The sequence below is a fragment of the Mustelus asterias genome, chromosome 19, assembly GCF_964213995.1.
Source record: "Mustelus asterias chromosome 19, sMusAst1.hap1.1, whole genome shotgun sequence".
Classification (NCBI taxonomy): domain Eukaryota; kingdom Metazoa; phylum Chordata; class Chondrichthyes; order Carcharhiniformes; family Triakidae; genus Mustelus; species Mustelus asterias.
Genome location: NC_135819.1, coordinates 63,094,270 through 64,247,702, shown reverse-complemented (window position 1 = coordinate 64,247,702; position 1,153,433 = coordinate 63,094,270). Strand labels below are relative to the sequence as shown.

The 1,153,433-nt window shown below is 45.4% G+C and overlaps 4 protein-coding genes and 1 non-coding gene across 7 annotated transcripts; 2 read left to right on the top strand and 3 right to left on the bottom strand.

Moving 5' to 3' along the window:
- The first annotated feature begins 97,371 nt into the window (after positions 1-97,371).
- Positions 97,372-140,084, top strand: LOC144508017 (inosine-5'-monophosphate dehydrogenase 1). 3 transcript variants are annotated; one of them, XM_078235723.1, is made up of 14 exons: positions 97,372-97,538; positions 118,016-118,064; positions 118,974-119,075; positions 126,311-126,385; positions 127,462-127,668; positions 127,813-127,900; positions 128,154-128,353; positions 128,723-128,813; positions 129,311-129,406; positions 132,389-132,532; positions 133,876-134,020; positions 134,563-134,706; positions 135,272-135,326; positions 138,854-140,084. In XM_078235723.1, the coding sequence occupies exons 1-14, from the start codon at positions 97,441-97,443 to the stop codon at positions 139,013-139,015; spliced, it is 1,656 nt and encodes a 551-aa protein (XP_078091849.1). In that variant the 5' UTR covers positions 97,372-97,440; the 3' UTR covers positions 139,016-140,084. The 3 variants fall into 3 exon arrangements, with proteins under 3 accessions (XP_078091849.1, XP_078091850.1, XP_078091851.1); XM_078235724.1 differs by having other exon boundaries at positions 135,272-135,355; XM_078235725.1 differs by lacking the exons at positions 118,016-118,064; positions 118,974-119,075 and having other exon boundaries at positions 97,422-97,538.
- Positions 140,085-164,944: 24,860 nt separating this feature from the next.
- On the top strand, positions 164,945-185,889 carry LOC144507502 (protein tyrosine phosphatase domain-containing protein 1). Its single transcript, XM_078234627.1, has 10 exons — positions 164,945-165,123; positions 166,775-166,855; positions 169,076-169,194; positions 172,897-173,034; positions 174,818-175,431; positions 177,698-177,931; positions 180,677-180,820; positions 183,303-183,404; positions 184,356-184,436; positions 185,845-185,889. Exons 1-10 carry the CDS (start codon positions 164,945-164,947, stop codon positions 185,848-185,850), a joined length of 1,698 nt encoding a protein of 565 aa, XP_078090753.1. The 3' UTR covers positions 185,851-185,889.
- Positions 185,890-236,433: 50,544 nt separating this feature from the next.
- On the bottom strand, positions 236,434-257,289 carry arsa (arylsulfatase A). Its single transcript, XM_078235722.1, has 7 exons — positions 257,020-257,289; positions 254,995-255,454; positions 253,188-253,357; positions 250,312-250,436; positions 249,529-249,656; positions 248,442-248,544; positions 236,434-239,744 (listed from the first exon to the last, which is right to left on the bottom strand). Exons 1-7 carry the CDS (start codon positions 257,238-257,240, stop codon positions 239,446-239,448), a joined length of 1,506 nt encoding a protein of 501 aa, XP_078091848.1. The 5' UTR covers positions 257,241-257,289; the 3' UTR covers positions 236,434-239,445.
- Positions 257,290-300,373: 43,084 nt separating this feature from the next.
- shank3a (SH3 and multiple ankyrin repeat domains 3a) lies at positions 300,374-1,132,562 on the bottom strand. The gene is made up of 21 exons (XM_078235726.1): positions 1,132,422-1,132,562; positions 1,094,138-1,094,341; positions 1,080,679-1,080,750; positions 1,014,015-1,014,123; positions 1,007,108-1,007,259; positions 987,302-987,469; positions 980,947-981,063; positions 914,498-914,575; positions 860,052-860,118; positions 807,692-808,013; positions 743,940-744,106; positions 686,882-686,995; positions 609,677-609,752; positions 589,137-589,219; positions 505,389-505,513; positions 457,882-458,017; positions 421,074-421,154; positions 393,829-393,956; positions 380,302-380,407; positions 368,040-370,386; positions 300,374-300,929 (listed from the first exon to the last, which is right to left on the bottom strand). Exons 2-21 carry the CDS (start codon positions 1,094,333-1,094,335, stop codon positions 300,374-300,376), a joined length of 5,202 nt encoding a protein of 1,733 aa, XP_078091852.1. The 5' UTR covers positions 1,094,336-1,094,341; positions 1,132,422-1,132,562.
- On the bottom strand, positions 480,639-480,823 carry LOC144508134 (U2 spliceosomal RNA). Its single transcript, XR_013500225.1, has one exon. It is a non-coding gene; the product is annotated as a U2 spliceosomal RNA (small nuclear RNA).
- Positions 1,132,563-1,153,433: the final 20,871 nt, after the last annotated feature.

The following is a 1,153,433-nucleotide window of genomic DNA, read 5'->3' as shown; positions in this document are numbered from 1 at the left end:
GTACATGTTCATAGCTCCTTGAAAGTGGAGTCACAGGTGGACAGAGTGGTGAAGAAGGCATTCGGCATGCTTGGTTTCATTGGTCAGAACATTGAATGCAGGAGTTGGGACGTCTTGTTGAAGTTGTACAAGACATTGGTAAGGCCACACTTGGAATATTGAGTGCAATTCTGGTCACCCTATTATAGAAAGGATATTATTAAACTAGAATGAGTGCAGAAAAGATGCTAGGATGCTACCGGGACTTAATGGATTGAGTTATAAGGAGAGGCTGGAGAGACTGGGACTTTTTTCTCTGGAGCGTAGGAGGCTGAGGGGTGACCTTATAGAGGTCTATAAAATAATGAGGGGCATAGACAAGGTAGATAGTCAATATCTTTTCCCAAAGGTAGGGAAGTCTAAAACTAGAGGGCATAGGTTTAAGGTGAGAGGGGAGAGATACAAAAGTGTCCAGAGGGGCAATTTTTTCACACAGAGGGTGGTGAATGTCTGGAACAAGCTGCCAGAGATAATAGTAGAGGCGGGTACAATTTTACCTTTTAAAAAGCATTTAGATAGTTACATGGGTACGATGAATGTAGAGGGATATGGGCCAAATGCGGACAATTGGGATTAGCTTACGGGTTTTAAAAAAAAAGGGGAGCATGGACAATTTGGGGCGAGGGGCCTGTTTCCATGCCGTAAACCTCTATGACTCTAATAATTTGTTGTATGAATTGCCATCAATGGCAATGGTAAATCATGTGAGTTGGTGAAAGATGACTGGCAAACAATCCCACCAGTTTCTCCACTTAGCACATTGGAAGATTACTGGGTGATATCAGATCACACGTCCCATTATGTTGGAGTTGCTTCATAAAAAAAAGACTATGGTCCATTTGACTTCTACCAGCCTATTATCACTTGAGACAGCAATAATGGAATTGTTGACTCATGAAAATCGATCTCTATCAATCAGTCTGTAGCAACCCTGGATGTGAGAAGAGGAAATCCCTCGCAGTGGAGAGCTTTCAGCACGATAGTTCCAAACTTGTCTGTTCCTCCAGAACTTACTACACTCACCAACTTCAAGACACAAGTCAGGAGTGTGATGGTATACTCTCCAGGCTTTGGGATTTCATCTGATTTTGGATTATTACCAGGCTAACACTGCTTTGGTATAATCAGTGGTCTAGCAGAGATTTATATTTTTGTTGATAAGCCTACCAGGCTGACTTGAGTGTAGAATCTCAACGTTGACCCTGGTGCTGATCATGTCCCCTGATTCGTTGTCGGATCCAACAATCTGCACATGAGTCAAAACCAAAATTTAGTATCTGTTTTAAAATGGAATATGAAAAGCATTTGAGAGAGTAATGGTGGAAATTCATTCCACTGGCAGTGAATCGTGATATGAGAATTCAAACTCAGGACAGAAACTGGATGCATAATGAGGGAGAAGAGAAGGAACATTTCACTCAAAGGCCTATTAGAACATGGGATCCATTTCCGTAAAGGACCATTGGAGGAAAGTCAGTCACAGCAATGATCGTGATTAGAGAGGCACTTGAAGTAAATATTAAAACAGGAAAGTAGTGATGAGTCTTTTCCTTGAACTGTTAGTAGCAGGATTGAAAGTGGATTGGTAGGCCACTTCAGAGAGCAGTTTAAAGTCAATGTTAGTCTGAGATTGCAGTCACGTATGGGCCAAGCAGTGAACATTCGGGAAATAGCTGGGTTTTTACAACAAATCCAACAGATTCATGAACAATTTTACAAATACTAGTTTCTTATTTCCAGATTTTTTTGTAAACTGAGTTCAGATTCTCCAAACTGCCACAGTAGAAACTCATGTTCTCTGGATTGCTAGTCCACCCATCTGGAGTACTTGTGCAACCATTTGCGTTATTAGCCCAGGAATCCAGATTGCTGCTCGAGGCATGTGGACTATTGATCCATCTATCTCGATTAAAAGTCCTGGCATCTACTGCTAGTCCAACAACTGGATTACTGGCTCTGACATTTGGATTACTCATTCAGTATCACGATCATTACACTCCTGTACGTCACAGCATGGGTTAGCCACAGAGCAAAATCTCACTTCACCTTGAATCTATCTCCCACTCCATCCCTCCTCCCCTTCCACCCTTGAATTTATTATCAGTGCGATAGCATGATCCCTTTAAGGAGGCAATTCCCGAGGGCCTCTTGATCAGGCTGGACCCTATGGAGTGTCAAGGTGGGAAGACGAGCCAGTAGAGACGTATCCCAGGTTGGGGAGGATTCTCAGAGAGAATTGTCGCATTGTTAGTTCTGCCCTTATTTGTAAATAATTATTTATTGTTGGCAATAAACCCTTTTATACTTTGAGCCACATCGATTTATAAAGTCATAGAGGTTTGCAGCACGGAGACAGGCCCTTCAGCCCAACTTGTCCATGCCGCCCCTTTTTTTAAACCACCCAATTGCCTGCGTTTGGCCCATATCCCTCTACACTCATCTTACCATGTAACTGTCGAAACGCTTTTTAAAGACAAAATTGTACCCACTTCTACCACTACCTCTGGCAGCTTGTTCCAGACACTCACAACCCTGTGTGTGAAAAAACTGCCCCTCTGGGTCCTTTTGCATATCTCCCCTCTCACCTTAAATCTATGCCCTCTAGTTTTAGACTTCCCTACCTTTGGGAAAAGATATTGACTAGCTGATCTATGCCCCTCATTATTTTATAGACCTCTATAAGATCACCTCTAAGCATCCTACGCTCCAGAGAAAAAAGTCCCAGTCTCTCCAGCCTCTCCTTATAAACTCAAACCATCAAGTCCCAGTAGCATCCTGGCAAATCTTTTCTGCACTCTTTCCAGTTTAATAATATCCTTTCTATAATAGGTGACCAGAACTGTACATAGTATTCCAAGGGTGGCCTTACCAATGTCTTGCACAACTTCAACAAGACGTCCCAATTCCTGTATTCAATGTTCTGACCAATGAAACCAAGCATGCCGAATGCCTTCTTCGCCACTCTGTCCACCTGTGACTCCACTTTCAAGGAGTTATGAACCTGTACCACTAGATCTCTTTGCTCCATAACACTCCCCAACATCCTACCATTAACTGAGTAAGTCCTGCCCTGGTTCAATCTACCAAAATGCATCACCTCGCATTTATCTAAATTAAACTCCATTTGCCATTCGTCAGCCCACTGGCCCAATTGATCAAGATCCTGTTGCAATCCTAGATAACCTTCACTGTCCACTATGCCACCAATCTTGGTGTCATTTGCAAACTTACTAACCATGCCTCCTAAATTCTCATCTAAATCATGAATATAAATGACAAATGACAATGGACTCAGCATCGAAATTAGAGAGAGTATTCGATCTAAGGAAGAAGCATACAGATTGGCCAAGAAAAATAATAGGTCCGAGGATTGGGAGCAGTTTAGAATTCAGCAAAGAAGGACCAAGGGATTGATCAAGAAGGGGAAAATACAGTACCAAAATAAGCTTGCAGGGAACATAAAGACTGACACTAAGAGTTTCTATAGAAACGTGAAAAGAAGGAGGTTGAAGACAAATGTAGGTCCCCCACAGACAGAAACAGGGGAATGTATAATAGGGGACAAAGAAATGGCTGAGCAACTGAATACATACTTTGGTTCTGTCTTCACAACAGAAAACACAAATCAGATGCCAGAAATGTTGGAGAATGCAAGATTTAATGAGAGGGGAGAACTGAGGGAGATCAATATTAGTAGAGAAATGGTGCTGGGAAAGTTGATGAGATTGAAGGCGGATAAATCCCCTGGGCCTGATAATCTACATCACAGAGTACTTAAGGAAGTGGCTCTAAAAATAGTGGATGCATTGGTGGTCATCTTCCAGGATTCTATAGACTCTGGAACAATCCCTGCAGATTGGAGGGTAGCGAATGTCACTCCAATATTCAAAAAGGGAGGTAGAGAGAAAACAGGGAGTTATAGACCAGTAAGCTTAACATCAGTAGTGGGAAAATTCTCAAATGCATTATCAAGGACTTTATAGCAGAGCATTTAGAAAGCAGTGGCAGGATCAGACAGAGTCAGCATGGATTTATGAAGGGGAAATCATGCTAGACAAATCTGTTGGAATTCTTTGAAGATGTAACTAGTAGAGTTGACAAGGGGAAACCAGTAGATGTGGTATATTTGGACATTCAGAAAGCGTTGGACAAAGTCCCGCACAAGAGATTATCGTGCAAGATTAAAACGCATGGGATTGGAGGAAGTGTATTGAGATGGATAGAAAACTGGTTGACAGGGAGGAAACAAAGAGTAGGAATTAATGGGTGCTTTTCAAATTGGCAGGCAGTAACCAGTAGGGTGCCACAGGGATCAGTGCTGGGACTCCAGCTATTCACAATATATATTAACGATTTGGATGAGGGAACAAAATGTAACATCTAAAATTTGCTGATGATACCAAGTTGGGTGGGAGGGTGAACTGTGACGAGGATGCAGAGATCCTTCAGAGTGATCTGGACAGGTTGGGTGAATGGGCTAATCAATGGCAGGTGCAGTATAATTTGGATAAGCGTGAGGTTATTCACTTTGGAAGCAAAAACAAGAAGGCAGATTACTACCTGAATGGCTGTAAATTGGGAGAGGGGAGTGTGCAGCGGGACCTGGGTGTCCTTGTGCACCATTCACTGAAGATAAGCATGCAGGTGCAGTAGATGGTAAAGAAGGCAAATGGCCTGTTGGCCTTCTTTGCAAGAGGTTTCGAGTACAGGAGCAGAGATGTGTTGTTGCAACTATACAGGGCCTTGGTGAAGCCACACCTAGAGTATTGTGTGCAGTTTTGGTTTCCTTTTCTGAGGAAGGATGTTCTTGCTCTCAAGGGAGTGTAGCGAAGGTTTACCAGGCTGATTCCGGGGAGTAAGAGGAGAGATTGACTAGGTTAGGATTGATTTCACTGGAGTTCAGACAAATGAGAGGTGATCTCATAGAGACTTATAAAATTCTAACAGGTCTAGACAGGATAGATGCAGGGAGGATGTTCCCAATGGTGGGGGTATCCAGAACCAGGGGTCACAGTCTGAGGATTCAGGGTAGACCATTTATGACGGAGGTGAGGAGACATTTCTTCCCCCAAAGAGTGGTGAGCCTGTGGAATTCATTACCACAGGAAGTAGTTGATGCCAAAACATTGAATGCATTCAAGAGGCAGCTCGATATAGCACTTGGGGAAAATGGGATCAAAGGTTATGTGGCAAAAGCAGGATTAGGCTATTGAGTTGGATAATCAGCCAGGATTGTAATGAATGGCGGAGCAGGCTCGAAGGGCCAAATGGTCTCCTCCTGCTCCTATCTTCTATGTTTTTATGTTTCTATGATCCCTAAGGCACACTGCTAATCACAGGCCTCCAGTTTGAAAAACAACCCTCCACAACCACCCTCTGTCTTCTGTCATTAAACCAATTTTGTATCCATTTAGCTACCTCACCCTGGATCCCATGAGATTTAACATTATGCAACAACCTACCATGGGGTACCTTGTCAAAGGCCTTGTTAAAGTCCATGTAGACAACATCAACTGCACTGCCCTCATCTACCTTCTTGGTTACCCTCTCAAGAAACTCAGTCAAATTTGTGAGACATGATTTTCCACTCACAAAGCTATGCTGACTGTCCATAATCATCTCTAAATGCCTGTAGATGCTGTCTCTCAGAATACCTTCTAACAACTTACCCACTACAGATGTGAGGCTCACCGGCCTGTAGTTCCCCGGCTTTTCCCTGCGGCCCTTTTTAAAAAAAGGCACAGCATTTGCCACCCTCCAATCTTCAGGCACCTCACCCGTGACTATCGATGATTCAAATATCTCGGCTAGGGGACCCACAATTTCTTCCCTAGCCTCTCACAATGTCCTGGGATACACTTCATCAGGTCCCAGGAATTTATCTACCTTGATGCACTTTAAGATTTTCAGCACCTCCTCTTCTGTAATATGTACACTCCTCAAGACATCACTATTTATTTCCCCAAGTTCACTAACATCCATGCTTTTCTCAACAGTAAATATTGATGAGAAATATTTATTTAGGATCTCACCCATCTCTTGTGGATCCGCACATAGATGACCTTATTGATCCTTAACAGATCCTACTCTCTCCCTAGTTACTCTTTTGCCCTTTATGTATTTGTAGAAGCTCTTTGGATTCTCCTTTGCCTAATCTGCCAAAGTAATCTCTGTCCCCTTTTTGCCCTCCTGATTTCTCTCTTAACCCTACTCCTACACCCTCTATACTCTTCAAGGGACCCACTTGATCCCAGCTGCGTATGTATGTCATGTGCCTCCTTCTTCTTCTTCTTCTTGACCAGGGCCTAAATATACCGAGTCATCCAGGGTTCCCTACTTCTACCAGTCTCGAGTTGTCCTTGATTTATTACAGCCAGGCTGCACCCTTACCTGTAGCATGTATTTTTCGTGTGCACGCAGCCGATCAGTTCGAGCAAGTAGGAGCCCTTCCTGTGTGACCTGGAATAGCTGTGTGTGATTGGACTGATGTTTCAGGGTGTAGATAAGGTTTGGATTTCTGCCCTGGGCAACAGAAGGGCATAAAGTTAGGCAGAGAAATTTACATTAATTTAAAACACTTGAACTTTCCCACTGTTGCCTATATCCCCATTCCATTGCATCCCATGATCGATTCTTTTAGTCTGAGAGGGGCTATATCCTGATCTGTGGACTTGACCACTGTCCTGATGAAATGATGGATTTTAGGTGAAGTATCTTGTCATTAGAATGTGTCAGGGTGATAGGTCCATGACAAAGTATCTAAACATCGCAAAAAATTAGAAAGGCAGAATCATAAGTCCATAAGTATCTTGGCAGGATGATGGAATGATAGATAAAAGCAAAATACTGCGGATGCTGGAATCTGAAACAAAAAGAGAAAGTGCTGGAAAATCTCAGCAGGTCTGACAGCATCTGTGGGGAGAGAATAGAGCCAACGTTTCAAAGCTAGATGACCCGTGTCAGAGCACTGCTGTGATTTTATTACAGGGCAAGGCAAGCAGACAGGCCCGAACCCTATGTCACGCAGAATGGGGATCAAATCCCACAATGTGGGTGTTGCTCTGAACTATATGGTACCTGTTTAGCCAATTGAGCTAACCACTTCTGTATGTACCCCAGCACATCATTTTATCATTTAAAATACATATGGATCAGCGAACACATGGATTCAGAGATCTGAATGCAAGAGAGCATAAGCTAACTTTATTTAACCTGTCATTAACCCATTCTGGTGAACGTGCTCTGTATTCCCCTTCCTCCCCTACAAGTACAACATATTTTTCTGAGCTGCAAAGTTCAAAAGTGAACATTGCGTTCCTTAAAAAGTGGGCAAGTTGTAGGAAAATGGAAGGAGAATGCAATTAAGTGGATAACTCTTTCAAAGAGCTAGCATGGGCGTAATGGGTCAAAGGGCTTCCTTGTGTGATTCCTTGATTCTGTGAGCTGGGGCCTGATCAAGGCTCTGTACAAGCTTCTGGTTTCCTTCCACAGTCCAAAGATGTGCGGGTTGATTGGCCATGCTCAATTGCCCCTTAATGTCAGGGAAAGTAGTAGAGTAAATAAGTGGGGTTATGGGGATAAAGCCTGGGTGGGATTGTTGTTGGTGCAGGCTCGATGGGTTGAATGGCTTGCTTCTGCACTGTAGCAATTCTGTGATCCAAGATTCCCTCTCTTTGATATTGAGAAAAATGTTGAGTTAGCGACTGGGAGAAATCCCCAGCCCTCTTGTTCGAATAGAGCCTCAGAGTGTTCACAACTAGCAATTAGAGGACACCTTGGTTTAATGTCTCATTGTCACTCCCGACAGTGGAAAAGCAGAGGTATGGGGGACGAAATCTGAAAGTAAGCGTATCATTTAACTCACATTTTTGAAATCTTGGTCCACTGCTTTCACCAGTAAGGGTTTATTGCCATAAGTGACTACCAGGGCAAGGGGGTTTGTTTGCTCTTGAACGAATCCCTTATACTCGATCTTGTTGAACTGTGGCCGATGGCGATTCTGGGCAAAGACGTGAATCAGCACCTTGGTGACTGTGTATTTACTGGGGTCATCCACTTGGGAAGCCTTGAGAAAAGGACATCAGAGTAATTCAGTTGTGTAGGCCTTGGTGTCACACACACAATCACTCTTTGTATTTCATGCCTGCGCTTCACTTTAAAATATTAAACACATCAATATACATCTCCTGGTGTGTAATGGGTCATACAAACCAGGAGATCCCAGGCTTGATCCCTGGACTTGGTCTGCTGATTTTTAGATGGAATTTTCAACACATGATTAGGCCATTTAAGCAACTGGTTCATTCTGGTGTTTATGTTCCACGTGAACCTCCTCTTACTTCATTGCACACTAACATTCTTCTATTCCATTTTTCTTCATTATCCAACTTCCCTTCTGTTGAATCTATGCTATTCACCTCATAATTCCAAGTTACACATTCTGAGTAAAGAAGTTTATCCTAAATTATCCAATGAATTTATTACTGACCATTTTACATTCATGATCCCTAGTTTGGATTTCATGACAAAAAGAAACATCTACTCTATCCCTATTTATAAACATATTTATAATTGTAATGACCTCTAACAGGTCACGCCTTAGACTTCTCTTCTCTAGAGATAAGGATCTCCAGGCTGTTTAAGCTATCCTGATAGTTTTACCTCTTTCAGTTCAATATGATCCATTTCAGTCTTTTTTGTCATTTGGATACCAGAACTGTGCACAGCTCCCTAAATGTGGCCTAAACAAAGTTTGATAATGGTTTAACATAGCTTCTCTGCTTTTCAAAGTGAGAAATCTTAGCCAAAGTAATGGTAGGGGTGTCCAGTGCTAAAGAAAATTCAGCCAGGGTTCCTGTCTGTGATTGTGACCGAGTAACTTCTGAGATACATTTGTGGATCTCGGGACAGATCAGCCTTGACTATGTTGTAACTTCCGCTGCAATATCTTCCAATGATCGTTATCTAATTCATAATCGAAGAAGAATTAGTTGAGTAATTACAAGAAGGCCATAGTGCCCATGGCACCAAACACAATATGGCCTTAAGGAAGAAGGGAGGGAAAGAGGTCAGTGACCTATCCAGAATCATTGCCCTCTACTCTGATACATTCCCTGACAGTACAGCTGAAGGAAAGGGGCCTTTAAGGGTTATTCTTAGCAGGGACTGGTCAGTATCTGAGTCTTGGACAATTGCAAAATAGCCTGTTCACTCATTGTCACACCGATTGTTTTTAAAAACTGAATCGTAGTTGATTGTTTATACCTTACCATGACTGTCAGAGAGAACGAGGGAGTTTGCACATAGCTCCGGATTGGCCATCTCATCATTAATGCTCCAGTAACATTGCTGATTTCAAACCTACCATTATCACCACCTGCAGAGGAGAAACACCAGTGAGAAACAGCACATTGCAGTTCTCCCACTAACCCCACCCCACCTGTCCCACTGACCACCCAACCCAGCTCTCCCACTTACTCTCATCACCCCACCCCACCTCACTCTCCCTGTTACACCCCTACCCTCAGTATAAAGTTTTCAGTTATAAAACCATCTGTCAACAACTCCACCCTCAGGACTATCATGTGGTGGGATTTTCTTTTTTAGCTATTTTACTTCAAGCTAAGAAGTGGCCATTTGAAAAGATTTGTTTGTCTTTTAGAGGTCAGACCTTCAAGGATTGAGTATGTAACTGGCGTATGAAGTCCCACGTCTCCATCCTCTGCTAATATGGGGCCTGGGGATAGCCGGAGAGCACGATACTGTAATAGAAAAAAAACCTGATATCAGCAAAAACTGGAAACTCCAGACTTTTTCACAAAACAATTGAAATGTGTCAATATGCTGAAGCCAGTCAGTGCTGGAGAATAGAACATGTCCCCTTTTCACAAGCTCAGTGTTAGGTCAACCAGAGGATGAGTTTGACCGACAGAAAAACTACCTCCGTAATATCTTAACATGATGCCTTAACCGCAACCTTGCAAGGGCACCTCCTCTTGCATCAATGTGACATAATCTAGCTCTCCCGCCGGAATTTTATTGCCCCACCCACCACGGGTATCGGAGCGGGCAAGGGACGGACAATGGGAAAGTCCGTTGATCTAGGGCGGGATTTTATGTGTTCGGGATGAGTGAGCCTGTAAAAGCCCGTCCTCTGAGTCAGTTTTAAGATGAATTAAAATGAAAGAAAGGTTTGCATTTATATAGAACCGTTCACAATTCAGGACATTCTAATTTGCTTTACAGTGTGTTAAGTGTAGACACTATGGTAATGAAGGAAATAGGGTAGCCAATCTATGCACAGCAAGCTCCCAGAAAAACAATGTGACAATGACCAGGTAATCTGTTCCATCTAATGTGATTGAGGAATAAATATTGGCTAGGACACTGGGGATAACTGTGTGGTGAACCATCGTTGGTTCCCACTAGATAGTACTGAGCCAGGGTCTGGCCAGTACTACAAGTATGTATATATGTTGCTGTTGGGGTTAGGGATGGGTTGTTCTACTTGTTGCTGTTGGGGTTAGGGTGGGGCTGTTACACCTTGTATTATAGTTATTGTGGTACATCCCAGTCGGGCTCCGCCTCCTGGGCGAGGTATAAAGGTCTCTGCTCTGTCTGGGACCCCTCAGTCTGGGATCGTGTATATAATTAGTAGCTGCCTTGTTACAGCAAATAAAAGCCTTTATTTCCTGAGCATCAAGCCTCGTGTGTGATAACGCGCATCAAACTGCCCTGCTCTTCTTGGAAATGGAACTATGGGATCTTTGATGACCACTTGAAAGAGCAGACAGGGTATTGGCTGAAAGTCTCATTGGGAAGACACTCCTCGGCCTTTTGGCTAAGATCAAGTGTAGTATGGATCGCCTGCACTTGGTTGAGGTCATTAGGTTACGCTGAGGCTTCATATGTTTCATATGAAGCAATTTTTAAAAGCGGCATCTCGGCCTTTTGGCTAAGATGCAAATGAGCTCAAGTCTTGGAGGAGGATCCTCCCCCTTCTCCAATCAGCTTGACTCATGTAGATCAGGCCCAGGACAGGGTGGTTTTGGTCTCCCGTCCTGTCTTGTCAGCCTGGATCTGAAATGTCTCAACTTGTTGAGAATCTGAATTGGATTTGATTTGATTGAATTGGAAAAGTATTTAAAAAAAGACACTCCCTTTGATGATGCAGCACTACCGCAGTACTGAATTGATTCAGCCTGATTTTTGTGCGCAGGTCTATAGAATGAGACTTGAATCCACAATCACCTGTATTACTACTTGGAAAATAAGAATTTAAATGGGCAAGGCGCGCAAAGAGATTGAGAGTACAAATGGTACCGATATAGATTAATAAGGTCATAGAACAGCACTTCCCAAACTATTTTCCAGTAGAGCCCCATTTTAACACATCACAGTCCCAGACACCAAGAATAACATAGTAATGTCCAGCACATAATTAGTAAAGTTGGCTTATGGTTATCACATCGAGAAGTTGCGCAGAAATCTCTCATGTGATGGCCTCTTTGTTCATATAGTTATGTCACAGCACACCTGATCAGAGCCACCACAGCTGATCAAAGTGGCCATTGCTGGGGGTTCATCTTGTAATTAGTTACTCCCCACTGCTGAGACCATTTCAGGGGATGGGACATTAATGGGATTTTATTTAATTTGCTATTTCAATAACCCCAGTTGGTATCCCAACCTACACTTTGGGAACTGCTGATATAGAGGAAAGCAAACCTAGCGTTAGGGTTATTTCCAGAATAATAGAATTGAAAAGTAGAGAAATTATACTAAACTTGAATGAAACCACTAAGACAAAGGCAAAATACAGCGGATGCTGGAATCTGAAACAAAAGCAGAAGATGCTGGAGAAGCTCAGCAGGTCTGACAGCATTTGTGGAGAGAGAATAGAGCCAAAGTTTCGAGTCAGGACAACCCTTCGTCAGAGCTGAAAGCAAAGCAAATCAGATAAGATTTATACTATAAGGGTTGGGGGGGGGGGCGGGGGGGGGGGTATGCTGTAAATTGTACAAAGGAAATGTAAATGCTGATGATGAAGGCTGAAAAAACAACCTGTAAGTGATCAGAATGTGTGAATGGCAGAAGAGAGGTACAGACTGTTAGGGACTACCTGAGGAATGTGGCAGTTGCCCAGAAGGGCGGGGGTGAGGGGGCGGGGGGTGTTGGAGACCTAATGGAGAGCAAGATTTGAGAAGTGGAAAAATACCTTCCACAAAATGCTACCTGCCAGCACCTTATGTTTACCCAGAAAGACCCATCCTTCAAGTCTAAAATGTTGAAAAGCACAGGAAACTGAAACTACTACTAAACCCCTGCACCATTTCCTCACCTTGTCCCAGCCAATTAGGCCACTTGCCACCCCTTCATCTTGCCGGCCAGTACTAAGGATGACAGGAAGGAGGGTACTGTCACTTTCTCAAATTCTGTACTTAGCACCAATTTCAGAAGCCATCAGGAAAAAAATAACTTTGGATAGTAAAGTGCATGCCCCCTGATTGATTGGAGGGATGGGGAATTAGTAATTTCTTCCTCTCCCTCTTTAAAATCTTAATTTTTGAGGCCTCAGCTTAATTTGATGCATTCATCAAAATGGGGATGAAAGGGGGTCTTCTGTCCCTTCTAGTGATTACCCACAACACTACCACATGTCTCTCCCAACCCATCCCTCAAAGGCAGTGCGGTTCCATCAGGAACCTTCTTGCTCGGATTACCAACTTTAGTTGGATAAATTCCGAGAGGTTTCATTACATGACCTTGCACCTTTAACCACTCCACACAACGCATCTGCCAATGATCTCCTGGCATTCCATCTTCACGGAGTTCTTCCTTCCTTCACCCAATTGGAATGCAAGCAAGCTCTTTGGATGATTCTTGATTGGCTATCAAATAGCCCTTTAATCCAATCTCCAATCATTTTATTACTAAGTTACAAAAACATTAAAAAAAAACTAAATCAGATGCAACTTTAAAAAATATCCCTGCAACTTTTCTTTTGATAGCGGTGTCCAGAGATTTGCTAACTCTACGTGTTGCATAAGTAATGAGGAGAGAATTGGGCTCAGATCATGATGTTGTTGGGCTGGTTGTCCAAATGATTATGTGGTGGGATTTCAAAAATCAAGCCCCATACATCTATTGTTTTTACTAATGATGTTGACCCTTCTCCCAATTGCATGAAGCCAACCCTGAATGTTTCTCATGACTCCAACTTACCGGTAGCTTTTTCTCAGTGACATTCCCTGTGTAGATAGGGTTCACACAGATTCTGATCCCTCCATGTGACAGGAAGTTGCAGGGAAGGAATCTTGGGTATTGGTCATCCCCGTCCAACACACTGATGGTCATTTTCGCTGATGTGTTGTGTCTCTCTTTAGTATTCATTTCCTGTATGAGAGATCAATGTAAGTTTGATGCAGGAATTGCTGAGGTAGTAAGATTGACTCAGTTAATTGGGGAGGGATATGGTGGAAGGTCACAACAACAAAGGTAATCTGGACAATATTAACAAGGGCCTGAAATTTCCTTAGAACTGTTCTTGCTCCTATGCTGCATATTCGCTGATGTTATATTTGTGAATCAGGAACAATTCAAAGAATATTCCAGGCAAGTTCTGGTCCATAATGAAATTAGAAAACCTTGATGAACCTTCAATTGATCTTTTTCTGCGTCTCTGCTCTCGCTCCAACTTTTCTCTTGTTCCATTTTTTCTCTCTCATGTTTTTGTCTTTCCTCTCTCTCTCCTGTTCTTATTTTCACAGTACTGTTGTTATTGCATCTCTCAGTTTTCTGCTGTTGTTCCTCCCAAGGCCAAATATTCTTCCCCTCTGCATCCTCATAGAATTGGAATTGAGACTCATCGTACCATCTCTTACAGCAAATCATTTTTGCCCAGGGGCTCGAGCCTGTAGAATTCCCTCAATCATTCCCTCATTTTGTAATTCACAAGATTTTCAACCTAATGTTGGCTATCATCCCGCGATCTCCTGATTTATTGTGCTACTTTCTTGCTCTTTCCAAACATTGTACTGTCCTGAACTTTGGCCCTGGGTCCTTCTTTCAGAGTGAAGACAAGGCTCCTCAGAATCCTGCTTTTAATCTGCTTCAACTCAGAAGGTGACATGTCTCAAATCACTTAGAATTAAGTTCTAGACCACTCTTAATAATTAACAGAATGCTGTACTTGGGGGATTTGTCTGTTGTCAGGGAAAAGAAGATGTGAATGTGGGTGAGGCAGGTTTGAGGACCCAGAAGGCAGAAATGGAGGAGCCTCACCTTTGTAATTATCCAACAGGTTTGAGGTTCTTGCAGCTTATATGGATGAAAGAGGTGGCTCCAGGGTGGATAAGCAAATGAATTCATGGCACAGTGGTGTGGGGAGCCATTCAGGTTGTGGGGTAGGGGGGGTCAATTCGAATGTAGTGGTAGTAGGGGATAGTGTAGTCAGGGGGGATATTCACAGTTCTCTGCAGCTGAGAGCCCAGGCGGCTATGTTGCCTGTCCAATGCCACTGTTTGAAACATCTGTTCAGGAGATGTTTCTCCTACTGGAGAGAATATTGTAGTGGGAGGGGGAGGATCCAGTTGCCATGGTTCATATGGTACCAACAACATAGATAGGACTAGGAAAGAGTTTCCGTTTAGAAATTATCAGCAGCTGGAGGCTAAATTGAAAAGTGGAATAACAATAGTAATTAACTCTGGATAACTACCTGAGCCATGAGCAAATTGTGTAGATTAAATCAGATTAGAGAGTCCAAAGTGTGGCTCAAAGATTCGTGTGGGAGAAATGAGTTTTGATTCATGGGACATTGCCACCAATACTGAAGAAAGTGGGCTCAGTAATGTTGGGATGATCTTTACCTGACCATGCTGGGACCAGTGTTCTGGGGAGTTGTATGAATAGAGGGCTTTAAACAAATAGTGGGAGTGAGAGGTGATGTGGTAAATTGGAGAGAAAGGACGAGGCCATGGAGCAGAGTAGTGATATGGATAATGAAAACCAATGTGTGGCAGAAAGGGACAGAGCATTGATGCGCTCTTCAGACACGAGGCTTGAAGCTCAGTAAATGAAAGGCTTTTATTTACTGTTAACGAAGCTACCAGAACTTATATACACTATCCCAGACTGAAGGGGTCCCGGCCAGAGCAGGGACTCTTATACCTCTCCCAGGAGGCGGAGCCCGACTGGGATGTGCCACAACACTACAGTACAAAGGTGTAACAACCCCACCCTAACCCCAACAGCAACAATAGCACAATCCAGCACGAGGTCGTACATGCTCTGCTCAGCCGACACAGCTTTGCAGTCACAGCCCCTGGCTAGCTGTAAGAGCTCATTCGCATAGTCCTCCATCGTTTCGCCAGACTGCCGTCGTCGAGTGGCTAGGAGGTAACGAGCGTGTATCTCATTAGGTGGTTTGGTATAGCGCTTCTTTAGAAGCTCGAGGGCCTTAGGATAATTGGTGGCCGCACGGATCGCGAGGTAGACAGTGTCGCTTACCCTCGCATGGAGGACCCGGAGTCTGTCATCATCTGTGGTGACCGCCGCGGAGGCTGCCAGGTAGTCTTCGAAACACTTCAGCCAGTGATCGAAGGTGTTAGAAGCACCCACCGTACGTGGATCTAGCGTAAGGCGTTCCGGCTTCAGAATTTGCTCCATAATCTCTCTCTTTTATTTTTCTCGACGAGAGTTTAACGACAGTAAATAAAATTGATGCGCTATTCAGACACGAGGCTTGAAGCTCAGTAAATGAAAGGCTTTTATTTACTGTTAACGAAGCTACCAGAACTTATATACACTATCCCAGACTGAAGGGGTCCCGGCCAGAGCAGGGACTCTTATACCTCTCCCAGGAGGCGGAGCCCGACTGGGATGTGCCACAACACTACAGTACAAAGGTGTAACAACCCCACCCTAACCCCAACAGCAACAATAGCACAATCCAACAGTAACATATGTACATCCTTGTAGTACTGGCCAGCCCAAGGCTCAGCACTATCCAGTGGGAACCAACGATGGTTCACCACAAGCATATAAACATAAGAGTGCACTAACAGGTAAGGCCAGATTTTGCAAGAATGGTGAAAAGATAGAATTAAAGGCTCTGCATCTGAATGCAAAGTATTTGCAACAAAATGGATGCATTTATAGAATAGAATTAAATGTATATGAACTGATAGCCATTTCAGAGATATGTTTGCACGCTGACCAAAGCTGGGACCTAAATATTCAAGAGTATTTGTCATGTCAGAAGGACAGAAGGCTAGGAAAAAGTGAATGTATAGCTCTGTTAATTAACAGGGCAACATATAATAGTGAGAGATAACCTTAGTTTAGAAGACCAAGATGTACAATTAGGTTTGATAGAGAAGAAATAGCAATGGTAAGAAGTCACTTAGGCCCCCTAACAGGAGCTACAGTAAAGGACAGAATAAATATTAAAGGATTGTATGAAAGGCACTGCAATAATTATGGGTGATATTAATCTTCGTATGGATTGAATGACTCAGATTCACAAAGGTAGCCTGGGAGATGGGTTTACTGAGTGTGCTTGGAACAATTTCCTAAAGTAGTACCAGGCCAACCAGGGAGCAGGCTATTTAAAACCTGGTAATGTAAAATAAAGCCAGGATTAATTAATGCCCTCATAGTAAAGGACCTCGAGGCAACAGTGATCATAAAAATGATAGAATTTCACATTCAGTTTGAGGGTGAGTAGTGTGGGTCTAAGGCTGGTGTCCTAAATTTTAAAAAAAGGCTATTATAAGGGTTTGAGGACAGAGATAGCTGAAATGAACTGGGAATATAGGTTAAAAAGTAAGACAGTAGAGAAACAATGGCAGGCATTTAAGGATACGTTTCAAAATCCTCACCAAAGATATATATCGATAGTATCGAATTGAAAGAAAAAGTATACAATACTGTGAAGATTAGTGTTAGGTCAGAACAAAGAACAAAGAATAAAGAAAATTACAGCACAAGAGCAGGCCCTTCGGCCCTCAAACCTGCACTGACCATGTTGCCTGTCTGAATTAAAACCCTTACACTTCCGGGGAACCATATCCCTCTATACCCATCCTATTCATGTATTTGTCCAGACGCCCCTTAAAAGTCACTATCGTATCTGCTTCCCCTGGCAGCGAATTCCAGGCACCCACACCCTCTGTGTAAAAAAAAAACTTGCCTCGTACATCTGAAGATTGGTCAGGTTTTAGAAAACAGCGAAGAACTTATTTAAAAAGTAATAAGTAGGGAGAAATTAGATTATGAGAGAAACTATCTAGAAATATAAAAACAAATAACAAAAATTTTGACAAATACTTGAAAAATGAAAGAGTTGGTAAATTGAGTGTTGGTCCCTCAGAGGTGAAATTATCTCAATGGAGTTGAGATAACAATCAGATCAGCCTGGTGAAACAGGCACAAAGGGTCGAATGGCCTACTCTTGTTCCCAAATCCCACATTACACTGACAGAATTTAGTTAGAATTAATGATCAATAAAGGAGCTATTATATTGGTGAGAGCATTCGAAAGTCACTCACAGTTCAGATACACTCGAATAACGAGGAGTCCTGAATCAAAGAACAAATCAACTACCAAATCGTGTGGAGGAGACAGAGAAGCAAGTTTAGAGGCAGCTTTCAGAGGATTCAAGAACTTTGGAGTGATGATAGTTATCTTAATAAAGACTGGGAAAATAACACTGAAAAGTTCAAAAAGAGGGAAGATTCTCTAAAATATGCACAACACAACTTGCTTCACAAAGAGAACAGTGTCAGTGCTCACAACATCATTAGCTTTAGAGATAGAGAGAGAGGGGAAGGAAATATCAATTGTGAAAACATTTTGCTGGTGGGAGGTGAGTTTGGGGTGGAACGTGTGGATTGGGGACCCTGCCACCTTCTCAACTCCCCCTATCCAAACCCAGGGCAGGAAGGGTGGAGGACAGCCTTCCCCTTGGAGGCTAATCCCACCACCACTGGTATTGAACCAGTGGCAGACAGAGGACTCACCATCCAGGGAGGCAGGAAACGATGGATACCAGATTTTGTATCTTAATATCATGGCAGCTGTAATCCACACGGTCTCAATAGAGCTGTGAATATGAGCCCCACTATCTCCTATCACCTTAGTTATCACCCCTTCCCCACTATCTTAACATCACAGTGGATATCACTCCCACAGTCTCAATATCATCTCAGATATCACGCCCCCATTATCTCAGTCTCACTACAGATATCACCACCACTGTCTTAATATCATCATGGATATTACCCACACTCTCCAAATAGTACTGCGGATACTAACCTCACTATCTCAATATTACTGCAGATGTCAGCCCTGCTGTCTCAAATTCACTACAGATAATACCCTCACTGCCTCAATGTCACTGAGGATATCACCACCACTATCTGAATATCATCACAAGATATCACCCACATTATCTCCATATCGCAATTGATGTCAACCCCACTGTCTCAATATCACCATGAATATCAGTCCCACTATCTCAGTTTCACTGCAGAATCTACCTGCACAATCTCACTATTATCTTGGGTATTAACCCCATTGTCTGAGGCTCCTTGACTGTAGTTTTTGTCGTGAGGAAACTGCAGACACACAAGAAGAAAAAGCTCATTGTAAAATTGAATTTCCATACCATGGCGTAAACCATCAGATCCAGCTCCTTCTTCAACTCAAAATCCAGGTGCTGGGCTAACAGGACCTGACCACTGCTTGGCAGGTTAATCTTGAAGAATTCTGCATCACTCTACAACAGAAAGACACAATTTGAAAGAACGATAGATTTCACTCATTCATCGGCAAGTGAGGACACAGAGAAGCTTCTCATCTGATATATCATTTAGTCTCCCCCCAAATGTCTATCTTCCTTTCTCTGTATCCATGGCAACCTTTTAGTTTCTGTTTTTTTGATCTTGCTGTTGCAATTGTTCCTTTCAACTTTCCGCTCTTTCTCCATCTGAACTGAAAATAACGTTTCCTTTCATTCCCCAGCCCCACTTTGCCCCTTCACATGAGCTTTACTCTTTCTTTATTTTGAGACGAAGGCTCAATGCAGCAACTCATATTCCAACATATGGGGAGAGCGATTCTCCCATTTCGCTGCCCTGCGACAGGAGGTTTACTGTGGGGGGTGGAATAAGTAGTGGGATCGCTGGAGATCGTGGCAATCCAGGAGAGGGGGAGGGTGTTGGGATTGGGCCTGGAATGGTCGGGGGGCCAGCAAGCGGGCTGTGGGAGGACGGAGAGCCGGCATTGCGGGGGCCACAGGGCTGGCCAGCAATTGGAACTGGCCAACAATCGGGAAGCCATCAGTGCAGGGCTACTGTGCATGCGCCGATCTCGGCACTGACAGATCGGCACATGCGCAGTGGCCCGCTCAGCACGCTGATTTCAGCCTCTCTAGCGGGGATAGGCCCCACCCTCTAGTTTTTAATGGCGGAGGGGGGGGCGGCACGGTGGCACAGTGGCACAGTGGTTAGCACTGCTGCCTCACAGCGCCAGGGATCCAGGTTCAATTCCAGCCTCAGGCCATTGTCTTGTGTGGAGTTTGCATATTCTTCCCGTGTCTGCGTGGGTTTCCTCCCACAATCCAAAAATGTGTAGGTTAGGTTGTTTGGCCATGCTAAATTAACCCTCGTGTCAGAGGGATTAGCAGAGTAAATATGAGGGATTATGGGAATAGGTGGGGTTGTGGTTTGTGCAGACTCGATGGGCCGAATGGCCTCTTTCTGCAATGTAGGGATTCTATAATTCTATATTCACGCTGGTGGCCTCTGCAGTGCATAGAGTGTGGTAGATTCTTCTCTGGACTCCCACTGAAAAAAACAGCGTGAATTACTCTAGTTTTCACTTGAATTCGACACATAGAATTTTTTTGGGAGAATCCCAGCCATGTTCTCCCAGGATCTTACAGTGTGGAGTCATCCTCTCCTCCAGTCTTCCTTTACACTTATACAGCCGATGGACGAGGTGAGCCGGTAAGATTGCGAGACAGCCAAGGAATGGTTTTGTGAGAGGGAGGTCATGTCTCACTAACCTGGTGGAGTTTTTTGAAGAAGTGACCAGAACGGTTGACGAGGGAAGGGCCGTGGATGTCGTCTATATGGACTTTAGTAAAGCGTTTGACAAAGTCCCTCATGGTAGGCTGGTGAAAAAGGTTGGATCTCATGGGATAAAGGGGGAGGTGGCTAGATGGGTGGAGAACTGGCTTGGTCACAGAATAAGAAGTTTAACAACACCAGGTTAAAGTCCAACAGGTTTATTTGGTAGCAAAAGCCACACAAGCTTTCGGGGCTGCAAGCTTGTGTGGCTTTTGCTACCAAATAAACCTGTTGGACTTTAACCTGGTGTTGTTAAACTTCTTACTGTGTTTACCCCAGTCCAACGCCGGCATCTCCACATCTTGGTCACAGAAGACAGAGGGTGGTAGTGGAAGGGTCTTTTTCCGGCTGGAGGCCTGTGACTAGTGGTGTTCCGCAGGGCTCTGTATTGGGACCTCTGCTGTTTGTGATTTATATAAATGATCTGGAAAAAGGTGTAACTGGGGTGATCAGTAAGTTTGCGGACGACACAAAATTGGCAGGACTTGCAGATAGTGAGGAGCATTGTCAGAAGCTACAGAAGGATATAGATAGGCTGGAAATTTGGGCAAAGAAATGGCAGATGGAGTTCAATCCTGATCAATGCGAAGTGATGCATTTTGGTAGAAATAATGTAGGGAGGAGCTATGCGATAAATGGCAGAACCATAAAGGGTGTAGATACGCAGAGGGACCTGGGTGTGCAAGTCCACAGATCCTTGAAGGTGACGTCACAGGTGGAGAAGGTGGTGAAGAAGGCGTATGGCATGCTTGCCTTTATAGGACAGGGCATAGAGTATAAAAGTTGGGGTCTGATGTTGCAGATATATGGAACGTTGGTTTGGCCGCATTTGGAATACTGCATCCAGTTCTGGTCGCCACACTACCAGAAGGACGTGGAGGCTTTGGAGAGAGTACAGAGGAGGTTTACCAGGATGTTACCTGGTATGGAGGGGCTTAGTTATGAGGAGAGATTGGGTAAACTGGGGTTGTTCTCCCTGGAAAGACGGAGGATGAGGGGAGACTTAATAGAGGTGTATAAAATTATGAAAGGCATAGATAGGGTGAACGGTGGGAAGCTTTTCCCCAGGTCGGTGGTGACGTTCACGAGGGGTCATAGGTTCAAGGTGAAGGGGGGGAGGTTTAACACAGATATCAGAAGGACATATTTTACACAGAGGGTGGTGGGGGCCTGGAATGCGCTGCCAGGCAAGGTGGTGGAGGCGGACACACTGGGAACGTTTAAGACTTATCTAGATAGCCATATGAACGGAGTGGGAATGGAGGGATACAAAAGAATGGTCTAGTTTGGACCAGGGAGCGGCACGGGCTTGGAGGGCCGAAGGGCCTGTTCCTGTGCTGTATTGTTCTTTGTTGTTTTTGTTGAATCAGGTTCCCACCCGATTTCTTGCTTCTCGCGATCTTACCGGTACCGGATATCTGGCATGATCAGCCTCACACCCATTTCCAGCATGAGGCTGAATGAATGATTTAAATTGAATTTACATACATTTATCATGTGATTAGCGAGCCCGGGACTCAATCGGCCAGGCTCACTTGCCCCTGTGGCCTTGCCAGGAGAGGTTCTCTCTGGCAAGAATCACAGCTGCTCCCCACCAATGAGGACCAGACGTGATGGTCTTATCACGTTCAACATCTCCCAGACCCAGCAACATAGGAGATCCTCATCTCCCACCTGTGTGTTTCACCAACTGAGGTTATGAGGGACTTTAATTCTGTGGAAAGACTAGAGAAGTTTGGATTATTCTTCTTGGAGCAGAGAATGTTAGGAAGAAGTGTTCAAAATTATCTGTTTCCAATGGTGCAAGGGTCAGTGGTGCGAGGGTCAGTGGTGCGAGGGTCAGTGGTGGGAGGGTCAGTGGTGGGAGGGTCAGTGGTGGGAGGGTCAGTGGTGGGAGGACACAGAAACACAATAACCAAAGCAACAGGAAGGGAGATGAGGAGAATTTCTTTTTAACAGAACAAGTTGTTACGATCCGGAATGCATTGCCTGAAAGGATGGTAAGCAGTTTGGGTAGTAACTCTCAAATGGGGATTGGATAGATGGCTGAAAAGGAAACATATGCAGGGAAAGGGGAAAAAAGGAGAGAGACTGGGACGAATTGAATAGCTTTTTCAAAGAGCTGGCACAGATATGATGGGTCAAGTGGCCTCCTTTGTTGCTGCAAGATTCTATACCATCCCTAGTTCCAAACAGATATACATCTCATTCCTCAGTCATAATTCTCTTAAACTTTCACCTACCGACGCTCTGTCAATCATGTAGATGAGGTTGTCACCATCCTTGTCATGTGCCTGCAGTGTGAAGAGAACATCGCCCACGGGTGTCAGCTGTGAGTGCGGGGGATGAAACAAAAAAAGCAACAGTTTAAAGATGCTTCTGAAGTTTTGCTGGTTTGAAATCCAGAAATGATAGAGTGAAAAGGGTATTTATTTGACAGGCAGCTTCCAGACAGAAGCCTAAAGAAGAACAAAGTAACAAAACTGAATTTATATAGCACCTTTTGCAACCTCAGGACATCTAAAACGCTTTACAGTAAATCAAGTACTTTTGATGTGTTTGCTCTATTGCGATGCAGCAGCCAATCCTTACACAGCAAGTTTCCATAAACAGTTACATGATAATGACCAAATGTCAGTTTTGGTGATGTTGGTTGAGGACAAAATATGGACTAGGAGAATTCCCCTGCTCTACTTATAATAATGTCACAGGATCTTTTAAAAAAAAGTGAAGTTTATTTATTAGTCACAAGTAAGGCTTACACTGCAATTAAGTTACTGTAAAATTCCCCTAGTCACCACACTCCAGCACCTGTTCGGGGTCAATGCACCTAACCGGCACATCTTTCAGGCTGTGGGAGGAAACCGGAGCACCAGGAGAAAACACACGCAGACATAGAAGATCGTGCAGACTCTGCACAGACTGTGACCCAAGCCAGGAATTGAACCCGGGTCCCTGGCGCTGTGAGGCAGCAGTGCTAACCACTGTGCCACCGTGACATCTGAGGGGACAGATGATGCCTTGATTTGATGTCTCCTCTAAAGATCAGCACTTCCAAAGTTGCAGCACTCTCTCAGTACTACACTGGAATGCCAGCCTGAATTATGTGCTCAGGTCCCTGTGTGGGCCTTTGTGGTTCCTCAGATGGATGTAAAGATCATTATTTCAAAGAAGTGTGTATAGGGTTTGTGGGATCTTGCTGTCCACAAATTGGTTACTGTGCTGATTATACTTCAGTTAAGTACTGCACTGGCTGTAAAGCACATTGGGACATCCGAAGGTTCTGAAGGGTGCTATATAAATGCAAGTTACTTTTTTCATTGTACGAGACACCAGTCTCTTTCTCACCTCGCTGACGTTGAGTGGCTGAACACTTTCTTTTAGGAATATTGGTGGATTGTCATTCTCATCAAGTACCTGCACCATCAGCCTGTAGTGGATCTGCAGATGGACAAGAACTTTATTTTATTGTCAAAGTTACAGGTGGAGGAATGTGAGCGTCTGAGTGGAACTGAGTAACCCGCAACCAGTCAAACCTAAACCCGGCTTTCCATCCATCTTCTTCTAGTGGTTTGTGTAGACTTAGTTACTCTTTAAATTACTTTTACGCAGAACATTTTGATGTTATAAACATACGATCTCATTTTTAAAAATGAATAGCTTCAAAAGCAGTAAAATATTACCCTCGCAGCTTAGTTCCTGTGGGCAAGTTGGTGTGAAGTATGTTTGGTTTCAGATTAATGAAGGCCCTCATATCATTTGAATCTGATGTACCAGTTCAAATTTAGATAAATGCTGTTGGGTCATCTCCTGGAGGTAGACTCCCCCACTCCTTAGACTTCACGCATCAACTGCAGTATAACTACAATCAGTGTGGAACAAAGTTTGGAAATTCCCGGCACTAATTGATCTAATCTTTGGAAGTAGGTAACAGATCATAGAGTGCGATTGATTCTAATCAATAAAGTACACATAGGCAGCAGTATAACTCAGGTTTTCACAGCTCACATTGCAACTAGTATATACCAGTCTCAAATTGGTACCTTTAGTATTTGACACTTTGGAGCTTTCACTGCGTGGGAACAATGAAAAGAGGAATATGGAATTGATGTCCATATCCAGATCAACCCTTGTTGCCAAAAGATGTGTTACTCCATTGGCACCGGATATTCCTGCCCATGGACAATGTATTTCTTAAATAAATATTATTTATTGTATTTCAATCTGCAGGTATCTATTAATAAATAGATACCTGCAGATTGAATCCCACTATACCCATTTTACCCATGTAAATAGAGGGATTCAATCTGCAGGTATCTATTTATTAATCTATTAATAAATAGATACCTGCAGATTGAATCCCTCTATTTACGTGGGTAAGATGGGTATAGAGGGATATGGGCCAAATGCAGGCAACTGGGATTAGTTTAGGGGTTCAAAAAAAAGGGTGGCATGGACAAGTTGGGCCGAAGGGCCTGTTTCCATGCTGTAAACCTCTATGACTCTATGACTCTAAATGTTTGGAAAGAATTAGAATAAAATAGTGGGACATCCATGTACCTGATCTGAAGATGCAACATCAGTACAAGTTATCGTGGCAAAGAGAAGGGGTGTGGTCAGTAGCTGTTGAGGAAATACAACGTGCACAGTGTTAGAGTAACAGGAGCATTCACACTCAATACTCAACATACTTTCATCTTCTAAAGACAGGGGATACAAATTAGTCATGGCCTGTTTTTGAGACCATAACCAACAACCCCAGTTGAGTGACCTGAGGCCGGTTTAAAATTGGGCCTCATTAATATTGCCCACCTGTGCTTTCTTTAAACATTTATTCATTGCCAAGATGCTGACAAGGGCAACACATATTGCCTTTGAGAAGGTGTGTGCGAAGTATGTGCTGTCTTTCTGAGTCACTGCATTCTATGTGATGAATGGGCTTCCCGGGTGCTGTTAGGCAAGAAATTCTAACATTTTAACCTAATGATGATAAAGGAACAGCAATATATTTCCATGTCAAGATGCTATGTGACTTGGAGGGGAATTGGAGGTAATGGATCAAGTATCTGCTCCCCTTGTCTTGCTAAGTGGTAAAGGTTGCCAATCTGTGAGGTTTTGCTAAAGAAGCTTTGGTGAGTCATAGTAGTTCATCTTGTAGCTGGTTCACACTACAAGCATGGTGCACTGGTGGTGGAGGGATAAGGTGGTGGATGGGGTACCCACCCATGCAATTTGGGCACTGGCTATCCCTCAGTTGTCATCATTGTACCTGTTTCTCACCCTGAGAAATGGACAGCAGCATGTGCAAAGTTCTAAAGCGATGCCTCAGACTCGTGGAGGAGCCAACATTCGTCAACACCCAGTCCAAGCAGTCATTCTTCATGCTTGAGTCTAAACACTAAGTGTTGACCCTGGGAGACTTTGGGGGAAGAAATGATAGTGTTGTTTCCAGCAAGAAAAATGGTGTGTTTGTCTCCAAAGAAACAGATCAGTTTTCTCTCCATATCTTAGGGCACTCCGCCTAAAGAAAATCAAGGGGCTGTGTTTTACACGGTCATGTGTGGGGGCGGGGGGGGGGCATGGCTTCAACATGCCGGCAAAACCTGACTGCACTGAGCTGGGGTGCCATCTTTAAAGGGCACCCTGATCATGACAGCAATAATCCTCCCCCGCAGCTCACCAGGGAGGTTTCAGGAGCTCTCATCCCCACCCCAGATCAGAGTCAGCACTTCTCTCCACCCCTCGATCATCGGCCCCTTCCCCCCATGATCATCACCCCCCCCACAACCCCTCATTTGGAACCGACACCCACACCCACCCAGTGGCCATCACTGGCATCTCCTGCTCCTCTGCCTGCTCCTGATCCACAACCAAATCTGAATGAATACCACCCCCCTCCCCCCCCCCCCCCAACAAGGGGATTGCCCCTTTGCACAGTTGACACTGCCACGTTGGCACTGCCTGGTTATCATGGGTATGGTGCCAACCTGGCAGTGCCCAACCTGTGCCAGGGAGCATTGCCAGGCCACTGCCTGGGCATGTCTCTCTCCCCCAGAGGCTCTACTTATCTTTACACCTTGGATAGACCCCCATGACAGGTTCACATCTGGGTGAACCTGTTGTAAATATACAGAGAGAGCATCAATACACGAGGGCTAATGAGGATAATGCGTGAAGTCCCTGACAGTCCGTTAACATATACTGGACATCAACATGACAAATAGTGATTTGGGTAAAGCACCACAGGCCTTCTGGCAGATTAGAGCAAGATCCTGCACTTATCAACTGGTCCTTTATCAGGTGCAGAAGACTTGTTTTGTATTTACAACATTTTCCTTCTTCACCATGAATAATTTGCCTGGATCAATCTTGTCGGCCCCCTCAGAATTTCAAAACCTTCAAGATCACAGCAAAATCCAACTTTCCTATCTCAAGACTCCCAGACTCTCCAATCCTACATCTGTACCTCTCGATCCAACTGTCGGCTGGGCAACACATTCAACTTGACAACTTTCTCCTCCAATCGAAACCATTCCATATCCGTTCCGGTCAGATTCAAGTGGATTTCTCCAGTGGATGGTTTGCCATTTACGGTGAGATTTGCAATGAATGTACCACTTGGACTGTTCTCTTGAATATCAATGTAAAGGTCTTGCCCTCCAGAGCACAGGTCACCTAGTGCAGATGAAAAGGAAATAATACTGAACTAAATAATTCATAGATCACATCATTGCATTCAGCCATTCAGTCAGCAGATGCTAGGACCAGATAAGGCCAATGATTGGTCTCATAATTTTGGCAGTGATCCTTGGGAGACCACTGGCCAATGATTGATCACCAATTTGGGCAGGGACTCTACAGGACTCGACTGATCAATGATTGGCCTTGTGATTCTGTATAATCCAGCCTAATATATGAAGGGATTGTACATTGGGCAAACAATTGTTCGGCTCATTACTATCTGCAATCTGCAATCCCCTAAGGTAATGGTGTTCAGTCTTTCCTATAACAAACATCCGGGAAAGTAAGTCAAAGATGAGAATAGGTCTTTGATAGTAGACTTTCACTTTTTTATGGTGGTTTTCATGTGGACGAGGAGGAACAGGAGTTTTTTTAAAAATAGCATTACATTTGCCCCCCTCCAACCTCCCAGAACTATTCAGGAATCTACAGGATTTTAGAAGTTGCATCCACTATTTCATGGCCACCTCCTTTAGTACCCTGCAATATAGATTATCAGGCCCTGAGGATTTATTAGCTTTCAGTCCCATTAATTTCTCTAGCGCTTTTTTTGTAACACTAATTTCCTTCTCACTCGACCCCCTTGATTCCCAGCATTTCTAGAATTGTGTCTTCCTCCATGAAGACAGACCTAAAATAGTTATTTAATTGCTCTCCCATTTCCTTGTTCTCTATTATAAATTCTCCCACTTTAAATTGTAAGGGTCTTTGTCTTCACTAATTTTCTTTTTTGATACTTATGGAAGCTTTTACAGTCTGCTTTTATGTTACTTGCAAGTTTACTCTCACACTTTATTTTTCCCTCTCAATCAATCTCTTCATCCTCCTTTGCTGAGTTTAGTTTAAAGTTTATTTATTAGTGTCACAAGAGGTACACCGAAGGAGAATTTAGCATTACCAATGCACCAAACCAGCACGTCTTTCAGACTGTGGGAGGAAACTGGAGCACCCGGAGGAAACCCACGCAGACATGGGGAGAACATTTAGACTCTACACAGACAGTGACCCAAGGCCGGAATTGAACCCGGGTCCTTGGCGCTGTGAGGCAGCACTGTTAACCACTGTGCCACTGTGCCACCCAGTTCAGAACTGTTCCCAGTCCTCAGGCTTGCTATTTTTTGTCGCAACTTTATACAATTCCAATTTACATCTAATACTATCCTTTATTTCTTTTGTTATCCATGGTTGGGCCGCATTTCTTGTGTTTTTCCATTGGAAAGGAATGTATTATGTACATTCATTCCTTAAATATTAGCCATTGCCTATCGATTGTCATGCTTTTTATTGAAGTTCTCCTATCTATTTTAGTCAGCTCATTCCTTATACCTTCATAGTTTCCTTTGTTTAGATTTAGGACCCTAGTTTCGGATCGGGCTTCTTCACTTTCCATCCTAATGAAGAATTCTCGCATGTTATGATCACTGTTCCCGAAAGAATACCACACAGCAAGATTATTAATTAACCCCTTCTCATTGCATAATACCAAATTTGGGATAGCACATTCCCTAGTTCCTTGGCATACTGATCTAAAAAAACATCTCGTACACACTCCAGGAATTCATCTAACATAGTACTATTGCTAATTTGGTTCATCCAATCTATATGTAGCTTAAAGTCACCCATGATTAGTGTAGCATCCTTGTTTCATGTATCTCTAATTTTCTGTTTAATATAGCTCCTTTCATAACATCAGTGCTTCTCAAAGTGGAGATTGTTTTAGCTCAGTTGGTCGGACCGCTGGTTAGTGATGCCAACAGCGTGGGCTCAATTCCCGTACCAGCTGAAATTATTCATGAAGGCCCCACCTTCTCAAACTCACCGGAGGTGTGGTGATCTTCAGATTAAATCACCACCAGTCAGCCTAAGGTCACCTGGGACTATGGCAGCTTGACCTTTTACCTTACTTCCCAAAGTGCTTGACAGCCAATATGGTATTTATTGAAGTGTAATAACTCCTGTAATGTAGGTAACTGCAGTAGCCAATTTGCGCACAGTAAGATCCCACAAACCATCCTGCTCTTCTTTGAAATAGTGCCATGAGATCTTTTACACTCAGCTGGAGCAGGGATCAAACCCCAATCTGTTGACACCAATTCAATTCACACTGGCCATCCAACTGCATCACTCTGCAGCAAATAGTCCAAATGACTGTGCAACATTCACTTTTCATGTTGCAATCCCAGTGCAATGAATAGTGGCAGAGTTTCTCATTTCCTTTTCCTCACATGGCTGACCAGGAATCCCTTGATTTACAGATTGATACTCAACCTATTTGGCCACACCTTGGGCCACAGCTGGAGTGGGACTTGAACCCACAGCTTCTGGTTCAGAGGTAGTGGCACTATCACTATGCCACAAGACCGTCACACTAGAATACAATTACATTACAATAATGAACAACTTCAGAATGCTCGTAACTGTATGTAATCAGCTTTGGGATGTTCTCACCTTGAGTAAGGTGTGATATCAATACAAGTTCTTTCTTTCTGGTCTAATGAAGCAAAACATTACAGAAAAGGAGAAAGTGACTGTTACCTTCCATGAGGGCTGGTGTAAATCTGGTGAGCAGCACGCTTACAATCAGCATGTGAGTCTTCATCATGGTGTTAGTGTCCATGAAGTGGGGGCTGGGGACCTCTTCTCACTGGCTTCTCAGAATTATTGTCAAAATTGGACACAAACACCTCAATCTGTTAAGAAAGAATTGAAAGAAATTTTGCTGTCTCTGAGACCTTCAAACTGAATGACAGCCTTCAATGTTTCTATAGATACAGCTCTTGGGGTTAAAGGGATCAAAGGATATGTGGGGAAGGGGGGATCAGGATATTGAATTCGATGGTCAGCCATGGTCAAAATAAATGGCGGATTAGGCTCGAAGGGCCGAATGGCCTACTCCTGCTTCTAGGTTCTGTGTTTCTAATCCCCTGTTCCTGCTTCAGCTTTATTTTCTCTTTACTAAGTTACATATTCTGTGGGGTTGCACTTTGAGTAGTCGTAGGTTTTCACACAGAGCAAACATGGAGGAGAATGGCAACATGCACTCGCTGGGCTGAATGGCCTATTTTCCATTTAACTTCTATGTTCTGTATTTCTATGTGGTTCATTTAGACAAAGGTGAGGTGATGCATTTTGGTAAATTGAACCAGGGCAGGACTTACTCAGTTAATGGTAGGGTGTTGGGGAGAGTTACAGAACAAAGAGATCTAGGGGTACATGTTCATAGCTCCTTGAAAGTGGAGTCACAGGTGGACAGAGTGGTGAAGAAGGCATTCAGCATGCTTTGTTTCATCGGTCAGAACATTGAATACAGGAGTTGGGACGTCTTGTTGAAGTTGTACAAGACATTGGTAAGGCCACACTTGGAATACTGTGTACAGTTCTGGTCACCCTATTATAGAAAGGATATTATTAAACTAGAAAGAGTGCAGAAAAGATTTACTAGGATGCTACCGGGACTTGGTGGATTGAGTTATAAGGAGAGGCTGAACAGACTGGGACTTTTCTCTCTGGAGCGTAGGAGACTGAGGGGTGACCTTATAGCGGTCTATAAAATAATGAGGGGCATAGACAAGGTAGATAGTCAATATCTTTTCCCAAAGGTAGGGGAGTCTAAAACTAGAGGGCATAGGTTTAAGGTGAGAGGGGAGAGATACAAAAGTGTCCAGAGGGGCAATTTTTTCACACAGAGGGTGGTGAATGTCTGGAACAAGCTGCCAGAGGTAGTAGTAGAGGCGGGTACAATTTTATCTTTTAAAAAGCATTTAGATAGTTACATGGGTACGATGGGTATAGAGGGATATGGGCCAAATGCAGGCAATTGGGATTAGCTTAGGGGTTTTAAAAAAGAAGGCGGCATGGACAAGTTGGGCCGAAGGGCCTGTTTCCATGCTGTAAACCTCTACGACTCATTGCTAAATCTACATTGCAGAATACACATCACATATCCAATTTTACACGCATCTGGCCTGAAGGCTATGGATATACACTCCACACACACCAATCAGAGTTCCTTTACCACATCACTGTCTGGTCGACCTGTAAGGAGGATGTTTTACTGCTCAATAGGGAGGTATTTGCCATCTTTATACTAGAGACACATGGAAAATCCAAACAATGGGGCATGGCTCCCTGTACTGTTCGGAGCAAGTCCTCTTTGGCAACATAGAATTGTAGGATCATAGAATCCCTACAGTGCAGAAAGAGGCCATTTGGCCCATCAAGCCTGCACAAACAACAATCCCACCCAGGCACGTCCAACATGTCCCAGAGGCCCGGCCTCTTCCACCTCACAGGACACACTACATGGAACCAACATACACAGTGTGCATTCAGATGCTGGGACACACTGTGATTACAGATACAGTCCCATGAATCCCTTTGAACACTGGAAATCATTCACTACCCCCCCCCCCCCCCCCGCCCCACTGCCTTCCCGGTCCCTTGTCCCAAAAGCGGATAAAATTGCAGGGACACCTGTTTACCGATTCATTGCCAGAACTCCTTGGAAACACTGGCCTACTCTGTGTACCCCTGTGAATACTGACACACTCATGGAACTCCTGCGAATACATGCACACTCCTGGGACCTCCTGTAAACTCTCGACACCCTCTTGGGACCCTGTTTGAAACTGACGCACTCCTAAGAACCTCTGTGAAACTGACACGCTCTTGGGATCCCCTGTAAACACTAACACACTCCTGGGATCGTCTGTGAAAACTGGCACACTCCTGGGATCCCTTGTAAACACTAACACACTCCTTCTGACCTCCTGTAAGTACTAACAGTCCTCTGGCCCCCTCTGTAAACACTGACAGACCCCTGGAACCCCCTGTAAACATTAACACACTCCTTCAGACCTCCTGTAAATACTCACAGTCTCCTGGGCACCCCTGTAAACACTGATGGGACCCCTTTAAACACTAACACACTCCTTCAGACCTCCTGTAAATACTCACAGTCTCCTGGGCACCCCTGTAAACACTGATGGGACCCCTTTAAACACTAACACACTCCTTCAGACCTCCTGTAAATACGCATATACTCCTTGGGCCCCCTGTAAACACTGATATACTCCTTCACACCCGCAGTGAACACTGACAGAGTCCTGAGAACCCCGTAAACACTGACACACTCCCACACTACAAGTTTTCCGTATTTTTAAATATTTTCTTGGACAAGTATGGCCAAGAAATAATTAGGACAGAATTTCCATCCAGGGTTGTTGAGAATTTTGAATTTTTTCGTATCTGTTTGCACATCAAATTTGACTCGCATTCTCAGCTAAATTAATAACCCCTGTAGCTTTCATATTACACGTTACACAAATATAATGTATAAGTTAAAACAGTTGTGTTTTTAACATTAAATCCTACAACATTTTAAGTATTTTCTTACCTCTCACATTCTCATCTGAGGGAATCCTCTCGAGCTTGTTTTTAATCAGTTTCAGTCGAAGTTAACGGATGGTCCTAAATTTTAATCATTAACAAACGTTTTTGTGTTTAAGAAGTGTGTATGTTTTTCTCTCGCTGATTCCTTCCGTTGAGTATTTAATGATTAAGGTTATTTCCCTGACCAATTGCAGTAAGACCGTCACGTGTTTGGAGCTCGGAGGAGAAATCCCTACCCAAAGAAAGGGCTTAGAGGGAATTTAATGAGGGATAAGATCGCAGGGAGAGACTCTGTGCCAGTGGAGAGAGATTTAAACAGGCTTAGCTTCAACAAACTGCAGACTTTGGAAACAAAGGTCCTCAAAGAAGGGCCAGTGGAAACTGTGATTCTATGAGAGGGTCTTGTTTTTGTGGGGGGAAGGAGGGGGGGGATAGTCACCTGCCTGTTTGGGATTGGACCAAACTCACAGTGTTGATTACCCTGTATTCAACATTTATGTTCTGTTTGCATGCATTCCACAATGTTTCTGAATGTTTAAAAGTCATTCCTGGAAAGGTAGATGGTAACATTATTTGTATGGGGTCACTGGGGATTATGTATAGAGTTTCTGCCAGTGAAGTATAGGTTGCTTTGGAGCAATGTATAGGATCACTGGGACCGATGTATAGCAGGGGTTCCCAAACTGGGGTACAGACTCCTGGGAGTATGTGAAGAGTCTCCAGTGGGTCCGCGAAGCTGCAGGCCACCACATGACTGGCAAATGCCAGTTTGCGTGCGCAAAGTTTAAAAAGGGCCACAGGAAAGGTGCAATGGGGAAATCAGGTGCTGGAGAGAGGTGAGTTTGTGTGTGTATGAGAATGAGTGTGTAAAGATGAGTGTGTGTGTTAGAGTGAGTGTGTGTCAGGATTCATGTGTGTGAGGATTGGTGTATATGTGAGGATTCATGTGTGCATGTATGTGTGAGGACTCATGCGTGTGTCTGTGTGTGTGGATTTGTGTGTGTGAGGATTAATGTGCGTGTGCGCGCGTGCACGAGGATGAGTGTGTGTGCGTGCATGTGAGGATGAGTGTGTGCGCATACATGTGAGGGTGAGTGTGTGTGTGTGTGCGAGGATTCCTTTGTGTGTGAGGATGAATGTGCGTGCGTGTATGTGTGTGTGTGCGTGTTTGAAGATTTTTGTGTGTGTCTGACATTTAGTTTGTGTGTATGTGTGAGGATTCGCTTGCATGTGTGCGTGTGAGGATTTGTGTGCATATGAGGATCCATGTGTATATGCGTGTGTGTGCATATGTGTGTGTGAGGATTTTTGTGTGTTACAATGAGTGTGTTTTTGTATGAGGATGAGTGTGTGTGGGGATGAGTGTATGTGGGAGATGAATTTGTGTATGAGGGTGTGTGTGTGGGTGGATGTCTGTGTGTGTTACGATGTGTGCTTTTTCTGTGAGGATGTGTGTGTGTGAGAGAGATGTGTGTGTATGTGTGAATGTGAGAGAGACACATGGGAGATGTGTGTGTGTGCGTGTGTGTGTGAGATGCCTGTGTCCGAAATGAGTATCAGCTTTCCAGCGTCACTCCTCCCATTAAAAATGACAAGAGATTAAGACTTAAATATTCTTTTAATAAGAGAACTGTTTAATTATTCCCAGATTACCCTCTCCCAAAGTGGACACTACTTCCAGGGGTTAATGTTAAGACACCATTAGAAGGTGGCTTGACCAGGAGTTGTGTTGGGACCATGTAGCTGGTGAATGGATTTGTGGCTCTGTGCATCTTTCTAATTCCTAATCCATGCATAGATACAGCTGGAAAAGGCGTGTTTACATTTGATTTCTGTGTCCGCACCTATTTTGTGGCAAGAAAGGACTGTTGACATTTTGAGAATGTTTGGGGTTCCCGCTGCCCTTGGGAGGTCACTCGGGGTTCCGCAGCTTGAGAAATTTGGGAAACCCTGATGTATTGGATTACTGGAAGTGAGGGATAGGATCACTGGGAATGACGTATAGGATCACTGACAGTGAGTCACTGGACTGAATTTTACCACAGGTTCGGATGAAAAGCAGGCTCTGAGCCTGAACTTGCCAGTTGTGGGACTGGCTCAACAACCTTATCCCAGATTGCCTCCTATTTTTCCCACTCGCAGTCACACATCCAGTTAAAGGCAGTGGATGGGTTCCCGGTTTAAATAGCCCAATCAGGGGACCAGCAGCCTCAGAAGCACCATCAGGAAAGGTGGGCACTGCTGAGGTAGCTCAGCGATCTCAGGTGGTGCCCTCAGGCTGATAGATAAAAATGAAACTTCAGAAGGCTAAAGGCCGATTGATCAGAGGGCAAGTCCCTCCGGGGCAGAATGGCTGGGACTGTGAGGACTGCCTTCTTCATCTCCCACTCACCTGACGAAGGGGCAGCGCTCCGAAAGCTAGTGGCGTTTGCTACCAAATAAACCTGTTGGACTTTAACCTGTCGTTGTTAGACTCCTTACTGTGTTCTTCTCTTTGATCCAGGGATTCTGCAGCTTCACTGCAGCCTCTTAGCTTCCAAACGGAGGCTGCCTCCACATAGCTGGCAGCCTCCATGGCAAGGAGCTGTTCCATTGTCTGCAAAATATCAGCTGTCCAGTAACAGACCTTTAACTGGACACTTAATTATGCAAATTGACTGCCCACCTCCATGCAATAAGCAGCCAATCCATTTGCAGTCCTGCTGCTAGGGGTTAACATTCTTCACTATTTTACTGGCTCCCCACACCTTCACTTCAGACAGCTAGGAATGGTTAAATACAACCTGTTATTTCTATTGGGTATCTGGTTGTGGGGAGAGAGATTGGGACACGCAGTGCTTCAGTAATGTGACTTATTTTAACCTGAGCTAATGTGGCTGTAAGAGGATTTTGGCGTCATTTTAATAGGTTTCAAAATTGACAACGTCATTTCCTGTGTTCACACTGACCTTACGTGTAAACTAGAATCTCAGAATTGGTTTGGGTAGTGGAGAACTCACTCCAAGTTGAAGTTGAACTGAAGCTACCAGTAGCTGAGTAATCTGTAGGGAGTCACCTTCCTGGCCCAGCTTGAACCATGGCTACTTGGGAGAGCTGCTAGAGAGGTGTTCACACCCATGAAACCCTGGGGCATCTTTTAGCAGGGAGAGAAAGAAAAAGAAAGAATATTTGACCCAAGAAAATTCGCCTTGAATTTTCATCCCTGAAGAAAGATTCTGGATTTTGCTTTTCCCCAGCCCCCAAATACAGATCTTCCACCCCATCATGGCCAGCAAAGTGGCACAGTGGTTAGCACTGGTGCCTCACAGCGCTAAGGACCTAGGTTCAATTCCGGTCTAGTGTGTCTGTGTGCAATTTGCACATTCTCCCTGTGTCTACATGGGTTTCCTCCGGGTGCTCCGGTTTCCTTCCACAGTCCAAATATGTGCAGGTGGATTGGCTCTGCTAAATTTTCCTTTAGTTTTCAAAGATGTTTACATTAGGTGGATTAGCCATGCTAAATTACCCCTAAAGGTATGCAGGTTATGCTAAATTTTCACCTAAGGATCCAAAGACATGTAGGTTACATGGATTAGCCATGAGGTTACAGCGATATGGCAGAGGGCGGGGGGGGACTGCGTAAGATGCTCTTTTCAAGAGTTGGTGCAGACACAATAGGCCAAATGGCCTCTTTCGGCACTGTAAGGATTTTATGGATTCTATTGTACACCATTCTACTCCCTTTCATGACCACAGGAGCTGTCATGTTCCACATTATGTTCTGTCATCCCTATCTGCGTTGTACATTCAGTGCTGTTACAGATATAGGTATCTGCTCATTTCTACGTGTTGAATTAAGTCAAGGATTAACGACTTTATCTGGGACCTTCATCCATATATATCATCTCAGTTAGCCAATCCTCTCAACAGTTTAAGAACCTGCATCATGTGGCCCTTAATCTCCTTTTCTTCAATGAGAGAACATTTTTGCTTCTCTTTTCCACTACAGAATCTCTCTTTAAGTTCCTCTGCCCTGCCCCCTCCACTCTCACCTCCTACAAGTGCGGGGAGCTTTGTGGACTTTGCCACTAAGATTGCGACCATACATTCAGAGCTTACGGTCCCGCCGATGGTACACCCCCGCCACAAGTTTCCTGATGGCAAGGGGTGCATTGAATGAGAAACTCTGTTAACAATGACAGGATCATAAGATCCCGCTGCCAGTGAGTGGCATGCCACCTCCCACTGCCGCGAAACACACCATGGAGAGGGAGGAAAATCCTGCCCTATGTCTATCTTTCCTTCAACTCCATGTTTAAACTCAAGCAGATTTCTGCCACAATACAGAAATGACCTTATCAATGTCACAAATTATATTCTTTTTTACAGTGGCTGTGGTAAACTCCCCATTTAGCCATTGACACAGTTGACCGCATCATTCCCCTCCCCTCCATCATCCAACTGGTTGAGACTGCACTCACCTGGTTCCACTCTTATCTATCCAGTCACAGCAGGAGAATCCCTTGCAATGGCTTTTCTTCACACTCTCACTCTGTTATCTCTCATATTCCTCTGGGGGCGGCACGGTAGCACAGTGGTTAGCACTGCTGCCTCACGGCACCAGAGACCCGGGTTCGGTTCCCAGCTTGGGTCACTGTCTGTGCGGAATCTGCACGTTCTTCGTATGTCTGCATTCTCTCCGAGTGCTCCGGTTTCCTCTCACAGTCCGGAAGACATGCTGGTTGGGTGCGTTGACCTGAATAGGCGCCGGAGTGTGGCAACTAGGGGATTTTCACAGTAACTTCATTGCAGTGTTAATGTCAGCCTACTTGTGACACCAATAAATAAACTTTAAACTTTAACTTTATTCATCAAGAATCTATTTCTCGTCTACACCCTGACCCAAAAACATAATGGCAGTTTCAATATGTGAGTTGATGGCCCCCAGTCCTTATTCACTCCTGCCTCTCTTAACCTCTCTGCTCTCTGATTTCCCACAATGGTGTTCAGCATTCAGTTCTTCTGACTCTGTCCTCTTGTTCATCCCCATTATTTAACCGTGCAGAGGTTCACATCTTAGCTCAGTATTGTGCTTGCCTGACATTCACTTTACGGCTTGTGTTACTGCAGTGTGGCCATTACTGGAAACCTGGACTGACTTTCTCTCCCAAATTAATTGAAAGGCACTGAGACTATTTAAACTGGGCTGACAAAAAAGATGGTGAGGTGGGTTGGGGGATATGGTGGGGAGATGGGCTGAAGGATATGGGAGGGAGACAGGTTGAAGGATATGGTGGGGAGATGGGCTGAAGGATATGGGAGGGAGACAGGTTGAAGGATATGGTGGGGAGATGGGCTGAAGGATATGGGAGGGAGACAGGTTGAAGGATATGGTGGGGAGATGGGCTGAAGGATATGGGAGGGAGACAGGTTGAAGGATATGGTGGGGAGGTGAGTTGAGGGGTATAGTGGAGAGGTGAGATCGACTTGTTAAAGAACAAGGGCCCATTATCCTTTTACTGTTGACCAATGATTCTCACACAAATAAAAGTTTTAATGCCTCTGGAATGTGTGTCTTTGGGCCACCTTGTGGAAGATTGAGATTAATACAGGAACAGCTCTGATGTTTCTGATTTCAATTCCAAAGCACAGCCTATGATCAAGGCCCACAGGATATGGTTAAGGGTAAAATGTATTCCATTTCTCTGCGCTTGGTACTTCTCCACTCCAAGATATGATAAACAAACCGGGAGAATCCCTGGAGATTGAAGGCCTACGTGACCACGCGGGTGGTATGAATATAGTTATGTGGAAAAGGGTGAATGCACTGTCCAACTAACAATGTTCATGTGTATTTGTGTGTGGAGAACGGTGGGGGGGTTGTTCTCTTTCCAATTTACTTTCAGGATGTAGGCAGTGCTGGCGAGCCCAATATTTATTGCTCATCTGTAGTTGCCTTCTCGGTGGGACTTCGTGAACAACTGCAGTCCAAGCACTGATGGTGTCCCACATTTAATTGCAGGATCTTGCTCTGGTGGGGGATCCAGTCCAGGATGGTGTCTGACTTGACGGGAAATCTAGAAGCGATTGAGTGTCTTTAAGACAGAGATAGATAGGTTCTTGATTAATAAGGTGATCAAGGGTTATGGGGAGAAGGCAGTAGAATGGGGATGAGAATCATATCAGTCATGGTTGAATGACAGAGCAGCCTCGATGGGCTAAATGGCCTAATTCTGTTCCTGTATCTTATGGTCTTATGTTTCATGATAGTATTAGTCTTGTCTTTCTCAATAGGGGAGATTTTAGTGGGGGGATGTTCTATTGAAATGATCTAAGTGAATTGCTGCAGTGCATCCAGTAGATCGTACATACTGTAATCACAATGCAGGAAAGGAGGGTTTGAATATAGAGTTCTACGCGTGGGGGCTCAAGTGGGCCGCTCTGTCCTAGATAGCGTGGAGCTTCGTGTTGCTGCTTGGGCTGCACCAGTCCAGGCAAGTGGTGAATATTCCTGAACTTTGAGCCTTCACTTACATTTCTCAATTAAGAAAAAAATCTAATAGAGGCATTAATGAATTGACAGATAATGTTTTAATTTTCCTTTCAAATTCATTATCGTGAGTGCTTTACAAAGTTGAAATGATCATTTCAGTAAGCGCAGGAGAGCAGTGGATTAAAGACTTGTGCACATAGACATCCCAATGACACAAACCCAAGGCAGATGGAGAGTTTGCCAAAGTTGCTGTACATAATTCTCACCACTCAGGGGCAGCAATGTGCCAGGCAACTTGTGCAAGTGAATGTGGACGCAGAGAAAATGTGAAGGAACTGAATAAGAGGCTAATAATTACTTTGCAAATGAGAGTTGCAGCAGTCTCTTGTGTGAGACCATCTGCCCTGACAGCTTACGAGCCTTTTTCTAAGAGGATAATATTAACCAGTGTTCCAGTAATAACTGGGACAGTCACTGTGAAATGATTAGAATTATAATCACAGGGGAACTCAGAGCTGAACATACACAGGCAATGTGTTACAAAGCACACCCTGCGGCTCCGAGCTCCTGACGTATCCGTGAACATTAACCCTTTGAGAACTGTGGGTTATGTTTTATAATCGGCTATGTTTTCAATTAGGGATGGGCAATAAATGCTGGGCTTGCCAGCAATGCTTGCACATCAAGAACTAAATAAAAAGGCACAGCCTCTTTGTAAGCTGCGATGGATTTGCTCTCAGTTACTTTCAGGAGGCCTTCATCCCCTGGAGTCTGAGCCTCCATTCTATTAGATCAGGCCTGTCCAACCTTTCCACTCGGGGCGGGGGGCAGGTGTTGGGGGGGTGGGGGGCACATTCCCACATTTTTCTCACTCAAGGGGCCAAAGAGAAAATTTCAGAAACATAAGGTTTGACACAACAATAACCTGAATTTCAATAAAAGTTGAGGTTTCAGTGAAAGAAGCAATTGTTGAAAGAATATAAAGCAATGTTATAACAATAAATTGTGGAATTTAAAAATGAGTAAGCAATAAAAACTCCCCGAATGTTGGCGTGTCCGTGTTTGTGGGTGGGAGTGTGTGGCAGTGGGAGTTAGTGAGAAAGCTGAGGTTGGACATAAGGCAGACTCACACTCGACCCCACACACTTAGTCACTAGCTCCCAACCCCATCCACTCAGTAATTCACCCCGACACACACACAGACAGACACACACACATAGACAGACAGACAGACACACATACACACAGACAGACAGACAGACACACAGACAGACAGACACACACAGACACACACTTTCACCCCCACACACAATCATTAGTCAGCCTATCAGCAGTAAACACAGGAGAGAAACAGCCTGTGATTGGAGGAGCCGCTCCGAGTATCACCTTGCATTGAAACCCAGCTTGATGACAGGAATTTTGAAAACTATCTCTGGGGCCCACATAGAGGGGCTTTCCAGGCCCGCAGGCCCTTGCTATATCAGAACATTTGACTGCCTTTGTTCCTTTTCACTTGATAACTTTACCCCAGCAAAAATCAATCAATCTCAATGTTGAATACTTCAACTGACCCTCAGCATCCATAGTCTTCTGGGGAAAGAGAGCTCTACATTTCCATTATTCTTCTATGAAAGTGTAATTCCTGATTTCGGACCTGAGCTTCCTAGCTCTAATTTTAAGATTATGCCCAATTCTTCTTCTTGTCTCCACGAGAGGAAGTAATTCTGTATCTACCATATCAAACCCTTTTAATGGGATGTTATAGTGGTCACGAAGGACACGGGGCATCGTTCCCCGTGGGTTTTATGGAGTGGGAGTTTCCCTATGGGAGACAAGCAGCAGGAGCTTAAAACCCGCACTTATAACCTGGAGCAGGGTGATGTAGGTCAGGAGCTCAGGACTTGTGTTGCTGTAAGCCACGGATGTGGCCTTTTCTTTGTGTTTAATATAACAACGCGATACCAGAAGACTGGCCTTGGTGAGATTATCACATTGGCAACGAGGGTAAACAGGCCTTTTTGTTTCTCCTGCGCCTGGCAATCTTCATTGTCAAGCATACGCAACTCCTCTATGATGAGACAAAAAAATGTCTATCTTTGGTAAACTTAAACCCATGACGTGAATGAGAAGATTGGGGCCCATTATGCAGAGCGCATGCGCTACTTCCTTTCCAGGCAAATCTTATTGAGGGAGATGAAAAACAGAAAGTTATCATACTGACAGCATGCAGGCCCTGACATCAGCATGATAAAAAGCCTGATCCACCCAGATACCCCCAACTCAAAAACTTTTAATAAGCTTGTAAACCTGGTTAAAAACCATTATGATCCAAAGCCTTCTATCACAGTCCAGAGACACTGCTTTAATACAACAGGGAGAACCCTCAGGGAAGCTGTTACCGAATGTTTGGCTGGATTACAAAAATTGACAGAACATTGTGAATTCGGGCCACCCGTGAATGATTGGTATGTGGAATAAACAACTTAATAAACCAAAAATACTTTTGGCAGACCCTGATCTGGACTTAAAGGAAGTTATTGCAATAGCTCTAACACTGAAGGTGGCACAGTGGTTAGCACTGCTGCCTCACAGTACCAGGGACCAGGGTTCGATTCCAGCCTTGGGTAAGATGCCCTTTGGAGAGTTAGTGCAGATTCGATTGGGCCAAATGGCCTCATTCTGCAGTGTAAGGATTTTATATTTCAACGGAGAAAATGCAGAAAAAGAGATTGAGCCACAAGAGGGATCCAAAAGTAATATTCTACAATTAGTGGGAGGGGCCTCAGGTAACAGTGACTGTTCCTGAACTGCGGGCACCTGCGCAAGATGTCAGAGTTACAATATCAGAGCCTAGCTCGCATCTCCAGGCAGTCAAGGAAATATAATGATATCCCCAAGTACAGTGAGAAATATATTCTGGAAGGTTGCAAATGTCAGATGACAGCCGGCGCTGCCAAATAGCTCAGTCAAAGCAGACAACATGCATGTTGTTTCAGAAAGAGGCCAAGGCCAATGTTGGCCCGTACTGTGCAGGTACATCCACTGTCAGAACAAGGAACAATATAACTAAGTCACATTATTACACCAATGCTGCCCCAATAATGGTGGAGCTGCTGGTAGATGGACATCCTTTGGAAATGGAGGTGTGCATGGGAACTGCAGTTTCCATTATCAGGGAGCAGGCAAATGATCATCTCCAAACTAATATTCAATTTCTGAACTTACAAAATACGAAGGCCTGACTAGCCATCTACATGGGGGGACCATTAAGACTCAGGGGCACCACATTGACCCCAGTGACCTACAGACAACTGTCAGCCCGATGAATCTATTGGAATTCTTTGAGGATGTAAGTAGTAGGATTGACTGAGGAGAACCAGTGGATGTGGTTTATTTAGACTTTCGGAAGACTTTTGATAAGGTCTCACATAACAGACTACTATGTAAAGTTAAAGGACATGGGATTGCAGGTAATGTCTTGAGATGGATAGAAAGTTGTTAGCAGATAGGAAGCAAAGAGTTGGCATAAATGGGCCATTTACTTATTGGCAGTCAGTGACTAGTGGGGTTCAGTGACTAGTGGGGTTCCGCAGGGATCTGTGCTAGGACCCCAACTGTTCACATTATATATTAATGATTTAGAAGAGGGAACTGAATGTATTATCTCCAAATTTGCAGATGATACAAAGTTGGGTGGGACGGTGAGGTCTGAGGAGGATGCAGAGATGCTTCAGTGTGATTTGGACAGGCTGAGTGTGTGGGCACATGCATGGCAGATGCAGTATAATGTGGATAAATGTGAGGTTATCCACTTTGGTAGCAATAATAGGAAGTCAGATTATTACTTGCATGGATGAAAGTTGAGAGAGGCAGATACTCAGTGAGACCTTGGTGTCCTTGTGCATCAGTCATTGAAAGTGCGCAGGTACAGCAGGCAGTAAAGAAAGCAAATTGTATGTTAGTCTTCATTGCGAGAGGGTTTGAGTATAGGGATAGGGATGTTTTGCTGCAATTATATAGGGTGTCGGTGCGGTCACACTTGGAGTATCGTCTGTAGTTTTAGTGTCCTTATCTGAGGAAGGATGTCCTTGCTACAGAGGGAGTACAGCGAAGGTTTACCAGGCTGATTCCTGGGATGGCAGGTCTGTCATATGAGGAGAGACTAAGTCAGTTAAGATTATATTCACTGGAGTTTAGAAGAGTAAGAGCGGATCTCATAGAAAATTATAAAATTCTAACTGTTAGGGTAGATTCAGAAAGAATGTTCCCGATGGTGGGGGAATCCAGAACTAGGGGTCATAGTTTAAGGATAAGGGGTAAACCTTTTAAAAATGAGGTGAGGAGAAATTTCTTCACCCAGAGGGTGGTGAATGTGTGGAATTCACTACCAGAGAATGTAGTTGAGGCCAAAACATTGACTGATTTCAAGAAGAAATTAGATATAGCTCTTGGGGCTAAAGAGATCAAGGGATATTGGAGGAAAGGGGGATTAAGATATTGAATTCGATGATCAGCCATGATGAAAATGAATGGCAGTGCAGGCTCGAAGGGCTGAATGGCCTACTCCTGCTTCTAGTTTCTATGACTCCCACCCATTGTTGTATGGAGGAAAGGACCAAGCCTGATGGGGAGCGAGTGGCTCCAGTGAATCAGGCTAAATAGTTTGGAGATCTTCCAGCTGGGCATGGGAGGACTGTATGAAGTCATCAGCAGACACCTTGAAGTTTTTCAGGAAGGACTTGGGAAAAGAAGAGGAGCCCAAGCCAAAATTTCTGTTGATCCAGATGCTGCACCTAAATATTTTGGAGCAAGACCTGCTCCTTACTCTCCATTGGAGAAAGTGGAAACTGATGTCAGGTACCTGCAAGATTTAGGCATAAAAAGGCCTGTACAGATCACAGAGTGGGCTGTACCCATTGTCCTTGCTGTATCCATTGCCCTGTCCTTAAGCTGGCAAGTCAGTCCACACCTGTGGAGATTATAAATTAACCATCAACCAGGTCTCTAAGTTTGATAGATAGCCCATGTCCCAAATCGAAGACCTGTATGCCAAGTTAGCAGGTGACTAGGTGTTCACTAAGCTGGATATGAGTCATGCTCATTTTCAACTCAAACTGGACGAGGCATCCCAAAATTACATTACGATCAGTACGCACAAGGGCTTATATAAATATACTTTCTTGCCCTTTGGGATCTTATCAGCGTGTGCTATATTCCAACGGATGATGGCGAACATACTCCAAGGGTTACCCAAAGTGACGGCATACTAGATGATGTCCTGGCCACAGCGACTTCAGAACAAGAGCACTTGGCGAACCTGGAAGCAGTCCTGAGGAGAAGTGCGAGAGTTGGAATGCACCTAAAGAGGGAAAAATGTGTCTTACAGGCAAGTGAAAAGTGATCTAAATTAAATTAAAGCAAATTACTGTGGATGCTGGAATCTGAAACAGAAACAAAAAATGCTGGAAAGTCTTAGCAGGCCTGACAATATCTTTGGAGAGAGAATAGAGCCAAAGTTTTGAGTCTGGATGATTCTCCGCCAGAGCTCTATTCTCTCTCCATAGGTGCTGTCAGACTGCTGAGACTTTCCAGCATTTTCTGTTTTGTTGTTGTGGAAAGTGATCTATTTGGGTTATCGGGTGGATGCAAAATGTTTGCATCTGGAAGAAGACAAAATAAAGGCCATTAAGGAGGCACCAACTCCAAAAAATATCAGAGTTAAAATCCTTTCTAGGATTAGTAAATTCATTCCAGATTTGGTCTTATGGGCTGGAATTTTATCGTCCCGTCTGCCTGGGAATCGGAGCGGGCAAGGGGCAGACATTGGAAATGTCCATTGACCTTGGGTGGGATTTTACGGTTCTGGGACAAGCGAGGCTGTAAAATCCTGCCTGACTCCCTTGTGCACCTTACTGTGGAAGTAACAAAAATGGGCATGGGAGGCACTATAGCCGGAGGCCTTCAATAAGGTTAAACAACAACTGCTGCCATCCAGTTTTGGCTCATTTTGACTCTAAGGAGGAACTCTTCCTGACGTGTGATGATTCCCCTTATGGGATTGGGACAGTACTTTCACAACACTGGGAAGATGGAATGGAAAGACCTATAGTATATGCATCCAGGATCCTCTGAGCGCAGGTACTCTCACATTGAGAAAGAAGGATTGGCAGTCATTTTTGGCGTAAAAAGTTCCATCAATATGTCTAGGGCAGATGCTCCATAATAGTGATCAAACATAAGCCTTTATTCGGGCGTTCTAAGGAGTATAATCAACCCTATTGTCTCCGCCCAGACACAGAATTGAGCCCTGTTGCTTGTAGCTTATGAATACCTTAGAGCACTGCCCTGAAACATAAGAACATAAGAAATAGGAGCAGGAGTAGGCCATCTGGCCCTTCGAGCCTGCCCTGCCATTCAACAAGATCATGGCTGATCTGAAGCGAATCAGTTCCACTTACCCGCCTGCTCCCCATATCCCCTAATTCCCTTATCGATCAGAAAACTATCTACCCGTGATTTAAACATATTCAACGAGGAAGCCTCCACCACTTCAATGGGCAGAGAATTCCAGAGATTCACTACCCTCTGAGAGGAGAAGTTCCCCCTCAACTCTGTTCTGAACCGGCCCCCCCTTATTTTGAGGCTGTGCCCTCTAGTTCTGGTTTCCCTTCTAAGTGGAAAGAATCTCTCCACCTCTACCCTATCCAGCCCCTTCATTATCTTATATGTCTCTATAAGATCACCCCTCATCCTTCTAAACTCCAACGAGTACAGACCCAATCTGTTCAATCTCTCCTCATAAGCTACACCCCTCATCTCCGGTATCAACCTGGTGAACCTTCTCTGCACTCCCTCCAAGGCCAATATATCCTTTCGCAAATAAGGGGACCAAAACTGCACACAGTACTCCAGTTGCGGCCTCACCAGTGCCTTGTACAGTTGCAGCAAGACCTCCCTGCCTTTATATTCTATCCCCCTCGCGATTCCCCCTCCCCCTCGAAACCGGGCAATGCTCTAAGCCAGTGCCGACAGTTGAGCCATAAGTCCGGCTCCCCTGCCAGCACTGGAAGAAGTCATGATGACTTTACATTTGTTAGAGACCTTACCTTTGTCCACAAAGCAAATTAGGGCCTGGATGCAAAAGGATTCAACCTATCCAAAGTAAAGCATATGGTCCTGAATGCTGGATGTGGCATTTAACCTGGTTTAAAATAATAGATGATTGAAGATTATCTTAAGAATTAAATTTTTGTATTACCTATGAAAATGCTCAGAAAACATTATTTGACTAAGGAGAAGGTCAGTGTTGAGGATGGTAGAATTCCCTGGGGGTCCCGAGTGGTTGTCCCTCATCCAGGACAGTGGTCTGATACTCATGGACCTACATAATGACCATCCTGGAATATTGAAAATGAAAATGCTGGCCAGGAGCTACATCTGGTGGCCTGGCCTTGACTCGGACACAATGGCCTTGGTAAGACAGTGCAAGCTATGCCAGGAGAATCAAAACCTCCCTCCCTCAGTCTCCTTACACCCATGGCAGGCCATGGGTGTGAACGTAAATGGACTCTGTTGGACCTTTTATGGGCTCCATGTTTTTGATCCTGGTAGATGCACATGCCAACTGGTCAGAGGTACATCTTATCACCCATTGTCAAATGGGCTGCTTGAATGGGTGGTGAGAACATTTGAAACTGGCCTGAAGAAACAACCTGTGGCACCCATAGAGACCAAATGGCAAGTTTTATAGAATCATAGTATCCTACAGTTCAAAAGGAGGCTGTTCAGCCCATCGAGTCTGCACCGACCGCAATCCCACCCAGGCCCTATCCCCACAATCCCATGCATTTACCCTAGCTAGTCCCCCTGACACTAAGGGGCAATTTAACATGGCCAATCCACCTGACCTGCACACCTTTGGACTGTGGGAGGAAACCCGATGGTGGGGGAGTCCAGAACCAGGGTTCACAGTCTGAGGATTCAGGGTAAACCACTTAGGACGGAGATGAGGAGACATTTCTTCACCCAATGAGTGCTGAGCCTGTGGAATTCATTACCACAGGAAGTAGTTGATGCCAAAACATTGAACGTCTTCAAGAGGCAGCTAGATATAACGCTTGGGGCGAAAGGGATCAAAGGTTATAGCAAGAAAGCAGGATTAGGCTATTGAGTTGGACGATCAGCCATGATCGTAATGAATGACGAAGCAGGCTTGAAGAGCCAAATGGCCTCCTCCTTCTCCTATCTTCTATGTTTCTATGTGTCATTACCATGTGTTAGATTAATAGATAAGAGTTTCCTTTGTGCATTAGTTGTGAACATTCAAAGTGAATTCTTAACTTTCGGTAGATTTGGAAACTGATTGGCACAGTGTTGTAGTAGGGAGTACTTTTTAGATGTTCTAGTAGAGACTATTGTACAGTGTGAAGGGATTTTATTCTCTCTCTGACCTCACCTGACCTGAGAGGCTAACAGCAGGGTACCGGCAATGGAAAATGTTCCATTCCCTAGCAGTGGAATTCCTTATTTTGTTCAGCACAAAAACTTAATGACCAGAATGTCCAACATCTTTTGTCCTCGACATTATTAAATGTCTTGCATTGATGCACACTTCCTGAATACACTAACCCTACTTCACAATCTCATGCTTTTAAAATGGAAACCCATATGTCAACATGTCAAAATGGACAATCCTATGTAAACAGTTTATAACGGGGAATCCTAATGTCAACATTTGACTAATCAAATCACCAAAATAATTTTAAAGAGGAAAATGCCGATTTCAATTCCAACAATTGAAATTACACTGTCCACACTGAGGCTTCAAACAAAATAAAACCCAATGGAAGTGTTCAGGGAATTTATATGTAGAATAACAAATCTCTTGGAGCAATTTACAAGCTGAAATCTAATCAAGGGGTTCAGGTGGCTTATATATAGAATAACAGAATCCTGGCAGTGTGATAGAGGTTAGAATCTAATAGAGGGTTTGAGAAATGTTTATTTATAGAGTAACAGGTCTCTCGGAGTTTATTACAGACTGGAATCTAATCACGGTATGGGAGTTTGCATATAGAATAACAGATATCTGGAAGTTAGTTACAGGATGAAATCCAATCGAGAGTTCAGGCAGTTACGTATAGAATAGCAGATATCCAGGACTGAGTTCTGGGCCAGAATTTAATTGACGGTTTCAGGAGTTTTATGTACAGAATAACAAATATCTGGAAATTAATTACAGGATGGAATCTAATCAAAGGAGTTCATGGGGTTTATATATGGAATAACAGACATTCAGGAATGAATTATAGGCGAAAAGCTCATTGAGGGTTCAGGAATTAACATACAAAATCATGGATACTGGGGAATGAGTTACAGCAAGTTAATCAAGCAGCTTGGGTGGTTAATATATAAAATAATAGGAACAAGTGCCAATCAATCAATCCAATCAATAGCATTTGTTATAATAAATATATTGTGCTCCCTCTTTTCTATAACTATTCCATTTGCTTGTTTTTTAACTTTATGCAAATTGGGAGCAAAATACAAACTTTGTTCCTTCATGAAGTTTAATCTTGCCTCCCACCAGTGTGACTTTGGTGTAATGGATTTATGTTAAATATGTAATTAGACAATCTAAATCAGTGGTTTTTCAAAGCTTTTCCCGGCAATGCCCTCTTTAACCAAATGGTTGACCCACGTGACCCACTTACATAATGTGATTGGTGAGCCTGCTTGGTTCTCTCATTCACCAGTATTGCCGTGCATACAACACGCATGGACTTTGCATCCTGATTTGCATTGAATCAAAAATCTAGATTCTAGATCGTCAGTAATGTCAGATCACATGCTGAGATCATTCAATGTGAAGCCTCATGCTAAGTCTCGTACTGCAAATAGTTAGAAAGTTTAATAAAAGGTAAAGTTGACCACAGTGTCGCCTCCAACAGTCTCTATCAGTCCTAGCCAAGGACATCCTAAGCTAAGGCCCACAATGGTGATAATAGATAGTGGCTATGGAGAAGATGACTGAAAAAGCATCAGGAAAGCCACTGAAAAAAAGCAGCAGGACTAACAGCTGCAAGGAAAGGACAGTATGGGACAAAAATGTCAACAGAACTCAAAGAAAGGCTAGAATTAAATAAAGCACAGAGAAGATCTTAGAGTGCTTTGAACATGTAAAGGCCTGAATCAACCTGAGAAGTGGCAGAACTGATGTCATAGGTTTATCAGATACATAACAGAGAAGCCTAGCAAAGAACAGGTCAGCACCCTTCTCTATATCATTGGCAGTAGTGCAGATGACATAATGATTAGATAGGGCATAAATGCAGAAACATCGACATGCAAAGATGTTATAAAAGCTTTGATAGGTATTTCAGCCTCAGAAGACTGATAAAAGAAAAAAATTAAAATTTTATCTTAAGTTTAAATCAGAGTCAGTTTTTTTAATTCATTCGTGGGACGTCACATCGCTGTCGCTGGCTGGCCAGCATTATTGCCCATCCCTAGTTGCCCTTGAGGACAGTTGAGAGTCAACTACATTAATGTGGCTCTGGAGTCACATGTAGGCCAGAGCAGGTAAGGATGGCAGATTTCCTTTCCTAAAGGACATTAGTGAACCAGATGGGTTTTTCCAACAATCGACAATGGTTTCATGGTCACCAGTAGATTCTTAATTCCAGATAGTTTTTTATTGAATTCAAATTCCACCATCTGCTGTGGTGGGATTCGAACCCAGGTCCCCAGAACATCAGCTGAGTTTCTGGATTAATAGTCGAGTGGTAATACCACTAGGCCATCACCTCCCTGAGTTCCCAGCGGGCCTCAGGACTACTGTGCATGTGCTGGCCGGGAACTAGCTGCACATATGCAGTTCAAGTCTTTCTGCTTTCATGTTTCCTGCACATGCACCAGCCAGGAGATGGATGGACATGCACACTTCATTGATTTCACAATGTATTGGTTGGAAAAGAACTGCTCATGTGCAGTTTGTCCAGTTTTATGTCCTTCAGTCAGGAACTAGCCTTGCGCACATGCACAGAAGAAAAAAGGATAAGTGAAACAGTGTGAAACTGCAGATCAGAAACTGCAGACCTGAAGAGGAGCACCATTCAAGATGACATGAACATGGAGCTTATATTGTCTGATGATTTATAAGCTACTCTCCTGAGTTTGAGAGAGAACAAGGGGGATTTGAATTCTAGACATTCTTCGGGAATAAGATTGGGAAGATTGGTGAAACCACCACAAGAGTTATCTCTGTGAACCAGGAATGAAGGTAGAGACTTCAGTAGATGTGGGATAATATAAGTAATGTATTCAATAAGGTCAAAGACTTGGAGGGGAAATGTGGTGTAAAACGTTGATGGTAAATATGTAAATAGACAGTCTACATCATGAGTACAGTAAGAGCATATGACAAAAGAGCATGCTGTAATGTGGCACAGTGGCATGGTGGTTAGCACAGCTGCCTCACAGCACCAGGGATCCAGGTTCAATTCCCGGCTTGGGTGACTATCTGTGCGGAGTCTGCATGTTCTCCCCATGTCTGTGTGGGTTTCCTTCGGGTGCTCCGGTTTCTTCCCACAGTCTGAAAGATGTGCTGGTTAGATGCATTGGCCATGCTAAATTCTCCCTCAGTGTATCCGAACAGGTGCTGGAGTGTGGCGACGAGGGGATTTTCACAGTAACTTCATTGCACTGTTAATGTAAGCCTACTTGTGACACTAATAATAAACTTTAAACTTTAAGTTCTGTGTGAAGCCTTGTGCTAAGTCTTGTACTGTCCATAGTTAGAAAGATGTTTAATCAAAGGGAAGGTTGACCAACAGTCTTGCCTTCAGCAGTCTCCCAACCAAGGACAACCTAAACTAAGACTCATGACGCTAATAACAGAATGTCCCTGGTGCTCAGCAGCTTTTGGATAAGTTTGGATAATCACCATCATTGACAAGATTCAAACATACCCTCAAATTTGATGGATTGACATTCAAGAGGTGCACAGCAAAGGAGAACCATGGCCTGAACTTATTGCCTGTCGGGCGTGTGCCCTTGGCAGGCCCGGAAGCAAATGCTTTTGTCTGCAATCAGTCCCACAACACAATTTCACGCTGGCTGCCGGGAAACGCTCAGTGCTGCGGGGAGAGTGGGAAGGGGGTGGGCGTGGAGAAAGGGGAGGGTGCAGACTGGTGCTTCTAATGTGGACAGCAGCTGCAGAGCTGTCTCGGGGAGCTGCAGACCTGTAAAGAATAGATTGCAATGGTGAAACACTGCAGAGTGTCTAGGCAGCATTTCCACTCACAAACCTTAGTCCACAGTCACCTTTTTAAATATTATTTCGGCCCTGACATTTCATTCTGCTCTGGACCAAGGTTGCAGCTAAAATGTAACGGCTGCCTGGCCAATCAGGCCACCCATGAACTGTAAAAGCAGACCGTCCATGTTTTCAATTGGCCCTACATGGGCAAACTTGCCAGCTGGCTTGCCAGAAGGCACGTCTCCGACTCCTGTGCAAGCCTACCGACTAAAATATCACACGATTGTGCAATATGCCTTGTTGACAAATGACGCAGGATATGTGCCCACTGTCTTCTTGCTTCGTGATCTCATGTGCTTCTGGGTTGGGTACATGTCTGCCTGAGCAACGTAATATACTGGCCCATGTTTCAGCTGTCTGGACGTGAGTGCTTGGAGATGCAGGACTTCTTTCCAAAGTAGAAAGCGGAGGTATGAATGTGTTGGGGATTTCTGATATCAATTTTCACCCCTCTGTGTTGCTAGGGGAGATTTTGCAATAGAAACAAGCATGGAAATATTATGGAAATGAAGTGGAGGAGCTGTAGCAGTGCCTTCCACTTGTCTCAATGCTGGGTAGTTTACCTGAAAGTAGTATCGTAGATTCATAGAATCCCTACAGTGCAGAAGGAGGCCATTCGGCCCATCAAGCCTGCATCGACAACAATCCCATCCAGGCCCTATCCTCATAACCCCATGTATTTACTCTGCTAATCCTCCTGATGCTGAACCCACACATCTTTTGGCTGTGGGAGGAAACCGGAGCACCCGGAGGAAACCCATGCAGACACGGGGGAGAACGTGCAAACTCTACACAGACAGTGACCCGAGGCCAGAATTGAACCCAGGTCCTTGGTGCTGTGAGGCAGCAATGCTAACCACTGTGTCACTGTGCCACCTGTCAGTAGATTCTAGGCTTTGGATAATCATCTGAACCATTTCACTGAGGGCCCGTTATTTTCCCTTTTCCAGCTTCTGCACTTGAGTGTTGGTTTTGAACTGTAAATCTCCCAGTCCCACAATAATACTTGATCCTCCTCCTCTGCCTCCAGGTGTTGGACCTTGCCAGGATATGGTCTTCTGTCAGGCAACTGCCTGGTCTTTAAAAATTGCCTGAACCCAGGGAGGTTCAATGCATGTCAGGCATCATAGGAACATAGGAATTAGGAACAGAAATAGGCAATGCAACTCTTCGAGCCTGCTCTGCCATTCAATCCGATCATGACTGATCTCAAATCCACTTCCCTAGCTGTTCCGCATATCCCTTTAACCTGTTTTTTAAACAAAAATATATCTATCTCCTTCTTGAAACCATTTAATGATTCAGACTCCACTGCGCCATGGGACAGCAAGTTCCACAAATTCACCACCCTCTGCGAGAAGTAGATCCTCCACATCTCAGTTTTAAATCTAATGCCTCTCAACCTATACCTGTGACCTCTTGTTCTAGATTGCCCCATAAGAGAAAACATTTGGCCTACATTTATCTTATCAGTCCTTTTTAATATTTTATATACCTCAATCAGATCCCCTCTGATTGAGGATCCTCTTCCTTGGAGGACTGGAGGCACATTTTTGGATGGATGGATGGTGATTTGTTTTTTCAGAGAGCTAGCACAGTTATGATGGAATGAATGGCTACCTTCCATGCTGTATGATTCTATGGGTCTCTCTGTATCTGTCTTTCATCAGATTGATCCAACTTCCATGACCTGGAACAGTATTCCCTAATGCCTTGAATCCCCAGTAGCTGTCCCTCTGATCCTTTGAATGATATTAACGTTCTTTGTTGACCAGTCAGTTCTTAACCTTGAATAATTGGAATTGGACCCTTAGAAAATAATTTAGATGAAAACAGCAGCAGTCCCTGAAGACAGGAAGATGGTTTTGTTGGTGTGAAGAAATGTGTCCTGACTTGCCTTTACATCTTGTTTACATTATCACCTGCCAGTGACTCATTTGATTTCCTATTTATCTGCATGACTCCTTGCTCTGAGAAAACCTTCCTACCTCATGTGCCTACCTCTTATCCCTTTCAGCTCTGTGTCCTGCCTGTACCCTCCCAGCTCTGTTACCCTCCCACACCTGTGTACACCTCCCTGCCCCATGTATCCCTCCCATCCCATGTACCCCTCCTAGCCCTGTGCACGATCTCCATGTTCCCTTACAACCCCATGTACTCTCCAAGCCTTGTGCAGCCCTCCTATCGATATATAACCCCCAACCTCATATTCCACTCCCATCTCATGTACCCCTCCTTCCCATTCTGTGTATCCCTCCAAGCCCCAAGTACCACACCCAGCTCTTTTACCTCTTACAGTTCCACATACTCCAGCCCTATTTACTCCTCCCTGTACTTCATTCCCCTCCATTCCTGTGGCCACCGCCTGAGTCTGTGTACTCTTCCTAGCCTCACATATCCCCTTCACATATCCCCTTCAACTCCCAGTTGTATATACCCTACCAAGCCCCACATACCCATCCCAACTTTGAGTGTACTTCTAGTCCATGTACCACTTCCAGTCATACATGTCCCTCCCAGGCCCTTGCTCCCTTCCCAACCCTCTGTATCCCTCCCACTTTTAGGGACTGCATCTCTCCCAGCCCCATGTATCCATCTCAGCCTTGTGTACCCCTCCAAACCTCATGTACCCTTTGCAGGCCCATGTACCCCTCCCACTCTGTGATTCCCTCTGTACTTGCTAATCACAGCCCCTGCCTTGTAACCAACCAGCCCAATATGCCACTCCCAGCTTCCTGTACCCCTCCCACTCCATGTGCTCCTCATACTCTGACCTCTCTTGCTGGATCCTAACCTGGACACTTGTTTGATATGTCTGAATGAGTGCTAGACTAATCTCTTCAAATGGAGGTTAATCTGAATTCTCTCAATGGACAAAAATAAACTACTGCAGGTTCTGGACATCTGAAATACAAACAGGGAATGCTGGAAATACTCAGTTGATTTGGCAGCATGTACGGTGTTAATGTTTCAGTTTGACGATCTAATGTCAGAGCTGGGAGTATACAGAGATAATCATTTCCAAGCAAGGCAGCGAAAGAGAGGTGGAAAGAACAAATGGGAAACTCTGTGATAGAGTGGAAAGCAGGAGAGATTAAATGACAAAGGGATCATAGTTAAAGACAAAAAAAGATGGCAATGGGACAAGCTGAGAAACAAAAGATGTGTGGAGAGGAAATGTACAGGAGAAAAACGGAATCATCACCAACAGCGGCTGTCGAAAAAGAAAATAACACAAAAAGAGGATAAAATGTGGTCAGAGATTCTTCATTCCCATGAACTCTCACCAAGTGGCACTGGGTAATAATGCATCCAGTGCACCAGTCACCAACCTCCCTCTGTGCGTCTCTCCCATTCTGTGATGTTTGGCCCAACACCTATTTAATATCCTGATTAAGTTTAAGTGTATAAAGTTTATTTATTAGTGTCACAAGTAGGCTTACATTAACAGTGCAATGAAGTTACTGTGAAAATCCCCTAGTCGCCACACTCCGGTGTCTGTTCGGGTACACTGAGGGAGAATTCAGCATGGTCACGGGATTATTTTGCAGTTGTGTTTTACCCAAGGAACCCCATCCTTTTACAACTCATCTATTATCCTCCACTCTGCCTGCTTCATTAATTATCATGGTACAGTGGTAGGGCGGGAGGTAAGAGGGAGAGGGAGGAGGTTGGGGGAAATCCTGCTTGGTGTCAGTTTAGTGGTTTCTTATTGACATGCCTGACACTGTAACACTGTGTGATGTGGTCCAGATCAGCAACACAGGGCCTGATTTTACCATCCGGGTGCGAAAACCTGGTAAAGTCGGGCATGAGGCAAGTTGCGCGATCTGCACCCACCTCCGCGCCGGTTCCCCCTTTACCAAGGCCCGGAAATGGACGCAATCGGGACTGTGCGAGTCTACCTGTAAAGACTCGCATTCCAATTTTGCATGCATTTAAATTGGAGAGGAGGGGAAGGGGGGTCCGCTGCCACTCTGCCTGAGATCAGTGGAGAGGAAGGGGAGGAGGGGCCTGCGATCAGTCAAAATGGTAAAATAGGGCCCAGACGGTCACCCTAGGCCAAAATTGAACCCAGGTTCCTGGAGCAGTGAGGCAACAGTGCTAGCCACTGTGCCACCATGCCACCCTTAGATCTCTCTTAGGCCACACAACAGACAAAACAATCAAATTGTCACTTTTACTGTTACCTTTGTAATCTTCCCTTGAAGAACACAGTAAACTAGTGGAAAGATTCACAGGCTGAATACATCAGGCCACACGTATAGGAGATGGTGTCATGGTGGAAATATCACTGGACCTTGTAATCATAGATTCAGATCCTACCATGGCACTTATGGAACTTAAACTCGATTCATTAATTAAAAGAAAAATCTGGATTTGAAAGGTAGAGCTGGATTTTCCCTTAGCGAAGTCCCTTGGTGGGATTGGGGAGTGTTTTCCCCACAGAGGCTGCCAGGAATTTGCATGGTATCGCATGACTACAGCCTAATTAATGATGTAGTTGGGGATTCCTGATATAGTGTGCTGGAAGATATGCTCCCTCCTGTAATATCCAGGTGCCAATTTTAAAAGGCACCCAGGCAGCAGCTTATTAACAACACCAATCCAGATGGCAAGAATGGGGCAAGAACCTCTGGGTGCCAAACGTTAATGGCTCATCCCTGGGTGTCCCCCTTAGAATCGTAAACATTGGACTTTACAGCATAAAAGGAGGTTCTTCGGTCCATTATGACTGCATTGGCAATCAAGCACCTATCTATCCTAATTCCATTTTCCAACACTTGGACCCAGCTGATGGAAGGAGGAGATTAAGCTAGAAGACAAATCCTGCAGGTCGCAACCACTGTCAGTGCCCAGGGGCTCCAGCACAGTTCAGCCTCCAATACTGGAAGTGGATGAATGACTTCATTTACACCAGGCAAGAGTGTTCTCTTCCTGTTGGGGAGCACTTCAGCGGTCACGGGCATTCGGCCTCTGATCTGCGGGTAAGCGTTCTCCAAGGTGGCCTTCACGACACACGACAACGCAGAGTTGCTGAGCAGAGACTGATAGCCAAGTTCCACACACATGAGGATGGCCTCAACCGGGATCTTGGGTTCATGTCACGCTATCTGTAACCCCCAAATCTCACTAACTGTCCCGGCTGGAGACAATACATATCTCTTTAACCTGTGCTTAACACTCTCTCCACTCACATTGTCTGTACCTTTAAGACTTGATTACCTGTAAAGACTCGCATTCCAATCATTATTTTGTAAATTGAGTTTGTGTCTTTATATGCCCTGTTTGTGAACAGAACTCCCACTTACCTGTCGAAGGAGCAGCGCTCCGAAAGCTAGTGGCTTTTGCTACCAAATAAACCTGTTGGACTTTAACCTGGTGTTGTGAGACTTCTTACTTAATTTCACCCGCCGCCAGGGTAAGTGAACTCGCAGCTGCTCACACTAAACACAATGAATGGTACAATACCATCAAGTCATGTCTCATAGCCCCACTGCAGTCCATGCACTCTGCAGGTGCAGAGGCCACTATGCCTCCCTCACCCTGCCACATTGAGAGCTCACACTATCTGGAAGAGTGGGGGAAGGGATAGGAAAAAGGGCTCAGGTGTGGAGGGCACCAGCAAGCTCCACAAATGATGTGCCTCTCTCGCCCATACCTTGTGGATGTGGATGGACTCACTGTTCTAGAGGGTGCTGTCCCAGGGCCCTTCACATGGTACACAATCCAATGGGTTATCTCCAAGACTAGGAACATGAGAAAGATATCTGAAATTGCTCTGTACAAATGGATGCTCAATACAATTCATCTCAACCCCATCTTCTTTGTTCTCTCTGAGCAGGAGAGGTTAAGCCAGAACTGGCAGGAGAGGGAAAAGACAGCACAGGGTCTGTCACAGCTGACGGAAGTGACAGAATTGAGGAACCGACAGTCTAGCTGGCACGCGGGGAGAGGGGGAGGGGGGGGGGAGTGTACCAGGACTGGGCCATTGGAGATGAGGAAAATGGATTTGGATTTGGGTCTCCAGCCAGTAAGCACTCTCTGACAGTGTCTGGCACTCCTGAATCCCCTTTGCCTGTGACCCCTTTAGCCTTGTCCTCTGTCACCACAGACGGAGCAGCTGGCCAACAGCAGAAAGCCAAAGTAATCTGGGTCCTTCCAGGCCTCAGGCCTCCAGAGGACCGTTGCCAAGGTCATCCAAGGCAACAAGGCCAACTGGTCAGCAGGCTACCTCCACTCTGCTATAAATGTTGGGGGAGCACTTAAATAAGAAATATTGAAATCATAAGCAAGTGGCCTCCCTCACACGCTGAGCCTTTGAACTTCAAACTCTCATGTGTCCCAGCGTTTTAGCCTTGCAAAGACCACGTGCTGGGGTTTCCCTTCAGTTGTCCAATGAGATGGCCTGCATTTCCGTCACCCCGATGACGCAGCACTCATGTGGCGTCTCGAGATTCCCACCAGAAGTCTCTGCATTGTTGTAGCCAGCACAGCCAGAGTGTAGAGATGTTCCATCTTTGGTCCAACAACTTCTCTCCTTCCCCTGTCACCCATACCCAATCCCCCATAACCATTGACCCCCAGCCCCAGTATAACCTTTCACCTCCCCACCATCATCCTTCAACCCTCCCCCATTACCTCGGATATGTGCAGGAGGGTGCCTTCCTCCCTGAGAATCCCACCCCCATTACCGTTGCCTTGCCTGCCCTCATCCTCCCCCCCCCGACAAAATTCATGTCCATCTCTGTGTCACTGCCAACAACCATCAGCACCCATCGTGCAATAATTGTTGCGCTCCAACTGTCCCACCTTAACAGATCCCTCCTTCCCTCTTAACTTCACCATATCCTCCTTTCCCCTTTAACCCTCACCATATCCTCCTTTCCCCTTTAACCCTCACCATATCCTCCTATCCCCTTTAACCCTCACCATATCCTCCTTTCCCCTTTAACCCTCACCATATCCTCCTTTCCCCTTTAACCCTCACCATATCCTCCTTTCCCCTTTAACCCTCACCATATCCTCCTTTCCCCTTTAACCCTCACCATATCCTCCTTTCCCCTTTAACCCTCACCATATCCTCCTTTCCCCTTTAACCCTCACCATATCCTCCTTTCCCCTTTAACCCTCACCATATCCTCCTTTCCCCTTTAGCCCTCACCATATCCTCCTTTCCCCTTTAACCCTCACCATATCCTCCTTTCCTCTTTAACCCTCACCATATCCTCCTTTCCTCTTTAACCCTCACCATATCCTCCTTTCCCCTTTAACCATCACCATATCCTCCTACCACAGTTACTCTCAGTTTGTCCCCAATTAGTCAACAATTGACTCCACCAACCAATCCCTGTGAACCCCTTCAGATGTCTGCACCACTCATATCGCTTCAGACCCCTGCATCCCCCATGCCCTTTCAGACCTGCACAAGCCACCCCCACCCCCACCCCCATCCCCCAGCCCACAATCTACCACAGTCCTTCCCACCCTCCTGTTCCATCCCAGCTGTCATTGACGGACTCCTCTGATTCTCACTTCCCACAGCACCTACAAACTTCAGTGCCCTCTCCAGGCCTGAACCCCTGCACCACCTCTTCATTCCTCTTTTACTCTTCTTTTGCCACACTCCCCTAACTCCTTCCCCAACAAAACAGACCCTCACCAACCAGCAGTGCCTCCTGCAGCCTTCCAGCCAGCAATTGGTGGACCAGGTCCCTGGGCAAATCTCCAGATGAAGGTTCAATCTCTGGGAGAAGTCTCCAGATGAAGCTGGGAGAAGTTGCTGTGCTGAGAACTATAACCTTCTGGATGCTGCTGCTTGGTGACGATCTAGATGGTTGATGCTCCAATGCATCCAGTGCTGCACAAGGCGTTCCAAGGTCCAGTCGCTGGAGGCCTCCATTTTCCCTTTGGATCTGCACAATCTGCCCAAGGCCTTGTTAAGTGCCAATTTTTAGATGCCATGTTCATCTAGATGTGTTCTGAGCCGGTGTCATCTCCTGCTGGCACCACGATCAATTGGTTGGTGGGTGGAGGGAGATTCCGATTGGTCCTTCATCTGCATCTCATTAGCGGGATGCAAATTGGTTTCTCGCTGTGGTTGGAAATGCCATGGCGGGCAGAAAAGGAAGATCATCCCCCCCTTCCTCCCTCCCTCCCCCCCCCCTCCCTCTCCCCGCCTCCCCCCACCCCTTCCCCCCCCCCGTCATGAAATTAATTCTTGAACCTCCCACCGCATCCTTCCCTTACACCTGCCGTTAGGCCCACAGCAGGGGACATGGAAAGTTCCCATCCCCAGTCTCAGTAACGGTGAACGCAACAATTATCATCGATTGTTGTAAAAATCTTTCTGATTCATGAACGGAAGAGGTCTGCTGTCCTTACCAGGTCTGGCCGACATGTGACTCCAGGCCCACAGCAATGTGGTAAACTTTTAAATGCCCTCTGTCTGAAATGGCCCAGCAAACCACTCAGTCCAAGGGCAATGCTGGCCTGCCTTGCCAGTGCCACCCACATCCCACGTAAGTGAAAAGAAAAAAATGTAAACATTCCTTCTATGAGCATCACCATCATTAAGCCAGCCAAAAGGATGGTTAGTTCTGTAATATAAGAAGGTTTTATGGCCTCCCACATTCTGTATGATGAAGGAGTGGATACCCACATCCCACTGGATGCCAATCCAGAATTCCCAGCTGGAATTCCAGTTTGTACTTGCCAGCAGTGTCTGGAGTGAGGCACGAACGGGTGATCTTCTTACTCAGAGGCAGAATGTTCACTGAGTGGCGAGCTCAATCCACAACAATAAAGGAGAATGTCCTCATCTGCCCAACCACCAAAACAATGTGCTTACATAGGTACTCAGTCTCACATCCTGGTGAATCCACAAATATGTACACACCTGCCACACACATACAGGATTACATATCCAAAAGTACACACACACACACGCATGCACGCACACACACACAAATGCACACACACACACGCGTACACACATACACATGCACACACGCACACATACATACACAAACGCATGCACACACGCACACACAAACACACACACACAAATGCACACACAGACATGCACACACAGACACACATAAACACATACACACATAGGCGCACACATACACACGCAAACACACACACACATACACACACGCCTAAAACAATACAATGAGGAAAAATTATCATTGATAAATCTATGGATTCTGTAATTATTTTTAAGAATGCTTGAAAAAGACTTTTAAGGGTTTACATCAATTGAAATGGGATCAATTTTGTAATTTTCTTGGCTAATAGGAAATATTGGTCCATGTGACCTGGTGGCTTTTGAACTAGAAGCAGGAAGGATGTTAAGAAAAAAGCCATGTGGCTGGCAGACACAAGGGAGAGCTATAAGCAGAGAGACTGGAAGGTGAAGGTGGCCACACATTCATACGCAGCCGGACCCCAACACATCACAGGGGGGAATCTCACCAAAATTTCTTTAAGGGCAGGATTTTCCGGCCGCACTCGCCCCAAGGCTGGAAAATCCCATCCGAGGTCAACGGATTTTTTGCATGGTCCGTGTCCCGCCTGCTACGATTCTCGTGGCATCAGCGACATTCCCATCCCCTCCCCCCCCACGATCATCACTGGAACCCCCCCCCCCCCCATGATCATCAGCGGAATCCCCATCCCTCTCCCACAATCATCACCGGCACTCTCATCTCTCCTCAGTGCCCACACTCTTCCCCACCACACATAAATGAGCCCCCCATGGGAATTCCACTAGGGCCCACCGGTGGCACTGGTGCCTGGCACAGATTGGCACTGCCAGGTTGGCACTGCCAGGTTGGCTCTGCCAGTTTGTACCAACCTGACAGTGCCAACATTTGCCAGAGGGCAGTGCCAGGACTGTGACCAGCCAGGTCCCTCTCCCCTATGGGGGTTGTACTTACCCTTGTGCCCCCAAAGGGATCCCCTCGACTGTCCTTCATTTGGCCAAACTTGTTGTAAAGCTCGCGTGACGTTATGTCAGTGAGGTATCAATATTTAGTGAGAGGGAACCTCGAAACATCGCTGGCGAGGGTCAGGGAAAATTGGGAAACGCGACCTCTCTGGATTTTGTACCAGCGATTCCACTTACAGAGAGTTTGGGCCAAAAATCACCCACTCCCAGTGATTCACACACACCATTTAACTGATACACACAGATGTGCACACACAAGTACACAGCCATACACAAATTTGCATATTTATTGGATACACCCACAAATACACACGTGTTGATGTGCGTATCCATGGATATTCGTGTGCTACGTATGTGCTATGCGCAGATATTCCATCTCTGTCTCTTTACAAAGACAGGACATTCCAATCAGTAAGAGGCCGTTACAGTTAATCTCCTGCCACACGCAGCAGCAATCAGTCACCTGCAGATGAAACCATCAAAGAGTTGTTCAACAAGCCAGGAGCAGTTATTGTAGAACTTCCCCCAATGACAAACCTGTCACCAGGGCAGCAAGCTGAGAAAGATGGAAAAACCAGTCGGGGACTGGGTGGGGGGGGGGGGGGGGGGGGGGGGGGGGGGTAGACGGGGGAGAGCAGCAGCAGGTTATAAGTGGCTGTCAGGAGAGCTGTGAAGGAGCTTCCATACAAAACACAGCACACTATAAAAATATCTGAAGATTGCAATTACTGTATTTATTTATACTTAATTCAGAGAATGTTCCCAGGGCTTTATCTCTTTCTCAAATTTATAAAATATCGAACATCTGAACCATAGGTTTCTCACGAATCATAGTCAGGGTGGAGGTCAGGGAGTGACCAGTGGAGGCATCTAAAATTGACCTCAGCGTCTTTGGGCAATCGGAAGGGGAAATGACCCGCCAGGGTTATCATCCCAGATAGGCTGCTAGTGATCTCCTCCTGTTGGAAAGTGTGGAGGTCAGCTGAAAAAAGGGCTGAACTTGATTGTGGTTCTTCTGAAGTCAACTAGCTCACTGACACGCAGTGTACTACAAAGCTGTCACCAATTTAGCTCCTTCAACGGGCTGTTAGATTCTGTTTCATTAGCACAGTGGTTAGCACTGCTGCTTCACAGCTCCAGGGTCCCGGGTTCGGTTCCCGGCTCGGGTCACTGTCTGTGTGGAGTTTGCACATTCTCCTCGTGTCTGCGTGGGTTTCCTCCGGGTGCTCCGGTTTCCTCCCACAGTCCAAAGATGTGCGGGTTAGGTTGATTGGCCAGGTTAAAAATTGCCCCTTAGAGTCCTGAGATGCGTAGGTTAGAGGGATTAGTGGGTAAATATGTGGGGGTAGGGCCTGGGTGGGATTGTGGTCGGTGCAGACTCGATGGGCCGAATGGCCTCCTTCTGCACTGTAGGGTTTCTATGATTCTATGATTTCTATGATCAGTGTAACCCAGGGAACAAAATCTGGACTTCACACATTTCATATATTTGTCTGTAAATGCCAGCTGGTACAAAGAGGTTTGCACTGAAATGCCAAACCTGGATGGATATGAGCCGTTCCAGCAGAAATGAAGGTGCCAGAGTCTGTATATAAAGTTCAGTATTGGACACAGCCTGTTTGGCTCCTGTTAGTCAAATATTTATCCAAATTCATTCTTGAGATGTGGGCCTCACTAGTGGTTTTTCAGTTGTTTCTTGTGAAGATGCACTTTCACAGACTTCATTGATGAACACAAAAGGTATTCATTAATAAAAATTGTACAGCAACTGCATGGATGATTTCTTTAAGCCAATCATGGCCCTTCACCCATTACTATTATCACTGGGAGCTGGGTAGATTGTTGTCCTGGACTTACAGATTCCATTGTGGGGCCTTTTATTTCTATTGCTTCTCCCATATAAGTCTTCAACTCGGCAGAAGTGCTCTTCAATATATCAATGGTTCAATGGTTGGACTCCCTCTCTTAGGCACTGAAATGTATGCTCACCCATCACAGAGGCTGATGCCCCCGTAGCCACTTCCATCTTAAGAGGCTTCCCATATACCCGGAGCGTTATAGTAATAGGGTTTATCTTGCAGGTTTTTAGATTAAACAGAGAGTGAATGGCAGAATCACTGATGCCAGGCTCTTCCACATTGTGTCAATTACTCGGTGATTTTGACTTAGCTCTGCATTGCTTTATCAAATGTCCTCTTTTGTGACCATATAAACACTCAGCCTCCTCAAACCGACATGATTCAGGAGTGTGATTACCTCCACATCGGTAACTTTCCCCTTTAAGCCTTACTGACTGATTGTCTATTCTGTATCTTTTTGTTTTGTTAGTGGCTGAACTTGTTTGCAGATTTGCGGCTGCTTCGGCAGTTTTGACGCTATGGCTGGCTGCAGGTTCCTGCCCTAACTGGTGAACCGGCGTCATTTTCTGTACTAGAATCATACAATCCCTACAGTGCAGCAGGAGGCCATTCGGCCCTTCGAGTCTGCACCCACAACAATCCCACCTAGGCCCTATCCCTGTAACCCCATGTATGCACCATTCTAATCTCCTGACAGTAAGGGGCAATTTAGCATGGCCAATCAACCTAACCCACACACCTATGGACTGTGGGAGGAAATCGGAGCGCCCGGAGGAAACCCACGCAGACACGAGGAGAATGTGCAAACGCCACACAGACGGTGACCCAAGGCCAGAATTGAACCTGGGTCCCTGGCGCTGTGAGGCAGAAGTGCTAACCACTGTGCCACCGGGCCGCCCCTGTGCTGCCGTGTCACCCCTGAAACTTTTGTGCACCTTTTTCAATTCTTTCCATGGAAATGCTATCTCCACTGCTCATTTAAAATTTATGTCGACCTCTGCAAGCAATCCGCATTGAATAGCATCATGTTTATGCCACAGATTAACTAATCCCATAAAATGTCATTTATGGTGGCTCCAAAATCACAGTACTCCAATAATTGCTTCAATTTAGCAACGTAAGTTGCAATTGATTTGCTTGGGCCTCTCGTCTTTGAGTTAAATTTGAATGTCTGGAGTATGACTGATGATTGAGGTTGCAATTGACCCTTCACGAATCCCCAAGTTCACTAAATGATTTGGAGTGAGAAGCAGTTGAGGTTGTAAGACTGTGAATAATGTTATAGGTCTGAGTTGCACAAATACTTAGGCGAATTGCTTTGCATTTTTTGATTTGCTTCAAGATAATATCCAAGGTTCTCGATGTATTGTGTCCAGTCCTCTGTGGAGGAGTCAAATAAGTCTATTCTCCCAAAAAGAGGAATTTTGGTGAGTTTTTTTTTTAGACTTTTATTAAACCGGATGCTCACAGGTGTACGGCCAGAGGCAGTGTCTGAATAATTTATCCTCATTGTCAGATATAAAGATGCACTTTCACAGACCTCATCGGTGAACACAAAAGTTGTTTATTAATAAGAATTGTACAACAGCCACATTGGCTGCAGCTTGCTCCTAAAATGATTCTGCCTTGGAGCCTTGGATTCGATCTCACCATGGGGTGATTCTACACTCTTGAGTCCCGATTGGTTACCCAGGCCAGGCGACACTTAGTCTGATGTGCTGCCCTTAAAGGGACAATCACCATACCCCTTGAAAAGATGGTGATGAGCCTCCTAGAGTCATTTTAGTCCATGTGATGAAGGTGCTCCCACAGTGCTCTGAGGTAGGGAGTTCAAGGACTTTGGGCTGGATTCTCCGATCTCGTTCGCTGTGAGAATGAAGAGTTTGGCACTCAGCCAAAACTCTATTCACTGCACTGGCACTGGTGAATCTCAACTGCACGCGAGGTTTCAAAACTTGCAAAAGAAAGCAAATTCAAAGAATTATTTTCCTAAATCCCACCTTCTGTCCAGTTTTGGACTAGATTAAAACTGTCTGCCACTGGGGATTTGTTAGGAGCCAATTTCACATTCAGAAGCTCCTTTTTTACCCCCTCAAAGAAAACTAATAAGTTAGATTGACATTACCTCCTCTTCATGAACCCACATCATGTAAGGCCTGGTATTTTTGTGATAAGTATATTGGGGCTTGATATTTATTATGTTAAGCCTTGATACTTTGGTGGTTAGCAAGCCAGTCTGGTAGTTATGTTCAGGCCGGTTATTTTAACATCAGGCACATTGGAGCCTGATACACTGGTGATTGACATTTTGGGCTTGTTATTCAGTGACTTTCGGTGACTGGATTGTTGAAATCCAATATTTTGACTTGCAAATCTCAAGTGATTAGCACTGCTGCCTCACAGCGCCAGGCACCAGGGTTAAATTCCCAGCTTGGGTCACTGTCTGTGCAAAGTCTGCACGTCCTTCCCGTGTCTGCGTAGAATTCCTCCAGGTGCTCCGGTTTCCTCACACAGTCTGAAAGGCATGCAGGTTAGGTGCATTGGCCATGCTAAATCCTCCCTCAGTGTACCCAAACAGGCGCCGGAGTGTGGCGACTTGGGGATTTTCACAGTAACTTCATTGCAGTGTTAATGTAAGCCTACTTGTGACACTAATAAATAAACTTTAAACTTTATCAGGCATCATGTGCTCTCTCAGAGCAGGCTGGCAGAAGTGTTTAAAATTATGGTTGAGTTGCCATGAATACAAGATTCAATTAAGAGAATTGGAACAGAGCAGGAACTTCTTTTTGAAGAGAGGTGTGGAACACACATCCAGTTTAGTCCTTGAGGCAGTAGCTTCATCGATATTCAAGAATAGACTGGGTAGCTAATTAAAGAACAGGAGCTGAAGGGATAGAATAGGATCATAAGCACAGAAAGCATCCATTTGGTCCACCTTGCCTGTGCTAGCTCTTTGGAAAAGCTTTCCAATTATTCTCATTTTCCTGTTCTTTCTTCATCGTCCTACAATTCTCAGACCTGTCAGCTCTCATGAATTGATGACAAAAGCCGAAATTTCTTCATCAAATCCAGCCTCATTCACGATTTTGTGAGAGCGCTGTGAAATCTTGCTATTTTTCTGCCGCTGACATTTAATTGGGGAGTCAGGCTGGGTCCGGGGGCAGACATTCTGCCTGCTGATTTGTGACTTAGTTACAGAGAACAGCTCTGTAAGACCTTGAAGATGTTGCTGGCATTATTTTTAGCAAAGTAAGTATTCTGCAAGTGAAAGGCTGAAGATGACGAGCCGGCGAGAATAATCAAGTGTACCAGGCTGCTTTCTCTTTCTTTTTCTCTCTCTTTCTCTCTGGCTTTCTCACACATGCCCACAATCTTAGCTCAGACACTTCAGAAGCAGTAAGGAATTGCCTCGCCTTTTTGACTTAACTTTCCAATTCCTGCATGCTCCCTTTACTACCCTAAAGCCAAGCTTCCTGCTGTTTTTCACTTTCCTAATGATGCCCCTCATTTAGCTGCGATAGAACTGCCTTTTCTGTTCAGTTCTTTCCACCCTCTGAACCTTTAAAAATCTCCTTCAAACACACTTGTTCTGATGTGCCTTTCATTTTCCAACATACTCTTGATCTTTAAACGTTTCCCTCCTGCTGAGCACCCACTGTTCTGCACTCTTCCATATAAAACACTTAGTGCCCATGTCTAAGGAGTTTCACAGAATTGCTAACTGTTGTTTCTTGATACTAAACAAGTGGAGTGAGTATACTGTTCAATAAGTATCTACTGTTCCACATGATCATATCCATTTGTCAGATCAAATTATTCCAAGGATATTGCAAATGAAGATAATGATTTAAATCATTGAAACTGATATTTAAAATCATTATATTTTATGAATGAGGACAGTAGACGTAGTGATACATAAGGTGTCACAATTGTGAATGAATTGGCTGAATGGATCAGGGGTCTTTACCTGCCAGTTATTATTCATATATCATAGAATCATAGAAACTCTACAGTGCAGGAGGAGGCCGTTCGACCCATCGAGTCTGCACCGACAACAATCCCAGCCAGGCCCTATTCCCCCGTCACTCCACATATTTACCCGGCTAATCCCTCTAACCTACGCATCCTGGGACACTAAGGGGCTATTTAGCATGGCCAATGCACCTAACCCGCACATCTTTGGAGTGTGGGAGGAAACTGGAGCAGCCAGAGAAACCCATGCAGACGCAGGGAGAATGTCCAGACTCCATACAGACAGTGACCCGAGCCGGGAGTCAAACCCAGGTCCCTGGAGCTATAAGGCAGCAGTGCTAACCACTGTGCTACCGTGTTGCCCAGCCATATGTTTGTATTCACTTAGTTGTCACTATTATGTTTTGAATAACTCAAATTTGAGGCGATAATGCCTACTGCTCTGTAGGTAAGTCTATGGGACATTTGGTTCTGTTTCATCCTATAAGGGGGCAGCTGTCTCAGTCAATAGGAGCCTGTTAGAGCAGGGATAACAGGTGAAAATTTTAAAAAGACTTTGATAAAATATTTTAGATGCAGTAAAACGGTTTTTGTAAAGCGCGTTGACTTGCAAGAGATTAAATAAGCCACTAGTAATATTTAAAATCCACTTTGATTTATGTTTGAAAACAAAACCTATGACTTTTATACCAAATCTCTTGATTTTTAAGAATTTGTTTCATAATTTATGAGAGGGTGAGTTGGCAGGATGAATTTCTCCAATTCACTTTTGCAAATTACTATTGAATGAGTTTCTACTCCCCATTCAGTTAGTGCATTCCAGTTCACAACAGTCATTGGCTAGGATTCTCCCAAACAAACTTCAAGTGCTGCACTCCACACTGGTAGAAGCAGCTGAGGGACTTCACTGGTGCATTCTGGGAGAAGTCAGACCGGCAACATTTACCAAGAAGTGGGAAGCGAAAGATCACCTCCAGTGATAAACAGGAGTTAGAGCATCCAGTAGAAGTGGCTGAGGGACTTCACTGGTGCATTCTGGGAGAAGTCAGACCGGCAACATTTACCAAGAAGTGGGAAGCGAAAGATCACCTCCAGTGATAAACAGGAGTTAGAGCATCCAGTAGAAGTGGCTGAGGGACTTCACTGGTGCATTCTGGGAGAAGTCTTCTGCTCAGACCTGTTGTCTGTTTGCAGGCTCCTCCAAGCCTGTGAGCAGTTTGAGCTGGCCTTGGGAGCCAAAGTCAACTGGGGCAAGAGTGAGGCATGTTCTTTGGGAACTGACAGATCCTTTGTCCCCTTCACTATCAGGGCAGACTACCTTAAGATGCTGGGGATATGGTTTGGAGTGGCAGGGGCATGTGCCAAAAACTGGGAAGAGTGCATTGCCAAAATGAGGCAGAAATTGGGCTGGTGGGAGCAACAGTCCCTCTCGATCACCGGAAAAAGCCTGGTCATCTGGTGCGAGGTACTGTCCGTGTTGTTGTACATGGCGCAAGTCTGGCCTATCCCCAAATCCTGTGCAGCAGCAGTGACCCAGGCCATCTTCAAATTTATCTGGAGATCAAAGATGGATCGTGTCCGGAGGGAAGCGATGCACAAATCTCCAGAGAACGGAGGAAAAATGTTCCCAATGCCGCCTTCATCCTGATGGCCACCTTTGTGTGCGGCTGCATCAAGCTGTGTGTAGATCCTCGGTACACTAACAGCAAGTGCCACTACCTTTTGTGGTTCTACCTGTCCCAAGTGCTGCGGAGGATGGGTCTGGCCACATTGCCGCGGAACGCTCCAAGTAGTTGGACCGTACCGCAGCACCTGTCCTTCGTGGAGAAATTTTTCCGGAAACATACCTTTGACCACATGGCGATCAAGCAGTGGTCAGCACATAATGTCCTTGAGGCCCTGAGAGAGAAGGAGATGGCGGATCCTGTCGGATGGTTCCCTGAGCGGACTGTCAGTGTCATCTGGCAGAATGCCTCATCACCAGAACTCACAAACAAGCACCAAGACCTGGCTTGGCTGGTGGTGAGAAGGGCACTCCCCGTCAGATCCTTTATGCACGCTCGAGGTCTCAACATCACCGCACACTGCCCTTGAAGTGGCTCCTTGTGGAATGTGCCTTTGCAAAGAAGGTCTGGAGTGAGATGCAGTGGTATTTGTCGAGGTTCGTCCCGAGCAGCTCGGTGACGCAGGACTCTGTGCTCTACGGGCTGTTTCCGGGGACACACACCGAGATAAATATCAACTGCTGCTGGAGGGTCATCAACTCGGTGAAGGACGCATTTTGGTCCGCCCGAAACTTGCTGATCTTCCAGTTGAAAGATTTGTCCTCGACCGAGTGTTGCAGGCTGGCACATTCCAAGGTCCAGGACTACGTGCTCAGGGACGCGCTCAAGCTTGGGGCAGCCGCAGCAAAGGCACAATGGGGAAAAGCCACTGTGTAAAGCCTTTCAACCAAGGCAGACCAAGGGCCCGGTAACTGTAGAACACCCTCGGCCTGCGTAAATTTGTGCTAATCTGAAAAACAAAAAGCACACAGTAAAATCTGATGTATGTATATAGTTTTAAGTACTGAAATGTAATGATGTAACATCGTGTAAATAAGCATCGTATAGTACTGTAAAAATAACTTTTTTTTTGCACTGTTTGTCATTTTTGGATATGTTGGTTTGCAATGGTTTATTTGAGAGGTTTTTTTTATGAATAAAGTATATTTTTGAAATAAAAAAAAATTCTGGAAGAAGTCGGAGCAGCAACATTTACCAAGAAGTGGGAAGCGAAAGATCACCTCCAGTGATAAGCAGAAGTTAGAGCATCCGGTAGAAGTGGCTGAGGGACCTCACTGGTGCATTCTGGGAGAAGTTGGACCAGCAACGTTTACCAAGAAGTGGGAAGCAGAAAATCTGGTGTCAAGGAGTGGTAAACCCGAAACACCTCCCACCTCTTCTAACCAAAAAAAAGGCCACTGTGAGACAGTAAAAGTGAAGGTAAGAGTTTTATACATTTTTTCCAATAATTTAATTGGTGCTCGAAATGTTAGTCAGTGGGGTTAAGTGCTGCACTTGTGAGATGTGGGAGATCTGTGACGCTTCCAGCATCTCGGATGACTATGTCTGCAGGAAGTGCACCCTTCAGAACGCATGGATAGGTTGGAGCAGCAGTTGGATACACTTAGGAGCATGAAGGAGCGGAAAGCGTCATAGATAGAAGCTTTAGAGACGTGGTCACACTGAAGGTGCAGGCAGATAGATGGATGACTGCCAGAAGAGGCAGGCAGTCAGTGCAGGAGTCCCCTGTGGTCATCCCCCTCTCTAACAAGTATACCGTTTTGGATACTGTTGGGGGAGATGGGCTATCAGGGGATACCAGCAGCACCAGCCAAAGCTGCTGTTAAGCAGGGAGGGACAAAGAGGACTAGAGCAATAGTTATAGGGGACTCTATAGTTAGGGGTGCAGATAGCCGTTTCTGTGGACGTGAAAGAGACTCCAGGATGGTATGTTGCCTCCCTCGTGCTAGGGTCCAGGATGTCTCTGAACGGACAGAAAGCTTTCTGAAGGGAGAGGGTGAACAGCCAGAGGTCGTGGTCGTTGTAAGGAGCATCCAGGAGGGCTTCCTGAAACAGTATGTAGATAGTCCAACTAGGGAAGGGGCCATACTGGACCTGGTATTGGGGAATGAGCCTAGCCAGGTGGTCGATGTTTCAGTAGGAGAGCACTTCAGGAACAGTGACTACAATTCAGTAAGCTTTGGGGTACTGATGGATAAAGATAAATGTAGTCCTCAAGTGAAGGTGCTAAATTGGAGGAAGGCTAATTACAACAATATTAGGCAGGAACTGAAGAATGTAGATTGGGGGCAGATGTTTGAGGGCAAATCAACATCTGGCATGTGGGAGGCTTTCAAGTGTAAGTTGATAGGGATTCAGGACCGGCACATTCCTGTAAGGATGAAGGATAAGTATGGCAAGTTTTGGGAATCTTGGGTAACGAGAGATATTGTGAGCCTCGTCAAAGAGAAAAAGGAAGCATTTGTCAAAGCTAGGAGGCTGGGAACACACGAAGCAAGTGTGGAATACAAGGAAAGTAGAAAGAAACTTAAGCAAGGAGTAAGAAGGGCTAAAAGGGGTCTTGAAAAAGCATTGGCCAACAGGATTAAGGAAAATCCCAAGGCCTTTTATACATATATAAAGAGCAAGAGGGTAGCCAGGGAGAGGGTTGGCCCACTCAAGGACAAGGGAGGGAATCTATGGATGGAGCCAGAGGAAATGGGCGAGGTATTAAATGAGTACTTTGCGTCAGTATTCACCAAAGAGAAGGACTTGGTGGATGATGAGTCTGGGAAAGGATGTGTAGATAGTTTGAGTTATGTTGAGATCAAAAAGGAGGGGGTATTGGGGTTCTTGAGAAACATTAAGGTCGACAAGTCCCCAGGGCCTGATGGGATATACCCCAGAATACTGAGAGAGGCAAGGGAGGAAATTGCTGAGAAATCTTTGTATCCTCACTGGCTACAGGGGAGGTCCCAGAGGATTGGAGAATAGCCAATGTTGTTCCTTTGTTTGAGAAGGGTAGCAAGAATAATCCAGGTAATTACAGGCCGGTGAGCCTTACATCAGTGGTAGGGAAATTATTGGAGAGGATTCTTCGAGACAGGATTTATTCCCGCTTGGAAATAAGTGGACGTATTAGTGAGAGGCAACATGGTTTTGTGAAGGGGAGGTCGTGTCTCACGAACTTGATCGAGTTTTTCGAGGAAGTGACGAAGATGATTGATGAGGGTAGGGCAGTAGATGTTGTCTACATGGACTTCAGTAAGGCCTTTGACAAGGTCCCTCATGGCAGACTGGTGCAGATGGTGAAGTTGCATGGGATCAGAGGTGAGCTAGAGGTGGATACCAAACTGGCTCGGTCAAAGAAGACAGAGGGTAGCAGTGGAAGGGTGTGTTTCTGAATGGAGGGCCGTGACAAGTGGTGTTCCTCGGGGATCAGCGCTGGGACCTTTGCTGTTTGTAATATATATAAATGATTTGGAGGAAAATGTAACTGGATTGGTTAGTGAGTTTGCGGACGACACAAAAGTTGGTGGATTTGCGGATAGCGATGAGGACCATCAGAGGATACAGCAGGATATAGATCAGTTGGAGACTTGGGCGGAGAGATGGCAGATGGAGTTTAATCCGGACAAATGTGAGGTAATGCATTTTGGAAGGTCTAATGCAGATAGCAAATATACAGTAAATGGCAGAACCCTGAAGAGTATTGATAGGCAAAGGGATCTGGGTATACAAGTGGACAGGTCACTGAAAGTGGCAATGCAGGTGGAGAAGGTAGTCAAGAAGGCATACGGCATGCTTGCCTTCATGGGCCAGGGTATTGAGTTTAAAAATTGGCAAGCCATGTTGCAGCTTTATAGAACCTTAGTTAGGCCGCACTTAGAATATAGTGTTCAATTCTGGTCGCCACACTACCAGAAGGATGTGGAGGCTTTGGAGAGGGTACAGAAAAGGTTTACCAGGATGTTGCCTGGTATGGAGGGCATTAGCTATGGGGAGAGGTTGGAGAAACTTGGTTTGTTCTCACTGGAGCGACGGAGGTTGAGGGGAGACCTGATAGAAGTCTACAAGATTATGAGAGGCATGGACAGAATGGATAGTCAGAAGCTTTTTCCCAGGGTAGAAGTGTCAATTACTAGGGGGCATAGGTTTAAGGTGCGAGGGGCAAGGTTTAAAGGAGATGTACGAGGGCAGATTTTTTACACAAAGATTAGTGGGTGCCTGGAACTCGTTGCCGGGGGAGGTAATGGCAGCGGATACTGTAGTGACTTTTAAGGGGCGTCTTGACAAGTACATGAATAGGATGAGAATAGAGGGATATGGTCCCTAGAAGGGTAGGAGGTTTTAATTAAGTCTGGCAGTATGGTCGGTGCAGGCTTGGAGGGTCGAAGGGCCTGTTCCTGTGCTGTAATTTTCTTTGTTCCAGTAAAAACTGGAATAAATCCCGCTGATATTTTCAGTGGGATTTTCAAAATGAATCTCTCACACTCTGCGCACTGCAGAGTGCACGAGCGTGAATTTCAGTAAAAATAGGGGTGGGGCCTATTCCCGCTGGCAGCATAGCGCTGAGCGGGCCACAGCGCATGCGCTGATCTGTCAGTGCCAAGATCGGTGGGGGGGAGGTGCTGATTGTGGGGGGTGCCACAGGGGTCGAAGGCAGTACTTGGGGGGCGGCAGTTGGTGACTACCCTTGAGGTGTGTGGGGATGGTTTGACATTGTAAGCACAGCACATGTCCAGGTTTTGGAATGGGATGCACACTCACCCTTGCTGCCTGAAGAAGGTCATTCATCTTCTTCCGGTACTGGTCTCCGGACCAAGGTGTCAGTGTCCTGGCATTCACAACAGCTGCCACTGCCTCCCATAAAGCTCTTGCTGCTCAACCCCTTGGGCGACGGCCCTGAACGGGGTACAGCAGGGTAAATGCCATCGGCTCAATTGCTGGCAAGCACAGCAGTCCCCTATCACTGCCCCTTCAACCCCACCCCCATCCCGATCGCTGGGCTCCCGATGTGCCCGGGTCACTGGGCCAGCCCCGACAACCCCCCCCCATTCCCGCTCCGAGGCTCCTGGTTGAGAGGTTGGGACGCTACCCGTTGTACCACAAGACTTCCCTAAGGTAACCTCATAATGACCTTTAAAATAATGATTCAATTTGAACAGAATAGAAATGGATGGAATGTTTCCACTTGTGGGAGAACCCAAAACTATAAATACAAGATGGTTTATAATAAATTTTTAAATCAGGAAATGTCTTTACTGGAGAGAGCGGTGAGAATTGCAGAACTCACTGCCACAGAAAGTGGGTGAAGCAAACAGCTTAGATGCTTTCAAAAGGAAATGGGATAAGAGTTTAGTGAAGTCTAAATAACAGCACAGGGTAGCTATGCCAAGCGGCTGGTTTATGTGCTGTATATTCTATGTAATGCTATGCAAATCCTCGTTTGGGAACATTGCACGTAAATGTGATTCAGATTATTTGCCCACCTGGAGAGCAAACATTGACATGAGCATGTTGATTCAAACAGTCTTTTTCCATATTGTATCAATCAGTGATTGTGTTTCATGTCTTTCGGCCAAGACCACGAGTTGAGACAGACCCAATTGTTCAAAATGTTCTTCATATTTGTATTTCTTCATGCCGAGTGGCATTGTGACTGGGTATCTCTGACTGATGGGAGAATAATCTTTCTCAAATGGGAGTTTCTTTGTCGCTTCAATGCCTTTGTTTAGAGACGGAGGAGGAGTAACATTGACGACTGGAGGATTAGCACTGATTTAACAATAAGAAAAAGTAAAAAATGCTGGAAATACACAGCAGGTCAGGCAGCATCTGAGGAGCAAAACAGATGAAAATCACTGGCGTGATTTTCCCAGCCCGTTACACTGCTCAAGAAGCGTAGATGGCCAGGAAATGTTAGCGGGTGGCCAAAAATAGGAATTGCAACTGGATTTTCCCAGCCGCTTTTTCCCACGTAATCAGTCTCATGTTGTTCTGCACCAGTGGAATCTATTTAGCAAAACAGGGACAGTATTGTCCAGGCTCGCTAATGTTTCTGACCCTGCCAGTGAGGGTCCACACCAGCAGGGATCACATACAGTCCCCAGCAAAGGAGACCAAGCGTGATGGCCTCGCTGGTGGGACCAGAGGCCATTTTGCCCCCTCGGGAGGTCGGGGGCGGGGTGAGTTGCTCCTGGGCAGTGCCAGCCTGACACCCTGGCACTGCCCAGTGAACACTGGGCTGTGCCAAGGGGGCAGGGCCTGAGGGGAGCATGGCCAGATGGGGGAAGAGCCAGTCCAGGGGGTTGGGGGAGGTGAAAGAGAGGGAATGGGGGGATCTCTGCATGGGGGATGGGGCCAGTGCTCGGAGGCCGGGGCCAGCCATCAGGAGGCTGGCAATTGGAAGAGGAATGGGGGGGGGGGGGGTACTGGGGGTGGTGGTTGGGGGGGTATTGTTGAAGCCAGCAATCGGGAAGGGAGGGGGGAGGATGCAGACAGCGAGAGACAAGGGAGGTCAGTTTATTTTCAATGCTCCAGATGCTTGGCCATGGTCCTGGAGGTGGGTGGGGCACGGGGTGTGGGCAATCTTTTGCTTAATCCATTGTATTGCCCTCATCCTTCATGCTCACTTGGATTTCTCATGTTGGCTGGACAAAATGGAGCAGAAGTGGCTGGAATCACCACATGCCCCATTTGGAGGCTGAAAAACCAACTCAAGAACAGCTTCTCCCATGTCACTGTCAGACTTTTGAATGATATTAAGTTGTATTACCTTATATTAAGTTGATCTTTCTCTACACCCTAGCTAGGACTGTATCACTACATTCTGCACACTCTCCTTTCCTTCTCTATGAATGGTATGCTTTGTCTGTATAGTGCGCAAGAAACAATACTTTTCACTGCATACTAATACATGTGACAATAATAAATCAAACCAAATCAAAATCAAAAGAATTTGGGCCTCCAGGAACACCCACTGAATTTCCCACTGCCTCTTTTGCTGGAGCCTGCCATAGCTGATCAGGAAATCCACAGGTGACTGGCGTGAAACTGACATGCATCCTGCTAATGGGGTGCAGGTGAAGGCCTGACCAGAATCTTCCCCTCACGCCTGATTTTCCACAATGCCAGTGGGAAAACTTGTCAGTCTAGTAGACATCTGGAAGAATGTGGCGTGGAGAGGATGGGACTTACCTGAAGATTGCCTGGGACTGCCTCCAGATTTTAAGATGGAGGCCGCCAGAGACCCTAGAACTGGAACACACAGGAGTACGTTGATGCAGCATCTATGAGGTGGATCTTCCAGTGTCAATGTCTTTCAGGAGGTCCATCTCCCAGCCTTAGAGTGTTCCTGGAGCTCCATCCTGCAGCCTCGGGGTGTTCCTGGAGGTCCATCTTCCAGCCTCCGGGTGTTCCTGGAGGTCCATCTTCCAGCCTCAGGGTGTTCCTGGGGCTCCATCTTCCAGCCTCAGGGTGTTCCTGGAGGTCCATCTTCCAGCCTCAGGGTGTTCCTGGAGGTCCATCCTCCAGCCTCAGGGTGTTCATGGGGGCCCATCTTCTTTTGTTTTTTGATTTGATTTGATTTATTATTGTCATATGTATTAGTATACAGTGAAAAGTATTGTTTCTTGCGCACTATACAGACAAAGCAACTTAATATAAGGTAGGTTCATTCAAAAGTCTGATGGTAATATGGAAGAAGCTGTTCTTGAATTGGTTGGTATGTGACCTCAGACTTTTGTATCTTTTTCCCGACGGAAGAAGGTGGAAGAGAGAATGTCCAGGGTGCAGAGGGTCCTTAATTATGCTGGCTGCTTTTCCAAGGCAGCAGGAAGTATAAACAGAGTCAATGGATGGGAGGTTGGTTTGCATGATGGACTGGGCTTCATTCACGACCCTTTGTAGTTTCTTGCAGTTTTGGGCAGAGCAGGAGTCATACCAAGCCGTGATACAACCAGAAAGAATGCCTTCTATGGTGCATCTGTAAAAGTTGGTGAGAGTCGTAGCTTTCTTAACTGTAGTGTCGGCATGGGGGGACCAGGACAGGTTGTTGGTGGTCTGGCCACCTAAAAACTTGAAGCTCACAACTATTTCTACTTCATCCCCATTGATCTAGACAGGGACATCTCCTTCGTTTTGTTGACATTGAGGGAGAGATTATTGTTGCCGCACCAGTTCACCAGATTCTCTATCTCATTTCTGTACTCTGTCTCATCATTGTTTGAGATCCGACCCACTATGGAGGTGTCATCAGCAAATTTGAAAATTGAATTGGAGGGGAATTTAGCCACACAGTCATAGGTGTATAAGGAGTATAGTAGGAAGCTGAGAACACAGCCTTGTGGGGCACCAGTGTTGAGGATGATTGTGGAGGAGGTGTTGTTGCCTATCCTTACTGATTGTGATTTGTGGGTTAAGAAGTTCAGGATCCAGTCGCAGAGGGAGGAGCCGAGGCCCAGGCCACGGAGTTTGGAGACAAGTTTTGTAAGAATAATGGTGTTGAAGACTGAGTTGTAGTCAATAAATAGGAGTCTGACATAGTTGTCTTTGTTATCCAGGTGTTCCAGGGTTGAATGCAGGGCCAGGGAGATGACATGTGCTGTGGGTCTGTTGCAATGGGATAAGCGAACTGTAGTGGATCCAGGCAATCCGGGAGGCTGGAATTGATTCGTGCCATGACTAACCTTTCGAAGCATAATGATGGATGTCAGAGCCACTGGACGATAGTCATTAAGGCACGCTGCCTGGCTTTTATTTATTTACAGGATGTGGGCATTGCTGGCTAGTCCAGCATTTATTGCCCATCCCTAGTTGTCCCTGAGAAGGTGCTGGTGAGCTGCCTTTTTGAATAGCTGCGGTCCATGAGATGTAGGTACACCCAAAGTGCTGTTAGGAAGGGAGCTTCAGGCTTTGACACAGTGACAGTGAAGAAACGGTGATATATTTCTAAGTCAGGATGGTGAGTGGCTTGTAAAGGAACCCAGGTATCAGCTGTCCTTCTAGATGGTAACAATCATGTGCTTGAAAAGTGCTGTCATAGATGAGTTGCTGCAGTGTGTCCTGTAGATGGTACACACTGTTGCCACTGTTTGTCGGTGGTGGAGGGAGTGAAAGTTTGTGGATGAGGTGCAAAATCAAACGGGCTGCTTTGTCCTGGATGGTGTCGAGCTTCGAGTGTTGTTGGAGCTGAACTCATCTCGGCAAATGGAGATTATTCCATCAAATTCCTGATTTGTGCTTTGTAGATGGTAGATCGGCTTTGGGGAGTCAGGAGATGAGTTAATCATTGTAGGATTCCGAGCCTCTGACCTTTGGTAGACACGGGGGCGATTCTCCCAAAAACATTCTAAGTGTTGAATTCATGTAAAAACTGGAATAAATCCCGCTGGTTCTTTCAGCAGGATTTTCAAAATGAATCTCCCACTGCACACTGCGGAAGGCACTAAGGTGAATCACGCGATAAATCCGAAGGAGGAGGCTGAAATTAGCAAGGGTGGCATCCACAGTGGAAAGTCTGGCACAAGGATTTGGCCTCATGGGTCCAGGCCATCCTGGAGACCCTGAAAAGCCTTAGGCACGCGGAGGCCCGGTGCCCTTCGTAAATCCTGCAAAACGGCTGCTGCTGATGTCTCCCGTCCCGCTGTGCTACCCGAACAGCACAGCAGGCTGGGAGAATCGTCCCCACAGTATTTACATAGCTAGTCCAGTTCAGTTTCTGGTGGTAACTCCCCCCGGATGTTGTTATTGGTAGATTCAGTGATTGTATTGCCATTGAATGTCATGGAAGTGTTTAGATCCTCTCTTGTTGGAGATAGTAATAGCCTGGTACTTGTGTAGCATGAATGTTACTTGCCACTTGTCAGACCAAGCTTAGATATAATCCAGATCTTGTTGCATTTGGACATGGACTGCTTCAGTAACTGAGGGGTCACAAATGTGCAGTCATCAGTGAACATCCCCACTTCTGATTTTATAGTGGAAGGTCATTGATGAAGCTGCTGAAGATAGTTGGGCCTGGAACCTAGGTCCAGCCCTGAGGAACTCCTGCAGTGATATTCTAGAACAGAGATGATTGACCTCCAACCACCGCAACCATCATCCTCTGTGCCCGGTATGACTCCAAACAACAGAGGGTTTTCCCCCTGAATCCTATTGACTCCAGTTTGCTAGGTCTCCTTGGCGTCATACTCAGTCAAATGTGGCAGTCGCTCTCACCTCACCACAGAATATGGTACTGAACCCCCGATGCATAATTAATAAGATCAGGATAAGAAGATATGGCGTCACTTCCTGTTGACATCCACAGTGGGAAATACTCCCCGTCCCCATGACGAGGCTTAGTCCCAGATGGAGAATTGTGCCCATTAAGTGAGTGCACTGGACAGATAACACTGAGTGAGTGTATCAGAGGAGTAACTGGAGGAGTAACACTGAGTTGAAGTACTGGAGGCAGTGGCGTAGTGGTATTGTTGCTGGGTTAGTAATCCAGAAACCCAGGGTAATGCTCTGTGGACCCAGGTTCAAATCCCACCACGGCAGATAGTGAAATTTGAATTCAATAAAAATCTGGAATTAAAAGTCAAATGATGATCATGAAACCATTGTCAATTGTCATAAAAACCTATTTGGTTCCTTTAGGGAAGGAAATCTACCATCCTCACCTGGTCTGGCCCACATGTGACTCCAGATTCACAGCAATGTGGTTGACTCTCAAATGCCCTTGGGGATGGACAATAAATGCTGGCCCATCCCATGAACAAATTTTTAAAAACTGGAGGAGTAACACTGAGTCAATGCATTGGAGGAATAACTGGAGGAGTAACACTGAGTCAATGCATTGGAGGAGTAACTGGAGGAGTAACACTGAGTCAATGCATTGGAGGAGTAACTGGAGGAGTAACACTGAGTCAATGTATTGGAGGAGTAACTGGAGGAGTAACACTGAGTCAGTGTAATGGAGAAGTAACTGGAGGAGTGACACTGAGTTGAGTGTATTTGAGGAGAAACTGGAGGAGCAACACTGAGTGCATTGGGGGAGTAATTGAATTGTATTGGAGGTGTGCATCAGAAAGTGTTTAGTTGTGCTCAATGAAATCAGAGAGCAGGCTGAAGGCAGACTTTCACTTGATGATCCCAGCTAGTGAATACTACATGATAAAACATGCTAAATGCTGAGAAAAAGACATACTCATCTGTTCTGAAAAGGAATTAATTGACATTACTTGGGCCTTAATTATTTTCACTGTTCATATTTGCTTGTAATGGTTTGGGTTGTTTAAAAACTGTGTTTAGCTAAATGTTTGGAACTCTAGATATGTACCTGGGTCAGCGATAGCAAGAGGAGAGAATGGGGTGTGTATCATATTGCCCCAGTCTGTAAGAATTCTCTGAGTTTTACCTTGTTCAGCTGTTATGCTGCTGTTCATTGCATACTCACACATATTGCTCCCAGAGGTGTTAAGGAAGAATACTAATGGGAATAATTGATATGAGTGTGTGTTTGTCAAGGGGTGGGAACTGTGAGAACGCCAGTGTTTCGCTTGAGTGTCCAATCCTCTTTAACAAAGTGACATCTGGCACTGTCAGAATAAGGCTAATCTGAAGCTGTAGGGCTGGGCTACAGAACAAAAATACTCTCCAATGTACATCAGCTAAAAGCAGGAGAGACAACGAGAGAGAGGGGAAGGAGAGAGAGTATCCATCCATGGGCATATTTACACTTGAACATTATTTATTTTCAAACGTTTTACTTCATTATGTTTGGAAAACATCTATTTTTCTAAGAGATTATTTAAAAAAAAATCTTTTGTATATATTTAGAAATTGTTGTTGTTTTATCCGGAGCTCGGCGCAGTGTGGAGGAAAGTTTCGATCCCTGGACTGTTTAGGGAGTAACTCTTGGCGCTTTGTTGATTTTGTGTAGTGAGCTCACCCTGGCAGAATGTCCAGGCAGTACACAGTTTGAGAGAGGATCCCTCACCATTGCCACCTTCCCTGGTGAGCTGTGCACCTGAACGCTTCTGGAAGTGGCTCCCCTGAGAAGAGAGGAATGGATAGGCAGTGTTACGGTGGATTTAGCGACTCAGAACAGGATCCTTACCGGATTGATTATAGGACAATTGTGGGAGAGATGGACCCAACTCAGCCCCGAGACGAACAGCTCACCCCCTGCGGGGGGCACCCAAGTGGGTATCACCATGGGCATGGACATGAAACAGCAGCACAGCGCTATACTGCCACCAGAATTCAGGCTGGCTACGCACCCGAGAGGTAAGGGGGAGTTGGGAGTAAATATCGTATCCTGAGGGGACAGTAATCCCACCAAGGGGAAAAATACCAAACAACATGTAAATACAATCGCTTCACCACATCAACAAAATCCGAATAAAAATTTTGAGAACTTGAGGTACTGAGCAAAACAAAATTGCTTCCAGGGAGTTATTAGGGGGAGTTTTTCAAGAATGGGCACACTGGCAGGTCACCCACTCCTAACCTAAGGTCACTGATGCCACTCGGAGTGTGCATGTATCCTAGCCAATTTCAGACAATCTGGCACAAACCTGAAATGGAACCTGGGACCCTCCTAACCTGCAGGTCTGTGGCACTCTCTGCTGCTTGTGCCATCCGTTCAGCGAAAGACACAGAAATAAAGAGATTCTCCTCTGTTCACCTCCCAGTAAACAGCTGTCACTGTAAAAGAGATAAACAAAGGGTTGGGTGATAAATGGAGAGATTTTGAGATACAATGATCAAAAGTATCAGTGAAAATCTACTAATCTGCTATAATTAATACTGTGTTAAGATGATTTTTGTCATTACAAATGAACACTATTGCACTAAATACTATCCAGCACGGTAGCACAGTGGTTAGCACTGCTGCTTCACAGCTCCAGGGTCCTGGGTTCGATTCCCGGCTTGGGTCACTGTCTGTGTGGAGTTTGCACATTCTCCTCGTGTCTGCGTGGGTTTCCTCCGGGTGCTCCGGTTTCCTCCCACAGTCCAAAGATGTGCGGGTTAGGTTGATTGGCCATGCTAAAATTGCCCCTTCGTGTCCGGAGATGCGTAGGTTAGAGGGATTAGTGGGTAATATGTGTAGGGATATGGAAGTAGGGCCTGGGTGGGATTGTGGTCGGTGCAGACTTGATGGGCCGAATGGCCTGTTTCTGCACTGTAGGGTTTCTATGATTTCTATGATTTCAATGAGATCATGGCTGCTCTGATTGTATTGTATCCTCAACTTAGTAGTGTACATTATGTGAGGCTACGCATTTCTAGAGCTGCAGAGTAAGTGCACAGTGTGTATAAGAAAGTGAGAAATTGTTACCACAGTATCAGTATTTCTCAAAGTGTAATAATTGGTCATTGTTACTATGGAGGCAGTGCACCCCAGATTAACAACCGCATTACCCATAATTAGTACTTCTCATACGGTACAATAATTATTGTTTCCAATATTTATTCATAAAGAGTGTTGCTGTTGAGCTTTTGTTCCCGGTAGTTTTAAATAGAATACTATTCTCTCTTGTGATTTTAGAAACTGCCTGGATGCTGATCTTTGAACAGTTTGAACAGTCACAGTGCAGGAGTGTTGGCACCAGGCATTTTCCGGTGTTTCATATTTACTGCTTCAGTGTCACATGGGTAATTTGTACCATCCTATGTTCCGTGTACCATTTAGTTCCTATGCTAAAAGCAGGCTATGGAGGGTTTCTCTAACAAAAACTGAAAGGATTGACAGATGTGGACAGAGGAAACAGGTGTGTGGGAGAATGGAAACTGTTGTTTTGAGAAAGGAAACAGCGAGAAGGTGGTGTCGTGGTAATGTCACTGGACTAATAATCTAGAGGGCCAAGTTAATGCTCTGGGGATACGGATTCAAATCCCATCACAACAGCTGTTAGGATTTAAATTCAATTAATTAAAAAGGAAAAATCTGGAATGGAAAGCTAGTTACTACAAAACTATTGATTATTGTAGAAATGCATGCCCTTTAGGGAAGGTAACCTTACCTGGTCTGACCTACATGGTAATGTGGTTGACTCTTAACTACCCTCTGAAATAGCCTAGCAAACCAAAACCAAAAACAGAAAATGCTGGAAAATCTCACCAGGTCTAGCAGCATCTGTAGAGTGAGAAAACAGAGTTAATATTTTGACTCTTCACTGAATGCCTGCTGGCTTGCCAGCGGCACCCACATCCTATGAAATAATTTAGGAGTTTGCAATACAGGTATGGACAAGCGATGGAACAGGCATGTGGGAGATACGGGGTGGGGTGAGATGGACAGGTGTGTGGGACGAATGGGACAGGTACATTGGAGAGTGGGAACAAAGATATGGAATGTGGAAGAGGAGAGGTTGTTATGTGCAGGGCAGAGACAGAACAGGTCCGGGGGAGAGACAAAGTGAGCGCGTGACAATGCACCACTACCTCACCATAGTAATTAGCCACAATATGTGAGCTGAGTTAGTTTATGTCATAGTCATTGGAAGGTCATTAGCTGTGCCTAAGATTCTGCTCCCTAGCCCAGGAACACTGAGGCCAATATAGCTGTCTGAGGTCAGAGATTGCAGACCTGAATGAAAATTGAAATTAGAAGGTTCTTGTGTTCAGTACCACTTTAAACAGTCTATTCATCATCTGAATTTCTCTGGTCAAAGTTGTTCAGTGAGAAATCAAGCTGTGAGTAGCCTGTATTTGTCCTCCCCTATGGGAGACTGGTTGAGAAGGTTAAAGCAGATGGGATTCAGGGAAGCTTGGCAAGATAGATCAGAAACTTGCTTAGTAATAGGACTCAAAAGGTAGTGGCAGAAGGCTATTTGAGTGTCTGGAGGCCGGTGTCCAACGGTGTACCACAAGGATCAGTACTGGGATCCTTATTGTTTGTCATATACATAAATGTTATGGATGAAAATGTAGGGGGAATGATAAGCAAGTTTGCCAATGACACCAAGATTGTCAGGGCAGTTAATAATGAAGAAGATGGTTGTAGGTTACAGGAAGATGTGGATGGGTTGGTCAGATGGGCAGAGCATTGGCAGATGGTATTTAACCCTGATAAGTGTGAGGTGATGCATTTTGGAAGAAGAAACAAGATGAGGGAGTATTTAATGAATGACAGAATGCTGGGAAGCTCAGAGGAACAGATAGATCTTAGGGTACTTATTCACAGATCCCTGAAGTCGGCAGAGCAAGTGAATAGGATAGTTAAGAAGGCATACAGGACACTTGCTTTTATCAGTCGCAGCATAAAGTATAAGAGCAAGGAGCTCCTGTTGGAGTTGTATCTTGGAAAGCATTGGTTAGGCCACAGATGAAGTTCTTTGTCCAGTTCTGGTCACCTCACTATAAGAAGGGTTGGTGATAGCACTAGAAGGGGTACAGAGGAATTTCACCAGGATGTTGCCTGGGATGGAGCATTTGATCTCTAAGGAGAGACTAGATAGGCTTGGATTGTTTTCTTTAGAGCAGAGAAGGGTAAGGGGGGACATGATTAAGGTGTATAAGATCATGAGGGGTATGGACAGAGTGAGAAGGGAGCGGTCGTTCCCCTCGGTTGAGAGGTTAATCATGAGGGGTTTAGTTTTAGGGTATTGGCAGGAGATTCAGAAGGGATTTGAGAAAAAAACCTTTGCACTCAGAGGGTGGTGGGAATCTGGAATGCACTGCCTGGGAAGGTAGTGGAGGTCATAAACTTACAACCTTTAAATAATATTTGGATGATCACTGGATATGGAACAAGTGCAGGAAAATGGGATTAGTGGGATTAGCACACCTGTTGTGGTTGTTATTGTGGTGCAGAAGGGCCTTTTCTGCACTGTATGACTCTATGGCTATGACTTACAAAGAACATCTGGGAGAATGTGTCAGAGAACTGGATGGGGCTGGAATGAAATTTGGGAAATTGCAAGGCGTGAATATGTAAATGTGAAGGGAATGTCTCCAGGACGATTTATGTTATCAGTGATAAAAATCTCATTCCATATCAGAAAGCAAACAGCAAGTATGAAGCTTTCCTCTGCAAGACCATGTTGGGGCTGGTTAAAAGGGCACTGCCTTGAAAGAAAAATTAGTAACTTTGTTGGTTTAATTCTTGCTGTTTTAGATCTTTCCCCATTTTTATTTAAATAGTGGTCAGTGGAATTAAAAATCTGGAGCAGCATAAAACTCAATGTTTCTTACAGTCACTGCTCAGGATGTAAAACAGACATCAGAAATGGCATTAGAAGCTGCCCAGTCAAGCATGAGCCACTTGCAGGAGTTGCTTGGTCCAGCGCTACAACTGATGCCTTTTATTACCTGAAGGGACAGTAACAGCCTGAAATATTCCATTATCTCTTTCAATTAAAGTAGATCTACTCATAGCTGGGAGCTATTTGCGACAGACCCCCTTTTGTACATAGCTCTCAGTATTCCGATTGCTTGATGCAGATTTAGCCTCTTTTCATGACCTGTCTGGCTGTGGAATGTTGACCAAAATGACGTTCAGTGCTTCATCCTCTTTCATGCTTCTCTCCTTGGAAGGAATTTGAGAAGAGCAGGGTAATTCCAGCTTCCAACCAGCTAGGGCAAGGCCAGACTGAACTAGAACTATTTAATAGAATGGTGACCATACCACCTTTTTCTTCACATGGTCATAAAAACAAGAGGAGGCCATTCAGCCCCTTAACCCTGTTTGACCATTGAATTAGATCATAGTTGATCAGTATCTCAACTCCATTTACCAGCCTTAGCCCTATGCCACTTGACACTTTACCAACCAAAAATTAATTGCTCCCATTCTGGAAAGTGGCAATTGAATCCCAGATTGTCCATGAGGTATAGGTACACTCAGTGTTGTTTCCAGGGAATTCCAGAATGTTGACCCTGAGACCGTGAAGATACAATGATGATGTGGTTCTAAGACTTCTGGGAAAAAAAACTGCAGGGCAAAGGGGAAGGCAGGTGAGTGGAATTAGGTGAGTTGCTCTTGCAGAGAGCCAACATGGACATGATGGGCCGAAAAACCTCCTCTGTGCTGTAACAATTCTATGATTTAACATTCACAGCCTTTGTGGACAAGTGCTTCCTGATTCCTGATTTCACTCCAAAATGGCCAAGCTCTAATTTCAGATTGTGTTAATGTACCTTTCCTGAGGTACAGTCCTCAAAGCTGATTGCAGCATGCCAAATTAGATCTGGTCAACTTCCTCACTTTAAGATTGCAGATGCCTTGATTTAAAGACCAACATTCCATTTGCCTTCTACCTGGACATGGAAACCAATAGCCTTCAGTTTCTCGTCTCTTACCCTTAAGAAAATATTCTGATTTTTCTTTCCCAGATCCAAAATAGATGACCTCACACTTCCCCACAATGAACTCATCTATTGTAATTTTATTCACTTGCTTAGTTTGTTCTTGTCCCTTTGTAACTTCTTGCTCCCATTTACCCAACTTGGTGAGTCTCCTTTGTGTCACCTGCAAAACCTGGATTATACAGCTCTTTACTTTCTCACTGATGTATATGATGTAAATAAGCTGAGGGCTTGGTATAGATCAATAAGGAACACTATGCTAAATAGAGAAATCTCCCTTCATCCCTCCTCTCTGTTTTCAGCCAAATCTCTAGTCAATAACAGTCCACAGGGATATGATTGGAGCAGCAGCAAGCCCACATACCATCACTGTGTGGGGGAATCACAGTCACAGATCATGTATCATCACTGTGTGTCAGAATCACAGGTACAGACTGACATCCCATGACATATGGGAGAATCACAAGTGCAGGTCCATGCTCTTAAACTCCCCTCCCCATCCCCTTCACCCTCACCTCGAACAACAAACATGAGCAGCTCATGGATTAAGCCAGTCCAATCAGCTGCCTCTGCCAAATCTCTCCCTTCCTCTAGCCCACCTGGCCAAACTCCCTTTAATGTGGCCTCCTGCCCAAGGCCTGATCTCACATCTTTCTCTATTTTTCCTTCTATCTCCCCTGCCATCCTCTCTGAGCTCATCTTGCCCATGAGATTTACCTTGAAACTATTTCCACTGAACTGCTGATCACCCAACTTCCCCTCCTGGTCTCCATATTAGTCAATATTGTAAACATGCAAATAGCTATTACATCTATAATATCTGAAACTAAGCCAAACATGTTCACTTGTGATTCTTCTTTTCTGCAGCCTCACCATATAGAATATTATCTGAAATGAAAATAGAAAATGCTGGATAAACTCAGCAGGCGTGGCAGCATCTGTGGAGAGAGAAACAGAGTTAACGTTTTGAATCTGTTGACCCTTCTCGCCGTGACCTGCCATTTCAAAATATCTGACCGACCCTAAAAATTGATTTCTTTGTGATGAATTCCGAATTGTATTTTGAAGCTACTGATATTGTGGTTTCAAATGCAAACAATTATTTCTCCTTCCCTTGTAAAAAGATTCTGGCTGTTTCCCCTTTACATATTTATACCTTAATCTCATTAATTTGGCATTATGCTGGGATTCCCAAACCTCTTCCCGACCATATGGAACAAAAGATCCAAATGAAAAATCAACAATCATTCTAGTACAAGTAATCAGTCAAAAAACACCCCAAAATATTTGTAAATTTCAAAATGCTTCCATTTGACTAGATTTGTTGGCGCAGAAATTGTGACAACAAAAATATTTTTAATTTATTGTATTCGCATTTCATTTCTGTGTGTATTACTGAATACAATAGCATTTGCCTCTCTTGTGTTAACTTATCCCAACTCTCTCATCATACCACATTAGAGAAATAAAACACAAACGCTTGATTGAGTATAACAACAGAGACATTTAAAAAGCCAAATCAGGATAGTTTAAATTTTTATTTATCAGAGTACTGTACGCAATCTGCACTATATTAACTGCTTTTCAATAGCACATTGACTGTAACTAAAATATGTCAATTCACACTTAATCAAACAATGGTAGGCACACTAATACATTTCACAATGACTGCGCCAGGTGACCAACTGGCACCACAACATTTAAAAAGTGTTCAAGACAAAATGCTACCACTATTTCTAAAAGGAAAACATAGCTGGAGGAATGGACACAATCCCTTCCTTCTACTATGAATATCCTTCATTGAAATGTACAAAGTTCTTGCAGGGCTCAACGGGGTAGATGCAGGAAGGATGTTTCCCCTGGTGGGGAGGGGGGAGGGGGGGGGGGGGGGGGACACAGTCTCAGAGTGAGAGGTAGGCCATTGAGGACAAAGATGAGGAGGAATTTCTCCAGTCAGAGGAGGCGAATCTTGGAATTCTCTATTCAAGAGGGATGCAAAGGCATTGAATATGTTCAAAGCAGATATTGACAGGTTTCTAGATACCAATGACATCAAGGGACTTGGGAATTATGTTTCTTCATTAATTCAAGGGATTTGGATGTCGCTGGCCAGGTCAGCATTTATTGCTCATCCCTAATGCCCTTGAGAAGGTGGTGGTGAGTTGCCTTCTTGAAACACTGCAGTCCATAGTGCTGTTGGGGAGAAAGTTCCAGGATTTTAACCCAGCGACAGTGAAGGAACAACAATATATTTCCAAGTCAGCGTGGTGAGTGACATGGAGGCAAATTTCCAGGTGGTGGTCTCATGCATCTACTGCCCTTGTCCTCTAGATGGTAGCAATCATGGGTTTCGAAAGTGTTGTATAAGGAGTTTTGGTGAATTCCTGCACTGCATCTTTTAGATGGTACACACTACTGCCACTGTGCATCAGTGGTGGAGGGAGAGGATGTTTGTGGATGGAATGCCAATTGAGTGGGCTGCTTTGTCCTGGATGGTATCATGATTCTGTTGGGGAGTATTCCATCACACCTCTGACTTGTGCCTTATAGTTGGTGGACAAGCTTTGGGGAATCAGGAGGTGAGTTACTCACTGCAGGATTCCTTGCCTTTGACCTGATCTGGTAGCAGCAGTATTTATATAGCTAGTCCAGTTCAGTTTCTGGTCAATGGTAATAAAGCCTCCCCAAGGATGTTGATAGTGGGGGATTCAACATTGGTAGTGCCATTAATGTCAAGAGGCGATGGTTAGATTATTCCTTGTTGGAGGTGGTCACTGCCTGGCACTTGTGTGCTGTGAATGTTACTTGCCACTTATTAGCCCAAGCCTGGATATTGTCCAGGTCTAGTTGCATTTGGAAATAGACTACTTCAGTATCTGAGGAGTCACAAACGGTGCTGAATATTCTGCAATCATCAATGAAAATCCTCGCTTCTGACCTTATGATGGAAGAATGGCCATTGATGAAGCAGCTGAAGATGGTTAGGCCTAGGACACAATCACAGAAATTCCTGCTGTGATGTCCTGGAACTGAGATGATCGACCTCCAATCACCACAACCATCTTCCTTTGTGTTAGGTATGACTCCAATCAGCAGAATATTTTCCTCCTGATTCCCGCTGACTCCAGCTTTGCTAGGGCTCCTTGATGCCACACTCAGTCACATCTGCCTTGATATAAGGGTCGTCATTCTTACCTCACCTCTTGCGTTCAGCTTTTGTGTTCATGTTTGAACCAAGGCCATAATGAAGTCAGGAGCTGAGTTATTCTGGCGGAACCCAAACTAAGAGTCAGTGACTTGGTCATTGTTTAGCAACTGCCGCTTGAGAGCACTGTTGATGACTCCTTTCATCATTTTATTGATGATCAAGAGTAGATTAATGGGGCGGCAATTGGTTAGGTTGGATTTGTCCTTTTTCTTGTGTACAGGCCATACCCTGGGCAATTTTCCACATTGCCGGAAGATACCCGTGTTGTAGCTGTATTGGAACAGCTTCACCAGGGGTACGTCAAGTTCTGGAACACAAGTCTTCAGTATTATTGCTGGAATGCTGTCAGGGCCGATTGCCTTTGCAGTATCTAGTGCCTTCAGCTGTTTCTTGTTACCATGTGGAGTGAATTGAATTGGCTGAAGACTGACATCTATGATGCAGGTGAGTTGTGGAGGAGACCAAGATGGATCATCCACTCGGCACTTCTAGCTGAAGATTGCTGAGAATGTTTCCGCCTAATCTTTGGCACCAATGTGCTGGGCTCCTCCATCATTGAGGATAGGGATATTTATGGAGACTTCTCCTCTAGTGAGTTATTCAATTGTCCACCACCATTCATGGCTAGGTGTGGCAGGATTGCAAACCTTAGGTCTGATCCGCTGGTTGTGGGATCGCTTAGTTCTATCACTTGCTGCTTATGCTATTTGGCACACAAGTAATCCTGTTTTGTAGCTACACCAGGTTGACATCTCATTTTTAGGTATGCTCCTGGCATGTCCTCTTGCACTCTTCATTGAACCAGGGTTGATCCCCTGGTTTGGTGGTAATGGTAGAGTGGGGAATATGCTGGGCTATGAGGTTACAGGTTGTGGTTGAGTACAATTCTGCTGCTGCTGATGGCTCACAATGCCTTTGAGCTGCTAGCTCTGTTTGAAATCTATCCCATTTAGCATGGTGGTAGTGCCACACAACACGATGGAGGGTGTCCTCAATGTGAAGATGGGACTTGGTCTCACAAGGGCTACACGATGGTCACTCCTACTGATATTGTCATGGACAGATACATCTCTGGCAGGCAGCTTGGTGAAGATGAGGTCAAGTATGTTTTTCCCCTCTTGTTGGTCCCTCACCACCTGCTGCAGACCCAGTCTCGCAGCTATGTCCTTTAGGACTCAGTGAGGCATTCAACAAAGAAATCAAGAAACACTGATTCATCAGCTGGTGGAGGGGGAGCTGGTGGGGGATACGTGGTCATCAACAGAAGATTTCCTTGTGCATGTCTGAGTTGATGCCATGAGGCTCCATGAGATCGGAGTTTAGGGGGAGGCGATGGCCTAGTAGTACTATCGCTTGACCATTAATCCAGAAATTCAGTGAAATGCAATTTGGCTGAATGTATTTCCCACAAAGACTGAGATAGCCTCTGATCTGCATAGCTGTTTGCCCTCCCCTTCATTCTGTCCTTTGCCTTATAATCATAGACTTTTTAACCTCTTATCATTGTTGAGGCCTTGACATGCCACTGCGTCTGATCACCTACTGACAGGATTGTAACCAAGTATTTAACATTTCATCCTGTTGTCTGGATATTGAAAGCGTTGTGTCATCTGTTACAGCCAGGGTTCATTCTGTGTCACCTTACGTAAACTCAATTCCATTTGTTATGTATTTTCACCCTGCATATTTTGAATAAACTACAAACTAGTTTTTTAGTCTGTCTTGGAGGAATTAGAGGACAACATGTGAGGGGAGGGAACACATGTTTAGTCATGATGGTTTGGCCATAATGAGGTGTGGGGCAGACATGATGGACAAGCTGCTCTAGTGCTACCCATTCATTTGGAATGTTTGAATGCGGTATTTTATACCTACCAATGGTTAAATTGCATATGGTATATTTGCTCTAAATATCCAAATCACTTTGCAAATCCTTTGATGCATGCCTGACTCATTTGCTAACCTTTTGTGTCATAAATAAATATGATGGCCACACAGTTGATTCCAGTATCCAGGTCATATTTTTAGATTAGGAAAATCAGGACCCAAGTGCTGTCCATTCTGTGGAGTAACACCAATTGGTTTCTATCTGCCCCTAAGCAAGACATCACGGGGGCAATTCTCCCAGCCTGCTGTGCTGTTTTTGGAGTGCAGTGGGCCGGGAGACTCTAGCGGAGGCTGTTTCGCGGGCTCCCCGCTTGGTGCCACGGCCTCTGTGTGTTTCCGGCAGCCAGATTTCCGGCACTGAGCTGAATAAATTATTTTATTTTAGTCTCATTAGTGGGCCCGGGACTGAAGTCTCCGGGCCCACTAGCCTCTCCCCCCGCCAGCGGGGTTGAGTTTAACTCCCCATTTTCGAGGACCTGGCGACCTGACCCCACTGGAGTGAAGTGAGGGCAATCGAAGCTCCCCAGAGGTTTGGGTGCCGGAGGGTTGCCCCCTGGGCATTGCCTTGGCAGTGCCAGCCTGAGCCCCCTTGTTTGCACAAATTGACTGCCATGTTTCTTACATTATAAACTTGACTGCATTTCAAAAAAATAATTAATTGACTAAAGTGCTTTGTGATAGCCTGAAGTTGTGAAAGGTGCTACATAAATAGGTCTTCCTTTTCCTTCATTTCTTTCACTTCCCTTTTTTATTAGCTCCTTTTAATTTTAGTTTACAGGAAAGTCTTTCATGGGGAAGTTTGTGAAATTGTTCTTATCTGTCTAAGGTTCAGTATCCCAAAGAGATTGTTTCACCAGTGCAGAAATGATTTCTGTATCTGCCAAGGTTTGGAATCCTGGACTCCAATCAAAGTTGGCAGATAGAGTAATGGAGGCACAATTCCTGGAATCATTCGAGCAGCAATTGCATGCTGCATTGCAGGGTAGGATGATCAGATTCTGCTGGAGAGACGAATTAAGATGGGCTACATCACCTTTCTTCTCAACAAAGAACTCATGAGCAATAATTTGACTGGTTTGCCTTTTGAAAACCAGATATAAACTTGTCCTGCCTCTTGGTGATGCTGGTTGGCAGTAACTTCAGTGATTTTCTGGTCACCCAATCCCTCCGCTAGTTCATTTCAGTTTTTATGGAGTTATTCACAGCTCCTTAATTTGTGTACATTATAAACATTAGGATAATGGTAACATATTGGACCTTACATTGGTACTAACAGGGGAGCAGCTGCCTTCTTTCGATTCTTTCCAACAACCTCTCTGTCCATCTGTCTCAAAACTGTTATTCTATTTATTTTCCTCTCGATCACCTTTTAGCCACCACTTATTGTTTGCTTCTGTTTTTATCTTTCTATCTCTGTTTGCCATGTTTCCATCTCTCTCTTTGTTTGTTTTCTTTTGCCTATCTATTTTTCATTCTGATCTTTCTCCATGTTTATTTGTATGCCTGTGTTTCTGTCTCTCTGATCTCCTGTTTATCTGTCTCATTTTATTTCTATTTGCCCCTACTGTGTCTATTTATCAATCAATCTTTCTTTCTCGCACTCTAGCTGTCCATCTGACTCCACCTATGCTTCCCATTCTGTTTCTGTTTTCTTTGGGTTTGGTTCCCTGGGGTAGAAGCAACACCAACAATCATCCCTCACTGTGTGCAACCTGGCATCAGGTGGTGTCTGCTGTGCTGGTAAAGCCAACTTTTGCTGTGTCCGTACTAACAAATCCTGCAGCAGTCACAAGGTGACGAGACAGGGATAGGTAATCAACATTCGTAACACTTTCCAAGACAGCAGTGCTTCTCAGTGATCATTTTTAAAAATCATAATCTTTGAGTGATAACAATGCCAGGAGAATTTGTTTTTTTCAAAAACAAACATTGTATTGCGTCTCTCTCAATCTCACCAAGTCCCAAAGCACTTCACAGCTGATCAAATATCTTAGTCACTGTTGTCATGCAGGACATAAGGCAGCCAATATGTGCACAGCAAGATCCCAAAAAACAGTAATGGAATAATGGCCAGATAATCTGTTTTTAGTAATGTTCACTGAAGGCTACACAGTAGCCAGGACACAGAGAGAACTCCCCTGTTCCTCTTTAAAGTTGTTGCTTGGGATTTTATGCCCACTTGCGAGACAGTACAGACAGCACCTCTGATACTGCAGCACTCCCTCAGTAGTACCTTTTGAATTCAGCCTCCAGTGGCTGGTCCTTTTAAGGGCAGCTGGTTTGGCTGCTGTGACCTGAAGAAGCCCACCACAGCACACACAAGCATGTGGCACGAATGAACACCAAGGGCCTGTTTGGGCAGATGTACCATTGAGGCGTTGTCATTATTTGTGCAATTCAAAAGTTATTGTATCAAGTGGGTCTGGCAGGATCTGTGGAAATTTGAGAAACATTGCAGGAGCCTAGAGGCCTAGGATAATGTTCGGGAGACCCTGGGTTTGAATCCCATCACAACAGATGGTGAAATTTGAATTCAATAAATAAAATCTGGAAGTTAAAGACCATGCTGATTGCTGTAAAAACCCATTTGGTTCACTATTGTGCTTTAGGGAATGAAATCTGTCATCCTAACCCAGTCAGGCCTATATGTGACTCCAGATCCACAGCGACGTGGCTGACACTTAACAAAATGCTCAACAAGTCACTCAGTTCAGGGACGGATGGGTAATAAATGCTAGCACAGCCAATGTCCACAAGAAGAAAAAAAACCTCACAATTGGTTTTCCCTGACCCTGAGCCTGGTATTTTAATTATTTGCTCCACTCCCACTTTGAGCTCTCTGTCCTTTGTCTCCAAAAACATAAGTTTAAGGAATAGCTCCTTATCTCTCTGTTAGGCACCTTCTGGATTCAATATTAAGTTCAACAATTTCAGATCATAACCTCTGCCACCTCTGCCCCCACTTGGTTTTGTGTTTTTTGGATGGCAGCTGTTGGTAATGATTCTACTTTTCCATTTCCAACTCCTCCTCCAGACACATTTTTTTCCTTCTTTACTTATTCCATTATCATCCCTTTTGCATTGGACCATCATCCCTTTTATAGTTTGATCTCTCTTGTTTTCCACCCACTGACAGACCTGCTCTAGTTCTGTCCTCTCCTCCCCCATCTCCCTGACTCTATATATTCTTTAAATCTGTGACCCCTCTCAGATTTTACAGTTCCAATGAACAGTCATTGATCTGTAACGTTTACACTGTTTTTCTCTCTCCACAGACACTGCCACACTTGTTGAGTTTTCCCAACATTTCTGTTTTTATTTCAGATTTCCGGCGTCTGAGGTATTTTGCTTTTGTGTCACTCTACCGAGCTTTAGGCTGAATGTAGCTTGTACTGTGGCTTGGTATGGCCGCTAAGACATCATAGAATCAGATCTTTCAAAGGCCATCCCATTTTGCCTCTGCAGCCATTTAAAGGATATTCAATTATCTCTGCTCTTTCCCCATAGTCTTGTATTTTTATTCCCTTTGTGAGGACAAGCAGCACTGGAGGCAGTGGAGGAGGCTGATTTACCGGGTCGCCAATCTGGGATTTCAGGAAAGGTTGTAGACATCTAGCACTTTCTCCTGGCTGTGGCTCAATACGTAACACTCTTGACTCTAATGTAAAAGGTTATTGGTTCACGTCCTATTTCAGTTTTACGGTACATGATCTAGGTTGACACTCTGATGTAGTACTGTGGAAGTGCTATACTATTGGAGATATATTAAACTGAGGTTCTGTGTGCGCTCTCTGGTGAACATAAAAGAGCCCATGGCACTATTCAAAGAAGAACAAAGATGTTGTCCCTTATGTCCAGGCAAAATACTTTTGAGTGCTGGTCATAAAAAAACTGATGGCCGCAATGTTGTGGTGCTGGTTGGTCATTTTGATCCCTCTCCGTGATTTTATTGCTAAAATACAGAAGAGGTTCACTGACTTCTTCTGGGACAACAGGATGCACTGGGTAGTTGCTGAGGTACTGAGTCTCCTGTTTAGGGGTGGTGGTCAGGCACTGGTGTGCCTTTTCACCCTGGTGGTAATTTTCCACCTTCAGACCCTGTGGTGATACCTTTATGTTGAGTCCCTCACAGATGGCATGTATTGGCAAGGTATTTGTTGCGCCAGGTTCATGGTCTCAATCATGACCTGCAGCTTCTGTTAACAATCTGTGCTTCCTTGCAGGATTACCTATCTCTTACCAGGAACTGATTAACGTCTGGAACATAGTTGCTTCAAGCCAGAGCTCCCTGCTGTCAGGAATAGTGGCTATTGTCCAAGGGCTGTTAAGGTGACCATAGTTGGGGATATGCTGGATGGTGGAGGAGTGGGATGGATGATGCCATAAGAACTTGTGCATCTGTTGATGTCCAGCTCATGGCCAAAGCCATCCAAATCCTTATGAAAGTGGTGCCGAACCCTGACTGCACTCGAGGTGTTGAGGTATCTCAAGTGTGCGGTAGAATCCTATCTGGATTGACCCTCAATCGGATGGAATTTCACATAGGCTCCAGGCCCTGAAACCACCTTCTATCCCAAAGTTACATTCTGCATGGAGGGGTTTCCTATATGGGCTGTTGCTGCACAACCTCATCAGCCATTTGGACACATGGTGGTGTTCCGTCCTGCTGTCCGAAGGTGGCTGAGACATCCCGGTGGGAGCCTCTCATATGGGAGTCTTCCCCTTTACCATCGGGGATTTGGTATGGAGGATGTTGCTTCCAGCAGTTCCATGCAACAAATGATTAACTCATGGACTCCCAGTGACATACCAATGGGTATGTCACTGGGAGTATATAGATTTTGAAGGGGTTAGCTTCTCGAGTTTTGTTTGCACTTCAGCCCCATGTTCCTGATACTTGGCCAACTGGCAGACAGGTCGGAAGACCTCCTCATAAGCCCATTCTTGGGCCCGACCAAGACGCTCATAAACCAGTCCAGGTAGTGGGGCAGTTGAGGATATCATTTGTCTCGACTCTTTGCCTCTCTTCCATGGTAAAATCTGCCCCGAGTGACTTTGGAGAGGATGCAGATCGCTTCCATTGGTATGTTTGAGGCCTTTTGAGGCTTTCTTTTATCCATTCGTGGGACATGGGCATCACTGGCTGGGCCAGCATTTATTGCCCATCCCTAGTTGCCCTTGTTCAGAGGGCAATTGAGAATCAACCACATTGCTGTGGCTCTGGAGTTACATGTAGGCCTGACTGGGTAAAGACAACATATTTAGAATAGCAGATTTCCTTCCCTAAAGGTGAATCAGATGGGTTTTTTTGACAATCGATAATGGTTTCATGGTCAGTAGATTTTTAATTCCAGATTTTTAAAATTAAATTCAAATTCCACCCTCACCACCTGCCATGGCAGGATTAGGAATTCATACCCAGATCTCCAGAACATTAGCTGAGTTTCTGAACTAATAATTTAGCGATAATACTGCTAGGCCTTTGCCTCCCCTGATGCTGGTGTCATCTTCCTCTGAAATATTATTTTATCTAAAATATGTTTCACTTACAGTTTTGATTTTTGTTACAATGCCACTTCAAGGGGCTGTTAACATTGAAATGTTTATTAGTCTGTTAATTAGTTCATTATTTTATTTGTATGCTCGGCGATAGGTCCCTCTGCTTTTTCACCCATTTTAGAGTTTTAGGCTTTATTTTATGGTATCATATTCTTTCTATTGAAATAAACCTAAAGATTACGTGTGGAAAGAGAATATAGATAACATTTGGAGTCTGGATGACCCTTCATCAGAGCTGACAAAGTTACCCTTTGGAGCCCTGATGACTCGAAACATTGGTTCTGTTCTCTCTCCACAGATGCTGTCAGACCTGCTGAGATTTTCCAGCATTTTCAGTTTCGGATTCCAACATCCACAGTATTTTCACTGAAACTTCATTGCAGTGTTAATGTTAGCCGACTTGTGACATTAATAAACTTAAAACTTATTTTAACTAACTTTCCATGCCTTTTAGCTTTGACAAAGGGTCGTCTGGACTCGAAACGTCAGCTCTTTTCTCTCCTTACAGATGCTGCCAGACCTGCTGAGATTTTCCAGCGTTTTCTCTCTTTGGTTTCAGATTCCAGCATCCGCAGTAATTTGCTTTTATTTATTTAAAATTTATTTTGCTTTTTACCAAAGATTATTTGCTCTTTATTATGCCACTGTTAGGAGCTCATGGAACACAAGTCAACAGCCCCATTTCCGTACCTGATAACAATTCATTGGAAATATTACACTCAGCACAAAGGCACTTTGCAACATCCTGACAAGACCACGTGGAGCTGCAGAATGAAATGGCGCAAGCGCAGAGCCTCCCCAGCCAAGGGGCAGGGCGGCGCGGTCGCGCGCGCCGGGGTCCCGCGCAGGCGTAGTGCGGGCCGGCCTCTCGGGCCGAGGCGGCGGCGGCGGCGCGTGCCCGAGCCAGTAGGCAGGCCCCGCCCCCCTGTGCCAGGCCCCACCCCCCTGTGCCAGGCCCCGCCCCATGTGTCAGGCCCCGCCCCCCTCCCGTCTGGGCCCGCGGGCTTCACTCGCTCCATCTCTCACTTATCGCCTCTCTGTCTCTCTCTGCAGCATGGCCGACTACCTCATCAGCGGCGGCACCGGCTATGTGCCTGAGGACGGGCTCACCGCTCAGATACTCTTCGCCTCCGCTGACGGACTCACCTACAAGTAAGAGCCGCCCTGCTGGGGACACGTTGCTCACAGCCTGGCTCCACGTTGTGGGAAAAAGGGAGGGAGGGAGAGTGAGTGAATGGGTGCCTGAGATCCGGGAGGACCCGTGTCCCCAGGGCTGGGGCTGAGAGATCGGGTTCTCCCTGTCCAAGTGTGGGGAAACTGAAGGGTAAAGAATAGACCAAACAGTAGAGGAGTCAACATCCTCCCTCCACCACCACCCTTGACTTCCTCAACCCTTCCCTCACCACGCCTCCACCCCTTTGCCTACCCATGCCAATGTCTGCCCTTGCTGCCACCCATTGCCTGCCTTTGCCACCTGCCCACCCTCACCACCTGCCCTTGCTGCTGCCAGCCCTTGCCACCTGCCCACCCTCACCACCTGCCCTTGCTGCCCACCCTCACCACCCGCCCTTGCTGCCCACCCTCACCACCCGCCCTTGCTGCCCACCCTCACCACCCGCCCTTGCTGCCCACCCTCACCACCCGCCCTTGCTGCCCACCCTCACCACCTGCCCTTGCTGCTCACCCTCACCACCCGCCCTTGCCTCTGCCTGCCTGCCGCTGTCCACCCTTGCCGCTGTCCACCCTTGCCACTGCCCGCCCTTGCTGCTGCCTGCCGCTGCCCGCCCTTGCCCGCCCTTGCCGCTGCCCGCCCTTGCTGCCACCCGCCACTGCCCACCCTTGCTGCCGCCCGCCACTGCCCACCCTTGCTGCCGCCCGCCGCTGCCCACCCTTGCTGCCGCCCGCCACTGCCCACCCTTGCTGCCGCCCGCCGCTGCCCACCCTTGCCACTGCCCGCCCTTGCTGCTGCCTGCCGCTGCCCGCCCTTGCCGCTGCCCGCCCTTGCTGCCGCCCACCACTGCCCACCCTTGCTGCCGCCCGCCACTGCCCACCCTTGCTGCCGCCCGCCACTGCCCACCCTTGCTGCCGCCCGCCGCTGCTCACCCTTGCTGCTGCCCGCCGCTGCCCACCCTTGCTGCTGCCTGCCTGCTGCTGCTGCCCGCCCTTGCTGCCACCTGCCCTCAAACGCCTGTCAGTTACCTCCCTTCACTGCATTACCCCCCCCCCCCCCCATTTCATCCACATCTCCCTCCTTCTTCCCTTGCCTCTTGCAGCATTTTCTGTTTTGATTTCAGACTAACAGCATGGTTTTCACATCACCTCTACAAATCTTTCCAGGTGACTTGCTATGGTTATGTTGTTCTGATATTCAAAATGAGTATTTGATTTTTTTTTTAATAAGGCGGAAGATAAGACTGCACTTAAGCCAGTACCCTCGCTGCTGGACAGGTCTCTGTATTTGATGAAATATTTAGTGAACTTCTGCTTGTTTCTGCTATTTATTGTGATTGTGTGGTGAGGGACATTAATCTCAGACAAGCAGACTGCTGAAGAGTCATGGGGCGTTTTAATTCTCTGCCTATCCTGAGGCAGCCCATCGATTTAAAAAAAGCTGATCTTTCAAATCCTACAGTGTCCATCAGTTGGGCAGCATGGTGGCACAGTGGTTAGTACTGCTGCCTCACAGCACCAGGGACCCGGGTTCAATTCCGGACTCAGGTCACTATCTGTGTGGAGTTTTCACATTCTCCCTGTGTCTGCATGGGTTTCCTCCAGGTCCGCCGGTTTCCTCCCACACTCCAAAGATGTGTAGGTTAGGTTGATTGGCCTTGTTAAATTGCCCCTTAGTGTCAGGGGGACTAGCAGGGTAAATACATGGGGATAGGGCCTGGGTGGGAATGTTGCTGGTGCAGGCTTGATGGGCTGAATGACTAATGTCCATTGCCTGCTCTTCTATGACTCTATGATACAACGTTCCAAAATTTCTGGCTGTTCCAACCCTGGTATCCTGTGCATGAATCCCATCATTAGTGGCCATGCCTTTAATTGGCCCCCAAGCTCTGGAATTTCCTTCCCAACCTCTCCATTTCTCCCTACATCCATTTTTATGTTGCTCCTTAAGATCTGCCTCTTTCACCAAACTGTTAGTCACCTGTCCTAATATCTCCTCATGTTGCTCATTGTCAGATTTTCTTAGTCACTACTTTGAAGCTCCTTGGGACATTTAACTATGTTAAATGTAAGGTTTCCTCTACGGGGCCTGCCAACTGGGGTACGGTTTCTGCAGGTGATAGTTATCTCCTGGTAACCAAAGCAACAGCCTATTCAGGTGGGTAGAGACTGCTGGAGCTAGCAGGCTAATTAACAAGCAGAGCTAATATCCTATAGTCAGTAACCCCATACTCGACTTCCAGCAGGGGTTACTGCATAACAATCAGGAGGAAGAACTCTGCCAGATTTTTTTCCCTCTGTTTCACCTGACCCCAGGAAATTGTGACACTGAAAGGATATGTCAGGAGATTCTGGATAGGTGCAGAAAAAAATAGGGTTGTTGTAGTGGGGGACTTTAATTTCCCTGGCACAGACTGGAAAGTGCTTAGAGCTGGGGGTCCGGACGGGGAGGAATTTGTAAAATGCGTACTGGAAGGTTCTTTGGAACAGTATGTAGATAGCCCGACTAGAGAGGGGGCTATACTGGACCTAGTTCTGGGAAATGAGCCCGGTCAGGTCGTCAAAGTTTCGGTAGGGGAACATGTGGCAAATAGTGACCACAACTCTGTTAACTTTAGGATAGTAATGGACAAGGATGAGTGCTGTCCTACGGGCAGGGTGCTAAATTGGGGGAAGGCTAACTATAGCCGGATTAGGCAGGAATTGGTGGATGTTGATTGGGAGAGGATGTTCGAGGGTAAGTCCGCGTCTGGCATGTGGGAGTCTTTTAAGGAACTATTGATAAGGCTGCAGGATAGGCATGTGCCTGTAAAAAGGAAAGATAGGAAAGGTAGGATTCGAGAGCCGTGGATAACCAGGGAAATTGAGGATCTGATTAAAATGAAAAGTGAGGTGTACGTTAAGTCCAGGCAACTGAAAACAGATGGAGCTCTGGAGGAATACAGAGAGAGTAGGAAAGAACTCAAACGGGGAGTTAGAAGGGCAAAAAGAGGTCACGAGATGTTCTTGGCAGGCAGGATTAAGGAGAATCCTAAGGCATTCTATTCATACGTTAGGAACAAAAGAGTTGTCAGGGAGAAAATCGGACCTCTCAGGGACAAAGGAGGGGAATTATGCTTAGAACCCAAGGGAATAGGGGAGATCCTAAATGAATACTTTGCATCGGTATTCACGAAGGAGAGGGGCGTGTTAACCGGGAGTGTCTCGGAGGGAGGTGTTGACCCGTTAGAGAAAATCTCCATTACAAGAGAGGAAGTGTTAGGTTTTTTAGGGAACATTAAAACTGACAAAGCCCCAGGGCCTGATGGCATATATCCTCGACTGCTCAGGGAGACGAGAGATGAAATTGCTGGGCCTCTGACGGAAATCTTTGTCACTTCTTTGGACACGGGTGAGGTCCCTGAGGATTGGAGGATAGCGAATGTGGTCCCGTTGTTTAAGAAGGGTAGCAGGGATAACCCGGGAAATTATAGGCCGGTGAGCTTGACGTCCGTGGTAGGGAAGTTGTTGGAGAGGATTCTTAGAGACAGGATGTATGTGCATTTAGAACGGAACAATCTCATTAGTGACAGACAGCATGGTTTTTGTAAGAGGGAGGTCGTGCCTTACAAATTTGGTGGAGTTTTTTGAGGAAGTGACAAAAACGGTTGATGAAGGAAGGGCCGTGGATGTCATCTATATGGATTTCAGTAAGGCATTTGACAAAGTCCCACATGGCAGGTTGGTTAAGAAGGTTAAGGCTCATGGGATACAAGGAGAAGTGGCTAGATGGGTGGAGAACTGGCTTGGCCATAGGAGACAGAGGGTAGTGGTCGAAGGGTCTTTTTCCGGCTGGAGGTCTGTGACCAGTGGTGTTCCGCAGGGCTCTGTACTGGGACCTCTGCTATTTGTGATATATATAAATGATTTGGAAGAAGGTGTAACTGGTGTAATCAGCAAGTTTGCGGATGACACGAAGATGGCTGGACTTGCGGATAGCGAAGAGCATTGTCGGGCAATACAGCAGGATATAGATAGGCTGGAAAATTGGGCGGAGAGGTGGCAGATGGAGTTTAATCCGGATAAATGCGAAGTGATGCATTTTGGAAGAAATAATGTAGGGAGGAGTTATACAATAAATGGCAGAGTCATCAGGAGTATAGAAACACAGAGGGACCGAGGTGTGCAAGTCCACAAATCCTTGAAGGTGGCAACACAGGTGGAGAAGGTGGTGAAGAAGGCATATGGTATGCTTGCCTTTATAGGACGGGGTATAGAGTATAAAAGCTGGAGTTTGATGATGCAGCTGTATAGAACGCTGGTTAGGCCACATTTGGAGTACTGCGTCCAGTTCTGGTCGCCGCACTACCAGAAGGACGTGGAGGCGTTGGAGAGAGTGCAGAGAAGGTTTACCAGGATGTTGCCTGGTATGGAGGGTCTTAGCTATGAGGAGAGATTGGGTAGACTGGGGTTGTTCTCCTTGGAAAGACGGAGAATGAGGGGAGATCTAATAGAGGTGTACAAGATTATGAAGGGTATAGATAGGGTGAACAGTGGGAAGCTTTTTCCCAGGTTGGAGGTGACGATCATGAGAGGTCACGGGCTCAAGGTGAGAGGGGCGAAGTATAACTCAGATATCAGAGGGACGTTTTTTACACAGAGGGTGGTGGGGGCCTGGAATGCGCTGCCAAGTAGGGTGGTGGAGGCAGGCACGCTGACATCGTTTAAGACTTACCTGGATAGTCACATGAGCAGCCTGGGAATGGAGGGATACAAACGATTGGTCTAGTTGGACCAAGGAGCGGCACAGGCTTGGAGGGCCGAAGGGCCTGTTTCCTGTGCTGTACTGTTCTTTGTTCTTTGTAATAAATACAATTTTTAAAAATGGGATTGTGATGATAATGCTATTGAATGTCAAGGAGAGTTGGTGAGATTCTATCTTATTGGAGATGGTCATTGCTTGGCACTTGTGTGGCATGAGTGTTACTTGACAGCCCAAGCCTGAATGTTATCCAGTTCTTACTGCATTCAGGCATGGCCTGCTTCAGTATCCGAGGAGGCATGATGTGGGTGTCACTCGCTAGGCCAGCATTTATTGCCCATCCCTAATTGCCCTTAACATAGTGATGATGTGCTGCCTTTCGTGAATCACTACAATCCATATGGTGTAGGTATGCCCACAATGTTGTTGAGAAGGGCGTTTCAGGATTTTGAGCCAGTGACAGTGAAGGAACAGCAAAATTGTTCCAAGTCAGGATGGTATGTGACTTGGTGGGGAACTTACAATTGGTGGTGTTCTCATGTATCTGCTACCCTCGTCCTTCCAGGTGATAAAGGTCTTTGGTTTGGAAGGTAGAGTCATAGAGGTTCACAGCATGGAAACAGGCCCTTCGGCCCAACTTGTCCATGCCACCCTTTTTTAAAAAGAAAACCCTAAGTTAATCCCAATTGCCCGCATTTGGCCCATATCCCTCTATACCCATTGTGTCCATGTAACTATCTAAATGCTTTTTAAAAGATAAAATTGTACCCGCCTCTACTACTACCTCCGGCAGCTTGTTCCAGACACTCACCACCCTCTGTGTGAAAAAATTGCCCCTCTGGACACTTTTGTATCTCTCCCCTCTCACCTTAAACCTATGCCCTCTAGTTTTAGACTCCCCTACCTTTGGGAAAAGATATTGACTATCTACCTTGTCTATGCCCCTCATTATAGACCTCTATAAGGTCACCCCTCAGCCCCCTCCGCTCCAGAGAGAAAAGTCCCAGTCTATTCAGGTAGTATCGAAAGGAGCCTTGGTGTGTTCCTGTAGTGCATCTTGTAGATGCTATATACTGCTGCCACTGTGCATTGGTGGTGGAGGGACTGATTGTTGAAGATGGCGGATAGAGTGCCAATTAAGCAGGCTGCTATGTCTGATGGTGCTGAGCTTCTTGAATGTTGTTGGAGCTGCACTAATTCGGGCAAGTTGAATATTCCATCATACTCGTGACTTGTGCCTTGTAAATGGTTGGCTTTAGGGAGTTGGGCGGTGAGTTCTTCTCTGCAGGATTCCCAGTCTCTGACCTGCTTTTGCAGCATATGGCTATTCCAGTTCAGTTTCTGGTCATTTGTAACATCCAGGATGCTGTGGGGGATTCAGCAATGGTAATGCCATTGAATGTCAAGTGATGGTCTCTTGTTGGAGATAGCCATTGCCTGGCAATTGTGAGATACAGATGTTACTTGCCACTTAGCCAAAAGTGAATGTTGCCCAGGCCTTGCTACATACGGACATGGACTGCTTCTTGACTGAGGAGTTGCAACTGGTGCTGAACATCAGACAAAATTCCCCACTTCTGACCTTATGATGGAGGGAAGGTCATTGATGAAACAACTGAAGGTGGTTGGATTTAAGACACTATCCTGAGGAACTCCTGCAGAGTGATGTCCTGGGATTGAAATGATTGGCCTCCAATGACCAAAACCACCTTCCTTTGTACAAGGCATGACTTCAACCAGTGGATAGTTTCCCCCTGATTCCCATTGACTTGCTAGGGCTTCTTAGAACATAGAACATAGAAAGCCACAGCACAAACAGGCCCTTCGGCCCACAAGTTGCGCCGATCACATCCCCACCTCTAGGCCTATCTATAGCCCTCAATCCCATTAAATCCCATGTACTCATCCAGAAGTCTCTTAAAAGACCCCAACGAGTTTGCCTCCACCACCACCGACGTCAGCCGATTCCACTCACCCACCACCCTCTGAGTGAAAAACTTACCCCTGACATCCCCCCTGTACCTACCCCCCAGCACCTTAAACCTGTGTCCTCTCGTAGCAACCATTTCAGCCCTTGGAAATAGCCTCTGAGAGTCCACCCTATCCAGACCCCTCAACATCTTGTAAACCTCTATCAGGTCACCTCTCATCCTTCGTCTCTCCAGGGAGAAGAGACCAAGCTCCCTCAACCTATCCTCATAAGGCATGCCCCCCAATCCAGGCAACATCCTTGTAAATCTCCTCTGCACCCTTTCAATGGCTTCAACATCTTTCCTGTAATGAGGTGACCAGAACTGCGCGCAGTACTCCAAGTGGGGTCTAACCAGGGTCCTATAAAGCTGCAGCATTATCTCCCGACTCCTAAACTCAATCCCTCGATTAATGAAGGCTAGTACGCCATACGCCTTCTTGACCGCATCCTCCACCTGCGAGGCCGATTTAAGAGTCCTATGGACCCGGACCCCAAGGTCCTTCTGATCCTCTACACTGCTAAGAATGGTACCCTTCATTTTATACTGCTGCTCCATCCCATTGGATCTGCCAAAATGGATCACTACACACTTATCCGGGTTGAAGTCCATCTGCCACTTCTCCGCCCAGTCTTGCATTCTATCTATGTCTCGCTGCAACTTCTGACATCCCTCCAAACTATCCACAACACCACCTACCTTGGTGTCGTCAGCAAACTTACCAACCCATCCCTCCACTTCCTCATCCAGGTCATTTATGAAAATGACAAACAGCAAGGGTCCCAGAACAGATCCCTGGGGCACTCTACTGGTCACTGACCTCCATGCAGAGAAAGACCCCTCCACAGCCACTCTCTGCCTTCTGCAGGCAAGCCAGTTCTGGATCCACAAGGCAACAGCCCCTTGGATCCCATGCCCTCTCACTTTCTCAAGAAGTCTTGCATGGGGGACCTTATCGAACGCTTTGCTGAAGTCCATATAGACCACATCCACCGCTCTTCCTTCGTCAATGTGCTTGGTCACATTTTCAAAGAACTCAACCAGGCTCGTAAGGCACGACCTGCCCCTGACAAAGCCGTGCTGACTACTTTTGATCATACTAAACTTCTCTAGATGATCATAAATCCTGTCTCTCAGGATCCTCTCCATCAACTTACCAACCACTGAGGTTAGACTCACCGGTCGGTAATTTCCCGGGCTGTCCCTGTTCCCTTTCTTGAATATAGGGACCACATCCGCAATCCTCCAATCCTCCGGAACCTCTCCCGTCTCCATCGACGATGCAAAGATCATCGCCAAAGGCTCCGCAATCTCCTCCCTCGCCTCCCACAGTAACCTGGGGTACATCCCATCCGGTCCCGGCGACTTACCAACCTTGATGCCATTCAATAGTTCCAACACATCCTCTTTCTTTATGTCCACATGCTCGATCCTTTCTGTCCTCCGCAATCCAGCAGTACAACCACCCAGATCCCTTTCCACCGTGAATACCGAGGTAAAGTATTCATTAAGCACCTCCGCCATTTCTAACGGTTCCGCACAAACTTTTTCCCCTTCACCTTTTAAGGGTCCTATGCCTTCACATCTCATCCTTTTACTCTTGACATATTTGTAGAAAGCCTTGGGATTCTCCTTAATCTTACTTCTTGATGGCATACTCGGTCAAATGATGCCTTGATGTCAAGGGCAGTCATTCTCACCTTGCCTTTTGAGTTCAACTCTTTAAGTTAAAGAACACTCCAGTCATTAGCGACCATCCCCACTTCTGACCTTATGTTGGGGGTGGGAGGAAGGTCATTGAAACCCACTGGGCCGAGGACACTACCCTGAGGAAGTCTTATAGTGATCCCTGTAGCTGAGGTGGTTAGCCTCCAATCAGTCTCTCCTCTGCTCTGGAATTCTGCTGTTCATCAATGTCTGGACCAAGGTTGTAATGAGATCTGGAGCAAAGTGGCTCTTATGGAACCCAAACTGAGCATTGTTGAGCAGGATGTTGCTGGATAAGTGCTGTTTGTAGGTGCTGTCAGTGACACCTTCCATCACTTTGCTGATGATTAAGATCACCTGATAGGGTTTGAGTTGGGCAGATTAGATTAATCCCTTTAGTGGATATGAAATACCTTTGCAATTTTCAACATTGTTGGGTAAATGTCAGTGTTGTAGCTGCACTGAAACAGCATGACTAGTGGCACAGCTAGTCTTAAGTTCTACAAAGCTCTTGAGCATGTTGTGACCTCCCAAATACATTCCACCTTTCCCAGAACTCTGTTTGAATCTATGCCAGTGAAGCACAATGGCTCTTATCAAAGTTACATGATATTGTCTGATTGTGACAAAGGTAAACTTTCCCTTCTTGACCTGTCCGCAGCCTTTGACACAGTTGATCAACTATTTTGCTTCAGATCCTCTCTGTCTTGCAGCTGACTGGGACTGCTCTGAGCTGGTTCTATTCTCTTCTGTCCAATTATAGTCAGCGAATCTCTTGCACTGGCCACTTTTCCTGCTGCTCCACTCTACCTCTGTTGTCCCCCAAGGATCTATCCTCCTATTTCTCATCTACATGCTGCCCCTCAGCGACAACAACCAATGGCACAGTTAACTTTCACATGTATGCTGACGATATCCAATTCTACATCACCAACCACCTCTTTCCACTCCTGTCCTGTTAAATTATCCGGCATTCAGTACTACAAGAGCAGAAATTTCCTGCAAGACTCAAGCCGTTGTTTTCGGTCCCTCCCCCAAACTCTGTTCCCTAACGATCAACTGTATCCGCTTCCTGACAATCTTGAGATTAAACAGTCTGTTTGCAACCTTGGCAACATATTTGACCCCAAAATTAGTTTCCAATCTCATTGCAGTCATCACTAAGTCCACCTGTTTCCACCTCTAGCATTTACTGACTTTGCCCCTGTTTGAGCTCAGCTGATGCTGAAACTCTCATTCCTTATTGCTTTCAGACTTCACTATTCAAATGTTTCATCTTATGGGGCAATCTAGAACAAGAGGTCACAGGTATAGGTTGAGAAGTAATAGATTTAAAACTGAGATGAGGAGGAACTACTTCTCGAAGAGGGCGGTGAATTTGTGGAGCTCGCTGCCCCATAGCGCGGTGGAGTCTGAATCGTTGAATGATTTCAAGGGGGGGATGGACATATTTCTGATTTTAAAAATAAAAGGGAAAGAGGGACATGGGGAACAAATGGGGAGGTGGATTTGAGACCAGGGAGAGAGAAGCCATGGTCTGTTTGAATGGCGGAGCAGGCTCGAAAGGCTGAATTTGCCAACATCTGCTCCTAATTCCTATGTTCCTATTCCAACGAACTCCTGGCTGGTCTGCCACATTCTATCCTCTGTAAAGTTGAGGTCATCCAAAGCTCTGTTCCTTGTGTTTTCTCTCTTAGAAAATCTTATTCCCCATATCACGTGTTTGCTTTCCTACATTGGTTCCCAGTCACGTCGCATCTTGATATTAAAATTCTCATCCTCCTCTTCAAATTCCTGTCCCTGTCTCTGTAATCTCCTCCAACACCACAACACTCAGATTTCTGTTCCTCTAATGCAGGAGACCTGAATATCTGCAATTTTAATCACTTCAACATTGGTGGCCATGTCTTCAGTTGCCTAGTCCCCAAACTTTGGGGAACCCTCTCTACATCTCTCTGCCTCTCTACATTGCTTTCTTGTTGAAGTACCCTATGCGGGGTACATTCTGTCCCCTTGCTATCCTCAGTGCTTCTCTTTATTTAAAGGGACAGTGTCATTGTGACCCAGGTGCTTGTAGTGATTTAATATAGAGTGTGAAAAGACTTTAACGGAATGTGGTTGGGCTAATTTTAGTCAGTTCTTTGTGCAAGTGTGAATTTCTGCAGCGTTTTTACATACATGAGCGCTGAAGAGCTGTTATGCTAGAGTAGAACTCTCTCTACATTGTTCCATCAAACAATAAGAAGTCTCACAACACCAGGTTAAAGTCCAACAGGTTTATTTGGTAGCAAATACCATAAGCTTTCGGAGCTCTGCCCCTTCGTCAGATGACTCCATCTGACGAAGGGGCAGCGCTCCGAAAGCTTATGGTATTTGCTACCAAATAAACCTGTTGGACTTTAACCTGCTGTTGTGAGACTTCTTACTGTGCTTACCCCAGTCCAACGCCGGCATCTCCACATCATGACTACCATCAAACAATGCCAGTGTTATGATAAAGTTTGATACAAATGTAAGTTATTTTAGTCTCCTTCCTTTCTCCAACATTAAACTGCCAATTTTTTGACTGGTAGCTGTATTTAAATGGATAATATGGATGAGAAAGCTAAAGTTAACAGCAGATGAAGATAACTGGGAGTGTGGTAGAGAGGGCATTGGATTAGTGATGTTTGTGCAGGGACCTCTTTAGGCTGATGATTAACACGCCATTAGATGTTCTCCCGGGTAGAATTGAAGTGTTTTGGAGGCTGAAATGACAGGGAATCCCTGGCTTTTCTAATGACTTGAATTCTATTGGTGCAGAAGGAAGCCTTTTGGCCCATTGCACCAGTGCTAGCTCCACATTAGAGCAGCCTGCAGAATTATCATTCCTCCTTCTGCAGTGTTAATTTGCTGATCTTGGCTCAATCCCCTAACTCCTTCATTACATCATCCAACTGAGTCTATCCCTATCTTCTCTTGAACTCCACATTTGGATCCTGCCATTGCCTCAGTGCCGAAACAGCTTTTATCAAAGCCACATGACAAACATACAATATCCCCTTCCTCCTCCTTGACCTTTCTGCAGCCTTTGACATGGTTGACCACACCATGCTCCTCCAGTGGCTCTTCAGCTGAGAGGGACTGCTCTTATCTATCTAATCATAGGCAGAGTATCAACAGTGATGGCTTATCATTCTACTCCTACAACTTTACCTCTGGTGTCCCCAAGGGTCTATTTTTCCCCCCATGTCTCAACTCCCCCACCGTTGTTAAATTATTAGACTGCCTAATCAACATCCAATTCTGGATAAGCAAAAATTTCCTCCAATTAAATATTGGAAAAACTGCACTAATTCAGGCAAGTGGAGAGTATTCCATCATGCTCCTGACTTTGCCATTTTGTTTTGTGTCCATTAAAAGGTGAAAACCGCCGACGGTATAATTATAGATTTTTTCCTGCTAAATTTTGATTGTGTCAGGAGAATGAATCTTGAGCTGATAAACACAGGATCTGTTTGCTACAGGTCCAGTATGTATTTCCAGCACAGTTTAAGATGCTGAATTAAGAACATTCCATGTGAAACACAGTTTTAAAGAGCTTTGCCTCAAGTGTAATTTTTGCTTTCTTGCCTTCCTGCAGCCAAATATTGACATGTATCTATTAAATAAACCTTATGGATCAAAATCTTGGCCCTCCCTAACGCCACAAGGAGTCTAGCAGCTCAAGAAGGTAGCTTACCACCATATCCGGGGTAATCAGGGATGGGCAATAAATGCTAGCCTTGCCAGTGACACACTTATTCCCAAGAATGAATAACAAAAACAGTTGTTAGCTCAAAAATTAGCTGTAAAATGCTGTGGGGCATCCTGAGATTGTGAAAAGTTCTGTATAAATGCAAACTTAACTTTCCTTTTTCCTAAGATACACCTATGTGCGCTTTCTCTTTGCTATGTTCTAGCCATGTTAAATGAAGACTCACTGGCACCTGTAACTGGAACTCAGTGCAGGCATGATGGGCCATAAAGCCTATTGAAGTTCCTCTTCCTCCTCCTGTTACAATCTGCAGACTTTTAAAAGCCAAACTTGTCATAGCCCACTTCTCGCTGGTGAATCTTTCACCAAGTTTATTTTTTCAGTTGGAGCCCGATTTCCTCTCAGAAGGGTTGTGTCTGAATTGTTGAATTTTGATAATGCTCCCTACTGCAGTTTTGAGAATTCAGTCTTGTAGTTCCCTGTGCTCGCTCTCAAATGGCTTCCATCTGTTTATCCCTATTGATGGAATGATCAGCAAATTGATTACTTTGGTTGGCATGGACATGGTCGGCCGATGGGCCTGTTTCTATGCTGTGTGACTCTATGACATGGAATGGAAAACCCACAAAGCTCCTTTTCCAAGTTACTGCTGCGCAATTTCCTCCTAATGTAGAACAAAGCCCTCAGTCACACACAAGCAAACACTCACCAATCAATCAGTGAAAAATGCCTCCTTAGTTGGCTGTATAGATTTGAAAGGTTCCAGCTTGAGACTGTGGGTCAGCCATGGCAAGCATTGCAACTAGCCTCGGAGCCTTTCAACTTTGTATGTTTGGGAGGGGGTTCAGGGGAGGTGGGAAGCTAGTGGAATGTCCACTGGCCCCTACTGGAAGCACTTGAACTCAGTAACTTTCCTATGTACCATCAGAAGACACTCTGGAATAGGGCTTGAACCCACAACCTTATGCCTCCGAGACGAGAGTACTACTAATTAATTCAAGCCGATGTGTGTAATCAGTTCTATTTTGAGATTGGTAATTGTTTTAACTTTTTTAAAGTTTACATTTTAAATGGTATGCCTAATGCTGAGAATGTCTCCTTTTTAATCTACTGGAATGTTTATAAATTGTTTTAAGCATAATTTAATAAAATAATTATCCCGTGCTGCAAGTGAATAAATTAGATTCATAGGATGGTCACATGGACCAGAGATAGGGTGGGGTAAGCTGCCAGCACGGGATGTAGCTTTAATGGGTCATGTGGCTTAAGGAAGCAGCTTCTTGCAAGGGAGTTGAGTACAGTTGCATATCAGGTCAAAATAGCTTTAGAAAGATGAACAATGAGCTTTACTTAAGTGATTACAAAATGAGAGTGATTTTTATCAGATTCATAGTTATGATGGTAGATTCTCAACTCCCTAACCACAATCCCCAATCTTCATCCATTACACAGTCTTAAATTATTTGCGGAATCCCTTAATTGCTACCTTTTTCCTTACTTTTCAAAAGATTTCCTGAAATCATCTGTTTTAGAGCTCCTTCCCACCTCACCACTTCCCCATAATCTACTTCTGCATCCAGCACATTCAGCTATAAAAATGCTTTGCATTTACAGTGTGCTTCTCATGATGTACCAAAACACTTTTCTGCCAATGAACTTATAACGTAGGGAGTGCAGCAGCCAATTTCTACACAGCAAGTTCCTATAAACAGCGATGTGATAATGACCAGATAATCTGTACTAATGATGTTGATTGAGAGTTAAATATTGATGTGGAGATGCCGGCGTTGGACTGGGGTGAACACAGTAAGAGTTTTAACAACACCAGGTTAAAGTCCAACAGGTTTATTTGATAGCAAATACCATTAGCTTTCGGAGCGCTGCTCCTTCGTCAGATGGAGTGGAAATGTGCTCTCAAACAGGGCACAGAGACACAAAAATCAAGTTACAGAATACAGGCAAGCTGCCTCCTGGACTTGCAGGCTGTCCTGTCTGGAGACAATACACATCCCTTTAACCTGTGCTTAATGCTCTTTCCACCCACATTGTCTGTATCTTTAAGACCTGGTTGGCTGTAGGGATTAGCATTCTAATCAGTATTCTGTAACTTGATTTTTACTCAGTGAACCTTCCTTAAATTAGGGGTTTGGTGATAGCAAGCATGGGTTATCAAAATTCTGAAATGTGTAGGAGAAAATGAAGAAAGGGAAGGACCATGCAATCGGTCCAAGAAAGCCCTGCAGCTTCCTCATGTTTAAGCAGAGGCCTAGATCCCTTCTGAAAGTGGCTATAGAATCTGCTTCCACTACCCAGATCATCATAACTCAGAGTAAAAAAAAATCTCCTCATCTCCAGAACCTGAAAGGAACAATTCTTTATGATAATCAGATCTTGATAATTGAGTATTCCTCAGAAATTAAACACTTTCCTGGCAGAAGACTTGAATAATTCTGAAAGTGCCTTAAATCATAGGTTTCCAAACGTCGTTCTTGACTCTGAGTCATTTGAGAATATTTTGAAGGATTTGACTTTGGCTTGTATGAGCTTATTCCTTCCGTAATACTGCATCTTGATTATTGAAATTTATTGAGTGCTCCTCTCAATTCATTAATTTCCAGGACCTTAAATGGAAATCAATCCCTGAACTTTCTTCCCTTTTGCCATTAACCGGCTTCAGAAATCCAAACAAGGCATTGCAGAATCACAATTTCCAACTTGCCTCACCTAAGCTTGCAGGGAACATAAAGACTGACACTAAGATTTCCTATAGTTATGTGAAGAGAAAGAGGTTGGTGAAGACAAATGTAGGTCCCTTACAGACGGAAACGGGGGAATGTATAATAGGGGACAAAGAAATGGCTGAGCAACTGAATACATACTTTGGTTCTGTCTTTATAAAAGAGGACACAAATCTGACACCAGAAATGTTGGAGAATGCAAGATTTAGAGAGAGGAAAGAACTGAGGGAGATCAATATTACTAGAGAAATGGTGCTGGGAAAATTGAAGGTGGATATATTCCCTGGGCCTGATAATCTACATCCCAGAGTACTTAAGGAAGTGGCTCTAGAAATAGTGGATGTATTGGTAGTCATCTTCCAGGATTCTGTAGACTCTGGAACAGTCCCTGCAGATTGGAGGGTAGTGAATGTCCCTCCAATATTCAAAAAGGGAGGTAGAGAGAAAACAGGGAATTATAGACCAGTAAGCCTAACATCGGTAGTGGGGAAAGTTCTCACATTCATTATCAAGGACTTTGTAGTGGAGCATTCAGAAAGCAGTAGCAGGATCGGACAGTGTCAGCATGGATTTATGAAGGGGAAATCATGCTTGATAAATCTGTTGGAATTCTTTGAAGATGTAACTAGTAGAGCTGACAAGGGGAAGCCAGTCGATGTGGTATACTTGGACTTTCAGAAAGCGTTTGACAAAGTTCTGCATAAGAGATTATTGTGCAAGATTAAAGCGCATGGGATTGGGGGAAGTGTATTGAGATGGATAGAAAACTGGTTGGCAGAGAGGAAACAAAGAGCAGGAATGAAAGGGGCCTTTTCAAATTGGGCAGGCAGTAACTAGTGGGGTGCCACACGGATCAGTGCTGAGACCCAGCTATTCACAATATATATGAATGATTTGGATGAGGGAACAAAATGTAACATCTCAAAGTTTGTAGATGATACCAAGTTGGATGGGAGGGTGAACTGTGACAAGGATGCAGAGATCCTTCAGCATGATCTGGACAGGTTGGGTGAGTGGGCAAATCAATGGCAGATGAAGTATAATTTGGATAAATGTGAGGTTATTCACTTTGGAAGCAAAAACAAGAAGGCAGATTACTACCTGAATGGCTGTAAATTGGGAGAGGGGAGTGTGAGCTGGACCTGGGTGTTCTTGTGCACCAGTCGCTGAAGGTAAGCTTGCAGATGCAGCAGGCAATAAAGAAGGCAAGGTATGTTGGCCTTTATTGTGAAAAGTTTCGAGTACAGGAGCAGGAATGTGTTGCTGCAACTATACAGGGCCTTGGTGAAGCCACACCTAGAATATTGTGCGGTTTTGGTCTCCTTTTCTGAGAAAGGTTGTTCTTGCTTTCGCGGGAGTGTAGCGAAGGTTTACTGGGCTGATTCCGGGGATGGCAGGACGAATATCTGAGGAGAGATTGAACAGGTTAGGATTGTTTTTGCTGGAGTTCAGATGAATGAGAGGAAATCTCATAGAGACTTACAAAATTCTAACAGGTCTAGACAGGGTAGATGAAGGGAGGATGTGCCCGATGGTGGGGGCGACCAGAACCAGGGGTCACAGTCTGAGGATTCAGGGTAGACCATTTAGGATGGAGATGAGGAGACATTTCTTCACCCAAAGAGTGGTGAGCCTGTGGAATTCATTACCACAGGAAGTAGTTGATGCCAAAACATTGAATGTATTCAAGAGGTGGCTGGATATAGAATTTGGGGTGAATGGGATCAAAAGTTATGGGGAGAAAGCAGGAGTAGCCTATTGAGTTGGGCGATCAGCCATGATCATAATGAATGGCGGAGCAGGCTTGAAGGGCCAAACGGCCTCCTCCTGCTCCTATCTTCTATGTTTTTCCCCTGAGGAGGCAGGTACAGAAGTGCAGTTGGAGATGCCCATTTAGATTGATGTTGTTAGCAGGAGTATCACAATTTTCTCCTTTCCTCTCCAAGCTCATCCCATTGGATCTGTTCCTGATCACAGCTACTGCTACTAACCCTCATGCTAGCTGACACTGCTGACTACTTCCTCTGGCACCAGCCCCTGAACAATCTCTTTGGGTGGATACTGTTGTTTTTGCCCAAGTCATGGTATGGAGACTAAAATTTATACCGTGTAAAATTACACAAAATCAGCAATGACATCCTCTGTTACTCATCTCATCCTGCATGATTGTCTCATATCTTCAAACACTCCCAGGACTGGGACAGCTTGGCCAAGATGGGAAGGAAATAATTTGTGAAGGAGGATCTTTACATGGGCATTCAGTCAGGCTGAGTGGTCTGTTTTGGTCTTGCGGATTTTGTAATAAGGACCTTTTATGAGAGTGACTGTCTCCAATGTATCTCAGCAAATATCTATGGCAGTTGTGACTGACTTGCTGGAAATATGACAGCTCCAAAGACCTTTTGAGCTGATATCAGCTCAGGGCAGATTGCAGCGTCCTGACCCACTGCTCCAGTCAGCTGCAAAATATTTAACCAGTGGTTCTTGAGGAACCCGTGGGAAACCCATTTCAGCAGCTGGCAGCTGCATTTGGTTTTATTTTTTAAGTGGCTGTTTTACAGGGTTGTTTTCTGTTCTGAGACTAATGTCACTGGTCATTGAAGTTCACACGGAGTGTGGAGGAGGTGGGGCTGCTTGTTATTTTTATATAATATATGCATTTCAAAAAGCACAACAAACAAAAATAGTTCATTATTTTGGCTCCAGGCTTGTCCTTGAGCTGAAAGCCTTGTGTTTGTGTCTGGATTGTGTGCTGACTCTAGCTGTGAATTTCAGTCTGTTGGGAGATGCTATGCTTTTCTGGGTTTACGCTTCCTCGCACATGAAACTAAGACTTATCAACTGTGGCTCAGTGAGTAGCACACCAAGCCTTGGATTCGAGTCCCACTTGAACCTAGGCTGACATTCTGGTGTAGTTTGGAGGGAGAGTAGTGCTGTAAGGTGCTATTGCCAGATGAGAAATTAAACTGAGACACAGTCTGACTCCTCACGTGGATGTAAAAGATCTCATTGCGCTATTTTGAGAAAGAACAGGAATTTTCCCAGTGTCTTGGGATAATATTTGTCCCTTAATTGACATCAGTAAAAACTGATTATCTGGTTATTTTTGCATAGCTGTGGTGACTCTTGCTATGTATAAATTGGCTGCTGCGTTTCTTTAATTACAAAAATGACTATACATTTAAAGTGGGATGTCTTTTTTGAGTGCAAGTCTTTCATTTGTGTTAGACCCCATTGCATGTTCCATCTCAACAGTTCATGTACAACCAGCCTTGGCGAGGGGTCTTTTTTAAAACAAAAATGCCTAAAATAAAAACTATTTGGGAGCTGCAAGATGAAAAGAAAGTAAAGAATCGAGTAAAGGCTTAAGTGTTGATCGAGAAACAACAGTTAATCGAAAACCTAAGGATATATTCATTTATTTATGCTGTAAAACGTCATTTGCTTGAACTAACTTGCATATAAAACTGAAAGAATGCTTTTTATCTGTTTTTATAATGGATCTTGTAACAAATCGAGACTTTTTAACTATAATTTGTCGATAAAGTCATCTTTAAAACAAACTTAAGATGTATAGGATTGAGCCAATTATTTTGGCTATTCTCATGATTTAAAAAATAAGCTTCTAATAGCACATTGAGAATTTATTGCCTTGGCTATATTAGAAACAGTAATGGTCGCAACCATAAAACCTGCTCTTTGTACCAAAGACATTATATGTAATCATGGTGTAGCTATATCATTCAAACAAGTTTATTTAGAGTGTGATGATGTTTTTCATTTATACAATCATTTGAAATTGTGAACTGCAGCATAATTAAACTTTTATCCTCACAATAAAAACACTGCGATTCAAGGAGTGAAGCCTGACAGTATAGAAGCTAAGTCTTTGATTAAACAGATGAATAACTTGATATGGAAAATTGTGTTGCCATCCAATTCTTTGATTTGTAATTTTCTTGACTTAATATTTTAGGCCTTTCCCATGATAACCTGACCGGCTGGAAAAGGTTGGGAGTCACAAATAAGATGTTAAAGAATTGCTGCCAACTCTGGATCCCCTTGTTCCGAATTCCTTGTCTAGTCAGTGTTCCATAGGCAAAAAGACATCTGTTTTGTACATACCGAAATCCCACAAGCGTTGACACAGAGGAACGATTAATCTCTTTCTTGCATCAAGCGATAAATGTTGGGGCATCAGGAGAGCTCCCTCCTGCTGTGGGATGGGACCTTTTTGGCATCCACCTGAGAGAGAAGTTGGCACCTGCAAGAAATTAGTGCTCCCTCCATATCATTGTGGGCCATCAGCCTAGATTTATCTGCTTGAGACTTGGTCCAGGGTTCAATCCCACAGCCACTTTATTATGGCAAGATTGTGCTTGGAATGATGAGATGCAGGGTATCATAGTGACCAGTACCTTATTTGGGTTAAATCCGAGCAAGCCAGCAGCCTAAACCTGTACCATTACTTTATGATCTTCATTTACTTTGTTCTGTCAACTTCCATTGTGTGAAGCTGACCTACGTTAGCTCCAGGTTTGGCAGCATCTCAGTTTAAAAATTTACAGCATTGTTTTCAAATCCCCACTTTACCCCACCCTACCTCTATATGTATCCTCCCTTGGCCCCAGAACTTCAGATACCTGCAAGCTTCCAATTCTGGCCTCTTTGCATGTCACCAATTTTCACTGCTTCACCTGCAGCCTTCAGCTGTCAAGATTCAAAATTCTAAAATTCCTTCCCTAAACCTCCTCCACATCTCACCTCTTGGTTAAAACCTAGCTCTTTGATCAAGTTTTTTGTCACTTGTCCTATTTCCTTTTGTGGCTTAGTGCCAAATTTTGTCTGAGGTTCTTGTTAAGCAAATTGGACTGCTTTATTACCGTATGTTTAAATACAAGTTATCGCCATTGATATCTGCAAACAGCTAGCACCCCATTCTTTTTCTCTTGCTCGCTCTTTTCTCTCCTCTTTTCCCTCACCTTCCAGCTTCAACCCCTTTCTGGTGGACTGAGTGTCCAGACTAGGAAATTTGGAGCCAATCTCTTGTCTGTACTGTAAGCTGAAATTCAGCCGGGTGGAGGAGGCTCGATGTGCCCTTGGGTAAAAGTCTGCACAGTAATACATCATAAAAAATACATCATAAAAGTCTGCTCCAGAGTTGTTCTTCCTGATCACTGAGTGCTGCTGAAAAGCAGTGTGTGCTGGTATTGAGAAAGAAGGAAATGGTGTATGGCTATGCTGCTCCATGCAGTTGAATAGCCCAACAACATTCACTGCCTAGGAGCCACACACAGAAATGGCTGTAAGAGAGCTCAGTGGACATTTTGTGTGTGGCTCTCAGGCAGTGAATGTAGTTGGGTAATAGGGGATGGCTGGCCCTGTTGAATCATAACTAACCCAGCAAGGAGTCAGTGTCCTCTGGAAGGGGGATTATACCTGTGTGGGACTGGAACCAGGTGCTAACTCCTAATCCAGACTGCCTCTGCAATGCTCCCTACTGGTAATGTCTAACTGGTTTAATCAGGTAATTTATCCTTTTTTTTCCCCCCATTTTCTCTATTCAGTGACTTCCTGATTCTTCCTGGTTTCATTGACTTCGCTGCTGATGAAGTGGTGAGTTATGAAAGTCGTACATTTCCAGACAGGTGTGGAGAGCAGGACTGGTCATTGAACTTTCTTAGGTCAGCAAACCCCGTCACTGTTCTCCTAATCTTCAAACCAGACTCCGGGAGACCTACACAGCCTTTCCTGTGTGCGCACGTGCCCTCTATTGCTCTCCCTGTCTTTCTTATTTTTCTTCTCTTGCGCAATCTATTTCTGATCTATCTCTCTTTCTATATTATCTCGCCTTGCCCAGCAACCCCCCCCTCCCCACACACACAAACTCTTGGGGGCCCCATCCAGTTACTTTCCCCCTGTACTATTGCACTCTATTTACTAGAAATATGGGTGCAGGGGGTTCCCAACATGCACACTGGGGTGTTACAGATGGAATCTGGTGATCTCCTTTCTCCCTCTATAGCTAGGACCATTCTGCATTTTAGGGCACTGCTTTCCAACTAGAAAGGCGGGAGAAAGATTTTTAATGTTTGACAAGATCTTTTACTGAAAGACCATGGCAGGTTGGGTTTATGTTCTGTGTTAACTGCAGTACAAATCGTGATACGTTTTGCCTTTAGCGCAGTGCTGTTCTGTGGAAAGCCTCAATGTTCCTCATTTGTAGTAAGGCAGTTTCGGAGCAAACTTAAAAGCAAATTCCTCAATTAGATTCAAGCTTGTAATGCACTCTGGGGTATCTGCTATTCTGTATGTAAACTACTTGAACCCTTTAATTAGATTATAGCCAGTATCTCTCTCTTTGGGTCTAATGTCAGAATTTGGGGTTTTAGCTAGATGTTTTGTGTGAGTCTTGTGTGTGTATAAAATGGATTATGAAACAAATAAAACTGATTTTTGGGTTGTGTCTCATGAGAAACATTTTAATTTCCCCCGTCCCTCCCCCCCTGCTCCGCCCTCCACCAGGATCTGACCTCCGCTCTCACCAAGAAAATCACCCTGAAGACTCCCCTCATCTCCTCTCCCATGGACACGGTGACAGAGTCTAGCATGGCGATTGCTATGGGGGTGAGTGTCAAGAAAACCAGCCGGTGTTCTTTTTGTCATGTGGATTCTATGAGTGAACTGTGTCAGTATCGGACAACCAGATTTAAGATAATCGACAAAAGAATACAAGGAAACATTATTTTACAGTCAAGTTGTTCAACAGCAAATTGTCATGATCTGAAATACACTGCCTGAAAGGGTGGTGAAAACAGGTTTAATATAACATTCAAAAGAGAGTTGAATAAATATGACAAGAGAAATATTTATAGGATTATGGAAACAGCGGAGAAGTTGAATTGATTGGATAGCTCAGACACTTAAAAAAATTAATTCATGGGATGATATTGTGTGACTTTGAGGAGAACTTGCAGGTGTTGGTGTTACCATGCATCTGTTGCCCTCGTCCTTCTAGATCTCAGGTTTGGAAGGTGCTGTCGAAGGAGCCTTGGCAACTTGCTGCATTGTATCTTGTAGGTGATACATGCTACTGCTATTCTGGGCCAGTGCTGGAGGGAGTGAATGTTTAAGATGGTGGAAGGGGTGTCAATCAAGCAGAATGGGGGTCAAGCATCTTGAGTGTTAGTGGAGCTACACTCATCCAGGCTATTCCACTACACTCCTGACTTATGCCTTGTAGATTGCGGACAGGCTTTGGGGAGTTGAGATTTTTTTCAGAATGCCCAGCCTCTGATGTCCTCTTGCAGCCACAGTACTTATATGACTGAACCAATCGATGGTAGCCCCCAGGATGGTGGGGGATTCAGTGATGGTAATGCAGTTCTTAATGAGGAGAGGTTAAGTAGGTTGGGCCTGTACTCTTTGGAGTTTAGAAGAATGAAAGGCGATCTTACTGAGGCATATAGGATTCACAGGGAGCTTGACAGGGTAGATGCTGAGAGGTTTTTTTTTCCCCATTGTGGGAGAGTCTAGGACCAAACAGTGCAAACTCAGAGTACGGGGTCACTCATTTAAGTCAGAAATTAGGAGGAATTTCTTCTCTCTGAGGGTAATGAATCTGTGGGATTCTTTGCCACAGAGAGCTGTACTGGCTGGTTCATTAAGTATGTTCAAGACTGAGATAGATTTTTAATCAAGGAATCGAGGGTTATGGGGATAAGGTAGGAAAGTGGCGTTAAAGATTATCAGATCAGATCAGTCATGATCTCATTGAATGGTAGAGCAGACTCGATGGGCTGAATGGCCTACTTCTAATGGTCAAAGGGATTGAATTCTCTCTTGGTCCTTGTGTGGCACAAATGTTACGTATGATTTAGCCCAAGCCTGAATGCTATTCAGGTGATGCTGCATGGACTGCTTCAGTACCAACAAGGGCAGAATGGGTTAGATTGTTTTCTGATTCTCTGATTATGTGATGGCCCCCTTGTGATCCACTCGCTCTGTTTTGGAACATCTTTCTTAGAAACTTGCTGCACTTGGAAGTAGCAGCAAAGAAACTGTCTCTTCTCTTTCATTGCTGATGCCTACCAGAAATGTTCTAACTAAAAATGCACTTCCAATCTTTTAGACCAGATATATATAGAAATTGCAACATCATCATAGATCATTGAATCCTTACAGAAGGAAGCCATTCGGCTCATCGAGTTCATCAACCCATCTCTTTTAAAATCTTACCCAGGCTCTATCCTCACAACCCCACATATTTACCCTGCAAACCCCCCTAACCTACACATTTTGGGACACTAAGGGGCAATTTATCATGGCCCATCCACCTAACCTGTACGTCATTGGATTGTGGGAGGAAACCAGAGCACCCGGAGGAACTCACACAAACGCTGGGAGAATGTGTAAACTCCACACAAGGCTGGAATTGAACCCAGGTCCCTGGTGCTGTGAGGCAGCAGTGCTAACCACTGTGCCACCGTGCTGCCACATAGAAAGACTTCATTCAATCTAACCGGTCTGTACCAATCTTCATGTTCCACACATGTCTCCCGCTAACCTCTTCTTCTAACTCTATCAACAATCTATTCCTTTCTCCCTGATGCTAACCTAGCTTCCCCTTAAATATATCTATAATACTTGACTGAGCCAACGCATGTGGTAGTAAGGTCCACATTCTAATTTTTTTTGATACAATTTTTCCTGAATTTCCTATTGTAAATATTGATGTCTATCTTCGTACTTATGTCCCTGTGTTTGGGTCTCCCACTCAAATGGGAACATGTCTATACGATTATACGATCAAATCTTTTCATAATCCAGAAACTAAAGATTTCCTTCCTGTTCAGTCTTTTCTGATAAGTTATGATCTCTTTGTTTGGATATCGTTCTTGTTAATGGGAAAGGGGGAAAATTCTCCACTGGTTGGAGTCATACCTTGCACAAAGGAAGATTATTGTGGTGATTAGAGGTCAATCATCTCAGCTCCAGGACATCACTGCAGGAGTTCCTCAGGGTAGTATTCTAGGCCTAACCACCTTCAGCTGCTTCATCAATGACCTTCCTTCCATCATAAGGTCAGAAGTGGGGATGTTTGCAGATATTTGCCCATGTTTAGCACCATTTGCGGCTTCTCAGATACTGGAACAGTTCATGTCTAAATGCAGCAAGACCTGGATAATATTCAGGCTTGGACTGACAAGTGGCAAGCTACATTTGCGCCACACAAATCCAGGCAACGACCACCTCCAACAGGAGGATCTAACCATCACCCCATGATATTCAATGGCATTACTATTGCTGAATCCCCCACTATCAACATACTTGGGATTACCATTGAAAAGAAGCTAAACTGGACTAGCCATATAAATACTGTGGCTACCAGAGCAGGTCAAAGACTAGAAATCCTGCAGCAAATGACTCACCTCCTGACTCTTTGCCAAAGTCTGTTCACCATCTACAAGACACAAGTCAGGACTGTGATGGAATACTCTCCACTTGCCTGGATGAGTGCAGCACCAACAACACTCAAGAAGCTTGAGACCATCCAGGACAAGGCAGCCCGCTTGATTGCTACCCCTTCTACAAATATTCAAACTCTCCACCACCGATGCACTGTGGCAGCTGTGTGTACCATCTACAAGATGCACTCAGCAACTTACCAAGGTTCCTTAGGCAGCATCTTCCAAACCCACGACCACTACTATCTAGAAGGACAAGAGCAGCAGGTACGTGGGAACACCACCACCTGGAGATTCCCCTCCAAGTCACTCAACATCCTGACTTGGAAATATATCACCATTCCTTCACTCTCATTGGGTCAAAATCCTGGAGGTCCCTCCCTAACAGCACCATGGATGTACCCACACCTCAGTGATTGTAGTGGTTCAAGAAGTTAGCTCACTACCACCTTCCGAAAGCCAACTAGGGATGGGCAATAAATGCTGGCAACACCCACATCTTGTAAAATGAATTTAAAATATTTTCTGCATCATCTGCAACTTGTTACACTGTTTTATAGTGTGAAGGCAATAGTTATGCACACTGCTCCCAAATACAGTTTGGCTAAGGTTTAATAAAAGTTTCAACAGTTGTTGTCCATCTCAAATTGGTAATTCATATTCCTTTTGAAAATGTATCATGAAATGCTGTCTTGTGAAGGAAATACACAAATAAATAGAATTCATTGCTATTTAGGATATTATACTTTAGAATTGAGAAAGTGGACACATTCGTGGATCGCCATTTTTACCACAAGCTTTAAAACACATATATGGCAGCACTAGCTCACAGCTTTGGTTCCAACAGCTGTTTAACAAACTTTGTGTGTGCCACCCACAAGTTCTTTGTGGCCTTTCAAGTTCTCTTCACACTAAGGGAAGGAAATTTGGAGAAGATGAGGATAAGCTCTGCACTTCATTTTCAAAGGAACTTCAGGAGCATCTGCGATGGTTTTGTCTCGCCTTGTATATTAAGGAAACATTCTTAGGGCTTAGCTCAGCCAATTAGAATTGGACATGATCAAAGGAATATAACTTACTGCAAATTAGTAAAACTGACCTTAAAAATCTCATTTCCTTTATTAGAAGTTTGAAATCACATTCATGAAAAAATAGAAACAATTGGAGGTAAACCGGAAAAATATTAAAGACTTATTTAAGAACATGATGACCAGATATCAGGCTCACAGCGTGTGTATAATAAAATAAATATAGTGAATAAAAGGGACAAATCTAAAGGAGGAGCTTAATCAAAGAGGTAACACCCATTGCTGCTAAAGAATTTTGTAATCTGGTTTAGGAGGGTATAAATATTCCAGTTTAAAGTTTATTTATTTGTTAGTGTCACAAATAGGCTTACATTCTCACTGCAATGAAGTTACTGTGAAAATCCCCTCGTCGCCACACTCTGTTCGGGTGCACTGAGGGAGAATTTAGCATGGCCGATGCACCTAACCAGCACATCTTTCGAACTAGGAGGAAACTGGAGCACCCAGAGGAAACCCATGCAGACACAGGGAGACTGTGCAAACTCCACACAGATAGTGACCCAAACCAGGAATCGAACCCGGGTCTCTGGTGCTGTGAGGCAGTAGTGCTAACCATCGTGCCGCCCCTTTCTTTTCAGAAAGTTAAAGGTATTGTAGAAGGGCACCAAGCACCCCCTCAATATTTCTTCGGTTGTTGAGGGGATGGATAATGTAAAGCAGGCAGCTTTTGTGTCCATTTGCCCAACAAATGATTCACTCGAGTGTTCAGGTAACTTACTTGGAATATTGTTGGTAATTTGATGTGATTTATTATTGTCGCATGCATTAGTATACAGTGAAAAGTATTGTTTCTTGCGCGCTATACAGATAAAGCATACCGTTCATAGAGAAGGAAAGGAGAGGGTATAGAATGTAATGTTACAGTCATAGCCAGAGTGTAGAGAAAGATCAACTGAATATAAGGTAGGTCCATTCACAAGCCTGATGGTAACAGGGAAGAAGTTGTTCTTGAGTTGGTTGACATGTGACCTCAGACTTTTGTATCTTTTCCCAGCGGAAGAAGGTGGAAGAGAGTATGTCTGGGTGCATGGGGCCCTTGATGATGCTGGCTGCTTTTCTAAGGCAGCAGGAAGTGTAGACAGAGTCAATGGATGGGAGGTTGGTTTGTGTGATGGACTGGGCTTCATTCATGACCCTTTGTAGTTCCTTGTGTTCTTGGTCAGAGCAGGAGACATACCATGCTGTGATACAACCAGAAAGGATGCTTTCTGTGGTACATCTGTAAAAGGTGAAAGCCGTAGCGGACATGCTGAAATTCCTTAGCCTCCTGAGAAAGTAGAGGCGTTGGTGGGTTTTCTTATTTTAACTGATATTACCTGGATTCTGTATTGGAACCAAGACTGTTTTTTTAATCTATTATAGTCATTAATGTTGCAATGTACTAATCCACTTAATGTATTGCATGTTAAATCGTTCTGTTATAAACTTGTAATTAAGTTAGTAGATTATAGCATCTCTTGTCTTCTGCATGCAGTATAAGAACACCTTTCCTATTTTCTGAAAGTGGGAAGATATAAGTTTTGAAGTGAGCCCCTTGACCCTTATAATTTTGGCCAACAAATTATTGAACAGGCTATTTGGGAAAAGGCAATACTTCTTAATAGTTGCCTTCCTTCGAGGAGATGTGGTTCACTTTCTCAGACCCAAGTTTCTGTGTGAAGTTGCTGCCTTGAACTCAGGTGGAGGTGATTGTTGAGGGAGTGCTAGGGTAGTCTCCATTTGAGGCGAGAGTTATAATCCACTTCAGTCTCGGTTTTACATCCAGTGTTGATAAACGAAAAGTCAGTGGTGGAAGAAGGGATGAGATTCTGAGAAAACATAGTGTCCTCTCAGCACTAAACTCTGGGTTGGATCGAGCCATCAAGAATTGGGAGTAAGAGTAAGCTATTAGGCCCCTTCCTTTCTCTGCCATTTGATAAGGTCATAGTTGATCTGATTGTGGGCTCAACTCCACTTTCCTGTCTGGCCTCCTGTAACCCTTGACTCCCTTGATGATCAAACATTTATCTAACTCTGCCTTGAGTGTATTGAATCAATTTCCCAGCCTCCACTGATGTCTGGGGAGGCATGTGATATTATCACTAGATCAGTAGTCCAGAGACCCAGGTTAATGCCCCGGGGACCCAGGTTAATGCTCCGGGGACCCAGGTTAATGCCCCGGGGACCCAGGTTAATGCCCCGGGGACCCAGGTTAATGCCCCGGGGACCCAGGTTAATGCTCCGGGGACCCAGGTTTGAATCCCACCATAGCAGATGATGAAATTTGAATTCAATACAAATTTAGAATTAAAAATCTAATGATGACCATGGAGGATGATTGGGAATGGCCAGTAAATGCTGGCCCAGGCAGCGGGGCCCACATCCCATGAATGAATAAAAAAGAGAGACTAATGGCCCTCTTGAGGGAAAGGAAAATCACCGTACCTCAGTTTTCAATGGAAGACTCCTTATTTTTAAACAGTGTCCCCTGGTCCTAGTCCCTCCCACAAAGTGAAACGTCCTCTCAGTATTTATCTTGTCGAATCCCCTCAGCATCTTTGTTGTTTCAATAAAATCACCTCTCACTCTTCTAACTCCAATGGTATAGACCCAACCTGCTGAACCTTGTTCCTAACATAACTCCCTCATCCCAGGAATCAGTCGAGTGACCGTACTCTGGACTGCTTCAGATGTAACTATATCCTTTTAGTAAGGAGGCCTAAACTGTACAACATATTCCAGATGTCTCACCAACTCCCTATAGAATCGCTCCCCCCAACCCCCCCCCCCCCCGCCCCCACCCACACACACACACACTTTTTTACTTCTATTCCTCTTGCAATAAATGCCCACATTCCATATTCCTTCCTAATCACTTGTTGGACCTACGTACCAACATTTTGAGATTCAGGTAGCAGGACACCTAGAGCCCCCTGTTCTGTAGAATTCTGTTGTCTCTTTCCATTCAGATAATGTACTGCTTTCTGTTCTTTCTGCCAAAGTGGAGGAAGTCCCCATGACCTAATCTTCAACCCGGGCTGCCATGATCACTGGGTGGTTGGTGCAGGAAGAGATGGTTACACCTCATGGGTGTAATACGTGAATCTGGAAGTGTTTGACACCATGTAGCGGGTGCCATGCTTTACCTAACTTGTGCTGTATTGGGAGTGCTGCTGTGTGTTCTACTCCCTGCGCTGACATCCCGTTTTGTGCTATGCCTCGATGCAAGCACATGCAGGCTGCCTTAACCAGGGTTGCATGACTTGTGATAACACGTGTGACAATTGTGGTGTGGTGACAATTTTGCTTTTTGTTTTTCTCCCTCTAGTTAATGGGTGGAATTGGATTCATTCACCACAACTGCACCCCAGAGTTTCAAGCTAATGAGGTCCGCAAAGTTAAGGTGGGCTCCACTTGCATGCTTTGCAATTTAGTAGAACTGAAATAAATTGCAGAATGTGACAAAATGTTTATTACATTTTATTTCATTAGGATTTTGTTGCAATATATATCGCACCTTTGGTAATGCATTGTTCATGGTGAACATCATGATTTACATGGTTTAAAAAAACTTCCATGCTGCTCATTGTGTTGCAACTCACTGTGCAGCTGTATACTTGCCTCTGATTCAGAATTGAAGCTGGTACTCGCCCCTTCTGTCAAGCAATGACGAATGAGTGCTGTTTCTCCGTCCCGCCCACTCCCCCTCTCTGCCCTATCCACTCCACCCATCTGCTCCCCTCAGCCCCCAAAACCTCACTTTTGCTCTATTTCTTTCACATGAATCTTTGGCGGGGCACTATTTTTCCATGACTGTAGGTATAATTCTGATGTGGAGATGCCGGCGTTGGACTGGGATAAACACAGTAAGAAGTGTCACAACTCCAGGTTAAAGTCCACCAAGGTTTATTTGGTAGCACAAGCCACTAGCTTTCGGAGCGCTGCTCCTTCATACTACATCTTAGACTTAGACTCGTATTCCAACCATTATTTTGTAAATTGAGTTTGTGTCTTTATATGTCCTGTTTGTGAACTGAAATCCCACTCACCTGATGAAGGAGCAGCGCTCTGAAAGCTAGTGGCTTGTGCTACCAAATAAACCTGTTGGACTTTAACCTGGGGTTGTGAGACTTCTTACTGGGTATAATTCTGCACATAGTTTTCTCCTTTTTATTGAAGGATTTTCTTTTATGATTCATCCACTTGCCTTGGCTCCATATCACTTAATACCCTTGACTCTCAAAAACCTAATCAAACTCCGGTTTGAAGTTATTCCTTTAAATTTCACCTGGTGGGAGTGCAAAAAACTCTAAGCTCCCTCACACCTGATGCTAGTTATGTGTGTTGAAGATGAAGACTTTTCCCACCAAAACTCACCCTCCACCAGATGTCCCATCTTTCCATTGCTGTAATAAGACCAAGTTCCAGTGAAACCCTGGTCTGTTTGTAGTTCATTCATGTGCATCTTTTCTCCTGCAGAAGTTTGAGCAGGGCTTCATTACTGACCCAGTGGTCATGAGCCTCCACCACACAGTTGGGGATGTCTTCGAAGCCAAATTGCGGCACGGCTTCTCAGGAATTCCAGTCACAGAAACTGGGAAGATGGGAAGCAAGCTGGTGGGGATTGTCACCTCGCGGGATATCGACTTCCTGTCAGAGAAGGATTATGACACAGCCTTGAGCGAGGTATGACAAGTGCGGCAGATATTACAAGCTCGGACTGCAGGAGTAAAGTGATAATATATTCTTTCCTGTGTACTATACATTGTCAGTGTTGTCATGGGTGATAACTGTGCGGGGAATGCTGACTCTTGGTCTTTCCTTGTTTAGGTGATGACGAAGCGGGAAGACCTAGTTGTTGCTCCAGCTGGTGTAACACTCAAGGAAGCCAATGAAATTCTACAACGCAGCAAGAAAGGTACAGGTACCGTGATAACATGGTGCAGGGTTAGCCCATGAAGAACGGTACGGCAGTGGAGTTCATGAGGAACTGGGGGGAGGGCAGTGCTGGTGGCAGACAAGGGGAAATGTGAGTTGCGTGAGTGACTAGTTTGTCCTCAGTGACTCTAAGTGACCAGACCTGCCTACTGGTACTGGTGCCGATGCCCCTGCTGTACCTGCGGATATTCAACCTGTGTTTGGCTTGTGTGATATTCTGTTTTTCTGTTCAGGGAAGCTGCCAATCGTTAATGACATGGATGAGTTGATCTCCATCATTGCACGGACTGACTTGAAGAAGAACCGCGATTACCCACTGGCCTCAAAAGACTCACGGAAACAGCTGCTGTGTGGCGCAGCTATCGGAACACGGGAAGATGATAAATACCGGCTGGACCTCTTGATGCAGGCTGGAGTGGATGTAGTTGTGTTGGTAAGAACCACACTGGAATTCAGGGAAGTGAGATTTTAGCAGCCATGATTCAGTGATTGGTCGTGACTCTACCTTGAGAGCAGGCCCCATTCACGTCCAGTCCCATTGATGCCAACACTTGACTTAGTGTGTTGCAAATTTGCATCTGGGTCAAAAGGTCATGTATTCAAATCCCACTTCAGGCTGACATCCCCCTATGCAGTACTGAGGAAATGCTGCACTGTCAGAGATGCTGTCATTCAGTTGAAGTGTTAAAAATGAGGTCCCATCTCCAGGTGGGTGTGAGTTGAGCTGTTTGATGGAGGAGAACAGAGGGGGAGTTTTCGACTTAATGGGTTTTGTAATCTACCTTTGTTCCATCGATTCCAGGATTCATCCCAGGGAAACTCCGTCTTCCAGATAAATATGATCCGTTACATTAAGCAAAAATATCCTGAGTTGCAGGTGGTTGGTGGGAATGGTAAGTGGAGATAAACTTTAGCTGTATCTTACCCTTTTCTAGTCTCTTCTCTTCCCTTCCTCTCGTAAGCTTTTCTCAGTTTAAGTTTTGCCCTGTCAGCTGTGGGTTTGAGCCCCACATGAGGACTGGAGCCCAGAATCCAGCCTGATACTCCATTGCACTAATGGAAATTGTACTTGGGCTGTATAAATGGGTGGGTTAGAGTCCATGATAAGGAAGAGTGGATGTAGGCTCTGGCTGATGATTAAATGGTTGGATGGAGTCCATTTTAAGGGAAGATGTATAAAGGTTGTGGCCAAATGGGGTTGGTGGGCTGGATCTCCTTTTCATGCTCTCACAAGCAAAGTGACATGTTCTTAATCACTCCTGTCCCCTGCTTATTGGGAAGCACCTAGCCATTTCCCCACAAGAATAAACTGCCTTCTCTGTGAGGGATCCAAGGCCATGAATTCCATACTATTTTGCTCATTCATTTTAATTCTCTTTTCCTTCCACAGTGGTAACAGCAGCACAAGCCAAGAATCTGATTGATGCGGGAGTGGATGCTCTACGGGTTGGGATGGGCTGTGGCTCGATCTGCATTACCCAGGAAGGTGGGTCTGGGCTTCAGAGTTAAACCAGGGGTTAAAAGTGCATGGAGCATGTTAGAGTCAGTTGTTCAATGCAGACTGGAATCCAGATGTAAACTGGATGAGATGAACCTGCCTATTATTGATCTAAGTTCCACCATGAAATGACGGCACCTGAATCCAGTCCCTGTCGCCTCCAAGTCACAGCACAGAACTATTTGAATTTGGAACAAGATAACTAATTTGGGAGATGGAAACATGTGATACAGGAACAGCAAGCAGTCATTCAGTCCCTTGGACCAATTCGCCATTTAAATAGGAGAATAAACTTCACAAAAAAGTAGATTTCTCTATCAGTCAGAGCTTGTTAGTGTGACATCTGGTGCTTATTCTAGCTAAACATTTTAACCAGTAGAATATTCCATGGAGCAATTCTGGGATGATAGAGAGAAATTCTGAGCACCCTGATCACCCGCACCGAGCCCCCTGACTGGGGCGCCCGCACCGAGCCCCCCTGACCGGGGCACCCGCACCGAGCCCCCCTGACCGGGGCACCCGCACCGAGCCCCCCTGACCGGGGCACCCGCACCGAGCCCCCCTGACCGGGGCACCCGCACCGAGCCCCCCTGACCGGGGCACCCGCAGCGAGCCCCCTGACCGGGGCGCCCGCAGCGAGCCCCCCTGACCGGGGCACCCGCAGCGAGCCCCCCTGACCGGGGCGCCCGCAGCGAGCCCCCCTGACCGGGGCACCCGCAGCGAGCCCCCCTGACCGGGGCGCCCGCAGCGAGCCCCCCTGACCGGGGCGCCCGCAGCGAGCCCCCCTGACCGGGGCACCAGCAGCGAGCCCCCCTGACCGGGGCGCCCGCACCGAGCCCCCCTGACCGGGGCGCCCGCACCGAGCCCCCCTGACCGGGGCGCCCGCACCGAGCCCCCCTGACCGGGGCGCCCGCACCGAGCCCCCCGACCGGGGCGCAAACCTGTTAAAATTGAGATCAACAACAAACTAATAGTGTAACTGAAAGAGGCTGCTGGATAGAGACAGTCCAGCCTGAGAATGAATTATAAATGCAAATTGCACAGTCTGGCTCAAGAGTTTGTGGCAGAAATGAGGGTAGTCTGTGTCGGGAGGAGTCGAATTGAGATTTGAGTAGTTTTCGTTCAGATGCTGGTTAGTCTGTGTAGGAATGAGCTGATGGCGAGTGAGAGACAAACTGGAAACAATGTGCAGTTACTATTCTGTGGCCAGCAGAGCGCACTGCTGCAGTTGTGTTGGGGAGAGTTCCTCCGTTCTTGGATGGTGTAGAGCGGCACTGCAGACAGGAGACTGACTGACGATTCTCAGCTCCTTCAACACTGAACCCGGGGCGGGGGGGGGGCTCTCAAGCAGTTGCCAGATGCCGATGATCATTGATCTTTTCATTGGTGACTGTGCCGAGCCCTCATCTGGTTTACATCTTTCTTTGTCTGCAGTATCTGGTGGTACAGATATTTGGCTCTGCCTATCTTTGTGTGCAGGATGTGGGTGTCATGGGCTAGGCTAGCATTTATTACTTGTAGCTTATTGTCCTGTCAAGACGGTGGAGGTGAGTCTTTTCTTTGGATCAGGAATCCTCGTAGTGGTGCTGGTCTCACAAGCGGGTCAGGTAGGGGATTCCAGGGACAAAATAAAAAATGCTGGAAAATCTCAGCAGGTCTGACAGCATCTGTAGAAAGAGAATAGAGTCAACGTTTCGGGTCAGAATGCCCCTTCGTCAGAGCAGATGCTGTCAGACCTGCTGAGATTTTCCAGCATTTTCTGTTTTTGTTTCAGATTCCAGCATCTGTAGTATTTTGCTTTTATCAGGGGATTCCAGGGTGGTGACTGACCAGCAGTGGAAAGAAAGGTAAAGAGAGGACTGGCATTTCTATAGCACCTTTCTGGACCTTGGGGTGATGCAAAGTACTTCAAGGCAAATGTGACATGGGGGTAATGGTGGTCCCATGAGATGCAGTTCTAATCCTGCTCGACGATGGTGGTTGCAAGGGAGGGTGGTGCTGTCGAAGTAACCGTGGTGAGTTGCTGCAATGCACCCTGTGGAGCATACATACTGCAGCACAGCTGGCGGATTGGATACTGGGCCCACTCTCAGGCACTGACCAAGCAAACTTGTGTTGTAGATGGTGTTAAGCTTTGGGCTGTTCATTAGCAACTTGCATTTTTTTTAAACGTTTATTTATTGGTCACAAGTAAGGGTTACATTAACATCGCAATGAACTTACTGTGAAATTCCCCTAGTCGCCACATTCCGGCGCCTGTTCGGGTCAATGCACCTAACCAGCACATCTTTCAGAATGTGGGAGGAAACCGGAGCACCCGGAGGAAACCCACGCAGCCAGGAGGAGAACGTGCAAACTCCACACAGACAGTGACCCAAGCCAGGAATCGAACCGGGATCCCTGGCACTGTGAAGCAGCAGTGCTAGCTACTGTGTCGCCTCTAGCAGACTTAAACGATATTCCAAGGCTTGGCCTGAATTACCCTTTTACAAAATTTAACTGCGTGGTTTGTGGGTTCAGCCCCTCCCCTGCTCCTTTGATAAAGTAGTTATTCATCCCTCTTCTGTGCAGCATGTGGTAATGTCCTGGAATTCGCTGTCTGCATGGGTGGCAGAAATGGAGACAATGATTTCAAAAGGAAATTGAGTGGGCACTTGCGAAAATAAACTTGCAGAGTTACGAGGAATAGAGGGGGGAAGCGGGCCTCTGCAAAGAACAGGCATGGAATCCATGGGCCGGATTGTTGTCTCCTGTGCAGGCATGACTTGTGATTCATTAGATGAGGGTGGGGAGAGTTAAGATGTCTCTTGTGTCACGTCAACCCCCTCGGACAACAGAAAATTGCTCATTGGCTTTACATAATTTTGGAGCTCAACCCTGGGCTGGCACTCCTGAAACAAGTGGTGAGTAATTAATACAAGAGATGCAGAGACTGAGCTTCTTCATCTGTACAGTTAATTTCCATTTCAGTTATGGCCTGTGGCAGACCTCAGGGGACCGCAGTATACAAGGTGGCAGAGTACGCTCGCCGGTTTGGGGTCCCAGTCATTGCTGATGGTGGAATCCAGACAGTTGGACATGTGGTGAAAGCTCTGGCCTTGGGAGCCTCGACAGGTATCTGCATGATATTTTATCTTCACCATTTTGACTAAGTTGCGACAAGTAACATTTATGTGAAAAACCACAAGAGGCCTTCCCCACAGAGAGCATAATGGTGTCAAAATGGAGATTTTAGGACAATTGATCAAGAGCTTTGTCAAAGAAGCAGGTTTTAAAGGTTTTGAAGGAGGAGAGAGAAATGGAAATGTTGAAGAGGGAATTTCGGCCTATGGGGCTTAGTAGCTGAATACACCAATGAAAATAGGGAATGTAAATTTGTAGTGCGGAGGTTTTGGAGGGTTGCATGCTGCTGCAGAGATTTTGGGGGGGGGGGAGGGGGGAGGCGGGGGGGGTGCGCGGAGAGAATGGGTGCAAGGCCACAAAGTTATTTGAACACAAGAATGAGAATTTTAAATTTAAGATGCCAGTGGACCAAGATTCATTATAGAGCTGAGACTTTTCAGGGCTATGGCATGGATGGAAACAGAGTGGCAAATTTCAAATATGGAGTTGCTGGAAAGATAAACACAGATTTTAGGAGGTGACAAAATGTTCAGGGTCTATGAAGAAGAAAAGGAAATTGGAAGCTGAACAGTAGTTTGCAAGGACAGAGGGCTCGGGTAAATGTTTGAGTGGAAGCATGATTGATCTGAGGGGAGGGAAACAGAGGAGAGGAAGCTGTTGACATCAGCTCATGTGAGGGTCAAGAAGGGAAGTTTGGCTTGGTAGCAGTTTGGTGGGAGTTACCAGGGATTAGGAGATGGGTCTCAGACAAGATGGTCTCGGCAGGGGCATGAGGGGAGATGTATGAGAAAGTAGAGAAAGATGAGAGTTCAGGGCTAGAGCAGGGGAGGCTTAAGGGAAGTTTGACTTAATGGGCTAAGAGGAGGAAGGGAAGTGACAGAGGCAGCTGATCAAATGGTTTCAATCTTTGTGATAAGAATCTTTGTGATAAGAATGTCTGAGGCTCTCATACTTGTTGGAGGTAAGGGTGGAGGAAGGAAGGGAGAAGGCTTTAAGGTTTGTAATGGAGAAAAGCTGAAGTTTAGCTCTGCATGCCAGATTGACCCTGCAGTGTAGCGGGAGCTTTACTCTGTATATAACCCATTCTGTAGCTAACCTGTGTTGTATGATTACCCACTGCATATAATACAGCTGGGGTGGGAAACTGATAGTAATGAGCTCAACAGGAAAGCAGCAAATTGTATTCTAATGAACCTAATTTAGCTCACAGCCTCAATAAATTAACACTTTTTCCCCCTTTTCTTCTGCTTTCACTCTGTCTCATTCGCTGTTTCTCTCTTGGTTGCTTTGTCTTGCTCTTGGCTTCTCTGTGTCTATCTCTCTCCCTCTTTCAGTGATGATGGGTTCATTACTGGCTGCTACCACGGAGGCCCCGGGTGAGTACTTCTTCTCGGATGGAGTGAGGTTGAAGAAATATCGTGGCATGGGATCCTTGGATGCAATGGAAAAAAACACAAACAGTCAGAAACGCTACTTCAGGTAAGACCTGGAGGGGCTGTCGCTGGGGCAGTGCTGGAACAGGGTAATCAACAGCTTCCCGTGGTGCCCATTTGTGTGTTGAGGGGCAAATACACTCTGCCTCCTGTCTGATGCAACTTCAGCTGAGTTGCAGTCTGAATGTGGGCCAATAATGCCATCCCCTTCCTGAGCTCCCTAACTCAGGCTGACAGAAGTAGATGTATACCATTTAGTCACTTGAAAATGGTCTGTCATTCAATGAGACCTCAATTGATTTGCCATTCAACTCCATGTTCCCATCTTTATCCCATATATCTTTACGTCTTGGTATCGACTACAATGTCATACCTTCCATATTGTACTTGTACCTACAATTCATTTAATTTGTACTTTACACTCTGCACATTTGTATAAAGGGTGATTATTTGGACCATGAACCCTAGCCTGTTCTCAGCACCAGCCAGCCAGTGGACAGTGGGACTGCACCCCAGCTATCCTCAGTGCACAAGGCAGTTTGTGAAATTCCTTTCCTTGATGCTAATTCTGTTGTGCATTGTATTCAGTGAAGGTGATAAGGTGAAAGTAGCCCAGGGAGTGTCGGGATCAGTTCAGGACAAGGGCTCGATCCAGAAGTTTGCACCTTACCTGATTGCAGGGATACAGCATGGATGCCAGGACATTGGAGCCAAGAGCCTCTCCATCCTAAGGTTTGTGTCAGAGCCTTCCTTCCCCCATTTCACTCGCTATCCAATCTCAACATTATTGTTCTGTGGATAAGAAGTAGTTACCTTACAATTGGGAAAAACCAACAGATGACAGGCAGGCATTTTAAAGCTCTAGTTACAGTCCAACTGATTCACCAGAGTAATTTTTCCCATTGTGCCTTGGGTTTTTTGTCTCTCCTAATGATATTATGGAGCTGCAGGAGAGGGAGGAAGTGATTGGTAAGAATGAACTGTCAGGGAGGCTTGTGGAAATCTTGGTGTTTTCCTGTCAGTTTTGTATGTTAAACTGGCCAACTGAATGTAGTGGGGCTGAGGATTGTGCCTTGGGGGAAACAGGAGAAGAACTGTCACACAGTCATTTAATGTCACATGCGCTTCGGATATTTAGGCTGTAAAAATGTTTGGGAAAAGATGCCTTGGATAATATATCTTTTTGTTCATTTTACTTCCCTTGCCTTTTAACCCACTATTTTTCTTTTTGGCCCCGCCCTTCCTTTACACTGTAACCTTTTAATTTTCTACTCCCCCACCCCCTGCTGTTTTTCAGGTCAATGATGTACTCTGGAGAGTTGAAGTTTGAAAAGAGAACCATCTCCGCTCAGGTAGAAGGAGGTGTGCATGGTCTGCATTCGTAAGTCTCCCAACACGTGTCTCCATTTTTCCTACTTAGTTAGATTTTCTTTCTTGCTTGTAGTGATGGGTTAGTTACAGCCCGTCTGCTCGGTTCTCTCACCATCTGAAATCCAACACCTCCCACTGCCTGAAGGGAGATGCTCATCCTCCAATCTTCACATGGAAAGGGGTGGGGGTTTGCAGAGTCAGGTTTGATTGAGGCAGGCAAGGAAGGTTACTTTGATCTTCTTTAGGAAATCAGACAAACTTTACCTCAATTTTCAGGCTACAGTTTCCCTTCCCCCCCCCCCCCCCCCCACTCCTCCTCCTCCAAACATCCATTTGCTACTGAACTAAATCAGCAATACAGCCTCCTCTCCACCATCTCTGTTCTCTCTCCTCATGCCCTCCTACTTTCTATTTCTCCCCCTCAGTACTTCCCTTGCTTTTGTCTGCCCCCTTAGTTTAACCTCTAATATATTGGTGTGAGATCTTGCATAATCTCATTCCCAGTGCACAGATATTCTTTGAGTCCAGTCCTGTTCTGTGCAACATGTTCTCCAAATTTTGATAGGATTCTGATACGATCTTACAAAGTTTCAGCTCTTTGTTGTAATCAGAAATGGGGTATCTCGACTTGGTCTGAACCTTCCTCCTTCCTGTCGCATGGCAGAACCCTGTCCAGAGGGAGAGGTTACTGTGTGTCATCCTGTTAGAAGTTCACCGCCTTTATTCTGTGGGTTGGATTTGAGTTACACAGTTGAACCAAATTCTTGTTTTCAATTTGATTGGGCTGTGTCAACTGCTGAGTAAGTGCCCATGAAGTGTAGTCACTTTTGCAATGTGACAGTCAGTGTGAACACAAGATCTCCAGCCAACAATGTGATAATGACCAATATCTGTTCAATAGTATTGGTTAAGGAATGAATATTGTCCAGAGCACTAGGGAGAATTGCCCTTCTCCTCTTTGATTGATTAGTGTCATTGAATCTTTTGTGTCTACCTTGATAGGCAGATTAGGTTTTATCTTATGTGAAGGATATCATCTTTGACAGCAAAGCGTTCCCTCACTACTGCACTAAAGTGTCAGTCTTGATTTTGTGCTCAAGTCTCTGGAGTGCAACTAGAAGCAGTGACCTTCTGACTCAGACAGACGTGCTATTCACAGAGCTACGTTTGACACTTAAATAAAGATGAATTTGTCTATTTTTGGATATCAGTTGCTTCTCAGCTCCTTTAGACAGTCTCTGAGGTTTTGAGATTCTCACAATATCACAGACAGTCTCATAGAAGTTGACTTGAATTCATCCACAGTTGCTACACATGCATGATGTGCAACCATTTCCAAAGTGTCTTCATGGAGCTTCATTTACCCAACCAAGAATTTGCTGTTTGCATGCATTCAAGGAAAAAAAGAGGTCTTTACAGATTGAAGCCAATTGGTTAAGCATTGCTGGAGTTGGGGGTCAAATCTGAATGCTCTCCCCGTCCCCAGGGAATGGGATGATCCTTTGAGTTGTATAATTCTGCAGCAGTGGATTGTTTAGATGCAGAGGTGAAGTGTTGGAATGGTGTTTGGATTCTCTGATCCTGGTGTGTGGTGGAACCCACAACTCAATTGTCCAAGAGCCATCAAAGTCCAAGACAACAGCTGACTGCGAAGAATGGTTGAAAGTTACTCAGAATCTGCCCTGTCTCCTTATCACGCGCCCTTCCCCACTCACCCCAATGCCCTTCCAGACAGCTCTTCTATAGATTGCTATAGTGCATGTACAGAGCCTGCAATCTGGCCTTAGCATGTAAGATTAGCAAGTGATGGCCACTGGTTTATAGTGGCTCAAAATATTGCGTTCTCATGTTACATGAGATTTCAGGGTTTGCTCTTTTTAACTGATGCGCATCAGGCTCTCCCCACTCTCTGCTCTTCTGTGAAACCTATAAACCAGTGGCCTTAATTATAACATGAAAGGGGCTGCTGTTCCTGTGGGGCATGTGCTGTACTAGCCTGGTATTCTGTAGCTTTCAGTTACATGTTTAGCTAGTGCTGTGTTTTGCCTTGATGGCTGTTTTATCCACACTTTTGTCTTTCTTTCTCTTCTTCACTCATGCATTCAACATGTCAGGTACACTTTTGTGCCATGTAAGTAAACCCAAATGTTGATTAATACTTAACAATGTTTGCCACTTAAAACACACCGAACACTGTTGAACAACCTCTCTGCCCAGTGAGACAGTGGATAGTGGTTTTAGCAATTCAAACTCCAGCTTGGAACTTGACCCTCTGGGAGTGCAAACCTGGAATTTGGGTTATGGATCCCAGACAGAGCCGAATGCATGTGACATGAGTGCGAAGAACGTCTCCCTGTAGAATTGTGTTAAACTCTGTGGAGCAGGAAGACCCCTGGCTTGGTCCTCAGTCTGTGCTGAGTAAGCCAGTGAGGTGGTCTCACAATTAGCCTCAGTGCCTGCAAGACTACTGTGTCCAACGAAGTTTAAAAGGTTCTCCCTACTTTGGCAGCGGATGGTTTTTAGGGCCTGGATTATCAGTCTAATTGACGAACACTTCAGCAGAGGCACTGAGGATTCAGTGCTCTAAGTGTGCAAATCTTCATTCTGTGTCCACATGACTTGTGGAGAAATTCCCAGTGGCATCTTTTCTAGCTAGTGCCGTACCAGACACAGCTGTGCAACACTTGCATGAAACAATTGCAGGAATGTGTCTAAGATGATGAGTAGATTGCGACTCTGGGTATCTGTGCATCACAGCTTGGAAGTTGGGACTCTTTCCAGCATCGTACTAGTGCCAACAGCTGAAAGAATGGAGGAAGAAGGAAAGAGCTTGCATTCATACAACACATTACACATCCTCAAATCGTCCCAGTGTGCTTCACAGTCAGTGAATTATTTTCGAAGTGCAGTCGCATTTTTTATTTGTTCTTTCATGGAATATGGGCATCGCTGGCAAGGCCAGTATTTGTTGCACATTCCTAATTACACTTGAACTGAGCGTCTTGCTCAACCATTTCAGAGGGCAGTTAAGAGTCATTGCTGAAAACATGTGTAGGCAAACCAGGTAAGGATGGCAGATGAACCAGATAGCTTTTTTTTACAACAGTCGATATAGTTGTCGTGATCACTATTTCTGAGATTAGCTTTCACTAAATTGAACATAAATTCCACCAGCTGCCATGGTGGAATTTGAACCCATGTCCCCAGGTCATTAACCTGGGCCTCTGGATTACCAGTACACTACACCACTGTCTCTCCATGTTATATAAGCAGACACAGTAGCCAGTTTACACACTGCAAGACCCCACAGTCAGCAATGAGATGTACGACCATTTTTTTTGGCCAAGTATTTAGCAGTTAATAGGAGCCTTGAGTAGTTATGCATGGACTGTGAAGAGGGGAGTTTGATGGATGATTGACCATTCCTCATGTTCCAGCTGCAGTGGTAGTGTGCTGATCTTTCCAAGCATCTGATTGTGTTTTTTATATACATATTTTTCTCTTTCAGTTACGAGAAGCGGCTTTACTGAAGAGGGAGGCATTGCCCACCAGGCCATGGCTCCCAATGTCCCTTCCCCACTGGCCGTCAAATCGCATAGGTGCCCCTGACCACCTCCCTCTGCTCCACACGCAGAGACCTCAACCTCGCTCTGTGACTCCTGGCTTGTGATGCACAATTCCTTTATTTTTGTTCTTGGACTTTTGTAACTTGGAGCTGTGAAAAATGTAGCAAGAGAAAGAAAAAGCAGCAAGAAGATCACCACCACCGCACCCAGAGAGAGCGCGCGAGTTGTCGATGTGACTGCCTGCTGCGTACTCGCTATCTAACCTTGGGCAGGAAATGAGCCTGGCATAAAGCTATTTATAGCAAGATTTCACTGATAGTTTCACTGAACAGACTTGAGCTACAACTTTTTTGTCACCAGAAGTATTCGTATTTTTTGTTCAAAAATAATATATATGTGTATGGAGGGGAGGGGTGGAGAAATTAGATTATTTTTCAGTCCCAGCAGTCAGTGTCAATGAAAGGGGGAAGTGGGGGAGGGCTGCAGCTTAAGAAGATTCTGCTTTGCATTGTCACATCCTCCCTGCTGCGAAAACAGCAGTTGAAGAACTACTTCATAGATGACAATGATTTTTTGTCATTTTAACTAGCTCTCTGATGCACAGCAGAAAGTGAAGGACTGGAACAGTTGAGATGTTGGAAGAGCTGGGAGGCTGTGTAATGTTTTCAGATTCCCAGAGGCTTGCTGGACATCCAACATCTGATTCAGTTGAGTGCTTGAAATCTCACTTCCACGATGAGAGTTGGAGACACTCCTTTGGAGCCGCTGTCATCACCACCAAGCAAGGGGTTTGGTTTGGTAGGTGGGAATGTGTCCTGGGCCTGTACTTCATGTGCCATTTCCCAGTTCTGTTTGTTTGAGCTGTGGGAAAATCCTCCAAAACAGAACAACACTGAGTAAAGCTCACCTCTCTTCCCATATCAATACAGTTAAGCTACTCCCCCTCCCCATTGCTCCACCCACCAGCCTCTAGCCTGTTACATGTCCACAGTTGAAAGTTGAGATTTCTTTGGTATGTTAACCGCAAGTGTAGGCTGAGCAGAATTGAATGCGGATGAGAAATGCATCACCTCTGCCACTTGCTGTTGGATGAAACTTAATGAGAAATCTGACACAATTCAATGCCTGTAAAGACCTAAAACAGAACGAAATTGAATAAATGCAGTTTGGTTTTGAACAGTTTTTTTTGTTTGTTAGAAGCCCTTCCGTAAATCCAGTGATAAGAATTACTTTCATGTGGTTAAGTCTTCACCAATTACAAGCCACCTGAATAAAACTGCTCTTAACAACAAGAACTGCAAACTCTGGAAATCTGAAATTAAAAGCAGGAAATGCAAAGAAAATGAAGACTTGCAGACCAAAAATTTCATGTTTTGTCTTGTTCAAGTACTAGGGGACATGAATTAAGGTGCGTGGGAAAAAGTTTAGAGGAGATTTGCGAGGCAAGGTTTTTACACAGAGGGTGGTGAATGTCTGGAACACGCTGCCCTGGGAGGTGGGGGGGGGGGGGGCGGGGGGGGGAGCAGGTACGATAGCGGCATTGAAGGGGCAACGAGACAAACACATGAAAAGGATGGGAATGGAAGGATGCAGACTCTTAAGTGCATACAGTTTTAGTTTAGGCAGGCATCATGTTTGGGCAGGCTTGGAGGGCCGAAGGGCCTGTTCCTGTGCTGTATGTTTCTTTGTTCTTGCGTGCTCCCAGTCATAATTACAACCCGGTCTGAATCAGTCTCTCTTTCTCTCTGACTACTGGCAGCTTGTGTAGGAAAAATATTGCAGTAGGAAAAATAAGGTTGTGGCACTATAATGGGACAATGAAGAGGCAGATCCATTCTGTATTTAACTTGTGCTATACCTGTCCTAGGATTGTTGGATGGGATGGTGTAGAGGGAGATTTACTATGAATCAAATCTCTGAGGCAGAAGAATGTGGCTTTTATTTACTACTTGTTCCACTTATGTTCTTTGTCACTTAATGCTTGTGCCACCCTGTTACCTTGAGCCTAAAATATGCAGAAAGAAGAATATAGCAATCTGAGCTCCAGTCATTTTCATTGTCATCACCCATATCTTCATTTGTTTTCCCTTTTACATTAGTCAGTCGATGGTGTCCTCTTGATACGCTGAAATGGAGAGCTGTACTCCTCCCCCTCTCTTTCCTCAACAGTTATATCTTGTGTTTATATAATGCCTTTATTGTAACAAAATCTCCAAAAGCACTTCACAGAAGTATTACTGAATAAAATCTAACATCTAACCACGTGATATTAGGACATTTCACCAAAATGTCGGTTTGAAGGCGCTTAAAAGAGGAAAGCGAGTTCATTGATAAGAGTTTTAGACTGGAGACATTAAATGAGGACATTTCAGGGGTTAGGGCCACAGCTGATGACATGGCTGCCAAAGGTGGAACAATTAAAATCAGAGATGCAGATCTGGCCAAAATTGGAGAAATGTATAAATCCTGGGCAGTTGTATGGCTGGGGAAGGTTGTAGAGCGAGGCCATGGAGAGATTTGACCACAGGATTAACGTTTTAAATTGTTGCTGCACCAGGAACCAATTAAGTGAGCGAGCATGAGTGATGATCCCCGAGAATGGCAGGTGAGGGAAGCGAAGATCAAGATTACAATGCCAGTTAAGAACTCCAAATGGTTTATGTTGCTGAGAAAGGTGACAGCCTGGAGTATTGAAGTGCAAATGCTCCATTATCTTCGGAGATAACCATTGGTGATATCACATCGTTCTGTATGTATTAGAGTTTGGTTGGTCAGATGTTTTTACACAGGCAAAAATTATCACCAGGCATCAGAATCTCCAAACAAAGTAAAACCCATGCAATCGTTCCCATGCCACATTGACATATTATCTAAATCTAGGAATCAGATAGCAAGGGTTAGGGATACCCAGGCATCTCCCAGGCCTGCAGCGAGCACTGGAACAAGCCTGAAACATGTTTCCCATTTTACTGTTAGTTTGTAAGCTTAATTGGAACAAACAGATGGGCAGACCAGCTTTTCATTTGCAGCAATGAGCTCGGCTGGCTGTAATTGCCAGCAGTGCCCTGGTAGACAGGACTGGCCTGGCTGAGGTATTTTATCAATGATTCTGTCAATGTGGCCACTTGGTTCTGATATTACTATAGAATCATGTATGTCAGGAGGAAGCTATTTAGCCCATCATTTATATGCTGGTTCTTTGAAAGAACTATCCAATTAATCACAATGCACTGCCCTTGATTGTCAGTCATGGCTCAAACAGGTGTGATTTACATGGGTTTAGAGGAATATGGCCAAATGCTAGCAATTAGGACTAGCTTAGTGGTAAAAACTGGGTGACATGGACAAGGTGGGCCGAAGGGTCTGTTTCCTTGCTGTAAACCTCTGACTCTATGATTTGATTTGACTTATTGTCACATGTATTAGTATACAGTGAAAAGTATTATTTCTTGCGAGCTATACAAATAAAGCATACCATTCATAGAGAAGGAAAGGGTGCAGAATGTAGCGTTACAGTCATAGCTAGGATGGAGAGACAGATCAGTTTAATATAAGGGAGGTCCATTCAAAGGTCTGATGGCAACAAGGAAGAAGCTGTTCTTGAGTCAGTTGGTACGTGACCTCAGACTTTTGTATCTTTTTCCTGACGGAAGAAGGTGGAAGAGAGTATGTCCAGTGTGCATGGGGTCTTTGGTTATGCTGGCTGCTTTTCCAAGGCAGTTGGAAGTGTAGATGGCGTCAGTGGATGGGAGGCTGATTGGTGTGATGAACTGGGCTTTGTTCATGGCCCCTTGTAGTTTCTTGCGGTCTTGGTCAGAGCAGGAGCGATACCAAGCTTTGATACAACCAGAAAGGATGCTTTCTATGGTGCATCTGTAAAAGTTCGTGAGAGTCATAGCGGACATGCCGAATTTCCTTAGCCTCCTGAGAAAGTAGAGGCGTTGGTGGACTTTCTTAACCATAGTGTCAGTGTGGAGGGACCAGGACAGGTCGTTAGTGATCTGGACTTAACTCTGAGTCAAATATTGAAGAATTTGGGTCCCACTCCAGAGCTGCCACTCCCAGTACAGTACTGGAGTGTGTGCTGCACTTCAGAGGTGCCTTCTTTTGACTGAGATGTTAAACTGAGGCCCTGGCTGCTCCCTCAGGTGGGTGTAAAAGATTCCATGGCACTATTTTGATGAAGATCATGGCAACTTTCCAGGTATCCTGGCCAATATTTGTCTTTGAGTGAACATCGTCAAGAAACATCATCTGATCATCATATTCTTGTTTGTGGGAGCAACATGGGACTTGGGCGTAGGCCATTCAGCCATTTGATGAGATCATGGCTGATTTGACCGCGGTCTCAATTCCACTTTCCTGTTTGCTCTCCCATGACCCTTAACTTCCCTGTCTTATCAAAAAATCTATCTAACTTGACCTTGAATCAATTCAGTGATTCAGCCTCCACCCCTTTCTAGGAAAGAGTTATCCACAGACTATAGATCCCCTGAGAGAAAAAAAATCCTCATCTCCATCTTAAAAGGGAGACCTCATATTTAAACTGCCCACCTAGTTGCAGTCTCCCTCATGAGGAAGCATTCTTTGGGTATCCACCTTGTTGAGTCCCCTCAGGATCTGAAATGTTTTAATAAGATCATCTCTCATTTGTCTAACTTTAGTGGGTATCGGCCCAACCTGCTCAACATTTCTTAATGAGATTAGTCCCTCATTTGTGAGTTTTGCTGTGTGCAAATAGGCTGCTATGTTTCCCTACATAACAAGACTACCCATCTGAAAAGTACTTCTGTACACAGCGTGCAAATGTTTCCTTTCCAATACTAAAGGATAATGAATTGTCTTAGCTAACGTGTTCAATGTATATAAGCCCTTCTTCCCCAGTGACCTGCTATACAAATAACTTTGTCAACTCCAACCATCTTGAGAAGGCATCTAAAAGCATGTCAGGAAGGTCAGTACAACTTGCGATATAAAGTTTGAGTAAAATTTAAAATCCCCTGGTGATAGATCAATTTGCCAATATTATGGGATTGAATTTGCTCTGTGCTTTTCAGCCTAGTTAATGAGCTCAATTCTCAAGTGAGGCATGAACCCAGGACCTCTGACCTGGCTATGGTCAAGTTCATAGCTAAGGGAATGGGAGATAAATGGAGTCAGAACAATCACGTCTCTCACTGCTCTGAAGAGCTGTTGAATTATTCCCTGTCTTTTCCTAATAACCTTACAAATGTTTTCGTCTTCAAGTATTTATACAATTTCCTTTGAAAGTTATTGAATCTGCATCCTCCAATCTTTCAGAGTTCCAAATCATTATAACTCACAGCATTAAGAAGTGCTCTTTATCTCACATCTGGTTCTTCTGTCAATTAAATGTGCCTTCTGGTTACTAATCCTGCCAGTGGAAACAGTTTCTCCTATTTACTACTTGAAAACCCTTGATAATTTTGAATGCCTCTGTTAAATCTCTTCTTAGTCTTCTCTAAAGAGAATAATCCCTGCTTCTCCTGTCTCTCCATATAATTGCAGTCACACATTGGGACCACTCTAGGCCTTGAAATCTTTCCTAAACGATGGTGCCCAGAATTAGACAATACTCAAGCTGGGCCTAACCACTGTAATAGAGTGTGACTTTTTTTAAATTAAAGATTTGAATATGGAGGTTGAATTAATGAAATGCCCCAGAAAGTTCAGTGTGGCCTGCAAGATATCCAACTCTAACTTTGCCTCTCCAAGATTGCAACGCATTCATGCACTGTTCTCACTTTCTGTGCAGAGAGGCATTGCAGGCTGGTACAATCCTTAAAATCAGAATTACACAGTGTGATGGAATGAAGTTGCAGAGAAACAGGAGTACATTAAGCTAAAAGCTAAAATTCAATATCTCAAACAATCTGGTTAGGCCCGAGCTGGAGTATTGTTGAGAAAAAGCATGGAAGAGCCACACTTTGTTGTACAGGATTGAACAGGGCAAGTGAAAAAATGAGGGTTTTAGATCCACCAGGCTGTACCGGTAAACCCAGGTATTGCACTCAAGTTCCCCACTGCGCTATTTCAGTGGGAGCAATCTAAAATGAACAGACCAACTTTTAAAACCAAGGAGAGATTAATTCAGAGATGCATCCTGAAAATTCGTATGCTAAAACCTCGGTACAATTTCAGAACCAAGGTGAATTGTGAAGTCAAAACTTAGTTACATATAATAAGACAAAAATTACAACACAGAACGAGACCATTTGGCTTAACCAGTCTGTGGTGGCATTTGCCCTGATCACAACAGTAGTATCCTAATCCCAATGTTCTCGCCCTATTTCCATGCTGCTGGATGTTATGGAATGAAAACCAGACTGGTTTTAGAATGCGGCATGGGTGTCATGGGGAGGAGGTTGCTAATGCAATATTATCACCAAGGTAGTGATTGTTATATATTTTAAGTAGTTACTTGATTGCTTTAAGTGCTGATCACATGGTTTGATGGTTATGTCTTTGGGGTGTTTCACAGATTCTTGGTTAGTTTCAGTTTTTATTCTGTACAGGTCCTTCAATAAACCTGTTGTCATTAGTTTGAATCTACACGTCGAAACCACATCCTTTTTGTGTAAAGCCCACAGCTGCAAACATAGTTATCACATTACAAAAGAAAATTGTTGACTTGTTTCATCTAGAACATAGAGCAAAGATCCTAAAAGAAAAGAAAACATCATGGGTCCTCGCACTTCACATATTAGAAGGCTGGGGAATATCAACAACAGGATGAAAGATTGCAGTGCAGGAAGACCTGGTAGGAAAAAAAAGAACCACGTTTCTGACCAGAAAAATATTGGGTATACTCCTATAAGCTGCAGGGTCTGCACACAAAGAAAATTACAGCACAGGAACAGGCCCTTTGGCCCTCCAAGCCTGCACCGACCATGCTGCCCGACTTAACTAAAACCCCCTACCCTTCTGGGGACCATATCCCTCTCTTCCCATCCTATTCATGCATAAGACACCCCTTAAAAGTCACTACCGTAGCTGCTTCCACTACCCGCCCCGGCAACGAGTTCCAGGCACCCACTACTCTCTGTGTAAAAAATCTGCCTCGTACATCTCCTTTAAACCTTGCCCCTCGCACCTTAAACCTATGTCCCCTAGTAATTGACTCTTCCACCCTGGGAAAAAGCTTCTGACTATCCACTCTGTCCATGCCTCTCATAATCTTGTAGACTTCTATCAGGTCTCCCCTCAACCTCTGTCATTCCAGTGAGAACAAACCAAGTTTCTCCAACCTCTCCTCATAGCTAATGCCCTCCATACCAGGCAATATCCTGGTAAATATTTTCTGTACTCTCCCCAAAGCCTCCACATCCTTCCAGTGGTGTGGCAACCAGAATTGAACACTATATTTCCAAGCGCGGCTTAACTAAGGTTCTATAAAGCTGCAACGTGACTTGCCAATTTTTAAACTCAATGCCCCGGCCAATGAAGGCGAGCATGCTGTATGCCTTCTTGACTACCTTCTCCACCTGCATTGCTAATTTCAGTGACCTGTGTACCTGTACACCCAGATCCCTTTGCCTATCAATACTCTTAAGGGTTCTGCCATTTACTGTATATTTCCTATCTGTATTAGACCTTCCAAAGTGCATTACCTCACATTTGTCTGGATTAAACTCCATCTGCCATCTCTCCGCCCAAGTCTCCAACTGATCTATATCCTGCTGCATCCTCTGATGGTCCTCATCGTTATCTGCAAATCAACCACCAACCTTTGTGTGGTCCGCAAACTTACTGATCAAACCAGTTACATTTTCCTCCAAATCATTTATATATATATTACAAACAGCGATGTTCCCAGCACTGATCCCTGAGGAACACCACTTGTCACAGTCCTCCTTTCAGAAACGCACCCTTCCACTGCTACCCTCTGTCTTCTTTGACCGAGCCAGTTTTGTATCCACCTTGCCAGCTCACCTCTGATCCCATGCGACTTCACCTTCTGCACCAGTCTGCCATGAGGGACCTTGTCAAAAGCCTTACTGCAACATGACTTGCAGTGTGTAGCAGTAGAGTGGGAGACTAAGCACACAGTTGAAAAAGTTCTCTGTGTGGTTTTATAAGAGGATGGCTGAATTCCAATCAGGGAAGGGCGAGATTTCAGGCAGTATCTGGCATATTTGAAATGAGGGATGCTTTGCTGAATTTGAAAAAAAGAATATGTAAAGTCAACAGTTTCCAGGTTAAAAAGGGGAGTATCATAGAATCCCTACAGTGCAGAAAGAGGCCATTTGGCTCGTCGAGTCTACACCAACTCTTCAAAATGAGCATCCCACCCAGGCCCTCTCCCTTGCCCTATCCCTGTAATATTGTGCATTTACCATGGCTAATCCACCTAACCTGTGCATCTTTGGTCCATGGAAGGAAACCAGAGCACCCAGGGGATGCCCTACAGATACAGGGAGAACATGCAAACTCCACATGCAGTCACTCAAGGCTGGAATCAAACCCAGGTTGCTGGCACTGTGAGGCAGCAGTGCTAACTAGTGTGTTACCATGTTCACCCTGAGTACAGGGAAGACAGTAAAAAAATATATATTATAACGAGCAGCCCTCGAGTCACTGGTGCCTGCAAACGAAATGATGGGTCAATTAGAATCCATTGGTCCTTTCAATTAAGAAAACGAATATGCAGATCTTACACATAATGTTTTCAGTACTTTGCACAAGTGAAAATGAGTTGCTTGTACCAGCTTTTCTCAGCACAATGGGAAGTAAAACCTTCAACTCACCCCAGTGCTTGGTTCATCCAGTAAAGCCAGGAACCAAAACTTATGTTGATTTGACAAAATTCCTTGAACAGCATTACTCTCCAAAGCCACTGTTCACTGCAGAATGGTTCAGGTTCAGGTTCAAGTGAAAGGTGAAAACATTGCTCAGTTTGTGGCAACCTTAAAAAGGCTGGCACAACATTGTGTGTTCAGTGAGTTATTAGAAGATACTCTTCAAGATCATCTAGTTTGTGCTCTCCAAAGTGAGGCTATCCAAAGAATATTGATTACAGAGTATGCTTTAACTTTAACAAAAGTAGTAAAAATTGCAGTGTTAATGGAACTGGCTGTTAAAGGGGCTTCACAATTTAGGGCAGGAATGCAGATCTATAAGTTGGGAACTGCCCATAAGAAGTCAAAACAGCAACAAGCATGTCATAGATGTGCAAAAATGGGCCATTCAGTGAGCAAGATAGTCAATGTGAGTGTTGTGGCAACATGGGTCACTGTAATGTCCTAACTAGGTTAGGAATTGTGGGTTTTTAGCAAAAAGAAAGGATGTAGTTAGCACACACACATTCAAAGTAACATACAACAGGTTTATTCTGGGAGCTCTAGCCTGCATAATGTATAAACGGAAAATAAAACAGCATCCTGTGCAACACCTTAAGACAGCACCATCAAATTGTGTGACTGGCCCTTAAAGCAATCATATAACCATTTAAATATATAAAATCCCTCCTTTTACCACAAATTACTGTAATGTTATACTTAGGATCAATAACACTCTAGACACAGTAATATACATCATTAATCATTATACACAGTTGATAAAGTCAATCAGGAGGATGTCTATTTCTCTTTGGTTGCATACAATGTTGAGCAATATGGCTGTTCTTGACCCTAGACGCATGACATGGAACTTCAGTAGACACTTCTTCTCTTAGAACTAAGTCTGCATCATTATCATGTGGTTTGCAGCATAGACACAATCATCAGCAACTTAGATTCAACTAACTCTCTCACAGGTGGTATTCACAACACTAGGGACTAAAGAAGTTGCTACTTCTGGAGATGATTCAGATAAATCATTTTGAGATGAAAACAATTGGTCACCATGGCATTGCCAAACTAGTTCATCTTTAGTTTCAACTGTGTAAGAAATTGGACCTGTTTTTGCTACAACCATGGCTGGTACCCATTTCTCACTTGTGGCATAAGAATACAGTAACACTCAATCTCCTTGTTGAAATGAGCATTGTTTTGCTCTCACATCACATCTAGCAACTTGAGGTTGTTGTTGGTGCTCTGCTATCTCTGAAGTTTGTGGAGGTAATAACAAATCAAACGTAGTTCTCAACTTTTTCTTTAAGAGTAATAATACAGGTGAACTTTGGGTAGGCACATGAATAGTATTTCTATAAGATACTAAAAAAACTATTCACACAACATGATAACGAACCTTGTACTTTTAATGCTTTTAAAGAATGTTTCAAGACTTTATTAATCTTTCTGTTAACCCATTGGTTGATGGACAATAAGGTGTGGATTTTATATGCTGAATACCATTGACTCTGAGATAATCTTCAAATTCTTGTGAAGTAAACTGAAGCATTTTCACTAACATCTGTTCCTTACCAAAATCTTGCACTGTTTTCAATGGTTAGTTCAGTTGTAGCAGATCTCATGATCTTCTGGCCAATTTGAATGTGCATCAATAATGATTAAGAACATGTAACTTTCAAACAGACCAGCAAAATCTATATGCAATGTAGCCCAATCCATCACACAAACCAGCCTCCCATCCATTGGCCTGTCTACATTTCCCGCAGCCTTGGAAAAGAGCCAGCATAATCAAGGACCCCACACACCCCAGACATACTCTCGTCCACCTTCCTCCATCGGGAAAAAGATACATAAGTCTGAGATCACGTACCAACCGACTCAAGAACAGCTTTTTCCCTGCTGCCATCAGACTTTTGAATGGACCTACCTCACACTAAGTTGATCTTTCTCTACACCCAAGCTATGACTGCACTACATTCTGCACTTTCTCCTTTCCTTCTCTATGAATGGTATGCTTTGTCTGTATAGCATGCAAGAAACAATACTTTTCACTGTATATTAGTACATGTGACAATAAATCAAATCAATCTTTGCCATGGCATTTTAGATTATTTGAAGGGGTGCAAGGGAGAATCATGGTGTATGCAAAGGACCCGCTTAAAATCTGATCTATTGATCTTTGGAGTAGGACTGGTGCAGATGTTATTCCAAAAGGCAATCTAAAACAGCAACCTGTGCAACACCTTAATGACATCACCATCAAATCATGTGACTGGTTTTTAAAGCAATCATGGAACTACTTAAATATATAACAGTCACATTGTAAAAGCTTGTTGGGCTTGACCAGTTTCCCCGAGAAGAATATTCAGAAGAAGAATCTGGATACTTTCAAGAAAAAGAACAAGTTGCATTCTACAAAAAGAATTTACAACATGAAAGACAAGAATTACAACTGTGAAGAAGAGAATTTCCAGAAATATGATGAACTTCAACTGAAAGTCTTATCCATATAGAATGAACGACGATATATTTCCAAGTTAGGCTGATCTATGTTGGCCTCAACTCCTTTTCTGTGCCATTTTCCCATAGCCCTCTATTCCTTGATCTAACAAATATTTGTCCACCTCTACTTTAAATATTTCTAATGATCCAGCCTCCACTACCCTTTGGGCCAGAGAATTCCAGAGATTCACCACCCTCTGCGATAAGAAATTTCTATGCACCTCAGTTTTAAATGACTGGCCCTTTATCCTTTTAGTTATGTCTCCTTGTTCGAGACTCCCTCAACAGTGAAAACATCTCACCATCTACCCTGTCTAGCCCTCTCAGGACCCTATATGTTTGAATAAGGTCCCCCCTCACTCTTCTAAATTCCAAGGACTACAGACCCAGACTATGCAATTTCTCTTGATATGCCAACCCTCTCATCCCAGGAATTAGTCTGGTGAATCTCCTTTGGGCTGCCTCCAATGTTACTATATCCTTTTTTAGGTAAAGGGACCAAAACTGTACGCAGTATTCCCAGTGAGGTTTCACCAACACCCCTATAATTGCAACAAAACCTCCCTATTTTTAAACTCCAACCTCTTAGCAATAAAGGCCAAAATGCCGTTTGCCTTCTTAACTACTTTTTGGACCTTCCTATTAGCTTTTTGTGATTCATGCACTAGAACACCTAGATCCCTCTGTATTTCACTCACCTGCAGTCTCTCTCCGTTTAGATAATAATCTGCCTTTTGATTCCTCTTACTAAAGTGCATGACCTCACATTTCCCCACATTAAACTCCATTTGCCAGATTTTCACTCAGTCACCCAATCTATTTATATCCCTTTGCAGAATCACAATCTCCTCATCACAACCTCCCCTTCCACCTATCTTCATACCATCGGCAAATTTGGAAACATTACATTCTGTTTCTTCCCCCAGGTCATGAACAATTGCAGGCCAAGAACTGATTTCTGTTGTACTCCACTAGTTATATCTTTCCACTCTGAAAAGGACCCATTTATTCCAACCGTTTTCTATGTGGCAGCCAGTTTTCAATCCATGCTGACATACTTCCTTCAATTCCATGGGCTTTTACTTTATGCACTAGCCACTTATGCGGCATCTTGTCAAATGCCCTTTGGAAATCTAAATACACCACATCTACAGGTTCCCCTCTATCTACTCTCCCTGTTATATCCTCAAAGAATTCCAGCAAACTCATCAAATATGATTTACATTTCATAAAACCATGTTGATGAGGTTTGATTATATTCAGCTTTCCTAAATGATTAGTTATTTCCTCTTTGATTATTGACTCCGGCATCTTGCCAAAATGCTGTTTGGCAAGATGTTAAACTAACTGGCCTATAGGTCCCTGCATTCTGCTTTCCTCCCTTTCTGTGCATGAAAGGGTCTGTTGCTCTGTCTACGTGTGTTTGAGGAGGGGTGTTGTGTGTCCATGTTCATATCTCCTGATGATGATCAGAGTCATCCAGTGGCTCAATCACAGTCAGATGGATTGTACATCGGATCAGTGCCTCAGCTGACTCAGTGTGTTTTGGCTGAAGCTAATCCTTAGGCACATTATCTTGCAATTAGGTCAGGTCATTGCTTCTTAAAGAGGAAACGCACTTTGTTAAATCTGCAGGACACTTCATTTTCCTTCAAGCAGTTTCCGGTGTTGTTTGGCTGAAACAAGAGCCAGGACTTTGAAAATTACTTGAGCTGAAATTCGAGCACCTGATACTGCAACCCTGGGACTGGCAAATACTGCCCCATCAGAACGCTCCTGTTTCATTTCCGAGTCTGAGAGCAGGAATATGGCCAGAGGCTGTGCAGGGACCAATGCATGTGCCACGGAGGAGTGGCATAGATTCCTTTCATTTTTACATCCATCATGTAGGAGGCAATGAGCAAAGAACAGAAGGAGAGGAAGCTTTGGGGAAGAGACTGGTTTCACCACACAACCACTTCCAGAGCAATATTGGTCCAATCCTCCGTGCATAGTCCCACATCTCTGTTTTCTGGTATGTAGGGAGGCAGAGGGAAAAGGAAAGGGTCACACACTGAAAATGAATGTCCCTTACTCACTTGTTACTTGTGGAAGCTGCAGAATTTAAATTCTATGAATACATCTGGAATATAAAGCTAGTCTTAGAAATGGTGACCATGACAGCTACCAAGGATCGTTGTAAAAACCCACCTGGTTCACTAGTCACCCTCAAGGAAGGAAATCTGTCATAATTTCCTGGTCTGGTTGACATGTGACTCCAGACCCACAACAATGTAGTTGACTCTTGGTTGCACTCTGTAATGATGTGCCAGGCCACTCAGTTCAAGGGCAATTAGAAATGGGTAACAAATACTGACCTTGCCAGTGACACCCACATCCCCTGAAAGAATAAACAAAACGAACTGTGGTTTGGTCCATGTGCCCCCTGTTTGCTCAGTGGCTGTGTGTCTGTTTCTGTGTATCTGTTTATCATTGTGCCATCTGCGTCTGTGCTGTCTGTGGTTGTGCATGTCTGTGTATGCATGTCGGCATGCAATGTATGAAGGTCTGTGCTGCCTTGTGTTCAATCGTGTCTATGTATATATCTGTCTGTATGTCATCTGTGTCTCTCAGCAATCTGTGTTTGTGCATTCTATATGTTTGTGGGTCTGCCTGCTCTCTGCATCTGTGTATGTGTCTGTGCCTTCTGTGTCTGAGTCTGTTTTATCCATCTGTTCGTCTATATCTGAACATAGAATCATTGACTATTCCACCAATGCTGGTGTTTTTCTTTCCATGAACCACCTAGTCTAATCCCAACCTCCCCTTTATTCCCCATTAATATCCCACCAAATCTAATCCCACTCTCTTGTTTATGTGCCAAACACTTTAATATCCCATCCCATTTTACTACACTCTCCTACTCAGTCTCCATGAGTTTTAATGTCACATCCAGTCTACTCTCACCCTCTATCTCATTCCCCAAGCCCATTGATATATCACCCATTCTAATACCACTCTCCCTTACTCTCCTTTGATTTTCTATCCAGTCTTATTCCACTCTTCTGCTCACTCTTCGTACCTTTTAATCTCTCATCCTATTTTAGTAGAGCACTATTTTGGTAATGATAGATTTCTGCTCATGCTATAAATATATCTGTTGTGGTTACAGTAGTTACTAGGTTTGCTTCCAGTTGGTCCTGGTTACAGTAGATCCCAATTACAGTAGGTCCTGATCCTGGTTGGATATATGACCCATTACCATCTATCATTAACATTGGATATAGAAGAAACAAATTTTGTGAGATCAATCAGATGTAAAAGAGAAGATTTACTAGAATAGCGCCGAGATGGAACTTGGTGATGTGGAAAACTGGAGAAGCTGGGTTTGTTTTCAATAGAGTAGAGGATTTGTTGATGCTGTCTAAAATTGTAACGGGTTTTGATAGAGTAAATAAGGAGGAATTATTTCCATTGACAGGAGGATCGCTAACCTGAGGACACAGATTTAAGATAATTGGCAAAATAGTAGAGTGGGGGTGAAGAAGAGAAATGTTTTTTTGCAGCAAAATGTTATGATCAGGAATACACAGCTTGATAGGCTGGGGGAAGCAGTTTCAATCATAGATTTCAAAAGAAATTGGATATACACTCAAAAAAGGAAAAAAAGATTGCGGGGCAATTGCTAAACAGCAGAGGACTGGAACAAATTGGATAGTTCTTTCAGAGAGCTGGCATAGGCACAATGGGCAGAATGGCTTCCTTCCATACCATATGGGTTTTTTTAGGTGGAAGTCTTCTGTCTCTGAAGATGATGGTTTGCCCCATAGTGGTCAACCCTGTGTTAAGCATCACCTGGTATGGCTCAGGAGTGCCATCTGACATGGCAGTCTCTGTTGCATTTACTGTCGAGGGAGAGAGTAGACTGAGAACTTGCACAATTCTCTGGCGTCTGTTTTCTCTTCGTTGCCAGGTAAGTTTTTATGTTTCTGCTCACCTCTTTCAGTGCTCTTCTAAACAATCAATCTCTAATGGTCACGGTCGTTAGCGACTATATTCATCAGTTTCAATATCCGCCATCTTTATATGGGTAGCACGGTGGCACAGTGGTCAGCGCTGCTGCCTCACAATGCCAGGGACTTGGGTTCAATTCCCGGCTTGGGTCACTGTCTGTGCGGAGTCTGCACGTTCTCCCCGTATCTGTGTGGGTTTTCTCCGGGTGTGGCGACGAGGAAATTTTCACATTAACTTCATTGCAGTGTTAATGTGAGCCGACTTGTGACACTAAATAAACTTTACTTAATGATTCTATGAAAACTAAGTTTTGATTATTCTTGCTCTTCTTTCCAATTTCCAATTACCTCGTTCCTATTATTCCCACTCCTTTTATGCACAATTCCTTGATTTCCATTCACGTTATCTTCATTTCGCCCACTCCCAATCATTTTATCCTAGTTTCCATTATTTTCACTCTTGCTATAAGAAAATAAGACTTTCATTTATGTAACACCTTTCACAATCTCAGGATGTCCCTGAAGATTTTGCAGCCAATGGAGTACTTTTGAAGTGAAGTCACTGTTACTATGTAGGAACTAAGCATCTTCACTCCCCTCATCTTCATTCCCCTTTAATCAGTTTATTCATCTTCACTCCCCTCATTCCTCGTCCTCATTCCTCCTGTTATCCTCCCTCCCATTATCCTCACTTCTGATTTCTTCAGTTGTGGTAACAAGTCCCTTTATTCAGCAATTGGAGCTTTTGATAATCTACCACAGGATTTGGGGAGAGCAGTCAGGTAGATTTCCTCCATTAGGGTGCGTATTTGAGGCTTCCCTGCTTCAGCCAGATGGTAGTGAGACTTAAATTTGGTTTGCAGGCTAAGTGCCAATTTTAGCCATCATAGTATAAACATTTAGACTAGAACTAGACTAGAACCTTGGAATGTGATGTGCACTAGGACCCTGCAGAGTATTTACAGACAGAATCAGGTGCAAATATCTGGTGAACCGAAGGCACCCTGGTTACCTGATATTAGAGTGTCGGACAGCGTTCTTCCTGGTGCAAGAGTTGAGTTGCGGAGGTTGGTGAAGGCACACAGCCTCTTTGCTGGTACTATTGTCCAAGACAGAAATTCTATTAAGCAGATGTGAATACTTTGAAGCAGCAGAAAATAAGGAGTAGTGCACCAGGGCAGTCTGCAAGCTCAACAGGTGAGTGTGACCATCTCTACTGGGAACTGCCGGAGGAATTGCTTTTTGCACTGGCTCAGACTGATGCCTGGGTTTAAATATTTCATTTCATTTTCCTATTTTTAAACAAATCATTCTCCATTCTGTCACTTTTTAAAAATATGTTCTTTCCACTCAAACTACCGCGTGCCTGGAAACTCTTATCAACTGGACAGAGGGGTAAACTAAACCTTACCATCCATACCTAGCATATATACCAAGACCCTCAGTCATCTGCAAACTAACCTGTGACACCAGCTCCAGCTAGTCTTAACTATTAAACACCAACCCCACCTCTCAAACTAGCCCCCAACCGAACGGATTCCAAATTATAAATCCAATCCCATAGACTCAACTAGTAACCCCAAACCCTTAGAATCTAACCAATAAAACTCAGCCCCAGGATCCTGACTAGTAACCCCCAGCTCCAGGACCCTATCCAGTAAGCACCAGCCCCAAAGGACTAACTAATAATTCCTAACTCCACAGGGTCTCAATAGTGACTCTCACTCTCACCAAATCTAACTAGTGATCCCCAGTTCCACACACCCTAACTTGTGACACCAGACCTAAATACTCTTAATTAGTTATCCCTGCTGATGTATTCTAACCCGTGATTCCTGACCACCTATTATAATTAGCAGCACTAGGGTCACTTATCTAAGTCATTGTTGCTCTCCTGAAATCACTGGCAACCCGTGGTAAAGTATACAAAATACCCTACTCACAACAGAGTAAATGGACTTGACATAGAATGACAGAAGCTTCAGCAAAGAATGAGGCCATTTGGCCCATTGTGCCTGTGCTAGTTCTTTGAAGGCACTATCCAGTTAGTTCCGGTTCCCTGCTCTTGCTCTCACAGCACTACAAATTTTAATTTTATTTTCAGGTGTATAACCAATTCATTTTTGAATCTTCATCCACTGCCCTTTCAGGCGATGTATCCAGATCATATGACCTTGCTGCATAGAAAAAATGTTTTCTTGTCTCCCTTTTTGCCCTTATGACAATTCTGTTAAAGTTATGTCCTCTGGTAATCAAGCTTCCAGCCAATGGACCCTGTATTACTCTATCAGAACTCTTCATAATTTTGAAATCTTTTATTAAACCTCCATTAATCTGTTGTGCTCTAAGGAGAACAACCCCAGCTTCTGCAGTCTCACCACATAACTATAGTCCCTCCTTGCTGATATCCTTCTTCTAAAGCTGCAGTGCATCCTCCCCAAGGCCTTGACAGCCTTCCTAAAATGTGGTACCTAGAATGGACACAATGTCCCGTTTGGAGCCTAACTAGTAATTTATGAAAGATATAGAATCATAGAATCCCTACAGTGCCTAAGGAGGTCATTTGGCCTGCAGCACCAACAATCCCACCCAGGCCCTATCCCCGTAACCCCAGTATTTAACCTGCTAATCCCCCTGACACTGAGATTCAATTTAGCATGGCCAATCAACCTAGCGCACACATCTTTGGACAGTGGAAGGAAACCAAAGCACCTGGAGGAAGCCCATGCAGATACGGGGAGAATGTGCAAACTCCACACAGTCACTCAAAGCCGGAATTAAACCCGGGTCCCTGGTGCTGTGAGGCAGCAGTGCTAACCATTGTGCCACTGTGCGTGCTGCCTTGTATCAACTTCCTTGCTTTCGTACTCTATATCTTTATTTATAAAGCCACAAATCCCATGTATTTTGTTCAATCTTATCACCTTGTCCTGCCACACTCAAATCTTTGTGAACATAAATCCCTAGGCCTCTCAGTTCCTGTAATCCTTTTAAAATTGTACCATTTAATTTATTTTGCTTCTCCTTATTCTTTCTTCCAAACAGCAACACTTCTCTATGCAATAAAATTCATCGGCCAAGAGTATGTCCATTTCATCAGCCGAGGTTTCCCTGAGGTCTATTACTACAACAACATCTTGTACTCATATTGCATCTTTAACACAATAAAACTTCCCAAGGCATTTCACAGGAGTGCTATAAAGTAAAATCTCGCACCGAGCCACGTTAGGAGATATTAGGGGATATCATCAAAGGCTTGATCAAAGAGGTAGGTTATAAGGTGCATCTTAAAGGAGGAATGAAAGATGAAGAGGGGAATTCCAGCGCATAGATCCTTGGCAGTTGAACGCACAGTAGAGCAATCAAAATTGGGGATGCTTAAGATGCTAGAATGAGAGGAGTGCATATATCTCAGAGGGTTGCCAAGCTGCAGCAAATTAGAAAGATAGGGAGGAGCGGCTGTGTGGAGGCTTTTGAAAAACAAGTGTGAAGACTTTATAATCAAGGCATTGCTTAAATTGAAGTTAATGTAACTCAGTGAGCACAGAAAGTATGGGTGAAGAATATTTAGTGTGAGTAAGGACATTGTGTAGTTTATATTACAGTTTATTATATTTCCAAATGTGCCAATTTTTAAAATTGTGCTTTTTATATCCAAGTCATTAATATATGTAAAAGGAAACAATGGTTCTCATGTCAACTTCTGGCAACACTGCTGTATACTTCTCTTCAGTCTGACAAAGAACTGTTCAACACAATGCTTTCTCCCTCTTAGCCTATTTCATGTCCACTGCCTGCTCTGATTTACTTCCATGCGTTTCAATTTTGCTGACAATTTTATTATTTGATACTTTGCCAAATGCCTTTAAATGTCCGTAACCATTAATTGCAATATCCTCATCAAACCTCATTGCTATTTCATTTAAGGATTTCATCACGTTTGTCAGACATGATTTACCTTTAAGAAATCTGTGCTGACTTTCATTTACTAACCTATGTTCATCCAAGTGAGAACTCATTTTCCCACCCTGCCTCTACAGGCTGACTGACCTGTAGTTGCCGGGTTTATTCCTCACTCCTTTTTAAGCAGAGGTTTAACATTTGCAATCCTCCAGTTCTTTGACATCACTCCCACATCTAAAGATTGTGGAGAGAACCTTCGCAATTTCCACCCTCACCAACCTGGAATACTATCCCATCCAGACCGGACGACCTTTCCACTTGCAGCGTTGCCAACCTTTTAACCACCTACTCTTTAACTATTTTCATTCTATCTAATATCACTCCTGTCTTTATTGCTATACTGGCAGCTTCTCTAATGATAAATATGAATAACTCATTTGGGTATCTCAGTCTTGTCCAAGACTTCCACAAAATATATCTTCTTTCTTGCTCACTAATCCACTCAACCTTCCTATCCTATTACTACTTATATTTTAATAATAGATTTTTGAGTTACTTTTTAAGTTACCTGCTAATCTTTTCTCATATAATCTCTTTACCCCTCTTATTTCCTTACTTTTCTGTACTCTTGTATTCTGCCTGCCTCTCTACTGGATCTGACATTTATTGTAAGCCTACTTTTCTGTTTATCATTTATTCTCAGTTTCTTGATTTCTCTAGGGATTTCTGGCAACCCTCCTTTCCCCTCTGTAGGAATGTGTATGCTCTGTACCATCACTATCTTTTCCTTGCACGGCTCCCATTGTTCATTTGCTGTTTTAGCTGTCAATCTGTTACCCCAATCCATGCATACTTTTACTTTTCAAACATCCACCAAAAGTCAGTAACTGAGGATTTAAAACACTTGCAATGACTAAAAAACACTTGTCTCATCATTTGGCCAAATACTGAAAAAGGTTACAGATCATAGGCCAATATCGTGTGAATGAGTATCGAGATCACAGACGTAAAGCACTATTAAACTTTTATTTACTAAATTGAAACACAGTTGGCCATGATGGTTAAAGTTTTGGACAATGCTGCGCTTACTAGTAGCCTCCAGTTAAACATAATCTAGCTGGTGATCCTCCAACCGGCTATTGACCCCCCCCATCCACCTTCTCTAACTAGTGGTCCACAGCGAGGTGCTGTAAGGTCGGGTGTCATGTTATGTGCTGTAACTAGTGGTTTTGAGCCCTATGTACACAGCTAGAGATGGACCATCAGCCTCACATACCCTAACTGGTAACCTCCAGCCCAGCTAATAAGTAAACCACTCTTAATTATCGTAATACTCTTAATGAGTAACCAACCCCATGTATTCTACTTAGTTAACCTCAGCCCAGCTACCCTAAATAACAAAATAGACCAATATTTCATTCTAGACTGACCCAGTGAATGGGGATTCTGTTACAGACTGACGGGGTCAGTTGCAAACTGACACCTGTTTCAGCCACCCACCCTATCAAAGCATTCTCTTCAATTAGGTATTTGTTTCTCATGACTGCTGTGATTTAGAATGATTTTCCTGAGGAAAACTTTTGAAAAAACTTAAAGACTGAGGAGTTGGGTCTCTTGCTCTTCTGCTGTCACATCATTCTGAGTCCAGTTCCCTTACACGACTCTAGGTCCCAAATGCCCCTGCCGTTCCGGAACATGGAATATTTGATGCCATTGATTACCTTCCGTCCTGACACAAAGCAGATGTTTACTCTGTGTTTTTTTAAAATCAATGTGGTGCTGCCAATTGGTTTTTGCTGCTCCCATACATACATCAACATTTATCTATAATTTAAGACACAGCTGGCATTGTTAAGTTCTTATTCAGCACTTTGTGTCTGGGGACACGGAATATATCAATGATGTTTAACAGTGTGACGGGAATCTCTCCAAATGGCTGTGTGTCATCAGAGTCATAAAAAAAGCTTTGTTTCTAATAGTGTAAATCATTGTCAATCAATATAATTAACTGACTTACCCCCAGGTAATAGCAATACTGGAATCAGAATTGTTGAATGTTTCAAGAAGGAGATAGATATATTTCTAATAAAAAAGGAATAAAGAGGTATGGGGAACAGGTGGGGAGGTGGATTTGAGACGAGGGAGAGATCAGCCGTGATCTGATTGAATGGCAGAACAGGCTCAAAGGGCTGAATTTGCCTACTTCTGCTCCCAATAGGAACATGTTCTATGTTCCCCATGTACTAATGTTATTAGGAAACACCTTATACACAATAAAAGAAAATGTGTATCACTATTGTATATTTACTGAACAGATTTCTGCTAAGTTATAATGGGAGTACAACACAGACCTCGATCAAAAGACACTGATACATCTTAGTGTTTTACCAAAAAATACACACACAAAGGTTAAAGTCCACATGCAAACACCATGCAAATATATAAGCATTGAGATCACAGGCCCAACAGTGGTGTCCAATACTCACTTTTATTTACTAATCAGAAATGTAGTTAGCTTTGTCTGGCTCATGTGGATTACTCGGGAGTTGTCAATATTTCACATCTGGACTCCCAGTTTCTCATATGGATTCCCAATTTGGCACATTTGGGTCATCAGTTTGACAACCTGCTCAAATGAATCCATTCCAGCTTCCTTTGCCTTGTGTCTTAGCCATTAGGAGACACCTTTGTCCATCCCTCCTTAGTTCCAATCTATCCCTATCCTTCTATTCTGCACCGCACCCTGCCACCCCCATCTCCAAGTATATAATTCATTACATTTTTATCCCTTTTCAGTTCTGTAAAAGAGTCATACAGATTTGAAATGTTAACTCTGTTTCTCTCTCCACAGATGTTACCAGACCTGCTGAGTTCTTCCAGCATTTTCTGTTTTATTTTGGTTTTATTTCAGTATCCGCTTTCGCTGGATGTCTTTACATGGTCATCGTGTCTAGGGTGTGTTGTTCTGATGTTTGGTGCTGGACCCACTTTCTAATATCTTCCCTTGAACTTCACAAACTGATCAGCACTCAGTCTCCGGATTGGCGTTCTGGACTGAAGATAAATGCGGACTCTTTACTTCATCCCACTCCCAATCTTTCTCCCCCACCTTCTCTCACTCAAGCTGCTGTCTCTATCTGGGATACATATCTTTGGCTATTAAAGTTTTAAAGTTTATTTATTTGTCACAAGTAGGCTCACATTCACACTGCAATGAAAATCCCCTAGTCGCCACACTCCGGCGCCTGTTCGGGTACACTGCGGGAGAATTTAGCATGGCCAATTCACCTAACCTACACATCTTTGGACTGTGGGAGGAAACCGGACCACCCGGAGGAAACCCACGCAGACATGGGAAGAATTTGCAGACTCCACACAGATAGTGACCCAAGACGGGAATTGAACCCAGGTCCCCTGGCACTGCGAGGCAGCAATGCTCTGTGTCGCTTATTTCATGCAGTGAATTAATCATTACGGAGTGAGACCTGGAGAGTGGGTGTTTCTGGAGAAAGAAACCAAGAAAGACTTGTACTTCTCCATCGCACCTTTTTGTGACTTTAGGACATCCCAAAGCACTTAATAGACAAATGAGTATTTTTCTGCAGTGTAGCCATTGCTGTAATATAGGAAATATGACAGGCAATTTGCACATAGCGAGCTCCCATAAATAACAATGAAATTGAATACAGGAGTTGGAATGTCTTGTTGAAGTTGTACAAGACATTGGTAAGGCCACACTTGGAATACTGTGTGCAATTCTGGTCACCCTATTATAGAAAGGATATTATTAAACTAGAAAGAGTGCAGAAAAGATTTACTAGGATGCTACCGGGACTTGATGGATTGAGTTATAAGGAGAGGCTAAATAGACTGGGACTTTTTTCTCTGGAGCGTAGGAGGCTGAGGGATGATCTTATAGAGGTCTATAAAATAATGAGGGGCATAGATCAGCTAGATAGTCAATATCTTTTCCCAAAGGTAGGGGAATCTAAAACTAGAGGGCGTAGGTTTAAGGTGAGAGGGGAGAGATACAAAAGTGTCCAGAGGGGCAATTTTTTTACACAGAGGGTGGTGAGTGTCTGGAACAAGCTGCCAGAGGTAGTAGTAGAGGCGGGTACAATTTTGTCTTTTAAAAAGCATTTAGATAGTTACATGGGTACGATGGGTATAGAGGGATATGGCCCAAATGCGGGCAATTGGGATTAGTTCAGGGGTTTTTAAAAAAAGGGCGGTATGGACAAGTTGGGCTGAAGGGCCTGACTCCATGCTGTAAACCTCTATAACTCTATGACTATGACTCTATGGCTAACCTGCTTTTAATGTGGTTGACTGAGGGCTTAGTATTAAGCAGGACACTCAGCGAAACTCACCTATTCTTTGAATTGTGCCATGGGATCTTTTATGTCCTCCTGAGAGTTTCATATCTTATGCAAAAATTGAACTTCTCAGTGCTGACTCCGAGTCTGATGTCGGTGCTCCTAGACTAACCACAAATGGTTGCAGAAACATCAACGGATTCTCCTCCTGCTTCATAGGCAAGAAACATAAGTCAAATAGTCACAGCCCCCATATTGCAGTGGCTACAATTAATTAGCTCAGCATGGAACGAGGATGAAACCTGGACCATTCCTGCTCCATCTTACTCAATACTAGATCACCCGACATTCGGATCACCCTTCACCACTTTATTTTGCCCAAAAGGAACACGGCCCTTCGGGCCATGCAGCACCTGAGAGAACAGCTTGAATATTCTACATCCAGGTTGTCCCAGGACTGCTCCACGAGGAGATTGACGAGGGTAGAGATTTTATAAAGTAACTGTCAGAAATGTTGTCTTTTGAATGAGATGTTAAACTAAAGGCCGGCCTGCCCTCTCAGATAAACCCATAGAAACTCTCATGGCATGATTTTGCAGAAGGGATGGGGAGTTCTCCCCATGCTCTGACTAATATTTATCCCTCACTCAAACATTGAGAAAAGAGATTATCTGCTTATTCACATGGTAGTTTGTGAGACTTTGCTCTATGCTAATTGGCTGTCTTTCCTACATTACTACAGCGACTACACTTCAAAAGTCTGTCCTTGGTTGTAAGGCACTCTTGGTTATCCTGAGGATATGAAAAGCGCTATAAAAATGCATTATTTTCTGTGGAAACTAAATACGTTCACCTCGCAGATCAGCCCAGGATCTTGCACTTGGGTTGGGGGAAGATCTTCACCTCCAGGCCTATGTGTTCTGAACCATCAAGGACAAATGCTTGGACACATCTTAATAGCCACAAACATAACCTTCATTGAGAAAAGAGTAGAAAGAATGAAATGCCTGCCACCACTCTGGGTGTGGTCCTTAAAGCATCCATCAGAATCCTTGGGTATCTCTATGAATCAGCCTTTGGACAGATTATCAATCCATTATCACTTGACCATGGATCTCTTGAAAGATCATTTATCATCATCCAACCACCCCTGGCCAATGGGCTTCTGAAGAGATGGGGGTTACCACCTGACCAATGGGTTACTTGCAAAAATCAGTTAACCTAGTAACTGATAATTAAGTAAATGTTACATGGAATCATATATACACAAAGTTTACAATTCACAGAATCACACAGTGCACACACTAACCCTAACCCTAACCCTCCGGCCCATCGAGTCTGCACCGGCATGGAAGAAATACCTGACCTACCCACCTAATCCTATTTACCAGCATTTCGTCCATAGCCTTGAATGTTATGATGTGCCAAGTGCTCATCCAGGTACGTTTTAAAGGATTTAAAGTTTTGAAAGTTTATTTATTAGTGTCACAAGTAGGCTTACATTGTCACTACAATGAAGTTACTGTGAAAATCCTCTAGTTGCCACATTCCGGCGCCTGCTTGGTTACACAGAGGGAGAATTTAACATGGCTAATGCACCTAACCAGCATGTCTTTCGGACTTGTGGGAGGAAATTGGAGCACCTGGAGGAAACCCACGCAGACATGGGGAGAACGTGCACACGCTGCACAGATAGTGACCCTAGCCAGGAACTGAACCCAGGTCCCTGGCACTGTGAGGTAGCAGTGCTAACCACTGTGCCACCGTGCCACCCTCCCAGGCAGCGCATTCCAGACGGTCACCACCCTCTGGGTAAAAAGTTTTTTCCTCCAAACCCCCCTAAACACCTACCTCTCACCTTGAACTTGTGTCCCCTTGTGACTGACCCTTCAACTGAGGGGAACAGCTGCTCCCTATCCACATTGGCCATGGCCCTCATAACCTTGTACACCTCAATCAGGTCGCCCCTCAGTCTTCTCTGCTCCAATAAAAACAACCCAAGTATATCCAACCTCTCGTCAAAACTTAAATGTTCCATCCCAGGCAACATCCTGGTCAAATTAATGGCCTGAGCTTGGAACTGACTGCTTTCTGATAGATCAGAAATGACAGAGGCTCAGCTATATTTTAGAATATGACTGTTGACCTTTTTCTTTTTGAGGGTATTTGCATTGGGGATAAATCTATATTTAACTGTGTAAAATATCAACTTAAACTTTTGTTCCTCTTTTGTGCTTCCATCTCCTTTCCCTCTCAGCTGTTCCTTCCACTTCTCTCTCCAACTTTCCACCAATCCCTCACCCTTCCTTTCTCCTCTCTCTTCTCACTTTCCCCATTGGCTAATTGGAGATCCCAAATATATTTACTTGTATTTTTGAGATCTAACAATGCCAGACGCTCCCTGTGACCCACTTGCCGTCTATGGCTTTGTCTTTGTATCGGAGTCTCCTCATTAGCTTGCTCATTCTGGTTCAGAACTGTTCCAGCCCTTTCTCCCTCACCCTGGCATGACCCTGCAAATCCCAACCCCTCGTCCCTCCTATTCCCAGACTCGAGAGAATCTCATCAAGGCTGTGCCCCCCCATCTCATCTGTTCGTTGATGTGCGGAGGGAAAGAATGTCGCTATGAGGGACCCGATGACTGGACCCTGCAGCAGCAAGCAATCCGGGGCGTGTTCTCAGCATGGTAGGTCTGTCAACAGGGGTCTATATCCATAGGGACAACAAATCAAATAGCAAGGGAGCTGGGGGTAAGAAGCACAGCTAGGAAGAGAAGGAAACACAGTTTGGGCATACATTTCTCAGACAAAGGCAGAATAAATGGGGGTTGAGAGAGAACACTTGGTAAAGAGCAAAAAAAACTAAGTGCTGGAAATAGTCATCATCTGGGGACAGGTATGGGTCCTTAGTCACTGTAGAAAGACATGGCACTGAAGGAGGCCATTCAGTTCATCGTACTTGTGTAGGCTCTTTGGGCGTGAAATTTTACATGTTTAAAGCTTTACATGGTTTAAAACAAAATTGCCTTGAGGCAGGAAAACAGAGGCCACTCACCCGATGCCTTCATTTCTAAAGTACCTCCCTGTCGAGCCTGCAGAACCAGGAAGATTCTGCCCCCAAAGAGCTGTCCAAGTAATCTCCCATCCCTGCTCCCTCCCCAAACCTTGCAGATTGCTCCTTTTCAAATATTCACCCAGTTCTCTTTTGAATGTTACTGTTAATTCTGCCTCCATCACACTTTCAGGCAGCGCATTCCTGATTGTAATAACTTACTGCATAACCTTTTTTCATCATCTCGCCTCTGTTCCCTTTGCCAGTTTTCATAAATCTATGTCCTCTGGTGGAAAGTTTCTCCTTATTTTCTCCATCTAAACTTTTTATGATTTTGGACATCTCTATCAAATCTCCCCTAACCTTCTCTGCTCTTAAGGACAGTAATTCCAGTCCCTCCAGTCTCTGTACAGAACTGAAGTCTCTCCTCATTATATCATCTGGTAAATCTCTTCCGCACCCTTTCAAAGGTTTTGATGAGCTTTCTAAAGGGTCACCACACCATTCCAACTGGGACCTAACCAGTGTTTTAAAACCGTGTAAAAAGTCAATATAAATTTTTCTTCCTTCCCCTCTCCCTCTCACCTACTCTCTCCCCTTCCCTCCCCTACTTTCCACCAGCCCCTTCCTTGCTTTTGTACTCTATACCTCAGTTTATAAAGCGAAAGATCCCGTCTACCTTTTTAAAAGCCTTCTCAACTTGTCCTGCCATCTTCAAAGATGTGTGTATTCAGGATCTATCTGTTTTTACACCCCCTTTAAAATTGTACAATTTAGATTATATTGCAATGTGTACCATCGACAAGATGCATTGCAGCAACTCGCCAAAGCTTCTTAGACAGCAACTTCCAAATGTAAGACCTCTATCACCTAGAAAGACAAGGACAGGAGGTGTTTGGGAATACCATCAGCTCCAAGCGCCCTTCCAAGTTACTCACCATCCTGACTTGGAAATATATCACTGTTTCCTCACTGCTGGACCGGAATCTTGGAACTCCCCACCTAGCAACATTGTGGTTGGACCTACAGCATATGGACTACAGAGGTTCCAAGGAAAAGAAAGACTTACATTTATATAGTGCTTTTCACAACCACCAGACCTCTCAAAGTGCTTTACGGCCAATGAAGTACTTTGAAGTGTAGTCACTATTGTGATGAGCAAAAGGCCAACCACCACTTTCTCAAGGGGAAACTAGGGAAGGACAATAAATGCCAGCCTTGCCAGTGAAAAAATAATAAGAAAAGGAAGATAGGGTTGATGTGCTTTTTTCTCCCTCTCTCTCCAGGGTCACTGATGATATTTTGGCCATGGCAAGACCATCTACACAGCTCATTAAGAAGTTCAACATCATCAAGCAGTTCAAAGGGTATGTGTTAATTAGTGGGAACATTATGGTGTCTGATTAATTGTAGAATGCAGCTCTCCGTTAACACTTGGCTCATTAGAAACTCAATCTTCACAGGATATGTTCAAGCAACTTGTGTTAATGAAATGTACTGTGTAAATTGCTGGTAACTAACACTTTGATATTGGCAGAAAACCAGGTAATTGCCTCAAATCCCTTTCATGCTTCAGGAACCAGAATTAGATGAGCATAGATATCTCAGATGATTGTGGGACTGGAGGAGATTAGAGACAGGAAGAGGTGAAACAGCGGATGAATTTGGAAACAAGGGTGAGACTTTTAAAATCAATGTGTTGCTTAATTGTGAGCAAATGCAGGCCAGGTAACAGAGGGGTGATGTGTGAATGGGACGTGGTGTGGATAAGGACACAAACAGCAGAATTTTGGAGATAGCATATGGGAGGTGGGCCAGGAGTGTGTTGGAATAGCTAAGTCTGAACATAACAAAGATGTGAATGAAGGTTTGAGCAATAGATGAGCTAAGATAGGGCAGACTCAGGCAATGTTACATAGGTGAAAATAGAATCATAGAATCTCTACAGTGCAGAAGGAGGCCATGCAGCCCATCGAGCCTGCACAACAACCATCCCACCCAGGGCCTATCCCTGTAAACCCCTGTGTTTACCCTGCTAATCCCCCTGACACTAAGGGGCAATTTAGCATGGCCAATCTGCCTAACCCGCACATCTTTGGAGTGTGGGAGGACCGGAGCACCCGGAAGAAACCCATGCAGATATAGGGAGAACATGCAAACTCCATACAGACAGTCACCCATGGCTGGAATTGAACCTGGGTCCCTGGTGCTTTAAGGCAGCAGTGCTAACCACTGTGCCACTGGTTTTAATGATGGATCATGGATATGTGGTCAGAAGCTCATCTCAGGTCAAGTGTGACACCAAGGTTGTGAACTGTCTGGTTCAGCTTCGAACAGTTGCCTGGGAGAGGGATGGAGGTGATGGCAATAGAACAGAATTATTGGTGGGGACCGAAGACAATGGCTTCAACCTTCCCAGTATTTAGTTGGAGAAAGTTTCTGCGCATCCAGTCTTGGATGTTGGGCAAATGGTCTGACAATTTTGAGACAGTGGAGGGCTTGAGAGAGTTGGTGCTGAGAGAGAGCTGGGTGTCATCAGCATGCATGTTGTAACTGATGCTGTGTTTTCTGATTATGCCATTGATGGACATCATAGGGATGAGAGCTAAGAGGAGGCTAAGGATAGAACCTTGGGGAGCACCGAGAGTAAGAAGAGAAATCATTACGGTGATTCTCCAGCTGCATTGGGATAGATAAGAATGGAACCTGGTGATTGCAGTCCCTGTCAGTCAGACCACAATGGAAAGGTATTGGAGGAGGAGACCGTTTTGTGGTTCTCTTTAGGAAACCTGCAGACTAATCAGTATTAGGAAGGTTTCTCTCTCCTCATGAATGACTTGGTCTGACGCAGGTAGGTTTCTTCAAAACTACTTTATTTACACAAGATACTTGATAAGCTTCAGGGTAATTACATCTCTGTATGTGCAGACTATTCCATCCTCTCTACCGTGTCTCTAGCACTGATATAATAAAGAATAAAGTGAATGCAAGTAAGGCTTACATTCACACTGCAATGAAGTTACTGTGAAATTCCCCTAGTCGCCACACTCTGGCACGTGTTCGGGTCAATGCATCTAACCAGCATGTCTTTCAGAATGTGGAAGGAAACCGGAGCACCCGGAGAAAACCCACGCAGACACGAGGAGAATGTGCAAACTCCACACAGCCAGTGACCCAAGCCAGGAATTGAACCCAGGTCCCTGGCGCTATGAGGCAGCAATGCTAACCACTGTACTACCATGCTGCTCTGATATCACTGCTACACCATGATGCATATCTCCATCTCATTATTGTAACTATTAACCCATTATGCTACAGATAGGTGAACTCAGATGGGAGACAGCATGATGATTTGAATTGCTCGGCACAGAGAATGAGGAAGGAAAGAAGCGAAGTTATCTCAGTGAGATAATTGCCATGGAACTTAGGTGGATGATCAAGAACAAAGGCTTTTAAATGAAAAGTGAAGGAATGGGACAAGATTTCCACTCGAAGGATGGAGAAAGTGCCAGAGTAGCAGGATTTGGTGATAAGAACCACACCACCATCCACAACTATCACCAAATATATATCCTTTCTTCCCACAGGTTAAACATTAAGTCAGTGATAAATCTGCAAGTGCCTGGTGAGCATAATCATTGTGGCGACCCCCTGGAATTAAAGAGTGGATTTTCATATTTACCAGAGATCTTCATGGAGAATGATAGTAAGTCTCATCATTCAGGCTGACAGCCTTGTGATCCTGGAAAAATTCAATGATATTGTTAACGGAAATGTGTTGAGTTCCTGAAACACTGACAACAAGGACATAAAACAAAGTGTAGTTAATTCACTAGCTAAGAAGCCACTTCATGCTTGTACTTTGCCCTTGCTCCCGGGGAGAACTCCAGCATTCCCAACACGTAACCTCTTTTGTAGCCACATCAGTACTCGGTCTACAGTTAACAACTCCCAGATGTGGAGAAAGATAAGGATATTGCTCATTGCCTGAAAGATTAGCCTTGAAGTTGTGTCCGTGTATAATGGACTCATTGGGCGGAACTTTCTCATCCTGCCTGCCATGGGAATCGTAGCGGGTGTGGGGCGGACAATGCAAAGGTCCATTTACTTCGGGTGGCATTTTCAAGTCTTGGAACGAGCGCAGCCAGAACATTCCGCCCATAGACACTAGGGGAGCCATTCCTAGTTTGCTAAGAATCCAAGGGCATACAAAGTGATTCCCCATCCCCCTCTGAACTGTGCTCCCATTGAGCAAGTCTCCCCACTGGGAACAGGATCTTGTAACCTTGGGAACGATTGCGTCCCTTACAACAGGCCTTTTGGTTTTACTTTAATGCAGGGAACTGTAACCATGGCAATCTACCACCACATACATATGATTTTGTCCTGTGACATGTTTCTATATAACGAAAGTAAAGACATAAATATTTATTAATTTTAATGTTAATTTGGTTTGGATTTAATTCAGGAAATGTCGGATTCACTTTAAACATTGTGAGGGATTCTTCTCCAAGGGTAGGATGCAAAATTAATTTGTATGGTCTAACCTACTTCTTGAATCCTGGTACAAAAAGCATCTATAATTAAGTGTATGTTTAGCTGAGTTGGTGGCATTCTTGCCTCTGGGTTAGAAGGTCATGGTTTTAAGCCTTGCTCTAGAGACTCAAATACATAATGACGGCTCACATCTGCAGTGCAGTACTAGGGGAATGCTGTACTGTCAAAGATGCCAGCTGAAATTTTACCACCCCGCCCACCACGGAATCGGAGCGGGCGAGGGCAGACAATGGAAATGTCTGTGACCTCGGGCGGGATTTTACAGTTTCAGGACGAGTGAGGTCATAAAATCCCGCCTGCCATCTTTTGAAAGAGACACTAAGCTGAAGCCGTGTCTGCCTCGCAGGTAGATTAGCATCTCCTATACCACTATTTCAGAAAGAGTAAAGCAGTTCTCCCAGGGTCCTGGCCAACATTCACACTCAACACAATCTAACACAAAACTAACACAATTTAACTGGTCAGTTATCTTTCTGTTTTACTGGCTGCTGTATCACAACAATGACAACTGCTCAGTGGCAATTCTTTGGTTGTGAAGCGCGTTGTGTTGCTCTGTGGATGTGAAAGGCACTATATAAATGCAAGCCATTGCTTACAACTGGAACTAAATTGACAATCTCACTTACAAAGTCTTTAGTTTGGCTATTTTTGTTTAATGGAAATTTGTTATCTTCGCCCAGTTGTGGAATTAAGAGCATCGATCGACAGACTGGCACAACCTGGGCACAGGGAAAAGCGCACCCTGGATTGAACACTGAGCTGCTTGGTGGAGATTCCTTTCATATTTTCCAATGTGTTGATTCAGCCAGCCCAATATTGGCTTAATTGAGGGAAACCCAATATGGTAAAGGGAGCACTGAACAGCCTTATTCGGATATGACAAGTGCTCATTGTCTATTTTAGGCATGATTCTTGGATGTCTCTTTCGATGCCCATGGCATTGGCAGCTCAGGAGCTCAGAGTTTGTCTGGGCATGTTGCCCACCTATATGTAGCCTGTGTAAAATGGGCACAGCATCACTGAATTTCCAGAACAATGTACCCAGCATGTGCTGTACCCGCCCAGGGTATGTTTGATGGAACAGTGTAAAGGGAGAGTTACTCTGTATTTAGCATGTGCTGTATCTGCCAGGGTACGTTTGGTAGGTTGCTGAATGCCTGGAACAGTTTATTTCCCAGTAGTAATTTGTTTTGGAGGACACAGTAGCACGATTTCCCTGTGCTGAATCTCTCCTCACTTGCCTCACATTCACACAGTGTACAGATCCTGTGGGCTTCAGTTACAAGCTGACGCCATGTAATCTCTGTGCCGGTAATTAAAATTCGCCGTTTCCATTTACACTTGGCTCAGCAGTATGTGTCCTTGTCTGAGGGATTGAATACACCAAGCTAGCTATCACTTCCCCCAATGTCTGGGTGATGGGACCTCGGGCTGGGTTGGTGTTGGGGTCCTGTTGCTGACATTGGTTACCAGGACTGCAAAGCTCTTGCCTTATAAATTATTATTATAACTATGAATTTTTTAATGAGTGCAGAGCATATTATATCAATTCAGGGGTTTAACAGACTCAAATCTTTCCAGATTAAATGTCTGAGGATGTGCATCATTATTGTTCTGCACTTGGTTCCTTTCTGCTTTACAGACTGTCCAGTTCTCTGTACAGTTCAGCTTTTGATGAAGGAAGAAAGGAAACCAGAGAGAAGGAAAAGAATACAGAGAAAGTGAGAAAGAAGCAAAGACAAAAAAAACCCCAAAGAGATAAAGAAAGACAGGTGCCAGATGGGATATTATCAGTTTTGTCAGAAACATCTGATAGTGTTTCACCAGACAAATTACTTTGATCTTGTCTATGTAAAGATGGTGCAAGCAGTAATGAGAATAGCAATCAGTTCATCCGATTTTTGCTGATGTTAGTTGAGGACATGAAAGCATCTGCGTGATCTGAAGGTGTGATTGTGGGTGAATGTGGCACAGTGGTTAGCACTGCTGCTTCACAGCGCCAGGGACCCAGGTTCAATTCCCGCCTTGGGTCACTGTCTGTGTGGAGTTTGCATGTTCTCCCCGTGTCTGTGTGGGTTTCTTCCGGGTGGCCCGGTTTCCTCCGACAGTCCGAAAGACGTGCTGGTTAGGTGCATTGGCCATGCTAAATTCTCCCTCAGTGTACCCTAACAGGCGCCAGAGTGTGGTGACTAGGAAATTTTCACAGTAACTTGATTGCAGTGTTAATGTAAGCCCACTTGTGACTAATGAATAAACTTAAAACTTGAATATGTTAAGTGCACGTGAGTCCATGTTAGCCTCTCTGTGTGTAGGAATGTATATATGTTAGTTTGGTACTGGGTGACAATCTGTGTTTGACAGAAGCTGCTGTAGTTTAGATTGATCCTGTGTATGCTACAGACACACCAGCCATAGGTGACTGACTACAACAAGGATACTCAGAACGATTGTTTGAGTTTTAAAATTTATTTATTAATGTCACAAGTAGGCTTACATTAACATTGCAGTGAAGTTACTGTGAAATTCCCTGAGTCGCCATACTCCAGTGCCTGTTCGGGTACACTGAGGAAGAATTTAGCCAATGCACCTAAACAGTATGTCTTTTGGACTGTGGGAGGAAACCCACGCAAAAGTAGGGAGAATGTGCAGATTCGGCACAGACAGTGACCCAAGCCGGAAATTGAACCCGGGTCCCTGGCGCTGTGAGGTAGCAGTACTAATCACTGTGACAATGTCCGCTCCCGTGCCGTATACCAGGAGCAGGACTTTTTCCAGCTTGTTACTGGGGGGATCTTTCTTTCCCAGACCACTGGCCATCCTATAATTCTCACCCGTGTTTTCTCATTTGCAGTTTACTTCTTTAACTTCGGAATGGTGGATTTTGGGGTGTCCTCGCTGGTTCGGGTGCTGGATGCAGTGAAGGTGACATCATTCGCTCTGCAGGAGGGCAAGGTGGCTGTACACTGCCATGCAGGGCTCGGGAGAACAGGTCCGTTGGGAGATCAATTCCTCTAATAATGTCAATGAAGACACACAACAGTTAATTAGATGCTGAAATGGAGAGATAGAGTGGGATCTCATGTCAGAAACTGATCCCATTGCATAACCAAAGGGCTGTAGATGTTGCAATGGGGCGGGAGGCAGTCAGGGGTGTGAGTGGGGGCAGGTTCAGAAAAGGTAGGTGATGGCGTTTGATTGAGAATTTCTAGGTTGAGATGGATAGATTTTTGTTGGATAAGTTAGCAGACAGGACAACCATCATCCTGTTGCATTTTGGAACAGATTTTTTGGCATTGAATGGTCCCTGCTAATCCTACTCAGGGAAAACCTGCTGTATTCCTCTCATGTCAGTCAAAGTTCAGTCGGTAGCACCTTGCCTCTGAGTCAATATGGTTATGATTCAAGTCCCACTCCAGTGATTTGAACTCAATATCTAGCCTGAGACTCCAGTGCAAAACCGAGGGAGGGCTGCACTGTCAGAGATGCCGTCTTTCGGATGAAACCTTAAACAGACGCTTCTCAGGTGATGTTACAGATCCCAGGATGCTACTTGAAGAAGGGGAGTTCACCACAATGTCTTGACCAATGTTTATCCTTTAACAAAAATAAGTTTAAAATTGTGATCTGGTTATTATAATATTGGGGAATTTTGTGGGAGCTTGCTGTACACAAATTGGCTGCTGAGTTTAGAAAATGCGATTTGAATAGATAGATGTCTGATGGCCAGCACAGACATGATGGGCTGAAGGGTCTCTTTCCATGTTGTAAAACTCCATGACCTGCTCTCTGGGTTAAACCTCCTACATGTAATCTGAATGACTATAGGCGGGATTCTCCAATCTCATCTGTGGCCTCCGCCGCTGCCAGTGAGAACGGAGAATTTGGTGCACAGCCAAAACCCCATTCATGCAGCGGCACCAGAGAATCCCAGCCACGGGCAAGGTCAGACGTTTTCTGCGTAAATCTCCTGTTCAATCATTGGAAACAGTTTGATTCTATCCACCCGCACATCTCCATCAAATCACCCCACATACTTCCCTCTGTTCAAGTAGAAAGAGCTCCAATTTCCAATCTATTCTATATATTGGTGTTTCCTCATATTAGACAGTGTGCCAGTGAACCGCTGCTCTAACTTCTCTATTGCTCCAACATGCCCTCTGTAGTGTGGAGCAGAAAACTGCTCAAAGGCAAGTTGATGATAACGAATGGGATTCTTTTGAAGAAGTAACCGCAGGAGATGGATATCATATGGACGAGTGTGATGCAATTTCATTCCAGTAGTTGACAACTACCATTATTTTTTCCCATTAACAAATGGAGCACTTCACTCAGCATTAAACAGACTTAAGAGGAGTAAATTCTGGAAATACTTTGCGCCTTTCAGCATTTGTAAAGAGAAAAGGCAGCATTCAGTTGGTTCAAAGACGTACAAATCTTCATCTCCAATTTCCATCACTCCGCTATAGGCGGCCATGTCCTCAGCTGCCTTGGCCCTGAGTTCCAAACTCTCCTCTCTAACCTCTCCACCTCTCCTCCTTCAGAACTCTCCTTAAGAGCTACCACTTTGATCAGGTTTTTGTCCCCTGTTCTAATATCATCTTATATGACTCAGTGTCAAACCCTGTTTGATAATTGCCCTTGTGGAGCACCCAAGGACTGTGTAAAAGGTGCCATTTGAATGTGAATTGTTATTTTAACCCTCACTTTACAGAGCACAAAAGACAAAGCCAAAGTAGGAGAAATTCACCATCCGTTTCCTTGCTCTTTGATAGGAGTCCTGATCGCCTGTTACCTAGTTTACGCCACGCGGGTCAGCCCCAGTGAAGCTGTACATTTTGTCCGCATCAAACGCCCCTGCTCCATCCAGACACGCACACAGATTAACTTGGTCTTTGACTTTGCCCAGTTTGTGGACTCTCACAGGACAATTTTCACGGATGTGAGCTCGCATGCCCACCCCGTCACCTTGCAGCAACACCTCCACCGGCAGCGGCACCTCCTGCACGGGTATGAAGCACGGAACCTCAAGCATGTGCCCAAAATTGTGGACTTTGTCTGCAAGAAGCTTCTGCAGGCAGCGTTCGACAAGGAGGACTCCATCACAGTGCAGGTGGAGATGCAAAGGGAGGTGAGTGACCGCATGATGACCCTACACATCAGAGAGACCATTGCTTCCTTCGTTACCTTGCCTGAATTTATCCTGGCAAACCCGGAGCCAGATGACCCCGATAATGCACTGAGGCCTTCCGCCTACACGGCTGGCTCATTTGAACCGACTGCTTTATCAACTGGGGGCACAAAGATTCAACTCTTCAAAATGCCACGATTACTACGGACCCTCAGCGACTCTGTCCTCTCTGGAATCACTCACAGACGTCAAACACAGGTAAATTGAGACATGGCCAGGTCACTGTCAGAAGTTAACTAATCTGGGAACCATACTAACAACAAGAGTACCTGTGAGTGAGTGAGTTACAGTGGGGGAGGAGAGGGGGGTTATTTATCGCATTTTGTCACATTCAGGATCTGCGACAGTAAGGAGAATAACTGTGTGGGTAGTGTACATGACCAGGTGGAGTGTACATAAGCTGTGGAAAGAGATTGAATGTGTGGGGAGTGTCTATAATCAAGCAGGGTGGTATATGTGCGGCTGGTGTTAGACTGAGTGCCCGTTTCTCCTTCTGTGCCAGTCATAAGAAGATAAGAACATAAGAAATAGGAGCAGGAGTAGGCCATCTAGCCCCTCGAGCCTGCCCCGCCATTCAATAAGATCATGGCTGATCTGAAGTGGATCAGTTCCACTTACCCGCCTGATCCCTATAACCCCTAATTCCCTTACCGATCAAGAATCCATCTATCCGTGATTTAAACATATTCTACGAGGTAGCCTCCACCTCTTCAGTGGGCAGAGAATTCCAGAGATTCACCACCCTCTGAGAGAAGAAGTTCCTCCTTAACTCTGTCCTAAACTGACCCCCCTTTATTTTGAGGCTGTGCCCTCTAGTTCTAGTTTCCTTTCTAAGTGGAAAGAATCTCTCCATCTCTACCCTATCCAGCCCCTTCATTATCTTATAGGTCTCTATAAGATCCCCCCTCAGCCTTCTAAATTCCAACGAATACAAACCCAATCTGCTCAGTGTCTCCTCATAATCAACACCCCTCATCTCTGGTATCAACCTGGTGAACCTTCTCTGCACTCCCTCCAAGGCCAATATATCCTTCCGCAAATAAGGGGACCAATACTGCACACAGTATTCCAGCTGCGGCCTCACCAATGCCCTGTACAGATGCAGCAAGACATCTCTGCTTTTATATTCTATCCCCCTTGCGATATAGGCCAACATCCCATTTGCCTTCTTGATCACCTGTTGCACCTGCAGACTGGGTTTTTGCACCTGGTCCCTCTGCACAGCAGCATGTTGTAATTTCTTTCCGTTACGATAATAATCCAATTTGCTATTATTTCTTCCAAAGTGAATAACCTCGCATTTGTTAACATTATACTCCATCTGCCAGATCCTCACCCACTCACTCAGCCTGTCCAAATCTCTCTGCAGACCTTCTACGCCCTCCACACGATTCACTTTTCCACTTATCTTTGTGTTTTCTGCAAACTTTGTTACCCTACACTCAGTCCCCTCCTCCAGATCGTCTATATAAATGGTAAATAGTTGAGGCCCCAGTACCGATCCCTGCGGCACGCCACTAGTTACCATCCGCCAACCAGAAAAGCACCCATTTATTCCAACTCTCTGCTTCCTGTCGGATAGCCAATCCCCAATCCACGCTAACACCCTACCCCCAACTCCGTGTGACCCAATCTTCTTCAGCAACCTTTTGTGAGGCACCTTATCAAACGCCTTTTGGAAATCCAAAAACACCGCATCCACCGGTTCCCCTCCGTCAAACGCACTAGTCACATCTTCATAAAAATCCAACAAGTTCGTCAAGCACGACTTTCCCCTCATGAATCCATGCTGCGTCTGCTTAATCGAACCATTCTTATCCAGATGGCCTGCTATTTCTTCTTTAATGATGGATTCCAGCATTTTCCCAACTACAGACGTTAAGCTAACCGGCCTGTAGTTACCCGCCTTTTGTCTATTTCCTTTTTTAAACAGGGCGTAACATTAGCCGTTTTCCAATCTGCCGGCACTACCCCAGAATCCAACGAATTTTGATAAATAACTACTAACGCATCCGCTATTACCTCTGACATTTCTTTCAGTACCCTGGGATGCATTCCATCCGGGCCCGGGGACTTGTCCACCTTCAGTCCCGTTAGTCTACCAAGCACTGCCTCCCTGGTAACATTAATTGTATTGAGTACCTCTCCTCCTACCAACCCTCTATCGTTAATATTCGGTAAACTATTTGTGTCTTCCACCGTGAAGACTGTGAAGATAGTCATGTTTCCAAAAAGGCACAGCTAGTGTTGAATCTTATTTAAGATACTTCTTGATTTTTGTTTTTTGGCCAAGAATAGCAGCTGTCACTTTTAGGAATCTGGCGGTTCTGTCAATTCTCTGGAAGTTCAGTTTAACATTGGCACAGCGCAGGGACAGATGAAAGTTGCAGATGATTAAATGCTGCCTGTCCCACCAACCCAAACATATTGAGTGACTGAAGCTGTGGTTAAATTCTCCTTTAAGGGCGCCAGTGGGCAGCGACCTTTGTCAGTGGGTCAGCATCGAGCTGCAGTTTCAAAGCTTGGACTCATTGGCCCAAACAATCCAATGCAACGTTCCATCAGCTGCGAAGAGATGGAGAACTTTACGGGAGGCAGGGGTCTGACGCAGACTGACCAGGAAGCAAGACTCAAGCTCGCAAGACCAGGAAACTCCCTATTGACAAATACCAGCTTTGTGCCTGCAGCTGAGAGGAAGGTATGGACTGGTAACAAGTGAATGTGTAGCGATCAAAGTTAATACCACACCACACACAAACTCATTTTGATCTTCCCCTACAACCTTTATCCACTTTAATTTTGTTTCCATAGGATTATATGGACTATACTGCACACTTATAAGCCATTCGGGCCATCTTGTCCATGCTGGTGCTTATGTTTCACTTGATTCTTCCTCACATCTTTGCTCATCTAAATCTATCATCACAACACTGTACTCACTACTAATTCTCTCACTTGCTTGTCCAACAATGCCGTCCATACCATTTGCTTCAATTACATTCTCACCACTTTGGGAATGAGTTTTCTTCTGAATTCCCTATTTGGATTTCTTGGTGACAATCTTGTCTTGAAGGCCTCGTTTTACGCTCTTTCTCACAAGTGGAAACATTCTTTCTGTATCCACTCTTATCAAAATCTTTCATCGTTTTGAAGATTTTAAAAATTCTTTCAGGGGACATGGGCATCGCTGGCTGGGCCTGCATTTATTGCCCAACCCTAATTTCCCTTGAGCTGAGAAGGCATATAAGAGACAACCACATTGCTGTGGATCTGGAATCACATGTAGGCCAGATCAGGTAAGGACAGCAGATTTCCTTCCCTAAGGAACATTAATGAACCAGATGGGTTTTTACAACAATCAACAATAGTTCTATGGTCATCATTAGACATTCAACTCCAGATTTTTATTGAATTCAAATTTCACCATCTACGGTGGTGGGATTCAAACCCGGGTCCCCAGAGTATTACCCTGGGTCTCTAGAATACTAGTCCAGTGACAATACCACTATGCCACTGCCTCCCAAGATCTGTATTAGGTCACCCTTCCTCTTTCTTCAAGAGAAATGAACTCCAGCTTGTTCATCCTTTCCTGATTATGTATAACCATGCATTTCTGGTATCACCCTTGTAAACCTCTACACCCTCTCCAGTATCTCCATATCCTTTTTACATTACAGCTGCATGCTGTACTCTAATGTGGTCTAAGCGAAGAACAATACATGTTTAGCGTTACTTCCCTACTGTTCAATTCTATCCCATAGACATAAAGCCTAGTACTTTGTTTTTTATGACCTTGCTAACTTATGGTGCCACTTATAGTGATTGAACGTATTTATACTCTGAGATCCTTTTTTTACCTCTATCCTACCTGGATTTGCACCTTTCCCATATTAAGCCATCTCCCTATTCTTCCTACCCAAATGTACTACATTTATCTGCGTTTAACTTCAATTGCTAATTATTTACCATACTGCAGGTTTATTAATGACCTATTAATGTTGGTTTAAAATGAACCTCTCACCCGTCACCTCCACTTCTGCTTTATTCAAACTGTTTAATCATTTTGAAAACACAGTTTTTCAAAGGGATAGCATCTTTCAGAGATCCCAAGTATGCCTGAAAGATCTCATGGCACTTTTTCAAGAGGTACAGGAGAGTTCTTCCTGATATCATGGCTAATATTTATCCTTCAACCAACATAATCAGAACAGATTATCCGATCATTTATCATACTGTCGTTTGCGGAGCCTTGTGTTGGAATGTTAATTGCTGTGTTTCCTACATTATACACTTTGAAAGTACTTCTGTGGCTGTAAAGAATTTTGGTATGCCCTACAGTTGCTGCATAAATTATTATTAAGGGAGGAAATAGATGTTCCCAATTTTGTCTTCACTTTACCCCCGCACACGAGTGTGATCTCTGTGGTAGATGTTGCTGGAGAGTAAATGGGTGGATTCTACCCACATAGATGAGCCTTAGTGCATCTCCTTTACTTTTACCCATCTGGGATCAACCAGGATTGGCACAGACCAAGGATCAAACCTGGGCCTCAGATACTCATGGGATAATCCATTGGTGTCCTGATCTCTGGTTGAGCTCTGGTCATTAAGAAAAAGAAAAAACTTAGATTTATTTAGCATTTTTCAGACCGCAGGAGACCCCAAAGTCAATGAATTATTTTCTTCAAGAACAGGAAATGTGGCAGCCAATGTGTGCATAGCAAAGTCCCACCAATAGAAATGAGCTAAATGGCCTATCATCTGTTTAGTGATGGGGGCTTAGGGATAAAGTTTGAACAGGACAACGGGTGAACTCAGTGCCTTTCTTCAAAATGATGCCCTGCCATCTTCACCATCCTCATGAAAGGGCAGGTGGAACCCCCTATTTAACAGCTCACTGAAAGATGGCACTTCCAATGGTGCAGTTCTCTCTCAGTCCTGCATTGTACTGTCAATCTGGATTACGTGCTCAAGTCTCTGGAGTGGGATTTGAACCCATAGCCTTCTGACTCAGAGACGAGAATGCTACCACTGACCTAGAGCTGACACCTGATCCTTTGGGAAGTGCTGTTACGTGGCACTTTGTCTGGGAAATTTGTGTCCAGCAGCTCCTGGTTTTCTGCCCAGCTGAGTAAAGGGATTTCCCAATTATTCCCTGCTATTTCCCAACTGTCAATTCCAAGAAGTCTATCTGTCCTCTGGGAATGACACATTGGGAATGGACCCCAATGAGGGTCAGAACTTGGAAGGACCCTACAACTGCCTTAATCCAAGTGTAAAGTGATGCTGTGTTAGATTATTGAACAATGGGGTGAGGGGGGCACCAGCCTGTAGTGTCAGGCCCTGAGCTAGTGAGAGGTCTGGGAGCTTACTGGATGTCAGGTCAAATTGCAATGCCTATCGTCTTATTCTCTGTTATTTTATTCCTGTTTTTATTCGTTAGGCCAAAGTCCATTGGAGCCACTCAGTAAAAGAATCAGGCAGAAAAACAGATAAGCATGGGCCTCTCCTGGAAATGGTTGCCAAGGCAATGTCAGAGGGTCCATCAATGGAGAGCAACTTGTTGGTGAAAGTCAATCTTTGGAAGGTAAGGAGTCACATGGCTGTTCTCTGCTTTTGGGCTGTTGGTTCATTCAAAGTCAAAATTAGTTTGATTTCTTTCAGAAAATGGTACTTTGGGATCGAGTGTTTGAGTAGCTTGAGACATGACATGTGATAAGTGTAGCATGCTCAGAAGGATTTTACACCTATGGTCCCCAAAGCTCCTGATTACTATGGCTTTCCTTGTGTCACATCTTTGTCCATTGTAGAATGATTGATAGAGATTGATTGCAGTCAATACCTTTACTATCGTATCATGTGACAATCAGGATGGTAGAAGGTGAACTAGATGGACCAGTGTCTTTTTATATCTAGTAATTTCCATGTACTGCTCAACCCACTCCCTACCCAATCTATCCTTCCATCTGTGGTGGAGGCGGACACACTGGGAACGTTTAAGACTTATCTAGACAGCTATATGAACGGAGTGGGAATGGAGGGATACAAAAGAGTGGTCTAGTTTGGACCAGGGAGCGGTGCGGGCTAATTGTTCCTTGTTTCTCGTGGAAGTGGAAATGACTCGGGTTGGGAAGCATTTTCCGATCAGGGCCATTGTGATCTCCTGGACTCGTTTCGATCGCCTCAGGGGGTCGGAGAGGAATTTCCCAGATTTTTTTTTCCCCCATATTGGCCCTGGGGTTTTTCACTCTGGGTTTTTGCCTCTCCCTGGAGATCACATGGTCTAAAAGGGGGGGGTGGGGGTGAGTTAATAGGTTGTAATGAACAAAGCATCGTAGCTGTGGGGGACAGCTCGGTGGATAGGATATTGGTATGTAGATAGGCTGGAAAATTGGGCGGGGATCCTGGATTCAGGATTCAATCCTGGACCGGGGAGCGGCGCGGGCTTGGAGGGCCGAAGGGCCTGTTCCTGTGCTGTATTGTTCTTTGTTCTTTGTGTCCCTTCAGATATTTTCCCTAGAATGGTATGGAACAGGTACACCCGTCATGCAAGTAATCCTAAGAAAGGATCCACTTCCCTCCTACAGGATTAGTTCCAGTCCTGTTGCAAGCATAGTAATATGATTATCTTTGAGAATGAGCTGTGTGACAGTAACCAAGCATGCAATAGAATTCAGAAGAGAAAGTTTAAACTCCCTGACCTAGTTACATAGAATTATATAATATTTATATCACTGAAACAGGCCATTCAGCCCAACTAGTCTATGCCAGTGTCCATGTTCCACACAAGCTTCTCCCCATCCTACTGCATCTAACTCCATCAGCAACTCTTCCTCATTTCTTCGTAACAGGTTTATGTAGCTTAAAAGCATCTGTTATTCATCTCAACTGCTTCACATCAAGAGTCCCACATTCTAATCACTTTCTGGGTAAAGAGGTTTCTCCTGAATCATCTATTGGATTTATTGGTGTCTATTGTGCGCTTATGACCCCAACGCCCGGTCTGCCCTCTTAAATGGATCTCAAATATTCCATGATGCAATTTTGAAGAAGTGCTTGTCATTTCTCCGTATTAATATGTATCCCTGAATCAACACCTAAAATAGATTGTCTGCTCACTTGTCCCTCTGGTTATTTTGGGAATTTGCTGTGCACAAATTGGTTGCCATGTTTCTGACATTACCGCAGTGACTACACTTAGCAGCAACTAAGTGCTTTGGGACATCCGAATGTTAATGCTGGCACCCATAGGATGAATTTAAAAACCTGTGATATTCATCAACTACTTGTATATTGCCTTTTTCTTTCTGTCCCTCTCTCTGTCTATCTCGCTCACACTCTCTTTCCAGCTGTCTGTCTTTTTCTCTCTGTCTCTCCATCTCTCTGTCTCTCATTTTCTGTCATACTGACTTTTTTAATCCATCTCTCTGTTTGTAATTGTCGCTGACTCTGTCCTCTCATGCTCTATCTATTGCTCCCTCTCTCTGTGTGTGTCTCTCTCTCTCTCCGTGTAAGTCTCTCTCTTTACCTTTCTGTCTTCCTGTCTCTCACTCTGTCTCTCTAACTTTTTCTCTCTCTGTATCTATATCTTTCTCTGTCCCTTCTCCCATTCTGTTTGCCTTTCTACCTCATTGATTCTTTCTTTGTCTCTCTGTCGCTCTCTGCCTATCTTTAATTCTCCATTTGCCTCTTTCTTGCCCTCTGTCTCAATATTTATCTGTCTTTATCTGTGTTCCTTTCAATTTCTCTTTCTCTCTGTCTGCCTCTCCATCTCCATCACTCTGACTCCTTATCCATCTCTCTCTGTTTCCCTGTCTCTCACTGTTTCTCTCATCCTTTCTAGAGTCTATCTCTCTTTGTTTGTCTCTCACTCCTTCTTTCTTTATGTGTCCCACTCTCTGGATATCTGTCACTCCATTTTTCTGTCTCAATCTCTTTCCTTCTCTCTTTCTCTGATTCTCCCTATCTCTCTTTGACTCTCTGTCCGTCTGTCTCTACCTGCCCTGCACTAGCCTGTCGTACACAGATTGATATTTAACGAACCTCTGTTCTTTCTCCTTCTCCTGAAGGTGGAGCTAAACGAGAACGAGGGGGCCTGGGGCCGCCTGGCTGCAGAGGAAGATCCCAGGATTCTCAGCACGCTGATGTGGAGCTGGCTGGAGCACCTCAAGGTCTGAACAGGACACAATCCATAAATGCAGCAGGACTGAGGCAATGAATCACAGGGCTATATATAGTTCCCAGTTACGAGCTCCCACAGCCAATGGTAAAAGCCTCATGCATTTGCCCTCCATTTTAAAACTAATGGTCGAGAAGGAACTCCCAATGTTTTTAATTCATTCTCTGGATGTGGGCATTGCGAGGGTACTTTTCATTTACTGTCCACCCCTAGTTGCCCTGAGAAGGAAGAGGTGAACCTTCTTCTCAGACAATGGTAGAGGTTTGATACACCAAGTGGTTTGCTCGGCTACGTCAATTATATGTTGCTGTGGGTCTGGAGTCACATATTCACCCGGATGTGCTACAACTGACCGGTTTTCTTCCCCAAAGGACATTACAGAACCTGCTGAGCTTATTTTTACAACAACCCAACAACTTCCATTTCATTTTTACTGATCCCAGCTTTTTACCTCCTGGTTTTGCAAATTGCCACAGCAGAATTTGAACGCAGCTTTTCTGGATTATTAATGTGGATCTCTGGGTTACTAGTGCAGTAATATAACCACCACATTACCCTAACCTACCCAGGCCACCTGCATATGAGTTCTTCCCTCCTGTGGTATGTTAAAAAATCTACATCACTTCATTGTTTCCCTTGGAGAAGAGTGTGAAGTGATGGAAGGAGTGGCCTCAGTACCTCCGGCTCTGCAGACAAGGGACTTGTGTCACAGGCCTCGGTCACTGACTGGGATCTTGGGAGTGTGGACAGGATCAAGTCCATACACAGACACTGTTCACTCTGGCAAGTTAACATTGAGCTCAGGACTGTACACCTGATAACAACCTGCTTTTTCTTGGAGAGTTGAGAAAATTGGAGATCGAGGGAATGTGAGAGAGAAACAACAGGGGTGATTATGTCTGTGGATCAGCTGGTGATTGGCTCTCTTCATTCCCCTCTGTAGGAGCCAGTCCTCGGATCAGAAGATGTAGCAACTCTGCTGTCTCAGCCCACACTTAAAGGGACCCCTTGGAATCTTGTAAAAGTGAGTTTTCCTTTAAATAGGATTCATACACAGCATAACTTCAACCTCCTACAGTCACTAATACAGCGTTTGTGTGTGTGTGCGAGTGTGTGTGATTGTGTTAAAATAAACCAAATTGGTGATTGACAACCCTTTAAAGGAATGCGTGTGTATGTGTGCATGTATACACATGTTAGTGTATATATGTGTGCTCCTGTAAGTGTAATGTTTTGATATGTCTACATTAGTGTGTGTATATGTGTTAGAGTTTGTGTTTGTCTGTTAGTGTAGGTGTGTATACATGTGTTAGTACTTGTATGCTGGTATGTGTATGTATGATAGTGTAGTGTGTATATGGGTGCTTTCAGTCCCCCCACTTAGAGTGTCCAGCGCCCTTCCTGCTGCTTACCCACCTGCCATTAACCTGGCAGTGATTTTACAAGAGGGGCAGGCAAAGCCTAGGGCACATTAGCTGAAGCCTCTAAGTGACCAATTAATGGGCACTAAAGGGCCATTTCCAGCCAGCTGCAGTTTTTATGCTGGTGGGTGGAAGCAGGGACACCTGGCAGATTAACCTGCTCAGGCCTCAGGCGGGAAGGGGTGGGGCCTCATGCGCCCCTTCCCCTAGTTGGGACAACCCCAAGGCCTTCTCACACCCTTTGCGGGTGTACCATCTGCCCCTGGCCTTTGCAGCTTGATGGGGAGTCCTCCTGTCCTAGCCCTGCCTAGAAACCCCCAACCCTATCCCCATCCTGAGCTTTATTCAGTGGGATTCAATGTAATCTCAGGAGCGGCCACTGCTCTGAGTGGAGCTGCTGGAAATACGGGGTTGTCAGCCAGTCGAATGGGAAGCAGCTTTCTGAGGCGTGATTCCCTCTCCAGATAGCAGTGGTTGGCCCACCTTTATCCATTACTGTCACTGTGTGTATATTAATATGTATATGTGTATGTACCTAAACGTGCATAGGTGGGTATATCATGATATTGGGGGCAGAGGAGCCTATTATGGGCACCCTCTACCAGTAGAGGCTGAATGGGACAGCATCAGTAGCAAACAGAGCGGGTGGTAATTGATGGCATACAATAAACAGAGTTTGTAAATATCCTGCAGTCTCCGGGGACTATACACCCACACGCCGGTAACCCCTTCTGTCCCCTGTCAATGGACAATGTACTAAGATTGGAGGATAAAGGCCTGTCAGTGAATCTTGGTCTATCTGCTTCCAGTCCATTGAGCCGAGGCCTAATGATCCCCACAATTGAGAGAGCTCCCTCAATCCAATCACTCCTGTGTTGGGGAGACTGAGGTTGCACCTCTCACCAGACCATGTGGGAACCCTCAGATACAGTGGAAGTCCGCGGGAATTGACAAATTTCAGCCTCCATGTGGTTTGGGCCCTTTGTGATCTTGTCTATTTTTTGTGCTTAGATCTAGGAACCTGGGCAGCTATCACATCACAAATGTTTCTCAACATTTCCCTAACCCTGTGTCTTTCAGTGCCAGGAACAGACGATCAACTGCATCTTGGATTTTATCAGTAAACTCACTGGCATGCCCTCTGCAATGGAAGATTCCATAATTCATCGACTGATCCAAGCACTGACACAGGTAGGGGCTTTCAATAAGCATCACGGATGCACAGTGGGGTACACCTTTGAGCTTTCACTCCAAATTCACCTCACATCCATATACTCAGATTTACAAACATGCATGAAAACATGTACATACACACAGACATGCAGATACCCACATATATATAAACCCAAGTTTATCAAAGACTTGAACATTGATTCCATTGAAGGTGTCAGCTTTGATTCAATGGTATTGATCTAGATTATGGCTTTAAGTCCAACTCTAGAGCCCTGTGCCTATAAGCTAGGCTACTATAATGCCAAACTGAGGGAGTGCTGTACTATCAGCGGTGCCATCTTTTGGATGAGGCCCTGTCTGCTCTCTCAGGTGGCTGGTAACAGGCCAATGGCACCATTTCAAAGAGTAGGAGAATTCTCCTCGGTGTCCTGGCCATTAGTTATCCTTAAAGCAACATGACTCAAGCATTAATATGCTCATTTATCCCACTGTAATTAGTGTGATCTTGCTGTGCAACTTCCTTCCTGTTAAAATCAAGATTTATCACAATGTCTCCTGCTCCATCTCAAATTTACCCCAATTTTCAGCAAAAATCGAATTCCCCAATTTGCCTTCCTCTTTCAAGCTGAAAATATTTACAATCCAAATTCCTGATGTAGTAATTCACCCAAATGCCAATTTCCCATCACCAACACCCTTTATTGTGTTGATAGACAGAAGGATCTGGGTGTACAGGTACACAGGTCACTGAAAGTGGCAACACAGGTGGAGAATGTAGTCAAGAAGGCATACGGAATGCTTGCCTTCATCGGCCAGGGCATTGAGTTTAAAAATTGACAAGATATATTGCAGCTTTATGGAACCTTAGTTAGGCCGCACTTGGAATATAGTGTTCAATTCTGGTCGTCACACTACCAGAAGGATGTGGAGGCTTTGGAGAGGGTACAGAAAATATTTACCAGGATGTTGCCTGGTCTGGAGGCAACATCCTGGTAATTGCCTCCAATGAGGAGAGGTTGGAGAAACTTGGTTTGTTCTCACTGGAACGACGGAGGTTGAGGGGCGACCTGAAAGAAGTCTACAAGGTTACGAGGGGCATGGATAGAGTGGATAGTCAGAAGCTTTTTCCCAGGGTGGAAGAGTCAATTACCAGGGGGCACAGGTTTAAGGTGCGAGGGGCAAGGTTTAAAGGAGATGTACGAGGCAAGTTTTTTACACAGAGGGTGGTGAGTAGCTGGGACCCGCTGCCAGGGGAGGTAGTGGAAGCAGAGACGATAGTGACTTTTAAGGGGCGCCTTGACAAATACATGAATAGGATGGGAATAGAAGGATATGGTCCCCGGAAGGGTAGGGGGGTTTTAGTTCACACGGGCAGCATGGTCGGTGCAGGCTTGGAGGGCCAAAGGGCCTGTTCCTGTGCTGTAATTTTCTTTGTTCTTTGTTCTATTGTGCACCAGAGGAAAGGGGCCTCGACTGTTGCTTACAGTCAGGTAATTTCACCTCGGGGCCCACAGCTCTGGTCTGAGTCAAGTAACAGGTTTAAAATCCACTGTCACCACTTCCCATTGGATGAGACTCTACTCACTCAATAAGACATCTCGCACTGCACAGCGCCCACAGGGAGATCTATTGATGATCCTCCGTGGCCTCATGACCAGCGTAATCCCTGGTTTCATTCACTTCCTCTCATACTCTTACTGTAGTGCTAATCATTATGCACACACACCCCTATCGACCCTTCACCTGCTTTCCTTCACTATGGCCCTTGATATTTCACCTGGTTCTTTCTGTATGACCCTTGATCTTTCACCTCTTGTCCTTCACTATGAGGCATGAACCTTCCCAACACAGTTGGCTTCCAAGCCGGAGTTTTAAAGGAATTAAGTGAGAATATTGCAAATGCTCTAACCATAATCTTCCAAAATTCCACCAATTCGTGAAGTATTCCTTTAGATTGCACATGTCACTCAGCTATTTAAAAAGGTGAGAGTGGGAACCCAGGGCATCTTCGCCTGACCTCCTCTCTTATTGAAAATGAATGATGGATGTTATTAATGTTGCCGTGTTGTTGCAGAGTTGTAAGGAGGATGTCGTGAATTTTGCTGCTTTGTCGCAAAAACTGAAAATGGTCATCAGGGAAAAACGCTCGCATTACCTCTTCAACAAAGGCGTGGTGAAAACAACAACAGTGGTGAAGATATCCTCACATGGGAAGAGTAAATGAAAATTCTCTGCTTTGAACCTCCATAAATGTTACCAATTACTGCCATATATAATGGCGGTGTTTGGAGTTTTTCAGAGTGTGTGGTGGAGGGGGAGAGATGGTGGGTAGAACTAGCTAGAGATAGATGTCTACCAAACTGAAGCAGTTAACCGCCTGAGGTAGGGGGTCAGTCTGTCTCCCTGTGCCCTCAAGTCATAGCTGAGGATAGACTCAGAGAAGGGTGGACTCTCTTGCTCATTATGATTTAATTCCTCTAAATCGACTCTGAATTCTGGGTTGACACCAAGGAGGGGATTCTCACATCTAGAGGTGGGGTGACTCCCCTCATCATATGGGATGCGGAGCCCATAAAACACTCCCTCCTGTGCAATGTAGCTTCGGGTAAAGCTGGTTAAGAACATGGAGGCAGTGTGTGGTTAGTGTGAAAAAGGAGGGGAATATTGCACTGCACTTAATTGCTTTTCTGAACTTGCAACTTTACCCTCCATCGAACTAGTGCTGTACCTGCCTTGAAGTTTTTAAAATGAGATTATGGGACAGAGACCCAAGTTCCGAGTTGTTCTGTTACTGACGTTCTTGAGGCAATGTTGAGTGTATAACAGTAAACAGTTCTTATGTAATTGTACCTGTGTATTTGCTGCAGTATTTACTGGCATAGATCATCTGTAATATTCTGCCTGAGTTGGAATGTATTAAATTAGTCTGTCACTGCCTCACACTCATAGTAAATGGAGCCAGTTCTTCCTTATCCTGAATAAACAGTGGTGTTCTACAGATATTCAATGAGTAATTTTACCATGCTGAATAAATGGACAATCTGTGCTTCAGAATTCAGGTTTTCTGCAGCTGCCTTCTTGAATTCAGCGTTATCAATCACTTCCTCAAGTTTGGGTGAGTGTTGGATGTTTACGGCCAATATTTACTTCCACAATAGCATAACCTGAGGGGAGGATAGAAACCCTACAGTGCAGAAGGAGGCCATTCGGCCCATCGAGTCTGCACCGACCACAATCCCACCCAGGCCCTACCCCCACATATTTACCCGCTAATCCCTCTAACCTACGCATCCCAGGACTCTAAGGGGCAATTTTTAACCTGGCCAATCAACCTAACCCGCACATCTTTGGACTGTGGGAGGAAACCGGAGCACCCGGAGTAAACCCACGCAGACACGAGGAGAACGCGCAAACTCCACACAGACAGTGACCCGAGCCGGGAATCGAACCCGGGACCCTGGAGCTGTGAAGCAGCAGTGCTAACCACTGTGCTACCGTGCCGCCCATAACACTGCGTTCTTCTGCTCCCTACATGTGTACTAACTCTGCTCCTATCAAGTGGCACAGAGATTTTCAAATCAAAACAGCGCTCTCAGAGCTGAGAAACGGTATTAAAGAAACTTCAGCCACAGATTCCTCCGTGCTCCTGTTCAGCTTGCATTCTCCCTCTCACCTACCCTTTCAGAGAGAGATCAGAGGGGCCACCAACACAATGAGGTAGCTGCTTTTCCTAATTAGCTCGGCATGCTAACAAATGGTCTATTGTGTAACCTTTAGGGCATCAACTTCCTATGAAGTGTTTTCGTCCAGAGAGATTGCATTGTTGTTTAATAACACACTAACATAAATGATACTTTCAAATCTGCTTTCTGGAGCAAATGGACAGAACATTCTGAAATGTGACATCTGCACAATCCAACCTCAAATGGCATGATGCCTATTTTTAAAAAGCACCACAATTAAATAAGAGGAAGTGTTGGAGACAACATTCATAAATTGTCAAAGGTAGTTTCATGTTTAGTGTAAATATTGCAGCAAGATCTACAAAAGACATCTTTCCTCACTGCTTGGCCAGCTGTCATGTGAGAACAGGTGGCTAATTTTAATGTTACATGGAATATTAATTGCTGAATCTATTAAGCTCCACTATCTGGCTGTGTGTGGGGGATTTTTTTTGTAATTAATTATTTTATGGGAAGTGGGCGTCACCAGCTGGGTCAGCAGTTAGTGCCCATCTCTAATTGCCCTTGAGAGGGCAGTTAAGAATCAACCATATTGCTGTGGATTCGGAGTCATCAGACCAGGTAAGGATGGCAGGTTTCCTTCACTAAAGGACATTAGCAAACCAGATGGGTTTTTACAACAATTGACAATGAATCATAGAATCCTACAGTGCAGAAAGAGGCCATTCGGCCCATTGAGTCTGCACCAACCACACTCCCACCCAGGCCCTATCCACATATCCCTACATATTTACCCACCAACCCCTCTAACCTATGCATCCCGGGACACTAAGGGGCAATTTAGCACGGCCAATCAACCTAGCCCGCACATCTTTGGACTGTGGGAGGAAACCGGAGCACCCAGAGGAAACCCACGCAGACACAGGGAGAATGTGCAAACTCCACACAGACAGCGACCCGAGCCAGGATTCGAACCCAGGTCGCTGGAGCTGTGAAGCAGCAATGCTAACCACTGTGCTACCGTGTCGCCCCTTCTGTGAACTTTTAATTGGATTCAAATTTCATTATCTGCCTATGCGGGATTTGAACCCAGGTCCCCAGAGGATTACCCTGGGTCTCTGGATTCCTGGTACAGTGACAATACCACTCGGCCACTGCCTGCCCTAATGTAATATCATGTAGAATTCACAGCACATTCTTTAATGTGGCGCTAAATGGGAATATGATTGTTTACATTTTGTCTCTTGTTAAAGTGGCAGTGTGTATGAACGCTGGGTCAATGAAAACATTGACCTTCCACTTTTATAACTGTTGGGTAATCTCATCAGAGGAGGCCACCATGGCTTCCACATATAGGGAAAGCGCTTCCTTCAAAGAAATGAGGGGAATAGAAACCATGACATTAAAATGTAACTCTTGGTAACTTCTTACTGAATTCCAGAGGGTGATCTAGATTAAAAAGCTGGATGAGGATTGTGTTTTCAGATGAAATCTCTTACCTGAAGAATATTAAGGGTTATGGGATCTTTCATTGCAATAACTGCAAGAAATAACCTAAAGAACAAGTACTTCTTTAAAGGCACCTCCTGAGTTTGTGTATTTTAAAAATACTTGGCTGGATTTATCGAGCTTGTTGAAGTTGGCTCAGTGAAGGCAGGCCCACAGAATCACAGGGAAGTTTGTGCATCACATTCCTGTCAGTGGGAAAATCGCTTCCTGTTAATTCCATGAATAGTTTATGGTGGAAGAATGATACAGAAGCTTGTCTTTTACCTTTAGCAAGTTTATTTTCAAACAGCTCGGTAAAGTTACAACCTCATTATGGTTTCCCCACACTCACCTATTGCAGCTGTCTCTATTCATACTCCTATTTTGGAGTAAAACAGATAACCAATCAAAATAAATTGAATGGACTGAGGGACAAATTAAAGCCGCAGCCCCTTAAAAGAATTCTGCCTTGAAGGAAAAACCAATTGCAAATGAAACTTAGGACATCAAACTAAAACATGATTAAATGTGTCGATAAGGCACCCAGTCCCGCAGTGCCCACCAGACAGGGAAAGTCTCAATGGTGCCCATGGACTCCACGTTCTCCCTCCCTAGGGACACCCGGCCAGGAATGTAGCTGCAGTGGAGGAGCAGACAATTGGGTCAGACGACCTCATCGGTCACCCGCTGCCTGGACCTGTTGATGGCGAGTTTTGATGTGGAGATGCCGGCGTTGGACTGGGGTAAACACAGTAAGAAGTTTAACAACACCAGGTTAAAGTCCAACAGGTTTATTTGGCCAGGCCCAGGAGCAGGTAGATGAGGAGGTCCTCCTTCCCCACCCCCTTCGCCTCCACACTGGGTGCCCGGAGATCAGGAGCGTGAGACTAAAGTACAAACAAAACTGTAACAAAACATTTTTTAAATAACTGAAAATGGAGTGCAGTCTAAAACAACTTACAGACCCATGGTCCACAGACTCCACAAGGCTGTAAAAAGAGCAGGTATCTTGGGAGTTCGTGAACTGATGTAAATGAAGCTTGTATGGAACTGCTGCATGTAACACACTCCAGCCCAGCTCACCGACGGTTCAGATTGACAGACACAGGCGTTGTCAGGCTGTTTGACCAGGGAACAGTTTCAAAAACCCAGATTGTAAAACATGTTTGGAATTGTCAGCGAGGAGATGAAAATAATTATTCAACAAAATCAACTATCCTAATGGAATATTTTCCTCCAGTGAGTTGTTTGCTAAAAGCTGTTATCAAATAATTTTGAGCAGCAAATGGACAAAATTCAAAACCTTAATGCAGTTAAAATTTATATTGAGCATGTTTTGTTAAGGGAGAGTAAGTGTGTGTGTGTGTTTGTGTGTGCATGTGTGTGCGTGCCGCTTGTGTGTGTGTCTGTGTGTGTGTGTGCGCACACTCGTTCGTGTGTGTGTTTGTATGTGCATGTGTGAGTGTTTGTACATGTGTTTGTAGTGTGTGCATGTGTGTGTGTATGTGCGTGTGCATGTGCTCATGTGTGTGTGTGCTTGTGTGTCTGTGTGTGTGTGCGCACGCGCGCTCGTGCGTGTGTCTGTGTGCGTGTGTGTGTGTGTGTCTGAGAGAATGAAAAAAAATGACAGTGTTCTGTTTGCACATCTGTTGTAACTTTTGTTCTCTACATTATAGGAAGTGCACTAAGCTCAGAGAGAGAACAGAAGAGGTTGTGAGAAGTAGAATTGAGAGAGATTCGGGAGTAGCAATTTGAGGAACTATCTTATAGATCAGTGGGAACAAAGTGCACAGAAAGTGCAGGCCCTGGCTGATTGCTAGTGAATCTCATGCCACATTTTACCAATTCTGCTCCGACTCCGTAAACCCAGGCAGCTTGCTGGTGAAATGGTGGTTAGTAGCTGGCATCTTGTGCTGCCAGCTGTTGGGGGGCGAGGGTATATTGGGAAGGAAAATGGGGTGGGCGAGGATGTGGCATGGTAATTGTAGGTTGGCACAGGCTCCAAGATGAGTTGTGGAACTGGGAGCATCATCGCCCCCAAGTGGCTGGCTTTAAAACTGCCTCCCAAAGATACACAAGGCAAACACACCCGGCTGTCCCATCGTTTCAGGCAATGGAACCCTGTGCGAGAACCTCTCCGGCTATGTCGAGGGCATCTTGAAACCCATTGTACAAAGAACCCCCAGCTTTTGTCGTGACACTACGGACATCCTACAGAAACTCAGCGCACATGGAGCAGTTGAACCAGGAGCACTCCTCGTCACAATGGATGTCTCGGCACTCTACACCAGCATACCCCACGATGATGGCATTGCTTCAACGGCCTCAGTACTCAACGCCGCCAACTTCCAGTTTCCAGATGCAATTTTACAACTCATCCGCTTCATCCTGGACCACAATGTCTTCACCTTCAACAACCAGTTCTTCATCCAGACACACGGAACAGCCATAGGGACCAAATTCGCACCTCAATATGCCAAATCTTCATGCACAGGTTCGAACAAGACTTCTTCACTGCACAGGACCTTCAACCGATGCTATACACTAGATACATCGATGATATTTTCTTCCTTTGGAGTCATGGTGAGCAATCACTGAAACAACTATATGATGACATCAACAAGTTCCATCCCACCATCAGACTCACCATGGACTACTCTCCAGAATCGGTTGCATTTTTGGACACACGCATCTCCATTAAGGACGGTCACCTTAGCACCTCACTGTACCGCAAGCCCACGGATAACCTCATGATGCTCCACTTCTCCAGCTTCCACCCTAAACACATTAAAGAAGCTATCCCCTACGGACAAGCCCTCCGAATACACAGGATCTGCTCGGATGAGGAGGATCGCAACAGACACCTCCAGACGCTGAAAGATGCCCTCATAAGAACAGGATATGGCGCTCGACTCATCGATCAACAGTTCTGACGCGCCACAGCGAAAAACCGCACCGACCTCCTCAGAAGACAAACACAGGACACGGTGGGCAGGACTTCGTCGTCCAGTACTTCCCCGGAGCGGAGAAGCTACAGCATCTCCTCCGGAGCCTTCAACATGTCATTGATGAAGACGAACATCTCACCAAGGCCATCCCCACACCCCCACTTCTTGCCTTCAAACAACCACGCAATCTCAAACAGACCATTGTCCGCAGCAAACTACCCAGCCTTCAGGAGAACAGTGACCACGACACCACACAACCCTGCCACAGCAACCTCTGCAAGACGTGCCGGATCATCGACATGGATGCCACCATCTCACGTGGAAACACCATCTACCAGGTACACGGTACATACTCTTGCAACTCGGCCAACATTGTCTACCTGATACGCTGCAGGAAAGGATGTCCCGAGGCATGGTACATTGGGGAAACCATGCAGACGCTACGACAACAGATGACTGAACACCGCTCGACAATCACCAGGCAAGACTGTTCTCTTCCTGTGGGGGAGCACTTCAGCAGTCACGGGCATTCAGCCATGGATCTTCAGGTAAGCGTTCTCCAAGGCGGCCTTCACGACACACGACAGCGCAGAGTCGCTGAGCAGAAACTGATAGCCAAGTTCTGCACACATGAGGACGCCCTAAACCGGGATGTTGGATTTATGTCACATTATCAGTAACCCCCACAGCTTGCCTCCTGGGCTTGCAGAATCTCACTAGCTGTTCTGTCTGGAGACAATACACATCTCTTTAACCTGTGCTTAATGCTCCCTCCACTCACATTGTCTGTATCTTTAAGACCTGTCTGGCTGTAGGGATTCGCATTCTCATCAGTATTCTGTAACTTGATTTTGTGTCTCTGCGCACTGTTTGAGAGCACATTTCCACTCCATCTGACGAAGGAGCAGCGCTCCGAAGGCTTATGGTATTTGCTACCAAATAAACCTGTTGGACTTTAACCTGGTGTTGTGAGACTTCTTACTGTGTTCACCCCAGTCCAACACCGGCATCTCCACATCATTTAAAATGAAACACACCTTTTGGTGACGGACTCTCATATGGCAGCACCTAATCCTGGATAAATTGAGTCGGGCAGATGCTTCGCCTTTGCGAAATGCAACAAGAAATGATTGAAGCAACAAATCTTCCCTTGGAAGTATGAATTTGCAACTCTCATGGAATTTTGTTCCATTTATTTTCTTGGGAAATATAAAAATGCTGATCACAAATTAATCCATATGAATTGTCTGTTGAGTGTGATAGGCAAATTGTTTTAACACTAACCCATCTGTGATATGCAGGGGGGGACTGCATCTACTACACCTAGGCTTTACTGACAGAAAGGACCAATTCTGGTCACTTGTACCTGCAGGACAGGGAGAGAGAATGAGACAGAGACCTAAAAAGACATTGCAGAGAATTACATATTTAGCATAATTTACATAAAACTACAAAGAAATGTTCCACATCAACATCCTCTCACTATAAGTGGAAAATATTAGCTCAATAAAAATTAAGCTAAGAACCTCCATCACAACAGTGTAAAATCAAAGCTTATAATAAAATAACATATGGTTTGTAAAAGGAAATCGGAAACAGTGATGTTTAAAGACAGTTCAATCTAAAGGAAATGCCATTTTGTGTGAGAGTAGTTTTCCATTATCCTTTTCACAAGCATTGGTTTTAATGGTTTCATTTTTTTAAAGTTCCTTTAACAGCACCAAGAATGTATCTAACAAATTGTGAACTCGTAGTTCTGTGTCATCTGCACTCCAGTGTTAGGAACACATCACGTTCACATTTCAAGAACAAAGAAAATTACAGCACAGGAACAGGCCCTTCGGCCCTCCAAGCCTACACTGACCATGCCGCCCGACTGAACTAAAACCCCCTACCCTTCCAGAGACCATATCCCTCTATTCCCATCCTATTCATGTATTTGTTCAGACGCCCCTTTAAAGTCACTATCGTGAAGACTCGCTTCCCGGACACAGTCAGGAAATTTTGCAGCTCCTCGTCGTCGGAATTGAACCCTAGTCTCCCCCTTGACAGGTAGGAATACTAACCGCTATGCTAACAAGGGAGTGCTCTATATTATGACATATTTCAACATATTGCTGCCAGGCAGGAGATGGTGGGAGAAGATTGTCGAATCAATGGACTTGGGAGGAAGTTATTTTGAAAAGCTGTAGCGGGGATGGATAAACTGGGCACAAACACAGTTTTGTTAAAAGATTTGCAGCTATTTTTGGGAAGGTTTTGTGGCATAAGGGATTGCAAGAACTATGATTATGATTACGATGTTCAGCAAAAGGAAGGGCACGATAGGAAAATCATGCACCATTTGGTTCCCAACTTTGAAATGAAAGTTTAGCTAAAGAGAAGCAGATATTTTGTGCTGTAAGTGCCCTGCAATTTCCATTACTTGTTATTCAGTTCATAATTGCTATTGGCATTTATACAGCGACTGTAAATTGGGTAAATGTTTCAAGTTGCTCCACAGATTCACAGCAGACAGAAATTCAGGGCTAAGGAAGGATGAAATGTTTGGTTAAAGGGGCAGGTTTAAAAGCGTCTTCAATGAGAAGACTGAGCCAGACAGATTTAGGTAGAGAATTCCAGTCATTAGCTGTTTTGTGAATTCGTCTAGAAATGGTAGGATGAAAGGAGTGAAGGATATGTAGCAGGCCGGAGTTAGAGGAATGCAGTTTGCAGAGGGTTGGAGGAGATACCAGAAATGGGAGAGTCAGGAAATGTTTTGAATGTGAAGATGAGCATTATAATTTGAGGTGTCGGTGGACCATCAAGCAATATAGGTCAGCAAGCACAAGGTTGACGATGAGTAGGACCTGGTGCTGATTTGGATATGTGGATTGTGCAGGATGCAGGATTGTGGATGAGCTGAGGGTTACGGAAGATGGGGCAGCACGGTGGCACAGTAATTAGCACTGCTGCCTCACAGCGCCAGGGACCTGCATTCGATTCCGGCCTCGGGTAACTGGGTGGAGTTTGCACGTTTTCCCCGTGTCTGCGTGGGTTTCCTCCGGGTGCTCTGGTTTCCTCCCACAGTCCAAAGATATGCGGGTTAGGTTAATTGGCCATGATACACAGTAATACACAGTACATAATGTAATATATGTACAGAAAGACTTTATCACTGGGTGTAGTAGTGTTATACCCAGTAACAGATAATGGCCTAAGCCATCTCATTGTGATGGCTGGTGTTGTAGATGATATCACAAAGGTTGCTATTCATTGTTTACTGCAATGTTCCATTGAGACAGTGAATTTGGAAACAAGAGCCAAGGGTGAACATAAGCTCCATAAACAGTGCTAAGATTGGTAGTGTTTTCTATTGTCATTACTGACAACAGCTCCATTTCACACAGGTAAGTGTGGAAGATTAAAATAAAGAAAAATGATTGTAGGCCAAACACTTTCTTTTCAGTGAACTTCAAATTGAGTCCAGACGAAAGGTTAAAGTTTTTTTTTCTCAAGTCGTCTGCAGGAATAGCATAGCGTTAGATGCAGAATAAATCTCCCTCAACACTATCCCATCAACATTCCCAGGCAGGTACAGCATGGGTTAGATAGAGTAAAGCTCCCAATACAATGTCCCATCAGACACTCCCAGGCAGGTATCATATGAAACACTCCCAGGCAGGTATCGTATGGGTTAGATACAGAGTAAAGCTCCGGGTTGGATAGAGCAAAGCTCCCATTACCCTGGGTTAGATAGAGTAAAACTCCCATTACCCTGGGTTAGATAGAGTAAAGCTCCCATTATCCTGGGTTGAATAAAGTAAAGTTCCCATTACCCTGGGTTAGATAGAGTAAAACTCCCATTACCCTGGGTTAGATAGAGTAAAGCTCCCATTATCCTGGGTTGAATAAAGTAAAGTTCCCATTACCCTGGGTTAGATAGAGTAAAACTCCCATTACCCTGGGTTAGATAGAGTAAAGCTCCCATTATCCTGGGTTGAATAAAGTAAAGTTCCCATTACCCTGGGTTAGATAGAGTAAAACTCCCATTACCCTGGGTTAGATAGAGTAAAGCTCCCATTACCCTGGGTTAGATAGAGTAAAGCTCCGGGTTGGATAGAGCAAAGCTCCCATTACCCTGGGTTGAATAAAGTAAAGTTCCCATTACCCTGGGTTAGATAGAGTAAAACTCCCATTACCCTGGGTTAGATAGAGTAAAGCTCCCATTACCCTGGGTTAGATAGAGTAAAGCTCCCATTATCCTGGGTTAGATAGGGTAAAGCTCCCATTACCCTGGTCCATCAAACGCCTCAGACAGGTGCAGCATGGGTTAGATACAGGGTAAAGCTCCCATTACCCTGGTCTATCAACCACTCCCAGACAGGTTAGATACAGAGTTGATAAAAAGAAAAATATAGAATATGAGCAAAAGCTAGCCAGGACTATGAAATCAGACTGAGTTTTTACAAGTATATAAAAAGGAAGTGTGTAGATAAAGTAAACACTGATACCTCAGAAGCAGAGACAGGAGAAATTATCATGTGGAATGAGTAAAAGGCAGAGATATGGAATGAATATTTTTGTGTCTGTCTTCACAGTAAAAGATACAAGTTACATACCCACAAATAGAGGGTAACCTCGGGTCTAATAAAAGTGAGGAAATTAAGGTAATCAGTATCTGCACAGAAAGAGGACTGGAGAAACTCGGGACTAAATTGCCAGGATGTGTTGGCCCACATGAAGGGGTTTTAGAACATAGAACAGTACAGCACAGAACAGGCCCTTCGGCCCACGATGTTGTGCCGAGCTTTATCTGAAACCAAGATCAAGCTATCCCACTCCCTATCATCCTGGTGTGCTCCATGTGCCTATCCAATAACCGCTTAAATGTTCCTAAAGTGTCTGACTCCACTATCACTGCAGGCAGTCCATTCCACACCCCAACCACTCTCTGCGTAAAGAACCTACCTCTGATATCCTTCCTGTATCTCCCACCACGAACCCTATAGTTATGCCCCCTTGTAATAGCTCCATTCACCCGAGGAAATAGTCTTTGAACGTTCACTCTATCTATCCCCTTCATCATTTTATAAACCTCTATTAAGTCTCCCTTCAGCCTCCTCCGCTCCAGAGAGAACAGCCCCAGCTCCCTCAACCTTTCCTCATAAGACCTATCCTCCAAACCAGGCAGCATCCTGGTAAATCTCCTCTGCACCCTTTCCAGCGCTTCCTCATCCTTCTTATAGTGAGGTGACCAGAACTGCACACAATATTCCAAATGTGGTCTCACCAAGGTCCTGTACAGTTGCAGCATAACCCCACGGCTCTTAAACTCCAACCCCCTGTTAATAAAAGCTAACACACTATTGGCCTTCTTCACAGCTCTATCCACTTGAGTGGCAACCTTTAGAGATCTGTGGATATGGACCCCAAGATCTCTCTGTTCCTCCACAGTCTTCAGAACCCTACCTTTGACCCTGTAATCCACATTTAAATTAGTCCTACCAAAATGAATCACCTCACATTTATCAGGGTTAAACTCCATTTGCCATTTTTCAGCCCAGCTTTGCATCCTATCTATGTCTCTTTGCAGCCTACAACAGCCCTCCACCTCATCCACTACTCCACCAATCCTGGTGTCATCAGCAAATTTACTGATCCACCCTTCAGCCCCCTCCTCTAAGTCATTCATAAAAACACAAAGAGCAGAGGACCAAGCACCGATCCCTGCGGCACTCCGTTTTGGAAGAGATAACTGCAGATTTAGTAGGTTACGCTGGCTATGATTTTCTAAAATTGCCTAAATTCTGGAATGGTGCCAGCAGATTGGAAGTTAGCAAATGTAACGCTGCTTTCAAAAAGGGGGAGAGAGAGCAAGCAGAGAACTGCAGGTTCTCTCTGGCTGAACAAGGGGCACAGTCTCAGGATAAGGGGCCAATCATTTAGGACTGAGGTGAGAAATTTCTTCATTCAAACTATTACGAAACTTAATAATTCTCCACCCCAGAGAGTTGTAGATGCATTAACATCGAATGGATTTAAGGCTGACATACAGATTTTTGGTTACTCAGGGAATCAAGGATTATGGGGAGCGGGCAGGAAAGGGGAGTTGAAGCCTAAGATTAGCCATTATCGGGCAAAGCAGGTTTGAAGGATGCATGATTGCTCTTGCTCCTATTTCTATATTCAAATGTTTTTAAAGCTCTCTCCCATTAACACTCTGAGAGGAGGTGCAATTTTGGTTAGATACAAGGCTCTCTCTTCACCATCCCATCAAACACTCCCAGTGCAGGTACAGCATGGATTAGATACAGAGTAAAGCGCCCTCAATACTGCCCCATTAAAGCATTCCTACACCTCTGATGTGCACCTATTGCAGTACAGGGAGATTTTCATTATGTACCAGCCAGTCTTGTGACCTCCCTGGTTGGGGTTATCAATGGGCTGATTGCAGCCCATTTTATGAGTTTGTCCTCAAATCAACTGGACAGAGACAACATTAGAGTGAATCAGTTTGAACTGGATTGAAATCGAAGTCTTACCGGTGAGAGAATAATGGCCTAACCACTGGACCACCCAATCCTTGGTGAAGATGCCAAACATTTTAAGTAAACATAAACTCTGTGACCTTGTAGTCTAGGCCCTCTGACCTCTGATCCTCAAGTCCTGTTATGCTCTTGCAGTGTTTAATCACTGTCCCAGGAGCAATGAATTGGGGAATGTGCCCTGGGACACATAATTAACAAATGAGTAACTGTGGGAGTGGAAAGAAAATGGGGGAGAGGGATATTTTAGGGACATTTAAGGAGCTGGGAGTGGTAGAAATTCTCAGAATCCTCCGAAGTTCCAAGACCCCTAAGAGCTAACTTATTGTTCACCAATCCCTGAACGAAAGGAGGTGTTTTGGATGTGTTCTCCCTATTTTTGCTAACAGCCTTACTGTTGAAATGTCGATATAATTGTGAGCAGAATTGGCATTGAAAGCTTAAACCTTTTATCTCCTATTGTCTCAGATGCTGAGTGAGGCCCACAAAGCTTGAAGACAAAAAGTTGAAGAAAATCATTACGTTTGGAGTCAGTATTGACAGAAAGTTGCCAGGGGCTGGGGGGCACACCATGGCCACCGCTATAATTAGGAAGTGAAATGACCGAGGCTGCAGGAGTGAAAAAAACAGAAATAGTTTCATAGAATTGGAAGTAAGAATTTGGGAGAGTATGGGAGTCAGTGAAGAACAGAACAGCAATGACACTGGCCGTATGAAAGTGAGTGAGCAAAATAATAAAGACAGTACTGAAGGTACGAGGCTGAGTGAAGAATGTACGGGAGACAGCACGTGGAATAACAGACTGAGTGAAGCAAAGAATAGTATTAACGCTGGGAGCACCAGACAGACAGAAAAGTATGTGGAGGATAATACTGGGGATCCTGCCGTAGAAATAGAGCATGTTCTGATCAAGAATCCGATTAAAAAAGTAATGATGGAGATCTTCCCGACGGTGGAGATTGCATGGTCTGTCAATCTGATCAGCACATTGCTTTGTGCTGCTTTATCCTGCTTCTGGCCAATCAGCGGGTTTTTGAATGACAGGTCGCTGATCAGTGAGGAACATCATTCCCTCTGAATTAACACACAATAAACCGCAGAAAACAGCCATACATAATTCCGGCTATTATTTTAGAATGAATACAACTGAGTTTTCAATATGCTTCACAGTCTGTTAATAGAGGGTTTCGGGTAGTTTAAAAGTTAAAGTTTATTTATTAGTGTCACAAGTAGACTTACATTAACACTGCAATGAAGTTACTGTGAAAATCTCCTAGTCGCCGCTCTCCGGTGCCTGCTTGTGTACACTGAATGAGAATTTAGCATGGCCAATCTATCCAACCAGCACATCTTTCAGACTGTGGGAGGAAACCGGAGGAAACCCACACAGACACTGGGAGAACATGCAAATTCCACACAGACAGTGACCCAAGCCAGGAATTGAACCCGGGTCCCTGGCGCTGTGAGGCAGCAGTGCTAACCACTGTGCCACCCTGCCACTTTTTGTAACAGACATGTAGGAGTGAGTTGCAGGTTGGAATCTAATCAAGGGGTTTGGGTGGTTTATATGTAGGATTACAAGTCCTGAAGTACAGTCAATTTTGCAATGCTGGAAATAAGGAAGCCAGTTTGCAAATAGCAAGGTTACATCAATGAGATAATAATGACCAGATAATGTTTTATTGACTGTGACAAAGATAAACACACTCCCTCCTTGGCCTTCTTGACCTGTTCGCAGCCTTTGGCATACGTGGCCACACACTCCTCCTCCAGTTGCTTGGGACCACAGTCGCCTGTTTCTGTTCTAAACCTAAACAATCGATCATGGCCAGATAATCAAATGCAATGGTCCTGCTCCCGCGACATCATCTCAGGTGTCCCCCGAAGAATCTATCCCCTCTTTCATTTTCTGGTCTACACGTGTCCTTCACATCATCTGAAAACAGTGATAGTGTCAGCGTGTCTGCTGATGACAGGCAGCTTTGGCTGACTCCTCCACGCTCTCCAAGTCCTCAGATTGCCTGTCTAACATCCAATGCTGGATGAACAGTCATCTCCCCCAATTAAAAACTGCCAAATTCATTGGACGGGATTTTATGGCTTCACTCGACCTGAGACTGGAAAATCCCACCCGAGGTCAACAGACATTTCCATTGCCCGCCCTCGCCCACTCCAATTCCTTGCCAGGCAGGGCGGTAGAATTCCGGCGATTGAGGCGATCTTACCATTTCGCTCTGCCGGCCGATGGTGAGATGAGGCAGTAAGATCGCAAGAGAGTCGAGAAATCAAGTTCGCACCCAATTTCTCGCCTCTCGCGATCTTACTGGCAACGGATATCCGTCAAGATCAGCCTCGCGCCTGACAGGGGAATCTTACGGAATCGTCTGGGCTCACTTGCCTCTGTGGCCTCATCTGGTGAGGATCACGTATGGTCCCCATCAATGGGGACCTGTCATGATGGCCTCGCCAGTAGAACCGGAGGCCATTGAGGCCGCCCATGGGATTGGGGGCCAGGAGTTGCTCCTTGGGCTGTTCCAACCTGGCACCCTGGCACTGCCCACTGGGCATCCTGACACTGCCAGCCTGGCACACTGGCAGTACCCACCAGACACTGGGCAGTGCCAAGGGGCAGGGCCTGAGGGGGCAGGACCTGACTGGGAGTGGGCCGTTCGGAAGGTGGGGGACCGCTGCCACTCTGCAACAGCGATCTGTGGGGGAGAGGGGGGGGGGACTGCTGTCACTGTGCAACAGCGACCGGTGGATGGGGAGGGAGGGGGAGGGTGGTCGGTCCAGGTGGATGGGGTTGGTGATCGCTCCGGGCGGGAAGGGTGGCGGGCAATCTGCCATGGAGCTCTGCCCATGAAGGTCAGCTGGAGTTGAGGGCGGTAGTGACAGGGTTCTGTGCCCTCAGAGTACAGAGGTCTGCAAATGCGCAATTGTGTACTCTGCTGCTATCAGCCGGCTTTCAGGTAATTTGGGCTCCGCCCACTCCCCCTGCTGGTGGATTCCATGCTTGGCAAGATTTTTTGACTAAGTCTGGTAAGATTCAATTTTTAAGTTGCCCAAAATGATTAAGCGAATTTCTCCCATATTCATGCTTGTTTGGGACTTAGAATTTTTTTGGTAAGATCCGGCCCCATTGTCTTCAGCCCTCGCCACAAACTCTATCCCTCTCCTTAGCTGGGAACTCTCTAAGGCTGAACCAGACTGCTGAGGTGCAACCTTGTTGAACTTCAGACCACATATCCATGACATCATTAAGAATGTCGATTTTTATCTCTGTAACCTCGTCTGGTCAGCTCATCTTCAGTTACCATGATCCAAGGCGCTGAAATTCCCCCTTCAACTTTTTTGAGTTGAAAAGCAGAGAAGCAATGCTAAACACATATTGAACCTTGGTTGACCGGAGAACTGTGGAGAGTTTTGGTCTTCCTATTAAAGACGTTGAGGCTCGAGCAAAGTTACTAAACATTTTCACAAAGACGATGCCAGAAATGAAAGGTTAAAACAATTGAACAAGTTGGGCCTGTCTACTCTAGATCAGAGAGGGGTGCGAGGTAATAAAGGTCTTAACATGAGAAAGGGATTCGATAGGATAGACGGAGAGATTTCCCACGTCTTCCACAAACATAAAATAGTCACTAATAAATCCAATCGGGAATTCAGGAGAAATATTGCTACCTGAGAATGGTAAGAATGTGGAAGGTATTGTCACAAAGAGTAATTGAGGGGAAGGGAACTGGGAGGAGGTTCATGTGAAATACAACTGCCAGCCTGGACCACTTGGGCCAAATGGCCTGTCTTGGTGAGGTCAATTTCATGCAATTCTCTATGTGGCATTTTTGTGTCAGTACACACCTTGTGCTGAGCTTTTGTTTTGGGATCAAGACCTCGACATCATCTGAACTTGCATCACTGTCAGGTGCCCAATGCAATCTTCTTGTAGGGGTGGTCAATTAATGGACAGGGCTTGCATTGCAATTGAGGACAGTGGATGGGCTCCTGGGTTTGAGAACCAAGAGGAGGCCATGGAGCCTAGACACATCAGTAGCCCCGCAATCTGAGGTGCAAGCTGTGCCTGTGAGAGAAAGAGAGAGAGAGAAAGAGAAAGAGAAAGGGGGAAGGTGTCTCACTGAAAAGGGGCACAACATTTCCTATTTAAAAAGAGCACAGCTGATCAGGTGTTATCGAGGAGGGAAAACCCCTCCACTGGTCAGCCAGAGGCCACAGCGATATCCCGAGGGCCAATGGCAGGGTAAAGGGTACCCAGTGGAAAGGAATACTATTCCCCATCCTCCGATCCAGTACCGGGAGCTCACCTTCATCCACTGGCCATTCTTTGGCTGTTGTGGGACTGGGAAAATTCCTGACAGTGTCTTCCCAGTGCCCTTTACAGGTCCTTTAAGGTCCTGAATTGGCTACTTGCTGCTTGCAGTCAGGTAGTTATTACACTCTCACTCATTCACTTTTAAAAGGCCTGGCTACAGAAACATTCAGGTAAACCGGAACTCCTTACTCCAAGGCCAGTTTTCCAACCCTCCCACCTCTAATCCTGATTTAGACAGAAAGCAAAATTCCTGCCTCCCAATTGCACAAAGCCTTGTGTGACACTGGCCCACTATTACTGACAACACAAACTGTAAATATAAACTGTTACAATGTCCTTGCCCCAGTGAGACGCTCCCAATGCTTCACAGTGCTGCAATACTGAGCTTGTATCCTTCTTTCATGAGAGGTGGGCACCACTGACAAGGCTGGCATTTATTGCCCATCTCTAATTGCCCTGGAACTGAGCAATTTGCTCATCCATTTTACAAGGACATTTAAGATTCAATTATATTGCTGTCACATGTAGGCCAGAACAGGTAAGATCACAGATTTCCTTCCCTAAAGGACATTAGTGAACCAGATGGGTTTGTACAACAGTCGATGATCGTTTCATGGTCATCATTGCCAAGATTAGCTTCTTTATTCCAATTTTTAAAAATTAATGAATTAAATTGAAATTCCACCTGTTGCCAAGGTGGGATTTGAACCCAGTATCCCCAAGGCATTACCATGGACTTCCAGATTACCACCAGTGACATTACGACTTTGCCACCGTTTGCCCCCAGTCACGTGTCATTTGGTCTAAACATTCCCCTGTTGGATCCCTGCGCTATTCTGAATGAGCTGCCCTCAGTTGGAGCAACAGTGTAAACCCCACCAGTTGCCCTCAGTATCCCCAGGGTTGTACCAGGCATGGTGCCGTTGCTGAAGATTACTATTAGATTACTGCTCAACAATCAGTTTGAGATCAGCTAGTGCTTTCTTGGTCAGAAAGTGAGAACATCTGTTTTGGATTCAAGAAGAACAAATCAAAGTATTTTTATGTGGTGAGGAACAGCTGTGAAAGTGTAAAGGAGTTTCAGCGTTAGTGAATCACTAGAAGTAAGTGGACAGGTATAATATCTCAAAGAGAAGACAGTACAAAGTAGAGGGAGTGATGCTAAAGTTTTTCAGACCTTGGATCTCTCCGATTTGAAATACTGCATTCAGTTTTGGGCACCGGACTCCTGGAAGGATATTTTCCGACATGCAGAGGGATCTAGATGTTCTGGTGCATGAGTTACAAGAAGCTAGGATGCAGATATAGCACGTAATCACGAAGGCTACTGGTGAAGCCGGCTTCAGAGAACTCGGGTGCCATTGCACAGGATGCCTGGATCTGACAGTGAACCGGGAAATCTCCTTCCAATCCCCCCACCCCCGATCCTCATGGACCTCGGACCCCCCAATCCCCATCATCGGCAGCATTGTTACCGCCCACACAAACATCGGGGCATCAAAAGCCTCCCGATGAGTCCCCTGGCAGATCCCTCACAATGCTCCCCCCCCGTTAAATCCCGCTCTGTGACCCACCCTGACATGCAACCCCTGGAAGACAAACCCCCCCCCTCCCCCGCACACCTCCCCTGCACGCCTCCCCCCCCCGCTGCATATCCCCCCTGCACACCTCCCCTGCATGCCTCCCCCCCACCCGCCGCATAACCCTCCCCTTGCAGATCTCCCATCCTGCATAAGCCCCCCATAATACCTCACCCCTGTCATAGCCACACACCTTGGCACTGCCCCGGCACACTTATCTAAAAAACCTTTTCTCTCAGAGGGTTGTTCAACTTTGCAACCCTCAGCCTCAGAAGATGGAAATAGGATCATTGAATATTTTTAAGGCAGAGATAGATAGATTCTTGTTAGGCAGGGGAATCAAAGACTATCAGGGGTAGCTGGGGAATGTGGAACTCAACCCAAACAGATCAGCCATGGTCTTACTGAACAGCAGAGCAGATCTGAGGGGCCAAATGGCCCACATCTGCTCCAGGTTTGTATGGCAGTATATTGGTCTTGGAGGAGATGCAGTGCAGAATGACCAAGGCTTAAAGGATTAAATTATGATGACAAGTTACACAAACTTGGCTTGTGTTCTCTTGAATTTGGCAAGTTGAGTAATGATCCAATTAAGGTGCTTAAAATTGCAACAGACTTTGATAGAATGGTGGGAGAATCCAGAACAAAGGAACACCATCTTAAAATCAGAGTTAGGCCACACAGGAGTGAATTTAGGAAACACTTCTTCATACAGCGGATAGTGGAAACCTGGAACTGTCTCCCCCAAAAAGCTGCAAATTTGGCTTAATGGGACCCAAGACAAGCATTATCAACAGATATGGAGCAAAGGTGGGTAAATGGAATTAAGATACAGGTAAGCCGTGATCTAATTGAATGGACCAGCAGGTTTTGAAGGACTGAATGGCCTGTTCCTGTTCTTAATGTTCCTGTGAGTGGAACCTGGTCTGTCTACATTTCAGCCGTCCTGTTCTCTACATATTGCTGGAGTTGATTTAGTTGAATGATTCCTGACAGTCCCATGCTGATCTGCTCCTGGATATGATTCTTCATTGGCCTTTGCAACTCAGGCCCAGAACTCTAACCCTCAAGGTAGTGATGCAATTCTCAGGCCCACTGCAAGGGGTTAGGATCACTGACAGCGTCTTGAGAACTACCTCCAAGTCAGGTAGACCCTCGCCAACTTCTGAATAACACAATGGTTAAATGTTAGACAGAAAAAATGGGGTTTGAGTTCTCACATCTAGGCTGGGCAGTGCAGTTGCCTTTCAAGTAGAGAACTAACCTAAAATGAAAAGAAAGACTTGTATTCATTGATCACCTTACACAATCTAAAGCACTTTACAATCAATGAAAGCTTTTTTGAAATATAGTCACTATTGTAGTGTAGGAAATCTCATAGCCAGTTTGGACACAACAAGGCCCCGTAAACAGCAGTGTGACAATGAGCAGATAGTTTGTTCCAGTGATGATTCCATCCTCTTGAATAAAATCTTGGAGGTCAAATGTGAAGATTGGACTGTGCTCGGTCAGGGCCTGGGAGGGGGTGTGCAGATGGCGCCGAACATCTGGGATGGCATGGGGGAAGGGGTGGAGCCGAGGTGCAAGCTCTATGTTGTAACAGTGTCCAGATTGAGAATGTGGCAAATCAACCTCATTGCTGTGGTGTCTGTGAGTCACATGTGGGCCAGACCAGGTAAAGATGGCAGATTTCCTCCCCATTTTTACAACAGCCAATGATAGTTTTGTGGTCACCATTACTGAGACTAGCTTTACAGATTTATTAATTGAATTGAAATTCCACCAGCTGCCATGATGGGATTCGAGCCCATGTCCTCAGATTACTTGCCTGGGCCTCTGGATTACTAGTTCAGTGACATTCTCATCATGTCACCATATCTCACCGAATGACCCACGTTGCACATGTCCCAGATAGTACCTGTAACCAGGTGCCAACAATCATTTGACTAGGACCTTTGTGATTGGTGAATTGATAAGGGGCGGGTTGAAGGGGCGGTGGGAGACAAGGGGTGAGTGGGGGGAATAGTGCGCAATAAATATCATGAGAAAAGCAAATGTAATATTTCTAGACCTCGGCTTTTGGGATTTATACTCGGGTAAGGGAGAAAATCCCTGGAAAATATTTATTTATAGGAGGGGTTTGTGAGATTTGGCATTTTTGTGAAAGGGGTTGGTCCACAGGATGTTAAGTCTTGGGAACCACTGCTCTAGTGCCATTGGCCTGCTAGGGATTTGGTAACTAACCCATTCGCTGGTATAAAAGCAAAATACTGCGGATGCTGGAATCTGAAACAAAAACAGAAAATGCTGGAAAATCTCAGCAGGTCTGACAGCACCTGTGGAGAGAAAATAGACATGATGTGGAGATGCCGGCGTTGGACTGGGGTAAACACAGTAAGAAGTCTAACAACACCAGGTTAAAGTCCAACAGGTTTATTTGGTAGCAAAAGCCACGAGCTTTCGGAACAGGCTGTCCCTTTGTCAGGTGGGTGAGAGAAAATAGAGCCAACGTTTCGAAGCTGGATGTTCCAGACTCAAAACGCTGGCTCTATTCCCATTCCCTGGTATCTGTTATCACGGAAACGATCTTTCCATTTTGCAGATCACTCTCTGAGTCCCTAATTCTGTCAGAATTTAAACTTGCTTTTGAACTTTCTTATCATTAAGACAAGGGATATTTAAAATGAGACACTCTCCGTGACAGACGTCCATCTCATCCAACTGTTATATCTATGTGGCAATTTTATGTGAATCACAAGAATCCCCCATGGCCTTTTAACAAAAAACAATCAGTCTGGGAATATGTGCATTACGTAAGAATCAGAATTTATTGCTTATCCCCAGATGTCCTTGAGGTGATTGTGGAATCTTCTTTGAATTACTGCAGCCCATGTGATAATGTTACTCCCACAGGAATTCGACCCAGTGAAGATGTAGGAACAGCGATATATTTCCAAGTTGGTATAGTATATGACTGGGAGACGATGTCTGGGATTCTCCCAAAACAAAACTATGTGCCCAGTGGGCGGGAAAACTGGAGAATTTCCCTCCTATGTTTTGGGTGTACTTATTGAATGATGTGCAATGCAGAGCACCTTAGAGTAATTCAATCTGAACAGTGAGGGGAGGGCGTGGCCTCATTCCGCCCGACATGCCGACAGCACAGTGCTGAGTGGCCACTGCGCATGCGCCGATATGTCAGCGGGGAGATTGGTGCATGCATACTGATCTCCTCTATTGCTGGCCTCCCCGATGTTCCTGAACCGGTCCCCCCATCCCCCCATCCCCCACCTACCACCCCCCCACCCCCCACTCATCCCCCACCCCATCCCCCCCACCAACCCCCCCCCCCCCCCCCCCCGCCGATCGCTGGCCTCCCGCTTCTGATAGTTGGTCTCCCGACACACACCCGATCGCTGGCCTATCAGATGCACCCCCTCCAGCCCCAATCTCACCCCCCCACCACCGATCACCCTCCCAATAGGCTCTGCCCCCCCGGTATGTCCCACCTTCCCTGGGCAGTGCCAAAGTGCCCCACATAGGCAGTGCCAAGGTGCCAGGCTGGAACTGCCAGGCTGGCACTGCCCAAGGGACATCCACTTTTGCCCACTTTTGCCACCGACCTCCCGGGCAGTCCTCAGTAGCCTCTGGCCCCACCAGCAGGGTGAGGATGCCTGTTCCCTGTTAATGCGGACTAGTTGTAAACCCCGCTGGTGGGAACCTGTCCCGGCGTGGCGGGGGCGGAGGCGGGGGGGGGGCATCGGAGGGAAGCTAGCAGGCCAGGAGAATACCATTCTGGAAATAGCAACTTGGAAATGTCGATTTCTAGCGCAGAGCTGATTACGCTACGAAAATGGCCTCAGAGATTTGCGACTGGAATCTCACTAAACACTGTTGTCTCCTAGACTGGGAGAATCCCGCTTGATGGCTTTCCCATGGCCTTGACCTTGCAGATGGGTGAGCTGATACGGTTGGGAGGTGCCACAGAATATGCTCTGCATCTTAGCCTCTAATCACTGGAAACTGTATTGGAATTTTAACACCAGCAAAGCGAAGGTGAAAAGTTCCGTCCATTAATCCAACATGGAGTTGAAACCATCCCATCACTTGTCACCCAGTGCCGTCATTTTCGTGCACGATCTAATTGGTCAGTGTGGGGCTGTGACATCACTGTGATGTCAGCCAATGACATCATTTGCTGTAACAATGATGGCTGTGAGGTCAATTTGTGTAACAATGAACTGTGGCAGGAAGCCATTCCCCCAGGTTAACAATCCATGTCTGAGTCACAACGATAAGCCCAGCTGGGTGGGCCTTTCAGTTTCAGTAAAAAATCGAAAGAATGCAATTATTGAAACCTGTTTTCTTTCACCTGGTCTTTCTGGTTTCATATTGTGCTGTTACTGCATCTGACCAAGGGGACTCTGGTAAGTGAGTGGAAAGAGGAGTGAATACTTGGGGATGGGGAGGAAGAGGGAACTGGAATTAGCTATTTGTGAATTTGCAATGGACCTTACCTTTTCGATTTCTTTGCCAGCCGAGGTTAAGGGGCATCGAAGGGAATGGGACACGGTGCCTCTCAGGTACCAGTGTCAGCATCAAACACAGGAATGGTGATCGTTTTAGACCGAGATTGGCACATCTGCCATTTATTTCTTCCACAGGTGGAGGTGCACTGGGCTCCGATCAATGGCTCTCATGCCAGAGGTTGACAGGTTTTAATCAGAGTTTATCGTCTAGGTTTCACTATTGCCAGAGTTCCCATGGTATCCCTCTGGGGTTGAGAAGATTGAGAATAAATGATTATAGGCTGGGATTGGGAAATTATTTATGGTTTAAGAATTAACATTAACCGAAAGGTTTTGATAAACTATTGTTGGAGCTTAGAGCTGCAGTCAGGTGTGTTGCACTGGAGAGGGATCTTTACTCATTCTGAACTCTATAGTAAATGAGGTTTTCATGTTTGGAATTGGAACTTGTTGGCAGCCTGGGTTTATATTTCACTGCCTCTGCAAGGGAAACACACTCAAATTCTCCACTGACCAAATAGCCTCTGAAAATTCCCATGTTGACAACTCAACTGTGTTGAGTTAGTATGAAAATAGCAAGTTGGCAAAACTAAAAACTATGGGTGGCAGGCCAACAGTTACGGTGGCTACACGAGCACGCCAAAGGCAGGAATCCTATGGAGAATAACACACCTCCTTACTTCCTAAAGCCTGTCCAACATCTGCAAGGCGAAAGTCAGGAGTGTAATGGAATACTCTCCACTTGCCTGGATGAGGACAGCTTCAACAACACTCAAAAAGCTCAACACCATCCAGGACAAAGCAGCCCGCCTGGATTGCCATCCCTTCCACAAACATTCCACTATACAAACAGTGGCAGCCGTGTGTATCATCTACAAGATGCACTGCAGGAACGCACTCAGGTTCCTTAGGCAGCACCTTACAAACCCATGACCATTACCATCCAGAAAGACAAGAGCAGCAGATTTCTGGGAGCAATACCATCCGGAGGTTGTCCTCCAAGCCACTCACTATCCTGACTTGGAAATATATTGCCATTCCTTCACTGCCACTGGGTCAAAATCCTTCAACACCTCCCGAAAGCACTATGGGTGTACGTACGCCTTAGGGACTGCAACGGTCCAAGAAGGAAGATCACCACCACCTTCTTGAGGGCAATTAGAGATGGGCAATAAATGCTGGTCTAGCCAGTGACACCCACATCCCGTAAATGCATTCTTAAAACATTCCACCATGCATCCCAAGGTATGTACCACATGGGTTAGATAAAGAGTAAAGTACTCTCTTCACATGCCCATTCAACACTCCCAGAACAGGCCAGCACATGCTAAATACAGAGTAAAGGTCTTGTTACACTGCACCAGGGCAGTCACCACATGGGTTAGAAAAAATAACTTATATTTATATTGCACCTTTAATGTAATAAAATGTGCCAAGATTCTTCATGGGGATATTATAAACAATAGTAGGATACCGAGTCACACAAGGAGATATTAGTCAACTGATCAAAAGCTTGGTCAAACAGGTCAGTTTAAGGAGTTTTAAAGGAGGAAAACGAGGTAGAGGTACAGAGGTGTAGAGAGGGAATGGCTCCACTATCGGTGGTTTAGGCAACTGAAGGCACAGCCACCAATGGTAGAACAATTATAATTGGGATTGTACAAGAGGCCAGAATTAAGGGAGTGCAGAAATCTCAGAGGATTGTGGGGCTGGGGAGCTGGAGGGAATTACAGAGATAGGGAGGGGGTAAGGATATGGAGGGATTTGAAAACAGGGATGAGAATTTTAAAGTAAACGGGTGGAATTTTACAAGATTGATTCTGAGTGTCCAGCTAGTGTAAAAATGAAGGAGTTCCTGATCTGTTTTTTGGGCGAGTTTTTACACCCAATCTTTTGCACTTAGTCATTGACAAAATGACGTAGACTGTTTCTCATTGCTGCAGGTAGTGGGCTGGGCTTAATTCACCAGCCAGCCTATAGAGGGAGCTACTGCGCATGTGCAGACCTCTGATGCTGCACATGTTCAGTAGAATCTGCAGCGGTCTAACAGATGCTGAGAGAGCGCTTTCAGGCCCCTGCATGCAGCCTGAACACAGCCACCCACTCCTCCCCACAATCACGGGGGCCCACATTCTATCTGAGACAACGCATGGGCATCTTGTCCTGATTTCTCAGCTCTCGCCTGATTTTACTGGCTTGCTCCGCCCTTCGATGGGCAGGACGAGCTGGTAAAATTCCGCCCAACATGTTGCCTGGCCAGGAGCCAATGCAGGTCAACCAGTAGAGGGGTGATAGGGGAACGGACCTTGTTGCGAGTTAGGGCACAGGCAGCTGAGATTTGGATGACCTCAAGTTTGTCTCAGATAGAATGTGGGACACCAGCCAGGTGTGTGTTGGAATGGTCATGCCGAGAGGTAACAAAAATATGCTTGAGGATTTCAGCAACAGATGAACTGAATTGGGCAAAGTTGGGCCATGTGTCACAGGTGAAAATCGGTGATCTTAGTGATAGCACCAGTATGAGGCTGGAAGCTCATGCGACGCCAAAGATTGAGAATGACAGTCTTCATCCCAGTCTGCAGTCAGGGAGAGGGATGGAGTTGATAGTTAGGGATCTCAATTTGGAACAGGGACCGGCAATAATTGTTTTAGTCTTCATAATATTTAGTTGGACGAAATTTCAGCTGGCCTGCTTCGGGGTGCCAGGTAAGCAGTCTGTTTATTGAGAAAGATTGAAATTGATAGAGGTGGGCGGTGAGGTAGAGCTGGGATTGGTCAGTGGTATTGCCATGCCTTCACATGATGCTCTAAATGAAAATAGGAGTTGGGAGTCACCATAGGTAATGATGCAGGAGCAGGAAGAGTAGCCATTGCAAGTGCTGCTCTGGCTATGATTAGATAGATTAGCATTGATTCAGGTGAGAGCAGTCCCACCCAGCTAGATGACAGTGCGGAGAAGCAGTGGAGGAGATTGTTGTGTCAACTATGTCAAAGGCTGCAGATGGGTCAGGAAAGCCAAGGGGGTTAAGTTTACCTTTGTCACAGGCACACAGAATCTGTTACATTCATAAGAGCTAAATCAGTATATTGGTAAGGAAAGGAATCTGATTGGAGGGATTCAAACAGGGAGTTCTGGGAAAGGTAAGAACAGATTTGGGAGTGACAACATCTTCAGAGACTTTGGAGAGGAAAGGGAGGCTGGAGACATGACAGTAATTTACAAGGACAGTGTGGACAAGGTTTGGTTCTTTGAAGATGATGGCCAATTAAAGGAGAGACAACTGAAGAGAGAGAACTGTTAACGATATCAGCTAACATGAGGGCCAGGAGTGCAAGTTGGGAAATCAGCTGTTTAATGGGAAGAGGATTAAAGGAGCAGGAGGTGATGGAGAAGATGAGCTCAGAGAGGGCAAGAGGAGAGATAGGAGAGAAACTAGAGAAAGATGTGAGATACAGAGTAAACTTTCTCTACACTGTCCCATCAAACACTCCCAGAGTAAGTACAGCACATGCTAGATACCAGATAAAGCTTCCTCTACATGGTCACATCAAACACTCCCAGAGTAGGCATGCCACATGTTAAATTACCACTACAGTTCTTGCAAAGTAAAACAACTAAACTGAGACCTCACTTTCTCAGGGTCTGTTCTGCTATCAGTTTGTATGGGTTGTCAGAATTAACAGACCTGTGCCTGTCATATTGTACTCACCCATTACCCCACCAGTGGGCGGCACGGTAGCACAGTGGTTAGCACTGCTGCTTCACAGCTCCAGGGACCTGGATTCGAATCCTGGCTCGGGTCACTGTCTGTGTGGAGTTTGCACATTCTCCCTGTGTCTGCGTGGGTTTCCTCCGGGTGCTCCGGTTTCCTCCCACAGTCCAAAGATGTGCGGGCTAAGTTGATTGGCCATTCTAAATTGCTCCTTAGTGTCCCAGGATGCATAGGTTAGAGGGATTAGTGGGTAAAATATGGAGGGATATGGGGATAGGACCTGGGTGGGATTGTGGTTAGTGCAAACTCGATGGGCTGAATGGCCTCTTTCTGCACTGTAGGATTCTATGATTAAGCCAGAGTGTAGACTTAAACCTTCTCATTGGGTCAGACATGAAGCCAAGATTCAGTGTTAAATTCTAATCTCTAAACTCCAAATGGATCACTTATAGTCTGTCTTTGAAAGATATAATTTCCAATCTAGAGTAACAGGGTCATTTGATACCTTAGGGGGTGGTTGTCTCTGTCCATTTGCAAATGGCTCCACTGCCAGGTCAGAGTCTCGTGCTCAGGGTTACAAGCCTTGTTTTCTGGTGGAACCAGCAAATTTTCTGTGGTTATGGGGGGAGAGCGAGAGTCATGAGGACAATGGCGCTTCCTGGTGGAGGCTCCTTTAGAAAGAGGATTTGTATTTCTGTTAAGCATTCATGAGAAGGGCAATGGGAAAAGACCTCACATATTCTCTTCCCTAATCATATTGCTAATTGAAATTGAAAATTGGGAGGTTCCTGTGAGCATTGAGAGCAAAGTGCAGGACCGCGGGGCGTTGGGAAATGCCTTCAGGCAGATCACGGCTACAATTTTCCAATCAAACAAAAATTCTGATTCTCTACTAGGAGCAGATGCTGGTTAGGGGAGCAACTATCTTTGACGTAAGGATGTGTAAAAGTTTAACTCATTCCCAGAGTCTGCTGCATATGGATAAATAATCCAGTTATTGTTTGTTCCGATCTTCATGCCTCGTTGTTAGGGTTATGGTTCTAGAGGGGTGTCTTTGATATGAGAGTTAAGGATATCAGAAAATGAAAGGATCATCCAGCACGAAGGAGCACGTTTGATTCATTGTGTCATTGAAAGAACTATCCATTTGGTCCCACTCCCCTCCTCTTTGCCAAAAGCCTTTCAAGTTTCTCCTTGTCAAATATATATATATATCCTTTTTGAAAGTTACTACTGTTGGTAACATTTCAGTAAGTCTCCTCTGCACCTTCTCTAAGGACTTGACAACCTTCCTGAAGTGTGATGCTCAGAACTGGATGCAATATTCAAGCTGGGTATAAAAGTTTCCATTATTTCCTTGTTGTTGCACTCTATCGCCGGAATTTTACCGCCCCACCTGCCATGGGAAGCGGATCGGGCAAGGGGCGGACAATGGAAAAGGCCGTTGACCTCGGGCAGGATTTTATGGTTTCGGGATGAGCGAGACTGTAAAACCCCACCCTATGACTCTATTTATGAAGCCAAGGACCCCAGAATATCCCTTTAACATCTTTTCCAACTTTTCCTGTCACTTACAATGATTAGCCTATGTGAATTCTAAAGCTACTGCAATTCTTTAACATTTTTAGTTTATATTGCCTCTCCTCATTCTTCTTTCCAAAATATGTCACTTCACACATCTCTGCACTAAGTTTCTATTTCAGTCCAAGTCTTCCTGAAGTCGCCTCCTCCTCCTCAACATTTCCTCCATTTCCAAGCTTTTTACTTCTGGCAAACTTTGAAATTATGTCCAGTGTTCCCAAGTGCAGGTCATTTACATACCTATCAAAAAGGGATTATATTTGCTACTCCAGGGAAACACCATTATATACTTTCCCCCAAGCTCTCTGTTCTCTTAGGCAATTTGCTAACCATGGTGAACCTGCCTCTTTAATTCCATGGGCATGAAGTATGAGCTTCAATTGGAATTAGGATATCAACAGGAAGAGCTTTGATGGTTGTGTTAGATTATTAGAGAGGAGAGTTTTGATGTGAATGGGTATTAGAGGATGTGCTAAAAGTTGGAGTTAGAGTTCTAGAAGGCAGGGTTTTGACTCAAGTTAAGGTACATGTAGCATAGGTTTCGCTGGGACAGTTAGTAATCTAGTATATTGAGACACTTAGTAAAGAGGAGCTACTGAGCAGATTCCATTGGATAAGGTGTCAAGTTTTGTTTCTACCTTGAAGGGGAAACCAGGAAAAGCTACAAGACTGATTTCAGTCTGGGTGGGGAGATGATGCCTGACCTTCTGTACACAAAGGGTCCCTGCTGCACAACAAAAGCCAAAGAATGAGGCAGTCTGACCCATTGACTGCACTGATTGGCTGAAGGAAGAGCCAATGAATGAAGCAGTGTGACCCATTGATTGAACTGATTGGCTGAAGGAAGAGGCCAATGAATGAAGCAGTGTGACCCATTGATTGAACTGATTGGCTGAAGGAAGAGGCCAATGAATGAGGCAGTGTGATCCATTAGCTGCATTGATTAGCTTGGTAATGTAAATTGAGATCCCTGACTATGAAGACAGGTGACAATCCTTTGTCAGGAACACAATGGATGAATGGTTAACCCATTGACTCCTCATCAGCGACACTGTTCACACCACACTGCAATCTAGTATTGTGGATGTGTCTGAGGATCAGGTGAGGCCTGGGATGCATTGGCTTTTATGCCAATGGCCATTATCTGAGCACACATGCAAAGGAAAGAACTCGCATATAGTACATTTCACCACATCCCTAGTGACATCGCAAAGCACTTTGTATCAATGAAATACATTTAAGGTGTGGCCATTGTTGTAACAGAGGAATTGCAGCAACCAATTTGTGCACAGCACAATCCCACAAACAACAATATGATAAAAATCTGCTTTTTTCAGTGACGTCAGTTGAGGGATAAATTTTGGCCTGGACACAAGGGAGAACTCCCCTGCACTTCTTGGAATAGTTCACTTGAAAGGGGTATTAATTTCGATGTGCCATCTAAATTGTAGCACCTCCAACAGTGCAGCACCTCCAACAGTGCAGCACCTCCAACAGTGCAGCATCTTCTCAGTATTATACTGGAGATGTCAGCATAGATATTGTGCTCGCAGAGGGCTTAAATCAATAACCTTCTAACTCAGAGTCTAGAGTACCATGAGTCACTTTGAGCAGTCGTTTAGAGTCATAGTCTTAGAGTCATAGAGGTTTACAGCATGGAAACAAGTCATTCGGCCCGACTTGTCCATGCCACCCTTTTGTTTTAACTACTAAGCTAGTCCCAATTGCCCACATTTGGCCCATATCCCTCTATACCAATCTTACCCATGTAACTGTCTAAATGCTTTTTAAAAGACAAAATTGTACCCGCCTCTACAACTAACTCTGGCAGCTCGTTCCAGACACTCACCACCCTCTGTGTGAAATAAATTGTCCCTCTGAACCCTTTTGTATCTCCCTCCTCTCACCTTAAACCTATGCCCTCTAGTTTTAGTCTCCTCTACCTTTGGGTAAAGACATTGACTACCTACCTTATCTATGCCCCTCATTATTTTATAGACCTCTATAAGATCACCCCTTAAGTCCCCTACGCTCCAGGGAAAAAAGTGCCAGTCTATCCTGCCTCTCCTTATAACCCAAACCATCAAGTCCTCATTTGAGAGAGGGTTCCTGCCACTTGTGGAGAAGTGTAGAGAGAGTTAGTGCCAATATCCTTCCATGGTGGCAGCAGCTGCTCCTTTTAAGATAAGCATGTCCTATCCTTTTGCAGAATGCAGCAAACGACCGGCGGTGAACGAAGAAGAGGAAGATCTGAATTCAGAGACTCTGGGGAACCACGATGCTGACCCAGGTGCCTGGCCGTGGCTGGTCAGTGTACAGATTGCAGCGAAGGATGGCACTTATGGTCACACCTGTGGAGGATCCGTCATTGACAATTACTGGGTGCTGACGGCAGCTCACTGCTTCAAGGCCAAAGTAGCAAAGTGAGGACATCCTACCTAAGAATAGTTAATTATTCATTGTTAATGAACTGAGTGATTTGTGTTACCAACCAATCCAGATCAGCCTCTCAATTTGCAATGATTTTGGGACTGCTATTGGTTATCATTGCCTATCCTGCAAACAGAATTAGCACCCATACAGGTATGGTCCTATACTCGCCCCAGGATCAACACGCACAGGCTTGTTATCTGTACCGTCCCCTAGGATCCAGACCTGTACCAACCTGTTACTTGTACCTTCCCCTAGGAAGCACATCTGTGTAGGGCCAGTCCTGTGTCCAGCCTTTACCCTCTCTCATTGCTCTGCTAGGTTTCCAGTTTCCTGGATGTTCTAACTCTCTCTGAAGTATGAAATATTCACAAACCTCGAGTGTTCTGCAGATATCTCACCCAAAAGACTGGTCCAGGTATAAGGCAGGGCAGTGAGGGTGGGCAACCCGTTGAAAAAAAGTTGGGGAGGATGTCACCGCCATTAGTTCCTGTCTATACCTAACACTTGCATGTCCAGCAAACCCTTTCCATGTCTGGGCCGAACATTTACATCTATTATTATTCCACCACATGTGAGGAGTTGGGGTAATTGTTTTGTCTCTTCCCTTGAAGTCTGTACGTTCTGATTGAATCCTAATAGTAACAGGCAAACTGCCCGTGTGTCTCTCAGACTCAGAGCTGGGAATGCTGCCACTGAGCCAGGTTTGTCCAGAACAGGTAATGGTGGGAGAGAACTGATTAAATCTGACATCAATTTGGCCTGGTACAGGGTGTCCTCACAGCTACATCGGAAACTTGTACCATCCAATTAAACCTTATCCCAATAAAGTGCAGTGGGTAAATTGCCTGGAGTGAATACAACAGGGAGAGAGCTGACCTGGGACAGTTGTTGACACCAGGCTGTGGGGGAAATTGAATCAAGCAGACACATCGAGTGCCATATTTGCTTTTTGGGTCAACTTTTGCATCATACCGTGCTTCTCAATACCCTGGTAATTCTTCCCCTTGGCTAGTTGGAGCTAGTTGTGTTTCTGCTAGATTGTATGATAATGCTAATGCCTCTCAAGGAAGGAGGCCTCCCACAACCAACCCCTGCCAACAGGTCAGAAAGTGGTCGACATGCATATTATTGTGCCACTTGACAATGCCCCGTGCACCTGAATATAACGGTTATATTCTGCTACACTGAAGGGGCAATGGCTGTAACAATCAGTTTGAAGGTTCCAGACCAGGACTCACCATTGCCATAGGAACAGTCTGCCTAAAGCTTTGTAGGTCGAGTTACAGGACCTCTTGGCTGCAAGAAGTCCAGAAGCAAACTTGAGCAGCAAAAAACCAAATAAATGTGACAGTCCATCCTGTTCCTCCTCATCTAAACTTTCCCCTTATAATAAAAAAGACTTGCATTGATACAGCATTGTTTGTGACCTCAGGGTGTCCGAAAGTGCTACACAACAAATTAAGTACTCTTGAAATGTAACTGCTGTAATGTAAAACCTGGTAGTCATGATGTGGAGATGCCGGCGTTGGACTGGGGTAAACACAGTAAGAGTTTTAACAACACCAGGTTAAAGTCCAGACTTTAACCTGGTGTTGTTAAAACTCTTACTATGTAAAACCTCAGCCGCCAATTTGCACACAATAAGTGTGATTTATCTGTGATTTGACTCAGGGTTACACTTTGTCGAAGGTACCAGGTAAAACTCTGGGGCTATTGTGCTGATGACAACAAACTACAAGGTGAAAGAGCCCTTTTCTTTTAAAGGAATCTGGATCAATTTGGTGGTTTTAGGATTCTTCCCACTCAGTGCCAGATATTGGGCTAAACGGGCTAAAGGGACCACTGATCACTGGGTGCAGGTGAATGGATGGCAGTTTACTAGTCACGGGCATTCAGCCTTGGATCTTCAGGTAAGCGTTCTCCAAGGCGGCCTTCACGACACACGACAGCGCAGAGTCGCTGAGCAGAAACTGATAGCCAAGTTCCGCACACACAAGGACGGCCTAAACCGGGATGTTGGATTTATGTCACATTATCAGTAACCCCCACAGCTTGCCCCCTGGACTTGCAGAATCTCACCAGCTGTTCTGTCTGGAGACAATACACATCTCTTTAACCTGTGTTTAATGTTCCCTCCAACCACATTATCTGTACCTTTTAAGACCTGGCTGGCTGCAGAGATTTGCATTCTAATTAGTATTCTGTAACTTGATTTCTGTGTCTGTGCACTGTTGGAGAACAGAGACCACTCCATCTGACGAAGGAGCAGCAAGCTCCGAAAGCTTATGGTATTTGCTACCAAATAAACCTGTTGGACTTTAACCTGGTGTTGTGAGACTTCTTACTGTGCTTACCCCAGTCCAACGCCGGCATCTCCACATCAAGTTTACCTTAGCACAGAGAACACGTGTGTATGCTGAAATGATGCCCTGTCCTATTTGAACTTTGTAAACCTGCAGGTTTGAAAAGGTGCTGTTGCCGCACTAGTGGATAAACCCTGAATCTGAGCACTTGAGCCCATAGTTTGTGAAAAAGGAAGGCTTGGATGCTGATGGTTTAAGATGTGCTTCAGCAATTTTAGTGGACTTGTTATGGTCTCTCTTACCAAATGGACAACAAGCATTGGAAGATTTGATAGACTCTCGTCTTGCAAATCAATCATACAGGCTCCGTCATTCCCCCTCTCTATAAGCTCAGCTTCCTTCTCCAACCACCCCTCCCCTGAAATCACTGAGAGAAGGAATAGGAAGCCTGATTGATTCTCCATCTCTCCCACAAGCTCAGGAATATTGAGACTCCAATGGTACTAAACCCAGCAGGGTTAGAGACTGAAGATCCGTGTCGGAGTTCAGATGTTTCAGTACCATTGAGTTATTAAGTAAGGGAGGTAATCTTTAGTCTGTCAAAACAGCTGCCCCATGTGTTCCTCTAATTTATATAAATGTCCTTTTTCCACCCTAAGCAACGTGGAGAAGATTATGCTGGTGTTTGGATTAGAACAGATCTCGAGGTTTAGTAAAGACACCTACGCCAGGCCAGTCGCAGAGGTCATCAAGCACGAAAATTACAATCCGGACACAGAGTCTAACGACATTGCCCTCATCAAAGTCACTGATCCTATTGTGTTCACCGACTATGTCCAGCCAGTGTGCCTTCAATACCAGAAACTTGATATTGCTGAACTCAAGCCCTGTGTCACAGCCGGATGGGGCATAGTGGAGGGGAAAGGTAACATATGTGCCAGTTTGTGTAGTACTCACCTCCTTGCTAACTGCAGAAGGAGAGGGTCATGTTTGCTCTTGTCTCAGGGTCCCAGGAGGTGGGTGTAGGTCGGGCAATGTGTGGGTCATGATAATTAATGGTAACTTCTAGCAACGCAGAAATCATGGAAATCCGAGTATAGCTTGGCAAATTGGAAAAAAAAAGTTAAAGTTTATTTACAAGTAAGGCTTACATTAACACTGCAATGAAGTTACTGTGAAATTCCCCTAGTCGCCACAGTCTAGGTGAATGCACCTAACCAGCACGCCTTTCGGACTGTGGGAGGAAACCAGAGCACCCAGAGGAAACCCACACAGACACGGGAAGAACATGCAAACTCCACACAGACAGTGACCCGAACTGGGAATCGAACCCGGATCCCTGGCGCTGTGAGGCAGCAGTGCTAACCATTATGTCACCATGTGTAGTTCAACCAAATGACATTCTGTTAAGTTTAACTTGCTTTTGATATTAAAAAGAAACAACTCTTGCTTGCTAGGGCAGCTCCACCAACTTGTTGGCATATGGTTAATTTTATTTTTAGTTGTGGCCACAGGCTCTGACTGTATAATATCCATTGTTCCATTGTGAGAGTTGAGCCAATTCCAGTCACAGTACAGCCTGGGTTCCTGGATGTACTGCCTTTGACAAGGTACCACATGGTAGGTTGTTGCATAAGGTTAAATCTCACGGGATCTAGGGTGAGGTAGCTAAATGGATACAAAATTGGCTTGATGACAGAAGCCAGAGGGTGATTGTAGAGGGTTGTTTTTCAAACTGGAGGCCTGTGACCAGCGGTGTACCTCAGGTATCAGTGCTGGGTCCACTGTTATTTGTCATTTATACTAATGATTTGGATGAGAATATAGGAGGCATGGTTAGTAAGTTTGCAGATGACACCAAGATTGGTGGCATAGTGGACAGTGAAGAAAGTTATCTCCGATTGCAACGGGATCTTGATCAATTGGGCCAGTGGGTTGACGAATGGCAGATGGAGATTAATTTAGACAAATGCAAGGTGATGCATTTTGGTAGATTGAACCAGGGCAGGACTTACTCAGTTAATGGTAGGGCATTGGGGAGAGTTACAGAACAAATAGACCTAGGGGTACAGGTTCATAACTCCTTGAAAGTGGAGTCGCAGGTGGACAGAGTGGCGAAGAAGTCATTCGGCATGCTTGGTTTCATCGGTCAGAACATTGAATACATGAGTTGGGGCGTCTTGTTGAAGTTGTACAAGTCATTGGTAAGGTCACACTTGGAATACTGTGTGCAGTTCTGGTCACCCTACTATAGGAAGGATATTATTAAACTAGAAAGAGTGCAGAAAAGATTTACTAGGATGCTACCGGGACATCATTGTTTGAGTTATAAGGAGAGGCTGGATAGACTGGGACTTTTTTCTCTGGAGGGTAGGAGGCTGAGGAGTGATCTTATAGTGATCTATAAAACAATGAGGGGCACAGATCAGCTAGATAGTCAATATCTTTTCCCAAAGGTAGGGGAGTCTAAAACTAGAGGACATAGGTTTAAGGTGAGAGGGGAGAGATACAAAAGTGTCCAGAGGGGCAATTTTTTCACACAAAGGGTGGTGAGTGTCTGGAACAAGCTGCCAGAGGTAGTAGTAGAGATGGGTATAATTTTGTCTTTTAAAAAGCATTTAGTTAGTTACATGGCTAATATGGGTATAGAGGGGTATGGGCCAAATGCGGGCAATTGGGATTAGCTTAGGGGTTTAAAAAAAAGGCGGCATGGACAAGTTGGGCCGAAGGGCCTGTATCCATGCTGTAAACCTCTATGACTCCATGTGGTACACTCATGTTTGGAATGATCAGCTCTGAGCTGTCCCTAACAACTAACCACTCACTCACGTTGACTGTGTCTGCGGTATGATGAGGGGATGATACTTCAAACAATTCCAACTGAGTTTTAACATGGGTGAGGTGTAACCTTCCCACCATAGTAATCACTTTTTCTCCAAGTTTCTGAAGTAACTAAATTAATGATAAGGAAGTAAATACTCTCACATTTGCTTCTCAAATGAGTCACAAGGCTTTGCTCACTGATGGGCAACTGTTATCCAAGGTCCAATAAATGTGTCAGAGAGTTTCACCACGTGGCATTGTGGCATTGTGGCACAGTGGTTAGCACTGCTGCCTCACAGTGCCAGGGACCCAGGTTTGATTCCTGGCTTGGGTTACTGACTGTGTGGAGTTTGCACATTCTCCCCATGTCTGCGTGGGTTTCCCTGCGTGCTCTGGTTTTCTCCCACAGTCCAAAGATGTGCGGGTTAGGTGGATTGGCCGTGCTAAATTGCCCCTTAATGTCAGGGGGACTAGCTAGGGTAAATGCAGGGGGCTATGGGGATAGAGCCTGGGTGGGATTGTGATCAGTGGAGACTCAATGGGCCGAATGGCCTTCGTTTGCACTATAGGATTCTATAATCAGTGGAAGTAGAGGTGCCCTTATGCCAGATGTTGATAACACATTGATAAGTTTGACTTTAATCTGGAAAAACATTAATTTATTTTAAAGTGCAGGCAATGGTGAGACCAAGAGATTGTTTATTGGGAAAATACTAGAGACTGAGAGTGAACCAAGGGACTTGCTGGGTAAGCTTCCATTTTCATTCCAATTTGGCTTTCTTCAACTTAGGTAAACGAGCGGATATCTTACAAGAGCAAGAGATCAGTATCATCCCAACAGCTATCTGTAATCAGGGTGACTGGCACAATGGCTCACTGTCTGATCAAGTCCTGTGCGCTGGATTTAAATGGGCAGGACCGGACAGGTGTCAGGTAGGCACTTCATTTAAAGAATTGAAACTTGTGAGACTGGGTGGAGTGGTAGAACTCTGGACAGGCCTCATTCCCTTGGGACCTGGATGGAGAGCTGGGTGGGGCAGTGAGGCAGTCACCCGCCTTGCAATCACTCTCTTCCTGTTTGATTGCAGACAGATAGCGGAGGCCCATTGGTCTGTAAAGTGCTCGGAGCAGGAAAGTTCTACCAACTGGGAATCACCAACTGGGGCTTAGGCTGTGGTCACAAGGTCCACCCAGGCATCTACACATCTGTCCGAAAGTACATCGAGTGGATCGAGTGGAAGACGTCAAAGAAGGGCGAAACGCCAATAGGAGCCGAGAGTTCTCGCAAGGCGTCGTCATTGGACAAGAAAAGCGGTGCTATCCGTTCACAAGTTCCTGGCTTTCTCACGGCAGTTGGCCTGGTGTCTCTCCTTATCTAAAGATACCAGTCTGATCTGCACTCACAGGTTTACAGAGATGTTGTTTGCTGTCTGGTTTCCTTGATAATAGTCTCTATGTCAATAAAGTTTTATAGCAACAAAGTTTTGCAATTTCTCTGTTCGGAGCTCATGTTATTGGAACAAACTGATGGATCAGGAGGAGGCTCATTGGCCTGTTTGTAACTCTGTTTTATTCAATGCATTAGGGTGCCGGTGATTTAGCTCACACAGTGAATGGAATGGTGGAATGATCCAGTGCAGAGGTCTTCAGTCCATTGGATCAGCCAGAAATCATGCAAATAGAACCAGAAAGCTGCAAAAGAACGAGAATGGATTAAATGGGCAGAAAGGTGACAGATTGGGCTGGATTTTGCAGCACCATCACAAAGGGCTGGAACATACTGAGAGTCATTCAAAAATCCATTGACTTCGACGGGAGCGGAAAGCCTTGCTGTGGAAAATATCACTGATAGAGCCTAAAAAAGTGTGGGACCATCCACTGTGGACCAAGAAAGATAGGCCAGGGAACTTGTTAAATGGTGAGAAATGAGGAATGGTGGAGGAGCGGAGGGATTTATTCCCTAATAAGCAGGAGACAGAGATGAAAGCCATTTTCAAAGGCTAGCTTGGGTCACTGACTGTGTGGAGTTTGCACATTCTCCCCATGTCTGTGTGGGTTTCCCTGCGTGCTCCGGTTTTCTCCCACAGTCCAAAGATGTGTGGGTTAGGTGGATTGGCCGTGCTAACTTGCCCCTTAATGTCAGGAGGACTAGCTAGGGTAAATGCATGGGGCTATGGGGATAGAGCCTGGGTGGGATTGTGATCAGTGGAGACTCAATGGGCCGAATGGCCTCCTTCTGCACTATAAGATTCTATAATCAGTGGAAGTAGAGGTGCCCTTATGCCAGATGTTGGCTACAAAGAGATGGAAGTGATGTTATAGCTATTCTGAGATTCACTTGGGCCACATGTGTAGCACTGCACTTACTCTGGACATTGCATCTCAGGAAGAACATCCTGGCTTTGGAGGGAGTGCAGTACAGATTCCCCATGGCTATCCCTGTTCAATTATGAGGATAATTGTTGAAAAGTATCTAGGTTTGTACTGGGTCAAAATCCTGGAACTCCCTCCCTATCAGCACACTTCAGGGACTGCAGTGGTTCAAGAAGACAGCTCACCACCACCTTTTGAGGAGCAACTAGGGATGGGCAATAAATGCTGTAAGAAGTTTAACAACACCAGGTTAAAGTCCAACAGGTTTATTTGGTAGCAAAAGCCACACAAGCTTTCGAGGCTCTAAGCCCACACTATTTGTAACTCCCACAGTTGCGTGGACCTGCAGAGTTTCACTGGCTGTCTTGTCTGGAGACAATACACATCTTTTTAGCCTGTCTTGATGCTCTCTCCACTCCCATTGTTTTGTTTCTTAAAGACTGGATTAGTTGTAAGTATTCGCATTCCAACCATTATTCATGTAAATTGAGTCTGTGTCTTTATAAGTTCTGTTTGTGAACAGAATTCCCACTCACCTGAAGAAGGGGCTTAGAGCCTCGAAAGCTTGTGTGGCTTTTGCTACCAAATAAACCTGTTGGACTTTAACCTGGTGTTGTTAAACTTCTTACTGTGTTTACCCCAGTCCAACGCCGGCATCTCCACATCATAAATGCTGATCCAGCCAGTGACGCCCACTTCCCATCAATGAATTTTTTTAAATGCCCCTGAATATAGAAGATTAAGGGGTGATTTAATTGAAGTGTTTAATTCCATTAAAGCAGTTGAATGTTAGAAAGAGAGAAACTAGTTCCTCTATAAAAGCAAATTACTGCGGATGCTGGAATCTGAAACCAAAAGAGAAAACGCTGGAAAATCTCAGTAGGTCTGGCAGCATCTGCAAGGAGAGAAAAGAGCTGAAATTTCAAGTCCAGATGACCCTTTGTCAAAGCCAAAAGGCACCGAAAGTGGAAGATATTTATACTGCAGGGGGAGGGATTGAAAGATGAGTCATTGCCATAGAAACCAGGGGAAAAGACTGCTAATAGCTGTCCATAGAGAGAATAAAGTAGGTGAATGGCAAACTAGTTCCTCTGCTGGTGGAGTCAAGGGGCATAACCTCAGTCTTCGAGCTGGGGCCATTCAGAGATGATATCAGGAAGCACTTAAGCACACAAAGTGTAATGGAAATTTGGGAAGTCCGCCTTCAAAAAGCTGTGAGAATAGGGGAGGGGTTCAACTGAAAATTTCAAAATTGAGATTGATAGATTCTGCTAGGTCAGTGTAGGAATACAAAATCAAGGCAAATAAATAGAGTTGAGATACAGAGCACCATAAATAGCACGGTACAGTGGTTAGCACTGCTGCCTCATGGCACCAGGGACCCGGGTTTGATTCCCGGCTTGGGTCTGTCTGTGTGGAGTTTGTACGTTGTCCCCGTGTCTGCGTGGGTTTCCTCCGGGTGTTCCAGTTTCCTCCCACAGTCCTAAGATGTGCGGGTTAGGTTGATTGACCATGTCAAATAGCCCTTTAGTGTCAGGGGGTCTAGCTAGGGTAAATGCGTGAGTTTATGGGGATACGGTCTGGGTGGGATTGTGGTCAGTGCAGACTCGATGGGCCAAATGGCCTCCTTCTGCATTGTAGGATTCTATGTGCAACTGACTGAGTAGTTCAGACCATGCTGGAGGAGCTGAATCTCCTGCTGTTCCTATGTCTGTGTTCAGTCTGGTCAGAGACAGTTCTGACCAGCAGGACAACATAAGCAATAAACTCAGTTTCCATCTGTTACCCCACCACATCCTGATGGTCAAGGTTGGTTATTGAATAAAGACCATTGAGAAAAGGTCCTGGAGAACCTTAACCAAGATTCATCATCTCGATTCATATCAATGATCTAGATGAAGGAACTGAGGGCATTGTGGCCAAGGTTGCAGATGATACAAAAGATAGGTAGAGGGACAAGTAGTATTGAGGAAGCAGGGGGGCTGCAGATGGACTTGGACACGTTAGGAAAGTGAGCAAAGAAGTAGCAGATGGAATACAATGTGGGAAAGTGTGAGGTTATGCACTTTGGTAGGAAGAATAGAGGCGTAGACTATTTTCTAAATGGGGAGAGAATACAGAAATTGGATGCACAAAGGGACTTGGGAGTCCTAGTTCAGAATTATCTTAAAATTAACTTGATAGTTAAGTTGGTAGTTGGGAAGGCAAATGCAATATTAGCATTCATTTCAAGAGGACTAGAATACAAAAGCATGGACATACTGCTGAGGCTTTATAAGGCTTTGGTCAGACCACATTTAGAGTATTGTGAGCAATTTTGGGCTCCGTATCTAAGGAAGAATGTGCTGGCCCTCGAGAGGGTCCAGAGGAGGTTCACAAGAAGGATCCCAGGAATGAAAAGCTTGAGGTATGAGGAGTGTTTGAGGACTCTGGGTCTGCACTCGATGGAGTTGAGAAGGATGAGGGGAATTTCATTGAAACTTACAGAATAATGAAAGGCCTGGATAGAGTGGATGTGGGGAAGATGTGTCCATTAGTGGGAGAGACTAGGATCCAAGGGCACAGCCTCAGAATAAAGGGACAAACCTTTACAACAGAGGTAAGGAGGAATTTCTTCAGCCAGAGGGTGGTGAATCTATGGAATTTATTGCCTCAGAGGAGGCTGGGTCATTGAGTATGTTTAAGACAGAGATAGAAAGGCTCTTGATTGGTAAGGGGATCAAAGGTTACCTGTGAAAAGGCAGGAGAATGGTGTTGGGAGACATATCAGCCATGACAGAATGGTGGAGCAGGCTTGATGGGCCAATTGGTCTAAATTTCCTGGGGCTGAGGGTGGGGGTTGGGGAGGGGGGTGGGGGGGGGGTGAGCAGAGGGGTTGTAGTTGGAGTGAGTGGAGGCAGGGGAAGGGCATGTAGGATGTCAACTTCGAACCGCATGTCAACAGGAGAAGTAGAATTTATTAAGCAAGCTTTAGCATATACTCAACAACAAGCAGAGCAATGAAGACAACATAGATGTTTCTCATCCCTCAAGATCCCAGGAAATCTTTGTGTTGTCAGCACAGGTGATGTCCTTCTTCTTTGTCTTTGAAGTGATGTTGAATTAGGTCCAGAAGAGTCATACCTCAGAAGCCATGGTAATACTGTGCCAACAAAAATTACGATTTTGCCATTTTTATCTCCCCACCCCCCCCCCCCCCCCCCCGTCTCCCTCCTTCCTTTTTTGGAGTTGGTCCAAATTCACTCCTCCTATTGGCTATAGAACACAATTCAACTCATGTCACCCTACCTTTGTCACAACCCCTGATTTATGGGTCATAAACTCCAAAGGTTTACATTCCATCACAAACAAATGCACATCTCCTTGCAGCTATAGAGAAGCCACATTCTCTTGTCAATATATCTCAACCCAAGTCCCACACTAAATCTATTAAAATCAACAGTTGAGACCATTTCTTATCATACTATTAGAGAATAAAGGTTTCACCTTGCTGGACGGATCCATTAGTCATGATGTGGAGATGCCGGTGTTGGACTGGGGTAAACACAGTAAGAGTTTTAACAACACCAGGTTAAAGTCCAACAGGTTTATTTGGTAGCAAATGCCATTAGCTTTCGGAGCGCTGCTCCTTCGTCAGATGGAGTGGAAATCTGCTCTCAAACAGGGCACATTGAGAGCAGATTTCCACTCCATCTGACGAAGGAGCAGCGCTCCAAAAGCTAATGGCATTTGCTACCAAATAAACCTGTTGGACTTTAACCTGGTGTTGTTAAAACTCTTACCGGATCCATTAGAACATTCATGGTTTATTTAACATAAGGTGTTATCCTAAGTTCATTCTGTTTCGCCATCTTAATGATATTTTGGCCGTAAAGACAGCTTCAGCGCAACTCAAATGAGCTCCGTCATCTCTCTTCCTGTTTCCCCAACCATCTTGACTATTAACTGTCAGAACTGAACCACTTAATTTTAAAGTGTGCTTACAGGACCAAATCCATAGATATTACAGATTATAAAAAATTGCAGAATTCTCAAAATCTTACCACTCTCAAGATCACTGACACTGAACCCCCGTGAACCCTAACACTGAACCCCCAAAGACACTGAACCCCTGTAAGTTTGAAGTCTTGCATTTAATGGATTGCATTTCACATATAATCAACTAGTTTGATAGGCAAAGATTTTTATGCAAACAACCTCTAGCCATTTTGTACACCGCATGATCCCACAAACAGCGATGTAATAATGGCCATATAATTCACTTTGATAATGTTGCTTAGGGGATACATGTTAAAGACACAGGAGAGAACTCCACTTTCAGATAATACCCTGCCATCCTCAACATGCAGTGCTGTCTGATCCGAGTCCTTATTGTCGCAGCCTTCTGTCAATACAGCACAGTATCAGCCACTACCTTCTGACCCACTCTGAGTCTTCCACCTACTGAGCCAAGCTGGCACTTCAGAGGCTGAGATTGCTCCAATATTGTCATGTGACAGGACTTTTACCCAATAATGTGGGAGACTAATTAGGTATACCCATGCACAAAAATATGAAAGACATCAAATCCAACTAATCACCCTCCTGCTAAGCATCAGTAAAGAAAAGGAAGGAGTAATCAGGACTGGTGTCAGGTGACACCAACTTACTGGCATTCATTTCAAGCTTTGACAGAACCAATAAAGGTCATCTTAGCCTTGACCCACACCTGGGTGCAGGAGCTGAATGCCAGAATGGGATTTGCCGCAATAAAAACAGAAAATGCTGGAAAAACTCAGCACGTCTGGCAGCATCTGTGGAGAGAAAAAAACAGAGTTAACGTTTCGAGTCTCTATGAATCCTCTTCAGAGCTAAAGAGGGAAAAAAAGTGATGGATTATATATTGTACAAGAGGGACTGCGGCAACTGGAGTGGGGTAGAAAGTCAGTGTTAGATGGGAGAGATTGCCACAAAGATGTGTCGGTCACAAAACAGAGGACACATTAACGGCAGTGTGAAGGATTATAGAAGGTGCTGATAGTGATGTAATAGTATGATAGAGAACAAAGGTCAATGCTCAGTGAAAGCAAAACTAAAGAACAAGTAACAGATGGACCAGTGGGCAGGGCGAGGGGCAGAAGAGGATGTTTGCATTGGGAAAAAAAATGTTTTGGATTAAAAATGGGTCACGGTGAAGGAGAAAGGTCACAGTCTAAAGTTGATGAACTCAATGTTGGATCCTGAGGGTTGTAATGTGCCTAATCGGAAAATGAGGTCCTACTCCTTCAGTTTGCAACAGAGCATTGTTAAATAAACCAACGATAGTCATGTGGGCATGAAAGCAAGATGCTGAGTTAAAATGGAAAGTGACAGGAATGGTGGGGTCATGCTTCTGGATGGAACATTGTCAAAGCAGTCGCCCAGTCTTCATTTAGTCTCCCCAGTGTAGAAGAGACTGTCTTGGGAGCAGAAGACCAAAGTGAAGGAATTGCAGGTGAAATGTTCCTTCACTGGAAAGGAGTTTTGGGCCTTGAATGGTGAGGAGGAAGAAAGTAAAAGGGCGGTGTTACACCTTCTGTGAGTGCATGGGCAGGTGCCATGGAAACTGGATGGGGAGTTTAGCGTGATGGGGGAGTGGACCGGGGTGTCACGGAGGGAGGGGTTTCTGCGGAATGCCGTTAGGGATGAAAAAGCCCAGGTTCTGATTCTCAGAGTCCACGTAGAGTTAACCAAGCGAGTAAACGATTATGTGAAGCTTGGAAAGCAGGTGGCAGTAATGTCTGGGCACACAATGCTGCCAGTATTAAACAATGAACCAAGTGAGCCAGCTGACACCCATGATGGAGACTGGTGATGAGGAAGTGTATGACTTTATCAAGAGGAGTGGGGACTACCACCCCCATTTGCTCCCGCGGGACCAGCTAAGATCAACCCCATAAAAATAGATTATACCCCTGTTCTCCCGGCCTTGCCGCTGTACTGGCAGTAAGGGATTTACCAGCTCAGTAAACCCAACAAGCTAGGCCGGTATGGTTACAAATGATGTACACCTGTTTCCAGGTGATACCCTGAAACCCCTGGACAAGTTACCCATTTTAAAGGCAAGGCAAAATAATGAGACGTTTTGGCAGAGACTGAGGGAGATGCACATTTTTGCCATAATCTACATAACAAGGACTTTACCGGGCCAGTCAAAACCAAAATGCCAGAAAATTATTGGGGGCAGCGGCAGACTGCATACCCGGACAGAACCTGGTGCACGGATCGAGCTGCCACTGCCCAACAAAAAGATCTTTGTGGAAATATGAAGCCTTTGTGGCACACGGTACGGCACGGTAGCACAGTGGTTAGCACTGCTGCTTCACAGCTCCAGGGTCCTGGGTTCGATTCCCGGCTCGGGTCACTGTCTGTGTGGAGTTTGCACGTTCTCCTCGTGTCTGCGTGGGTTTCCTCCGGGTGCTCCGGTTTCCTCCCACAGTCCAAAGATGTGCGGGTTAGGTTGATTGGCCAGGTTAAAAATTGCCCCTTAGAATCCTAAAAAAAATGCGTAGGTTAGAGGGATTAGCGGGTAAATATGTGGGGGTAGGGCCTGGGTGGGATTGTGGTCGGTGCAGACTCGATGGGCCGAATGGCCTCCTTCTGCACTGTAGGGTTTCTATGATTTCTATGATTATCAATGTAGTTTAATCTGAATCTTAGAAATATACCCCAACCTGAACCACAGTGGAATAAGAAATCCTAATCGACAGAACGCCGCCTTTGTCCAGATGTACAAAGACAGACCAGGCAGTCTTAAAGACAGGATTGGTGACCTTCAGTAATTACAACGACCTAGAAAATTGGGCAACCGCAGCGAATAATCAACAGAAAGCTAAGATGGCCGCCATGGACACTGAGACCAGCATGATAGCAGCAGTGGGAGGAATACCAGAAATATGTTTCAACTGTGACAAGCCAGGTCACCGTCGTGCCGAAAGCAGAGTCCCAAAGCGCAATAATCATAAAAAAATGCAGAAATGTTAATAAGCAGGGACGCAAAGCAAAAGATTGTTGGGCAAGAGGGGGTGGAAAGGAAGGAACGGGACTCTGACATAGAAGCAAAGCCGATGGTAAAGTGGATGAGGTAGTTACAGGCGCTAGTAAAATGAACAATCAACAATTGCTGGATATTAAAAGTAAAAAAGTTTATTTATTAATCACAAGTAGATTTACATTAACACCACAATGAAGTTACTGAGAAAATCCCCTAGTCGCCAATATTCCGGCGCCTGTTCAGGTCCACTGAGGGAGAATTTATCATGGCCAATCCACCTAACCAGCACATCTTTGGACTGTGGGAGGAAACCGGAGCACCCAGAGGAAACCCACGCAGGCACGGGGAGAATATACAAACTCCACACAAACAGTGACCCAAGCCGGGAATCGAACTCGGGTCCCTGGCGTTGCGAGGCAGCAGTGCTAACCACTGTGCTACCATGCCTCCCACAATCTGATAATTAACCTGAAAGCAATGAATCACATCGGCCCCTAGACCCGATCCCCGTGGAGATAAATGCAGTTGGGGGCCGGCGATGTAAAATGTTAGTAGATACAGAAACATCGATGTCCATAACAAATCTCGATTTACCCACTACCCAAAATAATATTGAAATCCAGGGAGTAGAGGATAGAAAAACAGTTGTGTATAGCAGCAAGAGCCAGCTGTTGGAAATAGAAGGTATCATGGCTCCGGCCCAGTTCTGGGTACTTCAGAACCATGAGGGAACAACCCTGGAGATGGACACGGGGAATAAGCGGATAATTTAGACAACCAAAAGGGCCCAGAAAGGGGAGGCGACCGGGAGATAGGCCACTGTCAAAAATATAGCCATGGTGAGGAACATTGCAACTTTGGAAAGGGATTGGTCTATGGATAGGATATATGTGCTGATACCAGGCAATACCGGGCGTTCAAGCTAAGAATAAGCAAGATTGCGGTTTAATTAATATCACACCAGTAACAATCCCAGGGCTGTACCATCCACCCCATAAACACTACCACATCAGGTTAGAGGCTTTACAAGCTGTCGGAGGCATTGCTGGGCACTGGCAGAGCAGGGAATTGTGAGACTAACCATGTCAATCAAAAATTCCCCTACTGGCTAGTCAGAAAAGCAGACGGGTCTTACCCACTGACCATTAATTATACTGCCCTGAACAAAGTTGCACCAAAGGATCATCCAATTGTGGCTAGCCCAGCCACAACTTTCAATAGCTAAAAACCTGAGCACGAATCTTTATGACTTGATTTGATTTATTATTGTCACATGTATTAACATACAGTGAAAAGTATTGTTTCTTGCGCGATATACAGACAAAACATACCGTTCATAGAGAAGGAAATGAGAGAGTGCAGAATGTGGTGTTACAGTCATAGCTAGGGTGTAGAGAAAGATCAATTTAATGCAAGGTAGGCCCATTCAAAAGTCTGACAGCAGCAGGGAAGAAGCTGTTCTTGAGTCGGTTGGTACATGACCTCAGACTTTTGTATCTTTTTCCCGAAGGAAGAAGGTAGAAGAGAGAATGTCCGGGGGCGTGGGTGTCCTTAATTAGATGTTGTAAACGGGTTTGGGTCAATTCCGCTCAACCTGGAGTCACAGGAGAAATTCGCCTTTGTTTCAAAGGACTGGATAAGACTCCCACAGGGGTTCCATCACATCATGAGTAAAGCCCGAGACAAATGTGATGTTGTCCCATATGACAACACCATAGTGCAATATGTGGACAACATCCTAATAGCCTCGGCAACCAATCGGGAGCATCTAGAGGCAATAGCAATAGTTTTGAGAACTCTGGAAGAGGTAGGTTTTAAAATTAAGCCAAAGAGAGCACAAGTTGGGCAAACCCAGGTACAGTACCTAGGGCATGATAGAGGCAGACCGTAAAACAGCCATCATCAATATGCCCTCCTCCAGGCTACACTGTGATTTTGTCTGTTGGAACTGAAATCCAGTAGTTACTGTTTGACGCCCAAAGTCAACAGGTGCTGAAGTCAGTGGCAGCAGAAAGAATTCAGACCTTCATCAAACCTGCCATCTGCTGGACCTTCAGATCTTGTGCCTCCTGACACTTCTGTCACGGAAGTCTCACCCCTGAGAGACGAAGCATTCTACAATCAGCAACCTTCCCTTGGAAGGAACATTCCAGTCAACTCATGAGTGTGGACTGTGGACACAAGCAAAACCTAATTGTATTTTTATTGTGGTGGTGCCATGAACACTCCTCCTTTTTCCTTATCCCCCATTTATTATGTATGTAAAAAGGGATGGATGTTGCAAAGCCCCTCTCGCACATGTGTCTTTTCACCTCACCTCAAATTTGCTGAGTAAGTGATTAATAAAAGATTGGAACATTCCCAAATTTACTGGTTGGGGAAAATATGCCACAATTTATAAATGGGAAAACCAGGATAATTTTAAAAAGCCCTTTCTGTTTACGAGTGGGTACAGAGCCGGGAAATCAGTTTAATTTGACCTCCCCTTCCTGTCCGTGACAATCAGCGATCCAAATTGGCCCCAATTTTGCAGGACAATTGGAGATGGCAAAATGATGCATGGCTTCTGGGAACAAATGTAAAACCAATCTGAATGGAACAGGAGCTCCTTGGAAGGAGCCCAATGTCTTCTCAAGGCTCCTGAGGTGAAGTGGACAGTTTTCCAGTTGTGCCAACTCTCCCAGATCATTCCTGACATAGTCAATCACCTTCCTGAAGATGTTGACTCATGTTAGGGTTCAGGTCCTCAAGGGGCTAAATCATGGTGAGGTGCTGTTCCAGAGACACCACGAGCGGTCATTTTTCAAGTGTAAGCAAGATGGTGAGAGAGGAGTGCATCACTGCAAAGTTAAACATGCCTCCATCGAATGTGTACATGTGTGCTCCCAAGCTGGCATTCGTGGACAAGGTTTCGGAGCAGGAACCCTCTCCGGTCCAAGTATCAATGCACACTCTTGATGGGTGAGATGGGAAAGTGGAACTGGAACGGAACCTTAACTCGTTGATCTTAAAGCATCAGTGCCATACTGGACAATTGAGCTAATTATTCCAGAATCTGCAACACGATAGTTTACAAGAAGAATTTATCCAACCAATGCTGTGTGTATCTATATATGGATATATTTATTTCATCTTGTATGTACAAAATAATCAACCAGTGACTAATTAGTGCAGTTAATTCTCCCACCAAATACTTTAAGCTTTTTTAAAATCACAATGACATAATTAGAAAGAGTTCATTTTCATTTTTAGAGGCCATCAAACGTATTAACAAATACAAAGCACACGGCAGCATCCTAAACCGAACACCACCAACATCCTACAGCATCTACATCCTGAAAAACTCAAACAAGAATTACTTAGATGTGCAAGATTCAATATGTGTCCACATTAAAAACCCGCGACGATATCACACCCTCTGCTTTGGATTTTCTTCTGTTCAGAAGGCTGAAGGGGAGATCCGTCAAGTTATTTCAAATAATTAAATGATTCGATAGGGTAGATAAAGAAACAATTTCTTGGTATGGGGAAAATTTGGATCAAATACTATAATTAGAGGCAGGCTGTCTGAGGATGAAATGAGACAGTAGGGGTGATCCTCCCAGCCCTCTGTGCTGCTTTAACAGTGCAGCGGGCCAGGAGACTCAGGCAGGGGCTGTTTCGCGGGATTCCCGCTGGGTGCCACCGCCTCCGCGAGTCTCCGGGCACTGGATTTCCAGCGCCATCAGCTCTGCACCACAAACCAGCAGGGAGCTGTATAATTTATTTAAATTAGAATTTGCATAGCATCAGCGGGCCCGTGACTTAGCGTCTCTCCCGCCCCCCCCGCATCCCTGCCAGTTTCAACTCCTGGAGTTTACAACAGTGGGGTTTACAATAGCTCCCCATTAAGGGAGAGCTGGCAGCCTGAACCCGCTGCAGTGAAGGGGGGGGGGGGGGCGATGGAGGTCTTCCCCATGAGAGGGGATGTCCTCTGGGCACTACTAGCCTGGGCTCCTGGCACTGCCCAGGGGCAAAGAGGCAATGCTTAAGGGGGAACCTTGGCACAGTCCACTGGGCATCAGGCAGTGCCAAGGGGGCACGGCCGATGGGAGTTGGGGTCCCCTGCCACTCTCCACTCGGCAGTGACAGAGGGGGGAAGCCAGCAATCAGGGCTGCACTGCAGGGGAAGGGGCGACAGCCGGGGGTGGCGGTGGGGGGGATGTCAGGGTTGGCCTGGATATGTCCAGGAGCCCAGCCATTGGTTGTTTGGGGGGGGGGGGGGGTGTGTTTGAGGGGCAGCGATGGGGATTGCATGGCGCTGGCCAGCAATCAGGAAGCTGGCAATGCAGGGCTACTGTGCATGTGCTGATCCCCGCTCTGATAGATTGGCGCTTGCGCAGTGACCCACTCAGCGCTATGCTGCAAGCTTCTCCAGCAGGAATACTGATTTTTAGCCTGATTCATACGTGGGCTCTCTGCAGTGCACAGAGTGGGGGAGACTCATTTTGAAAATTGCACTGAAAGAACCAGCGGGATTTACTCCAGTTTTTACGCGAATTCGACGCTTGGAATTTTTTGGGGAGAATTTCACCCAGTGTCTCTTCAGACAAAAGGCAGTGGAAATCTGGAACTCTCTTCCTTAAAAGACTTTGTGTGTTGATGGTCAACAAGTGTCAAAGGCGGATTAAATGGATTTGAGGTTCAGATCAGCAATGGTTGATTAGGATGGCAAATGGGCTCAAAATGGCTGCCGGGGTTCCTGTTCTTATCTCACCAGAGTAAAAGCAAATGTGCTCTTTTTAAAAAATTCATTTCTGGGACATGAGCGGGCGGGCCAGCATTTATTGCCCATCCCTAGTTGCCCTTGAGGAGGTGATGGTGAGCTGCCTTCTTGAATCGCTGCAGTCCATGTGCTGTCGGTTGACCCACAATGCCGTAAGGGAGGGAATTTCAGGATTTTGACGGGAATTCCAGGATTTTGACCCAGCGACTCTGAAGGAATGGTGATATATTTCCAAGTCAGGATGGTGAGTTGGAGGAGAACTTGCAGGTGGTGGTGTTCCCATGTATCTGCTGCCCTTGTCCTTCCAGATGGAAGTGGTCGTGGGTTTGGAAGGTGCTGTCTAAGGACCTTTGAATTGCTGCAGTGCATCTTGTAGATAGTACACACCACTGTTAATGAGCGTCAGTGGTGGAGGGATTGAGTGTTTGTAGATGTGGTGCCAATCAAGTGGGTTGCTTTGTCCTGGATGGTGTCAAGCTTCTTGAGTGTTGTTGGGGGGGCGGGACAGAGAGAGAGGGTTGTTGGAGCTGCACCCATCAGACAAGTGGAGAGTATTCCATCACACTCCTGACTTGTGCCTTATGCAAGACCCCTTAAGCATTGCCTCTTTGCCCCTGGGCAGTGCCGGGAGCCCAGGGGGCTTATGCAAGACCAAGATCCAAGATTCCCCTCTGCCTGCTCCCCTCCTTTGTACAATCTGCAGATTTTTAAAACCCCACCTCGATGTCATCTGAACAATACTTCAACCTATGTTCTTGTTGCGAGACAGCTTCAAGGCTGGAGGAAGCAGGGGCGATGAGGGCAAGTGTTATTAAGGTGTTAGTTAAGGTTGGGTTTATAAAAGCCTGTAGATTGTAGGGAGGTGGGGTGGGGGTGGGAATAGACAGACGAGAAACGTTCCACAGTTTTGAGGCCCTGGGTAAGAATGAGTTCCGCCATGCCTCCATTTTCACACACTGTGTGGTTACAGGTAAAGTGGGTGGGACGGCAGACAAAGTAAGGATTACAACAATATTATCAACACTGATTGTTCAAACAAATGAGGAGCAACATAAAATGATGCTGTAATTAATCACAATTCAGTGGAATGATTAGATTTTTCAGAGGCCAGGGTGTCAGCCTCATCCGTGCTGGAATTTGCCCTCCTCTCACAGGGGCAAACCTCTCTGATTCATCAGCAAGTGCCCAACTGTACCTGAGGACTTCACCTTGGATTGCAGATGACAGGACTTTGCTGGAGACTCTGTCCATCTCCCGACTCCATTGCAGCGCCAGAGAGGTTCAGTTTGAGATTAGTAAGTGTTACTAAAGCAGCTGTTAGGTTGTATTTTGCATTCCTTCCTTTTTCCAGTCTTTAGATCTGTCTGCAGCAGCCAGGACGCGGACTGCAGCCGGGGTTAATACAGGGTTCAAGAGCAGGGTCAGTTCCTTTGCGAATTTGGCTTTCCCCAAACTCCATTCCCGACTCAAATTTGACCTTTTCCTTGTTGATCCGCTCGATTATCCAGCTGTAATTGGGAGTGTCAGAACTGCTGAGTGGGTAGTTCTCAGAAGGATCTGCTTCCAGGTCAAAGAGAAGCGGAGGGTTGTGAGAGGTGAGCAGTGCGTCCCAGTGGCAGTCACGGTCTGGGGTGCTGTCACTGTGGGTGGAGCCTGGTGGGAAGAGGAATGAAAATTCTTGTCAAAACCTTTCTTCAGAAACTATATTGAATTTTCTGCACGGGGTTCCGGCCGACACGGGACAAAAAAAAAATACATATTTACATCACCTGGCTACTCCCAAAAAATCTTTTTTTTTTAAATGAACAAAGCTTCCACGACTCATAGCAGAGGAATTTCAAACGATCAGAGACTCGATATCTGTAGGAGGTGCTAATGCCCTCTGCGACTGCTGACAATTGAATTCCAGAGAAATACACCAACCCTTTTGCATTTCTCAGAGCTCCAGCCTCTGAGACGGTGGCCCTGATTTTACCAGCAAGCCCGCCCCGGCTGGCAGAACGGCTTTCTCCATTGGCCTCAGGCAAGATCTTACAATCCCTGGGCAGGTGAGCCGGTGAAATTACAGCCGGTTTGTCTGTCCCATCCAACTGCAGACAAAGGTAGCTATTTGTGACTCCCAATATCCTGAGGTGGTGATAATCACCCAAACATTACCTGCTCGAAAACATGACGGAAACTGGCGCGGTCCGAGCTTCTTTCATTAATAAACTGTTCGAAATTATCTTCCGTTTCTGTTTGACCTCAGAAGAGAACAGTAACTCCAGGCAGACAGCCTGTCGTTGTCCACCATCTTATCATTAAACAGGCAGCAGCAGAAGGAGCTCTGTCCAGGTACAATTGCCTGGCCCTCATCTACATTGTGAACGACTGAAACATTGGAACTGGTGTCTTCAATACTTATTCAATCCTACATGCCTTCTCCCCTCGTAGAAGTCTCACTTCTAAAAAGATGGATCACCCTGCAACAGCCAACCCACCCATCCTCTGAAGACGCCCTCCATTAGACTTTTGATTCTGGATTCTGTACTCATGTAAAAACCATAACTTGTATGTTTATTGTGGTCTGACCCTGCACCCCTTTCCCTTATCCCTCTCACTCTGCCCCGCCCCCTCCCACTCTGCCCCGCCCTCCCCTCAGTCCCGCCCCCTCTCCTCTCACTCCGTCCCGCCCCCCTCACTCTGTCCCGCCACCCCCTCTCCCCTCACTCTGTCCTGCCCCCCTCTTTGTCCCGCCCCCTCCCACTCCACCCCGCCCACTCTCTCTCCGCCCCGCCCCCTCGCTCCACCCCGCCCCCTCTCACTCCGCCCGCCCCCTCTCACTCCGTCCCGCCCCCTCTCACTCCATCCCGCCCCCTCTCACTCCGTCCCGCCCCCTCTCACTCCGTCCCGCCCCCTCTCACTCCGTCCCGCCCCCTCTCTCTCCGCCCCGCCCCTCTCACTCCGCCCCGCCACCCCCTCACTCCGTCCCGCCACCCCTCACTCTATCCCGCCCCCTCTCACTCTCTCCCGCCCCCCCTCTCACTCTCTCCCGCCCCCCCCCTCACTCTCTCCCGCCCCCCCTCACTCTCTCCCGCCCCCCCCTCACTCTCACCCGCCCCCCCTCACTCTCTCCCGGTCCCCTCACGCTCTCCTGCCCCCCCTCACTCTCTCCCGCCCCCCCCCCTCACTCTCTCCCGCCCCCCCCTCACTCTCTCCCGGCCCCCCCCACTCTCTCCTGCCCCCCCCTCACTCTCTCCTGCCCCCCTCACTCTCTCCCGCCCCCCCCCTCACTCTCTCCCGCCCCCCCCTCACTCTCTCCCGACCCCCTCACTCTGTCCCCCCCCTCACTTGTCCCGCCCCCTCACTCTGTCCCGCCCCCCCCACTCTGTCCCGCCCTCTCACTCTGACCCGCCCTCTCTCTCTCTGTCCCGCCCTCTCTCTCTCTGTCCCGCCCTCTCTCTCTCTGTCCCGCCTTCTCTCTCTCTCTGTCCCGCCCTCTCTCTCTCTGTCCCGCCCTCTCTCTCCCTGTCCCCACCCTCTCTCTCTCTGTCCCGCCCTCTCTCTCTCTGTCCCCGCCCTCTCTCTCTCTGTCCCGCCCTCTCTCTCTCTGTCCCGCCCTCTCTCTCTCTGTCCCGCCCTCTCTCTCTCTGTCCCGCCCTCTCTCTCTCTGTCCCGCCCTCTCTCTCTCTGTCCCGCCCTCTCTCTCTCTGTCCCGCCCTCTCTCTCTGTCCCGCCCTCTCTCTCTGTCCCGCCCTCTCTCTCTCTGTCCCGCCTTCTCTCTCTCTGTCCCGCCCTCTCTCTCTGTCCCGCCCTCTCTCTCTCTGTCCCGCCTTCTCTCTGTCCCGCCCCCTCTCTCTCTGTCCCGCCCTCTCTCTCTCTGTCCCGCCCCCTCTCTCTGTCCCGCCCTCTCTCTCTGTCCCGCCCTCTCTCTCTCTGTCCCGCCCCTCTCTCTCTGTCCCGCCCTCTCTCTCTCTGTCCCGCCCTCTCTCTCTCTGTCCCGCCCTCTCTCTCTCTGTCCCGCCCTCTCTCTCTCTGTCCCGCCCTCTCTCTCTCTGTCCCGCCCTCTCTCTCTCTGTCCCGCCCTCTCTCTCTGTCCTGCTCTCTCTCTGTCCCGCCCTCTCTCTCTCTGTCCCGCCCTCTCTCTCTCTGTCCCCCCTCTCTCTCTCTCTCTGTCCTGCCCTCTCTCTCTGTCCCGCCCTCTCTCTCTCTGTCCCGCCCTCTCTCTCTCTGTCCCGCCCTCTCTCTCTCTGTCCCGCCCTCTACCTCTCTGTCCCGCCCTCTACCTCTCTGTCCCGCCCTCTCTCTCTCTGTCCCGCCCTCTCTCTCTCTGTCCCGCCCTCTCTCTCTCTGTCCCGCCTCTCTCTCCCTCTCTCTCTCTGTCCCGCCCTCTCTCTCTCTGTCCCGCCCTCTCTCTCTCTGTCCCGCCCTCTCTCTCTCTGTCCCGCCCTCTCTCTCTCTGTCCCGCCCTCTCTCTCTCTGTCCCGCCCTCTCTCTCTCTGTCCCGCCCTCTCTCTCTCTGTCCCGCCCTCTCTCTCTCTGTCCCGCCCTCTCTCTCTCTGTCCCGCCCTCTCTCTCTCTGTCCCGCCCTCTCTCTCTCTGTCCCGCCCTCTCTCTCTCTGTCCCGCCTTCTCTATCTCTGTCCCGCCCTCTCTCTCTGTCCCGCCCTCTCTCTCTCTGTCCCGCCTTCTCTCTCTCTGTCCCGCCCTCTCTCTCTCTGTCCCGCCCTCTCTCTCTCTGTCCCGCCCTCTCTCTCTCTGTCCCGCCCTCTCTCTCTCTGTCCCGCCCTCTCTCTCTCTGTCCCGCCCTCTCTCTCTCTGTCCCGCCCTCTCTCTCTCTGTCCCGCCCTCTCTCTCTCTGTCCCGCCCTCTCTCTCTCTGTCCCGCCCTCTCTCTCTCTGTCCCGCCCTCTCTCTCTCTGTCCCGCCCTCTCTCTCTGTCCCGCCCTCTCTCTCTCTGTCCCGCCTTCTCTATCTCTGTCCCGCCCTCTCTCTCTGTCCCGCCCTCTCTCTCCCTGTCCCGCCCTCTCTCTCTCTGTCCCGCCCTCTCTCTCTCTGTCCCGCCCTCTCTCTCTCTGTCCCGCCCTCTCTCTCTCTGTCCCGCCCTCTCTCTCTCTGTCCCGCCCTCTGTCTCTCTGTCCCGCCCTCTCTCTCTCTGTCCCGCCCTCTCTCTCTCTGTCCCGCCCTCTCTCTCTCTGTCCCGCCCTCTCTCTCTCTGTCCCGCCCTCTCTCTCTCTGTCCCGCCCTCTCTCTCTCTGTCCCGCCCTCTCTCTCTCTGTCCCGCCCTCTCTCTCTCTGTCCCGCCCTCTCTCTCTCTGTCCCGCCCTCTCTCTCTCTGTCCCGCCCTCTCTCTCTCTGTCCCGCCCTCTCTCTCTCTGTCCCGCCTTCTCTATCTCTGTCCCGCCCTCTCTCTCTGTCCCGCCCTCTCTCTCTCTGTCCCGCCTTCTCTCTCTCTGTCCCGCCCTCTCTCTCTCTGTCCCGCCCTCTCTCTCTCTGTCCCGCCCTCTCTCTCTCTGTCCCGCCCTCTCTCTCTCTGTCCCGCCCTCTCTCTCTCTGTCCCGCCCTCTCTCTCTCTGTCCCGCCCTCTCTCTCTCTGTCCCGCCCTCTCTCTCTGTCCCGCCCTCTCTCTCTCTGTCCCGCCCTCTCTCTCTCTGTCCCGCCCTCTCTCTCTCTGTCCCGCCTTCTCTCTCTGTCCCGCCCTCTCTCTCTGTCCCGCCCTCTCTCTCCCTGTCCCGCCCTCTCTCTCTCTGTCCCGCCCTCTCTCTCTCTGTCCCGCCCTCTCTCTCTCTGTCCCGCCCTCTCTCTCTCTGTCCCGCCCTCTCTCTCTCTGTCCCGCCCTCTCTCTCTCTGTCCCGCCCTCTCTCTCTCTGTCCCGCCCTCTCTCTCTCTGTCCCGCCCTCTCTCTCTCTGTCCCGCCCTCTCTCTCTCTGTCCCGCCCTCTCTCTCTGTCCCGCCCTCTCTCTCTCTGTCCCGCCTTCTCTATCTCTGTCCCGCCCTCTCTCTCTGTCCCGCCCTCTCTCTCTCTGTCCCGCCTTCTCTCTGTCCCGCCCCCCCTCTCTCTCTGTCCCGCCCTCTCTCTCTCTGTCCCGCCCTCTCTCTCTCTGTCCCGCCCTCTCTCTCTCTGTCCCGCCCTCTCTCTCTCTGTCCCGCCCTCTCTCTCTCTGTCCCGCCCTCTCTCTCTCTGTCCCGCCCTCTCTCTCTCTGTCCCGCCCTCTCTCTCTCTGTCCCGCCTTCTCTATCTCTGTCCCGCCCTCTCTCTCTGTCCCGCCCTCTCTCTCTCTGTCCCGCCTTCTCTCTCTCTGTCCCGCCCTCTCTCTCTCTGTCCCGCCCTCTCTCTCTCTGTCCCGCCCTCTCTCTCTCTGTCCCGCCCTCTCTCTCTCTGTCCCGCCCTCTCTCTCTCTGTCCCGCCCTCTCTCTCTCTGTCCCGCCCTCTCTCTCTCTGTCCCGCCCTCTCTCTCTGTCCCGCCCTCTCTCTCTCTGTCCCGCCCTCTCTCTCTCTGTCCCGCCCTCTCTCTCTCTGTCCCGCCTTCTCTCTCTGTCCCGCCCTCTCTCTCTGTCCCGCCCTCTCTCTCCCTGTCCCGCCCTCTCTCTCTCTGTCCCGCCCTCTCTCTCTCTGTCACGCCCTCTCTCTCTCTGTCCCGCCCTCTCTCTCTCTGTCCCGCCCTCTCTCTCTCTGTCCCGCCCTCTCTCTCTCTGTCCCGCCCTCTCTCTCTCTGTCCCGCCCTCTCTCTCTCTGTCCCGCCCTCTCTCTCTCTGTCCCGCCCTCTCTCTCTCTGTCCCGCCCTCTCTCTCTGTCCCGCCCTCTCTCTCTCTGTCCCGCCTTCTCTATCTCTGTCCCGCCCTCTCTCTCTGTCCCGCCCTCTCTCTCTCTGTCCCGCCTTCTCTCTGTCCCGCCCCCCCTCTCTCTCTGTCCCGCCCTCTCTCTCTCTCTGTCCCGCCCCCCTCTCTCTGTCCCGCCCTCTCTCTCTGTCCCGCCCTCTCTCTCTCTGTCCCGCCCTCTCTCTCTCTGTCCCGCCCTCTCTCTCTGTCCCGCCCCCTCTCTCTCTGTCCCGCCCTCTCTCTCTCTGTCCCGCCCTCTCTCTCTCTGTCCCGCCCTCTCTCTCTCTGTCCCGCCCTCTCTCTCTCTGTCCCGCCCTCTCTCTCTCTGTCCCGCCCTCTCTCTCTGTCCCGCCCTCTCTCTCTCTGTCCCGCCCTCTCTCTCTCTGTCCCGCCCTCTCTCTCTGTCCCGCCCTCTCTCCCTCTGTCCCGCCCTCTCTCTCTCTGTCCCGCCCTCTCTGCCCCGCCTTCTCTCTCTCTCTGTCCCGCCCTCTCTCACTCTGTCCCGCCCCCTCTCTCTCTGTCCCGCCCTCTCTCTCTCTGTCACGCCCTCTCTCTCTCTGTCACGCCCTCTCTCTCTCTGCCCCACCCTCTCTCTCTCTGTCCCGCCCTCTCTCTCTCTGTCCCGCCCTCTCTCTCTCTGTCCCGCCCTCTCTCTCTGTCCTGCTCTCTCTCTGTCCCGCCCTCTCTCTCTCTGTCCCGCCCTCTCTCTCTCTCTCTGTCCTGCCCTCTCTCTCTGTCCCGCCCTCTCTCTCTCTGTCCCGCCCTCTCTCTCTCTGTCCCGCCCTCTCTCTCTCTGTCCCGCCCTCTACCTCTCTGTCCCGCCCTCTACCTCTCTGTCCCGCCCTCTACCTCTCTGTCCCACCCTCTCTCTCTCTGTCCCGCCCTCTCTCTCTCTGTCCCGCCCTCTCTCTCTCTCTCCCGCCCTCTCTCTCTCTGTCCCGCCCTCTCTCTCTCTGTCCCGCCCTCTCTCTCTGTCCCGCCCTCTCTCTCTCTCTCCCGCCCTCTCTCTCTCTGTCCCGCCCTCTCTCTCTCTGTCCCGCCCTCTCTCTCTCTGTCCCGCCCTCTCTCTCTCTGTCCCGCCCTCTCTCTCTCTGTCCCGCCCTCTCTCTCTCTGTCCCGCCCTCTCTCTCTCTGTCCCGCCCTCTCTCTCTCTGTCCCGCCCTCTCTCTCTCTGTCCCGCCCTCTCTCTCTCTGTCCCGCCCTCTCTCTCTCTGTCCCGCCCTCTCTCTCTCTGTCCCGCCCTCTCTCTCTCTGTCCCGCCCTCTCTCTCTCTGTCCCGCCTTCTCTATCTCTGTCCCGCCCTCTCTCTCTGTCCCGCCCTCTCTCTCTCTGTCCCGCCTTCTCTCTGTCCCGCCCCCCCTCTCTCTGTCCCGCCCTCTCTCTCTGTCCCGCCCTCTCTCTCTCTGTCCCGCCCTCTCTCTCTCTGTCCCGCCCTCTCTCTCTCTGTCCCGCCCTCTCTCTCTCTGTCCCGCCCTCTCTCTCTCTGTCCCGCCCTCTCTCTCTGTCCTGCTCTCTCTCTGTCCCGCCCTCTCTCTCTCTGTCCCGCCCTCTCTCTCTCTCTCTGTCCTACCCTCTCTCTCTGTCCCGCCCTCTCTCTCTCTGTCCCGCCCTCTCTCTCTCTGTCCCGCCCTCTCTCTCTCTGTCCCGCCCTCTCTCTCTCTGTCCCGCCCTCTCTCTCTCTGTCCCGCCCTCTACCTCTCTGTCCCGCCCTCTACCTCTCTGTCCCGCCCTCTACCTCTCTGTCCCGCCCTCTCTCTCTCTGTCCCGCCCTCTCTCTCTCTGTCCCGCCCTCTCTCTCTCTCTCCCGCCCTCTCTCTCTCTGTCCCGCCCTCTCTCTCTCTGTCCCGCCCTCTCTCTCTCTGTCCCGCCCTCTCTCTCTCTGTCCCGCCCTCTCTCTCTCTGTCCCGCCCTCTCTCTCTCTGTCCCGCCCTCTCTCTCTCTGTCCCGCCCTCTCTCTCTCTGTCCCGCCCTCTCTCTCTCTGTCCCGCCCTCTCTCTCTCTGTCCCGCCCTCTCTCTCTCTGTCCCGCCCTCTCTCTCTCTGTCCCGCCCTCTCTCTCTCTGTCCCGCCTTCTCTATCTCTGTCCCGCCCTCTCTCTCTGTCCCGCCCTCTCTCTCTCTGTCCCGCCCTTCTCTCTGTCCCGCCCCCCTCTCTCTGTCCCGCCCTCTCTCTCTGTCCCGCCCTCTCTCTCTCTGTCCCGCCCTCTCTCTCTCTGTCCCGCCCTCTCTCTCTCTGTCCCGCCCTCTCTCTCTCTGTCCCGCCCTCTCTCTCTGTCCCGCCCTCTCTCTCTCTGTCCCGCCCTCTCTCTCTCTGTCCCGCCCTCTCTCTCTGTCCCGCCCTCTCTCCTCTGTCCCGCCCTCTCTCTCTCTGTCCCGCCCTCTCTGCCCCGCCTTCTCTCTCTCTCTGTCCCGCCCTCTCTCACTCTGTCCCGCCCCCTCTCTCTCTGTCCCGCCCTCTCTCTCTCTGTCCCGCCCTCTCTCTCTGTCCCGCCCTCTCTCTCTCTGTCCCGCCCTCTCTCTCTGTGTCCCGCCCTCTCTCTCTGTCCCGCCCTCTCTCTCTCTGGCCCGCCCTCTCTGTCCCGCCTTCTCTCTCTCTGTCCCGCCCTCTCTCTCTGTCCCGCCCCCTGTCTCTCTGTCCCGCCCTCTCTCTCTCTGTCCCGCCCTCTCTCTCTCTGTCCCGCCCTCTCTCTCTCTGTCCCGCCCTCTCTCTCTCTCTGTCCCGCCCTCTCTCTCTCTCTCTGTCCCGCCCTCTCTCTCTCTCTCTGTCCCGCCCTCTCTCTCTCTCTCTGTCCCGCCCTCTCTCTCTCTGTTCCGCCCTCTCTCTCTCTGTTCCGCCCTCTCTCTCTCTCTGTCCCGCCCTCTCTCTCTCTCTGTCCCGCCCTCTCTCTCTGTCCCGCTCTCTCTCTCTCTGTCCCGCCCTCTCTCTCTCTGTCCCGCCCTCTCTCTCTGTCTCGCCCTCTCTCTCTCTTGTCCCGCCCTCTCTCTCTCTCTCTCTGTCCCGCCCTCTCTCTCTCTGTCCCTCTCTCTCTGTCCCGCCCTCTCTCTCTCTGTCCCGCCCTCTCTCTCTCTGTCCCGCCCTCTCTCTCTCTGTCCCGCCCTCTCTCTCTGTCCCGCCCTCTCTCTCTGTTCCGCCCTCTCTCTCTGTCCCGCCCTCTCTCTGTCCCGCCCTCTCTCTCTCTGTCCTGCCCTCTCTCTGTCCCGCCCTCTCTCTGTGTCCCGCCCTCGCTCTCTCTCTCCCGCCCTCGCTCTCTCTGTCCCGCCCTCGCTCTCTCTGTCCCGCCCTCGCTCTCTGTCCCGCCCTCTCTCTCTCTCTGGCCCGCCCTCTCTCTCTCTGGCCCGCCCTCTCCCTCTCTGTCCCGCCCTCTCTCTCTCTGTCCCACCCTCCGTCTGTCCCGCCCTCTCTCACTCTATGCCACACTCTGTTTCACTGACACAATCACCTGTTCAGTTTGTATCACATGCAGTCTGACTCGTACACGCCACGCCATGTTAGCCCCTCACTTTCTGACACCCACAAACAGCTCTGTGACTGGGAGGTGAATCTCGGCTGCCTTACCTTCAGTGTAGTAATGAGCTTTGTATTGTCCATAGCGCACAGCAAAGACTCCCAGCTTTATGCTGGGAGTGACTGGATAGTAAAACATGGTCTCTCGTTTACTCTGTAAAACATGAATATGCACAAAGGGATGTTGGTGAGAGTACAAACACCAGGAATGGACAATAATCCCACTTACCCAGACTGCAAGTTGAAGCATATAATCCTTTAGACTGCTCTTACTAATGCTATCTCTGTGATGTACATCTGAGTGCAAGAGCTGGCACAATGTTACAGTGGTCTGGCTCCTGGTTTACTGCCTGTAGAGACAGACCCACTGGACACTGGCACTGAAAGATTCGCGGTCCTTCTAAGATGGTCAGTTTTTTAATGGTTTCTTAACTGGCCACAGTGTCCTGCTAATCTTGTTAGTAAGAAAAAAAAATTTGCATTTTTATAGCACCTTTTACCATTTCAGGATCTCCCCGAGTGTTCAGCCAATTAAATCATTTTGAAGTGTAGTCACCATTGCGATGGGGGAAACGCAGCAGCCAATCTGCACACAGCAAGAATCCACTAATAATCCAATGGGATTGTCATCTCACCCACCAGCTCAAACATTCACCCCCACAGTGGCAGCAGGACAAGGGCAGCAGATGCATGGGACCACCTGCAAGGTCCGCTCCAAGTCCCACACCACTCTGACTTGGAACTATATTGCTGTTCCTTCACTGTCACTGGGTCAAAATTGTGGGAACTCATCACAGCACTTTGGCTGTATCTATACCACATGGACTGCAGGATTCAAGTTCGAGATGGCAACTCACCATCACCTTCTCAGGGGCAATTAGGGATAGCCTAGCCAGTGACGCCCACACCGCATGAATAAATAAAAATACACCTTTATTTTTGTGTGTTCTGCAAATGCTAATATTGTGCCTCTGATATCCAAGTCCAGATAACATATCCAAAATCGACACACTCAGACAGAGGGAGAGACAAGCAAGTTGACAAAGAGCAAGAGGCAGGCAAAGATGGAGTGACACAGACAGATAGAGATAAGCCACAGTCACAGTACTGAGCCCCAGGGTAATGTACGGTCCAGCACCTTCCCATTATTGAAGAGGACATCTCTTAAGTCGTATCCATCTAGTTTGACCTGTGGAAGCTTCGCTCCCAAGAGGGGGGCAATCGTTGGAAGAATGTCCAGGGTGCTGGCCAGTTCATGTGTCACACCTGTAAACAGAGCAAACATACCCCTTGTTATCTGAAATGTGACCTATCATTTGCGGTTTATATTAATCCCAACAGGCAGTATTACTGCAGCAGTGTTCAGCATAATACTACCCTCCTTATTTAGAACAATCCCAATAACATCTTTGTGTGGAAGTAAATCAGCATAAGTGAGTTCATAGTCCAAAAATAAAAACTGATGTTTCCGAAGAAAGAACCAAGTGGGAGATCGAATCAAGCTCATCACTCTGATAAAAGGAATTGGTTTGGTTGATGGAAAGAAATGATTTCTTCTGTTGGAGAGCACATCATTACATTAAAGCTTGGGCAATAAGGAACAAATTCAGGAAACGCCTCTTCACACAAAGAATAATGGAATTCTGAAACTTCCTCCTCACAAAAGCTGTGGATGCGGGTCGACAACTGAATGGATATTTGTTGGGTATTGAGGATTATGGAGTGAAAGCAGTAAATCAAGTTGGGCTACAGATCAGCCAGTGGATGGATCGCAGGGTTTTAGTTCATGTTGTGCCACTGGGCCTGTAGTTGAATGGAATCCCAATTTGTGTGAGGTTTTAATGGGACTCTGGTGACCTGTAAAATTACATTTTCCATCTCAGAGCTTAACCAATATATTGGCATCTGGAGAGAAACAAACCTGGAGTAATCTGGCCAGGCCAGTAGGCAACTGCAGGTTCCCTCATTCCCCCTTCATATGTGGTGCCCTTGCCGCACTTCAACAGACCAGCATTCCCTCCACGTGATCTTCGCATTAGCTCTGGGCTGAAGACAAAATAGTAAGTCAGTTCACACAGATACATATTCACAATAACTCATATGCCAGATCTGTCACGGAAAATTCAAAGGTTTTTCTCACTTCTTGCAGCCAATGTCAGGTAAACACTCCCCGGTTTAGAACACTGGTCAGATACATAGTTTAGATACAGAGTAAAGCTCCCTCTACACTAGACCAATGTTTAAGACCATAAAACATAGGAGTAGAATTAGGCCACTCGGCCCAACGAGTCTGCTCCGCCATTCAATCATGGCTGATATTTTTCTCATCCCTATTCTCCTGCCTTTTCCCTATAACCCCTGATCCGCTTATTAATCAAGAACCTATCTATCTCTGTCTTAAAGACACTCAATGACCTGGCCTCCACAGCCTTCTGTGGCAAAGAGTTCCACAAATTCACCACTCTCTGGCTGAAAAAATTCCTCCTCATCTGTTTTAAAGGATTGTCCCTTTCGCTTGAGGTTGTGCCCGCTGGTTCTAGTTTTCCTACTAGTGGAAACATCCTCTCCACGTCCACTCTATCCAGGCCTCACAGTATCCTGTAAGTTTCAATAAGATCCCCCCCATCCTTCTAAACTCCAAAGAGTACAGACCCAGAGTCCTCAACCGTTCCTCATACGACAAGCTCTTCATTCCAGGGATCATTCTTGTGAACCTCCTCTGGACGCTTTCCAAGGCCAGCACATCCTTCCTTAGATACGGGGCCCAAAACTGCTCACAATTCTCCAAATGGGGTCTGACCTGAGCCTTATACAGCCTCAGAAGTACATCCCTGCTCTTGTATTCTCACCCTCTTGACACGAATGCTAACATTACGTTCGCCTTCCTAACTGCCGACTGAACCTGCACGTTAACCTTAAAAGAATCTTGAACAAGAACTCCCAAGTCCCTTTGTGTTTCTGATTTCCTAATCATTTCCCCATTTAGAAAATAGTCAATGCCTCCATTCCTCCTTCCAAAGTGCATAACGTCACACTTTTCCACATTGTATTCCATCTGCCACTTCTTTGCCCACTCTGTCCAAGTCCTTCTGCGGCCCCCCTGCTTCCTCAATACTACCTGTCCCGCCACATATCTTTGTATCATTTACAAACTTAACAACAGTGCCTTCAGTTCCTTCCTCCAAATCGTTAATGTATATTGTGAAATGTTGTGGTCCCAGCACTGATCCCTGAGGCACACCACGAGTCACTGGCAGCCATCCTGGGAAAGACCCCTTTATCCCCACTCTCTGCCTTCTGCCAGTCAGCCAATCCTCTATCCATGCCAGGATCTTAACCTTAACACCATGGGCACTTAACTTATTTAACAGTCTCCTATGTGGAACATTGTCAAAGGTCTTTTGGAAATCTAAATAAATCATGTCCACTGGTTCTCCTTTATTTAACTTCCTTGTTACCTCCTCAAAGAACTCTAATAGATTTGTCAGACATGACCTCCCCTTGACAAAGCCGTGCTGACTCAGTCCTATTTTATCATGCACTTCCAAGTACTCCGCGATCTCATCTTTAATAATGGACTTTAAAAATCTTGCGAATGACCAAAGTCAGGCTAACAGGCCTATAATTTCCCATCTGCTGCCTCTCTCCCTTCTTAAACAGCGGTGTTACATTAGCTACTTTCCAGTCCTTTGGGACCCTCCCTGCCTCCAGTGATTCCTGAAAGATCATCATCAATGCCTCCACAATTTCCTCAGCTATCTCTTTTAGAACCCTGGGGTGTAGTCCATCCGGTCCAGGTGATTTATCCACCTTCAGACCTTTCAGTTTCCCCAGCACCTTCACTGCACTCACCTGTGCCGCCTCACTCTCCTGGAGCTCTGGCATCCCACTGGTGTCTTCCAACATGAAGACTGATACAAAGTAACTATTCAGTTCTTCTGCCTTTTCTTAGTTTCCTATTATTACTTCTCCAGCCTCATTTTCCAGTGGGTCCAATGGCCACTTTTGCCTTTCTCTTACTTTTTATATATTGAAAAAAACTCGTCCTACCTTCTTTTATATCACTAGCTCGCTTACACTCATATTTCATCTTTTCCCCCTTATTGCTTTTTTAGTTGTCCTCAACTCGCTTTTAAAGGTTTCCCAATCCTTTGGCTTCCCACTAATCCTCATCACTTTGTATGCTTTTTCCTTTGCTTTTATGCTGTCCTTGATTTTCCTTCTCAGCCGTGGATGCCTCGTCCTCCCCTTAGCATGGTTTCCTCCTCCTTGGGATGAATTTCTGTTGTGCCTCCCGAATAACCCTCAAAATGTTTCTGGTGTGTGGTCTGCTGTGGTCACTTGCCTGTCAGGACTTGCATTGAGACTGGCCAGTGATAAACAACCCAACTCACCGTCCCAAATCAGGAGTGACTGTCAGTTTAGGAAATGAAAATCTGATGTCTGTAAAAAAAACAGCATGAAGATGTCGGTCGGATTGTTATAAAATCCCAGCTAGTGCGTCTCAATGTTAAGAAAGAAATCTGCTGAACTGATCTGGATTATATGTGACTCCAGTCCCACATCAATGCCACTGACTCTTTCCTGTGCTCTGAAATGGCCCAGTAATATAGTCAGTTGCATCAAACGGCTGGACTGCAGTGGTTTAAAGAGAAGACCCATCACCACCATCTCACACAAACATGAATGGAAAATAAATATCAGTGGCACCCAATGATGAATAAATAGAATGACCTTTGTGTTCTGACGAATCTCAGTTATGGATAATGGAACCTGTGTATCTCTCATTCATCATACCCATTGTCACTGGTGAAGAAGATGAGAGTGTTATTCTCCACGCCAGCGTCCTGCAAAGCCTTCATTATCACCCCCACCGAACCGTCAAATTCCATTAGTGCGTCCCCCACCGGACCTCTCTTGGACTTGCCTGCAAAGCCAGCACTCGCAAACTGTGGATAGTGGGTATGCTACAAACACAGGAACAGAACGTTAGGGTTGCAGTCATAGGCAGTGTCTACACATTAATGATTTTTATCAGTGTGTGCTCCCTGCACAGAGCCTCACCCATCACGAATGAGGGTCTATCAGCAGGTCACTGGGCGTCTGACACAATTCTCTACCTGCTAATTTGACAGCGATAGCACTGGCAAAGAGAACTGCCTCCATTAGAGAAGGAGCTGTCTAATTCCCAAAGAATAGAATAAGGAGCATTACAGGGCAAGGTGCCAGAATAAGGAGCATTACAGGGCAAGGTGCCAGATTCCTACTGTGATCAATGCCTGCAAATGGCACAAATTACCACACAATCTCGGTTTTTAAATTTGTTCTCATATTCTGATGTTACTGCATCAAGTATGATGTGGAAACTAGGTTATTTGGAAAGTCAATATTTCTTTGCAAAGACCCACTGTTATTCTCAGCCCCATCTCAGAGGTGAAAGCCTCACCACATTGATGTGACATTTCTACATTGGCCATGCAAACTGAGAATTTTACATTTATTGCAGATTAGAGACAGTGTGGTGTCCAGGCTCCACATGTCAGTGTGGAAACCACTGTACTGCCCACAATCCCCATTCCAAACTTTCTGTACCAACATTTATGGGAATGTTATCACCACACGAAATATTAGGACCCAAACCTGGATCTCCTTCCCTAGCAGCCCTGTGGGTGACTACAGAGGTTCTAGAAGACAGTTCACCACCAACTTCTCAAGGGCAATTAGGAGTGGGCAATAAACTTGATTTGATTTATTGTCACATGTATTAGCATACAGTGAAAAATATTGTTTCTTGTGCGCTATACAGACAAAACATACCATTCATAGAGAAGGAAACGAGAGAGTACAGAATGTAGTGTTACAGTCATAGCTAGGGTGTAGAGAAAGATCAACTTAATGTAAGGTTGGTCCATTCAAAAGTCTGATGGCAGCAGGGAAGAAGTTGTTCTTGAGTCGGTGGTACGTGACCTCAGACCTTTGTATCTTTTTCCCAACGGAAGAAGGTGGAAGAGTGAATGCCCGGAGTGCGTGGGGCCCTTAATTATGCTGGCTGCTTTGCTGAGGCAGCGGGAAGTGTAGACAGAGTCAATGGATGGGAGGCTGGTTTGCATGATGGATTGGACTACATTCACGATCTTTTGTAGTTTATTGCGGTCTTGGGCAGAGCAGGAGCCCATACCAAGCCATACAACCAGAAAGAATGCTTTCTATGGTGCATCTGTAGTCTGAGGCCCACAGCCCTTGACTGAATTTTAAAAAAAGACTTTAAACTCAGCAGAAAGGTAGATTTTAAGAAGCCTTAAAGAGGAGGGGAATGTGTGAGAGAGGTGGAGAAGTTTAGGAAGGAGGTTCCAGACCTGAACGGCTAGGTAGCTGAAGGTAAGCTCGCCAGTCATAGAAAGGTGAAAATATGGAATGTGCAACAGGCCAAATTGGAGCATCGCTTTCATCTTGAATTATTGTAGGGCTGAGTGAGATTAGCGAGGTAGGAACAACAAGAAAGGATTTGAATACAAGATTGATAAATTTAAATTTGAGATGTTGGTGGATTAGGTCAGCCCTTGTTGAAATTTTGCCAATGATACAATGTAGAGGCTGTACTCACATGTGACGCGTAGTAAAGGAAGAATGGTTTGTGCTGCTTTGCTGCTCTTAGAATGAAGTCTCTCGCAAAGTGATCATACAGTGGAGTGAGTTTGGGAAATTTGACCGGCTGCTGGATAATCTTGTTATTCTTCACCAGGGGCAAGAGGACCACACCTTGGTCACACCTTCCGTAGCACTTGGTGTCTGGTGGGAAACAAGTCAAGTTCTGGCAGGGTCCCTGGTCGTGGGAGTAGGGGACGCCCAAGAATTCATCAAAACCCTGATGGATGGGTAAGAAGGTCCCGTTGGGCCCGTAGCCCAAGTGCCACTTCCCCAGCATTGCTGTGACGTACCCTTGCTGTTTTAGCAACTCAGCGATGGTGGTTTCATTCAGCGGGAGCCCACCCCTTGACCCAGGGTAGAATACACCTGGATAAACCCCAGACCGAGTGGGGTAACGGCCTGTGAGCAAGGCTGCCCTAAGAGAAAGAAGCAAAGAAATGAAGATTACCGACCAATGTAAAAATAATTGCCTACATTAGATCTTCATTGTAAAATACTGAAAAAGTCAAGTGGACAGTGCAAGAGGCAAAGGGAGGTCTTTAGGCATCAGAGGCTGAGTGAGGTTCAGCTGCAATTTTTGATTGAGGAGGAGAGTCAGGTCTTGCCTCAACACCTCAGTCTTGAATTGAGCCTTAGGCTCTGTGGGAGCACTCTCATCTCTAATTGCAAAAGTGCAGGGTTTGAACCCCGTTCCAGATAGTCGCAGTGCCTGGAGTCACTGCTCTGTATTGGCATCAGCAAGATAATCATGTGGATGTAGGTGGAATCTGTTCCATATGGGTCCACAAAACCTTCCTGTTTACAGAACTAACACCCAATTGACTTTGATAATGATGGCACAAAGTGTGTTGACATCGGCCTTTTGGCTAAGATCAAGCGTCAGATCAAGCTAGGGCGCAATGTCTCATCTTGGATCCTGTTTGTCTCCCTTGTGAGGATATTGTATTGGATTCAACTGGATTTTGAATTTGGTTTTTGGAACAAGCAAGGAATGGATTTGGGTTTGCCTGGTCCATTCTGTGCATTAGCTTTGTAACTTTAAGAATGGAGTAAAACATTTTTAAAAAAGTGTTGATGTAACAACTTGTCAGATTTCATCAACCTGCAAATTCTTCCACTTCTTAAAAAGTGAAAACAAACTCCTTTTCATCTCTATGCTCACTCTCTCCACTCCCTTTCAACTTTGTCCCTCCTCGGTCCAATCTTTCTACACTTCCTCAAAAATAACGTCATTTATTTACCTCTTCCTCCAGCAATCTCCGAAGATGCTGACATTATTTATTGCACATTATACATTGCTGATTACTGCACATTATTCATTGCAATTACTGGACATTATTCATTTCAGCTCATTACATTCTAGTGCATTATACTCCACAGAGGAAGTGCTCTGTTGAAGACTTTCAGAAGAAGATTTCAATCAAGGCCCTACATGTACTCTCAAGTTGGTGTAAAACATTCCCCGGCATGATTAGGGGAAGAGCGGGAGAGTTTTCCCTGGTGAACTGGCCAATATTTATTCCTCAACAAAGACACAAGCTGAATATTGGGTCATTATAGCGCTGCTGGATGCGGGAGCTTGCTGTGCGTAAATTGATCACTGAGTTTCCTCCATTACATTTTACAGATAGTTAATTGGTTATAAAGTGCTTTGGGATGTTCTGGAAGGAGCGACAGTTAATTTCCAATGTTAATTAAAGCAGATTATTGTTTAATTGAACATTACTGCTCGCTGTGGGTTACTGTATTTGAATAAATGCAGATTATTGAATTTAATTGTTGGAGATAATTTCACATTAATGAATGTGGATTGCTGCAAATTCACCAATTGCTGCTTTATAGATTATTGTGAATTAGAGAGTGCAGCGTGAATTAGCGCAGATTTACTGATCCAGGCACTCGCCCCGGCCTCGTCTCCCCGGCTTCCCCCGGTCCCCCCGCCCTCTCCGGCCTCTCGCTCCCCCGCTCCCCCTTCCCTCACCGGGACGGGCTGCACACACTCGCCGCGCTGTAGAAGTCGCTGAACCGCCGGCCCGCGGCCGCCAGCCGGTCCAGGTTGGGGGTCCGGGAGCTCGGGTGTCCGAAGCAGCCCGGGTCCCCGTAGCCCAGATCATCGGCCAGGAGCAGCACCAGCCCCGGGCTGGAGGCCGCGGCCAGAGCCAGGCCCAGAGGCAGCAGCAGCAGCGAAGAGAGCGGCGGCATCGAACCGGCACCGCACAGAGAGAGAGGGAGAGTAACACTGGAGAGAGAAAAAAATACTCGAGAGAGAGAGAGAGAGAAAGTAATACTGGAGAGAGAGAGTAATACTGGAGAGAGAAAAAAATACTCGAGAGAGAGAGAGAGAGAAAGTAATACTGGAGAGAGAGAGGAAGTAATACTGGAGAGAGAGCAAATAATACTGGAGAGAGAGAGAAAGTAATACTGGAAAGAGAGAGAAAGAGCAAGTAATACTGGAGAGAAAGAGCAATACTGGAGAGAGAAAAAAAATACTGGAGAGAGAGAGAAAAAGTAATACTGGAGAGAAAAAAAATTCTGGAGAGAAAGTAATACTGGAGAGAGAGAGAGAGAGACAGAAAGAGAAAGTAATACAGGCGGCACGGTAGCACAGTGGTTAGCACTGCTGCTTCACAGCTCCAGGGACCCGGCTCGGGTCACTGTCTGTGTGGAGTTTGCACATTCTCCTCATGTCTGTGTGGGTTTCCTCCGGGTGCTCCGGTTTCCTCCCACAGTCCAAAGATGTGCAGGTTAGGTTGATTGGCCATGATAAAATTGCCCCTTAGTGTCCTGAGATGCGTAGGTTAGAGGGATTAGTGGATAAAATATGTAGGGATATGGGGGTAGGGCCTGGGTGGGATTGTGGTCGGTGCAGACTCGATGGGCCGAATGGCCTCTTTCTGCACTGTAGGGTTCTGTGATTCTGTGATAATACTGGAGAGAGAGAGAAAGAGCAAGTAATACTGGAGAGAGAAAAAAAATACTGGAGAGAGAGAGAAAGTAATACTGGAGAGAGAGAGCAAGTAATACTGGAGAGAGAGAGAGAGAGAGAAAGTAATACTGGAGAGAGAGAGAAAGTAATACTGGAGAGAGAGAGAGAGAAAGTAATACTGGAGAGAGAAAAATAAGACTGGAGAGAGAGAGAAAGTAATACTGGAGAGAGAAACACTGGAGAGAGAGAGAGAAAGGAATATTACAGAAGAGAGAGAACTAAAACTGCAATTGTGAGATTGCAACAAAAAAGCAATAAGGGGGGAGAAGATGAAATACGAATGTAAGCTACCTAGTAATATAAAAGATAGGAAGAGTTTTTTCCAATATATAAAAGATAAAAGAGAGGCAAAAATAGCCATTGGACCACTGAAAAAGGAAGCTAATAATAGGAAACAAAGCAATGGCAGAGGAACTGAATAGTTACTGTGGAAGACATCAGTGGAAGTCATGGTGGAAGACACCAGTGGGATGCCAGCGCTCCAGGAGAGTCAGGGGGACCAGATGAGTGTAGTGGCCATCACTAAGGAGAAGATCTGGGGAAACTGAAAGGTCTGAAGGTGGATGAATCACCTGGACCTGATGGACTACACCCCAGGGTTCTAAAAGAGATAGCTGAGGAAATTGTGGAGGCATTGGTGGTGATCTTTCAGTAGTCACTGGAGGCGGGGAGGGTATCAGAGGACTAGAAAGTAGCAAATGTAACACGGCTGTTTAAGGAGGGAGGCAGCAGACGGGAAATTATAGGCCAGTTAGCCTGACTTTGGTCATTGGCAAGATTTTAGAGTCCACTATTAAAAATGAGATCGCAGAGTACTTGGAAGTGCATGATAAAGTAGGACTGAGTCAGCAAGGCTTTGTCAAGGGGAGGTCATGTCTGACAAATCTGTTAGAGTTCTTTGAGGAGGTAACAAGGAAGTTAGATAAAGGAGAAACAGTGGACGTGATTTATTTAGATTTCCAGAAGGCCTTTGACAGGGTTCCACATAGGAGACTGTTAAATACGTTAAGAGCCCATGATGTTAAGGGTAAGATCCTGACATGGATAGAGGATTGGCGGACTGGCAGAAGGCAGAGAGTGGGGATAAAGGGGTCTTTCTCAGGATGGCAGCCGGTGGATAATGGTGTGCCTCAGGGGTCAGTGCTGGGACCACAACTTTTCACAATATACATTAACGATTTGGAGGAAGGAACTGAAGGCACTGTTGTTAAGTTTGCAGATGATGCAAAGATATGTAGAGGGACAGGTAGTATTGAGGAAGCAGGGGGGGCTGCAGAAGGACTTGGACAGGTTAGGAGAGTGGGCAAAGAAGTGGCAGATGGATTACAATGTGAAAAAGTGTGAGGTTCTGCACTTTGGAAGGAGGAATGGAGGCATTGACTATTTTCTAAATGGGAAAAGCTTAGGAAATCAGAAACACAAAGGGACTTGGGAGTCCTTGTTCAAGATTCTCCTAAAGTTAACGTGCAGGTTCAGTCGGCAGTTAGGAAGGCAAATGCAATGTTAGCATTCATGTCAAGAGGGCTAGAATACAAGAACAGGGATGTACTTCTGAGGCTGTATAAGGTTCAGGTCAGACCCCATTTGGAGTATTGTGAACAGTTTTGGGCCCCGTATCTAAGGAAGGATGTGCTGGCCTTGGAAAGACTCCCGAGGAGGTTCACAAGAATGATCCCTGGAATGAAGAGCTTGTCGTATGAGGAACGGTTGAGGACTCTGAGTCTGTACTCGTTGGAGTTTAGAAGGATGGGGGGGATCTTACTGAAATTTACAGGATACTGCGAGGCCTGGATAGAGTGGATGTGGAGTGGATGTTTCCACGAGTAGGAAAAACTAGAATCAGAGGACACAACCTCAGCTAAAGGGACGATCCTTTAAAACAGAGATGAGGAGGAATTTCTTCAGCCGGAGAGTGGTGAATCTGTGGAACTCTTTGCTGCAGAAGGCTGTGAAGGCCAGGTCATTGAGTGTCCTTAAGACAGAGATAGATAGGTTCTTGATTAATAAGGGGATCAGGGGTTATGGGAAAAGGCAGGAGAATGGGGATGAGAAAATTATCAGCCACGATTGAATGGTGGAGCAGACTCGATGGGCCAAGTGGCCTAACTCTGCTCCTATGTCTTATGGTCCTATGTCTTATGGTCTTATGTCTTCTTGAATCGCTGCAGTTCATGTGGTGTAGATACACCCACAGTGTTGTTAGGGAGGGAGTTCCAGGATTTTGACCCAGTGACTGCAAAGGAATGGCAACATATTTCCAAGTCAGGATGGTAAGTGGCTTGGAAGGGAAATTGCAAGTGGTGGTTTTTCTGCTGCCCTTGCCCTTATTGGTGGTAGAGGTTGTGGGTTTGGAAGGTTCTGCTGAAGGAGCTTTAGTGAGTTACTACAGGGCATCTTGTTGATGGTACACACTGCTGTCACTGTGTCAGTGATACAAAGAACAAAGAACAGTACAGCACAGGAAACAGGCCCTTCGGCCCTCCAAGCCTGTGCCGCTCCTTGGTCCAACTAGGCCAATCGTTTGTATCCCTCCATTCCCAGGCTGCTCATGTGACTATCCAGGTAAGTCTTAAACGATGTCAGCGTGCCTGCCTCCACCACCCTACTTGGCAGCGCATTCCAGGCCCCCACCACCCTCTGTGTAAAAAAAGTCCCTCTGATATCTGAGTTATACTTCGCCCCTCTCACCTTGAGCCCGTGACCCCTCGTGATCGTCACCTCCGACCTGGGAAATAGCTTTCCACTGTTCACCCTATCTATACCCTTCATAATCTTGTACACCTCTATTATATCTCCCCTCATTCTCCGTCTTTCCAGGGAGAATAACCCCAGTTTACCCAATCTCTCCTCATAGCTAAGACCCTCCATACCAGGCAACATCCTGGTAAACCTTCTCTGCACTCTCTCTAACGCCTCCACGTCCTTCTGGTAGTGCGGCGACCAGAACTACCAAATGTGGCCTAACCAGCGTTCTATACAGCTGCATCATCAGACTCCAGCTTTTATACTCTATACCCCGTCCTATAAAGGCAAGCATACCATATGCCTTCTTCACCACCTTCTCCACCTGTGTTGCCACCTTCAAGGATTTGTGGACTTGCACACCTAGGTCCCTCTGTGTTTCTATACTCCTGATGACTCTGCCATTTATTGTATAACTCCTCCCTACATTATTTCTTCCAAAATGCATCACTTCACATTTATCCAGATTAAACTCCATCTGCCACCTCTCCGCCCAATTTTCTAGCCTATCTATATCCTGCTGTATTGTCCGACAATGCTCTTCGCTATCCGCAAGTCCAGCCATCTTCGTGTCATCCGCAAACTTGCTGATTACACCAGTTACACCTTCTTCCAAATCATTTATATATATCACAAATAGCAGAGGTCCCAGTACAGAGCCCTGCGGAACACCACTGGTCACAGACCTCCCTCCTGATGGAGGGAGTGGTTGTTGAAAGTGGTGGAAGGGGTGCTAATTAAGTAGGCTGCTTTGACCTGGATGGTGACAAGCTTCTTGAGTGTTTTAGAGCTGCATTCATCCATACAAGTGGAGAGTATTTAATTACATTCCAGACTTGTGTTTTATTGATGGTGTTCAGGCTTTGAGGAGTCAGGAGCTTCGTTACACACTGCTGGATTCCCAGCCTCTGACCTGCTCTTGAAGCCACAGTATTTATATGGCTGGTTTAGCTCAGTTTCTGGTCAAAGGGAACCTTCAGAATATTGAAGGTATTCTAGGTATGAGTCCAACCAGTGGTATTTTTTCCTCTGATTCCCATTGACTCCAGTTTTTCTGGGGCTCCTGGATGCAACACTCAGTCAAATGCTCGCTTGATGTCAAGGGTGTTTCACTTCACCTCTGGAATTCAACTCTTTTGTCCATGTTTGGATTGAGGCTGTGATGAGCTCAGGAGCTGAGTGGTCCTGATGAAACTCAAACTGAACCAGAGTGAGCAGGTTATTGCTGAGTGCCGCTTGATAGCACTGTCGATGACACTTTGCATCACTTTGCTGATGATCAAGAGTTGGCTAATGAAGTGGCAATTCATGTGGTTAGAATTGTCCTGTTTTTTGTGTCCAGGACATACCTGGACATTTTTCTACATTGTCAGGTGGATGCCAGTGTTGTAACTGTACTGGAACAGCTTGGCTAGGGGTGTAGTTAGTTCTGGAGCACAAGTCCTTAATGCTTTGATTAATATGGTCAAAGCCCTTAGCCTTGCAAATCCAGTACCTTCAACCATATCTTGATACCATGTAGAGTGAATCAAATTGGCTGAAGACTGGCATCTGTGATGCTGGGGACATCAGAAGGAGGCCGAGATGGATCAGCCACTCAGCATCTCTGGGTGAAGATCATTGTAAATGCTTCAGTGTTGTATTTTGCACTGATGTGATGGGGCTCCTCTCCCCACATCGAGGATATTTGTGGAACCTCCTCCTAGTGTTAGTTATTCAGTTGTCCACCACCATTCATGATTGGATTCGTGGCAGAAATGCAGAGTTTAGATCTGATCTGTTGGTTGTGGGATCACTTAGCTCTATCGCATGCTGCTTATGCTGTTTGTCACTAGTAGTCCTGTTTAGTAGCTTCACCAGATTGACACTTCATTTTCACGTATGCCTGGTGCTGCTCCTAGATGCCCTCCTGCACTCTTTATTGAACCAGGGTTGATCTCTTGGCTTGGTGGTGATGGTAGAGTGGGGGATATGCTGGGCCATGAGGTTACAGATTGTGGTTGAATACAATTCTGCTGCTGCTGATGGCTCACAGGACCTCATGGATGCCAAGCTTTGAGCTGCTAGATTTGTTTGAAGTCTATCCCATTTAGCATGGTGGAGTGCCACACAACATGATGGAGAGTATCCTCAATGTGAAGATGAGATTTTGTCTCCACAGGGACTGTGCTGTGGTCACTCCAACCGAAACTGTCATGGACAGCTGCAACTGCGACAGACGGGTTGGTGAGGATGAGGTCAAATATGTTATTCCCTTTTGTTGGTTTCCTCACCACCTGCTGCAGTCCCAGTCGAGCAGCTATGTCTTTTAGATGACCAGCTCGGTCTGTGGTGTTACTACTGAGTCACCCTTGGTGGTGGGCACTGAAATCCCCCACCTGATGAAGGAGCCTGAGACTCCGAAAGCTAGTGCTGCCAAAAAAACCTGTTGGACTTTAACCTGGTGTTGTGAGACTTCTTACTGTGCTTGCCCCAGTCCAACGCCGGCATCTCCACATCATTGATCTATGGACCAAGAACGACAAAAGCAAACTCAGCCCTGCAAAATCCTCCTTACCAACATCTGGGGGTTTGTGCCAAAATTGGGAGAACTGTCTCACAGACTAGTCAAGCAACAGTCTGACATAGTCAAACTGACAGAGTCATGCTTACAGATACATCTGAGTACATCCTTGCCATCCGCAGTGCTTCCTCCAAGTGGTGTTCAACATGGAAGAGTATTGATTCATCAGTTGAGGTGTTGTGTGGGGTGCAGGGGCTAGAAAGGTGGGTGGTCAGAAGAAGGTGGTAATCAGCAGGAGGTTTCCTTGCCCATGTTTGACCTGATGCCGTGAGACTTCATGGAGTCCGGAGTCAATTTTGAGAGCTCCCAGGGCAACTCCCTCCCGACTATATATCACTGTGCTGCCACCTCTGCTGGATCTATCGTACTGGTTGGACAGGACATATGCAGGGATGGTGATGTCTGAGACATTATCTGTAAGCATGATTCTGTCAGTTTGACTATGTCAGACTGTTGCTTGACTAGTCTGTGAGACAGTTCTCCCAATTTTGGCACAAACCCCCAGATGTTGGTAAGGAGGATTTTGCAGGGCTGAGTTTGCTTTTGTCGTTCTTGGTCCATAGATCGATGATGTGGAGATGCCGGCGTTAGACTGGGGTAAGCACAGTAAGAAGTCTCACAACACCAGGTTAAAGTCCAATAGGTTTATTTGGCAGCACTAGCTTTCGGAGTCTCAGGCTCCTTCATGAGGTGAGCGAGGAGTTGTGTTCTCAAACAAGTCATATACAGACACAAACTCAAATTACAAGATAATGAATTTATCTTTAATTTACATTAATAATTTACATTGATGAACAAAGCATCGTAGCTGTGAGGGACAGCTCGGTGGATAGGATATTGGTATGTAGATAGGCTGGAAAATTGGGCGGGGATCCTGGATTCAGGATTCAATCCTGGACCGGGGAGCGGCGCGGGCTTGGAGGGCCGAAGGGCCTGTTCCTGTGCTGTATTGTTCTTTGTTCTTTGTTTGTTATTACAAGGTAGGGTTCTGAAGACTGTGGAGGAACAGAGAGATCTTGGGGTCCATATCCACAGATCTCTAAAGGTTGCCACTCAAGTGGATAGAGCTATGAAGAAGGCCTATAGTGTGTTAGCTTTTTTTATAGGGGGTTGGAGTTTAAGAGCCGTGGGGTTATGCTGCAACTGTACAGGACCTTGGTGAGACCACATTTGAAATATTGTGTGCAATTCTGGTCACCTCACTATAAGAAGGATGTGGAAGCGCTGGAAAGAGTGCAGAGGAGATTTACCAGGATGCTGCCTGGTTTGGAGGGTTGGTCTTATGAGGAAAGGTTGAGGGAGCTAGGGCTGTTCTCTCTGGAGCGGAGGAGGCTGAGGGGAGACTTAATAGAGGTTTATAAAATGATGAAGGGGATAGATAGAGTGAACGTTCAAAGACTATTTCCTCGGGTGGATGGAGCTATTACAAGGGGGCATAACTATTGGGTTCATGGTGGGAGATATAGGAAGGATATCGGAGGTAGGTTCTTTACGCAGAGAGTGGTTGGGGTGTGGAATGGACTGCCTGCAGTGATAGTGGAGTCAGACACTTTAGGAACATTTAAGCGGTTATTGGATAGGCACATGGAGCACACCAGGACGATAGGGAGTGGGATAGCTTGATCTTGGTTTCAGAGAAAGCTCGACACAACATTGTGGGCCGAAGGGCCTGTTCTGTGCTGTACTGTTCTATGTTCTATGTTGTATTATCTTGTAAATTGAGTTTGTGTCTGTATATGACCTGTTTGAGAACACAAATCCTCACTCACCTGATGAAGGAGCCTGAGACTCTGAAAGCTGGTGCTGCCAAATAAACCTGTTGGACTTTAACCTGGTGTTGTGAGACTTCTCACCGTCCATAGATTGATTCCAGGAGATCCATCAGGCTTAATTTCTTTTTGTAGACTTTGTAGTGATTTCGTTACAACTGAGTAGCTTGCTCGGCCATTTTAGAGGGCACTTCAAAGATAATTACATTGCTGATTTTCAGGTAATTGAAAACCTGAGGCATATTGACATGGCCCTATCAAAGGTCAACTTTGATTCTCAAAGAGAGAATTTTATGGTGGTTTGGAAGTTTAATTGTAAACATGCTTCAAAAACAGTTAATCTCTATGTCCTTGTGCAATCCCTCCATACCTATATGCACCTTCCACTCTGGGCTTCCTGAAGCTGGGCTACAATTGGACATTTGCAGAATAGGCTGTCTTGGTGTTTGCTTGCCCCATTCCAAACACAGCAATCCCTGATCATGGTCCCTTGAAGGGAGGGGATGGGCATAACCTCCCTACTTTTGTATTCAATTCTCCTCACAATAAATGATAACATTCTATTAACCTTCTGAATTACTTGCTTAATTAATTACATACTAACCTTTTCCAATTCATTCACTTGACACCCAGATCCCTCTGCATCTCAGAGTTCTGCAATTTCTCCACATTTAGGTAATATGCTTCTTTTTTATTATTCTTGCCAAAATGGACCATTTCACGTTTGCCCACATTATACTCCATTTGCCAGATATTTGCCCACTCCTGTAACCTTTCTATATCCCTTTGTAGACTACTTATGTCCACTTCACAACTTACTTTCTTACCTATCTTTGTGTCATCAGTAAATTTAGCAACCATATATATGGTGTCTTCATCCAACTCATTTATATAAATTATAAACAGTTGAGGTTCTAGCACTGATCCCTGTACCACATCACTCGTGGCATCTTGCCAACTAGAAAATTACCCCTTTATATGTGCTCTTTATTACCTGATAGCCAGCCCATCTAGAAATCTAAGTACAGTACATCCACCAGTTCCCCTTTATCCACAGCACATTTTACTTCTTCAAGGCAAATAAACAAGATAATATAATAGATGATTTTGCACCAAGAACTTTTGAGTTTTCAAAGTGTCCATTTTTTTAAATTCCTGGACAATTTCAGCATTGATTTCAAATCTTTTAAAAAAGGACAAGTATTGGGAACGGGAAGATCAAAACATTGGAGAAATAAAATTGCACAATTGAAAATATTTTATTTTTGGTCATGGCATTGAACCCCAGCTCAAACTGCATGATCAGCTTTGTTTTATACTCAAAACATTAACTGTTTCTCACACCACGGATGCTGCCAGACCTGCTGAGTTTGTTTTTATTTTACTTATTTTGTACAGTGTCTCTGTTGAACGAAACATCCCTAGATGCTTCACAGAGGTGAAATGAGAGGAAAATGGGCATGGAACAGGGAATGGCAAGCTTGGGATAGAAAAATAAACATTCGGGGCAGGAAATGGGAAACGTGGGAAAGGAAAAGGGAAGTTGGATCAGGAAAATAGATCTCAGTCAAGAAAAGGGAAATCTAGGGCAGGAAAATAAGAGCGAGGGCAGAATTTTCCACTCTGGAGTAAAGGGGGAGGGGATTCTCTGGGCACACTTGCTGCCAGAGGGAATTGCGAGGGCCTGGAGGGTAGGACATTGTGCAAAAAAACCAGATTTGGCGCTGGGAGCTGAATCATCAAGATGCTCCCATCCCATCCCGTCCCGCCAGCCCAGATCAGGTTGACATCCATAGTGGATGACAACCCAATAATTATGCAAACAATTAGCGGGTTTGATTTTCCCATTCACCAGCCCCCACCATTCACCTCTCTCTAGCGGGCAAAGCACCTGGTGGGCTTTGGTGCTGGTAATGACTAGCGTGTACCTGGCGTGCTGGACACCGAGGGTCCAGGGGAACAGCATCAACCCCTCAGCAAAGAGGAACATCCTGCCCCCCCGACCAATCAAATAATAGGTCACCTCCCCCACACCACACAGGCATGAGGTTGACCCCCTCAGCCCCCTCTAACCCTCAGACTGCCCCCACTCAGCCTCCTCCCCCTTCAGACCCCGTCACTCAGTCCCACCTTCAGTCCATGCACCTTGGCAGTGCCAATGGTACACTGCCCCCTGGCACTGACACCCTGGCTTGGCACCTTGGGCCCCGAGGCAGGTCAAGGAGGTACGTTCAATGGCCTTTTACCCCTCTGCCTCTGCCAGGCTGCAGAGGAAGGGCCCCTTAAGGGTCCTGGTGCTAACATGGGCTGGGGGCAAGGGCTTAACTTTGCCACTCTTCCTTGCGATGAGGGTCTCGGGGCTAGACTGCTCCTTCCAGCCATGGCCGACCTGAAGATTGCCCCTGGCATGGTGTGATTTTAGGCGGCACTGTGATCAACCTTTTCATTCCTGCTTGTCATAGAATTGTAGAACCCTACCGTGCAGAAGGAGGCCATTTGGCCCATCATGTCTTTACCGACCACAATCCCACCCAGGCCATTTCCTCATAACCCCATGCATTAACCCTAGCTAGTCCCCTTGACACTAAGGGGCAATTTAGCACAGCCAATCCACCTAACCCGCACATCTTTGGACTGTGGGAGGAAACCAGAGCACCCAGAGGAAACCCACGCAGACACGGGGAGAATGTGCAAACTCCACACAGACAGTGGCCCAAACCGGGAATTGAACCAGGGTCCCTGGCGCTGTGAGGCAGCAGTGCTAACCACTGTGCCGCCACCATGTTGGCTGTGAAAAGTTTGAAGTGGACTGATCACTTTAATCTCTGTGCCCCTTGGTTACCTATCAGTTTTTAAAATCACTGCAGCACTCCATTCTGCAGCAGAGATTTTCATTTCTCCTTGTCAGAAGCTGCAGTTGTGAGCAGATCCTTTGAAGTCCTCTGACAGAGAGGAGATGTCAATTTCAACTGGCGGGGTAGTTCCATTCTTCACAGCTGTGCACTCAGCCCTAATGTTTGATTTGAAGTCTCTGAACCTTCCTCGTGAGTTGAAACTTCTGAAACCTTTCTGTCAATTTCAAAGTGCGTTGAAATAAGCTTCCACTGACAGCTTCATGGATTTCCACTCAGCCTCCAGCCATCTGTTTCTTTTCATTTTGCTTCATGCCTGAATGCATCTCAAGTGCATCCATTGTTCCTAACACAAGCCTGAATGACAGTTATGGTTGCTTCAAAAGGAATAAGTGGTCCACAAAAGAGGAACTTAAGCCACTTATGCCTTCAAGTGGAAGGCGAAAGCATTGTTCAGTTTTTGGCAACCTTAAAAAGGCTGCCACAACACAGCAATGTGGTTGACTCTCAACTGCCCTTGGGCAATTAGAAATGTTGGCCAGCCAGTGACGCCCATGTCCCATGATGAATAAAAAGAACGATGAGTTTGGTGAGTCATTAGAAGATCATCTAGTTTGTGGTCTTCAAAATGAGACTATCCAAAAAAGATTGCTTGCTGAATATGCTTTGACTTTAAAGAAAGCAGTAGAAATCGCAATGTTGAAGGAAGTGACTGCTAAAGAGGCTTCACAATTTGGTGCAGGAAAGAAAGGTGCACAAATTGGAAACAGCCCATCCCTAATTTTCCAGCTCCATTTGGAAGATCATGATTGCAGAAGATTAACTGGACTGCTGTCAACAGATTGGTTGATGCCAAAACAGACCGCCAGCACCTTTTGAACTAACTCATAAAAACCATAGAAACCCTACAGTGCAGAAGGAGGCCATTCAGCCCATCGAGTCTCCACCGACAACAATCCCACCCAGGCCCTGTCCCCGTAATCCCACATATTTACCCACTAATCCCTCTAACCTATGCATCCCAGGACACTAAGGGGGCGATTTTACCATTTTGATTCTGAGTGCTGAATCTGGGCATAATTCAGATCCGACTTGTAAGCCTGTTCTCAGGTGCCCCCATACGCACTCAGCCTAAAAAGAATCGCGAGTCTGAATTGCACTGTGGGTGGGGCTTATCGCTCCCGAAAGGCTGCTGCTCCAATCGGAGCTTACAACTGCGCATGCACAGTAAAAAAAAATTTGAAAAACGCTCCCCTGCCACAATGTGCCCGGGGGCCACAAAAAGCGGATAAAACAGCCTGGGAGCGATGGCCCCCACAGATATCGCCCCACCCCCACAATATAACTGTCTCCCTTATCCACCCACCCCCCGCTACCCAGACCGATTGCGACCTCTGCCCCCCTTCGCCCTCACTGATCGCCCGCAAGGTGGCAGCGGACCTCCCTTGCTATTGTCCCCCCGCTCCCCCCACCAGAGAATGATTTGGCCTCCCTCCTCCTGCCCCCCACCAGGGAATGATCGGGCCTTCCTCCCACCAGAGAATGATTGCCCCCCGCCACCCCCCCCCCACTCACCGATCTGAGGCAGAGAGCTGCCGGAAGCGCTGAACTTACCTCTTCAGAAGTTGGAAGGCCCAAAACAGACCTTTACCGAGCATGGCTGTTTCACGGCGAATCTGGACGGGCGAACACAATGGTAAAGGGGGAAATGCAGGTAAGATTAGGCATCCAGCTCATTTGCATGCATTTAAATTGATGTTGTGCCCTTTTCGGGCGCGGTGCCGATCGTGGCCATTTCCGGGCCTTTGTAAAGTGAGAATCTGCGCGGACATGGGCGCGGATCGCGCTATTCGCCTCACGCCCGAATTTACCAAGTTTTCACGCCCGAAAATGGGTGCAATGCAATGGTAAAATCGCCACCCAAGGGCCAATTTAGCATGGTCAGTGCACCTCACCTACACATTTTTGGACTGTGGGAGGAAACTGGAGCACCCGGAGGAAACCCACGCAGACACGGGGAGAACGTGCAAACTCCACACAGACTGTGACCCAAGCCGGGAATCTAATCTAGGTTCTTGGAGCTGTGAGGCAGCAGTGCAGTCCCTTCAAATACAAAAGTGTATTTGAAGAGACGCTTGGGTCAATGAAGGGAGTTCAAAATAAAGCCTAATAGTCAACCAAAAAGTCTCAAAGCAAGAGCAATGCCATATGCAATATGTCCCAGGATCAAAGAAGAATTAGTACGACTTGTTAACACGGTGTGTTAGACCCAGTTACAATGAGTGACTGGGCTACCCCCATTGTATCTGTCATGAAACCAGACGGTTCAGTTTGTATTTGTGATGATTTTAAAACAACGATAATTCAGTATTGCGTGCTGATCATATCCACTTCCTGCAATTGAGGATTTGTTTTCTGGGTTATCAGTCCACTTCAAAATTTTCACAGCCGACAGGCAGGAATGAAAAAGTCAATCACAGTGGAGCCTGAAGTCACACCATGCCAGGGGTGATCTTCAGCAAGATCGATCTTTCACAAACATGTTTACAGATGAATGTAACCACTGAATTGCAACCATTGCTTGCCATCATTGCTCATAAAGATCTTTATCATTATAAAAGATTGTTCATTGGAATAATATCCGCGCAAGCCCTATTCCAAAGATTGATGGATCAGATTTTGAGTGGTCTCTCTGGTGTGCAATGTTACCTGGATGATATTCTGATTCCAGGATCTAGTGAACAGGAACACGTGAATAATTTAGAAACAAGTTGGAATATCTTCAAGCACATGGTTTGCATATCAAGAAAGAAAAATGAGACTTTTTCCAGATGTCAGTCCAGTGTTTGGGTCATGTTATTGATAGTAAAGGCCTACGTAAAGCACCTGAAAAGCTGGAATCTATTTTAGAAGCACCACATCCAATGAATGTAATGCAATTGATGTCCTCACTAGGATTCGTAGGTTATCATGGCAAATTCTTTCCTAAATTAGCTACATTATTGATGCCGTTGCATAATTTACTATGTGTAAAACAGCCATGGGACTGAACAACAGACTGAGAAAGCTAACAAGAATGTCAAAGATGCTTTGCCAAAGTCTAAAGTGTTGGTTCATTTTAATCTGAAGCTACAATTGCTGCTTGCTTGCGATGCTACACCTTATGGAGTTGGGGCAGTAGTTTCACATATTATGCCTTTTGGAGCAGAACAACCAATAGCTCTTCCAATTGGGCACTTTACACCTTCTAGACTGAATATTGAGTTCAACAACTTCAGAGCATGAACTCTCTCCTCCACCTTCACCCCATTTCCAGTTATTTAATTTCATTTAGTTTCATCTCATTCATCCATTTTATCAGGCTTCTTTCTCACTTCCATTTTTCCACTTCTCCATTCCCACTCTCCTTTTTCTAATAGTCTTTACTTTTTGTGAGTAGATCATTTGCCTTTCACAGAGTCATAGAATCCCTACAGTGCAGAAGGAGGCCATTCGGCCCATTGAGCCTGCACCAACAACAATCTAGAGTCTCAGCTTGCCAGGAAGCCAGCTGCTGAGCACTTTCCCAGAATACTGTGTACATGCTATACTGCGAGATCTGTCACTCTCCCCCCCCCCCCCCCCCCACGAAGATCGCGCCCCCCCGATCAGCCTCCAACCACAATGCAGAGTTCTTTCTTCCCTCCCATCCTACGGACTTACCGCCCTGCCTGCCCAGTCAGGCTCCGCCCCTGCCAGACACTGCTGCCATCAGGCCCTGCCCCTATCATGTTCCACCCCCTTGGCGCTGCCAGAGTCCCAAGCTGACAGTTTCAGGCTTGCACTGCCCAAGAGGCATTGCCCAGCCCTGCCACCGACCACCCGGGGGGTTTCAATAGCTTCCAGTCCCACCGGTGAGTCCATCACATCTGGTCCCTTTTGGTGGAGACCATCTGTGATCTTCCTCTGATGGGGCAGACAAGATCAGGAGAGATGAGAAATCGAATGCGAACCCAATTTTTTGCCTCCTCCACATATTTCCGGCACTGCTACACCACGCAGCCAGTACAGTGGGACAGAAAAATCTTGCCCCGTATGTGTCAAGAGAGCTTAAGTTGACCCTCTAAGGTGGGTGTTTATTGTGGAGAATTTGAGTGATCATTCTTCCTAGTTTGTGTGAAAGAGTTCTTGAGCAACTACATGAAGGACATTCTGTTATAGTCCAGATGAAGCAATTAGCATACAGTTATTTTTCGTGGCCGGGTCTGAATGCTCAGATTGAAGAAAAAGTGGGATCCTGTTCACAAATAAATACACCATCATTATCTCCTTTACACCCTTGGGAGTGGTGTAAAATGCCATGGCAATGATTTCACATAGATTCTGTTGGTCTGTTTGAGGGTTACATGTTTTTAGTTATAATTGATGCACATGGAAAGTGGTCAGAAGTTGTTGTCATGAGATCTACTACAACTAAACAAACCATTGAAAAACATTTCAAGATTTTTTGCAAGATTTGGTACACAGGAACAGATTGTTGGTGATAATGGTTCACAGTTTACTTCACAAGAATTTGAAGATTATCTCAGAGTCAATGGTATTCAGCATATAAAATCCACACCTTATCATCCATCAACCAACGGGTTAGCTAAAAGATTCAAACAATCCTTGACATATTCTTTAAAAGATTCAAAAGAGCAAGGTTTGTTATCACATTGTGTGCCAAGCTTTTTAGCACCTTATAGAAACACTATTACCCAAAATTCACCTGTATTATTACTCTTAAAGAGAAAGTTGAGAACTATGTTTGATTTGTTATTACCTCCAGAAACTTCAGAGATAGCAGAGCATCAACAACAACCTCAAGTTGCTAAACTAGAACTGAGGGCAAAGCAACACTCAGATCAACAAGGAGATCGAGTGTTAGCACATAATTGTGCCACGAGTGAGAAATGTGTACCAGCCATAGTTTTAGCAAAAACGGATCCACTTTCTTACATGGTTCAAACTGAAGATGAACTAGTTTGGCGACGTCATGGTGACCAATTGTTGTCATCTCAAAATGATTTCTCTGAATCATCTCCAGAATTACCAACTTCTTTTGTCCCTATTGTTGTGAATACTACTACGGAAGAGTTAGTTGAATCTGAGTTGCCTGACGATTGTGTCAATGCTACCAAACCACATGAGACTGATGTAGAAATAGTTCCAAGAGAAGAAGTATCTACTGAAGTTCCAAGTCATACACTTGGGTAAAGGTCAACCAAGTTCCAGAATGTCTTATACGACCAAAGATGAATAGGTGTCCTCCTGATCGACTTTCTGATTAACTATATAATTATTAATGGTGCATAGTACTGTGTCCAGAGTATTATTGATCCTGTGTATAACATCATAGTAATTTGTTGTCATGACCACAGAAGTAAAGGGGCGGTGGGGAAGGGGGAGTTATATATATATATATGTGGTTGCATGATTGTTTTAAGAGCTGGGCACATGATTTAGAACATAGAACATAGAACATAACAGCGCAGTACAGGCCCTTCGGCCCTCGATGTTGCGCCGACCAGTGGAACCAATCTAAAGCCCCTCTAATCTACACTATTCCAATATCATCCATATGTTTATCCAATAACCATTTGAATGCTCTTAATGTTGACGAGTCCACTACTGCTGCAGGCAGGGCATTCCACGCCCTTACTACTCTCTGAGTGAAGAACCTACCTCTAACATCTGTCCTATATCTCTCACCCCTCAATTTAAAGCTATATCCCCTCGTGCTAGCCAACACCATCCGAGGAAAAAGGCTCTCACTATCCACCCTATCTAATCCTCTGATCATCTTGTATGCCTCTATTAAGTCACCTCTTAACCTTCTTCTCTCTAACGAAAACAACCTCAAGCCCCTCAGCCTTTCCTCATACGATTTTCCCACCATACCAGGCAACATTCTGGTAAATCTCCTCTGCACCCTTTCCAACACTTCCACATCTTTCCTATAATACGGTGACCAGAACTGTACGCAATACTCCAAATGCGGCCGCACCAGAGTTTTGTACAGTTGCAGCATGACCTCCTGGTTCCGAAACTCAATCCCTCTACCAATAAAAGCTAACACACTGTACGCCTTCTTAACAACCCTATCAACCTGGGTGCCAACTTTCAGGGATCTATGCACATGGACACCCAGATTCCTCTGTTCATCCACACTACCAAGTATCTTACCATTAGCCCAGTACTCTGTATTCCTGTTACTCCTAATACTCTGTATTCCTGTTACTCCTAGTACTCTGTATTCCTGTTACTCCTTGGTGGTGATGTTTTGAGGATGTTACACAGGCTGCTGCCTGAGTTTCATTTTCTACTCTGTACAGGCAACCACTCCTGCAATAAATATGTTGTTGTTATTTTGCACCTACACGTGCAAAGCAAATCTTTTTCTTTTTTTAAAAACCAACAGCATCTCAGAGTTAGGATATTACAATAAGCCCTCCATGAGTTGATCGCATCATGACATTTAGAGTGAATGATATGCAATGTGGTTTCAGCCTGTTTGTGAATTAAATCTATCTTAAGCAGCAGCAGGTCCAGATGTACGTACACAGGGAACATAAGCCCCAGCCCACAGACCACTTGAGACAAGGAAGCTGGAGAAAGAGCCATCATTGCATTCACTGGCACCCTCCACCAGCACAGAGACACACACCCTGGTCAGTCACAGTTTTAGATTAGGCTCAGGGTCACATTCTGGGGACCAGCTCACAGCTTTGTCTTCACAACATGTGGAGGCACTGACCACACAGCTCTCTGGTACTCAGAGGACTGCTGGAGAACAGCCACCCACTGAGTCTGAGTCAGAGGATTGAGCCTTTGGAAGTGCCCATTGGAAACATGCTGACAATGCAAAGACAGGCAGCGGCAAAACATCAGGCAGAATTGCGAGAGACAGTCAACAGATTAGAGTGAAGGATGGAAGAGTCCAACCATGTTCTGTCTGAAGTTGTGGCTCCGACATGCAAGCCCCTCAAGGCACCATGGGAAGTGTGGCGCTCAGCAGGTTTTGTCAGATTTGTTCTCTGACCTTCACTCCATTGCTATAAGTATTGGTGGGATCCATCAGTGGCTAGGCAAGAGGGGGATGAGACACTTCAATCTCCATCCATGTGCCCCTTCCACTCAAGGAGTCAGGCAACGGCCCTCAGACACCCACAGGGAAGAGTTCCAGCAGCTGGACTCCCTGGGACCATCTACTCAGCTGACTCCATGAGTGTTCAGCCAATCCAAACCCCTTGTGCCTGTGCGCGCATCACTTCCAGCTGCATAGGCCGAGGATGGTACCTTCCCCACAGCAGGAGACCCAAAGTAGGCTGGGGCCCTCCAGGTTTCAGCCCTGCAGTGGATGCCTGCCAAAGTCATCAAAGACAACAAGGTATAGTGGTTAGACAAATGAAGACTCCTTGATATCACTTTTGGATCATGGGTCGCTCACTCACTATATATCAGGCATCTTCATGGATACATTATCAACAATGGTCTCATCATTTGAATGCATTGTGCATAAGCATCTACATGGCCTCTTATTGCATGAGTGACCCAAGTTCCCGCTCCGTGATCACTTCCTTTTGTGAGCCTCACATTCATGTGGTGTCTAGGTGACTCATTTTAGTTACTCGTCCCTTGTTCAATGTCATGGAGATGTGTCAACCTCTTTATTGAAAGTGACTGCAGATTGCATTAGGAAGTGGTATTCATTAAAAGACACCTTAGAGTTTTGCATGCTCAGTTGCATTGCAGGGTTACCACTCGAATTGTCTCATCATCAAATAGCTACCTTCACTGTTTGTTCCAACAAACAATATCTGTAGACGTGATAATCTCTCTAACCATGCACGTGCCTCCATGGCAGTAACAAGTGTCTCATTCAGGAGGTCACGACTGCATTATGTCAACTTGATGCAGGCTTTACACTGGTGTAATGCCTTTCACTTTCCAGAGTAGCTACATACACCTTTTGGCTGCTGACCTTTCCAAAGATTAAGGTCTGGCGAATCAAAACGTTCCAAGGCCCAATGCTGACCTTGCTCTCAATGTCAGTGGTTGAAAAGATCTATCAGATCACTGGTATGTGTCCCGGCTGAGATGGGATGGTAAAAAATATATATATCGACGTCACTTGGACTACTCTGTAAAAATTGTAACTATTATTAATTTTTAAATGGTTCAGGCTTCCCATGATTAGCCATGAGCCATAGTAGAGGGATTTTAAACTCTCAGGAACTCAAGGAGGTGTTAATGCCCTCTACAACTGCTAACAATTGAATTCAGAGAAATACATCAACTCCTTTTGCATTTCGAAAGCACAATTCCAGCCCCGGACATGGCATGTCTGCCTCAATCAGCTATGGTCAAAGGCAGCTATTTTTAACTCCTAATATCCCAAGATGGTTTTAATGGCCCAATCATTACCTGCTCCCAAACAATGGGTTTCAACCAGAGGGCTTGTTTAGTCAACCTGAAATCAATGTCTCCAAGAACAAAAGAAATCCTGTCTCCTATTAAACACCCCAAGATTCGAGCCCCAGGAAAATATATTCTTTTCCGACATCCAGGAGAAGTGCTGGGAGGTATGTCACATGGCCTGTAGCAGGTTTTGTGGCAGGTGGGAGTGTAAAATTCAGAGTGAAGCCAAAAATTAGATTCCCAACAGCAGAAAAAATGGAATATTCCCCTTGGAACTTTGATGCCAGATGACGATGGGTCAGTTTTCCCACTGATCCATGTTGGGAAAGCTATTTGCATGCTTTAGCATGTCATGGATACTCATTAAATACACAATTAATCAGAATTACGTTCTGCCTCCCAATTTTGTGCCACGTCAGCGGGAAATTAGACCCCGGGCTAAATTATGACCGGATATAAATAGTGTGCAATTGTCCACCCTCACTGCACTTGTGACTTTGAAGTGAATGCAACAACCTACCATGCGGTACCTTGTCAAAGGCCTTGCTAAAGTCCATGCAGGTAACTAGGGAGAGAGTAGGGCCTTTTAAGGATCAACAAAGTCATTTATGTGCGGATGGGTGAGATCCTAAATGAATATTTCTCATCAGTATTTACTGTTGAGAAAAGCATGGATGTTAGGGAACTTGGGGAACTAAATAGTGATGTCTTGAGGAGTGTACATATTACAGAGAAGGAGGTGCAGGATGTCATAAAGCGCATCAAGGTAGATAAATCCCCGGGACCTGATGACGTGTATTCCAGGACATTGTGGAAGGCTAGGGAGGAAATTGCGGGTCCCCCAGCAGAGATAATTGAATCATCGATAGTTACGGGTGAGGTGCCTGAAGATTAGAGGGTGGCAAATGTTGTGCCTTTGTTTAAAAAGGGCTGCAGGAAAAAGCCTGAGAACTACAGGCCAGTGAGCCTCACATCTGTGGTGGGTAAGTTGTTGGAAGGTATTTTGAGAGACAGGATCTACAGGCATTTAGAGATGCAAGGACTGATTAGGGACAGTCAGCATGGCTTTGTGAGTGGAAAATCATGTCTCACAAATTTGATTGAGTTTTTTGAAGGGGTAAGCAAAAGATAGATGAGGGCAGTGCAGTTGATGTTGTCTACATGGACTTTAGCAAGGCCTTTGACAAGGTACCGCATGGTAAGTTGTTGCATAGGGTTAAATCTCATGGGATCCAGGGTGAGATAGCTAAATGGATACAAAATTGGCTTGATGACAGAAGGTGGTTGTGGAGGGTTGTTTTTCAAACTGGAGACCTGTGACCAGTGGTGTGCCTCAGGGATCGGTGCTGTGTCCACTGCTATTTGTCATTTATACTAATGATTTGGATGAGAATATAAGAGTCATGGTTAGTAAGTTTACAGATTCCACCAAGATTGGCGGCATAGTGGACAGTGAAGAAGATTATCTCGGATTGCAACGGGATCTTGATCAATTGGGCCAGTGGGCTGACGAATGGCCGATGGAGTTTAATTTAGATAAATGCGAGGTGATGCATTTTGGTAGATTGAACCAGAACAGGACTTACCCAGTTAATGGTAGGGCGTTGGGAAGAGTTACAGAGCAAAGAGATCTAGGGGTTCATAGCTCCTTGAAAGTGGAGTCACAGGTGGACAGAGTGGTGAAGAAGACATTCAGCGTGCTTGGTTTCATTGGTCAGAACATTGAATACAGGAGTTGGGACGTCTTGTTGAAGTTGTACAAGATATTGGTAAGGCCATACTTGGAATACTGTGTGCAATTCTGGTCACCCTATTATAGAAAGGATATTATTAAACTAGAAAGAGTGCAGAAGAGATTTACTAGGATGCTACCAGGACTTGATGGTTTGAGTTTATAAGGGGAGGCTGGATAGACTGGGACTTTTTTCTCTGGAGTGTAGGAGGCTGAGGGGTGATCTTATAGAGGTCTATAAAATAATGAGGGGCATAGATCAGCTGGATAGTCAATATCTTTTCCCAAAGATAGGGGAGTCTAAAACTAGAGGGCATAGGTTTAAGGTGAGAGGGGAGAGATACAAAAGGGTCCAGAGGGGCAATGTTTTCACACAGAGGGTGGTGAGTGTCTGGAACAAGCTGCCAGAGGTAGTAGTAGAGTTGGGTACAATTTTGTCTTTTAAAAAGCATTTAGACAATTACATGGGTAAGATGGGTATAGAGGGATATGGGCCAAGTGCGGGCAATTGGGACTAGCTTAGGGGTTTAAAAAAAAGGGCGGCATGGACAAGTTGGGCTGAAGGGCCTGTTTCCATGCTGTAAACCTCTGTGACTCTATGGCTCTATAATACAACATTCAAAGGTAAGAAGCGGGATGTCTACTGATGACTGCAGTGTTCAGTATCATTCGTAACTCTTCAGATACTGAAGCAGTCCATGCCCACATGCAGCAAATCCTGGGCAATACCGTGACTTGGGCTGATAAGCGACAAGAAACATTCACATCAAACAAGTGCCAGGCAATGACTATATCCAACAAGAGAAAATCCAACTATCTCACCACTTTCTCAATGGCAATTAAGGCCAGGCAATGAATGCTGATCTTGCCAGTGACATTTACATTCCATGAACAATTTTTTTAAAGATGTGGGTGCTGGTATCTGAAGAGTTATTAATGATACTGAACACTGCAGTCATCAGCAGACATCCCGCTTCTTACCTGATGATAGAAGGAAGGGCATTGATGTACCAGCTGAAGAATTCCTGCAGCATTGTCTTCATGCCTTGCATTTTGTATTCACACACTGGGCTGCCCCATCATTGAGAATGGGCATGCTTATCTGTCCCTGTTGGTGGAAGTGTGGGAGCCAGAGAACACCGATTTAAGGTGATTGGCAAAAGAAGCAATGGTAACATGAGGAAAAACATTTTTATACAGTGAATGGTTAGGATCTGGAATGCATTTTCTGAGAGTGTGTTGGAGCCAGATTCAATTGAGAATTGGATAATTGAAGAGAAAACATCAGCGTGACGACAGCATGTGGGATGATGAGTTGTTCTTGAAATAGTTGCCTTTGACCAGACATGAGAGACGAAATGACTTTTTTCTGTGTTGTAACCATTATATGTTTCTATGATTCATTTATGACTGGATGTAGCAGGACCCCAGACCTTTCATCCAATCCATTTGTTGTGGGATTGCTTTGCTCTGTCTATTGCATGCTGCTTCCACTATGTAGCGCGCATGTTGTCCTGTCTTATAGCTTCAGTAAATTGGCAACTAATTTTAGGTATTTTTAATGCTGCTCCTGACATGTTCTTCTGCACTCCAGACTGAACCAGGGTTTATCCCTTGGCTTGATGGTAATTGTAAAGTGAGTGATATGTTACACAGGCTGAATACATCCCACAAACAAATTAAGAAAGACAATTTGTGATAAGAATGGGGTTTTAGTGACAGGAAATGGAATCTCAGGACAGGAAACGGAAATGTGGAGATCAAGGGCATTGAGAAGAAGTTGGAGAGGAGAGCATGCAGGGCAGAATGAGAAAAATTGGAACTGGATAGGTATTTGAATAGAGTTAGGAGGAATATTGATCAGGGAATGTGAGAGCTTGGTACAGTGGGGGCATCTGTGGTGCGCAGGGTGAGACTGCAAAGGTTTTGGTGATACTGGAACCAAGATTTGTAGTTCAAATATGTGTAAATTAAGATAAAAGAAAACAAAGACAGGGATTTTTTTTGGTACAAATTGCAAATTCAGAGCTCTACTTGTTCACTAGACACAACTTGCAGCAACATCTTTTCTCAAGTCCCTCCGAAGTGGAAAGTGCCTCTCCGTCCTCGTTCCTATTACATGTTCTTCGCTCCACTCCTTGAAACACATTGGAAAAATTCCTAGGTGCTTTTTTTTAGTCAGTTTTGGGCATTAGTTAATTGTTGAACTGATAGCTTACCTGTCATTGCCCGAGTTAGCTTGGCTCAATTTATAACATCCATCCAATTTATCCTCCTAATTCCTAGCCCAACTGATTTATACACATTTACACCCATCGAATTTACAACAACCCCATTACACCCATTTAGTTTAAATCATCCGATTTACACATATCCGATTTACATACAATAGTTAATTTTACATTTTTTAAAATTTTATTTATTAGTGTCACAAGTAGCCTTACATTAACATTGAATGAAGTTACTGTGAAAATCCCCTAGTCACCCCACTCTGGCGCCTGTTCGGGTGCACTGAGAGAGAATTTAGCACGGCCAATCCACCTAACCACCACGTCCTTTGGACTGTGGGAGCAAACCAGATCACCCGGACGAGACCCATGCAGACACGGGGAGAACATGCGGACTCCGCGCAGACAGTGATCCAAAGCTGTGAATTGAACCTGGTCCCTGGCTCTGTGCGGCAGCAGTGCTAACCACTTGTATTTCAATTGACCTCTGCTTTAGTCTATCCATTCTAACCCTGCCCGATTTAGAATGCCTGGTTCAATTTAAGCCTGCCCAAATTTTACCCTGCTCAATTTATGTAAGTGGGATTTACACTTTTTCCATTCTTTCACAGGCATGGGCATCGCTGGCTGGGCCAGCATTTTAATTGCTCATCCCTAATAGTCTTTGAGAAGGTGGTGGTGAGTCGCCTACTTGAATGTTTATAGTCCATGTGGTGTAGGTACACTCACAGTGCTGTTAGGACAGAAGTTCAAGTGGCAGTGAAGGAATGGTGATATATTTCCAAGTCAGGATGGTATGTGACTTGCAGAGGAACTTGCGGCAGTGAAGTTCTCATGCATCTGCTGCCATTGTCCTTCTAGATAATAGACTTTGCTGGTTTGGAATGTTCTGAGGAGCCTTGTTGAGTTCCTGCAGCGCATCTTGTAGATGGTACACACTGCTACTATGAGTTTGTCGTGAGGGGCTGGATACTGAAAGTGATTAATGGGGTGCCAATCAAGTGGACTGCTTTGTTCTGGATGGTGCTGAGCTTCTTGAGTGTTGTTGGAGCTGCATTAATCCAGGCAAGTGGAGAGTATTCCATTACACTCCTGATCTGTGCATTGTAGATGTTCGTGCTTACTGTGCTGTTACTGTGCTTACCCCAGTCCAACGCCGGCATCTCCACATCATTGTAGATGTGGACAGACTTTGAGGAGTCAGGAGGTGAACGACTCTATGCAGAATTCCCAGTCTAACCAGCTCCCGTAGCCACAATATTTATATGGCTGGTCCAGTTCAGTTTCTGGTAAACGGTAACCCGAGGATGTTGATAGTGGGAGACTCAGGTAATGCCACTGAATGTCAAGGGGAGATGCTTAGATTCTCTGTTGTCATTGTCGGGCATGTGTGGTGAAATGTTATATGCCACTTCAGCCCAAGCCTGAGTGTTGTCCAGATCTTGCTGCATATGGACATGGACAGCTTCAATAACTGAGAAGTGCTGAATGGTGCTGAACATTGTACAATCATTAGCAAGCATCCCGACTTCTGGCCTTATGATGGAAGGAAGGTTATTGCTGAAGCAGCTGAAGATGGTTGAATCTAGCGCACTATGAAACATATAAGATGATTAGAGGTTTAGATAGGGTGGATAGTGATAGCCTTTTTCCTCTGATGGAGAAATCCAGCACGAGGGGGCATGGCTTTAAATTGAGGGGGGGTAGTTATAGAACCGATGTCAGGGGTAGGTTCTTTACCCAGAGGGTGGTGAGGGATTGGAATGCCCTGCCAGCATCAGTAGTAAATGCGCCTAGTTTGGGGGCGTTTAAGAGATCCGTAGATAGGTTCATGGACGAAAAGAAATTGGTTTAGGTTGGAGGGTCACAGTTTTTTTTTTAACTGGTCGGTGCAACATCGTGGGCCGAAGGGCCTGTTCTGCGCTGTAATGTTCTATGTTCTATGTTCTACCCTGAGGAACTCCTTCAGTGATGTTCCGGAACTAAGATGATTGACCTTCAACAACTACAACCATCTTCCTTTGGGCTAGGTATGATTCCAATCAATTGAGTTTTCCCCAATTCTCAATGACTCCAGTTTTTTTGGAGCTTTTTAATATCACACTTAGTCAAATGGTGGCAAGATGTCAAGGGCAGTCACTCTCACCTCATCTCTTGAGTTCAGCTCTTTTGTCTATGCTTGCACTAAGGCTGTAATGAGTTCAGCAGCTGAGTGGCACTGGTGGAACCCTAACTGAGCGTCAGTGAACAACAGTAGAGTGATGGGGTGGTAATTGGCTGAGTTTAATTTGTCCTGTTTCTTTGATTTACACTTGCCTAATTTAAACCCTACTCAATTTACACCCACCCTATTTGCACCCAACTGATTCACACTGGCCCAATTTACACCTCACCTGATTTTCTTTCCCATTGACATGGGTGGGTGTAAAACTAGTGGCTGAGTATCATAGAATCCCTACAGTACAGAAGAAAGCCATTCGGCCCATCAGGTCTGTGCCAACTCTCTGACAGAATATCTTACCCAGGCCCTCCCCCTCCTGTAACCCCACATATATACCATGGCTAATTCCCACTAACCTACACATGTCAGGACACTATGAGGCAATTTAGCATGGCCAATCTACCTAACCTGCACATCCTTGGACTGTGGAAGCCAGAGTACCTGGAGGAAACCGATGCAGACACGGGGAGAATGTGCAAACTCCACAGTCACCCAAGAATGGAATTGAACCCAGGTCCTTAGCGTTGTGAGGCAGTGCTAACCAGCAGCTACCATCCAATATCTATTTCACCCCCAATATCCTGAGCACAATCCAAACTTCAACTGGTAGCTTCTGATCCAGCACATTTATATTTTGTTCCTCTCCCCAGTTCCCCCGAAGGTGCTGATGCTTACCTTGTTACAGCCCCACAGCCACTCCTCTGGTACTTGGCCAAGGTAAGCCTGGTGAAAGTTGGCAGAGTAATCAACTGTGGGAGCATGACTGCCAACCCTGATCCAATCCTTTCCTAATGCTCACACACACATATATAGGTTGGAGTCACCAGGGAGTGTTCAGGAACAGGAACCCACTTTACCCAAATGATGCCAAGGTCAGCTGTATAAAATATTTATTCTTTGCGGTTGAAAACCACAACGGAAATTGAACTTGGTCACTTGGCTCCTGCCCTCCTGAATCTTTTGGTGGCAAAACCTTTTCTTTTCAAATGCAAACAATTCAAACATACAGGAAGTCTGATAAAAGATGATAAACTTTTACTTAGAAATTTATTACAGTATATAACAAACATAGATTCTCTGTGGTGCAAGTATCACAACAAGAAGATTAAAGTAAAACTTTATACTTCTATTTTGTGAATCTGTCAAATAATAATTCTTAGAAAAGAATGTGGAGCATCACCTTAGTACAAAGAGACGTGAAGTGTTCTGGGCAAGCAACCTGTCCTGACTCCTTACAACACAAACTCTCCAGTCAGTCTCTCCCCTCGCTTGCCTTTTTAATTTTAATCAGTTCCATGTTTTAAAATGGTCACCTAAAGGTGACAACGGAATCTTGTAGATTGTTACTGCAACAGCTGGTCTTAGTGTCAGCCTGTGCGCTGTTCACCATTTCCTTTAAGACAGGGTTTACTTTGAAACAGTGCCTGTCAGTGGGGTGGGTGTTCATGGTCAGGAAAGTTTTCACCAGATTTTTACAATATGCATCTGATTAAAATTAAATTGGTGTCATTGGGGGTCTCACCCATGGGATGTTACTGTTTGCTACTACCCCGCCATCCTGGGCAATCCTACCCACACTACATCACTTGCCCATGAAATGGTGGATGATTACTTCCTTGCCAGACTACCTTGAGTAATGAATTTGGGCAAACTAGCCCAGAGACCTTTGACCTGCGTGGTTACTGAGGGCCAAAGAAATTTGCTTTATAAAAAGTAAGAATACACAAACGTGGAGGTCACTGGCTGCAGATCTTTGCTTAGGAAATATGCACTGATGAAGTAACCCTCTGCTGTGACAACGACCACCTTATCAATGAGCTGAAGGGTCATGAGAAATTGGTGTTGGCACTGAAAACAACTGTTGGGGCATTTTGTGAGTAAACTGTGCTCCCCATGAAAATACTGAAATAATGTGGTAAGTTAGTGGGACTGATGTTAAAGGAGAATTCTAATCTTAGCATTCAGAGTGTGTCATCCAGACCCCTTGATTAGATTCCAACCAGTTTGATTTCCGCCTGTAACTCACACTCACATATCTATTATTCTATATCTAAACCACCCGAACTTCTCAATTAGATTCCAGCTTGTAAATCATACTCACACATCCATTATTCTCGATATAACCATCCAAACTTCCTAATTAAATTCCAACCTGTAACTTGTTCCTGGATAAACATATGAATCATTCAACTCTTTTTTGGATTGCACGTTACCCAGTGATACCCCAGTCCTGTAATTTCTATAACAGTCCGTTAAACAGGATTTTTTTCATTTGACAGAGAATTACATGTAAACTATATTCTTGATCAGTAAGGTGCAGTTGATGGATGAGCAATCTATTTTCTAATTCAAATAAGTTTCATATTCAAATTGATCAAATAAGAATTCTTTGATATTTCATACTGACATACAATGTTAGCCTTTGATCTTCTTGTCGTAAGAATCAGAAAAGCTTGTGTTAATTATTTGAAGTTGCTGAAGTGTTTCCCTTTGTGACATTTCATTGTAGGGATTCTCTACAGAATAAACTGTACAGAAGGACATAGTGAAGCCTGTCTGACCCAAGCTTAGCTGACCCATTCTGACTGACCTGATCATATTTCAGATGACCTGACTTCACCAGATCCCATCTGACCTGATTGGACCTGATTGCGTCCAACCTGACCGAACCCACGGGGGGCTGAGTGGCCGCCCGGAGTTTCAGTTGGCCTTTTGTTCACCTCCCAACCTGCTGGCGTTCCTTAGAGAAACGGAACCTTGCTGGAGTACAGCTACGCATATTGATTGTACTTCAGTTCTACCAAAGTGGCTTTTCTTCATGGGCGGGATTTTAGGGCCTCACTTGGGCAAGACTGAAAATTCCGAGGTCAACGGAGATTTCTGTTGTCGGACGCTCGCCCGCACCAATTCTGTGTCGGGCAAGGTGGTAGAGTTCCGGCTCCTGTGTCAGCTTTAACCATGTATGTCAGCAGGACACTGAAATGAGATATTTTGCCTTGGGATGTTTCATTACATTAAAGGTGCTATATAAATACAAGTTGTTGTTATTGTTGAATCTCATTAGTGAAAACAACAGCTTATACAATGCTGAAATATATGGGCAGAACTGACTGTCTAAAGTGGTTCCACTGTATTGAAGAGTGTATGAGCTGCTTCCATATGGTACTGACTATGGTGCTGAGCATCAGAGAACAAAAGTGATGTGTCTGTGCAGGAAACATGATTCCAGATGTGAGGTGGATGGATTATTAAAATGACCACATGGAGCAAAAAGGGTTGAGAGGGAACCTGGTTGAAGAATATAAATTATTCAAATAATGAACTAGAACCAGAAGTATAACCGTGATGAAAATAAATGGACCAGGTATTGGAAGGATTAATCAAACAAAGAGAGAAAATGTGTGGAATAATAGGCTGGGTCATGGTTGAGGAGGGGGTGCGAGAAACATTTTTGGGTTGATCAGTATACAGCTGGAAGCTAGTCCATGCAAGTGAGGGGACAAATGAGAAGTGCTTCAATGGGAGATCAGGGAGAGTACTTATAGAAAGGGCTTGTTGGAGAGTTACTGTACTACTGTGGGCTTCCATCAGAGAGCCAAGGAACTAAGGAGCCAAAAGAGGACACTGAGCGAGCTAAAAGGTTGGGTTATAATAGACTGTGAGAGCACTAAAGGGAGCAGATACCAAGAGACAACCAGAGTACTAAAAGGGTAAGTTCTAATGGAACAGTGATGGTACAAAAGAGAATAGTTAAATTTGGATAGTGAAGGTATTAAAGGAATGAGTTGCAATGGAAAAGTAAAAACACTAAAGGAACGAATTATATTGGGAAAATGAGAATACTGAAGGAATAAGTTACAATGGGACAAAGAGAGTATTAAAGGAACGTGTTACAATGGATCAGTGAGAATACTCAAAGAAAGAGTTACATTGAGACAGTGAGATTACGAAAAGAACGAGTTACAATGGGTCAAAAAAAATACTAAAGGGATGAATTACACTGGAATAATGAGAATACTAAAGGAATGAGTTACATTGGGTAAAGGAGAATGCTAAAGCTACAAGTTTTAGTGGGACAGCGAGAAAACTAAAGGAACGAGTTACACTGGAACAGTGAGAATACTAAAGGAACGAGTTACACTGGAACAGTGAGAATACTAAAGGAACGAGTTACATTCTGAGAGAGTGTGAATACTAAAGGATTGAGTCACATTGGGACAGTGAAAATAGTAATGAAACAAATGGAACAGTGAGAATTTTAAACCAACGAGTTATATTTGGATAGTGGGAATACTAAAGGAATGAGTTAGATTGGGACAGTCCGAATACCAAAGGAATAACATCATCGGGACAATGAGAATATTAAACGAATGAGTAACACTGGGACCATTAGAATACTAAAATAATTAGATACATTGGGACAGTGAGAATACTAAAGGAAGGAGTTACATTGCGACAATGAGAATACTAAAGGAACAAGTTACATTCTGGTACAGTGAGAACATTAAATGAATTAGATACATTTGGACAATGAGAATGTTAATGAACAAGTACATTCTTGTACAAAGAAAATACTAAAGGTATGAGTTACATTTGGGTTGTGGGAATACTAAAGGAATGATTCACTTTGGGACAATGAGAATACTAAAGAAATAGTTACATTCTGGGAGAGTGAGAATACTAAAGGAGTGTGTCACATTGGGACAGTGAGAATAATAATGAAACAAATGGAACAGTGAGAATGCTAAACCAATGAGTTATATTTGGATAGTGAGAATACTAAAGGAACAGATCACATTTGGACAGTGGGAATATTAAAGAAATGAGTAACATTGGGACAGTGATAATTCTAAATGAACAAGTTACATTTGGACAGTGGGAATACCAAAGGAAGGAGTTGTAACCTGGGATAGTGGGAATACTATAGGAACGTGTTAAATTGGATAGTGAGAATACTAAAAGAATGAGTTACATTGGGATCATGAGAATACTAAAGGAATCAATTACATTTCGACAGTGAGAATACTAAAGTAACAATTTTTGCAGGACTAGAGATTTGCTGTAACTATATTCATGTCCCAGTATCTTAAATTCTTTCTATGAAAGAGAAACGATAACACTTATCAATTGTATCCCCACAAATATTGATTTCAATTATAGAACATGGATATGTTCTTTTTAAAGTTATCTTGGGACAATGGGAATACTAAAGGAATAGTTACATTCTGGGAGAGTGAGACTACTAAAGGATTGAATCACATTGGGACAGTGAGAATAATAATGAAACAAATGGAACAGTGAGAATGCTAAACCAACGAGTTACATTTGGACAGTGGGAATACCAATGGAATGAATAACAATGGGACAGTGAGAATACTAAAGGAACGAGTTACATTCTCAGAGAGTGAGAATACTATAGGAACAAGTTACATTCTGGGACAGATAGAATACTAAAGGAACGAGTTACAATGGGACAGTGAGAATACTAAAGAAAAGTGTTACATTGGGACAATGGGAATACTAAACGAATGACATCATCGGGACAAAGAGAATATTAAACGAATGAGTAACACTGGGAGCATTAGAATACTAAAATAATTCGATGCACTTGGACAGTGAGAATACTAAAGGACCGAGTTACATTGGGAATACTAAAGGAAGGAGTTACATTGGGACAGTGCGAATTCTAAATGAACAAGTTACATTTGGACAGTGGGAAGACCAAAGGAAGGAGTTATATTCCAGGACAGTGAGAATACTATAGGAACATGTTAAATTGGATAGCGAGGATACTAAAGGAACGAGGTATATTTGGACAGTTAGAATACTAAAGGATCAAGTTACACTAGGACAGTGAGAATACTAAAGGAAGGAGTTACATTGGGATTGTGAGAATACTAAACGAATCAGTTACTTTTGGACAGTGAAAATACTAAAGTAATGCTTTACTTTGGGACAATGAGAATACTAGTTACATTCTAGGAGAGTGAGACTTCTAAAGGATTGAGTCACATTGGGACAGTGAGAATAATAATGAAACAAATGGAACAGTGAGAGTGCTAAATAAATGAGTTATATTTGGATAGTACTAACGGAACAAGTTACATTTGCACAGTGGGAATACTAAAGGAATGAATAACATTGGGAGAGTGAAAATACTATACGAACAAGTTACTTTCTGGGAGAGGGAGAATACTAAAGGAACGAGTTACAATGGGACAGTGAGAATACTAAAGGAGTATTTAGTGAGAGTACTAAAGAAATGTGTTACATTGGGACAATGGGTATACTAAAGGAATTACATCATCGGGACAATGAGAATATCAAATGAATGAATAACACTGGGACCATTAGAGTACTAAAATAATTAGATACCTTGGGACAGTGAGAATACTAAAGGAATGAGGTACATTGGGACAGTGAGAATACTAAAGGAATGAGGTACACTGGGACAGTGAGAATATTAAAGGAAGGAGTTACATTAGGACAATGAGAATACAAAATGAATGAGTTACATCTGGACAGTGGGAATACCAAGAGAAGGAGATACATTCTGGGACAATGAGAATTCTAAAGGAATGTGTTAAATTGGACAGTAAGAATACTAAAGGAACGAGTTACATTGGGCAGTGAGAATATTAAAGGAACCAGTTACATTGGGACAGTGAGAATGCTAAAGGAACTAGTTACGTTGGGACAGTGAGAATGCTAAAGGAACTAGTTACGTTGGGATAGTGAGAATGCTAAAGGAACTAGTTACGTTGGGACAGTGAGAATACTAAAGGAACTAGTTACGTTGGGACAGTGAGAATACTAAAGGAACTAGTTACGTTGGGACAGTGAGAATACTAAAGGAACTAGTTACGTTGGGACAGTGAGAATACTAAAGGAACTAGTTACGTTGGGACAGTGAGAATACTAAAGGAACTAGTTACGTTGGGACAGTGAGAATACTAAAGGAACAACTTAATCGGGACAATGAGAATATTAAACAAACGTGTAAAACTGGGACAATTAGAATACCAATAGAATTAGATACATTCGGACAGTGAGAATACTAAAGGAACAAGTTACATTCTGGGACAGTGAGAATACTAAATGAATGAGATACATTTGGACAATGAGAATATTAATGAACAAGTACATTCTTGCACAAAGAGAATACTAAAGGTATGAGTTACATTTGGACTGTGGGAATACTATAGGAATGATTCACTTTGGGACAATGAGAATACTAAAGGAATAGTTACATTCTGGGAGAGTGAGAATACTAAAGGAGTGTGTCACATTGGGACAGTGAGAATAATAATGAAACAAATGGAACAGTGAGAATGCTAAACCAATGAGTTATATTTCGATAGTGAGAATACTAACGCAACAAGTTACATTTGGATAGTGGGAATACTAAAGGAATGAATCACATTGGGACAGTGAGAATACTAAAGGAACGGGTTTCATTCTCGGAGAGTGAGAATACTATAGGAACAAGTTACATTCTGGGACAGGGAGAATACTAAAGGAACGAGTTACATTAGGACAGTGGGAATACTAAAGGAATGACATCATTGGAACAATGAGAATATTAAGCGAATGAGTAACACTGGGACCATTAGAATACTAAAATAATTAGATACATTTGGACAGTGAGAATACTAAAGAAACAAGTTACATTGGGAAAATGAGAATACTAAAGATATGAGGTACATTGGGTCAGTGAGAATCCTAAAGGATGGAGTTACATTGGGATAGTGGGAATACTAAAGGAACAAGTTACATTGGGACAGTGAGAACACTAAAGGAAGGAGTTACATTCTCGAACATTGAGAATACTAAAGGAACCAATTACATTGGGCCAGTGAGAATACTCAAGGAACTAGTCATATGGGACAGTGAGAATACTAAAGGGACGACTTCATTATGACAATGAGAATATTAAACGTGTAAAACTGGGACACTTGGAATACCAATAGAATTGGATACATTGGGATAGTGAGAATACTAAAGGAACAAGTTATATTCTGGGACAGTGAGAATACTAAAGGGACGAGTTACATTCTCAGAGAGTGAGAACACTATAGGAACACATTACATTTTGGGATAGGGAGAATACTAAAGGAACGGGTTACATTGGGATAGTGAGAATACTAAAGGAATAAGTTACATTGGACAGTGAGAATACTAAAGGAATGACATCATCGGGACAATGAGAATATTAAACGAAAGAGTAACAGTGTGACCATTAAAATACTAAAATAATTAGATACATTTGGACAGTGAGAATGCTAGAGAAACAAGTTACATTGGGACAGTGAGAATACTAAAGGAAGGAGTTACACTGGGACAGTGAGAATACCAAAGGAACGAGTTACATTTGGACAGTGGGAATACCAAGGGAAGGAGTTACATTTTGGGACAGTGAGAATTCTAAAGTAACAAGTTAAATTGGACAGTGAGAATATTAAAGGAACCTGTTACATTGGGACTGTGAGAGTACTCAAGGAACTAGTTACACTGGGATAGTGAGAATATTAAAGCAACTAGTTACAGTGAGAATACTAAAGGAACAACTTCATCGGGACAATGAGAATATTAAACGAACGTGTAAAACTGGGACAATTAGAATACCAATAGAATTAGATACATTTGGACAGTGAGAATACTAAAGGAACAAGTTACATTCTGGGACAGTGAGAATACTAAATGAATGAGATACATTTGGACAATGAGAATATTAATGAACAAGTACATTCTTGCACAAAGAGAATACTAAAGGTATGAGTTACATTCGGGCTGTGAGAATACTAAAAGGAGTTACACTAGAACAGTGAAAATACTAAAGGAATGAGTTACACTAGGACAGTGAGAATACTAAAGGAAGGAGTTACATTGGGGCAGCATGGTAGCACAGTGGTTAGCACTGCTGCTTCACAGCTCCATGTACCTGGGTTCGATTCCCGGCTTGGGTCACTGTCTGTGTGGAGTTTGCACATTCTCCTCGTGTCTGCGTGGATTTCCTCCGGGTGCTTCGGTTTCCTCCCACAGTCCAAAGATGTGCGGGTTAGGTTGATTGGCCATGCTAAAATTGCCCTTAGTGTCCTGGGATGCGTAGGTTAGAGGGATTAGTGGGTAAATATGTAGGGATATGGGGATAGGGCTGGATGGGATTGTGGTTGGTGCAGACTTGATGGGCCGAGTGGCCTCTTTCTGTGCTGTAGGGTTTCTAAGATTTCTTTCTTTCTAAGATTGGGACAGTGAGAGTACTAAAGGAACGAGTTACACTGGCACAGTGAGAATACTAAAAGAATTAGTTACATTTGGGACAAAGAGAATACTAAACAAATGAGTTATAATGGGACAGTGAGAATACTAAAGGGGTGAGTTACCTTGGGACACTGAGAATACTAAAGAATGAGTTATAATAGACCAAGAGAATACTAAACGAATGAGTTACAATGGGACAGCGGGAATACTAAAGGAATGAGTGACATTCTGGGACAGTGAGATACTAATGGAATCAGTTTCATTCTGGGAAAGGGAGAATATTAAAGGAATGAGTTTCAATGGGACAGGGAGAATACTAAAGTAACAAGTTCTATTGGGACAAATTACGTAATAAGGGGGCACATTATGATTGGAAACTGAGGATATTAATGTTAAAATTGATGATTGAACCATGAAGGTATAAAATGAATCAATTATCATGGGACCATGAGGGTATATTAAGGTTGGGCTACAATGAGAGAGTGAGACTAAGATGATGGGTTACAATGCAGCTGTGTGGGTACCAAATGGTTGAGTTATAATGTGATAGTGAGGCTACTAAGGGGATGACTTTGATGAGACAATCAGGTACCAAAGGGATGCTTTGTGATGTGATAGTGGAGGTATTAACAGGAAGAGTTGTGAAGGGATAGTGAAGGACTACAGTTACGATGTCCATAGAACCATAGAACCATAGAAAATTACAGCTCAGAAACAGGCCTTTTGGCCCTTCTTGTCTGTGCCGAACCATGTTTTGCCTAGTCCCACTGACCTGCACTTGGTCCATATCCCTCCACACCCCTCTCATCCATGAACCCGTCCAAGTTTTTCTTAAATGTTAAAAGTGACCCCGCATTTACCACTTTATCTGGCAGCTCATTCCACACTCCCACCACTCTCTGTGTGAAGAAGCCCCCCCTAATATTCCCTTTAAACTTTTCTCCTTTCACCCTTAACCCATGCCCTCTGGTTTTTTTTCTCCCCTAGCCTCAGCGGAAAAAGCCTGCTTGCATTCACTCTATCTATACCCATCAAAATCTTATACACCTCTATCAAATCTCCCCTCAATCTTCTACGCTCCAGGGAATAAAGTCCCAACCTATTCAATCTCTCTCTGTAAATAGAATTGGAATAACTAATTTACTGCATTGATTGGTCAATGGGTTAATGCTCCATGTCGCCTTGATTTTGGCAGACCAGGAAGATCCCAGCTTTAGTGTAAGGCCTATGCTGAGTTTGTCATAGTGAGTCTATTAATGATTGACTTAGAATGGGATTGTGAGGTTACTAAAAGGACGAATTTTGAGGGTCAGAAACAGTGCTTTATGATGCAAAAAAGATTGTACTAAAGGCATGAGTTATAACAAAAGAATGAGGATACTAAAGGCATGCGTGTCAATGGTACAGTAAGACTAATAAAGGGATGACTCACAATGAAGCAGTGTGGGTAATATAGTCACAAGTTATGAATGGACAGAGCATACTAAAAGGATTATTTATGATGGGACAATGAGAATATGAAAGCGATGAGTCTTCAAAGGAATGTCAGGGGCCTACAATGATGAGCTAAATTCGACAATGAGATTACTAAGAAAACTAGTTACAATTGGACAGTTAGGGAACTAGAGGGATGGACTTAGGTGCATGTTAGGGTGATAGTAGGATGGGCTTTGGAAGAGATAGCTTTTGAGAAAAAATGGCTTTGATAGAAAAGGTATGGTAGAAATGGATGAGCTTTGATAGAAGTTATGCTACAAGGGTCTTGATGGGAAAGTTAAATTAATCAATGGGCAAGCTGGGAACATTAAACCTGAATGATATTTTTAATCCATAATTTTGTTCCCACCCAGTTTTGTGTTTTTTCGAAGTCATTTATAGCTCTCCCTCCTACTACTTGGATGAGTTCAGCTAACTCAACACTGACCAGGATCAAACCTTGGGTTTTGCTGCTTCTTGTGAAGTTTCTGATGCATCTTCCCTGGTGTTCGGTGACACACAGTGAGGCACACAGAATTTTAACATCCTTCTCTCACCCATCTCAAGATATCAGATCTTTATTGGAATAACTAATTTACTGCATTGATTGGTCAATGGGTTAATGCTCCATGTCGCCTTGACTTTGGCAGACCAGGAAGATCCCAGCTTTAGTGTAAGGCCTATGCTGAGTTTGCTGATCTCACTCAATATCACAGAAATGTGTTTCACAATTTAATTCAGATAATTTAGTCTAGGGAGGAGAAATTTTAGCCATGAATCTCTATCCTGATTGTTTTATGACCCCAGTCCTACCATTAGCAGCTATTTATTGGCCCAGTGGGAGCATTCCCACCTCTGGGTCAGAAGATGCTTTCTAGCAGGCTGTTAATCAGCCTGCAAATCCTTCCACTATCTCACGGTATTTTCCAAGAGGAGTGTCAGGATACAAAAATAACCTCTGTTGCTGAATATTGAGAGCAGACAAGCTTGGGGAGAGTTCCCACGGTTGAATAGCATGGTAGCACACATGAAGAATGGTCACTTGAGTGAAGCAATGCTCAGGGTGGATAACCATGGATGGACCTTTATCCTAGTGAGAGTAAATGCCTTAAGGGGAGAAGGGGGAGACAAAGAAAGTGGGTTCGGAACCTTTCAATGAGCCCTGTAATACTAAGTCCAGGATTGTCCTGTGTGGCATGGGTGAGAGACTTTAGAGGCACCCAGAGGCAACAATCTTACAGATGCGCCATATAAAGTTTGATAAAGTATGGTTTTAAAATCCAGTCTGTGTTAGAGAATAAAAGAAGATTCTTGTTCTAATTTGGTTTTGAGAGATATCTTTGACTATGGCCATAGTCCTTCATCTCTCTGATTGATCTCATAGCACATCAGCAGGATTTTGGTGACCAAATACTGCCGGTTATTCCCTTAGATTTTTCAAACAATTTCAACTAAGCATCAAGGAGATGATTTCAATATCCTTAATTATTCCAGTGAAAATCTGTGAGTAACTGAAACTGAAATAGCTGAACTATTTTGGAACATAGCAATAGGAGTAGCTCTTCAGTTACTTGAGCCTGATCTGAAATCCAATTGGATCATGGAAATCAAGGTTGGGAGTTGGGGCTATGCTCTGTTAACTTTTCTCATTGAAACAGGAAGTGAAAATGCCCAGCTTTCAATGGTTGCAATAAAACCCCCATGTGTTGTGTGATTGGACTGTCGATAATTTTAACTTTGGTTAATAGTGTAAAATGGGCAATACTGAATCAACTATTCGTTACACCAGACCTAATTTTCTTTCTGTTTGAACCTACCATTACCATCATTATGTGTCTCATGTTTGTGGATGGTGTCATATTTTTAAGTTTTAGTCATATCCCATACATGGTGAAAACAGGTAGCATTACCTGCCTTTTAAATCAGTCACAAAACTCATTGCATTAACCAGGACTAAAATGACTGATCTTCCCTTACACATCTCTGTGGCAGAACATCCAATAGATGATAAATATCCTTTAAGAAATGTACTGCACTAGGGAACTGGTAACATTTACAGACACATTTACAGACACATCATATAGTCCAGTTTAGTTCTGATAAGTGGTCGCCCACTTTCCAAAGAATTGGGAGTCTCCCACATGTCACTTGTATTTGAACATCAGTTGTGCCAGGAAACAAATGTTAATAGTGACTGCAGTAATTAGTAGCTCCCATAAAGCAGTGTAGGATTGACAACAAAGAGAATTGACAAAGCTGATTGGGCAAATTTTCTGATGGCAAAGGGTTCAAATCCCAGGGATCAGGAGTTAAAAATGAGACAGTTATGGTTACGAAAGTAAGTGTAATGGAACTTTGTCACCAAAGGGTGACCAAATTGTGGAAGATCTTTCCTTGGATATTGGAAGAAACAGTATAATTGGGGGAAAGTGACAACTAGTATTCCTGCAGAATGAAGGGTTTGAGGGATATAAAGAGATGGTGGGGAGGTGGGGTTGTGGGATTATGGAGAGAAACTGAGGAGGTGGAATTGGGGAATATTGGAAAGGTTGATAGCTGGGATTGAGGAATATTGGGAGAAGATGGGTAAGTGGGATTGTGGAATATGGTATGAAGGTAGGTAGATGTAGTTGACAGATATGGTGAGAGGTGGGGTGGATGTAGTTGAGGGATATAGTGAGAAAGTAGCTTGAAAGATCTGGTGAGAATGTGGAAGGGTGGGATATAGGGATATGGTGTGAAGCTGAGTATTGTGGTTGAGAGATATGGTGAGAAACTGGGAAGGCAGAGTTGGATATTATGAGAATGTGGGTGGACAGGGAGTAATTTGGTAGGTATAACTGGGGGATAAGGTGAACATGTGAGTAATTGGGTGTAAGGGATATGGTAAGAAGGCGAGTCTGATGTGTGAAAAAGGGAACAGGTTTTCTGGGTCCAATCGCCTATTTCTGTGCAGAATTAAGTCTTGTTCATTTAAATTAGCACCTTGCACTTACTGAGGGCTATTCCATGGTACTGTGGGATCCACTGTGGTCTCAAACCTGACCCCTCACTCACGTTCTAGTAAACTCTACTTCTGGTGTGGATTTCACTGGGTGTACTACATTGTCCACCTCTCATGTACATATCTCATTTCATTCTTTTGCTGAACTCTCAGTCTCCTACTTCAATATTGAACCTTTTCTCGCTTCCATCTTTTCCTCGACCCACCCAATATTCTGTCCCGAGGGCATTGCTTTTTGCTGGGTTTAAGCTCAACATCCACGGCCACTGGCAGCCCCCAGGTGCTTTACTCAAGTGGCCGTTCTTTAGGTGTGAGCCTTGGCAGTGAGTGCCGGCAGGCTATTAGAGCCCGATCCTGTCCTCCCCCTGATGTCCACTTTTGGCAGGACGGGGAAGGGGTGCAAAGGGGCACCAAACAGGACTGAGGACTCCACATTATTTAGTTACTTTTTCTTTAGTCCATGGACCCCTGAGGGAAACTGCAGACCCTGAGTGCAATGCCAGCTGAGATCAGCAAAATCAGGACTGAATCTAAAAGCCCATTTCATGCCCCAGGGTGGAGAGGCACTCATAGGAATCAGAATGCACTCCCTGCAGGTTATGGGGCAGGGAATTGGCTTGATCTGTAAAGTCTCACTTCGCTCAAATTGCTTTCTCCTATTCGAGTACAGGATATGCCATGTAGTCTCAACTCTCGTTTCCTATTTTATTTGACTCTCGGTCCCCTATTCCAATATATAACCTATAATTTAATTTTCTTCCTCGCTTCCTTCTTTGACACTGTCTCTATTCCATAAATAATCTGAATTTAATGTCTCATTTCCTTTTGTATTAAAGCTTTTTTTAAGTGCAAAACTTTGCTGGTCCTCAAGGTTTGGGCATTTCAGGCATCCAGTATCCTAAGAAATACTCTCAGGGCAGTACAACATGTTTTGGATGCAGAATTGTAGCTCCCTCTACTATAAGGTATCTCAACCCCAGTTTCCCTAGCACACTTTGTGGGTCTCAGAGCAAGATTGCAAGTTGAGTGCTATCAACTAAAGAATCAAGTGTAGCTTTCTGCTGTGACACTGTGACCAATTTGAACTGGATTGAAACTGCCCAAACACATTACAGACAGCAGAAGACATATTTGTTCTCTTGGTCTGAACATGACTAAAATTCAGCTCCAAGAGGTAACTGATAATGACTCACTCTACCACCTATTTCCTGTCTCGTTTCCTTTAGTCCAATCTCACTCCCAATTTCAGTCGCGATTTTGCAGGTACCTGCACAACAGCCCTGGAAAGAAATTTCTATCAGCATTGGGATTAGAAAGTGTGCTTTAGGGTGAAAAATCAGAGAAACACTGAAACTTCAGCACAGAAATGGCCACTGAATCCATTACCACTGTGGGAGTGCTACCTCCATGTTGGATCTTCCTGCTCTAAACCCAATTGCCTGCCCTGTACCCTTTTATCTTTTCATTTTTTTGGATTCAAGTATTAAATGAGGGTAGGGGGAGGGTTTAGGATTCAGGTGTAAATAGGGGACATGATTCTCCATTTGCTTTGGACAGTAAGAGGTGATTATTTTGTCCTAATGTGCTGTCAGTGAGTGAATGAGATGAAACCTCCAACATATTCCCTCCAGTCCTGACTTCAGCTGAATGCTTTAGATGCTCTGACACTTATATTTCTGATTAACAAAGTGGGAATCAGAGTTCTGGGATTTTAAAAATAATCTAACAAAAATATTTCAATGTAATCTTCAATAACTTCTACAGACTGTCAACAAGGATATGTGACAGCCTCTGCAGAAGGTTAACATGCATCCTAGGTAAACAGAAAACGTCTTTCGGTTACACCTATTTCTAACATGATTCTGGAATGTGGCAAAGTGCAGGGTTACAAGAGATAAATTCTTCAGTGCACCTATGATAACAAGTATAGATGTGTATGAGAATGAGAAAGACAGTGTGCAAGAAAGAATGAGAGCTTGTGGGAATGTACATCTGGATGAAGTTAAGAGACAGTGTGCGTGAGATGTAAGAGAGGGTGTGTCTATACTTGTATGTCTCTGCAGGAGAAGCAGGGTCACTGAATATCTTTACAGTAGGGGTAAGTGGGTTCTTCTTGGGCAAGGGAATAAATGCTTAATGTGGAACTCAACACAAACACGTCAGCTATGGTCTTATTGAATGGCAGAGCAGGCTCAAGGGGCCACATGGCATAGTTCTGCTCCTATTTTATATGTTTGTATGTGTGAATACATGAGGGGAAGTCTTGTGGCGCAGTGGTTAGTATTCCTACCTCTTAGCCAGAAGCTTTCTGTTTGGGTCCCACCTCTGGACTTCATGGCCAAGAAATATGCATTCATAATGTGATCAAACAGGTTGAGTGTGTCAACCTGCAAAACCTTTCAAACGTGCCAATGGCTGGTGGTAAGAGTGAGAGAGACTCCTGGTCTGCCACACTTGATGTGAAGTGCCCTCAAGCTATAAGCTCCTTAGAGAGAGACTAGTAACCTTTCCCGGGAATTACCAGCTATGGAAACAGACAAAAGCCTGCCTTAGCTCACCACTAGGTACGGGAAGAGAATTGGAATACATGACAGGGTGTTGGCCGACAGTGTTGATCAATACATGCAAAGTATGATGTTTTGGTAGGAATGTGCCTGAGATAATATCTGAGTGTGTATATGTGCCTAATTGTGTGCATGTGTGTGTCTGTGAGTGAATTAGCTTCCTTGGTATCCTGCTGGCACATTCTGTTGGAACAACAAGCCCTCATTATATTGGTAACTCTTAAAAAAGGACCCTTGAAGTACAATACATTTCAGTAAAGGGTAGCTACACAGTGAGAGGGTCATGTTGGTCTTTAGTTTGTCTCACCATTGTTGGAGAGAACAAAAACAGGATTAGCATTAGCAAGGATTTGGAATGAAATCACAGCTGAGGGGCAATGTTTTGGACAGTATAATTATCTGCAGTCACGTGGGTACACACCAGCCATGTGGGGACACGCTAGCTGTGTGGGGACACATCAGTCATATGGTTACATGCCAGTCATGTGGATACATGCCAGTCACGTGGGTCCATGCCGGGGGTCCCTGCTTCTAATTGCTTATGAGAGATGAAAAATAAAATTCTAATTTTGAGCAAGCTTGTTACGGATGGAAGATGATGAGTTAATGTGCCAAAATGACCAACAAATTTCCTTGATTTCGACATATTCCTACAGCCCTGAAACTGCTGTGCGATCTTCATTAAAACCATGTGTGACAGAAAGAGGGAAAAAAAGAGAAATCTCATTAACCAAGTCATTTGATTGGAAGATTCAATTTAACATTTTCTTATAATAGTATATATGTATAGTTTTAGTAAAATTATAACATAAAAACTTTTTAATATTATTTTTGTTCAAATATATAATTGGTAAAAAGATGAGTATTCTGTTGATGGAATAGAACTAGGATGTTTTCCTATATCTCAAACTAGCATGTGGAGGGGATGCATCAGTATTTTGCTCTCTTCTCTTTGATTGATCACTGAGCCCTCCCTTAACCTCAGAAAACAGGGGACTTTGAAATAAATTTATACAATTCAGAAAAGACTGGGTTTGATAGTAACTAGTTTTAAACATTCTCCTAATGATAACACAACTCATCCAAAGTCTGAAGGGAATCTCTGTTCGCCTCTCTCAGGCTGTGCAACAATCGTGGGCTCAAGGAAGAAAGCCAGAGATTCCCTTCACAAGCAACAATTATTTGAAGGCAACTGAATGAAATCTTCGCTGATTTTTTTCCCTTGTTTATCTAAAGGAAACAACAAAAAAAAATTTGCGATTCTCACTGGAACCTTGGTCAAGCTTCAGTGGGAATGACACCAAGCAACATCCCATAATATTCATGCAACATTAACCATAGCAACGTCACTCAGATTTAGCTCTGCCCTTATCCACCATTCAGTGCAGTGTAATTTTTTTCTTTTTAAAAAAAAAAAGTCCCCCCCTTCCTTCCCCCCCAAAAAAACCCAGATCAGTTGAGAGCCCCACCCACCCCCTCCTCTCCCCCACCAGTGGAGCTAGCTGTCTATAAAATGTTTCAAAGCCCGTTCGATGTTCATTCGATGTCCCACTCTTGTGACTCCAAGTTCCACATAGTCATCTTTTGTCAAGGCGGGTAGGTGGGAGCCTTCTATTTCATTGTGTAAGAAGCTCTCTCTGTGTTCTGATAGGTTCAGACTGTCGAGCCAGTCTGCTACGTCATATTTGTTCCACATTGCCATGGGTTTCTGGCAGAAGGGCTTGGGGGGGAGCAAGGAGTGCATGGCGACACCGGAGGGAGATGGGGATCGGCTGCGAGCGCTGGCGCTCCGCACCACAAACCGCACCTCCTTGGGCTCATGGGGAATGTTGAGGCTGGAAGATTTCAGGATGGTGGGGGGAGTCTGCGTCGGGGTGGAGAGTGGCGAGGGCCTCGGCGAGCTGATACCGGCTTCTGTCCTTGATTCGATGCCGGGCTTCCCAGGGCTCGGGGCCCGACGGGTGACAGGCTGCCTGGAGCCAGGACGGATGGTGAATGTTGCCCCAAAGCTCCGCTGGGATATCGTGTTCAGCTCTCCTAAACTACTGAAAAGTCTGTGGATAAAAAGAGAAAGAAAGCAAAGAATTAGGAGTTGTCATATCTAGGCTTCATCCCAGTGACTCACCCAGAGCAATGTGCTCAAGTGTCAGCACCTGTATACATTGTGAAGCTGCCTTCGCAGTTCCACTGTCCTGCATGAAGGAACTTACACTGATTTCTCATGCTTGACAGACAACACCAGCTGAGGAGAGGCTGAATTCAAATACCTTCCTGGAAATCAGGAATTCTATTCCCCTCAAAAGCTGTTGAGGCTGGGAATGAATTGAACAATGCAAAACTGAGATTGATTTCTTTTTTAGGCAAGGTTATAAAGGAATATGGAACCAATGCAAGTAAATGGTGTTGAGATACAAGCTAGCCGCAATCTAATTGACTGGCAAAGAGTCTTGAGGAATGGAATGACTTCCTTCTGCTTCTATGTCTGGGTCCCCTTCCTTCCCCCCCAAAGCAATTTTCTCGACTACCTCTCCTTTCCATTCTTAAAAGTGACTGTATGCTGATATTTGACTGTGGCGGGAGATTACAGTCAAGAACCATCTGATTTTGATCCAATGTCCAAACAGACATTCTCAAGTGGGGATCAATAGACAATAAATCTGAAAACCTTTATTTTTTGCTGTTTTTGCAGCCTGTGGCACTCAGCTCAATTGCAGTGTCCCTTCCCTGCCAACTCGTATTGTATGATCCCACCTCTGAGACCACGTTGTATGTTGGCTGTGACTGGCTAAGGAAACATAGCTGAGACACAGGTATGCCTGAACTATAACTGGTTATAGGATAAATATAACCGTATACAGACATATAAGATTAGGTGTAACTTAATCTAAACCACGAGCATTTTCCCTCTAAACTCTTGGTCATGTGTCTTTTACATCATTATTAGGGTGGAACTGTTTCTCCATTCCCACACATTAACCTTTTCAACCCTGAACACCCTAATGCTACAACTAATATCATCCAATTCAGCAGAGTTTGGGCAATGAATGTATGAGCTTCCTGTTGCAGTCTCAAAGCAGGGGAAAGTTAAAACGACAGTCTTCACAATATGTGAGTGAACATACTGAAGGAATATCAGTTGGACTTGCGTACTGCCAAACAAGCACCTTGGTAGTTTGTATCAGTTTTCACTCTGGTGTCTGTTGATGCCATTCCTGCATCTAATTATGCACCCATTTTCTTTTCATGGAAGTAGGATAGCATCAGGAATAATGTTGGAATGGAGCCATGGGATGAGATGGCAGGGAAAGAGATTGAGTTGGATTTTCTATGTGGGATCACAGAGGGTTTCTGGAGGCAGATGGAATTGAGGGAGGTACTGAGAAAGTGGGGCATGGATCCATGAAGATATAGGTGATAGTTATGCTGAACGTCTTTTTCTTGTTATGTTTAACCTGTTAAAATGAAACTAGAAGCACTCACAAGGTTTGGAATATCATAGAATCCTACAGTGCAGAAGGAGGCCATTCGGCCTATCGAGTCTGCACTGACCACAAAGCCACCCCGACACTATTTCCATAACTCCATGCATTTACCCTAGCTAGTCCTCCTGACACTAAGAGGCAATTTAGCACGGCCAGTCCACCTAACCCGCACATCTTTGGATTGTGGGAGGAAACCGGAGTATCTGGAGGAAACCCACGCAGACATGGGGAGAATGTGCAAACTCCACACAGACAGTGATCCAAGGTAGGAGTTGAACCCGGCTCCTTGATGCTGCGAGGCAGCAGTGCTAACCACTGTGCCGCCTTAATCTTAATATTCCTTTTATCTCACACAGAATTGAATGGTGTCTTTGCATTTTAACATGATTTATTACAAATAGTGATATCATCAAGTGGTGGGACACTCTCTCTGTTATCTCATTTCAGGTTATCCAGCTGAGGTACGTCATAGGTTAGATACAGAGTAAAGTTCCCTTTGCACTGTCCCATCAAACATTCTGAGCGCAGATGCAACACCAGGTAGATACAGAGTAAAGTTTCATCTTCACTGCTTCGTCAAACTCTCCCAGGATTGATGCAACATGACAAGTGGAAACTTGTTTCAGCAGGATCCTTACAGGCTGGGAGATCTCTGTCCTGCCTGCTTGGACTGGATTTAGATTCCATCTTCGAAATAGGCTGGCAATAATCTACCTCATTGTTCAAAGGCAAATCATTAACAGAGCTGAGATTTGGTGTAGACTATGATTTAACAACAGGCACCTTTTATTATGGACTTAATAGGGTTGTGGTTGAGAGCTGTTTCCTCTGACTGCAGAGTCTAGGACTAGGGGGCATAGTCTCAGGAGAAGGGATCAGAAGTGAGATAAGAAATTTCTTCAATTTTTTGGAAGACTTAGTTGTTGAGCATATTCAAGACTAAGATAGATGGATATTTGCACTCTAAGGAAATCAAAAGATATAGGGATTGTGTGACAAAATGGAATTGTGTTCAAAGATCAGCCATGATTTTATTGAATGGTGGAGGAGACTTGTGGGAGGGCACCAGGCCTATTCCAATAAGAGGAAGCAGAGTGTTGGTTTAGGTGCTGCTGAGGAATGGAGAGCGAGGGGCCCTGTCACAAGCTTCAGTTGGCTTCACTGAGAATTTTCATTTGAGAGGTAAATTCAGTGTTCCTGATGGGGCTTGCTTACTTGCTGCTTAATTCCTTCCTAATCCTAACTGCTTTGATTTTACTTGGCCAAGGCCTGACTTTTTCCAACAGCTGTGATCTGGCTTCTTGTCCAGAATGTTGTAAAATTTATGGTACCTAGAACTGAAAAAGTAAAGTTTTATTTACATTAAGAGATGGAGAGTGATTAATGGACGTTTCAGCGATTTTTCTGGGCATATTTAGGTAGAATTCCAAGATATGGTTGATCTGGTGAATGATTGCATTACATATGCATTCAGTGCATAGCTGAATAGTATGTTATAGCAGTGACATTAAAACTGAATTCATTAAAGCTGATGCAGAATTGGCCCTGGATTGGATTAGAACTCTTAATCAGGATTGGGTGGCAGATGTTCACCTGACTAAAAGAAATGGGGACTATGTTATGCTAACTGCAGACTCAGATTTAATAATTTGTTGATATCAGAGGTTGTTGCCATGAACTTGAAGGAGGCCCATGTTGTTCCTATATTCCGGATGTTCCAAGGTGCTTTGTTGGCAATGAAGTATTTTTGAATTTTAGTAAGGAAATGCAGCACAGCAAGCTCCCAGAAACAGCAATGGGGTTATGACCAGAGCATCTGTTGCATTTAGTGGTCATTGATTGAGGAACTAATATTGGCTAAGACATTGGGGATAACTCACTTGCTCTTCTCTGAAATAGCACCATGGGACCTTCAACTTCTACCTGAGAACATAACGGGGCCTCTAGTAAACATCTCAACCAAAGAAGCACCTCATACATTGAGGCACTCCCTCAATACTGTAATATTGGAATGTCAGCCTAGATATTTGTGCTCAAGTCGCTAAAATGAGACTTAGGGGCCAATTTTACCAAATCGGGACTAAGTGCCGGGTGCGGCCGTAAATCAGACCCGCGCCCGGCAGCCCCGCTCCAGCGCCCCCATATGCTTTTTTTTGGCGTGGGTCTAGTGGGCGGGGCCTAGCGCATTTGCATCTGTCGGAGAAAGAATCTGACAGAACGCGCCCGGGCGCAAAACCAAAAGCAGAGAGCGGAGAGAGCCTCTCTGCCGTTCATCCTCTGGTCCGGGGGGGGGGGGGGGGGAGGAGGAGAGGGGGGGGGGGTGGGAGGAGGGGAGGGGGTGTGACGTCTCATTCCTGGAGGGGGGAAGAGGGGGTGTGACTTATCATTCCCTAGGGGGGGGGGGGGAGAGGGGGTGTGACGGATCATCCCCGGGGGGGGGGGGGTGACGGATCACCCCTGGGGGGTGGTGGAGAGGGGGTGTGACGTCTCATTCCCTGGGGTGGGGGGGAGAGGGGGTGTGACGGATCACCCCTGGGGGGGTGGTGGAGAGGGGGTGTGACGTCTCATTCCCGGGGGGAGGGGTGGAGAGGGGGTGTGACGTCTCATTCCCTGGGGGGGAGAGGGGGTGTGACGTCTCATTCCCTGGTCAGGGGGGTTTCCGCTGCCTGTCTGTAGCCGATCCCTCCTGGCACCATCACTGGTACACTACCAGCCACAGATTACTCTTCCCTGCAGATGCGAGAGAGCGGGAGAGATGGCTGTGGCTGGTAGTGTACCAGTGAATGATCCGTCACACCCCCCTCTCGGCACGGTAGCACAGTGGTTAGCACTGCTGCTTCACAGCTCCAGGGTCCTGGGTTCGATTCCCGGCTCGGGTCACTGTCTGTGTGGAGTTTGCATATTCTCCTCGTGTCTGCGTGGGTTTCCTCCGGGTGCTCCGGTTTCCTCCCACAGTCCAAAGATTAGGTTGATTGGCCAGGTTAAAAATTGCCCCTTAGCGTCCTGGGATGTGTAGGTTAGAGGGATTAGCGGGTAAATATGTGGGGGTAGGACCTGGGTGGGATTGTGGTCGGTGCAGACTCGATGGGCCGAATGGCCTCCTTCTGCACTGTAGGGTTTCTATGATTCTATGATTCTCTCCTCCCCCCCGGGGATGATCCGTCACAACCCCTCCCCCCCCCCCCAGGGGATGATAAGTCACCCCCCCTCCCCTCCCACCCCCCCCAAGAGGGCGATGTGGGCCCGCCCCCTCTCCTCATCCCCCCCCCACCCCCACCAGAGTTCCAACTGGGCCCGCCCTCCCACCCCCACCAGAGTTCCAACTGGGCCCGCCCTCCCTCCTCCGGCAGACGCCAGTGGACCTGTGTGAAGCCCGGTCACTTCAGCCGTGGCTCGAAGTCAGTGTCCAGGAACGTGCTGCAGGCTGTCGAAGGACTGAAGGTGAGTGGGAAGGATGGTGGAGGGAGACCACGATCGAGGTAGGTTAGGGGTGTGCTCTGCCGGGGGGGCCTGCCTCCCAGAGGGGTCCGATCCCGGGGGGGGGGGGGGGGGGGCGCGGCTACCTCCCAGAGGGGTCCGATCCCAGGGGGTGGGGGGGGTGGGGCTACCTCCCAGAGGGGTCCAATCCCGGGGGGGGAGGGGATGGGTCTGCCGGGGTGGTTAGAGGGGGTGTCCCCGAAGGGTGGGCCTCAGCGATTCCCCTGCCGAATAAAAGTACAAGTTGGACGTGAATTGGGCCGAACGCTGGTAAAGGGGGAATTGATGGTAAAGTTGGGCACGAGCTTCATTAAGTCGATTTAAATGCATGCAAATGCATTTAAATCGTCGCACCGGCCGATTTGGGCGCGCACCGGAACGGCGCCCGAATTGGCCGTTGGTAAAGGCGCGATCCGCTGGGAATCGGGTGCGGATCGCGGCATAGGCCCGACGCCCAACTTTACCGCCATTTCGCACCCGTTTTGGTAAAATCGGGCCCTTAATCTTTGGATTTAGTGACACGAATGCCACCAACTGAGCCACAGCTGACACTTAGATCATAGTGAATCTGTATCTCAACTCCATGAGCTGAATTTTATATGTCTCCTATGAGCAGGAAAACAGGCAGGTGGACCCGTAAATTAGGGCATTAAAAGACCATAAGACATAGAAGCAGGAATAGGCCATTCGACCAATCGAGTCTGCTCTGCCATTCAATGAGATCATGGCTGATTGCATGATGGCACCATGCCATTGGCAGCATACTTGCAGCTCATCCACCTGCCTCTGCCCCCTTCGCGATTTTATGGGTGGCCGGGGAGACATTTGGTGGGTCACCTGTCCATGGTCCAGTTGAGGCCCTGAAGTGGGCAATTAATGCCCAGCTAAGGGCCTCATTCCGCTAGTACTCTAATATAGCAGGTGGTGAGAGAGGCTGATGCTCAATATGTAGTCCAGCAGGTTTATTTAACCATGGGCTGCTGATCAGTGAAAGACGAGGGTGGTAACATTCCTCCTGGGCTCTCTCTGTCAATTGGAGAGCCCTGCCCACAATTATGCCTCCCATGTCCATCCCTCCTCTTCACCCTGTCCAATATGTCCCTCACCCTCCTTGCGGGGGCCCATTGGCCTGTCTTCAGTGAGATCTCAGACTTACCTGAATGGCCGGGTCCACTGCTGAATGCCATCTCCTTGGCCTAGCTGCAGTAGTAGCAATGGCCACCTCTTCTGCTTGGCACTGCAGGCACGCGGTGCTTCCGGTCTCTGGCCGGTAGCTCTATGAGGTGGGACATCCTCCTGGAGATAGAAGTCCCACCTCATACTGATTCAAGGACTGTTGCCTGAAAAATTAAAGTGGGGCGAGCATGCTCTCTGTAGCCAGCTCGCCCCCCCCACCCCCAACCACCACCCAAAATTTGCCCTGGATGGAAGAAGCCCATCCTCAGTGTAAAATCCAGCTCCATATTTCTCGAAACTTATGAAACAAAACTCAATTGATCCCAGTTGTTAAAGTTCCAATTGTCCCTCAGCACTCATAGGCCAGAGTTTTACCGTTCCGCTTGCCACAGGAATCGGAGCAGGTGAGGGGTGAACCATAGAAAGGTCCTTTGACTTCTGGGATTTTACGGTTTCGGGATGAGCAGGGCTGTAAAATCCCACCCAATAGTATTCTGGGGGAGCCAAGTTCCAGGTTTCTTCTATTCCTTTGTTTAAACAAAATCCTTCCTGATTCTAGTTTTAATATTAAGATTATGCTCCCTTTTTATGGATACTCTCAATAGTTTCGCTCTCTGTCCTCTACTGAATCCATTTAACATTTTAAGAATATTGGTTGGATCAGCTCTCAACCTTCTAAACATGAGGCAATACAAATCATTTTATGGTGAATTGAGCTGATCAGAGATTGGAGAACCAGGGTAAATCCAAAAAAACACATATTAGGTTAGACATCAGGAAGTTTGTTTACAGACCTCTGTAAGTGAGTGCAGATCTGTTGCAACCATTTGGTAAGAAAGTTGAAAGAGCTTCTGCAAGTAGAAGACTTTTTGAGATGTACAAAAAGGTGGTGTTAACAGCCCTAGTAATTCCAGTCACCATGGCACCCTGACCCTTTGCTTGATTGCCTCAAGAATTTGCAGAATTTGCAGAACCATTTCCCACTAACATTTCCTTGTACTGACCTATTTTCCTGGAGGAGGTCTGAATGTGGAGGGGGAGCTGAGTGAGTAAGGGATAAAAGTGTGAGGTGTCCAAATGTGGGGGAGGGTCTCAGTGTAGGGGGTATTGAGTGTAATAGGGGTGGAGTGTCTGAGTGAAGGAGGGATCTGAGTGTGACGGGAGGGTCTGTGCCATAGGAGGGTCTGAATGGCCACGGTGGGGAGAAGTGATGCCAACGTACGTGAGAGTAGGGTGAGGGAAACTTGTGAGCAGGGTGGGGGCTCTGCCCATGGAGATGTGTTTGAGTGCAAAGGGGAACAGAATGTAGTGGGGGGCTGAGTGTAGGGGGTCTGAGTGCAGGGGCAGTATATATAGGGGAGGCCTCAGTTTGAATGTGGCTGAATATCATAGAATCATAGAAACCCTACAGTACAGAAAGAGGCCATTCGGCCCATCGAGTCTGCACCGACTACAATTCCACCCAGGCCCTACCCCCATATCCCTACATATTTACCCACTAATCCCTCTAACCTACGCATCCCAGGACACTAAGGGCAATTTTTAGCATAGCCAATCAACCTAACCCGCACATCTTTGGACTGTGGGAGGAAACCGAGGCACCCGGAGGAAACCCACGCGTTGGACTGGGGTAAACACAGTAAGAGTTTTAGCAACACCAGGTTAAAGTCCAACAGGTTTATTTGGTAGCAAATGCCATTAGCTTTCGGAGCGCTCCGAAAGCTAATGAAGGAGTAGCGCTCCGAAAGCTAATGGCATTTGCTACCAAATAAACCTGTTGGACTTTAACCTGGTGTTGTTAAAACTCTTACTGTGAATGTGAGAGGACATAGTTTGTGAAGGACTGAGTAAGGAGGCCTTACTATTTAAAAATGCAACCAAGATAAATTGAGGCAACTAATGCTCTTGAAACTCAGCTTAGGCTATACTTTAGTAATTTTTCCCACACTCCATTCAGTCTTCCTTTGCTACATATCCACCCAAAGGAAAAGCTGGATAGCAACTGTTATCTCCCTTACAGGAACAGGTAGGTGGGAAGCCCAAGGTGGGGCTGTTTCCTGGTAAGGGAGTGCCAAGTGCCCAGCCCAGGCTTGGTGCTTCCCCCCCGACTTTCAAGGTCAAGAATTGTCCAGCTTGAAATCAAAGGCACAGCCTGTGACGTTGCCTCATCTCACTGTCCAACCTCTTTCATTTCAAGCCTTCAGGTTATTTTAAGTACACTGAGCACCAGTACTTAGTATATCCTACAATACAGAGCAGATGTATAAAGCACACAACACACTCAACATCCAGTAATTCAAACTCAGCACTCAGCACCTGGGACAGAGCTAAAAGGTATAAATTTCCCTTCCCATTAAAGGAGGCAGCAGCAAAGGATTCTTAAAGAGAGCAATGCATGGTACCGCATCCATTTACTTTAGTCAGTTACTATTTGTTTTGTTTCACTGTTTTTCGATAATCTTGCATAAAATGCAAATAAGGGACAATTTGGATCTCAAATACTCATCACAGTTGTGATATTGATTATTTATTTAAGAAGAGATTCTGTGTGAAGAGGTGTTACAAGTGTGACTGTGTTACTTCATGCTTGAAATATTGGGATCTTTTGGGGTAATTCTCTGAGCATGTGTGGGGAAGGGGAGGAAGTTGCTGCCTTTCCCACTCTCGCCCCATGTCAGAAAATTATAGACACAGCACCCAGAAAGTGACCTTTAATTCAAAGAAAAGGCAAATATTAATACTACTCAAGATAATAGACAAGGTGGAAGGCATTACTCTGTTTAAATCTGGGAAGAGAAACTTTTGGCAGAGATCTAACTATTTCTAGGTTACAGGCAGGTAAGGAGACATGGACAGAGTGAATCAATGACTCAGAATGTTACTTTCACCACACAAACAAAGAATTACACAATAGGTTTGGCCTCCGACAAGCCCCATCATGTCGCTGGTTCTCATAAACAGATTGGAGATTTTATGTCTTATTTTATTGCACCTGTTGGCCTGTAGTGAACGGTGAACATTTCACATGTGTAGCTTTGCTTTTGAGTCTTTGCTGTCATTGAAATGAAGAATGAATGCGCCAAGGATTGGAAGTTCCATCAAACCCTCCCAGGACAGATACTGCACACATCAGATTGAGTCAAATGTAAAGTAAAGCTGCCTTTACACTGTCTCATTAACACTCCCTGGATAGATGCAGCATAGGTTAGGATACAAAGTAAAGGTCCTTCTATGCTATCCCATCATCCACTCCCAGGTCAGGTACAGTATGGGCTAGATACAGAGTAAGGCTCCCTTGTGTTGGCAAGCCCAAATTTTATTGAAGCTAAAGTCAAATTCAATTAATTTAGAAACAATATAGGGGCTATACAAGGAGACTTTCATCCCATCAACTTGTGCTGGATCATGTAACCCATGCCTGAGAGTCCAGGGAACAGTGTGTTGGGCCATTTGATACCCAGGCTCATGAATCCAGGTGCATTGTGCTGGCCCACTCAATTTGCTGGTCTCTGAGTCTGTGGACAGTGTGCTTGGCCCCTTGTTAAACAGGTCCATTGTGTGAACATGTGATAGATCATTATCAATACTGGGAGGGGGTTCCAGGCACTGAATTTTGTTCTTAAATACTTTGTTCATTTTCCTGCTGATTATTTGAGCAGAGGTGGGATTGGCGGCTGACTGACTTGGTGGAGGACAGCCCATGGAAGGGTTAGAAATAGCTCAAATATAAAGTGGGGAGGCAGGGGGGAGGGGGGAGAACACAAAATACACACACACACAGTCCAACACTTCACCTTCACCATAGACAGCATTCACAGTCTATTAGACAGCAGAATTAAAACAATCCAAACAAAACAAAACCCAAGGGGGTAATGGGATGTGGTGAATGGTTGGTTGTGAGCACTTACACAATTTGCTCACCCTCCTGAGGCTCGAGGTGATTCTAGACAGAGCACCACAACGCATGCACAGTGAGCGGAAAAAAAAGAGGCAATGAGAGAAATGTTAGCATCAATCCATGAATATGACCAGACATTTCCACTACAAACACTAACAGTAAACACTTCCATAATAGACTTGCTTCACATCCCTTCAGATTCTGAGTCCCGTCTCGCCCCCTCCCTTCTTCCATTGATGGCACTACACAGGAAGGACTTGCATTAAACAGTAGCCTCTGACATGCTTCCTCTCACCTCAAGATATGAATGAGATGTAAAAGAGTGAGTTGTGTGAAGGATTCTAGAACCCTACCTCGCAGGGTGGCGTATTATGTTTCACATTGGCTGGTTAGGGAGGGTAAGGAAAATTCTACAATTCTGATGGTGATAAAGGCACTAAAAAAATTAATGCACCCCACCTGGTTCTAGAACTCCACTCCAAACAAGAAAAGAGGCCTGGCTTTAGAACTTGCAGTCGTCTTTGATGGAACCAAGTTCTAGTGCTGTTTCTAATGTCAATTGGTTCATACGACTTTGTGCTATGCTATTGTGAGGGCGAGATTCTGGATTTGGTTCTCGAGGAACTGGAGTCTAGAGGTTTTAGGAGTTGCTAGGGACCCAGGTTCTAGTACATTCAGCCAGGAAGGTGGATTCTAGAACTTGGTGTCACACATAGTCTGCTAGGATCCAGAAGATCTGCTTTAGAAAATGAAATATGAAAATTATTCAAGAACAAAAAGATAGCTAGTAATCTGGCACAACGGTAAAGGGAGTGCAGAAATAGAGAAACCTGGTGGTTCACATGAAGGTGGCAAAATGAGTTGATAAAACAGTTAAAAAATATGGGATCCTGAGTTTTTTGAATAGATGCATAGAGTACAAGAATAAAGTGGTTATGCCTAACTTTAAAAACCACTGGTTAGGGCCTGCAGCTGGTGTTTTTGTTCAATTCTGGGCACAAAACCTTCAGAAGCATGTAAAAGGTTTGGAGAGCATACAGAAAAATGAAAATCTTTTGCTGGAATGTTGCCATGGTTCATGCTGGTGGGATTTTTCCACCCCGTTGCAGTGAACGGAGATTTGGCTGGGTGCCAAATTCTCCGACCTCGCTGCAGCAGGAATATGGCGTGAACAGCCAGTAAAATCGCACCCTTCATTTATAGTGAAGAGACAAGAGTGTCTGAGGTTGTTCTTAGAGCAGAGAAGGTTAGGGGAGCTTTAATAGAGGTATTTAAAATAATAAAGGTTTTTGATAGATTAAATAAGGAAAAACTGTTTCCAGTGGCAGATGGATTGGTTATTAACAAAGAACAAAGAAAATTACAGCACAGGAACAGGCCCTTCAGCCCTCCAAGCCTGCACCGAGCATGCCGCCCGACTTAACTAAAACCCCTCACCCTTCCGGGGACCATATCCCTCTATTCCCATCCTATTCATGTACTTGTCAAGACGCCCCTTAAAAGTCACTACCGTATCCGCTTCCACTACCTCCCCCGGCAACGAGTTCCAGGCACCCACTAATCTCTGTGTAAAAGATCTGCCTCGTACATCTCCTTTAAACCTTGCCCCTCGCACCTTAAACCTATGCCCCCTAATCATTGATGACAAAGATTTAATAAAATTGATGAAAGAATCAAAGGGAGACAAGGACAAAGTTTTTTTTATGCAGAGAGGTATTATGAGTTGGATTGCACAGCCTTGAAAATGTAGGGAAAGCAGATGTAACTTGAAAAAGGGAATAGGAGATTTGCATAATTATGAGGAACAAGCAGGGCGAGTGGGACTAATTGGAAGCTCTTTCAGCACAATGGGTTTAATGGTCTCCTTCTGTGCTCTATGATTTTCAGGAACTGTGGGAGTGGACACACTTTAAAAAGAATGCAAGAGCAAAACATTGCAGATGTTGGGAATCTGAAATAAAAACAAATGCTGGAACTTCTTAGCAGGGCTGGCAGCATCAGAAATGATAAAACGTCATTGACCTGAACTGATGTTTCCCCCTCCACAGATGATGCCAGAGCTGCTGAACATTTCCGTCCTTTCTGTTTTTACCTGAGTTAAAACAGAAGTTGTCAGGTTTCCGTTTCTGGGCTTAGCGTCATGCTACAAAGCAGAATATCAGGTCAAGCCCAAGAGAATGCTGTTCCGACATGCATGTGAGTCTTATGTGTTTAACAGTGTGTTTTAGTCTCCATTTTCTCAGCAGTGGCTTCTCTTGCACCAGTGGAATATTTCCATTCCATGCCAAGTTATTGGTCAATTATGTGCTGAGCAGCTGCACCATTCAGGAACTACAGTGAGCTGCCAATTCACTTCAAGTAGCAAACCATAGCAACTGTGGAGCCGTTCCTTGAACATGAGCTTGGAAATAAGGTATTGGTGTAGTAATGGGATTCTACGGAAGAATGGACTAGATCGGATACTTCCATTCATAAGAAAGATATCCACTAGCTCCAAAAATTAATTACAAATGGAATGTGCGAATTTTTAATCCAATGTTCAAGCTCACTATAGTCCTGCCAACTGTGCTCGTCAAGAGTTTACATCAAGGCTATTTTGCCCCTGTGCCTCTGGCATCAGGCACATTTGTGTAGGGGTACGTGTGTGCGTGTGTTGAGTATAGCAGTCAAACAGAGCACTGTTGTCCTATCTCTATCCCATGTTGAACAATTTTGGAGAAAGGAAGTTGAGATCTGAAGGGACTTTGAAACAAGTCTAATCTGATTTTAAGATTCCCTGTTGGCAAATGAGGCAAACGTTAGCAGCCAAGATTCTTAAACAGCCAAAGCCATGGTATGTCCTCAGTGAATGGTGTACCCCTTGGAAGGAAATCCATGCTAACCATATCACACACAAATGCAACAGTTGCACATTATTAAGGAAATAAATTTCGAGGTAAGAATATGTGATTTTTAAATATTAGATAATAATCCCAATTATCACTAATCATTCCTTTCCAAAAGCCCATGTTGCAGTAATGTTCCGTTGTCAGTATGGTGCAATGGGTTATGGTGGGCTGTGAGGCTGACAGTATCATTGTATCAGTTTATTTATTACTCTAAAATTTTCTGAAATTATTCCCCATGAATTAGATGAACAGAGATGAGCCTATATCATTGGCACCGATTTCATGATTTGAGGTCAGTTATAGCACATCCCACCTTCACCTCTGATTCTTGGTAGACTTGTTGCTCCACATGACTTTCAGCCCAACTGTGGGTTATTCACCATGCTGTGACTTGGGTCATTCAGGGTCCTGTCTGGTTGTGGGTTATTGACTATCCTGTGACTCAGTGCCATTAGGTTCCTGCCTAGTTGTGGGTTATTGACCATGCTGGGACTCAGCGCTGCTGCTTTTTCCACTGCACTCCAGTGTAAGAATTCAAGCAAACGAGTCTCTGTAAAATAGGATTGTTTGCAGAACAATGGACCTGATTGGATGCAGCCTCCACTTTGGAATGGACCACAGTAGCATGATTGGAATCAAGACTTAGTGTGCTGAGAAAAACTAAGGTGCAGACCTATCTGTCATTACTCTTTGTTGCAGATTTTCTGAGATGGGTGGGACTGGAGGTCTTAACAAAAAGTAAGTGAGTAACATTGAAAACACAACTAACAGAAAGCAATCAATGAAAAATACTGGATCGTCCATCAACCAAGCCTGACTCTATAGGCTCTCTATAGCACCATCTCCCATACTAGTTAGGACGAGGATTCCCAAGCTATTTTTCCATTTTTAGGAGCCCAACATTGAACATAAATTTTCTTGTTGTTATAGGGTGTTGGATACCATTTGTAAGTCTTAATTAAGTCTTTGTAGTCTGAAGTAGGTTAACTGTATGTATTTATGCACAACAAGATCTTTGTACTTATATACAGTAAAGGGTTCAAATTCTGAGTTATATCCAATTATATGTGCACATAGATCTGACCAACCTCAGACTGACCGTAGGTGCAGGTCATGTGTTCTCTTATATCACTTTGTGGTTGGAACTGTACTCAGTCCCACGTTAACGCTACATGTGCAACACCCTTATAGTACATCTTCCCCCAAGTCTTTATCCAGTGTATTTCAACTTATTCTGATTTACCCATGTATTTACATTGATATTACTCTCCCCCCTCAAGACTCTGAGTTAGTTGGTCCAGGCAGTCTGGAGGCCTTATCTTCTATATCTCATTCACACTATTGTCAGAGGAGTGGTAGACTTCGTCGCTGTAGCTAAACTGTTGATTTTGAGTTTGTTCTAGCATCTGGGTGCCTTTTCATCCTTTTTTCATTCCTTAGTATTGAACCACTTGATTCAGCTGCTGTGGTGATAGATGGTTGTTGTTCCATCCTGTTACTTGCAGGGTGGATGATTGTTGTGCTCATCTCCATGATGTTTTTTTCCTCTTCTTTTATTTTGTGAGTCCTGATGTCCTCTGTGACAGAAGATGGCCATTCCTGTTATGAGGATGTGTTTTTTTAGTAAGCTCACCTTTGCATTTGATTGTGTCATGTGCTGTTGGCAATGGATGGTCTGTTACTTGGTTCCAGCATCATCTGTGGCACTGTCATGCTGGCTGGAGTTGCAACATTTGCTCTGTGGTCCCAGTGTTGACCACATCAACCTCGGAACCAGAAGGTGAGGCTCTTCTGGTCGTTGGTTGCTCTATTGTCTCTCCTCCACTTGAGGCGTCATGGTAACCATCTGAGTGGTTGGCTGGCATGACCAAAGAAGGTTTTCTGATGTCTGGAACAAAAATGGACAACATGTTCTTCAAAAAGAGAAGTCCATTCAGAATTGATGTCCTGGTCAGGATATTCTTTCTTGCTTGATGTCTTGGGAACTTGCAGTTTTGCATAGTTTTAATACAGTGGTTGCTTTGACATCTTTAGAGGTTTAGAGCTTTAGAGCTCTTTAGAGGAGATTCAGGGCTCCATGTGTACCTCTGTTCAATAGGGAAAAAGACTGGTTTCAGATGACATACAGCAGCTTGTAGATTTGTTTGCCACTATATCTTAGTGGTTCCAGAAACTTGCTTAAGACCAGAAATTGGATTCCTCTGAGCCCATAGAGCAACGTGTCTGTTGTTCAAAGTTAGAGGTCTCTCAGCTACGGTTCTCTATCTAAGAGGACCATGAAACTGGATTCTGTGTCCAATTTAAAGTTTGTGAAATGGCCATTCACCGAAATGTCTGCATTCCAAAACAAAAAGCCAGAATCTTTGGCCTCACGCAAGAAGTAAGGCTGTCTGCTGTCTTGACCTCATGAATCAGTTTTGGGCTTCTGTCTCTTTAGATGTTTTGGCTTTGCACAGTGTCCAATGTTGTTATATTGAAAGCAGTGGGCTGAAATTACAGGACACTGATCTAGCCTGGGGACGCTTTGCTCCACAACACTGGCCAGTCTTTAAAGTTGATTCTGTAGTTGCGATTCTTCCAATTTAATTCTTTTTTCTTTTCAGGGCCAGCTCAGATGGCATGCATTCAGGCGCTGACTTGACAATCCAGCTGGCCACAGTTGTTTCAAAAATGGGCTGCTCTGACTTTTAAAGAATGAAAACATTTTTAAACTAATTCTGGCTGAGAACTTGGAATTTTTTGGGGAGAATTCTGCCCGAAGTGTTGAATTTGCGGGAAAACTGGAGCAATTCATGCTGGTTTTTTCAGTGGGAGTTCAGACTAGAATCTCCCACACTCTGTGCACTACAGAGGCCACCATTGTAAACATCATTAGATTTCAGGGGCGGGACCTATTTCTGCCCAAGAGGCTGAAACCAGTGGGCCTCTGCGCATGTGCAGTGCCCCGAACTGTCAGCCTACCGTTTGCTGGCCAGCTCGATCACTGGCCAGCCCTGCGGCCCCCACAATGCTGTCCCCCAACCCCACTTAGGCCCGATCGCGGCCCCTCTGACCATTCCCAGGCCAGCCTTGACACCCCCTGACCCAGACCTCCCTGATCTCCAGCCACAACCTCCCCGATCTCCAACCTCCCCATCCACCAACCACACTGTCAATTCCTTTTTTTGATTTGATTTGACTTATCATTGTCACATGTATTAACATACAGTGAAAAGTATTGTTTCTTGAACGCTTTGCAGACAAAACATACCGTTCACAGAGAAGGAAATGAGAGAGTGCAGAATGTAGTGTTACAGTCATAGTTAGGGTGCAGAGAAAGATCAACTTAATGCAAGGTAAGTCCATTCTAAAGTCTGACAGCAGCAGGGAAGAAGCTGTTCTTGAGTCAGTTGGTACGTGACCTCAGACTTTTGTATCTTTTTCCCGACGGAAGAAGATGGAAGAGAGAATGTCTGGGGTGTGTGGGGTCCTTAATTATGCTGGCTGTTTTGCCGAGGCAGCAGGAAGTGGAGACAGAGTCAATGGATGGGAGGCTGGTTTGCGTGATGGATTAGACTACATTCACGACCTTTTTCCCCACCCTGCTGCAGTGCAGACAACTCTGCAGGCAGACAACTCTGCAGGCAGACACTCCCCCAAGCCCGCCCCGATCACTGGCCTCCCTCCTGCCCCCATCAATCCCAATGGCAGAGTGGCAGTGGGATCCCCACCCCCACCGATTGCCCCCGAGGCCCCGCCCTCATATGTCCTGCCCCCTTGACACTGCCCTATGCCCGGTGGGCAGTGCCAAGGTGCCCTCTGGGCTTGGACACTTTGCCCCTTGGGCAGTGCCAAGGGGCCCAGGCTGGCACTACCAGTGTACCCATGACCAGGGAGAATCACCACTCGACCCCCTAGGGGTCCCCGATTGCCCTCCCTTCACTCCAGCAGGGTCGGGCCGCTAGTTCCCCGAAAATGGGGAGCTACTTTAAACCCCACTGGAGTGAAACGCTCTGTGGAGATGCCGGCGTTGGACTAGGGTAAACACAGTAAGAGTTTTAACAACACCAGGTTAAAGTCCAACAGGTTTATTTGGTAGCAAATACCATTAGCTTTCGGAGCGCTGCTCCTTCGTCAGATGGAGTGGAAATCTGCTCTCAAACAGGACACAGAGACACAAAATCAAGTTACAGAATACTGATTAGAATGCGAATCCCTACAGCCAACCAGGTCTTAAAGATACAGACAATGTGAGTGGAGGGAGCATTAAGCACAGGTTAAAGAGATGTGTATTGTCTCCAGACAGGACAGCCAGTGAGATTCTGCAAGTCCAGGAGGCAAGCTGTGGGGGTTACTGATAGTGTGACATAAATCCAACATCCCGGTTTCAGCTGTCCTCATATGTGCGGAACTTGGCTATCAGTTTCTGCTCAGCGACTCTGCGCTGTCTTGTGTCGTGAAGGCCGCCTTGGAGAACACTTACACGACAGCGCAGAGTTGCTGAGCAGAAACTGATAGCCAAGTTCCGCACACAGGAGGACGGCCTAAACCGGGATCTTGGCTTTATGTCACACTATCAGTAACCCCCACAGCTTGCCTCCTGGACTTGCAGAATCTCACTGGCTGTCCTGTCTGGAGACAATACACATCTCTTTAACCTGTGCTTAATGCTCCCCCCACTCGCATTGTCTGTATCTTTAAGACCTGGTTGGTTGTAGAGATTCGCATTCTAATCAGTATTCTGTAACTTGATTTTGTGTCTCTGTGCCCTGTTTGAGAGCAGATATCCACTCCATCTGACGAAGGAGCAGTGCTCCGAAAGCTAATGGCATTTGCTACCAAATAAACCTGTTGGACTTTAACCTGGTGTTAAAACTCTTACTGTGAAACACTCTGGCAGGATGGGGGAGGCTAGAGGGCCTGGAGAATTCAGTCCCAGGCCCACTAATCTCATTTAAGTTGTAAGAAAATGATTATTTAAATCATTCCGCATCTCCCCGCCAATTTCTGGTGCTGGAAGATGCAAGCGCGGCGTGAACGCTCGCAGGAACCCCATGGATCAGCCGACATGCGATTCTCCCAGCCAGATGGAAGAATCGTGGCCCTAATTTTTTAACTCACCCCTGCTAGATCCTTTGACTCTGCAATCTATGGATATTCAAACTGGACCTCCACAGCTGCACTGTGGATTTTTTTTTCCTTCTGCCCTCTGCTCCCAATTCTGCAATGAAGCTTCTCTCAGGCGATCTCCCTCTGTGTTTTCACTTCAGGTGCTTAGTCAGGTCAGAATGCTGCTCCTTTCATTTTCCAGCTTTTGAATTTCTGCTTCAGCTTCTGGGTATAGAATCATAGAATCCTACAGTGCAGAAAGAGGCCATTCGGCCCATCAAGTCTGCACCAACCACAATCCCACCCAGGCCCTATCCCCATATCCCTACATATTTACCCACTAACCCCTCTAACCTATGCATCCCAGGACACTAAGAGGCAATTTAGAATGGCTAATCAACCTAGCCCGCACATCTTTGGACTGTGGGAGGAAACCGGAGCACCCGGAGGAAACCCACGCAGACACAGGGAGAATGTGCAAACTCCACACAGACAGCGACCCGAGCCGGGATTCGAACCCAGGTCCCTGGAGCTGTGAAGCAGCAGTGCTAACCACTGTGCTACCTTGCCGCCCATTTCTAAGAGCTGCCACCACATTATAGGCTGTTGGATACTGGGTCTTAATAAAGTTGTTGAAGTTTTAAGTAGGTTAACTGTATGTATTTATTAACTACAAGAACTATGCACATATATACAGTAAAGGGTTCAAGCCAGGCGCTGTCTCCATGCTTGCTTGTGCACACGGCTCTATCCAACACGAGACTGATCCCAGATTGCGGGTCTTACGTCATTGTGTGGGTGGCAGTGTACTCAGTCCCACATTAGCACTTTACATACTACATTTCTCCCAATCTTTGTAATCTCCTCCAGACTTACAACACTCCAAGCTCTCTTTATTCTTCCAATTCTGGCAATTTATGCATCCCTGACTTTAATCACACCAGCATAGGTGCCTACAGCTGCTGGGGCCCTAAGCTCTGGAATTCCCTTCCTAAATGTCACCAGCTTTCTAGTTCTCTCTCCACCTTTAAAACATTCCTTAAAACCCAACTCTATGACTCATCTGTCTTAATATCTCCTGATGTGGATTGGTGTCACATTTAGTTTGATAATGCTCCTGTGAAGTAACTTGGATGTTTTACTGTGGTAAGTGTACTATAAAGCTGCAAGAAGTTTTTATTGTTATTTATCAAACAAAGGGAATGTCCTCACTGTGATGACATTCAGATTGATCGTACCATCTCTTGTTCTAACCTGTTTCTTATCCTTGACCCTAAACTTGTGTTATTGTCAGACCTTGCTTCCTCCTGCAGTTTTCAGGCTTTTAAAAACCAAGCTTGGAATCAGCTCACCAATACTCTCTGATATAGCTTATTTTATTGTCTTGCACCAACTGCCCTGCCATTTAACAAGGTTTCTCAATTTATGCAGACAAAATGGAGCACTATTTGTATTTGTTTCTCAGCATCTGCCCATCCATGCTAGATGCTGCTGTCATTGAACATGTTCATTCTCAGTTCTTGGGTAGAATCTTCTGCCTTCCTGGTGACTTGGAGGCAGGAAGTGTGGTACAAGGGCCTGGCACATAAAGGGTTAATGTGGGACTGACCTCCCACACAGTGATGTAAGCGAACACATGACTCACACACAGTGTAGTGTTGGACAGAGCTGTAAGTTGAAGCAAGCATGGGTACAACTCCGATCTTGAGTGTTTATTATACTCATGTATATAGTTATCGTAGTTAATAAATATCGTAGTTACTGTTGAACTACCTAAGACTAGGAATACATTTATTAAGATCTACCAAACTACGCCTTACAAGATGGTGTCAGCAAATGGAACAACTCAAAACTTCACAGAGAGATAGCAGAAGAAAATTAAAATCCTGGAAAACTGAAGAAAAGAAATCAAAGCATTCTGACCTGAAGAAAAGCTCAAGAAGTGAAGGTGCAGAGGAAATCACGCGAGGAAAGCTCCAAAGAGAGGCATGGAAGCTGAAGGCAGAAATTAAGTTCCTCACTGCAGCCAAAGACTTCAATGAATCTGGAGAAAGTCCAGCTTCAATATCTAAAGTATGAAGAGTCAGCAGATCTAGCAGGGGTGAACTAAAAATGTAAAATTCCGGGGCAACACAAGTCCTGAGAAAGGTCATACTGCAGCGGTCAGAAATTGTTGTTGAAAAAATTTAAACGCTGAGATCCCAAAAGCCATTACTACTGGAGCTTGCCTTGAGAAAACTGGAGCAAGCATTGAGAAAACCCTTTCTGCAGATGCATATGGCGGTGCCATCTTGGCTTTTCAGAAGCCTCTTAAAGCTGAACTTGCAATTTAAAAACTTCAGAAATCCACTCGACCACATCAACTTAGACTTATCCAAGGCCCAGATCAATCACAAAATTGGGTACTTTGGAGAAAGAAATTCCTTAGATACATGATGTTTGGATAAAAAGGCAGAAGCTGAACAAGTTAACACACTGTTTTACTCAGTAGGCCCGATAGCCAATGATGTACTCACTAAACAAGGAATCAACGAATCATCTGCAAAATGTGATGAATTTTTAAAATCATTCAATGCTTATTTTAACATCAGTGGTAACAAAATCCTTGAAAGGGCAAAATTCAATAAATGTGTTCAGTAGCCAGAAGAACTTGTTGATTCCTTCATGAATGAGCGTACAGAATGGCTGAATGCAGTGATTATAATGACCTGAAATCTGAACTAATCAGGGATAGAAGTTGTAGGAGGGTGGACGATGGACTCTCAGACTTGCTTCAAGGGAAGGAAGATCTAAGGGCGGCACGGTAGCACAGTGGTTAGCACTGCTGCTTCACAGCTCCAGGGACCTGGGTTCGATTCCCGGCTTGGGTCACTGTCTGTGTGGAGTTTGCACATTCTCCTCGTGTCTGCGTGGGTTTCCTCCGGGTGCTCCGGTTTCCTCCCACAGTCCAAAGATGTGCGGGTTAGATTGATTGGCCGTGCTAAAATTGCCCCTTAGTGTCTTGAGATGGGTAGGTTAGAGGGATTAGCGGGTAAATATGTAGGGATATGGGGGTAGGGCCTGGGTGGGATTGTGGTCGGTGTAGACTCAATGGGCCGAATGGCCTCCTTCTACATTGTAGGGTTTCTATGATTTCTATAAACCCTTAAGAAAGCCGGCCAAATTGTCAGGCAATCTGAAATCTGTTTGCAGCACAAATTATATTGAGGGGGAAAAAGAAAACCATGGTACAAAGTAAACCCACTCTTCAGCTAGTGAAGCATGGACACTCCAGGCCAAGAGAAATGATCCCCAACCAGCCAGTAAGGCAACCATGTGCCCCCCCCAGACGTGATCAATATTTGGCAACTTCAGACCAATGCCTTCAATCTAATTGGATAGGACACTTCGGGAAGCTGTGCAAATCCAAAACATCAAACTGTACAGAAGATCCCAAGAGGATTCACATTGTCAAGATAGCACACCAAGAGGGCACACAATCATGCTTTTTGAATGAGGTCAAAGATTCTGGAATAGGAACATCTCAGTTAATGTCATCTCACAAACTTTAGGTTGAATATGGGAGTCAATGTTATGATCCTTTTGGAAAAAGAACTATGGTTGAGAGGCCTCTAGTTACTCTGTGGGTCCGGAAGAATCCAATGTCTAGTCGTAGGTATGGTTCTGGAACCATGGTTCTGATGGTAAACAAATCTTCGAGTTGATGTACGTCATGCATAACTAACAGAGATGCCTGTGTAGCTCTGAATCTCTTCAAAACAGCAGAAGATGTCAAAACAACCAATGTTGTAAATGATACAGAACTGCAAGTTTCTGAGAATTCCAACAAGAAAGATTCTCTTGAGTGGCACTTCAACTTTGAACTGTCTTCTCTTTTTGCAGAGTAGGTTTGTCCACTTTTATTAAGAGATTAATTGGATTAATTGAATTGTTTATTTATTTAATTAGTCAGCTAGTGTGTGTATTTTTTTGGCCTTTACTTTAACAGCAGTTTTTCAAGTTTAAAGTGAAAACTAGAAGTGGGCAGCAAAGGAGTCTGGGAAGGGTTTTTATTTTAACTTTAAAAGTCAGTTACCTGGGAGGTTCCCCCTCATTGATCCACTGGAGCAAGCTGAGAGGGGTGATTGAAAAGCAGCAGTGCTGGTAAGAGATTAATTGGATTAATTGAATTGTTTATTTATTTAATTAGTCAGCTAGTGTGTGTATTTTTTTGGCCTTTACTTTAACAGCAGTTTTTCAAGTTTAAAGTGAAAACTAGAAGTGGGCAGCAAAGGAGTCTGGGAAGGGTTTTTAAAGCGCGTGAAGTATAAAAGGTAGGCTGCAGTATACAGCGGGCAGCGTCGGGAGTGGGCAGTGGAGTGTGTGGGAAGCAGAGTGTGAGCTATAAGACTTTGGCTCACAGGGCTTAGGCAGAAAGGGCGAGTAGGGGTGAGTTTGAATTCATTTTTGCACTTTCTACCTGGTACTGGCAAGGTATCTAGAGGGGATGGGTGTGCAGGCAGTGCAATGTTCCTCTTGCACTATGTTTGAGGTGAGGGACGACGACAGTGTCCCTGCTGATTACACCTGTGGGAAGTGCACCCATCTGCAGCTCCTCCAAAACCGTGTTAGGGAACTGGAGCTGGAGTTGGATGAACTTAGGATCATCAGGGACGCAGAGATGGCCATAGACACAAGCTTTAGGAATACAGTTACTCCGAGGATTGAAAACAGATGGGTGACGGTGAGAGGGGCTGGGAGGAAGCAGTCCGTGCAGGGATCCCCGGTGGTCGTTCCCCTTAGCAACAAGTATTCCGCTTTGGATACGGTTGAGGGGGATGACATACCAGTGGGGAGCCGCAGTGAGAGGATCTCCAGCACTGTGTCCGTCTCTGTGGCTCGGGAGGGAAAGGGGGAGAGCGGGAGGGCGATAGTTATTGGGGACTCGTTAGTTAGAGGGATAGATAGGAGGTTCTGTGGCAGCAAAAGAGACTCACGGATGGTATGTTGCCTACCGGATGCCAAGGTCCGTGATGTCTCAGACCGTGTTTTCCAGATTCTGAAGGGGGAGGGGAAACAGTCACAAGTCGTGGTGCACATTGGTACCAATGACATAGGTAAGAGAAGGGACGGGGATTTAAAGCAGGAATTTCTGGAGCTGGGCTGGAAGCTGAGAGCCAAGACGAAACATGTGGTCATCTCTGGTACGTTGCCGGTACCACGTGATAGCGAGTTGAGGAACAGGGAGAGAGTGCAGTTAAATATGTGGTTGCAGGGATGGTGTAGGAGGGAGGGTTTCAGATACGTGGATAATTGGAACACGTTCTGGGGAAGGTGGGACCTGTACAAACAGGACGGGGTGCACCTGAACCAGAGGGGCACCAATATCCTCGGAGGGAAATTTGTTACGGCTCTTCAGGGGGGTTTAAACTAATTTGTCAGGGGAGTGGGAAAGGGAGTTGTAGTCCAGAAGTCAGTGAGGGTGGTGAGGTATTGGGGAAGGTATCAGGGTCAAGGGTGGGTACTGGTAGACAGGAAGGTGGGTTGAAGTGTGTCTACTTCAATGCAAGGAGCATCCGGAACAAGGTAGATGAACTTGGGGCGTGGATTGGTACTTGGGACTACGATGTTGTGGCCATTACGGAGACGTGGGTAGAACAAGGACAGGAATGGTTGTTGGACGTTCCGGGGTATAGATGTTTCACTAAGTGTAGGGAAGCTGGTAAAAGAGGTGGAGGAGTGGCATTGTTAATCAAGGATAGTTTAACGGCTGCGGAAAGGCACTTCGTGGGGGATCTGCACACTGAGGTAATATGGGCTGAAGTTAGAAATAGGAAAGGAGCGGTCACGTTGCTAGGAGTTTACTATAGGCCCCCAAATAGTAATAGAGATGTGGAGGAAGAAATTGCTAAGCAGATTATGGATATGTGTGGGGGTCACAGGGTAGTTGTCATGGGGGACTTTAACTTTCCAAATATTGATTGGAACCTTTGTAGGTCAAATAGTTTGGATGGGGCAGTTTTTGTGCAGTGTGTGCGGGAGGGTTTCCTGACACAATATGTGGATGGGCCGACTAGAGGTGAGGCCACATTGGATTTGGTACTGGGAAATGAACCGGGCCAAGTGTTAGATTTGGTTGTGGGAGAGCAATTTGGAGATAGTGACCACAATTCGGTGTCTTTTGTTATTGCAATGGAGAGGGATAGGGCCGTACGGCAGGGCAAGGTTTACAATTGGGGGAGGGGTAATTATGATGCGATTAGGCAAGAATTAGGGGGCATAAGTTGGGAACAGAAACTGTCAGAGAAAGGAACTAATGAAAAGTGGAATTTTTTCAAGGAACAAATACTGGATGTCCTTGATAGGTATGTTCCTGTCAGGCAGGGAGGAAATGGCCGAGTGAGGGAACCATGGTTCACAAAAGAGGTGGAATGTCTTGTGAAAAGGAAGAGGGAAGCTTATGTCGGGATGAGGAAACAAGGTTCAGATGGCTCGATTGAGGGTTACAAGTTAGCAAGGAATGAGCTGAAAAAGGGGCTTAGGAGAGCTAGGAGGGGACATGAGAAGTCCTTGGCGGGTCGGATCAAGGAAAACCCCAAGGCTTTTTACTCTTATGTGAGGAATAAAAGAATGACCAGGGTGAGGTTAGGGCCGGTCAAGGACAGTAGTGGGAACTTGTGTATGGAGTCAGTAGAGATAGGCGAGGTGATGAATGAATACTTTTCTTCAGTGTTCACCAAGGAGAGGGGCCATGTTTTTGAGGAAGAGAAGGTGTTACAGGCTAATAGGCTGGAGGAAATAGATGTTCGGAGGGAGGATGTCTTGGCAGTTTTGAATAAACTGAAGGTCGATAAGTCCCCTGGGCCTGATGAAATGTATCCTAGGATTCTTTGGGAGGCAAGGGATGAGATTGCAGAGCCTTTGGCGTTGATCTTTGGGTCCTCGCTGTCCACGGGGATGGTGCCAGAGGATTGGAGAATGGCGAATGTTGTTCCTCTGTTTAAGAAAGGGAATAGAAATGACCCTGGTAATTATAGACCGGTTAGTCTTACTTCGGTGGTTGGTAAATTGATGGAAAGGGTCCTTAGGGATGGGATTTACGACCATTTAGAAAGATGCGGATTAATCCGAGATAGTCAGCACGGATTCGTGAAGGGCAAGTCGTGCCTCACAAATTTGATAGAATTTTTTGAGGAGGTAACTAAGTGTGTTGATGAAGGTAGGGCAGTTGATGTCATATACATGGATTTTAGTAAGGCGTTTGATAAGGTCCCCCATGGTCGGCTTATGATGAAAGTGAGGAGGTGTGGGATAGAGGGAAAGTTGGCCGATTGGATAGGCAACTGGCTGTCTGACCGAAGACAGAGGGTGGTGGTCGATGGAAAATTTTCGGATTGGAGGCAGGTTGCTAGCGGTGTGCCGCAGGGATCAGTGCTTGGTCCTCTGCTCTTTGTGATTTTTATTAATGACTTAGAGGAGGGGGCTGAAGGGTGGATCAGTAAATTTGCTGATGACACCAAGATTGGTGGAGTAGTGGATGAGGTGGAGGGCTGTTGTAGGCTGCAAAGAGACATAGATAGGATGCAAAGCTGGGCTGAAAAATGGCAAATGGAGTTTAACCCTGATAAATGTGAGGTGATTCATTTTGGTAGGACAAATTTAAATGTGGATTACAGGGTCAAAGGTAGGGTTCTGAAGACTGTGGAGGAACAGAGAGATCTTGGGGTCCATATCCACAGATCTCTAAAGGTTGCCACTCAAGTGGATAGAGCTGTGAAGAAGGCCTGTAGTGTGTTAGCTTTTATTAACAGGGGGTTGGAGTTTAAGAGCCGTGGGGTTATGCTGCAACTGTACAGGACCTTGGTGAGACCACATTTGGAATATTGTGTGCAGTTCTGGTCACCTCACTATAGGAAGGATGTGGAAGCGCTGGAAGGAGTGCAGAGGAGATTTACCAGGATGCTGCCTGGTTTGGAGGGTAGGTCATATGAGGAAAGGTTGAGGGAGCTAGGGCTATTCTCTCTGGAGCGGAGGAGGCTGAGGGGAGACTTAATAGAGGTGTATAAAATGATGAAGGGGATAGATAGAGTCAACGTTCAAAGACTATTTCCTCGGGTGGATGGAGCTATTACAAGGGGGCATAACTATAGGGTTCGTGGTGGGAGATACAGGACGGATATCAGAGGTAGGTTCTTTACGCAGAGAGTGGTTGGGGTGTGGAATGGACTGCCTGCAGTGATAGTGGAGTCAGACACTTTAGAAACATTTAAGCGGTTATTGGATAGGCACATGGAGCACACCAGGATGATAGGGAGTGGGATAGCTTGATCTTGGTTTCAGATAAAGCTCGGCACAACATCGTGGACTGAAGGGCCTGTTCTGTGCTGTACTGTTCTATGTTCTATGTTCTATTACTGGTGCTAGAAGCCCCTTATTGGTTAGACCAGCCAAACACTCAGATGGTTACCAGTTCTGTAGAAGGGTCACATGGACTTGAAGGGTCATATGGGTTTAAAAGTGCAGTAAGTAGTCTCACAACACCAGGTTAAAGTCCAACAGGTTTATTTGGTAGCACAAGCTTTCGGAGTGCTGCTCCTTCATCAGGCACTCCGAAAGCTCGTGCTACCAAATGAACCTGTTGGACTTTAACCTGGTGTTGTGAGATTACTTATTGTGCCTACCCCAGTCCAACACATCATGGTTTAAAAGTGGACAAATCTCCAGGTCTGGATGAATTGTGTCCCAGACTGTTGTGGGAGGCAAGGGAGGAAATTGCAGGGGCTTTGACCCAAATTTTTAATTCCTTTCTGATTACCAGGGAGCTTCCATAGGACTGGAGAACAGCTAATGTGGTCCCACTATTTAAGGAAAGTAGTAGAGATAAGCCAGACCAGACCAGTGAGTCTCACATCTGTGGTTGGGAAATTACTGGAGAAGATTCTGAAGGAGAGAATCTATCTCCATTTGGAGAGGCAAGGTTTGATCAGGGATAGCCAGCATGGTTTTGTCAGAGGGAGGTCATGCCGAACAAATTTGAATTTTTTGAGCATGTAACTAAGTGTGTAGATGAGAGTAGTGCAGTTGATGTAGTTTACATGGATTTCAGCAAAGCCTTTGACAAAGTCCCACATGAGAGACTTATTAAGAAGGCAAATGCACATGGGATACAGGGTGATCTGATAAGGTGGATTCATAATTGGTTTAACGGTAGGAGACAGAGAGTGATGACTGATGGCTGCTTCAGTGACTGGAGGCCAGTGACCAGTGGCGTACCACAGGGATCTGTGCTGGGACCCCTATTGTTCGTCATTTATTTAAATGACATAGATGACTATGTGGGGGTAGGATCAGCAAGTTTGCCGATGACACAAAGTTTGGCTGGGTGGTTAACAGTGAGGTTGAGTGTCTTGGGTTACAGGAAGATGTAGATGTGATGGTCAAATGGACGGATAAGTGGCAGATGGAATTTAATCCTGAAAAGTGTGAGGTGATACACTTTGGAAGGAGAGATTTGACAAGGAAGTATACTATGAAAGGTCTGACACTGGGAAGATCTGAAGAACAAAGGGACCTTGGTGTGTTTGTTCATAGATCTCTGAAGGCAGAAAGGCAAGTTAATAGGGTGATGAAAAAGGCAGATGGCACACTTGCCTTTATCAGTAGTGGTATAGATTCCAAAAGCAGAGATTATGATGGAGTTGTATAGAACTTTGGTGGGGCCACAGCTGGAGTACTGCGTGCAGTTCTGGTCACCACATTATAGGAAGGATGTGATTGCACTGGAAGGGGTACAGAGGAGATTCACCAGGATGTTGCCTGGAATGGAACATTTAAGTTATAAAGAGAGGTTGGATAGACTTGGGTTGTTTTCTCTGGAGCAGAGAAGACTGAGAGACGACCTGATTGAGGTGTTCAAGATTATGAGGGGCATGGACAGGGTGGATAGGGAACAGCTGTTCCCCTTGGTTGAAGGGTCAGTTACGAAGGGACACAGTTAAAAGTGAGGGGTGGGAGGTTAAGTAGGGATTTGAGGAAAAACTTTTTTATCCAGAGGGTGGTGATGATCTGGAATGCATTGCCTGGAGGGGTGGTGGAGACAGGATGCCTCACATCCTTTAAAAAGTACCTGGATGAGTAATTGGCACACCATAACATTCAAGACTATGGGCCAAGTGCTGGCAAGTGGGATTAAGTGGGCAGGTCAGGACCTTTCATGCGTCAGTGCAGATTCCTTGGGCTGAAGGGCCTCTTCTGCACTGTAGTATTCTGTGATTCTGTGAAACATTAACTCTGTTAATGTCTCCACAGATGCTGCCAGACTGCTGAGTTTGTCCAGCATTTTCTGTTTTTATTTCAGATGGTTACCTTGACACCTCAGGTAGATGACATCAAGAGAGGAACAGCCATGTGAAGAGCCTTAACCTCCTGCTCCGACACCAGTTAGAGAGATGAACCTGAAGGGCACAGGGCCCAGGCAGTATGACAGTGCCACAAACGATGCTGGAACTGAGAAGCAGCTATCCATTAACAGCAGCTCACCACACAGCCAGACGCAAAGGTGAGCTTACGACCAAGTCACACCTTCACACCAGGAAGAGTCATCTTCATCCCAGTGAGTGTCACAGTGAGCCATAAGAACAAAGAAAATTACAGCACAGGAACAGGCCCTTCGGCCCCCAACACCTGCACCGACCATGCTGCCCGACTTAACTAAAACCCCCTACCCTTCCGGGGATCATATCCCTCCATTCCCATCCTATTCATGTATTTGTCAAGATGCCCCTTAAAAGTTGCTATCGTATCTGCTTCCACTACCTCCCCCGGCAGCGAGTTTCAGGCACCCACAACCCTCTGTGTAAAAAACCTGCCTCATACATCTCCTTTAAATCTTGTCCCTCGCACCTTAAACCTATGCCCCCGAAAAATTGACTCTACCGCTTTGGGAAAAAGCTCCTGACTATCCACTCTGTAGGCTTCCATCAGGTCGCCGTCATTCCAGTGAGAACAAACCAAGTTTCTCCAACCTCTCCTCATAGCTAATGCCCTCCATACCAGGCAACATCCTGGTAAATCTTTTCTGTACCCTTTCCAAAGCCTCCACATCTTTCTGGTAGTGTGGCGACCAGAATTGAACACTATATTCCAAGTGCAGCCTAACTAAGGTTCTATAAAGCTGCAACATGACTTGCCAATTCTTAAACTCAATGCCCCGGTCGATGAAGGCAAGCATGCCGATGCCTTCTTGATTACATTCTCCACCTGCATTGCTAATTTCAGTGACCTGTGTACCTCTACACCCAGATCCCTCTGCCTATCCCTCTTAAGGATTCTGCCATTTACTGTATATTTCCTGTCTGTATTAGACCTTCCAAAATGCACTACCTCACATTTGTCCGGATTAAACTTCATCTGCCATCTCTCCGCCCAAGTCTCCAACCGATCTATATCCTGCTGCATCCTCTGATGGTCCTCATCGCTATCCGCAAATCCACCAACCTTTGTGTCGTCCACAAACTTACTAATCAAACCAGTTACATTTTCCTCCAAATCTTTTATATATATTACGAACAGCAAAGGTCCCAGCACTGATCCCTGAGAAATGCCACTTGTCACAGCCCTTCATTCAGAAACGCACCCTTCCACTGCTACCCTCTGTCTTCTATGACTGAGCCAGTTTTGTATCCACCTTGCCAGCTCACCTCTGATCCCGTGTGACTTCACCTTCTGCACCAGTCTGCAATGAGGGACCTTGTCAAAGGCCTTACTGAAGTCCATGTAGACAACTTCCACTGCCCTACCCTCATCAATCATCTTCGTCATTTCCTCAAAAAACGTGATCAAGTTAGTGAGACATGACCTCCCCTTCACAAAACCATGTTGCCTCTCGCCAATATGTCCACTTACTTCCAAGTGGGAATAAATCCTGTCTCGAAGAATACTCTCCAATAATTTCCCTACCACTGATGTAAGGCTTACCAGCCTGTAATTACCTGGATTATTCTTGCTACCCTTCTTAAACAAAGGAACAACATTGGCTATTCTCCAATCCTCTGGGACTTTCCCTGTAGTGAGGATACAAAGATTTCTCTCAAGGCCCCAGCAATTTCCGCCCTTGCCTCTTTCAGTATTCTGAGGTATATCCCATCAGGCCCTGGGGACTTGTCTACCTTAATTGTCCTTCTTACACAAAGGAAGAAGAGCAGAAAATGCTACACAAATAAACCCAGAGTACATCTGCACCGTAAAGAGTGGAATAAACCAATCATCACGTTTACTACAATTGGGGAATTGACAAAGAGCAATTCAATACCTAAGAATGAAAAAACAGGATGAAAAGAGACCCAGGTGCCAAAACAACCTTTGATTCAACAAAGTTTACCTGCAGCGACAGAGCCTACGACTCCTCAATAGCATAAGAACAAGATATGGAAGGGTTATAAGGCCACCAGACTGTCTGAATCTATGGACTCAGAGACTTGAGTGTATGGGAGATGGGGTAGTTGTATCTGTAAATACTTAAATAAGGACTTGGGAGGAGGTATAATATAAGGGTCTGGCACATATAAAGTTAACGTGGTACTGGGTACAGTACTGGCCACGCAGAGATGTAAGAGAACACATGACTTGCACCTAGGGACCAGTGTAGTGTTGGACGCAAATCTTTGTCTCGTCACTGGACACAGGTGAGGTCCCAGAGGATTGGAGGATAGCTAATGTGGTCCCGTTATTTAAGAAGGGTAGGAAGGATAACCCGGGAAATTATAGGCCGGTGAGCTTGACGTCCGTGGTAGGGAAGTTGTTGGAGAGGATACTTAAGAGATAGGATGTATGCGCATTTAGAAAGGGATAAACTCATTAACGATAGTCAGCATGGTTTTGTGAGAGGGAGGTCATGCCTCACTAACCTGGTGGAGTTTTTTGAAGAAGTGACCAGCATGGTTGACGAGGGAAGAGCCGTGGATGTCGTCTATATGGGCTTTAGTAAAGCGTTTGACAAAGTCCCTCATGGTAGGTTGGTGCAAAAGGTTGGATTTCATGGGATAAAGGGGGAGGTGGCTAGATGGGTGGAGAACTGGCTTGGTCACAGGAGATAGAGGGTGGTAGTGGAATGGTATTTTTCCGGCTGGATGCCTGTGACTAGTGGTGTTCCGCAGGGCTCTGTATTGGGACTTCTGCTGTTTGTGATTTATATAAACGATCTGGGGTGATCAGTAAGTTTGCGGACGACACGAAAATGGCTGGACTTGCAGATAGTGAGGAACATTGTCAGAGGCTACAGAAGGATATAGATAGGCTAGAAATTTGGGCAAAGAAATGGCAGATAGAGTTCAATCCATATAATTGCGAAGTGATGCATTTTGGTAGAACTAACGTAGGGGGGAGCTATACGATAAATGGCAGAACCGTAAAGGATGTAGATACGCAGAGGGACCTGGGTGTGCAAGTCCACAGATCTTTGAAGGTGACGTCACAGGTGGAGAAGGTAGTGAATAAGGCTTATGGCATGCTTGCCTTTATAGGACGAGGCATAGAGTATAAAAGTTGGGGTCTGATGTTGCAGTTATATAGAACGTTGGTTTGGCCGCATTTGGAATACTGCGCCCAGTTCTGGTCGCCACACTACCAGAAGGACGTGGAGGCTTTAGAGAGAGTGCAGAGGAGGTTTACCAGGATGTTGCCTGGTATGGAAGGGCTTAGTTATGAGGAGAGATTGGGTAAACTGGGGTTGTTCTCACTGGAAAGACGGAGGATGAGGGGTGACCTAATAGAGGTGTATAAAATTATGAAAGGCATAGATAGGGTGAACGGTGGGAAGCTTTTTCCCAGGTCGGTGGTGATGTTCACGAGGGGTCATAGGTTCAAGGTGAGGGGGGGAGGTTTAACACGGATATCAGAAGGACGCATTTTACACAGAGGGTGGTGGGGGCCTGGAATGCGCTGCCGGTCAAGGTGGTGGAGGCGGACACACTGGGAACGTTTAAGACTTATCTAGATAGCCACATGAACGGAGTGGGAATGGAGGGATACAAAAGAATGGTCTAGTTTGGACCAGGGAGCAGCGCGGGCTTGGAGGGCCGGAGGGCCTGTTCCTGTGCTGTATTGTTCTTTGTGTGTAAAGCAAACATGGAGATAGCTCCTATTGCACCTTTACTGTACCTATGTATATTATTTCTAGTTTCTAGTAGTTAAATATTTACTGTTACTGCCTAAGGTTGCGAATACTTTAATAAAACTTACTAACAACACCCAACACCTTACAATAGGAAGGACATGTAATTCGATGAGATGGTGGTGTACCCAAACCCTCCACATTCCCGCCTCTGCCAGAATTAAGTACTGGGTGGAAAGGCCTATGATCGACCTCCCTATCTGGCACCTATTGAAGTCCATATTTGGTCAATTAATGATCACTTAAGGTTCTTATCCTTATTCTGCTACTGTTGGTATTGACCCAGTGGCAGATGGACCTATCAACATGCGGTGTGCATGACAAGTAAAACTATGCGGCTAGCTTGTCACCTCTGGGGAGTATGGCGGAGGGCCTCAATCAAACGCATTCAGCGCCTGACTGAGGTATTTCAGTGTGTGATTTGGGGGTGGTGCTGAGAGCCTCCTTTGTTCATGCTGCCAACTACCCCCCAACATTACTCACTGACTTTCCAGCCAGCAGGTGAGACCCCCGATACCTCAACAAGATTCCGCCTCTATTGTGAGATGAGTTTCAGTATTAAGCCTCATGGATCAACCTGGACCCAGACCAGTTGGTCTGCAGACAGAATTGGCACCCAATTCCTTAAATCGATTTAGCTCTCGATGTGATCTTTCATGGATTTCTCTGGTTTATGTGCAGCTCTGAGTTCTGTCATCTGATCTAGCTTAAAGAGTTATTGTTCGCATGTAGATGTTTTGGGCAAGTGACGGGTTATGTCACTTTGTACTCAGAAGATCATGTGTTGAAGACCTGCTCCAGAACTGACCATATCATCTAAATTGACCCTTGAAGGTAGTTCTGAGGGTTTACTGCATTCCTGGAGACGCCATTCTTCAAATGAGATGTTAAACCTGAGGTTGTGTTTGTTTGTTCTGACAGGTATTAATGATGGGAAGATGGATGGATTGGTACTTTGAAAGGATGGAGGTTAAATCGGCTGTAATTTTTGGTTTCTGCTGAGTTCACTCCTTGCTTTGTTAAGATGTGAATCATTAAACCATCACATCTTTCACTTGTGGTGGTGATGTGTTATGGTTCATTGGGAGGAGTGCTACCCACTGTACCATGAGGCCTCCTAACCTGCCATTTGTAGGCATATGAAAACAATGCATGAAGACTGTGGTTCTTTAGGAACGATCTAAAGTAAGATGACCGAACATTTTAGGTGACGTTGGCTAATATTTATGTTCATTTCAAAGGCTGGACAAGTGATCCACCTCAGAGGACAATTGATTATCTACAAATCAGACCGCATCTGTGGAGAAATGAAAAAGGTGAGGTTAATGTGACTCTTCATCAGAATGCCTGGCTCATAGGCTGAAAAGTTAACCTTTTCTTCTCTGTCCACAGTTGCTCCTTGATCTGTAGAGAGCATTTCCTGGTTTCTGTAATTTTTGTTATCTGGAAGGTTATTTCATTTGTTTCTTTGAAATCTCAGTTTCTTTGCTTTCAGACTGTCTTCTTCTTCACTTATAGTCCAGCTTCACTCAAAATGCTTAAGAACATATGAAAGAGGAGCAGGAGTAGGTCATGTGCCCATCTGAGCAATTCAGTAAGATCATGGCTGATCATAGAAACCCTACAGTGCAGAAGGAGGCCATTCAGCCCATCGAGTCTGCACCGACAACAATCCGACCCAGGCCCTATCCCCGTAACCTCACGTATTTACCCTGCTAGTCCTCCTGACACTAAGGGGCAATTGAGAATGACCAATCCACCTAACCCGCACATCTTTGGACTGTGGGAGGAAGTCGGAGCACCCAGAGGAAACTCATGCAGACACGGAGAGAATGTGCAAACTCCATGCAGACAGTGACCCAAGCCGGGAATCGAACTCAGGCCCCTGGAACTGTGAGGCAGCAGTGCTAACCACTATGCCACCGTGCCGCCCCAATCTTTTACCTCAACTCCACTTTTTCACCTTATTACTTGAGTGTTCAATATCTGGCTTGAATATGTTTAATGACTAAACATTAAAGCCCTCTCTATATTAGATTAATTCAAAAATTCACAACTTTTTTTGTGAAGAAATCTTTCCTCATATCAGTCCTAAATGGTCTCAGTATCACCTTTGGTCCCAAAATGTACCTGCATTTCCTGCATTCCTCAGACTACTTCAAGGACAGGATTTTTCAGATGTTAGCATCTCCTGTCCTTCCACCCAGATAGGGTGGGAACCACATTGTGCTGACACCGTGTAAATTTAACATTCGACAGGGCAGTAATTGGCTAGGAGCGAGATTTCTAGATCCATCTAGGAAGAAGTTGCATCTTAGAAGGCTGCTGGCCAATCAAATTGGCATCGGCTCTATAGACTCAGAGCACCAGATTTGAGCAACACCCATTGCCTCCAAAGGGTACAGGGGCCCCAAAAGAGATTGTCCCCTTTCCTGACACCCCGCTTGGCCGGACCTTCCCCTCCCCCTGGGTAAAATAGTGGCAGGATCAGGATGGGACACTTAAATGACCATTAATTGGTCTAAGGGTTTCAATAGGCCCAAGGGCAGGCAGGCACCCAATTCCCCATCACCTCCTGTAAAATGGGAGACAGACCAGGGGTGAGTAGGTGACAGGCAGGCCACACACTGCATTTTTTGCAACTACACCTCCCCCCCACCTTCAAACCTATTGGTGAGGATCCAGAAAATTCAGTCTGATGAAAATGTTTTCCCCTTTATATCAAACACTCTTCTTCAACTCAAGCTTTTACTTCCTAATTAACTCGAAGTCCATCTGAGAGTTGAGTCTTCTCTCATAACTAAGACTTCTCGGACCATTGAACAGAATATAAAACTGGTTGCTTAACAGACATGCCTCTCTCCGCTCTAAGCTCTGTTTTTATCAGAACTTTACTTTTGTCTTCCTCCAATATTTAATAGATATTAATATGGCCATTGCTCTTCCGGATTTTTTAATTTTGCAACTCAGCTTCTGATAACTCCTCATTTATATTCACCCTCCTGCCTGCATCCTCACTGCCTGGAAATCAAGATTTAATACATAATCTGCTACAATAACTCATTCTTTCTCAGTCTCTCCAAACTGTGGAACTTCTCACCTTCCCTAGTCACTCCTCAAATTGTGGATCCCCTCACCTCCCTAAGTCTCCTCATATATTGTGCAACTGCACCTATAACAATGTAGAATATCACTGTTGAGAGGTCATGTTAGAACAATGTAAAGCACTTGTTAGGATACAGATAGAGTATCGTATTGCATACAATTCTGGTCACTGTATTACAGGGAGCATGTGATCACACTGGAGTGGGTAGAGAGATGATTGACGAGAATGTTGCCAGGGATGCAGAACTTTAACTATGAGCAAAGATTTGATAGTCTGGGGTTGTTTTTTTTGGGACAGGCTGAGGTGTAAAATTGAGGTGTAAAAAAATATGGGGTGAAATAAAGTGGAAAAGCAGGACCTACTTTCCTTAGCGGGGAAGGGGCATGAATTTAAGTAATTGGCAGAAGGATTAGGGGTAGTTGTTCTCTCAGCCAAAGACTGCTGGTGGTTTGGAACTTGTCTGAAATCTTGGTAGAGGCAGAACCATCACTGCTAATAAAAAAAAATGTGTATATGCGCTTGAAGTGCAGTAACCCACACAGCTACAAATCAGGTGCTGAAAAGCAGTATTAGGTTGAACAGCTCATTTTTGGCTGGCACAGACATGATGAATGTTGTCGGCTCTTTCTGTGCTGTAATTTATCTATGATTCTATGATTTCATAACAACTTGGGTTATGTACCATCCAATGCAGTAAAACCTCTCAATGCTATTTTCTTTGCCACTCTGGGTCTGATTCCATCAATTCTATCTCTGCTTTCTTGTCCAATTTTTGAATTTCTTTTTCTTTACCCCTCCTAGACCCCTCTCTTCTATTGTCATGCTTCTTTTCACTTCTCCCTCTGCTTTCTCAAATCCCAACCCCAATCCTTCCCTACTCCACAACATGCCAGTTGTTTTGCCACTGATCCAGGCTTGAATCCCACTGAGATAAGCTGACAGCATCCCTCTAGGCTTCCCCTGGCATTCCATGGAGGGCTCATCAAGGCATTTACTACTGACTTATTCTAGACAATCACCTACTTTCTCATCAAACTTAACCAGTGCCCCACTGGGGGCTATTCTTGACAGTCTCCTTCCAACCAGCACCTCTCCCAATGCTGATCCTGTAGATTTTGCTAACAGATCAGCTGTCACCACACCTTGCTGCATCTCCCCCTAGAGAGTCCATTCACTTGTGAAAAAGGCCCTTGCCATTCAAGAATTTATTTTGGCTGATTATAGAGACATCATTACCTTTACAGAAACCTGGTTGAAGGGTGATAACACTTTCCCTAAATGAATTATAAAATCATAAACATTTATAGCGCTGAATGAGACTATTCGGCCCATTGTTCCTGCTCCAGTCATCAAGTAGTCATCCAGTCCAATCCCACTTGCTAGCTATTTTTCCATACGTTGTTGGTGGTTACAATACTTCATGCACGTATCTAAGTATATTTAAATATTATGTGGGTTTCATCCTCTATCACCCTCTCAGGCAGTGAGTTGTAGACCCCTATAAAATTATCAATGAACTAGTCTGTTTGGTGCAACAGTGGAAAATGGAGTTCAATCCAGAGAGCTGTCATTTATTCACAATAAATAGTAGGACAACATGCAGTAATCCAACTGTACCCATACCATATTTTTATACAGCCCCAGCATTACCTCCCAGTTCTTACATTCTATGCCTCGGCTAATAAAGGCAATTATTTGTGTGCCTTCTGGAGCACCTTCAGCCACCTTCAGAGATTTGTAGTCATGCACGGCAAGGTTCCTCTATTCCTCTACACCTCTCAGGATCCTACTATTTATTGTGGATTCCCTTGTCTTGTTAGCTTTCTTCAAATGCATTACCTGACACCTCTCTAGATTGAACTCCATTTGCCACTGTTGCACCCAACAGTCTAGTTGTGATAATTTTCTGTGGTCAACAGTTTTCCTCTTCATTAGAATTTTTATATTATCTGCAAGCTTCTCAATCATAAGTCCTACATTAAACTCCAAATCATTGATCTACCACAAAAAGCAAGAGACCTCATACTAAGCCCTGTGAAATTTCACTGGAAACAACTTTCAGTCACAAATATACCAATTGACTATTATTCTTTGTTTTCTGCCTCAGAGCCAACTTTGGATCCAACTTGCCACATCACCTTGAATCCCATGGGCTTTAACTTTCTTGACCAGTCTATATCAAAATCCTTGCGAAAGGACTATATCAAATGCACTACCTTCGTCGACCCTCCTTGGTCCTTCTCAAAATATTCAATCATGTTAATCAGACATGGCCTTTCCTTAACAAATCCATGCTGACTGTCTTTTGATTAACTTTTTTCTGTCAAAATGAAGATTTGTCATGTCCCTCTGTCAGGATTTTCCAATATTTTTCTCACCCACTAAGATTAGGTTGGCAGGCTTGTAAATAGTTTATCTTTCTCCCTTTTTAAACAATGGTAAGATAGCTCTCCTCCAATTTTTTGGCACCACATTTGTAGCCAATGTGAATTGGAAAATGATGGCTAGAGTCTCTGCTATTTCTTCTTTTGCTTCTCATAATATCTTAGGATTAATTTCATCTGGGGCTGGGGATTTATCCATTTGCGAAGATGTTAAACCTCAATACTCCCTCTCTCACAATGTTAAAATCATCTAATATTTCACCCGCCTTCTCCGTGATTGAAATGTCTGTATTGTCCCTCTCTTTTGTGAAAACTGATACAAAAATTCATTAAAAATATTGCTAACATCCTCCAGCTTCACACAGAGGTTACCCTTAAGGTCTCTAATAGGCCCTACATTTTTAAAATTATCCTCTTGCTTTTTATGTATTTATAAAAAAGTCCTTGGATTTCTCTTGATTTTTCCCAATATTTTTATGCCCTCTCTTTACATTCCAACTGTCCTTTTTAATTTCACTCCTACACTCTTTATCCTCCTTGAATGTATCTGCCATAAACTTCCCTATTTTTAAATCTGCTCCTTTGAGCCCCTTGACATCCAGAGACTCTAGATTTGTTAGTCCCACTCTTTTCCTTTAAGGGAGCATACTTGCTCTGAACCCTCATTATCTCCACCTTAAATGCCTTTCACGGATCTGGCATTGATTTACTTTCTAGTAGTTATTTCCAGTCCACTTCAGCTAAATCATATCTCAGCTTAGCAAAATTAACTTTTTCCCAATCAAGAACTTTTATTCCTGGTCTTTTTTTGTCCTTTTCCATAACTCCCCCAAATCTAACTGAATTATGATCACTTCCACCAAAATGCTCCCAGCCTGGTATCCCTTCCACTGCCCAGTTTCTTTCCCTCAAACTGTCAAGCGCCACCCCTCTCTTGTTGGACTTGCTATGTACTGGCTAAAAAAGTTCTCCTGAATGTATTTTAAGAATTCTGCTCCCTCTGTGCCTTTCATATTAATTCTGCCCCAGTTAATCTTGTGTTATTGAAATCTCTAACTATTTCTGCCCTATTTCTTTGCACTTCCATTAGATTTACTTACATATTAGGCTTTTCTATTTTCCTCTGGGGGATCTACAGTACACACTCTCGGTCATCTGATTGCCTTTATTTTGTTGTTCAATTCAACCCACCTGGCCTCATTTTTTGATCCTTTGACTACATCATACACCCACATAGCTAGAATTGTTTCTTTAATCAATACCGTGACCCCTCAATTCATTTTTTGAAGTCTCTCCACCTGAGTATATCTTCTACCACTTTCCCTGTTAAGACCTTTGTGGAAGCAGTCTGGCTCTTTTCACCCAATTTCCATGCCCCAGGTCACTTGGCAGAATTTTAAATCATTGCAGCTCTCCATTCTGCAGCAGAGACCTCCCTGTCTCCCTGTCAGAAGCTACAGGTATGAGCAGATCCCGTTGAAGTCCTCCAACAGAGAAGAGGACCGGGATTCTCCTGGCCAGCTACACAGCTTGAGCAGCACAGCAGGCACGGTGTCAACAATGTGGGGCATTTAGCGAGGTTTGCGACTGGCTGGATTTCGGTCGTGAGTCTCCCAAGCATTTATTTTAATCACAATCAGCTCCGTGCCAGGAGATCGGGGGCAAGGGGGTTACCCCTTGGGCAGTGCCAGCCTGGCACCCTGGCACATCTGAGGCTTCCTACCAAGCTAAAACCTTTGAAACCATCTGTCACTGGAAAGTTTTGATCATTGTCAATTCAAAATTCAGCGCTTAGACAGAGGCCTCCACTGACAGCTGTGTTTATTTTCATTTCCCTTCACGCAAGAATGCACCTCAAGCACTAACTGCAGTGTTTATTAAGATTCTAAGCCTGACTGACAGCCTGTGGTTTCTTCAAAAGGAATAAATTGTTTGCACCCCAAAGGGAAATTTCTTGAAGATAGGGCTGCCTGAAATCACACGCTAGTGGTCATCTTTCCAGCCATGAGACCCCCATCCCAGGGGAGAATGACGAGGTCAACCCCTTGCCCCAGCATGATCCACCCAACTGCCAGCACCCCTGAGGGACACTCAGGGCTCAAGGTGCCAGGCAAGGGTCCCTGGGGGAAGTACACCATTGGCACTGAAAAGGCATGTGGCCTGAATGGGGGGTCTGAGTTGGGGTCTCAGGAGAGGGTGGGGGGGCCTGCTTGGAGGTCTGAAGGGAGAGGGTGGCTGAGGGGGGGTGCTCTGAGGGGAGAAGGGGCTGAATGGGTGTCTGAGGGGGAGGGGGCTGAGCTGTTGATCTGAGGGGGATGGGCTCTGAGTTGGGAGTCTGAGGGGGGAGGGGCCTGAGCGGTGTTCTGAAGCGGAGGGGGCCTATGGGGTCTGAGTGGGAGGGGGTCTGTGGGGGCCTGAGGGTGGGCAGGTGCTCAAAAGGGGTTCTGAGAGGGAAGGGGGGACTGTGGAAGATCTTATCAGATGGCGGGGCATTGGGGATGGTCGGGTTCGGTCAGCAGCCTGTGTGGCGTGGGGAGATGACCCGTGATTTTAATGGTGAGGGGTGGAATGCCCCTCTTTTCTGAAGAATTTGTGGTGCTCCCCTGGACCCTCGTGGACCAGCACACCATGTCCCTGCTTGTGATTAGTAACACCAAAGCCCATGCAGTGCCATTCCTGCTGGAGGCTGGGCACATGGTGGAGGGCTGGTGAATAGGTTGTCAAATCTGTTCATTGTATTACATTTAATGGGTTTGCATAATTATTGGGTTGCTGCCTGCTGTGGGCGGATACCCGATCATGGCCAGCAGTGCAGGTCGGTTGAATCCTGATTGTCTTGACGCCCGTCGGGAATCCCGATTTTTGGCCAACGCCCTTAAGCTGGGCATTGGTAGTTCTGCTGGCCATCTCACAAGGCTGGAGAATCCACCCATTGTTTCTTTTACCTTTCCTGAAACGAACAAAAGGTATGCAGGAACATGGGAAGATGGAGCATCCATCAATATCCTTGTTGCCTCCAGACTTGACTATTCTAATGCACTCCTGGCCTGCATTCCACATTGTACTTGAGGTAAACTTGAGGTCATCCTAAACTCTGCTGCCCAAGTCCTAACTTGCACCAAATACTGTTCACTTATCATTCCTGGGCTCACTTACTGACACTAGCTCCCCATTAAACATTTTGATGTTAAAATTTTCACCCTTGTTTTCAAACTCTTTATGGCCTGACTTTTCCCTTTCTGTAATCTCCTCCAGCTTTATGTCGGTCTGAGAATATGGGTTCCTCTAATTCTGACCTCCTGAGTATCCCTGATTTTAATCGTTTCACTATTACACACTTCGCTTCCAGTTTTTCCATTCTCAAAAGCCAGTTGGTGAAGGATGGAACTGGAGCCAATCTTTTCACACCTTTATATTCATTTACAGGGCTATACGTTACAAGCATATGCATCCGAACTCAACACAGTTTTGTCTGTCTGTTCATAGGTATTCAAGTGAATGTCCAGTTTATGCCCACCACATGCATACAATTAAACATAATGAATAATGAAACATAATAAACAACCAAGGATGTGTGGGTTAGGTTGATTGGCCATGCTAAATTGACCCTAGTATCAGGGGGATTAACGAGGTAAATATGTGGGGTTATGGGAACAGGGCCTGGGTGGAATTTGGTCGGTGCAGACTTGATGGGCCAAATGGCCTCCTTCTGCACTGTAGGGTTTCTATAATTCTATTCCATAATTATTATACAATTAATAGGCACTACCAAAAAAACCAGCAATAATAGTCCATTTTTAGTTGTCCTTGAGAAGATGGTGGCAATGGAATGGCTTGTGAGACAATTTGAGTTAAAAGTCAACCACATTGCTCTGGGTTTGGAGTCACATATGGGTCAGACCAGATAAGAACAACAGATTTCCTTGCCTAAAGGACATTAGTGAACCAGATTGGTTTTTGGGACAATCCAGTGATTACATGGTCAGTATAATTGATGCCAGCTTTTATTTCAGATCTATTTAATTGAAATTAAATTCCCCAGCTACTGTGGTGGAATTTGAACTCATCTCTCATTCTAAATTCAGGCCTCTGGACTACTAGTCCAGTAACATAACCACTGTGTTACCAATACTTACTTATATTGTTCACTTTAAAATTCTTTAGCAGTAACTTGCTACATTTTTCAGTTTTTATTTAGATGATAAAGTTCTCCCTCATTTACGTACTTACTCCAGTTCTTTCATTTTTAACCTGTGCCCTCTTGGATTTCATCCTTTCACCATAGTGAACAATTTGTCCCATCAGATTTTAATACTTTCATTAGATCACTGAAACCAAACCAGTTTCCTTAACCTGTCCTTGGAACTAGTCAGTGACATTGGGAGGAGTTATGCAGGTAGGGAGCAATATGTGCATTAGGAACAATGTATAGCTTAAGTTTAATTCATACATTGTATTTGTATGTTAAGATGAAATCTGAGTTTAGTTTCATTTAAAGTTTTTTTGTGCATTGGGTGCCGGCATGTCTGCATTTCTACGGAGCTTTTACAACCCTTGAAGTGAGGAAATGGGTTATCAAGGGGTTAGTGGCTTAATGAAGTTAAAACAAAAACATTAAGTAGAAAAAAATGGTGCTGTTGCCTAGACACAGGAAAAGAGAGAAGGGTTGTTCAGTTAGTTAATGTTTGCATACCAGAGTCCAGGCAGCAAGTCTGTCCAAGAAGAAATCCTACAGACTGCTGGGGAACTGGGCTTAGGGAACTCATGTCTTTGCTTTCAAGTTAGAGTGAGTCTAGAGAGGGGTTTTGGGTGCCTCAGGGAGAGATACCAATTGAGGAAGAGCAACGAGCGAATGTTCAGAAGTCCACCCGAAGAAAATTATTTCAAACTGAGCCAGCTCAAACCTTGGTGTTGAGATAGTGGTAATTCTTTACCAGGCCTTTTGTGTCTATAAGAGTTTTGCTGGGATAAAATGAGCCATAGAACCATAGAAAATTACAGCTCAGAAACAGGCCTTTTGGCCCTTCTTGTCTGTGCCGAACCATTTTTTGCCTAGTCCCACTGACCTGCACTTGGACCGTATCCCTCCACACCCCTCTCATCCATGAACCTGTCCAAGTTTTTCTTAAATGTTAAAAGTGACCCCGCATTTACCACTTTATCCGACAGCTCATTCCACACTCCCACCACTCTCTGCGTGAAGAAGCCCCCCCCTAATATTCCCTTTAAACTTTTCTCCTTTCACCCTTAACCCATGCCCTCTGGTTTTTTTCACCCCTAGCCTCAGCGGAAAAAGCCTGCTTGCATTCACTCTAGCTATACCCATCAAAATCTTATACACCTCTATCAAATCTCCCCTCAATCTTCTACGCTCCAGGGAATAAAGTCCCAACCTATTCAATCTCTCTCTGTAACTCAGCTTCTCAAGTCCCGGCAACATCCTTGTGAACCTTAGTGAGTTTGAATTATTTTCTGGTATCTATATCAAAATCTTTCAAACCTTTTGTCTTGTGTAATAGCTCACTTTTCTTGTTTAACAAACATTTTATTCTTGTGTTCAAAGTACACTGGAAGATTACTTGCAATCCCAGCATCCGCAGTATTTCGCCCTTATTCTTTCAAATGTGCTCAGCAACTGACCTCCATAGTTTCCGAAAAAAAAGTTGCGATCTATCAAACCAGGTTTCACTCTGGGATCTGACTTGTCCAGTATTAACATCTGCTGGAATTGCGACAGTGGAAAATTGCCACTGTGGTATTGTAGTCCTATTTAGCACTCACGTTCCCTTCATGTTTTCTGCTTGCAATGTGGACATACTAAATTTAATGGCAGGCACCCAGTGACAGTTTCAAGGTTTCTAACTGAAGGGGTTAACTTGGGTGCAATGTTTATTTCCTATATTGCAGCAATGCTGGCACTTTATTGGCTGTAAAACAATTTGAGACTTCATGTATTCATGAGAGGTGATACATAAACACAAGTCATTCTTTCTTTTCCTTTTAAATATAGGTCCCACTGCAATGCCAAAATATTGAGCCTATAGAAAATTTCCATTTCCCTACACCATCCATCTCAATCTTGCCTTAAAAAACTAATTAAAAGCCTTTAATGAAATCAAATGCACATGAAAGGCAATGTTTTTCATCAGTCCCAAGTCTATGCTTGATTTATCTTTAGCTATTTGGGACTTTAGATGCATTGGTCAGTATCTTCTGGGAATACCAAACTCGGCTTCTTTTTCACCACAAATAACTCATCTTTTCATCTAAATCCTTTAGATGAGAAAATCAAAGCCTCTGGGTTTTACACTTCTCTTAATATTTCCTTCTCCAACAATCAAGGTTTTAAAAACCGAGTTAGGCTTCAATTGACCACCTCTTTCTGATTTACTTTCTTGCTTTAGTCCAACTTTGGGGATGCCTTGCACCTCGTCTTTTACTTGGGTTTCTAAGAGAAACAGCAGCCTTTTCTTTGTTATAAGGAGTGGTGGGGTTGGAGGGGAGGGTTACGGATGGGTGATGGTTACAGAGATAGGGAGTAGTGGAGAAATTTGAATATGAGGATGAGAATTTTAAAAATGAGCCAAGGGTGGACCGTACACTGAGCCTGAAGTAACTCCTGAAACAAAAATTCTGAACTGTGTTTGGATTTTGTCCCCTCATCTTCTTATATTGTGTACCCCACTGGTCACCATATTAATAGTGGGGACCATACAGTACAGAGAAGGGCAACTAAAACTGGCACGTGGGACAAGACACCAGATGATTTGAGAAAGGCTGAGGGAGTGACAATACTTAAGGCAGTAAAGGCAGGTTTGGAGAGATTTTATTGAAGTTACTGTAGAGGTAAACATAAATGAGGTCACCAGCTGTGCAATGGGAGCACTGAGCGAATGTAAGCACGAAGTGTAGATTTAATTACCTCACACAGAAAGATTGATCATGACTGTGTGACAGTACAAAACAGATGATAGTAAGTCAAAGTCCTGTTTTACATCTCTCCCAACTTTTATTTCCATTCTTATTTACACAATCACACAAAGATAAGGTTTAGCCTGGAGAGTGGGGAACATGGAGGGCACAATATCAGGGCATCAGTGCAGGGCAATATTGTTGCCATGTTCAAGAGGGAGCTGGATAGATTATTTTGGTGAAATAAGTGATTGAGAGGTTTAAAGGGAAGAGAAGGAGCGGTATATTGAACTCTGGGAAATACCAGGTGATGGTGACTCTAATGATATTTCTTTTAGTCGTATAACTAAATTCCTAAGCAATAAGAGCAGGTGGCTCAAACTGACTCCTCAATCTTCATATATTAAAGGCATCTCTGATTTTCAGTTTAGTTTCTGAATTGCACTATTTTTAGTAAACAATTGAAAAATAAAGACTTCAATGGGTTCTCTTTGACCAATCAACTTTAGGTGGTAATTGCGGAAGAAATTTAATTAATATAGCCACTGAACAAACTGCCATTCAAGAGACTGTGATTAGTAAATAATACAAGTCTCATTACTTCTTCTTGCTTGGGAGGAAGCGACTCTAAAACTCTCTGGGGATGGTCTTACCGGCTTATCATGCCAGTCGATTGGTATGGGAAGCTGGTAAGATCGGGTAAGAGGCGAAAAATCGGGTTCATGCCTGGTTTTTCACCTCCTGCGATGCTACCGGCACTGTTCTGCTGGCGTAATTGGCTTTGCGCCCTTGAAGCCAATTTCAATTTTCAAAACTTTATTTTTAAATATAATTAATGAGTCATGGACATGTTTGTCTGGGCTCACTTGCCCGTACCTGCTTGCTGGTTGAGGTTCTCATTGGCGAGGATCGTGTATGGTCCCCACCAATGGGGACCTGATGTGATGGCCTTGTCGGTGGGAATGGAGGCCAATCAAGCCCCCGGGTGGTTGGGGGCAAGACAGGGCAGTGCCCCCTGGGCAGTGACAGCCTGGCATTGCCAGCCAGGCACCCTGGCACTGAGATTGGCACCCTGACAATGCCGGCCAGGCACCCTGGCACAGCCAGCTGGCCACCCTGGCACTGCCCACCAGGCACCTTCGCAGTGCAAAAGGAGCATGGTCTGATGGGGGCAGAACCTGAGCGGGGCAGGACCAAGATGGGGGAAGGTGGGGGTGAGATCCGTGGGGGGAAGGGGGGGGGGAGGGAAGGAGGAATTCTGCAACAGGCATTGGGGGGTGATCGATCAGAACAGCGATCGGGGGATAAAGGGGCGATCGACTGGGGTGATGATCGGGAGTTGGGGAAGAGGAAGATTGGCCGGAGAGGCGATCAGGAGGTGGGAGTTGATCAGCCAGGGTGGCGATGTCCAGGGTGGGGGAGTTGATGTCTGGAGGGCGGGGGAGGGAAGGAATGGGGTTTGGGGGCTGGCAAGGAGAGCCCAGCACAGGGAGCAATTGGCAGCAGGTCCCGATGTCCATGAGGGGCTGGGAGAGATTGGTGCGCCTGTGCAATGCCGCTCCTAGAACTCAGCAGCCGGCTTCCTGGCCAGAATAGGCTCCGCCCCTTCACGCTGCTGGCGAGAATCACATCCTGGCTCTTTTTGTGCACCAAATGCCGTACGATTGCGACTGGGAGCTCACCCAAAATATGGGTGCGGTTCTCTCCCGTTTTCACACTTGTTCGGCAATTAGAATTTTCTTGGTAAAATCACCTCCTCTGTATTGCCTCTATAGTATCACAAAACTTTAGTTTAACAGCATTCATTCTTCCTAACAAGGAAAGGCCATTGGGCAAGGAAGTGCCATGCCTTATTCTAACTCATCATAACATGAGGTCAGGCCAAGCCTGAGGGCTACGAACCAGAATGTGACTTTCCTCTCCTCCCACTCTGTGATTTGTTCTGAGTGCTTTGTATATAAATGTTGTGAGCTCTATTTTTGTTTGGTGCCTAGATGCCCAGATTCATTGTGAGGTCCAGCCTCACACACCACCACAAAACAGTTTAATAGGTTAGGTTGGCAGGCTGCTGAGGCCACATGTTGTGGTCAATGAAAGGTTGAAGATAAGTGAAGCTAGCTGAGTTAAACTTGAGAGGCAAGAGCAGTGGTGGGGACATGTGAGTTACCTGGAGCTGATGATGAGTTTGTGTTACTTTGTGTCTATGAATGAGCTGCACTGTACAGTAACACTAAATCAAATCAATCATGGGTCAGGATATGAAGGAGAGAAACTGTAAGAGGTAGAGGTCAAAATACCAATGCTGGTCAGCTTCTCAATTTTGGGACACTGTTCCTGGTGCAGACCATTTTAGGGGAGGTGAGTTCAGGACCCGGGAAGGCAGTGAGCCTGGCAGCCCCCTTGAATCATAGTTATAGAGTCATACAGTGCAGAAAGGGCCCTTCAGTCCTTTGGGCAGATAATTAGGCACATTAAGAGCCCTGTTCAAGGTATGTTTAGAGATATCCAGTCAGCCTCCGTAACCCAATCAACTTCCTGAAGGTGGGGACCCAACGGCAGGCTCTGAGGTTAGTGCTCCTGGCAGGCACACATGTCCTTCCTGTCTGCCTTGGTGGGGGATACAGCCAAAGACCATCTTGTAGAGGGGTTCCACAGTGGTGGCCTAGCTGCTTTTTGTGTTTCTTAATTACATTTTTAAGTGCTAAGAGAGGGCACCTTCTTGTTCATGGGCCCTCCCAGTTACTTATTTTTTTATTGTAGCACTGCTTCTCTGAAGCTTGAGGCATCCTTAATTGGGCAGGAAACCCATCTCCATGCCAGTTTCTAGCTTACCCACGTGAAAATCTTAGCTTTAATCAGTATTCCCCAGAGGCGGGTTTCTGACATTAGAATAAATGACTCCTGTTTCCAGTCTCCGTGGTGAAAATTTAGTCTATTGAGGAAGACAGAGATGAGGGAAAAACAAAGAGGGAGAGAGAGAGACTGAGACAGATAGAGATTTGAGAGGGAGTGAGGGAGGCAGACAGGTTAGTAAATTGAGCGCGAGGGAGATAAGGTGAGAAATTCCAAGAAAAGGAGAGACTCTGGGGGATAGGGAGCACAAAGAGAGAGAGAAAGGGCAGAATTAAATGTGACCACCGCCCCTCACAATCAGGGGCAGGTTAGAGTGTGATGGGGGGGGGTTTGTATAATCAGGTAGAAGAGACCGTGACGTGAAGATCCTGCTGCCTTTCCATCTCTCTTCCATCATGTTTGGGAATGGAAACCCCGAGGTCAATTGAGGCCCTTAAGTGGCTGTTAAGTAGCCACATCCATGGACACTGATTTTCAACCATCAGTGGGCAGGGTCGTGCCATCTAGTTAGGCTGCCCAGCCAATCACAATAGGCTTACCAGTGATGCTCTGATGGAGGGACCCTTGTTCACAGGCATTCTATACCCAATTGAGGGTCCTGACATTGGGCAGGAGAACCCACAGGAAGCCGCTCCTGTGTCCCTGCCTCCAACCCACTCCCCCTCCCACCACCACCAGTGACCCATTCCTGGAAACTCCCATCTTCCCACATTCACCTCTATCTGAGGATTCAGCAGTGATCCTCATGCTAGGATCCAATGTAGTACTGGTAGTGGTTATTGCTCCTGGTGGTGGCTGCCAGTACAGGAGAGCTACCAGCCTCTAATTGACTGGCAGCTCTTGGGGGCAGGATTTCCTTCCAAAGAGGGCTTAATCTGAGGGGAGGCCCGACACTGCCCAGTTAAGTACCTGATCACTTCAGAATAGCTGCGGGGCTCCTGGAGAAGAGCGACGCAGGCTCCCACTGCTTCTCCAGCCAGTGGACGAGACCCCTGTTACTCAAATTAAATCCTGGCCTAAGAGAAAGAGAGTGTAGTAAAGAGACATTTAGTAAGATCTCACATGTTACACAGATGGAGAGAGATATATAGATATAAACACATACGTGTACCTAGAGAGACCTGGGTGGGATTTTCCTGCCATTCACATCGGTGGGATCTTCCAGTCCCGTCCTGCACCCTCACCGCAGGTTTCCTGGCAGCAGGCGGTGGATTTAATGGGGAATCCTATTGACAGCCATGGGACCAGAAGATCCTGCCACTGGCCAAAGGTGGGCAGTCTCCCGTCACAGAAAAAGGTGATGCAGGAGTGGGCCAGAGAGTCACAGCTGGGGTCTGAGAGGGTGAAGTGATAAAGGTCAGAGCGACAAATAAGAGATTGGAAAACAGGTAAAGAAAGAAAGAGCAGGTGAGCAAAGCTGAGAGAATGAGCAGTCTAAATGACAAAGAGAGTAACAGAGTAAGTAAAAGAGAGAAAAAATGAGAATGAGAGGTAGTGAAAGACAGAAGGGGGAAGTTAAAAAAAAGGAAAACAATAAAGCATCTGAGACTGGGAGACAGTCAGGGAATCCAGGATTTAAAAAGGGAATGAGAGTGAGACAGCATTGTGCGTTTTGGGTTGGTACCCTGACAGCGGGATCAAGCGAGGCATGTGACCCCACACTGTGTGAAAAATTGTCACCCAGCAGTGATTTTCCCCGATTTGACCAATTAGTGGCTAGAGGGCGGCTCAATTAAGGATAGTGGGTATGTCTTCAACTGTGGAGGACTAATAGGAGGGGGAAAGAATGCCGCCGCTGGCCAATGGTGTAAATTCTCATGCCTGCCCACCTCTGTCCTTGCCCCCATATGGGGATGAAAATTCAGCTCCTGAACTATTAATGGTTAAATTACAAGGAAAGAATACATCCAGGAAAGATAGGTAGAGGGTGAAAACATGAGAGGTTAAGAATGAAGGCAGGAGCAAGACAGTCAACAGTTCAAATGAATGCCTTTATCATAAAAACAGGCATTTATATGTCAACATTTAATATTAGCATCAGAATCTTGATAAATTACCATCCTGTAGCCTTTGTACTTCAGGATCGAATACTCTTTGATTCTGATGATAATGGTAAAGATGGAAAGTCATTCTGGCGTGGGAAGTGGCATTGGGATGGGGGAAGTGTAGTGATCCCCCATGGGTGAGAAGGTTGTGATGTCTTCCTTCAAATAAAAGGTGTTGCTATGAAAACCTGTTTAGGGCCTGCAATGCCTGCCTTTATGATAGATATCTGGAACACTCTTTTGTTCCAGTTCTATTGAAGTGCCCTCGCTTCCCTCTTTTTCTGTACATCCATTACTGCATCGGTATTATTTTCAACTTTTTCCCTGAGCTGGAAAATTTTATCATTGTTTCCAATTTCCACCTTTCCCTTGTTTTCATATAATTCATCTCTGACTTTTCCCTTCCTTATTTGGCCTCTCTGTCTCTATTTCTGGGGATAGACAAATACACCCAGAAAAGATAGGAAGAAGGTAAAAATGTGAGAGGTTAAGAATGAGGGCGGGAGCAAGACAGTCAACAGTTCAAATGAATGCCTTTATCATAAAAACAAGTATCTATATGTCAACATTTAATATTCGCATCAGAATCTTGATAAATTAAAGTCAGCTCATTGACTTCCACAGCTACCCTGACAGTACTTTCTCTTTGTAAGGACACTATTCCATTCTTTCAGTTTTCCTGTCTCCTTTGCACCTGTTCTGATGATATAACCTTCCATTCTAGTGCTTCTGATATGCATTTATTTTCTTCAACCTTTCTCCCCAACCATAGGGTTTAGACTGTTCTCACCTTCCATGCCACCCAGCTCCACATCCAATGGATCATTCCCCATCACATCTGGTGTGATGCCCCCTCCCCTCTATTTTCAGCATTCCAAAGTGACTGCTCCCTCCACAAAATCCTGGATCCCTCCTTAATCACCCCATCACACCCACCCCTTCCAACCTTGCCATGCAATAACCTGCTTATCAATGCTTATTTTGGGTTCTGCAAGTCCACTTGACTCCTGACATCATTGCAGCCTTGGTCCAAACAAAGACAAAAGAGCTGAACTCAAGAAGTGAGGTGAGAGTGACTGCCCTTAACACATGGCAGCATTTGACCAAGTGTGGCATCATGGAGCGTCAGCAAAGTTGGAGCCAATGGGAATCAGGGAATAAACTCTCCACTGGTTGGAGTCAGACCAGGCACAAAAGAAGATGATTGTGGGGATAGAGGACAATCATTGCAGGATAACACTGCAGGAGTTCCTCAGGATACTGTCCTAGGCCCAACCATCTTCAGCTGCTTCATCAACGACCTTCCTTCCATCATAAGGTCAGGAGTGAGAATGTTCGCTGATGACCGCACCATGTTCAGCACCATTGGCAACTCCTCAGATAGTGAAGAAGTCCATTTTCATATGCAGCAAGATTTGGACTATATCCAGGCTTAGGCTGATAAGTGGCAACTAGCATTCACGCCACCTAAGTGCCCAGAAATGATAATCTCCAACAAAAGGGAATCTTAGCATCTCCCCTTGATATTCAATGGCATTAACATAATCAAAACCCCACTATCAAAATTCTGGGATCGGGGGTGGAAAGGAACTGTAAAGGATCAGTCATATAAATAGGAACAGGCTAAAGGTTGGGAATTCTGGAGAAAGTAACTCACTTCCTGACTCCCCAAAACCTGTCCACCATCTACAATGCACAAATCAGGAGTGTGATGGAATATTGTCCACTTGCCTGGATCAATGAGGCCCCAAAAACACCCAAGAAGCTCAGCACAATCCAGGACCAAGCAGCCGGCTTGGTTGGCACCTCATCCACCATCTAAAACATTCATTCACTCTGCCACCGATGGACAATGGCAGCAGTGTGTACCATCTACAAGATACAATACTGCAATCCAGGGTTGGCATGGTAGGACAGTGGTTAGCACTGCTGCCTCCCAGCACCAGTGACCCAGGTTCGATTCTCAACTTGGGTCACTGTGTGGAGTTTGCACATTGTCCCTGTGTGTGCGTGGGTTTCCTCCAGGTGCTCTGGTTTCCTCCCACAGTCCAAAGATATGCGAGTTAGGTGGATTGGCCATGCTAAATTGCCCCTTAGTGTCAGGGGGACTAGCTAGGGTAAATATGTGGGGTTAAGGGGGTAGGGCCTGGGTGGGATTGTAGTTGGTGCAGACTCAATGGGCCGAATGGCCTCCTTCTGCATTGTAGAATTCTATGATTTTATGATTTTACTGTTGCTCAAAATGCAGTTTCCTTGACAACTGGGAGACTGAAACCAGATTGAGTGATTGCTTTGAACCTCTTTTCAGTTCACAAGCATGACTGAGTTTTTGGTCACCTGTCATTTTAATTCCTCACTCCATTCTCATTCCGATCTCCGTATGCTTTTCTCCTACGTTGTTCTAATGAGCTCAATGTAAGCTTGAGGAACTGTACCTCAACTTTTCATTAGATGCTTTATAATCTTCATTGAGTTCACTAATTTCAGATCAGTAGCTCTTGATTATAAGTGTATAAGATGTTGAGAGGCATAGATCGGGTGGACTCTCAGAGGCTTTTTCCCAGGGTGGAAATGTCTGCTACGAGAGGACACAGGTTTAGGGTGCTGGGGGGTAGGTACAGGGGAGATGTTAGGGGTAAGTTTTTCACACAGAGGGTGGTGGGCGAGTGGAATCGGCTACCATCAGTGGTGGTGGAGGCGAACTCAATAGGGTCTTTTAAGAGACTCCTGGATGAGTACATGGAGCGTAATAGGATGGAGGGTTATAGGTAGGTCTAAAAGGTAGGGATGTGTTCGGCACAACTTGTGGGCCGAAGGGCCTGTTTGTGCTGTAGTTTTTCTATGTTTCTATTAACAAGGGGCTGAAAGGTTATCAGGGGTAGGCAGGCATCTTATTGAATCGCAGAGCAGGCTCAAAGGACTGAGTGGCCTACTCTTTCTCCTACTTCATATGTTTGTATGCCCCATGGCTTTGTTGGTAGCTCCATTGCCTCTGAATCACAAAGTTCTGGGTTCATGTCCTACTACAGAACCCTTAAGAGTATTGATAGGCAGAAGGATCTGGGTGCACAGGTCACTGAAATTGGCAACGCAGGTGGAGAAGGTAGTCAAAAAGGCATACAGCATGCTTGCCTTCATCGGCCGGGGCATTGAGTTTAAAAATTGGCAAGTCATGTGGCAGCTTTATAGAACCTTAATTAGGCCGCACTTGGAATATAGTGTTCAATTCTGGTCGCCACACTACCAGAAGGATGTGGAGGCTTTGGAGAGGGTACAGAAAAGATTTACCAGGATGTTGCCTGGTATGGAGGGTATTAGCTATGAGAAGAGGTTGTAGAAACTTGGTTTGTTCTCACTGGAACGATGGAGGTTGAGGGGTGACCTGATAGAAGCCTACAAGATTATGAGGGGCATGGACAGAGTGGATAGTCAGAAGCTTTTTCCCAGGATGGAAGAGTCAATTACAAGGGAGCATAGGTTTAAGGTGTGAAGGGCAAGGTTTAAAGGAGATTTATGAGGCAACTTCTTTACACAGAGGATGGTGGATGCCTGGAACTCACTGCCGGGGGAGATAGTGGAAGCAGATACGATAGTGACTTTTAAGGGGCGTCTTGACAAATACATGAATAGGATGGGAATAGACGGATATGGTCCCTGGAAGGATAGGGGGTTTTAGTTCAGTTGGACAGCATGGTCGGTGCAGGCTTGGAGGGCCAAAGGGCCTGTTCCTGTGCTGTAATTTTCTTTTTTCTTTGTTCTTTGTACAGGACTTGAGCACAAAGATCAAGATAAATGTGAAGTCGAGATTTTGACATACTGAGGGAGTACTGTACTCTCAGTGGTACTCTTTTGCTGATGAGACATTAAATTGCATACCCATCAGTCTGCTCCGGTGAATGCAAAAGATCCCATGGCACTATTTTAAAGAAGAGCAGGGGAATTATGTCCAATGTCCTGGCCAATATTTATCCCTCAATCAACATCACAATGACAGATTATCTGGTTATTAACACTTTGTTGTTTGTCAGGGTCTGCTGTGTGCAAATTAGTTGCCACATTTCCTGTACAGCTATCGGATCCTGTATCCAGGAAACTCAAGGACTGGACATATGTCAGATTTGGGGATTTTATGATTATGGATTCTCGGCCTAGCATGCATTTACAATACATAAAATAAAGTATGAAAAATCAAGAATAAAAGGGGTTGATTCAAATTGCTGTGCAGGATCGCAGATTCAAATACAGACAGTTTTTGGTTCCTTCTGGATTTTGGGACACCAGATAAGGTTAGCTGTGAAATGCTTTGAGATATCTAGTGATCATGTAAAGCAGTATATAAATGAAAGTCTTCCTTTGTTTTTTTTCTTGTTCTTGGACAGCAACTTTTGGTGATGATCCTGCTTTTGCCATTTCCGCCTCCTCTAGACAGATCATTTTTGATTTTATTTGTCCTTTATTATTTCCTTTTACATAGCACCATTAACTCTTTGCGTTCTCCTGCCTTCCACCCTAATGCAGATCTTCTCCTTCGTTCATCTTCCCCTCCCCAAACTCTACACTTGCTTAAACCTGTTACATCTCTAATTTTTTTCCAGTTCTGAAAAAAACATCATCAACCTGAAACACTGGCCGGATTTCTCCAGCTGTTCATGCCCTGCCACCACTGCCAGTGAGAATGGAGAATTTGGCGCTCAGCCAAATCTCTGTTCACTGCAGCAGGACCGGAGAATCCCAGCTGCAGGTGAGGTCGGAGAATCTGGCACATTAACTCTGCTTCTCTCTGTTCAGCCACACCTGCTGATTATTTCCAGCATTTTCTGTTTTTATTCATGACTGCCATTGCACTGGGATGTGAGGGATGACATTAAGAGTAGCAGGAGATGTTGAACAAAATGCATCACTCTGTTTTAAAGTCCTTTTTTTTACATTTCATGAAGAAAGCATCAAACACAACAGGACAGGAACAGTGATTTAATCAGTAAACAAATAGCCATGGAAATTGTTGGAAATAGCAAGGCCACACAGGTAGAGTTTTACAAGGATAAACAAACAGAGACAAGCAGAGAGAAAGGGAGAGGCAGCCAAAGAGAGCTAGGTAAGATAGGCGAAAAGAGAGCGAAGAAAGGGCAGAGGTGGGTGGAGAGAGCCAGAGTGGCAGAAAGGCTGGCATGAGAGACAGAGAGAATGGTGAGAATTTTATTGGTATGCTTGCATCCCCATTACAAAAGTCAGTTTCAAAAATATTGACTTAAAAAAAGGTCACCCTGCAGTGATAATGTGCTGCACCCCTCAGCGGAAAGAAGTCCAAGCCTTCCAAGTTGCCAGCCAATCTGCCTGGCTGACAACCCTAACAGTTCCAAGAGCACCAGATCATAGTTGTGGGCACTGGAGATCCACAAAAAAAGACATCCTGGATCCTTTTGGGCCTTTTAGGGCAGAGAGGGATTGGGCACTCTAGGGAGGGGGAAAAGGGGGTGGTGGGTGGGCAAATACAAAGGAGGTGTACCAGTTTGAGAGGTTGCCCAATACACAGGATACAAAATTGCGATTCTGCCCATTAAAACACTCCTTGTAGTACCTCAACTCACCTCCCAAAGGAAGCGTTCTCCTTCTGTCCCACTTTTTCATCCACGTTTTTGAAAACACAGACTCCTCACTTTTGCCCACCTGCCCACGTCAACTTCATGATGACCTAGGCATTATAATATTTTGGTCAATTTGCTTGTTAACAAGCTCAATTGCCACCTCAATTGTTTTTAAGGTGGTGGGTGGCTGCTGATTTTGGCGCCCACCCACTTGCCTATTGTATTATGGGTTCATGACCCAATGTCATTGTGCCGGATTCTATGCATGTAAGGAATGATATCAGTCTTGCTTTACAAATGTAAAATCCTGGCCAGCGAGACTGACAGAAGTTGGAGACAGACAGAAAGAAGCTACAGACACCATGATAGTGAAAGATGAATGTTGACAGGAGACTTGAAGTACTACAGGGAGAGTTTTAATGGGCTGAGTCACAATTTTTTTAATCCTTTGCTATACTTAGATAAATTAGGAGATAAGATCTTTCCTAATCCCTACATTCTTATGCTCTTATATGGAAGAGACAAACATTGAGGACAATAGAACAGAAGATCAAACAGGGTAACGACTGAACTTTATTCTGAGGCATCAGATACAGTGAGCAGCTGAAGGGACCATCATTCAGTTACTGGCTCTGTTTGTTTAAGAGGTGTAAGAAATTGGGTCAGCATTTTTCCTGCAGGTACTAACCCTGGGTTTACACAAAGCAGCTGGAAGCAAACCAGAATGCTAAATCAGATTGTGCCCTGCAAATTTTACCTTCAAACTTTTGGAATTTCAAAAAGAATTCAAACCATGTTGAGGTCACCTTGAATATCTTACCATTTTGGATCATGCCCATTGGACAATGCTGGTGGTACTAGCAAGAGAAGTTGTGCACAGCGAGCTGGCGCATTTATTAGACTGTGGGGTAAACACAAGACACATGGTGAAGAGTGGGTAGTGGTTTATTGATAATATCCTACCAGTGACCTCCTTACCCTATATCCTCTCCATGTGTGGTTAACTTAAATCAGATTGGTCCCGAAAACTGTCTACCAGCTTTCATCAAACCCTCTGGATTGGCATTAGCTCCAATGCCTGCTTAGGTCTTAGGACTCTCCTTCCCTCTCTCAACACTGGCAACTAGACTGACTCGAAGGCGAATCACCTTCTTCTCCCAGTCTTGCCCAAGCATAGACACAAAGTAACAGGATCTCAGAGTGTAACTAAAAGGTTAATATGGGGAACAATAGCATGTTATATAATAAAGGTGAGGGACAGGGTGGGAGTCAGCATGGAAAGATGCAAAAATCAAAATAAGAGTAGGTGTTACCCCTAGCAGCTAAAATCCTAAAGTGTGCTGTCTTCAGTCTGCAATTCAAATCTGTAGGAATAGAAAGGGTCTTCATTGCATTTTCTAGGTATTACACCACAAACAAGCAACATTTTAATGACAAAACAACATTTTATCATAAAATAGACGGCATTCAATGCTTGGGAGCTGGTCTTACATACCATCAGACTCTAGATAGTATCTTTCTACGTGAGTAATATTAGACTGAATGCTGAGCTTGCACCAAGATCCCCTCTATGCTCCTTTAACAAGGACACGAAAATAAACAAGGATATGTAAACAATAGATGGAAGGATTTGGGACATGGCGATTAAGTATTTGAATGCAACCTGTCATTCAAAATAATTTTATTTAATTGTTTTACCCCATTTTTTGTTTACATGCTTAATAATGAAGGATGATGTTGTTCTGAAGTAGTTCCAAGTTGCGTATAAAGCAGGTGTGATGCACAAAGTATAGCATCCCTTTACATAACTGAGAGGCTATAGCACTATTAGTATTAATGACAGTGTCAAGCACTTGCAAGTCAGAATAGTTTACAATGAGCATAATCTCCACCGTCCACCATCCAACCATCTGAAAGGTACTGTTCAACATTCCATATTAATTCCTTAGGGCCTCTGAAATTGTGGGTATGATGTCAGTCCACAAGTTTTGTGGGTGAGCAATGTATTCTGGGTTTTATACCTAATAACTCAAATGATACTCTAATGAGCAGGATACTCAAACACTGCTTTGATGCTATTAGTTAAGTTTCAAACTCAATGGCCCAATGCACATGAACACTGTTCACAAAACCCTGTCTAAAAAAAGAATCCGACTGTTTGTCAATCCTTATTACACATAATAATTTCATTAGGCAGAGTCACCAATGACAATAACTGTAAATGAACAACTTGAAATTATCACATAGAACAATACAGCACAGATGGATGCCATTTGGTCCATCATGCCTTGTTTGCTCTTTGAAAGTGCTATCCTGTAAGTTCCACTCCCATGAACTTTCCATAGCTTTGCAAAAGTTCCTTTTCAAGTATTTATCCAGTTTCCTTTGAAAGTGACTTTTGAATGCTTCCACCTACCTTTCAGGTACTGCAATCCAGATCATTAAAACTCACTGCATAAAAAATACTCATCTGTCCTCTGGCCTTTTTGTTAGTTACCTTAGATCTGTGTTTTCTGGGTACTGGCTCTCCTCCAATGGAAACAGTTCCTCCTTATTAATTCTACCAAAACCCTTGAAATTATGAACACCTTTATCATAGAATAATACAGCACAAGAACAGGCCACATGGTTCATTGAATCAGATTAGGCTCTTTTGAAGAACAATCCAGTTTGTCTCATTTCCCCACTCTTTCCTCAAATCGCTGCCTATTTATAAAATGCCCTTTGGAAAGTTATCATTGAAGACATTTCCAACACCCTATCAAACGTTGCATTCCAAACTTTGATCTTTTTCAATCTCTCTCTGCTCAATGAAGGACAATCTCAACTTCTCGAGTCTCTTCTAACAGCTGAATTTGTTCATCCCCAAACTATTGCTGGTAAAGCTTCTGTGCATCTTCTCTCTAATTTGAATGACATTTTTCTATTGCTTGAACCTTCAGGGATATTTTTCAAAGGCCAGTCACAAATACAAACATGCCAACCTGGTTAATGTTTTATGTTTTAGCTCTGCCCAATTTGTCTCGTCACCCAGACTACAACATCTCCCAAATATGGAGCACCTTTGTTTCCCAGGTTTACCCTGATGTTTGTTCCTTTGAATCTAGCTACCAAACACCAGGGTTTTAAAAGTTCAATTCTGTTCAACTTGGTTTCGAACCATAGGCAGGGGAAGGGTATATTTTTGAAAAAAACATCCCTTTTGGACTTGTTCAGTTAAAAGCATGACAACCAACTACCTTTGAATCCAAGTGTTGTTTATGAAAATCCAAACTAATCATAGCAACCAATCATGGGGTGCAGCATATGGCTGGATCTCTTCATGAGCCTGAGTTAATCAAAGGTAGTCAAACCAATTGGAATTATCACAGGGAAAGATAAAGGTTTCTGAGCTAGCTCTCATAGTCAATAAGATTTTAAGAAAGAAGTTTATGATAAAGCAATTGCTTAGAATTTGATTGTGACTCATATTCCTTCCATTCAAGAAGTTAGAGAATAGATTTCCTACTATAAATATGTATTTGTGTTATAAAATTTTAGAACCGGCACAGTGGTTAGCACTGCTGCCTCACAGTGCCAAGGACCCAAGTTCAATTCCGGCCTTCGATGACTCTCTATCAGAAATTTGCACATTCTCCCATGTCTGTGTGGGTTTCCTCCGGGTGCTCCAGTTTCCTCCCACAGTCCAAAGATGTGCAGGTTGGATGGATTGGCCATAATAAATTGCCCCTTAGTGTCCCAAGATGTGTAGGTTAGGTGGATTAGCCATGGTAAGCGTGTGGAGTTATGGAGATAGGGTGGAGGAAAGGACCTAGGTAAGATACTCTCTCAGAGAGTCAGTACAGACTCGATGGGCTGTTTGGTCTCCTTCTGCACTGTATGGATTTTATGATTCTAACCATATTAAGTTACTGCATAGGAAGAGGCCAATGTGCTCATTGTGCTAACTTGTTTGCAAAAGCAATCCAAAACAATTTCACTGCCCTGCTCTCTCCCTATAACTCTGAGATATCAGATGATCATTTGTCTGTTGTTTCCTTAACACAACAACAACAACTTGTATTCATATTGTACCTTCAAAGTAATAATGTAAATGCCCCAAGGTGTTTCACAGAAGTGTTATTAAACAAAGTTTGATACCGCACCACATAAGGAGATATTAGGGCAAATGATCAAAAGCTTGGTCAAAAAGGTAGGTCTTGCTGAGCATCTTAAAGGAGGAAAGAGGTCAAAAGAGTTTTACGGAGAGAACTCCTAAGTTTTGGGACTTGGCAGCTGAAAGTACAGCCACCACTAGTGGAGCATTTAAAATTGGGGATGCTAAAGACCAGAATTAGAGGTGTGCAAACATCTTGGAGAATTATGGTGTTGGAGGAGAATACAGAAGTAGGAAGGACATGGAGTGATTTATAAACAAGGATGAGAATGGTAAAATCAAAGCATTGTTTGATAGGGCACAAATGCAAGCCAGTGAACATAGGGCTGACGGGTGGATAGGTACAAGTAAAGACATGGGCAGAAAGATTTTGGATGACCTCAAGATAGGATGAGTGTTGGAATAGTCAAGTCTAGATGTAACAACGGCATTATTGGGACTTTTGGCAGCATATGAGATGAGGTATGGCAGAGTCATAAAATCATAGAATCACGAAGGACGCCATTCGGCCCATCGAGCCTGCACCGATAACAATCCCATCCAGGCCCTATCCCTGCAACCCCATGTAGTTACCCTGCTAATCCCCCTAACACTAAGGGGCAATTTTAGCATAGCCAATCAACCTAAGCTGCACACCCAGAGGAAACCCACGCAGACATAGGGAGAACGTGCAAGCTCCACACAGTGACCTGCGGCCGGAATTGAACCGGGGTCCCTGGCGTTGTGAGGCAGCAGTGCTAACCACAGGAGATGGTTTGAATGTAGTAATTGTTTTATGATGGCGCTGATAAGAAGTCAGAAACTCATCTCGTGGTCAAAGATGACACTAAGGTTATGAACTGTCTGTTTCAGCCCCAGACAATTACTAGAGAGAGGGATAAATATTCTTACTACTTTAAATAAGATCTGGTGGAATGTTCTATCATTTTGAAGATTGAAGTCTCTGTGGATCAAGGACAAATTACCAGTAGTTTGCTGAGTAACAAGTTACGAAAAGTTTACCTAAGTCTCATGGCTAGGATAGGCAGTCTGAGCCTGGAGACTTTCCCGATGGATCTAAGATACAAGAGCGGAAGTAATTTACAGTAAGGACAGGTCGAAAGGATACAAAAGCTTCAGCAAAAAACACTAGCTTTACTATCAGTTGGCTCCCATAAAAGATTCAGTTGCTAAAATGCAGTGCCAATTACATCTGGAATCTTAAAATGAGGTGTACATTTAGACTCCTAAAGCCAATATTCAGACGTCCAATTTGTAGATTAGAGGTTGATGCTGAAACTATTTTCCCCCCTAGATGTCCATAAAGTAAACTTTCTAAATATATAACTTAAACAGGCAGAATGGTGGCAGAATGCTTATGTTACAACACCTGTACTCCAAAGGCTGGGACTAATGATTTGGAGATGTGAGTTAAAAGTACAACATGGGAGCAGGGAAGTTTAAATGTTGTTAATTAAGTGAATAAATCTGAACTGAAAAGTTACATGGATTGATGTCTGAACTCATCTTTAGAGTACGAAATCTGTTGTCTTTACCCTTTCTGGCCTATGTTTTACTGCAGACCCACAACAATGTGTTTGATTCTTAACTGCCTTCAGAAATGGTCAAACAAACCACTCAGTGCTACATGAAAAATGATAACAGAATAAAATTGAACATTCAACCCAGCATCTATCTGGGCACCTGATTTGGACATGATAAAATCACACCCAGCCCAGCCAACTCTGCAAAGTCCTCTTCACTAACATCTAGGCATGTGTCAAAATTGAGAGAGTTGTCCCAAGCAACAACCTTGCATAACCATACTCACAGAATCATACTTTACAACTCATGTCCCTGACTCCTTCATTATCATCCCTGGTTATGTCCTATTCCATTGGCAGGATAAACCCACCATCCACGAGAGGTGGCAGTGGTATAGCGCAGCTGATAAATCTATATTCTTCCACGTTGGAAACCACTTGGAAGAAGTACAATGTACTCTGGGTGGGATATTTCAATGTCCATCACCAAGCTTGGTTTGGTTGCACCACTACTGTCCAAACTAGCTGATTCCTGAAGGGCAAAGCTTCCAGACTGGGTCTGCGGCAGGTGTTGAGAACCAACATGAGGGAAAAATCCATTTGAACTTGTCGTCACCATGCTACCTTTTGCAGATGCATCTGCCCATGAGAGTATGGGTAGGTGGGACCACTGCATGGTCTTTGTGGAGGTGAAGTCTCTTCACACTGAGTCCATCCTACATCATGTTGTGTGGTGCTGCCACTGTTCTAAATGGGATAGATTCAGAACAGATCGAGCAGTTTAAAACTAGACATCCAAGAGATGCTATGGATTAACAGCACCAGCAACAATTCATAGAATCATAGAAACGCTACAGTGCAGAAAGAGGCCATTTGGCCCATCAAGTCTGCACCGACCACAATCCCACCTAGGCCGTACCCCCATATCCCTACATATTTACCCGCTAATCCCTCTAACCTACGCATCTCAGGACACTGAGGGGCAATTTTAGCACGGCCAATAAACCTAACCCGCACATCTTTGGACTGTGGAAGGAAACCGGAGCACCCGGAGGAAACCCACGCAGACACGAGGAGAATGTGCAAACTCCACATAGACAGTGATCCAAGCCGGGAATTGAATCCAGGTCCCTGGAGCTGTGAAGCAGCAGTGCTAACCACTGTGCTACCATGCCGCCCGTATGCGAATATGTGAATATTCAGACACAACTTTTAACCTCATGGCCTGGCATATCCCTCACTCTACCATTATCAACAAGCCAGGGAATCAATCGGAAATGTAGGAGATCATGCTTGGAACAGCACTAGGTGTACCTAAAAGTGAGATGTCAACATGATGAAGCTACAAACAGAACTACATGCATGTTAAAGAGTGGAAGCAGCATGCAGTTGCAAATGATTCCACAAACAATAGATCAGATCAATGGTGATGGACTAAAACAATCACTGGGAGCAACAGACCCCATATTCATCCCCATCTTCAGTGATTGCAGAGTCCAGCATATGAGTGCAAAAGACATCTTCAGCCAGAAGTGTTGAGTGGATGATTTATCTCGGCCTCGTCCTGAGGTCCCTACATCATAGAAACCAGTCTTCAGCCACTTCAATTTACTTTACGTGGCATCAAGAAAAGGCTGGGCACACTGTACATCAAATTCTATAGTCCCAGACAACATCACAGCTGCTTTGCAGCGGAGAAGTACTCCAGAACTAGCAACTGCTCCAGCTAAGCTGTTCCAGCTACAGATGCAACAGTGGCATCTATTCAACAAAGTGAAACGTTTCTCAGGTATGTCCTGTCTGCAAAAGCAGGACGAATCCACTCCAGTCAATTACAATGTCATCAGTCTTCTCTCAGTCATCAGCAAAGTGATGAAAGGAGCCATTGGCAGTGCTACCAAATATGCCTACTCACCAGTATGCTGCTCAACAGTGTTCAGTTTGGGTTTTACCAGGACTACTTGGCTCCAGACCTCATCACAACCTTTGGTCCAAACATGAACAAAAGAGTTAAATTCCGAAGATGTGGTGGGAATGTGACATCAAGGACCTCTAGGAAAATTGAAATCAACAGGAATCGGGGGAAATCTCTCCACAATGTGCAATGGAATCTGTAGCTTCAAAACTTGTCTTTTTTGAGGCTGAGCCTAATTGAAAAGGGAAACCGGGAATGGAAGTTGACTCCTCTAGTTTCTAAGGAAACTAAGACTGAAACTAAGTTTGGAAACCAAAACTTCTGGGAGCCTGAAAATGGTTGAAATCATATTAAAGGACACCGAGCCATGAGAGCTCAGATGATGATCCCAGCGGTGCAGTACAGGCAGACTGAAGAAGATAGAGGCTAAATCCAGAAGCTGAAAATGGGCAAATATACATTTGTTGCTATATAGTATTTCTATACTTGAAGATAACATTGATGGATCTACGTCATCCAGACCATCATAAGCAGAGTTGGGGAGGTTCTACAGACAAGTGCCATTTGTGGTGAAGGTGGTGTTCATAGAACTTTGGTTGGTTGTGTGCTGCTGTCTGCTGAGGGTCAGGCTAAATCCTAGAAGAAGAGGAACTGAAATTCTTCATGAGGAAGACAGAGTTTTGAAGGACTTTGTAATTGAGATAGATGACATATACGCTGAGCAGACTGCCGAGCCAATTCAGAAGATTCCCTTAGTTGTCTCTGCCATTTAATCTGTAATTTATAGTTTATAATTTACTGCAATTTGGCTGTCAGTTCATGCTTATTTTGATTCTGGGTTTTAGAGGAAAGGTGGTTTACCAGGGGGTGTCAGAGGCCATTGAAACCCTGGGTGGTCGGGAACATGGCTAGGCAGTGCCCACCTGGCATCATGTTAGTGCCAACCTGGCACCCTGGCAGTCAGTTGGGCACTGCACCAGGGGCAGTGCCAAGGAGGTGCAGCCTGAGTGGGGGTGGGGTCTAAGCAGGGGCTATGGTGGGGGGGCTATAATGAGGGGGATGGTTGTGAAGGGATGGACATGAAAGTGTGGCATGTCGGAGGTCAGGAAGGGGTGGCATGACAATGGCCATGAAAGGGAACCCATTGAGAGGGCCCCGATGCAGGCTATCCATGTCGGGGAAGGGGTGGAGAAACATGTTACTGATGAGGGAGGCATGCCCGCTGTCCATTGGGGAAGGGAAGGAGTCTTCTACTGCACTGTGAGATTGGGGTGCCCTTTCAAAACGCTGCCCGATCTCTTTGCAGCCGGACTCATCAGCGTGTTTAGCTCCTGCCACTCCTGGAACCAGCATGCAACTCATCACTCTCACAAAAAAAAACTAAGTGTGGATGATTGCGGTCCGCACTGCGCCGGACAGACCAGCATGGATTGCTCCGGTTTTCTCGCCATGTGAAAAAGTTTATTCTCACATCATATTTGCTTCTTTTGCAAATCACTTTAAACCTGAGCCTTCATGGTCTTGATCCTTTTATGAGCAGGAATAGTTTCTCCATGTCTAATCTGAGCAGCCTCCTCATAGTTCTGAACATCTCTATAAAATCTCTTCTTAGCCTTCTTCTCTCCAAGGAGAATAGTACCAACCTCTTCAAAACTATCCTCATAACTGAAGTTTCTCATCCCTGGAACCATTCCTGTAAACCTCATCTGCACTCTCTCCAATGTGTTCACATTCTACCTATAGTGTGGCACCCAGAACTGTACACAATATTTCAGCTGAGGTCTAACTAGTGTCCTGTATAAGTTCAACATAACCTCATGGCTCATGTACTCTATGTCCATATTAATAAAACCCAGAATACTTTATGCTTTATTAACTGCTTTCTCCCCCTGCCCTGCCACCTTCAATGATCTATGTACATATATCTCAATATATATTAAGAATTTTACCCATTATTTTATATTGCCTCTCAATTTTATTCCTACCAAAATTCATCACATCACCCTTCTCTGCATTGAACCTCACCTGCCACCTTTCTGCCCACCCCACCAACTTGTCTAAGTTGCCAAGCTGATCCCAAAACCAACAGCGAGATGCAGTTAAAGAAATTACTTTTTGTTCATTGACATAAGCCTTGATCACAGCTTTGACTCAAACAGCCCATTGCTGGGGAGGAATGTCTGGTTTGGCTATAGTACATGTTTCACCTATGATGCAGGTTCCATGTACTCATGATGTAGGAAAACTTCCCCTCTCTCCCTGCTCCACATTTGGATAGCTGCTGTACTTTGGATAGTGCAAGGGGATCTTTGATGCTGATCTAGATAAATTGTTTCACTGAGGTCCGAAAACCCGCAACAGTGGCATTTAGTACTACACTGGAATTTCCAGCTTAGGTCATGTGTTTCAATCCTGCAGTGGGATAGGGTGCCTTTCAGTTGTCTTCTGCTGGATTTTCTCCTAAGTAATGTATTCACGATCATATTTTAGATGAAACTAATACTCAAATGAATCATTTACACATCTCAAGGAAGACTGCATAAGGTTCCTTAAAGGTGTTGAAGGCGGAGAAAGGTGCTGAAGGGAATGCCTGAGGGTGTTGATGAGGCCTTAGCAAATATTTTAAATCTTTCACCAAGAGCCTTGGTAGCACCAGATGATTACAGTGGAAAGTGCATGCAATTTCTTTGTTGAAAAAGGATGCTCACAACTAGCAATTATCAACTTGTGATTACTAAGCTCAGTTTCAGGAAGCAGAGGTCATGATTGGTAAACCAGATTTGATATTTGAAGATGTTATTGGAAAACAAGCTCAGGGAGACTCAGTAGATCATACTGACTTGGGTTTCAAGTGTGGTTTGGAAGACATTTTCCACATTTCACCTGTAAATTAGTGTGAGTTTTTAAACAGTTTTTCAGCTCTACCAGAAGATCACATGGTTTAGAATAGGGTGGAGAGTGTATCTATAGCACCTCAGACATTGCCGAAGCACTTTCTCAGTATCACACTAGGGAGTGAACCTAGATTTCTGTGTGCTTTAGTCTCTGGAGTGAGATTCGCCATCTTCTGACTCACAGAGACTTCTGCTACCATTTGAGCCATCGGTGGCACTCTACATAATGTTTATGTAAGATCTTGATGTCTACAGCTTTGTGTACAGTTTTGGTTCCCTCATCTTAAGGACATTGTTAATAAATAACATACAGAGAAGGGCAATGAGGATGATCCCTGATATTTATCAGTAGTGATGTGGTGGGAGATATAGGAAGGATATCAGAGGTAGGTTCTTTACGCAGAGAGTGGTTGGGGTGTGGAATGGACTGCCTGCAGTGATAGTGGAGTCAGACACTTGAGGAACATTTAAGTGGTTATTGGATAGGCACATGGAGCATGCCAGGATGATAGGGAGTGGGATAGTTTGATCTTGGTTTCAGATAAAGCTCGGCACAACATCGTGGGCCGAAGGGCCTGTTCTGTGCTGTACTGTTCTATGTTTTATGATTGGTTTCATGCTGTGGCTTTGAATTTGTTGGAGAGTTGTAAACGGTGAAGGGTTCTGATTCGAGTGCTAAACATGAGTAAAGATAACATACAGGAGGATAGATTATTTGAGATGAGTCAGCTGGACACAACTAAGGTCCACAATTTAAACTGAATTAATGTTGGTTGTGCAAGTATTATATTTTAGACACTATTCAGGAAACTACAAGAACACGGCTGAGGCAAAGTTCAATTTTGGGTAATAACCAGTGGGTTGGGCCTGACCACCATAAAGTATTTGGAGAGAAAGTTTTGAAAGAGGTTATTTAATTGGTTATATAAGGGACCTTTGCGTTGATTTACCTGCCTGGGAGGTGGGGTAGGGAAAGAAAGAAGGTGAGGCAGAAGGTGAGGGAGAAATCCATTTAGCAGTAAGGTTTGTGCAACGCAACACAAAACTAGGAACTCTGCCCGGGTCCTGTCACTGAATAACTCCTGATGCTTTGGTCTGATTCTGTAAAGCAGATCCTGAGGCCAGGTGCAGGTGATTAATATGATTCTTGTTTCCTTACAGCATTGTGTGCGCTGTTTCCTCTCTTACATACTCACAGTTCCAGCTTCTACAACCCCCAAATGAAAGAGAAATATTCGCACAATCATCAAGCAATTGCAATTTAAATTAGCTTAATTCGGTAGTAGCCCTCATTAACTTTTACACAGACTCTCTTCAGAAACGATTTAGTGCAACAACCTTTCTTTCCAAATATCAATTTGAAAACCTTTGAAACTTGTCAGTTAGTATACCCTGGGGACAGGGGATGCAATTGTCTCATTTATCACTCTATCTTCATGAACTGAAAGCCCTTAATCTATTTGTTGAAATGCATTGGAAATGGTGCTCATGCCAGGAAACATTAACCTTAGAATAACTAAACAGAAGTTCACTGTTAATATTAAGCTCCGGAATTAATACTGAGAAAAATGATCATGTTTCTGGGGCATTGAGAAAACACTTCTACATTAAGAAATTGGTAATTTGGCCTTACCGTGCAGTGACAACAGGTGACCTCTTTCCTATTTCGAGAGAGGCTGTTGACGGCTCGTCCCCGAGTGAGTGAGTATCCTTAGACAATTGCTGCAGCCTGGAGCTCAGCTCGCTTATTACAGTGGGTTTGCTGCCCTCAACCATCTGAATGGGCCTGGGCTCAACGGCATCCCCCCACAACTTGGACTTTCTCTGTATGAGGTAGCGAGACCGTCCTACGCCGGGGGGCAGCGCGGACGGTTGGTGTTGGGCAACAAGCTCACTGTCTGAGGTCTGCTTCAAGAGAGGGTCCCTGAATGTGACTGGCCCTTTGTTGAGTTGGGACTTTAGCTTTGGCTTTGGAGGCACTGGAGGCTTCTCGAGTATGAAGGTCTGTCCATCAGCAAATGATGTGTATGTGTCCAAGGGCTCGCCGCTCTCTGATGATAACGTGGACATGCTGGAGACGGTTGAAATCGTGCTTGTGGTTTCCAGGTGATGATCACTACTGCTTCTTGTGTCAATTTCTTCTACACCCGAGTCCACACTTGTTTCTGAAGGTGGGGCATCTGAAGGCTTCCCTGAGGGTGAAATGCCAGTAGTTGAAGGTGCTGCAATTGGAGGTCTACTGGGATGGCTGGCAGTTTTTTCAGCCTCGGCTTGGATGAAGATGCCATTTGCAAATTCATCAGGAGGTGGCACAAGCCCAATCTTTGCAAGTTCCTCTCTTGTTTCCTCGTCACTTGAGGACAGTAGTGGAGGAAGAGAAATGGCAAATGGCTCCACATCTTCATCAGAACTTCCTTGAGTTTGGGTTTTCCCAGGTGCTTCAGTAGGTGGAGGAGGCTCAGAAACAACACTGGGTGGCTGAGAAGCTTGTGTCTCGGTAGGGGATGGTTGAGGCTGTGGTGATGATGGCTTCAAGGCAGGTGTTGGAGTTTCTTGAAGTTCTGACTCTTGTCCATTACTCGTCGCGTGGACCATCAGTAGGCCTGCTGTTTTCTGTTGTGACGTATCCACTATGTTGATAAGCATACTCTTTTTCTCTTCCACTCTCTTCTCTTCTCGTTCTGGCTTCTCTATCTGTCCTGATCTACTTTCTATTTCTTTCCTCATAGTGGTAGGAGTTCCCCACTGGTGTTTTGCAGTTACTGGCACCCCAGACGTTGGACTATAGACTGCTTTGTCCTCTGGAGAGAAGGGAGGCGATGTGAGGCCCTCAATTTCTGTTTTCTTTGCCTCTTTGCTGTGACTCTCCATGTACAGAGGGGCATTTCTCTCCTGAGCTTTTAAGGTTTCATTGCTTCCAGCTGCCCGCTGATGCTGTGTTTCAGCGACCAGTGCCCGCTGCCTTGCGGCCAGCGCAAGTGCCAGTGGTGAGTTGGGATCCAGCGGCTTTCCTGTGAGGGGATGTATAAAAGTCACAGGTGTGCTTGCTGGTGGTCTTGAGGAGGGTACAGTTGAAGGGGTTGGCGATCGGAGAGACCTGTCGCTGCTACTCAGTAGTCTCTCGTCAACTGACCTGGACTGTTGCAGAGCTGGGATGTTGGGTGCTGTGTCGCTTTCAATGGCACCTACAGAAAGGAAGACTGTTGATTTCCTCTTCTCTTCCAACCTTTTTTCTCGGTCCCGTACTGCTCCTGCAATGGCGACAGAAAAAGGGCTGGTCAGATCTTGTCCGTCCTCCTGCGCTTTGCTGATTCCCTCTCTCTGCTGCTGCTCATACTCCTTTCCAGAGTGTTGCGCTATCCTCCTGGCTAATAACTCCTTGCCAGCCACAGAGGAACCAGCTGCTGATGCTCTCTCTATTGCGTCTTCAACCTGGAACTGCTTGACCAGAGGGCTTTTCTTACGAAGTGGCTTTGTTGGTGCAAACAGACCCACATTGAACTGGCCCACGTTTGCATATGGGTTGTCGACCATCTTAGCCTTCCGTTTGCTTTTCTCTTGAGGGGTTGGTGAGGGGCTGGGCCAGGGTATGTCTGTTGGTTCTATGGGATAGTAGGACGAATCCTGCAAGATTATCATTGACCTGGCTCTTTTCTGCCTTTCTACTGGAGGCAGAGGAGTCCGACTTGGCTCATAGACCTCCGCTGTCGTCACCGCCTGCTGCCCCCCATGAATTTTCGCTTCGGTGTTGGGCTTAAAGCTGGAACGTACATTGTCATAAGTTCGTCCTGGGGGTGGGGGTGGGGAGAAAGGAGGAGGAGGGCCCGTATCTAAAAGGTATGAGGAGGGTGGTGGGGGAGGGGCTATCTGAGGAGGTGGAGGTATACCCAGTCCTTCCCGAAGAGTATCTTGCATGGATGTGCTGCGTGAAAACCTTCCCTCCAAGGCTGAGACTGACAGTTTATCGTCTTCAGAGGCTCCTGAAATACATGACAAAAGCACCTCATAATTTAAATGCACCCTGTCGAATCTTTCAGTAAAAGGTTTGGCAGGCAATGAATTATTTAGAAAGTAATAAATATCACTGTGTACGCAAATCTAGCAGCCATGTTTGCACACAGCAGCCCTACAAACTGTGTAGATAGTGAGTCTTTCACCTTTGATCTTTTGGTGAGCCATGCCACCTGCAGAACTTACTTCTCTTCTTCCACTTGTCCTGTGGCACTCAATTGAATCATAGCAACAGGTAGATGAAAAAGGCACTTACAACATCATGACACTCCCTCATATTGCAGTAGGGTGTCAGTCTGTATGATGTGCTCAAGTCCTGGAGTGGGGCTTGGACAACACAACTTCCCAACCTATAGTAGAAGCAAAATACTGCAGATGCTGGAGCTCTGGAATGAAAACAAGGAGTGCTGAAAAAACTCAGTAGGTCTGGCAGCATCTGTGGACAGAGAAACAGAGTTACTGTTTCGAGCCAATATGACTTCTTCAGAACTTTGGATGATTTGTGGACTTAGTTCTTGCCAGAACAATTGGACTACTTGCGTGGTTGCAAACTGATTTATTAATTGGCGAGCTATTCTGAAGCTTGTCCCCTGAGGCACAGTATTAGCATCCCACCTCTGGGTTCCCTGATCGATCAGGGAGCACAGGGCAAGACGATTCCCCTGTTCTATCAAAGGAGGATTGCTAATTAACGGGTCCCTGGCATGGGTTACAATGGTTCACCAATACTTGGATTTTTGAGGGTGCAGCAACCACAGGAATGGAGAGTATTCTGGGAAGGCTGCTCCCCTGGTCTCCTGACTCTTACCTGGAGACCCTGCTGTAGTGAGATTAGCTCTTCCTAGGCCGGGAGGAAGTGAACCAAGCAGCTGTGGATGGAAATGGCCCAAGATGTCAGCAGCAGAAGTGTGCACCAAGGGGATCCAGAACATCAGGAGGGCATGGTAGAAGAGTGGCATAATGCTTTCAGGTGCCAAGCCTCACACTCTGACTTACCCAGCATTCTCCTGCACAGTGCTCCTCAGAATGACATAGCTTGCAGCTGCACTCAATGCTTTCTCTACAGGCACTTCACATTCCCATCTGAGAATAGAATCATAGAATCCCTACAGTGTAGAAGGAGTCCATTCGGCCCATTGAACCTGCACCGACAACAATCCCACCCAGGCCCTATCCCCGTAACCCAAACATTTACCCTGTTAATCTCCCTGACACGAAGAGTCAATGGAACATGGCCAGTCAACTTAACCTGCACATCTTTGGACTGTGGGAGGAAACCAGAGCACCCAGAGGAAACCCATGCAGACACGGGGGAAACGTGAAAACTCCACACAGTCACCCAAGGCCAGAATTGAACCTGGGTTCCTGGTGCTGTGAGGCAGCAGTGCTAACCACTCACAGCAGTCAGAACTCACACTCACCCTCATCCTATTGCCCTCTCATGCCCATATCTCTTGGTCACCCTCGACAAATGTTGTCTAGCTCTCCTCTCTAAACAAACCTCACAATTTGCTGAATTATCTCCTTGCAGAAGAGAGCTCCCAACTTGGTGAGAGGAAGAGAGCTGAGTTGGGTGGGGAAGAGCAGTGGCGGAAAGGAATGGCTTCCCCAGTGATAGGCACCTTATGGGCCATTGGCAATGCATGTCCACCTGCTCCATTGGGAAGAATGTTTAGTTCCATGAGGCTGAACATGTATTCAATGACCGACAGTGAGAGTCTGAGCCTACAGAGGTACTGGTGCTGGGACGTGCTGGGAAGGCTGATCTTCTGCCTGCAGATGGTTTGTTGGAGGTCTCACTGGATCTCGGTTTCCATCCCCTCTGCATCAGGCTAAGGAGAAGGCTGCACTTCTTGCTCCTGTTGCTGGGGCTGTTGTAACTGGTGTTACTTCTCTATTGCTCTTCATCAGAAGCAGAGGTGCATGGTCGAGCTGTATAAGCTGCTCCTATGCTGTGGTGAAGTTTGGCAACAGGGAAGAGCAGCTAAAGGTGATTTACTAAGGGGTGAAATGTCTTGCAAGAAGTTGGCAATTGCCTATCAGGCAGAGATTTCACTCTCTGAGAGAAGAGGTACTTTGACAGCAGCTATCATTTGGCCATGGCTGGAGCTCTTCAGTTTCACTGATCAAAGTCTTCCCAGCTTATCTGTTTCAGTAAAGAAGCTCTCACCACTGTGTGCACACCTAAGTTGACCCCAAGGAACTGCTGACAAATTGGGAATCAGATGCCCTGGCTGAGAAATCCAGAACTGAAGGTAAATCTGTTCTAACTGGCTTTTCAAGCCTCTTAACTGCTTAACCAACTGATCCAAGGAAGTTCCTTATTTGCCTTCAATCATGGGGAGAGGTGGGGGAGGGATTTGGGGGGCTGGGTCAAGGGTCTAGGGGGATGATTAAAGGGGGTGATGAATGTTGTATGTTCAGTAGATCTCCTGAAGAGGTTCTGATTCTTGTATGGTTAAATATTAACTGTTTATTGATAAGACATAAATATATACATATTTACAGGGTGTGGCCTAAACTATTAGTTAATTTCATACTTGCCTCTACACAGGTCTCCATCCAGCTCACAACTGAACCCAGTCTCAAGTCACATGTCTGTTTACATCACACTGTGAGTGGCACTGTTTCCCAGTCCCACAATAACTCTTGCTATGTCAGATACTCTTATACTACACCTCTCCCAAGTCTTTAGCCAATGTATTTTCATTATAATCATGCTACCCTTTCTCTTCCCTACAAGTCTGACTTTATTCATTCAGATGGTCTGGACTCTTGATAATTTTTCTAGATCTCATCCTGGTCACATGTGGAGAAGTGGTGGCCTCTGTTAACTTGGGCAACCTTTGTTGATTCAGAGTTTGAGCTGTAACCTGTGTTTTTGGCACTTGATTGTTTTTTTCTAATTTGCTCAAGTGTAAAGTAGGAGGTTTGCCTCAAGAAATGAGGGGCAGCTTTGTCCCGTTCTTCCTCATTGTACCTGCTGGTCTAAGATTGAGCTATGACCATGGCTGGTCATCATCTCTCCAGACAACGCTCTCTCATTCAAGTTCCTGATTAATATCCTGTCCCCTCTGTGTAATGGTAGCAGGTTTCTACTGCAGTAACTTCTATTGTAGGTGGACTTCTGCCACTATTCTTGGTCCTGAATGTTTTGGTAGTCCTTGACTGCCATCCTGTGATAAATTCTTTTTGGCAGTATTGGGAATTGGGTGCAGAGTTTTCTCCCCATCAGGATCTTTGTTCACGACTTGCATTTCTTGGTTAGTGTCAACCCTGCTTCTTGCAAGCATTCTAAAGCAGTCATTCTAAGGTCCTGTCATGTTTCTCAGTCATGCCATGGACCAGAATATCATCCATATGGCAGACAACACCCTCCAGCCCTTTCAAAATGGCTGACATAATGCGTTCAAAAACCTTGGGTGCTGAGGTAAGGTCAAATGGTAAACAGTCTGCCAAAGAGGGTCATAAACATAGTCAACAATCTGGATTTCTCATCTAGCGGAAGTTGCCAGAAATCACTGTTATCATCAAGCTTTGAAAATATTGTGCTTTTGAATAGCTTGTTCAGGCTATCTTCCACTGATGCCATTGGCTTGCTAAATTGTATCAGGTCGACACAGATATGGATGGACCCGTTTTGCTTCAGAACTGGGGCCATTTTGGAATACCATTCAGTTGTTTGAATTATTCCCATTTTGGTCATTTCAATAGTTGTTGGGGCATTTGCTTCATGAGTGGGTGCAGTATCTATCAGGGTTTGAACAGGTACACAGGCTTGGCATACTCCCTTGGGTGGCACGGTGGCTAGCACTACTGCCTCATAGCGCCAGGGACCTAGGTTCGATTCCCAGCCTTGGGTCACTGTCTGTGCAGAGTCTGCACATTCTCCCCGTGTCTGCGTGGGTTTCCTCTGGGTGCTCCAGTTTCCTCCCATAGTCTGAAAGATGTGCTGGTTACTTTAAAGGTTGGACTTTAACCTGGTATTGTTAGACTTCTTACTGTGTTTACCCCAGTCCAACGCTGGCATTTCCACATCATATCCAAACAGGTGCCAGAGTGTGGCGTCTAGGGGATTTTCACAGTAACTTCGTTGCAGTGTTAATGTAAGCTTACTTGTGACACTAATAAATAAACTTAAACTGATGTAATATTGTATGTGGTCCTTGGTCACACCAATCCAGTGAAGGGTTTCGGAAAGTCTTTTTTAAATTTGTAACTGGACCCTGACTTTGTCAATTTTCTGAAGGAAGTTGAGGTTGACACATGCCTTTCTGCTTAAAAGGCAAATTCTTGATTTTGGGCTACGAATAATGTCGCCCGTATTTGTTAATCTTTATATTGGAGTGTCACCTGCAATGTGCCTTTAGCTGGGAACTTGATGCCGCTTGCTCCATGTAACTGTGCTGTAGGAGGCATCAGGCATTGTGTCATCAGCCACAGCCCTTTGTTAAAGAGGAACACAACACAGGCTCCTGTGTCCAACTTGAAGTTGGTGAAGGGATTGTTTACTGACATGTCCACATTCCACAAAGAGAGTCCAGGACTCGTGACCCCATTGAAGAAGCACAGTTGGGTCTCTTGTTGGTGTGGTACCTTGATTTCATGGATTATTACGTTAAATCGATTGGTGCTGTTGGCGGATTTCAGACTGTCTGACTGTTTGGATGGTCTTTCCTAGAGTCAGATCTTCCTTGGCCTGTAGTTTATCTGAATGGGCATCGTCAGCCACTCTGACAATAGTTCTGTCCTTTAAACGTTCTGACTTTAGGGCACCATGGTCACAGCCTTTAACTAATTTTTTTAATTAGTTCACAAAAGAGTCCAATCAGTTTGCCTGGATACATTTGTTGAATTTTGCTCTCCCTAAAATCTTGTTGCTTCTTCGATTAACATATGTATTAAATGATTTTAGGACTTCATCAGGTTTATCTGAGGATTTGTTTATTCCGTGTGTTGCAATAAGATCATCGGCAATCTGACCGGCTGAATAAAGTTGAGTATTCACTTGTTCAGCTTCTGTCTTTTTATATAATCCTGAAGCTATTGTTTCAGACGGGCTTAGTTTAAAGCAGCCCCGATTTCTCCTCTCATCACCCATTTGTAAACAAAAAGATATTTTTTGATTTTTACTGTCCAGCTTAGCTCATGTCTGTCCACTTGGGTAACTCCATGGGCTTAGTTGTTTGGACCCAGGAACTGGGGTTAGGCTGAAGGTCAGGAGAGTTGGGTGTTTCAAAAGGACCCTGGTCTCTTTAGAGGATTCTGGTTCAGGATCGCCTTGGGTGCTAGCACAACTGGAGAGTTCCACATTCTGGTGCTAGGTGCTTTGGATTGGCAGGACAACAGGTGGGCACTTGGCATCTGAACGTGGAGTAGTCTTTCTGGACCTGAATGATAGGGAAATGGCCTTCTGGCAGGTGCCTCTCCGACATCTATTCAGGAGAGGAACAGTGCTGTAGACTGGTGGAAGTTTATGGATTGTATCAAGTAGGGTGGATAACCCTGTCTGGTCACTTTGCAATTTTGCATTATGAGCATAGGGTCCAATCTGGTAGAGGGCCCTCTGCTGGTCCACTGGGGGGGGTAGGTGTTGTGCTTTTTGGTACAGTAATGCTCACTGGTGGATGGTCAGCTCTCGCTGTACCTTCCAGCAATTTTTCAACTAAGTGAGGCTTCACCTTCAATTTTTCTGGGCCAGTTTTGGGAACTTTTCTGGTCCACATTTAAATTTGTAGTAAAGCTACCGGCAGTCCAATCAATAACTTCCAATCTGGGGCCTATGGCTTGGGAGGAGGCGCTCTCCAAACTGGATGTACAGTTCCAGCTCCACCCCCTCGTGCCTTTTCGACAGGTGGAGGCATCTCGCTCCCTACCTGCTTATTGGGTTGGGAACTCTCTTTGCCATTATTTAACGTCAGCAAGAAGAATTCTGCGAGCCATACTTCAGGGAAGTCCTTAACCTTTTCCTTTCCAGGCTTAGTAACCTATCTTCTTTCAGGTTCTTCAGCTATGTGGGCCATTTCCCTCACTATTTCTTTCCCTGCTCTTGGACACCTCTGGTCCCTATTTAATTCTGGGCAACTTGGTGAATCAAGTTCAGATTCTAGGGGTCTTTTCTGGGTCTCTTTTAATTTCACTGGCCTTGCTTTGGCTCAGTTACTTTCGATCACTTCTTGCTCCATGTCTATGGGTGCTATTTCACCCTTTTGGGCCTTTAGATCTTTTCCAGCTTTCCTCTCTTCTGCTGCTTGGTATTTCTTTCGCTGGACATCACCTTGCTGCAGCCAAATTGTTCTTAAAGAGGAAATCCATTCTTGCTACTGGTAGCTTTGGGACAATTTCCAGTTTAACAGAACCTGAAGCAAGGTCATACTCTCAATGGACCTCATAGCATGGTGAAAAAATGGAACCTCCTCCCACTCCACTAACCAATGCTCTGCTCTTCAGGGAGGACTCGGGGTAGGTTTATTTCCCTCCAATATTAAGGGCTGAGTGGCCCCTGTGTTGCAGTGAGAACACATCGGCCTTTGAGAGCTCTCCTTTTGGACAGCCTAGGGGCTTCTTTCAGCCGCTTTTCTTTACTGGATTGCGGTGGGAAGGGGGGGCCTTTCCTATCTAGATCACCCTGCTGATCTCTCCAATGCTCATGGGTATGATGCTTTGGTAAGGGTCTGCCTGAGTTTATAGGCCTATGGATGAGTTCATAACTGTCTGCTGTGACTGACGAATCCCTGGCTGTGAGGATTGTCTGCTCCTCTCGGTGAACTTGCAGGTCGGAGGGAAGGCAATTTTAAAATTCCTCCAATAGTACTAATTCATGCAATCCTCCATATTGCGTGGAACTTTTAGAGATCTTACCCATTGGTCAAACATTATTTGCTTCAGCCATTCAAACTCAATGTAAGTTTGTGTGGGCTTCTTACGAGCATTCCAGAATTGCTGGTGACATGCCTCCAGGACTGACATGTTTCTTAGGATGGCTGCTTTGATCTGCTCATAATTCAGTGACATATCGAGAGGTAGCATAGCGTAGACTTCTTGGACTCTACCAGGCAGCTGCCCTTTAATTAAAAATGGGCAGATATCTGAGGGCCGTTTCAGCTGTCTGTTATTTTCTCAAAGGTGGTAAAAAATGATTCCACATCATTCTCTTCAAATTTGGGAAAGAATGTCGTGTACTTGAGGACCTCAGAGACTGATTCGGGGTTAAGAGTATAAGGGGTACTACTGCGTAGAGAAACCTTTCCTTGCTGCTTCCAAATATCTGGCCTCTCTTCCTGTCTTGAAATTCTTGCTGCAATTTAAGCTTATCCAGCTCACAATTGCAGAGAGCAAGAGATTTGGAGTCATGATTAAGCTCTTCATCTAACTGCTCTACTGGTTACATGAAATCCAAATGTTTTACCAACTGGATCAATTCTTTCTTTTGATTTTGCTGGACAATTTTAACTGTGCCTCCCCAGCTACAGTTTTCAAATGTCCTGTGCTAAGGTCCACCAGAGGTTCATTGTTTAAATTTCTATGCTGAACAAACATCTGGACATCAAATGATGCCGTTTTCTTATTGCTAGGGAAAAGGAATTTGCTGTGGTAAGTTAATTGTATTTTAAAATTTGTTCCAGCCACCCGATTGTTCCCTTCACTTCCAATCGGCTCTTTTACATCAAATTTGCCTCATCTCTTAATTTGGACTCTAGGCAAATTCAAATTGTTTTTTTCCCCAATCTTGAGCTCCCAATTTCTGTTATGCACAGGAAGGAATTTAATTTAAAACAGCCCTGATTTCTCCTCTCACATTCTATCCAATCCAAAGGTTTTTTTGATTTCCCCCTTTATAAGTGGTGGCGTATTTCCCCAACCCCTCAGTTCTGGGGTGGTCCAAATCTCGACTATTAACCTCACAGCAAACACGAGATAGCACCAAATCAGAGGGTTAGTTTATTTTACCTACAATTTAAATGTGGGAGGGGGTTCACAATGTAGCCCCCAGTACATTCACACAATAAAATAGGGATAAGGGAAAGAAAGGGATTCAGGGCAGAAACTGCAGATAAAATAAGAATTATTGTTTCATATTAGTCCAGAATCAAAAGTACAATGGTGTATTCCTTCTAACGGGTAAGCAGGCCAAATCTGATGTGGGTTGATCCACTGTTCCAGTAAAACTGACTTCCACGATAGGAGAATTACATAGAGATCAATTAGTCTAATAGTAGGCACTGTCTAGAAGGTCAGACGTTCTAGTAGAAAACAGTGTGGATGAGGGCCAGGAAATTTAAACTTGGACAGAGCCCTGATTCTGCTGCTGTTTTGTTGATGGAAGATACCAGACTGCCTTTGTTCAGCTTCACAGGACAAGTTCCAGCAGCTTGGGGGAGGGGCATGTGACATAACTCCCACTTCTTCCTTTGATTTGGACAAAGGATGTATATTTCTGATCTGGATTCTTGAGATGTTAATGTTGCATCTAGTAATAAGTTTCAGAGGTTTCAGGGCCCCTTTGTCCTTGCAGATGGGTCATCTCCAGAGCTCTTCCTTCGAAATGTAAAGGGTCTTTGTGCATTTCTTTGAAATTTGATTTCTGCAATCACTGGGGGCATTAGTGCTTACAGCTTGTTTAGAGATAAAACGATTCTTGCTTTTTTCTGAAGGCTAGAAATTCCTTTTGTGTGAGTCATGGCTAGTCAGGCTTCAGCCAGTGTGAAGCCTTTATCCAATTAAAAAATAATCATTTTATTAAGTAGCCAGGATGATATAGACATATATATCTATTCGACATGTATTCTGGGCATGACACTGTCATGTATCTTAAGAATCCTTTCTGCTTAAGTCCCCAATTTTGTGTAGCTTTTGGATCAGTCCAAATTGATTTGGTAATGTTAATTTTTTTAATCCGCCCATGTTGCTTTAAAGGTTAGGTGAGAACAGTTTAAATGCTATATAAGTTTTAAAGATGGCACTGCAATAACAATTTATTTCAAAGAGTCCTCCTGCACTTTTTGAATTTTGGCAGCTTGTATGGCGATGGCAGTCCTGACCTCTTTGTCTTTAATTTTGAGCAGCAGTTTATTCAATCAATGATTCTGAGCCTCCCCACAATATTGAAGGATTTATGGAAGTTTTATAATTGATTCCTGTATTCCCTTGTTCCATGTGATCCCTGTGTAGGGCTGTTCAGAGTGCAGGAGAAGAATCACCGAGGGCACCCCGTCCTGGTCATGACTGAATGATAGCTGCTTGGAAATCCATGTCTGGATGCTGAGTGAGGACAAGATGGGTTCAGGTGGCAATGATGGGCACAGTTGAACAGGTGACTGACTCTGGCTGTCAAAGCTCACACGAAGGTGCGAAGGGGTGGGCAGTGGAGGGGAGAGCAAACTAAATCAAAAATAAATAAATCTGAAATCTCATTGGAACATGTTATACGTCAGCGTTAATAAAAATGAATATGATTCAACTATATGATACCTGAGGAGCTAAAACAAAACAGGAGTTTTAACAACACTGTCAGATTATCTGCTCCACTTCCCCCCCCTTTCCACTCTGTTCTACTGACCCCCAGTGAGCCATGTAAGAGCCTAGGCAGTGTGTCTGGGCTATTCTACATCAGAGGTCACCGCTGCCCAGCACCCATCCAGAAATCTACTCTTTTTAGAAGGGGAAGGGGAGCTAAATAGACTTTTCTCCTGCTCTTTCCTCATAGACCAACTCTAAGACCTTTCCTATTGCCCTGGTGGATGTGATGTAACTTGGTATTGGCAGGAGACTGATCTTGAGACCTGAAAGTCCCACATTGGCCATTTCCACATCAGCCCAAGAATTTATTAATTGACTGCTGGGGAGAAAGGTTCAAATACTACAAATTAACATGATAAGTTTACCTATAGATTTTGTCCTTGACATTCCTCTTGGCATTGAGATGTGTGGTTTCTCTGGTACAGACGGTGGCGTTGACTTTGAGGGCATACCTTGACGCTCAAATAGTGACTGAAAGAAAAGGAAATAGACAAATATTCATGGGAGAAGAACGGTGAACATTGGAATTGATTTATATGAAACTCAACAGCAGGCTGAGTGACAACAACAATTTGGATTTTCAGAGCTCCTTCAATGTAGTAAAACATCCCAAGATATTTCACAGAAGTACAATCAGATAAAAACTAACATAGGAACAGGAGAAGGCTATTCAGTTCATTGAGCCTGCTCTGCTATTCAAACAGATCATGCCTGACCATCTACCTCAATGCCATTTTTTCCCACTATTCCCATATCCCTTAATGTAATTAGTATCCAGAAATCTATCAATTTGTCTTGAACATGCTCAATGATTGAGCTTCCACAGCCCTCTAAGGTGGAGAGTTCCAAAGATTTATCATTTTCTGAGTGAAGAAATTCCTCCTGATCTCAGTCTTAAATGGCCTGCCCTTATTCTGATACTGGGTTTCCTTTGGTTCTAAAGTCACCAGCCAGGAGAAACACTTCTTGGGGCTAAAGGAATCAAAGGATATGGAGGGGGTGGGGGGAGAGATGGGATCAGGATATTGAATTTGATGATCAGCCATGATCAAATAAATGGCAGAGCAACTGAATGGCCTACTCCTGCATCTAGTTTCTATCCTATCCACATCAACCCTGTCACATTTCCTGCAAGGATTTGCAAATTTCAAGGAGATCACTTCTCATTGTTCAAAACTCTAGAGAATACAGGCCCAGTTTCCTCAGTCTTTCCACATAAAACAATCTCACCATCTCTGGGGTTAGTCTGGTGAACCTCCTTTGCACTCCCTCTATGGCAAGTATACCTTGCCTTAGATAAGGACACCAAAACTATATTCCAGGTGAGGTCTCATTGAGGATCTGTAGAATTGAATTAAAAATTAGACATTGGGGCTGGTGTGACTGAAATAGTACCCCAGAGGTCTGGTCTAATGATCTGAAGAACATGGGATCAAATCCCACCATTGCAATTCAAGAATTTGAATTCAATTTGAAGAATCTAAGTATAAAAAAGCTGGGATCGGTAAAAGTGATCATGGAGGTGTCAGATTGTTATTAAAAAAAACTGGTTCACTCATGCTCTTTGGAGAAGGAAACATGCCATTTTTAACCCATATTGCCTAAATGTGACTCCAGTCCCACACCAATTTATTTCACTCTTAACTGCCCTTTGAAGTGGCCTAGCAAGCCACTCCGTTGTATAATCTACTTCAAAAAACATCGGGCAACAGGGATAGGCAATAAAGGCCAGTCTTGCCAGAGACATCACATTTCTAGAATTAATTTTTAAAAAATGATTTGAGCTAGCCTTGGAGTGCAAGCTCAGAATATTCTCTGAATCAGAAGGTTCAGTGTTAAAATCCCACCCCAGAAGACTTAAGGACTGTGATAACTCCCACAAGCTCCATGGGGAATCATTGATCGATCTTCCTGTGGGGCTTGTTGATTTTGAGTGCCCCTGGTAACAGGCAGTGGCCCGCCCAACTGGAACTCATTATCTGAGCTGTTTATAAGGCAGGCCCAGGACTGTGCCTGTTGAACTGTAGTCCCAGGTAGGGACTAATGTGTGTACATCATAGTAGTGGTTTTATTTTGCATTCGGTAATAAACTAGGTTTTCTTTCCAGTCAGGCTTCCTTTGTCATTACAAGGGCAAATTCTAGTCCAACGCTTCCAATGCAGTTTTGAGGGAGCACTATCAGAGGTGCTGGTTTTTGAATTAGATGTTGAACCAAGGTCCCATCTGCTCTCTCAGATGCTATTCTGGAGGGGTTTTCTCCAATGTCATACCCAACATTTATTTCTTCAACTGACATCGCAAAAGCTCATTGCTGTTTGTGGGACCTTGCTATGTGCAAATTAGTTGCCAGATCTCTCAATATTACAACTGTGATTTGAGCTCAAAAGTATTTTATGGGCTGGAAAGCACTTTCAATATTCTGAGGTCCTGAGATCGTGAAAAGTGCTATGTAAATACAAGGGTTGGAATTTTACCTTCCTGCCTGCCACGGGAATTGGAGCGGGCAAGGGGCGGGCCATGGAAAAGTCCATTGACCTCGGGTGGAACTTTACGGTTTTGGGACGAGCGAGGCTGTAAAATCCTGCCCATTGTTTTTATTTCTTTCTAAAACTCAATGGACCACAGGTCTGATAGCAGCCTTTTTTACATTCAGGAAGTGTAACACCTTATAGAAGCATTTCTGGGAGTAGCCCATTAAAACAATTTTCTTTAAGAATTTCCAAATTCACTTCCCCCCAATTTTTGTGACTTATGTGAGGCCTTGCATCAGAGGAGGCAATGGCCTAGTGGTATTATCAATAGACTATTAATCCAGAAACTCAGCTAATGTTCTGGGGACCCGGGTTCGAATCCCACCACGACAGATGGTGGAATTTGAATTCAATAAAAAAAATCTGGACTTAGGAATCTAATGATGACCATGAAACCATTGTTGATTGTTGGAAAAACCCATCTGGTTCACTAATGTCCTTTAGGGAAACAAATCTGCCGTCCTTACCCGGTCTGGCCTACATGTGACACCAGAGCCACAGCAATGTGGTTGACTCTCAACTGCCCTCAGGTAACTAGGGGTGGGCAATGAATGCTGACCAGCCAGCAACGCTGGTGTCCCACGAATGATTAAAAAAAAGAGGGAGGGGGAAGTGCATTTTCTGAATAACCAGCAAGAGCTGGATTTTCTTCCATTGGACTCCAGGATGCTGATGCTAATTGTAGATCTCTGCCACTATCCTACCAAGGTAGGTCACTCGCTGCAGATCAAGAATACATCCTGGAACCTTCCTGTTGGGACTTTGTGGCTCATTGTGAACTAAGCAATGCCTTTATTCAATGGACTGTGAAAATCAGCTTGAGAGATAAGTTTCATCCTTGCAGCCAGTAATTAAGGGCAAAAAAGAAACATCTTGTTCTGTGTGCCGAACAAATTATTCTTGATTAATATTAGAAATTCAAACAACCACATCGAATGAGAAAATGAGAAGCTTAAATTAAAAAGCTATTTAAATTCAACAGATATACACAAAGAGGAACTCCCTTCACCACTGATGCACCATGGTTGCAGTGTGTATAAGGGACAAAGAAACTGGAGGAGATCTTCAGTTTCTGAGCCTGTTCCGCCCGCCATTCAATTAGATTATGGTTGATCTATAATCTCAACTCCATTTACCTGCTTTGGTTTCACATCACTTAACACCCTTATCTAAAAAATCTATTTTTGAAATTTTCAATTAACTGTAACAGCTTTTTGGGAGAGCCTTGAATGGCCACCTCTAATTTTAGGTTATGTTCCCTTGTTCTGGACTTCCCCACTCGATCTATCATAGTCAATCCTTCAATCATCTTAAAATGTCAATAAATACATCTCTTTATCTTTTGTACTCAAGGGAATTAAAATTTATTCTATGCAATCAGTCGTCATGATCTAATCTTTTTAGCCCCCACTCCCCTGGTATAACTACTCTGAATCCCCCTCCATCTCGAGGCACCCTCTGAAGATGCTTTCATTTTTATTTAAATAAACTGTGGCCAGCGCTGTGGAGCATAAGCCCCTATGTGGAACAGCCTGAGGCTGCAAATATTAACCACTTGTCTCTGTGGCTCTGGTGGACTAGATAGGTATAGGGGGCCTCATGGGGCCACCTCTCCTGATGCTGTCAGGACTGGTTTCACCGGGGGTCCCACCAGCATTGGGAAGATCTGAGTGGCATCCCCAATCTGCCCACAAGTGGATGCTTATATAATCAAAATGGCTATCTGCCGCTGCAGAGAGGAGCCTTTAACATTTCCAGCCTGCTTCTGGCAAGATTGGCTGAAGGCAGGAACTTGTCAGTTCATCAACCCAATGTCCTCCCAACCCAGTTTCCTCCTGGTCTCAGTGTCAAAGCTGCCTCGATGCGAATGGTAAGGTATCACGCTTGACTTAGAGGTTAGGTGGATTAGCCAAGCTAAATTACCCGTTAGTGTCCCTGGATGTGTAGGTTAGGGGGTTAGTGGGGTAAATGTTTGGTGGTTACAGGGATAGGGCAGAGGGGTGGGCCTGGATAAGATGCTCTGTCGGGGAATTGGTGCACTCAATGGGCTGAATGGTCTCCTTCTGCACTGTAGATATTCTCTAAGTATATTGTCTCTTCTTTTATTGTCAGAGTCAACATCCAGAAGTCCCTGATGATCAGCATTGCAGGAGTACCTACACTTACAGCGGTTCAGGAAGAAGGCCAATTACCACCTTCCCAAAGACAACCCGGGATGGGTAATAAATGCTGATCTTGCCAATGATGCCTACAACTAGAGAATGACATTTTTAATTGGCTGCATGTACAACATATCTCAAGACAGCTGGACTGTCTACAGGGCTAATTCTTCCTAGTCAATGGCAGAATTAATTTTATTTCATGTGAATAGCAACTCAAGGACAAATGGAAGTGGAGGCGGCTGTGGAATAAAAGGGAGAGGAAACGACGGCTGGAAGTGTGTTCATCAAGGCATAGGTTATAATTGTTTGCTCAAATACTTGACGTCTCTCCAATAACTTTAATCGAAGGTTACACTAACATGAATGGCTGAGACACAGAACAGAAAATTAGCAGATGAATTAAATTAAACCACTTGTCAGGCAGCATCTGCTGTGGTCAAAGAATACATTTACAGTCAAACGCTGCAGCAAGTACTTAAATTAATCTTGGAATGAACTGCTTCATAAATGGGGCAGTCCCTTCGAGTTTGCCCGCTACTATCCTGCCCCAAGTGACTGAGACCAGAATACGACTCTGCAGGTGTCAGTGACCATGGTTCACATATGATCTGGTTGATAAGTATTGATGGGCTATTTGACCTTCGTCGGGACATGGCTTAGCCTGATCCTGTCCTTAGCTGAAATCCATACAGATTAAGTTGGTCATAAACATCAATCAGATGTAGATGTCCCATCTGATTTTCCAATTCTGAGCAGTGGTGAAGCCAGGAACCGTTCCCAAAATCTCCCCATTTGAAATTAGCTAAATTAGGAGCGATGTGGGTGAAACTGGAGTTTCCTGGTCTGAATGGTTTAACTACAGACAACCTTACTGGGCTGAAACACAGTGAAGCTCGCGGTGGGGGTAGGGGAGTTGGCGAGGGGAGAGAGAGGAGGAGTCTATGACCTGTATATTAAGGCATTAAGGCATGGTACAGTTCATACCTAGGCACTGCCCAAGAACTGAGACAAGATTCAACCTGTACGTAGGCACTGAGATATGGTACACTCTGTACCTAGGCACTATCGGACGGTGCAGTCTGCACACATGCACTGAGTCACAGTGCAGGCTATACTCAGGTTTTGCACCCAGTGTTTAGGCATCATTGCACCCAGGTACTTAGGGATGATGCAGTTTGTACAGTACCCAGGCATTGTGGAATGGTGCATTCCAATAATCAGACTCTGTCCCATGGGATATTAATCAGTACAGCTCTGATTCAAAGTCCTGGTAGGTACTGGGAAATATGTGCTAACCATTTCTGGGAATGCGAATAATCCACATGTTGAGTTGTAAACGTTTCCCTTTAGATGTTACTGTATGACAAATGCTCAGTGAGACACAGCAATGAACCTCGCCACAGGGCCAGAATCAGTCTCAGAGCACAGCTTTTGTACCATAAGAAAAAAATCTATTTGAAATGGTACTTTTACCTCCTCAACTAGACTATCTCTTAATTTTCTATGGAGAAAGGTAACACAAGACCACCAAGCAACCTTACCTAATAATTTAACCCTCTCAGCCCCAGTATCACTTTGATAAATCTGCAAAACACTTCACTCAAGGCCAATGTATCTTTCCTGAGTTCTACTGCCCAGGATTGAACATGGCACTTTGGATGGGACCTGACTGGAGTTTTAGTCAATGATAAGCAAGTTATCTGTTAGTGTCAGCTGTACAGCTAGTTAATGAGATGGCTGGTTAGAATTAGTTACCAGTTAGTAGGGTCTAACTCAAGTCTTTGGAATTTTTGCTGCTTAAATCTAGAAGCTTGTGCTTATGCATGATGGAGTGCTATTCCAACAGAGTATTTAACTCAGGGAATTTGGAGAGTCAGGAAAGAGGTGAGGCTCTGGTCTTTTACAAAACAATAAGTAGTCTGAGTGAGGTAGTTGGAAACAGCAAGATCTGGCGAGTAGCTGGTCAGTGTTTCTATATAATAGTCCAAAAAGTAAAGGCATGGCAGGGAAACTCAGTCTTATGGAACACACATCCTGTGTCATGTGGGAAATCCTGAATGCTTCCTGTGGGCTGGATAAACACATTCGCGCGAAGTGTTGCCAGTTAGATTAGTTCAGGTGATGGGTTTCAGAGCTTGATTGGCACCTGGAGTCACTATGGGGTATCTATAAGACTGAAGGCCTTGTATATGGCATGTTTCTGAAGGTGGTCACCCTTTAGCTTAAAATGTATAGACAGTGAGAGAATGGGTGATTGCTAGAAGGCCAAGGAGGACTAGGTAGGCAGGATGCACCTCACATTCTAACATTTATTCTGTTCTGAATGCTTGTGAGAGTGATGGTTTCTCCAGCGCCAAGTCCATGGCAATGTGTGTGGCACAGTTGTGGGATGGATGGTGGGAAGGGGGTGAAAAGAAAAGTGGAAGAGCAGTGATGAAAGGTGATACAATAGTGAGGGGAACAGATGACATTCCAAGATGGTATGTTGCCTCCCCAGTGTCAGGGTCAAGGATGCCACTCAGCAGCTGAAGGGGTAAGATGTACATCAGAGATTGTGGTCGATATCAACATCAATGAAATAAGCAGAAAAAAGGATGAGGTCCTGAAGGCAGAGTTCAGGGTGCTAGAAGAGGGATTGAAAAGCAGGGCCTCAAAGGTAATAATCTCTGGATTATTCTCAGTGCCACATACCAGTGTGTACAGAAATAAGAAGATTGAGCTGATAAATCATGGAGATGGAGCAGGTGGGAGGGCTTTAGATTCCAGAGGATTGGGGCCACTTCCAGGAGAAGTGGGACCTGTATACGCTGGATGGGTTGCACTTCAATAGTGCTGGGACCAATATCCTCACAGGGAATTTTGCTGGTGCTATTGAGAAGGGTTTAAACTAGCTTGGCAGGGATTGGCAACCTGAGAGTGTATTCAGAAGAGAGAGAAAAATTGGAAGTGGAGGGCAAAAACATGAGTATGTTTGGAAGACAAAGGCTAGGAAAAGAGAACAAGGGAGTTTGGTAACAGAAAATGGTATATACTTCAATGCAATATGGGATACTTGCCCTTAATAGCCAAGGCATTGAATAGAAGAGAAAGGAGGTTATGATAGAGTTGTATAAAACTCTCGTTAGGCAACAGCTGTGTGCAGTTCTTGTCACCACACTATAGAAAGGATGAGATTGCATTAGAAAGGGTGCAGAAGGGATTCACCAGAATGTTGCCTGGGATGGAGCGTTTCAGCTATGAAGAGAGGTAGGGGTTGTTTTCCTTAGGGGGGTCCTGATTGAGATGTACAAGATTATGAGGGACATGGATAGGGTAAATAGGAAGAAACGTTTCCCCTTAGTAGAGGGGTCAATAACCAGAGGGCATAGATTTAAGGTAAGGGCAGGAGATTTAGAAGGGGACTTGAGGAAAAGGTTTGAGCAGTTGAAATGCCATAGCATACAAGGCTTTTGACCAAGTGCTGGAAAATGGGATTAGAATAGATGGATGCTTGATAGATGGTGCAGACACAATGGGCAGAATTTTACGACCTCTTTACGCCCGTTTTGCGGTGGGAAGATGTTGTGAAATTGGGTGTAAAGCAGCTAGCGCGAATGGCGCTAGTTTTTGCGCCTGTCTCGATTTTATGACACCTGGATTTCCGGTGCGGTCAGCCTCTCACTGGAAATGGGCAAGAGGCTGATTAATTTATATAAATTTATTTTAATGTTGATTCCAATGTGTTTAGTGAGCCCAGCGCTCAATTGTCTGAGCTACCACACAATTCTGGTTGACCTGGAGACTCTCCCACTCTTACCATCTGCTATAGGCATACTAGAAGGGTTTGCAGATTGATAATGAACCTGATTGGTCATGTTAGAAATCCACCTTCACAATAATAATGAATGAGACGATTATAGTTGTTGGAAGGATGACATAGTAGAGGGATTATTAAATGGGGCCATATGGGTAGAATTAAAGAACAAAAGAGTGGCAATCGTAAGACTGGGTGTGTAATACAGCCCCAAACAGTCACAAAGAGATAGAAGAGCAAAGATGTAAGCAAATCTCTGAGAAGTGCAAAAACAATAGGGCAGCAATTGTGGGTGGAAGAATTCAACTAATCTAATATTAACTGTAATAGATTTCGTGTGAAAGGCACAAAGGGTGCAGAATACTTCAAATACATTCAGCAGGAACTTTTTAGCCAGTACATAGCAAGTCCAACAAGTGACTGGATGGTTTTGGATTTAGTTTTAGGGAATGAAGTTGGGCAGGTGGAATAATTATGGAAAAGGGAACAGATAGGTCAGGAATAAAAGCTTCTGATTGGGGAAAAACTAATTTTACTAACCTGGGACTGGGATGGGATTGGGCTGAAGTGGACTGGAAACACCAACTTGAATGTAAATAAGTGCCAAATCAGGGGGGGGCATTAAAGAAAGAGATAGAGAGTTCACAGCAAGTATGTTCCCTGATGGAAAAATGATCTCAGCAGGGTTATTAAGAAGCAATGTGAATATTCTGTGTGCCAACAGATTTTCAATATTCTCTCTGGGCAAAGATCCTCTGCCCAACTCAAAATGATAGGAATGGGACATCTGGTAAAGGCAGTGTAGGTGCAGGAAACAGGTTTCTGTAATCATAGAATGATGCTGCACATAAGGAGGCCATTTGATCCAACAGGCTGGATTTTGCAAGTTGGGTTATATCACTGATGTCAACCTCAATTTTGTGTCAGAAACCCAGAAGTGGCTGTGATGGGATGTCGGGCATCATCTTCCTGGACATGCCACCGGTTGAGGTTGACTTGCTTTGGTAGGTAGGCTATCAACTTGGATGCTTTTTCTGAAGCCTTCCTCAAATGTTAGATTGAAGGTGCCAAAAGTGTGGAGGAGGAACATGTTCACACGATTGGTTTTGGCAGCGCAGCAGTCTTTCGTTATGACAGTGCATTTGTTGGGCATGGAGTCTCTGGCTTTGGTATCTCCCCTTCCTGCTGCTGGAAAGCCAGCTCTAGATAACAAGTAGCTTCACACATGGCAGGGGACGCTCTAATGGTGGGATGGTCCTGTTTCCTTGGAAAATGGCCCCTCATTGGGCCTTAAGTGCTGTGGTTGGCTGCTTGCCACATTAGGCTGGGTGCCAACTTCTTCCCTTCCACCCCGCGCACCCACCTGATGAAGGAACAGCCTGTTCCGAAAACTAGTGGCTTTCGCTACCAAATAAAACTGTTGGACTTTAACCTGGTGTTGTTAGACGTCTTACTGTGGCTCCTATGGAAGCAGGAATGCATGAGGAAGTTGTCTGTACATGACGCCCTGCTATTTTCCTGTCCCCCTCTCTCTAATGCCACCTGCGCATGTCTGGAAAAATTCAGCCAATTGTGTGTGTGCCAGTTCTTTGGCAGAACTAACCAGTTAATCCCACTCCCTTCCTCTTTCCACATTACTCTGTAATTTTATTGCTTTTAAATGTTTATCGAGCTCTCTATATAATGTTAACTATTGCATCTGTTTCCACCTCTTAGGTAGTGCAATCCAAATCGCTGTGAAAAAAATGTTTACATAGGATTACATAGAATACACAGTACAGAAACAGGCCATTTACCCCAGCAGCCTACTCCAGCCTCCTACCATATTTCCTTGTCTCCCATTGTAACTGTCTATTCCCTTTCCCTCAAATGCATGCCCAGCTTTAATGCATCAATTCACTTCAACCATTCCCTATGGCAGTGAGTTCCACATTCTCACCATTCTCCGGAGGTTTCTTCCGGACTCCTTATTGGATTCCATGCTGACTATCTTGTATCGATAGCCTCTCATTATGTTCTTGTCCACAAGAGGAAACATTCTCTCTGTATCCACTCTATCAAAGCTTTTCATAATTTTAGAGACCTCCATTGGTCAACCATCAGCCTTCTTTTCTCAACAGAAGAGGCCTACCTTTTCAATCCTTTCCTGATATGTATACCTACACAGTTCTGGCATCATCCTTGTAAATCTCTCCAACCCCTCCAATGCTTCTATGTTCTTTTTATAGAATGGCAATGAGGACTATGTGTAATACTCTAAGCGTGTTCTAATCAAGGTTTGATACAGGTCTAGCATAACTCTCCTACATTTTAGGCAGAAAGTTTTGATTTTTTTTCTAAGTGTTGCCTCCAGCAGGAAAAACAGAGGGCAGCCCACCAGCTGCCTTGCCGGGTTTTCCTGCCGTATTTTAAAACACTTTAGAGAAAACAAAAGTTGCTCGGACAGGCCCCACAACATCAGACAGACAGAGCGGGTTCTGAATGAGCCCACTCCACCAGCAATCTCCGCTCCTGTGAGATCAGGTGGGTGCTCCAATCAAAAAATGAAATAAAGAGATCCCCAGAGACACGGAAAACCCCCCACCCCACTGATATGGAAAACCGCCCATGCCCACAGACATGGAAAACGCCCCACCCGCACAGACACGGAAATCCCCCCCCACCCCCATGGATACAGAAAAGCCCCACTCCCATGGACACAGAAACCCTCCCCCACCACCACAGACATTGCCCTTTGGTCTGGCCCAGGAATGACCCTCTCCCACGGGGGTTGTACTTACCTGCACGACCCCAGCGGGAACCATTCACCAGGTCCCCGTTTGTCAGGACCTGTTGTAAACCCCGCCGACATGATTTCACGCCAATGGGAGGGACCTTATGTGGGAGGATGATACAGTGGGGAGGCTCACTAATGACATTCAAATGTATGGTAATGGGGTTCCTGACCTTTCATGGCAGGAAACCCATTACGCCATTGACGGGCAACAGGGACTATCGCAGTGGGAAATCCCGCCAGCTTAAATGCCAATCTTGGACTCTTGTGTATTCTCTGTCCCCTCCTTCTTTCTCACCCTCTGAAAATTGGAGAGGAAAATCTCCTCCCCCTTCAATTCCATCCCTCTAGAGATAAACCCGAGTTATTTGGTTTGCTTTTTTTGTGGTTTTGCTACCCTGTGGCGCACATTTTAGTGATCAGTGCATTTGTACTCCAAAAGTTTCTCATTCTTTTATCCCATCTAGACTGGATTCTTCCCAGTAGATGGAAGACTTCCCCATTCTTCCGACCAAAATGTACTTTTAGCAGAATATATTTTTCCTGTTTTTCTACATCATTTTTTGCCAATATTGTTTCTCATTTATTTACCCAAATTTTATTCCCAACCCCTCAAAATCAGCTTTTCATTTCCTCATGTCTGCTGTGGTTTTTTGCCAACCATTTTAAATCTGTGTCTCCTGGTTATTAGCCCTTCTGCCACAGAAACTGTTTCCTCTTATTTACTCCAACAAACAGTTCATGATTTCGGAGGAAAACCTCCTCCTAGTCTTCTCTGTTCCAAGAAGAACAACAGTTTCTCCAGTCTCTCAACATCCCTGCTAATATTGCTGTAACTTTATTTATTCTGCACTCTCTCCACCCTTCACCTTTCCTAACATTTGGTGCTAGAATTGAACACAAGAGCCAAAACATTCTGACCATTCCCACCGGTGGATCTTCTGCTCTCGGCGATGGCAACCCCCTTGCCACATGTTTCCCATGGCACAGGGCACGAACAACAGGAAAATCCAATGATAGTGGCAAGACTGGGAGATCCTGCTGCTGGCCAATAGCAGGATGACTCTGCCAAAACACACTGCGAGGGGAGTGGCGGGGGGGGGGGGGAGGCAGAAAATCCCGCTCAATATTCTAGCTCAGCCATAACCAGCGTTACACAAAGGTTTAGCAAAATGCCCTTGCTTCTGAGTAAAACCAAAGGTCCAGATATGATTTTTAACAACCTTCTCAACTTTATGCACATGCATACCAGGTCTCTTTGTTTTTTATTCATTCCTGGCATGCGGACATCATTGAAAAATGCCCTTGAGAAGGTGGCGGTGAAGTGGTGAGACTGTATGTGAACCATCTCCTCTTTAAAGGCAGCCCATTGTTATGTTACAGTTTGGTCTGCCAATCTTTGATTCCAATTTACATGGGCAGATCAGTTCTCACTGCATTGAATTTGACTCTCCTCCAATTAAGTATTTTTTACTCTGAATCATCTCTTATCCTTTTCCACAGTCAACTAAACCTGATGACAGTATGATCATTGTTCTCTAAATGTTCTGCGACTGACACATGGGGTGGAATTTTCCCGCTCCACCCACCATGGGAATTGTAGTGGACGGGACACAGACCATGAGAAGGTCCATTGACCTTAGGTGGGATTTTCCGGACTTGTGCCGAGCATGGCTGGAAAATCCCACCCATGATCCTCATTCCCTAGAATCAGATCCAACAATGCCTCTCTCCTCATTAGGTGGAAATATACTGATTCTGTAAAATTCTGCTGAACACACTTCAAAAACGCTCTGTATTGTATTTCAGTTAACATTAGGATAACTAAGCTTCATCTTCCATAACTTTCCCACAAGTTAATGACCTATAGAAGGATTTGCAGATTGGCACTCAACCTGTTTGGCCGAGTTATGCGCATAATGTCCTTGGCCATCATGTCTTGGGATGGGACTTGAACCAGGAGCTTCTGGCTCAGAGGCAGGGATGCTACCTACTGTGCCACAAGACCACCTGGCCAAAGAATTTAGTTGTGTAATGTGACCTGTATTGTTTCTTAATTGCAGACTTTGAAAGTATGCTCTGCATGAAAAATTCAAGTCATTAATACATTTCATAAAACAGCAGTTGTCTTTATACTGACTCCTGGGGAACATGACTAGATACCTCCATCCAGTCTGCAAAACAACTCCCAACTTTACTTCTTTCCCTTCGCCAATTCTGGATCTGTGTCACCACTGCCCCTTCAATCCCATTGGTTTAAGTTTGTTAACAATTCAAGTCCTGTTGGATATTCTAAAAACTGTCCTTTCGTGAATATACAAATGGAAGCTAGCATATCCATCCTAGTGCGATTGGCTAGTTTTTGCTGATGAGTCACTATTTCTCAGCTTCCCACTTGCAAATCCAGAATACCCGGCTTGAAGCTAGATGTGTGCTCATGCTCTCATTGAGCTCACATACTTGGGACAACGTCATTCTCAAAGCAGGAACGAGCTGGAGAAAGCGTTCCAACAGTGTTGCTCTTATCCATTGGGAGCAAAGGGAAACTGAAATCCTGCCATGATTCCCTGCACATTCTCATATTACTGATGCTCAGAGCTAAACACAGTGTTAAAAGTGAATGGGTTTCTCACACTGATCTCTGCTGGCGTGATACGCCTGCTTGTAGGCCGCTGTTTGACCGTCGCAGCTCGGGAGTCTGCTGCCACATTCTCCGTCCTGGCTGAACGATCAGCTGCTGCAAGGATCTCATCCAATTTTTCTAAAACAAAATTAGAACATTGCATAAGAAACAGCAGGATATCACATCAGAGAAGAGAGAATGTTCCATCAGAGAGAAGAAGATATTGCAGAAGATACCACATTACGTCAGAGAAGGTAGGATATTGTATTTGAAAGGACAGAATATTATATCAGCAAAGAAAGGAATTGAAATCAGGAAAATAGAATATTGCATCAGAAAAGGCAGGGTATGACATACTTTATTCTTGATGTAATATCTTGGGTTGTGGATTCAAGTCCCATTCTAGAAACTTAAGCGCATAATTTAGCTTGACAGTTTAGTGCAGTACCAAGGGAATGCTACAGTGCAGGAGGTGACATCTTTCAAATGAGATATATATCCAGAAAGTGTTCTCTTCGGTGAACATAAAGTATCCCATGGCATTGTTCAAAAAGGACCAGGGGAATTTTCCTGGCATTCTGGTCAATATGTTTCTTAATATCTAAAACAGATTGTCTGGTCAAAATCACACTGCTGTGCGGTGGGATATAGATATGTGCAAGTTGGTAGGCAGGTTGTTACATTTCAGCACTTGAAAGTGACAATCATCTTTTTGTACAGAGGGTTGGAAGGACATGGAATACTTAGCTAGAAAGCTTGGAAAAGTGGAATCTGGAAAATGTTCTTAAAAAGAGCTTAAATATTTCTAACATAACTCTCATAAAAGAGTCTGGGGAAAGAACAGGAGGTAGTGGCCAGAATTCTCTGACCTCGCCTGTGGCTGGGATTTGTCGGTCCCGCTGCAGTGAATGCAGCTTTGGCTCAGAGCCAAATTCTCCATTCTCACTGGGGGCAGTGGCGAGGCGAACAAGATTGGAGAATTTTAGCCAGTACATTCAGAGAGATGGCTCACTTGTGATGGCCTCTTTCTGCGCAATATAATTAATCAGTCTCGGTACAAATTGGACATAAGGGACAGGATTTTGGGGGACCTGTCTGCCACCAGGATTGTCTGATCCCCCTGAAATTTTAATGGACTTTTAGCTGGCCTACCATATCCCCTGCGGCAGAATCGCAAAATCCTGGCCCAAATATTTTCTCTGGATGAAATACTCTGGACTGACCACATAATGCTTTTCCTAATAGTCTTGTTTTTGGATGCTCATCTCAGCAAGTCTGCTGATTTATACCGCATAATATGGAGAGCTGATTGTATAGCCTCCTAAAATCAGCTCCCAGTGTTTAAGTTTCACAAAGAAGAAGTTGCGATGTTCGGGGTAGATACCGTCTGTATATTGCTGAAAGATTTGTGCTTCGAATATGACACTCAGCAGGCAAGGAACAAGTGTCTCCATTTTACTAAACCACTAATTAAAGTTGCCAATTAAAGCTGTTTATCACAGTGATAATGTGCTGATTGGATTCAAGCAGACATGTCAGGCATTTAGACAAACTCTATATAAAATGCAATGACTCACTGGAACAAGGACTGTTTCTCCCAACACTATCATATCAAACACTCTCAAGGAAGGTACAGCACAGGTTAAATTCAGAGTACAACTCACTACACCATCCCATTAAACATTCTCATTGTCAAAATCTCCATTATTTAGCTCTAAACTCCAAGCTCCTCCAGCCCAACATAAATAGATACCTGGTCATTTCAATCTGCTCCCTTTCCCATAACCTCTAGTGCAAGTCACCTTTTATCCAACTTTTTGGTAACACTGAAGTTAGATGAAAAACACCAGCTGCCTGTCCAAGAGTTAATTAAATCCCCTTGCCCAACTATTTCCCCAATACTTTCCTCAATCACTCTTATTTTTGCGAAACAAATCTATTCAGCTCCTTCCTGAATTTGCTGACACTATCACCTGCTACTGTGCCCTGGGAATATCTATTCCACATATTCCTTATTCTAATTTAAGGCACCCCAAAATCACCTCAGATTGGCCAGCAGCTCTTGAGGTTAGAACTTCCTTCCCCAAGGTTCTATATCCCGGTGAAGGTGTGCCACTATTCAGTTAAGTGTTTGACTGGCATATAATTTCGTGGGCATTCCCAAAAGGAGGCAGTGCAGGCTCTCACCAACTCATCAACCGGCGGACAAGAATCCCACGACCTCCATTAAATACCTCTGTGAGAGGTAGTTAAATTCTTACTATCTCCTCAACTTCCCTCAGCTGTGCTTCAATCTGTGCCCCCAGATACACAGACTGTATTAAATTATCTTTATCCCTCCAGCAACTTAGGAACACGAGCAGGCTTCAACTCCTTAACCTGGATCCACCACCATTCAATTAGATTGTGGCTGATCTATACCTCAACTCCACTTACCCACCTTAGTTCCCTGTCCCTCAATACACTTACCTAACAAGAATCTAATGACATAAAAACAGAGAGTGCTGGAAAAACTCAGCAGGTCCGACAGCATCTATAGGTAAAGAATTTATTGATTCAGTATCTAGAACTTTTCAGGGGAGACAGTTCCAATTCTCACTCCCCAAAAGGAAGTGCCTCATTTGACACGAGGCACAGAAGATTCTAACTAACAAATAAGGTTGGACAGCAAGATCTAGCAAATCATTGATCATGATCGTGAAAGAAATATTTGCACATGCAAAGTTCCCACAAACAGCAATATGATAATGATGAGGTACTCTGTTTTTGTGATGTTGACCGGGGTATAAATATAGGCCAGGCCCCCTGGGATAAACTCCCCTGCTCTTCTTTAAAATAGTGTCATGCAATCTTTTACCTCTGCATGAGAGGGCAAAAAGGTGTGTTGCTTATTGCCCCATCCAAAAGACAGTACCTTTGAGAGTGCAGCACTCCCTCAGTACTGCATTGGAGTGTAATTCTTGAAAATCTTGCATTTATGTAGATCCTTTTACAACTTCAGGATTTCCCAAAATACTTTACAGCCAATTAAATACCCTCGAAGTCTAGTTTCTGTTATAAGGTGAGAAATGTGGCAACTAATTTGCACACAGCAGGTTCCCACAACCGGCAATGTGATAATAACCAGATCATCTGTTTTACAATGATGTAGATTGGCTCGGATACCAGAAAGAACCTGCCAACTCCTCTTCCAATGATGCCATGGGATCGTTCACAACCACAAGCTTAACTTCTCACCCAGAGGATGACACGATGCGCCATAACCTTTCCTTTGCTCAGTGTTCTACAGCAGGAGGCACAGCAGGATGTCTAACTGATTTTCTCTCTCCCTAGCTTAGGGTGTTGTGAATATTTGGAGCTAATCTATGAGGACCTCCACAGGGAATCAGCTAACAGCACGGGCCTGATATTGAAGCTGGGACCTTCTTGGTCTCTTGTGGTTGAGGGTCACACGGGGCAGTGCCCTGAGGCAGGACCTTCCCCACAAGCTTCTGGACCCTGATGTGAGTATCAAATGGAGGTCAGAGGATTGCACTTGTGGGGAACAGTCACCAAGCTGTGATTTTCCTGAACTGACCAGAGGGCAGGCTCCAATTAAGGATGATAGGCAGGATTTCAAAGCTGGCAGACCAATTGGAAGCCGTCCAAAATTGAAGAAACAACAGGCTGTATTTTCAGGTGAGGAGAGAGAGAGACACCCTGATTGTTTAAAATTTTAAATAAAAAATAGTATTAGCAGCCAGGGTCTCCCCAGAACAATGTGTCCAGAGGCAGGTGGGGAGGACCATATAGCCTAACTGGAGTGTTAGATCTCCAGGTAGCTACCGGGAGGCCGCCCCTTCAGAAAGCTACACTGTTCCCCAGAACCTCCTGCTGCCTGAAGGCCAGGTGGAAACCTCCAGTCAGCTTTTGACAATAGGCCCTAATAGGCTACTAAAATAGAAGCAAAATGCTGGAAACCTGAAATAGGACCAGAAAATGCTGGAAAAACTCAGCTAGTCTACCAGGGTCAATGTTTTACTGCTGTGTCTATGCACAGTAAATGCCAAAGGTCCAAATCAGTTTTTATAAAAGTCACAGGTGGCATACTATATAGAATGAGAAAGATAAAGTATCCTTCCTCATCCTTTTCGACCTGTTTGCAGCCTCTTGGCCACTTCATCCTCTTCCAATGCTGCTGCACTGTCATCCAGCTGGTTGGGACTGAACTCACCTTGTTGCATGCTTATCTATAGCCAGAATCATAGCCAGAAAGCAGTGAAGCCTGGGTCATTAAACATATTCAAGGCTGAATTAGACAGAATTTGGATCAACAAAGAAGTTAAGGGTTTTGGGAGACAGGCAGGAAAGTGGAGTTATGGCCGCAATCAGAACAGCCATGATCTTATTGAATGGTGCAGGCTTCATGGGCCAAATGGCCGACTCCCATTACTATTTCTTATGATCTTACGACATGCAAACTCAGTGACAGGGTGATGTCCCATCACAAGAACATAAGAAGCAGGAGTAGGCTATTCGGATTTTTGAGCCTGATCTGTCATTCTTTTACCTCAACTCCACCTCTCCCACCATCCCCCATATCCCTTAATTTCCTGAGTATCCAAAAATCTATTGACTTATCTCTTAAATATACTCAATGACTGAGCAATTCCCAAGCTCAGTAACTAGGTAATGTTCTATCACTGAGTACAGCTCAGTAACTGGGCAACATCCCATTATAAGAGGTTAAGAACTGAAGAAATGGGGACAGAATTATGCCATTTGGACCTGTACACCTACTTCTGCCATTCAATAGGTAACAGCTGATCTCTACCCCATCTTCACCTTCGCTCCTATCCTCATATTCCGCGACGCCTTTAGTATCCTGTTATGGATATCTATTTTATAAGACCATAAGACCATAAGACATAGGAGCGGAAGTAAGGCCATTCGGCCCATCGAGTCCACTCCACCATTCAATCATGGTTGATTTCAACTCCATTTACCCGCTCTCTCCCCATAGCCTTTAATTCCTCGAGAAATCAAGAATTTATCAATTTCTGTCTTGAAGACGCTCAACGTCTCGGCCTCCACAGCCCTCTGTGGCAATGAATTCCACAGACCCACCACTCTCTGGCTGAAGAAATTTCTCCTCATCTCTGTTCTAAAGTGACTCCCTTTTATTCTAAGGCTGTGCCCCCGCGTCCTAGTCTCCCCTGTTAATGGAAACAACTTCCCTACGTCCATCCTATCTAAGCCGTTCATTATCTTGTAAGTTTCTATCAGATCTCCCCTCAACCTCCTAAACTCCAATGAATATAATCCCACGATCCTCAGACGTTCATCGTATGTCAGGCCTACCATTCCTGGGATCATCCGTGTGAATCTCCGCTGGACCCGCTCCAGTGCCAGTATGTCCTTCCTGAGGTGTGGGGCCCAAAATTGCTCACAGTACTCCAAATGGGGCCTAACCAGTGCTTTATAAAGCCTCAGAAGTACATCCCTGCTTTTGTATTCCAAGCCTCTTGAGATAAATGACAACATTACATTTGCTTTCTTAATTACGGACTCAACCTGCAAGTTTACCTTTAGAGAATCCTGGACTAGGACTCCCAAGTCCCTTTGCACTTTAGCATTATGAATTTTGTCACCGTTTAGAAAATAGTCCATGCCTCTATTCTTTTTTCCAAAGTGTACGACCTCGCACTTGCCCACGTTGAATTTCATCAGCCATTTCTTGGACCACTCTCCTAAACTGTCTAAATCTTTCTGCAGCCTCCCCACCTCCTCAATACTACCTGCCCCTCCACCTATCTTTGTATCATCGGCAAACTTGGCCAGAATGCTCCCAGTCCCGTCATCTAGATCGTTAATATATAAAGAGAACAGCTGTGGCCCCAACACTGAACCCTGCGGGACACCACTTGTCACCGGTTGCCATTCTGAGAAAGAACCTTTTATCCCAACTCTCTGCCTTCTGTCTGACAGCCAATCGTCAATCCATGTTAGTACCTTGCCTCGAATACCATGGGCCCTTATTTTACTCAGCAGTCTCCCGTGAGGCACCTTGTCAAAGGCCTTTTGGAAGTCAAGATAGATAACATCCATTGGCTCTCCTTGGTCTAACCTATTTGTTATCTCTTCAAAGAACTCTAACAGGTTTGTCAGGCACGACCTCCCCTTACTAAATCCATGCTGACTTGTCTTAATCCGACCCTGCACTTCCAAGAATTTAGAAATCTCATCCTTAACGATGGATTCTAGAATTTTGCCAACAACTGAGGTTAGGCTAATTGGCCTATAATTTTCCATCTTTTTTCTTGTTCCCTTCTTGAACAGTGGGGTTACAACAGCGATTTTCCAATCCTCTGGGACTTTCCCTGACTCCAGTGACTTTTGAAAGATCATAACTAACGCCTCCACTATTTCTTCAGCTATCTCCTTTAGAACTCTAGGATGTAGCCCATCTGGGCCCGGAGATTTATCAATTTTCAGACCTTTTAGTTTCTCTAGCACTTTCTCCTTTGTGATGGCAACCATATTCAACTCTGCCCCCTGACTTTCCTGAATTGTTGGGATATTACTCATGTCTTCTACTGTGAAGACTGATGCAAAGTACTTATTAAGTTCCTCAGCTATTTCCTTGTCTCCCATCACTAGATTACCAGCGTCATTTTGGAGCGGCCCAATGTCTACTTTTGCCTCCCGTTTGTTTTTAATGTATTTAAAGAAACTTTTACTATCATTCCTAATGTTACTGGCTAGCCTACCTTCATATTTGATCCTCTCCTTCCTTATTTCTCTCTTTGTTATCCTCTGTTTGTTTTTATAGCCTTCCCAATCTTCTGACTTCCCACTACTCTTTGCCACATTATAGGCTCTCTCTTTTGCCTTGATGCATTCCCTGACTTCCTTTGTCAGCCATGGCTGCCTAATCCCCCCTCTGATAACCTTTCTTTTGTTTGGGATGAACCTCTGCACTGTGTCCTCAATTACTCCCAGAAACCCCTGCCATTGCTGTTCTACTGTCTTTCCCATTAGGCTCTGCTTCCAGTCGATTTTTGTCAGTTCCTCCCTCATGCGCCTGTAATTACCTTTATTTAACTGTAGAACCTTCACATCTGATTCTGCCTTCCTTCTTTCAAATTGCAGACTGAATTCTACCATATTATGATCACTGCTTCCTAAGTGTTCCCTTACTTTAAGATCTTTTATCACGTCTGGCTCATTACATAACACTAAGTCCAGAATAGCCTGTTCCCTCGTGGGCTCCATCACAAGCTGTTCCAAAAAGCCATCCTGTAAACATTCAATGAATTCCCTTTCTTTGGGTCCACTGGCAACATTATTTACCCAGTCCACCTGCATATTGAAATCCCCCATGATCACTGTGACCTTGCCTTTCTGACATGCCCTTTCTATTTCGTGGTGCATTTTGTGCCCCTGGTCCTGACCACTGTCATGATTTATACATTATCGGAATATAAACTTTATTTTGAGAATTGGAATTTTTAATGGTCAGACAAATTTAAAACACGTGGGGTGTGATTTTCCCAGCCCGCTGCACTGCTCGAGTCACGCAGTGGACCAGGAAATGTCAGTGGGAGGGTTGAAGTGGGAGGTCGTGACTTCCCTGGGCCATTTTCTATGGTGTAATAAGCCTCATAAAAACAGTGGAGGCTGATTACAATATGGAAATTGACATTTCCATCTCATTGGCGAGCCCGGGGTGGTGGCGTCCAGGCTCGCTAATGTTTTTGACCCCTCCGGGGGATATTCCCACCAGCAGGGATTAAAGCTGGTCCCCAGCAATGAGGACCAGGTGTCGTGATCTTGCTGGTGGGGTAAAAGGTAATTGAGACTCCACCCGACACTGCCCACCAGGCCCTGGCACTGCCCAGTGGGCACTGGGCAGTGCCAAGGGGTGGGGCTTGAGGTGCGGGGCCTGACCGGGGAGCAGCCGATCGGTGGTGTGGGGGCAAAACCGCTGTGCACACTACACAGCGATCAGTGGGCGAGGGAAGGGGCGATCAGGGATGGCCATGGGGAGAGGGTGATCGGCACTGGGCTTTGCGGGGGGGCTTCGGGTCGGGAGGCCAGCAATTCGGGGGTGTGGGTGGCAGGGCTGACCATGGGGAGGGGGGGGGGGGGTGTTGGGGCTGGCAATCGGCGGGGGCGGGGGTAGAGTGTGGGGAGAGGTCAGGTAAGCCATCGGGGGATCAGCGAATGTGCAGTGGCCCACTCAACACGCTGCTTAGACCCCCCCCACGGTGCGTGAAACAGAGCGCCAGAAATTTAACCAACTAAGTTGACCCAAGAAACGGGTGGGAAAATCTCTCGTTTTTCCGCCCGTTGGGCCCTTAGCTTTTTTGGGGGGGAAAATTGCTCCCCTTGTTTGAGAACCTGATATATTTGCAAATCAAAGGGTGGCTTATGTTTGTTAAATAAGGTCATAGTGGGAACTATTGTTAACCCAAAAATGAGTTTTTTGAGTTTCTTGGTGAAAACAGGATGTTTAGAACTGTCTCAATAAGGGGTTTAAATTACTCATAACATTTCCTGGAAGAAAGGGATGGTTTGGAAATTGGGGATAATTAGTTTAAATTTTTATTTGGGCATCACAAGGGTGCCACATTGCCATGGGGATAGACAGCATACTTTTGTTGATTTTGGGTTTATCTGGGTAATTTCTCACAGAAACAGGCTTTCAACTTGTAAGCAGCTGTGAGACAGGCAGAGAATGAGAATCTAAGGGCAGAGGGCTATTAGGAGCCAAGGATTCTTTCTGATTTGCATTCACGTAGCACTGCAGTGTAGCCCATGCTTTAGCTGAGGACTCCACAATTGTGAAGTATTGAAGGGGAGTTCGCCTGGCCAGATACAAGTGAAAGGAAGCCAAGTGATCTCATACTTCGGAGAATCAAAGTGAATTCATGAGAACTGTGGCACATCTTGGTTTGATGCCAGGAGAATAGAAGGAATGTTCAGAATCCTGCAAAGTATATGGGGAACTCTTGGGTGGAAACAAAATTAGAAAGGGGAGTATTCTGTTGAGATTTTAAGGCTTTACATGTAGGCATTTATAAAATATAGTGTTACATTAATAATACATGCTTTGCGTAACCCTTGTAAAGATTTTATTATAATGCAAAAACGCCATTCATTTAGTTAATAACTGGGAGTGCAAATTTATTTATAAAAGCTATTAGTCTCTACCAAGATCTTAACAATCCAAAAATCTACTGACCTCTCTTTTTTGAATAAGCTCAATGAGTGAACAATTCCAAAGTTCATTAACTGAACATGATAACAAATAAGGACAGTCATCACGCAATGTGGAGGGGCGGGGAGAGAGAAGGATGTGCCTGGGGAAGGGTCCGCCGTCCATCTGTCCGTCTGCCAGCCCTCTATCGTGGCTACGTGTGCGGCCGATTGGCCTTTGAGAGGGAGCACGCAGTGTCCACTGACACACTTCAGGCCATCTGTGACAAGTGGACGCTTTTGGGGCTGGGTTGCATTATCACCCCAATGACATTTGATTTAATTTATTAAGTTTCCTTTTGACATTTTGTTTTAGTTACAGTGCCCCACCAGTGAGCAGTCACCCCTGTAATTTTTGTTTGATTTATTAATGATTGTTTTATTAAAAGAAGATAAAATCAGTAATTTGGCACATTGTGTGTTGGTGGATGTCCAACTTGTGACCAAAGCCATCTGTGACCTTAAAATGGTCGTGCTGGGACCCAATGTCACACAAGCACAAGTGTGCAGTGAACTAGCATCTTAGTGTACCTCTGCTCGGATGGAATTCCACACTGGTCCCAAGCCCTGAATCTTCCCTTGGGAGCAGGGGCCCCAGAACCTGAGATGCCTCATGGAAATATACTCCATGCCTTTTAGCTCAGTGTGAAGAAGTTTCTGTATAGGCTACTGCACACCCTTCACCTCCTTGTCCTCACCTGCCATCGAGACATGACTTGGCATGCCAAGTTGTCGTCCAGCGGCTGATGTACCCAGTGGAGGGCTGTCTATGTGGGGGTCCTCCCCATTACCATTGGGGTCTTGGGGTGGAGGGCTGTCTACGTGGGGGTCCTCCCCATTACCATTGGGGGCTTGGGGTGGAGGGTGTTGCACGCAGCAATCCCATACAACTGTAAGATGCATTGGTTCACTGGTTCCCAAGATGCCTGTATTTTTGGTGAATCTGTGGAGTCTGTGGAGCATGTGTATGTAAGTTGTTGTAGGCTGCACGCCTTCTGTTGTTCCTTGAAAAACCTTTTACTTGAGTTTCATTTGCACTTCAGCTCCACACTCCTGATCTTTGGTCTCCCACTGCAAAAGGGGTTAGGGAAGGTGGAGGACCTTCTCCTGGGCTTGGCTAGGCGGTCGAGGGGGTAATTTGATCTGACTGTCTGCCCCAGTACAGCGGCTATGTTCATGGCCAGATGGTATTGGTATACTCTAGGCCTTCCACAACCAATGGACTGCACGAGAGCTAGGGTGCATTGTCACCCCCAGAAATTATATTTTGGTTAGATTAGTTAAGTTTCCTTCGAAGATTTGACTTTTTGTTACAGTGCCCCACCACAGGATGTCGTCCTCTTTAATTTGTTTATATTACTGATCATTTATTTATTTTTGAACAATATAAAGAGAGTTAGTTGGGACACTGGGTTAGAGTTAGGAGGCAGAAATCTGCATTTTGTGAATAACCTGCTATCAAAGAAAATCTGTGTCATGTTTTGAACTTCATCATCTGGCTTGGATCCATTTAACATGGTAGCAGAGGATAGTTGCTTAAACATGAAGATTGGAAACTGAGAAAAACATTTTCAGATAGAATATTGTAATTGAGTTACTTTTGAGAAGAATGGCTGAAACCAGGTGTAAAGTGTCAGGGTATGATTTCCCACTGATGTTGTCTGAATCTGAACCTCATGATCAGTGGAAAAATTAAGGAGATATGTGAAAACTGGTTACAAGCTTACTAAAGATAAAGAAAAAGGAAGGTGTGACCTTGGCACTGTTATTTCCAAACGAATCAGGATTCAGTGCAAAGTATTTTTGGAACTGGAGGCTCATGACTTGGACACTGAGGAAAGTTTGGATATTGTGACAAAATTTATAAGAAAGATGATCTATTAAATGTACTCAAGGCATATTCAGACTTTGATACATTGAGAAAGACGAACAATTCTTCCATAGAGGAATATATCATGGAATTTAACAGATGATATACAATATTGAATAAATTCTATTTGGAAATTCCTGGTTCAGTGCCTGCTTTATAATTGTTGCATTGTGCACAATGGATAGGCTCCTGGTTTTACCTGGAGTTAGGTTCTCTGAAAGAGACATTAATAAAAATTGGGAATGCAGTCATTTCCATTGCCCTTCATGGCACAAATGGAGCATTCAGCAGTGTCACAAAAGATGGGGTATTTTGAGAAGTTCAGAAATGGGCCGCAGATATCAATATAAAAGAAGAATCATAGACAAAGAAATGAGGATGGAGACTTGAGAGTGGAGGTCTGTTGGCTGATCTGGCAGACAACAGGAATTGGGTAATAATAACAGGAGAATAAATCTTACTAATGCCCAGGAATTATTAAGATTAAGGCAACCCCCTGCTGCGGATTCCCCAGCGGTGGAGAGTGTAAACAACAGGAAACCCATTGACAGCAGCAGGACTGGAAGATTCTGCCGCTGGCTAATGGCAGGCTGCCTCCGCTGCTATAATACGATGGAAGTGGGGGAGGGGGGAATGGATCCTGCCCAGGGTTTCAAGGCTGTGCGCAACACAGAAAGTTTGGGAGGGGAAGATAACAATATTCAGCAATTTGAGGGAATTGTACTGATCACAAGAAGCTTGGTATACGAGTAGCATATATTCCAGAAGGTTCTGGTGAATGGAGAGATGTGATCATTGTAGTGAGAGCAGAGAAAGCCATGGGCAAATTCAAACATTGGCTAAATGTTCAAGATGATGGACTAGAGGTACGATGTATGGACTAGCAAAATGAGGTAACACTCTGCAAAGCTAGAAGCAGCAGTAAAAATTATATTCGTGGATCTGGAAGTGAATCTGGCCCGAGGAAACAATCACGTATTGCCAACAGAGCTTCTGATTGTGGGAGGTAGAGTTCAAGTATCAGTAGTCCAGAACAAGATGGAAGAGCAGGTAAAGCCTGTATTTTAACTAGAACATTTACTATAGAACAAACTAGGAAAGCTACTAGAAATAGAAGCCCTTACGATTGGGAAATTTTGGTGGCTACAATAAATTAGAAATTAACTCAACAAGACATGCAAAACAAAAACAATTAAATAGTTCAAAAAATTTGGTCTCTACTCTGAAGTGCCAGATCGAGGACAACCAGCCTTATCACACAAGGTGGATATGTATGGGAAGAACTATTTCCTGATCGGACAAGGCTAAAGCGAGACTAGTGGCTCAGGGTTTCAAAGAGAGATTTGATCAAAATGCCAGAGTAGACTCCTCCATGGCAGAAAAAACTAATCTTGAAGGTTTTCATAGTTCTCTTGGTCACACATTTGTGGGAATATTGGTCAATCAAGACCAAAACCGCATTTTTTGAAGGGTGAAAAATTTCAAAGAGACGTGTTTTGGAAACCAGCTAAAGAAGCAAATGATGCAGAAGGGAAGCTGTGGAAATGAAACAAATGTGTTTATGGATTGAATGATGCATCGAGGGTATGGTATTTCTCAGATAGGTCTCTCTTGCTGAAGATATGTTATATTCAGCTGAAAGCAGACCCAGTGATGTTCTATTAATGCCACAAAGAGAAACTCCCAGGCATCTTTATGATGCACATCAATGATATTCTATGGGAAGGTTCTGCGGAATTTGAGCAATTTGTTATAGGTGAGATAAAAAGGGAATTTAATGTTAGAAGTTGAGCTTTGTGGGGCCTTTAAATACATAGGGCAAAATTCTCTGGCCTCCCTCAGCATTTTTCTTGGCGGCAGGAGGTGACGCGCCATTCACTGGCAGCGGGATCCTCTGGTCCCACCGCTGTGAATGGAAATTCCCATTGAAGCCACCCCACATCGCTGGGACAGGGCGTGCGCCGACTGCAGGACCAGAGAATCACGCCACCATGAAAAACCAGAGAATTCCATCCATAGAGTTTGACGTTAAGCAGAATAACTCAGGTGTAATCTTGAATCAACAATCATACCTAAAAACATTTAATCGTTTCCCAATAAATTGGGCCAGATCCTCAGATAAAAATGATTTTGCATCCAAAACAGAGCAATTAAGAAGTTTGATTGGACCGTTAAACTGACTATGTTCCCGGACTAGACCCAGTGCTAGTTATGACTTATTGGAACTTGATGAAACACATTAAAAGTAAGAAGGTATTGAGGAGAAATAAAACATTAAAGAAATAAAATTTGGAGAAATGGACACTGAAGTTTACAGTCTTGGTGATTAAACTGTTTGTTCCATTTTGGTGATGCCTCCCATGCAATTCTTCCAAATGGGCATTCAAATACAGCTGTGTCTATCAGATTCTTGCTGAGTAAAAACGGAAAATGTCCCTTGGCCTGGAAAGCCAAGGAAATAAAAGGGTGGCTTAAAGTGCCCTAACTGCAGGAACACTGGCGCTAGTGGGAGCGATAGATATAGTATTGTACTTGTCTAACATTCTGTAGGAAATCCTACACAAAGGGCATTCTGAGAAAAGTTTGCTAGTTTACCTATCGAATAACCGTTCTTGATGGGATAATGTTTATTTGACAGAGTGTCACTGCGAACATGTTGAAGATTGACATTGCTATTATAAAGGAAATTCTGGAGAGAAAAAAGATCCCTAAAATAAAATGGGTGTTGGTGCAGGTTACCAATTATAAAACTGTTTCATAAAGAGGAATGTTTACCCTAAGAAGTTATTGGAGGTCCTAGAAGAAGGACATCTTGTGTTATGATAAGTTGTAAGAAATATAGAAAACCAAATTTACTTTTCTTTGATTGCACTCTGATAATTTAAATGTTATAAAGTTTTGTTTAAAGAAAGAGAGGGGAATTAGTTAATGGTTGATTGATTATGTTGTTAAAGGTACACAGGTGATGGGCATTGTTTGATTAAGGATTGAGAGTTGATACAGAGAATCAACCCTTCTGTAATTGGTGGGCACCACAAGCACTGATGTTTGTTATCAGCCCTTTTATACATTGTAATTTGAAGTTTGTAAGTACCCTTGTCTTTGTTTTCGGCTGTAGTAGCCTTTTAAGTGGCTGCCCCTTTAATTTGTTCTTGATTTGTTAATATGCTTTACTTGTTTTCTCAAAATAGTATCGCGAGTCAGCCACTCGAGGGAGTTGCCCAGCTTCACTGTCTGCCATTCGTCCTCTTCCAAAGACATGCCTACTCTCACCAGTGGAACAGTTAACTCTCCCCTCAGTTCATCCTGTCTTTCTTTCCCCCCACCCCAGTTTTCCCTACAGTTTTCACACTCTCCTCATGTCCTCTCTCTGGTACTTGCTGCCCCCTGGAATCAAACCCCTTCCCCCGCACTCTGGTTCTCCCTTCTCTGACAAATCCTGAATCACCCTGTCCTGTACCTCTACCTTGACATTTTTCATTCTGCTTTCAATAGCCTCATTAAGAATCTTGACTTCAGTCCTGATCTTTTATCCTTTTGCTATCTCCTGCTTCATTCTAAGTGTCAGTTTGGCACAGTTGGCAGCACTCTCATCTCTAAGTAAACCCCATTGTCCAAGGTTTTCACAGCTTTTTCACTTAAATTGTGGTGAATGGATGTATGAACCCCATTGAAAATTTGGCTCCATTATTTAGCTGATTATCTGTGCCTTCTTTAACTGAGACACAAAACCCGATGTCTGCTCTATTCTGCTGGATATAAAAGACGCTGTGAACCCATTTAAAATGAGCAGCAGATAGTGTCCTCATGAACATTCTTCCCACAACCAACACCATCAAACGATTATCTGGATATATATCTTATTTCCTGTATGTTCCGAGTTCTAAACAAAAACATTTTCTTGTTTAGTTGCTTTAAAAAAAAATGTTGAAAGACAAATGTCTCATTGTGCAGGACAGCTTAATGTCCTGTTGTGAAGGATACCAGGTGAAACGCCCAAGCCTCATAGTGCAGGACACCATGGAATGGGCTAAGGTTCCACAGTATAGAAAGTCAAATGGGGTTCCAAAACCTCATAAGTATCAGGTGAATGGCAGAGGTCTCACAGCACAGGACACAAGATGACGATCTGAGGCTCAGACTTCATGACCACAGGTGAAGGGCCGAGACCCAAAATGGTAAACATCACCAAGAAGAAATCTTTCTATCTGGGAAAGGTTAATTCATGATAAGATAGACAAAGCACTTTCAGTTACATTGCTTCAAGGATTTCATTTGTAAGCAAGCCCCTTGTGTCTGTGTTAGAAGCTTTGCTCTCTTGGAAATGGCCACCAACTAACCACAGACTATGCTGTGTTGGCCTTAGCATAGGTCTGGAGTTCATGGGCAAATTTGCAAAGACATAGGTAAAATTATATTGAATTATGTTGTTCTTCAAACATATATTCATCCTCAGGAAGTGGATCACATCACTTGAGAAAGGGATTTTACCTAGATCCTTGTAAATTGGACCCAGATTTTGAAGTCACAATCATAGACATACAAGCATCAATATGCTATTTATTTGAGAGGAAACTAGAAGCATCACACTCAGCATTTCATTTTTGATATTATGATTTTTTCCAATATCAAGGTTCTGGGGACCTGTCAAGATCTCATATTTTTATGTTCTTCAGTTGGGCATCGAATCAGAAAATGATTTGATCCATCAAACTCCCTTCATACACAGGTCATGTGAACTCTATTCTATCAAGCATTCTACTCACCCAATCGATCTCTTTCCACAGCCAATGTATACTCTACTCTTCCATGTGCTCTACTTCATTTTTTTACTGCGCCAGATTGATTTGTGACACAATTTTAAAACATATTTAGGATTTTCACTTCACTTAGTGCACTGGAGAAATTTTTCCACCACCCCAAGTTCATGTGGTGGAGGAAATGGTGGGGCAGGGTGCGCGTAATGACTGTTCTCTTAAAACTGTGCAGGTGTACTACTCAACAGAAGCATGTCTGCTCAACACAGCGCCAACACACAAAGCACCACAAGAAATAAAATGGCGTTTGTTGTCAGGTTTTAAGAGAACAACTTACCCGTTTTCCTTCTGCGTACAGAGGCTTGGAAAGAAAAGAATCGGAGCGTTAGGATGGAATGGAAGAATGAATGGAAATGTCTACAAGACTGATTCTAGAGGAAAGGGTTAGTAATCCATAAAAAAACACAGAACATTCAAGTTAAAGAGACAAACACATCCTGGACAAAGAACTGTGCCAATAATGCAGGACAAGGAACACTAGGAGAACTTGTACCATGTTAGTCCTACTTCATAGTGCAATATCTTATTGTTTACTAATGTCATACCGATGAACTAAAACACTGAAGGATTTATTGGTGTATCACAGAGACAAGGGCTTGGTATAACAATCAGCTCATGTTAAGAGTTTGGATTGTACACGCCCCATGCTTTATGGATGAAAACAATGACAGGAAATGAAAAAAGAAACTTTGAAGTATCTTGCATAAATTTGAGTTAGTGATGATTAGACTATAACATTCACATTTGTGGGCAGGATAGAAGGCCTCTTCTGTTCACTATGACATCAGCCTAATTCTTACATGAGTGATAGCTACACTAGGGTTTGCTATTCTCGAATACATTCATGGGGTCTGCATTTTCAACAATATACAAGGCAGTCGCTATTACAATATACAAAAGCTGCTATTCCCTACCGGATATACAGGGGCAGTTATTCCCTATAGTATATACTGTACTACTATTCTCTACAACATTCAAAGAGCCTGCTTGCCTATTAAATAAAGAAGCTGCTACTCTCTATGTTATATACCAGTGCTGTCATTTTCTCTCTTTTCCCTAATATACACAGTGCCTGTCCTTGTCTATAAAGTATAGGTGCTACCATTGCCTATAATATGCACAGGACATTCTATTCTCTAAAATATGTACACGGGCAGCTATTCTCTATAGTTTACGCGGGGGCTGCTATTCTGCATAATGTCCAAATTCTCTCTAATATACACAATGGCTACTATACTCTGTAATATAAACAAGGTCTGCTAATCCTTCTCATACACACAGCAGCTGCTATTCAGCATAACATAAACAAGGGCTGTTCTTACCATAATGTACACAGAATCTGCTATCTTTTATTATGTACACCAGAGCTGCTATACTCTACAATATGCACAGGGACTTCTGTTCACTATAACATCCTCAGGCACTGCTATTCTCTATAATATACAAAGGGACTGCTCTTCCCCATAGTATAGACAGGAGCTGCTTTCCCCAAAATATACACCAGGTGCTATACGTTATAATATAATGGGGGCTGCTATTCCTAATATATTAACAGTGTCTGCTGTTCCCCATAGCATGCACAGCAGCTGCTAATCCTCTTTAATAACCCAAGTTCTGCTGGTTTCTACAATGTGCACAAGGGCTGCTATTCCCATTGATGTATAGGTGCCAGTACTCCCTACAATATGCACTAAGGTGGCTATTCCATTATATCATTCCTGCAATCCTCCTACCAGTACAAACGCTCTCACTTTCAGGTTAGAATGGCGAACACCCAGTAGGAGCAGTTGTGAACACAAGGTACCGTGTTGTTAAATGCACTTCCTGGATCCCTTGGGTAATTTATTTTGAGTTTGCATGTTCACTGTGCTGTCCATTAAGCCCTAGTCTGTGAGTTGTTTGCTGATGATGCCATGCTGATATCCTATACTGAAGCTCATGTAAAGCAGCTTGTAGATCAGTTGTCCCTGACCAGCAAGGAGTTTGGGCTGACAATCAGTGTCAGGAAGACAAAGGTTATGAGCCAGGATGTAGACTTCACATTTCAACATCGACAACCTAATTCTGGAAGCTGTTGACAACGTCACATAACTCAGATCAACAATTACCAGCAACTGCCCCTTGATGCCAAGGACTGCCAAGGCTGCAGCTGTCAAAGTTGAGAAGGTAAGTATGTACCGACAGCAAACTGACTGAAAATATAAAATTCTGTGTGTACCAGGCATGTGTTCTCAGCACCCTCCTTTACAATAGTGAGGCATGGACAACATACACAAGCCATGAAAAGCGGCTGACCAGCTTCCATCTCTGCTCAACAACAAGCTCAATAAGCAATGAATCAAAAGTATGCGGTTGTGGCACCTCTTCCTGACCTCCCTTCACAAATCTAAATGTACCACTGAGATGTCAAGAATCAGTGATGCCTTCCATGTGTGTGATTTGCTGGACTTGTATGTATCCAACCTCTCAATGGTGACTGAAAATTCGGCCTCTGGGCTTCTATATTCTACAATATATAAAGGAGCTCTATTCCCTATAATACATTCAAGGGTTGCTATTCCCTAAAGTATATAAGAGCAGTTATTCCCAATAATAGCAGCTAATCCGAATCACAGGGGCTGCTTTTCTGCATAATGAACACAAAGATTGCTACTCTAAGTAGCTATTATTCGCTATTATACACAAATGGGTTCCCATTTCCTAAAATATACAGTGGGTCTGCACTTCACGATACTATACAAAGGGTTTAATATTCTCTAAATATTGCCAGGTTCTGCTATTTTCTATAATACTGTCCACTCTGTGACTCTCTATGATGTCCATTGCTATTCACTGTGCCTGCATAGGGTCTGCTGTCCTTTATGATATACACAGGTGATGCTGTTAATTAAAGTGTAAACAGAGGCAGCTATTCTTAATAATATAGAATCATAGAATCACTACACTGCAGAAGGAGGCCATTTGGCCTATCGAGTCTGCACTGATATCAGAGCATCCTAACCGGGCCCTATCTCCGTAGCCCCACCTATTTACCCCGCTAATCCCCCAATCCACACATCCTGGGACACTAAGGGGCAATTTACCATGGCCAATCCACCTAACCTGCACATCTTTGGACTGTGGGAGGAAACTGGACCACATGGAGGAAACCCAAACAGACAAGGGAGAACATGCAAACTCCACACAGACAGTCACCCGAGGCCGGAATTGAATCCAGGTCCCTGGAGCTCTGAGGCAGCAGTGCTAACCACTGTGCCACCATGCTGCCCTTATTTTTAAATTTCAGCAGTCACCGTGGTGGGATTTGAACCTGAGTCCCAGAGCATTACCCTGGGTCAGTGACAATACCATTACACCATCGTCTCCACACAGGAGCTATTAACCATAAGATCGTAAGATATAGGAGCAGAATTAGGTCATTCGGACCATCGAGTCTGCTCCACCATTCAATCATGGCTGACATGATTCTCATCCCCATTCACCTGCCTTCTCCCCGTAACCCTTGATCCCCTTATTGATCAAGAACCTATCTATCTATGTCTCGAAGACACTCAATGACCTGGCCTCCACAGCCCTCTGTGGCAATGAGTTCCACAGATTCACCACTCTCTGGCTCAGTTTTAAAGGAGTGTCCTCATCTCAGTTTTAAAGGAGTGTCCCTTCACTCTGTGGTTGTGTCCTCGAGTTCTTGGGTGGAATTTTATGACCGTGTCGCATCCGTTTTCAGGTACGATGCGGTCGTAAAGTGGGGTGTGAAACGATTAGCGCGATTGGTGCCGGTTTTTGCGACTGGCGCAATTTTACGCCATAGGATTTCCAACGTGGTCAGCCTCTCGCCGGAGATGGGCAAGAGGCTGGTTCATTTATTTAAATTTATTTAAATTAACATCAATTTCAGCACGATTAGCGATCCCGGCGTTCAATTGTCTGGGCTCGCTTGCCTTTATGGCCTCGCTGGGAGAGGTTCTCGCCGGCGAGGAATACACCTGCTCCCCATGAACGGGGAGCAGTCGACTTGGCCTCGCTGGTGGAACCGGAAGCCATTAAGGCCTCCTGGGGAGGCCAAGAGCAAGGCGGGCATGTTCGTTGGGCAGTGTCTGACTGACATCTTGGCAATGCCAGCCTGATACTTGGGCAATGGCAACTGGGCACCTGGGCAATGCCCACCGGCAGTGCCAGGGTGGGGCCAATGGGCAGTGGGGCCTGTGGTGGCAGTGCCTGGTGGGGCAGTGCCTGCAGGTGGGGCCTGTGGTGGCAGTGCCTGGGGTGGGGCTTGGTGAGGCAGTGCCTGGGAGTGGGGCCTGTGGGGGCAGTGCCTGGGGACGGGGCCTGTGAGGGGAGGGGGCCTGCTGCCACTCTGCACGTGATTGGTGGGGGAGGGCGGCGGGTCCGCAAACGCTGGGGGAGGGCGGCGGGTCTGCGATCAGTGGGGGAGGGCGGCGGGTCCATGATCGCTGGGGGAGGGTGGTGGGTCTGCGATCAGTGGGGGAGGGCGGTGGGTCCATGATCGCTGGGGGAGGGCGGCGGGTCCGCGATCAGTGGGGGAGGGCAGCGGGTCCGCGATCAGTGGGGGAAGGCAGCGGGTCCATGATCGCTGGGGGAGGGCAGCGGGTCCGCATTCAGTGGGGGAGGGCGGCAGGTCCGCGATTGGTGGGGGAAGGGGGATCCAGGATCGGTCTGGGTGTTTGGCGGGGGCTGCATCTCAGGATGCAGGCTCCCGAGATTAGGGCGGGGGGGTGGCGGGGGGCGGGTGCTGCTTCAGGCTGCCTGTAGAAGCAGGGACCTGACTGCTCTCTCTTTGTCAGTCAGACCCCTCCTACTGTTAATGCACATGTGCAGCATCAGAGGTCTGCACATGTGCACGACCTCCCTCTACAGGCTTTCGGGAATGTTAAGCCCCGCCCACGGGCTTCTGCAGTGAGCAACGGACTCGCTCAAAATTTTGCAGCCGGAGTGTGTTTGGGGGGGCCTGAGAATGCACCCAAAAAATGGATCTGGAACTCGCCCAGTTCCACGCCCGCCCAACATTTAGATATAAAGTTGTAATATTCCACCCCTAGTCTCTCCCACTAGTGGAAACATCCTCTTCACGTCCACTCGATCTAGGCCTCTCAGTATTCTGTAAGTTTCAATTAAATCCCCCCATATCCTTCTAAACTCCATCGAATATAGATCCAGACTCCTCAACCGCTCCTCATATGCCAAACCCTTCATTCCTGGGATCATTCTGAACCTCCTCTGGACCCCCTTCAAGGCCTGCACATCCTTCCTTAGGTATGAGGTCCAAAACTGCTCACAATATTCCAAATGGCATCTGATCACGCATAATATACACAAGTGTCAATCTTCATTTTATGCCCTGTATCTGCCACTTCCAATAATCTTCACAAATTGCCATTCTCTCAAAAATACATGAGCATATTTCCCTAAATATTATACAAAGATGTTATTCTTTACATACACAGAAGCTGCTGTCCTCTATAATACTGAAAAGCTGCAATTTATCAAAATATACATGGGATCGTCTAGTCTCGACATCCACAGAGAGGCTACTATATTCTATAGCATACACAGGATCTGTTATTTTGTACAACATATTCAGCGGCTCCTATTATTTATAATTTGTATGGAGTAGCCATTTTCTATGACATGCACAGGGGCTACCATTCATTATAATATATACAGGGGTTGTGATTCACTATAATAAGCACAAGGGCTGCTCTTTCCTAAAACATACACAGAGATGGCTATTCCATTTAATATACCCAGGGCTGTTATCCTCCAAACATACACATGATTTGCTGCTGCCTATAATTGGCACAGTGCTTGCTATTCTCTATAATATCATAAAATAAAAAAGGTATGCAATTTTACGAAAAAAAAGTGTTGAACAAGTGAGAAAATGACTGTGTTTCAGACCTGTTTTTGAGGGAGTTTGAAAATGCAATTTTATGACACTCTGTCACTCTTTTGCACAGAAGTATGATTCTCACCAGTTGGTGGGAAGGAGCCTAAGCTTGCTGGTGAAGCTGGCCGCAGACTGCTCGGGGCACCATTTCACAGGCCCCCTGATCTCCCAGTGCATTGGGAGACCTCCTGCCACCCCCGCCAACCCCCCTTCCCCACAGACCTTGCCCCCTCCCCCCCACCATCATCAGCGGCAGTGTAACCCCCCCCCTCGCATGGCAACATAGGTTGCGAGCATCAGGACCCTCCCGATAAGTCCCCCGTCGCAACCCCTCCACTGCCCACCCCCCTCCGCAGCCCACCTTGCACGCCTCCCCCTTTTCTGCTCTCCCACCATCTTCCGATCACCCCCTTTGCCAGTCACCTCTGGTCTGCCGATCACCCCCTTTGCCGATCACCTTCTCTACCAGTCTCCTCCTGACTGCAGAGATCCCTCTTGCCTCCCACCTGCAGGGCTGTCCCTTGCCTGCACCCCAGCAGAGCAACCCTCCGCAAAGCTTCCCCCTTGCCTCCCACCCTCAGAGCTACTCCCTGCAGTGCTCCCCCTTGTCTCCACACCTGTAAATCTCCCCCTCTTGCCTACCCCTGCCAAGCTCCCCCCTTGCCTCCACTGTAATAGCCCCACCTCCACAGGCTCCACCCCCACTCTGGCCCACCCTTTTGACTCTGTCCCCGGTACAGTAATGGTGCCCAGTAATCAGTGTCAGGGTGTCCAGTGGGCAGTGCCAGGGTGTCCGGTGGGCAGTGCCAGGCTGGCTGGCATGGCCATCACATTTGGTCTCAACTGGCGGAGTCCAGCTGTGATTCTCACTGCTGTGAAGTCCGATCGGTAAGGAGGTAAGTGTCGGTGAAGCTGACTGTGGTCATTAACATGCAAAACTGTGCCGGTTGCATTGCGTGTGGGCAAAAACAGGCACGAACCAAATTTTTTGCTCCACAAGCAATCTTACCATTTTGCCATGCTAATCGATGGCAGGACAAGGTCATAAGATTGCAGCCAGGGCCTGCTATTCCTTCTCACTTCCACCAGAACTGTTATCCTCTATTATATACATAGGCTACTATTTTCCATAATATTCTCATAATGCACACAAGGGATGCTATTACCTACAATATAGATATGGTCTGCTATATATGTCTCTAATATATGCAAGACCTGCTATTCCGTATACAAAAAACAGAGGATTTTATTCCTGATCATATATGGAAGGGTTGCTATTCACTACAATATACAGAAGGACTGCTATTCTGTATAATACAATGGCTGCTATTCTTCTAAGTATCTTTGGTGTGCTATTTTCTATGATATACACAAATACTGCCTATTCCCTGTGAACTATCAGTGTGCTATTCCTTATATTTTAAACAGGGATTGTTATTTCTTATTAAACACACAAGGGCTGTTATCCTCTACAATAGAGATCATGCTATTTTCTACACCATGTTCAGAGCTGCTGTTCATTGTAGCTGACACCAGGGCAATTATTCACTATCATATACACAGGGGTTGCTATTTCCCAAATAATACAGAGGACTTGCTGTTCCCTATAATGTGCACAACCCTTGCTAATCTCTATAATATACACTGGCCACTATTCCCTACAATATAAACAGGATCTGCTATTTCTTTTCATATATATCTGACCTGCTATTCTTTACTATACAGAGGAGCTACTGTTTTCAATAATATCTGCAATCTTTCCTTTTTTATATAATGTCCCCAAGGACTGTTATGAACTACATTATAGTCTGCTATTCTCTCTGATATACTGGCACTGCCATTGACTCCAATATATGCAATATACACTGGGGCTGCTATTCTCTATAAAGTATATAGTGGCTGCAATTTTCTATAATACAAATAATGGCTGCTGTTCCCCAGAACAAGCAGGAGCTGCTATTCCGATTAAAATACACCAAAGCTGCTATTCCTGAAATACAGGGGATACTATTCTCGATGTCTAAAAAGGGGCTGTTGTTCCCTGTAACTTACACAGGCTCTACTATTGCCTTGAGTATAAACAGGATCTGTTACTCTTTAAATTGATACAGGAGCTGCTATTCTTGTGAGACACACAGGTCTTGCTGTTCTCTATAATATGCAGGAGTTGTCATTCTCGATAATATAGGTAACAGTTGCTGTGCCCTACAATATACATTGGATGCTTTTCTCTGCAATATACACATTAACTGCAAATTTTTACAATATCCATAGGGGCTCCTATTCTCTATAGTATAATACTTTTACTTTAAGACTTAATCACCTGCAAAGACTCGCATTCCAACCATTATCTTGTAAATTGAGTTTGTGTCTTTATATGCCCAGTTTGTGAACAGAAGTCCTCACCCACCTGAAGAAGGAGCTTGAGGCTCCGAAAGCTAGTGCTGCCAAATAAACCTGTTGGACTTTAACCTGGTGTTGTGAGACTTCTTACTCTATAATATATATAGGGTCTGCAATTTTTATAATGAAAGCTGAGCTACTATTCTGTATATTATTAACTGGGCCAGCAATACTCTTTAATACACACAAGCTCTGTTATTCTATACCAGGGAGAGTAGCTGTGAAGACTAACATAGGTCTGAAACTGTCATATTTCCTGCGTTCATAGCCAGGGAGATAACAGGCAACTGTTGGAAGGGAGCCTGGGACACTCAGAATGCAGGTTGTGAAGAGGTAGTAGTCACTTCCCGCCAGATCTATTTCTAAGCTTCAAACTAATTTTGACCCTGATTGAATCACAACTATAAAAGGATTGAGGCAGCAGATTATTATCAGTGAGTTGTGGTCAGGAGATGGAGCTAGGAGATTCAATTTTTCTCTTGTACTCAAGCCCTGTGAATTCCTTTCAAACATTTACTTGTGTTGCAGTTCCGTGACTGAGGCCACCTACACTCTAATTCGACATCCTGTGTATATACGTCATGTACCTCGTGTGGGGTATGAAACCAATGAACACACTCCTATTCAATGTCTCATTTACATGATTTATTCAGGAGTGGGGTGTTTGACTAATACCTCATTCTGTTCAATTCTTGATACTATACTCTGAAAATAACACAATTGAGTCATTTTTCTCCCACTCAAAGCCCTGCCTGCATGAGTCAAAGTTACTTTGATAATTTTTTTAAAGCATCAATTGATGAAATGAGTGAATTACTAAGTGCGTCCCTGTTGATACTCAGCCTCTGGCTTAGATACTCCATAGTTTCTGTTTGCTACTATCCTCCATCTCATCGCCTTCCAAAGTGAGTATTCTCCAAAGAAGCCAGCCAATCACCAACAGCCAATCTTCCCACATGGCCCCTAGCAGCGACTAACGGAGAACGACTCAACAATGAAGGATACCGTGGACCAACCCATATACTGTACTTGCACTTTACCTCACAGGGGTCGTTGATGATGATGAAGAGTTGGTGAGCTGGCCAGATTCTCCCTTACCTTAGTGTAGGGGTTACTGATATCAATGAGGGTGCAGTAAAGGAGTGGAAACTGCAAACTTTGGTCCCCCAAAACTCAGCTATTTACTTACTGCCTCTAATATTGTAATGATTGGCAAAGAGCAATTTATTTCCTTTCTGTATCATCCACCCATTCCAACCAGCCTCCTACACGTGGCCATGGGGTTAAAATCTCCTGAGGACCAACATTCTCCAGTACCTCACCCAAATGTCAGAACTAGACATTGGATATTAGATGCCTATTTTACTCTGGTTGACATCACACTTGAGCCGGGGAAAGTCACTGGATAGTAGTCAGGGGGTAGAGACCTTGATTCATTTTGTCTGAGGCTCTGTGAGGTTTTTGTTTGGGTTGCATATTATCAGTATGAATGTATTTTTGCATAATGTCGCTGAGGGGCAGTGGTGAGAAATAAGAGCGGGTTCAAAGGTAGATCCATGGGAGACACCAGAGGAGCAGAAGGAGAAGTCAATGCATCATGTAAAATTATTTTGCTTTTCTATTTTTGTTATCAAAGCCGATACCTTTACATTTCTTCATGTTATATTCCATCTGCCATATTATTTCCGGATCACTTAATCTGTCCAAATCGTTTTACAGCCTTCTTGCACCTACCTCACAGTTTACCTTCCCATCGAACTTTGTATCATCAGCAAATATGGATACAATGCTCAATTCCCTCATCTAAGTCATTAATATAAATTGTAAATAGCTGAGGCCCCAATACCAATCCCAGCAGCTCTCTGCTAGTAACAATCTGTCAACCTGTAAATCACCCATTTATTCCTACTCTCTATTTTCTCTCCTTTTTTATAGTTAAAATATAAGCCCCAATTCTATGAACCCTAATTCTGTGCAATGACCTCTTGTGTGACGATACAAATGTGAAAATGCAAATATACTGGTTTCCCCTTATTTTGCCTGCTAGTTACAACTTCAAAGAACTCTAACAGATTTGTCAAAAATGATTTCCCTTTCATAAATCTCATATTAACTCTGCTCAATCATATTATCATTTTCTAAGTGCTCTGTTATCATGTCCTTAATAACAGATCCTAGCATTTTCCATGTTATTGATTAGAGAGGCTTCACTGGCATTGTTTGAGGCATTAGAGGGACAGGATTCGATGGTACTGTTAGTGTACTAGTTGCACAGACATTGATGAGAGAGTTAAGGACTAGAGGGAAGGACTGTGATCAAAGAGTTAGGGTGCTAGAGGGAGGGGCTTTGACATTAGCTTACTCAAGGGACAAACTTTCATGGGCATTTTAGCCCATCCTTTTCGATAGCTGGACATACTGGAACTGATTTTGAAGCACACAAGTCATGTGGTATTGGAATTAGCAAATTGTTCCCGTTTACCCTGTATGAATAAGTACAGAAACAGCTATCTTGGCATCGGAAATAGTAAAGGATGAGGCAGAAGTAATCATTTTGTTTCATCCAGTTTGTTCACTAGGCAAGCAATGCTTTCACTGTTACCTGGTCTGACCTCCACCTCATTCCAGGCTCAGTTTGGCTGAATCCTGATGTTTTTTGACTTGCAAGCCAATCAGCAAAAAAACACATTACAATTCATGGTAGCCATAACCATGCGGACGGTGGCTCATGGAGAAGGCCCACAAACATGACCTCACAGGGCATTAAATGATGGCCTTGCCAGTGAAGTCCAAATCCTGAGATAAAATAAGGTACAGGGCATGATACTTAAGACACACGTAAGGTATACTGTGCCAGATAGGAGTGAATGATCCTCTTTACCCCCTATGTACCATCGATGTATTGGACCTGACACTGATACAAACATAGGCCGTAGAATAACGCATGCAGTGAACAACCAGTTGACAGATCTATAGATCACAAAGTACACTGTATTAATAAATGAGAGTTATCTTACCAAGCTCCTCGAGTTCAGCAGTCATAGATTTGGAACGGAGAGTCAGTGTGGTACTTGGCGCTCTCTTCGGGGGCGGTGGGGCTGTAATAAAAAGAGACGAGAGGTTTGACTTTCTGCCCAGGACCTTTCTAGCACCCCCGATGTGCAGATGCCATTTTTTCTCCACTGCCTGTATCTCGTCGTAATCATGACAGGAATCACCACACTGCTGGAGGATCTTGTTCAAACTACGCGTGGAAGCAAACTTCTTCATACTATCCCTTCTGGAGGAAGTTCGGGCCTAGTGGGTTTTGAGATGTGAAGAGCACCACATAAATTCTCCACTGGGTGCTGCCTGCATGCTTCCTAAAGAGTATTAATTCATCCCCAGAATGTGGCAGTGTCAGTCTGGGCTTTCAGCTAGACAGCAGCAAAATTATTTTAAACCACCCTTCACCTCACATAGACAAACTTCGGGAAAATATATTTTCTTTTGATGTTTTTCCCCTTAAGACATCCAATTCAGGAGCGTAAAGGAATTCAGTCCGTTGTTACAGTTTCAGGTGTACCGAGATTTTTCAAGGCTCTGGCTTGCATACGAACAATACAGCATTCAAATGTTCAACAGGGAATACCATGGAAACAAGGCCAGCAGGCAACCCCTTCCTCCTCCTCCTCCTCCCACTTTCCCTCGTTGTACAGTCGTGCTTCAGACACCCTGTGACAAGTACGAAGTGTGAATACAAGTTCTCCGGTTAGGGTAGGGCCATATCCATTTGTAAATAAGTTCTTTTTTTATATAAAAAAAAAGGAAATTGCCTTTGAACGAAGTAGCAAAGATTAAAACTGCAGGAATGTGAGATGTGCATCTGGCCTGCGTTAGAACTCAGATTGCTGCTTGTGAGGGGGGACTCAGAACATCCCTGAAAACTGGAATAGAGAACGACGGCATCAGCACACAGGAAAACAATTCCAGCTCTGAATATTAAATGGTATGTGAACTGCTTCTTTTCAAACAGTCACCCAACCCAAACTGTCGCTTCATCACAGTTTGTCAACGTTCCTTCTGTGAGGTGAGTAGGCAGGCTAATAGAGCTTCAAATGTGGCACATTAGGCTTAACACTGCCAAATGCATGGGCAGCATGCAGCACTAACTCCCTTTTGACCCTCACCCTCTCGTCCTTCCAACCTCCTCTCTCTCTCTCCTCTCTCTCTCTCTGTCTGCTCCTCCTCTCCACCTCACGTCGTGGGTTCTCTCCCTCCTCCTCGTTTTCTGCTCCTTTTCCTTTCCCTTCCTTATTTCCCTCACCTTCCTCCACCCTTCAGTCTCCATGACATCATTTTAGCTCCTTTCGTTTAAGTGCAACCTTATCACTTTGAAATATGAGACTGAGATTAGGCACAAAGTTCAACCCCTTTAAAAATTAACCCAGCTCCCAGCAAATAAACAAGTTAACACCTCATTGTTACTGAGCTAGAAATTTAGTACTGTGGAATCATGGAGATAAACAAGGAGCTCTAAGTATAGTTTGTTTATACACACATACACATGCACAGGCAAACATACACAGAAGTATAAATGTATATATACATATGCATATATATAAAGATACACAAACCATATACATATTTACAGAAATATAGACACACATACATACATATATAAAATGAAATATATTGAAGTTAAATCATGTACTTGCTTTATACTGAATCTGAGATCACAGCTGTGGGTGATTTTAACTTTGAGAAATTTCCAATTGAACCTGTGTCAACAGCTATCTGTTTGGTTCATTTGGCAGCATTCTTCCTTCTGAGTCAGAAACGTATAGGTTCAAAACCTCCTACCAGACTTGAGCGCAATCTTAGCTGATGCTCCAGTGCAGTACTGTGGCTTTGCGGCATCATGGAAAATGTTTTTTCATCAGATGAGACAATAAATTTGAAGTTGTATCTGCTGGATGGGGCAGTGTACAGAAATTTTAATGCTGCACCTGCCCTGATAGTGTTTGATGGTGCATTGCCCAGGAATCTTTAAACTATTTAACCCATGCCTGCCCTGGGAATGTCTGATGGGATAGTGTAGAGTGAGTTTTGCACTTTAGGCAACTCGTGCTGTCTTGATCTTGGGTGCCTGAAACTCTGTGTTAGAATTTACCTGTGAGGGCATCACCATTCACAGACTTGCCCACCATCAGTCTCCTCTGTTCGATGTACCGTCGCGACATGTGATAGGAGAATTCCTCTCCAAGTGTGTTATTGCACTAGAAACATGAAGACCGTTGGAAATCCAGTCCGACAGTACTCAGCGATTTATTCTTAATAGATTTTTACTCAGCAAGTGGTTAGAAGGGGAACTTTCGACAATATGGAATAGCTGAGGCAAATAGCATTGATGGGGCGCAAGTTCAAGATATGGGGGGGAAGTTTCAGTGGAGGTGTGCATGGTAAGTTTTTACACAGAGGGTGGTGGGGGCCTGGAATGCACTGCCAAGTGAGGTGGTTGAGACAGTTACGTTAGCCAAATTTAAGACTTATCTTGATAGGCATATGAACAAACGGGGAATAGAGGGATAGAAGCGGTTGATTTAGATAAGTAAATGTGATCGGCGCAGGCTTGGAGCACCGAAGGGCCTGTTCCTGTGCTATACTGTTCTCTGATGCATTTAAGGGTAAGTTACATATGTTTATGAGGGGGAAAGTAATAGAAGGATATGTTTATGAAAATTACAAAAGAAATACAGCACACAAACAGGACAATCAGCCCAACTAGGCCAGTGTTTATGCTCCATGTGAGCTTCTGCCCATCCTTTCTGAACAACTTTTATTAACAAAACTCTCTATTCCCTCTCCCTTATATGTTTATGCCCTAGTGGGCAGCACAGTGGTTAGCATTGCTGCCTCACAGCGCCAGGGACTCAGGTTCGATTCCTGGCTTGGGTCACTGTCTGTGCAGGGTCTGCACGTTCTCCCCATGTCTGCGTGGGTTTCCTCCAAGTGCTCCGGTTTCCTCCCACAGTCCGAAAGATGTGCTGGTTAGGTGCATTGGCCACGCTAAATTCTCCCTCAGTGTACCCAAACAGGTGCCGGAGTGTTGCGACTAGAGGATTTTCACAGTAACTTCATTGCAGCGTTATGCCTACTTGTGACACTAATAAATAAACTTAAACTTATATGGTTATCCAGTTTCCCTTTAAATGCATTGATGCTATTCATATCAATTTCTCCCTCTTGCAACAAATTCCACAGTTGCACCTCTCGCTGGATAAAGAGGTTTCTTCTGTATTCCCCATTTGATTTCTTGCATTTTTATTCATTCAGGGGATCAGGAAGACATGGGCTAGGCCAGCATTTATTTCCCATCATGAACTGCCTTTGAGTAGGTGGTAATGAGCTGCCTTTTTGAACTACTGCAGTCCATGTGGCGTAAGCACATTTACAGTAAGTGCTGTTAGGGAAGGTGTTCCAGGACTTTGGCTTAGTGACAGTGAAGGAACTGCGATATATTTCCCAGTCAGGATGGTGAGTGGCTGGAGGGGAGCTTCCAGGTGGTAGTGTTCCCATGAAACTGCTGCCCTTGTCCTTCTAGATGGTAATGGTTGTGGGTTTGGAAGATGCTGTCTAAGGAGCCTTGGTGAATTCTTGCAGTGCATTTGTAGATGGTGCACACTGCTGCTACTGTCCAATGGTGGTTGAGGGAGTGAAAGTTTGTGGAAGGGATACCAATCAAACGGAACGTTTTGTCCTGGATGATGTCAAACTTCTTGAGTGTTATTGGAGCTTCACTCATCCACGCAAGGAGAGAATATTCCATCACACTCCTGACTTATGTTTTGTAGATTGTGGACAGGCTTTAAGGAGTCAGGAGGTGAGTTACTCGCCACAGGATTCCGAGCTTCTGACCTGCTCTTGTAGCCACACTATTTATATGGCTAGTCCAGCTCAGTTTCTGGTCAATGGTAACCCCCAAGATGTTGATAATGGGAGATTCAGTGATGTTAAGGGGCGCTAGTTAGATTCTCTCTTGTTGAAAATCATAATTGCCTGGCACTTTTGTGGCACAAATGTTGCTTGTTACTTGTCAGCCCAAGCCTGAATATTGTCCAGGTCTTGTTGCTTTTGGACATGGACTGTTTTGGTATCAGAGGCTTCACGAATGGTGCTGAACATGGTGTAATCAGCAGTGAACATCCCCACTTCTGAACTATGATGGAAAGAAGGTAATTGTGAAGCAGCTGAAGTTTGAACCTTGGACACTCCCCTGAGGAACTCCTGCAGTGCATCTTGTAGATGGTACACACTGCTGCGACTATGCATTGGTGGTGGAGGGAGTGATGTTTGTGGAAGGGATGTCAATCAATTCTGGAGCTGAGATGACTAACCTCCAACAACCACAGCCATCTTCCTTTGTGCTATGCATGAGTTTCAATGAACTCTGATTCCCATTAACTCCAGTTTTTCCTTGAGGCCACACTAGGTTAAATTGGCCTTGATATCAAGGGCAGTCATTCTCACCTCACTTCTGGAATTTAACTCTTTTGCCCATGTTTGATCAAAGGCTGTATGAGGTCAGGGGTTGAGTGGTTGTGGCGGAATCCAAACTGAGCATCGGTGACTAGGTTGTTGCTCAGCATGTGCCACTTGATAGCGTTACTTATAACCCCTTCCATCACTTTACTAATCGAGAATAGATTGATGAAGTGATAACTGGCTGGGTTGGATTGTCCTGTTTTTGTGTACAGGATATAACTGGACAACTTTCCATATTACTGTGTAGATGCCAGTGTTGTTGCTGTACTGGAACAGCTTCACTAGGGGTATGGCAAGTTCTGGTACACGGGTCTTCAGTACTATTGATAGAATATTGTCAGGGCCCTGAAGCTTTGCAGTACCAGTGCCTCCAGCTTTTTCTTAATATCACATAGAATGAGTTGAATTGGCTGAAGACTGGCATATCTGTGATATTGGGGACCTCGAGAGGAGGCCAAGATGGGTCATCCACTCAGCACTTCTGGCTGAAGACTTGTGAATTCTTCAGCCTTATCCTTTGCACTGATGTGCTGGGCACCTCCATCATTGAGGATGGGAATATTTGTGGAGCCTCCTCTGTCAGTGGGTTGTTTAATTGTCCACCACCATTCACGGCTGGATGTGGCAGGTTGGCAGAGCTTAGATCTGATCCATTGGTTGTGGATCTCCTGGCTTTATCACTTGCTACTTATGCCGTCTGTCATGCGAGTAGCCCTGTGTTGTAGCTTCACCAGGTTGGCACCTCATTTTTAGGTATGTCTGGTGCTGTTCCTGGCATGCTCTCCTGCACTCATCATTGAACCAGGGTTGATCCCTTGCTGGCGGTAATGGCAGAGTGGGGGATATGCCGGGTCATGAGGTTACAGATTGTGGTTGAGTACAGTTCTGATGCTGCTGATGGCCCACAGCGCCTCATGTCCAGCCATGATTTATTAGATTTGTTCTATCCCATTTAGCATGGCTGTAGTGTCACACAACACGATGGAGGGTATACTCAGTTTGAAGACAGGACTTTAGTCTCCACAATGATTGTGTGAGGGTCACTCCTACCAATATTGTCATGGACAGATGTATCTGCAGCATATAGTTTGGTGAGAATGAGTGAGTATGTTTTTCCCTTTTGTTGGTTCCCTCACCACCTGCTGCAGTCCAGTATAGCAGCTGTGTCCTTTAAGAGTCGACTGGTTCAGTCTGTGGTGGTATTACCGAGCCATTCTTAGTGATGGGTAATAAAGTCCCCCACCCAGAATACATTCTGCACCCTTGACACCCTCAGTGCTTCCTCCGTGTTCAACATGGAGGAATACCGATATATCAGTTGAGGGGGGATGGCATGTGATAATCAGCAGGAGGTTTCCTTGCTATGTTTGACCTGATGTCATGAAACTTCATGGGGCCCAGAGTTGATGTTGAGGACTCCCAGGGAAACTCCCTCCTAATTGTATACCACTGTGCCGCCCACTTCCTCTGCTGGATGCGTCTTGCCAATGGACAGGACACACCCAGGAATGGTGATGGTGGTGTCTGGAACATGTCTGTCTGTAAAGAATGATTTTGTCAGTATGGCTATGTTAGGTTGTTGATTGACTAGTTTGTGAGACAGCTTTGCTAATTTTGGCACAATCCCTCAGATATTGGAAAGGAGGACTTTGCAGAGTCAACAGGGCTGGGTTTTCCATTGTCATTTCTGGTGTCTAGGTTGATGCTGGATGGCCCGTCTGGTTTCATGTCAAATGCTAAGTGATTTAGCATGGAAGGCATAGGAACAAACAAAGAACAAGAACAAAGAAAATTACAGCACAGGAACAAGCCCTTTGGCCCTCCAGGTCTGCACCGACCATGCTGCCCGACTTAATTAAAACCCCCTACCCTTCCGGGAACCATATCCCTCTATTCCCATCCTATTCATGCATTTGTCAAGACGCCTCTTAAAAGTCACTACCGTATCCGCTTCCACTACCTTCCCCAGCAACGAGTTCCAGGCACCCACTACTCTCTATGTAAAAAATCTGCCTCGTACATCTCTTTTAAACCTTGCCCCTCGCACCTTAAACCTATGCCCCCTAGTAATTGACTCTTCCACCCTGGGAAAAAGCTTCTGACTATCCACTCTGTCCATGCCTCTCATAATCTTGTAGACTTCTATCAGGTCTCCCTTCAACCTCCGTCGCTCCAGTGAGAACAAACCAAGTTTCTCCAACCTCTCCTCATAGCTAATGCCCTCCATACCAGGCAACATCCTGGTAAATCTTTTCTGTACCCTCTCCAAAGCCTCCACATCCTTCTGGTAGTGTGGCGACCAGATTTGAACACTATATTCTAAGTGCGGCCTAACTAAGGTTCTATAAAGCGTCAACATGACTTGCCAATTTTTAAACTCAATACCCCGGCCGATGAAGGCAAGCATGCCATATGCCTTCTTGATTACTTTCTCCACCTGCATTGCCACTTTCAGTGACCTGTGTACCTGTACACCCAGATCCCTTTGCCTATCAATACTCTTAAGAGTTCTGCCATTTACTGTATATTTCCTATCTGTATTAGACCTTCCAAAATGCATTACCTCACATTTGTCCGGATTAAACTCCATCTGCCATCTCTCCGCCCAAGTCCCCAACTGATCTATATCCTGCTATATCCTCTGATGGTCCTCATCGCTGTCCGCAAATCCATCAACCTTTGTGTCGTCCGCAAACTTACTGATCAATCCAGTTACATATTCCTCCAAGTCATTTATATATATTACAAACAGCAAAGGTCCCAGCACTGATCCCTGAGGAACACCACTTGTCACAGCCCTCCATTCAGAAACGGACCCTTCCACTGCTACCCTCTGTCTTCTTTGACCGAGCCAGTTTTGTATCCACCTTGCCAGCTCACCTCTGATCCCATGCGACTTCACCTTCTGCACCAGTCTGCCATGAGGGACCTCGTCAAAGGCCTTACTGAAGTCCATGTAGACAACATCCACTGCCCTACCCTCATTAATTATCTAAGCTCAAATGGTGGTGAGTGGAGGGGGCGGGGGAGGCTGGCATAAGTTGGCTTGGGGGAAATAAGGTGGGTAGTGGAGCTCTACGTTGGCAACGGGTGATTGGGGGCAAATAGTGTGGTAATGATTTAGCATAGGCTCGCACTGATGGGGCATAAGGAGTATTTGAGGGGAGGGGGGGCTCAGGGCTGGAGGAATGTTTTTTGTTTTATTATTATTTTTATGTAAACACAGTGCCAAGACACAAAGGCAGGCTTTACTTCCAGCCCACCGCGACACATGGTAGCCTGTGCATTTGTTCTGGGGTTGCCCGCTCTGACTCCTGTTTCACCCAGTGCCCCCCACCTCTCTAACCGAAAATCTGATCCATGGATGGACGTTTTTAAAGTTTATATAATCTACTGATTCAGCGAACCTGACCTGGGGATAAAAATCTGGGTCTCAGTCTGTTTACAGCAACTGTCATCATGTTATCTCTGCAAAAAAAGTATTAGGAACTGAAACAATGGGTGGTATTTTACGGCCTCGCTCATCCTGAAACCGTAAAATCCTGCCCCAGGTCAACGGACCTTTCTGTGGTCTGCACTCGCTCACTCCGATTCCCGTGGCAGGCGGGGCAGTAAAATTCCGGCCAAGGTCTATTTTCCTGACAGCTCCATCCCAAATGATAGTGGCTGAGCGATGGAGGTGCTGGTATGGAGGCAGGCTGTTAGTTTATGACCTACACTGCAGTTTGTCCTGGGGTGATATTTATACAAAGGAGGCTGAGTTAATTAAGTAGGTGACAAGGTATGCCAGTTGGTTGGCAGGTATGCTAGCAAAGGGAGGCAGACGTGCTCATGTAAGCAGGCTGTCAATTTCTGCATATGATCAGTGACTTGCAGTTGCTCTCTGAACACTAAGAGGAAGATTTTACAATTCAATGGACAGAAATTACAGACTGGGGTGTACTGAAGCAATTTATTCAAGGCAGAGTTAAACAGATTATTGATAGGCAAGGGAGTCAAGAGTTATAGGGCAGCCAGGAAAGTGGAGCTGAGGCCACAACCAGATCAGCCATAATCTTACTGAATGGTGGAGCAGACTCGAAGGGCCAAATGGCCCACTCTTTCTCCTATGTTCCAAATAAAATACCCTGTAAATCCGCAGACTGAAGGTGTATTGAAGAAGATAAATGACCAGAAATTATGTTCTATTGATGTGATAATGACCAGATCATCTCTTTTAGGAATTGGTTGAGTAGGGCGGCATGATGGTACAGTGGTTAGCACTGCTGCCTCACAGCACCAGGGACCTGGGTTCGATTCCTGGCTTGGGTCACCATGTAGAATCTGCACGTTCTCCCTGTGCCTGCGTGGGTCTCCTCCGGGTGCTCCAGTTTCCTCCCACAGTCCAAATGATGTGCTGGTTGGGTGCATTGACCTTGCTAAATTCTCCCTCAGTGTACCCGAATAGGCACCGGAGTGTATCGACTGGGGGATTTGCACAGGCTATTCAGCACAACTGGTCTATGCAGATAGTCATGGTCCACAAAAGCCTCCTCTCACGATATTTTATCAAACCCAGTTGACCTGGGGCGGCACGGTAGCACAGTGGTTAGCACTGCTGCTTCACAGCTCCAGGGACCTGGGTTCGATTCCTGGCTTGGGTCACTGTCTGTGCAGAGTCTGCACTTTCTCCTCGTGTCTGCGTGGGTTTCCTCCGGGTGCTCCAGTTTCCTCCCACAGTCCAAAGATGTGCGGGTTAGGTTGATTGGCTATGCTAAAATTGCCCCTTAGTGTCCTGAGGTGCGTAGGTTAGAGGGATTAATGGGGTAAATGTGTAGGGATAAGGGGGTAGGGCCTGGGTGGGATTGTAGTCGGTGCGGACTCGATGGGCCAAATGGCCTCTTTCTGCACTGTAGGGTTTCTATGATTCTATGATTCTAAACCCCATCAACAAGCTTCTATTCTTTTCTTCTTCATGTGTTTACCAAGCTTCCCCTTAAATGCATCTAATGTTCATTCTTGGAGTTGCGTTGCTGTTCTTTGATTAGTGTCGACAGCACCTCTGACAGTGTGGCATACCCTTCAGAAATGAAGCTGCTACCCATTGAGCCGAGGCAGGAGAGTGGCTGTGCCTGTGTGCGATCAGACACCATGGTTCCAGAGTTGATGTTGACCGTATGCTGCTTCCTCTCCTCCAACACTCTTCTTTCCACACATTGAAGGTGGGAGAAAGTAATGTTTCTGCCCGTTTGTTAGTCTGTTTGCTTGTAAACAATGTATCTCAAAAACTAATGGATGGATTTCAAAACTTCGATATACACAGATAAGGTATGGTCCAAGGAAGAAGATTACTTCTTGACGAAGATGCGGATCAGAATTTGGATCCTGAATTTTTTAAAGGATCCATTAACTTTGGGAGATAGGGTGAATTGACTTTTTTTTTAGAAAGCTGGGAGTTGTTTTATTTCGAAAATTGTTGTTTTAGAATGTTGTGGATTGTCTCAACTGCAATGGTGGAATTTGTAAAAATGTGAGTAGAGTTTTCAGAGCAGATTGTTCGACGTGGATTGAACTGAAGCTTTCTCAGTGAGATGGAAGCTCTTAATAAAAAAAATTCTCAGCTTTGTACTTCCAGGGCATCAACCAACAGGGAAAAGCTTTAAAGAAGAGCTGTGTAATTGTAATAATAGAGTTAACACAGAGTTGCAGACGTATGCGCTCTAAGGACTGCGGTCTTCACTTGTTTAGATCAGTTATTAAAAAGTGAAATGAGTGACTGGATACCAGTGACACGGTGGCTGTTTATTGAATACAACTGATACAGAGAGTATCATTTTTTTAGAAAGTGTAAGATGCTTGGAGATTTAATCAGGATATTGCTCATTTATTAAAGGCAAAAATGAAAGAGGAAAGCCTTGAGATACTTAATGTTTTCCTGCATTATACTCTGGAATTTATTACAGAATTAAGTATTTTAAAATTGAAAATGTATATATCAAAAATTGTATGTCTATGTGCACATTCTGTTGATTTTTTCAATTATATAGATTCCGATATTTCATATTTAAAATGAGAACTGCATTTGTAAATGTTAGGACAGGTTGTAATTACAATGCAATAAATTTACATAGACAATTTCCATTAACAACGTGGGCAATCTAACTTACATGATATAAAAACAGATTTGTTGACTTGAACATGGGAACTGAATTATCTCTGCATGGCCTGGTCTAATTGTTCCCTCCTCACAATCCTGGCTTCCCCTAAGGACTACATCTGAGCTTGACTCCCTCTCTTCAATTCCAGAGGCAATCAACTAGCATTTACTATTACTTGTCTACATGTTGCTTTGGCCCAGTTGGCAGCACTCTCACCATGGGGATTAGAAGGTTATAAATTGAATTCCAATTGTAGAACTTCAGTGTATAAACTAATTCTGCGGGTTGGTAACCACTGGAGTGCTGTTGGCCCCAGGATAAGACAGTAAACTCAATACACATCTGGTCAGTCTGGTGGACAGTAATGAACAATCCCAGGAGTAACAGGGAGTTCTCCTGCAGGGTTGGTCAAGCAATTATTCGACTAGTTAGGGAATCTTACACAAGTTACAGGCACATAGAAACAGGAGTAAGCCATTCTGCCTTTTGAGCTGGTTCCTCCATCAAATTAGATCATGTTGATATACTTGTCTCAGAGAAGGTGTAACTAAGATTCATTAGATTGATTTCTGGAATGAAGTAGATGTCTGATGAGGTGACATTGAATAATGGGCCTATATTCTCTGGAGCTCAGAAGAATTAGAGGTGATCTCATTGAAATGTACAGAAGTCTTGGTAGGCTCGGCAGATTAGATGATGAGGTGTTGTTTCACTGGCTGGAGAGTGTAGATATTGAAACCTTGGTCTCAGGAAATAGGTTGTCTACTTAGCACTGAGATGCAGAGAAATTTCTTTACTGGCAGCTTTGTAAATCTTTAGAATTCTGAACTTCACTGAGCAGTCATTCAAATTAGGGACTGACAGATATCTCGATACTGAGGGAATCAAGGAATATGGGGTTAGAATGCAGGTAGGTGGATTTGAGGCATAAGATTAATCTTACTGAATGGCAGAACAGACTCAAGGGACCAACTTCCTACTCCTAATTTTTATGTTCTTGAAGCCAATATCAGCAAGATAGGCCTGTCTGTCAGCAGTGCCACTCAGTCTTGTCTCAATGTTTCAGAAAATGTTGTGCCTATGTAACAAGGCCATAAAACAAAAAATTGACAAAGGAAGGAAAAAAGGGGGTTAGATAAGAAGCTTGAACAATAAATAGAATAAAGTCAGTTTATACTTGAATTGTAACCACTGGTTGCCATGGGAACATTCAATGGAGAAGTGCTGCATGAACCATTACGTGCTGCAGCGTTATAATCCCATTTTGCTGATGATTATTTCTAAAGACCCTCTTAGACTCTGGTGAGAGAGTGGAATCTATGGCTATGATTTTCTGGTTGCGTTGTGCCTGGCACAGATCATGTTGGAGCAGTGCAAGGTCGGAGAATTGCGGGTGAGGGGTCTTGCTTGTTTAGCACTGGTGCGAACCTGTTGGAATTCTCCTAGCCACTTATGCCAGATGTAATCTGGTAGACACCCAGGAACCAGGTTAGCATATTAAGTAAGCATTCAAATATGCTTTGTCTGTTTCAAACTGGATTCTCCCTGCTTTCTGGATTCTCCGACCCTCAAGCAAATGGAGACTAGGTGTGATGGCCTTGCCGAGGGGCTTGGAGGCCCTTGAAGCTCCTGGGTGGGACTGCTAACTGGGCAGGTGGGCACTGCCAGGATGCCAGGTTTGTACTGCCAGATGGGTACTGCCAGGATGCTGGGGCAGTGCCAAGGGGGTGGGACTTGGGGTGGTGGGGTCTGAGGGAGTGGAGCCTATGGGGCATGAAGGGGGTGGGGAATGAAGGGGGACCCATTGGGAGTGCCCCAGTGCCTTGATACTGGCAATCTATGTTGGGGATGGGGGTGGGGAAACATACTTTTAATTACGGGCAGGTCCCGATGTCCATGGGGGGAGGGAGGGAGAAGGGGCTTCAATTTCACTTTGAGATCAGGGCACTTGTAAAAAAACAGCACCCGATCTCTGTGAAGCCAGGCATGCTGGTGTGGTTAGGCCCCGCCTCTCCCAGAACCAGTGCAAAACTCGCCCCTCTCCCAAAAAATGACTAAATGCGGGAAGATTGCAATCTGATTCGCATCGGAATTACGCTGGTTTTCTCACCCAAAATGACACTTAGGGCTGGATTTTCTGACCTTGTCCGTGGCTGGTATTCTCCAGTCCTGCTGCAGTGACTGGAGATTTGGCTGAGTGTGAAATTCTCCATTCTCGCTGGCAGCAGTGGCGGGACGTGCAAGACCAGAGAATTTCGGCTTCAATCATCTTTTGGGAAAATCTTGTCCTATGGGTGAAATTTTCATAGCGGGCAAGAGTGGACTATGCGAAGGTCCTTTGACTTGGGCTGGAATTTCTGGCCTTGGGGAGAGCGCGGTCAGAAAATCCCACCCTATGTGCATCCCCAATAACTCACCAGAAATAAAAGGTGATTTTTTTTACTGGGCTTCTTTTCTCATGGTCTGTATATCCTATTTGTTTCTTTATATCTAGTCCTCTTCCTCTTTGGCGGCTCCGTTTCTCTGCTCTTGAGTTGCTATCCAAGGGCACTAATGCCTTCAGAGGATGAGATGAGGTAGGGGCAGAGTCAGGCGAATTTACAGCTGGAAATAGACAGTCTTCGAAATAACATGTATATTTGGGTGGAAGTACATTTTGAATGTCAAACACCTGATTGGAGAAATTCTCAAAGAATGAATGCCAAGGCAGATGGTCACGGGTTTGGGGTGACATACACTTAAGAACTTTAGAATGGAAAGGAAGCTGAAAGATAGTGTGGTTTGTAAGGATGGATGGTTCATGGACTTGTATATTTTGAGAAGGGGTTTGATGGCAGCAGATCTAAAGGAAGGAGGAACAATTGCAGAGAAAACCATTAACAACATTGGGCAACTGAGTCAGGAGGGGAAGTTGGATAGTCAGGGGTTTAATGGGAAGGGCTTCAAGGGTGCAGCAGGTATGTTTCACGGGCAAAATGAGCTCAGAGAGGACTTGAAGGAGGAGAGTGAAACTAGAAAAAACAGTGGGTTCAGGGCTAGGAAATGTTAGCTAAATTTTGAACCGGCAGGCTAGGGAAAGGCAGGGATGCGGCAGAGACAGCTAATTGCATTATTCCAATCTTTGTGACAAGTAAATCCATGAGTTTCTCACATTTTTATTGAAGCTGAGGATGGAGGAGGCAGGGGAGAGTCATTTAGGAAAATAGTTTGCAGTAAAGAAGTCGATAGGGGTCAGGGTTTAATAAAATCAAAGAATAAAGAAAATTACAGTCCAGGAACAGACTCTTTAGCCCTCCAACCCTGCACTGACCATGCTGCCCATCTGAACTAAAACCCCCTACTCTTCTGGGAACCATATCCCTGTATTCCCATCCTATTCATATATTTGTCCAGATGCCCCTTAAAAGTCACTATCGTATCTGCTTCCACTACCTCCCCTGACAGCGAGTTCATGGCAGGGACCCATCTACTGGGCTGGGAAACCAGCTGGAGAATGCCACAATGATCATTTTTGTAACAATCAGGCACTTAACTGGGCAGCACCTGATATCCCATTAAGCCCAGTGCAGGCTGAAAATCCCACCTTAGAGAGCTGCTGGATCAGAGTAGCAGCAACGACTGCTGGTACTGAACTGGGGTCTCTACCAGGGATCGCCGATGAAACTCTGGAGAGAGGTAAGGATATGAGTGGAATAGAGAGGAGGAGGAGGAGGAGGAGGAGGGGGGGGGCGGGGGGGGAAGAGAGTCCAGGCAAGGGAGGGGAGAGGTGTCAATGAAAAGGGCAGCAGGTGGCATCCTGCAGAGCTCCCCATCCCAATAGTAGGTCCCTTGATTGGGCACAGAGTACCTGAGTACACCGTAGCCCTGTCCCAGAAGGGTACCTGTTTGCTTTGCAGTTGTCCAGCATGGTGAATTCCCCACTGGCTGCTGGTGAATTCCAGCAGCAGTGAGCTGAGTCCAGATTTGCCTCCGGATGAGAAGGCTACACTCCACCCTTCCTGCTTGGAACTTAATCAGAAGAGTCAGGAAGTCAGTCACGTCTCCACCCTCTACCCTCCTGCACAACCAAGGCCCACCCGTCCAACCCCGCTGCCCCCTGCCTTTGAACCCACCTCTGTGGGTGGGGTGAGCATTAAATTCCACCTAGTGTATGTATATACGGGAGTCTGAAATTGAGTAAATGACATAGGTTATGCATGTGTTTGATATGTGGGATTTCAAGGTATGTGTTATTGAGTGTGCTTTTCTTTTATTTATGGGTTGCAGTGTGTTTGTGTATGAAGGCAGAGGGGATTTGGACGTGTGTGCCTGTGCGTCTGTGTGTGGGTGTGTGACTGAGTGGGTGTGTAGGTAACCTGTGTGCGTGTTTTGTTTCTGATTCTCTCTACTGTTCTCCTAGAGACTGTGACTCATGATGCCGTGAGCACTTAGTTCAATCGCACTGATTTTCAGCCTCCCCCCTGATCCCTGGATTTCAGTCTCATATAGAATTCCTGCCGTTTAGGAAGCAGGTGCAGGGCAGCAGTGGCACGATGCCTAGCAGAGACAAACATTATTAGGTCACTAAAAATAACAGCACAGGTCAGATACTTAATTAGTGCAGTTGCAATCAGGCAGATTAGGTTTAGGTGGAAGAGAGATCATATTTAAAGAAATTTAATGATAAAGTGACTGCATTGGCTCTGGGTATGAGGATACTATACTTGTACATTGGATGAAGGTCTGTACAAATGTATTGCATCTATCTAGGTCCCTCACGATGTACAGTCCACAGAAATTAAAAATTAACAACTTTTTGTGTTCCAAGGGGGTATTCAGTACAAAGTTCAGTGGCTGGTGTGGTATTGAGATGTTTTTATATTTGAACATAGGATACAAGCTAATCGTGGCAAGACTGAAATTTATTGATCATTGCTACGTCAAAGAGATAGAAATACACTGAAGTTACGACAGGGAAACAGGCCATTCAGCCCAACCAGTTTGTACTGGCATTCATCCCCCACGTGAGCAAGTGGTCCCGATTGTATTTAACCCACCCACCCCTTCCTCCCTGCCCCTGACCATCCCCGGATCCCTTCAGCCCCTTTTCCTTCACCATCTGTCCAGTCTAATTTTGAGTTTTGGCATATTTCTTGCCTCAACCAGTACTGCTGCATTTGAATTCCACAGCCTGACAACTCCCTTTCTGAAAAATAATTCTCCTGCTCACTACCTTAATTTTCTTAGATTTGATTTTTAGTTGCCCTGGAAATGTGTTGGTGGATTTCTTCTGCAATGACTCTTTACTGGCTCATTTCACAGAGGACATTAACATAGTGTGTGGCTTGAGTAAGGCTTAGTGCAGACCAGAAGGATCACAGGTTGCATACTAAATGTCTCCGTGGGACATTAACAACTCAATTGAGGTTTTATGACAATCTGCTTTATCTGGTTTATATGATCTCCACCAAAACCTAATTATCAGATCTCCTGAACTCACTGACACAACCTGGCACTGTGTGGTTTAAATTCAGAATGTCTAGGTTGTGAGCCCGGGACCTCAATCGTACTGCTGTACCCTAACTCAATCTCTGTTCTTTCCAGATCAGCATAAAGGTCTCAATGTTCCCTCAGTGACTCTGTTGGGAAGTAATCCTGTTGGGAAGCATGTGTGCAGATGTCACGATTGGCATAAGTGCAGGTTTGAGCTACAGCTGTAGTCAAATGACTTGCTGAAGCTCACTATCTAGACTTTTACTTTGTTCATTCTCAGGATGTGGGTGCTGCTGGTAATGTGAGCATTTATTGCCTATCACTAGCTGCCCATGAGAAGATGGTGGCCAGCTGCCTTCTTTAATCACTGCAGTCCATGTTACAGTGTTGTCAGGTTTGGAATTAACTGAAGGATATGGATCCAGCAATGATGAAGGCAATATATGTTGAAGATGGGATGTGTGTGACTGGGGGGGGAATTTTGGAGGTTGTGGTGTTCCCATGTAACTGCTGCCCTTGTCCTTCTAGACAGTGCCCACCTGGCACCCTGGCACTGCCCACCAGACATCCTGGCACTGCCCACCGGGCACTCAGTACCAAAGGGGTGGAGCCATGACTGGGTGGAAGTGGGGTGGGGGAAAGAGGGGAACTCTGCAGGGGAGGTGATTGGCAGTGTGGAGGGGTGGAGGGGGGGCTGAGACCAGCACAAGGAGTGATCAGTGGAGGGGCCCAAATCCCTTAAGAGGTGTGGGTGACTGGAAACCTCCCAGTGCACAGGGCTATCAGGGCGCCTGCGCAATGGTGCCCCAAGAGCGCTGCAGCCAGGTTCCCGGTGACATTAGGCTCTGCGCCCCCAGCCCCTACTGGTGAGAATCGCATCTGGGCTTTTTTTAAAAACTAAGTGCCGTATGATTGCGACTGAGAGCTCACCCAAAAAATCAGCGTGATTCTCTCTCGTTTTCACACTCGTTCGGCACTTTGAATTTTTTTCGTAAAATTCCGCCCAGAGACATTGAGACCATAATGCTGTTTCAGAAAGAAGAGTTTGGCTACTGCAGCATGGTTGCAATCTGGACTCACACCCCAGAATTGTGAATTCAAATCTAGACAGCAGAGGGTGTGGGATTAGGAAGTGACAATGAAGCTTTGATGAGTTGCTGTAGTGCACCCTGCGAGTGGGACCATCAGTAAACAGCCACACATCCGCCCATATGATGGGGGGAAGGTCACTGATGAAGCAGCAATAGAGTTAAGAACATAAGATATAGGAGCAGAAGCAGGCCATTCGGCCCATCAAATCTGCCCCACCATTCAATGAGTTTGTGACTGATCTGATATGATAATCCTCAATTCCACTTTCCCACCTTATCTCCATAACCCTCAATTCCCTTACTGATTAAAAATCTGTGTATCTCAGCCTTGAACATAGCTGGACCCAGGATGCTGCCCTGAGGAACTCCTGAAGCAATTTCCCAGTACTGAAGCGGTTGGCTTCCACCAAATTCAATTATCTTTCTTTGTGCTACAAGTGAGTTATCCTCCTGATCCCCATTGAACTTGCATGTAAAAAAAGTTTGTCGGGATCCTACTGAATCAAATTCAGGCAAAAAAGGCAATACTTTCGACAAGACAAGAGGGATATTTCAGAGAAGAATATTTTAAAAATCATGCTCCACACTGAAAGATTTAATGAACTGAAATTATTTAAAATAAAATTAGTCAGCAAACATTTTTTACCAACTGAACAACTGGTGCAGCATGAGCTGGGATTTTTATATACATAAATATTTATCACTAAGAGTGAGAGACATTCCTGGTCAGCCATGTGATGGAAAGAAATTTGAATCTCTACCATTACCGTCCAGAGCTCCAGACTGCAACATGCATGTAAAAGTGTATGTTGCCTCAGCAACTCAGATTCCTTGGGGAGCTGGGTGACTCAGTTGCCCGGATAGCTGGTATAGATCAGATTAGTGTCAACAAGGCGGGGTTCAATTCGCATTCTGGCTGGAGTGGATTTGGATCCTGTCTCTGTGCCCTACCCATGGTGAAGGCTGCGGTGCTATGGGTTAGACCTGCCATTGTGCGGAGAACTGATTAAGAAATATCTGTAAGAAACCAACTGACACACCTTCCCCTCCCGCCCCTCCCCATTGGCATTGCTCATGTGTAGTCTAGATCTTGGTGTGAAGGGTTCTTTTATCATACACATATAACCTAAGGAACTGTCCAGTTAGGAAGCTGATGGAGAAGTGTTGCGACTTGTAAATACACTGTACATTATTTTACTGTTTCTCTTTACGCCACAAAGTGTAACTGCTGTTAAGTAAACACTGGATAATTTCAGAGTTTAATACTTCATGTCACAGGTATAGCTAATGTTTTTGTTTGATTGCTAGGGTCAGTTAGAAGTGACAGATATAATAACTCCTGTGTAATCTCATTTTATAATTGTTGGGAGACTTTACTTTTAAATGACTGTCTTTGTTATGTTAATGCACTATAGGAATTTACAGTATGAAATTTGAAGTGTGATGTTCGGAAATGTAAATTCAAAGCACTTTCAACCTATAGATTTTCTGCTTTATTAAACCAGGAACTTTGTACAATATGAAACATTCTCCAACCCCTTCAGACAGTCAGTGGGAATCTCGATGCCCTGATGAATGGGGCATCGGCTGAAAATCGGGATTCCTGATGGGCGTGACGACTTTTGGGACCACCCGGTCCACCCGCCAGGCCCGTTCCGGTTCTTGCCCAGAGTGGGTGACATGGTCCAGGGGAGCACCACCAACACCTCAGAAAATAGGGGCATCCTTTCCCCAGATCACATAGGCATGAGGGTGAACCGACCCAACCCCCTCTAAGCCCCCCTTTCCCTTCAGACCCTCCACTCAGCCCCCTCCCCCTCAGACCCCCCCAGCACAGCTTTCCTCCTCAGACCTCCCACTCAGCCCCTTCCCCCCCTCGTACTCCCCACACAGCCCCCCCTCCCCCTCAGACCCTCCACTCGGCCCTCCTGCCCCCTCAGAACCCCCCAACATAGCCTTCCTCCTCAGACCTCCCACTCGGCTCCTCCCCCCTCGGACACCACACAGCCCCCCTTCCCCCTCGAGACCCTCCACACATCCCTCCTTCAGGCCAAGCACCTTGGCAGTGCCAACAGTGCACTGTCCCCGGCACCATGGCACTGACACCCTGGCCTGGTGCCTTGAGCCCTAGGCAGAGGAAGGGTCCGTCAAGGGTCAGGATGGGGCAAGGCGTTGACCTTGTCACTCTCCACTGTGATGGCATTATTGTGGCTGGACTGTCCCTTATACTCCTGGAAGACCTGACAATCACCCCCCCCCCCCCCCCCCCCCCCCACCCTCCTTCCCCACTAGGTGAAATTGACATCTCCCCTTTGTCAGAGGACTTCCAGGGGGTCTGCTCATTCCAGGGATGATCTCCAGGTCTATCAGGGCTGGAAGGGGCAGTCCAGCCACGATACCCCCATCCAGAATGAGAGTGACAAGGTCAACCCCTTTGCCCCAGCCTGAGCCAACCCAACCCCAGGACCTCTGAGGAGTCCTTCCTCTGTACCCTGTCAGCGGCAGAGGGGCAAATGGCCACTGGACCTACTTCCTTGTGGCCCCCTCAGGGCTCAAGGCACTGGGCCAGAGTGTCAGTGGCAAGGTGCTAGGGGAGAGTGCATCATGGACACTGCCAAGGCGCATGGCCTGAAGGGGTGCAGAGTAGGAGGGGTGAGTGGATGATTTGTGAGGAAAGGGAGCCTGAGTGGTGGGTTTGAGAGGAGAAAGGGGCTGAGGGGAGAGAGGAGCTGACTGGGTGGTCTTAGAGGAAAGGGGACTGAGTTGCCGGGGGGGGTGGGGGGGGGGGGGTGGGGGTGGCGGGCGTGAGATCATCCTCATGCCTGCGTGGTGCGGAGGGGATTATCCGTTATTTGTGGTGGGGAGGGCAGATACCCCTCTTTAATGAGCAGTTGGTTGGTGGTGGTTCCCTGGTCAGTGCAGGGGGGCACTATTACATTTTTGGGGGGAGGGGAGCCTGTCTCCAAGCGTGGAGATAGGGGAACCATTTAAAAATGGCAGCATGGTCTCAGAACAGTTGGCTGGCTGGCGGGTTGCTTGAAATTAACCCATAAGCATCTTTCAGGTGGATGAATCCCACCTGACAAACACTGCCAGCGTCAATGGGAAACAGTTCCGTTTTTCTGCTGGTGTGGGCACTTAGTCCCAAAATGGGAGAATTGGACCCATTATACTTCTGCTGACATAAAGATACCTTTATTTCTTTTAAAGCTATAAAGTCTAATGGATGTTAAATCTACAATTGGTGAGTTCACTTAAAGTTTACTTAATGATCAGAGATTCCCGGCTCGGGTCACTGTCTGTGTGGAGTTTGCACATTCTCCTCGTGTCTGCGTGGGTTTCCTCCGGGTGCTCCGGTTTCCTCCCACAGTCCAAAGATGTGCGGGTTAGGTTGATTGGCCAGGTTAAAAAAAAAAAAATTGCCCCTTAGAATCCTAAGATGCGTAGGTTAGAGGGATTAGCGGGTAAAATATGTGGGGGTAGGGCCTGGGTGGGATTGTGGTCGGTGCAGACTCGATGGGCCGAATGGCCTCCTTCTGCGCTGTAGGGATTCTATGATTTCTATGATTAGCTTTGTTTGTCGGGAGACCAATTAACAGCATGTAGGCATAGGATTCTGACGGTGTAACAAAACACAAGGAAATAGAGAAGGGATGAAGACAACTATTGCCTTCCCATCTTTTATTTTCTTCTCCAAAACCAATCATGAAGCCTGCCAGCTGCCCCATCTCAACTGAACTCTTGTAAAAGGGTAGCATAGGACACTCAACTGCCCTGCTTGCTCCTCACTTCCCATTAGGATACGATTGGTGGTAATATCTAAGGCAAGACAGAGAGTCTTTTGATGTCCCTTTTTGAGGGAGTAAGACCTGTAGTGGGAACTGGTCCCTTACCTCAGGCTTTAAAACTCAACTTTTATAGGATTGATCTGGATCTGAGAAGAAAACTTATATAGCACATTAAATGTTACAGAATTTCCCAAGGCTCGTCACAGGAGCATTATAAAACCAAGCATGACATCAGGCCACAAAAGGGGATGTTTGGTCAGATGCTTGTTGAAGAGGTAGGCTTTAAGAAAAGGAGGAAAAGTGAGGTAGAGAGACGGAGCGGTACAGGGAGGAAGTTCCAGGGCTTAGGCAACTGACACCAAGGCTGCTGTGAGATCTTCTGAAGCTTGTGACTCCTTTAAGTCAGACTACAACTTTTCTGGTGTTGCAGCACCATTATAACTTCTTCCATAGACAGTTGTAGGTTCCCTTATAGAACTCGCCCTGTATTTTTTAATGGAACTTAAGAAGGAAACAGCTGGAATTAGTGGCAGTGGGCAGTGAATGGGCATTCTTCTCAGATACCCCAAGGGCTGCATCAGTAAAAATTCAAGTATTCCAATATTTTCTTTCCCTTGAACATCTGTGCATTCTGAATGGCCATCTTTGTTTCTTGCTACTTCTGTCCCAAGTATGACATAGAAATTTGAATCACTTATGTGAGATTTTACATGTTACCTACATAAAGAACACACAGTGCTGAAGAAGAATCACTTGAAATGCTGATTCTGTTTTTTCTTTCCTCAGACTTTGTCAAACCTGCTGAGATTTTCTAGCTTTTCTGTTTTTATTTCAGACTTCCAGCATTTGCAGTACTTTGCTTTTCTTAAATAAGTATTTATTGTATTATCACAGAATTATAAAATGGTTACAGTGCAAGAGAAAGCCATTTAGCCTGTCAGCTCCATGCTTGTTCTATGCAAGAGCAACTCAGCTAGTCGCATTCCTTACCTTCTTGTCACCCTGTAAATTTGTTCTTTTTAGTTACTTATCCAATTCCTTTTTGAAGGTTACAAATAAATCTGTCTTTATTACACTCTTAGGCAATGCATTCTATATCCTAACCATTCACTGTGTATAAAAGATTATCTTCATGCTTTAACCAATCACCTTAAAATTATGTCATCTGTTTCTCAACTCTTCCACCAATGGGAGCATGTTCTCCCTATCTACTGTGTCCAATTTCTTCTCAACCATCTCTTTTCTAAGGAGAACTCCAGATTCTCCAATCTATCCATACAACTGAAGTCCTTTGTCACTGGAACCACTCTTTTAAATCTTTTCAACACCTTCACCAAAGTCTTCACAATCTTCCTAAAGTGCAGTGATCAGAATTGGACACGATACTCCAGTTGAGGCTGAACCAATAGCTGGAATTTTCTGGCCCTTCACGCTGGTGAGGTCATCCAGTCTCAATGACGGTGCCTCCACCACAGGTTTCCAGGCAGTGAGGGGTGCATTTAACGGAAAACTCCATAGACAGCAGCAGAACCAGAAGACCCGCCACTGGCTAATGGCGGGCCATCACTGCCACTGTGAAACACGCAGCGGGTTGCAAGGAAAATTCCTCCAACATTTCTTAAAGTTCCAGACTACTTTTCTTGGTTTTGTAATCTGTATCTCTATTTATAAAGCCTAACATGGTGGCACAGTTGTTAGCACTGCTGCCTCACAGCGCCAGGGACCCAGGTTCAATTCTCGGCTTGGATCACTGTCTGTCCGGAATCTGCATATTCTCTCCCTTTCTGCCTGGGTTTCCTCCGGGTGCTCCAGTTTCCTCCCACAGTCCGAAAGACATGCTTGAAAGGTACATTGGCTGTGCTAAATTCTCCCTCAGTGTACCCAGACAGGCGCCAGAGTGTGGTGACTGTGGGATTTTCACAGTAACTTCATTGCAGTGTTAATGTAAGCTTATTTGTGACACGAATAAATAAACTTTAAACGTTATTTGTCTTTTCAACCACTTTTTCATGCTAACTTTAATGATGTTTGTTCATATAGAACCATGTCCCTCCACTCCTGCACCCACTTTAGAATCATACCCTTTATTTTATGTTACCTCACTTCTTTAATCTTCCATGCATTAAATTTAAATCACCAGGTGTCTGTCCATTCCAAATATAAATCACTATCCTCTTCACAGTTCACAATACTTCCAACTTCTGTGTCGTCTGCAAATTTTGAAATTGTACCTTGTATACCCAAGCCTAGGTCTTCAATATATACCATGAAAAGCAGTGCGTGGTCCTTGCACTCACCCCTGGAGTTTGCCACTGTGTGCCTTCTTCCAGTCCAAGAAACAACTGTTCACCACTACTGTGTGTTTCTTGTCACTCTGCCAATTTTGTAACCATGTTGCCACTCTCTTTTATTCCTTGTGCTTCAACTTTGCTGGCAAGTCTATTACGTGGCACTTTATCAAATGTTTTTTGGAAGTCCATGTAAACCACATCAACATTACCCTCATCAGCTCTCTCTGTTACTTCATCAACAAATTCAATCAAATTAGTTAAATGTGAGTTGTCCTTAACAAATCAATGTGGACTTCCTCAATTAATCCACACTTGTCCAAGTGACTGTTAATTTCATCTCACCACCAAAGTTAAACTAACTGCCATGTAGTTGCTGTGTTTGCCCTGACACACATTTTTGAATAAAGGTGTAACATTTTCATGTTCTCCAATCCTCTGGCACCTCATCTACAGGAGTGTGATGGAATGCTCTCCCACTTGCCTCAACAGCACTCAAGAAACTCAACACCATCCAGGACAGAGCAGCCTGCTTGACTGGCATTTCATCCACCACCTTTAAACATTCACTCCCTTCACCACTGAAGCACAGTGGCAGCAGAATGTACCATTTACAAGATCTACCCCCCACTGCAGCATCTCACATAGGCTTCTTTGACAGCACCCTTCAAACGCATGACCTTTACACCGAGAAGGACAAGGATAGCAGATGCATGGGAACACCACCACCTGCAAGCTCTCCTCCAAGTCACATAACATTTTGACCTGGAGATCTATCGCTGTTCCTTCACTGTTGCTGGGTCAAAATCCTGGACAGTACATGGACTGCAGCGGTTCAAGAAGGCAAATTACCCTATCTTTTCAAAGGCAATTAGGGATGGGCTAGCCAGTGATGCTCACATTCTGTGATAGAATTTTTTTTAAAAACAAGCAAAAAGGAGAATTAAAAAAGAACAAAAAATAAGTTAAAGCCCATTTATTGAAATGCTTAAAGTGTGGGGTATAAACCTGTGTCTTGGCTACAAACAGGACAGGAGTGGAAAACCTATTAGGCTATAACATTTATAGGATGGGAAAGATAAGAAAGGAGGATGAATGGCAATATTAGTGAAGGAGGCAACTTGAGTAACTTGGCAACCTGCTCTCTTGGTTGGAGACATTACCTTCCACAGAAATACACACTGAAGAGAAAATTTAAGGGCAAATTATTGGATTTGAGCTCCTCTCTCAGATTGGGAAAGGAATCAAAGCTAGAATTCTAGTGCAGTACTGTGCTGGAGGGGTGATCTGTTGGATTGCTTATTGAACATAAGAACAAAGAACAATACTGCACAGGAACAGGCCCTTCGGCCCTCCAAACCTGCGCCGCTCCCTGGTCCAAACTAGACCATTCTTTTGTATCCCTCCATTCCCACTCCATTCATGTGGCTATCTAGATAAGTCTTAAATGTTCCCAGTGTGCCCGCCTCCACCACTTTGCCTGGCAGCGCATTCCAGGCGCCCACCACCCTCTGTGTAAAATATGTCCTTCTGATATCCATGTTAAACCTCCCCCCCCTCACCTTGAATCTATGATCCCTCGTGAACGTCACCACTGACCTGGGAAAAAGCTTCCCACCGTTCACCCTATCTATGCCTTTCATAATTTTATACACCTCTATTAGGTCTCCCCTCATCCTCCGTCTTTCCAGTGAGAACAACCGCAGTTTACCCAATCTCTCCTCATAACTAAGCCCCTCCATACCAGGCAACATCCTGGTAAACCTCCTCTGCATTCTCTCTAAAGCCTCCACATCCTTCTGGTAGTGTGGCGACCAGAACTGGACGCAGTATTCCAAATGCGGCCGAATCAACGTTCTATACATCTGCAACATCAGACCCCAACTTTTATACTCTATGCCCCGTCCTATAAAGGCAAGCATGCCAGATACCTTCTTCAACACCTTCTCCACCTGTGACATCACCTTCAAGGATCTGTGGACTTGCACACCCAGGTCCCTCTGCGAATCCACACGCTTCATGGTTCTGCCATTTATCGTATCGCTTCCCCCTACATTAGCTCTACCAAAATGCATCACTTCGCATTTATCTGGATTGAACTCCATCTGCCATTTCTTTGCCCAAATTTCCAACCTATCTATATCCATCTGTAGCCTCTGACAATGTTCCTCACTATCTGCAAGTCCAGCCAATTTCGTGTCGTCCACAAACTTACTGATCACCCTAGTTACACCTTCTTCCAGATCGTTTATATAAATCACAAACAGCAGAGGTCCCAATACAGAGCCCTGCGGAACACCACTAGTCACAGGCCTCCAGCCGGAAAAAGACCCTTCCACTACCACCCTCTGTCTTCTGTGACCAAGCCAGTTCTCCACCCATCTAGCCACCTCCCCCTTTATCCCATGAAATCCAACCTTTTGCACCAACCTACCATGAGGTACTTTGTCAAACGCTTTACTAAAGTCCATATAGACACATCCACGGCCCTTCCCTCGTCAACCATTCTAGTCACTTCTTCAAAAAACTCCACCAGGTTAGTGAGGCATGACCTCACTCTCACAAAGCCATGCTGACTATCGTTAATGAGTTTATTCCTTTCTAAATGCGCATACATCCTATCTCTAAGAATCCTCTCCAACAACTTCCCTACCACGGACGTCAAGCTCACCGGCCTATAATTACCCGGGTTACTTCCTCCCCTTCTTAAGTAACGGGACCACATTAGCTATCCTCCAGTCCTCTGGGACCTCACCTGTGTCCAGTGACGAGACAAAGATTTGTGTCAGAGGCCCAGCGATTTCATCTCTCGTCTCCCTGAGCAGCCTTGGATAGATTCCATCAGGCCCTGGGGATTTGTCAGTCTTTATATTCTCTAAAAAACCTAACACTTCCTCCCTTGTAATGGAGATTTTCTCTAACGGTTCAACACTCCCCTCCGAGACACTCCCAGTCAACACATTCCTCTCCTTTGTGAATACCGACGTAAAGTATTCATTTAGGATCTCCCCTACTTCTTTGGGCTCTAAGCATAATTCCCCACTTTTGTCCCTGAGAGGTCGATTTTTTCCCTGGCAACCCTTTTGTTCCTAATGTATGAATAAAATGCCTTGGGATTCTCCTTAATCCTGTCTGCCAAGGACATTTCATGATCCCTTTTTGCCCTTCTAATTCCTCGTTTGAGTTCTTTCCTACTTTCTTTGTATTCCTCCAGAGCTCCCTCCGTTTTTAGCTGCCTGGACCTAACGTACGCCTCTCTTTTCTTTTTGACCTTTTGGGTAAAGATAAAGTTGTACAAAGTGATGACAAGGCCACAGTCAAAGTGCTGTGTGCAGTTTTGGGCACTGTGTTATAGAATGGACATTAAAGTCAGAGAGAGCTTGCAGCGTAGATTCGCTAACATGCTGCGAGGGATGGGAAAACTATTTTAAATGACAGCATTGAGAAACTGGGACCATTTCCAAAGTAACAGAGAAGTCCAAGAGGAGATTTATAGAATCATAGATGGTTACAGCAGAGAAGGAATCATTCAGCCTGTCGTGTCTCTACTGTGACTCTCTGCAGTCACAACTCACCCAGTCCTATTTTCCTCCCTTTTCTCCACAGCCCTGCATTTTTTTGTTTTCAGATAATTATCCAATCCTCTTTTGAAGGCCTTTATTGAACCTGCTTCCACCATACTCTCAGGCAGTGCATGCCAGATCCTAACCACTTGATGCTTAAACAGGTTTTTCCTCAAGTTGCTGTTGTTTCTTTTGCCAATCACCTTAATCGATGTCCTCGGGTTCTTGATTCTTCTGTCAACGCAAATATTTTCTCTCCATCTATTCTGTCCAAATACCTCATGATTTTTGAACACCCAGGATACTGTATGCCTTATTAACCACCTTCTCAACCTTCCCTTTGATTTGCGCGCACATACACACAAATCTCTCTGCTCCTATATCCCCTTTAGAATTGGATTGTTTATTTTATGTTGTCTCTCCTCGTTCTTTTCACTAAAATTAATCACTTCACACTTCTCTGCATAAAATTTCATCTGCCACTGTGTGACATTCCACCAGCTTATACATGTCCATTTGAAATCAAGCATTCTCCTCCTCATAGCACTACCAAGCTCCGTGGCATCTGAAAATGTTAACATTTAATTTTGTTCTTTAAATCATGAAACGATTTAAACTTTATTAAGAGTTTTGATGGTATGAGAAGGTATTTCCTCTGGCTATGGAGTCAGTGACAAGAGGTCATCAATTTAAAGTTGGCACTCAGAGGGAAGAGATACAAGGAGAAATATCTTTATGCAGATGTTTGTTAGTGTTGGAAGGGAATGGGTGAGGCAGAGACAACTGCATATTTTACGGAAAAAGTGGCGAAATATTAGAAGACACTGGGCTATGGCAAGAGCATGGGTAAGTACGCTTAGATCTGGATCTCAGAGGTGGACCACATGGTTTCCCAGTGTGCTGTGAACTTCTATGGTTCCTGATTTCAAGATCCTGTGACACTGATTGAAAAAAAAGTACTTCCTTCTTCGTATATTGGCCAACACTTCTCCATCAACTATCACCCCGAAAACAGAGAACCATTCATTTATCTCATTATTATTTGTGGAATATTGGTGGCACAAAATCGCTGTTGTATTTGCCAACATAAAAACAGTAACTGGACTTCAAACAGTAATAATTGAGAGGCAGATATTATTATAATTTACTCTTGTTTCACAACAAATAAATTAATCTAATTTTGAATGTGAAGATCCAAACCACTTTGAGTGTGAAGATATTGATGACAGTAGGTCTCAGAAGACCCACAAATAAAATATCAACAGATGTACAAGTACAATCCAGAAACAGTGAGATGTACTCCTTGGGATACAATTGAAGAGAAAATGTCAAGAGAAATTTGTGGCTTCAGGTCCCAATCTAGGACTTGAACACATAATCTAGATTGGTGCTCTGGTTCAATACTGAGATAGCACTGTCTGTTATAGAAGAGCTGTTACAATGAGTGTGGAATATAAGTGTAAAGATAAAGTGGTATAAAATGTACTCCGTGCAGTTTTGGGCAGCACATTATAAAAAGGACACAAAATGAGAGAGAGCGGACAAAGTAGATTCACCAGGACATTATCAGGAATGGGAAATTAGTTATGATACACACTTGGGAGGATCAGAGCCAGTATCATCTTATTTACTGGTGTGGAAGAGGAAAGAAGACACTAGACAAAGAAGTGATGAAATAGAAACTGTTTAGTCAAATGGTTTGATGAACAGTACAAATAATGAACTGACATTTGTTGCCTGTTCCAACAAAACAGCATAGATGCCTTCACTAAGTAGCTGTGTAGATGAACGTACAAATTAAAACAAAGTTACAGAGCACTTCTTTCAATTGATAGTGTTGAGGTAGTCTGGTTGACTGATGTAAAAGATGTGCAACTTAACAATGGTGAAACCCAAATTGTGTCAATGCAGCTGTATTATTTACATGGTTATATATTAAAACTATGTACATGTGTTCTATTTACAGGACAAGTGACTGAGCTTTGGGAGGATCCATCATTCACGTGGTCCCCCACTGGATTGCACTGTGGATTTGGCAGTACATCAGCTACAGGAGAGCTGGCTGTTGGCAGCACCACCCCAGTGGACTGGCCTTCAGGGGACTTGAGAGAGCTCTGAACAGCAACATCACGGAGCTGAGGAGTAGAGGCCTGGTGGTCTCGCACCAGGGTCCTGAGCAGGCTGACCAGACAGCCAACTTGCTCTGTGAATTGTGCCCAACCAAACTGCATTATGGTATGCGATCTTGTCATGTCACTGTGCATCTGGGTGTATCCAGACTGCACAGTGACGTGGAAGTTCTGCACTGCCTCATGAAGGAGGTGAATGGTCTGTTCCAGCATCTGTTGGGTGTGTGCTGGGGATGTTTCAGGGGCAGCACCTCTCAGCTGTGGCTGCTGTGTCCCTTGGTCTTCCATGGTGGACCCTCCGGCTTGCATGGTACAATCCAGGAGAGGTCCTTTGGAAGATCCAGCCACAGGAGTCGGATCCTGCGACAGGTCCTCCTGCCATTCCACAGCACTGTCACAGGTGTGGAGTTCAGATTCCGGGTCTTGTGGGGTAGTGGCGCTTTCCTCCTGGTCGGACTTATCATCGTTTTCCTCAGAAGCATCATCGTCTTTGAAAATGTTGATGAGTCCTTCGAGTGACTCAGTGCTGGTTGATGTGAGAGATTCATCTGTGGAGACATAAGAGGTTGCCTTTAATGTTGGGTTTGGGGTTATGCAGCAAGTTGAGATTTTGTTTTTACAATCAGACTGTTGCAGACGACAGAGTACCACTGACGCTTTTCCAATTGTCTTTCCCTCTCCACACCTCTCCTGAAAGCAGTGACTGCTGCCGGGGAAAGGTTCGACAGACACCGGCATCCCTCTGGCAACTGCCCACTGTGCTATTTTCCACACGGGAGTCCAGGCAGCAAGCTTTGGCAATCTGACCAAACAAAATGTCACAGCCATGCCCAAGCCTCTTCTCATTCCGACTTCTACACACACACATACACACACACGCTGCCCAGCAGGAGTCACTGAATGTCGATCAGGAGTGGGAACCATGGCTGATTTTTGTTTTTTATCCATCCCTACACCAGGGACACTTAGGCCAATCAGAGTGCCCTCCACCCCCAACTCCCCCTTGCTGCCCCTGGCTGAGATCAGCTAACTCAGCACAGACCAAGGGTCGAACCTGGGACCTTCCTGGCCTGTATGGCTCAGTACCACATGAGCAGGTGCATTCAATCACTGAGCCATCAGGACAGCATCAAAGTGCCACTCATCAAAGAACTTACTGCAGGCACAGCAAACGATTATGGACTTGGGGGGTTACGTCTAAGGATCTACAAGACTCTATGGAATCATTGCTAGCATGCATATTAGCGATGACTAATGGATAGGGCTATGGTGTTAGTATTTATTTATTTCTAACTAAAACAGACAGCAGACATTATTTACATGACTTACCAGATTCAGTGATGGGCTCTGGCGTGGTGGTGGTCTCATCGGTGCCTTGCTGGTTGAACAGTTGAACTAGCGGTTTCTCGGTTCAAGGGAGATATTTCGCTAGGTGCCCTGCTGTCCTGTGCAGTTGGTTTGCGTTTCCTAGTGTGTTGCTGCTTAGCCTCGCAACCCCTTTTTTTGTTTTTTTTTAGTTCATTATCTCGTTTGCGACAGCCGTTTGCAGTTTGGGGCACTTTTTTTGCACAAATTTATTAACTCTCCTGTCAGTGACGGCACAGTGGCCTCTTGATGGTCCTCTGTTGTCGTTAACATAGTCTTGGTGCCAAAGAAATGCATGCTTCATTTTTTTTGTACATTGTAAACCAACAATTACAAAGTTCCATTTCACCAAAACCGCGGTCTTCTGCATCACGACTGTCCCGCCATTTTTAACCTTTACCACTGCATTAAAAGAGCTGTTTTCATAGTTTAAGTGACTTATTCTTACTTGTTGAGGGAATAAAGTGTGAATAATCTACCTCCGACTAGATGGTATAATTTAATTGTAAAACTGAAGCCCATCAGACCTGGGAGAAGAAGTGTGACCTTTCCAGGGCCCTTGTGTTTGGCTGTTCAAAAAAAGCATCCACCCCCACTCTCCCAAGCATCATTCAGGTCTGTCGATGACGTCATTTCATCTCCTTTCTAATGTGTCAGCAATTGTCTCCCTGGGTTCTATACCAGCATACATCTGTTCAATCTTTGTTCAATGCTTCAACACTCATTAGGCTATCATCGATTATTCCAGTACTTTAACATATTAACAAGTTAGATTGGTTCCTTCTCCTTGTGATCAAGTTCCTCTGTTCCCTTCATGCTTACACAAAGACATTCACCATATCCAACTGTACAACCTACTGGTGTACTGCATTGACTCACCAAGGCTTCTTCAGCAGTTTCTCCAAAACTTGTCCCCCCATCAACTAGGCCAAAGGCAGCAGCTGCATGGGGACATTATTAAAGCCATACACCATTCTGACTTAGACATGTTGTCACCATTCCTTCATGCTGGAACAAAATCTTGGAACTCCCTAATACGGGAGAATTACAGGAGTACCTTCATCACATAGACTGCAGTGACTCAAGAAGACATCTCACCAATAGACAACTATGGATATGCAATATATTGTGGCTTTGCCATTGTTGCACACAACCTAAGAAGGAATTTTTAAAAAAGTACCAATTCCCTTCAGTGATTTTTATGTATCGAATCATGAACCCCTTGCCAACTCTGAGCATACTTTTCTCCAGAAAGGGCAATTTGACTGCTCTTAATTTCCTATCTCAATGATTAAAAAACCTGTAGAGTTACTTGCCTTCAGTAAATCACTTCCAATGTTCACTTACTTGAATGTGGAGCAAAACTGGACACACAAGGGTACACAGATTTATAAAGAATTTACAGCACAGAAAAAGGTCATTTAGTCTAACTGATCAGTGTCGGTGCTTATACTGCACACTGGTCTCTTCCCATTCTTTTCATCTAGCATCTCCTTCTGTTTCTTTTCCCCTCATGTGCTTATCTAGATTCTTCTTAACTGCATTGATACCATTCACATCAACTTCTCCTCGTTTCACATTCTCACAATTCTCCATCTAAAGAGGTTCTCCTGAATTTTTTATTGAATTTCTTACATTCTTGACCCTTAGTTTCGGTTTGCCTCATAAAGGAAAACATTGTCCTTACGTTTACCCTATCAGACCCTTTCATAATCTTAAAGACCTTTATCAGGTCACCCCTCATCCTTATCTGTTCTGGAGAATGGTGCTCCAGCCTGCTCAGTCTTTCCTGACAAGTATAAACTTATCATTTTGTTACCATTCTTGTAAAAACTTTTCGCACCTTCTCCAGTTTTTTATAATATAGAGACCAGAATGATGCATATTTCTCTAAAACTGGTCCAACCAATGTTCTCAACAAGTTTAACATAACATAACTCAATCCTATCCATTTAACCACAGTGTTCTGTTTGTTTGTTTTTTGAATGATCTTATTAGCCTGCATCACTACTTTTAGTGATTTGCATGAGGCTTACCATGTGGAGCATGGGTCTGGGGCAGGATTATAACTTTTCAGTCCACTTCTACCATTCTGGGAGTGCAATCTCATTTTATTTCCCCCAGTGCTCCAAGATGTAATCTCTGCAACTCTCTACAAAGTGTCAGTGTAATCTTTGTCTTGTACTCTATGGATTTACTTGTAAAACTTCCCACTAAACCTCAGCAACTACTACTGTCCCAAGAGACAAAGTGCCAATGTGAAATGAGGTTAGGTATCTTGACCAAGGCAAGTTCACTGAACCGAAGTCAGAATGAATTGGCACAAAACTGGCATAAGAATCATGACATGTAGGTTTTGTGAGAAAGTAAAGTGCAGTGGGGTAAACATTGAGTGAAGGAAGCTTTACTCTGTATCTAACTTACACCTTTTAACACATGCTAGATCATTGTACACTTACAATTCTACTCATTCTTTCTCAGTACTTCCTCTTATCAAACATCTTGGCTGGGATTCTCTCAAAAAAAAAACTAAGTGCCCAATGGGCAGGAAAACGGGAGAATTTCCTGCCCATTTTTTGAGTGTACTTAGTTTTACGAATCTCCGGCACTCTATGCTTCACAGAATGCCCCAGAGGGATTCACTCTGTTAAGTGAGGAGTGGGGCCTCATCCCGCTGGAGAGGCCGGCAGCACAGTGTTGAGCAGGCCACAGTGCATGTGCCGATCTGTCAGTGGGAAGATCGGCGCATGTGCATCGCCGGCCTCTCACTCACTGGCCTCATGATGTTATCAACCCCCTCCGTCCTCTGATCACCTGCCTTCCTGACGCCTCCCCCCCCCCCCCCCCCCCCGCAATTATTGCCCTACCCGACCTCCCCCAAACACTGGGCAAGCCCCAATCGCCAGCCCCCCATGGCTAGCCCCAATCTCCGCACCCCCACCCCCCCTTCGACCATGACCGGCCCAACTCCCCCTCCAACAGCCAGCCCTGATCCCCCCCACCCCCCCCACAGCCAGCCCCAAACTGCCACCACCCCATGGTCAGACCCAAAGCCCCCTACCACCATGGCCAGCCCTGATCGCCCTCCTCCCTTCTTCCCCCACCAATCCCATTGCAGAGTGCGCAGCAGTTTTCCCCCCTCCAACTGGCCCCCCAGTATGCCTCCAGTAGACCTCACTCCTCTGGCTCCACCCCCTTGGCACTGCCTGGTGTCCGGTGGGCAGAGCCAGGGTGCCCAGTGGTCAGTGCCTAGGCAGTTCCAGGGTGCCAGGCTGGTAGTGCCAGGCTAGCACTGCCTAAGGGGGCACCCCTCCTGCCCCTGACCTCCCTGAGGAGCATCAATGACCTCTGTCCCCACCAGCGGGGTGAAGCACCCCTGTTCCCTGTTGGTGGGGAATAGTTGTTAGTCCCACTGGTGGGAACCTCTCCCGGCGCGGAGGAGACACTAGCAGGCCGGGAGACTACCGTCCCAGACCCACTAATCATATGGAAATTGGGATTTCCATATGGTAGTCAGCCTCGCGCCGATTTCTGGAGTGGGACTGATTACATCAGATAAAAGGGCCTGGAAGACGCCCCCCCCGCCCCCACTCAAACCACCTCTCCTGGCCTGCTGCACGTCCTGAGCAGCACAACGGATTGGGAGAATCCCGGCCCTTGTCTCTCTCAAATTTTTTGTTTTCCTTCAGCATGCACAATTAAAGCCTAAACATTGCCTAACAATTTTCTGGGATGATCTATTCTCTTCTTCTATTTTTAATCTTGGACATACCCTGCCTTAACTCTTCACTAGGGGTTATCAATTCTGGAAAAACCGAAGGGTAAAGCTCCATCTGTACTGCCGTCAAAATCTATCATTTTCATATCCCACACCAACAACTCTGTATTCAAAGGACATGATAATAACTTTTTGAAAACTGGACTGGATGTTGCTAATCATTATACTTAACATTATCAGAATCCCCCAAATCACCAGTGTCTTGACATACTGTCCAAACTAGACGTCCAACAACATACATTCATGTCCTCAGTCTCAACAGGGTTTCAACCTAGACCCTAGGAAAAAGATCAGGCTTCCAAACCAAACTACAATCATTACTAAGTTCATTACTAAGGGACAACTACATCATTAGAACCCATAAAAATACATTTCTATTTGATATGTTGCCTTATTTATGTTCATTAAACTTAAACACACTTTGGCAAATAGATGAGTACACACTGAACAATAATTTGCTTGAGTGTGCATCCATGGGAAATTGTACTCTCAGACAAATATCAACACATTCACATACAGCTCACATGGCATCTCTTCTTATTCCCTCAATTTCTAACCTCTTTCTCCTTCTTGTTTGAAGGATTGACCTTCTGCTGCTCTATGATGCTGATACCATGCCCAAGTGATCATTCTTCTTATGTGAACCCAAACATTGACATTTGGCAGGCTGTTTAACTGCAATGGGTATCACAGCTGAATCTGATTATTTCCTCATCTGATGTTCACACATGCACACTAACAATTGGAATATTTGGTCAGGAGTCATTTTTTTCTCTTCGAGCCCAAGGTGCAAATAACAGTTGAGAACTATCACCATTCCTGTTGACATCTAACTTTGCACATACCAGTGCCTGGAACCTGGGACCTTCCTGATCTGTATGGTTAAGCTATTCACTGAATAAGCAGTTGAGTCACCCCGGGAGTGCATGGGCGTGCAATTATGGATGGTCCTCCCTGCAAGTGTGAGTTTCATAAAACATGCTCAGGGAGAAGCAGTTTGCATGCATTGATTTTAGCCCTTTCACTGTGTCATATGCTCTCAGTTTGAGAAATACCCTCCAGGTTATGATTGCACTGAATAGCAGACATTCTTACATCAGTATATTACTTCTGATTTAATCCTTGCCTCTTCACTCTTTTGGAGAATCCTGGCATTTAAATTATTAGCTTGGAAAAGACACAAGGACAATTTAGTTAATCTCAGATGCTTTACCTATCTTGGACCAAAACTGGACATGAGGATCAAGGCAGGGAGCGGGGGCAGTGCAGTCAATCCACTTGCTAACTGATTGAGGAAAGGGAGTTTCAAGTCATTCTTCAACTAATGGAGGAGGGGTTTCAAACCATTTAACTAACTGAAAGAGAGAGAAGAAAGGGTAGGAGAGAGAATGGCAGGGGTGAAGGGAGCAGGGGAAAGGAAGGAGTGAATAAAAGGGGAGAGGGGAGGAGAGGAGGGAAGAAAGGAAAGGAAGAGAGTGAAGGAAGGGAAGGAAAGCAGGGGAAGAGAGGAGGAAGAGGGGAGGTGGGGAGGAGGCTCCAACTTGTTCCCTCACTCATTACGGAGCGGGCTTAAGCTAGCAAAATGGCTGACAGAGAGAGGTTATATTCAAATGTAACCTCAGCACTTCTTGGCAGGTGAAGGTCACCAAGTCTGAGGTCCTGCACTGTGCTAATTCCATCAGGATACACCCTTTCCTAAGTCAACAGCATCTATGCTAGCTCAGACACATACATCAGATGGATTACAGCTATATACCCAAAGACCTTCTGAATGGTGAACTGGCCATTGGGACACAACCTGCTGGATATACCTCCACTACAAAGATACCTGCAAGTGAGATATGAATATGGTGAACACTGGCACAGGCAACTAAGAGACAGTTGGTGACTGGCATGACCTTTTGAGGCTGAATGTTTGGAAGGGTATTGGAATAGGTGAGGCAGAAAGGAAAGCTCCGTTAGCTGAGCAGAGAACCAGTGAATCCTGCAACTTCTCAGTCTTCAAATCCGACAGTGATTGCCATGCCAGAATGGGGCTCCTGAACCTCACCAGGCAAAGTTTAACAGAGTTGACTATCATGGCACAAACCATCATCTCATGAGACGAAGGCTGCCAAGATATTAACTCCTGATCTATTGAGGGGAGGAGAGCTTCATTTTTTCCCCGACCCTATGAGATGGAGCTTTTGAGGAGTCCCCGCACTGACTTAAGGGAAAGGTGCTTTGACTTGCTCCCTAACTTGTTAGAGAATGGGGACTGAAGCCCCAACTTTAGTTTCCTGACTTATTGTGCGTAGGCTTTGATTTATACCCAAACTGCATGTGACAAAGGGAGTTCTTCTGGCAAGCTGCGTAGGTGATTCTCTGATTCACAGGGGTGGAGTAAGAAGGACAAACTCTACATTTAAATGGTCCTGGGAGTAGTATTTGAAATTAGGCTCTGAACAGACTTTTCTGCATATTGCAGTTGATGGGGGACCTCCATACCTAGTTTGAGTCTCTTTCACCCAACAGAAGTGTAATCCATAATTCCCCTTGTGATGAATCAGGGTGCATACCCAAACTTTACATAATTATCAGTCACTTAAAGATATTCTCTACAACATATATTATCAACAGAACCTCTGCCATTCAGTCAATCAGTGAAAACTTCAACAATATTCTCCAACTATAATAAACTATTTCCTGACCTTTTTTCCTCATTCCGTCCTCCAGTTCTGGCTTTCGGCTGACTGTCACCACTTTCATCAGCAAGTTATTCCCTCCCTGCCGGATCATGGAGACCACCTGCTTGTGTCCAACCTTCACCACGTTGATATTATTTACCTGCAAAGGAAGACAAATGTAGTTCAGATTGTGAACCTTTTGCATGCTGGACAACATATGCCTAGTAAAATAGCAGTTTGGAATGACAAACCGGTCAAAGAAGATTAGTGAGATACAAAGGAATATAGCTGAAGGGAAACCACCCAATACCATACCCACTCACAGAAGGTGCTGGAACCACAAGTCATATTTGTCAGCACCTCAAAGGAAACAAGCTAAGTTCTCGTGTCCTGCGTAGACTTTGTAAGATCCAATATGTTAAGTCCCGCCAATAGTCGACTGATGACAATAACTCTTTCACATGTTGATGGACTTGCCATATTTCCAGCACTTCCTGTTTTTGCAATAAAAGGTGAAGACCTTAGGAGAAAAAGGGTTGCACAGGGTAATTTATTTGTAATTAACATAGGTGAGTTCCCAGGTAGGGACATAGTGTATTTTTACAATTACCACTTGATAGTAATTGTATAGGTGGTAAGCAACAACCAGCCATTTTGTAGTTCACATGACTTTTGTCTCCATTAACTTCCATCAGCTAGAGTGACTTCACCACTCATTTTCTGAGTGGCTGTAAAAGTTCACGCCATCGAAGGAGAACGTGCAACTGAGTCATCACAATTGGAGAGGGAAGGGTTCAGAGCATTCGGGGGATATAGTCACCTGACTATAAACTGTACTTTACCAGTGACTTTCTACACCTACATTAGGGAGAGGAAAATCCCTGGCCTTAAGAAAGTTGGATTTGTCAGTCAACAGGTAAGAAGCTTTATAGATCTCAAATTTCCTTTGTTCAGATGTAACATCCTCACACAATTAATAAAGTCAGTTTGGTAACTGCAGGTGGAGCATGAGTTAAATACAGAGCAAAGCTTCCTCTGTGCTGTCCCACCAAACACTCTCAGCGCATGAACTGAATTGGTTAGATACAAAGCAAAGATTTCTCTGTACTGTCCCATCAAATTCTCTCAGGGCAGGTACTGCATGGATTAGATACAGAGCAAAGCTTCCTCTACACCGTCCAATCAAACACTCCCAGAGTAGACAAAGCACAGGTTAGATAGAGAATGAAACTCACTTTTCACTGTCCCATCAAACACTCGCAGAGTAGACACACTACAAGTTAGACACAAAGCAAAGCACCCTCACAATTGTCCCATCCAAAACTTCCAGGATAGGTATGATACAGGTTAGGTACCGAGTATGCCAAATTTTTGACTCCCTAGTTTTAAATGAATCTCTGGTTCATAGATCAGCACCTTGTACAGATTGGAAGGTAGCAATTGGTTAGCAGATCTTTGACCTATTGCTCCTTGACTTGGCTGTGGTTCTATCATCAGCCTTTGAGCATATAACAATTTCAGGTGTACAGCAGGGTTTAATGCTCTGGGTCCCTTTTTATGGTCATAGATATTTTGCTGGAGGCTGGAGGTCATTTTGACACCAAACAACTTAAGTCCCATAGACCAAAGACAAAAATAGCTGTGAATGGCTACTCAGTGCAAAGACAAACATAATGCTGTTACATGGTAAAGGGAGGCAGCCACATGATCCAAACATGTTCTAAGAATGTGTGCCATCATCAACAGCCCTCATTTCACACTGTATTGATGCACTTGAATTGTTGATCAACAACTTGCAGAAAGTAGCAGGGTAGATGGCTGCAATGAAAAATGATCTCCCCAAATCTCTGGTATCTCATCCACTACAAGAACTGCACTTGAGTTGGGACGTCGGATTGCGTGTGGCAGCTGTGGTGAGAATTCTTTCATTTCTATCTCATCCGATCATACCCCACACTTTCTATTTGTTAACCATTATCATGAAACCTGACTATAGCTCCTCCTGTTGAAGAGTTACAGTGTGAGACAGAGTAAAGTTTACTCAATGAGACACAAGTGAGCATGGGTCATGTGTCTCTTTACATTACACTGTGGCTGTACTGTTTCCAAGACCCACATTAACCCTTACTATGCCAGGTACCCTTAACTACACATCCCCAAAGTCTTTACCCAATATATTTACATTACAATTGTTCTATTCTTTTTGTCTCACCTAAAGTCTTTATAAATTCAGACAATATGGAGACTTGACAATTCTTCCAGATCACATTCTGGTAATATTCATAGGAGTGGTAGGCTTTGTTGATTTAGGCAACTTTGTTGATTCTGTTTGAGCTGTAGTCTGTGTTTCTGGCACTTGATTGTCTTCTTCTGATATACTTTTTACACTCCTTGGAGTTGGATTTCTCTTTGTCAACTTCCCTACTGCTCTGTTCAGGGACCACCAATTTGTCCCATTCTTTCCAGGGAGTGTTTAATCTGTTCATTCCTGGTATGAACCTAGTTTTCCATGTGGTCTTCTGTGACCTTTGTGAGAGTTGAAGGTATCATTTGGATGTCTTTAATCACTGAGCTCACCTTGCAGTTTGGCTTTTATAGCAACACAGCGTTCTTCCCTGTTACTCCATGCCTCATTGAGGTGTGCTCTGGTGAATTAATGGTCACTCCATCATCGGTCCTTGCTCCAGCATCGTCTTGCAGCTTTGCTCATTGGCTGGAGGTCGCAGTTACTATGCCATGGTGTTTACGGGCAATGTGACAGCAACCGTTGGAGCCTGGGGTCAGAGCTCTTTCTTCTGTTGCTAGTCATTTTCCTGTGAACCTTGGTACGGTGGTATGTATCTGAAGGTTTGCCTGGTCTGACCATTATGACCCCAACTGATATAAATGCTAGGACCCCCGTCAGAGCCCAAAGTGAAATCTGGCCTGGTAGATCCGAATTTTGGACAGAACTCTGCAGACCTACGCCCTGCAGTGGGTCTTCCCAAAGTGGAGGAGGCACACGATCAGCTGCCGGTGGGACCTTCCAGTCCCATTGAAGTCAATGGTGATTCCTCACCCATGCCGCCATCGGGGAACCCAGGGGTCAACTTAGATGGGATTGGGAAATCCCTCCAGCAGGAAGGAGTGGAGAATTTCCCAATTCAAAAAATTCTTCAAATAGAAGAGCAAAAAGGGGACATGAAAAAGGACTTGTGAACAGGATTAGGGAGAATCCAAAGATATTTTATAAATACATTAAAGGGAAGAGGTTAACCAGGTAAAGTGTAAGGCCCATTAAGGACAAAGGGGGCAATCTGTGTGTGAAGCCGCAGGATATAGAAGGGTGCTAAATGAATACTCTTCGGTCTTCATTTTGGAAAAGGAATTGTGAGGAATGTGCACAGTTTGATATAGGGAAATGGGGAGGTATTGGAGGCTCTGATAGGCTTAAAAATGCACAAATCCCCTGGCCCGGATGAACTGCATCCCAGGCTGCTGTGGGAGGCGAGGCAAGGAATTGCAGGGGCTCTGACACAAATTTTTAATTCCTCTCTGGCCACATGGGAAGTGCTAGAGGACTGGAGGATGGCTAATGTGGTTCCACTTTTCAAGAAGGGTGGTAGAGATGAACCAGGAAATAATGGACCTCAGTGGTCTCACCTCAGTGGTAGGGAAATGATTGGAGAAAATTCTGAAGGAGAGAATTAATATCCACTTGGAAAGGCATGGGTTAATTAGGGATAGTCAGCATGGCTTTGTCATGCCTAACAAATTTGTGAGAATATTTCAAAAATGTGATCAAGTATGTGGATGAGGGAAGTTCAGTTGATGTAGTTTATATGGATTTTAACAAAGTTTTTGACAAGGTCCCACGTGGGAGACTGATTGAGAAGGTTAAAACATGTGGAATTCAGGGAAACTTGGCGAGACAGATCAGAAACTGGCTTAGTAAAAGATCACAAAGGGTGGTTGTAGAAGGCTATTCGAGTGACTGGAACCCGGTGTCCAGCGGTATACCACAAGGATCAGTCAGGATCTTTACTGTTTATAATATACATAAATGATAAAGTTGAGAATGTAGGGGAATGTTGAGCAAGTTTGCAGATGCCACCAAGATTGGTAGGGTGGTTAATAGTGAAGAAGATGGTTGTAGGTTACAGGAAGATGTAGATGGGTTGTCAGATGGGCAGAGCAGTGGCAGATGGTATTTAATCCTGATGTGTGCGAGGTATGCACTTTGGAAGAAGAAACAAGATGACGGAATATTTAATGCATGGCAAGACACCGAGTAGCTCAGTGGAACAGAGGAATCTTGGGGTAATTATTCGCAGATCCCTAAAGGCAGCAAATCACGTGAATAGGATAGTTAAGAAGGCACATGGGACACTTGCTTTTATCAGTTGTGGTATAGAGTATAAGAGGAAGGAGGTAATGAGGATTTGTATAGAGATTTGGTTAGGCTACAGCTGGAGAACTGTGTTTAGTTCTGTTCACCTCACTATAGGAAGGATGTGATAGCACTGGGGGGGGTACAGAGGAGGTTCACCAGAATGTTGCCTGGGATGGAACATTTGAGCTATAAGGAGAGACTGGATAGGCTTGGATTGTTTTCTTTAGAGCAGAGAAGGCTAAGGGGGGCGTGGCTGAAGTGTATAAGATCATGATGGGTATGGACAGGGTGAGAAGGAGCAGTTGTTCCCCTTGGTTGAGGGGTCAATCACGAGGGGTTCAGTTTTAGGGTATTGGCAGGAGATTCAGAAGGGATTTGAGGAAAAAACCGTTGCACTCAGAGAGTGGTGGGAATCTGGAATGCACTGCCTGGGAAGGTAGTGGAGGCCAGAAACCTTACAATCTTTAAATAATATTTGGATGAGCACTTGAAATGTTATAACAATCAAGGATGTGGGACAAGTGCAAGAAAATGGGATCAACGGTAGTGGTAGTTATTGTCGATGGGCCGAAGGGCCTTTGCTGCGCTATATGACTCTATGGATGGAATTTTGCGAGATTGATTCTAAGTGTCCAGCTAGTGTGAAAATGGGAGAGTTCCTGATCCATTTTTTAGCTGGGTTTTCACGCCCAATCTTATGCACTTAGTCACTGAAAAAACAGCCTAGACTGTTTCTAGCTGCTGGGCTAGGCTTAATTCGCCAGGCAGCCTGTGGAGGGAGCTACTGCGCATGCACAGACCTCTGATTCTGTACATGCTCAATAGCAACTGGAGGGGTCTGACAGACAGATGAGGTCGGTCAGGCCCATCCTACGGCAGGCAGCCTCAACCAACTCCCCTCCCCCCCCCAGACATCACGGGGGCCCGTGACCGATTGCAAGCCTCACAACACATGGGAATCTAGCCCATGTCACCCCACCCACCGTCCAGAACGATTGGGCACTCCTCCCTCAATCCAATCTCAACTGCAGAATGGCAGTTCTTCCCCCTAGATCTGATCCCGTTGCAGCAAGCTCCCCTCCATCCTCCCCCTGATTAGGCCACCTCTTCACACCCTGCTGCCATAGGCCCCGCTCCCATATGCCCTGTGCCTCATAGGCCCCATCCTCATATACCATGCCCCATAGGCCCCGCCTCCCCAGCACTGCCTGCTGGGTAGTACCAAGGTACCCGCTGGGCATTGCCCAGGTGCTAGGCTGGGCAAGTTGCCAGGGTGTGGAGCAGGTGTTTTCCTCGCCGGAGAGAACCTCTCCTGGCAAAGCCATAAAGGCAAGTGAGCTCAGGTGATTGCGTGCCGGGCTCACTAAACACATTTAATTATCATTTAAATATATTTAAATAAATTATTCAGCCTCTTGCCAATTTCCTGCGAGAGGTTGACCTCGCCGAAATCCAGCTCTCATAAAATCGCGAGAGCTGAGAAATTGTGCATGATCCTGATTTCTCGGCTCGCGTGCAATTTACCGGCTCACTCTGCCCATCAATCGGTGGGGCAAGTCAGTAAAATTCTGCCCTATGACTTTGTCTTTTTTTAGAAACCGTGCAGGTTGGTTACTGGGCACATTTGTAAGAAATCTACCAGTGTACTTTTGACACAAAGAATGAAATGTTTATTAAACATTTTAGAATGTTTAGAAAAAAAGGTTGGCAAGGTTTCAATATAAACACCAAAAAAGATTTAAGCTCACATTATTCTCTTTATCCCAGTAATTTCCTTAACAGAAACAAAACTCCAGTGAAGATTTACCACTATATTAACAACAAGGCTTGGGTGGCTCAGTTCAAACATTATTTTTCTGATGGACCTCTGAGCACTCACTAGATGTTTTTCTTCATAGTATCATAGAAATCCTACAGTGCAGAAGGAGACCATTGAGCCTGCACCAACAACTATTCCACCCGGACGCTAGCCCCGTAACCCCAAGCATTACCTTGTTAATTTCCCCTGACACTAAGGGGCAATTTACCATGGCCAATCAACCTAACCCGCACACCTTTGGGTTGTGGGATAAAACTGGAGCACCCGGGGGAAATCCACGCAGACACGGGGAGAATGTGCAAACTCCACACAGACAGTAACCCAAGGCCAGAATTGAACCTGGGTCCCTGGATCTATGAGGCAGCAGTCCTACTGAGCCAGTGTGTCACCCAAACAGTACTTCAAACTGTATCTCTCCCTGAGACACCCAAGAACTGTAATCTGAATGTATTGGGTGGGATTTTCCAGCCCTGCTTGTCCTGAAATCATAAAATCCCACCCCAGGCCAAGAGACCTTCCTATTGTCGACCCCTTGCCCACTCAGATTCCTGTGGCAGGCGGGCAGTAAAATTCCAGCCATTATTTCTTCAACTCCAGGGCAAACACGAGTTCCCGATTCAGTTCCCTCACAGTCCTGCAGAATTTCTTTCTAGAAATATTAGACCTTCTGTTTCCACTCCCTGATACATGAACATTAACTGAACTCTTCTGTATTTCCCAGTGTCTCTGTGCATCTCTAGATGCCTGTCACCACACAACAGAACAGCTTATTCTACTTCGCTTTTTAAAAAACTTCAGTTAACTACTAACTAACCGCTTTGTAACCCATCTCTTCACCTTATTAAAATACATGTATGAAAACAGGGCCCCAGACACTTTGGCACCACCCACAAAAACCATCTAAATGAAATAAACCCAAAGGTGGAATTTTATCATTTTTTAACGAGGTGTCAACTCAGGTGAGCAAAGTGGTGTGCTGCTCATTGGCTCTATTCCTGGCTTTTCTCGCCATATTCTTTGACACTTACTTAAAATATATTCAGGAGGCAGGTCCCACAATACCCTTCAACAACCTCGGCTTTTAAGAGATCAGAGCACCTTTCCGATCTAAAAAAAATATTAAAAAGGATACCCAATGAGCCAAGGAAAAGCTCCCCATGGACACAGAGAGCATCCCCCACCTACACTGGGAAACCCCATCCATGTGAAATGGGGAACCCCCCACCCATGGATCTTCCCAAAGAAGCCCCCAATCTCGAGGACAGTGCCAGGGGACATGTTGGGGGCAGTGCCAGAGCATGTCTGGGCATGACCCTCTTCCCCTCTCACAGGGGGCTATACTTACCTGCACACTCCCGGCGGGTTCTCTTCTCCAGGTCCCTGCTTGTCAGGACCCGTCGTAAACCCCGCCACCATAACAGGATTGTCTAATGTGGGGGATAATAGAGTGGAGAAGCCCACTAATTAGATGTTAATGTAGGGTATCTCCATGGCAGGAACTCCATATTGTCACTGGTGGGGGATGGGGACAATTGGAATGGGAAATCCCATTGGTGTAAATACCACTTGGGGATTCCCTTTGGATTTTCCATTCCCATCGCCTTTCTTGCCCACTTAAAACGGGTGCGGAGGATCCCAGCCCAAGTTTCACCTTTCTTAACACAAAAATACAAATGTTAGTTAAATTTAAAGCTATACATTGTTCCTAACACTGATCAAAGAGGAGCCTCTGCCACCTGCAAAGAAATTGGGCAAATTGAACAGTGAGGACAATTCAGAGCCGAGGTGCTGGTGGGCCTCTTGGGAACTTGCAATTTTTGTAGTTGACAACAAAGGTGATCTTGATGTCTTCTGTTGTTTTAAGAAGGTTAAGGGAAACACAGGCATCTCTGCTCAAGATAGAAATGATTGGTTTTGGATGACATGCATGACTTGCAATATCTGCTTGTCGCCATACATTAGTGGTTCCAGGATCATGCTTATGACTGGAAGTTGGTTTCCTCCAGGCCAATAGAGTGGTGCGTCTGTCTTTTGTAGCCAGAGGTCTCCCAGCCACAGTTCCTTATCTGGTGGGATTGTGACACCACTTCCCATGTCCAACTTGAAGCTGGTGAGGTGACTGTTTACGGAGGTGTCCACATTCCAAAAAGAGAATCTAGGACCCGTGACCTCAGCCAAGAGCATGGGTTGAGTCTCTTCCTAGCATGGTACCCCGATCTCCTGGATTATTTTGGGATCCCAGAGCGTCTGCAGGCTCTGCTTTGCATAGCTTTCCGAAGTGTCTCAGGTGGCTGCATTGCACTGAGATTGCTGGACATTGCTCTCAGTTGTGAAGTCATTTGGCTCCACAGGGCTAATAGAGTCACTATTAGAAACAATGTATAACTAAGTTTAATTTATATTTGTATTTGCGTGTTATGAAAAGTGGAACATAGTTCTAGTTTCATTTAGAGTTTTTTGTGAGCTTGATGCCTGAAAAGCTGGAGGTTCTATTTGTATTGCCTGCATTTTAAATGAGGGTTTACAACCCTTTAAGTGAAGAGCTGGATTACAAAGGAGTCAGTAGTTTAGTGAATTTAGAAAACAAAGTTGAAGAAACTGTGTTCATGACTAGCAACAGAGGTCCAGGAACACAGAGACACAGGTAAAGATAGAAAGGCAATTCAGTCAGTGTGTATATGCTAGAGAATGGAGGCAGAAGTTCCAAGCTTTCTGGTAAGAAATCCTGCAAGGCTGCTGGGGAACTGAGTTTAGAGGACTCAGGTGTTTGTTCTGAATTGAAGTAATAGTGAGCTTAGATCATGGGTTTTGGGTGTTTCGGGGAGAGATACCAGCTGGGGAAAAGCATCTAATGAATGCTCAGAAATCCACTGGAAGAAAACAATTTGCAACTGAGCCAGCCCAAGCAAGAGGCCTTGGTGTTGAGATAGTGATAAATCTTTACAAGGGTTTTGTGTCTGTACGGGTATTGCTGGGATAAAAGGAATAGTGTATTATTGACCATAAGATATAGGAGCAGAATTAGGCCATTCGACCCATCGAGTCTGCTCCACCATTCAATCATAGCTGATATGATTCTCATCCTCATTCTCCTGTCTACTCCCCGAAACCCTTGATCCCCTTGTTGATAAAGAACCTATTTATCTCTGATGTGGAGATGCCATCTTAGGACTGGGGTGGGCACAGTAAGATGAAGATGAACATCTCGCCAAGGCCATTCCCATACCCCCACTACTGGCCTTCAAACAACTGCGCAACCTCAAACAGACCACTGTTCGCAGCAAACTACCCAGCCTACAGGAGAACAGTCACCACGACACCACACAACCCTGCCATGGCAACCTCTGCAAGACGTGCCGGATCATTGATGTGGATACCGCCACCCACCAGGTACATAGTACATACTCATGTGACTCGGCCAATATTGTCTACCTCATATGCTGCAAGAAAGGATGTCTTGAGGCGTGGTACATCGGCAAGACCATGCAGACACTATGACAACAGATGAACAGATACTGCGTGACAATCGCTAGGCAGGAGTGTTCCCTGCCTGTCGGGGAACACTGTAGCAGTCAAGGGCATTCAACCCTCGATCTTCATGTAAGCGTTCTCCAAGGCAGCCTTCAAGCCACACAACGCAGAATCACCGTGCAGAAACTGATAGGCAAATTCCGCATGCATGAGGACAGCCTCAACTGGGATCTTGGGTTCATGTCACACTACACGTAACCACCACCATTTGGCCTAGGCTTGCAAAATTCTACTAACTGTCCTGGCTTGAGATAATTAACACCTTTTTAACCTGTGATTATCCTTCTCTCCACTCACACTGTCTGTACCTGTAAAGACTTGATTACCTGTAAAGTGTCGCATTCCAACCATTATCTTGCAATTGTGTCTACATATGCCGTGTTTGTGAACCTACCTCTCCACTCACCTGATGAAGGAGCAGTGCTCCGAAAGCTCGGGATTCCAAATAAACCTGTTTGACTATAACCTGGTGTTGTGAGACTTCTTACTATCTATCTCTGTCTTAAAGACACTCAATGACCTGGCCTCCACAGCCCTCTGTGACAGTGAGTTCCACAGATTCACCACTCTCTGGCTGAAGAAATTCTTCCTCATCTCAGTTTTAAAGGAGCGTCCCTTCACTCGGAGGTTGTGCCCTCAAGTTCTAGTTTCTCCCACTAGTGGAAATATCCTCTCCACGTCCACTCTATCTAGGTCTCTCAGTATTCTGTAAGTTTCAATTAGACCCTCCCTCATCCTTCTGAATTCCATGGAGTAAAAGCCCAGACTCCTCAACCGCTCCTCATATGACAGACCCTTCGTTCTTGGGATCATTCTTGTGAACCTCCTTTGGATCGTCTCCAAAGCCAGCACATCCTTCCTTTGATATGGGGCCCAAAACTGCTCACAATATTCCAAATGGGGTCTGACAAAAGCCTTATACAGCCCCAGCAGTACATCCCTGCTCTTGTATTCAAGCCCTCTAGAAATGAATGCTAATATTGAATTTGGCTTCCTAACTGCCAACTGACCTCCATGTTAACCTTAAGAGAGTCCTGAACCAGGACTACCAAGTCCCTTTGTGGTTCAGATTTCTGAAGTCTTTCCCCATTTAGAAAATAGTCTATGCCTCTATTCTTCCTACCAAAGTGCATAACCTCACACTTTCCCACATTGTATTCCGCCTGCTACTTCTTTGCCCACTCTCCTAGCTGGTCCAAGTCATTCTGCAGCCTCCCCATTTCCTCAACACTACGTGTCCCTCTATATATCTTTGCATCATGCACAAATTTAGCAATCATGCCCTCAGTTCGATCTTCCAGATCATTAATGTATATAAAGAAAAATTGTGGTCGCAACACTGACCCCTGTGGAACACCACTAATCACCGGTTGCCATCCTGAAAAGGACCCCCTTATCCCCACTCTCTGCCTTCTGTCTGTCAGCCAATCTTCTATTCATGCCAATACCTTGGCTCGAACATCATTGGCTCTTAGCTTATTTAGCAGCCTCCTGTAAGGCACCTTGTTAAGGCTTTCTGGAAATCCAAATAAATCATGTCCACTGGCTCTCCTTCGTCTAACTTCTTCGTTACCTCCTGAAAGAATTCTAACAGATTTGTCAGACATGACCTCCCTTTGGCGAAGCCGTGCTGACTCAGCCCTATTTTACCATGCATTTCCAAGTACTCCGCAATTTCATCCTGAATAATGGACTCCAAGATCTTACCCACGACCGAGGTCAGGCCAACTGGCCTATAATTTCCCATAAAAGCAAATTACTGCGGATGCTGGAATCTGAAACCAAAAGAGAAAATGCTGGAAAATCTCAGCAGGTCTGGCAGCATCTGCAAGGTGACAAAAGAGCTGCTGTTTCGAGTCCAGATGATTTTGATTTGATTTATTATTGTCACATATATTAACATAGTGAAAAGTATTGTTTCTTGCGCGCTATACAGACAAAGCATACCGTTCATAGAGAAGGAAATGAGAGAGTGCAGAATGTAGTGTTACAGTCATAGCTAGGGTGTAGAGAAAGATCAACTTAATGCAAGGTAAATCCATTCAAAAGTCTGACAGCAGCAGTGAAGAAACTGTTCTTGAGTCGGTTGGTACGTGACCTCAGACTTTTATATCTTTTCCCCGAAGGAAGAAGGTGGAAGAGAGAATGTCTGGGGTGCGTGGGGTCCTTAATTATGCTGGCTGCTTTTGCTGAGGCAGCGGGAAGTGTAGACAGAGTCAGTGGATGGGAGGCTGGTTTGCATGATGGATTGGGCTATATTCACGACCTTTTGTAGTGCCTTGTGATCTTGGGCAGAGCAGAAGCCATACCAAGCTGTGATACAACCAGAAAGTATGCTTTCTATGGTGCATCTGTAAAAGTTGGTAAGAGGCGTAGCTGACATGCCAAATTTCCTTAGTCTTCTGAGAAAGTAGAGGCATTGGTGGGCTTTCTTAACTATAGAGTCGGCATGGGGGGACCAGGACAGGTTGTTGGTGATCTGGACACTTAAAAACTTGAAGCTCTCGACCCTTTCTACTTCATCCCCATTGATGTAGACAGGGGCAAGTTCTCCTTTACACTTCCTGAAGTTGATGACAATCTGTTTTGTTGACATTGAGGGAAAGATTATTGTTGCCGCACCAGTCAAAGCTTTGACAAAGGGTCATCTGGACTCCAAATGTCAGCTCTTCTGTCTCCTTACAGATGCTGCCAAACTGCTGAGATTTTCCAGCATTTTCTCTTTTGGTCTATAATTTCCCACCTTCTGCCTCCCTCCCTTCTTAAACAGGGATGTTACATTAGCCTTTTCCCAGTCCTCTGGGACCTTTCCTGACTCTAGTGATTCCTGAAAGATCACCACCAATGCCTCCACAATATCCCCACTATCTCCTTCAGAACCCTGTGGTGTAGTCCATCCAGTCCGGGTGATTTATCCATCTTCAGACCTTTCAGCTTCCCAACACCTTCTCCTTAATGATGGCCACTACATTTACCTCAGGCCTCTGACTCTCTTGAAGTTCTGGCATGTTACTAGTGTCTTCTGTGAAGACTAATACAAAGTACCCATTCAGTTCCTCTGCCATTTCTTTGTCCCCCATTACTACTTCTCCAGCTTCATTTTCCAATGGTCCAATGTTCATCCTTGCCTCTCTCTTACCTTTTATATATCTGAAAAAAACTCTTGCAATCTTTTTATATTACTAGCTAGCTTACCTGCATGTTTCATCTTCTCCGCCCTTATTGTTTTTTAGTTGTCCTTTGCTTGCTTTGGGAAGCTCTGGCTTCCCACTATTCCTCACCTCACGGTATGCTCTTTCCTTTGCTTTTATGCTATCCCTGACTTCCCTTGTTAGCCATGGTTGCCTCATCCTCCCCTTAACATGCTTCCTCTTCCTTGGAATGAATTTATGTTGTGCCTTCTGAATTATCCCCAAAAACCCCTGCCACTGTTGTTCCACAGTCTTTCCTGCTCGGATCCCTTTCCAATCAAATCTGGCCAGCTTTTCCCTCATAGCCTTGTAGTTTCCTTTACTCAATTGTAACACCGCTTTATCCGATTCCAATGTCTCCCTCTCAAACTGCAAGGTAAATTCTATCATATTGTTGTCACTGCCCCCTTGGGGTTCCTTCACTTTAAGTTCCCTGATCAAGTCTGCCTCATTACACAACACCAAATCCAGAAGTGCCTGTTCCCTAGTGGGCTCCAACAAAAGTTGTTCCAAAAAAACCATCCGGTAGACATTCCACAAATCCTTTATGTTGGGATCCGCTACCAACTTGATTTTCGCAGTCCCCCTGCATATTGAAATCCCCCATGATTACTGTAATATTGCCTTTCTTACTTGCCTTTTCTATCTCCTGATTTATTTTCTGCCCGACATCCTGACTACTGCTAGGGGCCTCTACATGACTCCCATCAGGGTCTTTTTCCCTTTGCGATTCCTTAATTCTACCCACAAATATTCTATGCTGTCTGAACCTATATCACTCCTTGCTAATTAGTTAATTTTGTTTCTAACCAACAAGGCGACCCCGCCTCCTCTACCCATCTGCCTGTCCTTTCGATAGGGCACATATCCTTGGATATTCAGATCCCACCTCTGATCCCCTTGCAGTCACGTCTCTGTGATGCCCACAACATTGTACCCTCCAATTACAATGCCAGCTCATTTACCTTGTTCCATATACTGCGTGCATTTAGGTACAGCACCCTCAGTGCTATGTTGACTGCCCCACTTCCCATAGTTGTCCCTTTATCTGCTGTGCCTGAAGTTTTGATTTGATTTGATTTATTGTCACATATATTGACATTCAGTGAAAAGTATTGTTTCTTGCGCGCTATACAGACAAAACATACCGTTCATAGAGAAGGAAACGAGAGAGTGCAGAATGTAGTGTTACAGTCATAGCTAGGGTGTAGAGAAAGATCAACTTGATGCAAGGTAAGTCCATTCAAAAGTCTGACAGCAGCAGGGAAGAAGCTGTTCTTGAGTCGGTTGGTATGTGACCTCAGACATTTGTATCTTTCCCGAAGGAAGAAGATTGAAAGAGAAAATGTCTGGGGTCCTTTTATTCCCGACAATTTCCATACTCTCTACTCTATGACTAGTTCTGGAAACTTTACGAAATTCTACTAAGCCCTGCCCCCCATTAACTATCATTTTCTGATGTTTGTATCAAATATCAAAACCTTTCCAATTTTTTTGTCTAGCTCGATATAGTTCATTTTTCTTATTTAGTAAACATTTTATTTGCCGTGTTAAAAGTACTCAGGCAGACCCTTGAGAGTATGTTCCATAACAGACCTCCACGATCTCAAGGGAAAAAAAGAAGTTAGGATCTATAAGCGAAGTTTCACTTGGGATCTCACTTGTCCAGTATTAACATCGGCTGGGATCGTAACAGTCACCTTCCCTCTTGTGGTTAGTTTGGGTATTGCCTGCTCATCCTGGAGTCTCCCCTTTGCTGTTTAACTAGCTGGACAGATGGGGTTGCTCTTTACTACTGCTTGTTTACACTATGTAAAATGGATTGGCGCTGTTTGGGCATTTCAGACTGTTCAACTATTTGGATGGTCTTTTCTAGAGTCAGCTCTTCCTTGGGCTTGGGCTGCAAGTCTGCCACTCCAACAACAATTCTGTCTCTTATGTCACTGTAGTTACAGCCTGCTAATCTGCACAATTCTTTCAAATATATAAGATCCACCTTGACAGGATGGATCTGTAGAAGATGTTTCTTCCTGTGGGGGATCTAGAACTCGAGGCCACTGTTTAAAAATAAAGTGTTGCCCATTTAAGACAGAGATTTAAGGCAGAAGTAGATAGATTCTTGATACTCAAAGGTGTGAAAGATTATTGAGGATAGAGAGAAACGTGAAGGTTAAAATTGTATCGGCCTTGATCTTATTGAATGGCAGAGCAGGATTGACGGACTGAGTGGCCTTCTGCTCCTAATTCGTATTTTTGTATGTTCATAAAAGAATCAACTGGTTCTCCAGGCTGTTGGACATGTTTATTGAATTTCAATCTCAAATTTTGTTGCTTCTGAGATTCAAATATGTATCAAATGATTTTAGAACTGCATCAGATTTACCTGAGCATTTGTTTATTCCATGCCTCGTAATAAGTACCATCGGCTAACGTACTTACTGAATAGTGTATTCACTTATTCAGTTTGTGTCTTTTTCCATATTCCTGAAGTTATCATGTATCTGAAGAATCCTTTCTCCCAAAGTCCCTAATTTCGTGTAGGATCTCGTTTGTGTATCACTCCAAATTGATCTGGTAGTGTGGATTGGTTTTTATCTGTCCATGGTTGCTCTAAAATTCAGGTGTGAACAGCTTTAAATGCTAAGCCGATTTTAAAGTTGGCACCATAGTAGCTGCTTTTCCAAAGATCTTTCTGTTCTGGTCACGTTTTGGTGGGTTTCCGTGACAATGGTTCCAACATTTTTGTGGTTTATCTTTTTGCAGCTATTTGTTAACTCAATGATTTGGGGCCTTCCCTGTGACATGAAGATTTTTGGATGTTTTACAGTGGATTCCCAGCTTTGGCTGAGGTTTTAACCCTTCCAATTCAGTTTATTTTCCTTATAATGAGCTCAGCTGCCACGTGGTAAGGTGCTGACTTTGAACCCGAGTTGGCTGTGATGCTTTTGTAAACAGAATGCTCTGACATTTCTTTTTACATCACTGAAAACTTTTAAGCAGATCCTGTGACTCTGCATTCACAATGAACCATGACGAGATCTTGTGGAGTCCTCAACTGCATAGTGGATTTTTTACCTTCTGCCTCTCTGCTTCCAATTACACAATGGAGCTTCTTTCAGGTAATCTCCATCTTTGCTTTCCCTTCAGGTGCTTTTGATCAGGACAGAATGCCATTCCTTTAGTTTTCCAATGTTCGAATATCTGCTCCAGCTTCTCGGAGGTTCTTGGTTTTTTCTTCAGTTGCCATCATGTTTTATGGTGTATGTTCACTAGATCTCATGAAGAGATTCTGAGTCTTGTATGGCTGAACATCAAGGGGCGATCTTATCAAAAAAATTCGAGCGTGAGAACAGGAGAGTTTCAGATCCATTTCTCCAGCGAGGCCACAAATGAAATCTTAAGGCAGTTTGTGCATCTCTGATTCCCGTGATTAGGGGGAGCGGATGGGGCTAAAGCTCACCGGAAAGCCAACTGCTCACACTAAAGTGTGCAAATGTGCATGCGCTGATCTCTCTGTTCTATGTCAGCCTCCTCGGCTGACAGCTCCCATTCCCTGGATATCAACCCCACTCCCAGATGATTGCCCTTCCCCCGCCGGCCTGGTTGATCATGCCGCAGGCCCAGTCGAATGCCACCCCCACAGCTGATTGCCAGTTGCAGAGTGCGCAGCTACCTCCCCAGCTGATCACCATAGAGTCATAGAGGTTTACAGCATGGAAACAGGCCCTTCGGCCCAACTTGTCCATGCCGCCCTTTTTCTTAAACCCCTAAGCTAGTCCCAATTGCCCGCATTTAGCCCATAACGCTCTATATAACCATCTTACCAATGTAACTGTCTAAATGCTATTGTAAAGGGGAAAATACAAGGGAGCACACTTTAAAATGGCAATACAAGAAAGCACACTTTAAAATGGCTGCCTGGCACATAAAGGGTTAACTGGGAAAGCCAAAAGAGCAGACACAGGCTCCTGCTGTTCAGAAAAACCTAACAGACAAGCCATTTCCAAATCACAGACAGTGACTCATAGCAAACAAACACCTCAGGAAGCCAAAGCCAAGGGTCAAGACATCTTTTAAGATAAGGAAACCCCAAAACAAAGAGCTTAGATTAATGTTAAAGGAAGGCGGGAAATATGAATGCGAGGGAACCGATTAGCACCTGAACGAGACAAAACTAGCCATTGATAGATACAGACATAAGGAGATGTACCCATTCATAAAATGCTAAATGTCTACACCTGTTTGTACTCTTGTAAACATGGGGAAATGTACCCATTCATAAAATGTTAAATACTTGTACTCACTTAAACAATGTGATAATGTTCGAATCACCGGTATGCCCATTGTGTAAAGAGTATAAAAATGAACCGCTCCTGACATACTATTGAGAGAAGGTTTGCTACAGACCATGTGCCTTGTCTCCACGGATCCGTTTAATAAATCGTATTTTCTGAATCTCGAAGTCTGACTACTAGTGGATTTTTCCCACAACACTATTTAAAAGACAAAATTGTACCTGTCTCTGGCAGGTTGTTCCAGACACTCACCACCCTGTGTGTGAAAAAATTGCCCCTCTGGACACTTTTGTATCTCTCCCCTTAAACCTATGCCCTCTAGTTTTAGACTCCCCTACCTTTGGGAGAAGATATTGACTATCTAGCTGATCTATGCCCCTCATTATTTTATAGACCTCTATAAGATCACCCCACACCTTCTAGGCTCCAGAGAAAAAAGTCCCAGTCTATCCAGCCTCTCCTTATAAATCAAACCATCAAGTCCCGGTAGCATCCTAGTAAATCTTTTCTGCACTCTTTCTAGTTTAATAATGTCCTTTCTATAATGTGACCAGAACTGTACACAGTATTCCAAGTGTGGCCTTACCAATGTCTTGTACAACTTCAACAAGACATCCCAACACCTGTATTCAATGTTCTGACCAATGAACCAAGCATGCTAAATGCATTCTTCACCACTCTATCCACCTGTGACTCCACTTTCAAGGAGTTATGAACCTGCACCCCTAGATCTATTTGTTTTGTAACTCTCCCCAACGCCCTACCATCAATTGAGTAAGTCCTGCCCTGGTTCAATCTACCAAAATGCATCACCTCGCATTTACGTAAATTAAACTCCATCTGCCATTTGTCAGCGCACTGGCCCAATTGATCAAGATCCTGTTGCAATCTGAGATAACCTTCTTCACTGTCCACTATGCCACCAATCTTGGTGTCATCTGCAAACTTACTAATGATGCCTCCTATATTCTCATCCAAATCATTAATATAAATGACAAATAACAGTGGACTCAGCACTGGTCCCTGAGGCACACCGCTGGTCACAGGCCTCTAGTTTGATAAACAACCCTCTACAATCACCCTCTGGCTTCTGTCATCAAGCCAATTTTGTATCCATTTAGCTACCTCACCCTAGATCCCGTGAGATTTAACCTGAAGCAACAACCTACTATACGGTACCTTGTCAAAGGCCTTGCTAAAGTGCATGTAGACAAACAACGTCAACTGCACTGCCCTCATCTACCTTCTTGGTTACCCTTTCAAAAAACTCAATCAAATTTGTGAGACATGATTTTCCATTCACAAAGCCATGCTGACTGTCCCTAATCAGTCCTTGCGTCTCTAAATGCCTGTAGATCCTGTTTCTCAAAATACCTTCCAACAATTTACCCACCACAGATGTGAGGCTCACTGGCCTGTAGTTCCCAGGTTTTTCCCTGCAGCCCTTTTAAAACAAAGGCACAACACTTGCCACCCTCCAATCTTCAGGCACCTCACCCGTGATTATCGATGATTCAAATATCTCTGCTCGGGGACCTGCAATTTCCTGCCTAGTCTCCCACAATGTCCTGGGATACACTTCATCAGTCCCGGGGATTCATCTACCTTGATATGCTTTAAGACTTCCAGCACCTCCTTCTCTGTAATATGTACACTCCTCAAGACATCACTATTTATTTCCCCAAGTTCCCTAACATCCATGCTTTTCTCAACAGTAAATACTGATGAGAAGCATTCATTTAGGATCTCACCCATCTCCTGTGGATCTTCACATGGATGATGTTGTTGACCCTTAAGAGGGCCTACTCTCTCACTAGTTACTCTTTTGGCCTTTACATATTTGTAGAAGCTCTTTGGATTCTCCTTTGCCTTATCTGCCAAAACAATCTTGTGATTTTGCCCTCCAGTTGCAGAGTGCACAGCTACACCCCCAGCTGATCAATAGTTGCAGAGTGCACAGCCTCCTCCCACCTTCCTTAGGCCCCAGCCCCATCACAGCCCTGCCCTTCCCCTTAGGCCCCTCTATATCATGGCCCCGCCCCTTCACACTGCCCAGTGGGCAGTGCCAGGGTGCCAGGCTGGCAGTGCTAGGGTCCCAGGGGCCCCCCTGCCCCCAACCACCCAGGGGGCCTCAATGGCCTCTGGTGAGGTCACCACATCAAGTATTGATGGGGACCATACGTGATCCTCACCGGTGACGACCTTCACTGGCGGGATCGTTCAGGCAAGTGAGCCCGGACAATTGCATCCCGGGATCACTAATAATTTTAAATCAGCAGTTAAATTGATCTGAATATTATAATCAGCCTCACGCTCTTCCTAGGCTGGAGGCTGATCACACTGATAATCCAGGGCCGGTAAGGTCGCGAGAGGTGAGAAACATGGGCACAGTCCTGATTTTTTGACTCTTGCGCAATCTTATTGGTTTGCCCGACCTATCGACTGGCATGACGAGCCAGTAAGATCACCCCCTAAGTGTTTATTGATAACATGTAACTATGTACATATATACAGGGTATAACCCAAGCCAAGAGGTAACTCCATGTTTGCTTCCATCCAGGTCTCTGTCCAGTCCACAAATGACCATAGTCTCAGGTCATGTGTCTCTTTACATCATACGATGGGCAGTATTGTTTCCCAGTCCCACATTAACCTTTGCTATGCCAGGTACTCTTACATTACGCATATTAGCTTGTGACAAGTGGCAAATCTATAATAATTGCAATTGAGTTGGTTTTACTATCAACGTTTTTGAGAATGTAGGATGAAACGACAGGATTGAATCAGTCAACCCAGCCTGTTAACATACTGAAAGAATGCAGGCACCTGCACTCTGTGCTTTATTCAATGCTCATTCTAATTGACCCCTGCAAACATTTCAAATGAATGGCACTCAGCCAATCATTCAGCAGTAATTACAGTGAGTTAGAATCAGCTAAAACACTTCCAGATCCTGCTGCTCTTTTTCTAGATCTGTGTCCAAGAAGACCAATGGAAATTGTAAGAACAAAGACTATCTTAATCTGAGCTGGAAATCTGCCTGAAAGAGCTATCTTACACTACACTACAGTGGACTTGATATGGCTGCAATTTTATACGATTTCCCCCTCCTCTCTTGAAAGTTCTTAACTTTTGATGGCATCGCCACTTTTTAATGGCATCTCCACAGTGCTGACTTCAGCCAGTACCTCACCTAATGAGCAGCTACCATTTTAAATATAAAAGCAAAATACTGCAGATGTTGGAGATCTGAAACAAAAACAGAAAGTGCTAGATAAACTCAGCTGGTCTGGCAGCATCTGTAGAGAAAGAAACAGAGGTAAAGTTTCGAGTCCAATGTGACTCGACATTGGAACTGAAACCATTTTAAACGTTTGATTTAAGGGCTTTTTGACCTAGCAATGATGAAGGAATGTTGATGTAGTTTGACATCTAGATGGTGTGCGACTTGAAGGGAAACCTGCAGGTTTAAGGGCGGCACGATGGCATAGTGGTTAGCACTGCTGCCTCACAGTGCCAGTGATCTGGGTTCAATTCCAGCCTTGCGTCACTGTCTGTGTGGAGTTTGCACATTCTCCCCGTGTCTGCGTGGGTTTCCTTCAGGTGTTCCAGTTTCCTCCCACAGTCCAAAGATGTGTGGCTTAGGTTGATTGGCTAAATTGACCCTAGTGTCAGGGGAGTTAGCAGGAGATAAATATGTGGGGTTCTGGGAGTAGGGCCTGGGTGGAATTGTGGTCGGTGCAGACTCAATGGGCCAAATAGCCTCCTTCTGCACTGCAGGGATGCTATGATTCTAGTATGCGCCCATGCATCAGCTGTCTGTCCTTCAAGGTCAGTGTCGCCAATTGGGTTTCAATGCTTGCCAAACCTGCGGCAATCAGATCAACATAATTGTTGCGTTATACAAAATATATGCAATATTAATAAAACAAATGTACAATCTTTTGAAAAAGCTTTGAGGTTTAAACCATCAGCAATCAATACCAATATGCTGGCTGAGCCAGGAGAACAGCTTCAAAAGGGATTTTAATTTAAAAGGGAAAGCAATTTAACTATTCCGCAAAACAAGCATGTTGCCTCTCAAAGGATGGTGACAATCTTTGAACTGAAGTGTTCTATTCTAACATGTGCTCCAGTTTATATTTTTTAATTTCAAGAATAACATTAGGGGCGATCTTACATTCTCTCCCTCCCGGCCGATTTTACCTTCTCGCCCTGCCTGCCGATGGATGAGACGAGCCGGTTGAGATTGAGAGAGAGATGAGAAATCGGGTTCATGCTTGATTTCTCGCGATCTTACTGATCTTGCTTATGGATACCTGGCGAGATCAGCTTCGCATGTGAAAAGGACACGAGGCTGATGGTAATATTTAAATACTATGTTAATCATCCGGGCCCACTTGCCTCTGCGGCCTCACTGGTAGAACCAAAGGCCCCTGGGAGGTCAGGGCAGGGGAGTGGCCCTTGGGCAGTGCCAACCTGGCACACTGGCAGTGCCAGCCTGGCACCCTGGCACTACCCACTGGGCACCCTGGTACTGCTAGCCTGACCCATTGGGCACTCTGGAGCTGCCAGCCTGTCACTCTGACAGTGCCCACTGGGCACAGCGCAGTGCCAAGGGCAGAGGGCCTGAGGAGGCAGGGCCTGAGGGGGTGGGGCCAGACCAGGGGTAGGCTGTTCAGGAGGAACACTGCCACTTTGCAACAGCAATTGGTGAGGGGGACCATTGCCATTCTGCAACAGTGAGCAGTGTGGCCGGGACTGCTGTAGTCTGCAATAATGATCAAGGGGGGGGGGGATGTGGCTTCGGTTGTGATTGGTCCGTGCGGATGGGGGGATGGGCAAATGGGTCCAGGCATGGGAGGGCGATCGTCCATGGAGTCCCGCAGTAGTGGGAGGAGAGGTGATTTGCCACAATGGCCGGCTATGGCTAGGGGAGGTAACAGATCTCTGTGCTCATAGAGCACAAAGATCTGCACATGCGCAATGGCAACCTCTGCTGCTATCAGCTGGCCTTTGGGCAAGCTATGCCCTGTCCACTCCCCTTGTTAGTGGAAAACTGGTTTGGTCTGATGAGTCAGATAAGATTCGATTTTTAAGTCATCCAAAAAAAAGGCACAAATTTCTCCTGTTTTCATGCTAGTTTGGCACTGAGAATTTTTTTGGTAAGACTGCCCCCATTATCTTTATCTTAACAGGATTGATAAATACGGAGATTTTGGGGGAAGAGTGGTGGGTGAAAGAATCGACATCTTGACTACTGTGTTCTGACTCTTGCCTTTCTTACATTCTGCCATTTCCAAACACAATGTCCAGACATTTAATAGGTCGTTGGCCCACGGCCAACCTCCTCTAATCTCCCCTTTCATGCCAATAGTATCCTATTCCTTTCAATCTTCATTTCAACAAATCTATTAAGATGAATCCTGAATATATTTTGATGTTTTAAAATTTTTAAAATTCCAATTCAATCAAATCAAGTCCAATTCAGAGTCTCAACAAGTTGAGACATTCCCGATCCAAGCTGACAAGACAGGGCTCTCACCTCCTGTCTTGGGCTTGATCTACATGATCCAAGCTGACTGGAGTAGGCATTGCACCTCCTCCAAGTCGTGATCTCATTTGCATCTTAGCCAAAAGGCTGAGATGCCGCTTTTAAAAATTGCTTCAAATGAAGCTAAAATGTAACCTAATGACTTCAACCAAGTACAGCATGTCGATACTACACTTGATCTTAGCCAAAAGGCCGAGAAGCTATATTTTGATGTTGTTTTTTTAAAATTCCAATTCAATCAAATCAAGTCCAATTCAACGGTAGCACAGTGGTTAGCACTGCTGCTTCACAGCTCCAGGGACCTGGGTTCGATTCCCAGCTTGGGTCACTGTCTGTGTGCAGTTTGCACATTCTCCTCGTGTCTGCGTGGGTTTCCTCCGGGTGCTCCGGTTGCCTCCCACAGTCCAAAGATGTGCAGGTTAGGTTGATTGGCCATGCTAAAATTGCCCTTAGTGTCCTGGGATGCGTAGGTTAGAGAGATTAGTGGGTAAATATGTAGGGATATGGGGGTAGGGCCTGGGTGGGATTGTGGTCGGTGCAGACTCGATGGGCCGAATGGCCTCTTTCTGTGCTGTAGGGTTTCTAAGATTTCTAAGTTGAGACATTCCCGATCCAAGCTGACAAGACAGGGTCTGCAACCCCTGTCTTGGGCCTGATCTACATGAGCCAAGCTGATTGGAGTAGGCGCAGGTCTTCCCCCTCCAAGGCTTGATCTCATTTGCATCATAGCCAAAAGGCCAAGATGCCGCTTTTAAAAATTGCTTCATATGAAAATGAAGCTTAAATGTAACCTAATGACCTCAACCAAGTGCAGCAACCGCATACTACACTTGATCTTAGCCAAAAGGACGAGGGGCACGACTTGAGCTTGACAAAACTGCGTATATCAACACTCATCGACAGCCATGCAGCACCGGCCATCTCTCATGTGTCTCACTGTTTGGTGAAAACTGCCTCCTTCCAGCCAAACACCTTGAGTTCGGTTTGCATTCCCTTCATCACTAGATTCCCCAAGAAAATGTTTGACAGCAAACAGACCGCTGTACTCCTGAACAGCAGCGCTGCTTTCACAGTACTTCATAAAGTGGTTCAGCTGATCTAAATGTATGGCCAGAGGCACCCAGAGAGAACAGATATAGAGAGGATAACAAGTGTAGACTATTTTTCCTGTTTCATTGAGCAAGTGGCCCTTCAGCTTCGAGGTCACTCGAAATTCCAATAATTAAACTATATTCTGATGAACATTGTCACAGTCTGACCGATATGTGATTCTTGTGCAACAGTGACAGGGTTGATTCTTCCTCACTCAATTAGGCGTGGATGATAAATAATGGTCTAATGAATGACACCCATACTCATACCCAATGCTGCAACTTGAACGCAATTAAAGATTCACAATTCAAAATAAAAATCAATCCACTGCATGTGTGTTATCAGTTCACTACATGTGACTAGCGTCAAGGGTATTGTATAATACTGTACTAGGTGGTAAAGAGCATAGGTTTGGGGGGTACTATTGAAAAACCTTTGGCAAGTTGCTAAATCACCATGCAATGGTGATGGAGGAAGTGAATTTTTAAAAGCTGTGTTAAACACTACAAAGGGAACATTGCACTTTTTCCACAGCAGCAGACTTCAGACAATTTATTTCAGATGGCATGGTGGCACAGTGGTTAGCATTGCTGCCTCACAGCACCAGGGACCCGGCTTGGGTGACTGTCTATGTGGAGTCTGTATGTTCTCCCCGTGTCTGCGTGGGTTTCCTCCCACAGTTCGAAAGACGTGCTAGTTAGGTGCATTGGCCTTGCTAAATTCTCCCTCAGTGTACCCAAACAGGCACTGGAGTGTGGCGACCAGTGGATTTTCACAATAACTTCATTGCAGTTTTAATGTAGGCCCACTTGTGACACTAACAAATAAACTTAAAAACTTAATTCATCTATAGAATATGGATGTCACTGTCGAGACCAGCAAAAATTGCCTATCCCTAGTTGCCCTTGAGAAAGTGGTGATACGCTGCCTCTGCAGTCCCCGGGTTCTAAGTACATCCACAATGCGGTTAGGGAGCAAATTCCAGGATTTTGACTCAGTGACTATGAAGGAATGGCAATATATTTCCAAGTCAGGATGGTGAGTGACTTGGAGGGGAACTTCCAGGTGGTGATTCCCAGGGACCTGCGATCCTTGTCTTTCTAGATGGTAGTAGTCGTAGGTTTTGAAGGTGCTGCCTAAGGAACTTGCTAAGTTCCTGCAGTGCACACTGTAGATGGTACACACTACTGCCACTCTTCGTTGATGGTGGAGGAATTGATTGTTTGTGGAAGGGGTAGCAATCAAGCATGCTGCTTTGCCCTGGATGATGTCGAGCTTCTTGAGTGTTGTTGGAACTGCACTCATCCACAAGTGGAAAGTATTCCATTACACTCCTGACTTGTGCCTTGTGGTTGGTGGGCAGGCTCTGGGGAGTCAGGAGATGAATAACTCGTCTGACTGATATTTCACCCACTGTATTTATATGGCTGGTCTAATTCAGTTTCTGGTCGTTGGTAACCCCCATGACCTTAATAGTGAGGGATTCAGCGATGGTAATCCCATTGCATGACCAGGAACGATGGTTCGATTCTTTCTTGTTGGGGAGGGTTATTGCCTGGCATTTGTGAAGTGTGAATGTTACTTGCCACTTGTCAGTGCAAGCCTGGATATTGTCCAGGTCTTGCAGCATTTGGACATGGACTGTTTCTGTATCTGAAGAGTTGAAAATGGTAGTGAACATTGTGTAGTCATCAGCGAACATGCCCACCTCTTATGATGGAAGGTCATTGATGAAGATGGTTGGGCCTACGATAGTGCCCTGTGGAATTCCTACAGGGATGTCCTGGAGCTGAGATGATTGACCTCTAACCCCACTGCACCATCTTCAGACTCCAACCAGCAGAGAGCTCCCCCCATTCCCACTGACTTCAATTTTGCTAGAGTTCCTTGATGCCACACTCGGTCAAATGCTACCTTGATGTCAAGGGCAGTCATTTTCACTGCACTGCTGGAGTTCAGCTCTTTTGTCCATGTTTGAACCAAGGCAGTAATGAGGTCAGGAGCTGAGTTATCCTGGTGAAACCCAAACTGAGCGTCAGTGAGCAGGTTATTGCTGAGTAAATGTCGCTTGATAGTGTTGCCTATGATCCCTTCCATCACTTTATTGATGATCGAGAGTAGACTGATGAGGCAGTAAGTGACTGGGTTGGATTTGTCCTGTTTCATATGCACAGGACATAACTGGGCAATTTTCCACAATGCCATGTAAATGCCAGTGCTGTAGCGTTGCTGGAACAGCTTTGCTAGGGGCATGGCAAGTTCTGCAGCACATCTCTTCTGTACCATTGCTAGAATATTGTCAGGATCCATAGCCTTTGCAATATCCTGTGCCTTCAGCCATTTCTTGTTATCATGTGGAATGAATCAAATTGGCTGAAAACTGACATCTGTGATGTTAGAGACCTCGGGAGGATGCTAAGATGGCACTTGGCATTTCTTGCTGAAGATTGTTGCAAATGCTTCAGTCCTATTTTATGTACTGATGTGCTGGGTTCCTCCATCACTGAGGATGGGGGTATTTGTAGAGCTTCCCCCTCCAGTGAGTTGTTTAATTGGCCACCATCATTCACAACTGGGTGTGGCAGAACTTAGATCTGATCCATTGATTGTGGATATGCTTTTCTTTTCTTGCTGTTCCTGGTATGCCCTTCTGCACTCTTCATTGTATGAGGATTGAGCCCCAAGCTTAGTGTTAATGTTGAGTGGAGGATATGCCAAGCCATTAGGTTGCAGACTGTAGTTGAGTACAATTCTGCTGTTGCTGATGGGCCCCAGTCTTGACTTGCTAGATGTTCGAAATCTATCCGCAAGTTTTCGGATATTCATGGAAAAGGACAAGTGTTGTCCTAGGGTTAGGATGCTAAACTGGAGAAATGTTAACTAGAGCCAGATTAAGCAGGATTTGGAGGCTGTTGTTTGGGAGAGGCTGTTTGAGGATAAATCTCCATCTGACATGTGGGAGTCTTTTAAGAAGCAGTTGATCAGAGTGCAGGACAGGCATGTGCCTGTTAAAAGGAAGGACAAGAAAGGTAGGATTCGGGAAGCGTGGATGATCAGGGAAATTGTGAGTCTAATCAAAAAGGAAAAGGATGCATATATAACATCTAGGCAACCAAAAACAGATGAAGCACTTGAAGAATATAGGGAAAGTACAAAAGAACTCAAACAGGAAATTAGGAGGGGAAAAGGGGTCACGAAATGTCCTTGGCAGGCAGGATTAAGAAGAATCCGCAGGCATTTTATACATATGTTAGGAACAAAAGGGTAGCTAGAGAAAGAGTTGGTTCTCTTAAGGACAAAGGAGGGAAATTATGTGTGGAACCAAAGGAAGTGCATGAGATCATTAATGAGTACTTTGCATCGGTATTCACAAAGAAGAGGGACATGTTGATTGGTGGTGTCTCGGAGGGGTATCTAAACCATCTAGACTAAAGCAAGTCACCATTACGAGGGAGGAAGTGTTAGGTGTATTAAAAAACATTAAAGTAGATAAATCCCCAGGGCCAGATGGCATCTATTCCAGATTAATAAGGGACACAAGCGAGGAAATTGCTGGGCCTCAAACAGAAATCTTTGTTTCCTCATTGGCCACAGTTGACGTCCCAGAAGATTGGAGGCTAGCCAATGTTGTCCCGTTATCTAAGAAGGGTAACAAGGATAACCCGGGTAATCATAGGTCAGTGAGCTTGACATCAGTGATAGTGAAATTGTTGAAGAATATTCTTAGGGATAGGATCTATACGCATTTGGAACTGAATGGTCTTATTCGTGACAGACAGCATGGTTTTGTACGGAGGAGGTCATGTCTCACTAATTTGATTGAGGTTTTTGAGGAAATGACAAAAATGATTGATGAGGGAAGGGCTGTGGATATTGTCCACATGGACTTTAGTAAAGCATTTGACAAGGTCCCTCAAGGTAGGTTGGTAAAAAAGTTTAAATCACACGGGATCAAGGGTGAACTAGCTCGATGGATTCAGAACTGGCTTGGCCATAGAAAGAGTTTTAACAACACCAGGTTAAAGTCCAACAGGTTTATTTGGTAGCAAATACCATTCGCTTTCGGAGCACTGCTCCTTCGTCAGATGGAGTGGAAATGTGCTCTCAAACAGGGCACAGAGACACAAAATCAAGTTACAGAATACTGATTAGAATGCGAATCCCTACAACCAACCAGATCTTAAAGATACAGACAATGTGGGTGGAGGGAGCATTAAGCACAGGTTAAAGAGATGTGTATTGTCTCCAGACAGGACAGCCCACAAGTCCAGGAGGCAAGCTGTGGGGGTTACTGATAATGTGACATAAATCCAACATCCCGGTTTAGGCCGTCCTCATGTGTGCGGAACTTGGCTATCAGTTTCTGCTCAGCGACTCTGCGCTGTCGCGTGTCATGAAGGCCGCCTTGGAGAACGCTTACCGCTTGCCATAGAAGACAGAGGGTAACGGTGGAAGGGTATTTTTCTGAATGTAAATCTGAAACTAGTGGTGTTCCACAGGGATCAATGCTGGGACCTCTGTTGTTTGTAATATATATATAAATGACTTGGAAGAAAACATAACTGGTCTGATTAACAAGTTTGTGGAAGATACTAAGATTGCTGGAGTTGCAGATAGTTTTGAAGATTGTCAGAAAATACCGGAGGATATAGACAGGCTGAAAAATTGGGCGGAGAAATGGCAGATGGAACTTAATCTGGACAAATGTGAGGTGATGCATTTCGGTAGATGCAATTCAGGTGAGAGCTATAAAATAAATGGCAGAACCATCAGGAGCATAGACACACAGAGAGATCTGGGATACAGGTCCACAGATCCTTAAAAGTGGCAGCACAGGTGGAAAAGGTGGTGAAGAAAGCATATGGCATGCATGCCTTCATCAGCCAGGGCATCGAGTATAAAAGTTGGCAAATTATGTTAGTTATATAAAACGTTGGTTAGGCCACATTTGGAATATTGTGTCCAACTCTGGTCACCACGCTACCAGAAGGACGTGGTGGCTTTGGAGGGAGTACGAAAAAGGTTCACCAGGATGTTGCCTGGTATGGAGGGTACTAGCTATGAGGAGAGATTGAATAAACTGGGATTGTTCTCCCTGGAAAGACTGAGAGCGAGGGGCGACCTGATAGAAGTTTATAAAATTATGAGGGGCATAGATAAGGCGAACAGTTGGAAGCATTTTCTCAAGGCAGAAATGACAATCACAGTGGGGTACAAGTTCAAGGTAAGGGGGGAAAGGTTCAGTAGAAATGTGTGGGGGAGGGAGTTTTTACACAGAGGGTGGTGGGAGCCTGGAATGCACTGCCAAGTGAGGTGGTTGAGGCAGATAGTTAGCGTCATTTAAGACTCATTTGGATAGGCACATGAACAGGCGAAGTATTGAGGGATACAGTTGGTTGGAGTAGGTAGGACAATGTGATCGGCGCAGGCTTGGTGGGCTGAAGGGCCTATTCCTGTACTGTTCTTTGTTCTATCCCATTTAACATGGCGATAGTGCCACAAACAATGGAGGGTATCTTTGGAGACTTTGTCTCCACAATGACTGTGGTGGTCTCTCTTAGCAATGCTGTCATGGACAGATACATTTGCAGGTTGGTGTGGATGAGGTCAATTGTTCTTATCCCTTTTTTGGTTTTGCAGACTCAGTTTAGCAACTATGTCCTTTAGGACCCGGCCAGCTTGGTCTATATCATAGAATCATCATTGAATCCCTACAGTACAGAAGGCCGTCATTCGGCCCATCGAGTCTATACCAACCACAATCCCACCAATGCCCTATTCCCATAATCCCACGCATTACCCTGCTAATTCCCCCCGATACTAGAATCAATTTAACATGGCCAATCAACCTAACCCGCACATCTTTGGACTGTGGGAAGAAACTGGAGCACCCGGAGGAAACCCACGCAGACACGGGGAGAACGTGCAAACTCCACACAGACAGTGACTCGTGGCCGGAATTGAACCTGGGACTCTGGCACTGTAAGGCAGCAGTGCTAACCACTGTGCCACCGTGCCGCCCATCTGTTTTGGTGCTACTGAGCCATGCTTCGTGATGGACATTGAAGTCCCCCACCCAGAATACATTCTCTTGCCACCTTGCCCTTGCTCCTCTCAACATGGAGGAGTACTGATTTATCAACTGAAGGGGGACGGTACGTGATATCACCAGGTGGTTTTTTGGTGCTACGGGTTCAGAGTCAATGTTAAAGCACTTGCAGGGCAGCTCCCGACCAACTAAACATCATTGTGCCACCTTATCCGGGAAAGATGATGGTGGTGTCTGGGATATTATCTCGAAGGTATGATTCTGTCAGTATGACTGTGTTAGCAAGGAGGCTGGGTTTGCCACATTCTACATTGCTGGGGGGGGGGGGGGGGGGGGGTGGGATGTGGGTCCCTCCATAATTGCTCCATCAGACCATCAGAAAGCCCCTCCAAATATGTTACTCATCCCACCCCTTCAGGCTCCCTTCCTCCTCATGTCCACTCAAACCCCACTCCGGGATTGTCAGCATGATCCGAGCAAAGCCTCCAACACTTACCCAGTCCCAATGCAGTGTCAAACACCTCCTCAAGCCCCATGTGCAGTGCTGGTAGTGGCCACTGTCGTATAAGGGTCTGGCACTTGAAGAGTTAATTTGGGATTAAGTACAATACCACCTACGTAGTGATGTAAGAAAACGCATGACCCAGCACTCAGAGTAATGTTTTTTTTATTCATGCGATTCATGCATGGGATGTGGGCATCGCTGAGTTGGCCAGCATTTTTTGCCCATCTTAAATTACCTGACTCGTGTGGCCATTTCAAAGGGCAAATTCAAAGGGCATTTTAAGAGTCAACCACATTGCTGTGGGTCTGGAGTCACATGTAGGCCAGACCAGGTAAGGATGGCAGATTACACTCCCTAAAGAGCATCAGTGAATGAGATGGGTTTTTAACGGTGTGTAGAAACAAGCATGAAGACAGCTCCTAGTTTGGACTCTTACTGTACCTATGTATATCGAATAATAGAAAGTTTTTGGCCAAGAAAGAGCCCACTTGGCCCAACGTGTCTGCACAAACTGAAAAATGAGGCACCAACCTAATCCCACTTTCCAGTATTTGGTCTGTAATCCTGCAGGTTAAGGCATTTGAGGTGCATATTCAGACACCCTTTAAATGAGTTGTGGGTTTCTGCCTCTACCAACCTTTCTGACAATGAGCGCCAGATGCCCATAACCCTCTAGGTGAAATTTATTTTCCTCATCTCCCCTCTAATCTTTCTAGCAATCACTTGAAATCCATGTGCCCTAGTCACTGACCTCTCCGCTAAAGCAAACAGACCCACAGAATCCCTATAGCAGAAGGAGGCAATTCGGTCCATCGAGTCTGCACCTACTCTCCGAAAGAGCCTCTTACCCAGACAGTTCCCAAGTGGCATAACTAATATATTATGTAATTCCAGCATAATCTCCCTGCTCTTATATTCAATGCCTCAGCTAATAGATTAAAGGATTCCATAGCCTTCTTGACCACCTTATCAACCTGTCCTGCTATCTCCGAGATCTGTGGACATTCATTCCTAGGTCCCTTATTTTCTCAGAATCCTCCCATTTATTGTGTAATCTTTTGCCTTGTTTGACCTCCCCAAATGCATCACCTCACACTTCTCTGGGTTGAAATCCATTTGATATTTTTCTGCCCAGCTGACCAGTCCATTGAGATCTTCCTGCAGTCTACAATAATCCTCCTCATTATCCACCGTGCGGCTAATTTTTGTGTTGTCTGCAAACCTCTTGATCATTCCCCCTACATTTATATCCAAATTATTAATATATATCACAAAAAGCAGGGGACTTAGAACTATGCCCTTTAGAACCCCACTGGAAACAGCCTTCCAGTCTCAAAAACATCCATCAGACCCTTTGTTTCTTGCCATGAGCCAATTTTGTATCCAGCTTGCTTTATAGTTTCTAGTACTTAATAAATATTTACTGTGGAACTACCTAAGACTACAAATACCTTAATAAGACCGATCGAACTATGGCCAACATGTTATAATAGCCACCACCCCCAGTGGTGTTGCTAGTACTGGAGAGCAGCTGATCTCTGATTGGTTCACTGAGGCAGGACTTTCTGACCCTGAGAGATGGTAGCCCTGTTCCCGTTCTTTACCAGCCAATTGGCTGTTACGTGGCTATGGACCGCTTCTGATGGCTAGGCATCCCTTGACATTTTAGCTGGGTGGGTGGGGAGGGGGTTGCTGGGACCATTGTGCCCTGTAAAATCAAGGCCATTAAGTGAGTGAACAAAACGATGTTCAATGAAGTTCGGTGTGACGTCATTGATCTTGGATCTGAGAAAGACAAATCAGAATATTTTCTTAATAGTTAGAGACTAAAAGCTGTGGAGGAACAAGGGGATTTAGGTGTTCCATAAAAGTATATATGCAGGTTAAAAAAAATCAAAAAGATTCATAGAATCTCAATGCAGTATGAAATACAAGTGTGAAGAAGTGATGTTTCAGATGTATACAGCCTTTAACTGGAATACTGTATTTAGTTCTGGGCACTATACCTTAGGAAGCATATGATGTGATTTGACTTATTTGTACATTTATTTATTTTAGTCATTTGTTATGAGACCTAATTGCCCTTGAGAAGCTAATGGTTCGGCTGTGCAGCCCATTTGGCTTCCAAGGTATTTGAAGGCTTTGAAGGCTTTGAATGATACAGCACAATTTCATCAAATAATACAAAGGCTTAAAGGATGAAATTATGAAGAGAGGTTGCATACATTTGGTTTGTATTCTGTTGAGTTTAAAAAGTCCAGAGTTGATTCAATCAGATATATTAATTGATAAAAAGCATTTGAAAGGATAGATTCAGAGAAAGAATTTTCTCTGGTGATGAAAATCAAAAAGCCTTTCTGCAAGATTGCAGTAATAAGGTATATTGCCGCAAGACTGTAATGAGGCCTCTATGTTGCTGCAAAACCATAGTGAGGCCCGTTTGTTCTTGCAATGAGATCTGTATGTTGCTGCAAGACCACAGTGAGGCCTGTATGTTGTTGCAAGACCGCAGTGAGGCTTGTATGTCATTGCAAACTGCAGTGAGGCCTGTATGTTGCTGTAAGGCCACAGCGAGACATGTATGATGCTAAAATGTGATAGTGAAGCCAGTATATTGTAGCAAGGTCATAGTAAGATTTGTATGTTGTTGCAGATGGACTGTTCTATGATTCTAAGCTGATCCCCGTATGTTGATTTGATTTTTATTATTATTGTCACATGTATTGGTATACAGTGAAATGTATTTCTTGCACGCCATACAGACAAAGCATACCATTCATAGAGTACATAGGGGAGAAGGAAAGGAGAGGCTGCAGAATGTACTTTACAGTCATAGCTAGGGTATAGAGAAAGATTAGCTCAATATAAGTTGGGTCCATTCAAAAGTCTGGTGGCAGCAGGGAAGAAACTTTTCTTGAGTGAGTTGGTAAGTGACCTCAGACTTTTGTGTCTTTTTTCCGATGGAAGAAGGTGGAAGAGAGTATATCCGGGGTGCGTGGGGTCCTTGATTATGCTGGCTGCTTTTCTGAGGCAGCGGGATGTGTAGACAGAGTCAGTGGATGAGAGGCTGGTTTGTGTGATGGACTGGACAGAAGATTGGCGAGCTAACAGGAAACAGAGGGTTGCCATAAATGTGTCTTTTTCTGGTTGGCAGGATGTGATGAGTGGTGTGTCACAGGGGTCAGTGCTGCGGCCTCAACTTTTTACAATTCATATAAATGACTTAAAAGAAGGGACTGGAGCTATGGTTGCTAAATCTGCTGATGACACAAAGAGGGGTAGGAAAGTAAATTGCGAAGCGGACATAAGGGGCTACAAAGGAGCATAGATAGGTTAAGTGAGTGGACAAAAATCTGCCAAATGGAGTATAATGTGGGCAAATGTGAAATTGTCCATTTTGGCAGGATGAAAGAAAAAGAAGCTTATTATCTAAATGGTGAAAGATAGTAGAGCTCTGAAGTGCAGAGGGATCTGGTTATCACAGTGCATGATCACAAAAAGCTGGTATACATGTCTGGCAAGTAATTAGTAAAGCTCATAGAATATTACCATTTATTGTGATGGGAATTGATTACAAAAATAGGGAGGCTGAGCTTCTGTTGACAGGGCACTAATGAGACCATATCTGGAGTGTCGGTTTCCTTATTTATTGGATTTGATTTATTATCGTCACATGTATTAACATACAGTGAAAAGTATTGTTTCTTGCGTGCTATATAGGCAAAACATACTGTTCATAGAGAAGAAACGAGAGAGTGCAGAATGTAGTGTTACAGTCATAGCTAGGGTGTAGAGAATGCAAGGTAAGTCCATTCAAAAGTCTGACGGCAGCAGGGAAGAAGCTGTTCCTGAGTCGGTTGGTACATGACCTCAGACTTTTGTATCTTTTCCCCGAAGAAAGAAGGTGAAAGAAAGAATGTCCGGGGTGCATGGGGTCCTTAATTATGCTGGCTGCTTTGCTGAGGCAGCGGGAAGTGTAGACAGAGTCAATGGTTGGGAGGCTGGTTTGCATGATGGATTGGGCTACATTCACGACCTTTTGTAGTTCCTTGTGGTCTTGGGCAGAGCAGGAGCTGTGATGCAACCAGAAAGAATGCTTTCTATGGTGCATCTGTAAACTTAGGTGAGAGTTGTAGCTGAAATGCCAAATTTCCTTAGTCTTCTGAGAAAGTAGAGGCGTTGGTAGGCTTTTCTAACCATCATGTCAGCATGGGGGTACCAGGACAGGTTGTTGGTGATCTGGACACATAAAAACTTGAAGCTCTCGACCCTTTCTACTTCGTCCCCATTGATACAGACAGGGGCATGTTCTCCTTTATGCTTCCTGAAGTCGATGACAATCTCCTTCATTTTGTTGACACTGAGGGAGAGATTATTGTTGCCGCACCAGTTCACCAGATTCTCTATCTCATTCCTGTACTCTGTCTCGTCATTGTTTGAGATCCGACCCACTACGGTGGTGTTGTCAGCAAACTTGAAAATCGAATTGGAGGGGAATTTGGCCACACAGTCATAGTCATAAGGAACATAGTAGGGGGCTGTGAACACAGTCTTGTGGGGCACCGGTGTTGAGGATGATCATGGAGGTGGTGTTGTTGCCTATCCTTACTGATTGTGGTCTGTGAGTTAGGAAGTTCAGGATCCAGTCACAGAGGGAGGTGCCAAGGCCGAGGCCCAAGTTTGTGGGAATAATAGTATTGAAGGTTGAGCTGTAGTCAATAAATAGGAGTCTGACATAGGTGTCTTTGTTATCTAGGTGTTCCAGGGTTCAGTGCAAGGCCAGGGAAATGGTGTCTGCTGTGGATCTGTTGCGGCAATAGGCAAACTGTAGTGGATCCAGGTAGTCTGGGAGGCTGGAATTAATTCGTGCTAACCTTTTGAAGCACTTCATAATGATGGATGTCAGAGCCACCGGCTGATAGTCATTAAGGCACGCTGATTGTTTTTTCTTGGGTACCGGGATGATGGTCATCTTCTTGAAGCAGAAAAGGACCTCAGATTGTTGTAAAGAGAGGTTGAAGATGTCTGTTAAAACTGAGTGCATGTCCGGGTACCCCATCCGGGCCAGTTGCTTTCCGTGGGTTGACCTTCAAGAAAACAGCTCTGACATCTGCAATGGTGACTCCAGATACAGGTTCATCCAGGGCTTCCAGGGTGGAGGGCATGCTCTTGCTGACCTCTTACTCAAAACGGGCATAGAATGCAGCGAGCTCATCAGGGTTGGAGCCGGCAATTTTACATGCCTTCATCTTGTAGCCGGTTATGTCTTGCAGATCTTGCCATAGTCAGCGGGGGTCGGTGTGTCTGGCCTGGGACTCTAGCTTGGTCCGGTATTGTCTTTTGGCATCTTTGATGGATCTCCTTAGATTGTATCTGGCTTTCTTGTATAAGTCAGTATCACCTGACTTGAACGCCTCAGACCTGGATTTCAGCAAGCAGTGGATATCCCTGTTCAACCATGGTTTCCAATTATGTAAATGCATTAGAAGTTCAGAGACACACAAAAGTCTTAGGTCACTACCAACTGACTCAACAACAGTTTCTTCCCTGCTGCCATCAGATTTTCAATGGACCCAACTTATATTAAGCTAATCTTTCTCTATACCCTAGCTACGACTGTAACAGTACATTCTGCAGCCTCTTCTTTCCTTCTCCCCTATGTACTCTATGAATGGTATGCTTTGTCTGTATGACGCACAAGAAATACTTTTCACTGTATACCAGTAATAATAAAAATCAAATCAGCATACAGGGATCAGCTTAGAATCATAGAACACTCCATCTGCATCAATATACAAATCTTACTATAATCTTGCTGCAATATACTGGCCTCACTATCACATTTCAACATCATACATGTCTCGCTGTGGTCTTACAGCAACATACAGGCCTCACTGCAGTTTGCAATGACATACAGGCCTCACTGCGGTCTTGCAACAACATGCAGACCTCATTATGGTCTGGCACCAAAATACAGGCCTCACTGTGATCTTGTACCAACATACAGATCTCATTATGGTCTGGCAGCAACATACAGGCCTTGCTAAACTAATAACAGAAATGGACAGGTTGTCTTATGAGGAAAAGTTGGAGGTTGGGGTTGTATTCACCAGAGTTTAGAAAAGTAAGAGGCAACTTGATTGAAACCATTAAGATCCTGAGGGGTATTGACAGGGTGAATGTAGAAAGGATGCTCCTCTTGTCGGAGGATCTAGAACTAGGGGTAAGTGTTTAGAAATAAGGGGTTGATCATTTAAGATGGAGATGAGGAGAATTATTTTTCTCGCAGAGGGATGTGAGCTTCTGGAACTCTCTTCCTCAAAGGGCAGTGGAAGCAGACTCTTTGAATATTTTGAAGGCAGAGGTGGATGGATTCTTGATTAACAAGGGGTGAAAGGTTGGGGTTAGGCAGGAATGTGGGGTTGAGGTTACAATCAGATCAGTCATGATCTTATTGAATATCAGAGCAGGCCTGAGGGGCAGAATGGCCTACCCCTGCTCTGAATTTGTACATTTGTATGTCTCCTTTACATTGGGGAGACCAAATGCACTTTACTTTCATGCTGACCTTTCTGTCCATGGCCTCCTAGTATTCTAGTAAGGTTTAGCACTAGCACGATGAACAGCACTTTGGTGCGAATTTTCCGGTTCCGCCCGCCACGGGAATCGTAGAGGGCAAGGGGCAGACCATGGAAAGGTCCGTTGACCTCAGGTGGGATTTTCTGGTTTTGGGGCGAGCGCAGCTGGAAAATCCTGGTCTTTTCACTTGACACTCTATAGCCTTCTGGACTCAAAAAATTAAGTTCAACAACTTTCGATCATAACTTCTGCCGCCACCTTGTTCCAAGTATTTTTTTCTTCTGTTCATCTTGTCTTGTTTCATTCTTTAGCCCTTAATATTGTATTCAGATTATTTTATGTAGCCATTCACACCTTACTTGGCTATATTCATTACCACTCTTTTTGGGCAAGATTTTCATGAAGTTGGGAAGACTCCATGAATGGGTGAAAATGGCAGCTGGGACCCAATTTCAGAATTCCTGACCCATTCCCGACTGGGATTTCCAATTTCAACAGTGCGGTTTAAGGGTGTGAACTGGTTTGGGCCATGAGCCCACACCCTGTACGCCTGACCTGGCTGGCTCCATGATGGTAATAGAGATGCCCTTGTACTCTGCAACTGTCATGGAGTCAGACTAGCTTTTCACAGTGTATCGTGAACCAATACTATGGTGAACCATAGTATGTCTGAGGGAACCGTTTAAAAGATTCGTTCTCCCTCAGTGTACCCGAACAGGTGGCAGATGTGGCAACGAGGGGATTTTCATAGTAACTTAATTGCAGTGTGAATGTAAGCCTACTTATGACTAAGAAATAAACTTTATTTTACCTTACCCCTCCAATTATTCCCTTTGGTCCCTAATGCCCTCCATGCCAAGCTATGGCACTTCCAAGCCCATTCACCCACTATATAGAACCAATGAACTCTATAATGACAATAGGATGTGTAAGTAAGGTTTTGGAAAAGCAGTCATTCATAACTTGCTACTTTGTGAAAAAAAACTTTCATTTCAGACCAAAAAAAGTGTCAGTCATCCAGACCCTTTAAAGTATCAAGATCTGAAACTGCAAGCACTTGAAAGCTCTTTATAAAATTTAAAGTTTATTTATTAGTGTCACAAGTAGCCTTACATTATCACTGCAATGAAGTTACTGTGAAAATCCCCTAGTTGCTACACTCCATCTCCTGTTCTGAGGGAGAATTTAGCATGGCCAATGCACGTAACCAGCACATCTTTCAGCTGTAGGAGGGAACAGGAGCACCCGGAGGAAACCCACACAGTCACAGGGAAAACATGCAGACTCCGCACAGACAGTGACCCAAGCCAGGAATCGAACCTGGGTCCCTGACACTGTGATGCAGCAGTGCTAACCACTGTGCCGTCCTTCTGCAAATAAATGTTGTGAAATTTACAAAAGAGATTAGAGAGTGAGAGTTGTCAATTATGCAATGTTTTCCTTGGGACACAGCTGTTTCAACATTCTAATGGATGTCAGGGCTCTCAGTCAGCAATTGCTTACAGTTTCAAGTACCTGCAGTTTGAGCCATTCATAACTGAAAGGGTCTGGATGATTAACACTTTTATTGGCCTGCAGTGAATGGAATTTTTTTAACAAAGTGGAATGTTATGAATGAATGACTTTTTAAAAGCTTTTTTTTTAATGCATTCTATTGTTGCTATAGGGATAATTGGTTCTATACAGTGGGTGAATGGATATGGAAGTGTCATTACTTGGCTTAGAGATTAAGAGGGGCCTTGTGGGTGGGTGGGGGCATTGCTTGGCACAGGGGTGTGAAGGGCCCATGGTTCTTCAAATGAATCATACAGACTCGAAACATTAACTCTGTTTCTCTGTCCACAGATGCTGCCAGACCTGCTCAGTCTTTCCAGAGTTCTCTGTTTTCATTTCAAATTTCCAGCTTCTGCAGTTTTTTGCTTTTACATTTAAAAATACTTGGATCAGGACTTAAATGCCCAAACCTATAAGACTGTGAACCAAAAGCAGGAAAGTGGGATTAGGTTGGATAGCTCTTTTTCAGCTGCCACGCACCTAATGGACAATGCCTTTTTTGCATTCTTACTTTGCTTTTTAATTTCATTTTTACACTTCCTACACTACTTAAGGCTTACTACAGTGTTGAGCTCTTGATGTCTGACATGAGCTTCCCTTTTTAACTTCATCCTACTCTGTATGCTCCATGATATCGAAAGGTTCTAGACTGGTAAGTCCCACCTGTTGTAAGGTTTTGAGCATAGTACAATAAGTTTATTCAGATATTTATAGTCTTATGTAGTTCAACAGTAAGTACTTAATGACTGCTGGAAACTAATGGGCGCTAGGAGCTGCATGCTCGCTTCAACACATGGCTCTGACCAACATTATACAGAGTCCTAAGTGAGGGTCATGTCTTCTCTGATATCATTGTATGAGCAGTACTGTACCCAATCCCACATTAACCCTTTATGTGACAGACTCTTATACTACACCTCCCTCCAAGTCTTTATCCAATGTACTCACAAGCTTAATCCCAGTTTACCCCATGTCCATAGACTATTACTCTGACCCAATCTCCCCCTGTCAGGTTTCTGAGTTCGTAGGTTCAGGCAGTCTGCAGGCCTTATAACCCTTTCATATCATGTTCTCACTCTCAGAGGATTGTTACGTTTTGTGGCTGCATTTTGTTGAATTGATGGTTGTTCTGGCATCTGGGTATCCTTTCGTCCTTTTTATCTGTTCTTTAATATCTAATTGCTCTTTTTTGACACTCTAATTGTAGCGATAGATGGTGGTTGGTTTATCTCGCTCATTACAGGGAGGACAAACTGTGGGCTCGTCTCCATAGTGTCCTTTTCTCTTCTTCCTCTTTGTGGCTTACCATGATGCTCACTGGGATGAAGATGGCTCTTCCTGTTATGAGGGTGTGACTTGGTAGTAAGCTCACCTTTGAGTTTGGCTGTGTGGAGAGCAGTTGTCAATGGATGGCTATTATTCGGTTCCAGCATTCACTGAAATATTGGCTGGGGATTGCAGCTCTGTGGTCTTGGGATTCATCTTTCTAACTGGCATTGAAGCCGGAGGTTGAGTCTCTTCTCATTGCTGGTTCCTCCCTTGATTCATCTACTCGAGGCATCATGGTAACTGTCTGAGTGTTTGGCTGGCAGGACAAATAAGCGGCTTCTGGCACCAGTAACAAAAGTGGACAAACCTGCTTTGCATAGAGAGAAGACAAGTCAGAGCTGAAGTCCCACTCAAGAGAATCTTTCTTGTTGGAGCTCTCTGGAACTTGCAGCTGTATAATTTATGACAGTGGCTGCTTTGATCTGTTCTGCTGTTTTGAGGAGATTCAGGGCTACACAGGCATCTCTGCTTAAGAGAGAAAAAGACTGGTTATGGATGATGTGCATCAGCTCAAAGATTTGTTCGTCGCCATATATTAGTGGTTCCAGAATCATGCCTATGTTTGGAAATTGGATTCTTCTGGGCTCCTAAACTGGTGTGTCTATTGTTCATAACCAGAGGTCTTTCAGCCACTGTTCTTTGTCTGATAGGACCATAATATTGGCTCCCGGATTCCACCTAAAGTTTGTGAGATGGCCATTAACTAAGATGTCTGCATTCTAGACTGAAAATATGTGATCTCTGACCTCACCCAAGTAGCATGATTATGTGACCTGGGAGTGTTGCCTTGACCTCTTGAATCCTCTTAGGCTCTTCTGTACGTTTTGATGTTTTGGCTGTGCATAGCTTTCTCAAGTGTCCTATTCAATTAGATTGGAAGTATTGGGCTGAAATTGCCGGACAGTGATCTTGCCTGTGGGGACGCTTTGCCCCACCATGCTGACATAGTTGCTATACTAGTTGGTTTGGGTATTGCCTCCCTTGGCCTGGAGTGTCCATGTTTGTGTGCTGTTTCACTAGTTGGAGAGTGGGTTTACTTTAGAACCATAGAAAATTACAGCTCAGAAACAGGCCTTTTGGCCCTTCTTGTCTGTGCCGAACCATTTTATGCCTAGTCCCACTGACCTGCACTTGGACCATATCCCTCCACACCCCTCTCATCCATGAACCCGTCCAAGTTTTTCTTAAATGTTAAAAGTGACCCCGCATTTACCACTTTATCCGGCAGCACATTCCACACTCCCACCACTCTCTGCGTGAAGAAGCCCCCCCCTAATATTCCCTTTAAACTTTTCTCCTTTCACCCTTAACCCATGCCCTCTGGTTTTTTTTCTCCCCTAGCCTCAGCGGAAAAAGCCTGCTTGCATTCACTCTATCTATACCCATCAAAATCTTATACACCTCTATCAAATCTCCCCTCAATCTTCTACGCTCCAGGGAATGAAGTCCCAACCTATTCAATCTCTCTCTGTAACTCAGCTTCTCAAGTCCCGGCAACGTCCTTGTGAACCTTCTCTGCACTCTTTCAATCTTATTTACATCCTTCCTGTAACTAGGTGACCAAAACTGTACACAATACTCCAAATTCAGCCTCACCAATGCCTTATATAACCTTACCATAACACTCCAACTTTTATACTCGATACTCCGATTTATAAAGGCCAATGTACCAAAGGCACTCTTTACGACCCTATCCACCTGTGAGGTCACTTTTAGGGAATTCTGTACCTGTATTCCCAGATCCCTCTGTTCAACTGCACTCTTCAGAGTCCTACCATTTACCCTGTACGTTCTTCTTTGATTTGTCCTTCCAAAGTGCAATATCTCACACTTTTCTGCGTTAAATTCCATTTGCCATTTTTGAGCCCATTTTTCTAGTTGGTCCAAATCCCTCTGCAAGCTTTGAAAACCTTCCTCACTGTCCACTACACCTCCAATCTTTGTATGATCAGCAAACTTGCTGATCCAATTTACCACATTATCATCCAGATCATTGATATAGATGACAAACAACAATGGACCCAGCACCGATCCCTGCGGCACACCACTAGTCACAGGCCTCCACTCAGAGAAGCAATCCTCCACAACCACTCTCTGGCTTCTTCCATTGAGCCAGTGTCTTATCCAATTTACTACCTCCCCATGTATACCTAGTGACTGAACCTTCCTAACTAACCTCCCATGAGGGACCTTGTCAAAGGCCTTGCTGAAATCCAGGTAGACAACATCCACCACCTTCCCTTCATCCACTTTCCTGGTAACCTCCTCGAAGAACTCTAATAGATTGGTCAAACATGACCTACCACGCACAAAGCCATGTTGACTCTCCCTAATAAGTCCCTGTCTATCCAAATATTTGTAGATCCTATCCCTTATCACACCTTCCAATAACTTGCCCACCACCGACGTCAAACTTACTGGCCGATAATTTCCTGGATTTCTTTTGGAACCTTTTTTAAACAACGGAACAACATGAGCCACCCTCCAATCATCCGGCACCTCCCCCGTGAATACTGACATTTTAAATATGTCTGCCAGGGCCCCTGCAAGTTCAACACTAGCTTCCCTCAAGGTCCGTGGGAATACCCTGTCCGGTCCTGGGGATTTATCCACTCTGATTTGCCTCAAGACAGTGAGCACCTCCTCCCCTTTAATCTGTAAAGGTTCCATTGCCTCCCTACCAGTTTGCCCTATTTCCGTAGACTCCACGCCCGTTTCCTCAGTAAATATGGATGCAAAAAAACCATTTAGTATCTCCCCCATCTCTTTTGGTTCCATACACAGTCTACCACTCTGGTCTTCAAGAGGACCAATTTTATCCCTCACTATCCTTTTGCTCCTAACATACCTATAGAAGCTCTTTGGATTTTCCTTCACTCTGTCTGCCAAAGCAACCTCATGTCTTCTTTTAGCCCTCCTGATTTCCCTCTTAAGTAGCTTCTTGCACTTTTTATACTCCTCGAGCATCTGATCTGTTCCTTGCTGCCTGTACATTTCATAAAACTCTCTCTTCCTCTTAATCAGTGGTTACAATCTCCCTCGAGAACCAAGGTTCCTTATTCCGATTTACTTTGCCTTTAATCCTGATAGGAACATACAAACTCTGCACTCTCAAAATTTCTCCTTTGTAGGCCTCCCACTTTCCATTTACATCCTTACCAGAGAACAGCCTGTGCCAATCCACACTTCCCAGATCCCTTCTCATTTCACCAAATTTGGCCTTTTTCCAGTTCAGAACTTCAACCCGTGGACCAGATCTATCCTTATCCACGATCAGGTTGAAACTAATGGCATTATGATCACTGGATCCAAAGTGTTCCTTCACACTCACATCCATCACCTGCCCTAACTCATTTCCCAATAGGAGATCCAATATCGTATCCTCTCTAGTTGGCACCTCTATATACTGATGTAGAAAATTCTCCTGAACACATTTTACAAACTCTACCCCGTCTAAACCTTTAACAGCATGCGAGTCCCAATCTATATGTGGAAAATTAAAATCCCCTACTATCACAACTTTGTGTTTCTTGCAGTTGTCAGCTATCTCTCCGCTGATTTGCTCCTCCAATTCTCGCTGACTATTGGGTGGTCTATAATACAAGCCCATTAATGTGGTCATACCTTTCCTGTTTCTCAGCTCCACCCATAGGGCCTCTGTAGACAAGCTCCCTAATCTATCCTGCCTGAGTACCGCTGTAACATTTTCCCTGACCAACAATGCCACCCCCCCACCTTTTATCCCTCTGCCTCTATCCCGCCTGAAACATTGGAGCCCTGGAACATTGAGCTGCCAGTGCTGCCCCTCCTGTCGCCAAGTTTCACTAATGGCTATAATGTCATATTTCCACGTGTCTATCCACGCCTTCAGCTCATCTGCCTTCCCCACAATACTCCTGGCATTGAAATAGACACACCTCAAAAAATTATTTCCACCACACTCTACCCTTCCATTTGTGATTTTGCTTGAACTAACCTGTCTTTTTAACCCTGCTCCACTATCTGCTCTGGCACTCTGGTTCCCATCCCCCTGCAAATCTAGTTTAAACGCTCCCCAATAACACTAGCAAATCTCCCTGCAAGTATATTGGTCCCCTTGTAGTTTAGGTGTATCCCGTCTCTCTTGTACAGGTCCCACCTGCCCCAGAAGAGGTCCCAATGATCTAAGAATTGGAAACCCTGCCCCCTGCACCAGTTCCTCAGCCACGTGTTTATCCGCCCAAGCATCCTACTCCTGCCCTCACTGGCATGTGGCTCAGGTAGCAATCCTGAGATTACTACCCTTGTGGTCCTGCTTTTTAACTTCCTTCCAAGCTCTTTGTACTCACTCTTTCGGACCTCCTCACTCTTCCTTCCCACGTCATTTGTACCAATGTGTACCATGACATCTGGCTGATCACCTTCCCACTTTAGAACGCGATCAGAGACATCGCTGACCTTGGCACCTGGGAGGTAACAAACCATGTGGGAGTCTCTGTCCCGACCATAGAACCTCCGGTCTGTACCTCTGACCATTGAGTCCCCTATCACTACTGCTCTCCTCTTCTTCATCCCACCCTTTTGCGCTGTAGAACCAGACTCAGTATCAGAGTTCCGGCTGTTGCAGCTTGTCCCAGGTAAAGCATCTCCCACAACAGTATCCAATTCAGTATACCTGTTGTGGAGGGGTATGGCCACAGGGGAACCCTGCTCTGCCTGTCCTTTCACACTGCCATTTCCTCTCCTTACAGTAACCCAATTTCCTGTGCTCTGCTGCTTAGGTGTAACTATCTCCCTAAAGCTACTGTCTATATACTTCTCATTCTGCTGAATTAGATGGAGGTCATCAAGCTCCTTCGCCAGTTCCCTAACACGCTTTGCTAGCAGCTGCAGCTGAATGCATCTTTTGCAGGTGCTGTCGTCAGGGATACCGGAGGTCTCCCTGATCTCCCACATCCTGCAAGAGGAGCATTCCAACATCTTGCCTGGCATATTTTTTTTTACTCTGGGGAAATACAGGAATAAACTTTCTGAAAAAGAAAAAAAAAACCTACTCTCACCTCTGCCTGTTCTCTCTGAAGCCCGTTTTGAGCCAAAGCCCTTCAGCTCTCACTCTGCCCCCTGCTCACTCTGCTGCCCGCTAACGACGCTGCCCGCTCAAAGGTGAGGCCTACTTTTAAACCCTCCAAAACCTTCCCAGGCTGCTGCTGGGCCTACTTCCTGTTTTGAAAAAAAACCTCCGATTTTTTTCACAAATTTAACTGAAAAATAAATAAATAAATTAGTGCACAAACAAGCTCCCTTACCCTCAGCCTGCTCCTGTGGAACAATGAGGCTGAAACCTCCAAGGTAAGCACTTTTAAACCCTCCAAAACCTTCCCAGGCTGCTGCTGGGCCTACTTCCTGTTTTGAAAAAAACCCTCCGATTCTTTTCACAAATTTAACTGAAAAATAAATAAATAAATTAGTGCACAAACAAGCTCCCTTACCCTCAGCCTGCTCCTGTGGAACAATGAGGCTGAAACCTCCAAGGTAAGCACTTTTAAACCCTCCAAAACCTTCCCAGGCTGCTGCTGGGCCTACTTCCTGTTTTGAAAAAAACCCTCCGATTCTTTTCACAAATTTAACTGAAAAATAAATAAATAAATTAGTGCACAAACAAGCTCCTTTACCCTCAGCCTGCTCCTGTGGAACAATGTACCACAGCTTTCTTTTTCCCCTCAATTATGGATCTGTGCTACAGACAGATTTCAGATTGCCTGACAATTTGGACGACTTTCTCAAGGGTTAGATCTTCCTTTGTTTGAGGCAAGTCTTAGAGTCCATCATCCGCCATTCCTACAACTATTCTATGCCGGACTAGATTTCAGGTCACCATAATCACAGACATCAGCCATTCTGTACAGCCCATTAATGAAAGAATTAACAGGTTCCTCTGGTTGCTGAACACATTTATTAAATTTAGTCCTTTCAAGCATTTTGTTACCACTAATGTTAAAATAAGTATCAAATGATTTTAAAGATTCATCAAATTTTGCAGAGTTTTGATTCCTTGCCTATTATATTGTTGGCCGTCAGGCCTACCGAGTAAAGCAGTGTGTTAACATGTTCAGCTTCTATCTTTTTATCCAGACCTCATGTATCTAAGGAATCTCTTTCTCCAAGTTTTTGTGATTGATCTGGGCCTTGGATAAGTCCAAATTGATTTGGAAAAGTGGATTTCTGATCCATGTTAAAGTTTATAAATTGCAGGTTCCATTTTAAGAGGTTTCTGAAAAGCCAAAATGACGCTGCCGTACACTTCTGCAGAAAGGGTTTTCTCAGCACTTGCTAGTTTTGGAAGGCTCCAGCATTAATAGCGTTTGTGATCTCAGTGATTTAAATTTTTCAACAATGGCGACTTGGATTGACTGGTTAGATTTCCACTTTACCACAATATTCTTGGTTCCGAGAGGCATTGTATCCCAGCTTTTGATGGGTTTTTAAAGCTGCTGACTCAGTTGTGAGTAATTTTTAATACATTTTTGTTCTGTTTGTTCAGAGCAAGTTTGGGAAAAACTTGTTCAGGCACTGTCGGGAGTCGGTGTTTAGCAAACTGCGATCCAGACGGCAATTTCTAACTATTGTACTCTTTAATATTCTTTCAGAACTTGCATTGTCCAGGAATTTTATATTGTTAGCTCACCCCTGCTATTCTGCTGGCCCTGCACACTCTGGACATTCAAGCTGGACTTCCACAGGCTTTGATGGGAGTGTTCTGCTGCATTGAGGAATTTAATTTTTGCCTTCAGCTTCCAAGCCTTTCTTTGGAGCTTTTCTTCGACAATTTCCTTCTGTGCCTTCGTTTTTTGAGCTTTTCTTCAAATCAGAATGCTTCTTTGACCTTTCCTTAAGTTTTCCAGGATTTTAATTTTCTTCTGCAGTATCTGTTAGGTTTTGAGTTGTTCCATTTGCTGCCACCATGTTGTAAGCCATAGTTTGGTAAGGCATTTGTAGTCTTAGGTCATTCAACAGCAAATATTTATGAACTACTCGAATCTATATACATAAGTACAGTAAAGGTGCAAACTAGGAGCTATCTCTATGGTTGCTTCTACACACAGCCCTGTCCATCACTATACTGGCCCCTCAGTGCAGGTCATGCTCTCTCTTACATCTGTGTGTGGGCGCTGCTGTACTTAGTCCCACATGAGCGCTTTATGTGCCAGATCCTTTAGTTTTGGAGTGTATTTGTTCTGAGCCTTTACTATCACCTTGAATATCACTTCATATCTTTCTTCTTGCTGCAATATTTTATGATTTTTATTGACATTTCAGAAAGACACTGGGCAATACTCAGGGCAGAAAGACATCAAAGAACACTCCAAGATATAAAGATACCCCACAACACTCCAGGCTAACAAAACAAACGACAACACTCCGTGCTAACAGGCCACCAGCCTATGCTCCCAGGTGAAAAAGATACCAGCCCAACAATGACTCTTAACAAAATCCCAGGTTAAAAGACAATACTCTCAGCCAGAATTGACGATGACAAATTGCCAGGGTCGATTTTGCCAATTCCCTGTGGAATCATCAAAATGCTTTAAAACCACAGCTCACCAACTACACTTCCTCCCTAGATGAAAAGAAAGTTTGTTTTCAGTGACCATTAACTTTTAATTGGAGGAGTTGATGTTTACCTCAATCAGGAAATCTCCCGTCCTGAGCCCAGCCTTCCATGCCACTCCCTCCACATCCACAGATTCCAGGTATTGCAGAGCTGGGAACGCTGGTGTGGGGGTGAACTCTTCAATTGGAGTCTCCGCTGTGAAAAAAAGAAAGTTCTAAGTGAATCAATTGCATTTACTGTGTACTTCCAGAACTTAGATTTCCCTCGCTTCTTTAAGTTTGAAACATCTTAAGGTATCTTGCGCTGTTATCAGTGCTATATAATTGCAAGTTGTTGTTGTTTGACATAGTTATTGACAGATGGCTGTAGGCTGAAATAAAGATGTTTTCACCAAATTTTCCTAGGTCAGCTTATTGATATCAGGTTAGATGTGAACTTGTAAGAATCCAACCATCAGACTTGTGTGGAGAGCAAAACTGCATGTTTTCAAGCATATATTGATTTTAATAAGAAGGACTTAATTTAGAATCATCAGATGAATGAAGGGAAACTTGAGTTTTTTTATGAGTGTTAATGAGACTAAGATGGGGTAAAATAGGAGACAGCAATGGGATTCAAGTAAAGGATCACAATGGGGTAAATTAGCTGCAGTTGTGTTAAAGTAGGGAACTGCAATTGGGTTAATGTAGGGGTCAATGATGGGTGAGAGTAGGGGAACGCACTGGAATAAGATAGGAAACTGCAATGGGTTAAACTAGGGACTGTGATGGAGCAGAGTAAAAGGATACAATTAGGGTAGAATAAGAGACTACGATGGGGTTAGAGTAGGAGACTGCAATGACTTAAAGTGATGAACTACAATAAGATAGAGTAGGAGACTGTAAAGGAGTGGTGTAGGAGGCTGCAATGAGCGTAGAGTAGGGGACTCTAATGGTGTAGTATTGAGAACTACATTGGGGCAGAATAAGGGACTTTGGTGCAGTAAGGAATGATGGGGCTGTTCAAGAGATTGCAATGCTGCAAAATAGGAGACTGCAGTGAGGTTAGAGTAGGGGACTGCAATTGCGGCAGAGTAGGAGACTGCAATGGTGTAGGGTTGGTGGGCTAGCATGGCCCCTTTAAGGGGGTGGTCACCAAGGGCCATGTGATTGGGCTGGACCCTATGGAGAGGCAGCGTGGGAAAATGAACCAATTTGGTGCAAGGATGTACATCCTGGGTTGGGGAAGAATCTCAGTTGGAGCCAGGGAGAAGACTAGAGTGATGTGTATTGCAGTTCTGTTAGACCATTGCTTGTACATATATAAGTATTGTTGGTAATAAATACTTCATAGCTTGAAGCCATGATGAGTTGCCTTTGAAGTTATTACCCTGGCGACGAGGAAAAAACTTTGATTAGTCATCAGCTAGAGGGGGAGGAGAGCAAGTGACAAAACTATGAAGAAGCAAGGTACATTCACCTCAAAAATGCCTTTATTTGGAAAGATTGAGCCATCAGACCCAACTGGGGGCATGAAATTGAAAGACTGCATTATTTCTTTGCAGCAAATGAGATCACAGCAGATAAAAAAATGAAAGGTGATACCACTCACAGTCTGTGGCCCACATACGTACAACCTAGTGAGAAGTTTAACATCATCTGATGCTTCAGACACGAAAGGGGGAATTTTCCTCTCCTGTTAGTCAGCGAGTGTGGACCATGCAAAGATCCATTGACCTGGAGCAGGATTTTCCAGTTTTGGGCATGAGTGTGGCTGGAAAATCCCACCCAAAGTCTTTTGACTACGTAGTCAAATTGGTCAAAAATTATTTTAACCCTGACCTTCAATCGTCATGTTGAGGTATAAATTTCATTCTGCAGTCCAGGAGCCAGGTGAAACCATCACTGGCTTTGTGGGCCAGATTGAGAGTGTTAGTAGAGCACTGTGAATTTGGCCCAGCTTTAGGGGAGATGTTAAGAAACCGTTTAGTCTGTGGAATAGACAGTCTTGTAACACAGAAGTAATTGCTGGCTAAGACCAAAATCTCCTTAGAAAAGGTTGTGGAGATGGCCCAGATGAATGAGCAGGGCATAAGCAAATTACAAGGCACGCCCAATGAGGTGAACTGTTTATGGCGGCAAACAGGTACCGCAAGGAACAGCCTGGGTGAGGGCGCAGCAGATCCCGAGAAGGAATGTATAGCACTGGGGGGTGGAAGTCTATTTCTGGTGTGGGGGAGAACATGCCCAAGAAACTTACTGGTGCAGAAATTATGTATGTTACCGATGTAAAAGAAAGGGTCATTTACAAGCTTGGTACAGAATGAAGCAGTCAGGACAGAACATGCAAAAAGAGCCACAACAGTTAATTTAACTCTGTTAAAAAAAAACTGGATGAGGAGCCCGATAAGGGACCCAAGTCATATACCTGAAACCAGGTGCAACTCAATAAGGTGCCCCTATAGAGATAGCTTTGAAGGTAAATGACAGATGTCTTAAAATGGATTTCGATACAGGAGCAGCGGCCACAGTCACAGGGAGCAAGCATTTCGACACCTTCAAAAAGGTCTGCAGCCCTTGAGGTTGAGTGATTCAAGAGCCATTTTGTCGACCTATACAGGAGAGACATTGAAGACAGTCGGGTCAGCAGTAGTTACTATATCCTACAGAAGCCAAACAGCTCAACTACCTAATCTAGTAATTGAGGGTCACAGACCTTGCCTAATGGGTCAGGATTAGTTGAAGCAGAAAATATTAGATTGGTTGGAAATATTAAACCTACGAGATGGAGGTTGTCAATAGTTACTGTGCAAATAATGTGAGGTTTTTCAAAAGCAATTGGGACGATTAAAAGGGGCAAAAGCCAAAATTTATTTGAATCTTGAGGCAACACCAATATTCTTCAGGCCCACAAAGTGCCTTATGCTTGGCATCACAAGGTTGAAGTAGAGCTTGGGTAGATTAGGAACTGTCAATTGTTGGAGTAGTATATGACGATATATAACACCAGGGGCGGAGCTTTACCGGCTCACCCCGCCCATTGATGGCCAGAGCGAGCCGGTAAAATGGCGCGAGAGCTGAGAAATAAGGATCATGCCCGAATTCTCGCGATTTTGAGAGCCAGATTTCCAGTGAAGTCAGCCTCTCACCGGAAATAGGCAAGAGGTTGAATAATGTATTTAAATATATTGAAATGCTTGTATGCATGCGTTTTGGGAGCCGGGCGCTCAATCGTCTGGGCTCACTTGCCCTTATGGCCCTGCCAGAAGATGTTCTCTCCGGCAAGGAAAACACTACTCCCTAAGAAGGGGAACAATCGTGTTGGCCTCGCCGGCGGAACCAGAGGCTGAGGGCAAGGGGGGGTGCCCCTTGGGTACTGCCAACCTGCCAGTCTGGCATTTTGGCACTGCCAGCCTGGCACTTGGCGATGCCCAGCAGGCACCTTGGCACTGCACACCAGGGCTTTTGGGGGCGGGGCCTGAAGGGGCAGCCCAATTGGGGAGGGGTGGGGGGGGGGGGAGAGAGGCCCATTGCCACTCTGCAGATGTGATCAGTGGGGGAGCGAGGGGGCATTGCCACTCTGCAGATGCGATCGGTGGAGGAGAGAAAGGCTCCTGCTGCCACTCTGCAGGTGTGATCGGTGGGGGGTAGGACGGATTGTGGCAGAATAGGGGGTGCACTGTGGTAGAGTAGGGGGTGCACCGTGGTAGAGTCGGGGGTGCACCGTGGTAGAGTAGGGGATTGCACTGTGGTAGAGTAGGGGGTGCACTGTGGTAGAGTAGGGGGTGCACTGTGGTAGAGTAGGGGGTGCACCGTGGTAGAGTAGGGGATTGCACCGTGGTAGAGTAGGGGGTGCACCGTGGTAGAGTAGGGGGTGCACTGTGGTAGAGTAGGGGGTTGCACTGTGGTAGAGTAGGGGGTTGCACTGTGGTAGAGTAGGGGGTTGCACTGTGGTAGAGTAGGGGATGGCACTGTGATAGAGTAGGGGGTGCACTGTGGTAGAGTAGGGGATCGCACTGTGGTAGAGTAGGGGGTCGCACTGTGGTAGAGTAGGGGGTCGCACTGTGGTAGAGTAGGGGGTTGCACTGTGGTAGAGTAGGGGGTTGCACTGTGGTAGAGTAGGGGGTGCACTGTGGTAGAGTAGGGGATCGCACTGTGGTAGAGTAGAGGATTGCACAGTGGTAGAGTAGGGGGTGCACTGTGGTAGAGTTGGGATTGCACTGTGGTAGAGTAGAGGATTGCACTGTGCCAGAGTAGAGGATTGCACTGTGCCAGAGTAGGGGGTTGCACTGTGCCAGAGTAGGGGGTTGCACTGTGCCAGAGTAGGGGGTTGCACTGTGCCAGAGTAGGGGGTTGCACTGTGCCAGAGTAGGGGGTTGCACTGTGCCAGAGTAGGGGGTTGCACTGTGCCAGAGTAGGGGGTTGCACTGTGCCAGAGTAGGGGGTTGCACTGTGCCAGAGTAGGGGGTTGCACTGTGCCAGAGTAGGGGGTTGCACTGTGCCAGAGTAGGGGGTTGCACTGTGCCAGAGTAGGGGGTTGCACTGTGCCAGAGTAGGGGGTTGCACTGTGCCAGAGTAGGGGTTTGCACTGTGCCAGAGTAGGGGGTTGCACTGTGGTAGAGTAGGGGGTTGCACTGTGCCAAAGTAGGGGGTTGCACTGTGGGAGAGTCGGGGATTGCACTGTGGTAGAGTAGGGGATTGCACTGTGGTAGAGTGGGGGAGGGGGGGTTGCACTGTAGTAGAGTAGGGGGTTATACTGTGGTAGAGTAGTGCGTTGCGTTGTGGTAAACTAAGGGGTTGCACTGTGGTAGAGTAGGGGATCGCACTGTGGTAGAGTAGGGGGTTGCACTGTGGTAGAGTAGGGGATCGCACTGTGGTAGAGTAGGGGGTGCACTGTGGTAGAGTAGTGCGTTGCGTTGTGGTAAACTAAGGGGATCGCACTGTGGTAGAGTAGGGGGTTGCACTGTGGTAGAGTAGGGGATCGCACTGTGGTAGAGTAGGGGGTTGCACTGTGGTAGAGTAGGGGATCGCACTGTGGTAGAGTAGGGGGTTGCACTGTGGTAGAGTAGGGGGTTGCACTGTGGTAGAGTAGGGGATCGCACTGTGGTAGAGTAGGGGGTGCACTGTGGTAGAGTAGGGGATTGCACTGTGGTAGAGTAGGGGATTGCACTGTGGTAGAGTAGGGGGTTGCACTGTGGTAGAGTAGGGGATCGCACTGTGGAAGAGTAGGGGGTTGCACTGTGGTAGAGTAGGGGATTGCACTGTGGTAGAGTAGGGGGTTGCACTGTGGTAGAGTAGGGGATCGCACTGTGGTAGAGTAGGGGTTGCACTGTGGTAGAGTAGGGGGTTGCACTGTGGTAGAGTACGGGATCGCACTGTGGTAGAGTAGGGGTTGCACTGTGGTAGAGTAGGGGATCGCACTGTGGTAGAGTAGGGGATCGCACTGTGGTAGAGTAGGGGATCGCACTGTGGTAGAGTAGGGGGTTGCACTGTGGTAGAGTAGGGGATCGCACTGTGGTAGAGTAGGGGATCGCACTGTGGTAGAGTAGGGGATCGCACTGTGGTAGAGTAGGGGGTTGCACTGTGGTAGAGTAGGGGATCGCACTGTGGTAGAGTAGGGGGTTGCACTGTGGTAGAGTAGGGGATCGCACTGTGGTAGAGTAGGGGGTTGCACTGTGGTAGAGTAGGGGGTTGCACTGTGGTAGAGTGGGGGAGGGGGGGTTGCACTGTAGTAGAGTAGGGGGTTATACTGTGGTAGAGTAGTGGGTTGCGTTGTGGTAAACTAAGGGGTTGCACTGTGGTAGAGTAGGGGATCGCACTGTGGTAGAGTAGGGGATCGCACTGTGGTAGAGTAGGGGATCGCACTGTGGTAGAGTGGGGGATCGCACTGTGGTAGAGTAGGGGGTGCACTGTGGTAGAGCAGGGGATCGCACTGTGGTAGAGTAGGGGATTGCACTGTGGTAGAGTAGGGGATTGCACTGTGGTAGAGTAGGGGGTTGCACTGTGGTAGAGTAGGGGATCGCACTGTGGTAGAGTAGGGGGTTGCACTGTGGTAGAGTAGGGGATCGCACTGTGGTAGAGTAGGGGATCGCACTGTGGTAGAGTAGAGGATCGCACTGTGGTAGAGTAGGGGATTGCACTGTGGTAGAGTAGGGGATCGCACTGTGGTAGAGTAGGGGGTTGCACTGTGGTAGAGTAGGGGATTGCACTGTGGTAGAGTAGGGGATTGCACTGTGGTAGAGTAGGGGATCGCACTGTGGTAGAGTAGGGGATTGCACTGTGGTAGAGTAGGGGATTGCACTGTGGTAGAGTAGGGGATCGCACTGTGGTAGAGTAGGGGGTTGCACTGTGGTAGAGTAGGGGATTGCACTGTGGTAGAGTAGGGGATTGCACTGTGGTAGAGTAGGGGATTGCACTGTGGTAGAGTAGGGGGTTGCACTGTGGTAGAGTGGGGGATTGCACTGTGGTAGAGTAGGGGATTGCACTGTGGTAGAGTAGGGGATCGCACTGTGGTAGAGTAGGGGATCGCACTGTGGTAGAGTAGGGGGTTGCACTGTGGTAGAGTAGGGGATTGCACTGTGGTAGAGTAGGGGGTTGCACTGTGGTAGAGTAGGGGGTTGCACTGTGGTAGAGTAGGGGGTTGCACTGTGGTAGAGTGGGGGATTGCACTGTGGTAGAGTAGGGGATTGCACTGTGGTAGAGTAGGGGATCGCACTGTGGTAGAGTAGGGGGTTGCACTGTGGTAGAGTAGGGGATTGCACTGTGGTAGAGTAGGGGATCGCACTGTGGTAGAGTAGGGGGTTGCACTGTGGTAGAGTAGGGGATTGCACTGTGGTAGAGTAGGGGGTTGCACTGTGGTAGAGAAGGGGATCGCACTGTGGTAGAGTAGGGGATCGCACTGTGGTAGAGTAGGGGATCGCACTGTGGTAGAGTAGGGGATCGCACTGTGGTAGAGTAGGGGATCGCACTGTGGTAGAGTAGGGGATTGCACTGTGGTAGAGTAGGGGATTGCACTGTGGTAGAGTAGGGGATCGCACTGTGGTCGAGTAGGGGATCGCACTGTGGTAGAGTAGGGGATCGCACTGTGGTAGAGTAGGGGGTTGCACTGTGGTAGAGTGGGGGATTGCACTGTGGTAGAGTGGGGGATCGCACTGTGGTAGAGTAGGGGATCGCACTGTGCCAGAGTAGGGGGTTGCACTGTGCCAGAGTAGGGGGTTGCACTGTGCCAGAGTAGGGGGTTGCACTGTGCCAGAGTAGGGGGTTGCACTGTGCCAGAGTAGGGGGTTGCACTGTGCCAGAGTAGGGGGTTGCACTGTGCCAGAGTAGGGGATTGCACTGTGCCAGAGTAGGGGGTTGCACTGTGCCAGAGTAGGGGGTTGCACTGTGGTAGAGTAGGGGGTTGCACTGTGCCAGAGTAGGGGGTTGCACTGTGCCAGAGTAGGGGGTTGCACTGTGGTAGAGTAGGGGATTGCACTGTGGTAGAGTAGGGGATCGCACTGTGGTAGAGTAGGGGTTGCACTGTGGTAGAGTAGGGGGTTGCACTGTGGTAGAGTACGGGATCGCACTGTGGTAGAGTAGGGGTTGCACTGTGGTAGAGTAGGGGATCGCACTGTGGTAGAGTAGGGGATCGCACTGTGGTAGAGTAGGGGATCGCACTGTGGTAGAGTAGGGGGTTGCACTGTGGTAGAGTAGGGGATCGCACTGTGGTAGAGTAGGGGATCGCACTGTGGTAGAGTAGGGGATCGCACTGTGGTAGAGTAGGGGATCGCACTGTGGTAGAGTAGGGGGTTGCACTGTGGTAGAGTAGGGGATCGCACTGTGGTAGAGTAGGGGGTTGCACTGTGGTAGAGTAGGGGATCGCACTGTGGTAGAGTAGGGGGTTGCACTGTGGTAGAGTAGGGGGTTGCACTGTGGTAGAGTGGGGGAGGGGGGGTTGCACTGTAGTAGAGTAGGGGGTTATACTGTGGTAGAGTAGTGGGTTGCGTTGTGGTAAACTAAGGGGTTGCACTGTGGTAGAGTAGGGGATCGCACTGTGGTAGAGTAGGGGGTGCACTGTGGTAGAGCAGGGGATCGCACTGTGGTAGAGTAGGGGATTGCACTGTGGTAGAGTAGGGGATTGCACTGTGGTAGAGTAGGGGGTTGCACTGTGGTAGAGTAGGGGATCGCACTGTGGTAGAGTAGGGGGTTGCACTGTGGTAGAGTAGGGGGTTGCACTGTGGTAGAGTAGGGGATCGCACTGTGGTAGAGTAGGGGGTGCACTGTGGTAGAGCAGGGGATCGCACTGTGGTAGAGTAGGGGATTGCACTGTGGTAGAGTAGGGGATTGCACTGTGGTAGAGTAGGGGGTTGCACTGTGGTAGAGTAGGGGATCGCACTGTGGTAGAGTAGGGGGTTGCACTGTGGTAGAGTAGGGGATCGCACTGTGGTAGAGTAGGGGATTGCACTGTGGTAGAGTAGGGGGTTGCACTGTGGTAGAGTAGGGGATCGCACTGTGGTAGAGTAGGGGGTTGCACTGTGGTAGAGTAGGGGATCGCACTGTGGTAGAGTAGGGGATCGCACTGTGCCAGAGTAGGGGATTGCACTGTGGTAGAGTAGGGGATCGCACTGTGGTAGAGTAGGGGATTGCACTGTGGTAGAGTAGGGGGTTGCACTGTGGTAGAGTAGGGGATCGCACTGTGGTAGAGTAGGGGGTTGCACTGTGGTAGAGTAGGGGGTTGCACTGTGGTAGAGTAGGGGGTTGCACTGTGGTAGAGCAGGGGGTTGCACTGTGGTAGAGTAGGGGATCGCACTGTGGTAGAGTAGGGGATCGCACTGTGGTAGAGTAGGGGATCGCACTGTGGTAGAGTAGAGGATCGCACTGTGGTAGAGTAGGGGATTGCACTGTGGTAGAGTAGGGGATCGCACTGTGGTAGAGTAGGGGGTTGCACTGTGGTAGAGTAGGGGATTGCACTGTGGTAGAGTAGGGGATCGCACTGTGGTAGAGTAGGGGATTGCACTGTGGTAGAGTAGGGGATTGCACTGTGGTAGAGTAGGGGATCGCACTGTGGTAGAGTAGGGGGTTGCACTGTGGTAGAGTAGGGGATTGCACTGTGGTAGAGTAGGGGATTGCACTGTGGTAGAGTAGGGGATTGCACTGTGGTAGAGTAGGGGGTTGCACTGTGGTAGAGTGGGGGATTGCACTGTGGTAGAGTAGGGGATTGCACTGTGGTAGAGTAGGGGATCGCACTGTGGTAGAGTAGGGGATCGCACTGTGGTAGAGTAGGGGGTTGCACTGTGGTAGAGTAGGGGATTGCACTGTGGTAGAGTAGGGGGTTGCACTGTGGTAGAGTAGGGGGTTGCACTGTGGTAGAGTAGGGGGTTGCACTGTGGTAGAGTGGGGGATTGCACTGTGGTAGAGTAGGGGATTGCACTGTGGTAGAGTAGGGGATCGCACTGTGGTAGAGTAGGGGGTTGCACTGTGGTAGAGTAGGGGATTGCACTGTGGTAGAGTAGGGGATCGCACTGTGGTAGAGTAGGGGGTTGCACTGTGGTAGAGTAGGGGATTGCACTGTGGTAGAGTAGGGGGTTGCACTGTGGTAGAGAAGGGGATCGCACTGTGGTAGAGTAGGGGATCGCACTGTGGTAGAGTAGGGGATCGCACTGTGGTAGAGTAGGGGATCGCACTGTGGAAGAGTAGGGGGTTGCACTGTGGTAGAGTAGGGGATTGCACTGTGGTAGAGTAGGGGGTTGCACTGTGGTAGAGTAGGGGATCGCACTGTGGTAGAGTAGGGGTTGCACTGTGGTAGAGTAGGGGGTTGCACTGTGGTAGAGTACGGGATCGCACTGTGGTAGAGTAGGGGTTGCACTGTGGTAGAGTAGGGGATCGCACTGTGGTAGAGTAGGGGATCGCACTGTGGTAGAGTAGGGGATCGCACTGTGGTAGAGTAGGGGGTTGCACTGTGGTAGAGTAGGGGATCGCACTGTGGTAGAGTAGGGGATCGCACTGTGGTAGAGTAGGGGATCGCACTGTGGTAGAGTAGGGGATCGCACTGTGGTAGAGTAGGGGGTTGCACTGTGGTAGAGTAGGGGATCGCACTGTGGTAGAGTAGGGGGTTGCACTGTGGTAGAGTAGGGGATCGCACTGTGGTAGAGTAGGGGGTTGCACTGTGGTAGAGTAGGGGGTTGCACTGTGGTAGAGTGGGGGAGGGGGGGTTGCACTGTAGTAGAGTAGGGGGTTATACTGTGGTAGAGTAGTGGGTTGCGTTGTGGTAAACTAAGGGGTTGCACTGTGGTAGAGTAGGGGATCGCACTGTGGTAGAGTAGGGGGTGCACTGTGGTAGAGCAGGGGATCGCACTGTGGTAGAGTAGGGGATTGCACTGTGGTAGAGTAGGGGATTGCACTGTGGTAGAGTAGGGGATCGCACTGTGGTAGAGTAGGGGGTTGCACTGTGGTAGAGTAGGGGGTTGCACTGTGGTAGAGTAGGGGATCGCACTGTGGTCGAGTAGGGGATCGCACTGTGGTAGAGTAGGGGATCGCACTGTGGTAGAGTAGGGGGTTGCACTGTGGTAGAGTGGGGGATTGCACTGTGGTAGAGTGGGGGATCGCACTGTGGTAGAGTAGGGGATCGCACTGTGCCAGAGTAGGGGGTTGCACTGTGCCAGAGTAGGGGGTTGCACTGTGCCAGAGTATGGGGTTGCACTGTGCCAGAGTAGGGGGTTGCACTGTGCCAGAGTAGGGGGTTGCACTGTGCCAGAGTAGGGGGTTGCACTGTGCCAGAGTAGGGGATTGCACTGTGCCAGAGTAGGGGGTTGCACTGTGCCAGAGTAGGGGGTTGCACTGTGGTAGAGTAGGGGGTTGCACTGTGCCAGAGTAGGGGGTTGCACTGTGCCAGAGTAGGGGGTTGCACTGTGGTAGAGTAGGGGATTGCACTGTGGTAGAGTAGGGGATCGCACTGTGGTAGAGTAGGGGGTGCACTGTGGTAGAGTAGGGGATTGCACTGTGGTAGAGTAGGGGATCGCACTGTGGTAGAGTAGGGGATCGCACTGTGGTAGAGTAGGGGATTGCACTGTGGTAGAGTAGGGGATCGCACTGTGGTAGAGTAGGGGGTGCACTGTGGTAGAGTAGGGGGTTGCACTGTGGTAGAGTGGGGGATTGCACTGTGGTAGAGTGGGGGATCGCACTGTGGTAGAGTAGGGGATCGCACTGTGGTAGAGTAGGGGATCGCACTGTGGTAGAGTAGGGGATCGCACTGTGGTAGAGTAGGGGATCGCACTGTGGTAGAGTAGGGGATCGCACTGTGGTAGAGTAGGGGATCGCACTGTGGTAGAGTAGGGGATCGCACTGTGGTAGAGTAGGGGATCGCACTGTGGTAGAGTAGGGGATTGCACTGTGGTAGAGTAGGGGGTTGCACTGTGGTAGAGCGGGGGGGGGTTGCACTGTAGTAGAGTAGGGGGTTATACTGTGGTACAGTAGTGGGTTGCGTTGTGGTAAACTAAGGGGTTGCACTGTGGTAGAGTAGGGGATCGCACTGTGGTAGAGTAGGGGATCGCACTGTGGTAGAGTAGGGGATTGCACTGTGGGAGAGTAGGGGGTTGCACTGTGGTAGAGTAGGGGATTGCACTGTGGTAGAGTAGGGGGTTGCACTGTGGTAGAGTAGGGGATTGCACTGTGGTAGAGTAGGGGGTTGCACTGTGGTAGAGTAGGGGATTGCACTGTGGTAGAGTAGGGGATCGCACTGTGGTAGAGTAGGGGGTGCATTGTGGTAGAGTAGGGGATCGCACTGTGGTAGAGTAGGGGATCGCACTGTGGTAGAGTAGGGGATCGCACTGTGGTAGAGTAGGGGATCGCACTGTGGTAGAGTAGGGGATCGCACTGTGGTAGAGTAGGGGATCGCACTGTGGTAGAGTAGGGGATCGCACTGTGGTAGAGTAGGGGATCGCACTGTGGTAGAGTAGGGGATCGCACTGTGGTAGAGTAGGGGATCGCACTGTGGTAGAGTAGGGGATCGCACTGTGGTAGAGTAGGGGGTTGCACTGTGGTAGAGTGGGGGGTTGCACTGTGGTAGAGTGGGGGATTGCACTGTGGTAGAGTAGGGGATCGCACTGTGGTAGAGTAGGGGGTGCACTGTGGTAGAGTGGGGGATTGCACTGTGGTAGAGTGGGGGATCGCACTGTGGTAGAGTAGGGGATCGCACTGTGGTAGAGTAGGGGATCGCACTGTGGTAGAGTAGGGGATCGCACTGTGGTAGAGTAGGGGATCGCACTGTGGTAGAGTAGGGGATCGCACTGTGGTAGAGTAGGGGATCGCACTGTGGTAGAGTAGGGGATCGCACTGTGGTAGAGTAGGGGATCGCACTGTGGTAGAGTAGGGGATTGCACTGTGGTAGAGTAGGGGGTTGCACTGTGGTAGAGTGGGGGGGGGTTGCACTGTAGTAGAGTAGGGGGTTATACTGTGGTACAGTAGTGGGTTGCGTTGTGGTAAACTAAGGGGTTGCACTGTGGTAGAGTAGGGGATCGCACTGTGGTAGAGTAGGGGGTTGCACTGTGGTAGAGTAGGGGATTGCACTGTGGTAGAGTAGGGGGTGCACTGTGGTAGAGTAGGGGATCGCACTGTGGTAGAGTAGGGGATCGCACTGTGGTAGAGTAGGGGATCGCACTGTGGTAGAGTAGGGGATCGCACTGTGGTAGAGTAGGGGATCGCACTGTGGTAGAGTAGGGGGTGCACTGTGGTAGAGTAGGGGATCGCACTGTGGTAGAGTAGGGGGTGCACTGTGGTAGAGTAGGGGATCGCACTGTGGTAGAGTAGGGGGTGCACTGTGGTAGAGTAGGGGATCGCACTGTGGTAGAGTAGGGGATCGCACTGTGGTAGAGTAGGGGATCGCACTGTGGTAGAGTAGGGGATCGCACTGTGGTAGAGTAGGGGATCGCACTGTGGTAGAGTAGGGGATCGCACTGTGGTAGAGTAGGGGATCGCACTGTGGTAGAGTAGGGGATCGCACTGTGGTAGAGTAGGGGATCGCACTGTGGTAGAGTAGGGGATCGCACTGTGGTAGAGTAGGGGATCGCACTGTGGTAGAGTAGGGGATCGCACTGTGGTAGAGTAGGGGGTTGCACTGTGGTAGAGTGGGGGGTTGCACTGTGGTAGAGTGGGGGATTGCACTGTGGTAGAGTAGGGGATCGCACTGTGGTAGAGTAGGGGGTGCACTGTGGTAGAGTGGGGGGTTGCACTGTGGTAGAGTGGGGGATTGCACTGTGGTAGAGTGGGGGATCGCACTGTGGTAGAGTAGGGGATCGCACTGTGGTAGAGTAGGGATTGCACTGTGGTAGAGTAGGGGATTGCACTGTGGTAGAGTAGGGGATCGCACTGTGGTAGAGTAGGGGATCGCACTGTGGTAGAGTAGGGGATCGCACTGTGGTAGAGTAGGGGATCGCACTGTGGTAGAGTAGGGGATCGCACTGTGGTAGAGTAGGGGATCGCACTGTGGTAGAGTAGGGGATCGCACTGTGGTAGAGTAGGGGATCGCACTGTGGTAGAGTAGGGGATCGCACTGTGGTAGAGTAGGGGATCGCACTGTGGTAGAGTAGGGGATCGCACTGTGGTAGAGTAGGGGATCGCACTGTGGTAGAGTAGGGGATCGCACTGTGGTAGAGTAGGGGATCGCACTGTGGTAGAGTAGGGGATCGCACTGTGGTAGAGTAGGGGATCGCACTGTGGTAGAGTAGGGAATCGCACTGTGGTAGAGTAGGGGATCGCACTGTGGTAGAGTAGGGGATCGCACTGTGGTAGAGTAGGGGATCGCACTGTGGTAGAGTAGGGGATCGCACTGTGGTAGACGAGGGGATCGCACTGTGGTAGAGTAGGGGATTGCACTGTGGTAGAGTAGGGGATTGCACTGTGTTAGAGTAGGGGATTGCACTGTGCCAGAGTAGGGGATTGCACTGTGCCAGAGTAGGGGGTTGCACTGTGCCAGAGTAGGGGGTTGCACTGTGGTAGAGTAGGAGGTTGCACTGTGCCAGAGTAGGGGGTTGCACTGTGCCAGAGTAGGGGGTTGCACTGTGGTAGAGTAGGGGATTGCACTGTGGTAGAGTAGGGGATCGCACTGTGGTAGAGTAGGGGGTGCACTGTGGTAGAGTAGGGGATTGCACTGTGGTAGAGTAGGGGATCGCACTGTGGTAGAGTAGGGGATCGCACTGTGGTAGAGTAGGGGATTGCACTGTGGTAGAGTAGGGGATCGCACTGTGGTAGAGTAGGGGGTGCACTGTGGTAGAGTAGGGGGTTGCACTGTGGTAGAGTGGGGGATTGCACTGTGGTAGAGTGGGGGATCGCACTGTGGTAGAGTAGGGGATCGCACTGTGGTAGAGTAGGGGATCGCACTGTGGTAGAGTAGGGGATCGCACTGTGGTAGAGTAGGGGATCGCACTGTGGTAGAGTAGGGGATCGCACTGTGGTAGAGTAGGGGATCGCACTGTGGTAGAGTAGGGGATCGCACTGTGGTAGAGTAGGGGATCGCACTGTGGTAGAGTAGGGGATCGCACTGTGGTAGAGTAGGGGATTGCACTGTGGTAGAGCGGGGGGGGGTTGCACTGTAGTAGAGTAGGGGGTTATACTGTGGTACAGTAGTGGGTTGCGTTGTGGTAAACTAAGGGGTTGCACTGTGGTAGAGTAGGGGATCGCACTGTGGTAGAGTAGGGGATCGCACTGTGGTAGAGTAGGGGATTGCACTGTGGTAGAGTAGGGGATCGCACTGTGGTAGAGTAGGGGATTGCACTGTGGGAGAGTAGGGGGTTGCACTGTGGTAGAGTAGGGGATTGCACTGTGGTAGAGTAGGGGGTTGCACTGTGGTAGAGTAGGGGATTGCACTGTGGTAGAGTAGGGGGTGCACTGTGGTAGAGTAGGGGATCGCACTGTGGTAGAGTAGGGGATGCACTGTGGTAGAGTAGGGGATCGCACTGTGGTAGAGTAGGGGATCGCACTGTGGTAGAGTAGGGGATCGCACTGTGGTAGAGTAGGGGATCGCACTGTGGTAGAGTAGGGGATCGCACTGTGGTAGAGTAGGGGATCGCACTGTGGTAGAGTAGGGGATCGCACTGTGGTAGAGTAGGGGGTTGCACTGTGGTAGAGTAGGGGATCGCACTGTGGTAGAGTAGGGGATCGCACTGTGGTAGAGTAGGGGATCGCACTGTGGTAGAGTAGGGGGTGCACTGTGGTAGAGTAGGGGATTGCACTGTGGTAGAGTAGGGGATTGCACTGTGGTAGAGTAGGGGATTGCACTGTGGTAGAGTAGGGGGTGCACTGTGGGAGAGTAGAGGATCGCACTGTGGTCGAGTAGGGGATCGCATTGTGGGAGAGTAGAGGATCGCACTGTGGTAGAGTAGGGGATCGCACTGTGGTAGAGTAGGGGGTGCACTGTGGTAGAGTAGGGGATCGCACTGTGGTAGAGTAGGGGATTGCACTGTGGTAGAGTAGGGGATCGCACTGTGGTAGAGTAGGGGATCGCACTGTGGTAGAGTAGGGGATCGCACTGTGGTAGAGTAGGGGATCGCACTGTGGTAGAGTAGGGGATCGCACTGTGGTAGAGTAGGGGATCGCACTGTGGTAGAGTAGGGGATTGCACTGTGGTAGACGAGGGGATCGCACTATGGTAGAGTAGGGGATCGCACTGTGGTAGAGTAGGGGATTGCACTGTGGTAGAGTAGGGGATCGCACTGTGATAGAGTAGGGGATCGCACTGTGGTAGCGTAGGGGATTGCACTGTGGGAGAGTAGAGGATCACACTGTGGGAGAGTAGGGGATCGCACTGTGGTAGCGTAGGGGATTGCACTGTGGGAGAGTAGAGGATCACACTGTGGGAGAGTAGAGGATCACACTGTGGTAGAGGATCACACTGCGGTAGAGTAAAGGATTGCATTGCAGTAGAGTTGGGGGTTGCAATGTGGTAGAGTAGGGGATTGTGCTGTGGTAGAGTTGGGAGCTGCAACTGTGGTAGAGGAGGAGGTTGCAATGTGGTAGAGTTGGGGGTTGCACTGTGGTAGAGTCGCACACCTTTAGGCAGTCTTTCTTTCTTCTGATTATCAGAAATTGCATCTCAGTTGTCAATCAGCATACAAGATCGTCATGGTCATATTAATGGAATAGCAACCTAAATCTCATAAACTCAATAAATCTGGTCATTTCTGGACTAGCATCAGAAGATGATAAATAAAGTTGTTGGAAAAAGAGGGGGAAGAAGGGCAAAGTAACTTGCAGTAGAGAAAAGGGTTATTTTTGCATTCTATGATGATCCTAAAATAGAGAACAGTTTTAGCAGACAAGAGCAAGACCATATTTTCTTTTTGTGGTTCAGCCAGATATGGAAGCAAATGGTTAAACCAGTTGCCCACCATTTCTGATCATGCCTGTGTGTCTCATTCTTAAGGGAACGTAGATCACAGCAATACCAGGGAAACAGCCATGGTGAGAGAAAGTAATGGTTTTATTGGGCAGTAGGGCATCAAAGGTGAGTGTGGTTAACAAAATCAATTGGTGCAAAAATGCTTTGGTGAACAGAGGCTCAAAGACTATACAGTTTGGATTTTGAAAGGGCAATTATAAGTGAATGGTGGGTAGTTTTCTCCAGGGCCAGACACTGAAAAAGGTAGGGTTGGGGCTTGGAAGGGAATGTGAGAGGAGAGTGATATAAGGAAGTGATCAGAGATGGCCTTATGATGGGAGTGGCAATGCTAATGAAATGGCAAGGTCAAGGGGATGGTTGTAAATATCACTCAGGAAATTTACAAGGAGGGGGTGATTAAGGAAAGGTAAGCAGGCAGTTAACTCAGTGGAAAGATTTGAGATAGATGTTGAAATCACCGAGGTGTGAAGTAATTTAGTGCTGACGCTTTGCGAGGAAAGCAGGAAAGACATCTCAGTGAAATTTTATTTTAATTGTATTTGTGTGGGCAGGAGAAAATGAGAATTTTTAATGAGAGTTGAGAGGGTGGAATAAGGTGAGATGTTTAAAGGAGAAAGTAGCAGAGAACTAGGGGTGCACGCGTGAATAGACATCTTAAGAACATAAGAACATAAGAAATAGGAGCAGGAGTAGGCCATCTGGCCCTTCGAGCCTGCCCCGCCATTCAACAAGATCATGGCTGATCTGAAGCGAATCAGTTCCACTTACCCGCCTGCTCCCCATATCCCCTAATTCCGTTATCGATCAGAAAACTATCTACCCGTGATTTAAACATATTCAACGAGGAAGCCTCCACCACTTCAATGGGCAGAGAATTCCAGAGATTCACTACCCTCTGAGAGAAGAAGTTCCCCCTCAACTCTGTTCTGAACCGGCCCCCCCTTATTTTGAGGCTGTGCCCTCTCGTTCTGGTTTCCCTTCTAAGTGGAAAGAATCTCTCCACCTCTACCCTATCCAGCCCCTTCATTATCTTATATGTCTCTTTAAGATCACCCCTCATCCTTCTAAACTCCAACGGGTACAGACGCAATCTGTTTAATCTCTCCTCATAAGCCACACCCCTCATCTCCGGTATCTACCTGGTCATCTCCGGTATCAACCCGGTATCAATCTTGGGGGGAGACGAAGAGAGGGGTGGTGAGAGATAGTCCAGAGAGTCCAGAGTGGGGGGTGTGAACTGTCAAAGCACCTTTTGGCTTCTTATGGAAATACTTTGAACTTATATAATGCCTTTTACATCGTAAGAAGTTCCCAGAATGTTCCAAGATGGATTAATTGCTTTTGAAGAATACTGACTGTTGTTTTGCAGGATCGGCAGTGTAGGTTTAAAGTTTAAAGTTTTGCAGGTTCGGCAGTGTAGGATCATCTATCAAACATAAAATGAAATTAAGGAACTATTTTTGGTGGTGTTGCTTTTATTGTTCATTCATGAGATGTGGGCATCACTGGCAAAGCCAGCATTTATTGCCTGTCCCTAATAGCTCTAGAGGAGAGGGTGGTGAGCTATCTTCTTTAAATGCTGCAGTCATAGAGTAGTAGAGGTTTACAGCATGGAAACAGGCCCTTCGGCCCAACTTATACATGCCACCCTTTTTTTTAACCACTGAACTAGTCCCAATTGCCTGTGTTTGGCCCATATCCCTCTATACCCATCTTACCCATGTAACTGTTAAATCTTTTTAAAAGACAATAGTGTACCCACCTCTACTACTGCCTCTGGCAATTTGTTCCAGGTACTCACCACCCTGTGTGTGAACAAATTGCCCCTCTGGACACTTTTGTATCTCTCCCTTCTCACTTTAAACCTATGCCCTCTAGTTTTACACTCCCCTACCTTTGGGAAAAGATGTTGACAATCTAACTGATCTATGCCCCTCATTATTTTATGGACCTCTATAAGATCATCCCCTAAGTCTCCTACGCTCCGGGGAAAAAAGCCCCAATCTATCCAGCCTCTTGTTATAACTCAAACCATCAAGTCCCGGTAGCATCCTAGTAAATCTCTTCTGTACTCTTTCTAGTTTAATAATATCCTTACTACATGGAGTGTAGTATACCCACAGTGCTGATAGACTTCTAGATTTTCAACCCAGCAATGATGAAGGAAAACCAATATATTTTCAAGTTGAGATGGCATGAGGAATACTTGTACTTCATATTCTCATGTACTTGCCACCCATGTTCTTCTTGGCGGTAAAGATCATGGGTTTGGAAGATGCTTTCAAAGAAACCTTAGCAAGGTTTTGTAGTGCATCTTGTCGATAGTACATTCTACTGCCCTTGTGCACCACTGGAGGGGGGAGTGAATGTTTTGTTACAAATGCATGGTCTTATAAGATTATTATATTTTGGAGCTATACCTTTAGTTTAGGGTAAATTGGAGGATGGGGTCATGTGACCTGTTCTAAATTCTGTTCACCACAAGCCTGGGTGGTTTAAATTTTTAAATATTGCAAGGTGCTTTGTAAATGGATAATACTTTAAACTGTCTATTTAGATGAATAGAAAGATAGAGTAAACTTGGGAGTCTAAGGAATAGCTAATTAGCATTTCTACCTGGACACAAGGCCCATGTGATTCACTTTGCCATGGAGAAGGGCTTTGAAGAGGAAAGAGTCTATATGAAGCCACTGACAGATTGAATTACATATTGGCCGGGATTTTACCGCCCCACTCACCACGGGAATCAGAGCAGGCGAGGAGCGGACAATGGAAAGGTCCACTGACTTTGGGCAAGACTTTATGGTTTTAGGATGGGTGAGGCCATAAAACCCCACTCATTATCTTAAAGGTATCACTGAACTTCAGATAGGTTCACTCTGCAAGAATCTGAGGGAGAGAGAATGTGAAAGAGAGGGAGGGAGGGAGGGCAGGAGAGAGGGATGGAAGCAAATGGCAAGGAATGAGGATGATGGGATGGCTAAGAGGGAGAATGGGTGAAAGGGATTGAGCAAGGAGGAAAGAGAGGGATTGAGAGGAGGAAGAGAGAGGCAGAGATGGGGGAGTGGGGTAGGAGAGAGAGGAAGGGAGAAGGGGAGAGTGATATCAAAGGCAGTCACCACTCTTACCTCACCTTGGGAATCAGCTTTCTCCCTGTTTTGACCAAGAATATAATGAGGTGTGGAGCCAAGTGGTCCTGGTGGAACCTAAACTGGACATCAGTGTACACTGCTTGATTACACTGCTGACATGATACATTTCACTATTTTACTAATGATTGGGAGCAGATTGTTGAGGGAGTTCCTGGGTAGTTTGGATTTGTCCTTTTTGAAGACAGGACACCTCCACATTATCAGGTGGATATCGAATTGTAAATGTTTGTTGAGGGATGGCAGCTGGCCAGAACATTCAGAGAACACCTCACAAGCAATAGTAATCTAGAAAATTCTCTTGAACATACTTCAGAAAGCCTTCCCCATCTCTTCCCTTTATAACAAAGCTATCCCAAGTTATATTAATTATCCATGTTCATCTCCAAGTAGTCATCCAAGTAGTTTCATTTCATCCTCCGCATCATTCAATGTTTAACAAAAAACTTTTCCTGTTTCTTGCAGATGTAAAGGAACGCTAGCTTCAACAACTTATCAACACCATTGCCCTTCCCAGGCCCTCCACCAATCCCAATCCCTCGAACTCCATCTCTTCTAGTCCCAGCCCTTGCGGGGTCTTCACCATACCCTCCGACCTTCCCCTCTCTGAGACTGAGTGTGCTGTCCTCAGCAAAGGACTTAGTTTCGTACCCTACGCCCCCACCTCAATGAATTCCGGGCTCGACATGATGTTGAACTCTCCTTCCGTTGCCTTCGTCTCTGTGCCCACTTCTTTGGGCAAGTGTCCTCCCCCCATTCCACAGATCCTTTCACGTGCCCCCAACATTCTGCCTCCACCGGGACAATTACCTGCCCTCGATCTTTTCATTGGGAACTGTCGTCGGGACATTGGCCATCTCAATTATTCTGACCCACCTCACCCATTCCAAATTCTCTTCTTCCGAACTTTCCGCACTTCGCTTCCTCAGGTCCAACTCTGACGTTGTCATCAAACCTGCTGACAAAGGGGGTGCTGTTGTCGTCTGGTGTACTGACCTCTACCTCGCAGAGGCTCAGCGCTAACTCTCAGATACTTCCTCCTACCTCCCCCTGGACCATGACCATACCAAGAGCGCTTTGACAAAGAGTTATCTGGACTCGAAACATCAGCTCTTTTCTCTCCTTACAGATGCTGCCAGACCTGCTGAGATTTTCCAGCGTTTTCTCTTTTGGTTTCAGATTCAGCATCTGCAGTAATTTGCTTTTATCACAAGCAATAATTTTGCCAAACAAGACAAATTGCGGGCATCAAGAAAACAGAGGGACGATTCCTTTGGGACTGCAGCCAGGGTCGGGTTCATGACACCTGTTCTGGCTTAGCTGTGGAGCAGGTCAGCAGGATGATTGGGAGACAACTGGTAATGGTGGATTCTATGGTTAGAGGAACTGACGTGCATTTCTGTGGCTGCAGGTATTACCCAATGGCTACTGAACACTCTGGCGATGTGGGGGAGTGTGAACAACCAGCAGTTATTATGGTCCAAATTGATACCAATGATATAGACAGAAAGAGTGGTGAGGTCCTGCAGGCAATACGAGGGAGCTTGCATCAAAACTAGCAAGCAGGAGCTCAAAGGTAATAATCTCCACATTATTCCTGGTGCCACACATTAGTGAGTGTAGAAATAGGAGGATAGAGCAGATGAATGTGTGGCTAGAGAGTTGATAGAGGAGGGAGAGCTTTAGATTCTTGAGATATTGGGATTGGTACAGGGGCAGATGGGATCTATACAGGCTGGACAGGTTGCAACTGAGCAGAGCCAGGACCAATGTCCCTGCAGTGCAGTTTGCGAGTGCTATTGCGGAGGGTTAAAGTAAGTTGGCAGGAGCATGGGAATAAGCAGATAACTTTAGAGAGGAAAAACAAGGTACACAAAGATTGGGGAGACATGCTACTAGAATAAGTAATAGTAAGGTACTATGTGAAGTTGGAGTAAGAGGAAGTGCAGTAGGGTCTGAATTAGATTTTCTAAGTATATTTGTGAAAACACAGAATGTGCTAAATAAGGTTGGTGTGTTGCAGGCACAAATAGCCATGTAGGAATGTGATGTCATGGGGCTAACAGAGTCCTGGCTCAAACAAGGAGAGGGCAGAGTACCAAATATTCCTGGGTTTTCAGGAGAGATAGGGAAGAAAAGAAAAGTGGAGAGGTGGCAATACTGACTAAGGAGAATAGTACAAGGCTGTAGGGGGATGTCCTCAAGGGGTCAAGGACAGGATCTATTTGATTAGAACTAAGAAACAATAGAGGTATAATTACATTTCATGAATATATTACATCAACCACTAACTAGTTGGAAAGATACAGAGGAACAAATTAGTAAGGACATTACACGGAGATGAACTTGGATAATTAATATAACTTAGGATAGCTCTGCTATAAAGGGAAGAGATGGGGAAGGCTTTCTGAAGTATGTTCAAGACAATTTTCTAGATTACTATGTTTCCATCGCAATGAAAAAGGAGGGATTGCTGAATCTGGATCTGTGGAATGAGGTAGGGAAACTGGATCAAGTGTCAGTAGGGGAACGTTTAGGGTTATTATAGTATGTTCGCTATGGAAAAGAATAAGAGGAATCCAAAGTAAAAATAATTAATTGGGGCAGTACCTCCACAATTTCTGGTCTTACTTCCCACAGTACCCTCAGATGCATCTGATCCAATCTTGGTGGCTTATCAACTTTGCAGACAGCCTTTCTAATACCTCCTCACTCAATTTTTTGTCCATCCAGTCTCTCAACTACCTTCTTTTTCACTCCAGCTTTGGCAGCATCATCTTCGTGTAAAGTCAGTTTCAATAAGGTGAGAATGGATTCTGCCCCAGGTAAATTAGAATCAAACACTGTCATGCAAAACTGAACAATGGGCTGCCTTTAAAGAGGAGCAAGTTTAGGTACAGTTGGGCGATATTCCCACAAGGCAACATAGGAAAGGATAAACAAAGCCACAGTACCTGAATGAACAAATGACCGAAGACAGTATGTGAAGCAGAAAATGATATGTGTGCCAAAGGTCAGGCTCATGATACATGTGAGAACAAGATTGGATATGGAACATTAAGTGAGAAGCTAAAAAAAAGAGAAAGTATGAGAAGACAATTGTAAGTACTGAAAGGGAGATAAAAGGAAGAATTAGGTGGATTAGAAACCAAAAATTGGAATTTATACATGAATGCAGAGGACTTGGCTGAGATACTAAATGAGTAATTAAGATCTGACTTAACAAGAAATGAAAAAGGAGGGATTGCACCCAATTATTGTACTATTACTTCAAGTGACATGGAGAATGCCACCTAACCACGAGTATCTCATGATTTCTTCACTGACAGCTGGATGACCGGAAATCTACTAACTACTTAATGTTGGTGAAGCCATCCCAACCAAAAGCTAATTCTGTTTGCCTGATTTAACCAGAGGCCAAGAGCACATGAGAAAATTTCAAACATCAGTTTTTGTTGGTGCAGAGATTTGTTCAGAAATGCAAATGGCACCATCAGTCCACAGCAGGATGTGTGAGGTGCAAACTTCCACTGAGGAGGTTGTTCCAGAGTTGGTAGCTGTCTTCAAAACACGCTGATGCAACGGAGACCCATGTTTTATAACTGATTCCCAGCACATGCTGAATCTAGCCATTTCAACACCAAACCCCAAGACCAACATCTGATCACCCAGCCCGACGCCCAAGTCACCCAGCCCGACGCCCAACTCGCCCAGCCCGACGCCCAAGTCACCCAGCCCGACGCCCAACTCACCCAGCCCGACGCCCAACTCACCCAGCCCGACGCCCAATTCACCCAGCCCGACGCCCAACTCACCCAGCCAGCCCGACGCCCAACTCACCCAGCCCGACACCCAACTCACCCAGCCCGACACCCAACTCACTCAGCCCGACGCCCAACTCACCCAGCCCGACGCCCAACTCACCCAGCCCGACGCCCAACTCACCCAGCCCGACGCCCAACTCACTCAGCCCGACGCTCATCTCACCCAGCCCGACGCCCATCTCACCCATCCCGACGCCCATCTCACCCAGCCAGCCCGACACCCAACTCACCCAGCCCGGCGCTCAACTCACCCAGCCAGCCCGGCGCCCAACTCACCCAGCCCGACACCCAACTCACCCAGCCCGACGCCCAACTCACCCAGCCCGACGCCCAACTCACCCAGCCCGACGCCCAACTCACCCAGCCCGACGCCCAACTCACCCAGCCCGGCGCCCAACTCACCCAGCCCGGCGCCCAACTCACCCAGCCCGACACCCAACTCACCCAGCCCGACACCCAACTCACCCAGCCCGACACCCAACTCACCCAGCCCGACACCCAACTCACCCAGCCCGACACCCAACTCACCCAGCCCGACACCCAACTCACCCAGCCCGACACCCAACTCACCCAGCCCGACACCCAACTCACCCAGCCCGACACCCAACTCACCCAGCCCGACACCCAACTCACCCAGCCCGACACCCAACTCACCCAGCCCGACACCCAACTCACCCAGCCCGACACCCAACTCACCCAGCCCGACACCCAACTCACCCAGCCCGACACCCAACTCACCCAGCCCGACACCCAACTCACCCAGCCCGACACCCAACTCACCCAGCTCGACGCCCAATTCACAGCCTGAGCAACATATACATGGGCAGCAATTCCCCCATCTCGCATGCCACAGGAATTGTAGTGGGCAAGACATACATTGGGGAGACCACTCAAAGATCCATTGAGCTCATGCGGAAATTTTGGGTCTTGGGGTATCTGGCTGGCTGAATCGGGCTGGGCGCGTGTCGGGCGTCGGACTGGGTGAATGTTGGGCCTCGGGCTGGGCGGGTGTCGGGCCTCGGGCTGGGCGGGTGTCGGGCCGGGCGGTTGTCGGGCCTCGGGCTGGGCGGGTGTCGGGCCTCGGGCTGGGCGGGTGTCGGGCCTCGGGCTGGGCGGGTGTCGGGCCTCGGGCTGGGCGGGTGTCGGGCCTCGGGCTGGGCGGGTGTCGGGCCTCGGGCTGGGCGGGTGTCGGGCCTCGGGCTGGGCGGGTGTCGGGCCTCGGGCTGGGCGGGTGTCGGGCCTCGGGCTGGGCGGGTGTCGGGCCTCGGGCTGGGCGGGTGTCGGGCCTCGGGCTGGGCGGGTGTCGGGCTGGGCGGGTGTCGGGCCTCGGGCTGGGCGGGTGTCGGGCCTCGGGCTGGGCGGGTGTCGGGCCTCGGGCTGGGCGGGTGTCGGGCCTCGGGCTGGGCGGGTGTCGGGCCTCGGGCTGGGCGGGTGTCGGGCTGGGCGGGTGTCGGGCCTCGGGCTGGGCGGGTGTCGGGCCTCGGGCTGGGCGGGTGTCGGGCCTCGGGCTGGGCGGGTGTCGGGCCTCGGGCTGGGCGGGTGTCGGGCCTCGGGCTGGGCGGGTGTCGGGCCTCGGGCTGGGCGGGTGTCGGGCCTCGGGCTGGGCGGGTGTCGGGCCTCGGGCTGGGCGGGTGTCGGGCCTCGGGCTGGGCGGGTGTCGGGCCTCGGGCTGGGCGGGTGTCGGGCCTCGGGCTGGGCGGGTGTCGGGCCTCGGGCTGGGCGGGTGTCGGGCCTCGGGCTGGGCGGGTGTCGGGCCTCGGGATGGGCGGGTGTCGGGCCTCGGGATGGGCGGGTGTCGGGCCTCGGGATGGGCGGGTGTCGGGCCTCGGGATGGGCGGGTGTCGGGCCTCGGGATGGGCGGGTGTCGGGCCTCGGGATGGGCGGTGTCGGGCCTCGGGATGGGCGGGTGTCGGGCCTCGGGATGGGCGGGTGTCGGGCCTCGGGATGGGCGGGTGTCGGGCCTCGGGATGGGCGGGTGTCGGGCCTCGGGATGGGCGGGTGTCGGGCCTCGGGATGGGCGGCTGTCGGGCCTCGGGATGGGCGGCTGTCGGGCCTCGGGATGGGCGGCTGTCGGGCTTCGGGATGGGCGGGTGTCGGGCCTCGGGATGGGCGGGTGTCGGGCCTCGGGATGGGCGGGTGTCGGGCCTCGGGATGGGCGGGTGTCGGGCCTCGGGATGGGCGGGTGTCGGGCCTCGGGATGGGCGGGTGTCGGGCCTCGGGATGGGCGGGTGTCGGGCCTCGGGATGGGCGGGTGTCGGGCCTCGGGATGGGCGGGTGTCGGGCCTCGGGATGGGCGGGTGTCGGGCCTCGGGATGGGCGGGTGTCGGGCCTCGGGATGGGCGGGTGTCGGGCCTCGGGATGGGCGGGTGTCGGGCCTCGGGATGGGCGGGTGTCGGGCCTCGGGATGGGCGGGTGTCGGGCCTCGGGATGGGCGGGTGTCGGGCCTCGGGATGGGCGGGTGTCGGGCCTCGGGATGGGCGGGTGTCGGGCCTCGGGATGGGCGGGTGTCGGGCCTCGGGATGGGCGGGTGTCGGGCCTCGGGATGGGCGGGTGTCGGGCCTCGGGATGGGCGGGTGTCGGGCCTCGGGATGGGCGGGTGTCGGGCCTCGGGATGGGCGGGTGTCGGGACTCGGGATGGGCGGGTGTCGGGCCTCGGGATGGGCGGGTGTCGGGCCTCGGGATGGGCGGGTGTCGGGCCTCGGGATGGGCGGGTGTCGGGCCTCGGGATGGGCGGGTGTCGGGCCTCGGGATGGGCGGGTGTCGGGCCTCGGGATGGGCGGGTGTCGGGCCTCGGGATGGGCGGGTGTCGGGCGTCGGGATGGGCGGGTGTCGGGCGTCGGGATGGGCGGGTGTCGGGCGTCGGGATGGGCGGGTGTCGGGCGTCGGGATGGGCGAGTGTCGGGCGTCGGGATGGGCGAGTGTCGGGCGTCGGGATGGGCGAGTGTCGGGCGTCGGGATGGGCGAGTGTCGGGCGTCGGGATGGGCGAGTGTCGGGATGGGCGAGTGTCGGGCGTCGGGATGGGCGAGTGTCGGGCGTCGGGATGGGCGAGTGTCGGGCGTCGGGATGGGCGAATGTCGGGCGTCGGGATGGGCGAGTGTCGGGCGTCGGGATGGGCGAGTGTCGGGCGTCGGGATGGGCGAGTGTCGGGCGTCGGGATGGGCGAGTGTCGGGCGTCGGGATGGGCGAGTGTCGGGCGTCGGGATGGGCGAGTGTCGGGCGTCGGGATGGGCGAGTGTCGGGCGTCGGGATGGGCGAGTGTCGGGCGTCGGGATGGGCGAGTGTCGGGCGTCGGGATGGGCGAGTGTCGGGCGTCGGGATGGGCGAGTGTCGGGCGTCGGGATGGGCGAGTGTCGGGCGTCGGGATGGGCGAGTGTCGGGCGTCGGGATGGGCGAGTGTCGGGCGTCGGGATGGGCGAGTGTCGGGCGTCGGGATGGGCGAGTGTCGGGCGTCGGGATGGGCGAGTGTCGGGCGTCGGGATGGGCGAGTGTCGGGCGTCGGGATGGGCGAGTGTCGGGCGTCGGGATGGGCGAGTGTCGGGCGTCGGGATGGGCGAGTGTCGGGCGTCGGGATGGGCGAGTGTCGGGCGTCGGGATGGGCGAGTGTCGGGCGTCGGGATGGGCGAGTGTCGGGCGTCGGGATGGGCGAGTGTCGGGCGTCGGGATGGGCGAGTGTCGGGCGTCGGGATGGGCGAGTGTCGGGCGTCGGGATGGGCGAGTGTCGGGCGTCGGGATGGGCGAGTGTCGGGCGTCGGGATGGGCGAGTGTCGGGCGTCGGGATGGGCGAGTGTCGGGCGTCGGGATGGGCGAGTGTCGGGCGTCGGGATGGGCGAGTGTCGGGCGTCGGGATGGGCGAGTGTCGGGCGTCGGGATGGGCGAGTGTCGGGCGTCGGGATGGGCGAGTGTCGGGCGTCGGGATGGGCGAGTGTCGGGCGTCGGGATGGGCGAGTGTCGGGCGTCGGGATGGGCGAGTGTCGGGCGTCGGGATGGGCGAGTGTCGGGCGTCGGGATGGGCGAGTGTCGGGCGTCGGGATGGGCGAGTGTCGGGCGTCGGGATGGGCGAGTGTCGGGCGTCGGGATGGGCGAGTGTCGGGCGTCGGGATGGGCGAGTGTCGGGCGTCGGGATGGGCGAGTGTCGGGCGTCGGGATGGGCGAGTGTCGGGCGTCGGGATGGGCGAGTGTCGGGCGTCGGGATGGGCGAGTGTCGGGCGTCGGGATGGGCGAGTGTCGGGCGTCGGGATGGGCGAGTGTCGGGCGTCGGGATGGGCGAGTGTCGGGCGTCGGGATGGGCGAGTGTCGGGCGTCGGGATGGGCGAGTGTCGGGCGTCGGGATGGGCGAGTGTCGGGCGTCGGGATGGGCGAGTGTCGGGCGTCGGGATGGGCGAGTGTCGGGCGTCGGGATGGGCGAGTGTCGGGCGTCGGGATGGGCGAGTGTCGGGCGTCGGGATGGGCGAGTGTCGGGCGTCGGGATGGGCGAGTGTCGGGCGTCGGGATGGGCGAGTGTCGGGCGTCGGGATGGGCGAGTGTCGGGCGTCGGGATGGGCGAGTGTCGGGCGTCGGGATGGGCGAGTGTCGGGCGTCGGGATGGGCGAGTGTCGGGCGTCGGGATGGGCGAGTGTCGGGCGTCGGGATGGGCGAGTGTCGGGCGTCGGGATGGGCGAGTGTCGGGCGTCGGGATGGGCGAGTGTCGGGCGTCGGGATGGGCGAGTGTCGGGCGTCGGGATGGGCGAGTGTCGGGCGTCGGGATGGGCGAGTGTCGGGCGTCGGGATGGGCGAGTGTCGGGCGTCGGGATGGGCGAGTGTCGGGCGTCGGGATGGGCGAGTGTCGGGCGTCGGGCTGGGCGAGTGTCGGACGTCGGGCTGGGCGAGTGTCGGACGTCGGGCTGGGCGAGTGTCGGGCGTCGGGATGGGCGAGTGTCGGGCGTCGGGATGGGCGAGTGTCGGGCGTCGGGATGGGCGAGTGTCGGGCGTCGGGATGGGCGAGTGTCGGGCGTCGGGATGGGCGAGTGTCGGGCGTCGGGATGGGCGAGTGTCGGGCGTCGGGATGGGCGAGTGTCGGGCGTCGGGATGGGCGAGTGTCGGGCGTCGGGATGGGCGAGTGTCGGGCGTCGGGATGGGCGAGTGTCGGGCGTCGGGATGGGCGAGTGTCGGGCGTCGGGATGGGCGAGTGTCGGGCGTCGGGATGGGCGAGTGTCGGGCGTCGGGATGGGCGAGTGTCGGGCGTCGGGATGGGCGAGTGTCGGGCGTCGGGATGGGCGAGTGTCGGGCGTCGGGATGGGCGAGTGTCGGGCGTCGGGATGGGCGAGTGTCGGGCGTCGGGATGGGCGAGTGTCGGGCGTCGGGATGGGCGAGTGTCGGGCGTCGGGATGGGCGAGTGTCGGGTGTCGGGATGGGCGAGTGTCGGGCGTCGGGATGGGCGAGTGTCGGGCGTCGGGATGGGCGAGTGTCGGGCGTCGGGATGGGCGAGTGTCGGGCGTCGGGATGGGCGAGTGTCGGGCGTCGGGATGGGCGAGTGTCGGGCGTCGGGATGGGCGAGTGTCGGGCGTCGGGCTGGGCGAGTGTCGGGCTGGGCGAGTGTCGGGCGTCGGGCTGGGTGAGTGTCGGGCGTCGGGCTGGGCGAGTGTCGGGTGTCGGGCTGGGCGAGTGTCGGGCGTCGGGCTGGGCGAGTGTCGGGCGTCGTGCTGGGCGAGTGTCGGGCGTCGGGCGAGTGTCGGGCAAGTGTCGGGCGTCGTGCTGGGCGGGTGTCGGGCGTCGGGCGAGTGTCGGGCGTCGGGCTGGGCGAGTGTCGGGCCGGGCGAGTACCGGGCCTCGGGCTGGGCGCGGATCGGGCGTCGTGCTGGGCGAGTGTCGGGCTGGGCGAGTGCCGGGCCTCGGGCTGGGCGTGGGTCGGGCCGGGCGCGTGTCGGGCGTCGGGATGGGCGAGTGTCGGGGTGGGCGAGTGTCGGGGTGGGCGAGTGTCGGGCGTCGGGCCGGGCGCGTGTCGGGCGTCGGGATGGGCGAGTGTCGGGGTGGGCGAGTGTCGGGGTGGGCGAGTGTCGGCGTCGGGCCAGGCGCGTGTCGGGGTGGGCGAGTGTCGGGGTGGGCGAGTGTCGGGGTGGGCGAGTGTCGGGGTGGGCGAGTGTCGGGGTGGGCGAGTGTCGGGGTGGGCGAGTGTCGGGGTGGGCGAGTGTCGGGGTGGGCGAGTGTCGGGGTGGGCGAGTGTCGGGGTGGGCGAGTGTCGGGGTGGGCGAGTGTCGGGGTGGGCGCGTGTCGGGGTGGGCGCGTGTCGGGGTGGGCGCGTGTCGGGGTGGGCGAGTGTCGGGGTGGGCGAGTGTCGGGGTGGGCGAGTGTCGGGGTGGGCGAGTGTCGGGGTGGGCGAGTGTCGGGGTGGGCGAGTGTCGGGGTGGGCGAGTGTCGGGGTGGGCGAGTGTCGGGGTGGGCGAGTGTCGGGGTGGGCGAGTGTCGGGGTGGGCGAGTGTCGGGGTGGGCGAGTGTCGGGGTGGGCGAGTGTCGGGGTGGGCGAGTGTCGGGGTGGGCGAGTGTCGGGGTGGGCGAGTGTCGGGGTGGGCGAGTGTCGGGGTGGGCGAGTGTCGGGGTGGGCGAGTGTCGGGGTGGGCGAGTGTCGGGGTGGGCGAGTGTCGGGGTGGGCGAGTGTCGGGGTGGGCGAGTGTCGGGGTGGGCGAGTGTCGGGGTGGGCGAGTGTCGGGGTGGGCGAGTGTCGGGCGTCGGGCCGGGCGAGCGTCGGGGTGGGCGAGCGTCGGGGTGGGCGAGCGTCGGGGTGGGCGAGCGTCGGGGTGGGCGAGCGTCGGGGTGGGCGAGCGTCGGGGTGGGCGAGCGTCGGGGTGGGCGAGCGTCGGGGTGGGCGAGTGTCGGGGTGGGCGAGTGTCGGGGTGGGCGAGTGTCGGGGTGGGCGAGTGTCGGGGTGGGCGAGTGTCGGGGTGGGCGAGTGTCGGGGTGGGCGAGTGTCGGGGTGGGCGAGTGTCGGGGTGGGCGAGTGTCGGGGTGGGCGAGTGTCGGGGTGGGCGAGTGTCGGGGTGGGCGAGTGTCGGGGTGGGCGAGTGTCGGTGTGGGCGAGTGTCGGGGTGGGCGCGTGTCGGGGTGGGCGCGTGTCGGGGTGGGCGCGTGTCGGGGTGGGCGCGTGTCGGGGTGGGCGCGTGTCGGGGTGGGCGAGTGTCGGGGTGGGCGCGTGTCGGGGTGGGCGAGTGTCGGGGTGGGCGAGTGTCGGGCCGGGCGAGTGTCGGGGTGGGCGAGTGTCGGGGTGGGCGAGTGTCGGGGTGGGCGAGTGTCGGGGTGGGCGAGTGTCGGGGTGGGCGCGTGTCGGGGTGGGCGAGTGTCGGGGTGGGCGAGTGTCGGGGTGGGCGAGTGTCGGGGTGGGCCAGTGTCGGGGTGGGCCAGTGTCGGGGTGGGCGAGTATCGGGGTGGGCGAGAGTCGGGGTGGGCGAGTGTCGGGCGTCGGGCCGGGCGCGTGTCGGGGTGGGCGAGTGTCGGGGTGGGCGCGTGTCGGGGTGGGTGAGTGTCGGGCGTCGGGATGGGCGAGTGTCGGGGTGGGCGAGTGTCGGGGTGGGCGAGTGTCGGGGTGGGCGCGTGTCGGGGTGGGCGCGTGTCGGGGTGGGTGCGTGTCGGGCGTCGGGATGGGCGCGTGTCGGGCGTCGGGATGGGCGCGTGTCGGGCGTCGGGATGGGCGCGTGTCGGGCGTCGGGATGGGCGCATGTCGGGATGGGCGCGTGTCGGGATGGGTGAGTGTCGGGCGTCGGGGTGGGCGCGCGTCGGGGTGGGCGAGCGTCGGGGTGGGCGAGCGTCGGGGTGGGCGAGCGTCGGGGTGGGCGAGTGTCGGGGTGGGCGAGTGTCGGGGTGGGCGAGTGTCGGGGTGGGCGAGTGTCGGGGTGGGCGAGTGTCGGGGTGGGCGAGTGTCGGGGTGGGCGTGTGTCGGGGTGGGCGAGTGTCGGGGTGGGCGAGTGTCGGGGTGGGCGAGTGTCGGGGTGGGCGAGTGTCGGGGTGGGCGAGTGTCGGGGTGGGCGAGTGTCGGGGTGGGCGAGGGTCGGGGTGGGCGAGTGTCGGGGTGGGCGTGTGTCGGGGTGGGCGAGTGTCGGGGTGGGCGAGTGTCGGGGTGGGCGAGTGTCGGGGTGGGCGAGTGTCGGGGTGGGCGAGTGTCGGGGTGGGCGAGTGTCGGGCTGGGCGAGTGTCGGGCTGGGCGAGTGTCGGGCTGGGCGAGTGTCGGGCGTCGGGATGGGCGCGTGTCGGGCGTCGGGATGGGCGCGTGTCGGGCGTCGGGCCGGGCGCGTGTCGGGCGTCGGGATAGGCGCGTGTCGGGCGTCGGGATGGGCGAGTGTCGGGGTGGGCGAGTTGGGCGCCGGGCTGGGTGAGTTGGGTGTCGGGCTGGGTGAGTTGGGTGTCGGGCTGGGTGAGTTGGGTGTCGGGCTGGGTGAGTTGGGTGTCGGGCTGGGTGAGTTGGGTGTCGGGCTGGGTGAGTTGGGTGTCGGGCTGGGTGAGTTGGGTGTCGGGCTGGCTGGGTGAGTTGGGCGCTGGGCTGGGTGAGTTGGGTGTCGGGCTGGGTGAGTTGGGTGTCGGGCTGGGTGGGTGAGTTGGGTGTCGGGCTGGGTGAGTTGGGTGTCGGGCTGGGTGAGTTGGGTGTCGGGCTGGCTGGGTGAGTTGGGTGTCGGGCTGGCTGGGTGAGTTGGGTGTCGGGCTGGCTGGGTGAGTTGGGTGTCGGGCTGGCTGGGTGAGTTGGGTGTCGGGCTGGCTGGGTGAGTTGGGTGTCGGGCTGGCTGGGTGAGTTGGGTGTCGGGCTGGCTGGGTGAGTTGGGCGCAGGGCTGGGTGAGTTGGGTGTCGGGCTGGTTGAGTTGGGTGTCGGGCTGGTTGAGTTGGGTGTCGGGCTGGTTGAGTTGGGTGTCGGGCTGGCTGGGTGAGTTGGGTGTCGGGCTGGCTGGGTGAGTTGGGTGTCGGGCTGGCTGGGTGAGTTGGGTGTCGGGCTGGCTGGGTGAGTTGGGTGTCGGGCTGGGTGAGTTGGGTGTCGGGCTGGGTGAGTTGGGTGTCGGGCTGGCTGGGTGAGTTGGGTGTCGGGCTGGCTGGGTGAGTTGGGTGTCGGGCTGGCTGGGTGAGTTGGGTGTCGGGCTGGCTGGGTGAGTTGGGTGTCGGGCTGGCTGGGTGAGTTGGGTGTCGGGCTGGCTGGGTGAGTTGGGTGTCGGGCTGGCTGGGTGAGTTGGGTGTCGGGCTGGCTGGGTGAGTTGGGTGTCGGGCTGGGTGAGTTGGGTGTCGGGCTGGGTGAGTTGGGTGTCGGGCTGGGTGGGTGAGTTGGGTGTCGGGCTGGGTGAGTTGGGTGTCGGGCTGGCTGGGTGTGTTGGGCGCCGGGCTGGGTGAGTTGGGTGTCGGGCTGGCTGGGTGAGTTGGGTGTCGGGCTGGGTGAGTTGGATGTCGGGCTGGGTGAGTTGGGCGCCGGGCTGGGTGAGTTGGGTGTCGGGCTGGGTGAGTTGGGTGTCGGGCTGGGTGAGTTGGGTGTCGGGCTGGGTGAGTTGGGTGTCGGGCTGGGTGAGTTGGGTGTCGGGCTGGCTGGGTGAGTTGGGCGCCGGGCTGGCTGGGTGAGTTGGATGTCGGGATGGGCGAGTGTCGGGCGTCGGGATGGGCGAGTGTCGGGCGTCGGGATGGGCGAGTGTCGGGCGTCGGGATGGGCGAGTGTCGGGCGTCGGGATGGGCGAGTGTCGGGCGTCGGGATGGGCGAGTGTCGGGCGTCGGGATGGGCGAGTGTCGGGCGTCGGGATGGGCGAGTGTCGGGCGTCGGGATGGGCGAGTGTCGGGCGTCGGGATGGGCGAGTGTCGGGCGTCGGGATGGGCGAGTGTCGGGCGTCGGGATGGGCGAGTGTCGGGCGTCGGGATGGGCGAGTGTCGGGCGTCGGGATGGGCGAGTGTCGGGCGTCGGGATGGGCGAGTGTCGGGCGTCAGGATGGGCGAGTGTCGGGCGTCGGGATGGGCGAGTGTCGGGCGTCGGGATGGGCGAGTGTCGGGCGTCGGGATGGGCGAGTGTCGGGCGTCGGGATGGGCGAGTGTCGGGCGTCGGGATGGGCGAGTGTCGGGCGTCGGGATGGGCGAGTGTCGGGCGTCGGGATGGGCGAGTGTCGGGCGTCGGGATGGGCGAGTGTCGGGCGTCGGGATGGGCGAGTGTCGGGCGTCGGGATGGGCGAGTGTCGGGCGTCGGGATGGGCGAGTGTCGGGCGTCGGGATGGGCGAGTGTCGGGCGTCGGGATGGGCGAGTGTCGGGCGTCGGGATGGGCGAGTGTCGGGCGTCGGGATGGGCGAGTGTCGGGCGTCGGGATGGGCGAGTGTCGGGCGTCGGGATGGGCGAGTGTCGGGCGTCGGGATGGGCGAGTGTCGGGCGTCGGGATGGGCGAGTGTCGGACGTCGGGCTGGGCGAGTGTCGGACGTCGGGCTGGGCGAGTGTCGGGCGTCGGGATGGGCGAGTGTCGGGCCTCGGGATGGGCGAGTGTCGGGCGTCGGGATGGGCGAGTGTCGGGCGTCGGGATGGGCGAGTGTCGGGCGTCGGGATGGGCGAGTGTCGGGCGTCGGGATGGGCGAGTGTCGGGCGTCGGGATGGGCGAGTGTCGGGCGTCGGGATGGGCGAGTGTCGGGCGTCGGGATGGGCGAGTGTCGGGCGTCGGGATGGGCGAGTGTCGGGCGTCGGGATGGGCGAGTGTCGGGCGTCGGGATGGGCGAGTGTCGGGCGTCGGGATGGGCGAGTGTCGGGCGTCGGGATGGGCGAGTGTCGGGCGTCGGGATGGGCGAGTGTCGGGCGTCGGGATGGGCGAGTGTCGGGCGTCGGGATGGGCGAGTGTCGGGCGTCGGGATGGGCGAGTGTCGGGCGTCGGGATGGGCGAGTGTCGGGCGTCGGGATGGGCGAGTGTCGGGCGTCGGGATGGGCGAGTGTCGGGTGTCGGGATGGGCGAGTGTCGGGCGTCGGGATGGGCGAGTGTCGGGCGTCGGGATGGGCGAGTGTCGGGCGTCGGGATGGGCGAGTGTCGGGCGTCGGGATGGGCGAGTGTCGGGCGTCGGGATGGGCGAGTGTCGGGCGTCGGGATGGGCGAGTGTCGGGCGTCGGGCTGGGCGAGTGTCGGGCTGGGCGAGTGTCGGGCGTCGGGCTGGGTGAGTGTCGGGCGTCGGGCTGGGCGAGTGTCGGGTGTCGGGCTGGGCGAGTGTCGGGCGTCGGGCTGGGCGAGTGTCGGGCGTCGTGCTGGGCGAGTGTCGGGCGTCGGGCGAGTGTCGGGCAAGTGTCGGGCGTCGTGCTGGGCGGGTGTCGGGCGTCGGGCGAGTGTCGGGCGTCGGGCTGGGCGAGTGTCGGGCCGGGCGAGTACCGGGCCTCGGGCTGGGCGCGGATCGGGCGTCGTGCTGGGCGAGTGTCGGGCTGGGCGAGTGCCGGGCCTCGGGCTGGGCGTGGGTCGGGCCGGGCGCGTGTCGGGCGTCGGGATGGGCGAGTGTCGGGGTGGGCGAGTGTCGGGGTGGGCGAGTGTCGGGCGTCGGGCCGGGCGCGTGTCGGGCGTCGGGATGGGCGAGTGTCGGGGTGGGCGAGTGTCGGGGTGGGCGAGTGTCGGCGTCGGGCCAGGCGCGTGTCGGGGTGGGCGAGTGTCGGGGTGGGCGAGTGTCGGGGTGGGCGAGTGTCGGGGTGGGCGAGTGTCGGGGTGGGCGAGTGTCGGGGTGGGCGAGTGTCGGGGTGGGCGAGTGTCGGGGTGTGCGAGTGTCGGGGTGGGCGAGTGTCGGGGTGGGCGAGTGTCGGGGTGGGCGAGTGTCGGGGTGGGCGCGTGTCGGGGTGGGCGAGTGTCGGGTGGGGCGAGTGTCGGGGTGGGCGAGTGTCGGGGTGGGCGAGTGTCGGGGTGGGCGAGTGTCGGGGTGGGCGGGTGTCGGGGTGGGCGAGTGTCGGGGTGGGCGAGTGTCGGGGTGGGCGAGTGTCGGGGTGGGCGAGTGTCGGGGTGGGCGAGTGTCGGGGTGGGCGAGTGTCGGGGTGGGCGAGTGTCGGGGTGGGCGAGTGTCGGGGTGGGCGAGTGTCGGGGTGGGCGAGTGTCGGGGTGGGCGAGTGTCGGGGTGGGCGAGTGTCGGGGTGGGCGAGTGTCGGGGTGGGCGAGTGTCGGGGTGGGGGGCGAGTGTCGGGGTGGGCGAGTGTCGGGGTGGGCGAGTCGGGGTGGGCGAGTCTCGGGGTGGGCGAGTCTCGGGGTGGGCGAGTCTCGGGGTGGGCGAGTCTCGGGGTGGGCGAGTCTCGGGGTGGGCGAGTGTCGGGGTGGGCGAGTGTCGGGGTGGGCGAGTGTCGGGGTGGGCGAGTGTCGGGCGCGGGCCGGGCGAGCGTCGGGGTGGGCGAGCGTCGGGGTGGGCGAGCGTCGGGGTGGGCGAGCGTCGGGGTGGGCGAGCGTCGGGGTGGGCGAGCGTCGGGGTGGGCGAGTGTCGGGGTGGGCGAGTGTCGGGGGTGGGCGAGTGTCGGGGTGGGCGAGTGTCGGGTGGGCGAGTGTCGGGGTGGGCGAGTGTCGGGGTGGGCGAGTGTCGGGGTGGGCGAGTGTCGGGGTGGGCGAGTGTCGGGGTGGGCGAGTGTCGGGGTGGGCGAGTGTCGGGGTGGGCGAGTGTCGGGGGTGGGCGCGTGTCGGGGTGGGCGCGTGTCGGGGTGGGCGCGTGTCGGGGTGGGCGCGTGTCGGGGTGGGCGAGTGTCGGGGTGGGCGAGTGTCGGGGTGGGCGAGTGTCGGGGTGGGCGAGTGTCCGGGCTGGGCGAGTGTCGGGGCGGGCGAGTGTCGGGGGTGGGCGAGTGTCGGGGTGGGCGAGTGTCGGGGTGGGCGAGTGTCGGGGTGGGCGCGTGTCGGGGTGGGCGAGTGTCGGGGTGGGCGAGTGTCGGGGTGGGCGAGTGTCGGGGTGGGCGAGTGTCGGGGTGGGCGAGTGTCGGGGTGGGCGAGTGTCGGGGTGGGCGAGTGTCGGGGGCGTGTCCCGGGGGCGAGTGTCGGGGTGGGCCAGTGTCGGGGTGGGCCAGTGTCGGGGTGGGCGAGAGTCGGGGTGGGCGAGTGTCGGGCGTCGGGCCGGGCGCGTGTCGGGGTGGGCGAGTGTCCGGGGTGGGCGCGTGTCGGGGTGGGTGAGTGTCGGGCGTCGGGATGGGCGAGTGTCGGGGTGGGCGAGTGTCGGGGTGGGCGCGTGTCGGGGTGGGCGCGTGTCGGGGTGGGCGCGTGTCGGGGTGGGCGCGTGTCGGGGTGGGCGCGTGTCGGGGTGGGCGCGTGTCGGGCGTCGGGATGGGCGCGTGTCGGGCGTCGGGATGGGCGCGTGTCGGGCGTCGGGATGGGCGCGTGTCGGGCGTCGGGATGGGCGCGTGTCGGGCGTCGGGATGGGCGCGTGTCGGGCGTCGGGATGGGCGCATGTCGGGATGGGCGCGTGTCGGGATGGGTGAGTGTCGGGCGTCGGGGGTGGGCGCGCGTCGGGGTGGGCGAGCGTCGGGGTGGGCGAGCGTCGGGGTGGGCGAGCGTCGGGGTGGGCGAGTGTCGGGGTGGGCGAGTGTCGGGGTGGGCGAGTGTCGGGGTGGGCGAGTGTCGGGGTGGGCGAGTGTCGGGGTGGGCGTGTGTCGGGGTGGGCGAGTGTCGGGGTGGGCGAGTGTCGGGGTGGGCGAGTGTCGGGGTGGGCGAGTGTCGGGGTGGGCGAGTGTCGGGGTGGGCGAGTGTCGGGGTGGGCGAGTGTCGGGGTGGGTCGAGTGTCGGGGTGGGCGAGTGTCGGGGTGGGCGAGTGTCGGGGTGGGCGAGTGTCGGGGTGGGCGAGTGTCGGGGTGGGCGAGTGTCGGGGTGGGCGAGTGTCGGGCTGGGCGAGTGTCGGGCTGGGCGAGTGTCGGGCTGGGCGAGTGTCGGGCGTCGGGCCGGGCGCGTGTCGGGCGTCGGGATGGGCGCGTGTCGGGCGTCGGGATGGGCGCGTGTCGGGCGTCGGGCCGGGCGCGTGTCGGGCGTCGGGATGGGCGCGTGTCGGGCGTCGGGATGGGCGAGTGTCGGGGTGGGCGAGTTGGGCGCCGGGCTGGGTGAGTTGGGTGTCGGGCTGGGTGAGTTGGGTGTCGGGCTGGGTGAGTTGGGTGTCGGGCTGGGTGAGTTGGGTGTCGGGCTGGGTGAGTTGGGTGTCGGGCTGGGTGAGTTGGGTGTCGGGCTGGCTGGGTGAGTTGGGCGCTGGGCTGGGTGAGTTGGGTGTCGGGCTGGGTGAGTTGGGTGTCGGGCTGGGTGGGTGAGTTGGGTGTCGGGCTGGGTGAGTTGGGTGTCGGGCTGGCTGGGTGAGTTGGGTGTCGGGCTGGCTGGGTGAGTTGGGTGTCGGGCTGGCTGGGTGAGTTGGGTGTCGGGCTGGCTGGGTGAGTTGGGTGTCGGGCTGGCTGGGTGAGTTGGGTGTCGGGCTGGCTGGGTGAGTTGGGTGTCGGGCTGGCTGGGTGAGTTGGGTGTCGGGCTGGCTGGGTGAGTTGGGTGTCGGGCTGGCTGGGTGAGTTGGGCGCCGGGCTGGGTGAGTTGGGTGTCGGGCTGGTTGAGTTGGGTGTCGGGCTGGTTGAGTTGGGTGTCGGGCTGGTTGAGTTGGGTGTCGGGCTGGCTGGGTGAGTTGGGTGTCGGGCTGGCTGGGTGAGTTGGGTGTCGGGCTGGCTGGGTGAGTTGGGTGTCGGGCTGGCTGGGTGAGTTGGGTGTCGGGCTGGCTGGGTGAGTTGGGTGTCGGGCTGGCTGGGTGAGTTGGGTGTCGGGCTGGCTGGGTGAGTTGGGTGTCGGGCTGGCTGGGTGAGTTGGGTGTCGGGCTGGCTGGGTGAGTTGGGTGTCGGGCTGGCTGGGTGAGTTGGGCGCCGGGCTGGCTGGGTGAGTTGGATGTCGGGATGGGCGAGTGTCGGGCGTCGGGATGGGCGAGTGTCGGGCGTCGGGATGGGCGAGTGTCGGGCGTCGGGATGGGCGAGTGTCGGGCGTCGGGATGGGCGAGTGTCGGGCGTCGGGATGGGCGAGTGTCGGGCGTCGGGATGGGCGAGTGTCGGGCGTCGGGATGGGCGAGTGTCGGGCGTCGGGATGGGCGAGTGTCGGGCGTCGGGATGGGCGAGTGTCGGGCGTCGGGATGGGCGAGTGTCGGGCGTCGGGATGGGCGAGTGTCGGGCGTCGGGATGGGCGAGTGTCGGGCGTCGGGATGGGCGAGTGTCGGGCGTCGGGATGGGCGAGTGTCGGGCGTCGGGATGGGCGAGTGTCGGGCGTCGGGATGGGCGAGTGTCGGGCGTCGGGATGGGCGAGTGTCGGGCGTCGGGATGGGCGAGTGTCGGGCGTCGGGATGGGCGAGTGTCGGGCGTCGGGATGGGCGAGTGTCGGGCGTCGGGATGGGCGAGTGTCGGGCGTCGGGATGGGCGAGTGTCGGGCGTCGGGATGGGCGAGTGTCGGGCGTCGGGATGGGCGAGTGTCGGGCGTCGGGATGGGCGAGTGTCGGGCGTCGGGATGGGCGAGTGTCGGGCGTCGGGATGGGCGAGTGTCGGGCGTCGGGATGGGCGAGTGTCGGGCGTCGGGATGGGCGAGTGTCGGGCGTCGGGATGGGCGAGTGTCGGGCGTCGGGATGGGCGAGTGTCGGGCGTCGGGATGGGCGAGTGTCGGGCGTCGGGATGGGCGAGTGTCGGGCGTCGGGATGGGCGAGTGTCGGGCGTCGGGATGGGCGAGTGTCGGGCGTCGGGATGGGCGAGTGTCGGGCGTCGGGATGGGCGAGTGTCGGGCGTCGGGATGGGCGAGTGTCGGGCGTCGGGATGGGCGAGTGTCGGGCGTCGGGATGGGCGAGTGTCGGGCGTCGGGATGGGCGAGTGTCGGGCGTCGGGATGGGCGAGTGTCGGGCGTCGGGATGGGCGAGTGTCGGGCGTCGGGATGGGCGAGTGTCGGGCGTCGGGATGGGCGAGTGTCGGGCGTCGGGATGGGCGAGTGTCGGGCGTCGGGATGGGCGAGTGTCGGGCGTCGGGATGGGCGAGTGTCGGGCGTCGGGATGGGCGAGTGTCGGGCGTCGGGATGGGCGAGTGTCGGGCGTCGGGATGGGCGAGTGTCGGGCGTCGGGATGGGCGAGTGTCGGGCGTCGGGATGGGCGAGTGTCGGGCGTCGGGATGGGCGAGTGTCGGGCGTCGGGATGGGCGAGTGTCGGGCGTCGGGATGGGCGAGTGTCGGGCGTCGGGATGGGCGAGTGTCGGGCGTCGGGATGGGCGAGTGTCGGACGTCGGGCTGGGCGAGTGTCGGACGTCGGGCTGGGCGAGTGTCGGGCGTCGGGATGGGCGAGTGTCGGGCCTCGGGATGGGCGAGTGTCGGGCGTCGGGATGGGCGAGTGTCGGGCGTCGGGATGGGCGAGTGTCGGGCGTCGGGATGGGCGAGTGTCGGGCGTCGGGATGGGCGAGTGTCGGGCGTCGGGATGGGCGAGTGTCGGGCGTCGGGATGGGCGAGTGTCGGGCGTCGGGATGGGCGAGTGTCGGGCGTCGGGATGGGCGAGTGTCGGGCGTCGGGATGGGCGAGTGTCGGGCGTCGGGATGGGCGAGTGTCGGGCGTCGGGATGGGCGAGTGTCGGGCGTCGGGATGGGCGAGTGTCGGGCGTCGGGATGGGCGAGTGTCGGGCGTCGGGATGGGCGAGTGTCGGGCGTCGGGATGGGCGAGTGTCGGGCGTCGGGATGGGCGAGTGTCGGGCGTCGGGATGGGCGAGTGTCGGGCGTCGGGATGGGCGAGTGTCGGGCGTCGGGATGGGCGAGTGTCGGGTGTCGGGATGGGCGAGTGTCGGGCGTCGGGATGGGCGAGTGTCGGGCGTCGGGATGGGCGAGTGTCGGGCGTCGGGATGGGCGAGTGTCGGGCGTCGGGATGGGCGAGTGTCGGGCGTCGGGATGGGCGAGTGTCGGGCGTCGGGATGGGCGAGTGTCGGGCGTCGGGCTGGGCGAGTGTCGGGCTGGGCGAGTGTCGGGCGTCGGGCTGGGTGAGTGTCGGGCGTCGGGCTGGGCGAGTGTCGGGTGTCGGGCTGGGCGAGTGTCGGGCGTCGGGCTGGGCGAGTGTCGGGCGTCGTGCTGGGCGAGTGTCGGGCGTCGGGCGAGTGTCGGGCATCGGGCTGGGCAAGTGTCGGGCGTCGTGCTGGGCGGGTGTCGGGCGTCGGGCGAGTGTCGGGCGTCGGGCTGGGCGAGTGTCGGGCCGGGCGAGTACCGGGCCTCGGGCTGGGCGCGGATCGGGCGTCGTGCTGGGCGAGTGTCGGGCTGGGCGAGTGCCGGGCCTCGGGCTGGGCGTGGGTCGGGCCGGGCGCGTGTCGGGCGTCGGGATGGGCGAGTGTCGGGTTGGGCGAGTGTCGGGGTGGGCGAGTGTCGGGCGTCGGGCCGGGCGCGTGTCTGGCGTCGGGATGGGCGAGTGTCGGGGTGGGCGAGTGTCGGGGTGGGCGAGTGTCGGCGTCGGGCCAGGCGCGTGTCGGGGTGGGCGAGTGTCGGGGTGGGCGAGTGTCGGGGTGGGCGAGTGTCGGGGTGGGCGAGTGTCGGGGTGGGCGAGTGTCGGGGTGGGCGAGTGTCGGGGTGGGCGAGTGTCGGGGTGGGCGAGTGTCGGGGTGGGCGCGTGTCGGGGTGGGCGAGTGTCGGGGTGGGCGAGTGTCGGGGTGGGCGAGTGTCGGGGTGGGCGAGTGTCGGGGTGGGCGAGTGTCGGGGTGGGCGAGTGTCGGGGTGGGCGAGTGTCGGGGTGGGCGAGTGTCGGGGTGGGCGAGTGTCGGGGTGGGCGAGTGTCGGGGTGGGCGAGTGTCGGGGTGGGCGAGTGTCGGGGTGGGCGAGTGTCGGGGTGGGCGAGTGTCGGGGTGGGCGAGTGTCGGGGTGGGCGAGTGTCGGGGTGGGCGAGTGTCGGGGTGGGCGAGTGTCGGGGTGGGCGAGTGTCGGGGTGGGCGAGTGTCGGGGTGGGCGAGTGTCGGGGTGGGCGAGTGTCGGGGTGGGCGAGTGTCGGGGTGGGCGAGTGTCGGGGTGGGCGAGTCTCGGGGTGGGCGAGTGTCGGGGTGGGCGAGTGTCGGGGTGGGCGAGTGTCGGGGTGGGCGAGTGTCGGGGTGGGCGAGTGTCGGGCGTCGGGCCGGGCGAGCGTCGGGGTGGGCGAGCGTCGGGGTGGGCGAGCGTCGGGGTGGGCGAGCGTCGGGGTGGGCGAGTGTCGGGGTGGGCGAGTGTCGGGGTGGGCGAGTGTCGGGGTGGGCGAGTGTCGGGGTGGGCGAGCGTCGGGGTGGGCGAGTGTCGGGGTGGGCGAGTGTCGGGGTGGGCGAGTGTCGGGGTGGGCGAGTGTCGGGGTGGGCGAGTGTCGGGGTGGGCGAGTGTCGGGGTGGGCGAGTGTCGGGGTGGGCGAGTGTCGGGGTGGGCGCGTGTCGGGGTGGGCGCGTGTCGGGGTGGGCGCGTGTCGGGGTGGGCGCGTGTCGGGGTGGGCGAGTGTCGGGGTGGGCGAGTGTCGGGGTGGGCGAGTGTCGGGGTGGGCGAGTGTCGGGGTGGGCGAGTGTCGGGCCGGGCGCGTGTCGGGGTGGGCGAGTGTCGGGGTGGGCGAGTGTCGGGGTGGGCGAGTGTCGGGGTGGGCGAGTGTCGGGGTGGGCGAGTGTCGGGGTGGGCGAGTGTCGGGGTGGGCGCGTGTCGGGGTGGGCGAGTGTCGGGGTGGGCGAGTGTCGGGGTGGGCGAGTGTCGGGGTGGGCGAGTGTCGGGGTGGGCGAGTGTCGGGGTGGGCCAGTGTCGGGGTGGGCGAGTGTCGGGGTGGGCGAGAGTCGGGGTGGGCGAGTGTCGGGCGTCGGGCCGGGCGCGTGTCGGGGTGGGCGAGTGTCGGGGTGGGCGCGTGTCGGGGTGGGTGAGTGTCGGGCGTCGGGATGGGCGAGTGTCGGGGTGGGCGAGTGTCGGGGTGGGCGAGTGTCGGGGTGGGCGTGTGTCGGGGTGGGCGCGTGTCGGGGTGGGTGCGTGTCGGGCGTCGGGATGGGCGCGTGTCGGGCGTCGGGATGGGCGCGTGTCGGGCGTCGGGATGGGCGCGTGTCGGGCGTCGGGATGGGCGCGTGTCGGGCGTCGGGAGGGGCGCGTGTCGGGCGTCGGGATGGGCGCGTGTCGGGCGTCGGGATGGGCGCGTGTCGGGCGTCGGGATGGGCGCATGTCGGGATGGGCGCGTGTCGGGATGGGTGAGTGTCGGGCGTCGGGGTGGGCGCGCGTCGGGGTGGGCGAGCGTCGGGGTGGGCGAGCGTCGGGGTGGGCGAGTGTCGGGGTGGGCGAGTGTCGGGGTGGGCGAGTGTCGGGGTGGGCGAGTGTCGGGGTGGGCGAGTGTCGGGGTGGGCGTGTGTCGGGGTGGGCGAGTGTCGGGGTGGGCGAGTGTCGGGGTGGGCGAGTGTCGGGGTGGGCGAGTGTCGGGGTGGGCGAGTGTCGGGGTGGGCGAGTGTCGGGGTGGGCGAGTGTCGGGGTGGGCGAGGGTCGGGGTGGGCGAGTGTCGGGGTGGGCGTGTGTCGGGGTGGGCGAGTGTCGGGGTGGGCGAGTGTCGGGGTGGGCGAGTGTCGGGGTGGGCGAGTGTCGGGGTGGGCGAGTGTCGGGGTGGGCGAGTGTCGGGCTGGGCGAGTGTCGGGCTGGGCGAGTGTCGGGCTGGGCGAGTGTCGGGCTGGGCGAGTGTCGGGCTGGGCGAGTGTCGGGCGTCGGGCCGGGCGCGTGTCGGGCGTCGGGATGGGCGCGTGTCGGGCGTCGGGATGGGCGCGTGTCGGGCGTCGGGCCGGGCGCGTGTCGGGCGTCGGGATGGGCGCGTGTCGGGCGTCGGGATGGGCGAGTGTCGGGGTGGGCGAGTTGGGCGCCGGGCTGGGTGAGTTGGGTGTCGGGCTGGGTGAGTTGGGTGTCGGGCTGGGTGAGTTGGGTGTCGGGCTGGGTGAGTTGGGTGTCGGGCTGGGTGAGTTGGGTGTCGGGCTGGGTGAGTTGGGTGTCGGGCTGGCTGGGTGAGTTGGGCGCTGGGCTGGGTGAGTTGGGTGTCGGGCTGGGTGAGTTGGGTGTCGGGCTGGGTGGGTGAGTTGGGTGTCGGGCTGGGTGAGTTGGGTGTCGGGCTGGGTGAGTTGGGTGTCGGGCTGGCTGGGTGAGTTGGGTGTCGGGCTGGCTGGGTGAGTTGGGTGTCGGGCTGGCTGGGTGAGTTGGGTGTCGGGCTGGCTGGGTGAGTTGGGTGTCGGGCTGGCTGGGTGAGTTGGGTGTCGGGCTGGCTGGGTGAGTTGGGTGTCGGGCTGGCTGGGTGAGTTGGGCGCCGGGCTGGGTGAGTTGGGTGTCGGGCTGGTTGAGTTGGGTGTCGGGCTGGTTGAGTTGGGTGTCGGGCTGGTTGAGTTGGGTGTCGGGCTGGCTGGGTGAGTTGGGTGTCGGGCTGGCTGGGTGAGTTGGGTGTCGGGCTGGCTGGGTGAGTTGGGTGTCGGGCTGGCTGGGTGAGTTGGGTGTCGGGCTGGCTGGGTGAGTTGGGTGTCGGGCTGGCTGGGTGAGTTGGGTGTCGGGCTGGCTGGGTGAGTTGGGTGTCGGGCTGGCTGGGTGAGTTGGGTGTCGGGCTGGCTGGGTGAGTTGGGTGTCGGGCTGGGTGAGTTGGGTGTCGGGCTGGGTGAGTTGGGTGTCGGGCTGGGTGGGTGAGTTGGGTGTCGGGCTGGGTGAGTTGGGTGTCGGGCTGGCTGGGTGTGTTGGGCGCCGGGCTGGGTGAGTTGGGTGTCGGGCTGGCTGGGTGAGTTGGGTGTCGGGCTGGGTGAGTTGGATGTCGGGCTGGGTGAGTTGGGCGCCGGGCTGGGTGAGTTGGGTGTCGGGCTGGGTGAGTTGGGTGTCGGGCTGGGTGAGTTGGGTGTCGGGCTGGGTGAGTTGGGTGTCGGGCTGGGTGAGTTGGGTGTCGGGCTGGGTGAGTTGGGTGTCGGGCTGGCTGGGTGAGTTGGGCGCCGGGCTGGCTGGGTGAGTTGGATGTCGGGCTGGGTGAGTTGGGCGCCGGGCTGGGTGAGTTGGGTGTCGGGCTGGGTGAGTTGGGTGTCGGGCTGGGTGAGTTGGGTGTCGGGCTGGGTGAGTTGGGTGTCGGGCTGGGTGAGTTGGGTGTCGGGCTGGGTGAGTTGGGTGTCGGGCTGGGTGAGTTGGGTGTCGGGCTGACTGGGTGAGTTGGGTGTCGGGCTGGCTGAGTGAGTGTTGAGCTGGGTGAGTTGGGTGTCGGGTGGGTGAGTTGGGTGTCGGGCTGACTGGGTGAGTGTCGGGTGGGTGAGTTGGGTGTCGGGCTGACTGGGTGAGTGTCGGGCTGGCTGGGTGAGTGTCGGGCTGGCTGGGTGAGTGTCGGGCTGGCTGGGTGAGTGTCGGGCTGGCTGGGTGAGTGTTGAGCTGGGTGAGTTGGGTGGCTGGAGAATCCCATCCATTGTATGAACATCAAAAGCTGTGTTTTTAAACTAGTTTGCAAAAATGTGAATATTTTGTGTTCATGCATGTTTCAGTCAAGCTCTCCATATTCCCTGGTGACAAAAAATGTCATGAAGCCCCTTTCTCCCCCACAAACGCAAACATGTGCCCCTTTTTCTGACCTTCCTCTCCCAACTCGTGCAGTTCGTAGTTGGTCTTTCCACCTCCCCCTCTCCCACTCTCATTCAACGGCCCATTGCCCCAAACACCTTACACAGACACACACACACTCACTCTCTCACACACACTCTCTCACACACACTCTCTCACACACACTCTCTCACACACTCACTCAGAAACCCCTCTTCCCAAACCATATGCTCCCACCACTCACTTGGCAACCCCCATGCCCCCGTTTCCCAACACCCTTGCCCCCAATTCACTCACTCAGCAGCCCTTTATCCAACTCACCATCCCACCACTCATTCACTCAGTTGTCTGTCCTTTCCAACCAACTGTATAGCAACAGGGAACTACCCTGCCACCTCCCAGTCCCATTCCTGACCAAGACTGCTGATTGAAAATCAGCACTGATTCACGAATACCTGCTGAGACTCTGGCTTCAATGCTTTCTCCAGCTACCTCACCCCCAGCCCTTCCACTCCACCCAGCCTCCCCAGCTTCCTGTTGAAGCCTGCTGAGCCACCGAGAGTCCAACAGCGGAGACAGCTGAGTGTGCCCTCCTGGTGGGATATGTTACAGTAGCTGGGTGCACATGAGCTGGGTTCATGTGGCTGAGTAATGGCAGTTGGAGTTTGGGTCCAGGCACGAGCTGTGATGGGGCTGCTCATTTTGGAGTTCACAGTTTGTACCTTGGGCAATCCGTTCTTTGGGGACTGGCTGAGATCGAGCTCAAGTGCACCAACAAGTAGAACAGGCAGAGGTCAGAAAGTCAATTCCAATGGAACTGCACATTTGAGAAATCAGAATTCTGCAAAAAGGGGGAAATTTCTCAGCCTTGTATATCCCAACATCTGGTACTACTCCAGACACGTCTACTCGTGATGTCCTCTATCTTCCATCCAACATAGATACATAGAATCCTTACAGTGCAGAAAGAGACCATTTGGCCCATCGAGCCTGCACCGACAACAATCTCACCCAGGCCCTATCCCCTAACCCCACATATTTACCCTGTTAATCCCGCTGACACTAGGGGCAATTAAGTCTGGCCAATCAACCTGACCCGCACATCTTTGGAGTGTGGGAGGAAACTGGAGCACCTGGAGGAAACCCACGCAGACATGGGGAGAATGTGCAAACTCCATACAGAAAGTGACCCGAGGCTGGAATTGAACCCGGGTCCCTGGCGCTGTGAGGCAGCAGTGTTAACCACCATGCTGCCCCATAAACTTGAGTTCATCCAAAACTCTACAACCTGCATCCTAACTCGCACCAAGTTCCATTAACTCATCACTTCTGCATTTGTTGAACTACATTGGCTCCTGCAAGCAAACTTCTTCAATTTTAAAATTCTCACCAATGTTTTCAAATTCATCCAAGGCCCCGCCCTATCTGTAACCTCCACCAGCCCTACAAGTCACTGAAATCTTCTTGCTCCTCCAATACTGATCCCTCCTGCACCCCAACTGTAATCTCTTCAGCTTTCAGCTATCAGCTTTCAGCTATCTGAGCTCTGAAGTTCCCTCAATCTCTCTGCCTCTTTTTTCCCCCTTTAAGATGCTCTTCAAAACATACCTCTTTGTCCAAGGTTTTGGCCAGCTGTCCTATTATTTCCTTAGGTGGCTCAGCCTCATATTCTAGATGATACCACTCCTGTAAAGCATCTTGGGATGTCTGATTATATTAAAGGTGCTATATAAATGCAAGTTGTCAAAAGCTTCAATAAAGACTCCAATCGACTTATATTCCACGGGTGTCATGAAATTCAGCATTCTGTTCACTTGTTTAACGCACATTCATATTGCCTGAATGCTGTGAGTGCTGAGTCTAATGTCAGTCCCACAGCCCTTTCCAATACTCTTTCGTCGTTCTATTTCATCCTTTGCCGATACAAGCACAGAAAAGTTCTTCAATAACATTCTCACTAAGCTGGAGACGGTTAGCCTGTGCTTCAGTCACACGGTTTTCCATCCACTATCTGTCATCGGAAAGGAAAATGAATCTTGCCTATCACTGGATGAGTGTTAGTTTTTCCAGAGAGTTTCTATTCGAGGAATGGTTGGTAAGCTTTGTACTTGTTCCTAAGAATAGTTTTCTCAAATTAAATCAAAAGGAAGAGCTGAGTAATCGGAGGTCAGTGCCAATCAAGTGTTAGGCTGAGGGTCTGAGAGTCTGACTAATGCCTGAATTTTGCTGTGAGCTCAGTGTCTGCATCAAGTTTTGCAGCTTTTTCCCTTTTTTGGTGTTGATTGCTCAGCTCATGTTGCTGCTCTGTGGCTGCAGGCCCACAGAACACACACAAGCTCTCCCCATAGCTTAGCTGGTTAAGTCAGCAAGTAGCTGAATTCTTAAGATTAGAAGGGAAAGAATTGGCATTTATAAAATGCCTTTCATGACTTCAGGATGTCGCAAAACACTTTGCCAGCAACAAAATACTTTTAACATGCAGTCACTATTGTGATGTTTGAAGCTCTGCAGCCAATTTGCACACAGCAAGATCCCACATGTGAGCAATGTGATAATAATCAGATCATCTGTTTTAATGATACTGATGAAAGGTAAATATTGGTCAGGACACCCAGATAACTCATCTGCTCTTCTTTCAATAAGGTCACAGGATCATTTACATCCACCTGAGAGGGTAGACAGGGCCTCAGTTTAATGAGTTTGCATGTTTGATTTCCTCCGGGTGTTCTAGTTTTCTCCTACAGGCCAAAGATGTGCAGGTTAGGTGGATTGACCATGATAAACGTGTGGAGTTAAGGGGATAGGGCAGAGGGGTGAGTCTGGGTAAGATGCTCTTTCGAAGAGTCGGTGCAAACATGATGGACCAAATGGCCTCCTTCTGCACCATAGGGATCCTATGCATATATATAGAAACATACATAGAAAATAGAAGCAGGAGGAGACCATTCGGCCCTTCAAGCCTGCTCCACCATTCATTATGATCATGGCTGATCATCAAATTCAATACCCTGATCCCGCAAATCACTTGATCCCTTTAGCTCCAAGAGCTATATCTAATTCCTTCTTGAAATCACACAACGTTTTGGCCCCAACTAAACCTTTGTGTACTCTATAGCAAGAATATCCTTCCACAGATGAGGGCACCAAAACTGTACACAATACTGCAGGTATGGCCTTAACAATGCCCTATACAATTGCAGCAAAACATCCCTATCCCTGTACTCAAATCCTCTTGCTATGAAGGCCAACATACCTTTTTTACTGCCAGCTGTACATGCGTGCACACTTTCAGCAACTGATACATGAGGATACCAAGGTCTCATTGAGTATCCACCTCTCACAATTAAAATCCATTCAAATAATAATCTGCCTTCCTATTTGTGCTACCAAAGTGGATAATCTCACATTTATCCACATTATACTATATCTGCCACGCATATGCCCACACACTCAGCCTGTCCAAATCAAGCTGAAGCATCTCTGCATCCTCCTCACAACTAATCCTTTCCCATTGCACAATACCCAGTCCAAGATGTCTAGGACAATTCAGGACTGGGTGAGGAAGAAGATAAATGCTTTTAGCAAGTCTAAAGGGAGCAATTCAGCTGCGGCCCTTGAAGAATATAGGAAATGAAAGAGGGAACTTAAGAAAGCAATTAGAAGACCAAAAAGGGGGCATGAAAAGGACTTGTGAACAGGATTAGGGAGAATCCGAAGATATTTTATAAATACATTAAAGGGAAGAGGATAACCAGGGAAAGAGTAAAGCCCATTAGAGAACAAGGGGACGATGTGTGTGTGAAGCTGCAGGATATTGAAGTGTGTTAAATGAATACTTCTCTTCAGTCTTCACTCTGGAAAAGGAACTGTGAGGAAATTGCACAGTTTGCATTGGAAATGAGGAGGTATTGAAGGTTCTGATAGGTTTAAAAATGGACACATCCCCTGGCCCACATGAATTACACCCCAGGCTGCTGTGGGAGACAAGGCAGTGAATTGCAGGAGCTCTGACACAAATTTTTAATTCCTCTCTGGCCACGAGGGAATTGTGATGTGGAGACCTGGCTGGCTGTAGGGATTCGCATTCTAATCAGTATTCTGTAACTTGATTTTGTGTCTCTGTGCACTGTTTGAGAGCACATTTCCACTCCATCTGATGAAGGAGCAGCGCTCCGAAAGCTCATGGTGTTTGCTACCAAATAAACCTGTTGGACTTTAACCTGGTGTTGTGAGACTTCTTACCACGAGGGAATTGCCAGAGGACTGGAGGATGGCTAATGTGGTTCCACTTTTCAAGAAGGGTGGTAGAGATGAACCAGGAAATTACAGATCAATGAGTCTCATGTCTGTGGTAGGGAAACTACTGGAGAAAATTCTGAAGGAGAGAATTAATATCCACTTGGAAAGGCATGGGTTAATTAGGGACATGATGTGGAGATGCCGGCGTTGGACTGGGGTAAACACAGTAAGAAGTTTAACAACACCAGGTTAAAGTCCAACAGGTTTATTTGGTAGCAAAAGCCACACAAGCTTTCGGAGCTCTAAGCCCCTTCTTCAGGTGAGTGGGAATTCTGTTCACAAACAGAGCATATAAAGACACAGACTCAATTTACATGAATAATGGTTGGAATGCGAATACTTACAACTAATCAAGTCTTTAAGAAACAAAACAATGTGAGTGGAGAGAGCATCAAGACAGGCTAAAAAGATGTGTATTGTCTCCAGACAAGTTTGCAGATTTGTAGGGTGGTTAATAGAAAAGGAGATGGTTGTAGGTTGCAGAAAGATATAGATGGGTTGGTCAGATGGGCAGAGCAGTGGCAGATGGTATTTAACCCTGATGAGCACAAGGTGATACACTTTTGAAGAAGAAACAAAATGAGGAAGTATTTAATGTATGGCAGGACATAGTGACGCTCAGAGGAACAGAGGGATCTTGGGATATTTATCCACAGATCTCTAAAGTTGGCAGAGCACATGAATAAGACAGTTAAGAAGGCATATGGGACACTTGCTTTTATCAGTCATGCCATAAAGTTCAAGAGCAAGGAGGTCATGTTGGAGTTGCACATAGCGTTGGTTTGACCACAGCTGGAGTACTGTGTTGGGGACCATGTATGATCCTCGACCGGCGAGGCTGTTAAGGCAAGTGCGTCCGGACGATTATGTTCCGGCCTCACTAAACATATTAAAATGAGCTCATTAATATTAAAATTTGCCTCACTCCATTCCCGAGCAATTCAGTGCCGGTACCAACGTGAGAGGCGAGAAACCGGGCGCAAGCTGGTATGATCGCCCCCAAAAAGTCAGAGGGTTAATTTTGTTAAACACAATAGAACCAGTTAATCACAGAATGATAACAGTGCTGAAAGAGGCAATTCTTATGATTAATCATATTAATGAATCTTATGATTAACAGAAATTGAATGGGAGCCGGGACCATTTCCAGGTCACCACTTTGCAGGCTGAAGTACATCAGGAGGGCAGATCTTCCAATAGACAGCCAATTACATTGCCACATCAGCATCTGTTGTCCAAATAAGGGCAGCAATGATTTCAGGAGATGGGAAACAACAGATTTAAAGCTGTCTAGCCATTCTGTTTAGGTCGTTACAGTAATTATAAGATTGTTGAATTGGAGGGATGAGCATTCTGGAGAGAAGGAGGTCAAAAGACTGCTCCATAGTTTTCAGTTGCCTTCTTTGGAGTTGTGCATGCACACAGCTATATCCTTTTTCCAAAGAATGGGAACACGCCCAACCTCGGTGACAAACAAGGCTTGGTTGGAGATGTCAGAGGAGGTCTCCAGCCACAATGTAATCAGAATTCAGTGCCATAAGTGCTTCAATCACCTCCTGAAGTCTGGAAAGGTGAGCATTATAAAACCCACTAGTGCCATAAAGCAGGATCTTTTGAGTGATGCTGGCCTATACATTGTGAATGTCCAGCTATGACCAGTTTCAGCAATAGTGAGCCTTGTGTGCTCTGGGCCTAGCAGTAGGCAAAAGAGGCAAAATGGCCACTCATGGAAAATGTGAGGATTGCAGCATGACAGTAGCAGTATGCAAGCTTTTCTTTATCGCGATAATATCCCAGCTTTCAGGGTAATCTTATCCTTTATGCAGATACTCTCATCCATTCTTGCAGGAAAAGAGGGTGCACATGGAGTAGAAAAGAGAAATTTGTGGATATTTGGCAAAGTTCCCTAAGATTGTGTGTGCACTTGGGCAGGAGATGGCAGAATCCATCCATGCAGTGAGTCTCACCATGATTCAGTTGAACAAGTGTTTGAGTCACTCCATTGAAAGACTGACCACCCTGATGGTAGCTTATACATGCCAGGCCAATGATTGGATGTGGGAGCAGTTTTACCCATTTGGCCACAATGATTAGAAGCTTTGAGAGTACCACTGCAGAGATGGCAGGCAGACATTCTCCCACTCTTCCACAGCATCCAAGTGCAATGGTGTCCTAAAAGAGCTGAGGCAAGAAGGCCTTCTGGTGTTGGGGCTCTCCTCTTGGCACCCCAATTTCAACAACTGGTCCCCTGGCTTGTCTGCCAGAGACACATGCTCTGATTCATGCCTCCATGATTGAGGATGCGTCTGCACATATGCAGATGGGGAGTCTGCACTGAGTCCTCAAGGAAATGACCACTCAGAGGACGGTGGCTACAGATATCTTCTTTGGCACATCAGGCAATAGAGTATGCTGCCTCCACACCAGGAGAACCCTATGTAGAGACACCCATCAGTCTCAAAAAACATAGCAGTTTCACCCAGGGCCACACATCTTTCATTGATTATAAAACCTTTTGTTGCTTTTCTTGAATTAATACTCAGTTGCTTGTGTTCTCATGGTCCACATGTCGTTGTTGCAGGCTCATATAAAAAGTCTACTCAGGGGCAGCCGTGACTACATGTTATATGTAGGGCTGGCATAAAGTGTGGTAGTGGGACGGGGAAGGCAAAAGGTTGGGAGGCATGGGTTAGATGAGATGGAGCATGCATTGATTGAGAGATGAATCAAAGGGGGCAATTCTGAAACCAGCAACTGGAGAATAAACCACTGTTAGGGAACCTGGTATGGATAAGGGCATCCTCTCTGTCCCTGTCTATCTGCTGATGCCTCAGCAAAGCCTCAGCATGGACAAGATGAGCAAACACAGTTCTTTCTCACTCCCCACATTGTCATCAGAAGACAGCCTGACTCAAGCCAGTCATCTTGCTTCAACTCCTTTCCTCACTGCACTGTCATGTGCTGTAGGGTGCAGAACACCACCACTATGTATGAAATCCTTGTCGATATGTACTGGAGGGCACCCCCAGAGTGATTAAGGTACCCGAAATGCATCCTGAGAAGTTCCAACGACTGTTCAGTAGTTGGCTTGGTGGAATAATGGCAACAGTGTACTTTTCCTCTGCCTCAGTGTAAGGATTCTGTACTGGCATCATGACCAGGCCTTCAATGGATAACCCTGGTCAGCCAGGAGCAAATCCCAGATGCTATGTGATAGGTGGAACAGCTGAGACACCTGAGACATCCTAAAAATGACAGAATCACAGCAGCTACCCAGAAACCTTGTGCAGACTTGCATGAAGCATTTATGTGGTCATAGACAAGCTGAAAGTACAATGAGTGGAAGCCCTTCCAATTCATGAAAGACCCACATGCTTGGATGGCCTTCATGGCTACATGGGTGCAGTCTACAACCTCCTTCACCCTGACAGAAATCTGGCATTGAAGAAAAACTGAAAGCACCCCCCACCTGCCTCGGCTCATCCATGGTGAACTCAATGTATTCAGAGGCCCTATCATAGAGTGGAGATGCCGGCGTTGGACTGGGGTGGGCAGAATAAGAAGTCTCACAACAACAGGTCAAAGTCCAACAGGTTTATTTGGTATCATGAGCTTTCGGAGCGCTGCTCCTTCATCAGATGAGTGATGCTCCTGACGAAGGAGCAGCGCTCCGAAAGCTTGTGATACAAAATAAACCTGTTGGACTTTGACCTGTTGTTGTGAGACTTCTTACTGTGACTATCAGACTGGGCATCTGTCACTTGTGTGATGCAGGTATGTGAGGCTGATTGGGTATTTCTACATATGTCCCCATCCAAGGTCTGAAATGACCCAGTAGCATACAAGTTAAGGGTGCTTGTCACCTTAACAGTCAGGGACCACCTGCAATCTGAGACCTGAGTTCATTATTCAAAAGAGTGCAGATGTCTGCAACCATCTGCCACATGAAACATAGACTTCTAGGGTACTTCTGCTCTGAAAGGTTTTTTAAAACTGAGATGTTGCCTATAAATTCTGCTTTGTTGCAGCTGCCCTCTTCTGTGTTCTACCCTGCCTCCAAAGTTGAGCTCTGCTACCTGCATCTGCCTGTGTTGGTCTCCATTCAGCCCCTCTTCTGCAGTTCAGGCAACCATCGTGTAAATGGACTTCATTAGTCGGACCATACATCAATGCTGTGCAGTGGGCAGCATTAATCTCCTTAAAGCTTTGCTGGTCCAGTTGACGCAAACTTTAATTCACTCTTTCCTACTACCATACTACTTTTAACCCCGGAGTATTTGATGTCTTTCATTGAACAATGGTCACTCACTGTTGAGGTGTCGACACAGCTTGGAGCCCATGTGAAGTTGGGAAGATCTGAAATGTGTTTTAGACGGTTGACTAATTAGCCTTTAATTGCCGATTATTGACTATTTGCCACCTCCAGGCAGGTAGCCATGACTTTGGATGGACTTCTTTCGGGAAGAATGCCTGGAGGCAGGAATGTGTTGGCTCGCTGACCCACCAGTTACATCTCTGAAATTCATCTGGGTTCCGCCTTCAAGCTTTTGTCATGAAACAGCCACTCATTTGGTCTCACTTCCCCATTTCGCCCTGCAATTATTTTTCTTCACATAATTATCCAATTTTCTCTTGAAAGCCATGATTGAACCTACCTCCACCACACTGTCAGGCAATGAATTCCAGATCCTAACTACTCACTGCATAAAATGGGCTTTCCTCATGTTGCCTCTGATTCTTTTGCCAATCATCTCTTATTGTTGACCAGCCTGCCAATGGGAACACTTTCTCCCTATACTTCTGAGGCTTTATAGTACTTCTGAGGCTTTATAGTACTTCTGAGGCTTTATAAAGCACTGGTTAGGCCCCATTTGGAGTACTGTGAGCAATTTTGGGCCCCACACCTCAGGAAGGACATACTGGCACTGGAGCGGGTCCAGCGGAGATTCACACGGATGATCCCAGGAATGGTAGGCCTGACATACGATGAACGTCTGAGGATCGTGGGATTATATTCATTGGAGTTTAGGAGGTTGAGGGGAGATCTGATAGAAACTTACAAGATAATGAACGGCTTAGATAGGATGGACGTAGGGAAGTTGTTTCCATTAACAGGGGAGACTAGGACGCGGGGGCACAGCCTTAGAATAAAAGGGAGTCACTTTAGAACAGAGATGAGGAGAAATTTCTTCAGCCAGAGAGTGGTGGGTCTGTGGAATTCATTGCCACAGAGGGCTGTGGAGGCCGAGACGTTGAGCGTCTTCAAGACAGAAATTGATAAATTCTTGATTTCTCGAGGAATTAAGGGCTATGGGGAGAGAGCGGGTAAATGGAGTTGAAATCAACCATGATTGAATGGTGGAGTGGACTCGATGGGCCGAATGGCCTTACTTCCGCTCCTATGTCTTATGGTCTTATGGTCTTATATACCCCTTCATGATTTTGAACATCTCTATCTAATCTCCTCTTAACCTTCTCAAAAGAAAATAGCTCCTTTCATGTAACTGAAGTCTCTCATTCCTGCAACCAGACTTGTAAATCTTTTGTGCACCCTCTCCAATTTGTTCACATTGTTCCCAAAGTGTGGTGCTATGAATTGGACACAATTTTCCAGTTGAGCCAAATCAATGTTTTCTGAAGGTTTCTTGCCTTTGCAGTCCATGTAACTCTCTTTATAAATCCCAGAATCCCATAAGCATTATTAACTGCTTTCTCAACCTGCCTTGCCATCTTCAACAGATGCTGTCAGACTTGCTGGGCAGAATTTTGATTCAAAGTGTCTAGCCAGCATGAAAATAGGAGAGTTCCTGATCCCAATCTAATGCACGTAGTCATTGGAAATATGGGCTAGACTGTTTCTAGCTGTTGTAGACAGTGGGCTGGGCTGAATTCGACAGCCAGCCTAAAGGAGGAGCTATTGTGCATGTGCAGACCTCTGATGCCGCACATGCGCAATAGCAGCTGCAGAGGTTGACTGACAGAGAACGACTTGTCAGGCCCCTGCTGCTGCAGGCAGCCTCACAAACTCCATCTCCTGAACTGCAATCGTGGGGGCCTGCAGCTGATCGCGAGCCCCACAGTGCCCAAGATGCCGCCCCCGCCAACCATCCCGCTGCCCAGACTGATCATGGCCCCCTCTCCCCCACTGATCGCAGGCAGAGTGGCAGCAGGCTCCCCTCCCCATTGGGCCACCCCTTCAGGCCCCACCTCCATAGGCCCCGCCCCAGCAGGCAGCAGCCAGTGGGCACTGCCCAGATGCCAGGTTGGCACCTTGCCCTTGGCCTCCTTAGGGGGACCTCAGTGGCCCGGTTCCACCGGCGAGGCCAACACAATTGTTCCCTGTTCAATAGAGAAACTCATTTTCCACAAAGCCCACAGGGAGATCTCTTAATGGCGTCCCTGGTAGAAGCAGCTGAGGGACTTCACTGGTGCATTCTGGGAGAAGTCAGCCCGGCAACATCTACCAAGAAGTGGGAAGTGGAAGGACACCTCCAGTGATAAACAGGAGTTACACTATCTGGTAGAGATGGCTGAGGGACTTCATTGGTGCATTCTGGGAGGAGTCGGCCTGGCAACATCTATTAAGAAGTGGGAAGCGGAAGATCTGGTGTCGAGGAATGGTATGCCTGAAACTACATTAGTGTTTACCTCCCTCCCTCCTCTAACCAAAAAAACCCAAAAAAACCAAAAAACCAAAAAAAAAAGTCCACTGTGAGAAGGTAAAAGTGAAGGTAAGAGTTTTATAAATTTTCTTAAATAATTTAATTGGTGCTCGAAATATCGGTCAGTGAGGTTAAGTGCTGCACTTGTGAGATGTGAGAGATTCGTAACCCTTCCAACATCTCGGACGACTACATCTGCAGGAAGTGCACCCAATTGCAGCTCCTTACAGACCGCATGGATAGGTTGGAGGAGCAGTTGGATGCTCATATGGAACTCAGATTAGGAACTCTGAAGCCCAGATTAGGAGCATGAAGATGGCGGAAAGTGTCATAGATAAATGCTTTAGAGATGTGGTCACACCCAGGGTGCAGCCAGATAGATGGGTGACCACTAGAAGGGGCAGGCAGTCAGTGCAGGAATCCCCTGTGGTCATCCCCCTCTCTAACAAGTATACCGTTTTGGATACTGTTGGGGGAGATGGGCTATCAGGGGATAACAGCAACAGCAGCCAGTGGCACCACAGCTGGCTCTATTGTTAAGCAGGGAGGGATAAAGAGCACTATAGCAATAGTTATAGGGGATTCTATAGTGAAGGGTGCAGATAGGCGCTTCTGTGACGTGAAAGAGCCTCTAGGATGGTATGTTGCCTTCCTGGTGCCAGGTCCAGGATGTCTCTAAACGGGCAGAAAACATTCTGAAGAGAGAGGGTGAACAGCCAGAGGTCGTGGTACATATTGGTTCAAATGACATAGGCAGGAAGAGTGATGAGGTCCTGCAGCAGCAGTTTAGGGAGTTGGATAGAAAGTTAAAAAACAGGACCTCTCGGGTTGTAATCTCAGGATTACTCCCTGTGCCATGTGCCAGTGAGGCTAGAAATAGGAAGAAAGTGCAGCTCAATACATGGCTAAACAGCTGGTGTAGAAGGGAAGGTTTCAGATATCTGGGCCATTGGAGTCTCTTCAGGGCAGGTGGGACCTGTACCAGAAGGACGGGTTGCATTTAAACTGGAAGGGCAGAAATATTCTGGCTGGGAAGTTTGCTAGTGTCACATGGGAGGATTTAAAATAGTTTGGCAGGGGGGTGGGAACAAAAGCAAAGGTGAATTAACTGAAGGGGAACCAGAGAGTAGGGTCAGTAAGACTCAGAGAAAGAGCAGACAGGGTGTAGTTGATAATCAAAGAGGATCTGGTGGATTGAAGTGCATTTGTTTCAATGCGAGAAGTGTTACAGGTAAGGCAGATGAAATTAGAGCTTGAATTAGTACTTGGAACTATGATGTTGTTGCTATTACAGAGACTTGGTTAAGGGAAGGACAGGATTGGCAGTTTAACATTCTAGGATACAGATGTTTAAGGAGGGATAGAGAGGGATGTAAAAGGAGTGGGGGAGTTGCACTACTGGTTAAGGAAAATATCACAGCTGCACTGCAGGAGGATACCTTGGAGGGCTCGTACAGCGAGGCAATATGGGTAGAGCTCAGGAATAGGAAGGGTGTAGTCACAATGTTTTACTATAGGCCGCCCAACAGCCAGCGGGAGATAGAGGAACAGATATGTAGGCAGATTTTGGCAAGGTGTAAAAGTAACAGGGTTGTTGTGGCGGGAGATTTTGACTTCCCCTATATTGACTGGGACTCACTTAGTCCTAGGGCGTGGATAAGGCAGAGTTTGTAAGAAGCTTCCAGGAGGGCTTCTTGAAACAGTATGTAGATAGTCCAACTAGGGAAGGGGCCATACTGGACCTGGTATTGGGGAATGAGCCCAGCCAGGTGATCGACGTTTCAGTAGGGGAGCAGTTCGGGAACAGTGACCACAATTCAGTAAGCTTTAATTTAAGGTACTGATGGATAAAGAAAAGTGTAGTCCTCAAGTTAAGGTGCTAAATTGGGGAAGGCAAATTACAACAATATTAGGCAAGAACTGAAGAATGTAGATTGGGGGCAGATGTTCGAGGGTAAATCAACATCTGGCATGTGGGAGGCTTTCAAGTGTAGGTTGATAGGGATTCAGGGCCGACACATTTCTGTAAGGATGAAGGATAAGTATGGCAAGTTTTGGGAACCTTGGATAACGAGAGATATTGTGAGACTAGTCAAAGAGAAAAAGGAAGCATTTGTCAAGGCTAGGAACATGGGAAGCAAGTGTGGAATACAAGGAAAGTAGAAAGAAACTTAAGAAAGGAGTAAGGAGGGCTAAAAGGGGTCACGAAAAATCACTGGCCAGCAGGATTAAGGAAAATCCCAAGTCTTTCTATACATATATAAAGAGCAAGAGAGGAGCCAGGGAGAGGGTTGGCCCACTCAAGGATAGGGGGGGGAATCTATGCATGGAGCCAGAGGAAATGGGAGAGGTATTAAATGAGTACTTTGCATCAGTATTCACCAAAGAAAAGGATTTAGTGGATGATGAATCTGGGAAAGGATGTGTACATAGTTTGGGTCATGTTGAGATCAAAAAGGAGGTATTGGGGTTCTTGAGAAACATTAAGATGGACATGTCCCCAGGGCCTGATCGGATGTCCAAAGATGAGGGGGTTAGCTTGATTGGCTATGCTAAAATTGCCCCTTAGTGTCCTGAGATGTGTAAATTACAGGGATTAGCAGGTAAATATGTAGGGATATGGAGGTAGGACCTCGGTGGGATTGTGATCGGTGCAGACCCGATGGGCCGAATGGCCTCCTTCTGCACTGTAGGGTTTCTATAAGAGATTCTATAAGGAATATACCCCAAAATACTGAGAGAGGCAAGGGAGGTAATTGCTAGGGCCTTGAGAGAAATCTTTGTATCCTCACTGGCTACAGGGGAGGTCCCAGAAGATTGGAGAATAGCCAATATTGTTCCTTTGTTTAAGAAGGGGAGCAAGGATAATCCAGGTAATTACAGGCTGGTAAGCCTTACATCAGTGGTATGGAAATGACTGGAGAGGATTCTTCGAGACAGGATTTATTCCCACTTGGAAATAAGTGGACATATTAGCGAGAGGCAACATGGTTTTGTGAAGGGGAGGTCATGTCTCACTAACTTGATCGAGTTTTTTGAGCAAGTGACAAAGATGATTGATGAGGGTAGGACAGTGGATGTTGTCTACATGGACTTCAGTAAGGCCTTTGACAAGGTCCCCCATGGCAGACTGGTGCAGAAGGTAAAGTCGCATGGGATCAGAGGTGAGCTGGCAAGGTGTATACAGAACTGGCTCGGTCATAGAAGACAGAGGGTAGCAGTGGAAGGGTGTGTTTCTGAATGGAGGGCTGTGACAAGTGGCATTCCTCAGGGATCAGTGATGGGACCTTTGCTGTTCGTAATATAAATGACTTGGAGGAAAATGTAACTGATTAGTAAGTTTGCAGACGACACAAAGGTTGGTGGATTTGCGGATAGTGATGAGGACCATCAGAGAATACAGCAGGATATAGATAGATTGGAGGCTTGGGAAGAGAGATGGCAGATGGAGTTTAATCTGGACAAATGTGAGGTAATGCATTTTGGAAGGTCTAATTAAGATAGGCAATATACAGTAAATGGCAGAACCCTTAAGAATATTGATAGGCAGAAGGATCTGGGTGTACAAGTACACAGGTCACTGAAAGTGGCAACGCAGGTGGAGAAGGTAGTCAAGAAGGCATATGACATGCTTGCTTTCATCGACCGGGGCATTGAATTTAAAAATTGGCAAGTCATGTTGCAGCTTTATAGAACCTTAGTTAGGCCACACTTGGAATATAGTGTTCAATTCTGGTCGCTACACTACCAGAAAGTTGTGGAGACTTTGGAGAGGGTACAGAAAAGATTTATCACGATGTTGCATGGTATGGAGGGCATTAGCTATGAGGAGAGGTTGGAGAAACTTGGTTTGTTCTCACTGGAACGATGGAGGTTGAAGGGCGACCTGATAGAAGTCTCTAAGATTATGAGGAGCATGGACAGAGTAGATAGTCAGAAGCTTTTTCCCAGGGTGGAAGAGTCAATTACTAGAGGGCATAGGTTTAAGGTGCGAGGGGCAAGGTTTAAAGGAGATGTATGAGGCAAGTTTTTTTTTTACACAGAGTGGTGGGTGCCTGGAATTCGCTACCGGGGGAGGTAGTGGAAGCAGATACGATAGTGAGTTTTAAGGGGCATCTGAACAAATACGTAAATAAGATGGGAATAGAGGGATATGGTCCCCAGAAGGGTAGGGAGTTTTAGTTCAGTCGGGCAGCATGGTTGGTGCAGGCTTGGAGAGCCGAAGGGCCTGTTCCTGTGCTGTATATTTTCTTTGTCCTGTCCTTTGTGGCCACTATAACATGCTCCCCAGGTCCACTGCTTCCCTAGTACCCTGCTGGGAGGGAGTTCTTTTCACTGTTTGGCAACCAGTTTAAAGACAGCTGGGGGTGGTGCCGGATCTGGAGACATGAACCTAACTGGAGACTTTTGTTTTCTGAGGGAACACTTGAGTATCATCAACATAAGTTCATCTTCAGTGTTCGTTTTGCTCTGGGTGCCTGCTTCCTCAGCTTCCATCTCTGAGTCTGCTTCGTCATCATCTGGAAGAATGGGCTCTGGGTTAGCCACAAGCTGTTGTCCTGTATTGGTGGCAACCATCTGTACATCTGGAAGCAAAGCCTGCTCCCTGTTCCAAAGGTGGTCTAGGTGATTTTTAATGATCTTATCCCGGACCTTCACCTTGTAGGACACTGGCCCTATCTTTTCTATTATGGTCCCTGGTGAGGACCTGAAGTTCGTCAAATAGACTTGATCACTTATTTCAAATGTCCTCTCTGCTCTTGCAGAGTCGTAATTTATTTTCTGGGTCTTTTGTCTGGACTCCATCCCCCTCATCAGGTTTGGAAATACTGGGCTAAGACTAATGTGAAGCCAACATCCCATTAGTAGTTCTGTTGGAGTGATTCCTATCATGGGTGTGGCGGGTTCTATAATCAAATAAGAAACATGCCAATTTGGTCTCTATAGGTGCTGCAGTCATTTCTTTATGCCAGTTTTAAAAGTTTGCACTGTTCATTCCACCAGCCCATTTGAGGATGGGTGGTAAGGTGCCATTTTAATATGCTTGATGCCACTGGAAAGCATGAAGTTTTGGACTTGATACTGCTGAAGGTGGTCAGACACCTGGGGTGGGATTTTCCGGCAGCGCTTACCCCAAGATCGGAAAATCCCTGCCCAAGGTCAACGGACCTTTGCATGGTCCGTGTCGCGCCTGCTATGATTCCCGTGGTGGGCAGGACAGGAAATTTCCACCCTCGGACTTCTGGTATGAAATGTGTACAGAAGCTCTGTCTTAGCTTCTCGATTGTGGCATGTGAAGTAGTGGAGCTCATGCGGTGTACCTCTTAACTATTTTAAGTGTGCATCTACCAGGATCAAAAACATGGAGCCCGTGAAAGGCCCTGCAAAGTCCACATGGAGTCTCACCCATGGCCTGCCCAGCCATTCCCATGGATGCAAAGAGGCTAAAGGAGGAAGCTTTTGATTCTCCTGGCATAGATCACACTGCCTTACTAAATCCATGATGTCCGACTCAATGCCTGACCACCAGATGTAGCTCCGAGCCAGCAATTTCATTTTCGATATTCCAGGGTAGCCGCTATGCAGTTAGTTGTGTATCAAATGCTGTCCTGGACGAGAGACAACCACTCGGCACTCCAGAAAATTATTCCATCCTCCACTCTGAGTTCATCCTTTTTAGTCAAGTAGGGTTTCATCTCTTCTGGGGTTTGTCCTCGGAGTTCACCATTCAAGATCACATACTTCGCTTTTGATTAAGTTGGGTCTCTGAGTCTAGGTCGTAATCCTTTTGTGAATACCAGTAGGATCTCTAAAAAGTTTAAAGCCATCACAACTTCATCCCATGTCAGCGGACGAATAGGGCTCACTGGCAGTGGAAGGCGACTCAAAGCATCAGCATTGGTTATTTGGGTCCCAGAGCAGTACTCTAAAAGGTATTCGTAAGCAGCAAGTAACAGAACCCAACCCAGAGCTATACCCCAAATAGAAGTTTGTGGTCTGTCACTGTTATAAAGCGCCTATCATAGACCACCAAGCCTTCTTTCTCAATTTGCGAATAGCTCCACTTGGCTTTCTGAGAGGGTCTTGGATACTAATGTTAGGGGTCTTTTTGTTCCATCTTCCCAGTGATGCGAAAGCAGTTGTTTTACCTTGTTGAAGACCTCAGCTTAGGATACCTTCCAGTGCAGTATTTGCTGCTTCTGCAGCAGGGCATGCAAGGGGACCAGTAAGGTAGCCAAGTCCAGAATTAATTTCCCATAGTAGTTCACTAAGCCTAAGAAGGATTGTGACTCTGGTATTTTTCAGGGTTGGTGCCCAATTGATGGCCCTTACTTTCTCTTCTACAATTTTGCATCCATCCAATAACCCAAATAGATCACTTCATTTGCCACTTCCTTTGCCTGAAACACACATTTTTTCTCTCTTTAGACATATCCCCAGTTGTCAAAAATCTTTTCAGCATTTCTTCCTGGTTCGTCAAGTGCTCTTGTTCTGAGGTGCCCATGACCAGGACATCGTCCAAGTATACTGCCACTTTAAGTAACCCCTGGCTTTGTGCAGGGCAGGTCATACATTATTGATTTTTTGTGGGAGGTGACAAAGGTGATCGATGATCAGAGAACAGTGGATGCTGTTTACATGGATTTTAGTAAGGCTTTCGACAAGGTCCCTCAAGGTAGGCTCATCCAGAAGATTAAGATGCATGGGATCCACAGTGACTTGGATTCAGAATAGGCTTGCCCATAGAAGTCAGAGAGTAGTGGTGGAAGGGTGTTTTTCTGGCTGTTGGTCTGTGACTAGTGGTGTTCCACTGGGATCTGTACTGGGACCTCTGCCGTTTGTGATATATATAAATGGATGAAAACGTAGATAGGTGGGTTAGTCAGTTTGAAGATGACCACAAAAATAAGTGGAGTTGTGGATAATGTAGAAGATTGTCAAAGTATACATATAGATCAGTTGCAGATACGGGTGGAGAAATTATAAATGGAATTCAATCCGGGTAATGCTGCACTTTGGGAAATCAAATGTTAAGGGTAAGTATAAAGTTAATGGCAGAACCCTGAACAGCACTGATGTTCAGAAGGATCTTGGGGTTCAAGTCCATAGCTCCTTGAAAGTGACCATACAAGTAGATAGGTAGTAAAGAAGACAAGAAATAGAGGGATATGGAGCTAGGGCAGGCAGAATGGATTAGTTTAATTTGGTGAGATTTTCAGCATAACATCGAGGGCCGAAGGGCCTGTTCCTGTGCTGTACTGTTCTATATTCTACGAAGTATGCTCTCCATCATCCGCTGAAATATAGCACACATTGATGAGACCTCAAAGGCCAGGTGAGTATATTCATAGAAACCCTTGTATATATTGGCCATAACGTACTTTCAACTTGCTTCATCGAGTTCGAGTTGAAGATCAACATCTTAATGGCATCAAGATAGATAAGTCGCCGGGTCCGGATGGGATGCACCCCAGGTTACTGTGGGAGGCGAGGGAAGAGATTGCAGAGCCTCTGGCGATGATCTTTGCATCGTTGATGGAGACAGGAGAGGTGCCGGAGGATTGGAGGATTGTGGATGTGGTTCCTATTTTCAAGAAGGAGAATAGGGATAGCCCAGGTAATTACCGACCGGTGAATCTAACCTCAGTGGTTGGTAAACTGATGGAGAAGATCCTGAGGGACAGGGTATATGAGCATTAGAGAGGTTTAGTATGCTCAAGAATACTCAGCATGGCTTTGTCAAGGGCAGATTGTGCCTTACGAGCCCGGTGGAGTTCTTCAAAAATGTGACTAAACACATTGACGAAGGGAAGGCGGCAGATGTGGTTTATATGGATTTTAGCAAGGCGTTCGATAAGGTCCCCCATGCAAGGCTTCTGGAAAAGGTGAGAGGGTATGGGATCCAAGGGCTGCTGCACGGTGGATCCAGAACTGGCTTGCCCAAAGGAGGCAGAGAGTGGGTATAGATGGGTCTTTTTCTAAATGGAGGTCGGTCACCAGTGGTGTGCCCCAGGGGTCTGTTCTGGGACCCTTGCTGTTTGCCATTTTCATAAATGACCTGGATGAGGAAGCGGAGGGATGGGTTGGTAAGTTTGCCGACGACACGAAGGTTGGTGGGGTTGTGGATAGTCTGGAGGGATGTCAGAAGTTACAGAGGGACATAGATAGGATGCACGACTGGGCGGACAAGTGGCAGATGGACTTCAACCCAGATAAATGCGTCGTGGTCCATTTTGGCAGGTCAAATGGGATGAAGGAGTACAATATAAAGGGAAAGACTCTTAGTACTGTAGAGGATCAGAAGGACCTTGGGGTCCGGGTCCATAGGACTCTGAAATCGCAGGTGGAGGAGGTGGTTAAGAAGGCGTATGGTGTGCTGGCCTTTATCAATCGAGGGATTGAGTTTAGGAGTCCGGGGATAATGATGCAGCTATATAAGACCCTCGTCAGACCCCACTTGGAGTACTGTGCTCAGTTCTGGTCGCCTCACTATAGGAAGGATGTGGAAAAGATTGAAAGGGTGCAGAGGAGATTTACAAGGATGTTGCCTGGATTGAGTGGCATGCCTTATGAGGATAGGCTGAGGGAGCTCGGTCTTTTCTCCTTGGAGAGACGAAGGATGAGAGGAGACCTGATAGAGGTGTATAAGATGTTGAGAGGCATCGATCGGGTGGACTCTCAGAGGCTTTTTCCCAGGGTATAAATGTCTGCTACAAGAGGACACAGGTTTAGGGTGCTGGGGGGTAGGTACAAGGGAGATGTTAGGGGCAAGTTTTTCACACAGAGGGTGGTGGGCGAGTGGAATCGGCTGCCGTCAGTGGTGGTGGAGGCGAATTCAATAGGGTCTTTTAAGAGACTCCTGGATGAGTACATGGAGCTTAATAGGATGGAGGGTTATAGGTAGGTCTAGAAGGTAGGGATGTGTTCGGCACAACTTGTGGGCCGAAGGGCCTGTTTGTGCTGTAGTTTTTCTATTCTATTCTATTCTATAAACATAGCTCATATCCAGCTTTAGTGAATGTCTGGCTGCCAGCTAAGTTAGCGTACAAGTCCTCAATTCTGAGCATTGGGTGCCTGTCTAATTTAAGAACTGATTGACTGTTAACTTACAATCCCCACATGTGCAGACTGATTTATCTGGCTTGAGGTCAGGGATGACAGGTGTGGCCCACCCTGTGAATTGTACGGGCCTAGATCTTCAAGGCGTCCAAGTTCGGCCTCCACTTTCTCTAATAGGGAGTAAGGGACAGGTGTTGTTTGAGAATATTTGGGCATGGCATTGGGGTCAACATAAATTTTGGCTTGAACCCCTCTTATCTTCCCAAGTCATTCCTGAAAAAGTTTAGGATGTCTGCTAATGAGTTCATACAACCCTCCCTCACCTAGCCAGAAGATCTCCAACCAATTTAATCTGATTTGCTGGAACCAATCTCTCCCCATTAGGCTCAGTTCTTACCCACGCACGACGACGAGTGGGGGTCAGATGGATTGCTGTCCATAGGTCACTGGGATCATTGTAGTGCCCTTTATCCTCAGTGGTTCACCTGTGCAAGTGGCAAGCCTGGCCTTTGTGCTTTCTAATTTCAAAAGTTGAGTACTGGCTTGGAGATAGTTGTATGCCTGTTCATTGAAATTGGAAACTGCAGCTCCTATGTCCACCTCCTTTGAAAATTGGTGTCCGTTTACCAGCAGTTCTACCATTATTGGAGTGACCTTGGTTGTAACAATACAATTTAGCTGCACTGTTTCTTGCTCTGGCAGTGAATATACCTACATGGTGTGGACCAGTACTGGCCTTATCCTCCTTCCAGAGCAACACATGTTTTGCCTACTCCTGCAACTATGCCTTGGCTGTCATCTGACTGCCTGTAACAGTCCAACGACTTTGGCACTAGCAAGAGTATGGTCATCTCCACATTAGGGGGTAACATTGCGTTTCCTAACTGCCTGCCCCATACTTTCTTTTTTACCACCCAGAGAAAGATGGTGAAATGCATTACATACAATAGAGGGTTGGACCATGAATGTTACACACAATTTTGAGTTGGGCAGTAAATTATATTTTGTACAATTGTGATAAATACAATAAATCACTACGCGCAATTGGAGGATAGATGGTGAATCTTGTTTTAACAATAGATGGAGCAATGATGAATCCCATCAGACACATTACTATTTACATCAGTTGTAAAATGAATTCCATTATATATATATATATATATAATAAATTGGTGGAAAGCAAATCCTGTTATATAAAATAAAGAGATGGTCAGTGAATCTTGTTAAATGCAATAAACAGAATGTGAACCCCGTTATATACTATAGAGGAAACAGACAATGAATTTCTTTTTAAACAGAGTACAGAGATAGATGGTGAATTCCTCCACATGCAGAAGGGTGGGTGGTGAATCTTGTTAATAGAGAGTGAGTTCTGTTATAACAATAAAGGCACAGACAAAGAATTCCAGTGGAGAGGATAGAGAGAAGTATGGTGAAAACCTACATACAATAGGAGTATGGAAATTATATTAATTTCTCTAATAATATGACAGATAGTGAATCCTATTACATACAGTAAAGGGCCAGATGTTTAATATACAATTAATTGATGGATAGTAAATCTTTTATATACAACAGAGGGACATCAAGCAATTTCCTTATACACAATAGAAAGTTGGACGGTGAATCCTGTTACATACAATACAGGAACAGACATGCAATCTTGTTATATACAACAGAGATGTGGATTTTGAATATGTTTGAATACCAAAGAGGGATAGATGAGACTCCCCTAATATGCAATAAGATGATAGATAATGAAACCTGTTATATTTGATTAAGAGCCTACTGGAAATCAAGTTATTTACAATAGATGGAGCGATGGTAAATCTCATTATATACAATAGAAGGAAAGTGAATCTCATAACATGCAATAAAAGCAATAATATGCAGTGAAAGGACAGAAGTAAGGCTCATTACATACATTAGAGGAATGGACAGTGAGTCCCATTATATATAATAGAAGGGAAAACAAATCTCGCTACATACAATAAAGGGACAAAGGATGTATCCCACTATATATAATAGGGGGACAAACATTGAATGCTATTTGATACAATGGACAGCTGGATAGTGACACCTGTTACATCCAACAAAGAGATGTTGGCCAATTTTCTCATACACAATAGAGGAATGAGCAATGGATCACATTACAGGCAATAGAGCGATGGTTACAGAATTCCACTACATAGAATAGATGATCTTCGGTCACTTTTCTTATACATAATGAAAGGGAAGGGGGAGGCGAGTGGGGAAAGGGGAGGAGGGAACAAAGGGTGTACAGAAAAAAGGAGCGGGGAGAGAGGGTGGAAGGTAGGGAAGAAGGGACAAAGGAAGGAAGGGAGAGAGAGGGAGCGAGTGACGGAGGGAGGGAGGAAGGAAAGCTGGCATTTATAGAGAGTCTTTCACACCTATTGGACGTCTCAATGTGCTTACAGGAAATGAAGTCATTTTTAAAATGTAGTCACTGTTGCAATGTAGGGAACATGGCAGTTAATTTGCACACAGCCTACTTTCACAAACAGCAATATGATAATGACCAGATAATCTTTTTGAGATGTTGGCCAAGATACTGGGGATAATTCTTCTGCTCTTCTTTGAAATAATAGTGCCAGGTGATCTTTCCACCCATCAGAGCAGGCAGATGGGGCTTTACATTTAATATCTCATCTGAAAAACAGCACCTCTAACTGTGAAGCACTTCTTTAGTACTGCATTGGAGTGTCAGTGTAGATCTTTAATACTCAAGCCCAGGAGTAGGACTTGAACCCGGAACCTATAAAAGTACTATAAACTGAGCCATGGCTGACATTCTAATCCCATTACATAAAACAGAGAGACAGACAGCAAATTCGATTAGATGCAATAAAGGAGCAGACAGTAAACCTGTTTAAATACAGCACAGGGATGAATGGTGTATATAATAGAGGAATGGATGGCCAATCCCATCATATATAATAGAACAAGGGATGGTAAATCCTGTTATACACAGTAGAAAGATGGGCAGTGAAATGCTTAAATACAATATAGTGTTGGACACTGCACCTTATTATATAAAATAGAGGTGAGTCGCACTATAGGCAATAGAGAGACAGATGTTAAATGTATTCAGATAAAATAGTGGGTTGGAAAGTGAATCCCATTTTGTACAATATAGGGACAATGAATCCCTTTATTCACAATAGAGGAATGGTCTGTGAATCTTATCATGTTCAATAAAGGAATGGACAGTGAATTCTATAAAATACATTAGAGGATTATGAGATCATAAGAAATAGGAGCAGGAATAGGTCATTCAGCTGCTTGTGCTGTCATCACCATTCAACAAGATCATGGCTGATCTGATTGCGACCTTAACTCCACTTTCTTGCCTGCCTCCCATAGCCTTTGATTCTCTTGCAGATCAACAATCTGTCTAACTTGGCCTTGAATATATTTAATAACTTGGCCTCCAATGCTCTCTGAAGACTAAATGATCCTCTGAAAGAAGAAATTCCTTCTCATCTCGGTTTTAAATGGGAAACCCCTTACTTTTAAACTGTGCCCCCAAGTTTGAGATTTCCCAATGGGACTGGGGGGATATTCTCAGCATCTTCCCTAACAACTGATGTGTTTCAATATGGTCACCTCTCATTCTTCTAAACTCCAAAAAGTATAGACCCAACCTGCTCAAACATTTCTCATAAGACAACCCCTTCATCAAAGGAAGCAACCTAACAAATCTTCTCTGAACTGCTTCCATTGCAAGCGTATGCCTCCTTAAGTAAGGAGACTAAACTGTATTTTAGGTGTGATCTCACCAATGCCCTGTACAGTTACAGTAAGACTGCTCCATTTTTATACTCAATCCTGCTTGCAATAAAGGTCAACATTACATTTGATTTCCTAATTACTTGCTGTACCTGCATGTTAACTTTTCGTGATTCAAGTATTAGGAGACCAAGATCTATTTGTACTACAATATCCTGCAGTCTCTCTTCATTTAAATAAGATTCTGCCTCCTGTTCTTCCTGCCAATTTGGATAACTTCACATCTCTCAAATATTTGCCCATTCACTTGACCTATGTAAATCCCTTTGCAGACTGTGCCCTCCTCACAGCTTACTATATAGGTAGGTAGGAAAGTGTCAGCAAACCTGGCTCCAATGCAGTCTGTCCCTCCATCCAAGTCATTAATATGGACTGTAAATCATTGAGGACACAGCACTGATCCTTGTAACATTGCACTACTTACACTTTACCAACCTGAAATTGGTCCATTTATTCTGATTTTCTGCTTCTGGTTAGTGAGCCAATCCTCTCCATGCTAACATATTAGTCTAAATACCATGAGCTCTTAATTTGTATAGTAACCTTATATATGACACCTATGAAGTGTCTTCTGGAAATCCAACTACTTTACACCTACTGGTTTCCCTTTATCCACCCTGCTTATTACATTCTCAAAGAATTCTAATAAATTTATGAAATAAATTGTGAAACACAATTTATCTTTCATAGAACCATGTTGATTCTGCTTGATTCTTTTGTGATTTTCTCAGTGTTCTGCTACTGCTTCCTTAATAATTGGTTCTAGCATTTTCCCAATTACAGAATCACAGAATTGTTACAATGCAGAAGGAAGCCATTTGGTCCATCATGTCAGCACCAACTCTCCAAACGAGCATCATAGGTTGGTGCCATTCCCCTGCCTTTTCCCTGTACCCCTGCATATTGTTTCTATTCAAGTAATCATCTAATACTCTCTTGAATGCCTCAATTGAACCTGTCTCCACCACACTTCCAGGCATTGCATTCCTGACCCGAACCACGTGTGAGAAAAAGTTATTTCTCACATCACCTTTGCAGATATTAGGTTAACGGCCTATTGTTTCCTGCTTTCTGTCTTCCTCTTTTCCTGAATAGAAGTGTTATATTTGTGGTTTTCAAATCTACAGGGATCTTTCCAGAATTGAGGGTACTTTGGAGGAAAACAGTGTATCCACTTTCTCTGCTGCCATGTCTTTCAAGACCCGAGGATGCAGATCATCAGATCCAAGAAACTTGTCAACCTTTTGCTCCATTAATTTTCCTAGTACTTTTTCTCTTGCAGTCACGACTGTTTTAAGTTTCTCTCTCCTGTTAATTTTCTACCAATCTTGAGCTGTTTTATGTGTCTTCTACCATATCACAAGGACGTATTCAAAGTCTCTGCCAGTTCCTTTTGTCCAATTAATAATTCCCCAATCGCATCCTTTAAGGGAATAATGCTTACCTTAGTTATTCTGTTCCCTTTAATTTGCTAGTAGAAGCTTATACTGTCTTTTAAAAAATTTCTTGCTAGTTTACTCTCATATTCTAATTTCTTTCTCTCTATTTTTTAGTTATCCTTTGCTGCGGCATGGTGGCACAGTGGTTGGCACTGCTGCCTTACAGTGCCAGGAACCTGGGTTTGATTCCCGGCTTGGGTCACTGTCTGTGTAGAGTTTACCATTCTCCCTGTGTCAGCTTGGATTTCCTCCGTGTGCTCTGGTTTCCTCCCACAGTCTGAAAGACGTGCTGGTTAGGTGCATTGACCCAAACAGGCGACGGAATGTGGCGGCTCGGGGAATTTCACAGTAACTTTATTTCTAATAACTTCATAATCTTCTGGCTTGCTATGAACCTTTGCAGCATTGTACACCTTTATTTTCAATTCAGTACCATCCTTAACTTCCTTAGAACAAAGAATAAAGAAACGTACAGCACAGGAACAGGCCCTTCGGCCCTCCAAGCCCATGCCCTAATGCCCTGATGCTGTAACTAAACTAAAAACAACCTTCTGCCCTTACTCAGTCTGCATTCCTCCATTCCCTCCCTATTCCTGTACCCATCTAGATGCCTCTTAAATGTTGCTAATGTGCTTGCTTCTACCACCTCCTCTGGTAGTGCGTTCTAGGCACCCACCACACTCAGTGAAAAAATTCCCCTGCACATCTCTCTTAAACTTTCCCCTCTCACTTTGAACCTGTGCCCCTTTGTAATTGATGCTTCCATCCTGGGGAAAAACTTCTGACTATCAACCCTATCTTTGCCTCTCAGTTTGTAGACCTCTATCAGGTCTCCCCTCAACCTCCATCTTTCCAGTGAAAACAATCCTTGTTTATTCAACCTCTCCTTGAGACCAGGCAACATCCTAGTGAATCTTAGAAACATAGAAAAACTACAGCACAAAACAGGCCCTTCGGCCCCACAAGTTGTGCTGAACATATCCCTACCTTCGAGACCTACCTATAACCCTCCATCCTATTAAGTCCCATGTACTCATCCAGGAGTCTCTTAAAAGACCCTATTGAGTTTGCCCCACCACCACTGACAGCAGCCGATTCCACACGCCCACCACCCTCTGTGTGAAAAACTTCCCCCGAACATTTCCCCTGTATCTACCCACCAGCACCTTAAACCTGTGTCCTCTCGTAGCAGCCATTTCCACCCTGGGAAAAAGCCTCTGAGAATCCACCCGATCTATGCCTCTCAACATCTTATATTTCTATGCCTCTCAACATCTTATATTTCTATGGTTCTATACCTCTATTAGGTCTCCTCTCATCCTACGCCTCTCCAAGGAGAAAAGACCGAGCTCCCTCAGCCTATCCTCATAAGGCATGCCACTCAATCCAGGCAACATCCTTGTAAATCTCCTCTGCACCCTTTCAATCTTTTCCACATCCTTCCTATAGTGAGGCGACCAGAACTGAGCACAGTACTCCAAGTGGGGTCTGACGAGGGTCTTATATAGCTGCATCATTATCCCCGGACTCCTAAACTCAATCCCTCGATTGATGAAGGTCAGCACACCATATGCCTTCTTAACCACCTCCTGCACCTGCGGGGCCGATTTTAGAGTCCTATGGACCCGGACCCCAAGGTCCTTCTGATCCTCTACAGTACTAAGAGTCTTTCCCTTTATATTGTACTCCTTCATCCCATTTGACCTGCCAAAATGGACCACTGCGCATTTATCTGGGTTGAAGTCCATGTGCCACTTCACCGCCCAGACTTGCATCCCATCTATGTCCCTCTGTAACTTCTGACATCCCTCCAGACTATCCACAACCCCACCAACCTTCGTGTCGTCGGCAAACTTACCAACCCATCCCTCCACTTCCTCATCCAGGTCATTTATGAAAATGACAAATAGCAGGGGTCCCAGAACAGATCCCTGGGGCACACCACCGGTGACCGACCTCCATTTAGAAAAAGACCCATCTATACCCACTCTCTGCCTCCTTTGGGCAAGCCAGTTCTGGATCCATAGGGCAGCAGCCCCTTGGATCCCATGCCCTCTCACTTTTTCTAGAAGCCTTGCATGGGGGACCTTATCGAACGCCTTACTAAAATCCATATAAACCACATCTACCGCCTTCCCTTCGTCAATGTGTTCAGTCACATTTTTGAAGAACTCCACCAGGCTCGTAAGGCACGATCTGCCCTTGACAAAGCCATGCTGAGTATTTTTGAGCATACTAAGCCTCTCTAAATGCTCATATATCCTGTCCCTCAGGATCTTCTCCATCAGTTTACCAACCACTGAGGTTAGACTCACCGGTCGGTAATTACCTGGGCTATCCCTATTCCCCTTCTTGAAAATAGGAACCACATCCGCAATCCTCCAATCCTCCGGCACCTCTCCCGTCTCCATCAACGACGCAAAGATCATCGCCAGAGGCTCTGCAATCTCTTCCCTCGCCTTCCACAGTAACCTGGGGTACAAAGAATCTTCTTTGCACTCTCTCCAAAGCTTCCACGTCCTTCTGGTAGTGTGGTGACCAGAACTGCATTCAATACTCCAAATGCGGCCTAACCGAGGTTTTATATAGCTGCAACATTATTTGCTAAATCTTGTACTCAATGCCCCAGCCGATGAAGGCAAGCATGCCATATGCATAGAGTCATAGAGGTTTACAGCATGGAAACAGGCCCTTCGGCCCAACTTGTCCATGCCGCCCTTATTTTATTTTTTTAAAACCCCAAAGCTAATCCCAATTGCCCGCATTTGGCCCATATCCATCTATACCCATCGTACCCATGTAACTATTTAAATGCTCTTTAAAAGATAAAATTGTACCCACCTCTACTACTACCTCTGGCAGCTTGTTCCACTTACCACCCTCTGTGAAAAAATTGCCCCTCTGAACACTTTTGTATCTCTCCCCTCTCACCTTAAACCTATGCCCTCTAGTTTTAGACTCCCCTACCTTTGGGAAAAGATATTGACTATCTACCTTGTCTATGCCCCTCATTATTTTATAGACCTTTATAAGGTCACCCCTCAGCCTCCTACGCTCCAGAGAAAAAAGACCCAGTCTATTCAGCCTTTCCTTATAACTCAATCCATCAAGTCCCGGTAGCATCCTAGTAAATCTTTTCTGCACTCTTTCTAATTTAATAATATCCTTTCTATAATAGGGTGACCAGAATTGCACACAGTATTCCAAGTGTGGCCTTACCAATGTCTTGTACAACTTCAACAAGACGTCCCAACTCCTGTATTCAATGTTCTGACCGATGAAATCAAGCATGCCGAATGCCTTCTTCACCAATCTGTCCACCTGTGACTCCACTTTCAAGGAGCTATGAACATGTACCCCTAGATCTCTTTGTTCTGTAACTCTCCCCAACGCCCTACCATTAACTGAGTAAGTCCTGCCCTGGTTCAATCTACCAAAACGCATTACCTCGCATTTGTCTAAATTAAACTCCATCTGCCATTCGTCAGCCCACTGGCCCAATTGATCAAGATCCCGCTGCAATTGGAGATAACCTTCCTCACTGTCCACCATGCCACCAATCTTGGTGTCATCTGCAAAGTTACTAACCATGCCCCCTATATTCTCATCCAAATCATTAATATAAATGACAAATAACAGTGGGCCCAGCACTGATCCCTGAGGCACACCGCTGTTTCTAAAACACTTGAACAATAACCTCGATATTTATAAGAATCTAAGATGCACTATTTAAAAGTAAGATATTTCCTATTTAAGACTGAATTCGGGAGAATCTTTTTCTTGAAGAGGGTGTTAGCCTTTGGAATTCTCAGAGAACAGTGGAGGCTGGGTCATTGAATTTATTCAAGGCTGTACTGGATAGATCTTTTGATCAACAGGAGGTCAAGGGTTATGGAGGGAAGGCAGGAAAGTGCAGTGAAGACCCTAATCAAATCAGCCATTATCTTCTTGAATAGTGCAGCAAAGTTCAGGAGCCAAATGGCATACTCCAACTCCAATTTCTGATGTTCTTATGAAAGCAAATTACTGACAGTGCTGGAAACCTGAAACAAAAACAGAAAATGCTGGATAAACCCATCAGGTCTGGCAGCATCTGTGAAGAGTAACAGTCAACGGGCTGAATTTTCCAGCCGTTCACACCATCAGGATTCTCTGGTCCCGTTGCAGTGAATGGAGATTTGGCTGAAAATCCCCCAGTCGCCACCCTCCGGCGCCTATTTGGGTACACTGAATGAGAAATTAACATGGCCAATCCACCTAACCAGCACATCGTTTGGACTGTGGGAGGTTTCCGGAGGAAACTCATGCAGGCACGGGGTGAACGCGCAGACTCCGCACAGACAGTGACCCAATCCAGGAATCGAACCCAGTGTAATGACTTCAATCAGGCCATTGAGGTTGGCCTATTGGAATATGGACTCCCTTATTAAGGAGTCAATTGATGGGCCAATCAGGGAATCTTTATCTTGTATTTAACCGGGTGTGTCAGTTCCTCTGGCACTCCCGAAGATAGATTACTGACTGATAGCACTCTGTGTACTGCTGTTGGATTTGTAAATAAAGGGGTTTTGGAGAAGGGGCTTCTGCCTCCAAAGACTTATTACACCCAGGTCGCTGGCACTGTGAGGCAGCACTGCTAATCACTGTGCCGCCCTATTTCTCTGTCCTCACTTCCAGCGGCGGCAGGGCGAGAACAGTTGGAGAATTCTGGTCAACGTTTTGGGTCTAAATGACCCTGGAAAAGAGAAACAGGGGTTAACGTTTCGGGTCTAATTTAGATCTACAGATGCTGCCAGACCTGCTGAGTTTATCCAGCATTTTCTGGTTTTATTTCTTATGTTCTGTCCCCACCTCAGCATTTCAACAGCTGCAGCAAAAGAAAGAAGAATTTGCATCTTTCATGTTCTCCTCACATCCCAAAGTGCTGCGCAGCCAATGCACTAGTGTTGAAGCCTAGTCACTGTGTAATTCTCTTTTTCTCCCTTCTCACTTTTATCCCCATGAACTTGATCTTCTTAATCATCTTGGCCATCTGTGTTGCCACTTTTAGGGAACTGTGGACCAGCATTCCCAGATCCCTCTGTATGTTAATGTTCCTCAGGGTTCTGCCATTTACAGTATAATTCATACCTAGATTTGATCCCTCAAAATGCATTACCTCACATTTAGAACATAGAACATAGAACATTACAGCGCAGAACAGGCCCTTCGGCCCACGATGTTGCACCGACCAGTTAAAAAAAAACAAAAAACTGTGACCCTCCAACCTAAACCAATTTCTTTTCGTCCATGAACCTATCTACGGATCTCTTAAACGCCCCCAAACTAGGCGCATTTACTACTGATGCTGGCAGGGCATTCCAATCCCTCACCACCCTCTGGGTAAAGAACCTACCCCTGACATCGGTTCTATAACTACCCCCCCTCAATTTAAAGCCATGCCCCCTCGTGCTGGATTTCTCCATCAGAGGAAAAAGGCTATCACTATCCACCCTATCTAAACCTCTAATCATCTTATATGTTTCAATAAGATCCCCTCTTAGCCGCCGCCTTTCCAGCGAAAACAATCCCAAATCCCTCAGCCTCTCCTCATAGGATCTCCCCTCCATACCAGGCAACATCCTGGTAAACCTCCTCTGCACCCTCTCCAAAGCCTCCACATCCTTCCTGTAATGTGGGGACCAGAACTGCACACAGTACTCCAAGTGCGGCCGCACCAGAGTTGTGTACAGTTGCAACATAACGCTACGACTCCTAAATTCAATCCCCCTACCAATAAACGCCAAGACACCATATGCCTTCTTAACAACCTTATCTACTTGATTCCCAACTTTCAGGGATCTATGCACACATACACCTAGATCCCTCTGCTCCTCCACACTATTCAAAGTCCTCCCGTTAGCCCTATACTCAACACATCTGTTATTCCTACCAAAGTGAATTACCTCACACTTCTCCGCATTAAACTCCATCCGCCACCTCTCGGCCCAACTTTGCAACCTGTCTAAGTCTTCCTGCAAACTACGACACCCTTCCTCACTGTCTACCACACCACCGACTTTGGTGTCATCAGCAAATTTGCTAATCCACCCAACTATACCCTCATCCAGATCATTAATAAATATTACAAACAGCAGTGGCCCCAAAACAGATCCCTGAGGTACACCACTTGTAACCGCACTCCATGATGAATATTTACTATCAACCACCACCCTCTGTTTCCTATCCGCTAGCCAATTCCTGATCCAATTTCCTAGATCACCCCCAATCCCATACATCTGCATTTTCTGCAGAAGCCTACCATGGTGAACCTTATCAAACGCCTTACTAAAATCCATATATACCACGTCCACTGCCTTGCCCCCATCCACCTCCTTGGTCACTTTCTCAAAAAACTCAATAAGGTTAGTAAGGCACGACCTACCTGCCACAAAACCATGCTGACTATCACCTATCAATTCATTACTCTCCAAATAACTATAAATCCTATCCCTTATAATTTTTTCCAACATCTTGCCGACAACAGAAGTGAGACTCACCGGTCTATAATTCCCGGGGAAGTCTCTGTTCCCCTTCTTAAACAATGGGACAACATTCGCTAACCTCCAATCTTCTGGTACTATACCAGAGGCCAACGACGACCTGAAGATCAGAGCCAGAGGCTCTGCAATCACTTCTCTTGCCTCCCAGAGAATCCTTGGATAAATCCCATCCGGACCAGATTAAACTCCATCTGCCATTTCTGTGCCCAAGTCTCCAATCTATTTCTATCCCCTGACAATCCCCAGCACTATCAGCAACTCCACCAATCTTCACGTCATCCGCATTCAGGCCACCCACATGTTCCTCCAGATCATTTATATATATATATGTATACCACAAACAACAGAGGTCCCAGCACTGATCCCTGCAGAACACCACTAGCTACAGATCTCAATTCTGAAAAACACCCTTCCAACGCTACTCTCTGCTTTCTATGACCAAGCCAGTTCTGTATTCATCGAGCCAGCCCACCCCAAATGCAATGTGCTTTTAGTTTTTGTACCAGTCTGCCATGTGGGACCTTGTCAAACATCTTACTAAAGTCCATATAAACTACACCCACAGCCCTTCCCTCATCAATTATCTCTGTCACCTCTTCAAAAAACTTATTTAGCCATGGATGGGGCATTTTTCTCATGGACTCCTTCTTCCTTAATAGAATATATCTTTGTTGAGATTATGAAATATCTCCTTAATTGTCCACCATTGCTTCTCCACCATCTTGCCTTTTAACATATTTTCCCATTCCACTTTAGCCATCTCTGTCTTCATACCTTTAAATTTAGAATACTAGTTTCAGACCCAAGTTTCTCACTTCAAAGCGAATGTTAATTCTATCATTTTATGATCTCGGAGAACCTTTACTATGAGGTCATTCATTAAATCTGTTTCATTACACGTTATCAGATCTATAATAACCTGCTCCCTGGTTGATTTCAGAACATGTTTTTAGAAGAAACTGGTCTGAATGCACTCTCTGAACTCATGCTCCAGAATACCTTTGCAAATTTGATTTGTTCAATCTATATGAAAAGTAACATTAATGATGATTATTACAGTACCTTTCTTAGAAGCCCCCATTATTTCTCAATTTATACCCTGTCCTCGTGTACTTACTGTCGGGTGCTTATAAACGAATCCCACCAGTGACTTTTCTCCTTTGCCTTTTTCGATTTCCACCCAAACTGATTCTACATCTTGATCTGCCAAACCAACATGATTTCACACAACTGTATTGATCTCACCCTTTACTAACAGAGCGAGATACCTCATCTCCTTTTCCTTTCTTCCTGTTCTTCTGAAATGTCAAATACCCTTGAAGATTCAGTTTCTAGCCCATCTTCCAACCACATCTCTGGAATGGCTATCAGATCATATTCATTTATATCTGTAGAAGGGTCACATGGACTCAAAGCATTAATTGTGTTTCTTTCTCCACAGATGCTGCCAGGCCTGCTGAGTTCATCCAACATTTTCTGTTTTTTGTTATTCATTTATTTCTATTTGTGCTATTGATTCATCCATCCATCTTGCTACAAATACTTCATGCTTTCAGATAAAGAATGATTAATTCCATCTTGTTGCCATTTTCCCCTCGTCTGACCTTATTGGTTAGTGCATTCTTACGTTTGTATGCTCTGTTCCTTCCTACCACATTTTGGTTACCATTATCCTTTTGCTACCCTGCATACTGCCTTGTTATTTCTCTTTAACTTTCCAAATCTCCTTGCTTGTGAACACTCTCATAACTATTTAATTCAAAGTCCTCTCTATGCAATGCTTGGTGAATCTTGTTCTGCACAAAAATGGGTTGGTTGGTGAACTGTGCTACGTACAATATAGGGGCAGATTGTGAATTCCGTTTCATACTATAGAGGGACAGACAGTGAACCCTGTTATAGACAATAGGTGGACAGACAGTGAATTATACTATATACATGAGCAAGGCAGATGTCGGTTTAATTTTGTTATATTACAATAAAAGGACAGACACTAAATTTCGTTATATGCAATAAAGAATTGGGTGGTGAATTGCATAGTTATATACAATAAAAGGATGCATGTTTAATCCTGTTACATACAATAGTGGGATGGGCAGTGAATCCTGTTGTATATGAAGAAGCAATGGACAATTAATCTGTTATGCACAACAGAGGGACAATTATTAAACACCATTATATACAATGAACGATAGAGAGTGAATCACTTTGTATACAATGAAGTGATGGACACGGAATCCCATTAGATACAATAGAGGGGTAGATGGCAAATCCAATTATTTATAGTAAAGTGACTGACAGTGAATCCTATTATAACAACGCAAGGCATTGATGGTGAATCCGTTATATATATTGGAGAGAGAGATGTTTAATCTCATTACATATAATAGTGGAAGAGATGTTCAATTTTGTTAAATACACTGTCGACAGTAAATCTAGATATATGCTATAGAGGGAGAGACAGTAAATCCCATTGTATATAATAGAGGGGCAGACACTGGCTCTCTTTATATGCAATTGAAGAATGGAGAGTGAATCCAGTTACATAGGATGGAGGGACAGACAGTACATCCTGTTATATGCCAAGGGCAATAGAAGGATGGACAGTGAGTCCAATTATAAAGTGGAACAGCTGTCCCACAGAAGAGTCAAGCAACAGCCTGACAAAGTAATACTTCATAAAACAAACCTTACACCCAATTCCTCCATCACCATCCCTGGGTATGTCCCATGCCACTGGCAGCACAGAGCCACCAGAGGTGACAGCACAGTTAGGAAGAGTGAACTTGTGAGCTCACAACATTGACATCGGACCCTATGATGTCTCATGGCACCTGGTCAAACATGAGCAATGGGCAAGGAAACATTCTGCTGATGATTATTACCATCGCCGTCCATTAGTTGATGAATCAGTGCTTTACCATGTTAAAAAACACTTGGAAGATGTATTGCACAGCTAGTTCAGCCAGTAGTGGTGCTACTGAGCCACTCCTGGTGTTGGACATTGAAATCCTCCATCCAGAGTTTACTTTGTGTCCTTGGGCAAGGGCACAAAGTAAACTCTGGATGGAGGATTTCAATGTCCAACACCAAGAGTGGCTCAGTAGCACCACTACTGGCTGAACTAGCTGTGCAATGATGAACATGTCTGCCAACCTGAGCCTGCAGCAGGTGTTGAGAGAACAAAGAAGATAGAAAATCTTACTTGATTTCATCCTCATCAATCTACCAGTCACAGATCCATCTATTCATGACAGTATTGGTAGGAGTGACCACCAAATGTCCTTGTGGAGGCAAGTTCTTTCGTCACACTGAGGGCACCCTCCATCATGTTGTTTAGCACTACTACCATGCTACATGGGATGGATTCAGAATAGATCTAGCAGCTCAAAAACAGGCATGCATAAAGATTTGTGGGTCATCAACAGCAACAGAGGTATATTCAATTGCAATCTGTAATCTAATCCTAACGTACCCTTCACTCTCCCATTACCATTAAGTCAAAGGACCAACTCTGGTTCAATGAGGAGTGTAGGAGAACATGCCAGTAGCAGCATCTGATTGGTGTACCTAAAAATGAGGTGCCAACCTATGAAGCTGTAACACAGGGCAACGTGCATGCTAGACAGCCAAAGCTGCAAGGTATAGACAGAGCTATATGGTTCCACAATCAATGGATCAAATTAAAGCTCTGCCTATCTGTCACATCCAGGAGTAAATGGTGATGGACAATCAAAGAACTAACTGGAGGAGGCTGTTCCACAAACATCTCCATCTTCAATGATGGCTGAGCCCAACATGTTAGTGCAAAAGACAAGGTTGAAGCAATTGTAGCTGTTTTCAGCTTGGCCTTCTCTTGATATCACCAGCATCACTGACATTAGTATTCAATTCATTCCACGCATAATGAAGAACCAGTTTGATGATACTCGATACACCAAAACCTTTGGGCCCTGATAACATCCGAGCTGTAGTACTGAAGATGTGATTCAGAACTACCTGCGCTCTTACCAAGTTGTTCCAGTACAGCTATAACATAGCTTTACCTGACAATATGGAAAATTGTCCAGATGCATTCTGTTCACAAAAAGCAGGACAAATCCAATCAGGCCAATTGCCACTCCATCAGTCTATTGTCAATCATCAGCAAAATGATGTAAGGGTACTTTGGCAATGCTATCAAGTGACACTTACACAGCAATAAGCTGCTTATCGATGCTCAGATTGGGTTCCACCAGGGCCTCTCGGCTCCTGACCCAAAAGGTCAAAAGTGAAGATATTCACTGATAATTGCACAGTGTTCAGTACTATTTACTTAATGAAGAAGTCCATCTCTGCATACAACTTAACTGGGATGAGCCAGACAGTGGTAAGTCTGTGGAATTCATTACCACAGAGAGCAATTGAGGCCAAAACATTGTCTGTTTTCAAGGAGTTAGATATAGCTCTTGGGGCATAGGGGATCAAAGAATATGGGGGAAGGCGGGATCAAGCTATTGAGTTGGATGATCAGCCATGATCAGAACGAATGGTTGAAGGGTCAAATGGCCCATTCCTGTGCCTATTTTCTATGTTTCTATGACTTGAGAAGTGGCAAGTAACATTTGTACCTCACAAATACCAGGCAATGATCATCTCCAACAAGAGAGACTCTAACTATTTCCCCTTGACATTCAACCACATTACCATTGCTGAGTCTTTCACCATTAACATCGTGGGAGTTACTACTGACCAGAAAATTCGTGACAACAAGAGCAGGTAAAGGCTGGGAATTTTGTGGCAAGTAACTGAACTTCTATCCCACCAAATGCTGCCCACCATCTATAAGGCACAAGTCAGGCATGTGATGGAATACGTTCCACTTGCCTGGATAAACGCAGCTCCAACACTCAAGAATCTCAACACCATCCAGGACAAAGCAGTCTGCTTGATTGGTATTCCGATCACCACCTTAAATATTCACTTCCTCCAGCATCAGTGCACAGTGGCTGCAGAGTTTACCATCTACGAGAGGCACTACAGCAACTTGCCAAGACTCCTTCGACAGCACCTTCTAAACCTGTGACTTCTAACACCTAGAAGAACAAGAATAGCAGATGCATGGGATCACCACCACCTGCAAGTACACCTCCAACTTACAGATCATCCTGACTGGGAACCAAATTGCCATTCCTTCACTGTCACTGGTCAAGCTCCTGGAATTCTCTCTCTAACAACACTGTGGGTTGTACCTGTACCAAGTGGACCACAGCTGTTCAGGAAGGCGGCTTATCACCACCTTCTCAAAGGCCATTAGGGCTAGACAATAAATGCTTGCTTTGTCAGTGACATTCATGCTCCATGAACGGAAAAAATATACAGTGGAAGGTCAGGCAATAAATGCCCTTAAGCAATAGAGAAATTGATATTTAATCCCATTATATACATGAGGGGCAGACCGTGAACCCTATTTTTAACAAATGGATAAACCATGAATCCCATTTTATATAATGGACAGACAAATAGTTAATCCTAATAAACAACAGGATGAATAGTGAAATCTTCTATATACAATAGAGGAACAGGCAGTGATTATTGCCCTATAAACAGGGGAAGGGACAGTGAATCCTGTTATATATAATAGAGGAATGAGTATGAATACTCTTTTGTACAGTAAAGGAAGGGACAGTGAATCCTGTTACATATAATAGAGGAACGTGTAGTGAATATTGTCCTATAAAATTATTATATATTAATAGAGGAATGAGTAGCGAATACTGTTTTATAAATTAAAGGAATGCACAGTGAATTCTGTTATATATAATAGAGGAACAACATAGTTTCAAACAATAGAGGAATGGATGGTGAATCCATTTATACATAACAGAAGAACGAATAGTGAATACTATTCTATACATTAGAGGAATGGACAGTGAATTCTGTTACATGTAAAATAGAGGAACAAGTAGTGAATATTCTTTTATGCAATAGAGGAAGGGACAGTGAATCCTATTACATAGAGGAATGGGCATTGAATATTGTCATATCTAATAGCTGAACAGGAAGTGAATCTTCTTATACCATACAGAAACAGGCAGTGAGTACTGTTGCATACAACAACAAGAAGGGACTGTGAATCTTGTTCTATACAATACAGGAATGGTCAGTGAATACTGTTCTGTACAATCAAAGGTGAGTGATTAATTTTGTTATGTGGGGAGACAGACATTATAAATGCCACTACAAAGAATGGAGGACAAGATAGTGGATCATGCTGTGTACAGTTGACTGAAAGTGAATCCCATTCCATACATTAGAGGGATGGACACAGAGGGTCCTGGAAAGGACAGACAGTTTTGTTGTATGTAATGCCATTATGAATGTTGATACCATTATTTAGCGCGGAATTCACGTTGTTCCTGTATCTGAGAATATCAGTATTGTACATACTGTGACAGGAATAGTTTTCTTTTGCATCAATCGCTGAACATGTGAATTTGTGTAGGCAGATCAACTCACACGTACCGAGGTGTGTGGTCATTCACTTGCGTGCACACATGTACGCACTTACACACGCGCGCGCACACATGTTCCGCAGGCGCTGGCACAGATACAAGTGCTCACACGCAAACTGAAGTGGTGTTTTCTGCCAAGTATTTACACAGGCACATTCTGACTACATTTTTTAAAACATTACCCTTCCAGCCTGTTGGAAAAATTGCACTGGGGAGAAAGGTTCCGATGCCTTGGGCATGTAGCTGCTTTTAACAAGGATTCTGTCCTCTATCTAATAAACCTTGCTTTCCAGAGCAGTTGCATATTTTGCCCTGAAATATTTGCAAAACAGGGAAATGTGTCAACCATATTTTTACACCAGTGTTTGGCATAATAGTCAGTTTTCAAGAAAAATGCAATTGGCCATTCTGTTGTCTCTTTCTAGCTGCAGTCCTGCTGCCTGCAATAATGAGAAGCATGATGAATAGAACGTTGTCCGTGGTGAAGCATAAATTCACCCTGTCCATCTGTACAACACCAGGTCTGTACAACACAGATATAACAATGGTTCCTCATCATGTTGCAAGTATGACAAAGATTGAAGATGCTGAGGCTAAGCTAGCAACACTGAAACAAGCTGTTAAACTGGACAGATTCACAGGGACGGCAGAAACAGTGAAAGATTCTCAAGGCAAAACACAAATTCCCGATAATCTGTGCAGCATTATAACCCCAGCTCAGTATGTAGCTGGATGTTTCACAAAGGAAAAATAAGGGAATCAGGAATGCAGCAAATCCCACCTTTAGCTCCTCGGAGGACAAAGCCATATCCCTCGTTCTCCTTCTTCTGAAGCACTGCTGTCTTCTCCTCGATGACATAATCACTGTGAGAGAAAGAGAAGAGGGGAGCTGGGTTACTTTTCACAACCATCTTCAAAAGGTGATCACCAGCATTCAGCAGCAGCAGCAAAGTCTTGATTGTATGTATGTGTATGTGTGCGTATGTATGTGTGTGTGTATGTGTGCGTGTGTGTTTTTCTCTTCTGCACAGAGGTTGGAGTTAACAAAATAAAGCTGGGATGCTTGCTGTCTAAGACACTCACATACATACACAAACACACACATACACACACACATACATTCACACACACCTCAGTCACTCGAGCAGCATGCATTTCTCATCCCCCCCACTCCATTCAAACCCCACCCCAACTGCCTCTTTCCTTCCCCTGCACATAGCCTGTTGCATAATGCACAGAGGGGGAGGGGGAGGGGGATGGGGGGGAAATCAAGCAAATGCCGATCTAGCATTCTAGTCTGACGTCCCTTACACAAGGCAGCTGCTGGGTGTTAATTACATGCAAAGGAACTTCCTACAGGCTCCAGGAGTCACTCACATCCACACGCTGTTAGAGAGAGGGGAAAAAAAAGCTGGTTTACGTCTGCGGCAAGCACGAGAGCGAGTGTGAACAATTAACAAGCCAGCCGAAAAAAATCCGATAGACATCACAAACACAATCTACCCATAAGCCAGCCCACTATGATTTACTTCATAAACCACTGTGGCCCAGTAATTGGTGGTTCAGAAGAGAGGCAAAAAAACAAAATAAATCAATCTGGCATTTTAAACAGATAAATATACAAATAAGGAAGCAGCTGACCCTGTCAATGTCATTCATCAAAAATACTGTCAGTAGCATGATCAATTAATTCTTTTTGCTTACTTCACAAACAAAAATGTGACAGATAAAAAATACTTCACTGATTGCTGATGAATTACTGAATAGCATGTAATTGCTATTTGAGCATTAGTTTTACCTTAAAAATTATGAGCAATTGTCAACCTTGCTTCTGTTGATAGCACTCTCAGGAAATTGTTGGTTCAAGTCCCACTCGAGAAACTTGAGATCATAATAGAGGTATATAAGATGTTGAGAGGCATAGATCAGGTGGACTCTCAGAGGCTTTTTCCCAGGGTGGAAATGGCTGCTATGAGAGGGCACAGGTTTAAGGTGCTGGGGGGTAGGTACAGGGGAAATGTTAGGGGGACGTTTTTCACACAGAGGGTGGTGGGCGAGTGGAATCGGCTGCCATCAGTGGTGGTGGAGGCAAACTCAATAGGGTCTTTTAAGAGACTCCTGGATGGGTACATGGGACTTAACGGGATGGAGGGTTATAGGTAGGCCTAAAAGGTAGGGATATGTTCGGCACAACTTGTGGGGCCGAAGGGCCTGTTTTGTGCAGTAGTTTTTCCATGTTTCTTTCTATAATAGAGGTTGACATTCCAGAGCAACTAAAGGAGCACTGCAGTGGTGGAGGTGCCTCCTAATGAATGAGACTTTTAGATGAGGCCCTGTCTTGCCTTCTCAGGCTGACCTAAAAGATTCACCGGCACTTTTGAAGAATGTTTTGCGTATCCCCATTGTCTGAGCTAATTTATCCCTTACCCCATGCCGAAGGTAGATTACTAGAGCAAAGTAATGCAGATGCTGGAAATCTGAAATAAATACAGAAAATTCGGGACATACTCAACAGGTGTGACAGCATCAGTGAGGCAAAAAGAGAATTAATATTTTGGGTATGTGTCCATTCATCTGATGACCCGAAACATTGGGCGAATTTACCCAAAAGTTTTCTAAGTGACAACGCTGCAAGAATGATGCAGTGTTCCACACCGGTCATAGAGTCATTGAGGTTTACAGCATGGAAACAGGCCCTTCGGCCCAACTTGTCCATGCCGCCCTTTTTAAAAAAAAAACCCCTAAGCTAATCCCAATTGCCCGCATTTGGCCCATATCCCTCGATACCCATCGTACCCATGTAACTAGCTAAATGCTTTTTAAAAGATAAAATTGTACCCACCTCTACTACTACCTTTGGCAGCTTGTTCCAGACACTCACTACCCTTTGTATGAAAAATTGCCCCTCTGGACACTTTTGTATCTCTCCCCTCTCACCTTAAACCTGTGCCCTCTAGTTTTAGACTCCCCTATCCCCTTCCGGTTTCTCAGGTGTGCTCGGCATTGCAATCTTTTGACACTTAGTGCATTGAAAGAGCAGTCACATGGAACATGCCATCATGGAGGCTCCAGGCACGTGACTCACCCCACGTGGCCACAGCTGTGCGCTGTTAAGCAGGGGGAAGTTTAATTTAAACACTAACAAGGCACTCACAGCCGACCATGCAAGGAAGATGGCACCTTGCAGAACAGCCCCATGCTTTATGGAGGGAAGGTTAGGATGGCTGCTGGATGCCATAGAGAAAAGGTGTGCCATGTTGTTCCCCAAAGAGGGCAGATGACCCCGGAGCCGGGATAGCAATGTGGCCTGGATGCGGTGGCTGCAGCAGACAGTGCCCATGCACTGACACGGAGGACCTGCGGTCAGTGCTGCAAGAAAATTAATGACCTCGTTCGGACAGCGGGTAGCAAGGGTTAGTATCCATCTCATCCTGCCCCCAACCCCCGACACCCTGCGGACATGTAGCCATCAGGCTTTCAATCACCATTGACTTAGAGGGCACCACTGAGCCACCCTCTTCCTGGTCATGCTGTTTCTGTAATAGCCACCACTCGAGGAAGGACTGCTGAGTGCGAGCCTTCTGATTGAGTGGCTCCAAAGGCAGGCCCAACTTCCCTGATAAGCAGCCTCTTAATTGTTGGGAGTCCCCAAGCTGCATCTCCTGATCCCTTCGAGGAGCGAGCCATGGAGCTCTCAGGGGAGGCAGCGGAGAGAACCATAACTGATAGTCAGGTTGGCATACGGCAAAGAAGTGAGGAGCCACAAAACCTTCATTCATATGGCCGTTTCCAAGTCAGCTGCAAGCTGCACAGATATGCCTTCGCATTGAACTGTGTGTCTCCTTTTGCAGGAGCGGAACCCGATGAGGTCTGGCCCTCAGGAGATGGCACCGCTGCTGCGAACCCCGTCAACACCTTGGAGGACAACTTCGACGAAAGCACTGACCAGTCAGCACAGTCATCTCAGTGGGACACATTAGCTGTGAGGCTTCTGGATTACTTTCTGGTGAGCACCACTCAGCCATTAATGCACATCAGGTGGGGGTGGGAATGTCAGAGATCTGCCGAAGCCAAGTAGACAGCTGGCCCCCAGCCAGGTGACAAGCAGCTGGGAACAGTTCTCCAGAAGCAGAGTTGGTGATTGCAGGAGGGGGTGTCATTGGTACCGGCATTGCGTGGCACCCAGACCAATACTGCTAGGGTGGCGACCGTAGTGGAAAACCTGGGGAAGGAAATGGTAGCCATGGGTGGAAGGGTCCAAGGTATGGCTGAGTCTTAGAGGTCGATGGCTGAGGGCCTCAGGAGCATTCTGGAGTCAGAGGGATATTTCTGAGGCTTTGAGAGCATGGCCCAGTCGCAGCAAGCCATGGCTGCGGGCTTTGAGAGCATGGCCCAATCTCAATGGGCAAATGTGGAGGGGCTCCAGAGCATGGTCCAGCCACAGCAGGCAATTGCTGAGGAGCTCCAGAGCTTGGTTCAGATTCTCAGGGCCATCGCTGAGGGCTCACACGCCATGGCGCATACAAAGTTGGGCTTCCAGGACTGGCAGAGCCAGGTGACACTAGGTGTCTGGTGCTCACTCCAGACCCTTCATCCCATTGAGTGTCCCGGGGCCCATGGGCACCCCATGGGAGAAGGAAGTGCTGGAGCCCAAGCCGGCGCCTTCCAACCAGGGAACTCTGGCAGTTCCCAGCCATTCCGAATCCCCTCTTCCTGACACTGATGCATCTCACAGGCAACAGGCTGAACAGGGGGCTGCATCTATGACACCGAAAGTCGGCTGGAGTGCCCCAGGGTCCGGCCCCCCTGGACACACCCATCAATGGCATCACAGGGCACAGGGCACGAAACACAACTGACCGCCACCACCTCTGATATGCATCCTGGGGGAGTTGGTGGGGTTCGGGGGTCACCTAGACGTAGCGCTGGCAATGTACGATTAAAAGGTTGTAGGGTCCCCAGAGAGCACAGGTGAAGGCAGATGCTGTAGTTAGGGACAGGGTAATTAGCTCTACAGATAATCATTATTAAATGTTATTGGATCCCACAGGGTGACCCATCCATCCCTGAGTCTCATATCCCGACTGTATGCATAGAGGCACAGAGCGTCATATTGCGTGAGAGAGGCCCTTTGTTCCGAAGTGTGCGCACTGATGATGCCTACTGACAATGTCACACAATCCCCAATTCCCAGCACCTGTGCTAGATCCCTGACTGCCGGCCGTGATACTCGAAGCACTCATCCGAAAATGCCGTTAGGAACACAAGGTCACTTGCCCCGTCCGCTGACACGGGACTCAGCAGTCTGAGCTCCTCTGCTCCAATCCCCGACAGCACCGCCCAAGAAGTCCCAGGAGTGGGATCCATTAATGCCCACAGTGACAATACAGCCTGGGTTGCTATCTTCATCACCCAACAGACGCTAGGCCCAGCCTCCCTCACCACCATCCCATGCCCAGCTCCGGTGCTTTGGGCCGCACAGGGTGTCCCAACTCCCATTCAGACGTGGGCCCGAGTACTAATGTGCAGTCAGAGAACAGGTAGGCATCAGACTTTTGCACCAGGGCAGCATCACAGTGTGCTGCACAGCGAGTCGTCATCACCCTACTGTCTGGACACGAAACTCACTAACACGCAACCCAGGCCCATCACTTGGTGTGATAGCAATAAGGGCCATGTCGGGGAGTGTAGACAAGGTTGGGGGGAGGGGGGGTTAGGAGTTGAGGGCTCCATGGGGGTGAGGGGGAATGGGTGCGGGTTGGAGCTGCAGCACACCACACCTCTTAGTTAATGAAATGTGCAGTGATGAAGGCTTCCCTCACTGTTCTGCCCTGCTGGACACTTGCCGTCACCTGTCCTCCATCATCGGCACCTCCTGCCCTGCTGTCTCCTCAAGGGTGTCTGTCTGGTCTTTCACCCTCTCATCCAGGATGTTGCCCCCCCTGTAGTGCAAGGTTGCAGAGCGCACAGTAGACCACCATGATGCAATAGACCTTCTGGGGGCTGTACTGTAGAGCACTGCCAGAGTGGTCCAGGCAGCGGAACTACATCTTAAGCAGGCTGATGCACTGCTCGATGATGGATCGGGTGGCAGCATGGGTCTCATGATAACGGGTCTCCGCCTTGGTCACAGGCATCATCAGCCATGACCTCAGCGTGTAGCCCTTGTCCCCCACGAACCATTCCGGCAGCCTGAGGTGGTCCAAGAATGTCCAAACTCCACAGGATGTAGCTGTTGTGCATGCTTGCTGGGTGGCATGCGCACACCTGCATAATGTTAAGCCGGTGGTCACACAATCTGGACATTCAGGGAGTGGAACCCCTTGTGATTAATAAAGGCACTCTCTGTTTCCACGTGCCCACAGGATGACGTGTACACCATCGACAGCCCGCTGTCCATGGGGCACCTGGCGATGGTGACAAAGCCTGCAGCCTGAGCTTCGTGTTGGGCATGGCACATGTCAAAATGCACGGAGTTGCCTACCCCAGCGTACATTGCATCTGTCACCTCATGGATGCACTTGTGTGCTGATGACTGGCAGATGCTGCAGAAGACATCTTTCGAGCCCTGGAAGAAACTGGAAGCATAAAAATTGAGTGCCACTATGACCATCACAGCCACTGGGAGTGGATGTCCTCCTGCCCCAAAAGGTACCAGGTCTGCGGCAGCACATGGCGCTTGGCATCTCGGTGAAGGATATGACATGCGAGTAGGTCCTATTGAACCTGGGTTTCTATCTCTGCCATCCCTCACCCCCTCGGGTGATGGGTGACCGGGTCCTGACCCTGATCATTGCCCCCATTGTCCTGCTTTTCCTCGAGCCTGGATTTGTCTCATTCATCAGCCAACATGGCAGGAACTAGTATGACTGCCAGCTCTACTGGCTCCAATCCAAAATCCATCTCTGCTCAGGAGGCAGAGGTTGAATGGAGAGAGAGAGAGAGAAAGAGAGACAGTCCTGAGGGTTATCCATCCTGAGCCCCTAATCCCTCCCAGCAACCTGTGTCCCCATGAGACTGGACGCTGCCAACCGTACACCATCCCCGATGCCATTCTCCACATCAATGGACTGCTGACCGCTGTTACATTATTGCCACAGTGGCCATGGCCATTGCTGTGCCTCCTCATGGTCACCAATGGCCTCCCATTTGGCAGTACCTTCCCTACACATGGTATAGCACGATGCCTTCTGCATCCGCAGTGCAGTTGCACGGTCGATGGAGTGCAGTACGTAGATGCTCCTCCGGATGGCCATCCTACCAGGTACGGAATCCTGGTACTACAGGCCCTTTGTGGCAGCATATGGCAGACTGGGCTCTGTGCTCTGGCACTTGCATGGAACACAAGAGTGGCTGTGAGTTGGAAGCATTGGGAACCCTTGAAACATAGACCTGCGTGCACCCACCTGGACATCTGGTGCACTGGCTTCCAGAAATGGCTTACAGTTCAGACAGTCGGTGGAGGAATACCCTCATGACTTCCATGTGACAGGTGGCCATTATAAGGACCACTGCAGAGTTCATGCAGAGCCATGCTAACACGTGCCAAGCTCCCTTGATTGGGGCAACAGCTGCCAGACCTGCTGCTTGTTACTGTTAGTGGGGCTGGGATTGAAAGTTTGCAATAAACCACAGAGCCTGTCCAGCAGATGGATGTCAGGGTAACCAGCATGACATTAGTGGGGCTAGGACTCAACCTCATATGGAACCCCTCAGGGGTTAATCAGCAGCCAAGGGTAATGTGTGCCACAAGAGCCCCAAGCCAGCAGTGATTCCTGCCCTGTAGACCCCAGAGAAGCCCGAGCCCCTCCAATCTCCCACACCCATGCAAGCCCTGCACCCAGCCATGGTGGCTGACACCACCCCCACAACTGCACCCTGGAGGTTGGTGCTCAGCAGTACTCACTCTCTAGCTTTCCTTCGCTACTGCTGAACCCAAGCCATATTTTTACAGACCTGTACTTATTGGCGCAGGGCTGATGTCATGCTGGAGAGGTGGGAAGCTTCCGGGAGGGGGGAACAATTGCATGCCCAGCTCACTAATGATATTGAAATCCAGTCAGTCTCATGTTAATAAGCCTCTTGCCCATTCTGGACGGTTCATGCCACTTGAAAGGGACAGCAAGATTGCAAACATGGGTGGCACTGTGGCACAGTAGTTAGCACTGCTGCCTCACAGTGCCAGGGACCCGGGTTCGATTCCCAGCTTGGGTCACTGTCTGTGCGGAGTCTGCACGTTCTCCCCTATGTCTGCGTGGGTTTCCTCCAAGTGCTCCGGTTTCCTCCCACAGTCCGAAGGACATGCTGGTTAGGTGCATTGGCCATGCTAAATTCTCCCTCTGTGTACTCAAACAGGTGCTGGAGTGTGGCGACTAGGGGATTTTCACAGTAACTTCATTGCAATGTTAATATAAGCCTACTTGTGACTAATAAGTCAACTTTAACTTTAAACTGCTTGGTGCCAGATGCAAATCAGATTTTTAGCTTTATATGCTATTTTCCCAGCTCGCCATCATTTGTGCCAGATGCCATGAATTGGGAAAATTCCATCTGATCATTATTTCATTCCTGCTTATTGGACCTTCTTGTGCACAAATTTGCTGCCACAGTCCCTACTTCAAAGCAATGGCTACCCTTCAAAAGTACATAATTGTCTGTAAAGTCTTTCGGACATCTTGAGAAAGACACTATATAAACGTAAATGCTGTCCTTAAACACAACATATATTGATATTATAAACAAAAGATTCTGTCTGTTGTACTGAAGTGAGCAGTGTTGGTTATATCAAAGAATTTTCCAGTGGGAGGCATAGGATGCTGCAGTGAGGGGCGCAGATTATATTCATGAGTTACAATGAGATGTGTGGTGTATAACCGACCGTGTGTGACGAGTGTGGAATATATCGAAGTGTTATATGCAGTGTGGAGTATATGGGACTGTTATGAGGGTGTGTACCTGACTGGCACGGTGGCACAGTGGTGAGCACTGCTGCCTCACAGTGCCAGGGACCCAGGTTCGATTCCCGCCTTGGGTCACTATCTGTGTGGTGTTTGCACATTCTCCCCGTGTCTGTGCGGATTTCTTCCAGGTGCTTCGGTTTCCTCCCACAGTCAGAAAGACGTGCTGGTTAGGTGGATTGGCCATGCTAAATTGCCACTTAGGTTTGCTAAGGCTACTGGGGAGTGGTTTAAACTAGAATGGTTGTGGGGTGGGAATCAAAATGAGGTGACTGGGAGAGAGGAGGTTAGCTTAAAAATAAAAGGGGCTTGTAGACAGTGTGAGAGGGAGGATAGGCAGTGACGGAGAAGGGGAGCGCTCAGACCGAAGGGTTGAGATGTGTTTATTTTAATGCAAGGAGTGTAGTGAACAAAATGGATGAGCTTAGAGCGTGGATCACTACTTGGAAATGTGATGTGGTGGCCATTACAGAGACTTGGTTATCTCAGGGACAGGACTGGATACTTCAAGTGCCGGGTTTCAGATGTTTCAGGAGGGACAGGGAAGGAGGCAAAAGAGGTGGGGGAGTGGCACTGTTGATCAGGGATAGTGTCACGGCTGTAGAAAAGATGGACGCCACAGAGGGATTGTCTACAGAATCTCTGTGGGTGGAGGCTCGCAGCAGGAAGGGGTCAATAACTTTACTGGGTGTTTTCTATAGGCCACCCAATAGTAGCAGGGATGTGGAGGAGCAGATTGGGAAGCAGATCCTGGAGAGATGTGATAATACCAGGGTGGTCGTGATGGGAGATTTTAATTTCCCAAATATCGTTTGGAATATCCCTAGGGTAAGGGGTTTAGATGGGGAGGAGTTTGTTAGGTGTGTTCTGGAGGGCTTCCTGACACAGTATGTGGATAAGCCTACAAGAGGAGGCGCTGTACTTGATTTGGTATTAGGGAATGAACCTGGGCAGGTGTCAGATCTCTCAGCGGGAGAGCATTTTGGGGATAGCGATCATAACTCTATCTCCTTTACATTAGCATTGGAGAGAGATAGGATCAGTCAAGCTAGGAAAGTGTTTATTTGGAGTAAGGGCAATTATGAGGCTATTAGGCAGGAAATTTGAAGCATAAATTGGAAGGAGGTTTTCTCAGGGAAATGTACAGAAGAAATGTGGCACATTTTCAAGGAAGATTTGTCTGGACAGCAACGTTCCAATGAGACAGGGGAGTTATGGTAGGTTACAGGAACCATGGTGCACGAAAGCTGTAACGAATTTAGTCAAGAAAAGAAAAGCCTACAAAAGGTACAGGGAGCTCGGTAATGTTAGAAATCTAGAAGAGTATACGACTAGTAGGAAGGAACTTAAGAGGGAAATTAGAAGAGCAAGAAGGGGTCATGAGAAGGCCTTGGCAGACAGGATAAAGGAAAACCCCAAGGCATTCTACAAGTATGTTAAGAGCAAGAAGATAAGATGTGAAGGAGTAGGACCTATCAAATGTGACGGTGGGAAAGTCTGTATAGAACCAGTAGAAATAGCAGCGGTACTCAATTAATACTTTACTTCAGTATTCACAGTGGAAAAGGATCTTGGTAGTTGCCATGCAGACTTGCAGTGGACTGAGAAGATTGAGCATATGGACATTAGGAAAGAGGATATGTTGGAGCTTTTGAAAAGCATCAAAAGTTAGATAAATCGCCGGGACTGGATGGGATGTACCCCAGGTTACTGTGGGAGGTGAGGGAAGAGATTGCTGAGCCTCTGGCGATGATCTTTGCGTCATCAATGGTGACGGGAGAGGTTCCGGAGGATTGGAGGATTGCGGATGTGGTTCCGTTATTCAAGAAAGGGAGAAGAGATAGCCCGGGAAATTATAGACCAATGAGTCTAACCTCAGTGGTTTGTAAGTTGATGGAGAAGATCCTGAGAGGCAGGATTTATGAACATCTGGAGAGGAATAGTATGATCAGAAATAGCCAGCACGGCTTTGTCCAAGGCAGATCATGCCTTACGAGCCTAATTGAATTTTTTGAAGATGTAACTAGACACATAGACGAGGGAAGAGCAGTAGATGTAGTTTATATGATTTCAGCAAGGCGTTTGATAAGGTGCCCCATGCAAGGCTCATTGAGAAACTGAAGGGGCATGGGATACAAGGGGACATTGCTTTGTGGATTCAGAACTGGCTTGCCCACAGAAGGCAAAGAGTGGTTGTAGATGGGTCATATTCTGCGTGGAGGTCGGTCACCAGTGGAGTGCCCCAGGGATTTGTTCTGGGACCCTTGCTCTTTGTGATTTTTATAAATGAGCTGGATGAGGAAGTGGAAAGATGGGTTGGCAAGTTTGCTGATGACACAAAGGTTGGTGGGGTTGTGGATAGTGTAGAGGGATGTCAGCAGTTGCAACGAGACATAGATAAGATGCAAGACTGGGCGGATAAGTGGCAGATGGACTTCAACCCTGATAAGTGTGTGGTGGTTCATTTTGGCAGGTCGAATAGGATGAAAGAATATAATATTAAGGGTAAGACGCTTGGCAGATCAGAAGGATCTTGGGGTCCGGGTTCATAGGACGCTCAAAGCAGCATCGCAGGTGGAGGCTGTGGTTAAGAAGGCGTATGGATACTGGCCTTCATCAATAGAGGAATTGAGTTTAGAAATCGGAAGATAATGCTGCAGCTGTATAGGACCCTGGTCAGACTCCACCTGGAGTACTGTGCCCAGTTCTGGTCGCCTCATTACAGAAAGGATGTGGAAGCCATAGAAAGGGTGCAGAGGAGATTTACAAGGTTGTTGCCTGGATTAGGTGGCATTCCTTATGAGGATAGGTTGAGAGAGCTAGGTCTTTTCTCCTTGGAGAAGCGAAGGATGAGAGGTGACCTGATAGAGGTGTATAAGATGTTGAGAGGTATTGATAGAGTGGATTCTCAGAGGCTTTTACCCAGGGCTGAAATGGTTGCCACAAGAGGTCACAGGTTTAGGGCGCTGGGGAGTAGGTACAGAGGAGATGTTAGGGGTAAGTTTTTCACTCAGAGGGTGGTGGGTGCGTGGAATCGGCTGCGGTAGTGGTGGTGGAGGCGGATTCGATAGGGTCTTTTAAGAGACTTTTGGATCAGTTCATGGAAGTTAGTAAGATACGGTAACACAGTGGTTAGCACTGCTGCTTCACAGCTCCAGGGTCCCGGGTTCGATTCCCGGCTCGGGTCACTGTCTGTGTGGAGTTTGCACATTCTCTTCGTGTCTGCGTGGGTTTCCTCCGGGTGCTCCGGTTTCCTCCCACAGTCCAAAGATGTGCGGGTTAGGTTGATTGGCCAGGTTAAAAATTGCCCCTTAGAGTCCCGAGATGCGTGGATTAGCGGGTAAATATGTGGGGGTAGGGCCTGGGTGGGATTGTGGTCGGTGCAGACTCGATGGGCCGAATGGCCTCCTTCTGCACTGTAGGGTTTCTATGATTTCTATGATAGAGGGTTATAGGTAAGCCTAGTAGGTAGGGACAAGTTTGGCGCAACTTGTGGGCCGAAGGGCCTGTTTTGTGCTGTAGCTTTTCTATGTTCTATGTTAGTATCAGGGGGACTAGCTAGGGTAAATGCCTGGGGTTGTGGGGATAGGGCCTAGGTGGGATTGCGGTCAGTGCAGACTCGATAGGCCGAATGGCTTCCTTCTGCATTGTAGGATTCTATGACTCTATGATATATATGGGACTATGGCGGGTGTGTATGTGACTCAGTGTATGTGTGAGGATATATATGCAACTGTGTGTTAGTGCAAATATGTGACTGTGTATGAAGGTATATGAGCATGTATACTTGAATGTCTATGATAGAAATGTATCAGCAATTGCATCCACTGGCAATTACATTGTTAAGCCAGTTGCCTTATTAAAGACAGGAGGTGATGATTCACTCAACCACCAAAAGAGCAAAACTGAACACAAATAGAACAGTTAGTTGGGTGTGGGGAAGCAGATGGAGATTGGGATGGCGCTGGCCTGAGAATAAACCTACTTGAGGTAAAAGACCAGCTTCAAGCTTATCCCTTTACCAGATACTATTATTGGAGGTAACATGATAGCAGAAAGTGAACGTTAAGCTTTGGTGATTGGTTGCTGTAAAATGTTTTTCTTTTCACCGTTGGAAGGAAAAATAAGAACACTGCTGCTGCCAAATGAAAGTTCCAGGATGGCAGAAGGAAGATGCAAAATGTCAGGTTTTGATTATTCACCAATTTCCTTGGAGATGGAACCACATGAACATTGGAAACTGAAGTTGAGCTGTGGACATGGGTTACTTCATTCTGCAAAAAGAAGCAAGGTATGGCTCTGGCTTTATCATTATCAATAAAAAGTAAACTTAGAAGTGGATTGCTTTCAGAATGAAAAGTGAATGATTTGGAAACTAAGAGGGATTGGAATTTCTGTTATTGTTTTTGGATAAATTCTACAAAAAGGATGACTTATAAGAAGTCTGGTCAGCCTTTGAGAGATTTAAGAAAACAGATGATTAGTCCATAGAGGAATACATCATGGACTAGTACAGATGATATGAGACTGAAGAGATTTGAACTTGATATCATGGAGTCTGTATTGGCATTTAAGTTACTTAATTGTGCATGCATTTCTCATGTTGACAGGCATAGATAGAGGTTCAATTCTGAAATAAAGACTCTTAGACCAAATCATTGTTGCTCTAAAACAATTTCTCAGAAGACAATCATTTCCAACTACTTTCCTATTGAATACAATCAACTCTGTGATAAAGCAAATGGTGGCTGAGTTTCAAGATTGACAAAATGTGAGATGTAGATTTCAGTACAATGATATTGATAGGTGGTCTGAAATTATTGTACTTTTAATCAATTTGAGAGTTGAGACAAAAAGTGCATCTGAGATGGTGACCGCAGTTGTTTAAACCTGAGAGATGCATGGGGAATGGTTAAGTGATATTATCAGTGTGATTCCAAGTATCATAATGCAATATGTTGCCCACAGTGAAAGAATCAAGTGTTTGAAATAACGCATGAAACAGAAATCCGAAGCTGAAAATGATGATGGGGCCTGCCATATATTGTTCATTGTTTGAATCCAGTGATGACTATTTTGATGGCTGATTCATTTCAACTGTGCAGTTTTAGATAGCGGTTGCACCTCCAGTGTGTGGGGTGGACTTGTTTAACTACTACCTGGAGTCTCTTAATCAGGCAGATTGGCAGAAGGTCAGGGAGTATGAAAGCTCGACATGCTTCAGTCTGGAGATGACAACATGCCAGCACGTTCCAAAACAGTAGTCCTCCCTTGCAGGATAGCTGGGATCAGCCTTTTCATCAGTACAGATGCAGTTTCTAGCAACATACCTTTATTGTTAAGCAGATCTTTGGATTTGAAATAAAGTTTTGAGTTTATTTATTAGTGTCACAAGTAGGCTTACATTAACACTGCAATGAAGTTACTGTGAGAATCCCCTAGTTGCCACACTCTGGCACCTGTTCGGGTACACTGAGGGAGAATTTAGCATGGCCAGTGTACCTAACCAGCACGTCTTTTGGACTATGTGAGGAAACCGAAGCACCCGCAAGAAATCCATGGAGACATGGGGAGAATGTTCAGACTCCGCATAGACAGTGACCCAAGCTGAAAATGAACCCGGTTCCCTGGCACTGTGAGACAGCAGAGCTAACCACTATGTCACCATGCCGCCCTGGTGTTGGCTTTGAAAGGAGCACGGGGCTAAAGATGGAGTGGGTCAGGGAGTTCGTAAGGAGCAGCAGAATCACAGCAGCAATGCCTACTTTATTCCCCATCCACTGGGGTAGCTGGAGTCCCCGACCGGGCAGTGTGAGAAAACACATCTTCTCTCAATGTCCCAAATACCTTCTCGACAGTCCAAACGGGGGCTCCGTTGAGCGAGTCTGAGAACCCCGAGACTAGGAGTGAGATGGACCCTGTCTTTCTCCTCCCTCCCAAAAAACCTTTCCACAAAGGAGGATGAAAATCCATGCTGGAGAGGTTCTGACCCCCGCTTTCATATGAATTCTGCTGACATCAGCTAAGAGTATGTGCGATCAGAGGTGAACACAAGGCCTGGTGACCAGCACTTGGGCCTAGTCTGTTTCTCTATAGCTCTGCTTCTTAAGAAAACAAGCAAAAATAGGTTTTATTGGTTAACTCTACTGCTTGTCTCTTCTTAATGGTCATTTTTATTAATTTTCTTTCAAAATTATCAATTTATTGCATTGACCTTTTTTGAAAATCATGTTTTACATCGTGCTCATCAACCCCTTGAGTGAGAAAAGCATTGCCTCTCCCACGCAAGAGGTTGGACAAGCCTTTTCCACCTGAGACAGCAGACAAGACCTCGGTATAATTTGGAAAAACAGCACTTATGACCACACAGCAGTCTCAGAATAGACTTTGTTTTTATGTTCTAAGTCTTTGAAGTGGGACTTCTAATCTAACACAGCAGTTAGAGTGCCATCCACTGAACCACAGCTAACACTTACTGGTGGAATTAAAGGTACACAAGTGTTAAGTGTTGCTAGGAACTTGTACTTCATGAGTTGAGCTGAAATAGCTGAGAATGAGGCTGAAGGAGTAATGGTAGATACGGCACGGTGGCGCAGTGGTTAGCACTACTGCCTTACAGCGCCAGGGACCTGTATTCAATTCCGGCCTTGGGTGACTGGCTGTGTGGAGTTTGCACTTTCTCCCAGTGTCTCTCTCAGTTTCCTCCAGGTGCTCCGGTTTCCTCCCACAATCCAGAAGTATGTAGGTTAGGTGGATTCGCCATGGTAAATGCATAGGGGTACAGGGATAGGGTAGGGGTTTGGCATGGGTAAAATGCTTTTTCAGAGATGATTGCAGACTTGGTGGGCTGAATAGGCTTCTTCTGGAGGGAATCTATGAAATGCAACATACTACTTTAAAATAAATATGCCCTGTGGAACTCCAGGCCCTTGCCGGTTGTCAGGGTAACCCACTTCAGCTAAATTGCAATTTGAATGTTCAACTAATTTAAATCTCAGTGAGTCGTCTATCCTTCAATTTATCTTGTACAACGCTCAGGATAAAGGTAAAATGCTGACTAGGGTATCATACTGGACCAGTTAGACTTTTATCCTCCTGTTCTCTCTCGATCGTTTTGCACTATTGTAGCTAGCTGTGACTCATGCTTTCAGGTATAAATGGGCCGGTGAGTGTTGCCATGGAAATGTAATTAATTCTGAAATAGTCCATGTGGGGTGGGGGTGGGAGGCAGGAAGTCTGCACAGACACAAAGTGGTCTACTCATAGCCCATTCCTTGTCTTGTCATCTTTAATTTAGTATAAATCAAAATAGGTTCAATTTCTGTACCATTAAGAACACTTTCTGTCAATCATCCACACTTCTCTTGGCAAGGTTGTGCAATTAAAGAATTGAGAATGTCAGGACAGGTCAGGAGGAAGTGCAATCACTGAGGAAGGGGTTTAAGACAAAAGAGAAAGGCCTGGATTTGTATACTACGTCTCAAGACTACTGGATGTCTCAAAAGCAGTTTAGGTCAATGACGCACTTTTGAAGCGTGGACACTGTTGCAGCGTAGGAAATGAAACAGCTAATTTGTGCACAGCAAGTTCCTACAATCAGCAAGCAACATTCTCCCCGTGTCTGCATGGGTTTCCTCCGGTGCTTCGGTTTCCTCCCACAGTCTAAAGATGCGTGGGTTAGGTTGATTGGCCATGGTAAATCGACCCTAGTGTCAGGGGGATTCGCAGGGTAAATATGTGGGATTACAGGAATAGGGCCTGGGTGGGATTGTGGTTAGTGCAGACTCAATGGGTCGAATCGCCTCCTTCTGCGCTATAGGGATTCTATAACCTCTGGGATCCCCAGTGTTGGATTTGGGGTGATGGGGGGGGGGGCGGGGGGGGGTGATTATCCAAAAGATGCACTGGGAATCCTTCTTGGAACTTCACAGCTAAGCATTTGCACAGCAATTGCTGTGAAGTGCAAACTTCCTCTGGGCAACTTCCCTGCACTGGGAACCATCTGAATTTGCGATTTTAAATCAAACTTTGGATGGTTCCGACATTCTGAAAAGGTTACAAACTTCTTTGTAACTATTGTAAAGACCCCAACCTCCACCCACCCTCCCCATAGGCCTGACTGCCCCCACCTGACCAGACTGGAACTCGCCCTAAATCCTATCTACTTACTTCAGGCACTGAACTTTCTTACTGGCCTGTCCAATTTCACTGGGACCTTTTAAAATGACCTGGCTTATGGCAGCTATTGCTGTAAAAAAGGGGGTGCATCCTCCTTCAATTCTCCTCCCCTGCATGCGACGCTGGGCCTTGGCAGCTGTACTGCCTGAGTCGGAAGGTCTGGTGAGACCAGCACAGAAGAAATTTGGCATAGGTAAATGAGCAGAGTGGCAATCCGAAGCTGACTGCCACTCAGACGAAGTTACTGTGCCATGTCATAATGACTGGATAATCCATTTTTGTGATGTTGATTGAGAAATAAATATTGACCAGGGCGTTGCAAATAATTCTCCCGCTCTTCTTTGTAATAGTGCCATGGGATCTATTTATGAAAGGATAAACAGGATCTCTGTTTAATGGTCTGAATTTTGCAGCAAGGCCCAAGGTCCCAACGCCAAGGCTGGAAGCTGCTGCTGTTTGGATAGGGATGGGACGTGCTGGAGAATACAATTCAGTGGCAGGCTGGCCTATTAATTGTCAGAAGGGAGAGGAAACTATCCATTCAGGTGACACTGATCAAGGTCATGCCACAGGAAGTACAGGCACCATATTTAGAGCACTCTGAGAGTTTGTTCCTCCCACTAAAGCAGTGCCTATTGAAGCCCTGAGGGAAAAGGTTCTTTGAAGAATGTGTGGTAAACCACTGTTATATGTTATCTGTAGTGGTTAACCACCGTAGTTAGTATTTCTCAGCCCTGTATATGTGGCACATCCCTGTCAGTTCCGCCCAAGTCTCCTCCCCCTGGTCTGGGTATAAAGGCGGTGGCTCCTCCCCCCTTGCTCTCAGTTCAGACCAGATCACCGACAGGGATGGCTCCAAGTTCTTGCCAATAAAAGCCTATTTGTCTTGCTCACAACTAGTCTCGGCTCGATTGATAGTGCATCAGAATTTTACCATCCCTCCTGCCATGGGAATCGGAATGGGCGGGGGATCATGGAAGGGTCTGTTGATCTCGGATGGGATTTTACGGTGTTGGGGCGAGCGAGGCCGGAGAATCCCGCCCAATGTGTTCGTCTTTATCAGGTAACTAACCAATATTCTTTAATGTGCTTTCAGGAGATGAATGCACACAATGCAAAAAGAAAGGGACAAAAGCAGTGGATGTCCCTTTATCCTGCCATCCTGAAGCTGATGGCGGAGGTACTGGAGAATGGAGGTCCATGTGGGGGTGAATCCACAGCAAATGGCAAGACAGAATTGGAGGCACAAGACTGAGATGCCTACTGAATGGGCAGAAGACCATCTCTAGGGAATACAAAGCATCGCATTCATATTTTTGTTTTTAATCGCCGTATTCATGTGTCCACCACCAGTCACACAGAGCTCCACACTTGTTGTTTGAAGGGTTTGATAGAATGTACATCACTCTCTCATTAATCTCAAGCAGCTCAAGGACAAGAGCAGACAGCTCCAGAGACCGGGAGAAAGCCATCCACCTCTTCAGAGGAAGAAGGGCTCTCAGTTGGTGCACATATCATTCTCCCATATCCTCCAATAGTGCCGGTACACCTGTTGGTGGATACCCATTCTTGTGTGGATTTGGGGTCACAGTCCAGTGAGTACACCACAGCACAGCTGGCAAAGGCTCAGGGTACTGAGACTTGGAGGATTGGGGAAGGCAGGGTGATGGTGTGCCTTCAGATTAATGACGCTCCTCTGGAGTCATCAACGAGGTAGCAGCATGATTTTGTTTTCATTTGATCATGGGGTAAGTGCATTGCTGGCAAGGCCAGCATTTAAGTGGCAAGGTGGGGCTGCAGAATGCTGTAGCTTTATTGAATTTCATGGACCTGTCACTAAAGATCACTTGAAATGTTCTGGTATTAGTTCAATGTGAGCCTCCCTTGCACATGTTGCTTTTCCTGGGGTATCAGAGGTCTGTCAAAATACAGCGACTGGTCAGCACTTCTTCCATATCATCATTGTCGGAGGAGGCATCAAGCTGCACAATATTGTTTGAAACTTTGCCACTCTGGAGCGCCAAGTTGTGTAGAGACAGTAGACCACAACACATGAGACCCTTGTTGGTTCATACTGAAGAGAGCCACCAGATTGATTGGGGTATTTGAACTGCATCTTGAGAAGGCCGACAGCCTGCTTGATGGTTGCTCGTGTTGTATCTCTCCTCTGTACCTATGTTTGGGATCCTTACAGGTGGCGGAAGCTATGGGCGGTATTTTATGGCCTTGCTCGGGCGAGACTGGAAATTCCCGTCCAAGGTTAACAGAGATTTCCGTTGTCGGACCCTCGCTTGCTCCGATTCTGGGCGGGTGAGGTAGTAGAATTCTGGTGCATGTCTTCAATGAGTAGTTCATGTCACTCAGTATCCATCCTTGAAGGTATGCAAAGGAACCTGAAAGGTCTGGCACCTTACACTACCTCAGGTATAATTATATTGTGATGTTCCCAGGAAACGTGTCCAGCAGGAACTGTTTGCAATAGTCACAGACCAGTTGTACATTTAACAAATGAAAACCCTTCCTGCTGGTAAAAGACTGTAGTCTAGTCTGTGGCAGCCTTGGTGGCCATGTGCAGTCGATGAGACCTTGTACCCTGGGAAACACTTAGATGGTCCTGAATCCTATAGTCCTCAGCCGGACTACCTGGATTGATACAAAAGCTTGTGTATTGGCTAGCCCTGGTGGCACTGATAATCATTCTGATGCAGTGCTGAACCACAGATTGGGCGTTTCCATCCATATCTCCAGTGAGTTCCTGAAATGATCCTGATACTTAAACATTTAGTGCTACGGAGTCCTGCAGTGCCATTGGGTGGAAACTACTTGCCATAGGGATCAGCTTGTCCTCCATGGCAGATAGTTCTATGACTGCCTCACTAAAGAGGCTCAGTGAAATTAAAGTAATTTGATAAGAATCTTCTCTCTTGTGCTGTAATGGGTGGCACAGTGGTTAGCACTGCTGCCTCACAGTGCCAGGGCCCCGGGTTAGATTCCCGGCTTGGGTGACTGTGCACTGTTTGTACGTTCTCCCCGTGTCTGCATGGATTTCCTCCGGGTGCTCTGGTTTCCTCCTACAGTCAGAAAGACATGCTGGTTAGGTGCAATGGCCATGCTAAATTCTCCCTCAGTGTACGTGAACAGGTACCAGAGTGTGATGACTCGGGGATTTTCACAGTAACTTCATTGCAGTGTTCATGTAAGCCTACTTGTGACAATAAATAAACATTAAACATTAAAAACTTTATTTGTGAAAGTTACACGGGGATGTTGTCCTCTACCTTGGAGGCAAATCGATTACAAGAATTGAAAACTTCACGTGACAACTTAATGAGTTTATATTCACAACAGCTTAGCAGCAGATGTTCACCAGCCTATTCCCCATAACCTTCAACCCCATCTACCCATCTTCTCTCCATAACTTTCAAACCTGCTGTCCATATCCTTCAGCTCCATAAACTCAATTTCTCCGCCTATCCCTCAAAATGACGATAACCATCTTCTACCCATATCCCTTCAACCCCATCTACCTAGTTTCTCATATCCCTCAACCCAAGCTATCCATCTTCTCTTCAGATCGGAAATTCCCAATACAACAGAGTAAGTTTTCTTCCACACTTTCCCCGCTAACTGTTCCTAGTTGGTTCTAGCATGGGTTAGATACATAAGTAAAGCTAGCTGCATGTACACTGCCCAGGTGGGTAGAGCATGGGTTGGGTATAGAGTAATTATCCCTCTACACCTCCACGTAGCTTGAACTCCGAATCATGTGAACCTAATTCACCATTGGACTATTTGAAATATCCTACACCAGCCATTCTTGTGAACCTTCTTTGAGTGACAGGACCAGTAGGAAGTGTAATTAGAAATTGCCAGTAATTTCATACATTACATCATAAATTGACAGCATGTATCACACCGCAAAAACAAAAATTTGGGTGCAATGTAAAATGGGAGGAAAATTTCCTGAGTTTGTTTGGCGCTACTGACGAAGGTCAATTCCACTGCTTTATTCTATACTTAATGGGTTGTATCTGCCCAATGCCCACATTCTATAGGGCCCATAATTTCAGCTGCGGGAGCCTACATTCATTGCATAAATCTGTCTTGCACTCAAAGCAAACAATATGTGCTTTAAATGTACCCAATGCAAATACATCTCCTGGTTAAAGTAAGTGAAGTCTCCTACCTGTGAGATGAAAAGTTATCATAGGATCCGACTGTGTAATGCCTGAAGAGTCGCTTTGTCCGGTCTTCACGTGTTTCTGAAAAAAATGTTGAAGACTTAAACTGGAAAAGGGACAGTAAACGAACAACAGACAGCAGAGTAAAATGACTGAGAAAACACTCAGGACAGAGAAACACACAGGACAGGGAAAGAGACCCAGGGAAAGAGACAACACATTGAAACCAGATTAATGTTATGAACTTGGATTCTGATGGAGCATCTAGAGCACATCTGGGTTGGCAGCCCAACCCTGAAAATAATGGCCCTCCTTGGTGAATTTACCACTGGCCAGCTAATTAAGAGGATGCCCTAGGGTGTGTGGCATTGTATTAGGAAAGGTGTGTGGAAGGAACAGTCAGAAGCTCGATGTGAAGGTGCAGTATTTAAAGCAACACCAGCAGCTCTCACAGTGGCAGTACTGTGTACTTTGGACAGAAGAAGGGGGAAGAAAATGGATGGCAGAAGGGGAAGAAAAAAAGTCATGATTTAAGGAAATGGCATTTGGGGTAACATAGAAGCTGTGAGGCACATTCTCTTTTTAAAGGATGACAGGTCAGCCAGCCTAACACAACAGGCTTGGTCGCAGGCCATGGACGAGGTGAGCAGCTGGACTGTAGTGCAGAGGATGTGGATCCAATGCCGAAAAACTGCAGTAACCTCTTGAAGTCCAATTAGGTGAGTGGTAATCATAACTTTCTCACACCTGTATTCTTCTCCAGTACACTCTCTGAAGCTCTCTCTCTCTACCTCTGTGACCACATCTAATGTCTGTCCAGGCTGCATCTTAACTCTACATCGCCACAGATAGCAATGGCATTATCCCTCAGTTTGATGGTATAGTATTCCCATCCTACAGTGAGCTCCTTCAAATGTTGCGCTTACAGCATAAGTGCAACTAATCTATCAGTGGGCCTTACTTGCTTTTCTTTTCTCATTGCAGGAGAAGAGTGAATACACCTCCTGGAAGTGGGAAGGCATCCTTGACCATACTGATGCCAATGGAGAAGGATGTAATGAAGATTGGAAGGGTGGCATTAGTGCATTCTGTTGCTGATGAAGAGATGGAAGTGCTGCAGCAAGTAGGTGAACGTACTGCATGTGACACTGGCTCCAGCATGTGACTGTCGGGAGACCTGTTCACTGATAGGAGAAAAATGACCATGAGTGAAATCATAGAATCCTACAGTGCAGAAGGAGGCCATTCGGCTCATCTAGTCTGCACTGACTCTCTGACAGGTCATCTTACCCAGGCCCTATCCCCGTAACCCCACATACTTACCCTGCTCATCTCTCTACACAAATTGGGACATGAAGGGCACAATTTTACCATTTTCATTCTAAGTGCTGAATCTGGGCGTAGTTCAGATCCGACTTAGAAATCCGCTTTCAGGCACCCCCATACGCTCTCAGCCATCTCCAGTCCGATTCGCGCTGTGGGCGGGACTTAGCGCTGCCGGAACGATCGGAGCTCTGAACTGCGCATGCGCAGTTAGAAAAAAAAATTGGAAAAAATGTGCCCGTGTCGGATCGCTCCAGAGCCGCAGAAAGCAGAGAAAGCAGCCCGGGAGTGATAAGCGGGAGCGAGGGTGTATCTCGGGGCGGGAGGCGCAGATGGATCTCTGGTGGGGGGGCAGATGGATCTCTGGTGGGGGTGCGGGGGGTGCAGGGGGGTCTGCTGCCACTCTGCGGGCGATCGGTCTGGGTAGCAGGGGGTGGTGGATAAGGGGGACAGTGATGTGTGTGTGTGTCCCTTATTCACCCCCACACTACCCAGACCGATCGCCACCCCTGCCCCCCTCCCTCCCCACTACCCTCCCCGATCGCCCGCAGAGTGTCAGCAGACCCCCCTGCCCCCCACCAGAGATCCATATGCCCCCCCACCAGAGATCCATGTGCCCCCTTCACCAGAGATCCATCTGCCCCCCCTCCCCCAGTGATACATCTTACCCACCTCCCTCCTCCCCCCCCCCCCCCCCCAAGACAATGATCTGGCCTCACTCCCCCTCCACCCCCCCCCCCCCCCACCCCACAGAGAATGGTCTGGTCTCACTCCCCTCCACCCCCGTACAACGATCTGGCTCACTCCCCCTTCCCCAGACTACGATCTGGCCTCACTCCACCCCCACCCCCGCCGACAATGAGCTTGCCTCACTCCTCCCCCACTCCCCCCCCCCCTCCACTCAGAGAATGGTCTGGTCTCACTCCCCCTCCCCTCCAGAGGAACATCTGACCCGCCTTCCTCCCCCCACCATTAGACAACAATCAGCCCTCCCCTCCCCCCCCACTAGAGATACATCTGACCCGCCTCCTCCTCCTGCCAACCAACCAGACAACGGTATGAGGTGTGAGTCGGCCAGTGATGGATTGGGGAATGTTACATAGAGGGATGATAGTGGATAGGCAATGGCAAACATTCAAAGAGTGCATGGATGAACTGCAACAGTTTTTCTTTCCTGTCTGGCGCAAAAATAAAAAAGGAAAAGTGGCCAAACCATGATATAGTATTAGATCCAATGAAGAGGCATACAAATTGGCCAGACAAAAAACAGCAGATTGGGAGCAGTTTAGAATTCAATTTGTGGGGAACATAAAAACTGAGTGTAAAAGTTTCTAATGTTCTTAAAAGGGAATAAGATGGTGAAGACAAATGTAGGTCCCTTACAGTCAGTAACAGGGGAATTTATAATGGAGAGCAAAGAAATGGCTGACCAACTAAATATCTTGGTTCTGCCTTCACAAAGGAAGACACAAATAATGTACCAGAAATGTTGGGCAACACAGGGTTTAGTGAGAGAGAGAGAAACTGAAATAAATCAGTATTAGTAGGGACATAGATGGATTGAAGGTCGATAAATTCCCAGGGCCTGATAATCTACATCCCAGAATACTTAAGGAAGTGGCCCTAGGAATTGGTGGTCATCTTCCAACATACTATAGACTCTGGAACAGTTCCTACAGATTGAACAGTAGCTAATGTAACCCACTACTTAAAAAACAGGTGGAAAGAAAACAAGGAATCATAGGCCAGTCAGCCTGACGTTAGTAGTGCGGAAAATGCTTGAGCCCATTACAAAAGATTTAATAGCAAAGCACATGGAAAACAGTGGCAGGATCAGAGGAAGCCAGCATGGATTTACGAAAGGGAAATCATGCTTTACTAATCTACTGGAATTCTTCGAGGATGTAACCAATAGATTGATGAGGGGAGTCAGTGGATATGGTTTATTTGGACTTTCAGAAGGCTTTCGACAAAGTCCCACATAAGAAATTAGCATGTAAAATTAAAGTGCGTGGGGTTGGGGATAGTTTATTAAGATGGATAGAAAACTGTATGGCAGACAGGAAACAAAGCGTAGGAATAAAAGGGTTTATTTTTCTGAATGGCAGGCATTGATGAGTGGGCTACCAGAGGGATCGGTGCTAGGACCCCAGCTATTCACAATATATATTAATAATTTAGATGATTTGGACAAGTTGAGTGATTGGGCAAATGCATGGCAGATGCAGTGTACTGTGGATAAATGTGGTTTTCCACTTAGGTAGCAAAATCAGGAAGCGAGATTATTATCTGAATGGCCATTGAGGGGAATGTGTAATGATACCGGAGTTTCCTTGTAAACCAGTTGCTGAAAGTAAGCATACAGGTGCAGCAAGTGGTGAAGAAGGCAAATGGTATGTTGGCCTTGATAGTGAGAGTATAGCTTGCTGCAGTTATACAGGGCCTTGGTGAAACCACGCCTGGGATATTGTGATTGTGTGCAGTTTTGGTCACCCTATCTGAGGAAGTATGTTCTTTCTATAGAGGGAGTATAGTGAAGGTTTACCACATTGATTCCTGGGATGGCAGGGCTAACGAATGAGGAGAGATTGATTAGGATTATATTCGCTGGAGTTGAGAAGATTGAGGGGGATCGCATAGAAACCTATAAAATTCTAACAGAACTAACAGGGTAGATGCAGGAAGGATATTTCGATGTCGGGGGTCCAGAACCAGGCGTCACAGTCTAAGGATATGTGGTAAACTATTTAGGACTGAGATGAGGAGAAATTTCTTCATCCAGAGAGTGGTGAGCCACAGAAAGCAGTCGAGGCCAAAACATTGTTTTTTTTCCTGAAGGAGTTAGATATAGGTCTTGGGGCTACGGAGGTCAAAGGATATGGGAGGAAAGCAGGAACAGATTAATGAGTTGGATGATCACCATGATAATGAATGGCAGAGCAGGCTCAAAGAGCCAAATGGCCTATTCCTGCTCCTATTTTCTATGTGTAGTAAATACAATAATCGGCGACCATCAGTTACCTAAAAAACAACAACAGTAAATTACAAATTACAACAATATGCAGACTGCTACATTCGGTGTGTTCATTCTCAACCCTTGGATTAATCTGGCTGCAAAAGCCTGCGCTCTGCCCCGAGATCCCAGTGCTTGTTCCCCATTGGGCAATCTTCCGATACACGCTCCTTACAGGGGCTAGCTATTACATCCCTTCCTCTTTAAGTCTCTTATTACACAGTACATTGATAACTTATATCATTTTCAAAACAATAGCAAAAATGAAGATTTTTAACACAGTTTATCAGAAATTCAGTCTGTCAGACTTCCTCTTTCTTTGGGAGTGACATAGCTTAACTGGTTGATGTTTAACGGTGGAGGTAGTTACAATTGGACTTGCTTCAATAGGACTCTCTCCAGCACATCACTTTCCACTATTCCCTCAGTCTCATTTTGAGCAGCAGTTTGACCTGCCACTGGCTGATTAGCCACTTCATTCCTTGGACAAACAACAACATTACTGACTGGTACAATTGGACCAGGCAGTATCACAGGCTCCTGGAATGGCTGCCGCCTCCTTAAATCATCTACCTGTTTCTTCACTAACTTGTCCTGCACTTTCACCTCATAGGACAGTAGCCCTGTCCTGGCCACGACAACTCCTGGGACCCAACTTTGTCCATTCCCAATATTCTTCACAAAGACTAGATCGTCTATCTCAAATGTTCTTTCCACCTTTTCTAGCAACTCTGCCTTGTCTCCACCCTCCCCACCAAATTTGGAACAACCAGGTTCAACCTGATTCTCAAGTGTCAGCCCATCAGCAGCTTAGTTCGAGCAATTCCGGTAGTGGTCTTGTAGGGTAACACGAATCTTGGTTTCTAGTGATGCAGGTGATTGCTTCTTCATACCAGCCTTGAAAGTCTGAACTGAATGCTCAGTCAGTCCATTGGATAGAACATAGAAAAGCTGCAGCACAAACAGGCCCTTCGGCCCACAAGTTGTGCCGAACATGTCCCGATCTACTAGGCTTACCTATAACCCTCTATCTTACTAACTTCCATGAACTGATCCAAAATTCTCTTAAAAGACCCTATCGAATCCGCCTCCACCACCACTACCGCAGCCGATTCCACGCACCCACCACCCTCTGAGTGAAAAACTTACCCCTAACATCTCCTCTGTACCTACTCCCCAGCACCCTAAACCTGTGACCTCTTGTGGCAACCATTTCAGCCCTGGGTAAAAGCCTCTGAGAATCCACTCTATCAATACCCCTCAACATCTTATACACCTCTATCAGGTCACCTCTCATCCTTCGCCTCTCCAAGGAGAAAAGACCTAGCTCTCTCAACCTATCCTCATAAGGAATGCCACCTAATCCAGGCAACATCCTTGTAAATCTCCTCTGCACCCTTTCTATGGCTTCCACATCCTTTCTGTAATGAGGCGACCAGAACTGGGCACAGTACTCCAGGTGGGGTCTGACCAGGGTCCTATACAGCTGCAGCATTATCTCCCGATTTCTAAACTCAATTCCTCTATTGATGAAGGCCAGTATTCCATACGCCTTCTTAACCACAGCCTCCACCTGCGATGCTGCTTTGAGCGTCCGATGAACCAGGACCCCAAGATCCTTCTGATCTTCCACACTGCCAAGCGTCTTACCCTTAATATTATATTCTTTCATCCTTTTCGACCTACCAAAATGAACCACCACACACTTATCAGGGTTGAAGTCCATCTGCCACTTATCCGCCCAGTCTTGCATCTTATCTATGTCTCGTTGCAACTGCTGACATCCCTCTACACTATCCACAACCCCACCAACCTGTGTGTCATCAGCAAACTTGCCAACCCATCCTTCCACTTCCTCAGCCAGGTCATTTATAAAAATCACAAAGAACAAGGGTCCCAGAACAGATCCCTGGGGCACTCCACTGGTGACCGACCTCCATGCTGAAAAAGACCCATCTACAACCACTCTTTGCCTTCTGTGGGCAAGCCAGTTCTGAATCCACAAAGCAATGTCCCCTTGTATCCCATGCCCCTTCAGTTTCTCAATGAGCCTTGCATGGGGCACCTTATCAAATGCCTTGCTGAAATCATATAAACTATATCTACTGCTCTTCCCTCGTCTATGTGTCTAGTTACATCTTCAAAAAATTCAATTAGGCTCGTAAGGCATGATCTGCCTTGGACAAAGCCGTGCTGGCTATTTCTGATCATACTATTCCTCTCCAGATGTTCATAAATCCTGCCTCTCAGGATCTTCTCCATCAACTTACAAACCACTGAGGTTAGACTCACTGGCCTATAATTTCCCGGGCTATCTCTTCTCCCTTTCTTGAATAACGGAACCACATCCGCAATCCTCCAATCCTCCGGAACCTCTCCCGTCTCCATTGATGACGCAAAGATCATCGCCAGAGGCTCAGCAATCTCTTCCCTCGCCTCCCACAGCAACCTGGGGTACATCTCATCCGGTCCCGGCGATTTATCTAACTTGATGCTTTTCAAAAGCTCCAACACGTCCTCTTGAGGGATGATATGATGCAGTTTGGTTATGGTTTATTCCATTAAATGCCATGAAGCTCTGGAATTTGGCATGTGTGAATGCTGTTCCATTGTCTGAGACAAGTATTTCTGGTATGCCATGGGTGTCGAAAAGTTTGGCGCAATTTCTTAACTGTGGTGTACGAAGTTTTGAACCTTATTTTGAATACCACCATCCATTTTGAATGGGTGTCCACTAACAAAAGGAATATCACGCCCATAAATGGGCCAACATTATCCATGTGAACTCTTACCCATGGCCGACCTGGCCATTCCCAAGAGTTCAAGGGGGCTGTAGCAGATAACTTCTGCTGGAACTGGCACTGGTAACACTGTTTCACGATCCTTTCTAGATCAGTATTGATACCATGCCACCAAACGTAGGATCTTGCTCGCATTTCCAACACGCCTGAATGGGCACTATGCAGTTCTTCAAGAAAGAGCTCTCTTCCTGGTATGGGAACAAACATTCTTGCTCCCCAAAGGAAGATACTGTCCTCACAACTAAGCTCATTTTTCCTGAATTGATGAGGTTTAGTTTCTTCTGAAGCTCTCTCGTTCCACCATCCATGTATTATCAAATGTTTCATCTTCAATAACAGTGGGTCTCTATTACATAGAACATGGAACATAGAACATTACAGCGCAGAACAGGCCCTTCGGCCCACGATGTTGCACCGACCAGTTAAAAAAAAACTGTGACCCTCCAACCTAAACCAATTTCTTTTCGTCCATGAACCTATCTACGGATCTCTTAAACGCCCCCAAACTAGGCGCATTTACAACTGATGCTGGCAGGGCATTCCAATCCCTCACCACCCTCTGGGTAAAGAACCTACCCCTGACATCGGTTCTATAACTACCCCCCCTCAATTTAAAGCCATGCCCCCTCGTGCTGGATTTCTCCATCAGAGGAAAAAGGCTATCACTATCCACCCTATCTAAACCTCTAATCATCTTATATGTTTCAATAAGATCCCCTCTTAGCCGCCGCCTTTCCAGCGAAAACAATCCCAAATCCCTCAGCCTCTCCTCATAGGATCTCCCCTCCATACCAGGCAACATCCTGGTAAACCTCCTCTGCACCCTCTCCAAAGCCTCCACATCCTTCCTGTAATGTGGGGACCAGAACTGCACACAGTACTCCAAGTGCGGCCGCACCAGAGTTGTGTACAGTTGCAACATAACGCTACGACTCCTAAATTCAATCCCCCTACCAATAAACGCCAAGACACCATATGCCTTCTTAACAACCTTATCTACTTGATTCCCAACTTTCAGGGATCTATGCACACATACACCTAGATCCCTCTGCTCCTCCACACTATTCAAAGTCCTCCCGTTAGCCCTATACTCAACACATCTGTTATTCCTACCAAAGTGAATTACCTCACACTTCTCCGCATTAAACTCCATCCGCCACCTCTCGGCCCAACTTTGCAACCTGTCTAAGTCTTCCTGCAAACTACGACACCCTTCCTCACTGTCTACCACACCACCGACTTAGTCCAGTACTTTGTGCTGTCACAGGTAACGGGTCTTGAAAGTCTGAAGCCATTACAATCATTTGTGGTACTAGAAGGGGGGTGTGCTTACTGGTAATGGAAGGTGGCTTAGGCATCTGCATTGGCTATATGAGCCAACAAGGACAGTGCCCATTGTTGTCTTCTAGCAGAAGCAATTGGTGGGATCACTTTGTCTTCCTTGAAAATCCCTAACAGTGGCTTGTGGTCTGTGATTATCATCAAATGTCTCCCATATATTATTGATGTAACTTCTTGATGCCATAGATAACAGCTGGCCTTCCTTTCCTATCTGGGAGTATCCTCTTCTATATCTGATAGGGTTCTTGACATGTAACCAATGAGTCTCTTGGCCCCACCATCTATTGAATGGGTTAACACTGCCCTAACTCCATATGGTGATGCATCAAACATAAGTACTATCTTCTTGGATGGGTCAAAATGCTTTAATAAGCATGTTGACTGAAGTGCCTGCTTAATTTGATTAAAAGCCTCTTTTTGTGATATTTTCCAATATCATCTCTGGTGCTTCATTAACAGCATATGCTAGTAATGGTGATAGATTTGGGATGAACTGCCCATAATAGTTGACCATACCGAGGAAGGATCTAGGTTTTCAAGTGTTCCTAGGGGTTGGTGCCTCCGTAATGACTCTCACTTGGGTGTAACCCTCGAGCATCCACCCGATACCCAAAGCCTTTGGCTTTGATCTTTGGGTCCTCACTGTCCACGGGGATAGTGCCAGAGGACTGGAGAGTGGCGAATGTTGTTCCTCTGTTCAAGAAAGGAAATAGGAATGACCCTGGTAATTATAGGCCGGTTAGTCTTACTTCGGTGGTCGGTAAGTTAATGGAAAAGGTCCTGAGGGATAGGATTTATGACCATTTGGAAAGATGCAGCTTAATCCGGGATAGCCAACACGGATTCGTAAAGGGTAAGTCTTGCCTAACAAATTTGATTGAATTCTTTGAGGAGGTAACTAAGCGTGCAGATGAAGGTAGAGCAGTTGATGTCGTATACATGGATTTTAGTAAGGCGTTTGATAAGGTTCCCCATGGTTGGCTCATGAAGAAAGTGAGGAGGTGTGGGATAGAGGGAAATTTGGCCGATTGGATAAGTAACTGGCTATCTCATAGAAGACAGTGGGTGGTGGTGGATGGAAAATTTTCAGACTGGAGACCAGTTACCAGCGGTGTACCACAGGGATCAGTGCTGGGTCCTCTGCTATTTGTGATTTTTATCAATGACCTGGAGGAGGGGGCTGAAGGGTGGGTCAGTAAATTTGCTGATGACACCAAGATTGGTGGAGTAGTGGATGAGGTGGAGGGCTGTTGTAGGCTGCAAAGAGACATTGATAGGATGCAGAGCTGGGCTGAAAAATGGCAGATGGAGTTTAACCCTGATAAGTGCGAGGTGATTCATTTTGGTAGGACAAATTTGAATGCGGATTACAGGGTCAACGGCAAGGTTCTGAGGACTGTGGAGGAACAGAGAGATCTTGGGGTTCATATCCACAGATCTCTGAAGGTTGCCACTCAAGTGGATAGAGCCGTGAAGAAGGCCTATAGTGCGTTAGCGTTTATTAACAGGGGGTTTGAGTTTAAGAGCCGTGGGGTTATGCTGCAACTGTACAGGACCTTGGTGAGTCCACATTTGGAATATTGTATGCAGTTCTGGTCACCTCACTATAAGAAGGATGTGGAAGCATTGGAGAGAGTGCAGAGGAGATTTACCAGGATGCTGCCTGGTTTGGAGGGTAGGTCTTATGAGGAAAGGTTGAGGGAGCTAGGGCTTCTCTCTTTAGAGCGGAGGAGGATGAGAGGCAACTTAACGGAGGTTTATAAGATGAGGGGGATAGATAGAGTGGACGTTCAGAGACTATTTCCTTGGGTGGATGTAGCTGTTACTAGGGGGCATAACTATAAGGTTCATGGTGGGAGATATAGGAGGGATGTCCGAGGTAGGTTCTTTACTCAGAGAGTGGTTGGGGTGTGGAATGGACTGCCTGCTGTGATAGTGGAGTCGGATACTTTAGGAACTTTCAAGCGGTTATTGGATAGGCACATGGAGCACACCAGAATGATAGGGAGTGGGATAGCTTGATCTTGGTTTCGGACAAAGCTCGGCACAACATTGAGGGCTGAAGGGCCTGTACTGTGCTGTTCTATAAGTCACCTCATTTGCCTGGAAGGTGCACTTTTCTCTTTTTAGGTGAAGTCCTGTCTCCTGAAATCTCTTCAAAACTGGCCAAAAGATCCTCCTCAGTGAATTCTTTTATTAAAACATTGTCCAAATAGATGACAACTCTGGGCAAACCCTGCAGCAAACTCCCCATAGTTCACTGGAAGATGGTGCCAAACGAAACCCCAAATGATAGACATGTATATTGATATAACCCATTATGAGTATTTGTGGTGACACATCCCCTTGATGTGTCATCCAGTTCTCACCGTTGGCAAACATGGCTCATGTCCAATTTAATATATGCCACACCCCCAACCAACTTCGCATACAGATCCTCTATTTTGGGGTTGGGGTAGCTATCCAGTTTCCCAGCCTGGTTCACTGACACCTTCTTCTATTCCCTGCAGAGATGGATGGTCTTGTCTGGTTTAACTAATCGCATGATGGGTACAGCCCACTCCACAAATTGTATGGGCCTGATGATGCCCAAGTCTTCCAGTCATTTTAAGTCTGTCTCTACTTTCACTATTATGTGTAGGGCACAGATCTTGCTCTAAAAATTTGGATGGCTTCTGGATAGAATTCCTACAGTGCAGGAGGAGGCCTTTTGGCCCATCGAGTCTGCACCGACAACAATCCCACTCAAACCCTATCACTACCACCCTATGTATTTACCCTGTTAATCTCCATGACAACAAGGGGCAATTTACCATGAACAATCAACCTAACCCGCACATCTTTGGACTATGGGAGGAAACCGGAGCACCCAGAGGAAACCCACGCAGACACGGGGAGAATATGCAAACACCACATAGACAGTCACCCAAGGCCGGAATTGAACCTGGGTCCCTGGCACTGAGGCAGTAGTGCTAATCACTGTGCCACCATGCTGCCCGCATGGATTTTTGCTCGCAATTATTTGATCTTTCCCAGTTCTTCCTGGAAAACATCCTGATACTTTCTGATGACTTCATGCGGGTCCCCCTATTTATTTTAAAAATTTCATGCCAGTTCAACTTGATCTCTTGAAGCCAGTCACGCCCATTAAACTTGGTCCTTGGCTCGACACCATTATCAATGGCAGCTGTACATAGACTGCTGTCTATAACTCACTGGAGTCATGGTTCCCATATTTTGATGGCCTCTCTGGTATATATAGCCAGTCTAGCTGCAGTGTTCTTCAAACTCAGGGTTTTTTAAATGTTTAAAGTTTATTTATTAGTGTCACAAGTCGGCTTACATTAACACTACAACGAAGTTACTGTGAAAATCCCCTAGTCACCACACTGTTCGGGTACACTGAGGGAGAATTTAGCATGGCCAATGCACCTAACCAGCACATCTTTCGGACTATGGGAGGAACTGGAGCACCTGACGGAAACCCACAGAAATATGGGGAGAACATGCAGACTCCACACAGACAGTGACCCAAGCCAGGAACTGAACCCAGGTTCCTGGCGCTGTGAGGCAGTAGTGCTAACCACTGTGCTACCGTGCCGCCCTTTATTGAACCACTTCTGAAATTCCAGTAGGTCTGCTTGCTCACGACAACAGCTGAGGCCCCCGTGTCTACTTCCATCTCCAGTGGATGGCAGTTCACTAACAACATCACAGTGATAGGGACTATCTTGCCCGCTTTCAGTGATAAGATGCTCCATTCACCTGCTGGGCAATCTTCCAGACCATGCACTGCGACTGGATTTTACTTGCTTGTTTTTACACTACTGCCTCAAATGTCCTTTTCTTCCACACATAAAGCACTCTGCTTCTCTAAATCATCCCCCATACCAATAGCACTCTGTATTGTTCCTAGGCTGCTGTTTAAATTTTTCACACTTGGTGATACTTCTGGCTTGTGCAATTATCTCTCTACTTAAACCAGTGCCCTCACTCCTGACGATACTACTGCTCTTGCAGTTTCCCACCCTAACTGGTGGACCTCACCACCCTGTGAATTTTGTGGCTCCTGGGCATCCTTCTCAGTGCTTTCCATCACTGACAGCATTTCTAGCACCCTTTGTAATGTTAACTCTAATTCAGTTAACAATTTTCTCTGTTTGGTGCATAGTTTACACCGCATTCCAATTGGTCCCTTAACATTCAATGCTGACCCAAAATTGCAATGCTCCACAAGTCGTCTTAGTTTTGCTACAGAGGCTGCAATTGGGCTTGGGCTCTCCCCATGTTTTCGTGTCAGTAGAATTCTTGGACATTAAACTTCAGATCAAGTTATACGCCTGGGTCCCACATGCAGTTAACAATATAGCTTTCTTCTTATACTCTCACTGTATTACATTAGCATGAAAAAAAAATTCCAAATGCTCCACAAACTACCAGTCTTCAGCAGCAGCATCAAAACCTTCTAATTTTTCGTAGAGTGTAAGGCCCAGATACCTCCGTGGTGGAGGGTAGGGATATTTTTTTTTCAGTTATTGGCGTGCACTTTCCGTTTCCGGAAATAAGAGTACCCACCTTGCCAAACTGACAGTGTAAACCATGCCCACTCTTTGGCATTTAAAGTGACAGGATCTGGAGAGAAAACTAGCCAGTGGAGCTGGAGAGGTTCTGCGCCAGTTTTCTCACCAGAATCGACACTTTTCCAAATTCTCGTAAGATTCTGTCCATATTCTTTCATCTGATGTGGGCATTGTTGACTAGGCCAGCATTTATTGCCCTTGAGAAGTCAATAGTGAGCTGCCTTCCTTATACACTTATGACTGCATGTCCAAATTCCGCACCAACTCCATTTTCAAGTTTGCTGATGACACCAGCATAGTGGGTTGGATCTCAAACAATGATGAGACAGAGTACAGGAAAAAGATTGAGAATCTGGTGAAATGGTGTGACGACAATAATCTCTCCCTCAATGTCAGTAAAACAAAGGAGATCATTGACTTCAGGAAATGTAGCGGAGGCATGCCGCTGTCCACATCAACAGTGACGAAGTGGAAATGGTTGAGAGCTTCAAGTTTCTAGTGTCCAGATCACCAACAATCTGTCCTGGTCTTTGCACGCTGAAGTTATAGTTAAGAAAGCCCACCAACGCCTCTATTTTCTCAGGAGGCTAAGGAACCTCTTCATATCTGCCACAACTCGCATCAATTTTGACAAATGCACCATAGAAAGCATCCTTTCCGGATATATCACAGTTGGTATGGCTCTTGCTCTGATCAAGACTGCAAGAAACTACAAAAGGTTGGGAATGTAATCCTGTCTATCACGCAAACCAACCTCCCATCATTGACTCCGTCTACACTTCCCGCTGCCTCGGAAAAGCAGTCAGCATAATCAAGGACCCCAGGCACCCCAGACATATTCTTCTTCCGTCGGGAAAAAAGTACAAAAGTCTGAGATCATATAGCAACAGACTCAAGAACAGTTTCTTCACTGTTGCCATCAGACTTTTGGAGTAGGCCTATTATTTACTAAGCTGATCTTTCTCTTCACCCTATTTGTAGTTGCAACACTATATTCTGCACCCTCTCCTTTCCTTCTCCCCTATGTACTCTATAAACAGAATAACGTGCAAGAAACAATACTTTTCATTGTATCCCAATAGATGAGACAATAGTAAATCAAATCAAAATCCACTGCAGTCCATATATTGCAGGATACTGAGAGGTTGAGAGGAACAGAGGGACATTGCAGTGCATGTTCATAGATCCCTGAAGGTGGCAACAAAGGTGGATGGATAGTTAAGGTGGCACACGGGATATTTGTCTTTATCTGTCAGGCAAGGTGGGCAAGATCACCCATGATCAGAGAGAGATTCACTGTGTCAGGAAGTTATCCTATCAGAGATTCACTGTTTCAGGAAGTTATCCTATCGGAGATTCACTGTGCCAGGAAGTTATCCTATCAGAGTTTCACTGTGTCAGCAAGTTATCCTATCGGGGATGCACTGTGTCAGGAAGTTATTCTATCAGATTCACTGTGTCAGGAAGTTATCCTATTGGAGATTCACTGTGTCAGGAAGTTATCCTATCGGAGATTCACTGTGTCAGGAAGTTATCCTATCGGGGATGCACTGTGTCAGGAAGTTATCCTATCGGAGATTCACTGTGTCAGGAAGTTATCCTATCGGAGATTCACTGTGTCAGGAAGGTATCCTATCGGAGATTCACTGTGTCAGGAAGTTATCCTATCGGAGATTCACTGTGTCAGGAGGTTATCCTATCGGAGATTCACTGTGTCAGGAAGGTATCCTATCGGAGATTCACTGTGTCAGGAAGTTATCCTATCGGAGATTCACTGTGTCAGGAAGGTATCCTATCAGTTTTACTGTTACAGGGAGTTGTGCTAACAGAGTTTCATTATATCAGGAGCATACTTCAGGAATTCCATGATGTTTGAAATTTCAATGAGGAAACCTGTAGGCCGGAATTTTACGGTCCCACCCGCCATGGGAATTGGAGCAGGCGAGAGGCGGGCCATGGAAAGGTCTGTTGACCTCGGGTGGGATTTTACAGTTTCGGGACGAGCGAGGCTGTAAAATCCCGCACTCAGTGTTGGATGATCTGTGCATTGTGAATATGTTTGCGTTTTTAGTGAATTGTGGACATACTCTGATTTGAACACGATTGAAAAGTGGAATATTCTAGTAACAAAAAGGCCTAAAGAACAGAGGAAATCTCACAGCAACTTCATTGCAGTGTTAATGTAAGCCTATTTGTGACACTAATAAATAAACTTTAAAAACACAGTAACCAGAGGAATTTTCACCTCTTAGGTGCATCAAGCGATTCATTTTTATCAGGTCGCTGAGTAACTATTTCTAAGGGACAGGTTGATGAATGTTAAAAGCAGTGGGTTCACAGCAAGTTCACCCTTGCTTTATTCTTTCAACTCAATTCATGGAGTGAGTCATAGAGTCTATGCCACAAAGAAGGTGGCTGACTCACAGATATAACAGAATGTTAACTAGGAATAGAACATATATACAAGAAACATATTGGCCAGGATTGTGTGCCTGTGGAAAATGGAGACGCAAGATCTTGTGAGAGGCCAAAACCAAGAATCTCACTGGCGAGATCTCGGGACGTGATTGTACCCCCCACTCCCTCTCCCCCCAACCATTGATGTAATGATGTTCCCGCCCAGGAAGGTCAGCGACTTCATTTAAATACATTAACATATAGTTATAGGCCTTCCCCACTATCATCCTCCTACATTGGGATCTCCCTCTTGGCGACGTGATGTTACATTGGCGAAGATTACAACAGGATTTTAAAAATGGGAACTAGACAAAGCGGAACTCACCAGGGCGCATAGCTAAGTACAGCCCCCGAGGAGAGAGGCACATGCCTGTGCAGCACCCAGACACAGCATCCCCCTCTCGCCACAGGGAACAGTGCTGGGGAGTGAGGTGGGAGGGCCCTCTTCGAAGGTCCATGGGGAGGTGGGGTTGCCTATGTGTGTGTGTGTGTGTGGATGGGATGGGGGGTCTCCATGTGCGTGTGGGGGGGTGGGGAAGATTCCTTTTTTTTAAAAACTGGAGATCAGGGCACCCTTCATAAATGGCACCCCAATCTCTGGAAACCCAACATTGCTGGCTTTTTCAGGTCCCACCCGACAGTGTGACAGCCTGGGACACGCCTCCAGGGTTTTTTTCTTTGAAGTGTTGGACAGCATGGCGAAAAAAGCCAGCTATGCAGCCAGCAAGCAGCACATCATTTTTCTTGCCAGAGACAGCAATTAGAAGAAAGATTGTGTGTTTGCATGAATGCCGAAGTGTTTATGTATGTATGTATGTATGTACATATTTGTGTGTATAGCTGTATGTGCTTGCATCTATAGGCTGGTTTGTGTATGTGTTGTATTTGTCACGTTCTTCCATTTGGAAGGATAATGGTTTGTGCTGTGATGGAGGTGTGTCCCAGGCTGTCACACTGTTGGGTGGGACCTGAAAAAGCCAGCAGTGTTTTGTTTCCAGAGATCGGGGTGTCATTTATGAAGGACGCCTTGATCTCCTGTTCAAAAAAAATAGAAATCGTGCCCCCCCTCCCCCACATGGAGACCACCCCACCCCACCCACGCACACACACACATAGGCAACCCCACCTCCACATGGACCTTCAAAGAGGGCCCCCCCAGTTCGTGGCTCTGGGATGCCAATCTCTGCCAGGTTTGTTGCAGAGGAAAACTGCGGGCTGAGAAGATGTTTTCTCTGGGCCATCTTCTGGGTTAAATGAGCTTTTCATTTCTGCTGGCCTTATCCAATATCCTTCCAAACAGTTAACCTCCAGAGGTCCTGGCTGTCACTAACCATCTCCCAGATGTCAGTGTCAAACTCCACCATCCTCATAACTCATAACTTGTAGGTGTTTTTGTAGAGGAGGAAGGGATGACCTGGAAGCCATTTCACTGTAGGGAAAGGTCTTTGGATATACAATTATCATCTATCTGATGAAGGTATCTGCCAGTGCAGACATCGGTGGCTGAACAATGAGTGTATGTTGATGAATAATACACTCCAGGAGATCGGAGTTGGTGACATTACCCTGCCTGGAATTGTGCGCTGTATGTGTTAATTTATGCATGTTATTGTGCACATGTCTGCTTATTTGTGTCTATATATACAAATGCACCTTAGTGTAAATGTGCATCTGTATATTTTGGTGAAAGTGCATATATTTTTGTGCTAAAATGTCTGAGTACATACATGCTAGAGGCTGAATATATTATTTAAATACATGTTAAGCATCACGCCTTTGCAGCCTCACCAGGAGTGGTTCTCTCCAGCAAGGAAAACAACTGCTCTCCAGAAATGGGGAACAGTCGAGTTGGTCTCGCCAGTAAAACCGGGGGACATTGAGGGCCCTCAGGGAGGTTGAGGGCAAGGGAGGTGCCCCTTGGGCAGTACCAGCCTAGCAGTGAGAGCCTGACATCTCGGCACTGCCCACTGAGCAGTCCCAGGGAGTCCCAGGCCTATGGGAGTGGGGCCTAAAGGGACAGCCCAATCAAGGAGAGGGGGTTCCACTGCCAGTCTGCCTGCGATCAGTGGGGGGAGGGAGGGGTGCACCGCTGCCAGTCTGCCTGTGATTGGTGCAGTGAGGGAAGGAGGCCACAGCCACTCTGCTTCAGATCGGCACCCAGTCTCTGCATAATATATCAGAATTTAATGTCTGTGCAATGTGTCATCACCCAGTGTCTCTGCAATGTATCAGCACCCAATGTCCGTGCAATGTATCAGTACCCAGTGTCTCTGCAATGTATCAGTACCCAGTGTCCGTGAAGTGTATCAGCACCCAATATCCGTGCAATGTATCCGCACCCAGTGCCCCTGCAATGCATCAGCACAGTGTCTGTGCAATGCGTCAACACCCAGTGTCTCTGAAACGTATCATTCAGTGTCCGTGCACCAAGTGTCCTTGCAATGTATTAGCACCAGATGTCCGTACCAGATGTCCGGATATATTGCACGGACATTGGCGTGGATATATTGCGCAGACACTGGGTGCTGACACATTGCAGGAACACTGGGGTGCTGTTACATAGCACAGACACTGGGTGCTATGTAATAGCACCCCAATGCCCGTGCAATGTATCAGCATCCACTGTCCGTGCAATGTAACAATACCCAGTCTCTGTGCAATGTGTCCGCACCCAGTGTCCGTGCGACGCGTCAGCAGCCAGTGTCTGTGCAAGGCGTCAACACCCAGTCTCCCTGCAATGTATCAACACCCAGTCTCTGTGCAATGCATTAGCACCCCAGCGTTCATGCAGTCCGTGCAATGCATTTGCACAGACACTGGGTGCTAACGCATTGCACGGACTCTGGGTGCACGAACACTGAGGTACTGATACATTGCGTGGACACTGGGTGCTGGTACATTGCGCGAACACTGGGTGCGGATGCGTTGCACAGAGACTGTGTGCGGGTATGCACCCACTGTCTGTGCAATGCATCATGCATAAAGTGGATGCTGATGCATTGCACAGACAGTGGGTGCATAGACACTGGGGTGCTGTTACGTTGCACACTCACTGGGTGCTAAAGCATTGCACAGATACTGGGTGCACGGACATTGAATGATACATTGCACAGACACTGGGTGTTGTTACATTGCAGGGAGACTGGGTGTTGACGCCTTGCACAGACACTGGGTGCCAACGCGTCGCACGGACACTGGGTGCGGACACATTGCACAGAGACTGGGTATTGTTACATTGCACGGACAGTGGATGCTGATACATTGCAGGGGCACTGGGGTGCTATTACATAGCATCCAGTGTCTGTGCTATGTAACAGCACCCCAGTGTCCCTGCAATGTATCAGCACCCAGTGTCCGCGCAATATATCCACACCAATGTCCGTGCAATATATCCACACCAATGTCCGTGCAATATATCCACACCAATGTCCGTGCAATATATCCACACCAATGTCCGTGCAATATATCCACACCAATGTCCGTGCAATATATCCACACCAATGTCCGTGCAATATATCCACACCAATGTCCGTGCAATATATCCACACCAATGTCCGTGCAATGCGTCGGCACCCAGTGTCCGTGCAATGTATCAGAGCAACATATCGGCTGCCAGTGTCTGTGCAACGCAGCGACACCCAGTGTCCGTGCAATGCAGCGGCACCCAGAGTCCGTGCTATGTAACAGCACCCCAGTGTCCCTGCAATGTATCAGCATCCACTGTCCGTGCAATGTAACAATACCCAGTCTCTGTGCAACGTGTCCGCACCCAGTGTCCGTGCGATGCGTCGGCACCCAGTGAACATGCGACGCGTCAGCACCCAGTGTCCGTGCACCCAGTGTCTGTGCAATGTATCCGCAACCAGTGTCCACGCAATGTATCAGCACCCAGCATCCGTGCAATGTATCTGCACCCAGCGTCCGTGCGACGCGTCAGCACCCAGTGTCTGTGCAATGCATCAACACCCAGTCTCCCTGCAATGTAACAGCACCCAATGTCTCTGCAATGTATCATTCAGTGTCCGTGCACCCAGTGTCCGCGCAACGCAGCGGCACCCAGTGTCCGCGCAACGCAGCGGCACCCAGTGTCCGCGCAACGCAGCGGCACCCAGTGTCCGCGCAACGCAGCGGCACCCAGTGTCCGCGCAACGCAGCGGCACCCAGTGTCCGCGCAACGCAGCGGCACCCAGTGTCCGCGCAACGCAGCGGCACCCAGTGTCCGCGCAACGCAGCGGCACCCAGTGTCCGCGCAACGCAGCGGCACCCAGTGTCCGCGCAACGCAGCGGCACCCAGTGTCCGCGCAACGCAGCGGCACCCAGTGTCCGCGCAACGCAGGGGCACCCAGTGTCCGCGCAACGCAGGGGCACCCAGTGTCCGCGCATCGCAGGGGCACCCAGTGTCCGCGCAACGCAGCGGCACCCAGTGTCCGCGCAACGCAGCGGCACCCAGTGTCCGCGCAACGCAGCGGCACCCAGTGTCCGCGCAACGCAGCGGCACCCAGTGTCCGCGCAACGCAGCGGCACCCAGTGTCCGCGCAACGCAGCGGCACCCAGTGTCCGCGCAACGCAGCGGCACCCAGTGTCCGCGCAACGCAGCGGCACCCAGTGTCCGCGCAACGCAGCGGCACCCAGTGTCCGCGCAACGCAGCGGCACCCAGTGTCCGCGCAACGCAGCGGCACCCAGTGTCCGCGCAACGCAGCGGCACCCAGTGTCCGCGCAACGCAGCGGCACCCAGTGTCCGCGCAACGCAGCGGCACCCAGTGTCCGCGCAACGCAGCGGCACCCAGTGTCCGCGCAACGCAGCGGCACCCAGTGTCCGCGCAACGCAGCGGCACCCAGTGTCCGCGCAACGCAGCGGCACCCAGTGTCCGCGCAACGCAGCGGCACCCAGTGTCCGCGCAACGCAGCGGCACCCAGTGTCCGCGCAACGCAGCGGCACCCAGTGTCCGCGCAACGCAGCGGCACCCAGTGTCCGCGCAACGCAGCGGCACCCAGTGTCCGCGCAACGCAGCGGCACCCAGTGTCCGCGCAACGCAGCGGCACCCAGTGTCCGCGCAACGCAGCGGCACCCAGTGTCCGCGCAACGCAGCGGCACCCAGTGTCCGCGCAACGCAGCGGCACCCAGTGTCCGCGCAACGCAGCGGCACCCAGTGTCCGCGCAACGCAGCGGCACCCAGTGTCTGTGCAACGTATTCGCACCCAGTGTCCGTGTAACATATCAGCATCCAGGGCGTGATTTTACGACCTTGCTCAGGCAAGATCGTAAAATCCTGCCCGAGGCCGACAGATTTATATTCTCGAGGTGGTAAAATTCCAGCTTCAGTGTCCATGCAATGCTGTAATATTTAGTGGGCCGGGGGGTAATGCACTAATAAAGATGCTCGCATGAAGCGGATCAAACAACCACAGCAGTAATTGTTTTGCATTTGGTTCCTCAGACTTAGACCCTGTATCAGAGATTGAGTCTCTTCCTCCAGTGTGGATTCATTTGGACAGATCAAAATGTGTGTGACAGGAAGTTTATTAGTCTTCATACTAATTGTCCATCTCTAATGAAGGAACGGCAATAGACCTGCTTGGAAATTCTTCACGCAATCCCTGTTTAAATCTTTTCCGTTCCAAGTGACTGAACTGTCAGGGTTTGATTCATTTCCCTTCCTCCCACACAGTTCCAGATTTCATCTACTGTGAGTGCTTGCATATCTGTCCATTTCATATGTACAACTGTTAATGGCAATGCCCCACTCTAAGTTGTTTAACCTCACCTTTTCTTGAAGGTGCAATGTTGGAAGGGACAATGTGGAGGGAGCTTTACTTTGAATCTAATCCATGCTGTTCCAGTCCTGGAGGCACTTGATGGGTCACTGGAGAAAGAATTTGACCCTTTATCTATTCTGGGGTGGGGGGTGGGGGGTGGCTAGATGTGGAAAATAATTGCTGGGAAATGAAAACTGCTCTGTTTCTCTCTAAGAAATGCAAATACGTTTTTTGCAGAAAAAGAAAATGTATGCAGTTGGACAGCAGAGGGCAGCATTGTCTATATTTTCAGTCACCAGAGAACATTCAATCTGAGTTGCAGCGACGCGAGGCTTTTGCTGACCAGCAGATGTGTCAGATGTGGCTGCTGTTCCAGTCAGATTCTTAATGGAAGAGAATGTGCCATCTAGTGATTTGCAGAGAGAGTATGACTGAAAACCAGTTCAGTCTGTTTCAATCCACTTGGCCCATGTCCTCTCAAAGCTTTCCATAAGAAGAATCTGAGATAGTAATGTTTGACAATTATGGTGCATTTTAATGAAATATACTGAGAACCTACATTCTACCAATGAATTGGTGGGCGGATGCAGTCCTATCTGTGGAACTGAGCCACACACAGCTGCCTGTTTCAGTTCTGTCTTCCTACTGATCATCAGCCAGTGAATGTTGTTGGAAGTATATGGGTCTGGATATGGGACAGAGTTGGCATTAGCTGCATGATGGAATCATTGGCTAATATTCACTGTGTCATGTGAAGGCTTGACCACCTGAATCCAGAGAAACATGCACAAGCAAGAGGTAGAAAGTATCGGAGAAAAAAAACAGACATAAACGGGATGGAATTTTTTGTTTTTGTTACCACCCCACTGGAGTTAGAGATCATCCCACTGGCAATATTGACTTTCCAGAGGATCGTGGTAATGTTTTTAAAGGGTGTCCTGTTCTCCAGCATGAAAATTGGAATCAAAGAGCCCCTCACAGACATCCCCCCCCAACACACACAGGCTCCCCACCAATGATACAGAGACCACCCTTCCATGGAGCTCCCCAGTGAAAGTCCCACCACGTAGTGCCACTGGGCATGTTCCCTGCCCCCCCCACCCCCCCCCTCCCCAAGGGCTGTACTTACCTGTGGCTCCTAGTATGTTCCTGTTGCCTGGTTCACATTGTTCCAGACCTGTTGTAAACCTTGCCAATGATGGGGAAAATCACCAAGGGATGGTATAGCACGGAAGCCCTCATAATAAGGTTCCTGACCAGACCCTCATTGTGTCAATGGTAGAGGGCAGGAATGATCACGTTAAGAGATCTCACTGGCAAGATTCTCGTTTCTGGCCTTTCGTGGGATTTTGCGCCCATGTTGTCATTTGCGTCTGTGGCAAATACTGATGCAAAATCCTGGCAAATGAGAGAGAGAGCGATGTACAGATTGAGATAGAGAGAAACAAAGAGAGATATAGAGACAGAGCCAGAAACATGTAGATATGCAGAAAGAGACAGATGTACAGATAGGCACACAGACAGAGATAGACAGAAGACACACACACATATGGACAATAAGATGCAGAGATATACTGGCAGAGAAACAGATGCAGAAAGAGATGAACAATGTATGGTTTGGTGCAGGTGCCAAGTGATCATGGAACTGGATGAATAACTTAGAGGTCATGACCTCAATAGATTGGAACTTATGTACTTGCACCTAAAAAATGGCCAATAAAACTGCCAGATTGTTGAAAAAAAACCAAGTGGTTTTCCAATATTCTTTGGGGAAGGGAATCCCTATTTGACCCACCCTACATGGGACTTCAGTCCCAAACCACATAGCTAATTCTTAACTCTCAGGCTATCTAGGAACATTGGCAATTCTAAGAACAAATAAAAAAGATGGCGAGAAAAACAAACAGGCACAGAGATAGAAAGTGATCATGAGAAAAGTGGATAGACAGAAAGCTCAGGACTGAATTTAACCGATTCAAAACCCATCCGTTTCAACAAAGTTAAAATTGGGCCCCTAGAATCAGGGGTGGCAATCGGCCGGGGAGGGGGTGGCGGCATCGGAGGGTGGCCAATGTCCAGTCAGGGGTGGGGGGAGTGGAAGATCTCCAAGTGAACTGTGTACACATATATACAGTGCACTGGGGGATCAGGGGGGGGGATCAGGGCAGCTGCCCAGTGACATCCGTACAATTGAGCAGCCGCTTCTTGGCATGAATAGGCTCCACCCACTCCCCCTACTGCCGTGAATTTTGCCTTTATTTTCTAAGTGCCGTGCAATTGTGTCGGGGAGCTCGCCCACAAATGGGCGTGATTTTCTCCTGTTTTCATGCTTGTTCGGCACTTACAGTTTTTTGGTGAGATTGCCCCCTTAAGAGTGTGTGGGAGCAAGTGAGTGACACTCATTCACAATGACAAAACCAGTTTAAACTCACTTATATCACACCTTTGACATAATAAAATGTCCAAGGCTCTTCAAGAGGTGAGCAGAGCACACAAGTAAATACTGACACACGCACAATGATATAAACACACAATGGGACACAGAGACACATTGATTGATAGCCGCACACACACACACAGGAAGTATGAAGAAACCATCTTCATACTTTTGCTTTGATCTGAGACATGCACAGGCAAACATTATTGAATTTCCAAGAAACAAACTGAAACAAAGTGGGATATGGCTGGGTGAGTGGGCTGTGTGGGGAGGTGAACCACTGCTTCTCAGAGGGGGTGAGTTCATCTGAAAGACTTGGGAGGAAGTTCTGCAAGAACACTGTGTGGAACGGCACCCCTTCCTGGAGATTACTCACATGGCAGGATAGTGTTAAATGGTTTTATTAAATGGAAATGGTCAAGGTCTCCATTGCAAGACACCATCAGGGAGTGGAAAATGGAAGAGAAAGTGAGGTTAAGCAGTTGATTAGGAGATCCCCAAGCTTGATCTCTAAAAGCTTATAGATTCTCAAAAAAGAAAGAGAGATTGATTTGTGTGATTCTTGTCTCCACCATTGATGATAGCACTGCCCGAACAAACTAGACTGTTTTATACTTAAACCAGGAGCTCCTTGTGTATGGATAACAAAGCAGCAACAGGATGAAAAGTTATGTGAGTAGTCTTACATTTTGTAGATAGTGTAAACCAACTGATTTTGGGTCAGCTGACAACGGTACACTCCCCAGCCTGATATTTCTTCCTACTGAGGTCAATTCTCTGAACCCCACCTTCTCACTTTCCCTCATATCATCATCACCTATCCAACTTATCTCTTATCCTGAAATCTCACCCATTCACCTTCTCCCCAATGCCACCTACCCAGCTTCTCCCACATCCCTAAACCCAGCCACACACATTCTCCTCACCTTTCAATCCCAGCTGCCTAACTTCACCCATTGTCCCTCAAAGTCGCTTACTATGATTCTTTCTTTTCACAGGGAACCCTGGCACGCTGTCTCCACTGGGACATGATGAGATTAGTAAATCTGAGCTGTGTACATCCAGTTTATGTCACAGATTTTCACTTAAATATAATTTGGTTATGTGAGAAAGACAAATCCCTCTTCCAAGTACAGTCTACAGATCGTGGGCTCTTGCACAGTGATTACAGTTTTAATCCCAATTCCAATCTAAATATCAGTCTTAATCCTAGATTATCCTGGTGTCTCTCACTGCTTGGCCACAATCCCAGCTGTAATACCAATCCCAAAGCCAGTCTCAGTTCCAACATCTATATCAATTCTAATCAGAACGAGAGAAACTGCAATGACCAGTACACATTCCACAGGAAACGCAACTTTGATGCAAACCATCACTATCGATTATGTAACACAAGCCACTGTTTGGCATACAAGCATTTAGTTTCCATCGGTTCCCATAAGCTGAACATGGCAAACCCATCTTCGGTACAACAACTTTGAGATATTAAATCAGTTTTCTGCTCCTTAAGCAAATCTTTGCTTCAGAATGAACAAAAAATAAGAAGTGTCCACAATCACTGGCTCAGCACCTTCCTCACCTCTTCTCAATATCCCTCAATTGCGCATGTGTTTTTTTTTCCCAGTATAGGTTTCCCTTTTGGCAGTACTGGATTCCATGACATTGGAAGTGTTTTGCCTGCTGCTGCAGATGGTTAATACAACGTGCCACAGCTGGTGCCATTCTGCAACGTCTTACACTGTCGCCAATTCACAGAGAGAAAGGAAATCATGTTTTTAAAATTCCTGTCAGTGCAAAGACAGGCAATTGAATTGAATGAGACTAAACGTGAGAGATGCACTGCCTTTGATTAGATGAACGTTCTGTTCATTATTCAATGACCTGGCAGAAGGTTGGATTGCTGGAGTCGCCAGCACCCAAAGGAAAGAGACCCTTCTCTTTCCCAACCAGCTTTCTTAATTTTAAAGTTTTAAGTTTATTTATTAGTGTCATAAGTAGGTTTACATTAACATTGCAATGAAGTTACTGTGAAAATCCCATAGTTGCCACACTCCGGCGCCTATTTGGGTACACTGATGGAGAATTTAGCATGGCCAATGCGCCTAACCGGTATGTCTTTTGGACTTTGGGAGGAAACCGGAGGACCCGAAGAAAACCCACACAGACACAAGGAGAATGAGCAGACTCTGCACAGCGACCAAGCTGGGGATCGAACCCAGATCCCTAGTGCTGTGAGGCTGCAATGCTCACCACTGTCACCATGCCACCCATTTTATATTTATCTGGGTGCGTGAAATGGAACTTTTTCGATCTCAGTAAGCACTTTTCAGCCTCAAACATTCCCAGGACAGATGTACCACGGTTTTGATACAGAGCAACGCTCCCGCTACATATTTCTCAGGATATCAGCATTGTTGGTAAATCTGGCTTTTATTGCCCAACCTCAACTGTCCTTGAGAAGGGGATTGTGGACCTTCTCACTGAACCACCACAGTGGTTATGATGATAGTGCTTCTATGTTGGGGTTATGTATAGAATTCCAGCACATAGGCACAGCAAAGATAAAGAAATGGCACGGTATGTTCAAACGTGATGATGTATGGTTAGAGATGAGCTTGGATTGGCTGGAATAACCAAAGCATTGCTATTCTGGTCCCACACACTGATAGAGATCAGAGGATGGGGAAGTCCTCTGACATAACCCTGGTGGCTAAATTCATTCCCTTCCTGTCTCTGCGACTGGTGGCCCTTCCTCACCATTGCTATCTTAATGGGTCAGGCACTAGAACAAGAATTCAATACAATCAAGGAATTCTGCCATCTACACTCTTAATCTTGACATGAGGAAACAAAGCATGATAGCACCTTATTCACCTTGCACCATATCTGATGATCCAGGGACCTGATGACTTTCCCCTGGCCCTTTAATTAAGAAGCTGTTGAAAAGATTTGGTATCTAATTAATCAGACTCTCAGCTAATAGGTGTGCAGTCAGTCAGTCCCATGAGTGCTCATGGACACAATGTAGGATAATGAAGGGACACAGAAGTACACTGACATTTGAAATTCTCACTTTAAAAATATGGAAAAATTATCTAAAGATTAAAATGACTGTAATTGTCTCTTTTATTCGTATTCCTTCTTTGTGCACTTATTTATTTAAAAATTGTTTTTTGGGATGTGGGCATCGCCAGCATTCGTTGCATAGCCCTAACTGCCCTTAAATCGAGTAGCTTGCTAGGCCATTTACGAGTCAGCTACACGGTTATGGGTCTGGAGTCACATATAGGCCAGATCAGATGAGGACGGCAGATTTCCGTCCTTAAAGGACATTAGTGAAACCAGATAGGTTTTCATGACAATCGATTACAGTTTCACAATCGCCAACACTGGGACTAGCTTTCAATCCTTTTTATTAATGGAATTTAAATTCTATCAGCTGCCATGGTGAGATTGGAACTTGTGTCCCCAAAGCATTAGCCTGGGCCTCTGGATTACCCATCCAATTACATTACCACTCTGCTACTGTCTCCCCTTATTGTTTATCTATTTCTGTCTCATTTGAATTACATACGAAAATATGAAGTAGGAACAGAAGGAGGCATGGCTGATCAGTGTGTGTGAAGTTCCACGTTCCCCATCTACCCCCAATAACTTTTGATTCCCTTTTCTAACAAGAATCTATCTACCGCTGCCTCAAAAATATTCAATGATCCTCCACCGCCTTGTGTGGCAGAGTCCCAAAGTAGCACGACCCTCGGAGAGAAAATATTTCTCCTTTTCTCTGTCCTATAAGGATGATCCCTAATTTTAAAACAGTGCCCCCTAGTTCTGGACTCTCCCACAAGAGGAAACATCCTTTCAATATCCATCTTGTCAAGACCATTCTTAGAACTAGAGTAGCAATGCCTTGGGCTTGAAATGGGGCTTTCCTGCAGCAGGCTGGGACATTTGTGTTGGTTGTAAGGACAAAGTTGTCACATGCAAGTCCAGGTGAGGGCAGCAGAGCGGCAAAGGTGATTGACTATTGCAGGTAAGACTTGCACAGGCGCAGTCACTGCGACTAGAAGGTGGATTTCCAGAAGACACCCTCCATCTTAGTGTGAAGGCAAGTGTCCAGGTGAGGGCAGCAGAGCAGCAAAGATGATTGGCTGTTGCAGGTAAGATTTGCATAGGCGCAGTCACTGCGACCAGAAGGTGGTTTGTGGAGGAGCTGTTGTAAAGGGACAGTTGTGAAGGCAAGTGTCCAGGTGAGGGCAGCAGAGCAGCAAAGATGATTGGCTGTTGCAGGTAAGATTTGCATAGGCGCAGTCACTGCGACCAGAAGGTGGTTTGTGGAGGAGCTGTTGTAAAGGGACAGTTAAACCCCAAACACTACTTCACTGTTTCCCTCCCTACCTCCTCCTCTAACCAAAAAGAAAGTCATCGGGGGAACCACAAGCAAGGGAAAGGTGAGTTGAGATTCTTTTATCCTTTTATCTGTATGAGGGCAGTATGGCAGTTAGGGCTGTGGTATGCTCCTCCTGCCAGATGTGGGAAATTAGGAAGCAATCTAGTCTCCCTGACAACTTTGTCTGCAGGAAGTGTGTCCAGTTGCAGCTCCTCACAGACCGCATTGTTCGGTTGGAGCGGCACTGCGAAGCATACGGGAGGCAGAGAGTGTGATAGGAACTAGTTACAGGGAGGTTGTCACACCACAGATTCAGTCAGGTAGATTGGTGACCGCTAGGAGAGGCAGGCAGGTAGTGCAAAAGTCCCCTGTGGCTAATCCCCTTTCAAACAGGTATACCGTTTTGGATAGTGTTGAGGGAGATAGCCTGTCAGGGGAGATATCAGCAGCAGCCAGGCCTGTGACACCACAGCTGGTTCTGCTGTAGAGCAAGCTTGGGCAAAGAGCAAGCGAGCAATAGTAATAGGGGACTCGCTAGTTAGAGGCACAGACAGGAGTTTCTGTGGCCGCGATTGAGACTCCAAGATGGTGTGTTGCCTCCCTGGTGCCAGGGTCAAGGGCATCTCTGAGCAGTTGCAGGATGTTCTTAAGGGGGAGGATGAGCAGCCAGAGGTCATTGTACATATGGGTACCAACACCATAGGTACGAAAAGGTCCTGAAGTGTGAATATAGAGATTAGGCAGAAGGATAAAGTGCGGGACCTCAGTGCCACGTGCTAGTGAGAGTAGGAAAGGGAAGATTAGGCAGATGAATGTGGCGCTTGAGAGCTGGTGCAGGAAGCAGGGATTTAGATTTTTGGATGATTGGGATCTTTTCTGGGGAAGGGGTGACCTGTTCAAGAGGGATGGGTTACACCTGAACAGGAGGGGGACTAACATCCTGGCAGGGAGATCTGCGAGAGCCACTTGGGAGGATTTAAACTAGTCTGGCAGTGGGCTGGGACCCAAAGCAGTAGGGAGACAGAAGAGAAGGTTGAGGACAGCATAGAAGTTAAAGAGAGCACATTAAGTAGTAAAGGCAGTGTCAGTAATCCTAGTACCAGACAGGTCAGGCAAAAGCAAGACAGAGCAAGGGAAGTCCAGATTAAACTGCATTTATTTCAATGCAAGAGGCCTGACAGGCAAGGCAGATGAACTCAGGGCATGGATGGGTACATGGGACTGGGATATTATAGCAATTATTGAAACATGGCTAAGGGAGGGACAGGACTGGCAGCTCAATGTTCCAGGGTACAGATACTATAGGAAAGATAGAACAGGTGTTAAGAGAGAAGGGGGAGTTGCACTTTTGATTAGGGAAAACAGTACGACAGTACTGAGAAGGGATATATCCGAGGGTTCAGCCACTGCGTATATATGTGTAGAACTGAGAAATAAGAAGGTGGAAATTACTTTGCTAGATTTGTACTATAGGCCCCCAAATAGTCAGCGGGAAATTGAGGAGCAAATATGTAAGGAGATTACAGACAGCTCCAAGAAAAATATGGTGGTAATAGTAGCGGATTTTAACTTTCCCAACATTGACTGGGACAGCCATGGTAATAGAGGGTTGGATGGAGAGAAATTTGTTGAGTGTATTCAGGAGGAATTTCTCATTCAGTGGATGGCCCGACTAGAGAGGGGGAAAAACTTGACCTCCTCTTGGGAAATAAGGAAGGGCAGGTGACAGAAGTGTTAGTGAGGGATCACTTTGGGACCAGTGACCATAATTCTATTAGTTTTAAGATAGCTATGGAGAATGATAGATCTGGTCCAAAAGTTAAAATTCTAAATTGGGCAAGGCCAATTTTGATGGTACAGGCAGAAACTTTCAAAAGTTAATTGGGGGAGTCTGTGGGAAGGCAAAGGGACGTCTGGTAAGTGGGAGGCTTTCAAAAGTGTGTTAACTAGGGTTCAGGGTAAGCACATTCCTCTTAGAGTGAAGGGCAAGGCTGGTAGAAGTAGAGAACCCTGGATGACTCGGGATATTGAGGCCCTGGTCAAGAAAGAAAAGGAGGCACATGACATGATAGGCAGCTGGGATCAAGTGAATCCCTTGGAGTATAGGGGGTGTAGGAGTAGAGTCGAGAGAGAAATCAGGAGGGAAAAAGGGGACACGAGATTGTTTTGGCAGATAAGGCAAAGGAGAATCCAAAGAGCTTCTACAAATACATAAAGGCCAAAAGAGTAACTAGGGAGAGCGTAGGGCCTCTTAAGGATCAACAAGGTAATCTATGTGCGGATCTACAAGAGATGGGGAGATCCTAAATGAATATTTCTCATCAATATTTACTGTTGAAAAAAGCATGGATGTCAGGGAACTTGGGGAAATAAATAGTGATGTCTTGAGGAGTCTACATATTACAGAGAAAGAGGTGCTGGAAGTCTTAAAGCGCATCAAGATAGATAAATCCCCTGGACCTGATGAAGTGTATCCCAGGACATTGTGGGAGGCTGGGGTGGAAATTACGGATCCCTTAGCAGAGATATTTCAATCATCGATAGTCACAGGTGAGGTGCCTGAAGATTGGAGGGTGGCAAATGTTGTGCCTTTGTTTAAAAAGGGCTGCAGGGAAAAGCCTGGGAACTACAGGCCAGTGAACCTCACATCTGTGGTGGGTAAGTTGTTGGAAGGTATTTTGAGAGACAGGATCTACAGGCATTTAGAGACGCAAAGACTGATTAGGGACAGTCAGCATGGCTTTGTGAGTGGAAAATCATGTCTCACAAATTTGATTGAGTTTTTTGAAGGGGTAACCAAGAAGATAGATGAGGGCAGTGCAGTTGATGTTGTCTACATGGACTTTAGCAAGGCCTTTGACAAGGTACCACATGGTAGATTGTTGCATAAGGTTAAATCTCACAGGATCCAGGGTGAGGTAGCTAAATGGATACAAAATTGAATTAATGACAGAAGCCAGAGGATTGTTTTTCAAACTGGAGGCCTGTGACCAATGGTGTGCCTCAGTTATTTGTCATTTATATTAATGATTTGGATGAGAATATAGGAGGCATGGTTAGTAAGTTTGCAGATGACACCAAGATTGGTGGCATGGTGGACGGTGAAGAAGGTTATCGCGGATTGCAACAGGATCTTGATCAATTGGGCCAGTGGGCTGACGAATGGCAGATGGAGTTTAATTTAGATAAATGTGAGGTGATGCATTTTGGTAGACTGAACCAGGGCAGGACTTACTCAGTTAATGGTAGGGTGTTGGGAAGAGTTACAGAACAAAGCGATCTAGGGGTACATGATCATAGCTCCTTGAAAGTGGAGTCAGAGGTGGACAGAGTGGTGAAGAAGGCATTCAGCATGCTTGGTTTCATTGGTCAGAACATTGAATACAGGAGTTGGGACGTCTTGTTGAAGTTTCACAAGACATTGGCAAGGCCACACTTGGAATACTGTGTACAGTTCTGGTCACCCTATTATACAAAGGATATTATTAAACTAGAAAGAGCGCAGAAAAGATTTATTAGGATGTTTGATGGTTTGAGTTATAAGGAGAGGCTGGATAGATTGGGACTTTTTTCTCTGGAGCATAGAAGGCTGAGGGCTGATCTTATAGAGGTCTATAAAATAATGAGGGGCATAGATCAGCTAGATGGTCAATACCTTTCCACAAAGGGAGGGGAGTCTAAAACTAGAGGGCATAGTTTAAAGTGAGAGGGGAGAAATACAAAAGGGTCCGGAGGGGCAATTTTTTCCACACAGAGGGTGGAGAGTGTCTGGAACAAGCTGCCAGAGGTAGTAGTAGTAGAGGCAGGTACAATTTTGTCTTTTAAAAAGCATTTAGACAGTTACATGAGTAAAATGGGTATAGAGTCACAAACGTGGGCAATTACGACTAGCTTCTGGGTTTAAAGAAAAAGGGCAGCATGGACAAGTTGGACCGAAGGGCCTGTTTCCACGCTGTAAACCTCTATGACTATGATATGACATTACATGTCCAGCTCTGAACTGGTAGCTAGTGCATAGCCATCAGCAAACAGAAAATCGCAAAGTATGTCCATGGAGACCCTGGTCTTTGCCTGGAGACGTCTCACACTGAGCAGATTCCCATCCATGGAATATCTGATTTTGATGCTAGGATCACTAATGTAAGGCATCGGAGAGCATGAAAAAGAACATCATACTAAAGTGGGTTGGCCCTAGCACACAGCCCTGTTTAACTTCATTAGTGACTAGGGTGGTCAAAAGATTTACCGTCATACAGGACACATGTGAGCATGTCATCATGGAACTGTTAACTGTTGTGATGAATTTCTCAGAGCAGCCAAATTTCTCCAGTACCTTCCAAAGGACCTCACAGCTGACTGTGTCAAAGGTCTTGGTCAGATCAATAAATGTTGTGTAGAGGTCACGTCTGTCTGGGGCACAGGAGAAGGGTAACACCTCCCATAAGTAGGCTCACTTCACTCTTTGGAGTGTCTCATCCTGTATCAATTCTCACTTTCACCCAGTTCTCAACTGTGGCTCCAGGGAGTTGTTGTCATGCAACAACAGCCACACTGCAGGTGGGCCAAACTAGGTGAGAGTAGCCATTAGGACTCCTACATTCAGCAATTTGTCAATCCTGGCATGCGAAGACTGATTCCAGGGATCGGATGGATGAGACAAATCTGACACCCAACAGTCTTTCAGGTGGGTCGGCATAATATTGTGGAATATGTAGAGTTTAAAAATGCACAGATGGCATCCTGGTCTCCCACTGCATCCAGATCTCTCTCCAGTCACCTAGACTCACCTTATCATCGACCAAGAAAGGCCAGGACGAGAGAGTGAGGCTGACAATGTACAACTCTCCCTCACTATAATTCAATTCAAGCGCAAATAATGTTCATCATCTTTCTATCATCTGTAATAAGTCCTGTGGCAATGGATAAACAACATAAGTGCTAACTCATTAGGAGCTGTAGCCACAAACCTGCATACAGGTATTGTTTTTCACAAGGAGGAAGCAGAAGAGAAACTCCCTAATGACCGAGAAGCCCTTTTCAGGACCACAATGCTCATCTCCCTAGTATACAACAGGGGCTAGAAAATATACCCTAAACAATGTCTGCTTCACCTCCCTGGCCAGCAGACAGCAGCTGGCAGAGATTCAACAGGGTCATAGGCCAATTTCAAAAAGGAAGCAAAGGTGACACCAGCCACCACTGGTGTATGGAACGTGTACACCCACATGAACACCACCACAGCTGACAGATTTGGGGGAAGAATTGTTCTCGTCAGTAGAAAGCCCCTAGCTACAATGTCCAGATCACCACTCTCAACAAGACTTATCCACCTGGGGAGGGTTAGCTTAAGGAAATCGGTGCATATTACACATTCTTTTGGTGTGGTTGTCGAAAAGAAGAAAGGTGCAAAGTTGGCAAAGCGTTTTTCTATCATGAATTATTTTATCAGTAAGTTGACTTGCCTTCTCAAAGGTGTTCATGATTGTCTGATGGTGCTTAAACTCCCCCTGCAAAACACCAGGCAAGCAACTCTCATCAGTGTGTACATCCCCTACCATGGCCAATCCTGATGAAGTCAAGGATAAATTTTATGATGACCTCCTTCTTGATTGCTATTGTGTCAAAGTCAGACGAGCTAATCATTCTTGGTGACATCAATGTTTGGTTCGTGCAGATTACTAAGCATGGGAAGAAGGGGTCATCGGAAAATCTGAGTTGACAGTTGAAGCATCAATGGTCGCCTCTTGCTGAAGATACATGCTGAGCATGAGCTCTTAACGATCAACACGGTTTTCTGACTCCCTTATCACAATATGATGTCTTGGATACATCTTCATTCTATGCATTGGCATCTGATCGACTACCAGGCAGAGGGACAGGCAGGATGTGTGTGCAATGAAAGTGCAGCACTGGCCACCCCTCTTATAATTTCAAAGCTAAAACAAGAACTATCCCTCTAGACATCCCAGGGCATAAAGGGCCAGGCACACCCCAAGGCTCAGACAGGCAGTGATGAAAGAATCTCTCTAAGAAACTTAAGAGTCAATTGTGTACAGTGAAAATGAACATTCACTGCACTGGCTGATCTTCGGGGGTATAGTGTATTCCACTGCTTGAGAGGCCCTTGGCCCCACCTCTCGTAATCATCAAGCTTGGTTTAATGAAAACAATGAGGTGATCCCAGAACAACTAACTGGAGGAGAAACATAACCTCTACAGGGTTTAGCTGAATGACAAGTCATCACTATCCAAGCATGATGCATACCAAAACATTTGCAGGACTATCCATTGCCAGCTCAGAGAGAGATACAGGGACTTGACTGAATCAGAAGGCAGACAGCCGTCAGTCATATGCAGACCACAAACACTGGAAGAGATACTATGCTGTTCTGAAATTTGTCTATGGTCCCCAGTTGATTGACTCGTCACCAATCAACACTGCTCACAGAAAAATCCCAAATTCTAGAAAGGTGGGCAGAGCACTTTAACCACATCCTCAAATGGCCTTCATCCATCAATTCAGAAGCAATCCACAAGCTGCTTCAGGTTGAGATCAACTGCTCGCTTGATGATCCTCCCATACTGTTAGAAGTGATGAATGCAATCAATTTCCTGCCTAATGACAAAGCTGCAGAAGCTGTTATCCCAGTGAAGATCAACAAGGCTGTCAGTCAATCTTGGTCAAGAAACTCACTGAACATTTTCAGTTAATGTGGGAGCAAACAACTAACACACAAGACATACAACCAGAAATAAAATCACGAATCTTGCGAAGATCATAGAGGAATTTTAATCCTCTCCATCACTGATAAAATCTTCACCAGGATCCTTCTGAAGTGCTTGGTGCAACTTCTTGACCAAGATCTGCTGCCAGAGAGTCAATGTGGCTTCAGAAAGGGTCAAAGAACAACTGATGTGGAGTTAATGGTAACAAAGCTCTAGAAGAAATATCTGTCTTACTCTATTGATGACTCTCCTCTCTGCCTGCCTCTTTCTCTCATTACATCTCTTCCCCTCTCCCCATCACTTGTTCACTGTCTTCCTCCTCTCTGTCCATCACATCTTATTTTTGTCTCTTCATCTCCCTTTCTCACCCTATTTTAATTATCTATTCTTTCAGATGTCACTTTCTCTGACCGAGTGTTTCCCTCCCTCTCATCCTCCTCCCCTCAATTTCTTTATCTTCCTCACATTTGTACTTCATTGCAGGGTTGGCAATTGCCCTTGATACTTTAAGCACTAAAGAACTGCCAAAGTAGCCAAGATGGGATCTTAAGCTGAAGCAATGGTTTAGCCCATATTTAGTGCAAGATGCCACCTTAACAGCTGACTTAAAGCTTCAGCAAGGAACAGCAGCCTAGAGGATTGTTAGGCAGCTGAATGCTACTTAAATTGCCTGCTAGCGTTCATTGAGGTTGTACAGCATTTTGTCTGGTTTCGCCTTTTCACCAAAATAACCTCCTGTATGTTGGAATCCTAGATCAAGGGATAAATCTTGTTCTACAAGAATAGTGATTTAACAGTACATTTTTGATAAGGATGGACACAGTGTTTATACTTATTAATACAGAACAAATGAGTCCTCTCACTGTCCTCGATCTTTTTAAATGAATAGACGTTTGATTACAAAATCAACTATCTATAAATTACACTTTCAGCTAACTGCAGCTGAGGCACAACCTCAATTTTCCCCTTTATTTCTCCTCTTTTGAAGGTGCTGACTATCTCAAGACTGCAGTCCATTGGATGCTGCTGCCCACCCCCCGCAAGTGGCCATTCTTCATGGGAGAGCTGACGCAGTGCAGGTTGCCAGGGAGCTCGACGGTAGGGTGCAGGCCAGCTGAGCATGTTCTATTTGACACATGCTAAAGGAATAGTGCATCAGGGAGTGGTAAACATCTGAAACTCTTCACACAGTATTGAGTGGTCAGGTAATTGTGTGTGCGCCAATGGGTACAACAATTCTCATCCGTTCATTGCACTATTTGAAGAAGAGCAATGAGTTCTTTTCGGCGTTCCAGCCAGCATTCTAGACATTGAGAGGCTGTTTACCTTGGCTGGAGAATCTAGAACTATGGTCATAGTTACTGGATAAGAGGATTGACCATTTAGCAATAAAATGAGAAAGTTCTGCACTCAGAGGGTTGTGAATTGTTAGAATTCTCTGCCCCAGGTGGCTATTGATGCTCAGTCATTAAGTATATTTAAAACTAGGAGTGATAGATTTTTGGCCAGAAAGATAACCAAGGAATATGGGTTTGGGCAGAAAAAGGGATTTAAAAATAAACAAATTATTTCAAGGGCTGTGAGCATCACTGACTAAGCCAGCATTTATCACACATCTCAAATTACCCTGAAGATGATGATGGTAAATCACATTCCTGAACCATTGCAGTCCATGTTGTGTAGGTACATACACACTGCTGTCAGGGAGAGAGTTCCAGGATTTTGATCCAGTGAGAGGAAAGGAACTGTGATATAGTTCCAAGTGAGGATGGCGTGTGGTATGGAAGGGAACTTGCAGATGGTGGTGGTGTACCCATGCATCTGCTGCCCTTGTCCTTCAATGTGGTAGAGGTCACAGGTTTGGAAGGTGCAGTCGAAGAAACCTTGGGGAGTTGCTGCAGTACATCATGTAGATGGTAGACATAGCACAACATGTTCTTAATGAATAGCAGAGGAGGTTTGAAGGGCAGAATGGTCCACTCCTGCTCCTATTTCTTATGCTCTTAGGATGGCCTCTTTTTTAGGCTTTCCAGATTGGACCCTTATCTAGTGATCAGGAGCAGAAGCCTCTGCTGATCTCCCCAACCTAGCCTAGGGCTCTGAGGTCAATTATAGCATCCTGCCTAAAGGCCAACCAAGATGTGCTAACAGAAGCCATGTTATATTATATTATGCTAATGCTGGAATTTACGCAGAAGTCAATGTTAGCCAAGGTAAAAGGGGCAATATGTTTATTATATACCGTATGCACAGGCAGTACTGCAAAGAGCGTAATTTCCTCCCAAAGTCACATTTATATTCTATGTTATCTCTCGAAGAGTCAACCTTGGTTCAGTCTCACAGCAAAGTCCCAAAGACATAAATGTAATAAATAACCAGATCATCTTTTTTTTTGTAAGTGATGTTGATTGAGGCATAAATATTGGCCAGAACAGCAGGGAGAATGTCACTGCTCTTCGAAATAGTACCAGCGGGATATTTAATGTCCACTCAAGAGCACAGATGGGACCTTAGCTTGGTGTCACATCTAAAAGATGAAGAGAAACAAAAGGTACAGGAAGGGAGAAACCTAGAGAGAATGAGAACAGAAAAGACTGCCAACACTGAGGTTGTTGGGGAGAGTCTCCAAAATCAACTGGAGAGAAAATATGGAGATGGAGTTTGCAGTCATATGGCTCCCTCCATGACTACTTCACATTCCTGTGCCAAGCCTATCCTTCCACCAGGGCTGTGAAAGAGAACTTAAGGAGGTTTGTGGTATACCGTGCAAAATGGTTACCACTTGGAGAATGGCACAGGTGAGATCGCCAGGTCTGAGCCGAGTCCAAAATGGAATAAGGGTAAGATTGATTATGGTAATCTACAAATAAAGAGCTGATTACAATCTGATCTCATTTTCCAGTTAAAAACACTCGATAACATGACAAATCTTCAATAAATATTTGTTTAGTGTAAACAAATTCATATGAAATAATATTCAGCCAATATGAGACCTTTGCATTTTGCATGTACAAAAGCAATCAGTGTTCATGAGGCAAAACTGGACAAATTATGATTTTTGCAACATAAACTACCATATTATTGGTTATATATGGAATTAAGCATGACTGCTCTTTCAAATAGCCAGTTCAGCCACTCCCTATGATGTAACTTTCTCTAATTCTATAATAACACACAACTCTTAAATTTCAGGAAATGACTTGGATTCGGGCATCTTCTCAGGTTTGTAATAATAAGCTTAAAAATGTTGATGCACCGTACAAATCTGAAGGACTATGGAAAAAGAGAAGGAGACTAATTAGTAATTCTTCCAAAGAGCTGGCACAAGCATAATGGGCTGAATGGCCTTCTTCAGTGCATTAAGATTCTATGATGCTATGAAACCATGATATTACAACAGATAGGATGGTTACAATAAAACAGAATGCATGACAAAATGGGCTTCTCCTTTAACTTTTGTCATTTATTTCCAAAAATGCTACTCTGCACAAATATTATCAAACCAAATTGGCAAATGGTGGAAAAATATCATGTGATCAAACCTGGAGCATTACGCTCAAATAGGGTTGGCAAAGCCTATTCACAGATGAAAAACAAAGGGAGAGATAGGGACAGATCAAGATGTCAAGGATTCTAATAATATCATACATGGATACTGAAGTTTCCTTTAACAGATTCTCTACAGTATCTATTAAGCACATGTCTGAATCTTAACAGCAAACTGAAAACAAATGAGGGACCCAATTTCCTCCACCTTCTATTTAAATCAGACTTACTGCAGCTGAGTACTTGGGTGTGTGAATGTGTTTGATTAATTAGGGGCATCAGCCTCAGTGAGTGAGGCCATCCCACTAAGCACTCAAGGTTAGCAAGCTGCTTGAAAAACACTGCTGGGCTCTGTGCCAAATGGGTTCGTTTTAATCAATAATGAATCACACATCAGACAAATCGTTCCAAATGGCCGTTCAAACTCCAAGGCGCAGCCACCTCAGCTCTTCCGCAAGTCCAGAGCTCAATGAGTTCAGGAGCTGGGTTCCTCAGTTCGGTACATGGGTGTACTGCTCTGATTTGAAGCTCACAATAAAGTATAGTGTAGCAGTTCTATTAATGAACTACTAATCCAGAATCCTGAACTAATAACACTATACGTTGAAGTTACATTCTCAAAGTTGGAGAATTTGAATGCAGGTTTAAAAAACACTCATCTGTAAAAGTGATCATGAACTACTGGATTGCTTTATTGATTCAGACTCCTTAAGGAAGTAAATCTGTTGTCCTTCCTAGCTCTCAACCAATATGTGACCCCAGCTCCAACTTGACTCGTCAGTATCCTCTGAAATAGTCTATCAAGTAACTGTTTCAAACCATTATCAGGTCAAGGAGAAGGCTTAGGAATGGGAAATAAATACAGCAATGCCCACCTTAGAATGAATGTAAATATTTAATATCCCTTGAACCATCTACCAGTGCTTTGACTGTTCAAGAGGAGGGAGTCAAATTATGCAACAGATGTTGATGTGGCTGGTGAACCTGATCTCGGTGGATGGCAAATCGTTAATCAGGACATCTTGCATATTTTTGAACAATGACAAGGGATCTTTAATATTTACCTGGATCACTAGAAAAGTCCAAAGGGAAATCAGGTGGATAAAGGAAGGATGAAACATTACATCATTCCATGTTACGGCGTTGAAGTGCCAGCCTGGATTTTTGTCTCAAACCCTGGAGTGAATATGATACAGAAAAAAGGTCAATCTATAACTAATCTATGATGTTTCTGCCTTGAGTGTGTTAACGGGACACTGCTAAGCAAGCTTTACTGTTTATCTGACCCAGAGCTGTATATGACTTTGGAATACTTGATAGGTATACTGGCTGCCTGAAGTGGGATGCATTCCATTCCTAGCATAAATTCCCCTCAATCCAATGAGTACAACTGTCCTCTAAAAAGCAGGTACTTTGTGTAAAAAAAGAATAATTAAAGACAGTTGCTTGCTTGCAGTTGAAACATTAGGGCCTTGGCATTTCAGCAACTGGACTGTGTCATCAAAATTCCAGTTTTTGTCCCCTGGTGTTAGAAGGAGCTCTCTATGTGGACTTGTGATATAGATCCAACTCTATTAGTACACACTATCCTGAATGCATGTTGTCCAAGGTTGAACTTGTAAGCTTGGCACACAGGCAAAAATAACAAGTCAAGTGATTGATAGCCGGTTGGAATGGAAAGGATTGGTAATCTATCAGCATAACACGGCTGTCAAGGCAGCATCTTGAATTTCAGAGCAGATCTCACATGGGCAAATGCATCAGACCGCTTTAGAAGGGAGGAGAACTCTCGACAGCAAACAAGCAAGATTATGGGCAGAGGAAAAGAACCGAACATACTGTTATAGAGATCAGCTTTTAGAATACTCTTCATGGGGAGAGAGACATGGAAGTGAAAGAGGTTAAGACAGATATGGAATTACTGAGGATTTGTATTCTAATGGTACTGAAGAGCATGAGAGTCAAGTGAGGTGGAGGGGAGCCTTGTTAAACCAAGTTGAAAGATTGGTCCCCCGCAATAATTCACCCAGTTCAATGACTAGTCTCACTGTTAACTAACCAATCATTAATGATTGCATTGACTCAATTTTGAACCAATTTCATGATTGGATTTGCTCAAATGTGATCCAGTTTAATAACTGGACTTTCCCATTAATCAACCCAGTTTAAGGTTAGATTCATCCAAGAACTGATCCAGTTTAATAAGGATTCAGTAAGGAATTGACCCAGTTACAGATAGGATTCTTTCAATAATTAACCTTATTTTACAAGTGTCTCACTCAATAATTGACCCAGTTTAATTAGCCTTGCTTGTGAATTAAAAGTTAACAATTAGAAACACTTATTAATTGATGCATTTTAATCATTGAATTCATATTAATTAACCCAAATTAATGATTAGATTCATTCAACAATTAATTAGTTTAAGGTGTGGACTTGCTTATGGAATTAATTGATCCTAACTATTTAACTCATGCAATAATTGATCCAGTTTAATGATTGAGCTTGTTCATATATTGATGATTGGAATCAGTAAATAATAGTTAAATGATTGCACACAATCATAATTGATCCATTTGATTCATTCACTAATTGATCCAGTTTAATAATCAGACATATTCAATAATTTATACAGTTTAATTAATACATTCACTCAATAATGTATCCAGCTTAATAGCTGAATTTAAATCAATAATTGGAGTTGCTGACATGTTCATCTAGTTCAACAATTGGACCTGATCAATATTTGATTCCGATTAATGGCTGGATTTGTTATTAATTGACCCAGTTTAATGATTAGATTCATTCAACAATTGATTCTGTTTAATGCTTGGACCCATGATCAAATGATTGAGAATTCACTCAGGAATAAACCCAGTTTAATAATTGGATTAATTCAGTAATTGACCCAGTTTAATAAGTTAACTTGTATATTAATCCAATTTAATTCTTTAATAATTGTGATTTGATGATTGGATTCAGTCAATAGTTAAACAAGTGTTATGATTAGAATCATCTAATAATTGGTACAGTTGCTGATTGAATTCCCTCAATAACTGACCCAGTTTAATGATTAGACTTGATCATGAATTATTCCAGTTTAATGATTGGATTTACTCAAAAGCTGATACAGTTTAATGATTATTTATTGGGACCTACTGTCACTGGTAGACTGTAATTTATTGCCCAACCTTAGTTGTTCTTTACAATTGAGTGGCTTGCTAGAGCAGTTCAGAGGTTATTTTATAATTAATTATGTGGTTGGAACTTCGAGCTACATGGAATCAAATTAGGCAAGGATGGAAAGTTTCCTTCCCTAATGACAGTAGCAAACCTGTTGGATGTTATGGCATTACCACAAACATGCCAATTTTCATTGATGCAGTATCTTTAATATTAAAAAACACCACCATTTGTTTTGCATAGGGACTGGATGTCAAACAGCCATTAGGAGGGGGGAAAGAAATAAGAAACTATTTTTATTGGGTTCTCTAGTCTCCTGTCATAACTCTGGTTACAATGTTTCACCCAATTCTTTGGTGCTTTAATAATTTGCCTCCAGATTTGGGTATAGTAGTGTAATGGTGATGTTACTAGATGAACAACCCAGAGGCCTGGTCTAATGAGTGAGCCAGTGAATCAGATACTGTCTTTACAAAGCTTTGACTAGTTTACATCCTGCCCATACAGTGGTATTGAAGAGCTTCTTTTGTTCTGACAGGGGACTGGGTGTTATTATTGACCTTCTGACTTTGGGATCAATAAATGATTTAAACATGTTTTGACAGGATGAAGGATGACTGTACTGAGGGCTTTCCTCAATTTACTTGCCAGTAAGCAAATTTCCCAAGCACTACTTCCAATTGGCTCTGGTCACTTTTGTTCAGCTGAATTCTTTTGGCTCCAATCCAGGCATTTAATTAAGATCATGAATCATGCTGCACTGTGAAACTCATTACAGTTCAGTGTTAAAGACATTTAGCTAGTTACTTGGACATTGCAGACTGCCTCACACTTCTCCCGCTGTATTGGTTGAGACGAGTAACGTATGGGACACAGACCACTACTGTGATACTGCAGAGCCCTTAGGATTCCCAGAAGCTGGAACGTGCACCAAGCTCAGGTTTTAGCCGATTGCAAATTGCACAAAAAATCAGAGAAAAATAAAGCAGAGAGATGGAGCCAGGCAAAACAGAACAAAAAATAAAGGAATTAGAGGCACAGAGGTTGAAAGAATAAGACAGAGAAAGAGAGAGACAGAAAACGGGAGAGACAGAAAAACAGACATGGAGACAGGAAGAAAGTGAGAGGGATAAAAAGAGAGAGAGAGAGAAAGAAAGCCAGAGACAGATGCAGATACAGGGAGAAAGTGAGCGAGAGAAAAAGAGGGAGAGAGAAAGTGAAAGAGACAGAGAGAGAGAGAGATGGAGAGAGAGAGAAAGTGAGAGACAGACAGACAGACACAGACAGGAAGAATACTCAAGAAGCTTAACACCATCTAAGATAAAGCAGCCTAATTGATTGGCACCCCATCCACAAACATTCGATCCCTCCACCACCAACAAACAGCGGCAGTGTGCGCCAATTACAAAATGCACGGCAGGAATTTGCCAAGGCTCCTGAGGCTGCACCCTCCAAACCCCCGACCACTACCATCTAAAAGGACAAGGGCAGCAGATACATGGGAACACCACCACTTGGAAATTGCCCTCCAAGCCACTCATCATCCTGACTTGGAAATATATTGCCGTTCCTTCGCAATCACTGGGTCAAAATCCTGGAATTCTCTTCCTAACAGCATTGTGGGCCAACCCACAGCACATGGACTGCAGCGTTTCAAGAGGCAGCTCACCATTGCCTTCCCTAGGGCAACGAGGGGTGGGCAATAAATGCTGGCCAGCCAGCGACGCCCATGAATGAATAAAAAAAAATTAGCCTGTATGTCTGGACTACCAGGCCATTAGCACTACATCACCATCTTTCCTGAGCACTGAGACAACCTACCAGACTTTCTGCCTGCACACCATGCAGCATTCACTTTGTGAAGACTTGTAATCTAATGTGAGCTGAATTAACAAACATTTTGAATGGATCTTGAGTGCTTTGGATTGTGGCACCTTTTGATTGACTGGTCAGCATAGAATTCTGCAAAAGATAGGGTTATATGTTCCAGGCAGTTCTGTGCAGTGTAATATTGTGTTTGCGTGCAACTCCTTTCAACAGGCTATGTCCCTTGTCTCTGAGTTTTCTCATGAGCTGTGTATTGTGCCTCTATGTTATATGACAGAAGAACATACTAGGGCAGCTGTTCCTTCTTGAAAACCACGTGAAACTTCCAGGACATTCTTGCATGCTCATATATGGACTATTCAGCTCTGGCTTGCTGGCCTTTACAACAATGAGCCAGATTCTCCGACCTCGCATGCACCTGGGATTTTCTGGTCCTACTGCAGGGAACGATGATTTGGTTGAGTGCCAAATTCTCTGGTCTCACTGGCAGCGGGGCATGAACGGCCGGAGAATTCCAGCCAATATATTTTTCTCCTGTCCACAGCAGCATCAACTCAGGAACTATGTTCCGTGGACTAAGCCCATTACTATTCCACTTACCCATTCCATCCAATCGTCCATCTAATGCCTTGCTGAAGGACTCATTCTTTCCTCCTGTACTTCAGTCAGGCAGTGATGAACAGGTTCTTTTAATTTTCGATTTGACTTAAAATTTCATACATGGAATGTGGGCATCGCTGGCTAAGCCAGCATTCATTGCTCATCCTTAATTTGCTGCAGGAAGGTTGTCTTCTTGAACCGCTGCGGTTCATGTAGTGTAGGTACATCCAAGGTATTAGTAGGGATGGAATTCCAGGATTTTAATCCAGTGACATTGAAGGAGTGATATATTTCTAGGTCAGGATGGTGGGGCGGATTATTTGTCCCCGTTTTTCATGACTGGACACAGCAGATGGGACGGAGACTCCAGTAGGAGTCTCAAAACGGCTTTACGGCGGTGGGATTTTGCTTTGAAATTGCCCCCACCCCCAATGACATAATGGAGTTCTGCCATGAAAGGTCAGGAGCTCAATTAGCATACATCTACATGTTATTCGCGGGTCTCCCTGCTATATTATCCCCCACCTAGGGGATTCTCGCCCGCCCGCATGACATCATGTCGGCGGAGTTTACAATAGGTTTAATAAAATGGGAACTGGGTGAACAGAACCCAGTAAGAAGTTTAACAACACCAGGTTAAAGTCCAACAGGTTTATTTGGTAGCAAAAGCCACACAAGCTTTCGAAGCTCTAAGCCCCTTCTTCAGGTGAGTGGGAATTCTGTTCACAAACAGAGTTTATAAAGACACAGACTCAATTTACATGAATAATGGTTGGAATGCGAATACTTACAACTAATCAAGTCTTTAAGAAACAAAACAATGGGAGTGGAGAGAGCATCAAGACAGGCTAAAAAGATGTGTATTGTCTCCAGACAAGACAGCCAGTGAGACTCTGCAGGTCCACGCAACTGTGGACAGAACCCATCAGGGGGGAACAGGTTAAGTACAGCCCTGAGGGAGAGAGGATCGTATGTGAGTGTGAGACAGAGTGTGTGTGAGGGTGAGAGTGTGAGAGGGGTCCATGTCCTTGGGAGGATTCTTTTCTTTTGAAAAAAAATTGGAGCACCCCTTGAAAACAGTGCTCTGTTCTGTCAGGAGCTCAGGTTACTGGCAGGGTGGGTTCAAAAACCTGGCAAGGCAGCTGGCTCTCCACTTCTCCTGCCAGAGCGAACACTTGAAAAGATGTCAAAAAATTCCCTCCGTGAGTGGCTGAGAGGGGAATCGCATGGTGTTCCTATGTGTCTGCTTCTATCCTTTAGATAACAGTGGTCATAGATTTGGAAACTGCTGTATAAAGGAGCCTTGGTGAATACCTGCATTGCATCTTGTAGATGGTACGCACTCCTGCCATGGTTCGCCAGTGGTGGAGGAAGTGAATATTTGTGGATGGGGTGCCAATCAAGAAGGCTGCTTTGTCCTGGATGTTGTCATGCTTTGAGTGTTGTTAGATCTGCACTCATCCAGGCAAGTGGGGAGTATTCCTGACATGTGTCTTGCAGATGGTTGACAGGTTTTAGGGAGTTGGAAGTTACTTGCTGCAGGATTCCTAGCCTCTCACCTGTTCTGGTAGCCACACTATTTATATGGCTAATCCAGATCAGTTTCTCCTCAATGATAAACAATGTGGATAGTGGGAGATTTAATAATGGTAATGTCATTGAATGTCAAGGGGTGATGGTTAGATCCTCTCTTATTGGAGATGGTCATTGCCTGGCAATTGTGTGGTGCGAATTTAATTGCCACTTGTCAGCCAAAGCCTTGAGGTTGTCCAGACCTTGCTGCATTTGGACATGGACATTGGACAGTATCTGAGGAGTCGCAATTGGTACTGAACATTGTGCAATCATCAGAAAACATCTCCTCTTCTGACCTTATGATAGAAGGAAGGTTGTGATGAAACAGCTGAAGATGCAGCTGATTTGAACTCTTTTGATGCAGAAACACGGATTGAATCTTCCCAGTGGTGGCACAGATATCAGTCCTGAAATCTCGACACTTCCTTGTTGAGAAACAAATTCTTGCCTGGGCCACCTGAACATATCCACATACAGGTCTATTCATTGATTACTTAATAGCTCGGCATCTTGGCACTTCCTTACAGTCATTTGGCTCAGCAACAGGCATCTCATGAAGATCCAGTTTAACTGAGGAGCCACCCATCTAAATACTTCAGATTGAGATGTGCTGTGTAAATGCTCTCCAATATGTGAGTAAAGACTCTGGAAGATTTTTTTTTGTATTCATTCACAACATTGCTGGTTAGACCAACATTTATTGCCCAACCCTAATTGCCCCTGAGAAAGTGGTGGTGTCTTATTGAATTGCTGCAGTCCGTGATATTATACACCTATTGTGCTGTTAGGAGGGGAGTTCCAGGATTTTGATCCAGCGACAGTAAAGGAATGGTGATATAGTCCCAAGTCGGGATGGTGTGTGACTTAGTGGAGAACTTACTGGTGGTGGTATTCCCATGTCTTTGTCCTTCTTGGAGATAGAGGTTGAGAAGGTGCTGTCGAAGGAGCTTTGGTGAGTTGCTGCAGTGCATCTTGTAGATGTGACACACTGCTGCCACTGTTCATTGGTGCCTGAGAGAGTGAATATTTATGGTGGCGGTTGAGATGCCAGTCAAGTGGGTTGCTTTGCCTGGATGGTGTTGAGCTTCATGAGTGTTGTTGGAGCTACAGTAATCCAAGCAAGTGGGCTGCAACACAACAAGTGCCTATTGAAGCAAGTGTGTTTCAAATGGATTTAAATCTCTTTGGTCTTTGTTTGACTTAAACAGTTATTGCCAGAACTTGAGCCAAATAAGACCTCTTTCCCAGCAAACCCCATCCTCCCATCCAGGAATCTTCATCCCTCCAGCTCCACATTCAAACGCAACACTGAGGTGTTAAACCAAGACCCTGTTCCTGTTAAGTAGAAGCAATAATGAGAAAACTACGGCACTACCTGGAAAGACATCAAAACGGCCAAAGGGTATTTGTCCAAATGTGCATTTTGGTTGACTAAGGTGAGGACAGCTGCTGGTTCAAGGATCTGCTATTTAGGGAGTACACTGGTCACACTGAAAAATTCCTTACTGAAAATAAGATACTCCCTCAGCAAATCCTTGAAAATTTGCCATGCCTCCCATTGTAAAAGAATATATTTTTCTCTCTGAACCTCTCTCCCCAGCTTGTTGCAAGTTGTGGTCTCCTGAGCAGGGAAGGTGCAGCATGAATGAGGAGCTGACATTTTGCTGGTTCTGCTCCTGTTCTCACCTGTTGTAGGAGTGACAGATTGGAGTAACACATTTGCCAGATAGTAAATATAACAGCATATGGAGATGCTTGGCAAGAATGAAAGATGCTTTCACGGTATGTGAGGTAGTAAACAGGAATTAATATTGACTGAAGCTAATGGAGACAAACACCAGTGGTATGTAACACATAGAAGCGGTTGAGCTGTGATAAATCCACAGCAGATATCTTGTTTTTTAAACTCTATCAAAATTTTGACAAAGCTCATCCAAGAAAGGCATCACATGACTCAATATGACACTTTGGGCTGGATTTTAGCCACTGAGGAAGGAAATTTCCTGACTTGCCTGAAATGCATGATTTTCATTTGTGTGGGGGGGCTGGGTATGGGTATAGAGTTCGGCCTGCTGACCTTGGAAGATTATTGTCAGTGGCCAAATAGCAAATTGGGAACTCAGAACCCCCTGATGAGACAACTGTAGTTTTTAAAACTCAACTAGATATTCACAGTGACATAATAACCCAATGGGGAATTGTCAACAAAGCACAACTAGATGCTACTTTTTTTCCAACCGATGTGTGTTAATCAAAACAGTCCAGCAGAGGTATTTTTAAAAAAACTTTCACTGAAAACAGTAGCATGGTTCTTGTTTAAAGTTTAAAGAGCATGAATTTAAAAAGAAAACTTCAGATCATTACAGACCTTGTACTGCATCAATCTGTAACTACCACACTTAAAGTTAAGGCCTTTGCAAGTCTAAATGGGGTCTGTTTGAGCTGAGCAGCGAGTTCAAATGTCCTGTTGGGTTTGAGTTTCCCTCCTATGTGAATTGTGCTCATCCCCCTTCCCTCTGCCAGCAAAAATAGGATCTGTCAGAAATGGGGGTGTGACATCTACATCTGGGGCCCGCCCACCATTTTTAAAGGTCTGGAGTCTTTCTGACTCTGAAAATCAGTACCTTAGGAGCATGAAGCAGCTTGCTGTGGTGAATCAACAGCCACATTTCCTACATTACAACAGTGGCTACACTTCAAAATGTACTCCATTGGCTCTAAGGCGATTCAAGGCAATCATGAAAGGAGTCAGAGAAGTGCAAAAATGAAGAAATGCAAAAAAATCTTATTCCCTCACCCTTTAAACTTCCCTGGTCCCTGTTTGGTGTCCTATGCTCCTCAGTACTGGTGACATTGCTGGGGACCCTTCCCTTTGCGAGGAGGGGACCAATGAAGAATTTCATCGCTGCACTCCATGTGATGTGGCCCAGGTGAAGAGCAACAGCCTGAGTAAAGTGAGAGAGTTTGGTTTCAAATAGAACAAAGAGTTTTAAGAGATACGTTAAACAGCCCTGGAAGTCCCATATCAGCCAGACAATGGATGGTTGAGAGTGTCATGGTAATTAGACTCACAGTCCATGGTACTTGAAATGCTACATTCCACGATGAATATATTGATCTTTGCCAATAACAAACTCTTGCTTGTTTAGGTGTTTATTTTCTCAACAATAAGCAGGGTAACCTCCAATTGCAACAATAAATACCCCTCCATTACAATAAGCTGCCATGTATCTGACTTCTGTTTCAGGCTCAGCTATTTTATTGAGGTACTAAACAATAGATTTACATTGGTTACGGACTTAGAAAGTAAGAGATTTTTTTTTTACTCACTGGCTAAAATGTCTTTCTATCAATCAGGGTATAATCACTGCAGTCAGTACTGAAGTTCCTTTTGCACTCTGTATCACTTGAGATGCCAGCAGTTATTTACATGTTGATACTGGCAGCGTTGAAGATATAGCTTAAAGTTGGAGCGTGGTCACACAATCCTGACTAGTAGGGAGATTTACTCAGCGCAGGACAAACCTCATCTCAGAAAAATCAAGTTTCTTCGTAAATAAAAGCAAAGTTGCCATAGTCCCAGTTGACCAGAGGCTGACTGCTGGTGATTTACCGGAGGATCATCACACCTCAGGCGAGGGGCAAGGTTGAGAAGGTGGGCCTTCATGAATAACCTCAACCGGTACATGAATTGAACCTGCATTGTTGACACTGTTCTGCATCACAAACCAGTTGCCCATTCAACTGACCTAAACCAACCCCCACTTCCTAAATATTGCAGTATTTGGACCCTGTACATAAGGGCCCAAATTTGGGCAAAATCCAGTGACCCAAGCCTGAACAAAGAGGCCTGAGGAAAATGCATTTTCAGGCCTCATCATGATAATTCATAGCAAACTGCAGGCACTAAATTAACCCTACACTTAGGCTCCCAGGTAAGTCCGGTGGTGGTGGTGGGGAAGGGAGGCAGATTTGAGGTGATCAAGAGGGCGCAGGTTGGAGATCTGCAGACCAGCCAGCATCAATCAACAGTTGTTTCATGGAACTCCTGGCTTCAAAATAAACTACATTCCTGTACATTTTGGGGCCTTACCTTTGAAAAAAATACCAGTCAGTGTCATCCTGGTCTGAAACGGGCTCAGGATTCTATTTTAGTTTTTCAAAGATCCCCACCATCCTCTCAGTAATCTCAGCAAGAGCTATTCCCAGTTTGCAACCTCAGATGCTGGATTACAGAACAGTAGGACGATTCAGAACACAGCAGGAGGCCAGCCTGTTGTGCCTGTGCAAGCTTGTTAATAGAGTTGTCCACATAGTTTCATTCCTTTGCTCTTTCCGCATAGTCTTGAAAATTCCTTCAAACATTTTACCTCATGTCCCTTCCCTCCACTAAAGAAATAGTGGCTTCTTCTGTCACTCATCACACCCCTAGCATCTCCCCATCCCAAAATCCCCATTTACTTTCAATTGGTCTCAATCAATTCCATTCTCAATGATAATGCATTTGTCTCCCTTCCATGAATTTGTCTGTCAAGCTTTTTCTTACCAACATGTTTTGAGAATCATATTTTTCCTCATTTGTAGAATGTACAACATAGGCATTGTGGTAAAGCCAGCATTTACACTGTTTTATAATTAATGATAGTTTCCCCACTAATCTGTTCGGGAGGGAATTTCAAGATTTAGGGATTGATTTTAATCCTACCTGCCTGGTGAAAACTTGGCAAGTAGATAGATAAAATTGCCAATGTGCTGCTAGGGTCTCTCTGCATAACTTTGGTCTTAACCTGCTCTTTTGAGCCAAATACAACCTGGATTAGATTCAAAATAAAGCTCCCTGTACTCTGTTCTCATCAAACAATCCCATGGTAGGTACAGCCCGGGTCAGGTACAAGGTAAAGCTCAGGTGGTTCATACTCTAGCAAGCCAACCTCATTAGCCTGGCTGAAGTCATCACACTCCTCCTCCACAAAGTCCGAGGAATTCCCTGGGTTTGCTTCCCTCAGGGGTCTTTTCGTCCGCTTGAGCGCCTCCTACTCGGCTCTGATGTCGGCGGTGTGTAATGGTTGGGCGGCCGTCTCTTCCGCTGTGAACGCCGGAGCTCTGGTTCCTCGTCCACTTCAGGTGGTAGGGGAATCGTTGCAGCTTCGCCCGTGTCCATTTCGGACCCTGAGGTCCCCATCAAGGGTGCAAGGGAGGCTGTACTGGCTTGTTGAAGGGGACTCTGCTCATCCCTTGGGCTGCAGGGCAGTCTTGGCTCCGGAACGGGTGGAGAATTTGAGGCCCGGACCTGATCCAGGTGTTTCCTTACCAGTGCCTCGCCTACGCGTACTCGGTAGGATACCGGCCCGGTCCTGGACTTGATTGTTCCGGTTACCCAGGCGGGTCAATTTGCATAATATCTGACCTAACCTCTCTCCCCTGCTTCAAAGTGCCTCTCTCGGCGAGTGTTGTTATGGCCCCTGCATTGGGCTTCCTGGTGCCTTTCCACCTTTCCTCCCAGGTTTGGCAACAACAGACTCAGTCTGGAGCGGGGCCGTCTGTCCATCAGTAACTCTGCTGGCGCAGTTCCCGTGATGGTGCGTGGAGTGGTCCTGTAGCCAAATAATCACCTTGAAAGGTTTGTCTCTAATGAGGACGCTGGCTGTTTTTTCAACCCGGCCTTTAACGTCTGGACTGCTCTCTCCTCTACTCCATTTGATGCCGGGTGATAAGGTGCCGTCTTGATGTGCCAGATCCCATTTGATTTCATAAATTTGGTGAACTCTAGGCTGGTGAACACTGAACCATTAATCGGAAACTAATACCTCCGGGATCCCGTGCGTTGCGAACGAGGTGCACAGTTTCTCAACGGTTGCCGTTGTGTTTGCCGAGTTTAGTTTATTGACGTCTAACCACTTGGAATGGGCATCCATTATCACCAGAAATGTGGATTCCATAAACGGGCCTGCAAAATCAACATGGAGTCGCGACCATGGACTGCCGGGCCATTCCCATGGATGCAGCAGGGCTGCCGGTGGTGCCTTCTGCCACTGTCCTACCAGTTTCACTATGTTACCAGTCCTAAAATTGACCGTAGCTCCTGGATCGTTGTGGGAGCCAGGGCGTCTTTTATTGCTCACACCCGATCCTCCAGAGGATGTAGGCCCGACTTATCCACTTTGTACCTGAGGTAGGTTACTTGTGGTGCTAAAAAGACGCGTTTCTCCCTTTTCAGATGCACTCCCGCTGCTGCAAATCTCCCAAGAACTTCCTCCAGATGTTCTGCCCTTGTTTTACCCGTAATGAGGACATCGTCTAGGTAAATGGCAACCTGTGGTAACCCCTGTAGGATGCTCTCCATGGTCCTTTGGAATATGGCACAAGTTGATGAAACCCCGAAGGGAAAGCTTTTATACTGGAAGAGGCCTTTCAGTGTATTTATTGTGGTGAATTTTTGTGAATCCTCGTCCAGCCGTAGTTGCAGGTATGCGTGGCTCATATCCAGTTTTGTGAATAGGAGTCCTCCTGCCAACTTTGCGTACAGATCCTCAATCCTGGGGATTGGGTATTTGTCTAGCTGAGTGTAACGATTTATCGTCTGTTTGAAATCTCCACAAAGGCTCACCAAGCCATCTGGCTTTAAGATAGGAACCATGGGTGCCGCCCATTCCGTGAACTGGACCAGTTCTATTATTCCTTCGTGCAGTAATCTTTTGATTTCCACATCAACCTTTTCCCTTAATGCAAAAGGTACCGGTCAGGCTTTGCAAAACTTTGGGACAGCCTCCGGGTTGACGTACAATTTTGCCTTGACTCCTTTGATTGTCCCTAGGCCTTCCCGAAAAACCTCCGGATATTTGCTCAGGGCCTCTCTCAGGCGACCATTTTCCAGCTGGAAGATATTTGTCCAATCTAGCTGGATCTCTTTTAATGAATTTCGCTCTAATGGGCTCAGTCCTGAACCTTTCACTACCATTAATGGGAGCCTAACTAATTGTTTCCCGTAAGCAACTGGCACATGGATCGTACCCATCACTTTCAGTGGTTTCCCCGTATAGGTCCTCAGCCTTGCCAAAGTTTTAGTCAGGGCTAAGGGTTGGAGTCAGGTATGAACTACCTGATGAGTCAGGTATGAACTACCGGATGAGTCTTAATTGATGGTTAAAACAGGGAGTTTCATGCTCCCTATTTAAAGCAGGTTTGTCAGACTCCCAGCTACACTTAGCAGGGAGAAACTGGAGAGCTGGCTGTGTACAGATGTATGGTGTAAATAAAGTATCTTGGTGATGGGACTTGCCTCCGTGGAGTTATTACAGCCTGAACACTTTCATTCCAAAGATAGTACCTCTGACTGTGCAGCACTCCCTCAACTCTGCACTGGAGTGTTCAAGCAGATCATATGCTTATGCACCACAGGTGAGATTTAAACCCATAGCTTTTTGACTTCGAGGTGAGAGTTCTAGCCACTAATGCAAGGCTGGTACCTTCTTGTCAATATACGATCCCATCCACCTTTCAGCCAAGCCTTACTTTGTCAACTTGCCTACCAATAACAAGGTCTGTAGCTTCTTCAGTCAGAACGTGCTCACAAAATTATCACAGATTATCTCACAGGCCGAGTCACTAATTATTTGGCCTGGACTCTCAGTCAGCAGAGTGCAAGTGAAGATCAGTCACAAAGGGAGAACTCCAGAGCTCTTTATAACCACACCAGCTTCAGTAACCACCACAATCTATAAAAAGTCAGCTCCTCAAGGACCTTTCAACATTCCATCAATATCTGTAAACACATACTTGTAGCTGTAAAGATCAAGTTGCTGTCGGTAAGATTCTTGCGGATGGCCACAACATAATCCTTGAGACTATGCTCTGACAATTCTGCTTTAGTTCCATCCATTTTCAAACTTTAGTTGCACATAAATTTTGTGCTGATAAAAGAGGGAGAATTTAATATAGGTGAATAAAGCATCTTCAGCTCAAGCATCAAGTATCAGCATCAAATGCAATATAGGTTATCAACAGAATAAGGCTCCTTTCACAGTGTCTCCATTTAATATTTCTCAGACAGGTACAATGAGGGTTAGATATGATGTGAAGCTTTCTCCCTCTGCACTGTGTCATCTAACATTATGTGGAGATGCCGGCGTTGGGCTGGGGTAAACACAGTAAGAAGTCTAACAACACCAGGTTAATTATCTAACATTCCCAGGGCAGCACAGGTTAGATACAAGATAAAGTTCCTTCTACGCTGAACCATCAGAAACTCCTAGGGCACGCACAGCACTGTTACATAGAGTAACGTTTGTTATAAAAGTTAAAGTTTCAGCTATGTAAAGTTAAAGCACATGGGATTGCAGATAATGTTTTGAGATGGATAGAAAGCTGGTTAGCAGATTGGAAGCAAAGAGTTGGCATAAGTGCTTTTTTTCCTGAATGGCAGGCAGTGACTCGTGGGATACCACAGGGATCTGTGCTAGGACCTCAACTGTTCACGTTATATATTAATGATTTGGAAGAGGGAACTAAAGATATTATCTCCAAATTTGCAGATGATACAAAGTTGGGTGGGAGGGTGAGCTGTGAGGAGAATGCAGGGATGCTTCAGCGTGATTTAGATAGGCTGAGTGTGTGGAGCATATGCATGGCAGGTGCAGTATAATGTGGATAAATGTGAGATTATCCACTTTGGTAGTAATAATGGGAAGACAGATTATTACTTGAATGGGTGAAAATCAAGAGAGGTGGATATTCAGCATGACCTTGGTGTCCTTGTGCATGTTACTGAAAGTAAGCATGCAGGGACAGCAGGCAGTAAGGAAGGCAAATGGTATGTTGGCCTTCATAGCAAGAGGATTTGAATATAGGAATAGAGACGTTTTACTGCAATTGTATAGGACATTGGTGAAGCCACATGTGGAGTATTGTGTGCAGTTTTGGTGTCCTTATCTGAGGAATGATGTCGTTGCTATAGAGGGATACAGCGAAGGTTTACCAGGTTGATGGCAGGTCTGTCATATGGGGCGAGACTAAGTTGGTTAGGATTGTGTTCATTGGAGTTTAGAAGAATGAGAGGGGATCTCATAGAAACTTATAAAATTCTAACATGGTTGGATTTTTAAAAAATGTTCCCGATGGTGGGAGTCCAGAACTAGGGATCATAGTTTGAGGATAAGGTGTAAACTTTTAGAACTGAGGTGAGGAGAAATTTCTTCACCCAGAAAGAACCTCATGGGAGGTTAGTTAGGAAGGTTCAGTCGCTCGGTATACATGGGAAGGTAGTAAATTGGATTAGACACTGGCTCAATGGAAGAAGCCAGAGAGTGGTTGTGGAGGATTGCTTCTCTGAGTGGAGGCCTGTGACTAGTGGTGTGCCGCAGGGATCGGTGTTGGGTCCATTGTTGTTTGTCATCTATATCAATGATCTGGATGATAATGTGGTAAATTGGATCAGCAAGTTTGCTGATGATACAAAGATTGGAGGTATAGTGGACAGTGAGGGAGGTTTTCAAAGCTTGCAGAGGGATTTGGACCAACTAGAAAAATGGGCTGAAAAATGGCAAATGGAATTTAACGCAGACAAGTGAGAGATATTGCACATTGGAAGGACAAACCAAAATAGAACGTACAGGGTAAATGGTAGGACTCTGAAGAGTGCAGTTGAACAGAGGGATCTGGGAATACAGGTACAGAATTCCCTAAAAGTGACATCACAGGTGGATAGGGTCGTAAAGAGTGCCTTTGGTACATTGGCCTTTATAAATCGGAGTATCGAGTATAAAAGTTGGAGTGTTATGGTAAGGTTATATAAGGCTTTGGTGAGGCCGAATTTGGAGTATTGTGTACAGTTTTGGTCACCTAGTTACAGGAAGGATGTAAATAAGGTTGAAAGAGTGCAGAGAAGGTTCACAAGGATGTTGCCGGGACTTGAGAAGCTGAGTTACAGAGAGAGATTGAATAGGTTGGGACTTTATTCCCTGGAGCGTAGAAGATTGAGGGAATATTTGATAGAGGTGTATAAGATTTTGATGGGTATAGATAGAGTGAATGCAAGCAGGCTTTTTCCGCTGAGGCTCGGGGAGAAAAAACCAGAGGGCATGGGTTAAGGGTGAAAGGAGAAAAGTTTAAAGGGAATATTAGGGGGAGCTTCTTCACGCAGAGAGTGATGGGAGTGTGGAATGAGCTGCCGGATAAAGTGGTAAATGCCACACTTTTAACATTAAAGAAAAACTTGGACGGGTTCATGGATGAGAGGGGTGTGGAGGGATATGGTCCAAGTGCAGGTCAGTGGGACTCGGCAAAAATGGTTCGGCACAGACAAGAAGGGCTAAAAGGCACGTTTCTGAGCTGTAATTTTCTATGGTTCTATGGTTTAGAGAGTGGTGAATGGGTGGAATTCACTACCATAGAAAGTAGTTGAGGAAAAAAGAAATTGTCTGATTTCAAGAAGAAATTAGATATAGCTCTAGGGGCTAAAGGGATATGGGGGGAAAGGGGGATTCGGATATTAAATTTGTTGATCAGCCATGATTATAATGAATGGCGGAGCAGGCTCAAAGGGCCGCATGGCCTACTCCTATTTCTAGTTTGAAAAAAGAAATAAACTGTTCTATCAAACACTCTCAAGGAAGGTAACAAAACAGGTTAGTTACAAAATAAATATTACTCTGAAACTATCCCATTAAACATTACAAGGGCAGGTAGAGCGCAGATTAGATATAGTGTAAAGCTCCCTCTACAATGCTTCATAAAACACTCCTAGGATATTTTCAGCACAAGTTACATGCCAGGTGAGGCTCCCTCTACATTGTCCTATCAAGCACTCCCAGGAGAGGTACAACATGAGTTCAATAAAGAGTAGCACTCCTTCTAAATAGTTCCACCAAACACTCCAAAGGCAGAAAAGATACAGGTTAGACAGTGCAAAACTCCCTCTACATTGCCACATAAAACATTTCATGGCATTTACAGAACAGTATTTGATAGAGTGGAGTTCCCTTCACAGTATCCCATCAAACAGCCCCAGGACAGGTACAGCCCTGGCCTGAATCCAATTGATTTCATGGTTCTTCAGGCCCTCACTATGCGTGTATATTGTGACAATACTGTGCCTTTAAGAAGTAATTGAGTCATGTTTCTTTACAGGATTTTTTAAAAACAGTCTGTTCTAACCGGTGCTACTGGGTCTGTGACCATTATTCTCTGTTGTTACTGCAGCAGCATTATTGCTTCTAATTGCTAGAGTGTTTTTTAATCTGGACTAATGCTGTTCTGTTGTTTTTAGTGCTTTCCTCTGGGGTTTTGCAGAGTGTGACTTGATTGGATTGACAGACAGAAAATCATGTGACTGGGTGGAGCTAGGCTTACACAGAGTAATCAAGTCAAATTCTGCTTGGATTTGTTAGAGAGCAGTGTCTTTCTTTTCCTTTATGGATTTTGAGACTGGAAACTGCCAGGAAATAAATCTCTTTCTTTGAGATTCTGCTGTTTGGGGTGGATCTCTCTCTGGAGGTGGTTGTATGAGAGTCAGAAGATAGATGTCTCATTGGATCTCTGTCCAGAGATGTTAAATCTAGCATCCACATGAGCGTATCTGTTTCTGATGCTAGCTAGTTCTGAAGGGATATATGTCTATGGGGTACTGCTTACATTGGAACTATGGAGATAGCTAGCTGTTAAGAATTATAACTTGTCATGCTTCAGTATTTACATTGGTAAAAGTTAATCTAAAACGTTTTATTATATTCTGTGTTCTTAAATAAAGTTCGTTTGATAAAAGTTTCCTAGTGGGTCAATTGAATCATACCTGAATACCTTATGCTTACCCTAATGCCAGAATCATACAAGTTGGGACCTAGGCCAACTTCATAATATACCTTGGAGTTTCTGATCTGGTCTCTAACAATAACAATAGAGATTATCTTTACAAAAACACACATCAATTATCTGATAAAGGAAGCAAATCCTCATCACTGATGTAGATCGGAGAAGAATTCATCAAGAAATATGGGAGACTCAGAGTTAAATTGTTATAAAGAAATGCTTTTGAGTGACTTAAACAGCTGTGTACCAGAAGATGTCCCAGCTGGTGTGCAAGTACCTACTTTATAGCCGAAAGAAGATTTAGATTTCAAAAGAACTTGAGTGAACAGCTTGGAGAATTTTATAAATTTCCCATTTAACTGAAATGTGCTGAAGATGAGGCCAACTGACCTCCCCATTACATTTCCACAATACTTCACGAATAACTCTTTTTCCTTCTCACTGCTTCTGAGTCCCCTTATCTTCTCTCTACTGTCTTTTGCTCCACTCTCTCTTTACCTAATCTGCATTGCACCAATTCTGAGTGTGTTTGATGGGAACGTACAGAAGATAGTTGATAGAGAGGTGAATGTCAACACTTACTGAGCCAATCCCTATTTCTGCCTCATCAATTATGTTTTTTGTCATTTGATTCCTTGTTTCTTTTGCACTAACTTCTTATCCCTCTTTCACAAATGCACTCTCTCTTTTGCACTAAAGCTCTCTTAATTGCAAAAATGCCTTGTTTTACAGATCTAATGACGCATTTTTGTCAGATTAATGAGGTGTTTTGTATTGCTCAGATGTCTTGGTGCTGAACTCATGCTCTGTTTCTGATGCACCAATAACCTATTTTTATCATATAAATGTCCATTTTTCTTTTCCTATTTGAATTTCCCAGGTTGGTGTAAAGGACAAAATTAATTCTCATTTGGAAAAGTGTGGAGACAGCCATAAGAAGAGACAGCCAGAACAGATAACAGATTTGTTAAAGGCAAATTGTGTTTGATTAACCTGATAGAGTTCTTTGGTGAAGTAACAGAGGATCAGTGACAATAGATAGGAAGAACATGGAATTATAAGAACAGGTCATTTAACCCTCAAACCTGTACTAATACAGGCTTGAGGGCTAAATCTACAATCTGACTCCACATACCTGCCTAATCCCCATATGCCTTAATGTCATTTGGATAGCAAAAATCTATCAACATCAGCCTTTGAAATTGATGGAGCATTGGGGAGCCAAGTCAAGCCTCAAATCTAGCATGGGGCTAAACACTGTGGGGCATTTCTCATCGCTGTTGAGCAGTTCTATAGGCTGGGCTTCCAGCAGCGGTGGTGTTGGAAAATGAGGGTGGTGTTGGATCCAGAAGCCATGAGGAGCCCTCGAAGAGTGAACTGCAGTGTGGTAGGAGCAAGAGGCACAAAGAGAAGCATGGAACTTCTGTTAGTGTCTGGAGAGCTGGTGAGGGGAATTAGCAACAGGTTTATTTGGTAGCAAACGCCACTAGCTTTCGAAGCGCTGCTCTTTCGTCAGGTGAGTGGGAGATGTGCTCACAAACAGCAAACAGGGCATATAAAGACACAAACTCAATTGTAGAAACTTGATGTCTGTGTCGATATGCGCGAACTTCTTGGAGATCCTCTCCACTTGGAGCCGGAAGTTTGCGGTGTCGATGGTAGTCATGATGTGGAGATGCCGGAGTTGGTCTGATTGAGTTTGCGTCTTTATATGCCCTGTTTGCTGTTTGTGAGCAGATCTCCCACTCACCTGACGAAGGAGCAACGCTCCGAAAGCTAGTGCCGTTTGCTACCAAATAAACCTGTTGGACTTTAACCTGGTGTTGTTAGACTCTTTACTGTGTTTACCCCAGTCCAACGCCGGCATCTCCACATCATGAGGGGAACTGGAGCAGACATACAGCTGCTGGAGACCAGGTAAACCATGTGAATAGCACAGGCCGCACCCCCCACCCCACCCCCTGTGCCTGAATAGCCCAGTGGTAACAAAGTTATCCCTTGTGATCTGAATGGCAAGGTAATCTGACTCACAGAGTTAAGGGGAATTAGCAATGAAGCACCATGAGTGCAGTTTCTTTGTTGTGATCACTAACTGTTACTCTGCTGGACAAAATGCATCCCTGCCCCTACTAAGGTAAAAGTAAAGTCGCCATAGTTCCAGATGACCATAGGCTGGGAATGGTGGTGATTTTAACCTGAGGATCACCACACCTCAGGCAAGGGGCAAAGTTGAGAAGGCAGACCTTCACGAATAACCTCAGCCAGTATGGGAACTGAACCCATGCTGCTCCAATTACTCTACACCCAATTCTGCTATCCATTAATTCAAGACCAGGAGTTGAGCTCTTGATGATATTTTGTTTGTGTCCAGAGCATGGGCTATGGTTGTTTATTGAAAAAGGTTAATTTCTTTAAGTTAAGCTTTTTCGTGAATGTACTTACAAGTTTGATGCTGGTGGGATAAAGGATTGCTGTGGTGTAACTTTCATGTACTCTGTGTACTTTAATCCTGCATTACAACTGGTTAGGTCTCAGCTGCAGTAATGCATACAATTCTGGGCACTACTCTTTAGGAAGGATGCTGGAGCTTCTGAGACAGTACAGAGGGGGATTAGCAGCGTGTGGGAAGATTGCGATTCCTCCCCTTAGAGCAAAAGAGGTAAAGGTGAGGCTTAATAGACCTAATCAAAATTATGAGGGGTTTTGATGAAGCAAGTGGAAGAAACAGTCCCCTCGACAAATGGGCCAGTAACCATAGTTGACTTAAAATAACTGGAAAAGATAGGCGAAGAATTTAATAATTGCTAAGATGTGGACTGCACTAGCTGATAGTGGAAATCAATTCCATAGGAACTTCTAAAAGGGAATGGAACATATGCTTGAAGAGGACTTATTTGTAATCTTATAGGAAAAGCTGGGATGAGGAAATAAATTAAACAGCTCTTTCAAAGAACTGGCATAGGCACATGGTGCCGAATGGCCTCTCTGCGTTATTAGATTCTGTGATTCTATAATGCACTGTTTCTGATGCAATAATTCCCTGTTTTTATTGCACCTGTAGCTATTACTCTGGCATCAATGCCTTGTTTCTACAGCACGAATGCCCTATTTCTACTGCACTTGTAGATAATTCTCTTGCACCAAGGCACGGTGACATGGAATGGTTAGCACTGCTGCCCCACAGCATCAGGACCCCGGATTCAATTCCTGGTTTGGGTCACTGTCTGTGAGGAGTCTGCACGTTCTTCCCGTGTCCGCGTGGGTTTCCACTGGGTGCTCTGGTTTCCTCCCACAGTCCGAAAGACGTGCTAGTTAGATGCGTTGGTCATGCTAAATTTTCCCTCGGTGTACCCGAACAGGCGTCAGAATGTGGCGACTAGGGGATTTTCACAGTAACTTCATTGCAGTGTTAATGTAAGCCTACTTGTGACACTAATAAACAAACTTGAAACTATTTTTGTTGAACAAAGGTACTTTCTCTGCTGCATGAATGCTCTGCTTCATTTGCACGGAAACCCTATTTCAGCTGTTTTTGTGTTCTGCTTCAAGTGCACTAATGCCCTTTTCCTGCTGAATACTCTTTATCTGTTGCCTCATATCCTGCTACTGAAATAGCTGAGGTAGAAAAGCTGGGATTCCCAGACTTGGCTCAGCTGCATTTTATGTCATTCGCCCCCGCAGGACTATTACTGGTATGTCATATTTATAAACTTCACAGAGAGTCCCTGCAGCAGTCCTCAAGTAATAACTCACCAAAGATAAAAGGTGATTCAGCATTGGCACTTCTACACCTGCTCAGAGTACCACAATTTATAGTTCTGTTATTAATATTAATCCCATTTATTCCACAATTCTTTCCTCAGTGTCGGCACTGGGAATTAACAGAGGTGTTTTATACACCAACAGACCAGGGAGTACCATGTCACAGAACACTTTAGTGCCCTGTCCCTGGAGACAAAGGACACCAGAGAGAGAGAGGGGGAGATTAAATGAACAGATACTGGACCAACAGCACCAGAGGTGGAGAGATCATATGAATAGACACCAATAGTGGCAAAGCTGGAGAAAAAAATGACAGCCAACAGTTTCACAGTTCATTCTGCCTGCAGGGAAATGCTTGTCTGTCCAGCAGATGATCACTGGCAAAGCTGGTAAACATTCTATGCAGTTTCAGCAACTGTCCACAGGGGGTTTGGTTTGATCACTGATCACCAAGTTGAAGCATAATATCAATGGGGGAATCACAGTGAAATAAGAACCAGATCAGATTCCGATTAAAAATTAACCTCACATCAAAAGATCAGAAGTGGGGATGTTCATTGTTGTTCAGCAGTGTTTGTGACTCCACAGATACTGAAGCAATCCATGTCCAAATGCAGCAAAACCTGAACAATATCCAGGCTTGGGCTGACAAGTGGCGAATAATATTTGTGCCACAAAAGTGTCAGGCAGTGATCATTCCCAACAAGAGAGAATCTAACCATCACACTGACATTCAATAGCATTACCATTGCTGAATCCCTCACTATCAACATTCTGGGGATTACTAATGACCAGACTCTGAACTGGACTAGCCATATAAATCCTGTGGCTACAAGAGCTGGTCAGAAGCTAGGAATACGGTGGTGAGTAATTCACCTCCTGACTCCCTGAGTCTGTCCATCATCTATAAAGCACAAGTCGGAGTGTGATAGAATATTCTCATTTGTCTGCATGAATGCAGCTTCAACAATACTCAAGTTTAACATCATCCAGGACAACGCAGCCTAATTGTTTGGCACCCCATTCACAAACATACAATCCTTCCACACTGATAAACAGTGGCGACAGTATGTGGCATCTACAAAATGCGCAGCAGGAACTTGCCAAGGCTCCTGAGACTGCACCCTCTGAACACTACCAACTAAAAGGACAAGGGCAACAAATACATGGGAACACCACCACTTGGAAGTTCCCCTCCAAGCCACTCACCATCCTGACTTAAAAATATATTGCCGTTCCTTCACTGTTACTGGGTCAAAATCGTGGAACTCCCTCCTTAACAGCACTGTGGGTGTATCTGCACCAAATGGACTGCAATGATTCAAGAAGGCAGCTCAGCTCCACCTTGTCATGGGCAATTAGGGATGGGCAATAAATGCTGGCCCAGCCAGTGACGCCCACATCCTGTAAATGAATTTTTAAAACATAGGCTGTTGTCAATAATCTGAAACAGGAGTTTAAACCACATGGCAGTTGGAGAGATTGAATTCAACGTAAATTAGTAAATAAAAAATTGGGGTAAAAATGATCATGAAACTGTCAGATTGTTGGAAAAATCTCAACAGTTTCTCTAATGTCCTTTAGGGAAGGAAACCTATTATCCAGACCTGATCTGTCCTTTGTGTGATGTCAGCTCCACACCAATGTGCCTGACTGAGCCACTGAATGTAACTGTTCTTCATTGGCCTAGCAATTGCGTGCAACAATTTGAGAAGGCTCACTACCACTTTCTTGGGGTAATTAGAGATGAACAATAAACACTTGCCTTGCCAGAAACACTAATTCAAAAAAAAGGAGGGAAAAATCTTTCAGTACAGACTGGGAAAATGAATGGGCCCTATTCAACCAAAAAAATTCTAAGTGCTGAATTAGTGAGAAAAATGGTGCAATTCATGATTGTTTTTTCAGTAGGAGTTCAGACTCAAATTTCCCACACACTGTGCACTGCAGAGGTCACAATCGTGAATATCATTAAGAGCTCGGGGGGCGGGGCCTATTCACGCCAGAGTCTGACAGTTCTGGGCCTCTGCACATGCGCAGTGGCCCCAAACTGTCAGACTGCAGTTTGCTGGCTGGCCCGATCACTGGTCAGCCCGGAACTCTTGCACTGCTGCACCTTGCAACACCCTGATGGCCCGATCATGGCCAGCACAAGCAATCCTGGGCCAGCCCCGACCTGGAGCACTGCAATCTCCTGCAACCCCCTCTCCCGGCAGTGACGATCCCCCCCCCTACCCCTGACAGATCGCCCCGGGAGGCAGAACCCCTCACTCCCCAGCCCACCCCGATCGCTGGCCTCCCTCCAGCCCCGACCGATCCTATCTGCAGAGTGGCAGCAGGACCCCCTACCCCCACCGATCACCCCTCGGCCCCGCCCACAATAGGCCCCTCCCCTTGGCACTGCTTGATGTCTGGTGAGCAGTGCCAAGGTGCCCCCTGGACATGGGCACTTTTCCCTTTGGAGCCAGCCTGTGCCCCCGGCACTACCAGGGTGCCCATGTCCAGGGGGCACCTAACCCTGCTGCCCAACCCCCTGGGGGGCCCCAATTGCCCCCCTCCACTCCGGTGGGGTCTCCCACTAGTTCCCTGCAAGTGGGAAACTACTCTAAACCCCGGAGTGAAATACTCCTGGCAGGATGGGAGATGCTATTGGACCCAGAGAATTCAGTCCGGGGCCCGATAATGACATTTGAATAAGATTAACGGGTTTAAATCACTTGCCTGTCTTCCCACCGGTTTCCAGCGTGGTCACGACTGTGCCTACTCTCCGGCTGTGGAAGACGCGCATGTGTTGGGAACGCATGCGCGAATCCCGCATAATGGCCGACACGCGCATCTCCCAACCGACTCATCAAAAACACGCGCGTTGGATGGGAGAATCGGGCCCAAAAGGTTTGTAACTAACAGAAAGAATTGAAATTGAGGAAAGGGAGATAAGAGCAGTCAGGGAGAACATATCTGAAGTACACTTTTCAAAGCAAGTAGAGACTTCAATGGAGAAAAATAAGCAAACCGATTAACTAGCTACCATTCTCGTGCCCAGAATGCTTCCATCACAAAATGGGATCAAGTCACTGCCATTGACCACACACGTATTCAATGAAAGTTTAGGCACCTGGATGTCATTTGTTATAGTGGCAGAGGATGGCAAGATGCAGACAGACTGTGGGAGAGGAGTGACAGGCTGTTGGAAAAGGTGAAGTCAGATTTTTGGAGGAGGTGGAGGAAGGAGGTTGAGACAGACGGAAGGACAAGTGTAAATAGACCGGGGGGGGGCAACCGAGGGAGGAGGCAGATCGATGGGGGAGGCTGTGGCAATCTGAGAGGGAAGTGTAGACAGGAGGAGGGAGAAATTGTTGACAGGACAGAGGGAGGAAGTATAAACAAATTAAGAGTAAGAGATTAGGCACAGACAGACTGAATGAGATGCACAGCTAGATTATAAGGACAAATGTGCCATGATGTAGAGGGAGATTGAGATGCAGTCAGATTGAGAGAGATACAAATTGATGGACCAATGTGATAGACAAATTAAAAGTAAAATACATGGAGAGAAGGAACAGACAGATGAAGGTAAGAAATACACAAATAGTTAGAGGGGTGGGCAGACAGAGAGGGTGAATAAGACGCAAATGGTGTGGAAATAGACAGAGAGATGAAATGTAGGGTGAAGCAAAGAGAGGAGCACACAGACATGGAGGAATTGTGAAGCTAGATGGAGAAGAGCACATAAATAGACAGAGGGAGTATGTGTACAGCTAGGCAGAGAAAGGAGCTCAAATACAGAAACAGGTGATGTATGGCTAGATAATGGATCACAGACAGAAAAAGAGAGTAGCAGGTAGAACACGCAAATATAAAAAAGTGGGAAGAAAAGCAAAGGTAAAATGGAGAATAATTATATCTTTAGTGATTAAAGACTCATTTCAGAGGACAAAGGTGAATTAATCCCAGTGCATGCATAAAATTCTGGAAATCATATTCTGAAATGCATATTAGTCTGCATTGGGGATTCCTTCGGCCACAAACTGTTTATAGACTTGAAAGGATCTAGATTGAAAACAGAGTTTGAATTTGAGACACAAAGCTGAGTAATATGCGCACCTCTGACCCACATAGAGCAGAGCAACTCTGAGGAAGTAATTGACACTTCAAAGTGACAATTTAAACAATGCTTGTTTGAGTAATAATGGATTAAAAAGGTGTGCTTTATGATAATTAAATTATTTAAGGGGTTCTGAACACTGTGCAAACTGCATGAGAAGGAGTCAACTTCCCAAACAACAGTGGCGTATTAATAGTCAGTATTGCGCAATAGACCCTTGCCTGTAGTGCACTTTATAGAATCATAGAAACTTATACCAGAGGAGGAGGCTAATTGGCCTATCATGGCTGTGCCAGATTGTCCAAAGGACAGTCCAATTTTTCCCCATAACCCTGCAAATTGGTCTTCTTCAATAAGTTCCCTGACATCTGATTCAAAGACTTTTCAGGTATTGCTTTCCAGATGTTATCGTGTGAAAACATTCTCATTTCCCTTAAGTTCTTTTGCTAATTACTTAAATGTATGGCCCCAGTTACCGACTAACTTTCATCCATCCCTCCCATTAGCCTGCCAGGTTAAACTTCTGCTGAAGTTACCCCCTGCCCTAACCCTAACCTTGCACCTTTCTCTAGTTTCTCTCCTATATCCCCTCATGTCCTCTCTGAGCTCATCTCATTCATAAGGCCCAACTCCTGCCCCCTCAACTGTATTCTCACTAAAGTTCTCAACATGAAACTTCTCTCCCTGGTCACCATGTTAGCTGCTATTATTAACAGTCCACTGTGTTTAGATACTGCCCACTATTCTATAAATCTATCAGAACTCGTCTTCTCAAAACAAAGCCTTGCCCCCATGTCCTTGCAAAGTACCATCTCATCTCAAACTTCCATTCCTGTCCAAAGTCCTTGAATGGTCTGTAGAAGACCATTTAGATCCAAAATGTTAATTCTGTTTCTCTCCACAGATGCTGCCAGACCTGCTGAGTTTATCCAGCATTTACAGTTTTTATTTGAGATTTCTCTGGGCCAGCCTCCTACATTTTACTCTCCGTAAATTTAAATCAAAAACTCTGCTGCCCGAATGTCCTAATTTGTACTAAATCTTATTTACCCAGCATCCATGTGTTCATTGACCACCATTGCAGCATGGGTTCATGAAGGTTCATGAGATCTCGGGGTACAGGTTCATAGCTCCTTGAAAGTGGAGTCACAGGTGGACAGAGTGGTGAAGAAGGCATTCGGCATGCTTGATTACATTGGCCAGAACATTGAATACAGGAGTTGGGACGTCTTGTTGAAGTTGTACAAGACATTAATAAGGCCACACTTGGAATATTGTGTACAGTTCTGGTCACCCTATTATAGAAAGGATATTATTAAACTAGAAAGAGTGCAGAAAAGATTTACTAGGATGCTACCGGGACTTGATGGTTTGAGTTATATGGAGAGGCTGGACAGACTGGGACTTTTTCCCCTGGAGTGTAGGAGGCTTAGGGGCGATCTTGTAGAGGTCTATAAAATAATGAGGGGCATAGATGAGGTTGATGGTCAAGATCTTTTCCCAAAGGTAGAACATAAAACATAGAAAAACTACAGCACAAACAGGCCCTTCAGCCCACAAGTTGCGCTGAACATGTCCCTACCTACTAGGCTTACCTATAACCCTCTATCTTACTAACTTCCATGAACTTATCCAAAAGTCTCTTAAAAGATCCTATTGAATCCGCCTCCACCACTACCGGCAGCTGATTCCACGCATCCACCACCCAGAGTGAAAAACTTACCCCTAACATCTCCCCAGCACCCTAAACCTGTGACCTCTTGTGGCAACCATTTCAGCCCTGGGTAAAAGCCTCTGAGAATCCACTCTATCAATACCTCTCAACATCTTATACACCTCTATCAGGTCACCTCTCATCCTTCTCTCCAAGGAGAAAAGACCTAGCTCTCTCAACCTATCCTCATAAGGCATGCCACCTAATCCAGGCAACATCCTTGTAAATCTCCTCTGCACCCTTTCTATGGCTTCCACATCCTTTCTGTAATGAGGCGAGTCTAAAAGTAGAGGGCATTGTTTAACATGAGAGGGGAGAGATATAAAAGGGTCCAGAGGGACAATTTTTTCACACAGCGAGTGGTCAGTGTCTGGAACAAGCTACCAGAGGTAGTAGTAGTGATGGATACAATTTTGTCTTTTAAAAAGCATTTAGACAGTTACATGGGTAAGATTGGTATAGAGGGATATGGGCCAAAAGTGGGCAATTGGGACTAGCTTAATGGTAAAAGCTGGGCGGCATGGACAAGTTGGGCAGAAAGGTCTGTTTTCATGTTATAAACCTCTATGACTATATGACACTGTCACATCCTGCCAATCAGAAAAAGACCCATTTATACATACTCTGCTTTCTGCCAGCCAACCAATTTTCTATCCATGCTAATATGTTGCTCCCTACACCATTAGCTTTTATTTTCCGTGATAATCTTTGATGAGGCACCTTATCAAATGCCTCCTGGAAATCCCAGTGCAGTACGTCTACAGGTTTCCCTTTATCCACAGTGCATGTGACTCATTTAAAGAACTCCAATAAATTGATTAAACATGATTTCCCTTTCAGAAAACCATGCCGACTCTTCCCAATTACCGAGTGTCCAACTATAACTTCCTTAATGATCGATTCTAACATCTTTCCCATAACAGACATCAAACTAACTGGCCTACAGTTTCTGCCTCCCTCTCTTCTTGAATAGCGGCATTATATTTGCTGATTTCCAGTCTAATGGGACCTTTCTCAAAGTTGGCGAAGTTTAGAAAATTAATACCAACACGCCTACTACCTCATTAGCCTCCTCTTTTAAGACCCTAGGATGAAGTCTATCAGGAGCCAGGGACTTGTCAGCCCACAGCTCCATCAGTTTGCTCCTACCGATTCCCTCATGCAAGTTCCATCTCCCTTCCACCTGTTGACTTATAGCTATTATTGAAATGTTTTTGTATACTATATTATGAAGACAGAAGTAAAATATTTGTTCATTTCATCTGTAATTTCCTTATTATCTACTCATCCTTGTCCTCAAATCTCTTCATGCCCTCATCACTCACTCTCTCTCTCATTCTGAATCTCCTCTAACCCTCAGATAGCAGTGGTAATCTAATTCTGGCCATTTGAACATTCCCAGTTTTAATGACTCCACCACTACTGCTGTTAATAGTAAATCATTTGTGTGTAAATATAGGTAAGTGGAAGGCATTGAGGTTTCACTTGAGCATATACAAAGAGATATTTACTGGAACTCATGTGTTGTATGCTTGTAATATTTCACTCTGTAAGGATGTGCAAGACTGAGTAAAGACTGGCTCCAGTAGCAGCCTTAACTAGATGGCTTTCCATGATAGAACAATTCCTCCATCTGCCTAGCTCTGGAATTCCCTCTTGATATCTCTATCTTCCTTTATTTTACTCTTAAAACCTACCTCTGAGACCATGATTTTTGCTATATGCTCTCATGTGTCCAATTTTACTTCATAACGCTCCTTTGAAGTACCTTGGTATATCTGATTGTATTAAAGGTGCTATATGAATACAAGTTGTTATCGCAAGGACTAAAGACAAGGCTCAGGTGTTTGCAATCACCTTCAGCCACAAGTGCCAAGTGGATGATCTGTACTGACCCACCCTGAGATCTCCAGCATCATAGATGCCAGTCTTCAATGAATTCGATTTTTATCATGATATCAAGAAACCGCTGAACGCACTAGATACAGAAATGGCTATTGGCCCTGAATTAGCTTTGGCTCTGGTTAAGCTGTTCCAGTGTAGCTGCAATACTAACATATCCCAGACAATGTGGAAAATTGCCCGGGTGTGTCCTGTCCACAAAATGCAGACATATCTAAGCCAGTCAATTATTGCCCCATCAGTCTCCTCTTAATCATCAGTAAAGTAATGGAGAACATTGCAGACAATGCTATCAAATGGTATTTACTCAGCATGAACATATTCACTTATGCCCAGAACTACAACATTCCAGTCTTTGTTACAGCTTTGGTCCAAGTATGAACAAACAAGCCGATGCACTATCAATCAAGCAAAGACTAGTTTGCATGCAAGAACAAATAGGCTTTTATTCGCAAAAGACTTGGAGCACACCCATGCCGATGGACTGGTCCAGAGACTGAGGCAGGGGGTGGGGAGCAGTCACCTTTATACCTGGACCAGGGGGGCAGAGTCTCAGGCAGGGCTGGCAGAGGCATGTCCACACACCACCCACACACACCCACACACACCCACACACAGCCTAAAGGTGGTTTACCACACAAGCTGAATTCCAAAGGGAAAGATAGAGTGACTATCCTTGACATCAAAGTCCTCAACATTGACTTTGGACCCCAAGACATTTCACAGCATCATGTCAAAAATGGGCCAGGAAACTTCTTGGTGATTTCCAGTTATACCTCTGTCACTTGATCTTGCATATTGAGCATCACTTGGATAAGGATCTCAGGGTAGCAAGGGCACTGATGCTCTCCACTCAGAGTACATTCTATACCCAACACCTCGTGTGGCTCAGACAATTCAATTTACACCAAAATATCAAGAAACAGTTGAGCACACTGGATAGAGCAAAGGCTATTGGCCCTGAACTAGCCTTGGCTCCAGCCAAGCTGTTCCTGTGTAGCTGAAATACTAACATATCCCAGACAATGTGGAAAATTGTCCAGATGTGTCTTTGGCATCTCCAAGCTAGCTAATTACTGCCCCTATCAGTCTCCTCTTGATCATCACCATGTGTGTCCTAGCTGGCTGAATCCTGAAGAACATATCTGCCAGACAGAGCCTGTGCTAGGTGGTAAGAGAACCAACAAGAAAGAAAACCTAGTTCACCTCACCCTTATTCATCAACCTGTCACAAATGCATCATCCAGACAGTACTGATGTGGAGACAAGTCCTGTTGTCACACGCAAAATGCTCTCCATTGTGTGGTATGGCACTACCACTGTGTTAAATGAGATTAATTCAGAACTGATACAGCATTTCAAAACAGGCATCCAACAGCTCCGGTGGGCCATCAGCTGCAGCAGAATTGTTAACCCCCACAATCTGTAACCTCATGGTCTGGCAAATCCATCACATTACCATCATCATCAAGTCACAGAATCAACTCTGATTCAATAAGACACAAAGGAAAGCATGCCAGACACAACATTATGTTGTACCTAAAAAAGGTGCCAACCTAGTGAAGCTATAACATAGGATTACTTGCACATTAAACAGCATGCTACGGACAGACTTAAACAATGGATCAGACCAAAGATTTTGTAGTCCTGCACCTCCAGTTGTGAATGGCGATAGAAAATAAAATTAATGGGAAAAGGAGGTGCCATAAATATTGCCATCCTATATGACTGGAGTCCAGCGTGTCTTCAATCTATTTGATTTATTCTGTGAGATATCCACAAAAACAATAGTGTGCACTGGATACAGAAAACAAAAAAAAGCATTGGATCTCTAGAACAGCTGCACCTTCAGCCAAGCTGTTCCTGTTTGTGACAACACTGGCGACCACCCAACAAAACAGAAAATTGCCCAGTTACGGCCTGTTCATAAAAAAAGAACAAATCCAATCTGGAAATTACCACTCCATCAATCTACTCTCAATCATCAGAAAATGTAATGAAAAGTGTTATTAACAGTGTTATCAATCCACAATTACTTAGCAACAACTGGCTCACCATGCACAAAGCAACTCAATTCAAGATGAGAGGTGACAATAACTGTCCTTGGCATTAACACAGCATTTGACCATGTGTTTGACCAAGAGCGCTAGCAACACTGAAGTCAATGGGAATCACTAGGAAAACTCTCACGTGGTTGGAATCATGCCTAACATGGGGTTGCTGGAGACCAATAATCCCAGTCCAAAAACATTGCTGCAGGTATTCTGCATGGTAGTGTCCTAGGATCAACCATCTTCAACTGCTTTAACAATGACCTTCCCTCCATCATAATATCAGAAGTGGAGGTGTTAACTCATAATTGCAGTGTTCAGTTTCAGTGATAACTTGTCAGATAATGAAACGGTCTGTGCCTGGTGATGTGGTATTGTCACTGGACTAGTAATCCAGGGATCCAAGTTAATGCCCCCAGGACATGGGTTCAATTTCCACAATGACAGCTGGTGGAATTTAAATTCAATAACGGCTGGAATTGAAAGCCAGTCTCAGTAATGGAGACCACCAATTGATGTAAAATCCCAGCAGGCTCCCTTAAGGAAGGAAATCTGCACCCTTACCCAGCCTGGCCTACATGCGACTCCAAATCCAAAGCAATGTGGTTGACTGCTTTTAGAATTGGCCCAACAAACTACTTAATTCAAAGGCAATTTGGTACAGCCAAAGAATGCCAGCGATGCACACATCCCTTCAAAGAATACAAAAATATCTCAATCCTTCAACGTCAGGCAATGGCCATCTCCAACAGGAGAGAAACTAGTCACCTCCCCCTGGCATTCAACGGTATTACCAACCTTAAATCCTCCACCATTAACATCCTGGGGGCTACCATTAACCAGGAACGAAAATGAATCAGTTGCATAATACTGTGGCTATAAGAGCAAGTTAGAAGCCGGGTATGAAGGCATGTCTTTCACGTCCTGATTTCCCAAAGCCAGTCCACCATCTACAAGGCCCAAGTTAGGAGTGTGATGGAATATCTGCCACTTGCCTGGATGAATAAAGCTCCAATGACACTGAAGAATCTCAGCACCATCTTGGTCTGCTCCAAAGGTCCCTGGCATCATAGGTGCCATTCATCATTCAATTCGATTCACTCCACATGATATCAAAAAATGATTAAAGGCACTGGATGCTGTAAAGGTCATGGACCCTGACAATATTCCAACAATAGTACTGAAGAACTTGGCGCACCCCTAACCAAGCTACTCCAGTACCTCCACAACATTGGTATCTACCCAGCAATGTGGAAAATTGCCCAGATAGGCCCTGTATACAAAAAGGGCAAATCCAACCTCCCCAGCAGTCGACTCTCCATCATGAGTAAGGTGGTGGAAGGGGTCATCAACAGTACAATCAACCAGCACTTGCTTGGCAATAATCTGCTCACTGACAGTTTGGGTTCGGCCAAGGCCACTCAGCTCGTGACCTCAACAGCCTTGGTTCAAACATGGACTCCAGAGGTAATCTCCATTACAAAAGAGGAAGTGTTAGGTTTTTTAGGGAACATTAAAACTGACAAAGCCCCAGGGCCTGATGGCATCTATCCTCGACTGCTCAGGGAGACGAGAGATTAAATTGCTGGGCCTCTGACGGAAATCTTTGTCGCTTCTTTGGACACGGGTGAGGTCCCTGAGGATTGGAGGATAGTGCATGTGGTCCCGTTGTTTAAGAAGGGTAGCAGGGATAACCCAGGAAATTATAGGTCGGTGAGCTTGACGTCCGTGGTAGGGAAGTTGTTGGAGAGGATTCTTAGAGACAGGATGTATGTGCATTTAGAATGGAACAATCTAATTAGTGACAGACAGCATGGTTTTGTAAGAGGGAGGTTGTGCCTTACAAATTTGGTGGAGTTTTTTGAGGAAGTGACAAAAACGGTTGAAGGAAGGAAGGGCCGTGGATGTCGTCTATATGGATTTCAGTAAGGCATTTGACAAAGTCCCACATGGCAGGTTGGTTAAGAAGGTTAAGGCTCATGGGATACAAGGAGAAGTGGCTAGATGGGTGGAGAACTGGCTTGGCCATAGGAGACAGAGGGTAGTGGTCGAAGGGTCTTTTTCCAGCTGGAGGTCTGTGACCAGTGGTGTTCCGCAGGGCTCTGTACTGGGACCTCTGCTATTTGTGATACATATAAATGATTTGGAAGAAGGTGTAACTGGTGTAATCAGCAAGTTTGCGGATGACACGAAGATGGCTGGACTTGCGGATAGCGAAGAGCATTGTCGGGCAATACAGCAGGATATAGATAGGCTGGAAAATTGGGTGGAGAGGTGGCAGATGGAGTTTAATCCGGATAAATGCGAAGTGATGCATTTTGGAAGAAATAATGTAGGGAGGAGTTATACAATAAATGGCAGAGTCATCAGGAGTATAGAAACACAGAGGGACCTAGGTGTGCAAGTCCACAAATCCTTGAAGGTGGCAACACAGGTGGAGAAGGTGGTGAAGAAGGCATATGGTATGCTTGCCTTTATAGGACGGGGTATAGAGTATAAAAGCTGGAGTCTGATGATGCAGCTGTATAGAACGCTGGTTAGGCCACATTTGGAGGACTGCGTCCAGTTCTGGTCGCCGCACTACCAGAAGGACGTGGAGGCATTAGAGAGAGTGCAGAGAAGGTTTACCAGGATGTTGCCTGGTATGGAGGGTCTTAGCTATGAGGAGAGATTGGGTAAACTGGGGTTGTTCTCCCTGGAAAGACGGAGAATGAGAGGAGATCTAATAGAGGTGTACAAGATTATGAAGGGGATAGATAGGGTGAACGGTGGGAAGCTTTTTCCCAGATCAGAAGTGACGTTCACGAGGGGTCACAGGCTCAAGGTGAGAGGGGCGAAGTATAACTCAGATATTAGAGGGATGTTTTTTACACAGAGGGTGGTGGGGGCCTGGAATGCGCTGCCAAGTAGGGTGGTGGAGGCAGGCACGCTGACATCGTTTAAGACTTACCTGGATAGTCACATGAGCAGCCTGGGAATGGAGGGATACAAACGATTGGTCTAGTTGGACCAAGGAGCAGCACAGGCTTGGAGGGCCGAAGGGCCTGTTTCCTGTGCTGTACTGTTCTTTGTTCTTTGTGAGGTGAGAATGACTGCCCTTGATATCAAGGTCACATTTGACTGGCTGTGGCATCAAAAAACTCCAACAAAACTAGTCAATGGGAATCAGGGGGAAATGGCTCAGCTGGTTAGACTCATACCTAGCACAACAGAAGATGGTTGCCATTGTTGGGGATCAGTAATTCAACTCCGGAACATCACCTCAGGAGTCTGAGGCCCAACATCTTCAGTTGATTCATCATTGACCTTCCTTCCATCATAAGATTAGAAGTGCGTGGGGATGTTCCCTGATGACTGCACAACAGTCAGCATCATTCAGATACGGAAGCAGTCCATGTCCAAATGCAACAAGGCCTGGACAATATCCAGGCTTGGACTGAGGAGTGGCATAGAAACATAGAAACTAGAAGCAGGAGTAGGCCATTTGGCCCTTCAAGCTTGCTCTACTATTCATTATGATCATGGCTGATCAAAAACAATATCCTGGTCCCCCCACTTCGTCCCATTTCCCTTTTGCCCCAAGAGCCATATCTAATTTCTTCTTGAAATCAGACAATGTTTGGCCTCAGCTATTTCTGTGGTAGTGAATTCAACACATTCACCACTCTAGTGAAATTTCTCCTCACCTCAGTTCTAAAACCCCTCATCCTCAAACTATGACCCCTAGTTCTGACACCCCCACCATCAAGAACATTCTTTCTGAAATGACTTCATCTAACCATGCTAGAATTTTATAAGTTTCTAGGAGAAACTGGCTGCAAAGAGACATAGATAGGATGCAAAACTGGGCTGAAAAATGGCAAATGGAGTTTAACCCTGATAAATGTGAGGTGATTAATTTTGGTAGGACTAATTTAAATGTGGATTACAGGGTCAAAGGTAGGGTTCTGAAGACTGTGGAGGAACAGAGAGATCTTGGGGTCCATGTCCACAGATCTCTAAAGGTTGCCACTCAAGTGGATAGAGCTGTGAAGAAGGCCTATAGTGTGTTAGCTTTTATTAACAGGGGGTTGGAGTTTAAGAGCCGTGAGGTTATGCTGCAACTGTACAGGACCTTGGTGAGACCACATTTGGAATATTGTGTGCTGTTCTGGTCACCTCACTATAAGGATGTGGAAGCGCTGGAAAGAGTGCAGAGGAGATTTACCAGGATGCTGCCTGGTTGGAGGGTAGGTCTTATGAGGCAAGTTTGAGGGAGCTAGGGCTGTTCTCTCTGGAGCGGAGGAGGCTGAGGGGAGACTTAATAGAGGTTTATAAAATGACGAAGGGCATAGATAGAGTGAACGTTCAAAGACTATTTCCTCGGGTGGATGGAGCTATTACAAGTGGGCATAACTATAGGGTTCGTGGTGGGAGATACAGGAAGGATATCAGAGGTAGGTTCTTTACGCAGAGAGTGGTTGGGGTGTGGAATGGACTGCCTGCAGTGATGGTGGAGTCAGACACTTTAGGAACATTTAAGCGGTTATTGGATAGGCACATGGAGCACACCAGGATGATAGGGAGTGGGATAGCTTGATCTTGGTTTCAGATAAAGCTCGGCACAACATCGTGGGCTGAAGGGCCTGTTCTGTGCTGTACTGTTCTATGTTCTATGAGAACCCGTCACACTCTTCTAAACCCCAGTGAATATAATCCTAACTAACTTAGTCTCTCCACATATGACAGACCTGCCATCCCAGGAATCAGCCTGGTAAACCTTCACTGCACTCCTAGAGCAAGGACGTTCTTCCTCAGATAAGGACACCAAATCTGCACACAATACTCCAGGTGTGCTTCACCTGCGCCTGATACAATTGCAGCAAAACATCCCTATCCTTATACTGAAATCCTCTTGCTATGAAGGCCAACATACCATTTGCCTTCTTTACTATCTGTTGTACCTACTTTCAGTGACTGATGCACGAGGACACCAAGGTCTCGCTGAGTATCCACCTCTCTCAATTTACACCCATTCAAGCAAGTAACATTTACACCACACAAGTGCCGGACCATCTCCAACAAGAGAAGATCTAACCATCGCCCCTTGAAATTCAGTGACATTACCATCACTCAATCCCCCACTGTTAACATCCTGTGGGTTATCATTGACCAGAAATTCAACTGGAATAACCATTTAAATACCGTGGTTACAAGAATCCTGCCAAGAGTAATTCACCAAAGCCTGTTCACAATCTACAAGGCAGAAGTCAGGCGTGTGATGGAGCACTCTTCACTTGCCTGGACGAGTGCAGCTCGAACAACACTCAAGAAGCTTGACACCATCAAGGACAAAGTAGACCTCTTGACTGACATCCAATCCTCAAACATTCAATCCCATCACTACTGATGCATAGCAGCAGCAGTGTGCATCATCTGCAACATGCACTGCAGAAACTCACCAAGGCCCCTTCAGGAGCACCTTCCAAACCCACAACCACTACCATGTAGACGGACCAAGAAGCAGGTACATGGGAACACCACCACTTGGAAATTCCTCTCCAAGCCACTCACCATCCTGACTTGGAAAAATATCACCACCAGCTTCTCAACAGCAATCAGGGATGGGCAATGAGTACTGGCCAAGCCATCTAAGTGTACATCCCCTAAATGAAATTTTAAAAATCCAAGATAAAACAACCCGAATGACTGGACTTCATCTACCAACTTAAGCATTCACTCCCTCCACTACCACGGCTGCAATAGATATCATCCACAAGCTGGATTGCAGCAACTTGCCAATGATTCTTCAACAGAAACTTCTAAAACCACCGAACTCAATCACCTAGAAGGGCAGCAGGTACCTGGAAATGCCACCCCCTGCAAGTTTTCTCTAAATTACATAACATTGCAACTTCGAAGTATTTCCATTTTCTTCCATTGTCACAAGGTCATAAATTTGGAACAGCACTGCGAGTGTATACATAGCGTTAAGGACTACAGCAGTTCAAGAAGGCAGCTCACCACCGCCTTCTCAAAGGAAATTAGAGTGGGTAACAAATACTAACTTTGCCAGCAATGCTCACAGTCCGTGAATAATAAGAAAAGTAGAAACCTGCACAGTAACTGCATAGTTGCTCAGCTTCAAGATCACCACCTCAAAAGTGATAAGAGTGTGAAAAGACTTAGACTACAGCCACCTGTAGAGGGCAGTGTAGGCGGTAGGCAACACAACCATAACAGACCCTCACAAATAAAAGCACTGATCTGTTGTGGCATGCAATAGCCCAGCATTTGTTCACTTATATCAATTAGTGAAAACGAACAGCCATCCTTACCTTGCCTTGTGTTGTACTGTCTCATTTGCACCTCCTCCACGCATTCTGCAGCAAACCAGCCAGTCCGCCCTTTCACTGTCCCTTCCCAGAATCCTCCCTCACCAATGCTCAGCACTGTAACAATGAGAGAGGTGATTGGTTAGCATTCGGGTACCTTAGCTGGCTTAAGTCTAAAGTGGGATCAATACATAGTCACTATGCTGCACTCTGTCCCGGGTCACTGACAGAGCTGTGCCACATCATTGGATGAACGCATACAGCACAAATATACACTTATAATCATACATATACAACACAGGACTATATGATTGAAATTAACACAATAACAATTTTAGATTTCTGAATATTGTGCATGTTTGATCTATGGTAGAAAGAAACAGCTAGTCAGAGATATAAAGCAAGCTTTAACAAAGGTACAAAGGCTATGGCCCCAAAACATCATGTTGAAAACTTCTGCTCCAGAATTAGCTGCACCCCTAGCAAAGCAGTTCCAATACAGCTGTGACAGTGGCATCTACTACACAGAGTGGGAAATTGCCCAGGTATGTTCTGTCAACAAAAAGCAATACAAATCCAATCCAGTCAATTACCACCATCAGACTATTCTCAGTCACCAGCAAAGAGATAGAAAGGGTTGTCAACAGCGCTATCACGTGGTATTTACTCACCAACAACCTGCTCCCAATGCTCAGTTTAGGTTCCGCCAGGATCACCTAACTCCAGTCCTCATTTTGGCCTTGTTCCATACTGGCAAACAAGCTGAATTTCAGAGATGAGGCAAGAGTGACTACCCTCAACATCAAGATACTTATTGATCATGTGCAGCACCAAGAAACCCTTGCAAAACTGAAGTCACTAAGAATTAGGGCAACTTTCCAGTGGCTAGAATCATCCCAAGCATGAAGATGGTTGCAGTTGTTGGAAGCCAATCACCTTAATTCCAGAACATCATTGCAGGAGTTCCTCACAGCAGTGTCTGAATCTTCAGCTGCTTCATCAATGACCTTTGCACCATCATGAAGTTCTCTGATGATTGCACAGTTTTTAGTTCTATTTTTAATTCCTCAATGTGCCTATATGCAGAAAGACCTGGACATATCTGGGGTTGGGCTTGAGTGCAAGTAACACTGATGCCACACAAATGTCAGACAATCGTCATCATAAACGAGATTGTCTAGCCACTTACCCTTGACATTCAATAACATTACCATTGTCAAATTTCCCACCTTCAGCATCCTGGAGGTTAGCATTGACCATAAGTTTAACTGGACCAGGTACATAAATACCATGGATGAATGAGGAGATCAGAGACTGGGCTTTCTATGGTAACTCACCTCCTGGCTTCCCAAAGCCTTTTCACCACCTACAAGTCAGGAGTATAATTGTATACTCTCCATTTGCCTGGTTACATGCAACCAAAGAACATTCAAGGAGCTCAATGCCATCCAGATCAAGCACCCTATCCACCACTTTAACATTCACTTCCTCCACATTGGTGCAACATAGCTTGAGTGTGTAGCATCCATAATATATGCTGTAGCTGTTCACCAATGGTTCTCCTACAGCACCTTTCAAATGTGACAGAGAATTTAAACAGCCTGAACTATGAATTGCAGAGGAAACAAAAACAATTGTGGACATGATTAGTGCAGTGAAAGCTTTCAAATCGAAACGCAATCTTTGGGTATGCCAAGTGGAGAAAAGGAAAACGTAGCATTTTCCATCTGTGCTCCAAGAGCTGGTAGAAAATGAAGTCACTGCTCGGCTTCTAGACATCAGCAAATTGACTGATCTCTTGACCAGGCTTGGCTAAGATTTCAATGGCAGATTTTGTGATTTTTCAGCAGCTGAAGCAGTGTATGATATTTATCAATTTCAAACCCCTTCATGGATGTGGATGTTAGGTGACATTTCTGAACAAGTGAGCTTGCTGTTTAACCTGGATTGTGCTGCTTTGGAAATGTAGAAATGAATTTAACTGATGGACACCATACAATGTCAAGTATCACATTGAAAGATCAGTTTTCCTTATATTAGATATATTATAATAGAGTTACAATAGCTAAATATTTAGTCTGCATTTATCTATCCATTTTTTTCAATATATGTTTAAGTAGCTCATGATTTGCTTAGTTTATCAGAAATAGCTTCCACTAAAGAAATTATTTGATTTGATTTATTACTTGGTGAGACCACATTTGGAATATTGTGTGCAGTTCTGGTCACCTCACTACAAGAAGGATGTGGAGACACTGGAAAGAGTGCAAAGGAGATTTACCAGGATGCTGCCTGGTTTGGAGGGTAGGTCTTATGAGGAAAGGTTGAGGGAACTTGGGCTTTTCTCTTTGGAGCGGAGGAGGTTGAGAGGAGACTTGATAGAGGTTTATAAGATGATGAGGGGGATAGATAGAGTGAACGTTCAAAGACTATTTCCTCGGGTGAATGGAGCGGTAACTAGGGGGCATAACTATAGGGTTCATGGTGGGAGATATAGGAAGGATGTCCGAGGTAGGTTCTTTACGCAGAGAGTGGTTGGGGTGTGGAATGGACTGCCTGCAGGGATAGTGGAGTCAGAAACTTTAGGGACATTTAAGAAGCTATTGGATAGGCACATGGAGTACTTCGGGATGATAGGGAGGAAATAGCTTGATCTGGGTTTCAGACAAAGCTCGGCACAACATCGTGGGCCGAAGGGCCTGTTCTGTGCTGTACTGTTCTATCTTCTATTATTGTCACATGTATTAACATTCAGTGAAAAGTATTGTTTCTTGTGCTCTATACAGACAAAACATACCGTTCATAGAGAAGGAAACAAGAGTGCAGAATGTAGTGTTACAGTCATAGCTAGGGTGTAGAGAAAGATCAACTTAATGCAAGGCAAGTCCATTCAAAAGTCTGACAGCAGCAGGGAAGAAGCTATTCTTGAATCGGTTGGTACATGACCTCAGACTTTTGTATGTTTTTCCCGACAGAAGAAGATGGAAGAGAGAATGTCCGGGGTGCATCCTTAATTATGCTGGCTGCTTTGCCGAGGCAGCGGGAAGTGTAGACAGAGTCAATTTTTGGGAGGCTGGTTTGCGCGATGGATTGGGCTACATTCACGACCTTTTGTAGTTCCTTGCGGTCTTGGGCAGAGCAGAAGCCATTCCAAGCTGTGATGCAACCAGAAAGAATGCTTTCTATGGTGCATCTGTAAAAGATGGGGAGAGTCGCAGCTGACATGCCAAATTTCCTCAGTCTTCTGAGAAAGTAGAGGCATTGGTGGGCTTTCTTAACTATAGTGACGGCATGGGGGGAACCAGTGCGGTTTGTTGGTGATCTGGCCACCTATAAACTTGAAGCTCTCGACCCTTTCTACTTCGTCCCCATTGATGTAGACAGAGGCATGTCCTCCTTTATGCTTCCTGAAGTCGATGACAATCTCCTTCGTTTTGTTGACATTGAGGGAGAGATTATTGTTGCCGCACCAGTTCACCAGATTCTCTATCTCATTCTTGTACTGTCTCATCATTGTTTGAGATCCGACCCACTATGGTGGTGTCATCAGCAAACTTGGAGGGGAATTTGGCCACAGTCATATGTGTATAAGGAGTATAGTAGGGGGCAGAGAACACAGCCTTGTGGGGCACCAGTGTTGAGGACGATCGTGGAGGTGGTGTTGTTGCCAATCCTTACTGATTATGGTCTGCAAGTTAGGAAGTGAGTGCCAATTGGTGACTCCTAATCTAGAAGGACCAGGGCATTATACACATGAGAATACCAGCACTTCCAAGAATCCCTCCAAGTCACACCATCTTGATTTGAAAATATATCAACATTCTTGCATTGTCATTTGATCAAAATCCTGGAACTCCTTATCTAACAGTACTGTGAGAATACCTGTGCCAAGGGACAGTACCGGGGGCATTGCCAGGCCATTGTCTAGCTTGGTCCTTCTCCCTCGGGGGCTTTACTTACCTTCACAATGAGTTGTAGTGGTTCAAGGTAGTTGCTCACCACCAAATTCTCAAGAACAATTAATGATGGGCACTAAATGCAGCCTTTCCAGTGGCACTTACATCAATAAATAGAGATTAGAAATTGCAAAGCTTTATCATTTCAGCTGAAAGTAAAATCATTTGGCCCAATACCTTCCTTATTGTCCTGCTACTGACAGGATCTCCAATGATATGAATCCCTCACTTATAATCACTCAGTAATCCCTCTTTCAAACAAGCTGTGTTACTGACACATCTCCACTGATAATCATCCAATTTCCTCAGTCACTAAATAATCTCCCCCCAGCTGTTAGAACTGGTCTCTCGAGTGATGTTAATCTAGCTCCCTCAGACAGTTGGGTGCAGTAACTATTTTCCCAGGAGTGCAGTCCCAGAGAATCTCTTCAACACTTTTAGCTCAAATATATTTTCAAAAATTGCCAAGCAGCGAAAAAATCAATGGAGGGGGATGGAAAGAGAAAATCATACAGGCATTAACATGGTGGGTGAAATCTTACCAAAAAATGACAGAGTATTGTTTCCGGCTAGAAAACTGGTGTGTTCCTCTCCAGAGAAACTGGTTGGTTTTCTTTCCCGATCTTACGACACTGCCAAAAAAAATCAAGGGGGCATGTTTCAAGCCATTATACAGGGCGGGGGGGGGGGGGGGGGGGGGGGCGGCGTGGTGTCACCACACTGACAAAATCTGGCTGCTGAGAGATCGGGGTGCCATTTTTAAAGGGCAGATCCTGAGTAAATCTTACCCGCAGTCAACCACAGAGGTCATAGGGACCTCTCTCCCCACCCTCAATCAGAGTTTGGCACTTCTCTAATCACTCCTAATCATTGGCCCCTTCTCCCATGCCCCCACCCTGCCTTAACCCCCGGATCATTGGTCCCTTCTCCCCCACACAGTACTAGCCGACACCCATCTCCTCATAGTGCAACCTGTGCCAAGGGGCAGTGCTGGGGGCATTGCCAGGCCATTGTCTAGCTAGATCCTTCTCCCTCAGGGGCTTTACTTACCTTTACGACCCCGGTTAGACCCCCATGATAAGTTCATGTCTCGGTGAAGATGTTGTAAATGGCGCAACATGATGGCATGCCAGCGCCCGCGGAATATCCGATGAGTCCAGGAGAGAGTGCTCGCTAATGGCATTCTAATGTATTAAAAATGAGCTTTCTGTGATCCTGCTCTGTGTTTCACACCATTCCACCACTGAGGGACCAGTAAGATTGGAACTTAGAAACTCGTCGGTGCAAATAGCGCTCTCCAGATTTTGAGCATGCACTGCCATTCCCGCAGATAGAGATACAGGCTCAAAATCACCCCCGGCGACTCTGCTGATGTTTAGTGCTTTATAACTGTAGGCATTAAATAAATTGTTTTGAAGAGTCCTAATGGAAGCTCAGTTGGTTGAGGCAATGAATGATTGCTACTCAGGTGTGGTCCATGTGTCTTGGGTCATTCTGGGATGGCTGTGAGGATCAAGCTTTTACCACTGTACAGTGACTCCTCTTGGATACTGCATGGTTAGCCCATATACATAGAACGCAACAGCGCAGTACAGGCCCTTCGTCCCTCGATGTTGCGCTGACCAGCGAAACCAATCTAAAGCCCCTCTAATCTACACTATTCCAATATCATCCATATGTTTATCCAATAACCGTTTGAATGCTCTTAATGTTGACGAGTCCACTACTGCTGCAGGCAGGGCATTCCACGCCCTTACTACTCTCCGAGTAAAGAACCTACCTCTAACATCTGTCCTATATTTCTCACCCCTCAAGTTAAAGCCATGTCCCCTCGTGTTAGCCATCACCATCCGAGGAAAAAGGCTCTCACTATCCACCCTATCTAATCCTCTGATCATCTTGTATGCCTCTATTAAGTCACCTCTTAACCTTCTCTCTAACGAAAACAACCTCAAGTCCCTCAGCCTTTCCTCATACGATCTTCCCACCATACCAGGCAACATCCTGGTAAATCTCCTCTGCACCCTTTCCAACACTTCCACATCTTTCCTATAATGCGGCGACCAGAACTGTACGCAATACTCCAAGTGTGGCCGCACCAGAGATTTGTACAGCTGCAGCATGACCTCATGGCTCCGAAACTCAATCCCTCTACCAATAAAAGCTAACACACCGTATGCCTTCTTAACAACCCTATCAACCTGGGTGCCAACTTTCAGGGATCTATGCACATGGACACCCAGATCCCTCTGTTCATCCACACTACCAAGTATCTTACCATTAGCCCAGTACTCTGTATTCCTGTTACTCCTTCCAAAGTGAATCACCTCACACTTTTCCGCATTAAACTCCATTTGCCACCTCTCAGCCCAGCTCTGCAGCTTATCTATGTCCCTCTGTAACCTGCCACTTCCCTCCGCACTGTCTACAACTCCACCGACTTTAGTGTCATCCGCAAATTTACTAATCCATCCTTCTACGCCCTCATCCAGGTCATTTATAAAAATGACAAACAGCAGTGGCCCCAAAACAGATCCTTGCGGTACACCACTAGTAACTGAACTCCAGGATGAATATTTCCCATCAACCACCACCCTCTGTTTTCTTACAGCTAACCAATTCCTGATCCAAACCATTAAATCACCCTCAATCCCATGTGTCCGTATTTTCTGCAATAGCTTACCATGGGGAACCTTATCAAACGCTTTGCTGAAATCCATATACACCACATCAACTGCTTTACCCTCATCCACCTCTTTGGTCACCTTCTCAAAGAACTCAATAAGGTTTGTGAGGCACGACCTACCCTTCACAAAACCGTGCTGACTATCCCTAATCAAATTATTCCTTTCTAGATGATTATAAATCCTATCTCTTATAATCCTTTCCAAAACTTTGCCCACAACAGAAGTAAGGCTCACCGGTCTATAATTACCAGGGTTGTCCCTACTCCCCTTCTTGAACAAGGGGACAACATTTGCTATCCTCCAGTCTTCTGGCACTGTTCCTGTAGACAATGACGACATAAAGATCAAAGCCAAAGGCTCTGCAATCTCCTCTCTAGCCTCCCAGAGAATCCTAGGATAAATCCCATCTGGCCCAGGGGACTTATCTATTTTTACCCTTTCCAGAATCGCTAACACCTCCTCCTTATGAACCTCAATCCCGTCCAGCCCAACAGCCTGCATCTCAGTACTATTCTTGACAACACTGTCCCTCTCCTGTGTGAATACCGACGAAAAATATTCATTTAGTGCCTCTCCTATCTCTTCAGACTCCACGCACAACTTCCCACTCCTGTCCTTGACTGGCCCGAATCATTCTTTTACTCCTGACATACCTATAGAAAGCTTTAGGGTTTTCCTTGATCCTACCTGCCAAAGACTTCTCATGTCCCCTCCTAGCTCTTCTTAACTCTTTCTTTAGGTCCTTCCTGGCTAACTTGTAACTCTCAAGCACCCTAACTGAGTCTTCACGTCTCATCTTAACATAAGTCTCCTTCTTCCTCTTCACAAGAGATTCAACCTCTTTTGTAAACCATCCGTTCCATAAATAACAACCCCTCGCCTTTCATTGCCTGTGTTCTTAGCTGAAGAATAGTCACTTTACCAGTGGTCATCCAAGTGCGAACGTAGCCCAACCAAAATATGTCGAGTCACAAGGGAAAGGAAATCTGGTTGCCATTAATCACATACGCTCCCAGTGCCAATGTAAATACATTGCGAATTGCTACACTGCCAAGAAACGGGTAGACCAGTGGTCAGCAGGTCCATGGTCAGACTACTGCAGAGTGCAATGGGCAAAATGTTACCAAAAAATAACGCAATTGTTGTTTCTGGTGAGAGAACGGGTGCGTTTCTTTTCAGATCTTACGATCTCTGCCAAAAGAAAATCAAAGGGGCATGATCCATACTATCAAACAGGACGTGGGTCCTAAACACGCTGGCAAAACCTGGCTGCTCAGTGATCAGGACACCTCAATCAGAACTGCAATAGAGCTTCCCCCACCCACCATGGAGACCTCAGGAGTTCCCCGCCCCATCCCCAATTGAAACCAGCAATCACTCTGACCCCGCCAGCCCCACAATCATTGGCCTCCCCGCCACCTCCATGATCATTGCTGCCCCCCCACCCCCCCCCCCCCAGCGATCATCAGCCCCATCAGCCCCTCCCCGCACCCATGATCATCAACCCCTTCAACTCCCGACAGTTGGAGCCAGCATCACCACCACCACTCCACCCCCATCCCCACCCCCGCAACGGCTATTGTTAGCACCCAGTTTTTTTAGTCTGCTCCTGGTCCACAACCACACCTGCATGAACGCCCCACCACTCCACCCATATGATGCTCACACTGAGGCCCGTCCCTTAGCACAGGTTGGCACTGCCAACCTGTGCCAAGGGACAGTATCAGGGGGCATTGCCAGGGTACTGCCTAACCATGTCCCCCTCTCTCTCAGGTGCTATACTTACATTCATGCCCCTGGGGAAGCCACACAATTGGTTCTTGTAAACCTTATGGCAAGGGGCAAGATACAGTGAGGGGGCATGTGTTAATTATATTCAAATTCATGGAAATATATGTAAATCAGGTTCATACCCTTTGTGGTGACGTCGCCAACGAAGGACAGGGAAGATCTGAAGTTGTGTTCTCACCATTGAGAATTACAATTTCCGTGAGCCCCTGCCGGCAACCTCACAGCTGGCAAACATGGGCTCAAAATACCTCCTAAATACCTACCCTCTTCAGAAAGGACTTGTATTTACATAGCGCCTTTCATAACCTTAAGATAGTCTTGAGCTCTTTACACCAAGTAAGTGCTTTTGAAATTAGTTTCTCTTTTAACGTAGGAAATGCATGTCAGATTCACATGCAGGCCAGATCAGGAGAGCAGGTGGCCTTCCCTAAAGGATATCAGCAAACCTGTTGTTATTTTACAAGAAACTGACAGATTCAGTCAATTTTAATGATGCTAACTTTTTAATTTCCCAGTTTTTAAAACTGAATTATAATTCTCAAACTGCCATGGCAGGATTTGAACTTGCAGTCGCTGGTTGAGTAGCTCAGTTACATGATCACTGCAAAACCAGAACACCCGTGGACTAAACAAGTGACTTCAGACTTGAAACACCACTGTTTGATCCATTAAAAAAAAACTAACTGAAGAAAACTGCATGGAAAGGAAGAGCAATGTCTCATTGAATCATAGAATCTCTACAGTGCTGAAGGAGGCCATTCGACCCATTGAATCTGCACCGACTCTCCAAAGAACATCTGGCCTGGGCCCCCACCCCCACTGCCCTATCCCCGCAACCCCACTCATTTACCATGGCTAATCCACCTAACCCACACATCTTTGAACTGCGGGAGGAAACAGGAGCAACCGGAAGAAACCCATGGGGAGAACATGCAAACCCCATACAGACCGTCACCCAAGGCCGGAATCGAACCTGGGTTCGGGTGCTGTGAGGCAGCAGTGCTAATCACTGTGCCACTATGCTGCCCTGTATAACATTCTTAGAGTCTTCAGGGGGTATATGCTGCAAGGCTGTTTATTCTGCTGGAGGATCTAGAGCTAGGGATCATAGTCTCAGGGTAAGGAGTTTATCATTTAGGACTTGGATTAGGAGAAATTTCTTCATTATAAGCATTGAAAATCTTGGAAATTATCTTGCCCAGAACGTTGTGGGTACCCAGATATAGAGCATAATGCTCTGGACTTATAACTCTCATCCTTGTTTTCCAATCCTTCTAAGGCCTCTCTCCCTATTTCTTCAGCCCTACAACCCTCCAAGATACCAGCGCCTCTCCGATTCTGATCTCTTTTGATTTGTTTTTGTTGCTGCACCATTAGCAGCCGTGCCTTTAACTGCCCAGGCCCTAAGCTATGGAATTCAGTCTCCAAACTTCCCTGCCTCTCTTTCTTTGAGATACTCCTGAAAACCTATCTCTTTGACCAAGTTTTGGATCATCAAACATCCTCACATTTTCTCAAGTGCCTTGTCGTCAAATTTTCACTGAGGAAACTCCCATGATGTGCTTCAAGACATTTTACAATGTTAAAGTACTTTTGAAGTGGTGTCACTGTTGTAATATAGGAAATAGATAGGGTGGGAAAGTGGAGTTGAGTAAGATGATCAGCCATGCTTTTACTGAATAGTGTAGCAGGTTCGGGGAACCAAATGACGTACTCCTGCTCCTGTTTCTTATCTTCTTATAAGCGTCAGTCACCTTTCATGGGCTGGGATGAAATTCAGTCTGACACGGAAATGCTGGGGTATGTCACCTCTGCAAAGTATTGAAAATTGTGAAGCAGCAGCAATTCTGTTGCAATCAGCTCCACATTGGCAATAATTATCTGATAAATGTGTAGTTTTAGACATGATTAAAAGATCAATCTCCAGGATTTGCTGTACCATCCTTTCTAACGTTCACTAAGCATCTCAGACACATGAATCAATAAGACTATTAATGCCCACTGGTCTGTCTATTATTGAACAGGATCATTCAAAGCACTGATTCATCCAAAGATTGGTAAAGAAAGAGAGATGGGAAAGTGCAGATTTGAGCTTGAACATATCCTAGGTGCTGGCAATATCTGCTACAGGAGGTAAGGAATTTGCACAGTGCAAAATATAATCTATTGGGCTACACCAATGACTTTGGGACCCAGGAGCTCTTCAGGGGCCTGAGCAACACCTCCAGGACCCAGATATCAATCAGGTACTAGTAACAACTGCACTGGGCCACAGGAACAGGAGCAGGCCATTCAGCCCCTTGAGCCTTCTCATCAGTACGTTATGCTAAACCCCCAAAAATCACTGGTTGGGCCTCATTTGGAGTACTATGTCCAATTAGGAAGATTGTCAAGACCTTTGAGAGGATGCAGAGGAGACATTAGGAAATAGAAAATTTTCCCAAAAAATGCCTAAGGGGCCCCGATCACGAATCGTGATGGCCCAGAAAAACAGGAGTCAGCAGGAAAGTGGATTTTGCACCAGTCACTAAACCCCCGCGACCCTCCCAGGCCGCACTGCTGGTGCCAATTGGGTTCCTGGTCAGATTGGGCAAATCAAACCCACACATTTAAATGTAATTAGCGGGCTTGCAGCCAGGGTCAAATGGCCCTCGCTATTCATCCATTGCCCCAGTGGGATCTGCAACGGGCAGGCTTTCGAACAGGTCCTCACAATCGAAGGCCTTGCATGGAGGACCCCGAGGGTTGAGGAAGCACCACCAACCCCTCAACAATGAGGCATCCACTCCCCCCACACCATGTAGGCACGAGGTTTATCCGATCCAACCCCCTCTCCGCCTCTTTCCCCCTTCAGACTCCCCACTCAGGCTCCCTTCCCCCACTCAGACCCCTTCATGCCAAGCATCTTGGCAGTGCCAACAGTGCACTGCCCCCTGGCACTGACACCCTGGCTTGGTGCATTGGGCTCTGAGGGGGCTCGAGAAGATAGGTCCAGTGACATTTGCCCATCTGCTGCTGCCAAGCTGCAAAAGATGGGTCCTCCAAGGAACCTGGGGGTTGAGTGGGCTCAGGTTGGAGGCAGGGCGTTAACCGTGCTACTCTCCACTGGGATGGGGGTGTTGTAGCTGGACTGCCCCTTCTAGCCCTGGCAGGCCTGAAGATCGTCAGACAGCCCTGGGTCAATTTCTGCATTCCTGTCTGTCAGCTGTGCAAATTCTGAAATGGCCAGTTAACATTAACCTCCACGTTCCCCGGTTACCTGGCAGGATTTTAACTCATTGCAGCACTCCATCCTACAGCAGAGATTTTCCTTTCTCCCTATCAGAAGCTGCAGGTAGAAACATAGAGATATAGAAAATAGGAGGAGGAGGAGGAGGCCATTGGGCCCTTCGAGCCTGCTCCACCATTCATTAAGATCATGGCTGATCATCCAACTCAATAGTGTGATCCTGCTTTTCCCCCATAACCTCTGATCCCATTTGCCCCAAGTGCTATATCCAGCCGCCTCTTGAATGCATTCAATGTTTTGGCATCAACTACTTCCTGTAGTAATGAATTCTACAGGCTCACCACTTTTTGGGTGAAGAAAGGTCTCCTCACCTCCATCCTATATGGTCTACCCTGAATTCTCAGACTGTGAAGCCTGGTTCTGGACATCCCCACCTTCGGGAACATCCTCCCTGCATCAATCCTGTCTAGACCTATTAGAATTTTATAAGTCACTATGCGATTCCCCCCTCATTTATCTGAACTCCAGCGAAAACAATCCTAACCTAGTCAATCTCTCCTCATACATCAGTCCCACCATCTCCAGAATCAGCCTGGTAAACCTTCGCTGCACTCCCTTGAGAGCAAGAACATCCTTCCTCAGGAAAAGGAGACCAAAACTGCACACAGTACTCTAGGTGTGGCCTCACTAAGGCCCTGTATAATTGCAACAACATATCCCTGCTCCTGTACTCGAAACCTCTTGCAATGAAGGTCAACATACTTTCCTCTGATAGAATGGAGACATCATTTTCACTGGCAGGGGGGTGGGGGTGCAGTTTTAGTCTACCCTACTGCGCATTCAGCTCCAATTTATGTACACAGCTTTGATTTGAAGTTGCTGTGGCTTCCCACCAAGCAGCAATCATTGAAACCCTATTGCACTTGAAACCTTTGATCTGTAACAAGTTCAAGTGCAGCGCCATGTAAAAGATTCAGCTGTCAGATCAGAGGATTGCTATCATCTTCCAGCCATCTGTATTTATTTTGATTTCCCTTGATTCAAGGTATTTCATTCCTGTCTGTCAGCTGTGCAAATTTTGACTCAAGTACCCCATTGATCCTGACGCAATGTAGACAGAGTCTAATCCTGGTTGACAGCCTGTAATTTCACTCCCTCTTTGAAGTGGTTGCCCGATCAGGCACCAAAAAATTCAGCAGGGATCACCAAAGCCATGCAGCCATTTAACCTCCTTCCTCATTTGGCTTGTTAAATTCTGTCTCTAGTTCTTCAGAAAGCACACTGCATCTTGAAACTTAGTCCTGATCTACCGCAAGCAGGATGATTAACAACAGGATAACAATCCAGTCCTTTCAAAGAACAAAGAAAATTACAGCACAGGAACAGGCCCTTCGGCCTTCTAAACCTGCATTGACCATGCTGCCTGACTGAACTAAAACCCCCTACTCTTCCAGGGACCATATCCCTCTTCCCATCCTATTCATGTATCTGTCAAGACGCCCCTTAAAAGTAATTTCAGATCTTGGATCAGATACTGTTAACATGACCTGTAAGATGTAAGAGGAAGAAATCAAAACTCAAGGAACTGCATGGAGTTTCTCCAACACAGATATTCTTAAACTCTAGTCCTATTTCACAAGAACATTAATGACCTTACAACAGCAAAGAGCAGATGGTACTGTTGAATTATCAAATGTTGTCCACACACAAGCAAGATTCAGGATTCTCCCTCGCATATATTCATTGACCTTATGCTTATTTTTCAATATTTTTTTTCCGTTGTGCTTCCTATGGAAGCCAAATAGCTCTGGATGGGACTGTAAGTGGAAGCTTGGCTTAGTTGGCACTCTACTGAAAGAACATAATAGAACGACTGTTGCATTGTCAGAGGTTTTCTATGTCTGAAGACACTAAGCTGAATCCTCATCTGCGTTCTAGTGCTATAGATTGACATTAAGGATCCCATGGTGCGATTTAAAGACGAGCAGGGTTGTTCTCTCAAAGCCCTGACTAGCATTTCTTTATCAATCATGAAAATCAAATCGACAAAACAAAACTGGTGCCTTTGCTGGGATCCTGCTGTGCAAGATGGCTGCAGTGTTTACCCATTCAACAGCTATTGCATTTCTGGGTAGTCCTTTGAGTTGTGCGTGAGAAATGTAATAAGATGTTTTATAAATGCAAGTCTGTGTCCAGGTATCCAGGCAGGACAGTTTAGATGATTTGCTATTCCACATAAACATGTAGATAAGAAAATGACATGGGCTTGGCGACTTGCTGCCCTGCAGACTACTACAGTCGATTGAGTACGCTGGAGTTTCTCCAGAAATCTTGATAATTTATCACTTCAGCACTCTTCAGTTTTCTGTTCTAATATTAACCAAAAATAGAAAAGGAGGGCAGCAAAGTCATTCCATAGTGCTATGCAGTGGAATGACTCATCTCACACCAAATTTCCCTCTTCTCTTCAAAAGCTTTCAACAGCACGTTTAATAATGTTGATGAGCTATGGATGCCAATAGCCATTCGTGAATGCAAAAGAAGTTGTGTTAACTGAGATTTGGTCAAAAAAGGGGAGGGTTGGATACTTAACATTCCCATGTATAAATATTCAGGAGAAATAGGAGAAAGCTGGCATCTATCTATGGCACTACCCCTGTATCTAAGATGATTCCTTAGACATATCTCTCATACCTTGGACAGGATACAGTAAAACATTTGTCACCCGATAGCTCTCAGCTTCAACTTCTCTCTTTCTTCAATGACACTTCTGTTCTAGCAAATTTACTGTGGTTAATATTCCCCAGAACAAATCCTTGTGTTCCTCCAAGCTTCAAAAACATGCAGCTTCTTCCTCCTTGCGAATCTACTGCATTGGAATCAAGAGTCCAGTAGAAAAGCTGGACAGCTGGATGCTGAAGAGTGAGCACACTGAAATCAATGCCCCATGTTCCATGTTTTATTGCAACTCATTTTTTCCCAGAACTTATGCCTGGGTACAGAACTTGAAGATAGAACTGGATGAATCGCAATGGGAGTGGATTACAGGATGAAAGCTGAGAATTTGGTGATGTAGGAATGTGGTAGAGAGGGAGAAGGCAGTTTCTCAAGCTCAACTTGAAAGGAATGGAGCTTTAGAACCCAAGGATTCTAAGCTAAGTATCCAAGATCTGTATCGAGATTCACGTTAAGCTTGAACAAATAATGAACCTTTGGTTTGTTTACTTTGAGGACTGGCAGAAAATAACACATATGACCCCTAGTTTTTGGCGAGGAAAAACGAGCAGACAAGGAAACCAGGAAATCCCAGTACCGGTAGAGAGGAAGTCCGAAAGTTCAGGGAGCAGCCGGCACAATGACACCATGCATGCAGCCAAGGAGCCCGCCCCAAGCAAGATTACCGAAACAAGCAGAATAATCATTGCCCAGATCGAAGGAGGAAGCCACCCCAAAACAGAACGTATCAGGTTGAAGAGGAATACAATTAAATTGTGGCACCGCACCAAAGGTGGCCCCAATACAGATCCAGCTCCAAGTGATGAATGAACACCGCTCTACAATCACCAGGCAAGACTGTTCTCTTCCTGTGGGGGAGCACTTCAGCGATCATGGGCATTCAGCCTCTGATCTTCGGGTAAGCATTCTCCAAGGCGGCCTTCACGACACACGACAGCGCAGAGTCGCTGAGCAGAAACTGATAGCCAAGTTCCGCACACATGAGGACGGCCTTAACCGGGATCTTGGGTTCATGTCACACTATCGGTAACCCCACAGCTTGCCTCTTGGACTTGCAGAATCTCACTGGCTGTCCTGTCTGGAGACAATACACATTTCTTTAACCTGTGCCTAATGCTCCCTCCACTCACATTGTCTGTATCTTTAAGACCTGATTAGTTGTAAAGATTCACATTCTAATCAGTATCCTGTAACTTGATTTTGTGTCTCTGTATGCCCTGTTTGAGAGCAGATATCCACTCCATCTGACGAAGAAACAGCGCTCCGAAAGCTAATGGCATTTGCTACCAAATAAACCTGTTGGACTTTAACCTGGTGTTGTTAAAACTCTTACTATCTCATAGAAGACAGAGGGTGGTGGTGGATGGAAAATTTTCAGACTGGAGACCAGTTACCAGCGGTGTACCACAGGGATCAGTGCTGGCTCCTCTGCTATTTGTGATTTTTATCAATGACCTGGAGGAGGGGGCTGAAGGGTGGGTCAGTAAATTTGCGGATGACACCAAGATTGGTGGAGTAGTGGATGAGGTGGAGGGCTGTTGTAGGATGCAAAGAGACATAGATAGGATGCAGAGCTGGGCTGAAAAATGGCAGATGGAGTTTAACCCTGATAAGTGCGAGGTGATTCATTTTGGTAGGACAAATTTGAATGCGGATTACAGGGTCAACAGCAGGGTTCTGAGGAATGTGGAGGAACAGAGAGATCTTGGGGTTCATATCCATAGATCTCTGAAGGTTGCTACTCAAGTGGATAGAGCCGTGAAGAAGGCCGATAGTGTGTTAGCGTTTATTAACAGGGGGTTTGAGTTTAAGAGCCGTGGGGTTATGCTGCAACTGTACAGGACCTTGGTGAGTCCACATTTGGAATATTGTATGCAGTTCTGGTCACCTCACTATAAGAAGGATGTGGAAGCATTGGAGAGAGTGCAGAGGAGATTTACCAGGATGCTACCTGGTTTGGAGGGTAGGTCTTATGAGGAAAGGTTGAGGGAGTTAGGGCTTTTCTCTTCAGAGCAGAGGATGATGAGAGGCGACTTAATAGAGGTTTATAAGATGATGAGAGGGATAGATAGAGTGGACGTTCAGAGACTATTTCCTTGGGTGGATGTAGCTGTTACTAGGGGGCATAACTATAAGGTTCATAGTGGGAGATATAGGAGGGATGTCCGAGGTAGGTTCTTTACTCAGAGTGGTTGGGGTGTGGAATGGACTACCTGCTGTGATAGTGGAGTCGGACACTTTAGGAACTTTCAAGCGGTTATTGGATAGGCACATGGAACACACCAGAATGATAGGGAGTGGGATAGCTTGATCTTGGTTTCAGACAAAGCTCGGCACAACATCGAGGGCCGAAGGGCCTGTACTGTGCTGTACTGTTCTATGTTCTATGTGGACTCGGAACGATCCCACATTGATTCCGCAAAATTAAGCCACTTATTATTAAATGGAGGAGTGCAAGAATGTCCGGCACAAGACTTAAAGCCATATGCAACAAATAACCAGAATTAAGCATAGAAGACGGTATTATCCTATGGCAAGCCTAGGTAATTATCCTATGTCCTGACAAACAGGCTGATTCTCCAACAACACCATAACAGCCATTCATGGATATCAGAAATGAAGATGTTAGTGAGAAGCTATATCTGGTGGCCAAGCATAAACGGGGACAGTGAAGACGATAAAAACATGCAGAACGTACTAGGAAAACCAGAAGACCACACCGGTAGCTTCCCTACTCCCCTGGGAATGGACAGGAGGACCATGAGTCCGGGTGCATGAGGATTGCACAGGACCATTCATGCTCAATGTTTCTGATACTACTCAACACCCACTAAGTGGATTGATGTGCACCAGATGATGTCCACTACATCATATAACACGATAGGGACACTTAGGCAATCAGTTAGTACTCATGGAAACTCAGAAGTCTTTGTGACAGACAATGGAACCCCATTTACCAGTAGGGAATTTAGAACAATTATGAAAACAAATGAAGAAAGACGCGTCCGCAGAGCTCTGTACCATCCAATCAAATGGATTAGCAGAGCGAGCAGTCCAAGTTTTCAAAAATGAATGAAAAACAGATCAAGAGGTCTGCAGGCACAAAATTGGCACAATTCCTTTTTAATTACTGGATAATGCCACACGTATCACCAGGATTAGACCCGGCAGAGTTACTGATGGGTAGGTGTCTACAAACCAGACTAAGCTTTACCTTCTTGAACTTACTTGGAAGAATTGAAGAAAAGCCTGAAACCCAAAAAAGGGGCTATGATGGACTGACAGCTGCTATTTTTTTTCACCAGGAGACACAGTCTAAGTGCAACATTTTGGAGACAGCACCGCATGGACATCAGGAACAATTCTTTCAAGAACAGGGCCAATATCTGATACGGTAAGGTTGGAGACAAGATCCTAAAGAAACATGTAGACCACTTACACCATCAGGAGGAGATGTCAATGGAAGCAGTTCCAGGGTTCAAATCCAGCAAAGACAGGGCACAAAAGTCCACTCTGGCCCGGCATAAACTTTCCCAGACAACTACTTTACATGCCAAACACAGAATGCTGGAAGGCATTCAACCACATGAGGCATCACCGATGTCTACTGTTCTTGCCATGAGTTAATGTATCCCGGCGTTCACTGAGGTATTTTCCAGCAGAGGGGCACTGGCCAGCAATTGGGAATAGGGATTCTGATGAACAATCTGCCAGCTAATTTACTCCAAACATAGTCCTACTTTCTGGATAAAGGACAACAAATTTGGAGAAAGCATTTGGCTGAAGTGAGCGATGCACATACGGTTCTGTAAACTAGTAGAAAGAGCATGACTAAACTACTGGATTAGTGTTAGCCTAGAATATGCTCAATTCCTGGAGTGGAACTTGAACTCTCAACCTACACATCCAGAAGTGAGAGTGCTACCAGCTGTGTCAATGTGACCTAACTGAAGATTTCAAGATGATGATGTGATGTAGGAATGTTGGTCAGTAAATTTACCATGAGCACTGCAAATGTAGGTGAGGTGGTCGACAGGAAGGTTGTTTAAAGTTTATTAATTAGTGTCACAAGTAGACTTACATTAACACTGCAATGAAGTTACTTGAAATTCCCCTCGTTGCCACACTCTGGCATCTGTTTGGGTACACTGAGGGAGAATTTAGCATGGCCAATGCACCTGACCAACATGTCTTTCGGCCGGTGGGAGGAAATCAGAGCACCCGGAGCAAACTCACGCAGACACGGGGAGAACGTGCAGACTCCGCACAGAGAACGCACAGGGTGGGATTTTATGACCTCGCTCAGGCGGGATCGTAAAATCCCGCCTCAGGCCAACGGAGATTTCCGTTCTGTGAGCCTCAGGCCTGAGGCGGTAAAATTCCAGCCTCAGATTCTGCACAGACACAACCCGGGAATCGAACTCGGTCCTGGCACTTGAGGCAGCAGTACTAACCACTGTGCCACCCCACCACTGTGCCATCGTGCCACTGGTTGGGTGAGATCTATAAAAACTAACTAGCATTTGGCCCTCGTGGCCTTTTGCTATAGCTTGTTAGTGCTCATTGTTTTGAAAGGAGAAATAAAGAACTAATGAGGAGAATAGAGCGGCTGTAGAGCAAATGGAAAGAACAATCTTCCTCTGTGAGGATGTTGATGCTGAGCAAATGGCTCGCATCAAAGCTCACATCTTGCTCATCTGTTCAATGTTATTGTTCAGAAAAGGTTCTAATGTGTACCTTTTATCACCTGCCTGCAGTACTCTCCGTAAAAGTTTGAGGAGTAAAGATATAAAAACTAATAGCATCTGTGATTGAAAAGTGAAATTGCAATCTCGGGCAACATTAAAATTTAAGTAAAATAACAATTTGCATTGATAAAGTCTTTCACCTCCGGACGTCCTAAAGTGCTTCATATCTATTTCAGTACTTTTGAAGTATAGTCACTTTGCAATGTATGAAACACGAAAGCTGCAGCAAAGTTCCACAAGTAACAAATAAATAAATGACCAGATTATCTATTTTAGTTACGATGGTCCAAAAGTTCAGCGCTATTCTCTGTTCCCTGTCACCCAACCAATTCTGTATCCATGTTGCTGTTGTCCCTATTATTCCATGAGCTCAAAGTCTACTCACAAATCTATTGTGTGGCACTTTATCAAACGCCCTTTGGAAGTCCTTACATACACCATCAATCACTTTACCCTCATCTGCCCTCCCTGTTTACTCATGAAAAACTCAGGGAAGTTAATTAAACACAAACTGTGACCTGGATGTCAACCCCTCCCCCTCATGTGGCCTCAAACCCTGCTGCCTTTAACTTTGTCTCTAAGGTGTTGGGAAAATTCAGCTACATATCATAAAGCCTCAATTAAATTGTAGAAAAATGCACGTGTGTGTAAAGGCAGTGCTGCCCTTCCCATATCCTCCTGTATAAATTCTGTGCCAGCTCCCTGTGTAACTCAATGCCAGCTGTCTGTGGTCCTACAAAGCTAAGGGCTGAATTTCATGTGGAGACAGTGTCTCCACCTATTGGTGAGAAAGTCAGGGCATGAGCTCACCTCAGCAGACTCCGCAAGTGACAACAAGATTGTGATTTGATTATTGTCATATGTATTAGTACGCAGTGAAAAGTATTGCTTCTTGTGCTCTGTACAGACAAAGCATACCGTACAGAGAAGGAAAGGAGTGTGCAGTATGTAGTGTTACAGTCATAGCTAGGGTGTAGTGAAAGCTCAACTTAATGCGAGGTAGGTCCATTCAAATGTCTGATGGCAGCAGGGAAGAAGCTGTTCTTGAGTCGATTGCTATGTTACCTCAGACTTTTGAACCTTTTTCCCGAAGGAAGAAGGTAGAAGAGTGTATGAACTGGGTGCATGTGGTCATTTACACTGGCTGCTTTTCCAAGGCAACAGGAAGTGTAGACAGAGTCAATGGACAGGAGGCTGGTTTCCGTGATGGACCCTTTGTAGTTTTTTGTGGTCTTGGTCAGAGCAGGAGCCATACCAAGCTGTGACAGAACCAGAAAGAATGCTTTCTATGGTGCATCTGTAAAAGTTGGAGAGAGTCATAGCGGATATGCCAAGTTTCCTTAGTCTTCTGAGAAAGTAGAGGCATTGGTGGACCTTCTTAACTATAGTGTCGGCATGAAGGGACCAGGGCAGGTTGTTGGTGACCTGGACACCTGGAAACATAAATCTCTCGACCATTTCCACTTCATCCCTGTTGAGTTAGACAGGGGCACGTCCTTCATTATGCTTCCTGAAGTCGATGACCATCTCCTTCGTTTTGTTGACATTGTGGGAGATTGTCATCACACCAGTTCACCAGATGCTCTCTTTTCTGTACTCCGTCTCGTCATTATTTGAGATCTGACCCACTACAGTGGTGTCATCAGCAAACCTGAAAATCGATTTGGAAGGGAATTTGGCCACATAGTCATAGGTGTAGTAAGGGGCTGAGAACACAGCCTTGTGGGGCACCAGTATTGAGGATGATTGTGGAGATGGTGTTATTACCGATCCTTACTGATTGTTTTCTGTGGGTTAGGGAGTCTAGGATCCAGTTGCAGAAGGTGGAGCCGAGACACAGGCCATGGAGTTTGGAGATGAGTTTTGAAGGAATAATGGTGTTGAAGGCTGAGCTGTAGTCAATAACTAGGAGTCTGACATAGGTGTCTTTGTTCCATGGTTGAGTGTAGCGCCAGGGATATGGCGTCTGCTGTGGACCTTTTGCAGTAGTAGTACTGTAGTGAATCTAGGCAATCTGGGAGGCTGGAATTGATTCGTGCAATGACTAACCTTTCGGAACACTTCATAATGATGGATGTCAGAGCCACCAGGCGATAGTCATTAAGGCTTACTGCCTGGTTTCTCTTTGGTACCAGGATGATGGTCGACTTCTTGAAGCAGATAGGGACCTCAGATTGGTGCAAAGAGAGGTTAAAGATGTCTGCGAATACCCCCGCCAGCTTGTCTGGGCAGAGCCCGAGTGCTCGTCTGGGTACCCCAAGCGGGCCAATCACTTTCCACGGATTGACTTTTGAAAAGCCTGCTCTGATGCCTGCGATGGTAACTTTGGATACAGGTTCGTCAGGTGGAGAGCGTGCTCTTGTTGACCTTTTGCTCAAAACAGGCATAGAATGCGTTGAGCTCATCAGGGGGGCTGCATTGATGCCGATGATTTTACATGCCTTCATCTTGTAGCCTTGTCTTGCAGACCTTGCAATAGTTGGTGGGAGTCCATGTGGCTAGCCTGGGATTCTAGCTTGGTCTGGTACTGTCTTTTGGCATCTCGGATGGGTCTCCGTAGATCATATCTGGATTTCTTGTATTGGTCAAAGTCGCTTGACTTGAATGCCTCAGACCTGGACTTCAGCAAGCAGCGGAAATCCCTGTTCATCCATGGTTTTCATTTGGAAACACACCAATTTGCTTCTTTGGCACATAGTCTTCTACACACTTACAAATAAGAACATAAGAACATAAGAGCATAAGAACTAGGAGCAGGAGTAGGCCATCAGGCCCCCGAGCCTGCTCCGCCATTCAATAAGATCATGGCTGATCTTTTCGTGGACTCAGCTCCACTTACCCACCTGCCATAGTCCTTAATGTATATACTGTTCAAAAATCTATCTATCTTTGCCTTAAAAGCATTCAACAAGGTATCCTCAACTGCTTCACTGGGCAGGGAATTCCACAGATTCACAACCCTTTCGGTGAAGAAGTTCCTCCTCAATTTAGTCCGAAATCTGCTCCCCCTTATTTTGAGGCTATGCCCCCTAGTTCTGGTTTCACCTGCCAATGGAAACAACCTCCCTGCTTCCATCTTATCTATTCCCTTCATAATTTTATATGTTTCCGTAAGATCCCCCCTCATTCTTCTAAATTCCAATGAGTATAGTCTCAATCTACTCAGTGTATCTTCATAAGCCAACCCTTGACTCCAGAATCAACCTAGTGAATCTCCTCTGCACCCCCTCCAGTGCCAGTATGTCTTTCTCAAGTAAGGAGACCAAAACTGTACACAGTACTTCAGGTTGGCCACATGAGCACCTTATACAGTTTTTAAACTCCATCCCTCTAGCAATGAAGGACAAAATTCAATTTACCTTCTTAATTACCTGCTGCACCTGCAAACCAATATTTTGTGATTCATACACAAGGATACCCAGGTTCCTCTGCACTGCAGCGTGCTGCAATTTTTTACCATTTAAATAATAGTCAATTTTGCTGTTATTCCGACCAAAATGGATGACCTCACATTTATCAACATTATACTCCATCTGCCAGACCCTTGCCCACTCACTTAAACTATCTATATCGCTTTGCAGGCTTTGTGTCTTCTGCACACTTTGTTCTGCCAGTCATCTTGGTGTCATCTGCAAACTTTGACACACTACACTTGGTGCCCAACTACAAATCATTGATGTAAATTGTAAACAAGTGTGATCCCAACACTGATCCCTGAGGCACACTGTTAGTCACTGATCACCAACCAGAAAAACAGCCATTAAGCCCACTCTTTGTTTTCTGTTAGTTAACCAATCCTCTATCCATACTAATACATTACCCATAATGCCATGCATCTTTACCTTATGCAGCAGCCTTTTGTGCGGCACCTTGTCGAATGCCTTCTGGAAATCCAGATACAACACATCCACTGGTTCCCCATTGTCCACCCACCGCACTCAATGTCCTCAAAGAATTCCACTAAATTAGTTAAACATGACCTGCCTTTCATGAACCATGCTGCATCTTCCCAATGGGACAATTTCTATCCTGATGTCTCGCTATTTCTTCCTTGATGGTAAATTCAAGCATTTCCTATACTACAGAAGTTAAGCTAACCAGCCTATAGTTGCCCGCCTTTTGTTTACCTCTTTTTAAAAAAACAATGGCATCACATTTCCTGTTTTCCAATCTGCCGGAACCACCTCAGAGTTCAGTGAATTTTGGTAAATTACCACGAGTGCATTTGTTATTTCTCCCGCCATCTCTTTTAGTACCCTGGGATGCATTCCGTCAGGACTAGGAGACTTGTTTACCTTTAGCCCCATTAGCTTGCCCAACACTACTTCTTTAGTGATAATGATCGTTTCTAGGTCCTCACCTGCCACTGCCTTCTTGTCAATTTTTGACATGTTATTTGTGTCTTCCACTATGAAGACCGACATAAAATACCTGTTCAATGCCTTGTCAATTTCCTCATTTCCCATTAAATCCCCTTTCTCATTCTCTAAAGGACCAAAGCAAACACTGGGAGAACGTGCAAACTCCACACAGACAGTCACCCAAGATTGGAATCGAACCCAGGTCACTGGCGCTGTAAGGCAGCAGTGCTAACTACAATGGCTCACTTGCAATGGCTTATTTTCCTGGTACTCCACCATTATCTCCAATGTTCCCCCGAGGATTGATCCTGAGCCCCATCCAATTTTTCATCCACCTGCTGCACCTCAGTGACTTCAGCAAGTACAACATTGGTTTTCGCATGTATGCTGACAACAACCATCACCTTCCTCAATATCTCCACTGTTGTTAAATTAACAGGCTGCTTTTCTGACATCCAATATTGGGGGGTGAGCAAACATTTCCTCCAATTAAATATTGGGAAGACTGAAACCAAACTCCATTCTCTAGCTACTGAATCCATACTTCTCCTTGGCAATTGTCTGAGACTAAACCAGACTGTTCACAATCTGAGTTATCTGACCCCCAAAATGAGCATCCAAGCACATATCAATACCAATACTAAGACCATTTACTTCCGCCTCTGTAACATCACCAGATTTTTCCCTTGCTTCAGCTCATCTGCTGCTCAAACCCTTATTCTTTCTTTTGTTGCCTCCAGACTCTCCCTGGAACAGAGTTCATGATTTCCAGGGCTCCTTTTGAGAGAAAGTGCTTTGTGATTTCAGTCTCAAATGATGTAGCGCTAATTTTAGCTTTATATCCCCTTGTTCTGTATTCCCCCACCAGAAGAAATAGTTCCTTGGTATCTATCCTATCATTTAATCATTTTACACATCTCAATTAGACCACCCCTCAATCTTCTAAACACAAGAGAATGTAAGTCAAGTTTATGCAAATCATTGGAAGAAGCATCTTTCTTGTAACATCTTTCTTGTAGCTCTTTAGTAAAAAGTAAACCCTTTTTACTAAATTTAGTAAAATTTATTCAGTGCTTATGATGCAGTTTCCTCTACAGTGGGGAGACAAAATGCAGATAGGGTGACTTATTTGCCTGTCTGTGTTTGGTCTGTAAGCGTGACCCCAAACTTCGTACACAGAAACAGTAAACAGTTCTCAGGCCTTCTTTGCATGGAAGAGAGGAATTAAAGACTTGGATATCCATCGCAAAAAGGAGACAGTCAAGGCCAGGAGGGTGTCCGTTGGCGCGTGTCCCCCTGTCGGCGCGCGTTTGAGAGAGAGATGGGAATGGCAAGATGTGTAACCAAATAGCACATTTCATACTTTGGAATGTTTCAAAATGATACACAATGCATGCTGCACTTTTGAAGTGTGGACACTTCAATTTTAATGAAGATACGAAAAGCAATTTTAAATTTTGTTTAATCCCATTAAATTTCAAGTACTTGGGGAAAACAAATTAGGAATAAAAATCCTTAAAATATTTTGAGCAGTTCAATTAACCTGCTGGCCAAAATTGTCCATCTCTCGCTTTAAAATAGCAGCACTACAGGCTGGAGGAACTCCTTTCGCATTTAGTGCCCCATCATAGTGACACCTGCAGGCACAAAAAGAACTGCAGGTATTTATCATTTTTCGGTGAAGCATATATTCCACTTGTCAATTTAATATCAACTAAATTAAAGAGGAATTTTGGATGAGATAGAGAGTATCTAACCAACAAAGAAAGACAGGAGCTGTTATAGACTGCTTTAGGTGAGGTATAAGAATACAGTTGAGGCTGCTGGACACTACGCCAGGTGGGGTAAAGATCTAGTAGGAGCTGGAGACGGATTTAATTGGGGCATAAAAACTGGTGCATTATTTTGTTTCTTACACCAGAGACAACAAGATCAATCACAGCACTGCCTAAAATGCTACAGTCAAATCAGCTGATTTAGTAAAGACCAACAATTCATAGGAAATAGCAGGAATAGGCCATTTGGTCATTCAAACCTGTTCCACCATTCAACAAGGTCTTGACTGATCTGGTTATGGCTTTAACTCCACTTTCCTGCCCGTTCCTCATAACCCTCGACTCCTTTTGTTGATCAAATTCTGTCTAACTCAGCCTTGAACATATTGTGCCTTATATTGTGATTTTCTCAATGCCCTGCTAATACTTCATTAATTATGGATTCTAACACTTTCCCAATAGTGGGTGTCAGGCTAACTGGCCTATAGTTCCTGTCTCCCTCTTTTCTTGAATGTTAAAGTTGTGATTTTTCAATCCGCTTCGACCTTTTCAGAATCTAGGGAATTTTGGAAGATTACAATCCATACATCCACTATCTCCAAGTTTCTACTTTTAAGACACTAGGATCTGGGATTTTAGTCCCTTCACTTTTCTAGTACTTCTTCGCTTGTGACTAAGGTAGCAATCGTACCAAAAAAATGTTATTAGTGCTGAATGAGCATGAAAACAGATCTCCCAGTGCACGAGTACAGTCTGTCACTCCCCTCCTCCTGGGACATTGCACCCTCTCGCCCCACCCCACCCCACCCCCAGCCGATCACCATTCCCCACTCCCCAAATTGCCGTCCCCCCCCATCGCCACCCCCTGAATCACCATCCCAACCAATCCCCACCGCCCCCCCCAACCTCCAGTGCAGGTACCCCCCCTACTCTCCCTCTATATGGTGCTCCCCGCTACCTCCCCATCATAGCCCTACCGCCTGCCATGGCCCTGTCCCTTCAGGCCCCATCCCATGGCACTATCCATTGGGCACTGCCAGAGTGCCAGGCTGGCAGTGTCAGGGTGCCAGGCTGACACCGCCAGGGTGCCAGATTAGAACTCCTCATGGGGTACTACCCAGCCCTGCCCCCAACCACCCGGGGACTTCAATGTCCTTCGGTCCCACTGTGAGGCCATCATGTCAGGTCCCTGTTGGTAGGGATCAAAGGTGATCCTCGCTGGTGAGTATCGGAAACCATCGAGCAGGTAAGAGCTAGTCAGCCCAGATGATAGCGTCTGAGAATCACTAATTAGATTTAAATAACCTACAGAAAATTGAACCAAATCAAAAAATGCTGGAAAACTTCAGCAGGTCTGACAGCATCTGTGGAGAGAGAATAGAGCCAACTTTTCGAATCTGGATGACCCTTCATCAAAGTGACTCTGATGAAGGGGCATCCAGACTTGAAATGTAATATCACAAGAGGCAAGAAACCGGGCGTAAACCCATTTTTTTTGCCTCTCACCCATTCTTACCGGCGTGACGAACCGGTAAGATCGCCCCTAAATGTTTCTCTCCCTTTTGCCTTGTGATTGCTCCTCTTCCTCGGGTACTTTTTGAGCTTTCTACTGTGAAGACAGATATGCTTAAATTTCCTCACTTTCCATTATTAATTCCGCAGTTGCATCCTCTAAGGGGTCAACACTTACTTTAGATTTTCCTTTTTTCTACTTGTAGAAACTTTCACTATCCATTTTTTAAATTTCTTGCTAGTTTACTTTCATACTCTAATTTCTATTAGCTCTAATTTCTGCCTCTATCAATTGCTTTCTAAAATGTTCCCAATTGTCTGGCCTACCAGTAATTTTGGCAGCAGAGTACACTTTTCTTTCGATTTGATACCATCCTTCATTGCTTAGCTAGCCACTGATGCTACATCCTGCTCATACATCCTTCTTGCTCAATGGAATGTATATACTTTCACCTGGAGCATGGTTGTTTTAGACTTAGTGCAGCATGCACATACTTGTTACACTGGTTGCAGAATGCATACAATCAGTGCCACACATGTCACCTGCTCAGTCACCATGCAAGATTACAGGAACAATCTTAAAATAAGAAAATTAAAAATATAATCTGATCCCCAGCTAATCAAACTGGTATCTGCCCTTATTTGTCCTTGTAGCAATCTTACAAAAGCTGCTCTCAGAGTCAGAACTGAACTAGAGCAATCTGCGTGATTACATTTTTTACTGTTAAAGTGCCCATCTGCTTGTAAATGTGCTCATTCTAAAGCATGTACACCACATGGAATGGAATAGCTTGGTCCCATATCATACCTCTGCCTTTCCCAGTCCATATACCTCCACAAAGCTGCAACAATAGCATAATAGCTATCTACACCAATCCAGGAAACTTCAGACAAATAAGCAAAGACTCCCATATCCTCAATATCAGAATCAAAATTGCTCATATTCATCACTTTATCTCCACACAGTATCCCCCATCTATAATGTTGGAAGAATCCTTTTCCCCACAGAAAATCTACTCAACTTGGAGTATATACAAATTGGATATATAATTAGCTTGATGGTAAGAAGCAGAGGGTAATGGTGAAAGATGCTTGTCAGACTGGAGGCCTGTGACTAGTGGTGTGCCATAGGAACCAGTGCTGGGCCCATTGCTGTTTGTTAGCTATATCAACCATTTGGATGAGAAGGTACAAGACACGATCAGTAAGTTTGCAGATGACACTAAAATAGGTGGTATTGTAGACAGTGAGGAAGGTTATCAAAAATTGTAGCAGAATCTTGATCAGCTGGAGAAGTAGGCCAAGAAATGGCAAATGGAGTTCAATACAGGTAAGTGTGAGGTGTTGCATTTTGGAAAGTCAAATCAAGGTAGGACTTTCACAGTGAATGGAAGGACCTTAGGGAGTAGCGTGGAACAGAGGGACCTTGGAGCTCAGGTGCACAGTTCACTAAAGGTGGAGTCACAGGTAGATAGGGGAGTGAAGAAGGCTTTTGGCATGCTGGCCTTCATCAGTCAGGGCATCGAGTATAGAAGTTGGGAAGTTATGTTGAAGTTGTACAGGACATTGGTGAGGCCATTTCAGGAGTATTGTGTTCAGTTTTGGTTGCCTTGCTATAGGAAAGATGTTATTAAAGTGGAGAGAGTGCAGAAGAGATTTATAAGGATGTTGCCAGGACTCAAGGGACTGAGTTATAAGGAGAGATTGGACAGGCTAGGACTTTTTTCTTTGGAGCGTAGGAGACTGAGGGGTGATCTTATAGAGGTGTATAAGATCATGGGAGGCATAGAGAGGGTGAATGCACTCAGTCTTTTTCCCAGGGTTGGGAATCAAGAACTAGAGGGCATAGGTTTAATTTAAGAGGGGAAGGGATTAATGGGAACCTGAAGAGAAACTTTTTTTTTTTTACACAGAGGGTAGTACGTATGTGGAATGAGCTGCCGGAGGAAGTGGTTGAGGCAGGGACATGGACAACATTTAAAAGGCATTTGGACAGATACATGGATAGGAAAGGTTGAGAAGGATATGGGCCAAATGCAGGCAAATGGGGTTAGCTTAGATGAGCATTTTGGTCAGCATGGACCAGTTTGGGCTTAAGGGCCTGTCTCTATGATCCTAACTGCCTCCAATTCGAATTCGCTCTTTCGCAAGGCATTTCAACTGTGGAAGAGCTCACTTCTTTCCTCCCTCTTACACACAGTCTTTTTCTACTTGAGTTTTCTGTTTGAAGATAGGTCTGACCCCCAGTACCATAACCTCAGTTTCCCAATATGGCAAGGAGACAGATCCCAAATCCATTCCAGCCGGACCAGAAATCAATCCCTGTACTGCTGGCACTAATTTGATCAACACCAGCCATCCGGCCAACTAGCACTCAAAGAGTTGCTGCGGCAACATGCATTTTTATATGCATGTTGTTGCTTGGAACAATGGAAAGTGATGGTAGAGGTTTCAACGCTCTTTCCAGCACATGGATGACCAGGGTGGCATGGTGGCACAGTGGTTAGCACTGCTGCCTCACAGCGCCAGGGACCAGAATTCAATTCCAGCTTGGGGTGATTGTGTGGAGTTTTCATGTTCTCCCTGTATCCGTGTGGGTTTCATCCAGGCACTCCGGTTTTCTCCCAGAGTCCAAAAATGTGCAGGTTAGGTTTATTAGCAATGGTAAATGCACAGGGTTATGGGATGAGGTGGGGGAAGGGCCTGGGTGGGATGCTCTTTCGGAGTTCGTGCAGACTTGATGGACCGAATGGTCTCTTTCTGCACTGTAGGCATTCTCTGGTTCTATCAATGAATCTCTCCTGTTCAAATCACCTGCCATTGGCCTTTGTTGGAAGGATTCACAAGCTGATATTTAACCTGACTGGCCGCACTATATACGCGTCTTCCTTGGTCATCAAATCCTGGAGTCGGATTTGAACCTGGAGCTTCTGGCTCAGAAGCAGGGATGCTAACCCCTGTCACAAGACCTCCAACCCTACAGTATGTAAACTATTAAAATCTAACCATCACTCTCTGAATTCTTCCTCTGCCTCCTGTTTCTTTCTATCCATGGTGTCGTCCTACATCTGGCTTCGGCTCTTTCATCTCAGCTTCTCCATAAGAAGAAATGCATTTGCAGGATCATGATTTAATTGCTTGCCAGTAACTGAAATCAAATTCCCCACTCTGCAATGTGATCTTGCAGCTGGATTGCTGATAGAAGAGAGGCATAATTCATCGGTAACTCAGTTCATCCAGGAGGAAGCTGACATAAAATGATCAAAACTTGAAAAAATTGGGTAGGATTTTAAGGATGGCAAGTGATCCACCCTTGGAAAGAAGTCCCACCTGTGAGAGTTGTTGGCCAATCTGATTAACTGACAACCCTTCAACCCAGCAAGAGACAGCACCACAGTGGCCAGAAACAGTACTGCAGTGCTCTGCCTGGGACTAAGTGCTGGGACCATTGCAAGATAAGTCCAAGGAGTGAGAGAGTAGGGGATGCCCTGGAGTGGGTGCAGGGGCGATCACATCATTGGAGGCGTAGGCCAAGTGGGGAGGGAGATTTCAGAGCTCTATTGTCTTCCAAATTTGAGGCTGAGCAGAATAAGGTAATTAAGAAGCCACTTAAGGGCCGACAGAGATGAAAGGATGGGATTCCCAACAGCGGCCCACCTGAGCATGAAATTACATCTGGGTTTGGGTGAGCAGGTTCCTGAGCCTGTCTCAGAACACGCTTTGGAGAGAGGGTACAATTCTGCCATTTGAGTATCATCACTTTGATTAATTCAGGGGCACCACAGTAGAAGGGGGAACGTCTATCATCAACTGCAATTAAGGCTGCTTAAGCATTCAGCTAAGTTAGCAGTATTTTCCTTGATCCAGTGGCTCAGTTGGTATATGAGCTATCAGTGTCAGTCTTGACTAAGTAGGGAGTACTCTCGCCTAAGTCAGATGGTCATAGGTTCATATCTCACCCTAGATACCCGAGTGCAAAATCTGGGCTGCTATTTCCAGTGCAGTACTGAGGGAGAGCTGCACTGTTGGAAGTGTTATATTTTGAAAAGGACTCAAAAACACAGTTCTATCTGTCCTCTCAGACAATGTAAAAGATTCCATGGAATTATTTGAAGAGCAGGATTGTTCTCCTTGGTGTGTTAGCCAACATTTCTTCCCCAATCAACATCACTGAAATAAATCATTTGATCATTACCACATTGCAGATCATAGGCTGTCACTTTTCCTATATTACAACTGTGACTAGGCTTCATCGATGAACTTAATTGATTGCAAAGGACTTTGACTCATTCTGAACTTGTGAAAGATGATATACAACTATAAGGCCTTTCTTTATTTCCTCCTGCGATAACAATGTGGCATTGAGCCATACCTTGGATTCAGAGGGGGACTAAACTGCATACGGCATCAATATTTTATGGCGCTGCTGACCTTAAGTTCAAAATTTAAACAAAAATTGCCAGTTTGAACTAAATTGAGGGGGAAATTAAACATTTCAAACATGGACTTCCAAAAGGTTCGGATAAAATGCCACATAACATGCTTGTTCACGAAGTTGGAACCCATAAAACTAAAGGGACAGTAGCAGCATGGATACAGAATTGGCTGGGTGACAGGAAAAGAAGTGGCAAATGATTGTTCCTTCGATGGAGGAAGTTATGTTGTGGGGTCCCCCAGGGACTGGTGTTTGGATCCCTGCTTTTGTTGCTATATATCGATAACCGAGATTTGGGTGTACAGGGTAAAATTTCAAAACCTGTGGATGACACAAAACGTGGAAGCATTGTTAACTGTGAGGAGGATAAGGGTAAATTTCAAGAGTACATTGGCCCATGGAATGGGTGGACAGGTGGCAGATGAAATTTAATACAGAGAAGTGTGAAGTGATTCATTTTGACCGAAAGAACCAGGAAAGACAATATAAAATGAAGGATACAATTCTATAGGGTATGCAGGAGCAGAGGAACCTGGAGTATATATGCACAAATCATATGGTGGGACCAGACTGAATTGAGACCTTCAAAAGAAAGCTGGATAATTATCTAAAGAGAAAATATTTTCAAAGCTATGGGGAGAAAGTGGGTGAGTGAGACTAGTTGAGTTGTTCTTGCAGAGAGCCAGCACAGCTATGACAGGCTGAATGGCCTCCTGTGCTGTAACAATTCTCTGATCCTTGGGTGGGATGGGTTAGGGACTGAAATATCATACTGGGACAGTAAAGGATAATCCCATGGGATTGCAAGTTTAATTCAGTATATAACCTGAGCTATACCTGTTCTGGGAGTGTTTGATGAGATAGCATAGAGGGAGCTTTACTTTGTAGTTAACCTGTGCTGTAGGTAGTCTGGGAATGTTTGGTGGGACAGTGTGGAGGGTGCTTGACTGTGTATCTAACATGTGTTGTACCTACCCTGTGAATATTTGAAGCTGACACTAATTGCCAATAACAGATTGTCCATTTTTTTGGTGTATTGACTTTATGTACAATACATAAAAAAACTCAAAGTTTGAGTTAAAGGAGGAAAGGAAACTTAATCAATTAGGAAGATGGAGAAAGTGTAGAAGGCTATAATGATTAATAAAATGACTGTTTTGCTTGCATTTGGTTGAAGTCATTGTCATTTATACAATGCCTCACTGGACTTCATATCCACAGATACAAAAGTAGTAACAGATCAACAGAGGCTTCCATCAGTGCCTTTGAGGAGGAGCTCAGTTCCAGCCCTGATACCAGGAGGTGTCAGTTCACACTTGTATTACAATTAGCTCCACTGATGATTGGGAAAACAAGGTTGCCCAGCGTTTTGACAAATGTATGTTCCTGCAATGGAAGTCTTTGTAACCAGCGAGCTCTTGGAGGCTGTTGCTGTACTTGGGCTCAGCTTTCAGATTGCCTTCACTTCACTGACCTCTTTATACTTCAATGCCATATTCTGTAGTGTCCACCATTGCTCAGGGCCGTAGCATGGCATTATCAGGGCTATCAAGTACACTGCTTGCAGACAAGGACAGAATGAAACATGAAGTATGAGAGGAGGTACTCAATATGTCCAGCTTCTTCCTCTTGTCCACTAACTCTCTCAGACTAGTCTCCCACATGTTTTGCCTACAACTCACCCTGCCTGGCCTATGACTCATCCTGCTCAACATCTGACTGGCAGCCTGACATTTCACTCAATACTTCACAATGACCCATCGAGCTTGCATAAGACAGCTATCCTTGAGGTTAGATGGAGAGTGTGGCTCGCTCTGCACTGTACCAGTACCCAGTCTCAGGGAAGACAGAAAAAAAGCTAGATATGGAGTTATACTCACTCTAAATCATCCAATCAAACATTCTCAGGTTAAATACAGCACAGGTTATATTCAGACTAAAATTCTTTCAACACTGTCCTATCAAACAGCTCCAGGCTAGGTACACCACAGGCTAATTCCAGTATTCTGATCAATCTACATATGCAGAATTTCAACTTTCTTTATTTAAAGATGCTTGGAGAGTTGCTGTACTTTTCCAGTATTTTTCCTTATTTTTGGTATCCCTCTTGTATTTGGTCTGTTCTATTATCCCCCACACACCAGGGATCTGGCCCAAAAATACCTCAAAGTACTGACCTACAAATATTATTTTCAAATTGACTTAAAAATCTTAAAAGGGCACCATTAAATGTGATAGACAGTAACAAATAAAACAATAAGTAATCCTTATCCTGCTGATTAAACAGTAATTCTGCACAGTTACATAGCAAGTAACCATTATCTTGCTAAATAAATAGTTTTACATTGAGTAACCCTTACGTTACTGATAAACAATAGCTCTATGGTTAGAATCAATCATCCAATACTTTGTTGGATAAAATAAAGTGTAATGTTCACTATTCTGGATAAACAAATCACATTTAGATTTGAAGTTTCATTCACCATACTCCCAGAAATAATACAAATTCCTAAATTGTGGTCCATTGTGCAGTCAGAACATGTAATATATTACAAGTGGAACAGTCTCATCAAGTAAATGTAACTGGCCTGACAATATCTTATACTATCTGATGAGCAAGGCCATTGCAAAGAGTGAGCCAAGAAATTCTTCATTCTAATCATGAAGCAAGCTCTGACTTAACAATTCTTTGACTTGTTTTAGCAATTTTACAGGCTGAAAATGGACAAAAGACCCAGTAAGCTTGTTTGAGTTCACTCCCACTGGATAGAATCCCAATGACTCAAAAACCTTCACATTCAGACCCACTGGATGAAAATTCTCATGATTCAAAACCCCTGTCTGTTCACTATCATTGGGTAAAAGCCTACTGAGCCAAACCTTTTTCCACTCATTCCTATTGGATACAATCCCTTTGACTCAAATTGCATAGAAACCAGAGGTGGAATCATACCAGTCTCCCTAGTGCCAGGGTAAACAACATCATGGAGAGGGTGCAGAATATTCTGTGGGGAGAGTGAGGTTGCAATACAGGTAGATACCAATGGCATAGAGAAGGCAGTTATTGAGGCCCTACAGTCAGATTTTCAGGTGCTTTGGGGGAGGGGGGAGAGCAGTTCTGGGGCAGGAAGCACATTTTCAAAGGGGATGGGTCGCACTTTAACGAAACTGGGACCAACGTCCTCATGGAGAGGTTCATTAGTGTGGTTGGGAAAGGTTTAAATTAAATTTGCAAGGGCACCAACATATACAAGTAAAAATGAGGAATAAGAAGCCTAAATTAGGGGAGGCTGTGGCCGAGCGGTATTATGTTCTGGGCACCGTGGTTCGAATCTCGCCAAGGCAGATGGTGGAATTTGAATTCAATAAAAAAAATATCCGGAATTAAGAATCGACTGATGACCATGAAACCATTGTCGATTGTCGTAAAAACCCATATAGTTCACAAATGTCCTTTAGGGAAGGAAATCTGCCATCATTACCTGTTCTGGCCTACATGCGAGTCCAGAGCCACAGCAATGTGGTTAACTCTCAACTGCCCTTGGGCAACTAGGCATGGGCAATAAATGCTGGCCAGCCAGTGATGTTCATGTCCCACAAATGAATAATAAATTAGAGGGTGTTGGATAGCATTAGTGAATAAAATAGTATTATATTAGATAGGAGCAGACTAAGAAAGAATATGTGGAACACAAAGACAGGTTTAGAATGTAAACGCATAGTGTGGTGATTAAGGTTTGTGAGCTACAAGTGCAAACAGCTATGTAGGAAAATATCTAGTAGCAATAGCAGAAATGTGGCTTAAAATGGTGAAGGCTTAATATTCAAGGATATAAACTATTCACAAAAGATATGGAATGTTGGAGTGGCAGAACTGGTTAGGGAAGACATTGTAATGTTGGAAAGAGAGGATTGTCCTTAAGGTGGCAAAGACAGAATCATTTTACTTAGAGTTGAGAAGGAGGAAAGGTATGTTCATATTACTGGGTTATAGGCCTCCAAATAGTGAGAGAGGTAGAGCAGCAAATCTGCAGGGAAACCACAGATGTGCAAGAAATTTAATTACCCAAACATCGATTGGGATAACGTCAGAGTAAAGGGAAAGGAAGGGGAGGAATTTCTGAATGTGTTCAAGAGAACTTCCTTAACCAGCATGCTCTTGGTCCAACTAGGAATGGGAGCACTGTTAGATCTGGTGCTGGGGAATGAGGTGGAGCAAGAATCTGTGGAGGAACACTTGGATAAAAACAATCGTATCATAATGTTTAGATTGGTTAATTGAGAAGAAAAAGGCTCAATCTCGAGTAGAGCTTCTAAATTGGAAGGTGGTTAGCCTCCATGGAATAAGAGTAGATCCAGCCATGGTAAAATGGAACCAAAAACTGACAAGAAAATCTGTAATAAAAAATGAAGAGATGTTTCAGGTACAGGCTAGGTACATTCTAACAAAAGTGTAATGGGGTGGCACAGTGGTTAGGGACCCGGGTTCAATTCCCAGCTTGGGTCACTGTCTGTGCAGAGTTTGCACATTCTCCCCTTGTCTGCGTGGGTTTCCTCCGGGTGCTCCGGTTTCCTCCCACTGTCTGAAAGACCTGCTGGTTAGGTGCATTGACCCGAACAGGCGCCAGAGTGTGGCGACGAGGGGAATTTCACAATAACTTCATTGTAGTGTTAATGTAAGCCCTACTTGTGACTAATAAATAAACTTTACTGTAGGAAAAACAAAAGTCAGGACTGCTTAGATGATGAGGCAGGTACAGAATATGATTAAACAAAAAAAAATGTATGTTGCATGTCAGGTAAATTCGTCAAGCAAAAACCAGGCCAAATGTAATAATTTGAGAGGGGAAGTGAAGAGGAAAAGACTGACAAATAGGCAGTATGGGAATAGAATAGCAGTTAACATAAAAGCAAATCCAAACATCTTCTACCAACATGTTAATAGTTAGAGGAAAGTAAGAGATTGGGTGGATCCTATTAGGCAGTTAGAGGCATAGAACAAGGCTAGACTATTTAATGAGCACTTAGTATCAGTGTTTACTGAGATTGAGGATGCTGACAACATATTGGTAGAACTGGAAATGTACAGGTAATGGATGGGGTGAAAGTTAATAGGCAGGATATAGTGGAAAGGTTGGCTATGCTTAGAGTGGATAAGGATCTTGGTCCAGATGACTTACTAAAGGAAGTTGGGGTGGGATAACAGAAGGACTTGCCGTACTCTTCCAATCTTCCCTAGATGTGGTGGAGGTGCCAGAGGAGTGGAGAGTGGCAAATGTGACACCCTTACTTAATATCAGTGGTGGGTAAAATATTAGAAACAATAATCAAGGGAAAAAAATATCAACTGGCGCTTGGAGATGTCTGAGCTAATTAAGGATAGCTATCACAGATTTGTAAAAGACAGGTTGTGCTTGACTAATCTAATTTAGTTTTGGGTCAAGTAATAGAGGAAGTTGATGAAGGGAATGCAATGGACGTTTTCTAAAGTTTAAGTGTATTTATTAGTGTCACAAGTAGGCTTACATTAACACTTCAATGAAAATTCCCTAGTTGCCAAACCCCACTGCTGGGAGAATTTAGCATGGCCAATGCACCAAACCTGCATGTCTTTCAGACCGTGGGAGGAAACCCATGCAGACATGGGGAGAACGTGCACACTCTGCACAGACAGTGACCCGAGTGAATCAAATATATGGATTTTAAGAAAGTGTTTGACAAACTACTATATAAAATGTTGCTTAATACATTTGGGGCTCATGGCATCAGAGGGTCAGTGTCAGCTTAGAAAATATTTGGCTCAAGACTAGAAGATAACTAAGTGATAGTAAAAGGTTGTTTTTCCCTCCCTATACCTACATCTGCTTCTTTTTATTACGATCTTTCAAGGACCAGGGATACCGCTGTAAAATAGAGCAGGAGAATGGACTGACTGTATTGCTCTAAAGAGAATGGCAAAGTCACAATGGTGAAAATTGCCTCTTTCTGTGCTGTAATGATTATGCCAGGCAGGTCCAGGAGCAAAGTTTGAAAATAGCTTGCTGGTCAATACTCAACAGACTTTCCCCTCCAGGCATTGTTGATCGAAACGGGGGTCAATGTGAAAGGATGTCTATTAAAGGACGAACTGGGGCAAGTTTGTGACACCTCATGCACCTTCTTGATCTCAGGGAGGCCACTACTGAAGTTGGAGCTTGGCAGGCACCTGGAGGCTAGGGGATTATTGACACCTGTTTCCAATCTCCTCAACACTAAGGTGCTGGGATGAGAAGCCACTCGCACCACTTGTAAGATTGTGACATAGTGCTTAGACCAGTGGAATTGGGTCCTATTTTAAGTCCCAACGGCAGAAATTTTCAAAGCTGGTAAAATTCCATCTCTAATGTCGCAATATACTCTCACTGGATAGAATCCCAAAGGACCAAACCTCTTCCCATTCATTCCCATTGGATAGAAACAAATTAAAAGCTGCTCCTTCATTACAAGTGCATTGAATCCTAATAATGTGAATTCCTTCCCATTCACTTCCACATCACAGAAACCGAGGGTGCGATCTTACCACCTTGCCACACCCAGCGATCAGCGTGGCGAGCTGGGAAAATAGCACGCAATGCTAAAAATCTGATTTGCACCCGGCGCAAAATGGTTTACTATCTTCCCAGCCCTTTTGTAATAGAGCAAACTGCTTCTCACCCAGAAAGGGTGCAAAGCTTATTAACATGAGATTGACTGGATTTCAATATCATCAGGGTGTTCGATACACGTGTTTCCCACCTCTCCAGCGAACCATCATGCCGGCGCGAATCACTACTGACCTGCACCAGTGCAGACATGGCGAACTGGTGCAGGCCAGGGGTCTCAGAGGACATTGAAGTCCATGGGTGATCAAGGGCATGGCTTTCTGAAGTGGATATCAGGCACCGCTGAGTGGGGGCAAGAGCAGTTGTGTAGAGGAGGAATCGCAAAGGGGGTCATGATGGGGGGGAGCGGCATGTCAAGGGTCAGCCAGAGGACCCATCAGGAGGGCCCAATGCCCTGATATGGACAACATGGGGTAGGGGAAGAACATCCCACTGATGAAGGGGAGGAGGGGGGGGGGGGGGGAGAGTGGTGATGTCCGTGGGGGTGTGAGGGGGGTCTCACGGTGCATGTGAGATTGGGGTGCCCTTGCGAAATGGCGGCTGAGCACTCTGAAGCTGATTTCCTGGTGTATTTTGCCCCTACCCCTCACTTATTGGTGGTGACTCTCCAAAATAAGTGACTGAGTGTTCAACGATTGCGATGTGGGGTACACCTGAGAGCCTGGCATGGATCACTCCTGTTTTCTCACCATCATGACACTTCTAAATTTTTTGGGAAAATTCCACCCTTAATGTACCAAACATCTTCATATTCTCTCCCATTGGATGAAAATAGGAATGATTCAAACCACTTCCTATTCATTAGTATTGCCTAGAGGCCTACTGACCTAAATCTTTTCCTGCTCAATGGATGAAGTTCCATTGACTCTAGATTTAAGGACAGACAATTTCAGTGGGGTGAGAACTGATCAGGCCAAGGTAAATTGCGACCAAAGATTGGCAAGCAAAACAGTGGTGGAACAATGGGCTGCCTTTAAAGAGAAAATAATTCAAATATATTCGAAATACATTCCCATGAGGGAGGAACAGTAGGGTAAGCAAAGCCAGAGTTCCCTATGTGACAAGTGAGCTGGAGAGTCAATGAAGCAGAAAAACCACGTATTTAACAGATGTCAACTTGATAATCCAAGTGTGAATCAGGCTGAACATAGACAGTTCAGAGAAGTGAAATACTAAATCAGAGACAGAGTATAACATACTGGCAGCTAGCATACAAGGGATTACAAAATCTTCTATAAGCATATAAATAATAGAGAAGTCAGAGGAACGAAAATCAGATATATACATGGAGGCAGAGAGCATGTCTGAAATGCCACATTAGTACCTTGCGTCTGCCTTTACCAAAGAAGATGCTGCCCCACGGTGGAGGTAGCTGAGATAATAGATGAGTTAAAAGTTGATCATGAGGTGGTGTTGGAAAGGCTGGCTGTATTTTAAAGTTGATAAGCCACCAAGTCTGGGTGGGATGCATCGGGACATGCTGAGGGAATCAAGGGTAAAAATTGTGTAGATTCTGGCCATAATCTTCCAATCTTCTTTAGATATGGGGTGGTGCCAGAGGATTGGGAAAATGTTATATCCTTATCCAAAAAAGCATACCAGGATAAACGCAGCAACTAATTATCAGTCACTTAACCTTGGTCATGGGAAAGCTTTCCAGAATGATAATCTGGGATAAAATTAAGTCACTTGGACAAGTGTGAATTAATTAGGGAAAGCCACCATGGATTTGTTTTAACAACCTGATTGAGATTTTTGATGAGATAACAGAGATGGTTGATGAGGGTAATGCAGTTGATGTGATGCTTACGAACTTCCAAAAGGCATTTGATAAAGTGCCAAATAATAGTGTTTTCAGCAAGTTTGAAGACCATGGAAGAAAAGGAAGAGTAGCAGCATGGATAGGTGATCAGAAACACAGTGATGGTAAATGGTTGTTTCTTGGACTGGAGGAAGGTATACAATAGGGTTCCCGGAAGCCAGCATGAGGACCACTGCTTTTCTTGATATATATATTAATGACCTAGACTTAGGTATGCAGGGCATGATCTCAAACTTTGCAGATGTCATTAAACTTAGAAATACTGAGAATTGTTCGGGGGATAGTGATATAGACAGATGGAATAAATGAACACATGGAGATGAAATTTAATGCAAGAATTGGAAATGGTAAATTTTAGTAGGAAGAATGAGAAGTTGCAATATAAAACAACAGGTACAACTCTAAAGGGTTTCAGAAACAGAGACCTGGTACGTATGGGCACAAATTATTAAATGTGACAGGGCTAGTTGAGAAACTGATTAAAAAGATTTATAGGAATCCGAGGTTTTATCAATAGAGGTATAAAATAGAAAAATGAGGAAGTTATGATGAACCTTTAGAAAATTCTGGTTTGGGCTCAGATGGAGTTGTTTTTTCAATTCTGGACTCTGCTGTTTGTGTGGATGTGAAGGCTTTAGGCTGTGTGCAAAATGATTCACAAAATTAATTCCAGCAATGAGGGATTTCAGTTATGTGGACAGATTGGGGAAACTTGCTTTGTTCAACATATAGAATGGAAAGTTAAGAGGAGATTTGATAAATTCAAAATCAAGAGTCTAGACAGAGTAGATATAGATAAACCATTCCCATTGGCAGAAGGATCAAGAACCAGAAGACACAATTTAAGGTGATTAGCAACAGAGACATAAGGAAAAGCCACTTTATGTAACAAGTGGTTTGGATCTGGAATGCACAATCTGAAAGTGTGGTGAAGGAAGATACAGTGGTGGCTTTCAAAAGTCAGATAAGCATCTGAAGAGAAGATATTTGCAGAGCTATGGAGAAAGAGTCAGATGAATGGGAGGTATAGGCCTGACAGAATTGCTGTAACAATTCTATTATTCAATGATCCAACCTCCCTCCCATTCACACTCAATGTACAAATCCCAATGTCCCAAATTGCTTAATAATCCAAAGTCCCTCACATTCACTACCATTGGACAGCATCTTGATAATCCAAACACTTTGCATGCATTCCAGAGATAATTCTCTTGTCCCAACCCCCTCCCATTCATTCCCACTTGCTAAAATCATAATGACTCAAACCCCTAAACGTTCACACTCATTTGATAGAATCCCAATAAGCCATACCAATTCACACATCTTTGTAGGGAATCTCAATGGACCTACCCACTTCTCATTCAGTTACATTGTACAGAATTCCAGTTACTCAAACTACACCACATTTGCTTCCTCAGGCTAGATTTGCAATGGATTAGACCCCTTGTCAAGTACTTCCATTCTATAGAACTCCAATGACCCAAATCCTGTTGAATTCACTCACAATCACAATAGTGAGGGCGGTATGGTGGCACATTGGATAGCACTGCTGCCTCACAGCGCCAGGGACCCGGGTTCGATTCCTGGCTTGGGTCACTATCTGTGCAGAGTCTGCACGGGTTTCCTCCGGGTGTTCCAGTTTCCTCCCACAGTCAGAAAGATGTGCCGGTTAGGTGCATTGGCCATGCTAAATTCTCCTCAGTGTACCCGAATAGGCGCTGGAGTTTGGCAATAACTTCATTGCACTGTTAATGTAAGCTTACTTGTGACTAATAAATAAACTTTACTTTTACTTCAATGTGCTTAATATCAATGGCAGGAGCATCTCAGAAATGTATTCTAATTGATGACCAAGTTTAAACAGACGATGTTCATATGAGATGTTCACCATTCTTGCAAAGATACAAAATGACCAACACCAATAGCCATTTTCCATAATAGTCTGTGCACAATCATGAGATCAGTGTGAATTTGAAAGTTTCTTTACGCATACTGAAGGTTCTTGTTTACGTCATCATGAAACATCAATCACCAACTCCTCCCCGTCGCAAGAGATCACCAACTCCTCCCCGTCGCAAGGGATCACCAACTCCTCCCCGTCGCAAGGGATCACCAACTCCTCCCCGTCGCAAGGGATCACCAACTCCTCCCCGTCGCAAGGGATCACCAACTCCTCCCCGTCGCAAGGGATCACCAACTCCTCCCCGTCGCAAGGGATCACCAACTCCTCCCCATCGCAAGGGATCACCAACTCCTCCCCGTCGCAAGGGATCACCAACTCCTCCCCGTCGCAAGGGATCACCAACTCCTCCCCGTCGCAAGGGATCACCAACTCCTCCCCGTCGCAAGGGATCACCAACTCCTCCCCGAAGGTCAATAATTAACTCCTACACATCCTGCAGCACAAATGACTAACTCCTTTATGTTATGAAAGATCATTCACTAACTGCCGCATGTCAAGAGGCATCAAAAATAATTCCACCAACAATAATTTAAATTACGCAATTGTAAAATGCCCCCAAGGTGCTTCTTGGGAGTGTTACAAAACAAAAATTGACATGGTAAACATGTAGAGATATGTGGATAGGGCCTGGATGGGATTGTGGTTGGTGCAGACTCGATGGGCCGAATGGCCTCTTTCTGCACTGTAGGATTCTAATAGCCAAGGAGGAGAGATGACAACAAGCTTGGTCAAAGAGCTAAGTCTTAATGCAGGAGAGGGAGTTGGAAAGGTACAGGTCCCATTAGGGAGGGAATTCCAGAGCTCATGGCCTGGATTGCTGAAGATACTGCTGCCAACAGTGGAGCAATTAAAATCGGGGCTGAATTAGCAGGCAGAATTGGAGGAGTGCAAACTCTTGGAGTTTGTATGGTTGGAGCAAATTACAGAGATAAGGAAGATGAGGCAATGGAGGGATCTGAAAACAAGGGCGAGAATTTTTAAATTGAAACATTGGTGGACTGGGTGTCAATGTAGGACAATGAGCTCAGGGGTGATGGGTGAATTGAACTGGGGGCGAGTTAAGATACGGGCAGCAGTGTTTTAGATGACCTCGAGTATAGAAAGGATGGAAGATGGAAGGTCGGCCAGGAGAGCAGTGTAATTGTCAAACCTGAAGGTAACAAAGGCATGAGGTTTTCAGCAGTTCATGAGCTGAGGCAAGGACAACAGTCGACAGCGCCATGGAGGTGGAAGTAAGTAGTATTGGTAATGGAGTGGATATATGTTAGAAGCTTAACTCAAGATCAAGTATACCATCAAGGCTATAAGTGTTCTGCTTCAGCCTCAGTCTGTTGCTAGGGCGAGGGATGGAGTGGGTGGATGGCGTCTGTGATGACCAAAGGAATGGCTACTTAGAGGAGATTTATGCCCATCTGGTACTCATAGGAACACCAATAGTCCAATTTTGGACAAGCAGCTTGATAATCTAGAGGCTATGGCGTGGTCTAGAGAGATAGTAGCGTAGTTAAGTTGGTGTTGGATCAACACTCAATGTGGAACTTTGTCTTTTCAGATAATGTCACTGAGAGTCAGCATGCAGATTAGAAATTAAGATGGAGACAAGATCTACTCCATCTGAAAATAATTTTATGTAACACCTCGATACACGCTTAGGCAGGAAATTCAAACTTGAACAAGATTTGTATGAGTGGCAATGTAAAGAATGTAAAATATTACTTTTAATGGAATAAAAGCATGAAATTCATGACTGAGGAATCAAATCCATTTTATTTTGAATCTATTTTGATTGCCTCAGCAACTCTATTGATCCTTGTGAAAGAAGGACGAGTGACTATAATAGGATAGAGCTCTTTGTCAAGGTGGAAAGTGATGTAGTTGATTCTGAGACTGTACGGTGGCACAATGGTTAGCACTGCTGCCTCACAGCGCTAGGGACCCAGATTCAATTCTGGCCTCGGGTCACTGTCTATGCGGAGTCTGCACGTTCTCCACGTGTCTGCGTGGGTTTCCTCTGGGTGCTCCGGTTTCCTCCTACAGTCCAAAGATATGCGGGTTAGGTTGATTGGCCATGCTAAATTAACCCCAGTGTCAGGGGGATTAGCAGAATTGATATGCAGGTTTACTGGAATAGGGCCTGGGTGGGATTTTGGTCTTTGTAGACTCAATGGGCCAGATGGCCGCCTCCTGCATTGTAGGGATTCTATTCCATGAGGCCAGAGTCCTGGATCTCAATAAAGGTAACTATGATGATATGAGACATGAATTGGCCATGATGGATTGGGAAACATTCCTGAAAGAAAAGGCAGTGGACAGGCAATGGCAGGCATTTAAGGAATGTTGCTTATTCTTGTTTGGCGCAAGGGTGGTAAGGGAACTGTGGCCAAACCATGGCTTACAAGGGAAATTAGAAATCGTATCAGATTCAAGGTAGAAGCATACAATTTGGCAAGAAATAGCAATATTCCTGAGGATTGAGACACTAAAATTCAGCAAAGGAGGACCAAGGGATTGATTAAGGAGGGGGAAATAGAGATGAAAGTAAGCTAGCTATAAACTGACTATAGGTATGTAAAGAGCAAAAGTTTGACAAAAAACAAATGTAGGCCCTTTACAGTCAGAAAAGGGAGAATTCATAACGGAGAATAAAGAATTGGTTGTGGAATTAAATTCGTACTTTGCTTCAGTCTTCACAAAGGAAGACATGAATAATGTACCAGCAGTTCTGAGAGAAACAAGTTTTAGTGAGGAGCTGGAGGAAATCAGCATTAGTAAAGAAATAGTTTTGGGGAAATTGGTGGGATTGAAGGTGGATATATCTCCAAGACCTGATAATCTTTTCCCAGAGTACTTAAGTCACTGGCCCTAGAAATAGTGGATACGTTGGTTGTTATTTTCCAAAGCTGGTCTGGTTCCTACTGATTGGAGGGTAGCTAATGTAAATCCGCTATTCAAAAAGGGAGGTAGTGAGAAAACAGGGAACTATGGACCAGTGAGCCTAACGTCAGTACTGGGGAAGTTGCTAGAGTCCATTATCAAAGGTTTCATAACTCAGCATTTGGAAGGCAGTGATATAATCAGACAAAATCAGCATGGATTTACAAAAGGACGAATCTATTGGAATTCTTTGAGGATGTAACTAGTAGAGTTGACCGAGGAGAACCAATCGATATGGTTTATTTAGACTTTCAGAAGACTTTCAACAAGATGTCACAGAACAGACTACTGTGTAAAGTTAAAGCACATGGGATTGCAGGTAATACCTTGACCTGGATGGAAAGCTGGTTCGCAGAAAGGTAGCAAAGAGTTAGCATAAATGGGTCTTTTTCTGATTGGCAGGAAGTGACTAATGGGGTACCGCAGGGATCTGTGTTAGGACCCCAACTGTTCACATTATATATTTAGGATTTGGAAAAGGGAACCGAATGTATTATCTCCAAATTTGCAGATGATACAAAGTGGGGTGGGAGGGTGAGCTGCGAGGAGAACACAGAGATGCTTCAGCATGATTTGGACAGGCTGAGTGTGTGGGCATATGCAGTATAATATGGATAAATGTGAGGTTATCCACTTTGGTAGCAATAATAGGAAGACAGATTATTGCTTGAAAGGTTGTAAATTGAGAGAGGTGGATACTCAGCAAGACCTTGGTGTCCTTGTGCATCAGTGGCGGAAATGAAGTACGCAGGTACAGCAGGCAATAAAGGCGGCAAATGGTTGGCCTTCATAGCGAGAGGATTTGAATATAGGGATAGGGATGTTTTACTGCAACTGTATAGGGCATTGATGAGGCCACACCTGGAGTATTGTGTGCAGTTTTGGTGTCCTTAACTGCGGAAGAATGTACTTGCTATAGAGGGAGTGCAGCGAAGGTTTACTAGGCTGATTCCCAGGATGGCAGGTCTGTCATATGAGGAGAAACCAGATTGGTTAAGGTTATATTCACTGGAGTTTAAAAGAGTAAGAGGGGATTTCATAGAAGCTTATAAAATTCTAACAGGGTTAGACAGGGTAGATTCAGAAAGAATCATCCTGGTGATGGGGGAGTCCAGAACTAGGGGTCATAGTTTGAGGATATGGGGTAAACCTTTTAGAACTGAGGTGAGGAGACATTTTTTCACTTAATGAGGGGTGAATGTGTGGAATTCACTAGGACGGAAAGTAGTTGAGGCCAAACTGTTGTCTGACTTCAAGAAGTTGTTTGATATAGCTCTTGGGGCTAAATGGATCAAGGGATATGGCAGGGTGCAGGGATCAGGATATTGAATTTCATGATCAGCCATGATCATACTGAATGGTGAAGCAGCCTCAAAGGGCCAAATGGCCTGCTCCTGCTTCTAGTTTCTATGTTACGCTGGGAGTAGTCATTTTTTCTATCCCTCAATCTGTATCAATACAATCCAGTCCTGATTTAGCTGTCCCATATTTAATGGATTGATCAAGTGTGATGTGGTGATTTTGGGTCTGTTGTGATTATATTATTTTACTGGTATGCAGAAACAACAGCAAGCTGCATTTAAAACGCAGCTTTAACTTAGCAAAACATCCCAAGGCACTTCACAGAAGTGTTATCAACCAGAATTTGACATCAAACATCAATGTGAGGGATGATTAAAATCCTGGTTAAAGAGCTAAGTTTTAAGGACAGTTTTAAAAGACGAGAGAGAGCTAATGCGTTGGCCAGGTTTAGGGAGGGAATTCCAGAGCTTTGGGTCGAGGTAACTAATGGCAGGGCCATCAATGATGAAAATTGATTATGTGCATCAGGCCAGAATTGGAGGAGCACTGAGATCTCAGAAACCATGAATAACACTGTTCCTGCTGTTAACCTGCTCCTCCCCAGTCTTGGTGATGGGGTGCACTTTCTCAAGAGTAGACAGCTTCTACTAGTTCAAAGCAGACATTCTTTAAGTAATTAAGTGAGGGTATTCAATTATGGGGGTTGTCTGACATAACCATCCTATTCTTACCACAATATATGGGGTGTGACAGAGAAAGAGTAAATTGAAGGTTACTGGATAGTGATCATGAACGTGTCTCTTCACTAATTCATTTTCCCCCTTTCCCAAACTAGGATCACGTAGGATCATGGGATAATAGAATGGTTCCAACACAAAAGGAGGCCATTCAGCTCATCATGTCCCTGCAGGCTGTAACAGCAACTCAGCTAGTACTGCATCCTTTCTTACCCCATAGCCTTGTAAATCTTTTCTCCAATTTTCTTCATGAACTCTTTTCTCTTTTAAAGCCTTTGAATCTGTCTCCACAACAGTCTCGGGCAATGTATTTCAGACACTAATCACACTGCATAAAAAGAGATTTTCCTCATGTTGCTTCTGGTTCTTCTGCCATTCACCTTAAATCCAAATCCTCTCGTTTTCAATCTTTCCACCAGTGGGAACAGTTTCTTCCTATTTAGTCTGTCCAGGCCCCTCGTGATTTTGAATACCTCTATCAAATTTCATCTCAACCTTCTTGTCTCCAAGGAGAAAATGCCCAACTTCTCCAATTCCTTTTTGGTCCCGAAGCTCCCCACCCCATCTCTGGAACCATTCCTGGAAATATTTTCTGCATCTTCTCCAAGCTACCTAAAGTGTAAAGCCCAAAGATGAATGCAATTCCACAGTTGAGGCCAAATCAATGCTTTGTCGAGGTTCATCATAACTCCCTTGTTCTTATGCTCATGACTCAAAAGCCTTATGTCTTACTCACTTCTTTTTTTAGCTTGCCCTGCCACCTTCAATGATTTGTGCACATGTACCCCATGTCTCTCTGCTCCTGCAACCTCTTTAGAATTTTACTACCTTATATTACCTTTTCTTCATTCTTCCTTCCAAAGTGTATCAATTCACACTTTACTGCATTAAATTTCATCTACCAAGTGCCCAAGCATTCCACCAGCCTGTGTACATCCTCCTAATGCCCATTGGTATCCTTCACACAGTTGACAATACTTCCAAGATTTGCGTTATCTTCAAATTTTGAAATTGTGTCCTGCATCCCTAGTCTAGGTCATTAATATATACCAAAACTGCAGCGGTCCTAAAATTGACTCATCTAACTCTAGTGCCCTGGGCTGGTGTCCCAGCTGAGGTCAGCAGAAGCAGCTGTTGAACTAACAACTTGTAGTCTGTGTGACTGTTATGGCAGAGGCTGTATGCATCATGAAGGGCCTAGATGGAGTGAATGGGAAGGACCTATTTTCCCAGCAGGGAAATCGATAATCAGGGGCATGGATTTTAAGTGATTGGCAGAATGACCAAAAGGAAGTTGAGGAAACTTTTATTCACCCAGAGAGTGGCGGAAGTTTGGAACTCACTGCCTGAAAAAGTGTTTGAGTCAGAAATCCTCATCGCATTTTAAAAAAAATATTTGGAGAAATACTTGAAGTGTCATAACCTACAGGGCTACAGACCAAGAGCAGGAAAGTGAGATTAAGCTGGAAAGCTCTCTCTTTCAGCTGCCAGACGTGATTGGCATCCTTCTGTACCATAAATTTTCTGTGTTTTTATCTGATTGTGCAAAGGGCATGATATAGTAGCTTTACTTTAATTCTGCAGTTTGAAGGGAAGGGAATCTCTCATTGAAGAATGTCCACTGCAGTTAATCCTAAATTTGCAGAGAATGCAACTCTAAAATGGGACAATTTATGCAGCCAACTAAATATAAGGAATTCCATTAAAGTCAGTGATGTTTGGAAAGTAGCCACCTCATCCATCATTAACAGCAAGAACCAGCATCAGAGATCAGGCCACGAGTGGTGAATTCTAAATACATTGCACCGAGGAGATTTCTACAGTTACACAGAGACTTAACAATTTAAGAACTAATTTACCTCACGCTCCTCATTGTTACACCGATAGACCACACACCCCTCACACCAACATTCTGATATATCACAATTCCCTCACTGACACTCATCTAGATCCCAAAGTCCTCATTGTAACACTGTTAAATTCCACACCACCCTCAAATTAACACTCTGATAGAGCCCTCCTGCTAATGCTGGGACTGTCAGTCCTGGTTCCAACAAACACACCAGCAATACTGTAGACATGCAATCAACTCACTTAAAATATATTGTACTGTGGGCAGATGAATCATTCAGTAAGTATATAAATGAATCAATGCTCATGGCTGAGGTGTTTCAAAAGGTTAATTAAAAGTGAGCAAGACAGCTGACAGATATGGACTTGCAACTAGAACATAGAACATAGAACATTACAGCACAGAACAGGCCCTTCGGCCCACGATGTTGTGCCGACCTTCATCTGAAACCAAGATCAAGCTATCCCACTCCCTACCATCCTGGTGTGCTCCATGTGCCTATCCAATAACCGCTTAAATGTTCCTAAAGTGTCTGACTCCACTATCACTGCAGGCAGTCCATTCCACACCCCAACCACTCTCTGCGTGAAGAACCTACCTCTGATATCCTTCCTATATCTCCCACCATGAACCCTATAGTTATGCCCCCTTGTAATAGCTCCATCCACCCGAGGAAATAGTCTTTGAACGTTCACTCGATCTATCCCCTTCATCATTTTATAAACCTCTATTAAGTCTCCCCTCAATCTCCTCCGCTCCAGAGAGAACAGCCCCAGCTCCCTCAACCTTTCCTCATAAGACCGACACTCCAAACCAGGCAGCATCCTGGTAAATCTCCTCTGCACTCTTTCCAGCGCTTCCACATCCTTCTTATAGTGAGGTGACCAGAACTGCACGCAATATTCCAAATGCGGTCTCACCAAGGTCCTGTACAGTTGCAGCATAACCCCACGGCTCTTAAACTCCAACCCCCTGTTAATAAAAGCTAACACACTATATGCCTTCTTCACAGCTCTATCCACTTGAGTGGCAACCTTTAGAGATCTGTGGATATGGACCCCAAGATCTCTCTGTTCCTCCACAGTCTTCAGAACCCTATCTTTGACCCTGTAATCCACATTTAAATTAGTCCTACCAAAATGAATCACCTCACATTTATCAGGGTTAAACTCCATTTGCCATTTTTCAGCCCAACTTTGCATCCTATCTATGTCTCTTTGCAGCCTACAACAGCCCTCCACCTCATCCACTACTCCACCAATCTTGGTGTCATCAGCAAATTTACTGATCCACCCTTCAGCCCCCTCCTCCAAGTCATTAATAAAAATCACAAAGAGCAGAGGACCAAGCACCGATCCCTGCGGCACTCCGCTAGCAACCTGCCTCCAATCCGAAAATTTTCCATCCACCACCACCCTCTGTCTTCGATCAGATAGCCAGTTACCTATCCAATCGGCCAACTTTCCCTCTATCCCACACCTCCTTACTTTCATCATAAGCCGACCATGGGGGACCTTATCAAACGCCTTACTAAAATCCATGTATATGACATCAACCGCCCTACCTTCATCAACACACCTAGTTACCTCCTCAAAAAATTCTATCAAATTTGTGAGGCACGATTTGCCCTTCACAAATCCGTGCTGACTATCCTGGATTAATCCGCATCTTTCTAAATGGTCGTAAATCCCATCCCTAAGGACCTTTTCCATCAATTTACCAACCACTGAAGTCAGACTAACCGGTCTATAATTACCAGGGTCATTTCTATTCCCTTTCTTAAACAGAGGAACAACATTTGCCACTCTCCAGTCCTCTGGCACCATCCCCGTGGACAGCGAGGACCCAAAGATCAAAGCCAAAGGCTCTGCAATCTCATCCCTCGCCTCCCAAAGAATCCTAGGATACATTTCATCAGGCCCAGGGGACTTATCGACCTTCAGTTTATTCAAAACTGCCAATACATCCTCCCTCCGAACATCTATTTCCTCCAGCCTATTAGCCTGTAACACCTTCTCTTCCTGAAAAACATGGCCCCTCTCCTTGGTGAACACTGAAGAAAAGTATTCATTCATCACCTCGCCTATCTCTACTGATTCCATACACAAGTTCCCACCACTGTCCTTGACCGGCCCTAACCTCACCCTGGTCATTCTTTTATTCCTCACATAAGAGTAAAAAGCCTTGGGGTTTTCCTTGATTCCTGTTCCGAATATCAAAACTGCAGAAGATTAAGGACTTCTCAATTTGTGTCTGGGGTACTAACTGGATGGGCAAGCAGATGGAAAATACAATTGTGTGATTTAAGTATAGAATAATTAAATAAGTAATGAAAAGAAACAGAAGGTGAATTTTATGTCCCTGTAGGTTTCAGCCCAATTGTTGGCAAGATCAGCTTTGTACACACTATTTAGAAGTGTTCCTTGCGAGGAGACAAAGTTGAGTAGTACAGTATATAGGTAGGCTTGAGGGATATCAGATGATATGTAGATGAAGTTCTAGGCTTATGGGGAGTGAGAGAGGAAGTGAACTGGAATGGAAGAGGATGTGGAGAAGGTGAGTAAGTGGAGTATGATGGATATGGTAATAAGCTGAATGTTCTACTCTTTCTCAAGCTCCAGCCACTTCCAACATTCCTGAGCTTCATTGATTCTTTATTTACAACTTTTGGGGGGTGGTATTTAAGGGGATGAAATTCAGCAGATCTGCTATATTACTGGACTATTGATCTGGACAATACAAATTCAAATGCCACTATGACAGTTTCAGAATTAAGTTTAAATAAAACCTGATAATAAAGTTTTACTATTTATAAAAGTGACCACAAAACTGTCAGATTCTCATAAAGACCCAACTGCTTCCTTAATGTCTTTTAGGGAAGGAAACCTGCTGTTCATACCCTATCTGGCTTGTGCGCATGTCATTGATGCTTAACTACCCATTAAGATTGGACAATAAATGACAGCCGTGCCAACAATGTCCATACACCACGAACGAATAGGTTGTTGAGGTAATTATCCACTGAAGAATGAAGTAAGCCATGGGAAGGTCAGGATCATGCCAAATAAAAAAACTACTTAATGCATAGGGCCTCCCATTCATGAAAATGAGAGTTTGTCCACTTTGACAGGAAGAATAGAAAAACAGAAAATTATTTAAATAGAGAGACTGGAGAGTTCAGTGGCACAGAAGGATTTGGGTGTCCTTGTACAAGAATCACAAGAGGTTAGCATACAGGTATAGCCAGTAATTAGGAAGACAAACTGAATATTGACCTTTACTCCAAGGGGAATAATAGTAGGCAAGTTTTGCTACAACTATACAGGGCATTGGTGAGACTGCATCAAGAATATTGTGTACAGTTTAGGTTTCCTTACTTAAGACGGGATATATTTGCACTGGAAGTCATTCAGAAAAGGTTTATTAGGTTGATGGGATGGAGGGGTTGTCTTATGAAGAGAGGTTGAATAGGTTGTGCCTATGTTCATTGATCTTATTGAAACATAAAAGATTGAAGCGCTTGACAAGGTAGATTTTGTTGATCTAAAAGGAGTCAAACATTATGAGCCAGCAGAAAAATGTAGTTAAGACCGTGATTAGATCAGCCATGATCTTACTGAATGATGGAGCAGGCTTAAGAATTGAATGGCCTACTCTCATTTCATGTGGTCTTATAATTTTATGCTGACTCAAAACATTCTGTCACACTAAACACTTAAGGGACTTGAAAGGCCTCACATATCTGTCATTAAAAATAAAGGGCACATATTATGATACTACAAACCACCCACCACATCCTGAACTGTATCACTGATCACCTAGGTCTCAATAATTCTACAATGGTGAGACAGCGAGCGAGAAACTGACAGAAATTACTTGCCTGATTGTACTACCACAATGAGTTGAGGTATGAACACAGACTTCATGCTAATTCATATAGCTAAATCTGCAAAATGCAAAAAGGGACAGGAAAATGTGAGGGTTACAGAAGAACCGCAGAGATATGGCTTTGTGTTTGTAATCATTATTAATCTACAGGCATCTGTGTGTATGTTTGGCAAGAAGCATCACTTGGAAGAACAGCATTTATTGCCCATCCCTAGCTGCCCTGAGATGGCAGCAGTGGTTCTTCTTTTTGATTCATAACAGTGACTTGATATGGTTGTGTGTCTTACAAACATCCGAATTAGAAAGAGTAGTCCATGCAGCACCTCGAGTGTGCTCCGCCAATGAATAAGATCATGGCTGATCTGATTGTAACCTCACTCCACATTCACACCTACCCCCTATAACCTTTCACACCCTTGCTTGTTATGACTTTTCACAGAGCAATAACAAATCAATTACTTGGGCCTGGGATTGGAGTCACATTGAAGGTCAGAATGGGCAAGAATGGTAAGCTTCCTTCTCTAGAAGAACAGGATGAATCAATGGGATTCTATATCTATGTAACTACTTCATGGTCACTTTTACCAATACTACCTTTTTATTTCCTGATGTTCTTGTCTCAAAGAATTGTATTCAAATTTGATTGTGGAGAGATTTATACGTACCTTCTCTGGATTATTAGTCCAGTAGATAACCACTACATATACATATGAGTGTGTCTGAGCGTGAGACCCCCCTCACAAAATGCCGAGCTGCTAATTAAACTAACCAAATGAAAGTTCAGCATAAGTTGATAAAAAGCAACATTCTCAATATAGGAGGAGACCAGTGAAGTGCATCTTGGCTGTAGGGTCCAGGTTGAATGGCTACAGGTGGTGAACCCCAGTTGTGATGGCACTGCCCTCAGGTTTATTTGTGGCCCAAAAGCCTCCGCTATATTGCCTCAAAAGACAGAGGCTTTCTGAATGCAAGTTCTGAACAGCCAGTGCCAGACAAAAATCACTGTATTCCCTGAAGATGAGATCGAAGAAACGTCCTCCTCCACGTCAGACCGTTGTTACTGTGGTGAGTTTACTTTGAAATTTCAACAAACTGAGAGTCAGGAGCCAATGGAATCAGCAGCAGTCTCCCACAGCCCAGAATGACTGATAGCCATCACCTTACTCAGAGATCCAAGCAACTGCCAGCACTGAGAGGACTGTCAGGCCTGTTATGCTGACAGTAGGTGCTGGGATAAGTCTAACAGATTTGTTTGGAATCATGAGCTTTCAGAGCACTGCTCCTTCCTCAGGTGAGAAAGGAGCAGCGCTCTGAAAGCTCGTGATTCCAAACAAACCTGTTGGACTTTAACCTGGTGTTGTGAAACTTCTTATTGTGCCCATCCCAGTCCAATACCGGCATCTCCACATCAGTGCTGAAACAGTCAGTCCTTTTACATGTCAGCAGTGCTGCAATCTTTACTGGCTCTGGTTATCCATAAAAAAGCAACAGAAAGTATATTGCGATATAGGGTATATAAATATTCTAATGTTTAATTTATAATATAGCAAGCGAGTATAGATTTAATCTATAATTCACAGCACATATAGAAAGGACGATTCAGAATCTCAGGATGTCCCAATATGCTCTTCAAACAAAGTACATCTTTGAAGTTTAGTCACTATTGGAATGTAGGGAAGTATGGCAGCCTATTTGCACATGGCAGAGTTCCACAACAGCAAGAGATGCATAACTAGGTCATCTGCTTTGGTAGAGTTGGTTGAAGGATAACTGGCCAGGACATAGGAAGAATTTCCTTGCTCTACTTTGAATAGGATGATGGTATATTTCACATCAACCTGAGACCCCAGGCCAGATCTCAATTTTAACATCTCACCCAAAATGCTTCCCTCTGTAAATCACCTTGAGGCATTTTTCTACAATAAAGATACTAAGTAAGTCCAAATTGTGACTATATTAGCAAGCCTGCATACACTTACCATGCTATAGTAAAACCCTGGCCCCTGCTTCCAGTGGCTTTGTAGCACGACAATTGGTGACCTTCTGGCTTCAGGGTATCCTTTAGATTAACTATCTGAACTCCATTTGATTTCAGCTGGTAAGTTACTGCCAGATACCCATTTTTCTAAAATGTAAACCAAGGTAATCCCTCGGTTAGATTTCAAGGTACAACTCACTCCTAGATTATTCTACAGATAAATCATTGAGCCCCTCAATTAGATTACTCACTCCAAGATATACGTTGTTCTTCATATAAACTACCCAAAAGCCTTGGATTAGACTCCAGCCTGTTATTCACTCCCAGCCAAATGTTCTGCTATATGTAAATCACCTGAACTTGTGAATTGGATTCCAGCCTGCACAATTCTGGTTTTAAACTCTGAAGGTCTGTATTTCTGTGCGGAGTTAGCTGACATATATTAGGGATGTGTTCATGCTAGTGTAATTTGCCATAGAACTACAGAGCTAGGTAGGGAAAAACATCAGACAGAGTTTCCACTCTTGGCAAAGTGTGCATGCACATTTGGATCTTAGATGAGGATGGAAAGTTAGCTGGAATACCCTTCATGGTTAAAAAACCTACCAAGTCTCTCAGTTCAGATTTCAGCTGGAGGACTAGTTAAATGAAGATAGCTGAGAGTAGAGCGAGAGCAGAGATAGAGAGAGCATGCGATAGAGAGAATTAGAAAGAGGATCACAGACTAAGACAGAAAGCAGGATGCACGGAAACAGCAGAAAGAATAATCAGATGCTGATAAAGACCATGAGAGCATGAAACAACAACAGCAGCAAGCGAAGGTTAGAGTTTCTGGGTAGGGAGGAAAGGTGGGGGGAAATGAGGAGCTGAGAGAAGGCGCATTTTAGACGAAGGAAAGGGATGAAATAGAGAGAAATAGAAAAATGGGTGTAACAATAATTTAGTTCTTTTTTTGGCTGTGCTTAAAAAGGTGCCAGGTTTTGAGCTGGTCACCATAATTTAGGATATGAGTGTTTTAGAGAATTCAGTTATAGTTCTGTTCTCATTCCGAGAGTCTGAAAAACTTCATGCAGTTGGTACTGCATGTGTGGGGATCATTAACAATTCAATTGTGAGGAGCTAGTCTACAGTGAATGTCCTTAGATGATTTCAGTGCTAGTGCAAAGATAATAAAAGCAAAATACTGCAGATGCCAAGCATCAGAAATAAAAACAGAAAATGCTGGAAAAACTCAGCAGGTTTGGCCGCATCTATGGAGAGAGAAACAGAGTTAACATGGAGTCCAGCATGACTCTTCTTCAGAACTCTAATGTGTAAGAGCTCTCGGTTGTTACACCCTTCATTGTTACATATGAGAACCCCTCCATGCACTAAAACTAAAGCACTCAAGAACTGCAAGAACTTTGAAAGGTTAACACAGCATCCTCTCACATAAGACACAACTATGACTGGTCTGTTGAGACCTTCTCAAACAGAGGTTTGAGCAAAGGTCCCATGGAAACAACAGAACTTCAAGGGACTTGATGAGACCCTCTGCTATATATTAGACAATTGCAAGGACATAACAAAATTAACTTTGATATTATGAAACTATAAGAGGTGGACTGAGACCCATTGATTTTCTTCAACAGTGGAAGAAGATAAGCAACTGGACACAGACCCACAAAGAATGTTAATGATGTCAGTAAATGAACAAGCTTAAATCAACATGCACAAATGAACTGCCAGCCCCAACACCAAAGGAGATTAAAACAATGTCTGCTCATGACATTTCCTTAATCTTACTAGCTAACAAAAAATGTTCCATGCCTGAAGTCTGAGAAAGCCACCTTTTGGCCTTTTTCAGTTGGAGACAAAGGATATAAAGCAGCAATGAGGCTCTGAGGTAAGCCCTCCTCTGATGAGCCCATTGCTGCAACCAGAATGAATGAACATTGCTAGTGGCAGAGTCCTGGGTTTGAGAACAACTCACGCATGTCTGACCTCTCTCACTCTTTACACCAACCACACAAACACAGAAAAAGAGAGACGAAGGAAAACAGCAAAACAGAGCAGTGGGAACCCCAATTCCAATTGCAGTGAAATTAAAGGATTGGTAGGAAGGTAATGGTGAGGGCTGGGGAAGTGGAAGGAGAAGTAAAGAGCACATTTACCTTTACCACGAGAGTGAACCTCTGCATGTGGCATGTAAGGATGATGCAGAAATGGAAAACAAATAAATACATTTTGGTCAAAAATTGAGCTGGAAAGTTATAAGTGAATTGATTCCAGGATTGTGTTGTTCGTGCAACTAAGAGATCATTTAGATTTGAGTGAGCGTGTGAACCCGAGGAAGGTCAACAGCATGCAGGAAGGAGTAGAATAGTGTGAGTATTCAGCAGCATGGAAAAGGGACAAATGGTGGGAGGGAAGGGTCAGAGGCGGATAGAAAAATGTGGTTCAGCACCATGGAGAAGGCATAGGTAGAGGGGTGGATGTATTCAGCACCATGGAGGGGGGACAAATATTTTGGGAAATACATTGTGCCATGGAGAGGAGAGTCAGTCTGCTGGGAAGGGAGGTAATAAGTTCTACCGAAGAAGTGAAAGAGAGTCAGATAGAGGCAATAGAATGAGGAAGAGAGTGAACGATAGTGAGAGATAGAGAGTGAGATGGGTGGTTCAGCACTATAAAACATAGTGAGTGAGTGGGTGAGTGAGTAAAGCCGCACTAACCTTTCACTCTCTCCCCTCGGTGCAGTAGGATCTCACCCTCTCCCTGGGGTTGATAGGGCTTCACCACGATGAAGGTCCGTCCCGGAACTGCACTGTACAGTTTGCGCTTGGGTCCTCTGTGCACGGCAGCTGGGGTGGTGTTCGGCTCAGCACTTACGGTGCTCGGGCTGTAAACAAAAACATAGGTGACAGTGGTTCTTCCGGAGCCGGAGCCAGAGCCGGACCCGGGGGCCGCCCCTTCCCACATCCTCCGTGACCTGTCCGGGATGAGGGGGACAGGGGAAAGCGGCTCACTCAGCTCGGCCTCTCCCGGCCGGAGTGCTCGGACACCGAACAGATGCCGGGCACCGGGTCCGTTAACATCGCTAGTCTGAGGAGGGCTGTGATGTCGCTGGCCGCAGCCACGGCTGCGACATCCTCCCCCGGCCGGAGCTCCTCACATGCCCGCGCTGAATGAGCTCCGGCTGGCTCTCCGCTCACTCCCGGGCTGCCACCGAACCGGCAGCTCAGCCTGTCCCTAGTTCCGCCCCCACCACCCCCGAGAGACCCCGCCCCTAGCCCCACCCCCCCAGAGACCCCGCCCCTAGCCCCACCCCCCCCAGAGACCCCGCCCACAGTGAGGGCTCGACCCCACCCCCAGAGAGAAGCCCCGCCCACAGTAAGGGCTCGACCCCACCCCCAGAGAGAAGCCCCGCCCACAGTAAGGGCTCGACCCCACCCCCAGAGAGAAGCCCCGCCCACAGAGAGAGCCTTCACCTCGAGCCCCGCACTGAGGCCCCGCCCACAGAGTAGCTCCGCCCCATCCCGTCCCGCCCCCTCCACCTCTCCGTCCCGCTTCTGTGCTGGCCGCTACTCCCCGGTCCCTCCGGACACGTCCAGCCCTTCACCCGGTCCGCTCAGTCGCCACCACACTACAGCAAACGCAATGTACATTTCAGAGACAAATGTTCCCCCTCTCCCTCCAGTCCCCTTCCCTCCCCCCTCAGCATCCACATTCCCAACAAACGTTGATAGTTTCAGGAACGGAATAAAAAGGCACAACTTATTAAAAAGCGTTCCTTCTGATTAGAGTGTTTTTCGAAAGGGTTCTTTGATGTTGGAGCCATTTCTTTAAAAAGGATCCGAAAAAATGCACATCTCTCTTTACAAGAGATGCTAACAAGTTGATTCTTTAAAAGTGTTTCTGATAGGGATATTTCTTCGTTAAAAGGAGTCCAAAACAGTGAGAATCTATTCAGGTTCTGATAGTGAGGTCACTTTTTCAGAAGAGGTGGAGGGGTCCTTGTGGTGAGACTCTCACTTGCTGGTGTATCTTTTGCATGTCATGTTCAAAGTTTCTCTAGTTATGGAAAATACTTCGATGACTACACAAGGTTGACAACTAATAAATAAAACAGCTCGCATTGGATAATAATGATATATAGATTCAAAGGTTTACTACATGGAAACAGGCCCTTTGGCCCAACTTGTCCATGCCGCCCTTTTTTTTTAAACCCTAAGTTAGTCCCAATTGCCCATATCCCTCTATACCCATCTTACTCATGTAACTGTCTAAATACTTTTTAAAAGACAAAATTGTACCCACCTCTACTACTACCTCTGGCAGCTTGTTCCAGACACTCACCACCTTCTGTGTGAAAAAATTACCCCTCTGGACACTTTTGTGTATCTCCCCTCTCACCGTAAACCTATGCCCTCTAGTTTTAGACTTTTTGGGAAAAGTTATTGACTATCGAGCTGATCTATGCCCCTCATTATTTTATAGACCTCCATAAGATCACCCCTCAGCTCCAGGGAAAAAAGTCCCAGTCTATCCAGCCTCTCCTTATAACTCAAACATCAAGTCCCGTAGCATCCTAGTAAATCTCTTCTGCATTCTTACTAGTGTAATAATATCCTGTCTATAATAGGGTGACCAGAACTGTACACAGTATTCCAAGTGTGGCCTTACCAATGTCTTGTACAACTTCAACAAGACGTCCCAACTCCTGTATTCAGTGTTCTGACCAATGAAACAAAGCATGCTGAATGCCTTCTTCACCACTGTCCACCTGTGACTCCACTTTCAAGGAGCAATGAACCTCTACCTCTCGATCTCTTTGCTCTGTAACTCTCCCCAACGCCCTACTATTAACTACCCTGGTTCAATCTACCAAAATGCATCACCTCGCATTTATCTAAATTAAACTCCATCTGCTATTCGTCAGCCTAGTGGCCCAATTGATCAAGATCCCATTGCAATCGGACAAGGCCCTTATTGAGAAGACTAACATAAGCCTTTATGGCAGTTTTTAGCAAAAGCATAGCAACTGGATGCATTTAAAAATTTTAATCGAACATTCTCCTCCACACTCTGAAGATTATTTTGTTGATCCATGTCAGGTTGAGACCTGTCAATAAAGTCCAGTTTAGTACGGGTTAAGACTAGCCTTAAAATAATACCAATGAGAAAATTTAGCCTCATCCACTAGCCTAAAAGTTCACTTCCTCCACCATCGGCATACCTTGGTGGTCGTGTGTACCATCCACAAGAGACTCTACAGGCACCTCCCAAAATCTTGACCCCTACCATTTAGGGACAAATGCATAGGAGCTCCATCACCTCCAAGTTCCCCTCCAATACTCTCACAATCTTAACGTGGGAATATATTGCTATTCCTTCACAATCACTGGATCAAAATCACGGAACTTCCTACTGAAACAGTGGTGAAGGAGCGCCTGCATTCAATAGACAGCAGCTATTCAAGAAGGCAGCCCACCACCACCTTCTCAGAGGTGATAAATGCCAGCCTTGCCAGTTAAACCCACATCCAGAGAACAAATATAATGAATAAGACATGATGAATTCCATTGTGAGGGACTTCACGTGGAATCCAATCCTGTTCCCTCCTGATATACACAGGCCATTGCACTGAAATCAGAATTCGGAACCCCAGTTGATTTCCCCTGAGCCACATGTACTGAGGTCCAGTGTAAAATATTACCCACACAGCATTCTCCAATCTAAATAGTCAGACCGGGCATACAGTACCATTTGCAGTGTCTGTTTCCTTGTTTGCAAATGAGCAAACAAGCACCATCTGAACTGTGACCGCCTCAGTGGAATACGAGGCAGAACTTACAAAGCATGTCGGCTAAGACACAGAATTTCCCTCACGAGATGCAATACATAGAACAGCATGTACATATTTAAAGTATTGATCAGACTGACTGGAGTAGAGAAGCCAACTTGAGGCACCTCATTGGAGTGTGGATATTAATCTCTTAAAGGAGTACAAAGGGAAAAACAAAGATGGTTCTGGGTGTAAATACTTCAAGTTTGTAGGAAAATTGGACTGGTTTTCGTTGACAAAATACTTTACAATGAAGAATCTGAATGTCCCTGACAAACATCAACTTGTATTTATATTCCAAGACATCCCAAACTGCTTCAGAGCTAATTAAGGAGGTTTATTTTGTTGATCTTTGGGATGTAGGTGTTGCTGGCTATGCCAGCATTTACTGCCCATCCTAATTGCTGCAATCCATGTGATGTGGATACACCCACAGTGCTGTTAGTGAGGGACTTCAAGGATTTTGACTCAGTGACCGTGAAGGAATGGTGATATATTTCCAAGTCAGGATGGTGAGTGGCTTGGAGGGGAACTTCCAGGTGGCGGTGTTCACATGTGTCTGCTACCTATCTCTCCTCCTAGATGGCAGTGATTGTGGGTTTGGAAGGTGCTGCCAAAGGAGCCTTAGTGAGTTCCTGCTGTGCATCTTGTAGATGCCACACACTGCTGTCACTGGGCGGCACGGTAGCACAGTGGTTAGCACTGCTGCTTCACAGCTCCAGGGACCTGGGTTCGATTCCCGGCTTGGGTCACTGTCTGTGTGGAGTTTGCACATTCTCCTCGTGTCTGCATGGGTTTTCTCCGGGTGCTCCGGTTTCCTCCCACAGTCCAAAGATGTGCGGGTTAGGTTGATTGGCCTTGCGAAAAATTGCCCTTAGTGTCCTGGGATGTGTAGGTTAGAGGGATTAGTGGGTAAATATGGAGGGATATGGGGGTAGGGCCTGGGTGGGATTGTGGTCGGTGCAGACTCGATGGGCCGAATGGCCTCTTTCTGTACTGTAGGGATTCTATGATTCATCAGCGGTGGAAGGAGTGAATATTTGTGGAAGGGGTATCAATTAAGTGGGTTGCTTTGCCTTGGATGGTATCCAGCTTCTACAGTGTTGTTGGAGCTGCGCTCATGCGGGCTAGTCGAGACTGTTCCATCACACTCCTGACTTGTGTCTTGTAGATGGTGGACAGGCTTTGAGGAGTCAGGAGGTGAGTTACTTGATATAAGATTCCTAGCCCTTGATATGCTCTTGTAGCCACAGTATTTATGTGGCTAGTCCACTTCAGTTTCTGGTCAACAGTAACTCCCAGGATGTTTATAGTGGTAGATTTAGCGATGGTAATGCCATTGAATATCAACGGGTGATGGTTAGATTCTCTCTTGTTGAAGATGGCCATAGCCTGGCATTTGTGTGGCTCGAATGCTACTTGCCACTTGGGAGCCCAAACCTGGATATTTACTCTAACCCTGCACTGCTTCCTAGTTACATGTTTCTTCTTCACTTTCTTTTTGCACAAACTGACCCTCCCCCCCCCCCCCCCCCACCCCGCCCTCTCAGGATGACTGTCACCAGGAATTCTCAACCCAAGAACCCTTCAACCTCTTGAATGTGCCAAAGTTTTTGCAGCTGCTGTTGAAGCACAGCAACTTGAACATAAGAACATAAGAAACAGAAACAGGAGTAGGCCACTAGGGCCTTCAAGCCTGCCCCACCATTTAATAAAATCTATGTTGGCCTCAACTCCTTTTCCATGTCATTTCCACATAGCCCTCTATTCCATGATCTATTAAATATTTATCCAGCTCCACTTCAAATACTTCTTATCATCCAGCCTCTACCACCCTTTGGGGCAGAGAATTCCAGAGATTCACCACCCTCTGTAAGAAATTTCTATGCACCTCAGTTTTAAATGATCGACCCTTTATCTTGTCGCTATCTTGTTCGCGACTCACCCAGTCATGAAAACATCTCACCATCTACCCTGTCAAGCCCCCTCAAAATCTTATATGTTTGAATAAGGTCACACCTCACTCTTCTAAACTCCAAGGAATACAAATCCAGATTATTTAGTCTGTCTTGATAGGTCAACCCTCTCATCCCAGGAATTAGCCTGATGAGCCTCCTTTGGGCTGCCTCCAATGTTACTATATCCCTTTTTAGGTAAGGAGACCTGTGTAAACAGTATTCCAAGTGAGGCCTCACCAACACCCAGTACAATCACAACAAAAGCTCCCAATTTTTAAACTCCAATCCCTTTGCAATGAAGGCCAAAATGCTGTTTGCCTTCTTAACTGGTTGATGGACCTGTCTGCTAACTTTTTGTGACTCATGCACTAGAATACCTCGATCCCTCTCCACTTCATTCCCCTGCAGTCTCTCCATTTGGATAATAATCTGCCTTTTCATTCCTCCTACCAAAGATCACCAACAACCTGTCCTGGTTCCCCCCTTGCCCTCACTATAGTTAAGAAAGCCTACCAACGCCTCTACTTTCCCAGAAGACTAAGGAAATTTGGCATGTCTGCTATAACTCTCACCAACTTTTACAAATGCACCATAGAAAGCATTCTTTCTGGTTGTATCACAGCTTGGTATGGCTCCTGCTCTGCCCAAGACTACAAGAAACTACAAAGGGTCGTGAATGAAGCCCAGTCCATCACATAAACCAGTCTCCCATCCATTGTCTACACTTCCTGCTGCCTCGGAAAAACAGCCAGCATAATTAAGGACTCCATTCACCCCGGACGTACTCGCTTCCACCTTCTTCCATTGAGAAAAAGATACGAAAGTCTGAGGTTACGTACCAACCGACTCAAGAACAGCTTCTTCCCTGATGCCATCAGACTTTTGAATGGACCTACCTAAGTTGATCTTTTTCTACACCCTAGCTATGACTGTAACACTACATTCTGCACTCTCTCCTTTCCTTCTCTATGAATGGTATACTTTGTCTGTATAGCATATAAGAAACAATACTTTTCACTGTATAATAATACATGTGACAATAATAATCAAATCAAATAGCTTGACCTCACACTTCCCCACATTAAACTCTATTTGCCACGTTTTCACCCGGTCACTCAATGTACCTATATCCCATTGCAGAATCACAATATCCTCATCATAATAAGCTCTTCCACACATCTTCGTATCATTGGCAAATTTGGAAACCCAATATTCTGTTCCTTCCGTCAGATCATTAAAGTAAATAGTGAACAATTGAGGGCCAAGTACTGATCCCTGGGACACTCTACCACTTACATCTTTCCACTCTGAAAAGGACACTGTTACTCCAACTCTCTGTTTTCTATGTGGCAGCCAGTTTTCAATCCATGCTGACATACTTCCTTCAATTCCATGGGCTTTTACTTTATGCACTAGCCCCTTATGCGGCAATTTGTCAAATACCTTTTGGAAATCTAAATACACGACATCTATAGGTTCCCCTCGATCTACTCTCCCTATTATAACCTCAAAGAATTCCAGCAAATTTGTCAAGCATGATTTATCTTTCATAAAACTGTGTTGACTAGGTTTGATTATATTCAGCTTTCCTAAATGATTAGTTGTTTCCTGGTTGAGTATTGACTTCAAAGCTTGGCTGCAGGTGGCAGGGAAGGTATTAGTTTAATATGCAGTCATCTCAGAAACACAAACCATTTAGGTGCTTCCATGTTGCACAGGCAATGCGCAACACAGGCTTTATCTGCCCATACTAAAGCAATTCTTCATTTTTTTTAAAAGCATGACTTAGTGGTTTAACACTTCAAGTATAATTTTAAGTTAGTTGCACCACAAATGAATTATCACTGAGATTAAACTCCAGATTCTCTTAGCCTTTTCGTACTCCACTGGGTTAATGTCTTTGGGGAGAAACACGTTGGTCAATGATATCAATGAAGGACCAGTTTCCCCAGTAAATTGATGTTAACCAGCCTAGCACCATAAATGAATTTCTCCTCCTTTTAGTTCAAATTAGATTGTTTAAGTTGCACAATGATCTATTGTTACAAAATAAAATTCCATAGAACACTTTTACATCAGCACCAATTAATTCACATCTTTCTGCTTCAAACCAGGCCTTAGTTAGTATGCCAAGTAAATAAGCTTAAAATTTCCGAGGGCAGATCAGGTAAAATGAAGCACATTAACTTAAATTACTGTCAAAGAAATAAGCAAAAGTAGTCTATTCATGTCTCAATCATTCCCTTTAAGGTGAAATTCCACGCATTCAATGGTGTTACCATCACTGAATCCCCCACTGTCAACATCCTTCCAGGTTTCCATTGACCAGAAACTCAATTGGATTCGCCACATAAACACAGTGGTTACAACAGCAGATCAGTGGCTAGGAATACTGCGCTGAGTAACTCACCTCCTGAAAGCCTGTGATGACTTCAGCCAGGCTAATGAGGTTGGCATGCTAGAGTATGAACTACCTGATGAGTCTTGGGGAGCTGCCTCTTTTAATTTGTCCCTATGTTAATTTGAGTTTGTTTATTTGTTTAGTATTCAAAAGAGATACCTGATGAGTCTTAGCCATCAATAGGTCCAGGCAATGGGTGATCGACAGGGTCGTCCATCCTGACTGTCTGCCCCTCTACCGCGGCTACATTCGTGGCCAGGTGTCCCTGGAGAGGGAGCATGCGGTGTCCACGGGCGCAGTTGACGCCTTCCGCGACCGTTGGGCACCGCAGAGGCTGGGGTGTATTATCGACCCCGATAATCACCTTTTTTATGTTTTAAGTTTCCTTTCGACTTTGTTTTTGGTTCGGGCTGTTCCCCCTTTCTTTAGGGGAGCTGCCCCTTTTAATTTGTCCCTAAGTTAATTTGAGTTCGTTTATTTGGTTGGTGTCAAAAGACATACCTGATGAGTCTTGGGGAGCTGCCCCTTTTACTTTGTCCCTAAGTTAGTTTGAGTTAGTTTATTACGTTGGTACCTTAAAAGAGATACCTGATGAGTCTTAGCCATCAATAGGTCCAGGCAGTGGGCGATCGACGGGGTCGTCCATCCTGACTGTCTGCCCTTCTACCGCGGCTATATTCGCGGCCAGGTGTCCCTGGAGAGGGAGCCTGCGGTGTCCATGGGCGCAGTTGATGCCTTCCGCACCTGCTGGGCTAGGGGTGTATTATCGACCCTGATAATCACGTTTTGATTTGATGTTTTAAGTTTCCTTTCTGCTTTGTCTTTTATTTCAGGCCGTTCCCCTCCTTTTGGGGAGCTGCCCTTTTTGAGTTGTCCCTGAGTTAATTTGATTTTGTTTATTTGATTGGTACCCAAAAAGAAGTACCTGATGAGTCCTTTCACAAAAAAAAGAGGTACCTGATGAGTCTTAATTGATGGTTAAATCAGGGAGCCTCATCCTCCCTGTTTAAAGCAGGTGTGTCAGACTCCCAGCCTGCATTCAGCAGGGAACAACTGGCGAGCTGGCTGTGTACAGATGTATGGTATAAATAAAGTAACTTGGTGACGGGACTTTCACCTCCGTGGAGTTATTACAGTGGCGATGAGGAAAAAGGAGTGACCTGAAGGAACTTGCTGAACCACCGCACATATTGAGGGGAAGACATTGTTGAGAAAACATGCCGCTGTTTAGGAAATTGGAGTCTTTTGACCCCGCAGTGGAGGACTGGGCCCAATATGTGGAAAGGATGAAGTATTTCTTCAGGGCAAATGACATAACCTCAGATGAGAAGCAAAGGGTTATCCTGCCGACTGCGTGTGGACCAACAGCTTTTGCAATTATGCACAGTTTAATTTTCCCGGAGGCACCAGACACAAAGTCCTTCCAAAAGTTATCAAACTTAGTTCAAGAATATTATGACCCTAAGCCATCTCTGATCCTGCGGTGGTACCATTTTTACTCCACATTTAGAGAAGTGGGGGAGTCAATCACCAGTTTCCTAACAAGGCGAAGACATCTGGCGGAGGCTTGCGAATTCGGGGGGCGGGCGGGGGGGGGGTGGGGTGGAGAGACACTAAATGAGATGCTCCGAGACCGATTGGTGTGCGGAATTAACGATATGACTATACAGAAACGCCTGTTGGCGGAGGCCCAGCTGGACTGTAAACAGGCATTACAACTACAAAAGGCCATGAATGTAGCCCAATCCATCACGCAAACCAGCCTCCCATCCATTGACTCTGTCTACATTTCCCGCCACCTCGGCAAAATAGCCAGCATAATTAAGGACTCCACTCACCCCGGACATTCTCTCTTCCACCTTCTTCCTTTGGGAAAAAGGTACGAAAGTCTGAGATCACAAGGCAACTGACCCAAGAACAGCTTCTTACCTGCTGCTGTCAGACTTTTGAATGGACTTACCTTGCATGAAGTTGATCTTTTTCTACAACTTAGCTATGACTGTAACACTACATTTTGCACTCTCTCGTTTCCTTCTCTATGAATGGTATGTTTTGTATGTAGAGCGCACAAGAAACAAAACTTTTCATTGTGTGTTGTACATGTGACAATAATAAATCAAATCAAATCATTACAGCTGACCTTGTCATTAGGGAAGGTGGCAAGTGGAGCGCATGAGCTCCAAGGTATCCTGATGGAGGTAGAAGCCAACACCAGGGAGATTGGATTAGGGGACTACCACTACGGGGCAGGCCACTACATAGAGGCCCTCCAGAAGGATTCGGATACGAGGGAGTCCAAGTCTGCCGATAGAACCGCACCTTGACAAGGTCAGGTTAAGCTCAGAGTGACAGCAATTCCTGTAGAGCCCCGCCCGACACGACATTGCGATGGTTGCCAGTGTCAGCTTGCACAGAGGAAAAGCAAGTCTCCTAAACCAACATGGTCGAAAAGAACACGTAGGCCGAGGAACAGGAGAATGCACAACCTGGAAACTCCCCCTACCTCTGACGAGGAACAGCTATTGTGCGTAACGATGGCAAAATCAGAATCCATCAAATTGTCTGAGAGACTGAATGGACGTCCAATTTTAATGGAGGTTGACACATATCGATCATAGGGGAGACAGTGTTTAACAAGATACGCACTGGACTCCAACCCTTAGCCCTGACCAAAACTTCGGCAAGGCTGAGGACCTATACGGGGAAACGACTGAAAGTGATAGGTACAACCCATGTGCCAGTTGCTTACGGGAAACAATTAGTTAGGCTCCCATTAATGGTAGTGGAAGGTTCGGGACCAAGCCTATTAGGGCGAAATTTGCTAAAAGTGATCCAGCTAGATTGGACAAATATCTTCCAGCCGGAAAATGGTCGCCTGAGTAAGGCCTAGTGACAATCAAAGGTGTCAAGGCAAAATTGCACGTCGACCCGAAGGCTGTCCCAAAGTTTTGCAAAGCCTGACCGGTACCTTTTGCATTAAGGGAAAAGGTCGATGCGGAAATCAAAAGATTACTGCATGAAGGAATAATAAAACTGGTCCAGTTCGTGGAATGGGCGGCACCTGTGGTTCCTATCTTAAAGCCGGATGGCTCGGTGAGCCTTTGCGGTGATTTTAAATAGATGATAAATCGTTACACTCAGCTTGACAAACACTCAATTCCCAGGATTGAGGACATGTACGCAAAGTTGGCAGGAGGACTCCTATTCACAGAACTGGACATGAGCCACGCATACCTGCAACTATGGTTGGGCGAGGATTCGCAAAAATTCGCCACAATAAATACACTGAAAGGCTTCTTCCAGTACAAAAGATTGCCCTTCAGGATTTCATCAGCGTGTGCAATATTCCAAAGGACCATGGAGAACGTCCTACAGGGGTTACCACAGGTTGCAATTTACCAAGACTATGTCCTCATTATGGGTAATACAAGGGTGGAACATCTGCAGAACCTGGAGGAAATTTTCAGGAGATTTGCAGCAGCGGGAGTGCGTCTGAAAAGAGAGAAATGCATCTTTTTAGCACCACAAATAACCTACCTCAGGTACAAAGTGGATAAGTCAGGCCTACATCCTCTGGAGGATCAGGTGCAAGCAATAAAAGACGCCCCGGCTCCCACAACCATCCAGCAGCTACAGTCGTTTATAGGACTGGTCACATACTATGGGGAATTCATACAGAATAGGGCCTCCATTCTGGATTCCCTCCACCAGTTGCTAAAAAAAGGACAAACTTGGGAATGGTTGGCCCACCAGGACAAGGCCTTCAAGAAAATTAAACAGCAACTCTCATCCGAAAATGTATTGGTACTTTATGACCCCAAGAAGGAATTGGTACTCACCTGTGACACGTCCCCATATGGAGTGGGCGCGCAGTCCTGGCACACAGGTGGCAGAACGGACAAGAGCGGCCAATAGCGTACGCCTTCAGGACCCCCGGCAACGGCAGAGCGAAGAAATGCCCAGATTGAAAAGGAAGGACTGGCAGTAATCTTCGCAGTCAAAATATTTCACCAGTATTTTTATGGGCGAAAATTTACGATCATAACAGATCATAAACCCTTGCTGGGCCTACTGAAGGAAGACAAAGTAGTGCCGCCAATAGTGTCAGCCCGGATCCAGCGTTGGGCATTATTGCTGGCAGCATATCAGTATCGATTGGAGCACCAACCAGGGACTAGAGTGGCAAATGCCGATGCCTTATGCCGACTACCGTTACCGGACACCACACCATTGGTACCTAGAATGGCGGAGACCGTGATGATGTTAAACTTTATGGATACCCTCCCAGCGGATGCACACAATATCTCCCCGTGGATGCACACAATTTGCCAGTGGACGCAGAAAGACCCTGTTTTGGCGAAGGTAAAGCACCTGGTGCTAACAGGGCAGCCGGAAAGACTGGTCCATCCACAGTTCCACCCAAACTGGAGCAGGAGGGAGCAGATCACGGTGGAAGATGGGATACTGCTGTGGGGAGCACGGGTCATTGTCCCAAGGCAGGGCCGTCGGGACATACTGGCCGAACTACACCATGGGCATCCTGGAGTATCAAAAATGAAGATGCTAGCCAGGAGCTACGTCTGGTGGCCAGGTCTGGATGCAGACATAGCAAAACTGGTAAGACAGTGCCAGAAGTGCCAACAGGGGCAGAAGGTACCACCGGTAGCCCCGCTGCACCTGTGGGAATGGCCAGGCAGCCATGGTCACGACTCCATGTCGACTTTGCAGGCCCGTTTATGGAATCCATGTTTCTGGTGATAATAGATGCCCATTCCAAGTGGTTAGACATCTATAAACTAAACTCAGCAAACATGACGGCAGCCATTGAGAAACTGCGCACCTCGTTCGCAACGCATGGAATCCCAGAGGTATTAGTTTCCGATAATGGTTCAGTGATCACCAGCCGAGAGTTCACACAATTTATGAAATCAAATGGGATCCGGCACATCAAAATGGCACCTTATCACCCGGCATCAAATGAGCGAGTGGAGAGAGCAGTCCAGACGTTAAAGGCCGGGTTGAAAAAGCAGCCAGCGTCCTCATTAGAGATGAAACTTTCAAGGCGGTTATTTGACTATAGGACCACTCCACACATCACCATGGGAGATGCGCCAGCAGAGTTACTGATGGACAGACTGCCCCGCTCCAGACTGAGCCTGTTGTTGCCAAATCTGGGAGGAAAGGTGGAAAGACACCAGGAAGCCCAATGCAGGGGCCATAACAACACTCGCCAAGAGAGGCACTTTGAAGCAGGGGAGAGAGTTTGGGTCAGAAATTATGCAAATGGACCTGACTGGATAACCGGAACAGTCGAGTCCAGGACCAGACTGGTATCCTACCAAGCACGCGTAGGCAAGGCAGTGGTAAGGAAACACCTGGATCAGGTCTGGGCCTCGAACTCTCCACCCGTTCCTGAGCCAAGTCCGCCCTGCAGCCCTAGGGACAAGCAGAGCCCCCTTGACAAGCCAGTACTGCCTTCCCTGCACCCTTGATGGGGACCTCCGGGTCCAAAATGGACACAGGGGACAAAGCTGCAGCGATTTTCCCCTACCACCTGAAGTGGACGAGGAATGAGACCCCCGGCATTCGTGACGCAAGAGATGGGTGCCCAACCGTTACACCGCCGACATCAGAGGCTGAGTTGGAGGATCCTGAGCCGGCGCTCAAGCGGAGGAAAAGACCCCTGAGGGAAGCAAACCGAGGGGATTCCTCAGTATTTCGGGGGGAGAAATGTGATGACTTCAGCCAGGCTAATGAGGTTGGCTTGCTAGAGTATGAATTACCTGATTCCTAATTCCGCGACTGCTGGGCACCGCAGGGGCTGGGGTGTATTATTGACCCTGATAATCACCTTTTGGTTTGATGTTTTAAGTTTCCTTTTGACTTTGTTTTTGGTTCGGGCTGTTCCCCCCTTCCTTTTGGGGAGCCGCCCCTTTTACTTTGTCCCTAAGTTAATTTGAGTTCGTTTATTACGTTGGTACCCGAAAAAGCTACCTGATTCCTAATTCCGCGACTGCTGGGCACCGCAGGGGCTGGGGTGTATTATCGACCCTGATAATCACCTTTTGGTTTGATGTTTTAAGTTTCCTTTTGACTTTGTTTTTGGTTTGGGCTGTTCCCCCCTTCCTTTTGGGGAGCTGCCCCTTTTACTTTGTCCCTAAGTTAATTTGAGTTCGTTTACTTGATTGGTATCAAAAGAAATACCTGATTCCTAATTGATGGTTAAATCAGGGAGCCTCATGCTCCCTATTTAAAGCAGGTGTGTCAGACTCCCAGCCTGCATTCAGCAGGGAGCAACTGGAGAGCTGGCTGTGTACAGATGTATGGTGTAAATAAAGTAACTTGGTGACAGGACCTTCGCCTCCGTGGAGTTATTACAATCTCCAAAGTCTGTCCACCATCCACAAGGCACAAGTCAGGAGTGTGATGGAATACTACCCACTTGCCTGAATGGGTGCAGCTCCAACAACACTCAAGAAGCTTGGCATCATCCAGGACAAAGCAGCCTGCTTGATTGGCACCACATCCACAAACATACACTCCTTCCACCACCATCGCTCAGTAGCAACGTTGTATACCATCTACAAGATGCACTGCCGAAATTTGCCAAAGATCCTTAGACAGCACCTTCCAAACACGACCACTTCCATTTAGAAGGACAAGGGCAGCAGATTCACGGGAACATCACTGCCTGCAAGTTCTCCTCCACGCCACTCACCATCCTGACTTGGAAACATATTGCTGTTTATTTGTAGTCACTGGGTCAAAATTCTGGAATTCCCTCTGGTGGTATTTATTGCATTTCATTTACTGCACTATTCAGCTGAGGCACTTTCTCTGGAATCTTTGAAGATACCCCATTTGGAACTTCCAGAGATGCTAGCTAAGTTATGTATTTCATGAGACTGAAGAAAAAAAAATTCTCTGTTTTTTAAGATTCATCACAGTTTGTTGAGTGGAGAGAAATTAGATATTTATCAATTACTACAGGAGGAGTCAGGAAAGTTTAACAACTGTTTAAAATATTGCAGAATTGTAATATCACAGAAGGAGGCAATTTGGCCCTTGGTGTTTGCACTGGCTCTCCAAACGAGCATTATAACCAAGTGCCATTCCCCTGCCTTTCCCCCAAACTCTTCCACATTGTTTATATTCAAGTAATCATCTAATGTGCTCTTGAATGCTTCGATTGAACCTGCCTCCAGCACGTTTCCAGGCAGTGCATTCCAGACCCGAACCATTCACTGTGTGAAAAGGTGTTTTCTCACATCACATTTGTTTCTTATGCAAATCACTTTAAATCTGTGCCCTCGCATTCTTGATCTTTTTACGAGCAGGAACACTTTCTCCCCATCTACTCTGTCCAGTCCCCTCATGACTTTGAACATCTCTATCATGTCTCCTCTTAACCTTCTTCTCGCCAAGAACAGTCCCAACCTTCTCAATCTATCCTCATAGCTGAGGTTTCTCATTCCTGGAACCATTCTTGTAAACCTCTTCTGCACTCTGGCCACATTCTTCCTATAGTGTGGCGCCCATAACTGTACACAGTATTCCAGCTGAGGTCAAACTAGTGTCTTCTGTAAGTTCAGCATAACCTTCTTGAATTCTATGTCCCTATTAATAAAGCCCAGAAAGCTATATGCTTTATTGGCTGCTTTCTCCACCTGTCCGGCCACCTTCAATGATTTATGCACATATACACCCAGGCCGTTCTGCTCCTGCACACCATATACAATTTTACCCCTTATTTTATATTGTCTGTTATTAATTCAGTTGCTCCATGACTGTTCAATAAATTTGTATGAGAGTTAAAGCCTAAAAAAAGATCTAATTTGATGTCATTTGCAACTGGCAATTGCAGCTAGATCATATGTTAATTTTAAATCAGAGAGGTAATTTTGGTTAGCAAAATTCTAAGAGATATGGGGTGGGATTCACGCTAGTGGAATTATCTGGTCCCACTTCAGTGAATGGGGATTTGGCTGAGCGTAAAATTCTCCGTCCTCGCTTGCAACGGGGTGTGAACAGTCAGAAAATTCTTGCCATTGGCAAAAGCAGATGCATGGAATTAAATCACAACGGTGATAATGTCAGTGAATAGTGGTAAAACAGGGGCTAAAAGGGCTCCTCCTGTTTTTATATCCACAGGTTCTGTCAGTTCTTGAAGAAAAGGACTATTCTCTGAATCATGGCATGGAACTGATGGCTTATACAGGGCAGAATTCTCCCTTCTAAGTGTCATAACAGTGAGAGTAATGGAGCAATCCATGCCGGTCTCTCAGGCATGCTCCACACTGCAATCCTCCAACACTCAGTCACATTTTTGGTGAGTTGGGAGTTCTGCAACGGCACTGGGGGGTGGGGGGGGGGGGGGGTAAACATGCTGGTGAGCTCGGCTTCAGGGTGTTTAGGCACTGTTATTCAGGGGCACCCCAATCTCAGAGTGCATTGGGAGACTGCCTCCCTCTCCCAACGGATATCGGGACCCTCTCCCCTCATCGGCAGCATGTTCCCCACCCCCTCCTTGACACAGGTCGCTGGCATCGGGATCTCCTGATGAGTACCCCTGCCTGACCCCTGACATAAAGTAAAGTAAAGTTGATTTATTAGTCGCAAGTAAGGCTTACATTAACATTGCAATGAAGTTACTGTGAAATTCCCTAATCGCCGCACTCTGGCGCCAGTTCGGGTCAATGCACCTAATCAGCACGTCTTTCAGACTGAGAGGGGAAACCGGAGCATCCGGAGGAAACTCACGCAGACACGGGGAGAACATGCAAACTCCACACAGACAGTGACCCAGGCCGGGAATCAAACCCGGGTCCCTGGCGCTGTGAGTCAACAGCGCTAATTACTGTGCCACCCACGACATCCCACACCCACCCACCCCCACCTCCCACCCACCCACACACAACCTCCCCGTCAGATCCTCCCCCCCCCCCCCCCCCACTGTCACAATCCCACTTTTGCCCTCGGCACTGCTGCTGACATACTGGCGGTGCCCAACTGGCACACTGGCGCTACCCAACTGCTACCCTATGGCAGTCCAGTGGCCACTGCCAGGCATCGTCGGTGTGCCAGTTGGGGAACTGCCAGTGTGCCAGGTGAGTCCCGCCTGGTGATTGCCCAATGGGCACCACCCAGCCATACCCTAGATCACTTGTGGCATTCAGTGGCTCCTGAGCCCCCTGGTGTGACCATAGCGCCAGGTCTCCACGAGTGGGGGCCAGTACTAACTGTCACCATTATCATGTCAGGCCTGAAGGCCAGTGAATTCTGTGCGCTGGGATTTGAATAGTTGATGGATATTTAAATACTACTTTAAATATGCTAATTGGACTTGCGCCCTTTTTGGATGCAATCCACTTTGCGCCGTTAGGAAGGGGCCAGGAGAATCACAAACTGTTTGGCGCTGGATGTGAAACCAATATTTAGCCCCACAGGCTATTCTCCATGATTGGCGTGATCCACACCAAGCACAATGAGGTTAGAGAATTACGTCACAATCTAATTACAAAGTAACACCACAACAGAAGGATAGCAGCAGGAGTAAGTTTACAGGTAAATATTTAATTTTATCTGCTATGACAAACTAGATCAAGCAATTTGGAATAAGCTAAGAGACGTAAATAACATTCACTAAATACCAAGGGGGTGATCTTACCGACTCGTCCCATTGGTCAATTGGTGTGGCAAACTGGTAAGATCGGGAGAGAGGCGAAAAATTGCGTTTGCACCTGATTTTTCACTTCTCACTATGTTACCGGCTCTGTTCTGCTGGCGAATCGGCTTTGTGCCCTTTATTTAAACATGAATATTTCAATATTCATCACTTAATTTAAATATAATTAGTGAGTCCTGGATGCTATCATCCAGGCTCACTTGCCCTTATCTGCTCGTCGATCGAGGTCCTCACTGTGAGAATCATGTATGATACCCACCAACAGGGACCTGGCATGATGGCCTCACCAGTGGGACTGGATGCCATTGAAGGACCTGGTCGGGACAGGGCCAAGCAGTGTCCCTTGAGCAGTGTCAGCCTGTCACCCTGGCACTGCCAGCCAAATACACAGACACCGTCCACCGGGCACCCTGGCACTGCCCACTGGGCATTCTGCCACTGTCCACCAGGCACCAGGCAGTGTCAAGAGGATGGGGCATGAGTGCAGGGCTTGATGGGTCGGGGTCAGGACTGGAAGGCAGTTCAGGGGAAGGGGCTGAAGAAATCTGCAATCGCAGTTTGGGGGGGGCGATTGGCCTGGGGCTAGGGATTGGCCAGGCCAGTGATCGGGGGGATGGGGATCGGCTGAGTCGGTGATCGGGGGCGGAGTGCAGGAGTGTTGATCGGTCGGGGAGTGGGGTGTTGATTGGCTGGGACGGTGATTGGGATTGGAGTGATGTCTGGGTGGTGATCGATTGAGGGAGGGGGGAGCGATCTCCGGGGCTGCAATCGCCGGGGGAAGGCGCAGGGCAATGTCCGGAGGGGAATGGAGTGTCAGATCTTCCATTACACAGTATAATAGGAGATTGGAGCACTTGCGCAATGGAGAATCTAGAGCTCAGCAGCTGGCTTCCAGGTGAGAATAGGCTCTGCCCCTCCCCGTACTGGCGAGACTTGCATCCTAACTCCTTTTTTGCTTGGTGCCGTAAGATTGCTTTAAAGTATGTTTATTTATTAGTGTAATAAGTAGACTCACATTAACACTGCAATGAAGTTACTTTGAAAATCCCCTAGTCACCACACTCCGGCACCTGTTCGGGTACACTGAGGGAGAATTTAACATGGCCAATGCACCTAACCAACATGTCTTTTGGAATGTGGGGGGAAACCAGAGCACCTGGAGGAAACCAAAGCAGACACCAGAGGAATGTGCAGAGTTCACATAGTGACCCAAGCCGGGAATCGAACCCGGGTCCCTAGCATTTGAGGCAGCAGTGCTAACCATTGTACCACCATGCCGCCCATTGCGACTGGGAGCTCGCCCAAAAAATTCTACATGATTCTCTCCCGTCTTCATGCTCGTTCAGCACTTAGACTCTTTTTGGTAAGATTGCCCCCATTGCGTCGCAAGGTCCACAGGGTCACAAAAAATCAGGTGGGTTTGGTTTGGGCATAGGTTTAAAGTCAGAAACCGGTTCCATCACCCGAGTCCTTCAACCTGTCCGATTCTGGCTTTAACTGAGGCCATAACGATAGTGGGAAACCAACCTGATCAAAGGAGGCAGCCTGCAACCTTAAAGATGTTAATGAAGATGCAAACCTCATTGTCATGCTGCTGTTGAACTGTAATTCGTGTCTGCCAAGTTTCCTGAGCATCAAGGAGCCAGGTAGCATCCTTGAGATGAGAAATTAATAGATTCCGGAGGTGAGTTCCTTTACACTCACATTCTGGATCCAACTGCCTACCTGAAGAACCTCTGAACTCCTGCCTCCTCCACCAGAACCGCGACCCACCTCATCTCCCATCCTTCTGCCAATCTCTGATCTTTACCCCTCTATCAGGTTCCAATTCCCCCTTACCCCACCATTAGGGTCTAATCCCCCAGCCCAAGCCTCTGCAGAGTTTGAGTGGAAGCATGTGTTGTCCTTTTGTAAAGGATGTTACAACTAAAATACTAAGGCAGTGAGCAATAGAACTGGAGCAATACTGACAAGCTGGTGCCAAGAGAGGCACACATTATGGGTGATATTTTACCATTTTTAGTCGGGCGGGCATGAAACTTGGAGAGTTCCAGATCCGTCTTTTGAGCGTGTTTTTAGACCACCCATACGCACTCTGGCTGCAAAATTCTGAGTGAGCTTGTTGCTTGCTGCAGAAGCTTGCGCGTGGCGCTTAATGCACCCGAAAGCCTGCAGAGGGAGGTAGTGCACCTGTGCAGGCCTTTGATGCTGCACAAGCGCACTAGCAGTAGCAGGGGTCTTTCAGACAGAGAGAGAGCTGTCCGGCCCCTGCTACTGCAGGCAGCCTGAAACAGCTCCCCTCCTGCAACCGCGGGAGCTGCAGCTGTAGATGAAGCCCTTGCCGATCCCCCCTGCCATCCAGACCGATCATGGACATCAACAGTGATGAAGTAGAGATGGTTGAGAACTTCAAGTGTCTAGGTGTTCAGATCACCACAACCTGTCCTGGTCCGTCCATCTGAAGTTATAGTTAAGCAAGTCCACCATCGCCTCTACTTTCTCAGGAGGCTAAGGATATTCGGCATGTCCGCTATGACTCTCACCAATTTTTACAGATGCACCATAGAAAGCGTTCTTTCTGGTTGTATCACAGCTTGGTATGGCTCCTGCTCTGACCAAGACCGCAAGACACTACAAAGGGTTGTGAATATAGCCCAGTCCATCACGCAAATAAGCCTCCCATCCATTGATTCCGTCTCCACTTCCCGCTGCTTCGGAAAAGCAGCCAGCATAATCAAGGACCCCACGCACCCCGGACAAACTCTCTTCCAACTTCTTGCATCCGGAAAAAGATACAAAAGTCTGAGATCATGTACCATCCGACTCAAGAACAGCTTCTTCCCTGCTGCTGTCAGACTTTTGAATGGATCTACCTCATATTAAGTTGATCTTTCTCTACACCCTAGTACGACTGTAACACCAAATTCTGCACCTTCTCCTTTCCTTCTCTATGTACAGTGTACTTTGTCTGTACAGCGCGCAAGAAACAATACTTTTCACTGTATACTAATACATGTGCCAATAATAAATCAAATCAGAGTAGAAAGAAAGGATCTCAGCCTGGAGAATCAAATTGTTTGGGTGGAGCTGAGAAACAATAAGGGATAGAAATCAGTGTTGGGAATTGTTCATTACCCCCTGCTCCCAACAATAGACGTAGGCTGGAATTTTACCGGCACGTGTGCCCCAGAATTGGGGCAGGCGAGACTCGCAGAATGGCATTCTCTGTTGGCCTCAGACGGGATCTTAGGAACCTCAGGTGGGCGAGACAATAAAACTCTGGTAGTAGTGTCAGGCAAAGTATGGTCAGGAAATTAGAGGTGTATTCAACAAAATTTAATAAAGTAACTGGGGCATTTTAGTATTCATATAGACTGCATTTGCAGTAATAGGTTGAAGGATAAACTCATGACTGCAGTTAAGAGAGTTTCCTAGATCTCTATGTCAAGGAACCAGATTATTTAAAGTGTATTTCTGTCCAATAAGACAGGGTTAATTAATAATCTTACGGTAAAGGAGTTGCACGGTAGAAGTGCTCATAATATATTGGAATTTTATATTGAGTTTAAGAATGATTTAGTTAAGTCCAAAACCAGGGTTTTAAATCTGAATAAAGCAAACAAATAGGTAAGAGTTGGATTTGGGAGATTCAGAAGCTAGATCATAAATAAGTAATGGAAAACATTTTCAGAAAAATTGTAATTGCAGCCAATATATGTTCCCTTAAAAAATAAAAATCCCATGGGAGATGTGGTCAAAACGTGGCCAGAAGAGATAGTAATATATTAAAGGGTGGTGCTTGAAAAAATACAAAGAAAGAGTGAAGAGTTAGAATTCAATGGATGACTGAGAAATTAATAATGAGAAAAAAAATAGAATGAGAGCCAACCAGCTAAACATTTAAAGCAGATTTAAAAGTTTTTACAAGTATGTAAACAGATTAGTTGAATAAATGTAGGTACCTTACAGGTGGAGACAGGAGCAATTATAAAGGAAAAAAAGGAAATGGCAAAGATATTGAACAAATACTTTGTGTCTAGCTTCATGATAGGAGGCTCACAGGCATTCCAGGAACATCAGGGAACCAAGGATCAGTGAGAATAAGGGTATTAAAAAATTAATATTAGTAGAGAAATAGAAATTAATGGGATAAAAACACTGGGTGGGATTTCCTGGTTCTTCCCACCAGCAGAATCTTCAGATCCCAGCAAAGACGATACCCCTGGGAGATTCCAGTGGCAACATGGGCAAGCCATACAAGATGCTATAGTTTAGAGTTGCTTTATTAGTGTCACAAGTAGGCTTACAACACACTGCAATGAAGTTACTATGAAAATCCCTGAGTCGCCACACTCCGGCAACTGTTTGGGTACACTGCGGGAGAATTTAGTATGGCCAATACACCTAATCAACATGTCTTTTGGAAACCAGAGCACCTGGAGGAAACTCACACAGATACGGGGAGAACGTACAGACTCTGCACAGACAATGATGCAAGCTGGGAATCAAACCCGGGACTCTGGCGCTGTGAGGCAGCAATGCTAACCACTGTGCCACCTTGCTGCCCCATGATTAGACCTCGGCAAGACTGGAAGATCCTGTCAGCAGCTAACGGCAAGCTGCCTCCGCTGTCATGTATGTGTGTGTGTGTGCGTGCATGCACGTGTGTGTGTGAGAGAGAAGGGAGGGGGGTCACCGTATCTGCTGCCAATGCAAATTGGCATGGCATGCACAAAATCCTATGTCACTGTTTGTAGGAGACACAATGCCAGTTGAAATCCGTTCACTCAGTTTCTGAGCCCTGTGGTGGCTAATTCAAGGGATCAGGATGCGGAGGGAGGGGCATCTGATCCACCTGGTGACGGTCGCAATTCTGTTTGTATCTCCAGATCTTTCTCTCAACACAACACACTTAAATGCCAATTTCAGTACCACCAACCCTTCCACAACACTGAGATATTCTGACATGACAAGATTGTTTATTGGAAGAAAGTGCCTTCCCAAAAGAATGCGGTAAAAAAGGCAAGAACAATGTTAAGGAAATTAAATGGGATAAAGAAAGTTGTGGGACTCCTACGAGATTCTGCTGACAGCTCTTTATTATTTGCAATTCCATGGCTGTGTTTACACCCTCCTGCACATTGCCCCCTATAAAGATGGCGGCCATGTATGCTATTGCACATGCACGGTATTGGCAGCAAACTAAGTTGCCAGAAAAATCTATTGACCCTGACAGCCAATATCTAGGATTTTAAAACAGGTGCCTTTAGAGATTGTGGATGCATTGGCTTTGATCATTAAGAATTCCTTAGCATTTATAATGGTTCCCACAGATTGGGATACTTTCAAATGTAAATCCTTATTCAGGAAATGAGGGCGAGAACAAAAAAGGGAACTACAGACTAATTAGCCTAACATTATTAGAAGGCAAAATGCCAGCGTCTATTATTAGGGTGACAGGATATTTACTAAAATCGCGACATGATTAGGCACAGACAACATGTGCTTATGGAAGGGAAATCAAGTTTGACAAAACTGTTTGGGAGTTTTAGGTTGTAGCTGTCATGGTGGATAATAGAGAGCCAGTTAATATAGACTATTTGCATTTACAAAAACATTCAAGAAGGTGCAAACAAGAGATTATTAAACAAAATTAGGCCTCATGGGGAGGGAATGAGTTGAAGAAAGAAAAGAAAGACTTGCATTTGCAGAGCTCTTTTCATGACCATCAGACGTTTCAAAGTGCTTTACAACCAATGAAGTATTTTTTTCAATGTAGTGACTGCCGTGGAAATGCGATAGCTTATTAGCACTCAGCAAACTCGTACAAACTACCATGTGATAATGGCCAGATAACTTGGTTTTTTTGCAATGTTGATAGCCAGGATACTGGGATAATGCCCATACTAGGTGAGATTCTTAATGAGTACTTTGCATCGGTATTCACAAAAGAGAAGGACATGTCGATGGATGGTGTCTCAGTGGGGTGTGTAAACCCTTTAGAACAAGTCATCATTATGAGGGAGGAAGTGTTAGATGAATTAAAAAGCATTAAGGTAGACAAACCCCCAGGGTCAGATAGCATCTATTCCAGATTACTGAGGGACACAAGAGATGAAATTGCTGGGCCTCAAACAGAAATCTTTGTTTCTTCGTTGGCTACTGGTGAGATCCCAGAGGATTGGAGGATAGCCAATGTTGTCCCATTATTTAAGAAGGGTAGCAAGGATAACCCGGGTAATTATGGGCCAGTGAGCTTGACATCAGTGACAGTGAAATTGTTGGAAACGATTCTTAGAGATAGGATCTATACGCATTTGGAACTGAATGGTCTTGTTAGCAACAGTCAGCATGGTTTTGTAAGAGGGAGGTCATGTCTCACTAATTTAATTGAGTTTTTTGAGGAGGTGACAAAAATGATTGATGAGGGAAGGGCTGTGGATGTTGTCTACATGGACTTTAGTAAAGCATTCGACAAGGTCCCTCATGGCAGGCTGGTACAAAAGATTAAATCTCACGGGATCAGGGGTGAACTAGCTAGATGGATTCAGAACTGGCTTGGCCATAGATTATTGGCCACTCAGGGCAACCTATAACACAGACTACGCTGACAGACTTTGCCGTCGTACCTCTCTCACACTCCTCAATCACATCATACACCAGCTCTACAGCAAACACCGCATCCTGGAAACCAAGATAGAGTCCATATTCTCAACTTGCGCTCAGGACGCAGACCAGCTGCGAAACTCTGCCAAGCAGACAAGACAAAGGAACTACGCCATCTACATGCACACCAAGAACAGGAAACTTGAGAAACTCGGCATCACCACCAGCAGCAACCAAGCCTCCCCCGGTACCACAGTAGAAAACAGTACCACTGCAGGGAAGTCCATTGTCAACTTGACGGACTACACACTTCAACCAGATGAAATCGAAGTTCTCCGCCGAGGGCTCAATTTCTGCCCCATCACCAAAATAGACCCCATCAATCTCGCAGCAGACACAGAGGAATTCATCAGGCGAATGAGGCTGCGGGAGTTCTTCCACAAACCCCAAGAGGCCAACACCGAACATCTTCATGCACAGGTTCGAACAAGACCTCTTCACCACACAGGACCATCAACCGATGCTATACACTAGACACATCAATGATATTTTCTTCCTTTGGACTCATGGTGAACAATCACTGAAACAACTATATGATGACATCAACAAGTTCCATCCCACCATCAGACTCACCATGGACTACTCCTTGGAATCGGATGCATTCTTGGATACCAGCATCTCCATCAAGGATGGTCGCCTCAGCACTTCACTCTACCGCAGGCCCACGGATAACCTCACGATGCTCCACTTCTCCAGCTTCCACCCTAAACACGTTAAAGAAGCCATCCCCTACGGACAAGCTCTCTGTATACACAGGATCTGCTCAGATGAGGAGGATCGCAACAGACACCTCCAGACGCAGAAAGATGCCCTCATAAGAACAGGATATGGCACTCGACTCATCGATCGACAGTTCCAACGCGCCACAGTGAAAAACCGCACCGACCTCCTCAGAAGACAAACACGGGACACGGTGGACAGAGTACCCTTCGTCGCCCAGTACTTTCCGGAACAGAGAAGCTACGACATCTTCTCCGGAGCCTTCAACATGTCACCGATGAAGATGAACATCTCACCAAGGCCATCCCCACACCCCCACTTCTTGCCTTCAAACAACCGCACAACCTCAAACAGACCATTGTCCGCAGCAAACTACCCAGACTTCAGGAGAACAGTGACCACGACACCACACAACCCTGCCACAGCAACCTCTGCAAGATGTGCCAGATCATCGACACGGATACCATCATCTCACGTGAGAACACCATCTGCCAGGTACACGGTACATAGACTTGCAACTTGGCCAACGTTGTCTACCTGATACGCTGCAGGAAAGGATGTCCCGAGGCATGGTACATTGTGGAGACCATGCAGACGCTACGAGAACGGATGAATGAACACCGCTCGACAATCACCAGGCAAGAGTGTTCTCTTCCTGTTGGGGAACACTTCAGCAGTCACGGGCATTCGGCCTCTGATCTTCAGGTAAGCGTTCTCCAAGGCGGCCTTCACGACACACGACAATGCAGAATCGCTGAGCAGAGACTGATAGCCAAGTTCCGCACACATGAGGACGGCCTCAACCGGGATCTTGGGTTCATGTCACACTATCTGTAACCCCGACGACTTGCCTGGGCTTGCAAAATCTCACCATCTGTCCTGGCTGGAGACAATACACATCTCTTTAACCTGTGCTTAACCCTCTCTCCACTCACATTGTCTGTACCTTTAAGACTTGATTACCTGTAAAGGCTCGCATTCCAACCATTATTTTGTAAATTGAGTTTGTGTCTTTATAAGCCCTGTTTGTGAACTGAAATCCCACTCACCTGATGAAGAAGCCGCACTTCGAAAGCGAGTGGCTTTTGCTGCCAAATAAACCTGTTGGACTTTAACCTGGTGTTGTGAGACTTCTTACTGTGTTTACCCCAGTCCAACACCGGCATCTCCACATCTTGGCCATAGAAAACAGAGGGTAGCAGTGGAGGAGTGTTTTTCTGAATGGAGATCTGTAACTAGTGGTGTTCCGCAGGGATCAGTGCTGGACCTCTGCTGTTTATAATATATATAAATGACTTGGAAGAAAACGTACCTAGTCTGATTAGCAAGTTTGTGGATGATACTAAGGTTGGTGGAGTTGTGGATAGTGATGAAGACTGTCAGAGAATACAGCAGGATATAGATAGGCTGGAAAATTGGGCAGAGAATTGGCAGATGGAATTTAATCCGGACAAATGCGAGGTGATGCATTTTGGTAGATCCAATCGGAGGGGGAGCTCTAAAATAAATGGCAGAACGATCAGGAGCATAGACACACGGAGAGATCTGGGAGTACAGGTCCACAGATCCTTAAAAGTGGCAGCACAGATGGAAAAGGTGGTGAAGAAAGCATATGGCATACTTGCCTTCATCGGATGGAACACTGAGTATAAAAGTTAGCAAATTATGTTACAGTTAAATAAAACGTTGGTTCGGCCACATTTGGAATATTTGTCCAATTCGGCTCATCACACTACCAAAAGGACATGGAGGCTTTGGGGAAAGTACAGAAAAGGTTTACCAGGGTGTTGCCTGGTATGGAGGGTATTAGCTATGAGGAGAGATTGAATAAACTGGGATTGTTTTCCCTGGAAAGACGGAGGCTGAGGGGTGACATGATAGAAGAATAGTGAGAGGTATAGATAGGGTGAACAGTTGGAAACATTTTCCCCGGGCAGAAATGACAATTACAAGGGAGCACAAGTTCAAGATAAGGGGGGAAAGGTTCAGTGGAGATATGCAGCAGAAGTTTTTTACACAGAGGTGGTGGAGGCCTAGAATGCATTGCCAAGTGAGGTGGTTGAGGCAGTTCGGTTAGGCTTACATGAGTCACATTTAAGGTTTATCTTGATAGGCATATGAACAAATGAGGAATAGAGGGATCTAAGCGGTTGGTCTAGATAGGATAACGTGATCGGTGCAGGCTTGGAGGGCCGAAGGTCCTGTTCCTGTGCTGTACTTTTCTTTGCTCTTTGTACTCTTCTTTGAAATGGTGGTGTGGGATCTTTTACATCCACCCAAGCAGGCAGATGAGACAAGGGTTTAACGTCCCATCCAAAAGACAACACCTTCAACAATGCATTGCTTCTTCAGGATTGTCAGCCTTGACTTCATTTCTCAAGTTCTAGAGTGTGTACACAAAACCTTGTCAATCTAAAGCAAGTGTGCTACAAACTGAGCCATGGCTAGCAGCTTGAAGATTGATTAAGGGACATAAAAGAGAGAGTAGGAATGAGTGGATCATTTATGAGTTGGCACACTGTAGCTAGTAGGGTAACCATTTTATCAGTGAAGTAAAGTTATGTGTGAAGAGGATGCAAAGAGACTGCAAAGAGGTACAAAGAAATTAAGTGAATGGACAAGAATATACGAACGAGGAGTAAAAGTAAGCCATTCAGCCCCTCAAGCCTGTTCCACTATTTAATAAGATCATGGCTAATCTGATAGTAATCTCAAATCTGCAACCCACCTACCCCCAATAACCTGTCACCCCCTTGGGGGTGAGGTGAGTTGCCTGAAGATTGGAGGGTAGCAAATGTGCCTTTGTTTGAGAAGGGCTGCAAGGAAAAGCCTGGGAACTACAGACCGGTGAGCCTAAAGTCTGTCGTGGATAAGTTGTTAGAAGGTATTCAGAGAGACAGGATCTACAGGCATTTAGAGAGACAAGGACAGATTAGGGACAGTCAGCATGGCTGGAAAATCATGTCTCATGAATTTGAGTGAGTTTTTTGAAGGGGTAACTGAGAAGGTAGATGAAGGCAGTGCAGTTGACATGTTGTCTACATGGACTTTAGCAAGGCCTTTGACAAGATACCACATGGTAGGTTGTTGCATAAGGTTAAATCTCACAGGATCTAGGGTGAGGTAGCCAATTAGATGCAAAATTGGCTTGACAACAGAAGACAGAGGGTAGTTGTAGAGGGTTGTTTTTCAAACTGGAGGCCTGTGACCAGTGATGTTCTTCAGGGATCGGTGTTGGGTCCACTGTTATTTGCCATTTATATTAATGATTTGGATGAAAATTTATGACACATGGTTAGTTAGTTTGCAGATAACACCAAGATTGGTGGCACAGTGGACAGTGAATAAGGTTATCTGGGATTGCAACAGGATCTTGATCAATTGGGCCAGTAGGCTGATGAATGGCAAATGGAGTTTAATTTAGGTAAATGTGAGGTGTTGCATTTTAGTAGATCAAATCGGGGCAGGACCTACTTAGTTAATGATAGGGCATTGGGGAGAGTTATAGAACGAAGAAATCTAGGAGTACAGGTTCATAGCTCCTTGAAAGTGGAGGCGGACAGGGTGGTGAACAAGGCATTCAGCATGCTTGGCTTCATTGGTCGGAACATTGAATACAGGAGTTGGGATGTTGAAGTTGTACAAGACATTAGTAAGTTGAAGTTATACAAGTTGAAGTTATATGTTGAAGTTGTACAAGACATTAGGAAGGCCACAATTGGAATACTGTGTACAGTTCTGGTCACCCTATTACAGAAAGGATATTATTAAACTAGAAAGAGTATAGAAAAGAATTATTAGGATGCTACCAGGACTTGATGGTTTGAGTTATAAGGAGAGGCTGAATTGACTGGGACTTTTTTCCCTGCAGTGTAGGAGGCTTAAGGGTGATCTTATAGAGGTCTATAAAATAATGAGGGTAGATGGTCAAGATCTTTTCCCAAAGGTAGGGGAATCAAAAACTAGAGGGCATAGAGGGGAGAGATCAAAAGGGCCCAGAGGGGCAATTTTTTTCACTCAGAGGGTGGTGAGCATGTGTGACGAGCTGCAAGAGGCAATAGTAGAGGCGGGTACAATTTTGCCTTTTAAAAAGTAGACAGTTACATGAGTAAAATTTGGATAGAGGGATATTGGCCAAATGCGGGCAATTGGGACTTGCTTAGTGGTAAAAGCTGGGTGGCATGGACAAGTTGGGCCGAAAGGCCTGTTTCCATGCTGTAAATCTCTCTGACTCTAAGAACCTCTCCATCTCAGCTTTAAAAATATTCAATAGCCAGAATTTTAAGTTGCTCGGGTGAGCACACGCATGACCAGGCAGCGCATGAAATCACGTAGTAAGGTGTCAGGCATCCCAACGTCATCATGCACTTGCACGATTGTTCGGTCAGCGGTGCATGTGACAATTGGAAGCACACTCACCAATAATCCAGCAGGCAATTTAGCCCATGTAGGACCAATTGAAAGCAATGCTACATGGACGGTCTGCTTTTAGAGTTCATGGGTGGGCTGATTGGCCAGGCGGCCTTTAGGTTTTAGCTGCAACCTTGATCCAGAGCGGAATGAAATGTCAGGACTGAAATAACATTTAAAAAGGTGACTAGGGACTGAGGTTTGTGATTGGAAATGCTGCCTGGACACTCTTTGCAGCATTTTTCCATTGGGATTTATTTTTTACAGGTCTGCAGCTCCCTGAGACAGCTCCACAACGGCTGTCCCCCTGAGCGAGTACATTAATAATGCCAGCCTGCACCCTCCTGTGTCTCTATAGAGGCCCTCTTCCTGCCCTCCCGGGCAGCAATGAGCTTTCCCCAGCACATTTTTCATGCTGGTGATTGAGCCGCTGGTGAAATCACATTCTGGGGTCAATTGTGGCCTGAGGGTGGAATTTTCCCAGAAATCAGAAAAGGCCGATGTTAGGCAGGAAAAGCGATTTTGAAGATGCTGACAGCAACAGCAGCAGCTTTCCCCCTGTATAGTCCCACACTTAGAGTAAAAAACCTAAAGGAGTGGGTCCCACAGTGTAATGCTGGTGGGGCAGTCTCTGATTTGCCTGCCCCGCCAGCAACTTAGTCCCTCAAAGGAAAGGGTATCATTTGTAAAGGTCGCCCCAGCGAAAATCAGTTCATCTGGAACCCCCACATTTCAGTGTCTGGGGGTTACCAAGTATGACCCTCTCTCCCCTTAGCGCTGCACTCACCTGAGCTCCCCGAGGAGGGCTGCTCGCCAGGTACAATGCTTAGGAGACCAGTTGTGATTCACACCATTCTGTCCCCACGGTGATGTGAATAGCTTTTCTGATGACGCCGGATAATTAGATGCTAATACAGTCAAACGATGTTCCCGATGTTGAACATCAAGAAACTGAGGGGGAAGAGGGGAAAACCGTGTCATGTGTTTATGGCAGCATGAAATGCAAAGTAGGAGTTCTTGCAAGATTTACACTCCTATTGCCAAATATGTCCAACACAATCGGGAGCTGAAAATGCTGCTTCCAGGATTGCCAAGCGTGTGATCACCTAATGGTGAAAAATTCAGGCCAAATACTCTGCTTCCACCACCTTTTCAGGAAGAGAGTTCCAAGGACTCATGGCCCTCAGAGAAAAAAATTCACTTCATCTCCATTTTAAATGGACAATTCCTTATTTTTAAACTGTGACTTCTAGTTCTAGATTTTCCCACAAGAGGCAACAACCTCTTTACACCAACCTGTCAAGACCCCTCTGGATCTTAGTCTTAGGCGTTTCAATCAAGTCGCTTCTGACTCTTCTAGACTCCAATGGATTTCCCCTCACAATAAATAATATTCTATTAGCTTTCCTAATTACTGGCTGTATCTGCATTTTAGCCTTTTGAGATTCATGCACTTAGACACCCAGGTCCCCAACATCTCAGAGCTCTGCAATCTCTCACCATTTAGATAATATGCATCCCTTTAATTCTTACTGCCGAAATGGACAATTTCACATTTTCCCACATTATACTGCCTTTGCCAGATCTTTGTCCACTCACTTAATCTACCTATATCTTTTTGTAGCATCCTTATGTCCGCTTCACAACTTACTTCCTGACCTATCTTTGTGTCATCAGCAAATTTGGCAGATATCCCATCCATTCTTTCATCCATATATAAAATAAATTGTAAACAGTTGAGGTCCCAGCACTGTTCCCTCAACACGGATGGAATTTATTTACAGGATGTTGGCATCGCTGGTGGGGCCAGCACTTATTGCTTATTCCTAATTGCCCTTGAAACAAATGAATGGTATGCTAGCCCATTTCAGAGGGTAAATCAGTCAAGAACAGTGCTGTGGATATGGGGTGAAATTCGTCATCCTCCCAACTGCGTGTTTCTTGCCGGAGGAAGGTGGCACATTGTTTGCTCTTGGCTTAATTCTCTGGTTCTGCCACTGTCAATGAGAATTTACACTGATGTCACTCCATGGCGATGGGATACCTGCAGGTGGGGGCACACTGCCAGCTGGACCGGAGAATCCTGCCGGCATAAATGGCTGGGGAACTTTGGTCATGGAGTCACAAATTGGTTAGACCAAATAAGGACAACAGATTTTCTTCCATAAAGGACATTAGTGGTAGGTTTTTACAAAAATCCAGTAGTTTGTGGTTACCTGATTCATTTAATTAACTGAATTTAAATTCTCCAGCTACTGTGGAATTTGAACTTGCATCTCCTGATCATTAGTCTGGTCACATAATGACCTCAACTATGGTACCCACTAAATTTAACGTGGAGAAATGAGAAATTATTCACTTTGGTAGGAAAATAGAAAGGTAGAATATGTTTTAAAAGTTGAGAGGCCAGGAAACATTTGCATTCAGAAAGACCTGCGTGGCCTTGTACATGAATCACAAAGTTAACATCGAGTTACAGCAAGTAATGAGGAAAATAAATGGTCCTTATACAAAGGGATTGGAGTGCATGAGAAAAGATGTCTTACTGCAAATATTCAGGGCCTTGTTGAGACCAGACCTGGAATGCCATGTATAGTTTTGGTCTCTTTATCTAAAGAAGGATATACATGCCTTAGAGGGAGTGCAATAAAGGATCATTAGGTTGAGTCTTGGGATGATGGATTGTCTTATGAGAAGCGATTGAGTAGAATAGATCTATATTACCTGGAGTTCAGAAGAATGAGAGATAATCTCATTGTAACATATAGAATTCTTCAGGGATTCATAAGAATTGATGTAGGGGGATATTTTGCCTGGCTGGGGAGTCTGGAACTAGGGGTCACAGTCTCAGATTAAGGGGTCAGCCATTTAGGACTGAGATGAGTAGAAAATCGTTAATTCAAATAATTGTGAATCTTTAGAAGTTTCCATCCAAGAGGGCTGTGGTTGCACAGCCATTTATTACACGGAAGACCGAAACTGAATATTTTTTGGATGCGAAGGGAATCAAGGTATGGGCATAAGGATGGAAAGTGGCATTAAGGTAGAACATCAGCCATGATGCTATTGAATGGCAGAGTAAGCTCAAAGGGCCAAATAGCTCCCCCAATCCCATTTTTTATGTTCTTAAAATCATCAGCTCATACATATTTACACACAGCTGAGACCAATTACGTTTGAGATGTTCTTAATTTCTGCCACTTTATTCAAATAGAAATCTTTAATAAATGGAAGTTCTACAGTGAGCAAACTCCACGTGTGAATGCATCACATCTGTTGAGTCAGATACACCATGAAGATCCCACTGCCAGTCTCTGGCCTCTGACAGCAAAAGGGATGTTACAATTGATTTGAATTACAGAGGGGAGGAAGAATTAGCTAGTGACCCTTGGTGTAAAATGCATGTGCGGAGGTACCTGGTGAGGTCACCGGGGTCAGCTGTGATGTCCTTCAGGGTTGAGCAGCCTGAGGAGACTCATTATCTGGGCTTTTTACCTTCCCTACATTACAACAGCAACTACACTTCAAATTACTTCATTGGCATAAAGTATTTTGGGACATCCTGTGGTCATGAAAACAACAATATAAATTAATGCTTTTTTTTTGGAATTGAAGAATGGGTTGCTTGAATAAGTCACAAGGGGATGACTCGTAGCTAAGGATCTCCGCAAAACTAGTCAATGCTATCATAAATGATGATGACAGGGCCCCTTTGATTGACACTATCGATCTCTAGCCTCATCATTTTCAGATATAATTCCTCTTTTGAAGTCAATCAGCAAAACTTACAGCTGGTTCTTTGAAAGACTTCCAATTAGTCCCACACCTCTGTGATTTCCTCATAGCCCTGCAAATTTATACAATTCCCTTTTTAATCATTATTGAATCTGCTTCCACCATCCTTTGAAACAGTGCAGTCCAACACAACTCACCATGTGGAATGCAATGACCGAAAGTATTGTGAAAACTGATTCAATAATAATTTTCAAGAGTAAGAAGTCTCACAAAGCCAGGTTAAAGTCCAACAGGTTTATTTGGAATCACGAGCTTTTGGAGCACTGCTCCTTCATCAGGTGAGGAAGGTAGGTTCACAAACATGGCATATATAAGCAAGATAATTACAGATTGGAAAGTGAGGAATGGTTGGAATGCGAGTCTTTACAGGTAATCAAGTTTTTACTGGTACAAATAGTGTCTGTGGAGAGAGAGATAATCACAGGTTAAAGAGGTGGGAATTGCCTCAAGCCAGGACAGTTTGTAGGATTTTGCAAATCCAGACAGTATGGTGGAGGGTACAGGTAGTGTGACATGAACTCAAGATCCCGGTTGAGGCTGTCCTCATGTGTGCGGAATTTGGCTATCAGTTTCTGCTCAGCGATTCCCAGTCCAACACTGGCATCTCCACCAATTTTCAAGAGGGAATTGGACAAATAGTTGAAGGAGAATCAAAATTGGAAGGTTCCAGGGGAAGAGTAAGAGAGTGGAACTAATCGGATACTAGTAGAAGGGTGAACATAAGCATGATGGGATGAATGGTTGCTATCTCTATTGCTTCATTCAATTGACTTCAGTGTCTCTACATAACTGAAGTTTCTCATCCACACAGAAATCAAACGCAGAATTCCACATGCTCAGCCATCCAAGCCGAACAATGTTCTTTAGCTGTAAATTACTGATAGAAAATAGAAAGCTCCCACATCCCTCTCAGACATCTTAATCTTCGCTTTCAGCTCCACTTCACAAACCCAACAGCAGTTACAAAATTATCCCAGAAGAAAGAAGTGGCAGATAAATGTGAGGAAATGCAAATTAGCCTCCATGCTTAAATCTGAGATAAAGTACACAGCAATATAAATTAATATTTCTTAATTGCATAAACAGGCCATCTTGTGGAAGCAATGAAGAAATGAAGAAGTGTGTTCTAGACCAAAGCAAATTACTGTGGATGCTGGAATATGAAACAAAAACAGAAAATACTGGAAAATCTCAGCAAGTTTGACAGCATCCATGGAGAGAGAACAGCTGTCTTCTGGACCATTTCACTTGTCCTCCCTCACATTTCTCCCAAGGTGCCAACTTGCACTACCCACAAATTGTCCTCAGAAGCCTTGCCCTAAGTTTCCATTCTCTTACAGGATGCTAGTCAGTGAATCGCAGCACACTTGTTGACAATACTGACATGGCAGCACAGACTAGCCATGTCAGACTAGCTGAACAGAGGGACACGCACGCACGCACACAGAGCAGACAAAATCAAGTTGCAGGGAGATTATAATAATTAGATCAAAGTAGTTGGAGGGAGAGGGTTAAACACAGGACTGTCAATCTCCTCAGCAGAATGCTAGATGAGGAGATAAGACACAAGAAGATTGATTATTCACTGGGATCTGCATAAAGGCTGCTCCATTTCCTTGTGTCGTCCCCACAAATGGAATGGGTGTATAGTCATGGTTGACATGAAACTTTCTGTCATGACGATATAAAGTATAATCTTAATTAATCAAATTTGCAGATGTTAAAATGGTGTGAATTGGTTAATTTATTTATATTTCATCCCAGCTACACATTCCTCATGATTCACACAGTCAAAATTTATTTTGCAACTAATTGAAAATGCAAATTTCCATAACATGCTAATGATTTCACTGAGCTAACGTTAACACCAGTTTTATTCCGTGGTGCCCCTCCTCTCCTGAAGACACTAATTTCTTCCTGAGAACATTTCCATAGGCACACCAAACCTGCAGTTCAACATGCCATTCTAGAAATTAGCTTGTATCTCGGTGTACATTGCTAGTGCAGTGCCTAATGAGGCCTGTGATAAATTATCCCTTGACCTGATTCGGATAGGACCACTGAGCTGTGAGCTCCAGTTGCACTCACGCTCCCCACAGTTTTTTTTTAATAGACTGATCATGCTATTGAGATCTAAGGATAGTTGGTTACACTGCATATAGAGCTGGTTATGCTGAACAGAGCGAGACTGACATTGGCTGCCTTCAGGAAAAGACAAATTCCATAAAAAAGGCATTGCACCCCTTATTGGCTGGATGCCTTTAGACTCTGGCCTGCCATCCTGTGCTGACTACCTTGATTCATACTCCAGGGGAACACTCTGACTGAAGAAGATTGAGCCATGGTAAAAATCCTGGCAGAGTTGGGTATCAAACCCAAAGTGGAGGACCTTTACAAAGCTATTGACTCACTTGCCATGGGCAAAACTCCAGGTGATGATGCCATACCAACTGAACTCACCAAACATGGCAAATAAGCACTCTTGCAGCACCTGCATGAACTTCTCAGTTTCTGCTGGTGGGAGGAGGCACTATATGTCTGATACAAAGATTCTGACCCTGTGCAAGAACTAGGGCAACTGCAGCAATTGCAACAACTATCGACACATTTGCCTGATACAGTTTCCACTGTTCCCTTCTGGATTCTCTCCATGTCAGAAATGGAGCAGAAGTATACCAAACAGTTTACTGGTTCTGCTACACCATTCAATTGTTATAAAAAATCCCAAGGTGCAGGACATCTCGAGAATGAATAAAATTTATTAAAAAATAAAAATAGAGAAGTGTATGCTGGAGTTCCCAGCTTTGGGTAATCCCAATAACATGAAATTAATTATTTTTAATGATGCTTCACATGCAAACCTGAGTGGTGGATTTTCCAGTGTAACATAAAGTAAAAATGTAAAGTATATTTATTAGTCACAAGGCTTACATTAACACTGCAATGAAGTTACTGTGAAATTCCCCTAGTGAAGGACGGTTCATGGTGTTTCTTGTGGGGGAGAACAGGAAAAGTTGCCCCCCTGGCATCGGAGGTAAAGAAAATAAGGAGAATGATGAAGAGCACACGAGATGTTGAAACTCTTGCTTTTTTTAATACTGTTGATATGGCTTCCTATCTATCCAAGATCTTGGGTGACATGGTGGTTAGTGCTGCTGCCTCACAGTGCCAAGAACCTGGGTTCAATTCTGGCCTTGGGTGTCTGTGTGGAGTTTGCACATTCTCCTCAGGTCTGCATGGGTTTCCTCCAGGTGCTCCAGTTTCTTCCCACAGTCCAAAAATGTGCGGGTTAGGTTGATTGTCATGCTAAGGTGCCCGAGGGGGATTAGCAGGATAAATACGTGGGGTTACGGGGATAGGGGCTGGATGGGATTGTTGTCGGTGCAGGCTCGATGGGATGAATGGCCTCCTTCTGCACTGTCGGGATTCTATGATTCATCTTTCTATGAATTACTATTATAAAGAGACTGAAAGAACAATATCAATGGAATGCTATATGGAGATGGTAGGAATCTAACCTCAGGCAGAGCAAAAATGGTGGTCAATGTAGGACTGAGGGTGTTGTACCTAAATGCGCGCAGTATATGGAACAAGGTAAATGAGCATTGAAATTGGCCGGTACGATATTGTGGGCATCACAGAGACATGGCTGCAAGGGAATCAGGGTTGGGATCTAAATATTCATGGATATGTGTCCTATCAGAAGGACAGGCAGATGGGCAAAAGGGTTGGGGTTGCATTGTTAGTAAGGAATGAAGTTAAATCGATAGCAAGAAGTGATATAGGAGCAGAAGGCATAGAATCTCTGTGGGTAGACTTGAGGAATCCCAAAGTTAAAAAGACCCTGATGGGAGTTACAGCAGTAGTCAGGATGTGCGGCAGAAAATAAATCAGGAGATAGAAAAGGGATATAAAAAAGGCAATATTGCAATAATCATGGGGGACTTCAATATGCAGGTGGACTTGGAAAATCAGGTAGATAGTGGATCCCAAAAAAAGGAATTTGTGGAATGTCGAAGATTGTTCCACAGGAGCAGGCTGAGGGTAAGGGAGCTTGTTTGTGCACTAATTTATTTATTTATTTTTCAGTTAAATTTGTGAAAAAAATCGGAGGTTTTTTTCAAAACAGGAAATAGGCCCAGCAGCAGCCTGGGAAGGTTTTGGAGGGTTTAAAAGTGCTTACCTTGGAGGTTTCAGCCTCATTGTTCCACAGGAGCAGGCTGAGGGTAAGGGAGCTTGTTTGTGCACTAATTTATTTATTTATTTTTCAGTTAAATTTGTGAAAAAAATCGGAGGTTTTTTTCAAAACAGGAAATAGGCCCAGCAGCAGCCTGGGAAGGTTTTGGAGGGTTTAAAAGTGCTTACCTTGGAGGTTTCAGCCTCATTGTTCCACAGGAGCAGGCTGAGGGTAAGGGAGCTTGTTTGTGCACTAATTTATTTATTTATTTTTCAGTTAAATTTGTGAAAAAAATCGGAGGTTTTTTTCAAAACAGGAAATAGGCCCAGCAGCAGCCTGGGAAGGTTTTGGAGGGTTTGAAAGTAGGCCGCACCTTTGAGCGGGCAGCGGAGTGAGCAGGGGACAGAGTGAGAGCTGAAGAGCTTTGGCTCAAAACAGGCTTCGGCGAGAACAGGCAGAGGCGAGAATAGGTTATTTTTTCTTTTTCAGAAAGTTTATTCCTGTATTTCCCCAGAGCAAAAAAAAATATGCCAGGCAAGATGTTGGAATGCTCCTCTTGCAGGATGTGGGAGATCAGGGAGACCTCTGGTATCCCTGACGACAGCACCTGCAAAAGATGCATTCAGCTGCAGCTGCTAGCAAAGCGTGTTAGGGAACTGGAGAAGGAGCTTGATGACCTCCATCTAATTCGGGAGAATGAGAAGTATATAGACAGTAGCTTTAGGGAGATAGTTACACCTAAGCAGCAGAGCACAGGAAATTGGGTTACTGTAAGGAGAGGAAATGGCAGTGTGAAAGGACAGGCAGAGCAGGGTTCACCAGTGGACATACCCCTCCACAACAGGTAAACTGAATTGGATACTGTTGTGGCAGATGCTTTACCTGGGACAAGCTGCGACAGCCGGAACTCTGATAGTGAGTCTGGTTCTACAGCGCAAAAGGGTGGGATGAAGAAGAGGAGAGCAGTAGTGATAGGGGACTCGATGGTCAGAGGTACAGACCGGAGGTTCTGTGGTCGGGACAGAGACTCCCGCATGGTTTGTTGCCTCCCAGGTGCCAAGGTCAGCGATGTCTCTGATCGCGTGCACAGCGTTCTAAAGAGGGAAGGTGATCAGCCAGATGTCGTGGTACATGTCGGTACCAATGATGTGGGAAGGAAGAGTGAGGAGGTCCTAAAGAGTGAGTACAAAGAGCTTGGAAGGAAGTTAAAAAGCAGGACCCCGAGGGTAGTAATCTCAGGATTGCTACCTGAGCCACATGCCAGTGAGGGCAGGAGTAGGATGCTTGGGCGGATAAACACGTGGCTGAGGAACTGGTGCAGGGGGCAGGGTTTCCAATTCTTGGATCATTGGGACCTCTTCTGGGGCAGGTGGGACCTGTACAAGAGAGACGGGTTACACCTAAACTACAAGGGGACCAATATACTTGCAGGGAGATTTGCTAGTGTTATTGGGGAGCGTTTAAACTAGATTTGCAGGGGGGTGGGAACCAGAGTGCCAGAGCACATAGTGGAGCAGGGGTAAAAAGACAGGTTAGTTCAAGCAAAATCACAAATGGAAGGGTAGAGTGTGGTGGAAATAAATTTTTGAGGTGTGTCTATTTCAATGCCAGGAGTATTGTGGGGAAGGCAGATTAGCTGAAGGCGTGGATAGACACGTGGAAATATGACATTATAGCCATTAGTGAAACTTGGCTACAGGAGGGGCAGGACTGGCAGCTCAATGTTCCAGGGTTCCAATGTTTCAGGCGGGATAGAGGCAGAGGGATAAAAGGTGGGGGGGTGGCATTGTTGGTCAGGGAAAATGTTACAGTGGTACTCAGGCAGGATAGATTAGGGAGCTTGTCTACAGAGGCCCTATGGGTGGAGCTGAGAAACAGGAAAGGTATGACCACATTAATGGGCTTGTATTATAGACCACCCAATAGTCAGCGAGAATTGGAGGAGCAAATCAGCGGAGAGATAGCTGACAACTGCAAGAAACACAAAGTTGTGATAGTAGGGGATTTTAATTTTCCACATATAGATTGGGACTCGCATACTGTTAAAGGTTTAGACGGGATAGAGTTTGTAAAATGTGTTCAGGAGAATTTTCTACATCAGTATATAGAGGTGCCAACTAGAGAGGATGCGATATTGGATCTCCTATTGGGAAATGAGTTAGGGCAAGTGATGGATGTGAGTGTGAGGGAACACTTTGGATCCAGTGATCATAATGCCATTAGTTTCAACCTGATCGTGGATAAGGATAGATCTGGTCCTCGGGTTGAAGTTCTGAACTGGAAAAAGGCCAAATTTGCTGAAATGAGAAGGGATCTGGGAAGTGTGGATTGGCACAGGCTGTTCTCTGGTAAGGATGTAAATGGAAAGTGGGAGGCCTTCAAAGGAGAAATTTTGAGAGTGCAGAGTTTGTATGTTCCTGTCAGGATTAAAGGCAAAGTAAATAGGAATAAGGAACCTTGGTTCTCGAGGGAGATTGTAACACTGATTAAGAGGAAGAGAGAGTTGTATGAAATGTACAGGCAGCAAGGAACACATCAGATGCTCGAGGAGTATAAAAAGTGCAAGAAGCTACTTAAGAGGGAAATCAGGAGGGCTAAAAGAAGACATGAGGTTGCTTTGGCAGACAGAGTGAAGGAAAATCCAAAGAGCTTCTATAGGTATGTTAGGAGCAACAGGATAGTGAGGGATAAAATTGGTCCTCTTGAAGACCAGAGTGGTAGACTGTGTATGGAACCAAAAGAGATGGGGGAGATACTAAATGTTTTTTTTGCATCCGTATTTACTGAAGAAACGGGCATGGAGTCTACAGAAATAGGGCAAACTGGTAGGGAGGCCATGGAACCTTTACAGATTAAAGGGGAGGAGGTGCTCGCTGTCTTGAGGCAAATCAGAGTGGATAAATCCCCAGGACCGGACAGGGTATTCCCACGGACCTTGAGGGAAGCTAGTGTTGAACTTGCAGGGGCCCTGGCAGACATATTTAAAATGTCAGTATTCACGGGGGAGGTGCCGGATGATTGGAGGGTGGCTCATGTTGTTCCGTTGTTTAAAAAAGGTTCCAAAAGAAATCCGGGAAATTATCGGCCAGTAAGTTTGACGTCGGTGGTGGCAAGTTATTGGAAGGTGTGATAAGGGATAGGATCTACAAATATTTGGATAGACAGGGACTTATTAGGGAGAGTCAACATGGCTTTGTGTGTGGTAGGTCATGTTTGACCAATCTATTAGAGTTTTTGGAGGAGGTTACCAGGAAAGTGGATGAAGGGAAGGCGGTGGATGTTGTCTACCTGGATTTCAGCAAGGCCTTTGACAAGGTCCCTCATGGGAGGTTAGTTAGGAAGGTTCAGTCGCTAGGTATACATGGGGAGGTAGTAAATTGGATAAGACACTGGCTCAATGGAGGAAGCCGGAGAGTGGTTGTGGAGGATTGCTTCTCTGAGTGGAGGCCTGTGACTAGTGGTGTGCCGCAGGGATCGGTGTTGGATCCATTGTTGTTTGTCATCTATATCAATGATCTGGATGATAATGTGGTAAATTGGATCAGCAAGTTTGCTGATCATACAAAGATTGGAGGTGTAGTGGACAGTGAGGAAGGTTTTCAAAGCTTGCAGAGGGATTTGGACCAACTAGAAAAATGGGCTGAAAAATGGCAAATGGAATTTAACGCAGACAAGTGTGAGATATTGCACTTTGGAAGGACAAACCAAAGAAGAACGTACAGGGTAAATGGTAGGACTCTGAAGAGTGCAGTTGAACAGAGGGATCTGGGAATACAGGTACAGAATTCCCTAAAAGTGATGTCACAGGTGGATAGGGTCGTAAAGAGTGCCTTTGGTACATTGGCCTTTATAAATTGGAGTATCGAGTATAAAAGTTGGAGTGTTATGGTAAGGTTATATAAGGCATTGGTGAGGCCGAATTTGGAGTATTGTGTACAGTTTTGGTCACCTAGTTACAGGAAGGATGTAAATAAGATTGAAAGAGTGCAGAGAAGGTTCACAAGGATGTTGCCGGGACTTGAGAAGCTGAGTTACAGAGAGAGATTGAATAGGTTGGGACTTTATTCCCTGGAGCGTAGAAGATTGAGGGGAGATTTGATGGGTATAGATAGAGTGAATGCAAGCAGGCTTTTTCCGCTGAGGCTAGGGGAGAAAAAAACCAGAGGGCATGGGTTAAGGGTGAAAGGAGAAAAGTTTAAAGGGAATATTAGGGGGGCTTCTTCACGCAGAGAGTGGTGGGAGTGTGGAATGAGCTGCCGGATAAAGTGGTAAATGCGGGGTCACTTTTAACATTTAAGAAAAACTTGGACGGGTTCATGGATGAGAGGGGTGTGGAGGGATATGGTCCAAGTGCAGGTCAGTGGGACTAGGCATAAAATGGTTTGGCACAGACAAGAAGGGCCAAAAGGCCTGTTTCTGAGCTGTAATTTTCTATGGTTCTATGGTTTTTTGGAGCAGCTTGTGACAGAACCTACTAGGGAACAGGCAATTCTGGATTTGGTGATGTGTAATGAGGCAGACTTGGTTAGGGAACTTAAGGTGAAGGAACCCTTAGGGAGCAGTGACCACAGTATGATAGAATTTACCCTGCAGTTTGAGAGGGAGAAGCTGGAATCAGATGTAACGGTATTACAATTAAATAAAGGTAACTACAAAGACATGAGGAAGAAGCTGGCCAGAGTTGATTGGAATGGGAGCCCAGCAGGGAAGACAGTGCAACAGCAATGGCAGCAGTTTTTGAAAATAATTCAGGAGGCACAATAGAAATTCATCCCAAGGAGGAGGAAACATGCTTAGGGGAGGACGAGGCATCCATGGCTGACGAGGGAAGTCAAGGACAACATAAAAGCAAAAGAGAAAGCATACAAAGTGGCAAGGATTAGTAGGAAGCCAGAGGATTGGGAAGCCTTTAAAAGTGAGCAGAGGACAATCAAAAAAGCAATAAGGGGGGAGAAGATGAAATATGAGTGTAAGCTAGCTAGTAATATAAAATAAGTTTTTTTCAATCTATAAAAGGTAAGAGAGTGGCAAAAATAGCCATCGGACCATTGGAAAATGAGGCTGGAGAAGTAATAATAGGAAACAAAGCAATGGCAGAGGAACTGAATAGTTACTTTGCATCAGTCTTCACGGTGGAAGACACCAGTGGGATGCCAGACTCCAGGAGAGTCAGGGGGCACAGCTGAGTGTCGTGGCCATCACTAAGGAGAAGGTTCTGGGGAAACTGAAAGATCTGAAGGTGGATAAATCACCTGGACCAATGGACTACACCCTAAGGTTCTAAAACTGATAGCTGAGGAAATTATGGAGGCATTGATGGTGATCTTTTAGTAGTCACTAGAGGCAGGAGGGTACCAGAGGACTGGAAATTAGCTAATATAACACTGCTGTTTAAAGAGGGAGGGAGGCAGCAGACGGGAAATTATAGGCCAGTTAGCCTGACTCCAGTCCTTGGCAAGGTTTTAGAGTCCATTATTAAAGATGAGATCACAGAGTATTTGGAAGTGCATGATAAAGTAGGACTCAGTCAAGGGGAGGTCATGTCTGACAAATCTGTTTGAATTCTTTGAGGAGGTAACAAGGAAGTTAGATAAAGCAGAAACAGTGGACGTGATTTATTTAGATTTCCAGAAGGCTTTTGACAAGGTGCCGCATAGGAGACTGTTAAATAAGTTAAGTGTTATTATGTTAAGGGTAAGATCCTAGCATGGATAGAGGATTGGCTGACTGGCAGAAGGCAGAGAGTGAGGATAAAGGGGTCTTTTTTAAGATGGCAGCCGGTGGCTAATGGTGTGCCTCAGGGGTCAGTGCTGGGACCACAACTTTTCACAATATACATTAACGATTTGGAGGAAAGAACTGAAGGCACTTTTGCTAAGTTTGCAGATGATACAAAGATATGCAGAGGGACAGGTAGTATTGAGGAAGCGGCGGGGCTGCAGAAGGACTTGGACAGGTTAGGAGAGTGGGCAAAGAAGTGGCAGATGGAATGCAATGTGAAAAAGTGTGAGGTTATGCACTTTGGAAGGAGGAATGGAGGCATAGACTATTTTCTAAAATGGGAAATGCTTAGGAAATCAGAAACACAAAGGGACTTGGGAGTCATTGTTCAAGATTCTCTTAAGATTAACGTGCAGGTTCAGTCGGCAGTTAGGAAGGCAAATGCAATGTTAGCATTTATGTTGAGAGGACTAGAATACAAGAGCAGGGATGTACTTCTGAGGCTGTATAAGACTCTGGTCAGACCCCATTTGGAGTATTGTGAGCAGTTTAGGGCCCCGTATCTAAGGAAGGATGTACTGGCCTTGGAAAAGGTCCAGAGGAGGTTCACAAGAATGATCCCAGGAATGAAGAGCTTGTCGTATGAGGAACGGTTGAAGACACTGGGTCTGTACTCGTTGGAGTTTGGAAGGAAGAAGGGGGATCTTATTGAAATTTACAGGATACTACGAGGCCTGGATAGAGTGGATGTGGAGAGGATGTTTCCACCAGTAGGAAAAATTAGAACCAGAGGGCACAACCTCAGCTAAAGGGATGATCCTTTAAAACAAAGATGAGGAGGAATTTCTTCAGCCAGGGAATGGTGAATCTGTGGAACTCTTTGCCGCAGAAGGCTGTGGAGGCCAGGTCATTGACTGTCTTTAAGACAGTAATAGATAGGTTCTTGATTAATAAGGGGATCAGGGGTTATGGGGAAAAGACAGGAGAATGGGGATGAGAAAAATATCAGCCATGATTGAATGGAGGAGCAGACTCGATGGGCCAAGTGGCCTAATTCTGCTCCTAGGTCTTATGATCTTATGGTCTTATGGATAATCGATCTTTGTGGAATAATGTACATTCTACAAAGGTGTTAATGGAAAAAAGCTTGGGATAGACAGAGCCAGTTTAAAGTGGATGTTGGAGAGGCAAGTAATCGCTAAGCTAATGTGGATAGATATTTGTCATCAACTATCAGATTGTTTCACAAAGACGAATGCCTCTACAGAAAAGTTGTTGAAGGTTCTAGACGGGTAACTGTGGGGAATATGAAATTATTTATTTTCCTCATTTATATATCTATGTACCTTAGTCTAAATATAATATTGTGCGGCGATTCTCCCATCTGTCTGTGCTGTTTTTTTAGCCATGATGTGGAGATGCCGGCGTTGGACTGGAGTAAGCACAGTAAGAAGTCTCACAACACCAGGTTAAAATCCAGCAGGTTTATTTGGTAGCACAAGCCACAAGCTTTCGGAGCGCTGCTCCTTCATCAGGTGAGTGGGAGTCGTGTTCAAAAACAGGGCATATAAAGACACAAACTCAATTTACAAGATAATGGTTGGAATGTGAGTCTTAACAGGTAATCAAGTCTTAAAGGTACAGACAATGTAAGTGGAGAGAGGATTAAGCAGAGGTTAAAGAGATGTGTATTGTCTCCAGCCAGGACAGATGGTGAGATTTTGCAAGCCCAGGCAAGTCGTGGGAGTTACAGATAGTGTGACATGAACCCAAGATCCTGGTCGAGGCCGTCCTCATGTGTGTGGAACTTGGCTATCAGTTTCTGCTCAGCAATTCTGCATTGTCGTGTGTCGTGAAGACTGCCTTGGAGAACGCTTACCCGAAGATCAGAGGCTGAATGCCCTGAATTGGTGCGGGGGGGGGGGGGGGGGCAGAGTGTTGCTTTTGGCAAGAAAACCAATGTGTTTCTCTACAGGTTGATTTTGTCCCTAGATCTTACGATACTGCCTAAAAAAATTAAGTAGGCATGTTACACACCATCATATAGAGAGGCAAGGCTTCAACACGCCAGCAAAACCCGGCTGCACAACCCACCCTCGCCCCCGTCCCCTCCCCCCAGTCAAACATGAAGGTCTCAGGGGCTCCTCTTCACATCCCCTAATCGGAGTCGGTACTCCACATCCCCCTCCCGGGATCATCAGCCCCTTCCCATCCCATCTCCCCCTCCTGCCACGGCCATCACCGGCATTCCCTGCCCCCCACCCCCCCCCCCCCCCCCCCCCCCCCCGGCTCACAGCCCACAACCAAATCTGAATGAATTCCGCCTCCATCCATGAAGCTTCCACTGGCACAGGTTGTCACTGCCAGGTTCCATAGGCATGGTGCCAATCTGGGAGTGCTAACCTGTGGCAGGGCCATGGCCACTTGGCCATGTTCCTCTCCCCTGAGGGTTATACTCACTTTTACACCCCCGGGGAGACCCCCATGACAGGTTCACATCCAGATGAATCTGTTGTAAATGGCACTGGCGAATTAGAATGAGCTTCTGGGGTTCCATGGTGCGTTTCATACTCCCCTGCCAGTGAGGGAAGATCAGAACTCAGAAACTTGCCGGCCTGAATCACACTTTCCGAATTTTGAGTGTGCAGACAGAGAATGGGCTCAAAATTGCCCCCGCAATGTCGTCTGCTGCCTGAGTCAGGAAATGGCTACCCACCTACTAAACATGGAAATGAGAATTCCAAAGATTCAGCACCCCTTGGGAGAAAACACTCCTGATCTTCATCCTAAACAACGGACCCCTTTCCTGAAACTGTACCTCTGTTCTAGATTCCCCAACCATGGGAGACAACCTCATTTTCTACCCTGTCAAGCCCCCTTCAGAGTCATTTATGTTTTAATCAGATCACCTCTCATTCTTCTAAACCCCAGAGAATATAGAGCAAATTTACTCAGCCTCTCATCAAAGGACAACCCTCCCATTCCAGGGATCAACCTAGTGAGTCTTTGCTGTACTGTCTCCAATACAAATATATCCTTCCTTCATTATGGAAACCTAAACTGAACACAGTATTCCAGCTGTGGTCTCACCAAAATCCTGTGCAATCACAGCAAGACTTCTGTACATTTAGAAGTGTTACACTTTAAAAAAAAAAAATTCTGCTTTTCTATTCCACAACCAAAGTAAATAAAGTCATGTTCCCACATTATACTCCATCCGTCATCTAGTTGCCCACCGACTTAATCATTTTGCAGCTTCTCTGCTCTCCTTACTACATGTGTTTTCACCGAGTCTTGCATTGACAGTAAGTGTAGATACAGTTTTCTGTATATTAACTTAGACATCAATTATGTATAGCTGAGGACCCATCACTGATCCTACTGGCACTCCTAGTTAAAGCTAACTATTTTATACCTATTCTTTGCTTACTGCCTGTTAGTTAATCCTCTAATCTCTGCTAATATATTTCCTCCAACACCATGAGCTCTTATCTCGCCTATTAACCTGTTTCGTGTGGCACCTTATCAAATGCTTTTTGGAAATCCAGGTATACTTCATCGACTGACTCCTGTTTCAATCTACCCTTCCAGTTACATCCTAAAAAACTAACAAGTTTATCAAACATAATTTCCCTTTCATAATACCTTATTGACTGAGTCTGATCATAAAATGATTTCCTTGTCTCCCACTGTAATTTCTCCTGTCTCTGTTTCTGAGGGAGCAACATTTACTTTAGCTACTCCCTTCCGTTCTAAGTACTTGTAAAAGCTCTTACAATCTGTTTTTATATTCCTGGTTCTTTTGCTCTAATATTCTATTTTTTGCTTTTTTATCAGTTTTGGTGCCCTTTCTTGGTTTCTAAAACAGTGACACTTGCTACTATTCTTTTCAGCTTTATATAGAAACATAGAAACATAGAAAAACTACAGCACAAACAGGCCCTTCGGCCCACAAGTTGTGCCGAACACATCCCTACCTTCTAGACCTACCTATAACCCTCCATCCTATTAAGCTCCATGTACTCATCCAGGAGTCTCTTAAAATACCCTATTGAGTTCGCCTCCACCACTACTGACGGCAGCCGATTCCACTCGCCCACCAACCTCTGTGTGAAAAACTTACCCCTAACATCTCCCGTGTACCTACCCCCCAGCACCCTAAACCTGTGTCCTCTCGTAGCAAACATTTCCACCCTGGGAAAAAGCCTCTGAGAGTCCACCCGATCTATGCCTCTCAACATCTTATACACCTCTATTAGGTCTCCTCTCATCCTTCGTCTCTCCAAGGAGAAAAGACCGAGCTCCCTCAGCCTATCCTCATAAGGCATGCCACTCAGTCCAGGCAACATCCTTGTAAATCTCCTCTGCACCCTTTCAATCTTTTCCACATCCTTCCTATAGTGAGGCGACCAGAACTGAGCACAGTACTCCAAGTGGGGTCTGACGAGGGTCTTATATAGCTGCATCATTATCCCCGGACTCCCAAACTCAATCCCTCGATTGATAAAGGCCAGCACACCATACGCCTTCTTGACCACCTCCTCCACCTGCGGGGCCGATTTTAGAATCCTATGGACCCGGACCCCAAGGTCCTTCTGATCCTCTACCGTACCAAGAGTCTTTCCCTTTATATTGTACTCCTTCATCCCATTTGACCTGCCAAAATGGACCACGACGCATTTATCTGGGTTGAAGTGCATCTTCCACTTCTCCGCCCAGTCTTGCATCCTATCTATGTCCCTCTGTAACTTCTGACATCCCTCCAGACTATCCACAACCCCACCAATCTTCGTGTCGTCGGCAAACTTACCAACCCATCCCTCCGCTTCCTCATCCAAGTCATTTATGAAAATGACAAACAGCAAGGGTCCCAGAACAGATCCCTGGGGCACACCACTGGTGACCGACCTCCAATTAGAAAAAGACCCATCTATACCCACTCACTGCCTCCTTTGGGCAATCATGATGTGGAGATGCCGGCGTTGGACTGGGGTAAGCACAGTAAGAAGTCTCACAACACCAGGTTAAAGTCCAACAGGTTTATTTGGTAGCAAGTACCATAAGCTTTCGGAGCAATGCTCCTTCGTCAGATGGAGTGGTCTCTGTTCTCAAACAGGGCACAGACACAGAAATCAAATTACAGAATACTGATTAGAATGCAAATCTCTACAGCCAGCCAGGTCTTAAATGCACAGACAATGTGGGTGGAGGGAGCATTCAACACAGGTTAAAGATATGTGTATTGTCTCCAGACAGTACAGCTTGTGAAATTGTGCAAGTCCAGGAGTCAAGCTGTGGGGGTTACTGATAATGTGACATAAATCCAACATCCCGGTTTAGACCGTCCTCATGTGTGCGAAACTTGGCTATCAGTTTCTGCTCAGTTACTCTGCGCTGTCGTGTGTCGTGAAGGCCGCCTTGGAGAACGCTTACCTGAAGATTCAGACTCACCATGGACGACTCTCCGGAATCGGTTGCATTCTTGGACACACGCATCTCCATTAAGGACGGTCACCTCAGCACCTCACTGTACCGCAAGCCCACGGATAACCTCATGATGCTCCACTTCTCCAGCTTCCACCCTAAACACGTAAAAGAAGCCATCCCCTACGGACAAGCCCTCCGAATACACAGGATCTGCTCGGACGAGGAGGATCGCAACAGACACCTCCAGACGCTGAAAGATGCCCTCATAAGAACAGGATATGGCGCTCGACTCATCGATCAACAGTTCCGACGTGCCACAGCGAAAAACCGCACCGACCTCCTCAGAAGACAAACACGGGACACGGTGGACAGAGTACCCTTCGTCGTCCAGTACTTCCCCGGAGCGGAGAAGCTACGGCATCTCCTCCGGAGCCTTCAACATGTCATTGATGAAGACGAACATCTCGTCAAGGCCATCCCCACACCCCCACTTCTTGCCTTCAAACAACCACGCAACCTCAAACAGACCATTGTCCGCAGCAAACTACCCAGCCTTCAGGAGAACAGTGACCACGACACCACACAACCCTGCCACAGCAACCTCTGCAAGACGTGCCGGATCATCAACACAGATGCCATCATCTCACGTGAGAACACCATCTACCAGGTACATGGTACCTACTCTTGCAACTCGGCCAACGTTGTCTACCTGATACGCTGCAAGAAAGGATGTCCCGAGGCATGGTACATTGGGGAAACCATGCAGACGCTACGACAACGGAAAAATGAACACCGCTCGACAATCACCAGGCAAGACTGTTCTCTTCCTGTGGGGGAGCACTTCAGCAGTCACGGGCATTCAGCCTTGGATCTTCAGGTAAGCGTTCTCCAAGGCGGCCTTCACGACACACGACAGCGCAGAGTCACTGAGCAGAAACTGATAGCCAAGTTTCGCACACATGAGGACGGTCTAAACCGGGATGTTGGATTTATGTCACATTATCAGTAACCCCCACAGCTTGACTCCTGGACTTGCACAATTTCACAAGCTGTACTGTCTGGAGACAATACACATCTCTTTAACCTGTGTTGAATGTTCCCTCCACCCACATTGTCTGTGCATTTAAGACCTGGCTGGCTGTAGAGATTTGCATTCTAATCAGTATTCTGTAATTTGATTTCTGTGTCTGTGCCCTGTTTGAGAACAGAGACCACTCCATCTGACGAAGGAGCATTGCTCCGAAAGCTTATGGTATTTGCTACCAAATAAACCTGTTGGACTTTAACCTGGTGTTGTGAAACTTCTTACTGTCCTTTGGGCAAGCCAGTTCTGGATTCACCGGGCAGCAGCCCCTTGGATCCCATGCCCTCTCACCTTTTCCAGAAGCCTTGCATGGGGGACCTTATCGAACGCCTTGCTAAAATCCATATAAACCACATCTACCGCCTTCCCTTCGTCAATGTGTTTAGTCACATTTTCGAAGAACTCCACCAGGCTCGTAAGGCACGATCTTCCCTTGACAAAGCCATGCTGAGTATTCTTGAGCATACTAAACCTCTCTAAATGCTCATATATCCTGTCCCTCAGGATCTTCTCCATCAGTTTACCAACCACTGAGGTTAGACTCACCGGTCGGTAATTACCTGGGCTATCCCTATTCCCCTTCTTGAAAATAGGAACCACATCCACAATCCTCCAATCCTCCGGCACCTCTCCCGTCTCCATCGACGATGCAAAGATCATCGCCAGAGGCTCTGCAATCTCCTTCCTCGCCTCCCACAGTAACCTGGGGTACATCCCATCCGGACCCGGCGACTTATCTATCTTGATGCCATTCAAAGATTCCAGCACAACCTCTTTCTTAAAGTCCACATACTCAATCCTTTCAGTCCACCGCACACCCGCAGTACACCCACCCAGGTCCTTCTCCTCTGTGAAAACCGAGGCAAAATATTCATTGAGCACCTCTGCCATTTCTACTGGTTCCGTACAGACTTTCCCGCCTTCACCTTTTATAGGCCCTATTCCGTCACGTCTCATCCTTTTACTCTTCACATATTTATAGAACGCCTTAGGGTTCTCCTTAATCCTACCTGCCAGGGCCTTCTCGTGACCCCTTCTGGCTCTCCTAATTTCCTTCTTTAGTCCCTTCCTACAAGCCGTATACTCTTCTAAATCCCTATCTTCGCCAAGCTCTCTGAGCCTTTTGTACACTTTCCTTTTCTTCTCGACTAGGTCCCGCACAGCTTTCGTGCACCACGGTTCCTTTAACCGACCAACACCTCCCTGTCTGCTCGGAACGTTGTCTTGTCGAACGCTAGACAGACATTCCTTGAAAAACTGCCACCTCTCTTCAGTACATTTCCCCGAGAATACCTCCTTCCAATTTACTCCTCTAATTTGCTGTCTAATGTCTTCATATTTCCCCTTACTCCATATAAACACTTTCTTAGCTTGCCTGATCCTCTCTTTCTTTATATTTCTTCCTTTACTCAAATATCATCCTTAACTTCCTGGGTAAGTGCTGGATAGATCTTTTTTGCTGATCTTTTGGTGTTCAAAGGAATGTAATCTTTTGAAAATTAATTTGTTTCTTTAAACGTTTCCCACTATTAATTTACAGCCATACTTGCCCAATCAACAGTCAGATCTTCCCTTATACCTATGTAATTGTCTTGGTTTAAGTTTAAGATTCTGGTTTGTGATTGGAGTATGTTGCTATCAAACTTAACATTGAATTCAATTGTATTTTGATTATCAGTTCCCAGTGTATACTATTATGCTAAACGTCATGTGGAAAATATTTGCCTGTGTTGCCCTTGTTGGACTGCAGATCCTGGCTGAACACATCTATCCAGGATCCTAGGGTGGTTTCAGAACTGAAAGATCCACAATTGATCTTATTTTCTTAATCTGGCAGCTGCAAGAGAAATGCCGTGAACAAAGGAGATCATTATATATTGCCTTTGTTGATCTCACCAAGAGATTCGACTGTGTGAGCAGAGGCAGTCTATTTAAAATGTTGAAGAAATGTCCACTGAAGGTCTCCACTTTTCATTGCATCATGATGGGTAATGTCAGCTATGGTGATGCGATGCCAAAACCTTTGACATCTGCAGTGGGATCAAACAGAGCTGTGTTCTTGCCCTGAACCTTTGGCATAATCTTCTCTTTGCTGCTGACATATATCTTCAGGTCATCTACAGAGGGTGTCTACTTGAAACCAAAAGTGATGGAAAGCTGTTTAGCCTTGCTCCCCTGAAATTTAAGACAAAGGTGTGCCAAGTCCTCACCCTCCGCTGACTATGCCACAATGACTATGCCACACTAGCATTCTATACTGGAAAAACATCTGCAGTGTCATATGAACAGATACATTCACTTTGTAAAGAGTTTGGTTTGACCATCATCATCAGGAAGACAAATGTTATGGTCCAGTATGTTGCCATACTGCCATCTATCAGCACTGACAATGTGATGCTGGAGGTTATTGATAGCTTCATATATTTAGGTACTACAATCACCAGCACTTTGTCATTTGTTGCTGAAATCAACACATGCATCACAAAACCTGCAGCTGTTATGTCCGAGCTGAGTAAGAGTGTGGAACAACAGCAACTTGAGTGAGAACTTCAAATCGCAAGTGTACAAAACCTGTGTCCTCAGTGCACTTTTCTGCAATGTTGAGACCTGGACAACATATGCTATGCAGGAGAAAAAGGTCAAACACTTTCCACCTTCACTGTCTCAGACATATGCTTGACATTTCTTGGCAGGATAACATCACAAACACAGAGATCCTAGAGTGTGCTAATTCCATCAGCATACACCAATTCCCAAGTCAACAATGTCTTCACTGGCTTGGTCATTCATCAGATGGATGACGGCAGTATTACTCAAAGACCTCCTCTACAATGAACTGGCCACAACATCCTGAATGTCCATATCTCTGCTACAGAGACAGTTGCAAATGAAATGTAATGATAGGCATTGAAACAGATAACTGTGAGACAGTCACCAACAGCTGTGACCCTTGGTGGCTGGCTGTTTGTTTGTAGAGATGAAGAAGAAAGGGCCCAGAGAAAATAGAGGCCACTAAATCCTGCATCTTCATCCTCACTGTCATCCTCAGTAGGGGAGATCTTTCTGGGTCTTTAACAAAAGGCACTGGCTTGCCAACAGCTAGCAAATGTTGGACAATTGAATGGGTTAAAGTATAAGCCCAGTTAAAGAACCTGCTCAATTTTCTTCTGCTTAAAATAGCAAGGCAATCATAAATGCAGGCGATGCAGTATAAACACATGTATGTCAAATCAACCTTTATCCAATAATTCTGGTTGTGTATTCCATAACAGGTACAAAGGGGTTGTGGTATTGATCAAAAGTTGCTACTATAGCACTGGAAAGGGGTTATGCTGTTGAGGGATCAATCACTGAAACTAATTGTGAGAATGAAGGAACATAAGAACCAGGAACAGGAGTAGGCTATCTGGTCCCTCGAGCCTGCTCCGCCATTCAATAAGATCATGGCTGATCTTTTCGTGGACTCAGCTCCACTTACCCACCTGCTCACCATAACCCTTATTCCCTTTACTGTTCAAAAATTTATCTATCTTTGCCTTAAAAACATTTAATGAGGTAACCTCAACTGCTTCACTGGGCAGGGCATTCCAAAATTCACAACCCTTTGTGTGAAGAAGTTCCTCCTCAACTCAGTCCTAAATCTGCTCCCCCTTATTTTGAAGCCATGCCCCCTAGTTCTGGTTTCACCTGCCAGTGGAAACAACCTACCTGCTTCTATCTTAACCATTCCCTCATAATCTTATATCTTTCTATAAGATCTTCCCTCATTCTTCTGAATTCCAATGAGTATAGTCCCAGTCTACTCAGTTTCTCCTCATAAGCCAATCCTCTCAACTTCGGAATCAACATAATGAATCTCCTCTGCACCTTCTCCAGTGCCAGGATATCCTTTCTCAAGTAAGAAGACCAAAACTGCACACAGTACTCCAGGTGTGGCCTCACCAGCACCTTATACAGCTGCAACATATCCTCCCTGTTTTTAAACTCCATCCCTCTAGCAATGAAGGACAAAATTCCATTTGCCTTCTTAATTACCTGCTGCACCTGCAAACCAACTTTTTGTGATTCATGTATAAGGACACCCAGGTCCCTCTGCTCAGCAGCATGCTGCAATCTTTTACCATTTAAGTAATGGTAAATAGATGAACTATTATACCACTGAATATATACAATATACCACCAAATTGTAGGAAGGAGACAGATCCAGGAACTATAAAGTAGCAATAATGTGCACCATCTCATTATCCTAATACAGACTGCTATCCTTACATTGTAAGGATCAGAAAAGAAGCAGGAATTGCTGAAATATGTAGAAGTGAATGTTCTTGATCATTGTGTGAATAGTCCAAGGAGTGCATTAGAATTATCAAGTCTAGAGGTAACAATGTTGTTCCATAATACTCCTGTCAGGTTAATTGTATTAAAGGCACCATGTAAATGGAGATTTGTTGATGTAATAAAGGCTTGAAGGAAGGTTTCAGTAGTCAATAAGCTGAGGAAGGAACTAAATCAGGTGATGCTATGGAGGTGGATGTAGTCACAAACTCACCTTGGTGTCAAGTATGACACCCAGTCCCACCCAGCTGGACACTAGAGGAGAGATATTGGAGAAGGGTGATCTGGTGAACAATGTCAAAATGGGAGACAGGTCAAGGAGGGTGAGGGAGGGATAGTTCACTGCAGTCATAGTCATGTAGGGTGTCATTTGTGAGTTTGAGAGCTGTTTTGGTTCAAGATACAATCAGATAGAAAAGTATTTAACTGGAAGAAAGCTAATATCAGTGAGGTAAAAAGCGATCCAACCTAGATGGTTTTGAATCAAAGACTATTAAGGAAAACAATATAATAGGATGCCTTCAAAAGGAGATGATCCAGGTATAGAGAAAAGTCCATGAGGATGAAAGACACACAAGAACACGAGAATTAAGAGCACAAGTAAATGTCCAAGTCTAAAAAGCTCCTTGGATTACTAAAGAGGGAGCTTAAAATGAAATGGAAAGGAAAAATATAGCGGTTAAGGAAGCTGAATGTAGTCAGTACAGAGGACATCCAAAACAGGGAATTAGAGCAAAACAAAGAGTATGAGAATAGATTAGCCTTTGTTGTCCAGTGTCTTCAATCATTTCTTGATATCACATGGAGTGAACTGAATTAACTGAAGACTGGCATTTCTGATGGTGGAGAATTCAGGAGGAGGCTGAGATGGATCATCCACTTCGCATTCCTAGTCATCAATAGTTACAAATGCTTCAAGCTTGTCGTTTTCACTGGTATGTTGAGCTCTGTCCTCACTGAGAATCGGAATGTTTGTGGACCCTCCCCCTAGTAGTTGTCCAGCACTATTCACAATGAATGTGGCAGCACTGCAGAGCTTTGATCTGATCCATTAATTGTGGGATCGCTTTGTTCTGTCTATTGCTGCTGTTTAGAATGCATGTAGTCCTGTGTTTACTTCTGTTCAGCAGATTCCTGTTGAGCAAAGCTGTTTGTTGAAGCATTAGCTATCAAAATGTGTGCAGCCTCTTTAATAAGCACCCTCGGTTAATATAATAGTCAATCAGACAAATAATGATCTTCCAGATGACCTTTCCCAACATGCAATTCAACTCCTTTATCAAGATGGCATCTTGCACTAAATATGAGTGAACCCAGTGTTGCAGCTCATCACCCCATTTTGGGCACCTTGGAGCAGTAACTGAAGAAAATCACCTCTTAAAGAGTACAAGAGCAAGGAAGTTATACTATACATTTATAAAATATTGGTTTGGTCGCCGCTGGAGTACAGTGGCCAATTCTAGGTACTGCAGCTTAGGAAAGCTGACAGAACTTTGGACAGGGTGCAGAATGCTGCCATCAGACTTTTGAATGGACCTACCTTATATTAATTGATCTTTCTCTACACCTAACACCCTAGCTATGGCTTAAAACTACATTCTGCACCCTTTCCTTTCCTTCCCTATGAACGGTATGCTTTGTCTGTAAAGCGCACAAGAAACAATACTTTGCACTGTATACTAATGCATGCGACAATAATAAATCAAATCAAAGAAGAGATTGACTTGAAATAATGTAAGAAATGAGGGACCACAGTTATGTGCAGAACTATGTTAGCTGGGGTTTTCACCTTGGAGCAGAGAAGGTAAGGGGGAGATTTGATATAGGAATTCAAAATCGTAAACAGTTTTCATCGAGTAAATAAGGAGAAACTGTTTCCAGTGACAGAAGGGTTAGTAACCAGAAGAACAGATTTAAGATAATTGGCAAAAGCACCAGGGGAGACTTGAGGAATTTTATTTTACTAAGTGCGTTGCTATGAAATACTCTGCTTGAAAGTGTGGTGAAACAGATTCAATTATGGCATTCAAAAGCAATTTGGATAAATACTTGACAAGAAAAACTTACAGGGTTATAAGGAATGAGCTGGGGAGTGGGACTGGTTGGATAACTCTTTCAAAGAGCCAGCACAGGTGTGATGAGCTGAGTAGCCTCTTTCTACGCTGTACGTTTCCATGTATTTACAATAGGTTTTTAAATCGCTTCTTCCCACTGTTCAGATTATAACAATGAAAGGCAGTGATTCTGCTTTTGAAGAGTTTCTGAGCAAAAAGGTTCTGACCTCGACGGTCATACCTGTCTGCCCACCTGCACGATCCTACAGGAGGTGGTCATTAAGAGGTAACCTCCAAAAGTGCCATCCAATTAAAGAAGGCAGGCAGAATAGGTGCCTACTTAGCCCAATAGAAGGGCCTTCAGTAATGTCCTGTTGCCAGCATACCAAGAGAGGTCAGTACTGCTATGGCAGGCAAGAGATTGTGAGGGCATCCAAGGTGGACACATCTTCGGAAGGTGTGTGAAGTTATTAAAATTATCTGTGGCCAAAGTTGTTGGGCCATCATTGTGGAGAAGGAAAAAGTAGCTCCAAATAAAGGAGGCCTCTCTGGCCCCTGCGCCTGCTAGTGGGAGGCCACCTCCAGGGGCCAGACAGGCCTCATGTGGGGCTTGTCTGCCGTCAATAAGATTCCAGCAATGTCCCTAATCTGGCCTGTAAATGGCCAGTTAATTGCCACTAATTGGCTACCTGCTGCTGCCAGGCAGGTTGCTGCTTTCATTGTTCACCCACTTCTGGCAAAAAGGCCCGAGATGGGAACTATCAGACTGCTGACCTGGCTGCAAGCTTTCAGAGTTCTTTACCAGTGCGACCTCCAGTCCAACATCTGTGGGTACCATAGCATTTTTCCTAGCATATCTACTGTTGACTATTCTGCTCTGTTCACCAAGTGCTTCAGATCCAAGAACAAGCCAAGAACATTGGCCCGAATCTTCTCCTACTTTTCTGCATCATTATGGAGATCTGATTGGGAATCGGTCTTTTGGTCTCAGCTTCTTCAAAAATGCTGAATCATCAGGGGAAGAACAGCTACACCCCCTTTATACTGTACTAGTTGCCATATTCTGGTAAATGTTCACTAACACACTGAAAAGCTTTGGGACATTTAAACAGCTTTTCAGTGTGTTAATGAATGGGTGAATGAGTAGGTTACATAACGGGATAGGGTGGCAAATGGGTCGGATGGAATTTTTTATCCAGGTAAGTTAGAATTGTCAGGAGTCTCTGACTCTGACTCGCAAATACCTTTTTCAGAGGATCCTGGGAAGTTGTGGAATTGCCCATCCCAAGGACTCAGGACTACTGAGCGTCCTGAAATGCAACCTGGGGTACTTGCAGTCTCTGACAATGTGGAGACCGGAAGATCTGGACCAGTTATTTTACATTCTCCAGTGTTACAATTAATTTACCATCTCCACATTGTGCTGCCTCTTCTCTCTCTCAGCTTTTGTGCTGTCAGCAAATCTGTCAAGTTTACAGTTAATTTCGGGATTTAGGTCATTTCATGTAGATTAGAAGCAACAGGGATCTAATCATTGGTCCCTGCAGGACTTGACTCAACGCTTCCCCACAGTCTGACATTACACCATACTCTATTTTGAGGAGTGCATTGTGACACTGAGGGGCAGGAATCAGTGGGACCTTACGTAGCATCAATCCACGGTCCTCCTGCTTTTACTTACTTACATTCAATGACCTGAATATTGAAACAAATTGCAAGCTTGACAAATCTGTTGACCAGTGTTTCAAGATTCTGAAGGGAACCATCAAAGTTGAACCAAGCAATATATTCACCTAGTGTGAACAAATAAGTATTAGGTAGAAAAGGCAAAGGAAGCTAAGCACCTTAAGGCGACTTGAGTCAGGGAATAAATTACCAGCTAAAGCAGACCATTAAAATGAGCAGTGTCATTGGGTCCAAGAGACAATTAAATTGGTCCATGTAGATAAAGGGACTTCAGGAATATTATACGGTGGGTTTGATGCATATGAGGGTAGTTGGGGTTCATAGGTTTAGTGGGCAGCTTAGGTTGAGGGATCTGGTGAAAAGATGATGGGTGTGGTGGAGAGGTAAGATGAAAGGGCGGGCAAGCTGTGGTTGAAGGATATGGTGAAAAATCAAGGCTGAGGAATTTCATGAGAAATAATACCCATATTCCCCCTGTGTACCCCTCTATATCCCACTCTCCCCCAGTGTGGCCCTTCTATATCCCACTCTCCCCCAGTGTGGCCCCTCTATATCTCACTCTCCCCCAAGTGCAGCCCCTCTATATCCCACTCTTCCCCCCAGTGTGGCCTTCTGCATCCCACTCTCTCCCCCCAAGTGTGGCCCTTTTATGTCCCACTCTCCCCCTAGTGTGGCCTTCTGTATCCCACTCTCTCCCCTGAGTGTGGCCTCTCTAAACCATACTCTTCCCCCCAGTGTGGTCTTCTGTATCCCACTCTCCCCCCAGTGTGGACTTCTGAATCCCACTCTTCCCCCAGTATGGCCCTTCTATATCCCACTCTCCCCCAGGGTGATCCTTCTGTATCCCACTCCCTACACAGTGTGGCCCTTATATATCCCACTCTTCCCCCAGTGTGTCTCTTCTATATCCAACTGTCTCCACAGTGTGGCCTTTGTATATCCCGCTCTCTACTACCCCCACTCCCAACCTCGAATGTGTCCCTTCTATATTCCACTGTCCTCCAGTCTGGCCCCTCCACGGATCAGTGGCTTTTGCATGTACTTGATTAAGACAGCTCTGGAAGACAGCCATCTTGAAAATGGGTTTGTGTTGTCTTTTTTGTTCCGAATGGACTGGGCAAACCCAAATCCATGCCCCGCCTGCTCCAAAAACGAAAGTCAAAATCCAATTGAATCCAATTCAAGGTCCCCATAGGGAGACAAACAAGATCCAAGCTGAAAAGACAAGGCACCACACCCCATCCTGGGCCCGACCAAGCGCTTGATCCTAGTCTTCCTCAGGAGTTAAATATTGCTCCTGGCTCAACTTCCAAGAGGTGACCCAGATAATACACATTAATGAGATTGAACAGGACATCTGTTGATAATGAACTGGCCAAATACTTGAGTTGCTTAACACTAATAGCAGTTTGCTCTCTTACCTCTCAGTCCATTCATTGGAAGTGAAGGACAGGTGAATTGAAGAAAGAGTTTGAAAGATTGCATCAGACAGGATAGGCCACTTCCGACTTTTATTTCAGTGAGCCTCTGAGCTAGCTCCTGACATCTTTCAACAGAATAACGGAGTATCATCTCTTTGCTAGAAACTGCAGCAATCTGAGAATGTGTTGTGGTTTTTATTAACACCACCAAAACGTCTCAGAAACATTAAATAAAGATCTGCCATTCGGCAATTCCATGGCTGCAGCTGTGGGTTTTTGTTTTCTGTGCTGTTCTTGCTATTCATTCTGCACTTGGTTCTGGCTAACTGCATCTACAGAGTTTCTTTACAACCAGTATTTGCCTTTCTATGCATCATTGTTGTGGTTATTGGGACTCTGGGCTGTTTCTGGAGTCTCCCTCTTCACTGGTGTCCAAGAACCCTCTCAATAGCCTTGGTTGGGGAATGCTGCCTTTGAATCTCTGGTTGTCTGCCAAAGAGACCTGGCTCGAGATGTGCCAGGCTTCAAGGGAGACCTGGTAATTGGAAAGCATTATGCATGAAAAGGCTGTTTAGCTCAATGAACCGACATTACTTCCCCCCATTTCATGTGAATGCTGGAGTAATGTAAACAATCACAGGGACAACTTGGTGGAATTAGTTTTCCATAACATACTTGACAATCAATATGGATGCAAAAGAAAAAAATTACCTCAGGGCCCAGCTTTGATTATTATTCGCTGAAATGTGTAAAACTGAATAGTATAATACTGGAACTCAGAAAATCCTTTGTTTTTCAGCAGTCAATATCAAATTTGAATAATCCCTCAAACCATTTTTTCATGCAAAGGGTTTGGAAATCTGAAACTTTCTGCCCTGAAAGGGTCTTGCTGCTGGGTGGGGGTCAATTGAATTTTTTGCAGATTGATAGATGAAGCAAGTAAATGGAATTGAGGTACAAATCAAGTGTGAGCTAATTGACTACAGGAGCAGGCTCAAGGGGCTGAATAGCCTTCTCCAGTTCCTCAGTGAGTCAAAGATAGAATCAGATGAGGAATAATCACTTGTTGCACAAATCAAGTACCTGCCTGTGGAATGCTACCTCAGGAAGCAGTTAGCAACTTAACAAGAGTTGAGGGAAAAAATTAGCATGGGGAAAAAAAGAGAATCTCACTTGATGCCCTTAATGGTTTGATCTAACTCCTGCTTACTTATTTTAGGAGGACTCCTAATTTACAGCAACTAGCCTTAAGTTAATGGAGCTGTGAGAGGAAAGTGCAGTGATTTCTACCTCCACAGGAAGGTACCACCAACTAGTACAGCGACTGTAAATCAGCGCTGGCTGATCAATGCAGTGAACTATAAATAGCATCCATTTGGCTGATGATTGTGTGATTGGATAATTGAGTTTTGATGCCCAGAACACAAGAGAATAGCAATAAGATTGAAAGGATTTTCTAGAGAGCCCCAAGGTCCTTGTGTGGGGGTGAGGAAACCTCCTACACAAACCGATACCAGCTCAGCATCAAACACAGAGTATCATTAACGGGACTCCTTTTTAAAAAGAACTTCATCATCAGGGACCCTGTTCATTTAGGGAGCCTCAATATCAGTCACCCTATTTATAGAGACGACTTCATAATCGGGGATTCTATTTACTAGAAAAGTAAAAGCAAAATGTTGTGAATGACGGAGATCTGAAATAAAAATAGAAAGTGCTGGAAAAACTGATTTCCGAAGAGTCCGAAGAGAGATTGTCTCTCTCTCCACAGATACTGCCAGACCTGCTGAATTTTCCAGAACTTTCTGTTTTTACTGTATTTATTTGGTGGGGAGGGGGGTCCTCAATGTCAAGGACCCCCATTTATTGAGGGAGTCTCACCTTCACGGGTTTCATTTTTAGAGGGAGCCAAATCCTCATTCTCCCATTTATAGATAAAGTGTCATCTTCAGGGATTCTGTGTAGTTTAAATCAAAATGCTACACAAGTTGAACAACAATTTCTCTCTTTTAAATTCTGTCCTTCTAGAAAAGAGCCCGAGTGAATTATTTACACTTCTTATGGCTTTGTTATTCTGCAATATTGCTTTTAATGATTTGTGAATCTGTATCCCCAGGTCCCTTTGCTCCTCTTTCCCATTTGGACTCTTATTTTCCAAGGAGTATATGGCTTCCTTTTTTCTCCTCCACCACCTCACACTTATTCATGCTGGAATTCATTTTCCACTTTCACACTTATTTTGCAAGTTGTCAAATTGCAAGCATCTTCTTGAATTTGATGGTAGATGGAGTCGAAGTATATGGTGAAAAGGTGGAGTTGAGGAATACAGTGAAATGGTTGGTAGGTATGGTTGAGCAATAAGTTGAGAAGGTGTGTAAATGGGGTTGAGGTATACGTGGAGAAGGTGGGTAGATGTGTATATAACAGGACCAACTGTCACAGCACTGATGTGTAGAACAGGCCTCAGCATTGACTGCATACATAACAGGACTGACTATCCCAACACTGACTATGTCCCAACATCGACTATGTATATAACAGGAATGACATCCCAACATTGACTGGTACCAGCACTATGGCCCAAATTTTGAGGCAGTGGAGAACACTCCACAAAGCCTCAAAACTGTGGATCGGACAGAAATCAAGCCCTATTTGCGACAGATCCATTTTTTTTGCCTCAGTACTGAGTTAAAACGGATCCCATTTGGCTGTTGCAAAGACCTTTATGCACAATGTGGAAGTTACAAATTTATGGGGTGGACATAAACACTCTTGAAAAGCGGATAAGGTCTGCTCAACAGTAATGATCTGAAGTTATTGAAATCTTCAGCCCTTTAAAAATAAAAAAGGCTGCAGGTGTTAGTGAGAGTTAAAAAAAACACCGTCCTCACAGTTCAATAGCTGTGTGTTGACATTCCCCTGATGGGTCTTAATGAATGCTTAGCTGATTTCCAAAAGCTACAATTATCTCAGGAGATGGATTCTGAGTTCAGTCTGATTGACAATTTAAACAGCCTATTAGGGTTCTGAGTTCAGTCTGATTGACAATTTAAACAGCCTATTAAAAGATTAGCTATCTTTGATGTGGGCTGGTAATAGAAGTTTGTTTGTTTTCATTTGTTTTGACCACTGGAGTTTTTTAAAAATTGCTCTAAATGGGCTTTCATGGTTGGAACTTTGACTATCAAGTCTGTACAGTGAAATCTATATGTATAGTGAAATCTATAAGAGATTTTTGGATCTTTTAAATTTCATCTCCACATGGCTCCTGAGGTCTGCCCAGGATAATTGCAGGGTAAGTTGGCATGTAGGTATAAAGGTTCAAAAGGAGTGGGCGGTGTTCATCTGTTGAGTAGGCATCTGATAAAGCATGAAGCTGGAGTCAGTCTGTCTTCAACATGTAAGTAAACCTAAGTGCAGATTACCTTTCTCTTCTCTACAGTTTCTCTCCCAAATAGGTGGAAACTGGTTCCTATGTATGTACTCCATCCTTTTTCCAATTAGTATCAGCTTCTTTTAATCGCAACTGGAGCACACACTCAATTGTCACAGAATTTGCAATATTAATAGGTGGGGGGGCATAAGTTGGCACGGGGGCATAAAGCATCATAGGGGTGGATAAGGGTGAAGGCTAGAGAGCATGAAATCTTATGACACAACTTGGACAGGGTCACAGAGATCCGGGCTAACTAGCCCAATTTGGCACTTGGCTGTCCCATGACCACCTGCTTCCAAGGGTGACTGACTGTCACAAGTCCAAAGATGTGAGGGTTAGGTTGATTGGCCATGCTAAATTGACCCTAGTGTCAGGGGGATCAGCAGGGTAAATGTGTTGGGTTACGGGAAAAGGGCCTGGGTGGGATTGTGGTCGGTACAGACTCACTGGGCCAAATGGCCTCCTTCTGTACTGTAGGGATTCTATGATTCTATGAACACTGACTGTATAACATGAATGCCTGTCCCAGCACTAATGGTAACTATAGCAGAGAGGAAAAAAGAGAAAAGGAAGAGACAAGGCATAAGAAAGGGAGAATAAAGCAGAGAAAAGATAGTCAGTGATGTAGTCTAATAAATTCTACAAGTTTGCAGGTAAGAACAAATTGCCTCTAGTTGCCAGCTTGAACAGCAGATTCATGGCCACAAGGTTAGCAATTTGATTTCTTTTTAAACTTGTCTTTGTCAATTCTATTAACAGACCTGGCAGCACTGATGCTGGAATTGGTCAAACCTTCTGCTGACGTTTGCTGTCCAGTGTCCCTGCTGGAAACTGAGGGTGAGCATGGAACGAGAACAGGATCTGGGTCATCCATGAGGTTCTTTACGGCTGAATAGCCCGCTGCATAGCCTCTTATGTGAAGTGCTTCAGGAGTAGCTGCACTGAATCCCACTCCAACAACAAGGAGTGGTTTAACACGGAACAGGAATTGGAGGAGGGGGAGAATGCATTGGTATCCTTTCAATCTCTCATTCTCTTATCTCTCAGGGCCATGAGCCGTACAGAAAACTGTAAATTCCATGCCACCACAAGCACAAGTGCTGAGGGCCTCAAGCAGTTAATCTTCTTGTACAATCTGTCTCAGCCCTTCCTCTGACTGTAGAGTTACCTCACAGGTACAAGCTGCTATCATAAGTGTGCCAAGTTCCCTTTGCTCCCTCCAGTGCACGCCCTCCCTAGGCTGTCAGAAAATTAACCAGACAGCTGGTGGCCCCTAGGACAAACAGCTTGAGCCTTGGCCCACTCTGGAGGCATATCGGGAAGAGAATGCCATAGCACATGGACTACACAGGAAGGGAGCTGATGAAGGAATGAGACTAACACACTCAGCACTTGGTTGAATAGTTTTTTGTTCATTATTATTGAGAAAGAATGATAAATGATTTGTTGGGCAAATGAGCTGACCTCTAAAGGTCTTAATCAAGGCTTAAAGAAACAGTTCAGATACAGAAATTTAAGCGAAAATGTCTCTCTTTTCCATTTAAAGTTGTTGAAAAGCTGCAAAGGAATGTGGATAGTTATGCCAACTGGGCAGAAAATTGAGTTTAATTCTTCTCCCCAACATCACACCCTCCTGAGGACAAAAGCAGCTGAGCCATCTTACCTGAGCCTGGCTTTAGTTTGCCTCCTGAGAATAGGGGTGTTAGCATCACTCTCCTCCTGGACGCACTGTAACGAGGGCGATCGGCTGTGCGAACTCCGTGAGCTTGCCGTGCTCTGCTGGCCTCCCTCAGTGCCCTCCTGCATGTGCGCCAGTAACTGCGGTGGCAGGCTCCTGAGGGATGGGACGGGCGAGTGGGAGGTGCGACTTGGGAGGTTGTTGATATTGTTGTCACTGGTGGATCGAAGCAGTGTGCGTGGGGATGAAAGGGCACTTCCTCCAGTTCGTCGCCTGTTGGTGTAGCTTGGGGTCTCTCTGAAAGGCACTGAAATTTGTAAGCATATTAGTGTTCACTCTCTCCAAAACATGCAAACGTGGCACCCCTAAACCACCATCCTTACTCCCTACCAGCAAACACCAAACCTGAGGCACAATTCCTTTGCCTAATGGTTGATTTTTTTTTGTTTTTGAGCCTACAACAGTTAGCATCACAAGTTTTTTTTGGCAAGGTGGGGATCACACCGGCCTGAACTGATCCTCACTCATACCTACATATGTACAGCTTGCAGTGAGAAACCCTCCTGGAGCATGTGACTCAGTCCTACTCGGGCAGTACTTCAGTAATCTTGGCTCCATCTCTTTTCCCAGTCCTTCTCTGTATATGGCATTCATTCCATTCATACCTGACCAAAATGAATCCTCATCCCTTTCCAACTTATAATCTTGGTTTGTTCATGACAAAACCAACTACTGCCGCAAATTGTATTGTTGTTGTTAAAGTTGTAGTGCACTTAACCCCATTAGAAAATTAGAATCCATGGAATAAAGAAAAGCTCTACAGTATTTTAATGTTTCTCAACAGTTCATGGGGGGCAGGTTTTTCCTGAGATCAGGGTACCCTAAGAATTCCTAATTGCTGGATTTTTTTGCTGCCCCGTCAGCTTGACAGTGTGGGCCATGCCTTCAGATTTTTTCCTCGAAGTGCTGGATTACTCCAGTTTTCCGACCAATTCTACACTTTTATTGGGAGAATTCCACCCATACTGCTTGAATTGGATTATCTGGAGAGAAAAGCCGGCTGGGTTTTTATTCTTGCTTGCAGGTTCCTCCATGGGCATGCCCCTCCCTATCGGTGTATATTTCTCTAGGCCAACAATCCTCGGAAATCTCTGCTCTCCTCTCATTCAGCACTTGCACATATTTAATGTTTATCACTCCATCACTGGTGACCCCAATTTTCTTCCCCACCTCTCTGCTCCTTTCTCCTCCCTCCTTTAGGATATGCTTTAAAACCTATCTTTCTGACCAAGCCTTTGGTCTTCTGTCCTAATATTTAAGTGGCTCTGTTCAAGTTTTGTTTAGTAAGCTCCTGTGAAACATACTGGACATTTTTCTGAAAGTTCATCAACCTGAAACATTGACTTAGTTTCTTTCCTCACACATAGGGAGCGATACTCCCACCCTGCCGCGCTAATTTTCTAACGCAGCGGGGTGGGAGAATAGTGTGGCCGGGTATGTGCGCGATTCCCGTCACAAACGCATCTCCCAGCGCCGGATTTCTAGCACAGTCAGATCTGCGCTGGAAACCGGCAGGAAGACAGGTAAGTTATTTATATCTTTATTTAAATGTAATTTAAATGAAATTAGTGGGCCCAGGACTGAATTCTCCAAGCCCGTTAGCCTCTCCCACCCCGCCAGAGTATTTCACACTAGTTGGGTTTACAGTGGGTCCCCACTTTCAGGGAACCATTGGGATGATCCAATGTCCCAATGTTCTCACTGGAACGACGGAAGTTGAGGGGAGACCTGATAGAAGTCTACAAGATTATGAGAGGTATGGACAGAGTGGATAGTCAGAAGCTTTTTCCCAGGTGGAAGAGTCAATTACTAGGGGGCACAGGTTTAAGGTGTGAGGGGCAAGGTTTAAAGGAGATATACAAGGCAGATTTTCTACACAGAGGATGGTGGGTGCCTGGAACTCTTTGACGGGGGAGGTAATGGAAGCGGATATGGTAGTGACTTCTAAGGGATGTCTTGACAAATACATGAATAGAGGGACATGGTCCCTGGAAGGGGAGAGGGTTTTAGTTAAGTCGGGCAGCATGGTCGGTGCAGGCTTGGAGGGCCGAAGGGCCGAAGGGCCTGTTCCAGTGCTATAATTTTCTTTGTTTTATGACCCAGCTGGAGTGAAGGGGGGCAATCAGGGCCCCCAGGGGGTTTAGCGTTGCGTGGGGTGGTGTCCCCTAGGCATGAGCACCCTGGCAATGCCAGCCTGTGCCCCCTGGCACTGCCCAAGGGGGCCCATGGCCCACCGGGTATGGGGCAGTGCCAAGAGTTGGGACCTAATATGGGTGGGGCCTAATGGGGGCTGGGCCTAATGGGGTGGGGCCTAATGGGGGCAGGGCGTAGGGGTGATCGGTGAAGTGGGGGTCCCGTGGGGCAGGAGGGAGGCCAGCGATCGGGGCAGGCGATCAGGTCACTCCGGGATGGTGGGGTCAGGAATGGGGGCCACGATTGAGCCGTGTGGAGGGGTTCTGGGAGATTCTAGTCTGAACTCCCACTGTAAATTACTCCAGTTTTCCCGCAAATTTAACACTTAGAATTTTTTTGGGAGAATTCCACCCATACTGCTTGTATTGCATCCCTGTAATTACAATCTATCACACAAGGGCAGTACATCTCTGCAATTCTTTATTTTTTAATTATTCACTCATTCATGGGAGTTTGGGTGTTACTGTCAATACTAGCACTTGTTGCCCATTCTAATTGCCTTTGAGAAGGTAGTCACTGCAGTCCATGTGGTGAAGATACTCCCACAGTGCTGTTAACTCTGAAGTTCCAGGATTTTGACCCATCAATGAGAAAAAGACAGTGATATAGTTCCAAGTCAGGATGATGGGTGATAGGAGAGAAAACCTGGAGGTGGTGGGGTTCCCATGTGTCAACTGTCTTTTTCCTTCCAGGTGGTAGAGGTTGTGAGTTTGAGAGGTGCCATCTTGGTGAGTCAGTGCAGTGCTAGTCAATGATATGCATGGCAACCACAATGTTCTCTTATGCTGATGGTGCAGGTGCCAATCAAGTGGACTACAATGATCTGGATTCTGTTGGAGATTCCTGAGTGTTGGAGCTGTGTTGATCCAGCGAATTGGAGACAATGCTAGTTTGTGTCTTGTGGATGGTAAAAAGGCTTTGGAGAATCAGAGGTGAGTTATTTGCATGATGGCACAGTGGTTAGCACTGCTGCCTCACAGCAACAGGGACCCGGTTTCAATTCCAGCCTTGAGTGACTGTGTGGAGTTTGCATATTCTCCCTGTGTCTGTGTGGGTGCTTTCCTCACACAATCTAAAGATGTGCGGGTTAGGTGGATTGGCCATGCTAAATTGTCTCTTAGTGTCACAAGATGTGTAGTTTAGGGGGATTAGCGGGGTAAATGTGTGGGATTAAAGTGATAGGGTGGGGGGATGGGCCAGGGTAAGATGCTCTGTTGGCGAGTTTGTGTAGATTCGATAGGCCAAATGGCATCCTTCTGCACTGTAGGGATTCTATGATACTATAATATTACCCAGCCTTTGACTGTTGTAGCTACTATATTTATGTGGCTAGTCCAGTTCAGTTTGTGGTCGACAGTGACACCCAGGAATGTGATGGTAGGACATTCAATACATGAGAATGGAGGGAAATAGATTCTCTTTTGTTAGAAATGGTCATTTCCTAGCATTTAGAGTCCAAGCCTGAATGTTGTTCAGATTTTACTGCACACAGGCATGGACTGCAACCTAAGGAGTTTCAAATTATTTTGAATGTCAATGTAATCATCAGTGAACATTTCCAATTCCAAACTTATAATGGAAGATCAATGATGATTGGGCCCAGGACACAGCCCTGAGGAATTTTGTGCAGTGATATCCTGTAGGTGATTAACCTCCATCAACCATCTTCCTTTGTATTAAGTATGCCTCCAGCTAGTCAAGAGTTTTCCCCGATTTCCATTGACCTTCAGTTTTACCAGGTCTTTTGGTACCACTCAGTCAAGTGCAATCTTGATGCCAAGGGCAGTCATTCTAACCTCACCTTTCTTCTGTCCATGTTTGGACCAAAGCAGTAATGAGTTTAGTGTTGAGTAGACATGGCAAAATGCAAACTGAGTAGCAGTGGACAGGTTATTGGTGAATAAGTCCTGCTTGATAGCACTGTCAATGACACTTCCCACCACTTTGCCAATGACTGAGAGTAAACTAATAGGATGTCAATTGGTCAGATTGGATTTTTTCCTGTTTTTTGTGTCCATAGCACACCTGAGCAATTTTCCACTTTACCAGCTATCTACCATAATGCAACACTTTGGTTCGAGGCATAGCAAGTTCGGGAACACAAGGCTTCAGTACTACTGTTGGGCTGCATACCCTTGGCTGTATCTAGTGGGGCCCTCAGGAAGAGGCCGAGATGGATATTCCACTCAGCACTTTTGGTTGAAGACGGTTCCAAATGCCAATTGACTTTTGAACTTGCATGTCAGGTTTTGACATCAATGATATTTGTGGAGCATCTTCCTCCAGTTAGCTGTTTAATTGTCCACCATTATTCATGATTAGAAATGACAGAACTTCATAGCTCTTACATGATTTTTTGATGTGTGATCACTTTTTGATTTCATTTGATTTATTATTGTCACATGTATTGGTATACAGTGAAAAGTATTGTTTCTTGTGCGCTATACAGACAAAGCTCGAAACGTTAACTTGATTTTTCTCTCCACAGGTGTTGCCAGACCTGCTGAGTTTACTCAGCATTTTCTGATTTATCACATATTAGGCATTTCCCTGTTGTTGATTCTTCATCAAACCCAGTTTGGCAGCTAATGTCCTTCAGGATTCTTCCAGCTCAGTCAGTTATTATATTGGGCCATTCTGGACATTGAAGATCCACACACAGAGTACATTCCGTGTCATTGCTTGCCTACCTGCTTCATCCACACAATGTTCAACATGGAGGAGCACTGTTTCATCAGCTGAGAGACGGCAGTATGCGGCAATCAGCAGGAGATTTCCTTGCCCATATCTGACTTGATTCCTTAACACGTCATCGGTTCCACAATGAATACTCAGGACTCCTAGGGCCAGTCCCTTCCAATCTTATGCCAGTGTGTTGCCATTTCCAGTGGGTATGACATATTGGGGGAAACAGAACATACCCAAGGATTGTTTAGAGTGTATCATACAAGGGCAGTATGGGCTACAAAATTCAGCTATGTAATGTTGTTGGCTTTGGCAATACGGGAGTCCAAAGGCAATAAAAATGGTGTGGAGCCCACCCCTGACGATCTCCAGTATAATCCGCACTGACCATACCTACAGGGTAGACGTTTAGGACAGAAATAAGGAGAAGTTTCTTCACCCAGAGAGTGGTTAGCCTATGGAATTCACTTCCATAGAAAGTAGTTGAGGCCAAAACATTGAATGTTTTCAAGAGGCAGTTAGATACAACACTTGAGGCAAAGGTGATCAAAGGATATTGGGGGAAGCTATTTGAGTTTGATCAGCCATGATCATAATGAATGGTGGAGCAGGCTCAATGGCCTCCTCCTGCTCCTATTTTCTATGTTTCTATGATTACCATTTTAGGAAAGGCAACAGTGCAGTCAAGCCTTGCATGTGCCAGCAGAATGCAGAATGGCAGATCTTAGCGTCAATCTGTACCTCAGGCTAATTTAACAGCTCGCCTGCCATTGTAGACTTCATACATATAAGTTAACACCCTCTCTTAAAATCATATGTGGGATGGAAAACACCTCAACTCCCTTCCCTCCCATAGTGCTATCATAAATAACAGCATGGACCTTTAAGCTGAGGTGATTTTGACTTTCTTTTGCTGCCACAGAATTGATGGAAATCCTTGTTAGAGGAACAGTAAGAAGTCTCACAACATCAGGTTAAAGTCCAACAGGTTTATTTGGTGGCACGAGCTTTCGGACCGCTGCTCCTTTATCAAGTGAGTGCAGGATTTGGTTCACAAACTGGGCAAAATAAACACAAACTCAAGTACAAGATAATGGTTGGAATGTAAGTCTTAACATGTAATCATGTCTTTACAGGTATAGACAATGTAAGTGGAGAAAGGGTTAAGCACAAGTTAAAGAGATGTGAATTGTCTCAAGCCAGGACAGTTAGTGAGATTTTGCAAGCCCAGGCAAGTCGTGGGGGTTACAGATGGTGTGTCATGAACCCCAAGATCCTGGTTGAGGCTGTCCTCATGTGTGCGGAACTTGGTTATCAGTTTCTGCTCAGCGATTCTGCGTTGTGTGTCTTGAAGGCCGCCTTGGAGGACGCTTACCCGAAGATCAGAGGCTGAACGCCCTTGACTGCTGAAGTGTTCTCCGACAGGAAGGAAACACATCTGCCTGGTGATTGTCAAGCGGTGTCCATTCATCCGTTGTCGTAGCGTCTGCATGGTCTCGCCAATGTACCATGCCTCGGGACATCTTTTCCTGCAGTGTTAGCCGAGTCGCAAGAGTATGTACCGTGTACCTGGTGCATGGTGTTCTCACGTGAGATGATGACATCCGTGTCGATGATCTGGCATGTCTTGCAGAGGTTGCTGTGGCAGGGTTGTGTGGTGTCGTGGTCACTGTTCTCCTGAAGGCTGGGTACAATGCTGCGTACAATGGTCTGTTTGAGGTTGGGCGATTGTTTGAAGGCAAGTAGTGGGGGTGTGGGGATGGCCTTGGCGAGATGTTCATCTTCATCGATGACATGTTGAAGGCTCCGGAGAAGATGTCGTAGCTTCTCCGCTCCGGAGAAGTACTGGGCGATGAAGGGTACTCTGTCTGCCGTGTCCCATGTCAATGGTAACCCCAGGATGTTGATAGAGAGGGATTCAGCGATGGTGACGCTATTGAATGTCAAAAGGTGATGGTTAGATCCTCTCCTGTTGGAGATGGTCATTGCCTGGCAATTGTGTCGCATGAATGTTACAAGCCTGGATATTGTCCAGGCCTTGCTGCATTTGGACATGGACTGCTTCTATGGAATTGCAAATGATGCTGAACATTCTGCAATCATCAGCGAACATCCCCATCTCTGAGCTCATGATGGAAGGAACGTCACTAATGAAGCAGCTAAGTTGGCTAGGCCTAAGGCGGCATGATGGCACAATGGTTACCACTGCTGCCTCACAGCACCAGGGACCCGGGTTCAATTCCAGTCTTGGGTCACTGTCTGTGTGGAGTCTGCATGTTTTCCCCGTGTCTGCATGGGTTTCCTCCCAGTGCTCCGGTTTTCTCCCATAGTCTAAAGATGTGTGGATTATGTTGATTGGCCATGCTAAATTGATTCTGGTGTCAGGGGGATTCACAGTAAGAAGTCTCACAACACCAGGTTAAAGTCCAACAGGTTTATTTGGTAGCAAATACCATAAGCTTTCGGAGCGCTCCAAGTGGAGAGGATCTCCAAGAAAATCATGCATATCGACACAGACATCAAGTAAGCGCTCCGAAAGCTTATGGTATTTGCTACCAAATAAACCTGTTGGACTTTAGCCTGATGTTGTGAGACTTCTTACTGTGCTTACCCCAGTCCAACGCCGGCATCTCCACGTCAGGGGGATTAGCAGGGTAAATATGTGGGATTACGGGAATAGGGCCTGGTGGGATTGTGGTCGATGCAGAATAGATGGACCAAATGGCCTCCTTCTGCACTATAGGGATTGTGTGGTTCTAGGGCAATACACTGAGAAACTCTTGCAGTGATGTCCTGGAGATGAGATGATTGACCTCCAACCACCACAACCACCTTCCTTTGTGCTAGATTTGTCTCCAATGAGCACGGAGGTTTCCCCTTGACTCTAGTTTTATTAGGGTTCTTTTATGCCATATTCGGTCAAATGTGAGATTGATGTCAAGGGCAGTCACTTTCACCTCACCTCTCAAGTCCAGCTGTTTAGTCCATGTTTGAACCAAATCTGAGTGACCCTAGTGGAACCCAAACTGAGCAGATTATTGCAGAGTAATTGATAGCTCGGTTGATGGCCCTTCCAATCATTTTACGAATGATTGAGAGTAGATTGATTTGGTGGCAATTGGCCGCATTGGATTTGTTCTGTTTCTTGTGTACAGGACATACTTGGGTGATTTTCCACATTGCCGGATACATGCCAGTGTTGTAGCTGTATTGGAACTTGGCTAGGGATACAATAAGTTTTGGAGCATGTCTTCAGAACTATTGCCGGAATATTGTCATGGCCCATATCTATTTGTTGATATCAAATGCAGTGAATCGAAGTGGCAATAGTCTGGCATCTGTGATGTTGAGGACCTCCAGAGGAGGCCGAGATGGATCTCCACTTGGCATTTCTTGCTGAAGGTTGTTGCAAATGCTTCAGCGTTATCTTTTGTACTGACGTGCTGGCTCTCCCATCATTGAGGATGGGGATTTTTGTGGAGAATCCTCCTCCAGTGCACTGTTTAATTGTCCACCACCATTCATGGCTGGATGTGGCAGGACTGCAGAGCTTGGATCTGATCCATTAGTTATGGGATTGCTTAGCTCTGTCTATCACCTGCTGTTTACACTGAATGGCACACAAGTAGTCCTGTTTGATGGCCTCACCAGGTTGCCACCTCATTTTTATTGCTCCAGCCTGCAATCTTCATTGAACCAGAGTTAATTCCCTGGCTGTGACGAAGGGTCATCTGGACTCAAAATGTTGGCTCTATTCTCTCTCCACAGATGCTGTCAGACCTGCTGAGATTTTCCAGCATTTTCTGTTTATGATTCAGATTCCAGCATCCGCAGTATTTTGCTTTTATATTATGGAGTACTGACTGATTCAATAGGAAGGAAGAGTGAGGAGGTCCTAAAGAGTGAGTACAAAGAGCTTGGAAGGAAGTTAAAAAGCAGGACCCCGAGGGTAGTAATCTCAGGATTGCTACCTGAGCCACATGCCAGTGAGGGCAGGAGTAGGATGCTTGGGCGGATAAACACGTGGCTGAGGAACTGGTGCAGGGGGCAGGGTTTCCTTTTCTTGGATCATTGGGACCTCTTCTGGGGCAGGTGGGACCTGTACAAGAGAGACGAGTTACACCTAAACTACAAGGGGACCAATATACTTGCAGGGAGATTTGCTAGTGTTATTGGGGAGCGTTTAAACTAGATTTGCAGGGGGATGGGAACCAGAGTGCCAGAGCAGATAGTGGAGCAGGGGTAAAAAGACAGGTTAGTTCAAGCAAAATCACAAATGGAAGGGTAGAGTGTGGTGGAAATAATTTTTTGAGGTGTGTCTATTTCAATGCCAGGAGTATTGTGGGGAAGGCAGATGAGCTGAAGGCGTGGATAGACACATGAAAATATGACATTATAGCCATTAGTGAAACTTGGCAACAGGAGGGGCAGGACTGGCAGCTCAATGTTCCAGGGTTCCAATGTTTCAGGCGGGATAGAGGCAGAGGGATAAAAGGTGGGGGGGGGGTGGCATTGTTGGTCAGGGAAAATGTTACAGTGGTACTCAGGCAGGATAGATTCGGGAGCTTGTCTACAGAGGCCCTATGGGTGGAGCTGAGAAACAGGAAAGGTATGACCACATTAATGGGCTTGTATTATAGACCACCCAATAGTCAGCGAGAATTGGAGGAGCAAATCAGCGGAGAGATAGCTGACAACTGCAAGAAACACAAAGTTGTGATAATAGGGGATTTTAATTTTCCACATATAGATTGGGACTTGCATACTGTTAAAGGTTTAGACGGGATAGAGTTTGTAAAATGTGTTCAGGAGAATTTTCTACATCAGTATATAGAGGTGCCAACTAGAGAGGATGCGATATTGGATCTCCTATTGGGAAATGAGTTAGGGCAGGTGATGGATGTGAGTGTGAGGGAACACTTTGGATTCAGTGATCATAATGCCATTAGTTTCAACCTGATCGTGGATAAGGATAGATCTGGTCCTCGGGTTGAAGTTCTGAACTGGAAAAAGGCCAAATTTGGTGAAATGAGAAGGGATCTGGGAAGTGTGGATTGGCACAGGCTGTTCTCTGGTAAGGATGTAAATGGAAAGTGGGAGGCCTTCAAAGGAGAAATTTTGAGAGTGCAGAGTTTGTATGTTCCTGTCAGGATTAAAGGCAAAGTAAATAGGAATAAGGAACCTTGGTTCTCGAGGGAGATTGCAACACTGATTAAGAGGAAGAGAGAGTTGTATGAAATGTACAGGCAGCAAGGAACACATCAGATGCTCGAGGAGTATAAAAAGTGCAAGAAGCTACTTAAGAGGGAAATCAGGAGGGCTAAAAGAAGACATGAGGTTGCTTTGGCAGACAGAGTGAAGGAAAATCCAAAGAGCTTCTATAGGTATGTTAGGAGCAAAAGGATAGTGAGGGATAAAATTAGTCCTCTTGAAGACCAGAGTGGTAGACTGTGTATGGAACCAAAAGAGATGGGGGAGATACTAAATGGTTTTTTTGCGTCCGTATTTACTGAAGAAACGGGCATGGAGTCTACGGAAATAGGGCAAACTGGTAGGGAGGCCATGGAACCTTTACAGATTAAAGGGGAGGAGGTGCTCGCTGTCTTGAGGCAAATCAGAGTGGATAAATCCCCAGGACCGGACAGGGTATTCCCACGGACCTTGAGGGAAGCTAGTGTTGAACTTGCAGGGGCCCTGGCAGACATATTTAAAATGTCAGTATTCACGGGGGAGGTGCCGGATGATTGGAGGGTGGCTCATGTTGTTCCGTTGTTTAAAAAAGGTTCCAAAAGAAATCCGGGAAATTATCGGCCAGTAAGTTTGACGTCGGTGGTGGGCAAGGTGTGATAAGGGATAGGATCTACAAATATTTGGATAGACAGGGACTTATTAGGGAGAGTCAACATGGCTTTGTGCGTGGTAGGTCATGTTTGACCAATCTATTAGAGTTTTTCGAGGAGGTTACCAGGAAAGTGGATGAAGGGAAGGCGGTGGATGTTGTCTACCTGGATTTCAGCAAGGCCTTTGACAAGGTCCCTCATGGGAGGTTAGTTAGGAAGGTTCAGTCGCTAGGTATACATGGGAAGGTAGTAAATTGGATAAGACACTGGCTCAATGGAAGAAGCCAGAGAGTGGTTGTGGAGGATTGCTTCTCTGAGTGGAGGCCTGTGACTAGTGGTGTGCCGCAGGGATCGGTGTTGGGTCCATTGTTGTTTGTCATCTATATCAATGATCTGGATGATAATGTGGTAAATTGGATCAGCAAGTTTGCTGATCATACAAAGATTGGAGGTGTAGTGGACAGTGAGGAAGGTTTTCAAAGCTTGCAGAGGGATTTGGACCAACTAGAAAAATGGGCTGAAAAATGGCAAATGGAATTTAACGCAGACAAGTGTGAGATATTGCACTTTGGAAGGACAAATCAAAGAAGAACGTACAGGGTAAATGGTAGGACTCTGAAGAGTGCAGTTGAACAGAGGGATCTGGGAATACAGGTACAGAATTCCCTAAAAGTGACCTCACAGGTGGATAGGGTCGTAAAGAGTGCCTTTGGTACATTGGCCTTTATAAATCGGAGTATCGAGTATAAAAGTTGGAGTGTTATGGTAAGGTTATATAAGGCATTGGTGAGGCTGAATTTGAAGTATTGTGTACAGTTTTGGTCACCTAGTTACAGGAAGGATGTAAATAAGATTGAAAGAGTGCAGAGAAGGTTCACAAGGATGTTGCCGGGACTTGAGAAGCTGAGTTACAGAGAGAGATTGAATAGGTTGGGACTCTATTCCCTGGAGCGTAGAAGATTGAGGGGAGATTTGATAGAGGTGTATAAGATTTTGATGGGTATAGATAGAGTGAATGCAAGCAGGCTTTTTCCGCTGAGGCTAGGGGAGAAAAAAAACCAGAGGGCATGGGTTAAGGGTGAAAGGAGAAAAGTTTAAAGGGAATATTAGGGGGGGCTTCTTCACGCAGAGAGTGGTGGGAGTGTGGAATGAGCTGCCGGATAAAGTGGTAAATGCGGGGTCACTTTTAACATTTAAGAAAAACTTGGACGGGTTCATGGATGAGAGGGGTGTGGAGGGATATGATCCAAGTGCAGGTCAGTGGGACTAGGCAAAAAATGGTTCGGCACAGACAAGAAGGGCCAAAAGGCCTGTTTCTGAGCCGTAATTTTCTATGGTTCTAATAGCTGAGGGGGAGGGGGGACAGTATATAGTCATCAGCAGGAGGTTTCTTTGCCCATATTTACTTCCTGACTGTATACCACTGTGCCACCACCTCTGTTGGGTCTGTCCTGCCTGTGTAGTGGACATATATAGGAATGGTGATGTCTGGGACGTTATCTGTAAGTTATGATTCCATGAGAAAGACTGTGTCAAGCTGTTCCTTCACTGTAAGACAGCTCTCCCAATTTTGGCACAAGTTCCCAGATGTTAGTAAGGAGGATTTTGCAGGGTCAACAGGGCTGGGTTTGCCATTGTTGTTTCTGGTGCCTAGTTCGATGCCGGGTGGGCCACCCAGTTTCATTCCTTATAGACTTTCTGGTGATTATAATACAACAGAGTGTCTTGCTGGGCCATTTCAGACAGCAATTAAAAATCAGCTGTGGGTGTGGAATCACATGTAGGCCAAAGCAGGTAAGGACGGCAGATTTCCTTCCCTGAAGGGCATTAGTGAACCAGATGGGATTTTACTACAACTGATAATGGTTCCATGGCCATAGTTGCATGTACTTTTTGCTCCAGATTTTTAAATTCAAATTCCGCCATCTGCTGTGGTGGGATTCAAACCTGGTTCCCCCGAGCATTACCCCTGAATTAATGGTCCAGTGGCACTATCACTGTCCCCTCAAAATGGGCTGAAATGGGCCAAGGATTGGGATTTAAAAACATGGGAGAGTTGTATACACAACCACTTACACTTGTATTTTACGCTGGTTCAGAATTTAATTCCCCTGAATCAGACCACACCCATAAAATGGCAGCCCTTCCACGCCCCTGGTCATAAATACAAGATTGTGATGACTGTGTTGGTTCAGGAAGTTTCTTCAAATTATTCTTGTTTCTCAAACCAAAAAAATACTAAATTTGCTAAAAACCTGACTAGTTTACAAATCATATTATTAAATGGTTCAGTACAGTTTTTTTAAAGTCATTTCAGTGACTTTAAGTCAAGTTACTCACAGGTAAAACATTGGACACCCTTAATAAAAATGCTTATTGTTGGTGATAAACCCATTGACAGCTGTATTGATAAAGTTGGTAAGAGTTTTAACAACACCAGTTTGGTGAACCATCGTTGGTTCCCACCAGGTAGTACTGAGCCAGGGTCTGGCCAGTACTATGAGTCTGTATGTATGTTGCTGTTGGGGTTAGGGTTGGGTTGTTCTACATGTTACTGTTGGGGTTAGGGTTGGGCTGTTCTACCTGTATTATAGTTGTTATGGTACATCCCAGTCGGGCTCCGCCTCCTGGGAGAGGTATAAAGGTCACTGCTCTGTCTGGGACCCCTCAATCTGGGATCGTGTATTATATATGGTAGCTCTATTGTAGTAGTTAATAAAAGCCTTTATTTCCTCGAGCATCTCTAGCCTCGTGAGTTATATCGCGCGTCAATTTTATTAACTACTAATTGAACTCTCGTCGTTGAAAAAAAAACGATACAGAGAGCATGGAGCAAATGTTAAAACCCGAACGTCTTACGCTGGACCCACGTGCGGCGGGCGCCTCCAACACCTTCGACCACTGGTTGAAATGGTTTCAGGACTACCTCGAAGCCTCTGCAGCGGTCACCACGGACGACGACAGACTCCGGGTCCTCCACGCGAGGGTAAGCGACGCTGTATATTTAGCGATCCGTGCGGCCACCGACTACAAAGGGGCCCTCGAGCTTCTTAAGAAGCGCTACATTAAACCGCCAAACGAGATGCATTCTCGATATCTCTTAGCCACTCGACGACGGCAGCCCGGCGAAACGACGGAACAGTACGCGTGCGAGCTCCTACAGCTAGCCAGGGGCTGTAACTGCAAAGCAGTGTCGGCAGACCAGAACATGAACGACCTCGCTCGAGATGCGTTTGTGGCGGGAATCGGATCGTCTTATATCCGACTTCGACTGTTGGAGCAAGGTAATCTCGACCTCACTAAGTCTATAGAGCTAGCGGATACGCTAGAAACGGCCTCCAAAAGCCCAGCGATGTATCCCGAAGACCACGTGGAGACAGCGTGGCAGGAGCAGTCACAGATCCCACTTCGTCCAGCGGGTTCGAAAAGCTGCGTGATGGCGTGCCCACACTCGGGCCTGACGACGGCAGCAGCTCCAGGCGGCCCGCGGTGTTACTTCTGTGGGGGAGTGAAGCACACTCGGCAGCGATGTCCCGCTAAAGCGGTGTTGTGCTCCACCTGCGGCAAGAAGGGGCATTATTCGAAGGTATGTCGATCCAAACTTACTTCCAGGAACAGCAGTGCGGCCTGCGACTCCCCGGAGCCGGGTTCCTCGTCGTCGGCATCGTCAAGGGTTTCTTCCACGTGCGAGGCCAGGACGTCGCCATTCCAGACGACGGAGTCGCAAGAGACGCGCGACCACCAGGGGTCGCTGATTTTGGCGCCATCGCCCACGTGCGACCTATGGGAGCAGCCATTTTGGTCGGCACCGACCGCGAATGACCAACAGGGGTCGTCATCATCCATCTCAGCTGCCTGCAGTGACGCTCACGAACCAACGGTGGCGTCGATCATCCTGGACCAGGCAAAGCCTCACAGACTCGACAAGTCCATGATGGACATATAGGTAAACAAACGCATGATTTATTGTCTGTTTGACAGCGGGAGCACGGAGAGCTTTATTCACCCAGACGCCGTGAAGCGGTGTGGCCTCCAGATCAAACCTGTCAAACAGACAATTTCGATGGCATCAAGGTCCCGGTCTGTCACCATGCTAGGGAGTTGCGTGGGAAATCTAACGGTGCAGGGCACGGTTTACGAGAGCTTCAAGCTCCTGGTGTTACCGCACCTTTGCGCGCCAATACTCCTCGGACTAAATTTCATGGTCCACTTGAAGAGTGTAACCCTACAGTACGGTGGGCCACTCCCTCCGCTTTCAGTGGGAGAACAGCAGCCTCCAAATTGCCCAATGCGCTCCACCTGTCGCCTCTCGCGCTTAAGATTACCACACCCTCCCTATTCCAGAATCTTGTGCCAGGCTGCAAGCCCATCGCGACGAAGAGTAGGCGTTACAGCGCTGAGGATCGGATCTTCATTCGATCTGAGGTTCAGCGGCTCCTCAAGGAAGGGATCATACAATCTAGCGCTAGTCCTTGGAGAGCACAGGTCGTGGTGGTCAAGAGTGGGAACAAACCCCGGATGGTCATTGACTATAGTCAGACCATTAATAGATACACGCAGCTGGATGCGTATCCCCTCCCGCGCATTTCTGATATGGTCAACCAGATTGCGCAGTACCGGGTGTTCTCCACCATCGACCTAAAGTCTGCCTACCACCAGCTCCCCATTCGCCCAGAGGACCGACAATACACGGCTTTTGAGGCGGATGGTCGCTTGTACCATTTTCTAAGGGTTCCTTTTGGGGTCACCAATGGGGTCTCGGTCTTCCAGCGTGCTATGGACCGAATGGTGGACCATAACGGACTGCGGGCGACCTTCCCGTACCTGGATAATGTCACCATCTGCGGCCATGACCAGCAGGACCACGATACCAATCTCCTTAGATTCCTACGCACTGCATCTCGCCTGAATCTGACCTACAACAGGGAGAAGTGTGTATTTCGCACGTGCCGCCTAGCTATCCTCGGATACATGGTGGAAAACGGGGTCATTGGCCCTGATCCAGACCGTATGCGTCCCCTCCTCGAACATCCCCTGCCCACTAGCGCAAAAGCACTGAGAAGATGCTTAGGCTTCTTCTCTAACTACGCACAGTGGGTTCCCAATTACGCGGACAAAGCCCGTCCGCTCATCAAGTCTACCTCTTTTCCCCTAGCACCAGAGGCTCGTTTGGCCTTTGAAAAACTAAAAGCCGACATCGCGAAAGCCACGATGCACGCTGTCGATGAGTCCATCCCCTTCCAGGTGGAGAGTGATGCATCTGATTTTGCCCTGGCCGCCACACTTAACCAGGCGGGCAGGCCCGTCGCCTTTTTTTCTCGCACCCTCCAAGGCCCCGAAATTCGACATTCAGCGGTGGAAAAGGAGGCCCAGGCCATTGTGGAGGCCGTCCGGCATTGGCGCCATTACTTGGCGGGAAAACGGTTCACCCTGATCACGGACCAGCGGTCCGTGGCGTTCATGTTCAATAACATGTTACGTGGCAAGATCAAGAACGATAAGATCTTGAGGTGGAGAATCGAACTCTCCACCTATAATTACGACATCATGTATCGTCCAGGGAAACTCAACGAGCCCTCGGATGCCCTGTCGCATGGAACATGCGCCAGTATGCAGGAGGACCGTTTGCAGGCTCTCCACAATGACCCCTGCCATCCAGGGGTCACTCGGCTCTACCACTTCGTAAAAGCCCGGAATCTATCCTACTCGGTGGAGGATGTCAGGTCCATAACTAGAAGCTGCCGGGTATGCGCGGAATGCAAACCGCACTTTTACCGACCTGACAGGGCACAACTCGTTAAGGCCACTCGTCCCTTCGAAAGACTGAGTGTGGACTTTAAGGGCCCCCTTCCCTCGACAGATCGGAATGTGTACTTCCTCAACATCATTGATGAGTACTCACGATTCCCTTTTGTCATTCCCTGCTCTGATACAACCGCTGCCACGGTTATCAAGGCATTTCGTGATCTTTTCACCCTGTTCGGGTACCCCTGCTACATCCACAGCGATAGGGGCTCGTCGTTCATGAGCGATGACTTGAGGCAATACCTGCTCTCATACGGGATTGCCTCTAGCAGAACCACGAGCTACAACCCTAGGGGTAACGGACAGGTGGAACGTGAGAATGCTACAGTCTGGAAGGCTGTCTTACTGGCGTTGAAGTCAAAAAGCCTTCCAGTCTCCCGTTGGCAAGAGGTGCTCCCTGATGCGCTCCACTCCATACGCTCACTCCTGTGTACGGCAACCAACGCTACTCCCCATGAGAGGCTGTTTTCATTCCCTCGGAAGTCTTCCTCTGGGACCTCATTACCGTCTTGGTTGATGTACTCAGGACCTGTCCTCCTGCGGCGACATGTTAGGGCCCGCAAGTCCGACCCTTTGGTTGAACAGGTCCATCTCCTCCACGCCAACCCTCAGTATGCCTATGTGGCATACCCTGACGGGCGAGAGGACACGGTCTCGATTCGAGACCTGGCGCCAGCAGGGGGCTTGGAAACCCCAGTCGCTCCCATACCTCCTGTTAGAGACCCCCCAACTATTGTTTCCCTCCTGACACGGCGCGAGCAGCATCGGGACCATCACTTAACCCTTTTACTCCCGTGTACAGCTTGCCTGAGTCCAGGAGATGGTCGCCACTTCAAGGTGTGTCCGAGCTCAGTGGATTGTCACCACCTCGGGGTCAACCGGCCCGTGAGACATTGGAGGAGCCGTTGGACACCGCCTTGGGGAGAACGCCACCGCGAGTGCCTACTCCGGTGTCATCGCCGGTGTTGAGGAGGTCACAACGACGGTGCGGTCCCCCTGACCGTCTGAACTTATAGACTGATTGTTCTGTGTTTTTTGTACCCCACCGGCCTTTGTCTTCAAAGGAGGGGTGAATGTGGTGAACCATCGTTGGTATAAAGGTCACTGCTCTGTCTGGGACCCCTCAATCTGGGATCGTGTATTATATATGGTAGCTCTATTGTAGTAGTTAATAAAAGCCTTTATTTCCTCGAGCATCTCTAGCCTCGTGAGTTACATCGCGCGTCAACCAGGTTAAAGTCCAACAGGTTTATTTGGTAGCAAATGCCATTAGCTTTCGGAGTCCTGCTCCTTCGTCAGGTGGAGTGGATATCTGCTCCCAAACAAGGCATACAGAGACACAAAATCAATTTACGGAATACTGATTAGAATGCGAATCTTTACAGCTAATCAAGTCTTAAAGATACAGACAATGTGAGTGGAGGGAGCATTAGGCACAGGTTAAAGAACCTGGTTTTGTTAAAACTCTTACTGAGTTTACCCCTGTCCAACGCCGGCATCTCCACATCATGACTACCATTGATACAGTTGCACAGATTTCTTAAATACAGCAAGGAATTATACTGCCTGATTTTTCTGTCTCATAGAAGATTTGATGACCGTGATTGTGTGAAAATGAATTTTAGTGCAAACTTGAACTGTAACCTAAGCAGTGAAATTTCAAGAAACTTTTGGGTGCAATTTCCTGATTGTGCCCAGTGCACAAACTACACCATGCGGAAGAGAACAATTATGCAGCTCACTGAGGACCTCTAGTGGAGGCACTGCAGGCCAGCCTGCATCTGCAACAGAACGACAGGCAGAATACTGATTGTCAGGACATAACGCAAGATCCTAAAATGTGTTGCCAGCACAAAATTACTGAAACGTAAGCTTCTCATAATCTTAGGCTACAGAGGTTTATAGTAAATGTCAGCCTCCTAATACAGTTGAGAAGAAGGCAGAATGTGGAAAACAAAGGCAGCTAAAAAAAGGAAATCACTACAGTGCAGAAGGAGGCCATTCACCCCATCAAGCCTGCACTGACAACAATCCCACCCAGGCCCCATCCCCGTAACCCCATGTATCTACCCTGTTAATTCTCCCAACACTCAGGGATATTTAGCAGGGCCAATCTGCTTAATCTGCACATCTTTGGACTGTGGGAGGAAACCAGAACACCCAGAAGAAACCCAACACAGATACAAGGAGAACATGCAAACAGTCACCCAAGGCAGGAATTGAACCCAGGCCCTGGCGCTGTGAGGCAGCAACACCAACCACTGTGCCACCGTGTTGGCTACATGTACAAAGAGAGTGTATGATAAATTTGATTTGATTTATCATTGTCACTTGTATAGTATACAGTGAAAAGTATTGTTTCTTGTGCACTATGACACAGCATACCGTTCATAGAGGAGAGAGTGCACAATGTAGTGTTATAGTCATACTAGAGAGTAGAGAAAGATCTGATGGCAGCAAGGAAGAAGCTGTTCTTGAGTTGGATGGACTGGGCTATGTTGACAGCCCTTTGTAGTTTCTTGCAGTCTTGGTCAGAGCAGGAGCCATACCAAGCTGTGATACAACCAGAAAGAATGCTTTCTATGGTGCCTCTGTAAAAATTAGTGAGAGTCATAGTGGACATGCGAATTTCCTTAACCTCCTGAGAAAATAAAGGCGTTGATGGGCTTTCTTAACTATAGTGTCAGCGTGGAGGGACCAAGGTAGGTTGTTGGTGATTTGGACGCCTAAAAACTTGAAGCTCCTGACCATTTCCACTTCATCTCCATTGATGTAGACAGGGGCATGTCCTCCACTATTCTTCCTGAAGTCGATGGCTATCTCCTTCGTTTTACTGACATTGAGGGAGAGATCACACCTGGTGCCAGCTGGTGAGAGGTGCCACCTGGTGAAGTTACAACACAGGATTACTTGCTGCCAGACAGTGTAAGTAGCATGTGACAGACAGAGCTAAGCAATCCCACAATCAACAGATCAGATCTAAGTTCTGCAGTCCTGCCACATCTCGCCGTGAATGGTGGTGGACAATTAAACAACTCACTGGAGGGGGAGGCCCCATAAATATCTCCATCCACAGTGATGGGGGAGCCAGCATTTGCAACCATCTTCAGCCAAAAGTGCTGAAGACACTGACTACTGCAAAGGCTATGGGCCCAGCCAATAATCTGGAAATAGTGCTGAAGACTTGTGCTCCAGAAGCTGTTCCAATTCAGCTTCAAATTGGCATTGAGGTTTTCAGAGTGGAAACAGGTCCTTCAGCCCAACTTGTCCATGCCGCCTTTTTTTTAAACCACTAAGCGAGTCCCAATTGCCCATGTTTGGCCCATATCTCTCTTTCTATAACCATCTTACCCATGTAACTGTCTAAATGCTTTTTAAAAGACAAAATTGTACCCGCCTCTACTACTACCTCTGGCAGCTATTACCACTGACCACCCTGTATGTGAAAAAATTGCTCCTCTGGACCCTTGTGTATCTCTCACCTTAAACGTATGCTCTCTAGTTTTAGACTCCCCTGCCTTTGGCAAAAGATGTTGACTATCTACCTGATCTATGCCCCTCATTATTTTACAGACCTCTATAAGATCACCCCTAAGTCTCCTATGCTCCAGAGAAAAAGTCCCAGTCTATCCAGCCTCTCCTTGTACCTCAAACCATCAAGTCCCGGTAGCATCCTAGTAAATCTTTTCCACACTCTTTCTAGTTTAATAATATCCTTTCTATAATACTGTACACAGTATTCCAAGTTTGGCTGTACCAATGTCTTGTACAACTTCAACAAGATGCCCCAATTCCTATATTCAATGTTCTGACCAATGAAACCAAGCATGCCCAATGCTTTCTTCACCACTCTGTCCACCTATGACTCCACTTTCAAGGAGCTATGAACTTGTACCCCTAGATCTCTTTGCTCTATATCTCTCGCCAACACCCTACCATTAACTGAGTAAGTCTTGCCCTAGTTCAATCTACCAAAATGCATCACCTCGCATTTATCTAAATTAAACTCCATCTGCCATTAATCAGCCCACCAGCCCAATTGATCAATATCCCATTGCAATCCTACAAAGCTTGCTCCACTGTCCACCATGCCACCAATCTTGGTGTCATTTGCAAACTTACTAACCATGCCTCTGAAATTCTCATCAAAATCATGAATATAAATGACAAATAACAATGGATCCAGGACTGATCCCTGAGGTACACTGCTAGTCACAGGCTTCCAGTTTGAAAAACAGCCCTCTGCAACCACCTGTTATCAAATCAGTTTTGTATCCATTTGGCTACCTCTCCCTGGATCCCGTGAGATTTCACGTTCTGCAACAACCTACCATGCGGTACCTTGTCAAAGGCCTTGATGAAGTCCATGTAGACAACATCAACTGCACTGTCCTCATCTCCCTTCTTGGTTACCCCTTCAAAAATTTCAATCAAAATTGAGACATGATTTTCCACTCACAAAGCCATGTTGACTGTCCTTAATCAGTCCATGCCTCTTTAAATGCCTGTAGATCCTGTCTCTCAGAATACCTTCTAACAACTGACCCACTACAGATGCTAGGCTCACCAGCCTATAGTTCCCAGGCTTTTCCCTGCAGCCCTTCTTAAACAAAGGCACAACATTTGCCCCCCTCCAATCTTCAGTCACCTCACCTGTGGCTGTCGATGATTCATATATTTCTGCTAGGGGACCCGTAATTTCTTCCCTACCCTCCTACAACCTCCTGGGATACACTTCATCAGGTCCCGGGATTTATTTACCTTGATGAGCTTGAAGACTTCCAGCAACTCCTCTGTAATATCTACATTCCTCAAGATATCACTATTTATTTCCCTAATCTACCACAGGCCCATGGATAACCTCACGATGCTCCACTTCTCCAGCTTCCACCCTAAACACGTTAAAGAAGTCATTCCCTACAGACAAGCCCTCCGTATACACAGGATCTACTCAGACGAGAAGGAACACCACAGACACCTACAGACACTGAAAGAACCCTGGTAAGATCGAAAGTTCCAATGTGCTCACAGCGAAAAACCGTCCCGACCTCCTCAGAAGACAAATACTGGACACGACCAACAGAGTACCTTTCATCATCCAGTACTTCCCCAGAGCGAAGAAACTACAACATCTTCTTCAAAGCCTTCAACATATCATTGATGAAGATGAACATCTTGCCAAGGCCATCCCCACACCCGCACTACTTGCCTTCAAACAACCGCCCAACCTCCGACAGACCATTGTTCGCAGCAAGCCACCCAGCCTTTAGGAGAACACTGACCATGATATCACACAACCCTGCCACGGCAACCTCTGCCAGACGTGCCGGATCATCAACATGGATATCACCATCACACATGAGAACACCACCTACCAGGTACACGGTACAAACTCGGCCAACATTGTCTACCTCATACGCTGCAGGAAAGGATGTCCTGAGGCATAGTACATGGGTGAGACCATGCAGACATTACGACAACGGATGAACGGATACCGCACAACAATCACCAGGCAGGAGTGTTCCCTTCCAGTTGAGGACCACTTCAGCAGTCAAGGGCATTCAGCCTCTGATCTTCGGGTGAGCGTTTTCCAAGGTGGCCTTCAAGACACACGACAACGCAGAATCGCCGAGCAGAAACTGATAGCCAAGTTCTGCATACATGAAGGTAGCCTCAACCGGGATCTTGGGTTCATGTCACACTATTTGTAACCCCCACGATACTGCCTGGATTTGCAAAATCCTACTAACTGTCCTGGTTTGAGACAATTCACACCTCTTTAACCTGTGATTATCCCTCTCTCCACGCACACTGTTTGTACCTGTAAATACTAGATTACCTGTAAAGACTCGCATTCCAACCATTCTTTCCATTCCAATCTGTAATTATCTTGCAATTGTGTCTTTGTCTATTTATGCCATGTTTGTGAACCTACCTCCACTCACCTGATGAAGTAGCAGTGCTCCGAAAGCTCGTGATTCCAAATAAATCTGTTGGACTTTAACCTGGTGTTGTGAGACTTCTTACCGTGCATAAAAAGGACAGATCCAACCTGACAAATTATCACCCGATATGTATACTCTTGACCATCAGCAAAGTGGTAGAAGGTGTTGTCAACAGTTCCATCAAGCATCACCTACATAGCAATGGCCTTTACACTGATGCTCAGTTTGGGTTCTATCAAGGTTACTCAGCTCCTGACCTCATTACAACCTTGGTTCAAACATGGACAAAAAAGTTGAACTCCAGAAGTCAGGTGAGAGTAACTGCCCTTGACATCAAAGGCAACAGTTGACCAAATGTGGCATCAAGCAGCCCTAAGAAAAGTAAAGTCAATGGGAATCAGGAGGGATTGCTCTCCATTGGTTGGAGTCATAGCTAGTAATAAGGAAAACGATTGTGGTGGTTGGATGTCAATCATCTCAGCTCTAGGGTACCACCGCTGGACTTCCACAGGGTATTGCCCTAGGCCCAGTCACCTTCGGATGCTTCATCAATGATATTCCCTCCTTCATAAGATTAGAAGTAGGGATGACTGCATAAGGTTCTATACCATTAAAGACTCCTCAGATACTGAAACAGTCCATGTCCAAATGCAGCAATATCAAGCTTTGGCTGACAAATGTCAAGTAACATTCATGCCCATAAGTGCCAGGCAATGACCTTCTCCAACAAGAGAGGATCTAACCATCGTCCCTTGACATTCAATGGTACCGACACTATCAACATCCGAGGGGTTACTTCTGACCAAAAATGAACTGGCCATGCCATATAAATGCTGTGGCTACAAAAGCAATCAGATGCTGGGGATTCTGTGGTGAGTAACTCACGTCCTGACTCCCCAAAGTCTGTCCACCATCCACAAGGCACAACTCAGGAACATGATGGAATACTCTCCATTTTCCTGGACAAGTGAAGCTGCAACAACATGTAAGAAATTGACACCATCCAGGACAAAGTAGCCCATTTGATCGACACCCCATTCACCACTTCAAACATTTAGTCCCTCCACCACTGACGCATAGTGGCAGCAGTGTGTACCATGCACAAAATGCACTGCAGCAACTCACCAATGCTTCTTCGACAGCACATTCTAAACTCACAACCTCTGCCACCTAGAAGGACAAAGGCAGAAGGCACATGTATGGAGCAAAGATAGGCCATCAGCCCATTGAGTCTGCTCTGCCGTTCAATGAGATTGTGACTGATCTGACACCTCCACTTTCCTGCCTTATCCCCAGTACCTTTGGTTTCCTTACTGATTAAAAATCTGTGTCCAAGCCACACACCATCCTGACTTGGAAATATATCACCGTTCTTTCAATCTCGCTGGGTCAAAATCCTGGAACTCCCTCCCTAACATCACTGTGGGTGTACCTTCAACTCAGGGACTGCAGGGTTCCAGAAGGCAGTTTACCAGCACCTTCTGAAGGGCAACTAGGGATGGGCAACAGATGCTGCCTAGCCAGTGAAACCCACATTCCGTGAAATAATTTTTAATTCAAATAAATGATTAAAGTTTCCTCTACACTGTCCCACCAAACACATCTAGCGTTGCCACAGAACAGAATGGATAGATGCGGTGGGGGGTGGAAATCGCAACGGGCCAGGGGAGGCGGGCAGCATCTGGCCATGGAGGTACAGAGAGCCAGGGTTTTGAGGGTCGCGGGGTTGGCCAGCGATCAAGCTGGCCATCAAGCGGGAGGCCATCGACACTGTCAGATCTGCGCATGCGCAGTGGCCCGCTCACCGCTATGCTGCCGCCCTCTTCAGCGGGGATAGGCCCCGCCACCTGAAATTTAATAATATTCACGCTCCCACTGAAAAAATCCAGTGCAAATTACTCGTTTTCACGTGAATTCGACACTTTGAATTTTTTTGGGAGGATTCTGCCCTCATCAATGAAATATGGATGAACACACTCAACATAAGTGAAGTTTCAAATTCTAATAATTTTGAGCTATGCGTTTGAAGTACATGGAACATCCATTTCCCCTATTAGTCTCTGGAGAGTTATTCTCTATGTGAAGAGCTTGGAGCCATCCATATCCAGAAACTAATTTGATTGTTAAAAGCCGAGGCCTCTGTCGAATCAAAACTCATCACATACAAGAACAATTAGGAGCAAATTAAAGTTTACCCAACACTCCCTGAAATAATTATGGTTTAATGAGGGAAGGGCGAAGTGATACACTACATATTTTCAATTACCATCTCAGAGTGAATGATCATTATGATCATTGGGAGCCCAGGGTGACGGTTAACTCAATCAATAACAACTTCTCATCTTAATTTGGTTTCTCTTCTCCCAAGGTCCTGCTCTTGCTACAACAATTTTCTTTTGCTGTTCTTGCAATGACGGTGAGTGACACAGGCAAGGATAGCCTCTCATTGAAACACTGAAGTGATCATGCTGCCATAATGGGCCTAGGTAGAAATTTGCAGGATATTGACATGGCGATGAAAGAATGGAGATAGATGTCCACATTAGTGGCTTGGAGGGGTAATTTGGAGGTAACAGTGCTCCCACAATATCGTTGCTCTTGTCCAACTCAGTGGGAGAAAGGAAGAAAGAAGTAAGGAAGACTTTATATGGCACAGTTCATGACCTCCAGATGTCTAGAAGTGTTTTCAAACCAATTAAGTACTTTTTGAAATGTAGCCATTGTGATGTAATTTAGCAAACGCAGCATCTAATTTGTGCTCAGCAAACTCCTACAAACACCAATGTGATAATGATCAGATAATCTGTTTATTGTGATGTTGACCGAAGGAAAATATGACATGGGGACAACACCCGTGCTCTACTTCAAAATAATATCATGGGATCTTTTCCATCCACCCAAACAATCAGATGGGGCTTTGCATTAACATCTCATTCAAAAAGCAGCACCTAAAGTAACGTAATGCTCCTTCAGTACTGTCCTGGTTCACAGGTTTTCCCAAGCCCCACCTGGTGTGTTCAATGGTGGGCACGGTGGCAGAATATGAATTTACAGAGGGATCTTCTGCTGGTATCTCTCACAGAGGGTTGGAAAACCTCTGCATGAACCTCATTTGCATCCTGTTAATGAGATGCAGCTGAAGGCCCATCATGCCAGAGGAAACACATTCGTATAACATGGCATGCAGATGTTGGGACCCATTTGAACAGTGCCTGGGGCTGCCTTCAGAGTTCAGGATGGAGGCTGCCCAGGACCCTGGACCCTGAAATACCACCGCAGTGATTTGGGTGTGCATCTGCAGGTGGACCTTCCAGATTTCGTGTCCAGCCTCAGATCCACCTTCATTTTCAAATAATCCAACTTCCAGGCTCACAAGTGCTCCCAGAGATCTTTCTTCATTTTCAGGAGGTTCACCTTCTTTCTTCAATGGTGGGTCAGCGATGTTGAACGCCTTTTCAATATAGCACCCGGACACGACGGCAGCTACACGCTATCCAGACCTGTCCCGCCACTGAATTTGGCGAATAACAGCTGGGTACAAAATTAAAGAAGTCAGAGCCGGAGGATTCGGAATGTCTTTCCACCGGCTGCCAGTGGGAGACATTCCTATACCTGCCACAGCACAGTCTTAAATGGGAGAGTTCCACCCAGCATAGATTTTATGCTCAAGTCCAGGAGTGCGACATGAACCCAGAACCCTGGAATTCAGAGGAAAGTATGCTACCAACTTGATGTCGTAAACTCGGTGAGTTGATAAAATGGAAACCATAGTGCAGCCTGGTCTGATATGGGGAGGGGGTGAATATTAAGTGCAGGGATAGACTGAGCAATCAAACACACTTCTCTGGCTTGGATATTCCCACTGAAACCAGGATCTCTCTCGCAGTGCTGCTTATCATGTGAGAGCTTTGAATGAACATCTCAGCAGCAAGTCCCACTGCAGAGATCACAAGACCAGCAACTGGACTGACACCCATCATTAGATTGCTAACAGGAATTACTGGATAGCATATAAGTGAAGGATAACACAGTCTGCTTTTCTTCACAACTGAACTCAGCAGAAGTAAGGATAGCTGATTCCTGTGCTCCTCAACACTTTTCTCCCTTCAATTATGTCTCCATAATAAAATTGCAGTCAACCCTCCATAATGGCAGACTGCGCAATCTAATACCTGGGCCAGTCAGGAGGTTGGCTGGGACTTGTGCAATTCAGGGCTTGATCTAATATCCCTATGTTTAACGGCTGGCACGATGGCACAGCGGTTTGCACAGCTGTCTCACAGAGCCAGGGACTTGGGCTCAATTCCAGCCTTGGATGACTATCCTGTGTGGAGTTTGCACGTTCTCCCTGTGTCTGTGTGGGTTTCCTCTGGGTGCTCCTGTTTCCTCTCACAATCCAAAGATGTGCAGGTTAGGTGGATGGGTCATGCTAAATTGCCCCTCAGTGTCCAAAGATGTATAGTTTAGGGGGGTGAGCGGCGTAAATATGTGGGGTTACAGGGATAGGGCCTGGGTGGGATGCTCTGTCAGAGAGTTAGTGCAGACTCGATGGGTTGAATAGCCTCTTTCTGCACTGTAGGGATTCAATGATTCTAAGGTACATAGAACATAGAACAGTACAGCACAGAACAGACCCTTCAGCCCACGATGTTGTGCCAAACCTTTTCCAAAACCAAGATCAAGCTATCCCACTCCCTATCATTCTAGTGTGCTCCATGTGCCTATCCAATAACCGCTTGAAAGTTCCTAAAGTGTCCGACTCCACTATCACAGCAGTCCATTCCACACCCCAACCACTCTCTGAGTAAAGAACCTATCTCGGACATCCCTCCTATATCTTCCACCACAAACCTAATAGTTCTGCCCCTTAGTAACAGCTACATCCACCCAAGGAAATAGTCTCTGAACGTCCACTCTATCAATCCCCCTCATCATCATAAACCTCTATTAAGTCGCCTCTCAACCTCCTCCGCTCTAAAGAGAAAAGCCCTAGCTCCCTCAACCTTTCCTCATAAGACCTACCCTCCAAACCAGGCAGCATCCTGGTAAATCTCCTCTGCACTCTTTCCAGTGCTTCCACATCCTTCTTATAGTGAGGTGACCAGAACTGCACACAATATTCCAAATGTGGTCTCACCAAGGTCCTGTACAGTTGCAGCATAACCCCACGGCTCTTAAACTCAAACCCCCTGTTAATAAACGCTAACACACTATATTTCTTCACGGCTCTATCCACTTGAGTGGCAACCTTCAGAGATCTGTGGATATGAACCCCAAGATCTCTCTGTTCCTCCACATTCCTCAGAACCCTGCCGTTGACCCTGTAATCCGCATTCAAATTTGTCCTACCAAAATGAATCACCTTGCACTTATCAGGATTAAACTGCCATTTTTCGGCCCAGCTCTGCATCCTGTCAATGTCTCTTTGAAGCCTACAACAGCCCTCTACCTCATCCACTACTCCACCAATCTTGGTGTCATCCGCAAATTTCCTGATCCACCCTTCAGCCCCCTCCTCCAAGTCATTGATAAAAATCCCAAATAGCAGAGGACCCAGCACTGATCCTTGCGGTACACCGCTGGTAACTGGTCTCCAGTCAGAAAACTTTCCATCCACCACCACCCTCTGTCTTCTATGAGATAGCCAGCTACTTATCCAATCGGCCAAATTTCCCTCTATCCCACACCTCCTTACTTTCTTCATGAGCCGACTTCTATTAAATCAAAATATGGATCAGTTTAATAGAAGTGTTCACGATTGTATCAGGCTGAGGTAAATATTCCAGGAAATAACTCTTCCCATTAGCTGATGGTACATACATAGGACTAGAAGACAGAGATCTTGGACAGGAGAATGCAAGGAAGAATATTTCTACACAGTGAGTGGTCATGACCTGGAACTCCTTCTGTGTTGTAAATGTCTCAAACTAGCACATTCACTATGCTACCATACCTATGCACGTCCTCTTAAATCAATCTGGAGACTGGAACTTAAAACTCAATTTTGCAACTGTCATCATGGTTCACCTCAATAAACCCACGTTTATCCCCTCTGTTCATGAAACTTCACCTCATCTCCAGACTGCTATTCCCTTCCAAGATTTTCACCTCCCAAATTGTGCCTATCTTTATGGGAATACCATTGAATCCTTCCAGTTAGGTTCCTGTCCTACCACAGTATTGCAAGGGCCCTCATCACAGTCACAAATGATATTCTATGTTACTGTGATTGGGGTAAATTGGCCCTCGTCATACTTCTCAACTTCTCTGCAGCCATTGAAGTGGTTAACTACACCTTCCTCCATTGTCCAGCTGGGTGGGACTTACTTTGATTGGTTTCATTCTCATTTATTAAGTCGTAGAAGCTCCTGCAATGTTCCCATTCCCACACAGTTACATCTGAGAGCCCCCTCGAATCTATTCTTGGCCATGTCTCATTTCTCATCCTGCAACAGATAATCTATCTGCCCTGGGTGTATTTCGATAGGACAGTATTTGTTTCCTGTGAAATGAGGCTTCACAATGAAGTTAAGGCTTAACTGCTGCCTCACAGTGCCAGGGACCCAGGTTCGATTCTAGCCTTGGGTCACTGTCTGTGTGGAGTTTGCACGGTCTTCCCATGTCTGCATGGGTTTCCTCTGGGTGCTCCAGTTTCCTCCCACAGTCCAAAGATGTGCAGGTTAGATGAATTGCTTCTTAGTGTCTCAAGATGTGTAGGTTAGGGGGATTAGCGGGGTAAATGCATGGGGTTATGGGGACAGGGCGGAGGGTGGGCCTGGGTAGGATACTCTGGGCCTGATTTTACCATTTTGAGTCTAAGTGCCGAATCTGGGCGTCAAATAGATCTGCGCCTAGAATCCTCTTTCCAGCGCGCCCATACGTGTTTTGCCGGCTCCGGTCCGATTCGCGCTGTGGGCGGGGCTTAGCGCTGGCGGACTGATCGGAGCTCTGAACTGCGCATGCGCAGTTCGAAAAAATCTGACAGAGCGCGCCCGGGCGCAAAAGAAAAAAAAAGCAGAAAGCGGAGAGAGCGGCTCTCTGACGATCATCCTCTGGTCGGGGGGGGCGGGGGGTGTGCGGTGTTGGAGGGTCCGCTGCCAGTCTGCGGCCGATCCCTCTTCCCGGAGTGGATATGCGGCCATGCCATCCCACAAAACCTTCAGGATGAAGCGATTCCTCGCTAAGAAGATGAAGCAGAACTGGCCGATTCCACAGTGGATCCACATGAAAACCGGCTACAAGATCAGTACAAGTCCAAGAGGTGACACTAGAGAAGGAGCAAGCTGGGCCTGTAAAGGGATACGCCATCACTGGTACACTACCAGCCACAGATTACTCTTCCCTGCAGGGGCAAGAGAGCGGGAGAGATGGCTGTGGCTGGTAGTGTACCAGTGATGGTGTATCCCTTTACAGGCCCAGCTTGGTCCTTCTCCAGTGTCTCCTCTTGGACTTCTACTGATCTTGTAGCCGGTTTTCATGCGGATCCACTGTGGAATCGGCCGGTTCTGCTTCATCTTCTTAGCGAGGAATCGCTTCATCCTGAAGGTTTTGTGGGATGGCATGGCTGCACGTCCACTCCGGGAGGAGGGATTGGCCGCAGACTGGCAGCGGACCCCCCCCCCACCCCCGACAAGAGGAGGATCTGGGTCCCGGCCCCCCATCCTCCTCCCACCCTCCTCCTCCACCCCCCCCCCCCATCCACCCCCTCCTCCCACCCTCTTCCCCCCCCCTCCCCCCACCCCCCCGACCAGAGGATGATCTGGGTCCAGCCCCCCCCCCTCCTCCTCCCCTCCTTTCCCAACCAGAGGATGACCTGGGTCAGAGAGCCATTGGAGGCTCTGACTCTGCTCTTCGGAAGCTGCAGCGATGTCTTCAGACTTTTATTTTGCAGGTCGATTAGAGTGCGGATGCGGAACGGACCAGAAGACAGTAAAGTGGGATTTGGCGGTAGAATTGGGCGCGCGGTTCATTAAGTCGATTTAAATGCATGCAAATGCAAATGCATTTAAATCATCGGGCCACCCGATTCGGGCGCGGGCCAGACCCGCGCCCGAATCGGGTGTCAGTAAAGCTGCGATCTGCTCAAAATTGGGTGCAGATCGCGGTATAGGCCCGACGCCCAATTTTACCGCGATTTAAATCGGGCCCCCTGTCAGAGAGTTGGTGCAGACTCGACAGGCCGAATGACCTCCTTCTGCACTGTAGGGATTCTATGATTCTTTGATGAAATGGAGTGAATGAGGCTGTCTGCAGTGTATTGAGATTGTGGCTGCTTTTGCATGTAGTAACCAGTTCAAACAAAATCAGGGCTGAGTGGCATTCAAGCACAAATTTCACCGAAGTACAAGGTAAACAATAATTAGCCAACATCTGTTCATAATTCTGCTGCCTGAAGCTAAAGAGCAGATGTTGGGTCCTAATACAGGAATCTGAGTGAGCATATAGCACTGACTGGGAGATACATCACTGAGCATGTTTCAAGCTGGCTGGCTTGTTTTCATTTTATTCAGCCTTCATGTAAAAGCCCAGACACTGAACTGAGAGGAAAGGTATCCGATGTCACTGGGCAAGGTGGTCCCACAGCTCAACCCAACCTCCTCTTTCTCAAAGGATCACTGCACTGATGTACATTCCCGTCTAGTTCCTCCAGCCACAGACTAGATCGAAGGATTGATTTGTTGAGCTCAGTCATAAACTGTTTCTCCATGTCACTCAGCACCACACCAGGCTGTCACTCCGTTTCACTCAGCACTGTACCATACTGCCCGGTTGCATAATGCACAGGGCTGTATCCCTTTGTCAATTACTACAGCACCACACCATTGCTCTGTATCACTCATCCTGAGTGAGAAGTCAGGGATCTTGGCTTAATGTCTCATCGAAGAGGTGGCACCTCCAACAGTGCCTCAGTGGTTCAGTATTTCTCTGGGAACGTCAATGTGGATTATGTGCTGGAGTTAGATTAAAAACATAACTATCTGACACAGGGGAAGAACGGAACCATGACAGACAACTTAATAGGACACTATCAAAGGATTTACCTTGGATAGTTTGGAATGAGCCTCCGTGAAGACTTTGTAATTTAAAGTCTCTGTGAGTTAAGAGTTATATTTGCAACATCACTGTCTGAAAACATAAAGCGATGGAGTAATGAGCAGTTGATTTTCACTGAATATTTCCTCTTAGCACAAAGATGAAAGGACTTTAACTGAAGGCTCAAAATGTGTTTCTTTGCCTGTGTCTAAGCACCAAAATGAAATATTAATTATATGTGATTTATTATGAATGCAGTCATAAGATTAAAAGGAATAATTTAATCATTTCTGCAGCGAACAGGAGTTTTTCACACTTTAAGAATGAACAAGGTGTCATCAGGCTTCAAGACAGTAAATTAAAGTGAATGAATTGTGAAACATGAGCTGTTTCCTTGGGGATACCAGGACTCTTCCACTGGAGGGGTTGGAAGGGGGAACTTGAAATGCTTATAGGCCTGTTTGGGTCACTTTGTCTTTGCTCAATGACTATCACTTGTACAAGTCTTCAAATACAAATTGCATGTAAAAAATATACAAAGTGTTTGAACAAAAATACCCTAAACTGTAGAGGAGTGCTGTGAGGTAGGTCGCTGATGTTTGAGGGAAGAGTTCAGATGAATGAAGGAATAAATCAGGCTTTTAAATTCTTTTGTTCGTGGTATTGGCCTATGTGAAAGAATGGATCATTTTTTAAAATTTCTCTATCCTGCTGAACAACATACGTCACAAATGGAAGAGCTCTGCACTATTCTCCACTCCAATCTCATCTTTGAAAATTGTCGATATTTTCAGTGTTTAGGCTCATACATGATGAATGGCCATTGCCACATGGTTCTGTTGGGGTCATTAATGCATATGCACTTTCGTAAGAAAATAATACTTTCAGGATTGGGAGAAGAGTCTGAAAAGCACATGCTTGCTATACATCAACCAAAAGGACTAAAAATTGGATTAGACCAGGAAACAGATGTGAGGTTGAACTTAAGTTCCTGCTGTTTTCTAATTTAAATGAGCCATAAATAAGTCAAACATACCTGTTTAAAGCCAGCTTGCACCTCATAAAGGAGGTGCATTCTGGCTGCAGCAGGACCTCAAACCGATTACTGAAAAGTCTCTGACCAGAAATAATAATGAAAATGACACAACGGGTCAAAGAGCATGCTCCCAAGATTGTCAGATGTAGCACTGGAGGCACTTGGTATAGGAAATGAACAGGGGGACAGAGGTCCTCTTGCCTCAGGGGGCCAACAGGCTTACAGGCAGACATTATGAAGGCAATGAAACTAGAAATGCACCCAGCTGTAGTGCCACAAGAAGTTCAATGATCTAACACAAGTGGTCAAGGTCAGTGACTGCATCTTCAAGTACCATAGTCTTACAAATGGGATACTAGCTTACACACTATCTGATTTCACCATATCTCCTACACTCAATTATCAACATTCTCGACGAAGCAACGCACATACCTTACATTTATATCTTCAACTTACCCTCACGCACTTGGCACTCTACGAGCCTCACACTCACATCTCAAAAATACCACTAGCTAATCAACTATGATGGGCACATCACCCAAACATATTGCACCACATTCACTGACACATTTTCCTCTCTCTTGTCGGAAAAGATGGCCCAGGGTTGGAAGGGGTGGTACCTAACAGATGGAGTATAAGCTTGGCTGTATGTCACTCTCCCAAGGAGGTGGCAGTGCTGGCCATCATTGTATTGGCCATAGATGAGGCCATGACTAGCAGCAGGGCGAAAGCCATAGGAGATGTCAGTGTGTTTCTATCTAATCCATCCTCTTACCTCCCCTTCTTCCCATGATCTCCTCTGATTAACAACCTGCAGTTATGATGCCAGCATGTGCCTTTTGCTCCACTCGTCACCCAACTCTTGCTTCACCACAATCCTACATCCTTGTGCCTTTATCATTTCAGAGACCCAAGAACTACTACTTGCAAACACTGGAGCAGGAAATGCAAGAGCAATTTGAAATGGTAGCAAAGTGGTAATCATAGAAATCATAGAAACCCTACAGTGCAGAAGGAAGCCATTCGGCCTATCGAGTCTGCACCGACCACGATCCCACCCAGGCCCTACCCCCACATATTTACCCGCTAATCCCTCTAACCTATGCATCCCAGGACTCTAAGGGGCAATTTTTAACCTGGCCAATCAACCTAACCCGCACATCTTTGGACTGTGGGAGGAAACCGGAGCACCCGGAGGAAACCCACGCAGACACGAGGAGAATGTGCAAACTCCACACAGACAGTGACCCGAGCCGGGAATCGAACCCGGGACCCTGGAGCTGTGAAGCAGCAGTGCTAACCACTGTGCTACCGTGCCGCCCAATATTACTGGATCTGTAATCTAGAAGTCTGGATTGATGATTCAGAGGTGACATGGCAGCAGGGCGAATTGAAATTCAATTAATTAAATTAATCTAGAATAAAAACCTAGTCTCAGTAATGGTGACAACGACTGTTGTAAAAACCCATCTGGTTCACTGGTAATCTTTAGCGAACAATTTCTACTGTTCTTACCTAATTTGGCCCACATGTGACTCAAAACTCTCAACAATTCCCAATGAAATGGCTTAGCAAGTTATTCAGTTCTCTCAATCTGCTATGGAAAAATCTAATAAAGAATAAAAAAGCCAAGCTCTGCAGATGCTTGAAGTTTGAAATAAAAACAGATAATGCTGGAAATACTTAGCAGGTCAGGTAGTATTTATGGAAAGAAGCAGAGTATTGGGTGGGATTTTCCAGCAGTTCACGCTAGCAGAATCTTCTGGTCCTGCTGACGGTGCATCCCACCGCAGGTTTTGCGGAAGTGAGGGGTGTGTTCAATGGGAAGCCCTGTTGGCAACCTCAGGACCAAAACATTCCACTGCTGGCCAATGGTGAGTTGTGCTCCGCTGCGGCCAAACGCATAGCTGATTGCGTGGAAAACCCCGCTTAATGTTTCAGTTCAATGGTCATCAGAACTGATGAAGGGTTTTCAGCATTTTCTGTTTCTTTCCAATTAGAATTAAACTGGACAGGCAAGCCTGCAATGACCTAAGAGGAGATACAACAAAGGCACACCCATTCTGCTGGTCGACATTGCAAAGTCCTCTTCACCAACAGGTGGGGCAACTCATGCCAGAGTTGAGACAGCTGTTCCCAACTTGGTATGGCTCCTGCTCTGTCGAAGACCGCAATAAACTACAAAGGGTTGTGAACGAAGCCCAATCCATCACTCAAACCAGCCTCCCATCCATTAATTCTGTCTACACTTCCCTCTGCCTCAGAAAAGCAGCCAGCATAATGAAGGACCCCTCACACCCCGGACATACTCTCTTCCACCTTCTTCCATTGGGAAAAAGATTTTAAAAAGTCTGAAGACACATATCAATTGACTCAAGAACAGCTTCTTCCCTGCTGCCATCACTTTTGAATTTGCCTACCCCGCATTAAGTTGATCTTTTTCTACACCCTATCTATGACTGTAACACTACATTTTGCACTCTCTCCTTTCCTTCCCTATGTACGGTATGTTTTGTCTATTTAGCGTGCAAGAAACCATATTTTTCTCTGGAACCAGCACATGTCACAATCATAAATCAAATCAAATCAGATGAATCAAGCAACAGCCTAACTCACAGAATCATATCTTACAATCAATGTCCCAGACTGAGGTTGGGGCATTGTGCTATGCCATTTGTAAAAGGAACAAGAACAAGAAGGCAAAGATTTAAAGTGATTTTCAAAAGATGTGATGTGAGTAAAAACCTTTTCACACAGTGAGTGGTTCAGTTCTGGAATGGATTGCCTGAAAGTGTGGTGGAGGCAGGTTTAATTGAGGCATTCAAGGGGGTATTAGATGATTAATTGAATAGAAACAATATGCAGGGATATGGGGAAAAGGCTGGGAAATGGCACTAAGTTATGATGCTCATTTTGGAGAGCTGGGGGAGACACAATAGACTAAATGGCTCCTTTTGCACCGTGACAATTCTGTGATTCTATATATACAGTTGGGAAGAAGTGGACCTGGAAGTCCACAACATTGAGTCCAGGCCCCATGAGGTCTCAGCTCAAATATGGGCAAGAAAATCTGCTGATTACCACCTAATATCTTCCCTCAATTGATGCTGAATACCTCTTGGAAAAGCCACTGAGGTTTGCAAGGGCACAGAATGCACTCTAGGTGGGAGACCTCAATGTTCATCAAAAGTGGCTCAGAGGCATTTCTGACCAAGTCCTGTAGGACATATCTGCCAGATCGGACAGGTGATGAGGAAAATAAACACGAAGGAAAAACCAACCTAAAATCCTCACTAATCGACCTGTCACAGATGCACTTATCCAGGACGCTAATGGTAGCAGTGACCACCACACAGTCTTTGTGAAGGCAAAGCTCCTTCTTCACAATGAGGATATGCTCCATCATGCTGTGTGGCACTACCCCTGTGCTAAACGAGATAGATTTAGGACTGATCTGGCATCTAAAAACGTGGCATTCATGAAGTGGTGGGGGCCATTACCACCAGCCAATACAAATCATGATCCCAGATGTCCCTTACTCTGCCATTACTATCAAACCAAGAGGGAGGATTCAGCAAAGGATAACTTCAAAAGCAGCAAGGGAAATGTCAAGGCTCTAGAGCAGAGCAATATTTGTGTAATAATGAAACAAGGTGGATCAGAAAGGGACAGTGAGGGTAACAAAGGTAATAGGACATGAACGATAAAAGTGGCATCAGGAAAAAATAGAAAAAAAGTCAAACCTAAAGGCACTATATCTGAATGTATGAAGCATTCACAGCAAAATGGAAGAATTAATAGCACAGATGGAAATGTATAGGTTTGATCCAACAATCAATCTGGAGATGTGTTTGCAGATGACCAAAGTTGGGAACTAAATATCCTGGGATACTTAACTTCTAGAAACAAAAGGCGAAATGAAAAAGAAGTAGCGGTAGCCCTGATAATAAATGATGGGATTAAGACAGCAGAGAATAAGTGTTTTAGCTCAGAAAATCAAGAAATAGGATTAGTTTGGACAACGCTAAGAAACAGCAAGGTGCAGAAAACATTGATGGGAGTTGTTTATAAGATCCCCAATAGTAGCAGGGGTGTAGGACAAAATATAAATCAAGTTAGAGCTGCATATACTAAGGATAATATAGCAATCATGGGGGGCATTAATATTCATACACACTGAGGAAACAAAATTTGCATTAATAGTTTGGTGACTGGGTTCATGAAATTATACAAGATAGTTTCCTAGACGTGAATGTTGAGGAACCAACTAGGGAGAAGGCTTTTTTGGATCTCGGATTGTGCAATGAGTAAAAGTTAATTAACCTTGTAGTGAAGGGGCCTCCAGGGAAGAGTGACCATAACATGATTGAATTTTATACTGAGTCTGGTGCTTGGTATTTGGTAAGGTTTCCTTCCATTGTCTTCTACCAGGGGATTTTCGTAGCAGATGCACAATTACTGAAGTTAACAATCACATTAATTTAAAACGTTCCACAGATTTTCCTTAACTGAATCCTTAGAGGGTGCTCCTGTTTCCTCCCATAATTCAAATATTTGTGGGTTAGGGGGATTGGCCCTTAGTTTCAGGGGGATTAGCAGGGTAAAACGTGGGTTTACAGGGATAGGGCCTGGGTGGGGATTGTAGTCGGGGCAGGCTTGATGGGCCAAATGGCCTCCTTCTGCATTGTAGGATTCAATGATTCTGTTAAGGTTTGTGGAAAGTTGTTCCATTGTTAAATGTTTTTGGGAAAAAAGTTTTTTTTTTGAAGGTGATGTATTAGCTTGGATTGAAGATTAGTTACTCAACAGAAAACAGAGTAGGAATAAAGAAGACATATTTTGGTTTATCAGACTGCAACTAATGGGGTAACTCTGACTACACCCTCAACCACCAGCCTCATCCAGCTGCCACCTCACCCACATACCACTTCACCCACCTACCACCTCTATAATTGCTACCTCATTCACTTGCAACCATATCTACTCCCCCACCTCCCATTCTGTCCATTTATTACCTCACCCACCTACACCCTGCTAATTTACCCACTTGCTCACCTCACCCATTTAGCCACCTCATCCACCCTATCCACTAACCTGACTCATGTACCCACCCTACCCACTCACTCATTTGTCACTTACCCATTCACTCATTTGTCACTTACCCATTCACTCATTAGCATTCACACTAGACCTCTAAATTTACCGTAAGGCAGTAAAAAGGGATTGTATCCTGTCTTCCCCGACTCTATTCTGCTGTGATGGAGATCTCTGAGGAATGCTGCACTCTGCATTTCTGGGAAAGCCAAGCTCGGAAGATTCCAGAAGAAATGTGGAGAAGCATTGAGTCAGGGGAATGTTCGAGCGGAGTGGCAATCTGACAATGATTACCTCTCCTCATAAGATCTAGACAGCTGCATTCAACCCATACTGTACTTGTTTTGGGATTGTTTGATGGCACAATGTAGAGGCATTTCTACTTTGCACCTAACCCATGGTCTGTCCGACATGGAAGTATTTGATGGAATAGTGTGGAGACAGCTTTATTCTGCATCTCACAGAAACTACACCTGGGAGAGATGTTGAAACAGAAAAAGGTTCCATTCCCCAGCCTCAATATCCCAGGCCTTGATAGCAACAAAATTCACGAATTCAATGTTGCTCACTTGAAATTTTATTGCGTACTTTCCTAAGTAATTGCATTACAATCACTGCAAAGCAATACATGTAACTTTCATGGCTATCAAGGTATAATGGAACCACATCTCTCTATTAAAAAATTAAATCAATAGGAGGAACAAGTAAATCAGCAGGAAAACACTGAGGCAGTCATCCGATCTTGTATGATGAAGGGTGACCTGGAGAACTGCCATTATATATCCAATTACACGACAAATGATCACAGACTCCCCCTCCTCCTTCCCCCTCTATTCTTCTGGTGCTAAATCTGGTAACAGTTTTCGCATTTTCTTGTATACGTTTGCCAAAGAAGCAGGTGGTTTGTGGATTTCTGACAGGAGTTCTGATGCGAGTGTGCTAGGTTCAGAATGTGACCATTTTCAACATTCAAAAATTATGGTGAAAATTTGAAGGACATCACAGAAGTTGAAAACAGGGGAAAAGGGAGCAAGTTGGGAAATTATGGTTAGGTGCCAAAGCTTGGGTGTAACAGTCTATGACAATGCTTTTAAACTAATTAAAAAAACAAAATTAGTAACAAACAGCACCAACAGTTTCCACTATACAGGTGACAGGTATGGTATAACTGAAACTAGTGAGAGATTGATAGGTATATCTGTAGCTAGTGATGGAGTATACCTACAGCCCAGGGAGTACTGTCTCTGATAGGGTGCAATGTATATAAACTGCAAAAGTAGATTAAATATGTGGCAGAGTGCATTATATGGTTGTTTTCACATATTTTATTGTCCTTGTCCCAGACATTTCTCAAGCCTCAGTTTGGAAACTGTATCCAGCTTGGGCGTCCTCACATGATGGGTGACACTGAGCCTTTGAAATAGGTACAGACAAGGAACACCTGATTAATTTTCAGTTTGAAGCTTCTGAGTTATCAAACTAGGATCACAGCTGGGAATCTACATTTTGAAGAAGTCTCAGTCTGATTTTATTGAGGTTTGTAAGATGAGGAAAGGAACTGATTGTGTTCCAGTGGACAGTTTATTCTAATTAAGATCGGCGAGAGAGCATCAATAGTTGCAATTTTAAATTGTGTAAGGTCAGATTTTAGATTAAATGATGGGAAATGGTTCTTTTTCCAGAGATGGTAAACATTTGGAACAGGCTGCTGGCTCAGGCATGGACGTGATGTGCCTGATTTTCAATTGCCTGTATGGACAGAGTTTAAGTGCGAACGTGCTTGGAAAATGGCACTCCTAGATGATCAGTCAGTCTTCTGAAAACTCTGAATATGCTGCTATTTTCAAACCGAGAGCAGAGGTGGGGGAGGTAGCAACCCTCTCACCTCCAAGCAGCTGCCTGTAAAACTCCTTGAAGAGCTTGTTAACAGGCTGAAGTGGGCCAGAAGTTCATTTTCAAATTACAAATCGGGAAAAGGGAACAGTCTGGTGCCTGTTGGTGCACAGCTATTGGGAACAATGATTTGATTTGATTTGATTTATTATTGTCACATGTATTAACATACAATGAAAAGTATCGTTTCTTGTGCACTATACAAAGCATACCGTTCATAGAGAAAGAAACGAGAGGGTGCAGAATGTAGTGTTACAGTCGTAGCTAGAGTGTAGAGAAAGATCAGCTTAATGCAAGGTAAGTCCATTCAAAGGTCTGACAGCAGCAGGGAAGAAGCTGTTCTTGAGAGGTTTGGTACGTGACCTCAGACCTTTGTATTTTTCCCCCGACAGAAGAAGGTGGAAGAGAGAATGTTGGGGTGCATGGGGTCCTTAATTATGCTGGCTGCTTTGCCGAGGCAGCGGGAAGTGTAGACAGAGTCAATGGATGGGAGGATGGTTTGCGTGATGGATTGGGCTACATTCACAACCTTTTGTAGTTCCTTGTGGTCTTGGGCAGAGCAGGAGCCATATCAAGCTGTGATACAACCAGAAAAAATGCTTTCTATGGTGCATCTGTAAAAGTTGGTGAGAGTCGTAGCTGACATGCCAATTTCTTTATTCTTTTGAGAAAGTAGAGGCGTTGGTAGGCTTTCTTAACTGTAGTGTCAGCTTGTGTGTGTGTGTGTGTGTGTGTTGGGGGGGGGGGGTGGGGTGGAGGAGGAGGAGGACCAGGACAGGTTGTTGGTGATCTGGACACTTAAAAACTTGAAGCTCTCGACCCTTTCTACTTCATCCCCATTGATATAGACAGGGGCATGATCTCCTTTACACTTCCTGAAGTCGATGACAATCTCCTTCGTTTTGTTGACATTGAGGGAGAGATTATTGTTGCCGCACCAATTCACCAGATTCTCCATTTCATTCCTGTACTCTGTCTCGTCATTGTTTGAGATCTGACCCACTACGGTGGTGTTGTCAGCAAACTTGAAAATCGAATTGGAGGGGAATTTGGTCACACAGTCATAGGTGTATATGGAGTATAGTAGGGGGCTGAGAACACCCTTACAGATTGTGATCTGAGTTAGAAAGTTCAGGATCCAGTTGCAAAGGGAGGTGCCAAGGCCTAGGCCACGGAGTTTGGAGATGAGTTTTGTGGGAATAATGGTGTTGAAGGCTGAGCTGTGATCAATAAATAAGAGTCTGACATAGGTGTCCTTGTTATCTAGGTGTTCCAGGGTTGAGTGCAGGGCCAGGGAGATGGCGCCTGCTGTGGACCTGTTGTGACGATAGGCAAACTGTAGTGCATCCAGATAGTCCGGGAAGCTGGAACTGGTTCGTGCCATGACTACCCTTTCGAAGCACTACATAATGATTTATGTCAGAGCCACCGGCCGATAGTCATGAAGGCACGCTGCTTGGTTTTTCTTAGGTACCGGGATGATGGTCGTCTTCTTGAAGCAGATGGGGACCTCATATTGTTGCAAAGAGAGGTTGAAGATGTTTGCGAATACTCCACACAGGATCTGAGTGCTCGTCCGGGTACCCCATCTGGGCCAATCGCTTTCCGTGGGTTGACCTTCGAGAAAGCTGCTCTGACATCTGCAATGGTGACCCCGGTAAAGGTTCATCCAGGGCTTCCAGGGTGGGGGGCATGCTCTCGCTGACCTCTTGCTCAAAACGGACGTAGAATGCATTGAGCTCATCAGGGAAGGGTGTGTTGGAGCCGGCGATTTTACATGCCTTCATCTTATAGCCTGTTATGTCTTGCAGACCTTGCCAGAGTCGGCGGGGATCGGTGTGGCGAGTCTGAGACTCTAGCTTGGTCCGGTACTGTCTTTTGGCATCTTTGATGGATCTCCTTAGATAGTATCTGGCTTTCTTGTATAGGTCAGTGTCACCTGACTTGAACACCTCAGACCTGGACTTCAGTAAGCAATGAATATCCCTGTTCATCCATGGTTTCCGGTTGGGGAAAACACGGATTTGCTTCTTTGGCACATGGATTTGCTTCTTTATGGGAAGACTTTCAAAGATGTTTCTGCTGTAGTAAAATTGTTGGGGAAACAAAGTTATTTACATAGTGGCCATCACTAAGGAGAAGATTCTGGGGAAACTGAAAGATCTGAAGGTGGATAAATCACTTGGACTGGATGGACTACACCCCAGTGTTCTAAAAGGGATAGCTGAGGAAATTGTGGAGGTATTGGTGGTGATCTTTCAGGAATCACTGGAGGCAGGGAGGGTATCAGAGGACTAGAAAGTAGCTAATGTAACACTGCTGTTTAAGTAGTGAGGGAGGCAGCAGATGGGAAATTATAGGCCGGTTAGCCTGACTTCGGTCATTGGCAAGATTTTAGAGTCCATTATTAAAGGTGAGATCGCAGAGTACTTGGAGGTGCATGATAAAGTAGGACTGAGTCAGCACGGCTTTGTCAAGGGGAGGTCATGTCTGACAAATCTGTTAGACTTCTTTGAGGAGGTAACAAGGAAGTTAGATAAAGAGGAACCAGTGGTCGTGATTTATTTAGATTTCCAGAAGGCCTTTGACAAGGTGCCGCCGAGGAGACTGTTAAATAAGTTAAGTGCCTATGGTGTTAAGGGTAAGATCCTGGCATGGACAGAGGATTGGCTGACTGGCAGAAGGCAGAGAGTGGGGATAAAGTGGTCTTTTTCAGGATGGCAGCTGGTGATTAGTGGTGTGCCTCAGGGGTCAGTGCTGGGACCACAACTTTTCACAATATACATTAACGATTTGGAGGAAGGAACTGAAGGCACTGTTACTAAGTTTGCAGATGATATAAAGATATGTAGAGGGACAGGTAGTATTGAGGAAGGAGGAGGATTGCAGAAGGACTTGGACAGGTTAGGAGAGTGGGCAGATGGAATACAATGTGGAAAAGTGTGAGGTTATACACTTTGGAAGGAGGAATGGTGGCATCGACTATTTTCTAAAAGGGAAAATGCTTATGAAATCAGAAACACAAAGGGACTTGGGAGTCATTGTTCAAGACTCTCTTAAGGTTAACGTGCAGGTTCAGTCGGCAGGTAAGAAGGCAAATGCCTTTGCATTCATGTCGAGAGGGTTGGAATACAAGAGCAGGGATGTACTTCTGAGGCTGTATAAGGCTCTGGTCAGACCCCAATTAGAGTACTGTGAGCAGTTTTGGGCCCCATATCTAAGGAAGGATGTGCTGGCCTTGGAAAGAGTCCAGAGGAGGTTCACAAGAATGATCCCTGGAATGAAGAGCTTGTCATATGAGGAACGGTTGAGGACTCTGGGACTGGACTCGTTGGAGTTTAGAAAGATGAGGGGGGATCTTATTGAAACTTACAGGATACTGGATAGAGTGGACGTGGAGAGGATGTTTCCACCAGTAGGAAAAATTAAAATCAGAGGACACAACCTCAGGCTAAAGCGATGATCCTTTAAAACAGAGATGAGGAGGAGTTTCTTCAGCCAGAGTGGTGAATCTGTGGAACTCTTTGCCGCAGAAGGCTGTGGAGGCCAGGTCATTGAGTGTCTTTAAGACAAATAGATAGGTTCTTGATCAATAAGGGGATCAGGGGTTATTGGGAAAAGGCAGGAGAATGGGGATGAAAAAAATATCAGCCATGATTGAATGGCGGAGCAGACTCGAAGGGCCGAGTGGCCTAATTCTGCTCCCATATCTTATGGACTTACACAGAGTGGGTCTTAGTACCTTTTCAAAGGGTCAATTCCTGTCCATTATTGTTCATATGTTCCTAAATGGGTCAATACATGATGTAGTGAAATGTACATGGGCTATTAAAGGGAATACGTTTGGTTTGATTTGTATTGAAATACAGTGAAAAGTATTGTTTCTTGCGGGCCATACAGACAAAACATACCGTTCAAAGGGTGGGTCTTGGTTATGCTGGCTGCTTTTCCGAGGCAGCAGGAAGTGTAGACAGAATCAATGGATGGGAAGCTGGTTTGTGTGATGGACTGAGCTATACTCACTACCCTTTGCAGTTTCTTGTGGTCTTGGTCACTGTAGGAACCATACCAAGCTGTGATACATCTGGAAAGAATGCTTTCTATGGTGCATCTGTAAAATTGGTGAGAATCATAGCTAACATGCCAGATTTCCTTAGCCTCCTGAGAAAGTAGAGGCGTTGGTGGGTTTTCTTAACTATAGCGACAGTGTGGAGGGACCAGGGTAGGTTATTGGTGATTTGCACACGTAGAAACGTGAGGCCCTCGACTATTTCCACTTCATCACTGTTGATGGAGAAAGGTGCATTACGCTTCCTGAAGTCGATGACTATCTCCTGACATTGAGGGAGAGATTATTGTTGTCGCACCATTTCACCAGATTCTCTATCTCTGTCCTGTACCCCATCTCATCATTGTTTGAGATCCGACCCACTACAGTGGTGTCATCAGTAAACTTGAAAATGGAGTTGAGTGGAATTTGGCCACATAGTCATAAGTGCATAAGGAGTATAGTAAGGGGTTGAGGACACAACCTTGTGGGGCACTGGTGTTGAGGATAAGCGTGGAGGAGGTGTCGTTGCCCATCCTTACAGATTGCGGTCCGTGGGTTAGGAAGTCTAGGATCCAGTCACAGAGGGAAGAGCCAAGCCCTAGGCCACCGAGTTTGGAGGTGAGTTTTGTTGGGATAATGCTGTTGAAGGATGAGCTATAGTCAATAAATAGGAGTCTGACATTTGTGTCCTTGTTATCCAGGTGTTCCAGAGTTGAGTGTAGGGGCCAGGAGATGGCATCTGCTATGGACGTGTTGTGGCGATAGGTGAACTGTAGTGGATCCAGACAATCTGGAGACCGGAGTTGACACATGCCATGACTAATCTTTTGAAACATTTTTTGTATCCATGATAGGATACCATGTATCTGACCTATGGAAGGAGATTAAATGGGTTGCTCTATAAAGGAGTTGTCAGCATCTGGTTTGTGGAAGTTACATAAGATTTATGATAGGGAAGAAGGTACATCAACTGTGAAAGGAATGTTAAAGGAATGTCATTGCTGGGAGAATCTTTTTTATTCATTGACAAGATGTGGGCATCAATGGCTAGGCCAGCATTTGTTGCCCATCCCTAATTGCCTTCAAGAAGGTGGTCAGCCACTTTCTTAAATCACTGCAGTCCATATGGTATAGGTACAGGTACACCCACAGTGCTGTTGGGAAGGGAGTTCCAAGATTTTGACCCAGTGACAGTGAAGGAACGGTGATATCATTCCAAGCCAGGATGGTGTGTGACTTGGAGGGGAACTGGATCTTACACTCCCTCCCAGCGGTTTTGGAGGCGGAGGGTTGGGGATCAGGAAGCGTTAAATCGCATGGACACAATTTCCTCCAGTATCACACCTGCCCCGGATGGGATGTGATTTTATAATGAGGTGGACGGGACCTTGGACAGCAAGCTCGCCCTTGTCGTATTAAGACACATAAATGGCCACTTAATAGCCTTTTCCTGCCCAGCCTCAATTGTCAGGGGTCCCAGGGAGGGATGTTATGGAAGTCACTGCCAATGTGGGAGAAAGATGTGGCACCCCGTTTCCCAGATGGATGCCCACTGCCCACCCATCAATGGTGATCAGTGGTGGATGAGCTGCTTATGATCTCACAGAATCATAGAAACCCTACAGTGCAGAAAGAGGCCATCTGGCCCATCGAGTCTGTACCGACCACAATCCCACCCAGGCCCTACCCCCATATCCCGACATATTTACCCGCTATTCCCTCTAATCTACTCTGTGGGCTCTTCTCAAGGTGTTCAGGTCGAGGGCAGGAGCTTGTCCACCTCTCTGCCATCCTTAGAGTCCACAACGACTGAGGAGTGCCTAATTATACCCTCAGCCAACAAGACACCACATCAGCAATCTGCCTCTAATACTGCTTTCAGTGAGGGGGGCAGTAAACTAAGACATAGTACCTGCAAACATAAGCTTATGGCACAATGAGCATAGCAATGAATTTGCACAGGTGACATGTGTTCTTTTGCAAATAACATGTGTTTAAATCAGTTCTTATTTGAAGCTCTCTGTTATTTGCACTTAAATATCATAAAAGGAAATGGGGTCTTTGCTCACTCACCCTGAATGCCCTGTGTAGTTAATGGGTCTTTGCCTCGCAGTGCCTGGTGAAAGATGTTTGGAGAGCACACTTTATTACTGAGGCAGTGAGGCGACATTGGGCTCATGGCATGGTTACATGTGAGATGTTTGAGAAAGAGGCGGTGCCCATGGAAGGCAAGCCTTGGCACGCTGAAGCAAGGCCGCCCTGGTGCCCCAGACTCCCTGAAGGTTCCTCATTTCAGCCTCTTTGTCCTTGCCATTTGCCTGTTCGGGCTCTGCATCTGAGTCTTCATTGGAACTGCTCGGCTAGGGTGCAGTTAGTTCTGAAGCACACGTCTTCAGTATTAAAGCCAGACTATTGTCATAGCCCATTGCCTTTCAGTATCCAGTGCCTTCAGCCATTATTGGATATTAAGCAGAGCGAAGAAAATTGACTGAAGTCTGAGATCGGTGACACTAGTGATGTCAGGACGAAACCGAGATGGATCATCCACTCGGCACTTCTGGTTGAACATGGTTGAAAATCCAATCTTTTACACGAATGTGCTGGGCTTTCTCCATTATTGAGGATGGGGCTATATTGGAGTCTCTTCCTTCTGTGGTTAGCTGTTTAGTTTTCCACCTCCTAATCAGGACTAAATGGGGCAGGACTGCTGAGCTTAGATCTGATCCATTGGAGTAGGATCACTTAGCTCTGTCTATTGCAAGCTGCCTCTGCTGTCCTGTGTTGTAGCTCCATCAGGTTGACACCTCATTTTGTCGGTATTTGCCACTGCTCCTGGCATGCCTTTTTGTACTCTTCACTGAATCAGGGTTAATCCCCTGGCTTGGTGCTAATGGAAGAGTGGGGGATATGCCAGGCTATGAGGTTACAGATTGTGGTTGAGTACAATTCTGCTGCTGTTGGTGATGGCCCACAGTGCCACATGGATGCCCGATATTGAGTTCCCGGATCTATGCGAAGTCTGTCCCATTTAGCACTGTGATAATGCCACACAACACAATGGAGGGTATCCACAAAGACGGTGCAGTGGTCACTCTGAACCAATATTGTCATGGACGGATGCATTTAAACAGGTAGCTTGAGAGGCTGAAGTCAAGTAGTATTTTCTCTCTTCTCGGTTCCCTCAACATTTTCCACAGACCCAATCTTGCACTTATGTCCTTCAGGACAAGGCCAGTTTGGTCAGTAGTGGTGCTCCCAAGCCACTCTTGATGATAGTCATTAAAGTCCCCACCCAGAGTACATTCCATGCCCTTGCCACCCTCAGTACTATTTCAAATTGGTGTTCATTATGGAGAAGTACTGACTCATTAGCTGAGGGGGTAGGAGGGGTATGTGGTAATCAGCGGGAGGTTTCCTTGCTGACTGATGCCACGAGACTTCATGGGGTCTACCATCAATGTTGAGGACTCCCGAGGCAACTCAATTTCAACTGTATAGCACTATGACACCATCTCTTGTGACTCTGTCCTGCTGGTGGGACAGGAGCACGTTGAATGCACTTATCAAATGATTTCTTTTTACAGATGTGCAGTCCATCCTTTGCAGTGGACTGGTTGTAATTTAGGGAACTTGACTCTGCATCTAAGTTATGCTGTACCTAACCTGGGTGTGTCTGATGGGATAGTGTCGCTTTACCATCTATTTAATACATGCGAGTTTTTTTGACTGACTGGGTGGCATAATAGTGGAACTATCAAAGGAGAGACTAATGAAGAATTTCCTTAGGGGAAGTTGTTTGAATTGCCAATACAAATCTCTCACTTTGAATGCAGCACGAACATATTTTAAAAAGACCCCTGCCCTACCCCATTGCAGTGTAATTAATTAAGAGTGAAGGGTCCTGTCACTTTGTTGTGCAACATAATATAGTTCATTCCTGTAAGATATTTGCGCCTTCAGGGACTCTTATTGAATCAGCTCAATCATTAATCCAATCTGTTGATTTTATTAATGAAAACAAGCATAAAAAATGTTAAAATCTCAACACCATGATAGTTCCATGTTCGAATGCATTGCTGGTGTGGCACTGAGACAAGCAGATGAAAAGACCTCAGTGCTGACCCCAAGATGCTGTATGACTCACTGACTGACTGTCTGACCACTTTGATAGTGCAGTCCTATCACTGTGTGAATAACTGACCCTTCTGATGATACAGCTCAATCACTGTTGTCATATTCATAAGCTTTAAGGTACGAACTGTGTTCAATGTGGACTCTGAAATGAACAATGCGCTGCTGCAAAGATGGCCACTGACTGGGCTTCTGTATACAAGAACTAACTCATGTCTCTGGAATATCATTATAATGTCAAAGCCCCTTTAAATAGGAATATTGGATATGAAATCACTTGTGAAATTATAAATCCTATTGTCTGGGAAACTACAGAAACTAAATTATAATGGTATCCCAGACTCAGTGAACACAAAACTTAACCAAAGGTGTGTAGCAACCAGTTTATCACAAGCAGATATGATGACTGCCATTCACCTCCATTGCAGCAACGGCTTCTAATTTCAAATAATTTCTGTAGTCAATAGGAGCATTGATCTTTGGTTACATGATTGAAACTGACTTCAGATAAAACATATTATTTGATTCAATTTATTATTGTCCCATGTATTAGAATAAAGAGAAAAGTATTGTTTCTTGCGCGCTATACAAAGCATACCATTCATAGAGAGGGAAAGGAGAGGGTTCAGAATGTAGTGTTACAGTCATAGCTAGGCTGTAGAGAAAGATCAACTTAATATGAGGTAGGTCCATTCAAAGGTCTAATGGCAGCAGAGAAGAAGCTGTTCTTGAGTTGGTTAGTACATAATCTCAGACTTTTGCATCTTTTTACGATGGATGAAGGTGGAAGAGAACATGTCTGGGGTGCATGGGGTCCTTGATTATGCTGGCTGCTTCTCTGAGGCAGCAGGAAGTGTAAGCAGAGTCAATGGTCGGGAGGCTGGTTTGCGTGATGGACTGGGCTTCGTTCATGACTCTTTGCAGTTTCTTGTGGTCTTGGACAGATCAGGAGCCATACCAAACTGTGATACAACCAGAAAAATTCCTTCCAAGGTACACCTGTAAAAGTCGGTGAGAATCAAAGCGGACCTGCTGAATTTCCTTAACCTCCTGAGAAAGTAGAGACATTGGTGGGCTTTCTTAACTATAGCATTGGCATGGAGAGACCAGGACAGGTTGTTGGTGATCTGGACACCTAGAAACTTGAAGTTCTCAACTATTTCCACATCATCCCTGTTGATGTCGAAAGGGGAATGTCCTCCACTATGATTCCTGAAGTTGATGACTATTTCCTCTGTTTTACTGACAGATGGAGAGATTATTGTCGTTGCACCATTTTGCCAGATTCTCTATCTCTTTCCTATATTTCATCTCATCATTTTTTGAGATCCAACCCACTATGGTGGTGTCAACAATAAACTTGAAAATCGAGTTGGAGGGGAATTTGGCCACACAGCCATAGCTGCATAAGGAGTATAGTAAGAGGGCTAAGGACACAGCTTTGCGGGGCACCGGTGTTGAGGATAATCGAGGAGAAGATGTTGTTGCCTATCCTTACTGATTGTGGTCTGTGGATTAGGAAGTCTAGGATCCAGTCATAGAGGAAGGAGCCGAGCCCTAGACCATGGATTTTGGAGATGAGTTTTGTCGGAATAATGGTGTTGAAGGCTGAGCTGTAGTCAATAAAAAGGAGTCTGACATAAGTGTCTTTGTTATCCAGGTGTTCCAAGGTTGAGTGTAGGGTCAGTTGCTGTGGACCTGTTGTGGCGTTAGGTGAATTGTAGTGGATCCAGGCAATGTGGGAGGTTGGAATTGATCGGTAATCCAAGGGCCAGCTGAGTAAATGCAATCTGGAGACAGAAATGGGACTATCCTCCAGTGCAAAGGAAATAACCCTCTCTAATAAAGTCTTCTCAAGCAATCAGGGGGCTAATTTGTCTTCACTTACACAACTTCTATGGAACCTTGGCTACAGCTTCATAGATAAAACCCAGAGACTTCCACCTCCATTTACCTCAAAGAACCACGAGAGAAAACACAACAGGTCTGCAATGTTTGCATCTTAACGAACATGATTTGCTTCTTATTAATCAGTTAATAACATGCTTCATGTCTAGAATTCGTGTGTGTGTGTGTGTGTGTGTGCACGTTTTGAGAGATTGAATGTTTTCATTGTTTTTACACTTTGGAGGTTCTGTGAATAAACATTTATCTTTCCATCTATTTTAAATCACCACAAAACCTATCTCATATCTATTTGTTAAAATCACAATACTCAAAAGGTTTAAAACACCCCTCTAAAATGTACACCTTGTTGCAGATAACTAAGAGGTGAAGACCACGGGGAAAGGTTATCCCGCCATCTCTCTCCATCCCTAACACTGTTTCACTCACCCCTCATTGCAACGCTGTCACTGCGTGGCTAATTGACCCATTAATAATGCGGCCCTGTCACTATGTGACTAGCCCCGCAATAGTTTTGCCTCAACACGTATGACTGATTTCTTGACAGTGTGGCCCTGTGACTATTTAATCAACCTCTTTATTAGAACATAGAACATAGAACAGTACAGCACAGAACAGGCCCTTCGGCCCACGATGTTGTCTGAAACCCAGATCAAGCTATTTCCTCCCTATCATCCCGAAGTATTCCATGTGCCTATCCAATAGCTTCTTAAATGTTCCTAAAGTTTCTGACTCCACTATCCCTGCAGGCAGTCCATTCCACACCCCAACCACTCTCTGAGTAAAAAACCTACCTCGGACATCCTTCCTATATCTCCCACCATGAACCCTATAGTTATGCCCCCTAGTTACCGGTCCATTCACCCGAGGAAATAGTCTTTGAACGTTCACTATATCTATCCCCCTCATCATCTTATAAACCTCTATCAAGTCTCCTCTCAACCTCCTCCGCTCCAAAGAGAAAAGCCCAAGTTCCCTCAACCTTTCCTCATAAGACCTACCCTCCAAACCAGGCAGCATCCTGGTAAATCTCCTTTGCACTCTTTCCAGTGTCTCCACATCCTTCTTGTAGTGAGGTGACCAGAACTGCACACAATATTCCAAATGTGGTCTCACCAAGGTCCTGTACAGTTGCAGCATAACCCCACGGCTCTTAAACTCAAACCCCCTGTTAATGAACGCCAACACACTATAGGCCTTCTTCACAGCTCTATCCACTTGAGTGGCCACCTTCAGAGATCTATGGATATGAACCCCAAGATCTCTCTGTTCCTCCACATTCTTCAGAACCTTACCTTTGACCCTATAATCCACATTTAAATTTGTCCTACCAAAATGAATCACCTCGCATTTGTCAGGGTTAAACTCCATTTGCCATTTTTCAGCCCAGCTCTGCATCCTATCTATATCTCTTTGCAACCTACAACAGCCCTCCATCTCATCCACTACTCCACCAATCTTGGTGTCATCAGCAAATTTACTGATCCACCCTTCAGCCCCCTCCTCCAAGTCATTTATAAAAATTACAAATAGCAGAGGACCAAGCACTGATCCCTGTGGCACTCCGCTGGTAACCGGTTTCCAGTCCGAAAATTTTCCATCCACCACCACCCTCTGTCTTTTGTTAAATATGATGTGGAGATGCCGGCGTTGGACTGGGGTAAACACAGTAAGAAGTTTAACAACACACCAGGTTAAAGTCCAACAGGTTTATTTGGTAGCAAAAGCCACACAAGCTTTCGAGGCTCTGAGCCCCTTCTTCAGGTGAGTGGGAATTCTGTTCACAAACAGAACTTATAAGACACAGACTCAATTTACATGAATAATGGTTGGAATGCGAATACTTACAACTAATCCAGTCTTTAAGAAACAAAACAATGGGAGTGGAGAGAGCATCAAGACAGGCTAAAAAGATGTGTATTGTCTCCAGACAAGACTGGAGACAATACACATCTTTTTAGCCTGTCTTGATGCTCTCTCCACTCCCATTGTTTTGTTTCTTAAAGACTGGATTAGTTGTAAGTATTCGCATTCCAACCATTATTCATGTAAATTGAGTCTGTGTCTTATAAGTTCTGTTTGTGAACAGAATTCCCACTCACCTGAAGAAGGGGCTCAGAGCCTCGAAAGCTTGTGTGGCTTTTGCTACCAAATAAACCTGTTGGACTTTAACCTGGTGTGTTGTTAAACTTCTTATTTTGTTAAATAGCCAGTTACCTATCCAATCGGCCAAACTTCCCTCTATCCCACACATCCTTACTTTCTTCATAAGCCGACCGTGGGGGACTTTATCAAACGTCTTACTAAAATCCATGTATATGACATCAACTGCACTACCTTCATCTACACACTTAGTTACCTCCTCAAAAAATTCTATCAAATTTGTGAGGCAAGACTTGCCTTCACAAATCCGTGCTGACTAACCCGGATTAAGCTGCATCTTTCTAAATGGTCATAAATCCTATCCCTAAGGACCTTTTCCATCAACTTACCAACTTGTATGACTGTTACTTTGTGACTGACTCTGGAAAGTAAGGTCCTGCCACTGTGTGTTTGACTGACTGACTCTTCATTCTGTGAATGATTTGTGCATGGTTCTCCACTGTGTCTCTCTTTAAAAAGGATCCTAAGGTAAGAGTTCTTGCCGTTACACAGAATTAAGATTCAAACTCACCAACATCGGCTTCCTTGTGATTCTTGATAATTTCGGCCAGTTCAAAGTTCCCAGCTATAATGGCAACCTGAAGCAAAGAAAAGGCATGGCGTTACTCAGCAAAGCCTCATTTTATTTGACAATGTCAAATCTTGTTTCTTCTTGGCTCAGCACTTATCAAGTCCTGCTACTCAAGGAATCCATCACTTTTCTTTGTGAACCTTTCGACATGTTTTAATTTTGAGATGAGGGCAAATTACGCAGGATTTATGGCACAGAAAAAGGTCATTCAGCTCCAACCAGCCCATGCTGGGGTTTATGCCCCACTTGAGCTTCCTTCTATTTCTCCTCATTTAAGTCTATAATCCCTTCTCACTTATATGTTTGTTTTGTTTCCCTCAAATGCATTTATACTATTTGCTTCAACCACTTCATTGGAGGCGATTCAGAGAAGGTTCACTAGATTGATTCCAGAGATGAGGAGTGAGACTTACAAAGAGAGATTGGGCAGTTTAGACCTTTACCCCCTGGAGTTAAGAAGAGAGGAGATCTAATTGAGGTGTAAAAGCTGATAAGGGTGATTGACAAAGTAGATGTGGAAAGGATGTTTCCTCTTGTAGGACAATTGAGAACAAGAGGTCATTTTCTGGAATAAGGGATAGCAGATTTAAAACAGAGATAAGGAGAAATTACTACCCCAGAGTGTTCTGGATGCTAGGACTTTGAGTAGATTTAAAGTAGAGATGGGTAGGTTTTTAATTAGTAAGGGTTTGGAGGGCTATGATGAACGGGCAGGAAAGTGGAGTTGAGGCCAAGACGAGATCAGCCATGATCATATTGAATGGTGGAATAGGCTCGGGGGGCTGAATTGCCTACCCCTGCTCCTAGTTCTTATGATTTTTATGATTCCTATGATAATTGGTTTTGCATTCTCACCACTCTTTAGGTAAGGAAGTTTTTTCTGAATTCTCTATTGGATTTCTTGCCAACTATTTTATATTGATAATGTCTAGTTATGCACTTCCCTTCCAGTAATCCTTGGACTGGATTTTGTAAGGATGATGGAACTCTTGCACACTGGTCGGAGAACTGGCAGCGAATCCCTACCAATCCAAGGGGAGGTCTGACAATATCGGGTGCCCTTCAGGTGCTTAAGTGGCCATCATTAGGGCTGCCCCAGTGATTGAGGTCTCCACCCTCCATGAGATGTTGGCTAATTAGAGGATCGGAGTGATTACTCACTGCCAAAAAAGCCAAAATTAAAATTGGCCAAGTGACAGAAAATAGAAAGTAGTGATAAATGGTTGTCTTTCAGATCGAAGAAAGGTTTCTCATGGAGTTCCCCAGGGTCAGTGTTGGAACACTTACTCTTCCTGATATATATTAATGATCTAGACTGTGGTGGTCAGGGCATGATTTCAGAATTTGTAGATGATGTTAAGATTGGAAACATCAAACTGTGAAGGGGATAGTCTTGAACTTTAAAAGGACATAAACATATTGGTGGATTGGGAAAACAAGTGGCAGATGAAATTCAATGTGAAGTGATTCATATTGGAAGGAAGAATATGGAGAGACAGTACAAAATAAAGGGAGAAACACTAAAGGAGGTGCAGAAACAGAGGGACCTCAGTGTATCTGTACACGAGTCACTGAAAGTGATAGGGCATGTTGCGAAAGCAATTAATAATGCATATAGCATCTTCGGCTTTATTAATAGGGGCATTGAGTACAAGAGTAAGAAGGTCATGTTGAACTTGCATAAGACACAGGTTAGGACTCATCTGGAGTACTGCGTCCAATTCTGGAAATCATGCTTGAGGAATAGTGAGAATCTCTTCCCCCTCAGGACAGCATCAAAAACTAGAGGCCACAGATTCAAACAATTGACAAAAGGAGTAAAAGTGATGTGAGGATTTTTTTTTCCACCAAGAGTGGTTGGAGTTTGGGATGAACTTCCAGAGATGGTGGTGCAGGCAGGTTCAATTGAGGTTTTCAAAAGGGAATTGGATTGCTAGCTGAAAATAATGTACAAGGTTGCTGAGATAGGGCAGGAGTGTGGGCTGGGTAGAATACTCTTTCAGAGAGACAGTGCGGACTCCATTACCTTACACGTTTTGGGACACTAAGGGCAATTTACTTTGGCCAATCCACCTAAGTTCCACATATTTGGACTGCGGGTGGAAACTGGTGCACTCAGAGGAAACCCATACAGATATGGAGAGAATGTGCAAACTCCACACAGTGACCCAAGGCTGGAATTGAACCCAAGTCCCTGGCGCTGAGGCAGTAGTGCTAACTACTGTGCCACCATGCCACCCTCAATGGACTGAATGGTCTCCCTCGGCACTGTAAAGATTCTATGTCTTAGTGCCAGCATCAGTGGGTGTGATGGCTGTTGGCAGAACCCCAGACCAAAGGTGAGTCAGGACATGATGGGGATCATGGGTGGGGGTCTCAGAGGGGGAAGGGCAGAGGCTTGGAGGAAAGGTCAGGGGGTTGGCTTTCAGTGGTCCCCGATTCTGGGTTCCTGATCAAGCACTGAGTGCCTGATAACGAGGGACCTCGTCACCAGAATGCTGGTGGCAAACCTGACAGTGTTTGCTGGGCAGCCTTCTGAGGACGCAGGAAAGTCATGCCGCTCCTGTTAAATCCTCACAGCACCACTAAATTGCAGTGGCCTTAGGGATAATAGATGTCAATTGGCTTACTACTGACCTCAATTGAAATGCTGCCACCAGCAGCAACCCCTTTAACCTTGGGAAGTTCTCCAACTGCAGGGAGACTGATGCGGGATTTCTCCTGCGATTGAGTGGGCCTATTCCTACCACTGCAGTGGCATTAAATCCAGCCTATTCTCTTACTATCCCCTCTATCAAAACATTTCAGAATTTTAATGACCTCCACAGCAAACATACAATTTAATGACAAATATGAATTTCTTTAAGGCAGATAAACCAACAGGAAAAGTAAGTCAACCGTGGCTAACAAGATAAGTTAAAGAATGTATTAGATCAAAGGAAGAGGTTTAAAAAGTTTGAAAAAAGTAGGAAGCCTGAGGGTGCGGAGCATTTTCGGATTTAGCAAAGGAACACCAAAAAACTGATAAAGAAAGGGAGAATAGAATATGAACGTAAACTAGTGAGAAACAAAGACAGACTGTAAGCTTCCATTGATATGTAAAAAAGGAAAAGATTCGCAAGGGCAGATGTGGGTCCATTATAGGCAGAGACTATAATGGACCACAATAATACCAAACCAAATGATTAGAGAGAATGAGGAACTAAAAGAAATTGGTATTATTAAAGACTTAGCACTGGAGATTTAATGAGAAAGTTGATGAATCCTTGTGACCTGATGATCTACATCCCAGAGTGTTGAAAAGGGTGGCTACAGAGATAGTGGGCACAGTGGTGATCATCTTTCAAAATTTTATAGATTCTGGAATGGTGCCTGCAGATTGAAAGGTAGCAAGTGTAATTCCACTATTTAAGAAAGGAGGGAAGGAGAAAATGGGAATGTCATACCTTTTAGTGGTAGAGAAAAGATGAAAATCTGTGCTGAAGAATGTGACAACTGACACTTAGCAAATAATGATATAATTGGGTTGAGTCAACATGGAATAATGAAAGGGAAATCATGTTTGACAACTTGTTGGGAGTTTTTTGAGGATTGAACTAGCAGAATAGATATGGGGGAACCAGTAGATGTGGTGCATTTGATTTTCAGAAGGCTTTTGATAAGGTCCCACATAGGAGGTTAGCAAATAAAATTACGGCACATGGAATAGGGGTTAATATGCTGGCATGAACTGAGCATTGGTTAATGGACAGAACACAGAGTGTGAATAAACAGGTCATTCTCAGGCTGGCAGGCTGTGACTAGTGGGGTACCGCAAGGATCAATACTTAGTCCCTAACTGTTCACAATCTGTATCGATGGTTTGGATGTGGGGACCAACTATAATATTTCCAAGTTTGTTGATGAGACTAAGCTGGGTGGGAATGTGAGACATGAGGAGGATGCAAGGCAGCTTCAAGGAAATTTGGGATGTTTAGTGAGTGGGCAAGAACATGGCAGATGGAATATAATATGGATACCTGTGAGGTTATCCAATTTGGTAGGAGGAAGTGAGGTGCAGAGCATTTCTTAAATGGTGAGAGATTGAGAATTGTTGATGTACAAAGGCACCTGGGTGTCCTTGTTCAAAAGTCACTGATAGCTAGCATGCAGGTGCAGCAAACAATTAGGAAGGAAAATGGTATATTGGCATTTATCGCAAGAGGATTTGAGCACACAAGTTACAATCTTTTGCTTCAATTGTATAGAACCTTGATGAGACCACACCTGGAACACTGTGTGCAATGTTTGTCCCCTCACATAAAGAAGGATACACCTGCCATTGAGGGAGTACAGCAGAGGTTCATCAGATTAATTCCTGATATGGCGGGACTGTCCTATGAGAAGAGACTGGGCCTGTATTCTCTAGAGTTTAGAAGAATGGGAGATAATTTCATTAAAACTTATAAAATTCTGACAGGCTAGACAGGGTAGATGCAGAAAAAAATGTTTCCCCTGGTTGCGGAGTTCCAAAACTAGGGGACAGAGCTTCAGGATAAGGGGCAGGCCCCTTGACAGAGCTTCCAAAATGACCCTTACCAGAGCGTTGGGTGCCTGGAACGTGTTGCCAGAGAAGGTGATGGAAGCAGGCACATTAGTAACATTTAAGAGGCATTTGGATGGGGACATGAATAGGGAGGGAATAGACCAAGTGAGGGCAGAAGGTTTCCTTTTAAGTTTAGTTGGGGCAGCATGATCGGTGCAGGCTTGGAGGGCCGAAGGGCCTGTTCCTGTGCTATACTTTTCTTTGTTCTTTGTTCAAGGGATACAGGGATATTGGGGAAAATAGTATTGAGGTGGAAGATCAGCCATGGTCTAGTTGAATGGCAGAGCATGTTTGATGGCCTGTTCCTATACTCCCATGATCCACTATTAGGTCATCCCAGTCCTTTTTTCAAGAGAAAAGAGAGTCTGTCAATCATTTCCTGATATGTAGGCTCATGCATTTCTGGTATTATCCTTGCAAATCTTCTCCACACCCTCTCCACTGTTTCTATTTATTTTTTTGTAATATGGCAACCAGAACTGCACACAGTACTCAAAGTGTGGCCCAACCAAGTGTCAAACAGGTTTAGCATTATTTCCCTGATGCTAATGAAATGAAGGTGGGGTTTCCCACCTCACCACCCAAAGAGTCGACAGTGAATGCATCCCTTCCATTTATGGCTGGCTGCACTATAACCATATAACATTCTACAAGGTGTGAATTGCTGAGGTCAAGACTTTCACCCCTTCTGGGAAGGAAGTTCCACCTTAGAGTGGCTGGCCAATCCAAATGGGGACATCCTAGTCTACTTCTCCATCACTCCCAACATCTCACTCTTTTTTCATGACATCTTTCCAGCCATCACAGGAGGTGTGATATTTACCCTTTTACCGCCTCTCTCTTCACTGTCCAAGACCCCAAACATTCCTCCTAGGTGAAGAAGCAATTTATTTGTACCCCTTTCAATTTAGTACACTGTATTCACTGAGTACAATGTGCTCTCCTCCACATTAGGAAGACCAAATGAAAATTGGGTGACAGCTTTGCAGAACACCCTTGCTCAGTCCACAAACATGACCCTGAATTTCCAGTTGCTTATTATTTTAAATCACTACATTGCATTGACTCTCACATTTCTGTCCTCAGCCTGCTGCCATGTTCCAGTGAAACTCAACACAAGCTGGAGGAACAGCACCTCATCTCCTCATTAAGCAATTTATAGCCTTCTGGACTCAACATTGAGTTCAAAATTTCAAACTATAATCTTTGTCTTCCATTTTGATTTGTTTTTTTTTGCCAAGTGCCAATCTGTATCTTGTTTTCATGTTTTTACTTTCAGTCAGATCTGTTCATTATTTCACCATTAACACTCGCTCTGGACTAATACTTTGTTTCTTTACTACAATCTTTGACTTTTGTTCCATGACGTCTTTGTTATTAAATATAATCCAACCTCTACCCTAACGCAGACCTTCCCTTTTGTTTTACTCCCCCTGCCCACTTTCAACAGCATAAAACCCATCATATTTTTACTTCCCTTCAGTTCTGAAGAAGACGCATTCAAATTGAAACATGAACTCAGTTTTTCTTTCCACAGATGCTACGAGAATTGCTGAATATTCCCTGCACTTTATGTTTTTATTCCATATGATAGACATGGGCCACATGTGTCACTGGGACTATGGCCCAGACCTCAAGAGTCCAAATTTGAGTCACTGTAGAACAATGAAAAAGTACAATGACACCATAGGGACCCATCCATGCTCCGAACAGAGGGCTGCACTTCCAGTGAGTGTGGGTCAGACAGTCATGTCTACAATATTGTACACCAACCTAAGTAAAATGCAAGGGTGAATGACCCTTACTTACCATGCTGAATTAAGTTACTCTGCGAAGTTAGTGATTAATTTTTCCCTTGAATGTATAGTATCTACATAGTGAGTAACCCTTACACAGTGAGTAACCCTTACTCAACTGACTAAACAAAGACTGTAACATCACAGATAACAACTATTATCCCGCTGAATAAACAGTACACAGGAAGTAACTTTTATGATGCTTAATAAAAAGCAACACTACAGCAACAATGAAAAACCCTGACCCTGCTGAATAAAAAGTGATGCTGTAGTTATTCAGTAACTCTTATCTGGAACAAAACTCAGTACCAGTAATGGGTATTTTAAAGATTTTTGAGGTGATCTTACCAAAAAACCTCTAAGTACCAAACGAGCATGAAAACTGGAGAAATTCACACTGTTTTATTGGGCAAGTTAAAAATCAAATCTTACCTGATTCTGTAAAAAAAAAAGGCCAAACCTATTTCTTGCCAGCAGGGGGCATGAGGGGGTAGGGGTGGTTAGCTCACCCAAAAGCCGGCAGATAGCAGCAGAAGATACAATTACGCTTGCTCAGATCTCTCTGTTTTGTGAATGGGCACAGGCCATCTGATTACCCCCACCCCCGCATGGACCTATCATGGCCAAAACAGCCACCCAACCCCCTCCCCCTAATCGTTGTTGCTAAGTGGCAGCAGTTCTTCCCCCACCCGATTGCTGTTGCAGAGTGACAGGGGTCCCGCCCCCACGATCGGCCCTCATCTTCAGGCCCCTGCCCCCTTGGCACTGCCACTCTAACAGCAATCGGTGAGAACTGCCAGACTGCCAGGGTGCCAGGCTAGCAGTGCCAGGTTGGCATTATCGAAGGGGTAACCCCTCCTGCCCCCAACCTCCCAGGGGCCCTCAATGGCCTCCAGTCCTACTGGTGAGGCCATTATGTCTGATCCTCGTTAATGGGTGGAGTGAGAAGGTAAGATTGCAGCCTTTGAGTAAGGTGGCACTTTTGTTGCCACAATATGGAAGGGTATTTTGTTGTGCATTACAGAGCCATATGGACCAGATTAAATCCCATGCAAGATTCCCAACCTTTTCTAGACTGAGACAGCAATGGAACTATAATCGGCCTTTAGATCTCTGTCTTAGCGAGGGTGACTCAACTCGCTTGGATGAGACCACAGACCCAGTTCAGAATCTGGAAAATGGTAGCAGAAACAGAGAAAATCAGAAAATTAGAAAAATGTTCAGCCCCTCCCAATTGTGGGATCTTTCAGTCCCACCAAAGTCAATGGATGTTTGAATAGGTCGCCACATCGGGAATCCGCCAAAGCGGGGGGCTGGAACATTCTGGCCAGAGAATTTGCTGTAGAAGAAGGAAGTAAATCAGAGAGAAGGAAGGCAAATAGAGCACTTTGGCAGTTTATGTTGATCTGTACTCATGTTGAACTCTGAGGGTTTAAAATGGCCCAAATGAGCTACACACAAGTGAAAATTCTGATTTCCTCAGTCCACTAAACAGCAGCTCTGTGGTGAAATTAAATTGCTGCTCCCATCTATTGAATGTTGGAGTAATCTCCTGTCTGAGGTTACATCCAATCATTGAAAGTCTAGATTAAATCAGATTTTCATGAGATTTGATTGTTCTTGGAATGCCTATCTCAAAAACCACAAGTGATTGAGCAATGCCAGATGGATGGCGAAAACTGGCTGACCCCAGCCTGCCCGATAGCTGATGGATCGGCACAGACTCATGTCAAATTGTCATATTAAATGAGATAAAACCTGTCATTCAAAAAGTGTTTAAAACTGTACCATGTATTTTGTGAACCTTTTTGTTGTCTTGAGGGAAAGTTTTGTTAGTGTGGGGGCAGGAACTCAAGACTCACAGAGCCAGATTTTTGCGGAGTCAGGACAACTCTGAAGTAATTTAAAACTGGTGAGTGGGGCCCAATTCCTGGGTACCCCCTCCCATTCCCACCAACAGCAATTTTCACCGTGGGGGATAAGGGTGCGGGTAGCAAGCCCATGTCCTGTACTTCAGAGTTAGCAAGTACCATTGTGACGGTAGGCAGCTCCTTGACCCCACACATGGTGCATACTGGGTTAATGTAGGACTCATACAGTTGATAGAGAAGATTTTGTAAAATGAGCGAGGCAGTGTGCTGAGGAATGCATCTTCCACTCAAGGAGCAGGGCCTAGCATGAAATGAATTGGGCAGTCTTTCTGTATTTCCCAATGGGCCACCCAGTAGTGCACTGAGAATGATGGGCAAAGACCAACCACAGAATCTTGCTCTCTCTATAGCTCGGCAGTAACGCTCCCTGACAATGAACTGCTGGGTAGCCAGTTAGCATTAATTGCATGTCAATTGTGTTTAATTACATGCAGCTGGAGAGCATAAATTGAGATTGCAGTCTGGAACATAAATACCAGGAAAGGGCAAGCTGTCTTATGAGGAAAGGTTAGGTTTGTTTCCAATAAAGTTTAGAAGAGTAAGAGGCAACTTGATCAAAACCTTTAAAATCCCGAGGGTTACTGACAGGGTGAATGTGAAGGGGATGCTTCCTCTTGTCAAAAAGTCTAAAACTAGGTGTCACTGTTTTAAAAATAAGAGGTTGCTCATTTAAGATGGAGATGAGGAGAATTTTATTTTCTCTGAGTGTTGAGAGACTCTGGAACTCTCTTCCTTAAAAGGCAGTGGAAGTAGAATCTTTGAATATTTTTAAGGCAGAGTTAGATGGATAGATTCTTGATTAAAAGGAGGTGTAAGGTTTTTGGGGGTAGGCAGGAATGTGGGGTTGAAGTTACAATCAGATCAGCCATTATCTCATTAAATGGTGGGGCAGGCTTGAAGGGCCGAGCAGTTCATACTTGCTCCTAATTCATATGTCCATATGATCAAAACTATGCTAATTATCTCTGATCATTCTGTGCCTTTCGCAGTGACAGTTTATTCTGTCTCAGAATTGTTTTCAATAATTTGCCCACCACCACACTCAGACAGACCAGCCCATCATTTTTTGGCCTATCCCTTGCACCTCTTTTAAATAATGGTACAACATTCAGAGACCTCCAATCCTCTGAGACCTTGTCCATATCTAGTGAGGATTGAAAAATGATCCTTAGAGCATCTGTTATTTCCTCCCTGACTTCCTTCAACAGCGTGAGACACAATCCATCTGGCCTTGGTGATTTATCCGCTTTCAAAGATACCAGTCCCTTCATTGCACTTACTGTATCTAATATTTCACACTCCTCATCTTTAACTAGGATATCTGAATCATTCCTCTCCTTAGTGAAGATAGAGACAAAATACTCTTCAAGAACCCTGTTCAGACCTTCTGAATCAACCCACAAGTTACCATGTACATCTCCTCTAAGCTTTCTATAGTATTAAGACTTTTGTGATGGTCATAAGCTTTCTTTGCTTTATCTTAGCCGATATGGTTCTGAATAGCCAGAGAGCTTTAGATTTGCAAGTATCACCCTTTTCCTTTGTGGGGAAATGTCTATAGTGTGCTCATTGAATCTTGCCTTTGAATGCCTCCCACTGCTTTGACAGTTTTTCTTTCCAATAGCTGTAACCAGTCCACTCTTTCCAGCTCATCTCTCAGCTTTGTAAAATTTGTCTTTCTCCAATTCAAAAGTTTTACTCCTGTTCTATCTTTGTCCTTTTCCATAGTGATGTTAAATCTATCTATATTATGGTCATTATCTCCAAAATGATCCCCACAGTTACTTCATCTGCATACCCAGCTTCGTTTCCTAAGACTAAATCTAGAATTGGTAATTTACAAGGACAGCAGATACATGGGAATACCAAGTCCCCCCCCCCCCCCCCCCCCCCCCCGCCCCCCTCCTCCCCAAGCTACTCACCATCCTGATTTGGAAATATATTGCTGTTCCTTTGCAGTCGCTGGGTCAAAATCCTGGAATTCTCTCCCTAATGGCATTGTGGGTCAACCCAAAGCATATGGACTGCAACATTTCAAGAAGGTAGCTCACCACCACCTTCTCGAAGGCAACTAGGGATGGGCAATAAATGCTGGCCAGCCAGTGATGCCCATGTCCCACAAATGAATAAAAACAAATTCTTGTTGGGCTTGTTACTAAAAAAAGTTCTCTTGAATGCAGTTCAAGAACTTTGCCCTTCACACTACTTGGCCAGAATTCTTCCAAAAAATTTCTAAGTGTTGAATTTGCATGAAAACTGGAGTAATTCATGCTGGTTTCTTCAACGGGAGTTCAGAGATTAATCTCCCACACTCTGTGCACCGCAAAATTCACTAGCGTGAATATCATTATAAAGCTGTGGACGGGGACTATCCCCGCTGGCGAGGCCGGCAGCATGGCACTGAGGGGGCCATTGCGCGTGCGCCGATCTGTCAGTGCCGGGATCAGTGCATGCGTAGTGGCCCTCCACTGCTGGCCTCCCGGTTGCTAGCGATCCCCACATTGCCAGCTCTCCGAGCCCCCCCACAAGCCGATCGCTGGCCCCCCATCCATTCCTAGGCAGGCCCCGAAACCCCTCCCAGCTGGCCCCGATTCCACCCCACCACCCCGATACTGCCAATGACCAGGGGGCAACCCCCCCTGCCCTCCGACCTTCTGGTGGGCCCTGATTGTGCCCCCCCCCCCTCACTCCAGTGGGGCTGGTCAGCCTCCCCGTTGATTTCCGGCATGGAACTGACGCTGCTGGGAATCTGGCACTGGGAGACGCTATCGGGGCGGGAATGCATGCATGAACCCCGCAAATCGGCCAATGCGAGAATCTCCCAGCCTGCTGCCTCAGAAAAAAGCACAGCAGGACGCGAGAATCGTAGCCTGGTATCCCAATTGATTTTAGGGTAGTTGAAGTCCCCAATGATAACTGCCCTATTGTTTCTGCAATCAGAAATCTGTCCATGTATTTTGCTCTTCTAACTATTTGGAGGTCTACAGCACAATCTTAAGTTTGGCTGCCCCTTTTTTATTTTCTGAATCTAACCCAATATGGCCCATTTGATGCTTCATTTAGTATATCTTCCCTCCTCACAGCTGTAATTGATTATTTAACCAATAATGCTACACCTCCACCTTTTTATATTCCCCATCCTGCCTGAAAACTATGCGAGGGATTTTTCTCCCTCGCTGCAGCATGTTTCGCAGAAGCGGGGGTGGTGGCATGCCACTAGCTGGCCGTAGGATCTTATGGTCCCTCCACAGTCAATGGGGATTTCCATTGAACACAACCTTTGTCGCTGGGAAAGCCATGGTGAGGGTGTGCTGTTGGCAGGACCATAGGACCCCCACCAGCGTGAATGGCAGCAAGACTTTGGCATCTATATCCAGGGATGTTGAGGTGCCATTCTTGCCCCTCCTTAAGCCAAGTTACCATTAAAGTGATAACTATGCTCCTTTCATTTACATATATACCTTTTAACGTTGCTAAATTCCAGTGCTGTATACTTTTTAACCTGTGTTGGTTCTGTCTTTCAGAATTACTTACTAATTCGCCTTCTCCTGTTCCCTGCTCTAAAATGACTAACTTTGTCCTCAGGTTTGTCTTCATGCCAATCTAGACATAGACATAGAACAGTACAGCACAGAACAGGCCCTTCGGCCCACAATGTTGTGCCGAGCTTTATCTGAAACCAAGATCAAGCTATCCCACTCCCTATCATCCTGGTGTGCTCCATGTGCCTATCCAATAACCGCTTAAATGTTCCTAAAGTGTCTGACTCCACTATCACTGCAAGCAGTCCATTCCACACCCCAACCACTCTCTGCGTAAAGAACTTACCTCTGATATCCTTCCTGTATCTCCCACCATGAACCCTATAGTTATGCCCCCTTGTAATAGCTCCATCCACCCGAGGAAATAGTCTTTGAACGTTCACTCTATCTATCCCCTTCATCATTTTATAAACCTCTATTAAGTCTCCCCTCAGCCTCCTCCGCTCCAGAGAGAACAGCCCTAGCTCCCTCAACCTTTCCTCATAAGACCTACCCTCCAAACCAGGCAGCATCCTGGTAAATCTCCTCTGCACTCTTTCCAGCGCTTCCACATCCTTCTTATAGTGAGGTGACCAGAACTGCACACAATATTCCAAATGTGGTCTCACCAAGGTCCTGTACAGTTGCAGCATAACCCCACGGCTCTTAAACTCCAACCCCCTGTTAATAAAAGCTAACACACTATAGGCCTTCTTCACAGCTCTATCCACTTGAGTGGCAACCTTTAGAGATCTGTGGATATGAACCCCAAGATCTCTCTGTTCCTCCACAGTCTTCAGAACCCTACCTTTGACCCTGTAATCCACATTTAAATTAGTCCTACCAAAATGAATCACCTCACATTTATCAGGGTTAAACTCCATTTGCCATTTTTCAGCCCAGCTTTGCATCCTATCTATGTCTCTTTGCAGCCGACAACAGCCCTCCACCTCATCCACTACTCCACCAATCTTGGTGTCATCAGCAAATTTACTGATCCACCCTTCAGCCCCCTCCTCTAAGTCATTAATAAAAATCACAAAGAGCAGAGGACCAAGCACTGATCCCTGCGGCACTCCGCTAGCAACCTGCCTCCAATCTGAAAATTTTCCATCGACCACCACCCTCTGTCTTCGATCAGACAGCCAGTTACCTATCCAATCGGCCAACTTTCCCTCTATCCCGCACCTCCTCAGTTTCATCATAAGCCGACCATGGGGGACCTTATCAAACGCCTTACTAAAATCCATGTATATGACATCAACTGCCCTACCTTCATCAACACACTTAGTTACCTCCTCAAAAAATCTAGTTTAAAAACACCCTCCAACAGCACTAGCATATATCCCTGTGAGGATATTCATCCCATTTCTGTTCAGGTGTAGACCATCCACCTCAGAAATGGTCCCAATGCCTCAGAAAGCTGATGCCCTTCCTCCTAAAACAGCTTTCCAACCATATATTTAATCAAAGAACAAAGAATAACAAAGAACAAAAAAAAGTACAGTACAGGAACAGGCCGTCTAAGCCTGTGCATATCATGATGTCCTAACGAAAGAAAAAATCTTCTGCCCTAACTCGGTCCGTATCCCTCTATTCCCTCCCTATTCATGTATCCATCCAGGTGCCTCTTAAATGTTGCTAATTTGCCTGGTTCCACCACCTCCTCAGGCAGCGCATTCCAGGCACCCACCACTCTGCGTGAAAAACTTCCGCTGCACATCTCCCTTAAACTTTCCCCCTCTCACCTTGAATCTGAGCCCCCTTGTAATTGACACTTCCACCCTGGAAAAAAGTCTCTGACTATCTACCCTGTCTATGCCTCTCATTTTGTAGACCTCTATCAGGTCTCCCCTCAGCCTCTGTCTTTCCAGTGAAAACAATCCTAGTTTATTCAAACTCTCCTCATAGTCAATATCCTGGTGAACTTTCTTTGCACTCTCTCTAAAACTTCCAATTCCTCTGGTAGTGTGGTAACCAGAACTGAATGCAATACTCCAATGCGGCCTAAACAAGGTTTTATATAGCTGCAACATGATTTTTCCAACTCTTGTACTCAATGCCCTGGCTGATGAAGGCAAGCATGCCGTATGCATCCTTAATCACCTTGGCCACCTGTGTTGCCACTTTTAGGGAACATTGGACCTGCATGCCCAGGTCCCTCTGTATGTTGATGTTCCTAAGGGTTCTGCCATTTACAGTATAATTCACACCTAAATTTGATCCTCCAAAATACATCACCTTGCATTTGTCCAGATTAAACGCCATTTGCCATTTCTGTTCCCAATCTACAATCTATCCTGTTGTATCCTCTGACAATCCCCTGCACTGTTAGCAACTCCACCAATCTTCGTGTCATCTGCAAACATACTAATTAGACTACCCACATGTTCCTTCAGATCATTTAATTATACTACAAACAACAGAGGTCCTAGCACTGATCCCTGTGGAACAATGCTAGCTACAGATCTCCATTCTGAGAAACACCCTTCCATCGCTACTCGCTGTCTGCTATAACCAAGCCAGTTCTGTATCCATCGAGCCAGCCCATCCCAAATACCATGTGATTTTAGTTTTTGTACCAGTCTGCCAAGTGGGACCTTGTCAAATGCCTTACTAAAGTTCATATAAACTACATCCACAGTCCTCCCCTCATCAATTATCTTTGTTACCTCTTCAAAAAACTCAATCAAGTTGGTGAGACATGACCTTCCCCATCCAAAACCATGCTGCCTGTCACTAACTAGTCCATTTTCTTCCAAATGTGCATGTATCCTTTCCCTCAGTATCTTCTCCAAAAGCTTCCCCACCACTGACGTCAGGCTCACCGGCCTGTAATTTCCTGGATCAACCCTGCTTCCTTTCTTAAACAAGGGACCAACATTGGCTATTCTCCAGTCCTCTGGAACTCGCCTATGGACAAAGAGAATATGAAGATATCTGTTAAGGCCCCAGCTATTTCTTCCATTGCCTCCCGTAGTAACCCGGGATAGATCCCATCTAGCCCCGGGGACTTGTTTAAATGCAATTTAAGACACTCAACACTTCCTCCTTCGATATATTGACATTCTCTAGAGCGTTCACACACCTATCCCTGACCTCAACATCCATCATGTTCTTCTCCTTGGTGAATACCGATACAAAGGGCTTATTATGAATCTTACCCACTTCCTGTGGCTCCATACATAATTTCCCTCTATTGTCCTTGAGTGGGCCACTCTTTCTCTTGCTACCCTCTTGTCCCTAATATACGCATAAATAGCCTTGGGGTTCTCCTTGACCCTGGTTGCTAAAGATATTTCATGGCCCCTTTTAGCTCTCCTAATTCCACATTTAAGTTCCTTCGTACTTTCACTATACTCCTCAAGGGCTTGTCACAGTTTTTAGATGCCTAGACATATCATATGCTTCCTTTTTCCTTTTGACTAAGCTTACAATTTCCCTTGTCATCCATGGTTCCAGAATCCTGCCATTTCTAGCCTTCATTTTGGTGGGGACATGCCTGTCCTGCATTTCAATCAACTGGCCTTTAAAAGCCTCCCATATGCCAGACATGGATTTGGCCTCAAATAGCTGCTCCCAATCCACATTCCCCAGTTCCTGTCTAATTTGGATGTATTTGGTCCTCGCCCAATTAAGCACCCTCATCCAAGGGCTGTGGATGTAAATATGTAGAGTGTTGCTTAAATCGCGATGTTTTGGCGCCTGTTCTAGTATTTGAATGTGCGGTTGGTGCGGTCACATGATGTTTTTGGCGCCGGTTCTGAAACAGTATTTAAACTGTAAAAAGCACGGGAACTGTGTTCAGTCTTCTCTGATGGCTGCAGGCTTCGGTAACCCGCACCATTACAGAAGGCTGACCCGACGTCGTTAAAGGGAATAAAGAAGTTAACTAGTTACCTGGAGTTGAATCGATTTTTGTCGAAGCCAAGCCTGATAAGGAGTATTTCAAGATTCACATTTGGTGTCAGAAGTGGGATTCCAACGGTCGGCGGACGACAGGAAACGGCGTTAGAGTCAGCAGCACCGAGTCCAGGACTGAGGAATTGGCCACCCAAGTGCGTGAGTACCGTTGATACAAGCACTTAGTTTTCCTCTGCCCTGTAATTCTGGTGTTTGGTGACCTTTCGTTTGTTGTCGCCAGCCGCCCCAACGGAATAGCCTGTGATTTCATCAGCTTGTGCAACTCCAGGTCGGTTGTTATTTGGGTCACTGTGAAAACGGTGAGGTAAAATTAATTAGTCAGTGAATAATTGGCCAGAACCATAATTCACTGAGGGTCGCCGTTGATCGGCGAGGGTCACCAGGGAACTGGTGAGGTGGTGATAGAATTGTTAGAGCTCGAATTGAATTTACCGGGGTATTGAGTGAATACAACTGTTTGTTTTAAAATGGGGAACTATTTGGACACAACCAATCAGACAAATTCAGCCTTACAAATGCTTTGTGAAAAATATCTGGATAAAGCCACCAAATTGAGACAGTTGTTGGGGGCATTGACCCATAAATTAGGGCCATCCGAATGGCCCCCAGGAGGGACCAAAAATATCCAACTTGTTAAAGCTGCGCAGCAACAAATTTGGCGAAAGAATATGGGAAGGAAGATGAAGGAGCTTATAGGGTTATGGTTGCAATATTGTCAGGAGTTAAAGGAGCAGAGTCCCCTATCCAGCTGGCAGGACAATGCTGTTAAGTTGGGAATAGAATTAATGGAGGGAGGGACTCTGAAACCGGTTGAGGTGTTGAAAAGGGAATGCTTACATAAAAAACGTTCTCTCAAGGATCGTGAGGTTTCTGAGATAGGGAACATGATGGATGGCATTAAGGTCACTGATAATGATACAGATGAGGATCTACAAAATTGGATGACAGGGGTAACTGCACCTCTTCCGCCTCACCCGCCTCAAGAGCAGCCCTTAGCAGACCCACCCCCGACGGCATCTAATGCGGACGCCGATACACGGGAAGAGATCCCTGTAGCTTTTGAGACCCCTTTCTCGGCTCAGCAAGCTGAACTGTTTGCCCTCATCAGAGCTTGTGTCCTGGGTTGGAGTTTGAATGTTAACATCTACACGGACTCCCAGTATGCTTTTGGAGTTGTCCACGACTTTGGACAACTGTGGAGGAATAGAAGCTTCCTTACATCATCTGGCGCCCCTATTTCACACAAACAACTGGTGTCTGACTTACTACAGGCCCTTCTTCTGCCTGCACACATTGCAGTGATTAGGTGCGCTGCCCATACCGCCGGTAAAGACCCTGTCACTTTAGGTAACCATAGGGCAGATGAGGCAGCCAAATTGGTTTCTAAAACTTGTCAGATGATTGTGCCCCGAATGATGAGGCAGGGGAAAAGTCTGGACGCAGATGGCCCTGCCTCTGAGAAACCCATGCCAATCATCGATGATGTTCTTAGATCGCAGCAAGAAGCATCGCCTCGCGACAAAGATTTGTGGAATGCACTGGGCTGTAGGGTGGACCCAGAATCCGGAGTCTGGATCACCCCTGCTAACCAAACCTGTATGTCCGATACTTTGGCTCTCTGGGTAATTGATTGTGTACACTTTGCAACTCACTGTGGTGCAAGGTCTCTTAGTGATTTACTCCTCACTTCCTGGTGACATCCTCGCCTACAGGACATGGCACAAAGTCTAAGTCTCCGCTGTTTGATATGCCAACAGCATAATCCGGGCAAGAGTGCGCCCTGTGATCTGGGTAAGACTCCCCTGCCAGCAGGCCCCTTTGAGACCCTGCAGATGGACTTCATTGAGTTGCAGAGATGTCAGGGGTATAAATATGTCTTAGTAATCGTGGATGTCTTTAGTAAGTGGATTGAAGCGTATCCTACATCGGATAACAAAGCGACAACTGTTGTCAGGATTTTACTGCGCGAAATTGTGCCTCGATTTGGCATCCCGACCTGCCTGAGTTCTGACAATGGCCCACATTTTATTGCATCGGTCAATAAGGAACTGTGCGCCCAGCTGAATATTCGCCAACAACTACATTGCGCTCACCATCCCCAGGCTGCTGGTGTAGTCGAACGGTCTAATCAAACGCTCAAAACCAAGCTGGCTAAACTTGTAGAAACTTCAGGTCTGTCTTGGTTCAGACTACTCCCTGTAGCTTTATTTCAAATATGAACCACCCCTGCAGGACCGCCCCGTCTCTCGCCCGCGAAGGTTTTGTCTGGTCGACCCCTGCGGACCCCTTGGGACGATGGGTCAAAGACACCCGTTCATTTCCATCATATGACGGATGAAATTACTTCATATATTCTCTCCCTTACCCACTCTTTGTGTCATCTTCATTCGCAAGTCCGGGCTGCTTACGGTAAACCACCTACCTTATCCACTTCCACTAAAGTAAAATCGGGCTCATTTGTCCTCGTCAAAAATTGGACTCGCAAGCATTTAGAGCCGCGGTGGGGGGGCCCATTCCAAGTCTTGTTAACCACCCCTACAGCAGCTAAGGTGGCGGGACGCGATGCTTGGGTCCACCTCCACCACTGTAAATTGATCGGGCAAGCCGATCCCAAAAAGGGGGGAATTGAGGATGGCAGTGAGGAGGATTTTACGGATGATTAGTATGAGAGGCGGTACCGGGTGACATGCTCTTTACTCTGTGGTTGTTATGCTTGTCGTTATGTTTTTGTCCTCTTCAGGTAGTGGTCAGGTAAGGACGAACCAACATGAAATTGACAAAAATACGCTTGGAGCTCATCAGCTTGATGTTCTGTGCTGTAAGTGCAGGGGAATATCATAGAATCATAGAAACCCTACAGTGCAGAAGGAGGCCATTCGGCCCATCGAGTCTGCACCGACCACAATCCCACCCAGGCCCTATTCCTCTATCCCCACATATTTTACCCACTAATCCCTCTAACCTACGCATCCCAGGACTCTAAGGGGCAATTTTTAACCTGGCCAATCAACCTAACCCGCACATCTTTGGACTGTGGGAGGAAACCGGAGCACCCGGAGGAAACCCACGCAGACACGAGGAGAATGTGCAAACTCCACACAGACAGTGACCTGAGCCGGGAATCGAACCCGGGACCCTGGAGCTGTGAAGCAGCAGTGCTAACCACTGTGCTACCATGCCGCCCCGCTATGAAACCAGCCAGCCTAATCGGACCCCTGTTCCTGGAAGAGACATCCACAGTCGGAGATGAAGGAGCACCGGGGATAGTGTATTTCAGGTTGAAGGGTTATTAGAGGGACTGGACAACCCATCCCCAATTAAAGGGCAAGAGCACCCTCTGGGAAACTGGTTTGTGCAAGCCCATCATACCATCCATGGAGCTTCTACTATAGCATGCTATCCTTTCCCCAAAGACGTAAATTCCCTGTTCACAATTACTCCCTCTAGTATCGAGAGGGACGATCCTTCGAATGTGCAGAGCAAGGTGCAACTCTCCCTAGGGAGGACCGGATAACTTTCCGGTACGACCCCGCCCATGCCCTAACCGCGGATTGCTACCATCCTCCTCGTGAGTCCAAGGTTAGGCAGGGGGCTAATGACTGGTGGATAATTTCCCTCTGGTGGGAACAACAGGCTGATGGGACAGCGGTTCCCGAGGATAATCAAAGCTATGAGAACTGCTTTAAAGGGAGGGGTTGGGGATGCTCCACAGTTTATGTGTGCCAGGATCACCCCTGCCTGAGCAAGCATTGCCATCAGCATAAATGTGGGTACGAAGCCCAGAGAGATGAGGTAATCTGGAAGTGTTTGAATTCGACCTGCATAGCTTTGGGAAAAGGGAAAAATCTAATTTGTGGCCATATGAATGGCACCCACCTTCATGCTTACGGTAGGGACTTTACGATAGTACAGATTAATGCAGAAGGAAGACGGACGGTACCATCCTGTACAGGTTCCAGATCCCTGTTCTTGGGAACTGATGATACCTATCACCGGGTTCGAGCCAACGGGACATGGCAAAAGTGTTCAGAGACCATGTACACTGAAACAGGGTATTTCTTCTTTTTCAATGGTACGGTCACCAATTATTTGTCCTACCCTTACCCCCAGGCGGTGGCAATGGGGACCATACTTCCCAGCATGGTTCCTTGTCCGAGCCATTGGGGGCCCTCACGTCATCACCATAGAAGGCCAGAGCGGGAGTTATCGGAGGATTTTTGCGCTGACTACAAGGAAATAACTGCCCTCACTCCTGGTCAGGCTACTGGCTATGGAGCGGCGGGTTTCTTTTCTTTTGGAGCTGTCCCAGGGCGAATGGCTGCAGATAATCGTAATTACATTGCTTGCGGCCTTACCGCCTTGGGGAACGCTACAAGAGGGGACTTCCGGGTCGTCACCGTCCAATTAGAGAAACTCAGGCTGTATGCCCAGCAGAATAGATATGCCTTGGATTACCTGCTGGCTAGACAAGGAGGTATGTGTGCCATAGTGAAGGATAACTGCATACTGGGACTAGATAAGGTCACTACTAATCTCACTGATTACCTGAACCAAATTGACCAGCAACTAGGGTCTATTAGAGAGGGCAAGGGATTGGGGGAATGGGAACTGTCAGGATGGCTTGGTTGGTTAAAGAATGTGGGGTTATATGCCATACTCTTAGTTCTTTGTATAAGTATTGGAATTGGCATTGCAAAGTATCTCATCACAAGGGTGATGGCCACCTTGGAATCGATAGGATCACGATCGACTTAACTGATGATGGTTGCCACGAGTGAGGAGGAGGACGAGGAATACAAACTCATACTGGATGACGAGATCCAGGAAGAAGCCCGACAAGAAGTGGAGGCAGAATTGGAGGGAGATAAAGTAATATTGGACTTGATGAAAATACAATTGTAACCTGAACTGAACAACCCACGACGATGTTAGTGGTTATCACAGAGTGATAAAAAGGGGGAATGTGGATGTAAATATGTAGAGTGTTGCTTAAATCGTGATGTTTTGGCGCCTGTTCTAGTATTTGAATATGTGGTTGGTGCGGTCACGTGATGTTTTTGGCACCGGTTCTGAAGCAGTATTTAAACTGTAAAAAGCGCGGGAACTGTGTTCAGTCTTCTCTGATGGCTGCAGGCTTCGGGAACCCGCACCATTACAGAAGGCTGACCCGACGTCGTTAAAGGGAATAAAGAAGTTAACTAGTTACCTGGAGTTGAATCGATTTTTGTCGAAGCCAAGCCTGATAAGGAGTATTTCAAGATTCACAGGGCCACTCTTGTCCTTACCCATGACTACCTGAAATCTTCTGAAATTATGGTCACTAAGCCCAAAATGCTCCCCCACTGAAACATTGATCACCTGGCATAGCTCACTCCCCAATACAAAGTCTAGTATGGCCCTCTTCCTGGTTGGTTTGTCAAAATATGGTATCAAAAAGTCCACCTGGACACATCTAATAAATTGCTCTCTATCCGAGCCCCTGGCTGTAAGGGATTCTCAGTCCATGTGGGGGAAGTTAAAGTCACCCATCACAACTACCCTGCTTTTTTCACACGTTTTCAGTATCTGACTCCATAACTGCTCCTCTGTCTCCTGTGGGCTGTTGGGAGGTCTATAGTACACTCCCAACATTGTGATTTCACCTTTCCTATTCCTGAGCTCCAACCATAATGCCTCACTACAAGATCTCTCCAATGTGTCCTCCCTCAACACAGGTGTGATGTGCCCCCTAATCAGCAATGCAACTCCCCCACCTCTTTTGTTTCTCCTTCTGTCCCGTCTAAAACAACGGTATCCCAGAATTTTCAACTGCCAGTCCTGTCCCTCCTTTAACCATGTCTCTGTAATTGCAATATCATAATTCCATACAGTAATCCAGATTCTCAGCTCATCTGTTTTACCTGTTACACTTCTTGCATTGAAACAAACAGAATCCAGACATCCAGTCCCACCGAGCCCCGCGGCTTCCCCTTGCCTGCTCTTACTCTGCGCTATGTTTATCTCAGTCTCATATTTTTCCCCAGTGCCTACACTTGTTAGCTTGCTGTTCCGGTTCTGGTTCTCCTATTTCTATACTCGCTTGCATGTGGGACTGAGAGCAATCCTGAGATTACTGCTTTAGAGGTCCTGTTTATCCATCTCCTTCCAAGCTCCCTAATGTCTGTTTTCAGGTCCTCATCCGCTTTCCTTCCGAAGTCATTGGCACCAACGTGGACCATGACCTCTGGCTGATCACTCTCCCACAGAAGAATATCCTGCAGCCGCTTCCTGATATCCTTGATCCTGGTACCAGGGAGTCGGCATGCCATCCAGGAGTAATGTCTAAGCCACAGAAACAACTGTCTGTTCCCCTAACTAATGAATCCCCTATCACTACTGCTCTTCCCCTCTTCTTCATCTCCTCCTGTGCAGCATAGCCACCTATGGTGCCACAAAACTTGGCTCTGACTGTATTCCTCCAAGGAAACAATGCCCACATCGGTATCTAAAGCAGAAAACCAATTGGTGAGTGGGACCTGAGGGGACGCCTGCACTACCTACTACATGTGGAAGCGTATTGAGATGGATAGAAAACTGGTTGGCAGAGAGGAAACAAAGAGTAGTAACTAGTGCGGTGCCACAGGGATCGGTGCTGGAACCCCAGCTATTCACAATACATATTAATGATTTGGATGAGGCAACAAAATGTGACATCTCAAAGTTTGCAGATGATACCAAGTTGTGTGGGAGGGTGAACCATGACGAGGATAGAGATCCTTCAGCATGATCTGGACAGATTGGGTGAGTGGGCAAATCAATTGCAGATACAGTATTATTTGGATAAATGTGAGGTTATTCTCTTTGAAGCAAAAACACGAGGACAGATTACTACCTGAATGGCTGTAATTTGGCAGACGGGAGTGAGCAGTGGGACCAGCGTGTCCTTATGCACCCGTCACTGAAGGTAAGCATGAAGGTGCAGTAGGCGGTAAAGGTGGCAAATGGTGTTTTGGCCTTCATTGCGAGAGACTTTGAGTACAGGAGCAGGGATGTATTGTTGCAATTATACAGGGCCTTGGTAAGGACACACCTAGAAGATTGTGTGCAGTTTTGGTCTCCTTTTCTGAGGAAGGATGTTCTTGCTCTCAAGGGAGTGCAGCAAAGGTTTACCAGGCAGATTCCGGGGATGGCAGGACTGATGAGGAGAGATTGACTAGGTTAGGATTGTTTTCGCTGGAGTTCAAATGAATGAGGAGGGATCTCATAGAGACTTATAAAATTCTAACAGGACTAGACAGGGTAGAAGCAGGAAGGATGTTCCCGATGGTGGGGGTGTCCAGAACCAAGGGTCACAGTCTTAGGATACAGAGTAGACCATTTAGGATGGGGATGAGAGACATTTCTTCACCTAAAGAGTGGTGAGCCTGTGGAATTCAGTACTACAGGAAGTAGTTGATGCCAAAACAAGGAATGTGTTCAAGAGAAGGCACTTGGGGCTAATGGGATCAAAGGTTTTGGGGAGAAAGCAGGATTAGGCTATTGAGTTAGACAATCAGCCATGATTGTGATGAATGGCCGGGCAGACTCAAAGGGTCAAATAGAACATAGAACATAGAAAGTCACAGCACAAACAGGCCCTTCGGCCCACAAGTTGCGCCGATCACATCCCCACCTCTAGGCCTATCTATAGCCCTCAATCCCATTAAATCCCATGTACTCATCTAGAAGTCTCTTAAAAGACCCCAACGAGTTTGCCTCCACCACCACCGACGTCAGCCGATTCCACTCACCCACCACCCTCTGAGTGAAAAACTTACCCCTGACATCCCCCCTGTACCTACCCCCCAGCACCTTAAACCTGTGTCCTCTCGTAGCAACCATTTCAGCCCTTGGAAATAGCCTCTGAGAGTCCACCCTATCCAGACCCCTCAACATCTTGTAAACCTCTATCAGGTCACCTCTCATCCTTCGTCTCTCCAGGGAGAAGAGACCAAGCTCCCTCAACCTATCCTCATAAGGCATGCCCCCCAATCCAGGCAACATCCTTGTAAATCTCCTCTGCACCCTTTCAATGGCTTCAACATCTTTCCTGTAATGAGGTGACCAGAACTGCGCGCAGTACTCCAAGTGGGGTCTAACCAGGGTCCTATAAAGCTGCAGCATTATCTCCCGACTCCTAAACTCAATCCCTCGATTAATGAAGGCTAGTACGCCATACGCCTTCTTGACCGCATCCTCCACCTGCGAGGCCGATTTAAGAGTCCTATGGACCCGGACCCCAAGGTCCTTCTGATCCTCTACACTGCTAAGAATGGTACCCTTCATTTTATACTGCTGCTCCATCCCATTGGATCTGCCAAAATGGATCACTACACACTTATCCGGGTTGAAGTCCATCTGCCACTTCTCCGCCCAGTCTTGCATTCTATCTATGTCTCGCTGCAACTTCTGACATCCCTCCAAACTATCCACAACACCACCTACCTTGGTGTCGTCAGCAAACTTACCAACCCATCCCTCCACTTCCTCATCCAGGTCATTTATGAAAATGACAAACAGCAAGGGTCCCAGAACAGATCCCTGGGGCACTCCACTGGTCACTGACCTCCATGCAGAGAAAGACCCCTCCACAGCCACTCTCTGCCTTCTGCAGGCAAGCCAGTTCTGGATCCACAAGGCAACAGCCCCTTGGATCCCATGCCCTCTCACTTTCTCAAGAAGCCTTGCATGGGGGACCTTATCGAACGCTTTGCTGAAGTCCATATAGACCACATCCACCGCTCTTCCTTCGTCAATGTGCTTGGTCACATTTTCAAAGAACTCAACCAGGCTCGTAAGGCACGACCTGCCCCTGACAAAGCCGTGCTGACTACTTTTGATCATACTAAACTTCTCTAGATGATCATAAATCCTGTCTCTCAGGATCCTCTCCATCAACTTACCAACCACTGAGGTTAGACTCACCGGTCGGTAATTTCCCGGGCTGTCCCTGTTCCCTTTCTTGAATATAGGGACCACATCCGCAATCCTCCAATCCTCCGGAACCTCTCCCGTCTCCATCGACGATGCAAAGATCATCGCCAAAGGCTCCGCAATCTCCTCCCTCGCCTCCCACAGTAACCTGGGGTACATCCCATCCGGTCCCGGCGACTTACCAACCTTGATGCCATTCAATAGTTCCAACACATCCTCTTTCTTTATGTCCACATGCTCGATCCTTTCTGTCCTCCGCAATCCAGCAGTACAACCACCCAGATCCCTTTCCACCGTGAATACCGAGGTAAAGTATTCATTAAGCACCTCCGCCATTTCTAACGGTTCCGCACAAACTTTTCCCCCTTCACCTTTTAAGGGTCCTATGCCTTCACATCTCATCCTTTTACTCTTGACATATTTGTAGAAAGCCTTGGGATTCTCCTTAATCTTACCCGCCAAGGTCTTCTCATGACCCCTTCTCGCTCTCCTAATTTCCTTCTTAAGCTCCTTCCTACATCGCGTATACTCCTCTAAATCCTTAACACCTCCTAGCTCTCTGAACCTTCTGTACGCCTCTCTTTTCTTATTTACCAGGTTCATCACAACCTTCGTGCACCACGGTTCCCGTACCCTACCAACACCCCCCTGTCTCATCGGAACGTTGTCATGCAGAGCTCCAGACAAACATTCCTTGAAAATCCTCCACTTTCCTTCGGTACTTTTCCCCAAGAATGCCTCCTTCCAATTTACCCGTCTAATTTCCTCCCTGATGACACTGTATTTCCCTTTACTCCAGAGAAACACTTTCCTAGCCTGCCTGACCCTATCTCTTTCCAATGCTATCGTGAAGGAGATAGAATTATGATCGCTATCCCCAAGATGTTCACCCACCGAGAGATCCTCCACCTGTCCAGGTTCATTAGCCAGCACCAGATCAAGAACAGCCTCTCCTCTAGTAGGCTTATCCACATACTGTGTCAGGAAACTCTCCTGGACACACCTAACAAACTCCTCTCCATCCAAACCCCTAGCCCTAGGGATATTCCAATCTATGTTTGGGAAATTAAAATCTCCCATCACGACAACTCTGTTATTCCTACATCTCTCCAGGATCTGTTTCCCCATCTGCTCCTCAACATCTCTGTTACTATTGGGCGGCCTATAGAAAACACCCAGCAAAGTTACCGACCCCTTCCTATTCCTAACCTCCACCCACAGAGATTCCGTAGTCAGTCCCTCCACGGCGTCCACCTTCTCTACAGCCGTGACACTATCCCTGATCAACAGTGCCACTCCCCCCCCTCTCTTGCCTCCCTCCCTGTCCTTCCTGAAACATCTAAAACCTGGCACCTGAAGCACCCAGTCCTGTCCCTGAGACATCCAAGTCTCCGTAATGGCCACCACATCACAATTCGAAGCAGCAATCCACGCTCCAAGCTCATCCACTTTATTCACTACACTCCTGGCATTAAAATAGACACATCTCAGACCTTCAGCCTGAGCACTTCCCTTCTCCCTCACTCGTCTAACCTCCCTCTTACCCTGTCTACATTCCTTATCTATTTGCGAGCTAACCTCCTCGCTCTCAGTCCCCTCATTTCGATTCCCTCCCCCCAACCTTTCTAGTTTAAAGTCTCTCCAGTAGCCTTAGCCAACCTTCCCGCCAGGATATTGGTCCCCCTGGGATTCAAGTGCCACCCGTCTTTTTTAAACAGGTCACACCTGCCCCTAAAGAGGTCCCAATGATCCAAGTACCCAAATGGTCTCCTCCTGCTCCTATCTTCTATGTTTCTATGTTTCATTTTCCTGGATTAACTGGCAGTCACCCATTTCCCTTCTGCTTCCAGGCTGTTAAGCTATGATGTGACCATCCATCTGAACATGCTATCCACGCAGCTCTCAACCTCACAGATATGCCACAGTGACTCTAGCCGCCTCTTGAGCTCTAAACCTGGAGCTCAAGGTTCTGCACCTGGTGGCACTTCCTGCACATGTGGTTGTCTAGGACAGCAGGCGCATCCACAACTTCCCACATATTTCAACACACGCCTTCCACAGCACTAAGCTGTCGTGCCATGGCTTCAATACACTTCCTCCATATTAAGTTTATTTTACTTTAGTTTGCTTATGCAACTTTATTTTACCAGGTGTTGATTTAACTTTATTTCTCTATTCCTTGTGTCTCCTACTTAAATAGGACTAGTCAGCATGTACACAAACTGTGGGAGAGACCTCATCCAGAGTGAGACCACAGCCAGAATGAATGAGTGTGGGGCTGTTGGGAATTTGGAGCTGAATGGGAATTGAGTGCTGAGGGGAAAGAGCTTTCTGCTATTTTTCCTTGCTTTCTAATTTTTAAATCCTAGAAGTGGTCTTGCCCTACTACAGCAGTAGATGACACGAGGGAAAGAGCTGATTGGTAAGTAGGAGTAATGTCAGGTAATTATTTAATACTTCTCTCACTTATAGTTTCAGAGGTCGTTATTGTGGTATTCAGTAGTAACGAGGAGCAGGAAAGAAGGACTCTACAGAATTGGACACAATCTAAGGGAACAAAGCAGCCATTCTTTGCACAGCAAGATCACATAAAAACAGCAGTGATATAAATGACCAGATAATTTGCTTTAGTGGTGTTTGTTGAAGGATAAATATTAATCAGAACATTAGAGAAACTACCCTCTTCATCTTTGAATAGCACCGTGAGAGCTTTTATTGCATCTAAGAGGGCAAATCGGGCCTTGGTTTACTATCTCATTTGAAGACCACATCTCTGACTATGCAGCACTCCCTCAGTACTACATTACAATGTCATTTTAAATTATTTCTCTGTCTCAAGTCTCTGAAGTAGGGCTTGGGTCTTTTGACTCAGAAGCAGTGCTGCTGTTATACAGTCATAAATGCAAAAATTCAGCAAAACAACGTGATGGGGAGGGATGGCATCACTTCCAATAATGGATCAGCCAGAAGGGTCAAATACTCTCATTCACCTGAAATGATAAATATAAAAAAATCCACAAAGTTACAGTCAATATGTGAAATCGGAGAAGCAATGAGCAAAGAAACGTGGACATGGAGCCAATGATGGAATGGACTGTACACGGAGCAGTCAATGATGGAGTGGAACAAAGAACAAAGAGCACAACGAAAAGTACAGCACAGGAACAGGCCCTTTGGCCCTCCAAGCCTGTGCTGATCATGATGCCCTAACTAAACTAAAGAAAAAATCTTTTGCCCTTACTCCATCCGTATCCCTCTATTATCCCAATTATGAAGTATACTATATATGGGGGAGCCAATGATGGAATGTACTGTACACGGTGCAGCCAATGATGGAATGGACTGTACACAGTGCAAAAAATGATGGAGTGGAACAAAGAACAAAGAGAACAAAGAAAAGTACAGCACAGGAACAGGCCCGTCGGCCCTCCAAGCCTGTGCCGATCATGATGCTCTAACTAAAGAAAAAATCTTCTGCCCTTACTCTGTCCGTATCCCTCTATTATCCCAATTATGAAGTATACTATACATGGGGGAGCCAATGATGGAATGTACTGTACACGGTGCAGCCAATGATGGAATGGACTGTACACAGTGCAAAAAATGGAGTGGAACAAAGAACAAAGAGAACAAAGAAAAGTACAGCACAGGAACAGGCCCGTCGGCCCTCCAAGCCTGTGCCGATCATGATGCTCTAACTAAAGAAAAAATCTTCTGCCCTTACTCTGTCCGTATCCCTCTATTATCCCAATTATGGAGTATACAGTACATGGGGGAGCCAATGATGGAGTATACCGGACATGGTGGTGCCAATTATTGAATGAACAATAAGTGCTATTACCATGGTTTTCCTCCTTCCTCGGGGTGGTCTTCCATATAGAGGCAGAAAGCTTTTGAAAGAACTTTAATTAGTCAAAACCAGAAAATTGCTGATAGGGTTTGTATATTGAGATTATGGATTTAGTATGGTGAGTTCATGAATTGCCATAGCGAGTTATTGGGTTGGTATAGTGACTTCACAAATTAGTATAGTGCACTTGTGGGCTGGCACAGTGATTTTGTAGCTTAATATAGTGAGTTTGTGGATTGGTATAGTGAGTACAGAACACCTCACAAACTCATAATCTCTACCTCCTCGAAGAACAAGATCAGTAGATTTATGGTAATTTCATCACAGAGAATGTTCCTCTCCAAGTCATGCACTATCTCGGCTTGGACAGGCATCACTTACTCCATCATCGCCACTGGGTCAAAGTTCTGGAACTCCTGACCCAACAGCACTGTGGGAGCACCTTCATAATTAGGATTGCTGAGTTTCAAGAAGGCAGCAAACCCCAAGGGGCAACTAGAAATGGGCTATAAATGTCAATATTAATAGTGATGCCCATGTCCCAAGAATGATTTTTCTTAAAAAATATGTGCATGCCTTGGTACATTGAGTTTGTGGGTTGGTACAGTAAACTCAAGGCTTATTGGTATTCTTATCAGATGAGATCAATGCAGGTCAAATGCCTGAAAGATGCTTGTCATCAAAACCAACTTTGTGAATATCTGCCTGTTTATTTAGCTAACTGGCTCCTTCTCTCTCTCCACTTTGTGACTTTCCACTCTTTCTTTCCACTTATGATCTGTTTTTGTCTCTCGCTTTCTTTGATTTTCAATTTCCTCAGCACGGTTTTAACTATCTCCAATTATCTCTGTATTTGTGTGTATGTGATTTTGTGCAATTGCAATTGTGTCTCTCTCCAACCTATTAAAATAAGTTGTTATCTGTCTCTCTCATTGGGATTTTTCAGATACGGCAGGGGACCTGCAACCAAGACTGGAAGTGTTGGTGGGGGTTGGGGCACTCTGTTTTAGCAGGCAGTGGGACCCGGGACCGCATTTTACAGGCAGGAGTCAATTAAATGGCCAGGCCTGACATCCTATGAAGGTCAACAGCCTGACCCCAAGTTCTACAGGCCCATTTATTGGGCCAGCAGCTCATCAGCCTCAGTAAGAACTATCGGGAGCAATGGCCACTGTGAGAGCTCTACCTAGAGGACAAAGACATATCAATGGATGTGTGCCCTGACAACCAGGTAAGAGGGGTCTAGAGACGCTGGGCCAAGCAAGGCAGACCTGGTGAAGAGGGGCAGGTGGGGGGAAACAGTGAGGGCAGGAGAATGTCCATGGCCTGCAGTGGGCCCCTTCATGGATCAAAGAGTGATAAACAGAGTCTGCCACCTTGGAGCCTGCTGGGAGGCTACCATGGTTTACCTGGTGGTCACCCCACCTGGCTGATCGAGGATCCCCCTACTGCTGGTAAAATGCCAGCTAAAGTGGAAAGTCTTAAATGGCCACCTAAATGGCTCATTTGGACTCCAGGCAAGCCAGATGGCTTCCACCTACTCACCATTGGCAAAATGACATACCGGTGGGACTGTCAGGCATGTTGTGCCAACACCTTCCCAAACTATTGACTGCTTTCCCCCTCCAAACCCTCCCCAAAGCCTCCAGAAACCTCCGTCTATGATTGTGTGGATATATTTTTCCTTCTGATTTTCTTCCCATTTTGACCTATGTATTTATCAATAGCCCCTGCTCCCTTCATAGCTTTCCTTCCAGTTCTGTGTGGGCGTTATGCTCCCTCTGTCATACTCTTGCTTTCTTGTAGTATGTGTATCTCACTTTGTGGCTTTATTCCCATTTCTTTTTCTGTCTCTATTATCCATTCTCTGAAGGGTAGACTGTCATTGCAATCTTGGCCAACCACGCACAGATATATATGAAACAAGTGATTTATCATTTGGGGAGTTTCAATATTCTGAGCAACATGCTCCACAAACTGCTGCTGACACTAGTGCCTAAAAATATCCAAGAGATTTATAACAATTATAGTCACACAATCTGTGCTGTGTAACTTGCCTATGCAATCTACATTATACAAGTCATTGAAATTCTCCAAGGTGTCCATATGGGAATCTGCACTCAGACCAGCTTCAGCATCTATCAGCCAGTCATTTCAGCCAAAGACATGCATTATAAAGCTATATAAAGCCTCATAAAACATGGATACTTCTGTTTACAACATACAGACCCCTCACTAAAGACCAAACTAAATCACCAGGCTCAATATCGAACTGTTAATCTAAATGTCTGGCTTTTAATTTGTCACTGGTATAGACGACGGTTTATTACACAGATCTCCTATAGCTGTGTTATTTTCTGCTTGATACAGAACTGTGAAAACTCCTCATCATGCTGCAGCAAGGACACATGAGCAACAAGGCCCTGTTGCAGAAGCTTTACCTCTCACACTAATATTACAGGTAGAGCCAGCCCTCATTATTCTGGTACACACACTAACCTCTCATACAACAGACATTCAGAAATGGTATTCCTTATAATAAACACATTTGGGTGGGATTTTACAGCTGCGCTCGCCCCCAGACCAGAAAATTCCACCCGAGATCAACAGACCTTTGCATGGTCCATGTCCCGCCTACAACAATTCCCGTGGCGGGTGGGACAGGAAAATTCTGCACAAATTCAAGGCTCCTTTACCTATAATGTAGAGAGGTCTGCTATTCCTACAACATCCACAGGTGCTGCTATTCCCTATATTATACACAAGCATGCTCTTCCCATAGCAATATTATTCCCTCTAACATATCCAAGGGTTGCTATTCCCTAGAATACAGACAGGGCTTATTATTTCCTACAAAATAATAGGAACTGTTATTCCATATAATATTCACAGGAGACACTAATCATCACTGGTATGTACAAGAGCTGCTATCCCCCACAATATACATAGGCTGTACACAGTTAACACTGTGCCAGTGATCCGGGTTCAATTCCAACCTTGGGTGACTGTCTGCACATTCTCCTCATGCCTGTGGGGTTTCCTCTGGGTGTTCCAGTTTTCTCCCACACTCCAATGATGTGCAGATTAGGTTGATTGGCCATGCTAAATTATCCCTTAGTATCATTGTCAGGGGAATTAGTAGGGTGGATGTGTAGAATTAGGGGGATAGGGCCTGGGTGGGATTGTTATCTGTGTGGACTCAATGGGCTGAATGGCCTCCTTCTGCACTGTAGTGATTCTATGATTGTGATGGTTTTAGTGTCTTCTCCCATAAAAACAGATACAAATTACTTGTTGAAAGTCTCAGCCATTTCCTTGTTTCCCCATTATTATTGCCCTAGTCGCATCTGTTTGGGGACCAATACTTATTTTAGCTACTCTCTACCTTTTTATATACTTTTTATACATTACTTAGATACTCTTGTTGTCTGTTTTCATTTTACTTGCTAATAAACTCTCATATTCTAATTTCTCCTCCTTTTTTTTCAAGTGATCTTTTGCTGGTTTGTAAAATTCTCTCAATTTTCTGATGTATCATTAAACTACGCAACATTGTACAGCTTTTCTTTCAATTTCCTTAACTTTCTTGGTTAGTCATAAATAGCTTGTACTTCTTGTAGACTCTATATTTGACTCGTGTGATGGACCATCTGCCGCAGCGTATCTACCATCTTACCTTTTAACCTACTTTCCTACTTTAGCAAACTCTGTATTTATATTAAGTCTAAGTCACTTGCTTCAGACCCAAGTTTCCAACCCTCAAACTAAATGTGAAATTCCATCTTTTTATGATCACTCTTCCCTAGAGAATATTTCATTATGAGATCAATAATCCCATCTCGTTACCAAGTCAAAGCATTACCACAATCATTCCTCATTGCTATATTGATCTCATTCTTTATTAACAGAGGTATCCCATCTCCCTATCCTTCCATCCTCTACTTTGAAATGTCAAGCCCCCTTGAATATTCAGTTCCCAGCCTTGGTCACCTAGCAACCATGACTCTGTAATGTATAATATCATAACTATTTATTTCAAATTCATGGAATCAGTTCATCTATCTTGTTATGAATGCTCCATGCCTTCAGATAAAGAGGCTGTTATTCTGTCTTTTTATCGTTTTTCCTTAAGCTGACCTCATTTGTTGGTGCACTCACGTTAGCATGCTCTGTCCCTTCCTGTCACATTCTGATCATCATTATTCATTTTCTGCAACATTTTGGTCATCGTTATAGCACACTCAAGAGCATTTATTCCACGTAACATACATAGTGCCGGTAGTTCCTTATAGTTTACACAGGGGCTGTTATTTTGTATAATACACCAAGGGGCTGGTATTATCTGTATGTGCAAAGGAATTTTATTCTCAAATATTCACTATAATTTACACCAAGCTGCTATTCTCTATAATATACGCAAGGGTTATTATTCCTTATAATATACTAAAGGGCTGTTTTTCTCTATCATTTACACAGAGGCTGCCATTCTGTATAATATATAGTGGGGCTTCCATTCTGTATAATCTACACATAGGTTGCAATTCCCTAAGTATACTCAGGGCTGCAACTCCTTACAATACAGACACAGGTACTTCTCATTCTCTACAGTATGTACAGGGCTTCTAATTCCCTACAATGTACACGGAGGCTGTCATTTTCCTTATAATGTACATTTGTTAAATATTACAGCTTGAATGCTTGGGTTCCCAATTAACTCTGGCTGAGTTGAATTGTTTGGGGTAGCTGTGTCCAGTGACTGACTGCAGCCTGGTTTCTGTTATATTCATGGGACTCAATGAGCTGAGAGTATATTAGCCTTGTGTCATCTATTGATTACTGCTTGCTTGTCTATATTTAGGATCAGGGACGGGAAAGGTTTATGGAACAAATGAAATAAAAACAGATAATGCTGGATAAACTCAGGTCTGGCAGCATCTGTGGAGAGAGAAACCCAGTTAACATTTTGAGTCCATTGACCCTTCTACAGAACTGAAAAGGGATAGAAATTTGGTTAATTATATACTTGGGGGAGGGGCGGGTGGGGTAGAATGGAAGGTCAGTTAAAGGTTGGAGCTAAGGAGAGACTGGCAAAAATATCATGAAACAAATGAATTCAACTGCAATTTATGTTCTCTTTCTTGGAAGATCATGCAGCAAACAATGGTTGGGGACAGGAACTGTCAAAACTCATCTGATCAGAAGCATAATGAATTAAGGGGAAACTAATGTTTGTTGATGGAATGCTTCTCAGTTCAGCAGCATCAGCAAATAGTCAAACACCAACAGACCAATTTCTGGTTTAGTCGATGCACAGCCTAGTCTGAATATTGAACTATACTGAGAAGATCTCACATCCCCCATCCCATCACTGAGACTGCACTGTGGGGTACTCATCCTTGCCGAGAGGAAGAAATTTGTTTTTCCTGATGATCAGACACTCCCAGTTGGAACTGCAAAAGTGTAAGTATCAATAAGGATGGGATGAGAATCTGATAGCTACTCCCCACTCTTGGTCACTGGTAATAACATCATGAACACTCACTCAAACACAAAGAGTGCCCCGCTGGATGAAGTACCTGGTGCTCCTACTGCCCACAGTTGAGTCACCAACAGGATCAAGGATCCTAGAAATGAGCAGTGGAGTCAACCCTGAACTGCTCAATTAAATTCCAGGCTGTAACTCATATCCCAGGTATTTATTTTTCTTTATAGAGACCACTCAAAACCCTTGATTAGATAAGGTTTAGGTAGGAAATGCACATCTGAAATTTGCTCAAATCGCCATGGCGTTTTCAGAACCCCAGCAGCTGTACCACAAGACATACTTGATTAATGTATGTACCTGGTTGAAAATAGTAACCTTCTGACAGCTTTTCAACTTCAAGGATGGGAGTAACCAGCTGATTTTAGCTGTTGATTTACCTGGTTTCCACCAAGCAGGCAGGTACGGTTAAAATCACACCCTTTTGGGCTGGAATTTTACCACCCTGCCCGCAACAGGAATTGGAGCAGCTGAGATGCAGACAATGGGAAGGTCCGTTGACCTCGGGCAGGATTTTACGGTTTCGGGATGAGAGAGGCCATAAAATTCCGCCCTCGGTGTCATCTGTGAATTTGGCCTGCTTGTATAGAAGCTTCAGGTTATAACTCACTTTCTTTCAGGACCTAAAAGTTGGAGATCACTTTAAACCTCTCAGTTTTCCTTTCTTCCAGTAGTGTAAGTGAACTGACTTAATCACTGATTCTTGACTTCTCTCATTTTCGCGTCCAAACAATGAACGCGCAGCCCTGAGTAGATGTCACGCTCGAATCGAGGAACAATCAATGATGGCTCAATCGGGTCTCTGCAGATCTTGGGAGTTCCCCTGGTGATCTAGCCAACATTTTTACCTCAGCCAAATAGATTTAACTGATTTTTCTCCTCATGGCTGTCTCTGGGGTCCAGCAGTATGCAAAAATTACTGATGTTTTTGCTTGTAAATCAACAGCCAGGCTCATTCAAGGAAGTTAATTGCTCATGGGGCATGAGTTGTTTCTGAGAGTCTGTGCTGAGGAACTGCATAAGTACCAATCTCTCTACTTTGCTTCTCCAAGGATTGTTCAATTATTTTTTTTAGAGGTTTTGAGCATGACAGGGAAGCAATGCAAATCTATCCCAGGATGCGGTTGCCGATCAGTCAGAGCCCAACACCCCTCAGTGAATCAGGACACGCACTGCAGCAGTCTGGAGGTAATGAACCTTCATCAGTCAAAGCTAATTTGCATTCCCTGCATAACACAGTCTGCTATTAAGGTATTTTTTATGGACGTTGGTGGCAAGTTATTGATGTACCAGACCCTGCAATCTGTCTTCTGACCTTTGAGAATCCCAAATATAACCTGCTTGTGTAAGGAAATGCAAAACAAACTATTAAAAGAAGTTTGAGAGGCAAATAAAGGCTGCTGTACCCCGAAACCTGTCCTTTATTTTCTATATCACAACCATGCTGCAGCCTGACCTCTCTCCAAACACTTTGCTTCAATGTCCTTCCCTTGACAACTGTTTCCCCAAATTGAATCTCCTCAGTCAGTTCTGAGTCTAATGTCTACACTAACCACAAAACAAATTTACCATAAGTGTAGGATTACCACAGAGCAATCTCTGCCCTGAAATGGGGCTGCACAGCCCACAAAGTGAGATAACTTTTCCCGGTAATGATTGGGATTTCCTTTAGCTACTTTTGAAATGAGGAAATCCTGGTAAATTATCAACCGTCGTTCAACCCTGCGGTTGCTAAGGTTCCAGCATCAGCCACTGTCAGCAGGCACAGTGCGAGACCGATGAGTGGGAGGAACCCTGAATCTCCATCAGCTTATTCAGCAATGGCTGCAGAATTATCTGGAGCAATGCCCATGAAAGCCAGAGAGGAGTGTGAAACACTCAATAAGGATCAAATGTTCATTGAGAAATATGACAAAAAAGGTTTTCGTTGGATAAGGCATTTTTTTAAATAGCTAAATTATTTAATTACATACATATATAATGTATTGCTCCCGTTGTGAAGACTCTGAGAGGAGGGTGAACACAATGAACATTTAATACAATTTATGGTTTCCGTGACAACACTGAAGGGCCCTGCGCAACCTCATCATTGCTACACAAATCAAGGCTGGTGATCACAGAATGTGCTTACAATGTATAATTGAAATTTTCCCATCACTTTCTCCATCATATTTCATAGAAACATAGAAAATAAGAGCAGGAGTAGGCCATTTGGCCCTTCGAGTGTGTTCCACCGTTCAACATGATCATGGCTGATCCCCTATCTTAATACCATAGATCTGTGCTCTCCCCATACCACTCGACACCTTCAGTGTCAAGAAATCCAATTCCTCCTTAAATATATTCAGTTATTTGGCCTTCACAGCCTTCAATGGCAGAGAATTCCATAGGTTCACCACCCTCTTGGGGAGGGAGGGAAATCTGCAGAGGTGGTGATCAGGGAAGGGGAGAATTCTGCAGGGAGGGTGATTGGGAAGGGAAGAGAAGGGGAACTCTGCTGGGTTGGTGATCAGGGAAGGAAGGGAACTCTGCAGGGGTGGTAATCGGGGAGGGAAACGATCTCTGCAGGGGGTGGGATGGGAGCCCATAGTATCTTTCATAGAATCATAGAAACCCTACAGTGCAGAAGGCGGCCATTCGACCCATCGCCCCTGCACCGACAACAATCCCACCCGGTCCTATCCTCTAAACCCCACGTATTTACCCTGCAATCCCCCTGACGTCAAGGGGCAATTTAGCATAGCCAATCCACCAAACCTGCACATCTTTGGACATGTTCACTTGAGAAGGAGCCAAAGCATTGCTTAATGCATCATCTGAAAGATCACATTTGACACACAACAATGCCCCCTCAGACTATGTTGGCAATGTAAGTATGGATTTTGTGCTCAAGTCTCTGAAATATGCACTTGGAAGCTCACTTCAGGGTCAAACATGACACGAAGGTTGCGAACATACGAGTGTAGTCTCAAATAGTTTCCAAGGAGAGGGATTGAGTCAGTAGCTAGGGAATAGTGTTTGTAGGAAATTTCTGCTCATCATGTACTGGAAGTCAGTTAAGCAGTCCGATAATTTAGTGGAGGAGTCAAGCAAGGTGGTGGTGAGATAAAGTTGGGTATTGCCAGCATGCTCGTAAAAACGAATGCTCTACTTTTTGGTGATATCAATGAGGGACAGCAGGAAGATGGGAAATAGATAGGGGATGGGGGCACTAGAGGTAATGGTATGGGCACAGAAAAGGAAGGTAATGCAAGTGTTACTCTGGCTGTGATTAGATAGGCAAGAATGGAACCAGGTGAGAGCAGTCCCACCAGTAGCGAGGCACTGGAGGAGGATGGTGTGTTTAACCATGTCAAAGCAGCATTTAGGTTGAGAAGGGAAAGTTGACCTTTGTCACACTCACATAGGATGTAATTTGCAACAGTTTCAGTATTGTGGCAGGAGCAAAAACCTGATTAGAGGAATTCAAAACATGGAGTTTTGGGAAAGATTGGCACACATTTGAGAGGTGACAAATTTTCAATAACTTTGGAGAGGAAAGGGAGACAACCTTTGTTCAGCAGGTGCTCCAATTTACCCTGTTAGTTTTAACCCACTGGATTAGAGTACTTTAGCTTAACTATTGTGGGATTAGTGTTCTTTAGGTTTACTGTTTTGAGTCTGCACTCTTTAGTTTAACTTTCACAGGGTAAATGTTCTGTACTATAATTATTATAAAGTTAGTGCACCTTTGTTTAATTTGTATTAGGCGGATGTTCTCTATCTTAACCCTTGTTGGGTTGGAGCACTCTAACTCATACTTTGCATGGTTAGCACTTGCTTCAAATCTCAATGGCTAATGTTCCCTAATGTGACACTTGCTGGGTTTCAATTCGCTAATTTAACCCTCACTGGACTGGTGTTCTCTATTTTATTCCTTGCTGGGCTCTTGCAGGATTGGTGCTCTCTGGTTTAACTGCTTCTAATTTGGTTTTAATTAGGTTTAGCCCTCACTGATTGGTGTCTCCTCGTTTAACTCCTTCTGGAGGCATTAGAGAGAGTGCAGAGAAGGTTTACCAGGATGTTGCCTGGTATGGAGGGTCTTAGCTATGAGGAGAGATTGGGTAGACTGGGGTTGTTCTCCTTGGAAAGACGGAGAATGAGGGGAGATCTAATAGAGGTGTACAAGATTATGAAAGGTATAGATAGGGTGAACAGTGGGAAGCTTTTTCCCAGGTCGGAGGTGACGATCACGAGGGGTCACGGGCTCAAGGTGAGAGGGGCGAAGTATAACTCGGATATCAGAGGGACGTTTTTTACACAGAGGGTGGTGGGGGCCTGGAATGCGCTGCCAAGTAGGGTGGTGGAGGTAGGCACGCTGACATCATTTAAGACTTACCTGGATAGTCACATGAGCAGCCTGGGAATGGAGGGATACAAACGATTGGTCTAGTTGGACCAAGGAGCGGCACAGGCTTGGAGGGCCGAAGGGCCTGTTTCCTGTGCTGTATTGTTCTTTGTTCTTTGGGTTGATGCTCTCTAGTGTAACCCTTAACAGTGGCTGCTCTAATTTAAGCCCCACTAGGTTCATGTTCTCTATATTAACCATGGGCTGATGTTCTCCTATTTAACCCTCACCATGTTATTGTTCTCTAGTTTAATCTTTGCTAGGTTACTGTTGTGAAATTTAAACCTCATTAGGCAACTGTTCTCTAGTTTAATCCTTGCTCTTGTTTAATCCTTGCTAGGTTGCTGCTCTTTAGTATAACCCTCAATTGGGTGGTTCTCTCACTGGATTAGTATTCTCTATCTGAACCCTCGCTGGAGTCAGCATTCTGTAGTATTATTGAGAGTTTTATGCTCTTTATTTTAACCTTTGATAGGTTGATGTTATCTAGTTTAAGCCTTGCTTGGTGCTCCCTTGTTTAACCCTCACTCAGTTAGTGATCTAATTTTAACCCTTGGTAGTTCAATGCCCTCTCATTTAACCTTTGCTGAGTTAGTGTTCTCTAATATCACCCTCACTATGCAACTGTCCTCTAGTTCAACTCTTATTGGGTTAGTGCTTTCTAGATTACTGTCTGATGGATTAGCATCCTCTACTTTAGCCAATGCTGGACAAACATTCTCTATGTTAACTGTTGCTGGGCTGGCAGCCCCTTGATTAACCCCCTTGCTGGGTACCATGTCCCAATAGCTCTCACCGTAAAGAATTTCTCTTACACTTTCCTTTTATACTTCTGGTGATGGTTTTAAATTGATGTCCTCTGGTTACTGTTTTGTTTTAAATCTCTAGACCTTCATCGGATGCATCGATTCAGACCCTTGTCATAGATGAACTCGTTTCATATGTTCCAGAGAGTGCTTTTCCTCACTTTGATATCGAGCTAAAATTGTAGTGTCCAGCAGTTGAATAGAGAACCCACCACTTTTGATTTGGTTGCTCAGTTACTCTCCTTGTCTTTGGAGATGGTACAGTAAACTACATCAGGCTGCCATTTAGTCTTATACTGGAAAATGATCTATTAAACAGTAAAAAAGTAAATAAATATTGCAATAACTTAAGTTTAGTAACTGCTGTAAAATCTATTTAACTGCTGCATTAAACTATTATGTATTCATAAGTACTGGATCTTTGTTTTTGCTCATCCACAGAAGCCATATGGCCTGACAACCTTTTTCCAAAACCTTCAGATAGAAACTCAACTAAACAGATTGAGAAACATTCCAAAAATGAGCAAGATCAAACAGATCTAAGAAATTAACACACTTCAAAACAGCTGCCTACAAAACATATTGGATGAAAATGCAACATGATGTTTATATTTGAATTGAGTTCTTTGACCTTTGTCGCAAACACCTGGCTAAGCCAAAGTGAGGAACTGCAACCTTAGTCAACATAATCAAAAGCATATTTTCTCTAAACAAAGCTAGTCTTAGCAGCTTATGTACAGTAAAAGTAGGAAAGGTACCAACACCGTGGTGCACCTCAGTTAAAAATGCTCACTTAGGATCACCAGCGTAATGGAAGACCTCAAACTCCACACACAAAAATAATGTGGCCTTCCATCAGCAAATTGGCAGTCAGCACAATGTAGGTGTTCCAACAGACTGCGACCCACCTTCAAATACACTCCTATGTTTCTACAAATTGCCGCAGCTGTAAATCATTGCCTATTACACTGCACACAGCATAAATGCCAGCTCTTGATCAGGCTCTGTGTTCTTATTTTAACCAAAAAGTTTAAACCTCTTCTCATTTGATGCTCTGGTATTTAACAAAAATGAATCATAGCCAGGAGAAGCAGCCTGGAATATGTGTTGTCATGAAGGTGCTTTTACTAAATAAAACTGTCTGTGATCTAACAATTAATTTGCATTAGAATTTGCAGCATTGAACTAGCAAGACAGTCAAGTACAAGACAGGCTGAATTGAGTATTAGTATTTTGCAGCCTAGTCCCTCCCCCCGTTCTGTTTCTGACACTAACTGTATGTATTAATGTGATGTTTTTAGTGCAAATTAACTGTGAACACTAAATAACTGATTACGTAATAGACAGTTAGTCTTCATTATTGAGCAGTTGCAATGTTTGCAGGCTGACAGGAAGCTAGCATTAGTCTCTGATGATAAATGTTCTGTAGCAAGGCAATCTGGCCCCAGCTCAGGTTTGAGATACACTAAGGCCAAAGGAACAACAATAATATTGGCTTCCCTTTTGCAGGACAGAAGACTTTGAAGTGATCTAATGGAAGCTTTCACAGTTCCAAAAGAAACGGGCACTGAGTTGGTTCAAGAAATTGTCACTTGCAATGAGCATTCAAACCCTGTTGGTGTGGGGAAAACAAGGTTATCAGTATTGGGAAGATAAGAGTAAGGATGAAAGGTAAAGCAAATCAAGTTATAATACAAGTTATTGGGATGGGCAGTGATGGAAGGAGCTAAATTGAGTCAAGAAATATTTTGGTATATTGCTGGAGGAAAAAGAATCAATGGAAATGTTAAGATGGTGAGTAGGTGGGATTAAGGAATATTGTGAAGAGATGAGTATAGCTGGTGTTGAAGGATGTGTGAGAAGGTGGGTGGATGAGTTTGAGTGATTTGTCAGGGGATGGGTGGATGGGGTTGTAGAGTATGTTGAGAAAATGAGTGGATGGAGTTGAGGGCTGAGATTCTCTCAGAAAGGCGTAGTTCTGGCAATGGGACGATTTGTGAAGTCAAAGCCTGCACGTGAGGACAGAGCATCAATCTTCCCAGAGAGCGTCTCTTGGTCATCTGCAAGGTGACTGACCAATTAATGACACCGGGCAGGGACTCCATACTGGTATCCCAATCACAGCATCTGTAGTTCAGAAGCATCAGCTTTGCCATCAAGAGCATGGTTGCTGCTGAGGAACCAAGCATAACAAGGGGGTGCCTTCATAGAGAGGAAGAGAATTCCATTTTCTGCTGAGGCCACATAGATAAGCTCCAGCATTTGAGGGGGGAATTCCTCCAGTGGCAGCTGCAGGGGCACCCATTGCCACTGACAGCCCTCTCTTTGGAGCATCTGGCTCCAATGGCCTCCCCGGGAAACTGCCTCAATATGTTGCTGGTCTGGAAAGATGGTCCTCAATTAGCTGTTTATTTCTGGTCTGTCATTCCCATCTACCCTGACAGCGGAAGAGCGTCAGGGAACTATCCGAATGGTGTTTCCTGACATTTATCAGCCCCTTGTTTCCTAACCCAATACCTGCGTGTTGGTAAAATCTCAAGCCATGGTTTAGCCACCTTTCCTCTTTAATTTTTGTATCTGACAGGAATGAATAACTATCGTAATTCATGCACACATTTTTAAAATATCAACCATTGCTTATCCTTGCCAATTCATGCCTCATACCCTCATAGTTCCCTTTATTTAGATTCGGGACCCTAGTTTTGGATTTGATTACTTTACTCTTCATCTTTTCTATCATATTATGGTCACTCTTCCCTAAGTAACCCACACAACACGATTGTTAATTAATCCTCTCATTGCACAGTACCTAGCCTAGAATAACCTGTTCCCTGCTTGGTTCCTCAATGCACATTACACCTTCCACAAACTCCTCTTCCATTATACCATTGTTAATTTGGTTTTTTCCAATCTATGTGTAAATGAAAGTCCCCATGATTACAGTTGTATCCTTATTGCATGCATCTTTGATTTAATGTTTAACACTTCCCTTACATCTCCACTACTGTTTGAGGGTTTGTAGACAACCTCCAACAACATTTTCTGCCCCTTGGTGTTTCTTATCTCCACCCATATAGATTCCATGATTTTACAAGACAATATCCTTCCTCTCTATTGCATTGATTTCTTCTTTTACTAACAATGCTTCTCTGCCCCCTTTCCCTTTTTGTGTGTCCTTCTGGAGGAGTTGGCTAAGATAGACTGGGAGCAAAAACTTTATGGTGGGACAATTGAGGAACAGTGGAGGACTTTCAAAGCGATCTTTCACAGTGCTCAGCAAAAGTATATACCAGTGATAAGGAAGGACTGTAGAAAAAGAGATAATCAGCCATGGATTTCTAAGGAAATAAAGGAGGGTATCAAATTGAAAGAAAATGCATACAAAGTGACAAAGATTGCTGGGAACATAGAGGATTGGGAAATCTTTAAAGGTCAGCAGAAAGCCATAAAAATAGCTATAAAGAAAAGTAAGATGGATTATGAGAGTAAACTAGCTCAGAATATAAAAACAGATAGCAAAAGTTTCTACAAATATATAAAATGAAAAAGCATGGCTAAAGTAAACATTGGTCCTTTAGAGGATGAGAAAGGGGATATAATGACTGGAGATGAGAAAATGGCTGAGGCATTGAACAGGTATTTTGTGTCAGTCTTCACAGTGGAAGACACAAATAACATGCCAAACCTTGATGACAGGAAGGCTATGGCAGGTGAGAACCTAGAAACTATCATTATCATCAAAGAGGTAGTGTTGGGCAAGTTAATGGGGCTAAAGGTAGACAAGTCTCCTGGTCCTGATGGAATGCATCCCAGGGTACTAAAAGAGATGGCGGGAGAAATAGCAAATGCACTGGTGATAATTTACCAAAATTAGCTGGACTCTGGGGTGCTTCCCGCAGATTAGAAAACAGCAAATGTGACGCCACTGTTTTAAAAAGGAGGTAGACACAAGGTGGGTAACTATAGGCCGGTTAGCTTAACTTCTGTAGCAGGAAAAATGCTTGAATCTGTCACCAAGGAAGAAATAGCAAGACATCTGGATATAAATTGTCCCATTGGTAAGACGCAGCATGGGTTCATGAAAGGAAGGTCATTTTTGACTAATTTGGTGGAATTCTTTGAGAACATCACATGTGCAGTGGACAATGGGGAACCAGTGGATGTGGTGTATCTGGATTTCCAGAAAACATTTGACAAGGTGCCACACCAAAGTCTGCGACATAAGATAAAGGTGCATGATGTTACAGGTAATGTATTAGCATGGATAGAGGATTGGTTAACTAACAGAAAGCAAAGAGTGGGGGTAAATGGATGTTTTTCTGGTTGGCGATCAGTGACTAGTGGTATGCCTCAGGGATCAGTGTTGGGACCACAATTGTTTACAATTTACATAGATAATTTGGAGTTGAGGACCAAGTGTAGTGTGTCAAAATTCGCAGATGACACTAAGATGAGTGGCAGAGCAAAGTGTGCAGAGGACACTGAAAGTCTGCAAAGAGATATAGATAGTCTAAGCGAGTGGGCGAGAGTCTGGCAGATGGAGTACAATGTTGGTAAATGTGAGGTCATCCATTTTGGTAGGAATAACAGCAAAATGGACTATTATTTAAACGGTAAAAAATTGCAGCATGCTGCTGTGCAGAGGGACCTGGGTATCCTTGTGCAGGAATATCATGGAGTTGGTTTGCAGGTGCAGCAGGTAATTAAGAAGGCAAATGGAATTTTGTCCTTTATTGCTGGAGGGATGGAGTTTAAAAACAGCGAGGTTATGTTGCAGCTGTATAAGGTGTTGGTGAGGCTACACCTGGAGTACTGTGTACAGTTTTGGTCTCCTTACTTGAGAAAGGATATACTGGCACTGGAGAGGGTGTAGAGGAGATTCATTAGGTTGATTCTGGAGTTAAGAGGGTTGGCTTATGAGGAGAGACTGAGTAGACTGGAGCTATACTCATTGGAATTCAGGAGAATGAGGGGAGATCTTATAGAAACATATAAGATTATGAAGGGAATGGATAAGATAGAAGCAGGGAAGTTGTTTCCACTGGCGGGTGAAACTAGAACGAGGGGGCATAGCCTCAAAATAAGGGAAAGCAGATTTAGGACTGAGTTGAGGAGGAACTTCTTCACACAAAGGGTTGTGAATCTGTGGAACTCCCTGCCCAGTGAAGCATTGAGGCTACCTCATTGAATGTTTTTAAGGTAAGGATAGATAAATTTTTGAACAGTAAAGGAATTAAGGGTTATGGTGAGTGGGCGGGTAAGTGGAGCTGAGTCCACGAAAAGATCAGCCATGATCTTATTGAATGGCGGAGCAGGCTCGATGGGCCAAATGGCCTACTCCTGCTCCTAGTTCTTATGTTCTTATGTTCCCAAATAATGAATGCCCTTGAATATTCAGTTTTCAAGCTTGGCAATGCTGGATGTTGTGAGGAACAGAAACTGGAAGATTTGTTTGGTCCTCTCAGAACTTTGTGGCAAAGAAAGTAACAAGCAGATTATGTTTGAAGTATTCAAATGTAACTGGAACAAGGGTTTGAGACCTCTACAATCAAGTGAGGATAAACAGAAGTTTTACCCCTGCAAATAAGTGTATCTGAGGAGAATCCTCCAATGCACTTTGGCATACTTATGGATATTCCCTACAGAAGCAAATAACTTTAAGATTGCCATGCCCTACAAAACAATTCTTGGAGGAAATAGAAAGTCAATTTGAGTGTATAACACATATAATTATAAACCATATTGTTTAGTTAATGAGGCTTGTTTGTTTAATTTTAAAGTTTATCTTTATAGATGGTGGGGGTCATGGGTTAGTTTTGGGGGGAGGGGCTTTGGTGATATCAACAGTACTTTGCTTCAGTATTCACCAAAGAGAATGACTTGGTGGATGATGAGTCTGGGAAAGAGTGTGTAGATAGTTTGAGTCATATTGAGATCATAAAGGAGGTGGTATTGGGGTTCTTGAGAAACATTAAGGTAGATAAGTCTCCAGAGCCTGATGGGACATACCCCAGAATACTGAGAGAGGCAAGGGAGGAAATTGCTGGGGCCTTGAGAGAAATCTTTGTATCCTCACTGGCTACAGGGGAGGTCACAGTAAGAAGTTTAACAACACCAGGTTAAAGTCCAACAGGTTTATTTGGTAGCAAAAGCCACACAAGCTTTCGGAGCTCCAAGCCCCTTCTTCAGGTGAGTGGGAATTCTGTTCACAAACAGAGCATATAAAGACACAAACTCAATTTACATGAATAATGATTGGAATGTGAATACTTACAACTAATCAAGTCTTTAAGAAACAAAACAACGTGAGTGGAGAGAGCATCAAGACAGGCTAAAAAGATGTGTATTGTCTCCAGACAAGACAGCCAGTGAAACTCTGCAGGTCCAGGCAACTGTGGGGGTTATAAATAGTGTGACATGAACCCAATATCCCGGTTGAGGCCGTCCTCGTGTGTGCGGAACTTGGCTATCAGTTTCTGCTCAGCGACTCTGCGCCGTCGTGTGTTGCGAAGGCCGCCTTGGAGAACGCTTACCCGAATATCAGAGACCGAATGCCCGTGACCGCTGACCCGTGACAGGGGAGGTCCCAGAGGATTGGAGAATAGCCAATGTTGTTCCTTTGTTTAAGAAGGGTAGCAAGAATAATCCAGTTAATTACAGGCTGGTGAGCCTTACATCAGTGGTAGGGAAATTATTGGAGAGGATTCTTAGAGACAGGATTTATTCCTACTTGGAAATAAGTGGACATATTAATGAGAGGCAACATGGTTTTGTGAAGGGGAGGTCGTGTCTCACAAACTTGATCGAGTTTTTCGAGGAAGTGACGAAGATGATTGATGACGGTAGGGTGGTGGATGTTGTATACATGGACTTCGATAAGGCCTTTGACAAGGTCCCTCATGGCAGACTGGTGCAGAAGGTGAAGTCGCATGGAATCAGAGGTGAGCTGGCAAGGTGGATACAAAACTGGTTCAGTCAAAGAAGACAGAGGGTAGCAGTGGAAGGGTGCGTTTCTGAATGAGGGCTGTGACAAGTGGCGTTCCTCAGGGATCAGTGCTGGGACCTTTGCTGTTTGTAATATATATATATATATATAAATGATTTGGAGGAAAATGTGACTGGTTTGATTCGTAAGTTTGCGGATGACACACAGGTTGGTGGATTTGTGGATAGCGATGAGGACCATCAGAGGATACAGCAAGATGTAGATCAGTTGGAGACTTGGGCAGAGAGATGGCAGATGGAATTTAATCCAGACAAGTGTGAGGTAATGCACGGTACGGTAGCACAGTGGTTAGCACTGCTGCTTCACAGCTCCAGGGTCCCAGGTTCGATTCCCGGCTCGGGTCACTGTCTGTGTGGAGTTTGCACATTCTCCTCGTGTCTGCGTGGGTTTTCTCCAGGTGCTCCGGTTTCCTCCCACAGCCCAAAGATGTGCGGGTTAGGTTGATTGGCCAGTTAAAAATTGCCCCTTAGAGTCCTGGGATGCGTAGGTTAGAGGGATTAGTGGGTAAATATGTGGGGGTAGGGCCTGCGTGGGATTGTGGTCGGTGCAGACTCGATGGGCCGAATAGCCTCCTTCTGCACTGTAGGGTTTCTATGATTCTATGATTTTGGATGGTCTAATACAGATAGGAGATATACAGTAAATGACAGAACCCTTAAGAGTATTGATAGACAGAGGGATTTGGGTGTACAGATACACAGGTCACTGAAAGTGGCAATGCAGGTGGAGAAGGCAGTCAAGAAAGCATACAGCATGCTTGCCTTCATCGGCTGGGACATTGAGTTTAAAAATTGGCAAGTCATGTTGCAGCTTTATAGAACTTTAGTTAGGCCGCACTTGGAATATAGTGTTCAATTCTGGTCGCCACACTACCAGAAGGATGTGGAGGCTTTGGAGAGAGTACAGAAAAGATTTACCGGATGTTGCCTAGTATGGAGGACATTAGCTATGAGGAGAGGTTGGAGAAACTTGGTTTGTTCTCACTGGAACGATGGAGGTTGAGGGGCGACCTGATAGAAATCTACAAGATTATGAGAGGCATGGACAGAGTGGATAGTCAGAAGCTTTTTCCCAGGGTGGAAGAGTCAATTACTAGGGAGCTCAGGTTTAAGGTTTATGGGGCAAGGTTTAAAGGAGATGTACGAGGCAGACTTTTTACACAGAGGGTGGTGGGTGCCTGGAACTCGTTGCTGGGGGAGGTAGTGGAAGCGGATACGGTAGTGACTTTTAAGGGGCATCTTGACAAATACATGAATAGGATGGGAATAGAGGGATATGTTCCCCTGAAGGGTAGGGAGTTTTCATTAAGTCGGGCAACATGGTCAGTGCAGGCGGGCCGAAAGGCCTGTTCCTGTGCTGTAATTTTCTTTGTTCTTTGAGAAGGTAAGTGGCATCAGCAAATAAGACTGTTTGTATCAATTCTTGAACAAGCAGAATCCTCCAATATCATCTTTCAGTTCAAGATTCAGGGACAAAAGAACTGGATTCGAGAGATGAAGTGACAGTTTCTGCCCATGGCATCAAAACTGTGTCGACTGAGTGTGATATCAAGTAGCCTGAACAAAACTGAAGTAATTGGGTATTAGTGGTTAAACTTCCCACTATTTGAAGTCATAAACAGTACAAAGGAAGATGGCTGGGGTTGTTGGAGGTCAATCATCTCAGTCCCAGTTCATGGCTGCAGTAGCTCCTCAGGTTAGTGTCCTAGGCCCAACCATCTTCAGCCACTTCATCATGACCTTCCCTCCATCCTAAGGGCAAAGGTGAGGATGTTCACTGACAATTGCTCAGCACCATTCAGAACACCATGATAAATATGCACAGAAGTAGAAATCATGCCACGCATGTGCCATGCAATGATCATCTCCAACAAGAGGAAATCTCACCACCTCCACTTGACGCTCAAGTGCATTACAATTACTAAATCTCTCCATCAACATATTGGGACTACTATTGACCAGATACGTAACTGGATCAGCTACAGGTAAATAAATTCTGGCAACAAGAGCAGGTCAGAGGTTGGGAATGCTGTGGTGAGAAACTCATCTCCTGACTCCCAAATAGAAAGTCGACCATCTACAATGCGCAAGTCTTGAGTGTGGTTTACTTGCCTAGCTGAGTACAGCTTCAACAATACTCGAGAAGTTCAACACCATCCAGGCACGCCATCCACCACCTTAACCATTCACTCACCCCAACCACCAGTGCAGAGTAAGTCGTCTCACAACACCAGATTAAAGTCCAACAGGTTTATTTGGTATCATGAGTTTTCGGAGTGCTGCTCCTTCATCAGGTGAGTGGAAAGTTGGGTTCACAAAAACGGCATATATGGACACAGACTCAATTGCAAGATAATGGTTGGAATGCAAGTCTTAACAGGTAATCAAGTCTTTACAGGTGCAGACAATGCGAGTGGAGAGAGGAATAATCACAGGTTAAAGAGGTGTGAATTGTCTCAAGTCAGGACAGTTAGTAGGATTTTACAAGCCCAGGCCAAGTGGTGGGGGTTACACGTAGTGTGACCCGAACCCATGATCCTGGTTGAGGCCATCCTCATGCATGCGGAACTTGGCTATCAGTTTCTGCTCGCACACGCGAGGACGGCCCCAACACTGCAATGAAGCTACTGTGAAATTCCTAGTCGCCACACTCCGGCACCTGTTCGGGTCAATAAATCTAACAGCATGTCTTTCAGACTGTGGGAGGAAACCAGAGCACCCGGAAGAAACCCACACAGACACAGGGAGAACATGCAAACTCCACACAGACAGTGACCTAAGCTGGGAATTGAACCAGGGTCCCCTGGCACTGTGAAACAGCAGTGCTAACCACTGTGCCGCCCACAAAGATACCTGCTGTTTTGGCACATCATTCGCCACTTCAAACTTTGACTCTTCTACCACTGGTGTAGCATGGTTGCAATATATATAATATACAATCTGAACTGGAGCAACTCATCAAGGTTTTTATGCCAACACCTGAACCCACAACCTCTACCACCTAGAAGAATGAAGAAAGCAGGTATTTTGGAACAACGACATCTGCAAGTTCTCATCTAAATCACACGCTATCATGAATTGGAAAGATACTGTAATTCCTTTATCGTCACTCAGTCAAGTTCCTAGCAGAAGTGTAGCAGAAACCTCACTGCATGGACTGCAACTGTTCAAGAAACATAGGATCATAGAAATTTACAGTTTGGAGTGATGCTATTTGGCCTCATGTTCATGCTAGCTCACAAGTAGACACCTAGCCGAATCCTGCTTCCCAATTCTTGGTCCCCAGTTCTTTTACATTATGGCATTTCAAGCATACACTAATGTTATGAAGCTTTCTGCCTTTACTACCCTCTCACACAGTGAGTTCTAGATCAGTGGTCGCCAACCTTTTCAGCAATATGGCACACTCCAGTGAGACAAACAATTCCACAGCACATCCATTTTTTTTCAGCTGAATTGATTGCTCATAACCACCCCACAATGTAGTAGTGAACCAACAGTGGCCAATCACATACAAGGGACAGGACATAGGATGAGCCACAATTCAGCAATTCTGCAACAAAGGAAAATGTTTCCTCATTGCGTGGTCATTCATCCTGTATGCTCCGTTTAACTCAACATTCGGACAGAACTTCAGTTTAATCCAAAGCTGTTATATTCAATGCAGCAATAATTCCAGTTAAAATGCTAATAGGAAATAAGAAAATTTTCAACAAACATATAAAAATGCTAATAGGTATTACACATGAAGATATACCAATCAATGCCAACCGGGGAGACCTGATAGAGGTCTACAAAATGATGAGAGGCATAGACAGGATCGATAGTCAGAGGTTTTTTCCCAGGGGGCACAGGTTCAAGGTGAGAGGGGGAAAGTTTAAGGGAGAAGTCCGGAGGAAGTTATTCACACAGAGAGTGGTAGGCGCCTGGAAGGTGCTGCCAGAGGATGTGGTGGAAGCAGGCACATTAGCAACATTTAAGAGGCATCTGGATGTGTACATGAATAGAGAGGGAATAGAGGGATACGGACTGAGTAAGGGCAGAAGGTTTTTTTTTGGCGAGGGAATAATGATTGGCTTAGAGGGCCGAAGGGCCTGTTCCTGTGCTTACTTTTCTTTGTTCTTTGTTTGTGAAAAAACATATTGTTGCACTGTAATATAACTGGTGCCCACGCTATATAAAAGCAACCTTTCTTATATTTACTAAGTTAAACGTCAAATCTAAAAACCAAAGTTGGTTCATTGGAACACACTGTACATGCTTGTAACTACGAGACGTGAATTTAATTTCACAATCTTTAACAAGGCATATATCATTTATTTGCTCTCCTTTAGTGTCACATGGTTTGCAGTGGCATCATTTTGTGCAACTCTGTTGCATATCATTGCATTTGAATAACTGTTACATATATTTGTTAGCATTTAAAAGGGGCCCCAACGTTGTTAAATAAGAAAACTGTTGGTGTGTGAATTGGTGGTGTGTTTGTATTAATACAGATAACATTTTCACTCATTGTTCCATTTGCATTCTGACAAATACTCTCTTGGATTTTCTCAGATGCTCTTTCTCACACACACTCTTGAACACAGACTCTCTCTCACATACACATACACCAGCAGCCAGTTTCTATTCCAAACTTTGACATGGAAATGGACCCCAGTGTCAGGGGGTTAACAGGGTAAATGCGTGGGGTTATGGGAATAGGACCTGGGTGGGATTGTGGTCGGTAAAGACTCAATGGGCTGAATGGCCTCCTTCAGTACTGTAGGAATTCTATGATTCAATGAAGAAGTTCTTCCTCATCTTGGTCCTAAATGGCTTACCCCTTATTCTGAGACTGTGACCCCGAGTTCTGGACTTCCCTCAACATTGGGAACATTCTTCCTGCATCTAGCCTGTCCAGTCCCATCAGTGTTTTATATGTTTCTATGAGATCCCCTCTCATTCTTCTAAATTCCAGTGAGTACAAGCCCAGTCGACCCAGTTTCTCTTCGTATGTCAGTCCTGCCTTTCCAGGAATTTCTCTCCTCAGACTAGGATACCAAAACTGCACACAATACTCAAGGTGTGGCCTCACCAAGGCCCTGTATAACAACAGCAAGACATCCCTACTCCTATACTCAAATCCTCTTGCTATGAGAGCCAGCATACCATTAGCTTTCCTCACCACCTGCTGTACCTACATGCCAACCTTCAGCGACTGTTCCACCATGACACCCAGGTCACGTTGCACTTCCCCTTTTCCTAAACTGCCACCATTCAAATAATAACCTTCCTGTTTTTGCCATCAAAGTGAATAACCTCACATTTATTCACAGCATATTGCATTTGTCAAGTATTTGCCCACTCAGTCAGCCTGCCCAAGTCACCCTGCAGCCTCTTAGCATCCTCCTCACAGCACACACTGCCACGCAGCTTAGTGTCATCTGCAGATTTGGAGATATTGCATTAAATTCCTTCATCCAAAACATTAATGTATATTGTGAACAGCGAGGGATCCAGCACTGAACCCTGCGGTACCCCACTAGCCACTGCATGCCACTCTGAAAAGGACCCGTTTATTCCCACTCTCTGCTTCCTGTCCGCCAACCAGTTCTTTATCCATGTCAATATGTTACTCCCAATACCGAGCTTTAATTTTGCTCACCAATCTCTTGTGTGGGGCCTTTGATGAAGTCAAGACGTTATCTATGGCCTTGTGCCACTTGAAGAGAATAAGGCTGCTGCTTATTGCTGGAAGTTGCTCCAGGAGATATCCTGCTATCCACTGCAGCACAGGAGCAGGTTGCACAACACATTCATGCAGTGGGGGATGGGTGTGGAGGGTACGTGGTTACTCACCCTCCCGAGTGGCAGTAAAACCAGCTTCAGATTCCCAGCCGAAGACATGAGAACATAGAAAACTGTTTTCCTCAATTAGCAATCACATTTAAAGTATGCGACACATATAATAAATAAAACTGGCTAGTCTTTAAATTATTGTTTCAAACGGATTTTAGATGGAGATTGTTGCTAAGGTAACTGGGGCGGGGAGGGAGCAGCAGCTGTTGGGGAGAAAACAGATTTTAAACTCAGCATTTGAGTGGCAGTTGTAGCACGAGCCTGGCAGTCACTGAGAAAAACTGCTTGCTTGATGCAAGGGTGTGTGCGCACGAGTGCCAGTGGCTGCAGCACACTTGCATCCTTCTCGCAGCATACCATGTGCCACAGCACAGTGGTTGGGATCCACAGTTCCAGATTCCCAACACTCTCTGGGTGGAAAGATGTCTCTTCAAATCCCTTCTACACCTCCTACCTCTTGCCCTGAATTTATGCTCCCTGATTATAGACCCCTCAACCAACAAGAGATTTAAGACACGGGCAGCAGAGTTTTGGATGAGCTCAACTTTACAGACTGTTAGATGTAGGAAACCAGCCAAGAGTATGTTGGAATAGATGAGTCTTGAGATAACAAACACATTACTGAGGGTTTCAACAGCAAATGAGCTGAGGCAGGGGAAAAGTTGCGTAATGTTATGGAGGTGGAAATAGACAGTCTTAGTGATGGCACGAATATGAGGCTGGAAGTTCCTCTTGTGATATCAGTATGTTCAGGGGGTTGAAAGGGTTAATGTGTGGGTCTGTAGAAACAGTGTCACCCGGAAGAGTTGAGGGAGCATGCTCATGGCTTAGATTGAGAAATACCTGGACTTCGATATCTATATATAATTGTTTTTCTAATAAACATACCAATATACAACATGGTGGCAATTGTGCAGGAATCATAGAATCATAGAAACCCTACAGTGCAGAAAGAGGCCATTTGGCCCATCGAGTCTGTACCGACCACAATCCCACCCAGGCCCTACCCCCATATTCACCCGCTAATCCCTCTAACCTGCGCATCTCAGGACACTAAGGGGCAATTTTAGCACGGCCAATCAACCAAACCAGCACATCTTTGGACTGTGGGAGGAAACCGGAGCACCCGGAGGAAACCCACGCAGACACGAGGAGAATGTGCAAACTTCACACAGACAGTGACCCAAGCCGGGAATCTAACCCAGGTCCCTGGAGCTGTGAAGCAGCAGTGCTAACCACTGTGCTACCGTGCCGCCCATAGAGAGAGAGAGAAATCTCCCCCCAAAATCTCCAAATCAAACCTTTAAAAACTTTGCAAATCAGACCTGAAAAAAGTCACCAAAACTCAAGACTCCAGTAAAACTGTTGTTCACCTCCAAAAGAGCTCCATAGAAGACACGCAAGCAGAGAGGCAGAGAAAAACATCAACTGTTCAGCTTGGTAAAGGCTGCATCAGAGCATATGGTGGCCTGGGTAAATTCCATTTTTAATGAACAGGTTTTGATACACCATGCAGTCCATGTTCGAGGTTGGTACTTTTACACATGGCCACCACAAGGCAGCAATCAAAAAACATATATTTGAAATATATATTTCCCCTGGTCTCTGACTCCCACTCCCCATTCTCCTGGTCTCTGACTCCCACTCCCCATTCTCCTGGTCTCTGACTCCCACTCCTCATTCACCTGGTCTCTGATTCCCACTCCCCATTCTCCTGGTCTCTGACTCCCACTCCCCATTCACCTGGTCTCTGATTCCCACTCCCCATTCTCCTGGTCTGTGACTCCCACTCCCCATTCTGCTGGTCTCTGACTCCCACTCTCCATTCTCCTTGTCTCTGACTCCCGCTCCCCATTCCCCTGGTCTCTGACTCCCACTCCCATTCTCCTGGTCTCTGTCTCCCATTCCCCATTCTCCTGGTCGCTGACTCCCACTCCCCATTCTCCTGGTTTCTGACTCCTACTCCCCATTCTCCTGGTCTCTGACTTCTGCTCCTCATTCTCCTGGTCTCTGACTCCCACTCCCCATTCCTCTGGTTTCAGTCTCCCACTCTCCATTCCCCTGGTCAGACCCCCACTCCCCATTCCTTTGGCCTTAGATTCCGCTCCCCATTCCCTGGTCTTGGACTCTGCTCCCTATCCCCCTGGAATAAAGTTGGAACAAAAGGATATTTTTAAAAAGGCACCTGGAGGAACCCTACATACCACAATAGGATGCAGTTATTGGGCACAGCTGATACACTTTACCTGGAATGCAGACTGGCTGTTGTAATTCCTAACTTCTTTGTTCGCTCCTCGGAATAAAAGGACCCTCGCACAGCTCTCCTGTAAAGGAAAGAATATTTAAATTTTATGTATTTCAAGAAAAGAGCTTATGAGACCATGCAAAGATTATGAATACAAGGAAAATGCACCATTTATCCACTCTGAACTTTCTGGGATAGTCACAATGTATATCATATAAACACTGTGGGATACAACATTTATATGCACTACACCACTGTGCGTATCTTATAGATACTGGAATGCAGAACCATGTGTAATTATAAATAATTATAAATATAGCGGGATAGAGAACCATGTGTATATTATAAATACTGTGCTGCAGCACTGTATGTACATTATCAAGTCTTAAAAAAAAATTAATGGACTAGAATCTCACTGAGTCTGACTAATTCTTTCCTGTTCCTACAAATTCTTGTTTGCTCTTCCTCATTATTTGACAATTAATTTTTGCATGTTGAGGGAGGAAGTCTACGAAGCTAAATGTTCATTGCAGTGCTAATTACTCAATTACTTTGGGAGGTGTCAAGGGGTCCACTAATCTACGAACCTGCGTCAATGCCAGAGGTATCCAATTATTTGTTTTTGGTGGATCTATTAAGCTAAGAGGATTTTATATAGTGCTAAAGGACAAACAGACAGATAATGCAATTCCTATATTCAAAAAGGAAAATAGAACAAACCGAGGGAAGACTAGACCAGTTAACTTAATGTCAATGATAGGAAAGATATTGGAATCTTGATTCAAGAATACAATAGAAAGAAATCTGGTAACTGTAAACATATAGCACAGATTTCGAAATGGTAAGGTTTGCTTGAAGAACCCTACTAAATTCTTTGAAGAAGGGACATAAAAAGTAGATGTGCATAATGCAGTGGATGTAATACATGCATGGACTTGCAAAAGGTCTTTGTTAGGGTATCACATAGTATGCACTTGATTAAGATTAGAGCATGTGGCATCAGGGGGAAGTAATAGGATAGATAGCAAACAGCTACAAAACAGAGAGTGAGAGTTAAAGCTTCTGATTGGAAGAAGATGAGAAGTGGTGTTCCAGAGGGATTGGTGCTGGGGCCACTGTTTTTCACCATTTGCTGTAAATGATTTGGACTTGGAAATATCAAAATTTGCAGATGACATCAAATTGGGGATGGAGGGGGTATGGATAATACTGAGGAAGACTTCAAAAATACATAAGATATTAACAAAGTAGAAGAAAGGAGAATGTAAATAGAAATTTAATTTCAGTATGTTAATATCCCATTTAGTATTATCTTAGCTATGCAAAGAAAACTGTAGATCCTATCATTGTTCCAAAGGAGCGGCTAGAGAGGTGATTCAAGTGAGAAGAGCTGGTAGGAAAGAGGGATTTCTTACATTTTTATTTCTTTTTTCGGAGTTTTTGTAAGGTAGCCGGAAGTGTAGAACCGGAAGTAGGCCCCAGTGAGACCTGGGAAGTTTTTTTTTCCTGACATCAGCCAGTTGCGCGTGGAAGGTTTAAAAAGCAGGCCGCACTATCCAGCGGGCGGCGGAGTGAGCAGGTAGCAGAGTGAAGGCTGAAGGGCTTTGGCTCAACGGGCTTAGGCGGAAACGGGCGAGGCAGGGTAGGTTTAGTTCTTAGTTGCTTCCTGTGTTATTTGAAGAAAGGGGAATTATGAGTGTGAGGCCAGTTTGTTGTTCTCGGTGTCGGATGTGGGAGGTCCTGGAGTCTCCTAGCCTCCCGGATGTCCATATCTGCACCAGGTGCGTCGAGCTGCAGCTCCTAAGGGACGACGTTAGGGAACTGGAGCTGCAGCTCGATGACCTTCGTCTGGTCAGGGAGAATGAGGAGGTGATAGAGAGGAGTTACAGGCAGGTGGTCACACTGGGGCCACGGGAGACAGACAAGTGGGTCATGGTTAGGAATGGGAAGGGGAAAGGTCAGGTACTAGAGAGTACCCCAGTGGCTGTGCCCCTTAACAATAAGAACTCCTGTTTGAGTGCTGTTAGGGGGGACAACCTACCTGGGGGAAACAACAGTGGTCATGCCTCTGGCACAGAGTCCAGCCCTGTAGCTCAGAAGGGTATGGAAAGGAGGGGGAAGGCAGTAGTAATAGGGGACTCTATAGTGAGGGGGTCGGACAGGCAATTCTGTGGACACAGACAAGAAACTCGGATGGTAGTTTGCCTCTCTGGTGCCAGGATCCGGGATGTTTCTGATCGCATCCAGGATATCCTGAAGGGGAGGGAGAAGACCCAGAGGTCGTGGTACATATTGGTACCAATGACATAGGTAGGAAAAGAGAAGAGGTCCTGAAAGGAGAATATAGGGAGTTGAGAAGAAGGACCGCAAAGGTAGTAATCTCGTGCCTGTGCCACGCGACAGTGAGAGTAGAAATGGAATGAGGTGGAGGATAAATGCGTGGCTGAGGGATTGGAGCAGGGGGGCAGGGATTCAGGTTTCTGGATCATTGGGACCTCTTTTGGGGCAGCTGTGACCTGTACAATAAGGACGGGTTGCACTTGAATCCCAGGGGGACTAATATCCTGGCGGGGAGGTTTGCTCAGGCTACTGGGGAGAGTTTAAACTAGTATGATTGGGGGGTGGGAATCAAATTGAAGTGACTGGGAGAGAGGAGGTTAGCTCACAAATAGAGAAAGCTTGCCGACAGTGTGAGAGGGAGGATAGGCTGGTGATAGAGAAGGGGAGCACTCAGACCGAAGGTTTGAGATGTGTCTATTTTAACGCAAGGAGTGTTGTGAACAAAGTGGATGAGCTTAGAGCGTGGATCACTACTTGGAAATATGACGTGGTGGCCATTACAGAGATTTGGATGACTCCGGGACAAGGCTGGTTACTTCAAGTGCCGGGTTTCAGATGGGACAGGGAGGGAGGCAAAAGAGGTGGGGGAGTGGCACTGTTGATCAGAGATAGTGTCACGGCTGCAGAAAAGATGGACACCATGGAGGGATTGTCTACGGAGTCTCTGTGGATGGAGGTTAGGAACAGGAAGGGGTCAATAACTTTACTGGGTGTTTTCTATAGGCCGCCCAATAGTAACAGAGATGTTGAGGAGTAGATAGGGAAACAGATCCTGGAAAGGTGTAATAATAACAGAGTTGTCGTGATGGGAGATTTTAATTTCCCAAATATTGATTGGAATCTCCCCCGAGTAAGGGGTGTAGATGGAGAGCAGTTTGTTAGGTGTGTTCAGGAGGGTTTCTTGACACAGTATGTAGATAAGCCTACAAGAGGAGAGGCTGTACTTGATTTGGTATTGGGAAATGAACCTGGGCAGGTGTCAGATCTCTCAGTGGGAGAGCATTTTGGAGATAGTGATCATAATTCTATCTCCTTTACAATAGCATTGGAGAGAGATAGGATCAGATAAGTTAGAAAAGTGTTTAATTGGAGTAAGGGAAATTATGAGGCTATCAGGCAGGAAATTGGAGGCTTAAATTGGAAAGAGGTTTCCTCAGGGAAATGTACGGAAGAAATGTGGCAAATTTTCAGGGAATATTTGTCTGGAGTTCTGCATAGCAACGTTCCAATGAGACAGGGAAGTTATGGTAGGTTACAGGAACCGTGGTATACAAAGGATGTAATGAATCTAGTCAAGAAGAAAAGAAAAGCTTACAAAAGGTTCAGGGAGCTAGGTAATGTTAGAGATCTAGAACAGTATACAGCTAATAGGAAGGATCTTAAGAAGGAAATTCGGAGAGCCAGAAGGCCTTAGCAGGCAGGATTAAGGAAAAACCCGAGGCATTCTACAAGTATGTGAAGAGCAAGAGGATAAGACGTGCAAGATTAGGACCTATCAAGTGTGATGGTGGGAAAGTTTGTATGGAACCGGAAGAAATAGCAGAGGTACTCAATGAATACTTTACTTCAGTATTCACTATGGAAAAGGATCTTGGTGGTTGTAGTGCAGACTTGCAGCGGACTGAAAAGCTTGAGCATGTAGATATTAAGAAAGAGGATGTGTTGGAGCTTTTGAAAAGCATCAAGTTAGATAAGTCGCCGGGACCGGATGAGATGTACCCCAGGCTACTGTGGGAGGCGAGGGAGGAGATTACTGAGCCTCTGGCGATGATCTTTGCATCATCAATGGAGACGGGAGAGGTTCCAAAGGATTGGAGGATTGCGGATGTTGTTCCTTTATTCAAGAAAGGGAGTAGAGATAGCCCTGGAAATTATAGACTAGTGAGTCTAACCTCAGTGGTTGGTAAGTTGATGGAGAAGATCCTGAGAGGCAGGATTTATGAACATTTGGAGAGGTATAATATGATTAAGAATAGTCAGCACTGCTTTGTCAAAGGCAGATCATGCCTTACGAGCCTGGTTGAATTTTTTGAGGATGTGACTAAGCACATTGATGAAGGAAGAGCAGTAGATGTAGGATATATGGACTTCAGCAAGGCATTTGATAAGGTGGCCCATGCAAGGCTTATTGAGAAAGTGAGGGGGCATGGGATCCAAGGGGACATTGCTTTGTGGATCCAGAACTGGCTTGCCCACAGAAGGCAAAGAGTGGTTATAGATGGGTCATATTCTGAACGGAGGTTGGTCACCAGTGGAGTGCCCCAGGGATCTGTTCTGGGATACTTACTCTTTGTGATTTTTATAAATGACCTGGATGAGGAAGTGGAGGGATGGGTTGGTAAGTTTGCTGATGACACAAAGGTTGGAGGTATTGTGGATAGTGTGGAGGGATGTCAGAAGTTGCAGCGAGAAGTGGAAGATGGAGTTTAACCCAGATAAGTGTGAGGTGGTTCAGGTCAAATAGGATGGCGGAATATAATATTAATGGTAGGACTCTTGGCAGTGTGGAAGATCAGAAGGATCTTGGAGTCCGAGTTCATAGGACGCTCAAAGCAGCTTTGCAGGTTGAGGCTGTGGTTAAGAAGGCGGATGGTGTACTGGCCTTCATCAATCGAGGAATTGAGTTTAGGAGTCGTGGCATAATGTTGCAGGTATATAGGACCCTGGTCAGACCCCACTTGGAGTACTGTGCTCAGTTCTGTTCGCCTCAATCCAGGAAGGATGTGGAAGCCATAGAAAGGGTGCAGAGGAGATTTACAAGGATGTTGCCTGGGTTGGGGGGCATGCCTTATGAGGATAGGTTGAGTGAGCTCGGCCTTTTCTCCTTGGAGAGACGAAGGATGAGGGGTGACCTGATAGAGGTGTATAAGATGTTGAGAGGTATTGATCGAGTGGACAGAGTGAGGCTTTTTCCTGGGACTGAAATGGTTTCCACAAGAGGACACAGGTTTAAGGTGCTGGGGAGTAGGTACAGAGGAGATGTCAGGGGTAAGTTTTTCACTCAGAGGGTGGTAGGTGCGTGGAATGGGCTGCCAGCAACAGTGGTGGAGGCGGATTCGATAGGGTCTTTGAAGAGACTTATAGATAAGTACATGGAACTTAGTAAGATAGAGGGTTATAGGTAAGCCTAGTAATCGCTAAGGTAGGGACATGTTCGGCACCACTTTGTGGGCTGAAGGGCCTGTATTGTGCTGTAGTTTTTCTATGTTCTATAACATATCATTTCTCTTCCATAGCTGGAACCATGCATTTTTCTGAACATCTAAATCCTCTCCAAATCTTTAATAGAAAAGAATAAAAACACTCAAGATCAAAAGTCATGAGCCCAGTGAGTATGCTATACTCTCTCTTACCTAGAATTAATCACAACAGACCTCAAAAGACTTATGGTATCTCAAAAGCCTGATTCTAAACTCAAGGGCAGAAATTCAGTTTCTGCCTTAATCAGGCACAAAGTAGGTAGCGTGGCTGAACTGTTGCCCATTGGTGCTGGTATGAGGCCTGAGCCACATGGGATTTCCACTGATGACCAGAGTGTCGCAATATTGGCTGGCCTAGAAGCTGATCTGCTCAATCAGAAGTAAGTCAACCAGTATCCGTCAAAGAAAGTCGTGCAATGTTAGTCAAAGGAATCGGACGATCTCCTACGGAACTGCTTAGAGTCAGTAGACTGTTCAGTATTTAAAAACTCTGCGACCAGCCTGACGAGTATGCCACTACAGTAACTGACTTCATTAGTAAGTGTGTAGAAGACTGTGTGCCAAAGAAGCAAATCCACGTGTTTCCCAACCAGAAACCATGGATGAACAGGGATATCCACCGCTTGCTGAAGTCCAGATCTGAGGCGTTCAAGTCAGGCGACCCTGACCTATACAAGAAAGCCAGATATGACCTAAGGAGATCCATCAAAGATGCCAAAAGATAGTATTCAAGCAGGGCTAGAGTCCCAGGCTCGCCGCACGGAGCCTCGCCGACTATGGCAGGGTCTTCAAAACATAACAGGCTACAGGATGAATGCATGTAAAATCGCCGGCATCAATGCACCCCTCCCCAATGAGCTCAATGCATTCTATGCCTGTTTTGAGCAAAAGGTCACCGAGAGCACCTGGGAGCCTCGGACGTACCTGTATCCGAGGTCACCATTGCAGACGTCAGAACAGCGTTATCGAAGCTCAACCCACGAAAAAAGACTGGCCCAGATGGGGTACCTGGATGAGCACTCAGATCCTGCACGGACCAGCTGGCGGGGTTTTTCGCAGGTATCTTCATCCTCTCTTTACAACAATCTGAGGTCCCTATCTGCTTCAAGAAGAGACCATCATCCCGGTACCAAAGAAAAGCCAGGCAGCGTGCCCTAATGGTGGCTCTGACATCCATCATTATGAAGTGCTTTGAAAGGTTAGTCATGGCACGAATCAATTCCGGCCTCCCTGATTGCCCGGATCCACTACAGTTCGCCTCCTGCCACAACAGGTCCACAGCAGATGCCATCTCCCTGGCCCTGCACTTATCCCTGGAACATCTAGATAACAAAGACACCTATGTCAGACTCCTACTTATCGACTACAGTTTAGCCTTCAACACCATTATTTCTACAAAACTCATCTCCAAACTCCATGGCCTGGGGTTCAGCTCCTTCCTCTGCGATTGGATCCTGGACTTCCTAACCCACAGACTGAATTCAGTAAGGATAGGCAACAACACCTCCTTCACGATTGTCCTCACACTGGTGCCCCACAAGGCTGTGTCCTTATCCCCTTCCTATGGCCGTGCTAAATTCTCCCTCAGTGTACCCAAATAGGCACCAGAGAGTGGCAACTAGGGGATTTTCACAGTAACTTCATTGCAGTGTTAATGTGAGCCTACTTGTGACACTAATAAATACACTTTAAACTTTTATCCTGAGTTGCGTGCATAAAACAGGTTTCATTCACCTGGTTCACAGAGGAATTCCAAATGTGGAGGAACGATATGACAGGGAGACCTACTAATTTTATGGAAATGTACTGAAATAAAGGCTGCGATTCTCCCAAATTGGGATTAAGTGCCCACGCCAGCAGGAAACCTGTAATGTTTCCTGCTGGCATTAGCAGCAGCTAATGATTCTCCCACCTGATGAATGCTAATTTATTAATATTGGACCCCCCGCTGGCAAGCCCCACTGTTCTGAGATCAAACTGTCATTTTTAAATGGCGACCCGATCTCCACACTCAGAAATAGCCGGCGCCCACCCTCAAAAATATAAATGCTGCCCCAACACTGATCAGGGGAGTACTACCAATCCCTTACCAAAGAGGGGCATCCTCCCCTCCCATACACAAATCAACGGTAACCACCTCCGGTCCCCCCTGCAGGCATGAGGGTGACCCAACCCAACACACTTCACACACCCACTCAGGTCCCCCTCCCCCCTCGAACCTCCATTCAGGCCACCTTCCCAATCAGATCCCAGACTCAGCCGCCCTTCCCACTCGGGCCCTCCATTTAAGCTCCTTCAGGCCACGCACCTTGCAGTGACAACAATGCACTGCCTCTTGGCACCTTGGCAAGACTTGGGCCCTGAGGGAATTCAAGGAGGTAGGAGGCCTAGTGGCCATTTGCCCCTCTGCTGCTGCCAGGCTACAGAAAAAGGTCCCTCTGTCCTGGGGTTGGGTGAGCTCAGGCGAGAGTAAGGAGTTGACCTCACCACTCTGCGAGGATGGGGTGTCATGGCTGGACTGCTCCTTCTAGCCCTGGCAGACCTGAAGATCCCCCCGGCATGTGGTGATCAACATCTGCATTTCTGGCTGTTAGCTGTGCAAATTCTGAAGTAGTCAAATAAATAATGAAGTAGTCGGGTCACTTTAATCTCCATGCTTCTGGGTTACCTGGCAGGATTTTAAATCATTGAACACTCCATTCTGCAGCAGAGATTTTCCTTTCTCCCTGTCAGAAGCAAGCAGGTGAGAGCAGAAGTCCTCTGGCATAGAGATGTCATTTTCACCTTGCGGGCTGTAGTGGTTCTGCCCAGCTGTGTATTCAGCCCCAATGTATGCACACAGCTTTGACTTGAGGTTGCTGAGGCTTCACCTGCTGTTTTATGATCTTATCTTTCCAACTGTTAATCCCTTAAGTCAACATGGGCCCAACCTTTAAATGTAATAGTCTTCAAGCTGCTTTAGTTGTATTTATCTCATTTTCTACAGCTAAACCTTAATCTTCCCAGAACTAAAAGTTATGATTTTCTAAGTGAAGCTGCTAACTATTTACCTCAGAAAACTCAGAAAACTTTTGGATATAGCTAGCAACATTGAGGGATTTTCATCTAGTCCCTTGTGTTACAAAAAAAATTCCAATAGACAATGTCACGCTTGTCGTACCCTACCAAACACCCAAAGAAGCATGCACATGCACACTAAAGAGTCCCTTTCATTAGCCTGCATTCTAGCCACTGTTCTAAGGTCAACTCCAAGCAAAGTCTGAAAAAAGCCACTTTTTGCAGTTAGTCATTGAGAGGTTATCTGTAAGACAAGCAACACACAACGGGTGGATGGACAACCTGCACTCTGGTGTGCCATGTGCAGTTTCTATTTTTTAACAATGGCTTCATTTTTGAGATTACAGATGGAAAAATATTTCCTTAATTGTTAGGATTTTGACGAGAGTTGAATATTTGGTGAGTTTGCACTCTTAATGATGCAACTTGGGTTAATGTGCACACACACACACACACACACACACAAAGAACATAGGACAGTCATACCTGTTGCTCCAAGTCTCCAAAAAACAGTCAGGCTCCTTCCCCAGATAAAATACTGTCATACTACATTGCTAACGCAGACTGTCTGCATTCACACAAGCATTGCTATAAAAGAAAACCATGGAAACGTTACATAATCTTTTTTTTCATGAAACCAACCCACACTTGGCATAAATTTCAGGGCACAAGGGTTGTCACAAGACACACTGTCTGTGGGAAGCATTGCATTGCATTCGCCCACGTGACTTTCAGATCCTTCATCCTTTCTTATTTGTGCTTCTAAGCATGTTGTAAATTTACAACATAACGAGAGCTTTCAAAAGCTTTGCAGCTTTCATTCTGCATGTCTGTGCGTACAAAATGCTGGATTGACAGAAACTGAATCAGAGGTGTGGCAGAGACATGGGATTATGGATAAAATCCTGCTCAACAGAATGTGGAGGGTTCAGCGAATAGGTTGGCCAGGCCTGAAGTCAGCCTGCTACTCACAACTTGCCAGGTTCCATTCTTTTGCAGAAGATCCATTGTACTGCATCTAATGTCATATTTTATGTCCTGAGCTATCACTTTATCTGGCCAACCAATGTGTAATCTAATGCTGTCAAAGTACAGCCTTTTCTGGTAACCCTCATCCATTTTCTTCTGGAACTTAATTCATTTTAAAGCTATCTGCAAAATGACATCTTCATTCACTCTGTCACTGCTGTATTTGAATCTAGGACCCAGAGATGAAAGATCAATCTCTGACCTGCTGCACCATCCAGAACCCCATCAAAGAGAAACTCATTTGATCGCAAATGGATCTAAACTGAAGCTGTAAAGGGTTAACATCAGAAGCACAGAAGACGCTGATGTCGTAAGATGTCAGAACACATGACTGAGAAAAGAGATTTGGGAAGAGATGAAGTTCCAAACTCATGTAGAGGGCCAAATATGTTAATACTTGCTGTAAATAAAGAGTAATGACTTTAGGACAATAGACAATTCCAAAATCTCCTGCCTCGATCCTGACCACACAATAAGGTGGCAGCAAGCAAAAGACCCACTGAATATTAAAAAGATACAGAACTGGTAAGATAACAGATCCTCAAAGATAGGACATAAGAACATAAGAAATAGGAGCAGGAGTAGGCCATCCAGCCCCTCGAGCCTGCCCCGCCATTCAATAAGATCATGGCTGATCTGACGTGGATCAGCACCACTTACCCGCCTGATCCCCATAACCCTTAATTCCCTTACCGATCAGGAATCCATCCATCCGCGCTTTAAACATATTCAGCGAGGTAGCCTCCACCACCTCAGTGGGCAGAGAATTCCAGAGATTCACCACCCTCTGGGAGAAGAAGTTCCTCCTCAACTCTGTCTTAAACCGACCCCCCTTTATTTTGAGGCTGTGTCCTCTAGTTTTAACTTCCTTACTAAGTGGAAAGAATCTCTCCGCCTCCACCCTATCCAGCCCCCGCATTATCTTATAAGTCTCCATAAGATCCCCCCTCATCCTTCTAAACTCCAACGAGTACAAACCCAATCTCCTCAGCCTCTCCTCATAATCCAAACCCCTCATCTCCGGTATCAACCTGGTGAACCTTCTCTGCACTCCCTCCAATGCCAATATATCCTTCCTCATATAAGGGGACCAATACTGCACACAGTATTCCAGCTGCGGCCTCACCAATGCCCTGTACAGGTGCATCAAGACATCCCTGCTTTTATATTCTATCCCCCTCGCAATATAGGCCAACATCCCATTTGCCTTCTTGATCACCTGTTGTACCTGCAGACTGGGCTTTTGCGTCTCATGCACAAGGACCCCAGGTCCCTTTGCACGGTAGCATGTTTTAATTTGTTTCCATTGAGATAGTAATCCCATTTGTTATTATTTCCTCCAAAGTGTATAACCTCGCATTTATCAACGTTATACTCCATTTGCCATATCCTCGCCCACTCACTCAGCCTGTCCAAATCTCTCTGCAGATCTTCTCCGTCCTCCACACGATTCACTTTTCCACTTATCTTTGTGTCGTCTGCAAACTTCGTTACCCTACACTCCGTCCCCTCCTCCAGATCATCTATATAAATGGTAAATAGTTGCGGCCCGAGTACCGATCCCTGCGGCACGCCATTAGTTACCTTCCTCCAACCGGAAAAACACCCATTTATTCCGACTCTTTGCTTCCTGTCGGATAGCCAGTCCCCAATCCACTTTAACACACTACCCCCAACTCCGTGTGCCCTAATCTTCTTCAGCAGCCTTTTATGGGGCACCTTATCAAACGCCTTTTGGAAATCCAAAAACACCGCATCCACCGGTTCTCCTCCATCAACCGCCCTAGTCACATCTTCATAAAAATCCAACATGTTCGTCAAGCACGACTTTCCCCTCATGAATCCATGCTGCGTCTGATTGATCGAACCATTTCTATCCAGATGCCCTGCTATCTCCTCTTTAATAATGGATTCCAGCATTTTCCCTACTACAGACGTTAAGCTGACCGGCCTATAGTTACCCGCCTTTTGTCTCCTTCCTTTTTTAAACAGCGGCGTAACATTAGCCGTTTTCCAATCAACCGGCACTACCCCAGAATGCAACAAGTTTTGATAAATAATCACTAACGCATCCACTATTACCTCTGACATTTCTTTCAATACCCTGGGATGCATTCCATCCGGACCCGGGGACTTGTCCACCTTCAGTCCCATTAGTCTACCCAGCACTGCCTCTCTGGTAACATTAATTGTATTAAGTATTTCTCCTGCTGCCAACCCTCTATCGTTAATATTTGGCAAACTATTTGTGTCCTCCACCGTGAAGACCGACACAAAAAACTTATTTAAAGACTCAGCCATATCCTCATTTCCCACTATTAACTCCCCCCTCTCGTCCTCCAAGGGTCCAACATTCACTCTAGCCACTCTATTCCTTTTTATATATTTATAAAAACTTTTACTATCATTTTTTATATTAGTTGCTAGCCTAGCTTCATAGTCTATCCTTCCTTTCTTTATCGCTTTCTTAGTCTCTCTTTGTTGTTTCTTAAATTTTTCCCAATCACTTGTTTCTCCACTATTTTTGGCCACTCTGTACGCAGCTGTTTTTATTTTAATACTCTCCTTTATTTCCTTCGTTATCCACGGCTGGTTCTCCCTTTTCTTACAATCCTTGTTTTTTGCTGGAATATATTTTTGCTGAGAACTGAAAAGGATCTCCTTAAAAATCCTCCACTGTTCCTCAGCTATCCTACCTGCCAGCCTGCTCTCCCAGTCTACCTTAGCCAATTCATCCCTCATCCTATCATATTTCCCTCTGTTCAAACAGAGGACACTGGTTTGGGACCAAACTTTCTCCTCTTCCATCTGAATCAGAAATTCGACCATATTGTGGTCACTAGACCCAAGAGGGTCCTTCACAATAAGATCCTTAATTCTACCTACCTCGTTACACAATACCAGATCCAAAATAGCTCGTTCCCTCGTCGGTTCCGTAACATGCTGTTCAAGGAAACTATCCCGACAACATTCTAAGAACTCTTCCTCCATTCCACCCTTACCGACTTGAGTCTGCCAGTCAATGTGCATGTTGAAGTCCCCCATGATTATTGCCGTTCCGTTTTTACACGCATCCCTTATCTGCTTGTTTATAGCCCTCCCTACCTCAACATTATTATTTGGGGGCCTATATACCACACCTACTAGTGTCTTTCTCCCTCTACTATTCCTCATCTCTACCCATAATGATTCCACGTTTTGTTCCTCAGAGCCTATGTCATCCCTCAGTACTACCCTGATATTATCTCTTATTAATAGCGCGACCCCACCACCTTTTCCTTCCTGTCTATTCTTCCTAAACGCCTGATACCCCTGGATATTCATCTCCCAGTCCTGGTCACCTTTCAGCCACGTTTCTGTAATGGCCACTAGATCGTACCCACTTGTGCTGATTTGCACCATCAACTCATTTACCTTGTTCCGAATGCTTCGTGCATTCAGGCAAAGTGTCCTTATTCCAGCTTTTATCTGGACCCGCTTTGATGAGTCGCGAACACCCTCTCCCTCTACTCCCTTATCTAAATTACCGCCTTCATTCACTTGCACCCTCTCCTCTACCATTAATTTTGTAATTCCCCTTACCCCTGCATCCTCCCCCCCATCAATTAGTTCCTTGATCCTAGTCAACTCTTCTAGCTCCCCTCCCCCCAACCTATCTAGTTTAAATTCTCCCCAGTAGCCTTAGCCAACCTACCGGCCAGGATATTGGTCCCCTTGTGATTCAAGTTCCACCCGTTTTTTGTATACAGATCACCCCTGCCCCTAAAGAGGTCCCAATGGTCCAGGAACCTGAATCCCTGCCCCCTGCACCAGTCCCTCAGCCACACATTCATCTTCCACCTCACTCCATTCCTGCCCTCACCTTCCCGTGGCACAGGCAGTAATCCTGAGATTACTACCTTTGCTTTCCTCTTTCTCAGCTGTCTCCCTAATTCCCTGTACTCCCTTTTCATGACCCCTTCTCCCTTCCTACCCACATCAGCGGTACCAATATGTACCGCTACCTCAGGCTCCTCTCCCTCCCACCTCAGGATTTCCGGGACGCGACTAGCGACATCCTGGATCCCGGCCCCAGGGAGGCAGACCACCATGCGAGAATCCCGCCTACCTCCGCAGAAACGCCTGTCTGTCCCCTTCACCATCGAGTCCCCGATTAATACCGCCTTCCTCCTCTTTTCCTTAGCCCTCTGAGTTACAGGGCTGGACTCCACTGCGGAGACACGGCCACTGCTGCTTCCCCCAGGCGGGCTGTCCCCCCCAGCAGTACTCAAGCAGGAGTACTTGTTGTGCAGGGGCAAATCCACCGGGGTGCTCTCAACCACCCTAGCCTTACCCTTCCGGGCCGTCACCCACTTGGCCTCCTCCCGTGGCCCTGGTGTGACCACCTGATGATAGCTCTTGTCTATCACCTCCTCATTCTCCCTCATCAGCCTAAGATCCTCGAGCTGCAGTTCCAGCTCCCTAACACGGTCCCTCAGGAACCGCTGCTCGACACACCCCTCACAGATGTGGATGTCCGGGAGGCCAGATGCCTCCAGGACCTCCCACATCCTACACTGGGAACAACACACTGGTTTCACACTCATACTGGACACTTTATGTCAAGTTAGACAGTGAAAAGTTAATAAGAATGTGAGGAAACAAAAACTCACCCCTGCTCGTCCAAGCCCTGTGAGCCAAAGCCCTGACAGCTCACTCAACTTCCCACTCACTCTGCTGCCTGCTACGATGCTGCCCGCTGTATACTTTGGTGCACTTTTAAACCCTCCAAAAACTTCCCCAGGCCTCTCCTGGCCCTACTTCCGGTTTTGAAAAAAACCTCCGATTTTAAACCCAAAATTAACTGAACAAATAAATAATTAATTAAAGTCAGAAAACCAACTCTCTTACCCTCAGCCTGCTCCTGGGAACAAATGAAAACAAAACTTTAAGATTCACCAAGATAGCCTAACATCATATGAGCAGCTTTTGCAATCTGAGACACAGATCCCGAGGCTGGACAACAGTGAGCACAGACCCGAAGCAGTAGGGACAATTCTCGGGCTCAGCAGAGGCATGAAATCCACACTAACACTCTCAGCACCATTTCAGAGTGCAGAAGGCTCAGCACAGGTCCAGAACTGGGACAACTGGGGAAAAAGCTTCACAAGGTACAGAACTACTTCAGGGTTAAACAAAAAATATCAAAAAGACCAGGTCAGTAGACTATTTTATGCACTAGGATCTTTTGCTGACAATGTGTTAGCAAGGAGGGTGTTGATGAAATGTTGACTTCTTATGAAGAAATCCTGCAAGTTTTCAATTCCTTTTTCAGCATTTGTTGGAATTTAATAACAGAGAAGGCTAAATTGAATAAAAGTAGAAACCAGGCAAAGGAATGGATGTGATCATCAACAATGAATAGGCTGGCAGGGAACTGTGATTATGGAATCTCAAAGGATGAGGTGAATTGTGACAGAATCACAGTCAGAGTCCTAGATGAAGTATTATCAGAACTCTTACAGACGAGAGAAGATTTAATACCAGTAAAAGCTGTACAGATTGCAAGGCAAAAAGAACTCAAGAAACAGAATAGGGCAAGTGTTCGAACAGAAGAGGCCCATTGGAGAAGATCAAGTGAGGCCATTCAGTTTGTAGGCCATAAAAGAAAAGACATGCCAAAGATAGCCAACATTTAGAAGAGCATGTCATCCACAATTTTGAAATATTTTCTGTGTGGTGGGAACAAACTGCACAAGGGAGAAAAATGTCTAGCAATGGGGGGTGGATGTGGCGGGAGATATGCGGGTTAGGTTGATTGGCCATGCTAAATTGACCCTAGTGTCAGAGGGATTAGCAGGGTAAATATGTGGGGTTACGGAAATAGGGCCTGGGTAGGACTGTGATCAGTGCAGACTTGATGGGCCGAATAGCCTCCTTCTGCACTGTAGGGATTCTATGAACCCCAACCACAACTATCGTGGGGGAGATAAATTACACTGAAAACAAGGATTGGAGTAGTAAAGCCCATAGAGTTTAAAACTAGATACAGGCACAGAAGTTTCTGTTTTATCAGACAAAATCAAATAGCTCATAAAGATTACATTGAAACTTTCATAGAAACATAGAGACTAGAAGCAGGAATAGGCCATTCAGCCCTTCGAGCCTGATCCTCCATTCATTTTTATCATGGCTAAATATCGAATTCAATATCCTGATCCCCCCTTTCTCCCATATCTCTTGATCCCCAAGAGTTATATCTAATTTCTTCTTGAAATCAGACAACATTTTAGCCTCAACTATATTCTGTGGCAGTGTATTCCACACATTCACCTCCCTCTGGGTGAAGATATTTCTCCTCACCTCAGTTCTAAAACCCTTTATCCTCAAATGATGACCTCAAGTTCTGGACTCCCCCACCATTGGGAACATTCTTTCTGAATCTACCCTGTCTAACACTGTTAGAATTTTACAAGTTTCTATGAGATCCCCTCTCATTTTTCTAAACTCCAGTGAATATAATCCTCACCGACTTAGTCTCTCCTCATATGACAGACCTGCAATCCCAGGAATCAGCCTGGTAAACCTTCGCTTTACTCCCTCTGAGCAAAAGCATCCTTTCTCAGCTAAGGACGCCAAAACTGCAAACAATACTCCAGATGTGGCCTCACCAACACCCTATACAATTGCAACAGAACATCCTATACTCGAATTCTCTTGCTATGAAGGCCAACATACCATTTGCATTCTTTACTGCTTGCTATATGTGCGTGCTTACTTTCAGCGACTGATTCACAAGGACTCCAAGGTCTCGTTGTGTATCCACCTCTCTCAATTTACACCCATTCAAGTAATAATCTGTCTGCCTATTATTGCTACCAGAGTGGGTAACCTCAAATTTATCCACATTATACTGCATCTGGCATGCATATGCTCACACAATCAGCCTGTCCGAATCATGCTGAAGCATCTCTGCATCCTCCTCACAGCACATCCTCCCACCCAACTTTGTATCATCTGCAAATTTGAACATAATGCATTCAGTTCCCGCTTCCAAATCATTAATATATAATGTGAACAGTTGGGGTCCTAGCACAGATCCCTGTGGAACCCCACTAGTCACTGCCTGTCAATCAGAAAAAGACCCATTTATGCCAACTCTTTGCTTCCTATCTGCTAACCAGCTTTCCATCCATCTCAAGACATCATCTGCAATCCCATGTGATTTAACTTTACATAGTAGTCTGTTATGTGAGACATTGTCGAAAGCCTTCTGAAAGTCTAAACAACATTCATTGGTTCTCCTCAGTCAATTCTACTAGTTACATCCTCCAAAAATTTGTCAAGCATGATTTCCTTTGTGTAAATCCTTGCTGACTTTGTCTGATTGTACCATTGCCTTCCATATGCCAAGTTATGAAATCATTGATAACAGACTCTAGCAACTTCCCCAGTACTGACGTTAGGCTCACTGGTCTATAGTTCCCTGTTTTCTCTCTATCTCACGTTTTTAATAGCAGGCTTACATTGGCCACCCTCCAATCTGTAGGAACTATTCCAGAGTCCAAAGAATTTTGGAAAATAACCACCAATAGATCTACTATTTCCAGGGCCACTTCCTTAAGTACTCTGAGATGAAGATTATCAGTTTCTAGGGATTTATCCACCTTAAATCCCATCAATTTCCTCCAAACCATTTCTCTACTAATGCTGATTTCCTTCAGCTCCTCACGAAAACATGTTTCTTTCAGCACTTCTGGTGCATTATTCATGTCTTCCTTTGTGAAGACTGATACAAAGTAGAAATTTAATTCCTCAGCCATTTCTTTATTCCCCGTTATGAATTCACCATTTCTGACTGTAAGGGGTCAACATTCATTTTTGTCAATCTTTTTCTCTTTACATATCCATAGAAAATTTTACAGTCAGTTTTCATGTTCCCTGCTAGTTTACTTCCATATCTATTTTTCCCTTCTTAATTAATCCCTTGGTCCTCTTTTGCTGAATTTTAAACTGCTCCCAATTCTCAGGCCTATTGCTTTTTCTTGCCAATTTGAATGCTTCTTCCTTGAACCTAATATTATCTCTAATTTCTCTTGTAAGCCATGGTTTGGCCAAATTCCCTTACCACTCTCGCACCAAACAAGAATAAACAACTTCTGGAGTTCACCTATTCATTCTTTCCCTGCCATTGCCTGAACACTGTCTTTCCTTTCAATAATGTTTCCTAGTCCATCATGGCCAACTCATGCCTCATACATCATAGTTACCCTTATTGAGATTCAGGACCCTGGTCTCAGAATCAACTACATCATTATCCACTTTGACAAAGAATTCTACCATATTATGATCACTCGTTCCCAAGAGTGACCAATAATATCCCAAAATAAATATCAAATTACAAGGTCCTGGTGGGATAAATTTAAAAGTGAAATTGACGAAGCTGAAATATACAGACTGGGAAACCTTCTAACCTCACTATGTCATTTAAAATCAAGAGTTTTCTCTACCAAGCAGAAAGGCAAGCCTAAAACTGAAATTATTCTATAAAGTGGACAAAGTTGCTGATGAGAGCAGTACATTTCAAAATGAATTGCCAAAATTGTTTGAATTAAAGGCCAAGTACGAAATCACCTGATGGGCTGGAGCTAAACCAAATTGCCTCTATACACTGAACAAAGTCCCTCACCCACTCATGCCAACAAAATGATGTTCAGGAATCATTACAGTCTCAAAGCCAAATGGCTCTATAAGAACTTGCGTGGATTTCTCCCAAACAAATAAATCAGTGGAACATGAAATCCACCCAATGGCCTCAGTGGATGAGAACCTTGCCGAACTAGCCAAGAGTTCTTTTACCAAATTGGATGTGAATCGGGGATTTTGCTGCAGCCTCTGGACAAATAATCCAGATTGCTGACCACTTTCATAATGCCATTCAGTTGTTACTGTTTCAATACATTGCCCTTTGGAATAACAGCTGCTCCAGAAATTTTCCGGAGAACAAGGTCTCACACACTAGAAAGCAAGGAAGCCATAAATTTCAAATGGATGACATATTTATATATGGCTCCATGAGAGAAGAGCATGATTGCAGAGTCAGGGCTGTGCTTAGAGTCTTATAGGATGCATTCATTATATTGAGTGAAATCTGTGAGCTTGCCAAACCTATGACAAAGTTTCTAGGTCACATAGTACATTTTCTTTATTCGTGAGACATGGGCGTCGCTGGCTGACCAGCATTTATTGCCCATCCCTAGTTGCCCAAGGGAAGTTGAGAGTCAACCACATTGCTATGGCTCTGGAGTCGCATGTAGGCCAGACCAGGTAATGATGCCAGATTTCCTTCCCTAAAGGACATTAGTGAACCATATGGGTTCTAATGACAATCTACAATGGTTTCAAGGTCATCAGTAGATTCTTAATTCCAGATATATTTTATTGAATTCAAATTCCACCATCTACCATGGTGGGATTCAAATCCGGGTCCACAGAACATTAGCTGAGTTTCTGGATTAATAGTCTAGTGATAAGGGAAGTCAGGGGAGTCATACTGGAGTTGTATAGAACTTTGGTGAGACCACAGCCAAAATACTGTGCGCAGTTCAGGTCGCCACATTATCGGAAGGATGTTATTGTACTGGAGGAGGTGCAGAGGAGATTCACCAGGGTGATGTCTGGGATGGAACATTTAAGTTATGAAGAGAGGTTGCGTAGGCTTGGGTTGTTTTCGTTGGAGCAGGGAAGACTGAGGGACGACCTGATTGAGATGTACAAGATTATGAGAGACATGGGCAGAGTGGATAAGGAGCAGCTGTTCCCCTTAGTTTGAGGGACAGTCATGAGGGGACATAGGTTCAAGCTGAGGGGCAGGAAGTTTAGGGGGGGATGTGAGGAAAAACATTTTCACCCAGAGAGTGGTGACAGTCTGGACTGCGCTGCCTGGGAAGAGTCGGGTTGCCTCACATCATTTATAAAGTATCTGGATGAGCACTTGGCACATCATAACATTCAGGGCTATTGGCCAAGTGCTGGCAGATGGGATTAGGTGGTAGTTCAGGTGTTTCTAATGTGTCAGTGTGGACTTGATGGGCTGAAGGGCTTCTTCTGCGCTATTTGATTCTATGATAATACCACCTCCCTTAAAAACATGCCAGTGGAATCACAGTTGATCCATAAAACACACAAGTAATCAGAGAATTTTCACAGCCCAGGAACATAACTGAGCTCTAAAGAATCCTCGGGATGGTCAACCAGGTTGGCAAGTTCCTACCAAATTGAACAGTGGTCAACAAGCCTTAAGACAGGGTCTCTTTTGAAAAACTTGGCATTTTATGACCTAGAGTTAGCACCACAGTAACAGCAAATGCATCGATTACCGGTCTGAGGGCAGTTTATCTCAAATGCAGAGATACAGCAAGTTTGGACCAGTATACTATGCTTCTTTGTTACTAATGGAAACAGAACAATGATACACCACAATAGAAAAAGAAGCATTTGCAGCAATGTGGGCATCTGAAAATTTTTCAGATCAGCATTTCAAAATTGAAACAGACTATAAGACACTAGTCACCCTTCTGAACATTAAAGAATTGTGAAGATGCTGCCAGAATTCAACAGTTCAGTTGAAGATTAATGAGATATGACTCCATCACAGAGTATGTGCAAGGGAAGTATCAAACAACATCAGACACATTGGGGGCGATTTTACCATTTGCATTTGAAGTGCTGGGCGGACTTGAAACTGGGAGTGTTTCAGATCCGACTAGACCTGTTTTTACTCCACCCCCCTCTCTCCATACGCATTCTGGCTGCAAAATTTTGAGCGTGTCAGATTCACGCTGCAGAAGCCAGTGGGCAGGGCTTAACGCACCCAAAAGACTGCAGAGGGAGGTAGTGCGCATGTGCAGGCCTCTGATTCTGCACATGCTGCATTAGCAGTACCAGGGGTCTTGCAGAAAAGAGAGAGCTGTCAGGCCCCTGCTACTGCAGGCAGCCTGAAGCAGCTCCCACCCCCTGCAATCGCGGCCCATATACAGCACCCGCTGACCCCCCCGACCATCCAGATTGATAGCGGATCCACTCTCCCCCACCGATCATGGGCCCGCGGCTCCCCCACCACCGACCGCGGACTGCAGAGTGGCAGCAGGCCCCCTCCCTCCCTCCCTCACCCCTCCCATCGATTGCAGGCCACAGAGCAGCAATGGGACCCCTCTCGCTTCTCCCAACCGATCGCGGACCACACAATGGCAGCGGGCCCACCCTCTCTCTCTCACCCCCCCATCGATTGTAGACAGCAGAGTGGCAGCAGGTCCCCTCCCCCATTAGCTCCTCCCCTCATTGGCCCTGCCCTATTAGCTCTGCCCCATTAGCCCCTCCCCATTAGCCCTGCCCCTGGCACTGCCTGTTTGGCATTGCCCAGGTGCCTGTTGGGTATTGCCCAGGTGCCAGACTGGCATTGCCCAGGTGCCAGGGTGCCACTGCCAGTCTGACACTGCCCAGGGGCATCCCCCCTTGCCCTCAGCATGCCTGGTGAGCCTCAATGGCCTCTGTTTCCACCGGCAAGGCCACAACAACTGCTCCCCGTTCATGGGAAGCATGTCTATTCCTCGCCGGCGCAAATCTTTCCCAGAGAGGTCACAAAGGGGGGTCGAGCCCAGACGACTGAGCACCAGGCTTGGTAAGCAGATGCAAATGTTCATTTCAATAGATTTAAATATATTAACCTGCCTCTCGCCCATTACCAGCTGAAGGCTGACTATGCCGGATATCTGGCGCTCGTAAAATGGCGCCGGCTGCAAAAACAGGCACCAAACGAACTCAACGCTTTGCAGCCCACTTTACCACCACATTGCACCCGAAAACGAGCGCAACGTGATGGTAAAATCACCCTCATTGTCATGAATACCATTGAAAGGAACTAAACAAGAGGATTTACACTTCATTGAGGAAGGTGAAGCATATACATCCTTAATCACTCAGCACTTACCAACTACTAGGGCGGCACGGTAGCGCAGTGGTTAGCAATGCTGCTTCACAGCTCCAGGGTCCTGGGTTCGATTCCCGGCTCGGGTCACTGTCTGTGTGGAGTTTGCACATTCTCCTCGTGTCTGCGTGGGTTTCCTCCGGGTGCTCCGGTTTCCTCCCACAGTCCAAAGATGTGCGGGTTAGGTTGATTGGCCAGGTTAAAAAAAGAATTGCCCCTTAGAATCCTGAGATGCGTAGGTTAGAGGGCTTAGTGGGTAAATATGTGGGGGTAGGGCCTGGGTGGGATTGTGGTCGGAGCAGACTCGATGGGCCAAATGGCCTCCTTCTGCACTGTAGGGTTTCTATGATTTCTATGATTCTACTGTAAAAAGTTAACAGGAAATAAATAATCCCAGCAACGAGATGAAGAATGTCTTGAAAGCCAAGAATACTGTCTGGAAGGTTGGACAGACTATATTCCCAATAATCCAATACTACAGCAGTACTTTGAACAGAACAAGCACATCATTATAATTGACGATTTACTCGTCTCCAGTTAGAGAATGGTTATACCAAGAACAAGCCAAGAACAAAAAGAACAACTATTACCTTCTACTTTTCCATCAAGGCTGTGACTGCATCTGGGAATGGATTTATTTGAATTTATGGGGAAAACTTTGCTTTTCGTCATTGATTACGATTTGATTTGATTAATTACTGTCACATGTATTAGTATACAGTGAAAAGTATTGTTTCTTGCGCGCTATACAGATAAAGCATACCGTACATAGAGAAGAAAAGGAGAGAGTGCAGAATGAAGTGTTACAGTCATAGTTAGGGTGTAGAGAATGATCAACTTAAGGTCAGATAGGTCCACTCAAAATCTGATAGCAGCAGAGAAGCTGCTCTTGAGTGAGTTCGTATATGTCCTGAGAGTTTTGTATCTTTTTCCCAAAGGAAGAAGGTGGAAGAGAGTATGTCCGGGGTGCATGGGGTCCTTAATTATTCTGGCTGCTTTTCCGAGGTAGCGGGAAGTGTAGACAGTGTCAATAGACGGGAGGTTGGTTTGATTGATGTACTGGACTTCGTTCACGACCCTTTGTAGTTTCTTGTGGTCTTGGACAGAGCAGGAGCCATACCAAGCTGCGATACAACCAGAAAGAATATTTTCTATGGTGCATCTGTAAAAGTTGGTGAGAGTCATAGCGGACACGTCAAAGTTCCTCAGTTTTCTGAGAAAGTAAAGGCATTGGTGGGCTTTCCTAACTATAGCATCAGCATGGAGGGACCAGGACAGGTTGTTGGTGATCTGGACACCTAAAAACCTGAAGTTCTACTTTGTCCTCCTGTCTACAATTGATGTAGACAGTGGGTCATGAATTGCTAATAAGCTATTCTTCAATTTTGCAAACGAATATGGCTTTGTTCATGTAACCTCATGGGGAGGCGATGGCCTAGTGGTATTATCGCTTGACTGTTAATCCAGAAACCCAGATCATGTTCTGGGGAGCTGGGTTCGAATCCCGTCATAGCAGATGGTGGAATTTGAATTCAATTAAAACTATCTGGAATTAAGAGTCTACTGATGATCATGAAACCATTGTTGATTGTGAGAAAAACCCATCTGGTTCACGAATGTCCTTCAGAGAAGGAAATCTGCTGGCCTTACCTGGTCTGGCCTACATGTGACTCCAGAGCCATAGCAATGTGGTTGACTCTCAACTGCCCTCTGAAAGGGCCTAGCAAGCCACTCAGTTGTAACAATCGCTACAAAGTCTCAACAAAGAAATGAAACCAGACCGGCCACCTGACATCAACCCAGGCACCGGAAAAGAAAATGGCAAAACACACAGCCCTGTCGATCCTGCAAAGTCCTCCTTACTAACATCTGGGGGACTAGTGCCAAAATTGAAAGAGCTGTCTCACAGACTAGTCAAGCAACAGCCTGACATAGTCATTCTCACAGAATCATACCTTACAGACAACACCACCATTACCAACCTTTGATATTTCCTACCCGACCAGCAGGACAGACCCAGCAGAGGTGGCAGCACAGTAGATACTCGGGAGGGAGTTGCCCTGGGAGCCCTAAACATCGACTCCAGACCCCATGAAGTTTCATGGCTTCAGGTTAAACATGGACAAGGGAACCTCTTACTGATTACCACGTACCATCCTCCTTCAGCTGATGAATCAGTATTCCTCCATGTTGAGCAACACTTGGAGGAAGCACTGAGGGTATCAAGGGCGCAAAATGTACTCTAGATGCGTGATTTCAATGTCCACCACTAAGAATGGCTCGGCAGCAGCACCACTGATCGAGCTGGTTGGATCCTAAACGATATAACTGCTAAATTGGGTCTGCAGCACGTGGTGAAGGAACCAACAAGAGGAAATACCATACTTGACCTCATCCTTACCAATCTGCCGGCTGCAGATGCATTTGTCCATGACAGTATCGATAAGAGTGACCACCGCACGGTCCTTGTGGAGACGAAGTCCCGCCTTTACATTGAGAATAACCTCGATCGTGTTGTGATGCACTATCACTGTGCTAAATGGGACAGACTTTGAACCAATCTAGGAACTCAAGACTGGGCATCCATGAGGCACTGTGGGCCATCAACAGCAGTGGAATTGTACTCTAACACAATCTGCAACCTCATGGCCTGGCATATCCTCCACTCAACCATTGTCATCAAGCCAGGGATCAACCCTGGTTCAATGGAGAGTACAAGAGGGCATGCCAGGAGCAGCACCAGGCATACCTGAGGTGTCAACCTGGTGAAGTTACCAAACAGGACTGCGTGCATGCCAAATGGCAAAAACAGCAAGTGATAGAGATAAACGATCCCACAACCAACGGATCAGATCTAAGCTCTGCAGTCTTTCCACATCCAGTCGAGAATGGTGATGGACAATTAAACAACTCACTGGAGGAAGAGGCTCCACAAATATCCCCATCCTCAATGATGGAGGAGCCCAGCACATCAGTGCAAAAGATAAGGCTGAAGTATTCGCAGCAATCTTCAGCCAGAAGTACCGAATGGATGATCCATCTCGGCCTCCTCCAGTGGTCTCCAGCATCTTAGATGCCAGTCTCCGGCCAATTCGATTCACTCCACGTGATATCAAGAAACGGTTTGCGGCACTGGATAGTGCAAAAGCAATGGGCCTTGATAACATTCCAGCAATGGTACTAAAGACTTGTGCTCCAGAACTTGCCGCTCCCCTCGCCAAGCTCTTCCAGTACAGTTGCAACACTGGCATCTACCCAACAATGTGGAAAATTGCCCAGGTATGTCCTGTACACAAAAAGCAGGACAAATCCAACCCGGCCAATTACCGCCCAATCAATCTACTCTCAGTCATCAGTGAAGTGATGGAAGGGGTCGTCAACAGTGCTATCAAGCAGCAGCTGCTCAGCAATAACCTGCTCAGTGACATCCAGTTTGGGTTTCATCAGGATCACTCAGCTCCTGACCTCATTACAGCCTTGGTACAAACATGAACAAAAAAGCTCAATTCTAGAGGCGAGATGAAAGTGATAGCCCTTGACATCAAGGCCGCATTCGACCGAGGGTGGCATCAATGAGCCCTAGAAAAACTGGAATCAATAGGTATCAGGGGAAAACTCTCCGCTGGTTGAAGTCATAGCTGGTACATAGGAAGATAGAGAGTATTTTCAGCTCCAGGACATCTCTGCAGGAGTTCCTCAAGGTACTGTCCTAAATCCAACAATTTTTAGCTGCTTTATCAATGACCTTCCCTCTGTCATAAGGTCAGAAGTGGGGATGTTCACCGATGATTGCACAATGCTCAGCACCATTTGCAAGATACTGAAGCAGTCCATGTTCAAATGCAGCAAGATCTGAACAATATCCAGGCTTGGGCTGACAAGTAACATTCGTGCCACACAAATGCCAGGCAATGACCATTACCAATAAGAGATACTCTAACCACTGCCCCTTGACATTCAATGGTGTGACCATCACTGAATCCCCCACTGTCAACATCCTTGGGGTTACCATTGACCAGAAACTCAACTGGACTCACTACATAAACAGAGTGGCTAAAACAGCAGATCAGAGGCTAGGAATACTGCAACGAGTAACTCACCTCCTGACTCCCAAAGCTCATCCACCATCTACAAGGTACAAGTCAGGAGTGTGATGGAATACTCCCCACTTGCCTGGATGGATGCAGCTCCAACAACACTCAAGAAGCTTGACACCATCCAGGACAAAGCAGCCCGCTTGATTGGCACCACATCTACAAACATTCAATCCCTCCACCACCGACGCTCAGTGGCAGCAGTGTGTACTATCAACAAGATGCACTGCAGCAATTCACCAAAGATCTTTAGATAGCACCTTCCAAACCCACGACCACTTCCATCTAGAAGGACAAGGGCAGCAGATACATGGGAACACCACCACCTGCAAGTTCCCCTCCAAGCCATTCATCATCCTGACTTGGAAATATATTCATGATGTGGAGATGCCGGCGTTGGACTGGGGTGAACACAGTAAGAGTTTTAACAACACCAGGTTAAAGTCCAACAGGTTTATTTGGTAGCAAATACCATGTAGGGATTCGCATTCTAATCAGTATTCTGTAACTTGATTTTGTGTCTCTGTGCACTGTTTGAGAGCACATTTCCACTCCATCTGACGAAGGAGCAGCGCTCTGAAAGCTTATGGTATTTGCTACCAAATAAACCTGTTGGACTTTAACCTGGTGTTGTTAAAACTCTTACTTGGAAATATATTGCCATTCCTTCACAGTCGCTGGGTCAAAATCCTGGAATTCCCTCCCTTACGGCATTGTGGGTCAACCCACAGATCATGGACTGCAGCGATTCAAGAAGCCAGTTCACCACCAATTTCTCAAAGGTAATAAATGCTGGGATGGGCAATAAATGCTGGCCAGCAAGCAATGCTCATGTCCCACAAATGAATTTAAAGAAACCCAGTTCAGCATGTTATCCGTGAGTGCAAGGATTTATTGAAGAAAAATGAAGACTTTAATCTCTGAGTTATTGAACCTCACCATAACAAAATGGCTTCTCACCATCAGAGTTAGTAATGGGCAGGAGATTGAGAACACGGCCTCCATCTCTAGAATAAAAACTCAAACCCAATCTGACCATATTTGAGAAGGTAAAATGACGTGAGGAAGAACCAAGAAACAACCCGGTTTGGAACTTTAATCACGGCATAGAATGCATGAGTATCTGGTGCTGAAACTAAGGGGAAGAGTATGGGTCTGAGACTAAAAGGAAGGGACAATCATTGAAAAGTCTCCACCACCAAGATTGAGGACAGACCAGGGTATCGTAAGGAGAAACTGCAGTATCTTAATATCCTTGGAGAGAAAACCAATGGAAACTTGGGCTTGCTATTCAGATCCTGATGAAGACGACGAAAGATCTACTATAAGCTCTGGAGCCAGTCAGGGAAGAATACCCACATCAACAGAGAATGTGGAAGATCCTCGATCTCAAAAAGAAATCAGAATGAGATCAGAGAGACTGATCAAACACGTCAGAGACTAACCCTCCATGAAGTATGAGACTTTGGGGGAGATGTAGGAAGATGTAAATATGAGAGGGATAAAGACTTGGGGGGTGGGGGGCAGATGTACAGTAAATAGTTAACATTAGATGTTTACATGATGCTGATAAAGTAATAATGCCAGATCACATGACTGAAGAGAGAGATCTGGAAGGAGGAGAATCTCCAACCTCGTGTAGAGGTCCAAGTGTGTAAATATTTTCTGTTAATAAAGAAAAAGGTTTCACAAAATTACAGACTTGAGCAGCATACTTTGGGAGGAGAATAGATAATCCCCAACACCTGCATTTAGACTCTGACCACACAACGGAACATAAGTTACATAAATCAAATGTTACTGTGTAAACTCCAGTCCCAGCAGAAAGAGATGACACCCTTATCACTTTCACTGCAGCTCAGATCAGAGAACAGGCTTCATAGGGATCAGGAAGATGCCTAGTCCATTGCGCTGTCCAGTCAACAATTAGAGAGGAGACCGTTGTCCCAATGGGAAATAAACTCTACAAGAGACAGAAACCTGTAATGACTTCAACAAGATCCATGCAGTTGGCCTCTTGGAATATGAACTCCCTGATTGAGGCCAAAACGTTGTCTGATTTCAAGAAGAAATTAGATATAGCTCTGAGGGCGAAAGGGATCAAGGGATATGGGGGGAAAGGGAGGATCATGATATTGAATTTGATGATCAGCCATGATCAAAATGAATGGCGGAGCAGGCTCGAAGAGCCGAATGGCCTACTCCTGCCAGTTTCTATGTCATAATTGCGTGCCAATCAGGGAGCCTCACCTGTATATAAAAATGGGAGCGTCAGGTCTTCTGGCACTCCAGATTCTGACTGTGTACCAGAAACACTCAAGGAGTGGAATAGAGTTTCTAAATAAAGGGAATCTGGTGAAGGGATACTGGCCTCTGAGGAATTATTTCAAAACCATATTGTCTCAGAACAGAACCTGATGCTGAATTACTGACTAACCAAATTATGTTACTTTTCACTAACCCAAAGCTCTACATTGCATGGCCAAGTGGCCAATCTCAAATACATGGCCAATGATTTCAAAAGAATGTACAATCAGTCATCTGACTTTGTTTGGTAAAATAGCACTGATTACATAGTCATATGTTATTCTGAATCCATTTGAAGGGCACACTGACCTCCCAGACCTCACTATGAGGAAGCTTTCAGTTATTAGGAGCAATTATAAGCAAATGTGAATCAGAGGATATACAACATTGTGCCATTAGACTAGAAACAAATGAGGCATGAACCTGCAAGTTGTACATCAGTTTGTCAGTGGGTGTAACAATGTTTGAGTATAAGTTTCCATAAGCAGGCCTCTGCACAAAATTTACCCACATGAGTTTGCACCTCTACGGGCAGGAGCAGAACCAGTAAGTGAAGATTGTCCAAATGCTCCGTAATTAATCAACATTCTCGATGGAGGTGATTACTGATCATTCTCTGAATGTGGGTGCGATTATTGATCTTTTACCATGCATATGATTATTGATCATCCACTTGTGCATGTGCATGATTATTGATCATTCTGTATACATGATAATTGAACATTCTCTGTGGGTGTGATTACTGATCATTCACTGTGGGTGTGTGTTCTGTATCGACCAGTAGCTACCACAAAGAAGAAGAGTAATGAAATGTCACAGTAGTGGGTTGCAATAAAACACAATGCAGTTTTATTAAGGAGGTGTTACTTATTCCAGGTCAAAGATGGAAGAGACACAAAAGCTGGCGAATCTCGCTGCTTACATCACTACAGATCATGTGATGTTATAGCAGAAGAGCTTTCAACCCAGAACATCCCTCCCCTTTAGTCTGCAAACAATAACTTTTCAACAATAAAGCACTTAAACAGTAGAAAAATTACTTTACACCATTATATCCCATATATACAATTAATAAGACTATCTCTCATGTGCACATCTATTTATTTTGGGTTGTAATTGATGCTCTGGACTTTGGCTACTCAAGACCTTTGAAGTATCCTCTTTTTTCTTTCATCATCCGTCTGTACGGTGTAAGATATTGGACCTGTTTTTGCTAGGGTAATGGCAGGTACCCAATTTTCATTGGTACTGTAGCTTCCTGGCGGTACTCTTTCTCCCTGAGTTAATACTCTCTTTTTAGAGTTTTGTTTTCTTCTCGGAATCTATGCTTTTTCTTGTTGTTCGACAATTTCTGATGTATCAAGTGGCATCAATAGGTCAAACTTTGTTCTAAGCTTCCTTTTTAAAAGCTGGAGAATTCTGTATCATTTCGTGTACAATGTTCCTGTAGGATAACAAATTTCTTTACTAAATGTTAATGTCCCTTGGTCCTTTGGTTCCTTGGTCCTTTGATGCCTTTAGTGTTTAAGTGACTGTCTATTTGTTGCTAGATTGTACGGAGCTGACTTGATTTGTTGGATAACATTTCAAGTGGTCTTCAAACTCCTTTGAAATAAACTGTGTCGCGTTGTCACTTACTATTTACTCAAGTCCACCAAATCTAACAAATATTTCATCCAACTTCCCAATAGTCTGTTCTATTGTCCTTGATTTCATGATCATACTTCCGGCCATTTAGAATATGGGCATCCTGCTGTCCTGGCATGGCCCTGGACAGAAGAATGTGAAGAGCTTACAGAGAGGTAAAGGAAATCTTAAGGAAGTCGTAACCATTGATCCATTTCAATCCCAGACTGAAGTTACAACTTCCTTGCATACATTGCCCTATGGGGTAGGTGCAGTTGTCTCTCGCATAATGCCCTCGGGAGAAGAGCGACTGATAGCCTTCGCTTCATGAACACTTACTAGTGCAGAAAAAAACTATGTTCAGCAAGAAAAAGAAGCTTTGAGTATCATATTCAGAGTAAAAAGATTTAATCACTTTATGGGCATCATTTTACACTTTTGACAGGTCAAAGGCCCTTGACGACAATCTTCAGACCATAAAGGTATTCCTTCTTCAGCAGCTGGTAGGTTACAGAGATGGCCTTTGATATTATTGCCATACATTTACGATATTAAATATCGTCATTGGAACAACATGCGAATGCTGATGCTTTAAGATTGCCATTACAAATCAAGCAAGAACCTGAAAAAAATATTGTTGACATCCTATAAATCTTCATCTTCACCTGACATCTGGTAGATTTTTCCTGCAGACTTATATGTTTTCTTTCTCTTATTTACTTTTGATGTGAAGGAAGTTTGCTGTGTCCAACATGCTTTGTCAATATGGCCCTTTTTGCCACAATTATTTCACTTGTTTTCCCTTCTTCAGCATTTCCCCGCTGAGCTTCCAACTTGTGCACATTGGTGACATGCCTGTTGTTTTGCAGACTTATTTTTAGTGGTCTCCATTTTGTGGATCTTCATCCCAACTCCTATTTGCGAAGACTCTTTCGCAGTGAGCTCCATTGACACTGCAATGTCCACTGCTGATTGCAGGGTTAGAGTTCTTTCAGTAAGCAGCTTTCTCTGAATAGCTTCATTCGGGAGTCCACATACCAACCTATCGCGAAGAGTATCATCAAGCATCACACCAAATTTACAATATTGAATTAGCCTTCATAAGATCACCAGGATCTGTGAAATGCTTTTGCCTTCTTCCTGGCGGTGGAACCTAAATCTTTCTGCAATAATGAGCGGTTTTGGTGAGAAATATTCCTCGAAGACTTTTGTCAGCTCATCGTAGGTTTTACCCTGGCTTTGCTGGATGGACTAAACTTCGTAGTAATGTAAAAGTTTTGCATCTTAGCAAACTGAAAAATGTTACAACCTTTAGGTCATCTGGTACTTGATTTGCTTGGAGATAATATTGGAATCTTTCTTCGTATGAGTTCCAATTGTCAGAATCCTCATCAAATACATCCATGGCATTACCTTTTCCTCCCATCTTTAGTTATCAGTTCCCGGGTTTCATATTTTCTTCTGTTTTCTCCTTCTTCCTCGTGGAATGCAAAAGAATAATTTTTGCTGGAATTTTTCCTTTCTTCTGAGTAGTAGCTTCTCTTTATGACATTTATTTCTATCAGTCTTCGTTCCCGCAACCCATTTTGATTCACCACGTGCATGGTTTCTGCAACTTGAAAGTCTACCCATTTTATCGATCGGTAAGTAAGTTTAACCTTTCTTTCTTGCTTGCTTACTCACAGTTCCTGTTTCCTTATAAACCTTTCTGTAGTGCATCAGCTCTTTATTTTTCGTGCCTTTAATTGACTTTTCAATCCAAAGTGTTGAGTTTCATTTTCTTTAAATCTGGTTGAAAAAAAAATTTGCCCCTCCAACTCATGTTGCCAATTTCTTCCTTGTTACGTATCAATTGATAGCTATCACAAAGAAGAAGAGTAATGAAGTGCCAAACTAGTGGGTTATAGTAAAACTCAATGCAGGTTATTAAGGTGTTGCTTATTCTAGATGCAGGTTGGAAGTGCCCAAAAGCCTGAGAATTTCTCTGCTTACATCACTACATATGTAAAACCGTGCCTTACGAGCCTGGTGGAGTTCTTTGAAAATGTGACTAAACACATTGACGAGGGAAAAGCGGTAGATGTGGTTTACATGGACTTCAGCAAGACGTTCGATAAGGTCCCCCATGCAAGACTTCTCGAGAAAGTGAGAGGGCATGGGATCCAAGGGGCTGTTGCCTTGTGGATTCAGAACTGGCTTGCCTGCAGAAGGCAGAGAGTGGTTGTAGACGGGTCTTTTTCTGAATGGAGGTCGGTTCTGGGACCCTTGCTGTTTGTCATTTTTATAAATGACCTGGATGAGGAAGTGGAGGGATGGGTTGGTAAGTTTGCCGACAACACGAAGGTTAGTGGTGTTCTGGATAGGTTGCAGGGATGTCAGAAGCTGCAGCGTGACATAGATAGGATGCAAAACTGGGCGGAGAAGTGGCAGATGGACTTCAACCCGGATAAATGTGTAGTGGTCCATTTTGGCAGGTCAAATGGGATGAAGGAGTATAATATCAAGGGTAAGACTCTTAGCAGTGTAGAGGATCAGGAGGGCCTTGGGGTCCGGGTCCATAGGACTCTTAAATCGGCCTCGCAGGTAGAGGAGGTGGTTAAGAAGGCGTATGGTGTGCGGGCCTTCATCAATCGAGGGATTGAGTTTCGGAGTCGGGAGATAATGATGCAGCTTTATAAGACCCTTGTCAGACCCCACTTGGAGTACTGTGCTCAGTTCTGGTCGCGTCATTACAGGAGGGATGTGGAAATGATTGAAAGGGTGCAGAGAAAATTTACAAGGATGTTGCCTGGATTGGTTGGCATGCCTTATGAGGATAGGCTGAGGGAGCTCGGTCTTTTCTCCTTGGAGAGACGAAGGATGAGAGGTGACCTGATAGAGGTGTACAAGATGTTGAGAGGTATAGATCGGATGGATTCTCGGAGGCATTTTCCCAGGGCTGAAATGGCTGCTACGAGAGGACACAGGTTTAAGGTGCTGGGGAGTAGGTACAGAGGAGATGTCAGGGGTACGTTTTTCACTCAGAGGGTGGTGGGTGAGTGGAATCGGCTGCCGTCAGTGGTGGTGGAGGCAAACTCGATAGGGTCTTTTAAGAGACTTCTGGATGAGTACATGGGACTTAATAGGATTGAGGGTTATAGGTAAGCCTATATATAAGTCTTGGTAGGTAGGGACATGACCGGCGCAACTTGTGGGCCGAAGGGCCTGTTTGTGCTGTATTTTTTCTATGTTCTATATCATGTGACGTTATACTAGAAGAGATGCAGCCACTTTAAATACATAACAGTGTGATTATCGATTTGTCTCTGTGGTCAATCTTTGTAGGTCATTAGAGTCCTCGTGGCATTGATGAAGGCTGTTCTGCCCATCAAGTGCATTTCAGTTCACTGTAAAACAGTCAGTCAGTCACAATTCTCTTCTCTATCCACATAGTTTTCAAGTTTATTCAAGTTAATCCACGTATTGCCCCCTTGCATCTCTCGTCCAAACCTTAAATCTGTATCCCCTAGACCACCATTAGATAATGGGCAGTTGTCCTGTCATAGACTAGTACACCTCGATCAGCCCTCCCCTCAATCTCCTTTGCTCCACGGAGAATAACCCAGTTTTTCCAACCTAACCTTGTCGCTAGAATTCCTCATCCCTGGAACAATTTTGGTAAATCTCTTCTGCACCCTCTCAAGGACTTTCACATCGTCCCTGAAGTGTGATGACCCAAGCTGGACAAAAAGCTTAGAGTGTGGCCTAACCAGAACTTGGTAAGCATTCTGTATAATTTCCATGATTTTGTATTCAGCTATTTATAAAGCCTAAGATCCCACAGGCTTTGCTAATTGCTCTCTCCATATGTCCCACCACCTTCAAAGATCTATGCACATGGATCCCCAGGTCTCTTTGTCCCTACACTCTATAGAACTAGGTCATTAAGTCTATTTTGACTCTACCTATCCCTTCGACCAAAATGCATCACCTTACCGTTCTCTGTATTTAATTCCATAAACTACTTTTCTTCCTATTCTGCTCACTTATATATATCCTTTTGCAGTCCATTTGTATAATCCTCAGTGTTTGTCACAACCCCAAGTTTAGTATCGCCGTCCAATTGTAAAATTTTACTCTGTATTCCAATAATCAAGTTATTTATGTATAAAAATCAATGATCCTAGTACTGACCCTTGGGGAACACCACTGTGATGATCCTCCAGTCTGAAAAATGACCATTTATCATGACTTGCTGTTTTCTGTCCTTGGACCAATTTTTTAAATCCAGGCTAATACTAACCCTCCTATTCCATAAGCCTTAAATGTTATTAATTAGCCTTTTACGTGATACTGTGGGCCCGATTTTACCAAACCTTCGCAACTGTTTTCGGGCGCGAAATCATGGTAAAGTTGGGCGTCGGGCCTATACCGCGATCTGCACCCGATTCCGAGCAGATCGCAGCTTTACCGACACCCGATTCGGGCGTGGGTCCGGCCCGCACCCGAATCGGGCGGCCCAACGATTTAAATGCATTAGCATGCATTTAAATCGACTCAATGAACCGCGCGCCCAACCCTACCGCCAAATCCCATTTTACCGTCTTCTGGCCCGTTCCGCATCCGCGCTTTTAGCGACCTGCAGAATAAAAGTCCGAAGCGGATTTCTATTCTGCAGGGGAACCTCCAAAGCCCTCTCTGCCCTTGTGAAGTCACCATCCTCCTCGACCATCCTTCGCAGACCCCCCCGCTAACCACCCCAGCAGACCCCCCCCTGGGATCGGACCCCCCTGTGAGGCAGGCCCCCCTCGGCAGAGGACACCCCCAACCTACCTCAATCATTGGTCTCCCTCCACCATCCTTCCGACCTGCAGTCCTTCGAACTAAGAACCTGGCAGTCAAAAATTTGGGAAAATATTTCAAAATATGGATGGGGGGGATATATATTTTGAAATATTTTCCCAAATTTTTGACTGTCAGGTTTTAAGTTCCTGCGATTATAATTTTGACATTATCTTCCAAAGGGATAATTCTCCTCTAATTCTGTGCAATGTTCAGATGAAAACAAGATGAAAGAAAGGATCCAAGGCTGCTCCAGAGGCAGATTAGCTGCACCCAACGTTGCCCATGCAAATCACATTCATAAGTAGGGGCACATCTGCCATGGAATGTGAGAGAAGAGTGGCTAATACAAACTTCTTTTCACTGTGGTTGATTTCCCAGATGTAATAATCTCCTTGAATCTTATTTCCAACCAAGTTCCACCACGGGGACAATTCTTCCAAGTTCACCACAGGACTCTGAACATTTGAGCATCAACAATCCAGTTACAGATCACAAATGTATTATACAGGTCACTAATTGCTCACGAGGACACTGTATTTTAATTACCTTTCCCATAGATAATTAGGCAGCACAAAGAAGATGCTACATTATTTTCAGTTTGCAAGATTCTCCCAAGTCCATCCTCATAGAATCATAGAAACCCTACAGCACAGAAAGAGGCCATTCGGCCCATCGAGTCTGCACCGACCACAATCCCACCCAGGCCCTACCCCCATATCCCGACATATTTACCCACTAATCCCTCTAATTTACGCATCTCAGGACACTAAGGGGCAATTTTAGCATGGCCAATCAACCTAACCCGCACATCTTTGGACCTCCCCCCCTTTCTGCTCTCTCTGCTGTTTTTTTCTTTCGCGCCCGGGCGCACTGCTTCGGATTTTTTTTCAGATTGCGCATGCGCAGTTCAGAGCTCCGATCGTTCCGGCAGCGCTAAGCCCCGCCCACAGCGCGGATCGGACTAGAGCCGGCAAAAAGCGTATGGGCGCGCTGGGAAGAGGGTTCCGGACTCGGATCTGCATTACGCCCGGATCCGGCCTTTAGACTCCAAATGGTAAAATAGGGCCCTGTGTCTTTAGGCTTTCCCAAAATCCATATCGATAACATCCACTGGGGCACAGTGGTTGGCACTACTGCCTCACAGCGCCAGGAATGCGGGTTCAATTCCAGCCTCAGGTGATAGTCTGTGTGGAGTTTGCACATTCTTCCCGTGTCTGTGTGGTTTTCCTCCAGGTGCTCCGGTTTCCCCCCACAGTTCAAACGACATGCTGGTTAGATACATTGGCCATGCTAAATTCTGCCTCAGTGTATCCGAACAGATGCCGGAATGTGGTGACCAGGGAATTTTCACAGTAACTTCATTGCAGTGTTAATGTAAGCTTACTTGTGACACTAATAAATAAACTTTAAAACTTTTCCTTTCATCAACCTTCTCTGTTACCACATCAAAAAGTTCAATTTATTCAATCAAGCACCATCTGCCTTTTACAAATCCATGAAGACTATCCTTAATGAACTCAAACATCTTCATTAACTTTTTTCTCTGTTTATTGTTCCTAAAACCTTACCCATCATACTTACGAGCACCATCCCTACATCCTCTTTCGCATAAGGATGTTAATATTTGCCATTTTCCAATCCTCTGGCTCCTCCCCTGTTTTTAGGGAAGATTGGAAGATTTAGGGAAGCCCTTCTATTATCCTACTTCCTTCATCGAACTGGGATGCATGCCGTCTTGACCCAGGTGACTTATCCATCTAATGATTGCCAGCCTTTCCTGTACCTACCTCTCAATTTTGACCCCTTTCATGACCTCTTCCATCTCCACTTCTACCAATACTTTTGTCAGATGTGATTATCAATCATTCACTGAGGGGAAAGTGTAATTACTGTTCATTCGCTGGATGTGATTATTGAGCATTTCCTAGGAATATAATTATTGATCTTTCTCCACAGGTGTGGTTAATTATTCATTGTTGCTGGGTGTAATTATTAAAAAATCTTTTGGGGGTGTGATAATTCATCAGCTTCTTATTCATTAGTTTCAATATCAAGGGGTTTCTTGTACTAACAGCACAATTACGGTTCATTTTGCTTCATGGAATATTATAACTATTGCCACCATCGGTAAGGAGTTCCATCCAGAAGATCCAGTGTTAAGGAACTCCAGCCACGGTAGTTATGATCCCTATGCATCTTCATTGAGGAGCACAATCAAAGCAGTTCTATAACTGTATTTATCAGCTCCAATATTAATGTGTTGAATTCCACAGCTGATAATATCCATTCCCAATAATTGTAGATATGCTGAAGTGCGCACAACCCCTGCACTCAACCATTTGAGCAGCATGAAGTGAGCACTATCTTAATTGCAATTCAGTGGCTCTCCACTTCACGAAGCCAGCCTTTTCTGACTAATTTATAATGATCTATGGCTGGTGTTCTCCAAAGATTTCATTCTTGCAACATAAATAAATCTTCTAATAAGGTAAACTAAACACTGAGACACATTTACAGTGTATCATTTATCAAATACTCGCCTTCCATAATTATAAAGCTGGGAACTAACAGCTTAGATTATGAAACTATATTTTAATTTCCTGTAATAAACAAAATTATTCTCGAAGGTCAGTAAACAGTAATTAATGGGCTGGCCGGCAGGACAACTGTTTGCTTGAAAAGGTCTAGTCATTTTACCTGCCAGCGAATTTTAAACTTTATTTTTAAAAAACACTGTTGCAATTAGAGCTAATTCTTTGCCCCTTCTCTGTTGTTGCATTTCAAGCTGTGAACCTCCTCCTCAGAGACAAACAGCATTCTGTCATAGAAAATTCTTGAGAATGTTTGAATCATTAAAACTCATCACTCTGCCATTCCAACGTGAACAGTCTAACATTCAATTGCATCTTCAACGCTCTCGCTGTCGTCAACACACCTTTTCATGACAAATACAGGAGAGGCAACCTGTTTAATGATCCGAGCTTGTTTATCTAGAAAGATTCCTCTCATCACAATATCCAATATTTACTTAAATGATGCAATGTCAGATGTTAAAGAACTTCTTAAACACCTGGGGGGGGGGCGATTCTCCCATCCCGCTGTGCTACTTTTTTAGTGTAGCCAGGATACTTTAGTGGGGGCCGTTTCGCAGGCTCCACATTGGGCACCTGGACCTGAACGCGTCTCCCAGCGCCAGAAATCCGGCGCTGTCAGCTCCGCGCTGGAAATAGGCGCAGAGCTCGCTGAATAAATTATGCACCCCTAATTTTAATATAATTTAAATATCATTAACAGGACTGAAATCTCCAGGCCTTCTAGCACCTCCCCCCTGCCAGGTGTGTTTCACTCGAGTGGGGTTTACAATAGTTCCCTACTTGCGGAGAGCTAGCGGTCCAACCCTGCTGGAGTGAAGGGGAGGCAATCGAGACCCCCCCCAGAGGGTTAGGTGCTAGGGAGGTGCCCCCTTGGCATTGGCACCTTGGCAGTGCCAGCCAGGGCCCCCTGGCACTGCTCAAGGTGCCCCCTGAGCAGGTAAGGGGCAGTGCCAAGAGGGTAGGGCCTAATGCGGGGCAGGGTTTGATGGGGTGGGGCATCTGGGGGGTGCGATTGGTGGAGGTTGGGGGGTCCCGTTGCCACTCTGCAGTCGGGGTCGTTGGGGGAGGGACGGAGGCCAGTGATTGGAACTGGCCATCAGGGTTGGGGGGGGGATGTGGGCATCCTGCTGGGGGGAGGGGATCAGGGTTGCGGGGTGTGGGCGGGTCAGGACTGTGGGTGATTGGGAGGGATCGGATAGGGGGGCGGGATCAAGAGATCGAGACTGGGAGGGTGGGAAGGTCAAGGCTGGCCCAGATATGTTTGGGGGGGTCTAGCAATCAGGCTGTGGGGAGAGGGGGGAGTGAGATGGCAGGCCTTCTGGGGTTCGCGGGGCTAGCCAACAATTCAGTTGGCCAGCGATCGGGAGGTCGGCAGTGCGGGAACACTGCGTATGCGCCAATTTGCGCTATGACAGATCGACGCATGTGCAGTGGCCCATTCAGTGCTATACTGCTGACCTCTCCAGCAGGAATAGGCCACGCCCCCTGATTTTCCACGAGGTTTACACTGAGGCACTCTGCAGTGCACAGAGTGTTGGAGATTCTTTTTTAAACTCCCACTGAAAAAAAACATGATTTAACTCCAGTTTTTAGGCGAATTTGACACTTAAAATTTTGGGGGGAGAATCACCCCCCCCCCCGCTGTTCTTCACTGCTTTGGACCTTATCCTCATGTCAAGGTATTGTTTGACGAAAAGTTCTGAAATACCTATTCCATTCTGTTTACATGGGAACATAAAAAATGCTGGACAAAGGAAAAAGCCCATCGAGTTCACATTCAATTATCCAGGTAATCACATGATGCAATAATAATAGAGTTGCTAATTAATGATAGCAATCAATTTCCATCCATGGGCGGGATTTTATGGCCTCGCTCATCCCGAAATTGTAAAATCGCGCCCGAGGTCAACGGACCTTTCCATGGTCCGTCCTCATCTGCTCCGATTCCCATGGTGGGTGTGGTGAACCATAGATGGTTACCACTATGGGTACTTGTACATATGTTACTCTTGTTACTGTTGGGGTTAGGATTTGGGTGTTCCACCTGTTATTATTGTTTATGTGGTACACTCCGTTCGGCTCCGCCTTCTTACAGGAGTATAAAGGTCACTGCTACTTCCTAGCAGTCTTTAGTCTGGGATAATATTGTTAAGTAGTGTGCTCCTATTTGTCGTGAATAAAAGCCTTTATTCCCGGGTACGTCCGAGCCTCCCGTGTGAATCAATCGCGCATCAGTGGGCAGGGCGGTAACATTCCGGCCAAAGTGCCTATAATTGACCCAGACAGCGAGGGGAGGAAAACCTCCAAGTCGTATAAAGTTTTGCGAGCAACAGTCCCAAAGTTGCCTACTTCTCCCAAGGATGTTACACTTGTCCAGCAACATGCTTACAATTTCATACATCTCTGCAACCTCTCAACAACCTGCTTCATGGTAGAAGAGTCCCACTTTTTTCAGTCTTTCCATGTAATTAAATTCTCTGCATGGCAGGAATCAGCTGTGACTCCAATCTGAACTGCCTTCAGTGTTTGAATGTCGACCTTGTGTCTTGACAATTGATACTGCATCAAAATCCAGGAACTCCTCACGTAACAACATAATGAGAGTAACACACAGACTGCAATGTTTCAAGATGATGTCTTACCATCATCTTCTCAAGAGCAATTAGGACTGCTTAATGAATGCTGCTAGTAAAACGACATCAGGTGAATAAATAACAAAAAACACTCAAGGTGCAGTCTGTCCACAGGGCTGTACAGTTTGGGCGTACCATCCTTTGCCACGTTATTTCAAACATTTGTCTGCCTTCAAAATTTCTTTACTGGTTTGTATCTGAACTTCACTGTTACTGGTGAGGTGTACCTGATGTATTTATAGCCATTATAACTCTACCAATCCAGGTGTGGGGAAGATACCTGCTTCAAGCAATTGGGGTCTCATTAATATTTAAGTACCAATGTCGAATTACATCATTCTGACTCTGACACAATTTTAACAGATGATTGTGGTGGTGTCAAGTGCTGGACCCACCATTGACACCTTGCAGAAGGCAAGATCACAGCGAGAATGGGCCCAGGTAAATTTTTCAAAATGTCTTTGCGGGCCAGAGGGTCCACAAGGAAACCATAGGCTAGCCACCGCCACCATACCCCCACCCCTCTCCCCCCTCAAACCCTTTCCACAGTATGATTCCCCCACCAGACAAGGTTTTTTTGTGCCTTGTTCCCCATCTCTTTACTTGCCCAAAATTCCACCTCTTCCCAACAATCAGCAAATGTTACAGGCCAGGTTCAGCAGGAAGACTCTTCAGGATGTAAATAAATCCCAGTCAGTAAACTGTCTCTGGTGTTATGCTCAGCTGGCCATGAATGTTGCCTACTCACATTGACCTTTGACTCACACACTTGAATTCAAATTACAGCTTTTGGTTAGTCAGGTCCTCGATTGACATATGTGGCAACCCCATTAACGTGCCTTTAAGGGAAAAAGTTTCACAGGAACACCATCACCTTCAAGTCTCATGTTACACACACCATCCTGACTGGCACATTTAATCACCATTTCTTCATTGTCACAGGGTCAAAATCCAGGGATACCATGTCTGACGACATTGAGATCACCTCCAACACGGGGACTGCCGCCATTCAAACTGGAGACCACCAGCACTTCCTCAAAAGCAACAAGAAATGAGCAGTATATACCTGACCAGTGACACCAATACCCTATAAATGAACTTAAAAAAACACACACAGGGAGAGGTTTTATTTATCTGCAATAGATTGAAGAAATTCACCGTAAAGAGATACATTCCACTTAGCAATGGTTCCCAAGCTGTCAACAAGGCAGCTGAAACCTTAGAATTTACTAGAGCAAAGCGTGGTTCATCATTTCACTGCTTTTCCAGATAGGATCACCTTCCCCATTGAGTGCAATGTATCTGAAGCTGACTGAGACATCAGTAGCTAACCCACACCTCCAGCTGACATTTGTGTTAATCATCATCAGCACTCTCATCTGAAAGTCATGGGTTCTAGATCCACTCCAGTGCAGTACTGAGGGAGTGCTGCAGAGATGGTGTCTATTTGAGGAGATACTAAAGTTAGACAATATTGTAGGGTGTATAGAGTCACATGGGATTAGATTCAGAGAGAACATTTTGGAAGCACCTGATGGCAGCTGGTGACAGTTTGAAACAGCTAGCTGCATAGTGAACAACACCATGCATGACAGTAACCTGGGATCTTTAAATAGTTAAAGCCTAACAATAACAATAACAGTGAAATAAGAACATAAGAACATAACATAAGAAATAGGAGCAGGAGTAGGCTATCTGGCCCTTCGAGCCTGCCCCGCCATTCAACAAGATCATGGCTGATCTGAAGCGAATCAGTTCCACTTACCCGCCTGCTCCCCATAACCCCTAATTCCCTTATCGATCAGAAAACTATCTACCCGTGATTTAAACATATTCAACGAGGAAGCCTCCACCACTTCAATGGGCAGAGAATTCCAGAGATTCACTACCCTCTGAGAGAAGAAGTTCCCCCTCAACTCTGTTCTGAACCGGCCCCCCCTTATTTTGAGGCTGTGCCCTCTAGTTCTGGTTTCCCTTCTAAGTGGAAAGAATCTCTCCACCTCTACCCTATCCAGCCCCTTCATTATCTTATATGTCTCTATAAGATCACCCCTCATCCTTCTAAACTCCAACGAGTACAGACCCAATCTGTTTAATCTCTCCTCATAAGCTACACCCCTCATCTCCGGTATCAACCTGGTGAACCTTCTCTGCACTCCCTCCAAGGCCAATATATCCTTTCGCAAATAAGGGGACCAAAACTGCACACAGTACTCCAGTTGCGGCCTCACCAGTGCCTTGTACAGTTGCAGCAAGACCTCCCTGCTTTTATATTCTATCCCCCTCGCGATAAAGGCCAACATTCCATTCGCCTTCTTGATCACCTGCTGCACCTGCAGACTGAGTTTTTGCGATTCGTGCACAAGGACCCCCAGGTCCCTCTGCACAGTCGCACGATGTAATTTTTCTCCATTTAAATAATATTCCAATTTACTATTATTTCTTCCAAAGTGGATAACCTCACATTTGCTAACGTTATATTCCATCTGCCAGATCCTCGCCCACTCGCTCAGCCTATCCAAATCTCTCTGCAGACTTTCCGCGTCCTCCACGCAATTCGCTTTCCCACTCACCTTCGTGTCATCAGCAAACTTGAATACCCTACATTCAGTCCCCTCCTCCAGATCATCTATGTAAATGGTAAATAATTGAGGCCCCAGCACCGATCCCTGCGGCACGCCACTGGTCACCAACTGCCAACCAGAAAAGCACCCATTTAACCCAACTCTCTGCTTCCTGTTAGATAGCCAATCCCCAATCCACGCGAACACCTTACCCCTAACTCCGTGTACCCCAATCTTCTGCAGCAACCTTTTGTGAGGCACCTTATCGAACGCCTTCTGGAAATCTAAAAACACCACATCCACCGGTTCCCCTCTGTCAACCGCACTAGTGACATCTTCATAAAAGTCCAGTAGATTCGTCAAACACGACTTTCCCTTCATGAATCCATGCTGCGTCTGCTTGATCGAACCATTCTTATTCAGGTGCTCTGTTATTTCCTCTTTAATAATGGACTCTAGCATCTTCCCAACTACGGACGTTAAGCTAACCGGCCTGTAGTTACCCGCCTTTTGTCTACTTCCTTTTTTAAACAGCGGCGTAACAGTAGCTGTTTTCCAGTCAGCCGGCACTACCCCAGAGTCCAGCGAATTTTGATAAATTACTACTAACGCATCTGCTATTACCTCAGCCATTTCTTTCAGTACCCTGGGATGCATTCCATCCGGGCCCGGGGACTTGTCTACCTTCAGTCCTATTAGTCTACCAAGCACCACCTCCTTAGTACCAGTAATTGTATTAAGGACCTCCCCTCCCACCAACTCTCGATCTCTAATATTCGGCAAACTATTTGCGTCTTCCACCGTGAAGACCGACACAAAGAACTTATTTAAAGTCTCAGCCATTTCCTCGTTTTCCACTATTAAATCCCCCCTCTCATCTTCCAAGGGTCCAACATTCGCTCTAGCCACTCTATTCCTTTTTATATACTTGTAAAAACTTTTACTATCATTTTTTATATTTTGAGCTAGTTTAGTTTCATAATCTATCTTTCCTTTCTTAATCGCTTTCTTAGTCGTTCTTTGTTTTTCGTTAAAGCTTTCCCAATCCACTAATTCTCCACTATTTTTGGCCACTCTGTACGCATCTGATTTTATTTTAATACTCTCCTTTATTTCCTTCGTTATCCACGTCCGGTTATCCTTTTTCTTACAGTCCTTCTTTATCACCGGAATATATTTTTGCTGAGTACTTAAAAAAATCTCCTTAAAAATCCTCCACTGTTCCTCAGCTGTCCTACCTACCAGTCTGCTCGCCCAGTCTACATTAGCCAATTCCACCCTCATCCTATCGTACTCCCCTCTGTTCAAGCAGAGGACACTGGTTTGGGACCCTACTTTCTCACCCTCCATCTGTATCAGAAATTCCACCATATTATGATCACTCATCCCAAGAGGATCCTTCACAAGAAGATTCTTAATCCTACCTGTCTCATTGCACAGAACCAGATCCAAGATAGCTCGCTCTCTCGTAGGTTCTGTAACATACTGTTCAATGAAACAATCCCGACAGCATTCCAAGAACTCTTCCTCAAGCCCTCCACGTCCAATTTGAGTCGACCAATCAATATGTAGGTTAAAATCCCCCATGATTATTGCCGTTCCACTTTTGCACGCATCCATTATTTGCTTGTTTATAGCCCTCCCCACCTCTAAGTTATTATTTGGGGGCCTATAGACCACGCCTACCAGTGTCTTTCTCCCCCTACTATTCCTTATCTCCACCCACAACGATTCCACGTTTTGCTCCTTAGAGCCTATGTCGTCTCTCACTACCGTCCTGATATTATCCTTTATTAACAAAGCTACCCCACCTCCTTTTTCTACCTGTCTATCCTTCCTAAATGCCTGATAACCCTGTACATTCAGTTCCCAGTCCCGGTCACCCTGCAACCACGTTTCTGTGATGGACACTAGATCATATGCATTTGTATGGATTTGTGCCATCAACTCATTTACTTTGTTTCAAATGCTTCGTGCATTCAGGCAAAGTGTCTTTATGCCAGACTTTATCTGGACCCAGTTTGTTGAAGCGCTACTAACATCTCCCAAGCCCTCTCCTCCTTTAGCTATATATAGGGTGGCACGGTAGCACAGTGGTTAGCACTGCTGCTTCACAGCTCCAGAACCCTGGGTTCGATTCCTGGCTTGGGTCACTGTCTGTGTGGAGTTTGCACATTCTCCTCGTGTCTGCGTGGGTTTCCTCCGGGTGCTCCGGTTTCCTCCCACAGTCCAAAGATGTGCGGGTTAGGCTGATTGGCTATGCTAAAAATTGCCCCTTAGTGTCCTGGGATGCGTAGATTAGAGGGATTAGCGGGGCCTGGGTGGGATTGTGGTCGGTGCAGACTCGATGGGCCGAATGGCCTCTTTCTGTACTGTAGAGTTTCTATGATTCTATGATAGTTGTTTATTCACTATACTCCTGGCATTAGAGTAGACACATCTCAATCCTATGGTCTGACCTCTCCCCTTCTCTGTTCCCAGTCCACCTGCCCTCTTGCACTGCCTATAACCCTTCTCTGTTTGCGAGCTACCTTCCTCACTCTCAGTCACGTCACTTTGATCCCCTCCCCCCAACCTATCTAGTTTAAACTCTCCCCAGTAGCCTTAGCCAACCTTCCTGCCAGGATATTGGTCCCCCTGGGATTCAAGTGCCACCCGTTTTTAGTATACAGGTCACACCTGCCCCTAAAGAGGTCCCAATGGTCCAGGAACCTGAATCCCTGCCCCCTGCACCATTCCCTCAGCCACACATTCATCCTCCACCTCACTCCATTCCTTTCCTCACCTTCCCGTGGCACAGGCAGCAATCCCGAGATTACTACCTTTGCTTTCCTCCTTCTCAGCTGTCTCCCTAATTCCCTATACTCTTTTTTCATGTTCCCTTTCCCCTTCTTACCCACATCAGCGGTACCCCCAATATGTACTGCTACCTCCGGCTCCTCTCCCTCCCACCTCAGGATTTCTGGGACTCGCCCAGCGACATCCTGGATCCCAGCCCCAGGGAGGCAGACCACCATGCGAGACTCCCGCCTGCCTCCGCAGAATCGCCTGTCCGTCCCCCTGACTGTCGAGTCCCCGATTAATACCGCCTTCCTCCTCCTTTCCTTAGCCCTCTGAGTTACAGGGCCGGACTCCACCCCGGAGACACGGCCACTGCTGCTTCCCCCAGATGGGCTGTCCCCCCCAACAGTACTCAGACAGGAGTACTTGTTATGTAGGGGCACTTCCACCGGGGTGCTCTCAATCACCCGTGTTTTACCCTTCCTGGCTGTCACCCACTTGGCCTCCTCCCGTGGCCCTGGTGTGACCACCTGATGATAGCTCTTGTCTATCACCTCCTCATTCTCCCTCACCTGCCTAAGATCGTCAAGCTGCAGTTCCAGCTCCCTAACACGGGCCCTCAGGAACCGCAGCTCGACACACCCCTCACAGATGTGGATGTCCAGGAGGCCGGTGCCTCCAGGACCTCCCACATACTGCACTGCGAGCAACACACTGGCTTAACACTCATATTTCACCCTTTCTTCCAAGGTACACAGAGAAGAGTAAATTATAAATTTTAAAAAATAAGAAACTCACCCCTGCTCGCCCTTTCTGCCTAAGCCCGATGAGCCAAAGCCCCTCAGTTCTCACTCAGCTCCCTCTCACTCCACTGCCCGCTCCCAACGCTGCCCGTTAGATAGTGGGGCCTGCCTTTTAAACCTCCCGTGCACTAAAAAAAAAACCTCAAAAGACCCTTCCCAGTAAACCCCGCGGCCACTGCCGGTTTCGCGCCAAAATGTAAAAATAATTAAATAAATAAATAACACCCGCGAAAAAGTACTTTAAATTAAATCTTACCCCAAAAGTCCTGTCACCAGTCACACCTCTGCCTTTTTCCAAAGCAACAAAGAGGACTGTCCCCCCAACTAACTGACTTTTATACAACTTTTGACCCTCCCAGTAAACCCCGTGGCCACTGCCGGTTTCGCGCCAAAATGTAAAAATAATTAAATAAATAACACTCGCGAAAAAGTACTTTAAATTACATCTTACCCCAAAAATCCTGTCACCAGTCACACCTCTGCCTTTCTCCAAAGCAACAAAGAGGCCAAATGATGAACCACGCTTTGCTCTAGTAAATTCTAAGGTTTCAGCTGCCTTGTTGACAGCTTGGGAGCCAGTGCTAAGTGGAATGTATCTCTTTACGGTGAATTTCTTCAATCTATTGCAGATAAATAAAACCTCTCCCTGTGTGTGTTTTTTTAAGTTCATTTATAGGATATTGGTGTCACTGGTCAGGTATATACTGCTCATTTCTTGTTGCTTTATGTTTAAACGTACAAGTCTCAAGGTTTCATCAATGAGATATCCAAAATGGACCCATAACACAACTTGCACTAACTCCATTAAGTGGACAAAAAAATCCTGTGGGCGATATTTTATCATCGCATTGCGCCCGTTCTCGGGCAGGACGCGGTCATAAAGTGAAGCATAAAACGATTACCACGACTGACGCCAGTTTTTGCAACCAGCACCATTTCACAACAATAGGATTTCCGACATGGCCAGTCTCTTGCCAGAAATGGGCGAGAGGTTGGTTAATGTATTGAAATTTATTTAAATTTGATTTTGAAGGTGATTAGCGAGCTCGGCGCTCAATCGTCCATTCTCGCCGTTGGAATGGGAGGCCATTGAGGCCCCCTAGGAAGACTGAAAGCAAAGCGGGGGTGCCCCTTGCGCAGTGTCAGACTGTAAATGCCAGCCTGGCACCTGGGCAATGCCCACCAGGCAGTGGGGCTAATGGGCGAGGGGCCAGTGGGGTGGGGGCCCCCAGCCGCTCTGTAGCGATCAGTGGGGGGAGGGCAGCGGGGCTGCGATTGGTGGGGAAGGGGGGTCCGCGATCAGGGGGGAAGGTGGCGGGTTTGCGATCTGTGCGGGAGGGGGTCTACGATCAGTCTCGATGGCAAGGAAGTCGGTGGGGGCTGTATCTCGTGCCATGGGCCCTGCGATTGCAGGTGGAGGGGGGAACCGCTTCAGGTGGCGTGTAGTAGCAGGGGCCTGACAGCTCTCTCTTTGTCTGTCAGACCCCTGCTCCTGTTAATGCGCATGTGCAGAGGTCTGCACATGCGCACTACCTCCCTCTACAGGCTTTCGGGCACATTAACCCCTGTTCACAGGTTTCTGCAGCGAGCAACAGACTAGCTCAAAATTTGTCAGCCAGACTGCATATGGAGGAGGGCCGAAAGATGTGCCCAAAAAACGGATCTGAAACTCTCACAGTTACACATCTGCCTGGCACAAAAAATGGTAAAATACTGCCCTATGGCATTGTTTAAAGAAGAATAGATAGTTTTCCTGGTGTCTTGGCCAACATTCTTAACTCAACCAACTCTAGCAAAAAGACAGGTAGCTGGTTATTCTCAGAAAAAAAATCGCAAAAATTTGTGTTTGAGATTGTGAGAGACGATGTGAAGATGTTTAAAATGGGACTGAGGGACATGGAGTGAAGATAGGGTGATGGGGTCAAAGATGATGATGATGAAAAAGTGACTAGGTAGAGTTGGGATATATCAAAAAGAGCTCATTGGGCTTGGTGACATTCTCCTGTTGCAAAATGCTTTCAAATATTCTAGCTCCTCTTTAAACCTTAGTTCAAATTTCAAGTTTGATCTTCTCAAATTAAGCAAAAAAGAATTGCAGTCATTCGTTTTAAATTACAGACAAATTGCTTATCCTCTGGGCACAAGATCCAGCATCAAAGAAACTTGTGCTACTTTAGTAATCATTAAATTAAACAAACCTCACTATTCTTTTTTGTTTAGCTAGAAAAACCTTGAACAATACAATAGTAGATGGCAACAAAGCAATTTTCAAGCGGTTAGTTTTACAGGTGAGGTTTACACTTCACTCTTACACCTAACTCTCTCAATCTGAATTTGTCTGACTGGTTTTCCAGTCATTCACCACGTTCAAGATTGTGCTTGGATTAATTTTGTCATAATCTTCATCATTTTATCTTGGAGTCAGGTCTTTAATATTTTTAAAAAACTGATTTCTTAACTTCTCACCTGAACTTGGTTTCCTAATACCCAAAGAGTGAATTTATCATTGGGAAAACATATCTTAGTGGGAGAAAGAGACGAAGAGAGGTGGACAGAGAAAGTGTAAGACAAACAGACAAGGACAGAGTTCAATGGATGGGGATGACTACTGAGGGATTAAAGTAAATAGAGAAGAGGAAGGCAGAGTGACAAAGAGAATGACAGGGTGCTGGTGACATAGGAAATTGAGACAGAAAATATGAGTGACAGAAGAAAGTGACAACAGAAAAGGCAAAGCTGTTAATGAACTGAGTATGATGCCTGACATTGTTTTTATTCTGGGTAATAGCAAAAGGATGAACAAATCCGATATGTCACATTATAATATGGAATTCAATGATGCAGTAATTAAAATCACCTCTCTCCACTTGAGCTAATCAAAATATAAGTATTGTTCTACCACAGCACAGCACTGAAGTAGTTTTAACTTAAGGTCTGATTAATTAGTTTCCAATGTCACATTGAACAGCGGGTGCAGTTCCTGCTACGTCAGCCTGAATATTTAATCTTTCACCTGAGAGTCCATCCTCTTTTTGTGTGTTCTGGTTGGAAATGAATCATTCTCTCCTCCACATTCCAATCCCCCCTACCCCTCCCACCGCCCCCGCCCTCAGCCCAACTCCCCAGGCTCAGAACGACCTTCTCGAGGGCAATTAGTGATGGGCAGTCACACTCACGTCCCAAGAACAAACAAAAAAAATGGTGCTGTGATTGGTCCCCAGTCACATTTACGACAATGTGGGTCTGTAACTTATTTTCTATGCAGTGTAAGGCAGATTTCAGCTGCATCCCAAAAAGACCATGCCAATCATTCTGACTTCCAGCTCACCCGGGTTTCTATAAGCTTCCAAGGCCATTGCATCATATCCTATGCCAACCCATTCTTTCCAAAGTCTTAAAAACTCTAAAACAATCCATTTCCCTCAAATTGCCCTCCTCCCAAAAATGATTTCAAAATTTCCTACACCAAATCACAGCTCATATTCTCTTCCCAACCAGTACCCACAAAGAGAAAGATAGCATTGAACAATCAAAACATTCCGAACTGTCACTGACTCCATCACACTTCAGTGATCTGCACTGATTTCATCAGTGATCTGCACTGATCCCAGCACACACTTAATCTAACAATGAATTCATCACTAACTGTTGATCTGCCACTAGCTTAATCACCAATTATTGATCAGCCACTGATTCCACGACTAGTGATCTGCCACTGATTTCATCATTAATTAATATATAACCTTAAAATTAGAACTGGCCAGTCAGTAATTGATGTCAAAAGCACTACTACAGTCAGCAACCCCCGACAATCACATGCCCCTGTCTGCATCGACAGTGATGAAGTGATGATGGTTGCAAGCTTAAAGTTTCTAGGTGTTTAGATCACCAACAACCTTTCCGGGTCCCTCCATGCCGACGCAATAGTTAAGAAAGCCCACTAATGCCTCGACTTTCTCAGAATGTTGAGGAAATTCGGCATGTCCGCTATGACTCTCATCAACGTTTACAGATGCACCATAGAAATCATCCTCTCCAATTGTATCACAGCTTGGTATGGCTCCTGCTCGGACCAAGACCGCAAAAAACTACAAAGGTTGTGAATATAGCCCAGTCCATCACTCAAGCCAGTCTCCCGCCCATTGACTTTGTCTATGCTTCCCACTGCTTCAGGAAAGCAGCCAGCATAAACAAGGACCCCACGCACCCCGGGCATTGGCTTTTCCACCTTCTTCCGTCAGGAAAAAGATACAAAAGACTAAAAACATGTACCAACAGACTCAAGAACAGCTTCCTCCTTGCTGTCATTGACTTTTGAACGGTCCTATCATATATTAAGCTGATTAAAACAAATTACTGCGGATGCTGGAATCTGAAGCTAAAAGAGAAAATGCTGGAAAATGTCAGCAGGTCTGGCAGCATCTGTAAGCAGAGAAAACAGCTTGACCCTTTGTCAAAGCAGCTTTGCTGCCAGACCTGCTGAGATTTTCTAGCATTTTCTCCTTTGATTATATTAAGCTGATCTTTCTCTGCATCCTAGTTATGACTGTAACTCTATATTCTGCACCCTGTCCTTTCCTTCTCTCCTAGATATTCTATGAACGGTATGTTTTGCCCGTATAGCGTGCAAGAAACAATACTTTTCATTGTATCCCAATATATGTGATAATAATAAATTTAATCAAATCAAAAGCATATCGTGCAATGTTCTCCACATTTCCAACCGCCCCCACCACTCGCTATTCTATGATTCTCAGCTGTTGCCTGGTGCCGCAGGCCTACCTGACCATCAATCATCCAACCTTTCAATTTGGCTGGCTGCAGCTGAGAAACAAATTTCATAAAGGTAAAGGCAAGGCCTGAGAGAAACCTATGTCAATCATGACTCAGCAGCTACCACTCTTGCCTCTGAGGTTGAAGGTTGTGGGCTCAAGCCCCACTTCAGGACATGAACATAAAAATCTAGGCTGACAGTTTAGTGCAGTACTAAGGGAATGTTGTACTGTCAGAGAAGGTGGTCTCACTTCAATATGACTTCAAACCCAGGCAGTTGCAAAAGATCCCATGATATTATCTTGAAGAACAGTAGGAGAATTATTCTTGGTATCCTGGCCAATATTTATTCCTCAGTCAACATTACAAAAACTAAACATACGGTTATTATTCATATTGCTGTCTGCGGGAGCTAAGTGTGTGAATTGGCTGGAACTTCCTACGGTTGTAACAGGCACTGTATAAATACAAGTCTTTCTTATTCTTTAACACTTCTGGATTTCCTAGTCGTTAAACATGCATCCCCATGAATATCAGGACTGAAGTGCTTCAAAGTCTCCTCAATATCATGAATAGCAGGAATGATACTGTAATGCAGGTAAGGGCCTCCTGCTCAATTTCAAATAATGCTATGAGATTTTTTTTGACTCAAATGCAGCAAGCAGAAGGGTCAGACTAGGCCTTGACTTCATGCCACGTCCAAAGAGAGCTTGGAGACTAAAAATAATCTATGTCCTGTCAAAGACCAAAGGACTATAAATGCTGACTATACAGGACAGAATTAACAAGGGAAAATTCCAGGCTTATCCATCAAGCTGTAGTCTGCTTCTTGTCTTTACAGAACAGACCAGTGATCGAGTAGTATTACAGGAGGTCTGTGGGCAAGAATTAGCAATGAAGTGATATGTGGACAGCTCAACAACATAAAATCAGATGTGAGCTCAAACATTAGGGTACAGTGGGTCTGCTCATTATCTTTCACCTCAGAGTACCTGCATTTGTTAAAATGTATTCTTTCATGGGGTGTGGGCATCACTGACTAGACCAGCATGTATTGCCCATCCCTAATTACATTTGAGAAGGTGGTGGTGAGCTGTCTTCTTGAACCACTGCAGGCCATTGAGAGTACATCCACAGTGTTGTTTGAGAGGGACTTCCAAGCTTTTGACCCAGCAACAGTGAAGGAATGGCGACATATTTCCAAGTCAGGATGGTTTGTGATTTGGTGGGGAAAGCAGGTGATAGTATTCCCAGATATCTTCTCGTCCATCAAGGTGGTAAATGTCGTGTGTTTGGAAGGTGCTGTCCAAGGTTAATTGCTGTAGTGCATCTTGTAAATAGTACATACTGCCACCATTGCTCGTCAGTGGTGAAGGGAGTGAATGTTTAAGGTGGTGGATGGGGTACCAATCAAATGGACTGCTTTGTCCAGATGGTGTCGAGCTTCATGAGTGTTGTTAGAGCTGCACTCATCCAGGCAAGTGGAGAGTTTTTCATCAGATTCCTTATAGATGCTGGACAGACTTTGGGGAGACAGCAGGTGAGTTACTTGCTGCAGAATTCTGACCTGCTTTTTGGCCTCTGTAATTATATGGCTGGTGCGGTTCAGTTTCTGGTTAATGGTAACACTGCAGGATGTTGGTGGTGGGGAATTAGTGATCATAATGCCATTGAATGTCAAGGATATGATTCTTATGATGGAGGGTTAGATTTCTTCATGTTGAAGGTGGTTACTGCCTGGTACCTGTGTCTCATATGTTAGGTATTAAATGAGTACTTTGCCCCAGTATTCACCAAAGAGAAGGACTTGGTGGATGATGAGTCTGGGGAAGAGTGTGTAGATAGTCTGGGTCATGTTGAGATCAAAATGGAGGTGGTTTTGGGGTTCTTGAGAAACATTAAGGTAGACAAGTCCCCAGGGCCTGATGGGATATACCCCGGAATACTGAGAGAGACAAGGGAGGAACTTGCTGGGGCCTTGAGAGAAATGTTTGTATTCTCACTGGCTATAAGGGGGGTCCCAAAAGATTGGAGAATAGCCAATGTTGTTCCTTTGCTTAAGAAGGGTAGCAAGGATAATCCACGTAACTACAGGCCAGTGCGCCTTATGTCAGTGGGAACTAAATTATTGGAGAGGATTCTTCAGGACAGGATTTACTCCCACTTGGCAATAAATGGACGTATTAGCAAGAGGCAACATGGTTTTGTGAAGGGGAGGTCATATCTCACTAACTTGATGGAGTTTTTCGAGGAAGTGACGAAGATGATTGATGAGGGTAGGGCAGTGGATGTTGTCTACATGGACTTCAGTAAGGCCTTTGACAAGATCCCTCATGGCAGACTGGTACAGAAGGTGAAGTCGCACGGGATCAGAGGTCAGCTGGCAAGATAGATACAGAATGGCTCGGTCATAGAAGACAGAGGGTAGAGGTGGAAGTGTGCATTTCTGAATGATAGGCAGAGGGATCTGGGTGTACTGGTACACAGGTCACTGAAAGTGGTAACGCAAGTGGAGAAGGTAGTCAAGAAGGCATATGGCATGCTTGCCTTCATCAGCCGGGGCACTGAATTTTAAAATTGGCAAGTCATGTTCCAGCTTTATAGAATGTTAGTTAGGCCGCACTTGGAATACAGTGTTCAATTCTGGTTACCACACTACCAGAAGGGTGTAGAGACTTTGGAGAGGGTACAGAAAAGATTTACCAGGATATTGCCCGGTGTGGAGGGCATTAGCTACGAGGAGAGGTTGGAGAAACTTGGTTTGTTCTCACTGGAATGACGGAAGTTGAGGGGTGATCTGATAGAAGTCTACAAGAGTATGAGGGGCATGGACAGAGTGGATAGTCAGAAGCTTTTACTCAGGATGGTAGTGTCAATTACTAGGGGGCATAGGTTTAAGGTGCGAGGGGCAAGGTTTAAAGGAGATGTACGAGGCAAGTTTTTTTACACAGAGGGTGATGGGTGCCTAGAACTCGCTGCTGGGGGAGGTAGTGGAAGCAGATACGATAATAACTTTTAAGGGGCGTTTTGACAAATACATGAATAGGATGGGAATAGAGGGATACGGTCCCCGTAAGGTCGGGGTTTTTGGTTCAGTCAGGCAGCAAGGTCAGTGCAGGCTTGGAGGGCCGAAGGGTCTGTTCCTGTGCTGTAAATTTCTTTGTTCCTTACCACTGATGAGCCCAAGCCTTGCTGCATATGGACATGGACTGCTTTAGTGTCTGAGAAGTTGTGAATGGACATTGTGCAGTCATCAGCTTGTGAACTCATGATGGAGGGAAGGTCATTGACGAAGCACCCGAAGATGGTTGCACTTAGAACACTATCCTGAGGAACTCCTGTCCCAAGACTGAGATAACTGATCTCCAAGAATCATAACCAGCCTCCTTTGAGCTAAGTAAGACTTTAGCCAGCAGAGAGTTTTCCACCTGACTCCAGTTTTGCTAGGGCTCCCGGATGTCACACTGAGTCAAATCTGCCTTGATGTAAAGGACAATCACTTTCACCTCACCTCTGGAGTTCAGCTCTTTTGTCCATGTTTGAACCAAGGCTATAATGAAATCAAGAGTTGAATCAGCCTTGCGGAACACAAACTGAGTGTCAGTATGAAGGCTATTGCTGAGTAAGTGTCGCTTAATAGTGCTGTTCATGACCCCTTCCATCATTTTATTGATAATCAAGATGGGGTGATAATTGATCATATTGGATATGTCCTGTCTTTTGTGTACAACACAACACCTGAGCAATTTTCCACATTGCCAGGTAGATGCCAGTGTTGTAGCTGTACTAGAGCATCTTAGCTAGGGGTGCAGCAAGTTCTGTAGCACAAGTCTTCAGTACTATTGCCAAATGTTGTTAGGGCCCATTGTCTTTGCACTATTCAGTGCCTTCAGCCATTTCTTGATATCATGTGGTGTGAATCTAATTGCTGAATACGAATCTGAGATGCTGAGGACGTCAGCAGGAGGCTGAGATGAATTATCCACTCAGCACCTCTGGCTGAGGAGGATTGCAAATTCTTCAGCCTTGTCTTTTGCACTGATGTGCTGACTCCTCCATCACTGAGGATGGGGATATTTGTGGAGCCTTCTCCTCAATTTGGTTGTTTAATTGCCCACAACCATTCACAGCTGGATGTGGCAGGACTGTAGAGCATCAATCTGATCCATTGTTTGTGGGATCGATTAGCTCTATCACTGTCTATCACTTGCTGTTTCCATTGTTTGGCATGCAAGTTGTCCTGTTGTAGCTTCACACTTCATTTTCAAGTATGCCTAGTGTGCCTTGCATGCCCTCCTGAATTCTTCATTGAACCAGAGTTGATCCCCTGACTTGATGGTAATGTAAAGTGGGAGATATACTGAGCCATGCGTTTAGATTGTTGTTGAATATATATCTGCTTCTATTGATGGCCCACAGCATTTCATGGATACCCAGTCTGAGTTGCTAGATCTGCTCAAAGTCTATCTCATTTAGCTAATGCCACATAACACGATGGAGGGTATGCTCAATGCGAAGACGGGACTTCCTCTCCAGAGGGACTGTGCGGTGGTCACTTCTACTGATATTGTCATGGACAGGTTGGTGAGGATGAGGTCAAGCATGTTTTTCTCCCTTGTTGACTCCCTCACTATTTGCTGCAGACCCAGTCTAGCAGCTATGTCCCTTAGGACCCACCCAGCGCTGTCCATAGTGGTGCTTCCAAGCCTGGCTTTGGGTATTGAAGTCCTCTACCCTGAGTGCACTCTGGGCAGAATTTTCCTGTCCCACCTGCCATGGGAATCGTAGCGGGCGGGACAGGACCATGCATAGGTCTGTTGACCTCGGGTGGGATTTTCCGGTCTTGAGCCGAGCATGGCCGGAAAAGCCCACCCTCTGTGTCCCTGCCACTCTCAGTGCTCCCTCCAAGTGATATCAGCATGGAGACATAAGAACATAAGAAATAGGAGCAGGAGTAGGCTATCTGGCCCTTCGAGCCTGCCCCGCCATTCAACAAGATCATGGCTGATCTGAAGCGAATCAGTTCCACTTACCCGCCTGCTCCCCATAACCCCTAATTCCCTTATCGATCAGAAAACTATCTACCCGTGATTTAAACATATTCAACGAGGAAGCCTCCACCACTTCAATGGGCAGAGAATTCCAGAGATTCACTACCCTCTGAGAGAAGAAGTTCCCCCTCAACTCTGTTCTGAACCGGCCCCCCCTTATTTTGAGGCTGTGCCCTCTAGTTCTGGTTTCCCTTCTAAGTGGAAAGAATCTCTCCACCTCTACCCTATCCAGCCCCTTCATTATCTTATATGTCTCTATAAGATCACCCCTCATCCTTCTAAACTCCAACGAGTACAGACCCAATCTGTTTAATCTCTCCTCATAAGCTACACCCCTCATCTCCGGTATCAACCTGGTGAACCTTCTCTGCACTCCCTCCAAGGCCAATATATCCTTTCGCAAATAAGGGGACCAAAACTGCACACAGTACTCCAGTTGCGGCCTCACCAGTGCCTTGTACAGTTGCAGCAAGACCTCCCTGCTTTTATATTCTATCCCCCTCGCGATAAAGGCCAACATTCCATTCGCCTTCTTGATCACCTGCTGCACCTGCAGACTGAGTTTTTGCGATTCGTGCACAAGGACCCCCAGGTCCCTCTGCACAGTCGCACGATGTAATTTTTCTCCATTTAAATAATATTCCAATTTACTATTATTTCTTCCAAAATGGATAACCTCACATTTGCTAACGTTATATTCCATCTGCCAGATCCTCGCCCACTCGCTCAGCCTATCCAAATCTCTCTGCAGACTTTCTGTGTCCTCCACATACCGGTAATCAGCAGCAGGTTGCCTTGCCCCTGTATGATCTGATGCCATGAGACTTCATGGTGTTCCGAAGTCAATATTAAGGACACCCAGCACTTCTCCCTCTTGACTGTACACCATTTTCACAGGTTTTGATCATTGCTGGTGAGGCCAGAATTTGTTGCCCATCCCTAATTGTTTTTGAGAAAGTGGTGGTGAGCTGCCTCTTGAACCACTGCAGTCCAGGCAGTGTAGGTTCACCCACAGTGCTACTAGGTAGTGAGTTACAGCAGTTTGATCCAGTGATAGTGAAGGAATGATGATGTAGTTCCAAGTTAGAATGGTGCGTGACTTGGAGGGGAATTTACAAGTTGTGGTGATCCCATGAATCTGCTGTCCTTGTCCTTCAAGGTGGTAGAGGTCATGAGTTTGGAAGGTGCTGTAAAAGGAGCCTTGGTGAGTTGCTGCAGTGCATCCTGTAGATCGTATACTTTGCTTCACTGTGCATCGGTATTAGAGGGAGTGAATGTTTAAGATGATGGATGGAGTGCCAAACAAGCCGGCTACTTTGTCCTGGATGGTGTCGAGCTTTTTGAATGTTATTGAAGTTGCACTCATCCATGCAAGTTCACTTCACTACTGGTATGTGCCTGAAGATGGTGGACAGGCTTTGGTGAGCCAGGAGGTGAGTTTCTTGCTGCTGAATTCCCTGCCTCTGACCTGTTCTTGTAGTCACAGTATTTATATGACTGGTTTAGTGATTTGGTTGTATAAAACTTAAATATTGCTGGAAAAGAGCAACTTTGTGAAAGTTTTTTGTCTTGCATTCAACAGGACAATTCACAAAAATACCAATGTAACAGAAACCAACAAATTTAGAGAGTGCTGATTGGTTGGCAACTTGGTTGGCAACACTATATATTCGTTGTTTTCCCCTCCATTGGTATTCTTGTGAATTGTCTGATGAGCTTAAGTAGAAAAACCTTGACAAAATGGCTCTTCTTTCTTGTCAATGATAATCCCCAGGATGTTGATAGTAGATGAATCAGTGATGGTAATGTCATTGAATGTCAAGGGGAAGTAGTTCTCTCCTGTTAGATATGACTATTGTCTGGCACTTTGGTGGCATGAATGCTATTTACCACTCATCAGCTCAATATTCTTCTGAGGGACGCGAGTGAGCCAGTAGCTGTGGTCCACTTGGTTAACAACAATAAAGAGGGCAGTTATTGAGGTCCTAAGGTCCAATTTTCAGCAGCTAGGCAGGAAGTTAAAAAGTACAGTGTTGAGAGTAGTTATCTCTGCATTATTCCTAGTGGCATATGCTAACCAGAGTAGTACTAAGATTGTGATGTTTAAGGAGAGATACTCCTTACGCAAGCTGGGTTAATTCCAGAAAGGTTAAAAAGTAAGGAAGCCAAAAACAAGGCTTCTTGGATGATGAGGGAGATACCACAGGATTGGAGGTGATAAATGTGAGGGTGCATTTGCATCAATCTTCAAAGGTGGCAGGACATATTAATAGTGTGGTTCGCAAAGCATATGGCATCTTGGGCTTCATAAATAGAGGCACTGAGTGCAAAAGCAGGGAAATTATGCTGAAACTTTACAAAGTTCTGATTAGGTCCCAACTCGAGCATTGCGTTCAGTTCTCATTAAAACACTTTTGGAAAGATGTGACGGTACTTGAGGGGGACACAGAGGAGATTTACCAGAATGGTTTCGGGGATGTGGTGTTTTGGTTACAAGGCATTAGAAAAGCTGGGTTGTTGTCCTTGGAGCAAAGGAGATTGAGGGGAGATTGGGTAAGAGGGGTACATAATAAGATTATGACAGACCTAGATAAGGTAAGCAAGTAAAAATTCCCATTAGCTGGGGCACAAGGGTAAGGGACACAGATTTAGGATTTTGGGCAAGTGATGTAGGGGGAATGTGGGGAAGAACATTTTTTAGCAGCAATTTGTAACGAACTGCAATTCAATGTCCACAAATGTGGTGGAAGCAAGCAAAAGGAAATTGGATGAGCACTTGAAGGAAATAAACTTCCAGGGTTATGCGGATGGAACAGATGAGTGGGACAGACTGGATTGCTCTTTGGTCTCATGATCTCAATGGGCTGAATAGTCTCCTTTTGTGCCGGAACTGAGTCTGTGATTCTAAAAGGGAAGCAGGAAGGGAGGGAGTGAGAGTGATAAAGAAATATTGCGTACACATTAGAGTTGTTGCTATTAGCAGCTTGAGTTATTATTCATCCCAGAGAGCAGGCCAGAATTTTAGCTTCAATCAATAACTTGTTACGTTCTCCAAATGCTTTGATGTATATATTTCTCATGCCATGTTTCCTCTAAGTTGTCTAAGGTTACGTTAACTGACGAGACAGTTTTTATTGAGAAGACTTGTGAAGCTCCTGTACAGTCTGATTCATCTTCACTAGAACCAAACCCCTGCAGTGCTGCCAGGTTTTAATGACATTAATGAGCTCCCAGTTAATATTCTTCGAAAGTCACCACTTATATCTTGCTGCAGATGGTATTGGTTTAAAAGAATGATTAAGTAAAGAGAGTTTAAGAAGCAATTACTTTTGGCACCTCATTATTCTATGAGAAACTAGCAGATTCTGGATTTAGCTCACCAATGTGTTTTGCTGTTGCTTTTGTTATCCACATTACCCTGCCGTGTAATAGTGCAAACAACCAAATCTGGCGCAACCAGAGTCCACAGGTCAAAACCACAAAGGTCCTGACTACAGTCATCAGGACTATGAACCTAAATCACTCGATCAATGGCTGTGAGTGTGTAATCAACATTACAATAGTAAAGTCACACAGCCACTGAATAGATGAATAACAATGAATGTCATATGTCATTCCTCTGAACAAAGAGTTCATCTGTTGATTCAAATCTCCTGAATACTCAAGACTCATCATACCATTGAAAGTCCCCTCCAAACTATGAGTACCACCGCATGAAAGTAATCTTCAACCACCATTGAAAATCACCCTAATCGTTGAGTAATACCAAATTGAAAACCCCCAAAAGCATTGGTTGACAATCATTGCAAATCCTCGCCAAACTAAAAATACATTCTTGAAAAATCCCTCCAAACCTGTAAAACTAACCACCTCCCTTGACATTAACTAACATTACCAACATCAAATCCACTACCATCAAGATTCTGGAGGTCACCATAAATACTGTAGCCTCAAGAACTGGTCAGAGCTGGGTATTCTGCAATAAGGGACTCATCTCCTAAATTCCCCAAAGCCTGTCCACAATCTACAAGGCACAAGTCAGAAGTGTGATGGAATACTCTCCACTTACCTGCATGAGTACAGATCCAACAACACTCAAGAGGTTTAACAACATCCAGGACAAAGCAACCCACTTGGTTGGAATCCCATCCACCGGCTTAAAAATTCGCTCCCTCCAGCAACACTGGACTGTGTTTGCAGTATGTAACATATTAAAGGTACAGTACGGCAATTCGCCAAGCCTTCTTCAGCAGCTTCTCCCAAACCCGGGACCTCCACCATGTGGATGGACAAGGGCAAAAGTGCATGAGAATGGCAGCACTTCTAAGCTCTGCACAAAATCAAACACTATTCTGACTTGCAAATAGATCAGTGTTCTTTTGTCGTCATTGGGTCAAAATCCTAGAACACTAACTATTATAAACGTGGGTGTACCATCACCGCATGGTTTGCAGCAGTTTACGAAAGTAACTCACTTTCTCAAGGGTAATTAATGAGGGACAATAAATGTTGGACTTGCCAGTGATGCCCAAATCCCATGAATGAATAAAAAAAGAGTAAGATGCTATTGAAAGTCCATTCTAATCATTGAGTAACATCCCATTGAACGTTTACTGGAAACTATGGGGGCGATTCTCCCATCCTGCTGCACTGATTTTTTAGCGCAGCAGGTCGGGAGATTTAGGCAGCGCCCAATCTGCAGGTTCCGCACTGGATGTCCTGCCCTATAGTGTCTCCCACTGCCAGATATCCGGTGGCATCAGCTCCACGCTGGAAATAGGCACGGAGCCGCATTATACACCCAAACAAGCATGCAAATCTGATTGAAATATAATTAGCAGGCCCGGGAATGAAGTCTCTGGGCCCCCTAGCCTTTCACCCTCTGCCAGGAGTATTTCACTCCTGCGGTGATCACAGTAGCTCTCCACTTTTGGGGGGGGGGCAATTGGGGCCCCCCAAATGGTCGGATGCTGGGGGTTTCTCCCTGGGCATTGGCACCTTGGCAGTGCCAGCCAGGTATGGCCAAGGGAGTGGAGCCTAATGGGGACAGGGCCTGATGGGGGTGGAGCCTCTGGGAGGATGATCAGTGGGGATGCGGGGTCCCGCTGCCACTCTGCAGAGAGGATCGGTGAAGGAGGCAGGGAGGCCTGTGATCAGGGCTGGCCAATGGGATGGGGGAGGGCAGGCAGCCTTCTTGGGGAGGGGGGGGGTCAGGATTGCATGGAGGGGTGGTTCGGGACTGGGAATGGGGGGGTGGAAATCAGGGTGCGGGGGGGTGGGGGGGCATGCTTGAGGGACCAGTGATCAGCCTGTGGAGAGACGCAGAGGGCCAGCGTTGCAGGGGTCAAGGGGCTGGCCAGCAATCGAGAGGCCGCCAGACAGGGGCACTGACAGATCGGTGCATGCGCAATGGCCTGCTCAGTGCTATGCTGCCAGCCTCTCCAGCGAGGATAGGCTCCGCCTACAGATTTCTAACATGATTCACATTGGTGCACACAGGGTGTGGGAGATTCTTCTCTGAACTCCCATTGAAAAACCAACGCGATTTACTCCAGTTTTCATGAGAATTCGACACTTAGAATTTTCTTTGGGAGAATTCCAGCCTATATATTATATTCCATTGAAAATCCTCTCCAAACTATAGGTAATGGATTATTGAATGTGCGGGTAATACATCAACGAAATTCACTTCAAATTGTAGGTAAAACTCCACTGGAGGTCTCAACATCTGTGGCTAACATCCCAATGTGTCTGCAAATTAATGGGGGAAAATAACTGAATGCTGCATTCAAACTGTGGGTAATATATCTGCAAGGTCCCTTCCAAACTTTGGCAACACTTCACTGAAAGACTTTCCAAACTGTAGTTAGCGCACCATCATTTTCTTTAGGTAACAGCCCATTTTATTCTACTACAAACTGATGGGTAATTCAAAGTTTAATGTATTTTGAAAACTTTGGGTAACATATTAGTGAAGGACCCCCCCCTCCCCCGCCAAACTACCCATGATACTCCATTGAAAGCCCCTACCTCTCAATCTATGGGTAACACATCACTGAATGTTCTTGCTACATATCAGTGAAAGGTAGCATCTACCAGCAGTGGATCTTATGCTGAGGATATGGTCTCCATTTATTTCCCACCATTCTTCCCTTCCTGAGGAAGATGTTGATCCTCATCCCCATTGAATCCAAAAATCACGTTCCCATGGCCAGCTGCTTGTGCTGAGCTGGCCTCCCAGTGGTGTTTGGAAACAATCTTCCAACCCCCCACCCCTCCCCCATTTATACCCATGCAATGTTAGCAGGGTGACAAACTCCTCTGCTACCTGAGCACTTATTGACTGCTCTTCCATAGTCTGTGCTGACCCAATGCAATTGGTGTGCCAATGACATGGCTAAGTCTCCCTCTGAGCTGTTCTTTCCTTCATGAGGCCAACCTAATTCCTTGGATCAGTCATATCTGGCTCCCTGCTATGTATTCACCTCCATGCTCCAGACCCAGTGTATAGCTCATGTGCCTGACCAAAATCTGAACATGGCCTTCAATGCACTTCAATGCCTTAAAGAGCTCTTTAAAAAGCTTAATTGCAGTTATCAATGTGGCAAGCAGGTTCTCAGAACCGCCCTCCCTTCACCCAAGCAAAATTCTCCAGTGCTGCGAAACATTCCTTCTTTTAAAGCATTCTTTTTATGGCATTCATAGAATCCCTACAGTGTAGAAAGGGGCCATTCGGCCCATCGCGCCTGCATTGACAACAATCCCCACCCAGGCTCTATCTCCATAACCCTATGTATTTATCCTGCTAATCCTCATGACTCTAAGGAGCAATTTAGTATGGTCAATCCACCTAACCTACATATCTTTGGACTGTGGGAGGAAACCGGAGCACCCAGAGGAAACCCACAGAAACACAGGGAGACCGTGCAAACTCCACACAGCCACCCGAGGCCAGAATTGAGCCCGGGTCCCTGGCGCTATGAGGCAGAAGTGCTAACCACTGTGCCACCATGCTGCCCCGGACATGCTGTCATTGAGGATGGCTTGCCTCTAGTCCGAATCAATGGTTTTGGGACAGCCAATAGTCCGATGGATAACCTGCAAACTCTACCACATGCAGGGCAGGTATGGTGTTTGGAGGTTTGTGCACTCGCTCAAACATCTTGACTTAGCTTGTGCATGCTCCCAAAAGTGTTTCTCGGTGTGTTTGGTGCCTTCCTGAATAAATGTTCTCCATTTTTGGCAGTCACAAGCCCGGAACCCACATGAGTTCATGGAGATGTTTAATCTCTTCAGGGATGCTTTAAGGACGTCACTAAAGTGTTTCCAATTTCCTCTCGGGAGTCTCCTGGCGCAGCCAAGCTCTGAGTAGAAAAGTTGCTTCAGGAGTCTGCCGTTAGGACAATTTCTCTTGCCACCAGACCTGGAGAATCTCGCTAAGGTACTGCAGGTGGTACTTTTTCCCGGAAAACAAGGTCAGAGGAATAAAAGAGGCACTGACCCCAGGAATACATCTGAGCTCAAGTCATTCTGAGGAATGGTGAATTACTGTGAGCATTTTCAATCAAATTTGTTGATGTTATTGGCCCCTTTACTCATGCTGCTAAAGAAGAACCAGCATTGGTTTTGGAAGACACCCCAGAGAGAAGATTTTAACAGAGAGAAGCAATTAGTATACTAATCGAGTTTATCAGTGCATTTCGACCCATCTAAGGAATTCATGTTAACTTGTGATCCTCTCCATATGATGTTGTTGCAGTATGGTTCTATGGATCTGAAAGACTGATAGGGGACATCTCAAGAGACCGAAAAAGGCTACTCTGACTGCAAAAAAAGGCTTGTGAATAGTATATGGGGTAAAGAAGTTTCACCAATACATGTACGGGAGGAACTTTGCCACTGATATGGACCACAAACTACTCTTGGGTCATTTTAAAGAAGATAAGGCTATTCTGCCAATTGCATCAGCAAGAATTTAGCTTTGGGTGTTAATTCTGTCCACCTACAAATATTCATTCAAGCTCTGGTCTGGAACATATATTGCAAACGCGAATGCACTTAGTGGCTTACCTTTACTGTGGCATCTCCCCCAGTACCGCAGGAAATGGTTATGGTGTTGAATTTCTTGGACACGTTGCCAGTTTCAGCACAGCAAATCAAATATTGGACCAGAAGGGATCTGCTGTTGTCCAAAGTGACAACAGCGAGCCAGTTTCTGAACAGATGAAACCATATTATCCATGAAAGAATGAATTAAATTGCAAAGATGGCATCATACTTTGGGGAGCCTGAATAGTCATCCCCGTACCAGGTAGGCTCCTAGCCAAATTACACAGTGGCCATCTGGGTATGTCGAAGATGAAGATGCTTTCCAGGAGTTATGCCTAGTGACCTAGCATTGATGCTGACTTTGAGAACATAGTCAAGTACTGTGAACAGTGCCAACTGCAATAAACATTGCCTGCTGCAGCCCCACTGCACTCTTGGAAGTGGTCTGGCCTGCCATGGGCATGAGTCCATATTGATAAACTGGGATTAATTTCAGTCAACACAGTGATTTTCAATGGATGAAGACGTGTATTGAAGAATTTTGGAAGCAGGTTGAGTTAAGTCCCTGGAGCCGTTGTCTCTAAACTAGACCCCTGTCTTATCAAGTGGACATAGAGGAAGGATAACCTGGGAACACTATTTAAGAGAGCAAGAGTTGCCCCAGCAACCAGTACTGCCATCAGCTACCAAAGTGCCATCTGGGAATTTGTTGACTATCCAAACACTGAAGAATTTGGTCATCATGTGGCAGGCACAATCGACATCTCCATAAAAAAGATTAAACTGAACTGCCTATGCCTGAAGAGGCACCCGTCATTGTAGTTTTGACTGATAACAATATCGTGGAAATGCCCAGACAGAGGAGTTATGCCACTCCACAAGGATTCGGTAACCTCCAGAAAAACTTAATTTATAATTGATGTACTAAATATTAAATTATCTTGGACGTGTAAATTGAATATTGACATTTGTATAAAAGAACTTAGATGGGGAGAGATGTGGATCCAGTTACAGAGTAAGGGTCACATGACCTGGGGAACCAATTTTGGAGCAGGATGGGGGATCATGCTGGTGAGCTCGTGTTTCTGTTCTAGAACTTTCACAGAAGCTGACTGGTAGCCATGAGGCTGCAAGCCTCTATTATAGTGATATGTAAATAAATGTTGCAATTGTTATTTTCCTAATTGGTGAACCAGAATTATTACAACAATTAGCTCAAAGAAACCTCAAAAAGTGTTGTCAAGTACACATTGACGCACTCTGAGGTTCATCAACCAGGAGGAAGAGTGGTTAACATAGGAGTTTGGAACTCAGAAAGAACAAGAGAGGAGGGTTAAAAGGAGCACTGACCAAAGGAGAATGGATAAAACAGAAACAGGAATAGTTGAAGATAAGGGGTTAAAAATAAACACCATTTCAACAAAGGTCTTCCTGTCCTGTCGGAGTTTGATGGTCCTCTATTAGGCAACTGTGTTTTGTGATTCTGTATTAGTTGCAAGTGAAGGACAATTTCATTTCTCCAAAGGCTGTCACGTATATGGTGATAATCACTGCAGCAATTCAGCAATCAGCATAGAAAGTCACAGCGTGACGACAGAGCACAATTTGAATTGCACCAGAGAAGCAGCTTTATCTAAACTGGGACCCGAGGCTGCCTGTCAGATACCATCAGGGAACAGACTGCCACTGTGAACAGCTTGTCACTTGGGATTCCACAACCAATTTCAATCAATAATTCCCTGACGCTCACCCCTTATCTAAAATTGTGTCCTTGAGTAACAATGAAGATCAGTGCAAGAATACAAGTGCTTCTCTTCTGCGTTATAAGAATAGGGGAAAGATTCTGATGCAAATCCAAAATGATGCTGGGCACTAGTCTTCTCTTCAACTTCTGTTTCATTGACCCATGTTTTCAGCCTGCTGATCCTTGATGGGTTGCAGGTTCCTTTGGTGTAGGGTATCCCAGGCATGCTAGCATTGCAAGGGCCAGCAAGACATTCAGCTGTGGAGGGTACTGCATCCCAACCCAAGCTTGCCCCAACTGAATGTATCACACTTTCCAGCAGGAGTCACTCACTGCCTGTCCAAAAGCAACAGGCACAACTGACTAATTTGCTTTCTTCATAACTCATGGGGACTGAGGTCAGTTGTAATTCCCCTACTACTAATTCTCTCCTGATTCCCCTCCCATACTGCACTCCCACTAGAATAAATGATTACAGCACAAATCAGACCTGGAACTTTCTGGCCCTACTTCTGCCACTGACATCAAAAACAAACATTCTGCAAATGTCTTCTTCCTTCTTCAAACTACCTGGCCCAGAGTTGAGGTTTTAAAACCAGCAAATTAAAGATAGAAAACGAGTTTCTAAACTACAAACGAACTCTCAGTTTCGGTCAGGTATCACAAAAAATATGTGTTTCATGCCTATAGGCATATAACCCAAATTTGATCCTCCAACTATAAATCCTAAGTATTGACGAACAATATTGATGGTGAGTAAAGTTAAGCAGAGGCAGATGATGATGACAATAAATGAAGAGTCACAGGGAGCACCAGGAGGCTTGACATGTTGTACCTCACTGAGGTTCAATTCCACTGACATGGGCAAAACATGATGAGAAATCTGGGTAGCAGGCCTCCAACCCTCACCATTCAGCACATATATTTATTTCCCCACATAAGTAATTTCCCCCCAGCCCCCAATGAATCTCCACTCCCCTCACCTTGCCACTTTTCCTTCCCCCTCCTCTACTGACCTGATTGTAGAGTGCACAGATGTGCAGAGCGGTGTTCCCTGAGGCATTCTGCGTGCTCATGTCTGCTCCGTAAAACAGCAGATGTTCCAGATGTTGCACATGTCCATACCGACAGGCCTGAATCAGAAAGAGAGATGGTTTAAATTGTGGCATTGCAGTATTGATGTTTTAAAAAATCATTCATTTGGGCTGCAGGTGTCAATGGCAAGACTGACATTTACTGACCATCTCTAGATTTTCTCATACAAATGTATGGCTTAATAGGCTACCTCAAAGTATAGTTAAGAATTATCCACATTGACATGTGACTGGCCAAATCAGGTGTGGATAATAACAACAGTTTGCATTTATACAGTGCCTTTAACATCGTGAGCAGATGCTCCACAGGAGCATAATCAGACAAAACCTTGTATAACATCATGGCCTGACATATCCCTCAGCCTGACATTATCATCAAGTCAAGGAGGAATCAACCCTGGTTCAATGAAGAGTGTAGGAGAGCATGCCAGGAGCAGCAGCAGGCACGTCTAAAATTGAGGTGACAAACTGGTGGAGCTACAACACAGGACTACTTTTGTGCCAAACAGCACAAGCAGCAGTCAGTAGAGAGTACTAAATTCCCACAGCCAATGAATCACATCAAAGCTCTAAAATCCTGCCACATCCAGTCGTGAACAATGGTGGACAATTAAAAAATTAACTGGAGGAAGAGCTCCACAAATATTCCCATGCTCAATGATGGGGGAGGCCAAAACATCAGTGGAAAAGACATTGGAGAAGAGGTGAGGGAGATTTGATAGAGGTATTCAAAATCATGAAGAGTCTGGAGAGAGTTAACAGGAAAAAACTGTTCCCACTTCTGAAAGGATCAAGAATGAGAGGGAACAGAGTTACGGTAGTGACAAAAGAAGCAAAGATGACGTGAGGAAAAACATTTTCATTTTTCATTTTCAGGCAGGTTCAATTGAAGTATTCAAAAGGGAATCAGATAGTTATCTGAAAAGGAGGAGTGTGCAGAGTACAGGGAGAAGATGGGTAATGATACTAAGTGAATTGCTCATTTGGAGACCGACTGGCCTCCTTTTGTGCTGCAAGAATTCTGCGATTCTGTGAAGTATTTGCAGTCATGGTCTGTCAAAGTGCCGAGTTATCCCAGCATCATAGATGCCAGTCTTCAGCCAATTCCATTCATTAAGAAATCAACTTAAGATATTAAGATGGCATGAAACAACTGAAGGCACTGAATACTGTAAAGGCTATAGACCCTGACAACATTCTGGCAGTAGTATTGAAGACTTGTGCTCCAGAAGTAGCCATGCCCCTTGTCAAGGTGTTCAAGCACAGATACAACACTGGCATCTACCTGGCAATTTGGAGAATTGCCGAGGTACGTTCTGTCCAAAAATGCAGGATAAATCCAATCTGGTCAATTACTGTCCCATCAACCTCCTCTTGATCATCAGCGAAGTGTTGGAAAGTGCCTTCGACAGTGCAATCAAGCAGCACCTACACAGCAATAACCTATGCACTGATGCTCAGTAGATGGCAGTGTTTCAGCTGCACTTGGCTAGGGGCATGGCTAGTTCTGGAGAACAAGTCTTCAGTACTATTGCCAGAATGTTGTTGGGGCCACTTGGCTCCTGACCACAATACAGCCTTGATCTGAACATTGATAAAGAACTAAATTCCAGAGGAGATGTAAAGGTGACCACCCTTGATATCAAGGCAACATTTGACTGTGTCTGGCACCAAGGAGCACAGGAAAAATGAAGTCAAAGGTAATCAGAGGAACTGTCCACTGTTGGGAGTTATATCTGGCACAAATGAAGATGATTATGGTTGTTGGAGACCAATCATCTCAGTCCCAGGACATCACTGCAGGAGTTCCTTAGGGTTGTGTCCTAAGCCCAACCATCTTCAGCTGCTTCATCAATGACCTCCTTCCATCATAAGGTAGGAAGCGGGAATGTTCACAGATGACCGCACAATTTTGAGCACCATTTTTAACTCCTCAGACACTGAGGCAATCTGAGTCAATAGACAGCAAGACTTGGACAACATAAAGGCTGGGCTGATAAGTAACAAGTAAAGTTTACACCACACAAGTGCCAGGAAATTACCATCTTCAACAAGAGAGAAACTAAACATCTCCCCTTAACATTCAATAGCATTACCATCACTGAATTCACCCACTATCAACATCCTGTGGATTACCATTGACCAGAAACTGAACTGGATTAGCCATATAAGTACTATGGCAATCAGAGCAGGTCAGAGGCTAGGAATCCTGTGGCAAGTAACTCACCTTCTGACTCCCAAAAGTCTGCCCACCATCTAAAAGGCACAAGTCAGAAGTGTGATGGAGTACTCTCCACTTGCCTGGATGAGTGCAGTGCCAACAACACTTAAGAAGCTCAAAGCCACCCAGGACAACACAGCCCTATTTATAAGCACCCTATCCACCATCTTAAATGTTTATTCACTCTATCCACCAGCAGTGTGTAATATTTGCAAGATGCACTACAGCAACTCACCAACATTCATTTGACAGTGCCTTCCAAATGCACTACTTCTGCCATCTGGAAGGACAAGGACTGCAGATCCATGGGAACACTACCACCTGGAACTTCCCCTTAAAGTCACATAGCACAGTGACTTGGAAATATATCACCCTTCCTTTACTGTCGCTGAGTCAAAATCATGGAATTCCCTTCCTAACAGCACTGCTGGAGTACCTGCACTAGATGAACTGCAGCGGTTCAAGAAGGCAGTTCACCTCCACCTTCTCAAAGGCCATTAGGAATAGGTAAGAAATGCTGGCTCAACTGGCAATGCCCAAATCACATGAAAGAAAAAAATTAACACTGAGCACAAGATAGAGATATTGGTCTGTAGCTTCCGAACAGGGTATGTGATGGGAATTACTGCCACACCTCTGATGGAAATTCAAGAAGTTCAAACGTCCGAAGGACAGTTGCCCTGAACTGGAAACTCTATTTAAATTTCAATCTTCAGATTGTTCCAACTGTCTTACAGCAACAAATACTGTAGCTACAAGAGCAGGTCAGAGGACACAAATCCTGTGGTGAGTACTCACCTCCTGACTCACCAAAGCCTGTCCACCAATGCACAAGTCAGGAATGTGATGGAATACTCTCGGACACTTGCCTGGATGAGTGCAGCTCCAACAACACTAAAGAAGCTTAACAACATCCAGGACAAAGCAGCCCACTTGATTGGCACCTGATTCACAAACATTCACTTCCTCCACCACCAACTCACAGTAGCAGTAGTGCATACCATCTACAAGATGCACTGCAGGAATTCACCAAGGTTCCCTTGACAGCACCTTCCAAACCCACAACTGCTACCATGTAGGAGGACACAGGCAGCAGATACCTGGAAATACCACAACCTAGAGGTTCCCCGCCCAATCACTCATCATCTTGCCCTGCATATATATTGCCATTCCTTCATTGTTGCTGAGTCAAAATTCTCAAACTGCCTCTCTAACAGCACTTTGGCATACCTACACATCAGGGACTACAGCGGTTCAAAAAGGCAGCTCACCACCACCTTCTCAAGGGTAATTAGGAATGCAGGCTTTTTGAAGGATTGTTGGGCTAAGCAAGATTGCAGAAGAAGGGTGTCATAATCCAGGTCAGAAACTCCAAGGTGTTTTATGGAATCAACCTAGATCATAAGTTTTGCACTTTGAAGTTTGGCACAGGTAAGCATAAGATGTTTCCCTCCAGGTGTGATTCAAATGACCCGCTCAGGAGCTTTTATCAAACAAAGTTTATTTAGGAATACATATAACAAGAAAATTAGCAATAACTTTTTACCCATCACAAACAAGAAAAAACCCATAATATTATATAAAGCTTAACAGCTTCCAATACTGTTCCAAAATAAGCACCCCTACAAATATACACCCCTATTCCAGGTTTAACACAAAAATTAAGTTTGCTCATGTGATGCTGGATCTTGCAGTTTTGCAACACCTGTTGTGACTTAGTCCTTTGGATGGAAAATTGAAACTCTGACTTCCCTATCCTGCAACTCCCAGCATATCTCGAGGTAAAGATAGAGCCACTGTTGACCTCTAGCTTTTAGCCAGCAAACCAATTCAAGAGACAGAGGCACTCCTTGCCTCTAGTTACTTGCTAGCCAGCCACCAAGAGCTAAATTTCTAATACTGGGGAGAGACCCAGAAACACACTGCTTGCAGTCTGGAGTCCAACAGCTTCTAACTAGCCAAACTGAAAGTGAATCCTTGGATTCCTCTGTGAAGGAACCACCTGACCATGACCTGTCAATCAATCTTCCCCCAACAATTCAAATAGGTCGTAAAACTTGTAAAACTCCAGGACACTGTATTAGGCTCAAATTAAAAATAAACAAAAAGGCCCATTATATGCCTTCAACAGACATCATGGCAACAATACAAAAAAAACAGCTGCTTAAAAAAGAACTGCAGAGAAACAGGATTAAAATACATTTCATGAAGGCACAGTGGTCACAAAGGAGGAGTGAGGTTATGGAAGGATTAGAACACAAGTACAAGATTTTTAAAATCAAGTTGTGTGTCGACCTGAAGTAAATATAGGTCAGTGAGCTGAGAGATGGATGGTCAAATAGGAAGGTAGCTTTCCCTCCCTAAAAGGACCTTATTAATGGTGGAAAGACTGAAGGTCAAAAGAAAATCACTATTTTATATTTTTTCATGTAATCCAGAAACAAACAAGCTGTTGTGCAATGTCACTGAGATTTGCTATCAATGGAGACATTGGCCCAATTTCCCTCTGCTTTACATTGTCAAGTTGTCAATTGAAAACATTGTCAAGTCTGCACTCCCTTTGCCGGTTTCTTTTGTGCTTTAGTTTGGAAGCAACAGAGTTGTTCAAGTGCAATGCTAATGAGCTGGAATACCACCAGCGTACCTTGGCCTCACCATTATGAATACGAGCTTTTCATGATTGAGCTCAGGACCTCAGATTGGAAGCCATAAGAAGTAATAACGAGCAATCTCCTTATATCTCCTGTGGGTTATTAAGGCCTAAAAGACATCTGGTTGCTGAGTGGACAGTGACTGAAGTCAGTGGCTGAAGGAGTGACTGCTCAGACCTCCCTCTGTTTTTCAGTATAAACTTCTCCAAGGGAAGGTGGAATGATAGAGGTACATTAGGGCTTTGAAAATGACCTGAACCTAAGAAAAAAGGCAGGCTCAAGTTCTGCAGAAGCCCTCTGCTCGAATACGTAACTAGAGAAGGAGCCCCTTCAATTCGATTTTCAAGTTTGCTGACGACACCACTGTAGTGGTTTGGATCTCAAAGAACGATGAGACAGAGTACAGGAATGAGGTCGAGAATCTGGTGAACTGGTGCAGCAACAATAATCCCTCCCTCAATGTCAACAAAATGAAGGAGATATGTCATCGACTTCAGGAAGCATAATGGAGAACATGCCTGTGTCTACATCAATGGGGACAAAGTAGAAAGGGTCGAGAGCTTCAAGTTTTTAGGTGTCCAGATCACAAACAACCTGTCCTGCTCCCCCCATGCCGCCACTATAGTTAAGAAAGCCCACCAACACCTTTACTTTCTCAGAAGACTAAGGAAATTTGGCATGTCAGCTACGACTCTCACCAACCTTTACAGATGCACCATAGAAAGCATTCTTTCTGGTTGTATCACAGCTTGGTATGGCTCCGGCTCTGCCCAAGACCGCAAGGAACTACAAAAGGCCGTGAATGTAGCCCAATCCATCATGCAAACCAGCCTCCCATCCATTGACTCTGTCTACACTTCCCGCTGCCTCGGCAAAGCAGCCAGCATAATTAAGGACCCCACGCACCCCGGACATTCTCTCTTCCACCTTCTTTCATCGGGAAAAAGATACAGATGTCTGAGGTCACATACCAACCAACTCAAGAACAGCTTCTTCCCTGCTGCTGTCAGACTTTTGAATGGACTTAGCTTGCATTAAGTTGATCTTTCTCTATACCCTAGCTATGACTGTAACACTACATTCTGCACTCTCTCGTTTCCTTCTCTATAAACGGTATGTTTTGTCTGTATAGCGCGCAAGAAACAATACTTTTCATTGTATGTCAATACATGTGACAATAATAAATCAAATCAAGTCAAAATTCATGCTTTCAAAAAACTTGATGTCCCTTCCATAACCATCCACCACTCTCCAGTGGTTTGAGGACTCCTGCTGTGAGCAGTCATGTGCAACCTGTGAGCTACCACTGTGAGCTATTAACTAACCACTCACACTTGTAATTACAGCTATTTCAAGTGCAACGGCCAGTACATCCTGTCTCCTGCCTGCCAATTAATAGTTTTACCTGATGAATTTCTTGCCATCCATTCTCATCCATGCAGCCAACATTAGCATGGTCATGCAGAATCAGTTCACAGCAATAAGGGTCTCCTCCCACCATCGAACTGTGATACAAAGGCGTTAACCCCCGGCTATCCTTGTAGTCTGGAGAAGCACCCAAATCCAACAGGGTCTGTGCAAAAGAGAAAAGCACAAAATGCTTACTTTAGAATTTATACTGACACAGAACAGTGACTGTAGTATGTCACCAAATACAACATACAGTATGACTTACACTGACACAGCTCAGTTACAGTACAGCGTACAGTCATAGCATGGTTACTTTGAGTAAGTCATGGCTATTATAGTGTGATGTGGAGATGTCGGCGTTGGACTGGGGTAAACACAGTAAGAGTTTTAACAACACCAGGTTAAAGTCCAACAGGTTTATTTGGTAGCAAATACCATTAGCTTTCGGAGCCCTGCTCCTTCGTCAGATAGAGTGGAAATCTGCTCACAAACAGGGCACAGAGACACAAAATCAAGTTACAGAATACTGATTAGAATGCGAATCTCTACAGCCAACCAGGTCTTAAAGATACAGACAATGTGAGTGGAGGGAGCATTAAGCACAGGTTAAAGAGATGTGTATTGTCTCCAGACAGGACAGCCAGTGAGATTCTGCAAGTCCAGGAGGCAAGCTGTGGGGTTACTGATAGTGTGACATAAATCCAAGATCCTGGTTTAGGCCGTCCTCATGTGTGCGGAACTTGGCTATCAGTTTCTGCTCAGCGACTCTGTGCTGTCGTGTGTCGTGAAGGTCGCCTTGGAGAACGACACACGACAGCGCAGAGTCGCTTTAACCTGGTGTTGTTAAAACTCTTACTGTATTATAGTGTGTACAGACATACCAGCCAGAGTACAATATACAATATACAATCACTTAAAATGGTTACTCTATAGTTGCAGACAATGGTACTTATCGGATGTAGTCACACAAATTTGATTTGATTTGATTCATTATTGTCACATGTAGTAGTGTACAATAAAAAGTATTGTTTCTTGCGTGCTATACAGACAAAGCATACCATACATTGGGAAGGAAAGGAGAGTGCAGAATGTAGTGTTACAGTCATAGCTAGGGTGCAGAGAAAGATCAACATAATGCAAGGTAGGTCCATTCAAAAGTTGCTGGTAGCAGCGAAGTAGCTATTTTTGAGTTGGTTAGTACGTGATCACAGACTATGGTATCTTTTTCCCAACGGAAGAAGGAACATGGAAGAATTGTTGACTGAAGGATTATCAGACGGGTTGTTGTGGGATGTTTAGTCACACAGCAAGGTTACTATAGGATGAACAGTCACAAAGCATGGTTATTATAGGATGAACAGTCGCACAGCATGGCTACTATAGGGTGAATAGTCACACAGCATGGTTACTATAGGGTGAACAGTCACACAGCTGGTTACCATAAGATGAACAGTCACACAGCATGGTTACTATAGGATGAACAGTCACACAGCATGGTTACTATAGGATCAACAGTCACACAGCATGGTTACTATAGGATGAATAATCACACAGCATGGTTACTATAGGATCAATAGTCACACAGCTTGTTACTATAGGATGAACAGTCACACAGCATGGTTACTATCGGGTGAACAGTCACACAGCTGGTTACTGTAGGATCAACAGTCACACAGCATGGTTACTATCGGGTGAACAGTCACACAGCATGGTTACTATCGGGTGAACAGTCACACAGCATGGTTACTATAGGATCAACAGTCACACAGCTTGTTACTATAGGGTCAACAGTCACATAGCTGGTTACTATCGGATGAACAGTCACACAGCTGGTTACTATAGGATGAGCAGTCACACAACTGGTTACTATAGAAAGTGAAGTTCCACAGCATTGTTACTGCCAACGTACAGTCAGTGGTTATTACTGTGATGTACCATCATGCAGTGGGGAAACTATTGGATGTGAGCACACAGCATGGTTAGTGTAGAATGCAGTGTTTCACGGCATGGTTGAAAAAAGATGTGGACACACAGCATGGTTACTGTAGAATGTACAATCAGAGTAGTTAATGTACAATGTAGAAGAGAGTGCACAGGAGGATGTACAAGTTTCACTGTGTGGTGAAAGTTATAATGTAGAAAACACAACAGCCAAATTGCACAAGGCAATGTCCCAGGAATTTGGAAGGTTAAGTCCAGAAAAACACAATGATGGAACAGTATTGCATGTTTCCACAATGAGATAATGATAAGGTAATCTGTTTTAGAAGTTGGTTTAATGATAAATATTGGCCAAGAAACCAAAGAGAAAACCCATGGTTTTCTTCAAATAGAAATCTTCTACATCCACCTAAGAGGATTGATGAGACCTTGTTAACATTTCAACCAAAAGATGGTTCCAACAGTGCAACACTCCCTCAGCACTGCAGGGTTAACCTAGAATCATAGGATCATAGCGTGCAGAAGAGACCCTTTAGCCCATCGAGTCCGCACCGACACATTAGAAACACCTGAACTCCCACCTAATCCCGTCTGCCAGCACTTGGCCCATAGCCTTGAATGTTACGATGTGCCAAATGCTCATCCAGATACATTTTAAAGGATGTGAGGCAACCCGCCTACACCACCCTCCCAAGCAGTGCATTCCAGACTGCCATCACCCTCTGGATAAAAAGGTTTTCCCCACATCCCCCCTAAACCCCCTATCCCTCACCTTGAATCTATGTCCCCTTGTGACTGACCCTTCAACTAAGGGGAATAGTTGCTTCTTATCCACTCTGTCCATGTCTCTCATTATCTTGTACACTTCAATCAGGTTGCCCTTCAGTCTTCCCTGCTCCAACGAAAACAACCCAAGCCTATCCAACCTCTCTTCATAACTTAAATGTTCCATCCCAGGCAGCATCCTGATAAATCTCCCCTGCACCCCCTCCCATGCAAACATATCCTTCCGATAACGTGGCGACCAGAACTGCACATGGTACAATAGCTGTGGCCTCACCAAAGTTCTATACAACTCCAACATGACTTCCCTGCTTTTGAAATCTATGCCTCAATTGATAAAGGCAAGTATCCCACATGCCTTTTTCACCACCCTACTAACATCCCCTTCCTGGACAAACACGTCAAGTTTCCATTGTTCCACAGAACTTCCTAGTGTCCTGCCATTCATTGAATACTTTCTTGTCAAATTACTCCTTCCATAGTGTATCACTTCACACTTTTCAGGATTAAGTTCGATCTGCCACGTATCTGCCCATTTGACCATTCCGTCTATATCGTCTTGTAGCCCAAGACATTCTGCCTCACTCTTAACCACCCGTCCAATCTTTGTGTCATCTACAAACTTATTAATCCTACTCCCCACATATTCATCAATGTCATTTATATAAATGAAGAATAATAGAGGGCCCAACACAGATCTTTGGGGTACGCCACTGGACATTGACTTCCAGTCATTAAAGCAGCCTTCTGTCATCACCCTCTGTTTCCTACAACTGAGCCAATTTTGAATCCACTTGATCAAATTACCCTGTATGCCATGTGAATTTACCTTCTTTACAAGTCTCCCACATGGGACCTTGTCAAAGGCTTTGCTGAAATCCATATAAACTACACCGACTGCACTACCCTCGTCTACATACCCGATCACCTCCTCAAAAAATTCAATCAAATTTGTTATGCATGACCTCCCTCTGATGGAGCCATGCTGACGATCCCTGATCAAACGTTGCCTCCCCAAGTGGAGATTGATGCTCTCCTCCAAAGGTTTCTTAAATAGTTTCCCGACCACTGACATGAGACTCACTGGTTTGTAGAGTCATAGACTCATAGAGATTTACAGCATGGAAACAGGCCCTTCGGCCCAACTTGTCCATGTTGCCCTTTTTTTAAAAAAACCCCTAAGCTAATCCCAATTGCCCGCATTTGGCCCATATCCCTCTATACCCATTGGACCCATGTAACTATCTAAATGCTTTTAAAAAGATAAAATTGTACCCGCCTCTACTACTACCTCTGGCAGCTTGTTCCAGACACTCACCACCCTCTGTGTGAAAAAATTGCCCCTCTGGACACTTGTGTATCTCTCCCTTCTCACCTTAAACCTGTGCCCTCTAGTTTTAGACTCCCCTACCTTTGGGAAAAGATATTGACTATCTACCTTGTCTATGCCCCTCATTATTTTATAGACCTCTATAAGGTCACCCCTCAGCCTCCTACGCTCCAGAGAGAGTTCCCTGGTTTATCTCTACAACTCTTCTTAAACAGTGGAACCACATTAACTGTTCTCCAGTCATCTGGTACCTCCCCCGTGGCCAGAGAGAAATTGAAAATTTGGGTCAGAGCCCCTGCAATCTCCTCCCTTGTCTCCCTCAGCAGCCTAGGGCATAATTCATCTGGAGCTGGAGATTTATCCACTTTTAAGACTGCCAACACCTTCAATATCTTGTCCATCACTATGTCAATTTGCTCAAGAACCTCACAGTCTCTCTGCCTGAATTCCATACCATTGTCCTCATTCTCTTGCGAGAAGACTGATGTGAAATATTCATTCAACACTCTACCAATGTCCTCTTGCTCCACTCACAGATTGCCCCTTTGGTCCCTACTTCCCTACTCTTTCCCTGGTTATCCACTTCCCATTGATACACTTATAGAATATTTTGGGATTTTCCCTACTTTTACCAGCCAGAGTTTTCTCATATCCTCTCTTTGCATTCCTAATTGCTTTCTTAAGCTCCACCCTGCACTTTCTACACCTCACTAATGTCTCGACTGATTTGCTCCCCTTGTACTTTTTAAAAGTCTTTCTTTTTTTTCTCATTATATCCTGAATATTTGTGGTCATCCATGGTTCTCTGGACTTGTTATTCCTACCTATCACCCTGGAGGGAACATGCTGGGCTTGCACCCTCCCCATTTCCTTTTTGAATGCCCCCCACTGCTTTTCTGTAGATTTTACCATTAGTAGCTGTTCCCAGTCTTCCTTGGCCAGATCCTGTCTTATGTTACTAAAATCCGCTCCCCCCCCCAATTCAAAACTTTATTTTGCAGCTTGACTATTTCCTTGTCCATAACAAGCTTAAATTGTACCATGTTGTGATCGCTATCACTAAAATGCTCCCTCACCACCACCTCAATCACCTGTCCGGCTTCATTCCCCAGAATCAGGTCCAGCATAGCTCCCTCCCTTGTTGGACCCTTCGCATATTGATTAAAAAAGTTCTCCAGTATACATTTCAAGAAATCTACTCCATCCAGCCCTTAACACTATGTATATCCCAGTTAATGTTGGGAAAATTGAAATCACCTAATGCAATAACCCTATTGTTATTGTTTATACACACCTCCACAAACTGAGCACATATTTGTTCCTCAATGTCCCTTTGACTATCTGAGGGTCTATAATAAACAATGTGGCTGCCCCTTTTTTATTCCTAAGCTCTACCCACAAAGCTTCATTTGGTGCCCCCTCCAATATATCATCTCTCCTTACTGCAGTAACTGGCTCCTTAACTAATAATGCAATGCCTCCTCCCCTTTTACCTCCTCCCCTGTCTTGTCTGAAGATTCTATATCCCGGAATGTTGGGTTGCCAATCGTGTCCTTCCTTCAACAATGTCTCTGTAATGGCTACTATATCACACTTCCACGTGTTAATCATTGCCCTCAACTCATCTGTCTTACCTGCAATACTCCTGGTGTTAAAATAGAGGCCATCCAGCCCGGCCTTACTCACTTGAAACTAAATACAGCTGACTTGTTTGTTTTGCTGTATGATTCCGTGCCCTTAGTCTGTGTCCCCACCCCTTGCCAAATTAGTTTAAACTCCTCCCAACAGCACTAGCAAAACATCCAGCAAGGATGTTAGTCTTGTTCTGGTTCAGATGTAGAGCATCCCGTTTGTACAGGTCCACCTTCCCCAGAAATGGTCTCGGTGATCCAGGAATCTAAAACTCACCCTCCTGCACCAACTCTTAAGCCACGCATTCATCTGCACTATCCTCCTATTTCTGTGCTCACTAGCACGTTGCACTGGGAGTAATCCTGACATTACAACCTGAGAGGTCTTGCTTTTTAGTCTACTGCCTAACTCCCTGAATTCTTGATGCAAGACTTCATCCCTCTTTCTATCTATGTCATTGGTAATGGGTTCCACTCCTGGAGTAGAGATTCAACCCATTACCTTCTGCTTTATAGGTGAGGATGCAGAAGTGAATTTGCACAACACACATATAACATCAATAAATATGAAGCCACAATGCAGTGTTAGACACTCCTTAGTATTTCTGAGGCACCACTTAACTAGTTCAGCTCTCCATGGGCCGTGCAGTGCATCAATCCTTTCTCTTTTACCCAATTTTCTCCCCACAATCTTTAATGCGCTGAGACCCTTTGCTGTGGTTTTACAAGCCATTACATGCGCACCTAGGGGAGGCAATGGCATTGCGGTATTGTTACTGGACAGTAATCCAGAGACTAATCCAGTGATCCAGGAATCTAAAACTCACCCTCCTGCACCAACTCTTAAGCCACGCGTTCATCTGCACTATCCTTCTATTTCTGTGCTCACTAGCATGTTGCACTGGGAGTAATCCCGACATTACAACCCGAGAAGTCCGGGGTTCAAATCCCACCATGGCATATGGTGAAATCTGAATTTTAAAAAAACCTGGAATTAAAAGTCTAATGATCACCATTGTCCAATATTGTTAAAATTTCATCTGGTTCACTAATGTCCTTTGGGGAAGGAAATCTGCCATCTGACATGTGACTTCAAAATCTCAGCAATGTGACTGACTTTTAAATACCCTCTGAAATGGCCTAGTAAGTTACTCAGTTCAAGAGTAATTAGGGATATAAAAGCTGGCCCAGCCAATTAATTTTTTTTAGCTATTTGCTTCTGACCATAGGAGTAATCCCTGATCTTGTCTTTATGTGATTTATGTTAAAATACATTAGTGGCTAGCACTGCTGTCTCACAGCACCAGGAACCCAGGTTCAATTCCTGGCTTGGGTCACTGTCTGTATGGAGTTTGCACGTTCCCCCTGTGTCTGCGCGGCTTTCCTCCGGTTGCTCTGGTTTCTTCCCACAGTCCAAAGATGTGCAGGTTAGGTGCATTGTCCATGCTAAATTCTCCCTCAGTGTACTCGAACAAACGCTGGAGTGTGGCGGCCAGGGGATTTTCACAGTAACTTCATTGCAGTGTGAATGTAAGCCTACTTGTGACTAATAAATAAATTTTACCCAAGCAAATTTACCCACCAGCAAGGAAAACTGTGGCAATATCATCCTCTTAATCCTGTGATTTCCTGCTGGTTGGGACAGTTTTGTTGAAACAAATTCAGCCATGTCTTTGCTCATGGTTAATGTTCTGCACCACTCCCCCAATTGGTTGTTCTCCCATAATGAGTGGAGTTACTCAACCATGTCACTGTGCTTCAGTGAACCCATCACTGTACTGGAAATGGTGCAACAGACATTTATAAAACAATGTCCCCATTCCACTCTGATCCCATTCCAACTCATTAAGCCCCAGTGATGTACATTCAATTTAATAAATTCTCCCTTTTGTAAACCCACTAAAACAGAGTAATAATCTCTCCACACTGTTCCATCAATAACTCTCAAGGTATAAAAAGCACGGTTTAGATGTAAAGTAAATCTCCCTCAACACTATCCCATAATGGGTGATCTCACATCTTTTGGGCGGGATTCTCTGGCCTTCCAGTAGCATTTTCCTCATGACGGCAAGCAGCACCCCATTAATCGCTGGTGGAATTTTCTGTTCCCGCCGCTGTCAGTGGGATTTCCCATTGACCCCACCCCACACTGCCGGGAAACCCGTGCAGTCAGTGGGGCCAGAAGATCCTGTTGGCGTGAACAACTGGAAAGTTCTGGCATCTATTTTGGTTTAGGACTCCTCAACTTGGGGCAGGGCCTGCACTTGACATAGGTAACAAGGTATTGCGCTTAGACTGCCTCTCAGGATTGGAGTAGTTGAAAGCAGAATGGTAAAGAAAGGGCAACAAGTATCTGTCATTTTTAAAAATTGCATGCCTACTTGGATTTTCAGACCTGGATACCTGGTTCCAGGATATACAGAGTGAATAGTTGAGGCTCCAACACACATCCCTAGTGTCCCACAGAGATTTGTGTTAATGCTGCAACTATTCACTATACAGATAGACAGCATTGTTAGCAGTATTGATGGAAGCAGAGATATTAATAGATTTGAGTCTGGATGACCCTTCGTCAGAGCCACTCTGACAAAGGGTCATCCAGATTTGAAATGTTGGCTCGATTCTCTCTCTACAGATGCTGTCAGACCTGCTGAGATTTTCCAGCATTTGCTGTTTTTGTTTCAGATTCCAACATCCGCAGTATTTTGCTTTTATCTTAGAATATATGGGCTTCTGCATTGTGCTATAAGAACTTAAGAATTAAGAGCAGCATTAGGCAATTTAGCCTCTCGAGCCTCCTCCGCCATTTAATAATGAGACCATGGCTGGTCTCATCTTGGCCTCAACTCCACTTACCTGGCAGTTCACCATAGTCCATCAAACCCATTACTAATTAAAAATCTGTCCATCACTTCCTTAAATTTATTCAATGTACCGGCATACACCACGCTCTGGGGTCATGAATTCCACAGACCCGTGACCCTTTGCGAGAAGTAATTTCTCCTCAGAAAAATTGCATGTCTACATTGCATGCCTTTAGAAAGCCATGTTTAGAACACAACTGTGTTCGGTTCTGAGCACCATGCCTTAGGAAGGATATACTGGCTTTGAGAGGGAATGCAGCGTAGCTTTACCAGAATGATAAAAACAAAATATTGCGGATGCAGAAGTATATAATGAGGAAAGAATACACATAATTCCCTGGAATTCAGAAAATTAAGGAGTGACTTCATTGAAGTTTTCAAGATATTAAGAGAAATCGATAAGGCAAATAGAGAGAAATGATTTGCCTGCTTGGGAGTGTCCAGGATTATAGGAGATAGCTGATCAATTAGAGGCCCGATCTTTCAGAGAGAATCACTTCCATACACATAGGGGTGACCTTACCAAAAAAAGTTCAAAGTGCCGAACAAACGTGAAAACAGGAGAGTTTCAGATCCGTTTTTTGGACGAGTTTGAAAATGCAATCTTATGGCACTATTCCTGCCAGTAGGGGGAGGGGGTTGCTCACACTAGAGGGCGCATTTGTGCACGCGCAGATCAGTCTCTGTTCTGTGCTAACAGTTTTCCCTCTGTTCTTTTCTGTGCAACAGAACAGAGAGAGATTTGTTAGCCCCCCCATCATCCCAATCGATCGCCCTCCACCAGCCCAAGCCAATTGTCGCTTGGAACCCCCAACCCCGTCTTGTCCGATTATCACCTGAACCCTGCATCCCAGTCTGGTCGATCGCCACCTTGTATGATTTCCGACTGGATAGTACGCAGCTCCTGCCTCCCCCTCCCAGGCAATCTGCAGTTGCAGAGTGCACAATCTCCCTCACCTCCCCTTAGGCCACGCCCCTCCCTTGAAACTGCCCAGTCCCCGGTGGGTGCCAGGCTGGCACTGCCCAGCCTTGCCCCAAACCATCCAGAGGTCCTTAATGGCCTCCGATCCTACCGGCGAGGCCACCATGTCAAGTCCCCATTGATGGGGACCATATGTGGTCCTTACTGGTGAGAACCTTCATCGGCAAGGCTGCTATGATAGCATCCTGACCTCACTAATAATATTTAAATCACAATTTGAATTGATTTAAATATTATAATCAGCCTAATGCCCTTTACGAAGCAGAAATCCAGGGCCAGTAAGATCACGAGAGTTGAGAAGATAGGCACGAACCCGATTTTCCACCTCCCGTGTGATCTTACCAGCTCACCCCACCCATCGACCGGCATGATGAGCCAGTAAGATCAGCCCCAAAGTGTGGAAGAAGTTTAGAACTCTCTTCTGCAAATGGCACACAAAACTAGGTTCAGTATTAATTTTAAATCTGAAATTTCTTCCAAATTCCCACTGACTTCAATTTTGTTAAGGCGCCTTGATGCCACACTCAGTCAAATACTGTCTTGTTCTCAAGAGATTTCACTCTTAGTTCTTTTATCCATGTTTGGACCAAGGCTGTGTGACTGGCAAGACACACTGTTAAGCAGGTTATTACTGAGTAAGTGCTCCATAATACACTGTCAATAACACCTTCCACACTGATGAATGAGTATAGACTGATGAGGGGGTAATTAACTGGATTTGATTTGTCCAGCTTTTTACAGAAGGGTCATAAATAGGGAATTTTCCACATTGTTGTGCAGATGCCTGAGTTGCAGCGGTACTGGAACAACTTAGTTAATGGCTCAGTTAGTTCCGTTAACACAAGTCTTGAGTAATGCAGCCAGGATATTGTCAGGGCCCATAGCCTTGCTGTATCAAGTGCCTTCTTGATGTCACACTGAGTGAATAAAATTAGTTGAAGACCAGCATCTGTAATTCTGGGAACCTCAGGAGGAAGCTGAGATGGATCATCCGCTCTGCACTTCTGGCTGAAGATGCTCACAAATGCTTCAGCTTGTCTTTTGTGCTGTCATGTTGGGTTCCCACTTCATCGAACATGGGGATATTTTGTGGACCCTACTCCTCAAGATAATTGATTAATTTTGCACCAACATTCATGATCAGATGTATCAGGACTATAGAGCTTTGATGCAATCCACGGTAGCACAGTGGTTAGCACTGCTGCTTCACAGCTCCAGGGACCTGGGTTAGATTCCCGGCTCGGGTCACTGTCTGTGTGGAGTTTGCACATTCTCCTCGTGTCTGCGTGGGTTTCCTCCGGGTGCTCCGGTTTCCTCCCACTGTCCAAAGATGTGCGGGTTAGGTTGATTGGCCATGCTAAAATTGCCCCTTAGTGTTCTGAGATGTGTAGGTTAGAGGAATTAGCGGGTAAAATATGTAGGGATATGGGGGTAGGGCCTGGGTGGGATTGTGGTCGGTGCAGACATGATGGGCCGAATGGCCTCTTTCTGTACTGTAGGGTTTCTATGATTGTGGCATCATTTTGCTCTGTTAATAGCCTGCTGCTTCTGCTATTTTGCATTTATGCAGTTGCATCTTTGACAGGTTGGAATCTCACTTTTAGGTATGCATGCTGTGACTCCTGGCTTGCTTTCCTGCATGCTTCACTGAATGAGGATTGGTGCCCTGGCTTGATAATAATAGTAGAGTGTTCGGGTATGCCAGGCCATGAGGTTACAGAGTGTGGTTGTGTGCATTCTGCTGTTCTTGATGGCCCACAGTGCCTCATAGATGACCAGTTTTTATGAGATCTATTTTGAATCTATCCCATTTGGCATGGTGGTAGTGCCACACAATATGATGCATTGTAAGGTTTATACTATATCATAGTTTGTTTTTGTAATTGGTAAAAGTTCTGCTAATTTTTTTTGTTATAGTTTAACTGTGTTCTTCAGTAAACTCAGTGTGTCAATTGAATCATACCTGGAGTGAAACAACTTATGCTCACCTGTGCCAAATTCAAAGGTAAAATCTTATGGTCAAGGCTATCTTCATAAAACACCTTGGAGTTTTTGGCCTGGATCATAACAATTGGGGGCTCAGCCAGGATTAAAATCTATATTCCTTGTTTGGGTTGGGATTATTGGACTTAAAGACAATGAGTGGTGAGGATATTTGTGTTTTCTTTTCAGATGTTGCATTTGGTTTAAATAGGAAGTGCCTTGTAGAATAATGGTTCTTTCAGTGGCTAAAAGTTTCCTGGGGGTGGAAGAAGTCACTCATGATGGTTTAAAAAAGTTGACGAAAATAAAGCTTTTGGAATTGGTAAAAACACTGCAGTTGACATTACCTGACAGCGTGAGGAAGACGGAGATAATTGTGGCAATAACTCAGCATTTAAAATTGCCAGAAACATAGTGGAATCATTGGAAATGGCTAGAATTCAATTACAAATGAAACAGCTTGGACATGAAAAAGAATTAAAGCAGCTTGAATTTGAAGTAAAAGAAAGAGAGTAGCAAAAACAAGAAAAGAGTGGCCATTGCAGTAGAGCAAAGAGCAAAATAATTAAAACAGCTTGAATGTGAAAAGGAAATGAAAGAGTTTGAATTGTGATTAAAAGCAGAAGAAAAAGAAAGGAAAGGGAAAATGAGAGACTTTGAACTTTAGAAACTGGGAATAAAAAGTGCATGTCAACTTAAAATGGCGGTGGTAAAGGGAAACGTTGAGAATAGTGATGAGAACAGTGATGAAGAGTGAAAGCATCGCAGTCAAAGGCCTGGTAAGGATCTATTTAAATATGTCCAAGCACTGCCTAGGTTGGATTAGAAAGATGTAGAAGCCTTTTTCATTTCCTTTGAGAAAGTAGCTAAACAAATAAAATGGCCACAGACCATGTGGGTATTATTGATTCAAACAAAGTTGGTAGGTCGAACTAGTGAGGTGTTTGCATCACTATCAGAGGAGGTATCTGGGGATTATGATAAGGTGAAAAAAGGTATCTTAAGTGCACATGAACTAGTACCAGAAACCTGTAGACAATGGTTTAGAAATCTAAGGAAAGAACTTGGTCAAACGTACATAGAATTTGAAAGGATCAAAGTAATTTTTATAGGTGGATAAGGACTTTGAAAATAGACCAGACATATGATGCTCTTAGAGAAACAGTTATTTGGATGAATTTAAGAATTCACTTCCTGAAGTAGTGAGAACTCATGTGGAAGAGCAGAGGGCTAAAACTGTGAGGTTAGCGGCAGAAATGGCAGATGATTATGAATTAATTCATAAATCAAAGTTTGGTTTCCGACATCAGTTTCAGCCTGTGAGGGATAGAAACTTGGGAAAAGCGAAATCCTCAGGCAGTAAAGCTAAAGGAGATCTTGAGGCACATAATAAAGACAGTATACCTCAGGTTAAAAATGAAACACGTGTGTGGAAGAGAAATGAAAAGCTTCAGATGTTTATACTGTAATAAGTAGGACACGCAAAGTCACAGTGTTGGTGGTTTAAGAAAAGCACTGGGCAGACAGATGTGGTAAAACAGGACAAGCCAGTGGGGATTTTTGAAGTGGTGAAGGAAACCCCAGTTGAAGCTAAAGAGGTGCAAAACAATATGCAGCCTGGTCAGGGGTTGATTGATTAGAAATTGCCAGATCTCTCTGAAGAATTTACTTGTGTGGGTAAAGTTTACTTGTGTGTACCAGGAGGAGTAGATAAAGAAGTTAAAATTTTAGATACGAGGGCAAGTCAATCTTTGAAGGATGAGGAGTTATGTAGTTTGGAAGAAATATTGCCAGAAAAAGTGATATTATGTGGAATTCAAGGTGAGAAGAGTAGTGTTCCATTATATAAGGTGAGGTTGGTGAGTCCAATGAAAAGTGATTGTCATTTTGATGAGTGCTACAGGTGTGGGGAAAGATCACCCCCAGGACAAGTGCAATTGCAAAGATTTGTTTGTTTCAATTATAATAGGAAGGGTCAAGCACAATGCCAGACTAGGCAGAGTGCATCCAGTTTCAAAAAAAAATCCTAACTCCAGTGAATAAAATAGAGGAAGATCCAGAAAAATAATCTGAGACTTAAAAGTTAAGCATGGTTAAATTGACCTAGATGGCTCCCATTGAAATAGTAATTCTGGTGAATGGGCAACCGTTGAGTTTGGAGATTGATACAGGCGCTTTTGTCACAGTGGTTGGTGAACAAACTTACAAGTATTTACAAGAAGAAGTCCAGCCCCCAAGGTTAAGCAGTACGGCTGCCAAGTTAGCCATTAACACAGGAGAAACCACAAAGATTATTAGGCACAATTGCACTGGTTTCATATCAACACCAATTTGCTCAATTACCCATGATGTTCATGAAAGGTCAGAGGCCAAGCCTCTTAGGAGGTGATTGGCTATGACAGAGAAAGCAAAATTGGCCGTAAATTTTTTAGTATTGCCGATGGTGCTTTTCACGAAAGTCTGTGCAAGTATAAAGATGTTTTCCAAAATTATCTTGGTCAGATAACAGGGATCAAGGCCAAAATCTATGTCAATTCCAAGTCCACACCTACATTTTTAGAGCTCGTCCCATTCCATATGATCTTCTCCAGAAAGTCGAGACAGAATTGGAACCTTTGGAGGAATTTAGCCAGGACAGTTCTCCGAATTGGCAGTTCCCATTGTTCCCGTGCTAAAACCAAACTGCACCATCAAGATTTGTGGTGATTACAAACTCACCATAAACCAAGCAGCCCATCTTGACTGGTGCCCAATACCAAAGATAGAAGATCTTTATGAAAAGTTGGTGGTGGGCCTCAAACATACAAATATCGATTTAAGCTGCGCTTACCTATAACTTGAACTAGATGAAGCCTCCAGAAAATACGCAATAATCAGCACAACACAAGGGACGTATACAGGGTTATTTATCATCTTCAGTGTAATTTTCCAATGAATGTTGAAGAATTTACTACAAGGAATCACAAAAGTTGCAGTGTATTTGGACGATGTTCTGCTGATTTGGACTTCACAGGAAGAGCATCTGGCCAACATGGAGGAAGTCCTTAAAGGGTTTAGAGATGCTGGTATAATTGCATCTTTCAAGCCAGTGAAGTCACATATTTGGGGTTTAAACTTGACATCAAGAGCCTACATCCTTTAGAAGATAAGGTGAAAGCAATCAGAGACATTCCTACACTGAGAAATTTGATAGAACTACATCATTTCTGGGTTTGGTCAACAATAACCTCTCCCTCAATGTCAACAAAACGAAGGAGATTGTCATCGACTTCAGGAAGTGTAAAGGAGAACATGTCCCTGTCTACATCAATGGGGATGAAGTAGAAAGGCTCGAGAGCTTCAAGTTTTTAGGTGTCCAGACCACCAACAACCTGTCCTCATAGAATCACAGAAACCCTACAGTACAGAAAGAGGCCATTCGGCCCATCGTGTCTGCACCGACCACAATCCCACCCAGGCCCTACTCCCATATCCCTACACATTTCACCCACTAATCCCTTTAACCTATGCATCTCAGGACACTAAGGGGCAATTTTTTAGCATGGCCAATCAACCTAACCCGCACATCTTTGGACTGTGGGAGGAAACCGGAGCACCCGGAGGAAACCCACGCAGACACGAGGAGAATGTGCAAACTCCACACAGACAGTGACCCAAGCCGGGAATCGAACCCAGGTCCCTGGAGCTGTGAAGCAGCAGTGCTAACCACTGTGCTACCGTGCCGCCATCAACATCTACAACCACTGTGCTACCGTGCCGTCCTGGTCCCCTCATGCCAACACTATATTTAAGAAAGCCCACCAACACCTTTACTTTCTCAGAAGACTAAGGAAATTTGGCATGTCAGTTATGACTCTCACCATCTTTTACAGATGCACTATAGAAAGCATTCTTTCTGGTTGTATCACAGCTTGGTATGGCTCCTGCTCTGCCCAAGACCGCAAGGAACTACAAAAGGTTGTGAATGTAGCCCAATCCATCATGCAAACCACCCTCCCATCCATTGACACTGTCTACACTTCCCGCTGCCTCGGCAAAGCAGCCAGCATAATTAAGGACCCCACGCACCCCAGACATTCTCTCTTCCACCTTCTTCCGTCGCGAAAAAGATACAAAAGTCTGAGGTCACGTACCAACCAACTCAAGAACAGCTTCTTCCCTGCTGCTGTCACACTTTTGAATGGACTGACCTTGCATTAAGTTGATCTTCCTCTACACCCTAGCTATGATTGTAACTCTACATTCTGCACCCTCTCTTTTCTTTCTCTATGAACGGTATGTTTTGTCTGTATAGCACGCAAAAAACAATACTTTTCACTGTATATGTGACAGTAATAAATCAAATCAAATCAAATTTATGCCAAATCTAGAAACAATATTACCGCCTCTGCTCTATCTCCTAAAAACTAATCACTGCTGGCACTGTGAAGACCCAGAAAAAACAGGCCTTCGAAAGGCTACGATGGTTCTACAATTATCCAATTTACTTGTTCACCTTGTTCCAGCCAAACAGATAATCTTAAATTATGAGACTTCGTTCTAAGGGATAGGTGCCAAGCTATCACATAAAATGGAATTCAGCATCAACTGTCCTTTTGCTTTCAATTCCTGGACGTTAAGAAAGAAGATACACACAAATTGAAAAAGAGGGTCTGGCAGTAGAACACGGGGTGAAAAAATTTCATCAATATGTTTATGCTCACAGTTTAACTGATCACAAGCAATTATTGGGGTTACTCTGTGAAGTTAAACTAGAGATGGACTCTGCTTTTGGCTGCCTATGCTTATGTTTTTCGATATCAGCTGGGGACTCAGATTTTCAATACCGATGCTCGGAGTTGACTCCTGCTTCCTTGGAGTCTGGCTCCACCCCTGCTGCCACAGGAGATTGTCCTAGCTTTAACTTTCTGTGATATCTTGCCCGGATCATTGAATCATATTAAGAATTAGACTCGGAGGGACACTGTCCTGTCCAAAGTTAAGTGAATGGTTTTATCTGGCTGACGTTATAAATTGGAGCAGCTTCAATCCTACCAAATGAGGGAACTCAATTGCAAAGATGGGGGGTCTCAGGTGATGGTACCACCCTCAGCAAGAGAGCCACAACTACAGGAACTACATAGCGTACATCATGGACAAACCAAAATGAAGATGTTGGCCTGGGACTATGTCTGGTGGCTGGGCATATACAAAGATGTCGTAAGTTTGGTTTACTCTTGTGACTTTCGCCTATCACAACAGGCCCTGCCGCCTGTGGCTCAATTACATCCCTGAGAATGGCCAGGCCACCCTTGGACAAGATTGCATATAGATTTTACCGGTCCTTTCTTAGGGATAATGTTCTTAGTAGTGGTGGATGCCCACACTAAGTACTTAGATGTCCAAGAAATGATTTTGGCATCGAAAAATGAAGACAGGTTTTTATGATACACAGCCTCCTGGAGCTATAGTTTTGGATAACGGCATTGTCTTTAGGGGGAAGAGTTTCAATGTTTTGTACTGACAAATGGCGTCCAGCACATTTGACAGCCCCCCATCACCCGGCCTTGAATGTTCTGATGAAACGAGTGGTGCAAGCCTTCAAATCTGCTATGAAAAAGCAGCCAGGTAGGCCACTGTGACTCAAGCTAGCCAATTTCCTCCTTTCTTATAACACCACCCCCCCTATTACCAGCGGGGAAATGCCAGCAGAATTGTTGATGGGGCGACATATCCGACCTCAACTGACCTGGTTTTAGCTCCTGATCTCCTCAGCGTAGAGGCGAGGCAAACTACGCAAAGAGACACCATGACTTGACCAAAAGATGACATATATTTCAAAACAGATGATCTAGTTTTGGTCAGGAATTTCAGGGTCGGACCAGCATGGTTATCTGGGAGAATTGTAGTAAGGTCTGGGCTCATATCTTATTTAGTGAACTTGGAGGGAGAGAGGGGCGGAAGCACATGGACCACATAATACGAGAGAGGCTACAGCCCTAACAGTAAAACAAGAGGATCTAGTGGTTATTTCTAATGTTTGTTCATCAGAGCTAGAAATGAGGGAACCAATTGTTTCAGAAGAGGATCTTCTTGCTACCTCAGAGCAAACTGGTGAGTCTGTCTGTATGAATGCACCTTCCGAGATTTCTAAACAACCATCTGTTGCTAACGACACCACTAACCCGTTAGAAGAAGAACACGTCAAAAAACTGAGGTCATCCACCAGACCTTGGAAGTCACCTGATAGACTGACTTTATAAAAGATTGTACCATATCACCCCCTCTGTTGATGGGCTCTTGTTGTAAATAGTTAACCTATTATTATCTTGAATTGAATATAGTATTGAGGGACTTGGGGTTGGGGGAGGGATGTGGTAATATAACTCCTTTAAGGGCGACTGTTCAGAGGTCATGTGGCCTGCCTGGGGCGTGAACCGCATCCAATGGGGAGAAAGTGCGTGAGGCCCAGGGAGTGAGGGACTCAGTGTGAGCCTGGGAGTCAAGGAGTGAAAACCTGTGTTGTAGTTGTTGTGCCTAGATATAGTTTTATTTCATGTCTGTTAAATAAATTGTCTTTGTGATTGAAGCAGTCTTCTTGTTGTTACCTCACACTATTACACTAATAAAATAAGCCAACAAATTAACAAAGTAATACCCCTTAAAGGGGAGCTGCCAGAAAATAAAACTTTCCAAAAAAAAGCTAATCTAATTAAATTAAAATGTCGTTCCTGGGGTCGATGATGCACTCCAGCCCCTGTGACATCCACCAGTCATGGAAGGCCTCAAGGGTATTGGCGTACATCACATGTTCTCTCTCTAGGGATACCCAACCGCGAATGTGGTTGCAGAAGAGGGCAGCCAGTCAGCTTGGACGACCCCCTCAATGACTTGCTGCCTGGAACTATTAATGACTGCTTTGACCAGGTATCCCCTATTTATACTCTTTTGAATTAAACAGTCGATAAAATAAACTAATAAACAAATTAAAAATATCAGCCTCTTAAAGGAGCAGCCTCTCTTCATTTGTTCTTATGTTCATTTGATACCTTTTTTTGAATGTATCAAATGAACATAAGGTCAAATTAACAAAGTAACAATATAACTTAAAGCAATAGCCCCAAGGGATACCGTAACTAACGAAAAAATTAAGAACTTTACCATATTATTTTGGACTCCAGTCCCTCTGTGCCCAGCAGTCACGGAAGGCCTCAAACATGCCACTGGATACTGCGTGCTCCCTCTCCAAGGACACCCAGCTTCAAACATAGCCACGGAATAGGGGCAGACAGTTGAGTCAGATGACCCCCTTAATTGCCCGCTGCCTGGAACTATTAATAGCCACATTGGCTCGGTAGGTATCGTAGTATTTATACTGTTTTGAGCAACCCAGAAATATCCCCTATTTATATGTGCTCAAAGTACGTAATTAAACAATGCTCTTCATCTTTGTATCTTAACAATATAATGAACATACCATTAACTTGGTGAGTCTGTCCAGCCAGTAAGTCAGGATATGCTCAAATAAGATGATGCAGGAATCTGGGACATTGCCTGTAAGGTACGTATCTGTGCTTGATTATGACGGGCTGCAGTTTAACTCGTCTGTGAGACAGCTCTCCCAATGTTAACACCAATTCTCAAATGTCACTGAGGAGGCCTTTGTCATTCCTGGTGCTGTGGTCAATGCCAAGCAGCCAAACCATTTTTAGTCCTATTCAATTTTTCTATAGTGGTTTGATACAACTGAATGGCATTCTAGGCCAGTTAAGGGTCAACCACAAGAGTCTGGAGGCACACGCAGGGAAAATGAGGTAAGGACAGTCCTTTCCCCTAAAGGGCATTAATGAACTCAGAAAAAAAAAATTCATGATGATTTGTTAGTTTCAAACTCACTGTCCCTGATTCCAGGTATACTGATCAATTGAAATTAAATTCCACCCACTGCCCTGGTGGGATTTGATCTCATGTCGCCAAAGCATTAATCTAGATCTCTGGATTACTGGACCAGAAATATTACTGCTTCTATGTTCCTGATGTTCAGATTGCCAGCTGCAGTTATCCAGCAAGTGTCAGGGGCAGCAATGTGCGCTCATTATTAGCATTAGAGTTTGATCTTGTATAGTGTACAATTGAGTACTCACTATTAGTGCACTGTCATGTACTTACCTTGCAATTTAGAACCATTAGCTCAAATCATGTGGCATTGTGTATTTTTTGTCAGTGCATTTTGAAATTGTATATTCAGTATTGTTGCAATGTGGAATCGTGCGGTCATTATCAGTGCATTGTGGAGTTCCATACTTACTATTAGTGCAGCATGGTTCCGACATCGAACAGCCTTATGTAAAGCTGTTAATCCATCCCGGGTCCTGAAGTCCAAATGAGCTCCCCCGTTTTTCAGCAACTTTATAATCTCAGACGTGCTCTCCAGTTGTGCAGCCAACGTCAGTGGACATTCTGATAGTAAAATGACAGGGAATTTGTGATTTAGATTGATAACAGGCACCATTCAAAATCAAGTCAAGAAAGGCGACAAAGGGAAATAATATAGGGTGCAACATTAAATAGATGGCCTGGAGTTGTCCTCAATTTATCTCTGGTACAGCTATAAACTATCCAGAAATTTCCCAGAGCAGATCAAATGGATCACATACATGAGCTCCCAAAAGAGATTAAATGGGTGGGTAGGATAAAATGTGCAAAGCCAGTGGAAGGAGGTTAAATGGGTGGGTCAAGTCTATTAAAAGGTAGAGTGTACTTGGGTGGTGCGGTCATGGACTGTGTCTTTTTTTTCTGTTCCACACTTTTTTCTGTTTTTTAATGTTACATTTCAGGCTTTCTCCTGACATTGTGTTCTCATTGTGGTGGAGCAATTTTTATAAACAGATAATATCTACTGAACCTTGTATCTCAGGCATGTCAGCAGTGGGATATAAGGGGACCAAAATGCTAACAATTACTGCAGAAGATGTATTAGATTAATTGGAATGCCCCAAGTGGCTGTAAACATTTCAATCTCAAATCTTCACATTCAGGCTAAAGCTAGTAGCCAGGTTTATTTAGAAACACCTTGGGAGGATTTTTACCAGGCCTTTAAAGGGGTTTGGTGGTGGGGCTGAGCAAAATTAGACAAAAATGCATTGGGCCAGTGTGCCTCCGACTGTCTTTCCCAGAGGAAGGCCAAGTCCAATGTCAGCAACCCTCCAGGTAGTGGTGGAAAGCCAATTGTGAAGGATAATTAGGCAATTAACTGCAGTATTCCACCAACATGGCAATTTTCCCAGTATTGCATATTCCATACACTGTGTTAGCACCCAGGCAACTTAGAAGAGGCAGATATACAGTGGCAGGTCAGAGTGGCATAACAGTTCAAGTCTTTCTAACCTTTAACAAAAAAACACTAAGTTTGATACCTTCTGCTGGCAGAACCTTATGATTACACAGTGAGTTCCTGGAGATTGACGACATTGATGCATATCAAGTAATGCAGTGGCAACTACTACCGTCAGACTGCTCATATATATATGAACATATGAATTAGGAGCAGGAATAGGCCATTCAGTCCCTCAAGCCTGCTCTGTCATTTGATAAGATCATGGCTGATCGACTTGTAGCCTCAACTCCACATCCTGCCTACCTCCCATAACCTTTGAATCCCTTGTTTGCCAAGAATCTATCTACCATTGCCTTAAAAATATTAATTGACCCTGCCTCCACTGCTCTCTGGGAAAGAGAGCTCCATAGTGTATGGTATGTGCAATACTGAGGAAATTGCCATGCTGGTGGAAGATTGCAGTTAATTGCCTTAATGGCTTCCTGCCACTACCTGGAGGTTTGCTGACATTGGACAACTCTCAGAGAAAAAAAATCTTTGCACCTCCATCTTAAATGGGAGACCCCATATTTATAAACTGTGTCCCCGAGTTCTAGTCTCTTCCACAAGGGAAAACATCCTTCTGGTATCCACTCTGTCAAGTTTCCTCAAAATCTTTTTTGTTTCAATAAGATCACCTCTAAATTTTCTAAACTCCAACGGATAAAGATCCAGCTTGTTGAACCTCTCTTCCTAAGATAACTGCCTCATCCCAGGTTTCAGTGAAGTGAACCTTCTCTGAACTGCTCCTCGCACATTTATATCCTTTCTTAAATGGGGAGACCAAAACTGTACATAATACTATAGATGTGATCGCACAAATGCCGTGTACAACTGTAGTAAAATTGTAGTAAACCATCCTTTTATTTTTCATTCCATTTGCAACAAATGACAACATTCAATTTACCTTCCTAATCACTTGCTGGACCTGCATTCCAACCTTTCCTGATTCATGCACCAGGACATTCAGATCGCTCTGTACCTTGGAGTTCAACAAAGTGATATGCTGCTTTTCTACTCTTCCTGCCAAAGTGAACAAATTCACAATTTCCCGCAATCTACTCCATATTGCTCTCTGTCTTCTTTCTTGAATAGAAGAGTCACATTCACTATTTTCCAATCCGATGGGACCTTTCTAAAATCTAGGGAATTTTGGAAAATTAAGACTAATGCATCTACTGTCTCAGCACATGCCTCATGCTCATGGCTCCATCACATCCCTCTCGCCCTTGCTGCATTTCCCTCAGCAGCATTCCCCTTGTAAACACAATGAAGGCTGCCAGCCACCCTTGCAATGGAATGCACTGAATCCATCTCCTGCCTCTGCAGTCTGCCTACTAGCCATTCCTAATTGCAGCTGCCAACAGGGTCAGGATCAAAAATGGTCCTGGCAGCCAAAAAGTTTACAAATCCAGGAAATTCTCCCTATCAATACACAGAAGCATCAAAGCATGGAAAATGAATAATGTACAAATACATACAAAAGCACTTTGCATTGATATACCACGTTTAACGTGGAAAGAATTCCTAAATACTCCAGTTAGAGCTCATTCAGGTAGAATTCATCCAAGAGATTCAAACATCCCCTTTCAATCTATACTTCTTATAGTCTGATAAAATGCTAAATTGTGGTTACAATCAGAGAATAATTTAATGGTTATCACATAGAAGGAGACCATCAGGGTGACACGGTGGCACAGTAATTGACACTGCTGCCTCACAGTGCCAGGGACCAAGGTTCAATTCCAGCCTTGGGTGATTGCCTATGTAGAATTTGCACGTTCTCCCCATGTCTGCGTGGGTTTCCTCCAAGTGCTCCGGTTTCCTCCCACACTCCAAAGATGTGTAGGTTAGGTTGACTGTCCATGCTAGATTGCCCCTTGGTGTCCCAAGATGTGTAGATTAGGGAGATTAGCGGGGTAAATATGTAGGGTTATGGGGATCGGGTCTGGGTAGGTTCTCTGTCAGAGAGTCAGTGCAGACTCAATGAGCCGAATGGCCTCCTTCTGCACTATAAGGATCCTATGATTTGTCCTTCAAGTCCGTGCCAGCTCTCTGCAAGTGCAACTCACCTAGACCCCACTCCTCCGCCTTTACCCAGCAGCCCTACAAAGCTTTCCTCTCCAAATAATTATCCAATTGCCTTTCGAAAAGGACGACTGAACTTGCATCCACCACGGTCTCAGACCGTGCATTCCAGATCCTAACCAGTTGCTGTGCAAAAGCGTTCTTCATGTTGCAGTTTCCTATTTTGCCAATCACCTTCAGTGTCCTCAGGTTCTTGACCTCTTGGCTAATGTTGAAACAAGTTTTGGTGGACTTCTCAATGAATAAATAGGCAACACGCTTGGTCAACTTCATGGATTTTAATTTGACAATTACTGAAGAACTGAAGTTGAACAGTTCATTCAGTCTATGTGCTTCAGTATTCTATGTATTTTAATGACTCCATGTCAAACGTAACTTTTATGACACAGGTTTTAATATTGAGTCATTAACCATCTCCCCTTTCAGGCATATGCAAGTTGGGTCAACGAATAGAGTTAATAATTTTATACCTACAGACTCCCATGCATTCATTTAGCACCTTTCACAGCCATAGGATGTCTCAAAAGCAGTTCACAACCATTTAAGTACTTTTGAAGTGCGGTCAGTGTCACAATGTAGGAAACTCACTAATTTGCACATAAGTTCCCACAAACTGCAATGACTAGATTATCTGATTTGGTGAAGCTGGTTATGGGATAAATAGTAACTGGACCACAGGGAAAACTCCTTTGTTCTTCTTTGAATATTGGTATGGAATCTTTTATCCACAAGGCAGACAATCTACCTGCTTATCACCTTATCCGAAATACAGCACCTTCAACAGTGCAGCACTCTCTCAATAATCCACTGAAGTATCAACCAAGATTATGGACTCTAATGTGTGAAGTGGGGTTTGAGTCCACTACATTTGTGACTCAGAAATGACAGTATAACTGCTGAAAACTTAGGGAGTGGGAAAAACAGAAGACAGAGTACAGAAAGAATAACAGATGAAGATGATGAAGAATAGTAGATAGTAGAATAGAATGGAGAAAGGATGATAGAGAAGGATGAAGAATTAAAAGAGGAGGTGGAGGATTTAGACAAAAAAACAGTAAGGATATTGAAAGGGGAAAACGATAAGAAGCGAAAAGGGAAGGAGAGAAAGGTTAATAAAGAGAATAATGCAAAGTAAGAGGCAAGTGTAAAGTTTGTGGAAAGAAGTAAATCATTGTGTTACGATCTTGGAAGAGACCAGCAACATATTTTTTTATTAGAAATCTGTAAACTTAGATTTTTACTAAAAAATGAAACTACAAGGTTCACTGCTGAAAGAAAAAAAATCTGCTACACAAAAATCAAAGAACATGAATACTAATAACTACACTCTATCTTAAATAGTTAGTTACATTAAAAATATTAAAAGTATAATAAACACAGATACATATATTTTAAACAGATATTCTTTAAATCAACTTTCCTTCCACATCCATTTGACTTACACTGCCAAGAACTCAAGTCAGATACTTAACAGAAATGGGAAGATTAACCATTTGGTCTGAGTACTATTTCAAAAATTAGTATAACAGCTGAGATTTCTTGGGTCTTCTGCCTACTTGCAGCAAGGTTGTCCCTTCAAATCTCCTCCAACCATCCTACAATTGTAGGCTCCTATTTCAACACAAGCATCGCTAACGTCTTTAGGTGAGTGACCATGGGTCAAAACTCTTCTGTTTCAAATATTTGTTAACTCTACAGCCCTTCAATTATCATGACTTCTGAACCATTTTAACCAGAGTACAAAATGCCAACAGCGCACTTCTTGAATTTGAATTTTTTTCTCTGCAGCAAGCCTACTCTAAACTAAAAACTAAGACCCTACTTTGAGACCAGAGCCACATCCACAATCTACTCCCCTTACTATTAACTTTATGTTGACTATTTTTCTATTGTTTATCACCCAGGGCAAGTTAGTTACAAGATCAGTTACTGGAAGCAATGTGATTTACCAAAAATCATCTCCAAGAGAAACTTAAAGAGACCATCACCCAAACATAAAATATAGTTTTATTTTCCCCCCAAAAGCACATGAGCTGTCACAATTGCTTATCATCACAAAAGAACATAAGAACATAAGAAATAGGAGCAGGAGTAGGCCATCTAGCCCCTCGAACCTGCCCTGCCATTCAATAAGATCATGGCTGAACTGAAGTGAATCAGTTCCACTCACCCGCCTGATCCCTATAACCCCTAATTCCCTTACCGATCAGGAATCCATCTATCCGTGATTTAAACATATTCAACGAGGTAGCCTCCACCACTTCAGTGGGCAGAGAATTCCAAGATTCACCACCCTCTGAGAGAAGAAGTTCCTCCTCAACTCTGTCCTAAACTGACCCCCCTTTATTTTGAGGCTGTGCCCTCTAGTTCTAGCTTCCTTTCTAAGTGGAAAGAATCTCTCCACCTCTACCCTATCCAGCCCCTTCATTATCTTATAGGTCTCTATAAGATCCCCACTCAGCCTTCTAAATTCCAACGAGTACAAACCCAATCTGCTCAGTCTCTCCTCATAATCAACACCCCTCATCTCTGGTATCAACCTGGTGAACCTTCTCTGCACTCCCTCCAAGGCCAATATATCCTTCCGCAAATAAGGGGACCAATACTGCACACAGTATTCCAGCTGCGGCCTCACCAATGCCCTGTACAGATACTTTTATATTCGATCCCCCTTGCGATATAGGCCAACATCCCATTTGCCTTCTTGATCACCTGTTGCACCTGCAGACTGGGTTTTTGCGTCTCATGCACAAGGACCCCCAGGTCCCTTTGCACAGTAGCATGTTGTAATTTTTTTCCATTTAGATAATAATCCAATTTGCTATTATTTCCTCCAAAGTGAATAACCTCGCATTTGTCAACGTTATACTCCATCTGCCAGATCCTCGCCCACTCACTCAGCCTGTCCAAATCTCTCTGCAGACCTTCTACACCCTCCACACGATTCACTTTTCCACTTATCTTTGTGTCGTCTGCAAACTTTGTTACCCTACACTCAGTCCCCTCCTCCAGATCGTCCATATAAATGGTAAATAGTTGAGGCCCCAGTACCGATCCCTGCGACACGCCACTAGTTACCATCTGCCAAACAGAAAAGCACCCATTTATTCCGACTCTCTGCTTCCTGTCGGATAGCCAATCCCCAATCCACGCTAACACCCTACCCCCAACTCCGTGTGACCCAATCTTCTTCAGCAACCTTTTGTGAGGCACCTTATCAAACGCCTTTTGGAAATCCAAAAACACCGCATCCACCGGTTCCCCTCCGTCAACTGCACTAGTCACATCTTCATGAAAATCCAAACAAATTCGTCAAGCACAACTTCCCCTCATGAATCCATGCTGCGTCTGCTTAATCAAACCATTCTTATCCAGATGGCCTGCTATTTCTTCTTTAATGATGGATTCCAGCAATTTCCCAACTACAGACGTTAAGCTAACCGACCTGTAGTTACTCGCCTTTTGTCTATTTCCTTTTTTAAACAGTGGCTTAACATTAGTCGTTTTCCAATCCGCCGGCACTACCCCAGAATCCAACGAATTTTGATAAATAACCACTAACGCATCCGCTATTACCTCTGACATTTCTTTCAGTACCCTGGGATGCAGGGTACACAGCTCTTTAAGCACTGAAAGTTCTGTCTCATGGAATCCCTCATTCAGGATTGGAGTTACATTTTCTTTCAACCAATTAATTAATAAAAATATTGCTAGCACTTTGCCCAGCATGAGTATAATGGAATGGTATTACCTCCTGTGTCTGGATCATGGAAGTTAGGGTCCAATCCTTTATCCAGCATCTTACTGATCTTCTCAGCGTGATAGTACTGGATGTATTCCATGAACTTCTTGAGATTCGCCTAGAATAGAAAACAAAACAGGAACAAAAACTAAGGAATGATAATCACAAATGTTTGATAAGCTGGAAGCAAATAGGCGCTGTGGAATCTAGCTTCAGGAATCAAGCACATCGGGCATTCACCAAGGGTGGACTCTAATCCTAACAGTAGGAAGATATTCCGAAATGAGATCCCATCCTCACTGAAGGTCGATTATTTATTTCAATCATAAACAAACTCCAACTCATCTGATATGACCCATTCCACTACCTTATATGCATTTCTCTTCCAACCACACTCCAAAGATTGTAAGCATAAACAAACCCTCCAAAATCTTATGATCAATTTTCTCAAAATGTACCCATACACTTCCAGTTTCATGTACCACTTTTGTGTTTAAGTCAACACTCAACATACAGGATTGGTGCAGTCACTGTTAGCTCCTGGAAGATGCCTTCCCCTATTGTGCAAAGCACAGTCATTCCCAAAATAAACTTCTGGTCAAAATAATCACAGGGTCATAAAGCAGTCAAAGTGAATAAAGTTAAGACTTCACCAGGAGACAAGACAACAAATTGTCTAGAGTGCTTTTGCAGCTCCCAAGGAGCTCCTATGCACAACCCGGCTACCTCAGAAAGTAGATCAAAATGAAACGACAAAGTAGCAGCACTTCTAATACTCCACAGAATATGACCTTGTCTTGTACTTACTCAGTATCCTCCTACCCATAATCCAGCTTGTAGTAGCCTCCTAAAGATGCTTTCTCTGTAACCACTTCACACCTATACACCTTCCCTCCACAACTTGGCACAAATCCCTAGCACGAACAAGGTTAATGAACTTATTGTAAAGGGAGGAGAAGAAAGGGAGCCAAGAAGCAAGATGAATTAGTACATCACCTTGGAATTTCTCTCACAATTAGCATTGAAAGTCCACAGAGGTGAAGATGTGCCTGCAGCAGCAGAAGAATAATTTGGGAAGTGGCCAGAAATACCAAAGATACTGGTTTTGAGGAAGGGGATTTAAAGGGGGAGTTGGAGATTGTGGGGTTCCATTGGGTTTTGGCCACCTTAACATCCAAACTCAGGTTCGTAGAAAGTGGTGTATTAACCTGTGCTTAACCTTGCCTTGGAATGTTTAATGGATGAAAATAGAGGGAGCTTTACTCTGTATCTAGGCAATGCAGCACCTGCTTTGGGAGTGTGATGTGACAGCGTAAAGGGAGCTTTAACTTTGTATCTCTGATGGGACAATATGGAGAGAACATTACTCCGTATCAAGCCAATGCTGTGGCTGTTCTGGGTGGTTTTGATGGAAAAATGAAGATGGAGTTTTACTTTGTATCAAACCTGTGCTGAAGTGTATAGAAGGAGTTTTACTCTGTACACAAGAACACAAGAAATAGAAGCAGGAGTAGACCATCAAACCCTACAAGCCTGCCTTGCCATTCAATATGATCATGGCTGACCTATACCAGCCTCAACTCCTTTTCTGTGCCATTTACCCACAGTCCTTTATTCCTCAATCTATCAAATATTTATCCACCTCCACTTTAAATATTTTTAATGATCCAGCATCTACCACCCTCTGGGGCAGAGAATTCCAGAGATTCGCCACACTCTGTGAGAAGAAATCATTCCTTACCTCAGTTTTAATGATCGGCCCTTTATCTTGTTAGCTATGTCACTTTGTTTGAGACTCTCCCACTAGTGAAAACATCTGCCCATCTACCCTGTCAAAAAGATCACCCCTCACTCTTCTAAACACTAAGAAATACAGACCCAGACTATTTAGTCTCTCTTGATAGGACAACCCTCTTACCCCAGGAATGATCCTGGTGAATCTCATTTGGACTGCCATTTTTAGGTAAGGGGACCAAAACTGTACGCAGTATTTCAGGTGAGGCCTCACCAACGCCCTGTACAATTGGAACTCTATATATCCCTTGCTGCATCTGACAGTGGGTGCCTAAGATGGAAAGCATTCCATTTCCAACATTCTTCCCCTTGATGAGCACGAAAAAAGTCAAAACCAATGTTGTGGCTACTGTGTATCCACTATGTGCATTGTGTCTTGGGGAGCTGAACCATTTTGATTCCCTCTGCACTATTTGAGCCAATCCAATTTTCTTAGTTGATAATCCTGCACACACAAATTCCTCATTCCCACAATCCAGCTTTTCAAGTGCAGTATATAATCCACAAGCAGGATTATTCACAACTCTCTGCAATAGTCCAGTATGAGGAACAGCCAGGAGGAAATCTCCTGAGCTGCTTATAGTGCTTTGGTCTGGTGGTCTTATCCTGCTTTTGTGGATTGCAATCATGGATAAGCCTCATTTTGTCACAAATTCAATTCGGTTGTTACTATCAGACCCATTCCATCAAGACTTTCGTTCGACCTTGGGAGATCTGCTGTCAAGTGTTTACCTAGTCAGTAGATGAGAACAGGAAGATTCCAAATATGATCCCTGCTCTCTGCTGAGACTGCTGATTTTTTTTTAAGAGACACAATAAAAACAAAATCTGATAAAAGCAAACTACTGCTGGAATCTGAAACAAAAACAGAGAACGGTGGAAAATCTCAGCAGGTCTGACAGCATCTGCTCTAACGAAGGGTCATCCAGACTCAAAATGATGGCTCTATTCTCTCTCCACAGATGCTGTCAGAACTGCTGAGATTTTCCGCATTTTCTGTTTTTGTGAAGGACAAAATCTGCATTTATTACCTGCAGACTCAACTAATCCAGTGCTCTCCTTGCTGATCTTCCATAGACCTCAACTTATCTGCCGCCTGTACCCTTCCTTCCACTAAGTCCAGTTCATCCATCGTCCCTGTCCTTGCTGACTTACACTGGCTCACAGTCCAGCAACATCTCAATTTTAAAATTCCCATCATGTTTAAATCTTGCTAGAGCCTCGCAACCCCTCTCCCCATTGTTGTAACCTTCTCCTGACATTCGACCCTCCAAAAACTTTATTTTTCCAACCATACATTTCATGTTCCCCATCTTTGACAGTCGTACCTTCAGCTGCCAAAGCCTTAAATTCTGGAAGCTCCTCCTTGAAACTTTCCGCCTTGCCACCTCTTTTTCCTCCTTTCTGACACTCCTTAAAATCTACCTCTTTGACTAAGTATGCAAATGCAACCTAAGAAATAAATTGTGTATATGCATGCCTAAGATTAGCATTAGGCCTGTTAATTATGCAAATCAGCAAAACCATTGGATGCTGCCACTTGAAAGGCTACTTCAAATTTGCTTACCATATTGTGGGACCAGGCCATAATTCTTGTCCCCACTTTCCCCCAATTGCCTCTTCAACCCCGACACACTCAAGGTTCTCTGTTAGCCAATTGAATTCCCTCCCCCTATCCCTCGATACTATATCAATGGCAAGACAGAAAATGCTGGAAATACTCAGTAGGTCTTGCAGCATCTGTGGCGAGAGAAACAGGGTTACTGTTTCAGGTCAGGGACTTGTTCAGAACTGGTGCCTGAAACTATCATAATGAGGCCAGCAAACCAATTTGTAGCAGCCCTGCCACTGATTGTGCACAATGCAGCGTGTGATTCAAGCATAATCCTATTCCAGCAATGAATGAAACCATGTATTTGAATTTTTTTTTCATTCCCAGTTTATTTCATAATGTGCTTGGGGGCAGCTGAAGCTCTGAGAGAATTAAAAAAGAAACACAGTCAAGAAAAAGACGACTGGAAGGAAGGTATCATCATTAAGTTCTGAAACAAAAGTCCTGAATTCTGACATGCTGTCTCAGCAGCACTCCATCACAATGCATGCTGTGTTGAAGAGATGCTTGGTAAAGAACAAGGATACAAATTAACTTAACCTCCTTTCAGGTTTTGGATTTTCATTCCTTGTTATAAACCTTCTAGCTCAAAGAACAGATTACAGATAAGCTTGCAATAATTCCACTTCAGTCCTCAAACTACTATAATTTGTATTAATTTTAGTCAGAACATATAGTCTAGATTCAGCATTATTTTAACATTAGCATTCACCTAATATGAAGGAAATACAATAGGAATTGGGAGGCATAATATTTAATGTTTGATGAATGCTGCATTGCTGCCATCCACTTTATCTGTCACCTTCTCAAGAACTCCATTAGGTTCATTTGAGTGAACTGACATTCTTGAATTTGATTTTTTGACTGTTAGTGAATTCTCCAATAAGCTGCTAAATACATATTAGATTCTAAATCCTGTTTTTCAAAGGCAAGAGTTTCATATGATGTTATAGGTAATGAATTATTATGCTGCGAAGTAATCTGACCTGTCTTTTACAACCCTCTAATCTATCTTATGAAAATTACTATTTGGGGTTAATTAGAGGATATGTTTTGTTGCTGGGGAAGTTTTTGAACTTGTGTTTTTTGTTCATTTTGACATTTGTGTATCTGAGGTGTGGTACAAGTCTCAAAACCTTTACTGTATACTAGCTGATGTGCAGCTCATTGCTTTGGGGGTAACATGCCAAATATTATCAGGGGTGATGGCCACTACTACATTGATTTTCCCATCAAAGCCTTCCACTCTGGTACACTGACTCACCAATCGAAGCCCAGCTCTGTTGTTTAGTAATTGTCCCATGACAGCCCATCTCTAAACCCTGTGTAAATCTCTCAATAAAGCAACCATCACCAACAACATTCCAACTCTATCTGAGAAATGTCTCTTTCACCCTTTCCTGGATCTGTTGCCCAACCGATTATCCCAGGCTATTCCTCCCTTTATCTAAGAATATTTCCTGGTCTATTTTATTCTCTCAGGTTTACAAGCTTGGCCTTGGCTCATCCACAGTCTTATTTTAATAATTTATATTCTTTATGAGGATTCCCCTGAATCTTTCCTCTGTAGACTGAAACGATTGGACATCTTGCCCTTCCATAACAGCACATCCATTTCACAAAGGAACCATACGCTGCGTCCATTCCAGCACATACATATTACTCTTGTTGCATATGTGATCGGAACTGTGTGCAAAATAAGGCCATGATAACGTATTCAATGTGAACTGAAAATTAAATATTTCTTTGCTTTAAACCCATCGCATGATTAGTTACCAGGTACAATACAACAGAAAAAAGGTCAGAAATTTATGATGCATTGTCACTGACATCTATACTGCATCTGCCATTCATTTCCCCACTCACTCAACATGTCCAAATCAGACTGAAGGATCTCTGCATCCTTCTTACAACTCACTCTCCCAGCCAGCTTTGTGTTATCTGCAAATTTGGAGATATTACATTTAGTTTCCTCATCTAAATCATTCATACATAGAGTGAATAGCTGGGATCTCACCACTCTAGTGTACCCCACCATCTGCCATTTGGAAAAATACCTATTTATTCCTACTTTGTTTCCTGTCTGCCAACTGGTTTTCTATCCATCTCAATACAGTACCCCCAATCCCATGTGCTTTAATTTTAAACACTAATCTCTTTTATGGTACTTTGTCGAAAGCCTTCTGAAAGTCCAAATAAGCCACATCCACTGATTCTCCCTCATCAACTCCACGAGTATCAACCTTGAAGAATTCCAGCAGATTTGTCAAGCAAGGTTTCCCTTTCACAAATCCAGGATAACTCTGCCCAATCCTGACACTGTTTTCCAAGTGTTTTGTTATAAAATCTTTGATAATGGATTCTAGAATTTTCCCTACTACCATCGTCAGGCTTATTGATCTATAATTCTCTATTTTCTCTCTACCTCTCTTTTTGAATAGTACACTTCAATCTGTAGGAACTGTTCCAGAGTCTATAGAATCTTGGAAGATGATCACCAATGCATCCACTATTTCTTGGGCCATTTCCTTAAGCACTCTGAGATGCAGATTATCAGGCCCTGGGGATTTATCAGCCTTCAATCCCATGAGTTTCCCCCAACTATTTCTCGACTAATACTGATCTTCTTCAGTTCCTCCCTCTCACTAAACCCTGCGTTCCTCGAGGGGGAGCTGCCCTGAATGAATGGGGTCATGTTCATCAATAGGTATAAAAGTAGACACACCACCCAACATCAATCTAAGCATGGAAAGACAACAGCAAACCGTGCTCAGTCAACCTTGCAAAGTACTCCTTTCTAACATTGGGGGTCTTGTGCCAAAAGTGGAAGTTTTACCACTGACTGGTCAAGCAATTGCCTGACATAGTCATACTCATGGAATCACAACTTACCGACATTTTCAAGTTTGCTAATGACACCATCGTAGTGGGTCGGATCTCAAACAAGGATGAGACGGAGTACAGGAAAGAGATAAAGAATCTGGTGAAATGGTCCAATGACAATAATCTCTCCCTCAATGTCAGTAAAATGAAGGAGATAGGCATTGATTTCAGGGTGAAGTGGAGATGGTTGAGAGCTTCAAGTTTCTAGGTGTTCAGATCACAACAATCCGTCCTGGTCCCTCCACGCCAACACTATAGTTAAGAAAGCCCACAAGCGCCTCTACTTTCTCAGAAGTCTAAGCAAATACAGCATGCTCGCTACGATTCTCACCAATTTTTACAGATGCACCACAGAAAGCATCCTTTCTGGATGTATCAGAGCTTGATGTGGAGATGCCGGCATTGGACTGGGGTAAACACAGTAAGAAGTCTCACAACAGCAGGTTAAAATCCAACAGGTTTATTTGGTAGCAAAAGCCACTAGCTTTCGGAGCGCTGCTTCTTCGTCAGGTGAGTGGGAGTTCTATTCACAAACAGGACAAATAAAAGACACAAACTCAATTTACAAAATAATGATTAAGAACATAAGAACATAAGAAACAGGAGCAGGAGTAGGCCATCTAGCCCCTCGAGCCTGCCCCGCCATTCAATAAGATCATGGCTGATCTGGAGTGGATCAGTTCCACTTACCTGCCTGATCCCTATAACCCCTAATTCCCTTACCGATCAGGATTCCATCTATCCGTGATTTAAACATATTCAACGAGGTAGCCTCCACCACTTCAGTGGGCAGAGAATTCCAAGATTCACCACCCTCTGAGAGAAGAAGTTCCTCCTCAACTCTGTCCTAAACTGACCCCCCTTTATTTTGAGGCTGTGCCCTCTAGTTCTAGCTTCCTTTCTAAGTGGAAAGAATCTCTCCACCTCTACCCTATCCAGCCCCTTCATTATCTTATAGGTCTCTATAAGATCCCCCCTCAGCCTTCTAAATTCCAACGAGTACAAACCCAATCTGCTCAGTCTCTCCTCATAATCAACACCCCTCATCTCTGGTATCAACCTGGTGAACCTTCTCTGCACTCCCTCCAAGGCCAATATATCCTTCCGCAAATAAGGGGACCAATACTGCACACAGTATTCCAGCTGCGGCCTCACCAATGCCACTCTGCGCTGTCGTGTGTCGTGAAGGACGGACACACGACAGCGCAGAGTCGCTGAGCAGAGACTGATAGCCTAGTTCCGCACACATGAGGACGGCCTCAACCGGGATCTTGGGTTCATGTCACACTATCTGTAACCCCTATGACTTGCCTGGGCTTGCAAAATCTCACTATCTGTCCTGTCTGGAAACAATACACATCTCTTTAACCTGTGCTTAACGCTCTCTCCACTCACATTGTCTGTACCTTTGAGACTTGATTACCTGTAAAGACTCGCATTCCAACCATTATTTTGTAAATTGAGTTTGTGTCCTTATATGCCCTGTTTGTGTATCACAGCTTGGCATGGCTCCTACTCTGACCAAGACGACAAGAAACTACAAAGGGTTGTGAACATAGCCCAGTCCATCACGCAAACCAGCCTCCTATCCATTGACTCTGTCTGTACTTCCTGCTGCCTTGGAAAAGCAGCCAGCATAATCATGGACCCCACACATACTCTCTTTCACCTTCTTCCGTCGGGAAAAAGGTGTTAGACAGCCAAGTCCTGAAGGATATATTTGCCAGACTTGGCCTGAAGCAGATGATGGGAAAACTAGCAAGAAGAAAAAAACCTGCTTCACCTTGCCCTCAAAAATATATCTGTCATAGATGTATCGGTCCATGACAGTATTAGTAGGAGTGACCATCCACAGTCCTTGTGGAGGTGAAATGCCATCTTCACACAGAGGATACACTACATATTGTCGTGTCGCACTACAACCATTCAAAATGGGATAGATTTGGAACAGATCAAAATTGGGTATCCATGAGGCACTGTGGGCCATCAGCAGCAGCAAAACTGTATTCATCAGAACCAGTAACCTCATAGCCCAGCATATCCATCACTATTACAGTCAAGCCAGAGGACCAACCCTGGTCAATAAAGTTCGAGAGAGCATAACAGGAGCAGGCCTAAAAATGAGGTGGCAACCTAATGAAGCTACAACACAGGACTACATGCATGCCTAACAGTGGAAGCAGACTGCTATAGACAGAGCAAAGTGATCCCAGAACCAACAGATCAGACCAAAGCTATACAATCCTGCCATATCCAATTGTGAATGGTAGAGACAGTTAAACAACTAACAGCAGGAGAAGGCTCTGCAAATGCCCCCAGCCTCATTAGTGGGAGACTCCAGCATGTCACTGCAAAAGACAAAGCTGAAATATTTGCAACCACATTCAGCTTGAAGTGTTGAGTGGATATCAATCTCATCCTTCTCCTGAGGTCCCCAGCATCACAGAAACCAATCTTCAGGTAATTTAATCCACTCCAAATAATAATCAAGAAATGGCTGAAGGCACCAGAAACTGCAAAGGTTATGGACCCTGAAAACATCCCGGCTATCATATTGAAGACTTGTGCTCCAGAACTAGCCAAGGTGTTCCCATACAGCTTACAAGATTGGCATTTCCACAACAACATTGAAAGTTTCCCATGTGTGCCCTGTCCACAAGAAACAGGACAAATCCAGCCTGGCCAATTACCTCTCCATCAATTTACTCTTGATCATCAGCAAAGTGGTGATCAACAATGCTATCAAGCAGCATTACTTAGCAATAACCAGCTTGCCAATGCCACTCAAATGCTGACCTCATTACAATTTGGTCCAAACACAGACAAAAAGCTGATGTCAGGAGCTGAGGTGAGAGTGGCTGTCCTTGACATTGAAGCAGCATTTGACCAAGAGTGGCATCAAGGAGCCCTAGTAAAATTGAAGTCAGGGAGAAAATCCTCCACTGGTTGGTGTCATACCTAGCACAAATGAAAATGGTTTGACTGTTGGAAGCTAATTATCTCAGTTCCAGGACACTGCTGCTGAAATTCCTCAGGGTAGCATTCCAGGCCAGACCACCTTGAGCAGCTTCAACAATGACATTCCTTCCATCATAAGATCAGAAGTGAGAATGTTTGCTGATGATTGCACAATGTTCAGTATCCTTTGTAACTTCTCAGATACTGAAGCAATTCATGTCCTTATGCAACAGTTCCTGCACAATATTCAAGCTTGGGCTGGTAATTGGCAAGTAACATTCCTGCCATTGAAGTTCCAGGTGCCAGCCATCTCCAACAAGAGAGAATCTAAACATTTTCCCTTGATACTCAATGTCATAACTGTTAAATCTTTAAGCAAGCCAGGCATCAGGGAACACAGATCTTTATTCAGTTTACTTGCTCCACACTCTAAATGTTGACTGCCCATTCAGGGTGGTTCCTAACCAGCTCACCCCAGGTTACCTGACCCATTCCCTTAAAGGAGTAATGCCCCAACATACGTAACAATAACCATCGTTGAATCCCCCGCTATTAACATCCTGTTGGGTCACCATCATCCAGAAACTGAACTGGACCAGCCATTTGGCTGCAAGAGCAGTTCAGAAGCTGAGATTTCTGCTCACTTCCTGACTTTCCAAAGTCTGTCCACCATCTACAGGTCAGGACTGTGATGGAATACTCTCCACTTGCTTGGATGAGTGCAGCTCCAACAACACTCAAGTAGCTTGGCGCAATCCAGGACAAAGCAGTTTGCTTGGCTGACTCCCCATCCATCACCATCGAACAGTGATAATGTACCATCACACTGCTGGGGAGAGGCGATGGCCTAATGGTATTATCGCCAAATTATTAATCCAGAAACTCAGCTAATGTTCTGGGGACCCAGGTTCAAATCCCACCATGGCAGCTGGTGGAATTTGAATTCAACAAAAGAAATCTGGAATTAAGAATCTACTGATGACCACAAAACCATTGTTGGTTGTCAGAAAAACCCATCTGGTTCACTAATGTCCATTAGGGAAGGAAATCTGCTGTCCTTACCTGGTCTAGCCTACATGTGATTCCAGAGCCACAGTAATGTGGTTGACGCTCAACTGCCCTTGAGCAACTAGGGATGGGCAATAAATGCTGGCCAGCCAGTGATGCCCATGTCCCATGAATGAATTTAAAAAATGCACTGCAGAAACTCACCAAGGTTCCTTCCACAGCACCTTCCAGACCTTTGACTCTCACCACCGAGAAGGACAAGGTCAGGAAATGCGTGGGAACACCACCACCTGCAAGTTTCCCTCCTAACCACGCTCCATGCTGACTTGGAACCATATTACCAATACTTCATTATCGCTGGGTCAAAATCTTGGAATTTCCTTTGAAAAAGCACTCTGGGTGTACCTGCACAAATGGACTACAGCTATTCAAGAAGATGGCTCACCATCACTTTCTCAAAGGCAAATTGGGAAGAGCAATAAATGCTGGCCTAACCAGTGACACCCACATATAAGGAAGAATAAATAAATCAATGGCAATTAAGTAAGATTGACATTAGCACACCTCCTGCCTCCTTTTCTTGAGTTTCCGCTCGGCGAAGGCCGAAGCAGTGCAGGACATGAGCATTTGTATTTGTACCCAACATCCTCCAAATGGGGAGACAGAAGAGACAGGCAACTAAGATGGTCCCAGGATTGGAGGTCTTATTGCTGACGTAGCGTTACAGGTTTGTCTACCACTGTCAGATGCATGCTGAAGTGTAGCGCTCTTATCTCTGCGTCAGAAGCTCATGGGGGCAATCCCTACGCCAGTGACTTGATCAAGAATCCAAATCTACATTGCTGCACTGTTGGATAAGACACTACTCTGGGGCCTAACCTAATGGAATGGGTCCCACAACAGCAGAAGAGTCCTAACCAATATTTATCAATCAATTCAAAGTCAGTAAAACAGATTACCTGACTTTTTATCTTTGTGCTTGTTTGTAGGATCTTGCTGTGCATAAATTGGCTTCTGTGTTTCCAACATTGCCAATAGTCACTCCACTTCAAAAAATGCCACTTCTATGGATGTTCCTCTGTCAGAGCAGAGTACCGACCTGAATCTCTAGATACAAGAGGCTCAGATTCAACAAGCAGAGGGCAGAGGAAATCTGGCCTTTCAAAGTTTTATTGCTATATTGATGTCAATGCTTTAATCAGGATGGGAGCAGTCAGGAGGAGCAGGGTCTGTCAACTCACTGCTGCCTGCAATGCTGAGAGAAAAGTTTTGCTGATCTTGTTGCTTAACAGATGACCTAACAAGGCACAGCTCGAAACAAAGAGAACAGACAGGATCACAAAATCAACTCAGAGCCACAGCCAACTGACCTATGGAACTTTGGATAGAAGTACTGACAATATTGTCTGTAATGGAGAGTTAAGTTCCAAAGGCAGGGGAACATCTCTCTCACTCCCATAACTAACTCCTTTTTCATTCCCATTTCTTTCATTTGCATTTCTAAGGAGATCCCTTTAACTCTCTTTTTCTCACAAAAAGCAGAGAAATGCATAATGGGCAAATGATCCAGCTGCACTCATTTTACACTTTCAGCCCAAGCCAAAATTACTTTGACACTGCCACATCTGGGAGTTTCCTGTGACATTTCTCTCATACTCCAGTATCTGGGGAGGACCTTCTATTCCTTTTTCTCACACTTGTATCCAGCAAGGTCCCACTAATCTCTCTCCTGGACTTCTAAACAGGAGACACATCCGATTTTGCCTTTCTGTTTTTCTTTAATCAATTGTCCTGAATCATCCATTGCTCTTAAACTCTGAACACACTGTGCCACACATTATTCCTCCTTCCTACATTTTCAGTATTTGAAGTCACACGATATACCCGATTCAAACTCATTTTTTCGCAACCTCAAACTGTGCATCTCCTGATTTAAAATCCGAAACTCAGTTTTACTTATCCAGTCCAAGATGATTTCTCTCATCTTCTACCCGACACTTCTTCACCCTTCACTGTATCCTGAGGCATTTTCATTTACTTCACTGTGGTTTCTCAATCTTTGAGAAAAAGTCACCAAGCCACCAAGCCCAGGAGGTTAACAATCAAATCCAGTCCCCAACTCGAGGAGGATTGCAGACAAGTTCTGCTATGAGAGCATGTCTTAATGCCTTTAATCTTCCGAAACAAAGCAAAACAGCGGATTACAAATGATGATTAATATTAAAGTCTTGTCAAAAGTACAAGGGGAAGACAGGACCATGAGAAGAGCTTGTGCACATAAATCATTGAAAGCACAAAATTAATTAACCGGCTGCCCTCCCAGCCTTTCGCCAAACACGCCGCAGTGCAAGGATCCCATGGGATTGATTCATAAAAAGAGTCAGCAGAGCCAGCGGTTCCAATTCTTCCTTGAGCTGTTAGTAGCACAGTATCGGTTTGTGAGAAAATAACATTAGAACGTATGTAGGTGAGAAATGTTATTGTTTAGTCATGGACACTTTTGTTCAGTCAAGACCTTACAGCTCCTGGATTAATCTCAGCACAGATTAGATAAATAATACACAGATCCTCTTTGGTACACAGAGGGGAAGGGACCTGCTGCTACTCCCAGAGTGAGACGGCCCCTCCTCAACTAATTTATCCCCTGCCCTTCCACGCCTAGAAGTGTCTGCTCCCTCAGTGTTGTCTGGGCTTCAATCTTAGTCTCGTCTCTCCACCAAAAGAGCGAGCAGGAGACCCGATGGTAGATTAGTTTGCCGACCAGCCTGATTTGGCGCTACTTTCGTACATGCTTCCAATGCACAGTCAGGAGCAGGGATCTTGGCCAATTCACTCATGTGCAATCCATGAACTCAGCCGTATGGACTGCGGTTGTTGTCCAATCCCAAACCAGCCAACTTGGTTATGGTTAGGACTTGAAATTGAGCGCAAGGCCTTCCGAGCATCACTCCCTCCAAGAAGTGTGGTTCACTTTATATTCATCTTTCCAGATGTGAGCACTTTCTCCCCTTCAGATAAAACACACAAACCAAATCTACATCTGCACAGTCCTCAACAACAGCTGCACTTTCCATTCAATCTCTGTGCTGCTGCTGTTTGAATTAAGATAATATTCATCCTATAATGTTTTTCATAATGTGTGAGACAAAAATGAAAAGGACACAACAGTGCATCTAATAAGAAAACAGCACGAAGATCATTACGACCACAAACGACCAACCCTTGGAAATACTCTAGCTATTTAAATGTTAGAACGCCAGCACAAAGTCTGTGAGCCCAAATCTCCAAGGTTGGAGATTAACATTTGAACAAAATCTCAGACAAATCAATGGATTCAAGCCCAGTATGAAATAAAGCAAGCAAGCAAGAATGATCTGCATTTATACATATTTTTCACAACCAAAGGATGTCCCAAAGTGCTTTATGGCTAATTAAGTATTTTTGAAGAGTACTTACTGTTGTAATGCAGGAATATATATGGCTAATAAACATAGATTCAGTCACATAAAATAGCCCTTTTTAGATTGCTGAAATAGGCTGAGAACTTGTGGCCCCTATTCCACAGGCAGTAAATCTCAGTGGGGGTGTCATTGGGGTGTGAAGGGCTGTAGTCAATGACCATGCGAAGTTTCTCCCCAGTCTTGACAACCACCACTTGGGCTCTCCAGGGACTGGTTCTGGCCTCAATGAACCCCTCCCCCAGGAGGCGTCGCACCTCGGACTTGATGAACGCTCTATCACCAGCGCTGTACCGTCTGCTTTTGGTGGCAATGGGCTTGCAGTCGGGGGTGAGGTGCTCAAAAAGCGAGGGAGGGGCGACTTTGAGGGTTGAGAGACCACAGGTGGTGCACGGTGGCTGGTCTGTTAGCTGTGGATTTTGGACGGAGAATGGGGGAAAAGGCCCATTATACACCATAGTGACGCTCCCGAGGTGGCACATGAAATCTAGCCCCAGTAGTACGGCAGCGCAGAGCTGTGGCAGCACGAGGAGCCTGCACTTGTTGTACACCATGCCCCGTACAGTCAGATTCACTACACAGTACCCAAGGACATTCACTGACCGGGACGTCGAAGCCATAGAGATTGATTGCTACATTGGCAGTACTGGCAGTGCGTAGCGACTCACCGTGTTAGAGTGGATGAAACTCTCCGTACTCCCACTGTCAAATAAGCAGTTAGTAGTGTGGCCGTTTACCTTGACGTCCATCATCGACCAGGCGAGTTGGTGAGGCCTAGACTGGTCCAACGCGACCGAGGCCACTGTCGGATTAGGCGATGCGGTGGACGGTTCCCAAAACGGCGGCACCCGTGAGTTGCTTGACGTCACCCAAGATGGCGGCTCCTGTGGGTCACACATGGCTGATGGCGTCCAAGATGGTGGCCTCCGTGGGTCGCACGCGGCCGCTGGTGTCCAAAATGGCGGTACCCACAGATCGCACGCGGCCGATGGCGTCGACGACGGTCCCTCCCGCGGATCGCACGTAGTGCTGCTGGGCCTGGGGGCCGATTTTGCCCTGCAAACCTTCAGGTCGTGACCCTTCTTACCGCAGCCAGAGCAGATCGTGTCTTTTGCCGGGCAGCGTCGTCGTGGGTGCTTTTCCAGGCCGCAGAAGTAGCATCCTGTCCTCCGGGGACTGCCGCAGTGGTCAGTTCGGCTTCGGGACAGGGCGTGGCGTAGGTTTGCGGCCCTCCCGGGTACAGCGATGGCTGCGGTCGCGGTGTCCACGGTGCGCCCTCGTGGTCGGGGGTGTAGGTCTCGAGGTTCCGGAACGCTACCTCCAGCGAGCTGGCAAGTTCCACAGTTTTCTTAAGGTCCAGCCCACCTTGTTCCAGCAGGTGTTGCCGGATATAGGTTGACCTGATGCCTGCAACAAAGGCATCTCTGATCAGGTCGTCGGCATTTTGGGCGGCTAAAACGGCCTTGCAGTTGCAGGCTTTGCCGAGTGCACGCAGTTCGCGCAGGAATTGCTCAGTCGATTCCCCGGGCTGCTGTCTGTGAGTGGCCAGCAGATGTCTGGCGTAGACTTCGTTCGGTTGCCGGTTGTATTGACTCTTGAGGAGATCGATTGCCTCCTGGTAGGTCTCTGCGTCGCGGATCATCGCGAAGACGTGAGCGCTGACGTGGGCGTGGAGCACATGCAGTTTGTCTATGTCTGTTACGACGACGGAGGAGGAGGAGGCGATGAAGGTCTCAAAACAGTGCAGCCAGTGATCAAAAGAATTAGAGGCGCCATCTGCCTGCGGATCGAGATCCAATTTGTCAGGTTTCAGGAGTTGCTCCATTTCAAAAATGTTGTTAATAAAATTGATGCACCATTGATACACGCAAAGACTAGAGGTTGCGGAATAACAGGCTTTTATTAACAAGAACAGAAGCATTCCCAAACCGATGGCCAACTCGAACTGAGGCAAAGGGACGGAGAGCAGCCACCTTGATACCCTGAGGAGGGCGGAGCCCCGGACCAAGGCAGCAGGGGCGTGCCCAGGCACATCCCACACACAGACAGTGTTACAGTGGTTCAACACAAGGGCTAAATGAGATCAGTCCTGTTTACACTAGATTACCACAACATTGTAACTGTGTTTCCTGGTCAGAAGAATCAGAATCTTCCATGTTGAGCAACATTTGGAGGAAGCAGTTAGAGCAGCCAGAGCACTCTGGGTGGAGACTTCATTGTTCCTAGCCAAGAGTGGTTCCGTAGTAACACTACTAACTGTACTGGCCTAGTCCTGAAGGGCATATCTCCCAAATTAGGCCTGCAGCAGGTCGTGAGAAAACCAAAAAAAAAATGGATAAACCAACTTAATCTCAATCTCCCCAATGTCACAGATACATCTGTTCATGACCATATGGTAGGAGTGACAACAACACAATCCTTGCGGAGGCGTGTCCTGTCTTCACACTGAGGATACTTCCAATTGTACTGTCGCATGACCACTTTGCTCAATGGGATAGATACAGGACAGATCTCACACCTCAAAACTGGGCATTCATGAGGCACAATTTTATTCAACCACATTCTGTAACCTCATGGACTAGAATATCTGTCATTCTTCCATTATCATTAAGCTAGGGGAACAATTGTGATTCAACATGGCGTGCAGGAAAGTATGCCAGAAGCAGCATCAGGCATACTTAAAAATTAATTGCCAACCTAGTGAAGCTACAACATAGGGCAAGATGTACACTTAAAAGAGCAAAAGTAGCATTCTGCAGACAAGAGCAAAGCAATTCCACAACCAATGGATCAAATCAAAGTTCTGTTCCAGCCATGAATGGCAGAGGACAATTTTAACAACTAATGGGAACAGGAAGCTTCACAAGCACTCCCAGCACCAACCAATACATCAGTGTAATAGACACGGCTGAAGCATTTGCAACCATCTTCAGCCAGATGTGCTGAGTGGATGATCGATTTAGGCTTCCTCCTGAGGTTTCCATCATCATAGATGCCAATCTTCAGTCAATTTGATTCACTCCACATGATATCAAGGAATGACTGAAGGCACTGGATACTGCAAAGGCTATGGGTCCTGACAATATCAGGGCAATAACATTGAAGACTTGCGCTCCAGAATTAGCTGCTCCCATAGCCATATGGTTCCAGTACAACTACAACACTGACATTCACCAGACAGTTTGGAAAATTGCCCAATTATGTCCTGTCCACAAAAAGGACAAATCGATTTACTCTCAATCATCAGCAAAGCAAATGAAAGCATCATTCATAATGCTATCAAACACTTACTCAGCAGCAACCTTCTCACTGACACTCAGGGGGCATTCTTACTTGCTCATTACACCGGTTGATGGGGGTAGCGAATGGGTAGAATGGCAAAGAGGTCAAAAATCGGATTTGTGCCTTCTTTCTCGCTATCTTATTGGCGAGATTAGCCTCGCGCCCACTGATTTTAATTTGCAAATTCAAATTTAAATAGAATTAATGAGCCTGGGCTCACTTGCCTTAACGGCCTCACCGGTAAAAGTCTTCAAGTCCCGATCAATGGGGACTTGATGTGACGGCCTCGCCGGTGGCATCGGAGGCCATTGAGGCCCCCCTGGGAGGTCAAGCGCAGGGGGGAACGTGTCCCTTGGGTAGTGTCAGTCTGGCACTGCCAGTCTGGGACCTGGCAATGCCAGCCTGGCACTGCCCATTGGGTACTGCCAAGGGGGCGGGTCAATGATGGGGCAAGGGCCTAACGGGAGTTGGTGGGTCCATGATGGGGTGAGGCCAAACGGCTGGAGGGGGGGTGGGAACTGCGCACTCTGCAATCGGTGATCAGCTGGGGTGGTGGTCGATGGGGTTGAGTGGGATGCAATTGGCTGGGAAGGCCGAAGGGGTGGAGGGTGGGTGATATCCTGGGGGGGGAGGGGAGGGGGGTTGACTGACAGATCTCTCTGTTGTGTTGCACAGAACAGAGGGATCTGTTCATGTGCAATTGCGCCCTCTCATGCGAGCAGCCAGCTTTCCAGTGAGCTTACTGGCAGGAATCAGATAGTGCATTTTTTTGCACTAAGTGACATAACATGTTATTTGTGGGCTTGCCAAAAAATGGCTTTGGAACTCTCCCCTTTACATGCTCATTTGGCACTTCGAATTTTTTCCTAAGATGCCTCCTTAGTTTGGGCTCCATGAGGGTCACTCAGTTCCTGACCTCAGACATGGTTCAGACATGGACAAAAGAGCCTGAATTCCAGAGGTGAGGTGCGAGTGACGACCCTTGAAGGAAACATTTGACCGAGTATGGCATCAAGGAGTCCTAGCAAAACTGAAGTCAATGGAAATCAGGGGAAAACCCTCCACTGGTTGAAATCATACCTATCACTTGGTTCTTGGAAGTCAATCATCTCAGAGAAGATTGACCTCCAACAAACACAACCATCTTCCTTTGAGCTAAGTACGACTCCAACCAGCGGAGAGATTTCGCTCTGATTACCCATGATTATTACCCTTCACTGCTCTAAGAGAAATCCTAGCTTCTCCAATCTATCAATGTAACTGTAATCACTCATCCATGGAACTATTCTAATAAATCTCTTCTGTAACATCTGCAAAGCCTTCACATCCTGAGTATGGTGGCCAAGTAGACTGAATAGCGTGTTTCTATACTGGAGTTTGATATAAGTAATTCATTCCATGTGAACTTGGAGATGTTTCTGAGGGATGGGATAAGATTCAAGACTTCCGTTTCCTCCTCTGAATATTGGAAAATTTCACTTCACACCGTATCCCACGCCAAATTCTGCTCATTCCTATATTTACTGATCCATTAATGCCTCCAATTTAAAATAACCCCTACACTAATGTCCTTCAGGGAAGGAAATCTGCCATCCTTACCCAGTCTGGCCTACATGTGACTCCAGACCCACAGCAATTGGGTTCATTCTCAACAGCACGTGGGCAACTCGGGATGGGCAATAAATGCTGGCCAGCCAGAGACGCCCATGTCCCACAAATGATTAAAAGAAAAGATCTCACCCCTGCCTAGCTCTGTTATCTCCTCCAGGTCATATTCACCAAGAACGCTGTGGTCCTTCAATTTGTGCATCGCCCAGTCCTTTTACAGCCACGACTGGTAACCTGAGCAAGATTTTCTGGCACATTTTTTGGTGCGTCGGGATGGGAGAATCACGCGTTGGCCATTTTGCGGGATTCGCGCATGCATTCCTGATGCATGCATAACTCCCACAGCCAGAGAGCAGACGCAGTCAGGACTGCTCTGGAAACCAGCGGAAGATAGATAAGTAATTTAAATCTGTCTTTCATGTATCTTAAATGTCATTATTGGGTGCAACACGGGATTCTCTGGGCCAGATAGCATCTCCCAACCCGCCAGGAGTATTTCACTCCGGCAGGGTTTACAGTAGCTCCCCACTTGCGGGGAACGAGCAGGAGACAGCGACAAAGTGAAGGGGCAATCGGGGCCACCCGGGGTGGGGGGGGGTTGTGCCACCTGGGCATGGGCACCCTGGCAGTACCAGCCTGTGCCCTCTGGCACTGCCCAAGGGGCAAAGTGCCCATGCCCAGGAGGCACCTTGGCACTGCCTGCCGGGCATGGGGGCGATTGGTGGTGGTGGGTGGTCCCTGCTGTCACTCTGAATTGGGACCGGTCGGGGCTGGAGGGAGGCCAGCAATCGGGGCGGGCTGGGGGGGATGGGGATGTGCTTCCTGGGGTGGGGGAGACATCGGGGAGGGGGGGTCTTCCAGGTTGGGGGGAATCGCCACTGCTGGGGATGGTGGCAGCCCGGGAATGCTCGTGGGGGCTGCGATTGGGCCATGGGAGGTGTGGAGGGACAGCACTGTGGGGGTCCCGGGCAAACACAGTAAGAAGTTTAACAACACCAGGTTAAAGTCCAACAGGTTTATTTGGTAGCAAAAGCCACGCAAGCTTTCGGATCTCCAAGCCCCTTCTTCAGGTGAGTGGGAATTCTGTTCATAAACAGGGCATATAAAGACACAGACTCGATTTACATGAATAATGGTTGGAATGCGAATACTCATGAATAATGGTTGGAATGCTGGCCAGTGATCCCGTGAATAGGCCCCGCCCCCTGAGCTTTCAATGATATTCACGATTGTGACCTCTGCATTGCAGAGTGTGGGAGATTCGAATCTGATCTCCCACTGAGAAAACAATCGTGATTTACACACGTTTTCCCACAAATTCAGCATTTAGAATTTTTTTGGGAGAATCGGGCCAGTAATTTCTCAACTGCTTTAAATCTTCCACCCCTTTACCTAAGATTCTGACTTCTTGTTCTAGATTGCGCTACATCATCCTCTACATGTCTACTTTATCAATCCCCTTGTACTCTCAATTAGATCTCTCATTCTTTTAAACTCCATGAAGTATAGGCCTAAACAACCTAATCTCTCTTTGTAAGACAAACCCCTCATCTCTGGGAACCCTGTGTTCCTCAACATTTCTGGTATGTTATTTGTGTCCTCCTTTGTGAAGACAGAATCAAAGTATGCATTTAGTTGGTCCATTATTTCTTTGTTGTCCTGTTTCTGACTGTAATGGATCTACATTTGTCCTCTCCCAATCTTTTTCTCTTCACATACCTATAGAAGCTTTTACACTCAGTTTTTATGTTCCGTGTAAGGTTATTCTGTACTCCATTTTCCCTCTGTCCTCCTATGTTGAATTCTAAACTGCTCCCAATCCTTAGGTCTGCTGTTTTTTCTGGCCAATTTGTATATCTCTTCCTTGGATCAAATACTATCTCTAATTTCCCTCGTAAACATGCTTTGGCCTCCTTTCCCATTTTATTTTCACGTCAAACAGGAATGAACAATTGTTGCAGTTCACCCATGCACTCTTTGAATGTTTGCCATTGTCTATCCACCGTTGTCCCTTTAAGTATTGTTCAATCCATCATAGCCAATACACACCTCATAGCATCGGGGTTTCCTTTATTTAGATTCAGGACCTCTAGTCTCAGAATCAACTATGTCACTCTCCGTCTTGATGAAGAATCAGTAAAGGAATCAAGGATTATGGGGTTAAGGTGGGAAAGTGGAGTTGAGGATTATCATTTCACATCAGTCATGATCTCATTGAATGGCGGGGCAGACACAATGGGCTAAATGGCCACCTTCCCTTAGGTCTTAGGGTTTAAGATGCAAGCTCCAATTAATCCTCACAAACTGTTGTACAAGAATATTGCTTAGAATGTTTCTAATTGTTAGACAGTCTGTTGTGAAGGAATCCCAGGGTTAATATTTTCAACAGAGGAAACTCTAGGCAAGCCTCGTCATATCATATAATTCCATTAACATATTAGCTCTCCAGGATTGTACGAGTTGGGAATTCATGGGTTTCACAAAATGGGACACTCAATGCATTTACGTTCCAGTCATAAAAATAGAAAATGCTGGAAAATCTTAGCAGGTCTGACAGCATTGGTGGAGAGAGAATAGAGCCAACGTTTCGAGTCAGAATGACCCTTCACTCTGATAAAGGGTCACCTAGACTCGAAACATTGGCTCTATTCTCTTTCCAGCTGTCAGACCTGCTGAGGTTTTCCAGCATTTTTGTTTCAGATTCCAGCATTCGCAGTATTTTGCTTTTACATTCCAGTCATATTGGTTTCATTCCAATGTAATAAACTATGTAGGTATATACCACTCTGGAATGGGATGAGAGTGTTATCCAAATGAACAGATTGTTTATATGCTGACATTATGGGGCAATTTTGCACCCGCATTAGCGCAAAAGCGATTTAGGCGCAAGATTTCGCAAGAATCGGAAAACAAGATTCTCACCAGCGAGATCTCGTTTTCCGATTTTCCTCATCCCTTGCCAGTGACGTATCTTGTTTCAATGCATTTTAATAAATTTTAATACAAATAGCGGGGTTCCCCACCATAACAGCCCCCAGGTTTAGATTTCACCACTCGCCGACGTGACAGAGTACTATAACTGCTTCTTAAAAATGTAAAGCAGTCGCAGAGAACCCACTGGGGACGCACAGGTAAATATAGCCTCCAGGGTAGAGGGATATGCACTGCCTCCTTGAAATCCCACCCTGACAGTAGGGCAGTATTGGGGCATGCCCTTTGGAGAGTGCAGTGGGGGTGGGCTGGGGGTTCCCCTTATGTGTGGGGCGCTTGTCGTGGGGGGGTGGGGGGGGTGGGGAGGGTGGATCTGTTCCCCATCCTGGGGGGGTGTTGCCCTGGTGCAATTGAGGGGAGTTCTGTGCACATAGTGCAAAGTTCTGCCCTCTATTTCTCACTCCATCAAGGTGATGACATGTTGGAGCTCCCTGTGCACCGAGCAAGCTCTGGTACCTCTTAATTACAATCAATAGCACCGAGACAGATCATTCAGCCCTAATGATTCATGCTGGTGTTTGTATGTCATACAAGTCCCATAGCTCTTCCCACCCTCCCATATTCCTCCTGTCCCTTCTCTTTCATGCATGTGTTAAACCTCTGCCTAAATGCATCCTTTTTTTTTGCTTCAGCCACTCCATGTAGCAGCGAGTTCCACATTCCCATCCCTCACTCTGCAAGGGAAATCCTCCTAAATTCTTTATTTTATCTCCGAGTGGCTATTTTACATTTTCCAGCTGTGCCCCATATCTCTGCTCACAGCTCTCTGGGTTACATGAAGAATGGCGGGGTAGTCTCCCAGTGTTCTGGTGAACCTCTCTCACCAACATGGTAATGCCAGAATTGCAAAGACCCTGCAAATCTTAACAGCAGGGCCTCACGATATTTTTTGGGTGTCGCTTTCCATCCAGCAGCAGGTTAAACTGACAGACTGGCTGGCTGCCAAGAAGGTGAACCAGTGGCAGCAGGCTGCTGCTTGGAATAGTTGGGGCCTTTCCCAATAATCAGAAGGAGAAAGGTTAGTAATTAGGGCTGAGGTGAGCACGAGGCCATCATTGCTGGGGATGGAGATGGAGCTGCAATTGAACGGATATGAGAGAGGCAATTGGAGCTGTGTGAAGGAAAGAGAGGTGACTGGGGCTGAGGATATAGAGGTGAACAAGACTCGGGTAAATATGAGGGTTAGAGGGATTAGCGGGTAAATATGTAGGGATACGGGGATAGGGCCTGGGTGGGATTGTTGTCAGTGCAGACTCGACGGGCCGAATGGCCTCTTTCTGCTACATATTTAAGACATATTTACGGTGCACAGGGAGCTCCAACATGTCAACACCTTGATGGAGTGAGAAATAGAGGGCAGAACTTTGCACTATGTGCACAGAACTCCCCTCACATGCACCAGGGCAACACCCGCCCCCCCCCAGGATGGGGAACAGATCCACCCTCCCCACCCCCCCCCACGACAAGTCCAAAAATGTGCGGGTTAGGTTGATTGGCCAAGCTAAATTGCCCCTTAGTGTCCCGGGATGTGTAGATTAGAAGGATTAGCGGGTAAATATGAGGGTTAGAGGGATTAGCGGGTAAATATGTAGGGATACGGGGATAGGGCCTGGGTGGGATTCTTGTCGGTGCAGACTCGATGGGCCGAATGGCCTCTTTCTGTGCTGTAGGGTTTCTATGGTTTCTATGATGATGAAAGACATGATCATGGTTGGGGGGAGGGGGTAGAGGGAGAAAGTCAACTGGGGTTGGGGGAATGAGAAGCAATCGGGACTAGGGGAGAGAGGCCACTGGGACTGAATGCAGGAGAGAACTTTGGGGCCTCGGAGGGCAGGGAGGAGGTTGGCTAAAGCAGCATGGAGATGTGAGAGGCCACCATCTGTGGGGTGGCAGGGGGGGGGGGGGGCGGGGTGTGTGTGTGGCAGTGAGGAATGCAGTTGATAAGGGAGGGAAGCTCAAACGTTTCCTTGGAACAACCAATTAAGTTGTGACTTTAACAGCTCCTGCCTTTGCTGAGGTTCTGACCCCTAGAAAACCTGTGCAGCAGCCACAAATTTCCCAACTGCTGCACCATGACAGCCTTATTTATATATACCAATAAAGTGTCCTGATATCCTCAACACACTCAATGCCCAATATCTAATACCATAAGAAAAGTAGCATGCAAATAGTTCGGGGAAACAATGCCCATATTTAAGATCTTAACCACAGCCCCTCCACCACCCTCTTTTTCAGTACAACACGTTTCCACCCATCATGAAGCAAGAGGTTAATATTAAAGCCAATAGATCCCAAGCTCGCTTACATCACAGGGACTAAGCATTGCAAAGAAATTTATTCCATGCAAAATGCTTTCAGATGCCTCATAGTTTTTCAAGAACCCTGTATTAAAGCATGTTTTCTTTCTATACCACACAGAATTCTAACAAGTGAACATCAGGTGGATGAGCAGGGAGAATAAACACAGTTCGGCAAAATATGGTTTTCCTGATAAGAGTTCATATTTATATAGCATCTTTTCCACTATCAAAACATCCCAAAGCACTTCACTGTTGTTCAGTAGGCAAATTGCACACAAGAATGTTACATAAACAATGAAATTAGATAAAGGAGTAGGGAATCTGTCTCAGGTGTTGGTTGAGGGATAAGTGTTGATCCAGGCACAAGAAAAACTAACGCTTCTTCGAACATTGTTATGGAGTCTTTCACATCCGTCCAAACCAGTGGTGGGCAACCTACAGCCTGGGGGTTACATGCAGCCCATTTGGGTTCTGAGTATAAGAACATAAGAACATAAGAAATAGGAGCAGGAGTAGGCCATCTAGCCCCTCGAGCCTGCCCCGCCATTCAATAAGATCATGGCTGATCTGACGTGGATCAGTACCACTTACCCGCCTGATCCCCATAACCCTTAATTCCCTTACCGATCAGGAATCCATCCATCCGCGCTTTAAACATATTCAGCGAGGTAGCCTCCACCACCTCAGTGGGCAGAGAATTCCAGAGATTCACCACCCTCTGGGAGAAGAAGTTCCTCCTCAACTCTGTCTTAAACCGACCCCCCTTTATTTTGAGGCTGTGTCCTCTAGTTTTAACTTCCTTACTAAGTGGAAAGAATCTCTCCGCCTCCACCCTATCCAGCCCCCGCATTATCTTATAAGTCTCCATAAGATCCCCCCTCATCCTTCTAAACTCCAACGAGTACAAACCCAATCTCCTCAGCCTCTCCTCATAATCCAAACCCCTCATCTCCGGTATCAACCTGGTGAACCTTCTCTGCACTCCCTCCAATGCCAATATATCCTTCCTCATATAAGGGGACCAATACTGCACACAGTATTCCAGCTGCGGCCTCACCAATGCCCTGTACAGGTGCATCAAGACATCCCTGCTTTTATATTCTATCCCCCTCGCAATATAGGCCAACATCCCATTTGCCTTCTTGATCACCTGTTGTACCTGCAGACTGGGCTTTTGCGTCTCATGCACAAGGACCCCCAGGTCCCTTTGCACGGTAGCATGTTTTAATTTGTTTCCATTGAGATAGTAATCCCATTTGTTATTATTTCCTCCAAAGTGTATAACCTCGCATTTCTCAACGTTATACTCCATTTGCCATATCCTCGCCCACTCACTCAGCCTGTCCAAATCTCTCGGCAGATCTTCTCCGTCCTCCACACGATTCACTTTTCCACTTATCTTTGTGTCGTCTGCAAACTTCGTTACCCTACACTCCGTCCCCTCCTCCAGATCATCTATATAAATGGTAAATAGTTGCGGCCCGAGTACCGATCCCTGCGGCACGCCACTAGTTACCTTCCTCCAACCGGAAAAACACCCATTTATTCCGACTCTTTGCTTCCTGTCGGATAGCCAGTCTCCAATCCACTTTAACACACTACCCCCAACTCCGTGTGCCCTAATCTTCTTCAGCAGCCTTTTATGGGGCACCTTATCAAACGCCTTTTGGAAATCCAAAAACACCGCATCCACCGGTTCTCCTCCATCAACCGCCCTAGTCACATCTTCATAAAAATCCAACATGTTCGTCAAGCACGACTTTCCCCTCATGAATCCATGCTGCGTCTGATTGATCAAACCATTTCTATCTAGATGCCCTGCTATCTCCTCTTTAATAATGGATTCCAGCATTTTCCCTACTACAGACGTTAAGCTGACCGGCCTATAGTTACCCGCCTTTTGTCTCCTTCCTTTTTTAAACAGCGGCGTAACATTAGCCGTTTTCCAATCAACCGGCACTACCCCAGAATGCAACGAGTTTTGATAAATAATCACTAACGCATCCACTATTACCTCTGACATTTCTTTCAATACCCTGGGATGCATTCCATCCGGACCCGGGGACTTATCCACCTTCAGTCCCATTAGTCTACCCAGCACTGCCTCTCTGGTAACATTAATTGTATTAAGTATTTCTCCTGCTGCCAACCCTCTATCGTTAATATTTGGCAAACTATTTGTGTCCTCCACCGTGAAGACCGACACAAAAAACTTATTTAAAGACTCAGCCATATCCTCATTTCCCACTATTAACTCCCCCCTCTCGTCCTCCAAGGGTCCAACATTCACTCTAGCCACTCTATTCCTTTTTATGTATTTATAAAAACTTTTACTATCATTTTTTATATTAATTGCTAGCCTAGCTTCATAGTCTATCCTTCCTTTCTTTATCGCTTTCTTAGTCTCTCTTTGTTGTTTCTTAAATTTTTCCCAATCACTTGTTTCTCCACTATTTTTGGCCACTCTGTACGCAGCTGTTTTTATTTTAATACTCTCCTTTATTTCCTTCGTTATCCACGGCTGGTTCTCCCTTTTCTTACAATCCTTGTTTTTTGCTGGAATATATTTTTGCTGAGAACTGAAAAGGATCTCCTTAAAAATCCTCAACTGTTCCTCAGCTATCCTACCTGCCAGCCTGCTCTCCCAGTCTACCTTAGCCAATTCATCCCTCATCCTATCATATTTCCCTCTGTTCAAACAGAGGACACTGGTTTGGGACCAAACTTTCTCCTCTTCCATCTGAATCAGAAATTCGACCATATTGTGGTCACTAGACCCAAGAGGGTCCTTCACAATAAGATCCTTAATTCTACCTACCTCGTTACACAATACCAGATCCAAAATAGCTCGTTCCCTCGTCGGTTCCGTAACATGCTGTTCAAGGAAACTATCCCGACAGCATTCTAAGAACTCTTCCTCCATTCCACCCTTACCGACTTGAGTCTGCCAGTCAATGTGCATGTTGAAGTCCCCCATGATTATTGCCGTTCCGTTTTTACACGCATCCCTTATCTGCTTGTTTATAGCCCTCCCTACCTCAACATTATTATTCGGGGGCCTATATACCACACCTACTAGTGTCTTTCTCCCTCTACTATTCCTCATCTCTACCCATAATGATTCCACGTTTTGTTCCTCAGAGCCTATGTCATCCCTCAGTACTACCCTGATATTATCTCTTATTAATAGCGCGACCCCACCACCTTTTCCTTCCTGTCTATTCTTCCTAAACGCCTGATACCCCTGGATATTCATCTCCCAGTCCTGGTCACCTTTCAGCCACGTTTCTGTAATGGCCACTAGATCGTACCCACTCGTGCTGATTTGCACCATCAACTCATTTACCTTGTTCCGAATGCTTCGTGCATTCAGGCAAAGTGTCCTTATTCCAGCTTTTATCTGGACCCGCTTTGATGAGTCGCGAACACCCTCTCCCTCTACTCCCTTATCTAAATTACCGCCTTCATTCACTTGCATCCTCTCCTCTACCATTAATTTTGTAATTCCCCTTACCCCTGCATCCTCCACCCCATCAATTAGTTCCTTGATCCTAGTCAACTCTTCTAGCTCCCCTTCCCCCAACCTATCTAGTTTAAATTCTCCCCAGTAACCTTAGCCAACCTACCGGCCAGGATATTGGTCCCCGTGTGATTCAAGTTCCACCCGTTTTTTGTATACAGATCACCCCTGCCCCTAAAGAGGTCCCAATGGTCCAGGAACCTGAATCCCTGCCCCCTGCACCAGTCCCTCAGCCACACATTCATCTTCCACCTCACTCCATTCCTGCCCTCACCTTCCCGTGGCACAGGCAGTAATCCTGAGATTACTACCTTTGCTTTCCTCTTTCTCAGCTGTCTCCCTAATTCCCTGTACTCCCTTTTCATGACCCCTTCTCCCTTCCTACCCACATCAGCGGTACCAATATGTACCGCTACCTCAGGCTCCTCTCCCTCCCACCTCAGGATTTCCGGGACGCGACTAGCGATATCCTGGATCCCGGCCCCAGGGAGGCAGACCACCATGCGAGAATCCCGCCTACCTCCGCAGAAACGCCTGTCTGTCCCCTTCACCATCGAGTCCCCGATTAATACCGCCTTCCTCCTCTTTTCCTTAGCCCTCTGAGTTACAGGGCTGGACTCCACTGCGGAGACACGGCCACTGCTGCTTCCCCCAGGCGGGCTTGTCCCCCCCAGCAGTACTCAAGCAGGAGTACTTGTTGTGCAGGGGCAAATCCACTGGGGTGCTCTCAACCACCCTAGCCTTACCCTTCCTGGCCATCACCCACTTGGCCTCCTCCCGTTGCCCTGGTGTGACCACCTGATGATAGCTCTTGTCTATCACCTCCTCATTCTCCCTCATCAGCCTAAGATCCTCGAGCTGCAGTTCCAGCTCCCTAACACGGTCCCTCAGGAACCGCAGCTCGACACACCCCTCACAGATGTGGATGTCCGGGAGGCCAGATGCCTCCAGGACCTCCCACATCCTACACTGGGAACAACACACTGGTTTCACACTCATACTGGACACTTTATGTCAAGTAAGACAGTGAAAAGTTAATAAGAGTGTAAGGAAACAAAAACTCACCCCTGCTCGTCCAAGCCCTGTGAGCCAAAGCCCTGACAGCTCACTCAACTTCCCACTCACTCTGCTGCCCGCTACGATGCTGCCCGCTGTATACTTTGGTGCGCTTTTAAACCCTCCAAAAACTTCCCCAGGCCTCTCCTGGCCCGACTTCCGGTTTTGAAAAAAAACCTCCGATTTTAAACCCAAAATTAACTGAAAAAATAAATAATTAATTAAAGTCAGAAAACCCACTCTCTTACCCTCAGCCTGCTCCTGGGAACAAATCCCTGATATTAACAACTGAGATTAAACCCAAACAACTGAGATTAAACCCAAACAACTGAGATTAAACCCAAACAACTGATATTAAACCCAGAACAACTGAGATTAAACCCAGAACAACTGATATTAAACCCAAACAACTGAGATTAAAACCAAAACAACTTGAGATTAAACCTAAACAACTGATATTAAACCCAATATGAGTATGGCCCACAAGACATTTTATTGACTGCTGCCCATGCTCAGGGTTGCCACATTCCGCTGGTTTCCATCCACGCAGTGTTTTTCCTACCAGTATAACTGAAGTGATTGGCACATTAAAAAAAACCAGAGCATGTGAAGTGAGGTGCATGCTGATAGCACACAACATTGACTGTGAGAGCCGTGCAATTCCTCTGTGTCCAAAGCGTAAATATTTCTTTTGTTTTTACCATTTGAAGTTGATGATAGTTCTATTAATATGTAAGTGAGTAAGTATTTTCTATAACTCATTATGAAATAATTGTTGTGTATTAAATGTGTTGAATCTTATTCATGTGGTCATGGTTAGTTAACGAGCCTGATTTCAATCTTGTAGCCCACTGAGATTAAGAAGGACCAGTTATGCGGCCCATTCACTAGCCTAAGTTGCCCATCCCTGATTCAGTCAGCGATAGGCCTTGATTGAACAAATTGTCCAAAGGAAAATATCTTGAAGAAGGTAGTATTGTGTCCATATTGAAGTATTAGCTGAGATTTTTAAAAATTTGTTCATGAATTCTGCTTGAGTTTTGGGGCGTGGAATGAACCCATGATTTTCTGTCTCTGAGGTGAGAGACTACATTATAAAAATTGGCACCAACATTCCTTTTGGCTGCTGGAGACAATGGAACTGCAAGATTCTGGAAGAAACTGTAGTATTACAGTTTTACTTAAAGTGAAATTTGTTGGTGAGACTTTTGAAACCTATTCAACACAGGGGTTCATCAATAGTTCAGATAAAAGGTGAAGTGCTTTTTGCTTTAGCCAGTTGTCAGGTTGCCCTTTTCACAGATAAACAAAACCACTTCACTGTGAAAAGAAGCAACATTTTTAGGCCACATTCTATCTGGCTGAGAGGTCTAAAGCTCTTAAAGGGCTGAAACCAGCAAACAATCATGTTTCAAAGCTATGCTTTGATACCAAGTTAAAACTCTAGTGAAACTTTATGTTGCAATAAGACTGATAAGAAATGAAACCAGATCGAGACAAAATGTTTACTTCACAGGAGGTTATAAAAGTCAACCACACAGATTCAGCTAATTAAAATGGTATAAAGTGTATTCACAAATCTGGAGAAGATGGCACAGCTGAAATTGATTGAAGATGTCAGGGTATATCTTCTTTTGAAATAAAGAGAAACTAACTCCACAAGTTTGATGTTAAATAGTTCTTTTTAATTCAAAGAATGTTAATGCAAAGAATTTCAAGGAATCAATAAATGGAGGGATTCAGTTTTGTTCAATGCGGAGATGTTTAAAATGCAGAGTCTAAGTTGCAACATTTGTTTTGAGGACCAGACAACAGGATTACCTTGGTAACTGGCTCTGCAGATTTTTGCATTTTGTTAGCCTATGAGTTTAAAGAAGACACTCAGCTAACAGCCTATGAGTTTAATGAAAACAGAGATATTTGAATCATCGATTGTCACAGGTGAGGTGCCTTAAGATTGGAGTGTGGCAAATGTTGTGCCTTTGTTTTAAAAGGACTGCAGGGAAAAGCCTGGGAACTACAGGCCGGTGAGCCTCACATCTGTGGTAGGTAAGTTGTTGGAAAATATTTTGAGAGACAGGATCTGCAGGCATTTAGAGATGCAAGGACTGATTAGGGACAGTCAGCATGGCTTTGTGAGTGGAAAATCATGTTTTACAAATTTGATTTGAGTTTTTTTGAATGGGTAACCAAGAAGGTAGATGAGGGCAGTGCGGTTGGTGTTGTCTACATGGACTTCAGCAAGGCCTTTGACAAGGTACCACGTGATAGGTTGTTGCATAAAGTTAAATCTCATGGGATCCAGGATGAGGTAGCTAAATGTGTACAAAATTGGCTTGAAGACAGAAGCTGGTTGTAGAGGGTAGTTTTTCAAACTGGAGGCCTGTGACCAGCGGTGTGCTTCAGGGATCGGTGCTGGGTCTACGATTATTTTTAATTTATATTAATGATTTGGATGAAAATATAGGAGGCATGGTTAGTAAGTTTGCAGATGACACCAAGATTGGTGGCATTGTGGACAGTGAAGAAGGTTATCTCCGATTGCAACAGGATCTTGATCAATTGGGTCAGTGGGCTGACGAATGGCAGATGGAGTTTAATTTAGATAAATGTGAGGTGATGCATTTTGGTAGATTGAACCAGGGCAGGACTTACTCAGTTAATGTTCGGGCGTTGGGGAGAGTTACAGGACAAATAGATCGAGGAGGACAGGTTCATAGCTCCTTGAAAGTGGAGTCACAGATGGACAGAGTGGTGAAGAAGGCATTCAGCATGCTTGGTTTCATTGGTCAAAACATTGAATACAGGAGTTAGGACGTCTTGTTGAACTTGTACAAGACATTGGTAAGGCCGCACTTGGAATACTGTGTACAGTTCTGGTCACCCTATTATAAAAAGGATATTATTAAATTAGAAAGAGTGCAGAAAAGATTTACTAGGATGCTATCTGGACTTGACGGTTTGAGTTGTAAGGAGAGGCTGGATAGACTGGAACTTTTTTCTCTGGAGCGTAGGAGGCTGAGGGGTGATCTTATAGAGGTCTATAAAATAATGAGGGGCACAGATCAGCTAGATAGTCAATATTTTTTCACAAAGGTAGGGAAGTCTAAAACTAGAGAGCATAGGTTTAAGGTGAGAGGGGAGAAATACCCAAAGGGTCCAGAGGGGCAATTTTTTCACACACAGCATGGTGAGTGTCTGGAACAAGCTGCCAGAGGTAGTAGTAGAGGCGGGTACAATTTTGTCTTTTTAAAAGCATTTAGACAGTTACATGGGTGATGCGCGTCTGGTAAGTAGACAAAGCTGATGTTGCCAGAAACAGAAGGCTTTTATTCACTAAAAAAGGAACGATGTGGAACAGACAATACTGAGCATGTGGACCTCCCGACTGAAGGCCGGAGGGGGAGGGCTGCAGCCTTTATACCCCGAGGGCGGAGCCTCCAGTTAAGGGTGCAGCCGAATTAAAAGTGTCAGGGAGTGTCTCATATATGAACAGTAGTGGCAACAATATATACAGCTCAATCGTGCCGAAGGCACGACAGTGGTTTACCACAATGGGTAAGATGGATATTGAGGGATATGGGCCAAATGTGGGCAATTGGGACTAACTTAGGGGGTTTAAAAAAAAAGGGTGGCATGGGCAAGTTGGGCCGAAGGGCCTGTTTCCATGCTGTAAACCTCTATGACTCAGCTAAAGAGTTAGAACCTATCAGATTTGAATTTGCTGTTGGTGTCAACATCAAACCAATCCGAACACAGGAATGTTGATAGGTCATAAGATTATAAAAGTGGAACTCGACTACCTTGAGTTCAGTTGAACCAGAAGTTGAGCCAGGAGTTCAACCAGAAGTAGAGCAAGATCAGCTCCCTGCCAATTCAGAACATCTCTAGAGCCAGGGGCCAGGGCCAGCTCAACTTGAAGCAGTTAGCTCAACTGAAATTAGTCCTTAACTCTGCCAGCTTCAGATAGGTCTTAAGATAATTCACCCTCTAACCAGCGAAAAATATCAAATCAGACAACGCTTACAGACAGCAGACAACTACCGAAGAACTCCAAAACTTCCGAACGCTATCGGACCTGGTTGTATATTTTCTTTTGAGAGTGACTAAAATTATGTTATTATGTTTTGGTAATGAATGTTCCATGTGTTTATTTGAACAGCATTTCAGTTGAACTTTCCTTCAATTAAAATGTTACTGGTTTAGTTAAAGTTCCTGTTTGGTTACTGCTAAAACCCATCTCCATGCCTTTTTTATAAGCCTTCACTATTAAATGTTATCCGTGCTGAGTTTCCATCTTCCACTCAGCATAAAGCTGAACTCAGACAAACCTCTGCTATCGATATCCTAACTTACACCAAGGCAAGATCTGTTCATTCACCACCCTAACCTACATGTTCCTTCTCTCTGGCAAAGGCTCAAATTTAAGAATATAAAATATTAGAGGGGAAACAACAATGCTGGTTTTATGTCAGTCCCTTTAAAAGCTGGTTGTTTCAGTACCTTTAAAGCTGGTTTTGTTCAACGTTGAGAAGTTTAAAATGCAGAGTACACACAAAGTTCTTACCTTTGTCTTCAAATCCTTTCTATGCTTTTCCCTCTACTTTTCTAACTGTTCTCCTTTTCTCCTGTTCTAATCCTACAATCCTCCATATCTCTGTGCTCCTGCACTTCTTCCCTCTTTAGGGTCCCCAATTTTAACTGTTCCACCATTGGTGGTTGTGCCTTCCTGCCGAGGCCCTAAGACCTAGAATTCTCTTCCCTGGTCTCTGTACCTTTTTATCTCTCCTCATTTATGACACTCCTTAGAACATAATTCCTTCCTGTCCTAATCTCTCCTTATATGGCTGGGTGTAAATTTTTATCTGATAACACTCTTATGAAGTACCTTAGGATGCTTGACTGCAGTAGCAGCCCTGTATAAAAGCAAATTGTTGCTGTGTCTAACCCACGTTGTACCTCCCTGAGAGTGTTTGATGAACCAATGTAGAGGGAGCTTTACTCTGTAACTATCCACCATTGTACCTGTCCTGAGAGTTTGTGTTCTGCTTTGGAGCTTTAACCTCCTCTCTAGTGAAGAACACAAGAATAGATAGCCACACTTTGGATTACTTTACCAACAAGTCAGAGTTTATTGAGATAGGTGTTGCCTTATCCCAGTTAAGGTGGAAGTGAAATAGAAACCTGTGAATGTCGATGGTGATGTCACAGCATGTCTTGTGACTGATCACAGAAAGATGCATTGCTTTACAATATGTAACAGTTTGAAAGGACAGTGTAAAGAAAGCTAACCAATGTAGTATCTGCCGTAGGAAGGTTTGATTAGGTTGTGTAGGCGCTTCAGTTTGTACGTAACCTATGACGTGCATGCCCTGGGAATGTTTAATTGACAGTGTGTTGAGAACTTTATTCCATATCTAATTTGTGATGTACGCGATCTGCAAGTATATTGCCATGAGTAGCTAGGCAAAATTTTGGGAGGAAAAATGAGGCAGAGGATCATGAAATTAACATGTTACAGTCCAAAGTTTAATGGAGCTTGGAACAAATGGAATTGACAGGAGAACGGGATATTGAAGGAATGTCCAATCCGGGAACTGAGTGCTGGAATAGTGGGTGTTTGTGACTGATTAGGGGAATGTTCGAAACATTGATCCTCAACATGATTAAGGTATGGACAGCTTTCAGCACCAATGAGTTACGATTGCAGGGAAGCAACATTCCAGTGGTGGAAGGGTAGAATCGTATTGATGGGCTTGGGTTGAAAGCCTCAGTTCAAGGTCAAACTGAATGTTGTTTTTGTGCACCACTGGATTAACAGCCAGGAAATTGATTGTTGGAATTGGTGCCAGCAGCCAAACTGGAATAGGTTCTGTTTATCAAAGATTACTTTTGACAATGGTGACCTGATCCTGGATTTGATAACTCAAAGTACAGAAACAATCCACTGATGAAAGGTGGTTACAGATAAGTATATGGCATCAACGGAAAAGTAGAGTCTGACCCTTTGCTTTCCGATGTCACAAAGTGGGCAATGGCACAGAGGAATTTGAGGGGGTCACACATCATGCCTGGAGATGTACCAGAGGTAACCGTGGGTAGAGAAACTAAATTCTCAACACCTCACAAATACATATACTCACACACACATACAGATAGCTCTACATACAAACTTACATAGCAATTCTATTCAATTCTTTAGTCCCTCACATACCAATGCAACAATAAATTCAGACCCTTTAAATGCTCTGGGAATGTCTGACAAGAGAGATAAATGATCGTTTTCATAATTACTCATTTGAAAGTCAAAGTAATTACATTTGAAGCCTGGGGATGTAATCTATAGGTGATTTAGAAGTCACTTCACTGTGTTAATATTAAGACTGAGTAAAAGTGACTGATAATTCAACCAAAACAAACACAGAGTGTGCCTTTTCCAAAACAATACTGTAGTTGGCTATTGCTGATAATATATATTGTGCTGCTGAATTTACAAATTTATTGCTGGCTCTGAGTTGTGACCAAAGAGAATGACCAACTTCCAGCACCAGAGTCAAAAACACAATATCATCTCACTCTGTTCAAAATAGTCTTCGATATTCGACAGTCCATGCCTAGATGCAGAAAGAGCTGCACATCTTTCAGGCTTGGGTTCTTAAGTGACAAGTAACATTCATACTGCACAAAGACAATGACCATTTCCAACAAGAGAGCATCCAAACACATCCCTTTGACATCCCCTTGACAATCAAAGGCATTAATATCATCGAATACGCCACCATCAAAATCCTTCGGAGAGGGTCACCATTGACCAGAAACTTGCCACATAAATGTTGTGGCTACAAGAGGTCAGAGGCTGGATATTTTGTGGCAAGCAACTCATCTCTTTGCTCCACAAAGCCTTTCCATCATCGCAAAATCAGGAGTGTGGTGGAATACTATCCACTTGCCTCGACGAGTGCAGCTCCAACAAGAATCAAACAACTCAACACCAACCAGGACAAGACTTGATTGACTCCTCACCCACCATCTTAAACATTCACTCCCTCCTCCACTGGCAGACTGTGGCTGCAGAATGTGTTATCTATAAAATGCACTGCAGCAACTCACGAAGGCTACTTTGACAGTATCTTCCAAACACACAACCTCAAACATAGAAGAACAAAAGCAGCAAGCATGTGGGAATACCAGTCATTCACCAGCCTGATTTGGAAATATATCATTACTTTGTCATTGCTCGAACTGCCTACCTAAGAACACTGTACCTACACCATATACAGTGCTGCGGTTGAAGAAATCAGCTCACCATCATTTCCCAAGGGCAATTAGAGATGGGGGAAAAAAATTGCTGACCTTGTCAGAAATGCCCACAACCCATGATCAGATGAACAAAAAGTCCCTCTGGGGTTGCACAATTAGTGTTGTATCAGACCATCTGCCCAGTATACAGAACTCCTGATATTCAATTCCATTGCAGTCAATGACCGGTATTCTCCCGCTGCTCATGCTGGTGGGACTCACTGGTCCCATTGCTGGCACATCGGTTTTCCTGGATGATCAGAAAATCCTTCCATCACTGAACAGCATGCCACCTTCCACCACCAGGAAAAATACTGAGGGGAGGCCAGAGAATCTTGCCCAATGTATTTAAATACCAGACACTATGTTAACGAGTAATTGATCCAACATCATTTGCTTTGTGCTAGAAAATAATTTCTATCCTAATTTTTCTCCAGCCACCGTAACAGCATCAACTACCACCTCACCCCTTGAGAATTGTCTGTCATCTCTCTCCCTTTCAATAGTATCTTTCCTTCAGTCTCCCTTCCTCTGACAATTGAAGTCCCTCATCCCTGGAACCATTCTCATGATTGTTTTTGCCTTCTCTCTAATGCCTTCACATTGCTGCTTAAGTGTGGTGGCGCCCAGAATTGGACACAGTACTTGAGATCAGGCTGAGCCAGTGCTTTATAAAGGTTATGATGCATAAAATTTCATATTTTACTGCTCTGTAAAGAATCATTCTAATTTCCTCTTTAATTCTTGTACTTTCACTAACCAGAGAGAATCTCCTACTGTTGGTCTTATTAAAATATCTCAGTTATGAAAACCTATTAACCTTCTTAGCTCCTAAGTTCTCATGTCTGTTTTTAAAAATTGTAACCCCTCCCAGGAGCTCTGGCACCTTTCCAGTGAATCTAGGCTGCACCTTCTTATGGCTTTTACTTCCTATATTGGATGGTCCAAACTGTACATAACTACAGCCTGTTGAACACTTTGTATGAGTTTTCAATTAGCATATCACAAGATAACAGCAGAGGGGGGAAGCTAGTCAATTTATCTGCTTTTATCCATCCAAAGAGATACCAACAATGTTTCTAAAGTTTCTCATATTCTTCCAGAGATTTTACCTCCACTACTCTGCTGGTAAGATCTTCCCACACTCTGATGAATTCACTGATTATTAGTTCCACCGTCCCACATTCTCAAAGTTTGAATCCTCCTGTCACAAAATCCAGAGCACAGTAATCTCAAAATCCCGCAATCCCACAGCCCCACTAACCCCAAGATTCACAATTCCACAATCTTGGAAGGTCTCTGTCATTTTTTTTCTGGAAAGCTATTCTAATTAGAAGCAGAGTCGGTTTTCCACCTCACTTTCGAATCCAACGCAGGGACAGATCAGCACATCTTTAGTGAGCATCCCTTTCAAATGAGGATTTTCCATCCCAAAGCAAGACATTGAAAAGCACTTTTAACTGGTGGGAACTGAAAGTAAATCATCACCCAGCACTCTTAATCTCTTCTGCTGGATAAATATTATCAGGGTCAATTTGAATGAAAAACATGGACCAGTGAGAAAGATACTCATGCGTCTCCTACACTTCCTTCCCCCAACACGCAATTCTCAGATAAATGGTAAAACAATCTGTCCCCAAGATCAAGGTTGTCCTATTCCTAACTCTCTTACATCCTACTCATCCTGCATTGGGGTTAGAATTATCAATTATTCACTTGCATAGAATGCAGGGTACCTTACTGTTAATCTTGGCCACAAGCTGTTTTTGCGTTCGCTGCTCTATCTCCTCTGGAGTTACCTTTCTGCCTAGTACTGATCCCATGCTTGCAGCAGGGTTCTCCACACTCACAGAGAGCTGGGCACGCACATACTGCTTTCATCCGAGCAGCCTTTAGTTGCTCTCTCTCTCTCTCTGATCAGTATCAGTCTTTTCCACACTTGCCTGTCACACAGTCAAGCTCCCCCCACCTCCCTCCATATCCTAGCAATAATCCAGCCGCTTTCCAAGCAGCTATCAGCAGCACCAACAGACACACATACATCTATCAAAACAAGCCTTGTTCTACCAGCTTACTTGTTTACCCGGGCATCACACCGAGCTACCAGTGAATCTCTCTGTTCGCCGTGCACATTGTATATGAATGCAGGAGGGAAACTGTATGATTCCTCTAAGTCAAACTCTGATGGACTTGCGTTTAGCAACATTGCTATTAGAGACTTTATGAGCCTGCGAAGCTGTAAAATATGTGGATGGCTATAAACACACAACACCCAAATGCGAATGTCAAGGACCAAGCATTGAATGGCACAGAGTATGTCAGAAGTAAGTGCTGAGATAAAAGTGCAATGATGCTCACGTTGAGAACTTGCTTCAAAGTATGTTGGACACTGAGCTCTTGCTTTTAGAATTATGGATTCATTTTGCACATTTCCCTTTGCTCTCTATTATGAAAAGACGAACTAAACACAACCATTCACGCTAGATGAATTTGTAGCTATATATTAACAGATTAGAGAGAAGGAGCAGAGATTCCATTAGCACGACCTCCGTTCCTTGTTAACTTTCTCAAGTCCTGAAATGGAACAGTCGGGGGTGGCGGGGTGGGTGGGCTTTGGAACTCATTAGAATAATTTAGGCAATTTGTGCCAGTCAGCTCCCTGCCACCCCTTTCAATCAATCCCCTAGGCTGAAAACAAATAACTCAAGACAGACCAGGGAGTGTAGCCTTCCAATCAAAGCAGCTCAACTAACAACTTGAGGATGCAACATTTACGAAAGATTTATCAGCCCGACAGTCTGTTTTATGCAAATGTGGAGATTAATCAAGTATAATATCATTCTGTGATGAAAAGACGTGATAGAGGCCCTTAAAACCTGTTTCCATTTGTTTGAGAGTCTAGAACAAGGAGACGTAATTATAAACAAAAACAGAAAATGCTGGAAAATTTCAGCAGGTCCGACAGCATCTATAGTGAGAGAATAGAGCCAATGTTTTGAGTCTGGATGACCATTCATCAGAGCTAAGAGCAAAGAGAATCAGCAGAGATTTATAATATGAGGATGGGGGCTGAAGGGGCAAAGGGAATGTAACTGAGGATACAGAAGGCTGAGAAGGTGCTAAAAGTGTCCATTAAGTGATCAGAATGCATGAATAGCAGAACAGAGGTACAGATGGTTAAGGGGCTACCTGGTGATTTCAGCAAAGTGGTCACCCAGTCTGCGTTTGGTCTTTCTAATGTGGAGTAGACCACATTTGCAACAGTGAATGCAGTAGACTAGATTGAAAGAGGTGCATGCGAAGTGCTGCTTCATCTAAATAGGCCTTGGAAAGTAAGCAGGGAGGAGATAAAGCGGCAGGTGTTGCACTTTCTACAATTGCATGGGAAGGTACCGTGGGCAGGGGGTGAGTTGTTGGGTGTGATGTCCCAGAGAGAACGGTCCCTGTGGAATGCTGACAGGGGTGGTGAGGGAAAGATATGTTCAGTAGTAGCATCATGTTGGAGTTGGCGGAAATGGTGGAGGATGATCCTTTAAATCTGGAGACTGGTGGGGTGAAAAGTGAGGACAAGTTCTATCCTTGTTCTGGGAGGGTGGAAGAGAAGTGGGTGAGAGCAGTGGCCTGGGGGATGGTTGGGTGTAGTTGAGAGCCCTGTCAACCACAGTAGGTGGAAAACCATGACTGAGGAAGGAGGAAGACATATCGACAGCGCTATTTTGGAAAGTGGCATCATCAGAACAGATGCAGCGGAGGCGAAGAAACTGAGAATGGGATGGAATCCTTACAGGATGTGGGGTGTGAAGAGATGTAATTAAGGTGGTTGTGGGAGTCGGGGGCTTGTAATGGATACTGGTGGACAGTTTAACACCAGAAATTGAGTCAGAGAGGTCAAGGAAGGCAAGAAAAATGTCAGAGATGGACCATGTGAAGGTGATAGAGGGTGGAAATTGGAAGCAAAATTGATAAACTTTTCCTGGTCCAGACGGGAGCATGAAGTTGCAGTGAAATAGTCATTGATGTACGATAGAGGAGTTGTGGGAGAGGGCAAGAGAGGCCTGGAACAGGGAATGCTCCACATAACCCATAAAGAGACAGGCATAACTGGGACCCATGGCTGACCACCAAACCTCATTTTCTGTTTTTGTTTCCGATTCCAGCATCCGCAGTATTTTGCTTTTGATGTAAGTATAAAAATGGTCACTAACATACCAAATAAAGAATTTAGGAGGATTTTCTGTACTGGATGAGTGGTCAGAATGTGGAACTCACTGCCACTGCAGATGGCATTGATGTACTTAAGGGGAAACGTATTAAGAGAACAAAGAAATGGGGCCTTGTATCATGAGAGGTAACTATATTGATAGGAAAGATAAACCATTTGGATCAAATGGCTTGTTTTTAATGCTGTAGATATGTTTAGCCAGTTGATTCTAAATTCCAACCTTCTAACATCCTCTAGCTCTCTGCTGTGTGACACCGTGATCACCATTAAAATGACACAGGTTTTTCATGCCTCTCATCCAGCCTTTGTTTTCATCTGAAATATGCGGATGAGGTTTTGATGGCAAATCTGCTGGCAACAGAAACCAAGGTCAGAAGAGCTTCAGTAATGTAATTAGGGGAAAAAACAATTTCTTGGTTGGCCAGGAGGAGTAGGAGTGCTGTTCCTGGCCCCAAAAGGAAACCCTCCCTGGCCTCCCTGTACCATTCTACCCATCTGCCACCCCTCCCCCTCCCAGGTTAAATCACCACCAGTCAGCTCCCCACTCAAAGGGGAGAGCAGCCTATGGTCATCTGGGATTATGGCAACTTTACCTTTGCCAATTCTGACCCCAAGTTAAAATCAAGGCCTCAGCCAGCAGTCTGACAGGGTAGGGAAAACGTGCTTATCTGCAGTCTGAAATAGTAAACCTGTGCCCTCTAGTTCTTTGCTCACGGTATGCACCATGTACTCTGCTCCTATCAATACTAACCATTTCTCTCAGGTTGTTAAATAGCTGGACCTTCTTATCCAAATAGTGACATTAAAGTTATGCCCAGTTTGTCACAGCTCTTAAGTGTCCCTATTGCAGCAACATTCAACCCTCCTTTCCGGGTTGGAGCTGTCCAAACTAACAAGCTAAGCTGGAATATCCTTCTCAAAGTGTGTGAGAGGCACAATGTTCTCATGAGGACCCGAGTTACGTTTTAAAGGTTAATGCACTTTTTTCATGTCAATGAAACTGCTGTCTATTTTCCTAACCTGGCTGTCACAGCAGTTCCGTGAAGATTTGGCCATCTGTCAAGTTGGATTGTTAACTATTAGTCAATAATGTTCTATGATTGACAGTGTAATAAACCTTGGCGCTTGGCCATCAAGTCCTCAGTTAAAGGCAATATTTCAATTGGGTCTCTTTCAGAATATTTTGGGTTGCTGGCATTTTCTCCCAATTTGTCCCCTCAGTAATACCTCCCTTCATTGTCCTGCCTTACTGGCTGCATCTTTACTGATGATAATCCATTGTCAGTCAGAAATCCCTTCCCCCTTTGCTCTATACTGCTGAACGTACCCCTGCTGATTAGTCTACTCTCTTACACTGTCACTCAGCAACTTCCTCCCAATAAATACCCTGTTTTACTGACCATCTGCCTATCTCTTGATTTGAATCCAGCTCTTTCACACTGACATTCAGTAACCCCTCCACCCCCAAAATCCCTGTTACTTACTGATCTCCATTGATGTTAATCCAGCTCCTTCAAATTATTGGATTTAATATGACTGAACTAATGGGCTCAAGGAGACTGGATTTGGTAAATAGTGAGGGGTTAATCAAATGGAATTCTTTACAGTGGAAGTGAATGCAAAGACATTTGAGCTCATGGGATTCGATGCAATGGGCAGGGGTGAGGAAAGATTTGGTTCAGTGGGATTTGATGCTCATGTTATTTAGAACTGACTGCATTGTGTAAAGGTATTCTTTGCTGTAAGTGTCAGATTGCCAGAAAGAATAAGTGTTTTGATCTGTTTGTTTGAATAGTCAAATCCGTTACTTTGTTTTCATGATAAAAGTACTAGACCGGCGGCAAATGGTTTTCAGTTACTGTGGAAACAGTGAGCAGGGTGACACCACTTAAGAGTGCAATTAAAATCCTCAATCGACACAGGCTACTCATCTTCTACCCCAAAATACAGGCAAAGGAATACATGCACACAAAACCATTGAGCTTCAACCTTTATGAGAGAATCTGCACTTAGGCAAATCATAGATTGTGTCACTGAAAAGCCAAGGATGAGCAGTAATTCAAGATCCTTTAAAGTAACCTTCCTGAGGCCTATCTCCCTTAACTTCAGCCTGAAAGGAATCATCCTTAAATTTCCACGAATTAATCTTCCAGTTGCTTTTGTGAGAAATTCAGGAAAAAAATCTTAGAACTATTAAAATAATCTTTTTTTCTTTTAAGTACTTGATTCGTCATAAAGATTTTGGAGATTAACCAAAAGGCTGATTAACTGAGTGAGGTACAAATGGCTGCAATCAGAGTTAGCAAACCTACCGACACTTATGCAAACATACAGGTAAACAAGTTCTTAAAATCAATGAGTGGCTGGGACAGGAAAAACCCAGTCGGCCCTCAATCTCTTCTCGTTCCAGAAACACATCTAATTCTCTTACTTGATCCCCTTTACACTGCTTCAATTTCAATTTCCTTCCCTGGGATCTTTTCCACAACATGATACCATTTTGAGTGACAATGTTGCTCCTGACTTTCATTTTTCTGCCGAATTCCTTCATTTTTCCCTTGTATCCCTGGAATTTGAGCAGTCACGGGCATTCAGCCTTGGATCTTCAGGTAAGCGTTCTCCAAGGCGGCCTTCACGACACACGACAGCGCAGTCACTGAGCAGAAACTGATAGCCAAGTTTCGCACACATGAGGACGGTCTAAACCGGGATGTTGGATTTATGTCACATTATCAGTAACCCCCACAGCTTGACTCCTGGACTTGCACAATTTCACAAGCTGTACTGTCTGGAGACAATACACATCTCTTTAACCTGTGTTGAATGCTCCCTCCACCCACATTGTCTGTGCATTTAAGACCTGGCTGGCTGTAGAGATTTGCATTCTAATCAGTATTCTGTAATTTGATTTCTGTGTCTGTGCCCTGTTTGAGAACAGAGACCACTCCATCTGACGAAGGAGCATTGCTCCGAAAGCTTATGGTATTTGCTACCAAATAAACCTGTTGGACTTTAACCTGGTGTTGTGAGACTTCTTACTGTAATTTGATCCCTTCACCAGAGGGGATGATTTTGCCTGGGTCAATTTTGTCAGTTCTCTTCAAAATCCTGAATACACACACAGGGCAAAATTTTCCAGCGCACCATGACGCGTTTCTCCGTGGTAGACTTCAGCAATACTTGAAGATCCTACCAGTGGCAGGGCAAGAAAATTCCAGCCACAGATACATACGTAAACAAACACACACTACATGGATCCCCAACAGCACACAAGAAGTTGCCTCACTGCGGCGCCATCTTTTTTTTAACCAACTGATTCAAAGAACAAAGAACAAAGAACAGTACAGCACAGGAAACAGGCCCTTCGGCCCTCCAAGCCTGTGCCGCTCCTTGGTCCAACTAGACCAATCGTTTGTATCCCTCCATTCCCAGGCTGCTCATGTGACTATCCAGGTAAGTCTTAAACGATGTCAGCGTGCCTGCCTCCACCACCCTACTTGGCAGCGCATTCCAGGCCCCCACCACCCTCTGTGTAAAAAACGTCCCTCTGATGTCTGAGTTATACTTCGCCCCTCTCAGCTTGAGCCCGTGACCCCTCGTGATCGTCACCTCCGACCTGGGAAAAAGCTTCCCACTGTTCACCCTATCTATACTCTTCATAATCTTGTATACCTCTATTAGATCTCCCCTCATTCTCTGTCTTTCCAAGGAGAACAACCCCAGTCTACCCAATCTCTCCTCATAGCTAAGACCCTCCATACCAGGCAACATCCTGGTAAACCTTCTCTGCACTCTCTCCAATGCCTCCACGTCCTTCTGGTAGTGCGGCGACCAGAACTGGACGCAGTACTCCAAATGTGGCCTAACCAGCGTTCTATACAGCTGCATCATCAGACTGCAGCTTTTATACTCTATACCCCGTCCTATAAAGGCAAGCATACCATATGCCTTCTTCACCACCTTCTCCACCTGTGTTGCCACCTTCAAGGATTTGTGGACCTGCACACCTAGGTCCCTCTGTGTTTCTATACTCCTGATGACTCTGCCATTTATTGTATAACAGCTTCTTCCCTGCTGCCAAACTTTTGAATAAACCCACCTTATATTAAACTGATTTTTCTCTTCACCCCTATCTGTAACTGCAACACTACATTCTGCACCCCATCCTTTCCTTTTCCATTATGTCCTTTATGAACAGTATGTTTTGGCTGTGTAGCTCACAAGAAATAATACTTTTCACAGTATCACAATATATGTGTCAATAATAAATCATATCAAATCAACATACACAGAGACCCCACCCTCAATTGAGTTCCACAGAGGGGACCCCCGGCACTACCCTTCGGTAGTTTCAGGATGCCACAGGGCAGTGCCATGGTATTGCCCAGGCATGTCTCTCTCCAGGGGCTATACTTACTTGTGTATCCCAGCAGGTTCCCTTTGCCTGGTTCCTGTTTTTAAAACCTGTTGTAAACCTGGCTGGCAAGGTGGGAGATCCCAATATGGGGGTACGATAGAGCGAGGAAGCCCTTTAAAGCTATTATAATTTATTTAAATGAGGTTCTTGACCTTTCCGTGCGGGAAACTTGTTATGTCACTGGCAGGGGTGGGGTAGAAAAAAAATCTGAAAATAAGATCTCGCTGGCGAGATCCTCGTTTTTTTTTAATCTTGCAGGATTTTGCACCCATGTCAGCATTTGCTCATGAGGCGAATACGGGCATACAATCCCGGCCAAAGGCACACAAACAGATATACAGACATATTAAACACACAACAGACAAACACACATACGCACCCACTCCAGAGGAAACAGTATACAGATGTGCTACTACGGGACATACATGATTCTCCTATTTGTGAAAATTAAAATCCTTTTGAGTAACTCCTACAGTCCAAAAGTCCTTCTACATGGCTGTAGAGTAATATCCTTTTTGAATGTCTCTCCTGGTATAGTGATCTTAGGCACTCTTAAAGGGCACAAAGATTATTGAGAAAGGCAGGAAGGGTATTTGATGAGCAGACATCTTTCTTGATGAAATCTAAATTCTGACAGAAGTAATGGGTGTCATGAACAATGAGCATTACCCCTCACCTCAGCATTACTATTGAATTGTTCAGGGGAAAGGCTCCAATTGCTCACATGCAGAACAAATTGGTTCTTAAATTCATTTGTACTCTTCTCTAAGAATTTTTAGCAGAAATTTGGTGATTAGATGAAGACGTGTATTCATGGTGGGACTCACTGATTGACTATTTAGCAATGGAGTGACTTTTTGGTACATTTTAATTAAAGTTCGACCTCCATAATATGGTAGTTTTTAAAAATTGTTATTATTCATTTACATGTAATTTCTGAATGAATGAGCAATGTACCCAAAATTATTTTGTGTATTTACAAGGAAGTGAAATTGAAATTGAGTGGGAAATTCCCTTCTCCCTCTCACACATACTGACATCCTACTTTCCATTTTCCTCCTCCCCATCTCTCTCACTCCCAACTCATCCCTCCCTGCCTCTAGCCCACCCCACAAAGTAATGGTCACTATGAGCCATATCTTGTTGTAAAGGAAATTGATATAAGTAGCCTTTTCTTGTAACAAAGTTGATGATATCATCAGTAATATTCCCATTTATTAAAGGTGAAGCTACAAGTTCTCTTGTGCACAATTCAGAACTTAGGCTCAAAAATGCCCTTGCATCCATTTGGCAACATCAAGTTAAACTCTGTGGTGAAGGCGGGGCGAGGGGGAGAAATCAGTTAGGGATCAATAACAATTTGTTTAAAGTTCAAGATAAAGTTTGGTACGCTTATTAAACAAATAAAGTCACAAGATCCCATGGCTTTAAAACAAACAGAAAGCAAAATGGACTATACAGGTTGACAAAGATAAAACGATTTAGCACATTTATCTGATACACTAATATACAGGGTAAGTTCAAGGAATGAACGAATGAATATGGTAAGCTGTGGTCAGACACACTAAACAATAGATGAATTACTCAACAACCCATCAAGATGCTTGTCACATGATGAGCCAACCAATCTCACTGCAACTTTGAAAGCAGAGTTGCAGTGGCAGACTTTGAAGGAGATATTTAATAATTCTCAAAAAGATGAGAAAGAAGGGATCTTTGAGAAGGGTGCATTAACTGAGGCCAACTAAGCAAGTTGAAAGAGAAAGAACACAGATCTGCAAAGATTAGTAGCAGGTCAGAGAATTGGGCAGACTTTGAGAACCAGCAAATAATGACTAAAAATATAATAATGAAGCAGAAAGCAGAGTATGAGAGAAAGCTAGCTAGTAATATAAAAACAGATAGTAAGTACAGAATTTTATGGTTTTGAGCCCAATTGTGGTGGAGGGCAGCTCCTTTCTTGCCAGCCAGAATGGTGGGTTCCCGCACCAGATTCTGTACTTGGAAGCTCATTTATTATACACAGATGCGTTCCCCTCCAAATCTCCTGGCGGGCCAGCAGCTGATTCACCATCAGCTGCTGTGTTCAAAGGTCCCAGCGCCATAATTAAACACCAGTCCAGCATGCTCACATGACTCTCACTCGTCCATCTGTCTTTACCAGACTATACAGGGTGTCAGCAACCGAAATGGAAAAGGCTAGCAGCCTCAAGAAGGCGACAGCACCAGCTTTCACCACCAGGCCCACAAAGGGTTCGAAGAGTCCTGGCTCACCAGCATATTCTCTATCCAAAGGATGGCTCAAGAAAATACAGAAACTTCACCTGGGAGACCATTGCCCAGGAGGTCAGTATGGCTGTCACTGTCACTTGCGGACAAAGCACCATCTGATGCAGCAATGAATGAATGATCTCATTCACTCTGCCAGGGTAAGTCCTCCCTCAACTCCCTCCACTATCAAACTCTCAGCATGGCATCATGTACTCAAGTGGCTACTCTCTTCATGGGTCTCACATCTATTAGCGGGGGACACATAGCAACACTCACTCTCTCAACAAGACTTTCACAACACCACCATCCTATCTGTGTTGTTGCCCACACTCCAATCTCTATCCCTTCTGGAGAGGGTACTCCACACACAAGGGAAATGCATTTCATCTGACCACCGTCCATTCCCTCTGAGAGCAAGCCCAGACTGGGAGACAGACAGCAGAGACCATTGGCCTCACCAAGTTCAAGGAGGTTGCTGCAGAGCCCGCTGGTGAGGACAGGGGTCATTCCCATGGCAACTCAGAGCTTGGCCTCTCGGAACAACCTAGTACAGATCTCAGCTCCATCACTTCACCAAATCCTACAATTCACTCTGAATTAGCTTCAGCTCATCCATTAAAACTGTCCTTTAGTGTATTTCAGGTACCAGCAGACCACGTTCAGCTATTCACTGGCAGGGGAAAGCCTCCAAAAACCTTCCAAATTCATGTGATGTCAGGAATTCTCAGAGCATGTGGTATATATGATGGACCAGATCTCTGAAGAATCGCAGCCTTGCCCTGCTCTGCTTCTCACCCATTTGTAGGTAGGAGACTCAGGTGGATCTCAGACTCATTAGACCCTCAGTGTGGTGAGCTGTCTCCACCATCAGGGTCTTTGCTCTTCAGTCTCCTGTTGATACTCAGACTCCCCCTTGTACCCCAGGCAGTGCCTTTTGCTGGATCTGTGCACACAAATTTGTTTCCCTCTTTCAGCCTCCAGCTGAGGAGGAGGATTCTGAGAAAAGCTCCCTAGAAAACTGGATTCATGATCACTCTTTCCTCCTCTCTGGAAATAGATATTGAAGAGCAGAATGGTTAAAGGGTGCTGAAAATAAAAGTGTGAATAAGGAGTGGGGCAGACACACAGACACACACCACATGCGCACACACACGCAACATTTCATTCCACACGAGTTACAACTGGAGCCTCGTGGAAGGTGGGAACATGTGAATTACCTCATTGAACAAAAGTGGTTCTGAGCTCCATTCATTGACTTGCCATAACTATGAGCATTCATTTGCTCATGGTGAATGAATGGAATCTGTTTGACCACTGGTGACTGATTAATTACTTTTGGGGCCCGATTTTACCAAAACTTCGCACCCGAATCGGGCGGCCCGACGATTTAAATGCATTTGCATGCATTTGAATCGACTTAATGAACCGCGCGCCCAACTCTACCACCAAATCCCACTTTACCACCGCGCGGCCCAATCCGGATCCGCGTTTTTAGCGACCTGCAGAATAAAAGTCCGAAGCGGATTTCTATTCAGAAGGGGAATCTCCGAAGCCCATCCTCCCCGACCATCCTTCGCGGACCCCCCCGCTAACCACCCCAGCAGACCCCCTCCCCCCACTCACCCCGGGATCGGACACCCCTGGGAGGCAGGCCCCCCTCGGCAGAGCACACCCCCAACCTACCTCTATCGCCGGTCTCCCTCCACCATCCTTCCGACCTGCAGTCCTTCGAGAGCCTGCAGCACTTTCCTGGCCTTCCGCTGGCGTCCGCCGGTGGGGGGGGCGGGCTCAGATGGATCTCTGGTTGGGGGAGGGGGAGGTGGGGAATGGACTTGGGAGAATCTTGCAAACTGCAAATAATGTAGCATCTTCTTTGTGTTGCCTAATTATCTATGGGAAAGGTAATTAAACTACAGTGTTCTAGTGAGCAATTAGTGACCTGTATGATACAGTTGTGATCTGTAACTGGATTGTTGATGCTCAAATGTTCAGAGTCCTGTGGTGAACTTGGAAGAACTGTCCCCGTGGTGGAACGTGGTTGGAAATAAGATTTATGGAGATTACTAAATCTTGTTTTCATCTGAACATTGCACAGAATTAGAGGAATTCCCTTTGGAAGACAATGTCAAAATTATAATCGCAGGGACTAAAAACCTGACAGTCAGAAATTTGGGAAAATATTTCAAAATATATATTCCCCATCCATATTTTGAAAAGAGGAGTTTAGGTTTAGGTCTGCATCCCAGGGGGTCTGCATTGCAGCGGGGGGATCATCACCGGGGGGAGGGGGGAAGGGGGCCTGGACATCGGGGCTGTCCGGGGCGGGGGGGGGGGGCTGAGGGGGGTGGAGGTCGGGGGGCTGCGATTGAGCTGTGGCGGGGCGTTGGAGGGTGGGCAGCATTACAAGGATCCCAGGCTGGCCAGTGATCGAGTTGGCCAGCTAACAGGTGGCTGACAGTTTGGGGCCATTGCGCATGTGCAGAGGCCCCGCTGGTAGGAATAGGCCCCGCCCCTGAAATCTAATGATATTCACACTGGTGGCCTTTGCATTGCACAGGGAAATTCTAGTCTGAACTTCCACTGAAGAAACCAGCATGAATTACTCCAGTTTTCCCGCGAATTCAACACTTAGGGCCCGATTTTACCAAAACTTCACGCCCGAATCGCGGTAAAGTCAGGTGTCGGGCCTATACCGTAATCTGCACCCGAATCCGAGCAGATCGCGGCTTTACCGACACCCGATTCAGGCGCGGGTCCGGCCCACGCCCGAATCGGGCGGCCCGACGATTTAATGAACTGCCCGCCCAACTCTACCGCCAAATCCCACTTTACCGTCTTCTGGCCCGTTCCGAATCCGTGCTTTTAGCGACCTGCAGAATAAAAGTCCAAAGCGGATTTCTATTCTGCAGGGGAACCTCCGAAGCCCTCTCTGCCCTTGTGAAGTCACCATCCTCCTCGACCATCCTTCGCGGACCCCCCCGCTAACCATCTCAGCAGACCCCCCCCCCCCCGGGATCAGACCCCCTGGGATGCAGGCCCCGCTCGGCAGAGCACATCCCAAACCTACCTCGATCGCTGGTCTCCCTCCACCATCCTTCCGTTAGCAAGATAAGCTGTATGTTCCTCAGCTAGATCCACTTTGGTCAACACAAAGATGGTCCTTCTGCCTTGTGGGTCCATCTGGCTCACCAAGTCAGTTATAATACTGCGTTCAGCATCTACTGAACCATCTTGGATACAAAGGATAATGAATGGTACTGGTCGATCTCCCTGGTGTTATCAGTACTGTATCAGGAATGGCTGCCGACACCAAGGATATAATTTTTAGCATAAGCAAGGCTTACATGCAGAACCCTAATGCCATTATCCTTTGTATCCAAGATGGTTCAGTAGATGCTGAACGCAGTACTGTAACTGACTTGGTGGGCCAGATGGACCCGTCACACCCCCTCTCCTCCTCTCTCCCCTCCCCTCCCCCACCCAAGATGGTCTGGGTCAGAGAGCCACTCTCTCTGCTTTTTTCTCCCCGCCTGGGCGCACTGCATCGGATTTTTTTTTGAACTGCGCGTGCGCAGTTCCGAGCTCCTATGGGTCCGGCAGCGCTAAGCCCCGCCCACAGCACAAATCGGACCGGAGCCGGCAAAAAGCATATGGGCGCGCTGGAAAGAGGATTCCAGGCTCGGATCTATTTGATGCCCAGATTCGGCACTTAGACTCAAGATGGTAAAATCAGGCCCTTAGAATTTTTTTGGGAGTATTCCAGCCTCTATCTCTTTCCTGTACTCTGTCTTATCATTGTTTGAAATCAGATCCACTACAGTAGTGTCATCAGCAAACTTGAAAATGGAGTTGTAGTGGAATTTGGCCACACAGTCATAAGTGTATAAAGAGTATAGTAAGGGGCTGAGGACATAGGGTTATGTGGCACCAGTGTTGAGGATAATCATGGAGGAGGTGTCGTTGCCAATCCTCACTGATTGTGGTCTGTGCGCCCTGGCAACTGCCATCTCCATGGCTGGTAGTGAAGTCTGGTCAGGCATGGACTCCCACTCTGAGTTTGTCCAAGTGCTTCCTCAAGGTATTATCCTGGGCTTTGACATTATAAAATACTGCCCTGTTTTCTCCATTAACAATCCTAGGGACCTAACTGGGATGATCCCCGCAGTTTCTTAAATGAACAAGATCACCCATTGAGTAAGTTATTTCTGTCCTTGCAGAATTGTAATTTCTTTTTTGGTTTACTTGTTGGGACTCCATCTTCCCCACCAAGTTTGGAAATAACAGGCTCAAAATGGTATGAAGCCGTCGTCCCATTAACAGCTCTGTTGGGGCAACGCCTGATGTTGTGTGTGGTGTGGTCCTGTAATCGAACAAAAACCATGCCAGTTTGGTCTCCATTGATGCCGCCAGTTGTTTCTTAATACTGTTTTTGAAGGTTGGCACCACCTGTTCTGGCAGTCCGTTCGACGACGGCTGATAAGCTGCTGTCAGATGCCATTAGGCAGCATGAAGTTCTGGAAACCACCACCAGTAATGGCTGAGCCATCAGAAACCAGAATTCCTGGTATTCCATGTATACTGTCATAATTTCTTGATTGTAGCTTAAGAAGTCAAAGAGCCTATGTAGTGCACCTCCAACGACTTGGAAAGTGCGTCCACCACGATTAAAAACATGGAACCCATGGAGGGCCCTGCAAAGTCCACATGTACACACATCCATGGCCTGCCTAGTCACTCCCATGGCTGTAGGGAGGTTGAGAATGGGAATTTCTGATTTTCATGGCACAGATCACATCATTTTACCAAGTCTGTGATGTCAGAGTCAAGATGGAGCCATCAAATGCAACTCCGAGCCAGCATCTTCATTTTTGATACTCCCAGGTGGCCGTTATGTAGTTCCGTCAATATTGGACATCATCCTGGGTTTTGGAATAATTACTCAGGACCCCCAAAGAATGATCCCTTGCTCAAGACTAAGTTCATCTTTCTTACTGAGCTAGGGTTTCAGAGGGTTGTCCTTGGTATCTACAGTATAGGATCATGTGTCTTATTTTGGATCAGGTTGGATTTTTCTAGGCCCAGATTTTAATCTGCCTTACTGACACTGGCAAAGTGTCCAAAAAATTCAGGGTCATCATGACCTCTTCCAATGTTGGTAAAGGAGCCAGACTTGTGGGCAATGGGAAGCATCAGCACAAGTTATCCAGGTTCTAGAGTGGTGTTCTAGAAGATAGTCATAAGCCACCAATAACAAAGGCCAGCACTGGATCCAAGCGGAGGTGATAGGAAAGATTGCATTGCCCTCTTTGAAAAAGTCCAACAAGTGTTTATGGTTGGTAAATATAAAAAATGTGTCTACCATAGACGTATTTATGGAATTGTTTCACATCAAGTACGACCGTCAGCTCTTCTTTCTGAATCTGAGAATACATTGCTCCATGTCTGAAAGGGTCCTGGAGGCATAAGTGTTCCATCTTTCCAGCGATGTGATAGCACTGCACCAACCCCATTCGGGGAAGCATCGCAAGTTAATATAAGTTCTTTCTTTAGGTCAAAATGGGGCAGGAGGTTAGTTGACAGTTAGTTAGTTGACGTTTAACTTTAGAAAAGGCCTGTTTGCGGAGCTTCCCAGGACCATCACTGGTATTTTCGCAGGAGGGCATGCAAGAGGGCCAGCACGGAATCCAAGTTCGGGATAAACTTTCCATAATAGTTTACTGGTCCCGAGAAGGATTTCAACTCTGTGCTGTTTCTAGGGGTAGGTGCTTCCATGATAGCCTTTAACTGATCCTTCACTGGATGAAATCCCTTGCCATCTACCCGATAGTCTAAATAGGTTACTTTAGCTGCTTGAAAAGTGCCTTTCTATCTCTCCAAGCAATTTGCCACTCTGGAAAATCTCTGCAAGATTTCTTCTAAGCTGGCCAGGTGTTCCTGTTCTAAAACCCCCATGATCAAGATGTCATCTAAGTATATTGCTACCATGGAGAGCCCTTGAAGGATATTCTCCATAGCTCTGTGGAAAATGGCACATGCTGACAAGACCCCAAAAGGCACTCATAGAATCCCTTATGCATGTTGATTATCACATATTTCTGGGACTTATCTAATTATCACAGGTGGACAGAGTGTTGAAGAAGGGATTCTGCGTGCTAGGGTTCATTGGTCAGAACATTGAATACAGGAGTTGGGACGTCTTGTTGAACTTGTACAAGACATTGGTGAGGCCACACTTGGAATACTGTGTACAGTTCTGGTCACCCTATTGTAGAAAGGATATTATTAAACTAGAAAAAGAGTGCGGAAAAGATTTATTAGGATGCTACCAGGACTTGATGGTTTGAGTTACAAGGAGAGGCTAGATAGACTGGGACTTTTTTCTCTGGAGCATAGGAGGCTTAGAGGTGATCTTATAGAAGTCTATAAAATAATGAGGGGCATAGATCAGCGAGATAGTCAATACCCTTTCTCAAAGGTAGGGGAGTCTAAAACTAGAGGGCATACGTTTAAGGTGAGAGGGGAGAGATACAAAAGGATACAGAGGGGCAATTTTTTCACACACAGGGTGGCGAGTTCTGGAACAAGCTGCCAGAGCTAGTAGTAGAGGCGGGTACAATTAGTTTTGGCTTTATGTCCTCTTTGCCTTCCTTGTTTAGCCATGGAATGTTTTTCTTTCTTTTACAATTCCACTTCCTCTCAGGAATATACTTTAATTGAGAGGTATTCAATATCTCCCTGAACATAGGTCTGTATATTCATTGCTGGGTGTTCAGATTTCCTCTTTAAATGTTAATGGCTCCTAACAAAACCATACCAATATTTAGTAACGACTTTAATAATACAACAGGGAGTCACATATTCAAGTATTCGAATGACACAAAAATTGATGACATAGTAAGTGGTGTGGATGGGAACACACAATTACAAAGACATTGATAGATTAACGGAGTGGAAAAAACTGTGGCAGGTGAATTTCAATGCAGATAGGTGCAAGGTTATAATATTGGACAAAAAAGCATAGCTACCTGAATTATTTAAATAATGAAAAGCAAGGAGCAATGAATGTCAAAACAGATTTTTAAAAATCCTTATACACAAAATCATTAAAATGTAGTAGTGAGGTCCAAATATTCAAAAAGAGGACTGGAATAATAAACAAAATGAGGTTTTGTTATAGCTATATAAAATGCTGTTTTTGAGTACATCTAGAAAGCGGTACACAATTCTTGTCACTGCACCGGTGTAAGAATATACGGGCTTTGAAAGGAGTGCAGTGCAGATTCATCAAAATATTACCAGGGCTCCAGGTGTAAGATTATTAGGAGATATCACATTAAATAGGCTTGTGCTATATAGAAGGTTATGGGGTGATTTAGTTGAGGTTTTGAAGACTTTGAAAACCATGAATTGGATATGGAGTAAAACTTTCCACACTTGTTGTGTGTGTGTGTGTGTATGTGTGTGTGTAGGGCGGGGGGGGGGGGGGGGGGGGGGGGGGAGAAGAGTTCAATTGTACTTTAAAATTAGAAGAATTCAAAGAGAAATTAAGAAGTAGTTCTTCAAGAAAAAGAAGAAAGAAATGTGGAACTCTGACCCACAAATAAGAGTAGACACTTGCTCAATTGATTTCAAATCTGAGATTCAGATACTGATCAGCCATGATCTCACTGAATCTCAGAAAAGCCTCCTATTCCTATCTTAGAAACATAGACGTATAAAAAAAAGGAGCAGGTGGCCATTCGGTCCTTCGAGCCTGCTCCACCATCCATTATTGTATCGTAGAATCATACAGTGCAGAAGAGGCCCTTCAGCCCATTGAGTCTGCACCAACATGCGAGAATCACCTGAACTCCCACCTAATCTCATCTGCCAGCACTTGGTCCATAGCCTTGAATGTTATGATGTGCCAAGTGCTCATCCAGCTACTTTTTAAAGGATGTGAGGCAACTTGCCTCTATCACCCTCCCAGGCAGTGCATTCCAGACCATCACCACTCTCTTGGTGAAAAAAAAGGTATTCTTCACATCCCCCCCAAAACTTCCTGCACCTCATCTTGAACCTATGTTCCCTCGTGACTGATTCTTCAACTAAGGGGAACAGCTGCTCCTTATCCACTCTCTACATGTCCCTCATAATCTTGAACAACTTGATCAAGTCACCCCACAGTCTTCATTGCTTCAGTGAAAACAACCCAAGGCTACCCAATCTCTCTTCATAACTTAAATGTTCCATCCCAGACAGGATCCTGGTGAATGTCCTCTGCACACCCTCCAGTCGAATCACATCCATCCTTTAATGTGGCAACCAGAACTGCGCACAGTAATCTAACTGTGGCCTCACCAAAATTCTATAAACCAACATGACTTCCCTCTTTTATAATCTAGGCCTCAACTGATAAAGGCAAGTGTCCCATATGCCTTTTTTACCACACTACTAACATCCCCTTCCAGGATAAACACGCCAAGGTTCCACAGAACTTCCTAGTGTCCTGCCATTCATTGAATACTTTCTCGTCAAATTACTCCTTTCAAAGTATCACTTCACACTTTTCAGGGTTAAATTCCATCTGCCACTTATCTGTCCGTTTGACCATTCCGTCTATATCTTCTTGTAACCCAAGACACTCCACCTCACTGTTAACCACCCGGCCAATCTTTGTGTCATCCGCAAACTTACCAATCCTCCCCCCCCCCCCCTCCCACACACACATAGTTATCAGTGTTTTTTATATAAATGACGAATAATAGGGGACCCAACACAGATCCCTGTGGTACGCCACTGGACACTGGCTTCCAGTCACTAAAGCAGCCTTCTGTCATCAACCTCTGCCTCCTACAACTGAGCCAACTCTGATCCACTTTATCAAATTACCCTGTATCCCATGTGCAATTTACCTTCTTTACAAGTCTCCCATGTGGGACCTGTCAAAGGCTTTGCTGAAATTCATATAAACTACATCGGCTGCACTACCCTCATCTACACACCTGATCACCTCCTCAAGCATTCAATAAAATTTGTTAGGTATCACCTTCCTCTGACAAAGCCATGCCGACTATCCCTGATCAAGTCTTGCCTTTCCAAGTGGAGATAGAGGCTCTCCTTCAGACGTTTCTTCAATAGTTTCCCTACCACTGACGTGAGACTCACTGATCTCTAGTTCCCTGGTTTATCTCTACAACCCTTCTTCAATAGTGGAATCATAGTAGTTGTTCTCCGGTCATCTGGCACCTCCCCCATGATCAAAGAGGATTTGAAAATTTGGGTCAACATCTCTGCAATGTCCTTCTTTGCCTCCCACAGCAGCCTAGGGAGCAATTCATCCAGGCCTGGAGATTTATCCACTTTTAAGGCTGCCACCACCTCCAATACCTTGTACTTTCCTATGTCAATTTGCTCAAGAACCTCATAGTCTCTGTCCCTGAATTCCATACCATCATCCTCAATCTCTTGGGTGAAGACAGATGTGAAGTATTCATTCAACACTCTACCAATGTCCTCTGGCTCCACTCACATATTGGCCCTTTGTCCCTAATGGGCTCCACTTCCCATTGATATACTTAGAGAACATCTTGGGATTTTCCCTACTTTTACCAGACAGAGCTTTCTCATATTCCCACTTTGCTTTCCTAATTGCTTTCTTAAGCTCCACCCTGCACTTTATATACTTCACTAATACCTCTGCTGATTTGCTCCCCTTTTACTTGTTAAAAGCCTTTATTTTGCTTCTCATCATAACATGAATATCTCTGGTCATCCATGGTTCTTTGGGCTTGTTACTCCTTCCTATCACCCTACAGGGAACATGCTTGGGTTGCACCCTCCCCATTTCCTATCTGAATGCCCCCTACTGCTCTTCTGTAGATTTTACCGTTAGTAGCTGTTCCCAGTCTACCTTGGCCAGATCCTGCCTTATTTTACTAAAATTCACTCTCCCCCAATCCAAAACTTTTTTTTATAACTTATCTATTTCCTTGTCCATAAGTAGCTTAAATTGTACCATGTTGTGATTGCTATTACTAAAATACTCCCTCACCACCGCCTCAGCCACCTGTCCAGCTTCATTTCCCAGATTAGGTTCAGCACAGCTTCCTCCCTTGTTGCACCCTCACATATTGACCTAAAAAGTTCTCCTGTATACATTTCAAGAAATCTACTCCATCCAAGCCCTTAACACTATGTATATCCCAATCAATATTGGGAAAGTTGAAATCATCCAATATAATAACCCTATTGGTACTATTTTTACACACCTCTGCAAATTGTGCACATATTTGCTCCACAACATCCTGTTGACTATCTGGGGGTCTATAATAAACACCTAACAATGTGACTGCCCCTTTTTTATTCCTGAGCTCTACCTACAAAGCATCATTTGATGCCTACTCCAAGATATCGGACGGGATTTTACAGCCTCGCTCGGGCGAGATCATAAAATTCTGATTCCAGGTCAGGCAAGGTGGTAGGGTTTCAGTCATCATCTCTCCTTACTGCAGTAACCGACTCCTTAACTAAAAATGTAATGCCTCCTCCTCTTTTATCCCCTCCTCTGTCTTGCCTGAAGATTCTATATCCCGAAATGTTGAGTTGCCAATCGTGTCCTTTCTTCAAACAGGTCTCTGTGATGGGTATTATATCACACTTCCATACATCAACCATCACCCTCAACTCACCCGTTTTACAAGCAATATTCCTGGCGTTAAAAGTAGAGGCCATTCGGCCTGGTTTTACTCCCTTGAATTTTACAGCTACACTCCCTCTGACTTTGTTGTTTTATTGTATGATTCTGTGCCCTTATTCTGCTAATGGTCTGTGTCCCCTCCCCTTCATAGCTGATCATCCAACTCAATTGCCTGATCCTGCCTTCCCCCCATATCCTTTGATACCATTCGCCCCATGTGTTTTATCGAATGGCTTCTTGAAAACATATGATATTTTGAGCTCAACTACTTTCTGTGGTAGCGAATTCCACAGACTGACCATTCTCTAGGTGAAGACATTTTCCTCATGTTTGTCCTAAACAGTCTACCCTGTAATTTCAGACTGTGACCCCTGGTTCTGGACACCCCCATCTTCTAGGTGAAGCTTCCTCAACCCTGCTCATGGCCTTTAGATGATGCTGGCAATTGTGAGGCAACTTGGATTTTATAGTTCCACTATCAGCTCATCTCCAATGTCTGCTCACTCTTGCTAAGAACCAAACAGTGCAACTGAGACCAGGAGCTTCCAGGATCCATCTTGAGATTATGCAGCATTAGCTGATGACAACTCAATTAGACTTAAGATGCTGCAATCTTTGTGCTTTTAAAAACATGCTGTGAGCTTCCACATTTGCCACATTTTAAAAAAATCCCTTTAAACCTTATTAGTCTCCTACACTCAGAGTCTTAACCCTACAGATAGGTTTCAAAGACTTAGCACCAGACTTATAAAGTGATAATTCAATTTTAATGCCACCCAACATGTTCAGTGCAGAGTGAGCAAAAGGGAATTATTCATTTCCATCTGGTATTGTCATCTCATAATTGTCTCAGTTTCAGCTCCGATACTTATACAATACACAGTAGGTAAAAGGGGATGATACATGTCTGTCTGGTACTGTACTACCAATGTGTGCCTCAGTGTCAGTTTCTGTTCAGGTACAACACACAGAAACATGTAATTCTGTAGTGACTTTCACATCCCAGACATCCTCATTAAAGGTGAGGAATGGACAGAGATTAGGATTTAAAGGAATAGTTGAAGCAGGTGACTCATTGAACAGTGAGATTTTGAGGTGAATTGTCAACATTGGAAAGAGGATGACAAGTGGAAGGATTTAAAGGTTGATTGTGACAGCTAAAGGATCTGATCCTAGTGGTAGCTGTGTGGGAAGGGGACAAAGTACTTAAACAGAAGAATGGAGGCTGTGAGTTGTGACATAGGGCTGGAGGAGGTTGCAATGGTAGAGTAGGCCAAAAGTATGGAGGGATTTATGAACAGCAGGAAAGGCCATGAAATAAAAGAAATTCACTAAAAAGGGTGCCAGGAATGTGAGCCATAATTGGGAATGGGTTGCGGGACATGTGGAGCCATGGAATAGTTAGAACATGTTGTAGATGGTGTTCTGGAGGTCAGGAACATGAGGGAGTGTATGGCTTGTGTATTCCTCAGTCTTAGTCACCTCCCTGAGGAAAATGCTACAGATTTGCAGCTTACATCAGCACTTCCTACAAAGGCCTTAGTGTGTTGGGTCCATCTATCCACTGACTGAGGCATTGTCTAGACAGAACAAAAGGACATTTTATCCACATGATCAGCTGCCAACTAGAGAATCTGACCCCTCAGCTATTTACTACCAAATCGGCTTTGATAAAACACACATCCGGTTTCCTCTCTCTCTGTTCCTGTTGTACTAAGCATAACACTAAAGCTTTCATATAGTCCGTGGCTAACATCATTTTCCTCACAGATGCTGCCAGATCTTGGGTGCCCGTGTTTTTCCAGACGGGGCTATTAGTTGTCTGCACTGTGACAGATCAGTCAGAAAGTCAGTAATTGAATTCCTATTACAGCTATCAAAATATACAGGAATTACAAATCCGTGATGCACAAGTAGTGATTATCTGTGAATCAGTGAAGATTTAATTTTCAATCTGATTAGAGGATGACAGGGAGATGGAGAACCTTGCTGAACTGTTAGTGTGAGTGTCAAAAAAACGGCAGATTTTATTTCAATCTTTTTCATTTATTCATGTGATGAACAAGACAAGTCCATTGGCAACCCCCAATTAACCTTTAGAAGGTGGTAATACACCTTATTCGTAGTCTGTGTGATTAAGGTACACAGTCAGTGTAGTTTGGTAGTTGATTTGATCATTTTGATCCAGCAGTGATCGATTCTCATGTCAGAATGGTGTGAAACTTGGGAGGGGAATTTGCAGGATGTGTTGTTCCACAAGTCTGCTGTTTTTGCCCTTCTGAGTAGTAGAGATAATGATTTGGAAGGTACTGCCAAAGAAGCTTTAAGGAGGTGCTTCAGTGCATCTTGTAGGTAGACATTGCAGACATGGTGCACAGACATTGGAGGGAGTGTATGTTTAAGATGTTGGATGGGTACAAATCAGACAGGCTACTTTGATCCTGGATGGTGTCAACCTTCTTGAGTATTGTCAGAGTGGCACTCATGCAAGCAAGTGAAGAGTACTTCATCACGCTCCTCACTTGTGCCTTTTAACTGTTGGAAAAGCTATGAGGAGTCAGAAGGTAAGTCATGCACTGCAGACCTCCCAGCCTCTGACTGCTCTTGTAGTCACAGTATTAATATGACTGCTTCAGTTAAGCTTCTGGTCAATTTTAACCCCAAGTCGTTGATGAAGGGTGTTTCAGTGATGGTAATGCTGTTGAATATCAAGGAGAGGTGGTTAGACCCTTATCTTGGTGAGGATGGGCATTGCATGACACTTCTGTAGCAGATACGTCACTTGCCATTTCTCAGTCCAAGCCTAAATGTTTCCCAGGTCTTGCTGCATGCAGACAAGGCCTACTTCATTGCACAGCGTTCAGCTTCTGTCAGGTAATCGGCGAACATCCCCACTTCTGACCTTATGAAGGGAATATCATTGATGAAGCAGTTGAAGATAGTTGTGTGGCCTTATAGGTAACTGTGGCCCCATGGCTAACAGTAGAGGCTAGACAAGCATGATGGGAGATTAAGGTAACTTCATGAAAAACACCAGAACAGTTCACTGTGAAAGTAAGAAATTAAAAATAGACTCCTGACTGAGCATGTCTGGTGTTAAGGGTCACTCGACCTTAGTAGCAGCAATGATCATAAGACAAGACTGATAAGAGGAACAATGGAAACACATGTCTCCTGTTTATATGAACCTTGGACAAATAAGCTCAGAATCATGAGGGTCTTGAACAAGGGATGAATCAAACATCCTGGAAGGTTGGAGAAAACATAAAAAAGGGACATTGGAGACATCAGTGGTGAAGACTCGAGAACCACCATCACAAAGCGAGATGAGTTCAGAACTCAAAAAAGATCTCCACTCGGAGTGAATCCATCCAGTTCATCAGGCATGGGTGTACCTAGATTCCAGTCATGAAGTTATGATGTAATGGAAACCATATTAGAGTAATGTGTTGATTCTGCACTTAACAAATAATTAAGGATTACTAATAAAGATTAAATTGTATTAGACTTTAGTTTGAGTATGTGTCCTTTGTTATTCACGCAAGTTAATGCCCTAGCATAGGAGGGTCAACAGTTGGACCTGGAACACTACCCTGAGGACAGTCATGTCCTGAGTTGAGATGATTGGTCTCCAACAACCACACAAGTCTCTTCCTTTGTGCTAGAGTTGACTCTAGCCAGGACAGTTTTCCCCACGATTCCCATTAAATTCAACTTTACTAGGGGCCATTGATGCCAAATTGGGTCAAAGGTTGCCTTGATATTAAAGGCAGTAACTCGCACTTCATTTCCAGAATTCAGTTCTTTTATCCATGAAATAATACTGTAATGAGCAGAATTGAGTGGCCCTGTTGCAACCCAAACTGAGCACTGATGATAAAGTTATCCGTGAATGGATACTGCTTACCAGCAGTGTCAATGACACCTTCCAGCACTCTGCTAATGATTGAAAGACTGATGGGTGAAATTGGTTGGATTGGATTTGCCCTATTTCTTGTTGACAGGACATACCTGTGCAATTTTCCATTGTGTTATACTTGTACTGGAACAGCTTGGCTAAGAATTGGGCTAGTTCTGGAGCACAAGTCTTCAGTACAATAGTTGGCGGATTGTCAGGGTCCAAAGTATTTTTTGTGTGCTCAGCAATTTCTCAATATTATGTGGAATGAATAAAACTGGCTGGTGGAGATCTCAGGAGGCGGCTAAGCTGGATGATCCACTTGACCAGATAAGGGTAACAGATTCCCTACCCTAAACATTATTAATGAATCAGAATCTGGTAGTTTTGTCACCATAACTGATACTCGGCTATTCCTTTCAGACTAAATTTAAATTCCACAGGTGCTACAGTTGGATTAGGATTCATGTTTCCAGATTTCTCATCCAGTAACATAACCATGATGCTATCACACCATGTGAAAGACATTCAAAAAGAATTGAAGTACATGGGGTGAAAATGGCTAGGTGAGGTTATGGAATTATGGTGAGCAGGGGAATAGGAAAGTTGATGGATTATGGGGAGCAAGTGGCTAGGTGGGGTTGAGGAATATGGTGAGAATGTGGATGGGTGGGGTTGATGGATGTGGTGAGCAAGTGGGATTAATTGAGATCCTTTACAGTGGCATTCTTTGCAGGGTTTTAAGGGCTGAATGGTCTCTCTGTAAAAATTCTTACTTTATGATAGAAAACTGACTGAAATAATAACATTAGGATATTCCAGGATCCCAAAGCATTATTTACAGTGAGTTGCACAATTCAGTGCAGCTAGTCAGCTGTAGCACTACTGATTGGTTGCAAAGTCATTGGCGATCTTAGAGAGGCAGCAGTACATGGCACTGAAGTCAACGTTAGATCAAAAGATCCTAAATAAAACCTGATGTTTTGATCAATAATACATTGCAGGCAGGGAAGGAGATAGTCAAAGCAGATTATTCAAATCAGGTTAAACTATCAGGTGAGGGAAGAGCTGAGTGAGGGAATTAGTGCAACATTTGACCAAGTGTGGCATCAAGGAGCCCGAGCAAAACTGAAGTCAATGGGAATCGGGAAAAAACAACTTTCCGCTGGTTGGAGTCATACCTAGTTTAAAGGAAGATGGTTGCAGTGGTTGGTGGTCAAACACCTCCATTCTAGGACATCCCTGCAGGAGTTCCTCAGGGTAATTTCCGAGACTCAACATCTTCAACTGCTTCATCAATGACCTTCCTTCCATCATTAGGTCAGAAATAGGAATGTTCATTGATAATTGCACAATGTTCTGTATCATTTGTAATTTTTTGGATCCTGAAACAATCCATGCCCATATCGTTACACCCAGATGAAAAGTGATAGCACTTAACTTTCCATCTCTTGGTTGGCTGCAGCTGGTGTAGTAAAAACAACATGATTGTCAATCTTGTGAGTATTTAATTGCTTAAGTGCTGTGACACACACAAAGATTTTCTTATAAGTTTTAAAAGAAATGAAATAGTGTGTATTGTCCTTAACACCAAGAGTGGTTCAGAAAATAATGGAAACACTCCATCTAATACTTACACATGCATCCAAGAGACACTGATACTCACTGTAGAAGGTTGTAAGGAGAGAGGGTAAGTTAAATTTTTTAAGAATGTCCAAATGAAAGTCAATCATATATAAATGCTGTAGTTTGATGCATTGGATGGTTTCAGGTCATGTTCTGTGATGTCTCCAGATTCTGTGCAGATAATTTAAAGTCTTGGTGGACAATGTAGGTCTTTTCCTTTGAAATCAACAGCTGTTTGGTTTATATTCAAGATACTACCTGTGGTGTTTGGCTGGTCAGATACAAGCAGGGCACATGCTTGGGGAATAGCTTGACTGGGAAAAAGGGACCATGAGTTCTCTTCTCGCTGTTACCAACTCATGGTCAGAATGACTCCGGGAAAGCAGTGACTTTTAGCACAAAGCGTTAGCTTGCTACCACACGACCTCCATTTACAAAACAGCCAGTTACTAAATATGGTCATGGCAAGCTGGGGACACCTCATCCACTTTGGCGGAGCTGTCTCCAGAGCTGGAATCCATAATCCAAAATGATTAAATTTAATGGCTCAGTCTGCACCTACCTGAAGAAACAGATTATGTCTGTAAATAGTCCAGGGGATAGGTCATTCACACTCGTTTAAGCTGATTGTCCTGGTAGGCTACTTCCAGACAGCAATTCTCCTTTCTGATAGCTTTGCAATTCGCAGTGAAGCTGTAAGTATTTGACCATTTTTGAGAACTGCTGTTTTGGTCACTTAACAATATTGTTGTCAGCCCATTCAATAGATAAAGACATTTTTAATATAAAACATGGTTTAATAACAATATGCAGCAAGACCTGGACAACATTCAGGTCAAGAGAGAAGTAACATTTTGTGCAACATAGGTGCCAGGTGATGACCACATTTGGACCGCTGATCCAAGCCTTGAACTCTTCCCCACCTCCCTCAATGCCCTAACAGCATTTGTGGGTGTACCTACATCATATGGACAGCAGAAAGTTCCAGAAGAAAGCTTACCACCATCTTCTCAAGGGCAATTAGAGAAAAACAACAAATGTTGGCCTTGCCAGTGATGCTCACCTCCTTCGAAATTTTTTAAAAATGCTGCTGAAAGCAATACACCCTTTCTTCTCTGCCAGTTCCATACCCCCATCCAACTAGTGTTCTTATTCCAAAGAAAATTGACTGGCAGTCACAAGATACTTGAAATTGAGTAATTAACTGTGATGGACTCAGGCAAATCCACCAATCTTGTGGCAAATTACCTTAACCCAAGTCACCCACATCCATCACTTTATCATTTCAAATGATAGAATAGTGCAAACTAGGTTTTTCCTGCTGATGATTTTTGGTTGGTCGCACCAGGATGCAATGGAATATGGATTCATTCAACCTCTCAAACATAATGCACAGAGCAAACAAGTCAAAGTCACTGCACTGAACCAGCACTTGATAAATATGTTGATAAAACTTGATAAAACAGAGCTGAAATATTAATACCATTTCTCTCTTATAGAGGTTATCTGACCTGCTGAGTATTTCCTGTTCTTGTTTCAGATTTCCAGCATCTGTGGTTTTTTGATATTGTAACCGCAGACAGGGACTTGGGTTTAATGCTTCCACTAAAGGTGGCACTTCCCACAATGTAGCATTCCCTCAGTACTGCACAGCCTTGGTTTTGATGAATGTGTGGCTAAAACCTATGACATTCAAACTCAAGTGGTGTAGATGCTCTGAATTGAGCTATGGCTCACATAACAATGATGAGGAGATGCCAGCGTTGGACTGGGGTAAGCACAGTAAGAAGTCTCACAACACCAGGTTAAAGGACTGGTCCTCACTCACTCACTTGATGAAGGAGCTTGAGGCTCCGAAAGCTAGTGCTGCCAAATAAACCTGTTGGACTTTAACCTGGTGTTGTGAGACTTCTTACTGTCACATTTAACAGGATGTTGCCTGGTATGGAGGGGCTTAGTTAGGAGGAGAGATTGGGTAAACTGGGGTTGTTCTCCCTGGAAAGATGGAGGATGAGGGGAGACTTAATAGAGGTGTATAAAATTATGAAAGGCATAGATAGGGTGAACGGTGGGAAACTTTTCCCCAGGTCGGTGGTGACGTTCACGAGGGGTCATAGGTTCAAGGTGAAGGGGGGGAGGTTTAACACAGATATCAGAAGGACATATTTTACACAGAGGGTGTTGGGAGCCTGGAATGCACTGCCAGGCAAGGTGGTGGAGGCGGACACACTGGGAACGTTTAAGACTTATCTAGATAGCCATATGAACGGAGTGGGAATGGAGGGATACAAAAGAATGGTCTAGTTTGGACCAGCGAGCGGCACGGGCTTGGAGGGCCGAAGGGCCTGTTCCTGTGCTGTATTGTTCTTTGTATAACAATAGCATAGAGTAACATGAAAAAGGAAATCTTGAAAAACTGTTTTCTCCCCCTCAGCTAAATCAAGATATTACTGTGGTTTTCAGAGTTATGAAAGGTTTTGAGATGAATAAGGTTGTTCCTGCCAGCTAGAACATTAGTGACAGAAACCACTCAAGGAGGCAGACTATCTTTGCCATCTCAGCCCAACCTAGAAATGGGCAATAAATGCTGGCCTTGCCAATGACATCCATGTCACAAGAATGAAAGATCAAAATTTGGGTCAGCGTTGCCTCTTAACTCTCTGGCCACCTCTCTCGCAGTATTACTGGCACTGGTGTAATGACTCCAAAAGTATAAAACCTGAGAACAGATTTTCTGGTTCTGCTGTACAAGGTACCGATCTTCATATGTGATTAGTTGCTCTCCATTAAGCCAATATTGAAGTTAGAAAGCAGACAAATGCCAGCAGTCTTGATCAGAGAAGGCTGCCTTCAACAATAAAAAAAACACTTGTATTTATACACTGCTTTTAACTTACCAAATGTGCCAAAGCATGTCACAAAATTGTCAGCAACCAAAATTTGACACTGAACCACAGGAGGAGGTATCAGGTCAGAGAAACATTTTTAGAAATGTCTTAATGAAGAAGAGAGACAAAGAGGCTCATGGACAGAATTACAAAATTTAGAGCGATGCGCAATTAATTCACACGGGAGGCTAGGACGTACCCGGGAATAAAGGCTTTTATTCACAACAAGAATAGAGCATACTGCTTAACAATACTATCCCAGACTAAGGGCTACTAGGAAGTAGCAATGACCTTTATACTCCTGTAAGAAGGCGGAGCCAAACGGAGTGCACCACAGAACAATGCTAACAGGTGGAACACCCCAACCCTAACCCCAACAGTAACAAGAGTAACATATGTACAAGTACCCATAGTGGTAACCATCTATGGTTCACCACATAGAGCTAACGTCAAGGTGACCAAAGATGAAGCAATTAAAACCAAGATGTTCTGGAGGCCAGCATTGGAGAAATACAGATATCTTGGAGGGTTGTAGAGCTGCAAAGATTAGAGCTAGAAAGGAGTCATAGAGGGATTGGAAACATGAATGAAAATTTAAAAATCCAAGTATTGTCATACCAATTGAGGTCAGCAAGCACAAGGATGGTGTGAACAGGACTTTGCTACAGGCAGACCAACCTTTTGATGAGTTCAAGTTTATTGAGGATGCAAGATGGGAGAATAGCCACGAGAGCACTGAAATAGTCATGACTAGAAGTAGTAAAAGCATGGGTGAGGAATCTAACAGAAATGAACCGAGGCAGGAATGGCCCCGACAGTCTTGATGATGGTGTGGATGTTGCAATAAACCTCAAGTCTCTGATACCCAAAATATTCCCATGAACTGAACTTTGGAAGCACTTACCTTTGTATGCAGCTTGGCCAGTTGTTTCTCTTCTATATGACTCTGGATGTACACGCGTTTCTTATACCGGAACTGCAAAAAGAAGAAAGAGAGTTACATCAGTAAGTGATGGGGAACAGATGGTGTAGCGAATCAAATACTGTCCCTTCATCGGGGAACCTGATTTTAAGTCTACCCTTTATTAAAGTTTGCCTTTTGACAGGGTTCTGGGTAATCTAGTGGGTTAGGGATTTAATTTTTATTCCTGGGACAGGATTTAATCTGAGTTTACATAAAAGATGCTTGTCTCATCCCTGGTGACATACTGAGTATAAAGTGGGGACTTGTAAGATTGCTGTTTTTTGATGAGTAAGATTGCACTTTTGAAATCTGCTAAGATGATTCACTTCATTCCTTGGCATTTCTCCATTTAAAAATCCATATCTTTAAATGGAAATTTTAATCACCAACAATGACACCATACATATTGGAAGCAGAGGAAAATCTAAATTGTCCAAACCAGTCTAACCGAGCACCCGCCTCACCAACCAAATACTTCAATAACTCTCTGCATGGCATTCAACTTGAGCAGTATCCAAATATATTTAAACTTCCCGAACAAATCACTCAGCTACCTACTGATGATGGGTCATCAACCTGAAATGTCATCTGTTTGTTCTGCTCAGATGCTGCCTGACCTGAGTATTTACAGCATTTTCTGTTTTTATTTCAGATTTCCAGCATCCACAGTATTTTGCTATAGCAATCAACTATTTTAGCTTCAGATTATTCTGCACACTAGACAGCGGGTGAGAGCCCCACAGTGTCTTTCAGTCACCTAACTGGACAGTGGTGGGCTTTGCCCGGAATCAAGGGCCACAGCAGCACCCTCCCCCCCTCTCCAAGAGCTGCCAGCCAGAGGCCAACAGCTCTCATTGAAAAGCAACAGCATGGGAAAGCAGCGGCTGCTGTCTGTACAACCCCCACCTGAGGCCTTATATCATCACTGGAACACAGGTGGGATGGAGGTTGAGGAGTGTAGATTGCAGGGAAGGAGGGGGAGGGTGGTATCAGCTACAAGAGCTGACGTCGAGTCCAGATGACCCTTTGTCAAAGCTCAATGACAAAGGGTCATCTGGACTCGAAACATCAGCCCTTTTCTCTCCTTGCAGATGCTGCCAGACCTGCTGAGATTTTCCAGCATTTTTTCTCTTTTGGTTTCAGATTCCAGCATCTGCAGTAATTTGTTTTTTTCAGGGATTCTTTGTGCTCGTCACCTGTTTTGAATTTTGATATGTATTCCACAGAAAGGATTAACCCTTCAGTTTACATCTAATTAGATTCCATATTAAGTGAAAATTTTCCTGTAAATTGATTTGCAGCATGCCAACTATAATCCTTTTCCCACACCAGACTTCAGCAATATTTTATTTCCTCTTCCTCTCTTGTTGAATGTACAGTTCCAGAGGAATGCGATATCAATGTTAATCATTCTCAAATTTGAGCCTATGTTGCAAATATCTGCAAGCTATGAAACCACAGAGGGGATCACTACCAAGCGTGCTGCCCTCAGTTGGAGCCCCTGTACAACAATAGGAAGTGTCCAGCGGGGGCTTTTAAACATGTTTCTTCATCCTGACCAGTGTTGTAGGTCCCAAGGTGTTGCTCTTCTCAGCTGTGAACCACGGGAGTGGTCTCTTTCTTGGTACATGATAAAGGGTTCTTACTGATGGGAAATTGCTGTTCGGCTGAATTATTACATAGGGTAATACATTTGGGGATGGCAAACAAGGAAAGGCACTATGAATGGTAGGAATCTGAGAGATGTATCAGGAACAGAGGGACTTAGGGGTGCATCTCCACAGATCCCTGAAAATTACAGGACAGATAAATATGGTGATTAAGAAAGCATATGGAATACTTTCCTCTATTTCTAGGACTGTTCAAATCCAGGACACAAGCCCAATCTGTTATAAAGGGGGAGGTTGATCCCCTCTGAGAACAAACACTTAGCCACTCAAAGAGGAGTAGTTCCCATTATAATCTGTTAAAAAGTGTACGAGAAGTAGTAATATCTGAGCTTCAGCAACTGCGGTTAAATCAAAACAACCACCTGAGACTCTCTCTGTAAAATCAACAAGTAACACTTTAACAGAGAACAGGTTAACTATTAACAAACCAAATAAAACACGATACTAACAGAATGCTGTTTAGATAAACACAATTCCCACTTATTTACAAAAAAAATAGAATTTTTAGTCACACTCAAAATACAACCAGGTTTGCCGTTTTCCGGAATTGTCTGTCTTCTTTTGCTATCTTCACTATCGAGATGAGGCTTTCTTTCAAGATGTAAATGCAGCTATGAGAGCCAGCCCGTTTCTCTCTCTCTCTCTCTCAGAGCTGAATTAAGCTGTCATTCAGCAGGTGTAGGTGCTCTTCTCCTCCAGTTTGCCACTGCCCCCCATTTCTTATATACCCCTGATGACAGAGAAACATCCCCACAATAAGATTGGTTTACAGGTTGCCAAAACATCAAATTCAAATCTGATAGGCTGCTGTTATTCAATGCCTAGTTTAAATTGATTGAGCAAACTTCAAAAACAGTCTGTTGCCTTGGCAACACTACTGCCTAGCCTCTCAATACAATGTCTCAGTCTGAGGAGGAGTTGTTGCCTATCTTTACTGATTGTGGTCTGTGAGTTAGGAAGTTCAGGATCCAGTCGCAGAGGGAGGTGCCAAGGCCCAGGCCACAGAGTTTGGAGTTGAGTTTCGTGGGAATAATGGTGTTGAAGGCTGAGCTGTGGTCAATAAATAGGAGTCTGACATAGGTGAGCTCGTTACCTAGGTGTTCCAGGGTTGAGTGCATGGCCAGGGAGATGACATCTGCTGTGGACCTGTTGCGGTGATAGGCAAACTGTAGTGGATCCAGGTAGTCCAGGAGGCTGGAATTGATTTGTGCCACGAGTAGCCTTTCGAAGCACTTCATAATGATGGATGTCAGAGCCACCAGACGATAGTCATTAAGGCACGCTGCTTGGTTTTTCTTCGGTACCAGGATGATGGTAATACAGGTGAATACACTAATGCTCACATGATACTGGAATTGAGTCCTTTGGATAAAGTCTGCATTCTCTGGATAGACTCAGAACAGTTCGAAGTCAGAACAGCTTCCCAAAACACCAGGGACTCTAGGCAAGCCACCAACAGCAGATTGCCCTTTCAGAAAGACCAGACCTTGCTTTCAGATAACCAGCAGAATTTCCCAAGTAAAACAGGGAGAGAGAGAAACACCTCTTTCAGCTTGCTGTCCCTTCTAAAATTCTGCAGCTAAGAACTGAAAATGAAAGAGCTCCTGTCACCTGACCTGCCAACCAGTTTTCCTCCTAACAATGCAGGGCGGCACGGTAGCACAGTGGTTAGCACTGCTGCTTCACAGCTCCAGGGTCCCGGGTTCGATTCCCGGCTCGGGTCACTGTCTGTGTGGAGTTTGCACATTCTCCTCGTGTTTGCGTGGGTTTCCTCCGGGTGCTCCGGTTTCCTCCCACAGTCCAAAGATGTGCGGGTTAGGTTGATTGGCCAGGTTAAAATTGCCCCTGAGATGCGTAGGTTAGAGGGATTAGCGGGTAAATATGTGGGGGTAGGGCCTGGGTGGGATTGTGGTCGGTGCAGACTCGATGGGCCGAATGGCCTCCTTCTGCACTGTAGGGTTTCTATGATTTCTATGATTTCTATGATAAACATCCCAGTAAAAATTAACAAACTCCGATTAAAGCAGCAATAAGAGAACATCTCCAGACAAGCCAGCAACAAATGATATCAGCTGAGGCTGTGAGCTAACAAAACACTGAAGCTGAGAGCGCTGCAGAAATCATGATTTTAAAAACTTTCTTAAGGGTACACTAACGTCACAGCTTTCATGGTTTCTGGTTGGGAAACAGATTTTCTTCTTTGTCTTCTACACACTTAAAGAAGCCTGTTACTGCTGTGGCGAACTTGTTCAGGTTGGTCACTAAGTTCTTAAACATTCACCAGTCCACTGACTCAAAGCAGTTCCATCGGAGATCATCCAATACCTTACACCAACGATGCACGACTTTCTTTATCAGATTCTCCCCTTTCAGTTTTTGCTTGTAAGGCGGGAGCAGGAGCACCACCTTATGGTCTGATTTGCCAGTGTAGAACATAGAACAGTACAGCACAGAACAGGCCCTTCGGCCCACGATGTTGTGCCAAGCTTTATCTGAAACCAAGATCAAGCTATCCCACTTCCCATCATCCTGGTGTGCTTCATGTGCCTATCCAATAACCGCTTAAATGTTCCTAAAGTGTCTGACACCACTATCACTACAGGCAGTCCATTCCACACCCCAACCACTCTCTGCGTAAAGAACCTACCTCTGATATCCTTCCTGTATCTCCCACCACGAACCCTATAGTTATGCCCCCTTGTAATAGCTCCATCCACCCGAGGAAATAGTCTTTGAACGTTCACTCTATCTATCCCCCTCATCATTTTATAAACCTCTATTAAGTCTCCCCTCAGCCTCCTCCGCTCCAGAGAGAACAGCCCTAGCTCCCTCAACCTTTCCTCATAAGACCTACCCTCCAAACCAGGCAGCATCCTGGTAAATCTCCTCTGCACTCTTTCCAGCGCTTCCACATCCTTCTTATAGTGAGGTGACCAGAACTGCACACAATATTCCAAATGTGGTCTCACCAAGGTCCTGTACAGTTGCAGCATAACCCCACGGCTCTTAAACTCCAACCCCCTGTTAATAAAAGCTAACACACTATAGGCCTTCTTCACAGCTCTATCCACTTGAGTGGCAACCTTTTGAGATCTGTGGATATGGACCCCAAGATCTCTCTGTTCCTCCACAGTCTTCAGAACCCTACCTTTGACCCTGTAATCCACATTTAAATTAGTCCTACCAAAATGAATCACCTCACATTTATCAGGGTTAAACTCCATTTGCCATTTTTCAGCCCAGCTTTGCATCCTATCTATGTCTCTTTGCAGCCTACAACAGCCCTCCACCTCATCCACTACTCCACCAATCTTGGTGTCATCAGCAAATTTACTGATCCACCCTTCAGCCCCCTCCTCTAAGTCATTAATAAAAATCACAAAGAGCAGAGGACCAAGCACTGATCCCTGCGGCACTCCGCTAGCAACCTGCCTCCAATCCGAAAATTTTCCATCCACCACCACCCTCTGTCTTCGATCAGACAGCCAGTTACCTATCCAATCGGCCAACTTTCCCTCTATCCCACACCTCCTCACTTTCATCATAAGCCGACCATGGGGGACCTTATCAAACGCCATACTAAAATCCATGTATATGACATCAACTGCCCTACCTTCATCAACACACTTAGTTACCTCCTCAAAAAATTCTATCAAATTTGTGAGGCACGACTTGCCCTTCACGAATCCGTGCTGACTATCCTGGATTAATCCGCATCTTTCTAAATGGTCGTAAATCCCATCCCCAAGGACCTTTTCCATCAATTTACCAACCACCGAAGTAAGACTAACCGGTCTATAATTACCAGGGTCATTTCTATTCCCTTTCTTAAACAGAGGAACAACATTCGCCATTCTCCAGTCCTCTGGCACTATCCCCGTGGACAGCGAGGACCCAAAGATCAAAGCCAAAGGCTCTGCAATCTCATCCCTTGCCTCCCAAAGAATCCTAAGATACATTTCATCAGGCCCAGGGGACTTATCGACCTTCAGTTTATTCAAAAGGGTGTGGGTGGGCAATTGAATAACTGATGACAGCAGCTCAAAGGACCTTGACAAGGCAGCTCCTCACAGACCACAAGTAGCCCAGAATAATATCTCGATGGCAGTCTGAGCACTGAAAGCAATGAGGAGAAATTACGAGATAGGGCTGAGGAGATATCATGGGAATGTGGGAAGGCAGGACTGAGAAATAAAATGGGCACAAAGAATTGAGGGATAGTGGGAAGGTGGTGGGTGGGGATGAGATTTATCTTGGGCCTTATGTAATCTTCACTGTATTTTAGTGTTAATTCATGAATAATTGCATAAACATACAGAAACAATCTGTCTCCTTTAATAACTTTGAGTAAAGGACTGGGATACCACAAGTGCAGCACTGTAATAGTTATTATTCTGTCTTTGTAGCAAATTAACATGAGTTAAACAAATGAGGCGGGTTTTAATTGCATACCATACAGGTTTGGCTTTGCTGTATATTGTTTCCTGCTGAGATAAGTGACATCTCCTGATAAAACATTTAATAAACTCATTGTCACAAAATAATTGAGAAAAAGGTAATAATTGTTGGTTCAGTGACAAAACAGACACTTCCTATTGAAGCTCACTGAAGCCTGATATCCATTCCTGCACCAATCCGTGCTAACTGTGAAGACAACAGAGCTGATCCCATAGCAGAGAACATTCTCTTTATTCATGGGGATGGATTTTGCCATTCCCGGGGGGGGGGGGGGGGGGGGGGCTGGCGGAAGACATACAGGATTCTCAGGGAACTTGGCAAATTAGATGCTGAGAGATTATTTCCCCTTGTGGGAGGATCTAGGACCAGAGGGCATAATCGCAGAATAAGGCGACATCCATGCCGACACTATAGTTAAGAAAGCCCATTCACTTTCTCAGAAGACGAAGGAAATTTGGCATGTCAGCTACAACTCTCACCAGCTTTTACAGATGCACCCTAGAAAGCATTCTTTCTGGTTGTATCACAGCTTGGTATGGCTCCTGCTCTGCCCAAGACCCTCAAGAAACTACAGAAGGTTGTGAATGTAGCCCAATCCATCACGCAAACCAAGCCTCCCATCCATTGACAGTCTACACTTTCAATTGCCTCGGCAAAGCAACCAGCATAGTTAAGGACCCCATGCACCCTGGACATTCTCTCTTCCACCTTCTACCGTCGGGAAAAGATACAAAAGTCTGAGGTCACGTACCAACCGACTCAAGAACAGCTTCTTCCCTGCTGCTGTCAGACTTTTGAATGGACCTGCATTAAGTTGATCTTTCTCTACACCCTAGCTATAACTGTAACACTACATTCTACATCCCCTCGTTTCCTTCTCTATGGACGGTATGCTTTGTCTGTATAACGTGCAAGAAACAATACTTTTCACTGTATGCTAATACATGTGACAACAATAAAATCAAATCAAATTTAAGACGGAGATGAGGAGGAATTTCTTCTCCCAGAGGGTAGTGAATCTGTGGAATTCTTTACTGCAAAGGGCTGTAGAGGTTGGGTTATTAACTGTGTTCAAGGATGAGATAGAATGATTTTTGATCAGTAAGGGAGTCAAGGGTTATAGGGATAAGGTGGAGTTGAGGATTATCATATCAAGTCAGTTCTGATCGCACTGAATGATGGAGCAGACTTAATGGGCCTAATGGCTTCTTCTGCTCTGATGTATTACAGTCTTTGCCTGGGTGGTGATTTCAAGATGTGGTGATGCCGGCGTTGGACTGGGGTAAACACAGTAAGAGTTTTAACAACACCAGGTTAAAGTCCAACAGGTTTATTTGGCTGACGAAGGAGCAGCGCTCCGAAAGCTAATGGCATTTGTTACCAAATAAACCTGTTGGACTTTAACCTGATGTTGTTAAAACTCTTACTGGTGATTTCAAACCCACTGCAATTTTCATGGAGTCAGGCCAGCCTAAGGCTTTAATATATTGCACTCAGGAGGTTTTGTTGACACAGTTGTGCAATGGAATCACATTTTGAATGCTTCGCGGAGCTACAAACCCACTAATCGATTCAGCTCCCAAAGGGACTGAGTTTTGTTTAAATAAACAGTTTTATAGCCACTGAAAGGGATTAAGGTTTTTTAAATGATGTATGAATGGCTTTTTATTTATTTTGACAGTTTCATGGCTTCTCGAAGACTTGACAATGCCATTATTGGACTTGAGTTCTGTCCACAGTGGACACTGGGAGAGTGCATATGGGAGGATATGGAGGCTATGGTGGGGCATTGGTGTCAGGGGTGGGGTGGGATGGGATGGCGGGGGGAGAAATGGGGGAAACGAATGGGAATGGGAGGAGCTAGATAGAGTTTGAAAATAGAACATAGAACATTACAGTGCAGTATAGGCCCTTCGGCCCTCGATGTTGCGCTGACCAGTGGAACCAATCTAAAGCCCCTCTAATCTACACTATTCCAATATCATCCATATGTTTATCCAATAACCATTTGAATGCTCTTAATGTTGACGAGTCCACTACTGCTGCAGGCAGGGCATTCCACGCCCTTACTATCTCCGAGTAAAGAACCTACCTTTAACATTTGTCCTATATCTCTCACCCCTCAATTTAAAGCTATGTCCCCTCGTGCTAGCCAACACCATCCGAGGAAAAAGGCTCTTACTATCCACCCTATCTAATCCTCTGATCATCTTGTATGCCTCTATTAAGTCACCTCTTAACCTTCTTCTCTCTAACGAAAACAACCTCAAGCCCCTCAGCCTTTCCTCATACGATTTTCCCACCATACCAGGCAACATCCTGGTAAACCTCCTCTGCACCCTTTCCAACACTTCCACATCCAGAACTGTACGCAATACTCCAAATGCGGCCGCACCAGAGTTTTGTACAGTTGCAGCATGACCTCCTGGCTCCGAAACTCAATCCCTCTACCAATAAAAGCTAACACACCGTATGCCTTCTTAACAACCCTATCAACCTGGGTGCCAACTTTCAGGGATCTATGCACATGAACACCCAGATCCCTCCGTTCATCCACACTACCAAGTATCTTACCATTAGCCCAGTACTCTGTATTCCTGTTACTCCTTCCAAAGTGAATCACCTCACACTTTTCCGCATTAAACTCCATTTGCCACCTCTCAGCCCAGCTCTGCAACTTATCTATGTCCCTCTGTAACCTGCCACTTCCCTCCGCACTGTCTACAACTCCACCGACTTTAGTGTCATCCGCAAATTTACTAATCCATCCTTCCACGCCCTCATCCAGGTCATTAATAAAAATGACAAACAGCAGTGGCCCCAAAACAGATCCTTGTGGTACACCACTAGTAACTGAACTCCAGGATGAATATTTCCCATCAACCACCACCCTCCTCTGTTTTCTTACAGCTAGCCAATTTCTGATCCAAACCACTAAATCACCCTCAATCCCATGTGTCCGTATTTTCTGCAAAAGCTTACCATGGGGAACCTTATCAAACGCTTTGCTGAAATCCATATACACCACATCAACCGCCTTACCCTAATCCACCTCTTTGGTCACCTTCTCAAAGAACTCAATAAGGTTTGTGAGGCACGACCTACTCTTCACAAAACCGTGCTGACTATCCCTAATCAAATTATTACTTTCTAGGTGACTATAAATCCTATCTCTTATAATCCTTTCCAATACTTTGCCCACAACAGAAGTAAGGCTCACCGGTCTATAATTACCAGGGTTGTCCCTACTCCCCTTCTTGAACAAGGGGACAACATTTGCTATCCTCCAGTCTTCTGGCACTGTTCCTGTAGACAATGACGACACAAAGATCAAAGCCAAAGGCTCTGCAATCTCCTCTCCAGCCCTTGCCCTTGAGAGGCAAGGGCTAGAATGCCTAATATTAATTTATAGAATTGGGCCATTGTCCTATGCAACAAATGGAGGTGGGCCTTCTAACCTGCTTGCTTCGGCACCTGCCCACCTCCATTACCGCCTTTGGAGGCGGCAGTCCTGACTTCAGCTCATTTCCACCACACAAAATAGTGTGGGCAGGCATTGCAGGGCAAGGAGGCAGCATCACAAATCAGAAAATCTCCCAACTTGCAATTAATTCCCACTTCAAAGGGGAGGTGATGACCTAGTGGTATTATCACTGGACTATTAATCCTGAAACTCAGCTAATGTTCTGGGAACCCAAGTTCGAATCCTGTCACTGCAGTTCGTGAATATGAATTCACTAAAAAATATCTGGAATTAAGAATCTACTGATGACCATGAAACAAACCATTGTGGATTGTTGGAAAAATCTAGCTGGTTCACTAATGTCTTTAAGGAAGGAAATCTGCTGTCCTTACTTGGGTCTGGCCTACACGTGACTCCAGATCCACAGCAGTGTGGTTGACTTAAATGCCCTCGGGCAACTAGGGATGGGCAATAAATGTTGGCCAGCCAGCGACACCCATGTTCCACAAATGAAAAAAGAAAATCCGCCCTCAGAGTGAAATTGAGACAGACAGTAATGATTAAGATGTCCTCCCTGATAAAGGAACTTGGGGAGCAGTGAGCTTGAAACTCTTTGAGAAGTCACATTGAACAAATGATGGTGGCTTATTGGCAGCCCGTTTTGCTTTCCACTCAATTTTCTTTTCCATAAAGTATTTGAAGCAGGCTGTCAATTCGTTACTACCCATCTCCCAGTGTGGCCATAGATTAATTTCATTCCCTCTGGGTAAAAATGAGATAGTAGCAGCTGACCCAGAACAGTTAGGCTCAAGATTCGATTGAAATTTGACCACATGTCCCATTTTAAATTTAACCAACCAACTGTCGCTACCTATTGTGCTGATAAAACAGATATCAATATTAGGCCTCTGCAATGTGGCAGTGATCCTCGGTATGACACAGGAGGAGGTGGGAGCAGCTTGCAGCAATTAGGGCAATTGTGACACTGGTAAAGTTGGGGGAGCATTGCAGGCAAGGCCCAATGTCTGCTCCACTCCATTGCTGACTCATTTTGATAAGGGTCCTTACAGTACCAATACTTGAGCACATGAATGGAGGACACCTCTGCTAAGCTGGTATGGTTTCTGTCCATTTTACACCCATAAACAGGCGCAGCACATACAAAATTCTACCCCTCTACCTTTTAACTCACTGGTCATTGGGTTTAAATTGAGCTCAGGAACACGGGATGACGGTCTTCTCTCTTTGATAGGACATTGGGTGGGGCAGGGATCAGTTTTCACCCTCTGGGATCTTATTTCAAATCTATTATGCAGACAGGTGGGGATTATTGTATCCTTTCTGATGGAAGCTGGGTCAGATACTGTCCTTTCAACTCCAGAACATGAGGCAGAGGAAGACCAAGAGGAGGATGGTGGTTGTGGAGATGACAGGAAGGACAGTTGAAGGAGACAGCACCTGGGGGATGGAATGGGTGGAGCATGGAAGATATTGGGAAGAGGTTGAAAGAAGGGATAAAAAGTGTGACTTCTTAGGTAGATGCCTGGAATGGGTACTGAAAAAGATCAAGAGGATATGACTTATTAACTGAAGTGGAATCAGAGTGTTTACAACCTTAGCATATCTAACCCTGTGATGAGCTTCTGACTATATGTTTGTGCCACCACTGCCTATTACCACATCTAAAACTTGGCTGATTGCCAGCATCCCAACTCCAGGCCTCAGCTTATAGGATGAAGAAACTCTCATTCATGCGCTAGTTACTTCTATATTTGGCTCTTCCAACACACTCCTCTCCGCCTCTCATCTTCCACACCACATAAAACTGAGGTCTAAAACTCAACTTCCCATATCCTGATTCCCAGTAAGCCCATTCACCCATCACCCGCTTTGCTTACTGACTTATATTAGCCTCTGATCTGGCAACAACTGCATTTTAAAATTTTCATCCTTGTTCTCAAATCCTTCCATGGTTCCACCCCTTCCTATTTCTGTAATCTCTGCAAACCTATAGCCCTCCAAGATAGCTGCACGCCTCTTATTTTGGCCTCTTGAGCACCCTTGATTTTAACTGTTCCACCGTGGCAGCCTTTAGTTGACAAGGATCTGGGCTAGTGGTGGAAAACCTGTGGCCCGGGGGCCACATGTGGCTCATCTGGGTTCTGAGAGCAGCCCACGAGACATTTTGTGGACCGTTGCCTACATGCAGGGTTGTACAATCCACTGATTGTCATTTTTTCTTTCCTATCGGTATGGTTGAAGTAATAGGCGTGTAAAGCAAGGGCAAGTGAAATGAGGTGCATGCTGATTGCACACAGCATCGACTGTGAATGCTGTGTGCTCCCTCTGTTTTCACAGTGTTTTTTTATTCATTCATGGTACATGGGCATTGCTGGCTGTCATGATGTGGAGATGCCGGCGTTGGACTGGGGTGAACACAGTAAGAAGTCTCACAACACCAGGTTAAAGTCCAACAGGTTTATTTGGTAGCATTTATTGCCCATCCCTTGTTGCCCTTGAAATGACAGTTGTGAGTCAACCACATTGTTGTGGCTCTGGTGTCACTAGTAGGTTAGACCAGGTAAAGACAACAGACTTCCTTTCCTAAAGGACATTAGTGAACCAGATGGATTTTTCCGACAATCAACAATGGTTTCATGGTCATCTTAAATACTTAAATTCTTAAATACTTCCTTTGGTTTTACCACTTGAAGCTGATGGCAGTTCTATTAATATATAAATGATTAAGCACTTTCTAAAACTCATTATGAAATATTTGGCATGTATTAAATGTATTCAATCCTATTCATAGGGCCATGGCTCGGCAACCAGCCCAATTTCACTGAGATAAAAGAGGGCCATTCATCCAGCCCCCTCACTAGCCTTGGTTGCCTATTGCTGACCTAGGATCTTGCATTCCCTCCTTAAACCTCCCTACTCTTTTTTAATCTCACCTTTCTCCTTAAAGATGCTCCCAAAACCTCTCTAAGAAGGTGCCAAATTTTGTTTCATCATGCTCCTAAGTACCTTGGGAAATTTCACTATTTTAATGGCATTGTTTTAAGCATAGATGTGATGACCTTCACCCAAGCCATAAAACTGTATGTATTTTAGATACTAAAAATGCACACAGGTAGGTTAGAGATGCAAGAATGGGGTGGGGGAACAAGGTCATGGCCTGTACTGAACCTTCAGATTGGCACAGCCCCATATTAAACAGTTGGAATAAATGGTTGTCTCTTCCCCACAATGAGTGCCACCCACTCTCACCCCACCAATACCTTGCAGGCTTGCACTGCAAGAAAAGAATTTGGTCTGGCTAACACAGCAGCATGCAAAGGGGGTTCCTTCACCTGCAAGTATTCTTGATCAGCCTGTGCTCAAGCACCTTCACCTCTGAGTCAAAAAGACATGGGATTCATGCCTCCCTGTAGAGACTGGAGAACATAATCTAACATGACACTCAACTGCCTGTATTGCACTATTTTTTGGAGAAATGTTAAACCTTTTCAGGTGGATGTAAAAATCACATGGTCCTCCTGGAACAAGAGCAAGGAGATCTGCTTGGTATTCTTGTCAATATTTCTTCCATACCTAATAAAACTGAAACAGATTAACTGGTCATGTATCTTATTGCTGCATGTAGGAGATGTACTGTGCATAAATTGGTTGCCGAATTTCATACACTACAGCAGTTACTACTCTTCAGAAGTATTTAATTAATTGTAAACTGCTTTGGGATATCCAAAGGAGCAGTACCAGAAACAAAAGCACAGTTCCAGAAGCACGCAAGAGACAAATCAAATACCTCTAGGTATGGTATGGGGGTGTCAGGTGGTGTCGGGTATTCTCGGAGCAGACGTTCTTCATCCAGAAACTTCCCCACCCTCCCATTGTATGCTGGTTGAAAGAGCCCATAGTTTAGTACATCCTTCAGTGTCTGGTTGAGTGTGCACAGAATCCGTTGCTTAGACACCCACACTGGAGCATCAAGGTTGAACCTCATACATTTCTGTAAAACAGAAGATGCAAAGAGTTAATGAGTAGCTCACTTTTCAGCAGATTTCTCCACCCAACACCACAGTCACACAATATTGTCCTCATCCGCACAATCTCACTCTCCACATTCCATGCCATTTGAGTTAGTTGCCCTTCAGCAGTTCATCAATTTTCCAGACCGCAGAGAGTTATTGTGGCCAAGTCTACATTGGTCAGGTGGGGTAGAATAACTAAACTCACTGTATTCCTCACTGAACATAAAGACACACAGATATTGTTGAACTTATCACAGGCAAGCACAGCAAGCTGATATTAGTCAGCTGTGCAGGAGTCAGTGACACACAGATCAGTCACTGACTTTACCCATGGTGCTCTCATCCCAAACTCTCCTGTAAATTCCTTGGGTGTCAAATCAAGTAATTGAAATCTGTTTGCTTAAAATACAGCATATCAGTGAATTGGACTCTGGCTGTACACGGTTGATCCAGAAAGAACTCTTCCAGTGTAGACAATAAAAACAAACAAAATTTACTCCAACTTCTAAATCAAAGAAAAGGTTTAATAAAGAAACTTCATTACTTCAAACTTGGGGCCTCACCCTGGGCCATTCCAAGTTCTCCACAATTCCCAACACATTCTAATTTATACTGAGTCAGCTGGTCAGTTGATCATCACATCATTCTGTCATTGGTTACATAGTTTACTGGGTCAGCTGACCATTACAGCTTGTTACCATTGGTCACATTACAACAGATCCAATGTTATCACCGGTTACGACATTCTAACAGATTCTCTTTATTTTTTTAAATAATTTAAGACAACCATCCTCCAGTATTCTTAATAACTTTTCATACCTGCACCCCTTTCAGTAAGACAGTTGAATAACTGTAGATTTGCACCAATCCAGTTAAGTTTGGAAACTTCCTTGTTTTCAGTCGCTTTCCTGTTACACTTTTTGTTGAGTGAACATCATCAACATCATCAACATAACACTCAATTGGTACTTTCTTTCCCGACATGGCCATAAAAAAAAACTTTAATAATGTGTCGGGCAAATCTATCCCCATATCCAACTAAAGCTAAGGTTTCAGCCGCCAATGTACTTTTGGCTACCCTTTTTATTTTCTTTGCTTCCCAAGGGGCAACATTTTCCTTCGTTTCTTACCAAGAATATTATGAATCTGGCAACGCCCAAATGTCCATCTGGTAGATTGGCATGTGAAGCATCACTAAACACAACTAATTTCATGTCTTCATGTGGAGATTCCGGCGTTGGACTGGGGTGGGCACAGTGAGAAGTCTTACAACACCAGGTTTATTTGGTAGCACGAGCTTTCAGAGTGCTGCCCCTTCGTCAGGTCTTCCAGTTCTCCTTGTGCTGGAAATTTAATTATGCATTCCTCTAATTTTAGCTTTTTTAAAGTATTAGTAGCCTGCAAAATCTCTCTATCTGAGGCGCGCCTCAACATATTACTTAGCTCCAGGACATTATAGCTCCCATCCGGTCTTGTCTGTGTGCATAGCCAATTTAGCAGTCCTATCATACTCCTCAACAATTCTGTTTCTTTTTCATTGGCCTGTTCCTCTTTTTCCATCAATCTTTCTCTCGTGATGGGAATAGGATCAATGCTGTTTAGATATCCCTGTTGACTCATTGTTACCCCGGATGTACTTTGACAGGTATCGAGACCAAGATATCGAAAAGCACCAGCTTCTTGACTCCCTACTTTAAATTCTGTTTCCAGCTTCTCAATTATTTTTTTTCAAACTCTTCTGTGCCACCCATAGGAAATCATCCACATGCATTCTAAAAATTCCTGCTGAGTTTCCTTTAGCCTTCCGGTAAAACATTGCTGGATCTGCTTTTAACTGGACACAGCCAGTCTTCAGCAATATAGACCGTACAAGAAATGCTAAACCCTTCATGCATCACTTAACCCATATACGCATTTGTTCAATTTCCACAAATATCCCTGTGTATTACCTGCTTCTTAGGGCGGCCTCAACAAACTTTTCTTTGAAATATTTTGTCCTGCAGAAATGTTGCCTTGATATCTATTGATTTACACATCCAATTATTGGATGCTAGAAAAGTGAAAAAAAATTTCAGTGTCACTTTCCCTGCTGTGGGTGAATCGACCCTAATGTCTCTCCCATCCAAATGCTCCTCATACCCACAGGCTACTAATCTAGCTTTAGTTTTATACGTCCTATCTTGCAAAACCCACCTATGGGACAAAGCAGGCTGCCCTTTCTCTGGTACCTCGGTGTACACCCCAAACTCTTTCCAACTGTCCAGCTCACTTTGTTTGGCCTCTCTTAATTGCTCAAGCTCCATTTTGTTGGCAGTTATCAACACTTCCCAATTATCGTTTTGATTCCTAGCCTTCCTCGTTAAACTCCGACCTCTACTGCCATGTCTGTTTCTGTCAGGGCTGCTACTCTCAAACTACTGGTCTCTGTTGACACAACTTCGGTCATAGATTTGAGAGTTTTTCCTGGGTTCACGAATGCTTACTGTCTCATCCTCATGACTTAGATCTCACTTTTTTTGCTTCCATCTCTCCAACCCATTTTCCTAATCTATTGCTTTGGCTTCTTGCCCTCGCTCTTGGATGTTGAGCCAGTGTTTATACTTTCCTGCTTTCCCGACTTTAGTGGCATCCCTCCACTTCGGGTATGTGTGATACTACTGTACCTACTTTGGGTAGCCGAACCTTTGAAGTAACAGCTTCATCCCCTGGTACTTTGTTGATCATCACATTCTAAGAACATAAGAACATAAGAAATAGGAGCAGGCGTAGGCCATCTAGCCCCTCGAGCCTGCCCCACCATTCAATAAGATCATGGCTGATCTGAAGTGGATCAGTTCCACTTACCCGCCTGATCCCTATAACCCCTAATTCCCTTACCAATCAGGAATCCATCTATCCGTGATTTAAACATATTCAACGAGGTAGCCTCCGCCACTTCAGTGGGCAGAGAATTCCAGAGTTTCACCACCCTCTGAGAGAAGAAGTTCCTCCTCAACTCTGTCCTAAACCGACCCCCCTTTATTTTGAGGCTGTGCCCTCTAGTTCTAGTTTCCTTTCTAAGTGGAAAGAATCTCTCCATCTCTACCCTATCCAGCCCCTCCATTATCTTATAGGTCTCTATAAGATCCCCCCTCAGCCTTCTAAATTCCAACGAATACAAACCCAATCTGCTCAGTCTCTCCTCATAATCAACACCCCTCATCTCTGGTATCAACCTGGTGAACCTTCTCTGCACTCCCTCCAAGGCCAATATATCCTTCTGCAAATAGGGGGACCAATACTGCACACAGTATTCCAGCTGCGGCCTCACCAATGCCCTGTACAGATGCAGCAAGACATCTCTGCTTTTATATTCTATCCCCCTTGCGATATAGGCCAACATCCCATTTGCCTTCTTGATCACCTGTTGCACCTGCAGACTGGGTTTTTGCGTCTCATGCACAAGGACCCCCAGGTCCCTCTGCACAGCAGCATGTTGTAATTACTTTCCATTTAGATAATAATCCAATTTGCTATTATTTCTTCCAAAGTGAATACCTCGCATTTGTTAACCTTATACTCCATCTGCCAGATCCTCGCCCACTCACTCAGCCTGTCCAAATCTCTCTGCAGACCTTCTACGCCCTCCACACGATTCACTTTTCCACTTATCTTTGTGTCGTCTGCAAACTTTGTTACCCTACTCAGTCCCCTCCTCTAGATCGTCTACATAAATGGTAAATAGTTAAGGCCCCAGTACCGATCCCTGCGGCACGCCACTAGTTACCATCCGCCAACCAGAAAAGCACCCATTTATTCCGACTCTCTGCTTCCTGTCGGATAGCCAATCCCCAATCCACGCTAACACCCTACCCCCAACTCTGTGTGACCATATCTTCATCAGCAACCTTTTGTGAGGCACCTTATCAAACGCCTTTTGGAAATCCAAAAACACCGCATCCACCGGTTCCCCTCCGTCAACCACACTAGTCAAAGCTTCATAAAAATGCAACAAGTTCGTCAAGCACGACTTTCCCCTCATGAATCCATGCTGCATCTGCTTAATCAAACCATTCTTATCCAGATGGCCTGCTATTTCTTCTTTAATGATGGATTCCAGCATTTTCCCAACTACAGATGTTAAGCTAACCGGCCTGTAGTTACCCGCCTTTTGTCTATTTCCTTTTTTAAACAGCGGCGTAACATTAGCCGTTTTCCAATCCACCGGCACTACCCCAGAATCCAACGAATTTTGATAAATAACCACTAACGCATCCGCTATTACCTCTGACATTTCTTTCAGTACCCTGGGATGCATTCCATCCGGGCCCGGGGACTTGTCCACCTTCAGTCCCGTTAGTCTACCAAGCACTGCCTCCCTGGTAATATTAATTGTATTGAGTACCTCTCCTCCTACCAACCCGCTATCGTTAATATTCGGTAAACTATTTGTGTCTTCCACCGTGAAGACCGACACAAAAAACGTATTTAAAGTTTCAGCCATTTCCTCATTTCCCACTATTAAATCCCCCCTCTCGTCCTCCAAGGGTCCAACATTCACTCTTGCCACTCTATTCCTTTTTATATATTTGTAAAAGCTTTTACTATCATTTTTTATATTTAGAGCTAGCCTAGCTTCATAACCTATCTTTCCTTTCTTCATCGCTTTCTTAGTCGTTCTTTGTTGTTTCTTAAAGTTTTCCCAATCTTCCGATTCTCCACTATTTTTGGCCACTGTGTACGCATCGGTCTTTAATTTAATACTCTCCTTAATTTCCTTCGTTATCCACGGCTAGTTATCCGTTTTTTTACAGCCCTTCTTTATCACCGGAATATATTGTTGCTGAGTACTGAAACGGATCTCCTTAAAAATCCTCCACTGTTCCTCAGCTGTCCTACCTACCAGTCTGCTCTCCCAGTCCACCTTAGCCAATTCAGCCCTCATCCTATCGTACTTCCCTCTGTTCAAACAGAGGACAGTGGTATGGGACCCTACTTTCTCCTCTTCCATTTGTATCAGAAATTCGACCATATTGTGATCACTTGACCCAAGAGGGTCCTTCACAAGAATATCCTTAATTCTACCTACCTCGTTACACATTACCAGATCTAAGATAACTCGTTCCCTTGTCGGTTCTGTAACATACTGTTCAAGGTAACTATCCCGACAGCATTCTAAGAACTTTTCCTCCATCCCACCCCTTCCAACTTGAGTCAGCCAATCAATATGCAGGTTGACGTCCCCCATGATTATTGCCGTTCCGTTTTTGCACGCATCCATTATTTGCTTGTTTATAGCCTTCCCCACCTCAACATTATTATTTGGGGGCCTATAGACCACACCTACTAGTGTTTTTCTCCCCCTACTATTCCTTATCTCTATTCCACGTTTTATTCCTTAGAGCCTATGTCATCCCTCACTACTACCCTGATATTATCTTTTATTAACAGAGCTACCCCACCACCTTTTCCTTCCTGTCTATTCTTCCTAAATGCCTGATACCCCTGGATATTCATCTCCCAGTCCTGGTCTCCGTGCAGCCACGTTTCTGTAATGGCCACTAGATCATACCCATTAGTGCTGATTTGCACCATCAACTCATTAACTTTGTTCCAAATGCTTCTTGCATTCAGGCAAAGTGTCTTTATTCCAGCTTTTATCTGGACCCGATTTGATGAAACGCTATCAACCTCTCCCTCGCCCTCTACTCCTTTAACTACTTGAATGCCCTCATTCACTTGCACTCGCTCCCTCTCCTCTACCATTGATTTCGTAATTCCTCTTACCTCTGCACCCTCCCCCCCCCCATAAATTAGCTTAAAGCCCTATCTACAGCCCTTGTGATATCATTTGCTAGGACTCTGGTCCCAGCACGGTTCAAACGGAGACCATCCCATCTATACAGGTCCCATCTGCCCAAATACTGGTGCCAATGCCCCATGATTTCAAACCCATTCCTCCCACACCAATCCTTGAGCCACGCATTCGTCTCCTTAACCCTATTAACCCTGCGCCAATTTGCGCGTGGCTCAGGTAGTAATCCAGAGATTACCACCTTGTTGGTTCTGCTTTTTAATTTGTTCCCCAGCTCTTTGTACTCCCTCTGTAGATCCTTAGTTCCTGTTTTGTCTCTGTCATTGGCACCTACATGGACTACGGCAACTGGATTTTCACCCTCCCACTCGATTCCTCTGCAGCCCAGATGATACATCCTGGACCCGAGCACCAGGCAGGCAACACAAACTACGGTATTGCTTCTCCTGGTCACATCTCTCTCATCTATAGTTGACTGATCCTCATTGTAGCTCAGGGCATGTACATGCAAGGTACAAGGTGCTTCCTGCACTTCTGCATCTTGCTCCGATGCTCGAAATTCATACCCAATTCCCATTACTCTCGAAAAGTGGGCTTGCACTGTCTGGTTACCATGTTGTAATATGGATCTTTAGATCCATCGCCACTACATCATTGAAATCTTGTGCTCATGGTAGGCTTACACCTGGATGTGGGGGTGTCCTTCTATATTTTATGCAAATTTCACACTGGGCTGATATTTGCTCTATGAGATCATTATATCCTTTATCCAGCACACCTGCATCCTGCAGCAGTGCTCTCAGTCTCTGTAGTGCTGGATGACCAAACTGCTTATGGAGTTTCAGAATAATCTTCCTTTTGTCCACCATGCTGTTGTCTGTAAGCGACACTAATCCGTCATGAATTCTTTGGTCTGATCATTTTGGCTCGCTTAAGGGAAGACCATAATGGCCAGATCTTGTAATGTGTAGTCACAGTTTTCCCAAATACCACGGCTTTATCCTGTTTGAAATCGATGGTCATCTGAGCTTTCTTCATCACACACCTGCTTAATAGCAAAGGTGTATCACTGGAAACTACATCTGTACTTATGAATAAACTGATTCCCGCAATCCTACGGGGAAGTACCACCCTTTTGGAAGACGTTAAAGTGTTGTCATCTCCAAATCTAAAGCAGGTAGAACTATAATGTTCTTTCACTTCCTTTGGTCTTTATGATCAAGGGACCCTAAATAACAATTTAGCTAATCCTGGCCACAGACCGTGGACATAGATCCAGTATCTAAGACAGCACAGTTGCAAGAGTCTATCATCAGGATGCTCATTATGGGACTCAAATTTTCTGCCTTCCTGGTCCTTATCCTTGTCACTGTCGGTTTCCATGTATTCTGTGTCACATTTGTTTCAAAGACATGATTTCTTCTTTTCCGGCAGTTTACTATGTAATGGTATGGGGAATCGCATTGGAAACAGCGATTCACAATCCCTTTAGCATTCCTTCGATTTAAACGTCTTTTATCATTTTCCATGTGTGTCTTCTTTCCCCATTATCAAATCGGTTATATCCGGTTTCAACATTAGGTCTGTTATTAGTGTAACTGTCTCTGTTTAAGGGCCTTCGTGTACCATTTGGTCTGGCACGCGGCTGAGTTACCATTGACTCCTCTGTTCTGGGCACTATGGCATTCCGGTCTGTATTGAACATGATGGTGGGGAACGATTATTTCCCAAAAAACTTTTTTAACGATGCTGTCATTTGATCTAAGAGGAGCTCTATTTCCCTTAATTGTATTCCAGTCATTACTAAAAGAATATCCATTTGCGACTGACATGCACAGCCCAACAACTTAAAGGCCAATACTGCATCTGGAATCTCCAAATTAAATTTCATTAGCCTGTTACAGGCCCTATCAAAATCCATGATATACACTTCCATGGACTGGGTATCTTGTCTCTTAATCCTGTCAAACATCACCCATCCTTCATAATTCTCCAAGACCTTTTTCTGGTAAGACTTATCTAAGTATTGTAGTAGGAGAGTAGCCCTTCTTCTTTATTTAGGGCATCTGCCGTCCTATCGGAAAATACTTTGCTCCTTATCTTGTTCCAAATTGGAAGTGACAAATATAATGCTATACCCTTGCTTTTCTTTCAGTATTGTGGTGACAAGGGTCCACATTTCCACCTCTGCCTTCCATTGCCGATATGGTTCGGCATCTGAAAAGACAGGAGACAATCAAATCCCATCGGTTTACTTCGACCTTCTGCCATGGTTGTAGCACTTATTCAGAAACAAACACCAAGATACAATGGGTTTTCCTCTGCTACCAATGTTGATCCAGAAGGAACTCTTCCAGTGTAGGCAATAAAAAATATAACAAAACTTACTCCAACTTATAATTTTTTAAAAAGGTTTAATAAAGAAACGTCATTACTCCAAACTTGGGGCCTCACCCTGGGCCATTCCAAGTTCCCCACAATTTCCAATATGTTTTAATTTATACTGAGTCAGCTGATCATCACATCGTTCTGTCATTGGTTACATGGTTTACTGGGTCAGCTGACCTTTCCAGCTTATTTCCATTGATTACAACGGATCCAATGTTATCGCCAGTTACATTCTAACATACATGGCCAAACTTCTCTCTGAGTTAGCCTTCAAACAGGCCTTGCAATTTCACATGCTGGGATACAGAAACAAGCAGAACATACAAAATGGGAGCAGGAGTAGATCTTACAACCCACTGAGACTGTTCCTCTTGATCTCAGCATTGAATATACTCAATGACGGAGGTTCCACAATCTTTTGAAGTAACGAAATTCAAAGATTCATATCCTCCTGAGGAGGAAGTTTCTCCTCCTCCAGTTTTTAGATATATAAAGGGTAAGTGAGAAGCAAAAGTGGACATTGGACCGCTGGAAAATGACGCTGGAGAAGTAGTAATGGAGAACAGCGAAATGGCAGAGGAACTGAGTCGTAACTTTGCATCAGTCTTCATGGTGGAAGACACCAGTAACATACCAAAAATTCAAGAGAGTCAGGGGCAGAGGTGAGTATAGTGGCCATTAGTAAGGAGAAGGTGCTAGGGAAGTTGAAAGGTCTAAAGGTGGATAAATCACCTGGACCGGATGGACTATACCCCAGAATTCTGAAGGAGATAGCTGAAGAGATAGTGGAGGCATTGGTGGTGATCTTTCAGGTGTCACTGGTGTCAGGGAGGGCCTCAGAAGACTAGAAAATCACTATTGTTACACCCCTGTTTAAGAAGGAAGGGAGGGAGGCAAAAGACAGGAAATTACAGGCCGGTTAGCCTGACCTCGGTCATTGCTAAGTCCATTATTAGGGATGAGATTTCAGAATACTTGGAAGTGCATCCTAAAATAGGGCGAAGTCAGCATGATTTCATCAAAGAGAGGCCATGCCTGACAAATCTGTTGGAATTCTTTGAAGAAGCAATAAGCAGATTAGACAAATGTGAGCCAGTGGATGTTGGATTTCCAAAAGGCCTTTGACAAGGTGCTGCACAGGAGGCTGCTGATTAAGATAAGAGCCCATAATGTTAGAGGCAGGGTACTAGCATGGATAGAAGATTGGCTGATTGGCAGAGGCAGAGAGTGCGGACAAAAGGGTTCTTTTCAGGATGGCGGTGACTAGTTGGGACCACAACTGTTCACTTTATACATCAAGGATGTAAATGAAGGAACTGAGGGCATTGTGTTAAGGTTGCAGATGATATAAAGATAGGTGGAGCGAGGGACAGGTAGTATTGAGGAGGTGGGGAGGCTTCTGAAGGAATTTGGGCAAGTTAGGAGAGTGGGCAAAGAAGTGGCAGATGGAATATAATGTGGGAAAGTGTGAGGTTATGCACTTTGGTGGAAAGAATAGAGCTGTAAACTATGTTCTAAATGGGGAGAGAATTCAGAAATCAGAAGTGCAAAGAGACTTGAGAGTCCTACTTCAGGATTCTCTTAAAGTTAACTTGGTAGTTAAGTTGGTAGTTAGGAAGGCAAATGCAATGTTAGCATTCATTTCAAGAGTACTAGAATACAAAAGCATGGATGTACTGCTGAAGATTTATAAGGCTCTGGTCAGACCACATTTGGAGTATTGTGAGCAATTTTGGGCCCCGTATCTAAGCAACGATGTGCTGGCCCTCGAGAGGATCCAGAGGAGGTTCATGAGAATGATCCCAGGAATGAAAGCTTGACGAATGAGGAGAGTTTGAGAATTGTAGGTCTATACTCGATGGAGTTTAGAAGGAAGAGGAGGTATCTCATTGAAACTTACAGAATACTGAAAAGCCTGGATGGAGTGGATATGGGAAAGATGTTTCCACTAGTAAGAGAGACTAGGATCCGTGGGCATAACCCTTTAAAATCAAAATGAGGAGGAATTTCTTCAGCCAGAGGGTGGTGAATCTATGGAATTCATTGCCACAGAAGGCTGTGGAGGCCGGGTCATTGAGTATATTTAAGATGGAGATAGATAGGTTTTTAATTGGTAAGAGGATCAAAGGTTACGGGGAAAAGGTGGAAAAGGTGGAAAAGGGGCGGCACGGCAGCACAGTGGTTAGCACTGCTGCTTCACAGCTCCAGGGACCTGGGTTCGATTCCCGGCTTGGGTCACTCTCTGTGTGGAGTTTGCACATTCTCCTCGTGTCTGCGTGGGTTTCCTCCGGGTGCTCCGGTTTCCTCCCACAGTCCAAAGATGTGCGGGTTAGGTTGATTGGCCAGGTTAAAAATTGCCCCTTAGAGTCCTGAGATGCGTAGGTTAGAGGGATTAGCGGGTAAATATGTGGGGGTAGGGCCTGGGTGGGATTGTGGTCGGTGCAGACACGATGGACCGAATGGCCTCCTTCTGCACTGTAGGGTTTCTATGATTTCTATGAATGGGACTGAGAAATGTATCAGCCATGATTGAATGGCGGAGCAGGCTCGATGGGCTGAATGGCCCAATTCTGCTCCGATATCTTATGGTCTCCTGGTCACAAGACTTCCCTTCAATGAACTCACCTCTTATTATTCAAAACTATATTCTGCTGGATTTCTCAAAATACAAAAACATAGTAGTGCATAGATACAAAGGTACAACATGGTATTTATGTTATCAATACAAAATCATAGAATCACACAATGGTTATACACAGAAGGAGCCACTAAACCACTGTATTTGTGTTTATGCCTCTGCATAACCTTTCCCATAGCCCAAATATTGTCTCTACAGTGCTTATCCAATTCCCATTTGAAAGCCATGATTGACACGACCCATTGAGCCTGCACCAATTCTGAAAGAGCATCTCTCCCCTCTGTATTATCTCTGTAACCCCATGCATCTGGCATGGTTAATCCACCTAACCTACACATCTTTGGACTGTAGGTGGAAACCGGAGCACCTGGAGGAACACAGGGAGAACGTGCAAACTCGACATAGAGAGTCATTCAAGCCTGGAATCGAATCCGGGTCTCTGGATTTGAGGCAGCAGTGCTAACCATTGTGCCGCCATGCCACCCCCGACACTTTCCTATTTCCGAGCACTTTGCATCCATGTTGCCAAATTCCTTTTTATTCCACAGCTTCAGTTTTGCTAGCAAACCAACTTTATGGCACTTTATCAAACATCTTTTGAAAATCCAAATACACATTAACTGCATTACCTTCATCAACCCTCTCTGTCACCTCATCGGGAAACTCAATCAGATTAGTTTAAAATAATTTTAACAGATGTGTTTGCTTTCCTTAATTCATCCCCACTTGATGCGTGGTTAGCACTGCTGCCTCACAGCGCCAGGGACCCGGGTTCGATTCCCGGCTTGGGTCACTGTCTGTGTGGCATTTGCACGTTCTCCCTGTATCTGTGTGGGTTTCCTCCGGGTGCTCCGGTTTCCTCCCACAGTCTGAAAGACGTGCTGGTTAGGTGCATTGACCCAAACAGGCGTCGGAATGTGGCGACCAGGGGAATTTCACAGTAATTTCATTGCGGTGTTAATGTAAGCCTTACTTGTGACTAATAAATAAACTTTACTTTAACTTGTACAAGTGACCATTAGCTTTGCCCTGGATTGTTGTTTCCTAAAATGTGAATATTGGACTATTGATGGGTTCATTCTAATCAATTAATATGCTAATCATGTACTATGTACATAATCACAGATAGTGATACAACATCCCATGACTTGATTTTTTTGTACAGCTTCATGGAAGATGCAAGTCAAAGCAGTAAGACGTATTTTAATTAAGTTCCTGTTTCATATACCTCTGAAGACTCATCAAGTATTTTCTGTGAGTCTAGCAATGCCAAGAGCATTGTAATCTGCAGTTTCTGCCCTTAATTTCCTCAGTAGCCTTGATACACCCCTTTCAGTCTGGTGATTTCATCAACTTTAAGTATGACCAGCCTTTTAAATACTTCCTCTTTATCAATGTTTAGCCCTTTCAGTATCTCAGCTATCTCTTCTGTGATGAAAGTTTGCAAAAGCTATGTACATATTGTGTGCTTTTTTTAATGTTTCAGGAGTATGTTTTAAAGTTTAGCTTTGTTCTACAGGTAGTCTGTATGCTTGGAAGGTTTGAGATCAGATTTCCACTCCATCTGACGAAGGAGCAGCGCTCCGAAAGCTAATGGCATTTGCTACCAAATAAACCTGTTGGACTTTAACCTGGTGTTGTTAAAACTCTTACTGTGTTTGGAAGAATACAGCTCAGATGCTGGAAAAGCAGAATAATAACTCATTATAACCTTGTAAATGGTTATGTTAAGTAAATAGACTTCTGTTTACTTTAATTCTCCTGGGATTTCAGATTAGAGTGATTGACAGGGTCCTGTGATGTTGTGGTTTATATGCAGTCCTGGATCTGTAGAAAAAGCGGGCTTTTGCAGAAAGGAGTGGGAGTTTTGCTGTTCTAGCTGAAATTAGGAGAGTTTTGCAGGCTTCTGAAAGCTCTACACCGCTCCGAAAATGCCAAGGCTGTCTACACCCATTATAGCAAGTATACTTGTGATTGTTAACTATATTTAAAGTGGGATTTAAGTTTGTAAGAAGAATTTTGATTATTTGGAATTGAAATAGTGATCAGTTAGAAATTACTGTTGTTTCTTTTCATGTTTAAAGATTGTTCAACTGTTAAGAGTTAAACTGCTTCACTTTGGTAGAGTTATACTTAAACTGTGTTATGAATAAAGTTTGTTTTGATAAAAGATCCCTAATTTGTCAGTGGAATTATTCCTGGAGCAAAGCCTCCTTTCCTCACATTTACGCTAAAATAGAAAAAATGTTGGGGTCTACTCTGGCTTCATAATATGCCTTGGATCTCTGGTTCAGGACCCTAACACTTCTTATACAGTAACTTTGGCAGTATTTACTTCCTTGGTAAAGTCAGATGCTAAGTACTCATTTAATATCTCAACCATGCATACTGCCTCCATGTGTAGATCCCCTTTTTCGTCCCATGCCACCTCTCACTACCTCTTAATTATTTTTACAACTACAGAGACTTTTGGTTCCTTTTATGTCAGCTGCCTGTATCTTCTCGTACTCTTTGTCTCTCTTAGCTCTTTTAGCACTTCCCCTTTGAAAATCCTATATTCAGCCTGGCTCTTACTTGTATAATCAACCTGATATCTACCATTTGCACCCTTTTCTACTTCATATTACTCATAATCCCTTTCATCATCCAGGGAGCTCTGCCTTTGTTTACCACCTTTCCCCTCAACTGGCCCTGAACATCTCCTACTTTAAGGACAATCCATTGTTCTAGAATCATAGAAATCATAAAAACCCTACAGTGCAGAAAGAGGCCAATGGCCCATCGAGTCTGCACCGACCACAATCCCACCCAGGCCCTACCCCTATATGCCTACACATTTACCCGCTAATCCCCTAACCTACGCATCTCAGGACACGAAGGGGCAATTTTAGCATAGCCAATCAACCTAACCCACACATCTTTGGACTGTGGGAGGAAACCGGAACACCCGGAGGAAACCCACGCAGGCACGAGGAGAATGTGCAAACTCCACACAGACAGTGACCCAAGCCGGGAATCGAACCCAGGTCCCTGGAGCTGTGGAGCAGCAGTGCTAACCACTGTGCTACCGTGCCATTCTGTTGTAGTTTTCTGCCAACCTTTCATTCCAATTTACCTGGGCCAAATACTTACTCACCCTACTGAAACTGGCCCTTCCCCAAATAAGCATTTTTACTCTAGATCACTCTTTATTATTTTCCACAGCTGACCTAAACTTTATAACACAATGATCACTGTTCTCTAAATGTTCTCCTACAGCTACTTGACCAATCTTAATTCCAGAACCAGATCCAGTAATATTCCCTTCCTGTTGGGCCAGAAACAATGATCAAATGTACATGCAGATATTGCACATTGTATTGATAATAAATAGCGATACAGAGTAATGCTCCCTTAACATTATATCGTCAAATACTTGCAGTCCACGTACAAGGGTTAAATACAGAGTAAAGTTCCCTTGGCACTGCCTCATTCCCAATTCAGAACAGAATGGGTTACATACAGCATAAAACTCCTACAATACCCCATCAAACATTCCAGGTGCTAGTACAACACTGATCATACACAGATTAAAGCTGCCTCTACACTGTCCTATCAACAACTCAAGGGTGAGTGCAATACAATAGAGAATAAATTCATTCTATCCTATTCCATCAATCAATGTCACTTCTTTCTATTTGGTGTGATTGAGCCCAGCTTTCCAATGTGAATGGTCAGTTTCTGACCTACTGGACTATCCAGTTCTTTGCTGTTTGAGGTTTTCAGATGTTACAACCTCTTTAATCATTGCCCTCCTACCAGTGCTGATAAGCAGTCTCCATTTAAACAAAATTTTTCAAAGAGCACATACCACTATTACAATAAAAACATAACAAGCACACAATAAATAGCTGTCAGAGATTGCAACAGTAAATCAAACTTATTTCATGGCTAACAAAATTCCATTAAGTTTTCAAGAGCAGCTTGTGAAACAGAATATAAACATTTGATACAAGGGTTGCTGAAGCATGTATGAAGCTGTGGGAAACCTGAGACTAGCCCATCAGTCCTGTGTGTAATTTTCATAATGTATTTTGCCCATAAGGCATTGTAGCAGGTATACAGTACTATGCACTGCAGCGTATTATTGGTATAGAAGTGTATGCTGCAACTCTAAAGAGGTGTGAGACCGGAATATTCACTCACTGAACCTCTTTTCTCACTATTCTTGTTGTGCTGCATGATATTTGTTTTTGGCAAATATCCATCACATTCCGAGTAGGTATGAGCTGAAAGACACAAAATTGGTGCGCAGGATGCAGGAAAATAGGTACAGTAGGGCAGTTAGCACTTTGAGTCTGTTCCAGCATTCAGTGAGATCATGGATGTTCTGTGATTTAATTCCATATATCTTGTTTTGCCCCATATCCCTTAATACCTGTGGTTAACAAAGATCTATCAATTTCAGTTTTAAAGTTAACAATTTGCATTAATTGTCATTTGTGGAAGAGATTGCAAACCTGGAAACACCCTTTGGGTGAAGAAATACTTCCTAATTTCACCCCTAAAAGGTTTGTCTCTAATTTTTGGACTATTAAATCTCTTGGATTTAATCACCCCTTAATCTTCTAAATTTCAGGTGATACAAATCTAGTTTATTAAATCTCTCCTCCTAGCCTAACACTTGGAATCTTGGTAAATCTACGCAACACATCCTCCAAGGCTAATATATCCTTCTTAAAATATGATGCCCAGAACTGTTTGCAGTACTCCAGTTGTGGTCTAACCAGGGCTTTGTTTAGCTGACTTCTACCTCCTTGTATACTCGTACACAACAATGTCAGTTATCCTAAAAATATGGAAATATTAAGCGGGGAGTAAGAGACAGGATGGGGGGGTGCAATTATGAACAAGGATAATGATACATGATTAGAGACACACTCTAGGTTAGAATAGTTAACAAGTACTTTATATTGGTGTTTATTAAGGAAGCGAATGCTATCAAAATACTGAGAAGAGAAGGGAGAGGTAAAGGATGGGGTGAAAATTGATAGATAGGATGTACTGGAAAGATTTACTATGCTTAGAGTGCCTGATCCAGATGCCTTGCATCCCAGGTTGTTATGGGAAGTGGGGAGTGGAGATAGTGGAGCGGGTTGCCATAATCTTCCAATCTTCCCAAAATATAGGGGAGCATGCGACGTCCGAGGGTACAGTTGATGCCTTCCATGCCCGCTGGGCATCGCAGAGACTGAGATGTATTATTGACCCCTTTAATCACATTTTAATTTGATGTTTTAAGTTTCCTTTCCACTTTGTCTTTGGTTTCAGGCGGTTCCCCTCCTTTTCGGGAGCTGCCCTTTTTGAGTTGTCTTTAAGTTAGTTTGATTTTGTTTATTTGGTTCAACAGGAAAAGATATCCCAAAATATAGGGAGGTGCCAGTAATTGAGAGAGGAGAAAATCTGACAGCCTTGTTCAAGAGAGGATGTGAGAACATACCTGGTAATGATAAGCCAATTAGTTCAACATCAGTGGTGGGTAAAGGTTTAGAAACAACAATCAGGGGAAAAAAATTAATCAGCACTTGGAGAGGCTTGAGTTAATTAAGGGGAGGCAGCATGGATTTGTGAAAGGCAGACTGTGTTTGTTTAAACTAATTGAATTCTTTTGGTAAGGCAATAGAGGAGGTTGAAGAAGGGAATGCAGTAGGTGTTGCCTGCTTATATTATAAGAAAGCATTTGACAAACTATCACATAAAAGGCCAGTTAAAAAATTGAGGATTATAGAAGTGCCAATGTCAGATTGGAAAAAAAGGCTGGCTTAATGATAGAAAAATGAACAAATCATGGTGATTGGCTGTTTTTCAGACTGGAGGATAGTAGACTGTGGTGTTCCCTGCTTTTTTTGCTATACTGTATATAAATGACTTAGATATTGGAGTTGTAACGATACTCTGTCTTTAAGAAATGCATTTTTAATCATGTTTCTCTGCAGGTTTTTCAAGCAGCTTCTAGCATGTTATTGGCACTATTTTGTCTGCAGCCAGTGTCCTCGAATTGTTACTGAAGCAATATAATGGACATCATGTTTATTTTTAATCTGGATTAATGCAGTGTCCTGGGGTTTTATGATCCTTTTGGAATTGTTGGGTGGAGCATGATTGACAGCTCAAGTGATGCCTGGGGACACTTTTTTTCCACTGAAAAGTCCAAGAATTCAGTTTCGCTTTTCAGTAGTAGTCTGAGGTGCAGAGCAGCAAGTGATTTTCCCCTCTCTCGAGTTGGAAATTCTGCTGTGAGTTGCTGCTGAAAGCTGGAGGAAGCAGGCAGTGCCCCTGTCTCTCTCTCTCCAGAGGTGTGCTGAAAGTTCCAGGACTGGAAAGCCTCAGAGATTTAATCCAATATTCAAAGAACCAATTCACAGTAGGTGTTAAGAAGCTGAAAACCTAGGATCACGTGAGCATACTTGCTTTTTGTGCCAAGTCTAGAAAGGAGTGTATACTTGTCAGATATTGTTTGACTTCGAACATCATAGATGGCTAGCTGTTAAGGTTGATACTGTATCACGTTTGAATCTTGTAATTGGTAAAAATTATGCTAATTCATTTTATTATATTTTAAATAAACTTGTTTGATAAAAGCTTCGAAGTGGGTCACTTGAATTATAGGAGTGAAACGCCTTATGCTCACCCATGCCAAATTCAAATGTAAAACCCAAGGTCTAGGCTATTTTCATAAAATTGGATTTTCTGGTCTGGGCCTTAACAGAGTGCAGAGGAAAACTTATTTTCCTATAATACCAAACTTGGAGGTGTGGCAAACTGTGAGGATGATGCCAATCAACTGCAACAGAACAAGGATATGTTAGCAGAATGGGCAGACAGAATTTAATACAAAGAAATGTGAGATGGTGCTTTTGGACAGATAAGGATAGGGAGAGGCAATATATGAATTATGACAGAGTTTTGAAAGAGCGTACAGGTGAATGTGGCAGGACAGATTTGGAGAGTAAGTTAGCAAAGCATATTGAAACTTAAATGTCATAATAGAGGTATTTAGTACGAAAGCTGGGAAGTTTTCCTGAACCTTTATAAAGCTCTGGTCAGGCCACAAATAGAGTATTGAGCCCAGTTCTGCTCACTCTGCTTTAGGAAGGGCACGAAGATCCTTAAGATGGTGCAGAAGAGATTTACTAGAGTGCTTGCAAGGACGAGGGACTTTAGCCTACAAGGTTAGGTCGCAGAAGCAAGGAGTGTCCTTTTTATAGCAAAGGAAGTTGAGGGAGATCTGATAGAAGTGTTGAAGATTATGACAGGTTTATATATCCCTCCCTTGGAGGGAGTGCAGAGAAGGTTCACCAGGTTGATACCAGAGATGAGGGGTGTTGATTATGAGGAGAGACTGAGCAGATTGGGTTTGTATTCGTTGGAATTTCGAAGGCTGAGGGGGGATCTTATAGAGACTATAAGATAATGAAGGGGCTGGATAGGATAGAGATGGAGTGATTCTTTCCACTTAGAAAGGAAACTAGAACTAGAGGGCACAGCCTCAAAATAAAGGGGGGTCAATTTAAGACAGAGTTGAGGAGGAACTTCTTCTCTCAGAGGGTGGTGAATCTCTGGAATTCTCTGCCCACTGAAGTGGTGGAGGCTACCTCGTTGAATATGTTTAAATTACGGATAGATGGATTCCTGATCAGTAAGGGAATTAGGGGTTATAGGGATCAGGCGGGTAAGTGGAACTGATCCACTTCAGATCAGCCATGATCTTATTGAATGGTGGGGCAGGCTCGAGGGGCTAGATGGCCTACTCCTGCTCCTATTTCTTATGTTCTTATGTTCTTATAAAAGGTAGACAAGAAAAACTGACCCCATTAGTTGATGGTATAAGGACTAGGGTTGCAGATTTAATGTTTTGTGCAAGAGAAATATTATGAGGAAGGGCTTTCTTAGGCATTGTACGGTAATGAAAGTGGAGATGATCAATGACTTCAAAAGGAAACTGGAGAGGCAGTTGTGGGAAATACGCTTGCAGGTCCACAGCGATAGAGTAGAGAATACGACTGACTACAATGAGGTGACATGGACTTGATGGGCCAAATGGCATCCTTCTATATCGCTTTGATTCTATGGCCTGGATTTTCACAACAATGGAGAGCCTCTCTGCCATTGTAAAAGCGGCAGAAGAGGCCAAATAGCTCAAGTCCTACCCCCGAACATGGCACCTGTCTCCAAGGCGGCCTTCACGACACACGACAGCGCAGAGTCGCTGAGCAGAAACAGATAGCCAAGTTCCGCACACATGAGGACGGCCTAAACCGGGATGTTGGATTTATGTCACATTATCAGTAACCCCCACAGCTTGCCTCCTGGGCTTGCAGAATCTCACTAGCTGCTCTGTCTGGAGACAATACACATCTCTTTAACCCGTGTTTAATGCTCCCTCCACCCACATTGTCTGTACCTTTAAGACCTGGCTGGCTTTAGGGATTCGCATTCTAATCAGTATTCTGTAACTTGATTTTGTGTCTCTGTGCACTGTTTGAGAGCACATTTCCACTCCATTTGACGAAGGAGCAGCGCTCCGAAAGCTTATGGTATTTGCTACCAAATAAACCTGTTGGACTTTAACCTGGTGTTGTGAGACTTCTTACTGTGTTCACCCCAGTCCAACGCCGGCATCTCCACATCATACCTACCATTTCCACAGGGGGGGAATGGGCCCAGGTCAGGATTTGCACATTGCATTTCATGGAGTCAGCTACCTGTATAAATCAGCAGCCGCCTCCACTTGTGTCTAATTTTGGTGAAACCCCAGCTGAACCCCTCTTGCTGCCGTCAAAATTCCTTCTGACCAGGATGTGCATTTGGCTGGCTGCTGGGCAGGAGATGGGCTACAACATTTTCTATATGGTACTGCCATTGGATCGGCCATTTTCAGCCTCACCCACACGCTCCCCATAAAGACGAAATAAGATTTTTCTAGTTTGTTTAATATCTGTATAAATGATTTGGACCCTGGAGTCACAAGTACAGTGGCTAATTTTGCAGCTGTTATCAAGTTAACGAAGGTACGAGACACAAAGGAGAAACTATTGGAGGAATTTGGGAATTGAATAGACCGGTGGCAGAATAAATTCAATGCAGTGAAAACACAAGTGCTTGACATGGATGCAGAAAATCCAGGACAGAAGTTTTCCTTAAAAAAAATCACATTCATGGATAATGAACAAGATCTAGCGGTCCTGATTGACAATAAATTGAGGCTCGCACAACCATGTTTGGTGGCAGTGTTGGGATGTGGATGTTGCTAGCTGGGCCAGCATTTATTGCCCATCTATGAGGACACACAAGAGTCTTCCACTTCGCTGTGGATCTGGAGTCACACATAGGCCAGACTAGGTAAGAACAACAGATTTCCTTCCCTAAAGGACATTAGTGAACCAGATGGTTTTGTACGACAATCAACAGTGGTTTCATGGTCGTCATTCGACCTTTAATTCCAGATTTTTAAAATTGAATTCAAACCTCACCATCTGCCATGGTGGAATTCGAACCAGGATCCCCAGAGTATTACCCTGGGTCTCTGGATTACGAGTCTAGTGTCAATACTGCTCTGCCACAGCCTCCCCTATTTTGAAATAAATGAACACCAATATTGAGCTGAAATAGTGAGGCCACCTTGCCACTTTATAAATAATTGGTGTGACCATACCTAGAGTACTATGAACAGATTGCCACAGTACACATATGGTACCTATTGAAAGCATACAAAAGAGGACAACTACTTGAATTCTAGAGGAGATGGAAGGATTTAAATACGAGGATGAATTATGTAAATTGGACCTGTTCTCACTGAGAAAGGAGAATATCAAGTGTTGATGTAATGGTTGCTTTCAGGATTCTGAAGGAACAAGGCAATGTCAACCATGGAAAGCTGTTTCATCTTGACTAGATCAGTAGAACTTGAAGGAGGGGCAAATTTAAAATTAATTTTGTAGGAACATTCAGCAAGCAAGTGGTCAATCTAAGGAGCAGATTCACTAGACAATGATGAAAGTAGTGAGTGTTTATTCATTCAAATATAAATTGGACAAATGTTTTCAGAAAAGTAACATTGTGAGATATGTTGAGACATGACATGTGGCAATTATAGTACGTTTGAGGATAGCAAGAGACAGTGAACCTAAGATGAGTAAAAAAGCTGAAACTTACTTTTTGAGTGAGAACCACCAGTGGTCCCTTTAAGGTTGGCTCATTTGTCTATTGTGTGCCTGAGAAAATGACACAACGCACTCAGCTGCAAATGAGTTTCACAAAAGGGCCCAGGAACAGGAGTTAAGCCTCTGCTTTGCATTAGCAATTGGCCCAACATTGTGGCACCCTAATCAACATAGTGCATAGCACACTTCCAAAGTGGAATGAACATGCTCAAAAACCAGGCAGCTGTGCAGTCGGATTTTTCGGGCTGGGTTTTGCTGGCCAAGTACAAACTCACAAGCTGATTCTCCAACTGATACACTGGAGGGCAGCAAAGCACTAATCTACCCAATTCATGCATACCATCCTCTTCCAAAACAACCAGAACCCTGCACGCTTTGTACCCTCACTCGGGTTGCTAATCCTCCCTGATTGTTCTGGAGACTCCAGGAATTGCAGATTAATCTCAGAGATTGGGATGGGGATTTCTCAAAATGAATATTTAATCAGAATCGAGTTATCTTCCTGTATTCCAATTGATTATTTCTGACATTGCAACAGTGACGACACTTAAAAAGTACTTAATTGGCTGCAAAGCACTTTGGTACATCCTGAAATCATGAGCAGTGCAAACACAAATCTTTCCTTGTGCTCTTCAACTCAGCTCAGCCTTAAGTTGCAACCAGGAAAGAGAGGGGAACTTGAAGCCGACCAAACGTCACAATGGGATAGGAGCTGAAGAAAATCATGCCGTTTTACCACTGTTCGGCTGTTTTGGTTCGTTCAAGTCTTGAAATCAGTGAGGTGATACAAATCATGGGTCAATTTAGATGGTGGCAAAATAGAGGTGAGTGTCATCAGCAGACACACTAATGTTGGCTCCTTATTTCTAGATAATAATGCCAACTGGTAGCATGGGAAAGAAGAACAGGGCCATGGATCGAACCCTGGGGTATAGCAGAGGTGAATGTACATACACAGTGGGCAAAAGCTTTGGAACTGATGTAATTGTTTGCAATGCACCAGTTAGAAGTGCAGCTAGGAAGGTATAGTCCACCGAGGTGGATTATGGAAGGGAGATGTTTGAGGAGTTTGGAATGATAAGCAGTGTGAATGATAGAGGATGTTGAGGAAGAATTTGCAGTCACATAAGGTGTCATAATTGGGCTACCTTTGTATGGACTGAGCAGAGGATAGGGACAAAGTGATGATAATCAGACGTCCGAGGAAAGGTCGAATACAAGTAAAATTAATAGGACATCAGTTTTTTTAGGAACGAGTTAATATTTTTATTCTGGATGTGGAAATCTTTGGCAAAAATGGCATTTATTGCCCAACCCTTGAGAAGATGGTGGTGGATCTTCTAGAGTTGCTGTGGTGAATGTGTGGTAAATGCACACCAACAGACTGTAAAACAGGGAATTGCGAGATTTAGTCCCAGCAACAATGAAGAAACAGCAACATATATCCAAATCAGGCTGGACAATTAATTGAAAGAAAGTTACAATGAGATGTGATTGTGTACTCATGCACTTGTTGCCCTTGTCCTCCTAGGTGATGGATGCTCATCAGAGTAGGGGGAAAGGAAGTAGCTGAGGTGGTGTGTGGAAGGTAAACTGGTCGGCAGATGCAGAAGCAGCAGAATTGATGCTCATTATTTTGCGCTTGGAAAATCTATAAGTTGCTGGTAGTTGATGTCTGAAATGAAGGTGGAGGGTGCAGTGGAATTTGCAGAGTTTATTGTGAAAGAACAGTTTAAAGTGATTCCTGTCTTCCAGGGTAAACTTTGTAACAATAAGGAGAGCTTAGCCTTGGACAAGCAGTCAGTGGTTGTTTCCATGTACAGTCTACTCTTGGTTAGAGAATGTGGCCATCAATGGAAACAACAGAATCCTTCCGGCCTCTAGCCTGAGGAAGGAGTCTTGCCTTCCATCACAGTAGCCTTCTTTTGGCATGAGTTATGGGGGAGGGGAGGACCTGTAATCTAGTATCTGCCATGTTAAGCTGCCAATGAGCTGGGATAAAGAGCAGTATATATCCAGCAATAATGCTTCGACTGAGGACTGTAGTGAGGTTAATATTTCAGTTTTCAATCTCATTTGAATTCATTCTCTTCCGACATGAAAGCCAAGCAGTGAAATACAGATAAATTATTCATCAATCCCAGGGCTATCGCTGCGTACAAACAGTGCTATCCTAACTCAACTGGCTTGTACTATCTGTAATCGCACATCACATAACACACAAACACAGCAGGCACAAATTAAAGAGTGAACAAATCCTCTTTCCCTTTCTACAATCAGACTCGACATCCCAATGTGTAGCGATGGTGAGCAGAGAATCAACTGGACTCAGTTAAGTGTGTAATGGACGCACACAGGAGCTGTTCTCTGTTCAATCATTTGATGAGGATTGCAACACTTTTGAAATGCAATACCTGTTTATTTATTCATGGGCTTTTTTTCTCCCCGGTTCAACATGGTCAGAAACTGTTTACTGTGAAGCAGCGATGTGGAAATTGCCAGATATCTTTTGGGGAGAAATATAATCAGCAACAGATAATGCTAAAATACAGAACGCTCTTTTGGTTATCAAAATTCACTTGGAGGTGTAGAAAATAATCTCAGGGACTGAAGTCTCTCAAGGTCGAGAAAGGAAGTGTCAGTCAGAGTGATTGATATCTCTGGATAGGACACCCAGAATGAAACACAAAATACTCAGAGGAATTGGTGTTTCAGAAATGAACACCGAATTCCTAATTCAGGGAGTCAATTGTTAACAATAAAAACAAAGCTAGATTGATATCTGATGAGACTTAGGCATGGAGAAATATTAACAGTGCTGCTTTATTCTTTTTCCATGGGAGATTGGGGAAGGAAGTGTTAGTGGGATCAACAAAGTGTCATGAATCAAGGCCCATAACAGAATGATCAGACATGGACTGTAGATGCTAGGAGAGCAATCAGTAGATAGGGCAGGAGTAGTGGTGTACGGATCATAGATCGAGTGAGATTGGTGGGTTGAATACCTTTTCTTTCCCAGTCCTTTCATAGGTGCTTAAGCAGCTCTTGGTTAAAAGAAAATGCATACCTTTCTCTACAGCTCTACCCCATTCCTTCATTACTTACTTAAGCTAAAGTAGATGGTGACAACTTAAGAGACTTGCTTGACCCTCATCTTCAGACTCTACATCCTTTCTGTATATTTCCACCTCAGCAACGCTGTCTGCATCCTTTCTTGTTTCTCTGCAACCCCACCCATCCCAAAATCCATATCCATAGTTTTACTGCCTGAAATCTCAACTTCTCAATTCTCTCCAGAGATGGATTGAGCACAATTTTCAATTTATCCAAACACTATCACCTTCACCCCTGACCTCCATTCGTTCCTTGTATTCCAAATCCTTCACCTTGCTTTCAAGGATTTGTTCAATCCACTTCCACAATCAGATCTCCAGCATGTGCACAATAGCCTGTGCTCTGCATAATTCTTAGCTGGAGTCTCTGCAATTCTTGGCTTTCCACCTAGGTATAAGTCACATACCCACATCATAACCAGGACTACTTCCATCTTTGCAACATTGCTCAACTTTGCCTCAGCCCATCTGTGCCTAAAGCCCTCATCCAACTTACTTGTGATTTACTTGTAAGCTTGAGTACTTTAACACTCTCCTGGTCAGTATCCCTTCTTCTATAAATTTAACTCTTTCCAATTCTACTGTCTGCACCCAAACATACAAAGTCCTATTCACCCATTACCTCTGTTCTCGATAACCTACATTGACTCTCAGCAATACCTCAATTTTAAAATTCTCACCTGTTTTTAAATCCAGCATGATCATGCCTCTCTCACGTTCCCTTTCAGTAATCTCCTCCAACCTTACAACCCTTCCAGACCTGCAAAGTGTCTACAAAGCCTTTTCACCATTTGCAAGGCATGTCCTGAGTTCAATGGAATACTCTTAACTTACTTAGGCATGTGCAGCTCCAACAAGAGTCAAGAACCTAACACCATCCAGGATAAAGCAGCCTGCGTGACTGGCAGCCCATCCACCTCAATAAATAAACATTTACTCCCTCCAGGGCCAGCAGACAGCGGCTGCAATCATAGAATCCCTACAGTGCACAAGGAGGCCACTCGGCCCATCGAGTCTGCACTGACCATAATCCCACCGAGCCCCTAGCCACATAGTCCCACGTATTTACCCTGTTAGTCCCCCTGACACTAAGTGGCAATTTAGCATGGCCAATCAACTTGACCCGCACATCTTTGGACTGTGGGAGGAAACCAGAGCACCCAGAGGAAACCCACGCAGACACAGGGAGAATGTGCAAACTCCAAAACAGACAGTGACCCAAGCCGAGAATCGAACTCAGGTCCCTGGGGCTGTGAGTCAGAAGTGCTAACCACTGTGCCACCGTGCCGCCCCGGGGTTTTATTTATCTTCAAGCTGCACTGCAGCAATTCACCAAGACTTTTGAGTCAAAATCCTGGAACTCCCTCCTTCACCCACATGGACTGGAGCAGTTCAAGAAGGCAGCACCCGCCACCTTCTCAAGGGCAATTAAGGATGGGCAATAAATGCTGGCCTAGCCAACAATGCCCATATCCCAAGAATGAATCTAAAAATAAAACTTTAGAACATAGAACTTAGAACATTACAGCGCAGTACAGGCCCTTCGGCCCTCGATGTTGCGCCGACCAGTGGTACCAATCTAAAGCCCCTCTAATCTACACTATTCCAATATCATCCATATGTTTATCCAATAACCACTTGAACGCTCTCAACGCTGACGAGTCCACCACTGCTGCAGGCAGGACATTCCACGCCCTTACTACTCTCTGAGTAAAGAACCTACCTCTAACATCTGTCCTATATCTCTCACCCCTCAATTTAAACTATGTCCCCTCGTGCTAGCCAACACCATCCGAGGAAAAAGGCTCTCACTATCCACCCTATCTAATCCTCTGATCATCTTGTATGCCTCTATTAAGTCACCTCTTAACCTTCTTCTCTCTAACGAAAACATCCTCAAGCCCCTCAGCCTTTCCTCATACGATTTTCCCACCATACCAGGCAACATCCTGGTAAATCTCCTCTGCACCCTTTCCAACACTTCCACATCTTTCCTATAATACGGCGACCAGAACTGTACTCAATACTCCAAATGCGGCTGCACCAGAGTTTTGTACAGTTGCAGCATGACCTCCTGGCTCCGAAACTCAATCCCTCTACCAATAAAAGCTAACACACCGTACGCCTTCTTAACAACCCTATCAACCTGGGTGCCAACTTTCAGGGATCTATGCACGTGGACACCCAGATCCCTCTGTTCATCCACACTACCAAGTATCTTACCATTAGCCCAGTACTCTGTATTCCTGTTACTCCTTTCAAAGTGAATCACCTCACACTTTTCCGCATTAAACTCCATTTGCCACCTCTCAGCCCAGCTCTGCAGCTTATCTATGTCCCTCTGTAACCTGCCACTTCCCTCCGCACTGTCTACAACTCCACCGACTTTAGTGTCATCCGCAAATTTACTAATCCATCCTTCCACGCCCTCATCCAAGTCATTGATAAAAATGACAAACAGCAGTGGCCCCAAAACAGATCCTTGTGGTACACCACTAGTAACTGAACTCCAGGATGAATATTTCCCATCAACCACCACCCTTTGTTTTCTTACAGCTAGCCAATTCCTGATCCAAACCACTAAATCACCCTCAATCCCATGTGTCCGTATTTTCTGCAAAAGCTTACCATGGGGAACCTTATCAAACGCTTTGCTGAAATCCATATACACCACATCAACCGCTTTACCCTCATCCACCTCTTTGGTCACCTTCTCAAAGAACTCAATAAGGTTTGTGAGGCACGACCTACCTTTCACAAAACCGTGCTGACTATCCCTAATCAAATTATTCCTTTCTAGGTGATTATAAATCCTATCTCTTATAATCCTTTCCAATACTTTGCCCACAACAGAAGTAAGGCTCACCGGTCTATAATTACCAGGGTTGTCCCTACTCCCCTTCTTGAACAAGGGGACAACATTTGCTATCCTCCAGTCTTCTGGCACTGTTCCTGTAGACAATGACGACACAAAGATCAAAGCCAAAGGCTCTGCAATCTCCTCTCTAGCCTCCCAGAGAATCCTAGGATAAATCCCATCCGGCCCAGGGGACTTATCTATTTTTACCCTTTCCAGAATTGCTAACACCTCCTCCTTATGAACATCAATACCATCCAGTCCAACAGCCTGCATCTCAGTACTCCCCTCAACAACACTGTCCCTCTCCAGTGTGAATACCGACGAAAAATATTCATTTAGTGCCTCTCCTATCTCTTCAGACTCCACGCACAACTTCCCACTCCTGTCCTTGACTGGCCCTAATCTTACCCTAGTCATTCTTTTACTCCTGACATACCTATAGAAAGCTTTAGGGTTTTCCTTGATCCTACCCGCCAAAGACTTCTCATGTCCCCTCCTAGCTCTTCTTAACTCTTTCTTTAGGTCCTTCCTGGCTAACTTATAACTCTCAAGCGCCCTAACTGAGTCTTCACGTCTCATCTTAACATAAGTCTCCTTCTTCCTCTTCACAAGAGATTCAACCTCCTTAGTAAACCACGGTTCCCTCACACGTCTGCTTCCTCCCTGCCTGACAGGTACATATTTATCAAGGACGCGTAATAGCTGTTCCTTGAACAAGTTCCACATTACAATTGTGCCCATCCCCTGCAGTTTCCTTCCCCAACTTTCCTTTCCAAAACTACAATCTATACTAAAAAGACAAGACAAGCGAGTGAAGGAAATACTCTGCTAATTCCTTTCCAAGTAACACACCTTCCGACTTGGAATTATATTGCTGTTCCTTCATCATCACTGGGTCAAAATGCTGGAACTCCTTAGCTAACAGCAATGTTGAAGTACCTTAACCACATGGAATGTAATGTTTCAAGGAGGCAGCTCCTTGGAGGAGGTAAACTGGTATTAGAAACTCAGGTTTTTTAGTATTGTAAATTCTACTGGCAGTGCTAAAACCTATTGAGAGGTGTAAGATTTATTAATAATAATTTATTAATTATCAATTAATTATTACAAATTAACATATATATATTAAAACATAGAAACAATGTGCAAGGGTACGGGAAAGAACAGGAGAATGGCACTAAGTCATGATGCTCATTTGGAGAGCCGGTGCAAATACAATGGGCCGAATGGCTTCCTTCTGCACCGTAACAATTCTGTGATATTGGAGATGGTAGGGCAGGTGATGTGCTATGAAAGCAGGACATAGGAGCTTCTGGAAACCAACGTGATTCAGAGCAAATACATCTGCACTACGTGCTTGCGGCTGCAGGAATTTCAGCTCTGGGTTACTGAGCTAGAGACCAAGTTGTACCACATCAGGGAGGGGGCAAGTTACCTGGCATTTTATTCCAGGAGGTGGTCACACTCTTTAGGATAGGGTCGTCTGACTTCGTCAGTGGCCAGAGACAGGATAATGTAACTGTAAGTGAGGCAGGGAAGGGGACTCAGAGGAGAAGCGTGTAGGAGCCTCAGCTCTTGCAGTTGACCAAAAGAGTTTAGGTTTTTTCAGCTTGTTTGAATGAGAGTGGGAGTGCAAGGTGAATGAACTGGCCATGACACTGTGGTACAGGAAGCCATTCAAGTGAGTCCAAAAGCTGTGTTGCCTGCCTGATACCAGGGTTTGGGACATCTGCTCGGGACTGGAGAGGAACTTGCATTGGAAGGGACAAGATGCAGTTGTCGTGATACCAAGAACAGACAGGACAAAGAAGGGGGTTTTGCTTGGTCAGTAAGAGGAGCTTGGCAGCAAATTAAGAAGTAGAATCTCAAAGGTCATAATCTCTTGATTATTATCTGGGCCATGTGCAAATTGTCATTGGACAAATCAGCTTAGGGAGCTGCATGGCTCAAAGACTTGTGTGGAAGAAGTGGGTTCATGGGCACCAATACTGGGGAAAGTGGAATCTGGACCATTCGGATGGTCTGCACCTAAAGCATGCTGGGACCAGTGTTCTTGCGAACGAGGGAAGTAGACAGGGTTTTAAATTAAGTAGTCGGGGCAAGGGATCAAACTTGGGAAGATGTGGTAAATCAAAGAGGCAAAAGAAAAAGATATTATTATGGGAAATAAAAACTAGACTGTGACAGAAAGGAATAGAGAGTACAAATCTAGTAGTAAATTAACAGATGAGATTGAAGGTTATAAAAAGAACAAAAAGATACAATGCACAAAGCATTCAAAACAAAACAGATGAATTGACAGCTCACAAAGAAATAAATAAGCACAATTTAATAGTTATTGCAGAGACATGGCTGCAGGGGCGACATAGATTGGGACCTGAATACTGAAGGGTGGAGGGCATTTAGGAAGGACAGGAAGTGAGGAAAAGGTGGAGGGATGGCACTGTTAGTTAATGATGGTATTAGCACAATTTGAATAGAGATTAAAAGTGGTAAACGCAAGAAGTTACTTGTGGGAATTATGTACAGGCCCCCTAATAATAACCACATGGTAGGATGGAGTATAAAGGAAGAAATAATGGGAGCTTGTCAGAAAGGCACGGTGATAATCATGGGAGATTTTAATCTACATATAGACTAGAAAAGTCAGCTGGGTGCAGATAGCCTAGATGAGGGGCCCTATTTTACCATTTTGATTCTAAGTGCTGGGTGAACTTGAAGCTGGGAGTGTTTCAGATCCGACTTTTAGAACCGTTCTGAGGTGCCCCCATATGCACTCTGCCTACAAAAATATCAGCGATTCCAAATTGTGCTGCACAAGCCTGTGGGTGTGGCTTAATGCATCCGAAATCCTGCAGCTCCGATCGGCGCCTCCAACTGCGCATGCGCAGAAAAAAAATGATAGAATGCGGCTCCCCTGTCACATCGCTCCCGGGCCGATTAATGCCTCCCCCGGCCCCCACAGACATTTCCCCACCCCCACAACATTACTGACCCCCTTATCCGCCCATCACCCCAGACTGATCGCGGCCCCCTCCCCCCCTACCGATCTCAGGCAGAGTAGCAGCACACCGCCCCTTCCCCCTCACTAATCTCAGGCAGAATGGCAGCGGACATCCCCCCCCTCCCCCACAGATCTCAAACAGAGAGCCTTCTCACTAACTGGAGCGCCCGAATCGGACTTTTGTGGAGCATGTCTGTTTCGCGCCAATTCTGGATGGGCGAATGTGGTGGTAAAGGGGGAATTGCCGGTAAGGTTGAGCATGCAGCCCATTAAGTCAATTTAAATGCATGCAAATACATTTAAACGGTCGTCATGCCTGTTTTGGGCACGGTCCCGATCACAGCCATTTTCGGGCCTTGGTAAAGGGGGAACGAACGTGGAGATGGGCTGGATCATGTTACTCACCTCATGCCCGATCTTACCGGGTTATCGCGCCCAAAAACAGGCGCAATGTGATGGTAAAATCGGGCCTGAAGAGTTCACAGGATGTTTCTGGTTTAGTTTATCAAAACAACATTTTCTAGAACCGAATGGAGAGCAGGCTATACTAGACCTGGTGTGGTGCAACAATACAGGATGAATTAATGATCTCATATTGAAGGTGGCCCTAGGTAGCAGTGACCATAACATGATTGAATTTTATATTCAGTTTGAAGGTGAAAGGAGTGGGTCCAAAACTATGGGGGTAATTCTCTCATCCGGGAGACTCAAGCAGAGGCTGTTTCGCAGGCTCCCCACGGAACACTACGGCCTCCGCCAGCCAGATTTCTGGCGCTGTCAGCTCCGTGTCAGTTGTTCACTCCAGCAAGGTTTAGTATAGTGCCCCACTTATGGGGAGTTGGCGGCCCGACCCCGCTGGAGCGAACGGTGGGAAATCAAGGCCACCAAAAGGGTTGGACACACTGGGGGAGTGCCCCGGGCATTGCTAGCCTGGAAGTGCCAGCCTGGACCCCCTGGCACTGCCAAGGGGCAAAATGCCAATGCCCAAAGGGCATCTTGGCACTGCCCGATGCCTGGAGGGCAGTGCCAATGGGGTGGGGCAGGGCTGCACTACCACTCTGAGTGATTGAGGGAGGGACGCCAGCGATTGGGACTGAACATCAGGGTGTGGGAGGGGGTGAGCCTGCTTGGGGGTGTGGGGGCGGTGTCACGACTGTGGTGGGGAGGTCGGGTCTGCGATTGAGGCAGGCTGGGGCAAAGGAGGTTGGCCAGACACATCCGGGGGGTCAGCCATCAAGCCGTGGGGTGGTCGTATGGCTGGTGGTGCGGGGTCACGGGGCTGGCCAGCAATCGAGCTGGCCAGCGATCAGGAGGCCGACAGTGTGAGCATGTGTCAATCACGACACTGAAAGATCGGCACATGGGCAGTGGCCCACTCCAGCCGGTCTCTCCAGCGGAAATATGCTCCGCCCACTGATTTTCAATGGGATTCACACTCGTGCACTCTGCAGTGCACGGAGTGTGGGAGATTCATTTTGAAACTCCCGCTGAAAAAAATAGTATAATTTACTCCAGTTTTTGCACAAATTCGACACTTAGAGAAGTTTTTGGAGAGAATCACGTCCTATGTTTTCAAACTTAAATAAGGGCAATAAGGGTATGAAAGTAGAGCTGGCTAAAGTGAATTGGCAAATTAGGTTAAGGAATAGGCCAATAGAAATGCAGTGGCAAACATTTAAGTGGATATTTCAGAATATACAGAATTGATATTTTCAGCAAGTTAAAAAAAAGTGCAAGGGACTGATCCACCATCTGTGGTTAACTAGAAGGCTAGATGGAAGTTCAGAGGTGAGACAGAATATAAGGAATTGGTGAGGGAAAAATTAGAGTTTGAAAGAAAACTAGCCAGAAATATAAAAACAGATAGTAAGAGTTTCTATAAATATTTTTTAAAATAAGTTAGTTAACAAAGTGAGTGTTGGTCCTATAGAAAGTACAACTGGAGAATTGATGATGTAAAGCAAAGAAATGGCAGATGAATTGAACAGATGTTTTGTATCAGTCTTCATTATACAGGATACAAGTAACATCCCAAAAGCAGCTAGAAACCAGGAATAGGAAGGGAGGGAGGAACTCAGTACTACTTCTCTGGTGACTGTAATTTTCCTGAGTAAATTGTTGGGGCTGCAAGCTGACAAGTGCTCAGGACTACATCCTAGGGACTGATGGACCTCATCCTAGGGTCTTTAAAGAAATGGCTTGTGAGACAGTTGATGCATTGGTTTAATTTTCCAAAACTCCCTAGGTTCGGGGAAGGTCCCTCTAGATTGGAAAATAGCAAATGAAATTCCTTTGATCAAAAAGGGAGACAGACAGAAAGCAGAAAACCACAGACCAGTTAGCTAGACATCTGTTGTGGGAAGATGTTAGAACTATTATTAAAATAGCCATAGCAGTGCACTTGGATAAGTTTAATATAATCAGGCAGAGTCAACATGGTTTTGTGAAAAGAAAAGAATATGTAACCAACTTATTGGAGTTATTTGAGCAAATAACATGTGCTTTTAAAGAGGGACCAGTAGATGTACCAGACTTAGATTGCCAGAAGGCATTTGATAAAGTGCCACATCAAATGTTATTGTGCAAAATAAAAAGTAATGATATGGGGTGGCAACATATTAGCATGGATAGATGATTGGCCGACTAACAGGAAGCAGAGAGTAGGCATAATGGGTCATATTCAGGTTGGCAAGATGTAACGAGTGGTGTGCCACAGGGATCAGTGCTGGGACCTCAACTGTTTACAATTTATAGAAATGACTTGGATGAAGGGATGGATGGGATGGTTGCCAAATATGCTGATTACACAAAGATAGATAGGAAAGTAAGTTGTGAAGAGAAAATAAGGGGGTTACGAAAAGATCCATCAAATGGAGTATGACGTGGAAAAATGTGAGATTGTCCATTTTGGCAGGAAGAATAAAGAAGTATATTACCAAAATGGTGAGAGATTGTAGAGCTCTGAGGTGCAGAGGAATCTGGGTGTCCTTGCACATGAATCACAAAAGTCTAGTGTACAGGTCACTTAATTAAGAAATCTAATAGAATGTTATCATTTATTGCAAGGGGAATTGAATACAGAAGTAGGGAGGTTATGCTTCAGTTATACAGAGCACTAATGGGACCATACCTGGAGTATTGTGTATGGTATTGCTCATCTTTTTTAAGGAAGGATGTAAATGCATTAAAAGCAAGTTCAGAAAAGGTTTACTAGATTAGTACCTGGAATCAGAAGTTGATTTATGAGGAAAGGTTGGGGATAGGTTAGGCTTGTATCTGCTGGAGTTTAGAAGAGTAAGAGGTGATTTGATTGAAACATACTGGGCACAATTTTCCCATTCCACTGCACTGGTCGAATAGCATAGGGAAGCAGGAAGTTTGAACGTTCGGCTGGTCGCGATCTTCCCAGGCCAGTTTTATTGACAGAATCAGCCTCGTGCCGTTCAGTGGCTGATCTGAATCTGTTTAGCAAGCTCCAGACGCTATTGTCCAGTCTCACTTAGTTTTCTGACCTCACCCGTGGAGGTCCACAGCAGCAGGGATCACAGCTGGTCCGTAGCAATGGGGCCCAGACATGATAGCCTTGCCAGTGGGACCACAGGACATTGAGACCCCTGGGTGGTTGAGGACGGGGTTGCCCCTTGGGAACTGCCATCCAGGCACCTTGACACTACCCACTGGGCAGTGCCAAGCGGGTGGAGCTGAGGGTCAAGGGGAACCAATGCATTGGGGGTGGGGGCTAGTGATGGGGCCACCGATTTAGAGGCTGAGGATCGGGGAGTGGGGTGGCGTTCAGGGCTGGCAATCAGGAGGCTAGCGGTTGGGGTGGGGAGGAGGAGTTCTCTGGTGGGGGATGTCTGTGGGGGGTTTGACAGAACTCCCATATGCCGTTCTTTTACACAGTGGGCGAAACTTTCCTAAGTGTCACAAAAGTCTAAAAACCCAAGAATTTCAGTCCGAAAACTGAAGCTTAAGCTCTGCCCCACCCCACCGATGTGAAACTCCCTATTGCCAAAAAATTGACAGTGTGGGAAAATTGCACGTGGAAGCTTGCTGAAAAAAAACCCAGAGTGAAACTCTCTGGTTTTCAGACTTTTGTGACACTAACACCGGAATTTTACCATCCCACTCACCACAGGAATCGGAGCAGATGAGGAGCAGACCATGGAAAGGTCTGTTGACCTTGGGCGGGATTTTACGGTTTTGGGACGAACGAGGGCGTAAAATTCCACCCTTAGAATTTTTGGGGGAAAATCCAGTCCATAATATCCTGAGGAGTCTTGACAGTGTTGATGTGGAGAGAATGTTCCCTCTTGTGGGAGAATCTAGAATTAGATTAGGTTTTTTAAAAAAGGAGTCAACCAATTAAAATGGAGATGAGGAGAAATATTTTCTTTCAGAGGGTCATGATTCTTTGGAACTCCCTTCCTGAAAAGGCAATGGAAGCAGAGTATTTGAATATTTTTAAAGCAAAGATGAATAGATTATTGGTAAGGGGGTGTCAGGCTGTCGGGTGGAGACTGGATGCATATTTGAGATTACTATCAGTTCAGCCATGATCTCATTAAATGGCGAAAGAGGCTCGAAACACCAAATGGCCTACTCTTTGATAATATGTTCCTATGTACCTCTCAAGGATAATTGGGAAATGGGAAATCATTGCCAGTGGCACCCAGGTCCTATGGTCAAATTAAATAATTCCTGCCATCTTTCAATTTCAATTGCACACCCCCTATTTTAACTGCTCCCTTATTGGTGACCATGCATTGAGTTGCATAGGCCCAAAGGTCTGAACTTTCCTAACTAAACCTCCCAGCCCCTTGATGCCGCTGTCCTCCTTTAGGGTAGTCCTTGAAATGTATTTCTTTGACCAAGCTTTGTGGTAAAGCAACTTGCTATATTTCACTATGTTGGGGGGGAGGGGGGCTAGATAAATCCAAATTCCTTCCCAGTACTTCCAAAATAGTTATTGAAGGTTTCATTCAATCATCTCTGCTCATCATTTTTGTCATTTAGTTTACTCTCTCCATAGGAATGTTTCACTTCATTAAAATATCTCTACAAAAGCAAGGTCCATTTTTAGTGTTAAACCATGCCCCAGAGAAGCTAGTAGATCTGAAAGAACCAGTGTCCTTCAGGAGGGCTGGTACCTCTAGTGGTAGAGTTCTAAACTCCCAGAGGGTCCAGAAACTTTAGAAGTCCAGCCCACTAACATTTAACGAGGCCAGTAGCCCTATAACAGAACTCTACACTCTCATTTTGGGAGATGGTACATACTGTTCTGGTGGAGTGTCGGACTCCAATTCAAAAGGACTGGGGCCCGCAGTGTTAGGAGAGACACCGTTCAATTCAAAAGAGACTAATAGCTTTAAAGAATGGAACTTGGGGGCTCATTTCCAAGATTAAAATAATCAACAGTAGACCATCCCTTTTACTCAAACTCTGATATCTTCAATGGGTGAAATCCAGTTGAGTGTATGGACTTTAAATGGTAAGTCCCTTGGAGCTCCAGTGTACACTGTCCTTAGGATGGATTATCAAAGAGCAGGTGACAATTCTAGGTATTTGTCAAAGATGGTGGCCTTGGAGTAAAGAAATAAAATTTCTGACTTTCAGTAGAGCATGGAATTGATCTAACTTCCTTGGAATGATTAAATAAAGCTGCAGACACAGGAAAAACAGAAAGAAGGCCATTCCTCACTGGGTGATCATAAAGACTGATAAAATTGCATTGCAAATCTGTCTGATTGGAACCAGATGCTTTGAAATTGCTTTACAATATTGAGGTTTGCACTTATGTTGGGTTCAATCAAAGTTTGAGGTGATAAAAAATAATCCATTACAGACACCTCATTTTGACAACCGTGGGTACTGAAGGATAACTGGAATCTTACTGTGTACTGAAACAAAACATCTAATTTTAAGAAACAGATTATTGGTGGGACAGAGGATTTGCATAAGTGGAAATAATAATCCAATTTACAAGGCATCAACAATACAACACAACAGCTCAGAAGAGATCTTAATCAGAAATATGAAATTGGAAAAAGATTTCACACTAGCACCTCGGGGCTTTTATAGTTCGTTCACTCCCATATGTGAGCTGCAACTTCAGGAGCAATGCCCTCAGAACGTTAATTAACATTTAAAGTAAAACTCAGATAGCAAACAATATCTAGACTTCTAATGTGAAATATTATGGCTTTCAATTAATCTTTCCCACTACTACATTTCCTTGCAGAAATCAGCTGCCGATGTAGCCTTTCTTCAAAGTGAATTTATTAGTGAGATCAGTTTTGACATATGAATGGAGTTTTGATCTTCCTTGTCTCTGGCACACATTTGGCTTCACCATCCACCAAGGTTGGTTGGATCGTAGGAAATTCTACTGGATTTACACTCTCACAGATCCTAACTCATAACAGAAGTGCACATTGAAGATTATGCAACTCTCACAACCCCTCTGAAATCAATCTGTGGTTCTTGCAGTGACAGAATGCCTCTCCCAACTCTTCACATCAGGAGTCAATGAGGTTGACCATTGCAATCTGTTAGTTGCGCAACATGAAGGAGGTGCCAACTGAGATAATGTAATATTGATTTTTGTTGAGCGACATTTTCACTGACCTTGCCTGTGCCTTTGAAAGAGCCTCTCAAGGTATGTTATCCCTCCATTATGAACTGAGTGGATGCTACTCCCACAACCTCCTGCAGAGGGCAGCAGCAGTATGGGTGCTGTCAAATGCTACCAAGAACTATCAACACAAGTCAAGAGTCCAGAACAAACAGGAAATGAACAAAGGCACTTTCTGCTTCCGTTCTGTATTAATTGGATTATCTAGAGTATTTGTTCTGTATTAATTACATGATCTATTGTGCAACTGTCACTATTTCACCAGGCTCAGAAAGGCAAATAAGTGTTAAAAAAAAGTTGAAACAAGAAAATGGCCTTAGGCCTATCAAATCTACTTCTTCCAAATTCCATGCAATAATATCTGAATCGTAGGCCACTCTCACTCCCACCACCCTGTGGAAAGGCAAAGAACATTAGTCCATACGCAGTTTGTTGCAATCTTAGAGTAAGCAATTTTGGGCAGGAAAATAAGGAATAGACAATCTTCCCCCCCTCTCATTCATCTCTATCTTCTGTCTCCATAACAATCTCTGCTTTTATTGTTTTGGCAGGTCCAATGCTCTGTTAAATTCTTTCCCATTGATCCTTTGCTCCAAATATCCCCTACTGCATGCTCTTCAATCACCCTACATCCTTACAGTGCAGAACTCAATTCACTGCAGCATCTGATGGAGAGGACAGATGGAACTTTGGTTTAACAAAGATGGGACCTCTGACAGTGCACCACTCCCTCAGTACTGCACTGGGGTTTCAGCCTTGATTGTTATGCTCAAGTCCTGGAGTGAGACTTGAACCACAACCTTTTGACTCAGAGGCAAGATTGACCAACTGAGCCACAGTTGACACTAGAGAAAGCACACAAAGGAAGAGAAAAGGACAGACATAGAGAGAACAGATCTTCTGCTTAGTAGCTCAGTCATATTCTCAAGTCTTAAAACATATTTCTTATCACTGATGTCAGTAAATGGATGCAAATTACTGATATAGTTTGACTTTACACTGTAGCAGATGATAGTGGATGGCGTGTTTCTGGCTCGCTTTCAGAGTTTTGATGGTCGCTTAGGAGAAAATGTAGGATGAGACCGTTCTTCGATGTTGGTGATAGCAGCTGTCAAGGAGACAGTCTATTGGCCAATTAGATAGTCCCTTGTGCACTCTAGCAGAACTGTAATCAGCCATGGTTCAGATATCTGAACAACTAATAATTAATTGCCAGAACTATGCCAAAATATTTCATGCTTTTAAATAAAAACAAACTGTATTATACACACAAAAAAAAAAGCTCTACTAATTTAATGCTGTAGTTTATATCAACTAATATTATAGGGGTCAGTTCTATTTTTATTTCCCTCTAAGAGTTCCCTTTTCATACAAAATTTTGGTTCATTCACTTTCCTGGAACTAACAAAAAGATATATCACAGACCTCTGGAAGTCACTTTGATTTCTCCTCAGTGTTGCAGCTATTCTCCAAGATATGAAATTTCATGGGGTTCCTTCCATTAGCTCTTGACTAAGCTTTCTGCTATAATGCAAATTGCCTTTCACTGTGACAACCACTGTAGATTTCTTCTTCTCGCTTCAAGCTAGGGAAATCTTCTAGATACTTTTTTCCCTTCTAAATCCAAACTGAACTTGAGCTCCACCCACATTCCATGCAATGCAGAAAAAAATTAATATTTTCCCTGTATGAAGTGCTGGCCTGACAAACAATCATATCTTGTTTGCTCTCTCAACCCAGTGAGATGCAGCATCGACCCAAAGTGCAACTACTTGAGCAACAGTTCTGATAAATTAAACCAAGGAATCTTCGACTCACACAGTCCATCTCTATGAAAACTTGGCATGCATTGGAATGTCCTTGAACAGAAATGTAAATCAATTATTTTACCTCCAACACAACTGTTTTATGCTGCAACTCATGAATAATTCATATTTTGAATGATGTTTTACAATTTTTTTTCCTTTGGAATTGCTAGTTTTTAGTTTATTTTATGAAATGATTGACATCCTGGATCTAGCAAAAGGTCCACAAATGGGTCATCCTTTGTGCAGCATTTACACTTCTAACTCTGATGCTAATAATACGTTAACTTTTAACTCTAATTAACTCCACGTTAGTTTATTGTGTGTTCACTTCAGAGTTGTCAGTTTCTGAATCACAAGTTTTTTCCATTTATCTTACATTTAACACTTGAACCTCCAACGTAAAAATTATATTCACAAAACTAAAACTAATATTCTAAAACAAATGAATTATGAACTAAATTTTTACAACAGTTTCAAATGTTTTGTCTTAAATTGTTACTCTTTCAACATCTCTGCTCACTTCATCTCTATGTTAATTTAGGCTATGTAACAGTAGGAATTGTCTGGATATTAGGGGTTTCTTTTCTCGAGAATAGGGAGCCCCTGAAATACAGTGCCAGTTGCTCTGAATCTCTGTAAATCTTCAGGAGAGAGCATGTCCAGTTGCTGACTGGGACATTATATGGATGACTGTATCTTTCAAAATAACATTCCCTTAGCCAATTCCTTAGCCATGCGGCTATGCCTGTTTAATCCCAAGGGCTTTACTTTTGTTAGCCCATTCATTATGCAATACTTTAGCAAAGGCTTTTCAATAGCCTGTGTATGAAAAATTATTTGTTCTTCCCTCATCACTTTCTCCATTGTTTTGCCAAAAGAATCAACCAAGTTAGTCAAACATGGTTTGCCATTCATAGGTACAACACTGTTGACGGTTTTACACACCACAGCTCCCACATACTGCATTCACACCTTGAGTTAAAATTTCAGGGATATAATCTGTGAATGGTTCTGGTACAGTTGAAGTTGAAAGGCATCTAAATGTACTCATAGGCTAAATGCTTCACATGTCCATTCAATGCAGGATTGCCACTGGAATATTAAAAATGTAGAATAAAAAGTACATATGGGCACATAAAAATGACAAAACAGGAAACCATCCACTGGTCCATTCAGCCTGCCCTACACAGAAGCAATGCCTTATGCATCGTTGTACATAAGCTCACCAGCCAACTGAAAGCCATATGATTTCCTGCTAAAATCTCAGATGAAAGGGCCAAAAACTGGAAAGTCCCATTCTGACTCTGTTAGGCAATCAAAATTAGTCCAGAAAATCTTTGACATGGATGATCTCTTTCCTAGCAAGAAACTCTTTCCCAATTTACAACAACAATCTTACTTAAAAAACACGTAATTATCTGCGAAGTGTTTTCTCATGAAATCATGATAGGTGCTATAGAATTGAAATTCTCTCTTTCTCTTGAAGGTAGACAGTGAATCAGCATTCGCCAGAAATGCCGGCAACCTTCATAGAAACCCTACAGTGCAGAAGGAGGCCATTCGGCCCATCGAGTCTGCACCGACCACAATCCCACCCAGGCCCTACCCCCATATCCCTACATATTTACCCACTAATCCCTCTAACCTACACATCTCAAGACACTAAGGGGCAATTTTAGCATGGCCAATCAACCTAACCCGCACATCTTTGGACTGTGGGAGGAAACCAGAGCACCCGGAAGAAACCCACGCAGACACGAGGAGAATGTGCAAACTCCACACAGACAGTGACCCAAGCCGGGAATCGAACCCAGGTCCCTGGAGCTGTGAAGCAGCAGTGCTAACCACTGTGCTACCGTGCCGCCCATGTGTCCTTCATGTGAATGTCCAACCTTCATGTGTCCAATTGTAGATATTAGCCATGGGCAACACTGTGGCACAGTGGTTAGCACTGCAGCCTCACAGCACCAGGGACCTGGGTTCAATCCAGCCTCGGGTGATTGTCCATGTGGAGTTTGCATATTCTTCCCATGTCTGTGTGGGTTTCCTCCGGGTGCTCTAGTTTCTTCCCACACTCCAAAGATGTGTGAGTTAGGTTAATTGGCCATAGTAATTTGCTCCTTAGTATCAAGGAGAATAGCAGAGCAAATATATGGGGTTATGGGGATAGGGCCTGGGTGGGATTGTTGTCAGTGCAGGCTCGATGGGCCCAATGGCCTCCTTCTGCACTGTAGGGATTCCATGATTCATGGGGAGCCATTTTCAAAATGTCCAGGGCTTTGATTAGATTGTACCTCATGTGCAGTGGCTAGTCCTGCTCAAGACATAATCCTTCGAAGAAGTTCAAAGGAAAGTCAAGGACCTATCCCTTATGTCATGGGTCTGACTTATGAGGAAAGACTGGAGGGACATGGGATCATCAACCTCAAAAAGAAATCACAAAGATGGGACTATAAAGATAAAGGCGATGGACCCACTACTTAACTTGAAGTGAATCGATCTCAGTAGGAGGAACATACATTCAAAATGGGTGAATTTAGAATAAATGTCTCTTCGCAGTGATTAAAATGTGGAATAGACTTGTGGATAGTCATTCTATTTGCTCAGTGTAAATGCATCCAACTCTTCTTGAAAACATTCTAGTTACACTGGAACAGCATTATGCAATCAGCCCCTTGAGCTTGTTCTACCAGTCAGATCAATCATCATTGATTTGTATCTCAATTCCATTTACCTACCTCTGTTCCACAACTTTTACTCACATGATAGTGTTGTGAAATCCTCTTCCCCACAGCTCATCGAGCCCGCACTGACAGCACGGGGGAGATGGACTAAGAATAATAATTAATATAATAACAATTGTATAATCCATTATACAAAGGAAGGGTTACAGACCAAAGGTTCTGCTCATACGTTGGCTCAGAATGACAAGTAGCTGCATGTATGCTCACAGTAACCAAGGCTTAGATTATCTACTGCTGTGTCTCTCACAAAATTCCATTACCATACACCCACCGTCTCAGAGCTGGATTATCAGGAGGAGGAGGAAGAAATGTCCAAGGACGTACTGTCCCATCTGACCAGCCCACACTCCACCAACACAAGTACTAGCAGTGCAGAGGGATGTATTGCATGTGTTTGGAGTCAGTTGTACATGGTGAAGGACACCACACTGGAGTGCAGGAGAAGGCGACTGAGTCAGAGACAGCTGTGTCCATTTCCCTTCAGAGCAGGGAAGGCAGTGATGACAATGCTCCAGTTGGCATAGAGGTCAGGCCCCAGTGATCATCTTATGGGACACAGTATTTGGATCAGCAGCAGCAGATGTGTGGACATCTGGTGGAGTTCCCTGAGACAATGCGAGCAAGCTTATGCACTGCAAGTGAGTGGAAGAGTCCATCACAATGATGTGTTGTACCTTGTGACTGCACAAGTTGCAACCATGTTGAGTGGATTGGGGACTGGCTATCCGACAGGAAGCAAAGAGTCGGAATAAATGGGTGTTTTTCTGGTTGGAGGAAGGTAACTAGTGGCGTGCCGCAGGGATCGGTACTCGGGCCGCAACTATTTACCATTTATATAGATGATCTGGAGGAGGGGACGGAGTGTAGGGTAACGAAGTTTGCAGACGACACAAAGATAAGTGGAAAAGTGAATCGTGTGGAGGACGGAGAAGATCTGCAGAGAGATTTGGACAGGCTGAGTGAGTGGGCGAGGATATGGCAAATGGAGTATAACGTTGAGAAATGCGAGGTTATACACTTTGGAGGAAATAATAACAAATGGGATTACTATCTCAATGGAAACAAATTAAAACATGCTACCGTGCAAAGGGACCTGGGGGTCCTTGTGCATGAGACGCAAAAGCCCAGTCTGCAGGTACAACAGGTGATCAAGAAGGCAAATGGGATGTTGGCCTATATTGCGAGGGGGATAGAATATAAAAGCAGGGATGTCTTGATGCACCTGTACAGGGCATTGGTGAGGCCGCAGCTGGAATACTGTGTGCAGTATTGGTCCCCTTATATGAGGAAGGATATATTGGCATTGGAGGGAGTGCAGAGAAGGTTCACCAGGTTGATACCGGAGATGAGGGGTTTGGATTATGAGGAGAGGCTGAGGAGATTGGGTTTGTACTCGTTGGAGTTTAGAAGGATGAGGGGGGATCTTATGGAGACTTATAAGATAATGCGGGGGCTGGATAGGGTGGAGGCGGAGAGATTCTTTCCACTTAGTAAGGAAGTTAAAACTAGAGGACACAGCCTCAAAATAAAGGGGGGTCGGTTTAAGACAGAGTTGAGGAGGAACTTCTTCTCCCAGAGGGTGGTGAATCTCTGGAATTCTCTGCCCACTGAGGTGGTGGAGGCTACCTCGCTGAATATGTTTAAAGCGCGGATGGATGGATTCCTGAGCGGTAAGGGAATTAAGGGTTATGGGGATCAGGCGGGTAAGTGGTACTGTTCCACGTCAGATCAGCCATGATCTTATTGAATGGCGGGGCAGGCTCGAGGGGCTAGATGGCCTACTCCTGCTCCTATTTCTTATGTTCTTATGTTCTTATGTCAGAATGGTTAATCTCATGGAGAGACACATTCAGCATCACTTGGGGTGGATGAAAGAGCAATGAAACTCCTTACAAAGGGAATGAGGCTCACTCAGCAGCTGGAGCAGTCAATTCAGAGTTCGAGGCTGGCCTCCCGGGTTTATACAAGGAGCTGCATACACATAACAGGAATTCTTACTGGTGGCCCAGTTAATGATCAAATAGATGGCTGCTGTGCCCCAGATTCCAACCCATCCAATTCACCAGAAAGCCAACCCAGGACTGAGGAGATTGCAAAGGAGTTTGTGGGTACTATGAACAGTCTGTACCCTCATTTGTGAGGCCCACAGTCTCAGATTTGTCTCCAATGGGGCCCTTCATGAGGAGACCACCACAACGCTCCTTAATTCTTTACAAGGCAGAGGTGAGAAGCCTGCCTTTACCTCCTCCGAGGCAACACGAGGGTCGCTATGTAGGAGTGTTTGCAAGTGCAAGACATTGTGGCGACTCAATCACTGATGGGTTCATATATGGTGCTCTATCTCACATTGTAAAAGAGAGCTTTTAAATTTGAAGTAAATATGCTATATCAGGATGGATGTATTAGTCTTTACTTGCTGACTGGCCAATACAATAAATAGTCTTGAAGACATTTATGTCACAATGGCTTGCAACCATTAGATGTTGAAGGTGCAGCTAGATCCTGAATGCTGCTTAGTGGTACTGTCTCTGTATACAATCTGCATGGTGACTGTGGCATCTTATACTGAACTGGGTTGAGACACCTGTGCACACCTCTCGCTATTTCTCCAATTGTCACACTCCTGCTCCTCAGTTACATCTTCATCTGAGGCAAATCCTCACACTCCTGCTCCTTCATCTCAACCTCTTCCTTTAATGAGTAGTCTTCATCACAGAGCTCTGGTTCCTACAGGTGACTGCTGCATAATGCTATCGTGGACCCCACCTCCAGTTGCTGCAATCGAGTAAGCAGCCACCTCCTCAGTCGTAACCTTTGTTTCCCAGTAGCCAGCCAAGGACGTAAGGTCTAGACTCAAAGTTGCAGGACATCTGGCTTCCTCAAAGTGAAAGAGTCATGGCAGCTTCCAGGAAATCAAGCACACTAGTAGAAGAATACCTTATTTTGGTCATACACAAGCTGCATATTGATGGAATGAAATAACCCTCTGTTCATTTTTTTCTATATGTATTTTGTGATGATGTTTTGAGTCAATGTGGGTGCAATCGATCATATCTTCCACTAATGGAATCACTCATCACTAATGGACAAAGCCCATTGCTCTCTGGGTCCATGACTCCACATCTGTGGAGATAAAGGGATGAATATTCCCATTCCATCCGCCATGGGAATTGTAGTGAACAAGGGGCGGATTATAGTAAGGTCCGTTGACCTCATGCGGGATTTTCCTGTATCGGGGCGAATGCGGCTGTAAAATTCTGCCCAGAATATTTTCGCCAACCAAACAGGTCATCACTGACTGATGTTATGCATTGGTGGGCAGCTGGTTATGAGATGCTGCGGAGGTCTGCAGCAGTGCCCTTGCAGGTGTCAGCTGCAAAAAAGTTGATTGCAATTGGCCGGATGTTCAAGATGCGACATCTGCTTCCAATATGACACAGTTGGCTCTGACATATTCCAAGATATTCCAAGTCTTTGCTTATATTGCTCTTCAGTCACATCGAGGAAGCTGAACCTTCTTTTGTTGAGCCTTTACTCAAAGTATTATTATGCCCTCCTCCTACTTACTGCATTCTGTGGGGAATCTGAACTTCATGCCCAGGTACCCTGGAATTAGCCGTACACTGCTGCCATCACCTTTCCTCTATATGCTGTATATGGAAAGGTGAGGCACCCATTTCCTTAACCTTCCTTCCTGGACAACACACTCCTCACCCAGTGAGACCAGCACCCATTTGGCGGATAATGCAACGAATGATGAAGAGGCCCCCCATGGATGTACCCTTTCTCTTTTCCAGCAACTCCATCTACCCAGAGATCAGACAGCAGCCTCAATCTCAGAGATAAGTATAGCTTTTAAATTTCCACTTTACACAGTTCCATTTAAGGTTTCGAAACCTTTACCTCTAGCCTTCAGAGCTGTTTACGTCTCCGACTCCAAGTCATGGAATAAACAATGTAAGTTGAAAACGTTTTGGGAGTGAAGATCATGATTTTCTGTTCTCTGCAATGTGTTTAAATGGCCCAGCTGATTCATAACTTCTGTTTATATGCTTCACACAACAGTGAAAATCAAAAAACCCAAGAGTAGGGGTAGCACTTCCCGATCCAGGTCCCATCTGCAATGTTTTACCTTCATGGAGTCTCCCCAACTTCAAGACAACCCAGCACCCAAGACTAGGGGTAAAAAAAGTTATGGTGGAAGTACGAAGTACAGATTAGCCAATGCAAGGACAAAAATAAGTATGATTTTATGGAGGTAGAAGTAGGTTGTCTTAGTGATGGGCAGATATGAAGTTGGAAGCTCATCTCAGGGTCAATTGGGACACCAAGGTTTCAAAAGTGGATGGCACAGTGGTTAGTGTTGCTGCCTCACAGCGCCAGGGACCTGGGTTCAATTCTAGCCTTAGTTACCTGTCTGTGCGGAGTTTGCACATTCTCCCCGTGTCTGTGTACGTTTCCTCCTGGTGCTCCAGTTTCCTCCCACAGTCCAAAGATGTGTAGGTTAGGTGAATTAGCCATGGTAAATGCATGGGGTTGTGGAGATAGGGATGAGCCTGAGTAAGGTGCTCTTTCGGACAGTCGGTGCAGACTCGATGGGCCAAATGGCTTCCTTCTGCACTATAGGGATTCTATGAAAAGGTCTGGTTCAGCCTTAGAAAATAGCCATGGAGAACAATACTCATGTGGAGGTTGTGATGCTTCCCAATATTTAGCTGAATGAAGTTTCTGCTGATCCACTACTGGATGTTTGACAAGCAGCATGACAAATAGTGGAGACACTGAAGGCTGTGAGGAGTAGATGTGGATTTGGAATGGTGCAGGAATGAGGAGAGAAAACATTGCAGATGATTTTCAGCCTATGGCTGGATAGGAACAGATCCATATGAGAGTAGGTCCACCTAGCTAGGTAGCAAAAGAGAGCCATGAAAGGAGAATGGTGGTCAACATTATATCCCTTCATACACATACCTAACAAAAGGCTATCCTTTTCACTCTGGAAAATTTCAACTGACCCAACACTCACATCCTTTCGAGGGAGACAATGATAATATTTATAACACAACTTCTCAGTGACTGAGACTAATCCAGCACAATCTGTAACTATAGCTCCTCATGCCAACAAGCAAAGTGCAGCTCTGACCTTGCCTCCATTTGATTAAAAGTCACAAAGTGAAACCTCTCAGTACTGCTCTGCAGTGCACTGTGATACTGTTTGGAGGATAAGGTCAGAAATTAGTTTTTTGAGATTGCAAGACTTCCTCTGAGAGTTTGTGTGCTGTGTAAATCAGAAGTAAAAACATTCAAATTCAATTACTTCAATGGCATGGCCTCAACAGAAGCCGCAATCACCAGTCCAAAGATGGGTTAATGCGTAGCGGTCCATTTTGGCAGGTCAAATGGGATGAAGGAGTACAATATAAAGGGAAAGACTCTTAGTACTGTAGAGGATCAGAAGGACCTTAGGGTCCGGGTCCATATGACTCTAAAATCAGCCCCGCAGGTGGAAGAGGTGGTTAAGAAGGCATATGGTGTGCTGGCCTTTATCAATCGAGGGATTGAGTTTAGGAGTCCGGGGATAATGAGGCAGCTATATAAGACCCTCGTCAGACCCCACTTGGAGTACTGTGCTCAGTTCTGGTCGCCTCATTACAGGAAGGATGTGGAAAAGATTGAAAGGGTGCAGAGGAGGTTTACAAGGATGTTGCCTGGATTGAGTGGCATGCCTTATGAGGATAGGCTGAGGGAGCTCGGTCTTTTCTCCTTGGAGAGACGTAGGATGAGAGGAGACTTAATAGAGATATATAAGATGTTGAGAGACATAGATCGGGTGGACTCTCAGAGGCTTTTTCCCAGGGTGGAAATGGCTACTACGAGAGGACACAGGTTTAAGGTGCTGGGGGAAATGTTAGGGGGACGTTTTTCACACAGAGGGTGGTGGGCGAGTGGAATCGGCTGCCGTCAGTAGTGGTGGAGGCAAACTCAATAGGGTCTTTTAAGAGACTCCTGGATGAGTACATGGGACTTAATAGGATGGAGGGTTATAGGTAGGCCTAAAAAGTAGGGATATGTTCGGCACAACTTGTGGGGCCAAAGGGCCTGTTTTGTGCTGTAGTTTTTCTATGTTTCTAGATAGCCTCCTTCTGCACTATCGGGATTCTATGAGCATATCAAAGGGGTTCATGTATCTATTTGATCCTCCTTTATTGACTGAGCTGAGCAATTGATTCCAAAGACACCCAACACTCTCCTCAAAAACTTCACCAAAGTTAGCCCCTTTTCAATGCAGAAGACTGGACAGTGAACAACAGCAGGGGAAGGAGTATTGGATAGCAGCATGGTCAAACTTAATGGTGTCTTTCAATGATGCCTTTGGAGCAGCAGCCACCGAGAAGAGATCAGTGGCGGAGTGCCAAGGGTTTCAACAGACAGGAACTGAGCCCAGTGATGAGGGCATGAGGAAGGTGATGGGACAGTGAGACGGGTGAGAGGGCATTAAGCAGCTGTGTAATCAAGCAATGAGGTAATCTTGTGGTGCAATGGGTAGTGTCCATGTCTCTGAGCCAGAAGCTATAGGTTTGAGACCCACTCCAGGACTTGATGACCAAGAAAAGTGTGTTCATAACATGGCTAAAATGGTTGACTATCAACTTGTAAATCCTAACTATGTGCCTCCAGTAGGTGATAAGAGCAGAAGAATATCCTGGTCAGCCACGCTTGATGTGGAGTGGTACCCCTCAAACTTTAATCTCTGGAGAGAAGCTGGTGATCTGTTTCAGGAACAACTAGCCATGGAAACAGGCATGCTTTGTCAGCTTTATGTGCCGTTCGTTATGGGAAAGAAATAAAAAATTAAATAAAAATCAAACTACTGAACAGATGTGAACAAGTTCCCTTTAGCGTTGTCACTGTCGCGTCAAGAAGTAGCTTGTAGATAACAATTAGAAGTAAACCCAGGATAAATCCCTCAGCACATCTGAGCTATAGGACATGGGAGTTGACTCCATCAAAGGAGATTTCTTTACTATTATGGGATGGGTGGGGGTGTGGGCAAGGGGCAGTGTAAGAGAATGGAAAGCTGAATAGTATCAATGAATATTATCAGGGAAGCAGAGGAGGATGAGGGTCAGCATCCCATAAATGACATTTACCATGGAGATTTCGGTGATTTCAGTGGGTCACAAATAAGATGCGAGGAATGTGAACAAGGAGTGTTGTGGCAGGAAACTCCATGGTATTGATTGGGTATCTCCCTGAGCAAAGGGGAGAGGATCAAGCACCACAGGAGCAGCCCTAAGTTCTAAACAGAAGGGCGACAGAGTGACAGCAGAGAGATAAGTGACGTACCAGCACAAAAAGGATGTGCGGGGGTATGTTTACAGGCAAACATTTAAACTAACCGACCTACACCAGGCAATTAATTTAAAATCTAAAAATAAGCTAAGTTGATTAAATGCATAAACTTTAATTAATTAAATAACAGAAGATTAGATGGTGATGGCTGAGCAGGTAGTGTGCTGCAGCTGCATGCTGGAGATGGTGGAAAGCATCATGATCACACACGACCACATCTGAACTTGAAAAAGCTCCAAGTTGTTGGGGCAGTCTGAGGGGCAGATATGGTGGGGAACTTGGGAGGGGGGATGGAGGTTTGGGCTGCTGGAGGAGAAGAGGAGAATTACGTGGACTTTTGACCCTTTTTTTTTTATTCGTGGGACATGGGTGTCGCTGGCTGGCCAGCATTTATTGCCCATCCCTGGTTGCCCTTGAGAAGGTGATGGTGAGCTGCCTTCTTGAATCGCTACAGTCCACGTGCTGTGGGTCGATCCACAATGCCGTTAGGGAGAGAATTCCAGGATTTTGACCCAGCGACTGTGAAGGAATGGCGATATATTTCCAAGTCAGTACGGTGAATAGCTTAGAGGGGAACTTGCAGGTGGTGGTGTTCCCACATATCTGCTGCCCTTGTCCTTCCAGATGGAAGTGGTTGTGGGTTTGGAAGATGCAGTCTAAGGATCTTTGGTGAATTGCTGCAGTGCATCTTGTTGATAGTACACACTGCTGCTACTGAGTGTCGGTGGTGGAGGGAGTAGATGTTTGTGGATGTGGTATCAATCAAGCAGGCTGCTTTGTCCTGGATGGTGTCAAGCTTCTTGAGTGTTGTTGGAGCTGCAGCCATCCAGGCAAGTGGGGAGTATTCCATCACACGCCTGACTTATGCCTTGTAGATGGTGGATAGGCTTTGGGGAGTCTTGAGGTGAGTTACTCACTGCAGAATTCCTAGCCTCTGACCTGCTTTTGTAGCCATTGTGTTTATGTGGTGAGTCCAGTTGAGTTTCTGGTCAATGGTAACCCCAAGGATGTTGACAGTGGGGGGTTCAGTGATGGTAATACCATTGAATGTTAAGGGGCAGTGGTTAGAGTGTCTCGTATTGGTGATAGTCATTGCCTGGCATTTGTGTGGCGTGAATTTTACTTGCCACTTGTAAGCCCAAGCCTGGATATTATCCAGATCTTGTTGCATTTGAACATGGACTGCTTCAGTATCTGAGGAGTTGCTGAACATTGTGCAATCATCGGCGAACATCCCCACTTCTGACCTTATGATGGAGGGAAGGTCAATGATGAAGCAGCTGAAGATTGTTGGACGTAGGACATTGCCCTGAGGGACTCCTGCAGAGATGTCCTGGAGCTGAGATGACTGACCCTCCACAACCACAACCATCTTCCCACGACCAGGTATGATTCCAACCAGCGGAGTGTTTGCCCCCGATACCCATTGATTCCAGTTTTGCTGGGGCTCCTTGATGCCACACTTGGTCAAATGCAGCCTTGATGTCAAAGGCTGTGACTCCCACCTCACCTCTGGAATTCAGCTCTTTCATCCATGTTTGAACCAAGGCTGTAATGAGCTCAGGAGCTGAGTGACCCTGGTGAAACCCAAATTGGGCGTCAATGAGCAGGTTATTGCTGAGCAGGTGTTGCTTGACAGCACTGTCGATGACCTTTTGCATCACTTTACTGATGGTCGAGAGTAGACTGGCGATAATTGGCCGGGTCAGATTTGTCCTGCTTTTTGTGTACAGGACATACCTGGGCAATTTTCCACATTGTTGGGTAGATGTTAGTGTTGTAATTGTAGTGGAAGAGCTTGGCTAGGGGAGCAGCAGTTCTGGAGCACAGGTCTCCAGTACTATTGCCGGAATATTATCAGGGCCCATTGCCTTTGCAATATCCAGTGTCTTTGCAATATCCTGTGCCTCCAACCATTTCTTGATATCACGTGGAGTGAATTGAATTGGCTGGAGGCGGGCATCTAAGATGCTGGGCACCACTGGAGGAGGCCGAGATAGATCATCCACTCGGTACTTCTGGCTGAAGGCACAAATACTTCAGCCTTATCTTTTGCACTGACGTGCTGGGCTCCTCCATCATTGAGGATGGAGATATTTGTGGAGCCTCCTCCTCCAGTGAGTTGTTTAATTGTCCACCACCATTCATGACTGGACATGGAAGGACTGCAGAGCAGAGATCTGTACAGTGGCCACTCTTACCAATACTGTCATGGACAGATACATCTGCAGCTGGAAGATTGGTAAAGATGAGGTAAAGTATGTTTTTTCCTCTTTTTGGTTCCTTCACCAACCAGAGTACATTTTGCGCCCTTGCCACCATCAGTGCTTACTCCAAGTGTTGTCTTACATGGAGAAGTACTGATTCATCAGCCAAAGGAGGATTGTACCTGGTAACCAGTTAGAGGTTTCCTTGCCCATGTTTAACCTGAAGACATGAGACTTCATGGGGTTCGGAGTCGATGTTAAGGACTCGCAGGGCGACTCCCTCCTATCTGTATATTACTATGCCGCCACCTCTGCTGGTCTATCCTGCCGGTGACACAGGACATATCCAGGGATGGTAATGGTAGTGTCTGGTGTGTTATCCGTAAGGTATGATTCTGTGAGTATGACTATGTCAGGCTGTTGCATGACTAGTCTGTGAGACAGCTCTCCCAATTTTGGCACTAGCCCCCACATGTTAGTAAGGAGGACTTTGCAGGGTCGACAGGGCTGCTTGTTTTGCTGTTGTCTTTTCCAGTGCTTAGGTCGATGTCAGGTGGTCCATCCGATTTCATTTCTTTGTTGTAGCGATTGATACAACTGAGTGGCTTGCTAGGCCATTTCAGAGGGAAGTTGAGAGTCAACCACATTGTTGTGGCTCTGGAGTCACATATAGGCCAGACCAGGTAAGGACAACAGATTTCTTTCCCTAAAGGACATTAGTAAACCAGGTGGGTTTTTCCGACAATCAACAATGGTTTCATGGTCATCTATAGGCTCTTAATTCTTAACTAGTGGTACAAGTCAAGGTAGTGGTCAGGGACAGGAGGGGGTGATTGTGAGTCGGGCAGGTAAGCAGACCTCAGGTGCAGCGCTGGAGGGACATCAGCCTTTGCTGTTATACAACATGTACAAGGTTCTTGTTACCCAAATGGATGAAGGAAAAATCTGCAGGGTGGATGGGCAAACTGCCTATGGCACCAAGGTGCAGAGGCCATCCAAGAAGAAGGATTAAAATGGAATGTGGTAGTGAATGTAGCAGGGACAGTCAGGAGGATGGATAGTGTTCACTGCTGCTATGACTGCAAGTTCCAAAAGCTGTGTTTTCTGCTCAATGCCAGGGTTAAGGACATCTCCTCAGATACGTGTATAGAACTTAGACTGGGAGGGGAAGGATCTAGGTGAGGTGGTCTGTAAAGGTTGGACTGGAAATAAGGCTTTGGTGAGATAGTTTAAGGAATTAGGAGCAAAATAAAATGCAGAGCCTGCAAACTGGCATACCGATAGATTAGAAGGTTAAATGCATGGCTGAATGAGTGTGTGTGGGAGGCAGGAGTTTCAATCCATAAGGCACTAACACCAGCACTGGGGAAAGAGAGAGCTGTTCCATTGGATTGGGCATCACTTAAACCTGACTGCGACCAATGTTCAGGCAAATTGAGTAACTAGGGTGGTAGAGAGGACTTTGAACTAATGAAATGAGGATGTGGGGGGTTGGGAGGCTTCAGGGAATGATAAATTGAAATGCAATCGCAACAATTTGAGACTGTAGTGCTGAGCAGCAATTTGGATTAAAATAAGCGAGTAAAGAAGGGATAAGGTGATATCAAGGGAAAATAGAAATACAAAACTAAAGACAATGTACGGGCGGCACGGTAGTACAGTGATTAGCGCTGCTGCTTTACAACGCCAGGGACCTGGATTTGATTCCCGGCTTGGGTCACTGTCTGTGGGGAGTTTGCATGTTCTCCCCATGTGTGCGTGGGTTTCCTCCGGATGCTCCGGTTTCCTCCCACATTCTGAAAGGGCGTGCTAGCTAGGTGCATTGACCAGAACAGGCGCCGGACTGTGGCGACTAGGGGAATTTCACAGTAACTTAATTGCAGTGTTAATGTAAGCCTTACTTGTGACTAATAAATGAACTTTACTTTAACTTTTGAACACACCAAACATCTGCAACAAAATAAATAAGTTAATCGCACAAATGGAAACCAATAAGTTGATCAAATAGCCATAATGGAGCCATAGTTGCAGAGTGACAAAAGTTGGCAATTAAAATTTTCTAGTATACTTGATTATTAGAACAAATAGGCAAAATGAAAAAGGAGGTAGGGCTGTCCTCACATTGAAAAATGGGATAAAGATGGTACAAAAAAAATCTAAGCTTGGAAAGTCAAGATGTAGAATCAGTTTGAGTGGAGCTAAGAAATAACAAGGGACAGAAAGCAATGATAGGAATAGCTTAAAGGCCCCTAAACAGTTGATGAATTCTTAGGCAGAGTACAAATCAAGAAATTAAAAGAGCTTGCAACAAGAGTAAACAAGTAACTATGGGGGGTATTATTCTTTATACAGATTGGGCAACAGAATTGCAATAATTGCATGGAGGACGGTTCATGAAATGCATTCAAGATAGCTTTCAGCTTCTAATATTGAGAAACCAATGAACAGGTTATTTTAGATATATTATTGTGCAGTTTTAATTATTTACAAAAAGAACCTCTGAATTTTGGTTAATTTTATATCGAGTTTGAGAGTGATTTAGTTAAGGTTAAAAGTTAGATCATAAATCAGAACAAATTATATGTGCACAATGGAAGAAGTGGTTGAAGTAGATTGGGGAACTAGATTAAAAATATGACAGTAAATAGACAATGACAAATATATGAATAATTTAGAGTTCCCAGAAATGATATTTGCCTTAAAGGAATTTAAAACACTGTGGGAAGAGGGGCCCAACCATGCTAGTATTAGATCAAAGGAAGAGGCTCATGATGTTGCCAACAAAGTACTAAACTCAAGGATTGGGAGAATTTTAAAATTTATCAGAGACCAAAAATTGATGAAGAGAAAAATAGGATATGCGAGTACAATGGCTGCAGGTATCAAACAGATGTTAAAGCTTCTATAGGTATATATAAAGGAAGACATTAGCAAAAGTAAAGCTGGGTCCCTTAGAGACAGATTTACACTGGGGAATGAGGAAATGGCAGAGACACTAAACAAATGAAGGTAGTGACACAAAAGATATTCCCAAATCAATGGGAAATCAAGAATTGGGTAAAAATAAGGAACTTAAAGATGAAAGTATGGATAATTAAATGACATTGGAGAAATTAAGCTAACAAAACCACTGGATTTTAAAACAGGTGGCTACAGTGATATAGTCAATGCATTTGATTTGATCTTCCAGAATTCTCTCGCATCTAAAATGGTCACTATGGATTGGAAGGTGGCAAATGTAACCCCATTATTCAAGAAAGGAGGGAAAGAGAGGAAACAGGGAACTGTAGACCAGTTAGCCTGACATTTGTAAAAGGGAAAATGCTAGATTCTATCATTAGGGAGGTGATAACAGGGCGCACAGAAAATCATAATATAACTGAACAGAGTCAATAAGGATTTATGAAAGGGAAATAGTGTTCGACAAACCAAATTAGATTTTGAGTTTGTTACCAGTCGGGTAAATTTGGGGAATCAACGAATATAATGTATTTGTATTTTCAAATAGCATTCAATATGATGCCACACAAGAAGTTATTGCATAAAATTAGAACTCATGGGATTGAGGATAATATATTAACGTGAACTGAGGATTGGTTAATGGACAGAAAACAGAGTTGTAATAAATGGGTTATTTTCAGGTTGGTAGGCTGTACAGCAACTGGTGCAGTAACCTGGGCTTCAACTATTTCCAATCTATATCAATTACTTAGGTCAGGGGACGGAGTGTAACGTATCCAAATTTGCTGATGATATAAAGTAAGGTGGACTGTGTAAATAGGTTATAAAATAAGACAATAGAGAAGCAGTGGTAGACTGGGACAGTTGACCAAAAGCTCTAGAACCACATCTCTAAACCTTCCACCTCTTTATCCTACTTTAAATCACCCATCTCCTTGACCAAGGTATTGGTCACTTGTTCTAATGTTACTTTATGTGGTTTGCTGTCAAATTGTGTTTGCCAATCCTCCTATGAAGAGCATAATGTTAGGAAGAGGTTTTTTTTCTCAAGACGGTCATTAATCTGGAATTCTCTTCCGCAGACAGCAGTGGAGGGCAGCACATTGAATATGATCAAAACTGAGTTGGACAGATTTTTGAATTACAGGGGAGTTGAAGATTTTGCAGGGGACAGAGGGGGTGGGGTGGTGGTGCAAGCTGGGGAAAATTGGAGTTGGACCCATGATCAGATCAGCCATGATCTTACTGAATGGCATAGCAGGCTCGAAGGGGCAAATGGCCCCCTCATGCTTCTTGTGTTTCATTCACCAGGACTACATGGAGTGGGATTCTAGGCCTGAACATGCTGAGTCAGTGCCAGGAATGCTCCCACTAATCACAAATTCAATCTGTTACTGTAACCAGTAATTCAGAGTGGGAGTTCAAAACTCTTGACAGTATGAGATTCTGACTCCAGTTTTAAAAGGTGTATGTCAGTAAAAGTGACCACAAAGTCGTTAGTTTATTATAAAAACCCATCTAGTTCTTTATGTCCTCTAACATGGAAAATATGCCATGCTTACCTGCTCAGGTCTTTATATGACTCCAGTTGTATCAAATCACGACTGTATGTTCAAGTAGGAACTTATCACCACCTTCTTAAGGGAAACTAAGGATGGGGAGTATATGTATGCCTTCACAGTGAAAGCAGCATCCCATGAATGACTAATGGAAAATCATGGACTAAGGTAAGGCAGAAGGAAAACTGAAGAGATTTGAATAGGCAGCTGAGCAATACAGACCAGGAATGTACCATACGATCATACGAAATAGGAGCAGAAGTCGGCCATTCGGCATCAATAGCCTGCTCAGCCATTCAATAAGATCATGACTGATCTGTTTATTTTTAATTGCACGTTCTTATCTACCCCCAGTATCTTGATTCCCTTGCCTAACAAGAATCTATCCACCTCCACTTTAAAAATATTCAATAACCCCCGTCTTCATCAACTAAGGCAGAGATTCCAAGTCACACAACTCTCTGAGAGAAAGAATTCTCCTCATCTCTGTCCTAAAATGGTGACCTCTAATTTTAAGACAGTGCTCCTTCATTCTGGATTCACTCACTAGAGCAAGCATTGTTTCCATGTCCACCTTGTCAAGACCATTCAGTACTTTATATAATTCAATCATGTCACCCCTGCTCCTTTATACTCCAGTGGAAAGGAGCCCAGTCTGTCTACCAGGTTCTACGCTTTGTTCTGTGTGCAGTTATCCAACCCTAGCCAATGCAATAAGCTTTGGCACAGTGCCTTTATGCATTTGAAGTGGAGGTGGGTGAAGATTCCTTCTCCTAATTGCATAGCTCTGATTGTGTGCAACAGGAAGAATGGAACCAGGCCCGGCTGTGAGACTTTTTACATCCTGCTGGCTCTCATTTTGATCAGGGACACAACTGGAAAGTGACCACTTGGAAGGTGCCATGAAACTTGTACCCAAAGAAGAGTCAGCATCTTTAAGAAAATAATTGATAATACTCAGGTGAGGTGGGAAGATGGGTAAGCATCGAGTTAAAATATTTGTGGTGTTGAATATGAATGCTAATAAAGACTATACCTGCAGCTCTAATTGTCAGTCTCCTAATTATAATTGCCAATGGGAATAATATCAGTCATATTCATGAGCCTTAATTGTTGAGCTGCAAAGATTCCTTTGGGGACACAATTGCTGGCTGCCATTAGCAGTAATTTTTTTCAAGGGTGTTGTGAGTGTTAGCTCGGCCTTGTTCCATTTCCCTCTGTCTGAATCTAATACAGTCACAATGCACAGCTGTTGAGAACAATATTGCAGTTAAAAAATACTTACAATTTATTGTTTCTTTCAATGCCAATTTGTCAGCTCTCCCTCTCCCAAAGGCGCCGACTGTCAGTGATGCACAGTTGCTAAAGGCACCAATAGCCTCAAGCCATCCTGTTCCATGCCTCGCCTATTCATCATGTGTGAATTTCAGGGTGATATTCTACTGGGGGATTGAGGAAATCATAACAGATCTTAAACTCTCCCAATGTCTACACATGAACTGAACAGGAATACCATCTTGGCTCAGCATAACGAGCCCAATTTCCTCTTATTACTCAGGTTCCTCATAAACTTATGAGCAATTGGACTTGCTATCAGTAGAAATAGTATTATATATAGCAGGTAATAGACTACTTACAACCTTCACTTTGCAGCCCCAAACACCTCTATCTAACCAACTGCTTAAATGTCACATTAACAGGCCATTGCCTGATAGTCAGCAGTATCATCAAGCACATGAGAACCTTAAGAACAAGCATGTCTTGAAGATTGTCTTCAGCTCTGACAAAGAGTAATTCAGGCTCGAAATGTTGGCTCTATTCTCTCATCACACTATCAGACCAGCTGAGATTTTCCAGCATTTTCTGTTTTTGTTTTAGATTCCAGCTACCGCAATAATTTGCTTTTATTTTAGTTATATTTGTCGCCTGCTTTTAAAAGCTGCATTTGCTGCCAATGCTGTGTATGTACAGTTCTACTGTTTTACTCCGTTACATCATTCCGAGCAACAGAGTGGACAGCAGCCAGGAAGACTGTGCTTCTCAAAGTATCATGGTTGTATTTTAGGCACCTTGGTGTATCTTACTGGTCTGGTGTTTTCTTTATTTAAGACCAGCTACCTCTGTAACTGAATTTGTTCATTCCGTTTACAGGTTTGTCTTAAACATTTGAATAGCTAGCATGGAACTGCTCCTGATCTGCAAAGCTTATTTCCATGTAGCACAGAGCTGCCTCAAGGCAGGGTGAAATCAGCCAAGTTAAATAAAATGAAAAAGTCCTTTCTGCAGTATAGCTAATATTGGAACATGTTAATGGCACAATGTGGTGGTAATAGGTTACAGCCTGAATATGCTGGGGTTTTTGTTGGAACCTATTGTTTAGGGATTTTACTGCCTCAGTACTACAGCTGTAGCATCAGTGTAAAGTGTTTTTGCTTCATGCAAATACAGCTTGAGTCTTGAACTCAAACCTAACTTGAAGAGGCCCTTGGTGTCTTGCTTACTATATTTGATGAAATCTTCCAAATTTAGCTTTGGCACAAAGAGGTTCTGACTTTGTACCAGTGGCAAACTTGTGACATATGAATTCACCAAAAAATACTTCAGTTTCTTTCATATTTCTTTAATATCTAAAGTCAAAAGGAGGAATCTTATCATAAAATGGCAGAGTGTTGATTCCGGCGAGAAAATTGGCGCGTTTTTAACAGGTTTGCTTTCTCTCCAGATCTTATCACACTGCATCAAAAGAAAAACAACTAGCCATGTTTCACATTGTCATGTAATGGGGCGGGGCCTCAACATGCTGGCAAAGCATTGAGAATGAGGCGCAATATTTAAACAGAGTTAATGTTTCATGTTCTGATAAATGGGCATTGTCACTGCACTCAACTACTGATCTGGAACAGATCAACAAGGAAGGTTGTATGTGGCCATTTTAATTATCTTGCTTTTCTCAGTGACGCTCCAAATCAACAGTTAGATGATATTTAGATGATTGTACTGGAGTACTTTGGCGCAGGGAGCAGCAAGCTGTGATGCCCAGACCTTCTTTACCTTAACTGGGATATTTGCTGTGACCAATGTACTGAACCACTTCCCTCTTACAAGTGGAATTATGATGATACTGTGCTTTTAAGAAATGTATTTTAGTCATATTTCTTGTGCAAGATCTGTTTTAGAAGTTTTTAAAAAATTATCGGTGCCGCTCGGTCTATTTCTGGCAGCCCTGTATTGTTACTGCAGCCATGATGTGGAGATGCCGGTGTTGGACTGGGGTAAACACAGTAAGAAGTTTAACAACACCAGGTTAAAGTCCAACAGGTTTAAACCTGTTGGACTTTAACCTGGTGTTGTTAAACTTCTTACTGTGTTACTGCAGCAACATAGTTGCTCCTAATTGCTAGAATGTTTGTTTTAATCTGGACTAATGCTGTTCTGTTGTTTTTAAGTGTTCCCTTGGGGTTTTGCAGGGTAGGGTTTGATTTGAGTGATTGATAGGGAACAAATCATGTAACTGGGTGGAGCTAGGCTTAATGGAGAAATCAAGCTCAGACGCTGCTTAGACTTGTTGGAGAGCAATGCCTCTCTTTTCCTTTCTGGAGTCGGATACCGGAACTTCTCAGGAAATACATCTCTTTCTCTGAGATTCTGCTATTCAGGAGTGGATTTTTCTCTGAGATTCTATTGTATGAGAGTCAAAAGACAGGTGTCTGTCTGCATCTTTGTCAGAGTTGTTAAAAGTGGGGGCAGCACGGTGCCACAGTGGTTAGCACTGCTGCCTCACAGCGCCAGATTCGATTCTCGGCTT

Coding starts and splice junctions, on each gene's coding strand:
- arsa (XM_078235722.1), bottom strand. CDS start 257,240: ATGCCGCCGCTCTCTTCGCTGCTGCTGCTGCCTCTGGGCCTGGCTCTG. Junction 249,657..250,311: donor GCCTGGCCAGATTACTCCAG/GTTTGTTTCTCT, acceptor CTCTGTTTACAG/GTGTGACACATGAACTGGCC. Junction 239,745..248,441: donor AGCTCATTACTACACTGAAG/GTAAGGCAGCCG, acceptor TCTTCCCACCAG/GCTCCACCCACAGTGACAGC.
- LOC144507502 (XM_078234627.1), top strand. CDS start 164,945: ATGACCCTGCAAATCCCAACCCCTCGTCCCTCCTATTCCCAGACTCGA. Junction 169,195..172,896: donor GATCTTCATGGAGAATGATA/GTAAGTCTCATC, acceptor TCTCATTTGCAG/TTTACTTCTTTAACTTCGGA. Junction 175,432..177,697: donor CTCACAGACGTCAAACACAG/GTAAATTGAGAC, acceptor TTCTCCTTTAAG/GGCGCCAGTGGGCAGCGACC.
- LOC144508017 (XM_078235723.1), top strand. CDS start 97,441: ATGGCCGACTACCTCATCAGCGGCGGCACCGGCTATGTGCCTGAGGAC. Junction 127,901..128,153: donor TCTACAACGCAGCAAGAAAG/GTACAGGTACCG, acceptor TTTTCTGTTCAG/GGAAGCTGCCAATCGTTAAT. Junction 128,354..128,722: donor GAGTGGATGTAGTTGTGTTG/GTAAGAACCACA, acceptor CATCGATTCCAG/GATTCATCCCAGGGAAACTC.
- shank3a (XM_078235726.1), bottom strand. CDS start 1,094,335: ATGAGGTTCAACCTTGATGCTCCAGTGTGGGTGTCTAAGCAACGGATT. Junction 609,753..686,881: donor ACAGTACAACACAAGGCAAG/GTAAGGATGGCT, acceptor CATTTTTTTCAG/AAACACGTGAAGACCGGACA. Junction 505,514..589,136: donor TGTCCTCCGAGGAGCTAAAG/GTGGGATTTGCT, acceptor TTTTTTTCACAG/CGGAGACTCCAATTGAAGAG.